The sequence below is a fragment of the Pleurodeles waltl genome, chromosome 3_2, assembly GCF_031143425.1.
Source record: "Pleurodeles waltl isolate 20211129_DDA chromosome 3_2, aPleWal1.hap1.20221129, whole genome shotgun sequence".
NCBI classification, from domain to species: Eukaryota; Metazoa; Chordata; class Amphibia; order Caudata; family Salamandridae; genus Pleurodeles; species Pleurodeles waltl.
In genome coordinates, this window is record NC_090441.1 from 124,052,621 (window position 1) to 125,206,053 (window position 1,153,433).

At 46.3% G+C, this 1,153,433-nt stretch overlaps 1 protein-coding gene across 1 annotated transcript; it reads left to right on the plus strand.

Moving 5' to 3' along the window:
- The first annotated feature begins 168,525 nt into the window (after positions 1 to 168,525).
- On the plus strand, positions 168,526 to 930,679 carry NLK (nemo like kinase). Its single transcript, XM_069226972.1, has 11 exons — positions 168,526 to 170,208; positions 399,240 to 399,369; positions 519,260 to 519,315; positions 597,537 to 597,643; positions 632,635 to 632,720; positions 715,672 to 715,881; positions 719,320 to 719,421; positions 769,520 to 769,606; positions 799,274 to 799,472; positions 884,472 to 884,565; positions 929,574 to 930,679. Exons 1-11 carry the CDS (start codon positions 169,781 to 169,783, stop codon positions 929,626 to 929,628), a joined length of 1,554 nt encoding a protein of 517 aa, XP_069083073.1. The 5' UTR covers positions 168,526 to 169,780; the 3' UTR covers positions 929,629 to 930,679.
- The last annotated feature ends 222,754 nt before the right edge of the window (positions 930,680 to 1,153,433 follow it).

Genomic DNA, 1,153,433 nt, shown 5'->3' on the forward strand with positions numbered 1-1,153,433 from the left:
AGGAATGGATGGACCATTATCTCCTCCTCCAGGGAATGTCAGCCAGTCGCACCTCTAGAAGTGATTTTTAAGGAGGCACACACTGGGCCACAGAGAAAACTGGTAGGTTCCCCCTGCAAAGGCAATTGTAAATAATGTGTGTATAAAATATATGTCTCTGTAAAATGTTTAAATTGGACTTTGTATGGATGTGTGTATATATTTTTACCTATGTATGATATATACACATATAGAAAGTCAGATTGGAACATTTTAAGCAAACATGTAGTTTATTGAACAAAACACTGATTTACAGTTGAAGGTACATGGACAAATGCATGTGTGTGGCAAGGTGCAGTGTCTGTTTTATTCCACTTGACACATTTAGCAGCTATGGTTGGCAGGGACACTAACATTCATTCACAATTAAAGGATGTCTGTGGTGAGTTCATTATTTGAGATGTCTACAGAGGTAAAAAAAAAAGTGCTGTTAAAGGCCCACTTTAACTGAATCCAATCCTATGATCCTGATAAGTGGTGAAAAAGGGAATAGTGCATCTTCATCACTCGAAAACACATCCTCTGCCTCAGAATGCCACCAAAATTAATTAAAAGTGCAATCAAATTAAATGACTAAATCAAGTTTTGATTCCGACCCTGCATCACCGACAATCACAAAATACACAGATTTCAGGATGGCTCTTTCCTAGATGATGCCTGGTTTGTTTTGTGACTTATTGTGACATTGTTCACTGTCTGTCTCCTTAACAGGTTGGACTCTGTGTCTTAGTTGTCTGGCCTGCATTTCAAATGTGAGACGCGCCCTACCTCACTGGTTCCGAAAGCAACACTTTGTCCTTTTACATCTCGGCTCCAAGCTGTCTGTCGGCAGCCCTACTGCTTTGTGGGTCAGTGCCTTGCTGTTGATTGGATGGCTTTATTGTTTATCTCAGTTATTTGCTCTTCATGCAATGGCTTTCCTCCCCATCCTTGTGTCCCATCTAAGGGCTTTTGTCTCACAGCATTCTAATTGGATGAGGCTGTTTTGCATCGAGCACTGGAGTGTGCTTCCTTTCTCTCTACATTTTGTGCTTTTTCCTCTTTCTCCCACTGAACACGCTCTTTTCACTTCATCTGTGCACAGGGCTACCAATCCTTCTCCCTATGGGTATAGGAATATCCCCTGCATGGTAAACAGGCGTGTTCCCCTACACAGCGCATCAACAACTTTTGAAAATGGTATCCTAACTTTTGTTTTGGCCCCAGCATCCTGTTAATCTAGCATGGGTAAAAAGGCCTAGTCTTGTCGGGGCTTCAGGGCTCCGGTGCTTTGTCTCGTGGGACTGTATCAGGATCACGTACCTAGGGGATGTTTGCTGTAGTGGGACAGTTATGTCCTTCCAGGATATGCCGGAGCAGTATGGTTTTTCCCATACCCAGTTCTTCTGTTATTTGCAGTGGCTTCTTGCCCTATTGGTCCTCCTTCAGGGAGATACCCCAATCCCTGAATACAGTCCCCTTGAAGCTAAAACATTGACCGGGAGATTGGGTGAGCCATATCACAGATCTATTGTTCCCTGTCGATCAAAGCCCCGGATAAGCTTCTCAACCTCCGGTGGAGGTGGAAGGTTTGAGTGGAAGAGCTTGACAACAATGACTGGAGGGAGGCTTGCGTGGGCTCAAGAGAACTGGCAATTTCCTTCTCTTAGGATGGTCCAAATTAATTACCTTCATACAACATATCTGACCCTACAGCAGGGACGAAGGATGACCCTGGGATGCAAGCCATATGTGCAAGATGCTCACTCCCTGCTGCTGACTTTTTTATATGGCCTGGTCCTACCCAGCCTTGGTGCCTTCCTGGGAGGGGGAGGAGCTGGAGGCCTCCGGCGTCCTGGGTCGCCGTGTTGATTTGAGTCCCCAGGTGACTCTATTAGGTCTCCTGGAGGAGGTTACTTAGGGGTAGTCTCATTAGTAGCCAAAATAGACATTGCTCGTAATTGGAAGGGGAAGGGGCTCCCCTCTTTTGCAGCTTGGAGGACTGGTATTGACTTGTGTGCATGCCAAGAAAAACCAATTGAAGAAGTGAGAGGCTGCCCTCAGAAACATGAAAAGATATGGGTGAAGCGGTGGGCATATCGTGGACTACAGATGGGATGATGGTGTGGCCATTTATGATTGTGCTTGTATAAGACCTCCTCTGAATCATATAGGATGAAACTGTCTTTTTATCAGTGGGTAATCCCTTGTGATGTCAAAACTAATAAAAAGTTGGTTGTAAAAGAAAGGCCTAGTCCTGTCCCTGATAATGCAAAGTCAAGGACATGTCCTGTAACCTGGGCGCACCAAGCATGCCCTCTTAATGAGCAGTGGACTATTGTCTCTGTCCTGCATGTAGCACATAAAAACAGATGGCTATGTTTTGTGAATGTTTATTGTGAGCAGGTCTCTTCATCTGTGTCCGTGAGAGTGTGATCTACTGACCCTCTCATGTACAGTTATGCTGTTATGTGAAACCCAGAACCTTGTGTGTATACAGTGAGCTTGTGGCACATGTATGGCAGTAGGACTGTGTGTGAGAGTCTGAGTACTGAAGTCAGTGGGATCCATTTTGGATGGCCCTGACTGTAGCATGGCACAAGACAGGGGTTGAGGATAGCTTCCCCAGAGGTTAGAAATGTATGGCATGCACTCCCGTGGCTAAATTGAGCAGACCCAGACACTGAAGTAAGAATAATTGAGACAGGACTATCTTTAGAATTTCTGTGAAAACCTTGTTAACATGAGGCTGCTGATTAGTTCTTCCGGACCACTGCCATTTGGTACTTGGTAGGGGTGAAGGTTGGAACTCCAGTTTCAGTTGTTCAAAGTGGGGGCATTTGTACTGCCATTTTGTCTCTCTCTCGTTATTGCTTTAGGAAGACAGATTGCAGCCTGGTGCAGAAAACTCACACTTCATCGTGTCTATGTTGTGGGTGCTCCTCCATGGAGCCACCCACACAGCCACCCGCAGTGAAAAGCATCACTTTACACAAAGGTTGTATCTGGAGAGCAGGCTGAAGAGGACACTTGAAAGAGAACAAACCAAAACAATTTCTGAACCTGGAGGGATAGAATCCACATCCCCTGTCTGGAAAATGGGTCTAAAATTGGGATCCGAATAACATTACTTGGGTCCAGTCATAAATTCCCCTTCACCAAGGAAGAGATTGCTCCATAGAGTCTCAAAAAGCTGCTCCATAACTAGCACTGGTGTTTGCCAGTTTCTCAGAGATGAGAGCACATCAGCTGAAGTCAACACTTTCCGCTAGAGGAGCTGAGGATCTGCCTAAAGAACCTAGAAGGTTACTTCTTGCCAGGGTCATAGCCATGGGTGGTATTTGAGGGCCAGGCCAGCTCATATTATTCTTTTCCCCTCCCAAATGACCCAGGCAGCTGGCAGAGCATGCACCAAGAAATTGGTTTATCTAAACAAACTGGATCCACATTTGAATGCATGCAATGTACTTGGAAAATAAATGCTTAGGCCTTGGAGGTACAGATGTGGGTGTGGGTGCTGCAGGAGCCCCAAAACAACAATACCGGAGCTCAGAAGATGAATGTGCAATAAAAAGGCCTTTAATTTTGTTTTATTGTGTCATATTTGCTGTGTAATCAAACACTGAGGTCAAATGTAACGTAATGTCTCCTGAAAAATTGTTCCTTATTTTTTAACATGGAGATGTTGTTTACTTTTCTTTCTCTGACTGCAAAGTGAGACAATTTTGTAAAGTGACCCAAGTGACAATCTCACTAGAGTACAAGGAAAGCAAAAATAAAGACTGTTGGATGTTGTGTTTTCTAATATACAACAAAATGTATCTACCTGTAAGTGAACGTTACACATATTTAAAAATAAATCAGCAGTTTTGAAAGCTCAAATGAAGCACATTTTGTTTTGTAATTCTGAAGAGTGATGGAAACAAAGATTTTAAGAGAATCAAAACAAATGGTGATATACAAGTGGTAAATGTTGTATTGTATTGCAGCATTTGACTCATGCTTACTGCCTCTAATTGGAGCATTGAAGTGCTTACCTACATGGGCAACAAGCTAAGGCAATAATGGTCTGTGGTTGGAAGGGTTTTGTCTCTGTTTTGTGATCCTACAAGGGATATGTTTCCATGTCATGTGTGATGACCACCGAGGTGTGCTTATCATGTTATGGGAAGCAGCACATAGAAGAGTAGTAGATGAGGTTTGAGAGACACAGACACAATGTATATTGTTTTTCAATTCATTGGCAGCTTTGGGCAGCTCTGCAGGTCCCTTTATGGTATTTGTTATGATTATAGTCTTTCTAGCTGGTTACTGCACTGGTTTCTCCAATCAGAAATTTTGTGTATATTTGTGGGTCTGTCTGAGCTGGCTTGGCCGGAGAGAGAGAGAAGTGGAGAGATCTGCTGAAATGGGCTGTGTTACTATCATCCTATGTCTGAGTGTCATTGTGAGATGTAAAGAAGCGGCCATAGTGTATAGATATTTGGGGCCTACAATGGTGGGGTAGATTAAAGTCCCTCGATTGACCACCAGTGTGTGACAGACCTCTTCAGTTATTCCATGCCTGTTCATTTAGCGATGGCTAGTTTATTGGATGCACGGTACTGATGATGGACAACCCCTGTAGCTGGCTGCTGACTGCTGAGTGTTATGGTATTATGATTAGCGTTGGCCAGCTATGTTCTAAATTAAACTACATTACTATGTAATACCCCTGCAAACCATGTCAGCCTTCTTTAACTTACCTATTGAAAGTAGTTGTTGGTTGGGTTGTTGCCAATCTGTGGGTTATAAACTGAAGATTGAGTTTGGGCGTGCAACTGTCTTTCAGTGTTCTGTTGTTGAGATGTGAGTGGTGCAGTTATCTAGGAAATAGTCACGTTTTCAACACTCTTCTGAAGTGTAGATGCTCCTGGTTGCATCTAATGCTGGCTGGTAGTAAGCCCTAGAGCTTGGCAGCTTGTACTGAGAAAGCAGTGCGGGAGTCATGTTTTCATGGGTTGTTGGTTGACTGGGGTGTGAGCTTTGCTCAAGCAGCAACCACAATCCTTGTCCAGATAAGGCACAAGCAAACCCCAAATTAACCTGTGTTCAACCTCCTGGTAGCTTGGCCCTGAACGGTCAGGCTTAACTTAGAAGCAATGTGTAAAGTATTTGTGCAACACTTCAAACAGTAGAACAGTCAAAACACCCCCTAAAAGTCATACCACACCAGGTTAGAAAAATAGAGCTGAATTTAATAAATAAAGCAAGACGTAAAACTACAAAAATCCAATCAGTAGAACTGGAGGTATGAATTTTTAAACAATAAAGAGTAAAATAGCGCCTAAAAGCACAAAACACCAATTATGCCTATCTGATCATACTGCATTTGGTCAAAATCCAAAGTTCAGGCCAGCTGCGAAGGAGCACTGGTCATATACAGTCCCAGCTTAGTCCTGCTGAAGTTTACCTTCTCAAGTTTGTGCCAAGAGTCCTGTTCGCATTGCAGAGGGCCACGAGGAGTAGGGAGAGCATCGCAGGAGGCTGTCGGCAGAGCGCGAAGAGCTGGCCAGCATAGCAGGCGGGCATTGCTGGAGCTTCACAGTGGTGGTCCCTGTGAGTTGTTGATGCTGCAGTGCAAAGAGTCAGGCTTACAGAGCTTCACAGTAATTTGCGGTGCGAGTGACGAGGTCTCAGTGCGAACGGGCCCCTTTGCAGTCACAGAGAGACCAAAAGCTTGATTTCAGCACCTGCAAGCCACACCAAGAGTCCAGGACCTGAGAGGTACCACTTGGGGGGGCAGGAAGTCTCTGCAGCTAGGTAAACGGGCTGGTGTAGGATGTTGGGTAGTCTTTCATGTCCCTGAGGTTCTTACCAGGAGGCCAGCAGACAAGTCCTTGGTGTCACTCTGAGGCCCTGGGTTCAAGATGGAGTTGCATGTCCAGTCCCAGGTGAAAGGGCAGCAGATCAGCACAGCAAGGCAGCAATTCCTTTAGAGCAGCAGTCCAGCAGAGTGGCAGTCCTTGTAGTAGCACAGCAGCCCTTCTTCCTGGAAGAGTATCCACATGTCCAGAAGTGTACTAAAGAGTTGGTGTCTAGGGTTCAGTATTTATACTAGTTTGTGCCTTTGAAGTGGGGGAGAAGCTTCTAGAGGTTTCCCTTTGATGTCCTCAGGCATCCTGTCTCCCCTGCTCTGGCTCCAGACTATCTACAGGGGGCATGCAGCTCTTAGTGTGGAGGCAGGACACAGCCTATTCAAGTGTAAGTGGGACTGTGCCCAGCTCCTCCCTCCCATCCTGCCAATGATGGCCCATCCAGGCACACCTAGGCTACCTATTGGGTGGGTCTGTTTAGAGGAATACACAAAGCTCAAGTCTCAGCTACACCCAGTCATGTGACCCAGATACAGGCTACAGGCACTAAAAGGCTAAGGCAGGAAAATGCAAACTTTCCAAAAGTGGTATTTTCAGAATTGGAACTTAGAATCCGACTTCACCATAAGTCAGGATTTTAAATTGTGATTACAGAGACACCAAACAGGAACTGGTTACCTATTCCCATTTGGAAATTACACTGATATAATGTAATAAGGTAACTCCAATGTTATCCTACGGGAGAAGTAGGCCTTGCAGTAGTGAAAAATGAATTTAAGAGTTTTTCACTGCCTGGACATGTAAAACTCAAAAGTACATGTCCTACCTTTTAAATATACTGCAACCTGCCATCTGGTGTGTCCAGGGCCTACCCTACGGGTGACATATGTATCCAAAGGGAAGGTGTGGGTCTGGCAAAATGTTTATTTTGCCAGGTCGACATTGCAATTAAAAACAGCAAACGCAGTCTGCAATGGCAGGCCTGTGAAATGTTTAAAGGGCTACTTTAGTAAATGGTACAATCAGTGCTGCAGGCACACTAGTAGCATTTAATTTTTTGGCTCTGGGCACATGTAGTGCCACTTTACTAGGGACTTATACGCAAATAAGGTATGCCAATAGGATATAAGCCAATTATACCATGCTTTAAGGAGACAGCACAAGCACTTTAGCACTGGTTAGCCATGCTAACATAACCCTACAGCCAGAAAAAACTAATTCAGCAAAAAGTTGAGGGTAAAAGAAACAAAAGTTTAGGAGTGACCCTGCAGAGAGGGCCAGGTCCAACACATCTGCATAGTTGTAACAGCTGAGGTTGATTGATTTAATCAGGCTTGGCAATGGGGCTAGGTAGATGTTGAGTAATAGTGGGGATATGATGGAGCCCTGAGGGACGCCACAGTGTTGTGTGTGAGGAGCAGATGTGAAAGGTGGTACCAACACTAGTTCGCGGTCACATATGAGAGGCCAAGAATTCAATAGGTATTGGCTGAACTCTCCTACCACCGTTCACATATTGTATGTCAAACAAGAATTCGCTGTGTGTAAAGATTGCACAACTGTGCAGCACATTGAGTCATGTTGGTCTTAACCCAGCGACTTTTATGTTCTTTATTATTTCGGACACATAAGTGGTTGTCCCTACCTAAACCTGTCAGCCATTCAGAAGCAATGTCCAAATGGAAAATCTCTAGATTCCAATATGGCATAGTGCTTTGATTAGGGTGTTGGGCTGGCACAAAGTATTCACAACTCAGGTACAACTTACATTTGACTGACATTGCTAAAGCATACGGCCTTTCTAGGGGCACATGCCTGTTGTTTCAGGTTAATGTGCATGCTGCATAGACCAGTCTTACAAGAAGGGTACTATTGTTACTGGTAGAAGAGTAGGAAAGAAGTATGGAAGGCCATTTGTGAGAAGGGGGTATTCCATTAGTGTGGCCTGTTGTTTGTTTTGCAGTGACATCAGCACATACAACATGCTGTACAATAAAGCAAAACAAAAAAAATCTAACTCGGGACTTGAGGGAGGTACAACTTACATTTGACTGACATTGCTAAAGCATACGGCCTTTCTAGGGGCACAGGCCTGTTGTGAAATATAGCCTGGTGAGATAATGTATCTGTTCTAGAGATCTTTACTTTGTTTGCAGGATCCAGGATCCAGATAGTTTTTTCAGGTTAAGCATTTCCCTCGGGACTTGAGGGAAGCATTTCCCTTGTGCCCAGACTTTGAATTTGGAAAAGAAAATGTTTCTGGTGTTTTTGGCAGAATTTGTTTTCCCAGTACTGTGGATGACCCATTGAAGTCCACCACACTGTGAAGGTAGTGTGGTGGACCTCAGTCGGTTCTCCTCTGCCATAGATCAGTTAAAACTCATCAATCCATGCAGCCCGATACCATGTCTGCTGGGATATGATGGCCACATTGCAATAACCTCTGTGTTCCATGGACGTAGGGGACTTCTCTAGTTCCGGGAGGCCCCCAGGATGGTAGGCCTTTGGGATTTGAGAACAGCGAAAAGCACAGTGGCCAAGGAAAGGTGACAGCTGCTGCTCATGGCCATGCACAGCCAACAAATAAGTTGCCATATGTGGTCTATGGGGAAGAGGGCTGGGGAGAGAACACAAAATCTTGGGATTTCAGAGATGATAGAGGAGGTTCTAGAAAAAGAGAAAATGAGCGAGCAGGAGAGACAGGGTGGGAAGACAGACAGATAGACAGATGCATCGGCACACAGAACGAGGTAGTGGAGAAAAGGGTGAGAGAGGCTGTCAGGATTGAGATTAGCAGATGAGGATAGACAAGAGAAAAAAAAGAGCTACAAGGAGCAAAACAAGAGCTAGATACACATGGAAAAATGGTGATTGGACATTTTAAGTGGAATTTATAGGTTATCAGGTTTCTGCCAATACAGCTGGCCCTATTTGATTTCAACGCACACATTTGCACTTATTTAAAAATAAGGATCCTAGTGTAAAATCCAAAAATCACCCTTGCATAGTGGTCTTTTATGTCTTATTTATTTCTAGCCATTGTTAACTGATCCACATTGCTTTTTACTAATTGCTTAGCAATGGCACCCCCTTGTTATTTGTTATTACATGCTCTTGATGAGAAGAGCTGACACCTTCCCTTTTAATGAATATCAACCATGTCTACGTTTGCTGATATAGTTGCTGGAAAGTACAACCTACTTCCTGAGAAGTCCAAGTTCTATTGTGGATGTGAATTGGTGCTCACCTCCTGTTTTTGTTTGATAAGGCTCCCTTGAGCTGTTGAGCTCTGATTGATGCACCTGCTCTCAAGGAGTGGTACTGTAACCTGAAAAGGCTGTTGAGCAGCATTTCCATCACCTCTAACTGTATGTGTTACTCTCTACGGATGGACAACTTTCCTAAAAAATTAGGTTATGTCTATAGATAATACTACAAATTAGGGGGAGAGAACAGGGACAAGGGGGTGCTCATCCTCCTCAAACGCAAGCTATACGCACATTACAGAGCCCTACTCAATCACGTAGATTGCCTAGGCCTCTGTTTTACAAAAACAAAAAAATGCTGTTTTATAGAACCCTCACACACCAGGGTTTCCCTTGGTGGCTTGGTTCATCACTTAATAGTGCTCTATAGGTCCACCGATGCGGGACACGCTTGTAGTCACACTGTCTTCAAGCTCCCTGCATGGCCCATTGACCTACAATGCTGTCATCCGTGCCTGCAAGATGCACTATTAAGTGTTAATACATATCCGGAAGATGAGACATCAAGTATGTGATAAAACCTTTGGCATGCATGGTGTGTGACTGGAACGCACCAGGCAAAATTTGTATAAGTGTGTATTGAGTTGTTTTGGGGAGTCAAATTTCTGGTCCTGATGAAAGCCACAGGGGAGGGTGTCAGAAACATGTCGACCAGATCAAAGAAGGAAGTTAGTACCACAATACTCCTCTCAACTTCCCATTTTTTCTTTCCCAGTTTTTAATCATATTGACTGGGGCATTTATTGAAGTAACAGTTGCTACCAGCCAGGTATTTTTAACAAAATCCCCCAACTTCTGTTCTCTTATATATAGTTTGATATTGCTCAGTGCTCCTCTGTAGCTCATTGGTTGCAGCATGCCCCGTTCTGCAGAGGAACGGGAAAGAACCCAGTGATGAAGCAACCCCCAAGGAGAAACCCTAGTGTGCGGGGTTCTATAAAAAACATTTTTTGCTTTTTGTAAAAGAGAGGCCTGGACAGTCTACATGAAAGAGTAGGCCTCTCTAATATGCGTATGTCTAGAGATACTCAACACTGGCTGTACCAACCATGGTGAAAACAAAAGATTGTTTAAAAACAAGGGTTACCATGTGCTGCAGTTACCAGAATATTTGTGACTGGATGCTGAGATGTCAAGGCAGTGTGCTCCCACCCTGTTTTTGTTTTTTTGTGATTTGGCTTTCTAGTGTACATTTAAATATGGCAGCCTCTTAACTTTTTCATAACATGATGCTTGGCTTGTATCTGCACCTGTAGTAATGGAGAATAATCCCTCCGCAAGTAAATATTTTCCATTTCTAGTACATATGGCAGACGTCCATGTTTTTACATTCATCACTCAGAAAAGTGCACGTTCGTCCAAGCAATGTTAGAACATATAGAGGGTGCCATTTTGAGGATTCGATGCAAGAAGTCTACTGCATGTGGAAGGGAGAATATCCATAATTATGGAAGTGGAGGACTCTCAAGCATCTAATTTGAAGGTACAACGCAAGCAGCATAAAAGATAGAGGTTATCACAGAGCAGGATCCTAGATGCAAACCCTGAAAACATCACCCAGAGCTTTAAAGGCAGTGCTGTGGCCTGCCAGTATATGGCTCCTCTAACTGAAGATGGAAATAGTGTCTTTGACCAGGCCACAGGTCTTAAATTGACCCATCCCACGCTCAAACAATCATTTATCCTTTACCATGTCTTCCTGTCTTGCTTGTCGATCTCTGACAAAGGTCTCCCTCTGATCAGACCTTTCGCATAAGCTGTCTGTAACTATGAGGGGTGTATGCCAATGCTGAAGCCTTCTTCAAGTCCATGCAGTTTTGACTGGTGCTTTTGGTCACATGTAATTGAACTATCCATCCTTTGTCACAACCTTTTAGTCAAATTCATTGTGGGATATTCTCAATTTCTCTTGTAAAATGACACTTACATTTTGTTTAGTTTTCACCATTTTTGAGGTCTTAAAATGTTTAAAACACTCTGGCACTATTTTCCCAAAATGTAATTTATTGATATGCTCCAACCTCTCAGTAAAGTTATTTTAAATTGGTAGTAAGTTAAATAAAACTTCACTTATGAAGTTGGGCAGGATTAGAACACTCCGGGGCATATTTATACTCTGTTTGTGCCGGAATTGCGTAGTTTTTTTTTACGCAATTCCGACGCAAAACTAACTCCATATTTCTACTTTGGCGTTAGACGCGTCTAGCGCTAAAGTCCATGGAGTTTGCGTCATTTTTTAGCGTGGACACCTACTTTGCGTTCATTATTTGCAAGGTAGGCGTAACCGTCTAAAAAATTGACTCCGAGGCATGTGCGCCGTATTTACACTCCCGGGCAAAATTCACGCCCGAGAGTGGGCGGGTCAAAAAAAATGACGTAAGGCCGCTTTTGCGCTGTTTTTTAGCACCTGGAAAAGGCAGGCGTTAAGGGACCTGTGGGCTCGGAAGGAGCCCAGAGGTGCCCCCCATGCCCCCAGGGACACCCCCTGTCACCCATGCCCACCCCAGGAGGACACCCAAGGGTGGAGGGACCCATCCCAGGGACATTAAGGTAAGTTCCGGTAAGTATTTTTTTATTGTGGCATAGGGGGGCCTGATTTGTGCCCCCCTACATGCCACTATGCCCAATGACCATGCCCAGGGGACAGAAGTCCCCTGGGCATGGCCATTGGGCAAGGGGGCATGACTCCTGTCTTTGCTAAGACAGGAGTCATTTCTATGGGGGTTGGGAGTCGGAAAAAATGGCGCAAATCGGGTTGAGGCGAAAAATTTGCCTCAGCCTGACTTGCCCCATTTTTTGACGCCCAAGCTCCATATCCCCCTACGCCGGCGCTGCCTGGTGTACGTCGTTTTTTTTCACGCACACCAGGCAGCGCCGGCGGCTAACGCCGGCTAACGTGATTGATTAAATACGGCGCCCACATGGCGCATCAGAATGGCGTTAGCCGGTGCTAATTTTTTTGACGCAAAACTGCGTTAGCGCAGTTTTGCGTCAAAAAGTATAAATATGGCCCTCCGTACTTTACGAAGCATATCAAGGCCCATATTTATACTTTTTTAGCGCTGCATTTGCGTCATTTTTTACGCAAAGCGGCGCAAACTTGCAAAATACAATTGGATTTTGTAAGTTAGCGCCGTTTTTGTGTCAAAAAGCGGCGTAAATGCGGAGCTAAAAAAGTATAAATATGGGCTTAAGTTTCCTAACTTTTCTAGAGGTAAGGTTTATCCTTTCAGGCCTTCTAGGTGTGATGATTTCCTGTTGAAGGATGTCCTGGTGAGGATATCTTCCAGCAAAAAAATGTTGAGTGTGGAGGCTAGACATCCACGATTTCAGGTCAGAGATTTGGAATGAAGAGCTCTGAGCCGAGGTTAGCTTATTGCTTTAAAAAAAAAAACATAAACTTTTCATTTCACAAAGATTGAACAGTTTAGAAAATGCAAAGCTGCTGGTCAGCTGACTTTACAACTTTACACCCCTCAGCTTTAATGTTTGGTTACAGCTGAGGGACATGCGCCCCTAAAAATATACTTCTTGATGCAGGCCTGCTCCCTGCTGAGAGAGGAAAGGAGTGTTTCAGGCCTTGCATGAAGAGACACTGTCCAGCAGGAGAGGCCTGTGTGCTCCTAGTAAGCTGATTGCCCAAGAGACCCATGCTGTGAAAAGGTACCTTGCCTCTCTGCTCAGCTCATGCAGGGAGCTGTTCCAAGTTTATTCCAGAAACATGTCAGCCAGCAGCTGCCAGTGGGTTTGAGAATGGGTCCTTCTGCCACCAACATGCAAAGGACTGTGTGACCTCCAAGCATTGAGCCAGATCTGCCTAAGAGCTGCCACTGCCCAAAGATATCCCTGCATGAAGATTCAGCCTGGAGGCCACAAGTACCTCTGTTGAGTGCCTGCCCACAGCTGACCGAGAGGACTGCCACTGCTAAGTGGGGAGTTCCCACAGACACCTGCTTCCCCAAATTCATCTTGTAACACCATTCAGAAAGGCCGCTACCGCAACACTGTACCAAAGAATCCAGGATGTGACCGCATTTGCCACTCACCCGGGACTTTCAATAACAACTTGCAGGTAAACTGCATAGCTTAGCATGAGCAGGGGATGGAGACATGGAGACAGGTGGGCCGATATGCTGCACCTGTCAGAGACTGTTACTTGATGCTAAAGCAACTGGTCTGCACACTAAAACAGTGGGTACCTTTAAGATAACTCCACCTGAGCCTAATCCTGCCTAACTGCATAGAAGGGTGAGGACAGTAATAACAGGAATCTTGGCCCTAACTGGCAGGAGAATGAGTATCAGGAATGGAGAGGTTGTCGTGCCTCAATAATGGAATGCAGTATTCTGCATATCTATATGTCATATCCATTAAATTGTACATTATTTCATTGTTTGGTGAGATTAAAAGTACTTTATATTTCGTAAAGATAGGTACTGGGCTGGGCATTACCTGATTGTTCCTGTTAGGTGATTATTAATCTCAGAGCTTTTACCCCCACACTACCTCCCTGAGAAGACTTGACTGCTTGCCCTCGCGACCCTGAGAATCAAGTGCAGAGACTATTGTACTTGGACCCCTTTGCAGGACCATAGTATGATGGACCCCAGCACACCAGGGATTGCAAATGACTGCAACAATCATGGTTGGGGCATAGTAGCCTCTGCCAGCACAGTGCCACCCATTCGCCCCACCACCGGATGGGGACTAATACTCCTCATATTGCTTCCTGTTTTAATTGTATTTTTTAATGTAATTTATTTTTGAAGGTCCAGCAGCTGCTAAGCGTTGCTGAGAGGCTTACCTCCTTTTGTGCTTCACATTCGCTTTTTTCTAACCTTTTAAAAAAAATTTTAGTTGCCATTGTTACATGGTTGTACGCCATGTTAAAATTGCAGAGCTGGATTTGGAAAAAAAATCCTGAAAGGCATAAATTGGGGGTCAAGGTATGGTAGCGTAAAGGGAGTGAAATAATGAGGGCAAAGTAATACAAATTAATTAGACACAAATGGGCTGAATTTTAAAATATCTTACAGCTTTAAGACACCTGCAGCAGAGAGTTTTGTGTGCCATGCAATTTTAAGGGGATAATAATAAGAGTTCTATGTTTTTTCTAGTCTTAGTTTTGACTTATACCGTAGCATAGAGGGTTAATGTGCCTGATGAGAAGCACATTGTGTAACATGCAGATCACAGACTTGTACATTATGTGGCTAGGTAAGTGGGTTTGTTAGCTGCATACGTTGAAATCCTTCAACTATAGCACAGTGAGCTATGAACAAGCATCAAGGAGCTGCATGCATGCTGCAAGGCACTGGTTCAGACATTTTTTTGATTTTTTTCTCAATCTGTTGTTATTTGTAGGTTGCTAAAAAGTGTCCCTTTGGGTAGTAATAAATTCTTATTAGTACAGACAACCGCACACACTGAGTTATGTTTTAGATCCTGCCTGTATTTCCACCTTTCATGCACTTTTGACCTATAATTAGTTAGGGCAATATGTGACTCCTATACATTGTAATTCTCGTTGTCCTTTGTAACATTTCCTGTACATTTATTTACACACTTCTATAATTTATTGTCTCTGTATTGTGTCTGTGTGTGAGAGAGAGAGAGTGTGTGTGTGTGTGTGTGTGTGTGTGTGTGCGCGTGCGCGCGAAGTGAAGCATACTGACCTGTACATTGGGATGAGTAAATACTCTGTAAACACATTTAAAAAAATGATTAAGTGCAATTTAAATCATTATTTGGGTAATGACTCAGACGCATACATCTGACATTCTTAGAGTGCCTGCATAACATTTATAGACAGGGGTTAAACCAATTGACAAACCAGCCTCCAAACAGTTTCTCTTAAGTGCTTGTGAAGCGATCACTTGCTGTGTGGGTCTATTTCCTTCCATTGCATTTGCATCTAGGTGTTAGGCTGCAGATTGTTCTCAACAAGCATGATCCTAAAACAAAAGGAGAATGATGGCTTTGTTTTGAGCTCAGCTGGAAGTGTAGATAAGAGAAGCCCTTCATCACCTGCAGGTTCCTGCTCAGAATAGAAAGAAGACAAGACATTGTACGGGCACTGCTGAATATGTCCCGGTGTCAACAAAATACACAATAAATTCAGCATATTTACCTGGGGCCAGGCCGGTTAGGCTCATTAATAGCCGTGGGATCGAGTTGGACCCGCCTCATTTCCTGCTCTGTGAAACAGAAAATTAAAAAGGGCTACTTTGTGTTACACACTTGTTATGATGGGCATGTGTGCGTCACAACACGTACATGCTCATTGGTGGCCATCTCAGAATCGTCTTTTTAGGTCGAGCATAGCAGTGCACAAGCACTGCTTTTCTGACGTGTTGGTTAGGATCTGGAGGCCTCCAGACAGCCCACACTCCCCCCACCAGAAATACACAGACCGACAAACTTAACTCATTGGAAGTGGGTTTTATTATTAAAAACATTTCAAAACATCTTATAACTTTTTAAAACAAAATTAGTTATATCAATTGTAAAGGTTATTCATTCCATGAACATTTTATATTTACATGTCATGAGAGTTTAGTGACCATAAATCAAATCTGACAGAATCCCTTCCTGTCCTGAACCATCATTGGACCACACAGGTGACCCATGTCTCACCTGTATCCCTAGGAGGTGCGGTTACCCTGAGTACACCGTACCTTGTCCTCATGTTTCGGGTTCCGCCCCCCCTCCAAACACCAATCAGACTCAGGGTGTAACGGGGCAGCCAAGAGCTGGAGCCCCATGTTCCCTCCAGCGATCTGAGCTCTCTTACCCCCTGATCTGGTGTGTACATCCGCTGGTTGGCTCAGAACTTCAGGATCCTATCCCAGGTGTCCTCCCGGGGGCCCAACCTTGTGGACCCCCCCTGTTGTTTCTAGTCAAATTTATATCTCAATTTCCACCACAAGGGCGACCAGGGCCCAAAAGGTCCTTTGCCCTCCCCACCCAAGAAAAGACTGCGAGCAAAACCCCACATGTCACGGATAAATTGATAGGTCCCCTCCTCGGATAAATGCACCTGGTCCCTGTGAAACATGTGGGAGCCCTTTAATAGTTTGTGGGGGATGTTCCATAAGCGCCCAGGGCCCGGGCAAAGCTTGGCCATCTCGGCGTTAAGCCGGCGAACTGACACATAGATAGTCCTCGATCTGATCCCTGTGCCCCATTTTTGACGCGGCACCATGTGTGACCAAGCAATTGCTGCATTTGGAAATTGTTTTGCCAATTTAGTGATCTCTAAGAATACTGTCTCCCTTAGTGCCTTACGGCCCAATCGCACCAAGTCGTTGCCTCCTAAGTGAATAATGATTAGATCCGGGGACTGCAGCCCCCACATCCTTTCGCCATATTGACCAAATGTTGTAGTTGAGTGATGCCTACTCCACCAATTCCACACTAGCGGAACGCCACACCTTGCACGATCGCCGGATTCGACCCACGGAGTTGTTGCGCCCGTCGAACAAATGAATGACCCAAAACCCAAACTAAACGTTGAGACATTTGACTGAAAAGGAAAGAAAAGAGCGTGAGAGATCACATACAAGCATCAGTGCTGCCATTATACCAAATCGGGCCTGATGTACCGCTTGTAACATTCTGACGACCACCGCCCGATGCCTTTAACTTGCGTTAGCCAGCAGGCCAGCAGCCGCCACCAGTGTGGCTGCCCCTATTCTAAATGAATGGTATCCTTTTTGATCCACCCCAATTGCTTTTAGGGCCAACTTGAAGACCTCTGAGAACTGGTAGTGCGATAGGCAGTCCCCGTTGGGGTGTATGAACAAGGCCGAAGAGCCTGCTGGAGGGCGGAACGCGAGGTATCTATTAGTTAGCGCCACCGGGCATAAGGGGGATCCGGGCACGCACAGAGTGTGATGCCCGCTCCTTTTTTAAACTGGTCTGTTTTCGATTTGCAACACTATAGCCAGGGACCCTGTGCAGACTGTCACGTCCTCCCACTGTAACCCCCCTGTGTGGTCGCCCCTGGAAGAGCCCACCAATTCGCTGATGCGGAAGGCCCCGTAAAAGGCCACCCCGAATGCTGCGGCGAATAAAGCCGACTCAGCCGGTGAAGAGCAGATGACTCGGAGTGCACTCAAAAGGTTCTCCAGCAGGGGGGGAGGGGGGTGGTAATGGGGCGTCTGGCATCTGTGCTAACGTGGGTCACCTTGGCCCAACCCACTAGGGCCTGCTTTATAATAAAAGTATTCAAAAGTCCCTCTAATTGTTTGATCCTTGCAAAGAAACTTATCACCGCCAAGTAAGCCTTTGCGCAAGACACAGGGTGCCCTAAGATTTTTAGATGCCGCAGGAAACCACAAACCGCAGACTCAGTGAATATTTCTGAAATATGCTGCGTCTGCAAGAACTGCCTGTAATGGTAAAAGTTGTTCTCATAAGCTGTTTTAGTGCGTGGTGCCAGGGATGTAGCTACTAAGTCTGGGAGGGCCGGGCACCAATCTTCAACAGAGATTCTGGGAACTCCGTCATCTTCTCCGTCGCCCGGGGGTGATACCGCAGAAAATCCTGCATTAATGAGCGTGACAGAGCGTCAGCTGCGTTGTTATGAACCCCAGGCACGTGTTTAGCCCTGAAAGTAATGTTGCGTTGCAGACAAACCAAAATCAGGTGCTTTAACAGGCGCAGGACCAGAGGGCATGAAGCCCCTTGGCGGTTAATAACTTCTACTACCGCCATGTTGTCAGACCAAAAAATTACAACCCTGTTCTTCAATTCTTCCACCCAGATATTTACGGCTACCACAATAGGGAATAATTCCAAAAAGGCTATGTTCTTGGTCCAGCTCCTGCTGACCCAATCATCTGGGCAATTGGCCCTGCACCACAAGGTGCCCAGTATTGCGCCAAAACCTATGCTACCTGCAGAATCAGTGTATAGGCCCAGCGTGGGGCTGGAAATCTCCTGGTGTGGCCAAATGACAGCTCTATTGAACTTTTGCAGAAAAAGATCCCACAACCTTAAATCATCCCTAACCTCCCCAGACAATCGAGTGTGGTGATGTTTTTCCATCAACCCACCATTGAACGAGCGATTCATCTAGAGAAAGCGCGGCCCATAGGAATAATTCTCAGCAAGAAATTCAGCTGGCCAACTAATACCTGGAGCTGGTGAAGGGTCACTTTTTTTTTTAAACACCATTGCATGAATGGACCCTTTGAAAGATAGCAACTTCTCCTGAGGCAAGCGACACTCCCCGGCCACTGAATCAATTTCATCCCCAGGAAAGTGATGCAGGTAGAGGGGCCAACTGTTTTCTCTGGAGCCAAAGGGACACCGAATTCCTCAAACATTGCGATCAACGCCCGGAGAGCCCACCCGCACTTGTCAGAACTAGGGGCCAGATGTAGGTAGACAGCAAATTGCGAGTTGCAAATTGCGAGTCCTTCTGACTCGAAATTTGCAACTCGCAATTCGCTATGCAGAAAGGTGTCTCAGACACCTTCTGCGACTCCCTATGGGGTCGCAAAGACCCACCTCATTAATATTAATGAGGTGGGTCGCAGTTTGCGACCCCATAGCGAGTCTAGGCACTCACGGGGATGGTGGCCTGCTGGAGACAGCAGACCACCATGTCCGTGACTGCTTGTAAATAAAGCATTTTTTTTTTCTATCTGCAGGCCGTTTTCCTTAAAGGAAAACGAGCTGCAGATAGAAAAAAATACTGAAACCTTTTGTTTCGGTTTTTTTCAGCGCAGGCAGTGGTCCATAGGACCACTGCCTGCTCTGAAAAAATACTTTTGTGATCATTCACAAAGGGGAAGGGGTCCCATGGGGACTCCTTCCCATTTGCAAATGAATTACCATCCACTTGAAGTGGATGGTAACTGTGAGTTGATTTGCGACCGCTTTCGCGGTCGCAAATCAACTTACATTGCGGTGCGAGTCGCAAATAGGAAGGGAACACCTCTTCCTATTTACGAGTCGGAAACACATTTTGCAAGTCGGTTCCGACTCGCAACATGTGTTTCTGCATCGCGTGTGGGCATTAGCGCCTCGCAAACGGCGTTCTTCACCGTTTGCGAGGCGCTAATGCCTTGCTACATCTGGCCCTAGTTGGGCCCAGGATTAGGAAGTCATCCAAGTAATGAATGACCTCGCGGTGACCAGTACGAAGAGAAAAAACCCACTGAAGAAAAGAGCTGAACTGTTCAAAATAACTGCATGATATACTACAACCCATGGGCATGCATTGATCTTAGTAGTATTCTCCCCAGAATTGAAAACCCAATAGGTGGTAATCATCGGGGTGGACAGGAAGCAGTCGGAAAGCTGACTCAATGTCGGTTTTTGCTAACAATTCCCCCCGGCCTACCGCCCTAACTTTATTCACTGCATTGTCAACTGATGCATAGTGGACCGAGCAAAGTTGAGGATCAATGACATCGTTAACTGATGACCCCCGAGGGGCCGACAAATTGTGAATCAGCCTGAACTGCCCAGGTTCCTTCTTAGGAACCACTCCCAAAGGGGAACACATAAAGCCTGTTAACGGCGGACTTTTGAAGGGGCCTGCTAGCCTGCCCAGGGCCCATTCTTTTGCCAGTTTCCTGGCTACCACCAAAGAGTTCTGAGATGCGGAGATTAAGTTCTTACAGTGATTCACAGGTGAGACATTAGAGGCAGGTATCCTGACACCAAAGGAAAAACCCCCATAAGTGTGTTGGGCCTTCAATATTTTATTTGCGTAATAAATCAAAGAGGTGCCCAACTCCGTTTTTTTCTCCAACTGAATTGACATGAATACGTTAAAACCAAATAACCAATTCGTAATGTTCTCTTCTATTTTGGGCTTCCTTTCCACATAAGAGGATGACTTAGGTTCTTTTTCTTTTGCCTCAACCTCCCTCCTTTTTGCCCTTATCAATGAAAAGATGTCCACAAATTCCCCCTTCCATATCTTTTCTTAAACCTCCGTACAAATGAGCTGCCAGCTTACCTGGTCTGGATAGTAACGCATCTGTTGTCCCTTCCTTTGTAGGGTTGACCTGACCAGGAACCTTGCTGGAACTAGGCAGGACGTTTTGAACTATGGGGGGTGAAGCGAGAACGGCACCTGGCGTCGGGGCGACACTCAGGCTATTAACTGAAGCTTGCAGAGGATTTGAGGCATGCGCTGCCGCCAGTGCGTCCACCTGGCGCTTTAGGTCATTTAGTGAATTCTGCTGGTAGCTGGGGCATTAATACTGGCCAACAACTTGGATACCTCTAGTAACGCCAACCTGGAAGGATTCTGATCCTGCGCCTGCTGCTCGGGAAACCGCGCTGGCGGGGGCACAGGTGGTGCAGGCAAGACTACCCCTGGTAAAGGAGTGGGTGGTACTCCCGACTGCGATGTGGGAGCCGAGGTGGCCAGGGAGTTACGGATATCGGCCAAGACCCTCTCTAGCCCCAAAACCGTTGATTCAGTGGTGCCAACAGTTAAAGCCGGAGGCGCGGGGGTAGGGTTGCGGCGTGGGCAGTAGGTTCAGGTCGGGCAATCTGTGCTGGCGGACTAACCACTGTGGAGGGCGCCTGAGTAATGGAGGCAGGCACAGGTGTTTTCTCATTCCTCCTGCGCTTAACTGGGGGGAAAGCAGCGCTGGGCGCAACCTGGGACCACTTTGGGCGGGTGCTCCTGTCCCCTCTAGCTTCTTTCTCAGGGGACCTGCCGACCTCTATTGCGTCATCGCTCCCCAATCCATCTAAAACCATTCTTAACAGCTGGGATAGTTCGGAGTCCCTCCCTTTTCCCTTTGGGGTGCTAGCCTTTTTTGGTGGCATGATGAACTGAAAACGCAAGGAGCTACCCTGAGGCTGAAATTGAAGGAGTTTTTTTTTGTTATTGATGACCCTGCAAACAAGATGAATACAAACACAGTTAACCACTGGATCCAGAGGATAACACTTCTGGAGCACTTATGTCAGCTCGGCCCCGGCCAGCCAGCATAATAAACAAAACACCACACCCTAGGCTGAATGCGAGTAAGCCAGTTATAATTAACAATATTTCATAAACATCACGCGCAACACAGGCAGTTATAATACCACAGCTATCATGTGGCAAAAATGCATACCACCAGCGCTAAACTGAAACCCACGCTGTACTAAAATTCTTTGCATAACAATAGAAATGAAAAAACCAAGGTGCACTTACATTCTTTATCTGACAATAATAAAAACTTCCTTGATCATTTTTTTTTAAAACAGTGCAACACGCAAAACCCCCGACCAATTGGCCCTGCACGTGTTAATAATAAACAGCAAGGCTTGGCAAGGCTTCTCCTGCGGTCCTACCTATGTGGACCGTAACAAATGCACCACCGCTCAGCCTGGCGCCTTGTGACAAAACTGCCTGACGCGCGCTGAATTAAATGTGAAAATTCTTGCCAAACTTATTTAAGGGCGTTGGTGGGATTCGATCCACTGTACAGAAATGACCTGCTGCGCCAAAGGAATATGCCTTTGCTACTGAGCTATAGCTTGTTGAGAGAACTATGCACCAAACCGTATCCCGTAACCGGCGCTCAGGGTCGGGTGTTAAAAAACCCCGATAAAGTTTGCCTTGGAAGTCGGAAACAAGCTTGTGCCCTTTGAATATAACAACAAGCAGTGCGCGCTTACATACACCTCCTCCGCTTTGCCAACAAGCAGTGCGCGCAATACAAACACTGGACTTAAAACCGGGAGCCCGGCCCGCAGCTGGAGCTCAAAACACTCGCCCGAGCCAATACTTTCACTTCTGTAACGACGAGACACCGGCCAAGAGGGAAAACGAGAAGCTCTGTTCGGGATGCCTGGAATATGACCCAGCAGCCGGCAGCAAACGACAAACCGAGGAAGCAGGAACCTTAAGCAGTGGGAACATCAATCGCGGGCTCCCGCGTGAACCCGGCCGCCGCAAATAAGTAAAGAAAGACTTGCCTTCTTGGGGGGGCTCTTAAGTAGCCCCCCACCGGATTGCAGCGGCCGGATCCAGCCAGAAGCCAACGATGGACCAACATCTGGCCCCCTGCTGTACTTCCGCCCCAACGCCTCACGAGGCGCGGTGGCGGAAGTCCGGCCAGCACTGTGCACCTCCGGTGCAAAGAAAGGGGGAGTGAGCCCTGGGCCTCGGAGGCCCCGACCCCTAACGGGCCGCACCCCCCCACTTTGGTGAGGGCGCTTTTCCCATGTATCTGGGCCTTTAACCACACCCACTACACGCCCATCACTATCACTCGTTCGTGGGCTTGCCTTTTAAAAATCCTTTGTTATCATTGGTAAATGCTTTACCCATTCTTGGGGCAATTTTGTTACCGTCTTGGCCATCGACTGTTATATGGATAATTTATTTTTTGCTGTTAACTTTGATTGCGAACGAACTTCTTTTTCTTTTTGTGTCTCTCCTTCACGCTCATGGCGGCTGTGGCACTTTGAATCAGCTCGTTTATGTCAACTGTTTTACTTTTTATTTCAGTTTGTGTGGCAAGAAAAGTCCAGTTAGGAATTTACAACGCTAATAGCTCTAACTAGAGCAAACGCGAGACCCATTGCATTGCAAATGCTTTTCTTTAATAGAACCCCAATTGTAAGACTGCCGGCCATGCATGCACATGTACTGTTCGACGCGTCCATATGTGTGCAATTGTCAAAAAGCATTGGCAAAGTCTGCTTTCCAAACTGTTTTTTTTTGTTGCAGTTTTTATATAGCACAAACCCAACCCGAAGGTGTTGGAGCACTTCACATGAGCAGAAGTTACGTTACACCTGTTCAGTCTTACTATCATACACATTTCCTAGACCAATATGAGGTAATCCTCATGTTGATCTAGCAGATGTGTCATCAATTGTGTTGTGCTGTAACTGAGGAACACCTTTTGATGCTGAAATGCGTAATACATACAGGAGTACCAGATCTAGACTGGAAGAGAAATTCAGGAAAATTGTTGGATCCTTAAAGTTTAGTGAGCAAAGACTCACTGGTGAGTTTCTTATTGTTGGAAGGTGGGGGCAGCTGCATACCTGATGAGCGGCTCTCCCGCTGCGCTGGGGAGAGCCGCTGTGCCCGTTTTCTTATGCCTTTCATATTGGGGGTGCCGTTCCCACCCGGACACCCCCGCACCACAAAGAGGATCCCTCGTTGGAGGGCAGCCCACGGAGCCCACCCCTGGTCACCCCCGCCGGCTCCCCGCACGGCCTGCACCTCCGGGTGCTGCCGCGGGAGCCGGACAGCTGTATTGGAGTCTGCCCGCTCCAGCTCCAGTTAAAATTTACACTTCTAGCAAAATAATCTCTTCAAGAAATTATATATACATATATATAATACGGGCCGCGCGGGGGGAGTGCAGCGGCACTCCCCCTTCCTCCTGGCGTCTTCAGGGCCCCGGGATGGGGTCCGGGGCCCCTCCTCCTTGCAACAGGGAGCGCGACGGCGCTCCCCGAAGTCGTCCTCTTCTCGGGGCCCCGGGATGGGGTCCGGGGCCCCTCTTCTTTTCAGTTGGGAGCGCAACGGCGCTCCCCCAGGCCCTCTTCTGCTCGGGGCCCCGGGATGGGGTCCGGGCCCCTCTGGCCACTTTCACGGGGGGCGCGACGGCGCTCCCCGACTTCCGCTTCGGCTGGGGGTGCGCGACGGTGCACCCCCACTCCTGCCTCCTCACGGGGCCCCGGGATGGGGTCCGGGGCCCCATTTGGCTATCTTCACGTGGGGCACGACGGCGCTCCCTGACTTTCCTTCAGCTGGGGGGTGTGCGACGGCACCCCCCCATTCCTCATTCCTTCACGGGGAGCGCAACAGCGCTCCCCGGCGTGTCTTCGCCGCCGGGGGCCCCGGGATGGGGTCCGGGGTCCCCTTTCCACAGCGGCAGGGGGGTGCGCGACGGCGCCCCCCCCATTTGAGAACACCAAAAATGAACCAGGCTTCACGTGGCCCCGGGATGGGGTCCGGGGCCCCTTCCTCTTCTGTGAGGGGGAGTGCGACGGCACCCCCCTTGCTCCTCTTCCTCATGGGCAGCCCCCAGGCCCTAGCCCACCCTGGGGGCACAGTCTCAAGCAGCTGCGGAGCTCTACGCGCTTCGTAGCTGCTTTCCCAAAGGTCAAAAGTCGCCATCCTTTGTCCTGTGATATCTCGGGCCCCCAAGGGCCGATATTCATCATTCTTGTGTCGTTCCGCTCCTGGTGACAAGCCCTTGCTACCAAGAGCACTCTCCTTAGGTCTCCTGGCCTGGAAGGGTCCCAGATCATCAGGGAGCCAGTCCCACTGACTCCTGCACCAATCTTTCCTCTGGGTTCCCTCTTTTCCTTCTGGGCAGCGCGCTCTCCTTGAGCTAGCCCAGTCCTTCCCCCAACTAGTCCTCTGGGGGGGTAAGGGGGCCAGCTTGCCTGGCCCTGGCATTCGCCTCGCTGGCCTGGAATCCTTCAGGGGCAGAGTCCCTGCCCCAAGGGCAGTCAGGAGGTTCTTCTTTCCTGTTGTCCATGATGCCCGTCTGCAGTCCCAGTGTCCAGCAGTGAAGCACAGCCAAAAACGAGAGAGCTCTCCCCTGTGCAGGACCTTTTAGTGGGGGCGGAAGTGTCCAGCAGGTCTGCACCTCTGGCCTAACCAGATGTGCCACATCACTTCCTTGCCCCCATCCCCTCCTTCTTGCACAGTCTTCTGGGATAGCTCAAGATGGCATCCTCCAGGAGTTAGTTGCCACATGTGCTCTGAAAGTCTCAGCCCCTCTTCCCTGACATTCCTCGCAGGGCTTCTCCAGCCTGCTCCTGGCACTGAATGACAGCTGGCTGATTGATGCTAGGCCCTGCTCCAGCAACTGGACAGAGCAGTAATTGGCCCTAATCCTGAGCTGAGTCAGAGAAAGATGACATCCCTGGATGACCCATAAGTGGTACAACTATGCTCTTGTAACCTACTGCATCATTCTTTTCTTACAGGTTACAGTGTACTTTGGTGTGACTCTGGTCTCGGTGGACCCCAGAGAACTGGAGTTGCACCCTAGGCCCTCCTTTCCCATTGACATTTAATGGAGTATCCCCCCAATGCAAATATCTCAAGCACCCTGACATTGGCATTGAACTGGGTGTCCCTACAGTGAAAAGACAGTAAGCACACTGACTCTCCCTCACATGTATACACCCCTCTCATGAGACCTAATCCAGGTCACCACCCACTCTGCATAGTTCCTCCTGCACCAGGACTACCTAAGCGCAGTTCTTGGGCTGCGCACACTAGGAATCCTCCTCCCACAGCCCTCACATGGGTGCACATCCATGCGCACACATGATCACATGTATCCTGCCCGGGGCCTCCTGCCCTTGCTGCGCCACAGCTGCCTTTCCTTAGCACGGCGACACCAGCGGTAAACACGTGCAGGCCATTTTACCATGTGTTTATTGTGCGGGAGTCACCTCATAGGAGGCGTCCTCACAGTAAACAGTCAAAAACCAGGTGGTCAAAAATCAAAAATTCAGGGCAGACCTGATGGTCAGAACCGTCCTCTAACACTTATCAACCTTCATTCTGAAAAAAACTCCTTCCACCTGTATAGTCAGTAGGGGAAGAAGGGTTGAAGTCCTTTATCAGAAGAAGTTGGTGTTCTTTCTCTCGGAGGAGGGATATTTGTCACTTATGCTGGAGTGGAATGTAAGATACATTTGTGCAACAAGCAGGGACATTTCATTCTATTCTGGGTGGCATGAAAGATAGCTCCCACTTCTGACAGCACGCAGAGTGGTCATCATACCACAGCCGTAGATTGGCACAACTCTAAGCACAGTTCTAGTTGGGAATAGCCTGGTCAACAACAGGCACACTTCCTCGCCCCTTTCTTAAGTGTACCACAGGGACACGCCAGGATTCTGATAAACAATTTAAGTGCCCCCATTTTGGTTTGAATCGAATTCATGATACTGGGTTACTAAGGTAGACAGAGGTGGTGAATGATTACTACAAACTGACTATATCATGATAATTTATGAAATATAGAAATGTTTTTGATATTCATATAGATTATTTCATGTCATTGATATGTTTGTAATAGAAGAATTCTTGTGAAATGGTTTAGATAATTGTTTTATTTAATGAGATGAATAACATAAGGTGTGTTTATTTGCACAGTTATGACTTGTTTGGTAAAGTACTAAAGTGGCGTAAGTTACTGACTAGTCCATAGAAGATATAGCAAGAAAAGAGAATTCCTTTTACATGTTAAGAAGATGAATTATTCAGCTTTGTCTGCTGGGGGTCCCCCTTAGAGCAGATGGGGAGGTGACAGTTTGAGCAGGATCTCCCAGAATCTGCCATGTTGAAACCACTATGATGGCTGAATGTTGACCTCAAGAGAGTACCTCTGGTCTGAAGGTGTGGTGTCTTATGGTGAGAGTGAGTGTGTACGCACTGTGTCTGAGATAGTGTAGGATGGTGAATGTAGCTGTCAGAGAAGGTGATGAAGCACGGCATATTGGGTGTGTGTCTTGAGAAAGCCAGGCATTTAGTTACAAATTGAGAAGGGCGGAGATGATGATGCTATAAGAGCTTGGCATATGGTGAAGGTACAGTCTCCTATCATGTCTCCTGATTCATCTTTGTGAATGCCCCACCCCTCTAACTTCAACAGGAGGTAAATGCTATAGCAATAAAGCACTCAGATCTCAAGTTGCCAAGCTTTCTTAAAACAAGAAAAGCATCTTCGAAGGTCCACAGCTCATTGCTCCCTGCCAAAAGCGGTGTTGCAATCAGTTGTTGACGCTTCCATAACAATAAGAAGCAAGGACTATAGATAGTAAGGACCAGATTTACAAGCCCCTAGCACCTCTTAGCGCCACACTAGTGTCATTTTTTTACGCTAATGTGGCGATAAGGAGGCCATTCTCCTTCCCCATATTTACAAAGTGGCGCAATGCTTGCACTGCGCCACTTTGCGACCCCTTGCACCACATTATACCTGCGACAGGCATAATGTATGCAAGGGGGGCATTCCCACGCAGGGAGGCCGCAAAAGATGGTGCAGTGAAATCTACAAGATTTCACTGCAACATTTTTTTCATCATTTTTAACGCCTGCTCAGGGCACGAGTTAACGTGACGGACCCATAGTAGCCTATGGGCCTCCCTAGTGCTTTACTGCACTAGCGCCATAATTTATGGCACTAGTGCAGCAAAGCGCCACAATAGCCTCATAAATTACAATGCTATTGTGGAAACAAGCGCCATGGTGCACCTTATCGTAAATACGGTGCACACATGGTTTCATTAGGAGGATGCAGGGAGGGGTGCAAGAAAAGTGGCGCATCAAAGCTGATGCACCACTTTCTTGTAAATCTGGCCCTAAGTGTTACCACCAACGCTAGAGGCGCCTCTTAAACCACATAAGCTTTTAGCGCTTTCCTAAGAGCAGGAGTTGGCCAGGTGTTGTATCTGGGTTGGGTTAGGTAACTATGGTAATGGAATCTGGAGGGTTGAGGGGTAGAATGTTAGTATTGGAAATGTGCCAGTTGCTGCTCTGGGAGCTACCCTGTTGGATGTATGGATCATACTTGGAATAAAATACTATCAAAATAATTACCAGAAGTAGAACCTTTAGTTATCAGGTGGCGACGAGCTTAGAACCACGTGTTCCAGCAGGGTAATGATTCAATGGACCTGTTCGTGCTTTACTTCTTTCAGTTTGGAGTGCTTCACTTCTTTCATTTTGGAGTATCCGTTGTGTCTTTCCATTTTAGTTTTTTTCTCGCGGAGGGACTGTGAGACTCAGCAATGGATAGTTTTCTTGCCTCTGGCGTCAGGGAGCGGTGAAATGAAATTAAGCAGCTGGTGTGTGGCATCAGCGTTTTAGTGTGCGTGGTGTGGCGTTGCTATTTTGTTGCACGCAGCGCACAGAGCACACGTTGGACGTGCGCATGTTGTGGTGCCGTTGACTGGACTACGCTCTCATTTCCTGATATGAATTGTTCACTGCAACCAGGATTCATGGAGCACATGTCACAGGTGTGCTGTTGACGTGTCAACTTGGAGGTCAGCGCAAGGGTGAGGTCAGCGCAAGGGCGCGAGCACGAGAGCTACACTGTTGGTGGGCGTCCTGGTTTACGTATTTCAGCAGCGTTTCGTCAATTATCCAGGTTTACGTGCTGTTGGGCATCACTGGATAGTGCAAATTACAGTGATTTGCACACTTCTGTGGTATTATTTGGAGTCATTGACGAGTACAGTGATTTGCACACTTGAGTGCAGATTACAGTGATTTGCACACTTTTGGAACACATTTGTTTTGACAGTTTTTAACAACGTTATCATTCATATGACATTGATACTTACAGTGATTTGCACACTTAAGTGCAGATTACAGTGATTGGTACATTTAGTGCAGGTTCCAAGGTTTTGCATATTTTGTCCACTTAGGTTAAAAAAAAATGCAACAAGCAGTCATACCTCTGTTTCCATTTTTGTCATTTCCAGGACTTCCTCCTGTAGAATTGGAACAATGGAAAGAGGGTTTCAAAGCATATTTGGATGCCATTGAGGGGGGAATTTTCACACAGAAAAAAAATTACTTTGTTGAAACATTCTCTAGGTATGGAGGGCAGGAAAATATTAAAACATTTACCAACTGTACCTGTTCTGGGAGGTGATGAGATTGAGGAATATAAGGCAGCTATAAGAGCTTTAGATGCACGTTTTAAAAAAAGAAAAGGAATTTCATAATGGATCGTCACAATTTTTTTAAGAGGCTGCAAATGCCAAATGAATCCATTGAACGTTTTGTAAGTGAGCTGAGAATATTAGCTTCAACTTGTGATTTTAAAGCATTTGAGGAAGAAGTCATTTACGACCAAGTGGTTGAAAAAACAAATAATGTGAAAGTTCAAAAGAAGCTATTAACTAAAGAGAATCTTATGTTGGGAAAAGTTATAGATGTGGCCAGTACCATTGAGTCTACAACAAGGTTTATAGAGCAAATGAACATGAAGTTTTGAGGTGCAAAGTGCGCAATCACAACGCAGCATCAAACACAGAGAGAACAATGTTACAGCACTTAGTGACAATAAGAGGAAGCCATTAGAATGTTATCGTTGTGGGAGTAGAAGGCATTTAGGAAATTCTCAATCCTGTCCTGCGTTTGATAAGTGGTGCAACAATGCAAGAAAAAGGGGCATTTCATGAAATTGTGTAAAAGAGAGTGGGTAAAAGATGTTAAGAAAGTTAAATCAGTCAATGTGGTGAAATCGTATGCAGCGAATTTTGCAGCAAAAACCAGTGATGAAAGTGTTGTACTTTTAGTGGAAGAAGATTCAGCTCTTGAAGAAGATATAGCTGTAGTAACTCAAGCTTTAGCAAAGAAACTATTGTGCTCAGTTGAAATTAATGGGGTCGGCTACAGGATGATGGCAGATTCTGGTTCTTTGTTTACTTTGATCAACATTGATGAATGTAACAAGTTTCAGAGTGTTTATTTAAAGCAATCTAATGTGAAGCCAGTAGCCTATGGGGGGAAACCGATTGATGTAGTGGGTGAGTTTGATGCATTGTTAAATTTTAAGGGGAATCAAACTAAAGCTACAGTCTATGTGGCATGCACACGAGGAAATTTGTTGGGTTGGTTGGACCAAAAAAGGCTGGAAATTGTGCTGGATCTGAATAGTTCTGAACAGGTAATGCTACACAAGGAGGTAGTAAGTTCAATTTCAGCAGAAAATGGGAGTTGGTCTGAGGTTTTTCCAGAAGAATTCAACAACAATTTGGGGAAAATAAAAGTGTTTATCCATCAGATACAATTGAAGGCCGGTGTGGAGCCTGTGGTTCACAAACCTAGGCATGTACCAACAGCCATGAGGGATGAGTTGACAAAGGAGTTGCAAAGATGGTGTGATAATGATGTAATTGAACCTATAGAATGTTCTGAATGGCTTTCTCCTATAGTTTTAGTGAAAAAATCCAATGGGGCTTTAAGGATGTGCATTGATTTGAGAGACTTGAATTAAATAATATGGGTTGATCGGCATCCTTTGCCCAATATTACTGAGATGTTGACCATGATTAAAGGCGCTAGAGTTTTTGCGACATTGGATTTGTCATCAACATACCATCAAGTTGTGTTGCATAAAAATGCACGGCATCTGACGTCATTTGTCACACCAAATGGGGCATATTGATTTAAATGTATGCCATTTGATTTGGCTTCTGCTTCATTGGTTTTTCAAAGAGTAATGGAAGCAATGTTTAAGGGTGTGGACAATGTCAAATATTTTCAAGATGACATTCTGATTTGGGGAGTAGACATGAAGGAGCTAGATGAAACGTTACGGGTTGTTTTGACAATTGTGAAAGAAAGGCTGTAAGTGAATTCTCAGCACCTCCGGACAAGGATCAACTAAGATAAATTTTTGGGATGGTTGAATTTTATGCATGATTTATTCCAAATTATGCTGAGAGGATGAAGGGAGTGCAAGAACTACTACAGAATAAGTCTAAATTTGAATGGATAAAGGATGAGGAGGAATTCAATGGGATAAAGCATGAATTGGCTGCTTCTATGCCATTGAAACCATTTGATACATGTGATCACAGTATTGTGGTGAAAGATGCTAGCCAGTACGGATTAGGGACAGTTTTAATGCAGTTTAGGAATGGGAAGGATGAAGTGGTGGCGTTTGCTTCTCGTCCTCTGAGAGGAGCTGATGGTACCTATTCGGTCATGGAGAGGGAACCTTTGTCATGTTGGTGGGGAGTGAATTATTTCAGGAAGTGTTTGTGGGAAACAGAGTTCACTGTGAGGACAGATCATAAACCACTGGTCAATTTGTTTTCGACTAAAGCTGCTGCCAAAGCGATGCCTAGGATTGCCAAATGGCATTATAGGCTGCAAGAATTTCAGTTCAGTTTGGAGTATATTGCTGGTGTTAAAAATATTTTTGTGGATTTTCTATTGCATTTTCCGGTGGATGCAGGGGAAGAAGATAGTAGTAATGACTTTCATGTGGTTGCTTGCACCATGTTGGATGAGAAAGAATGTATTAGTGAAGAAGAATGGAAAGAAGCAGTGAATCAAGATAAAGTGTTACAAGAATTGATTCAGAAGCTGTGTAGTGGATGGACTAAGAGTGAGGTGTGTGAAGAAATAAAAGTGTATAAGGAGATATTTCAGGAATTAAGCTGTTCTGATGGCATTGTGAGAAGAGCAAATTTGTTGGTGGTGCCACAAACTATGCGCAGTAAGGTATTGAGTTTGGCACATGAGGGACATGTGGAGATGAGTGCAATTAAAAGGAGAATAAGGGAAACATTTTGGTGGCCTGGCATAGATAGACAGGTAGAACATTGGGTAAGGGAGTGTGTGGCATGAGCTTTAAGTGACAAGTCGCAAGTGACAACACCTAGCTCAGTTGAGGCGGTAATATTTCCAGAGAAACCCTGGCATAAATTGGGAATGGACATAATTGGTCCCATGAATATGTTGGGGATAATCACAGATTTGGCATGGTATTGGTAGATTATCATTCACGTTGGGCAGAGGTTAAATTGATCAGGATGCCAAGTACTAAAGAAGTGACTACATTTTTGAGGGAGTTGTTCATGAGCGAAGGTGTTCCGTTTGAGATAGTTACCGATAATGCTGTGCAGTTCGTATCTCATGAGTTCAAGGAATTTATGAAACTCTGGGGTGTGAAGCATGTTACGATGTCTTTATATCATCCTAGGAGTAATGGTTTAGTGGAAAGATTTAATCGCGTTGTGAAGGATAATATTCAATTGTCTGTTGTGAATGGTTTAGAATGGAAAAAAGAATTGGAGGATTTAATACAGGCTTTACGTACAACTCCCAATGCTGTTACAGGGGTGTCACCGTTTGCTTTACTCAAGGGTAAGGAAGCAGAAAACAAGCTAGTGCGACCATGCATGGACAATTTGGAGTCACTGGAAAACAAAAAAGGGAATGTGGCAAGGAGGCATGAATGTGCACAAAGTAAATATGTGGATGTACGGAAGAAAGTGGGAAAAGAGGTAAAGGTAGGAGATTGGGTTTGCATTATATTGCCAGGGATAATTGCCAAAGGGAGTTCCAAATTTTCAGTTCCAAAAAGGGTGACACCCTGTGAAGAGGTGTGTGGTCGAGTTGGAGAATGGCAAATAGTTGAATAAAGAAAGACTATCTATTCACAAGAATGAGGGAATTACATCAGTAACAGTTAGTGGGGATGGTAGAGAGTGTGGAGAAGAAGTGGCCGGTTTAGTATGCAGGAAGTTGGAAAGGGAGAAGGAGAAACCTGCATGGTTACAGGAGTATGTTGAGTAGTAAACAAGGTACAAATGTTTTCAAATGTATTATTTCTGGTTATGTTTATTTACTTACAAAGTTACTTTAACTTTTGGTTGCTGGTTATGTTTTTCATTTTCATTTAAGCAAAGCTCATTTTGTATTAATCCAATTTTAATTATATTCAGTCTTTTGTTTTAAGGAGAAAGATGTGTTGTATCTGGTTTGGGTTAGGAACTATGGTAATGGAATCTGGAAGGTTGAGGGGTAGAATGTTAGTATTGGAAATGTGGCAGCTACTGCTCTGGGAACTACCCTGTTGGATGTATGGATCGTACTTGGAACAAAATACTATCAAGAAACTTACCAGAAGTGGAACCTTTACTTATCATCAGTTTTTCTGTCAAATGTACATGCTTCACCAATGACCATCGCTCTTCTCTTCCTTTGTTTTTTTCTATCAAGAGGTGATCATCTGGTTCATTTTTGGCAGAGACCTGCACTTTTCGATAATTCATTCTCCTGCCAGTGGGTGTGAACCGCTTCCAGCTCTCTGTGGCTTTCCTTCTTCTTGAGGGCCATGTATGGTTTAGTCCGTCAGCTGGCCTGCTGCCTTCCAACAGATCCCATTATTGCCTTCCTGCTTCATTGAATACTGGAATGATGAAGGTGCTGAGCTGCAGTGCCACCTATCTATCATCATCCCAGACAGAGCAAAGATTGGATGTGCCTGGAAACTGGACTGTTTCATCACACAGCAGAAGTGATCTGTCCAAAGACAGGCTAAGGATGTGATGCATGTTGACGATTCACTACTTTCACTGACTTGAAAGTGATTTTCTCTACAGAAACCTTAAATATTGGATGAACAGGAAGTCTGAACATTCCCTGTGTCTAGTAAGCATCGGTTTGTCCAACCTTATATTTCCAAGTTGCTTATTTATTTCTACAAAAGTAAAAGACATCTCTTCCGAGGTCCTGCATGAGTGAGGGATGACCCACAGTCACGTAGAGGTGACAGAAAACAAAGACCCCTAGTACAGTACAGTTTGCACATTACCAACAGCTCAGTGAGAACAAGTTACAGTGTCACTCTGTCCCCTGCCCTCTGTTGCTCCATATCATGTTGACTATTGCTAGGAGTAGAGTTGTGGTAAAACTAGAGTCTCTTATACTGTGCCAAGCTCTCAGTATTAGTCGCCAGCACACACTCCGATGTGTTCTTTATCACTCACCCTTCCTCAGTGACTGCTCAGATCTGCCACCCATCACTTAGGAATCATCAGGCCATTCTATAATCTCCCACGTCCACAATTTACCACAGTAACCCTCAGGGCATGTTCAGATTTCCCACACTCATTCAGTATGCGGTCTGCATCACTCACCAAACCTAAGCACGTGCTGCTATTTCCCAACCATCACATGTTAATAATCCCCAAGGCATGCTCACTTTTGCACCAATCGTGTACTATTTCTTCTGCACCACTCAGCAGTCCTCAGTGTCTGCTCAGATCTGTCACCATCACTTAGAAATCCCCAGTCTTGCTGTGATTTCTCAACCGTCACATATTATTCCTCAGGGCATTTTAGATTCCCCGTCCATCACCCAGAATGTGATCCTCATGTCTCAGCAGTCCTCATTGACTGCTGAGATCTGACACTCATCACTTAGAAATCCTCAGGACGTGCTATGATTTTGCAACCATCACAAAGTGTTCCTGAGGGCACTCTCAGATTTCCCACCTCTAGGGCATGCTAAATGATGGGTGCTATGGTTTACCACTGATCTGCTTGTCGTTTGTCAGGCGTGAGAGTGTGTTTAGTGAATAAGAACTGATATTGGCCAAGCCATGGACACGCCACCAGTTTGGTTGTCCTACCCTCCACCACAGAAACATGTCGACCTTGTTCCAACTATTGGATTAAATAATCTTCCTGTTGGTGTCAGTTCTCCCCTTTTGGAGACACAAATAAATTAGTTCAGATTTGTTTTTTCATCACACCGCACGCTGCTCTATACCCCCACGCCTCTTCTACTCACATGGGACCATCTCCCTCACACCATCTCTTTGAATGGTCCTCTCTGTGGTCAGTTGTAGCCACCAGCTTCTAAAAGTGGGGCGAGGAAAGACCATATGATGAAGCATGCCTCCCTACGGTGGGTTAGGGTTTCCTCTTCAACAAATGATCTTTTTGATTGTCCGAGAAACCATTCAGGGCCCTCCACTGAAATGGGAAGTCTTTTGAGTACTTTCATCCTGAGCTCACGCCTGGAAACAATGGCTAGATAGCTAGCTGTTCAGGGTAGAGGTCTGTGAACAGCAAGGGCAGACTTGCCAATATTCTCATCAGATACATGAGCTTGATTATTTAAGGATGCCTCATTCCAGGCCACTGCCAGCTCTCTACCATTATTAGACTGCACAGTGTTTTGTTCTCTCAAATAATGCTAGGGTCAATAAAATGTTGACAGTTTCCTTATTGTGTCACCACCGGTGTCCACAAGAGGGTATCTGATTCTAACAGATTAGCTCAAAATGGCTTTGTTGGTAGGGGGAGCGCCCAAATGGCAAAATGCTATTTTGTCTGACACAATGAAAATCCTGTACCTACTGCCTCGTTTCTAGGATGCATTTAAAGCATGCGTTCAGAAACGTGGGAATAATACAACCGTATACCAAGCACAACACTCAGCGTCACTGGTAAAGTAGTGGCGTGCAACAGCCTATGAACGTACCTGACACTAAAGAGTTAACGCCCGTGACCCACATCGAAGGCTCATTTTAAAGATGCTGCAAATTGCTTTTTAATCCTGGCTCTCCAGGATTTCCTGTGTCGCCATCTGCTCTGGCGCCCCGGGTACTGTTTCCCTGCTTGGGGGATTTAATCCCTTACTGCATGCTGGCCTTTGTGTAGCTTAATACATAGCCATGCATTCAATATCATAATTGTTGGTCCAGTATTGGCTTCACTGGGGCATCAGAGGCAGATTATAAAGCAATTTTTAAAAGGCAAAATCAATTACAGATTCAAGCATGCCAGAAATAAATTGGGAAAACAAACCTCCTACAACTCCTCTGCTTAAGGTTGGAAGAAGCTGTTTGAGTTAGTGTGTGTGGGGGGCGTGACTGCAGCACCCCGGGGACCTGATTAACGGGGAGACAGAGTCATAGACTCTTAGTGAGGACCTGCGCGCGCTTTGGGCACCTCCGCCCAGGGCCGGCTTTAGGGCGGTGGGAGAGGTGCGACCGCACCGGGGGCTGAGCAGGGTTGGGGGGCGCTGACTTCAGGGGGGCGCTGTATTTAGTAATCACTTACAAAACTTGTGATTTAAAAGCACCTGCTGAAGATGTCCTTGTGCCTCCAGCCTTCAGGAAACAATTAAAATGTCAAGATACCTCTTGTGATTAATGTTCCTGCTAGGGAGAGAGATGGGAGTTTTGACTAGGGGCAACTAAAGTAGCGCAGAGGGTTAATATGCCTGCTGCAAAGAACAGAGCTATATTTTATGTGGATAGCTGAGTGGATTAGTAAAGCAAGCGCTTTAAAACGAATGTATGTGAAAGTGGGCTATGGAGAAGTGAGGGGCACATTTGCTGGGTGGCAGTGAGTGAATCCAAGGAGTTGGTCATGGGGTGGTGGGCACCAAAAAAGACTGTCACACAGGGAGCCATCAGCGCTAAAGCGGGCCCTCCTCAGCCCAATGGTGCAGCATGTGCAGTGGCACCGGAGTCCTGAGGGGCTGATGGAACCCTGGAAATTGCTAAAGTTTACTACCCCACCAGCAGTCAAAGGGGGCATTTCCTTGCCTGGACTAGGGCCCAGAGCATACCTCCTGCACTTTTGCTTCCACCTCAGTGTTTTCTTTCAAAGCAGGAGTCTACTTTGCTCTACTCTACAAGCGTATACATGTATGGGTATGAACAGGGCCGCTGGAATTATGCGTACCAACCAATTATAGGGCAGGGTAACTAAACTATGCGTCAAGAAAAGGAAAATTATACTTCATTATGCAGCACGTTTTTGATATTACATTATTTTGCAATTTATAAACATGATAAACTGTCTGGGGGAAACATTTCACTTCATTATTACCAGTTTAACAACCAATACAGAAAAAAACTGAAAGATGACCAGCTAACCTTTGCTAAGGGCCTTCCACTGCGTGTGAACCCATGTCCTCACATATCCTCCCCAAAGACTACAATGGAGGCGCAAAGTTACAGTTTTTAGTATCTTTTGATCCGTTTGAGCTAGGAAAAATGTTTTCCCGACAAAATCTGCAGTTCATACAGCAGATGTTTGCATTATGTGGCAAAGCTATAATTATGCGGAAAAGCTGCATAATTCCAGCGGACGTGGGTATTAACAATTGGTGACACGGTAGGTTTTGGGCTTCCCTACGGGGAACGATCTGGAGGAAAAAAACTAAAATATTTCCATTTACGCTCACAATTTTCTCATAAAATCTCATAAAAAACATAAGCCTGTATGTTGCACAAAGGTTTTCTAGACGTTCACATGGAAACTCGAGACTGTCACAGGTTTAAAGGCATAACCAAGGAAATGTTTCTAAAAAAAAGTTCAATGTGTACCCACATAGTTCCAATAAAATGCAAAGTGCATACCATAAGAGTACTAGGATATATTTGGCACTGAACCCCATAGGCTTGTAGGCTTCGACCTATACACAGTTCGCTTTTCAACGGACTCTTCCAGAGGGTTAAAACAATTACAAAAAGCAGTGGAAAAACCAATAGTTTGTGTCATTTATATGGCAATAGTGAATGCGTTATAAATTTAATAAAAGAATGAGAATGTATGTTTGTTTTTTGGCTTCACATGTAATGATGCTTGCACCAGTATTAGGTTTGATGTGTAAGGTTGCTTGCACAAATTTGGCGAACATATTGTATTCAATCCTTACCCCATACATATAGAAAGGAGCTTCAGGCCAGCCTTCTGTCCGGATTGGATTGAGACCTTGTTAAACACAGCTTGGAGGAACCCACACTACAATTTTATTCTGTGTAAATGGAAAGCCAAACTTGCACCACACAAAACAAAGGCATAAGTGTACACTAAAAATTTAATATCTTGAGAAAATACCTGCAGCACTGACCTGCATCTAGGCGCTAGGCCCGTTTGCCACAGTCTCAGACGAGTGCTGGACAGCTGAGCTGTCACTAGGCAGTAGAATGGAAATGGAAAGCTCCAGTTGCATTGTGCTTCCAAAAGAGGTCCTCACAGAATTTTTAATGGAAATGCAAATCTACAGTTGAGCTATACTACAAGAGAGGCCCTCACAGAAGTGTGCAGTATAGATGGAAAACATGTTGCACTCTTGGACCAACAGAGGTCCCCATAGAAGAGTACAATGGAGACAGAAAGCTGCAGTTGTGTTATACTACCAACAGAGGTCCCCATAGAAGAGTACAATGGAGACGGAAAGCTGCAGTTGCACTATACTACCAACAGAGGTCCCCATAGAAGAGTACAATGGAGATGCAAAGCTGCAGTTGCACTATACTACCAACAGAGGTCCCCATAGAAGAGTACAATGGAGATGCAAAGCTGCAGTTGTGTTATACTACCAACAGAGGTCCCGATAGAAGAGTACAATGGAGACAGAAAGCTGCAGTTGCACTATACTACCAACAGAGGTCCCCATAGAAGAGTACAATGGAGACGGAAAGCTGCAGTTGCACTATACTACCAACAGAGGTCCCGATAGAAGAGTACAATGGAGACGGAAAGCTGCAGTTGTGTTGTACTACCAACAGAGGTCCCGATAGAAGAGTACAATGGAGACAGAAAGCTGCAGTTGCGCTATACTACCAACAGAGGTCCCGATAGAAGAGTACAATGGAGACAGAAAGCTGCAGTTGCGCTATACTACCAACAGAGGTCCCCATAGAAGAGTACAATGGAGACGGAAAGCTGCAGTTGTGTTATACTACCAACAGAGGTCCCGATAGAAGAGTACAATGGAGACGGAAAGCTGCAGTTGTGTTGTACTACCAACAGAGGTCCCAATAGAAGAGTACAATGGAGACAGAAAGCTGCAGTTGTGTTATACTACCAACAGAGGTCCCGATAGAAGAGTACAATGGAGACGGAAAGCTGCAGTTGTGTTATACTACCAACAGAGGTCCCGATAGAAGAGTACAATGGAGACAGAAAGCTGCAGTTGCACTATACTACCAACAGAGGTCCCCATAGAAGAGTACAATGGAGACGGAAAGCTGCAGTTGTGTTATACTACCAACAGAGGTCCCGATAGAAGAGTACAATGGAGACGGAAAGCTGCAGTTGTGTTATACTACCAACAGAGGTCCCGATAGAAGAGTACAATGGAGACAGAAAGCTGCAGTTGTGTTATACTACCAACAGAGGTCCCGATAGAAGAGTACAATGGAGATGCAAAGCTGCAGTTGCACTATACTACCAACAGAGGTCCCCATAGAAGAGTACAATGGAGATGCAAAGCTGCAGTTGTGTTATACTACCAACAGAGGTCCCGATAGAAGAGTACAATGGAGACAGAAAGCTGCAGTTGCACTATACTACCAACAGAGGTCCCCATCGAAGAGTACAATGGAGACGGAAAGCTGCAGTTGTGTTATACTACCAACAGAGGTCCCGATAGAAGAGTACAATGGAGACGGAAAGCTGCAGTTGTGTTATACTACCAACAGAGGTCCCGATAGAAGAGTACAATGGAGATGCAAAGCTGCAGTTGCACTATACTACCAACAGAGGTCCCCATAGAAGAGTACAATGGAGATGCAAAGCTGCAGTTGTGTTATACTACCAACAGAGGTCCCGATAGAAGAGTACAATGGAGATGCAAAGCTGCAGTTGTGTTATACTACCAACAGAGGTCCTCATCGAAGAGTACAATGGAGACAGAAAGCTGCAGTTGCACTATACTACCAACAGAGGTCCCCATAGAAGAGTACAATGGAGACGGAAAGCTGCAGTTGTGTTGTACTACCAACAGAGGTCCCGATAGAAGAGTACAATGGAGACAGAAAGCTGCAGTTGCGCTATACTACCAACAGAGGTCCCCATAGAAGAGTACAATGGAGACGGAAAGCTGCAGTTGTGTTATACTACCAACAGAGGTCCCGATAGAAGAGTACAATGGAGACGGAAAGCTGCAGTTGTGTTGTACTACCAACAGAGGTCCCAATAGAAGAGTACAATGGAGACAGAAAGCTGCAGTTGTGTTATACTACCAACAGAGGTCCCGATAGAAGAGTACAATGGAGATGCAAAGCTGCAGTTGCACTATACTACCAACAGAGGTCCCCATAGAAGAGTACAATGGAGATGCAAAGCTGCAGTTGTGTTATACTACCAACAGAGGTCCCGATAGAAGAGTACAATGGAGACAGAAAGCTGCAGTTGTGTTATACTACCAACAGAGGTCCCGATAGAAGAGTACAATGGAGACGGAAAGCTGTAGTTGTGTTATACTACCAACAGAGGTCCCGATAGAAGAGTACAATGGAGACAGAAAGCTGCAGTTGCACTATACTACCAACAGAGGTCCCCATAGAAGAGTACAATGGAGACGGAAAGCTGCAGTTGTGTTATACTACCAACAGAGGTCCCGATAGAAGAGTACAATGGAGACGGAAAGCTGCAGTTGTGTTATACTACCAACAGAGGTCCCGATAGAAGAGTACAATGGAGACAGAAAGCTGCAGTTGCACTATACTACCAACAGAGGTCCCGATAGAAGAGTACAATGGAGACGGAAAGCTGCAGTTGTGTTATACTACCAACAGAGGTCCCCATAGAAGAGTACAATGGAGACGGAAAGCTGCAGTTGTGTTATACTACCAACAGAGGTCCCGATAGAAGAGTACAATGGAGACGGAAAGCTGCAGTTGCACTATACTACCAACAGAGGTCCCCATAGAAGAGTACAATGGAGACAGAAAGCTGCAGTTGTGTTATACTACCAACAGAGGTCCTCATCGAAGAGTACAATGGAGACGGAAAGCTGCAGTTGTGTTATACTACCAACAGAGGTCCCGATAGAAGAGTACAATGGAGACGGAAAGCTGCAGTTGTGTTATACTACCAACAGAGGTCCCGATAGAAGAGTACAATGGAGACGGAAAGCTGCAGTTGTGTTGTACTACCAACAGAGGTCCCCATAGAAGAGTACAATGGAGACAGAAAGCTGCAGTTGCACTATACTACCAACAGAGGTCCCGATAGAAGAGTACAATGGAGACAGAAAGCTGCAGTTGTGTTGTACTACCAACAGAGGTCCCGATAGAAGAGTACAATGGAGACAGAAAGCTGCAGTTGCACTATACTACCAACAGAGGTCCCGATAGAAGAGTACAATGGAGACAGAAAGCTGCAGTTGTGTTGTACTACCAACAGAGGTCCCGATAGAAGAGTACAATGGAGACAGAAAGCTGCAGTTGTGTTATACTACCAACAGAGGTCCCGATAGAAGAGTACAATGGAGACAGAAAGCTGCAGTTGCACTATACTACCAACAGAGGTCCCGATAGAAGAGTACAATGGAGACGGAAAGCTGCAGTTGTGTTATACTACCAACAGAGGTCCCCATAGAAGAGTACAATGGAGACGGAAAGCTGCAGTTGTGTTATACTACCAACAGAGGTCCCGATAGAAGAGTACAATGGAGACGGAAAGCTGTAGTTGTGTTATACTACCAACAGAGGTCCCCATAGAAGAGTACAATGGAGACAGAAAGCTGCAGTTGCACTATACTACCAACAGAGGTCCCGATAGAAGAGTACAATGGAGACGGAAAGCTGCAGTTGTGTTATACTACCAACAGAGGTCCCGATAGAAGAGTACAATGGAGACAGAAAGCTGCAGTTGTGTTATACTACCAACAGAGGTCCCCATAGAAGAGTACAATGGAGACGGAAAGCTGCAGTTGCACTATACTACCAACAGAGGTCCCGATAGAAGAGTACAATGGAGACGGAAAGCTGCAGTTGTGTTATACTACCAACAGAGGTCCCGATAGAAGAGTACAATGGAGACGGAAAGCTGCAGTTGTGTTATACTACCAACAGAGGTCCCCATAGAAGAGTACAATGGAGACGGAAAGCTGCAGTTGTGTTATACTACCAACAGAGGTCCCGATAGAAGAGTACAATGGAGACGGAAAGCTGCAGTTGTGTTATACTACCAACAGAGGTCCCGATAGAAGAGTACAATGGAGACAGAAAGCTGCAGTTGCACTATACTACCAACAGAGGTCCCCATAGAAGAGTACAATGGAGACAGAAAGCTGCAGTTGTGTTATACTACCAACAGAGGTCCCGATAGAAGAGTACAATGGAGACGGAAAGCTGCAGTTGTGTTATACTACCAACAGAGGTCCTCATCGAAGAGTACAATGGAGACAGAAAGCTGCAGTTGTGTTATACTACCAACAGAGGTCCCGATAGAAGAGTACAATGGAGACAGAAAGCTGCAGTTGTGTTATACTACCAACAGAGGTCCCGATAGAAGAGTACAATGGAGACAGAAAGCTGCAGTTGCACTATACTACCAACAGAGGTCCCGATAGAAGAGTACAATGGAGACAGAAAGCTGCAGTTGTGTTGTACTACCAACAGAGGTCCCGATAGAAGAGTACAATGGAGACAGAAAGCTGCAGTTGTGTTATACTACCAACAGAGGTCCCGATAGAAGAGTACAATGGAGACAGAAAGCTGCAGTTGCACTATACTACCAACAGAGGTCCCCATAGAAGAGTACAATGGAGACAGAAAGCTGCAGTTGCACTATACTACCAACAGAGGTCCCGATAGAAGAGTACAATGGAGACGGAAAGCTGCAGTTGTGTTATACTACCAACAGAGGTCCCGATAGAAGAGTACAATGGAGACGGAAAGCTGCAGTTGTGTTATACTACCAACAGAGGTCCCGATAGAAGAGTACAATGGAGACAGAAAGCTGCAGTTGCACTATACTACCAACAGAGGTCCCCATAGAAGAGTACAATGGAGATGCAAAGCTGCAGTTGCACTATACTACCAACAGAGGTCCCCACAGAAGAGGCCAATGGAGACAGAAAGCCGCAATTGCAATACTTCCAACAGAGGGCTTACAGAAGGATGCAATGGAGAGGCAGACTTTTTGGCACTCGACGACCAACAGAAGTCCTTACAAAAGTGTGCAATGGAAATGGAACGCTGCGGGTGTGTTATACTACCAGAAAGAGGTACTCATAGAAGAGTACAGTGTCAATGGAACACTTGCTGCACTCTACTACCAACACAGATCTTCACAAAAGAGTACCATGGAGATGGAAAGTTGCAGCTGCGCTATAATATCAACCGAGGTCCTCACATAAGAGTGCAGGGGGATAGAAAAGTTGTTGCACTGTGTTACCAAAAGAGGTCATCACAGAGGAATGCAATGGAGATAGAAAGCTTGTTCTAAAATACTAGCAGCAGAGGTCCTTCCGGAAGAGTACGATGGTGTCATAGTCCTTCCTGGGTACATACTTACACTTTGGAAGAGTGAGTTATGCAAAAGGTAAACAATGTTGACAACTTGAAATAATACATACAAGCACTGCTGTCCAATTTCCTCAAACAAGTGCAATAAACAAAATATTAACTTCTGCAAGATCACATTTGCCATGGACTGACTTTCATCATTAAACATTTCCTTTTTCCCAGAAATTAGGATGTGCACCATAGTGGGGAATGCCAACTGCACAGCTATTCCAGGATAACTCTAGCATCCTGGAATTGTTGTACACATTGAGTACATGTAACTGCAACACTGGTGCTTGTGCAGTTCCTCAAGACTTTACTAGAGGTCCCTACCAAGTCAGATACAACTGCTTGAAATGTCAGTCAGAGGGTGTGTGGCTTCAACCTAGAAATGTGCATATACACTCTTGCTACTGTAATGCCCTCTGCCCTTTTCCCAAAGGATAAATAAATATATCAAAGCTGGTTAGTGTTGAGTCAATACTGCAACTTCTTAAAAATATCTTGAGTGTTATGTAAATAGTTCATGACACGCTACTACACATAGGGACTAGCAGTCACTTGGAAGTACAAGTGTCTAAAAGGTGTATGTATAGATGTGCGAGGGCAACATGGCATCACTCAGAGTGAAAGCATCAAAGGGCTGAAGTGCTGATTCGCTGACATACTTTGTGCTGCAGTGGGTGGAAACACGATTTGAGTGACCATATCGAAAGAGTGTTGCTTGACCTCTACATATGCATGATTTTTAACGATATTTTTTGGAAAACACGAGACTGGAAAAACCTTAGGAGGCTCGATGTGTGCACTGGATCAGTGCTTAATTTGTGCTTGTTGTTTCCGGTGCTGGGCACCGGCACTTATTTTTGAGGGCCGGAGCTTACTCTTCTGCCTCAAGCATTTGCTGCGAGCAAAAGACACATATGGGGAAGACGGAGGAAGGGAAAAACGAAAAAGCGTCACAAAGGGAGAAAGTAGAAAGCTGCAAGAGTGAACGGAAGGGGCAGGGAGTGACTTTATATGGATTGAAGGGCCCCGAGATGGCTTCAGGATTACACCGCCTCAGAATTCCGTGCTCGCGCATTTAATTGCAGCAGCCGCATGTTTAAGAGGAGGGCTTCGGGCATTATTTACAAATTAAGCACTGACTGGTTGCAAATTCCAAGTGGCAGAACTGATTAGTAAAATCTAGCGACTAACGGCTGTGATTCTTTGCTGTGACCGTGGTCTCACTGGAGTTAAAACTCTTTGGGACAGGGCTATTTTAAATCATATTGACAATATTTTTCAAACCAGATTTATTTAGCACAAGTTGCTTTAAAACCCTATTTATCAAGCAGTAGAGGGGGCCAGTGAATGATGATGGGCTTGTGTTTCATTGGCGTAGAAGAGACCGGTACATCACCATCTTGATGCTGGAAAGCCAAAATTAATGTGGTCTATTTTACATCAAGATACTGTTCGAAATAGGACCCTAATTTCTGACTACAAGCAACGAAGCACTGGAAAGGATACACGCTTCTTAATTGATGTTGCATGGATTTGTTGTATTTTTTGTGTTTTAAGTGTTAAAATGTATCATTTGACGGTCAGAGTAATAAATACATTAATGTTCATGTAGTGGATTCATTTGATAGCTCTGTATTTATAGCAATTCTTGGTTGTGGCTAGAGGATCACAAGAGGCAGAGTAATGGCTTATGCCATGGTAATTATTCATGTGTATTTGTTTTAAAAACATATATTTAACCAAAATTAGAATGGAAGAGTTATATCAAAATAGTTTAGTTCGGGTCTCAATGAACCCATAAAAAGGCAAGCTATAAAAATAATACCATAAAACATTTAAGCCATCCACAAAACAATAGAAAACACGAGAAACAGCAAAGCACCCTAACTGGCATATACATAGGGTACATAATAGTGCTTATGCTTAAATAAAATAAACTCCTTCAACGCCCAGCATGTTACACTAGTTACATAAAGTGCTTGTGCTTTTAAAAAGGAATCACTGGGATCCTGCTACCATTACCTAAGCCTTACAATAAAGTGAAAACATTCCAAGAACACAAATGATGAAATCAGGACCTGTACAAAATAAATACTTAACACTTAATATAATACCAACGTAATTCAGCTGTCAAATGTATTTAGTAAGGTGAAATCACATTGAAGAAGCCTCGGAGGGATAAGAGCAAGAATGTATTTGTAAAGTAATTGTAACATGAAATTCTGATGCAATTAATACTGTTTTTCGCAAGATAATTTCACTCTACATTGGTAATACACTGGAATAATTTTAATAAATAATAGTACATTGCCTCAAGTAATGTGTTGTTGGGTTACATTTATTTCACTACTGTGGCATAAATAAAGTTACGCTGTTGTTTGACTTCTTGCAGTATGGCTTTGAGAGTGAAATATCACATCAGTCCCAGTTTCAACATCCATCTTTGAAGAGGTTCTGTATCTAGTAAGAATAGATGGGGCAATCCAAATAACTTTGAAAGAGCACTTAAGCTAGCGAAAATGTAGCTAATATATTTAAACTGTCCATTATACTATAATCATCTGCAATCCTTGTACTTTTACACCAGTTTATCAGTTTATGTCATGTACTATTGCTATGTGCGCATTTGACAGCCATTACCTAACTTGTGTTCTTTGTTAGCATTATCTTTTTATACTTTGCTATTCACCTGAGCACTGCACTATATCACTTATATCACAGACAGCACCTTTTATATGCATTTAAAAATATTTGTTACCATTTATTAATAGTTTTCAGATACATATTTTTTGCACTGTGTGTAGAATGTATGTTCCCTCTCTTACTAAACAATGAATGATGTAATTTGTTTACGATATTAATATTTTGGGAAAGTAATTTTGTCTCTCTTGCCCTTGACTCATACCACCCTTCTCTTACACTTTTGTTGCCACAGAAACCACTGTTTCTTTGTGGGCGGTTTTGTTTCTAAGCCACGCCCGGAACCCAGTTTGTCACTTCGTATGAATTCCTTATTAGAAGGAAGTTTACCTCTGAAATGATCTCCAGTCCTGGGTTTATTCTTTACTCCTGCATTACTCCGCCATTCTAAGTCTTCAGCTCTTGCGGGTTCCATAATCCTGCTCCAGAGAGTCCGTGAACAACAAAGAAAAACAGAAAATACAAGATCAGTAATTTGCTGATGGGGGAGGTGGGTGCTCAAGAACATATATTCACCTAAAGACAAGTCAGTTCAAGGAATTAGCACTTAAAAGAAAATTTGTATATAGACATACATCTGGAGATCAAAATCAAGTCTGGGAACTACTGCTCAAAGACCATTGTGGACCTGGAGACAACTTAAATCTGAAAAAAGCTATCGCTTAAACAGAATTTTTGATAATAGAATTTTTGTGACAACTCATCTCTGAAACAGAGAACTTGGGACAATTACCTATTGCTCATCAGGGGACAACTCACTCCTGCCTGTCTGTACAATGATCCTACCAGGTATATTGACAGTACGCAGCGTATTAACATTTCCTTCTTCCCTGCCATGGTGCCGCTCAGTTGGAAACAGGCCATATGGGTACTAATACTAAAATACTGAACTCTGATTTTAATATTCCTAGTATTTTTCTCCCTGACTCCTTGTTACCCTTCCTGTCTAAAGTTGTGGAAAAGGAGGTTAATAAACACTAGAAAACCTTTTTGGGAGGCTGGCGTCCGTGTATTTCATGGCACAAAAGTGGCCCCTGTGGTAGCAAGGGATCGGCTTTGTATGACCTTAGATGCCAATAGTCTAGTCACCCTGGTGGTGTTGGACTTGTCTGCAGCCTGTGAGACCCTGTCTCACGCTGTCCGCTCGGACAAGCTGCGTAAGACAGTTGTCTTTGCGAAGCCACTAGTACAGTGGAGTCCCTTCTACCAGATGGGATTCAAACTGTCTCAATTCCTATATTTAAAGCCTCTAGCTCCAAGCTCTTTTGTGAGGTTCCGCCAGGACTGGCCCCAAACCATGGACGCCATTTATCGGTCGCCAGGGGTCGCAGATGCGACCCCTGGCTTGCCTTTTGCGACCCCTGGCACAGCCTTTGCGACCCCTGGCCTCAGAGGTGGAAAATTCAGTGCCAGGAAAACAGAGGAAACTCCTCCTTATGGACCTCAGTTGAGGCTCCGCTCTCTTTGCTTTCTGTCAATTTTTATTACACTAATAATGAATAATAACACATTATTCACTATTTGCGTAAAAAAATGGAGTACAGTTAGCTGGAATATGCCCTTCCATGGTAGCTGAGGTAAGTAAAACATTCTTTTAAGTGTATGTTGTGTGTGTGCTTGCTGGTGAGTGTGTTTATTTGAGAGACAGTGTATGTAAGTGGTATTTTGTGTGTATGTGTAAGTATGTCAGTGTGAGTAAAAGTGAAGGTCAAAGGGCATGATGTGGTGTCATTTCCGCTACCCCTGGCTTTTTTGTGAATTGACGTCCATGCCCCAAACATCACATTATTTAAGGAATACATGGTCCCTCTAATTAAATTAAACATATCCTGTCATTTGGAAGGATGACACACAGTCATTAGACTGGATGGACACCATCAACAAGCCCAACAAACCCTTCAGTCCTGTCCCGTCGCAGTGCCCTCATGGAGGGACCAGCACTCACTGAAATTAAATTCAGACCAAACAGAAGTAATGGTCGCTGGCGGCCACGCCTCTCTACGGTCTATCTCCCCAAGCAACGTGCCTGCGGCCGCTGTACAGCATCTTGGTTTCATTTTTGATAGCCAACTTCCCTGTTCTAATCTTACGATTATGCGTGGGTCTCTGTTTTAGGGCACATCTTTCTGAACACTTAAAACACTTCCAGAGGGTAGGTTTAAGTATTTGTCATACAGTAGTTGACGGCAAGAGTCCTAACTTGTAGCTACCACTTGCCTCGCTTTTTGAGATCTTTTCCTATCCTGACAATTTTTAACATAGTCTTTGTCAGGAGGTTATTAACTGTTAATGGTTAAATAAATAAATACCTCTTCTATGTCACATCACACAGATGCCTCTCACTATCTTGCTCTAATCCCAATTCCCAGTTTGACCCATAACATAGCACAGACCTTGATGGTGGCCACCAGTGTTTCGCCACCATTGTTTCACTTGAGCTGGTGGTTGCTTGTGAGGACCACCTGCACTCAGTTTTTGGGACCAGCACTTACACATCAGACATTTCCTAAGAGAGGGAAAAACAAAATAAGTAGAAAGACGGAGGAAGAGAAGGATGGATCAACCAAGACTAAAGGAGAAGGCAGGAACCTGCCAGAGTGAGATAACGGGAAGGGAAGTGCCTCTTGGTGGATTAAAGCGCCGTGAGGTGGAATCAAGACTACGCTCACCAACATTTGTTTGCTCCATCCACAGGCTTCTAAGAAGAGCTTCAGGCATCCACGCTCATTTGTCTACAAATTAAGCAATACTAACCAAGGTGGGGGAGGGCAGAGGAAAGTGAAGCAGAGACAAGAGGGCGACTCAGCAGAAGAAGTGTGAACACATTCCAGGCTCCTCGGTTTGTGTTCAATTCCAGAAAAGGAAAAGACAAGCAAATGTAGCCAGTGCTTAATTTGAGCTGGTGATTGCAGGTGGGCCCCACCGCGCTCGGGTTTGGGGTCTAGCACTTATTCAGGTGACACAGCGCTAGAAGAGGAAGTAGACTGCTCAAACAGCTACTTTCCTTGCTCCTGAACGTCACCTTTTGGAACACGCAGGGTTGCCGCAGTACAGCGCGCTAACGATCATATCAAAAGGGACCAATAAAGGGGAAGAGTACCCAACAGAAATCCATGAATACCTTGTGGCCTATGAAAAGTCAGTCAGCTACAGTGATGCAATGTTGAAGATTATTATATCCGCCTCCAGCACTGAGCTACTTCAGAAGCGGGATCCAGTTGACCACCCACGCTGGATTTGGTGTTTTCATACTCATGGAATTCAATGTTGGATATACCTGGTCACACTAGGAGTTAATCCCAAGGAGCATCCAGTGAAACAGGAATTGAAGAACATAAGAAAGTGCATGAACTGAGTGAAAAAAATAACTGACAGGAAGAAGGAAGCTAAATTAGACAAAGATGCTGCAGCAAGAATATTAAAACACACTCTCTGGGAGCCAACCCCGGATGATGGCTCAGTACCACAGGCCAAGCGGAAGCAGAAAGCGAGCTATAAGTAGCTCTTTGTGGGGAAGATGCAGTGAGGGATTGTACAAAAGACTTTTACTGAAATTGTTCGATCATTGTCCTCCTGTGTATTTTATCTTCAATTTGTATGAACATTTTTATTTTAGTTAAAATAAAATAAAATATTAATTTTAAGACACATATTTTCCTTTAACAGATTTTGATCCAGAGCATGAGAAAGAAACGCACAAAAGAAGGAATAAAGAGTGGAAAACAGTAACAAAGGGCAAAGTAGAAATTAAAAATAACCTGCAGGAGTGAGATAAAGAGGCAGAGTGTGTCTGGTGGTGGATGAAAGAAGCATGAGGTGGAATGAAGAATACACAGCTGCAGGGCGTTGGCTCTGTATATACTATCTCAAAGTGAGATATAGTGTGCACAGAGTCCAAGGGTTCCCCTTCAAAGGTTGATAGTGGCAAAATTAGATAATACCAATGCTCTATCTTGTGGTAGTGTGGTCGAGCAGTAGGCTTATCAGGGGGTAGTGTTAAGCATTTGTTGTACACACACAGGCAATAAATGAGGAACACACACTCAAAAACTTAACTCCAGGCCAATAGTTTTTATATAGAAAAATATATTTTCTTAATTTATTTTAGAACCACAAGATTTGAGGTAAGTACATGCAATGCAAGGTACTCCACACAGGTAAGTAGGGAACTTTGACTTAAAACAGTAGTACACACAGTTTAGGTTAAAATGGCAATAAGTTATTTTAAAAGTGGACACCGCAAAAGTCAACAGTTCTTGGGGGAGGTAAGTTTGGTTAAGTTTTTCATGTAAGTAAAGCACTTACACAGTCAGCGTCCTGGGCATAGGCAGCCCACCGTTGGGGGTTCAAGGTAACCCCAAAGTCACCGCACCAGCAACACAGGGCTTGTCAGGTGCAGAGGTCAAAGGAGGACCCAAAACACAGAGGCGCCTATGGAGAACAGGGGTGTTCCGGTTCCGGTCTGCTGGCAGGTAAGTACCTGCGTCCTCGGGGAGCAGACCAGGGGTTTTTTGTAGAGCACTGGGGGGGGGACACAAACAGGCACACAAAACACACCATCAGCGGCACAGGGAAGGCCAGGTGCAGTGCGCTAAGTAGGCATCAGGATTGCTTTTGAAAGCAATGGAGGGACCCGGGGGTCACTTAGGCAATGCAGGCAGGGCACAGGGGGGCTTCTCGGGCCAGCCACCAACTGGGCTAGGAAGAGGGTCGCCTGCTGGTCACTTCGGTACTGGTGGGTGGTTCCTCTCGGTCCTGGGGGCTGCGGGTGCAGTGCTTGGTCCAGGCGTTGGGTTCTTTGTTACCAGGCAGTCAGGGGGAGCCTCTGGATCCTCTCTGCAGGCATCGCTGTGGGGGGTGCAGGAATTGTCTCAGGTTACTCACGTCATCGCAGTCGCCTGGGAGTCCTCTCTGCGGTGTTTGTTCTCTTGAGCTCGAGCTGGGGGCGTCGGGTGCCGAGTGAGAAGTCTCTCGCTTCCGGCGGGAAGGGAGAGTTCTTTCAAAGTTGCTAAAAAGTTGCAAAGTTGATGCTGTTTTTGAACAGTGCTGCTGTTCTTGGGAGTTTCTGGGCCCTTCGGGTTCAGGGCAATCCTCCAAGTCCTCAGTGGTCGCTGTCCATGTCGGATGCGTCGCTGTGCAGGTTCTTTGAGTCTGGAGACAGGCCAGTAGGGCTGGGGCCAAGTCAGTTGGTGTCTCCGTCGTCACTGCAGGGCTTTCAGGTTAGCAGTCCTTCTTCTTTCTTCAGGTTGCAGAAATCTGATTTCCTGGGTTCAGGGTCGCCCCTAAATACTAAATTTAGGGGTGTGTTTAGGTCTGGGGGGCAGTAGCCAATGGCTACTGTCCTGGAGGGTGGCTATATCCTCTTTGTGCCTCCTCCCTGGGGGGAGGGGGGCACATCCCTAGTCCTATTGGGGGAATCCTCCAATCTCAAGATGGAAGATTTCTAAAGGCAGGGGTCACCTCAGCTCAGGACACCTTAGGGGCTGTCCTGACTGGTGGGTGACTCCTTGTTTTTCTCATTATCCTCTCCTGCCCTGCTGCCAAAAGTGGAGGCAGTGGCAGGAGGGGCAGGCATCGCCACTGGCTGGGGTGCCCTGGGGTGCTGTATCAAAAGGCTTGAGCCTTTGAGGCTCACCGCCAGGTGTTGCAGTTCCTGCAGGAGAGGTGAGAAGCACCTCCACCCAGTACAGGCTTTGTTCCTGGGCACAGAGTGACAAAGGCACTCTCCCCATGTGGCCAGAAACTCGTCTGGTTGTGGCAGGCTGGCAGAAAATGGTCAGCCTAACACTAGGAGTCAGACTGGTATTCAGTGAGCATCTCTAAGATGCCCTCTGGGTGTATTTTACAATAAATCCCACACTGGCATCAGTGTGCATTTATTGTGCTGAGAAGTTTGATACCAAACTTCCCAGATTTCAGTGTAGCCATTATGGAACTGTGGTGTTCGTGTATGACAAACTCCCAGACCATATACTCTTTATGGCTACCCTGCACTTACAATGTCTAAGGTTTTGCTTAGACAGTGTAGGGGCATAGTGCTCCTGCACATATGCCCTCACCTGTGGTATAGTGCACCCTGCCTTAGGGCTGTAAGGCCTGCTAGAGGGGTGACTTACCTATGACACAGGCAGGGTGAGTTGGGCATGGCACTCTGAGGAGAGTGCCGTGTCGACTTAGTCATTTTCTCCCCACCAGCACACACAAGCTGTGAGGCAGTGTGCATGTGCTGAGTGAGGGGTCCCCAGGGTGGCATCAAAACATGCTGCAGCCCTTAGAGACCTTCTCTGGCAACAGGGCCCTTGGCACCAGGGATACCATTTACAAGGGACTCATCTGTGTGCCAGGGCTGTGCCAATTGTGGGAACAAAGGTACAGTTTAGGGAAAGAACACTGGTGCTGGGGCCTGGTTAGCAGGGTCCCAGCACACTTTCAGTCATAACTGGCATCAACAGAAAGGCAAAAGGTCAGGGGGTAACCATGCCAAGGAAGGCATTGCCTTACAACAGCCTTTGTATTCTGCAACTGACCTTCCATAGCTACAGCCAAGGGCTTGAGAGCAAAACATTGGGCTTCAGCACTTATTCTTTTACAAAGTAGGCTTAGTCTAGGAGAGGCGCATCTCTCTACCCTACCCCAATCCTCGAGTTTCTCTTTGCTGATATAATCCTGAAGAAGGAGGGTTTGGCCAGTGTTGTCGGGCGCAAGACCGTCCTGCAAGAAAGTGGTGCACCTTGCAGCTTAGAGGTTGCACCTGTAACTTGACAGGTGTGGACTGTGGTACTGTTCATCATGGATTTGTTGAGCATCATAACTTGGTGTTGTCTAGCGTTTAGTACTGAGATGAAAACTACTGCCCTCTGGCTAAAAGGATAAGAAGCTGCAATAAATTGCTCTGACTTTAGACCACTTCTGGATGAAGAGCAATTCTGTTTCTATTGTGCGGATATATTTGTTTAATATTTCGGAGTTCATAAAATAGCATTTTAAAAATGAGAAGAACTAAACTCATTTTGGATCTAATGCCTTAAAGATGGCCAGCATCACCCATAGATTTCAGCTGCTAGGGTACCGGTGGAATGTACCTGTTATGTGCAAATTATTTTTGGAATAAGCAGCAGTGGAGAAGTCTCTGGCTGTTTAGGGTTGTGGCTTCTGACTCCAGCGTGTTTGTAAAAAGCCTACACTAGAAAGCAAAGAGATACAATAATTATAAAAACAACAATAATAATAGTAGTAATGCTGTTAATATAGCAATACAAATAAACACACCATTAATAATATTCACATCGCACCTGATAACATTGATCACAGCAGTTGTCATCAGCCTTTTGGTTGTATTAATATTATTAGCAGAGGATTATGGAAGGTGGCCTTAGGAGGTACATGTCAGGTGAATCATGATCCCACATTTGAGCAAGAAGGCCATGTCCTCACGCTGTCCAGATATCAAGTAAAATACCAATAAGATATGGACTGGAATGTGAACTGGTGTAATTACCAGTGGCTGAGATGAATTCAGCCATTCCACTGACTTCCTGTCTGTTTCTCTCAGTGTCATGCCCAAAGTTGAACAGGTAATGACTGTCCCACAGCTCCCTGGGTAGTAGGATCCACGCTATCTCCATCTCATGATGTCCACCCCGTTCAGTGGGATTTGGTCTGGTGGTACAGATGGAGTTTTCTTACTGGAACAAGACCAAGGTTGATTAGCATCAGGTGGCTCCCTGTCCGGAGTGGCACAGTGGCCAAAAAACAAAGGACTGGAATGCAGCCCAGAGTAATTACCATTGGCTGGGATCAACCCTGGCACACCGCCCATCTCTTTTGTTTGGACAAGCAAAACTGCGCAAAGTGGCACGCGCGCCTGTGCCCCTAAAATCTCTCGGAAATAAACTGTGCGCATAGGCATTCAGTGCATCCTGCATGGTAGCCCTGCCCCTTTACCGAACTCTTTTATAAGAAGGTGCTATTGGATGCACTGGCAGCAGGGCCCGGGGGCCTAGAGGTCTATTGAACCCTGCTCATTACTACTCAACCAGCGACCAGGGCCAGGGGGAACATTTCCTTGCTTACCCTAGGGCCCACGAGCAGGGGTGGCCCCTCTGCTATGGCGGAGAAGCGTCGTCCCACTGCTAAACAGCAGCAGAAAAATAAAATGATAATAAAATATTATCATTTTTATTTTTCTGCTGATTGAGTCAAAGGAGGGACCAGCATCCTTATCATCAGGGAGGAGGAGAAGTTGTGCACTCATAGGCCCATATTTATACTTTTTGTGCACCACATTTCATCATTTTCTGATGCAAAAGCAGGGCAAACGTACAAAATACAATTATATTTTGTACGTTTGTGCCGCTTTTGCATCAAAAAATGATGCAAATGCGGCGCAAAAAAAGTATACATATGGGCCTAAGTGCGCATGTGAGTTTGAGCTGTCGTCTTAGGACTCTCCACCTGATCTGTATTTCACAGCCACATGGAGACCAAGAAGAAGTCCCTCCCTGAGCTGCATTTCAGCCTGCTTGTGCCAAAGCCGGCGCATGAGACAAGCATCTGGATTGGGTGGGGAGGGGAGCAAGGCAAGCACAGAGTCGGCAAGTTTTTTTTCCTTATTCCCCCCACGTGTTCCCCCCTCATGCTCTGCACGGTAAGCCACCTGGCAGCAGCCATCCCTGCGCATGACACCCTGTCTATTGGAACCAAACCAGGTGTGATACAATACGATCCGCCAGTTGAATAACTTTGCTCGTGTTCCATAATCAATATCGCTTTGCTGAAAAGTATGCAGTCTTTTTTTTTAAATCACAATTTGAATCAGAGATATGTTTATAATAAAATAGATTTGGCTTCATCCTAGACATCTGCTCCTTTGCTGCTTGCCATGCTTTGCCCACACTCACAGATTATACTGATGGACTGCTTCTGCTGTACGAAGGACTACCGACTGACCAGAACATTCTGCATCCTTTCAAAGAATTGTGACCGCCGAAACAGTGACAAGCAATTCATCGAGTTCTTTTACAAAACATACAGAGCATTGGACCGGTTCCTTTACTCCACCTTTTTCGTCCAGTGCTCAAGGAGCTAAAATGATGACGCTGTAGGTCAATAAGACGTTTTATTACCTTGTGATTTGTTTTTTCAGCATGGTAAGACCTGCTCTTTCACGCAGGATAGCCTTTGCGTGAACAAAAGCCATTTAATATATTGGATCCATGTTTTGGTTTAGTACTGTTGAAGACTCTAAATTTGGGGTGACTCCTGATTCAATCAGTACTGTGTGAAGTTCTTCTTCTTGGAGTGTGGTTTGTGCATCTCTTATCACTGCAGAAACCTTGTGTATAAGGTGTGGGACTTCGATTATCCCATGTTACTAGAGGCTATCATCAGCGCCACTGGAATTAAGTGATTGTGCAGCTGTGGCGTTTATTTGCAAAATTATGGATCTCCCGCATTTGCCACATAATCCATCATCTACTACATAATCTGCAGATTTTACCCCAAAAAGTATTTCTAACTCAAACAATTTAAAAGTTACTTAAAATGCAGCGATACGTCACATTGCAGTGGAAGTCCATTTGCAAGGGTTGACTGGCCACCTTTCTCTTGCTTATTGCTAAATTCGAGCATTAAACTGATTCTAATGAGATGCAACCCATGCCCAGACAGAGTTAACAAGTGTAAAATTGACAAAACAATGAAGTAATACTATCAGAAAATGTGCTGCATAATTTGTTTGTCTTGTCGTTGAATTTGGTCAACCCGGCCACATAATTTGTCCCTCTCCTGCTGCATAATTCCAGTGGCTCTGGCTATGATGCAAGTCCAGAGTGGTGCCAGAGTGACAGTAGAACAACACCAAGTGTGTACACATAATTCCTCTTGTCCAAGAACCTTTAACCAGCGATGTGGTGTCGCATGATGTTGGGACGACAGCCAGGTCTTTCCACTTTGTCTGCTGAAAGGAGCACCATTCCCAAGTCTGATCTCAAATGGAGTCCTATGGCATACACCATTCCTATGATGCCAACCAAAAACAAGCATTTGCAATGCAATAGGTCTCGCGTTTGCTCGAGTTAAAGCTATTAGCGTTGTAAACTCCTAACCGCACATAAACTGAAAATGAAAAGTAGAACAGTTTCACATAACTAACCGGATATACAAAAGGCACAGAAGTTTTCTGGCAGTGAAACGTATCGGCAAAAGTGCAATTATCCATGTAACCGGCAAAAGTGCAAATATGCATGTAACATGGTCGATGTCATGCAAAGCGCTCAACCACTGCCCAGCGAGATCGCGCTGTCTACGAATTAAAGAGAAAAAGTAGTCCAGAAACCATACGGAAAACATGAAGTCTTGTTTGTTTTCAGTAGTGGCCGGTGCGCTCGAGGAGGGCTAAACACCAGAAAAGGCATGAGGTGTGCATGCCTTTCACTAATTAAATTAAGCAAATTTTAAAAGGCAAGCCCACGAACCAACCAAACTGATAGGCATGACATGGGTGTGGTTAAAAGCCCACAGAGAGATTACACCAGGGACAGATCGCTTTGCGCCCCAACCTAAAAAACAAATGTAAATATTATTATATGTTTCTAATGCTCCACTGGGGGCCTAGCCAGGAGACACACATGATGCGGAGGTCCATGACGTTTCCTACACTGTGCTCATTTCTGCTGTCATGCAGGATGATACGACAGATGTCTTCATAAAGGCAGCCAGCACTCTTAAGAGCATTTGTATGTTCCAGCGGCTCGTGACACTGTAGCTGAGCATGCTTAGCAGGCGCTGCCAAGGACTCATCTTCTGTTGGAAGCAATCAGAGAGATAACTCCTCTCCCGCACTCATTAGCATAAGGCGTGAAACATCTGCTGATTAGTTGGCTAAATCGCACTTGAGAGCCCATTAGGTTGGGTGATGAGCGTTTGTTAATTGATTGCACAAGACAACAGCTCTGGCGCGCGCCTAGCTTATCCCCCTTGATGAAGGATTGCTCAAGAAGAGGACCAGGGAGTGCTCTAAAATGTAAATAAGATGTAAATGGCACTTTCAGGGCCTCTTCTCCAGTAGAAGCAATGGCTCTCTGACATATGATTGTGGGATCAGGGCTCGGGCTCGTTCAGCCACCGAATAGTGCAATTCAAACAGGTTTTTGGAACGTCCACAAAGAATATGTATGAGGTCAATGCACGTGTAATAAATTAAGTAGGGGTCATCAGCACGCTTATTGGCCATTTGGTAAATCCAACTTGGTTTGACTGTCGGGTGCCTGGACGAGCCAGGCCAGCACTTCAATAAGGTTGAGGACAGATACTGTCATGTATTTTCTCTCTCCTGCAGAGATAAGCACACATTTTGCTGAGTTCAGTTCAAATCTAGACAGCTATGTCTGAGTAGGACAGACCGAGGATGTTAAGGTATCACTGCTCAATATCAAATATTACTTTTCTCCTGTCTCCTTTGGCTACTGAGATAATGTTGCTTGTAATTGTCAGTAAACATTAAAAAGTAACAATAAAGGACGCCAACCTTTTGAATGAGAAGCTATGCTCCGCTTTCACAAGTGACCTTTGACCCCATTAGAAAGGAAACTCGTTTGGCGGCTCACACACAAAACAATGAATCACAAAACTTTCACATTTGACTGTGAGCATCCGGAGCAGCCAGTTGTAACCGACCAGGAGTTGAGAAGAGCGAAACCATTGTCAAAGGGAAGAGCAAACACTCAGCCTCATTACACCCAGTGCTTAATTTGAGCCGGCACTTGTTTTTTGAGCTTCAAGCATCTACTGCGAGCAAAAGACACGTATGAGAAAGACGGAGGAAGAGAAAAACGAAAAAACGTCACATTATAGAAAGCAGAAAGCTGCAAGAGTGAGCTGAAGGGGCAGGAAGTGGCTGTAAATTGATTAATTAAAGAGGCCCAAGGTGGCTTTAGGATTACCTGCCTCAGTATTCTGTGCTCACACATTTAATTGCAGCAGCCGCGTGTTTCAGAGGAGGGCTTTGGGCACCGGCACGTTAGATCTCGGAGACCGCCAGAAGGCCCTCACCCCAACACCGGTCATATTCAGACCGACACCTTATTTCATTGGAAGAAGTTTTTATTTCATTTTCCTTGATAATAACAAAACACACATATTTATCATAAATCACTTCAAGAAACTTTTCACAGCTAATCTAAGATAGTATCACTGAATTCGTACATTTTCATCTGTAACCATAAATCAATTGTGACAGGATCCCTTCCTGTCCTGAACCTCCTTTGGACCACACAGGTGAACTGAACCTCACCTGTATCCATAGGGGGGGCGGTACCCCTGCTTTCACCGTTCCTTGCCCACATGCTCAGGGTTCCGCCCCCTCTCCAAACACCAATCTGCCAAGGGGTGTAACGGGGCGGCCAGGAGCAGGAGCCCTGTGGCCACCCCAGTGATCTGGGCTCCCTAACCCCAATCTGGTGTGTACATCGGCAGGTTGGTCCAGGACTTCAGGATCCTATCTCTGGTGTTATACCTGGGCCCCAGCCTTGGGGACCCCTCTGTTGCTTCAGGTTACTTTAGTACTTCTTCTCCAACCTAAAAAAGAGGGAGATGGTGGGTGGGTCGACACGCAGCCGTCCGGTCAAACACTCGGTCGTGCCACAAAGAAGGCCAAGCCTTTCTGGGGGGGCGCTTATGTAGCCCCCCACTGGCGCGCGGCAGTTCCGACCGGATCGGCCAACGCAGCCCCAACGTCTACTCCTCATGAGCTACTTCCGCCCCCACACCTCGCGAGGTGTGAGGGCGGAAGTACCTGGCCAGCCCAATGCACAACTAGTGCGGAGGGTCCGGCCCACAGCGGCCCGACCTCTAAGGGGCCGCGCTCCCCCCATATTGGGGGGGGGTGCTTTTCCATAGATCTCAGAGATCGCCAGCAGGCCCTCACCCCAACACCGGTCATACTCAGACCGACACCTTATTTCGTTGGAAGAAGTTTTTATTTCATTTTCCTTGATAATAACAAAACACACATATTTATCATAAATCACTTCAAGAAACTTTTCACAGCAAATCTAAGATAGTATCACTGAATTCGTACATTTTCATCTGTAACCATAAATCCATTGTGACAGGATCCCTTCCTGTCCTGAACCTCCTTTGGACCACACAGGTGAACTGAACCTCAACTGTGTCCATAGGGGGGGCGGTACCCCTGCTTTCACCGTTCCTTGCCCACATGCTCAGGGTTCCGCCCCCTCTCCAAACACCAATCTGCCAAGGGGTGTAACGGGGCAGCCAGGAGCAGGAGCCCCGTGGCCACCCCAGTGATCTGGGCTCCCTACCCCCAATCTGGTGTGTACATCCGTAGGTTGCTCCAGGACTTCAGGATCCTATCTCTGGTGTTATACCGGGGCCCCAGCCTTGGGGACCCCTCTGTTGCTTCAGGTTACTTTAGTACTTCTTCTCCCGCCACAAGGGCAACCAGGGCCTCAAAGGTCCTTCGCCCTACCCACCTGCAAACAAACAATGAGAGAAGAACCACATATCAGACATAAATTGGTCTGTACCCGCATCCGACAAGTGTACCATGTCCTTATGGAACATCTCAGGACCTTTCAAAAGTTTATGAGGAATGTTCCATAATCGACCAGGACCTGGGCAGAGTTTGGCCATTTCCGCATTGAGTCTCCTAACTGACATGTTGATTGTCCGTGATTTAATGCCTGGACCCCAATTACGGCGGGGCACCATAAGAGACCAAGCGATGGCTGCGTTCGGGAATTGCTTCGCTAGTTTTGAATTTCCAGAAAGATAGTTTCCCTGAGTGCCTTCTTTCCCATGCGCACCAGGTCATTGCCACCAAGGTGAATAATGATGAGATCCGGGAACTGGAGTCCCACGTATCCTCGAGCCAATGTGACGAGTTGCTGCAGCTGTGCGATTCCCTTTCCGCCAAGCAAGCCCGCACCAACAAAAGGCCACGTCTTGGCTTGCAGCCGGATTAGGCTTACCGAGCTGATGCAACCTGTAGGCCACCTGCCGAACAAACGAATGCCCCAGGACCCAAACCACATGTGGTGCCATCGACTGTAACGAAAGAAAATTGCGTGAGAAATCAATACTGAAATTGCATAAGTAGCGAAAGGACCACTGATCATACCAACTCAGGTCTAATGTACCGCTTGTAACAGTTCAATGCCCATCTCCCAATGGATTTTACATCCGTCACAGGCAACCCTGCACCGGCGGCTAACGTAGCTGCACCAATCCTAAATGAATGGGGGGAGTAACCCAGCGGGTCAACTCCTGCTGCCCTTAGTGTAACTTTCAGCACCTCTGCGAATTGGTAGCGCGATAGGCAGTCCCCATTTGCATGTATGAAAAGCGTGTGGGACCTAGCAAGCGGGCGGACCGACAAGTAAGTTGTTAAGTGACCCACTGGGCATAAAGGTGATCCACGAGCCGCATAGAGTCCAATGCGTGTCGCCCTACCTAACTGATCTGTTTTTGACTTACGCAGCTGTATTGATACAAAATCTGAACTGAGTTGCACATCGGCCCGCTGAAGTCCTCCTAAATGGTCACCCTTGGAAGCTCCTATTAGTTTGCTAATGCGAAAGGCCCCATAAAAGGCCAGAGAGAAAGCAGCTGCGAATAATATAGCCTCAAATGGCGAGGACATCACCGCAGTGACTGTGTTCAATAACTTCTCCAGTAAGGGTGCTGTCATGGGACGCCTAGTGTCTGACTTAGGACCATCTGTTCTAGACCAACCAGCTACCGCCTGCTTAATGACAAAAGTGTTTAGCTGGGAATCCTGATTTCTGAGTTTGGCGAAAAAACGAATGGCGGACAGGTTAGCTTTGGCGCAAGAAACTGGTTTACCCCTGTCCCTTAAATGTTGTAAGAATGCACAGATTGCTTCAGCAGAAAACCAATCTGAAATATTCTGAGACTTCAAGTAATGTCTGTAATGCTGGAAAGCCTTCTCATATGCCCCCCTCGTGCGGGAGGCTAAGGATGTCGCTAGAAGAGCTGAGAGGGCGGGACACCAATCTTCCACAGAGATGCTGGGAACTCCGTCCTCTTCTCCGCCGCCTGTGGGTGGAACCTCAGAAAATTCTGCATCAATGATCGAGATAAAGCGTCAGCAGCATTGTTATTCACCCCCGGTACATGCACGAAAGGTAATGTTCAGCTTTAAGCACAACAACACCAGGTGTTTAAGGAGACGGAGTACCAATCTACAAGTAGCCTTCTGTCTATTGATCGCCTCTACCACAGCCATGTTATCTGACCAAAAGACCACTGACATGTCCTTCAATTTTTGGTCCCAGAGAGAGACGGCGACGATGATGGGGAATAGTTCCAGGAAAGCTATATTTTTGGTTATTCCCATGCTGACCCACTCAGCTCTGCACCAGGAGGGTCCCAGAATGGCGCCAAAACCTATGCTGCCTGCTGCCTGTGTGAATAGTCCCAAGGTGGGGCTAGAAACCGGAGGATGAGGCCAAATAACTGCCCCATTAAAGCTCTGTAAGAATACATCCCAAACCCTTAAGTCCTCTCTCACCTCTAGGGATAGCCTAGTGTGATGGTGTTTCGCGGTCAAACCCGCCATGGCCCTTGCAATGGATCTGGAGAATGGGCAAGTCATGGGAATAATCCTCAGAGCGAAATTCAGCTGTCCCACCAGGACCTGCAGCTGGTGAAGGGTGACTTTATTTTGAGACAACAAAGCTCTGATGGACTCTTTAAAAGCCTGTAGTTTGTCTATGGGTAGGAGACACTCCCCGGCCACAGAATCAATCTCAAGCCCTAGGAATGTAATGCAAGTGGACGGGCCCTCGGTCTTGTCAGGGGCCAGAGGGACCCCAAATTCCCTGAACATAGCTGTCAGGGCCTGAAGAGCCCATGAGCACTTTGCAAACCACAGTGGGACTAGTACTAGAAAATCATCTAGGTAATGAATCACATCCTTGTGGCCGGTGCGCCTGGTAAAGATCCACTGTAATGCAGATCTGAACTGTTCAAAATAACTGCAGGAAACACTGCAGCCCATTGGCATACACTTATCGTAGAAGTAATCTCCTTTAAATAGAAATCCAAGTAAGTGATAATCATCAGGGTGGACTGGGAGAAGCCTGAAACCTGATTCAATATCAGTTTTTGCTAACAAAGCACCGTGCCCTAAGGCCCTCAATTTTTCCAATGCATGGTCAACAGTGGCATAGCGTACTGAACAGAGTAACGGGTCGATAGCCTCATTCACAGAGGAACCCCGAGGAGCAGACAGATTATGAATTAACCTGAACTGTCCTGGTTCCTTCTTGGGGACCACCCGTAAAGGAGAACAGACAAAATCTTTCGAGGGGGGGAAAGGGAAAGGGCCCGCCAATCTACCCAGAGCTTGCTCTTTGACAATCTTTTTTGCTACCACTCCAGGGTTTCTTAAAGCAGACACAAGGCTCTTGCAGTGTTCTAAAGGGGGAACGCTGGCGTCAGAAGTCCTAAAACCCTGCGAGAAACCCTTTACTAGTAGTTCCGCTGATTCTTTTACTGGATAATCCTGCAACCATGGGAACAGTGTGTCCATTTTTATGGGGGAAGGCAAAGTTAAACTAGTTACTGGGCTTACTCCCATCCTTAACTTTTTCCCTTGATTTCTTAAGGCACTTGAATTCGGGGTGTGAGGGATGTCCGCAAAAGGAGCAGGTGTGCCTGAATTTGCACGACCCCGGGGGGCGCGAGCATAATTTTCTATTAAATGCCCAGCATGATCCTTTTTTGTCACTAGAATATTGCGAACGAAAGGGCTGCTTGCCAGGTAACTTGTTATTCACACATTCCAACCAAACATTCACCTCAGTCTGATCCCATCCAATTGCTGGGTCCTCCACCTTAGCCCACCTGAAATCCCTATCGTACTCCAACCAGGCGTTCCTACCATACATGTGGTTCACTCTTAGTATTTTGTTTGCATAACAGATCATAGAAATACCTAATTCTGGTTTCTTCTCAAGCATGACAGACATAAATACATTGAAACCAAACAACCAATTAGTAATACTCTCTTCTACCTTGGGTTTTTTGTCTCCTGATGAAGAAGCCTTTGCCTCTTTATCTTTGGTTTCTACCTCTCTTCTCTTTGCCCTGATCAGAGCGAAAATATCCACAAATTCCCCCTTCCAAATTTTTCTTTAACGTCAGCAGCCACATGTGCAGCAAGCTTACCCGGTCTTGACAATAATGTGTCCAGCCCCGCCCCTTCTGCTGATGAGCTATTTTTAGAACAATCGTTGCACAGTTCAGTGACCTTACCCTTTTCTTTTTCCAAAGGAGCAGCAGAAGTCAGAGAACCCGGTGCCGGAGTGACACTCGGGCCAACAGCTGTCACCTGTAATGGGGGAACGCTACGTGCTGCTGCCAGTGCCTCCACCTGGCGCTTAAGCTCTAACTCGGAATTCTGCAGCGAATCGTTAGCCCAAGGAGTCGTAGGAGGGGGGGGGGAGTTGCTGAGGTATTATTATTAGTTAACAACTGAGACACCACCATCAGTGCTTGCGCAGTTGGGTCTTGTGAGGTTACCTGCGGGGGAGGGGTGGCCTGCCCCTGCTCAGTGGAAAAAGTTGTTGGCACTACAACCCGAGTCTGGGCTGATGGTTGAACTGCTGGCCCCGCAGAATGCGCTGACAAATTTGACAATGACCTCCGTATGTCGGCCAACAAAGGGCCATATTTATACTCCGTTTGCGCCGGATTTGCGTCGTTTTCTTTTACGCAAATTCGACGCAAAACAAACTCCATATTTATACTCTGGCGTTAGACGCGTCTAGCGCCAAAGTCCATGGAGTTTGCGTCATTTTTTAGCGTGGACACCTACTTTGCGTTAATGATATGCAAGGTAGGCGTTCCCGTCTAAAAAATGGACTCCGAGGCATGTGCGCCGTATTTACACTCCCGGGCAAAAATGACGCCCGGGAGTGGGCGGGTCAAAAAAAATGACGTCCAGCCGCTTTTGCGTCGTTTTTTAGCGCCTGGTCAGGGCAGGCGTTAAGGGACCTGTGGGCTCGGAAGGAGCCCAGAGGTGCCCTCCCATGCCCCCAGGGAACACCCTCTGTCACCCTTGCCCACCCCAGGAGGATGCCTAAGGATGGAGGGACCCATCCCAGGGAACATAAGGTAAGTTCAGGTAAGTAATTTTTATTTTATTTTTTGTGGCATAGGGGGGCCTGATTTGTGCCCCCCTACATGCCACTATGCCCAATGGCCATGCCCAGGGGACAGAAGTCCCCTGGGCATGGCCATTGGGCAAGGGGGCATGACTCCTGTCTTTGCTAAGACAGGAGTCATTTCAATGGGGGTTGGGAGTCATAAAAAATGGCGCAAATCGGGTTGAGGCGAAAATTTTGCCTCAGCCTGACTTGCCCCATTTTTTGGCGCCCAAGCTCCATATTCCCCTACGCCGGCGCTGCCTGGTGTACGTCATTTTTTTCGCTTCAGAATGGCATTAGCTGGCGTTAAATTTTTTTACGCACAACTGCGTTGGCGCAGTTGTGCGTCGAAAAGTATAAATATGGCCCAAAGTTTCTACCCCTAGCGTTGATGCGGGCACTGCATCATCTCGCCCCGAGTGAGTCACGGCATTGGTGCTCTCAGTTGTTGGTGCAGTGACATGAACAGGGGCCTGTTCTGGTAGTATAACGGCCGACGTGATAATGGTTTCTGAGCGATTGAAACCTGTTTTTTATTTCTCCGCTTCACTGGGGGAAAGCTGCGCGCGGAGCTTCATGTGTTCGCCGCGGGCGGGTAAGACCCACGCCGTTGTTCTCAACCTCAGATGCTGTGTCCCCGCTATCTGAATCCCCATCGCCTAGCTTCGCCAAAACCAATTTCAATAGCTGAGTCAATTCTGTGTCGCTCCCTTTCCTCCTACCCACCCTGACGCGGTTGGATGCCATTACGTAAAGATTCTTACAAAATTCAATAAACTGTACTGGGTAAAAAATTTTTTTTTTTTTTTTTTTTTAATAATTCCCCACAACCAATTATCCTTGCGTCAAGAATTCCTGCTTTAGCTATAAAAAGGCTCTGGGCAACAATTCTAATTAAACAATAAACAAACTGTTATCTCAATAGTGCCTCCCCACTGCATGCAAGAGTTCATAAACACATTTAAAAACAATGTGACCGTATCCTCGACGTTGGTGCAAAACACAGGGGAAATTGTACAAAATTGTATAAATTAATATTGACACTTATGACATGACAAAAAGCGAGTACAACAATTGACCAAGCAGACCCAACAAACAAGCTGCCTTCGTGTGTAGCAATTAAACCGTTGCGCGATGCTCCGGTTACTTATTTTTACAATGCGTGCGCGCTAATGGATTATAACTGCAGGAGCGCGGAGAAAGTGTGGGCACAATGCTGACACAAGGGGCGTGGCAGCAAAAAGCCCAACTGTATCGGATAAATCCTCTGATTTTTGGAGGACTTGGGGCGCGCTGTGTTAACCCCCCCGAAAAAAGGATTTAAACTGCCCGAGCGCGAAGAAAGTGCGGGCACAATTTGTTAGCTTATCGAATAAATCCTCCGCTATACGGAGTACGAGGAGCACACCGGGCTACACCCCCGAGAAATTGGAATTGCCCACCAACCCGCGTGCACACACTCATCTCAGGCACTTTAAATTGGTGGCACGCCCAAGCGCGGCCGGAGCGCAAGCAGAGAAGGTGCAAAAAGGGAACCCTGCACCCCTCCCTCCACGCGCTGTGTCTAGGTCAGCCGGCACGAGCGGGCGGGCCAAAAATCTGTTCCTTGCGCGAAGTGAAGGGGGTTTCGCGCACCCGGGCCGACAGCTGTTCCCGTAACAAGGATCCCTCCTGCGCAGCCAACACGCAGCTATTCCCGGGACAAAGATTCCACACGCAGCCGTCCGGTCGAACACTCCGTCTCGACACGCAGCCGTCCAGTCGAACACTCCGTCGCACCACAAAGAAGGCCGAGCCTTTCTGGGGGGGCGCTTATGTAGCCCCCCACTGGCGCACGGCGGTTCCGACCGGATCGGCCAACGCAGCCCCAATGGCCACTCCTCATGTGCTACTTCCGCCCCCTCACCTTGCAAGGTGTGAGAGAGGAAGTACCTGGGCAGCCCAACGCGCAACTAGTGCGGAGGGTCCGGCCCACGGCGGCCCCAACCTCTAAGGGGCTGTGCGCCCCCATATTGGGGGGGCACTTTTCCATTTTAATTACAAATTAAGCACTGATTACCCCTAGGCGCCTCGTCCCATTCATTACTTTTGTGGTGGATTCCACGTCATGACAGGAAAATAATAAACAGAATTAAGAAGAGGATAACCCCTCCTATTCCTATGGATACTACAAAGGTATAGCTTTCCCAAAATAGTTTCTGTTTGTACCTGTCTGCGCTGAGACAAGGGATGGGAAGTTGGGATCCCCACAGGGTTCAGGTCCCCAACATTGCCCCGACCTCAGCTCTGTGCCAAGCACAGGGAGGCTGTGCTGCACAATGTGGCAGCAGGGCGAAAGGAAGTTTCTGCTAGTGACCCCTCAGTTACGCAGTGAAGCATCTTCTCCCTGCTTTTGGTGGTGGGTAAGCGGCTGAATGGTAAGGCCTTAGAAGGCTTTAGTAATGAGGGGTGTGGCTTACCTGCTTTGAGGAGGGCGGGGTTCTTTGTGTGCGACCTTGGAGATCAGTGGCGTTCTCCACAGCCTGGTTTGATTTCTGGCTTGTGTGTGCACACTGACCAGAGATTGGGTCACTCATGCCCAGAACATTGGTTTTTGCACCCATGCCAGCGTGCTCTTGTTCCTTTTTTTATGGAGCGCACTGAAGAGGTAAGTTTTGTTTAAGCGCTCTGAGTAATTGATAACGCAGCAGTATGGGCAAGGATACTAAAACAGGCATCACTTGAGGGAGTCGGGCTCCTCAAGATCTAGATTTTCTTTGCTCCTAGAAAGCAGTCAGGAAGATTGAAGGGGATGAAGATGAAATCTTTTAACGACCAAATAAGGAGCATTAAGTGGATAAAAAGTCCTCAATTCAGTATCCTCCAGAGAAGAACAGATGGATCCTTCTGACTCTAAAGAACTTGAGGCTCCTCCCTCAGACCAAAGAGGGAATATGTTAATGTTGTTAAAATCCTCATGAGGGGACAAACTATGGGGGGTTCTATTTAGGTGTCGCCGAGCACATAATCAGAAGCAGTTTTAAGGCAGCTTAAGTCTGCACATGCATTGGGTCTTCCGGTTCAGCGGAATGTGTTGGATGTTATCCTACCTGAATAGAAGGGTCCACATAAGATTAATGTTCCCAGATTTAGGTCCAGACCATAGCACAAGAATATTTCAGTCAGTCTCTGTGTATTCTTTGATGGCCAGCCTGGTGGGGAGAATGTTAATGGCTGAGCAAAGTATATTTAAAAACCCTAATCATTAAGGACATTAACCATGTGCTAAAGAAGGCTTATGCTGAGATACATCTTTCTATGTGAGTTGGAATTTATGGGGCTTATGCTCGTCAGTTCCTGATTTCAGTCTTCAAAGCACTTTTCAAAGCTATTCAGTAAGGATCAGAATGCTCAGCTTTACGTGGAGCCATGGAACATGAAGTGGAGCATCTTTGCAATATTTCAATTGATGTGGTATGACCATCAGCACTGGCACAAGATGCTACCATTGTGGCCAAAAGAAATATTTAACTTAAAGAGTGTTACACAGACACACTAGAGAAGACAGCAACATTATGTATGCCATTTGATAGGATCAAATTGTTTGGAGTGGAACTGAAAGAGATGGCCAAGAAGCATTCTTCTTCTTTTTGCCAATCGTCACATACCACAACTTCTTCAAATCAGTGGTCTAGTAAAGCTCCTTGTGACAGCCTGCAAGATAACCTCTGGTTCAATCATCAAAGGCAAGAGAGTAGAGAAAGAACGTTAGAGGTTCGTATGAAAGAAAGAATACGCCATTTTCTTCAAATAAGTCACAGAGCTCCTGACTATGCTGAAAACAGCCCTTGATGGCAAGTTGGAAGCCAGATAAGACATTTCAGACTGGCAAGGGAACAGTCCACCTCAGATGACTTGGTCCACAGTGTTGTCAGAGACTGAGGGCTATTAGATCAAGTTTTCTTCTCTGCCTCCAGAGACTGAGATCATTTGTATGCTCTGCCCTTCTGATCCAAAGAAGTAAGATGTAATGACAGCAGCAGTTCATTCCCTAGGGCCTGATTTACACTTCAGAGTACAGATAGTACTCCGTTGCAGTGATGGAGTAAAATACTCAATTGCTCTGGCTGAGTACCTATCCTACAAATTTAGAGCTGTCCGCCAGGCCAGGGAACAATTCTAGTCATTGATAGGAATCACCATCATGGTGGTCTCTGTCAATGAGTTAATAATTTGACGGCTGGTTCCATCAAACATCATGGCCACCCGTCAAACTTTTAACAAGTTATAGTTTCTTCAGAAACAAAATCCCAAAGAGTTTTCTTCCATGGGGTGAGGGTCTTTTAAACATTTCTTCTGTCCCTTACTGCCACGTTTTTCACAGTGGTAAGGGAGAGTAAAACCTGGTCAATCAAAGAATCTGAAGTAACTGAAATTGAGTCGGGGAGAACAGTGAGCGTGAGTCACTTGTTGTTAAAAGTCCACAAGAAAGAGAATTCCAATCAGAAAATACACTTCCCTTGAATGGGCATTTCTAGCATTTGTGCGTGTCTGAATTAGAAGGAGAAGAAGAGTCAGACACAGAAATCTGTGCAATAACCTGCTGCCAATTCGGGGGGCGTGGCCGAGGCGTCAAGATGGCGGACGCACTTCTGTAGTGCTCCGGACCCCTTCATCATCCGCCTCTAACTGACACACCATCCAGCCCCATCGGATGACCCTCTTGGCCCTGTGGCCTTTTTGAAACACTGTCGGCGCTCCCCCTGTGGGGTCGAGGGGCTTTGCGGGCCGATTTTTGCGGGCCGCGGGACCCAGGCCGGAGGGACCCAAAATGGCGGAGGACTGCTGAGGCCGCGTTCCTGGGCCTTCAGGGGAAGAGACGAGCGGCGGTGACTGCTCGCCGCGGATCGGTGGCGGGCCTGGAGTTGGGGCCGGGGGCCCACATAATCTGGGGCGACCCCCGTGGCTTGGGGGCGCTAGACCCCTCCCCCCTCTACAGCTGGATTGGAGGTGAGCCGGTGCTCCTCAGGGGACTTCTCCCCCGCCTGGATGGGCACTGTGGACGTGCCACCTGATGCGCCCTGGGACCCGTGCAGCCCCTCCGGGGGTAGCCCTCGCAACCTGGAAGAACACCGTGGAGACCGGAGCCCTCCTTCGTCCCCCCCCCCCTCCTGTGGGATGTGACATCTAGTGGGGAATCCGTCGAGAGACAAACGGTGGGTCTCGGGCCGGCCCGGCCAGCAATAATTAAGGCCAAAGCCGCTGAGGACGCCGGCCCACGCTCGCCCCTACCTGCCGCCCGGATCTGTGCCAAGGCCAGAGAATGTCATCCAGAGACCATTGAACCAGAATCCTTCTTCTCTCCCCCTTCTCGCTTTTGAGAAATGACATCGGTGGGAAGGGCCCGTTGAGGGGCGAACAGAGGGTCCCCCGCTAGCCCGACCGGCGGTACACGAGGCCGGAACATCGGGAGGCAGTGACACATAAACTGGGCCCAGAGAGGAAGATCGGGGCCTGGCCTACTGCCTGGAAATGCTTTGGGCCTAGTGGCTGCTGAAGGGGGACAGCTGAGACCGCCTCCTCCACCCTCTCTTCGGCACGCCCGAGAACCTGGGTCCAACATCCCGGGAACGCTTGGGGCCAGGGCTGGGGCCAGAGACAATGGGTCGGCAAAAGTCGGAGCCCCCTTAGAGAGACAGACAGCCTTAGAACCTGCTAAATTTCACGGAGGAACCCCACAAAAAAACCCCGCGCACCCAGATATTGAAACCTCAAACCGGGGCTACACCGGACTCAGCGTGGGCAAAGACAGACCAGCGCGACAAACGACGGCCCAGACCCGCATGGACCAGTTCACCACGGGTGCCGCCGGGCCTCGGTCGGAGGACCGGACCCCGGGTGGAGGCAACGAACATCAGGTGGCATCCGGGGACTTAGCAACAATACTCCAGGCAATCCAGGCTTCCCAAGCAGCCGTCGAATCTAAAATTGGGGAAGTTAGAGTGGACGTGGCCCTGGTCAGACAAGACCTCCGCAATGCCACAGCTCGTATCACAGAGGCCGAATCTAGGATCTCCACGGTAGAGGACGATGTGGCCGCCCTCAAGGCCCAGGTCTCCACGCTGACAGCTCGTACCTCAGAGTTGCATAGGAGAGCCGAAGACGCTGAGAACAGGTCAAGACGAAACAACCTTCGCCTGGTGGGCCTTCCTGAAAACACAGCAGAAACATCTCTTGTCCAATATCTAGAGGACTGGCTCCACTCCTGGATCCCCACCGACCGTCTCACACCATGGTTCGCTGTTGAACGAGCCCACAGGGCCCTACAAGTTAAACCCCCGCCGGGTGCCTCACCCAGGTCAGTGATACTACGCCTCTTTAACTTCAAAGACAGGGACGTGATTCTACAAGAGGCACGTACAAAAGGAGACCTCACCTGCAACGGTGCTAAGGTCCTTCTGTTCCCGGACTATACGCGAGAAGTTCAACAACAACGCCGCTCATTCACTGAGGTGAAACAAAAATTGAAAGCCATGGATATCCAATATCGACTCCTGTTCCCAGCGCGACTCCGTGTGGTATATCACAACCAAACCCAATTCTTTGACCGTCCGACTGCTGCCTGGACTTGGCTGACAGAGGAGATCCCCCTGGGCCTCTCCAGGGGAGGCGTGCGCCCCTCCCGGGATCCGGGGCCGGGCCGGCCCGGGGCACGGCGGCTGGACCGACGTCGCCGCACAAGATCTCGGCGACGTGGGGCACCGACGGGGTCCCTTGCAAAATCACCGCCCGGATCCCACCGGGCGGAACAGCGAGATCTACGTACTGACCACAGCCCTGGGGGCTCCGGAAACAGCCCCGTTTCTGTGGGCGAGAGGCGGACCGGGCCTGGGCCCCTGGAGGACTCAGACTTGTCGCACAGCCCGGTGCTGTGAAGCCGCTAGTGCTGAGAGACACTTGGAGGGGAGTCTTTAACGGACTAGCGGGGCACAGAAATCAAGACAATCTTATTATTAGTAGTATCACATTTTTAGAATCAATCCGAAAGTGAAGGGGTCCACCATCACTACAGTTACCGCTACCTCATCAGTTTAGAGTACACCTCACCAGTTCTAGACAGGAGGTGGTTATATGGGCGACAGATGCTTCTGGGGGGAAGTATGGGGTGGGGAGGGAGTTGGGGGGCCAGGGAGTTCAGGCCGAGTTGTACAGGCCACCGGTGCCGCGTTTAGGTCACCAACACGTTTAATTTTTAGGTCTAGCAGACAGAGAAAAAACTATAAGGACTCAACTGACCATGGGAAAACACACACTCCACAAAGCCAGAGACTAGGCGAGGGCTCTCCCATATTTCGGGGTCCACTGGAGATAGGCCCAAGCGAATATGATGAACACCTTTTAAATACACACCCCCCATGAGCCAAACACAGGTTATCTCATGGAACGTCAACGGGCTCCTAGATAAAATAAAACGCACCGCCGTACTCACGTACGTACATAGACACAGGCCAGATGTGCTTCTGTTACAAGAAACTCATCTTCAGGGAGACAAATGTCCCTTCCTGGCTCGTAGGGGTTTTGACAGAATTTATCACGCCAGGTTCACCCGTGGCTCTAGGGGAGTGGCTATTCTTCTTCATAGATCCTTCCCCATGACAAATATTCAAACACGAAGAGATCAACATGGGCGATTCATAGCTATTACAGGGAAAATTGAAGGGAATACGATCAATATGGTCAGCACCTATGTCCCCCCCACTTTGGTTCGGATAACTTTAGATGATCTCTCCCAACTGCTTCTAAATCTACCACCAGGGCTCACAATGATAGGAGGGGACTTTAACTCCACCCCAGACCCAACAATGGATGTGACAGGCCCAATCTCCACGCATAGACACACAATGGCAACAGGGCTCAGGGGGTGGCTCTCGGCGACGGGGCTCTGTGATGCCTGGCGAGTATGGCACCCAAGACTGCGTCAGTTTACCCACACGTCAGCCGCTCACGGTTCACAATCCAGGATAGACCTAGTCCTTCTTCCGGGCACTGACTGCGCAGCTCTCTCCCACATTGAACTACTGCCGAGGGGAATCTCTGACCACGCTCCACTCCGATTCAGTATAGGTCACACTCAATCCCAGATTCGTCCAATGTGGCGACTAAATGCATGGTACCTCCAAGACCAAGGTTATGTGGAACAGTTGCGTGAGGAGATAAAAGAATATTTTGAGCTGAACGAAGGGTCGGTGTCATCCACAGGTACTTTGTGGGCGGCGGGTAAGGCGGTGCTAAGAGGAAGGGCCAAACACCTGATACGGATCCAAGAACATACTCGAACCCAACACATTGAAAAGTTGGAGCTAAGAGTCGTGGCCCTAGAAAGTAAGAATGATGTAAGCCCGACAGATAAAATGACAAGACAAATAAGCTTGCTCCGAGAGGAAATAATAGACCAATCCCTAGAATCGGCTAAACACATATGGAGAGCTAGTACTGCAAAAATCTACGGCTGGGGAGACAAGACCGGTAAAATGCTACATTGGCTGGTATCTCACCACCAAGCCTCCAGGATAGTCCCCGAAATTCGGGATGGCGAGGGAAACACTGTCGTTCAACACACAGAAATCGCAAATGCCTTTGCCACATATTACCAAACTCTTTATCAAGCGTCGGGAAGGGTCAATATGAATGTAGCCAGACAGTTACTAGACGAAACTCCCCTCCGCGGTTGTCAGAGACAGAAGCAAAGGCCTTAGACGAACCTGTCGACACAGAAGAAATCCAGATGGCCATTTCGGCCCTGGGCGCGGGGAAAACACCGGGACCCGACGGACTCCCTGCAGAATACTACAAGGTCTTTAGAGTGGAGTTAATACCACACCTGTTGAACCTCTTCACGGAGGTGGACAACAGTGGTGTCTTCCCCAGAGAACTAGATACAGCTACCATTGTGGTGCTACCTAAGACTCAACCCCCCTCACTACTCTGTGCCGACTACAGGCCAATTTCACTAATCAATACAGAGATTAAAAAAATTGCAACCATCCTTGCCACCCATCTTAAAAAGATCCTTCCTCTACTTATAAACCCAGATCAATGCGGCTTTATGGCCACTCGCAGCACTCGGCATTGCATCCGCCGGTTGCACATAGCATTAGCTGAACGCGGCCGTTTGACCCGAGACCTTGCCCTTTTACTCATTGACTTTGAAAAAGCCTTCGATTCTGTTGATTGGGGTTTTCTCCGGTTGGTACTCCGACGCGCGGGCCTGGGCCCTAGATTCTGCCGCTTGGTTCAGGCACTATACACCAACCCCACTGCCCGGGTGCAGGTTAACGGTTCTCTGTCGTCAACATTAGAGATTCACAGGGGCACACGACAGGGTTGTCCTCTATCCCCCCTTTTATTCACCTTAGCCATTGAGCCTCTGGCGCAGATGGTGAGATCCGACCCAATATATAGCGGCTGGAGATGGAAGCACTCCCAGGAAGACAGAATAGCGCTATATATAGACGATATCTTGCTATACATGGAGGAACCTAATGTAACAGGCCCGAGATGCCTCAGACTACTGGAACGCTATGAAGCGGCTTCAGGTCTGAAAATGAACCCTGCTAAATCCATACTAATTCCGTTGGCACACTCACAAGATTGTTTTGACTGGCAGGAACATATACCATTGCGTCAACTAAGCTTTAAATATCGGGGCATCTGGGTATCACTGCTGCCAGAACTGACCTGGGCTAAAAATTTGACCCCCTTACTGTCACGCATAAAAACGGATCTCCAGAAATGGCAAACTCTACCACTAAACATAATGGTCCGAGTAGCTTTATACAAGATGATGATTTTGCCGAGGCTCCTCTACACCTTCCAAAACTTCCCCCTACCCATCCCCCGCTCATGGTTCAAGGCCCTTGAAAGAGCTACAGAGTTGTTCTTCTGGAGGGGTACCAGACACCGCGTAGGGGCCCACCACTGCCGAAGAGGGATTTACGATGGAGGCCTGGGTGCCTCAGAGCCCTACCTTTACTACTTAGCCTCCCAATTAATAGTGATACACGACTGGTTTAATGGGGGATGGGGAGACCCAACCTACCGAGTAGAATTGGAGACCCTAGGGTTTCCCCGCCTTCTAGACATCATGTACGGGAGTCCCCTGCCCCGAGAGCTGGGAGAAGTTACCAAAGTGATTTTCCAGACATGGCGAGCTGCCCTGAGATACACCCACTGGAATACCACTGTTACACACCAAACACCACTGTGGAGAGGGAAATGGTTAAGCGCAACTGCAGCTCTAGAGGGATTCCGGGAATGGGATCTGGTGGGCATCTCCCTGGTTGGTGACGTGTGGGCAGGGGACTCCATGAAATCTTTTCAAGACTTAAGGAGGGATTTTCAACTAGCCCCAACACAATTCTTCCGATATCTCCAACTCAGGCATGCTTTAAAAACCCACATAGCGACGGCAAGTTCTCTACCAGAATCTAACCCGCTAGAAGCCAAACTACTCATGGGAAACCTGGGAGGGAAAGGGGTTTCCCAAATCTATAAAATGTTAGTTAACAATGCCCCTGGAGACGTGAACCTCATTAGACCCAGATGGGAAGCATGGGTGGGAGCCCTAGAAGACACAGAATGGAGGGAAGCACTGATGGCACCCAGGTCCTTAGTAGTTTCGGCCAAGCTCCGCACAGTGCAATTCTATTACCTGCACAGTGCGTACTTATCTCCTGCTAGGCTATACCGCGCAGGTCTACGACCCTCGGCCGAATGCCCAAGATGCTGGCTTGAACCTGCAGATTTTTTCCACATGGTCTGGTCATGTCAAGTGATTCAGTCCTATTGGGAATCAGTGTTTCGAGTGCTGGAGAAAGTCTTAAATGGTGAAATACAAAGAACTGCCAAATTAGTCCTGCTGGGCGTAATGGGGGGCATGAGAGGAACACGGGCTCACCGAGCACTGGTAGCCACAGCCCTGTTGATAGCTAAAAGGGACATAGCAGCAACATGGATCTCCCCCGAGGGCCCAAAACTCCATAAATGGAAGAAAGGGGTAGACTGGTGTGCGACCCAAGAAAAGGTGGTCTATGATTCTAGAGGGTGTCCCCGGAAATTTGAAAAGATATGGGGGAGATGGGTAGACTTGCTACTATAATAGAAGATGGGAACCTGGCCAAGACGGCAGTACTGGAAACAAGGCAATGGACAAATCCCACAGTTCTAAACTTTGACTTCCCGTATGGTATCTATCTGTTTGATAATCACTAATGTCCTTAACCTTGTATACAATGTTATATGGAACTGTAATTGCGCTCTGCCTGACCTATCACTGTTTTTGTTCATTGTTGCTGGTTTATTATTTTTCTAAAAACAATAAAACTTGTTTATCAAAAAAAAAAAACTGCTGCCAATTCATTTTTGGAAGTGAGTTGAAAGAATAAGATCCACCTTGAACACTCAAGAAAAAAGTTTGACAGTGGTGAAACTAGTTTTGAACTTCGTGAAAGAAACCATATGAAGAAAATAATTATATTATTGATTTGAAGAAAAAAAATAGCTTTTGCTGGTTTTTGAAGTTATACATTCCTTTTCATTTTTTCCCACAATAGAAATGGCATATAGTAAATTAATTAAAATTGTTGGCTTGAACTCCTTGATAACGATACTAATAGTTATAGTTTAGCTGGTTTAGTGTTGTAACTTCAGTACATAAGGGTGTTTGATCTACTGAATTGATTCTCAGAGAAAGTTTAGTTAGTGTATTTCATGATAGTATCTATACTAACACTTTGGGTGAGTATGTGGATATAATGGGAGTTAAGAATTGCTTAGTGTGTGATTTTGTCCCTTCTTCTTCAGGTGAAGGTTCGACCTACTAACAGCTTCCAGTTTCTTAGGGATAGTCCTGTAATATATTTACTAGTATAGTTTAAGAGTATGAGTTTCTATCACCATGTCTGTTAGATTTTATTGCTTTACTGGAAAATCATCCTGTTTCTGAAACTGCTTAAGATGGGGTAAAATACAATAACTTTCTGAATACAGTTGCACAAACTAAGTGTAACACTAAGACTAAACAGAAGTGTGTGTGTGTGTGCACTTTGAGTAATAAGGAGTGTGAATTTGTTAAGAAATATAATGAGAGGAGGGTGAAAATTGTGAGGGACTGGAAAGATAGGAAGAAAATAAGAGAACAGATTAAGAATGAGAAAGAATTTAGGCTTCGATTTTCCAACCAAGATTGAGAATGGAGATGAGAAAAAGGGTGATCTGTGTATGCTGGGTCTTGAAACTACAGCAACTAAGTCAATAGAATATGTGGGCGAGATTGAGTTTAAAAAAAGTGATGTTGTTAATGGTGATTTTATGGCTGGTGAAGAAACAATTTTGAGAGGAATTTATTATGTGTGTGGTAAAACTGCTTATTCTAACCTGCCTTGTAACTGGGTGGGTTTGTGAAATTTTGCTTTAGTATTTTCTGGGGCCTATTATGTGAATGGAATGAATGATGATCTTAGTTTGAAGAAAGTGAAACATGGTTTGGGGCAGATACTATATTAGTAAATTAGTGAAATGTGGTTTTGGGCAGATCGTATATTAGGAGCTATGATTCCATATATAGGAGTAGCTATGAATGATGTGAAAATTATAAGGTTTTCTACCTTGTGGACAGGCTTGCTAATAACATTGCTGGGGCCTTAACTCAGATTAATTCTGAACTAACAGCAAGGCGAGCCATGATTATACAAAATTGCTTGGTGCTAGATATCCTCAGAAAGGAAGGTGGTGTTTGCAGGGTTTTGAAGGTTAAGGATTGTTGCACCTTTATACCCGATAATAGCAGGGTAATTAATGCATATGTGCCAAACATTACTAACAATACTCGCAAAATCAAAGCTTTAGAGAAGCATGGCTTGTGCAAAACAGTAGGGGCCAGATGTAGGTAGGCTTTTGCACCTCGCAAACGGCGAAAAACGCCGTTTGCGAGGTGCAAAAGCCCTCAAGCGATGCAGAAACACATTTTGCGAGTCGGAACCGACTCGCAAAATGTGTTTCCGACTCGCAAATAGGAACGGGTGTTCCCTTCCTATTTGCGATTCGCACCGCGATTTAAGTTGATTTGTGACCGCGAAAGCGGTCGCAAATCAACTCGCAGTTACCATCCACTTGAAGTGGATGGTAACTCATTCGCAAAGGGGAAGGGGTCCCCACAGGACCCCTTCCTCTTTGTGAATGCTCACAAAATTATTTTTTCAGAGCAGGCAGTGGTCCTATGGACCACTGCCTACTCTGAAAAAAACCAAAACAAAAGGTTTCGGTATTTTTTTCTATTTGCAGCTCGTTTTCCTTTAAGGAAAACGGGCTGCAAAGAGAAAAAAAAAACTGCTTTATTTAAAAGCAGTCACGAACATGGAGGTCTGCTGACTACAGCAGGCCTCCATGTTTGCGAGTGCCTATACTCGCTATGGGGCCGCAATTTGCGACCCACCTCATGAATATTCATGAGGTGGGTCATTGCGACCCCATAGCGAGTTGCAGTCGGTGTCTGAGACACCGTACTGCATACCAATTTGCGAGGTGCAAATTGCGAGTCGCATGGACTCGCACTTTGCACCTCGCAAATTGGCGTTTTGCTACATCTGGCCCTAGGTTCCTGCATTAGCGAGTTAGAAAAGGAGTTTAGCAAGGTTGGTGAATGGTTCGATCATTTGGGGGATGGTATGTTCAGGTTGTTTCTAACTCCTGTAAATATTGTTTGAATTGTGCAATTGCCCTACTTCTCTTGTACAGGTTTTTTGAGCTGTTGTTTCTAAAATGTGAGTGTAAGGACAAAAGAAGTTTGTCTAAGAGGAGAAGGTAAGAATTTGTTATGGAGGATGCCAGATAGCATGCTTACATACAGCTGAAATTGATAGAAAAATGGACTTCAAATAAGCAGAAAGATTGTGTTATATTTGCTAGACCAATTATATGAAGTGGAGGTTTTAGTGATTGTAGAATAATTAGAGGGAGAAGTTGTTAAATTATTGTGCATTTATATTTGTGGCCACATTAACAATGTGCATATTATAATTTTATTCTTGGGTATACATGCACCCATTGATATTGTTTGATTGTCTTTGAAACAAATTTTCTGTGACATCGACAAGTGTGTTTTCCTGACTCTTGTTAATTGAGCCCCAATATGGGCCTGGTAGCCATCTTTTTCAAAATGGATGTCTCCCCCAGTACAATTCACTGTCCGTTATTTCTGCAGCACACAGTCAAGCAGAGTAGTGTTTGTTTATTTCCATTGATGTCGTTCTTGCTCTTCTTGATTACATTTTTTCTAGCACGGTCATAATAATGTAAGCTTCTTACAGGACATTCTGCTAGCTCACTATGCCCTATTGAGTCATAATAGTCTGCTATTGTCATGCATCTAGTTTGCCCTGCCATCTCTAGATGACATTAGCATAAACTGGGCAGAATCAATATTCATGTTATGGGATAGTGCTTAGGTCCTAAAACAATATGCAGTTTATTAAAACTGTGCTCTGATTTGCTGAAAATGTAAATTTGTTTATCATACTGCGATGCAGTTTTAGTGATCCACCCTTTTTGATTTTTCACTACTAATGTTCTATTTGCGGAGAGCCTTCGTAGCAATAATTCTGTATCGGACATTTTTGAATTTGTTTAATCTTTTACATTTAATCTGCTGACCTAGAACTCAATTATGTATTGCACCCTTACTTATTTGATTGCATTTCTGATATTCGGGAAGGTGCCTTACCGAAGGGACACAGTGACTCATGGAATTGAGGTTTAACTCCATCTCTGATTCATCAACACATGAGTGTTCGGTTGAGGTAAATTATTGGAGTGTCAAAATACAGGGGTTTCACACGCCTACAATATTCCCAGTAGTGCACATGGAATGCAGCCCATTCTGCCCCTGAATATATAGGGGAATATTTGTGATTTTCATAAAGTAGCGCATCTGCTCCTGTTCGCAGGTATAATTTTATGGATTAAAATGTACTACTTTTTTGTTACATGCCCCATGTGTATCATGGGTCTCCAACCAGTAGCTTGTGAGTGACTGGTAGCTCTCGAGCTGCCCATAAGTAGCTCTCCTGTGTGTAGCCCAGCCTACAAAAATGGAAAAGTTTAAATTTAAAACAAACATGTAAACTTGCCTGATGTGGTCAGTATTAAAATTCTAATAATATCGTAGCTCTGGATGATTTTCACCAACATAAGTAGCTTTTACTACAAAAAAGGTTGGATAACAATGTTTAAATTGACTCATTCCCCTGACCTCTTCACAAGAGACAAAGTCCTTCCTGTTTCGTGGACCTGTATTTGAATTTGCCAATAGTTCTCGCTTTGTACATATTTGTTAGAACACTAAGGCCATCATTTCAGCTACAGAGTTAATCACATTTCTAGCGCGCACCCTTCTTTGCACCCAATTATGGGATTCCAAGTTGGGTACAAAGTGCAAACCTTGTGCTAGCTGCCTCCAAGAAGATTACCAGGATAATCTGGGAAAAAATCTTCTGGGCACATAGCATGAAATTACATTTTGCACACATCAGAATGGGAAAGAAGGGTGGACATGCAGTTTTCACATTACTCCCAATTCCTATGTTCAAAATCCAAATATGCAGAAAGTGCACCGAATAATTGTCATACCCCGTGCATGCGATAAGTATTTGGTGCACAATTTGAGTCCAGACAGCATAAAAGCAAGAATTGGGGCCTGCATGTTCTGTATAGATTACTAAAACTGTTACAGTTATTGCCTACATTTTTTGTAAGTGAGGATTCGGAAAGGAGACTCAGGAATTGTATCACTTGGAATTGTATCACTTGAGAAAAAATACATTACCTAATCTCTCCTTTAGGTTGAATCGTGCACCTGTTTATGTTCCTACAATTAATTTTTAATAAAATCATGTCTGATTATGTGGTTTATTTGAAATGCGAAAACCAAACATGGTCAAAAAAAAAAATAGTATCCATCCTAATTATTTTAGGCTGTGATGAGCAAACCTCAGAACTATCTGAATTCTGTGCGTTTTGCAGCCACGTATGTGACATTTAAATGTTACTGCAAGACCTCAGACAGACCCACACACCAAGAGCTAGAAATCACAAACGAATGCGCAGCAACTTCAGAATGAATGGTCAGAACAGAAAAAGTTCAGGACATTTTCACCTTCAGAAGTTCCCTGACTATTGCAATATGGGGAGAGGGAGAGGGAGAGGGAGAGGGAGAGGGAGAGGGAGAGGGAGAGGGAGAGGGAGAGGGAGAGGGAGAGGGAGAGGGAGAGGGAGAGGGAGAGGGAGAGGGAGAGGGAGAGGGAGAGGGAGAGGAGAGAGAGAGAGAGAGAGAGAGAGAGAGAGAGAGAGAGAGAGACTCTTGATGGGACCTGGACATTGAGCTCTAGTTGGTTTCCATAGGTTGCCCCCATGCTGGAGCTGCTACCTTATTTCTTCTCCGTCTCAGCCCTGTGCTTCTTTTTAAACTGGGAGGGCCCTAATATTCTTACTGCAGAGACACACATTGGGAGATGAACACGGACGAGCACAAACAAATGCTTGTTTTATAAAACATTAAAGTATGCACGATCCCAGCTGCATGTGAGATACAGAATACAACCTCTATCCATGTCACAGAATATTATTAATCATGCTTAATAGAGATATCAGGATGTCTAATACTTTTTGCATGCACCACAGGAGTCGTATGAAACATTTGATGAAAGACCAGGTTCTAAGTTTTTTGAGGTCATCCTACATCAGTAATGTCACAGATATCCCACATGTAATGTTACATATACATTACTGCATGTGGGCCTGATTTATAGTTTAGCACTGTGTTACTGCATCACAAATGGGACAGATATTCCATCTGCCTTATTACAACTACATTCATATATATTAGCATTAAATCATTATGCACTTGTAATAAGGCAGATGGGATACCCATCATGTTTGTGACACAGTAACTCAACCTCAAAACTATAAATCAGACCCTTTATTATTAAAAAATTGCTTATTATGTAGGCTACGCAGGATATGTTGTTACACATATTGATGCCCTCACGTATTAGGCTACAAAACTACAGACGCAATTGTTTTTATAACATTGTTATTTGAATCACTGAAAACATTGTGGAGACACCTAGGGCTTGACATACAACCTTTTGTATGCTTACTCGGTGACTAATCTAACAGATAGACTATCCCTAAAATCAATCAATCAATTTTTGTAGAATGCAACTACTCCTCCATGAGTGTCTCAAGGTGTCTGGGGGTGGGGGGCAGACAGAGACTCATTCGAAGAGCCAAGTCTTGAGGTTCTTCCTGAATATAATGAGCGATGGGCTTTGTCATCTGAGGTGCAGGGGTAGGTTGTTCCAGCTCTTTGCTGTGAGGTAGGTGAAAGTGGCATGGCGGCAAGTGCTTGATGGGTGGAGCAGAGGGATCTGGCGGGGATGTGGAATGAGACGGGGTGGTTCAGGTAGGCCGGGCCGACGTTGCGTATGGCTTTGTACGTGTTGGTGGGTAGCTTGAAGGTGATTCATTTTTCTATCGGGAGCCAGTGGAGGGTCCTTTCACTTTGGGAGATATGTTCTTGGCGTGGGAGGTTGAGGACAAGTCTGGCGGCGGAGTTCTGGTTGAGTTGCAGCTTTTTGAGGTTTCTTCTCGTGGTGTCGGCATAGAGAGCATTGCCGTAGTCAAGCTTGCTTGTGACTAAGGCGTGGGTGACTGTCCTGCAGCAGTCTGCTGGGACCCATTTGAAAATATTCCGGAGATTGCAGAGGGCGTGCCATCAGGAGAAGGTGACTGAGTTTACCTGCAATATGGCAGACAGGACATCTAACACGTTTCAGATGGAGTACACAACCGCCAAAACTCTAAATCAGGCCCATTGTCTAATATATCATATGTATTTGTGATAACATCAGTTTACCATTGAACTTTTTGGCATAATATCACCTGAAACCTGTTCAGAAAGATTAAGAGTAACATACATATTTTTTCAGACAAATAAACGTACTCCCTTGTCGCTGCTCTCTGGCCTTCAGGTCCCCATCCAAGTCAGGGTAGGCCAATGCCTGAGTGTGACACATCACGGAGGTCAGAGACTGCTGCATACACTTTTTCTGCTGGAAGGATCTTCCAAGTTTGGTGAGAGTGATGAAGCTTGTCCACCACCGAAGGTCCTGCCAACATTTCCAGCAGTTGATGCTGCGTGGCCTCAAGAAGTTGGAGCACTTGCCTGGCAACGGCCAACCAGATGACCTACACAGAGGGAGATGAGAAAACCAAAAAATGCTATTAATAATCAATTTATGGTAAACATTACAATTTCTATAACAAAATTATGTACATATGATCCTAATTTTCTAACATACATTGAGCCCAATTTTAAGTTTGTTGAGAGTGTTGATCCGTCACAAATGTGAAAGACAAACTGTCCGCCTTATTCTAAGTGTATGGTATACTATGTAACTTGTAATAAGGTATACAGGATGTCCATTACATTGAAGCATGTCAAACAACTTCAAAATCAGGACCACTGTTGTGTTTTAAGATTGTTGTTAAAAGTGTATGTTGCTATTACTTTGGCCGTTGTGTGATGCCATTAAGTACCATACTCTGGAGCTGATTTATTGCTTTGTGGGCAAGTTACTCTATGACAATGTGGTGGATAGAATGTTCACCTTCTTACAAGTGAATATTTTATAGTATTTTGTTAGACGTGTAAGCAATAGGGTGGTCTTCCTCCAAACCTTTTTGCCTTTACCCTTCATTTTTTCTGAATTCATTTTTGCTGCCTTTAGCCCTCTGTACAACTTATTACTCCTAACTAGTGCTAAAGTGCTTGTGCTCACTCCCTAAAACATAGTAAAATTGGCTTACAGCTGATTGGCATATTTAATTTTCTTATAAGTCCCTCATATTTTTTTTTTAAATATATTTTTATTATTACATCACACAGCAAATAAACACAAAAAAAGAGATACAGGAGATTATGATGCGGTACAAGGGGCAATACACTCCACTTCACCCTTGGCGGCCATATTAACCATTCCTGGGCCGGCGCCCCTCCCCGCAGCCACCCACGCGAACGCAGAAAACTACATTGTAGAGTTTGTGGTGATGTTTGGTTATTTTGAAGTATTAGTTGTTACTTTCGCACGGGCGTTGTCGTTTAGAAAAATATTCAGGGCGGTCGCTCGTCGTCTTTGTTTTCTATGGCTATTACCAAGGAGTTCCAAGTTTTATGGCCTTTGACCGGGATCCCTTTGTCCAAGAGAAGCTGCAACGTCTGCGCCTCGGCCTTGGCCCAGCGCAGCAGTTCGGCGCGCCATTGACCAATACCCGGAGCGACCGGAGCTTTCCAGTGCATCGCTATGAGGCGTCTGTACATCACCAGCGCTAGAGCTATGCATCTGAGTGTTTGTTTCTGGTTTTTGGGGCACGGGCCAATTCCCAATAAGCATAATTCAGGTGTAGGGGACAGTGTAACGGCTGTCCATTTGGTCAGCAATGTTGTTATGTCGTTCCATACCTTTCGGACTAGGGGGCAGTCCCGGGTCATATGGAAGAAGGTGGCCTCGGGGGTTGCGCATCTGGGGCATGTCTGCATCGATTGAGGAAACATGCGCATTATGCGGTGGGGCGATAGGTATGTTTGATGCAAGTAATTGAACTGGGTGTAACGGAAACGCGGGTTGCGTGATACCTCTTTTATCATTTTCATAGCCTGACTCCATGCGGGCTGTGATAGGGGTTCTGATAGCACGCTATCCCATCTATTTTTTGCTTGTTCTTGTTTATGTTCCAGGTGGGTGGTTAGGATTGTGTATGTTCTTGATACATTTATTGGGTCGGATATGCTTCCTAGCAAGTCACGTAGCGTGGGGGAGACATTTGGTTCAGAGTTTCCGCAGTTCCAACGGGAGCATAGTACCTGTCGCACTGCACTGAATGCTATGAAACTTCCTTGCCCCAAATTGTATTTGTCGGATAGAGCCTTGAAAGTTAGGAGGTGTCCTTCGTTGTATATGTCGCCGACTGTGCGTATGCCCTTTTCGTACCACCCTCCTAGGCCCACCTTGGTAGCTATACTAGCGAGTTCCGGGCTGGCCAGTAGTGGGATCCTGGGGGAGTACTGTAGCGTTTCATCGCCAGTTAGAGCGTGGCGGCCCCATATCCATTGCGCGGTCTTCAATAAAATGTTTCGCAGGTGTTTGGGGGACTCGCGATTCATGAGGTATTGCAAGACTCCCATGTTTCCCAAAGTTAAGAGAATCGACTGTGATTCAGCGCTATCGGGGCATCCAAGCCAGGTAGATATCCCTTGCAAGTGGGCAGCTGCATAATATAATTCAAATCTGGGTGCTCCTAGTCCGCCCATTGTTAGTGGCTGAAATATTTTAGATAATGCCACACGCTGCCGGCCATTGCCCCATATTAGAGCTGTTAATAAGCTATTTAGTGGTTTGAAAAAGGAGGCTGGTAAAGCCAGTGGGAGGGCCATAAAAAAATACAACAGGCGAGGTGGAATTATCATCTTTGCTATGGCAACTCTGCCTAAAGGCGAGAGTGGAAGCGAGCACCAGAAGGGCAGGGAGCCTCTAATGGATCCGATCGCTTGCCCAAGGTTGCCGTCCCTGAGATCCCGTGTGTCGTGGTATATATTTATACCCAGATATATGAAAGTGGTGTAGCACCACTTCAGGTCGCCCGGGTTAGAGGGCAACCTGTGTGCTTCGGGGACTGGGCGCATGGGAAATATACACGATTTTGACCAGTTCACCTTTAGTCCAACCAGTGAGCCAAATTCACGCAGTAGTTTCAGTAAGTCGGGCAGGGATATAGTGTGATCACGGAGGAAAATTAGTGCATCATCAGCGTATAGGGACACTATACGGTTTGTGTGATCGTCACGGACGCCCCACAACGGGGCCATCGCTCGCAGACGAGCTGCCCTTGGTTCGATGGCAAGGGCAAATAAGAGTGGGGATAATGGACATCCCTGCCTGGTTCCTCTTTCTATGTTGAACGATTGAGAAATCGTGTCAACCGTTTTAACCCTCGATGATGGGTTAGTGTAAAGCACCTTTACCCAGGCAATGTATGTCCGTCCGAAGCCCCTGTGACTGAGTGTTTCCATCAGAAAGGGCCATCCTAGCGTGTCGAATGCTTTTTCTATGTCTAGTGACACTGCTACTTGGCGATAGTCGCCCTCTGGGGAGTTTGCCATTAGACGCAATAGATTTTGAATGTTGCTGAAGTTACTACGACCAAGTATAAAGCCGGATTGATCTTGGTGGACCAAATCTGACATACATGGAAGTAAGCGACTAGCTAAGAGTTTACCAAGTAGTTTGCAGTCTGTGTTCAATAACGATAGCGGCCTGTATGAGCGTACATCTAGCAGGTCTCGTCCAGTTTTAGGCAGTACCGCTATCAGTGCTTCCCGGCATGTGTCAGGAAGCTGGCCGCGTTTTAAGGCCTCAGATAGCATCGCAAGATATGGGGTTAATATTTGAGTCGGGAACATACTGTAATATTCAATAGGTAGGACATCGCTACCGGGTGCCTTGCCTTGTGAAAGGTGTTGTAAAGCCTGTTGTATTTCTGTAATATCAATCGGCCTGTCTAGGTCCGCTACCTGAGTGGCAGTTAGGCAGTTTAGACCGACATTGTTGAAAAACTCACTTAATAGTGCTGAGGAGGGTGGGGGGGGGAGCTGTGTAAAGTGTGCTGTAATACTCCCTGAAGGCACTGTTGATATCTGCATGGGTGTTTACTATTAATCCAGTATTAAGGCGGATGGCTCCTATGGGGGAGTTCCGGCGTTCGTTGCGTGTAAGCCATGACAGTAGTTTGCCAGATCTATCCCCTTCCGCATGCGCACGAGCCATGTGGTGACGATAGTCAAACAGCCCTAGCCGTTTATCGATTTAATTCCATTGCGAACGCGTTCTAGTAAGCTCTTCCTGTGTAATTGTGCCCCTAGCGAAGTTACACTAGGAGGAATGAACTTCCCTTTCTAGATTGCGGAGCTCACGTACTAGTGTTTGACGTACTCCTACTGTCGCTGAAATGCATGCTCCTCTTATGACTGCCTTGTGTGCGTCCCACTCGTTTGCTCTGGAGCTCGTTGTCCCATCATTTTGGGTAAAGTAAGAAGAAATGTTTGTGGCTATCTCTTTTTTAAAAGGAGGGTCCTGTAGTAACTGGATTTGAAGGCGCCAAGTTGGGAGACAAGCGCGTGGTCTACCCCATCTGATGTGGGCGATAAGTGGGGAATGATCGGAGATTACCCTGGCAGTATATTCAGCGCCTGTAATTCTATGTGTAAGGTCCTGTGAGGTGAGAATAAGATCTATGCGGGTGTGGAGGAGATGTACAGGGGAGTAATAGGAGTATTCCCAGTCCTGAGGGTGTAGGTGTCTCCAAGAGTCTGTCAGGCGGCGGTCTGACATCCATAGTCATAGCATCTGTGAGTTTTTAGTTATTGGGGAGGCCGCTATGGGGGGATGCGATCTGTCCATGTCTGTTTGTGGAACACAGTTCATGTCCCCGCCCCAGAGTCATGTTGAGGGTAGGTCGTTTGATAAGTGAGAGATCGTTCTTTGTAGAAATTCGCCCTGTCCGACATTCGGGACATATAGCCCATTAATCACTAATATCTCCCCGTCTAAGTGGCCTACTAAGTGTTTATACCTGCCATCACTATCGGTTATGCTGCGTTGTACTACATATGGGACCCCAGGGGCTATCCAGATCAAGACCCCCCTGGCAAAAGATGAGTTTCCAGAACCATAGACCTGTCCCGCCCATCTCCTTTCTAGCCGTGGGATATCTTCAGAGGTGATATGTGTTTCTTGGAGAATGGCTATGTGAATATGGTGTCGTTTTAAATGTGCATGTATCCTATTGTGCTTTTTCATTCCCGCCATTGCCTTTACGTTCCAAGTCATTATATTGTATATTGGTTCCTTATTCATAGTGTTGGGTTGAGTTATAAAGCGACATGCGTTGTAATCCCAGGATCCCAACCCCAGTTTCGTCTGCTAATCGCCGCCAGCCCGATACGCGCGCCCCCCGCCCAGTCCCCCGCGCGCCCAGGCCCACCCGCCAGCCACCACGGCCCCGAAAGAGGAGAATAATGCAGTGATGGGATAGGGATAGTGGAGAGGGGAGAAATAACAAAGAAAAGGATATTTTGGGTAAAGCCCGGGTTTAAACAAAGTGGCACAACCGGTGCCTAAACTGCAGTCTGGGAGGTTAAGTTCCATACGGGTGTAGTTAGGGTGGTGGGGAACGCGGGTTGGTTGAGGCCGGGCATCAGGTGGCCCACTTCCAGGATAATTCTTTCCCTGTGTGCACCTGGCTGTGGCCACGTCTTCCAGTAGTAGTCCGATGAGGTTCCGATGGGGTGGCAGATAGTCGGGCCTCATCCCGGGGCAGTCGCGAACCTCCATGCGCGGCTATGGGGAAGAAGGGACCCCGCACCCACTCACATAGCACCCGGAGAGGGCGCAACTTGTACGCGCTGTGGGGCACTAGAGTTCGTCTGCCGAGCGCGGAGTGAGATCGGGGGCGACCAGAAGGGGGGAGAAGGATGAACTGGATTCCCCTCCGGGAGATCCGCTGTCGGTGATGTCTGCTTCGCTCGGGTGTCGGTTTGTGAACGGGTGAATGTGCTGGTTTCCCTTAGAATTTGCGCTTGATCAGCTTCCGTTTGTGACTTTGTTGGACGCGATGTTGCTTTGCCTTTTTTTTTTCTCCTGACACTGGGGGTGATCCATTCTTCGGTTGCTGCCTTTTCCGTTGGCGAGCTGACCAGACCCTTGGCATGGATCCATGTCCATGCGTCCTCCGGAGTGGGAAACATGAGTGTTTTCTCGTTAGTGATTATACGCAGGCAGACTGGGAACATAAGAGAGTAGGTGATACAGTGTTCCCGCAGAAGTTGTTTGATCTTGACATATGCAGCTCTTTTACATTGCACATCCATCGTGTAGTCCGGATAAGCTCTTATAAGTCCCTCATATACTATATATGCAGGTCCTGTAAATTAAAGGTGGGCCTGCAGCACACACTGTGCCACCCACTAAAGTAGCCCCTTAAAACATGTCCACGGTCTATCACTGCAACCTGAATGCAGTTTTAAACTGCCAATTCAACTTGTTACGACTCGGTCGTCCCATTTCCAGGGGGCGCTGTAAGGGGACTGTCAGAAGCCTGGGAATCACCTTGAACACATATCTAGAGTCCCTTGCTGACTCCTGTTTGTTTCTCTTTTCTCCATGTTACACTTGTGTAGGACTACATTTGCTTCTTGGGACTGCAAATCCCATAATGCACAGCTTGGTAGTCAGGAAAACCCGGATTCTGTTTCCCATTGTTTTCAATGGGAGAAGTCCAGTTGCTCCTTTTCACTGGATCCTCTCCTCCAGGACTTGCAAGTGTCCGAAACCACACACACCTGAAACCTCTCCTGTGCAGCCCAGCTTGGAACTGCTTATAAGCAGCCATTTCCTCAAGCTCCCCGTCGTGCATCAGACTTCAATTCCTTTGTGTTACAGACCCCTTGTCGGATGGTGTTCCAGTTTTGTTCCTGTTCTGTTCCAGTCTGATCCTGTTTCCTGTTTCTCTGCCCTGCTCCTGATTGTTCCAGCCAGAGTCTGCTCCCTATTTCTTAGCCTTGTACCTGTTTGTTTCTTCCAAAGCCTGCTCCCTGTTTCTCTGCCCTGCTCCTGCCTTGTTTCAGCCTGAACCTTCTCTCTGTTTCCCAGTCCTGTTTACTGCTCATTTCCTACTCCCTGTATTCCAGTCCTGTCCTTGCCTGTTCCAGCCAGAGCCTGTTCTCAGTTTCCCAGTCCTGTCTCTGTCTGTCCCAGCCAGAAGTTTGCGCCCTGTTTTCAAGTCCTAGACCCGCCTTTGCTTCAGCCTGAGCCCGTTCCTAGTTCTTGCCTCTGCCTCTTTGTTTGTTCCCTTCTGTTTCTGTTTCTTCTTGGTTCTTTGTGTCTGGTAAGTGTTCTATCAGTCTTCACCAGTGTATACGTGTCCTGCTGTGTACTGGGGTTGGCTCCTGGTTTCCAGGAGGCAATTCCAGCCCCCATCCTTGTCCAGTGTTATACGTTGTATTTCGTGCCTAACAGTGACAGTGTGCTATTGCTGTTTTCTCAGGAATCGCCACTGTGTTTCGAGCTGGACCCACAAGAGCGTGTCCTGTGTATGTAAGTACTATCCTTGTTTGTGCTCTAGGGTCCAGAGACAGAATCACTTCTGCTGCCTCCTTTCTATGGGGCTGGCAGGGTGACTATCTGTAAGAGCAAACTGCACAGAGGCATTGAGATTCCCTGTCACTGTGGGAGGTTCTGCACCTTACTCTGTGTACAACCCCAGCGTGTTTGTCCACTGGAATCCGTTTCCTGTTTGTTCACACAAGGGTCTGCTTTTACTTTCCTGTTTCCTGTGCCTATCCATAGCTGTCCTTTCCGTGTATGCCTTTAGCTGCTCCTCTGCCCCAGTGTACTACCTCTTTAGGATATTCGGTGACATCAAGGGGTGTCCCAACCAAAGTCCTGATCAGCCCCGCCCGAAACCGTGACACAACTTGGCAAAATAAACCTCTTGTCAAGCCCCCTTTTAGTACATATAAATCACCCTTAATATAGGCTGTAGGTAGCGTATAGGACAGGGTGCACAATAATTAAGGTTGGACATGTACTTTTAAGTTTTACATGTCCTCGAATTGAAAAACTCACAAATTTGCTTTTCACTACTGAGGCCTACCTCTCTCTTAGCATAACATTGGTTACCCTATAATATTTAATAAGTGCTAACTTTTGATTGGGAATAGATAGAGATTTTATGTTTGGTATCTAAGTATTTGTCGTTTAAAACCCTCTTTAATGGTAAAGTCCAATTTTAAATCACAATTTTAAAGAAGCCACTTTTAAAAAGTTGCTTTTTTTCTGCCCTAGCTTTTTTGTGACTGCAGCCAGTCCCTGGTCATATGACTGGGTGTAGTTGGCATTCGGATTTTGTTTATTGCTTCAAGACAGCCACACAATAGATAGTTTAAGAGGCCTGGATGGACCATCACCGGCAGGATGTGGGGGGTGAGCTGGGCACAGCCTCACTTGCAATTCAATAGGCTGTGCTCTGCTTTCACACAAAATACTTCTCAACACTGTATTGTTCAGGCAGCCAGGAGGGAGCCAGGGCAGGGGAGGCTGGAAACTCCAAGCACTCTAAAGGGAATTTTCTAGAAACACCTCCTACTTCAAAGAGGGCACCAGATATAAAAATGAGACCCTGAGACCCACTCTCCAGTTTACCTTCTGGACCTTCAAAAGGCTCCTCAGAGGACTGCCTGTTGCTGTAGCCTGCGGTGTACTTCAGAGGACTGCTTTGCTGTACCTAAAAGGACTGCTCTGCTGCCTGAAGCCTGCTTTGAACCTTTAGAGGCACCCCCTTCTGCTTGAGCCTTGTTCTACTTCTTGAACCCAGGGCCACTAGAGTGTCTTCAAGGGCTATTTTTCAGAGCCTCAGGGGCAGAAAAAGCTTCAACAATGTTGAACATGCACCTGGAGCAAGACTATGGCCTTACCCCCCAAGTGGTGCTCCTCTAGTGCTGGTTCCTTGGTGGAGGTGTTAAGGTGCCCTGATAGCTAAAATCCAAATTTTTGCACTTGGAAAATGTTTGGCTAAAAACTGCTCTGAAAACCTAGAGGGGACTGGGACCAACCTGGTCCTCTACCCGCCCAATGGGCATCGCCAGTCCCTCTGACTTTGCGGCAGTTCCCACTACATTCTTATCCTCAGCATCAAATCCTGTTGAGTGGCCCTTCGCAGAAGGGGTATCCAGCCTCATGCAGCCCTCATCGGATACAGCCCCCAGCTTTGTCCCACTGGAGATTTTTGACTTCCAAAAAAGAGACTGAGGGCCTGATTTAGATCTTGGTGGATGGGGTTACTCTGTCACAAACATGATGGATATCCCATCCACCGTATTACAATTCCATTATATCCTATGGCAATTGTAATAACCGTCACATTTGTGACAGAGTAAACCGTTCGGCAAGATCTAACTCAGGCCCAAAGTCCGAACGTGGGAATCTTTACCGCAACTTCATCCAGAGGCTACCTGACAATTACGCCTCCTCCTCAGACAGTGCTTGCAGTCTTGCCCCGATGAACTTCTGCCTTCTCAGGACATTTTTGTTGAAATTTCTTCTAAGTCTGAAGGTAAGTGCCAACCAGATCCAATCCACTTCTTGTATCTAATTTGCGCTCCATTGCAGTCAGCAATATTTTTAGACTTCGACCCGGTCTCATGTGATGAGATATCCTCGTTTGGCGCTTTAATCTTTTAGGCACTACTTTAGACCTTAAACTTAAAAAATTCATAACTCCAGTGCTACTGATTAGGGTGTCTCATTTTAGTGTCTAATAATTTAATAAAATGTATACTATTTTTCTAAATTGGTGTGGGATTTTGCTAGTGTTGTAGTTTCAATTCATTACTGTTTGTGTGCTGCATAAATACTTTACATATTGCCTCTAAGGGAAGCCTGACTGCTTTTGTGCCAAGCTACCAGAGGATTAAGCACAGGTTAATTTAGTCACTTTTGTAGTTCATCCTGACAGAGAATGTGGCTGTTGCATGAGCAGGGTTAACACCCCACTCGGCCAGCAAACCAATTTCTCACATATGTGATTTGTAATTATGTGTATAAGATATATGTCACATTGTGATGGAGTAACCCTTACAGCAACCAGAACCTCAGGGCCTTAGTGTTGGATGCAGAGGGTACTCCATTCCAAATAGAGGGATGTCCAACTCCTCAGGAGTGAAGCTGGCGGCCCTGTGACTTGCGTCTTCAGCCATGGTGGGTTCCAGCAGAAGTACCTGAGAAGCAAAAGTGGAAAATATATGCTACCGGTGATGGTTAGGAGGATAGAGACTTAATGGATTTAAAAAATGTGCAGGCCAGCATTATGAAATTTCTGTCAACGAGTGTTTACACAGCAGACAGTGGATTCCTTCAATCACTGACCATTATAACCAACCTGGGACAGTATCTGGCAGACAGGGTGGGCACAGCCTGCACTTAGAAGTCTGTGGTCCACGAGGGATTTGCCAGGAATCCACCGTATTGCTGAGCCATCAAAAGCCATCAAAACTGGTAGTATGTTTTTGACAGAATCATCCATTATCTGTGACGTTGCTTCCATCAATAACAATTGGACTGTGCCCATACCAGCAATAGATATACATTGTTCGCTGTGTAATTACTGTTAATTACACTGTTAGATGTTTACATTAATAAAAAAATAAACAATATACATTTTAGTAATCCATACATTATTTTTAACATTTGTAAAAATGATGTGTGTAATTGCTTACTTTCTAATATGGTTTTGTTTTAAAGTTTCTATTTTGAATGAGTTTTGAGAAATGTTATTAATTGAAATACATGCAAATTTGAATAAAAATAATGTTTGGAGTGTGACGTGATATAAAGAAACGTCTGTTATATATATAACAGACGTGATATAAAGAAAGTGAGCAGCAACTGTGGAAGAGATCTGCTACAGTTGATTGGTAGTAAGCCTGACGATATGGCAAATTGGTAGAATATTATGGATGTTGCTTCCGTCTACAGCAACTAGAATGTCTCCATTACAAGCAAAATATATCCACCATTTGTCATGTATTCTCTTGTCAATTTTGACAGATTAAAAAAAATATATATACTTCAATATACGTTTTGGCCATCTATACATTATTTTGATCGTTTGTATCTAATTGCTTTCTCTAAAAAATGCTTTCTCGACAAATGTTTCTATTTTGGTTCAGTTTTGAGACATTTTATTAACTGAAAGATATGTACTTGTACTAAACAAATAAATTTAGGATAAGTAACAAATGTCATATCAATTATTCTAAGCCCTGCCATGTTGTCTTTATTTAGAAATGTGCTTAAATATATTTCTTTTTATTGAAATATATCTCTCTAATTTGTGTGAAGCTATAAAATGTACACATTGCCCTCATATGTTGCAGTTACATCAATCAACTAACCCTGGGAAGACAGAGAAGGATCCATCAACAAAGTGAACATTTGTGAACATTTGCGCAAATTACTTCCAGCTCTAGATACCATGCAGTAAAGACACATCTTTAAGAAGGACATGCACAAGCAAAAAAATCACTGAAGCGTTGGCACAATAATTTCAATCTGAACCTTTGCCCAACATCAGAATACAGACTGCCATCCCATTTATTGAGAAGATTGGGACAGTGTTACATTTCTGTGCCACTGACTCCTTCCAGTACACAGTTAGCAATTCAAATAGACTGTCTCAGCCAAGTTTTTTTCAGCTGTTCTTAACAAGGTGTCTGATGTTATTCTCAGACGTATGAATGACTACATCTAATTTCCAAAAGATAATGCTACTCTGAACAATATCAAGGTTGTGTTCTAAGAATCGGGAGTCATATCATATGTGATCAAACCACGTTCTATGGATCGAACCACGTTGCATTGGTGCCACATCATGACCAGGTGCAAAAGTACTGCAGTTGGAATCATTTTCACTCCAGCAACGTGGAGGTGGTTTGAGTAGCAGATTTTTAAATCAGCAGTGTGTGTGCAAAATGGTAGTTGGTAGATCTTGCAGGAGGGGCTGACTTATTGCTGAGTTTCAAACATTATGTTGAAAAATGCTTTGGCAGGACAGTTGTACTTTTTTCAAACATAATTTCACATATTATAATTTTCAGGGGACTCAGCTTATCCAAATTGTACCTGGCTTTTAGCACCTCTTTAAAACTCAACAGCACCAGAAGAGGTCTGCTTCAACAAGGTCCAAGTGTGAATGAGGAGCCCTGTACTGGGGGCTTTTGACCTCTTGGCCCAATTCATATGTCCTGACAGGCCAGAAGGGTTCTACTCTGTTGTGCTGGCAAGTCTACAATTGCCCCGCGAAAAGACATTTCTTTCTTCCTTGATGGTGATTACCAGTGAGAGCTCCAATGTGATGTTTGACATGTGTCAGCATGTTTTATAGTGATTATGCACTGAGCTTATGCATGAACACATCTATGACGAGAAGTGACTGTAAAGAAAATGTAATTTGTTTGTATTTCCTGTGGACATATTCTCTGTTGAAATTTTTGCTACTAATCCTCAAGTTTCATTTCAAAATGTTTTTTCATTATTTTCAAACGGTTTTTGAGTTTTAGGTTTGTATTGAATGCAGACTAGTTTATTTTGCATTATCTTACACATAATGATGTTCTTGCTTTTTGAGAATTTATGTTTCACAGGTGTTGATGTTTGCTTATCAAAAATGTTAGAAAATAACAGTTTCCAATAGAATGTTAGACGCAATCTTATTTATTTGTATCTATGCTCAATCCTTCCTCAGTCATGCCATCCTGTCATCTCCTGGGGCCCTAGCAAGCAGTGGCTGCCAGTAATTTGAGAAGGTGGTGGGGTGGGTCACAGACACATATACTCACCCATCTACGTGCACACTCACTTACATCCATATATTTACAAGCAGGCTGATATACACCCACCATTCACAAGCACATACACACCTATTCACAGCATTGACGCACATACATTCATACATACACAAATGCATGCACCAAAAAAAAACAGAAAAACTCATCAGGCTGAATCAGTGATCTCTGGTGGTGGGAATGAAAGCCTCAGAGGTTCCTGGAGGATTGCAACTGCAACGCATGCAGAGTCAACCAATGAGAGGAGGCAGCAGTCCCTTACTCATCATGGGGTGGGACTTATTCAGTAAGAGTTGCTGACCCCATCCTACTGTGTGACGAGTGTCAATGATGGACACACAGCCCTGGGCACTCAAGGGTTTAAAACTGAAGCGGCCAGGTCCGAGTCTATCAATAATGTGCCATCTTGTCATGAGGGAGAGACATTCCAAGAGCATTGTCGGGCTATGAAATCCTCAGCCCGGCAAAGTTCAGCTCAGGCAGTGAGGCACCTGCTCATTTAGCACAGGTACAGTGATGGGTTTCCTGACCTGAACATGAAGAGTGTCTGTCATGCTGACCTTTGGTCAGTCTGAGAGACACTCTTCGTAGCTGCAAAAAGGTGGGGTGGGGCTCTAACACCCTTGAGGATGGGTCACACCTGCTAGCAAGTCAGAGATAGATTCTTTTAGGATGTTTCACAGATAGTGGGATAGAGAGATCAGTAGAGCAATTTGCCTGCTCATTGGTGAAATGGTTATCACTCAAATAGCAGAACACTTCCTCTCAGTCATGGAGTGATGCCAATGTAAATGAGTTTTATCAAATGTACCTGACACATTTGGTCTGTGTGCTTTTAGTCTAGGACTCAAACTTGATGTTGTCAGCATTAGCATATCTGTGGACATTTGGGTGGTCATTACGAGTTTGGCGGTATTTCGGCAAGACCGCCGCTTTGGCGCCGCCGAAATACCGCCAGTGATGGCGGTCTCCTGACCTCCGTATTACGAGGCACACACAGGAGACTGACAAAATAAAGCAACATTCCACACACCACCAAGCCGACCGACAGCAAGAGAGGGCGGTCTCACCACCAGCACGGCCACGACGAGAAGACTCCACCCGCCAGAGTACGAGCCACAATTCAGCATGGCGATCACTGCGCGGTGGTGAACCATTGGCGGTTCGCACTGCCGTGCTACAACGAATGGGGTACCGTTGCTGCCTCGCCCTTCACCGCCTTCATCTGCCCCCTACCTGACGACCTCCATGATGTGGGCTGCTGAGTGATTCCTGCCAGGTATGTGGGACAACTGTATCAGGGGGGAGTGTTTGCAAGATGTGTATGTTTGGGGTGTGTGTGTGTGTGTGCAGGCATGTGTGCGTCTGAATGGGTGTGTGTATGTGTGGGGGTGTGGTTGCATGGGACAGGAATGCGTTTTCCTGTCTTGGGGTGTGTTACCACCAGGGTTTTTGTGGCAGGGCGACCACCGCGAAACCGAAAACACTGGTGGTGTGCAGCCTTGTAATATGGTCAGCGGTGTCATACATGCGGCCAGCCCGGAGAAGGCCCCCGCCGGCCGCGGTGGTCCGCCTGCTCTGCCGAGACTGGCAGCGGTGTGGCTGTTTGGCATCAGCCACACCTCCTTCCTCGTAATACGGCGGTCTTTACCACCAGGACCGCTTCAGTGGAACCACCACCTCCACTGCGGTGGTTCCCAGACCGCCAGGGTCATAATGAGAACCTTGGTGTAGTTTATGACTGCTTTTGAACGTGCTATGTAAAACATTGGGATATCCCAATGTGTAGCTGAAGACTACCATTTGTGTTACTGATGTATTTAGAGGACCAGCCGGTACCCAAATGTAACACTAGCTTCATATCTTCAAAAAAGGTGAAGTCATTATATACCTTGCACTGTAAGAATCAAATTTTCTTTGTTGTGATCCTTCATACAACTTTTTGTATTTCAATCTCTACTAGTGTATTTTCTCTGCATGGTTTTTAAGTAGATAAGTGTTTGTATACATTGTTGATGTGTCCTTCTCCCTTTACGAGAGGGCTGCACCATGCTTGCACCACACAATGTGGTAAATGTGTGGGGCAAACCTCTAAGTCATGTTTGTGAAGCCACGCATATCCACTTTGCCAGGCTTTGAATGGTTCCAAAAATATGGAGTAATGCAGGTCAGCGCAAATCGCCGTGTTGCATTATTCTATGCAAAGGGAGGCATTCCATGGGCATTGCATTGGTGTTTCCATGCAACTCCCATGGTTTTAGATGCATTTCCAGATTTACCAAACTTGGTAAACCTAGGAAGGAGCCAAAAAGATATGCCTCCCCAGGAGAGGCAAAACGAGGAGAAATATCTTTATTTCTCCTTGTTTTTTCCTCTTTCTATATGTGTTGCATTCTACAGCACACATTGAAAGAGGAAAATGCCTCTCTCAGGATTGTTTTTGGGAGGAAGGTGCTCCTCCCTGCACAAAAACAATCCTGCACGCAACGCAGGCACCCTTACATACTGCAAGGGTGCCTGCATTGGTGCTAGGCTGCCAAAAGGGCACCAGAACGGGGTAAAGGCCAGGAATGTGCCATATTGGTTAAGTATGGCGAATTCCTGAACTTTCCCTGTGAGGTAGGGCAGCACAGCAAGGTGACTTGCTGCGCTGCCCTGCACCACAAAACTCATAAATATGTCCCTAGGGATTTTGAGGGAGCAGCCCCTTGGGCAAGGGCTTGGGCAAGGGCTTGTGCTCTCTCTACTCCCATAGTAGAACAATGTTTCTGCTCTCGATGGGGGGCGAATGGGGGTAATTACCCCATATATGTACCCCTGGGGTGGCAGAAATCTCGACACCAGGGTCTATTTTTAAAATAAATATAAGGGTGGGAGTTGTCCACCATGGGCATGGCCATGCCCCCACCCCCCAAAAACCTATTCTGACAGTCTTTCTGGACCCCCCAACCTCCAGTGCAGATGGGGTGATTAACCCAATTTACCCCTTCAGGTGGGAATGGAAGCCCAGTGGACACCAGATACATATTTCTTTTAAATGTAGGGGTGGGGGCTACCTCCCATGGGGGTTAGCCATGCCCCCACCCCAACTAGAAGCCAGACAGCCTTTCTGCCCCACTCAGGTGCGGATTGGGGTGAGTACCCCAATTTGCTCCCCCCAGGGGCATAAAACCAACTAGACACTACATTTATGCAGTATTTTTTTGGTGGGGAGCAGCTCCCCGGGGCTTGGGCCCATGCTCTCCTTCACCTTGCGGACCAATAGAATTTCCTCTCCCCGTGCATGAATAGGAGTATTCACCCCTGATCGGCCCCTGGGGGGCAGAAAGCCCACTAAACACCAGGTATTTCAAAATGGAATCAAAACAGACCAAAGGAGGGTGCAGCCTACCTTGGCATCGAGCTATACTCCCTCCCTAGAAGGGGCAATATTGTTTTTCTGCTCTTCCAGGGAGCAGGTAGGAGGTTTGACCCAACTGAGGAGATTGCCCCAATTATGCCCCCAGGGAGATTGAAAGTCCCATTGACACCAAGGACATTTCCTTTGTGGCAAAAGAAAATGGTACATGCATTTAACTCTGACACTGGCCACAGCCCCACACCCCAAAAAAGTACAAACCAGTATTTTTGTCCCCCCTCCTGAAGCAGACAGAAGGTTTGTGGCAATTTTCCGCTGGGGTCCAGAAAACCCCTTGTATGGCAGGAATATATATTTTTTAAATAAAATAATGGGGTGGGTCTGGCTTTCCTAGCCTCTGCCCCACCCTCACCCCTAAGGCCTCAGCAGAGTTTTTGCTCCTCTGTAGACCCAGAAATGTCATCAATATGGGAAACAAGAGGACATTTGATTCTTTTGGGTGTTGATTTTACATATGTGCCAGGACAGTGTGATTAAATCGCAATATTGCCTCACTTGCATTGGTAAATGGCTGCACTTGGTGGGCTGCCACCTGGGAAAACCTACCTGACCAATATAGTTCGGAAACCTAAACAGCAGGGGAGTCCAGGGTGGTGTACTTCAAGTGGATCCCACAACATTTTCTTACTGATAGTGCCCTGCAACCTGCAAACTTTGACTAAAAACACACACTTTCCTCACGTTTGTGAGGAAAACTTTAAAATCTGCGAGAAGCCACAAAGTTCCTACCACTTAGCATCCGCCAAGTCTTCTGATAACTATGGTACCTCACTTGTGTGGGTGGGCCAAGAGACCTTGACACACAAGGCTTTAAAGCACTACGTTGAGAGATCACCAACTATGAATCCCAGACCACTGGTACAGAGGCTAGCATAGAGACCCAGTGAAGCATGCCAGGAAACAGAGGAAAGGACGACGGGCTGGCGTAAGCCACAATGGCACAGTGGCCATTCACTGCGAGCTCCATATTCTGTTCATCCCAGATTTCACAATAACAGAGCCAAAGCAGTATCCTTAACACTCGAGGGTCAGGGCAGTGGCTGACCTCCCAGCATCCCATCAACCTTAGTCGCCATTTTGGAAGGAGCCTTTCACTCACTAGTCCAATTTTCCACTTGTAAAGCTTTTAAATGGTGGTCAGGTTGAAACGTGGGTTGGTAATACAAGATATATTGATAAAACAATGATTCAGGTGGGGGTGCCACATTTGAATTGAAAACATAACTACAAAAACACAATTTTGAGTTTAAATTTGTTTTTTTTAAACTGAAACATTGACACATGTAAATGTGAAAAGGAAGTAAGGAAATGTCAAAGTTTTTAAAAACTCATTATTTGAAAGATTCATCAATTATGAAATGTAAAATTATTTTCAGTACAAGCAACCAGCAATTGGAGGATCAGCTTAGAATTCAAAGAAAATGCGCATTTGCCACACATGACAGCATCAGATAGAACACTGGGTCCAATAATAATGCAGTTGTCATGGTCCCCACAACAGGAGGGGCTGCACGTGGCTTGCCTTAAGAAACCCAAATTAGATTACAACTATTCAAGTGATTTGCCAAGTGGAATGCAATAATTACTAACAGAAATAGTAATAGGATTGTTTAGATTCAAGTCAAAACTGCTTTGGTTGCATCCAAATTAGTGTGAGCAGAAATATGAATAGTTGATTCACATTTGACGATGGAAATTATTGATCATACAATTCACCTAGATAATTGGAATTTGTAGGAAATCCCGCTGGAAATGGTTTATGGTAAGAAAAGAGGTATGTTCAATTGCATCAACTGGAGAAATTGAGCCCCCATTTAATGGCTTCCTTTAACTGCACTGAAGCATATAGGAATAGATATCAATGGGCACACAAGGGATGTAAATGGAATACAAAAGCAAATGGATTAAGATAAGCAATGAGATATGGAAATAGGTTATACGTTTACTAGCACAAATACTTCTGTGCACTGGTGGAACATGAAAAAAGGCATAAGATGGTTTGGGTGATGCAAATTAACCTCTGGGAGGATTTAACAAAACACATGATATGGAAAAGAGATGTCAACAATAGGGCGAAGGAAGGTAGTGTAGGTGATGATGTTGAAATGAAGGCTGGTGGTACATTGAGTATGGATACAGCAATGATTCAGGGGGGACCAAATATGATGTAGGTTGGTATAGTTCACAAACTCAATCTGGAATCTGATAGTAGTTTACAATTTGCTTCTTGTAATTATATGACATAAACAATAAAAGTAATAATTAGGAAGAGATTGATATGAGTCCTCAGGAAGAAGCAAATACTGTTTGAAAAGCATTGAAAACATAAATACAGATACATAATCTTGAGTTTAAGCTTGATGAAATGTAGTTTTTCAACAGATACATTAAAACAGATTCAAAAATAGAGATGAGGACAAGCAAACATTTTGAAAAATTGTTCAAAAAGGAATTAATTATAAAAGTGTACACTAAAATATTTTGAGTACAACCGACAATTAGTGTATCATTTATAAATAAAATGTAAATGTGCATTTGATTTTGCTGTGCATCATGGCAGTCGAGCAGAATGCTGGGTGCGGGACAGGGCAATTGGTTCCTGCGACTGAAAGGACTACATCACGCACACCCGAAGGAAACCAAATTTGCATAACAGCAATTAAAGTGGTGTGCATTGAATAAAGGCAGTTATCCCATAACCTCTTTACTGAAACAGAGTGGTAAGCATCTCTAGTGATAATATATCCCTTGATGACGGATAGTACCACCCTAATCAGCCCCTACATCCCCTCTCTAAGTAGTGGGGCCATCCATTTTTGGAGAAAATTTGAGGAAAGCAGTTCATTATATGGTTTGTTTGAGCGACCTGACAGTGTAATTAAGTCACTAATCCATCTGGGGCCCAGTCAGGCTCGATGGTAAAACCTTAGCCCAAGCCTGGGAAGCTGTGGCTTGAAGCAGTCAGGCTTTAGCAAAGGAACAAGTGAAAAGCACTTAGAAGTACCAAACCAATCAAATACGAAAGAAATACAACACAAAAGAAATCCAACACCAATTTATAAAAATAGATCCTGTCTTTATGAATTTGTAGATATCAAAACAAACAAAATCCACTGTTGGGTGCCAGAGCAAATCGTAAATCACTGCTTTTCACTCCAGTCGCAAACGAGCATTGGAAGCTACTACAGTTAGTGGTTACTTTGAAAGCGGTTTAGAACTTTTGTAAAGTTGTGTTCAGCTACTCAAACCAATTTTGGGTGACCAACTACAGCAGGGGTCGATAAGGCTTAGCAGGACAGTTACCTTGCAGTCAAAGCAGTCTTCAGCCCGGGTTCCAGGCTCTATGGGCTAACCGACATAGATATCAATTGAGTTGTCCTGATGCAAGGAATACAGGATGCTGAAGATGCTGAAGATGCTGAAGGATGCTGTGGATGTTGACCTGGTTGACGAAGGACCTCCTGGGGCTGCCTCTCAGGCTACGAACACGGTGGGGTAACTTTAGCAACAGACATCGATGTCCAGTTGGAGTCCAGCAAAAAAACAGTTGTCACTGATCCACTAGTCTGGGTTACAAAAACCAGCGGTTCCCTTTAACTGAGGCTACTGTCGATCTTGAGTCATCAAACTGCACTCCGATGATTCTCCCGGGCCCAGCAGACTGTGTGACCTTGGAGCATCAGGATTTGATTTTCCAGGCTGGGCTTCAGCGATCAGTGGTGATCAAGCGATTGTTGCTAACAACTCACCAAGGCAGGCTCCTTAAGCTTTGTGGTCCTGGTGCTGTAACAAGAAGTCAGTCAAATGACTCATGGAGTTCACTTCTTCTGTTTGGGGCTCAGGAACAATTTTCCTTGAGCAGAGCACCACAGGTAAAATCCTTTCTTTGCCAGCCCAAGGATCAGCAGGTGCAGTCCAGTCTTTGGTGTAGCCTCTCTTTGCTGGTAGGAGGGAACAGCAGGCAGTCCTTCTTTGGTCCTCTCTCCAGTGCAGACGTGATCTGAATGCCAGGTGTGGGTGCCAGGGGTGCCACTTTTATGCCAACAACTTGCTCTCAAGGGATGCTGTAACTATCCAATGGGCTACCAGGTCCCATCCCAGCTAATGACAACTTCCTACAAAGTGTGGCATCTAGTGGTCCCAGAGTGCAATATTCTGCCCACTCCCGAGATGGCAGAATCCCCTGTTGGGCTTGGTAGCCACCCCAGATGTGTCCGAGTGCTATCCGAGTGCTATATGCCCATTGGAAAACTAGTTGAGCATCTGTTTATCCCCCTCTGTCCCTGACGCTAACCTGTCTACCAGAACAAATGAGCAGCCCCTCTTGAGTGTGTCCATCATTTGGCCTTCAAAAGCGGCTATCCCTTTTTATTAAGCTCACCTTTTGGGCTCACATCCTGTTTGGCTTCCTGCCAGGGAGAGGTAATACCTCTTCCAACATCATGCCTCTATTGTGTTCTTTCCTTGGAGTCGTTCACATCTCCCCAGAAGGGCAAAGGCTGCCTTGTGGCCAGCAACCGTAAATGGTAAATGGGCACCAAAAAACTTTAGAAACAGAGTGACTACTTTCTAAAGTTGCCTTTTACTCAAAAGTTATATTAAATTTGACATAGGTATCAATTGGTTTTGATGCGATGATTCTTTTGATACCTTGAAGTACCAACTTTAGTAGTCCCATTCAGAAGTTAGCATCGCTGAGTGATCAGCATGTATATCTCTATTTACAGTAAAAGCGACAATTTGTTTTTTTTCTGTTAGGGCATATACAAATACATGTCCTACTATTTAATATACAGCATCCTGCCTTATGGTGCAAGAGACCTACCCTAGGGATGAAATATATTTAAAAGGGAGGTCTGGACTTTAGTTCAAATGGCAAAGTCGAGTTATCAGTTTAAAACTGCTCCACCAATCTCCAGTGGCAGTCTGTGTTACACTGTTAAGTCTATACCCTGTAGAGAAATGACCACTTCATCAATTTGGGGTTCTCTCTTCTCATCTGCAAAAGCCACCTGAGAGGTCTATGGTCAGTTTGAACTCTGAAGTGAGTTCCAAACAAGTAGGATCTCAACTTCTATAGGGACCAAACCACAGCAAAGGCTTGCCTCTCAAAGGCACTCCAACACTGCTCTCTGGGAAGAAGTCGCCTATTAAGAAAAGCAACTGGTTGATCCTGGCTCTCAACTTTTACCTGTGCCAACACAGTCCCAATCCCATGTTCAGAAGCATCTTTCAGGACAATAAACTCTTTACTGAAATCATGTGCCTTTTGGACAAGTGCACCCTCCAGTACCCAAGCCTTTTGACACTGCCTAGTCCAGATAACTCTTCTGGACTGTTTCTTTTGAAGTGAGTTCTGTCAATGGTCCACAATGGTACCACAACCCTTCACAAACCTTCAGTAGTACCTCGTCAGGCCAAGAAAGGACCAGACCTGGGTCTGTATCACAGGAGCTTCCAGGCCAGAATAGTCTGGATCATGGATTGGAGAGGCTAAACATGGCCTCCACCTACTTGGTGGCCCAAGTACACAACTAAGCCTTGCCTTATCTGACACTTACTTGCCTTGATAGTCAGTCCTGCATGTTGGAGGGCCTGAAGCACTTTCTCCAGGTGGCCCAGGTGCTTCTCCCAGAAGGAACAACATATAGCAATATAATCAGATGTGCTACACTGAAACTTCCTAGGCCTCAAAGAACTCTATTCAGCAATCTTTGGAAGGTGGCAGATGCATTTTTCAACCCAAAGCCTTATACTGAAAATGGCCTTTAGAAGTTGAAAAGGCAGACCTCTCCTTAGCTCCTTGGGGAAGGATACCTGCCAGTAGCCTAGTCAAGTCGAATGTACTCAGGTATTAGCTCCGTTCCGGTCTGCCAATGAGCTCATCAGCTCTTGGTATGGAGTGGGCATATGTCTTGGTGACTGCATTTAGGCATCTGTGGTCCACACAAACCTCATCTTAGGTTTTTCCCCCTTTAGGTTTGGTTTAGGCACCAGTACTACTGGATTGTAAAAGGGATTGCTATAGGGCTGAATTGCCCCAAGCTCTGACAACCTAAAGATTTTACTTTTGACACGCAAGCTGTCACCTGTGTCCACATCATAGGTATATCAAGTTGTCAGACCTGGAGTCATTTAAAAGAGGCCAGCAAACTGTTGCAAGAGTCTGCAACAATCTTTTTGCTGTGTGTCTATCAAAGTGGAAGAGAGGACTGCTCCATTAACTGAGTCAACTTTGAAATGACATGGCAACAAGTCAGGAGATGTTCACTTTCCTGTTCTTACCCTCCGTCACCATAAGCATGGTCATGTCTGTTCTATTATGGTTGGGCTTGAGCCTGTTTAAATGGATAACCCTGAGAGGGTTTCTTGGGGTGCCTACATCTATAGATAGGTGACTTTTCCCTTCTTTTTCAAAATAGGGTAGAACCCAGTACACTTGACATTGAGGGTCCTAAGGCGCAAAAGCCTCTAACACTCACAGAAACTGTCCTGCTTGGTAATCTAGCCGTGAGGACTTCTGGTCATACCAGTGCTTAACATGCTCCTGGCTGGCCTCCAAATTCTTTTTTGCCTTCTTCATATATTTTACCATCTTTGAGTTTGGGCCTGGTACATAGGTGGTCATTATGAACATGGTGGGAAACACCGCCGGCCGCCGTGGCGACGGTGAACAGAAGACTGCCAGTGGCGGTGAACAGCACACCGCCATATAATGATGCCAAAAACAGAAACCTCCAAACATTCTGCAACCTTCAGCCACCGCCAGGGCCCATGATGGCAGAAAGGCTGTACACCCCACCCCGCCACCCCCAAGCAGACAAATCCTCCGCCCATCAAATATAGATGCACAAATCACTGTGGCGGATAGTGGATGTCGAACGACCATTGGCAGTACGGACCGCCACAGCTTGCACTGGGACCCAACAGCAAGAAATGCACACATTGGCAAGTTTGAAACCCACACACCTGACATACATCCACAACACTATAAAACACTCACATACACACCCCAACAATCCTTTGCAATGCCAATTGCATGAATTAGACTGACAACACTACACGCATACACTGTACACAACATAACAAAAGGCACACACACATATTGACAAAAGCACCCTCACCAATACACCCAGAACACCACACCCATAACACACACCATGGCACCCCCTAAGCACCCACGCTTCACAGATAGGGAGCTAAGGACCATGGTGGACAAAATACTGAAGGTCGAACCACAAATGTTCGGGCACAGGTCCAGCACACACCTGTCACCAGGAAGATGGAGTTATGGCAGATGATTGTAAACAAGGTCAACGCAGTGGGAAACCATCCACGCACAAGGAACGACATCCGCAAGAGATGGAACGACCTGCGCGGGAAGGTGAGGTCTATGGCATCCAGGCACAACATTGCGGTACAGAAGACTGGGGGAGGACCCTCACCTACACCCCGACTACACTGACTAGGAGGAGAAAGAACTGGCTATCTTGCACCCGGAGGGCCTCACTGGACTCACTGGAGGACAGGACTCGGGTAAGTCAACTACAATTACTTCATATCCACCACACCTGTAATGCATGTACCACCCCCTTCCACTACCACAAGGACCACTACCCCACCAGGCCACAATAACTACATCCAGTCACCCTGCATGCCCATAAACCCACTAACAGGCCCACATCTCTCCACCTGTGCACAGTCACCTACCCCTGCAAGGATTCACAATGGCACTACTGCACCCACAATGCACCTCCACATCTCATGCAAAATGAAAGGATAATCCTACAAAAGGTCCCTGCATGGCCCAACAGGGGAATAAACAGCAAAAAATAGGGCAGGGCTGTGCATCCTTATCCGTTTTTGTACATGTAACATACATGTCCACTCCCCCCCCCCCCACAGGCACCACCACCCATGCCACCCGGACGGAAATGCCAAGGAGTGCCAGGACCCCATACAAAGACAGAGGCCCCACTCAGGAGACTGGAGAGGGATTTATGGACAGTGAGGAACACCCTGGCCCGTCACACAGTCCTGGACTGTCACCCTCCAGCAGCCCCACCCAGGATACCACTGACACCCCTACCACCCAGCCACCAACATCAGCTCTGGCCAAACAACCCCACACCAGTGTCTCCAGGCCACAGACTGGCGGACCACATGTACAGAGGCCAGAGTCTCCACCAACCAACAGGCAGGATGATGATGGCCTCAGTGCAACTGGGACTGCCAGACCTGTGCAGGGGACACAGGCACAGGCGGCTAGGCCCAGTGGGAGGGCATCAGTGGCCCAGGGGGGAGGCCAAAGGATGGAGGTGATATATGAGGTCCTGGGAGCATACCACCATACCCAAGACAGGATGGGCTAGATCCTGGCCACCCTGGAGCAGAATCAAAGGCTGCAGATATCACAACACCAAGAGGCCATGGAGCAATGGAAGCAGCTCAATGCCACCATGGCCCCATTGCAGGGGTGCTGCCGCACCACTACCCTAGCCAGCCTGAGTCCCCACACACCTGGAAGCCCCTACCACTGCCCCCAAGACACAGACCTGCCATCCATATCTGCAGCAGCAACTGGACTGGTGGCACTGGCAGAGGACACACATGAGACCAGCACCCCTACCACTGCCGCCCAGCACCAGTCACTCAAACGTGCCCTCAAAACCAGATATGACACTGGAACACCTGCCAAAACCAAGGCCCCCACTAAGAAGTGACTCTGCCCTGAACTGTCTCCCAAGTGTGCCACTGTGCTACCATCTTGACCTGCCAAAACCAACATACCAACTTGCAAGGGACATATGGACCAATACCCACTGCCACCAATCGCTGAGCCCATGTACCTGGTATGGACATACACCATGAGCCCACTCCCTATCACTGTACAGCACACCTATGAAATTGTGACACATAATAAAACACATTTACACCAATTCGGATGTCCCCTGTCATAATGATTCTTCAATTATCAGTGTGAATGCATTAGCCAGTCAATTCCATAATCATACCTTTATTGCAGGAATGGTACCTCACGCACAACAGTGTCTGGAGTAAGTCAAAATGGACACCACGTTTGTTTCCATGGCACATGCCACCTCATTCTTCAGGTAACAGTGTCAATGACTACAGACACCACATCCCCAAGCAAATGAGTCAGACAAACATTGTGCAGTGCAGACAACAGCATCATTGCACAGTACCTCATAGTCACTGGAAGTATAGGCGGATCAGCTGGTTCCTGGTGTTGACATCTTCCCCCTCTTCATCCTCACCATCACTCTCATCCCCTCTCAGAGGTTGCAGGTCTGGATGTACAGTACCCTCCTTCTCTAGTAGGGGGATAGCTCTCCTCACTGCCAAGTTGTGCAGCATGCAGCAGGCCACCACTATTCTACACACCTTTTCAGGGCCATAGCACAGGGATCCCCCAGAGAGATGGAAGCAACAAAATCTAGCCTTCAGGAGACCTATAGTGCGCTCATTCACCCTCCTAGTACGTCCATGGGCCTCATTATAATTCCTCTCTGTATCTGTCCTGGGATTCCTCATAGGTGTCAGGAGCCATTGCAAGTTGAGGTAGCCAGAATCACCTGCAAAAGTGGGCAAAAGAGGACTTTAACAAACTGCCATTACTTGCATACAGCCTGGCTGTCAGCTATGTACTGATCCAGTGTCATACACACTCACCTATGAGCCAACCTCTGTTGCCTTGGAGTTGTTCCATCATGTGTGGCAGACTGCTGTTCCTCAGGACAAAGGAATCATTAACTGATCCTGGAAACCTGGCATTTACATGTGATATGTACTGGGCAGCAGTACACACCAATTGTATGTTCATTGAGTGGAAGTTCTTTCTGTTCCTGTACACCTGTTCATTCACTCTTGGGGGGATGAGAGCTATGTGGGTTCCATCAATGGCACCTATCACATGGGGAATGTTAGCAAAGGCATAAAATCCAGACTTGATGGCAGGGAGTTCAGCCCTTTGGGGAAACTGGACATATATATCTGCATGTGTTGTACAAATGCATCCAGGAATTTGGACAGAATGAGGCTAAACATTGGCTGTGAAAACCCTGCACCCATGCCCACTGTCACCTGAAATGAGCCTGTAGCCAAAAAATGGATTACAGATAGCACTTGCACTTCAGTAGGGATGGCATGCTGATTCCGATTAGCCAGTCTCAGTACAGGATCCAGTAAAGCACATAGGACCTGGATTGTTGAACGATTGAGTCTGTGATAATGATGTTACGTTCCTCCATGGTATCCAAATCAACAGGAGGTCTGTACACAGATGGGGCCCTCCCTCAACCACATGGGTCTGTATGGGGAGGAAAGAACACATATGAGGGACACACATACACATGCAAAACATGTTGTGAATTAATAACTGGTGTGCAATACGTAGGTTACACACACACACAAGCGATGTATGGTGTACAACGTTAGGCACATGTATGCAGTGATACCTCTGGTCTAATGTGAGGAACAGCACTCATGTGGGCAGGCGACTAAGGGCTGGGATTTGTAGGTCCTGAATGGGGCCTCTGACCAGGAAATATGAACGTGGTGCTAGCAAAATGGCAGCCTCCTGCCATCCAGATATGAAGGAGTGGAAGTGACATCATTCCGCTGGCGGTAGTTGTCATGGCAGAAGGCGGTGTTCACCGCCGTGCACCCATTCATTGGTTTACATGGTTGTCAATGGGGAAACTGGGCCTATCATGATCGCTGCCGGTGGTGACGGTGCACACCGCCGCGGAGTGTACGCCATGTCGTCAACCTTATTTCACTTGACTTCTGATTTCTGTGCATGCAAGTACTCCACTGAGTGTGCTGCTGTGCCCTGACTCTGGTTACTCCAATGGCACGAGTCACAGGGGAACGGGCCCCAGCCTTCATCAAGGAGGAGATGGAGCAGCTGGTGGACGGGGTCCTACCCCTGTATGCCAAGTTATATGGGCGACCAGAGGAGCAGGTGAGTTGGAGGTTGTCTTGCATGGATGTGTGTGATGGTGGCGGATGCTTGTATGCAGGTGTGCTCGATTTGTAACTGCACAGGCGTAGGTTGTGTGGCATGTACTGTTAGTGAGTTGGTAAAGTGATCCTGTGAAGTTTCTGTCCCATAGGGGACGACATGTCAGCTGTATCAGATGGCCATATCCTGACGTCTGTTTTTCTTCTCTGTCTGTCCCATACAGGTCAGCGCCCATCAGAAGAGGGGACTCTGGCAAGCCATCGCCAAGGTGGTGCGGACCTTCGGGGTCTACAACAGGCAGAGCACCCACTACAGGAAGCGGTGGGAGGACCTGCGGCACTGGGCCAGAAGACCTGCAAGGCCCAGCTGGGGAAGGCCTCTCAATGAGGAATGGGTGCCTGTCAGACCCTGACCCACCTAATGGCCTGCATTAAGGCGGTGGCATATCCAGATTTGGATGGGCACTTGAAGGCAGCACAGCAGTCACAAGGAGGTGAATACCAATACTGTTCAATACCACTTTGATGGATGTGTTTGGGTGCTGTAGTATGTATGCTGTCTAGTGCCAGGCACTCTGACAGGTGTGTTCCAGCAGTCCTGTCCCCCACAGGCACGGAAATGGTGTGGGGCAGGTGTCAACGGTCAAAATAGGCCCTTGGGGGTTGATCTACCTGTACTGTAGGATTCTTTGTGGGCACATAGACTAGTGGGTGCATTGGCTGGCCATGGTCCCCCATGTGTGTAGTCCACACCGTTCAGCAGGTTCGTGTTTCATGTGGGAAATGAGTTGTATTCTGGGGCAGTGGGCACTAGTCAGGGGCATAGTCATGACTATTGTTGTAGGTTCTGCGTGTAGGTGTGTAAGCAGGATGTGGTTGTGTGTGCACCAAGTATGTACATTCATAGAGGCATTTACAGATTTCTCTCATGTTTTGTCTCCCCACCCCTGTGCTCTTGTGTTCTTTGTCTACATCAGCATCATCTGGCGAGGGAGCAGTGGCACCGGCGATTGGGGATGCAGCAGCCCACGGTTCCAAGGAGGCAGAGTCGGCGGACGCCAAGGGGACCAGTGGGTTGGAGGGTGCATCGGAGTACCATGGGGGAGGCAACTACCACTGGAGGTAGTGACTTTGATACCTCCTCCGATGGCAGCTCCCTGGTGGTGGCGGACCCTAGTGGGCCCACCCACTCTTTGTCATCTTCTGCCACCCCTATGCCATCACCGCCCTCCCAGTTGCTCCCCACCCAGTTGCCTGTGCCTGTGCCCGCTTACCCTGAAGGGTGGGCATCTCCTTTGCCCCAGGCACCTCATCCCCTGCCCCAGTCAGCCCTGCTGCCCTCACAAAGGAGGCTATTGACCTCCGGAGGACCATCTCTGTAGGGCAGACAACCATTGTGAATGCCATCCAGGGGTTAGCATCCCAGATACAGCAATGCAATGCATACCTGGAAGGCATTCACGGTGCCATGTCTGGCCTCCAGAGATCTTTTCAGGCTCTTGCCTCCTCTTTGATGGCAGCCAGTGTCCCTGGTCTTTCCGTCCCCCCTCCAACCACCTCTACCCCTTCCAGCACCCCACTCCCTTCACCCATCCCAAGCTCACGTTCAGACAGCCAAGCACACACCTCAACACACAAGAATCACACAGAGAAACACAAGCACCACTCTTCCCACCACAGGCATACACACAACCAACATACAAGGGCACACACGACAACATCCACTTCCCCCAGTGTGTCCACCTCTCCCGCCTCCCTGTCTGTTACCTCAACATGCACACCCACAAGCACTGCACCCTCAGTCACTGCTGCTGGCCCCATTCTTGCAGTCACCACAACATCTGACATCCAGTCATCCACCCCAGACACCACACCTGCACTCACCACAACTACATTGACTGACACATGCAGCACACTCACCAGACCTGCAGACACCCAGACAACATCCATTTACACTGGCAGCCTGTCTTGTCCCACTGTGTCTACCCTCCCTCCTCCCAAGATACTCAAACGTTCCAAGACACCCCTTCAACACACATCCACCACACATCAGCATATGTACAGGCACCTGCATCCACGTCCAGCACACCTACACGTGGTACAACCACTCCCTCTACCTCCACTCCCACACCTTTCTCTATATCCACCCCAACTGCCCCTAAAAAACATTTCCTCTCCCGTGTTGACCTGTTTGAACCCACTGGCCCACCCCATCTCGTCCCTAAATGTGCCCATCTTCTTGCCCTGTCCAATCCTTCCTCGTCCAAGTCCGCCCCAGTCCGCCCTTCCCATTCCCGTGTCCCTTCCCCAGAGAGGAAGAAGAGCTGTGTTGCCCCAGGTCCCTCTGCCACCCCCTGGTCCAAGCCCACTCCCCACCTTCCAAGGGCAAACCCAAACCCCCTCCACTTCCCAAACGTAAGCCCAAGCCCCCCCCTTCCAGGCGTAAGTCCCCACCCCTGCCACCCCCTACCCCTGTTCCCTGAGGTGCCTGGCTGACCCACTGATGTCCCTTTACGGTGGAGTACCCTGTGCACATGTGGGAGTCAAGTCCGGCCCATTTGGGCCCTTCAGGGTATTCTCCATGGACTGGCCAATGGCCTTATTTGGATATTACTATTTTGATTTTGTATTAAAGTTTGTGTGCCCACTGGTGCTGTTGGCATAATATGGAGACATGGTTCATCGTTTCATTGTGGGGGGGTGGTGTGCACATGTGTGTACTTTGGTGCAGGTCTTTGATGCCTTGTGTCTGGTAAGTACCTCTTATTCTGGTGTGTATGGCTTGAGATGGTGGGAGGGGTTGGAAGTGCATTGCTGTGGGGTGGGTGTGTAACTGTGCCCTTTCTTCCCATGTGTACTAGGCTGCGGTACTTACTGTCGTCGTCTTCGTCGGCGGTCACGGTTGTGGAGGTATATTGCAAGGAGCATGACTGGCATTATTTGCAACTCTCTCTCCATGTCTGCTTCGGCGTGTTGTGTGTGCCTACGGTGAGTGTTTCCTTTTATTTAGTTTGTTACCGCGTGGCGTGGCAGTGGTTCCCGCCCCGGAATTGACAGCGGTCTTATGCTTCATTATTTGTTGGGCGGGTGGGGCCTTTCCGTCAGCCTGTGGGTGGCCTCTTCCGTCGTTGTCGACACTCCAATGATGGCAGTGTGTGGATGGACCGCTACTTGTTTCTCATGTGCTTCATTATTTGGCGGTCTGGACCGCCAGCCTGTTGGCGGTATTTACCGCCACCGCCGGCAGAGCGGTGATTGCCGCCGTGTTCATAATGAGGGCCATAGTCTGCTATATCTTGTGTAGATTCTTTGATGGGAGTTTCCCATTCTTCCCTCACTAACGTCAGTGGAGCTTGTACAGGGTGACGAAAGAGGAGTTTAAAAGGGCTGAAGCCCACTCCACTCTGAGGAATTAAGTACCTCCAGGTAGGCAAACAACTGGCATGGTAGGAAAACATCCCATCTTCTACTGAGTTTCTCAGGCAAGCCCATAACATGCCTTTCATGGGCTTGTTGAATCTTTCAACCAGAGTATTTCTTCAGAGTGGTAGGGTGTGGTGACCTTGTAGGTAACCCCCAAACTCATCTCACATTGTTTTCAGATAGACAGACATAAGTTTACTCCCCCTATCTGAAATGACTTCCATAGGGAAAACTACTCTGATATGAAACAGGGCTCTAGCCACAGCAGGAGCAGTCACTGTCCTGAGTGGGTTAGCTTCTGGATACCTAGTGACCCACTACCCCCAGGATGAAAATATTTGAAGGGGCAGCTTGTGGGCCTAGGGGACCAACAATCTCACTCTCCACCACTCAAAGGGAGTCCACACCACAGAAAGTGATAGCAAGGGAGCCTTGAGCTTGCCACTGGTTTGACAGCTGACACAGGAGCGACAGAACTCCTTCACATTTTAAGACATCTGGGGCCAGTTAAAGCGGCTTACCAACCTTTCCCATGTTTTGGTGCGCCACAGATGGCCAACTGAGGGTATTTCATGGGCTAGGTTACGAAGGAATTCTCTGTACTGCTGGGGGACTACCACCCTCCTAGCTGACCTTGGTTTGGGATCCCTTGCCTCACTGTACAGGACTCCCTCCTCTGAGTATACCTTGTGGGTACCACTGATATCTCCTTGGTCTTACCTTTCAGCCAGCTGCCACAGGCATACAAGAGTGTGGCAAGCCTTCTGTCCCTGGCTCAAGTCCTCTCTGGAGGGACTACCTGCTCCTTGAAACTCTGCCAGCTCTGGCAAGTCTTCCAAAGGAACATCCTCCTCTTCTGGCATGAGGCCCTTCCTCTCAGGGTTAGGCTCCTTCTGGGCCTGAGGACTTCGGGAAGCTGGCTGACCAGACGTCTTGCCCTTTATCTTGTTAAAAGGACCTAGGACATTCTTCCAGACTGCAGTGTTCCTTGGCTTTCCTTCAAGGTCACATGTGCTCTAGTGGAGACACATACCCGCTCAGGGAGATCCAGCATTGGTGCATGAGGCCTGCTCTCCTCCTCTGCCCAGGCAGAGGTTTCAAGGTAATTTCCCAGCAGACATTGCATTGGCATGGGACAACACTACCTTCTCTAGACTAGTTACCACTCCCTACTTAATGTCTACCCTAGCCATGGAATGTGACTTTGTGTCATTGTCAGAGTTGGCTATCTGGTGCACCTCACTTGGGATTACATTGGATCACTTGTGACTATAGTTATGCTGGCACCTGTATCTCTCAGAGTCTTCACCTCAACCCCATTGATTCTTGGCCACTGCCTATACTTTCCATGCTTGGAGGCCAGTGAACCAAGGGTTCAGTTTACTTCCCACCCACTGAAACTATGGTGGCCTCAGTGTACCACTTGAAATTCCCTGGCACAACATTCACCCCCATCCCTACACTGCCAATACCCTTGAGATGGTCACCAGTGGAGGACTTCTTGGTGCAGTCAGCCCTGGCTGCTGACAGTCATAGCACACCGCTGCCTTTGAAGAGTCAATGGGCCTCATTACGGCCCTGGCGGCCGGCGGTACAACGGCGGTAACACCGCGAACAGGCTGGCGGTGTACCGGCAGTGTATTATGATTGTGGCGCATTAGCCACGGCCATACCGCCGGCCCCTCCAACTGACCGCCAGGCTTCCGCCAGGCTTCCGCCAGGCAGTCATAATCCCCAGGGCAGCGGTGCAAGCACTGCTGCCCTGGGGATTATGAGTCCCCAACCGCCAGCCTGTCCATGGTGGTAAACACCGCCATGGAAAGGCTGGCGGTAAAGGGGACTCGGGTGCCGCTGGGGGCCCCTGCACTGCCCATGCACTTGGCATGGGCAGTGCAGGGGCCCCCAGGCACAGCCCCATTGCGCATTTCACTGCCCGAATTTCGGGCAGTGAAATGCACGATGAGTGCTGCTGCACCTGCTGCACATCAACATTGCCGCCGGCTCTATTATGAGCCGGCTGCAATGTTGATGTGACTTTTCCGCTGGCCCAGTGGAAAAGTCATATTAGGGAGCCACATATACCACCAGCACTGGCGGTATAGTGGCGCCCGCAGCTTCGGCGGTCTTTTATTAAGACCGCCAAAGTCGTAATGAGGGCCATAGTTCTTTCCCATATACCCTCTCCCCTTGGAATGGGATGGGTGCTCTCGATTTCCCCCTTGGGTATTATTTTGGGGCTCTTTAGGGGTCTCTTTCTTTTTATCTTTGGCCATTTCTTTCCCCTAAATGGGTAGCGTGTTCCCCTTTCTTAGGATAACCGTTATGGGACTTCCTTTGCACCCAGGTGTATACCCACTCATCCACCATCTTGCCTAACTCACTAGGGCTAGATAACTGAGAGTCGGGTAGATGCGGGTGTAACTTCTTTGAGGCACAATTCGTAAGTAGGTGCTTTTTTACCATCTTATTATAGAGCCCCTCCTGGGTATCCACTTTGTTACTCTTAATCAAGCCTTCCGGTGAATTTAACGATGCACCCTCAACATATACTCCTGCCCGTGTTGCCCCTTTGTGTGTATTTCTAAACGTTTGACTATACTCTTCTGAGATTAGACCACATAGCTCAATCAGTGCTGACGTCATGTGGGTTTAAGACAAGCTTAGCTCTCCCCACCACTGGAACCAGTTCCCACAGTGTTGGGCACCTGCCTTCTGATCCTTAGAGCTCTCACATAGGATGCCAGCCACTTGCCTGTGTCATCCCCCTGACATATCTTGCCAGAATACCTTTGGGCAATTTGGAATCATATTCGCCCCAGCAGTTACCTCATAGTCTTTGCTGCCATCATTCTCCTTGGGTCTCATGCCCAGCTGGACCCTTCTTTCTTCAAGGGTCAGCCTTCTTTCCTCAAAGGCCAGTCTCCTCTCCTCCATGTTTAAGAGACTCACTTAGGCCTCAAGGTTCCTTGCTCCCCCCCCCTCCAAAATTGGGCTCATCTCATAGAGGGGTGCCTCTGCAGGACAGTGGAACCAGGCTGTTGCTGTCCTCCTCATCCTCTTCTTCTTCCCCACTGACAGGGTTGACCTCCTCATCCAGCAGTGCTTGGGATTGGTGGGATTCTTCCTAAGCTCTAAGGGCTTTCTCTAGGTCCTCCTTTTTAGTTGAGGTATCAACCCCGATCTTTTCATCTTTGCACAGTGCCCTCATTTTGTTGAATTGCAGGGTGTGTAGAGTGGCCAAGTCAATCTTAATGTTTCCTAACCATTTTTAAGGCCGTGAGGAACTTTGCAAACTTTGGAAAAACTTTTCACAAAGTTTGCAGAGGTTCAGAAACAGTACTTAGGAGACTCCATAACTCAGCAACTTGGTTGGAAATTACAAGAACTTCCTTTTAGGCATCGACATGGCAGATTTGTGGCAGTTTCAGACTTAATAACTGTATGGTAATACTCTTCAGAAGTTCAGGATCCCACTGCTAGGCACCAATGTGAAGTGGTTTATTCTCTTCTATGGTGTGATTATGCAGCCTTACCATGGAATAAATTCACTGATCCATCTGCACTCCAGTCCGACTCGGTTGTAAAACTTGAGCTCAACCCTGGGTAGCTGCAGTGTCAAGCAGTGAGGCTTTAACAAATGAACAAGTGCAAAGCATTTAAAAGTACAAAAACAATCAAATAAGAAAGAAACACAACAAAAAGGAAATCTGACACCAATTTGTAAAAGCATATCTAATTTTTACGAATTTTTAGGCACGAAAATGAACAAAATCCATTAGAGGGTTTAGGAGGTATAAATTATTAAGTCAATCAGAAATCACTGCTTTTCACCTCAATCACAAACAAGAATTGATAACTACTGCAGTTAGCTGTTCATATGAAATCTTATATAAAGTTGTGCTCATTCACTCCAGCCTGCTTTTGGCGACCAACTCTGGCAAGGAACAAGTCGCAGCGGCCAATTAGCAGGACAGATGCCTTGTAGTCAAAGCAGTGTTCAGTCCGGTACCAGATCCTATTGGTGAACTGAGATAGACATCAATGGAGTGGTCATGATGCAAGGGATACAGGATGCTGAGGATAGTGAAGGACGCTGTAGATGCTGATCTGGTTGACAAGGGACTTCCTGGGGCCACCCCTCAGTACACAAACAGGGTAAGGTGACTTTGGCCACTGAGGTCCATGACCCTCAAAGTCTAGGTGGAAACCAACCAAAACTAGTTGCCACTGGTCTACTGGTTTCTGGATGCAACAACCGCAGCAGTTCCCTTTAACTGAGGCTAGTGTCTGTTTTGGGCAGTCAGACTGCACTCTGAAGACTCTCCCAGCTCCAACAGGCTGGGTGCCACTTTGGGGCATCAGAACTCAGCAATTGTGGCTACCAACATGCCAATGCAGACTCTTCAGATTTTGTGGCCCTGGAGCTGTAACAGGAAGTCAGCACCTTCTGTCTGGGGCACCGTGGCAACTTTCGTCGAGCAGGGCACCACAGTCTCTTTGCTAGCCCAAGGATCAGCAGGTGCAGTCCAGTCTTTGGTGCAGCCTCTTTTTGCTGCTCCAGGGAACAACAGTGCGGTCCTTCTTCGGGCCTCTCTCCATTGCAGCAGTGATATAAGGTCTGGGTGATAAGGCTGCTACTTTTATGCCCACAAATTGCCCTCAGGGATGCAGTGACTACTAGCTAATGGGCTACCAGGTCACTTCCTGCCTGATGATGACTTCCTGCAAAGTGTGGTATCTAGCTCTCACAGAGTGCAACATTCTGTCCATTCCAAAAATGGCAGAATCCTTCTCTTGATGTGTGGAGCTCGCTAGCACACCCTAGAGTTGTGGCTACCTGAGGGCTACACGTAATTGGGAAAACTGGTTTAGCAACTCTTTCCTCCTCTCTGTCCCCAACATAAACCCGCCTACCGGAACAAAAGAGCAGCCCCTCTAGTGTGCATCTCCCATTTACCCTTCAATGGTGGCTTCCTCTTTCAAGCTCACCTGTTGAACTCACACCCTGTTTGGTAACATGCCTTTTAGTGGCAGGCCTCTAATATGTCCTTTCCTGGCAGTCGTTCCCTCGTCTCCCCAGGTGGGCAGAAGGCTGCCTTGTGGCCAGCAACCATAAATGGCCACTATAAAACTTGGGCAACAGAGTGGCAACTTTCTAATGTTGTCTTTTACTCAAAAGTTTCATGAAATTCGATTTGGACATCGTTGAGTCTAATGCAATGATTCTTTTGATACTTTGAAGTACCAAATTTAGTAGTCCCATTCAGAAGTTAGCACTGCTGAGTGGTCAGCATGTAACCTTACACTTGCCAATGAGGCTACTAGCCTTCCTACAGTAAAAGTGACAAATTGGGGTTTTTAATGTTAGGAAATTTAAAAACACATTCTGGTTTTAATATACAACACCCCGCCTTAGGGTTTAACAGACTTACCATAGGGGTAACTTATATATATTAAAGAGGAAGGTCTGGGCTTTGCCATTAATTTAAATGGCAAAGTCGACTTAGCAGTTTAAAACTTGTATACCGGTCTGCAGTGAAAGGCTGGGGGAAGTGTTTTACTCTGTCACACTCGTGGTGGCACATTAAGTGATCATGAGGTACACTTTAACTTACGGGCCCTGGGTACCCCTGGTTCCATATACTAGAGACTTATAAGTAACTTAACCTATGCCAATTGGCTACAAGTCAATTAAACATACATTGTTGAGGGTCAGAGCACTGGCACTGAAGTCTGGTTAGCAGACCTCAGTGCACCTTCAGAGTTGAAAAACCAGCAGCATCAGTCCAAAATTTTGGGAGTGATCATGCAAGAAGAGGCATTCCCTTACAAAAGGGGCCAAAGGAATTCTGAAACAAGGTGAGGTACATGTACAAAGGAGGCATGTTCTCAGGATCTCCTGGAAGCACTGCAGCTCATCCACCTTTATTGGAGCAGTCCCACTATTCCAAAATAGTGTTGAGCTCGAACTCAATAGAGCCTTCAACCAAAACAGCCTGAGGAGGGACAGAGTGCATCACCATGGTAAGCTTGGCCAAAGAGACAAAAAACACATTATGGATCTTTCAGTGACTGGACAGCTCTATACGGCCCGCTACTGGAAGCACCAGCTAAGACCCCATAAAGAACCCACAAAGCATGGTGCAAATCTTGCATGTTGACCCAAAATCAAAAGAAATTGCTTGATAGCTGGCCAGAATCCCTATCCTTATGAAATAGCATGAGAGATCTCTCTTGCCTGCATGGTGTTTGTAGTCAGCCTTGGTTTTGGACAGCTGCGAGACCACCACTGCGTGAACCAGGAATTACAGTGCAACAACACTCTAAAAGATAAGGCTTTCGAAGTTGAAAAGCAGCACAGGCACATGCCGGCTGGTACTTATATGAAGATAAAATGGACAAACCTCAAAGTGCAGTGCAGTGAAATATTATAGGTAATCTCAACTAGGGGCACACACATTGGGCACACAGGCATGTTGTGGCAACATCAAAAAATCTCAGATATTTCTCAATAGCCTTACTTAGAGACTCATTCGAGCCATCTGGCAACTCATTGACCTGTAATTCACACTTCCAAGTATTTCAGTAGTTTTAACCAAAGTGTGACTATGAATAGTGCACGTTGGTCCATTATGATGACATCTGGCAATCCACATAATCTAGTGATTTCGTTCAATAATGTGCTTGCCATCATAGGGGCTAATTGTAATTGGCATAAATGGATTAAATGCACCTTCTTAGTGAAAGACATGTGTGGTATCTGGAGAGAAATGCTTGTTATGCATCATTTGAGAGTTAGAATGTAAGAGGATTCTACATTCCTCAGGGAGACTGGCAGGAGATGGGAGAAGGAAGCGGTTGGAGTCATCAGAGCTTGTGTTCCTACCTATGTGGATGGGATATTCTTTATTTTAATAAAGAAACCACTGGAATTAACAATCCTTAGGATCTTCTTTATTACACTGGCGACGAGGGGCTGGACCTTTTGGAATATCTCAACACATCAAAATTACCTTCGTTTGGCAATTGGACTGCTTTTACATCCTCAAATCGACTTTCATGAAAAAGACTGATTTCTCTGGTGAGCCTCTCATATATTTTATTAATCATGCAGGAAGAAACACTTCCAAAGAGTCTGTTTTCCTGGTGAGTCTGTCGGATATTTTAATTATACTGCAGGAGGAGGAACCCTTCATTTATTTTGTTGCCTTAAGCGCTGTGTGACTCTTTATCCGCCATTCATATTTGTTGATTGGTAGCGTTCAGAAGAAAACAATAAAATATATATTTAACAGCGTTTACTTAGGATTTCCTAATGCTCTCGCATTTTTTTTTTTTAAATAAATGAGCTCACATTTTTTTTAATTAGACGCGCGGACTGAGCCAGTTTGCCTGCGCGTAAACAATTCTGCTGTGTGCATAACTCTGCCGCGTGCATAACTCTGCCGGCTCCTCCGAGAAGGAAACTCTTGAGCCAGTTTGCCTGCACTTGAACAACTCTGCCGCGTGCATAATTCTGCCGCGTGCATAACTCTGCCGGCTCCTCCAGGAAGGAAACTGTTGTGTCAGGCCGCGCGTATTCTAACCAGTGTATATTCACACGTGCGCCTATTCCTCACTTTTATCCGCGCGTGTATTCTTACACACGCGTATGCTTTTTCAATAATCTACCTGCATGTGAAGGATTATACATCAAAGTAAACGCGACCTACCTTGCCAGGAGTTTTTCTGGCTGTCTGTCTGGTCCTCGGAACTCTGTATAGAGACACACGAAAAACAAAAACAAAAAAACAAGAAGAACTTCCTGTAGAAAACACCTTTTGGCGTCTTACATCAAATAAAAATGTTAATAGACATTATAAAGAAGTGATTTACATTAATATAGTTCAAGGATAAGAAAATAAATCTTTTATGAGAAGTTTTTAACAAAATTTGAGCAATGCAGAACATACCACCTCCTCCTTTCTTCGTAACGATCCCAGGTGAAGCACCTATAATCTGGTCTAAATGGAAAAAATCATTTCTACATTACACAAGAGTGTGCGGCACAAACCTATCCAATGAAAGGGAAACTTCTCTTCACATGCATTGTTTAGGAAGTGAGGAACAAGAAGTTTTTGAACTCTACCTGAGCCAGATGATGATGGGGCTGGCTTGAACGAATTTGAACTCTGCTTGAAAAAGCTTGACTTGCACTACTTACCAAAGATCAGCACAATTCTTGAACGTTATCACTTTGGCATGAGGGAACAGAAGCCAGGTGAATCCATAGAGGATTATGTTACAGCATTGAGGAAACTGGCTGCTACATGCAAGTTTGGAGTGACGTTGGAGGAACGTATAAGGGATCAGTTTATGTTGAAATGCTCCAGTGACAAGGTCAGACAGGAACTTTGGAGCAAAGATGATCCTCCTCTACAGGAAGTTGTGACGATAGCTAAAGGTGTTGAGCACACTTTGGCTTGTGTAGAAGAACTAGAGAGGAACAGATGTCCGGCGGTGAATAAAATAATTCAGAAAAAGGAGCAACAAAGTGATTACAAAGACAATGAAAGTGGAAAAGATGATAGCAATCTTAATCAAATTCAGAGGTCTAAATTTAAAGATACCAAGTGTTTCCGGTGCGGAATTCTAGGACATTATGCCTCCTATAAAAAGTGTCCAGCTGTCAATGCAATTTGCAAGGTGTGCAACAAACGCAGACATTTTGCGAAGTGTTGCAGGTCAAATAAAAACTCTCCTTCAGTGAAACTAGTAGAAGATTGCATTTTGACGGTCGATACACAGGAAAAGAAAAAGAAACATCCGAAGGACATTGTAACCATTGGTGGGATCGATAGTGAAGTTTTGTTCGATTCAGGAGCATGGTTGACTTTATTGTCCAATGATACATTTGATAAGTATTTGAGTCAAAGTGTGATGCTGCAAGATCCTGATGTGATACCTGGGGGTTATGGGGGACAAACCATAGACCTGAGGGGCTATTTTGAATCGGAAATTGCCTTCAAAACTAATACCATAATAGGGAAAATGTACCAGTGAAAGGTGACAGTGTTTTAAGTTGGCCACATCAGAAGGAACTGAAGGTCATTTTAGATCCTAATAGCCCCATGCCAGTAATGCTTAAGAATGAATTTGTGCAAAAGTTGAGGGAAGTATGTAAAATTTCTGGGAACTGAGAAAAAAAAGAAGTTGAATCTTTGCCAGAGTTTGTCCATGAGTTTAAGGATGTATTCAGTGACAAGTTGGGATGCTTAGTAAAATATGGGCATTGTATTAAAATTAAGGAAGGGGCGGTACCAGTAGTTTCCAAAGTGCTACCCATTCCTATATCGATGAAAGATGATGTAGAAAAGGAGATACGAAGGTTATGCAGTGAAGGTATAATTGAACCGGTAGAGTCCTCTGAATGGGTGTCTCCGATAGTTGTTGCACGTAAATCCTCCGGTGAGATCAGATTATGGCCCTCATTACAACATTGGGGGTAAAAGCCGCTTACCGCCGTGCAGAAGACCGCCAACACACCGCCGCAGCCGCGGAATCCTGCCACAGCTATTATGACCCACAGCTCGGAATCCGCCAAAATTCAGACACCCACACAAGTCCGCCACACCAAAGGTCAGTGATAAACTGGCAATAACAAAACCGACACCGTCACACCAACAGAAATACGCCCACACTATCACGACACACGAATCCACGCGGCGGTCTTGCAACCGCGGTATTCCATTGGCGGTACACACCGCCGCGCTCAAAATACACACACATTTACAAAACACAGCCACATTGGACAAATCGAAATACACACACCTGATACACATACATACACCACTCCCACACACCCAATACAATATAAAACACACACCCACATCACCCACAAACCCCTACAACAAAAATTAGGAACGAGGCACATAGAGAGACACCACCATCTACAAACTAGCATCCACAGGCACACAATACCATCACCCTAATCACTTCCACGCACCTCACACCACTAACTAACACCCCACACATCACAACACACACCAACCCACACAGCACTCATACCAACCCATGGCACCGCAAAGACACCCCAGGTTCTCGGAGGAGGAGCTCAGGGTCATGGTGGAGGAAATTGTCCGGGTAGAGCCACAGCTATTCGGAGCACAGGTGCAGCAGACGTCCATTGCAAGGAAGATGGAGCTATGGTGGAGAATAGTCGACAGGGTCAACGCAGTGGGACAGCACCCAAGAACTAGGGATGACATCAGGAAGAGGTGGAACGACCTATGGGGGAAGGTGAGTTCTGTGGTCTCAAGACACCACCTGGCGGTACAGAGGACTGGCGGCGGACCCCCACCTCCTCCCCCACAACTAACAACATGGGAGGAGCAGGTCTTGGTGATTCTGCATCCTGAGGGCCTCGCAGGAGTAGATGGAGGAATGGACTCTGGTAAGTCACATCTTAACTACTTTATACCCCCCACCCCACCTGCATGCCATCACATACCCCCACCCTCACCCTCACCCCATCACTCCTACTCCACACAAATGTCCCACCATCACAACCCAGCCATCCCAACACCAAGCCCTGCATGCAACTACAAAGCATGGACACCCATCACCAAAGCATGGCCACTGCACATACCCACACACCCCCCAAAACACCATCACACAAGCTCCCACGCAGGAATGCAAGCACTGGGGTACACAGTCACCCACCTATTGCACACCATGCCACACACAGATGCAATAAACATCCTATTATGCCATTGCAGGACCCCTACCCAACGTCACCGGACAGGAGGGTGCAAAAATGTCCACTCCACCCACAGAAGAGGCCCACAGTGATGACAGCAGCTCTGTCCAACTGGATCAAGATGACCAGCTCGGCCCATCGGGGACCTCGGGACAGTCGGTTCCCTTCACACTGCCACAGGCCACTACAGACCTACCCCCCTCTGGAAACACCAGCACAGCACCCACCCAGCGGGCCCATACCTCTCTCCCCAGGACACGTCAATCAGCAGTGTGTCCACCACTACAGGGAACCCAGGCTAACCCACCACCCCAACAACAACAGGGACCTGGGGGCACTGGAAGTGGGCACACGGTCCAGGGGACGGAGGCCCAGGAACACAGGGGAAGTGGGAGGGCTGCTGTGCGACAGGGGGAGGACAGGCCCAGGGAACCCACTCTCCATGAGGCCCTCTCCTCCATCATGGGAGCCTACCACCATTCCCAGGAGACGATGGCAACGGTACTGGCCAAGTTTCAGGAGACCCAGGGGCTGCAGGAGGAACAGCATTTGGCCTTCAGGGAGGAAGTCAGAGCCATCAACTCCACCCTGGGCACCATCGTAAGGGTGCTGAACGAAGTAGTCACCACCATGAGGGAGAGTGTGGCACTACAAAGGCCCCTGACACTAGCATGGACGATGAACTGCCCACCACCTCCGCCGGCGCTGGTGGACAGGAGGCCCCGCCACAGGATCACCACACCAGCACCCCACCCCCTGCAGATGGAGAACCACCCTGCAAACGGTCCCTGAGATCCAGGACAAAGACAGAGAACAATGCCAAGACCCCCGCCAAGAAATGAGACCACCCTGAATGTCATCCTTCTGTCCCACTTCGTCACCCTGTCCATCCCAAACTGCCCCAGCTCCACTTCCTATGCCCCTTTGGACAATGCACCTGTGAGATCAATAGACTGAACTCTGCCATGGACATTCCTCCACCATCCCCCCTCACCATTTTACAACCCCCTCCAATATTTAGCACTTCAATAAACACCCTTAAAGCACAAATCAACCAGGAGTCTGTCTGTGATTATGAAATACTGTATTAGTAATGACATTGGCAAAATGCTTTTTCAATTGTAATGTCAACATACCTATGTCACACAGCTCTAGTCCATGAGGAAACAAAGCAGATGGCACACTGTGGGACACATATCTGTGAAATCGTAAGGGAAATTGACAACTCAGTTACCATACACTGGGTGAAAAGGACACACAGTAGAGAGGTCGTAGTGTTAAAGTACATGTAGTAGGCAGGTTTGTATTCTTACCTGTGTCTCACTCTAAATATTGCCGGATCACAGAGTTACTGTTCTCCATTTCCTCTTCTTCTACTTCCTCGTCTTCACTCTCCACATGCTCCACAGCTGCAACAACACCACCATCTGGACCATCCTCCTGCAGAAAAGGCACCCGACGTCGCAAAGCCAAGTTGTGAAGCATACAGCAGGCCACGATGATCTGGCACACCTTCTTTGGTGAGTAGAATAGGGATCCACCTGTCATATGGAGGCAGCGGAACCTGGCCTTCAGGAGGCCGAAGGTCCGCTCAATTATCTGCAGAGTTTGCCCATGGGCCTCATTGTAGCGTTCCTCTGCCCTTGTCCTGGGATTCCTCACTGGGGTCAGTAGCCATGACAGGTTGGGATAACCAGAGTCACCTATTAGCCACACATGGTGCTGCTGGAGTTGACTCAGCACATAAGGGATGCTGCTATTCCGCAGGATGTAGGCGTCATGCACTGAGCCAGGGAACTTGGCATTAACATGGGAGATGTACTGGTCTGCCAAACACACCATCTGCACATTCATGGAATGATAACTCTTCCGGTTTCTGTACACCTGTTCACTCCTGCGGGGGGTACCAAGGCCACATGTGTCCCATCAATGGCACCTATGATGTTGGGGATATGTCCCAGGGCATAGAAGTCTCCTTTCACTGTAGGCAAATCCTCCACCTGAGGGAAAACGATGTAGCTCCGCATGTGTTTCAGCAGGGCAGACAACACTCTGGACAACACGTTGGAAAACATAGGTTGGGACATCCCTGATGATATGGCCACTGTTGTTTGAAATGACCCACTTGCAAAAAATGGAGTACTGACAGCACCTGCACTAGAGGGGGGATTCCAGTGGGATGGCGGATAGCTGACATCAGGTCTGGCTCCAACTGGGCACACAGTTCCTGGATAGTGGCACGGTCAAGCCTGTAGGTCATGATGACATGTCTTTCCTCCATTGTCGACAGGTCCACCAGCGGTCTGTACACCGGAGGATGCAGCCATCTCTTCACATGTCCCTGCGGACGGTGGCTATGAAGGACAACAGCGAGCACAGAGTCAAACAACTCAGAGGTACGTACCCACAGCTTACACAGAACACAAATCATAACCCAGATAATGGCCTGTATGAGTGTTGAGCCAAGGCCTAGGTATGTGTGACGCAGTAAAATTATAAGCCATGTGGGCCCCTGAAATGGCGGCTGCCTGACCTGTAAAGTGTGACAATGGGATGTGAGGTAACTGCGCTGGCGTTGTACACCCTCGCGGTAAGCGGTCGAAGACCGCGGCGCAATGCTGCATTGGTTAACATTGGATCCTATGGGTCTCAGGAGCCAATGACGATGTACGCCGGTGGTGGCGGTACGCACCGCCGCGGACATGACCGCCATCTTCTATCTGTTCAATCACTCGATGCCTGATCTTCGACAGGAGAGGACCTACACTGCAAGTGCTGCTTTGACCTCGGTCTGGAAGAGACAATGGCTCGTGCTTCTGGGGAAAGGGCCCCTGCCTTCACATCGGAGGAGTTGGAGAAACTCGTGGGTGGGGTCCTCCCCCAGTACGCGCTACTCTACGGTCCTCCAGACGAACAGGTAAATACACAGGGAGCATGCTGTATGGGCTATGCCTGTGTGGAGTGGGCTGGATGAAAGATGGGGGGGGAGATTTAGGCGTGCATGAAACGACGGTGAGTGCATGTGCATCATGGCAGGGGTAGGGATGGGGGCCAATGACTTTGACGGTGCATTTGATAATAACTTTTCTGTTCCCCCTGTACAATTCATGTAGGTCAGCGCCCACCAGAAAAAGGATATTTGGCGTGCCATCGCCAAGGACGTCCGGACCCTGGGGGTCTACCACAGACGGAGCACCCACTGCCGTAAAAGATGGGAGGACATTCGCCGCTGGAGCAAGAAGACGGCGGAGGCCCAGCTGGGGATGGCCTCCCAACGTGGGAGGGGTGTCCGTTGCACCCTTACCCCCCTGATGTTCCGGATCCTGGCGCTGGCGTACCCAGAGTTGGATGGGCGCTTGAGGGCATCACAGCAGCTACAAGGAGGTGAGTACACTCTCATTCTGCTGATTTGGCGCGCAGTGGAGTTGTCTGGGTGGGGGAGGTGGGCTGTGGGTTTCCCTAGGCCAGGGCGTGTTTAGTAGGCAAGGTCCCCTTCTTCTGGCAGAACCTGTGGCACCCCACCCCACCTGTGTACTGTGCCAGTTACACACAGTCAGGCTCCTGTGTCATCCATGTGTGCTGAATTCGTCCATAGCCTTGTAGGCCATTTCCCAGGGATTGAACAGTGGAGGCCAAGTGCGCGGCATAGTGCAGGGGGCTTCTGTGTCTGTCGTGTCCGCCAACGGTAGCGGTAATGCATGCACTTAACATGTCTTTCTTCTGTCGTCCCCCCCCTTTTTGTGTACTCCCTGTTCTTGTGTGCATTAGCATCAGCAGGCGGAGGAGCAGTGGCACCGGAGCAGGAGGGAGCTGCATCCCACATGGCCCTGGAGGGCGAGACAACCGACTCAGAGTTCACCAGTGGGATGGAGGGCGAGGGGAGCTCCACGGCGGACACAGGAGCTGACACCAGCGATTCGGACACGTCCTCTGATGGGAGCTCCCCCCCTACCAGCACCGCCCTCCTAGCAGCCCCTCAGCCTTTGCCCCGTGCCCGCTCACCCAGGAGGGTGGGCATCACCTTCGCCCCAGGCACCTCAGGCCCTTCCCCAGTCACCCCTGCTGCCCTCAGTGAGGAGGCCATTGACCTCCTCAGGTCCCTCACTGTTGGGCAGTCTACCATTTTGAATGCCATACAGGGTGTAGAAAGGCAGTTGCAACAGACAAATGCATTCCTGGAGGGCATTCATTCTGGTCAGGCGGCCCTTCAGTGAGCTTTTTTGACTCTGGCCTCAGCACTGATGGCAGCCATTGTCCCTGTGTCTAGCCTCCCCCCTCCAACTTCCTCCACCCAGACCCAATCCCCTGTACCTCAGCCTATCCAAAGCACACCTTCTGACCAGCATGCACACACGTCAACACACAAGGGGAGCTCAGGCAAACACAAGCACCACACATCCCACAGGCACTCACGCAAGCATCAGACACATGCAGACACACCAACATCCACTGCCTCCACTGTGTCCCCCTTCTCCTTGTCTCCCTCCTCTCTCCCAGTCTCGTCTCCACTCACACCTGCTTGCACTACATCTGCAGCCACTACCTCCATCACCAGCACACACACCACCACAGCCCGCTCACGTGCAGTCACCACCCCCACTGTCATTCACACGTCCCCTATGTCCTCTCCCAGTGTGTCTGTGACGCCACCTCCCAAGATACACAAACGCAGGTACACACCCACCCAACAGCCATCCACCTCACGACAGCCTCCAGCGCATGCACCTTCACCCACTGTCACCATATTAACACCTCCTACAACCAAAACCTCTTCCTCCACTCCCAAACCCCCTCCAGCTACCCGTCCCACTGCTCCCCAAAAACTTTTCCTGTCCAAACTTGACCTCTTTCCCACACCTCCCCCACCCCGTCTGTCTCCTAGGGCCCAACTCTCCAGGTCCCTACCTAGCACCTCAGCCACAACATCTCCGGGACCAGTAGTGCCTGTAGTCACCGGTATCTGGAGTGCACCGGCCACCAGGGCAGCCAGTGTGGCACGGAGCCACAGCACGGACAGTCCCCCACCTGTGAAGCATCAGAAGTTGGCCAGTGGCCGGTGGGAGAGTGGGAAGACTCCAGCCACCAAAGCCGCTCCCAGGGATACAGGTGGGAGTGTGGAGACGGCTGCAACAGCTTCCAAGGTGGTGAAGGGCCACAGGAAACTTAGCAGGGCTGCGAAGAGCAGCACGGCGGAGAAGACCGCCATCATCCCCGCTGCCCAGGAGTCCACCGCCAGCATCTGCCCTGCTGCCCAGGAGTCCACCGCCAGCACCTGCCCTGCTGCCCAGAGCCAGCACCTGCCCTGCTGCCCAGGAGGCCACCGCCAGCACCTGTCACGCTGGGCCTGACAGGACTGCCAGCACCAGCCCCGCTGGGCCTGAGAGGACCGCCAGCACCAGCCCCGCTGGGCCAGACAGGACCGCCAGCACCAGCCCCGCTGGGCCTGAGAGGACCGCCAGCATCAGCCCCGCTGGGCCTGACAGGACCGCCAGCACCAGCCCCGCTGGGCCAGACAGGACTGCCAGCAGCAGCCCCGCTGGGCCAGACAGGACCGCCAGCACCAGCCCCGCTGGGCCTGAGAGGACTGCCAGCACCAGCCCAGCTGGGCCTGAGAGGACCGCCAGCAGCTGAGTCACAGGCAAAGGACCCCACAGCCACAAGAAGCACCGCTGAACAGGGCACCGCCACAAGAAGCACAGCTGAACAGGGCACCGCCACAGCAAACACTGCTGAACAGGGCACCGCCACAAGAAGCACCGCTGAACAGGGCACCGCCACAACAAACACCGCTGGCCCTTGTGCGCCAAGGGCACTGACGCTACTGAGTCCGTCACGAGCAGAATTCAGCACTCTGGGCACAAGAGCCCCTCCAGAACCAGTGGAGTATCACATCCACTACCTCAGTCCTTGGCAGGATGAAGCACTCTGGGCACAAGATCCCCTCCAGAACCAGTGGAGTATCACATCCACTACCTCAGTCCTTGGAAGGATGAAGCACTCTGGGCACAAAGCCCCCTCAAGAACACGTGGAGAATGTTATCCACTTGAGAGACTGTGGCTTTGCACTCCCCAGGATTGACCAGTGGGCAAACCACCCACTGTAGAGACTTGAGAGACTGTGGCTTTGCACTCCCCAGGATTGACCAGTGGGCAAACCACCCACTGTAGAGACTTGAGAGACTGTGGCTTTGCACTCCCCAGGATTGAACAGTGGGCAACCCACCCACTGTAGAGACTTGAGAGACTGTGGCTTTGCACTCCCCAGGATTGAACAGTGGGCAACCCACCCACTGTAGAGACTTGAGAGACTGTGGCTTTGCACTCCCCAGGATTGAGCAGTGGGCAAACCACCCACTTGTGAGACTTGAGAGACTGTGGCTTTGCACTCCCCAGGATTGAAGAGTGGGCATGTGGCCCCCTCGTGGATTTGGCGTCGTGCACTCAACCGGCTGAGGTGCTCCCCCTTTCCCTCCCCCTGAGGTGCCTGTTTTGTTGCTATCTGATGCCCCTGCAGTGTTCTCTCCGTGATGGTCGGGGATCTTGTGTGGGCCTCGCCCATACCGTGTGGGTCCAGTGGTCCACGGACTTTAAGGTTGGAATACCCTGGACTGATGATCTTGGTGTATATTTGTAAATAGTGCATGTACATTATTTGACTACTGATTTTTTATATATTGCAATCGTTCATCTCATTTGCTTTTGTCTTTGCATTCTTCTGGGGTGTTGGGGGGTGTAACTGTAATGTATCATGATGTATTAGTGTGTGTGTTGTAGTGGGTGAGGGTGGGGGTGGGGGTGTTGCGTGTGTGTGTTCCTGTTTTTTCCCTCCCCCTCCCCAGTGTCGTAGGTGCAGTGCTCACTGTGGTCTTCTCGCCGGCGTTCGTGCTCCTGGTAGAGGAGCAAGAAGATGAGGGCTGGCAGGATCTGGAGTTCGGGGTCCATGGTGTCCTGGTTCCTCATGGGGTGTGTAGAGGTGAGCGTTTTCCCTTCGAGGTCCTGTTTCCAATGTGTTTTTGTCCGCGGTGCTACCGCCCCGGAAAAGGTGGGGGATTGGTAGGTTGTGATACTGTGGGCGGTACTTTGTCTCCCGCCTGTCTGTTGGCGGTGACTGCCGCTATGTTTGTTTGTACCGCCGTGGCGGTCGGAGTGTTAAAGTGGCTGTCTGTATTGACGGTTTCCGCCACGGTCGTGATTCCATTTTTTTTACCACCGGCCTGTTGGCGGTCTTACCGCCGCTTTAACACCGACCACCAGGGTTGTAATGAGGGCCTATGTGTGGACTTAAGAAATCTCAACAGGTCAATCATTAGTGACCAGTTCCCCTTACCTATTATAACGGAGATGGTATCTTTATTACATGGTGCAAAGTATTTTAGCACATTAGACTTAGCTTCTGCATACCATCAGGTTGTGTTACATACCGATTCGAGGGACTACACCGCTTTTATCACGCCATTTGGTACCTTTAGATTTGTAAGGATGCCATTTGGGCTTGTGTCAGCTGCCTCAGTGTTTCAGCGTTTAATGTATAATTTATTTGGCTCTGAGCCAGGAATTAAGTATTTCCAGGATGACATTTTGGTTTATGCCCAGAGGAGGAACATGTAGAGAGAGTTAAGAAAGCTTTGAGCATTTTAAGAGATCATGGTCTTACACTTAAGTTAAACAAGTGTTCTTTCGGAATAATTGAATATCTGGGTCATAAAATCACCTCCACAGGGTTGTATCCAAAACAAGAGTTAGTTAAAAACATTTTGAATCTGCATGCCCCAGAAAAAAAAGAAGAACTATTGTCATTTTTAGGGATGGTAGAATTTCATGCCAAATTCCTGCCCAACTTAGCTTCTAAAACGGAAAATATGCGTAAATTGCTGAGAAAAGGGGTGGAGTTTTTGTGGGATGATGTGTGTGAAAGAGAGTTTGGAAGTATTAAGGAAGAGTTGTTCAATGTGGGAAGTTTGAAATCATTTGATCCAAAAAATGTGTGTGTAATCATGACAGATGCCAGCACCAAAGGTTTGGGAGCTGTTCTGTTACAAGTGGGGAATGACCAGGAGTTGAAACCGGTGGTGTACAATTCACGGACGTTAAGAGGAGCAGAGGTCAATTACTCTACTATCGAGAGAGAGGCCTTAGCAGTATCTTGGGCTATCAATAAATTCAGGAACTTTGTTTGGGGAAGGGAGTTCCATGTTTACACTGACCACAAACCTCTTGTGGAAGTCTTCATGAAAAAAGGTCTTGACCAAATCTCGAGTAGGATCAGTAGGTGGGTTGTTAATCTTCAGGATTTTGATTTCAAAATGTTTTATGTGCCAGGAGCTTGTAATAAAACTGCAGATTGCTTATCAAGACTCGCTCCTGAACCTGAGGAAAACTTGAACAATTGTCGGGAAGATTAATTTAGTGTGTGTAGTGTCACGGAAGGGATTATTGAACAGGATGAGTGGGTGAAGGCAGTTGCTGGTGATCCTGTGTTACAACGTGTGTGTCATTCCCTCAAAAATTCTTGGGATGCTGAGTTGAAAAATAATGAGGCATTTAGAGGATTTTGGAAAGTAAGGGATGAATTATCTGTGTCCAATGAGTTATTGTTCCGGGGAGCAAGATTGGTAGTTCCAAGTGTCTTGACGGACAAAATTATTCAGTTAGGACATGCGGGACACCAAGGTATGAGTAAAACAAAGTAAGTGGGTAATTAGAGAGTGCCCTGATTGTTGTAATAGTGATAAGATTTATAAAACGAGAGTACCTTCAATGTGTGTCAGGAGTTTTCCCAGCAGACCGTGGGAGGTAGTTGCAATGGATATTGTAGGACCAGTTCATGGAAAAGCGGGAAGCAATTACATTTTGGTTTTGGTGGATCAGTTCTCCAGATGGGTTGAAATTGGTGTGGTCAGCAGCATTGAAACAACGAGGATAATTGGTCTGCGTGAAGATATTTTCGCTCGAGAAGGGTTTCCTAACTCTATTTTGACAGATAATGGTCCGCAATTTGTCTCCAAAGGAATGGAAGAATATTTTAGGAGATTGGGGATCAAGCATAGGAAAGAGTAATTTGATTAAAAAAAGGGCGCATGTACTGTCAGAGTAAATGTAGGAGATGAGGTTTTGATTAAAAAACCCACTCTAAGTAAGAGTGGGAGTACATTTCAGGGTCCTTTTGTGGTTACTAAACTGTTCAAAAATGCAGTCAAAATTAATGATGGGAGGATGTGGAATCTCAATCGTGTCGTGATCTCCAGGAAGAAAGATTCCTAATCCTTCTTATGTTCATTCTCTCATGCACCTGTGTTCTGTTATGATATAGTAGCATCATATGTTGTTATCATAAGATTTATAAGGTTTTGTTTTTGGTTATGTGTGGCTTATCATAGTCTTTGAGGGGAAGGTGTGTGGTATCTGGAGAGAAATGCTTGTTATGCATCATTGGAGAGTTAGAATGTAAGAGGATTCTACATTCCTCAGGGAGACTGGCAGGAGATGGGAGAAGGAAGCGGTTGGAGTCATCAGAGCTTGTGTTCCTACCTATGTGGATGGGATATTCTTTATTTTAATAAAGAAACCACTGGAATTAACAATTCTTAAGATCTTCTTTATTACACCATGTTTCTTTCTTCACATGTCAATAATTCTGCTATTAAGTCCTTTGATGTGTTTAGCCAGGGTTGCTTCAGAGTAGGAAGAGATTGCAGGAGTTCTGCATGATTTATGTATTCCACATTGCCATCATCACAGATACTACAAGCTTGTAAATGTCTCCTCACACTATGCCGAATATTAGGACATTAAAACAGATGTTACCAGATCCATGGTCATTCTCTCCTCGGAATGAATCGCCATACGAGAATTACAACAGGATTTCGAACCTTCTTGCTGAAGTATAGTATTTGGATTTACAATTTTTGTTTTGGAAACAAGAGATGTACTTTTTAGACGTAACACTCTGGTACGTGTTGTAACAAAATAATTTGATCTTTCTTCCTTTGTGCAATTATCAAAGTTAAAGCAACAGTGTCTGTAAACTTCAGTTGTTCCTATTGTCTATAAAGTGCATCTAGTTTTCTTGTTGATGGCCAGACCGATGAGTTAGAATATACTGAAATGGGGCTATCACCTAAAGGGGGTTAGCCTATAGCTTCATACATGCCCTAAAACATGAAGGCCTGGCTAAGTGTCATGACCTTATGTTCTGAAAACAGCAGAACCAGAAGGCACCCATGGCTCTTCCCTGCTATACTTTTCTCCAGACAACTAATATGGAAGATGGGGAACAGACCGAGGGGTTTGGGGGGAGAGGGAAGATGAGAGAGAGATTGCAGCTTTTCTGACTATCTGATGACAAACAAAATCTGTACTGGAGCTGGCTGGGATGGTGCAAATGTGACTGGCTGCGAGTGCCAGGTGTTGCAGAAATAAACCTGAGGCAGCACCTAGAGAATCCCTCTTAGTCCAGAGAAGCTGGAACCAGAAGCTGTCAGACTCTTATGGAGGACCAGGATCCAAGAAGGAACTACTGGGGCTCAGGCATGGGGGTTGGGGACATTTGCTTCTGATGTCTCGGGGTCCATTCTAATTTGACTCTTCAAACTAAGCTAAGTACAACTTATTTGGCTCTTGACTCCCAGTGGTAGTGATGTTGACCTATCACAGGTGTCTCAGGGAGTTTAGTGGGGGAACAACAAGCTCAGCACTGAACAAGCAGCCAACAGCATAATAACTTGATTGTCCAGCCCAGGGCTTTTCTTTCTAAAACAGAAGTAATTTTATATACTTGATAACATAATTCTACACACTAAAAACATTATGATTCTCAAAGGCTCCTGCACAGGGCCACTGTCATGGTGAGGATGCCCCTTTGACTTCTCTTCCACCTGCCCTCGCTAACTCTCAGTATTCGGGTATTTACTAGTATGGCTCTCAGGAACAGGTGCAATACCCCTCTCTGTGACAGTCTCATGTTTGTCAGCAAGGGCGAGTCCGTGGACGGCATTGATTAGGCCTCTTTATACTTTAGTCCAAGCTTGTCAGTTCTTTGACACTGCAGTCCGCTTGGGTATACTTGGGAAAGTGCTACTGGCTTAGACCGCAGGGGCCCAAGCAAGTGCCACCGACCAACTATAGGCACGTTTCCTCATGGAAATCCATTTGAACAATCTTCTTGAATGACATGGACCCTCTGCTTCAGCTTGGGTGACAGGCTGCAAACTGGTAGCACGCTGGTCATACTCTTGGGAGTCTCTGATGGATGGACCCTCAGCTACGAGGTTAACTGCTGTTGTTTAGGCTGTGTGTCAGCTCAATCTACAGGGCTGGCTCACTCCTTCCCTCTTCTCTCTGGAAGGTCACTTCCAAGAGTTTCTGGAAAGGGAGGTAGTTCTTCTTTCAGATCAGACCCCAGGTAAAGCTCTGGTTACACAGTAGTGCTCTGGGTACTCTTTGGAGTATTTGGTCAGAGAGAACTTAAAACTTCTACATCAAGTGGGCCAACAGCTCCCACTTTTATACAGGTACAGCAGATGGGTGTGTACGCTTGGTGTGCACTTTCAGAATGGTTTGGTTTGGTTCTTGTTTTATGTGTCCATCTCAAGATAACTTCTAGGCTTAACCTTTGTCTTGAGTGATGCTCCTCAGAGCAGGGTTGTCTTTAGGTTGGAGCACCCACAATGGAGGCACAAAGAGGTGTGAGCATTCGGCACCTAGCATCCGCCTGGCACCTGTTCCTGAGAGCAGACGCACTGGCAGTGATCAGGAAAAGAGACAAAAGGCTAGCTTCTTCTAAGGAACCCTTCACAATCCAGTCCCACCTTACCAGAGTTGGGCTGGGATTTTGGGTAGTTTGGTAATCTGGCAGCTGGGTCAGCTTGACAAAGCCAGTAAAATGGCTGTTTGTTTGGTCCATGGGCCATGATGGTACCAAAATAACACACCCCACACACCTGACCTTTCAAACTGGCCCAGTTGGCAGTTCAAGATTGCCCGAAATTCCAGTCTAACCCTGCACCCTCCACCAAATGGCTGTACTGAGGAAGACAAGCCATCATCCCCTTGCAGCAAAATGACCTAATTAAATTAGTACTAGGCAGCCTGTCTCCTCTTTCCTCACTTAAATGCCCCTACTCTCCAGTTTCATGGATATCAGTAATACACTTCCACCGCCTGGGAAAGTAACCTCAACTCAATCTGGTGCAAATGAACAAGCCAGGGGTTTCGAAAATGGAACCTACAGCCCTCCTTCCCTCTGGCTCACTCATACACTCAAGCTGTATGTATAGTGTAAACTTCACACATATGTACAGGCACGCATGCGTTGGGATGTTAGCGCAAGGATCTGGGTTTTGCTTGTAAGGTCTGGTCAAGATTATATAATTAATTGAACACAGTACACTGTTAAGAGTGCACTTTGTGCCGCCTCCCCATCCAGGACTGGTCCAGAAGAGGCCCAGGACAGGCCCATGCCAAGGGACAGGCCTTGCTCATCACATGCACAATAGATTAGTATAAGGCTTAAGCCATAAATTAGAAAAACAGGTTATCAGTTACTCGCAGTTGGACACTCCAGACAGGAAACAGGACTGTACACCACGGTGGGTATATTCCCACCACAACAGAATTAGCAGAAGAAAAACCAATAAACATTCAAAATAAGGACCATAGGATGAAAAGAGGAGACGCCAAGCACAGAGACCCATGGGACTTGAAGTGAAAAAAACAACAAAAGTAAGGTAGGAAGAATGGGTGATGAACTAACAGCAAAAGGAAAGGTCAATCATTCAAAAGCTGTGAGAGAATGTTGGTTTCCTAGCTGACCAGAATCAGCCCTAAAGCACTATGCTGGTTGGTATATAACCCAGAAGTGGTAATCCTTCCCTAACATTATAGTGTGAGGTCAGTGGATGAGGCTCAAACATCTGTAACCCATGGCCATTATGATGGGAAATGCTTAACAATAGGGCTGCAGCACAGTGCTTCAGGAAAGGTGATCTTCTTGTCCTTTATTTCCCTAGGACCACATGAGTCCAGTTGGTCTAACGCTAGGGTTGCATTTCAATTCTTGGGTGGAAGGAGAAAGCAGACAATGAAACAGGCCTCTCACCAGGTAAGGAAGCAGAAAGGTGATCCTCATTTGGTCTTCTCTAGGTCCAGCTCTTTTCAGACATCCCTGGTATAGGAGAATTTCTTACAGTAGCCATTGGCTATTGATTGGTGATGAGACAAAAAACATCCCAATAAAGTGCCCAAAGTCCATCAAGCACTGCTTTGCAGCATGTCCTGCCATTGTATGGTAACGCCATCACAGAAAACACTGCTATGGTTTTTTTTCAAGATGGCAGCACTCCCACGGCCTCTGTGTGAAGCTTCTTGGCTCAACAATTAATTAAATTTCCAATAAATATTATAAAGGTATAAGGAATGTTTTCCTAGCCCATTCCTAAGCAAATGTATGCAAACATGATTTTTATCCCTAAGCAGTCCTTTACAATGTAGATGAGATAATGCAGCAAACACTTTGAGTTAACAATTTGAGCCGTATTGAGCCGTTCTACCTTCGTGTGACTTTGATAATGTTTTTCTATGTGTCAAGAATAGTTTATAATCGACATGTGTAAAGTCAGCTAGACTACAGTTGCCGAGGTCTGCAACTGCAGTTCTAACGCTATGCTTTTAAAGCCATACATGTGGGTGAAATAAGGACATGGAGCAGCCGACATGTGATATCAAAACGTTACATTACTGGTGCCATTTGTGGCTTTACTAAAGAGTGAGTTGTGCCAATCACATCTAACCAGTTTTACCATTTGTTTGGGGGCAGAAAACATGCACCGTAATGGGTTGAAATAGATCAGTAAATCCAGTTCTGTAAAAACAAAAACTCTAGGGCACCTATGAGGAAAAGCTAATTTACCTGCAGATGTCTAATCTTACAGGTGATTTCCCAGCTTCTATTTCACAACCCTTGTTAACAACTCATGATGTGGTGTGGACCACTGGTAAAACGTCTAAAGCTTAATTATTGGATTCATTTAAGATGATGGACTCTGTTGTACGTGCCAGTGCTGAGAATTAATTGCAGGTGCCGAGCACCAGCAAACACCAGCTTAAATTAAGCACTACAGTACCTCTAGGCGGATCTTACAAGCCAGGCCTCTGCTGTTTTTGTAAACGGTCCCTGGATTGTTTGATCACCCATAAGCTTTTGCATATCTCAAACCTGATATGTATATTTTTGGCTTTATTTTGGACAATGCCAGCCTAAAGCAAAAGTGATGGGTGGAATGCTTGAAGTAACTCAGCTACTTTCAATTACTGCCAAGACATGTCCCCTTCAGATGGGAAAACAAGTAACCCAAGACCGGTTGTGGACTTGTTGGTTCTCCTTTGTGAGCTGCAGTTTGCTATCTATAGTACAATAAGCAAGATACCCTTGTATGAGCAAAGGTATCACATTTCAGGACATCTCATTTAACAATTTGAACAAGTGATTGTTGAAATACTCAAATGAATCTCAGCCATTGGTGATTACTTGGACCGATTCCAGTCCATTGTATTTTCCCACTGCGCTACTCTAGACACATGGAAATCAGACTTGGCCCTGCAGCAGGAACAGTCTGTCAGGTCCTCGAGTGTCAGGAGTGAGTACAGAGAAAAGCACACAGCACAGGCTGAAGCCAGGGGGAGTCACCAGGTCAGACCCTATCATGGAACCACTCATATCCATGCTTCCGGTAGCGGCATGATGAAGCACAGACAACCACTTCCAGGTTGGATGAATGCCTTGAAACAGTTGTAAGATTCCCCCATAGTTCTTCAATCGCTTGGCATCCTTCCACTTTGCTATTTTGCCCTATTCTGGTCTAATTTTATTCCCCTTTATTATTGCTGATGTTTTTGACACTTCTTTCTGCCATACGACTGCTTTGTATGCTTGTTCTCAACCCTGTTCATTGCTAGGTGCTCTGGAGATGGAAAGGAACCACTAGTACGCCTGACTGTGATACCATATACTTACTACTCATATTGTATGCCTGTTCTCATCTACAATCTGAACTACTACTATGGTTGTGCTGACCTCCAAAGACAAGAACAGAACAAATCTGCCCAAAAATTCAGATGATGTTTGAAGTGAGATGTGTGATTTTCCTTCAGGAGCAAAAACACAATGTTAGTATTTTTTCTGTCTCTATCCCTTTACCTTTTTTTGCTGTCCAGAAGCTGTGGTGATGGAGTTGATGCACCTTTCATCACTGACGTACGATAGAGAGAAAGATAGGTGGATTATGTAGCAGTTCCATATTGCTGATACATTCTTGTTTTGGTGACAAGTCTCAAGATAATCCAGGCCATTAAGACAGGGCTGTTCATATTGAAGCAAGGAAGAGATTACATTAAGAATTCAACACTAGGGGGCGTGGCTAGGCCAGCCAGCAAGATGGCCGTCACATTGTGAGGCTCTGCTGGGCTTGGGGCCTAGCCGTTCAAATTATCCTATTCGCAGCGGCTAAATTAGACTTATTTCACCCGTGGGCCCCTTGGAGACGTGAGTGCTGTGGACGGCATCCGCGGCAGACGCTGCGTGGGGGCGGTTGTTCCGTTTTCCCCATCGCTGGATGAGAGGGCCTCACGGCCTGGGCGGGGCCCGAGAGCGGGAGAATGTACCTTTCCTGGAGGCTTCCTCCCGGCCTGCGAACCTTAGGGCACGGCAGCACTAAGTGTTGCCGCTTTCGCAGAGAGAGGAGAGCTGCTGACACTCCCGATCGAGGTCAGATCGGCAGTCGGATCGGATCGCGACCTCTGAATACTGCTGCCTCCCGGGCGCAACCCGCCATTTCTATCTGCTATCCGGCGGCCCTGACCTGGGGGCCCAGGGTGGCCGACGCGGGGACTTTGCCTCTGTCCCCTCCCCGGGGGGCAGTGGTGGATGTTGTGGGACTCCCGGCTAATATCTGCTTGGATGTGTCGTGGAGATCTGCCGACCGGCTGTTGCTCCCTGTTCTAGGGAGAGGAGCTGGGGTCCCTTACTAGGACCTCCTGATAGGTCTGACGACCCGACGGACTATCGCAGGATCTGGTGCTTCTCTGCTTTGGCACCGGTGGGCCCTGCTGTGGACCGTGGAGGCATTCACAGTGCTGTAGGAGCGCCTGAGTTGACCCGGGAGATTGGTTCCCCCCCGCCTCTGGCTATTGGTGGATCTGACACGCGAAGTAGAGGTGAGGTGGTCCAGAGGCTGTGAGACTCCTGGGATAGGACTTGGAGCTGACCCTGGTGGGGGACTTGAGTGCGGTGGTGCCCGTTAGATCATCAGCTGTTGTCTGCGGATTAAAGCTCGGCTTGACTGATTAGGGCTGACGAAGCGATTGAAGTGGGAGGCTGAATGTGCGTTTTTAATACGACAAGACTAGCCAGCTACGCTCACTTGAGGGGTTGGTGCTATTCCTCGATGTGAGGACTAGTGGGACCTGCAGCCTTTTATAATTGACAACGAGAGTCTCCCCGCCTGCTGGGCCATAGCTGCTGTGGAAGATGTGAAAGGTGAAAGGCGGAGCAGAGACAGACTAAGCTCACCTTTGATGGTGGAAAGATGGTGGAAAGAAGAGAGGAGGCACTTGTTGAGGAAGGAAACTCGGACACTTCGGTCAAGGCTATGTTTCTAGAGCTAAAAAACAGCCTCTCCGGCATTGACGCTAAGCTAGACCATTTGACTGAACAGCTGAACCGAATCAAGGCTAGGATAGATGATCATGACTCTCGGTTCGATCAGCTGGAGGCGTGCACATCCGAGTTGGAGGATCGACATCATGGTGCACGAGAACAGTTGCTGAGTATGGAGCGCGTACTGGAAGTTATACGCACAAAAATGAAGATTTGGAGGCCCGGTCGCGCCGCAACAACATCTGTATAGTTGGTCTCCCGGAATCAATGCACATGGGCAGGATGGAGGACTTTGTGGAAGGTATGCTTGCCGACCTTTTCCCGGGCGAATTTTCCCGCCTGCTGGTGGTGGAGAGAGCTCATAGATCCTTGGGGCCTCGACCCCCGCCCGGCACCCCGCCGCGTCCTATCGTTGCTCGTTTGTTGAACTATTGTGACAGGGATACTGTTCTTAGACTGACCAGAGACAGACGACCGGTGATCTACAAGAACTCTGAATTAAGTATTTTCCCGGATTATACCCTTAGTGTACAGGCTGCACGTAGAGCCTTTATGCTGGTTAAACGTACTCTGAGCCAAATGGACGCTAGATTCTCCCTTATCTATCCTGCAAAATTGAAAGTACAACATGGAGGTAAATTGCACTTCTTCACGGATCCCAAGCTGGTGGCAAAGTTTGCAAAAACGGTACCTAAGAGGTCAGCAGCTGCTGACCCGGCTGCTCTGGGAGATGAGCGTGCAGAACTAAGTGACAATGATTAATCCGAAATGTGTGATGGGGTCCGAAACCGTCTCTCCGCGGATGCCGGGGCGCAATAATATTGAGAGATCCTTTAAAATTGCTGCTCTGATGATTGATCTTCATCTGGGCCCTTTGCCCTACCTTCCCCCTGCCTCTCCCGGGGCAGTGGGTAGGATGGTTTAGCACACGCCTATTGGATGAGTCCTTTCATAATGTTTTTTGTTATGGTTGGGGTACAGGATGTTCAGGGGGGTGGGTTTTTAGCTTTGACCCGATTGGGGGGTCTGCATGGGTGGGGGATGGGTATGTATACTCTTCGATTCCTTTCTCCTCTTCTGCTTCCTTTCTTTCCTTTCTTCCTCTTGTGTATGACTGGCGGACGAGGGGGTGCGCGTTGGATTGGCGATATAGTTCTTAAGATAAAGTCAAAATGCAAGGAATATGAAATCGGTTAGATGTCTAACATGGAATGTGCGTGGCTTGAATGATGGGGGTAAGGTACGACTGGTGTCCGCTTATGTAAAGCGCCAGGAAATTGATATATGTATGTTGCAGGAGACCCATTTAGTTTGTGACGACGCAAGACCGGCTGAAGGCTGGATGGATTGGAGAATACCATTGTGCGGTGTTCTCACGCTATGCGAGAGGAGTGGCGATTCTACTGCGTGAAGGACTGCCCTGGCGTACTCAGAAAGTAATAGTGGATCTCAATGGCAGATATGTCTTGCTGGGCAGCACGCTGCTAGATAGAGCTTGCAGGCTTGGATCAGTGTACGGCCCCAATACAGACGACCCCGAGTTCTTCTGTGAAGTGTGGCGCTTGATTGATACGCTTGGCAGCGGAGCTGTGATCTGGGGTGGGGATTTCAATGTGATCTTGGATCCAGGGGCGGATCGAGAGAGTCTGGCTAGAGTGCAACATGTTGCTGCTGCCAAAGCTCTGACGTCTGTGATGATTGCAGGTTCACTGGTGGACCTGTGGCGGGCAACACATGGGGCTGCTAGAGAGGGCACGTGTGTTAATTATGCTCATAATAGCTGGTCATGCATGGATCGTTGGCTGGGAATGAGAGATGTGGAGCTCTGGACACGGTCGGTGGAACACATGGCGTGCACCCTGTCAGACCACTCCCCAGTTAAGCTGGTATTGGAGGTTCCTGGGTGACCTGGGCGAGCATTCACTTGGCGCTTACCTCATGGGGCGCTTAGCTTAGGGATGGCGCAATCCGAGAGGAAGTCCGTGAGGCAATAGCACACTATTTCGCTGAGAATGATGGGTCAGTGCAATCAGTTGGTACATTGTGGGAGGCCTTTAAGGTGGTGATTCGTGGGGTATGCCTTTCGAAGCAACATGGTGTACTCAGATCGTTGCGGCGGGAGTTGGCTGGTCTGGAGGCTCGAATAGTGGAATTGGAGCAGCGTTTGGTGGTAGACTGGTCTAGGGCCACTCTTGCGGCTCTGCGAAGTGCAGTATCTTTATACGAAGAAGCCTCCCTACGGGAGATTTGTTTTCTGGGAAAGTCCGCCAGAGCTAGGAGATACGGAGAGGATGAGAGGGCTGGGCGCACTCTGGTGAGTATGCTGCGCAGGCCATGGGATAGTAACTACACTACAGAAATAAACAATGCAGCAGGCAAGCGAGTGGCGGGAACGGAGGGAGTTCTGCAGGTATTCACTGATTTTTTAGCGGATCTATATGCAGAGCCCTTACAGTTAGATGCCGATGCTGCTCAGGATTATTTCTCGGAGATTAGCCTTCTCTGGTTCGATGATGCACAAAGGTTATATTTTGATGCCCCTTCTCGGTTGAGGAGGTAAAATCGGCAATTCAGAGCCTGCCTGGAGATAAGTCCCCCGGATTGGATGGATTAACTCCAGCCTTTTATAAAGAATTTGTTGATATACTTGCTCTCCGACTTCTGGAGGTATATGCGGAGGCGATGGAGGCTGGGTTTCTCCCTGCTTCCCTCCACGAGGCCTTAATTGTCACGATTCTGAAGCCAGGCAAGGATCCATACTGCTTCGACTCATACCGTCCACACCCTATGATCAACATAGATAATAAAATCTTGTCGAAAATGATAGCAGCAAGATTACAACCGCTGTTTCCGAGGCTGGTGCTTCCGGACCAGTCGGGGTTTGTGCCGGACCGGTCTAAATCCCATAACTTGCGCACGTACTTTGAGGTTGCGGGGACAATTGACGCCGAGGAGGAGGTGGCAGCGGTGTTCCTGGATGCCACTAAAGCTTTTGATTCGCTGGCATGGGAGTACTTGTTCAAGTTGCTCGCCAGAGTGGGAATAAGTGCGCGATTTGTGCAATTGATTTGCTTGCTATATACGGAACCAACTGCTAGTCTACGGTTAAATGGAAGTATTTCTGAACCTTTCAGGGTGGCTCAGGGAACGCGTCAGGGGTGTCCCTTATCGCCGCTGCTGTTCGCGGTGGCGATGGAGCCTCTTGCAGCGTACTTGAGACAACATCACAATGATAGAGGACTGGCGTTCCGTCAACGGCCTCTATTGATTTCTATGTACGCAGGCGATATCGCGCTGTATGTACGCGCACCGCTGACAAATCTTGATGTACTGCTGGATGAGATAGTGCATTTCAGCGCCTTCTCTGGCATTGCGATCAACTGGTCCAAGTCGATAGTGATGCCAGGATTTCCTGGGAGACGTTGACGCTGCCCTTTGAGCAGGGGGGCCTGGCTGCCCCCGATATGGAACTCTATTATCATTGCGCCCAGGCTCATTTTGCATATTTCTGGATACACCCTATTCGGTATTTACCTCACCTCGTGCCTGAAAGTGATGCGGTGTGGCCTGACGGACTATCCCGAGTCCTTGGGAGTCCCTCTCGGCCCAGGCCTCGGGGAGTGGATACGTTGACATGCACGGCAAGGGCATGGACCATTCTATTGTGACAAACTGGTGTGCCTGAACCCTTTGCTCCATCGATGTCGGTTTTGGATGTCGCGGATGAGCGAATGTTCCGGGATACGAGGCTACGCAGCTTTCTCTGTGATTCGAATTTGATTAACTTGGGAGATTGGTTTGTGGAGGGGCGGTTGGTCTCCCCAGAGGCTGTGCTTGGAGAGGGACGGGACAGTGCGCTGCATAGATTATATGTGTTGCGAGTGAGTGCGATGCTCCGCGCCCGTTTCCCTCACCTACCTGAGACGCCATTGACATGCCAGGCATTGAAGATGCTGTGTTGTGCGCAGTCACCGCATAAGTTAATTATTAAGCTGTATAACTGTGTTCAGAGTCAACAAAAGGACCTTGTACTGTCTGTTAGGGCTAGATGGGAGATGGAAATCGGTGAGGACATCTCCGAGGAGGAGTGGAACAAATGCTGTGCACATATGCTTTGTCGCCTAACTATAGGCTGCGTCTCATCCATCTCAAGTTCCTGCATCGCGTTTATTACACCCCACATAGGCTGCGCGCCATGGATTTGCGCTCAGATGCATGCTGTGAGAGATGCCGCGCCCCCGATGCTGACTTTTTAAACCTGTTGTGGAATTGTCAGGATGTTCACGTTTATTGGATGGAGGTGATGCATATGACTGAGAAGATGATTGGATTGGATTTACCCTTTTCCCTCAAATTAGCGCTCCTTGGAAACGTTGAGGGGGTGCCGTCCGCTTATAGGAGACTGGTGGGCCTGCTGCTGTTACTGGCTAAGCGCAGGGTTGCGATGTGCTGGGGACGCGGACGTGCTCCCCGCGGATCGGACTTGTTGAAAGACGCCTCACTTTGCCAGGAACAATTAATGATATTTTGGGAGTTGACCCCCGAGGGTTCTAGACCAAGGGACATATGGTCTCCGCTGCGCTCCTTTCTTGAATCCAATATAAGAGACTGAGATATAACTACACTCAGCTACGCACACAGTCACTTTATTTGCTATAACTATTCCCTAGAAGCAAGGTAGATGTGTATAAAAGAATGGCTGTATCGCTCCCAGACGTATTCCCTCTGCCAGATCTTTACCCCCCCCTTTTCTCTCCCATAGGTCGCTGATCTGATTTTCTGCTCATGAACGCCTGTCTGACCTAGAATTGTCTCTGATTTTGTAATAATCATCAGTACCATACTACTGTTGAGAACATTTTATATCGGGATGTTTAGCTAGATATGGGGATGATATCCTTTATGATATTGAAAGGCTGTTTTGAGTTTATAACGGTTATCAATGTACAATAATGGATCACGGGATCTAACTATCTTATTTTCTTGTTAACTGAGCTCTTTCTGTTGTATGTTCATCTTTATAAATGAATAAATAAATACATTTAAAAAAAGAATTAAACACTATCACTTTTTTAGCACTTTTTTTCAAAGTTAGATGCCCTAAGTTCAACCGATGTGCAGAGATGTGGATTCAAACTGCCTAATTGATCAGGCCCAACAACGTTGAATCCAGGCAGTAGTTTCTTGTGTTCCCGCCTAAAGGGGACCTAGCCTGACCATTCAGGCTGGACTGTTCATATTGGAGAAGGGTCAAGCCTGATTTGTATATGGCTTGTCCCCAACTAGAGTGATATAGTGAGCAAAAAAAATATGGACTGGAATGCAGCCTGAGTTTTTTACAATGCCAAAAACCTTTTACTTACTGAAGCCTTGATCATCAAACTTGAACCCTAACTTTTTGACCTTGTCTGTAGACTCTATTTTCAATTGATTACCTTTGCTCAGTATAATTTTCTTTGCATTGCCTTTATTCCGCTAAAAGTATTCTGCAGGTAAGTTTACTCTGCATGCCTTTACTCCATATGTCTATTCTCTGCAGGCATTCAAGAATGGTATTATGCATGAGTGTTTGTAAAATGGGTGCTTGCTTATTGGGTGCATGTTTATTGGTTAGTAGTTTACATTTTAGGATGTATAGTTAAGGATTGGTCATAGGGATAAGTATTGGTAAGTATTTAGGTTAGGTTAGCGGGGTTAAGGATAGATCGTGTTTAAATGCTCAGGTTTTAAAATTAATAATTTTTACATCATTATTTTTTTTAAAGAACAGAATGTTACGGTTTCAGAGGAATTAGATGGGGGTGTATTAATATTCATGCATTAAAAAACCTCCAGAGTAATATAATCAAAAATAAATTATATAGAAATATTTATTGTATAAAAAGGGGGAGTTGTGGTTGTACTACTCGAGAATGTAAAAGAAAAGAATATTGAGTAATTCATTTTAACAATTTAAAAAGGTTTACCTCCCTAAATAGAATAAAAAGAATAAATACATTTGTATTCAATAATTCAATAATCAATACATTTTGTAATTTGTTGACATTTTATTATTAATTTATTATCATAATTATCTACTGGAGTGAGATGTAAGGGTGTAAGGGGAATTGGGTGTTGAGTATTTTCATGCTCAGATATAAAAATACTATAGTATAATAATTAAGGGCCTCATCACGAGTCTAGCAGTCCAAGGACTGCCAGACTGGTGGTGGCAGTCAGACTGCCACACTCCAGGTAGTCCAACCGCCACATTACGACCCTGGCAGTTGGACCGCCATCTCTGCCAGAAACATGGTTCCCGACGGGCTGACAGGGGTCTGACTCATGCTCAGCTATGGCGGTGCTGAGTTCAGCACTACCGTGCTGAGCACAAGTCCCCTTTCTGCCAGCCTTTCCAGAAAGTGCGAATTCCGATGGTGCTGGGGTGCTAGTTATTGGCCTCAGCTCCGTTAAGGGAGGCGAGACCAATACCGTAGCACTGTTCCCACTGGACTGACCAGTGGTAACATCATAATACGATGTTCCTGCCGGTCAGCCCAGTGGGAACATCGTAATACAGCGGGGGTGAGGCAGCCGGGTTCACAGCCACCTCATCCCCACAAGTTTGGCGGTCAGCTCACCCGACAGTCAGACTCGTAATGGGCCCCTAAGTGATTCATAAACAATATATTATATAAAAAGGGAGTCACCAGCCCCCAAAATTTAATGGAAAGAAACAGATTATATATTTTTTTAATAAATTAAACAAGTGAGGTTGAGGAGTCCCCCACAAAATAAATAGATTAAAAAATTATCAATATTAAAAACATTGTTAAAATGTCATCACTAATTATTTAACATAATTAGCTTTTAGGAGTCATTTGCTAGGATTTAAGAGGAATTGGGCAGGGAGGGCTTTCATAGAAAATTAGAATTAGAGTATTCATTTTGTTTTAAATAACTATTATATGCAGAAAGGGGGCACCACCACCCTCGAAGTGCGCACTGTCTGCACAGCAGACAGTGCGCATGCCACACACATGGGCAGTGTAGGGGACCCCATGTGGCCCCCTGCATCTGTTCCCCGACAGCCTTTTCATGGCAGTGGTACTGCCATGAAAAGGCTGGCAGAGAACAAGGTTGTAATCAGCAGGGCAGCGCCACCCTGGCTGATTGTGACCTGCACCCACCGTCAGCCCGTTGGTCTGCCTGCCAACCTCGTAATGTGGCGGTCGAACCCCCGCAACTCTGTCGGTCTGACCGCTGCTGCAGCATTATCGTAATTGGGCCCAAAATGTTATAGTAATAATGACCTTTCAAAATAATCATATCAGCCTGCTATTTTGATGTGGACTTAAAAAAAAAAAATGTAGATAACTATTAATATATTGGCGGTAAAGTGCACTTTGAAGTTTTAAAATTTGAAAAAAGAAAATGGAGAGTGTAAATATATTTTTATGAAGTAAAGACTTGCATTGCAAAGGCATTTATTTTTGTATTAAATGCAATTGCAGAGTAAAAATTGAAGAGTAAATGCATGTGAACCAAACTATGCAGACCAATGACTGATATTCTCTAATTTTAGACCAAAGATGTAAGGGATCTCAGGGGAGGGCAGATATGGCCTTCCCTTGATGGTAAAGAACATCACCCTACATTAATTCAGCAAAAGCAACTATCCTTCCTCCAGCTATGGATATTCATCAACATTAGTTCAAGGTCTGCAACAGTTTTGATGTTAAGGGAGCTATTGATGTAGATCTGTGCTTTGTCTGCATCAGACTGAATTGAGACTTGACGTTCTTTTCAGGATCAAACTTGGGATGAAGGTACATGTTACACAGTGCTGAGGAAAGAAATGGGCTCTTTTTCACTTTTAAAGTCTGTGATCCAGGAAGGAGTGGAACTATTTGATGTGGCTTCTGAGACCCTCACCAAAGTCGCAAGGAACTCCAAAAGAATGCCATGGCTTACCATAGCAAAGGCTGCAGATAGGTACAGAACAGCTAGCAGTAATTCCACACACTCATCACTGAGCCTTGGTGTGTCAGCCCAGAACCACAGTAAAGCTGATTCAGTTCCATGCAATGTATAAAGCCTGATTGTAGAGATGAAAGAATATCATCAGAGGCCAAGAAAGACTGAAATTGCTGGACCACATCTTTTTCTAAGATCATAGCTAATAACATCAAAGTGGCAATTAGGCAGAAATTAGTTGGATCCGGGGAAGATAGGGTAGGCTTCTGGAAGAAGGGTGCTATACAGCCCTGAGGATGAATACGAGGGAGACTTCAATGGTAGCTGCAAGGTTCCTAACACCCTTTGGGAGCAAGAACTTTGCCAACCACATGGATGACCAGGCTCAAGGTTGTCTTAGACCCATCACACAGAAACTGACTGAGAGATCCCACAACAGCAATCTGAGGACCTTAAACCCAGCAGTGGCCTATATCAGAAATGTATCATGCCTTAAGCTTTTTCTGATCATCAATCATCTTCACCACACTCACCTGTCAATATGATCAAAAGCTATGAAACCTGAGTGCCATAATGTAGGCTAAAGCAAAAAGTAACTTGCAGGCTCCATGAGCTCAGCTTGCCTCGCAGAAAATCTAATGAACTTACAGAAAAGCTGACAGTAGGATGAAAAAATTTGGCACATCAAAAAAAGGTCCTAATTATGAGTGTGGCGGTCCTCGGACCGCCACACTCACGCTGACGGTCGGACCGCTGCACGCCACATACAACCCTGTCGGGCAGACCCATCAGGAGGCCACTGAACTCAGCACCGCCTGGCTGACTACAACTCAGCTTTCTGCCAGCCTTTCCGTGCTAGAGACCCTGACATGGAAAGGCTGGCAGAAAGCCAGTGCTGGGGGCCACAGGTGGGCCCCTGCACTGCCCAGGGCGGTGCAGCGGCCCTTGTGCCCCGCACCATTGAAATGTTCACTGTCTGCTCTGCAGACAGTGCACATTCCGAGGGTGCTGTGTGCTATCGTATTAGCCTTGACTCCCTTAAGGGAGCGAAGACCAATATCATGGCACTGTTCCCACCGGGCAGCCTGGTGGGAACCACGTACTGAAATGTTTCCGCCAGTCAGCCCAGTAGAAACATTGTAATACGCCTCGGGGAGATGTCGCCGTCATGGCGGTGGCGTCATCCCCGTGAGTTTGGCGGTCCTGTCCCGAAGTAAATTATCCATATTGGACAGCCCCCAGGTGTAGGCTCATTAGATCCAATTATGCCCGCACACCTCTAGGCCTTGGCTGAGCTACAAAGATACAGATTGGGAAAGCCTGAACATTTTAACTCCCTTTGAATTTAAGAAGTAACTGAGTTAAATATGTTTTATCACTCTAATCCTGAAACAACTAAACACTTCAAATTTAATTTCAATCTATACAGTTTTCACTGTTGGAACTTTTGGTGCTTTGCAGTTAATACATAAGATAATTTTTATATTTATCTTTGGCTGGACTTTATGTGTTTTTCTCTTGACAGTACTGGAATGTCCTTTTGATTCATGCATTTTCTAAAACCTTTAGCTGGGTTAAATACTGGAGCTTGGACAAGCTACAAAAAAGAAGGCTAAAGGGAACTTTTGCTCTTGTGTGATTGTGTGATTGACAGAATGTGATTAGAGCACATTGGCTTCTACCGTCTCTTTTAAAATTATCCTTTCAATGCCTTCCTCAGTTAGTCAGTGGAGTCAGATGTGATGACAATCAAATGTGGCAAAGTTACATCTGACTCCACTGACTCAAACATGTTTCCAGCAGTTCAGATGTATCAAAAGACATGAACAAATAAAGATTGTCACTGTGGCTGCTGAGGATGACTGCCGGTATTGGATGCATAACTGGGATTTGTGGACCATGGGCCCAGGTTAGTTCAGTCCCACTCCTAACACATACTTTCACTCCATCTAATGGATTCCATGTTCTAGCATTTTCACTCTCTACTACAAATGATGTCATCAGTGATGTCATTTAAGATGTCGTCAGTGATGTCATTGATGATGTCACTGAACATGTCATGAGTGATGTAAGACATGAGTTCATACGTAGTGCATGGTCGGTCACAAGTTACAATTATCTCAGTTAATAACTGGTGAATTTCAGTGTTTTTCTACTTTAAAATGCTAATGTAACTGATATTTTCACCTAACTTGAACGTCACGTTAACCTTTTTCTTCAGTGAATATCAAAGGTTTTTTTATTAAATAAAGTAACTTATAATTAAAAGACCTAACTATAACGTCACTTTAACATTTGTTTTTTTCAGTGAATTTCTTTTTTTAACATAAAGTAGTATATTTGTATATTTGTAACATATCAAAATTTACAGTGTACGGTCTTGATTACATAACAAAGCTTGAGCATGTTGATGGACCTTCTCTAAACTCAGAGTATGCACTGAGCAAAGAATGTGCATAAAAGGGGCTTGTCTACCCTAATGGGCCTTTCTTTTGTGAAATAGTAGTGTCTATGCACACCTTCCACACTGAGTGCAACCTGTGACAAGTATGTCCTTGGCCACCTATTAGGATTTCCGTCTCTAGAGTAAGCACGGTCTACGCACAATCTGTGCACTGCAGACTGTATGATGTAGGTGTTGACCAACATAATAGGTCTTCAGTATATGGAGAGAGTGGACTGTGGGTGAAGAGCCTAACAGTGGTGAACCCTTTTTTTTTTTTAAATTAAGTGAATATTTTATGTTAATAAACTATATTACATTTTTAGTTTGCATTAGTAATTTTTTTTAGCTTTTTAGTACAAAATTATTTAGAGTAGCTTCTCTAAGTTATATCTAATGGTTGATTTTCTTTTTAATTTATATGCTCCTGTGAGTGCCTTGCAGGAACACTGAGGGGGTCATTACGAGTCTGGCTGTTGCATGACCGCCAGACTTGCCGTGGCGGCCCCACTTCCAAGAGGCTGGCAGTGGGACTGCCACATTATGACCATGGCGGAGACGCCACGGTCCGACCACCAACATCGCCAGGCTCCCGCAAGCCGGCAGCCTGGTGGTACCAGTGGATTCACATCCTCCAGGGCAGCGCTGGTTGCAGTGCCGCCCTGGGGATTAGGAGTCCCAATCCACCAGCCTTTCCATGGTGGTTCACACCACCATGGAAAGGTTGGCGGAAAGGGGGACTTGGGGGCCCTAGGGGCCTCTGCACTTGGCATGGGCAGTGCAGGGGCCCCCATGCACAGCCCCATCACGCATTCCACTGCCTGAATTACGGGCAGTGGAATGCGCAACGGGTGCTGCTGCACCGGCTGCACCGCCACACTGGTGCCGGCTCCATTAGGAGCTGGCGTCAATGTTAAGGCCCTGTTCACCACGAGGCCGGCGGGCAGAAACACTGTTTTTGCCCGCCAACCCTGCGGTGAAGTCCTATTTGGGCCAGCGGGGTTCAGGACGCACAGGCAGTCTGATGGCAGGAAGGGTTTGGGGGGGCAGCCTCTGCCATCTGCCAAACTCTTAATGAATCCCTGAGTGAGTTTTACTTCCTGTTCCGGCTCTCGTGAGAAATTTGCATAAGAGCTGAATTTTTAATACTCTCTATTTACAATGAAAGACTATGGCTGGGATTATAATCTTGTTGGACGAGGTTACTCCATCACAAACGTGACAGATATCCCATCCCCCTTATTACGATCCGATTATATCCAATGGAGATCATAATACGGCGGACTGAATATTCGTCATGCTAGCTTCACGATCCCATTAGCCTCTTGAAAGAGGCATTAGTATTAGAGTATGGTGAGGGACTAGCCTCTCTGATAAGACCTGTTTCCTAAGCGACAGATGTGCATATGACAGTATGTTGAGGGACTGGCCTTTACTCTGAGACCTCTTTTCTGGGCGACAACTGTGTGTAGTAGAGTGTGGTGAGGAATTGGCCTCTCTGCTGAGACCTTTTTTCTGGCTACAAATGTGTGTTCTAGAGTTTAGCAAGAAAATGGTTTCTCTCTACTGGAACCTCCTTCCAGGGTGAAGGCTGTGCATAGTAGGGTGTGGTGAGGGAGTGGTCTCTCCAATCACACCTCTGTGCAGGGCAATGTCTGTGCCGTTAAGGGTGTAGTAAGAAACTGGCATCTTTACATTTCCTGGGTGACAGATGTGCATAGTAGGGTGTGGTAAAGGACTGGCCTCTCCACTGAGACTTCTTTCCTGGAAGACAGATGTGCGTAGCAGGGTATGCTGAGAGACTTGTCTCTATGCTGACACCTCCTTGAACATCTCAGTACTACATATTTGATCCAGCAAGACTCTTGCAGGAGCAAACATAGCCTTTAAGTTTGTGCAAGAGTTGGGTGCAGAATTGTGGCACCGAAAAAATATATATCTTTTAAAAACTTTGACCCAGCAGGGGGAGGAAGGGAACCGTCTACAAGGAAAAGGAGGTGAGGGTATCCCTACCCTACCTCCTCATACCTTCATTTTTTTTTCCAGATCGTGGGGAGTCCTGCAATGGCAGCTGCAACATTTCTGTTTGTGTTGCAGCCAGCCAATGAGAGCATGTGCTCTTGAGGGTGCGCCACTCCTGAGAGTTCCCAGCGAGCTAGACAATGGAAAAAATGCTCTTTTAACCAATAGGATCAATTTATTTTTTGATTTTGTGTGACAGCGGAGTCCGGCAAGCTTACCATGAACCCAATGATCCAGATATGTGTAAATTATAATCCTTAATTTCTCCAAAACTAATGAATGGATTTACACCAAATCAGAAGAAGCACATCTTGTGGGTAAAGACCTAGCTTTCTTACAAATTTGATGGAATTCCGTTCAGCTGTTTTAGCTGTGGGGCTGTTTAAAATTCTCAATGGAAATTGAGTTTTCAGACTCCTCTTTCTCTCTGCCTCAGCTTGACGGATCACACCAAAACTTTCACAGAAGGACCAGACGTTGATGAACTTTTTTTTGGTAAGTTTCATGAAAATTCGTCAAATGCTGCCAAAGTTACTAGCCAAAACAAAAAATCAATTTCATATGGTAACTAGGTTATAACTATAATTACAGAGTGGCGAATGCCATTGTGTAATATTTGACCATGTGTAGATCCCTCCCTCTCTCTCTCTCTATATATATATATATATATATATATATATATATATATATGTGTAGTAAATAATCTTACGCACCATCCAGTGCAAGAAAAGAGCCACCCCAGATAATGTCCATCAAATGATTCTTTTATTCAGCAAGCAGGAACCATAACACATTTCTACTGTAATACTGGTCTTGATCATTTGATCTGCAGCATCAGTCAATTACAAGTAAGTTGCGTGATCAACAGAAAACAACAAAGAAAGACTGCAACATTGTTGCTATAGTATAGAACGTTGCATGACCACAAGAAAACAAAAAAAAAAAGACTGCAACATTGTTACTATAGTACAGACTGCTGTTACAAAGTATCCCCACTGAGATGTGAATCAACAAAACATTCAACTTTTGTGTTCTCGCATTGCGGCAATCTGCTCTTGTGAATTACTATTCATTTTGCCTACTGCTTAGTGCCGAATATGGCAACTAAATTGCATAGATCAGAACAAGAACAATCCTTAATGCACAGAATTGCAACAAATGTACATTCAGAGAACAAATAACCATTAACAGTCATTCAAAATAATTGATATTGTACACTAATTAGTCTGTTCCCAAATACTAATAAAGGCTCTAGTAGCATAGTGAGTTAGCCAAAAAGGGAGAAACCGATGAAAAACATCTTCAAAAAGTAGCACATCTCAGGCTAAAGTAGCCACTGTCTGGGTTACGTCACCCATCTGCCCCGTTTGCTTGTCAACAGCGATTACAAGTGAATAATCAATTTTGAATTTTCTCCTGTGAAGTAAAGAACCAAACCAACTCAGTGAAAAGAAAAACCCTCAAACAAAATTCCCCACCACTAACAAAAACAGATACAGTCTACAAAATGAGTCACTCTACAGACAGTATTTAATAACATAACAAAAAAACACAAGAAAATATATTAAAGGGGCTGTAGAACACTAAAAAATAGTCAAGGACTTTGAGTCCTCAATTTCATGTTTACAAGTGCAAGAAGAGCTCTTCATCCACATTCATCCTAGCCGGTACTAAGCACCCAGCTTGCAGGATAAATCTCACTCTATGCACAGGGACTGTACCCTGTTACCACCTCTAGGGTGTCTCTGTACTGAATCTATGCCAAAGAACCGTAAGTTCTTCCAGTCACCTGCATGTGCTTCATTAAAATGAAGGGTGGTGCTATAACTCTGATCATTATTGATTATAGCCCACATGTGCTCTAGGACGTGTTTCATAACTGGAAAAATGGTCTGCCCAAGCTCACATGGGCAGACAATAACATAGATGACGAAGTCAGATTTGCCAGAGATGTTTTTTTGATCATCCATCTCTTATGTATTTGTGGCAAAGTGACCTCAAATATAGTGGTGCTGTATTTACAGGCTTTGCATTGCCGACACTGAGTGAAACCTCTTCCTGGTTTCAACTAGTTTTTTTGCTGGGGTGGAAGAAAAGCATGTACCAGCAGATCTTTCAAAGGAGCATTTCTCTAGAAAGTTAGGGAAGGATTAGTACCTATTGTATCTTTCGAAAGTGTGTCCTGTAAGAGTATATCCCATCTCTTCTTGAGAACCAGTCTTAGATAGTGTGCATGTTTTGTATACTTTGTGATGAACTGCACTGGTTCAGATCCTATGTCATTCTTTCTTTGTGTAGGTCTGTACAGAGCTTTCTCTCCTGTTACTGCATCAGCTTTCATACTTGCTAACTCCAATATAATGTTAAAATAACCTCTGGTTTTAAATCTCAATAACATCTCCGTTTTAATTCTCTGATAACCTACCTCGGAGATACAGTTTTGCTTGGCGCAAAGAAATTCACTATATGGAATACTCCAGCAGAAACTGGGGGTATGGATGCTACCTGAGTGCAAATTCGAGTTACCTGCAGTTTTCTTCCTAAAAAGCTCAGTGTCCAATGAATAATTTCCTATCATTAATCTAAGATCTAGGAACTCAATTGATTCCATACTGTAATTCATAGTCGATAGCAAGTTCAAATCATTTTGGTTTAAAGCCGCCCCAACCAGCTTCAACTCATTCTCCTCGCTATTCCAAATACAAAATACATCATCAATATAATGCAGCAATACCAATATCTGCTTAGTCTATTTTTCAAACATGGTGGCCCAGACCACCCGCTCCTCCAAGCAGCCGATCACCAAATTGGCATGGTTGGGAGCAAATCAGGTGCCCATTTCTGTACCTTGAATTTGTTTGAAATATTGGCTGTCAAACAGTAAAAGGTTTTCACTCAGCAGATGTTAATCACTTGGAAGAGCATGTGGGTATGTTTTAAAAAATTCACGCCCCTGGCCCTTAGAAAGTATTTACATATGCTCAATCCATCAGTGTGACGAATGCTGATGTAAAAACTCTCTACATCAAAACACACCACACAACATGATGTAAGATCTTTCTCAATGGTTATTTTGAATCTTGGCTAAGAAAGAATTAGTATCCCTGACATGTGATTTCGGGTTTCTCACAAAGAGGGAACAAGAAGTGATCAACATACACTGATGTGTGTTCTAACAAACTGTTTTTTTAGGACACTGTCGGTCTACCCAGGGCTTCCACACTGTTTTATAGATTTTGGGCAACAAATAGAAAGTTTGGACAACAAGTATCTCATTTTTCAAGTATTGCAATTCATCGCAATCAATCAGCAACTTATTGTACCACTCATTCTGCTGGCGGTGGCCTCCTGGGCAGCAGGGATGATGGCGGTCATCTCCGCCGTGCTGCTCTTCCCAGACTTGCCGGGTTTCTTGTGGCCCTTCCCCACCTTGGAAGGTGTCGCAGCTGACTCCACACTCCCACCGGGACCCCTGGGAGCGGCTTTGGTGGCTGGAGTCTTCCCCCTATCCCGCCGGGCACTGGCCAACTTCTGATGCTTCACAGGTGGGGAACTGTCTGTGCTGTGGCTCCGTGCCACACTGGCTGCCCTGGTGGCCGGTGCACTCCACATTCCGGTGACTACAGGCACCACTGTTCCCGGAGATGTTGTGGTTGAGGTGCTACTTCGGGACCTATGAGACGGACGGGGTGGGGGAGGTGTGGGAAAGAGGTCAAGGGTGGACAGGAAACGTTTTTGGACATACTGGGACGGGTAGCTGGAGGGGGTTTGGGAGTGGAGGAAGAGGTGGTGGCCGTAGGAGGTGTACGTTTGGTGACTTTGGGTGAAGGTGCATATGCTGGAGGCTGTCGTGAGGTGGATGACTGTTGGGTGGGTGTGTGCCTGCGTTTGTGTATCTTGGGAGGGGGCGTCACAGACACACTGGGAGAGGACACAGGGGACGTGTGAATGGTAGTGGGGTGGTGACTGCACGTGAGCGGGTGTGGTGGTGGGTGTGCTGGAGAGGGACATAGTGGCTGTAGAGGTAGTACATGCAGGTGTGAGTGTAGACGAGACTGGGAGGGAGGAGGGAGACGAGGAGGAGGGGGACACAGTGGAGGCAGTGGATGTTGGTGTGTCTGCATGTGTGTGATGCTTGCGTGAGTGCCTGTGGGATGTGTGGTGCTTATGTTTGCCTGAGCTTCCCTTGGGTGTTGACGTGTGTGCATGTTGGTCTGTAGGTGTGCTTGGGATAGGATGAGGTACAGGGGATAGGGTCGGGGTTGAGGAAGTTGGAGAGGGGAGGCTAGAGACAGGGACACTGGCTGCGGGCCGCCTGACCAGAATGAATGCCCTCCAGGAATGCACTGGTTTGTTGCAACTGCCTCTCTACACCCTGGATGGCATTCAAAATGGTAGACTGCCCAACAGTGAGGGACCTGAGGAGGTCAATGGCCTCCTCACTGAGGGCAGCAGGGGTGACTGGGGCAGGGCCTGAGGTGCCTGGGGCGAAGGTGATGCCCACCCTCCTGGGTGAGCGGGCACGGGGCAAAGGCTGAGGGGCTGCTGGGAGGGCGGTGCTGGTAGAGGGGGTGGCGGCTGTACCTGTAGATGCAGGGGCACAGATGTTGCCGCCACCACAAAGGAGCTCCTATCAGAGGACGAGTCTGTGTCGTTGGTGTCAGCTCCTGTCCCCGCCGTGGAGCTCCCCTCGCCCTCCGTCCCACTGGTGAATTCTGACTCGGTAGTGTCGCCCTCCAGGGCCATGTGGGATGCAGCTCCCTCGTGCTCCGGTGCCACTGCTCCTCCGCCTGATGATGCTAGTGCACACAAGAACAGGGAGACCACAAAAAGCGGGGGGAAGACAGAAGAAAGACATGTTGAGTGCATGCATTACCGCTACCGTTGGCGGACACGACAGACACAGAAGCACCCTGCACTACGCCGCGCTCATGGGCTCCAATGTTCAATTTCTGGGAAATGGCCTACAAGGCTATGGACGACATCTGCACACATAGATGACACAGGGGCATGACTAGCTGTACTTGGCACTCTACAGAGGTGGGCTGGGGTGCCACATGGCCTGCCATACGGAGGGGCCTTGCCTACGGAACTCGCCCTGGCCTAGGGAAACCCACAGCCCACCTCCCCCACCCAGACATCTCCAATGCGCGCAAAGTCAGCAGAATGAGAGTGTACTCACCCCCTTGTGGCTGCTGTGATGCCCTCAAGCGCCCATCCAACTCCGGGTAGGCCACCGCCAGGATCCTGAACATCAGGGGGGTCATGGTGCGACGGGCACCCCTCCCACGTTGGGATGCCATCCCCAGCTGAGCCACCGCCGTCTTCTTGCTCCAGCGGCGAAAGTCCTCCCATCTTTTCCAGCAGTAGGTGCTCCGTCTGTGGTAGACCCCCAGGGTCCGGACGTCCTTGGCGATGGCACGCCAAATATCTTTCTTCTGGTGGGCGCTGACCTACATGAAATGTACAGGGGAAAAAGAGAAGTTATTACCAACTGCACCGTCGAAGTGATTGGCCCCCATCCCTACCCTTGCCATGTGGCACATGCATTTACCGTCTTTCATGGACGCAGCACTCTCCCCCCTTCCTTCTTACATCCAGCCCTCTCCACACAGGCATAGCCCATACAACATGCTCCCTGTGTACTTACCTGTTTGTCTGGAGGACCGTAGAGTAGCGTGTACTGTGGGAGGACCCCATCCACGAGTTTCTCCAACTCCTCCGATGTTAAGGCAGGGGCCCTTTCCCCAGACACTCAAGCCATTGTCTCTTCCAGACCGAGGTCACAGCAGCACTTGCAGTGTAGGTCCTCTCCTGTCGAAGATCAGGTATCGAGTGATTGAACAGATAGAAAATGGCAGTCACGTCCGCGGCGGTGCGTACCGTCACCGCCGGCGTACATCGCCATTGGCTCCTGGGACCCATAGGGTCCAATGTTAACCAATGTAGCATTGCGCCGCGGTCTTCGACCGCCTACCGCGACGGTGTACAACGCCAGCGCAGTTACTTCACATCCCATTGTCCCACTTTACAGGTCAGGCAGCTGCCATTTCAGGGGCCCACATGGCTTTATTTCCAACTGCGTCACTCATACCTAGGCCTAGACTCAATACACATACAGGCCACCTTTTGTGTATGATAGGTGTTCTGTGTAAACTGTGGGTACGTACCTCTGAGTTGTTTGACCCTGTGCTCGCTGTTGTCCTTCATAGGCAGCGTCCGCTGGGACATGTGAGGAGATGGCGGAATCCTCCGGTGTACGGACCGTTGGTGGACCTGTCGACAATGGAGAAGCGACATTTGATTATCACATACAGGCTTGACCGTGCCACAATCCAGGAACTGTGTACCCAGTTGGAGCCAGACCTGATGTCAGCTATCCGCCATCCCACAGGAATCCCCCCTCAAGTGCAGGTGCTGTCAGTGCTCCATTTCCTTGCAAGTGGGTCATTTCAAACAACAGTGGCTATAGCATCAGGGATGTCCCAGCCTATGTTTTCCAAGGTGTTGTCCAGAGTGTTGTCTGCCCTGCTGAAACACATGCAGAGCTACATCGTTTTCCCTCAGGTGGAGGATTTGCCTACAGTGAAAGGGGATTTCTATGCCCTGGGACACATCCCCAACATCATAGGTGCCATTGATGGGACACATGTGGCTTTGGTACCCCCCCACAGGAGTGAACAGTTGTATAGAAACCGGAAGAGTTATCATTCAATGAATGTACAGATGGTATGTTTGGCAGACCAGTACATCTCCCATGTGAATGCCAAGTTCCCTGGCTCAGTGCATGACGCCTACATCCTGCTGAATAGCAGCATCCCTTATGTGATGGGTCAACTCCAGAGGCTATTAGGTGAGCACCTGGAAGCAAGTCAGTGGGAATGGTTGTCTGGGTCTGGGGATATCCCTCCAGGTTAGTGCGTGTCTAACAGTTGTCCCTCACCATTTTCAGGTGACTCTGGTTACCCCAACCTGTCATGGCTACTGACCCCAGTGAAGAATCCCAGGACAACGGCAGAGGAATGCTGCAATGAGGCCCATGGGCGAACTAGGAGGGTGATCGAGCGGACCTTCGGCCTCCGGAAGGCCAGGTTCAGGTGCCTCCATATGACAGGTGGATCCCTATTCTACTCACCAAAGAAGGTGTGCCAGATCATTGTGGCCTGCTGTATGCTTCATAACTTGGCTTTGCGACGACAGGTGCCTTTTCTGCAGGAGGATGGTCCAGATGGCGGTGTTGTTGCAGCTGTGGAGCCTGTGGACAGTGAAGACGAGGAAGCAGGGGAAGAAGACAATCACAACAGGGACTCAGTGATCCAGCAATATTTCCAGTGAGACACAGGTAAGAATACAATCCTGCCTACTACATGTACTTTAACACTACTACCTCTCTACTGTGTGTCGTTTTCACCCAGTGTATGGTAACTGAGTTGTCACTTTCCCTTACGATTTCACAGATGTGGGTCCCACTGTCTGACATCTGCTTAGATTCCTCATGGACTAGAGCTGTGTGACATAGGTATGTTGACATTAAACTTGAAAGAGCATTTTGTCACTGTAATTGCTAATACACGATTTCGAAATCACAGACAGACTCCAGATTGTTTTGTGCTTTAAGGGTGTTTATTTAAGTGCTCAATATTGGAGGGGGTAGTGAAATGGTGAGGGGTGATGGCGGAGGAATGTCCATGGCAGAGTCCAGTCCATTAGTCTCACAGGTGCATTGCCCATATGGGCATAGGAAGTGGAGCTGGGGCAGTTTCAGTATGGACAGGGTGACAAAGTGGGACAGTAGCATGACAATCAGGGTGGTCTCATTTCTTGGCGGGGGTCTTGGCATTGTGCTCTGTCTTTGTCCTGGATCTCAGGGACCGTTTGCGGGGTGGTTCTCCCTCTGCAGGGGGTGCTGGTGTGGTGGTCCTGTGGCGGGGCGTCCTGTCCACTAGCGCTGGTGGAGGTGGTGGGCAGTTCATCGTCCATGCTAGTGTCAGGGGCCCATTGTAGTGCCACTGTGTCCCTCCTGGTGTTCACAAGTTCCTTCAGCACCCCTACGATGGTGCCCAGGATGGAGCTGATGGTTCTGAGTTCCTCCCTGAAGCCCATATACTGTTCCTCCTGCAGGCGCTGGGTCTCCTGAAACTTGGCCAGTACCGTTGCCATTGTCTCCTGGGAGTGGTGGTATGCTCCCATGATGGAGGAGAGGGCCTTGTGGAGAGTGGGTTCCCTTGGCCTGTCCGCCCCCTGTCGCACAGCAGCCCTCCCAGTTCCCCTGTGTTCCTGGGCCTCCGTCCCCTGGACCGTGTGCCCACTACCAGTGCCCCCAGGTCCCTGTTGTTGTTGGGGTGGTGGGTTAGCCTGGGTTCCCTGTAGTGGTGGACAAACTGCTGATTGACTTGTCCTGGGGACGGAGGTATGGGCCCGCTGGGTGGGTGCTGTGCAGGTGTTTCCAGAGGGTGGAAGTCTGTAGTGGCCTGTGATTGGGTGATGGGAACCGACTGTCCAGAGGTCCCCGATGGGCCGGGCTGGTCATCTTGATCGAGTTGGACAGAGCTGCTGTCATCACTGTGGGCCTCTTCTGTGGGTGGAGTGGACATGTGTGGACCCTCCTGTCCGGTGACGTTGGGTAGGGGTCCTGTAGGGGTGTAAAAGGATGGTTATTACATCTGTGTGTGTCATGGTGTGCAATGGGTGGGTGACCATGTACCCCAGTGTTTGCATTCCTGTGTGAGACCTTGTGTGAGGATGGTTTAGGGGGTTGTATGGGTATGTGCCGTGGGCATGCTTTAGTGATGGGTGTCCATGCTTTGTTGTTGCATGCAGGGCTTGGTGTTGGGATGGGTGGTTTGTGATGTTGGGACATATGTGAGGAGTTGGGGTGCTGGGGGTGAGGGTGGGGGTATGTGATAGCATGCAGGTAGGGTGGGGGATGTAATAGTTTAGATTTGACTTACCAGAGTCCATTCCTCCACCTACTCCTGCGATGCCCTCAGGATGCAGAATCGCCAAGACCTGCTCCTCCCATGTTGTTAGTTGTGGGGGAGGAGGTGGGGGTCCACCGCCAGTCCGCTGAACCGCCTGGTGGTGTCTTGAGACCACGGAACGCACCTTCCCCCGTAGGTCGTTCCACCGCTTCCTGATGTCCTCCCGATTTCTTGGGTGCTGTCCCACTGCGTTGACCCTGTCCACTATTTTTCGCCATAGCTCCATCTTCCTTGCAATGGAGGTGTGCTGTACCTGTGCTCCGAATAGCTGTGGCTCTACCCGGACGATTTCCTCCACCATGACCCTGAGCTCCTCCTCCGAGATCCTGGGGTGTCTTTGTCGTGCCATGGGGTGGTGTAGGTGATGTGTGGGGTGGAGTGTGTGGTGATATGTGTGCTGATATGTAGTGGTGTGTTGTGTGAGGTGCGTGGAAGTTCTGTGGGTGATGGTGTTGTGTGTCTGTGGATGCTGTTGTTCTTGCTGGTGCTCTCTCTCTGGCCTTCTTTCGGAATTTTTGGTAGCAGGGGTTTGTGGGTGATGTGGGTGGGTGTTTTATATTGTATTGGGTGTGTGGGAGTGGTGTGTGTATGTGTATCAGGTGTGTGTATTTGGAATTATCCAATGTGGCTGTGTTTTGTAAAAGTGTGTGTATTTTGAGCGTGGCGGTGTGTACCGCCAATGGAATACCGCGGTTGAAAGACCGCCGCGTGGATTTGTGGGTTGTGATAGTGTGGGCGTATTTCTGTTGGCGTGACGGTGGAGGATTTGTTTTCGCCAGTTTATCACTGACCTTTGGTGTGGCGTACTTGTGTGGGTGTCTGAATTTTGGCGGATTCCGAAATGTGGGTCATAATAGCTGTGGCGGAATTCCGCGGCCGCGGCGGTGTGTTGGCGGTCTTCTGCACGGTGGTAAGCGGCTTTTACCGCCAATGTTGTAATGACCGCCTTACTGTATGCGATACAGTTACCTAAAGAGATCGCTGTAGTAAATTCAGTGCCCACCAGAAAACATCAGACTACATTTCCTTGGGAAATGCGTATGCAGATCAGGGTGCAAGATTTTGCGCCCTGAACTGTATATCGTTTAAGGATAAGTGGGAACTAATGCAAGAAGATGAGACCAGTTGTGCAAATTTTGCATTAAAAATGGTTGACACCTTAGAGGAATTAAAAACATTGCAAGAAAATGCAGACAAGGAAGAGAAAAAGCTGTGGGCAAAGCTGAAATGTGTGCAGAGACCAGATGAGATCTGGGTATCTGAGGAGGGTCAGATGGTATTACCAAATTGTCTGTTGTCTCAGATGGCTCGGTATTACCATGGTCAGGTACACATTGGAAGGGATTCCATGATTAGATAGTTCAAAATTGTTTGGTTCAATCCAAAATTCAGGCAAGCAGCTGTGGCAGTATGTCACAGATGTGTGACTTGTCAGCAACTGAATGTAGGAAAAGGGACAGTGGTAAATTTGAGCCACATTGGAAGAGCAGGAGGACCATTCAGCAGAATGCAAATGGATTGTATTGAGATGCCTGCATGCGGTGGACTGAAATACAGGTTGGTGATTGTATGTGTGTTTAGTCATTGGATTGAAGCATACCCCACACGTAGAAATGATAGTCTCACAGTTGCAAAACTATTCCTTAGAGAACTGATACCAAGGTTTGGATTTCCAATCTCATTAGAATAAGACAGGGGAACGCACTTCAATAACAAAGTGATTAAACTCTTATGTGCAGCACTGAACATTGAACAGAAACTCCACTGCAGCTATCGTCCAGAGGCATCAGGATTGGTAGAGCAAATTAATGGTACCCTGAAATCATGAATTGCCAAAATGTGCGCTGCCACAAATCTGAAAGGGCTGGATGCCTTGCATTTTGTGTTGATGTCAATGAGAAATGTACCTGACAGGAAGACAGGATTGTCCCCACACGAGATTCTTATGGGGAGAGCAATGAGACTGCCAGCAATACCAGCCAATGCTCTTGTCAATATTACAGATGATATGGTGTTGGACTACTGCAAGGGAGTAGCTGATGTGGTTCGATCTTTTTCTCAGCAGGTACAAGCCGTTACCCTGACACCTATCCATGACCCACGTCACAACCCGAGAGCCGGAGACTGGGTTGTGATCAAAAAGCGTGTGCGAAAAACTTGCCTAGGGCCACGTTGGAGAGGGCCATACCAAGTGGTGTTGACAACTACCACAGCTGTAAAGTGTGCAGGATTGCCTAACTGGATACATGCAAGCAATACAAAGAAGGTGGTGAGCCCCCAGGATCATGAAGAGGTGTTGCTGAGGATGCCAGCAGCAGCAAAACAAATTATTCTACCTGAACCAGAGCCAGAACAGGTTGAGCCGGAAGTGGACCGAGAGCTGGTGGAAGAAGGATCCATCACCCCAGTGAGAGATGAGGGTGTAGAAAATCCAGAGGCAGATCGAAAAATGAATACAGCAGAAGTGACAAGAGATCCATGTACAGGAGAGGTGCTAGCGGAAACAAAAAGGACTGAAGCACCAGGAGATCCAGTGCCATAGCCTGAGGGGGAAAGAGTGGAGGCAAATCAAAGCCAAATTGATCTGACTCCTCCTGAACCCGTTGCAGGTCCATCAAGAGAAGGCACGTCAGACAAAGTGAAAGAGAAAAGTCTGATCTTGAAGAGACTTTTGACAGAAGGAGTAAGAAAAGGAGATCACTGGCCTGAATCTCAAACAGGCAAGAAAAAGAACTTGGTAATAAATGAAACAATAGAGGAAGAATTAGACACCACAAAGAAAGAGGAATTGAGCGATGGTGAACTGACAGGAGAAAGGAGGTTGAAAAGAAAGAGAGTGGTAAGTCGAAAATACGCGGGACCAGAGTGGGCATACGCCGCAACAAGTGATTGGCAAAACGAGTTTATGTCCTTTTGTTTTGACAGAGAAGTTCCAAATCAGTATTTTGATGCAACTTGAAGGAGAGAAATAAATAGACTGTGTCGTTGAACACAGAAAAGAAATTTAGAGTACTGATTCTACTGGAAAATACATTAATAACCTGATATGCAACTTAAAACCTGGAGATGACCAGCTGCTAACCGAATTCGGCAAAGGAAGTAAAAAGATTGTGTGGATTTGAAGCATCTTTTTGAGTTTTGATTTTTGTTTTTACGTGTTGCTTATTAATTTAAGAGTTGAACTCCGCTTTCTGATTCTTTACAGATCATGGCTAGTCTAGATAATAACGTTAGGCACATTAAGTATTGTAGATATTTGAGTGTAGGAATGGCGATTGTGTGTGGAATATTGTTTATAATAATGATTGTGGGAATGTCAATTCATGAGATGAGAGAGGCAAACATTACACCTGTTAATGAGACTACTACACTTACAGCTATAGAAAGGTGTAAATTAGATGAGCAATATTTGCATGATTATACTAATGCAAAAGGAGAGCTGTCTTCTAACGTCTTTTATCGTTTATTGAGTGAGTATGTAGAAACGATGGATGCAAAGCATTGTCTTGTGTGTACGCAAATACCTTCCTCTGTGGAAGAAGGGGTCACCTATCATAGCCTACCTCTGACTTATGGAATAACTTGTAGTTTGCTACTAACTCGCTTCTATAACCAAGAGTATATTCAGTATTTTTACTCAAATTACGACCTAGTGTTTTCCTTTGTTCCTATAATTAGATATTTGAGTAAGATAGCTAAGGAACATGATATATTATTGGTTAGAGGATTCTTTGAACCTACACTGACCTTTGGCACGGCTTATGCGCATCGTAACAATTTGACTTGCTTATTAACACTCATGGAAAAGAGTTTTATTGGGCATACTGATGACAGGAGAAAAGCATTAAAAGAAAAATTATAAAAAGGGTTAGAGAAAAGAACTTACAAGAATTATTACGCTTACACTGCTATTAAAACTCAAGGGAAATTAGGTTTAGATGCATTACATGCAGGGAAGCTTTTTATATATATGCCAAAATCACACACTGACACTTTATTTGTGGGAACGAGTGAATGTAGGCATGTGTTTTTGTTTCAGAGTAATTGGACATTCATGTTGAATGGTGCCGACCCTATGATTCCTGGGATTTACTATATTTGTGGACTTAATGCTTATTAGAACATTCGAATGTTGGCATGTCCATTGAAGACAATGGAGTGCTGCAGGCTTTTACAGGCCGGTAAAAGCCCGCAGCGCCAAAATTCCAATGTTCGCTTTGTTCACAGCAACAGCTGTGAACAAAGCCTCACGGAGCCCGAGGGGATTTAAATCCCCTCGGGCTCCGTGAACATTTTTTTTTTTTAATAGAACATTCTGCCCTGTGTGGCAGAATGTTCTAATAGCCTTAGAACCCGCCGTAGCGGGCTGTACCGGCTATTAAAGTCCCTCTCCCTTGTTAAATGCCCTCGCCTTCGGCTCGGGCGTTTAACGCGGGGAGCGGGCCTTTAATAGCCGGTAGAGCCCGCTACGGCGGGTTCTAAGGCTATATTACCATCTCCCTAAGGGATGTTATGGGACATGTTACTTGGGAATAGTGTTCCCTAAGATTTATCAAATAGATGATTTGAAGAAAATACCGAAAATGACTGAGTTACACCGAATGAGACAAAGGAGAGAAACAGCCTCTGCAATAGTGGGGGATATTTTTGGAGCAGTAATTCCTTCAGTAGGAGTTATATTAAATGCAAACAAGATTCAAAAGCTGTCAACTAATGTAGATAGTATGTTAACTAATTGTTCAGGGGCTATACTCTTACTAAACACTGAATTAGCTGCGGATAGAACTATGACGCTTCAAAATAGACTTACTTTAGACATAATATTGGCGAAAGACGGAGGAGTCTGCAAAATGATTAATGAGAGGCACTGTTGTTCACACATACCTGCAAATGAGAAAGAAGTAAAATAATTGCTTACTAATTTAACTAATGCAAGTAAGGATTTGAAAGAGCTGAAAGAACCAGGAGTTTGGGAAAAGGTTAGAAATTAATTTATCACAATAGGTAATAAGCTTAGTCAAATTTGGGGTGGGATATTGTGGAAAATTGTTTAGGGAATATTGATTGTGATCACTGCTACATTAGGATTATGGGGGCATGTAAATTATGGCACAAAATTCAATTAAAAAGAGTTTTCAAAAATCAGAGGAGGGAAGAACAACCCAGAAGAAGAATCTATAGGGAAAATGCGACTAGAAGAAGTCAAAATGTAGCTGAGAGTAATTGTAATGAGTGACAAAGGGAAGGTGTGATGACATATTTAGTCATCAGAAGAGGGACTGTTGCAGCAGATATGCTAATATGAGAATATGCTAATGATTTGCGTATGCATACTAACGAGAAAAATTACAATTGAAACTAATAAATGAAAATAACGTGTAATGTGCAAAATGTGCCCACGGGGAGTGGTCACCATCTGTGTCAACAGTACTAAATATTGTGAAAGTTTTAATATTATGTATTAATATGCCATAACTGATGATGTAACCTATGTTTTATGATGCTTCGTATCCTTAAATTAGCCGAACTAGAGGTCTGGTTGGCACTGGGCCTTGCATGCTCAGACGTGCAATGGGCTGCGATGGGCTGCTGAAGACTGGAACTGGAGAAAAGGACCTTGAACTGTACAGAGTTCAAAATGAGCTCTGCTAGAAATTCTGCAAACTCACCAGCGGATAGGAGACGATCAGAACAAATTGATACAATTATGTGTAGAGTAGGCTAAATGTACTTTCCCAGGACTTGAACAATGGAACCACTGACTAAGAGCAGTGGGCAACATTTTTGTTACCTGAAGAGCCGGATGATGTTCTCATCGACAAAAGGACCAATTATATTAATGGAACTTGATGCTCAAACTGATGCGAATAAGTAGTAAACAAAAACTATAGGTTAGAGTCATAACCCCTGATAAGGCTGACCAATTAGCAATTTGTGGGACGGACTGAGAGACCCTAATAAAAAGTCATGACACAAGAAGAGAAATCAGAGTGGAGAGGCGAAAGTTGATGACGTCAGGAGACGCTGTCCGAAGTGCTGATATTTGGGCTTGCACCCTGTGAGCCCGAGCCTTACTGATGACTGATGACCTGGAGTCGAAGACTGACTCGTTGCTGATCTATCTTGGACAGGTAGCTATAACGTGACTGACTAATATGTGTTTTTTCCTTCTAGGTACCAACTGCGCTGTTGTAACATGTTTTCTCTCTTAGATAGATTTTTCCAAATTTATGATTTTTTACTAAATTGTTTTCGCATGAAGACCCACATGCTGAGGCTAATTTGAGATAGGCAGGTTGACAAGGTGACTAAAGGTTGACTTTGACTGACTGACTTGCATTGCTGAATTAATCAATGTTATAAAATTGCCAGGCTAGATTGATGTTGTTTTGCTCATTAATAAACTCTTGATGAATTATTGCTCATTGATGCTAATAAAGTTGATTAACCATGGATACATTGAAATAAAGGTTTTGATTAGTATTGTAACTACTAGGGAATAAAACGAACTAACCTTTTTGAGAGTGATGGTATTTTCTTACTAGACAAGGTTAATGGTGTTATATGTTATATTAGGATTAAAGTTGATTTTCTCTGGTTACCACTTGGTTAGGATACTCTATGCGATCCAAAAGATTAATCGACCTATACGCGTCCCCTTGTAAGTTTACTTACTAAGGACAAGGCGCGCTAGCAAGCACTAGATAGTACTGCCAGGGTTCCTTGCGGTTACCTTACTTGCAGTGGAAGCCTATGGGTGCCAAATATATCAGCTACACATGAATTTTTCTCACCTATCATTTCCTTGCATTTGCTCCCGCTGTGCATTATACATTAAGTGTCATATATGTCCTATCTCCCGCCTTTATCTCACTACCTACCCCAAGTCATCTTTCCTTTTGTCAGCTCCAGCTCTGCAGCTAACGAGAAATGCTAACAAGTATTTTCTGCCCGTGGGCCGCCAGCACACCCGGCGCGATACTGACTACAACCTCCGATTCTAATCGCAGATTAATCTCCTACAGCACAAAGAGTTCTCTCCCTCGTGCAGCAGGTGGCGGAGACTGCCAGTCACGAGACGTGACAATGACAAGCATGGATATAGATGAGGGACTGAGTCCCAGTGCTTGGTCAATGTCTACACTGACAGTGATGACAACTGACAGAAAGCCCGCCTTCTCTGCCTTTCCATTGGGTGAGAGCAAAAGGTTATCCAGCAGTCATCCCACTTGCTTACTTCCAGACCATTGGACTAGCGTCCTGCCCTTTGGCCCATTTTGCTCAACTCCTATTGGTCGGTCTCTTCCTTCTTCGTTGCGAGGGTCACAACAACCGCTGTTTCCTGACTCATGTCTTCCTATTGGTACTCTTCAACTGCCAATACTCACGGTGATCTCAATTCACCCCAAATCGGATTTCCCTATTGGTGGAAGTCCCTTCAATTCTCCGCCCTCCCGCAGCCTCACAACAGTGTGGGCAGATAGCGGGGAGGCATGTTCCTCTGTGCTGGTTGCAATTGGTCGGATCCAAGCTCCATCAATATTGGGAGAGGCGCATCTACACGCCCTTCCTTTTTGATAGAGCGAAACCCAGGCCAATCCTACAGCCACTTAATCCTCCGCCTCCAATGAGATACCGGGCTAGGAGGTTGAGTTACGCGTGCCGGCCGTTTGATCCTTGTATCCGGCTGGAGTGCGCCAGGGGGGTCTTATCTCGCGCAGGGACCGTTGGTGACAGCGGTGGAGCTGGCTAAGCTGCCTGAAGACAACCCATCGGGAAGCTTGTTCGGACGCAGCAATTTAAAAAAATCTTGTTTTTCAATTATTGACAGCTTGACGCTCTCTCCCTGAAACAAAAAGCCGCCCTGGAGCGCTGGAAGGACTTCACACCAAGCACCCCCGAGACCCATTTTTCCTAAGCCTCTTTTTTTTTTTTTTACCTTCTTATATAGATATTTAGGTAATCAGGTAGTCAATACCGCAGGTAAATAAGTGCCAAAAATGATGATGATTTATTTGGTACCATCTATTTGGAGTCTTAGCGGCTGCTATCTTGAGCCGTCCACGACCTTTCCTAATCGCATGTTTTTAACTGTGTAGTGGGAACTTACGTTTTTAAATAATTTGGGACGAAAAAGATAAGGGATCCACAGGCTGGTAGTCGGAAGCAAGGAAACTTATAATTAACCTGAACATTAAAGATAAAAGCTTTGAAGAATTCGTATAAACACCCGGTAGACCAGGTTAAATAATATAGAATATAGCAAGAACGTACAAGTAGGGTATTATAGTATAGCGAAAGGGTATAATAATATAAATGAGAACTCGCTGTTAAATATATTAATATTGTGATGTGGAAGTAGAATCGTATAGTAGGATACATCTCTAACCCATCTGTAAAGTAAATACAGGTGTCTTGTAGAATATTTAGAAATCATTATACTTTCTAAGTGGAATACATATTTATACCTTTGTACTTGAAGGAAGGAGATTTGGAACTTGGGGATGGCAGGGATACGTGGTTTTGTACTTGTTGGTGATTTCACAGGGGGAATACAATAATTTGTTGTTTAAAAGTGATGGGAAAAACTTAAAGTATGGAGTTTTAGCAGCTCTTCGGCTGCACCGGGGGGTGGGGGATGAGTGGGTGGTTCAATTTAAGTGAAAAAAATGCCATTTTTGAGCTGTGCCGACTTCAACCATTTGCTTTTTGAAATGTGTGTATTTGGCTTTTTAAGTGCAGGTGTCTAGCATATTTTGTAGCTGAATGACAGGGTGACCCTGGGAGGGAAGGTGTTTTGTTTATTTCTGTTAAATGTCCCTTAGTGGCACAGCAGCCCATTTAAACATGATGGCAGCATACAATGGGGGGGCGTCTGGTCACCACCATCATCATCACCACCATCTCCCTCACCTACCTCCCCCACACCTGCACCACCACCTTCCGCATCACCTGCACCCTGGCTCAGCAGCGGCGGTGCACCCAGTGCAGCACCACACATCAGCAGCAGCGGCGGCAGCTGCAGCTGCTGCAGCCGCTATGTTGAACCCAGGGCAGCAGCAGGCGTACTTTCCATCGCCTGCACCAGGTCAAGCCCCTGGACCATCTGCAGCAGCTCCAGCTCAAGTCCAGGCAGCAGCCTCAGCAGTCAAAACACACCATCATCAGCACACACATCACTCCCAGCAACTGGATATTGAGCCGGACAGACCTATTGGTTATGGTGCTTTTGGTGTAGTCTGGTGAGTACTTGGATTTCAGATATTAAATTGTTAATTATTTTCCTTGAAGTAGTTTCCTTGTCAATAAAAAGGATTGCTTTATTACTTGGATTTATGTGCCTTACATTTGTACAGTTGACATGTGCCCCTGCTAATTGAGGAGTTGACAGTTTGGATGTTCCATTAATTTCACAAAGTTGGTGGTGATATAGATAAATACGTTTTTGTCAGTGTGACTCAATTGATAGCAGTGATTTCATTTAGCTGAAGATAGCATGATCCTATGATCTGTCTAAACACTTGATTACTGATTTATGTGTGTTGAACTGTATTGAAGGTCTTGCCTAATGTGGCAGGTTCTTGATCAATTGTTTGCATTTTTGATATTCCTTTGATGCTGTAAATGTGTGGTTGGATATCAGTAAAGATGAATGACAAATTGTTTTCTTTCAACCTTGCGCTGGAGATCAAAACCATACTGATTTTTAAAAAGGGCTTAGAAGCAGGCAGATAGTCATCATTTGACCCATTATCAATTTAAACTGTTCTATTTAAATTGTCTCCTAATGTCGTTATTAGGTTCACACTATTACTGATCTACCAGGCCTCCTGATATTGCTTCTCTTGTGCTTGCACCTTTTAAAAAAAAAAGAAAATAAAACCTGATTCTTGATAAGCTGCGGCCCATATAATTTGTCATCTGGGAAACTTAACACTAGTAGATTTCAGCAACAACTCTTTGTGATAACTTTTTAATTGGCTATTTCTTTAACACCTAATGTTGAACTTTTTAAATGCTGTTATGCAATAGTTGCTTAAGGTGTGGATAAACTGTAGGAAAAGTTACTTCCAGACTATGGGGATAGTAGGACCCCGACTTAGGGCCTCATTACGAACCTAGCGGTCTTAAGACTGCCAGGGTCGTGATGGCAGTTGGCCTGGTGACAATGTGGCGGTCTGACTGCCACATTGCGACTGTGGCAGTAGCACCACGGTCGGACTGCCACCACCGCCAGTTTCCCTCCATCTGAGGGACTGACGGTGCTGCCAGTACTAATCCGCCAGGGCGGCGCTGCAAGCAGCACCGCCCTGGGGATTACAACCCACTTCTCTGCCAGCTGTTACATGGCGGTAGAACTTCCATGTAACTGCTAGTGGAGAAGGGATGCATGGGGCCCCCTGGTCAGCCCCATTGCGATGTTCACAGTCTGCATTCAGTGAAGATCGCAACGGGTGCTGGTGCACCCTACGCACTGCAGTATTGCCTCTGGCTCTATTATGAGCCGGTGTCAATGTTGTAGGCTGTTCCCCTCTAGGCCAGCGGGCAGAAACGCTGTTTCTGCCCGCTGACCCAGCGGGGAACTCTCAATTGGGCCTGCAAGAAGGCAGCTGCACTGGCGTCAACCTGACCGTTGGGACTTCGTACGGTGTAAACCGTCCGCTGAAGTCATAATGACCCCCTTAATGTGATCGCTGTAGAACTCTCATGTTGGCCAAACTGTGGGCCTGATTTTGAGTTTTGCAGACGGGTTATTCCGTCACAAACGTGACAGATATCTCGGACGCCGTATTACGATCTCCACAGGCTATAGTGTGATTGTAATAAGGTGGACGGGATATCCGTCTTGCTTGTGACCGAATAACCCCTGCTGCAAAACTCTAAATCAGGCCCTATGGCTTACTGGTGATCCCTTGTCTTGAACAGTAAAATTGTACTTGATGAAAATGCGACGTGTTGTGAGTAACAGTATAAAACACACCAAATTTAAGTAAACATTTTTTTTTCTTAAACTGTAAAACAGAAAGCAAGGAAATGTGGTGAATGGTTAAAAAGATAAAAATGTTAAATACTTTTTTGAAAAACAAAACAGAAGGGGAAATTAGATTGACGGTCAAAGAAAAGTGCTCAAGATATGTCTGCCATTCCGTCTGAGATCTAAAGCCCCAAGTGATTGACTTGCAGGAACCTGCATTCGGATTGTAGATGGTGGTTTAGCCTAATATTGATGTTGACGTTTCAGGATAAATATTTCTCCACATTTCTATAACCAGCCAGTTGTCAATAGGAACAATGACCTATACTTCCCTGTTGTTACAGTTGGGGCTAATATAAGTATTTTTCCCTTGCCTCTTTTAGGCCCCTGTAAGCGCCACGTCGGATCTCTGATAGCAGGAATAGTATTAGTGCAACAAAGGCACTTCATTTTAGCAGCATGCACATGACTTGGCCTCAGTACACAGTGGAAATAAAACTCCATAATGCAAAAAGACCTAGCAGCAAACACAGTATTTCCAGCATTAACCTTTTATTGATGAAATTCACTGTATACCAAATGCACATTTTCTATGTTTGATGTCTCTACCAGCACTAACTAACGAGTCCGTCTTATTAAACTCTCTTTGAATATTGCTCTTTCTGCTTATCTTTTTGAAGAGATGCAAGACTTAACACGCATTGGTATTTTGAATTTTTAAAAAAATATATTTTTATTAAGTTTTCACTACAGATCTAATTTCGATAATTTGCATTTACTTTAACAGGATTTGGTTGATTTGATATAAGATATACATTCAAACAAACCGAAGAAAAAAAAGAAACAAACGTAACTTAGGTCTTATTATAATACTCAAAAATATTTGGCTGCTGTGTCTGGATGATGGATTTTTCAGTGTGGTATTAATTGCCACACACTTAGCTGCCTGGTTACACTCTACCCTGCTGGTACATGCTTTTTTTTTTTTTGTATGTGGTGTGGAGGTGGGGGGTGCCGGTCTGGTGTCCATTTGTGGCGTGTGCCGTAGTGGTGCTTATTGTACACATTCTAATTATTTACTCATCACTTGTGGATGTGGATAGTAGCGACTTAAGGGTGTGGGAGTGGGTGCTCTCTTGTCCAATATGATATGTCTCGCCCGGTTTGCTTTGTTATGTTAGAGGTGGTCGGGTGCTATCCAACCTCTCTCCAATGCTGCCTCTATGTCGTTCTTAGCCTCTAATCTATTCACTAAAGTTTCCCAGGCTTCGCATTCTGTGTGTTGTTGGCCCTCCCTTGCTAGTTTTCGCAATACCTGATATTCTGTGCGGGCCCAGCGCAATGTCAGGGTGTGCCAGGTTTTCAAATCTGGTGCTATGCTTTCCAATTCATAGCTATCAATCTTTTGTACATCACATATGCTAGGTCCGCAAACTTATGTAGATGCCTGTGTTCCTTTTCTCTCGGTCTCAGTCCTAATAAAAAGGATTTGGGGTCAACTGCAAGTACAAATCCCTTCAATTCTGAGACCTCTTCTACCACTCCAGTCCCTATTCACCTGGGCACATTCCCAGACCATATGGTAAAAAAATGTGCCAGGGGGCATTACATCTAGGGCAAGTTGAATCCAGTCCGGGGAACATGCGTTTAATCCTGGTGATAAGTACGTTTGGTGTGTGTAGTTGAATTGTGTATATCGAAATCTGGGATTTCTCGATACCCCCCGAGTATGGTATAAAACTTTCGGCCAGTCCTCTTGTGGTATCGGGCTTGGCAGAACTGTATTCCATCTATCCCTTACATTCTCCAGATTGGGTTCAGGGAATTTATTCAGAATTTTATATAAGTTTGACACTACTTTTATTTGATTATCATATTGCAGCATGTGATGCAGTGTGGGGGAGATCGCTGGTTATCGGTCTCCAGCCGCCCTTGCCTTCTTAATTAAGTGACATATAGCATAGTACGCTATGAATTGCCCTGGGTTCACTGCTGTGAGGGCTTGTATGGATTCAAATGTCATCAGTTTCCCCTCTTCAAAGCAGTCTCCAATCGACAATATGCCCGCCTCCGTCCAGGTCGTGAGCGAGTGCGTCCTAGCCGCGTTGGCCCATACCGGGATCAGTCCCAGTGGTATGAGCGGCGAGTAGGGGAGCACTTTGTGACCTTTTTGCATATATCTCTCCCAACATGAATGTGCCACTACCATTAACGGATTGTCAGATGCTCCCTTCGGTAGTTTATTTGTTAGCCAAGTGAACAGGGGTACTCCATGTAGTCGCACCAACACCCATGTGGATTCTGCCAAAGTGGGTCTGTGTATCCAATTCAGTATCCACTGTAACTGTGCAGCAGAGTAATCGAGTTCGAAGTTGGGAGCGCCCAGACCACCCGCATTAATTGGGTGCTGCAGTGTGGTGAGTGCGACACGCGCTCTGCCCTCTCCCCATATAAGCTGCAGCAAGGTATGGCTGGAACAGCAGGGCATAACCCTGGTGGTCCAACACCTGGCAGGTTCTCTGAACGCCAGGGCGGACTAACTCAGCCACTGATGCTTAGCGGATCACTAATGGTATCTCTATCCGGAGGTGGTGCAAGGACTGTTTCAGCAGTGGGGAGAGCCTTGGTTAGATCTGTTCGCTTCCATAGAGAACGCGCAATGTCAGCAGTTTTGCACGTTGGAGTTTCCAAGGGGGCTATCGCTAGGCGACGCTTTTCGTAACAAGTGGAGTTCAGGCCTGCTGTATGCCTTTCCGCCCATACCGCTTCTGCCCAGAGTTGTCAAGAACGACCAGGCTGAAGTAATCCTAGTGGCTCTGGATTGGGCACGAAGAGTATATCCAGAGCTTCTCAAAATGAGCATCAGTCCTCCAATCAGGTTGCCTCTGTGGGAGGATCTTCTGTCGCAGCAGAAGGGGAAGGTTCTCCACCCGAACCTGTCAACTTTGTGGCTTCATGCGTAGAAGTTGAGCGGCGACAGTTAATGGTTTATGACCTCCCTCCCGAAGTCTGTGATGTCATTCTGGCAGCCAGGCGTTTCTCTGATAAGTCGATTTACACCTGCTGGTGGAAACGTTTGGTATCATATTGTACAGAGAGGTCTATTTATCCTCTTACTTCTTCTCTGTCTAATGTCCTTCTGTTCATTCTACCACTCGCCCAACAGGGTTCCTCCTTAGGGATTCTTAAAGGCTATCTTTCTGCCTTTTGGGCTTTTCTTCGCTCGCTTAAGTCTCCCATTATACTGAGATTCTTAAAAGGGCTAGTACATATGTTTCTACCTACACCTTTTGTTATGCCCCAGTGGGACCTTCATCTAGTACTTACTTTTCTAATGTGTGCTCCTTTTTGAGTCATTACATAACTGTCCTCTCCGGCTGCTCACTATCAGTACAGCTTTCTTAGTGACGATGACATCTTCCAGGAGACTGAGTGAGATGTAGCTTTATCATTGAAACCGCCGTATCTCACAATATATCCTGATAAAGTAGTCCTCAGAACTCGTGCATCTTTCCTCCTCAAGGTGGTGATCCCTTTCCATCTGGGTCAAAATATCACCCTGCCCACCTTCTTTGCTCCACCGCATCCCTCTAAAGAAGAGGAGCGGCTCCATTGGCTGGACCCAAAAAGAGTGTTTTCGTTCCACCTTGACCGCACAAAAGAGTTTCCGGGTGGACGACCAACTCTTTGTGGGGTACGTTGGTGCAAAGAAGGGTCGGGCAGTTCAGAAACAATCCATTTCACGCTTGGTCATTCTCTGTATAAAAATTTGCTATGCTTTGGCTAAGAAGCAGCCTCCAGAGGGCTCAATCTACCAGAGGGAAAGCTGCTACCACTGCGTTGGCTCAAGGCGTGCCGGTACTTGATATCTGCCAAGCTGCAACGTGGGCTTCTTTGCACACGTTTGCAAGACACTACTGCCTGGATAGCCAGGTGAGGATAGAGGGGCATTTTGCCCATTCGGCCCTATTTGACTTCCTGGTGTAAAGTATATTCTCGCAACCCACCATCAGGAGTTATAGCTTGTGTATCTATTCTAAGGTAAGGAATATTCAGCTAGAAGTCTCTATCAGATGAACAAGTTACTTACCTTTTGGTAACAAATTATCTGGTAGAGACTCTATCTAGCTGCAGATTCCTTACACCCACCCAGGCCTCCCCGCTCTGCGGATATATACGTTATGCGTTTCATGATTTTTCCCTTTCTCAAGGGCATGTTTTTGCACTCAAGCAATCAAGAAAGAAAACTAAATAATTGTTGGTTCTTTCATGACTCTGTGCTTCTGGCGTGGGAAATTGTGGAAAAGAACAAATGTACGCGCGCCGGGGTGGTGCCTATATAGAAGACCGTGACATCACAGATGGCTCCAACGACGCCACGCAGAGCCGGACAACGCACGCGGATCCGAACGACACCACCTGACGGCGCGCACAGGGTACTGCTCAGCAGAAAGATTCGAAGTGGACGCCAGGGAATTCTAAGGTAAGGAATCTGTAGCTAGATAGTCTCTACCAGATAATTTGTTATCGAAGGTAAGTAACTTGTTCGTTTCTGAAATTTTCAGATTGTGTATATTTCCCATAAGTAGTTGAATAAGTCCATAGATAAATTCATGGCACTAAAATGTGTGGACTTAGTTTTTGGCATTTAATTTTAACATTTCATGTCTTTACTTGGATAATACTTGTTTAGCATCTTTTGCTGATAACAAAATTTGTGATTTATTTCACTTCCGTTCGATAACCTCTCTCTGAAAGGTTGGTAGAGCTGTGGATCGCATATATGTGGCTGTTTTAAAAGTGTAACCCCGTTTTTGGGTCAGGGGCTCGAGCACTCTAACGTGTTGTAATCTGTCTGTGGGCTTTTCAACCACAACCGCTGCATGCTCATCACTATCACTCATTCATGGGCTAGCCTTTCAAAAATCCTTTGTTAGCATTGGTAAATGCTTTACGTTTGTCCCTCCTTGTTTTGTTATTGCCTTGGCCATTGACACTTTTACATGGATAATTGCATAAAAGCAAACTTCTTTTTTCGTCTCTCCTTTGTGCTCATGCTCATGGTGGCCACAGCGCTTTAAATTGGCTTGCTTATGTCAACTGTTTTGCTTTTCATTTTCAATTTATGTGGCCAGAAAAGTCCAGTTCGGAACTTAGAACACTAATAGCTCTAACTTGAGCAAATGCGAGACCCATTCCATTGCAAATGCTTGTCCATTGATTGGCATGTATACATGTGTAGTTATGTTGATGGGTGAGTGGGTGAATGTGATCAAAAATCAACGGCTGCATGGTGGTGGGATGAATGAGTAAATGAAAAGCATGGATAATTAACGAGTGAGTGGGTGAGTACATGGATGAGTGCAGGTAGGTTACACATTATCACGAGAGCTGTGTTTGACATGTTTACTATGTAAGCACAGTGCAGGTTTTAAATTTTGAATGACATTTACAAAATTTAGGGATCTTCGGGGCTACAATTATGTTAACTGTATGCTTACGTTGTATATCAATAAATCTTTTTTTTAGAAAGAAAAGCTTGGTGGCAGCAGACGAATAGGTGTGAGAGTATATGCATCTATGAAGATCAAATCTCTCATCCGGTATCAAAACACACATCAAACCTTACATAGTCACGTGGTTTACTTTTTGGGTATGTGTACAGCTATGTTCATCTGACGCGGATGTGTTATGATGACAAGCGCCTGACCAAATTCTGTTCTATATAACACTCCACTGCCGGAAGTGGGCTGGTTTATAGTTTATTAAAACCCGAACAACCTTCTTTTTGTTGCCTGAAATCATTATGCACATTTACGCATATAGTGCATTGTCTCGAATACCTGAGTAGCTCCTGCAAGGTCAGGCCAACTCCATGAACCGAGGTGCTGCAGGTTTTGCCTCCTGAAGAACCATGCTGGTAACATGGAACATTGTGATTGAGCCAGTCTCTAACCATGTCAGTCACTGCACCCTGAACATTGAATTCTGAATACTTAATTGAAGTATGTATTTAGGGATGCTTAGGCAGATGTGTATGTTTTATATTAAATCAGAGAAGCTTGCTACCAATGTTTCAGATTATTAATTGCGCACAGAATATAAAAGTTAGGCCAAAGGCTTCCAGTGAGTCAAAGCTTATAAGGAGAACTAGCCATCATCAGATCTATAAAACCTGGTATCAAATTCCCCTGACCTGTTGGGGCCCCTGAGGAAGAAATGAGAGGGATGGGTGGGATCCCTGGAAGAAGCTGACTGGTGTGATGCATGCATGGCACCCAATATCCTGGTGGTATCGGCACTGCTCCGGCTGGTGCAATTCAAATACCTTCATCAGGCACACTTTAAACCCCTCCCGTCATGGAAGACTGGTAACCGCACTTCCCCTGCGTTCAACTTGCGCATCCATGTGGGGATTTCTACATTATGGTATGGTCGTGTCCGGTTATACAGAAGTACTGGAGCACCGTCATGGGTTCATTGCCCGCTGTGGTGGGGACACACATTGAGGCACACCCGAGAATTGTGCTGCCGGGCACATTGGAAGACGTGGGAGGGCCCAGGGAAGAAAGGACCCTGGTGGGAATAGGCACTGTGGTGGCCAAAAGAGGCATTGCCAGGGAATGGAACTCATCAACAGCCCCACCTATAACAACATAGACCAAAGGTGTGGACTGGTGCGCCACAATGGCGCTATATACGCCCAGGGGTGGTCACTGTGAATGTGAGAACATTTGGAGAAAATAGTGGACACACTACAGCCTGGACGGTTGAGAGAGGGGTTGTTCGGACCCAAGTGCTTGCTAATGGGTGAAGCTGTGAAGGTGGAGCGGAATGAGTTGCACTGCTCGCATGATGTATACCAAAGAAGAGCGCCTGTTTTCATTGTTGTTAAATCGAATAAAACAATACAAATTGTTTCTATAAAACAAAAACTGTCATCATACAGTGTAAGAACTTGTTTGGTAATATCCTGTCTGTAAGGTACCATGGTGCGCAGTCATGTTTCGCTCCTAGGGAGTCTTGCTGACATACCTTCAGAAAGATCTGTAAATACCCACACGTTTCTATGCCTGGAATGACCGCAAACCCTTCCTCTAGCCTTTATAGCTGCTTTGTGCGCAGATACACACCCACTTCTTTCTCTCTCTAGCTTTTTTTTTTCTTGTTATCTAGATGATCGAATTTGTGTATATTTGTAAATATCCCCTTTAAGAGGACAAAATCTAAAAATTCTAAGTTCTGTCATTCCTTTTGTGCCCACAAGTTAATCTTATGAGTTTAAATATTATTGAGTTTACAGCACACATGACCTTCTGACTGTGTAGTCCCAACCTAGTATACCTTGATCTCAACATATTTATGTTTTATAGTGATGACCCATACCTGTGGAAAATCTCATTTTGTTTTAAAAACTTTACAGTCTTGTTCTCAGTTTTTGGGTCGAGCGTTAGCGTTCAGCCTGCTGTATACTATAGAGTGAGTTCCAGCGTTTTCATTTGTTAGTTGCAGTGTCCTTCAGAAATCCTTGCTAGCTAGTGGTCAGTTCTGCCTCTTTGTCCGGCTTTTTTTTCAGCTTTGGGAGCAGCACAAAGTACTGTGAAATTACGCTACGTCCTGTTTATCTCTTCTGGAAGGGACTATTTTTTGGCATTTGCCTGTTTCACCTCAACAGCGTGGGTGCTTGTTCAGTTACTCCTCCCCACCAGCTCTCTCTGTAAACCTAAACGAACAGCAGAAGGGGGCTTTTCCAGGGCCAGTTCACCCTTGCTCTCTTCCTTTTGTTATTTTCAGTCTGTGTGGCAATAAAAGTCCAGTCAGTAATTTAGCTCTAACTCAAGCAAACACAAGACTATTGCATTCCAAATGCTTGTTATTAGTGGTTCTGGCAAATGTAATGAAAGCACGTGTCTTTTTTTTGTCCTGCAGAAGGAAACCCCCACTTCAGTGAAAAAAGTTTCTCTCTGCAAATAACAGAAAATACTCCTCGGGCACCGGGTATATTTTTATCTTGACAGAGCAGTCCCGGGCAGGAAAAATCTCTGGCAAAAGACCTGCTTCTAAGAAGGTGAGACTTTTGCCACTGTTTCCTGGCAATGTGCGGTCGGTCCCATCTAGGTTTTCTGATGGCAGAGCCAGCTGCGAGGTCGTTGTCGGAAACATGTAGTTTCATGACCTATAAGCAAGGTGAGGGAGCAGCAGGTCACAAGATTTATATGTAAGGTTTACATTTTTGTGTTTCAACTGAAAACAGCATGGATACGGGATTAAAATGATTCAGACTCGTTTTCCAAACACCGCAGTTGCTGGATAGCTGAGCGAGCCAAGGCACCGCACGTGCGGCCAAACATTGATGTAGTTCCCTTCTTTTCCAGATTGGGAGTGGTGTGGTGGAGATTTGAGTTTAAAGCTGGCAGCAGCTCCCTTCCTTGTCATTCTGCTTGGGGCTCAAAAAATCCCTGTGGATTCATTCGCTCAGCTCTGGGAAGAGGGAGACATCTCATGTCACTCCTAGCACTTCAGGATACAATGGTAGTCTGTAGGGTTACCTTTCTGGAGCTATGCAAGCACCTCCTGACAAACTGGTTAAACCTGTAATTCCTTTTGTACTGTGTGTTACTAGTGATTCACTACAGAGATTCTCATTCTGTGACGTGCCTGCAAAGCAGAAAAATGTAATCCTATGTATGACCAGTGTGCCTTCTGGTGCCCAAACCATCTTAAATTCCCGGGATTCCACCCTGCCACGCTCTACATGCATTACATATGTTTATGCAATGCATTGTAGCAAAATGAAATCTATCAAAATTACAAACAATTTTAAGGATAAACTAAGGAAGTCTTTCAACTTCCACCCATGTGGCTATCAGGCAAATACAAATCTACTAACAAATTTAGTAATTTTTGGATAGCAATGTGACAAATGCAGACACTCATTGTCTGCTGCAAAATATAAGTCCCCAGAGCAAGGTCCAACCTTCTTGAACCAAAACCGGATTCAGTTATTGTGTCAGCTTTGTAGAAGAGGCACAATCAGTATAGTAAAAAGGTGGATGCTGCTGAAAATAATATCTTTGGTACCGTCTTCACACTGCTCAAAGCCCCAAGCGCTATAGTTCCCATAGGAAGGTATGCCTACTCCATAAGGAGAACTGTACAGAGGTTTGCATCTGAGCTTCCTAAGGACTGTAAACTTGATTTATTTTCAGGAGATTCTCTAGGAAGGCCTATTGTTGGCCAGCCCAGCCAAGCCAAGCCACAAGTGTAGGTATCAGCTCAATAGAGCTGGTTATATCTAGCTTTTGGCATGTTATTACATCAAGAAGGCCGTCATGACTTCTTATCGCATCTTTGAAGCCTGAAGCACAATAAAAAAAGTGTGAGCTTGCTTTTTCAGACAACATTCTGTTTGGTCAGCACACTGAGGAGAGACGAAAACAGATGAAAACAGAAGCAGATACCTATAAAACGGTGGGTCTAGAGAAGTGCAGGACATTTTTCAGAACAAACTAATAAGTACTGTGGCTATTACCACAGACCGGGGCTTCAAGCCCCTTGTTGGCCATACGAGCTTCACTAACAGCTACAGCAATAGCAGCAATCTAAGTACATGCACCATCCGAGATGAGTTTCCAAGTTCAAATCTGCTGGTGTACTCTCTTTTCAAAGCACAACCTCCTTCAGTTGCACCAACTTCAGCACGAAAACACTGCATAGCCGACCTGCACAAGGAGACCTCCTCACTACCAGGCCCGGCTTAAAAGCTGGTGGCGTCTAGTGGAACAGTCTTTGTTGGCGCCAGGTGCTGCTGCGCCGGTCACACCACCGTAGAGCCAGCCCTGTTCACTACTGAAGACTGGAGCAATTGAAACTGACCCCCCCTCACCGAAGGGGAAAAAACATCTATTATTTTTAGGGTCGAGCCTGCGTATCGCTTTTGAGACGCTGTAGTAGTTAGAAAAGGACTCCGAGCTCCACTCATGTCACGTCAGTGTCTTTCATTGGTTAGTGGGCTTGCCTTTTAAAATCTGCTTGCTTTCATTAGTGGAAGGCATGCATACGTCATGCCTTTTCCAGTGGTTATCCCTCCTCGAGCGCAGCAACCAAGTACTGAAAACATACGAAGCTCGATGTTTTCTGTCCGGTTTGCGGACTACTTTTTCTCTTTTTTTTGCAGCACGATCTCGCTTGTTTAGCAGCGTGATCATGCTCGGTTTGTTTTTTTCCATTTAATGAGGCAAGAAAAGTCCGGTTGGGAGTTTACAACTGCTAATAGCTCTAACTCGGAGAAATGCGAGACCCGTTGCATTGCAAATGCTTGTTTCTCTTTGCCTTAAGGCACATCAATATTTGCCACATGATGTACGGAAATACTCGAGGGAGTAATACGTTTGTATTGCGATCGTGTAGCCGAACAACACAATCAGCCTCTTATAGTAATCATCTTAAAAAGATATTATATCGTAACTCGTCAGCCTCTAGAAATTAGTGTTTTAGACCAGCATGGCTATCATTAACATGTTAAACTGTATGAGCTTTGTTTTATTATTTATGGGTTATTTCTGCAGATTGTTACATTTTAGTTTAATTTACCCTTTGCACTTAATGGAATCTCAAAGCATGAGATCCGTGGCCATATGGCTTTCACAAGAAATTAGAACTAATTTCTAAAGTCGTTTTTCTGTACCACTTCTTTACCTTTTGTTGTGGCAACAGAGCGCTTTCCATCCGGTCGTACATGTTACTACTTCTGTAAGCATGGGTAGAAAAAGGGTGTCTGATGCGTTGTTACTCATCAGTGTTTTGATGTAGTGTGTGAGGATTGAGACTTGACTTCGCATCACGTAAGGTGTCGTACTTATGGAGTGATAAGTGAAAGGAGTGTGGACATATCTTCAGAAGCTACAAATGCAAACTGGTCAGTGGGACCTTTTTTGTTATAATTTTACTGTACTGAAATCTTTGTGGTAGACAATGGGTCATATTCTCCATGGGAGCAAATTCCAAAGCTTGCATATCTCTACAGAGGAATAACTTCCCAGCTAATGAGGTTTCTGAAAAGGGAAAGTTTTCAAGAGTGGTACCATTCTCAGTCTGAAGTATCTCCTTTTATTATATACCTGAGTTTGAATTGTAGGAAAGCAGGTCCATCCGTTCGACTGTTGAGTGAATGCAGAGAACTTTGAATTGTATCCTTCTTGTCACTGGTAATCAGTGTAGTGCCTTGAAGGAGCGGGTACTGTTATTCCTTCTACTTCGATTTAGCCCTTTTCTGACATTTGAATTCTGGTTTATTTGTAGTTGCAGAGTCATGTTTTTCTGTAAGCTCGGTGTTGAGACTGTACAATCTAGACGTGATGTCATTGGAGAGAGTGATTACAGCATCTTGTGTGTGAGCCCTACTAAGGGGAAGACATGTTTTAGTACTCTCATTGTGAAGAATGAATCTTATAACTTTGCTGATTTGAGATGGGAGGGGGAAATTTGAGTTCATAATCGCACCAAAGATTTTCGCTGCAGTCAATGCATTTGTTGGCTGTCCCATTTCCAAGAGTCAAGAAGAGATAGTGTTTTGATTTGACCAAAATCTGAAGATCATTGTTTAGTGTTTTGAGGAGTTAAGTTTGCAATACTTCATTAGCATCCACTGTCCCAGAGCTATTAGGCGTTTCCAGAGGTCAGATGTCTTGACTTCCTATGTCCATCCCAGTTTTAAAATGACCTAGTGTCTTCAGCTGAAGCAGGAACTTCACGAGGTCAGGAAAGTGGGGTCGGGGCATTGGGCAAATATTAAAGAGAAAGGGCATCGTTTTTGGAGCTCTGAGGGACAAACGCATAGCAAGTGTAGGTTGTGGAGTTTAACAATGGTAGTCAGACCAGACAGAGACTAACACTGATTCAGGCCTTCCTGGTCTAAGTTAGTTTGTCTGACCATCCATTTTATGCAGTGGCTTGAAATCTTGTCGTAAGCTGCCTTATCAGTGATTTTACCTTGTAAAGGCTTAATGGCACATTCTGAGTCTAGAAGGAGTAGTGTCAACTCCTTGGAGACGCTGTACTGACTTTCAAAGATGCATTTACAAGGAACTGTTATTCAAACCAGGTGTTGGCCAACGTGATTTGCAATTTGTTGACCTAATAAGATTTGAAGCTTGAGTCAACCTATCTGAATTCACGTTTTTGGCTTCCTTGTCACAGCATATTTCAATAGTGTGGGTTGAGATCAGTCTGCCTGCCTCCATTGACGCAAGTGAGGCAGGCCGACCGCACACCTCCAAAAATAGCATTCCCTGTTGTTAAAACAAGCTCCTGTCGGTGGTAGCTTTAGCTGTAATATTAGATTTGCAGCCTTAGGGGTGAAAATGTAGGTTTGTGTTTTAGTGATTCTTGTCTTGTAGTCAACACCTGGATCTTGTTGGGGTTTGGTGTACTGTGTTAGGCTGCTGGATTGCTGTCTCTTGGATACCTGAACATGCCTTAATATTAATACAACACTATCCTTTCTGGTCTGTTACATTACGTTACATATTTTTTCTCTTTGAGTGGACATCAGTGGATCCACTATTATAAGATTCATGCTTGGTTATATCCTTTATTGCAGGTTTGGTTGTTTTTGTCATTGAGAATTATTTTCAATCTGCCAAAAGTCAGGTTCAGTTTTGCATTGTTAGTGGTGACACATTATATGCCCTTTTGGGGAACCCTGTGAGCATTTGTGCCTGAATTTTTTGATTCATGTGTTACAGTCTTAAAAAACAAATTCCCTTTCCAAAACAATAACAATGTTTGCCTGCTCTCTCCCTCTCTTAACTTTGGTATGACCCAAAGAATAGCATTGTATGCAGCACTCTAAATCAGTGGTTCCCAACCTTTTGACATCTGTGGACCCCCACTTTATCATTACTCGAACCTGGTACCCCCACTGAATCATTATTGGAATCTGGGGACCACCTGCTGAGTCATTGCCGAAGCTGGGGACCTAATTTGTTAATATTAATATTTTTTTAATTTTCTAAGCAGTCACAGACCCCCTGAGGAGGCTTCACTGACCCCCAGGGTTTCCCGGACCACAGTATGGGAACCACTGCTCTAAATCCATTCCTAAGATCTCTGCACTATACAACATCTTAAACAATAGATCACGCAAATGAATCCACAAACCATGTTCAGATGGAAAACAGTAACACCTCCAACTGTACTCTCAGGAATTCCACCTGGCATATACACTAGTCTGAGCGACTTCACAAGGTCAGAAAAGTGCAGTTCTGGGTACTTGAACAGCGGTTGATAAATTCTTTAAGTTCTTCATCTACCAGATCACTGCACCAGGAAGAAGGTCATTTTTATGATGAGATGCTCAAAGCACCTTGAGCTAAAGCGTGTAAGTGGAAGGTGAATTCATGGGTTTATGGGTTCGCTAAGTTCAAGACGTAGAACAAGCCCATACTTTTTACCAGATTCACTCTGTGGACTTTTAAGTCCACATGTTGGTGAACATTTTGGTGATACTGGGATTTAGGCATACATCACTGCCCATTATAAATGTATTGTCATAGCTTGTTTAGGGGTCCCGGGCAAATCAAAGGTTACTGAGCTAGAATAATGACATCTTGCCCCCACACTCACGACAAGGCTTAAAACCCGACTTTCTCTGCGACATTCTTACTGTAGCGAAGGACTACGCAGCAAAAATACACTGTAACCACGAAAGTAACAGTTGCTCCCTCGAAGATAACCGTTTCGAATGCACGGAAAAAAGGGAACTGACGTCGGCACGTCGTCGAGGACCTCTTATTGCCTGTATGACGTCAGACGGCGTCGCGTGGCTGGAATGACGTCCTCGTCGACGTGCAGAGACTAGGAAGAAGATTTCCGTCGAATGCTGGCGCCATGGGAGTATTCATTAGGTGAGGAATCGACAGGTAGCTAATGTATCCACCAGAAAAGTCGTTACCGAAGGTAAGTAACTCGTTCTTCTGGGAGCATTGCATGTAGACTCCTATTGTTAAACTTTTCAAATGTGTGTCAATTTTTTTTTACTGGAACCACTGGCAGTAGTGAAGTCTGAGGTTACAACAACATGTATTTAGAGGGCTCACCCTAATAATAAAGGCTTTGCAATAATGAACCATAAATACAAGTACAAACAGCATAAACCGCATAAACAGATGGACACACATTACCTCAATTGCAGACAATTATCTTCCCTGCTCTATAATGTGGTACTGTAAACTGGCAGCCAAAGGGTTTGTGCTGCAGGGGGGTGGGCATACTTGTTGGAAGGACAAAATAAACATCAAATATGAGATGTAAAATGGATTAAGGTACTGCATGCTCAGTCCAGACCCACAATCTGCTTCTCAGACCAGTCAATATACCTGCATAATCTTTGTCCTGTATGGAGTGAGTTAAAAAGCCAGTTGAAAGGAACTGGCAGAACTTGGTAAACAGGAGAGGCCAGTTGGTAACTCTCCTACATAAAAAGGCCTGCTTCTTTTACTGAAATTCATTGCTGTCATTATCTGACATATCTTCCCAGTCGATTAAGGTGACCATAATCACTCTGAGAAAGAGGGGGTACACTTGAAGAGTCTCTCTACACCACAGAGCCCCGCTCTGGGCAACATGCTGTTTCACAGATCACTTCTCCTTAGTACACATTGATGATTTTTATGTATCCAAGTGGTGTAAAATCAAGTGTCTACTGAAATAAGCTGTGAGGGGAACTTGGGGCATGGGTGCATGCTCTTCTCGAGTCATCCAGATGGACCTTTCCTTGCCAGCAGCTCTACTGTAATCTTCCAAGGACCTGGGCTTGCAGGTTCATCCACAGGTTTTGTTTGCCATTTGATATGGTGCATATGTTGAGTGTAAACATTTTAGTTTTCCTTTTGATGATTGTTTGGCTCTGTCAGACCTTGTTGTTCTTTTTGTTTATTAAAAATGCAATCAGCAGCTTGTGAGATTACTTTGGCTAATCCATTAAATTCTGTCCTGCTATTAGGCCACCCACCCCCACACCTCACCCCAAAAGACACCAACACTTTTGCTTCCCTGGATGGGTGGTACTTGAGGTGCTTACTGTGAATCTGTCTTTCTGGGGAGGGGGCATAGGGGCAGAAAGCACACTAGACAGAAGGGATGTATTTTAAATAAAATGTTATAGGGGCAACACACCCTGTATCTGGCCTGACTCCTACCCCTGAATGCACCACTGTCTTTCTGCCCCTATTTAAATGACATATTGGATTGGCTTACTCCCTCCCCCCCCAATCTGGCCTGCTGAGGAGAGAGCTCATGAGACATCAGAAAGTTGCAAAAAAAAAAAAAAAGAGAGAGAGAAAAATAAAATAGTAGGCTCTCGGCGTCCCACCCTTCATAGGGCTTGACCTCAGCACCTAGATACTCCAACAGTGCTCTGGGGGTGAGTGGTTGAATTATCCCCATTCATTTCCTGGGGGGTGGGGCGGCAGAAAGGCCACAGGATGCCAGAGATGTTGAAGAGAAAACATTGGGTTGGGATGCGGTTAGTGCTGGCATTAGGCTGCACCTCCACCAGTACATTCCCCAACCGTCACCTGCCCTCCAGAAGCCTAGAGCAGTCCTATTCCAGTAGGAATCGAGAGGACATTTTGATTATTTTAGGCACAGTTTTGATGAAATTGCCAACAAAGACCATCAGACACCACATCCAATTTTTGACCACTTCCTGATGCAGACAGTAGACAAGTTGGGGTATTGTGTTCCTTGAGGTAGTTGTAGGAAAGCTGGGTTGTAAACATTTTATGCATCCCTGCAGAAATTTACCTCTCAGACATTTGAGGAAAATTTATGATTTTAGCCAGAGTTTGATGTTTGCCCACATGTAGGTAAGGAAAGTTGGGGCTATCCAGGCAGGTCACATGACACTTGGGTGTCTGCCGCAAAGTTGCATTTTGTGGCTTTTTTTGTCACAGGATATAGGCACAGCAACACAAGTGCAAAAGCTGTAAGAATCATATGGTAGAATGTGCAGGCTCCAATTCAGAGGTGCAACAAGTAACCACTATTCGTAAACTCAGTATTTTGGGCCCATTTCATAAATGCATAGGCTTCCTGCATATCCATTTTTCAGTCATTACATTTTATATATTTTTTGTTTATTTCACTTTGGGTATTTTTTAAAGTGCTGTCACTCCGAATGGAGTCTCTTGGTACTGAAGGTTTTAAATCTGTTTAGCAATAGAGCACATAAATCAGTTAGAGAAAACTCAAGTCCTTAAAGCTTTTCTAAATTGTCTCAACTATAGTTGGTTGCGTATGTCAAACGATTGAGTTCCACAATTTGGAACCTTTAGTTCTAAAACCTCTGCCACCCCATTTAGCAGACTACAAGCTGAGAATTGCAAAGTTTGCCTTAGTGGAAGATCTGAGAGTACATTGTAATTGTTTCTTCTACGAAATTGTGAAACCGGTCCCTGATAAATGTAACCATGCAAGAGTCTTTTAAAAAATCTGTTATTTAACTGTCAGCCAATGAAGCTGCTGAATATAGTTAGACTCAGAATCATATTTCACCTGATTGCTCACTGAAACATTTTAGTTTCCTTTGAAGAGGATTTATGCATTTTTGTGGCAAGCCCAGATATGCTTTGCCATTTTTATGTAAGCGAGACAGCACAAAAGCATTTGCAACAAGTAATTCATAGGACAGAGGTAGGAACGTCCAGGTTCATTGTAAGGTTCAAATCTGATGGAAGCAGTATTTTGGGATATTGAAAACATAATTTTCCACGTTTACTTGGTGTTAGTTATAACCATAAGATCTTGCATAAGCACGACTGGTCTGGTAGTCTTCCACATTTACTGGCCATTGAGTGGAGTCCCTTTGATTCTCTTTGTTAGAGATAGTTAGTATCCCTGTCTTAGTTGGGTAGAAATTCAGAAACGTTTGACCCGTTCATGAAGCTGTGACATTCATGTTGGATGGGAGACCTGTTCTAGGGCTGATTGGGTCTTGTGTTAGCTTACTCAGGGTGTGGAATTTAACAAAATATCTACTTGTCCATGGGACAGGCTGCATCCTAAATCTGCTTGTCCTGTAAAAAACATCCCCTTGTCCCTTTAGGGCCAATTAGTGCAACGACAAATTATGGCAACAGTTTCGTTATATAATAGCTCTGAAACTAGCCTGTCTGATTATGCCAGGGCTCATACAATTGTAAAGTAGAAATACTACCAATTTCCTTTTGCCACCTTTTCACAGATCACATACTGGAGCCGGCAGTAGCAGTGAGCAGTAGTTCCAGGGATGGAATGCCTATATGTATCTGTGCAAACCTACTAACTTGCATATTTTAGGGATTTTCACAAGCTCTTCTTTGGTCTTTTTCTATACTGAAAAATGTTGGAAATGTTCTCCTGGCAAGGGCAAAAGTAAAACTCCCCATGTTTGGGAACAAAATGGTTAGAGGAAAGTGAACTTGTAAACGTTCAGCAGATATCTGTCTGAGCAAATCTACGCATGCTTAGCTGCTCGTGCTAAAATGTAGTTCACAAGTATTTTCTAGGAGTACGATTTCCTGGCCTACTTCTATAAATTCTTGTGAATTCACAAAAGTCACAAATCTGCACTAATGCAAGGACATATACTGGGTGCACTTTTGCAACTTTCTTTATGAATTGGGCCCCTAATTAGGTCTGATGTTAACCCCAACTTTTTGTTTTTATTAAAATTCGATCTATCTATAACTGGCTTCACTGTGTGTGACAACATTCTGCTCTTTCACAAGGAGCCTATCTGCACACAAAGTAGTTTTGTTCAGTGCCAGGGACTTATGAGCAATGTGTGCTTTTTAAGACCAAAAAATACTTTTTCTTTCTGCCAGTGTTTATTATAAAGGCGCAGGCCCGGCAGCTCCCACAACAAATAATTTCTTACAAAAACCATGTCAAAACAAGACCTGCATTGGCAAAACCAAAAGGCTGACCACCAATGTTGGACCTATTGGCTTTGTCAATGCTTGTTTATTTTCATGTTTCCCATACTCTTGTTAAATATGATTCCACTGATTTACCATTATGAGCTTTTTTTTAAAGCATGCATCAACACATTTTACTGAAGGATGCGTCAAAGAAATTTCACAGAGTAGCAAAACCTTTTTTTCCTAGTAGCATTTTTTGTGAACATTTTATTTTGAAAGCTAATAATCAGACTTGCTTTCAAGCTTCTTCAAATATTTGCATCTGATCAGAGAACATTCTGGGAGCATTATAGGTAGTTTCATACTGTTAAACTTTGCAAACATCTGTACACATAATTATAATAGAACCAATCTCTTTAGTGCAGTCCGAGCTTACATTTCCTTAAAGCCATCACCTTAATAATAAAGGCTTCGCATAAATAAACCATAAATAAACGTTTGAACACAATTAACGTATGGACACAAATATTACTCTAACTTCAGACAATGCCCATCCCTGATCTGTTATGTGGTACTGTAAATTGGCAGTCAAAGGGTTTGTGCTGCGGTTGGGCCTACTTGTCCTAAGGATAAAATAAACATGAAAACTTGTAGCCCTTGACCCCAAACAGTATGTCTAGAGTATCATCAGCCAATAAACAGTTTTTAAAGTGTAAGCAGAAGTGGAACTTAGATATTAAATAGAATGTCTTGATGCCTGTTGGACTTCCCAGTAGAGAGCAGTGGACCTCAAAGTCAAGGGACCCATACAAAGGTATGGAAACCTGTCCTTGATGAAGGATTTGAGCCAGGAGGAAGCCTTCCATGTTAGTTAACATGCATCAAAAAGACCTGATAATCTATTGTATCAAATGCAACAGAATGGGTATTACTGCTTCTGAGCTGCCGCTGTCTGCAGTCTTCTTGAGAGCATGTGTAGCTGCTTTCATCACAGCTTCAGTTCTGAAGCCTGAGCGAACCACTCTCTGCGTTGTTTCCAGCAGATTATGGTTTTCTACATACTTGTTATGCTTTCACTGTAAATGGTGTACCTTGAGAGTTTGCTAGTCTACTTTGCTAGTTAGGTGGTGCACTGCTGTCGAGGTTATGATAGGGTTACTGGTTCATATCAAGAAAAGCAGTGTAGGACAAACAAATCCAGACCGTGAGGATGCTTGGGTTCTAATAGGAGGACCAGAATTCTCTTTAAAACTGGCTGGAGCTGATATTTCATTCTGTTATTTGAATGTCGTCTCATATTCGTTGTGAGGCACAGTGGCTGCCGTTCCGCAAAAAGAGGACAAGCTTATTCATTAGGTATCTCTAGCCCACTTCCAGTGTTTCTGATGGGTCTCTCTGGTAATCTGCAAGTTCCATGGCTTAGAAACCTAACAGTCGTACATGCACTTAATCTATGTCGAAATTAAAATGATTTGTTATAAAAATCTAAACCTAACAGTTGTACATGCACTTAATCAATGTCGAAATTGAAAATATTTGTTATAAAAACAAATCACTTGTTTTCTTCTTGATTATTTTATTAGGCTTGGGTGAAATTTCCATTTGTTTGTGTAGTGTTGCATAGTTAAGGTAATTTAGCATTGTGCTTGTTATGCAAAATTCCTGAAATTACACACGTTGCATAACTACTGCTGTTCACCGCACACATTTATCATGAGCAGAGGGAAACAACACAAAGGACTAGAAGACGAGTAAAGTGGCTGCTGTTTGCGGTGTTTTTTTTTCTCCTCATGAAATGCCCTCACTATGCAATTCTCGCGAAAATATAGGGGGTCATTATGACCCTGGCGGCCGGCGGTAAGGTGGCGGTAACACCGCCAACAGGCTGGCGGTGTTCTGCCAGCAATTATGACCGTGGCGGAATTGCCACGGCCATACCGCCAGCCCCTCCAATATCCCGCCAGGATTCCGCCTGGCGGTCATAATCCCCAGGGCAGCGGTGCAAGCACCGCTGCCCTGGGGATTGAGTCCCCGACCGCCAGCCTGTCCGTGGCGGTAAACACCGCCATTGAAAGGCTGGCGGTAAGGAGACTTGGGGTGCCCCTGGGGGCCCCTGCACTGCCCATGCACTTGGCATGGGCAGTGCAGGGGCCCCCTGGCATAGCCCCGTCGCGCATTTCACTGCCCGAATTTCGGGCAGTGAAATGCGCGACGGGTGCTACTGCACCCGCTGCACATCAGCATTGCCGCTGGCTCTATTACGAGCCGGCAGCAATGTTGATGTGACATTTCCGCTGTGCCAGCGGACGGTAACACTGTTACCGTCCGCTGGCCCAGCGGAAATGTCATAAAAGGGAGCCAGGAATACCGCTGGCAATGGCGGTATTCTGTCTACCGCGGCCTTGGCAGTCTTTTTGCAAGACCGCCGAGGTCGTAATGACCCCCATAGTGTCAAAAGCCAGTTTTGCCTTTTGCTTAATTACATTTTACTGCAGTTTCATGCATTTACTCAAATTCAAAATATGCCCATGCCTAGTTTTTAACATAAATGCAACAAGTTGTGCTTGGTGGCATTTTATACATTGTAAGTTACAAGTAAAAAAAAATCAAATATAAAATGCCAATAACTTTGATGAAACTTGAAAATTTGTCAACGTGTTGTATAGAAAAGGACAGTCTGAATAAAGGTTTTCAAACAACACGGAAGTATTTAAAAAGTTATTTCTCAAAATTTGCAGAAAACATTCAGACCTTTAGCTTATCCAATCGAAATGCCAGGTGTTGCTCACGGAGTGAAATACAGAGGCCCTGATCATAAGCTGAATTCCACGTGGGAATTCCGCTCAATCGTGAGTGAACTACTGTTTCTGTACCTGAATTTACTGGAATTTACTGGATGTGGGAAATTTTGTCTGATCTGACTGGAAAATGCAGCTCATAAAACTGCCTGGGAAGTGGCTACAATACAGCTCGCTTCTATTCCCTGGCCTCCACTCTAACCTACAAGTCACATGGCAAGCAACTAATGCTCATCCTTGCCAAACTATGCCCTTTTTCATGTCACCATTGCACGCTCCTACTCTAAGTCCTACCCCAGACCCCACTTACATTTCCCAAGTGCTTGGAAGCAGTTAGTAGGTATTAATCGCCTAAGAAAATGCCTTCTAAAACAGTGTCTGCACAGTTCATTCCCATTATGTGGTTATTAACTTGCAGTTGCACTGTACTAGTTGGGAATTTGTTAGACTTGTCAGCCATACATTTTGACTTCACCCCACATTTCACCAAACATTTTGACTTCACCCCTCCTATTTTTGCTGATCTCGTTTTTGTTAGCCTTGGGACTCTGAACTTTACCACTGCTAACTGGTGCTAATATGCTTGTGCCTGCTCCTTCTAAACATGGTAGAATTGACCTACACTCAATCAGCACATTTCATTTATTTGTCAGTCTCTTGTAAAATGGTACTTCATGTACTCCGGGCATTTAAATTAAATGCTACTTGTGGGCCTGAAGCACGTATCGTATCACTTCAGTAGCCCCTTAAAACATGTTTCAGGCCTGCTATTGCTGTCTGTGTGAAGGCAGTTTTAGACTGCCTTTTCAACCTAGCAAGATAAACCATTTCCTTTTTTAATACATATGTCACCCTAGGGTAGGCCCATAACAGCCCATAGAGCAGGCCTGGTAGTGAAAAATCCCTAAAATAGTTATTTGGTATTGCAAAGGTTCTCTCTCCCGTAGGACAACATTGCGTTTCCCTACCACACTTGCTAAGAGAGAAATTTCAATTTGGAGCAGGTAGACAGGTTGAGTTTAGTGTGTAAATAATTGTTAAAAAAAAAAAAAACTTATTAATGGTAGTCGGATTTTAAGTCCCAATTCTAAAAATGCCCCTTTTAAAACTTTGACATTTTCTTGTCCTAGCCATTTGGTGCCTGCAACCTGCCTGTGGATCCCATGACTGGATGTAGCTGGCAATTGGTCTTTTGTGTATTGCTTCCAGACAGTAGGACAAAGGGAGGCTAGGTATTGGCAGGATGGGTCACTCTAAGTTGATGAGGGGGAGGAGCTGTCACCTACCACACTTGCTCATCACAAAGGCTCTGCTTGAGCATTCTCACAAAGGGTTTGACACAAGTCTTTTGTGACCCTAGACAAGCTGGGGCCAGGGAAGAAGGTGATGCCTTCTTCCTTGCCCAGGGGGTGTGGAATGGAAACATCTAGAACCTTCTCCTATTTCAAAGAGGTCCCCAGGTGTCTATATTGGACCCTGGAGCCCAACTCATCAGTATACATCTGGACCTGTGGAAGACTCAGAAGGAGGACTGCTGTGCTGCGTTGCTGCAAGAAGGACTGCCGCTCTGATGCCCTGCTGCCTGATTGAGGGTCTGGGCCTGCATCTTAAACCCACGGCCACCAGAGTGACTCCAAGGGCCAGTTTGCTAGCCTCCTGATCAGAAGTCTCAGGGCCAGAACAGGCTTCCTCCACATTGAACCCAGCACCTGGACTCCGCTAGCTCCGGGTCCTACCCTCTCAAGTGGTGGCACTCAGGTCCTGGACACTTGGAAGTGGACCTGAAGGTGCTCTGCTAACTGTGGTTCCCGGAACTGACACAGTGTGACACACTGGCTTTCAGCAACACCACATTGGAGCTGCTACTCGATGCATCGTCGACTCAGGGCTTTGCATAACAGCCTGATTGGAACTGCTACTGCATGATGCAGGACTCGCATTGCAAACCCAGCGACCCTTTTCAACCACCCGGTGTGCAGCACATCCTTGGGGCCGGTCTTCGCATTGCAAGCCCCTCGTAGACTGCATCTTCGACAGCTAAGCAGGACTCGCTTTGCAGCTCCCTGGAACCAATGCTGTGTGACACATCCTCGACACTAGGACCCTGCATTGTGTCAGCTGTGCAACGCATCCTTGATGCGGGACCTTGCCAAGCTCTGCATCCAGGATCTAAGTCACTGTCGTTCAGCGGGCCTAAGTGGATCCCTGTAGGTGGTCAGCCTGAACTTGTCTTTGCCTTAGTCTGGGGTAATGGGATAACCACAGTTAGCAGTTTGTGCTTTTAGGCACAATTGGTACTGGAATATTTAAAACAGCAAAACTCAGGTTCTACTGATTCTATTTTTGTTTTGATCTTAAATTATTTATTACATTTTACTCTATTTTTGTCTAAATTGGTGTGGGATTTTCCTTGTGTTGTTTCTCTTTATTAATGTTTAAAGTGCTGCATAAATACTTTACACATTGCCTCTAAGTTAGGCCTGACTGCTTTTGTACAAAGCTGCTAGAGGGTTTAGCCTAGTTTAATGTAGGTTTTGCTGGTGGCTTCACCCTTACAAGGATTGTGGTGGTTGTTCGAGTAGGGTTCACACTCACTCAACCAGCACCCAGTTTCCTACAGTATTATTGCACACTGCCCATGGTAATGGGTACGGAGTGGTCATTCTACCAGTACTGTGCAACTTATTATTGTCTGTAATATGCTTCTTAGGAACGATTTTGCTAACAATTCACCTGTTATTTATGTAACAATTCCTAAATTGTGAAACTACATATTCATATAGTTTGCAATTAATGCTAAGCATTGTTAACTGATAGGGTTTAACAGGTGCTTTTAAAACCGTTGTGGTGCTGAATAATACAATTGTTTGTGGTGTAGGTACATAATGATGTAGAGTCTGTTCTCTCTGTTCATTCTCCAAAGGACTATTAGAGAAGGTTGATCATGCCATTTGTTTTGACAAAGGCAAAACATGGGCACTTATGGGTCAAAAAAATCCCTATCATCTGCGGAGTCTTACAGGGTTCATTGCTTTTTTCCTGTCATTTGCAACCTCCACATGGAGCTCCTTAGGGTTGTACTCAAATAACAGCATCAAGATTTAACAAAGGTTACAGGGACGTTTATAGCTAGGCTCACATTTTAAAGATACAAAGCCATAGAAACCGACCTGTTACAGTCAGGGTTATCTCAAGTAACTATAACTTGTGCCCTAAGGTAACTATAACTTGCGTCTCGCTATGCACAGTTTTTTGTCAAAAGTTTTACTGCAGATATTACATTGATATTATCAATGATGATATGAAATTTGTGGGGTAATTAGCAGTGCTTGGCGAGGGCTCGCGCAGTAGTTTCCTCTCTTTCCCTGCCTGCATGTCTGCAGGTAGGGAAACAGAGGAAACCTCTGCTTGCAGCAAGTGAGAGCTGTTTGACAGCTTTCACTTGCTGTGAGCGGAGTGCTTACTCGGACCTGGTGGGAGCCGGCCCTTGGGACCACCAGCCCCCAGGGTCATTGTTGGCTCTACGAGGGGGGGCTGTGTGGCCCCCCTCCAACATTAGAATTTGCTCCTTGGAGGTGGTTAGTCCCTGGGGCTGCCTTGGTGGGGGCAGGGGGGTTTGGGGGTGAGGAGGGCGGGAGGACGCGTGCCCCCCGCACTTCCTTCAGTATTTTCCCTGGGGAAGTGACGGTCCCTGGGGCTTCAGTAAGCCCAAGGATGGAGGTTCTGTGCGCCCCCTCCTTATTTTTGACATGCCCCTGGGACCTGGCCCGCCCGGGGGCTGTTTACAAAACAAGCAAGGGAGGATCCGCTGCGACTGTTGCCAATTTTTAAAAAATATTTTTTTCAAAAAACCTTTTTTGCTCTGGGTGGGGTTCCAGCACTAGAGCTAAGGGGTCAGGGTGTCTCTACCCTGGCTCCTTTTCTTTTTTAAATCTTTTTTTCTGGGTCTTGGCTGAAGCAGAGTCCCAAGTTGGCTGCCAACACTTCCTTGTTGAAGGTCCCTGCATGAGATTGGGAGGGTTCTCTAGCCTTCGCGTTCCTATATATACAAATTTGTTTTTCTTTAATTTCTCAAAAACTACTGAACGGATTTACACCAAATAACAAAAAGGGCACTTTATGGACAAAGAGCTGCCTTTCTGGAGGAAAAATTACAGCTCCTCTGCTAAAGAAGCCTACAGACAAGCTACTAGATCTTATCACTATAATATTAAGGCAGCTCAAACTGCCTATTATAGCAGCAAAATTGAGAATTGTCATGCTTCTCAGAAATAAATTTTTCAGATTTTTAAAGAGCTCACCATAATTCCTGTGCCGCCCTCCCCAGTTGAAGCTTCCACTACATATAGTAATGCACTAGCAGCTCACTTTCAGGATAAGATCACTAAGATATACTCGGGCTTTCTCCTATCTCCATCTCAGGAGAAGCCAGATGAGCAGGATACGAATCTTTCTTCTGCTATGACCCAGCTTACTAATTTTTCACCCCTCACAGATGCACTAACTCTTAAATTTCTTTCTAACATCAAATCGGGCTCCCCCTTGGACCCTGCTCTCCCCCCTATTCTTTTTAAGGCTGCAGACATTGTTGTCGCACCTCTGACAGAATTACTCAATAGCTCTCTGTCTTCAGGTATTTTTCCCAAGTCTCTTAAACATGCTATTATAAAACCTCTTCTGAAAAAAACAAAGCTTGATCCCTCTGTTCTGGACAACTACAGACCTATTGCTCTCCTTCCCATTTTAGCTAAGATTTTGGAGAAGCATGCAAACCTACAACTGACCAGTTATCTTGAGAGCCACGAGCGCCTACACCCCACTCAAATGGGTTTTAGAGCTCAACACAACACGGAATCGGCACTCCTTACGGTGACTGAATCGGCTTGTCAACTTCTAGATCAAGGAGGTCATGTTGCTATTATCCTTCTTGACCTTAGTGCAGCCTTCGATACTGTTGATCATACCCTCCTCTATGACAGACTCTCCAAAACAGGGCTAGGAGGCTTAGCCCTTACTTGGCTTTCTTCTTTCCTTACAGGAAGATCCTTCCAAGTTTTGGATCGTTCTTTTCTGTCTGACGTTGTGCCTCTCACTTGTGGAGTCCCGCAGGGCTCTTCTTTGAGCCCAACTTTTTTAAATATCTATTTATCATCTCTGGCCACAGTAGTCACTCCCTATAATCTTTCAATGGTCACCTATGCTGATGACACTCAATTAGTGGTATCCCTTTCTAGGATTGGGGACTCCTCTTCCGCTAATCTGGCCTGCTGTATGAAAGATTTTGGGGATTGGATGACCTTATCTAAACTTAAATTCAATGATGGCAAATCGGAGGTACTGATCGTAGGCAATGGCACCCCTGCCGCCCCTCTGGCAGTGCATTCGGAGGCTTTTAACAGTTTGCCTTCTCCAAAGGCACAGGTAAAAAGCCTAGGCTTTTTGCTTGACCCTCGCCTGACAATGGAGCTGCAGGTAAATAGAATCTCCTCGGTCTGTTTCGGCTTTATTAGAGCTCTTAGGAAGATTCTTAATCTTCTGCCTTTTAATGCCAAAAGAATTCTTGTCCAGGCTTTACTTCTCTCTCGTCTAGACTATGGGAACTCTCTATATCTCAGTTCCCCAGAGTATGTAATAAAGAGGCTGCAGATTGTGCAGAACGCAGCAGTTAGACTTCTTATGAACTCCCCCAGGCACCTCTCTGCCAAACCGGCGCTGGTAACTCTTCACTGGCTCCCGATCAAACAGCGCATTCATTTTAAATCCATGTGTTTTGTTCACAGAGCCTTACATAACAGGGGCCCTCTTTTTCTTAGAAAGCGGATCTCCTTCCATGTTCCCTCTAGACACCTGAGCTCTCTATCTTCTCGACAGGTTTATATACCTCGTGTTAAGAGATCATGGGGTGGTAATTCTTTCACCATCAGGGCTGCCCGGCTCTGTCCTCTGAACTTCGCCACGAATCCTCAGACTTCTTTTTAGGAAGAAGCTGAAAACTATCCTTTTTCACAGTTAATCTGCCCCCTTTGGTCTTCCATGATTCGATGTGTACTTTAGCGCTGGGATGTCCTAGGGTAGCTATGTGCTCTATAAACTCATAAAACTAAACTAAACTTTCTGCCCGATTTGGTGTAATTCCGTCTTATTCTGGTTCTATGGAAAAATGTATTAGGAAAAAGGGTTTTGTGGCCCCTCTCCCCCTTTTTCTCTGCCCCGCATGATGGATCACTCAGAAGCTTTCTAGACAGCAGCTGAAGTGAGCATCATATTTTTTGGTAAAAGTTTGTGAAGACTCATCAAACGGCGCCAAAGTTATTATTAACAAAAAAAGAAAAGCTTTTTCTCCTGCCTGGATATTGGGATATAAAAGTAGCCAAACTGTGTGACCGCAGCCTAACAAGCCCATCTGTGCACATCAGCGCTTGGACGGAACTCAGCGCCAGCTACTCTGCCAGTTTGGTGCCAGACTGTGGTTGACCACTTTCCTACACCAGAGATGCTCTACTTGCTCTGCATCCTCATGGTAGGATGCGCTTAAGATATCTGCATCCAAGAATTCACTTAAGGAACTTTTCTATACGGTAAAAAAAACTTGCTAATTTTAAAGAGCAAGATAAGACTATACCACTTAATCTCTGTGTGACAGTATTGCATCTACCTTCCAGAAGAAACTGTTACATATTTTTAAAACTTTTACTAGTAATCTGTCAAGCTCCCAGTGTTATCCTCTGATGATAGTGTTCTTAGAGCATCACTTCGAGGCTCTGCCCCTACATTGTTTTCTTCTTTCCCTTCTCTAATGGTTGTTCAAGTTCAGGAGTTAATTTTAACCACTCCTTTTGAGTCCCTGTTGAACCTTTGTCCACCATAGATGTTGCAATCAGTCAAATGACAGCCATTGGTTTTAGAGATTAACATTTTTTTAATAAACTGTTCCACCAGGCTATTTTCCAAAGGCCTGGAAGGTAGCTTCTACTCTACCTTTGATTTAAAAAAAAAAAAAGCACCTTAATCCTTTGGGCTCAAGTAATTCTCGTCCAATATCTCGCCTCCCTTATGCATCCAAAATTGTGGAGAAGGCAATAAACAAAGAACTGCCCTCTTTTCTTGAATCTAATAACTTATTGGATCATAAACAATTTGGATTTAGAAGCCAACATAATACTGAGTCCGCTTTGTTAACAGCAGTGGAAGAACTGAGAGCTGCCTTAGATAAGGGCAATACTACGGCATTGATTTTGCTAGATTTTTCGGCCGCTTTCGACACGGTCCATCATAATGTATTGATAGACTTGTTGAATCCATGGGCATTGGAGAACCTGCCCTTGCTCAGCTTAAATCTTTTCTCTTGGAGAGAGAGCAATTTGTAGCCATGGATGGTTTATCTTCCAGCTCTTTCTCTCTGCCTTGCGAGCATAAGTGACCTCTTTTAGGCATGTTGATAAAACATTTGGGCTTTCTGTGATACGTTAAGGGATGATACCCAGATCGTGGTCTCTGTTTCAGGAAACCAGCAAATATCAGTGGCCAATTTTATGAGCTGCATGCACCAGATCAGCCGCTGGATGACCAACAACTGTCTAAAGTTGAATTCTGACAAAACTAAAGTTTTGCTTTTAGGCAGTAATACTTCCTTTTGGTCTCCTGATTGGTGGACGCAAGATTTAGGAAACCTTCCTGGTCTCAAAGCAAACAATCATTTGCAATGCAATAGGTCTCGCATTTACTTGAGTTGGAGCTATTGGCATTCTAAATTTATAACTGGACTTCTTTTGCCACATTAATTGGTCAACCCTGCAGCATATTTGGCTCTTTCTGCCACATAATTCCAGTGGCCCTGCATATAACTAAAGGAGGCCTACTGGAATATTTTTTTCAAACAAGACCCTTACAACAACTACTCCCAGGAGCAAAACAAAAGTTCCAGCCATAAGAGAGCTTACAAATATACTGAATGGGTGGGATGGGTTATTATTTTGAGTTCCTCTCTAACCTAATGTGGGGACCCTGAGATGACTAGACAGAAAGATCATGTTGTGGTGATCGCGTTTTGAAGGTGATCCCGTTTTCCTAGGATCACCATAGGCTTATGAGCATAAGTGTTTTGTAAAAGGAATGCCCTGCAAAGCAGTATTGGGGTGAGTTTCTGAGTGCCGCAAATATTGTAATATTTTGTCTGTAATGCTCAGAAAGGCCCCTTAGAGGACACCACAAGCATTTCTAAGAAATCTGGCCATGTAACCATATAGTTAGCCCCCAGAGGGCATAACTGCATGATAACAGAATGGCAGAAAATAATGCAATGCAAACATGTACCTACCTCCCCAGAGGGTGTAGTGCATTACACATTTTCAAGGCTAGCAGGCCTACTATAATGATATTGCAAACAAGACTCTTAAAACAGAAACTTCTCTCAGCTGTAAAGCAAAAGTTCCAGCCATGAGAGAGTTTAAAAAGACAATGAATGGTGGAAGGGATTATTATTTTGGGGTCCCCACTAACCTAGTGTGGGGACCCAGAGTTGACCTTGACAGAAAGAGTACGCCGTGCTGAAGGTTTTACTGGTGGTCCCATTGTCCTAGGACCACCATAAGCTAAGTTATGGGCAAAAATGTTTTATGTAAAAAGAATGCCCTGCAAAGCATTATGTGGTGAGTTTCCGAGTGCTGCAAATATTGTAGGATATTGACCTTCATGCTCAGAACAGCCTCTAGAGGACATCACAATAAAAATAGCATTTCTAAGAGAAATGATCATGTAACCATATAGTTAGACCCTGGAGGGCATAACCACATGAAAACAGAATGACAGAAAATAATGCAGTGCAAACATTTATTTAGCCCCTAGAGGGTATAGTGCGTTACTCATGTTCAGGGCAGGCAGGCCTACTGCAACAATATTACAAATAAGGGCCTTAAAAAGTAACTACCCATCTGTAAAACAAAAGTTCCAGCCATGAGAGAGCTTAAAAAGGCACTGAATGATGGAGGGGTTATTACTTTGGGGTCCCCCACTAACTTACTGTAGGGGACCCAGAGATGACCTAGACAGAACGAGCTTCGTGCTGAACGATTTTGTGGTGGTCCCATTGTCCTAGGACCACCATAGGGTGAGTTATGGGCAAAAATGTTTTAAAAAGAATGCTTCCAAAGCATTATGGGGCGAGTTTTCTGAGTGTAGTGAAGATTATAGTATCGGCTCTCCCGCTGAGTTGGGAAGCCACATTGTGGATTTCTGTGTTTTTTTGTATGTAAAGCAGTTATCAATTACAAGTGTTTTTTGTGAAAGATATGGAGCGTGAAGGGGAGAGCCAAAAGAAATTACTCAGATAAGATAACAGTGTGAACAATGTGACCAGTGCTTTGATACCGCCAATGGAGTTCGCGATGTTCTGCAATGTGAGTGCCATGGTGCAGGAAGGGGAGAGAGAAAAGAAAAAAAAAATAGTTTGCCCACGCTGAAGTATATCGGCAGTCGTGCAATAATCCATGTTACAGGGTCAGTCTGCAAGGCGGTAACAAAACCGCCCCAATGCGGGACAAACGTAAAGCATTTACCAGTGACCTCACTGGGTTTTTGAAAGGCAAGCCCATGAAGGAGTAAAAGTGATGAGTGTGAAATGGTTGTGGTTAAAAGCCCACAGAATACTTACAACAGGTCGAAAAGTGCTTGCACGCTCGACCTAAAAACTTGGGGATTGTCTTTGACAGCTGTTTGACATTTGATAAACAGACAAACGCAGTAACTTTCTCATCTTTTTTTCATCCTTAATATTCTGAGAAAGGTTCTTACCTTTATTCAGTTAGATTTGAGGAAATTAGTCATTACCACACTTTTTCTCTCAAAGCTGTACTACAATGCCTTGTACATTAATCTGCAGCAGCGGTTACTGAATGAACTACAGATCCTGCAGAACGCCGCTGCTCCGCTTGTGCTAGAAATTCCCAAACATCAATCCGCTGCCAAGGCCTTAGCCCATCTGCACTGGCTTCCAGTGCATAAGCGTTTTGACTTTAAGGCACTATGCATAGCTTTAAAACTCTTGCATGGTCTAGGACCAAAATATCTAAAAGAGAAATTTGTCTGGTATGCCCCAGCTAGGTCTTTGCTGTCCTCTTCGGCCTGCAATTTGGTTGTCCCTAAATTTAAGAGACTCCTCTGTGGAGGAAGAAGTTTCATCCGTGGCACCACCAAGAGGTGGAATTCTCTACCTGTGCATTTGAAGAAATGTACCTTGCTACAGTCTTTTAGGAAAACGCTCAAAACTTGGCTTTTTAATCTTTTAAATTTATATATTTTCTTCTATTCTCTGTTTTCCACCATGGCGCCTTTAGGCATACATGCGCTTTATAATATTTTTCATTTCAAAACTGGAGGGGGGAGCATGGCTCCCCATCATAGAATGGCTGGGCCCTGGAAGATGTGGTCCCCAGGGCCAAAATATGTCCTGCAAAGAAGGGCCACATACCCTGCCTCCCCCCCAACCCTCCCTTCATCCCCCCATTCTGGGGGTTGGGCCTGATGCAAGTTACAGTTACCTTAGAACACGAGTCATAGTTTCTTGAGATAACGCTAAATATAACTGCTGAATTTCAATGGTTTTGTGTGTGTAAATTGTGAACCTAACTATAACATCTGTGTAATCTTCAGGTTTTTTGTGAATTTATATATATATATATTCACATTTTCACTGAAAAGGGGGGATATGTCCGTGACAACATTAACATTTTGAGCAAAAAAAAAAAAAAAACATACAGCAGCGCTAACTATAACTTGCACCCCCACCATGCACTGTTTATGACCTCACATATTACATCACTTATGACATGTTCTATTACATCACCGATGGGATCATTGATGATATCAGTTTTCTTTCTTTAGCCCCGGGGGACCCCAATGGCCAGGATCAGGAGGACATGGTATCCGTACCCTGCCCCCTTTTACTACTTTTTTTTATTTTATTTTTATTTTTTTGCATTTCAGAACAGCAGCCTAGGTCCCCGAGTTCTGTTATGGCTGGCAGCAACATTTTTCTCATGTTGTTGACAGCCAGCCAGAGTGCTTGCTCTTGCTAGTGTCTGACTCCCAAGGGAGTGAAATGGCCTAAAGGAAATAAAGCTCCCTGATCTAATCGGAATACTTTATTTTTAAACTGGGGTTCCCGCTAGAGTCTTTCGAGACTCTTGCGGATCCAACTGTCCAAATATACAATAATTTTCTTTTTCCTCAAGTTCTCAAAGTACTGAATGGATTTACACCAAATCACGAAAGACACAGTCTGCGGACCAAGATCTAGATTCCTGCCAAATCTGGTATAATTCCGTTCTGCAGTTTTTGCTGTAGCCTGTCTTAAAGAAGTCAAGGAAAATAAATGGGGATTTGGGGTTTTTGTTTTGTACATACATACATACTGGCCCTTCCAAGGTTAGTGCACTCCTTATTAATTACTGGTGCCCCTGCAAAGGGATTGTCCAAACCCACATGTAAAGTTTTACCAAAGAGAAAGTCACTCCATGGGTATTGAGGCTCTGCTTATTTTTTTAAATCAAAGGAACAAACGAAAAACAACAACGTGTCTATACCATACATATCTTTGTCACGTATTTCAGCCACACTGACCATAACAGATGTGTGGTTGAAATGTGTTTGCGTTTTTCACTTGTTTCTTTGATTTATTAAAATAAGCAGAAAAGTGTGTGTGTGTGTGTGATGCACATATCACTTTCCAAAAGGCATTTTGTAGACAACCCTGTTCATTTTTTTACACTAAATGTTGGTCTAATTTCATTTGGTTTCTTTTAAATAGGAAACCTCTTAATAACAGAGGATCACCAAAGAAAAATATTAAGAAAACAGTTTCACGACCTTCTTTAAAAAAGATTTTTTTAAATGACAGCAAGGCATGTACACAGCTAGGCTGAAAACTCAAAGTGCTGCCACAAGGAAGCCTGTCCCCAATACATTAGTGTGGTAAATCCTATTTGACGCTGCACTTTTTAAAGGAGCATTTAGCACCAATATCCCATTATTCTTTGTCAGTGAAAGTCAAATCAGTTAATTTTTATGGAAAGACAATGACCAAGTATGGAACTGCTGCAAACATTATTCTTACCTCTGAGGATGAGGTAGGGCTGCTTATCAGTACAGATTCCCCTGGAGAAGAACAGGAATTAAAGGAAAGTAATTTTTCCTTCTCTTTCCTTAATTGCTTGTCATTGGCACAGAATAGAATAGAAAGCCCAAAACCTATCTCTCCTGATGTAATGGAGAAGGAAAGAACTATGGAAAAATATGTCCTACCTAGAAACATTCACCAGAGAGGTGACCAGACTAGGTGTCAGCCCTGGAATATGATTTCATACACTAGTGTCTTCTGAACAGGCTTCCTTGTGGCAGCACTAAAATGGAGAGGTTTCTAATTGAAGCAGTTGTAGCTTCCTTGCCTCTACTAGAGTGAGTATCCTACATTCCAAGATAATTCATTTGCTAATTGATGAGAAAGGGTGGCACACAAAGCAATCCACCTAGAAGTAGACTGCTTCATAGTCACTATACGGAGAGTGTCTGAGCAGACCCATTATGCTATACAGCATGGATAAAAAAGGTATTGGCAAAGCCAAAAAGTCCCAAATGCGAGACCTGTTGGTTTTGCTGATGCTTGGTCGAAATAAGTCTTTGGTGAACCATGAAGCAGAGACCAATGGTCTTTGCTTTCGAATCAAAGCGGTGCATATTTGTCATGAAGGTCTTTTGTGCTTTCATTATACTTCGCCTCAAAGATGTTGACATCCTGTTTCGGGCGAATCAGGTTACAACTGTTCAAGGACTATTCCAGGACCGCAATGCCAAGTAAATAGTTTAAATATTTATAACAAATCCAAGTAGTTTTCTTTTTTGATTGGCCAAATGTTATGTAATGAGTGAAGGATACAAGAAAACACGGTAGGTGAATGGACAAGCCCACAAGGATAGGGCCCTAGGTAGTCGTGGTATCCGTTTCAATGATTAGCCCAAAAAGTGTGTATTTTTGCAGCAGAGTTGCTGGTCATTATCCAGCTGCAATTATATGAATGTGAAAATAATTACTTTCAGATAATTTGATGATTATGTAATATGCTCCACGTATGAGACAATGAAAGTGTTATTTTCACCTGGTTGATGATGAATAATGTTTGATCAAATTGCGACAGCATTTCTGGAGTAAATCCATAGAAATCTGCACTTGAATGACGAGTATGAATACAGAGATGACGGTTTGCAATGGCTGAAGTTATTACAACATACAAATGTTAATGGTACTACTACTGATTAATCTGCTACTGGTGTTAGTACTCTTAGTATCACTACCAGTACTAGTATTTGTGCAGTTCCCACTTTAGTTAGGAACACTGCTGACAGTACTATTTTTTTATTAAACTACTAGACTAAATTACAGCCACTAGTAGTATTGATAGTGCACCATGTGCTGATACTGTTAATGCAACTGCTTGTTGCAACACCAGTAACAATACAAATATTATTATTAGTAGTAGTAAAATAACAGTAGGTGCCAATAGTTGAATTAGTAGTAGTGCTTAGTACATTACTGCAAAGCATGTAACTGTCAAACTTTCTTTGTGCAGTGCACCACACTTTACTCAGGCCTACTTGAAGTCCAAATAAAAACATATCTTTCTTGATACATACCAGGCTCCCTGGCCCATGTCAACAAATCAAATCGCTCACAACCATACCTGCCTTACCAGGTAAATACCTCAGCCATTCACTTTAACTCAGTTTCCCCATTAATACCTCCTACAACAATTCTTCCATCTTGGCCATTTGAGAAACATTTCAGATGTGATTGATTTGTGCTTTTCTGAATCAAAATTTTAAACGGTAGAACTATAGAAAAGTATCAACCTTTTAAAGCCCACTCAGCAACGGGGTTTAGAGTTCTTTTCTCAAACTACTGAACTGGTTTACACAAAGTCGATAAAAGCATGCTTTTTGAGTAAAATTCTGCTTTCTTGCCATGTTTGATGTAAATCCACTCAGCGTTTTCTAGGTCTGTCTTGAATGTTTAGCCATCATCAGCCCTTATGGGAACAAAAAAGAGCTGTCACTAGTGCTACTGGGAGACTGGCTCATTAGTTTACCCAACTGCTTGAGGCAGGCTGTTTTCAAGCAAAGCTCTAGTCTTTGACCTTCAGTCACACACATGCAGGTGTGATGGATAGGGCTTGCACCTTTAAGGTACCGCAGATAGTACGGAATGCTATTAAACAACGTATCCTAGATAATTATGGTATTTGTCCTTCTTTGGTTGCCAGATGTGTAAGCTGGTGCTCATTTTTATTTTTTTTCAAACTTTTTTTTTTTTTAACACAAATAGACAATACAAATAGTTGTAATGATGAGCCCAATTTCACCCCATTATGGATGTTTGAGATGCTCCCCATCGTCTTGCATTGTGAATGGCAGTAGGCCGTGGATGTAGCAAAGTGGTGACCAGGGTGAAGGGTTATTGGGTCTCAGAAAATGAATGATGACGGATAATAATCCAGGAAAACTGGCTATAGCGTAAGGGTGTCAATGGATTGGGCTCGAAGGGGCATGGAGGCTTCAGCAAAACTGGGATGAGTAGGAGGTCAAGGGTGAAAGGACAAGAAAGTTGCAGGAGAAACAGAGTGAATGGGGTCGGGGGACTAAGGGGAGGGATCTCCTCATTGTCAGTAGTCTATGGATTTGAGGGGCCAGTGTTGGTCAGGGCTACTCACTGATTGTGAGGAAACAGAAGAGGATTGGCAGGAGGGAATAATCTGGACAATAGATGTTCCCTGGCATGGTTGATCTGTTAGTGACACAGGCCTCTTTCCTCCTCCTGGAGGAGGACTGTGGTCTCTGCCCCTGGCCCAGCAAATGAGAGTGTATTCCCAAGCCATGACAGTGGGGGATTGTGGGTGCTTCCATTTCATTGTGATGAAGCACTTGGCCGGAATGAGAGCAATGTATGAAAAACAAAATGTCAACATCTTTTGAGTTTTAGGACATGGAAAAATGCCTAGAGAGCTAACATCCCAGGAATTGATCCCTCTTAACTTCTCTGACCTGCCTCCACCATTCCCCCCCACCCCCCAGGTGGTGAAGAACCTCGACTCATAAGGGCTGGATTTAGGGGCCGTCCCCAAGGATGTGTTTCAGGTTAGCAACCGAAGCATAGCATCTGGTGCATCTGTCAGAGGCTCGCTGGAAAATCCTGGAGATGTGATGGATGGAGAGATAAGACTGGATCAATTGGTAACTGTCCTTTCTAGATATCCTCTTTGGGTAAGCCAGGGCTCAGGTTCATTCCTTCTCATGGAGGACCCTGGCAAATTCTTCCTCCCGTCTATCCCTAAGTGCCTGGAGAGTGACTCGGTCCAACCCCATAAAGGAGCCGACCAGACAGCTGATCACCCGACGACCACCCCTGATGGTATGCATGGTGTGGAGGAGAAGATGGTCTGGGGGCTCTTCATCCAGAACCCCCCAGAGGTCATGGAGGGCACCAACCACTGCAGCATCGACCAGAAATGTGCCTTCATGGAGTCCAAATTGTTCCCTTTTGGCCTCAAAGGGCAGAAGCTGGCCTTTCTGCAAGAGGTCTCCCAGTGTGGACAGTCCGGCTTGAGTCCAAGGATGCAGTTAATGATCAGTGATGTGCTTGCCCCGTACTTACAAACACAGAAAAGGAATGACTGGTGCATCTGGAGCCATCAGGCGGGTGAGTTGGAAAGCTCTGTGGAAACAAGCAAGGGTCACTTGAAGGAATTGGGAAGAGCCTGAGAAGCTCCGGGTTCCAGGAAGTAAGTACCGGAGCAAGGATGCTGCTGACAACTGGGGATCAGAGGAGCTCATATCCTTTAGGTATCTGCCTGTGAGCCAGTATGTAGGCCACTGGAGCTGGGCCACCAGGAATTAGTATTCAAAATTGAGATTAGAGGGCAGAGCAATAAGTGTTAAAGGCACTATGGATTGTGGTCTGCATATGCAGAATGGCACCCGACGGGCCACAGACCAAAACAGTCTGCAGGAGATGGGCATCATTGACCAGCCACACTAGGAGACGGCATGCATGTGGGCTGTGTACTCGGTATAGTCTAGACAGCGCAGGCGTTCCAGGAGTTGTGCCTCACATGAGCGAGGGGCGCAAGGCAGCGTTTGCAACCACATTTTATTCCCTGTTTATATATTCATATTCGGTGGTGTCCAGGTTTCTGAACAACGTCTTTCGCACCCCCAAGGCAGTCCCATCCTGATGCAGAATCTCCTGACAATCACCTCAAAAGCTTCACTTTCAACAGAAAGAGAAGAGGCTGAGTTCTCATTATGGGCAAAGTAATCAACTATACTGTCTGATATTAGTTCTAGGCCCACAAGTTTAGTGGTCACCTTGCACTTGGCCGGTCTCAGAAATAGGCACTAGAGGCACATCATGGGGGATTCAACAATATTACAGCTAGTGATGTCATTAATGAACGTCAGCACCTCGGTCCCACATTCAGTAAGCTAGGGGCAGTCCCACACCATGTGTATCAGTTTCGCGTCTACTGTGCCACATCTAAGGCATATTGCCTGAGCAGAGTGGAAATATTGGTTTATCTTTCCCAGTGTGAGGTATGCCCTATGTAGCTAAGGGACATTTTGTCAGTTTAAAATGGGTGGTCCTCAACACTTTTGGGGGGGAGGCAGGCGGGGGGCGGGGGTTGGAGAGGGGTTTGGGGTGTTATTAGTGAGCAGCTTCTCCCAGTCCTCATCTGTCAGTGAAGACACAAAATCCATTGACCATTTGTCTTGCAGTGCATGGACCGGAGCAATTGCATCCCTCTGCAGGGAGTTATAAAGACTCGTGGTAGCCTTACATTTACCACACATTGTGCATATTATGTGGCAACTCCGTGTGTTTTGGGTTTAGCCTGCCCCCTCCCCATGTTCTGCAGATCACTGCTGATAATGTCTCAAAAAGCAAAAATTGACCAGGCGGCAGGTCATATATGAGCAGCAACTCTTCAAATGTTTGAAATTGTCCTCCAGTGTAGAGGTCACAGAGCATTGCAATGCCAAATTAAACAAGGTCCACCACAACGTCATCCATAAGTTGCAAGGGGGGCGAAAAGTAGATCTTGTTCCAGTTCACTTGCAGTCCCAATAGTGTCCCAAAGTCATGTAATAGACTTAACGCTCCCGTAATATCTACTTGTTTGTCATTGAGGAAAAGTAACATATCGCAGAGAGTGCTGTATGATGGGTGACTCTCGGAGCTATTATGCCAGTGTAGTGCGTCCCCTGTCGAGCATTACATGCTAGAGGTTCTACTGCAATGGCCCAGAGCAGAGGGGACAAGGGGTATCGCTGCCTCATGCCACGCCCCACACAGAAGTCTTTGGAGATCCCCCCGTTTTCACCCGTCCCATGACACAGGTATACAGCAGCCTTGTGCAGTTAATAAAGCCTGTGCCCAGGCCCATTTGCCCATCACGGCATAGAGATACTCCCAATCAAGGTTGTCAAAGGCTTTCTCTGTATCCACAGACATAACTACCCCCTCTGGATTCCAATGCTGCACAAAAAGCAAGTAAAAGGGATATGACCTTCTGAAGGTTTAGTACAGTATTGTGTTCCACCATGGACCCAGTCTGATCTGCATGAATGCTATGAGTCAACGCCCTACTAAAGAAACCTACGGCTGACCCAAGCGACCTGAAAAACTTCCGCCCCATCTCTCTTCTATCTTTCCCAGCCAAGGTAATAGAAAAGACCGTCAACAAACAGCTGACCACCTTCCTGGAAGACAACAACCTGCTCGACCCCTCACAAACCGGATTCCGAACCAACCACAGCACGGAAACCGCCCTCATCTCAGTCACAGACGACATCAGAACCCTGATGGACAACGGTGAAACAGTCGCCCTCTTTCTCCTCGACCTCTCGGCTGCCTTTGACACCGTCTGTCACCGCACCCTAATCACCCGCCTACGCTCCACCGGGATCCAAGGCCAGGCCCTGGACTGGATCGCCTCCTTCCTCGCTAACCGCTCCCAAAGAGTTTACCTCCCTCCGTTTCGCTCAGAACCCACCAAGATCATCTGCGGCGTACCTCAAGGCTCATCGCTCAGCCCGACACTCTTCAATGTCTATATGAGCCCCCTCGCCGACATCGTACGCAAGCACGACATCATCATGACCTCCTACGCCGACGACACCCAACTTGTACTCTCCCTCACCAAGGACCCCGCCAGCGCCAAGACCAACCTACAAGAGGGTATGAAGGACGTCGCAGATTGGATGAGGCTCAGCCGCCTAAAGCTGAACTCTGAAAAAACGGAAGTCCTCATCCTCGGCAACACCCCGTCCGCCTGGGACGACTCCTGGTGGCCCACGGCCCTCGGCACCGCACCGACCCCCGCAGACCACGCCCGCAACCTCGGCTTCATCTTGGACCCTCTTCTCACCATGACCAAGCAAGTCAACGCCGTGTCCTCCGCCTGCTTCCTCACTCTCCGCATGCTCCGTAAGATCTTCCGCTGGATCCCCGCCGACACCAGAAAAACCGTGACCCACGCCCTCGTCACGAGCCGCCTGGACTACGGCAACACCCTCTACGCCGGGACCACAGCCAAACTCCAAAACCGCCTGCAACGCATCCAAAACGCCTCGGCCCGCCTCATCCTCGACGTACCCCGCAACAGCCACATCTCCGCCCACCTGAGACACCTGCATTGGCTCCCAGTCAGCAAAAGGATCACCTTCCGTCTTCTCACCCACGCACACAAAGCCCTCCACAACAAGGGACCGGAATACCTCAACAGACGCCTCAGCTTCTACGTCCCCACCCGCCCCCTCCGCTCCGCTGGCCTCGCACTTGCTGCCGTCCCTCGCACCCGCCACTCCACGGCGGGTGGGAGATCTTTCTCCTTCCTGGCGGCCAAGACCTGGAACTCCCTCCCCACCAGCCTCAGGACCACCCAGGACCACTCCGCTTTCCGGAGACTCCTAAAGACTTGGCTGTTCGAGCAGCGATAACCCCCCCTTTCCCCCCTAGCGCCTTGAGACCCGCACGGGTGAGTAGCGCGCTTTATAAATGTTAATGATTTGATTTGATTTGATTTGATTTGATGAATGCAGGGCAAGAGCAGTGTGGCTAAAATCCTATCCAGAATTTTATAGTCCGTTTTCCCCATCGACAAGGACCTATATGCCGCAACAGCCGTGGCCGGTTGTCCTTGCTTGTGTAGTGGAATAATCAGAGCCTCACCAGCAATAGGGGGTAACGAGCAAACCTCCTTCACCACTTTGTATACTTCAAGCAATCTGGGTGCTAATACTTTGCTGTATGCGGTGTAGCACTCCACTGGGAGGCTGTAAGACCCCAGCATCTTACCTTGCACCATTGCAGCGATAGCAGCAGTTATTTCCTTGATGGTAATGTCCAGTCCAGACACGCTGTTGCTTCTTGGGCAAGGGAGGCTGGGGGGATTGCGCCAGATATGTGGACGTGGGTATGAATGCAGCTTGTTCCAGATGGGCATATAATGCCGAGCATTTCCGAAATAATTCGTTAATCTTGGACTGTCTGTATACCCTACCTGCCAGCTCATCATCCAGTTATAGGATCTCTGATCCATTTTTGGATGGGTTTGCTAGCCAGGCCAGTAGTGTCCCCGATTTATCACGCTCTACATGTTCCCTGGCCATATACTCTCTGTAATCAAAACATCGGAGCTTTTTCACAAGTTCCGCCAGTTTCTTGCAGGCTTCCAAGAGTGGCTGCTGCTGAGTAGGCTCATCATACCTATTGTGTTCCAGTTGCTGAAGGAAGTGCTCCTGTGTGAGAACCTTAGTGACAAGTGTCTTACGTACCCCACCGAGTGTACGATGCATTGGCTCCTTACCGCAACTTTGAAGGATTCCCATTCCATCAGAACCAAAGAAAATGTGTGATCATTTTCTGCATTTGTCTGATCCCTTCCCCTATGGTGAATTGAAAGGCCTGGTCCTCCAGGTTCTAACCTTTAAGACACCATGTTGGAATGTTAGACTGGGTCAGCCTCCAGACTAGTGTCAGCAGCAGTGGGTTATGGTCAGATATGGTTCCTGCGAAATATTCGATTTAGGTCACTAATGATTGCAAAGGTGGAGCGCAGAGAGAGGTGTCCTCCAGAAGTTCATGTAGGTTGCGTAAAGAGGAATGGAAGGAGTAGCCCTTGTCTGCTGGGTTAATTTGCCTCCAAGTATCAAAGTCCCCAGTGTGACATCCATGCTCAAAATGTAATTGCCACGTGCAATACAGTGGAGTCCCTCAACGGGGGTGCAACCGATCCAGTAGCGGGTTGGCGATGATGCAATTAATGTTTCCACCAAGAAGGATAGGATGCGTCATGAACGGAGCTACCACACTGGAGAGCCCGTCAAAGAAATGGGCCTGGTCAGTGTTTGGGGCATATAAATTAACCAGTGTAATGTTTCTACGACCTAATCGCCCACTAATGATCACAAACTAGACCATTTTGTAAAGCTGATTTTCCATCACCTGTAGTGATACCCCCAGTTGGACCCATATGAGCGCACCCCCTGCAGAGGCAGAGCATGTGGTTTAGAAAAGTTGGCCCGCCACCTCTAATGGAGAGCAACATCCTCTGAAGCGGTGACGTGAGTTTCTTGGAGTACAGCAATATGAGCTGCCCTACACTTCAAATGTGCTTGGATCTTATACCGCTTTGTCTTAGTTTTAATCCCCTGGACATTCCAAATTAGGGTTTCATATCCTGCAAAAGAACCAGCCATTGTGCCAGAGGAGGAAGAAAACATGGAAATGGGACTCCAAAAGGGATGCCCCTCCAATCCCCCCAGCCAAAGCATGGTCAGTGGTTCACAGCCAGTGAACAGTGGCTGGGCTTGCAACAAACACAAAAACATCCCAGGTTCACTCCAGAATAGAGAGGCAATACCCACCCTCCATCCGAATCAAAGAGGACAATAACTAAGAGTTTGTAGACCAATCACACAAGGAACTATGGTGGAGTGTAGACCCTGCCCCCCTCCCTTTGTAGACCAATCACATGAGGAACTACGGTGGAAAGTAGGCCCTTCTTTGCAGAGCACGTACCCCTTCTCCTCCCTCCCCATGGCACCCAGCTTAAGGAAAGAAAGGTATTCCCTAGTTGGGGAGTCTCCTCTCCCCTTTCACCAGTAGTCTGTTGATAGGCAGCTATAGCAGGGGGAAACAGCACATTTCGTAGTGCACCCAAATTAGTACGGGACACCTACTTATTCATCTACTGATCCCGCAGTAATCTGTCACAACTCTGTTCCGGAGGAGGTGTGTAGAATTGAATCTGAGCCTGGGTCAGAGTCTCTTCCTCCTCCCATTCCTCGTTCTGCGGTGGGTGGGTGGTGAGGGGTGGAGGGTACCAGATATTTCAATATTTTCTGCAGCTTCCACTGCACGTTTCCTATCTAAGTGAGACTGCTCTCTTGTAGGCAGAGTGCCATGCAGAGACCTGTGGTGTGTTACTCCAGAACTCAAAGTCTCTCAGTGACATCTGTTTCGCTGTCTTGGTGGATTCCTACTGTTGTGTGTCTCTCCCCTATCATGCAATCGACAGTGGTTAGCCTCTCTGAGAGTTTGCACTGGTCATTGCAAAGGAGGATCACGTCCACCATAGTATCCATTTTATTTTCCAATGCTTCCCTAGTTTCAGTTATGTGAAGATGGATTCAAAATTAGGAGGAAACAGCCAGGGTGAGGGAAGCCCCATCATCTTGGTCATTGGCATCCTACCCACACCGTTATGTGGTGTCCCGTGGCTGTCAGGGGGATAAGTGGCACTGGGCAGGCCAGAGCAGAGGCGGCCACAGACAGTCTCTAATCAAATTTGCCATGGAAGGCAGTACAGGGCAGTGCTCGAAAAATCCACTCGACCACTTGCATTGGTGAGTCTTATTTGCTCAGGTTCAGCTATGATGCCTTTAAATCTTGTTCTTATGTCACATTTGCTCTGTGTTCACAGACAGAGGTCAGAAGTCAGGGTTTCTTACAATTAATTTTCCTTCTGACTGTGCAGAGTTCCAGGACTTTGTAAGGTGAAATGTGTGACCTGCTGCTTAGAATGTAAAATAAAAGGATATAGGGTGTAAGGTTTTTACTAACACACAACATTTAAATGACTAAGTCAACTGTGCAAACATTTCAAAAAATATTTCAGTAGTTGTCAAAGCCATTTTTTTTATATTCCGGTTTGATGAAAAAAATATTTTAATAGGATGAAAACAAATCAGAATACTTTACATGTTGATGTGCAAAGGATATGTTTTTGAAACCCAATTCTCACACATAGTTAATACGCTATATAGTTTTATCAGTAAAGCTGCAAGGTAGTGGAGAGGTTTTTCTACATTTGTGGAAAGTTACTGTGTGTAGATGACAATATGTTACCACATCATGGTTTAGTAATATATTTATTGAAATTGAGTGTTTAAACAAACTGAAAAACAGTCCTGCCCTGATGGTAATGTTGTTAGTAATCTAAAAGAAGTCCTAGGTTATGTGGGCTAGACCTCATGGGTATGTGGGCTAGATTCTTGTGATGCATGTAACAAACTTTAGTCTACTTAATCAAACAAAATATATTTTTTTGTACTTCAGAAATGCTGAGCTCACATATTTGAAGGTGCAATCATATGTGAGAATAAAGAAAATGGCGACTCTAAACTATTTGCTTAGGATCAGACAATTCGAGACCCCTTTACGGGTCAAATACATTACAGTTAGGTCGAGTAGATTATCTAAGTTACTCAACCTGCAGGTCTTGTAACATTTTTAGGATTTTTCGAGCCCTGCAGTGAGGGATCCCCTGGGCCCTCCTAGGTGGCAGGGGTACAGGAGTGATTGTTTCCAGTCAGGGGTATCGACCAAACCACAGCAGAATGGTCCTCAGTGACAATGCAGATTGGGTGGGCCCTAACAAAAGCACAGTGGGGATAGTGATGCGAGGCAATGTGAGTCAACAGTTGGCTTCAGTGTACCACTTGAGTCCCTGTGATCTCCTTTTCCTCCGTAGCGCCTCCCCCAGGGCAGTCTGCAGGCACAACTCCCCTTCAGGCAAAGTGCTCCTGCACCTCGTCAGGCGTGTCAGGGGCCCTGCTGACCATGAGACTATGGTTGGCGGTATGCAAAAGGTGAACGGGCCAGCACTGTCTGACTCATGGCTGGTCGGATCAATTGACTCCATGGCACAGCCCAGCAATCAGGGTAGGTGTACATCAGGGCTGCTCCCCAGTCTCACTCTGGAGGCACCATCACTTCAGCCGTGGATGCAGGGGCTACAAGGACAAGCTGTAAGCTGCAAGGCAGGCAGGAGTTCCCGGGGACAGGGCCCAACTCGGTCCAAATCAGAATCCCCTGCAGTTCACTGCCTTTCAAATCCGTAAGCGGTGGCCGATTCGCTGGGCCGCTTCTCCCCTAGGGCAGGGCAGGGACTGTCACGCTTCACCACCTCTGTCCCACAGCCAGCATGTGCAAGGATCAGGAGGCATCCAAGTCAGTGTTTAGCAGGGTCTGTCAGGCCAGCTAGCCATGGGTCGCTCGGCCTTCTCCGTTCTTCTCCGCGGCCCCTCAGGTAATGGGGAGTGGGGGGCAGCAGCACCAGGGCTGGCCCACAGGCCGGTCCCCAAGCTCCAGATAGGCAGAGGGCCCTGTGGCATCCTAGGCTCCCTCACGGCATCTCCCAGTGATCCCTGCTTACCTCTTGTTCTCCTCAGAGCCATATCTACTGGCGTTGACCACTGGTCTCCGAAGCACCGCAAGGGCAGGATGGGGGCCCAGTCAACACAGGCAGGGAGGAGTCCATTTATATTTTAGGGGCTGTGAGGGCGAAATATGTAGCAGGACAGTGCTGGATATGCGCCGGTCCCCCAGGAGCTTGCGGTCTGAGCAGCTTACTCCATCGGCATTAGGCCACATCTTATCAAGAGATTAACAAAAGTTAAGATTGAGTCTGTGGTCCTTATTCAAGGATATATTAAAGCCAATAAGTATTTACATTTACTGTATTAAAATCTGCAGAGAGGTATTTTCTTACAAGTAATCTCACAATTTACCAGAGAAGGCAAGGGTTTTATTTAGGGAGGGTGTGAAATTTGTGCTACTTTTGCATAGGTATGCAAACTTTTTTTTAGAAAATTACGTGAAATTACACACTATATGCAAATGCAGGTAATGCCATATTTTGCATCAATTTTTGATGTGAAGGAGTATTTCACCTTGAAACAAATAGTGCAAAAACGCAAGGGGTGTGAGCAGCATCAGCTTGCATTCTGGCTGTTAACATTAATCCCAAGCATTCGGTGTGAAAATGTGTAGAGAGGGGCATGTATTTTTGAGACAAGGCATTATTTTGTGTCCGTAAATTCCTGAAATTGTGTAAATTACACTGGTATAATAAAAAAAATTCCCCTGGCCTATTTTTAATGTTGGTTACCCTGTCTGGCCACCAGTTGGGACAGAAGATTTTCATTGTGATAATTCTTGATAGCCCCTTAAGGACTATAGCCAAGTGTGTTGTTTACATTTCTAATTTTGTGAAGGTTATCTTGTTGTAAAGCATAGGCTCAATACAATGGGCCTGAGTTGGCTGTAGTGACAAGTTAAAGGGTACAGGTCTAATTGGTTCATTAACAAGTTATACCTGAAGCCATAGATCTAATTTCTTTATTATAAAATGTTATGACAAAGGCAGTAGGTTTGGTTTATTTATTGCAAAAGGCATTTGTTAAAACCATGAGGCCTTTAACAGTGGATTGTTATCACAACGTGCAACAGACTATAGACAGTATTTCATAACATGAAATCTTTAAGATTACCTCAGTAGGCAAGAGTTTTGGTGTGCCAGATTCTAGGGGAAGAAAATGTTCTTTGTGATAATGCTTGTTAGACTGTTTTCCTGAAGGGTTATATGTTCTGTTCCTATCTGTAACTTTGTAAATATTTATAATTTTATAACTCCGTGCATGATGGTTGCTAGCATATGTGCACTTCAATAGATCTGTGTTACTTTTGGTCTCAAGCCAATGATAAAGGATGTAGAGCCCTATTGGTTAATTGGGAAAGTTACGTTAGCTTTCATAGGTTTGATATGTTTATTGTGAAACTTTGCAAGAAAACCAGTATGCCTGACTTACTTATATATAAAGCATATCTTAAAGGCAATAGGCTTTTAGCAGCGTATAATAAACTATGGCTTAATAAACCATGATTGTAGCCTGTAGTCTGGTATTTTGTTAAATGGAATCTCACTGATTACCACTGTAGGCAAGTGTTTGGTGTAATTTTGTTACTGTACACTCGATGGTTGCCCTGTGGGAAAGCTCCTGCTCAGTACAATAGGTTGGTTATAAAGACATAGACCTGATTGGTTAATTGGGAAAAGTTGTCAGATGCCATAGTTCTGATCTTTTTAAATAAAAGTTACAACAAAGGCAATAGATCTTATTTATTATGCAACACATATGCTAAAACCAGTATGCCTTTAAAGGTGGGTTGTTATTGTGGCGTGTTAAGCATGCAGACATGTATTTTGTTACTTTAAAGCTCACAGAGTACCCAATTTGTACTGTAAAAATTATTGCTAGGATCTCCTCAGTGAATCTGACAGGCTTACTTGTCTGCCAGGATCTTACAGTAAAAAGGAGATAGATAGATATATATATATATATATATATATATACACACAACCTACTGGCGGTCGCTAGTAGGTAGTTATAGTTAGGGCCATTTTTTCCATAGACGGAGCATTTTTGTTTTGCCAATAGCTTTGGGGCTGCTTGACTAATCTTCACGAAACTTGTAGAAAAAGCAGGGGTCCCAAAACACTTTTTTACGTTTTATATTTCAGTGGGATTTTTCACATTTTTTAACACGACCACAGCCCGGACCGCGGAACGGAATCACACCAAATTTGGCACAAAGCTAACTCGTGGTCCAGAAAGCGTGCTTTTTCTGAATTGGTGTAAATTCCTTCAGTAGTTTTGGAGATATTAGAGTTTGAAAAATACAGATATCTAGGGGTGTGAATCCTCCGTGGATGCAACTGTCTCTGTGCAGATGTCAGATTGGCTGCCAGCACTTCAACAAGGAAGTGTTAGCAGCCATCTAAGAACTCTGCTTCAGCATAGTCCCACAAAAATAACTGAAAAAAAAACAGAAAATGGGGCCATAGTAGGGTCCCCCTGAACCCCTAGCTTCGGTCCTCAAGGACCCGACCAAAGCTAAAAAGCAATTAAAAAAATAAAATGTCATGACAAACCGCAGATCCAGATCTGAGGATTTTCCTGTTTTTAAAAACATTTTTTTTTTTTTTTAAAAAGGTAGATTTCCCCCGCCCTTTTATTTTCTTTTGCCCCTGGGTAGGCCAGGTCCCGGGAGCATCGGGGCCTTTAAAGTCACACGGGGCCCCCCTCATGTGGGCTTGTATTAGCCCTGGGGATTGCCACCTCCCTGGGGCGATCAGAGATAAAAATGCAGTGGGGGGGCCACGTTGCCCGCCCGCAGCCTCGGCGACCGCCAACTCCTCAGAGCAAAGATAGAATTGGATGTGGAATGCTGTGTCGTCGTCCCCTCCTCCCCCCCAACTCCCACCCGGCCCTCAGCTTCAGGGACCGCCACCTCCTTGGGGCAAATACAGCATTAGCGGGGGCCGCGCGGCACCCCCTTGTGGCCCCCCCCCCCAAAATGCTTGGACTGTTGATTGCAGGTTCAAATCCTGGTATCTCATTGTAGTATGTCTGTTTTATTTAGTAGTTTTTTTTTTAAATATTGTGTATTCCTAGTGATGGAACATTTATGTCTTTTTCCCATAAAAATCCTTGGTTTGAATGTTAGTTGTCTCAACACTGCATGGTAGGGTGTCACCTGTGACCTGATGGTTTAGATGTCAGACCTTCACACTGAAGGTTGAGGGTTCACTTCTAAGTGTGTCACTTATCATTTCCCTTTTTTAATTTGTTTTCAGTTTCGAATATGTAAGGTACCTACCAAAAGGTCATCTCACTCTTTACTTGACAAATACATTTTTCTTTTCAGTTTGTCCTAAAACCTATCATTCTGACTATATAATTTATTAAAGTTTGGAAAGAATCTCTGGGTGGTTACACAGCCGAAGGCCATTGGGGGGACATGGGGTCAGTAGTTATAGGAGCTTGGCAGCGGGGCCTGGCCTGCAGCCAGGCCCTGATCACTAATAATTTTACTGTAGATGTTACAGTGACATTATCAGTGATGTTATCAAAGATGTCATGAGTGCTGTAATTTGTAGGTAATTAGCAGTGCATGGCGAGGGCGCGACTTATAGTTACCTTAGGGCATGAGTTATAGTTACTTGAAATAACTCCAACTTTAACTGCTGAATTTCTCTGGTTTTGTGCGAGTAAATTCAGAACATAACTATAATGTCCCAGTAACCTTTTTTTTTTTTTTTTTTTTCAGTGAATTTTTACATTTTTTTTTTTTTTTTTTTTTTAACTTCATTACAAGACCGGTGGCTATCATTATGCATAAATCATTTATTGCTGCCCCAACATGCAGCCCTTTAAAGAACAAACATGCATCATAAAGCAAAATATGCCACATTGGAACCCTGTTACAACATATATCCCCATAGCAACAACCATCTTCCTATTTTATTTTTAGCTGCTCCAATACAGATAAGTACTCACCTTCTTTACTTTGATTATATGTTGATATCACTTGTGTTGTCTAATAAATTTGTGTTGAGGGATCCATTCGAATTTATGGAATGAGCTCTTACCTTTTAGGTTCTCTACTGACTTCAGTATGTGATTTATTTTGTATTCTTAAAGGACTTCAACTTCAATAAGACGCCATTATACATTTTGAAGGGGTTTTGTTTGTGGCCACTCTTGCAAGACAGACTTTATTGTAAGGAACGAGGGGGCTCTAACACACTTCCCTGCAACTCCCAAGCGGGCCTCCTGCCTTCGGCAGACCTGGTCGGGAGGAAAAGCTCCCGCTCAGGAGGTGCGTCACAGCTCGCCTCTCCGTTCTCCGACTCCCAGGAGGACCTCCTGATAACCGGGAGAGCCGGCCAGGAGGACAGGACAGGACAGGTCTGTTCGCATCTGAAGGGCTTCTACGCTCAGAGTGTGTTGCGGCTTGTCTCTTCGACTGACAATCCTGAGCAGGTTCCTTTAACAAAAATAACAGGCGGACCCGAACGGAAAAAGGAACAGGTGAGTGCCTATCGCTGAGGCAATATTGTTTGAGCTACCTGGCGATGCTGTGATTGCCAAACGCTCACACTCCACCCCAGTCTGGGAGGTGAATTTTTTGCCTCAAATGCGAGACGCCCCACCACTCTTTTTCACAAAAAAAAAAAAGTAAAGGCTGAGTACACTCTAAAGGCTCTATTATTTTTTTTGATTTGAGGTTTGTTTTTACGGCTGGTTGCCATAGTTACTCTGTTTGAAACTAAAGAATGCCATTTGATTTAATAGTCTTGCCACACATCTATAGACTGACTTTTTTTTTTTTTTTACCCTCCAATGAATCTGGCTAGAATACTACGGTAAATTATACTGTCTGAATATATTAATTTCTAATCAATTGGTTAGAAAATAAGGAAAATTATACTATTTAGCTTTGTATTTTAAAGCTTATATTTAAATTATCAGCATGTCTGGGGAGAGTAGTTTTCCTCAGATGGAGTTTGGGGAAGAAATGTTTAAAAAATATTTTGAAGAAGGGTTGAAAAACTCCGTTAAGGAAGCGGTTGAAGCCGCAATAACCAAAAGAAAGAGGAGTACCCCTTCAGAAGAAGAGTATTTCTCCATCTCCTAAGATGAAAGAACCACTGTCCCAAAAAGAATTGTGGTAAGGCCGTACGTAAAACAAGGCATCGCAACAGACCCCATGATACTGGGTTGAGGACCATGCGGGATGATACCCAGTCCTCAATTCATGGTAGCCTTAGAGCTACAAGAGACCAAGGTAGCCACAGAGCTACAAAACATGTTTGTGCCAATCGCGACACAATAGTTAACCAGGGTGCACTTAGCCTGGATATTTTTTTTATTTTAGCACGTTTTGCATATTAAAACAGCTCACAAACATGTAAGAACATCACGAAAAACTGTTTGTCACCCACTCCCTTTTCATTACTCTGGCAAAACAACACATGGACAAGTGCTCTTACAGAAAATGTGTCCCACTCCTTCCATGGTCCAACCGCCCACCCATTTAGGTGGTCTTATTGCCATTGAGATCATTAGTGTCCCCAGACAGCACCACTAAATATGCAGTAGGAGGTCTCCAAATGTCTTGGGCTGGGATGCCTTCAGCAGTTCCTCTGCATATAGTTCTAATTGAGATAGACAGTAAGAAATGTCTGACAGCCAGGATTTCTTGGTGGGCCTGACCTTACTTCTCCAGTGGAGCGCAGCTCTTCCCTTCGCTAACAGCAACCCCACTGACATAAATTGGCGGATTACAGCATTAAGTTCTCTCATCAGTCCCAGCAGGCAAACAGCTGGGTTACATCTTACACATGCCATCGCCATGTTAGATAAGGCCTCCATTACCTGCTGCCAGTATGTCAGGATGGCAGGGCAAGTCCAAGGCAGGTGCAAAACAATTCACCTCTTCTACCCCTCATTGCACATGATTTGCATCTTCCCGTAATCCGTATTTGTACAGTTTCACAAGGGTGTAATACATTTGATGGAGGGACTTTAAATGAATGATACTCTTATTACAATTGGAGGTAAGCAAGTGTAGTTGCTGGCAACAGAAACTCTAGTCTGCCTCTGCCAGAGGCTGTGGAAGAACAACATTCCAGCCCTTCAGTGCTTTCCTGGCTATCTTCCCTCTATCTGTTTGTATAGCATTGTAGAGTTTGGTGATGAGATGCTGTTGTGTTGTGTTGTGCTAGGGAGTAGGCCCTGTAGTGCGTTGAGTGTGAGGGGCTTGCTTGGGAATGATGGGTAAAGGGAGTGCAAGGTTACTCACAATCGCTAGTAAACGAATGTCAGCAGTGGAGTGCTCTGCTGAGATTCTGTGAGGCCTGCAGGGCTATAAATTCACCATTGAGGTAGGAATCGCACAGACTTGTTAAGCCTGCCTGCTGATAACCTTTGTCTTCTTGGGAAACAGATATATCAGGGTGGTGTTTTAATGGTAGTGCAGGAGAATATTGTGAGAGCTTCCCTGCCCATTTTGACAATTGGTGCCATGCAACAGTGGTTCAGTGTATTGATCTCTGTGCATGGAACACCCTCACGCTTATCAGGCAGTATAGCCGAGAGCGGGAGTGGATGTGCGTCATCATGTTCAATGGCTACTTGTGGGTATTGAGCAAAGTGCGCCTGGGCGCAAAGATAGTATAGATAGAAATCCGACGTGTTGAACCCCCCCACTGACACATGGTAGCGTGAGGGTGTCCCAACTAATCCTTGGGTGTTTCCAAGCCCATATTACCCTAGTCAGCAAACCTTGGATTTTTTGAAAAAGTACACTGGTAGAGTAACTGGTATGTTAACAAAGAGATATAAGAATCTGGGCAGAATTGCCATCTTAATGACCACTGTTCTGTATGCTAGTGATAATGGCAATGCCGACCATCTAGCAACTTGATCTTCCAACTTGGAGATAGCCCTGCCATAATTTTCACGGATCACCTCATCTGGATCTCTGTGTATCCAGATCCAGACTCCAAGATTTTACCAGACTTGTCCCACTTCAACAGAAACTCCAAGGCGCATTGCTGGGTGGCAGGCGTAAGTGGTATGATGACGGTTTTTACCCGGTTTATATGTAGTCCAGAGTAGAATTCAAATTTGACACATTCTCTGATCACAAGGGAAAGGTGCAGGTTCTCCGACACATAGGACCAATTCATCCGCATAGAGAGAGATATTTAGCAGTCGTAGGCGAAATCTCAAAGATAAGTGTGCATGTTTTTGTCTGATAAGACACACTAGCGGTTCCAGCGTCAAGGCAAACAACAGTGGCAAAAGGGGGCAGCCCTGTCGCGTCCCCCTGCTGATGGGGAACATATCCTATGTGTGATTGTTTTCCCTAATCTGGACCACAGGGGCAGTGTATAGCAATCTTATCCAGCAGAGAAAGGGCTCTGGAAATCCCATACGCGACATTACAGCAAACCTATTCCCAAGCAAGTGAATTGAACGCCTTGGCGGCACCCGGGAGTACTTCTGCTGCATGGAGTGTCGGGTCCACCTGGTGCAATAGGGCAAATATAGTGCTCAGATTGTGTGTGGTCACTCTAGAGAGAATGGAACCGGTCTGATCCTGTAATACCAACTTGGGAAGTGAGGGTTGAAGGGGGATTGCCAGAACCTTAGCTAGGATTTTCGTGTCAGTGTTAATGAGCAAGAGTGGTCTGTATGACTCTCACTATTCTGGGGCCTTGTCTGGCTTTAGGAGGGTCACTATCACGGCCTCCTGCAACAAGGAAGGCAGTACTTGTTTCTGGTATGCCTCCTTGTACATAGCGTATAGGTTCAGAGCCAAAATGTCAGCAAACTCTTAGTAAAACTCTCCCGACATTCACTCAATCCCAGGAGCCTTACCATTCGAGAGGGCATGGATTGCATCCTTAATATCATTGATTGTTATAGGTTGCAGGAGGTAATCCTGTTGGCCATGGGAGAGCCACGCCATTACCACATCTTGTAAGTGCTTATCTACCTCAGCCCATGTAGTGGACCTGCAAGTGCTGTAAAATTTGGAGAAAAAGTCCCTGAAGGCCGAGAGTACAGACGGGGTAGAGTAGTATGTGTTTGCCTCTGTGTCTACCATTTTACTGATAGGCTCTGTGCACTTTTGCAGTCTGAGTGTATTTGCCAGGCTACGGCTGGGTCTACCACCCTCTCCGTACGCTCTGGCAATGTGCCGATTGGATTAATGGTATGATTCCTGTAGCTCCAGATCATTGAATTATGTCAAGTGTTCCTGTATGGATGCCAGAGTGTCCATATCAGGCTGTCGTTCATAATTGCGCTCTAGGGAGTGCAGTATGTCTTCAGTTTTTTGTAGTTGTGTACGGATCAATTTTAGAACCCTTGCCTGAGTGCTTATACATATTCCCTTGATTGAGACCATAAAGGCCTCCCATATTGTGCCCTTCCTGTCTACTGTCCACGTGTTCTGTTAAAATAAATTTGATAATTTCCTTGCGGACCTCCTCTTTGAACACACTGTCCAGCAACGCTGTTGCACTGAATCTTCATGTGGCAGGGCCTAGCGCAACAACACTGGCTCTTGGTCAGATAATGTTTTAGGTAACTGTTTGATCTCTTCTACCCACGGGCCCGTTTCATTACATATAAGGCAATAGTCTAGTGTAGACTATGCATGGATGACACAATGGTGCCCTCTCTCATAGTCTTGTGTCGGAGCCCCCATATATACATCAAGCCATAATCCTTCAATCCCTCTCGGATTACCTTTGCTGCCTGCTTTGCCAGTCAGTCTGCTAAAGCTGACCTATCTGCCGTGGGGTCCAAGGAATGTATTCAAACCACCTCCCCAGAGGACATTGTCAGGCACTAAAGAGTGTATATGTCTCCAGGTGGACGTGAAGAAACTTGGATCGTCCACATTTGGATCGTACGTGGTGACTAACGTGCCCTGGGTGATAGCCAAACGGCCTTGCTCGTCAATGAGAGGTTGTACTAGTGTGAAGGGGGCCCCCTTCCCCTGTTTAATCAGGATGACAACCCCCCTAGCATATAAAGAGTATGTCAGGATCCTGGTGGACGGAGGTGGCCAGGCAAAATAGATGAAGTCTTGCCACTTTTATGGCCAGTGAGCAAGGAGACTGTAGGCCCCTCTAAGTGAAGGGGCGATCACTCCACTTCTCTCCCTGGTCTCCGATGGTAGCCAATCACCCAACAGCTGCGTTTGTAGGTGCTGCAGGTAGTCATGTCTAAGATTCTTTGTCTTCCTTCTCGGTCGTGTGTTGTCCTCGCTTCTGTGGTACAGTGGGTTTCGTTAACTCTTTGGCTGCTTTAGGCTTCGCGAAAACGGTCCGCTTTCTGTTGTAATCAATGTGTAAGCATGCAGGATACAGCATGCCATATGGGATCTCAGATTTCTGAAGTTCGCGCTCCACCTGCAGGAACTCTTTCCCTGCCGCCTGGACTGCCATGGTGAAGTCATTATAAAAGCCAACCCGATTGCCCTTATATTCGATCACCTTTCTTTCCTGCGCCATCTGTAGGACCGCGTCCCTATCGCAGTAGTTTAGTTTTGCTATGATCGGGCACATGGATGCTCCGGGAGGTGTCAGCACCATAAGGGATTAGTGTGCTGTTTCCACCACCAGAAGTTGGGATAGTCTGTCGACCGTGAACACAGATGTCAGCATCCCTTCTGCATATGTCTCATCTTCCCTGTGTTTGAGGATTCAGGGCTTTGCATGACCAATAATGTGGTCGTCATGTGGTCTCCTCTTGCGATCCTGCGGCTTGCTCCCGGTCGGGGGATGCAGCGAGCAGAGGCCGCACAGATCTCCGGGTCTCAAAGTTTAATCTCAGTTGATGTTTGTTCACTTTCCCCATGTTAGCCCTCTGTGATTTTTCTGGGAAGCGCACGCGTCCTCACCTTCTTGATTCTCCCTCTCCTGAGTGCTACAAGGTGTGCAGGCAAAGCCAGGCAGCAGCTGCAGTACCGGCCTCGCACACCGCAGGACCAGGCTCTCAGCGCACTCATGGCTCTTAATTGACGTCCTCTGACTCATCTAGGGTCCCAGAGCCGCAAAAGTTGGTCAGAAGGTTGCTCAGCACTAATTGGTAATTATGGGGCTGGTCACTGCAGCATTATGTTGTGGATGGCAGGATTTTGGGTGGATTTTGCTGCCCGGCGGCGGAGCTGCACTAAAGTGTGGCCATCTTGCCTCGGGCTTTCTGATGCCCCCCACCTGGATATATTTGATGCCAATGGAAATTACAAGGGCCTCGTTAAGTTTGTTTTTGACATAGGGAAGGACCCAGACAGTCTGGGCAGCCTAGATGATGACTTACCTGGCACTTCTAATAAACCTGTTAAAGACCCCTGGGTAACCAGATGTTTTCACCAGATTCAATTAAACATCCTCGCAGTGTAGAGTGGTGGTCCCTTACACATGTGGCAAAACTTATTAAACAGTGGATTTGAAGACCCTTAAAGAGGCACCACAGAAACTTGATGAGGGCGGAATGCCCAAGATAGAGTATTGACGACAAAGCTTGTCAGACACCAAACCTGGATCCAGAACTAATTACATTCCTATTTAAATGTGGCAAGGATCCAAGGAAAGGCCTAGAACGATGCCTGAAACAAGACCGCCTATTGGATGTTATGGGACCTTTACCTAGAATATTAGACATGGCAAAGAAAGCACATCAAAGACTCGGAAATAGATCTGGAGCTTCTCAGAGTCTGGAGCCAGAGGGCAGTTTGTATGTTGGGGAATGGAAACGCAACCCTCATAATGGAAAGATAGAAAGCCATCCTTATGAGGCTGAGCCCCAAACTTGCAGAGTTGGCCAATAAAGAAACCAAAGGGGAACTTGGAGGTCTCCTGTTTGAGCAAGATTTCATTACAGTACTAAGCAAATATGTTTCCACATATACCACTTTGTGTAAAGCCCAGTCCAATCTAAGATGTGTGTTTGGGGCACCTGTTTTTGAGAAGGGCGAAAGAAGGGAACTGGCTGAGGTGTTAACAGGTCCCAATTCTATGGCCGAAACCAACAGTACACTCAAGGTTTTAGAGACTACAGCAGAGGTTCCCAGACCTCAGCAGGCTTTTGCCCACAAAGGGGAAGATCGCGGTTTAGAGGAGGAAAGATAAGATCACACGGATCAGTCTCAGAAGGTAGGTGGAACAACTTGCTTTCGCTCTTCCCTAGTAAAGGTTGCCGGAAGACTGAAATTGTTCATTCACAGATGGGGAGATATAACAAATGACCCCTGGGTTCTAGAAACTGTTTCAGGCTTCAGCATATATTTCTAGAATGTTCCCTTACAGACATCTCACCACTGAGAAATTGTTTTCAACAAAGACAGAATGGACATAGTATCTAATTTTGCTGTCTTTAATTAAATCAAGATTCGCTCCGCATGTTAATTGGAGAATCGTCATTCTGATTCCTAACTATAACTTTCTTGTAACCTATGTATTTTTTCAGCAAATATATTTACATATAACATACAATTTTCAAAAGCAGTTTGCCACTCACTTTAGCTGCTGTGGGGAAACTTTCAGGGTGATTCTTCAAGGGGGCCCGGTAAAACAGTGGGGGTCTGTAAAACGCCTTTTTCCCATTCTGTGTCAATAGGGATTTTGCAATGCTTAGATATGGTTACAGCCGGAACCGCTGAATGGAAATACACCAACTTTGTCAGGTAGCTAGATCCTGGTGCGCAGGTCGCACTTTTTGTGATTTGGTGGAAATCTGTTCAGTAGTTTTGGAGTTATTAATGGTGAATAAATATAGATATCCAGGGATGTGGATCAGAACCCCAGTTTGGCGGTGGCGACCCACACACCATAGGCCTGCCCCTCACGTGCTGTAATAATTACTTTATGTTAAAAAAAAAAAAAAGAAATTCACTAATAAAATAAAAGGTTACAAGGACATTGTAGTTAGGTTCTTGTTTTACCCGCACACAATAGAAATTTAGCAGTTATAGTTGTACTTCTCAAAAGAAACTATAACTCATGACGGAAAGTAACTTTAGGCTATGAGTTATAGTTTCATATCATAAGTATAACTATAACTGTTGAATTTCTAGGTTTTGTGTGGGTAAAACCTGAACCAGACTATAATGTCCTTGTAACTTTTTTTTGTGAATGTATACAAAGATATAAAAGCAAAGAACTCTGGGTAGTTTCCAAGTTTAGGTGGAGAGCAGCTCTTTTATATGCAGCACTCCACAACACCACCAACACTCTGAACCCGCTCACCTGAAATGTCTGTTTTTCAAGCACAGTTTTAAATCATAGGATTAATGCAGTGCCATACACGCCAAGCTAGAAAGTGACAATGCCTTTTGCCATTTTTACAGCAAAGTATTTCATCATAGGATTAGCTAGTGGCATCCACACGGAGCTGAAAAATGACTAAAGACTTTTCCTTCTCAAGGCACAATATTATGGCTTTAGGTTCGCCAAATGCTGTCAATGCCAACCTATAATAAATAAAAGCAACCCCTGACACCTTTTGCCCTGATTAGAGCTTCTTGGAGAGGTGTAGCTTTGTTCAGACACAAGGAACCCTGATCTATATCATTACAGATGGGCGGTAGCACTTTATTGTTAGTATTCCGAGCGATAAGTATCCCTCTGATTTATCACCTTTTTAATCTCCACAAAACTTTTCAGACCTATTTTTTTCTACATTGACTGATGACACAAAGTTTTTGGGTGAATGTTTAAGGGGTGCAAACATAAGACGGGGATCCCAAAACACGTTTTTCCCCAAATGCATTTTCCATAGACATTTTAAACAGACGTAGCTACAAAACGATTGAACGGATTTACATTAATTTTGGTAGAAATTAAGCTTATGATATAGAAACTGTCCTTTATGTTATTTGATTTGAATTTGGTCCATTGGTTTTAAGTAATAAGGGACAAAAACTTAGTGATGTATATTGGACCGTGGTATACTGCTTGAATCTCCACAAATCTTTGCAGACCTATTTCTTTCTACATTGCCTGATGCAAAGTTTTGTAGTGGCTACTTAAGAGGGTGCAAAGAATAAAAGGAGTGGTCTCCATTACCTCCTTCCAATCTTCATCTTCTAGTGAGCCCACTTCTACTTTCCAGGCCCTACTTACCCCCACCATGGGGTCTGGCATATTCCCCAAAAGCATCTTGTAAATCTCAGACAGTTTGTAGGCTTTTATGTTAGTAAGACGGAGTTTTGCTTCCATGGAGGAGAACTTGGGAATGGTGTCTGCCGCCTGTAGGGATGTCAGCAGCTCGTGGCAGAACTGTAGTTAATGACCGAATGACTTCCGATGTAGGTCATATTCAGACTGCAAGGCATAAAAGGACTTCATTGTTCCGTTATGTTACACGTCCACTAATGTGGAGATACCAGTAATATTCCAGGTAGAGAAGCTGCAGAGTGCTGCAACCTGCGGGAGTCTGGAGCCCCTCCACAGTGGAGTCGCCAGCATCCGTCTCCCTGCCCATCCTATAGACCTCATGGCTGTGGGCCAAGTCCCCAACACCACCTGTGTAGCCAGGGGAAGAAATCTCTGTACAGCCCGCCATAGAGCAGATGTGGTAGATTTTGACGACCCATCACTAATCAGTCTGCTGCATATGCCGGATCATCAAACCCTGCAAACCACCAGTCATTCACTGTGATCAGATATGCCGCACAGTAGTACATGAGCACATCATGGGTAGCTATTCGTCCCTCAAGCATCGGCCGGCAACACTTCCCCAAGGCTATTCAAGGAGGGCCGCTCCCCCACAGCAATGATCTGATTTGCATAGTCACCCTACTAAAGAAAGACTAATCTACCTGGAAGGGATAATTCTGTAGGTGGTAGAGTAAGCGTGTAGGAGTTACCATTTTGAAAAAGGCGAAACGTCCAAGCAGGGATAGAGTGAGTCCAAAACTTTACATTGTGCATGAGGCTGTCCTGTTCGGTTAAGAGTTTTTTTTCCAAAGGCCCTCTGGGTATGGTATCGTCTGTCACGTAGTCCCGCAAGTATGTAAACCCCAATGGGAGCACTAGCATCTTCGCCGCCCAGGGCATATCCTCTGAGCGGAGGAGTGTGGGATAAATCGAGGACTTACGAGTGTTCACCAGAAGCCTAGAATATTGTCCGAATAGCTGCTGGATTTGAAGAGCTCTAGGACGCAGTGTCTCTGGGTTGTACAACAATAGCAGCACATCATACGTGAGATTCTATCGCTCATCTCTGGCAACCTCTAAATGGTCCAGAACAGCGTTTCAACCCAAATCCATATTGCATGGGATTCTATTGTAACACAAACAGCAAGGGGGACAAGGAACAGCCCTGCCTTCTACCCCTTCTTACTGGGAGCCACCCCAATGTCGCCCACCAACCCACCCTAGCTTTGAGGTTGGTGTATAGGAGACGAACATAGCCGATATACTTTGGCCCAAAAACCATACGGTGGAGGAGGGTGAACGTGTATTCCTGTTCTACAGTGTCAAAGGCTTTTCTACATTCAATGGACAGCAGTGCCCTATGACCTGGATATTGCTTGCTCAATGCAATGGGATTATGTACAAGCCACCGATTGTGACGTTTGACACAGTGTGGCATAAACCTGGATTGATCCGAGTGAACCAGTCCGGTGATAACACTGGGCACTCGAGTGCCCAGCATTTTGGCCTAGATCTTTTCTTCCAAGCTCAATAAGGAGATTGGCTGAAAGTCTTCACAGCGAGTGCCCTCCGTTCCCGGTTTGGGTATGACTATAATCTCTGCTGTCCTAAGATCATCAGGCAGTTCGCCCCTCTCCAGAGCCTCCTATAAGGTCTCCAGGAGCAGAGGCCCCTCCTGCAGCCATACCAGGCACCAGAACTCTGCCGGAAAGCCATTGGGGACCAGCGCTGTTTTCATCAAGGAATCGCTGACAGGCGCGCTGACATAGCTCCTTAAATTGTTCATTTTGGAGATGCCAGCGGTTTAGTCCTGAGTCCCCTTCACCTTAATTAGACCCCATTCTAGGTCAACCACCATTGGTGAGTTATCCAAAAGACCTCGAGCCAGTATCCTAACCACTGAGACCCAGTGGGCTTCACATTCGGACATGAGAAAGTAATCAAGTCTTGGAGGCGAGTGGCGGGCCCCAGAGTAAAAAGTAAATCCCTTCTCCCCTGGATGATGTGTTCTCCATATATCCATGAAATTCAAGTTATGCTTAAAGGTTGAGAATGGTGTTTGGGCACAACTGGCTTCCGCCGAGGTTGAGGAGTGATCAGGGCTCATATCACACACCCCGTTTAGATTGCCTCCCAGTAGCCAAGGTGCCTCTGGGAGCTCCTGTATAAGGTCCCCCACGTATAGCCAGCAAGGCAGTTGTCGGGGATGGAGGTGCATACATGCAAGTAAAATAAATTTCTGATGGATACACCTACCTGTGGATTCCTCACCAAAAGAATTCTCCCCTCGCGCCAGCCTCGACGGAAATTTCTTCTAGCTCTGCACGTCGACGTCACAATCGCCCGACTCCACGCAACGTCGTATGACGTCATCCAGGCAATAAGAAGCCCTCGTCGACGTGCAGACGCCAGTTCCCTTTTTTCCGAGCCAGAGTAACGGTTAATTCTTTGAGGCTCACAGGGAGCTACTGTTTCGGACGACGGTTACAATGTCGCAGCCAAGGAAATCCGGCTTTAAACCATGTAACCAGTGCGGGGGTCGGATGTCGGTTACCAATCCCCATGAGAATTGCCTCTGGTGCCTTAGCTCCGACCATGAGGTCGAGTCATGCGGCTCCTGCCAGCGATGAACCCTAAGGCACTTTAAGAGAGGGAGGCAAAATTGTTCTTGGCTGGATCCAAGAAAAAGAAGGAGAGACGTCATCAGAGGGAGTCCTCTTCGAGATCCTCGAGATCTCATCACCATCATGGTGACTCTCGGCGCCGTCACGGATCTCGGCGCTGATCGAGCAAGGGACGGTCTAGATCGAGGTCAGCTTCTCCGTCAGCTCGGCGCCGTCCGACGTGAGAGATTAGCCCGACCGTCACCCCTCCACCTCCTACGACCCCGACGTCACCCGGGTCGGTCTTTGAGGTCGAGCCTCCCCAGAGGGCAGAAGGTTCTCCTAGCCAGGAGTTACCTGGACCTTCTTCGGCGTCTATGCCGACGCCGGTGCAGCAACAATACCCGGCTTTCCCGACTCCGGGAACGGATCCTGCGGCGTTCTTAAACGCCATGTTTAATATTTTTACTTCCATGGCGCCGGGTGGAAGTCAAGCAGGTCCGTCTGGCCCTTTGGCCTTTAATTTGGGCGTTCCGGCGTCTTATAAATTAACGCCTTTCACTCCATTTTTGTCTGCTGCACCTGAAGCGGTTCCGATGCCCTTGACGTCGCCCAGAAGACCGGCTACACCTGCTACGGCGCCGTTGGATTCGCCTCGGATCCAATCCACAGTCAAGGTTCCTGTGGAGCCGGAGGTTCCGGCGTCGGATGGGTCCGAGGTTCGGCGCCGACGGAGATCTTTGGCGTCGGCCGACGCTTTATCGACGCCGAGTCTGGAGTCAAGGCTTCGATCCAGACGTCTGGCTCTGCGTCTATTGGAGGAGGAAGAGTATGCAAGGCAGCACCTGGAAGAGGGTGAGGTTTTGGAGCCTTCTGGTGACTTCCAGGGGCTTGATACAGCCAGTGGCTTAGATACCTCCCGGAGTGGGTTCTAGCTTCCCCTGGAGAGTTCACTGAGGAAGCGGCATCATTCCACGCTGCTATTCGAAAGACTGCAGACTTTTTAGACCTTCCCCTCCCAGCTGCGGAAGTCAAGAGAAATCTGTTGACAGAGGTTTTGCACCCAGCTTCTGTAACTGCTGAGCCTCTTTTGCCCTTTAATGAGGCACTACTAGATCCCATTAAGGACATCTGGATGAAACCTGTGTCTACCGCTGCTGTCAACAGGGCGGTGACTCGTTGCTATCGGGCGGCACCAGGTGATCCGGTGTTTCTTTCCAAACAACCAACACCGGAGAGTTTAGTGGTACAGGCCTCGTGTTCGTCCAGGTCCTCTCCTGGCTCGTTTCCTGGAACACCTGCGGACAGGGAATCGAAGAAGATGGACCATACTGCTAAAAAGACCTTTTAATCTTGTAGTATGGCCTTAAAGTCATCCAATGCGACCTGCATATTGGGACGTTACATCCATGCCCTTATGGAGGAAGCGAAAGGCCACCCGAACTTGTCCCAGGAGATGTTGCAACTACTGGCGGATGCTCAAGCGGCAGCGACTCGGGTGATCCAGTCGGGATTGGACACTTCAGACTCGGGGGCTAGTGCTATGGGCACGACCATAGTTTCTAGGAGACAGTCTTGGCTACGTTCATCTGGCTTCTCGTCTGAGGTGCAGGCAACTCTTCTCGATCTACCCTTTGATGGCGAGAGGCTCTTTGGTACAAAGGCGGATTCTGCTCTGGAACGTTTTAAGGAGGGCAGTGCTACTGCAAGATCTTTGGGGCTCCAGTCTTCTGCCTCATCCTCCTTTAGAGGTTTTAGGAGGTTTAAAGGATTTGGACGTGGCACCTCCTTTCGTGGCAGATTTCAAGGACCACAACAGTCCGCATCCACCCTGCCATACAGATCTTTCAGGGGCAGGGGCAGAGTCTGCACAAGAGGAGCCACCCAGCAGCACTCTGCCTCTTCCTCTTCCTCAAGAGGGGTGCAGCAAGGAAAGCAGCTGTAGTCCTCTTCCACTCGCTGTCCACTTGTCTCCGGTAGGGGGGAGACTTGCCCATTTTCTAACGATGTGGGAGGTTATAACATCGGACTCCTGGGTCATCGACATTGTGAAGAAGGGGTACGCTCTTCCCTTTCGGGAATTCCCTCCTACCTTCCCTCCCCGCCCATCCTTCTGTTCGGAAGACCATCTTCTCCTACTACAGCAGGAAGTATTGTCCCTATTGGCAAAAGGCGCGATAGAGTTGGTTCCCGAGCAGGAGAGGGGTCAGGGCTGTTATTCAAGATACTTCCTGATCCCCAAAAAGGATGGTCGCTTGAGACCGATTTTGGACTTGAGGGTTTTGAATTGGTTCCTCAAACAGGAAAAGTTCAAAATGCTGACCCTTTCACAGGTTCTTTTGGCGTTGGACGAAGGAGACTGGATGGTGTCGGTCGATTTGCAGGATGCAAATTTTCATATTCCGATCCTCAAGTCGCACAGGAAGTATCTCCGGTTTGTGGTGGGGTCGCAGCATTATCAGTTTGCGGTCCTCCCGTTTGGTCTTACTTCAGCACCTCTAGTCTTCACAAAGGTGATGGCAGTGGTAGCGGCAGAACTGAGAAAAAGAGGGATAGCGGTGTTTCCCTATCTGGACGATTGGTTGATCAAAGCCAAGACTCCAGAGCTCGTGCGGCGTCACCTGCAGTCGACAACTCAGTTGTAGTTCGACCTGGGTTTTTCAATCAATGTGCCCAAATCTCACCTGGAGCCCTCTCCACGCCTCCTGTTCATAGGGGCAGTACTGGACACAACATTGAATCGGGCCTTTCCTCCGCCCCAGTGGGTTCAGGACATTCAGGAGTTGATTCTGATGTTTCGAAATGGAGCGGTAGTTCCAGTCCTCAAGGTCCTTTGTCTGCTCGGTCTGTTTGCTTCTTGCATACTGTTGGTCACTCATGCACGCTGGCACATGAGGGCTCTTCAGTGGTGCGTCCGCAGGCAGTGGTTTCAGCACAAAGGGGATCTCGAGGATTCGATCACGATCTCCAGAGACACTGCAGTGGATCTTCAATGGTGGGCAGCGGTCGACAACCTGTCACAAGGAAGGCCATTCTCGTTGCCACCACCAGTGGCCACAGTAGTAACGGATGCTTCCACTCTAGGGTGGGGAGCTCATCTGGGGGACCTGGAGATCAAAGGCCTTTGGTCTTCGGTAGAACAGAGATTACACATCAATCTGTTGGAATTGCGGGCAGTGCGTCTAGCTCTCAAGGCCCTCCTTCCTTCCATTTGCGGTCAGTCAGTCCAGGTTCTAACGGACAACACTACCGCGATGTGGTATATAAACAAACAGGGAGGAGTGGGGTCGTATCTTCTCTGCAGAGAAGCTCTTCGACTCTGGTCCTGGCTTCAGGAACACAAGATCTGCTTGGTTGCACATCATTTGGCCGGAGTCCTGAACATGCGTGCGGATATTCTCAGTCGACGCAGCTCGGTCGACCACGAGTGGCGTCTTCATCCAGATCTGGTTCTGTATATCTTCCGGATGTGGGGATATCCACAAATAGATCTGTTTGCAACTCAAGAGAATGCGCAGTGCCCACTGTTTTGCAGCCTCCAGTATCCGGTGCAAGGAGCTTTGGGGGTGCGTTTCAGATGTCCTGGAAGGGTCAGTTGCTTTACGCGTTTCCCCCCATATCCTTGATTCCTCGAGTTCTGAGGAAGATCCGCCAAGACTGAGCTCAAGTCATCTTAATAGCTCCGGATTGGCCAAGAAGGGTGTGGTATTCAGACCTTCTCCAACTCTCTCAGTGCCCACCGCTCCGTCTCCCTTACAGGGTGGACCTCCTCTCGCAGTCGCAGGGGCAGATTCTACACCCCCACCTCCAGAGCCTGCACCTTCATGCCTGGAGATTGAACGGGGCAATCTGAGTTCCTTTTCTCTCCCACCAGAAGTGGTGGATGTTATTTTATCGGCCAGGCGACACTCCACCAAGTCAATCTATGCTAATCGTTGGGCTAAATTTGCATGCTGGTGTGGAGAGAATTGAATAGATCCCTTAAAAGCTGGTTTATCTGACATTTTGTCATTTGCACTTTACCTGGCACGGAAGGGTTGTGCGATTGCCACAGTCAAGGGTTATTTGTCTGCACTATCCGCTTTTCTGTGCCTTCCTGATCAGCCGTCCTTCTTTAAATCTCCTATTGTTTTAAGGTTTCTAACGGGGCTCACTAACAAATTTCCACCAACACCATTCGTTATGCCTCAGTGGGACCTTAACTTAGTCTTAGCGTTTGTAATGGGGTCCCCTTTTGAACGGATGCACTCTTGTTCTTTGCGGTTCCTAGTATTCAAGACTGTTTTCCTGGTGGCCATAACATCTGCCAGAAGGGTTAGCGCGCTTTAGGCTCCCAGTGTAGAACCCCCATACCTTTCTTTCTTCAAGGACAAAGTGGTGTTAAGAACCAGGGCGGCTTTCCTACCGAAGGTTGTTACCCCCTTTCACCTGGGGCAGTCGATTACTCTCTCTTCCTTTTACCCTCCACCTCACCCATCCAAAGAGGAAGAGAGGCTCCACCGGCTGGATCCACGAAGAGCACTGAGCTTCTACGTCGCCAGGATGAAAGAGTTCAGACAAGATGATCAGCTCTTCGTTGGATACGTGGGGAAGAGGAAAGGTAGAGCGGTCCACAAGAGAACGCTATCCAGGTGGGTCATTCTATGTATTAAGGTTTGCTATTCTTTGGCGAAGAAAGAACCACCTGTGGAGCTTCGTGCCCATTCCACCAGGGCCAAAGCAGCTTCATTGGCTTTGGCTAGAGGTGTTCCTGTGGCTGACATCTGCAGGGCAGCGACCTGGGCGTCCCTCCATACTTTTGCCAAACATTACTGTTTGGATTCTGAGGTTAGGAGGGATGGCCATTTTGCTCGCTCGGTACTGCAGGATTTCTTGGTTTGACCATTCGGGCACCCACTTCCGGAGGTAGTACTGCTTTGGGACTCTATTCTTTTGGTGAGGAATCCACAGGTAGGTGTATCCATCAGAAGAATAAGTTACTTACCTTCGGTAATGCTTTTTCTGGTGGATGCAATAACTACCTGTGGATTCCTCACGATCCCACCCGCCTCCCCGTTGCCTGACTGGTCAAACCGAGAAATCCTTGGGTGAGCATCCTTGGTCTTGTATATTTGTATATAACTGATTCATGTATATAGTTGTGATAACTGTATATACATTTCCTTTGCAAATTAAGATAGTTCAAAGAGGACATTTTTGGACTTGGTTTATATATATATATATATACTTGGTTTATATATATATATATATTTCTCTCTTGTATTGGGCATTCATTACTGTTATTTATAATATGTTTTATAATGTTTTATTTTCATTAATTCGAGATGAATATGTACTCTTTAGGTTTAACCTGTTCGCCTCTATGGCACGTAAAAAATGGTGATAACTGACGTCTGCACGTCGACAAGGGCTTCTTATTGCCTGGATGACGTCATACGGCGTCGCGTGGAGTCGGGCGATTGTGATGTCATCGTCGACGTGCAGAGCTAGAAGAAATTTCCGTCGAGGCTGGCGCGAGGGGAGAATTCTTTTGGTGAGGAATCCACAGGTAGTTATTGTATCCACCAGAAAAAGCGTTACCGAAGGTAAGTAACTTATTCTAAAAGGCTATATAGTGTGCCTGTTACTGCCATGTATCGACCTGTGTCTCCTGATCAAGGTGGCCCTGCCCCTAGAGCCTCTGTAAAATCCCTAGTGGTATGTCTGGCCAAGCTCTTATGGGTCAGACATGGGTACTTATTTCCCAGTAGAGGGTTTTTCTGGGGCATTACTTTATCTTCCTCAGTCCGCAGATCTACCTTGAGGGCCGCCCCCTTTAATTTTGTTTAGCATCCTATTAACATTCTGTGAGAGGGCCCTTATAGTGCCCAGGAGCATCTGGCACCACATAAAAACCCTATATCCAGTTGTGTCAGCCATGTTCGAGACACCCAAGTGAGATGGAAAAGCTTATTCTAAGCATTTGCCGCACATTTACACTCGCCATCGCTACCTGTAAAAGGAATCAAAAATGAATCCCCCCCCCCCAAACCTCCCTGAATGCCCTCCTCATACTTCATAAACTAGAAGTACCTGACATGGTGCGACTAGGGTCCAAAGCCAATGGGGCAAACGTGACCTACATCACCCTTATTTTCTAGCCCCCTCCCCCAACTGAAAACATCCCCAACCAAAAATAAATTAGATGTGTGTAGCTGAACAGAAAGTCCTAAGAACTCCATGCAGTATTATGTCTCTTGTTCATGAATCCGTTCCCTTGCCGCCATAATTAGTTCATGGATCTGCTTACTGAGTGTGTGTGGGCCAATAGTATCATTCTGTGTGGCTGGGTCCTCCCGCTCAAATATGCGCCCATGACCCAGGTAACGAGCCCTCTGCTCCGTGTCGCAGTGTCTTCCTGAGCACGGTGTGCCATTCTGTAGATCTCCATGGCCTTCAGTTTCTGCTTTGCCTCTCGGCAGGAGCATCTTTGTTGTTGAACTTGAAGGTAGAATCCGGGAAAATCATCACTGGGGAGTATTGGCAGGTTAGCTGACCCACCTAGCAGGCTGCTCTGAGCACAACATCTTGATCTGCATAATTGAGTACTCTCACGATAAAAAGGTGAGGGGAGCACCCACTGGGGGTTTTGCAATCAAAGCTCTCTGTGCTCTTTCTGTGATGAAACAGTTTGACACATCGGTCGAGGGGGAGCCAGCTGGACAACCACTCGCACATGAATTTGGTGGGAGTGGACCTTGGACTTCTCTGGTATGCCCACCACTTGTAGGTTGTTGTGCCTGGATCGTCCCTCCACTTCCTCTGAGCGGGCCTCCAGCTGTCCCACCAGGTGTTGCAGGGCCACCAAGCGGTCCTAATGTGATTTGACCTTATCTTTGGTTTCCAACAATCTGTTCTCTACTTTAGTGACTCTGTGAGTGGAGTTCCGTAAGTCTTGTCGAATCAGAGCTACGTTGACCTTTAATTCCCCCCGTCTTGCCTTCCATAGTTACCTTGAGGTTCTGAATCACGAGGAGGTCTGCCCATTGCCAGCGTCCCAGTGGGAACAGTTTGTTTGGTGAACGTAACTATTTTTTGCTGGGAAGGCTGCCGGCTTATTTCTCTCCATCATGCCAGCCACTGGGGGTGGAGGGAAGGGCGGGGTGGAAGACCTGTACCTCACTCAGTCCCATCCCGTCTGCCTCTCCTTCCACAAAGAAAGGAGACTGGGTGAGGCAGCCTCAATCCCTGCCCCACTGAGAACCAGCTGGCATTTTCATTGGTGCATTTGGCTCCCTCCCCAGCGCCCAGGGAAGCCCAGGTAGGCACGCAGGAGAAGAGGACGGCACTTGCAATATCCCACTCAGTCTCTCAGTGGGCTCCCTTCCGGCCGGTGAACAGTTTCTGTTCTGCTTACTGTCATTGCTACCAGATTTCCCTCTGTGCGGGCTTTCTCCTTCACCACAGGGGCCCGTCGGGCCCAGTCCAGCACCAGCGCCCCAGAGCAGGGAGCAGGACTGCGATCACCCAAACACCAAGAGAGGAAGTTTACTCGCTGCACGGTGGGGTTGTTGCACTGTAGGCTTACCCTCTCACCTCACTGCATCTGAGACCCACTCAAGGTACAAAACGCCACACAATCACCAGGGATGTTTAATGCATATGGCCCAACTTGTTCCAGGTGCCTCCTTTTTCTCCAGTACCCTAGCCGAGGTCCTCCAATTCCCTGTGCCTCTTTCCATTTCAGCTGCAAGGCGGCAGAGATGTCGCCCCACCTTCCCAGACCAAGCCTTATTGATGCAGCTGGTTGCAAGTGAGCTTGAGTTCCCAGAGGGGAGGGGGGGTTCTCGTACAACAGCCCCTCTATTTCCCCCCCCTCCCCCCCCCCCCAGCCCAGCAGCAGCACTGATCACATCACCAGTCCCACTGTCGGCTGCCCTCTGGGCACCGGATGCCGGCCCGCTCGATTTCTCCAGCGTCCGTGGCTCGGGAGGCCCAGCTGCATAATTTTGCCTTGCGGCGTCCTGGACCTCCCCACTCCTCTTTGCTTGTGAATTTGGGTGTTACACTGCTGCAATCACCACCTGAGCTCAACCTGGGTAAGGATATCACTGGGAGCAGCGATTTAGTGATGGATGAACTGCGCAGGACAGAGGAGCACTTTCAAGGAGCGACTGCCATGTTCGTAGGGTAAGCCCCGCCCCACAGAAAATATTTTTTTATTAATTTTATATATTTTTTTTAAAGTTTACAATGTACTGTGGCACGTCCTCAAAATATTTTGTGATTTTAATGAAAACAAAAAGTTAAAGTTTATATATTTATAGTTAGGAAAACTTATTTTCCCTGGGCAAACCAAATTTAAACTACCCAAACTTTAAAAATTTTACATTTATAGAGTGGCATGCAGTCGAGTTGATTTTTGTAGAATGGTGTATATTACAGTATTGTAGAGTATGATGGAGTGGATTGGCATACAGTGTTGGAGTACAATGGCATAGAGTGGCGTGGAGTGGCATACAGTGCAGTAGAGTGGAGTACTGTCAGTGGAGTAAAGTGGGATGTAGTGGCATACAAAAAGTTGCGTACAGTGTTATATAAAGGACTATAGAAGTGTAGAGTGGAATTGTGTTATACAGTGGCATACAGTAGAGTGAAGGGTATAGATAGGGGTAAAGTGTCAGAGGGTGGCATACAGTGTAGTAGAGTGTAGTGTGTGAAATGGTGGACCTGCATAGGGTGGATTGTTGTGTAGGGAGGTATTCTCGTACAGTGGAGTGGAGTGGAGTCAAGTGCAGTGGTGGGACATAGTGCACAGTAACGTACAATAGAAGATTGGTGTGTTGTGGTGTGGAGTGTACTGGCATGGCGTAGGTGGTAAATTGTTCTAAATTGTAACTGTTTTTATACAGCGCTTACTACCCCTGGCAAGGGATCGGAGCGCTTTTCGGCAGGTATCACGCTACACCGGAACCCAAAAGCTTAAGCGGTGGATTAGTATAGGGAAATAGGAGTATAGTATTGCTATAGAGAGATACAAGTTAATTTGAGCGGGGACATGGCCTGTTAGTTGGATTGATAGAATAATGGAAGGATATAAAAGGAAAGAATACAGAAGTGTTAAGTGGGAGATCATAAGATAAGGTTTGAGATGAGCAAAAGAGAGATGGAGGAGGGGAGAGTCTGTAGAAAGGGATTTGGGAGATCATAGTAGTAAAATTGTTTTTGGGATGAGTCTAAAGGAGAGATACAGGAGGTAGAATGTAGTGGGATTGTTAGGGAGATCATAGTAGTAAACTGAGGTTTGGGGTGAGCCATAAGGGGTAGAGGATGGAAGAGCCTAGGAAGGGTTAAGATCATTGGAGTAGAATGGGTTTTGTGTGAGTCAGAGAGTGAAGATAGATAATAGATTGATAGAGGTATAGAGTGATGGTGAGACAGATTAAAGCTTTAGAGAAAGTGATTTTTTTTTTCCTTTTCTTCCTCTTGTACAGTAGGACTAAAGTAGTATATAGGCACATGATTACTTGGTAAGGGAATAATATGTGTAAGGAATATCATATATTGAAATTTAAAGTTGTACTGTATAAACAGACTTTCAAGTGTTGCAGTATTTGAAGTTAATTTGTGTACTTTTATAACATTATTTTATTTTTGCAGAATATTTCAATAGTGAAACGCTTCTAGATAAATAGTTAAGATATTTACCTATTGTGATAGATAAAAACAGACTCATAAGCATCTAATCAAACAACTTTTATAGAAACTATGCAATGACCTATGGACATGTTAAGCCTCGAATAATATATATATATATAATATATATATACACACACATATATACATTTAACTGTAATATATACATTTGTCAAACAGGCCTAAAGAGAGTGTGTGTGTGTGTGTATGTATGTATATATATATATATATATATATATATATATATATATATATATATATGTATATATATATAGATAAAATAGACATAATCGTACAAAGAAATTCACATATCTAGAAATTCACTTATCTAGATATATACATATAATCAAAATATAAATGTTTACAAACAGAGGGATATGCAGTCCATTGCTGTTTGAGTATTTGGAGTAGAGTATCTTACAGTACAGTAGATTGGAGTGCTTTAAAATAGGAAAGTGTTGTATAGTGGAATAGAGTGATGTACATTGGCGTGTATGGGGATAGAGCGGAGTAGAATGTGGTAGAGTTCCATGAAGTATGGTATACGTTTATGAAGTGAGGGAGAGTATCATATGGAGCAGCGTAGAGTGGCATAGAGTGGATTACCATTAAGTGGAGTAGTGAAAAAGGGAATACTGTACAGTGGAATGTAGAAGAGTGGAGTGGCATAGAGTGGAGTGGTGCACAGTTGAGTGGAGTAGGGTATAATGGATTAGTGTAGAGTGGGATGGCAAACATTGAAGTAGCATAGCATAAAGTCAAGGAAACCTATACATTGCCCCTCATACAGTGGAGAGCTGTATCGTACAGTGTTGAAACAATCATGGAGTAGAGTGTTGTACAATAGTGTGTACAGACAGAGCTGAGTGCAAATTTGGACAGTGGAGTCTATAGAGATAGAGTGGAGTGGAGTTGAGTCGAGTCTAGTAGAGTGGCATAGACTGTAGTAGAGTTTTATGAATGGAGTTATATAGAGTGGAGGAGAGTATGCTGGAGTAGCTTAGAATGGAGTTGTGTACATTAGAGTGGAGTGTAATAGTGTACTAGCATACAGTGGAGTGGTGTAAAGTGTAGTAACAAGAGTGGAGTGACATACAGTAAAGTGGTGTATTGTAGGATGGCATGGAGTGTATTAGCATACTGTGGAGTGGGGTAGAATGGAATATCATACATTTGAGGGCAAGGATAGAAATTGTGTACAGTGTAATAGCATAGAGTGGAATGGCATACAGTGGAATAGCATAGAGTGCAGTACAGTAGAGTGGTATAGCATAGAATGGAGTGGTGTGCAGTGGAGTGGGGTAGAGTGAAATAGCATAGAGTTTAATGGGATAGAGTGGAATGTCCAATGGTCTAGCATACAATGGAGAAGCATATGGTGGAGGGGTGAACATTGGCGTGACGTAGAGTGGAGCAGCATATAGTGGAGTGGCATACAGTGAAATAGCGTAGAGTGAAGTGGTGTACAGCAGAATGGCATAGACTGGAATAGCGTATAGTGGAATAGCATATAATTGAGTAACGTAAGTGTAGTTGTGTAGACTGGAGTGGCGTACGCTGGAATGGGGTAGAGTGTAATAGCATACAATTGAGTGGCGCAGAGTGGAGTACTGTCTAATGGAATAATGTAGAATGGAGGGGGTGGAGTGGCAAACACTGGAGTGGCGTGGAGTAGCATGCAGTGGAGTGGCATACAGTTGGACAGTAAAGAGTGGGGAAGCATTACGTGGAATGGTGTACAGTGCAGTTGCATAGAGTGTGTTAGACCTGTCAGTTTTGGGGGTGTTCTTACCCCAACCTTTTGCCTGCTTTGCCACACTTTTGCTGATGTGTTTTTTTTGGCCTTAGGACTCTGGGCACTTTATCGCTGCTAACCAGTGCTAAAGTGCATGTACTCACTCACTTAAAACATGGTAACATTTGTGTATCCTGAGTTGGCACATTTTATTGACTTAAGTCCCTAGTAAATTGCACTTTGTGTGCCCAGGACATGTAAATTAAATGCTGCTAGTGGACCTGCAGAATTGATTGTGTCATCCACTTAAGTAGCCCTTTAAACATTGTTCAGGTCTGCCATTGTGTGCTTTTGTGTGTGCAGTTCGAGTGCCATGTTGAATTGTCATTTAAAACCCCTTTCCAAGCCTAAACTTTCCTTTCTGATGGATACAACTACCTGTGGATTCCTCACCTAATGAATTATCCTCAATGCGCAGCATTCGATGGAAACTTCTTTCCAGCTCTGCACATTGGCGAGGACGTCACAATTGCCTGACTCCACGCGGCTCCGTCTGACGTCATCGTGGCAATAAGAGGTCCCCGCCGGCGTGCTGACCTCAGTTCCCTTTTTTCCGTGCCTTTGATAACGGTTATTTCTAATGGATACACCTACCTGTGGATTCCTCACCTAAAGAATTCTCCCCTCACGCCAGCTTCGACGGAAATTTCTTCTAGCTCTGCACGTCGACGATGACGTCACAATTGCCCAACTCCACACGATGCCGTATGACGTCATCTAGGCAATAAGAAGCCCTCGTCGACGTGCAGACGTCAGTTCCCTTTTTTCCGTGCCTTCGAAAAACGTTTTTTCTTCGAGGCTAACAGGGAGCTACAGTTGCGCATCTGTAGTTACTAAGTCGCAGCCAAGAAAATCTGGTTTTAAACCTTGTAACCAGTTTGGGGGTTGGATGTCGGTCACTGACCCCCATGAAAATTGTTTATGGTGCCTTAGCTCCGACCATGAGGTTGAGTCATGCGGGTCCTGCCAGCGCATGAACCCTAAGGCGCTTAAAGAGAGAGAGGCTAAATTATTCCTAGCCCGCTCCAAGAAGAGGAAGGAAAGGCGGCATCGTAGAGAGTCTTCTTCGAAATCTTCGAAGACTCATCGCCGCCATGGAGACTCTTGGCATCGTCACGACTCTCGGCGCGGATCTAGTAGAGGTCAGTCCAGGTCCAGATCTCCATCAGCTCGGCGCCGTCTGACGTGGGAGATTAGCCCGACCATCACTCCTCCGCCACCTACGACTCCGGCTTCTCCGACTTCACCTTTGTCGGTGTTTGAAGTCGAGCCTCTTCAAGAACTGGCGGCTTCTCCGGGGCAGGAGATGCCATCATCGGCTTCTATGCTGGCGCCGACTCCGCAGGCATATCCAGCTTTCCCAGCGCCGGGTACGGATCCTGCTGCATTTTTTAATGCTATGTTTAATATCTTTTCCACCATGGCGCCTGGTGGAGGGCATGCGGGTCCGTCAGGCCCTTTGGCTTTTAATTTGGGTGCTCCGGCTCCTTACAAGCCGACACCCTTCATGCCATTTTTGCCTTCTGGAGCCGCTGCTGCGCCGATGCCTTTGGCGTCGCCCAGGAGACCTGTGACGCCTACAACGTCTACTACTCCGGCACCGGTGGATTCTCCACGGATCCAGTCCACAGTCAAGGTGCCTGTGGCGCCGGAGGGTCTGGCGTCGGATGGATCCGAAGAGCGGCGCCGGCGAAGATTTCGGCGTCGGCCAACGCCTTATCGACGCCGGGACTCGAATCCAGGCTCCGGTCCAGAAGACTAGCTTTACGCCTCCTATAGAAAATGGACCACGCAGCAAAGAAGGCCTTTTCGTCATGCAGTATGGCCTTTAAGTCGACCAATGCAACCTGCATTTTGGGACGTTATTTTCATGCCCTTATGGAGGAAGCGAAAGGTCATCCTAACTTCCACAAGAGGTGTTGCATTTGCTAACGGACGCTCAGGCGGCGGCGACCCAGGTGATTCAGTCTGGGTTGGACATCTCAGACTCCGTGGCAAGGGCTATGGGTACATCGATAGTGTTGAGGCGTCAGGCTTGGCTGCGCTCGTCAGGCTTCTCTTCGGATGTACAAGCAACTCTTCTGGATCTGCCTTTTGATGGGGAAAAACTCTTTGGGACAAAGGCAGATTCTGCTCTTGAACGTTTCAAAGAGAGCAGAGCCACAGCGAGGTCGTCAGGACTTCAGGCAGCCACTTCCTCTACCTCTAGGTCATATAGGAAGTTTAGGGGTTTTGGACGTGGCTCTTCCTTTCGTGGCAGGTTCCAGGCACCACAACAATCTGCAAGCTCCCTACCTTACAGATCCTTCAGGGACAGGGGCAGAGTACATACAAGAGGAGCCACCCAGCAGCACTCTGCCTCTTCCTCGGGAGGGGTGCAGCAGGGAAAGCAGCCTTAGTCCTCCACCACTCCCTGTTCACTTGTCTCCGGTAGGGGGGAGACTTGCCCAATTTCTTCCAATGTGGGAGTTTATAACATTGGACTCTTGGGTCATCGACATTGTGAAGAAGGGGTACGCTCTTCCCTTTCGGGAGTTCCCTCCTCCCTTCCCTCCCCACCCATCCTTCTGTTCGGAAGACCATCTTCTGTTACTGCAACAGAAGGTGTTATCCCTATTGTCAAAAGGCGCAGTAGAGTTGGTTCCCGAGCAGGAGAGGGGTCGGGGCTGTAATTCAAGATACTTCCTGATCCCCAAAAAGGATGGTCGGTTGAGACCAATTCTGGACTTGAGGATTTTGAATTGGTTCCTCAGGCAGGAAAAGTTCAAAATGCTGACCCTTTCACAGGTTCTTTTAGCGTTGAACGAAGGAGATTGGATGGTGTCTGTCGATTTGCAGGATGCGTACTTCCATATTCCGATCCTCAAATCGCACAGGAAGTGTACGAAGTTGGCTCTGTATGTACTATTTCAAAGTAAGAAATAGCATGCACAGAGTCCAAGGGTTCCCCTTAGAGGTAAGATAGTGGCAAAAAGAGATAATTCTAATGCTCTATTTTGTGGTAGTGTGGTCGAGCAGTAGGCTTATCAGAGGGTAGTGTTAAGCATTTGTTGTACACACACAGGCAATAAATGAGGAACACACACTCAAAAGACAATTCCAGGTCAATAGGTTTTTATATTGAAAAATATATTTTCTTAGGTTATTTTAAGAACCACAGGTTCAAGATTTACAAGTAATACTTCAAATGAAAGGTTTTTGCACTCAGGATCTTAGGAACTTTGAATCAACACAATATCATGTACAGTTTTAGCAAAAATGGCAATAAGCTATTTTAAAACTAGACAGTGCAATTTTCAACAGTTCCTGGGGGAGTTAAGTTTTGGTTAGTTTTGCAGGTAAGTAAAACACCTACAGGGTTCAAAGTTGGGTCCAACATAGCCCACCGTTGGGGGTTCAGGGCAACCCCAAAGTTACCACACCAGCAGCTTAGGGCCGGTCAGGTGCAGAGGTCAAAGTGGTGCCCAAAACGCATAGACTTCAATGGAGAAGGGGCTGCCCCGGTTCCAGTCTGCCAGCAGGTAAGTACCCGCGACTTCAGAGGGCAGACCAGGGGGGTTTTGTAGGGCACCGGGGGGGACACAAGTCAGCACAGAAAGTACACCCTCAGCGGCACGGGGGCGGCCGGGTGCAGTGTGCAAACAGGCGTCGGGTTCGCAATAGGTTTCAATGGGAGACCCAGGGGTCTCTTCAGCGATGCAGGCAGGCAAGGGGGGGGCTCCTCGGGGTAGCCACCACCTGGGCAAGGGAGAGGGCCACCTGGGGGTCGCTTCTGCACTGGAGGTCGGATCCTTCAGGTCCTGGGGGCTGCGGGTACAGTGTCTTTACCAGGCGTCGGGTTCTTTGAAGCAGGCAGTAGCGGTCAGGGGGAGCCTCTGGATTCCCTCTGCAGGCGTCTTTGGGGGGGGGACTCAGGGGGGTCAACTCTGGCTACTCACAGGGTCGCAGTCGCCGGGGAGTCCTCCCTGTAGTGTTGGTTCTCCGCAGGTCGAGCCGGGGGCGTCGGGTGCAGAGTGGAAAGTCTCACGCTTCCGACGGGAAACGTGTGGTCTTTAAAAGTTGCTTCTTTGTTGCAAAGTTGCAGTCTTTGTGGAACAGGGCTGCTGTCCTCGGGAGTTCTTGGTCCTTTTAGATGCAGGGTAGTCCTCTGAGGCTTCAGAGGTTGCTGGACCCCGGGGGACACGTCGCTGTTGCAGTTTTTCTTGAAGTGGAGAGACAGGCCGGTAGGGCTGGGGCCAGAGCAGTTGGTGGCTCCGTCTTCTCTGCAGGGCTTCGGGTCAGCAGTCCTTCTTGCTGGGTTCTGGGGGCCCCTAAATACTCAATTTAGGGGTGTGTTTAGGTCTGGGGGGGTTAGTAGCCAATGGCTACTAGCCCTGAGGGTGGCTACACCCTCTTTGTGCCTCCTCCCTGAGGGGAGGGGGGCACATCCCTAATCCTATTGGGGGAATCCTCCATCTGCAAGATGGAGGATTTCTAAAAGTCAGAGTCACCTCAGCTCAGGACACCTTAGGGGTTGTCCTGACTGGCCAGTGACTCCTCCTTGTTTTTCTCATTATCTCCTCCGGCCTTGCCGCCAAACGTGGGGGCAGTGGCCGGAGGGGCGGGCATCTCCACTAGCTGGAATGCCCTGTAGCGCCATAACAAAGAGGGTGAGCCTTTGAGGCTCACCGCCAGGTGTTACAGTTCCTGCAGGGGGAGGTGAGAAGCACCTCCACCCAGTACAGCCTTTGTTACTAGCCACAGAGTGACAAAGGCACTCTCCCCATGTGGCCAGAAACATGTCTGGTGTGTGGCAGGCTGGCAAAACTAGTCAGCCCACACTGGAAGTCGGGTATGTTTTCAGGGGGCATCTCTGAGATACCCTCTGGGGTGTATTTCACAATAAAATGTACACTGGCATCAGTGTGCATTTATTGTGCTGAGAAGTTTGATACCAAACTTCCCAGTTTTCAGTGTAGCCATTATGGTGCTGTGGAGTTCGTGTTTTACAGACTCCCAGACCATATACTCTTATGGCTACCCTGCACTTACAATGTCTAAGGTTTTGCTTAGACACTGTAGGGGCATAGTCCTCATGCACCTATGCCCTCACCTATGGTATAGTGCACCCTGCCTTAGGGCTGTTAGGCCTGCTAGAGGGGTGACTTATCTATGCCATGGGCGGTGTGAGGTTGGCATGGCACCCTGAGGGTAGTGCCATGTTGACATAGTCATTTTCTCCCCACCAGCACACACAAGCTGGCAAGCAGTGTGTCTGTGCTGAGTGAGGGGTCCCTAGGGTGGCATAAGACATGCTGCAGCCCTTAGAGACCTTCCCTGGTTCGCAGGCCTCAGCACACTTTCAAATCATAACTTGGCATCAGCAAAGACAAAAAGTCAGGGGGTAACCATGCCAAGAGTTACCTGGAGGTCAAAGGCCTTTGGTCTCCAGTGGAACAGAGGTTTCACATCAATCTGTTGGAATTGCAGGCAGTACGTCTGGCTCTCAAGGTCTCGCTTCTCTCTGGCGCAGCCGGATATCCAGGATCCGGCTCCACAGGAGTATCCTGACTTCCCTACTCCGGGATCGGATCCAGCGGCATTCCTTAATGCCATGTTTCAGAACATGGCACCGGGAGGTGGTGCGCCGGTTGGCCCCACTGGTCCCTTGGCATTTAATTTAGGCGCTCTGGCTCCTTAAATCAAATCAAATCATTAACATTTATAAAGCGCGCTACTCACCCGTGCGGGTCTCAAGGCGCTAGGGGGGAAAGGGGGGGTTATCGCTGCTCGAACAGCCAAGTCTTTAGGAGTCTCCGGAAAGCGGAGTGGTCCTGGGTGGTCCTGAGGCTGGTGGGGAGGGAGTTCCAGGTCTTGGCCGCCAGGAAGGAGAAAGATCTCCCACCCGCCGTGGAGCGGCGGGTGCGAGGGACGGCAGCAAGTGCGAGGCCAGCGGAGCGGAGGGGGCGGGTGGGGACGTAGAAGCTGAGGCGTCTGTTGAGGTATTCCGGTCCCTTGTTGTGGAGGGCTTTGTGTGCGTGGGTGAGAAGACGGAAGGTGATCCTTTTGCTGACTGGGAGCCAATGCAGGTGTCTCAGGTGTGCGGAGATGTGGCTGTTGCGGGGTACGTCGAGGATGAGGCGGGCCGAGGCGTTTTGGATGCGTTGCAGGCGGTTCTGGAGTTTGGCTGTGGTCCCGGCGTAGAGGGTGTTGCCGTAGTCCAGGCGGCTCGTGACGAGGGCGTGGGTCACGGTTTTTCTGGTGTCGGCGGGGATCCAGCGGAAGATCTTACGGAGCATGCGGAGAGTGAGGAAGCAGGCGGAGGACACGGCGTTGACTTGCTTGGTCATGGTGAGAAGAGGGTCCAAGATGAAGCCGAGGTTGCGAGCGTGGTCTGCGGGGGTCGGTGCGGTGCCGAGGGCCGTGGGCCACCAGGAGTCGTCCCAGGCGGACGGGGTGTTGCCGAGGATGAGGACTTCCGTTTTTTCAGAGTTCAGCTTTAGGCGGCTGAGCCTCATCCAATCTGCGACGTCCTTCATACCCTCTTGTAGGTTGGTCTTGGCGCTGGCGGGGTCCTTGGTGAGGGAGAGTACAAGTTGGGTGTCGTCGGCGTAGGAGGTGATGATGATGTCGTGCTTGCGTACGATGTCGGCGAGGGGGCTCATGTAGACATTGAAGAGTGTCGGGCTGAGCGATGAGCCTTGAGGTACGCCGCAGATGATCTTGGTGGGTTCTGAGCGAAACGGAGGGAGGTAAACTCTTTGGGAGCGGTTAGCGAGGAAGGAGGCGGTCCAGGGCCTGGCCTTGGATCCCGGTGGAGCGTAGGCGGGTGATTAGGGTGCGGTGACAGACGGTGTCAAAGGCAGCCGAGAGGTCGAGGAGAATGAGGGCGACTGTTTCACCGTTGTCCATCAGGGTTCTGATGTCGTCTGTGACTGAGATGAGGGCGGTTTCCGTGCTGTGGTTGGTTCGGAATCCGGTTTGTGAAGGGTCGAGCAGGTTGTTGTCTTCCAGGAAGGTGGTCAGCTGTTTGTTGACGGTCTTTTCTATTACCTTGGCTGGGAAAGGTAGAAGAGAGATGGGGCGGAAGTTTTTCAGGTCGCTTGGGTCAGCCGTAGGTTTCTTTAGTAGGGCGTTGACTTCAGCGTGCTTCCAGCATTCGGGGAAGGTAGCAGAAGAAAAAGAAGAGTTGATGACGGTCTGGAGGTGCGGGGCGATGATGTCGTCGGCTTTGTTAAAGATGAAGTGCGGGCAGGGGTCCGAAGGGGCGCCGGAGTGGATAGAGTTCATGATGGATTTGGTTTCTTCCGTGTTGATGTGGGTCCAGTTGTTGAGGGTGATGTCCGGGGAAGCGGGTTCAGTGGTGTATGGTTGGGTCTGGTGTCCGAAGCTGTCGTGGAGGTCGCTGATCTTGCGATGGAAGAAAGTGGCGAGGGATTCGCACAAATCCTGTGAGGGCGTGACGGCGTTGGCGCTGGCGCTGGGGTTGGAGAACTCTTTGACGATGCTGAAGAGTTCTCTGCTGTTGTGGCTGTTTTTGTCTAGTCTGTCGGTGAAAAAGTTCCTTTTGGCAGTGCGGATCAGGTGGTGGTGTTCGCGTGTAGCGTTCTTGAGGGCGGTCATGTTGTCAGCGGTGTGGTCCTTGCGCCAGGCCTTCTCAAGGGCACGACAAGTTTTCTTTGATTCTTTGAGGGTGTCAGAGAACCAGAGAGGTTTTTTGGTGTTGGTCTGTCGATGCGTGCGTTTGAGGGGAGCAAGGTTGTCAGCGCAGTTGGAGATCCAGTTTGTGAGGTTGAGAGCTGCGTCGTTGGGGTCGGTGGTGAGGGTGGGTTGGTTGGCGGCGAGAGCGGAGAAGAGTTGCTCTTCAGGGATCTTGTTCCACTGTCGATGAGGGATGGGTTGAGTGCGGAGGTGGGAGGTCTCGCGTCGGAATGTGAAGTGGACGCAGCTGTGGTCGGTCCAGTGTAGGGCAGAGGTGTGGCTGAAGAAGACATGTTTGCTGGCGGAGAAGATAGGGTCGGGCGTGTGTCCGGCGATGTGGGTGGCGGTGTTCACCAGTTGTTTGAGGCCGAGGTTGGCGAGGTTGTCGAGCAGGGTGGTGGTGTTGGGGTCGTTGTTTTGTTCCAGATGGAAGTTGAGGTCGCCTAGGAGGATGTAGTCCGGTGAGGCGAGGGCGTGCGGGGAGATGAAGTCGGCGATGGCGTCGCTGAAAGAGGCGCGAGGTCCGGGAGGACGGTAGACGAGGGATCCTCTGAGGGTGGTCCTTGGGTCGGTGCGAATCTGAAAATGCAGGTGTTCAGCGGCGAGGGGGGGGTCTTCGGTGGAGGTGGTGACGCTGATGGAGTCTTTGAAGATGATGGCGACACCTCCTCCTACTTGGTTGGTGCGGTCTTTTCTGGAGATCTTGTAGCCTTCGGGGATGGCGGTAGCGATGTCTGGAGCAGAGGAGGCGTTCATCCATGTCTCCGTGATGAAGGCGACGTCCGGGGCTGTGGAGTCCAGGAGGTCCCAAAGTTCAACGGCGTGCTTGTGGACGGAACGAGCGTTGATCAGGATGCACTTGAGGTGGTTGATGGCGCGTGGGCTTGTGGTCGTGGTAGTTGCGTGGTGGAAGATGCGTTTGCAGGAGTTGCAGGCGAAGGGTCCATGGGTGCGTTTGGGGTGAGCTAGGAAGCAGGTTTTGGAGCGCCCTGGGTTGAGGGCATGGAGGGTGGTGGGGTCGTAGCGGATCAGCGGGGCTTGGGGGAGCTGGGGACCAGGGGTCGTGGCGCTGGGCGCGGGCCAGGCGCGGACGGGCGCAGACGGGCGCAGACGGGCGCAGACGGGCTTGCCTCTGGCGCGCCCGCTGCGCGCGCCCGCTGCGCAGTCGCGCAGCGGCCGCCATAAGAGGTAGGGGGGGGGGGAGGGGTCAGCTGGGGGCGAATGGGAGCTGGGGGGCGGGGGCGTGCAGGAGGTCGCGGCGGGAAAGCGCGAGGGAGGGGGGGGGACAGGTAGAGTGAGAGGAGCTGGGGGAGGGGGTTTAGGGTGGAGGAGGGTGAGTGTTAGGAGGTTTGGAGATTAGGGAGAGAGATAGGAGTAGGGTTGTGAAGATAGGGGAGGGGGGGTTGTAGAGGTGGGTGAGGGAGAGAGGTAGAGTGAGAGGATAGGGAGATAGGTAGTAGAGGGGGTGGCGGGAGGGGGGGAGAGATAGAGAAATAGATAGAGAAAATAGATAGAGAAGTCGATAGATAGGGAAATAGATAGATAGACAGATAGGTAGGTAGGAGGAGGTGGAGAGTGGGGGAGTTAGATAGTGAGATAGGGAGCTAGAGAGATAGGAAGATAGGAGGAGTGAGGGAGGTAGATAGCGAACGGGTTAGCTAGGGGTGAGAGAGGGGGAGGCGAGTGAGGGAGGGGGATGAGGAAGGAGCAGGAGGGCAGGCTCGGGGGAAGAAGACGGAGGAGGTAGAAGAGCCGAAGACAGGAGAACAGAAGACAGAAGAACAGAAGACAGAAGAACAGAAGACCGGAAGAGCAGAAGAACAGAAGACAGAAGCACAGAAGATCGGAAGAGCAGAAGAACAGAGAAGAACAGAGAAGAACACAGAAGAACCGAGAAGAAGAACACAGAAGCACCGAGAAGATCAGAGAAGAAGAACACAGAAGACCGGAAGAACACAGAAGAACAGAAGGGAAGAACAGAAGAACAGAAGAGAAGAACAGAAGAACACAGAAGAAGATTGCAGAGGGGGAGCGAGGAGGAAGAGACAGAGAGGAGGAAAAGAAGCAGGAGAGAAGGTGAGTGGCGCGGGGCAGGGCGAGGGGCTGGGAGGAGGGGGGTACTTACAGTTAGGTGGGTCTCAGGAACACAGGAACTCGGGAACTTGGAGGAGCTGCAGCGGCAGGGGGAGCGACCTACCCTTGGGTCAAGACCTTATAGACCGTTGCCTTTCATGCCATTCTGTCCGACAGGGGACACTAGCACGGCGCCGGTGAAAAGGCCTTCGATGCCGGTGTCTATCCAGATGGAGTCGTCCCGAAGCCGTGTGGCGTTGGTTGGTAGAGATCGGCTGTCCATGGCGCCGATAGATCCATCGCCGGCGTCTGATGGGTCCGGAGATCGGATGGTGACACCTACTCAACACCGTTCTTCGACGTCGGTCAACTCTTTGTCGACGCCGGGGCAGGAGGCAAAGTTGCACTCCCGAAGGAAGGCCCTGAGATTGTTGGAGGAAGGAGAGTACCGGAGACAGCTCCTTGAGGAAGGGGAGATTGTGGAGCCCCTGGGTGACTTTCAGGGGTTAGACTCTGCCAGTGGGCTGGATACTTCCCCGGAATGGGATTTGGCCTCACCAGGGGAGTTTACCGAGGAGGCAGCCTCGTTTCAATCTGTGATAAGAAAGGCTGCTGATTTCTTAGATCTCCCGCTTCCTGTTGCCCAGGTCAAGACAAATATCCTGACGGAGGTGCTACATCCTGCCACTGCTGTTGCGGAGCCATTGCTGCCTTTTAATGAGGCTCTCACAGCTCCCATTGTCGAGATTTGGAGAAAGCCTGTTTCTTCGTCAGCAGTGAACAGGTCGGTGGCCAGAAGACATAGATCAGCTCCACGGGACCCTGGGTTCCTTTCAAAACACCTGTCTCTGGAGAGTCTGATGGTACAGGCGTCTTGTTCATCGCGGACTGCTCCTGGCTCCTTCCCTGGTCTGCCATCCGACAGGGAGTCCAAAAGGATGGAGCAGTCTGCAAAGAAGGTTTTCTCGTCCTGCAGCATGGCGCTTAAGTGGGCCAATGCCACGTGTATCCTGGGTAGATACATACATGCCGTTATGGATGCGTCTAAAGCTGCGTTGCCTGATATGCCACAGGACTTGCAAGGACTCCTTACGGATGCCCAGGCTGCAGCGACACAAGTCCTACAATCAGGACTGGACACCACGGACTCCGTTGCCAGAGCAATGGGAACATCCATCACTACCAGACGTCATGCTTGGTTACGTACGTCTGGGTTTTCTACTGATGTCCAAGCCACTCTGTTAGACTTGCCCTTTGATGGCAATAAGTTATTTGGCACTAAGGCTGACTCTGCATTGGAACGATTCAAAGAGTGTAGGGCAACAGCGAAGTCCTTGGGCCTGCAAGCTGCTTCAACCCCTTTTAGGTCGTTTAGATGTTTTAGGGTGTTTGGACGAGGGGCGTTGTTTCGTGGAAGATCGCAGCAGACAGGCCAGCAGCCCTCAAGTCTCCCTTACAGATCTTTTAGGGGGCGGGGTAGAGTCCGCACTAGAGGGGCCACCCAACAGCAGCACCGTGCCTCTTCCTCTTCCTCTTCCTCTGGAGGGTGCAACAGGGGAAGCAGCCCTAGTCCTCTAACCATTGCATCCCATGTGTCTCCTGTAGGGGAAAGGTTGTCTCTTTTTCTTCACATGTGGGAGTCAATCACATCAGGCTCCTGGATCATCAGTGTTGTGACGAAAGGCTATGCCCTTCCCTTTCGGGAGATTCCTCCTCCCTTCCCTCCCCGTCTTTCCTTTTGTTCAGAAGACCATCTCCTGTTGTTAGAACAGGAGGTTCTATCCCTATTGTCAAAAGGTGCAGTGGAGTTGGTTCCCGAGCAGGAAAGGGGTCAGGGATGTTATTGAAGGTATTTTCGGATCCCCAAAAAGGATGGACGTTTGAGGCCTATCCTGGACCTGAGGATTTTGAATTGGTTCCTCAAACAGGAGAAATTCGAAATGCTGACTCTAGCACATGTGCTTTTGGCGTTGAGCAAGGAGGATTGGATGGTGTCTGTCGACTTGCAGGATGCTTATTTCTATATTCCCATTCTCAAGTCACACAGGATGTATCTCCGGTTTGTGGTGGGGTCGCAACACTACCAGTTTGCTGTCCTTCCTTTTGGTCTTACTTCTGCGCCTCGAGTCTTCATGAAGGTGATGGTGGTGGTTGCAGCAAATCTCAGGAGGAAGGGAATAGCAGCATTCCCTTACCTTGACGATTGGTTGATCAAAGCCAAATCTCCGGAGCTCGTGCTGCATCACCTGCAGATGACAACCCAGTTGTTGTTCAGCCTGGGCTTTTCGATAAACGTGCCCAAGTCTCACCTGGAGCCCTCTCAACGCCTCCTGTTCATAGGGGCAGTACTGGACACAACGTTTAATCGAGCCTTTCCTCCGCTGCAGTGGATTCAGGACATTCAGGCGTTGATTCAAATGTTTCGAGACGGAGCGGTTGTTCCAGTCCTCAAGGTCCTTCGTCTGCTCGGTCTGTTCGCTTCATGCGTTCTGCTGGTCACTCATGCACGCTGGCACATGAGGGCTCTTCAGTGGTGCCTCCGCAGGCAGTGGTTTTAACACAAAGGGGATCTCGCCGAGTCGATAAAGATCTCCAGAGACACTGCAGCGGATCTACGATAGTGGTCTGCCGATGGCAACCTTTCTCAAGGAAGGCCTTTTTCACTACAACCTTCAGTGGCCACGGTGATAACGGATGCTTCCACTCTGGGGGACCTGGAGATCAAAGGTCATTGGTCTCCAGTGGAGCAGATGTTTCATATCAATCTGCTGGAATTGTGGACGATACTTTTGGCTCTCAAGGCCTTCCTCCCTTCCCTTCGCGGTCAGTCGGTTCAAGTCCTCACGGACAACACGACCGCGATGTGGTACATCAACAAGCAGGGAGGAGTAGGGTCGTACCTTCTCTGCAGAGAGGCTCTGCTGCTCTGGTCCTGGGCACGGGACCATCGGATTTGCTTAATGGCAAACCATCTGGCCGGGGTTCAAAAAGTGCGTGCGGACAGTCTCAGTCGGCTCCTCTCGGCCGATCACAAGTGGCGTCTTCATCCAGATCTGGTCCTTTACATCTTTCGGATGTGGGGATTTCCCCAGGTAGACCTATTTGCCACTCGGGAGAACGCGCACTGCCCATCGTTCTGCAGCCTGCAGTATCCGGTTCAGAAAGCGTTGGGGGACGCATTTCAGATGTCCTGGTACGACCAGTTGCTTTACGTGTTTCCCCCCCATACTCTTGATTCCTCGGGTTCTGAGGAAGATTCGCCAAGACCAGGCCCAAGTCATCTTAATAGTCCCGGATTGGCCAAGAAGGGTATGGTACACAGAACTTTTCCAACTCTCACTGTGCTCTCCGCTCCGTCTCCCTTACAGGGCAGACCTCCTCTCGCAGTCGCAGGGGCAGGTTCTACACCTCACTCTCCAGAGCCTGCACCTTCATGCCTGGAGATTGAACGGGGCAATCGGAGTTCTTTTTCTTTCCCACCAGATGTGGTGGACGTTATTTTATCGGCCGGGCGACACTCCACCAAATCTGTCTATGCGAGCAGATGGGCTAAATTCGTTACTTGGTGTGGAGAGAAGCAAATTAATCCCTTAAGTGCCCATTTGTCGGACATATTGTTGTTTGCATTGTCCTTGGCACAGCAAGGCTGCGCTATTGCTACTGTCAAAGGCTATCTTTCGGCGCTCTCAGCCTTTTTATGCCTACCTGATCAACCCTCTTTGTTCAAATCCCCTTTAGTATTAAGGTTTTTGAAGGGGCTTACCAATAGGTTTCCTCCCACTCCGTTTCTTATGCCCCAGTGGGATTTAAATCTGGTTCTAACCTTTTTTATGGGTTCACCTTTTGAGCCTCTACATTCTTGTCCTCTGAGATTTTTAGTCTTAAAGACGGTTTTTCTTACGGCCATCACGTCTGCTAGGCGTGTAAGTGAGCTTCAAGCTCTTTGTGTTCACCCTCCTTTTATGACCTTTCATGCAGACAAGGTGGTGCTGAGGACCAGGGCGGCTTTCCTCCCCAAGGTAGTGACTCCTTTTCATTTGGGGCAGTCTATCACACTCTCGTCATTCTAGCCTCCTCCACATCCATCTAAAGAGGAGGAGAGACTACATCGACTGGACCCAAGGAGGGCCTTGAGTTTTTACATAGACAGGGTGAGAGAGTTCCGCTTGGACGACCAACTCTTTGTCGGATACGTGGGGAAGAGGAAGAGGAAGGGGAAGGCCGTCCACAGACGAACACTATCCTGGTGGCTCGTTCTTTGTATTAAGATCTGTTATTTATTAGCAAAGAAAGTTCCTCCTGTTGGAATAAGAGCCCATTCCACCAGCGCTAAGTCGGCCACATCGGCCCTGGTTAGAGGTGTCCCAGTGGCAGACATTTATAAGGCTGCGACTTGGGCGTCCCTCCACACCTTCGTAAAGCATTATTGCTTGGACTCTGAGTTGAGGAGGGATGGCCATTTTGCGCGGTCTGTGCTGCAGGATTTCTTGGTATGATCAGTCAGGCACCCACCTCCGAGGTGGTACTGCTTTGGGACTCTATTCATTAGGTGAGGAATTCACAGGTAGTTGTATCCATCAGAAGAGCAAGTTACTTACCTTCGGTAACGCTTTTTCTGGTGGATACACTAGGTACCTGTGATTCCTCACGGTCCCACCCGCCTCCCCGTAGTCTGTCTGGTCATACCGAGATTTCTTTGGGTGTCTATATGTATATTTGTATATTGCTGAATTATGAGAGGATGTATATACATATATATATATATATCCTCAAGGAAATATGGTCTGAAAATTGTTGAGCGGCGCACTCCACTGTCGGTGCCAGTGATGGAGAGGACCAGTCTCGTAAAAATGTAAATTTCAAAAAGTATTCACTGCACTCCACGAGGTATCAATAGTGCAAATTTAATCCAAATAACAACCACCAACGCGTTTCAACTCCCTCAGGAGTCTTGTTCACAGTGAATACTTTTTGAAATTTACATATATATATAGATATATATGTATTTGTATATAGTTATGACTATGTATTCTTGCGGATATATATTGATATTGTTTGCTATTTCTATTTGATTAAATTTTGTATAAAAGTTTTCTTGGATACAATCATGATGAGTATGGAATGTCAGTATTCACCTGTTCGCCTCAAGGAACGTCAAAAATGGTGTAAACTGACGTCAGCACGTCGGCGGGGACCTCTTATTGCCACAATGACGTCAGACGGAGCTGCGTGGAGTCGGGCAATTGTGACGTCCTCGCCGACGTGCAGAGCTGGAAAGAAGTTTCCGTCGAATGCTGCTCATTGGGGAGAATTCATTAGGTGAGGAATCCACAGGTAGCTAGTGTATCCACCAGAAAAAAGCGTTACTGAAGGTAAGTAACTTGCTCTTTATTACATATGTCACCCCTAAGGTAGCCCACGTGGCAGGGTGCTATGTTATGTAATTATAAGGTAAAACATACACTTTTAAGTTTTACATGTCCTGGAAGTGAAAAACTCCCAAATTAATTGTTCACTACTGTGAGGCCTCCCCCCTTCTTAGGTTAACATTGGGGATTTCCTTATTACATTTAATAAAGTTTAATTCCTGATTGCGAAGATGTAGACCTGTCATTTTAGTATCTATGAAATTGTAATGATAAATCCTCTTTAATGGTAAAGTCAGATTTACTATTACAATTTAGAAAATGCCACTTTTAGAAAGTTGGCATTTTTCTACTCTTTGCCCCGTGTGCCTTCCGCCTGTCTCCGATACATGTCGGAGCTGGGGTGACAGCTTGTTTCCTGCATTCTCTTTAGACAGCCTCCACAAAGAAAGGCTATGGTTGACTGAATGGCCATCTGCATGTTGATTGGTCATCTTAGGCAGGATGGAAGGGAGTGGCTGAGACACCTGAATAGGCAGTGTCCTACTCCCACACAAAGAGCTGCTTAGCCCCCTGTAGTGAGTCTGGAGTCTGGAATCTGGAGCCTGGGCAGGAAGGGGGGACCTCTGCGCACTTCAAAGACCCCTATTTGAAGTCATCCCCACTTCAAAGGCACCACTTTGTATAAGAACTAGATGTCTGACCCTACCAAACCAGTATACGTCTGGACCTGTGGATACTCAGTAAGGAGGACTGTTTTTCTGCTACTCTGCTGGACTGCTGCTCTGGAAGAACTGCTTTTCTGCTGTGCTTACCTGCCTTCTGCCCTCCCTGCCTGGGTGAGAAGGACTGGAGTTATACCACTGGAGCTCGGAGTGACTACAAGGGCTTGCTTGCCTCATGTTTTGAAGTCTTGGGGACATCAAAGACTTCACTCACCCCTTCTACAGATTCCGGACTCTGCCAGCTGAGTCTTGCCCTGCCAAGTGATGCCATTCCAGTCCTGGACCCTTGGAAGTGGGTACTGCAGCTGTTTCTACAAAGATCCATGCATCACAGCCAATGCGCTGATTGGAACCCTGCATCTCTCCTCAACGCATCACCACTGAGGACAAGTACATCACAACACTAACTGTACCGTTCAGGATCAACGCATCCTCCTCATCCCCTAAGCATTGCCAATTGAGTGGCTCGACTACACTTTCATCGCCAAGGATTCGTTGACGATGCATCCTCGACTGCGCGGATCAGAACAGACGCATCACCAGTGCATCGCCTCCTCTGATCCTCACATCAGATCGTCAACATTGACGCATCCTTTATCCACACACTATTTCTTTTTCAGCGCAGCATGGTTGGCCCATCCTGGTTGGCTTGACTTTTCAGATTTGACTGGGTCTAGCATGACCAGATAGCCCCAGTTGGTGCTTTAAGCTTCTTAGCACTATATTTGCAGATATTATTTTAAAAAATAATTTCTCGACTTTTACTTATTGTTTTTTTGTCGTTTTGGTCTTGTTTTACTTATAAAAATATAATCTGTTTTTCTAACTTGAAGTGGAGTCTCTTTGCTGTTTTTACTTTGTTACTGTTCTAAGTGCTACACATATACTTGACACATTGCCTCCTAAGTTAAGCCTGCCTGCTCTGTGCCAAGCTACTAGGGGGTGAGCACAGGTTAATTGATGGTGTGTAACTGACTTACCCTGACTAGGATTTTTGTCCCTACTTGGACAGGGTGCATATCCCTGCCAACTAGAAACCCAATTTCTAACACAGTATAATAGCGCAGAGTGGACTGACAGAGTGGAATTGTGTACAGTGTAATAGCATAGAGTGGATGGAAGTGGGAGTGTTGTACAGTGGAGTAGTGTAGAGTGTAAGAGTGTATAGTGGAGTAGTGTACAGTGGAGTAGCATATACTGGAGTGGCATACCGTGGTGTGAGCTAGACTGTGATGGCATATTGTAGGGTGGCGTACAATGGAGTGGCATCCAATTGAATAGCGTAGAATGAGGTTGTGCAGTGAATTGCCATACATTAGAGTGGAAGAACTTAGAGTGGAATGGCATACAGTGGAATAGTGTACAGTGGGGTGTTGTAGAGTGGACTAGCATACCGTGGAGTGGCGTACAGTGGAATGGCATAGAGTGGAATAGCATGTAGTGGAGTAGTGTCCAGTGGAGTGATGTAGACTTGTGTTGTAGAGTGAAAATGCATACAGTGTAAGAGCGTATAGTGTAGTGGTGTACAGTGATGTGTATAGTACAGTAAAGTGTAGTCTTGTACAGTGGATAGACGTAGAGTGCAGTAGCGTAGCAGGAGTGCCTACTGTAGCATGGCATACGGATGTGTATGAAATTTAGCAGCAGTATGGATTATGGTGTGCAGAGTAATGCAAAACAGCGAATTGCGCTGACTTGCATTTCTCTAGATTTACCGTTCAACTCAGGGCCATGCATGGTGGTCTTGCATTGCTTTGTAAATCTGACTTATGCATTGTGTTGCCCATGCAACACCATAAGTAACACAAGGGTACCGCAATCCAATGGGACAGTTTGTCCGTAGTTATATTTGGGGCCATGGTATACCATGATAACTTTGCAGTATACTGTAGTACATGTTGATGACAAACCAGTATATAGTTGGATAATGGCTGTTTTTAGAGGATGAAAAGGCAGCCATGTTGTTTTCACTACACATTGGCTGTGTTCAATGTTAGGGCTTAAGATATAGGTAATAGTAGGTCCCTACCTATTACCACTTTACTAAAGTCCCTGAGTCATGCAAAGGCTTCCAGCATCTTTTTTCTCACATATTACATCACTCTCTACCGTGATCTATGATATAATTTATAAAATCACTGTTCTATGACATAACATCACTGACTACTTCTCAAATTACATCCAGTACAGCACTGATGACATCATCTAATGTGTTAGTTTGTTTTCTAGATTACATAAATACGAGTAGCTACCATATTACTTTTCGTCCTCGTTTTGTACAGCCTGTGCCCAGCTAATGGATGCAAGTGTTTACAAAACGCATGTGCTCCTAATGCATCATAGTGTGTAGAGGTATTGAACATGTTTAAAATAATTGCATTGAAGAGTAACTCTGTGTGACAGTTGAAGACTTATGTTCAGCATGTTCCACACAAATGTACATACTACATGTCAAGTATTGCAAGCAGCCTTGAGGTATTAGATGAAACCGTCACAGCCTAATAATTTGTATATAACATGTAAGGCCATGCACACCAAGGTATATTTTGCTTCAGAAGACTGGCTAGTTGTAAAGTTTTCACCACAGTATGAAGGCTGCAGGCAGCATAATCTTTAGCACCTTCAGCCCTTGGTTATTTTATGCAAATAGTCTTTTTTTGACAAGTGTTGCATAGAGGATACACTCTTTTAGTAGGTACTTAATAATCTGGGGTGTGTTTCTTATGAGTTTCACTTTCTGCAAACAGTGTGGTACAGAGTAAACTCTCCATAGAGTAAACACAGTTTACTATACCCAGTTTCCATCAAATCAACTTCAGTTCTCAATTTAGGTTTGGTGACTGTGAGGGTTTAATCCAAATAAAAGCTGTCTGTGGATGGGCATTAATTGTGCAACAGATGTTGAGTATCTGGGGGAGCTTTCTCTGAACAGTTCTGTACATATTTAACACTGTGTTCCTTGAGGGTTTCCCATATATCTGTGGTTTATTGCTAATGTGAACTTGGCTACAGGGAAGCGTGTGGTATAGGGTCAGTGTTGCGCATAACTCATGCTTGCTATATACAACAGGCTGGCTGAACACTAATGTGCAACCTGTTATAGGGGATAGGAGTCTTCCTACAGATTTTTTTCAGAGAGAAAGTTGCATCTAGAAAATGCTCAGCCTAGTAATAGATAATATGTGTACTGGCGTCTTAATGCAGACCTTTGCTTAGGAGGAGAGCTGTATGTAGAAGAGGCTTGACATACTAAAACATAAGTATCTGATGAAGGATTTGCTTCTTGATGCAGAGCTTAGTTTAGGGAGGCATCTCCATGTAGAAGATGATTCCCTACTGTAATGTTTAAACTGACTTTTGTTGAGAGAGCAAATTGGCCGTATTATAGGTTGGCCTAATATTATTTGTGTATAGTGGGAGACTGGCTTCTTGAGAAAGAGATTTATTTATCAATACATCTGTGTATAGAAGAGGACCAGCCTACCAGTACATGGTATGCATAGTGGGGGACAGGAGTGTTGAAGCTGACCTTTGGGAGATTAGTGTTATCATGCAGAGATTCCTTTAGAAAGAGAACTGTATATAGAAAAGGCTTGCCCTTGTAAAAGGTGCTGTATATGTTTGGGGGGGGTGGGTCCCCTCTTGATGAAGAATTTTATATATACAAGAGGGTCAGCTTACTAAAACATGGTGTGTGACTGGCCTTTTGCGGCAGATATTTGTTTAGGGGTACAGTTGTAAATAGAAGAGGCTCGACCTACCAGTACATAGTTTGTATGCTGGGGAACACAAGTGTTCAGGCTGAGCTATGGAGGACTACTTTCTTCATCCATACATTTATTTATCCTCTTCATCCTCTGCTTTGTTGAAGGAGATAGCTCTTTTTAAAAGACATTTGGCCTACCAGTTCATGATCTGTGTTGGAGGACTGGAGTGTTCAGGATGAACTTTTTCAGGGAGAATGTTGTGTATTGAAGGGGCTCAGCCTAGGGTTCTATGACGGAACCCCGCACGCACTTAGCCCGCATGTCTATACAACGCAGTCACTACCCTGACCGCGGTGTTACCACGCATTATTTTACCATGCAAGTCGTTACAACGACGTGCCTTAGAGGGCGCTGGTGTTTGGAATAGTATAAATTACTATTCTGACTCCAGTGTAGAGAAGGTGTTGGACGTAAAAATCCAACAACAGTCCAACAGTGCCCACCAACCCCCATCCATTTCCCCTCCAAAGCGAGTCATTTTAACGACTTGCATGGTAAAGTAATGTGTGGTAACATTGCAGTGTATGTAGAAGAGGAAATGTTCGGTGAGGAATTAGTGAATTAGCTTTGTTCAGGGAGAAAGTTTTATCTAGAAGAAGCTCGGTCTAGTAAAAAGTGCTTTATGTGATGGGGGCTAGCCTCTTGATGTTGAACTTTGGCTAGGGGCACAAGTGTATGTAGAAGAGGGTTGGCATACTAACTGGTGATCTTTGTACAGGGGAACTGGAGTCTTCAGAGTGAGCACACTTCAGAGAGAAAGTTATAGGTAGAAGAAACGTGGCCTAGTAAAAGGTGTCTATGTTGTGGAGTGGAACATATGATGCTAGGGTTTCTTTAGCGAGATACATCTATGTACAAAACACTTCCTCTACCAGTAAATGGTATATGTGGCGGCTACTAGGGCGTTGAGATTGAGCTTTCTTCAGGGAGAACGTTTATATAGAAGAGTCTTGACATAGTATTTAGTATTATTATTGCTTGCCTCTTCATGCTGAGTTTTGCTAAGGGGGAACAGGTCACTATAGAGAACGCTCAGCCAATAAAAGATGTATGTACTGTGGGACTGCCCACTTGCTACAGGGAGAAGCTTCATGAGGAACAGCCAAGGGCTACCAGTTCATGATATCTGTAGTGGGTGATTGGATTCTTGAAACGCAGCAGTATTCAGAGACAGTTATTTGTAGAAAGAACTGGGCACATTAATTATTAGTGTGAGGGATTGGGCTCTTTATGCAGAGCTTTGTTCAGGGAGAAAGTTATATGTAGAAGGGGCTTTGGCATACTAAAAAGTGATGTGTATTTAGTGGGATACTGGCCACTTGTAGTGCTTCATTTAGGGAGACAGATCTATTTAAAAGATGCTCAGCATAGTAACAGGTGGTATATGTGATGGGGGACTGGTCTCTTGATGCTCTGTCTTGTTCAGTGGAAACAGCTGTATAAAAAAGATAACTCAACCTACTAAAGTGTAATTTTTGTATTGGGGGAGTGGCCGCTTACTGCTGAGCTTTAAGGGAGACAGCTTCATATAGAAGAGTCTTGGCCTAGCAGTATGTGATATGTGAAGTAAATGACTAGAGTTTTAAGATTTAGTAGTATTTAGAGACAAAGTTCAATGTAGAAAGTTTGCAGTAGTAACACTTGTCTACTTGTCAGTGTCTAGTGAGGGAGTGGCATCTTCATGCAGAGCCTTATTTAGGGAACAGTTGTATGTAGAAGATATTCGGCCTAGTAAAAGGGGATGTATATTTGGCGGGGTACTGGCCACAAGTTTCAATGCTTTATTTAGTAAGACAAATCAATGTAGAAGAGGCTCTGCATAGTAAAAAGGTGGTATATGGGTTGGATGATCTACTTCTTGTTGCTGAGTATTGTTTAGAGGGAACAGCTATATATACACCGGAAACTTGGCATACAAAAAGGTAATATTTATAGTGGAGGACTGGCCACTTGCTGCAGAGCTTTGTTTAGGGAGATAGTCCCATGTAGAGGAGACTTACTAGAGCACAATATCTGTAGTGGGTGACTAGAGTTTTTAGACTCAGTAGTATTCAGGGAAAGATGTTCCAAGTAGACAAAAGTCGACCTATTAACATTTAATGTGCCTAGTGGGGGACTGGCCTCTACATGCAGATCTGTATTGAAGGGACAAATGTATGTAAAATATGCATAGCATATTAAAAGATAGTGTGTGCTTTCACCAGAAGGAAAAAAGAGTTCACTTCCTCCACCTACTCGCAAGCCATAAATAAACGAATAGGGAAAGGCTCTGCATAGGTCTGGAACCTGTCGCCAATCTTCAACTAGCATCTTTGTTCTGGGAAGAGTTGCTATTGATTGAACCTCATATGACATCTCTTTGCGTTTTGGACTGGATTCTCGGAGCCTCTGCAAAGTTCAAGCTGCATCTAGTGAAGCTTATATGTCTGGATTTGTGGCCCCACCTTGGCGTGTGTCGTGGCACACCATGTAACTTTGTGATGGATCTGCGGATCCTCTGAACAACATAAAATAAGAGTAAAACACTAAAGAAATTTAAGAGAAATTTTATTTTTATATACTTACCCTTTCACTTAAAAAATGACCAGCATACTGTGTCAAGCCATTTACTATAATAATTTGCAATAACAATGTGGACTTTCTAACACACCCTTAACCCATAGGCCATTTCACTAGCCCAGTTTCCATGGCAATCAGTTTGAAAATCCTTACATGCAAGCTCCAGGTCAAAACTTCAAAGAGCGTTGACTGCTCTGCATGTCTGCTTAGGAATCCCATTGGAAGTCAATCTCTTAAGTTTAGACATATGAACCTATTACAGGCACTATATGAGTAATATTATGTTTTCCCCACTCAAAATGCACAATTCTTGCAGCACTTATTGACTACCCAACTTAATACTCAGTAGCCCTACATCAGCCAACCACAACCTCAGCAGTGTTTTTTTCCTTCAAAATTCACTTCTCACTCCATGCTGTTTAGGAACTGGACACAGGAGAAAATTTCACAAACACCAGCATCATGCTTAGATTGTAGATTTTAGGCTGCAGCTTTGTCACAGAGTATGACAGAAATTGTGGCATTGACCGCTACCTAGAAATTCCCCAAATGGACATTACTTGGGTTGGCCACGGAGGTATGAAGCTGCATCAACTGTTGTCAGTGATTGAGAGTATTTCAAATTGTCAACACCCAGACTTCATGTCTGTGCACTATGGTGGCAATTATCTGGGCACAACCGCAGGTGTAGAACTTGGAATCCATATGAAGGATGCATTTGCCCTTTTTCCTCACAATGCCTTTGTATATGCCTACATATGTCAAAGGCAGAAGTAGCACTGGTCATCTCGGTTTTAGTGAAAGATTGTGAAATCTAGGAGACATGTCAATAAAGCAATTTCTGTATTTCTTGGTGACCATAAGATGGGCCCTATTTATCACAATCCTATCTGCTACGACACACCAGGAGTGTACCAAAAGTACAGAATCCATTTCACACCGGAGGGGGTCTTAACCTTTAACAACAGCAATAAGTGCATCCAAATTGTGTGTGTATGGGGTTGTATTGCTGTATGTTTGGCTGGCTGCATAAGTATGTATTTCTAAGAGGGTGTGTGTGAATGTGAAGTGTGTGTGTCTTGGATTCTATGGGTGTGTGTAAGTTGGGGTGTGCGGGTGTTACTGTGATATTCTGTGTGTGGCTGTGTGCCGTTGTGTGGGGTGTTGTGTGTGGCTGTGCGGGTTTGTGAGTGTGTGTGGGGGGGAGTTCTGTGGGTGTGCGAGAGTGGGATTGTGGGGGGTGTGTAGGGTTGTGAGTGTATGGAGTTCCTTGTGCGATGAGTATGGTGCTTGGAGTGCGTGTGGGGTTATGTTTGAGTGAATGGATTTGTCTGTGTGGGGGTTGTATGATTGTGGGTATGTGTGTGTGTGTGGAGTTGTGTGTAAATGCCCGTGTGTGTGTGTGTGTTAGATTCTGTGAGTGTCTCTGTAGAGTTGAGTGTGTCAGTGAGTGTCTGTTTTAAAAAAGCAAAGCCTTAGGGACCACACTAGAGCCCTGATAGAGCCACAGATCCACCGAACAGGCAAAATAAAACTTACATTTACTGTTTGAACTACTAGGGTTGGGGGGGGGTCCCTTTGTCTTTTTTAATTTATTTTGGTTTTAAGGACAGGGAAAGGAGGGTTTTGGGTGGAGAAAAAAGAAGGAACATAGTCCCTGTGTGCTAAGGAAGCATCCGCAACTCACTATGTGACTCGTACATTCAGGGATCCACCACAAAGTATCTGCTGTGTAAAATATACAATTTATTGCAGCCTTAGTTTCTCAAACTGCTGAACGGATTCATGCAAAATCAGTAAAATCACGGTTTTTTTATCAAGATAACCTTCCTGCTAAATTAGGTGTAAATCCATTTAGTGGTTTTTGCTGTAGCTATGTCAATTTTTCTGGAACTAAATGAGGACACTTCACCCCCACCCCCTTTGTCTTTTCTCCCGCTTGATGGATCACCCCAAAACTTTCCAGGAAGGAACTGAGATGGTTGAGACTTTTTTTGGGAGAGGGGGCTGGGGGGCTAGAAAGTTTCGAAAAAGTTCGTCAAACAGCACCAAAGTTACAAGCACGACAAAAAATGCATGTCCTAAGAAAACTTAGTCCCAACTATAATTACTCAGTAGCGTCTGTCACTGGGTAATATATGTTAGGTGTCCCTGTCGTATATGGAAAGTGTAAAGTTAGGAACCTTGTTAATTAAAATATATACATAAATAAAAAATGGAAAAGATAAAGAGATTAGAAAAAAAAATAACTTCGTTTCTTGTGTAACCAACTGGGGAAAGACACAAAACACATTTGGAATGGAAACAACATTTTTGATTCAGAATGTATGTAATAACTAAAAGAGAAAATAATGAGTCCGACATTTTATCATTCAAGATAAATGTTGAATTAATTAGTTGACCCTAGAAAATCACATGGACCTCCCTTTACCACCTAACAGCCTGCAAACTAGCCCAGCATTCTCTCGTTAAAGTGAGCAATGTTTTTCTGTGCATAATTTCTTTGCCGACCATCGTGTGTCCTCCAGTTCTTCCTCTTCCACTTAGTTCCGCGAGTGGACCGTTGGCAAATGTCATTTAGGTGTTGTGGGCTAATATTTTAAACCTAGGCAATCGTCCACCTTTCTCTGATGCAGTGTCCCATCCCTCACTGTTCTCCACCCTTCAACCCCACTATTCCACTCGCCCATCCCCCTTTCTACAGCTGACCTCACCCTAACAGTATGTCGGATTTTCCACAAAGAACATCAAACTACTAAGCTCGGCCATTCAGTATAAAATGACGGGTTCCTAAACTTCACGCTTCCTAAGGGCCAGAATCCCGTTTAAACGTTATGCCTGGACCTTGAGTGAATGATTGACCTAGCTCCGAGGTCTCTCTTCAGTGATTGGACCTTTTTGCCACGCACATCGAAGACGTTAAAAGACAGGCTTCTTTCTCCTCAGCGTCCCCGACAGTAGTTATTTTAGCACACACTTCTTGGCCACTTTCAGAAGGCTTTTCAAACCTACCTATTGTTGGTAGCGTTTAAGACGCCCGCCTGGAGTGTGTACAATAATACTGTAATTAATCATGAACTAATCATTTTAGCTTGTTTCTAGCGAGTACCGAAACAGCAGAGCACTGTTGTAGTTTCTTACTGCTGTGTACGTCGTTTAGTTTGCATTTACATAGGCGTTTTCTTTGTCAACTCAGCCATGATACACGTTCACATTATACTTAATCTAAAATTCGTTCTCGCGTATTACAGGCATCAATAGCCCCCCAGAAAAATAATGTAACCTCCTCTGTACTGCTTATTCAGCTCGACGGCAAGTAATGATTGTATTGATATTACGCTTACTACCCTTGACGATGCGTCGAATAATCTGTTCTTGTCACTGTCATCTCTCGATCATCGCCTAGTTCATCTGTTTCTGTACTTGATAACAACACAATATGTCTTTTGATATAATCTGTGACCAACCTTTTGTCTTTCACCGTCTTATTCGTTTTCAGTTTCAAATTAACTTAAACCTTTTCTTCCCCTGAAAGATATGCCTGTACAGATGCAGATTAACCATTTTTTTTATCTATTCATCTTTTCACTACTGTGTTCCTTAGTAATGGATTTATGTTTACGAGAACATTGTGAAAAACTGCTTGGCTCTAGCTGCTGACACCTGGCTTCTCCCTTTCTCTTGTATTTCCAACAATTCTGCCTTGAACCAGTCATAAATTACTTAACCAAATGTTATTTGTCCTTCTCAGATAAGGTAAAGTGCCATGCCAAAACCCCATGCAGATTTCTAAGAACTCTGAGTCGATCCCACCTGGCCTAAAGCTATTAATGATATACATTCAGGGACAGCTTTTGACATGGGCGAGCTGGGCCCAGGCATGGGACGCTAGGCTTCGGAGGGGCTCACGAGCTGTCTGCATTAAGGTCCTGCGCCCAGCAACGTCTACGTATCTTGGCTTCAGAGATTCGTTTAAAGTTGTTCCAATCATTTTTAACGTGTCGCCATCGCTGTGGTTACCTTCCTATCAACTCTCTTCCCTGCCCTCCCAGTTACCTTTCATACTTTTCACCCTCTGCCGCCACAGACCAACACCCCCTCCCCACCTCAACAAACATTTTGGCACCAACCTGAGAGAGCTAAGCTGTGAGCGATTCAGGTGAGTTGAGGGAGTTGTGTTCAGAGGCAAGTCACTGCTTTGACGTAGCCAGCCAGGGAATGACCTGTGAAAAGAGGCTCTCTGTGCCTCATTTTATTGCAGCAAGGCCGGCAAATTCCTTTCCGATTAGTGCTTGGGCAGCGGTTCAGGAGGTGTTTAGTGGAAGTCATTTGAAGATTTGGTGAGGCTCGAGATAATGTGCTTGAAGACTCGGAGTTTGAGGTGATTGCTAGAGTGTGTAGATGTAATGGGGCATTGGATGTTTTCTTTGTAGATGTTGGTTACTCCTGCGTCTCGTCTGAAGGGTCTGTTCAACAGTGTAGTCTTGTAGCTGGGGGGGATAGTCACTGCAATGTCGGGCACGGATGTCTGGTTGAGCCAGGTCTCAGTCAGGAACAGAGGTCTGGGGAGAAGTTGCGTAGGAAGTACCAGACGTTAATGGTGTGTCTGACGAGGGAGCAGGTGTTGAGGACGAGAGAGGTTAGGCAGTTGTAAGTGGAGGTGTGATATGGCAAAGGAGTGTCTTGTGTAAGGTGGGAGGAGGACAACGGGTGGCAGCCGGGGGGTGTAAAAGAGCAGCAGCAGGTGATACAGGCGAAGTTGTCCTAGGCGCAAAAGGGTGTGGTAAGGGCCTGGACCTGTGCCCGTGGTTTAGGGCAAGGAGGTCCAATGCCGAGTAGCTTCTGGGGCTGAAATGGGTCAAAAGTGTGGCATGGATTCTGGCGCTGTGGAGTGCAGAGGCCCAGAGTGGCCATCTTCAACACCAATGGCATGCCTGCTGAGCAGCTGCACTGCAGCCGCCATTGAGTAGGTCAGGGAGAGGGATGAGAACCGGAAGACGGAATGAGGGACGGGCAGGAGTACTCTGGGAATAATGGTGGCAAAGGAGGCGAGAATGAATCAGAGAGGCAATGGGGCACAGAACAGGGCTTCCGAGGGTAGAGACAAGAGGAAAAAGGGGCATAAGGAAGAAAAAGAGGAGAGAAAAATGCTGAAGCTATAAACAGGGTGAAAACAGGCAAAGTAAGATGGGAAAGGGAAAAAGGAAAAAGTTGCAAAGAGCGAGGTGAACAGGTGGAAGAAAAAGGTAGCAAAGAACAGTAAAAGGCTGTGAAACGAGTGAAAAAGGAGTGAGAATGGTAAGAGAAGGCAGTCCAAGGAAAACAGGAGTGAAAGGTGTGCGAGAAAAAGTAAGAGAAGACAAAAGCATGGTGAGTTTAGGCGAGAGGCAGAAAGGACTCCATTCCGGTGGGCACCAGCGGGGTCCTCAAGGGCCAGGACTGGTTCGAGGACGAGGCTTGGCAGGTCCAAAATCCTTAGGTCTCCACCCAACAACACCACATTTTTCCACATTCTGAAGCCTTTTGATCTCGCCCTCGGATCAGAATCTGATCGTGGATCAAGGCATTCAACCATGTCTCGCAAAAAATGTTTCCCTTGGTCACTTCAGTAGATTTTCCCGCAAATAAACTGCCCCCTTCACAGTCACCAACTTGTCATCTTACTGCTATGCACTGCTAATTACCCCAGATATTACAGCAGTTGTGACAACTTCTATATTATCCTTAAAAGTATATGAAACATTAGCAGTCAAATTTTTGGAGAAAAAGCTGTGCATGGCGAGGGCGCAAATTATAGTTACCTTCGGGTGCGATTTATAGTTCCTTAAAAAACTCTAACTATAACTACTTAATTTTGATGGTTTCGTACGAGTAAATTCAAAACCTAACTATAACGTCCCTGTAACATTTTTTGTTTTTTTTTCAGTGACTTTCTAAAGGTATTTTTAATTCTATTTCCTAACTATAACAGCCCTGTAAACTTTTTTTTGTTTTTTTTTTTTTACAGTGAATATACTGCCAAATATATTGTATGGATCAATACCTTTCTAATTATTATACTCTCTATGTCCAGTGGTGTGTGAATTACTGCTTTTTAATTAACCAATTTGGGTGTTCGCAATGCTGTGTGAATCACCAAAATCTTTGTCAAACTTGTAGAAGTAGTAACAATTGGTGTACGCACCACTGAAATATTTTTATCTACTTTCAGTGTCCGAAGGGGTGTGTGAATCACCAAAGTAGGTCTATACCTTTACAGTTTTCACAATGGTGTGCAAATCACTGAAGTATTTTATACACTACCAGTTTCTGCAGTGGTGTGTGAATCACCTCTTTATCTTACTTTGCCCTTTTTAAAATGGCCGCTACATTTTGAATGTTCCCCATTTGTGAAAGTTACTGGTTTCAATATGGTTTGACTCAAGGCGCTCTAGACACAATGACACCTCTGGCCAGGAAGTAGCTGATTTCCTGGGCTTGTTCTAGTTATTCAGCCGATGTGCATCCCCGCGTGCTTTCAGCTGGCACAAGTACTCATGACCATTACAACTCGTGGACCGCTCGCGCCCACGCTGCACTTGACCTGCAAATTGAATTTTTGGGAAACTAAGTATTTTTCAGGTCCGTGTCCTAGTTTACAGACCCGCCCTCTCTGCTCCAATGTACAAGAAACTTCAGGTAATTCAGGTCGCTGGTTCACAGCTCCGTGATCTGCGACTCTTCGATGTCGCAGGACTTCAGGCTTCTTTAATCAACGTTCCACTCATTGCCAGTATAAGATTCCTCTTTAATGACGCATCCCACGCTGTAGGATTTGGTAAGTAGTAACTTTATTTCCAAATATTGAAAACCAGTCTCTCTGGTCAAGAAGCCTGGGCCAACTGTTGCCATATGTAATGTGGCTTTCACTAATCGTTCCACATTCCACCCTTCCAGATTCTATCCAACTAGATTGTTCACGATATAGCATCTGTCTCTCTGTGTTTGTCTATGAGATGTGAAACATAGGTGTGCTACTAAGGATGAAGGATGATGCAGCTTCCTAACACAAGTTAACTTTCAGGCAAGCAATATGACGGCTTACAAACAGATATAAGAACGTTGGGAATCTTAATCTGTTTCATGTAATTTTTTATTTTTTTACATAGTTTGTGTAGTTTTTGTTGCCAAAAGTCAGAAAACTGTAACTTAGGCAGAAAGCCTAATGCAGCCTCAGCACATCCTGTGGTATTCATTTAAATGTAAGTAAGAGACTGATGCGCAAAACGTTTTGTTCACATTTATAGTTGTGTCAGATTTGGCCATTCGTTTGCAAACATGTTATTCATGGTTTGCATTTTTTCAGCAGTACTGCTGCATCAATTCACTCCTTTATACTGACTTCTGAAGTTCACACTTTGAGCTGCTGCACCAAACTTATATACACTTAAAATCTGTTTTAACCAAGTGTCAAAGATGGCATTTCAAACACAAAATGGTTGTTCAATTTTTAGAGCAGGGCACATTTGACTGGGAGCTAAGCAGTAAGCCCCAGCCACCTAGAAGTGAAAATAAAAAATGGCTTTGGGGCAAAAATTAAAAAAACAAAACAAAAAAAAAACCTAACAAAAAAAAACGGCATGGCAGAAACAAAATCCTACAGCAGCTACATTCTCTTTTTTACATCCCAATGTAATTGTGTTAAAATTAGTGGTCCCTCTGATGGAATGGTCCCTCTACTACAACTGCGTTAACGATTGAAACATACTTCTAAAATATAAACTTCTCCCGTGGTGAACTACAGGGAGTGCAGAATTATTAGGCAAGTTGTATTTTTGAGGATTAATTTTATTATTGAACAACAACCATGTTCTCAATGAACCCAAAAAACTCATTAATATCAAAGCTGAATATTTTTGGAAGTAGTTTTTAGTTTGTTTTTAGTTTTAGCTATGTTAGGGGGATATCTGTGTGTGCAGGTGACTACTACTGTGCATAATTATTAGGCAACTTAACAAAAAACAAATATATACCCATTTCAATTATTTATTATTACCAGTGAAACCAATATAACATCTCAACATTCACAAATATACATTTCTGACATTCAAAAACAAAACAAAAACAAATCAGTGACCAATATAGCCACCTTTCTTTGCAACGACACTCAAAAGCCTGCCATCCATGGATTCTGTCAGTGTTTTGATCTGTTCACCATCAACATTGCGTGCAGCAGCAACCACAGCCTCCCAGACACTGTTCAGAGAGGTGTACTGTTTTCCCTCCTTGTAAATCTCACATTTGATGATGGACCACAGGTTCTCAATGGGGTTCAGATCAGGTGAACAAGGAGGCCATGTCATTAGATTTCCTTCTTTTATACCCTTTCTTGCCAGCCACGCTGTGGAGTACTTGGACGCGTGTGATGGAGCATTGTCCTGCATGAAAATCATGTTTTTCTTGAAGGATGCAGACTTCTTCCTGTACCACTGCTTGAAGAAGGTGTCTTCCAGGAACTGGCAGTAGGACTGGGAGTTGAGCTTGACTCCATCCTCAACCCGAAAAGGCCCCACAAGCTCATCTTTGATGATACCAGCCCAAACCAGTACTCCACCTTGCTGGCGTCTGAGTCGGACTGGAGCTCTCTGCCCTTTACCAATCCAGCCACGGGCCCATCCATCTGGCCCATCAAGACTCACTCTCATTTCATCAGTCCATAAAACCTTAGAAAAATCAGTCTTGAGATATTTCTTGGCCCAGTCTTGACGTTTCAGCTTGTGTGTCTTGTTCCGTGGTGGTCGTCTTTCAGCCTTTCTTACCTTGGCCATGTCTCTGAGTATTGCACACCTTGTGCTTTTGGGCACTCCAGTGATGTTGCAGCTCTGAAATATGGCCAAACTGGTGGCAAGTGGCATCGTGGCAACTGCACGCTTGACTTTTCTCAGTTCATGGGCAGTTATTTTGCGCCTTGGTTTTTCCACACGCTTCTTGCGACCCTGTTGACTATTTTGAATGAAACGCTTGATTGTTCGATGATCACGCTTCAGAAGCTTTGCAATTTTAAGAGTGCTGCATCCCTCTGCAAGATATCTCACTATTTTGGACTTTTCTGAGCCTGTCAAGTCCTTCTTTTGACCCATTTTGCCAAAGGAAAGGAAGTTGCCTAATAATTATGCACACCTGATATAGGGTGTTGATGTCATTAGACCACACCCCTTCTCATTACAGAGATGCACATCACCTAATATGCTTAATTGGTAGTAGGCTTTCGAGCCTATACAGCTTGGAGTAAGACAACATGCATAAAGAGGATGATGTAGTCAAAATACTCATTTGCCTAATAATTCTGCACTCCCTGTATTGTTTCTAAATATGTACCAAACATTCTAAAAAAATGTCTGTACTCGCTTTGGCTAAATCATAAATTGCTTTTGGCGATTCATATCATGTAATGTAAACATTTGCATCCCTATTATAAATATGGATTATTTCAAGCTGGGCAAATTTGATTTAATCCTACATGAAAGTTTGAGCTGTTGTACAGTCTCTACCAGGAAGGTATTCTGTAGCATGTTTTCATTTTATCCAGATTGGCATCCAAGCCGTCTCTGAAATGTATTTATTCTACTGTCAATATAAAGTATTCTTTAACAATCAACATTCTTTCATACTCTGATTTTACGCTCTCTTCCATGCCCACTTCCAATTTTCAGGTATTCTGATGGAACCCACAAAATTCTATTCATACTGAAAATTATGTAAATTCTAGCCAGCCTTTGAAACTATTTACCACTATAGAATGAATCCACCAATCCAATGTCTTTTGATGTTTAAATGTTTTAAAAGCTGATGACGGTGGTACAGCCCAACCTCACAGGTCATACAGGCATATATCCTGTACCTCGTAATTGACTGCTGAATAGGAACTCATCACAGTTAGTCATGGATCACTCGACGGATGACCATGTCACTCCATTCTTGTCTAGGGTTCTCCATAAGTGAGCTTAAAATCCCATATTTAGCTACTTCAGAGCACTCCCTTTATAGGTCCTGTCCTGAGTACACTGGCGGTCAAAGCCTTTCTTCCCCCTCTGGCTCAGTCCTGAGTTTTCTGGCTTCAATGCTTTTGTGGCTTTACGATCTTGTGGACGAATATGTTCTGCTGGTGCCTTATCTCTATTGACACATGCGTACTCTGCAGTGGAACCTCTACCTTCAAATTGGCTCAGCACTTGGGTGCCACTTGGAAAACCATCTGTTTGTCGGATGAGCAACTCAGGACCTTCAGTGGTGGATGAAGGATCCAATCTGACCTGCGGCAGGCTGTTCTCCATACCTCATCCAGAGCTCACAGTGGTGACAGATGTGTCCAATTGGGACTGGAGGGGGCACCTGGCGAGGTGGAGATCAAAAGGCCTCTGGAATGTGGAGGAGCGGAAATACCACATCAGTCTTCTGCAGCTGGACAGTCCTTGGAAGCCCCGATGGTCAATATGACTGACGTGGTAGTACAAAACAGTAGGGCTGTATTGGATTGAGTGTGTTGCGCTAAGAGGCGGAGAGGCTGTGGTACTGGTTGAAACGTTAGGGAATTTCCTGGATTGTCAGTCATGTGGCAGGGTCCCTGAACACCAGAGAGGACAACCTTGGCAGATGTAATCAAGCGGATCATTAGTGGCAAATGCATCCAGATGAGAGTTAAGGATTTGCCCTGCAGCCATGCCTTAGGTAGATCTTTTTATCACCTCCTGGAAAAAAATGCTCGTTGTGCTTTTTCCATTTCAAGGATTGCCTGGTATATGTGTTTTGCCTACTGCAGGCCTCCGGTCTCCTTCCCACCTCTGCTGACACTTCCCTGGGTTCTGAATATGGTAAGGAGGGACTAACTCATCTCATTCTAGTAGCTCCAGCCTAGGCTCAGAGATCAGGTACGAAAACCTGCTAAGTTGAGCATCACCCCTGCTTCGTCTAACACTCTGGGATGCCATTCTCTGTCAAAAAGGCACATTCTCCAGCTCAAATTCTACAGCTTTCGTTTCCAGATTGAACCTAACCAGTTAAGCACATTCCACCCACTCAAAGAAGTAGCGAATGTCATCTTGGCTGCCCGCCATAACGTCTCAAATAAATCAAATTCTGGATGTTGGGCATAATATGTGACCTGGTGTGAGGACAGTCAAGTTGTCCAGCTGCACAGTAACCTTTATGATGTTCTTATGTTAATTCTGTCTCTAGCCCGGTAAGGTTTGCTGGTTGAGTCCTCTTTATTAAAGTCATCAGTTTTGATGTGTTTCTTGAAAAGGCTTCATTTTAGCTTCCTCCAGCACCACTTCTTATGCTGAAGTGGGACTTTTAGCTTGATTCTTGCCTTCTTTATGTAAATGCCTTTCAAGCCTATTCACAGCTGTTTCTTTATGTTACTGACCCACAAAACTGTCTTCCTCATAGTGAATAATTCTGTGCACCAGAAAAATAAACTGCAGTCCCTGCCTGTGTAGCCACCATATACCATGTTTTTTTTATGGCCAAGTAGGTGCTTCAGATTCTGGTGTCTTTTCTGCCATAAGTGGTGTCGTCTTTCCATGTGGGGCATTCTCCCTGCTTTCATCTCTCCACAACTTTCTTCTGACAAGGCAGAGCAGCTTCACCAGTTGGACCCTGGACGGCCCTTAGCTTTTACATTAATCTGTTAAAGAGCACTGGCTGTATCACCACATTTTACCAGGTTGGCTGGTGCTAACAAGAGAAAGGCAGCCCAGAAACAGGCTTTATCAAAATATGGATCATTCTTGAAACAAAGTTGTGCAATGTCATAGCCAAATAAGAGCCTCCTGGTGGCTTTCAGCTCATTCTACAAGGACTAAAGCCAAACGTGTTCCGTTGAAGGACCTCTACCAAGTATTTGCCAGGGCATTTGTCTGCACCTTTACTAGGCAATACTTCCTTGACACTAAGGTCCACAGTGAGGTCCATTTTGTATGCTTGGTCTTGCAGGGTTCTCTCGTCTGAGGATCACTCCTGAAGCCATCCATTTTTTGTGAGGTATTACTTGGATATCTACTCAAAGGGTGAGGAATCTGATTAGAAGTATCCTTCATAGGTTACCTTGTGTAATGCTTTTTCTAGTGACTACTGTAACTGCAGATTCCTCTCCGATAATCCTTTCTACTTACTCTGTAAAGGAGGAAGCTCAGTGGTCTTATGTGCGTTTTTAAGGCCCAGAATTAGATTTTGCACACTGCGTTTCTCATTTTGTCACTTACGCATTGTCTCTGATGGCACCGAATGCTTGATTATAAACTGATGTCAGCGCTCGGGGGTGGTGCCTATATAAGTCTCTGTGCCATCACTCCTGGAGGCCGAGTGAGGTTACTGTGGGTTCTGAAGCCACCTTTTACCTCTACGCATGAGCGGTTGCTGGAAAAGTGTCCAGGTCTAGTCTGACAAGTGGGAATACGGATAGTGAGGTATTTGGGGTTAGAGTATCCTTCAGAAAGACCCTGAATGAAGGGAAGTAACTTGTTTTTTGTCATAGTTGGCACTTGAATAACATTTTAGTGGAATTGACTAGGGTTTGATCTGTCCCACTGATGGCAAAGCAGAGCTGCGTCCTTAAAAATGAATCCAGCCATCATTCACTGTGTGGCCCCTTTAAAGTGAGCAAGTGGTGTCTGAGTGCTAGCATTGAGGTGGCTAACCTTAAAATGAGGAAAATTACACAGTGCAAAATAATCCATTTGACTCTACTTGACAAATTGTACATTGTACCCCTTTCACACTAATTGACAGTCTGCAAATGGTACAGAGGAATTACAACTGTAAATAGAAGTAACACACCTAAAATGTTAGGCAACACATGAAGTGCTACATGTTTACTACATCTGTAAATAACAGATTACTTCCTGGCAGTGTTTTTATGAAGGTCTTCTCAGATAATGTGGTTACTGAGGATATTGCTAGGCTAGCGAAGTTTACGGCCTGAAGACGTACCCAGAATAGGCTGTATGGAGTTTTAATAAATAATTGAAGTTTTGGTGGAACAATAAAAATATTCTTGAAGGAACAATTCTACTCTAAGTCACAGATAATTATCAAAAAGTGATTCACCCATTGTGTTTTATTGTATTTGCATTGGTTTAGCTTTTATTTTTTACATTTAATTATTGTTAGTTTAACAACTTCCACTAAAGACTCATATTATATTGCCACTATATATGTGCCTGTGTGCACATGTTGCCATCAGTGATATAAATGTAGATGTCAGCAGTGATGTTATCAATGAAGTCACATGTCATGAGTGATGTACTGTGTGAGGGTATAAGTAGTGCAAGGTGAGGGTACGAGTTCTAGTTCTTTATGGCTTGAGTTATAGTTACTTCAGGTAGTTTAAAATGTAATGTTGCAACCAGCATTGTCACCTAACTCTAACGTCACTTTAACCTTTGTGTTTTTTACCCCAGTGTATTTGTTTTTTCTTTTTAATGCCTAACTTTAACTGTCACTTTAAACTAAGTTTTTTAGTGTCACTTTCAATATATAAAATGCAAGCCTACTGGTTTTGTCAAGGGGTTATTGCAGTGTTGATCAATAAGCATTTAAATAAAGCATTTGTACGCAAAACAATATTAAACAAGTGTGAGGCACTTTTTGTTTTAGATTCCTCATGCCACATAATGCAACCATAAGACCTACAACAAGGGGTTCCTGCGTTCCCACGCTAAAGCGCAAAACCTCCAGCACTGGAAATGCTTAAAAACGTGATCAGCTTTTTCTGGGGTCATTTTATACAGACCCCAGAAAACTTATGTGCTCAAGCTGCTTATTTATTTTTCATTATTCCTGAGTTTTTGTTTTACATTTATTTTTCATTGTTCCTGTTTTTTTTGTTTTAAATTATGTTTGTGGGTGCCCACCTGGGGCACCCACGTCTTTAAATCCAGTTTGGGGACGGGCCACTCTATTGTTTGAGTGCCCTGTGCCCACTGGTGGGCGCACACATGTACATAATGCATTGGGGGGCGGAGGGCTCAGGGCCTCACCTGCCTTTGTTGCCTCCCCTTGTGAGAGCCAGCCACTTTTATTTGTTGGTGGTTTCCCTGTGCTTACCTTAGGCCCCTACATCTACATATTACATGTGGGGCTGCAGGGGGAACCCCAGCGCCCCCACAACCCCTGTTGGCTCCTCGGTCTGGACCCATGCTGGGTGCTGGCTGGCGGTTGCCTACTAGAAGTATGCTCCCACAGTGTGAGCAGAGTTTTGATCTGCTACCGCAGTGGTAACAAATAGTCTTAAAAGTTTGCTCCTACTTGGCGGGAGCATTACTGCTCCTGTAGAAGGTGGATTTGTGGTTCCATCACAAAACAAATATTGTTTTTGGCCCTGGGTTGGCTCGAGTACTAAAATGGCTGCCATCACATCTTTGTTGATGTGGTTGCAGCCAATCACATCTTATCTCTTCTCTGTCTGCTGCTTGGGTCCTCCGCAACATGATATACACATAGATTTCTGATGGATACAACTACCTTTGGATTCCTCACCTTATTAATTCTCCCAGTGCGCCAGCATTCAATGGAAAATCTTCTTCCCAGCACTCCACGTTTGTAGGAGGCTGGCCTGGCTTGTAGTGGGTACCAGAGGTACTTACACCTTGTGCCAGGTCCAGTTATCCCTTATTAGTGTAGAAGAGGTGTTTCTAGCAGCTTAGGCTGATAGAAGGTAGCTATAGCAGAGCAGCTTAGGCTGAACTAGGAGACGTGCAAAGCTCCTACTATACCACTGGTGTCATATGCACAATATCATAAGAAAACACAATACACAGATATACTAAAAATAAAGGTACCTTATTTTTATGACAATATGCCAAAAGTATCACAGTGAGTACCCTCAGTATGAGGATGAGAAATATACACAAGATATATGTACACAATACCAAAAATATGCAGTAATAGCAAAAGGAAGTAATGCAAGCAGTGTAAAGTTACAATAGATTGCAATAGGAGCACATAGGTATAGGGGCAACACAAACCATATACTCCAAAAGTGGAATGCGAACCACGAATGGACCCCAAACCTATGTGAGCTTGTAGAGGGTCACTGGGACTGTAAGAAAACAGTGAGGGTTAGAAAAATCAGGGGTGTGGAATTTATTAAAATATCTACTTGTCCAGGGGACAGGTTGCTTCCCAAATCTACTTGTCCTGTAAAATGATCTACTTGTCCCTTTGGTGCCATGTAGTGTGGCGCCAAATTATGGCAGCAATCTCATTATATAAGATCTCTGATAATAACCTCTCTGATTATGCCAGGGCTACTACCATAGTAGGGCTTGAATACTTGCAGTTTCAATCCCTACTGTAGCAATTTCCTTATTTTGCCACATTTCTGCAGATCTGCAATCTGGGGCTGGAGGAAGCAGTAAGCAATAGTTCCAGGGCTGGAATGCCTTTGAGTCTGCAAACCTACTAACCTGCATGTTTTAAAGATTTTCACCAGCTTCTCTCTAATATTTTCCCATAATAAGAAAGGTTGGACATTTACTCCTGACAATGGCAGAATTAGAACTTCTTCCAGGGTTGGAAAGAAAGTGGCTGGAGGGAAAATTAACTTGCAAATGCTCAATAGATTTTCACATGAGCAAATCTACACATGCGTATTTACCCATGCTAAAATACAGTTCACAAATATTTTATAGGGGTACGACATATACCATGGGTGCACTTTTGTGACTTTCTTTAACAATCTGGGGCCACATGTAGGTAGGTTCAGATTTGCGACCTGCAAATTGTGAGTCAGAGCGAGTCGCAATTTGCGAGTCGCAAATCCGAATGTAGGATGGTGTCCCTGACACCATCCTACATTCGCAAGGGCTTCGCAAATGCCCACCTCATGAATCATGAGGTGGGTCTCAATTTGCGACCCCCTTGCGAATGGCGGCCCTCACAGGGATGGTGGCCTGCTGGAGACATCAGACCACCATGTCTGTGACTGCTTTTCAATAAAGCATTTTTTTTTTTTTGTAATGCAGCCCGTTTTCCTTAAAGGAAAACGAGATGCATTACAAAAACGAAAAATGAAACGTTTTCGTTTCATTTTTTCAGAGCAGGCAGTGGTCCTTAGGACCACTGCCTGCTCTGAAAAAATGTTTACAGTGACATTCCCAATGGGGAAGGGGTCCCATAGGGACCCCTTCCCTTTTGCGAAAGTGTTAGCACCCATTTCAAATGGGTGCAAACTGCGATTGGTTTGCGCCCGCGTTCGCAGAACAATCCTACATTGCACTGCAAGTCGCAATTAGGAAGGGAACACCCCTTCCTAATTGCGAGTCGCAAACCCGTTTTGCGATTCGGTAACCAGGTTACCGAATCGCAAAACTGGGTTTGTGCATCGCAATGTGCTTTTTGCACGTCGCACACAGCGAAAGTCGCTGTTTGCGACATGCAAAAAGCTACCTACATGTGGGTCTTGGTCCCTAATTAGGTCTGGTGTTAACAAAGACATTTTGTTTTTATTAAACTTCTATTTCTCTCTCTTTTGGCTGGCTTTACTGTGAGTGATTGCATTCTGCTCTTCCACAAGGAGCATATTGGCACACAAAGTAGTTTTGTTCAGTGTCAGGAACTACAGTGGCAATCAGTGACGTAACGAAACTGGAGGGTGCCCCTTTGCAAAGAACATGGAGGAGCCCCCTATCCAGACACACTCAGGGCAAGTGCTGTGCTGAAGGGGCCCCCTGGAGGGCGGCTGCGGGGCCTTTGTTATGCCACTGGTGGCAACGTGTGCTTTTAGAGTTCAAAAAAGTTTTTTTTTTTTTTTGCCAGTGTTTGTTACAATGTTGAGGGCCTGGTAGCTCCCACAACAATAAAGTGTTACAAAAGCCATGTAAAAACAAGACACGCATTGATGAAACTAAAAGACTTATAAAAATATGTCAGATCAGTTGGCTTTGTCAGTGTTTGTTTATTTTCATGCTTCCCATAATCGTGTTGAAAATGGTTACACTGATTTTCCATTAGAAATATTTTTGGGAAATACTAGCATGCATCAAAACATTTTACTAAATGACACTTCATTTGCATCTAATCAGAGAGCATTCTGGGAGCATTATACTTAGCCTCATAGCCTAAACTTTTCAAACATGTGTATACACGTTTTTTTTTTTTGTACTGGAACCAACGTCAGTAGTGAAGTGTGACCTTAAAACATTTATTTACAGCACTCACCCTAATAATGAAGGCTTTCAAATAATGAACCATAAATACAAGTTCGAACAGCATTATCTATTGGAAACACATTACCTCAACTGCAGAGAGTTCCACTCTGTAACCAGGCAACCAAAGGGTTTGTGCTGCAGAGGGTTGGGCCTACTTGTCCCAAGGACAAAGTAAACATAAAAACTTGTTGCCCTTGACCCCAAACAAGATGTCCCGGGCATCGGCGATAGGAATTCCACATCCCTGGAAAAATAGCCCACCCCAAGACCCTGTAAGGTAGGTGTAAAGTGCACCTACAACCCCCAGAGAGCACAGAAGTCGTGATAGGGGGATTATGCAAGGAAAACCAACACCAGCAATGCAACAACAGTGGATTTCCAGACCTGAGTACCTGTAAGAGAAGGGGACCAAGTCCAAGAGAAGAGGACTAGGAACTTCCCCTTTGGAGGATGGATGTCCCACGTTGTGAAGAAGCTTGCAGAGGTGTTCCCACACAGAAAGACCGCAATCAAACCTTGCTAGCTGCAAGGGTCGCGGTTAGGGTTTTTGGATGCTGCTGTGGCCCAGGAGGGACCAGGATGTCGCCACTTAGATGAGGAGACAGAGGGGGCGCCCAGCAAGTCAGGGAGCCCTCACAGAAGCAGGCAGCACCCGCAGAAGTACCGGAACAGGCACTTAGAAGAGGAGTGAACCGGAGTCCACCCGAAGTCAGAAAAGGGAGTCCCACGACGCAGGAGGACAACTCAGAAGGTTGTGCACTGCAGGTTAGAGTTTCGGGGACCCAGGCTTGGCTGTGCACGAAGGAAATCCTGGAAGAGTGCACAGGAGCCGGAGCAGCTGCAAATCACGCGGTACCCAGCAATGCAGTCTAGCGTGGGGAGGCAAGGACTTACCTCCACCAAACTTGGACTGAAGAGTCACTGGACTGTGGGAGTCACTTGGACAGAGTTGCTGAGTTCCAGGGACCATGCTCGTCGTGCTGAGAGGGGACCCAGAGGACCGGTGATGCAGTCTTTTGTTGCCTGCGGTTGCAGGGGGAAGATTCCGTCGACCCACGGGAGATTTCTTCAGAGGTCCTGGTGCAAGAAGAAGGAGGCAGGCTACCCCCAGAGCATGCACCACCAGGAAACAGACGAGAAAGCCGGCAGGATGAAGCGATACAAGGTTGCAGTAGTCGTCTTTGCTACTTTGTTGCGGTTTTGCAGGCGTCCTGAGCAGTCAGCAGTCGATCCTTTGGCAGAAGGTGAAGAGGGAGATGCAGAGGAACTCTGGTGAGCTCTTGCATTCGGTATCTGAAGAATTCCCCAAAGCAGAGACCCTAAATAGCCAGAAAAGGAGGTTTGGCTACCTAGGAAGGAGGATAGGCTAGTAAGAAAGGTAAGAGCCTATCAAAAGGAGTCTCTGACGTCACCTGCTGGCCCTGGCCACTCGGAGCAGTCCAGTGTGCCAGCACACCTCTGAATCCAAGATGGCAGAGGTCTGGGGCACGCTGGAGGAGCTCTGGGCACCTCCCCTGGGAGGTGCAGGTCAGGGGAGTGGTCACTCCCCTTTCCTTTGTCCAGTTTCGCGCCAGAGCAGGGCTGGGGGATCCCTGAACCGGTGTAGACTGGCTTATGCAGAGATGGGCACTATCTGTGCCCATCAAAGCATTTCCAGAGGCTGGGGGAGGCTACTCCTCCCCAGCCCTGACACCTATTTCCAAAGGGAGAGGGTGTAACACCCTCTCTCTGAGGAAGTCCTTTGTTCTGCCTTCCTGGGCCAGGCCTGGCTGGACCCCAGGAGGGCAGAAACCTGTCTGAGGGGTTGGCAGCAGCAGCAGCTGCAGTGAAAACCCCGGAAAGGCAGTTTGGCAGTACCCGGGTTCTGTGCTAGAGACCCGGGGGATCATGGAATTGTCACCCCAATGCCAGGATGGCATTGGGGTGACAATTCCATGATCTTAGACATATTACATGGCCATGTTCGGAGTTACCATTGTGACGCTGTACATAGGTAGAGACCTATGTACAGTGAACGCGTGTAATGGTGTCCCCGCACTCACAAAGTCCGGGGAATTTGCCCTGAACGATGTGGGGGCACCTTGGCTAGTGCCAGGGTGCCCTCACACTAAGTAACTTTGCACCCAACCTTCACCAGGTGAAGGTTAGACATATAGGTGACTTATAAGTTACTTAAGTGCAGTGGTAAATGGCTGTGAAATAACGTGGACGTTATTTCACTCAGGCTGCACTGGCAGGCCTGTGTAAGAATTGTCAGATCTCCCTATGGGTGGCAAAAGAAATGCTGCAGCCCATAGGGAGCTCCTGGAATCCCAATACCCTGGGTACCTCAGTACCATATACTAGGGAATTATAAGGGTGTTCCAGTATGCCAATGTGAATTGGTGAAATTGGTCACTAGCCTGTTAGTGACAATTTGGAAAGCAGAGAGAGCATAACCACTGAGGTTCTGGTTAGCAGAGCCTCAGTGAGACAGTTAGGCATCACACAGGGAACACATACAGGGCACACTTATGAGTGTCACATGGACTAAAACAACATATATACAGTGAAATATGGGGGTAACATGCCAGGCAAGATGGTACTTTCCTACAACATTGACAAGGACTTCACAATTGCACGGCTCTGTAAGCGACTCCATCTGATGTCGCTGTGGCAATGAGAGGTCCTCGCTGGCGAGCTGACTTCAGTTCCCTTTTTTCTGTGCCTTCGACGCTAATGGTTTTCTCCTACCTCTAGTTACTGTTTCAAAGGTGTCCTTTTTGTCTCTGGTCATAATGTCTCCTCCTCGGAAGTCGGGGTTTAAACCTTGTTGGGAGTGCGGGGGTCACATGTCTGTTACGGACCCTCACGATGACTGCCTTTGGTGCCTAAGTTCGGAGCATGACGTGGAGGAGCGTGTGTCCTGCCAAAGCATGAATCCGAAGGCTCTGAAGGAGAGAGAAGCCAAACTTTCTGTCTAAGGCGATGAAAGGGCACAGACGTCATCGCAGATCGTCTTCGCATACTTCTTCGAAGAAGCATAAGAAGCGGCGCTGACACGACTCTCGGCGTCATTCGGCTAGAGGTCGTTCACGATCCAGGTCTCCATCTAGATGGCGCCAGGCGACGTGGGAGGTTAGTCCTATGGTGACTCCACAGCCTCAAAGCCCTCAGGCTTCTCCGTGCCATTGGTCTTCGAGGTGGTTGCACCCCAAGAGAGTCCACGCTTTTCGCCTGGGGTGCAGGTCTCTGATGCCCAGCCGGCGCAAGTGGCGCAGGAAGATCAGCGGTATCCTGCCTTCCCTGCTCCTGGAGCAGATCCGGCGGCATTTTTGAATGCCATGTTAAACATGTTCAATACTGTGGCATTCACATTGGGCTCCCCGGCCCCTTATAAGTCGGCACCGTTCATGCCTTTTTATCCAGCTGAGGGTGCCGGTTTGGCACTGATAACTTCGCCTCATAGGCCTACGGAGCCAATGACATCACCTTATAGACCTGCAGCGCCGGTGATGTCGCCTCATACCCAGTCGACGCTGATGACGGAGCCTCAGGTGTCCACGGCGTCGATTGGATCAGCTCCAGCGCCGGATGGATCCGGTTTGGATCGTAGTGTGTCTCCTTCTTCTCCTGGTCCGTGTCTGTCGGTCCCGAAGCCGGTGTGTAGGAAGTTGGCTCTGTATGTACTATTTCAAAGTAAGAAATAGTGTGCACAGAGACCAAGGTTCCCCTTAGAGGTAAGATAGTGGCAAAAAGAGAGAATTCTAATGCTCTAATTTGTGGTAGTGTGGTCGAGCAGTAGGCTTATCAGAGGGTAGTATTAAGCATTTGTTGTACACACACAGGCAATAAATGGGGAACACACACTCAAAGACAATTCCAGGCCAATAAGTTTTTATATAGAAAAATATATTTTCTTAGTTTATTTTAAGAACCACAGGTTCAAGATTTACAAACAATACTTTAAATGAAAGGTATTTCACTTAGGAACTTTAGGAACTTTGAATTAGCAAAATAGCATATACAGTTTTCACACAAATGGCAAATAGCTATTTTAAAACTAGACAGTGCAAATTTCAACAGTTCCTGGGGGAGGTAAGTGTTTGTTAGTTTTGCAGGTAAGTAAACCACCTACAGGGTTCAAAATTGGGTCCAAGGTAGCCCACCGTTGGGGGTTCAGGGCAACCCCAAAGTTACCACACCAGCAGCTCAGGGCCGGTCAGATGCAGAGGTCAAAGTGGTGCCCAAAACGCATAGGCTTCAATGGAGAAGGGGGTGCCCCGGTTCCAGTCTGCCAGCAGGTAAGTACCCGCGTCTTCAGAGGGCAGACCAGGGGGGTTTTGTAGGGCACCGGTGGGGGGGAAGGGGGGACACAAGTCCACAGAAAAAGTACACCCTCAGCGGCACGGGGGCGGCCGGGTGCAGTGTGTAAACAGGTGTCGGGTTCGCAATAGGATTCAATGGGAGACCAAGGTGTCTCTTCAGCGATACAGGCAGGCAAGGGGGGGGGGGGGGGCTCCTCTGGGTAGCCACCACCTGGGCAAGGGAGAGGGCCACCTGGGGGTCGCTCCTGCACTGGAGGTCGGATCCTTCAGGTCCTGGGAGCTGCGGGTGCAGTGTCCTTACCAGGCATTGGGTCTTTGAAGCAGGCAGTCGCGGTCAGGGGGAGCCTCTGGATTTCCTCTGCAGGCGTCGCTGTGGGGGCTCAGGGGGGTCAACTCTGGCTACTCACGGGCTCGCAGTCGCCGGGGAGTCCTACCTGTAGCGTTGTTTCTCCACAAGTCGAGTCGGGGGCGTCGGGTGCAGAGTGCAAAGTCTCACGCTTCCGGCGGGAAACGTGTGTTCTTTCAAAGTTGCTTCTTTGTTGCAAAGTTGCAGTCTTTGTGGAGCAGAGCCGCTGTCCTCGGGAGTTCTTGGTCCTTCTAGATGCAGGGTAGTCCTCTGAGGCTTCAGAGGTTGCTGGACCCTGTGGAACGCGTCGCTGGAGCAGTGTCTTTAGAAGGGGGGGAGACAGGCTGGTAGAGCTGGGGCCAAAGCAGTTGGTGTCTCCGTCTTCTCTGCACGTTTTTCAGCTCAGCAGTCCTTCTTCGTCTTAGGTTGCAGGAATCTATCTTGCTGTGTTCTGGGAGCCCCTAAATACTCGATTTAGGGGTGTGTTTAGGTCTGGGGGGGTTAGTAGCCAATGGCTACTAGCCCTGAGGGTGGCTACACCCTCTTTGTGCCTCCTCCCTGAGGGGAGGGGGGCACATCCCTATCCCTATTGGGGGAATCCTCCATCTGCAAGATGGAGGATTTCTAAAAGTCAGAGTCACCTCAGCTCAGGACACCTTAGGGGTTGTCCTGACTGGCCTGTGACTCCTCCTTGTTTTTCTAATTATCTCCTCCGGCCTTGCCACCAAAAGTGGGGCCATGGCCGGAGGGGGCGGGCAACTCCACTAGCTGGAGTGCCCTGGGGTGCTGTAACAAAGGGGGTGAGCCTTTGAGGCTCACCGCCAGGTGTTACAGTTCCTGCAGGGGGAGGTGAGAAGCACCTCCACCCAGTCAGGCTTTGTTACTAGCCACAGAGTGACAAAGGCACTCTCCCCATGTGGCCAGCAACATGTCTGGTATGTGGCAGGCTGTTAAAACTAGTCAGCCTACAATTGTAGTCGGTTAAGGTTTCAGGGGGCACCTCTAAGGTGCCCTCTGGGGTGTATGTTACAATAAAATGTACACTGGCATCAGTGTGCATTTATTGTGCTGAGAAGTTTGATACCAAACTTCACAGTTTTCAGTGTAGCCATTATGGTGCTGTGGAGTTCGTGCATGACAGACTCCCAGACCATATACTCTTATGGCTACCCTGCACTTACAATGTCTAAGGTTTGGCTTAGACACTGTAGGGGCATAGTGCTCATGCACTTATGCCCTCACCTATGGTATAGTGCACCCTGCCTTAGGGCTGTAAGGCCTGCTAGAGGGGTGACTTATCTATACCTATAGGCAGTGTGAGGTTGGCATGGCACCCTGAGGGGAGTGCCATGTCGACTTAGTCATTTTCTCCCCACCAGCACACACAAGCTGGCAAGCAGTGAGTCTGTGCTGAGTGAGGGGTCCCCAGGGTGGCATAAGACATGCTGCAGCCCTTAGAGACCTTCCCTGGCATCAGGGCCCTTGGTACCAGAGGTACCAGTTACAAGGGACTTACCTGGATGCCAGGGTGTGCCAATTGTGGAAACAAAGGTACAGGTTAGGGAAAGAACACTGGTGCTGGGGCCTGGTTAGCAGGCCTCAGCACACTTTCAAATCATAACTTGGCATCAGCAAAGGCAAAAGGGCAGGGGGTAACCATGCCAAGGAGGCATTTCCTTACACTGTGTCTTCGGCTAACTCTATGTCAACGCCGAGATTGGAGGCCAGGTTGAGGTTGCGCAGAAGAGCACCAAGGCTCTTGGAAGAACAAGAGTACCAAAGACAGCTACTCAAAGAAGTAGAGATTGCTGAGCCCTTGGGGGAATATCAGGGCCTAGACTCAGCCAGTGGGCTGGACAGTTCCCCGGAGTAGGATCTTTCGTCTCCAGGGGAGTTTACAGAGGAAGCGGCCTCTTTCCATTCTGTGGTCAGGAAGGCGGCAGGTCTCTTGGATCTTCCGTTGCCGGCTGCTGAGGTTAAAACAAATATTTTGACAGAGGTCCTGCATCCTTCTTCGGCTTTATCAGAACCCTTGCTTCCATTTAATGATGCTCTTACAGAGCCTATATTGGAGATTTGGAGGAAGCCTGTGTCATCGCCAGCTGTGAAAGGTCTGTTGCAAGGACGGTATAGGGTGGGTCCGGGAGATCTGTGATTTTTGTCAAAGCATCCGACTCCCGAGAGTTTAGTAGTCCAGGCCTCTTGTTCGGCACGTTCTGCACCAGGCTCCTTCCCTGTTATTCCTTCGGGCAGAGAGTCCAAGAGAATGGAGCAGTCTGCCAAGAAGACTTTTTCATCCTGGAGTATGGCCCTGAAAGCGGCAGATGCTACTTGTGTGTTAGGGAGATATGTCCACGCCCTGATGGACACGGCTAAAGCTGTAGTTCCAGAATTACCACAGGATGTGCACGGGCAGTTTGGTGAGCTCCTGTCAGACGCTCAAGCTGCGGCTAAGCAGATTATCCAGTCTGGTCTGGATTCTACAGACTCAGTGGCTAGGGCGATGGGTACCTCAATCGCTACCAGGAGGCATGCGTGGTTGAGGTCTTCTGGCTTTTCAACAGATGTCCAGACCACTCTATTGGACCTGCTTTTCAATGGAGAAAAGCAGTTTAGAGCCAAAGCTGACTCTGCCTTAGAGCGCTTCAAGGACAGTAGGGCGACACCAAAGTCTTTGGGTCTGCAGGCTTCCACTACTACCTCTTTCAGGTCCTTTCGGAGGTTCACTGGGTTTGGGCGTGGAGCTGTTTTCCGTGGGAGACCCCAGTCCACAGTCCAACAGTCTGCCAGCCTACCATATACATCCTTTAGAGGGTGGGGGAGGGTTCGGACAAGAGGAGACACCCAGCAGCACCCTGCGTCATCCTCTTCCTCTGGGGGACAACAACAAGGGAAGCAGCCCTAGTTTTCTCCCCATTTTGAGTCACACTTCTCCTGTAGATGGAAGGTTACGTCTTTTTCTCCACGAATGGGAGTTAGGCACACCAGACTCCTGGGTTCTAAATATTGTGAGGAAAGGATATGCCCTTTCTTTTTAGGAGTTTCCTCCGCCCATCCCTCCCGTCCCTCGTTTTGTTCAGAAGACCATCTCTTGTTGTTGCAGCAGGAGGTTCAAATCCTGTTATCAAAAGGTGCAGTGGAGTTGGTTACAGAGCCGGAAAGTTGTCAGGGTTTTTATTCAAGATATTTCCTGATCCCCAAGAAGGATGGTCAATTGAGACCTATCCTGGATCTGAGGATTTTGAATTGGTTCCTCAAACAGGAGAAATTCAAGATGCTGACTGTAGCGCAGGTGCTTCTGGCGTTGAACAAAGAGGATTGGATGGTGTCCGTCGACTAGCAGGATGTTTACTTTCCTATCCCTATTCTCAAGTCGCACAGGAAATATGTCCGGTTTGTGGTAGGGTCGCAACACTACCAGTATGCGGTCCTTCTGTTTGGTCTTACTTCAGCACCTCGAGTCTTCACGAAGATGATGGAGGTGGTTGCGACAAGTCTCAGGAGGAAGGGAATATCAGTATTCCCTTACCTGGACGATTGGTTGATCAAAGCCAAGTCTCCAGAGCTCGTACTGCATCACTTGAAAATGACAACTCAGTTGTTGTTCAGTCTGGGTTTTTCAATAAACGTGCCCAAGTCTCACCTGAGTCCTCTCAGTGCATCCTGTTCATAGGGGCAGTACTGGATACAACATTGAATCGGGCCTATCCTCCGCATTAGCAGATTCAGGACATTCAGGCGTTGATTCCAATGTTTCAAAATGGAGCGGTTGTTCCAGTCCTCACGGTCCTGCGCCTGCTCGGTCTGTTCGCTTCTAGCATTCTGTTGGTCACTCATGCACGCTGGCACATGAGGGCTCTTCAGTGGTGCCTTCGCAGGCAGTGGTTTCAACACAAAGGGGATCTCGAGGAGTCGATAACGATCTCCAGAGACTCTGCAGCAGATCTACGATGGTGGGCTGTGGATGGCAACCTTTCCCAAGAAGGCTGTTTTCTCTACCACCGCCGGTGGCCACAGTCATAACGGATGCTTCCACTCTGGGGTGGGGTGCTCATCTGGGGGACTTGGAGTGAAAGGTCATTGGTCTCCAGTGGAACAGATGTTTCACATCAATCTGTTAGAGTTGCGGGCGATACATCTGGCTCTCAAGGCCTTCCTCCCGTCCCTTCGCGGTCAGTCAGTTCAAGTCTTGATAGACAATACTACTGCGATGTGGTACATCAACAAGCAGGGAGGAGTAGGGTCGTACCTTCTCTGCAGAGAGGCTCTACAACTCTGGTCCTGGGCCCAGGACCATCGGATTTGCTTGGTAGCAAATCATCTGGCCGGAGTTCTCAACGTACACGCGGACAGTCTGTCGGCATTTCTCGGCCGATCACGGGTGGCTTCTCCATCTGGACCTGGTCCTTCACATCTTTCGGATGTGGGGTTTTCCGCAGATTGATCCTATTTGCCACTCGGGAGAACGCACACTGCCCGTCGTTCTGCAGCCTCCAGTATCCGGTGCAAGGAGCGTTGGGGGACATGTTTCAGATGGCTTAGTTCGACCAGTTGCTTTACGCGTTTCCCCCCATACCCTTGATTCCTCGGGTTCTGAGGAAGATTCTCCAAGATCGGGCTCAAGTCATTTTAATAGCTCCGGATTGGCCAAGAAGGGGTGATGCATGGACCTTCTCTGATTCGCACTGTGCCCTCCGCTCTCCCTCTCAGGGCAGATCTCCTCTCGCAGTCGCAGGGGCAGGTTCTACACCCTCACCTCCAGAACCAGCACCTACATGCCTGGAGATTAAACGGGGCAATCTGAGTTCTTTCTCTCTCCCACCAGAGGTAGTGGATGTTATTTTATCAGTCAGGCGACACCACACTAAGACTGTTTATGCCAGCAGGTGGCAAAATTTGTGGCTTGGTGTGGAGAGAAACAAATTGATCCTTTGAGAGCCCATCTGTCTGATGTTCTGTTGTTTGCCTTAACTTTAGCACAGAAGGGTTGTGCAGTTGCGACTGTCAAAGGCTATTTGTCAGCACTGTCAGCCTTTCTTTGCCTTCCGGATCAACCTTCCTTGTTCAAATCACCTATTGTTGTTAGGTTCTTGAAAGGTTTAACAAATACATTTCTTCACACTCTGTTTCTTATGCCTCAGTGGGATTTAAATCTGGTAAAAAAAAATTTAATGGGTTCACCGTTTGAACCCTTGCATTCTTGTCCTTTAAGATTATTGGTCTTTAAGACAGTTTTCCTTATAGCTATTACGTCTGCTAGGCGTGTGAGTGAGCTTCAGGCCCTTAGTGTCAAACCTCCCTTTGCCTCATTCTTTGCTGACAAAGTGGTGCTGAAAACCAGGGCAGCTTTCCTTCCTAAAGTTGTCACTCATTTCCATATGGGGCAGTCTATTACCCTTTCATCTTTCTACCCTCCTCCTCATCCTTCAAAGAGGAAGAAAGACTCCATCGCTTGGACCCCAGAAGGGGTCTCAGTTTCTATATTGAGAGGACAAAGGACTTTCAGTTAGATGACCAACTCTTCGTTGGATATGTGGGAAAGATGAAAGACAGAGCTGTCCATAAAATAACAATATCCAGGTGGGTTATTCTTTGTATTAAGATGTGTTATTTGTTAGCAAAGAAGATTCCTCCTGAGGATATTAGAGCTCATTCTACCAGGGCTAAGGCTGCCACTTCAGCTTTGGCTAGGGTTGTGCCAGTAGTAGATATTTGTAAAGTGGCAACTTGGGCTTCCCTTCATACTTTTGCGAAGCACTATTGCTTGAATTCGGAAGTCAGAAGGGATGGCCATTTTGCACGTTCTGTGTTGCAGGATTTCGTGGTGTGACTAGTCAGGCACCCACCTCCGAGTGTGGTGCTGCTTCGGGACTCTATTCATAAAGTGAGGAATCCACAGGTAGTTGTATCCATCAGAATAACAAGTTACTTACCTTCTGTATCGCTTTTTCTGGTGGATACACTAGCTACCTGTGGATTCTTCACAGTCCCACCCGCCTCCCTGTTGCCTGTCTGGTCATACCAAGACTTTTGTATTACAAGTGTATATATGTTTTGATTCATTTCTATATAAATAATTGTTGTACTTATGTTCCATCAGTATGGTTATATGTATGTATTTATTTGAGCTATTGTGAGGTCGTTTTTCACCTGTTCGCCTCAAAGGCACGTAAAAAATGGGTGAAACTGACGTCAGCACGCCGGCGAGGACCTCTTATTGCCACAGTGAAGTCGGACGGAGGCGGTGCGGAGCCGTGCAATTGTGACCTCCTCGTCAACGTGGAGAGCTGGGAAGAAGATTTCCGTCGAATGCTTCGTATCCACCAGAAAAAGCGTTACCGAAGGTAAGTAACTTGTTCTCTAAACCTTAATTTCTCAAAAAATACGTAACTGATTTACAACAAATCAAAAAAGCACACTTTCTGGACCAAGATCTAGCTTTCTGCCAAATGTGGTATAGTTCTGTTGCTGTACAATGGCCACTGGGTAGTTATTGTTCGGACCATGTTTCAATTGGAAACTCTTTTTTTCACCATCTGTCTCTATTTGCTGAATTTTCAGGAAAGTCTTATCCTCCTTGGCTCCTTTCTGGACAGTTTTAGGGGTGATCTATTAATTGGAGGCTAAGAAAAAAAAAAAGGGAGGGAGGGGGTAAAAAAAATAAAGGTTTTCCCCATGCAACAGTGATACCGCAAAAACTGCTGAACAGAATGCCACTAATTTTGGTGGAAAGCTAGATCTTATTCCAGGAAACTGTCATCTAGGCGGATATTGCTATCCAACTACATAGTTATGATACATTCCTCTGGTATGTTCAAGCGAACTTGTCGGTGTAAAACTTCCTTCAGTAGAGTAGGTGTGTGGAAAGTCAGCCATCCCACCTCCCGCCCTGTTTAGATTGGATGGTCAGCTGTCATTTACTACTAGGTATATCCAGGTGGTGAGAACAGTAATGAAAAATGAACCATACAGTACGGGAGGAATCTTATATGGTCTGGGGGTCATTTGTTTTTTATTTCTTGATTTTCTTGGAAATACGTGAGAAGTCTGCCTAATGTTTTCTGGTGCATTTCATGTCAGTGTGTTGGGCCAGAAATGTCACATGCATACTGGAAATTGGTTGCCCCAGACCTGAATGGCTAACTGCGATTATCTGGTATACAGTTTTCTTTAATCCTTTTGCCACAGCTTCATACTAATCTAGCGTGTATTGTCCTAGGGTTCTCCCTTGGTGTGAGTCAGGATCTGGACCTTTAGGTAGGGGCTCACCAAGCACAGTCTCCATTGTGTCTCCATTGTTCCTCAGTGTCACAGGTCAAGTATATAGCCCAGTGGGCAGCATGACGTTTTTGTAGGGATCCTACCGTGACCAGGCCTTTTAATCTGTGCCACAGGAGGGATGGCCTACTGGCCCTCTTATGTATCTTCTTGTGTAAAGTTCAGCTGCTACAGGTGAACCTGGATCGCTGCACTGATATCCCCAATGTTTGTATGCTCTGTGTGGTATACACATTTTGCATGCCTGAGTGAACCAAAGTGAAGGCTACTAGGTTCTATCTTTAGGTTTCCCAGGCATTCCTGAGACTGGAGGGGGAGCTGGACACTAGAGTTCAGAAGTAGTAGACAAGCTCCCCTTCCAAATTTTGTGCTGCAGAAAGCAGTTGATTAGTCTCCCTAAATGCTGGCATTTGGTGGAGAAGGATGGTTGATTGATGGATATGCGCTACCTGTTGTCAGCGTGAAGGGTCCTTTAGAATGGGATCCTCCTTTTGACTCTCTTCCTTTTCACTGTCCTATGTGGCTGTGATTGTCCGGTGTAGTAGAATGCTCACACTTTTTTGTGCCTCTGTTCTAGGCACTCCATCTTGGAGACAAACCTGTTGTGAAGAGCATCACTCTACTTAAAGGCTGAGTCTGGAAAAACACCAAAGAAATACATGAAAGACTAACTGACACAAACCGGTTCTGGAAGCTCAGATAAAACACAAATACCCTGCTCACTTGTATACGAGTGGAAGGTGTTGACCATTCTTATACAACTCTTGAGTATTAATGTCCCTTCCCGATCCATTCAGTGGTTGTGACTTGAAAGCACTTGGCTTTACACTGGTATGTACGAGGAGGACTTAGAGGAGAGCAACCTAGGGGGGTCACATGTGATAGGGGAGTCAGCAGCACTGAATACCATTAACCACTCGGGTAAGGGAAGGGAAGTCTTTAATTAAAATAACCACAAGAGGTTAGAGAGTTTAGGACCAATCTATAAAAATGTACCGTGTATAAAAGACAAACATATTAAAATAATTTCAGGCTTTTGTTTTAACCTTTCTTTTTCTTTTTATAAGTAAACAAACACACAGCAGCGTATAGAGTTTCAGTACTCACAGTATTCGACTGTTGAAAACATGAAGCATGACTGGGGATAAAATTTAGACCAGTACTGCTAGTTTGTCCATCCAAAATAATTTCCAACTTGATGTGCGACCTAAGATACCGCGTACATTAAAAGATTTTAAAAAAGAAAAAAAAAGGTTAGGGCAATCATTCATAAAGTGCTCAGGTGCCTTCAGCACCAATACATCCTAGCGTGCAAGAAATGAATTACAAGTGTCCATTAAAAAAAACTTATCAGACTTCTATGTCTGAATAATCAATAAAATGCATCTTACAAGGCCAAGTGAGAGACAAAAAATTTCATCAGGTGTTCAAAATTCTGGCCAGTACAAAGTGGTCAATGATCTTTAAGTCATCTTAAAAAACAAAAGGAAATTGAAAGAGCTGGGAGAGGGTGGTGGCAACTATGAACATTTGGACATCAGACTTAGCAAGCACAGACTCAGCACAGCACTTGTTTAAATTAAGTCACTCTAACTCTGGGCAGTTCATTTCATCATAACTGATTTAATTGATTTTACAAAACGGGAAGTCGGCTGTCCTGAGTGCTCCTTTAAGCAAGCTTCCGTTGTTACTGTGCAAGATCGACAACATCTAATCTAAGCTGTATTAGCCAAAAGTATTGAGAGGCTGTTTGATTGGGGCAGAAGCAGAAAACACAAATTAATGACTCTGAGGCTGTCCCACAAGGACAAAGTGATCAATTTGGACTACTTCCAAGCCTGCCATACCAAAAATCTTTTAGCGAGTTAAACCCAAAACGGTCTTGTCAAGGCTCATTTGCTGAGCAGAGGTGCCCCTACAAATTCCAGCTCCATTACACTGGACTTCGTAAGTGAGAGGAAGCCTTTTTACCCTTGTACTGGACACAGCTACATAATGGTAACTCTGAACCTGGGCATGTTTGGTATCAAACATGTCAGAATCATACCCCAATACTGTTGCTAGTATTGGTTGTATGATTCCATGCACTCGGGGGGCTCCTTAGAGGACCACCAACATTGCTAATACTAGTCTTGTTCGGTGCCTCTGCCTCCCCCCCCCCCCCCCCCCCCCCCCCCAAGCAGACAGGTTTCTGTCCTCCTGCTGCTTGACCAGGTCAGGCAGAGGAAGGCGGAACAAAGGATTTTCTGTGTGGGGGAGGGAGGCAACAATCTCTTCCTGTGAAATAGGTGTCACGTGGCTTAGGAGGGGTAGCCTCCCCATGCCACCAGTATGCTTTGAAGGGCACATTTGGTGCCCTCCTTGCATAAACCAATTTGCACCAGTCCAGGGACCCCCGGTACCTGCTCTGGTGCAAATCTGGACAAAGAAATGGGGAGTGACCACTCCCCTGTCCATCATCACCCCAGGGGTGGTGCCCAGAACTCCTCCAGGTGGCCACATGGTTCTACCATCTTGAATCCAAGGTGAGCAGAGGCCCTTGGGAGCATCTGATTGGCCAGGTCAGGCAGGTGACATCACAGCCCCCTCCTGATCGGTGGTCACCCTGCTAGGTGACCAATCCCCTTCCTGCCCTATCTAGGGTCTCCCTCTTGGGTGGGTCCTCAGATTAGGTATGCAAGATTCCAGCAGGAGTCCTCTGTACAGTTTACTTCATCTTCTGGCCACTGGGACCCTCCAGGAACTGACAATCTGCAACTTCAGTGATGACTCTGCTCTGCAACATTGTTTTTTCAGCTCCTTCCAGCAACTGCAACATTTCCCCGGCTGTGCATCCTCCGAGGAGACGAGTCTTCAGCCAGCACAAGAAGTAAGAAGGAATCTCCCTTTGAGTGAAGGAGTCACCAACTGCAACGACGACCGGCTGCGTGGATCTTCTCTCCTCCGGAGCTGCTTGGATCCTACATCACAGGTGGTGGTCTGGAGTGGTCCCCTCTCTCTCAGCTATCCAACTTGTGAGACGGCGAGCCCTGGCCTCTCCTTGCAGGACAGTCTCCCTGTGCTCCGCAACTCTTGCAGCTACCAGGGCTTGTTTGTTCCTCCTTCGCGGGATCTTCAGGCTCCGTGTAGCCCCAGCCCCTAGCACTCCTTCCTGCCAAGCACAGTCTCCTGCCTGCTGCTCCAGCGATGTGGGACACTCCTTCAGGTGTGCTGACTGGGCATCACTGTGACTCCTGTGCCTGTTTGCCTGTGGGGACTGCCTCCTCTTCTTGTGACTCTCCCAGCTGCTGAGGGCCATGCCGGACTCCCCTCCTTGGGTCAAGTCCCCTGGACCTTGCTTGCCCTCTTTAGCCTTGCAAACCTTCTCCGACTCTTGCATTTGCCAAAGCTTTTTGGTGGTTTTCTAGCACCACTGACTGACGCATCGCAACCGCCGACGTGGAACATCACTTGCATCACTTCTGGAACTCCTCTTCTGCCCCTGTGTTGCACTGCTGACCTTCATCCACTGTCAACCTGGTCCTGCATCTACAGAAGGGTGGGTAGTGGTTCCTGTCACTCCAACTCAAATTGGGCTTGGTCCCCTTCCTTTGCAGGTCCTTTTCTGTCAGGATCCACCTTTGGGTTCTTCCAGTCTTGGCTGGGTCTTGCACAATCCGTTTCCAAAGTCTTCCTGTTGGTTTTGGAGGAAACCATGTACTTACCTCTCCTCTCCTGGTCAATGGGGTGCACCCTGGTACTTACCTTTTGTGGTTCCTAGTTCCTCCAGCTCCCCTCTACTGATTCCACTTCCATGGGTCAATCAATCAGTGTATTTGTAGAGCGCACTACCACCTATGACGCTGAAGGGGGAGGGCTGCTACTGCACACATAGCGAGGTTTTGAGCCGCTTCCTGAAAGTCAGCAGGTCTTCGGTCTGTCATAGGGGCAAGGGAAGGGTGTTCCAGGTCTTGGGGGCGAGGTGGGAGAAGGATCTGCCTCCGGTAGTCGCTCTCCGGATGTGGGGGACGGTGGCGAGGGCGAGGTCGGCTGAGCGGAGTTGGCGGGATGGGGTGTAGAAGGTGAGTCGTCTGTTGAGGTAGGCTGGACCGGTGTTGTGGAGCGCCTTGTGTGCGTGGGTGAGGAGCTTGAAGTTTATCCTTTTGTTGACGGGAAGCCAGTGTAGGTCTCTCAGAAGGGGAGTGATGTGGCTGTGGCGGTGGGCATCAAGGATCAGGCGTGCAGAGGCGTTTTGTATGCGTTGCAGTCGTTTGAGGAGTTTGGCTGGGGCTCCGGGTGGGGGACTGCCTTTCACATTCCACTTTATTAGTATATGGCTTGGCCCTCGCTATTTGCAATTGTTTTTACCAATGCCTGTTACTGTCTATGCTAATTTCTGATGTGTACATAATAGTGTGTTTACTTACCTTCAGTTGGGGTATTGCCTATACAGTATTTTAGTATTTTTGTTACTATAGTAAAATACTTTTTTTTGTAACACTGTGTGGTTCTTTAATGTGTGTAAGTGCTGTGTGACTGTAGTGGTATTGCATAATCTTTGCATGTCTCCTAGGTACGTCTTGGCTGTTCATCCACAGCTACCTCTAGAGAGCCCTGGCTTCCTAAACACTGCCTACACTTCACTAATGGGGGATACCTGGACCTGATATAAGGTGATAACACCATAGGTGCTCACCACACACCAGGCCAGCTTCCTACAGGGAAGTCGGGATACCCTAATATTGGCATCTGTGGTGATATGCGTGTAGATAAGGACTCTGCAAGTTGTACCTTGTCTCAGATGCCTACTGTAGCTTGTAGCACTGGGGAAATTGCACACACCTGATGGTCTATGAGGCTTAGGGAGCCAGGGTATCTTCCAAATGTGGATCCCTGCTACTGCCTGATCGATAAAGCACAGATGTGTCGCAGTCTGGGGTCTTGACCACTCCACCATGTATCTAAGTTGTGCTGCCTAGTAGTAGTGTAGTAAGTGTGGGATTCCCAGTCCACCCTCTTGCAGAGGCCAGTAAGTCTGTTTCTTCGCTGTGCGGGCCGTCTTCCCTCTGCAGATACAAGTTTCAATGAGAGCCTGCATTTCTCAAGAATGTGTGGAAGGGATTGGAGTGGTAATGTTTGCATAATGTAAAATGTTCTGGGAAGGAGACTCATTTTGAGCACCGGCAAGCTTTCAGCCAGCAGAGGGTACCTCTGGTCCAGGTTTGTAAATCTGACCTAATGGTGGAAAGGAGCACTTCGTAGTTGCATTCAGCTGTTTTTTCTAGTATAGAATGAATTTGTAGAACCAAGTAGGGAACTCCCTGTGTGGCCCATTCAAAGGGAAATAGCTGGGCAGGTTGATGTCGGTCATTGTGGGATTGTAAGCCCTAGGATTTGCTTCTTTTGGAGATTAATCCTGAAGCCTGACACTTTTCCGAAAGCCTCTATCTTCGAGAGCAGCAGTGGAAGTGATGTAAGAGGTTTAGTGAGTGAAATCATGATGTAATTTACATACATAGCTAATTTGTGTTCCCTGCCACCTATAGGGATACCTGCTATTTGATGGTTGTTCTGTATCCTCTCAGCTAATGGCTCCATAAATAAGGCAAACAGGAGAGGTGATAGGGGACAGCCCTGCCTGGTGCCGTGTGTCATTTTGAAGGGTTGTGACACCAGTCCATTTATCGTGACCTGCACCCTCGGTGCAGCACGCTCCACCACACCCACTTCTGAAAGCCAGGACTAAGGCCAATCTTAGCCAGTACTAAATGGAGGTAGGGCCAGTGTACCTGGTTAAACGTCTTTTCGGTGTTCACAGAAAGTGGGAGTACTGGTGTGTGGGAGCGGTGAACTATATCTATGAGGTGAGAGAAGCACTTACTGTTGTCGCTGCAGCTACTTTCTGATGGATACACCTACCTATGGATTCCTCACCTAAAGAATTCTCCCCTTGCGCCAGCTTCGACGGAAATTTCTTCTAGCTCTGCACGTCGACGATGACGTCACAATAGCCTGACTCCACGCTACGCCGTATGACGTCATCTAGGCAATAAGAAGCCCTCGTCGACGTGCAGACGTCAGTTCCCTTTTTTCCGTGCCTTCGAATAACGTTTTTTCTTCGAGGCTAACAGGGAGCTACAGTTGCGCATCTGTAGTTACAATGTCGCAGCCAAGAAAATCTGGCTTTAAGCCTTGTAACCAGTGTGGGGGTCACTGACCCCCATGAAAATTGTAAAAGTCAGGGGGTAACCATGCCAAGGAGGCATTTCCTTACAGGAAGTATCTCTGGTTTGTGGTGGGGTCGCAGCATTATCAGTTTGCGGTCCTCCCGTTTGGTCTTACTTCAGCACCTCGAGTCTTCACAAAGGTGATGGCGGTGGTAGCGGCAGAGCTCAGAAGAAGAGGGATAGCGGTGTTTCCCTATCTGGACGATTGGTTGATCAAAGCCAAGACTCCGGAGCTCGTGCGGCGTCACCTGCAGTCGACAACTCAGTTGTTGTACGACCTGGGTTTTTCAGTCAGTGTGCCCAAATCTCACCTGGAGCCCTCTCAATGCCTCCTGTTCATAGGGGCAGTACTGGACACGACATTGAATCGGTCCTTTCCTCCGCCCCAGCGGGTTCAGGACATTCAGGCGTTGATTCCGATGTTTCAAAATGGAGCGGTAGTTCCAGTCCTCAAGGTCCTTCGTCTGCTCGGTCTGTTTGTTTCTTGCATACTGCTGGTCACTCATGCACGCTGGCACACGAGGGCTCTTCAGTGGTGCGTCCGCAGGCAGTGGTTTCAGCACAAAGGGGATCTCGAAGATTCGATCACGATCACCAGAGACACTGCGGTGGATCTTCAGTGGTGGGCAGCGATTGGCAACCTGTCGCAAGGAAGGCCGTTCTCGCTGCCTCCGCCGGTGGCCACAGTTGTAACGGATGCTTCCACTCTAGGGTGGGGAGCTCATCTGGGGGACCTGGAGGTCAAAGGCCTTTGGTCTCCAGTGGAACAGAGATTGCACATCAATCTGTTGGAATTGCGGGCAGTACTTCTGGCTCTCAAGGCCTTCCTCCCTTCCATTTGCGATCAGTCAGTCCAGATTCTGACGGACAACACTACCGCGATGTGGTATATAAACAAGCAGGGAGGAGTGGGGTCGTACCTTCTTTGCAGAGAAGCTCTTCGACTCTGGTCCTGGTAGCAAATCATTTGGCTGGGGTTCTGAATGTACGTGCAGATGTTCTCAGTCGACGCAGCTCGGTCGATCACGAGTGGCGTCTTCATCCGGATCTGGTTCTTTACATCTTCCAGATGTGGTGTCCGCAGATAGATCTGTTTGCTACTCAGGAGAGCGCGCAGTGCCCGTTATTTTGCAGCCTCCAGTATCCGACGCAAGGAGCTTTGGGGGACGCGTTTCAGATGTCCTGGAAGGGTCAGTTGCTTTACGCGTATCTTCCCATACCCCTGATTCCTCGAGTTCTGAGGAAGATCCGACAAACACCGGGCCCAGGTCATCTTGATAGCCCCGGATTGGCCAAGAAGGGTTTGGTACACAGACCTTCTCCAACTCTCTCTGTGCCCTCTGCGCCGTCTCCCTTACAGGGTGGACCTCCTCTCGCAGTCGCAGGGGCAGATTCTACACCCCCACCTCCAGAGTCTGCACCTTCATGCCTGGAGATTGAACGGGGCAATCTGAGTGCTTTTTCTCTCCCACCGGAAGTGGTGGATGTTATTTTATCGGCCAGGCCACACTCCACTAAATCGATCTATGCAAGTCGATGGGCTAAATTTGTGCGTTGGTGTGGAGAGAACCGAATTGATCCCTTAAAGGCCCACTTGTCTGATATATCATCATTTGCTCTTTCCTTGGCACAGAAGGGTTGTGCAGTTGCCACAGTTAAGGGCTATTTATCAGCACTGTCGGCTTTTATGTGCCTCCCTGATCAACCTTCCTTCCTTGTTTAAATCTCCAATTGTTTTGAGGTTTGTTAAGGGACTCACTAATAAGTTTCCGCCCTCACCATTTGTTATGCCTCAGTGGGACCTTAATTTAGTATTAGCATTTCTAATCGGATCGCCATTTCAACCAATGCATTCTTGTGCTTTGCGTTTGCTGGTTCTTAAGACTGTATTCCTGGTAGCCATAACATCGGCCAGAAGAGTCAGTGAGCTTCAGGCTCTTAGTTTAGAGTCTCCATACCTTTCCTTCTTTAGAGACAAAGCGGTGTTAAGGACCAAGGCGGCTTTCCTCCCGAAGGTTGTTACACCCTTTCACTTGGGGCAGTCTATTACTCTCTCTTCCTTTTACCCTCCGTCTCATCCATCGAAGGAGGAAGAGAGGCTCCACCGACTGGATCCACGAAGAGCATTGAGCTTCTTTGTCGACAGGACGAGGGAGTTCAGGCAAGATGATCAGCTCTTCGTTGGATACGTGGGGAAGAGGAAAGGCAGAGCAGTCCACAAGAGAATGCTATCCAGGTGGGTTATCCTCTGTAATAAGCTTTGTTATTCTTAAGCTAAGAAAGAACCACCTGTGGGGCTTCGTGCCCATTCCACCAAGCTAAGGCTTCCTCTTCGGCTTTGGCTAGGGGTGTTCCTGTGGTTGACATCTGCAGGGCGGCAACTTGGGCATCCCTCCATACTTTTGTCAAACATTATTGTTTGGATTCTGATGTTAGGAGGGATGGCCATTTTGCTTGCTCGGTGCTGCAGGATTTCTTGGTTTGACCATTCAGGCACCCATCTCCAGAGGTAGTACTGCTTTGGGACTCTATTCTTTAGGTGAGGAATCCACAGGTAGGTGTATCCATCAGAAGAATAAGTTACTTACCTTCGGTAACGCTTTTTCTGGTGGATACATTAACTACCTGTGGATTCCTCGCGGTCCCACCCGCCTCCCCGTTGCCTGAATGGTTGTTCCACGAAATCCTTGGGTGAGCGCCAATTGTCTTGTGTATATGTGTATATATGTATATATGTGTATATATGTGTATATATGTATATATGTGTATATATGTATATATGTGTATATATGTATATATATATATATATGTGTATATATGTGCCTACTTCATGTATATAGTTATAGCATGTATATATGTATTTCTTTCTCTGGTCTTGATAATTCAAATACTCATGATTGATTTTGACTGGCATATTTAATTTCTTGTTATTTTTAGTGCAATAAATGTTGCGTTTTCACTTCTTTGGATGTGATTATGTTCTCTTCAAGGTCAAAGTTTCACCTGTTCGCCTCTAAGGCACGTAAAAAATGGTGATAACTGACGTCTGCACGTCGCCGAGGGCTTCTTATTGCCTAGATGACGTCATACGGCGTCACGTGGAGTCGGGCTATTGTGACGTCATCGTCGACGTGCAGAGCTAGAAGAAATTTCTGTTGAAGCTGGCGCGAGGTGAGAATTCTTTAGGTGAGGTATCCACAGGTAGTTAATGTATCCACCAGAAAAAGCGTTACCAAAGGTTAGTAACTTATTCTTCAGGTATGAAGCCTGCTTGGTGGGGGTCAGTCAATCTCTGCATAAAGGAAGCTAAGTATGCCTCATGTGCTGCTGAAGATTTTGGCATTGACGTTCACTAATGAAGTAGGGCGGTAGGACGCACATAAGGCTGGGTCCATCCCTGGTTTAGGGAGCACAGTGATACCATTTTTCATTGTGTTCACTAGGGTCCCTTATGTACTAAAGGAGTTATATAGGCGAGTTAATATAGGAGCCTCAATCGGAGCAAAGTGCTTATAGAAATGCTTCTTGTTTAACCTGCTCCCAAAACTGATGACCTTTGTTTCAGAGAGATTTTTTTTATCATTGACTATGCAGAGGTTCTCTAGATAATCCAGTTGCTTTTAGAGTCGAATTCCAGTTTTGTCTAGCAAGATAGTATCAACAGCATACTGGAGGATGTTGATTTTCTACTTGGAATGCTTGGACAGATAGGCTCTTGGCGGAGTGGCATTGCTGATGTCAGCCACATATGAGTTAAAAAGGAGTAGTGCTAAGAAACAGCCCTGCTTTAACCCCTCTTTCTTGGCACTTTTTCTGTGGTAATCCGCCTGGATGTTAATCTAATCCTAACCCACATTCTTATGATTGCATTTAACTGTGGATTACCACATTTATCAAGTTTTATCCAAATGTGAATCTGGTACTGTGGTTTGCTTATGCAAGGACACCCTATGAATTTGATGGCTGATTCAGTTTTCATAGTTTCCTAGTGGTATTGACTGCAAAGGCAGAAAGTGTCTTGTTGATTTGCTGAACTTAAAATGAAGCTCCCTTTACTACTTTTGTTTTCCCAGAGTGCAGGTTCAGTGTTCCCAGGCAGCTAGCTAACCTTGCTCCTCAATCTAGCCATGGGCTGATTTGGATTGTCTTCTGTGGAGTGCTGATCCTTTGCATCGTCAGTTGGTGTTTGTTCTTTGGATGATACAATTCCTGTGTCCTGATAATTGATAGTACCTTTGTTATTGCACGGTTCCATAATTAGCGGATCTACCCCTTTCTCTGAAATCATTGAATTCATCAGTTAACAGACACCAATCTCTTTTGTGGGCAGCACAGAAAGATGCTTTTGTGGCTTTGTTGATGAACTCTTTTCAAAAATCTAAACACACTTTGGTCCTGAGCTAAGTGGCCATTAGATTTGTTTTGTGCCTGTCTTGCTTTTTTTGTTGAACTTTTTCAGCCACTTTCTATTCTTCTTTGATATTTAACTCCTTCCTTTTCAGGGTCTGCTCCTTTGATTAACAAAACATAACATCCCATGTGACCCATACGGTTTCAGTTTTCATTCGATATGGTCTGACTGAAGACTAATTTTTACAATCCAAACAATTAATGCATACATTTTTATTTGCTATTTATTCATCACTAATTTATATATATTTCATGCATCAAAACATATTTATAGTGCCCAACCTATCGTTTCATTAACTAGTGATACATTAAGCTTCATTCATAAAAACATTAACTATTACAATATCTCACAACATTATTATATGCATTGTTAATGTCCCCCCATTCATCAGTCTAATTTCTCACTCCCAGAACACATCCTCATGCATGCACACTACCACATTCTCTCTTATCCCAGTCACAAGCTGCATATGCCAAAGGACAATGGGGATAAAACTTCTCCTTCACAGCTGTTGTAGTGTTTCAAGCTGGGCACACACATTAAAATAGTTGATTCACATTTTGATGGGTAAAATTGATTCTGAAGTCACCTTTTTCAGAATCAGGCTTTGGTTGGAATCCACTCAGGTAGACCAATGGGGGTTTATTTTAATCTCAGAGGCCTGCTCATTCTTGTTTTTTGATCTCCATAAGAATATTCTTCTCATCTGGAAAGGTATCTGTACATATTCACTGTGACTAACGCAGGAATACTCCTCTACAGTTCTTGCCTTTCCTCATCGTGCAATTCATCGCTTGTTTTCTTTGCTTGTCCAAACAAGGCCTCAATGTCCAGTATATCCTTAACAAATGTTATTGCAGCTAGGGGTAACCTTATATTCACTACATAGAGAGCACCACATTGGCAACAAGCTCCTGGTGACCTCAAGAGGCAGAATGCTTCTTTGATTTACATTTGGTCCTCCTTTATGGTTGCTGCAACGTCAAGGCCAACCTCCCTTCGCACTTCATCCTTCCGTAAAAAGTCAGATTAACAAGTTGACTCACTACAGGTAGATTATTGTCTTTTGCAGACGTAATTTCAGTCTTCATATCATGGATGACTGTTTGCATTATTTCAGATAGGGTAGCCAGCTTGTCAGTTACTCTTGCATAATAACAGACTTCTTCAAGCTTCTTTCATTTGTTTTATAATTTATATGTTAGATTGCTTTGATTACTCAGTTTAAAGTCAGTGGAGACTGTGTAAGTTGCCAAGGTTTGGAGAATGTCATTTTGGGTCTAAAGTTTGTCATAGCTTGAGACCAATCCCATTGCCTTTGCTATGGAAGTCAGCACTGCATCCTGAGCAGATCACCATATTGGTGGTGGTATGTCTGCAAACTTCAATAGTATTTAATGTCCTACGTTTGACATTCTGTGAGGGATCCCTAACAAAACTAGCAGGACTGGTGGCACTGGCAGTCAGTCTCAAATCCACCCCATCGTCCTTGTGCGCCTCAGGCTGAGGAACACCTTTACACCATTCACCTTTATTGATTTCACTTGTACCAGATCTTATGTCTTTTGGAGTGGTTGACCTGCATGTTCTTAAGAGATGCGCTAGAGTCCAAAGCAGTACCCTTACCCACCCCTTAACCCTAAAAACATGCTTAGCACACAATACCCGAACCCACCCCTAAATCATAAAAATACCTTTACTACACTATACCCTTACCCAGCCTATAATCCTAAAAACACACGTACTACCCTATACTCCTACCCAGGCCTCGAAAAATCATAAACACCTTACTACACCTGCAGGTCCAGTGACTCAAATAACTTACTCTACCTAATTATAATACTCTTCACCCATAAACTGGTTTCCAGTTACGTGACCTTGGGCAAGTATTTTAATTCACTCAGCTGCTATTTTCTTCTTTATCACATGTGAGAGCACCTTCAAACATGCAAGTTCAACATGTCTACTGTACTAAAAACACTTTTGTTTGTTTTTAATGGGCCATACCTTTGCTCCATGTATAATACTAATCTAGCCAGATATAGGATACACATGACCGCTGACTTGACTCTTATCAGGGCGGGGCAGGCATGTTTCTCAAATCATGTTTAAAACTATCACTTTCAATAAATACATACCTGAAGTATGAAGTAGTAGCAAACTCAGTTGCAATCAGCAGATTTTCCATTGAAATGGCCCCATTATTTCCCACTGATGTGGTTTTACTGATAAAACTATAAAGTGTATAATGCTTGGAAATGGAGGTTCTGCAAATATTAGTACATTACCAAGTAAAATGTTCTGATTTGTTTTGTTCCTATTTACATCTTTTCATCACACTTCTGAATTACAAAAATAGTTCTGTCATATTTTGTGATCTATTTTGAAATACTTAATTTCCAATCTGTTTAAATGATGTGTTAGAAAAGAAAAACTGACATCTTACAGCCTTTTGTTTCACAATGATTGTCAGGCAACTCACTTGGCAAAAACGTCTAGCTGTAATAAGAGAAAGAAAAGTAAATACCATCTCCCAGTATAAGAAACCATTAGTTAAAAGACACACTGACATTTGACCTCTGTCCTTGAACAGACAGCAAACATGTCAGATAAAAACAAGATTGAAAGGTCTCTTTAGTGCTCATTCACTTTCTGAATGAACAGAACACCTGTTCCTTCCAGCTTAAGTTGCTCATGAGTAGGTGCTAAAAATAGCTCGACCTGATAAAATCTGACTTGCCATAGCGAGTGGGCATGTAGATGTTTCGAAGCCTGCCCATACCCACCCCTAAACCCTAACAACACCCTTACTACACAATATCTTTACCCACCCCTTATCGCTAAAAACACCCTTACCACCCAATGCCCTTACACCCCTAAATCCTAAAAATACCACTACTACCCTATAACCACCAGGGCTCGAAAAATCATAAAAATGTTACTAAACCTGCAGGTTGAGTAACTTAAATAATCTACTTGGCCTAACTGTAATGTACTTGACCCGTAAACGGGTCTCAAATTGTGTGAACCTAGACAAAGAGTCGCCTTTTTCTTAATTCTCACATATGACTGCACCTTCAAATATGTGAGCTCAACATTTCTACAGTACAAAAAAAACTCTTTTGTTTGATTAAGTAGACTAAAGTTTGCTGTATGCATCACAAGGGTCTAGCCCACATAACCTAGGACTTCTTTTAGTTTACTAACAACATTGCCATCAGGGCAGGAGTGTTTCTCAGTTTGTTTAAACATACAATTTTAGTAAATATATTACTAAACCATGATGTGGTAACATATTGTCATCCACGCACAGTAACTCTCCAAGAAATGTCCAAAAACCTCTCCACTAACTTGCAGCTTTACTGATTAAAACTATATAGTGTATTAACAATCTGTGAAAATTGGGTTTCAGAAAACATATCTTTTGCACATCAACATGTAAAGTATTCTGATTTGTTTTCATCCTATTAAAATATTTTTTCATCACACAGAAATATTTAAAAAAAGGACTTTGACAACTACTGAAATATATTTTGAAATGTTTGCACAGTTGACTTAGTCATATAAATGTTGTGTGTTAGTAAAAACCTTACACCCTATATCCTTTTATTTTACATTCTAAGCAGCAGGTCACACAGTTCACCTTACAAAGTCCTGGAACTCTGCATTCAGAAGGAAAATTAATTGTAAGAAAAACTGACTTTTGACCTCTGTCTGTGAACACAGCAAATGTGATATAAGAACAAGATTTAAAGGCATCTTTTATTGCCCCTCCACTTTTCAGCTGAACAGAACACCCGTTCTGTGTCAACCAAAAGGGACCAGTAAGTATTAAAAATAGCTGGACCTGATCAAATAAGACTCCCCAGTGTGAGTGGTTGAGTGGATTTTTCGAGCCCTGCCCACCCTTAACCCCTAAAAATACCTTCACCACCCTATACCCCTACCCAGCCATAAACCCTAAAATACCTTTTCCACCCTGTAGCCCTACTATATCCCTAAACCCCTTCCCAGCCCTAAACCTAAAACCTCTACTTAACCCTAAACCTTAAACGTGTGTGTATATGTATGTATGTATGTATGTATATATATATATATATATATATATATATATATATATATATACACGCACACACATTTATACTTAACTTATATGTGTGGGATAGGCATATGCGTTTTCGAACAATTCATGGTAAAAACAAAATGCACGGTAAGGGTACCATGTGGTAAAAAAAAATTGTAAAGGCTATTTCCTGTGTGGGTGGAGCGGTGCATAATTAGACAAAAACGAAAACATTGAAGCAAAGTGATGTGATAGATTTCTCTTTAGGAACAGGCTTATTAGTGGATGTTTGTAATGCATTGTATATCCTGCTGTGAATGGGTTAAAGTTAGCTTGTTCTGAAAGTTTTCACATGCATATGTTTGTGTGAGGATTTGGCTATGCTTTTGCAGTTGCAACAATTTTCTATTAATGGAGTTTTGGTGCCTTGCCCTGTGGATGAGCAGGTCATGATGTCTGATTATTGTGTCCAGTTGTGGCTAGTGCTGTGTAAGAAGTAGGTGTTGGCAGAACTCACAGAATTGGGCTCTGCAGAATTTGTGGACCTACATAAAAACTTCATTAAATTCTGCGGTGCTCTGCCAGCTGTTGTTAATAGGTGCATCGCGCTGGTTGCACTGTGATTTAGCGCCGGGAGCGTGCTCTGTGCTGACAAATCAGCACCAGTGATCCCATGAGGCACACCAGAGGGCACAACTACCAGAGTTGAGTCTTCTGCTGCTTGAGTAGATTTTCTATTTGAGCGATAGCTTTCTTACGACTGAAAATCACGCTAGGGGACACCAAATCTCGTTCGCCAATTTACAGTTTTGGAGCAGTGTATGAGAAAAAAATCCACCATGCAGTGATTGGCGGAATTATGCCAGAACTCTCCATTACAAGCCTAATGCTGAGCTGGCAAAATTCTGACAGCTGAAAGTAATATTTTTTAAACCCCTAGTAAGAATATATATTTGGATTAAATATGTATCTGGGAAAGAAGGTTCTCTCTGGAATTCAGCAGTGCGTAACTCAATGCCGTTTTTGAAGTGCTGCCTTTGCGTGTGAAAGGATGATCGGTTGTCTTTTATTTTCTGTCTGATACTCTGTCTGGTGCTACCACATCTTTTCAGTCTTTTTTTAAATGTGACCTCCTTGCCTATGAGTTGGAAAAGACCAGTTGTTAAGCACCTTCTAAAGAAACCTTCAGTTCTGCCTGTGAAAATTTTAGAGCACTTAGTGAATAAAGAGTTGTCCACCTATCGTGAAGAAAACAAATTGTTGGACTCTATGCAGGCAAAGTTTAGACCTTCACACAGCATAGAAACGGCTTTGTTAGCTGTTTCTGATAAAATCTAATTTTATTAATAATTACTTTCTGCTTTTGACAGTGTACCACAGTCCATTTTCTTTTAATGACTATTTGAGCTAGGAGATCAGGACTGAAATGGCTAAGGTCCTTTTTGATAGGAAGATCTTGGACTATGTTTTTTCGACCCTTTTCATTCGAACCTTGCATTACATAAATATATAGTCCCTCAAGGATAGTCCTTGAGTCCTACACACTATAATGTGTAAATGACTCCTTTGTCTAGTCCTGTCTATCGTAGGACCCTTGTCATGGACACAAGGCTGCTGATTTCGGGCAGCAGCACCACACGTGTAGGAGACTGAGTCGATCCCACACCATCTGGTAGTTGTCAGCCCAACTCTTTTGGCTAGCTAGCAGCACCTCACCCAGACCTAGAAGTAAAGGTGATTTGTGGCAGTCTGACACAGGACACTCTGACTCCTCAGGGAAGTCGTGGTTTGCAGATCCAGCCCCTTTCTCTCATTAGTACAAGTCTCGCACAAAGCACAGTCAGACAGAGCTGCAGCACAGTTTTCAATACATTTATTGAAAAGGGTGCAATCTATGATGTAATATATGAGCTGTGACTACTAGGCAGATGAAATATAGCAGTTAGAATTGTTACCATAAATGAAAAGCAAATAAACAATTCCAGCATATTGGAATAAACATGTGCCTAAAGATTCCTACCCACACTTTCTAGCTTCTGCACAAGAACATAGCAGTGATAACGCCTGTCAGCCCATACTAGTCCATGGAAGGAGCACCTGCCCCCATATCTGAAAAGCAGGGGCATGCCCATTGTCTCCTTGGTTGGCTGTGGAGACAGGGCTGAGGTCAGCAAAGTGACAATGAAACGGCACAACATAAGACGGCTCCTCTGGCAGGAATGACCTCTGTAAGGAAATGCCTCCTTGGCATGGTTACCCCCTGACTTTTTGCCTTTGCTGATGCCAAGATATGATTTGAAAGTGTGCTGAAGCCTGCTAACCAGGCCCCAGCACCAGTGTTCTTTCCCTAACCTGTACCTTTATTTCCACAATTGGCACACCCTGGCATCCAGGTAAGTCCCTTGTAACTGGTACCCCTGGTGCCAAGGGCCCTGATGCCAGGGAAGGTCTCTAAGGGCTGCAGCATGTCTTAAGGCATTCTGGGGACCCCTCACTCAGCACAGACTCACTGCTTGCCAGCTTGTGTGTGCTGGTGGGGAGAAAATGACTAAGTCGACATGGCACTCCCCTCAGGGTGCCATGCCAACCTCACACTGCCCATGGCATAGATAAGTCACCCCTCTAGCAGGCCTTACAGCCCTAAGGCAGGGTGCACTATACCATAGGTGAGGGCATAAGTGCATGAGCACTATGCCCCTACAGTGTCTAAGCAAAACCTTAGACATTGTAAGTGCAGGGTAGCCATAAGAGTATATGGTCTGGGAGTCTGTCATACACGAACTCCACAGCACCATAATGGCTACACTGAAAACTGGGAAGTTTGGTATCAAACTTCTCAGCACAATAAATGCACACTGATGCCAGTGTACATTTTATTGTGAAATACACCCCAGAGGGCATCTTAGAGCTGCCCCCTAAAAACATACCCGACTTCCAGTGTGAGCTGACTAGTTTTGCCAGCCTGCCACACACCAGACATGTTGCTGGCCACATGGGGAGAGTGCCTTTGTCACTCTGTGGCTAGTAACAAAGCCTGTACTGAGTGGAGGTGCTTCTCACCTCCCCCTGCAGGAGCTGTAACACCTGGCGGTGAGCCTCAAAGGCTCACCCCCTTTGTTACAGCGCCACTGGGCATTCCAGCTAGTGGAGATGCCCGCCCCCTCCGGCCACGGCCCCACTTTTGGCGGCAAGGCCGGAGGAGATAATGAGAAAAACAAGGAGTCGTCACTGGCCAGTCAGGACAACCCCTAAGGTGTCCTGAGCTGAGGTGACTGACTTCTAGAAATCCTCCATCTTGCAGATGGCGACTGCGACCCTGTGAGTAGCCAGAGTTGACCTCCCTGAGCCCCCCCCCCCCCCCCCCAGCGACACCTGCAGAGAGAATCCAGAGGCTCCCCCTGAACGCAACTGCCTGCTTCAAAGAACCCGACGCCTGGTAAAGACACTGCACCCACAGCCCCCAGGACCTGAAGGATCCGACCTCCAGTGCAGAAGCGACCCCCAGGTGGCCCTCTCCCTTGTCCAGGTGGTGGCTACCCCGAGGAGCCCCCCCTTGCCTGCCTGCTTCACTGAAGAGACCCCTGGGTCTCCCTTTGAAACCTATTGCAAACCTGACGCCTGTTTGCACTCTGCACCCGGCCGCCCCTGTGCCGCTGAGGGTGTACTTTTTGTGCTGACTTGTGTCCCCCCCGGTGCCCTACAAAACCCCTCTGGTCTGCCCTCCGAAGTCGCGGGTACTTACCTGTTGGCAGACTGGAACCGGGGCACCCCCTTCTCCATTGAAGCCCATGCATTTTGGGCACAACTTTGACCTCTACACCTGACCGGCCCTGAGCTGCCGGTGTGGTAACTTTGGGGTTGCCCTGAATCCCCAACGGTGGGCTACCTTGGACCCAACTTTGAACCCTGTAGGTGGTTTACTTACCTGCAAAATTAACAAATACTTACCTCCCCCAGGAACTGTTGAAATTTGCACTGTCTAGTTTTAAAATAGCTTATTGCCATTTTTGCCAAAACTGTACATGCTATTTTGCTGATTCAAAGTTCCTATGATACCTAAGTGAAGTACCTTTCATTTGAAGTATTGTTTGTAAATCTTGAACCTGTGGTTCTTAAAATAAACTAAGAAAATATATTTTTCTATATAAAAACCTATTGGCCTGGAATTGTCTTTGAGTGTGTGTTCCCCATTTTTTGCCTGTGTGTGTACAACAAATGCTTAACACTACCCTCTGAGAAGCCTACTGCTCGACCACACTACCACAAAATAGAGCATTAGAATTATCTCTTTTTGCCACTATCTTACCTCTAAGGGGAACCCTTGGACTCTGTGCATGCTATTTCTTACTTTGAAATAATACATACAGAGCCAACTTCCTACAACCTCTCTAACTTTCGTTGGTCTGTGTGATGTTTTTATAACAAAATGTATTGTGTTTTGAGAAACCAGCCTGATGTGATCATGTGTCGAGGTTCGCTGCCCACTCTTGTTGCAGCAATACTGAGTAGTGTATCATGTACAGCCTTGGGTAGAGGTACACGGTGAAATGTTGTGCAAGCAAAGTAATAACACTTTTGCAGAATAACAGCTGATTCTAAAAATATAAACATCCCTGCTTAAAGCCAGTAATGCTAAAATTAATTAAAATTGATAAATTAAATTAAGCATGTAACCAGGCAAAAAGGGCATAGGCCTGCAGGCCTAAGCTAAAATACGTGTTCCAAGCGAAGCTTTAAAATGTACCTGCAACATGTCCTTTAGCTTTGATATATGGTCATGTATGGATGACACACCGCTAATTATCTAATATATTGAAAGCATAAACTTGACCCATGAATTATTTAGAACCTATGTCGACAGTTGCACCTGGAATCACCAGAACTTCTTAAAAGGAAATTGCGAAATAATGAAGTATTGCTTTCCGATAAACAAATAATCTTCTTGTCGGAACTTTGGAGGTCTTCTGAATTGAGTGCCACACCGACCTCTACAACAACAGTCAGAAATAGGGGCATTACATTTGATAGCAAGTGAACTCCTATTGAATGCCCAAATATTGTCAGTAGCAGCAGTCTCTATAAATATCTTAACAGCTCTGACATGCACCCCCCCCTGCTGCGTGCAGACAGTCATAGATAGATAGTCCATGCACTAAATGCGTCCAGATTAGTCAATGGTAATTAGTTATATATTGGTCTCTCAAAATACCTACTTTCACAGATTCAGACATGTCCAAACATTTAGGAGCAATGCTTTGGTGCCCTCATTGAAAAACTGGTACTTTTTTTGTAGAACTCTTCGCCCGGCATTCAAAGCCCTACACATGAAAGGACCTATATCCTTGCAGCAGCTTATCCCTGCTTAAAGACCATGCGGGACCCTAAGATGCCTGTCTTGTGAAAATCAGCACATTTTCTAAAAAACAAATGTCAATGGGTTTCATATACATTGCCCAAACTTTAGAACAAGCTGCCTGTGGATGTAAGAGCCACAATGGTAGAAGCTACCTTTTGATAAAAACTTAAAATGTGGCTGCTTCTTCCAAATAATTTTTTCTCGCAAAAAATAACCAGACCAAATGTGCATCCATTTTTGCATACGTCTTGGATATTCTAAAGATACTCAGTGTTCCCCTGGAGTGCACCGAGAAAATAGTAAAAAGATAGCAACATTTTGGTTTTTTGTTGGAAAATGGGGAAAAGAGTACTGTGCAAGAAAGCTTACTTTTTTCCATGCCATCAACAAAAGATTCGCTGTGCTAATATTACTATCTTTCCAGCTTTCAGAAACAAGCAAGGTTGTAAAAGACAAATACGTTTTTACACCGTTTATGCATTTTTCTTAATAGTATTCAACCTACTTCAAGTTTGTGGTGGACACAGGTATGAAACCCATGGGCACAACTGGAAAGCTATGCATTTCTGAAAACAAAAAAAAATTCACAGTATAGCAAGAGGTAAGTTGTCTAGATTGCTCATCGTTTTAGAAAATAAACTAATTGTTAAAATTAAAACAAAATGGAAATAAGTAGAAAAAAAATAGCAATTGATGACCACATTTCCATCTGTAACTTAGAGTCCTCTTGGCTGATTTACAAAAATAACATACTAGTATGTATATCAGACCGTTCTAGTTGCAAGAATATATAATGTTTGGGTTGTCCAAAAACATGTGATACCCTGAACTGCAGCTTGTAATGATTTTTCGTTGCGTACCAACTATGAAGCCGTTCATATTGTAAAATCTAATGAGTAAAAAAATAGGCATTAAGGAAACATGCATTTTTGCGATGTGCACAAGATACTGAGGATGGTATCATTTGATATTTGTACACCTGTGCATTTGTGATTACCGATACTACCATAAGATTAAAAAGGCAATTTGCAAATGGTGTCTTTCTTGCTCAGTAGCTCATATTTGGAAGCCAATAGTGGATAGAAATTCAATTAATATTAACAATGCTATGCTATTCTGTATTCCCATATTTCTCCTGATAGAACTGCTACCTCACTTGTGTGGCTCCGCCAAGTGCTTGCAAGAAAAAAGTTATCAATAAACAAAATGGAGACATTTTCTGTCAAAATATTACCTGTTCTAGCCATGGGGAAATCTGCTGTATTTGGGTCTTGTTTGGCCACCACCCTGGGAAAACTACCAAACCCAGGCACAGTTGCGCTGGTGGTAGTTGCTCCATTGCTCTGTGTAGCTGTAAAGAGACAACCACTGCGAATCAGAAAAAATAGCAGCAGTATTCCGCCAAATAATGCCAAAATTATAGGAAGGTCACCAAAGACACTCGAATGGATGACCGATGGGATGACTCCAAAGATAGCCTGGAAGATGGATACAAATCCAGTCCTGACAGCCTTAAAGAAGTGGACAATCTCAGTAGTGCTTAAAGCATTAAATATTCTGGATACCAGGTCACCAAAGTGCTTGGGGAAGTTGGAATTTAATAGGGATTGTATCTTGGCTGATGATCTCGCAATCTGGAGCGCATATGTCTCTCTAGCGGATGTCAACGTGACCTGTTTCTGAAACAGTAGCACCTTTAGCCTACTCAGCTTGTCATAATTTACATTAATGGTATCAATGTGAGGCCACATTTCTGATACTTTTATCTCCTGTGTGGGGGGAAATAAAACATGTCCGCAACACGTAACGACCTTCGAGACCGAAATTGTGTAGGCAATGCCCGGTCGCATACCGCAACAGCTTTGATCGCTCAGCACCACGTAACTACCATTGGTAAGTACATGAAATGCTGGTCGAATCAAAGAGACAGGAGTACTGATATAAAGACACTTCAATCAAATTCCTTTTACTTCAGTCTTTATTCTTTCATCTCTACTGCCTCAGCAACAGTTCTCCACACAGCTGCTCTTCTAGCTCCTCAACGTTCTACTGTCAACTCCAGCCCAATAACTGTCTGACTCTACCATTCTAAGGGGAAGGGGAGGTGGAACATACTACTTCTATTGGTGTAAATATTAAACTCCTATTAGGATAAACTTATTTATATAGAACAATATATATATATAGCTTATTTAATTAAAACTGCGATACAACACATCTTCCCTTCTAACAAAACTAGAAATAGTACAGTCATCTGCTATCATTAATTACAGTTCATTATACTCAAGTAGTAATCTCGTAATCTTTATGCCACACAGGAGGTTTAATTTGTCGGCTATATGTTCTTTTCTCATAACCTCCTTCATTGCGATTCTGTGGAACTTCCTGACTTCCTCCCGCTTCCTCAGGATTGCTTCCAGTCTTTTCTACACCCGGTGGCTGTTTGACGATCCTATCCATGCTCCAACACTGTCCATTCTCCAATACAACTACATTTCTTTTTACTTTGGCAATATTGAATGGGCCCATAAACTTGGTGTCTCTCACATTTGACCTCATTCCCTTCAATGGATTTTTAACATACACTCTGTCCCCTACCACCCACTGTTGTTGTTTCGTACCATGTTTCTTATCATACATTCTTCTGTATTTATCTTGGTGCAGAGATAATTTAAGTTTGATATGAGGGTTTGCAGGTTCACTCTTCTCTCCTCCACCTAACCATGAGGGAAAGAATTTTGTGCTTGGTTTTCTGCCTTTTAGCGCAGAAAACGGGGAAACTTTAGTGATTAAATTTGGAGTTGTATGGTATGCCCATAACATGTCTCTGATAGCATTTTCCACACTCAAATGATTAACACTAGCTAACTGTATGCATTCCTTGATCATACGATTGGTTCTCTCAATCAGACCATTTGCCCTTGGGCAATACAAAGCTGTAGTGAGGTGATTTATACTGAGAGATGCAAGGAAGTCTTTCATTGCTAAAGAAGTAAACTGAACCCCATTATCAGTAATAAGGGTAGCTGGTATGCCCTCAACAGCAAACACATCCTTGAGGAAATTTATCACCGATTCAGTTGTGATTTGGTTAACTAATTTTGCATTTATCCAATGAGAGTGGTAGTCAATTAATATTAAGGCAAAGCGTTTGACTACTCCTGTCATGTTGATTGGCCCAATGATATCTAATGCCAGTTTGGACCAAGGCTTGTCAGGTATGGACACAGGAGAAATTGGGGTTTTACGAATCAATTTTGTTTTATCACTGCGTGCACATATGGTGCAATCTTTGACTTCTGTTTCAGTCATGGAGTCCATATTAGGGAACCAGTACCGTTCCCTAATACGTGATTTTGTTAGGCTTCTGCCCAGATGGCCCTCATGAGCCAGCCTATTGATTTTGTGTCTTAAACTTGCAGGAGGTATTATTTTATCATTCCTAAATACACAATTTCCTATTTCATTTATTTCGCATCTCACCTCCCAGTAGCTTTTAATAACTTCATCCAGATCCTTCCTGGATTCAGGCCATCCTTCCTTGGCTCTCAGTTTTAGCAAGGATAGAGATTCATCTTTTTGACATGCTGAATTCCATTCATCTTCATTGATAGAAGATGTAGAAACTACCAATATAGGATATTCTGGAGTATCAAAGTCTTCTACTACATCCAACGGAACTCTAGACAGAAAATCGGCAGCCAAATTTCTATTGCCAGGGAGGTACTCAACCTTGAAACAGAAGCTTTCAAGGCCCAAGGTCCACCTCGCAATCCTTGGAGTGCTGTTGTAAAATCCCTTAGTGGAGAATACATAAACTAAAGGTTTGTGGTCTGTGCGTATGGTAAATTGTGTACCCCACAGAAAAAATTTAAAATGTTTAACAGCCAAGAAACATGCCAGGGCCTCTCTTTCAATGACTGAGTAATTGGATTCAGCTTTGCTTAGAGCCCTTGATGCAAAAGCCACAATCCTCTCTTTGCCATCAATGACTTGTGATAGTGTAGCCCCCAAACCCAATTTACTGGCATCTGTGGTGAGAATAGTTTTCCTTTCATGATTAAAATTACAAAGATATGGTGCTGTTAAAATGGCCTGTTTAATCTTTTCAAATGCATAATCATGACATTCCCTCCATTTATAAGGTATGTGACTCTTAAGTAACTCTCTGAGATCATATGATGTCTCTGAGAAGTTTTTGACATATTTGGCCATATATTCAGTGAGACCCAGAAATGACTTAAGTTCATCCTTATTTTTGGGCGCCTTTGCTTTTTTAACTGCCTCTACCAGGGAAGTTTTAGGTTTAAAACCATCTCTCGATATTGTATACCCTAGATAATCTACAGAACTCACACCAATCTGGCATTTTTCCTTCTTTAACGTTAAGCCTGCTGTTTTCAGTATATTCAGAACCCTCCTCAGGTTTGTGTTGTGTTCCTCAACTGTCGCCCCATAAATTAAAATGTCGTCCTGGAAACACAAAGTTTTAGGAGTGTCTCCTAAAATATGCTGCATGATTTTCTGAAACACTGCAGCAGCCGACGCCAGCCCGAACGGCATCCTATTGAACATAAAGGAACCCGTAGGGGTGGTAAATGCCGTAAGCCACTTAGAATCTGGGTGAAGTTCTACTTGATGATATGCACTGGAAAGATCCAGCACCGAGAAACATACTGCATCTCCCATGGTACTTAAAATCTCATGGATTATAGGAAGAGGGTGTCTTTCTACCCAAATATTCCTATTCAGGTCTCTTAAATCAATACATACCCTGATGTCTTTTGAATTACTTTTCCTAGCAATCACAATGGGGGATAACCATTCAGAGCTGTCAATAGGTTGAATTATGCCTTGAGATTGCATTCTGTCAAGTTCCTCCTTGAGCGCCTGTTTCAGTAAATGGGGTATTGGTCTGGTTTTGTGTACGGCAGGCTTTGATTGGGGTTTCAACTTGATTTTGTGCTGAAATCCTGCTAGTAAACCCAATTTCCACTAAAAACTTCTGGGAATTCCTGAAAAATTTGTTCTTTTGAGTTGGGTTTGTCAATGATCAAAACTTGTTCTGGATTGTTTGGATCCAACTTAATCCCCAACTCCTTCTGATGCTGCCAGCCCAAAAGACTCGATCCCTCCTTTACAACATAAACCTTCCCCACAGTGGATCGACCCTTGAATGAAATAAGTGCTCTGAACATTCCTTTAAGAGGAATAGGGTCCTGGTTGTAACCTTTGGGGTTAATATCTGGTTCCGTTAAGCTGGTCACAATTCCATCATCAATTTTGTCAAGGTTCACAGCATTAATAATCGTAAAAGGGGAACATGAGTCAGCAAAGACCTTAACCGGGTTGCCATCAATGAAAATTTCACATTCTGGATACTGAAAAGGAGTTACTTCTTTATCATTCACCTGTAATATAATTTTTTTAACTTCTTGATGGTTTCCTTCTACATTCTTGTCATCATATAGTCTTTCTGGTCTTGACATATCCCTACACACTCTAGCAAAATGCCCTTTTTTGTTACATTTCCTACAAATGGCTGTTCTTGCTTGGCAACCAGTTGAATTCGCTAAATGGTTGCTGCTTCCGCAACGAAAACATTTTAGATTAGGATTTACAATCTTGTTTTTTTGAGGTATTTTATCTACGCCTCTAATTTTGAGAATGTTGTCTTCTTCTATGTTACCTTTGATTTCTGTGACCTGATCTGGAGCAGATGGACATCTAATTTCCTGTAAGCATATAGCAGTATGCTCAATGGATTTAGCAATTTCAATTGCTTCATGTAAGTCAGGTTGCTTTTGTAATAGCTTCTCTTGAATTTTTATATTAATGGTGCAAGAAACTAATTGATCTCGAATGAGTGAATCATTAAGCTCCCCAAAATTGCATAAAGTACTTAATCCTCTCAAAGCAGCAATATAGTTGGTTATACTTTCTTGCTTACTTTGATTGCGAGAAAAAAATTTATGACGTTCTAAAACAACATTTATTCTGTCTCCAAATTGTTTTTCTAATTTCATGTATGTGGTGACATATTCATCCCGCACCTGATCTTCTGGAATATTAGGTTCAGGCAAGGATTCGTAAATTTTCCTACCATGTGTTCCTAAATTGTGTAATAAAATATGCTGTTTTCTAACTGGATTAAATCTGTCACCCCCAATGGCAATTAAATATGATTCAAATATTTTGAACCATTCTTTCCATGGAGAACTAGGTTCTCCAACCTCATTTAAAAACGGAACAGGTTGGGACATTCCTGCAGCAGCCATCATGAGTACAGATTCCCAGGTAAATAGGGTAAGTCAAATGCAATTCACCTTAACACTAACTAAATACACTATAAAATATTATTGAAGTAACAGTTATGCAGTTATCATCAGTACAGATTCACAGATAAATAGGGTAATTCCAAGGTAAATCCCCTTATCAATAATTAAATACACATAGAAACTATTGAAATAACAGTAGAGAACAACCAAAATGTAAAGAGTAGGTTTTGTAGCAAAATTAGAGGAAAGAGCTCAAGCAGCACACTTCCCACCATGCACCTCAAAAATGAAGAGAGCCGTGCCTGTCAGCGTTTCATTACAGGTTTCCAGAATGTACCCAGAAAGTGATTGTGAGCGCTTGAAAACGAAGTTCCAGTCAGATTTTCTTTGAATGCACTTCAGATTTCTGGGTTTCAGGTAACCGAGATTTATTTAAAATGTTTTGGTGCACTGCCAGCAACAGAAATGTGAGGATACTCGTTCCGCAGTTTACCGCGCCTTCCACGTTACCATATTGGTCTGTATTCGTCTTCCTTTCTGGTCCGAAATGCAGCTTGTAATGTAATTAATTCTGTCTTAAATGCCAGTTCTAAAATCTTTAAGGCAACAGGAAAACAGCCTTTAATTTAATTATATTGTTGTGCTGCCAGGACATAAAACATATTTTTATATTTTCTTTCCTCTGTGAAATGCCACTTGAAAAATTACAGCCTGGAATACTTTTCTTGTTTTGTGTCAGCGCTTAGATGAAATACTGGTTAAAAGCTGGATTGAATTTCAATGCTTCGTTTTCCTAAAAACGCTTTCACTTTGTTATTTCAGTGTTCTCTGTCAGCGCAAAGTGAAATTCCAGTATCTGTTAGAAAAGTTAAGTGTTCCGATCGAAGATATAAATAGAACAGCAGTTTAAGTCTGTGTGCTGACGTGAGAAATTTGAAAAAATGGATTGAATTGGAGTAAGTAGTGTCCTGGTTCAGAAAGTTAAAGTAAGGCACAGGAAGCGCTAAGTATAGAAATGGCACGCTTATGTTCAGCGTAGAGTATTCTTTAAAGTAATAACAGTACCTTAAGATAATTAAAGTTGCTGAAGGGTTATCCAAAAGGGGTAGAGATGAGTGCCCCCTTCCGCACGTAACTCGTCGCCAGTGATATAAAGACACTTCAATCAAATTCCTTTTACTTCAGTCTTTATTCTTTCATCTCTACTGCCTCAGCAACAGTTCCCAACACAGCTGCTCTTCTAGCTCCTCAACGTTCTACTGTCAACTCCAGACCAATAACTGTCGGACTCTACCATTCTAAGGGGAAGGGGAGGTGGAACATACTACTTCTATCGGTGTAAATATTAAACTCCTATTAGGATAAACTTATTTATATAGAACAATATATATATATATATATATAGCTTATTTAATTAAAACTGCGATACACAAGTACCCTTAAGAAAACAGGCCAAGTTCACGCCCCCAACATTGCAGTGGCCGTGAAGGGACACCTGCTTGCAGATCATAGAATGACTAACAGTAGTTTCACAGTCGCTTCCACTAAGAAAAACTTCTGTTTCGTCATTCAGACATTTGTAATCAAAAGGCAACTCCCACTCTTCCCTAATATAGCTATCACCCAAACGCTCATACCTGCCCACGGCAAGATGTTTCAAGTACTGTGAAAAACGAAAGGTGGACTTGGGCAGATTAATAATGCCATGTATAAGCCAGACAGTCGAAGGACTCTCTGCTATCGTGAAAGGCAATTTTTCCAACTTTTATATATGAAGCATGGTAAAACTTGCTTCCCTTTTAGCCATTGTCAGTTGTTTCTCAGAGAGATTAAAAGCAGCAAACAGTTCACTACCGTTAATGTATCGCCATGGAATACGGCCATTTTTCAATGTTTGTAATGTCCAACCAAGCTGCATGATCAAACTCAGCTGACTTTGTCCATGGTATAAATGGGACATGTCTGACTAAACAATATCAATCGTAGATGACGCTATAATCATCAGTGAATAAATTCTGTTGGACAGGGTGTTCATGCCGTTATCGACAACCGCCATAGTTCTTTCTAAATTTTCCTTATCTATCTGCCTCAAGCGAGCAGCGGCTTCTATCTGAGAACGTTTCCATATCTCATTATACATCGCATATACAAATCTTTCCGAGCGCTCTTTCCTAGGACCTAACAGGAAGTCCTGCCAGTCTATATTCTCAGAAGGTGGGTTCAAGTGTTCTTTCACTGCGGCTAACGTGTTAGACTGTACCCATTGTTGACACAGTTTACCCACACTGTACGCGGTCACTATTCCTGTGTGTTGACCCGAGATAAAGCGAGGATCCGGCATGCTAATCTTAAAACCCCCTGAGGAATTTAAAAAACTAGCCTGACATCCATTGGTTTCTATTGGCCAAACCAACCACCCGCCGGGGCGAAAAAGTGAAGAATTATAGGTACCAACCTGAACCTTTGCATCTAGCTCTTCTTCTGTTATTCAAAAAGAACTGCCAACCATTAAATTTAGCCGGTGTGGGGATACTGGGCATGTTCATTTCTTTTATTTTTGCTAACCCAAGGCTCAGGACGTATGTTGTACAGTGTCATTCAAAAAAATAATTAGTTCAGGAATCAGGCATGCCCTAAACAAGGTCTCCCTACCCTGTATTTGCCAATCCGGTGTCCTCCATACACTTTTTAACTCAATATTGTTCTTCCAGTGATCGTAGCCTTCGATGGTGAGACGGGAAACAAAGGCATCTGAATATATCAGTTTTGTAATTGTTAGCAAAATGTTCCTAATTTTTGAACGAGGCAGTTTAAAAAAAATATGACTCGGAGTTTCTTGTATTATGCCCGGTAAAGTAAGTGAATTTGTCCAAATAACTTTTAGGACTCCCCACCGGTGGTGTTGAACAATGTTCTGTGTCTAGTTGCACGGTGCAGGTAGTAATGTCCCCAATTGTTGTAACAGAACATTTCCCCATAGTTCATTGTATTTACATGTACACCATCACTTTCAAATATTGAGTAGTCCTTCATTTCAGTTAACATATTATCAACTGTCTGGACATCCCAATCATCAGAAACAACACTGGGTGTAATTACATCTGTCATTGAAATTTTTAATACATATGGAATTCGAATGACCTCAGTAGGCCCTTATATTTCAAATGGAACTTTGTCCCATACAATCCCATCAGAAATGGGTTCCGCTGAAATGTTCACCGGGGATAAGTCTCTGCGGACCTTGTGTGAGTAATGGTGTGGAGTCAAAACTTCATCATGTCGTAGTTTGGACTCTTGCCCTGGGCAATACTGCTGGTTTGGGGATGACAGTACTTATGTTTGTAGGTGACTATGCCTGTCCTACAACAAATCGCCACTGTAGACCCAACCCTTCCGGCTCACTAGCAGTACCTCACCAACAACCCTAAAAGTCGAAGGTGATTTGTGGCAGCATGGACTCAGAAGTATGACATCTCAGGGAATGTCGTAGTTAAACGGAGATTACCCCTTTCTCACAGATATATTATATCTCAACCAAACGCAGGCAATAACAAAGATGCAGTAATGTTTCAGTAGTTGTTATACAACATAATGCAGTAAATCATATTGGCTGCAATGATTAGGATAATGAACAGTACAAGAGATAAAATTCTAAAGACGAGGACCCCCACCATCTTGTAATAGCATAGGAAGACATGAAGTGTGTCATATGTCTGTGTACCCTGTCATAATGGCCTAACATTCTACCTAGGGGAGAGCTGGGTATGTTAAACCGAATCTGCCAATGCCATGTCCCTGGAAGGAGCCCCCAACCCTCGTTACCTTGAATAGGGTCTCGAGCTCAGACTTCGGCAGAATATGAAGTCCGGGTCAGCGTTAAGGCGACGTACAGCATCGATAGCGGCGATGGTATCTGGTCGGAATCCCATGATTTAGCTTTAGCCTTGTCTATTGTTGCTATTGTGACACTGTTTTCAAATACTACTTCATCTGCTGCAATAAAACGCAGCTTAACTGAATGCAATAATTGCTGTTTAAATTAAAGTGTAAATGATCCGCCTGATAGAATTTGTACTTCGAGGTGGCCACTTTGCTTTTGTTTTTTGGGCTGGCTTAACAGTACAGCTGTTTGTGTTGCCTATTATGTCCAGTTCTCTAAACTATGCCTAAAGTGCGCAATGGCTGCGCATGTTATTGGCTGTTTGGTGTGTCAGTCTACCTCTAATGTAGTGGTTTCATCGTGTGGCATAAAGGACTCTTTTGCATATCAAAAGTACACTGAATCAGTGCTTTATTTAACTTATACAAGCACTGTGTATAGAAAGCAGTTTTTGTGCCACAGCTTCCTTTTTAAATGCTGTAGTCTTTCCTATTGACTTTCAATTTGTTTTTCTGTTGTTTTTCCACTTGTATGAATGCTTTCAGAATTTTCTCCACCTCTCTTTTACCCACTGTTATTCCCTTTCTGTGAGTTAACACGTTAATGTGCATCCCGTTGGCTTTGCCAGTGTTTATTCTTTTCTGCCGACATTTTACTATCTTTGAATGCAGTACCAAATGTGGTTTTGCTGAGTTGTCCTTTAAAGCATTACTAACACTCACTTTTTTGCCTTGTTATCCGTACACTTATTTTTACATTTTCCATGTCGGGATACTGCTAATTAAGATTTAGAATTTAGAAGCCACAGCCAGGGCTTGAAAAAGCCATCGTCAGCAAAATCGGGTAGAGGGTCATCCTCAAGGTTGGTACTAAAGAGGATTTGAAAATGAGCTCTCCTGTACCAGAGGCCCTGCGGTTCTCTCCAGCAAGGAATAAATATAAAGCTGTGTTAGGAAATGGCTTGCTTGTCAATAATCCTCTTTCCATTCTATGTTTAAAGCTGCATAGAGGCACTATTAACCCGTTGCCGCCAATCCTCAGAGGGATTCCTTTTTGTTTTTTAAGGATCCACTATATAAATGAACTGCATCTGTTTGCACCAACGGTTCTCTTTGGGCGTCCAGGAGATTAGTTCCCATTAGCAATATTCAAACCTGAAGCTGTAGAAAATTGACTCGGTGGCAATATTTCAAAAATGCATGCAATTATAAAAATATGGAGCTAGTGGGGCTAGTTGAGGGGTTGGGTTTTAGAGGTACTAAAAAATTCGTCCCCACTATTTTGGCTAGTATCAGTACCGGCCTCCAGAACTAGCAAAAGCAACTATTATTCAAATGTGCCTGTGTGCAACAAATTAAGAATTCTCAATGTACGTTGTGTTCTGGCTATTTGTATAGCGCACTGGTCACCCATGAAGTGAAGTAGCAAGAGGACAGGCTACTGAAGCCTGGAGATGCTTAGTCAAGGAGACAGATATTCAGCTTTTTGCAGAATTCAAGAAGTGAAGAGGTCGTTCCGTGCTTTAGGGGAGTGATGAGAGAAGACACAGCCTCTGGCTGTGGTTTTGCAGATGCGGTGTATGCTTGCTAGTGAGAGTCCAGCTGAGTGGAGGTGTCTGGTAGGAGTGTAGAAGTGGATGTGGCTGTTCAGGTATGCAGGACAGGTTTTGTGCGATGATTTGTATGTGTGTGTGAAGATTTTGAAATGGCCGTTTTTGAGGACTGGGAGCCAGTGCAGTTCTTAGAGGTGTGGGGTGGTATGGGTGCGGTGAGGTAGGTTGAGTATGAGTCTTGCTGCAGTGTTATGAACGGTCTGGAGCTGGTTCAGTAGTTTCTAAGTGATTCCCACGTAGAGTGTGTTGCTGTATTCTAGTCTGCTGGTAATCAAGATCCGAGTGACCATTTTCTTAATGTTTTCTGGAAGCCATTTGAAATGCTTTCATAGCATCTTGAGGATGTGGAAGCAGGTGGACGTCCATTGTTTACTTGGGCTGTCATGTCGAGCTTGTTGTATAGAATGATTCCCAGATTTTTTGGTTTGTTGAGGGTGGGTGCAGATCTGACGTTTATAGGTCACCAGATGTGGTTCCAGGAGAAAGTTTTCTTTCCAAACTTCCATACCTCAATTTTGTCTGTGAGTTTGAGGCAAAGCGTTCTCTTCCATGAGGTTATGGCAGACAAGCATGTGGCAAAGTTGTTTTTCATAGTTGGTGTTGTGTCTGACAAGGAGAGAATCAGCTGGGTGTCATCTGTGAAGGAGAGTATATTGATGTTGTTTGATTTGATGAGTTCCACCAGCGGCATCATGTAAATGTTGAATAGTGTTGGGCTGAGGGATTATCTTTCGGTACGCCACAGATTACTTTCTCGGCTTTTAATGTGTATGGAGGTAGGTTGATTCTTTATGTGCTTGCCTTGCGGAAGGAAAAGATCTAGTTGAGGGTGGATTCTTGTATGCCTACCTCATGTAATCTGCTGATTAGTGTGGGGTTCCAGACTGTTTCGAAGGCAGCGGAGTTGTCGAGGAGTATGTGGGCTGCTGTCTCACCACGGTCTAGGACCATCCTGATGACGTTGGTTGCTGCAATGAGGGCACTCTCAGTGCTGTGGTTTGGCCAAAAGCATGATAGTGAGTTGTCAAGAAGCTGGTGTGCGTTGAGGTGGCAGGAGAGCTCTATATTTGTGGCTTTTTCCATTGCTTTGATGGGTAGGGTAGAAGGGAGATAGGGCGGTAGTTTAGTTGTTGCATAGGGTTGCTGTGGGTGTTCACCATTGCGTGTTTCTAGGCTGCTTGGACCGCTTCGGAAGTGATACAAGTGTTTATGATGCAGGTGAGGACTTCACTGATGGGAGCAGCTCCTGGGTTGTATATGTGGTGAGGTCAGCAGGTACCCAGAAGTGGATGGTTCTCATGATGATGGCCGTTTCTTCCATTGTGAGTGTTTTCTAGGGTGTCAGCGTTTTGCAGTTGGTGCTTGATGGGAGGCTGGAGGCAATGGTGTAGGGATTTGGTTGAGGGTTTAAGTTTTTGTATATGGTTTTAATTTTGTCACTGAAGAAGTTCGAGAGGTTGTCACATAATTTGAGACATTGTCACATGATTCCTGCAAGGATGTGACGCAATTGGTGGTAGTGGTTGGAGAAGTGAAGTCTTCAATGATTGTGAAGATTTTATTTTCTGTTGTTGGATCTGTTGTCTATGCGCTCTGGTCTTAGTTTTTTAGGATCGAGCCTGCGTCGCATGCGCATGCATTTTGCTAGTGAGACGCTTTAGGAATTAAAAAGGGCTCGGAGCTGGAGTGATGTCAGCCATGTTTCCGTAAGGAAAAGGCGATCTGGAGCGTAGTTGTGTATGATGCTGCAAAGGACATTGCAGCTGAGCATAGCCTCTTTAACTGTTTAAAACCAGTAGTATGATAGCGGAGTCGAATTCAGCAAGTTGTGCTGCAGCCGAGCACGACCATCAAAATAAATTCCTTTGCATAGTTGTGCTGATGACCACGCACTGTCATTTCCTACCGAAAACTGCTATTCTAATTAAGTTTGCCCAGTTATCTCCATGGCCTAGCATTGACACTTTAACACTGTTTGCACAGTGTTGAAGTGTCAATGCTAGGCCATGGAGATAACGCTAATTAGTTCACCATTTAGTGAGAATATGATTCACTTTAAAATTGATGATTTTTTCTAATTCAAATGAATGAGCAATTATAATGCCATGGATTATGGTCATTCTGCACATTTATAATTTTCTAAATTGTATTTTTACAATGTTGTCATTGTTCCGATGTTTTATTGGTGTTTTAATTAACTATGCATTTAGAATTGAACCTGAACTAGTGTATGATGTCAAATTTCCACGAGTGTTGAAGAGCGTATTGTGGTGCCTGCGTGTATTTAGGTGTAGAAAGTATGTTATGTGGTGCAGGTGAACTGGCAGTGTGTGTTAGCGAATGCTCCTACCGTGTGATGCTGCACGATAGCAGTGCGTGGAAGGCTGCCCCAGGTTCAGGTACCGGAGTAGCGTGCTAGGGCGGTGAGGCACGGATTTTTGAAGCTGTGTAGTGTTCCATTCGCCGACGGGATTTCCTTTGCCCATGTCCACTTGGCCTGCCATTAGGTAGTTCCTGAGATGAGGTAGGATCGTGGTGGGCAGGGCTATGGTAAACCGTGGGAAGATGAGGAGGCACAGGATTAGTAGGTAAGGAAGGGGAGTGGGGAAGGGGAAGCATGGAGGTGCGCAGGAGGTGAGTAACGAGTGAAAGGAGTAAAAAGTGTGAAAAACTTTGAAAAACCAATCAAAAGAAGCACAAAGTCACACAGAAGAGCGATGCACAAGAAGAAAAGCGGCAGAGAAGAAAGTTTGATGAAAGAGCAGTAGTTGCTAAATAAGAGTGGGAAGGTACAAAAATGCCAAAGAAGAGCTCAAAACCGGGTGAGAGTGAGTGTGAGAGAGACCACTGAAGGGTGAGAGAGAATATGAAAAGAGAGCAGGTGGTAACGAGCATGAAAAGGCAGAGAAAAGGCAAGAAGGCAGCAGGCAGACGTCCGGGTGTGGTGAGGTTAAGGACAAAGGCACAGACACTAGCAGTGGCGTAGCATGGGAGGTGCAGGGGGGGCCGGCCTCACCGGGCGCAACATCTTGGAAGAGACTAAATCCATGGGTTACGGGGCGCAAATTACTTGCCTTGCCCCGGGTTAGGGGGCGCAAATTACTTGCCTTGCCCCGGGTGCTGACAACCCACGCTACGCCACTGGACACGAGAGAGAAATGTGTGCAGGAGACGAGGCGGTAGTTGGGTCTTGAAGGCCTTGACCAGTTGGTGTACTGGTCAAGGTAAATTGGGGGCCTGGGCAACTACCTAACAAGTAGGCTTAAAGAAATTATTACTTATTCGTTTCCTACTTGAATCACAGATCTCCAATGTTTCATTAGATGCTTTTCCACCATCAGTATTTGAAAGTATATCTGATTTATTAACTGGACTTGCACAACGTTCCTGTCAGGAGGATGTCTACTTTCTTAATGAGATTCAAACATCAACAACATTCAAGATGATACATCAGGATAGTAGTCACCACTAAGTAAATTGTGATACTATGAAGTTAGAGATTAATACTAAAATAGCTTTTTATTTGGTATTATCAGTGTTAATTCAGAAACTATCTGCAAAGGAACACCTTTTTTATGCCTGTTTCGCAGATTTTGATTTACCTGGTGGTGTGATTACTTAAACCGGTTATTGGCTCATTTTTAATGCTGTTGTCCTGTTTTGAACTAAGAACATAGTTTCTTACTGAAACCACTGTTTAAGAATTGTTTTAGCCTCGTGTCACAGAAATGCCCTAAAGTGCATAAACATGAACAATGACCTCCTGAAGTTGGGGTGCAGGTTTGTTGAGTTTACGAATCCAGTACGTTAAAAAATATATATATCTTTATTGGCATTTAAAATAGTGCAGCATGTTCACATTTCAACTACATTCTCATACTGCGTCCGTACAGTTCTGTGAAGATCACCTTCATGTATGAACCTTATACACTTCATTTTGTCTCTGACAGCCCACCTCCCATGTAACCCAAGTATCCGTGGGGTTCAGCAGTTGTATAGTTAGAGGGAACCTGCCATCTAAATGAATGTGCAGTTCTCCTCGGTCCAAGACTATTCAGGTCTACATGGTGTATAGTGTGGTAGCTAGTCTTAAGATGAATCTATTACTTAGGTGGCTTTTATAATAATTTTATTTGAGAATGTTCAAGTGATTTGCCAATGTATCAGTAAAGACGTTTTTAGGGTAACTTGTTGCTGGAGGATTGTTCTTTATGCTGTTTGTTTTCTGCACTTTCCTTTTTTTAGGCACCAATATTAGAATGTATTTCTTGCCACAGTAGGCAGTGTGTTAAGACTCACTCTTTAGTTCTAGGTACGTGTTAATCAATTATTACCTGGTAAAGGATGACATTTGGGAGTTCCACCTACGGCAGGGCTTGCACCACACCTATCTTTTGTTTTGTTTTGGAGAAGAACTGGTCTACCAGAAACTGTTGGTAAATTGTTATGCATTGATAGTGAGTAATTATGACAGTGTTGTTTTAATTTAGAGCATTTATATATAGAAGATTTATTTTGGAGATGAATTTATGCTGACTGCCGTGGGGCGATAATATAATGCTATGTTTAAAGGATTCTACCTGTTATCATTGCCGTCAATGGTTAATCTCTGTTTAAAATTAAGTAATAACTGACATGATGCATAATACTAGCCCACATATAATTTATAAAACCATTACATCATATAATTAATGAAACCATTGCACAAAAATATTCAAATGTAGTTTCCCAACTAAAAAGCACACTTTGGCTCCCACAGTCTCTTTGACCATCACTAACCTAGCGTTCTCTCCTTCAAGCCTAAGGCTACTCCCTCTAAGCAAGGAGCAAAGGCATCCCTTTCTACATCTCTGCTTCTTTAGCAGTAACTCTAAACATTATATGTATATACCTGTTAAAGGAGTGCAGTTATAAGAACTACAGAAATGTTAAAGCAATGTCTTTATGTCCTATTTGGTGTTCATGTCACAATAGACAGTCCCCAAATGGAAGGAAGGAGGAAGGACAAGCTTGTTTTCAGCACATGCCGCATCAGTAGCTATCAAAATAAATCTTAAAATCTTTATGATTAATAAACCTAAGCTTTTACACTCTTTTTGTACAATCCTTAAAAGAATCCAATGCTTAAAATAATACCAGTTTGACATGATTAACTTCTAAGATACGCCAGGAATATTCCATTTAGAAATCCATACAATGAACAGGCAAATATCCAATTTTGTATGTTAAGCATGTAGAGTCTATATTCAAATATTTAGGTTACACTTTTAAAACAATTACAGTGCGATACTAGTACACTTATGGACACTTTCCCAGTACAAGCCTGGCAGACAATAAATAGGCTGCTGCTGTTGAAAAATCATTTACAGTCGCATCTGTTTGATTGCAGAGCTTTATAGCTGCTGTCTGGGGTTTTGCACTAAAGTTTATTAAATCATACTAAAATCCATTTCCGGTGGGCATTCGTCGTCTTTGTTCAAAAAAGCATTATGTGCAATTTGGTGTTTTTCTCCTAAAGTATTATTGTAATGATAGTTCATTAAACGGTACTTTACCCCACTTCGCTCAATACGCTTTATTTGGTCTTCCCAATCTGAATTCTACATAAAGAGTACGTCATCTCTATGGCTCTGTGAAATCTAGACCGGGAAGATATAATGATCGTTAAGCACTCCAGGTGCAATCACTCCTAAAAATGTACTCTATTGTCAACAAGCTGTTCAAGTAGGCTTTCTGTCTACAGCTTTCTGTATATACCAGAGAATAAGTTATATGGCAAAAAGACATACAATCCTTGAAGGCACAGTGATTGATTCGGCATGGTGCCTTCAAAGGTAGTAATCCACTTTTATGTTTAAGTTTATTGTGTTAGCAAGGTCAATTAAAACCATCGCATTTCAAACATACATACTATATAAATACTTAAACATACACTTTATATAGAATAAAAATATGTTTTGCTTATAGAAACTAGATCATGTTCTGGTGTTAAATTGGACGTGACTAAAACCTACTCCGCTAACCTCAACCCTGTTCTTGATCCTTAGTTCAGGACTTCCTTATTCCCGTGCTAAGCCACATTGCGTCCTAGTTGTTAAAAGTAAGCTCAGGCAGTTTCCTGAGGTAAGTGGCACAGGGCTTTACCTATAACTAATTCTAACTGGAGTTAACCATTTGGGAACTCTTTCATAGTCGGCTGATTAACCATATACTCGCGACTTACTAGTCTTTATTCTCCATTTCTTGTTCTTCTTAGCCACTGTTTAGTTAAATCATTCTTTTTCTGGAATGGGGGCATGGCCTGAACGGCCAAGATGATGAGCAGACTTTGTTGTGCTCCCACACCACTGCTCCATGTTTTGCCCTTTCTTGGGTGCTGACGTGCACCTGAGGAGTGACGATACGGGCCTGATCACCACACACACCTGTGGGTGCAGTTGGCACCATCTCTGGCTACCCTGAGCATCTTTGGCGGCCAAATCAGTGAGAGCCACGAACGAACCAGCCTAAGTGATGGCCGTGGGCTGAGGTGGGGCCTCCTTCATGCTGCGCCCTTGCACAGTTTGGGCCGTGCTGCTTGAGAGCACATCACCAAGGTTCTTTTGATCCCAGGCTGCGGCGGTGACTGTTCTACTGAGGACATGGCAGAGGCTGAGCCGCGCTCTGCATCTGCGGAAGGGGTGGTGACGGATGCCAGCGGACCTTCAACACCACAAGGTAGGATGTGGCGACTCTGGCCTGTGGAGGTGGCTGGGGCTGGTGCCCTGGTCCTGGACTCTTGAGGTCAGGGGTTGAGGGGAGAATTGTGCCCTGGTGCATCCTGCCGATCAGAGCTGGTAGGGCCTGGGGACCTGCGCCCCCTTCCCTGGGTGAGTTTCAGCTTGGGCTCGGCCTGTTGGCTTGGTGCCTCCTTTCCACCCTCATCCGCTGCCTACCACCTGGGATGCTTTGGTGTGGGTGCCATATCCTTCTGGCCCTCTGCTATCTGGGCCTGGGACCTCCTATTCATACGTGGTGCTGAAGGGGCTCCTGTTGGATTATTTTAACCACATTCTGCTTTTGTGATTGCACAAGGTGCTCCCTCCACCCCCCAGTGCTTAATGGACCCTGATAGTGCTGTATGAGCCCGGAGTGTAGCCCCCCATGGCCTATTAAGCACACAACCCTGCAACATTTTGGACTCACCCTCCACCTCACGCGGGTGGCCCGACTGGGGCATAAATTGGACTGCAGCTCTTTGGCCCTCACCCTGCCAACATAATCATTCTCCTGGCATTGGCTTGCCCCCTCTCTGCCCAGTGACTGCATGGTACACCAGACCCCCTGTGGTGGACATTGGAGCCTACATGGGGTTACTTTTGGAGGACTTTGGGACTGGCTGGGATTCCGGGAACAAGGGAGATAGACCAAAATAGATAACTAAACGGCCCTGGTAAGCAGGGCGAAAGGGGCCCTCGGATGGCGCCACTGGGGACAACCCCTCGGTGGTGGGTGATATCACAGCCCTTATTCTGCAGGCTATCCACGACTAAAGCGGCATTGGAGGCAAAGATAGGGGAGATGGGTGCAGACGTGTCCCTACTCTGCGAGGACCTCCGCCAAATGGTGAAGAGGGTCTCAGAAGCAGAAAAACAGATAAACTGATCTCTACCCTGGAGGACACTGTGAAACACCTCTATTCAGAGGTAGTCCACCTGACCAGAGATGCAAAGGGTCTGCATGAGTACGCAGAAGGTGCAGAGAATAGGGCCCAGCGCAACAACCTTTGTTTCGTTGGGTTCCTGGAGGGGGCAGAGGGATCCTCTCACAAGCTATTCCTGGGGTAGTGGCTCTGGTCCTGGATGGACTCATCCCAATTATCCAGTTGTTTTGTCATAGAGAAAGCCCACCGATCTCTTGCCCAGAAACTCCTCCAAGGGACGACGCCCAGACACTTTATAGCATGTTCCCTGAATTACAGGGACTGGGACGCCATTCTGAGGGGAGTCTGCTTGCCAAGGATCTTCCCTACCAATCTGGGCACATCATGATTTTTTCCGGACTGCACCCGCATGGTTCAGACTCAACGAAAATCCTTCAACCAAGTCAAAATGAAACTGGAAGCCATGCAGGTTTTGTATATGCTTCTCCGTCCTGCTAAGTTACGTGTGGTTTATGACTTGAAAATACTCTTTTTCAAGTCCCCCAGGGAGGCATGGACCTGACTCACCAGTAACAGCCACTCGCTCCCAACTCACCTGCTCCCTCAGGTTCCTCGGATCTACAACCGGAAAACGTCTGTGATGTAGCCAAAACAAAGCACAAATGCCTATGGAAAAACTCACACCAACGTCTATTGGGACTGTGACTCAGACCTGGCTTCGGAATCGGATGGAGAGAGGGTACACCAGGTGCCAGGCCATAAGCGGCATTCATCTCCTGAACCTGGCATGCTCATCAGTTGACCATGAAACGCCACTGTGAATTCATACTTCTGTCACTAACTGCACACCAGAACCACAATATCCTGAAATGGTAACCTTCATGAGAGTTGTAGCGGTTGGGGGGACATGCACAGTTCAACCTACTCCCCCATTTGATAGTTTGTTCTATTGTATGTTGGGAAAGGGCAACAGATACTTCTTCGGGTTGGGAAGTGATGGGGTGATTTGGGGGGGGGGGATGTTGGATCTATTGTTTCTATTATGCTCAGTTGGCATTGTTTTCTGTTTCGCCTTGTACAAATCTCTATGCGGACAGCAGACCACACAGCACACTACCTGGACTTCCTGATGCTGACACCGCCACCTTCTGTGTGCACTCCTCCTTGGTGCAGTTGGCCCTTAACATGCCTGGGCCTGCTGGCGACAGATTCCTTCTTCCAACACCACTATGGCCCTTCCCTACATGATTCTGACGTGGAACGTTAACAACCATTTGGACCGGATTAAGAGAGGGGGCGTTTTTTAGTTCCTTCAGCGGCTCTCCCCTAATGTAGTATTGCTACAGGAAAAACATCTCCAAGGCACTAACTGCCATTGAGGGCTACACTAGGGATCTCGGGGGTGGCCAGCTACCCTCATAAGTCCCTCCTCTTGGCTGTGACCAAAGTTACTAGACACCCAGAGCAAATGCATCCTTCTTGAGGGGGTCATGGAGGGTATCCTGTATTATGCCCTCTCCCACATTACATCATCATACTCTGAACACCCTTAGAGATGTAGTGGCTTCTCTCCCGCATGGACAGACGATTCTGAGGTGTGACTCCCAACAACATAATGCTAGTGCAAGGTGTCCAGTATGGACCTGTGAGCATGGCCACAGGCATGGCCGAAGTTTGGCATACTGGTCACAGGGGCTGGGCCTCAGCGATGCCTTGCAGTTTTGGCACCAGAGGAACCCTGGCTTCACCCACGCATCAGCCGCACATGGTTCGTTATCCCATATTGACTGCTTGTTTCTACCGGCCGTAGAGCTTCTTCAGAGCACAGGCTCCCAGATCCTGTCTCGGGGATCTCCGATCACGCACCTGTCCTGTTCCAGTTTGATGCACCCCCACGTGACAACCACTCGATGTGGCGCCTCATTGCATAGGTCTTGCAAAACAATAAGTTCGCAGAACACTTACAGGATCAATTTTAATACTTCCTTGAGGTAAATGAAGGTTCAGATGATTCCTCCGGGACCCTGTGGGAGGCAGGCAAAGCTTACATGAGGGGCGTTGCTTGCTCCTTCATTAGAGGCTCAGAACGCGACAGGCTTCGCGAGCTCTGTCTTGCTCCGGGACTGAGGAGCACCAGGATTTCTGAAAGAGCAGGAGTCCAGACAGCACAAACTAGATAGTGCCACGCTGCACAAATTGCACTTCGATGAGGCCCACAAATGCTGAATGTCTTCCACTCTGAGGGTCTATGAATGGGGTGACAAATCTAGTAAATTGCTACACTGGCTCGCCACACACCAATTTGGAAATAATTTGATTCCCCCCTTTTGAGGAGCTCGGGTTGTTGGGTGGAGGACTCCCCACTGATTGCGGCCACCTTTTGCCCAATACTACGAGGAGCTCTACGCTTGGTCCAAGTGTCCGCTCATGGAAGTATCGTCCCCACTGGTAGAGGAGCCCCCCTTCCCTGTGTGACCTCTTGGTAGAGGAAGGCCCTTGAACAAGACTTTACATGTGAATAATTAGGAAACGTACTGGCTGCCATTAACTTGGGCAAGACACCAGGCCCTGATAGTTCCTCCTTGGAGTTTTATCGCAAACTTTGCCCTGACATCATTCCAGTCTTTCTTAATTTATACACTGAGCCCATCGCCAAGAGCCACTTCTGCCCTGACATTGACCAGGCCACGATTGTAGTTCTTCCCAAGCCTGGTCGCAACCAATCAAACTGCGCGTCTTTCTGCCCCATATCTCTTATTAATACCGAACTCAAACTTTATGCTAAGCTCTTGGCAAAGTCTGATGGTCCTCCCCAGGTTGGTCCACCCCAACCAGTGTGTGTTCATCCCAGGGCGGAGCACTAGACATTGTATCCGCAGGTCACACATTGGGTTATCCCGGATCAAGGCACTGGACGGCCTAGCAGCCCTCCTGCTAATTGACTTTGAAAAGGCATTTGAAATGGTCGATTGATCTTATTTGGCTGAGGTGCTTTAGAGGGTATGTGCTTCGTTCCCAGTTTCAGGGCATATGTCAAGGTCCACTACCCAGACACTCGGGCTCGAGTGCGTGTCAATGGAGTGCTGTTGTATGTTTTTCAAGAGACACGGGGCACCAGGCAAGGCTGCTCCTTACCTCCCTCCCTCTTATTCGCGCCACCATTGGACCCCTAGAGGTCTGCATCCAATGTGATGCTCAGGTATGGGTCTTTGATTGGGGCCTGGCTCTAGAAGGCAAGCATAGCCCTTTGTGCAGATGACGCCCTTCTATTCATGTCCCAGCCTGCAGAAACCGGGCCTAGACTTCTTTGGAATCTGGACATTTTTGGAGATGCCTCAGGGCTCTATCTTAACTGGGGCAAATCCCTAAAGGTCCCCAGCAGGTGGGCCTGCTGAGAAGAGGCCTGGCACTCCCAGATCCTGGTGCTCCAGGCGAGTTTTCAGTATCTTGGAATATATATTTCCTGGGAACCCAACCTGACTTGGAACCTCAATCTTGTTCCTGGATTTGCGTAAGGCCAAGGAAGATTTGGCGCACTGAACTAATCTTCGTTTCAGCACCATGGGTAGGATTGTGTTGTTTAAAATGACGATCCTTCTCAAATTTCTGTAGGTTTTACAGAACTACCCCTCCACATTGTGCAGATGTGGTTTGATTCAGTTCATGTTCTGTTGCAAATTTATATGGGCTGGAGGCCCACCTGAAGTAGCCTACGGGAAATGCTTACTTGCTATTTATGGAGGGGACCTTGCCATGGCAGACGCCCGACTCTACTGTTAGGTGACACAACTACCCCCTCCAAATGATTGCCTATAGGGGGGGTAGGGTGTGAGGTGAAGGTGTGGGATGATCCCACATACAGAGCCGAACTGGCCATACTGGGGTTGGATAATGTCCTCCACGTGCTAAATGGCGCCCCAATTCCTTCTGATCTTTCATAGGTGACCCAGATGGTTTGCAGAGTGTGGCAAGATGCAAAGCGATGGATGGGGTTGAATCACAGGCTGAGGGCGGAAACTCCTCTGTGGGAGGTTAGGTGGCTGGATCAGATGGCCTGCCTTGATGGAATCAAGGGCTGGGACTACATAGGAATTTCTGATGGATACAACAGCTACCTGTGGATTCCTCACCTAATGAATACTCCCATGGCGCCAGCATTCGACGGAAATCTTCTTCCTAGTCTCTGCACGTCGACGAGGACGTCACTCTAGCCCACGTGACGCCGTCTGACGTCATGCAGGCAATAAGAGGTCCTCGCCGACGTGCCGACGTCGGTTCCCTTTTTTCCGTGCATTCGAAACGGTTATCTTCGAGGGAGCAACTGTTACTTTTGTGGTTACAGTGTATTTTTTGCTGCGTAGTCCTTCTCTGCAGTAATAATGTTGCAGAGAAAGTCGGGTTTCAAGCCTTGTCGAGAGTGTGGGGGCAAGATGTCAGTTACAGATCCTCACTCCGACTGCCTTTGGTGTTTGAGCTCCGACCACGACGTCTCAACTTGCGATTCATGCCAGCACATGAATCCGAAGGCCCTCAAGGAACGTGAGGCTAAGTTGTTTATGGCGAAGTCAAAGAAAGAAAAGCATCACAAGAAGTCTTCTTCGCCAAGGCATCGGCGTCATCGAGACTCCCGGCGCCATTCAAGCAAGGAGACTCGTTCCAGGTCGCCTTCGGATCGGCGCCGGAGGACTTGGGAGGTCAGTCCCACGGTCACGCCGAATCCGTCGACGCCGTTGCCCTCTCCGGCGTCACCGACTTCACCTAGGCAGGCGTCGGTGATTGAGGTGATGCAGCCTCTTGTGTTGTCTCCGGCGTCGCAGACGTCGAGGCCGGCGTCGGGGTCGCCTTCGATACAGGCACCCCAGTATCCGGCTTTTCCCACCCCTGGAGCCGATAGTACCGCATTCCTAAATGCGATGTATACCATCTTCCAACAGATGGCTCCATGGGGTGCTCCGGCTGGTCCTTTGGCCTTTTCATTGGGTGATCCTGCGCCTCTACGGCCGGCACCCTTTATGCCCTTTCTCCCTTTTGGGAATGTGGGCTCGGCGCCGGTGGCCGCTCCGGTGGCTTCAGAGGGATTGGCCCCGGAGATTTTCATCCCGTCGACGTCGGGATTTTGTCCTGTGACTCCGGTGGGTCCATCTGCTCCAAGTTCTCTTCGTCCTGCTCTTTCATCGGCGTCGAAGTTGCTTGTGGCGCCGACACGGCGTCGGTTGCTTCTGGGGATCGGCGCCGATCTTCGACTTCGGCAGAGGCCATGTCGACTCCGCGTATCGAGCAGAGGCTACATTCGAGGAGACGGGCTCTTCGTCTATTGGAAGAGCAGGAGTACCAACGAGTCCTGGAGGAAGGAGAACTGGAGGACTCTGGTGATGGACTGCATGGTCTGGATACAGCCAGTGGGCTGGACACTTCCCCTGAGTGGGATCTTTCGTCTCCAGGGGAATATACGGAGGAGGCGGCTTCCTTTCACGCTGTAGTACGGAAGGCAGCTAACTTTCTGGACCTGCCTTTGCCGGTGGCAGAGGCGAAGCAGAATCTTCTAACGGAGGTGCTACATCCGGCCTCTGCTGCAGCGGAGCCTCTCTTGCCGTTTAATGAGGCTTTGCTTGATCCGGTGCTAGAGGTGTGGAAGAGGCCAGTATCTTCCTCAGCGGTTCATAGGGCTGTGGCCAGGAGGTATCGAGCTGCGCCATCTGACCCTGGCTTTCTTTCTAGACACCCTACACCGGAGAGCTTGGTGGTGCAAGCCTCCTGTTCATCAAAATCAGCGCCTGGATCTTTCCCGACGGTGCCTGGAGCCAGGGACTCGAAAAAGCTGGATGCGCAGTCCAAGAAAATGTTTTCATCCTGCAGTCTGGCGTTGAAGGCCACCAACGCAACTTGCATTCTGGGGAGATACATCCATGCTCTTATGGATGACATTTCGTCATCATTTACTGAGCTTCCCCAGGGTCTTTTGGATGTTGTTTCGGACGCCCAGGCTGCCGCGACCCAGATTATTCAGTCTGGGCTGGACACGACCGACTCGGTGGCTAGGGCAATGGGCACGGCTGTGGTGGCAAGGAGACAGGCCTGGCTCCGTAATTCGGGGTTTTCTGCGGATGTGCAGTCAACCCTATTGGACCTCCTGTTTGATGGGGACAAACTGTTTGGGGCCAAGGCAGATTCGGCCTTGGAGCGATTTAAGGAGAGCAGGGCCACAGCCAAATCGTTAGGGCTCCAAGCTCCTTCTTCCTCTGCCTCTTCCAGATTTTTGAGGAGGTTTTGTGGATTTGGGCGTGGCTCTTCCTCCTCTTCCTTTCGGGGGAGATTCCAGCAACCTGCCTCTTCCCATCCCTATAGATCTTTTAGAGGGAGAGGTAGGGCCCGCACCAGAGGAGCCTCTCAGCAGCACTCTGCCTCTTCCTCGTCCTCTGGAGGGGTGCAGCAGGGAAAGCAGCCTTAGGCTTCCACCATTTCCCACTCACTCCTCTCCTGTAGGGGGAAGATTATGGCATTTTCTCCGCAAGTGGAAGACTATTACAACGGACACTTGGGTTCTCAGTATTGTGGGAAAAGGCTACACCCTTCCCTTTCGGGAGTTCCCGCCCCCATCCCGCCTCGCCCATCCTATTGTTCAGAAGAACACCTCTTGTTGCTAGAAAAGGAGGTACAAGTCCTCCTTTCAAAGGGCGCGGTGGAGTTGGTCCCAGAGCAGGAAAGGGGTCGAGGTTGTTACTCAAGGTATTTCCTGATTCCCAAGAAGGATGGTCGGTTGAGGATCTTGAATTGGTTCCTCAAACAGGAGAAATTCAAGATGCTGACCCTAGCTCAGGTGCTTTTGGCGTTGAACAAGGAAGATTGGATGGTGTCTGTCGACTTGCAGGATGCTTACTTTCATATCCCGATACTCAAGTCACACAGGAAGTATCTCCGGTTTGTGGTAGGATCGCAGCACTATCAGTTTGCGGTCCTTCCGTTTGGTCTTACTTCAGCACCTCGAGTCTTCACGAAGGTGATGTCGGTGGTTGCGGCAGAGCTCAGAAGGAAGGGGATAGCAGTATTCCCTTACTTGGACGACTGGTTGATCAAAGCCAAGTCTCCGGAGCTTGTGTTGCATCATCTGCAGTCAATGACTCAGTTGTTGTTCGACCTGGGCTTTTCGGTGAACGAGCCCAAATCTCACCTGGAGCCCTCTCAGCGCCTCCTGTTCATAGGGGCAGTACTGGATACAACATTGAGTCGAGCCTTTCCTCCGCCTCAGCGGATTCAAGATATTCAGGAATTGGTTCCAATGTTTCGAAGTGGAGCGGTAGTTCTAGTCCTCAAGGTCCTTCGTCTGCTCGGTCTGTTTGCCTCCTGCATTCTGTTGGTCACGCATGCTCGCTGGCACATGAGGGCTCTTCAGTGGTGCCTCCGAAGGCAGTGGTCTCAACACAAAGGAGATCTAGAAGGTGCTGTCAAGATCTCCAGAGATGCTGCTGTGGACTTGAAGTGGTGGATTGCGAGCAACAATCTTTCACAAGGAAAGCAGTTCGCGCAGTCGCCACCAGTGGCCACGGTCATAACGGATGCTTCCACTCTAGGGTGGGGAGCTCATCTGGGGGATCTGGAGATCAAAGGCCTTTGGTCTCCAGAGGAACAGATGTTTCATATCAATCTGTTAGAGTTACGGGCTGTACGTCTGGCTCTCAAGGCCTTCCTCCCTTCCCTTCGTGGTCAGTCGGTACAGGTCCTGACGGACAATACTACCACGATGTGGTACATAAAGAAACAGGGAGGAGTAGGGTCGTACCTTCTCTGCAGAGAAGCTCTTCGACTATGGTCCTGGGCAAAGGACCATCAGATTTGCTTGATAGCAAACCATCTGGCCGGGGTCTTGAATGTACGTGCGGACGGTCTCAGTCGCCAATTCTCGGCAGACCACGAGTGGCTTCTCCATCCAGATCAAGCCCGTTTGATCTTCCAAAGGTGGGGGTTTCCTCGGGTAGATCTGTTTGAAACTCTGGAGAACGCGCATTGTCCGTTATTCTGCAGCCTCCAGTATCCGATGCAGGGAGCGTTGGGGGGCGCGTTTCAAATAACCTGGTGCGGCCAGTTGCTTTACGCGTTTCCTCCCATACCCTTGATTCCTCGAGTATTGAGGAAGATTCGCCAAGACCGGGCGCTAGTCATCTTAATAGCTCTGGATTGGCCAAGGAGGGTGTGGTACTCCGACCTTCTCCAACTCTCAATGTGCCCTCCGCTCCGTCTCCCTTTCAGGGCAGATCTCCTCTCGCAGTCGCAGGGGCAGGTTTTACACCCCAACCTCCAGAGTCTGCACCTACATGCCTGGAGATTGAACGGGGCAACCTGAGTTCCTTCTCTCTTCCGCCTGATGTAGTGGATGTTATATTAGCGGCCAGGCGACACTCCACTAAATCTATCTACGCTAATAGGTGGTCTAAATTTGTTGCGTGGTGTGGAGAGAGGCAGATTGATCCCTTACATGCTCATCTATCGGACGTTTTGTCTTTTGCTCTGTCTCTAGCGCAGAAAGGTTGTGCAGTGGCTACCATTAAGGGTTATTTGTCGGCCTTGTCAGCCTTCATTTGTCTTCCAGACCAACCATCGTTATTTAAATCCCCTATTGTTATCAGATTCTTGAAAGGTCTTCCAAATAAATATCCTCCAAAACCATTCGTTATGCCGCAATGGGATTTGTCCTTGGTCCTGACTTTCCTTATGGGGTCCCCTTTTGAGCCTATGCATTCTTGCCCCTTAAGGTATTTGGTTATAAAAACTGTTTTCCTGGTAGCTATAACATCTGCAAGGAGAGTGAGTGAGTTGCAGGCCTTATCGGTAAAGCCCCCTTATACAACATTTTATGGGGATAAGGTGGTGTTGAGGACCAAGGCTGCTTTCCTCCCGAAGGTTGTTTCACCGTTCCATTTGGCTCAGACAATTACTTTGTCCATGTTCTATCCTCCGCCTCATCCTTCTAAAGAGGAAGAAAGACTGCACTGTCTGGACCCAAAGAGGGCGTTGAGCTTCTTTATTGATAGAACAAAGGATTTCAGGCTGGAGGATCAGCTGTTCATCGGGTACGTGGGCAAGAGGAGAGGAAAGGCAGTCCACAAGAGAACACTCTCCAGGTGGGTTGTTCTTTGCATTAAAATCTGTTACTCTTTGGCAAAGAAGGATCCTCCTGAGGGCATTAGAGCTCATTCCACCAGAGCTAAGTCGGCCACTTCGGCCTTGGCCAGAGGTGTTCCTGTGGTCGACATCTGCAAGGCCGCAACTTGGTCGTCCCTTCACACTTTTGCGAAGCATTACTGTTTTGACTCTGAGGTCAGAAGGGATGGCCATTTTGCACGGTCAGTGCTGCAGGATTTCTTGGTTTGACCATTTAGGCACCCGCCACCGGGCGTGGTACTGCTTTGGGACTCTATTCATTAGGTGAGGAATCCACAGGTAGTTGTATCCATCAGAAGAACGAGTTACTTACCTTCGGTAACGACTTTTCTGGTGGATACATTAGCTACCTGTGGATTCCTCACGGTCCCACCCGCCTCCCCGTTGCCTTTCTGGTCTTACCAAGTAATCCTTGAGTGCGCTCCTCTTGGTCTTCAAGGTTGCAATAGATGTTGTATATATGGATACTTGTGTATATTTATCTGTATATATATATATGTATATATCTTTGTGTATATACATGATTTGCATATATTTGTTCGTTTAAAAAAAAAAAAAAAAGAGAGTTATTTTAAATTTACAGCTATTCATTGCAATATTGTGTATTTTACAAGGTTATGGGATGTTGCCTTGCTCTTTCATTGCATTGGGTTGTTGTTCTCATGCACGTAAAAAATGTTGGTACTGACGTCGGCACGTCGTCGAGGACCTCTTATTGCCTGCATGACGTCAGACGGCGTCGCGTGGGCTAGAGTGACGTCCTCGTCGACGTGCAGAGACTAGGAAGAAGATTTCCGTCGAATGCTGGCGCCATGGGAGTATTCATTAGGTGAGGAATCCACAGGTAGCTAATGTATCCACCAGAAAAGTCGTTACCGAAGGTAAGTAACTCGTTCATCAAGGCTTGGTGATGTGTGGTAGTCATATGAAGGCTTTCCAGGAGCTTAAGTCCAAATTTTGCATACCCACCTCCTAGTTTTTACGCTACTTAGAGTTAAGCCACACATCACACACATACCATGACGCACTACAAGATCTCCCTAGAAAACAAGTTTCTCACAAGTCCCCTAAGCAAAGGGAGGGTATCTCATATTTACACATCCTTAATGATCCACTCACTTACGTCATTACTTCTGTTGAGAGAGAGAGGTGGAGAGTCAGTTGGGGGAGTTCGATGAGGCAGACTGGAGGGATGCCTGCATGGCTCATCGTACTGTAACAATCTCTGCATGACTCAAGTTCATCCAAATAAATACCTTCATCAAGCCTATATGACTCTCGTACGTATGCACAGGGCGGGCCTCGCCTCTGGCTTGCTACCGCTGCAGCAACCAGGAGGGGGGTTTCTTTTATGTTGTCTGCCAACATAATTCAGGGTTATTAGACTGCAGTCTTTTCTGTGCTGTCTGCTGTGGTGGGTGCCACTCTGGAGGCAGACCCTAGAATTATTTTGCTTGTGATTCTCAATGGCATGGGGCACCCAGGGGGGACAGATTGTTAGTTGTAATAGGCACACTACTGACCAAGAGAGACTGCCTGCAACTGGACCTCTTCAACAGCCCCTTCAACGGCAGCCTGGATCCATGATATGGTCTGGTGCAGCAAATTAGAGAATTTATAAGATCCGGGGATGTCCTCGCAAGTATGATAACATTTGGAAGAAATTGTGGGCGTACTATGGCTTGATAAACTGATATATTTCGGAGGGGGGGGGGATCTGTTGTATGATCGGGGGTTGTCTGTGGTGCTGTACTCCCAATGGGTCTCTAATCAGGCTGTTGTGCACCTCAATTTCTTTTCCAAATTGAACAAGGCTGTCTTTTTTTCTTTTTTTGTAACCTGCAATAAAATGTTGCTATTAAAAAACACATCCTTTTTTAAAACATTCTTATTCACTCGTTTCCTTGTGTGTATTCTTCAAATTATCATTTGTTGAGTGTATGATATTTCTCATATCGTTCCATCCATGCCCAAAGAATTTCGGACTTAATAGTCCTTCTTCAGGGATCTATAACAGAACAATACAAACCAACTTTAAGAATCTCTTAACTTAAAGAAAACGGATACATCCTTAAATCGGATAGCACTCTTAATCTGAATGAGTCTACTAACAGCTTCCTGAAAATTATAGTTAGAACCCTTGAATATGGACCAGGTTTCAGTGCACAAAAATACATATGCGCCTTGTGATGTTCAAGGTGAGCAAGCTTATCGGTATCCACGTAGTTGCTGCTCCATCATCATCATTCTTATAAATGCCGGAGTGAAACCAAAGGTTTTGTCGCTCTGACAGTTCAAAAAGATGAACCAGCGGCTGTTCCTCAAGTGTAAGAAACAGGAGTGACCAGCAAAAGCAAATAAAAACTAAAAGGTGCAACGGTATCCCGAAATGTAACATGCAAACTCCTCTGAGTGACTTGCTTACCCCTTGCCTACAACACCTGATAAACCAAACTTCATGGCCACACCGCCACCATAGTGAACACAAATGCTGCAGAGAGTGTGAATAAGTTCTCATGCTGAAGTTCATAAACAACGTCAGCTGTTCCTGCATAGGTCATATGACAGAAGCTATCACAATGTAGCCATCTTGCCTCATGAACAAATCCTTTGAAAATGTGTGTATTACTGCCCATTTCATGCCTAAAAAATACAAAACCCAACTAAATAACGTGTTTCCACTCAAACAAATTAAACATATGTTAATGTGTTGGGTAATATCCAATTAATATAAATACATGTATATACATCAACACACACAAAAAAATCCATTAGTTTATAAGCATTATATTGTCTTGCCTGTTAATTGAAACTAAGTCACAAAAACGCACCATTTGCGACTCAAGCTTCATATAAGAAAGAGGACATTTCTATCATGTTGTTGATACCCATACGTTGCTTATTATAAAGTCTCTGTTTCCAGTATAATTCCCTTTGAAAGGAGCCTTCTACATGAGTTTTATTTCACGATTCCGTATGGCATGTTCCAACACCTGGAATATTGATTGTGCAATTTTGTGCCTGGTTGTGTTAAAGCCCTTTTGAATATTGCTTTTATGTTCCATTATCTGCAGTTTTATTCTTCTTTCTCTTTTGCCGATCGCTAATAGCCCACAAGGACATATAATTGAGTAAATACAATTTTGTGTTACAATCACATCGAAATCTCAGTTTTATTATAGTCCCATTGTGTGGGTGAGCTATAGTTGCCCCTTTTATCATGTATTTGCAGTGGGAACAAGGAAAAGTACTAAGTGTAGTGGTGATCTTAAGTTGGTGGTGGGGTGGTATATGAATTCTTTCAGATTCTTAGATCTTTTATATGCAAAAAGAGGAGGATCCTTGAACAGAGTAACAAAATCAAATTCAATTTGTAAAATATCCCATCTTCTCCTGATGCTGCTTTTTGATTATGGCCATTCTTGTTGATGTTAAAGCTGAAAGAATAGTTTTAATTTTTTTAATTCAATGTCAGAACGTTTGACTCCAGTTTCTCACCTGATCTATTCGAAATAATGAAAATATCATAGATATCTCGAATATACATTAATAAATTGTCAGTCCATTCTATATCTTTGTATATATGTTAGTCCACAAACGAGGCCATGAGGGTGTTAGCAGTGGTGGTGCTCCTAAGAAACCCATTGATGTCCTACTAATCTGTAAAAAGAAGTTGTCTTTCCACTTACAGTAACTATGGAAAAGTGAAGAATCAAGCAGTTGAACAAGGGACACTTTGGGGGTCATTCTGACCCCCGCGGGCGGCGGGAGCCGCCCGCCTGGAGGGAGCCGCCACCGCGGAGGCCATTCTGGCTTTACCGCTGGGCTGGCGGGCAACCGCCAGAAGGCTGCCCGCCAGCCCAGCGGGAAACCCCTCCCCACGAGGAAGCCGGCTCCGAATGGAGCCGGCGGAGTGGGTATGTGCGACGGGTGCAGTGGCACCCGTCGCGTATTTCAGTGTCTGCAAAGCAGACACTGAAATACAAAGTGGGGCCCTCTTACGGGGGCCCCTGCAGTGCCCATGCCATTGGCATGGGCACTGCAGGGGCCCCCAGGGGCCCCACAACACCCCTCACCGCCATCCTGTTCCTGGCGGTCAGAGCCGCCAGGAACAGGATGGCGGTGAGGGGGTCGGAATCCCCCATGGCGGTGCAGCTTGGGGGATTCCTAGGGCAGCGGAAAACCGGCGGGAGACCGCCGGTTTTCCTTGTCTGACCGCGGCCAAACCGCCGTGGTCAGAATGCCCTGCGGGGCACCGCCAGCCTGTTGGCGGTGCTCCCGCATCCCCGTCGGAATGACCCCCTTTGTTCGCAAACATATCTCTTGTCTGTAAAAGAAGCCAGTCACCTGCCCCCCCATGCCTTGATTGTGTGGAATGAATGCGTGGAATGAATTCACATAAGTGGTACATAATACTATTTCCATGTCAGATGGAATTGTAAGATGTTTTAATCTGTTCAGAAATACAGTAGTGTCTTATGTGAGATGGAGTCATCTGAATCAATAGGTGCAAGAACACAGTGTATTTTTACCAGTTGCTCCATGATTTGAACTGCATTCAGATACCATTGGTCAGAAAGGAGGGTCTTGGGTATCTTTATGTACTTTTGGAAGCAAATATAGGTGTGGTCTGTGTGGATAAGTAGTTAGAAATTTCTTGGTAGTGTCATTTATCCATTCCATCTTTTTGGAATAATCCAAAATCGATGGCCATATTTTTTTTTAACTCTACTGTTGGATCATTTTCTAACATAAGATTTGTTTGAAGATCGTGTACATGTGTGTTCACTTTCCTTATGTAGTAATCCATGTCCAACACCACAAAAACTTTGTCTACTTTTTGAAAAACAATGTTCCTGTTGTTAATTAGAACTTTGAGGGTGTACTCTCTTTGGTGGTGAGGTTAGATTGTTGTCACTTTCTGGTCTGTAATCGTATAATAATAATCTGTATTTACCAAGAAGATTTAAAAATTGTCTAATGTCTTGTGGGACACGTGCCAAACCCGTACTCTTGGATTTGAATGCCTTAGATTCATTTTGTGGTCTTTCTCTTGTCATTATTGGCTGTAACTGAAAAAGACACTTTTCGGCGTGTGGAACATTGAAAAAAAAAAAGATGAGCCCTTGTCCAAAAGTGGGTTTTTTTTTGGTAATTTTTTCAATTAAAAGATAACACATTGATACTTAAATATTTGTCTGACTCCACAAATTCAAACAAACTCTTTCTATCTTCTTTTCTTTTTCTCCTTCTAGGTTTTCTCTATTGTTGTGGTTTATTGTTGATCACACAGGACTGACCACTAAAAAGGTTGTACTTGCTAATGATGTAGTTGAAGCATCTATCTGAGATGCATGTTTGGTTGATGTTCTTGGCCGTTGTACTAGCGTTCTGTCTTCTTCAGGAGTACTGCTTCTTTCTGATGTGGTGTTTATGGGCTTCTTATTGCTTCTTCTTTTTGCATATTCTTTTGCCCATGTGCATACTTATTGTAATTAACAGTCAATGGTATCTCTTTTATTTTTTTTTCCCTTCATTAATTTCTTTGGTGTGGGCGACAATGATATTTTATAAACCTACGAGCAATTTTCCATGTCTCTTCTTCCATGTGGTTGTCAATGGAGGTTTTTACATTGAATATTTCCTCCTCCAATTCTTAAAGTTGTTTAGCTAATTCATCTATGATGAGTAATATGAAATTGAGTGAGCACTTATTCAGGATGAAGAACCATTTCTCCAAAAAGTGCTTGTTTTTCTTACATGGAGAGAAACTCATGGCAGTTCTTAGCCCCCATGGGACCCGTTCAGCTTTGATAAGGGACTGGTTTGTTCTGTTGTAGATCAGTATTTACGCCCCTGAGGAAGGACTATTGAGTCCGAAATGCATTGGTCGTGGATGAAATGATATGAGAAATATCACACACTTAGGAAATAAAAAGAAGAATATACACATGATGTAACATGGTGAATAAGACTGTTTAAGAAAATAATTATTAAAATAATAATTGTTTTAAAAGCACAAGAAATCGGATTGCCATATTTGAAGGCATCACACCACATCAATCACTGTGCATTCAAGGATTATATGTCTTTTTGCCCTATAACTTATTGTCTAAATCTAGAAGTGACTCACATCCAGTAGTTCCTTATGTTAATGTAATTGATGGTTAGGAGACAAACTACTGTGGAATTAACTGTGTTTTGAGCATATAGTCCTTGACAATATTGATAGTATTGTGTCCAATTAAAGCAGGATTTCTCAACGAGCATCACCCACTGGCACAGCTATTTCCCAGAACGGAGATCACCTCTAGCATTGATCTTAGAAATGCTGTAGCATAACAATTTCTGTTCATTCGAATGCAGTACAATATAGGCCATATAGCAATAGTGTCTGGGATGTGTTTAATTCCAGATACTTGGGTATTAGTGGGGTACCCCGTCCTAGCTTTAATAATCAGAAGTTTTTTTAATAGTGCATCTCTTTTGATCAGTACCATATATTTCTGCGCAACAACATTTATCGGTATACCTTTAAAATTATACTAAAAGTTGGCTGCTGATCTTGTGCCTAAATCGCTGCATTCCATTAGAGATTTGCTTTATCATAAATTAGCCCTTTTCTCTGTGTGCATACCAAAAGAGTTTGTGGTGGAAGCAGTTACCTAGATAGTCAAAACTGTTCACACAATCAAGACTGTCCGTTCACACAGAATTGTCTTCCAAGATGAAGCACTGTCTTCAATTGCATAACCTTAGTTTTTAAAACAGAAATAATCAATTCTTTTCCCCTGCAATAATTTTCTAGTTTATTAGCTAATTTATACCTTAAATTTCAGGCTAGGATATCAGGACAACTTAATCCACACAAAAATAATATAGGCATTTTCTTGTTATCTATTTTTGACACATCGAGTTTAGATTCAATCACGTAGGCCACAGTTTCACTTAAAAATATGCTAATTAATCCAGGGGCTTAAACCCAGCCTTGGCGAACACCTGATGGCATCAGGACATCAGTGCCCTCCCTGAAATATACTGCACAAAGGAGTACTACTTTGAAAACTGCTGACAAAGGTGTCTTGCTCTTGGGATACGAAGTATAGTTTGGCTGATGTACTGCCTGAGGAAAAAAGGTGGCAGTGCCTTTGTGCAACCTGGAATTGAGAATGGTCTTGGCGGTTGTTCTCTTGCTTCTTCTCCCCATTTCATTTCCCTGCTTCTGTTTACCGCAACTGGACAAGGGCTGGTGGCTGATTTCCTTCCTGATGGCGCATACCCCGTTTTGATACGGATTAGGCAGGCACGGATGAACAGCCTGCAACTGGTTAACCTTGTTAGTTTTTTAAAAGGACCTGTGATGTAATCTTCATATTTTTCATATTTAGTTATCCCCTACTGCATTTAATATATTCATGTGTTCGTGTGTTTTTACAGTTGCAAATGCATAGCAATGCATAAGATTCCGAAAATAGTTCACCTTTCTAGCTTTATCTTTGTTTTGAGGGTGGGCTTTACTTACAGTGCTCGATTTAAATTGGGGTTCCTGGGACTCAGTGTAGCCTGACCAAGGTTATGCTTTCATCTGGGCCAAGTTCGACTGGGGTGGGGACCTGAGTTATTACATGTAAAAATCACAGTTAATAAGATCCTGAGCGACAAGATGAATAACCTAAATAATAGCCTCTATTGTGCCTGGAGAGTGGCTGAAGCATGTGAGCATTCAACTGAGCTGAAATACAAGCTCAGGAAACCTAGATATTGACTGCAGTTTTGGAATTCACGGCTAGCCAGAAACAAGATCCTCCACATGCACCTCAAGTTCTGAAGAGCTGTAAGGCACTCTGAACGCCCAAACACTTGACCCTCCACATCAGTGTTTGTTGAACGAGGGTAAGATGGTATGTATTCATAAGCACAACTGTATCATCCTGATACCCTTCTGCCTCAGTTTCTGCCAATTCAGAACTAGGTTTGTTGTGTCATGATTAAAGCACATCTCAGGACACCACTTGCATCACCCAGCGCTTCTCACATAGCCTTAAGCCCACACTGGACCAACTATACCCAACAATTGGAATAGCCTCTTACATCTAAAAGGTGCTTTGGGCCACATTAGTGTTATACCTCACTAACCAGAATTGTTGTCCTGGAATGTTGCTGTTGCCCTTGTCATTATAGTGCCCCTTCATATAATGGCAGCCATCCATACAGATGTCCTGGCATGGAAAAAATGAATACTTCTGATGAATACAACTACCTGTGGATTCCACACCTAATGAATTCTCCCCAATGCGCAGCATTCAACGGAAACTTATTTCCAGCTCTGCACGGCGTCCACGCTGCTCTGTCTGACGTCATTGTGGCAATAAGAGGTCCTCGCCGGCGTGCTGACATCAGTTCCCTTTTTTCCGTGCCTTTTCCAGCTCTTGTATAGATTGCTGTTGAAATGGGATACTTTATGTTTTCGAAATGTCTGCTCCGAAGAAGTCAGGGTTCAAGCCTTGCAGAGAATGTGGAGGTCGTATGTCAGTCACTGACCCGCATAATGACTGTCTATTGTGTCTGAGCTCAGGCCACGACGTCCAGGAGTGTGGTTCGTGCCAGAAGATGAATCCCAAGGCTCTGAAGGAGCGTGAAGCCAAGTTGTTTTTAGCAAAGGCTAAAAAGGAGAAGTAGAGTCACCATAGATCTTCGTCGGGGAAGTCGGCGAAGAGTCATAGGAAGCGGTGCCGTCACGATTCCCGGCGTCGTTCCAGAGGGAGCTGTTAGAGGTCGAGGTCTCCATCTGCTCGGCGCCAAAAGTCATGGGAGGTCAGCCAGACGGTGACTCCTCAGCCTTCGACTCCGCAGACTTCTCCGGCACCGTCGGTCTTTGAGGTGGTGGAGTCTCAGAGTCCTCGCTCTTCTCCGGCGCATCTGGGAGGTCAGGGTCCGGCTCCGGCTCCACAGGAGTAGCCTGTCTTCCCTACTCCGGGATTGGATCCAGCGGCATTCCTTAATGCCACGTTTGCCATGTTTCAGAGCATGGCCCCACTGGTCCCTTGGCATTTAATTTAGGCGCTCCGGCTCCTTATAGACCAACGTCGTTCATGCCATTCTGTCCGGTAGGGGACGCTAGTCCGGCGCCGGTTACCGGCTGTGCAGCCATCACCGTCGGTGGAAACACCTTCGACGCCGGTGTCTATCCAGATGGAGGCGTCCCGAAAGTCGGGTGGCATTGATGGGTGGAGATCAGCTGTCCACGGCGCCGATGGATCCATCTCCAGCGTCGGATGGGTCCGGAGCTCGAGTGGTGACACCTTCTCGACACCGCTCTTCGACGTCGGCCAATTCTTTGTCGACGCCGGGGCTGGAGGCAAAGTTGCGTTCCCGAAGGAAGGCCCTGAGATTGTTGGATGAAAGAGAATACCAGAGACAACTCCTTGAGGAAGGGGAGATTGTGGAGCCCCTGGGTGACTTTCAGGGGTTAGACACTGCCAGTGGGCTGGATACTTCCCCGGAATGGGATTTAGCCTCACCAGGGGAGTATACAGAGGAGGCAGCCTCATTTCATTCTGTCATCAGAAAGGCTGCTGATTTCTTAGAGCTCCAGCTTCCTGTTGCCCAGGTCAAGAAGAATCTCCTGATGGAGGTGCTACATCCTGCCACTGCTGTTGCGGATCCCTTGCTGCCTTTTAATGAAGCTCTTATGGATCCCATCGTCGAGGTTTGGAAAAAGCCTGTTTCTTCATCAGCGGTGAACAGGTCGGTGGCCAGAAGGTATAGATCAGCGCCAGGGGACCCTGAGTTCCTTTCGAAACACCCGTCTCCGGAGAGTCTGGTGGTACAGGCGTCTTGTTCGTGGTCTGCTCCTGGCTCCTTCCCTGGTGTGCCATCCGACAGGGAGTCAAAAAGGATGGAGCAGTCGGCAAAGAAGGTTTTTTCGTCCTGCAGCATGGCACTTAAGTCAGCAAATGCCACGTGTATCCTGGGTAGATATATTCATGCTGTTATGGATGCAGCTAAAGCAGCGTTGCCTGATATGCCCCAAGACTTGCAAGGACTCCTTACGGATGTCCAGGCTGCGGCGACGCAGGTCATACAGTCAGGACTGGACACACAGACTCGGTTGCTAGAGCTATGGGAACCTCCATTGCTACCAGACGTCATGCCTAGTTACGTACGTCTGGGTTCTCGTCGGATGTCCAAGCCTCTCTGTTAGACTTGCCCTTTGATGGCGATAAGTTATTTGGTACTAAAGCTGACTCTGCGTTGGAGCGCTTTAAAGAGTGTAGGGCAACGGTGAAGTCCATGGGTCTGCAAGCTGTTTCAACCCCTTTTTGATTGTTTAGATGTCTTAGGGTGTTTGGACGAGGGGCGTCCTTTCGTGGAAGATCGCAGCAGACAGGCCAGCAGCCCTCAAGTCTCCCTTACAGATCTTTTAGGAGGCGGGGTAGAGTCCACACTAGAGGGGCCACCCAACAGCAATACCCTGCCTCTTCCTCAGGGAGGGTGCAACAGGGGAAGCAACCCTAGTCCTCTTACCATTGCGTCCCATGTATCTCCAGTAGGGGGAAGGTTGTCTCTTTTTCTTCACATGTGGGAGTCGATCACATCAGACTCCTGGGACATCAGTGTGGTGAGGAAAGGCTATGCCCTTCCCTTTTGGGAGATTCCTCCTCCCTTCCCTCCCCGTCTTTCCTTTTGTTCAGAAGACCATCCCCTGGTGTTAGAACAGGAGGTTCTATCCCTATTGTCAAAAGGTGCAGTGGAGTTGGTTCCCGAGCAGGAGAGAGGTCAGGGATGTTATTCAAGGTATTTTCTGATCCCCAAAAAGGATGGATGTTTGAGACCTATCCTGGACCTGAGGATTTTGAATTGGTTCCTCAAACAGGAGAAATTCAAAATGTTGACTCTAGCACAGGTACTTATGGCGTTTAACAAGGAGGATTGGATGGTGTCTGTCGACTTGCAAGATGCTTATTTCCATATTCCCATTCTCAAGTCACACAGGAAGTATCTCCGGTTTGTAGTGGGGTCGCGACACTACCAGTTTGCGGTCCTTCCTTTTGGTCTTACTTCTGCGCCTCAAGTCTTTACGAAGGTGATGGCAGTGGTTGCAGCAAATCTCAGGAGGAAGGGAATAGCAGTATTCCCTTACCTGGACGATTGGTTGATCAAAGCCAAGTCTCTGGAGCTCTTGCTGCATCACCTGCAGATGACAACCCAGTTGTTGTTCAGTCTGGGCTTTTCGCTAAACATGCCCAAGTCTCACCTGGAGCACCCTCAACGCCTCCTGTTCATAGGGGCAGTACTGAACACAACATTGAATCGAGCCTCTCCTCCACCACAGCGGATTCAGGACATTCAGGCATTGATTCCAATGTTTCAAGAGGGAGCGGTTGTTCCATTCCTCAAGGTACTTTGTCTGCTCGGTCTGTTCGCTTCTTGCATTCTGTTGGTCACTCATGCACGCTGGCACATGAGGGCTCTTCAGCGGTGCCTCCGCTCGCAGTGGTTTCAGCACAGAGGGGATCACGCCGAGTCGATAAAGATCTCCAGAGACACTGCAGTGGATCTACGATGGTGGTCTGTGGATGGCAAACTTTCTCAAGGAAGGCCTTTTTCACTACCACCTCCAGTGGCCACAGTGATAACGGATGCTTCCACTCTGGGGTGGGGAGCTCACCTGGGGGACCTGGAGATCAAAGGTCATTGGTCTCCAGTGGAGAAGATGTTTCATATCAATCTGCTGGAATTGCGGGCAATATGATTGGCTCTCAAGGCCTTCCTCCCTTCCCTTCGCGGTCAGTTGATTCAAGTCTTGACGGACAACACGACCGCGATGTGGTACATCAACAAGCAGGGAGGGGTAGGGTCGTACCTTCTCTGCAGAGAGGCTCTGGTCCTGGGCACGGGACCATCGGATTTGCTTAATAGCAAACCATCTGGCTGGGGTTCAAAACGTGCTTGCGGACAGTCTCAGTCGGCTACTCGCGGCCGATCACGATTGACGTCTTCATCCAGATCTGGTCCTTTACATCTTTCGGATGTGGGGATTTCCCCAGGTAGACCTATTTTCCACTCTGGAGAACGCGCACTGCCCGTTGTTCTGCAGGCTCCAGTATCCGGTGCAGGAAGCGTTGGGGGACGCATTTCAGATGTCCTGGAACAGCCAGTTGCTTTACGAGTTTCCACTCATACCTTTGATTCCTCAGGTTCTGAGGAAGAATCGCCAAGACCGGGCCCAAGTCATCTAAATAGCTCTGGAATGGCCAAGAAGGGTGTGGTACACGGACCGTCTCCAACTCTCACTGTGTCCTCCGCTCCATCTCTCTTACAGGGCAGACCTCCTCTCGCAGTCGCAGGGGCAGGTTCTACACCGCCACCTCCAGAACCAGCACCTTCATGCCTGGCGATTGAACGGGGCAATCTGAGTTCTTTTTCTCTCCCACCGGATGTGGTGGACGTTATTTTATCAGCCAGGCAACACTCCACCAAATCTGTCTATGCGAGCAGATGGGATCAATTCGTTGATTGGTGTAGAGAGAGGCAAATTAATCCGTTAAGTGCCCATTTGTCAGATATATTGATGTTTGCATTGTCCTTGGCACAGCAAGGCTGCGCTGTTGCTACTGTCAGAGGCTATCTTTCGGCCCTCTCAGCCTTCTTATGCCTTCCTGATCAACCCCCTTTGTTCAAATCCCCTTTAGTATTAAGGTTTTTGAAGGGGCTTACCAATAGGTTTCCTCCCACTCCGTTTCTTATACCCCAGTGGGATTTAAATCTGGTTTTAACCTTTTTGATAGGTTCTCCTTTTGAGCCACTACATTCTTGCCCTTTGCGATTTTTAGTCCTAAAGACTGTTTTTCTTACGGCCATCACGTCTGCTAGGCGTGTAAGTGAGCTTCAAGCTCTTTGTGTTCACCCTCCTTTTACAACCTTTCATGCGGACAAAGTGGTGCTGAGGACCAGGGTGGCTTTCCTCCCCAAGGTAGTGACTCCTTTTCACTTGGGGCAGTCTCACTCTCTCGTCATTCTATCCTCCTCCACATCCATCTAAGGAGGAGGAGAGACTCCATCGACTGGACCCAAGGAGGGCCTTGAGTTTTTACATAGACAGGACGAGAGAGTTCCTCTTGGACGACCAACTCTTTGTTAAGTGGGGAGAAGGAAGGGGAAGGCCGTCCACAAACGAACACTGTCCCGATGGGTCGTTCTTTGTATTAAGATATGTTATTCATTAGCGAAGAAAGTTCCTCCTGATGGTATAGGAGCCCATTCCACCAGGGCTAAGTTGGCCACGTCGGCCCTGGCTAGAGGTGTTCTGGTGGCAGACATTTGTAAGGCTGCGACTTGGGCGTCCCTCCACACCTTTGTAAAGCATTATTGTTTGGACTCAGAGGTGAGGGGGGATGGCCATTTTGCGCGGTCTGTGCTGCGGGATTTCTTGGTATGATCAGTCAGACTCCCATCTCCGAGGCGGTACTGCTTTGGGACTCTATTCATTATGTGAGGAATCCACAGGTAGTTGTATCCATCAGAAAAGCAAGTTACTTACCTTCGGTAATGCTTTTTCTGGTGGATACAACAGCTATCTGTGGATTCCTCACGGTCCCACCCGCCTCCCCATAGTCTGTCTGGTCATACCGAGATCTCCTTGGGTGTATATATGTATATTTGTATGCTGCTTATTTATGAGAGGATGTGTGTGTGTATATATATATATATATATATATATATATATATATATATATATGTTCGATGGCATGTGTAGCTGCAGATACACATGCTGTGCACAGTCCGTCCGCCATCTGGTGTTGGGCTCGGAGTGTTACAAGTTGTTTTTCTTCGAAGAAGTCTTTTCGAGTCACGAGACCGAGGGACTCCTCCCATTTCGAGTCCATTGCGCATGGGCGTCGACTCCATCTTAGATTGTTTATTTTCCGCCATCGGGTTCGGACGTGTTCCTTTTCGCTCCGTGTTTCGGGTCGGAAAGTTAGTTAGAATCTCGGAAAAAAACGTCGGTATTGTTTGCGTTCGGTATCGGGTTAGTTAGAACAAATCAACACCGAATTCTGAAGAGCTCCGGTGGCCCTTCGGGGTTTTTTCGCTCCCCCGTCGGGGCCTGGTCGGCCCGGCCACGTGCGACTTCAAGGCTCATGGAACGGACCCCATTCCGCTTCTGCCCAAAATGCCATCACAAGTATCCGTATACGGATCACCGTCTGGTCTGTAACTTGTGCTTGTCCCCCGAGCACAAGGAGGATACTTGTGAAGCCTGTCGAGCGTTTCGGTCGAGGAAGACGCTGAGAGACCGAAGAGCCAGGAGACTGCAAATGGCGTCCACGCCAACAGGTCAAGAACGATTCGAGGAGGAAGAAGAAGCTTTCTCCATCCACGAGTCAGATTCTGAAGAACTCGACGCCGAAGAAACACACCAAACCGTGAGTAAGACGTCGAAAATCAAGACTCACAAGAAGTCTACAAAAGCCCAGGGGACGCCACCGCCAACAGGCCATGGCTTAACCCGAAAAATAGGTGACCCATCCAAGGCACCGAAAAAGGGCATGCTGGTGTTGAAGTCATCCGACTCCGGTCGAGATACCGCCACACAGCAACCTCGGAGCCGAGACGGCGGCTCCGAGACACTTCGGCACAGAGACAGCGGCACCGAAGAATTTCGGCACCGAGACACGCCGAAAACAAAGAAGGTTTCTTCGGAGCCTAAAAAGACTTCCGGAAAGGTTTCGGTTCCGAAACAGCCAGCCTCGGAGCCGAAAACTAGTTCCTATACAGAGGAACAAGGACTAACCTCCCAATTACATCGATTTGGAGAGGAGCTTCAATCTGCAGAGCCTGACTACACACAAAGAAGGCTTCATATTCATGAGGACACAGGGAAGATAACCACTCTTCCCCCAATCAAAATAAAAAGGAAACTTGCCTTTCAACAAAAGGACAAGCAACCACAGGCAAAGGTGGCAAAGAAAACAACCCCACCACCGTCTCCACCACCATCAATACATGCATCACCAGCAACAACTCCACCACTGATGCACTCACCAGCTCATACCACAATGAGTCAGGATGATCCCGATGCATGGGACCTCTACGATGCTCCAGTGTCTGACAATAGCCCAGACTCTTATCCTACAAAACCGTCACCACCTGAGGACAGTACATCCTATACACAGGTGGTCGCAAGGGCAGCCGAGTTTCACAATGTCTCCTTACATTCGGAACCAATTGAGGATGACTTTCTCTTTAACACCCTATCCTCCACCCATAGCCAGTATCAATGCCTTCCCATGCTCCCAGGAATGCTAAGACATTCAAAACAAATTTTTCAGGATCCAGTTAAAGGCAGAGCCATAACTCCAAGGGTGGAGAAAAAATATAAGCCACCGCCCACAGATCCAATATATATTACAACACAACTAACACCAGACTCAGTAGTTGTGGGGGCAGCTCGTAAGAGAGCCAACTCTCATACCTCAGGCGACGCACCACCTCCAGACAAGGAGAGCCGCAAATTTGATGCTGCGGGAAAAAGGGTTGCAGCACAAGCAGCAAATCAGTGGCGTATTGCCAATTCACAAGCACTTTTGGCAAGATACGACAGGGCTCACTGGGATGAAATGCAACATTTCATCGAACACTTACCCAAGGAGTTCCAAAAAAGAGCGCAACAGGTGGTGGAAGAGGGACAAAGTATCTCAAATAATCAGATACGGTCTTCCATGGATGCAGCAGATACAGCTGCAAGGACAATAAACACTGCAGTCACAATACGAAGGCACGCATGGCTGCGCACTTCTGGGTTCAAACCGGAAATCCAGCAGGCTGTGCTCAATATGCCGTTTAATGAACAGCAATTGTTTGGGCCGGAGGTAGACACTGCCATCGAAAAACTCAAAAAGGACACTGATACAGCCAAAGCCATGGGCGCACTCTACTCCCCGCAGAGCAGAGGCACATTTCGGAAAACACCTTTTAGAGGAGGGTTTCGTGGTCAACCCACAGAAACCACAACCTCACAAACAAGGCCTACCTACCAGGGTCAATATCAAAGGGGAGGTTTTCGGGGGCAATTTAGAGGGGGGCCAATTCCCCAAAAATAGAGGAAAATTCCAAGGCCCCAAAACCCCTCAAAATAAGCAGTGACTCACAAGTCACACACCCCCATCACATAACACCTGTGGGGGGAAGACTAAGCCAATTTTACAAACTTTGGGAGGAAATAACAACAGACACTTGGGTCTTAGCAATTATCCAGCATGGTTATTGCATAGAATTTCGCCAATTCCCTCCAAACGTCCCACCGAAAACACACAATATGTCAAAACAACATATAGATCTTCTAGGACTAGAAGTTCAAGCATTGCTACAAAAGGACGCAATAGAATTAGTTCCAATTCAACAGAAAAACACAGGAGTTTACTCACTGTACTTTCTAATACCCAAAAAGGACAAAACTCTGAGACCAATACTAGATCTCAGAACACTAAATACCTACATCAAATCAGACCACTTTCACATGGTCACGTTACAAGACATAATCCCACTGCTCAAACAGCAAGACTACATGACAACATTAGCTCTAAAAGATGCGTATTTCCATATACCAATACATCCTTCACACGGGAAATATCTAAGGTTCGTATTCCAAGGAATACATTACCAATTCAAAGTGTTGCCATTCGGAATAACAACTGCGCCAAGAGTTTTTACAAAATGCCTGGCGGTAGTAGCTGCACATATCAGAAGGCAGCAAATACATGTGTTCCCGTACTTAGACGACTGGTTAATCAAAACCAACACGCTAAGACAATGTTCACAGCACACAAACTACGTCATACAGACCCTTCGCAGGCTAGGTTTCTCGATCAACTACGCAAAGTCACACCTTTTGCCGTGTCAAACACAGCAATACTTAGGAGCGACAATCAACACAGCAAAAGGGATTGCCACTCCAAGTCCACAAAGGGTTCAAACATTTCACAAGGTAATACAGGCCATGTATCCAACACAAAAGATACAAGTCAAAATGGTGATGAAACTCCTAGGCATGATGTCTTCATGCATAGCCATTGTCCCAAACGCAAGATTGCACATGCGGCCCTTACAACAGTGCCTAGCATCACAATGGTCACAAGCACAGGGTCAACTTCTAGATCTGGAGTTGATAGACCGCCAAACATACATCTCGCTTCTATGGTGGAACAGTACAAATTTAAACAGAGGGCGGCCTTTCCAAGACCCAGTGCCACAATACGTCATAACTACAGATGCTTCCATGACAGGGTGGGGAGCACACCTCAATCAACACAGCATCCAAGGACAATGGGACATACATCAGAGGCAGTTTCACATAAATCACTTAGAACTGTTAGCAGTATTTCTAGCGCTGAAAGCATTTCAACCCATAATAACCCAAAAATACATTCTTGTCAAAACAGACAACATGACAACAATGTATTATCTAAACAAACAAGGAGGGACACACTCGACACAGTTGTGCCTCCTAACACAAAAAAATATGGCATTGGGCGATTCACAACCACATTCGCCTAATAGCACAATTTATTCCAGGGATTCAGAACCAGTTGGCAGACAATCTCTCTCGAGATCACCAACAAACCCACGAATGGGAAATTCACCCCCAAATACTAAACAATTACTTTCAAATTTGGGGAACACCTCAAATAGATCTATTTGCAACAAAAGAAAACTCAAAATGCCAAAACTTCGCATCCAGGTACCCACAAGATCAATCCCAAGGCAATGCTCTGTGGATGAACTGGTCAGGGATATTTGCGTACGCTTTTCCCCCTCTCCCTCTCCTTCCATATCTAGTAAACAGGTTGAGTCAAAACAAACTCAAACTCATACTAATAGCACCAACATGGGCAAGGCAACCTTGGTACACAACACTACTAGACCTTTCAGTAGTACCTCATGTCAAACTACCCAACAGACCAGATCTGTTAACACAACACAAACAACAGATCCGACATCCAAATCCAGCATCGTTGAATCTAGCAATTTGGCTCCTGAAATCCTAGAATTCGGGCACTTAAACCTCACACAGGAATGTATGGAGGTCATAAAACAAGCTAGAAAACCTACCACTAGACACTGCTATGCAAATAAGTGGAAAAGATTTGTTTATTACTGCCATAATAATCAAATTCAACCCTTACACGCATCTGCAAAAGAAATAGTAGGATACTTACTACATTTGCAAAAATCTAACCTAGCTTTCTCTTCCATTAAAATACATCTTACGGCAATTTCTGCTTACCTACAAATTACGCACTCAATTTCATTGTTTAGGATACCAGTCATAAAGGCGTTTATGGAAGGCCTAAAGAGAATTATACCACCAAGAACAACACCAGTTCCTTCATGGAACCTCAACATTGTCCTAACACGACTCATGGGTCCACCTTTTGAGCCCATGCACTCTTGTGAAATGCAATACTTAACGTGGAAAGTTGCATTTTTAATTGCCATCACATCTCTAAGAAGAGTGAGTGAGATTCAAGCATTTACCATTCAAGAACCATTTATTCAAATACACAAAAATAGAGTTGTTCTACGGACCAATCCTAAATTTTTACCAAAAGTAATTTCACCGTTCCACCTAAATCAAACGGTAGAATTACCAGTGTTCTTTCCACAGCCAGATTCTGTAGCCGAAAGAGCACTACATACATTAGACATCAAAAGAGCACTAATGTACTACATTGACAGAACAAAACTAATTCGAAAGACAAAACAATTATTTGTCGCCTTTCAAAAACCTCATACAGGAAATCCAATTTCAAAACAAGGCATTGCTAGATGGATAGTTAGGTGCATTCAAACCTGCTATCTTAAAGCTAAAAGAGAACTGCCTATTACACCAAAGGCACACTCAACCAGAAAGAAAGGTGCTACCATGGCCTTTCTAGGAAATATTCCAATGAACGAAATATGTAAGGCAGCAACATGGTCTACGCCTCATACATTTACCAAGCACTACTGTGTAGATGTGCTAACTGCACAACAAGCAACAGTAGGTCAAGCTGTATTAAGAACATTATTTCAAACTACTTCAACTCCTACAGGCTGAACCACCGCTTTTGGGGAGATAACTGCTTACTAGTCTATGCACAGCATGTGTATCTGCAGCTAGACATGCCATCGAACGGAAAATGTCACTTACCCAGTGTACATCTGTTCGTGGCATTAGTCGCTGCAGATTCACATGCGCCCACCCGCCTCCCCGGGAGCCTGTAGCCGTTTAGAAGTAGATCTTAAACATTTGTACATTTGTAAATATATTACTTAAAACTTTATTATGTACATACGCATTCACTCCATTGCATGGGCACTATTACTAGCATACACAACTCCTACCTCACACTCTGCGGGCAAAACAATCTAAGATGGAGTCGACGCCCATGCGCAATGGACTCGAAATGGGAGGAGTCCCTCGGTCTCGTGACTCGAAAAGACTTCTTCGAAGAAAAACAACTTGTAACACTCCGAGCCCAACACCAGATGGCGGACGGACTGTGCACAACATGTGAATCTGCAGCGACTAATGCCACGAACAGATGTACACTGGGTAAGTGACATTTTCCATATATGTGTATTTGTGGATATTTGACTATGTATTTTGGCGTATATATATATATATATATATATATATATATATATATATATATATATATATATATATATATATATATATATTAATATTGTTTACTTTTTGTATAAAAGTTCTCTTGGATACAATCAAAATGAGTTTGGGATGTCGGTATTCACCTATTCGCCTCAAAGGCACGTAAAAAATTGTGTAAACTGACGCCAGCACGACGGCGATTTGGTGAGGAATCCACAGGTAGCTAGTGTATCCACCACAAAAAGCGTTACCAAAGGTAAGTAACTTGCTCATCTGGCATAATAGTAGCTCTGGTTTGTTGTTGCTGTTGTCGTTGCTATCATGGTGAGCCTTAGTGTATTGTGCAATTCAACCCTATCTTCCAGGCCAGCACTGGTGCATTATGATTTCACGTGGACATTCCTGACATCTGATGTAATTTCCTGACATCTGAACATAATACATGGCCCTTTTAATCAGAATCTGCCCATGTAGCAGTAGTACTTACTTGTGGAAAATGATGACCTTATATAAGGGGGTCATATGCAGAAATAAACTAGAAAATGAAAGCTGATGTTCCTGGCTAAGGTGATTTACAGACAATAACCTTTATCTTGCTAGTTTTTAATTTGGTATCTTCATTAGTTAGTCCCTTATTTAATCACCCAAAACTATGCCAGCTTTTTAAAAAATCTGTTGACAAAAACAGTCAAAGCCTAAGTATATTTAGGTATCTCGCTCACCAATAAGTCAGACAGTTCTGTACTGAAGGACACATCACTGTGTAAAAAAAAAAAATGCCAGGGCCCAAGGTATTTATAGGAGGTCACTGCAGTTTGCACCAATCACTGATACTGCCAGCACTGCCAAAGACCAGTGCTACTGTTATCTACTAACCATCGCACGCCAACAGATAAGTCGATTTGGACTACCCAAAGCTGTAATAGTTGTCCGGACTACGTATTATTTTAAAGTTTTTGTATATTAAAATTTTAAACACTGCTAATGTGTTCAGCTCAAATATAGACGGTGTGACCATGTAGTGGACTGTCAGAAATGAGTGCAGATGTTGAGATACAAGTGCAGGTGCCAAACACTAGTACATATTAAACACTGGGATGCCTAGTTAGCAGACCTGCTACATTTTCCAGGTCCATGCACGACTAGCTGTTCCAGTCTCATTTTCCTTTGAATTATGTCACTCGGAGTCTTTTTTTATCCCATTATAAAATTGATAACAAGTCCCAGAATTCCGGGGGAAAACATCTTGACAAGAGTCGCTTCTCAAACATGGACCTGGAAAACGTGGTAGCTATGAGTCTGAGTTTAGGCCAGTGTCTAACAGTGTACCTTACAGACCTGGGACGGGCTACCCACTCTTTCAAAACTATTTAAACGATTTAAATGACCCAGAACATATTACCCTAAAACATTATGGTGTGATTTGTTGTTTGTGCAAGTATCAATTGAGGTACTTTCTCCAGAACAAGTGAAGGGGCACCGAACAAGTGTAGAGTACAGAAATGTCACCAGACCAAGCCATGACTTCTTTACTCTTTGATTAAGAATGAATGATCCTTTAGGTTAGCGTGCTATATTTAGCCATGTTAAAATCCCTTCACCTGCATAGACTGCCCCATTCTTGCTTCATTCTGCCCCTGGCTTTGACTTTCCAATAGGAAGGCTTGGGCTGCTAGTCCTCAAACTATTTAGATTGAATCGCTTCAGTAGTTGAGCCTATTTACCTTCCTGCTGAAATTTTGAAATACGCTGTGAGATCTATCATAGCATGCAACAAAATATTCTTTAAAGCTAAATTTTATTTCTGCACTATGACTGACATTTTAATTGCCTTACTTATATTTTTGTTTTCATTCTGTAGTCTTCAGAATGAATGAGAATTGTGGTTGGTTTTGCACCTTTGTGAGTGGAAAAAGGGACGCGACGTGCCATACATATAGTTAAATCACCCGGGGCATCAGCACATATATGGGTGGTAATTCATTTGCGGGCCAAACAAATTACATTTCATCGCTTCTGTTTTTGTTCAGGGATTCCACGCTCTCCTATTAGACATGATGTTCCAATTGATCCCAGTGTCAGATAAAATCTTTGAATTTGTCATTGATTTTTCCTTTTTCTTGTTTATCAGAGTGATCATGTTTGCTTTGACTAATTTAATTCTTGCACTTCAGCGATAAGCCACTGCGGCATCGTCATTGCAGAAGCATTGGTTTGATCTACTGTACCGCCACGGGCACACACATTATGATTAGGTAGGCATATTTTTTTTAAGTTTCTTGAACACTTTCCCATGTCCTGTGGGATGGACTCTGGTCGGGCAAAGTTTGAGTCCTGTTCATATCTGATACTGCGGCCCCAGGGTAGTATCTACAGTACAATTCGTGCCCCATCAGGAGTCAACATTGAAAGCGGGATTCCATGCCCTAATATAAAAGGATAGGTTAATCAAGAAATATCACCACGAAAGAGTAAATGATTTGGGGCGGGATTATCAATGTGTGTCTGTTTATACATGTGAGAGTCTTTGTGCAAGTCGACGTCAGTGAATGTGATATACATAGGTTAGTAAGAGTGTGTGAGACAGGAGGATCTTAGAAGTGTGGGAGGAGGCAAAAATAGAAAGTGTAGAAAGGAAGTGTTTAGGTATTATTATGAAGAGATTGAGGTGTGTGTGTTTATATCGAGAGTTTGGTTGTGTGACGGATAAAGAGAAATCTGAAGATGCGGAGGGAGTGGGGGATTTAAGAATTAGAGGAAGAGGGTGTAGAGAGTAAGAAAGGTGAGAGTGTGGTGAGCCTGTGTGTAAGAAGAAGAGTGGGGTTGAGTAGAAGAGCTGATGCAAGGAGGACGATGGAAGAGAGAGGAGCGTGCATGGGCAGTTTTAAAGATGAATGCGTCAGGGGCTCCTTCAGGGAATGTCAGAATACCAATGCAAGTAGAAAGCGTGGCCTAATTGTTAGAGGTGTGGTATTGGTTTTGCAGAAAATGGAACCTTATACTACGATTGCCCTTTGTGAGAGTAAGAAACTTGCTTTGCTATTGTTATGATGTACTTGTTCTGTGAGAAATGGAGCTTGTACTTTCTGCTGGCTAATTTTTTGCTGTTTGATGAGTGAGGAAAGTTGACCTTACTCTTGCTGATTTGCTTTATCTGTTCTATAAAGATGTGAAGCTTTTACTATTGTGCCTGACGTAGGTGTTTCTGAGCGAGAGAAATGTGCACCAACGATGCTTGAACTGGACCCGATTTGTGAATGAGGGATTGGTAAACTTGCAGCGTTACTAAGTGCGTCATTCATGTTCTGTTTCTCAGAACCTTGTGGTTGACAACTGTCATGTACCTATTTTATTGTTTGTGTTAGGAAAGCTTTTAGTGCTGCTTGTGCAGTGGCATTAATTTTTATTGAAGCATCATATATATTTTTTCATAAACGAATAGCAAAAGAATTGCCATTGCATTCTTATTTTAATGGTGGTACAAAAAATGAACTTGGACAAAACTGGTAAAAAAGCATTTGCTCTTGGTTTTGCATTCAAACAAGCAGTCGCAATTTTCAAAATGGAATGTAAAATTTTGTAGACATTTTAAATGCTCCAGATCATATTTGAGACATTCAGCCAGTCCTTGTTTCTCAGTCAGCAACATTTCACCCTGAAAGCTTTTGAGACCATAATTGCAGTATTAAACAAGCATTTTCAGTGCAGCGGGTCTCGCATTTGCTCGAGTTAAAGCTATGAGCGTTGTAAACTCCTAACCAGACTTTTCTTGGCACACAAATGAAAAAAAAAAAAAAGCAACACAATCGCACTATGTACAATGCAGCGCGATCGTGCTGAAGCTGAAAACGGAAAAACCGAGCGCGATCGTGCTATGTAAACCCCAGCGCGATCGCGCTGCGTAGAAAATAAACAGATAAAGTAGTCTGGAAACCATGCTGAAAACATCGAGCCTCGTATGTTTTCAGTAGTTTACTGGTGCTGTGTAGGTGGGCTAAACACCGGAAAAGTCATGACGTATTCATGCCTTTCACAAATTAAAGCAAGCAGATTTTAAAAGGCAAGCCCACGAACCAATGAAAGTGACTGACGTGACATGGGCGTGGTTGGAAGCCCAAAGAGAGATTGCTACAGAAGACAGAACGCTTTGCGCTCGCCCCTAAAAATAGGAGCTCCAGAGTTCAACTGACTGTTGGCTGAAAAGTAAGGAGTGGCAGAAAGTATCACACATTGCTTGCAGCCACATAGATGGAGTATAAAAGACACAATGAAATGGGATTTGTTATTTTATGCGTTTTTTTCTCTCCACTTCCCATTTTTTTACATTTTGGTTTGACACGTGAAAAATGTTCATCGTAATAGTCCTCAGTGACTTTTCCAACTAGTCCTGTTCTCCAGCAGTGCCTTTTGCCCTGGCGCTTACCTAACAGATCTCCTGTGATTCTGCAGATCAGGACTATCAAATGTTTAGCAAATTTGAAGTGCAAATCCTACTGCTATTGGGCACACAGTAACACGCCTCCCAGACAAAGGGGGACACATAAGAAACAGTGCTGCTGAGAACATTAACAGTCTACAAGAGGTTTGGGGCAGTACAGCACCGCAAGCACAATACTTAACCCATCCACCACCACAACCACTGCTGTGATAATGCTTTTTGGAAGCAGCAACAACCTGCTGTGCACACACAAAATGAAAACTAATGTTCTTGCACCAGAGAGTTCAGTTGCAGGTTTCCAACTTTACAGTAAAAGGGACATTTCGGAGCAGTCTTTGATCTTGGGCTATTAGTGGATGGCGTGTCTTCTCTTTAAGTGGTGGCAGGACACATTTCACCCACACCTACTCCTGACTTGTTCCCTGATTCAGCCCTCAACAGGTATAGCTTATGAGTGAAAGTCACTTGTTTGTCATTGATGATTTTAGGCTCTCGATAAGTCATCTAAGACTTACTCTGTTACTGATCTTGCCATTCATTCATCTATTCACTGACTAATTTTTTAATTAATTGTGTGACAAACACAGTAATGCACACACAAACTCAAAACGTTTTCAAGATAAATTAAAAGAATACAGGTAGTAAAAAACGAAAATATGATGTCGCCTGAGCACATCAGAGATAAATGCTTGCAATTTCAAGAAATAGCAGTGTTTCATCTTAGAGCCTCTCATTATTTTAAAGGTCCAGCAGGGCTGCCACATTTAGAACGAACGTGTTGGCGATCTTCGGATGGTAAAACAATATACACTATGGACAACATCATTCTATGATAGTTAGCTGGTTTAGAGAAAGTGGCCTAGTGGGATGTGTCACACAGTATATGAAATTAGTGGCAAGCAAAAAGCCTGTTGGCACTGCCTGGGGAAATGGAGCATATTTTTAAAAACATTAAAATAAAAAGAGGAAAAGCATAGAGTTGAAAGGGGAATTATAAAAGGAGAACACTGAAAACTAAATGACTGCCCAATGAGCATTGACTCTAAAGCACACTCATTTTCAGACTGATGTGCACATGTGGTCAGAAAATTTCATCACTGGGCAAGGTAGCCAATGAATGATGTGGACAAAACCATTACAGCATTCAGTACACTCTCTAGGATGGAGGCTCATTGTAAATAATACTGAAATTGACCAGTGGCAGAAGAAGGCTGACCGAAAGGCCCTTTATCTATCTGTAATGATATATGTATTTATTTTTATATGGATGTATCTAAAGCCTAGCCTTTCTGAGGAGATTACAGTAAGAAATATTACAGTGCAAATATACTACTCCAAGGGTTTGTCAAAGAGAGTAACCAACATCGAAATCCTTCCCTGCAAAGGGAATGTGAGATTTCATGTAATAAAATACCAGACTGCAGGCTTTAACAAGGTGCACAACAATCTACCCTGGAAGGTTTATTGGCTCTATCATGTGTTACATTGTAAATTAATCTTGTTTACTATTGTAAACTGTTACCTTTGCTACCTTTGTCATTACTTTTCTTAATAAACAGATCAGACCCCTGACTTTTGAAATACCGTTTCATAGTGAACCATTCAGGGCTACAGCGTTAATGATTGGCTTTTAACCTGCAGCAACTAGGGCCTGTTGTATTGATCTTAAGCTTCCAACAAGGCAAACATCGGGCATACAGTCATAAAATTACAAAACTATACAAAATAACAGCAAAGTACTATCACTGCTAAGATGAGATGGTCCAACAAGGATTCTCACAGTGCAAATCTTCTAAACCTGCGCTTATCAGAGTGGGTAACTAGCACAAAAACCCTTGCCTATTATGGTAATATGTAAGATTCCATGTAACAAATAGCATGTCGGTAGATAACAAACTGCTAGAGACCTAATGGCTTTAACTTATGCATTTTACAATAAATGAGCCAGGCCTACTGCTTTTATCATACCTTTTCGTAACAAGCAAACCAGACCTATGGCATCTGGCATAACACTCGGTTGTCCCCATACGCAACTCAGACCTACGAGGACTGAAAATGCAGGTGCCCCCCACACCTTTTGAAAAAACAGGTCGTTTTGTAATAGATAATTTTCATGTGTCCATGTTGTGATTTAGGCCCTTCCCTGTTGCGGGCACTAGGCCTACCCACACAAGTGAGGTACCATTTCTATCCGGAGACTTATGGGAATGCTTGGTGGAAGGAAGTTTGTGGCTTCCCTCAGATTCCAGAACTTTGCAGCTCCGAAAGGCATGCAAAAAGTGTTTTTTTCCGCCACATTTTGAGGTTTGTAAAGAATACTGAGTAACAGAACCTGGCGAGAGCCCCACTAGTCACCCCATCCTGGATTGATTCCCCTAGGTGTCTAGTTTACATAAATGTACAGGTTTGATAGTTTTCCGTTAGTGCCGCCGCAGCTACAGCCCAAAATCCACAGCTAGGCACTTTGCAAAAAAAAATGTTAGTTTTCAGTGGAAAAATGTGATGTGTCTATGTCACATTTTGGGGCATTCCCTGTTGCGGACACTAGGCCTACCCACAAAAGTTTAGTACCATTTTTGATTGGGAGACTTGGGGGAGCACAGAATGGAAGAACAAGTGTTATTGCCAATTGTCTTTCTCTACATTTATGCCTTCCAAATGTAAGACAGTGTGTAAGAAAGCAGTCATTTTGGGAAATGCCATGCAATTCACACGCTAGTATGGGAACCCCCAAATTCAGAGCTGTGCAAATAACCACTGCTTCTGAACTCCTGTCTTGTGCCCATTTTGTAAATACATAGGTTATCTTGATACCTATTTTTCACTCTTCATATTTTACCAAATTAATTGCTGTATACCCGGTATACAATGAAAACCCATTGCAAGGTGCAGCTCATTTATTGGCTCTCAGTACCTTGGGTTCTTGATGAACCTACAAGCCCTATATGTCCCCGCAACAAGAAGGGTCCAGCAGACATAATGGTATTTTGCTTTAAAAGTCTGCCATAACAGGAAAAAGTTACAGAAAAAAACGTTGACAGAAATGGCTGTTTTTTTTCAACTCAGTTTCAATATTTTTTTAATTCAACTGTTACTTTCTATAGGAAAACCATTAATCTGCACAAATGACCCCTTGCTGAATTCAGAATGTTGTCTACTTTTCAGAAATATTTAGCTGTCCGGGATCCGCCATTGGTTTCACACCAATTTCTATCACTAACTGGATGAAGGCTAAAAGCATAAAAAATAGTAAAAATGTCCCAGTAAAATGCCTAAACTGTGTTGAAAAATTTGGTTTTCTGATTCAAGTCTGCCTGTTCCTGAAAGCAGGGAAGAGGGTGATTTTAGCATGGAAAACCTTTTGTTGATGCCATTTGCAGAGGAAAAAAAACAGATGTTTTCATCTGCAGCACTTTTTCCTCATTTTTACCAAAAGACCCAAATTTTGGCTGTATTTTGGCTAAATTGTGTCTCCTCCACAAACTTTGGGTACCTTTACAATCCCAGGAATGTTGGGGGGGGGGAAAAGGATGCAAATTTGGGTGGATAGCTTCTGTGGACAAAATGTTATGAGGGTCTAAGAGCAAACTACCCCAAATAGCCAAAAAAAGACTTGGCACAGGAGGGGGAAAAGGCCTGGCAGCAAAATGATTAAATTGGTTGATGCTTACATATGCTTTTCACAATAGATGTCAGGCCTACTGCCTTTATCACAACATTTGATAACAAATCAGGTCAGAAGTATGCCATGATCATTGACTTGCCGACATAACCCAATCAGATCCTATATTCCAGAGAACCATCATGTGGGTGGAGCCCTTCACCTCTCTCAGTAGTACCTTGAAAGTTTTTTTTGATGGCATAAAGTCGTGTGACAGCTGCATTATCAAGGCAAACTTAAAAATGCCTGGGTTCAAGTGCTGCGCATTATGAATGCACCATCCAGTAAGAACAACTAAGACCAGGTGTGAGCTATGCAGGTACTTCTAGCTTTTCTTGGGTTCGAGTTGGAGTGTTTTTGTTTGTTTAAATTAAAAAGAGGAATCCATATATTGTGCTAATCAAAACAATTGTTGTAACATCTCAAACATGCATTCAATATATAAGAACTGACTTTTGGGATTTAAAAAAAAGAAAAAGTGGGCCTATAAGATCCAGCACCTGCTTGGAGGACATTTACAGCTCTTACTTTACAAAGTGCATATCACTGCAAATGCTAATCAAAGTACAGTGTTCATAGGGCAATTACCAGCAAATATCCACATTGTGGGAAATGATAGAACACCCGAGTCATTACTTAGGTTGTTATGGCCATATAAGCTGGTATAGATCAGTATCTTCAAATTCAAATAGTGGATATTAAGACCTATGGTCAAGAGGTTTACAAAGAAGTGGAAAATACTTTTTGGATCTTGCCTAAAACAGCGCAGCCTTGGAGCAAGAAGATTCATTTCACCAGACCATATCTTGTTGAATGCAGCTGTTATTCTACTATTTTCCACTTCTCTCCTCGGCCCCTGGCAGCAGAGCAGTAGCTGCTTAATTGCAGTAACTTCACAGAGGTAACAAGGTGCCATCACCTTCTGATCTTTCTGTTGTAACTATCATAGTTGGTGCAAATCCCCCTCTTCCCCTGTTAGTATTGTCCATCCCTTGTCCTACATGCGTTATTAGAATCTTGATTATGGAACTCAGATTAGAATGTTTGTGAAGAACTGTGAAGAAGGCAGTTGGACAGCTGTGTTAGACGACTCTGTCAAGCGTATTAATAAAGCAGTACTTACCTTTCCCGGGGTGGATCTCTTCAACACTTACACGTTAGCAAGGTATGAGCTAGATTTGTATTGTTTTTTTATTTCGAACACACCACTGACAAATGAAATCTACTTCACTTGGCGATGACCACATTTCAGCTAAATTGTTCACATTTTAACAGATTTATTTTGTTTTGGAAACTTCTCGCCGTTCTGTATAAGATGATAAACGTGTACTCAAGGCTGTTAAATAGAACTGACCTGAGGGTATTGTGCTGGCAGGTTTGTTTTTCCTCTCCGCACTTTCCACTCTGTATATCCTCTAAATCCCAAATCCTTTATCATTAGGGCATATGGCCTCCCACCTGTTCACGGTGGCACTTGCGGTGGCATTCACAAGTGTTTGTTTCTTTTATACAGATGCATTTTAGCCTTTTCAGGCATTGACTACTTTTGCCCTTTTGTACATCCTTAGACGCTTTACTGTTGAGGATATCGCGCTTTTTTCCTTAGCCTATTGAATTGTGCAGTCACTGTAGTGCCATCCCCACTGCTTTTCCAACATTGTATGTTTTTCAAGTAGAATGGGAGGGCAGATGGGGCAAAGAACACAGTAACAAGCTGATCTTTGTGGTGTTGTTTTCGAAATACCTCATAACCTAGCAAAACATTCTGTACGGAAAAATTAATCATAATCTCACTGCTATTATTATTGTGGTATTCATGCCGTAGTCGAAGTCTTGCTGTATTATTCTCAAGTCACCCTTCCTCTACATCATATCATTTATTTCTGGCTATAAATTCTTAACCACATGTAGTCTCTCAAAGTTATGATGGTCATATAACAAAGCTATCTCCCCATACAGTATTGTAAAACTTCCAACATGGCCATCACACCAATGACTTAAGAATAATGCACAGAATATACACCTTGTATCCCTTTGGGATCCCGTTTCCTTGGCATCTTCAAATGGCCTCAGAATGCATCATTTACGTCAAGCTAGTCATTGAGGGGGGTCTTTCGACTCCTTGCATAGTCATGCAGTCATTCCTATGTTAGATGTTACAGTTCATCTACAAACACATTATTTGGAACCTGCATTAATAGTGCCAGTATTAATGATAATCTGTTCCTAAGACCAAAACATCTTAGGCAGAAATTCTTCGAAAAGATTCTAAGAAATGTAATATTCCTGGGCAGGGACAGATATCGCCCCAGCACCCTTTCTTATTTGAAACCATTAAACATGTATCTGCCTAGAGGTAAAGGCTCATTTTCTTATGAGTTTGTGATACAAGTATTGCTTCTTTTGTGATTCCTGAATCCTCAGAAACCTGTATGCATCAGTTACTGTGACTTTGGGCCCACCGGATAAGTATTTCTAACTGCCATATTATGTTCTGTCGATGTTCTACTGTGAATTAAAGTTTATTTGAGTGAAAACAATTCTATAACTACACATGTAAGTGTCACTGTCTGGTGATCCTCAGGAAAAGTAAATCTCAGCCCCACCTACTAGCAGTGTCAACTGCACTTTTTATGTAACTCCTGAAGCTTAGAACAACCTCCTGCTGCACAAAACAGCCACCTCCTTACTTCTGCACGAAGCAGAAGACCTGGCTTTTTGAGTAGTTCCACTAGGCCTTATGTGTACTTAGACGTATACGTACTCAGCGACAGGATACCCTCCTGGAGGATAGTGCTCTCTATAAATCTGCATAACATAACATAGCAGAGTCTCAGTGTGGTGGAGCAGGGGTATGGGATTAGGGCAAGTTGGAATTTGTTGATGATACTGTGAAGAAAGAAATCTGGAACACAAAACTGGAATACTGTAAGTAAATAATTGGTCGCAGAAACACCAATACCAATACCAATATGTATATAGATTTACCCACATATTACCTAGATTATTGCTCTGTAGCCAAACAGATATCCTTAAGCTGTGATCTCCTAAAATGTACTATTGCTAACTTAACTATAATACATATGATTTGGTGAGGATCACCCTAATAAAATTGTTTCAGAGCGTTCTCAGTGTTGTCACTAACCTGAAATTTTAGAACTTCCCCACTTAACATAACCTTACTTTCCATTGAGAATACAGTTTGTGTTACTGTTTTACCTTTCTTGTCAGATTCTGCAACTCATTCAAGAATTTCTGGTTGCTCATTTCTGTTGACAAACGTTCAGTCAGTGGTTAAATAATATTCCCAAAGTTCAGTGGTTCACTTAAACACTTGGTTGTGTCAATTATTCTAACGTTTATCAGCACTCCATTGCCAGAATTTTTAAATCACCTATTCATGTCAGGATATTCGAATGGTCTCATCTTTCCCCTTTAAAATATTATAGAAATCCTATCTACCAGAACTGAGTAACTCAATATTTTTCTCATCTTTTTTTTTTTTTTCATCCTCTAACTGCTCTCGTGAGCAGCACTGACAACGAGGATTCTGACTCACAGTTGGGTCGTAATGGGTGTGGCACTGTTCATACAGCTTGGCCTCCAAGATAGCTGGGATTTCCAGTGCTCACATTAAAATACTCTTATCAATTGTAAGGCTAATGGAAATACTTCCACCTTTTTTGCCTGTTTGCTTACTTGGGTGATTGTAAATATACTAAGAGTTTATGATACACTTTACAGAGATGTGAGAAAGTAACCAAAATGTAATTTCTTTTTCCTCCAAATATGGAAAATATATACTATACATGGAATTATTTTTGGTTAGAAAATGACATCAACAATAGATTTGCTGTGATCACCCTCCCGGCTGCTAACCACAACACCACACCAAAATTACTTCAGGTTTCCCATGTCCCTAGGGCTGCCCCTGGTGTGCCTCAGATTTTTTTTTTGTGGGGGGGGATTGGGGGGGGAGGTGTATGGGCGGGAAAGTGTGGGGGGCAATTCGTTGGGAGCTAGTCTCATTTTGCTACCTGGGTATCCTTGTCTTTTACAAAACCTGCAGCCTCTTGGATGCTAACTTAACCGCGGCGGCCCTCTACTTTCGGATGATGATTTGGCAATCTCTCCAGCTGTCCGTAGTCAGTAGGGACGCAATCTCCAAAATAGTGATGCTTCCCCATCTACTTTATTATTTTGCAAACCTCCAGATCACTCTTCCAGTGTGTTTTTTCTGAGACGCATGCTGTTTTGGGGGACGTTAAATGGCACAACTCTCTTGTCAGATCATGGTACTGGTGAAGGCTGCGGTGGCCCCGGGGCCACAGTTTTATGTATTGCTTTCAGGTGAACACGGTTCAGTGGCATATGTACTGGCTTGTGAGCAGTTACTTAGAAGACCCAAGCACCTCCGATCCCCTGTTGGCCATAGCATCCTTACTCCAGTGGTTGGTCCCTTGAGCCCACCAGGGTCCTCCAGCATCTTCCTGGTTGCTTCAGATGGCTCTACTGTGCTTCCTCATCCTCTCAGTGGCTTCATATGTACCAGTTCTTCCTCCTTCTGGGCTTACAAATTCAGGGCAGGCATATCACTGATTGATAGCTGCAACCTTGGACTCATGCCGGGCTGTCCTCTCTGGGAGACCTCTTCCAGGGTGACCAGCTTCTATCTTTTGGGCCTTAATAGAGCAATTTGACCTTCATAAAACACAGTTTCTGCTTTATGCTGCAATGGCTGGTGCCCTTCGAGATCTTTGGAGGTCCTGGGTGAAGAGTGCCCCATTTACCCTCTTCTTCACAATATCCATGCCATGGGTGGTGGTCGTCTTCACAACATCCATACCATGGGAGGTGGTCGTCGTGTGATCAGCTGGCTGGCCAGCTCCTTCACTGAGTTGTCACAAATCACCCTTCAAGCACTTAGGGAGCTGTGGGAGGAGGAATTTGGCAAAACCCTCTATGAGAAGTAATGGGCATGAGCCCTGGCTAATTTGAAAAAGGTCTCTAGAAATGGCCATCTCCAGCTGATTTTATGTGCTCCACTACACCTGTATAACCCCCAGTACATCTGTAGGATTTTCCTGGGTGCCTCTGACAGATGCACTAGGTGCTCTGCTCTGTCCCTAAAGGACATCCTTTGGACTGCCTCCAAATCTGGCCCTTCTGGGATGCACTCCTTGGCTACCCTGAGGGTGTCACAGGGATAATAGGGATCAATTCTTGGGAGATTTGTGTGCTAGATATTGTTCTGCCCCCTAAGATTTGCAAGATGACAATGCAGTTTTTTTTAGACATGGCCCTCATTCTGACCAAGCGCTCTATCGCAATGAAATGGAAGCACCCACAACCTCCCTGCTGCTACAGCTTAGGAACATGTGTTCATCCGCTGGGCAGGGGCTGAGACCGCAGCCCTCTGCTGGGATGAGGCAAGCGGCCTGTGCCGCTGACCAGTCACCCACATTTGGAAACAACTGCTGTGCAGTCTAAGTGGTCCCCTAGCTTCCTCAAAGTCCCCACAGTCAACAAAAAGCCTGACCAACACCGGCCTCTTTATTCCATAGACTGCCCTTTAATGAGGTGTCCCCTCCCCCCAGCCCGAGTCCCCTCTTCTCCTACCCATTCTCCCCATTCCACCCTGCCACAACACACACTCCTGCCATTTCTGCGTCTTTTCACCCTTGGCTGCCTATTCCTTCCAGTTTGTCACAGTTTTCACGTATATAGAAAATCAATAAACAATGTTTTTGTTTAAAAAAAAATACATCTGTTGTGGTAAAATTGACCTCTTATCTTTCTGAAATGAGCAGAGGGAAAACATTGTTCGAGCAATAATCTTGCACTTTTGTAGGTGGTGGGCAGTATTTGTTACTTTTGCTGGTTCTAATTATGTTTAGTTTGTGGACACAATAGGTATGAACTCGGTGACTATACATTTCCCAAGACGAAACACAAATCTGAATTAATCAGGGGGCCGTTGTCTTTATTGGTCAAGGTTTTCCAAACATATTTTCATAAATTCATAAACCACTCCATTCAAATATCGTTGTTTTACTTTTGGAGGGCATTCAGGTTAACAAAAACTGGTGGCATCAACATAGGATACCCATCCTTGGATTTCCCGGACCTTTATTTTTCAGAAACTTTTAGGCTTGGTAGGGTTATGTGGGTCCCATCTTACTGACTTAATTTCCCTATTCTGCAGCTGTCACCCAGCTAACTTGCATTTTCTTTAACTATAGTTTGATGTAAATGCATGTCTTTAGGGTTAAGAAAAGTGGTGGAATCTTTGAAAGCCACAGCTCCTGGTGTTCTCTTGATATGGCTTGCAATTACAATACACCACTTCCTCTCAGTCAGAGCTAGCAATCAAAGCACTACTAATTACTCACTAAACTGTGAATACCGGAGTAGCTGCCAAACACCTTCATCGACTTTTAGGATCTTTCACAACTAATAAGTACGGTATGTGCTGTCTGATAGAAACATAACCAACAATCAGTAGCAGGTCCACAACTGAGAATTTAGCCCCTTCTCTCCCGTGAACTGTATTCTGCACAACGTCTGATCACATGGGAGAGGGGAGTGGTGGCCTTCATGTGGTGGCCACAGAAACAGTCTAAACATATAATCTATACCTATTCTGATTACAGCACTGTCTCTGAGTGCTTTCCTCCGGACGCAATATGGTCAACATTCAACACCTGCTGGAACTCATAAGTCATCATACCACCTTTTTGGCTCCACGTCAGTTTAACTCATTTTAACTTTCAGTTATGTAGATGTTTGGCTCAAGTAGTGTATACTTTTACAACTTCTCCTTTCGACCTGGGGCACCAGGCATAGATCCAAAACCCCACTCATGCCAAAATGCATGCAAAAGATGTCCTCTTTTTTAATAATAATATCACTAATAAGAATTCTGATATGCTTCTTAAGTTGATTTTCCCTATTATTTGGTTGTGTCTTTTTTTATTACTTTTAAACTAGTCTCATCAACACCATCCTGCCCAAGAGCTGAGCAGAGCGCCCCTAGAGTTCCCTAGTAACACTTGTAAGCAGAATTCCTAGCCAACAACTAACATTAAATATTTACTATTCTGTCCGCAACTGCACCCTCTTCCAAATCAAGAATGCAATCACATGATATACCCTGAGGCATTCTAGCAGTTAAAAAGATGAAACAGATGAAGCACCACAATAGAAGAAGTGAGTCTATATGGTGGAAAGACCGGCACAGTGAGGATAAAAAAATATCTATTAATAGGTCACGGACTATAAAACAGCCAAATCATTGCTTTGCTGCCACGGTAAATAGATCCAGAAATTATGCTAGGGGTTATTTAAACTGGTGGTCGACACTACTTTTCCGTTATGCACATGCTTACTGAAAAACCTGCAGAGTTTCAGAACAAACTCACTTCTTGATTTATTAGAAAACGTGAAAAAATAAAGCAAAGTTCAAGTGCTACTGAAAATTATTGATGCATCTTGCCAGATGCATACTTTACAGCACTTTGTCCCTCCTTGACACTTAGGCAATTTCTCCTTCAACCAATGTCTTTTTTTTTTTTTTAGAATGTAACAAACTTATTCTGAGTATTGAACCCTACTGCTTCTCAAGTGAATTCTGCTTCACCTTGGCTATTGCGTTTGTCTGCCTCTTAACAGGATTATCAAGAGGGCGATTTTCACTCAGCTTAATTAAAGGTACTGTTAATGTTACTGTACATGTTAAACAGGGTTTAGACCCCGCCCCCATCACCTAGTTATAGGCCAGTACCATCCTTGCCAGTCTAGTCAGTCTTCCATTCATCATCACATTTTCCAGCATCAACACTCAAACTACAGCATGCCATTCAGCCCATGAATGCACAGACATGTCACTACGGTGTCTAAGCATCAGCCGTCAGTGTTTTACTAAGTATATCTCAATCACCCTAACTGCTCCCCGATAAAAACTTGTAAGAAAAAAAATCATGATCTTGTAGTGTCGCCATCCAAATACCAGGTTCTCACTTTCAGTGTACCAGTATAATACTGTCGGTGCCAGAATTTTATGGTTCTGCTGTGTTAACCTGCATGCAGCCTATTGGCTAATAATGCTCCATTGTTTTCAATGTAGTTTTTTCTCTTTTTTTCACTGGTGTTGCTACTGCTTCTTTCCCTGGGCCCAGCTATGGGGCTTTGGAAAGTTTTTCTCTTCTTGTAAATTTGAAAGGGACTGTTAAAAAAACAAACAAAAAAAAAACATAGAAATAAAGCATTTTAGCCTGTTTATAAATATAGTCTGCATTGCTGTTGTACACACGTATACATGAGTTTGGTATGAAAATTGTCTACTAAAAATGCTATATATATATTTTTCGTGTATATTTCATACTTATACATGTGTGTATTTTATGTATGCTCCGGGGTCCCTGCATGAGGGCGGGAATATTCAATGTTTATGACTTTGATGAGGATACCCCTGGAAGAGAACTAGTATTTACAGGTAAGTAACTTATCCTTAGTGCACAGCAGTTCACGGTACCCCTGGCTAGTTTTGACGGCGCCCCGGGGTGCTGTGGCACACAGATTGGGAACCCCTGGACTAGATTAATGCAGCTTCCAGGAAGGTGCTATAGCTGTTTTTTCCTACAGTGTAGGGTGTGTGTATATACACGGGAAGCAGGAAACCTTCCTTTTTTTTTATTTTTTTTTTTACTTTGTTTGCCTGGTGTCTAGTTACTTTAAAAACAGTTTTGAATGAGGTAGATTCAAATAAACCACCACCTCTAATCTGCCCTCTTCGCACTTTAACCTCTGAAATGATTTATGGGTCAAAGAAATCGGGGGCAGCAGGCCCCTTTTTGTTTTTTTAAATCCATTTCCTTGTCATCTTAGTAGTGTTGGGCTCTGATGAGAAGCTGATGTTGGTGCTGGCCAAAAGAAATGCAGGACACTGACCCGTGTCAGGAAAGCTAGCACCCCACTCAATTCCATCTATTTATATACAGATAAAGACACCAAAAAATAATCCTTTTCAAACCCTTTTTGGCCAATCTGGGAGCAGAGCTAGGACCCCATATTTGTATGACCCGTCCTACCTGGTGGTTCAAAATGTCTCTGGGAATTTCAAAGAACTGCTAAAATATCATTGTGCTGTACTGGACATCATTGATCCAAAAAATAAAGCAATTTCGCTGCCAAGCCAGGTGGAGGCACGTGGAATGCAGCACCCCTTCCCTCCTCCCGAGTAGTAGTATGAGGGGTTCTTCCTTGGAATTTGTTTGCAAAGCATGCTTGATAAATTGTTTGCCCTGTTGAGGTGATATAGATTGTTTGCACATGTAGAACATGATTTATTATTGTTCAGTACCACACCTATATAGTGCAATCACCACTGTGTGGTTAGAGGAAGGTCAGAGTTGCCCTAGGAAGAGTGTTTTTTGATTTGACAATAACTTAGCAACTTGTTGGTGAGTTTTTGCAAAACTTTCTAAGTTTGTCCACCTGAGCTCCTTCCTGGAAAGTTTTGGCATGATATGTCGAGCTGGGGCTGAGAAAAAGAGGAGGGGGCACAAAATTGCGTTTTCCCATGTTAATTTCAATAGGAAACTTTGGGAAGTGATGCAGAAAAAAACAGCTGAAACGAATTACACCAAATGTGGCACAAAGTTCGATATTTACTCAAAAAGCTTGCTTTTCGTTATTTGGTGTAAATTTGTTCATCTGTTTCAAACAAATGTTTAAATTCTAGTGATATGTGAACGGTTGGTCCCACAGGACTCAAGCGATATTGCAGAGAAAAAGACAATACAGCAATCTGATTTAACAAGGGGGTACTTTTTTCCCTGTTCTTGGTCGGTTGCCTGGCCACAACATTAAGTAAAATGTTGCAGCTTCCATTGCAGGACACAGGAACATGGTCCCCATGTCCTGAACTTGTTTTAAAAAAATGTGTAGAACAGAGGAGACATTACTATAATGTTTAATTTCATAGTTACATCAATACACATTTATCTACACTAGAATAGGACGTTGATTTCAATAAAATCTTGAAACGTATTCATAGTCTGAGTTCTTGTCTTATGTCCATTTATGATGTAAGGTGATTTGGTACTCACTAACAACAAATAATCCTGTGAATCTTACATGATTGATCGTTGGCCAAAACACACCACTTTCATGCCATGAGCAGGTGGTTTGTGGGTTACAGTACCAGCTTTCTGACTCTAGTTGGCAAACTGCTGTGTGAATCTTTATGTAGTAAGAGTGTCTAGGAAAACGAATCCTGGGCCTGTTGCTTACTATTGTAAAAAAAACAAAAACAAAAAAAAAGTATCTTCTGCAGAGCTGCAGACGTGTCCAGCACAGCCATTACGTTTTACTGGTTAATACATGTAAGCCGATCAGTGTTGTATCCTGTAACTACATCTACCACATTTGTCAGGGATACCATTCTTATTGGTGGGCAATCTTTCCTCAGCAGTTGGACCGTTATATGAACTGTCTAAGGGATAGGCTATTCCTGTGGAGTACATAGCTACTGCGTAATGCACCAATAAGTATTTAATACATTAGGGACTTATAGATGTCCTCTCAAACTCTCAACTTTGGATAGTCTTCAAAATATATGCAATGTTAACTGGATGTTTGGCGTGATAAACATATACTGCTGCTTTGCTGGAACTACCTTCTTATCTCTTGTAAGGATAGGTTGTCACCATTTGTCTCTGTTAAGTAGAAGTAAAGTCTATACCGATAGTCCATAGCTATTAAATTCCTGTCTCACCTAAGGTCCAGGTTATCAGGCTGGCACTACAATTTTTAAAGGCTTCTGTCTTATGATGCTACCATAGACGCCTGCAATAAACAAAAGGGTACCAAACTACGAGAAATTATTTTAAAATGGCCTTTTTGTTGTGGCAATAGGAGCACCCGTTTTGCTATTCGAGTTCTATTACATGGTCCTTTTTACTACTTTTTGCTAATATGGCCCCCATAATAACCCCCAAACTCCCCCCCCCCGTTTTTTATGGGTACCAGGACAGGAATAACAACATTCGACAACCACTCGATTGTCTCACTGATTAACTTCGTAAGATGGCCGCCGAGACGTTAGTCCTTCTTCTATTTCCAGTACCCGGAACAACCGGCTGGTGTGTTCCGGGCGATTCGCGCTACTCAGCGCTAGCATAAATAATCCCCTGCCTTATCAACACGCCGTTTTCAGGCGCGCGGCAGGGGGCAGGTTCCCGGACGTGACTGAGGATCGAAAAAGTAAGCAGGGGACAACGGGCGAGATCTGTTGCGCTTTACGAGCATATTAGACCATTTAACATTCACGTAGTCTGATTTATGACTTGCATGGTCCCTCTACCTTTACCGGGCGACCGCCATGATTGATTAAGATCAGGATACTCTATATTTTTCCCATTCAAAATAATTAATGGACGTGTGGTAATATGCACTAGTCCCTTCTGGGGCATTGCATCATATACCGACCGCCATGATTGATTAAGATCAGGATACTCTATTATTTTTCCCATTCAAAATAATTAATGGACGTGTGGCAATAAGCACTAGTCCCTTCCGGGGCATTGCAGCATATACCACATTTATTAGAGGTCAATTATGGCATAGACAAAACAGGTGTGTGTTTGCTATATGTGTTTTTGGCAATATAACCCAGGCATATTTACAGGGTAACCTACTTCCAGAGGACTGTGAAGCCAAATAGCAGTAAAACCTTTAAGATCAGAGATATTTCCATCAAGTGCATTAGAATTCACTTTTCTCCATATAACTGCTTTTTAACAAACACTATAAATGTGTACACATACATCTTTATGCACAGGTGTATCTAATATCGAATTTAGTGATACAATTCAGACGGAAATACTCAGACTTGTTGAATACTATGTCTCCATGTATTACTATGCGGTGCTACATTATTACATATCATTAATATTTTTATTTAGTTCGTTTTCCTTGGTTGATGCTAGCGCAGACCTAGGGAGCCCAATCTCTAATATGGGATGGTAAGCATCGCAAAAAACCTTTTCATCTTTATGTATTATACACTGATTAAGGGTGGTTGTCACTATAATTGTTTTCAATTGTGTTTTTTCTGTGTTGACTATTGGCACTAACTGTTTTGTGTCTTTTTGATTATATGCAGGGCGACTATACTGACCGACTGACTTAGACATACTCTGTCTTCTACACTGTAAGTGACTTGGTGTGCACTTGATAAATTAGTGACACATAGGAGAAGTAGTTTAATAATCAAAGGCTTTTTGCGTGGGTCCTGAAGAAGCGTCACTGGATCACTTTGTGACCAAACACAGACGCGAAACATTTTGACCATGTAGGATTAGGCGAACTACCTTCCTAGATTATAGAGTGTAACGGTACATTATTTCCAGTAACACTCTAATATTTTTTGCTTTTAATCTTGGCCTGAACCCAATTTCTATCACATTAAAATAGTGGCTCAGGTTCAGAGCCAATTTTAGAGTTTTGTCTCTTTTTTCTACACTCTCCGTTTCCGATTCAGTTTCTTTCCCAGACCCTTGTTGTTAGCAATTTTACAATGGTTGAGTGCCACCCAGAATGTTGGGTGGCCCGCCAGGCATTGCAGCACCAGTCTGGCGAGGAGTGAGCCCGATGATGATACCTGTCACCCAAATGGGTGCTTGAGGGCCCTCCTAAGAATACTCAGTACAGATTCGCCACTTCCAAACTGGATTAGTTTCCTTATTTCTCTCCTTTGTGGAACAGTGCACTTGTTTTGATATAATAGGAGCACCCGAACAACTAAATATAATTTGCGTAAGGCTCTTCAAATATCTACTATTTCTGGTTGGCCTCCTCTATTACTTTCGTTTGTCTTCTTGTTCCACAAACCAATACCTTTTACCTTGTCTTGATTAATACACAGATATTTGTAGAAACTATCTCAAAAAGGTAATAGCTGCTTGTGCAGCATAGTGGAAGTGTACAGATTTTCATTACTTGCAGTTTTTCCAGTATCAGAGCCCATTCCGTTCCCTTTTCCCTGCCCATGTTATTAGGTTCCGAAACCTGCTTGCGTGTCAGATTAACCATCAACTTTCATGCACATTTTTTTTCAAATTTGTAATTTTTTTGTTTGGTAACATGAAGAGTCTTATGGCCAGATGTAGCAAAATCCGATTTTGCGACTTGCAAATTGCGAGTCTGAGCGACTCGCAATTTGCAAGTCGCAAAATCTGATGCAGAATGGTGTTTCAGACACCTTCTGCGACTCGCTATGGGGTCGCAAAGACCCACCTCATCAATATTCATGAGGTGGGTCGCATTTTGCGACCCCATGCGAGTCCCTGCACTCACAGGGATGGTGGCCTGCTGTAGTCAGCAGACCTCCATGTCTGTGACTGCTTTTTAAATAAAGCAGTTTTTTTTTTCATTTTGCAGCCCGTTTTCCTTAAAGGAAAACGAGTTGCAAAATGAAAAAAATACCGGAATCGTTTTTTTCAGAGTAGGCCACTGCCTGCTCTGAAAAAATATTTTTTTCGACATTCACAAAGGGTAAGGGGTCTGGTGGGGACCCCTTCCCTTTTGCGAATGAGTTACCACCAGTGTGACACTGGTGGTAACTGCGAGTTGCTTTGCGACCGCATTCGCAGTCACAAAGCAACTCTGAATTGCGATGCGAGTTGCAAATAGGAACGGGACACCCCTTCCTATTTGCGAGTCGCATTCCCAAATTGCGAGTCGGTACCGACTCGCAATTTGGGAATGAGCATCGTGTGAAGCCGTTTGCATGGCGCAAACTGCGTTTTTCGCAGTTTGCACCATGCAAACGGCTTGCTACATCTGGCCCAAAGAGATTTAAGAGCTGCAGGAAGGTCATGCCTCAGACTGATGTTCATGAATACTTTCGTGTTTGGGAGGGCAGTCTAGCAAGACTGCCAGAAATGTTATACGTGTCTCAGCATGCCCTCTAGTTTCAGTCCTCTAGGTAACAGAAACCTTACAGCTCACAGCCAATATCTCATTTGCATGTGATACGTGCATTAAGGAAAGGGTTTCTAATAGCCTCTGGACGGAGAGGCTCTCTTGTGCCTCTTTAGGACTTCAACAAAATGGCTCTCTTGCACAAATATAAAGTTTTGAATTGATAGTGAGAGCAGAACAGGAGGGTCTGTCTTCTTTTCCAGGATATTGACCTGAAGCAGCTGAGTTGTTTAGGTAACTGCTTTGGGAGTGAATTTCCCTGCATTGTTGAGGTATCTTCTTAGGTGCCCACCAAGATGCTCAGAGTTATTTGAAGTAGGAATGTGCTGCTCCTTGTTATCAAAATGAAGATTGTATCTGGAGTACTCCTCTATGTCTTCTTTTTATAGTTCAGGCCTGAGGCTATGGAACTGCAGATGTAGATAAGTTCTTCATTATGCTAACTGTTGATTTGATGGAGGCTTTGCTGGTGCTGCCAGTGAGAGTGCGGGTGGTGCTGTTGACGTTTTTCATACTCCTAATGCTAAGGGTGAAATCAGTTGTCTAGGGCAGTACCGCCCAAGCATTTTAGAAGCATAACCTAATTTTTAGAACGACGAACGTTTGCGACCCGCTTAGCTTTAGTGGACATGAGATGGGTGATTTTTGAATGTAACTAAACTGTTGTGTGCAAATGCACTATCATTTGCAGACAACATGTATCCATTGAATTGGCCACTAAATGTTTGCAAAGTATTACTGATAAAACAATATTGCACACAAATTATAATGTGTTGAAATCATATTTCATTGAATATTATTCATTCGTGCATCACCAAGTAGTGCCATAATTTGTTTTGATCCTTTTATTTCTGATGGATACAACTACCTGTGGATTCCTCACCTTATGAATTCTCCCAATGTGCAAGCATTCGACGGAAAATCTTCATCCCAGCTCTCCACATCGACGAGGATGTCACAATTGCACGGCTCTGCACGCAACTCTGTCTGACGTCACCGTGGCAATAAGAGGTCCTCGCCGGCGTGCTGACGTCAGGTCCCTTTTTTCCTTGCTTTCGACGCTAATGGTTTTCTCCTAGCTCTAGTTACTGTTTCAAAGGTGTCCTTTCTGTCTCTGGTTAAAATGTTCCCTCCTAGGAAGTCGGGTTTTAAACCTTGTCAGGAGTGCGAGGGTCGCATGTCGGTTACGGACCCACACGATGACTGCCATTGGCCTTTCAGCTGCTAGAAGAAGGAGAGATTGCTGAGTCCTTGGGGGATTATCAGGGTCTAGACACAGCCAGTGGGCTGGACACTTCCCGGAGTGGGATCTTTCATCTCCAGGAGAGTTTGCAGAGGAAGCGGCCTCTTTCCATTCTGTGGTCAGGAAGGTGGCAAATTTCTTGGACCTTCCATTGCCAACTGCTGAGGTTACAACTAATATTTTGACTGAGGTCCTACATCCTTCTTCGGCTTCAGCAGAACCCTTGCTTCCATTTAATGATGTTCCTATGGAGCCTATATTGGAGATTTGGAGGAAGCCTGAGTCATTGCCAGCTGTGAACAGACCTGTTGCAAGACGGTATAGGGTGGCTCTGGGATAATCCGGGATTTTTATCAAAGCTTCCGACTCCTGAGAGTTAAGTAGTCCAGGCCTCATGTTTGGCACGTTCTGCACCAGGCTCCTTCCCTGTTATTCCTTTGGACAGAGAGTCCAAGAGGATGGAGCAGTCGGACAAGAAGACTTTTTCATCCTGCAGTATGGCCCTGAAAGCGGCAAATGCTACTTGTGTGTTAGGGAGATATGTCCACGCCATGATGGATGCGGCTAAAGCTGTAGTTCCAGACTTACCGCAGGATATGCAGGGACAGTTTAGTGAACTCCTATCAGATGCTCAAGCTAAGGCTAAACAGATTATCCAGTCTGGTCTGGATTCTACAGGCTCAGTGGCCAGGGCGATGGGTACCTCAATCGCTACCAGGAGGCATGCATGGTTGAGGTCTTCTGGCTTTTCTACGGATGCCCAGACCACTCTATTGGACCTGCCTTTTGGAGGAGAAAAGCTGTTTGGAGCCAAAGCTGACTCTGCCTTGGAGTGCTTCAAGGACAGTAGGGCAGCAACAAAGTCTTTGGGTCTGCAGGCTTCCACTACTACCTCTTTCAGGTCTTTTCGGAGGTTCAGGGAGTTCGGGTGTGGAGCCGTTTATCGTAGGAGACCCCAGTCCACAGTCCAGCAGCCTGCCAGCCTCCCATATAGGTCCCTTAGAGGGCGGGGGAGGGTTCGGACAAGAGGGGCTACCCAGCAGCACCCTGCATCATCCTCTTCCTCTGGGGGACAACAAGGGAAGCAGCCCTAGTTTTCTTCCCATTTTGAGTCACCCTTCTCCTGTAGGGGGAAGGTTATGTTTTTTTCTCCGTGAGTGGGAGTTAGCCACATCAGACTCCTGGGTTCTAAATATTGTGAGGAACCAACAGGCATTCTGTTTAAGTTTTTGTTTTTTGAGGTGATAGGTGTGAGATTTATGCTCTTCTTCTATTCTTATTACGAGCACTTCACCTTTTTGCACTTATTTATGTCCTTTTTTGGTGATTTGGTAAGGGATTCCATAATTTTTTTATAAGAATAGAGAATATATGTATATTTTTGTATATAGAATAAAGGATGTTTTCTAAATGAATATATATCTATGCTGCATGTGAATTATATGGGTGTATGTGTTGTTTAATTTGTTTCCTGAGTGGGCAATGTCGTTTTGTAATTATATCTTACCCAGCCCCTCTAGGGGGGTTTTGTTGGGGTCACCCTCTGTGGTTTGTAATATACACATTAGCAAACAATCATTGGTAAAACAAGCATTGATAAAACCAATTGTGTAACATAGCACATTATCTTTACTTAGAAACATAAAGGTTTAACCAAGGACAGAGATATGATTTAACCCTAATCCCTGGGGATGCTGACAGGTAGCGTAGGAAGCACCTTGGGGATTCCTGACACCAGCTCCAAAGTTGTGCTGTTTCGGATAACAGCATGAGCAGGGATCCTTAAAGCAACACTTAGCTATTTTTTTCTTTCTTTTTTTTAAAAACAATTTCTGATGAAGTGGTTGATACATGGAGTTTCTTAAAATTAATTTAATGTATGTTGATATTTGAAATATGATGTTTTTACTAGTATTGCCATTCATGAAAATGGTGGAGGGGCTTGGCCTTCTGTATGCCTTGTGAAAGGCCACAAGCTAAAATGCATAGGTGTGGTGACCTCCATGGAACCAACTACAATGGAATAAACTGTTCTATCCAGGAGTGCTTGAATTCCCTTTGCATCTTTAGAGGGAATGATTGTGAAAAATATTTATACATTTTGGTTGTAAAGGTTTTTATGAGGATACCGCCTGGAGATTGCTAGACCTTGCCCTTTCTGCAGGGTCACACCAGATTGTTGCCTTCCTCTATTTTTCTGAACTTGTTTTTGTTAGACTCTAGGGCTCTGTGCATTGTTCCCCTGCTAACCAGTTTAAAATGATGGTGCTCTCCTTTGAAAGCATGGTAACATTGTCTTACATCTTATTGCTACATTTAATTTACTTGTAAGTCTCTAGTATATGGTACTACATGCACTCTGGCCTGTAAATTAATTACTACTAGTTGGGATGGAACACTTATTGTACCACCTAGTTAAGTAGCTCTTTAAAACATGTCTCAGATCTGCCATTGAAGCCTGTAGTGCAGTTTTAAACTGCCATTTCGACCTGGTACAATAACCCTTTTGCCAGGCATAACCTTTCCTTAACACTTATAAGTCACCCCTAAAGTAGGCATTAAAGGTTTTTAGGGCAATCTGCATGTTATTTAAAAAGTAGGATATGTGACTTTACGTGTCCTGGTAGTGAAAATAGGGTTGCCTTATTACATTTAATAGGTGCTAACTTTGGATTGGGAGCAGATGGGAATATCATGCTTAGACTCAAATTAATTGTAATTTGAAAAACTCTTTAATCGTAGTCTGGTTGTAGGTTTCAATTTTGAAAATGCCACCTTTAGAAAGGTGGCATTTTCTTGTCCTAATCATTTGTGGCTTCTGCCACTGTCCTGGGTCACATGACTATGAATGCCTCTGTTGTTGAGATATGTATATTCTTCCAGACAGTGACACAAAAAGGGACTAGGGTGGGCAGCATGGACCATCCTGCTGGGATGGCTGGGGGGCAGAGTTGTGCTTACACTTCAAAGGGCTTTCCTCCAGCACACACAAAGGAACCGGACACTAGCCTTTTGTCACCCTATACTTCCTATAGCTTTTGTAAGGGTTAGGGAAGAACTTTCGAGAACCAGATGTGGGAGAGTAGGACCGTGTGTTCCACCCACACACAAAGACTGGCACCAGGTATAAGTATTGGACCTCCTGAACCACTTATCAATATACTCCTGGACCTGTAGACTTTACAGAAGGGCTGTCCTGTTACTATCAGAGGACTGCCCTGCTGCTTGAGGACAGCCTTATTTTTCAAGAAGGAAGACCGAACCTGCTTCCTTTACCTCAGGTTAACCTGAGTGACTCCAAGGGTCAGTTGGCTGAGCTACAGGACCTCAACAAGCCCCAAATGCCACTCTGCAACTGCCCAGCTGACTTGCTGCACTGCAGCTGGACCTGCCTGAGCCCTGCCTACTGGAGTGAGTTCCTCATACTGAAGTGATGCCTCCCAGGTCTTGGATCCTTGACTGGCATCAGTTGAGCTCCTCTTGAGAAGAATGGTAAAATACTGACGTTTTTGGCTCTTGGCTACTGTGAACGGGGACTCTGCCGACTGCAATGAAAACCAACGTAAAGCTCTGATGAACCCTACTCTGCGTGCTACACCAACCACAAGCGACGACCATCTTCAGGTCTGCTCAGGACAGTGTTGACAGAGGGATCCATCTAAGTTCAGAGAGGCATAGAACTGAGAAGTAGCACTACAGAAGAGGCCCATTGTTGACGGTTATCGCCTAAGCAGGGAAGCTCATCAAAGTATTGATTGGCTTACCCTTGCTTTGGAAAGAGTAGAGGGGTCATGTTGGACTTAGCCGCCACTGCAGGATCACCACAAACCTTTTGCCTTTAGTCTTATACTTTGTTGAACCCGTTTTAGTTTGCCTTTAGGAATCTGTGAACTTTACCACTGCTACCCAGTACTGAAGTCTTTATGCTCTCTCCTTAAACTTGATAAAATTGGAATACACTTAATTGGCACATTTAGTCCATAATAAATGATACCACATGTACAGAGGGCATGTATATTTAATGCTACTATTAGGCTTTCAGCACTCATTGTTCCACCCACTAAAGTAGCCCTTTAAAACCTGTCTTAGACCTACCATTGCAGCCTGTTGTGCAGTTTTAAACTGCCATTGCAACCTACCACAATAAATGTTTGCCTAGGCCTAAACCTTCCTTATATTAATGTAAGGTAGGCCCTAAAACTCCATAGGGCAGGTTGCATGGTATTTAGATATAGGTCCTGTGAGTTCCGGTTTTACATGTCATGGCAGAAAAAAACTTCTAAAGTAGTTTTTTCACTATTGTAAAGCCTATCTGTCCCACAGACTAACAGTGGGCCACATTTAATAAGTGGTAACTTCAGATTGGGAGCACATAGAGATATGCTGTTTACACTCAAATTAAATGTAATTTTAAAATCATCTTTTATGGTAAAGTTGTATTTTAAGTTAGAATTTCAGGCCTCAAAAAATTATTAAAATGTTACTAGACCTGAATGGTCTCATAATTTGAATAATCTACTCGACCTAACTGTAATGTGCTTGACCCGTACACTGGTCTCAAATTGTGTGATTTTAGGAAAATATTTTATTTTATAGAGCTGCTTTTTTCTTAATCATCACATATAAGAGTAATTTCCAATATGTGAGATCAGCATGTCTGCTTTACAGAAAAACTATTTTGTTCCATATAGTAGATTAAACATTTGCTCCACGCAAAATAAGAATCTAGCCCACATCTAGTTTTACTTATAAAACTAAATAGTGTATAAAGAGTAATCTGTGGACATTGAGTTTCAGCAATCATATGTATCTTTTGCAGAAAACTAAGTGAAGTGTTCTTATTTGTTTTCATCTTCTTAAAATGTTTTTTTCTGATGGATATAACTACCTGTGGATTCCTCACCTTATGAATTCTCCTGATGCGTCCGCATTTAACGGAAATTTTCTTCCCAGCTCTTCACGTCGACAAGGACGTCACAGTTGCACAGCTCCGCACGTGACACCGTCTGACGTCATCGTGGCAATAAGAAGTCCTCGCCGGCGTGCTGACGTCAGTTCTCTTTTTTCCGTGCCTTTGACACGAAAGTTTTTTTCCTGGCTCTCGAACAGCTACTGTTTTGAAGGTGTTCTTGTTGTAGTAGTTACAATGTCTCCACCAAAGAAATAAGGTTTTAAGCCTTGTCATGAATGCGGGGTCGAATGTCATTAACAGATCCTCATGAGGACAGCTTGTGGTGCCTAATCTCGGACCACGACGTGGAGGGTTGCGTGTCCTGCCAGCTGATGAACCCGAAGGCCTTAAAAGAGAGAGAGGCTAAGCTCTTCTTGGCAAAAAATAAGAGTGGGCACAAGGGTCATCGAAGATCTAAGGTGAGGAACTCTTCCTCACACAAGTCCTCAAGATCTCATAAGAAGCGGTGCCGGCACGATTCTCGACGCCGTTCTTCCAGAGATCGTCTCGGTCCCCTCCGAGACAATGCCGTACGGCTTGGGAGGTCAGTCCAGCGATCACTCCTCAGAGTCCATAGGCTTCTCCGGCGCAGTCGTTGATTGAGGTCATCGAGTCCCTGGTGAGCCCTCCGATTTACTTTTCACCTGTGTTAGCTCAGGAGCCGGTGACGCACGTTTCGGAGCCTACCCAAGCGCCTCATGATGAGCAAAGGTTTCCTGCCTTCCTGACTCCGGGAGCAGATCCAGCAGCATTCCTTAATGCTGTGTTTAGCATTTTCAGCAAGGCTATGGCGTCTGCTGGTGCACCGCCTGGTCCCATGGGTCCATTAGCTTTTTCTTTGGGTTTGCTGGTGCCTTACAAACAGGCTCCATTTGTACCTTTCTGTCCAGCTGAAGGTGGTGGTTTGGCGCTGATGATGTCACCCCAGATGTTGTTGTCGATGCCGGCGCCGGATGGATCCTGGGCGGGACGCAGTGTTTTTTCCACCATCTCCTCCAGTAGAGCATCCATCTTCCTTGAATCCAGCGTCGTCGACGTCGGCTAATTCTCTGTCGGCACCGAGATTGGAGGCCAGATTGTGATCAAGAAGGAGCCTTGAAGCTCTTGGAGGAGCAGGAATATCAGGAGCAGCTGTTGGCGGAAGGAGAGATTCCTGAGCCTATGGGGGAATTTCGAGGTCTGGACTCTGCAAGTGGACTGGATACATCCCCTGAGTGGGATCTTTCGTCCCCGGGCTAATTCACCGAGGAGGCAGCAGCTTATCACAGTGTCATAAGGAAGGCTGCTGAATTCTTGGAACGTCTGTTGCCAGCATCTGAGGTGAAGACAAACATATTGACTGAGGTGTTGCATCCTTCCTCTATGTCTGCGGAACCCCTACTCCCTTTTAATTACGCCCTTACTGAGCCCATTTTAGACATTTGGAGGAAACCTGTCACAACTCCCGTGGTTTGTAGGACTGTGGCTAGGAAGTACAGGGTTGCTCCTGGGGATCCTCAGTTTTTGTGTCAACATCAAACACGTGAGAGCTTGGTGGTTCAAGCTTCCTTTTCTGCCCAATCTGCACCTGGCTCATTTCCTGCTACTCCATCCAATGGGAAGTCTAAGAGGATGGAGCAAGCAGCCAATAAAGGTTTCTCCTCATGCAGTGTGGCCTTGAAATCGGTCAATGCTACCTGTGTGCCGGGGAGGGATGTTCATGCCCTGATGGACACGGCAAGAGCTGTGGTGCCGAGCTTGCCTCAGGATGTGCAGGGGCAGTTTGATAAACTCCTTTTGGACACTGAGGCAGCAGCTATCAGATTACCCAGTCGGGTCTGGATACAGCTGATGCAGTGGCCAGGGCAATGGGCACTTCGGTGGCGACCAGGAGGCATTCGCGGGTTAGGTCTTCTGGCTTTTCCCCGGACGTTCAAGCAACTTTGTTGAACCTTCCGTTTGATGGCGAGAAGTTGTTTGGGTCCAAGGCCGACTCTGCTTTGGGGCATTTTAAAGACAACAGGGCTACTGCAAGATCCTTGGGGCTACAGGCTTCAGCATCCACACCCTTTAGAACCTTTCGGAGGTTCAGGGGGTTTGGCCGTGGGTCCTTTTTCCATGGAAGGCCACAGTCCAGCATGCAACAGCCTGCCAACCCTCTCTATAGGTCTTTTAGAGGGCGGGGGAGGGTTAGAACACGAGGGCCCACCCAGCAGCCTCCTGCATCATCCTCTTCTTTTGGGGGAACCCAACAAGGAAGCAGCCCTAGTTTTCTATCCATCTTGGATCATGCTTCTCCCATAGGGGGCAGGCTATATCTTTTTCTCCACAAGTGGGAGTTAGTCACATCAGACTCTTGGGTGCTAAATATTGTGAGGAAAGGTTATGCCCTTCCTTTTTGGGAGTTTCTCCCTCCCATCCCTCCCCGTCATTCGTTTTGCTCAGAAGTTCATCTCCTGCTTCAGCAGGAGGTGCAAGTCCTTTTGTTAAAGGGTGCAGTCGAGTTGGTTCCAGAGCAGGAAAGGGGTCAGGGATGCTATTCGAGATATTTTCTGATTCCTAAGAAGAATGGTCGATTGAGGCCTATCCTGGACCTGAGGATTTTGAATTGGTTCCTCAAACAGGAGAAATTCAAAATGCTGACTCTAGCACAGGTGCTTCTGGCATTGAACAAGGAAGACTGTATGTTGTCTGTCGACTTGCAGGATGCTTATTTTCATATCCCCATTCTGAAGTCGTACAGGAAGTATCTCTGGTTCGTGGTAGGTTCGCAGCACTACCAGTTTGTGGTCCTTCCTTTTGGTCTTACTTCCGCACCTCGGGTCTTCACGAAGGTGATGGCGGTGGTTGCAGCGCCACTCAGAAGGAAGGAAATATCTGTATTCCCTTACCTGGACGATTGGCTGATAAAAGCCAAGTCCCCAGAGCTTGTGGTGCATCACTTGCAAATGACAACACAGTTGTTGTTCAACCTGGGTTTTACGGTAAACATGAGTCCTCTCAGCGGCTCCTGTTCATAGGGGCAGTACTGGATACAACATTGACTCTGGCCTATCATCCACCTCGCGGATTCAAGACATTCAGGCGTTGATTCAAATGTTTCAAAACGGAGCAGCTGTTCCGGTCCTCAAGGTCCTACGTCTGCTTGGTCTGTTCGCTTATTGCATTCTGTTGGTCACCCATGCACGTTGGCACATAAGGGCTTTCCAATGGTGCCTCCGCAAGCAGTGGTTTCAACACAATGGGGATCTCTAGGAGTCGATAACGATCTCCAGAGAGGCTGCAGAGGATCTACGATGGTGGGCTGCGGACAGCAACCTTTCCCAAGGAAAGCCGTTTTGCCTCCCACCTCCGATGGCCACAGTCATAACAGATGGTGGGGAGCTCATCTGGGGGACCTGGTGATCAAAGGTCGTTGGTCTCCAGTAGAACAGATGTTTCACATCAATCTGTTGGAGTTACGGGCAATATGTCTGGCTCTCAAGGCCTTTCTCCCATCACTTCCCGGTCTGTCAGTTCAAGTCTTGACGGGCAACACTACTGCGATGTGGTACATCAACAAGCAGGGAGGAGTAGAGTCGTACCTTTTCTGCAGAGAGGCTCTGCGGCTCTGGTCCTAGGCACAGGACCATTGGATTTGCATAGTGGAAAAACATCTGGCCGGAGTTCTCAAGGTTCGTGCGGACAGTCTCAGTCGGCATTTCTCGGCCAATCGTGAGTGACGTCTCCATCCAGACTTGGTTCTTCACATCTTCCGGATGTGGGGATTTCCACAGATAGACCTGTTTGCCACTCGGGAGAACACACACTGCCCGTCGTTCTGCAGCCTCCAGTATCCTGTGCAGGGAGCGTTGAGGGATTAGTTTCAGATGTCTTGGTGCGACTAGTTGCTTTACGCATTTCCTCCATACCTTGATTCTTTGGGTTCTGAGGAAGATTTGTCAAGATTAGGCTCAAGTCATTTTAATAGCTCTGGATTGGCCAAGAAAAGTGTGGTACACAGACCTTCTCCAACTCTCACTGTGCCCTCCGCTCTGTCTCCTTCATAGGGCAGACCTCCTCTCGCGGTGGCAGGGGCAGGGGCAGTTTCTACACCACCACCTCCAGAGCCTGCACCTTCATGCCTGGCGATTGAACAGGGCCATCCGAGTTCCTTTTCTCTCCCTCCAGAAGTGGTGGATGTTATCTTTTCGTCCAGGCGACACTCCACCAAGACTGTCTATGCTAACAGATGGGTAAAATTTGTTCCTTGGGGTGGAGAGAAGCAAATTGATCCCTTGAAGGCCCATTTATCTGATGTTTTACTTTTTGCCCTTTCCTTGGCACAGAAGGGATGTGCAGTTGCAACTGTGAAGGGTTATTTATTGGTGCTGTCAGCCTTTCTGTGCTTTCCTGAGAGGCCTGACTAACAAGTTTCCTCCCACTCCGTTTCTTATGCCTCGGTGGGATTTGAATTTGGTTCTTACTTTTTTAATGGGTTCACCGTTTAAGCCTATGCATTCTTGCCCATTGAGATTTTTGGTTTTGAAAACAGTTTCCTCATAGCCATCACGTCTGCTAGGTGTGTGAGTGAGCTTCAGGCTCTTAGAGTGAAACCTCCTGTTACAACCTTTCATGCTGACAAGGTGGTGCTGAGAACCAGGGCGGCTTTCCTTCCTAAGGTTGTTACTCCCTTTCATGTGGGGTAATCTATAACACTATCTTCCTTTTACCCTCCTCCCCATCCTTCAAAGGAGGAGGAACGACTTAATCGTTTGAGGGCTTTGAGTTTTTACATTGAAAGGACAAAGGACTTTCGTATTGATGATCAACTATTCGTTGGATATGTGGGCAAGATGAAGGGAAAAGCCGTCCACAAGAGAAGCCTTTCCAGGTGGGTCATTCTTTACATAAAGATTTGTTATTCACTGGCAAAGAAGGTGCCTCCTGAAGGTATTGGGGCCCATTCCACCAGGGCTAAGTCTCCTACTTCGGCCTTGGCTGGAGGTGTACCAGTTGTTGATATTTGTAAGGTAGCAGCTTGGGCTTCCCTCCACACTTTCGCGAAGCATTGCTGCTTGGACTCGGAAGTTAGGAGGGACGGCCATTTTGCATGTTCTGTGTTGCAAGATTTCTTGGTGTGACCAGTGAGGCACCCACCTCTGAGTGCAGTACTGTTTTGGGATTCTAGTCCTAAGGTGAGGAATCCACAGGTAGTTGTATCCATCAGAAGAACAAGTTACTTACCTTCAGTAACACTCTTTCTGGTGGATACAGTAGCTATCTGTGGATTCCTCACAGTCCCACCCGCCTCCCCATTGCCTGTCTGGTCGTATCAAGACTTCTTTTATTTTATATATATATATATATACATAAAATATTAGTTTTTTTCTATATAAACAGTTATCCTGGTTTATATTTGTATTGGCATATATTATTTTCACCTCGAAGGCACGTAAAGAATGGTGAAACTGACGTCAGCACGCCGACGAGGACTTCTTATTGCCACGATGACGTCAGATGGAGTTGCGTGCGGAGCAGTGCAGTTGTGATGTCCCCGTTGACGTGAAGAGCTGGGAAGAAAATTTGCATAGAATGCTGGCGCATTGGGAGAATTCATAAGGTGAAGAATCCACAGCTAGTTACTGTATCCACCAGAAAAAACGTCACCAAATGTGTTAGAAATAAAACATGACATCCTACAGCCTTTCATTTCACACTTTTTTTGTCCAGTCAGACAGTTTGCCTTACAAAATCCTGGAACTTTGCATGCAGTCAGAGAAAGAAAAGTAATTGTAGATGTAATCTGACTTTTGACCTCTGTCTCTGAAAACAGAATAAACGTCACAAGATATAAACAGGACTTGAAAGCATCTTTAGTGCTCCTTAACTTTGTGAGTGATCAGAACACCTGTTCTTTGTCAGCTCACCAGAAGAGGTGAGTAGTCCCCTAATATAGCTTGCCCTGATAAACACTGAATTGCCAGAGCAAGTGGGAGAGTAAATTTGTTGAGGCCTGATTTTTGGAAATGGCACTTTCAGAAAGTTGGCATTTTCATACCTAAAACAACTGTGCCTTTCTGCCTGAGTCCAGGGTTCCATGACTGTGAATGGCTCTCCTGTGGTGTTTTGGGTATTCCAGACATTGAGACAAAGAAAACATTGGGGAGGTGGTCTTCCTGGGGATAGCAAAGGAGGAGGAGTTGGGCCCCTGGCCTGATTACATTTTAAAGGGCCATGCCTGCAGCACACATAAAGGCAGTGACACAAGACATACCCTTGCATTTGCCACCCTAGACAGCTTGAAACAGGACTAGGGGAATGGGAGAAACTGAACAGAACCAATTTTGGGGTGTAGGTCAGGGAATTACCTCACCCAAGGTCTGGCAAGGTATAAACATGGGACCTTCAGAACCATTCATCAGAACACTTCTGGACCTTTGGAAGATTTAGAAGGACTGTCCTGCTGCCAGAAGTACTGCCTTTCTGCTTGAAGGACTGGTCTGCTGTCTGAAGAAGGAAGGTTGGACATACTTGCCTTGAATATTAGGTTACCAAAAGTAACTCCAAGAATCGGTTAGCTGGCCTCCTGTTTGAGCTACAGGAACACAAAGGTTCCAGAGGCCTTCCATGCATCTGCCCAGATGTCCAGCACCAACTGGGCCTACCTGAGCCCTGCTCCTGGTCTCTGTTAGAGTGAGCCCTGACCCCTAGGAGTGTCCTCCCGGGTCCTGGCCCTTGGCTAGCATCAGAGTTTACTCCTTGTGGATCTGACGCGACAGGGCCCACAAACCAGCAGAGCACCAAACTGAACCTCTATCAGAACTGATGCAGAGCGACGCAAAGCCACGCTGTGCTGATCCAATCTTAGAGCTGCTGCAAAACCAAGGCTTCCTGGCGCAGGGCCTTGCACCACAGCACCTGCTAGCGCCTGAGTGCTGGCTTCACCGGAGCCAACCCATCATCTCACTGCTTCTGATCAGCAGCTTCACTGAAACTGGTGCAGCAGGCGTACCCTGACACAGGACCTCGCATGGCAGCACCTTGCTGTGTCTGTTAGGCAGCACCAGTGGAAAAGACACAGGACCCCACATTAAAACACCAAGGACAAAAAGGTGCGACTCCGAGCAGTCGAACCTAGTCCTTTACCAAGCCTGCGCTCCATTGCAGTCGGCCTGAACTTGTGTCCCGGTTCAGCGTGACCAGATACCAATAGTTGGTGCTATTTTAACCTACAACTTAAAAAAATCTTATCTCCAGTTCTACTGATTGGATTTTGATTCTTTTGGTGTAATTGTATTTATTAAAATGTACTTTTTCTTCTAAATTGGTTTGGGATTTTTCTTATGTTGGTGTTTAATTACTGTTTGTGTGTTGACTAACTACTTGCACATTACATCTAAGTTAAGCCTGAGTGCTTTTGGTCCAACCTACAAGAGGGTGAAGAACAGGTTAATTTAGTGACTTTGGTGGTTCACCCCTCCTAACTAATACCCCAGTTTCGTAGAGAGATACAGTGTGTTCATGAATTAAGCGAAGAGCTCTATGGTGTAGTACTGGAATTACAAGTAAGTAACGTTTCCCTCCTCACCTGACAAAATATCATTATGTGCAAGAAGTGGAAAATATGCACTTCATTTGATCAGTCATTCATGCCATGCGGCCTCTTATCAATAGATCTGACTGTGGCATTTCCTTTTTATTTTCCATCTGCCTTAGCATTGATGTGGCTTGGGATAGGACCTATATTAACATGTTTATTTAATAAGTGTACATGATACAGTGCCACAGATTCTAAATTCATAATTTATTGACTTCACAGGTCTGTGACAGATCCTAGAGATGGAAAGAGGGTTGCTCTTAAAAAAATGCCTAATGTCTTCCAAAATTTGGTCTCCTGCAAAAGGGTCTTCCGCGAGCTGAAGATGCTGTGTTTTTTTAAACATGACAATGTAAGTACACATTTTTAGTTCAATAGTTAAGGAGAACTAATAGGATAGACTTAATGACAGGACCATTTAGAAGCATAATATATACATCATATCTTCAACTATTTGCTCATTCAAAGGATATCATAACTTGTTTTTACTATACTTCGGTATTTCTCTGTCGAATCATAGTAACAAATACTGAGTAAACTTTGGTGATACTATATATGTAAGTTGGCAAATGATATTGTATGAAATAAACCATGAGGGAGTCCTGGTGATAGTGTTGTTTTGATATATATAAATGAAAATATAAGCCATATCTTTCCTCCAGGCTGGGCTGGAAGTCATTAAAGTAAACAGGTTACAAATGTACTACAAATCTAAAAAATAGATTTAATTTCCGGTAAGCATATGTCTACCTGTGCCTTAAATCGCAGCACAGTGAGATCTAAGTTTGATATTTGCTCATCTGATGGCTCAACATTTAGTGTCCTTCTGCAATTGTGATCGGTAATTGACTTTGAAGATGTGCGTTTGGTGCAATAACTAGAGCCAGACCTGAACCATGCACTTTTTCAAAAGATAAATGTGACTATGATGGTGACATTTTCTTCCTTGCCATAGGTGTTGATATTTCTTTCATTCTGGACAAATGCACATTATCTTCTCTTGTATCTGAATGATTCTGTATATTATAGCCTTATAGCTTGCTGCCAATAGCTATTGCGGTAGTTCAAGGCCCTGAACCCAAAATATAGGCCAGAGCTGCATTGGAGGGCCTATAACGAGGGAGGGGGCTTTTCACAACTGGGATAGCCTGAGACAGACGGATTTTAAAGTTATTAGAACATTCCACTCACAGAGCCTAGACTGTTCTAAATTAAAAAAGAAGAAACATGAAAACAAACATTAAACTGTTGGCGCGCCATGCTTATACTAGCCATTATAAGCCGAGAGCTACTCCATTGGCGTCAATTCATCTCTCGAAATTCTAGTTTTCTAATATTTATTCAAAGCCATTTTGTGTGTGCATAGGTATTTTGAAACACTTATGTCTTAGGAGCTGCATTTTCAGTCCACCTTCTGTTGAGCTAGACAGAGTTTGAAGGTTGCGTTATATTGGCATTAGTCCAACTCTTGTTAAAATACTTCTGGAGGGTGTGGCAAGATGCTGAATATGGTGGATGCTTGATGGGGGGAGGGTCCACTCTTAAGGCCTGCATCTGTAGCCATCACAAACCATCTGAGGTGAGAACAGTACTAGCTCATACTGCTGGGGTGTGGCATGATGATTTGGTGACACCTCCTCTCTCTCGAGAGGGCCCAATAACCACAGCTGACTGAGCCGGGGCCTGCAGAGAGCTGGAGGGGACGACGAGGTGCGACACGTGTGCAGCTAAAGGAAGACCATGAATGAGGGAAGGGCTTACGGGGGGATGTGATGGCTGTGACCTAATGGGTTTCGACCTTGCTGGCAGTCTTCCCACCTGGTTCCCCTGCTGGAACACAGGCCATCCCTGTGTACCCTGCAGAGCACAAGTAAAAGAGATCTGTGGTCACGTTCATATTGACCTACAGGAGGTGAAACGAGATGTGTGAGACTTGGCAGTAGGGTCGATGACTGTGAAACATTACAACTGTGAATGTTGGCGATGGAGGAGCAGCACATCCTTTTGCAGGAGAAATGTGAGGACCTTGAAAACAGGTCCCGCAGAAACTATATTTGTATTTGCAATATCTCTTTGGGGCCATCCTGAAATACGCTAAGGACCCCCCCATCTGACTTGATAGAACACAAACGGATCATCCAGCAACGAAGCCCACGAGGGTCCCCGCAGGACGTACTAACCGGGGTCCACTTCAGTGTGGTTAAGGAGGGCCATGATGATGTACGCTCATGCTAGTGGCCTCAACTCATTTAATCCAAGGTCAACCAGCTCTTTCAAGATCGCTTGCTAGTCACAGTAGCAAAACGTAAAGCCTTTAAACCTGTGCTGGACTTTTGTGTGCTACAAAGACATCAGCTACAGATAATGCCACCCATTCACACTCCTCTATCAGCTCGATTGTTGGAAAATCTGACACACATCAAAGTAAGAAATAGCATGCAGAGAGTCCAAGGGTTCCCCTTAGAGGTAAGATAGTGGCAAAAAGAGATAATTCTAATGCTCTATTTTGTGGTAGTGTGGTCGAGCAGTAGGCTTATCAGAGGGTAGTGTTAAGCATTTGTTGTGCACACACAGGCAATAAATGGGGAACACACACTCAAAGACAATTCCAGGCCAATAGGTTTTTATATAGAAAAATATATTTTCTAGTTTATTTTAAGAACCACAGGTTCAAGATTTACAAACAATACTTTAAATGAAAGGTATTTCACTTAGGAACTTTAGGAACTTTGAATTAGCAAAATAGCATATACAGTTTTCACACAAATGGCAATAAGCTATTTTAAAACTGGACACAGTGCAATTATCAACAGTTCCCGGGGGGAGGTAAGTGTTTGTTAGTTTTGCAGGTAAGTAAACCACCTACAGGGTTCAAAGGTACCCCACCGTTGGGGGTTCAGAGCAACCCCAAAGTTACCACACCAGCAGCTCAGGGCCGGTCAGGTGCAGAGGTCAAAGTGGTGCCCAAAACTCATAGGCTTCAATGGAGATGGGGGTGCCCCGGTTCCAGTCTGCCAGCCGGTAAGTACCTGCGTCTTCGGAGGGCAGACCAGGGGGGTTTTGTAGGGCACCGGGGGGGGGGGACAGGTCAGCACAAAAAGTACACCCTCAGCGGCACGGGGGCGGCCGGGTGCAGTGTGCAAACAGGCGTTGGGTTTGCAATGTAGTTCAATGGGAGACCTAGGGGTCTCTTCAGCGATGCAGGCAGGCAAGAGGGGGGCTCCTCGGGGTAGCCACCACCTGGGCAAGGGAGAGGGCCACCTGGGGGTCGCTCCTGCACTGGAGGTCGGATCCTTCAGGTCCTGGGGGCTGCGGGTGCAGTGTCCTTACCAGGCGTCGGGTTCTTAGAAGCAGGCAGTCGCGGTCAGGGGGAGCCTCTGGATTCCCTCTGCAGGCGTCGCTGTGGGGGCTCAGGGGGTCAACTCCGGCTACTCACGGGCTCGCAGTCGTCGGGGAGTCCTCCCTGTAGTGTTGGTTCTCCACAAGTCGAGCCGGGGGCGTCGGGTGCAGAGTTCAAAGTCTCAAGCTTCCGGCGGAAAACGTGTGTTCTTTCAATGTTGCTTCTTTGTTGCAAAGATGTTTCTTCTTTGGAGCAGAGCCGCTGTCCTCAGGAGTTCTTCGTCCTTTTAGATGCAGGGTAGTCCTCTGAGGCTTCAGAGGTCGCTGGACCCTGTGGAACGCGTCGCTGTAGCAGTTCTCTTGAAGTGGGGAGACAGGCCGGTAGAGCTGGGGCCAAAGCAGTTGTGTCTCCGTCTTCTCTGCAGGTTTTTCAGCTCAGCAGTCTTTCTTCGTCTTAGGTTGCAGGAATCTAGTATCCTAGGTTCTGGAGAGCCCCTAAATATTGAATTTAGGGGTGTGTTTAGGTCTGGGAGGGCAGTAGCCAATGGCTACTGTCCTTGAGGGTGGCTACACCCTCTTTGTGCATCCTCCCTGAGGGGAGGGGGGGGGCACATCCCTATTCCTATTGGGGGGATCCTCCAAAACTAAAATGGAGGATTTCTAAAGGCAGGGGTCACCTCAGCTCAGGGCTGTGTCCAGGGGGCGAGCATCTCCACTAGCTGGAGTGCCCTGGGGCATTGTAACACGAAGCCTGAGCCTTTGAGGCTCACTGCTAGGTGTTACAGTTCCTGCAGGGGGGAGGTGTGAAGCACCTCCACCCAGAGCAGGGTTTTGTTTCTGTCCTCAGAGAGCACAAAGGCCCTCACCACATGGGGTCAGAAACTCGTCTTTCAGCAGCAGGCTGGCACAGACCAGTCAGCCCTGCACTGAACAATTGGGTAAAATACAGGGGGCATCTCTAAGATGCCCTCTGTGTGCATTTTTTTAATAAATCCAACACTGGCATCAGTGTGGGTTTATTATTCTGAGAAGTTTGATACCAAACTTCCCTGTATTCAGTGTAGCCATTATGGAGCTGTAAAGTTCGTTTTTGACAGACTCCCAGACCATATACTCTTATGGCTACCCTGCACTTACAATGTCTAAGGTTTTGCTTAGACACTGTAGGGGCATAGTGCTCATGCACCTATGCCCTCACCTGTGGTATAGTGCACCCTGCCTTAGGGCTGTAAGGCCTGCTAGAGGGGTGACTTACCTATGCCCCAGGCAGAGTGAGGTTGACATGGCACCCTGAGGGGAGTGCCAGGTCGACTTAGTCATTTTCTCCCCACCAGCACACACAAGCTGGCAAGCAGTGTGTCTATGCTGAGTGAGGGGTCCCCATGGTGGCATAAGACATGCTGCAGCCCTTAGAGACCTTCCCTGGCATCAGGGCCCTTGGTACCAGGGGTACCAGTTACAAGGGACTTACCTGGGTGCCAGGGTTGTGCCAAATGTGGAGACAACGGTACATCTTAGGTGAAAGAACACTGGTGCTGGGGCCTGGTTAGCAGGGTCCCAGCACACTTCTCAGTCAAGTCAGCATCAGTATCAGGCAAAAAGTGGGGGTTAATTGCAACAGGGAGCCATTTCCTTATATAGTCCTCTTAAACGAGGCAATTCTGCCTAGCCATGTGAGAGCGAAGATGATGTGAGGGACTTAATAGTTGTAGCAAGAAGATTGAAATTACTTCGGGCACTCTCCTGGAGATCACGCAATATGAAGATCCCCAGGTAGGTAAGTTCCCTCAGTCTCCATGGGAAAGGAGAAGTTCTATGAAGCGAGTTAGCTAGTGATTTGCTTAAGATGACCACCTGTCAATGAATTTCACGGACCGTCCCTCATTTGTATCTCACATCCGTTGTCCATGATCATCCCTTTTACAGATGCCACTTGTCCGTAATTTGTTATTTAGGGGATTGCAGTGAGCTGCACTGTTCCCCTGTGAGATGCCTCAATGTTCTGCAGATCTCCCTGTTGAGACCGGTTCGCAATCATCTGTGTTCAAAAACAGCCCCTCCCTGGCCTAGCACAAACTGAACTGCAATGGACCCATTGTCATTCAGTAAACTGGCTGATTGTCGCATACAAAATGACAATGGGCCAGTCTAGGCAGTTACAGCATGTAATGGGCCTCCTCCTGCTCTGGCCTAGTACAACGCATTTTTCCATTGTACAAGACCTTGTTTCACTGCACCAGGGACAACTTTACATAGGCTGCAAAGTTCCTTCTCAGGCAGCAATTTTTAGTCAATAATGTCAGTTTAACTGTGGTGATCAATTAATCTATTGGAGAGATCTGAGTTTTACCTAGTCCCAGTTTTGACACTCATAAAATTAATAAGAATAATAATGGGCCCTCTGAAAACCACAAGATGTAAAAATGCAGACCAAACAATTGTATTTTATGTGGATAGCTCAGTGGGTTTCTGCCATTGTGACAGATTTCCTTTTGTTACTAGAAGTTGGACTTTTGGGGTGCATCAGCAGTCTGTCATGCAGACTGCCACCAGCACTAAAGCTGGCATTGTCAGGGGCGAAGCTAGAGGTAGAGGTGCTGATGCAAGCTCGAGCCTGAAGTCTGGTTCTGGCTCAGCTTGAGGTCCTATTGGAACCTCGAGCCCATGTCAAGCTTTCATATGGCTTCTGCTTGTCCTCTAACTTCATGCACAGAGGTCAAAACAAAGCATTAACATCTGTAGTAAAAAAGGGGAGACAAATGGATATCCATTAAGTGTCTGATTCGTACAAAGTGAAACAGAAGTGTCTGGATTAACCACAACTTCCCCTTTAGCTAAATAGCGTAATCCTAGACAAATATTTTATTTTACTGATCCTCCTTTTTCTTCACTTTCATATATGAAAGCACCTTCAAATATGTGAGTTCAGAACACCAGCTGTACAAAAAAATAACTATTGTTTGTTTATTAGACTTGCTCTTTCTGTAACAATTTTGGCCACATACAGGGTGTGCGACAACTGCCTTGCCTCTCAATTCACTAATGGCACCGTCGGAGGAATGGTTCTAAGTCAAGAGCTACTTATGCTCAATGAAAAGAATCCTGAGCTACTAATAGTATTAGTGTTGTAATACTGACTGCATCTGACAGGGTAACATTAGTGACCATCCCATGCAGCATTACCAGCAGTGATCACCTCAGTGCGTCAGGCAGGGTTGCCAGCAGTAATGTCAAAAACTCTGTATCAATTTGGAATGCTTCTGCCTGTATAATACATAACAGCCATAGCTGCTACACCCCTAGTAGGCACCAAGGTAATAACACGAGTAATACACCTCAAAGTGCTACAAGATTCATCACTCAGATGATTTAAATATATTTCGGAAATTCATCCAAGCAAAAACATTTAATTTAGTAGACTGGGGTACACAGTGGAGAGCTACTTGCAGATAGCTGGAGACCTCCTAGTAGTTCATGCGCTACACGGGGAAGCCTCCTGTAAGTTCATGTTTAAAATCTATAATTCCTAATAAGTACTTCAGTGCAGTGCTATAATGTGATATATTAATGTCAAAGCTTCAGCATATTATAGAAATACACTTTTTGTAATTATGAGGAGAGCTTATCATATCTTACATGATAGTTTTTTGTAAGGTTTACATGGAAAACATTTTCAAAGCTTAGATTGTGCACAGGCTCTAAGAGCCAAGCCTGTATTTGCTTGGCCTGTTATTTTGTTGAGTCGCCCACCTCTAAGCAGGCCCTGAGGTGAAAGCACTTCAAGAGCTGAAAGTGGGGCCGACTAATAAGAAGGTATAGCCAATGAACAGAGGGATTTCATATTAGTGTAACCTCTGTTTCTGTAAAGTTTGTATCTCACCTTTTCCAGTTAATGGAGAACACAAAACAGAATTAGAAATGCCTAAGATAACATAACCGGTGTGCACTAATCTCAATCTTCTAGGGCCACACTGTAACTTGTCGGGCAAATGCTCCATGCTGGAACCTTTGATCAATATTTCCCTCATCCTTAGAAAACTAACCTTTTCTTAACAAAGTGAATATTCTTCTTGTATACATATGTTTTTTTTCAGTAGCCCGACTCTACCTAAAAGGCAGCAGAGCCCTGTACATGGTCCAAAACAAATTTCATATCAGTACACCAGTGCTAAATTATTGAGGGAGCATTTTTACTTACATTTCACGCAGCACAGTGAATGAAAATGATGCGCCGCATTGCGTAAAAGGGAATGAGCATAACAGTACTATATTTTCTAAGATATGGCGCATTGGAATTGGGATTGAAAGTCCTGACATGGAAGTTACATATTGAGCCCTCACATCATCTGTCTGTCCACTACCTATTCAACCTCGTCCTCTCTCAGTTCTATTTTTAGGGTCGAGCCTGCGTTGCATGCGCTCGCGCATGTGTTTCACAGGGAGACTCTTTTGTATTTATAAAAGGGCTCGCAGCCCTGTCAACTTCACATCAGTGTTTTTTATTGGTTGGTGGGCTTCCCTAATAAAATCTGCTTGCTTTCATTAGTCGAAGGCACGCATATGGCATGCCTTTTCCGGTGGCAAGCCCTCCTCCAGCGCAGCGACCAAGTACAGAAAACATGTGAGGCTCGCTGTTTTGCATCAGGCTCGTGGACTTTTTTTTCTCTAATTTATGAGCCTGATCTCGCTTGGCAGAAGTCGAGCGTTTTACCTACTTGATTTCACTTTTTCGGGTTACGTGCATAAATGCACTTTTGACCGATAGGTGAAAAGTCGGGTTAGGAGTTAACAACGCGATCGGCTCTAACACGAGCAAACGCGAGACCCGATGCATTGTAAATGCTTGTTTCTATCTGTTCTCTCCTCTCTCCTGCTACATTTGTCTGCCACGTTCCTTTTATCTACCTGTTTCACATTCTCTAGTAGTGAACTCAAAGTCTACATTCAGCAACACAGTGCTGCTTCTGGCAAAATCATTCATGGTTCTAGGGGAGAATTGTGAAAACTGCCCTGTATGTCGACTGTCAGATTCTGCTTGGAGTGTATTACCTAGCTATATTTTTAATCTTTAAATACATTGAGATATGTGTAAATGCTCAATACGCCAATGTATAATATGAACTAAAGAACATAAACCTATTTTAGTTCGTAATTCTTCCATCTCTTTGTTTTTTAATTATGTAACGTCCTTAGACGTGTCTGTAAAAATGACCCTTTGTCCTGAATTTTTGTCCTGAAGTTTGACCCTTTGTCCTGAATTTTTATTGTTACTGTCCAGAATTTGCCTTCTTACCAGATTGTCGCTCTAGATTGGCCTGCTGCTAATATAAGGCCCATTGACTTGCCTAAGTTCATTTAGAGGCCCGCCTTTAAGATTATTGCAACAGATGCCCCAAGGTTGAAACCTGTTGAATAGGGTCGATAGAAAAGAGGGCCCAATTGTGGGGTGAATCTTTTTTTAAAATAAGCCATATAACTATTAAGACCTAATGCCTTTTCCAGTTCAAAATGTCTGATTACTACAAGGATTTTGACTACAGTGATGGGTTTATCTAGTCTGCCTGCGGAGGATATTATAGTGGGCAATGGTATTGAATTGAGATAGTGGCAGCTATATAGGGAGTTATAATATACAAAGACAGCTTGCTGTTTCCTCAGTAGCACCCCAGTGACAGCTTTAACTTCCTGTATCATCCCCTTTGTTCTAGTGGATGGAGTTTGTTGGATAGTAACGTGTCATCTTTACTGCCCTTACGTGATATCTAGCCCCACTCCTCATGAGGATATAGTTGACTTATGCGTGCTCCTATGTAGCCAGCTCACTCTGTACAGACTTAAACTGACTGCCTAATGTTTTTTAGTGAAGTTACTTTGTGCTTACATTTAAACTCTGCTAGGTCAGAGTTTAGCTGTTTAAGGGCCAATTTTCTCATGCGCTTCAAGCAGCTCACGACCTGAATAAATCTCCCTTAGAGGACAGCCTTTAGGGCATAAGTGTTTGTGGGCCCATCTGTCCTATGTCATTAAGGTGTAGCTATGCGTTAGTTGCCTCTTGCATCTTATGCAGCTCTACATGGTCCCTTAGTAGAGAGTCATTTAAGCACCAGACTTTGGGCATTTGTTTGTCTGTATGCCTAGGCAGACCAGCTCCAGCAGGACTGGGCAGTGGTCTGAGAGAGTTCTTCCACCTCATGGACACAAGGAACTAATTTCTGATGGATACAACTACCTGTGGATTACTCACCTCATGAATACTCCCATGGCGCCAGCATTCGACGGAAATCTTCTTACTAGTCTCTGCACGTCGACGAGGACGTCACTGTCTCGCACGCGACGCCGTCTGACGTCATACAGGCAATAAGAGGTCCTCGACGACGTGCGGACGTCAGTTCCCTTTTTTCCGTGCATTCGAAACGGTTATCTTCGAGGGAGCAACTGTTACTCTTGCGGTTACAGTGTATATCTTGCTGCGTACTCTTTCTCTGTGGAAATAATGTCGCAGAGAAAGTCTGGATTTAAGCCTTGTCGTGAGTGTGGAGGCAAGATGTCGGTGACGGATCCTCATTCCGATTGCCTTTGGTGTTTGAGCTCCGACCACGACGTCTCGACTTGTGATTCGTGTCAGCACATGAATCCGAAGGCCATTAAAGAACGCGAGGCGAAGCTGTTTATGGCCAAGTCAAAGGAGAAGCATCACAAGAAAAAGTCTTCTCCAAGACATCGGCGTCATCGAGACTCCCGGCGCCGTAGAGAATCTCGGCGTCATTCAAGGGAGGCTCGTTCCAGGTCTCCGGATCGGCGCCGGAGGACATGGGAGGTCAGCCCCACGGTGACGCCGCATCCTTCGACGCCGTTGCTCTCTCCGACGTCTCCAACTTCGCCTGGACAGGCGTCGGTGATTGAGGTATTGGAGCCTCAGGTGTTTTCTCCGGCGCAGACGCCGAGGCCGGCGTCGGGGTCGCCTCCGAGTCAGGCACCCCAGTATCCGGCTTTTCCCACCCCTGGAGCCGATAGTTCCGCATTCTTGAATGCGATGTATGCCATCTTCCAACAGATGGCTCCAGGGGGTGCTCCGGCTGGGCCTTTGGCCTTTTCTTTGGGTGATCCTGCGCCTCTTCGGCCGGCACCCTTTATGCCCTTTCTCCCGTTTGGGAACGTGGGCTCGGCGCCAGTGTCGGCGCCGGTGGCCGCTCCGATGGCTTCGGAGGGATTGGCCCCAAGGATTTCCATCCCGTCGACGTCGAGATTTCGGCCTGTGACTCCGGTGGGTCCATCCGTTTCATCTGCTCTTCAGTCGGCGCCGAAGTTACCTGTGGCGCCGGATGCGGCGTCGGTGGCTTCGGAAGATCGGCGCCGATCTCCGACTTCGGCGGAGGTGTTGTCGACTCCGCGGATTGAGCAACGACTGCATTCAAGGAGGCGTGCTCTCCGGGTACTAGAGGAGCAGGAGTACCAACGAGCCCTAGAGGAAGGAGAGCTAGAGGACTCGGGTGATGGGCTGCGTGGACTGGAGCCGGCCAATGGGCTGGACACTTCCCCTGAGTGGAACCTTTCGTCCCCGGGGGAATATACCGAGGAAGCTGCTTCCTTTCATACAGTGGTACGGAAGGCAGCTAGTTTTTTGGACCTGCCTTTGCCGGTGGTGGAGGCGAAACAAAACCTTTTGACAGAGGTGTTGCATCCGGCCTCAGCCGCGGCGGAGCCTCTATTACCTTTTAATGACGCTCTGCTGGATCCGGTTTTAGAGGTGTGGAAGAAGCCGGCATCTTCCCCAGCAGTTCACAGAGCCGTGGCCAGGAGGTATCGGACGGCTCCAACTGATCCTGGTTTCCTATCTAGGCACCCTACGCCGGAGAGCTTGGTTGTGCAGGCCTCCTGTTCGTCCAAGTCAGCGCCTGGTTCTTTCCCGACGGTGCCTGGGGACAGAGACTCAAAAAAGCTAGAGGCGCAGTCGAAGAAGATTTTTTCGTCCTGCAGTCTGGCGTTAAAAGCCACTAATGCGACCTGTATCCTGGGGAGGTATATTCATGCTCTGATGGATGACATCTCCTCTTCGTTTACAGAGCTTCCCCAGGGTCTTTTGGATCTTGTCTCTGATGCCCAGGCTGCTGCGACCCAAATTATCCAGACGGGACTGGATACCACCGACTCGGTAGCCAGAGCAATGGGCACAACTGTGGTGGAAAGGAGACAGGCCTGGCTCCGTAACTCAGGCTTTTCGGCAGATGTACAGTCCACATTGTTGGATCTCCCGTTTGATGGGGACAAACTGTTTGGGGCTAAGGCTGATTCGGCCTTGCAACGTTTTAAGGAGAGCAGGGCCACGGCTAAGTCGTTGGGACTCCAAGCTCCTTCTTCCACGGCCTCTTCCAGATTCTTCAGGAGGTTTCGTGGATTTGGGCGTGGCTCTTCCTCCTCTTCCTTTCGGGGAAGATATCAGCAACCTGCCTCTTCCCATCCCTATAGATCTTTTAGGGGGAGGGGTAGGGTCCGCACCAGGGGAGCCTCTCAGCAGCACTCTGCCTCTTCCTCATCCTCTGGCGGGGTGCAGCAGGGGAAGCAGCCTTAGGCTTCCACCATTTCCCACTCACTCCTCTCCTGTAGGGGGAAGATTACAGCATTTTCTCACCAAATGGGAGACTGTTACGTCGGACACTTGGGTTCTCAGTGTTGTGGGAAAAGGCTACACCCTTCCCTTTCGGGAGTTTCCGCCCCTCATCCCGCCCGCCCTTCGTATTGTTCACAAGAACACCTCCTGTTGCTAGAACAGGAGGTAGAAGTCCTCCTTTTAAAGGGCGCGGTGGAGTTGGTCCCGGAGCAGGAAAGGGGTCAAGGAGTTTACTCAAGGTATTTCCTGATTCCCAAGAAGGATGGTCGTTTAAGACCAATTCTGGACCTGAGGATCTTGAATTGGTTCCTCAAGCAGGAAAAGTTCAAGATGCTGACCCTAGCACAGGTGCTTTTGGCGTTGAACATGGAAGACTGGATGGTGTCTGTCGACTTGCAGGATGCTTACTTTCATATCCCGATACTCAAGTCACACAGGAAGTATCTCCGGTTTGTGGTGGGATCGCAACACTACCAGTTTGCGGTCCTTCCGTTTGGTCTTACTTCAGCACCTCGAGTCTTCACGAAGGTGATGTCGGTGGTTGCGGCAGAGCTCAGAAGGAAGGGGATAGCAGTATTCCCTTACTTGGACGATTGGTTGATCAAAGCCAAGTCCCCGGAGCTTGTGTTGCGTCATCTGCAGTCAACAACCCAGTTGTTGTTCGACCTGGGCTTTTCGGTGAACGAGCCCAAATCTCACCTGGAGCCCTCTCAGCGCCTCCTGTTCATAGGGGCAGTACTGGATACGACATTGGGTCGGGCCTTTCCTCCGCCTCAGCGGATTCAAGATATTCAGGATTTGGTTCCAATGTTTCGAAATGGAGCGGTAGTTCCAGTCCTCAAGGTCCTTCGTCTGCTCGGTCTTTTTGCCTCCTGCATTCTGTTGGTCACGCATGCTCGCTGGCACATGAGGGCTCTTCAGTGGTGCCTCCGAAGGCAGTGGTCTCAACACAGAGGGGATCTAGAGGGTACTGTCAAGATCTCCAGAGATGCTGCTGTGGATTTGAAGTGGTGGATTGCAAGCAACAATCTTTCACAAGGAAAACCGTTCCAGCAGTCGCCACCAGTGGCCACAGTCATAACGGATGCTTCCACTCTAGGGTGGGGAGCTCATCTGGGGGATCTGGAGATCAAAGGTCTTTGGTCTCCAGAGGAACAGATTTTTCACATCAATCTGTTAGAGTTACGGGCTGTACGTCTGGCTCTCAAGGCCTTCCTCCCTTCCCTTCGTGGTCAGTCGGTACAGGTCCTAACGGACAATACTACCACGATGTGGTACATAAACAAGCAGGGAGGAGTGGGGTTGTACCTTCTCTGCAGAGAAGCTCTTCGACTATGGTCCTGGGCAAAGGACCATCGGATTTGCTTGATAGCAAACCATCTGGCCGGAGTCTTGAACGTGCGTGCGGACAGTCTCAGTCGCCACTTCTCGGCAGACCACGAGTGGCGTCTCCATCCAGATCAAGTCCGTTTAATCTTCCAGAAGTGGGGGTTTCCTCGGGTAGATCTGTTCACCACTCGAGAGAACGCGCATTGTCCGTTGTTCTGCAGCCTTCAGTATCCGATGCAGGAAGCGTTGGGGGACGCGTTTCAAATGACCTGGTGCGGCCAGTTGCTTTACGCGTTTCCTCCCATACCCTTGATTCCTCGAGTATTGAGGAAGATTCGCCAAGACCGGGCTCTAGTAATCGTAATAGCTCCGGATTGGCCAAGGAGGGTGTGGTACTCCGACCTTCTCCAACTCTCAACGTGCCCGCCGCTCCGTCTCCTTTTCAGGGCAGACCTCCTCTCGCAGTCGCAGGGGCAGGTTCTACACCCCAACCTCCAGAGTCTGCACCTACATGCCTGGAGATTGAACGGGGCAACCTGAGTTCCTTCTCTCTCCCGCCTGAGGTAGTGGATGTTATATTAGCGGGCAGGCGACACTCCACTAAATCTATCTACGCTAATAGGTGGTCTAAATTTGTTGCGTGGTGTGGAGAGAGGCAGATTGATCCTTTACAAGCTCATCTATCGGACGTTTTGTCTTTTGCTCTATCTCTGGCGCAGAAAGGTTGTGCAGTGGCTACCATTAAAGGTTATTTATCGGCCTTGTCAGCCTTCATATGTCTTCCAAACCAACCATCTTTATTTAAATCCCCTATTGTTATCAGATTCTTGAAAGGTCTTCTAAATCAATATCCTCCAAAGCCATTCGTTATGCCGCAATGGGATTTGTCCTTAGTCCTGACTTTCCTTATGGGGTCCCCTTTTGAACCTATGCATTCTTGCCCCTTGAGGTATTTGTTTTTAAAAACAGTCTTCCTGATAGCTATAACATCAGCAAGGAGAGTGAGTGAGTTGCAGGCCTTATCAGTAAAACCCCCTTATACAACTTTTTATGGGGATAAGGTGGTGTTGAGGACCAAGGCTGCTTTCCTCCCGAAGGTTGTTTCACCCTTCCATTTGGCTCAGGCAATTACTTTGTCCACGTTCTATCCTCCGCCTCATCCTTCCAAAGAGGAAGAAAGACTGCACCGTTTGGACCCAAAGAGAGCGTTGAGCTTCTTTATCGATAGAACAAAGGATTTCAGGCTGGAGGATCAGCTGTTTATTGGATACGTGGGCAAGAGGAGAGGAAAGGCAGTCCACAAGAGAACACTATCCAGGTGGGTTGTTCTTTGCATTAAAATATGTTACTCTTTGGCAAAGAAGGATCCTCCTGAGGGCATTAGAGCTCATTCCACCAGAGCTAAGTCGGCCACTTCGGCCTTAGCCAGAGGTGTTCCTGTGGTCGACATCTGCAAGGCCGCAACTTGGTCGTCCCTTCACACTTTTGCAAAACATTACTGTTTAGATTCTGAGGTTAGAAGGGACGGCCATTTTGCACGGTCAGTGCTGCAGGATTTCTTGGTTTGACCATTTAGGCACCCACCGCCGGGCGTGGTACTGCTTTGGGACTCTATTCATGAGGTGAGTAATCCACAGGTAGTTGTATCCATCAGAAGAACGAGTTACTTACCTTCGGTAACGACTTTTCTGGTGGATACATTAGCTACCTGTGGATTCCTCACGGTCCCACCCGCCTCCCCGTTGCCTTTATGGTCTTGCCAAGTAATCCTTGAGTGCGCTCCTCTTGATCTTTGAGGGTGCAATAGATGTATATATATAATATATTTATATATATATAGGTATATGTGTATATATCTTTATGTATATACTTGGTGTGTGTATATATTTTAAAAGAAAGAGTTTTATATATATATATATATATATATGTACATAAAAAGATTTACAGTTATTCATACAATGTGGTGTATTTTTACAATATAATGGATGTTGCTTTGTTCTTTCATTGCATTGCCTGGTTGTTCTCATGCACGTAAAAAATGATTGGTACTGACGTCCGCACGTCGTCGAGGACCTCTTATTGCCTGTATGACGTCAGACGGCGTCGCGTGCGAGACAGTGACGTCCTCGTCGACGTGCAGAGACTAGTAAGAAGATTTCCGTCGAATGCTGGCGCCATGGGAGTATTCATGAGGTGAGGAATCCACAGGTAGCTAATGTATCCACCAGAAAAGTCGTTACCGAAGGTAAGTAACTCGTTCGTCTGGTCCAGTAGTAGATAGTCAATCTGTTCATGTGTCTGGTGTGCTGCTGAAAAATGAGAATAATCTAGCAGAAGTGGTGTCTGTGGCACCAACTATCTCTGAGACCAGGGGCGTGTACAACAACACGGGATGTAGCTGAAAGAGGAGTGTCTCCTACCCTCTGGTATGATTTGTCTAAGGTGGGGTGCATCACACAGTTCAGGTCCTCCCTTATTATAATGGGAGGCACCATAAAGCCAGCAATTTCTCTAATGGTAAGAGCAGTTCATTTTGTGGGCCTCATTTGGAGCACAGATGGATGCAACGCTAATCTGAGTCTGGTCCCATCAGCCTGTCGCCACCACACACCTTTCCTGCCTCGTCAGCCTTCATCTTGAACCGCATAAACCGCAGTGTTCTGTTATACGTATTGATGATAAAGAAGACACACTCAGTTTTCTTCTTCTTTATTAGCACACAACCTGGCATTGATCGTTCCCGAGAGTCGGAGATCAACTGAATCCTGTGGAACTCTCTCAGCCTTACATTCTACATTTAGAACTCATTACATCATTATAATTCATCTCTTTCCCTTCACTAAATCATTAAATTTGAAATGTACAATACATAAATAAAGAGTGAACATTAACAAGAATAAATATCTCAGAAAAAGAATAAAGATGATACACTGTTGATAATCAAACTAACAGTACTTGAAAAACACCAACAAAAAGAACATTAAATAATGATCTCACTTTGAAATGAGTTATCTATTGTCTTACATTCTCTTGAAGATATGAAGGTGGTCTGCCCACCCTCATCGTCCTGATTAAACCATCTCTGCTTTCCCCTCTATCACCACTCGAATGTTCTTCCCTGTTATCCTCTCTGTCACTACTAGAATGTGCTTCCCCTCTGTTGTTTCTTTCCTCATCTTTCATTAACATAGTTCCTGAACATCCATCATCCTCTCCTCTCTCACATTCTCCTCTTACATATTCATCTTTCTTTTGATATAATGCTACTTTTCTTAAATTCCATTTTCTCCACCTTCCATCACCACAAAGAATTTACTCACAACGGACCTATACATTTTGAAAATCTGCCTCTTGTTCATCCTGATCTAATCTTTACCCAATCTCCTTCAGTTTTCCTCATCACTATTTCTCTTCTTGCTTTTCCATCCCTGCTCATAGTGTGTACCCACTCTCTTAGCCATGCAGGAATAAATTTTGTGCCTGGTGTCCTCCTTCTCATCTCAGTAAACGGACATATCTGAGAGAGACTTCTAGCTGCAGCCTCCTTACCTTAGAATTCCGTGGCGTCAGCTTCTAATCCGGAGTTTTTTCTGAGCAGTACCCTCCGCGCGCCGTCGGGCGGCGTCGTTCGGATCCGCGCGCGTCGACCAGCTCCGCGTGAGTCATCAGCGTGGTTGGAGCCGTCTTTGACGTCACGGTTGTCTACATAGACGCCGTCTCGGCGCGCGTACGTCAGTTCTTTTCCTTCCGTGCCTGTTAAGCGCAGTTCCGGAAAGAGCTACCCTTCTTCGACGGTTTGTCGAGGCTTTTTTGACTGTTTGAAGTCATGTCTTCGAGAAAGACATGGTTCAAGCTGTGTGGTGCGTGTCATCGCACCATGTCGGTGACGGACCCGCACCATGTTTGTCTTTGGTGCCTGGAGAAGGACCACGATTCCACCTCGTGCTCCGACTGTCGGGCCATGGCGCCGAAGGCCTTGAGGGAGAGATCCCTTAAGCTTCTTGCGGCCCGACATTCCTCTTCGGTCGGCTTGACTCCACACGGAGGTCACGGTCCCGCAGTAGGAGGAGGTCGCGGCACTGCTCCCGGAGCCCCAAGTCCTCTTCCTCGCATTAGAGGTCATCCGAAGGTAAGGGGCACAAGAAGAAGTCCAAGCGTACTTCTTCTTCGCCACGCCCGTCGGCCGATGAGGCGTCTAGGGAACGTCGATGTTCCGAGCGCGGTTCCTCGGAGCTGTCCCCAGGGTTGACTCCACGTCTTCCCCCCCCTTTCCGGGGACCGGATCGACCCCCGCTCAAATAAGAGTTTTACGAGGCCATGCGTCTCGTTTTTGAGCGGGCTGCACCCACGGGTGGGTCTTCCGGCCCCGTTGGGTCAGCCGGGGCCCCTTCGGATTCGACGCCGGCGGCTTCGTCCTCGGCGCCATTGGGGACCCCAGGATCCGATAGTGGATCCGGACCGGCGCCGGTCCCTCACAGTCGACCTCCTTCGTCGCCGGTCAGAAGTTGACGATTCCGCCACAGGCTCCCATCCTTATTCCAGATGATCCGGAGCCAGAGCGACATCGACTCTGACTTCGACAGAGCCAATTCGGCCCAGATCATTGTCTGAGCATTATTTAGATCAGCCAGACGCAGGAGAGGAATGGAAGGGGTCTGAGGACCCTTTAGAATGTGGATTACAACAGGGCTGGTATGAGGATCTAGGGGAGGCCAGTGGACTGGACACGTCTCCAGATACTGGTATGCTCTCTCCTCCTAATGTGGCTACGGAGGAGGGTGCTTCTTTTGCTATGGTGGTGCGTAGGGCAGCTGAGGTCTTGGACCTAGATTTGCCTACGGTGCCAGTCAGGACGAATATCCTGACAGAAGTGCTTCAGCCGGGGGTGACAACATCAGAGCCGATGAGGCTCTTACAGACGTCCTTCTGGGTACGTGGTCCAAACCCAGCACAGGGGCTCCTGTGAATAGGACGGTCGGCCGCCGCCATAGACCCGCTCTGAGCAACCCTAGTTTCCTGACACAAAACCCCACTCCTGAGAGCTTGGTTGTCCAAGCCTCTACTTCCTGTGGTGCCTTCCCTTCCGCTCCCCCTGATACGGAATCCAAGAGGCTGGATCAGCTTGGGGAGAAGATGTTTTCTTCCACCAGCCTGGCATTGAGGTCCATAAACACCTCTTGCCTATTGGGCCGTTATTCCCATACTTTATGGGATACGGTGGCACAGGTGCTGCCCCAGGTCCCGGAGGGCGTACGGGACACGCTCATCCAGGCTGTCAAGGATGGGAGAGATGCATCCAAGTTTACGATCCGGGGTGGTTTGGACACGACCGACTCGCTGGGCAGAGCGATTTCGTCGTCAGTGGCCCTAAGTCGCGACGCCTGGCTACGTTCTACTGGTTTCTCAGGGGATGTCCAGTCCAGCTTGATGGACATGCCCTTTGCTGGCTCTCTCCTTTTTGGCGAAAAGGCAGACTCCGCGCTTGAGAGGTTCAAGGATTCTTGAGCCACAGCCAGATCCTTGGGCCTTTCTGCGCCACCACGACAGCAGTCTGTCTTTCGCCCCTTTCGAGGCTTCGGAAGCGGCGTGGTACCACGCCAGCCACAGTTCAGCCACCGTCCTCAGGCTTCACAGCATCCCGGAAGAGGACGTGGTCGTGGTACCATCAGACCCAGAGGGTCTGGCCAGAGGTCGGCTGCCACACAGCCCCCCTCCACTGAGCCCACGCCCTCCTCGTATGGTTCTGTGGGATCACGTCCGTCCAGTTGGAGGGAGGATTTGTTTTCATCTCCCTCACTGGCTTTCCATCACCACGGACAAGTGGGTCCTGCAGATCATATGGAAGGGCTACTCCCTTCCCTTCCAGTCTTTCCCTCCTCCTATCCCTCCGACAAAGGAATAGCTGATGGAGGACCATCTAGCTTTGCTCCGCGAGGAAGTTACGGCTCTCTTGGCCAAGGGAGCCATAGAAAGAGTCCCGATATGAGAAGTAGGCAGTGGTTGTTATTCCCGCTACTTTCTGATTCCAAAAAAGAACAAAGGCCTTCACCCTATCTTGGATTTAAGGGACGTCAATCTCTTCCTCAAGAAGGAGAAATTCAAAATGCTCACTCTTGCTCAGGTTTTGTCTGCCCTAGACCAAGGAGACTGGATGGTAGTATTGGATTTGCAGGATGCGTATTTCCACATTCCTATCCTGCCAGCCCACAGGCGTTACCTGAGGTTCAAGGTGGGCCACGAGCACTTTCAGTTTACTGTGCTTCCTTTCGGTTTACTGTGCTTCCTTTCGATCTCACCAGTGCCCCTCGGGTGTTCACAAAGGTGATGGTGGTGGTGGCAGCTCATCTGCGCAGGTCAGGGATTTCAGTCTTCCCCTTACCTGGACGATTGGCTTTTGAAGGCTTTTGCGCCCCAGGCTCTCGTCACCCACCTCCAGACTGCAGACCTCCTGCATTCGCTGGGGTTCACTATAAATGTGCCGAAGTCACACCTAACTCCCTCTCAGAAGCTCACTTTCATCAGAGCTGTTCTGGACACAGCGCAGTATCGGGCTTATCCTCCCAAACAGCGGGTCCAGGATATTCAGGTTATGATACCGATATTTCGGCCTCTATCCTGGATTTCGGTGAGACAGACTCTGAGGCTGTTGGGACTCATGGCTTCCTGCGTCCTGTTGGTCAAGCATGCCAGATGGTGCATGAGGGCTCTGCAGTGGGACCTGAAGTTCCAATGGGCACAGCATCAGGGAAATCTTACCGACGTGGTTCAGATCTCAGAGGGGACTGCAATTGGGTCAAAGGCAGACTCCTATCCCTTCCTCAACCAGATCTAACGGTAGTGACAGATGCATCACTTCTGGGATGGGGCGGCCATCTGGGGGAGGTGGAGATCAGAGGTCACTGGTTTCCGGCGGAATCCGGGCTTCACATCAACTTGCTGGAGCTTCGGGTGATCCGGCTAGCATTAAAAGCATTTCTTCCTGTTGTGAAAGGGAAGGTGGTGCAGGTGTTCACGGACAACACTACTGCAATGTGGTACTACAACAAGCAGGGCGGTGTGGGGTCGTGGACCCTTGGTCAAGAGGCTTTACTTCTCTGGACATGGCTGGAGCAGCAGGACATGACCCTGGTGGTTCAACACCTGGCAGGTTCTCTGAACGCCAGGGCAGACAAGCTCAGCCGAAAATACTTAGAGGATCACGAATGGTGTCTCCATCCGGAAGTGGCGCAAGGACTCTTTCAGCAGTGGGGAGAGCCTTGGTTAGATCTGTTCGCCTCCGTAGTGAACGCGCAATGTCAGCAGTTTTGCGCGTTGGAGTTTCCAAGGGGGGCTATCGCTAGGTGACGCCTTTCTTCGCAAGTGGAGTTCAGGCCTCCTGTATGCCTATACCACTTCTGCCCAGAGTTCTCAAGAAAATCAAGAATGACCAGTCCCAAGTAATCCTAGTGGCTCCGGATTGGGCATGGAGAGTTTGGTATCCAGAGATTCTCAAAATGAGCATCGGTCCTCCAATCAGGCTGCCTCTTCGGGAGGATCTTCTGTTGCAGCAGCAGGGGAAGGTTCTCCACCCGAACCTGTCAACTCTGCGCCTTCATGCGTGGAGATTGAGCTGCGACAGTTGATGGTTTGACCTCCCTCACGAGGTCTGTGATGTCATTCTGGCAGCCAGGCATCCCTCTACTAAGTCAATCTACGCCTGCCGTTGGAAACGTTTTGTTTCATATTGTATAGAGAGGTCTATTGATCTCTTTCTTCTTCTCTGTCTAACATCCTTTTGTTTATATTGTCTCTCGCCCAGCAGGGTTCCTCCTTAGGGACTCTCAAGGGCTATCTTGCAGCCTTATCAGCTTTTCTTCAGTTGCCCAAACAACCATCTCTGTTTAAATCACCTATAGTACAGAGGTTTTTGAAAAGGCTTGTGCATCTGTTCCCGCCTTTGCCTTTCGTTATGCCCCAGTGGGATCTTAATTTGGTTCTTACTTTCCTTATTTGTGCTCCCTTCGAGCCCTTGCATAACTGTCCTCTCCGGCTGCTCACTATTAAAACAGCCTTTTTGGTGGCAAATACATCTGCCAGGAGAGTGAGTGAGCTGCAGGCTTTATCTTCAAAGCCACCGTATCTCACGATATATCCTGACAAGGTAGTGTTAAGAACTCGTGCCTCTTTCCTCCCCAAGGTGGTGACCCCTTTCCATCTGGGTCAAAATATCACCCTGCCCACCTTCTTTGCCTCACCTGCATCCCTCTAAGGAAGAGGAGCGTCTCCATCGGCTGGACCCAAAAAAAGCGTTATCGTTCTACCTTGACCACACTAAAGAGTTCCGGGTGGACGACCAACTCTTTGTGGGGTACGTTGGTGCAAAGAAGGGTCGGGCGGTGCAGAAACTATCCATTTTGCGCTGGGTTGTTCTCTGTATAAAGATCTGCTATGCTTTGGCAAAGAAGCAGCCTCCCGAGGGCTTGAGAGCTCATTCTACTAGGGGGAAAGCTGCTACCACTGCGTTAGCACGTGGCGTACCGGTGGTGGACTTCTGTCCGGCTGCAACGTGGGCTTCCTTGCACACGTTTGCAAAACACTACTGCCTGGATAGCCGGGTGAGAAGAGAGGGGCATTTTGCCCGTTCTGTTTTGCAGGACTTCCTAGTGTAAAAATCTCCTTCAGACCCACCGCCATGGGTTATAGCTTGGGTATCTATTCTAAGGTAAGGAAGCTACAGCTAGAAGTCTCTATCGGATGAACAAGTTGCTTACCTTCGGTAATGAGGTATCTGGTAGAGACTCTTATCTAGCTGCAGATTCCTTACAACCACCCAAGCCTCCCTGCTCTGCGGATATTTTTTATACAGATATATATATATATTTATATGTACATATGTATATATATGATTTTGGCATTTTTGCCTTTCTTAAAGGCATGAAAGAATTTTTACTTCAAACAGTCAGAGGTAAAATCCATAACTGTTGGTTCTTCCATGACTCTGGGCTTCTGGCGTGGGAAGTTGTGGATAAGAACTGACAAGACGGCATCTATATAGACAACCGTGACGTCATAGATGGCTCCAACGACGCTGACGACACTCGCGGAGCTGGTCGACGCACTCATATCCGAACGACGACGCCCGACGGCGGGCGCAGGGTACTGATCAGAAAAAAGTCTGGATTCGAAGCTGATGCCAGAGAATTCTAAGGTAAGGAATCTGCAGCTAGAGTCTCTACCAGATACCTCGTTACTGAAGGTAAGTAACTTGTTCTTCTGAGTGACACTGTGAATTGTTGTGCCTACATCGTATCTCTCACCATCTTCCTCACTTCAGATTGACTATCTAATGTCATCTGAATGGTTCCTTTGTCGAGTCTATTAGCTATCTCAGCCACACATTTACCCTGCGGGTTATAAATAGAAGTATGTGAATGTTTTATTCCCAACTCCCTAAGAAGATGCACCATTTCAGAAGACGTCAACTGAGTTCTATTATCTGTGATAAGCACCACTAGTGTCCCTTCCCTCCCATCTCTTTTATTGTAGCCTTTGTGGTCACTTCTTTCATAAACTTAACAGTCAGCCATTTGGTGTTGACATCCACCATAACCGACACAAATCTCATATCCTGCGATCATTTGCACATGGGACCTATGAAATCTAAACACAGTGTGCCAAGGTGCACCAGGATCGTCACTATGACCATCAGTATGCTTGTTTCCTACTCTTAATCATTTTTTACTTTCTTTACAGACTTGGCATTTCTCCACACACAAATTAACTTTATCATTTAACCCAGGCCACCAAAATTTAGTCTTCAATCTTTTGGTAATCAAACCTTGGCCCAAATGACCTTCATGTGCTAACACTACAAGTTTAATGCTCAAACCTTGAGGAGGTATGATCCAATCCCCCCTCATGATGATATGTTCTATATTCACAGTGAGTTCATCAAGAATATTGACATAAAGCAGTGCTGAGATAAAAATCACACTCTCTCTAACTCCTTCTTTACATATCAATTTCTTTCTTTTCTAAACTGTTTCCATTTCCTCTTCCCATTCCTTCCGAGTGAAACCTCCTTGCTCCACATCTTGTACTAATGCTACAGCTCCTTCCAAATCACCATCCATACCTTCTTCATTTCATTTGACTGTCATTCTAGACAAGTAATCAGCTTGCACATTACTCCAACCCAGTATGAATTCCATCTTGTACATATATTCTTGGAATCGTGCTGCCATTCTAGCCAATCAGGCCAACCCTTTGCCTGCACCACCTGGAGATATTTTCACTAGTGGTTTGTGATCAGTTCTTAATGTGAAATGTGAGCCCCTTAGATACACAAGAAAATATTCCACACCCTAAGCAGCTTCTAAATCGTCCTGCACTATGACTGAGCAGGTGTTCTGTTCAGTTGAAAAGTGGAGGTGCAATAAAAGATGCCTTTAAATCTTGTTCTTATGTCACATTTGCTCTGTGTTCAGACAAATATCAAGTCATTTTTTTTTACAATAAGTTTTTATTCGGACTGCAGAGTTCCAAGACTTTGTAAGGTGAACTGTGCGACCTGCTGCTTAGAATGAAAAATAAAAGGATGTAGGGTGTCCGGTTTTTCCTAACACACTACATTTAAATGACTAAGTCAACTGTGTAAACATTTCAAAATATATTTCAGTAGTTGTGAAAGCCCGTTTTTAATATTTCTGTATGATGAAAAATAATTTAATAGGATGAAAGCAAATCAGAATACTTTATATGTTGATGTGCAAAGGATATCTTTTCTGAAACCCAATTTTCACAGATTGTTAATACACTATATAGTTTTATGAGTAAAGCTGCAAGTTAGTGGAGAGTTTTTTTTACATTTCCTGGCAAGTTACTGTGTGTAGATGACAATATATTACAACGTCATGGTTTAGTAATATATTTATTAAAATTGAGTGTTCAAACAAACTGAGAAACACTCCTGCCCTGATGGCAATGTTGGTAGTAAACTAAACGAAGTCATAGGTTATGTGGGCTAAACCCCATGGGTATGTGGGTTAGATTATTGTGATGCATGCAGCAAACTTTAGTCTACTTAATCAAATAAAAGAGTTTGTTTTCCTACTGCGGAAATGCTAAGCTCACATATTTGAAGGTGCAATCATATGTGAGAATTAAGAAAAAGCCACGGGTCAAGTACATTACAGTTAGGTTGAGTAGATTATTTAAGTTACTCGACCTGCAGGTCTAGTAAACTTTTTATGATTTTTCAAGCTCTACTGAGTAATTACGTTCAGTTTCTGTCAGCGTGCGCAATTTTTCCATGATTAGTGATAGTACAATTCCTAAACCAACTGCACTTGCATCTACAGTAAGTATAGATTTAAGCTTAGTATCAAAAACTGACAAAACATTAGGTTCACACATTTCTTGTTTTATCCTGTCAAAACATAGTTGTTGTTCTTCATCCCACATAAACCTGTTCGATTTTCACAAAAATGTATGTTCAGTTTTGTCTGCAAACCTGTCTATGAATTTAGAACAATATTCTATTAAACCGAAGAAAATATCACAATTGTTACTTATTTTTGGCAGCAGGAGACAGTTTTATAGCATCAATCAAAGACTTCTTTGGTTAGATTCCCCTTTCTGATATAGTGTAACCCAAATAGTCAATTTCCTCTGTTAGGAATTGTTTTTTTTTTTCCTTACTCAGACCAGCATCCTTCAGTTTTTTAAAAACTTTTTTTTAAAAACATTGTGTTGTACCACTGTATATCTAAACAATGAGAATATCATCTTGAAATAAAACTATGTTTGACATGTTCTCAAAATTTTTGTCATCATCTTCTGAAAAATGCCCACTGCAGAGACTCACCCAAATGACATGCAAGTGAAACCAATCATACCTTCAGTTGATATAAAAGCAGTGAGATTCTTGTAATCTTAATATAACCTAACCTGGTAGTACGCACTTTTCAAATCCAGTTTTATATAAATAAGTAGCACCTTTTATTAGGGACATTAGTTCACCGATGTTGGGAAGTGGAAAAGTATTACCAACCACATTGTGATTAAGAGATCTTAAATCAACACAAAATCTCAACCGCCATCAGATTTTTTTTTTTTATAAATACTGGCGATACCCATTGTGATGTTTCCACTGGTTCTCTAACACCACTCTTACACTTTTTTTTAATTTTTTTTTTTTTTAACTTCCTCCCTTATTGCCAATGGTACGTGCCTTAATTTATGTTGAACAGGTACTTCATCTTTCCTTAATACAATTTAATGTACATATCCTTTCAAACATCCTAAAGTTTTATTAAACACTTCATGTGCTTTATCTAAAATATCTTGTAATCGAACATCCTCTAACACCATAACTTGCATAAGTGCCCTTGAGTTGGTCATTATATTAGGAGCATATTGAAGCATCCACCCTAATACCGGTAGACCATCAAGTGATACATAACACTTTTCCCACAACTTGACGCATTTGGAACTTTATAATACTTTCCATATATCCCACTATGACTATTATTTTACCCTGATACCCTCCAGGATTTATGTCTTTGGGCACTAACGTGACATATCGCCAATGCTTCCTAAACACATTCTCTGGTGTAATGGTGTACACGGATCCAGAATCCAACATTAACTCTCTAGACTGCCCACACATCACAAATTCAGCTGTAGGTCTTGACATGTGCTTCCCTCCACTGTCCATTTCCTTGTCGTCTTGTTCTCTCACCGCCAAAATTTTGTGAAATTTACTACTGTCTTTACACATTCTCGCAAAATAACCCTTATGTCCACACTTGGGACAGTCTTTGTTAATAGCATGACATTTCTTAAATTCAGCAGTGTGATACAACCTTCCACATCAACTGCATTCTTTGTTCCTAGTTTTCACACTACTTTATGCACCCCCTGTATCTCCCTTATTGTTATTTTTAGAAACTATGTTGACCTCCCTTTCTGGGCTGACATTCCTTAAATTGGCAACCTCCCCATTATAGTTTTCTCTTGTGGTCAATTCCTTCATACATCTTTGAGATTCTAATATTATTTTGGCCATTTCTTCTGCCTCTTTAGTAATGGATCTTTAGCTGCCCATGAACTTTCTTGTATTTTCTTTCCTCTACATTGAACAATGAGTTGATCACGAATCAACTCCTCAGTCCTGCTACCAAACTGACATTTCATTAATAATGCCCCAAGTCTGGCTATCAGTTCATAAATGGATTGATGTTCTAATTGGGGCTGAGTATAGAATTTATATTGCGTCATGACTAAGTTGACTTCTTTTGCAAATCTTGTTTCCAATCCCAAGGGCTTCTTTATACACGTTATCTATGGATTGACCATCATCTCTTACAGAAACCAGTAGATATTTATTCTTTGGCCTTCACTTCCCAGGGTATTTAGTAATATAGCTTATTTTTCTATCTGGCGAAAACTTTTATCCTTCCAGTGCTATGATATAGCTTTCAAACATCTCCCTCTAATCCTCCCATATTATCGTCGGTACACCTGGTTGTGATAAAAAGTACGGTGGTGGACTTACTTTGCTTTGTGCTGTCATGCTGGAAAATCTGCATTTTACATTACTTAAAATATGTATCACTATGCAGAATCCTTTGAAATGATTTGCATTGTAATATTCACATGTGGTAATAGGTGTGCGAATCACCATAGTATACTCCATATTCGAATGTGCATCCTTTGAAATTATTTGCTTTATGATATGCACGTGTGGTAATAGATGTGTGAATCACTGTAATATACTCCGTATTCATGTGTGCAATGGGCACAATGCCATCAATATATTTAAATTGTTGTGCAATTTATTAATACAGATGTGCAGATTACTGTAAACATCCACAACACTAGCACCATATTTAAACTGGTGTGCGGATCACTGAAAACATCTCTGCTTTTCATCAGTAAGATGGCACATGCAGTGTATACATGTGGTGAGTGTGCGCATCACTGTAAAAAGTTCCACTTTCTTGTACTGAAATGGCCGCTCTCCATTGAAGTTTAATCTATCACATCCAGTTCACTCTAGATAATTAAAATGGGCCCACTACGTCGAAGCGTGATTACTTTCTTACGGTGCAATGCCCATGCGCGAAAGCCCAACTGCTCCTCATAACCGTCAAGTGCATGCATAAGATCTCTTCCCACAAGATAAAGGCTTAAATAACCCAAATAAATGCAATACCTTCTTTGTATGAAAACTTGTGGAGTTTATCCAGTTCTTCACTGCATATCACAATTGGGCAACATCACTTATTCGGCAACACACTGCGCAGCAATGCTTTTGAATCTTCCAGGTTATGTGCAGACAAAACACATCCTCAGCAACTCGTCGCCAGATATGTTCTGGTGTAAGGATTGATGATAAAGAAGACATGCTCCGTTTTCTTCTTAATTCTTTAATAGCACACAACATGGTGTTGATTGTTCCCGAGAGTCAGAGATACTCATGTGGAACTCTCTCAGCCTTACATTATACATTTAGAACTGATTGCATTATAACATGCAGCTTTTCTCTCAGCAGTTTGACCACTTCCTCAGTTTTAGTCGGAGCTGTAGCACGATATAAGACTGAGATAAATCTGGAACTGAGGCGTCGTTGGTCTTGTTTTAGTAGATGCATTTCTTCAAGAAGACGCCCTTTGATGTCTTTAAGTTCAGCCAGTACACTAAGGTGTTTAGTGGGGCTGTTCAGGTCACTTACATTGTATATGAGGACTTTAAGCACTGCAGGGAAAGCCACAGTACAGGGAGATAGCGAAATGCTATTAAAGGTGCTGGGGGGCACTAATTAGCATCTGCTCATGAGCAGTCATGGTTATGTAGAGCAGAGACTTGACCCGCTCCGTACCCAAACAACAATCCAAAGGAAAAAATAAAAATCTGAGAACATAACGTTGTAGAACAAGAGTGCCTCCAACGCGTCAGGAATGTGCTTTCGTTTTTCGTAGTGAGGAAGTCAAACTCCACCTCTCATCTACATAACAGCCAAAGGGGTTTTGCGTCTTTCTACTTGTCTGTGGGCCCACATTCCCTTGGGCCCAGTTATGGCCACTGACGGGGACAGGATGACTGCAGCAGGCTAAAGTATGTCATTATAGTGAGCTGAGAAGAGTAATGCAAGCTAAGCAGTATCCAAGGATGAGGGTCGGGGAGGCCATGAGGGTATTGGCAGGGACGTAGCTTGCTCAATAAGATTGGGGGGGGGGGGGAGTCAGATTTCCCAACAGTCAATGGGCCTGATTCTAACTTTGGAGGACGGTGTTAAACCGTCCCAAAAGTGGCGGATATACCACCTACCGTATTACGAGTTCCATAGGATATAATGGACTCGTAATACGGTAGGTGGTATATCCGCCACTTTTGGGACGGTTTAACACCGTCCTCCAAAGTTAGAATCAGGCCCAATGTCTGATATCTTGTTAAAACACATTATGTGAGAACGAGTTGGAAATGTAGATGGGCAGATTTTTATGGGCTCTTAAAACACAACATTTTTCAAACTATTCAGTATTTTAAGGTCTTCTAAACAGGGACAAGAAAGTGTGCATGTGTGTGCATTTTTGTCAGTGTAGGCACGTAAAAATCCCAGGTGCTCATACGATCTGAAATACGAGTCAGAAGATTTGTGAAACTGTGAAACCCAGTCCTAGGGTAAGATAACAGGGATAATACGGCCTCACCTGTCCAGCCAGCCTGCAAACCTTAGGCCTCAACTTCAGAAGACATTCCCTTAGTATGCTCAGGAGATTATGTGCTATGCTGATATTACCAATGATCCGAGGCATGACCCCGAGGTTAGTGGATGGGCTTGGGAGGGAGTTTCATGGGTGCTGCTGCCTTCTGTTTGGCAGGCACTCCTGCAGAAATATTGTACATTAACAATATGCTAATCTAATAATAATTATGAACGTAAAATGCTTCTAGGCAGTTCCCCATGTAGTATGCGGTCACAGTGTAGACTGACTTTCAGATGAATGCAAACTACCTGTGGATTCCTCACCTTATGAATTCATCCTTGCACCAGCATCCGATGGAAAGTCTTCTTCCTAGCTCTCCACGTCGACCAGGACGTCACAATTGCACTGCTCCACGCGACTCCGTCTGACGTCACCGTGCCAATAAGAGGTCCTCGCCGGTGTGCTGATGTCAGTTTCCTTTTTTCCGTGCCTTCGACGCCAACGTTTTTTTCCTGGCTCGTTGGATAGTGTGTATCTTTGGTAGTTACAATGTCTCCCCTGAGAAAATCGTGTTTCAAGCCTTGTAATGAATGTGGCGGTAGGAGGTCGTCACTGATCCGCATGAGAACTGCCTTTGGTGTCTTAGCTCTGAGCACGATGTCGAAGGGTGTGGATCGTGACAGAGTATGAATCCTAAGGCACGTAAAGAAAGAGAGGCCAAGCTTTTCTTAGCGAAGGCTAAGAAGAAGGGCCCCAAGAGGGCTTCATCTCACGCTTCTTCCAGGAGGCACAAGAAGAGGCGTTAACATGACTCACAGCGCTTCATGACTCACGGCGCCGATCGACACGGAACCGATCGAGGTCTCCATCTGCTAGACGTCGAAGTAATTGGGAGGTGAGCCACCCTGTGACTCCGCAGCCCCAGAGTCCAGAAGTATCTACGACGCTGTCAGTCTATGAGGTGGCTCCTCATAGCCCTCAGTTTTCACTCGCACCGCAAGAGCCTGATGTGCAGCAGCAGGATCAAGATCAGAGATAACCTGCATTCCCGGCTCCGGGAGCGGATCCGGCGGCATTTTTAAATGCCATGTATGCTGTTTTCCAGGCTTTGGCCCCTGCTGGTGCACTGGCGGGTCCCACGGGGCCATTAGCTTTTTCACTGGGCTCCCCGGCTCCATATCAGATGAAGCCGTTTATGACGTTTTGCCTGGTTGAGGGTGCCGGGTTGACGTCGATGATGTCTCCTCGAGGTATGGCGTCACCATCTAGATCCGTGGCACCGTTGTCATCTCCATGTCAGCCGACGCCGATGCTCTCCCCCGGCCAGCCGGCTCCATTACTTGTGTGCCAGCTGACTCCAAAGAAGGCGCCATTGGAGTCCGTGTCGGCGCCGGGTCCGAGTGATGCTCGGATCCATACATCTTCTGATGGATACAACTACCTGTGGATTCCTCCCCTATTGAATACCCCCCACTGCGCCAGCATTTGACGGAAATCTTCTTCCTAGCTTCTGCACGTCGACGCGGACGTCACAATTGCCCACGCGACGCCGTCTGACGTCATACGGGCAATAAGGTCCTCGCCGACGTCAGTTCCCTTTTTTCCGTGCCATTCGAAACGGTTATCTTCGTGGGAGCTACTGTTACTGTTCGTCAGTTACAGTGTGTTTTTTGGATCTATTTTTTCTTTGAGATTACAATGTCGCAAAGAAAGTCAGGATTCAAGCCCTGCTGTGAGTGTGGGGGCAAAATGTCGGTAACGGACCCACATTCTGACTGTTTGTGGTGTCTTAGTTCCTTCCGATCATGATGTTGGCAAGTGCGATTCTTGTCAACATATGAATCCTAAGGCCCTGAAAGAGCGCAAGGCCAAGCTTTTTCTGGCGAAGTCGAAAAGGAAGGAAAAGAGGCATCATCGAAAATCCTAGTCTCCGAAGTCTCATCGGCGTCATCGGAACTCCCGGCGTCGTCGAGAATCACGGCGCCGGTCGAGTAAGGAGAGGTCTCGGTCGAGGTCACCATCAGCTCGACGTCGGAAGACTTGGGAAGTCAGTCCCACTGTCACTCCCCACCCGTCGACCCCGTTGCCTTCTCCAGCTTCACCGACTTCGCCCGGGTCATCGGGCCAACCACCTTCAGTGTTTGAGGTTCCGCAGCCTCAGATGTTTTCTCCGTCTTTGCAGACGTCGAGACCGGCGTCGGTGTCGCCTTCAAACCAGGCACCCCAGTACCCGGCTTTCCCGGCCCCTGGAGCTGATAGTGCCGCATTTTTAAATGCAATGTTTTCCATCTTCCAGCAGATGGCTCCAGGTGGTGGACCGGCTGGTCCTTCGGGCCCTTTGGCCTTTAACATGGGAGCTCCGGCTCCTCTTCGACCGGCACCCTTTATGCCCTTTCTCCCCCTGGGGAATGTGGGCTCGGCGCCGGTATCGGCTCCGGTGGCTCCTGAGACTTCGGTTCCGACAGCTTCGGCTCCGGCAGCTTTGGTGTTTCAGCCAGTGACGCCGTCTAGACCTCCTACGTCTCCGGGGCAGCCTTCTCTCCATCCGGTTCCTTGTTCGGCGCCGAAGAGACCTATGGCGCCTGTGGACCCGGCGTCAGATGGATCCGAGGATCGCCGTCGTTCTTCGATGTCCGCTGACGCCATGTCGACGCCGAGAATAGAAGAGAGGCTGCACTCGAGAAGGCTTGCTCTCCGCCTCCTTGAAGAGCAGGAGTACCAGAGACAAAACCTGGAAGAAGGAGAGATTGAGCACTCTCGTGAGGGTCTCCATGGGCTGGACACTGCTAGTGGCCTAGATACTTCCCCCGAATGGGACTTGTCATCTCCTGGGGAGTACACAGAAGAGGCGGCCACTTTTCATTCAGTTATCAGGAAGGCAGCTAGCTTCCTGGACCTCCCTTTGCCGGTGACTGAAGCCAAGCAGAATCTGTTAACAGAGGTGTTGCACCTGGCCTCTACATCGGCAGAACCGCTTTTGCCATTCAATGAGGCGCTGCTGGACCCTATAATGGAAGTCTGGAAGAAGCCGGTGTCTTCTTCGGCTGTCAATAGATCTGTGGCTAGGAGGTATCGTGTTGCACCGGCTGACCCAGGTTTTCTTACCAGGCATCCAACACCTGAAAGCTTGGTGGTCCAGGCTTCCTGCTTGGCAAGGTCTGCTCCTGGGTCTTTTCCAACTGTGCCCTCGGATAGAGACTCCAAGAAGATGGACATGGCATCCAAAAAGGTGTTCTCTTCATGTAGCATGGCATTGAAGTCCACCAATGCTACATGTATTTTAGGAAGGTACATTTATGCCCTTATGGACGAAATTGCATTAACGCATACGGAGGTTCCTCAGCGGCTATTAGATCTGGTTTCGGACGCTCAGGCAGCTGCAACTCAGGTTATCCAATCTGGGTTGGATACAACTGACTCGGTTGCAAGGGCAATGGGCACTGCTGTGGTTACGAGGAGGCAGGCTTGGCTTCGTAACTCAGGATTTTCCTCGGATGTGCAGTCGACCCTACTGGACCTTCCTTTTGATGGGGACAAGCTCTTTGGTGCCAAGGCGTATTCGGCCTTAGAAAGGTTCAAAGAGAGCAGAGCCACGGCCAAGTCGCTGGGCTTGCAAGCCACTTCTTCTACCTCCTTCAGATTTTTTAGGAGGTTTCGAGGATTTGGTCGTGGCTCCTCCTCCTCCTCCTTTCGAGGAAAATTCCAGCAACCTACCTCAGCTCTCTCCTATAGATCTTTTAGAGGAAGAGGTAGGGTCCGTGCCAGGGGAGCCACTCTGCAGCACTCTGCCTCTTCCTCTTCCTCTGGAGGGGTGCAGCAGGGGAAGCAGCCTTAGGCTTCCACCAATTCCCACTCACTCCACTCCTGTAGGGGGGAGGTTACTGAATTTTCTCCACAAGTGGGAGGTCATAACTTCAGACTCCTGGGTTACCAGCATTGTGAGAAAAGGCTACACCCTTCCCTTTCGGGAGTTTCCGCCCCCCATCCCGCCCCGCCCATCTTATTGTTCAGAAGAGCACCTCCTGTTGTTAGAACAGGAGGTTCAAGTCCTCCTTTCAAAGGGCGCGGTGGAGTTGGTTCCAGAGCAGGAAAGGGGTCAAGGTTGTTATTCGAGGTACTTCCTGATTCCCAAGAAGGATGGTCGATTAAAACAAATCTTGGACCTAATGATCTTGAATTGGTTCCTCAAACAGGAAAAGTTCAAGATGCTGACCCTAGCTCAGGTGCTTTTGGCGCTGAACAATGGAGATTGGATGGTGTCTGTCGACTTGCAGGATGCTTACTTTCATATCCCGATACTCAAGTCGCACATGAAGCATCTCCGTTTTGTGGTGGGGTCGCAGCACTATCAGTTTGCGGTCCTCCCGTTTGGTCTTACTTCACGAAGGTGATGTCGGTGGTTGCGGCAGAGCTCAGAAGGAAGGGGATAGCAGTATTTCCTTATCTAGACGACTGGTTGATCAAAGCCAGGACTCCGGAGCTCGTGTTGCATCACCTGCAGTCGACAACCCAGTTGTTGTTCGACCTGGGCTTTTCGGTGAACATGCCCAAATCTCACCTAGAGCCCTCTCAGCGCCTCCTGTTCATAGGGGCAGTACTGGATACAACATTGATTCGAGCCTTTCCTCCGCCTCAGCGGGTTCAGGACATTCAGGCGTTGGTTCCAATGTTTCAAAGTGGAGCGGTCATTCCAGTCCTCAAGGTCCTACGTCTGCTCGGTCTGTTTGCTTCTTGCATACTGTTGGTCACGCATGCTCGCTGGCACATGAGGGCTCTTCAGTGGTGCCGCCGAAGGCAGTGGTCTCAACACAAAGGGGATCTCGAAGGCTCGGTGAGAATCTCCAGAGATGCTTCCATGGATTTGAAATGGTGGATTACGGACGGCAATCTTTCCAGAGGAAGGCCGTTCTCGCAAGCTCCGCCTGTGGCCACAGTAATAACGGATGCTTCCACTCTAGGGTGGGGAGCTCATCTGGGGGACCTGGAGATCAAGGGACTTTGGTCTCCAGTGGAACAGGTGTTTCATATCAATCTGTTGGAGTTACGGGCTGTACGTCTGGCTCTCAAGGCCTTCCTCCCATCCCTTTGCGGTCAGTCGGTTCAGGTCCTGACGGACAACACTACCGTGATGTGGTATATAAACAAACAGGGAGGGGTAGGGTCATACCTTCTCCACAGAGAAGCTCTACGGCTATGGTCCTGGGCAAAGGACCATCAGATTTGCTTGGTAGCTAATCATCTGGCCGGGGTCTTGAACGTACGTGCGGACAGTCTCAGTCGCCATTTCTCGGCCGATCACGAGTGGCGTCTCCATCCAGATCAAGTCTGGTTAATCTTCCAGATGTGGGGCTTTCCTCGGATAGATCTGTTTGCCACCCGGGAGAACTCGCACCGCCCGTTATTCTGCAGCCTCCAGTATCCGGTACAAGGAGCTTTGGGGGATGCGTTTCAGATGACCTGGTGCGACCAGTTGCTTTACGCGTTTCCCCCCATACCCTTGATTCCTCAAGTATTGAGGAAAATTTGCCAAGACCGGGCTCAAGTCATCTTAATTGCTCCGGATTGGCCAAGGAGGGTGTGGTACTCGGACCTTCTCCAACTTTCACTGTGCCCTCCGCTCCGTCTCCCTCTCAGGGCAGACCTCCTCTCGCAGTCGCAGGGGCAGGTTTTACACCCCAACCTCCAGAGCCTGCACCTACATGCCTGGAGATTGAGCGGGGCAACCTGAGTTCCTTTTCTCTCCAGCCTGATGTAGTGGATGTTATATTATCGGCCAGGCGACACTCCACTAAATCTATCTACGCTAATAGGTGGGCTAAATTTGTGAATTGGTGTGGAGAGAGGCAAATTGATCCCTTACGTGCTCACTTGTCAGATATTTTGTCTTTTGCATTGTGTCTGGCACAGAGGGGTTGTGCAGTGGCTACGGTTAAAGGATACTTATCTACCCTGTCAGCCTTTGTTTGTCTTCCAGACCAGCCTTCTTTGTTTAAATCTCCGATAGTGCTTAGATTCTTGAAGGGCCTTATGAATAAATTCCCTCCATCTCCTTTTGTTATGCCTCAACGGGATTTGACCTTGGTTTTAACTTTCCTTATGGGGTCCCCTTTTGAGCCTATGCATTCTTGCCCCATAAGATTATTGGTTCTTAAAATGGTTTTCCTGGTTGCAATTACCTCTGCAAGGAGAGTGAGTGAGTTACAGGCTCTATCTGTAAAACCCCCTTATACATCTTTTTATGGGGATAAGGTGGTGTTGAGGACCAACGCTGCTTTCCTTTCGAAGGTTGTTTCACCCTTTCATTTGGCCCAGACAATTACTCTGTCCACGTTTTATCCTCCGCCTCATCCTTCAAAAGAAGAAGAGAGACTACACCGCTTGGACCCAAAGAGGGCGCTAAGCTTTTATATAGACAGAACAAAGGATTTCAGGCTGGAGGATCAGCTTTTCATCGGTTACGTGGGAAAGAGCAGGGGAAAGGCAGTCCACAAGAGAACACTCTCCAGGTGGGTTGTTCTTTGCATTAAAATGTGTTATTCTTTAGCAAAGAAGGAACCCCCTGATGGTATAAGAGCTCATTCCACCAGAGCTAGGTCGGCCTCTTCGGCCTTGGCTAGGGGTGTTCCTGTGGTTGACATCTGCAAGGCCGCAACTTGGTCATCCCTTCATACTTTTGCAAAGCATTACTGCTTGGACTCTGAGGTCAGAAGGGATGGCCATTTTGCACGGTCGGTGCTGCAGGATTTCTTGGTTTGACCATTCAGGCACCCACCACCGAGTGCGGTACTGCTTTGGGACTCTATTCAATAGGTGAGGAATCCACAGGTAGTTGTATCCATCAGAGGAACGAGTTACTTAACTTCGGTAACAACTTTTCTGGTGGATACATTAGCTACCTGTGGATTCCTCAAGGTCCCACCCGCCTCCCCGTTGCCTGTCTGGTCTAACCAAGTAATTCTTGGGTGTGCTCCTCTTGGTTTTGAGGACTTGTATATATTCTGTATATATGTTCATATGTGTATATATTGCTCATATATTTATTCATTTGTTTTAAAAAAAAATTAAAAAATAAACAAAAAAAAGGATGAATTAAGTTCTTAGGATGATGTATTTATTTGGAATATCATGAAATATTGCTATTTGTTCCTTTATCTCAATGGCCTATTATTCTCAGGCACGTAAAAAATGTTGGTATTGATGTCGGCGAGGACCTTATTGCCCGTATGACGTCAGACGGCGTTGCATGGGCAATTGTGACGTCTGCGTCGACGTGCAGAAGCTAGGAAGAAGATTTCCGTTGAATGCTGGCGCAGTGGGGGGGTATTCAATAGGTGAGGAATCCACAGGTAGCTAATGTATCCACCAGAAAAGTCATTAACGAAGGTAAGTAACTCGTTCTTCTGTGCCCGTTTGGGATTTGGAAGCAGTGGCTTCAGGGTCGGTGGATTAGATGTTGACGCCGAGGTTAGAATCCCACCTGAGATCTCGGAGAAAGGCCTTGCGTCTCCGTGAAGAAGAATAATACCAGCAGTTGGAAGAGGGTGAGCTTATGGAGCCTTTGGAGGAATACCAAGGATTGGGGTCAGTTTACCGAGGAGGCAGCGTCATTCCACTCAGTCATTAGAAAGGCAGCGGACAATTTAGACCTGCCTTTATCTGCAGCAGAGGTAAAGACAAATATGCTAACTGTGGTGCTGCATCCCTCTACATCCTCAGCTAATCCTTTGCTGCCCTTCAACGAGGCATTGTTGGAGACTATTATGGACTTGTGGAGGAAACCAGTTTTGTCTCCGGCTGTTAATAGAGCTGTGGCAAGGAGGCATAGGGGAGCACCCGGGGATCCTGGGTTCCTGTCACGTCATCCAACCAGGATAGTTTAGTGGTTCAAGCGTCTTGCTCTACAAAGTCTGCTCCTGGTTTGTTCCCTGTAGCCCCATCTGATAGGGAGTCCAAACGAATGGAGCAGTCTTCAAAAAAGATCTTTTCGTCTTGCAGCATGGCGCTTAAGACTGCAAACGCTACCTGTGTGCTGGGCAGGTATGTCCATGTCCTTCTCGACTCAGCCAAGGCTATGGTCGGGGATCTGCCACAGGAGGCACAGAGGCCTTTTGGAACACTCTTTTCAGATGCACAGGCTGCGGCGCAGCAGATTATACAATCTAGCCTTGATACAACAGACTCAGTTGCTGGGGCGATGGGGACATCTGTTGCTACAAGTAGGCACGCATGGCTGAGGTCCTCCGGATTCTCCTCGGATGTACAGACCACCTTACTAGACTTGCCCTTCGATGGTGAAAGGCTGTTTGGGGAGAAAGCTGACTCTGCCCTTGAACTTTTTAAGGAGAGCCGAGCTACAGCAAAGTCCTTAGGCTTACAGGCTACCCCTGCTGCCACTTATAGGTCTTTTCACAAGTTCAGAGGTTTTGGTCATGGGGCGGTTTTTCGGAGGCCCCAGTACTCAGCCCAACAGCCTGCCAATCCATCTTATCAACCCTTTAGAGGGCATGGGAGGGCTAGAGCTAGAGGGGCAGTCCAGCAGCGCCCTTCTTCGTCATCCTCTTCCTCTGGTGGACAACAGCAGGGGAAGCAGCCCTAGTTTTCCCCACTTTATCGAACATGCCTCTCCTGTAGGGGAAAGGCTTTGTCTTTTTCTCCGCAAGTGGGAGTTGTTAACAGCAGACTCTTGGGTGTTGAATATTGTGGAAAAAGGAAATGCTCTCCCCTTTCAGGAGTTCCCTCCAGCCACCCCCCCCCACCCCCCACCCCCCCCCCACTCCCCACCCCCCCCCCCCCTCCTTTTGTTCAGAGGACCATCATCTGTTGTTGCAACAGGAGGTTCTGGCCATGTTATCAAAGGGTGCAATAGAGTTGGTTCCGGAGCAGGAAAGGGGTCAGGTTTGTTATTCAAGATATTTCCTGATCCCCAAGAAGGACGGTCGTCTGAGACCAATCCTAGACCTGAGGATTTTGAATTGGTTCCTCAAGCAGGAGAAATTCAAAATGCTGACTCTAGCGCAGGTACTTGTGGCGTTGAACAAAGAGGATTGGATGGTATCTGTCGACTTGCAGGATGCGTACTTTCATATCCCTATACTCAAGTCGTACAGGAAGTATCTCCGGTTTGTGGTGGGGTCGCAACACTACCAGTTTGCGGTCCTTCCGTTTGGGCTTACTTCAGCACCTCAAGACTTCACAAAGGTGATGTCGGTGGTTGCAGCATGTTAGAAATTAGGTCTTTGGTTGACAGTCAGGTTACCCCCTGTTCAAGCAAGGACCCTCACTCTAATCAGGGTAAAAGAGAATCACCCTCCGCTAACCCCTGCTTACCCCCTTGGTAGCTTGGGAGAGCAGTAGGCTTAACTTCAGAGCGCTAGGTGTAAAGTATTTGTACCAACACACACAGTAACTTAAAGAAAACACTACAAAATGACACGACACCGGTTTAGAAAAATAGGAAATATTTATCTAAACAAAACCAGACCAAAACGACAAAAATCCGACATACACAAGTCAAGTTATGAATTTTTAAAGATTAAACTAAAAAATAGCACTTAGAAACAAAAATGCTTCGATGAGATGTTAACACGGCATCGTGACCGGATCGTTTCCAACAAGCCGACACCAGTGGCGTCAGACACAGAGTCGTGTAGACCCCCAAGTACAGTACCTTTGGTGAAGAGTGAAAACAAGCCGATGCGCGAAGTCGGGGATCGTGGCGTCTGTGTGAAACGTTGAATCCACGCTGCGCCGACTTTCACGGGGCTGCAGCGGCGTCGGGCCTGCGAAGAGCGTCTCGTTCCAGCGAAGGTCATGGCGTCATGGGGAAGGCGGCGTTACCGGATTCAGCAGCGGCATCGGTCCGGAGTCGTCCGAAGTCCATTTTCTTGGATTTCCACCAGCTTTCCTTTCAAGGGCCCAGGGACAGGATAGGGCACCGCTTGTCAGAGCAGGAGTCTCTCCAGAGACTCCAGGTGCTGGCAGAGAGAAGTCTTTGCTGTCCCTGAGACTTCAAACAACAGGAGGCAAGCTCTAAATCAAGCCCTTGGAGATTTCTTCACAAGATGGAAGGCACACAAAGTCCAGTCTTTGCCCTCTTACTCTGGCAGAAGCAGCACTGCAGGAAAGCTCCACAAAGCACCGTCACAGGCAGGGCAGCACTTCTTCCTCAGCTATCAGCTCTTCTCCAGGCAGAGGTTCCTCTTGGTTCCAGAAGTGTTTCTCAAGTCTGTAGATTTGGGTGCCCTTCTTATACCCATTTTAGTCTTTGAAGTCACCTTTCTTCAAAGGGGACTCGCACCTACTTGTGAAATCCTGCCTTGCCCAGGCAAGGCCTCAGACACACACCAGGGGGTTGGAGCCGGCATTGTCAGAGGCAGGCACAGTCCTTTCAGATGAGAGTGACCACTCCACCCCTCCCTCCTAGCAGAGATGGCTAATCAGGAAATGCAGGTTACACCCCAGCCCCCTCTGTGTCACTGTCTAGTGCGAGGTGAAAAACAACCCAACTGTCAAACTGATCCAGGCAGGGAATCCACAAACAAGGCAGAGTCACAGAATGGTTTAAGCAAGAAAATGCTCACTTTCTAAAAGTGGCATTTTCAAACGCACAATCTTAAAATCAACTTTACTAAAAGATGTATTTTTTAATTGTGAGTTCAGGGACCCCAAACTCCACATGTCCATCGACTCTTTAGGGCAATCTACACTTTAATCATATTTAAAGGTAGCCCCCATGTTATCCTATGAGAGAGACAGGCCTTGCAACAGTGAAAAACGAAGTTGGCAGTATTTCACTGTCAGGACATATAAACCACATTACTATATGTCCTACCTTTCATAACAAGGAAGTGGTTAATGCTATATTGTCGCACATCTGAAGCCAATCAATTTCAAGTTGCGTAGCCTGTATTTGTGCGCGGTGCCAACCTGGTCGGAGAAACCCAACCACAAAGGGTTTCAAAATTGCACAGGTTACGTAGATGGAGCCCCAGAAGGAGACCACCCAAGGACTGTGCTGTGAAATACAATTTTGAGAAAGAAGCAGGGACCAGGGCACTCTGAGTCTCTATAATAAATACATAGTCCATTTTGGACTATGTATTTATTATAGAGACTCAGAGTGCCCTGGTCCCTGCTTCTTTCTCAAAATATGTCCTACCTTATCCATACACTGCACCCTGCCCTTGGGGCTACCTAGGGCCTACCTTAGGCGTGCCTTACATGTAAGAAAAGGGAAGGATTAGGCCTGGCAAGTAGGTACACTTGCCAAGTCGAATTTACAGTGTAAAAATACACACACAGACACTGCAGTGGCAGGTCTGAGACATGATTACAGGGTTACTTATGTGGGTGGCACAACCAGTGCTGCAGGCCCACTAGTAACATTTGATTTACAGGCCCTAGGCACCTCTAGTGCACTTTACTAGGGACTTAACAGTAAAACAAATATACCAATCATGGATAAACCAATTACATACAATTTACACAGAGAGCATATGCACTTTAGCACTGGTTAGCAGTGGTAAAGTGCTCAGAGTTCAAAAGCCAACAGCAACAGGTCAGAAAAAATAGGAGGCAGGAGGCAAAAAGATTGAGGATGACCCTGCATAACCAAAAACGTCCAACACAGCACATCTCAGGAGGAAGGGAATAGCGTTATTCCCTTACCTGGACGATTGGTTGGTCAAAGCCAAGTCTCCAGAGCTGGCGCTGCATCACCTGCAGGTGACAACCCAGTTGTTGTTCGATCTGGGGTTTTCGGTAAACTTGCTCAAGTCTCACCTGGAGCCCTCTCAACGCCTCCTGTTCATAGGGGCAGTACTGGATACAACATTGTATCAGGCCTACCCTCTGCCTCAGCAGATTCGGGACATTCAGACGCTGATTCCAATGTTTCGAAATGGAGCGGTTGTTCCGGTCCTCAAGGTCTTACGCGTGCTTGGTCTGTTTGCTTCTTTCATTCTGTTGGTCACTCATGCGCGCTGGCATATGAGGGCTCTTCAGTGGTGCCTCCGCTGGCAGTGGTTTCAGCACAAAGGGGATCTTGAGGATTCGATAAAGATCACCAGGGACACTGCAGCGGATCTCCAATGGCGGGCAGTGGACGGCAACTTTTCCCAAGGAAGGCCAGTTTCACTACCACCTCCAGTGGCCACAGTTGTTACGGATGCCTCCACTCTAGGGTGGGGTGCTTATCTGGGGGATCTGGAGATCAAGGGTCATTGGTCTCCGGTGGAACAGATGTTTCATATCAATCTGTTGGAACTGCGGGCGATACGTCTGGCTCGCAAGGCCTTCCTCTCTTCGCTTCGCGGTCAGTCGGATCAAGTCCTCACGGACAACACTACCGCAATGTGGTACGTAAACAAGCAGGGAGGAGTAGGGTCGTACCTTCTCTGCAGAGAAGCTCTGCGGCTCTGGTCCTGGGTTCAGGACCATCAGATTTGCTTGATAGCAAATCATTTGCCCGGGTTTCTGAACGTACGTGCAGACAGTCTCATTCGGCATTTCTTGGCCGATCACGAGTGGCGTCTCCATCCAGACCTAGTCCGGTACATCATTGGGGGATGCGTTTCAAATACCCTTGGACGGCCAGATGCTTTACGCGTCTTCCCCCCCATACCCTTGATTCCTCGGGTCCTGAGGAAGTTTCGCCAAGACAGGGCCAAAGTCATCTTGGTGGCACCGGATTGGCCGAGAAGGGTGTGGTACACAGATCTTCTACAACTTTCAAAGTGCCCTCCGCTCTGTCTCCCGCTCAGGCCAGACCTCCTCTCGCAGGGGCAGGTTCTACACCTCCACCTCCAGAGCCTTCACCTTCATGCCTGGAGATTGAACTGGGCAACCTGAGTTATTTTTCTCTCCCACCGGATGTAGTGGATGTTATTCTGTCGTCCAGGCGACACTCCACTAAATCCATTTATGCCAGTAGGTGGGCTAAATTTGTTATTTGGTGTGGAGAGAAACAGAAAGATCCCTAGAAAGCCAGCCTTTCCGATGTTTTGTTATTTGCTCTTGATTTAGCAAAGAAAGGCTGTTCAGTAGCTACAGTGAAACGTTATTTGGCCGTTCTATCGGCTTTTCTTTGTCTCCCGGACCAGCCCTCTTTATTTAAATCTCCGATTGTAAATAGGTTTATTAAGGGCCTGCTTAATAAGTTTCCTCCCATGCCCTTTCACATGCCTCAGTGGGATTTAAATCTTGTTTTAACATTTCTGATGAGTTCACCGTTCCAGCCCATGCATTCATGTATTTTAAGGTATTTGGTTCTTAAGACTGTGGGGGTCATTCTGACCCTGGCGGTCATCGACCGCCAGGGTCAACGACCACGGAAGCACCGCCAACAGGCTGGCGGTGCTTCCTCTGTGATTCTGACTGCGGCTGTAAAGCCGCGGTCGCCCAGCCGGGTCCGGCGGTTTCCCGCCGGATTTCCCCAGCTGGGCTGAATCTCCATGGCGGCGCTGCTTGCAGCGCCGCCATGGAGATTCTGACCCCCTTCCCGCCATCCTGTTCCTGGCGGTAAAACCCGCCAGGAACAGGATGGCGGGAACGGGTGTCGTGGGGCCCCTGGGGGCCCCTGCACTGCCCATGCCACTGGCATGGGCAGTGCAGGGGCCCCCTAACAGGGCCCCAGCAGGATTTTCACTGTCTGCTTTGCAGACAGTGAAAATCGCAACGGGTGCAACTGCACCTGTCGCACCCCTGCAACTCCGCCGGCTCCATTCGGAGCCGGCTTCCTCGTTGCAGGGCCTTTCCCGCTGGGCCGGCGGGCGCTCCTTTGGCGGGTGCCCGCCGGCCCAGCGGGAAAGCCAGAATGGCCTCCGCGGTCTTTTGACCGCGGAGCGGCCAAGTGGCGGTTCCCGCTTGGCGGGCGGCGACCGCCGCCCGCCAAGGTAGGAATGAGGGCCTGTATTCCTTATTGCTATAACCTCTGCTAGGAGGGTTGGGGAGCTTCAAGCCCTTTCCGTAAAAACCCCCCTTTACCTTGTTTTTCCCTGATAAAGTGGTACTGAAAACCAGGGCGGCTTTCCTGCCAAAAGTTGTCACTCCTTTTCATATGGGGCAAACTATTACCCTTCCTTCTTTCTACCCTCCTCCCCACCCCTCTAAAGAGGAAGAGAGACTCCATCGATTGGACCCTAGAAGGGCTCTCAGTTTTTATATTGAGAGGACAAAAGACTTTCGCCTGGAGGATCAGCTGTTCGTGGGGTATGTTGGTCAGCGGAGAGGCAGAGCAGTCCTTAAAAGAACAATCTCCAGGTGGGTCATTCTTTGTATAAAAGTTTGCTACTCACTGGCAAAGAAAGTTCCTCCTGAGGGTATCAGGGCCCACTCCACCAGGGCTAAGTCGGCCACTTCTGCCCTGGCAAGAGGAGTCCCGGTGATGGACATTTGTAAGGCGGCAACTTGGGCGTCCCTCCACACTTTCGCTAAGCATTACTGCTTGGATGCTGAGGTTTGGAGGGACGGCCATTTTGTGCGATCTCTTTTACAGGATTTCTTGGTGTAATCAGACGGGCACCCACCTCCGAGTTCGGTACTGCTTTGGGACTATTGATAAGGTGAGGAATCCACAGGTAGTTTGTATCCATCAGAAGAACAAGTTACTTACCTTCGGTAAAGCTTTTTCTGCTGGATACAATAGCTACATGTGGATTCCTCACAGTCCCACCCGCCTCCCCGTTGCCTGTCTGATTGCCCTAGGATATGTGGTTGTATAGATAATGTGTATATAGATATTTTTTCCTGTATATATAAATGATGGTTTTTGATTATGTTGCATCATGAGGGTTTCTGATGGATACAACTACCTGTGGATTCCTCACCTAATGAATTCTCCCCAATGCGCAGCATTCAACGGAAACTTATTTCCAGCTCTGCACTTCGGCGATGACGTCACAATTGCCCGACTCCACGCGGCTCTGTCTGACGTCATCGTGGCAATAAGAGGTCCTCGCCGGCGTGCTGACGTCAGTTCCCTTTTTTCTGTGCCTTTGATAACCGTTATCTCTCCAGCTCTTGTGTGGATTGCTGTTGAAAGGGATACTCTGTGTTTTCGGAATGTCTGCTCCGAAGAAGTCAGGGTTCAAGCCTTGCAGAGAATGTGGAGGTCGTATGTCAGTCACTGACTCGCATAATGACCGTCTATGATGTCTAAGCTCGGACCACGACGTTCAAGAGTGTGGTCAGTGGCAGAAAATTAATCCCAAGGCTCTGAAGGAGCGTGAAGCCAAGTTGTTTTTAGCAAAGACTAAAAAGGAGAAGAGGAGTCACCATAGGTCTTCGTTGGGGAAGTCGGCGAAGAGACAGAGTCATAGGAAGTGGCGTCATCACGATTCCCGGTGTCGTTCCAGAGGGAGCCGTTCGAGGTCTCCATCAGCTCGGCGCCATAAGTCATGGGAGGTCAGCCCGACGGCGACTCCTCAGCCTTCGACTCCGCAGACTTCTCCGGCGCTGTTGGTCTTTGAGGTGGTGGATCCTCGGAGTCCTCTCTCTTCTCAGGCGCTTCCGGATGTCCAGGATCCGGCTCCGGCTCCACAGGAGTATCCTGCCTTCCCTACTCCGGGATCAGATCCAGTGGCATTCCTTAATGTCGTGTTTGCCATGTTTCCGCCGGGAGGTGGTGCGCCGGCTGGCCCCACTGGTCCCTTGGCATTTAATTTAGGCGCTCCGACTCCTTATAGACCGACGCCGTTCATGCCAATCTGTCCGGTAAGGGACACTAGTCTGGCGCTGGTACCGGCTGTGCAGCCGTCAACGTCGGTGGAAAGACCTTTGACACCGGTGTCTATCCAGATGGAGGCGTCCCGAAGTCAGATGACGTCGATGGCTGAAGATCAGCTGTCCCGGCGCCGATGGATCCATCTCCAGTGTCGGATGGGTCCGGAGATCGAGTGGTGACACCTTCTCGACACTGCTCTTCGACGTCGGCCAACTCTATTTCGACGCTGGGGCTGGAGGCAAAGTTGCGTTCCCGAAGGAAGCCCCTGAGATTGTTGGAAGAGTGAGAGTACCAGAGACAGCTCCTTGAGGAAGGGGACATTGTGGAGCCCCTGGGTGACTTTCAGGCGTTAGACACTGCCAGTGGGCTGGATACTTCCCCGGAATGGGATTTAGCCTCAGCAGGGGAGTTTACCGGGAGGCAGCCTCGTTTCATTCTGTCATAAGAAAGGCTGCTGATTTCTTAGAACTCCCGCTTCCTGTTGCCCAGGTCAAGATGAATATCCTGACGGAGGTTCTACATCCTGCCACTGCTGTTGCGGATTCATTGTTGCCTTTTAATGAAGCTCTTATGGATCCCACCGTCAAGGTTTGAAAAAAGCCTGTTTCTTCATCAGCAGTGAACAGGTCGGTGGCCAGAAGGTATAGATCAGCTCCGGGGGACCCTGAATTCCTTTCGAAACACCCGTCTCCGGAGAGTCTGGTGGTACAGGCGTCTTGTTCACTGCGGCCTGCTCCTGGCTCCTTCCCTGGTGTGCCATCCGACAGGGAGTCCAAAAGGATGGAGCAGTCTGCAAAGAAGGTCTTCTCCTCCTGCAGCATGGCACTTAAGTCAGCAAATGCCACGTGTATCCTGGGTAGATACATTCATGCTGTTATGGATGCAGCTAAAGCAGCGTTGCCTGATATGCCCCAAGACTTGCAAGGCTCCTTACGGATGCCCAGTCTGCGGCGACGCAGGTCATACAATCAGGACTGGACACCACAGACTCGGTTGCTAGAGCCATGGGAACCTCCATTGCTACCAGACGTTATGCTTGGTTACGTATGTCTGGGTTCTCGTCGGATGTCCAAGCCACTCTGTTAGACTTGCCCTTTGATGGTGATAAGTTATTTGGTACTAAGGCTGACTCTGCGTTGGAGCGCTTTAAAGAGTGTAGGGCACCGGCAAAGTCCTTGGGCCTGCAAGCTGTTTCGACCCCTTTTAGATCTTTTAGACGTCTTAGGGTGTTTGGACGAGGGGAGTCCTTTCGTGGAAGATCGCAGCAGTCAGGCCAGCAGCCCTCAAGTCTCCCTTACAGATCTTTTAGTGGGCGGGGTAGAATCCGCACTAGAGGGGCCACCCAACAGCAGCACCCTGCCTCTTCCTCTTCCTCAGGAGGGGTGCAACAGGGGAAGCAACCCTAGTCCTCTAACCATTGCGTCCCATGTATGTCCAGTAGGGGCAAGGTTGTCTCTTTGTCTTCCCATGTGGGAGTCGATCACATCAGACTCCTGGATCATCAGTGTGGTGAGGAAAGGCTATGCCTTTCCCTTTCGGGAGATTGCTCCTCCCTTCCCTCCCCATCTTTCCTTTTGTTCAGAAGACCATTGCCTGTTGTAAGAACAGGGGATTCTATCCCTATTGTCAAAAGGTGCAGTGGAGTTGGTTCCCGAGCAGGAGAGGGGTCAGGGATGTTATTCAAGGTATTTTCTGATCCCCAAAAACGATGGACGTTTGAGACTTATCCTGGACCTGAGGATTTTGAATTGGTTCCTCAAACAGGAGAAATGCAAAATGTTGACTCTAGCACAGGTACTTATGGCGTTGAACAAGGAGGATTGGATGGTGTCTGCCGACTTGCAGGATGCTTATTTCCATATTCCCATTCTCAAGTCACACAGGAAGTATCTCCGGTTTGTGGTGGGGTCGCAACACTACCAGTTTGCGATCCTTCCTTTTGGTCTTACTTCTGCGCCTTGAGTCTTGGCAGTGGTTGCAGCAAATCTCAGGAGGAAGGGAATAGCAGTATTCCCTTACCTGGACGATTGGTTGATCAAAGCCAAGTCTCCGGAGCTCGTGCTGCATCACCTGCAGATGACAACCCAGTTGTTGTTCAGTCTGGGCTTTTCGATAAACGAGCCCAAGTCTCACCTGGAGCCCTCTCAATGCCTCCTGTTCATAGGGGCAGTACTGGACACAACATTGAATCGAGCCTTTCCTCTGCCACAGCGGATTCAGGACATTCAGGTGTTGATTCCAATGTTTCGAGAGGGAGCGGTTGTTCCAGTCCTCAAGGTCTTTCGTCTGTTCACTTCTTGCATTCTGTTGGTCACTCATGCACGCTGGCACATGAGGGCTCTTCAGTGGTGCCTCCGCAGGCAGTGGTTTCAGAACAGAGGGGATCTCGCCGAGTCGATAAAGATCTCCAGAGACACTGCAGTGTATCTACGATGGTGGTCTGTGGACGGCAACCTTTCTCAAGGAAGGCCTTTTTCACTACCTCCTCCAGTGGCCACAGTGATAACGGATGCTTCCACTCTGGGGTGGGGAGCTCACCTGGGGGACCTGGAGATCAAAAGTCGTTGGTCTCCAGTGGAGCAGATGTTGCATATCAATCTGCTGGAATTGCGGGCGATACGTTTGGCTCTCAAGGCCTTCCTCCCTTCCCTTCGCGGTCAGTCGGTTCAAGTCTTGATGGACAACGCGACCGGGATGTGGCACATCAACAAGCATGGAGGAGTAGGGTCGTACCTTCTCTGCAGAGAGGCTCTGGTCCTGGGCACGGGACCATCGGATTTGCTTAATAGAAAACCATCTGGCCGGGGTTCAAAATGTGCGTGCGGACAGTCTCAGTCGGCTACTCTCGGCCGATCACGAGTGGCGTCTTCATCCAGATCTGGTCCTTTACATCTTTTCTTATGTGGGGATTTCCCCAGGTATACCTATGTGCAAACCCGGGAGAACGCGCACTGCCCATTGTTCTGCTGCCTCCAGTGTCCGGTGCAGGAAGCGTTGGGGGAGGCGTTTCAGACGTCCTGGAACGGCCAGTTGCTTTACGTGTTTACCCCCATACCTTTGATTCCTCGGGTTCGGAGGAAGATTCGCCAAGACCGGTCCCAGGTCATCTTAATAGCTCCGGATTGGCCAAGAAGGGTGTGGTACATGGCCCCTCTCCAACTCTCACTGTGCCCTTCGCTCTGTCTCCCTCACAGGGCCAGACCTCCTCTCGCAGTCGCTGGGGCAGGTTCTACACCCCCACCTCCAGAGCCTGCACCTTCATGCCTGGAGATTGAACGGGGCAATCTGGGTTCTTTTTCTCTCCCGCCGAATGTGGTGGACGTTATTTTATCGGCAAGGCGACACTACACCAAGTCTGTCTATGCGAGCAGATCGGCAAAATTCGTTGCTTGGTATGGAGAGAGGCAAATTAATCCCCTAAGTGCCCATTTGTCGGACATATTGATGTTTGCATTGTCCTTGGCACAGGAAGGATGCGCTGTTGCTACTGTCAAAGGATATCTTTAAGCCCTCTCAGCCTTCTTATGCCTTCCTGATCAACCCTCTTTGTTCAATCCCCTTTAGTATTGAGGTTTTTGAAGGGGCTTACCAATAGATTTCCTCCCTCTCCGTTTCTTATGCCCCAGCGGGATTTAAATCTGGTTTTAACCTTTTTGATGGGTTCACCTTTTGAGCCGCTACATTCTTGCCCTTTAAGATTTTTAGTCCTAAAGGCTGTTTTTCTTACGGCCATCACGTCTGCTAGGCGTGTAAGTGAGCTTCAAGCTCTTTGTGTTCACCCTCCTTTTACGACCTTTCATGTGGACAAAGTGGTGCTGAGGACCAGGGCGGCTTTCCTCCCCAAGGTAGTGTCTCCTTTTCATTTGGGGCAGTCTATCACTCTCTTGTCATTCTATCCTCCTCCACATCCATCTAAGGAGGAGAGACTCCATCGAGTGGACCCAAGGAGGGCCTTGAGTTTTTACATAGACAGGACGAGAGAGTTCCGCTTGGACGACTAACTCTTTGTCGGATACGTGGGGAAGAGGAAGGGGAAGGCCGTCCACAAACGAACACTGTCCAGGTGGGTCGTTCTTTGTATTAAAATCCGTTATTCATTAGCGGAGAAAGTTCCTCCTGATGGTATAAGAGCCCATTCCACCAGGGCTAAGTCGGCCACGTCGGCCCTGGCTAGAGGTGTTCCGGTGGCAGACATTTGTAAGGCTGCGACTTGGGCGTCCCTCCACACCTTTGTAAAGCATTATTGCTTGGACTCGGAGGTGAGGAGGGATGGCCATTTTGCGCGGTCTGTGCTGCAGGATTTCTTGGTGTGATCAGTCAGACACCCACCTCTGAGGCGGTACTGCTTTGAGACTCTATTCATTAGGTGAGGAATCCACAGGTAGTTGTATCCATCAGAAGAGCAAGTTACTTACCTTCGGTAACGCTTTTTCTGGTGGATACACTAGCTACCTTTGGATTTCTCACGGTCCCACCTGCCTCCCCGTAGTCTGTCTGGTCACACCGAGATTTCCTTGGGTGTGTATATATATATATATATATATATATCTATCTGTATATTGCTGAATTATGAGAGGATGTGTGCGTGTGTATATATATATATATATATATATATATATATATATATATATATATATATATTATTTTATTTATTTATGTATTTATATATATTTGTATATAGTTATGACTATGTATTCTTGTGGCTATATATTGATATTGTTTGCTATTTGATTACATTTTGTATAAAGGTTTTCTTGGATACAATCATAATGGATATGGTCTGTCGGTATTCATCTGTTCGCCTCAAAGGCACGTAAAAAATGGTGTAAACTGACGTCAGCACGCTGGCGAGGACCTCTTATTGCCACGATGACGTCAGATGGAGCCGCGTGGAGCCAGGCAATTGTGACGTCATCGCTGACGTGCAGAGCTTGAAAGAAGTTTCTGTCGAATGCTGCGCATTGCAGAGAATTCATTAGGTGAGGAATCCACAGGTAGCTAGTGTATCCACCAGAAAAAGCGTTACCGAAGGTCAGTAACTTGCTCTTTATGTATATATGTATTTATTGGAGTTATTGTGGAAGTCGGTTCTCACCTGTTCGCCTTAAAGGTACGTAAAAAATTGGTGAAACTGACATCAGCGCGCCGGCGAGGACCTCTTACTGGCACGTTGACGTCAGACAGAGTTGCGTGGAGCCGTGCAATTGTGACGTCCTCGTCGACCTGGAGAGCTAGGAAGAAGACTTTCCGTCAGATGCTGGTTCTTTGCGACCCAAGTAACTAAAGATGTGTGGCAGGGTTTAACATTAGCCCCGATTCGCTTCAGTATCTTTATCAGAAACTTCTACATGGCCCAGTAAGCTCCGATGATGGATGTCCCTGCGTTACTTAATAGCCAATCCACTTTAGCACCTATACAGATGGCGCCGCACATTATGCTTGACCTTGCCGCACAGTTAACTCTTACAGTTGATTTTGAAAAATGTTGCCTCGGCCTCATTTCGAAATTTAACATACCCAGATTAAAGGTTGTTCTGAAGTAGCAGTTAAGTAAAATGTGAGGAGCAAGGGACTAGCGAGTGGAGTATATCCCACAATGCACCTACTTACGCTGTGATCACATGTGAGCGTCTAATTCCAGTATGCGCTGTACCACAATTGCAGAATGCACAGTACCTCGTTTCTACACATATTTAATCCCAGATATTCATATTTTTATCACAACTCTCACAATTTGCCCAGTTTGTATATCGACAGGTTAGACTCAAAATGTACCATGAGAATGCCTAGTAAACTCTGGTCCATTCGGAGTTTGGTACAATAAGCATCAGTTTCTGTGTGCTATGCCCTTTTTTCCAAGGGAAAACTTGGAATAGATGGTACTAATCACACCTAGTGAATATCTCACCATGAGTACCAGCTGCAGTAAATACCACATCCACCACGCTCATGATGGAGACTTATAAACTGCTTCTCAGCAGTCAAATAAGTATTTATTCTAATGTTGGAGCAGCTTCTATTCCACGGTTGTGTAGTTTCAGAAGGAAGTTTCAGGGATACTATTTACTCTGCACTGTGTCCTATAAAGCATAATAATTTTTATGTGATTTCCTTTTTCCCACTGCTCATTTCCATGAGGGGGTGAGTTTTGCAGGTACTTAATAAAATACAGGTGTCTCTTCACCAGTATCCCACAAACCTAAATTTTATCTGGAACAAATTTCCAACCTTTCTCAGTATCAGAAAAGATCAGAGAAGAGCTGGTGAAAACCCTTAAAACATGCAAGTTAGTAGGTTTACAAAGACTCAGAAGGGCATTCCAACCCTGGACTATTGCTTAGCGCTACTGCCAGCCCTAGAATGTAGATCTGTAGAAAGGTGGAGAAATAAGGAAACTGCTAGGATTCAAACCCTATTAGAGTTTTAGCCCTGGCATAATCAGAGATTTCTGCCATAATTTGTTGCAACACTACATGGCACCAAAGGGTCAAGTAGATTTTTTTTTTACAGAACAAGTAGATTTATTAATCAACTTGTCCAATCGACAAGTAGATATTTTTGTTAAATTCTGCACTCTTGATAAAGTTCCATGGTTCAAGGCTATGTTCTAGAGATAAATATTGAGACGATAAAGATTCAGTAGTGCCTTTGACATTTTCGTTAATGTGGAACTAATTGTGCCCATTACAGTTAAAACTGGATACGATGGAGAACGCTTCACCTGCCTGCTTTCAGTGCATGAAATGAAGTTCCTGTATTATATGTAATTTGAGAACAGAATTGCTCGTTTTTAGTCATAAATTTATCTAGCTCAATAAATTTTTTTAGAGTTGTCTAAGAAATTAGTTAGGCCATGTGCACAATCGTTACCTGCATACTTACTTATATCTCAGGGCTGTGCCTAAAGATAGAGTTGGATTTTGAATCAAACAATGATGGCAAGACTGGGCAGTACTAACTATTATATTCCTTGAGCTGAGTTCATCAAGCAAAGAGGGTCATGAGGAGTGAACTTCAAAAGAAGGTTGAAATTATGAACAGATAGCATCTGCTGCCCTCCCCAGCTCCTCTAGCTGCTACTGCTGCCTCTGTCGCTTGCCTGGGACTAACTGAGAGTCTCCTGACTCTCAGTTTGAGGCCCTCCTCCACCCGCAGGCTCGTCCCTGGCGGTCTAGTGGCCATCACAAGTAAGTATTTTCCTCTTCTTCTCTGTCACTCTTTCACTCTTGCATTTTCTGCCTTTTTCTTCTATCATCCCTCGTTTTTCCCTAGTGCTTTTTCCTTTCTACCTCTTCCTCTGCCCCAATGCAAAGCACCTTTCCCACCCTCCCGCCTCCCAGATGACTGCTCTCCCGCCCCCCTTCCCTTCTTAATGGCGGCCGCAGAGCAGTGAGAGGGCAACTGCACGGACCTACTGGTCAGCTTGTGCTGCCCTCCCCAGCTCCTCTGGTTGCTGCTGCCGCCTCTTGCCTGGGACGAACTGAGAGTCTCCGGACCCTCAGTATGAGGCCCTTCTATACCTGCAGACTCGTCCCTGCGCCTCATCCCTGGTGGTCTAATGGCCATCACAAGTAAATATTTCCCTTTTTTTTTTATTTTTCTCTGTCGCTCTTTAACTCTTGCATTTTCTGCATTTTCTTCTATCATCCCTTGTTTTTCCCTAGTGCTTTTTTCTTTCTCCCCTCATCCTCTGCCCGCCTTGCCTCCTGCGAAGCACCTTTCCAGTCCTCCCGCCTCCCAGCTGACTGCTCCCCCAACCCCCCTCCCCTTCCTAATGGCAGCCGCAGCTCGCCGCTGGCGTGCCAAAGGCAAGCCCGTCCGCGCCTGGACCGCGCCCAGGGCCAGGAACCCTGGATCTCCATTAAACCACCCCCTGGACTGCCTCCGTTATGACTTCAAGACTCCTCCGCCTCAACACCGGACGTCTCCACAACTGCTCCACCATCTCCCGCAAGGACACCCACGGACCTTCGAGCTGAGGGAACTGCAACTTAAGCGCCAACCTAAACAAACCGAAGGTACTCTTCGCACACAAAAATACCAACAACCTCCAAAACTCCATGAACTGCCTCCTCCTGAACATCTGCTCCATCTGCGTGGACCATCCACGACTGGTCCACGCTCACCACACCTCTAATAGGGTTTGAATCCTAGCAGTTTCCTTATTTCTCCACCTTTCTACAGATCTACATTCTAGGGCTGGCAGTAGCGCTAAGCAATAGTCCAGGGTTGGAATGCCCTTCTGAGTCTTTGCAAACCTACTAACTTGCATGTTTTAAGGGTTTTCACCAGCTCTTCTCTGATCTTTTCTGATACTGAGAAAGGTCGGAAATTTGTTCCAGATAAAATTTAGAATTAAAACTTCTTCCACAGTTGGGAAAAATGTGGTTGAAGAGAAAGTGAACGCTTGTAAATGCTCAACAGATTTTCATGTGAGTAAATCTACACATGCATATTTGCTTGTGCTAAAATACAGATCAGATCTGACAGAGACTTCTTGCTGCAGATTCCTTACCTTTGAATTTCCCAGCTGTAAGACTAGTTCTGGAAGATTTTTGTGAGCAGCACCCCTGCACGCCATCAGATGGCATTGATCAGCTCTGCATGCGTCATTGGCGCTGTCTGCGCTGGAAGTAATGTTGCAGTACCTCCTTAGGCACCTCCCATATGCGCTGATGTGACTTCTTTTCCAGCCAGCACAGATCTGGTAAAGAGCTACGCCTCAGTCATTTTTTTGCTGGCTTTTTTCAGTGTTTTGTCAAGCATTTTTGAGGATTTCATCCAAGTGTGTAGATCATGCTTTGTAGGAAGATCGAATTCAAGTGTGTCATTGGCCGATGACTGTGAAGGACCCACACCTTGTCTGGCTGTGGTGTCTGGAGTGCGACCATACCTCAAACTCGTGCTCCATTTGCCACGCCATGCACCCGAAGGCTTTGAGGAAGCAGTCCCTAAAGCTTATGGTGGCTGTGCATGGACTCCACGCAAATCGAGGTTACTGTCGAGATGAAGGTCCTAGGAACGGTCGCAGAGCCAGACATCATCATCCTACTCCAAGTTCTTGAGTCGATCGGGTATGTCGAGACACAAGGAGAAGAGCAGGTAATCGAATAGGTCTTTGACTTCGCCTCATCCATCAGCTGACGAGACGAGGGAGTGTCGACATGCAGGGCCTAGATCCTCGGAGCCTAGGCAGACTCCTTGCCTACCTAACTTTCTGGGAGCTGGAATGACCCCCACCTAACTGAAAAAGTTTTATGAGGCCATAAGCCTAATTTGTAGGCGGCCCACCTCTCCAGTGCAGCTTCAGACCAGTGGAGTCTGAGGGTGCCCCTTCTGGTTCCGTGCTGACAGCTTTGGCCTCTGCTCCAGTGGGCCCCCAGAGATCTATTCTTGGATCCAGACTGGTGACTATTGTACCAACTTGACCTTCCCTGGCGCCGGTCTGGATGTTGAGGCTCCTGGCGCCACTGGTACCAACCGGCAGTGCCATCTCCATTGTGATCCCGACTCTGACAATGAGCCGAAGGGGCTTCACATGACACCACATCCAAAATCTGCTGGAACCTTGCTTCCTGGATGGGAAGCCTGAGCCCTATTCTCTTGGGCTAGGAGGTATGGGTGAGAACACCACCTTCTCTTAACACATCCCTTTTCCCCGGCAGCTGCAGCCTCAAGTCCTTCCTAATCTGCCCCTTTACCATTTTAGGCACCTAGTTGGCAGGATTCGCTATCACCTGCAACCCTGGCAGTCCATAACATTGGACAGGTGGGTGTTGCAGATTTTCTGAAGGGGCTTCCCCCTCCCCTTCAAGACTACCCCTTCTTGCATGCCACCATCTCACAACCAGCTAACAGGTGATCATCTGTCCTTTCTCCATGAGCAAGTCACAGCTCTCTTGGCCAAGGGAGATATAGAGAGGTTTCCGGTGCAAGAAGACAGCTGTGGTTACTATTGCTGCTAATTTCTGGTTCCCAAAAAGAAGGGCCTTTGCTTTAATTAAATCTCTGAACCCACAACCTCTTCCTCAAGAAGGAGAAATTCAGAATGTCCACGCTGTCTCAGGTGTTGTCTGCCCTGGACCCAGGAGACTGGATGGTAGCATTGAACTTGCAGAACGCATATTTCCACATTCCTGCCCTGCCTGGCCACAAATGTTGCCTGCTGTTTACGGTTTCAATTCATTGTGCCTACCTTTAGCATTATCCGTACTCCTCAGGTGTTTACCAAGGTGATAGCAGTGGTCGCAACTCATCTGTGGAGATCAGGGTTACCAGTCTTCCCCTGTCTCGACAACTGGCTGTTGAAGGCGAGCTCGCCTCAGGCTGTTGTCTCTCACCTCCAGATTACAGCAGACCTTCTGCATTTGCTGGGTTCAATATCAACATGCTGAATTCACAACTGACTCTCTCGCAGGTGCTTCCTGTCATCGGAGCTGTTCTGGACACAGTGCAGTTTTAGGCATATCCTCCCAAACAGCATGTCCAGAGTAGTTAGGTTATGATAACGAATTTCAGACTCTATCCTGGATTACATTGAGACTGACTCTGAGGCTGCAGGGCCTCATGGCCTCCTGCATCCTACTAGTGACACATGCCTGGTGACATTTGTAGGCTCTGCAGTGGGACCTGGAGTTCCAGTTGGCGCAGTGTCTGGGGGAATCTCTTCAACATGGTCCAGATCTCAGGGGAACTGCGAAAGACCTACACTGGTGGCCAATGGACCATGTTTGGGTCAGAGGTGGATCCATCCCCCTTCCCCAACCAGATTCACAGTAGAGACAGATGCCTCACTCCTGGGATTGGGCGGCCATATGGGAGAGATGGAGTTCAGAGGACTCTGGTGGAAGCAAGACTTTACATCAACATGTTGGAGTGGCAAGTGATCTGACTGGCATTAAAAGCCTTAATACCCTTCATTAAGGGAAGGCTAGTGCAGGTGCTCACAGACAACACCACCGACATGTGGTACTGCAACAAACAGGCCAGGATGGGGTTGCGGACCCTTTGTCAAGAGGCCCTGCATTTCTGGACTTGTCTGGAACAACAGGGTATTCTCTCAACGGCAGGGCAGATGAACTCAGCCATCGATGCACGAATGGAGTCTCCATCTGAAGGTGGCGCAAAGTGCCTTTCAGCAGTGGGGAGAGCCTCGGTGTAGATCTGATTGTCACTGCTTAGAACGTGCAATTTCTGATGGCTACAACTACCTGTGGATTCCTCACCTATTGAATACTCCCCTTGCGCTCGCATCTGACGGAAATCTTCTTCCTAGCTTCTGCACGTCGACGAGGACGTCACAATTGCCCACGCGACGCCATCTGACGTCATACAGGCAATAAGAGGTCCTCGCCGACGTCAGTTCCCTTGTTTCCGTGCCATTCGAACGACGGTTATTCTTCGAGGGAGCTACTGTTAATACTCGACGTAGTTAGTTATTTTTGCTGTTTCTTCTTTGAGACAAGATAGAATGTCGCAAAGAAAATCTGGATTCAAGCCCTGCAATGAGTGCGGTGGCAAAATGTCGGTTACGGACCCACATACTGACTGTTTGTGGTGTCTTAGCTCCGACCACGAAGTTGACAAATGCAATTCTTGTCAACGGATGAATCCAAAGGCCTTAAAGGAGCGAGAAGCAAAGCTCTTTTTGGCGAAGTCGAAGAAAAAAGAAAAGCGACATCATCTCAAGTCATCTTCTCCGAAGTAGCATTGGCGTCATCGTGACTCCCGGCGCCGGTTGAGTAGGGGGAGATCACATTCGAGGTCGCTTTCAACTCGACGCCAGAAGACATGGGAAGTGAGTCCCACCATCTCTCCCCAGATGCCATTTGCATCACCGACTTCGCCGACGTCGCCTGTGAATCCTCCTTCGGTATTCGAGGTTCCTCGGCGTCAGGAGTTTTCTCCAACTTCACAGACACCGGGACCGGTGTCGATGTCTCCTCCAACCCAGGCTCCTCAGTACCCGGCTTTCCCGGCCCCTGGAGCCAACAGTTCCGCATTCTTGAATACGATGTTCTCAATTTTTCAGCAGATGGCTCCAGGTGGTGGACCGGCTGGTCTTTCGGGCCCATTGGCCTTCAATATCGGTGCTCCGGCTCCGTTACGACCGCACCTTTTATGCCCTTCCTTCCCATGGGAAATGTGGGCTTGGCGCCAGCGCCTATGGCGTCAACCTCTCAGCAGGTGACGCCGAGTAGACCTGTGGCTCCGGCGCCGGAACAGTCTCTTGTCCGCCCTTCTCCTCGTTCGGTGCCGAAGAAATCCATGGCGCCGATGGATCCGGCGTCTGATGGATCCGAGGATCGGCGTCAAGCTTTGACGTCTGCTGAAGCCATGTCGACGCCGAGGATTGAGGAAAGGTTACACTCAAGGAGGCTTGCTCTTCGCCTCCTTGAGGAGCAAGAATATCGGAGACAGGCGTTAGAGGAAGGAGAGATTGAGGAATCTCAAGGAGACCTCCACGGTTTAGACACAGCCAGTGGTCTGGACACCTCTCCAGAATGGGACTTGTCATCACCTGGAGAGTATACATTTCATTCAGTCATCAAGAAAGCAGCTGATTTTTTAGACCTCCCTTTGCCGGTGTCTGAGCCTAAGCCTAATATTTTAACGGAGGTGTTGCATCCTGCTTCAACAACTGCAGAGCCACTTCTGCCTTTTAATGAGGCTCTGTTGGATCCAATCCTGGAAATTTGGAAGAAGCCGGTGTCATCTTCGGCAGTGAACAGATCGGTGGCTCGAAGATATCGAGTGGCTCCTGCTGACCCAGGCTTCCTCTCCAGGCACCCAACCCCTGAAAGCCTGGTGGTTCAGGCTTCATGTTCAGCCCGGTCTGCCCCAGGATCATTTCCAGCGGTGCCCTCAGACAGAAACTCTAAGAAGATGGACCTTTCTTCAAAAAAGGCTTTTTCGTCATGTAAAATGGCTTTAAAATCCACTAATGCTACCTGTATTTTAGGGAGATACATTTACGCCCTGATGGACGAAATAAAGTCGTCTCATACTGAGTTGCCCCAAGAGGTTATGAGCCTAGTTTCTGATGCTCAGCAGCGGCAACCCAAGTAATTCAATCTGGACTAGATACGACTGACTCTGTAGCCAGGGCTATGGGTACTGCTGTTGCTACAAGGAGGCAAGCCTGGCTTCGTAGCTCTGGTTTCTCGTCCGATGTACAAGCAACCCTCTTGGACCTTCCCTTCGATGGCGATAAACTTTTTGGCTCCAAGGCGGACTCCGCACTAGAGAGGTTTAAGGAGAGTAGGGCCACGGCGAAGTCTTTAGGCTTGCAGGCCTCCTCTTCGGATTCCCACAGACTTTTTAGGAGGTTTAGAGGGTTTGGTCGTGGTTCCTCCTCCTCCTTTCGAGGGAGATTTCAGCAACAACCCGCCTCTGCTCTCTTCTATAGATCCTACAGGGGGAGGGGTAGGGTCCGAACCAGGGGAGCCGCCCAGCAGCAATCTGCCTCTTCCTCTTCCTCTGGAGGGGTGCAGCATGGGAAGCAGCCTTAGCCTTCCACCAATTCCTTCTCACACCACTCCTGTAGGGGGGAGGTTATTGAACTTTCTCCACAAGTGGGAGGTTATAACATCAGACTCCTGGGTCACCAGCATTGTGGGGAAAGGCTATGCCCTTCCCTTTCGGAAGTTTCCTCCCCCCATCCCGCCCCTCCCATCCTACTGTTCAGAAGAGCATCTCCTGTTACTAGAACAGGAGGTTCAAGTCCTCCTTTCAAAAGGTGCGGTGGAGTTGGTTCCAGTGGAGGAGAGGGGTCAGGGTTGTTACTCAAGATACTTCCTGATCCCCAAGAAGGATGGTCGGTTGAGGCCAATCCTGGACCTGAGGATCTTGAATTGGTTCCTCAAACAGGAGAAGTTCAAGATGCTGACCCTAGCTCAGGTGCTTTTGGCGCTGAACAATGGAGATTGGATGGTGTCTGTCGACTTACAGGATGCTTATTTTCATATCCCAATACTCAAGTCGCACAGGAAGTATCTCCGGTTTGTGGTGGGGTCGCAGCACTATCAGTTTGCGGTCCTTCCGTTTGGTCTTACTTCAGCACCCTGAGTCTTCACAAAGGTGATGTCGGTGGTTGCGGCAGAGCTCATAAGGAAGGGGATAGCAGTATTTCCTTACCTAGACGACTGGTTGATCAAAGCCAAGTCTCCGGAGCTGGTGTTGCATCACCTTCAGTCGACAACCCAGTTGTTGTCCGACCTGGGTTTTTCAGTGAATGTGCCCAAATCTCACCTAGAGCCCTCTCAGCGCCTCCTGTTCATAGGGGCAGTATTGGATACAACATTGAATCGTGCCTTTCCTCCGCCTCAGCGGATTCAGGACATTCAGGCGTTGGTTCCAATGTTTCAAAGTGGAGCGGTCGTTCCAGTCCTCAAGGTCCTACGCCTGCTCGGTCTGTTTGCTTCTTGCATTCTGCTGGTCACTCATGCTCGCTGGCACATGAGGGCTCTTCAGTGGTGCCTCCGGAAGCAGTGGTCTCAACACAAAGGGGATCTCGAGGGTTCGGTGAAGATCTCCAGAGATGCTGCTGCGGATTTAAAATGGTGGATTGCGGACGGCAATCTTTCCCGAGGAAGGCCGTTCTCGCAAACTCTGCCGGTGGCCACAGTAATAACGGATGCTTCCACTCTAGGGTGGGGAGCTCATCTGGGGGCCTGGAGATCAAAGGTCTTTGGTCTCCAGTGGAACAGATGTTTCATATAAATCTGTTGGAGTTGCGGGCTATACGTCTTGCACTCAAGGCCTTCTTCCCATCCCTTCGCAGTCAGTCGGTTCAGGTCCTGACGGACAATACTACCGCAAAGTGGTATATAAACAAACAGGGAGGAGTAGGGTCGTACCTTCTCTGCAGAGAAGCTCTACGGCTTTGGTCCTGGGCAAGTGACCACCAGATTTGCTTGGTAGCAAATCATCTGGCCGGAGTCTTGTGCGTGCGGACAGTCTCAGTCGTCATTTCTTGACCGATCACGAGTGGCGTCTCCATCCGGATCAAGTCCGTCAAATCTTCCAGATGTGGGGGATCCCTCGGATAGATGTGTTTGCCACTCGGGAGAACTCGCACTGCCCGTTATTCTGCAGCCTCCAGTATCCGGTACAAGGAGCGTTGGGGGATGCGTTTCAGATGTCCTGGTGCGACCAGTTGCTTTACGCGTTTCCCCCCCATACCTTTGATTCATCGAGTTTTGAGGAAAATTCGCCAAGACTGGGCTCAAGTCATCTTAATAGCTCCGGATTGGCCAAGGAGGGTATGGTATTCGGATCTTCTCCAACTCTCTCTTTGCCCCCCCCCCGCTCCGTCTCCCACTCAGGGCAGACCTCCTCTGGCAGTCGCAGGGGCAGGTTTTACACCCCCACCTCCAGAGCCTGCATCTTCATGCCTGCAGATTGAACGGGGCAACCTGAGTTCCTTTTCTCTCCCACCTGACGTAGTGGATGTTATTTTATCGGCCAGGCGACACTCCACTAAATCTATCTACGCTAATAGGTGGGCTAAATTTGTGAATTGGTGTGGAGAGAAGCAAATTGACTACGTGCCCACTTATCGGATATCTTGTCTTTTGCGTTGTCCCTGGCACAGAGGGGTTGTGCAGTGGCTACAGTCAAGGGATATTTATCTGCCCTGTCAGCCTTTCTATGTCTTCCGGACCAGCCTTCTCCATTTAAATCCCCTATAGTGCTAAGATTTTTAAAAGGTCTCATTAACAAATTTCCTCACACTCCTTTCATTATGCCTCAGTGGGATCTAAACCTAGTCTTGACTTTCCTTATGGGTTCACGGTTTGAGCCTATGCATTCTTGCCCCTTAAGGTTATTGGTTCTAAAGACTGTTTTCCTTGTTGCAATTACTTCTGCAAGAAGAGTGAGTGAGCTGCAGGCTCTATCTGTTAAACCCCCTTTCACATCTTTTTATGGGGATAAGGTGGTGTTGAGGACCAAGGCTGCTTTCCTACCGAAGGTTGTTTCACCCTTTCATATGGCCCAAACAATTACTCTTTCCTCGTTTTATCCTCCGCCTCATCCTTCGAAAGAAGAAGAAAGACTACACCGATTAGACCCGAGGAGAGCGCTGAGCTTCTATGTGAACAGAACGAAGGATTTCAGGTTGGAGGATCAACTCTTCATAGGGTACGTGGGAAAGAGGAGAGGAAGGGCAGTCCACAAGAGAACACTCTCCAGGTGGGTCATTCTTTGCATTAAACTATGTTACTCTCTAGCAAAGGAACCCCCTGATGGAATAAGAGCTCATTCCACCAGAGCTAAGTCGGCCTCTTCGGCCTTGGCTAGGGGTGTTCCTGTGGTCAAAATCTGCAAGGCCGCAACTTGGTCATCCCTCCACACTTTTGCGAAGCATTATTGCTTGGATTCTGAGGTTAGGAGGGATGGCCATTTTGCACGGTCAGTGCTGCAGGATTTCTTGGTTTGACCATTCAGGCACCCTCCACCGAGTGCGGTACTGCTTTGGGACTCTATTCAATAGGTGAGGAATCCACAGGTAGTTGTATCCATCAGAAGAACGAGTTACTTACCTTCGGTAACGACTTTTCTGGTGGATACATTAGCTACCTGTGGATTCCTCACGGTCCCACCCGTCTCCCCGTTGCCTGTCTGGTCTAACCAAGTTATTCTTGGGTGTGCTCCTCTTGGTATTTGAGGGCTTGTACATATACTGTATATATTTATTTATGTATTTATTTATTTAAAAAAATTTAAAAAAAAATCTTGAGTTTTTGGAACGATGTTTTTATCTTGAATGTTACTAAATATTGTTATTTGATTGATTGTCTCAATGGCCTATTAGTCTCGGGCACGTCAAAAATTTTGGTACTGACGTCGGCACGTCGGCGAGGACCTCTTATTGCCTGTATGATGTCAGACGGCGTTGCGTGGGCAATTGTGACGTCCTCGTCGACGTGCAGAAGCTAGGAAGAAGATTTACGTCGGATGCTGGCGCAAGGGGAGTATTCAGTAGGTGAGGAATCCACAGGTAGTTAATGTACCCACCAGAAAAGTCATTACCGAAGGTAAGTAACTCGTTCTTCAGCAGGTTTGCGTGCTGGAGTTTCCAAGGTGACTCCCGCTCGGAGATGCTTTTCATCTCGAGTGGAGCTCAGGCCTCCTGTACACCGTTCTACCCATACCACTCCTGACAAGAGTTTTCAAGATCAGAAATGACCAGAGTGCTAGTCTCTCTTTTTTTTTTTTTCTTCTTTTTTTTAAACAAACTTTATTGGCTTTTTTTCCAACTATACATGTTATGCAGAGATGTGCTCAGTTCTTAGAGGACACTCGGTTCACCCCTGCACTGTGGAAGATAGCATACTGGTATCAGAAAAACATTTATAAGTGATACTGTGCATACCTGTATAGTGCAGTCATCATACTGAGCTGCCTCCTGCCATTACCCTCTCCTCTCCTTTCTCCCTATTTAGGCATGTGTGGGCCTTTTGCAGGTTTCCAGTGCATCGTTATTTCTTGCTCGCTTCTTCCTAATAGGTATGCAGGGGGTGTACAGGGAAAAGCCAGCTGAGTTACCTTATTAGTAGTCTCCACAACCTCCGTCCAGAATGCCACCAGGATCGGGCTGGACCACACCATGTGGAGCATCTCGGCTTCTCTCTCCTTGCATCTAGGGCAGCTTGCTTCTGCTGTCCCAAACATCCTAATGATCTTTCCTGGGGTGAGATAGGCCCTGTGCAATATGCAGTAATTAATCAGTTTAAAATTTGTGTTTGGGGACACTAATGATGTGTGGGATAAGATTGTGTTCCAGTCTTCTTCTGAAATATGGGTTGCAATGTCTGTTTCCCATTTCTCCCGCAGGTCAGTCAGGGGTGGGACAATATCTGGTCTTAGAATCTGGTAAAGGCAAGTAACAGCTTTAATCTGACCTACAGTCGTACAGAGAGCCTGGCAGAAGAGGTGGACAGGTGGCTCAGCTGCGCAACATCCCCAGTGGGCGTGCCCTATCACAACTACAGCATGGTAGAGTAGAAACTGTCCCTGGGTCATCTCAAAGGTTGGGGAGAAATAATTGAATGATAACAATTCTCCGTTCTGAAATGGGTTCCCAGTCCAGTTCGACCGATATGTTGATCACTCTGGCAGGCCCCCCACACCTCCAGCCCCCATCACCAGACCCATTAAGGGCACATCCTCGCAGGAATAGGGACGTTGAGCGCAGGTCCACTGAAGGCAGCCCAGCCAACACTTATAGATCATCTGGAAGGCCATAGGAGCACCACAAAAAGGTTGTCTGGGGTCCAGTAATAGCTGAAGTAGCGTCCGGCTAGTGGTAATCGAGCCCCTTATGCCCACGTCTGGGCCCATTTGATCATACAGTCACAGATTGAGCCATTGGAGCTGTGCCACTAGATAGTAGGTCTCCATATCTGGCACCACCAGTCCCCCCCCTCCATCATGGGGCACTGCAGTTTGGACATCCTGACCCGGCATCTGCCATCTCCCCATGTGAGCTTCACCAGGAGAAAATTCAGTACCCCCCAAAAAAAAAACAAAAGCGGCAAGGTATGAGAATGGGCAGCAAGGAGAAAGAGTACAGAAGTTGGGGGAGTGCCCTCATCTTAGCCACTGCTATTTCTCCCCACCCCTGATAGCGGCAGGGATTTCCAAAACTCAATATTGGTCCTGAGTGCCATGATAGATGCACCAACATTGCCATCTAATAGGTTGTGGGAGCTATAGTAAATATTAACACACAGGTATTGTAGGCAATCATCCTCCCAGGTAAGCCTATGTAGTTCCCGAGGCTGGGGCACTTCAGCCGAGAGCGGGAACAAGTTAGATTTCTGCCAATTAATATGGAGCCCAACACATTTCCAAATCGCTCCAAGAACCATAGCTTCTCCAGTAGGTCTTCTTTCACATGTCGCAGGAACAGTAGCATGTCGTCTGCGTACAGGGCCATATGATGTAAGGAGTCCTGGCCCCAATAGAACTCCCCAGTCTGTTCGACAGCAGTGGGGAAAGTGGGCATCCCTGTCTCGTTACCCCTTCCCCACGACATATGGACCCCGATATGGTCCTGCTGGTACAAACCCAAGCCTTTGTGCCAATTGAAAGAGTTGTGTCTGCTCAGTGAATCCAGGACCTAGGCCCATACTCACCATCACACAATAAAGGAAATCCCAGAGCAAGCTGTTAAATGTTTTTTCGCTGTCAATCACCACTACTGCAGCCCTACATTTATTCAGGATATCCGCCTCAATGAGCAACAACAGCCTACGATAGTAATGGTTGTGTTCCGCCCTGGTATAAATCCAGCACGATTGGCATAGATCAGTGTTGTTATGTGAAGCAGGAGCCAGGTGGGCAGGATTCTAAGGATTTTATACTCCATGTTTAACATGGAGGACGATATGCCCGCACATCCTGAGGGGGGCGACCTGGCTTCAGGAGCGGAATGACCAGAGCTTCATTAGCAGAGAGTGGCAGGTGTCCCTCCTCGTTGTCTGCTGTATACAGAACAACTAGTCCAGGCGCCAGGTCAGCGACATATGTTGCATAAAATTCTGCCGGTAGGCCATCTGTTCCTGGAACTTTTCCCCGGGCCATGGCTTTGATTGCCGCTCGCACCTCTTGTACACTGGTCGCGCTGCCCAAGTCTTCAATGTCACCCCCTGCTAGCATTAGTAGTGCAGTGGGGTCTAGATCGTTGTCAAGTTCCAGAGAAGACACGTATGTGGGTTGAGTTTACAGGGACATATAGTTTTCTTCAAACTGTCGGTTTATAGTATCCTGGCAATATAACCGTTCGCCCTCCTCAGATTCTACCTCTAGAATAAGGGAGTCTCTGGATGTGGGGTTCGCCAGCCATGCCAGTAATGTCCCTGGTTTATGCCTGTTAGTGTGCACCCTAATCATGTATTCATAGTGATTGAAGCTACTTAGCTTCTCAGAATGAACTGTCAGTTGTTCCCTGGCATCTAAAAGCTATTGCTTCAGCACCTGATTCCCACAACCTTCAGATCCTGCACCACTTGTTCCTGGGTCTCTAGTTCTCTAATTCGGGTATGCTTTACTCCCACCACTTCTGCAATGCACCGTCCCCTGTTGACTGCCTTAAAGGCAGCCCACTCAAAGAGAGATGAGGTGGCAGTGTCTGTGTTGTCTTTAAAATAGTGGGTGATGGCCTCTCCAGTGGACTGGTGGGAGACTGGGTCCTCTAGGTCTCAACCCGCAGGCACCAGTCGAGTATACATAGATGCTCACTATGCAAGTCCAAGGACAGTAACACGGGTTATGATCAGAGACCATCCGGCATAGATATTCAACATCGCGGACCTCCCCATGGAAACAGAGGAAAGCATCTAGGTGCATGTGCAGTTAGTGCATACCTAAGGGAAAAAAGTCTGTCTGTAACTCCAGGATGCAGACTTCGCCATGAGTCCACAAGTCCCCATTGCAACTGCCAAAGTGGAAACTGCTGCGCAGCATTAGCAACTGGGGATGGAGAGGTGAGATCGAACGATCCAGTACCGGATCGGCTATGCTGTTATAGCCTCCAACCATTACAACGCTGTGGGAAAAGTATAGGGAAAGAACTCTAGATACTTCCGCGAGGCACCCACTTTGGTCTTTTGGGAGATTATACCGCAGTTATGGTCAAGTCAAGTGATGGCCGGCTAGGTGGCTTGCCACTACCACTTACCTCCCATTAGGGCAGGGGGTCTTCAGACTGGGGGGGCAGGCCCCCTATGAGGGCCTCAAGTGATCCTAGGGGGCCCCCAGGCCCTGGCCAAAAGAAGCATTATGTAGATAAGTTTTTCATTTTAATCAGAAAAACGTTTATTGCAATTTTAAAAAGGTAACAGAACTTAACTGCAATGTTTAAATAAGTCTAGACATATTTAAACATTGCCAACTTAATAGAATAATTGTTCTTAGGGGGGCCCGATTTACTTTTATTTTTTATTTTTGCCCTCCATTGGGGGGACGCACACAGCATTAAAAAGTTGAAAACCACTGCATTAGGATCTATCACCGATGCCGCCTAAGTGGAATCCCAATACAGTAAACTGAGGTATTCCAACAGACACTTCCCACGTAGCAATGAACAACAACCAAATCCAAGGACAAGAACAGAACGACTCTCCATCCAAACTAGTACAACCACTGTGAACACTTGTGCATTAATCACAAATCTAGTTCTCACTGGGGGTAGGTGCACCACTCAGGCTGCCTCCTGACCTCACATCACACCATCCAGGTAGCAGGAGGATATGAGCACTCAAAGTTAACCATCTGTATTATCTCCCCGCATTCATATCTGGCCCAGAGTAAAGGCATTTTTAGTCACATCTCACAGCGCCCCATCGCTTCTCAGCGCAGTTGTATAATATCATTATAAATGCCAGGGGTAACATGCAGTAGGCGATCTTCCATGTCATGGGTGGAATCTCAGTCTCGGTCTCAGTCCCTCATCTCATTGTCATCATCAGTCGTGGAAGGTGGGCAGGAGTCGAATCCAATAAGGGCTGCCTCTGCCTCAACCACTCGTTGTTGTCCATGCAAAGCTTGGGAGGAGACTGGGGCGCCCCTACCTTACCTTTTGCCTTCTTCCTGGGGGCGTCGCTGGGCCGTCTTCTGATTCCCCGCCACGGGGGCCTCTTCAACCCAGAAAAGCTGGTCTATCCAGTCACATATCCGTGAAAAGGAAGTGGAAAACTGTACTTTCCCTTGAGTTACCCGGTGGCAGGAGTCGAATCCAATAAGGGCTGCCTCTGCCTCAACCACTCGTTGTTGTCCATGCAAAGCTTGGGAGGAGACTGGGGCCCCCCTACCTTACCTTTTGCCTTCTTCCTGGGGGCGTCGCTGGACCGTCTTCTGATTCCCCGCCACGGGGGCCTCTTCAACCCAGAAAAGCTGGTCTATCCAGTCACATATCCGTGAAAAGGAAGTGGAAAACTGTACTTTCCCTTGAGTTACCCGGTGGCGAGCCAGGAACAGCATGGCGTAAGAGAGGCCCATAGCCCAGAGGTACTACTTGGCATCCACCAAGGAGGCCGGTTGTTTCTGGACATCCCTGGTGAAATCTGGGAAAATTAAGACACTGTGATTTTTCCACCCAAATGTCCCCCTTGTGCCAGGCTTGGGTAAGTCCATGATCACAGTCCTTACAGAGTGAAAGTTTGGCCCCCACAGGTTGCCCTGACCATATCGGGTGCAACAGTTCTACTCCACAGTGGCGAGTTAGCCCCAGTCCAGCAGAATACCTGGCCCAGTCCAGCACCCTCATAGGGGTCCACACCTGGAGTCAGCTGCCCCGGGTCCAATACACACAGCTGTCAGTAGTTCCAGGCCACCGCTTGTTGGGGCGGGTGAGAGGGAGGCTTGAGAGGGAGGCTTGTGAAGGAGCCAGGAGGCAGTGAACCACTACCCCCTACTCAGCATCTCGGTGGGCATCAGTGGTGTGACAGGTGCAACACCATGTGAAAAGGGGGGCTTCGCTCTACTCACCCGTGAGGGTCTCAAGCGCTAGAGGGTGGGGGTTACTGCTGCTCGAAGAGCCAGGTCTTGAGCTGCCTCCGGAAGGCGAGGTGGTCCTGGGTGGTCCTGAGGGTGGCGGGGAGGGAGTTCCATGTCTTGGCCGGCAGGTAGGTAGGATAAGGATTTCCCACCTGCTGTAGTGCAGCGGATGCGAGGGACAGCGGCAAGTGCGAGGCTGGTGGAGCAAAGTTGACGGGTGGGCATATAGAAACTGAGGCGACGGTTGAGGTATTCGGGTCCCTTGTTGTGGAGGGCTTTGTGTGCGTGGGTGAGGAGCCTGAAGGTGATCCTTTTGTTGACGGGTAGCCAGTGCAGGTGTCTTAGGTGGGTGGAGATGTGGCTGTGGCGGGGTATGTCGAGGATGAGGCGTGCGGAGGCGTTTTGTATTAGCTGAAGACGTTTCTGGAGTTTAGCGGTATAGGGTGTTTCCGTAGTCCAGGCGGCTTGTGACGAGGGCGTGGGTCACAGTTTTTCTGGTGTCAGCGGGGATCCAGCGGAAGATCTTTTGGGGCATGCGGAGAGTGAGGAAGCAGGAAGACGAGATGGCGTTGACTTGTTTGGTCATGGTGAGAAGCGGGTCCAGGATGAATCCGAGGTTGCGTGCGTGGTCTGAGGGGGTTGGTGCGGTGCCAAGGGACGTGGGCCACCAAGAATTGTCCCAGGCGGACGGGGTGTTTCCGAGGATGAGGACTTCCGTTTTGTCTGAGTTCAGCTTCAGCCGGCTGAGTTTCATCCATTCTGCGACGTCTTTCATTCCGTCCTGCAGGTTGGTCTTGGCAGTGGTAGGGTCCTTGGTGAGGTAAAGTATCAGCTGGGTGTCGGCGGCGTAGGAGATGATGTTGATGTTATGTTTGCGTGCGATGTCGGCGAGGGGGCTCATGTAGACATTGAAGAGAGTCGGGCTGAGCGAGGAGCCCTGTGGTACGCCGCAGATGATCTCGGTGGGATCTGAGCGGAACGGCGGGAGGTAGACTCTTTGGGAGCGGTTAGAGAGAAAAGAGGCGATCCAGTCCAGGGCCTGTCCTTGGATACCGGTGGAGCGGAGGCGGGATATTAGGGTGCGGTGGCAGACAGTGTTGAAGGCAGCCGAGAGGTCGAGGAGGATGAGGGCTGCTGTTTCTCCGTTGTCCAGCAGAGTTCTGATGTCATCGGTGACTGCGATGAGGGCGGTTTCCGTGCTGTGGTGGGCTCGGAATCCGGACTGGGAGGGGTCGAGCAGGTTGTTGTCTTCGAGGAATTTGGTCAGTTGTTTGTTGACGGTCTTCTCGATGACTTTGGCCGGGAAGGGGAGGAGCGAGATGGGGCGGAAGTTCTTCAGGTCGCTGGGGTCCACCGTAGGATTCTTCAGGACAGCGTTGACTTACGCGTGTTTCCAGCTCTCGGGGAAGGTGGCAGATGCAAACGAGCTGTTGATGATGGTCTGGAGATAGGGGGCGATGATGTCGTCGGCTTGGTTGAAGATGAAATGGGGGCAAGTGTCCGAGGGGGCACCGGAGTGGATGGTGTTCATGGTAGTTTTGGTCTCTTCCGCGCTGATGTGTGTCCAGGCGTTGAGGGTGATGGCTGGGGCTGTGGGTTCTGTGTTGGTTGGCTGGGTCTGTGGACCGAAGCTGTCGTGTAGGTCGGTGATCTTACGATGGAAGAAGGTAGCGAGGGAGTTGCAGAGTTCCTGTGAGGGCGTGATGGATTTGGAGCTGGCGTTGGGATTGGAGAGCTCTTTGACGATGTTGAAGAGTTCTTTGCTGTTGTGAGTGTTCTTGTCCAGTCTGTCTTTGAAGGATGTTCTTTTGGTAGCGTGGATCAGCTGATGGTGTTCGCGGGTGGCGATTTTGAGGGCAGACATGTTTTCTACGGTGTGGTCTTTGCGCCAGGTTTTCTCGAGGGTATGGCAGTTTTTTTTGGATTCCTTGAGGGCGTCTGTGAACCATTGAGGTTTCCTGGTGTTGGATTGTCTTGGGAGGCGTCTGAGGGGTGCGAGGTTGTCAGCGCAGTTGGTGATCCATTGTGTGAGGCTGAGGGCTGCGTTGTTGGCGTCCGTGGTGATGGTAGGTTGGTTGTGGCTGGGAGTGGAGAGTAGCTTTTCAGTGGAGATTTTGTTCCAATGTCTGCGTGGGATGGGTTGTGTGTGAAGGTGGAGAGTCTTGCGTCTGAAGGTGAAGTGGACACATCTGTGGTCAGTCCAGTGTATTACGGAGGAGTGGCTGACGGATAGGTGGTTACTGGCGGAGAAGATGGGGTCGAGCGTGTGTCCGGCGATGTGGGTGGGGGTGTTCACCAGTTGCTTGAGACCGAGGTTGGCGAGCAGGGTGGTGGTGTTGGTGTCGTCGTTCTGCTCCAGGTGGAAGTTGAGGTCTCCGAGGAGGATGTAGTCCGGCGAGGCTACGGTGTGCGGGGAGATGAAGTCTGTGATGGATTCGCTGAAGAGGGCGCGTGGTCCAGGGCGGTCTGTAGATGAGAGTTCCTCTGAGGGTGGTCCTGGGGTTGGTGTGGATCTGGAAGTGCATGTGTTCGGCGGCGAGGGGAGTGTCTTCGGTGGAGGTGGTGACGTTGATGGAGTTCTTGAATATGATGGCGATTCCTCCTCCGACTTGGTTGGTGCGGTCTCTCCTGGCGATCTTGTAGCCGTCGGGGATGGCTATGGCGATGTCGGGGGCCGAGGAGGCGTTCATCCAGGTCTCAGTGATGAAGGCGGCATCTGGTGCGGTAGAGTCCAGGAGGTCCCATAGTTCAATGGCGTGCTTGTGGACGGAGCGAGCGTTGATGAGGATGCATTTGAGGTGGTTATTGGCGCGTGGGCTGGTGGACGGAGTGCAGTCACGGTGGAAGGTATGCTTGCAGGTAAGACATGCGAAGGGTCCATGAGTGCGTTTCGGGTTGGCTTGGAAGCAGATTGTAGAACGTTCTGGGTTGAGTGCGTGGAGGGAGGCGGGGTCGTAGCGGCACTGCGGGGTTTGGGAGTGCTGGGGGCCAGGGGTCGTGTCGCTGGGCGCTGTCCAGGCCCGGACGGGCGCAGACGGGGGCGCGGCCACCAGAGGAGGGGTCAGCTGGGGGTGGGAGGGGGGGGCGACGAATGGGAGCAGGGGGGCGGGGCCGCACGGGAGGTGGCGGCGGGAAAGCAGAGGTCGGGGGGGGGGGGGTCAGACAGAAGGGAAAGAAGGGAAAGTGTGAAAAAAGAGGAAAAACCACAGGAGAAGGAGGCGAAAAATGAGGGGCAAGGGCAGGAGGAGAGCAGTGGAAAAGCGAAGAAGAATGGACGAGGGAGAGAGCGGAGATGGAAGAGGAAAAATGGACAGCAGAGGAAGAGCAGAACACGAAGAAAATGGAGTGCAGAAGAGGAGCAGAACACAAAGAGAATGGAGTGGAGAAGAAGAGCAGAACACGAAGAGAATGGAGTGCAGAAGAAGAGCAGAACATGAAGAGAATGGAGTGCAGAAGAAGAGCAGAACACGAAGAGAATGGAGTGCAGAAGAAGAGCAGAACACAAAGAGAATGGAGTGCAGAAGAAGAGCAGAACACGAAGAGAATGGAGTGCAGAAGAAGAGCAGAACACGAAGAGAAGAACACGAAGAGAATGGAGTGCAGAAGAAGAGCAGAACACAAAGGGAATGGAGTGCAGAAGAAGAGCAGAACACGAAGAGAATGGAGTGCAGAAGAACAGCAGAAAACAAAGGAGAGAGGACTACAGGAGAAGAGCAGAAAACGAGGGAAAATGGAGTGCAGAAGAAGTGCAGAACACGAAGGAAAGAGGGCTACAGAGGAAGAGCAGAAAACGAAGGAAAGAGGACTACAGGAGAAGAGCAGAAAACAAGGGAAAATGGAGTGCAGAAGAAGAGCAGAACACGGAGTAAAAGGACTAAAGAAGAAGAGCAGAACACGGAGTAAAAGGACTAAAGAAGAAGAGCAGAACACGGAGGAGAAGGATTACAGAAGAAGAGCAGAACACGAAGGAGAATGGATTGGACAGTAGAAGAGCAGAACACAAAGTAAATGAACTACAGAAGAAGAGCAGAGAAACGCAGGAGAATGGACACCAGAAAACGAAGGAAAATGGACACCAGAGGATGACAGAAAACTAAGGAAAATGGACACCAGAGGAGGGCAGAAAACGATGGAAAATGGACAGAGAGAGGACAGCAGAGGTACGAAGAAAATTTGGAAGCAAGAGAGCTCCGAAGACAGAGGTGAGTAACGAGGGGCTGGACAGGGGGGAGCGCAGGGAGTACTTACGGTTTGCTAGTAGGAGCAGGAGCCTGGGCAGGTGGAGCTGCAGCGGCGGGGGAAGCGACCTACCCTAGGGTCAAGGGTCGCAGTGAAGTGCACAATTCCTTGCGCCTCCGAGGGACTGTTTTCCCAATCCTGCCTCCCAGTTGTGGGGTTGCTGTATAGCTAGTTTATGGTCGCTCACCTCTCTGCTGTCTACTGCCAGGTCCGGAGCAGGTATGCAGTCTCAGGGCGGTGGGGTCCTTTCTGCTGTTACAGGCCTCTGGGGCCCCCGTAGCTAAAGCAAGAGCATACAGATGCTGGCAAGGGGGTCCGCTAAATTAATGACTGATGTGTGTGTCTCAGTGACTCTGAGCTGCCTCCCCCACATCAGGGCCAAGCGGCCACCGGCTCGCCTCTCCACTGAAGGTGGGACGCTATATGGCATCCCTGCAGCAGTGGGTTTCCTGGGGACCCCAACCACACGCGTGGTGGATTGCTTCTCATGCTTGCAGCTGATCAATCATTAATTGCTCTGCACTCTTATCAAAATCCCCCACCTCAAGGCAGGAGTATGTTTGGCACTCCTTTTCCCATAAAATGCTGGGGTGAATCGGGCATTGTTGTGTGTGGATGGCTCTGGATGGGGGAGTTTGGCCAGGAGTGGTGCCATCTGCGACCTCCTCCAACTGCCCCAAACCAGGCCTTCCACCCAAGTCATTTATGCAGCTCCGGACTGGGCTCTGAGAGTCTGGTATCCCGTGCTACTGAGCATGGCATTCGATCCTCCGATCAGGCTGCCCCTTCGGGATGATCTTCTGTTAGAGCAGCAGGGGAGAGTTCATCACTCAAATCTGTCCACTTTGCCTTTTTGCATGGAGATTGAGTGGTGGCAAATGGCAGCTTACCACCTTTCTACGGAAGTGGTGCATGCCTGCCGTTGGAAGAAATGTGTGGCATGGTATGCAGAAAAACATGTTGATCCTCCTTATGCACCCCGCCTCCCCTCCTCCCCCCTCCCCCCCACCACATACACACACACACACACACACTTCTCCCCTCCTCTCTAAAGTCTTACTCTTTATTCTTTTTCTTTCCCTGGGCAAATCTGAAAGGTCATCTCTCTGCCTTCTCTTGGCTGCCTGACCAACCTTCCTTGTTCAAGTCCCCTAGTGTACATAGTTTCCTCAAGGGTCTTGTTGATCTTCTCCCTCCACCATTTATAATGTCTCAGTGGGATCTCTCTGTTTACCCTGACAAAGCTGTCTTTTGCACAAGGGCCTCCTTTCTGCCGAATGTTGTCACCTCATTTCATGTAAGGCAATTAATCACACTGCCTACCTTTTTCACTCCTCCACAACCCTCAAAAGAAGAGGAGCGACTTCACCGTCTGGCCCCAAAAAGAGCGTTGTCATTCTACCTTGATCGCACACAATAGTTGCGGGTGGATGATCAACTGTTCTTGGGGTATGTTGGTGCGAAGAAAGGTCATGCAGCGCGGAAGCGGAACCATATCTAGCCGGGTCATGCTCTGCGTTAAAATCTGCTACGCATTGGCTAAGAAGCAACCCCCTGATGGCTTGCAAGCTCATTCCACCAGAGCTGAAGCTGCTACCACTGAATTAGCATGCAGAGTTCCGGTCCTGGACATCTGCCAGGCAGCAGGGTGGGTATCTCTGTCCACGTTTACAAAACACTACTGCCTGGACAGTCAGGTCTGTAGGGATGGGCGCTTTGCCCGGTCGGTCCTGCAGGACTTCCTTGTTTGAAATTGGTCTGCAGACCCGCCTCCAGAGAAGTATTGCTTGGATATCTATTCAAACATAAGGAATCTGCAGCTAGAAGTCTTATCTGGTAGAGACACTAACTAGCTGTAGATTCCTACAGACCTACCCATCCTCCCCCGTCTGCGAACGGATTTCTAGGGATAAGAGATGACCCTTTTCATGGCCCTAGTTGTTCATACCAGTGGTCAGTGCACTTCATTGCTCTGTGCTTCTGGTGTGGAAAGTTGTGAAAAGTAACTGATGTCAGCATGCGTGGGTGTCACATCACTTCTGGCGCGGATGATGATGATGCATGCAGAGCTGATCGACACACCTGATAACACTCAGGAGTACTGCTCACGAAAATCTTCCAGTCCAACCCCAGGGAAATTCAAAGGTAAGGAATCTGCCACTGGATATAGTCTCTACCATATAAGGAGTTGCTGAAGGTAAGAATCTTGTTGTTCACAGATATTTTCTAGGCTTCTGATTTCCTGGCTTTTCTGCAAATTCTTGTGAATTCATCAAATAGGTAAATCTGCACTAATGCAAAGACATTCACCGTGTCTGTACTTTTGTGAGACGAGAGCCATTAATTAGGTCTGGTGTTAACCAAGAGCTTTCATTTTTATAAAACATTCTATCTATCTATCCATCTATTGGCTGGTTTCACTGTTAATGATAGCAGTCTCTTTTTTCACAAGGAGCATAATGGCACACAAAGTAGTTTTGGTTTTGTTCAGTGCTAGGAACTACTATGGAAATGTTTTTTTTTTTTTTTGAAGACCCAAAAATCTTTTTGCTTTTTGCTAATGTTTGCTAAAATAGGAGACAGAACCAAAAGACTGATCACCAATGTTGGACTTATTGGCTTTGCCAATGCTTGTTTATTCACATGTTTCCTGTAATCTTTTTGAAACTGGTTACACAGACTTTCCATTATGAATATTTTTTGGAAATAATAGCATACATCAACACATTTTACTACATGATGCTTCAAAGAAATGGTACTTAACATTTCACAATAGTTTAGCAGAATTTGTTTTCTAGTTTCATGTTTTGTGAGCATTTTATTTTGGATTCAAAGAATCATCAATCTTGCTTTCAAGCTTTTGCAAATATTTGCATCTAATCAGAAAGCATCTGGAAGCATTATACATAGCCACATATTGTTAAAACTTTGCAAATATGTGTACACATTTTTTTTCTTGAACCACTCTCAGTAGTGCAGTCTGAGCTTATAATGTTTATTTAGATCGCTCACCCTAATAATAAAGGCTTTGCATTAGTGAACAATAAATACAAGTTTGAACAGCATTAAGATGTGGACACGCGTATTGCTTCAACTGCAGATAATTCCCTTCTCTGCTTCATAATGTGTTACTATAAATTGGCAGCCAAAGGTTTGACCTGCAGGGGGTTAGACCTACTTCTCCCAAGGACAAACCTAAAAACCTGTTGTCCTTGACCCCAAACAATATGTCCTGAGCGTCGGGCAGTAGGAATCCAACAACCTTGAACTTTGTACCCTGTTATGCCTTTTGTTTTTTGTTGCTTTTCCATTAATTTTGTCTACAGTCCTACATCGGGCTGCTGTTTGTGTTGTATGATAAAAACTGCCAATGAACCAAAATATATATCTCTTGTAAAAGGAATTTCCATGTATCTAAAAAAGGTCAGTGAAAATAAATCCAAAGTAACTTTGTTACATAACCTTCTCTCACAGGTGATCTTTATCAGTAGCCATAAGCACTGAATTGAGCTCGAGGACCAGAAGCACTTCGCGATATATAAATATCCATTTATGCACAAGGTCTTTTTTAAAGAATAAAAAAACACCTAAATGTTTGAAAATAGTTTTTGCAGCCCAAAATGACTAGACCACAGTTTTTTTTGTTTCATTTTTAAATCATTTCTATATGTATTAGTATAGTTACTTTATGTAAAGTGACTAGAAATATCAGACACAAACCTTTCTTTTTAAAAAGGGAACATAAATGAAATGCAGGGCAGTCTAGCACATAGGCTGCACAGTTAGAGCATTAAAACTGGCACTGTGCCTTTAAGTGTCTCACCCTTACTCCAGTATCCCATCATGCACCAGAGTGAAAAGTCGAATCATTTTTAGGTCGAGCGTACAAGCGCTTTGACCTGTTTGTAAGTATTGTGGGGTTTTAACCACGGCCACCTCACGCCTATCATTTTCATCGTTTGTGGGCTTGCCTTTCAGAAATCACTTAATGTCGTTGGTAAATGCATAACGTTGGTCCCGCCTTGGGGCAGTTTGGTTACCTCCTTGGACACCGACCCTGTTACAGAGATAATTGCATGATTGCCGATATACTTCAGAGTGGGTAAACAACTTCTTTCTTTCGTCTGCACTTCGTGGCTGTTATGGCGTTCACAGCTCTCAGAGCACATACTCGATCGGCGATATCGTTTTTGCAATAGATGCACTCTGATCTGCTTAGTACACGTTATTTGCAGCAGGCATATTAACCCTGTGCACTACCTTATGATGACATCAAGCTTCCACCTGACAAAAGTATGTTCTCTTTCCAGAAAGATCATAAATCACCAGAGTTATTTTGACATTTTTACATTACATGCACTTTGTGATGTGCCTAGTACACGTTCTTCGCAGCAGGCCCATTAACCCTGTGTGCTACCTTATGATGACTCCAAGCTTCCACTAGACAAAAGTACATTCTCTTGGCTGTCATGGGGCTCACAGCTCTCAGAGCGGGCACCCAATCAGCGATATCGTTTTTACATTATATGCACTCTGACCTGCTTAGTACACGTTCTTTTCAGCAGGCATATTAACCCTGTGCGCTACCTTAAGACAAATCCAAGCTTCCACTAGACAAAAGGATGTTCTCTCTCCAGAAGGAACATAAATCGCCATAGTTATTTTGACATTTTTACTTTAAATTCACTTTGTGATTTGCCTAGCACCCGTTTTTTGCAACAGGCACATTACCTCTGAGTCCAGGCTTCCACTAGACAAAAGTATGTTCTCTCTCCCGAAAGAACATTAACCCTCTGCGCTACTTTATAATAAGTCCAAACTTCCACTAGACATAAGTTCTTTCTATCTCCAAAAAGAACATTAATCACCAGAGTTTTTTGACATTTTTTAGCACACATGTTCCTTCTGGGACTTGTAGTTTTATTTTTTTAATGTGATACACGCTGGAAACCACCCCTTGGAGTAGTGTTCATAGAGGTGTCCAACTCCCTAGTTTGATGTGCAATTAGCTCATTTAGTTTGTTTCAGCTTTGCATTCTGGGACTTGTAGTTGTATTTTTATACCATGCTACAGACTGCGAATACAAAGCGGAAACCTGACTAGATAAATTACACTTCTGATGGATACAACTACCTGTGGATTCCTCACCTCATGAATACTCCCATGGCGCCAGCATTTGACGGAAATCTTCTTACTAGTCTCTGCACGTCGACGAGGACGTCACTCTAGCCCACGCGACGCCGTCTGACGTCATACAGGCAATAAGAAGTCCTCGCCGACGTGCCGATGACAGTTCCCTTTTTTCCGTGCATTCGAAACGGTTATCTTCGAGGGAGTTACTGTTACCTTCGTGGTTACAGTGTATTGTCTGCTGCGTAGTCTTCTCTGCGGTAACAATGTCTCAGAGGAAGTCGGGTTTCAAGCCCTGTCGAGAGTGTGGGGGCAAGATGTCAGTTACAGATCCTCACTCCGACTGTCTATGGTGTTTGAGCTCCGACCACGACGTCTCGACTTGCGATTCATGTCAACACATGAATCCGAAGGCCCTCAAAGAGCGCGAGGCCAAGTTATTCATGGCAAAGTCAAAGAAGAAGGAGAAACATCATAAGAAGTCTTCTTCGCCAAGGTCTCACCGGCGTCATCGAGACTCCCGGCGCCGTAGAGACTCACGACGTCACTCCAGCAAGGAGTCTCATTCGAGGTCACCTTCGGCTCGGCGTCGGAGGACTTGGGAGGTCAGCCCCACGGTCACGCCGCATCCATCGACGCCGTTGCCCTCTCCGGCGTCACCGACTTCACCTGGTCAGGCGTCAGTGATTGAGGTGGTGCAGCCTCTTGTGTTTTCTCCGGCGTCGCAGACGTCGAGGCCGGCGTCGGGGTCGCCTTCGATCCAGGCACCCCAGTATCCGGCTTTTCCCACTCCTGGAGCCGATAGTACCGCGTTTCTTAATGCGATGTATACCATCTTTCAGCAGATGGCTCCAGGAGCTGCTCCGGCTGGTCCTTCGGGGCCCTTGGCCTTTTCGTTGGGTGATCCTGCGCCTCTTCGGCCGGCACCCTTTATGCCCTTTCTCCCTTTTGGGAATGTGGGCTCGGCGCCGGTGCCGGCGTCGGTGGCCGCTCCGGTGGCTTCGGATGTTTCGGCCCCGGAGGTTGCCCCTCCGTCGAAGTCAGGATTTTGCCCTGTGACTCCGGTTGGTCCATCGGCTCCAAGACCTCGTCCTCCGGCTCCTGCCTCGGCGCCGAAGCTGCCTGTGGCGCCGGACGCGGCGTCAGATGCTTCTGGAGATCGGCGCCGTTCTTCGACGTCGGCGGAGGCCATGTCGACTCCGCGTATCGAGGAGAGACTTCATTCGAGGAGGCGTGCTCTCCGTCTTTTAGAAGAGCAAGAGTACCAGCGAGTCCTAGAGGAGGGAGAGATTGAGGACTCTGGAGACGGACTGCATGGTCTGGATACAGCCAGTGGGCTGGACACTTCCCCTGAGTGGGACCTTTCATCTCCAGGGGAATATACGGAGGAGGCTGCTTCCTTTCATGCTGTGGTGAGGAAGGCAGCGAGCTTTTTGGACCTGCCTTTGCCGGTGGCAGAGGCAAAGCAGAATTTGCTGACAGAGGTATTGCATCCGGCCTCTGCTGCAGCTGAGCCTCTCTTGCCATTTAATGAGGCTTTGCTGGATCCGGTGTTGGAGGTGTGGAAGAAGCCGGTGTCTTCCTCGGCCGTTCATAGGGCTGTGGCCAGGAGGTATCGAGCTGCACCATCTGACCCTGGCTTTCTCTCTAGACACCCTACGCCGGAGAGCTTGGTGGTGCAAGCCTCCTGTTCCTCAAAGTCAGCGCCTGGTTCCTTCCCGACGGTGCCTGGAGACAGAGACTCCAAGAAACTGGATGCGCAGTCCAAGAAAATATTTTCGTCATGCAGTTTGGCGTTGAAGGCCACCAACGCCACGTGCATTCTGGGGAGGTACATCCATGCGCTGATGGATGATATTTCGTCTTCATTCACGGAGCTTCCCCAGGGTCTTTTGGATGTGGTCTCGGACGCCCAGGCTGCCGCGACCCAGATTATCCAGTCTGGGCTGGACACGACCGACTCGGTGGCCAGGGCGATGGGCACGGCTGTGGTGGCAAGAAGACAGGCCTGGCTCCGAAACTCAGGGTTCTCTGCGGATGTGCAGTCGACCCTGCTGGACCTCCCGTTTGATGGGGACAGACTGTTTGGAGCCAAGGCAGATTCGGCCTTGGAACGATTTAAGGAGAGCAGAGCCACAGCCAAATCGTTAGGACTGCAAGCTCCTTCTTCCTCTGCCTCTTCTAGAATTTTCAGGAGGTTTCGGGGATTTGGGCGTGGCTCTTATTCCTCTTCCTTTCGGGGGAGGTTCCAGCAACCCGCCTCTTCCCTCCCCTATAGGTCATTTAGAGGGAGGGGGAGGGGTGGGGTCCGTACCAGAGGAGCCTCTCAACAGCACTCTGCCTCTTCCTCGTCCTCTGGAGGGGTGCAGCAGGGGAAGCAGCCTTAGGCTTCCACCGTTTCCCACTCACTCCTCTCCTGTAGGGGGAAGATTACAGCGTTTTCTCCACAAGTGGAGGTCTATCACAACGGACACTTGGGTTCTCGGCATTGTGGGAAAAGGCTACGCCCTTCCCTTTCGGGAGTTCCCGCCCCTCATCCCGCCCCGCCCATCTTATTGTTCAGAAGAACACCTCCTGTTGCTAGAACAGGAGGTTCAAGTCCTCCTTTCAAAGGGCGCGGTAGAGTTGGTCCCAGAGCAGGAAAAGGGTCGAGGTTGTTACTCAAGATACTTCCTGATTCCCAAAAAGGATGGTCAGTTGAGACCAATCCTGGATCTGAGGATCTTGAATTGGTTCCTCAAACAGGAAAAGTTCAAGATGCTGACCCTAGCACAGGTGCTTTTGGCGTTGAACAAGGAAGATTGGATGGTGTCTGTCGACTTGCAGGATGCTTACTTTCATATCCCGATACTCAAGTCGCACAGGAAGTATCTCCGGTTTGTGGTAGGGTCGCAGCACTATCAGTTTGCGGTCCTCCCGTTTGGTCTTACTTCAGCACCTCGAGTCTTCACAAAGGTGATGTCAGTGGTTGCGGCGGAGCTCAGAAGGAAGGGGATAGCAGTATTCCCTTACTTGGACGACTGGTTAATCAAAGCCAAGTCCCCGGAGCTTGTGTCGCATCATCTGCAGTCAACAACCCAGTTGTTGTTCGACCTGGGCTTTTCGGTGAACGTGCCCAAATCTCACCTGGAGCCCTCTCAGCGCCTCCTGTTCATAGGGGCAGTACTGGATACAACATTGAGTCGAGCCTTTCCTCCGCCTCAGCGGATTCAAGATATTCAGGAATTGGTTCCAATGTTTCGAAATGGAGCGGTAGTTCCAGTCCTCAAGGTCCTTCGTCTGCTCGGTTTGTTCGCCTCCTGCATTCTGTTGGTCACGCATGCTCGCTGGCACATGAGGGCTCTTCAGTGGTGCCTCCGAAGGCAGTGGTCTCAACACAAGGGAGATTTAGAAGGTACTGTCAAGATCTCCAGAGATGCTGCTGTGGAATTGAAGTGGTGGATTGCGGGCAACAATCTTTCACAGGGGAAGCCGTTCGCGCAGTCGCCACCAGTGGCCACGGTAATAACGGATGCCTCCACCCTAGGATGGGGAGCTCATCTGGGGGATCTGGAGATCAAAGGGCTTTGGTCTCCAGAGGAACAGGTGTTTCATATCAATCTGTTGGAGTTACGGGCTGTACGTTTGGCTCTCAAGGCCTTCCTCCCATCCCTTCGTGGTCAGTCGGTACAGGTCCTGACGGACAATACTACCACGATGTGGTACATAAACAAACAGGGAGGAGTAGGGTCGTACCTTCTCTGCAGAGAAGCTCTTCGGCTATGGTCCTGGGCAAAGGACCATCAGATTTGCTTGGTGGCAAATCATCTGGCCGGGGTCTTGAATGTACGTGCGGACAGTCTCAGTCGCCAATTCTCGGCAGACCACGAGTGGCGTCTCCATCCAGATCAAGTCTGTTTAATCTTCCAGATGTGGGGGTTTCCTCGGATAGATCTGTTTGCCACTCGGGAGAACGCGCATTGCCCGTTATTCTGCAGCCTCCAGTATCCGATGCAGGGAGCGTTGGGGGACGCGTTTCAGATAACCTGGTGCGACCAGTTGCTTTACGCGTTTCCCCCCATACCCTTGATTCCTCGAGTGTTGAGGAAAATTCGCCAAGACCGGGCCCAAGTCATCTTAATAGCTCCGGATTGGCCAAGGAGGGTATGGTACTCCGACCTTCTCCAACTCTCACTGTGCCCTCCGCTCCGTCTCCCTCTCAGGGCAGACCTCCTCTCGCAGTCGCAGGGGCAGGTTTTACACCCCAACCTCCAGAGTCTGCACCTACATGCTTGGAGATTGAACGGGGCAACCTGAGTTCCTTCTCTCTCCCGCCTGATGTAGTGGATGTTATCTTAGCGGCCAGGCGACACTCCACTAAATCTATCTACGCTAATAGGTGGTCTAAATTTGTTATGTGGTGTGGAGAGAGACAGATTGATCCCTTACATGCTCGTCTGTCACATGTTTTGTCTTTTGCACTGTCTCTAGCGCAGAAAGGTTGTGCAGTAGCTACCATTAAGGGTTATTTGTCGGCCTTGTCAGCCTTCATTTGTCTTCCAGACCAACCATCGTTATTTAAATCCCCTATTGTTCTCAGATTCTTGAAAGGTCTTCTGAATCAATATCCTCCAAAACCATTCGTTATGCCTCAATGGGATTTGTCCTTGGTCCTGACTTTCCTTATGGGGTCCCCTTTTGAGCCTATGCATTCTTGCCCCTTAAGGTATTTGGTTATTAAAACAGTATTCCTGGTAGCTATAACATCTGCAAGGAGAGTGAGTGAGTTGCAGGCCTTATCGGTTAAACCCCCTTATATAACGTTTTATGGGGATAAGGTGGTGTTGAGGACCAAGGCTGCTTTCCTTCCGAAGGTTGTTTCACCCTTCCATTTGGCTCAGACAATCACTTTGTCCACGTTTTATCCTCCGCCTCATCCTTCAAAGGAGGAAGAAAGACTACATCGCCTGGACCCAAAAAGGGCGTTGAGCTTCTATATCGACAGAATGAAGGATATCAGGCTGGAGGATCAGCTGTTTGTCGGATACGTGGGCAAGAGGAGAGGAAAGGCAGTCCACAAGAGAACACTCTCCAGGTGGGTTGTTCTTTGCATTAAAATCTGTTACTCTTTGGCAAAGAAGGATCCGCCTGAGGGCATTAGAGCTCACTCCACCAGAGCTAAGTCGGCCTCTTCGGCCTTGGCCAGGGGTGTTCCTGTGGTTGACATCTGCAAGGCCGCAACTTGGTCGTCCCTTCACACTTTTGTGAAACATTACTGTTTGGACTCTGAGGTCAGAAGGGACGGTCATTTTGCACGGTCAGTGCTGCAGGATTTCTTGGTTTGACCATTTAGGCACCCACCGCCGGGCGTGGTACTGCTTTGGGACTCTATTCATGAGGTGAGGAATCCACAGGTAGTTGTATCCATCAGAAGAACGAGTTACTTACCTTCGGTAACGACTTTTCTGGTGGATACATTAGCTACCTGTGGATTCCTCACGGTCCCACCCGCCTCCCCGTTGCCTTTTTGGTCTCTCCAAGCAATCCTTGAGGGTGCTCCTTTTGGTCTTCAAAGTTGCAATACATTTTGCATGTATGATATTTGTATATATGTGTATATGTATATATAAATCTATATATATATTGGGTATATACATGATTCGTATGTATAAATATATTTATTTGTGTAAAAAAAAAAAAAAAAAAAAAAAAAAAAGGTTATATTAAATCTACAGCTATTTTATTGCAATGTTGTGTGATTTACAATATTAAGAGATGTTGCTTTGCTCTTTCATTGCATTGGGTTATTATTATTATTCTCATGCACGTAAAAAATGTTGGTACTGTCATCGGCACGTCGGCGAGGACTTCTTATTGCCTGTATGACGTCAGACGGCGTCGCGTGGGCTAGAGTGACGTCCTCGTCGACGTGCAGAGACTAGTAAGAAGATTTCCGTCAAATGCTGGCGCCATGGGAGTATTCATGAGGTGAGGAATCCACAGGTAGCTAATGTATCCACCAGAAAAGTCGTTACCGAAGGTAAGTAACTCGTTCGTTTGAGTCTGTGAAACAAGCTCTGTGTGTATATTTATAAAATTAACCTTGAGGACAGCTTACAGTTGATTATGCTGTACAATGGTCCATATTTTATAAAATTATATTTCAGTTCAGGACTAACTGAGAATCATTAATATCACATGAGCTGGCTCTCCTCAACATGTGAAAAATCATGGGGGGTTTGTTTGACTCCCCAGACTGCAGTAAAGGAACAGTGATCCAGTAAGCATGGATTCTTGGAATACAGTTATTTTTTCATTGCCCGCAAGCACTACGCCTGTACCAACTGCCAGGTAAGTATGTTCTGCACGTGGGAGTAGCTTGTGTTTTAAGGGCCTTGTTTAAAAATATATTCCAGTAGGGCTACTAGCCCTTTAGTTATGTGCAGGGCCACTGGAATTGTGTCAGAAAGGCTCAAAGTATGCCTCAGGGTTGACCAATTAGTGTGGCAAAAAATTCCAGTTATACATTTTCAGCGCCAATAACTCCAACTCGGGTAAATGCAAGACCTATACATTACATATGCTTGTTTTGATACCTGGAAGCAGGATTCCAGAGCACTGAGCTCAGCCTTTTTTGGTTTATTTTCCCTTGAAATCCTTTCTAAATGTGGGTTAACCAACCTCACTCAGTGGTCTTAAGGACTACAGGTTTTATTTTCATTATTTTTCAGACAAGAACTCACCAGATTTTTCTGTCAGAATGTCTTCATTTCCGGCCCTCATGCCATCCGCATCCAGAGGAATGCGGATATTGTAAATAAATATCTAAAAGACTCCTGAAGGATAGGCAGAGAGAATAAGACTGCTCAGTCTACAGGAAAGGCTTCAAGAAACAGCTTTGAGACTGCAAGAAGGGTGAGTAGATAATTATCCTCCTATGCCTGCACCTTTATTTTGTTCTGGGGACCACCCAATAGCTAGATCTAAGGAGCGCAGAAAATCTTGTAAAACAAATGACGTTCCTGGTAGATGCCCAGGCCTATGACATGGAGAACAGGTATTGTAGCCATATGCTTGCCATTGAGTCCGGGTGCGCAGACGAGAAGACTCCGCAAGTTGAGGTTAAGACCTCCATCAGCGTCGAGACCACCACCATTGATGTCAAGACCCCTGGGAAACCATCTGAATCCCCGCTTCCATCACAGAGATAATCATCAGACTGGCTGTGTCGCCTTTAAAAAAAAAAAAGGAAAAAAAAAAAAGAAGTACCACGTTCCTCAGATTCAGAGGCAAACCCTTCATGAGGGATGTAACCCCTGTGGTTAGTCCATCTCCCACTACTTAAGCACGAAGGCTTTTATCTTTGCACTTTACACCAGTGCCACCGGAAGCTCCCATTTCACCACAGCCACCAAGGTCACTAATGGTCCCACAAGTTAAAACTAGACACTCCACAGAAAAGGGGACATACTGGGTCAAGATCTCCAAGGAGATGTAGATACCCATCAAGACATCCCAGTAGTTGTAATGGAAGATCATCTTCACAGAGGACCTCCAGACATCTACACTATTTGCCATCAACATCTTCTCACTAATTTATTAAAGATTACTCTCCTACACTTCTGGATTCTCCACCAGCCACATTGTCACCAGTAGTTGATATTAATATCTTTAATGAAATATTAGTAAGGGGAGCTACAAAACTGATATTCTTTATCCCAACTCCTACTACCTTTGCGTTGGTGAATTTTGAGACTCCACCACAGGGTTTCTTCAAGACCTTTGGGAACCAGTCACGCAGCTGTTTCTTGCACAAGCTTCTGTGAACATTGCACTGTCTAGACTAATGAAAAAATATAAAGCAGTGGATCAGGACCCTCTATTTTTGAGGTATGATCTTTCTCTTAATTCAGTGATTATATCGCCGCAAAATAATCTCGTACTGTTTTACCATCATCCACTGTGTTGTCCTGAGGAAAGTAAATGGTTAGATGCAATGGGAAGAAACGTATATGGCATGGCTGCTTCTACTATGAAAATGGCAAGTGCAACTGCCTTATTAGGCTGTTACGTCAGATGTTTGAGATTCTCTGCAAAGATTCACTGAAAAGCTGCGGAATGAAGAAAGACTAGATTTTCAAAAGATCTTCTATTACGGGCAAGATGGTTCCAAATGAGGTCATAAGTGCTTCATCATACATTTTTCACCTTTCAGCCTTTGCATCTTTCCATTTAATTTTTTCCATGCACAGTGCCTATTTGAAATGGACAGGCTTAAAATCAGAAACATAGCAAAGAATTGTGAATCTGCCTTTTCTTGGGTAATTCACTATTAGGATTTCAGGCAGATCATCAGATGGCACATTAAAAGAAGTAGGACTGGAAAATATAAACAAATACAAAAGGTGCTTAAAAGCCTTATAAAAAGATACTTCCTGCAAAGGGTTTAAGCCCCTCAATGATAGTGGCAGCCGCAAAGGCAGCCTCATTATCCCAGAAGGTCCGATAGAGGCAGAGGAGGCCAACAAGAATCAGCTGCTGCAGGGAAACCTCAACAAAAACAATGAGGTTTTTCTTCCTTCCTCTCCTCCAATCACTCCAGTGGGGTGGGGAGGGGAAGAGGAGGCGGGCAGCATTTTAAACTCCCACAGAGTGGCAAAACAAAAGACAGGTGGGTCTTGACTATAGCTCAGAATGGATATTCTCTCAAGATCAATTTCGTCCACCAACTATACCACCAAAGACGTACTTTCAGTATAATCAAGACTTGCTTTATGAGGAAGTGAATACCTATTTGAAAAAGGATGCTGTGGAGGAAGTACCTCCTTACCAGAAAGGAACGGGGATTTATTCCTGTTTCTTCCTGGTACAAAAAAAGTCACAAAAAAGATTTTAGACCGGTTTTTGATCTGAGACTGCAAACAAACTGATAAAGAGTTATTCAGAATGTTGGCCTTGCACCAAACCGACCCTCAATTACATCAAGGGAATTGGATGTGTGCGATTGGTCATTAAGAAGAGTATTTCCACCTTCAAATCATAAAATACTCAAATTTGTGGTAGGAAAACATCAATACCGGTTCAACGTTTTCCCCTTCTGTCTAAGTCCGCTCCTTACACTTTTTTCAAAGTGCATGGCAGTAAAAGCTTCTCACTTTTGAAAAAAGTAAACATCTTGCAGAGACTGGGATTGAAAATCAGGTTTCAAAACTCAACAATAACCCCTGTGTAAAGGACTCACTATTTAGTAGCAACATTAAGCTCCATTGTCAAAGTGTTTCTTTCAGAGGAGAGACTAATCTGTCCAACAGAACTGTTGTAGTTGGAAACACACACTCCATCCAAGAGCATGTCAAATCTAATTACTGTAGCAAGTGGCATCACACATTTTTCTAACACCATATGTCGGGTTCCACATGAGGCCATTACAACAATCCCTGAAAGATCAATGGAACCAGACATCCGGAATCTGGGAGAACACGTTCACATTTTTATCCAGACTAGCCATCCAACTATTCTCTTGGTGATGCAAAGCAACCAATCTTTTGTAAGGAGTTCCCTTTCACAAGGACATGTCTTCACAAACTGTACTAACAGTTGCATCCTATTGGACCTCGTTCTCTCTGCAGGGTCACTGCAAACTTTTTCCTTTCACTTCCTTCCTTTGCTGAACCTGTTTTTTGTTGGCTTTTAGGAATCTAGCACTGGCTAGTAGTGCTAAAGTGCACAAAGTGCTCTCTCCCTAAAACATGATAAAACTGGCCGGCACCCAGTTGGCACATTTAATTTACCAGTATGTCCTTAGTAGATGGTACTAGATGTATCCAGGGCCTGTGCATTAAATGCTACTAGTGGGGCTTCAGCACTCATTGTGCCACCCACTAAAGTAACTCTTTAAAACATGTCTCTGGTCTGCCATCGGAGCATGTAGTGCAGTTTTAAACAGACAATTCGACCTGGCACAGTAACCCTTTTGGCAGGCCTAACTTTTATAATAGCCTGCCTGAGTAAGGGCCTTTAAGAAGGGAGCGGCCTTTAATGACCGGTGTAGCCCGGCTACAATGTAGTCCAGTTATAAGACTATTGGACCATTCAGCCCCTAGAGGGCAGAACGTTCAAATTAGTAAAACAATTGCCTCACAGAAGCCGAGGGGGTTAAAATCCACTTGGGCTTGGTTAGACCTTTGTTCACAGCCACAGCATTTGAATGTTAGAGCTCCCGACTTCTACCAGCTACTGGGAGCCCGGAGCACTCCATTGTCTCCAGTGTAGAACTCAATAGCAATATTCTAATAATACTTATAAGTCGCTCCTGTGGTAGACCTTAGAAGCTAATAGGACAGGGTGCATGGTAGGTAACAAGAGGAACATGTGGTTTTACATGTCCTGGTAGTGAAAAACTCCTAAAGTCCTTTTTTCACTACTGTAAGGCCTATCTCTCCCATTGACTAACATAGGGTTACCTTATTACATTTAGTGCTAACTTTGGTTTGGGAGCAGAGTGGAATATCATGTTTACACTCAAATGAATTGTAATTTAAAATACTCCTTAATGGTAGCCACTAGCCAATAGTTCTGTAACAAGTTTGAAGAATTTATTAAGACCAAAGTAGAGTCTGCCTGTGAGCTCTTTAATGAGAGTTGTACCTCCAACTGCTCCCCCCCCCCAATATTATGGCACAATACCTTAGGACAATGTAACTTGAACGTCTGCAAGTTTTCGCCCTTAACTACCAATCGAGTAATAGAACTAATAGGTAGCACTAAATCAGGAGCCCCTTCCGAAGCACAAATCAGGACCCCATCCAATCTATGCCCATCAAAGGTTCAAGTTGTTGCAGAAGCAGTAGCCATCCCACTTACTATTCTTCATCCGGCACTGAATCTATGAGGTAACTACCACCTGTTTGTGTAGCACCCTTATCCTAAATCTTTGCCTGCGTACACGGCTTTCTCCCTACCTGCCACCTACCATGCATGCATCAATCTCTGTCTTGAACACCAGTTTGTAACATAAGGTTTATCTGCATGCTTCCCTATTGCACAAGAGAAACTTCTCTACCCACACTGAAAAGGAACCTCCAGGGTTTTTCTTTCAACTATCTCATTCACGTGTACTATATTCTCTTTGCTAAAAAAGTTTACCTTAATTGCTTTATTGTTTAAACAATGGGGTATCGCCTTTCTGTTCGAATATCCATGTATCCCAAAGGGTTCATCCCTCGTGCATAAATGTATATCCATGTGTCAGATCCTCATACACTATGGCCCTCATTACGATTCCGGCGGGCGGCGGAGGCCGCCCGCCAGAATTCCGCCCTCCATAATACCGCTCCGCGGTCAGAAGACCGCGGAGGGTATTATGAGTTTTTCCCTGGGCTGGCGGGCGGTCTCCAAAAGACCGCCCGCCAGCCCAGGGAAAAACTCCCTTCCCACGAGGATGCCGGCTCGTAATAGAGCCGGCGGAGTGGGAAGGTGCGACGGGTGCTGTTGCACCCGTCGCGTATTTCACTGTCTGCAAGGCAGACAGTGAAATATATTTTGGGGCCCTCTTACGGGGGCCCCTGCAGTGCCCATGCCGTTGGCATGGGCACTGCAGGTGCCCCCAGGGGCCCCGCGACTCCCCCTCCCGCCATCCGGTTCCCGGCGGGAGAACCGCCAGGAACTGGATGGCAGGAGGGGGAGTCGGAATCCCCAAGCCGGCGCAGCAAGCTGCGCCGGCTTGGAGGATTCCTTGGGGGCAGCGGGAAACCGGCGGGAGACCACCGGTTTCCCTTCTCTGACCGCGGCTAAGCCGCCGCGGTCAGAATGCCCCGCGGGGCACCGCCGGCCTGTCGGCGGTGCCACCGCGTCCCGCGGCCCTGGCGGACGTAATCCGCCAGGGTCGTAATGACCACCTATATCATCTCATGTGTAAGAACTGCCATTTGTTTATGTTTCAGCCTTGAAAAAGTCCGCTAGGACGAAACACGTGTTGGCTGTTGTCTGTTCTTGGATTAAATACTTCTTGCAACTCTACTCATCTCAGACTTTATATTTACTATAGAGACTCAGAGTGCCCTGGTCCCTGTTTCTTTCCCACTTACTATTCTATTGAACAATATCATTAATGTGGGGATTATTCTCACAGAATGGGAAAAAACCTCTGTTCTCCCCTTGACAAAAAATCCTCCCTCGATCCAGGCGAGGACATAAATTCTCATCCCATCTCCCTGTGGCAGCAAAGATCCTTGAGGGTGATTCGAATAATGCTCTTTCATTGTATTTAGATCAGAATGTGATTTTAGATGGAGCTCAGCCTGGCTTTAGGAAAGGCCCTAGCACTGAGTCAGCACTAGTAATGGCCACCGAAGAAATTCAACACATCATGTATAACGGGGGAAAGGCTGCAGTAGTCCTATGGATTTATCCGCAGACTTCAAAACTGTGAGGCATGCAGTCCTGATGGAACTTTTTTTGTTGAGAAAGGGATCGGTGGCTTAGCTTACGATCTTCTCTGTTTCTTCCTCACGGACAGAGCGAAATCAGTCACTTTTGGGGAGTTTACCTCCAGTTCCTTTTCTTTGCCGTGCGGTGTCCCGCAGGGGTTGTCATTGAGCCCTACGTTTTTCAGTATCTATGTAGCTCCTCTAGCTAGGCTGATTAGTTCCTTCAGGTTCTGAACTCTCTCTTATGCGGATGACACACAGATCGTAGTGTCAATCTCAAGTAATGTGGAAGAGGTGGCACACCACTTTAATAACTGCATGTGATCAGTAGTAAGCTGGATGAGCAGTCATTGTTTAAAGATGAATTCAGAGAAAATGGAGGTGCTCCTTTTAGGGGAAGGACATCTCTTTCTGGAACACAGCTTGGTGGCCAATATCGTTGTGCTCTCTCCCCATTTCCATACCCAAGGTAATGAATTTGGAAATAACCTTTGACTCTCAACTCACTTTCACAGATCAAATTAACAAACATACCTCATCTTGTTTCTTCCTGCTAAAAAGTCTAAAGAAATTTTTCAGTTTCATTCCATTTGAGCTTCAGAAGACAGTTATTAATTCTTTAGTTCGATCAAGACTTAATTATTGAAATGTTCTCTATCTGGCCATTTAGCAAGGTCCTCTAAACAAACGGCAGAGGCTGCAAAATGCAGCAGCAAGGCTTCTTAAGAAAATTCCCAAATTCCATTCATTTTCTGAGGCATTGGAGGAGCTTCTTTGACTCCCTGTAAAAAAAAAAAAAGAGTGGCCTTCAAAGCACTATGTATAATGCACAGAGCTCTTCGTGACACTGGCCTGTAGTACTTAAAAAAAAAAAAAAAAAAATGTTATACCCCTAGCAGATGTTTGCATTCGGCAACTTCTTAAAAAGGTGGCTGTTCCCAAATCTAAAATAGTTTTATGGGGCGGGAGAAGTTTTGTTTATTTCGCCTGTCTTCTTTGGAATCAACTGCTTTGGCATGTGGGAGGTCAGCCAGACTTGAGCATCTTTAGGAAACATCTTAAAACCTGTCTCTTGTCCACCCCTCTCTAGTTCCCTTCGATCTCATTCTACCACAACATAGTTTCTTACAGACATTAGCACCAAGAATCCTGCAGGAATTAATTGCGCTTTACAACTGTTTATCTTAAATCATATCATAATAAATCATAAAGTTGGATTTAGGTCACAGTTCTAAAATTTGCCACCTTTAGAAAGCTGAAGGTGAATGTTTCCATTGTTCAGCATTCCATCATCATCATCATCTGTTTTTTTTGCTTTTGTTGCCCTAAGTTGGAAGGGTATGGCCAGACGTGGGTCCCGTGCTCACTGCGCTCACTGGATGCAAGCTAGCCTGACTGATGAGCGGTGATACCCCGAAAACAGTCCCAGAATGCTTGTTCTGGTACAGTACAGGTTGAACCTTTCCCATGAGGACCAGGGTGAAGTCTGATTTGCATATGGCTGGGTCCAAACAGGGGGTGGCGTGATGGGCAAAAAAACGATGAATTAAACCCAGATCTCTGTGACTGGGGTGATTGTTTGCCTAGTTCAGCATTCTCTCCATCATCTGTTCTTTTTACCTTTAGAAAGCTGCTACTCGTCTTGTCCTAACCATGTGCGCCTTCTGCCAGTGTCCTGGGTCACATGACTGTGAATGGCTCTTCTTTTGGGGTTTGTGTATTCCTCACAGACAGTGACTCAAAGGGGACTAGCTGTGGGCAGGATGGACCATCCTGGCAGGATGCCTAGGGGTGGAGCTATGCCCTGCCCTACTTACACTTCATATGGCTTTCCTCCATCACAAACAGCGGAACCTGACACTAGCCTTTTGTCACCCCCGACTTCTTGGAGCCTTGACAGGGGAAGGGAAGAACTTTCTGGAACCAGATGTTGACGGGGAGGGTGCAGGGGGTAGTTGATATGGCGTTGTCTCACACACAACGGCTGGCAGCAGGTATAAGTAATGGACCCTGAGCCACTCAACAGGACTCTCCAGGACCTGTGGACATTATGGATAAAGTACTGCCCTGCTACTAGAGGACTACTGTTGGAAACTGGCACTTGTTGCAGTTACCCCACACATTTTGCCTAATATTGATGCTGACTTGACTGAGAGTGTGCTGGGATCCTGCTAACCAGTACCCAGCACCAGTGTTCTTTCCCTAAAGAATGTACCATTGGTTCTACAATTAGCACACCTCTGGCACACAGATAAGTCCCTTGTAAAAGGTACCAGTGGTACCAAGGGCCCTGCGACCAGTTAGAGTTTCTAAGGGCTGCAGCATGTGTTGTGCCACCCTAAGTGACCCCTCACCTATGGCAGTTTGTGTGTGATGGTGGGGAGAAAAAGGCAAAGTCGACATGGCATCCCCCTCCGGGTGCCATGCCCACAAAACACTGCCTGCGGCATAGGTAAGTCACCCCTCTAGCAGGCCTTACAGCCCTACGGCAGGGTACACTATACCACAGGTGAGGGCATACTTGCATGAGCAATATGCCCCTACAGTGTCTAAGTCCATTCTTAGACATTGTAAATGGAGTGTGGCCATATTAAGTATATGGTCTGGGAGTTTGTCATTACGAACTCCATAGTCCCATAGTGGCTTCACTGAATACTGGGAAGTTTGGTATCAAACGTCTCAGTACAGTAAACCCCCACTGATGCCAATGTGGGGTTTATTAAAAAATTTACACAGAAGGCATCTTAGAGATGCCCCCTGTATTTTACCCAATCCTCTAGTGTAGGACTGACTGGTCTGTGTCAGCCTGCCACTAGCAGATGAGTTTCTGACTCCATGGGGTGAGGGCCTTTGTGCTCTCTGAGGCCAGTAACAAAGCCTGCTGTGGGTGGAGGTGCTTCCCACCTCCCCCCTGCAGGAACTGTAACACCTGGCGGTGAGCTTCAAAGTCTCAGGCCTCGTGTTATAGTGCCCCAGGGAACTCCAGCTAGTGGAGATCCCCCCCCCCCCAGACAAGCTCTCTCTTTGGGCTGCCAGTTCAGTGGGAAACTTAAGGAAAAACAAGGAGGAGTAACCACTTCAGTTGAGACCACCCCTAAGGTGACCCCCTCCCTGCAGAATCATCCATTTGGTTTGAAGGACATGGACCAATAGGGATAGGAATGTGCCCCCCTCCCCTATGGGAGTAGACACAAGGAGGATGTTGCCACCCTCAGGGACAGTAGCCATTGACTACTGCCGTCTGACCCCTGTAATGCCCCTAAATCTTGTATTTAAGGGATTCCCTCTACCCAGCTCACCAGATTCCAGGTGACCTACAAGTAGGAGGACTGCTAAGCTGAAACAGAGGAAGATGACAACTGCTTTGGCCCCAGCCCTACCGGCCTGTCTCCTGCTTTAAAGAACCTGTAAAACGACCAGCGACGCGTCCAGTGGGCCCAGCGACCTCTGCCAACCCCAGAGGACTGCCCTGCACCCAAAAGGACCAAGATCTCCGGAGGACAGCAGCTCTGTCTGAAGAAACCTACAACTAAGGATTCCCACCTCACTCCAGATGCGTGAGTCTTGAGCCCTGTGCACCAGACACCCACAGCCAGTTTCCAGGTGGTCCACCCAGCAAGAGAGGGTCCCCAGGCAATTGCGAGCAAGTGCCCACCCTGCGGTGGCCTCTCCACCCCTCCATGACGAAGCATGCAGAGGGAATTTCGAGGACTCTCTTCGAATAACGTTCAACTTCTAATCAAAGCTGCATTTTCTGCTAATCATTGTGTGCAAGAGAAAACAGTATAATTAACCCGTCCGTACATTCACTTCACCAGTTTCCAGTGGTATACCCTTATAGAATATTCTCCCTTAAAGACCATAATGGGTAATGAGGCATTTCTAATTCGTGATAACAAAAACAATGATGCCATACTCTGTCATGTTGGGACAGCAGTCAATACAAATAAAGTTCTGGTTGACAGTAATTATTTTCTGCTACTGCTGTTCCTGTTTCTTTTTCTACCCAAACAAAAGTTTCCAAACCTACATCAAGAAAGGCAGATATAAGAAATGTGAAAGTTAAAAAATCTTGCATAACATAAAAATGCTCTTATACAAAATACTGTGATTCAAATGCTCAAATCTTTTGAATTGCAAAAGATTGATGTGATATAACATGTTAAATTGATAAGGTCTTATGAAAGAGCCAGCACAAATATAGTAGATGTTGATCACAAGTTAAATCTTAAAGAACAATCAGCCGTCCCCCAATAAAGAAGCTGAAACACAGCCAGAATATGCAGTTATTGATCACAATAAACATATGACCACCACAGCTGAGAATAATTGTAGCCAAGTGTTCTTGGGCTAGTAGATCTTTTCATGATCATTGGTAAAACAGTCTTGCAACCTAAATGAGACCACCATGTTGTAACAGTAGTGCAAGAGGACCACGACGGAAATTGAGAACAATCAAGTGTCTAATTTATCAAACATCGGTAAAACTTCCTAGGGTGGTTCTCTGGATTCGTAAAGAGAGATACCCCATCTGGGAAAACTCTTTATTATAACCCTCTAGACTAGGTCACACACACCAGAAAGTGTTTTGTCACACTTTGTCGCAGTGTTTAACACCATTACCCCTATACAGCACAAGATGGGCTTAAGTAGCTCTATATCCTACTTGCACTCAATGTTTTGTGGTGTATTGTAGGGTATGGTTGTGTGACCTTAGTGTGTAATACACCCGCAAAACTGTCTTGGGTCCCGTCAGGCTCGTTTGTTTAAAAAACAAAATAAAAAAAAAAACCTTCACCTCAACCCTGGGTAGCTGTGGCTTCAAACAGCAAAGCTTAAACAAAGTAACTAGTGTAAAACATTTAGAAGCACCAGAGAATGCAATAAGAAATTCAAGCTACTCAAAAGAAATCCAACACTAATTTATAAAAATAGATTATATTTATCAAGATCAGCAGAATCACCAAGATAAGCAGAATCCACCAGAGGGATCCAGAGATATAGATTTTCAAAGAAAACATAAGTCTAAACATTTTTGTCCAAAGTGCAAACAAGTATTGTTAACCGTACATTTTGGAAACATTTGAAATGTTTGAAAGAGTAGTATTTGGCTACTCTGACCCAAGTTGGGCAACCAGTGTACACAGTGAGATGGTCGTAGGGGGCAATAAGGAGTATTTGTACAGTTACCTGGATACTAAAGCAGTCTCAAGTCTAGTTTCACACTTTACATCATGACCACCATAGACATCAGTGGAGTGGTCCTGATGCTGAGGACTCAAGATGCAAAAAGATGATTTATATGCTGTGCAGTCAAGGGAGTTGTCCTAGTAGTTATTGTTTGGTCCACGGGTAAGGTGGGGCAACATTGGCCACAAGGGTTGGTGTCCCTTGAAGTCCTCTTTGTGCCAGTAGAAGGCCAGCATGCAACTGGGTTGCCAATCTCCATACAGCATGGGTCCAGTGATATCCTTTGGTGTCGGTCTTAGTGACCAATTGTGACTTCAACAACACTCCCGGATCTAGTAGACTTGGGTGCAACTTTTTCCCATTGGTCTCTTGGGTTGCCAGTCGGCAGTCTGAGGTAATTTGAAGAGTGTGGCTACTGACTTGCCAGTTGGGGCTTCTTTCGCTTTGTTGGCCCTGTTGCTGGTTCCAGGGGGTCAGCTGACTGACCGCTGGAGTCTGTTCTTTGGTCCGGGGATCAATATCGACCTTTTCACAAGCCACAGACAGTTCTCTTTGCTACCCCAAGGTGCGAGAGGCACTGGCCAACAGTCTGTGCATCCTCTCTTACCAGATCCAGAGGTCAGCAGGGCAGTCCGACTTCAGTCCTTTCTTCAGTTCATTTGTGATCTCAGGTTCAGGGTGCTGCAGCGTGCAATTCATGTCCAGAAAGTGCCCGGGGCTTGGGAGGTGAGAGGGGATGATGTGGTCAGTAGCCAATAGGCTACCAGGATCTCTCCAGCCTTGTGATGGCTTCTGGCTAAGTGTGTCCATCTACCAATCCTAGAGTGCACTATTGTGGCCACTCTTAAGATGGCGGAACCCTTCCTTGGATGTTAGGAGCTTGGTAGCCCATCCTAGAGGTGTGGCTATGTGTGGGCTACACGCCCATGGGAAAACCAGTTTGGCCACTGGTTTTCCTTCTCTATTCCCGCTGCCATACTGTCTATCTGAACAAAGGGGCATCCTTACAGGAGTGTGACTGACATTTGCCCACCAATCGCAGCTTCCCCCTTTGAAGCTCGCTTTTTGGGCCAACACCCTATGTGGCTTCTTGCCAAGGGAACGTAAAACCCTCTGTAGCAGGCTTCTGTTCTTGAGCCTGAGAGTTACTCACACTACTCCCCAGGAGGGCAGAAGGCTGTCTGGTGGCCAGCATCTGTGCAAGGCCACTGGACAGACTGGGCAACAGAATGGCAACTTTATAAAACTTGGCTTTCCTTAAAAGATACATTAAGTTTGACTTGGGCATCAAGTCGAGTTTAATGCCACAATTAATTTGATACCTTAAAGTACCCTTTTTAACAGTCACATTCAGAAGTTAACTGCCCTGAGAGATCAGCTGGTAACTATGTTAGCTGCTAACTTTTCCACAGCAAAAACAAAAATTTGGGATTTTTGCAGTTAGGACACATAAAAATATGTCCTAGTTAATAATATACCTCTCCCTGCCTTAGAGCTTCATAGCTCCCTTAAGGGCGAGATATATAATCAGGCTACAGTGGCATGCTGGGAGCCATTTTGTATTTTGTCACACTCAGGTGCTGCAATAAGTGCTGGAGCCGTGAGTGGGACACCCCCAATTACATGCCCGGTGTGTCATATACTAGGGACTTATACATAAGTCAGCTTATGCCAATTGGAAGTAGCCAATTCAGCATACACTTTATAATGGGTTAGAACATTGGCACAGAGGTGGGTTAGCAGACCTCAGTTCACTCTCAGATTTGAAAAACCAGCAGCATCAGTTCAAAACCTTGGTGGTGCAAAAAGAAACATTTCCTTACAACAACATATTTTAACATCACTGAAGTAATTCCCAGAGTTTGCTAAAATAAAAATGCAGGAACTGAACAGGAGGATGCTTGGAGCAGCTTGCATGAATCTATAAAAGCACAGACACAGAAGAATCTTGGCTGCTAATTGATTTTGCCATTATGTTCTACAAAACAAAATCTCCTACAAAAAATATGTATATTTTAATAAATCCTTTATTTACAGCAAGTCTCCCTTCCGCCTCTTTTACCATTGGAGAACTGCAGCCTACCTACTGTACCTCGCATACATAAACTAATTTAAAAAGTCAATGTTCACATATTCCAGGGCGAACAATATATCTATTACCATCTTCTGTGAAATCCGTCTTCGTGGAGCAAACTGTTTATACAGTTGTGTTACAAACAGGTCTAATTCCACTATCCTGGAGAGGAAATGAAAAGGATTGACAGCTGAGCCAAAAAAATATCTCATTGCCTTATCAGTTTCAGATAGCAACATTTTTCCTAGATTTTTGTGAGAGCAATGCTTTCAATATCTCACAAATCCTATGGTAAAAAAAGATGCCTAGTGACATGAGGGTTGTATTATAATTATACCTTGTTTCCCCCTCTTGTTCCATTAAAAAGTCTCTAACAATGGCAATGCCTAGCTTTGGCATCTGCTACTGTTTATTGATCTCCCATGTCCAAAGGATATCACTTATTGATATACACAGCAAGTAAGGACACTCCGAGCCTAGTCCGTTCACTGTCTGATTTCAACCTCCAGTCACACAGCTAAGTGGGTCTAGCTGACTTCCCTGTCAGTTCATTGTGTGTGGTACTGCAGTATTTATGGAGTGCAAATATTTCCTTTGGTGGGTGATTATCTATTTCTGATGGATAATTCTATTCCTCACCTTTTGAACATACCAAGATGTTATACTGGATCTGGAAGATTTAAACAGCATTGCTTCTGTGCTCCAGTGGGTGGCACTGTGTGGCTTCGACTTCACTTCATTCTGACCCGGAATTGACAATTGTCCCACACATAAGCGCCACCCATGTGCTTCTGTCTGTTCTTTTCATTCTGCACCTTTTATATGCGGATTCAAAGCCCTACCTTAATTTGTTCTGTTAGTTGAGCTTCTTTGCTTAAAATTATCTTTTTCCCAGTGTGCAAGGGAAGAATGTCCCATCTAGGAAAACAAGCATTTGCAATGCAATAGGTCTCGCATATTTAGAACAAGTTAATTGTCATCTTTTGACAACATCATCCACAAGCAAAAACAAACAAAAATATGAGAAGAAACTGACAAAAGACTACTTGGCTAAATAAAATAAAATAAAGTTATCTTTAAAAAAGAAAACATTGCAATTTTTTGCCTGCTGGGCACGTTTTTGCCAGTAACAAACAAGCCTTCTGTTTGCGGGGCTCTCGAAATTAAAAACAACAAATAGTACCTCGATCACGTCGGGAGCAGCATCAATAGGTGCTTGATCCCTGCTCCACACAGAGAAACAGAAGTGATGCCGTGCGTTCCTTGACGAATTACGAGACAGTAAAGAAGAGTGCCAGACAAACCAACAAATGGTGAGCTGCAGGTGGGCTCCAAGCCCTTTACTGAACACGACAGTGTTTTGCATATGAGACACATGCACAAGCGCATACACTCGCAGGCTCGACCCTAACTATAGGCCATAAGCCTTGTAACAACTGTTGTAAATAGATGTCTGTACCATATTTCCAAGGTAGCGCACGTACTCATCTGTCATAATGGATATGTCACTGCACATGTCCCTTCGTCATTGGGAGTAGTAGAGACTTGTTCAAATTGATCTGTTTAGCAGAAAACCTTCCAAGTTAAAATGTGTATAAATGTGCTATCCCTTGCATATTAATATGTCATCCGCATATAATGAGATCGTCAGATGATGTCCTGCAAAATTAACCCTCTGTCCCACTGATTTTCTTGAAATCTGCATACTAGTGACACCATGCCAGAACCTACAGTTATGGGTAAATGGGGCATCCTTGATAGATACCTCTGCTTATCATTAATTGCCAGAATATCACGCAGTTTTCCAAAAACCCTAGCAGCTGGATAGATATAAACAATTGTATTAGTTAAGATTATATAAGAGAGAATGGCTCAGAACAAACATGTAATACTTTTCCATACACAAAATAAGCTGGCCTTTTTTTAAATGTCTCTAGTGTCTAGTGGCATTTTCACAAGCTGTTACATTAGCAATGAAAGATGTATAGGCAATGTAACAAATAACCTTTGTGTCAACACATGAAGAGGTAGATAATCACATACATGTAACATAACTTTTCATAGCAGAATGGAGAAAGAGATGGTGTGTGTGTTTAAGCCACAGTACCTGGCATCTGAGTTAGCCCCATAATCAAGGGGTGTGGGCTGTCTCTCTGCATTCAACCATCTAACGCCATTGATTCATATCTGTTCAGCAAAAATACACAATGGAGTGGGACCCGGGAGGGTGGGAGATGATCACTGAAGGGTGACACGTTATCAGGAAGTGTGACAGGAGGCGGGGAGAGCTCCAGGGAGGCAGAAACAAGCCATCTCATGCAAGCATGCACTATTCGTTGTGCCCGCAGACACAGATGTCAAAAAATTAGATCTGATGACAGGTGTAGGGAAGTAATAGACTTCCGTATCGGCGGGTCCCTGACGGTGCCGTTCTGTCAGACACCCCAGCAAGTGTAAGGTGGTAGGGGAGTCCCAGATTATACTAGTTCTGAAGTGGGGGCATCTAATCTGTCCTGGTGTATAAATATGTAGGTGTCCCAGAAGGTGACATCACCTCTTTCTCCCCTCGCCTGTATGTCCCTTGCCAGCAGTCACCAATCTAAGTGCAACCCACAACCAATAGTCAGTTGAGGGTGGCTGTGTGGCTTTCCAGTACATGGGGATCAGTTGATTAAAGAGGGCCATAGTCAAATCGGCAAGCCTGAGTTAATGTTTAGTGCATTTTGTGATGCCATACAGGCATAATAGAGGGTCAGGTGACAATTGCACCTCGATCTCCCCATACACATGCTCATAAAAGAAGCTAGCCTATTGGCAGTGACTTTAGCCTCGATATTCAGCAGCAATAAGGGTCAATAAGAAGCACAAGAGGCATCCAGACTTCCCTGTTTTTAAGAAAGTGACCATTATTGCTTCTCTGAGAGCTGGTGGTGGCCTGTCAATTGTTTTGACCTTAGAATGCATCTCAAGTATATTTGGAGTAGTTTGTCAATGTGCTCTTTAGAAAACTCTACTGTTCATCTGCTCCAGGTTATTGGCAGATAGGAATATCCTAACATTAGAATATTCCCCAGGCCTTAAACTGGATCTAAAAATTCTTGAGCAGTACCTCTGCACGCTATTAGGTGGCGTTGATTGGCTCAATATCATCATCACTGTCCGCACCGGAAGTGATGTGCCCCGGTGCCTTTGTAGGCCACCACCCCAGCGCATTGACATCAGTTCTTTTCTTTCTGCACCATAAGTGCAAATCCAGAGAGTTACCTCAGTCCTTTTTTAGACTCTATTTTTTAAACTTTTTGTCAATTGTTTTTGAGCTTAGCCCCAAAGAATCTATGGGGTTTAAATCCTGTGGTCGGTCACAGGCAGATGTCCGGGACTGACCCACAACTGGTTTGGTAGTGGTGTCTGGAGCTGGTCTAGGACTCCAAAGCCTGTCCAGACTTCCGCACAATGAACCACAGGGTGGTCTGGGACCGTGTCCTTAAGCTCCTGGTCACCTGACACCGGAATCTGCACTGCTCCAGGTCCCAGTCATGAGGACGGTCCTGGGCCCACTCTCTGATTGGCACCCGTTGGTCATCTTTGAGGTCAAAATCTTCATCGGGTAGGTCCCACCGAAAGAAAGCGGCCAAGAAATCAAAGCATTCTTTAACTTCAAGTTGCCGGTTCAAGTCATCGGACGAGGCGTGTAAACAACACACTTCCACACGTCACCCGCTGAGTCTGGGTCCACTCCGTGCCTCTCAGAAGTTCCCAGAGCTGGAGCAACGTTCATCCAATTGAAAGTTCTCTGAGGCCATGCACTTCATATTTGGTCAAGCCGCTCCTTCTGGAATGCCTTCTGGCCCCATGGGTTTGGAAGGTAATGCGAGAGAGGTTCGCCCCCTAGGCCAATCAAGTACTTTTGTTCCGTTCTTTGATCTGTATTCGCTCGGGGTGCAAACTTGTGACCTGCTCTGGTGTTTGTTTCAGTGGCGGCGTACTCAGTGCTGCGATGCCCCTTAGTGACACCAAGTTCCATTGTCATGCCTGACTCCGATACAGAGCCGGACCGGCAGCGTCCCACGGTAGACTCCAGTGGCGATCGGACCATGACCTTGCGAGTTGGAGACAGTATCCCCTTTTGATGACAGGCCCTGTGGTGAAAAATATTGGGGTGGAACTGAGAATCCTTGTGGTTATCCCAATTGAAGGACCAAATACCTCCCTCTGGATCCCTCGTTCCTTCAGTCATTCTAAGTGGGTATTTTTCTGTAACCATATTATCACTCCCCTGACTGCTGTAACCTGTATTCCTCCTAGCCAGAGGCATATACCTTTTCCTCGCTGTACACATCCCCCTTCCTCCCTGTGGATTGCTTCCCCCTCTACCTTAACTGTCAGTAACAAACATTGATTTGTGATGGCAAATAGAGCTACTTCTCAGTAACACACGCATGGATTATTTTTTACAACACTTTAATGATGATTGAGCTGGGTGGGGCAGCGCTGCCATCACCCAAAGTAGTGTCCAATTCCATGTCTCCCCTACAGAGGGTGGTACATTGCTATTAGGATTGTAAAGGACTAATCAACAGCAGCACCTACCTGACTGGGCTTCCATCTGCGTAGCTTCAGTATCCCGCTGAGGAGTGAGCCGTTCTTTGAAGACACCCAGGTGGAGTTGTCACCCATGGTGCGCTGGTGTGGTGACACCTCTATGCAGAGTGATTAGATTTATTCCGGAACCGGAGGTGCGTGCTGTTTGTGTCGAAGACGCCCCTGGATGGGCCTTCCGATCTTGCCCACCCAAGGTGGGGTTTGTAGCTTTTCCTTACCAGATTTGTCAGGTTATCTAGCTCATCGAACCATGCGGTGAAGCTTACACGTTTATTTTCTTCTCACCAGGGACGCCTTTGGCTGGTCTGGGCAGTTCCCTCTGGCTAAGTTGTTGAATTCATAGACAAAATCTTTCACCGGCCAGCTACGTGACTGCACACATCCACAATGAATTGAGGAGCTGAATTTTTCACCGGCCATCAACGCAACTGTACGCTGACTTTTCTTTTTTAGCACCTACACTATTTGTAGCCTGTGGAAGAGTTTCACCTCAAGTTCACCATTGTTGGTAGAGGACAGAATTGTTCATAAGGGAATTTTCCTCTCTTATGGTATGTAGACACTCATAAACAATCCTGTGACAATGCTTTCCACATGGTGTGAAAGAAACCAAGATATATGTATTTCATCTCACATATGGTGTATGTGATCTTATATTTGCATTCAGATTTCTGACTCATAACCAACTCTAATTCATATCATGTATAATTATTGTATTTATTTCATGTATGTAATTCTCTCTTGTCTCCTGGGTTATGATAAATATATTTTTATTTTGCACAATCGATTGCTAAGTGAAGAGTATTTCAGAGAGGTGTGTAGAATCTGCCACTTGTGGTCCGATAAAATTAATTTTTATTCAAGATGGCAGCGGCAAGTATGTCACAGCCACGAAATTAATCTTCCTTGGAAACAATGGGCTAAGCTTTTGAATCATACCTCAGCTATTGGGGACGAGAAATGTATGGCTTGCGTAAACAGCACATTTTACTTCACAATCTAGGAGTGGAAGGTAGAAAAACGTATTAAAATTTGATAAACACTAGAACAGGATGAGGATGAGGTGGACTCGCAGCTGGATGTTTACCAAATTACTTTTAAAAGGTTTCGAGAGCATTTTGGAAGGAAAATAAATGTGGTCTTACAAAGACACAAATTCTTTGGGAGAATACAAGGAAAAAATGAGAAAGTAAACATGTCTATCGTTGCTTTATGAGAATTTTCTAATACCAGCCAGTTTGGGTCACTCACAGATTTTGTAATATGTGATCAATTGGTGAGATGCACCAATAATCCACATCGGCAGGAGAAGTTATCAACTAAGAATCTGGACCTTAAATAAGTCATAGATATTGCTGTGTGCATAGAGCATTCAGCGAATTGCAGCAAAGAAATGAAAACTGGTACAGAAGGTAGTCCTGAGCTGAATGTTATAAACAAACCGTAGAATACAAAAAGTAAGGTACAAAGCAAATACACAGCTCACACGCAGGATAGTGTTATAGATGTGGGAGTGTGGCTCATATGGCTAATAATGTATGTCAAGCAAGAAATGTAAATTGTCAAAATACAGGAAGAAAGAACATTTCGCCAGAGTATGAAGGGATATGAATGTCAAACAGATTTAACAAGTTGAAACTGTGCCTCAGGAAGACAGAAAACTGATCTTCCAGTTCAGAATGGGAAGTATAACATTAACTTCCCTTATTGTGACATAGCCTTTGTTAACAAAAGTATTATGGTACATGCAGCTTCCTGTTCCCTGTACACCCCGCTTGACCAAAGTGTTTTTGACAGGCTATTCCCTAGGAGACTGAATGAATTAATAAAAACAGACATTCAATAGGGTAGGTATAAAAGGGACTCCATTCCGTTGGAGGGAATGATTGTAATGAAGATTGATTTGAAAGGCAGAAGCACAGTTGAAAGGTATATGTAGCAAGATAGGGTTTGAACCTCTTGGTGGCGTCACCATAAGGAGCTAGGAAATAAATTAGATCCCAGTAGCCTAGACCCTGTCCCCTCAGTGGATCAAAGATGTCTCTGAGGAATTTCCTGAGGTATTCACAAATAAATTGGGGTTGTTGAAGGACTACCAGCATCACATCCAATTAAAAGCCCATACAAAACCTCCAGCAAATAAGGCCAGACCAATCCCTCACCTGCTGTACAATCCTTTTTTCAATGAATTAGATAAGCTGCTGAAGTTAAGACTCATAGAAACGATTGAGAGTTCATAATGGCTAGCTTCAGTAGTGATTGCCGTTAAGTCTTGAGGAAAAGAGATAAGACTGTGTGGATCTAAGAGATTTTGAACACAAATATTTGGGTGATTAGACACTCGCTTTCCCGTATAAATGAGATAATCATATTGATCAAAGATGCCAGTTGTTTCAGTGTCCTAGACCTTTCATCAGCTTACCAACAAGTGGAGTTCCACCCCTCTTCAAGACATCACTTCGCTTGTGACCCCCTTAGAGGCCTTCCAATATATAAGCAAGCCCCAGCAGCTTTTTAAAGAATTAAGTAATGTGTTAATTGGGATTGATCACAAGTTGTGCTTGCAATATGGTATGCTGATATATGGCACAAACGAAAAAGAACACAAGGATCCCTTAAGAGACATTTTTGTGAGACTCAGGAAAGCAGGGCTTTCTATAGGGAACTGCTGCATTGGAGTTGGTTCTGTAGAATATTTAGGACTAGTAATCTCAAAGAAAAGGGTTAAACCAAAGTTACATTTAGTGGAAGCCACTGAGAAGTCTGTAGCTTGTAATAACCAAGGAAAACTTAAATCCTTCCTGGGAATACTATTCTAAGTTTGTTCCTAATTTTGTGAGCATAGTAGAACCATTATGCACCCTTTTATGAAAAGATGTGATGTACTCTTTGAATAAGAACTGCCAGAAAGCATTTCAATAAATAAAATTTGCCATAGCTACTGCACCCCCACTTCCTAGTTAGATTCCACCCCAACAAACCCACCATACTGACCACTGATGCTAGCAATAAAGTATTCAGAGTCAGCCTCACTAAGATTGTCATAGTCACTAAAGAAGTTGTAGCATCTGCTCCTCATGCCATTAAAGGGGCAGAAATACAATACTACGTAGTAGTATTTGCTTCCTGTGCCCTAGAAGGGGTGGAAATACACTACTCCGTAGTAGAAAAGGAAGCCCTTGCTTGTTACTGGGCGGTACAGCATTTTGGAATCTTACTCGGGAATTATTTTTATTATCAAAAATGACTCTAAGCCTTTAGTGTATGTTTTCACCACAAAGGAACCAGGGAGGACCACACCCAGCATTTCTCGCTGGGTGTTAGAGCTAGAAAGTTACAAGTGCACACTTCAGTACTTACCAGGTCCATAAAATGTAGTTGCGGATTACCTATCATGTGTGCCATTAGACATAACCATGACGGAAGAAGAATTCCTAGAGAAGGAAGTGATACTGGAAATAAACATGTCAGGTTTGAAGGAAAGAGAGTGGGCAGAAAAAATGGAGGAGGCTGAAGAAATGAAAAGGCTTATCAAACAGATTCAGGAAGGATGGCTCAAAATGCACCAGAATCTTCCTAATGATCTTGTCAGGTATTGGGAAGTTAGGTGGAAATTTAGCATTGTTAGAAATGGGGTCTCTGGTCGGCAGTTAGTTTGTACTCTTTCCAAGCAGGGACCCTCACTCTAGTCAGGGTAAGAGAGTTACACTCCTAAGACAACCCCTGCTCACCCCCTTGGTAGCTTGACACAAGCAGTCAGGCTTAACGCAGGGGCAATGTGTAAAGTATTTGTACCAACATACACAGTAATAATGCGAAAACACTACAAAATGGACACCACACCAGTTTAGAAAAATAGGCATCAGGATTATCTAAATCAAACAAGACCAAAATTAAAAAAAAATCCAACATACACAAGTCAAGACATGGATTTTTAAAATAAGAGTCTTACCCATAGAAAACAAAGGAAATGTTTTTACACAAAGTACCTGGTTTGTGTCAAAAATAAAGCAGCACGGGCAAGCGTTCGTCGGAAAAGTCAGCGATGTGTCAATTCCTTACGCAAGTTAGGCCGTGTGTCGTTTCTTCTCCGGTCAGAAAGGGGATGCATCGTTTTTCTCTCCCGCAGGAGAGAGATGCATCGATTTCCAGACAGGGCACTTCGGATACGCGCAGGTTCACGTTGAGTTTGACGCCCATCGATGATGCGTGTGAAATCTGGCCTCACGGTGATGGAAGCAAGAAAATGTCCACTTTCTAAAAGTGCCAAATTCAAACTGACAGTTTAAAAACCAACTTTACCAAAAGATGTATTTTTTAATTGTGTGTTCAGGGACATCAAACTCCACATTTCCATCTGCTCCCAAAGGGAAACTGCACTTAAAAGATATTTAAAGGCAGCCCCCATGTTAACCTATGAAAGAGTTAGGCCTTGCAACAGTGAAAAACGAATTTGGCAGCATTTTTCTGTTAGGACATGTAAACCTCAGTACGTGTCCCACCTTTAATACACACTGCACACTGCCCATGGGGCTACCTAAGGCCTACCTTAGAGGTGCCTTACATGTGTAAAAAGTAAAGGGTTGGGCTTGGCAAGTGGGTCGAATTGGCAGTTTAAAACTGCACACACCAACACTGCAGTGGCATGTCTGAGCCATGTTTACAGGGCTTACTCATAGGTGTGGCAAAACCAGTGCTGCAGGCCCTCTGTTAGAAATGAGATCTCTAGTTGGCTGTTGGTTTGCACCCTGTCCAAGTGGGGACCCTCACTCTAGTCAGGATAAGGGAGATACCCTCTCAGATGACCCCTGCTCACCCCCTTGGTAGCTTGACACGAGCAGTCAGCCTTATCTTAGAAGCAATGTGTAAAGCACACATAACACACAGTAATAAGTGAAAATACTACAAAAGGACACCACACCAGTTTTAGAAAAATAGCCAATATTTATCTATATAAAACAAGACCAAATACAATAAAAATCCAACATACAGTAATAACAATATTAATTCTGCAAGATTTACTCAAAAATGCAAAACCAACAGTTTAGGCCGGCCGATGGATTGCGGGCCTGCTATGGTGTCGGGAAGTCCCACAAAAAGTACGTTAGATTTTCAAGGCATCGTGATCCTCGCGGAGAGCTCCGTAGAGCGGCATTGCGGTGTCAGTTCTAGAGTTAGTGCAGGAGTCGTCAGGCCCTTGAGCTCACACGCTTTGTAGATCGAACTCCAGGCTGATGAAGTCAGGTGCGCTGGTGTGGATGGCGTCGGGGTTGCGGTGCGAAGCAGGACGATGTGCGGTGCCCACAGGTCACGCTGCAGGCAGCGGCTCAGCGACTGCATCCAGTGGCGTCTGTTAGACCAGGGCTGCGGTGTGAAGTGGGGCGGTGCGACGTGCGGTGTCCACAAGTCACGGTGCGGCAGCGGTGGCGTCGTTGCTGAATCGCTGTCGTCGGTAGGCCCAAGCACGGGGTGTGGGACGGGACGGTGCTTCGTGACCCTCACGAGCGGTGTCCACAGGCCACTGTGCAGGTAGGATGCCTGGTGATGACACTGGAGTCGATGGTGCTGGCGTCGGTAGACCAGGGCTGCTGTGCGGGACAGACGGTGCTTCGTGTACCTCACGAGTGGGGGCCACAGGCCACGGTGCCGGTGTCAGCAGGAGCGTCGTCGTTGGGGATGCCCAGGCTGCAGTGTGAGCAGGCGATGCCGGAGTGCGAGGCCCACAGGTCGCGGTGCGAGCAGCCACTTGGTGAAGTCGTCCGATGACCGCGTCGGGGAGACCAGGGTCGCAGTGCGAAGCAGGGCAATGCGACTGCGTGTTGCGTCGGCAGGTCACAGTGCAGGCCAGCGGGTCGTTGGCAGCGTCTTGGTGGTTTCTCCTCTTGAACAGCACAAAACACACAGTTCCCAGTGTTGCAGGTCGAGGAAACTGAAGTATTTGGTGTCCCTGAGACTTTCAACAGGAGGCAAGCTCTGCCCCAAGCCCTTGGAGAATTTTCTCAAGCAGGACCTCTTGCACTCTTTTCAGGCAGAAGCAGCAACTGCAGGCCAGTCCAGCAAAGCAGCACAGCAAAGGGACGGTACTCCTCCTTCAGCTCTTCTCCTTGCAGAGGTTCCTCTTGATTCCAGAAAGATTCTAAAAGTCTGGGGTTTTCGGTCTTCTTCTTACACCCAGTTCTGCCTTTGAAGTTGGCAACCTTCAAAGCAAAGTCTCAAGTGTTTGCAAGATCCTTCCTTGGCCAGGCCAGGCCCCAAAGGCACATCAGGGGGTGGGAGACTGCATTGTGTGAGGCCAGGCATAGCCCTTTCAGGTGTGAACGACCACTCCTCCCTCCTCTCTAGCTCAGATGCCTCATGAGGATATGCAGGCTACACCCTGTCCCCTTTTGTGTCACTGTCTAGAGAGGTACAAAACAGCCCAACTGTCAAACTGACCCAGACAGACAATCCACAAACAGGCAGAGTCACAGAATGGTATAAGCAAGAAAATGCCTACTTTCTAAATGTGGCATTTTCAAATAGTCAATTTAAAAACCAACTTCACTAAAATATGTATTTTAAAATTGTTAGTTCAGAGACCCTAAATTCCACATTTGTATCTGCTCTCAAAGGGAATCTGCGCTTTAAGGATGTTTAAAGGAATCCCCATGTTAACCTATGAGAGAGATAGGCCTTGCACAGTGGAAACCGAATTTGGCAGTATTTCACCGTTAGGACATATAAAACACACTAGACAATATGTCCTACCTTAAACATACACTGCACTGTGCCCCTGGGGCTAACTAGGGCCTACCTTAGGGGTGTCTGACATGTAGTAGAAGAGAAGGTTTAGGCCTGGCAAGTAGGTACACTTGCCAAGTCGAATAGACAGTTTAAAACTGCACACACGGACACTGCAGTGACAGGTCTGAGCCATGTTTGCAGCGCTACTAATGTGGGCGGCACAACCAGTGCTGCAGGTCCACTAGTAGCATTTGAATTACAGGCCCTGGGCACCTCTAGTGCACTTTACTTGGGACATACCAGTACATCAACTATGCCAATCATGGATAAACCAATGAACATTACACTTTACACAGAGAGCAAATGCACGTTAGCACTGGTTAGCAGTGGTAAAGTGCCCAGAGTCCTAAAGCCAACTAAAACAGGTCAGAAGAAATAGGAGGAAGGAGGCAAAAAGACTGGGGATGACCCTGCAAAAAGAGCCATTTCCAACACCCCTAGTAGAATTTGATTTACAGGCCCTGGGCACCTCTAGTGCACTTTGCTAGGGACTTACTAGTAAGTCAAATATGCCAATCCTGGAAAAGCCAATTACACATACAATTTACACAGGAGCACTTGCACTTTAGGACTGGTCAGCAGTGGTAAAGTGCCCAGAGTACCAAAAACGGCAAAAACAGAATCCATCACTCACTCAAAACATGGGAAGCAGAGGCAAAAAAGACTGGGGAGACCACGCCAAGGATGCCAGGTCTAACTATAATTAGAAATTATGTAGTGCATTAGGAATACAAGATCATCCTGCCTGATGAGATGAGGCAAAGGATTGTTAGTCTGGCCTATGAGGGTCACGGGTCGGAGTCTCACAAAGAGTAAGTAAAGTATTATCTGAATAGTGGTGGCTAGGCACAGAGGCAATGGTGGAAGAAACGGTAAAGAATTGTGAGAGTTGCATTAACAGTGTCAAGGCAGTCCAATTAAGGAAGCCATCCTTGTCTCCTGTGAGTGTACCAGATAAACCTTGTATCAAGGTGGTTCTGGACATTATTGGCCCACTCAGTTTTAAATTGCTGTGCAAAACGTTTTTGTTATTGTTGCTTATGATTCTATTTGCGTAATTGCCGAATGTGTACACCAAGTGAATACGTCTAACAATCCCTATACTAAGAGACATCTTTTGTAGTGAGGGTACCACAGAGCTAATAATCACAGACAATGGGGTACAATTTACTTCGGAGCAAATTAAGGAGTTCTTTGAGAAGTGGTTTGCATCTCTTATGCAGAGGGATCTACGCACTAAAATCACAGCTTCATGGGTAAACAGAATATGATCCACCTAGGTGAACAGGTCTGACATTGTAGAAAGGATTTAATCCGACCAATCTAAGTTCAAGAATAGCAAGCATTTGCAATGTAATGGGTCTTGCGTTTGCTCGAGTTAGATCTATTAGAGTTGTAAGTTCCTAACTGGGCTTTTCTTGCCACATGAATTGAAAATGAAAAGTAAAACAGTTCATACAAGCAAGTAAATTCAAAGCGCCACAGCTGCCTTGAGCATAAGCGCGTGAGTTCTTGGCTCCCAGCGTGAATGTCTAGAAAGGATATCGGCTGGGATGTAAGGCAAACTGAAACCGGAGGAGGGGCCTTACACTTAGTGAAATCACCTATGAGAGAACTCTGCACACAAAGGAGGGACATTACACAAAACGCACCAATAAAAATGAAGCATTTAAAACAAGCAGAACAAAGAATGAATAGCAAGAGTGGGCGAGGTTAAAAGCCAACAGAGAGATAACAGGCTAGAGCTCTTTCGCGCTAGACCCTAAAGACACCCACTGAGCTCATTGGCATAAGGAGTCAATCAACTGCCAAGTGGCTGAATGCCATGCAGCATCTCATCGACCAATTATGTGTGACCTATTATCTGTTTGCACTGGACAAGCACATATTCAAAAAGGTAAACACAAAACTACAAGCCGCACAATGCAGAGTTCCTGGCTAAAAAAAAAAACAGAACTGGGTAAACGGAAAAACAGTTTATTTTGTTCTCCCACTTTGAATATTTTCCTTCCGAGGAAACTACATAAGATTGGCAAGAGAGTTCAGAGAAGCCTGCAGCTAGAAATACCGTTCTTTACCTCGATACTCATTTTCTAGTTTACCTTCCAGACACGGCAGCATTGTATTTTTCAAACGAAGGAACCTTCGAAAACAACTGGCTGATGTAGAGACCAAAATACATGCCCTTCCCACCTCTATTTGTGCTTGAGGCTGCAGTGTCTGGTTATGGGTAGTGTTCTTTTTATACGCCTCAGACTTTCCCGTTGCTATGAGGAATGGAGCAGTTCTGGGAACTCCCTTGCTTACTCCGATACCTCACCAGGAGAGGATCGTGCTGCGTTTTGTTCATTTGCTCGTCAAAGAATAAAAGTTGTATACACTGATATTGGAAGCATAGTTAAACGTGTTAAAAATTGGTAGCACCTCAATCGCAGCTGTAAACAACCAACAGCAGAAGTTATTGTAATAAAGTTTGTATGCAGACAACTAAAAGCACAATACATGCAACCATAATGTAGAGCTCTCCATAGGCCTTACTCTGAGCGCACCTGGGACTAAATCAGTTCCTTATCAAATAGTGAAGTGCATGTAAATTAGAAAGCAAATAAAAAAATGTTGAAAAATCAAATAGTATTGGGAGAGAGTTCACAACGTACAGAAGATTGTAATGTGGCTTGGGGACTAAAACCCATAGGCGAGAAAGAAAACTAGAAAGCTAGAAGGAGAGTTTACAACAAAGAAGATAAAATGGCAACCCACGAGCGCGAATGCTGTGTGTTCAAAGCGTGCAGCAACATAGCATCTGCATCTTGTGATTGTGATCAAATGACAATCTTCCCATGCCCAAAATTAAAAATTTAACCCAACCTTGGGTAATGTAACCTTTGGAATCGCACTATATAAAACAGCAAAACATTGCGAAAACGAGCCCAGGTGCCCCCCACCACCCAAAAAATATAAATGAATGTTTTATGTCCTTCTGTAATTGTAATACAAAGTGCTCCAAAACCTTCTGGTCGAGTTCGGCTATATAAAAATTGCAGAAAAGAGCAAAATATTTCAGAAAAGTGTCAACAAAAGGAAAGACACACACATATATAAAGCACTTTACTGGCTGACATGTACAAAGTGAAACCAGAATTCCTTATTTGTGTGATCTTAGGCAAACACTTTATTTCACCTCAACTCCTTCGTCTTATCAGGTCATTTCAGAATACCAGTTGTACAAAAACCTGTTGTGTTTGATGTGGCTACATTGTTGCTTTATTATAATCTGGGCCAAGTAGAGGATTTACATGGCAACTGTCTCCCCTCCTAGTTCACAATGTTAAAAAACTATCACTTTTAAAGTACTTCTCAGGGCAGTGCTAAAATGTGATGTATTAATGTCGAAGTTTCCACATGCCTAAGAAATAGTCTTTATTGAATTTTGCAGAGATTTTATCATATTTTACATTGTTGTGTGGTTAGATAGCAAGCCTGGTTCGGCTGTGGCTAGGCTTGCCTATTGAATTTTTCGTTCTCACCTCAAGGCAACAACAGCTAATCTTAGGATAGATTTACATCGGAGCCACGATAGACTCCAAAAAGTCAGATAATTCTCACCAAGGAAGGGACCTACAGAAATTGCAGGCAACTGCGTATAAAGGTTTCAGGCAATTAGATGCCCCCTGCAACGTCAGTTGAAGGTTTAGATGTTTTCCAGCAGCCCCCATAAGGGCTGTGCATGGTCAGCCCGGCACACCCACCAGGGGGAGAGCAGCTTGTGCACAGCCAGTGCAGGACACGTAGATAATTTGGGATATGCATTGGTGGCAGGGACCTGTGAGTAGAATGAAAGTCACAGGGGCCCACCCGGGTAGGATAGCTCAGTTTTAATTAATAACCTGTATCAACTCTCTGGGTGTAACATGGAGGTCACAAATTGCATTCCAGAAAACATTTTTCAGTGGGAGTACATCCAAATTGCATCTTCCTATGTGTAGCTTGCGGTACCCCAGCTGCAGTCCCAGGCAGTAGCATAACTATGTGGGTTCAAACACTTGTGGTTGCAAAACCTGTGTGACCCTAAGGCCAATAATTGGAATCCTACTAAAACTGTTTACCAGATGACTTTACCTGCTGAAGAAATCTGATTTTAAACAACCTCCGATTTTAATCCCACTAAGAAAGCTCAATGAGTTATTGCACCTGCTTCAAAGACGTGTTTGCATGGCAGGAGTTAAAAATACAATGAGAGTGTGTTACTTAATGTACTTTGTAGATCACCAGGCTGACTCTGCCTTTCATCCTGCAATTGTCGATACAATAAATATTTTTGAGCTGTTAGCACTATATGATAAAATTACTTTTTATTTCCACTGCAAATAGAATGTTTTTGAAACCTGCCCAGTTACAGTTTCACTTCGAGGATGGAAAGTTGGCCACAATCAACAAGCGAATGACACTGAGCCCATGTTAACCCTGTCCATGATAAGAGACCTTGAGTTTGCAGCATCCGCTATATCTATGGTCATTTTTCAAGGGCGGGCATGTCTGAGAGGTGCTTCGCTAGTGGAGCACGTGCACCAGCTTAAGGACAGAAGTGGTGACTGGGCTGATATGTTCTGTTCAACGATAAACTACTTCTTTGGGCCAACTTCATCAACATCCCAACTGCTGTAGAGAAAACAAAAACACTTGTTTCAAAGTTTTTGACTGAAGTTTACTTATACCACCGTGTTTGAGAGACAGTGTGCTCTGGTCCACTTCAGGGAGTTTCAGTCATACTGACTGCCCCCACAACTTTCCCGAGTAGAACGAGGAGGTCCTGTTTGCAATAAGGTAGCGCTTCTTCCTGGCTCGGGCCTCTGAAACAGATAGTGTTTGCACAGGGTGAGGAAGGAGGAGGGATTCACGGATGAGAGATTATGATGCCTATTTAGTTCTTGGCTCCACTAATCCTGACACTGTCTGTTTACGTGTGAAATGAGAATATGGACTTTTAGAGAATTAAAGTAACTCAGTCAAACAGGGTTGTAAGTTTGTTGGATTCTTCAGGGTTTCAGACCCGTTAGTAATTAAAACAAGCCGCTCATAAAAATGAAGTGATTTGCCCACAATCATATGATGTTGACCAGTTCCAAAGTCTGAAACTTGTCAGTAAAAAGGCTACAAAGCTGCAAATTCAGAAAAACAAAGTGAAGCAATAGCACACTAAACTCAACAGTTATTAAAATTAAATACAATACTGCCGGATTCAGGGCGTTTTGTTGAACAACCCAAAAAAAACGCAAAGTGGTAACTTCAGAAACACAAAGCGATTGCACACTAAACAGTTATTAAAGCAGAATACAATATAGTTGAATTCAATCCGTATTACTATAGATCCCAAAAACACAACATTCAGAAAACTCGAACCAAAGCAAATGAAAATAAGCATTTGGGATGCAATAGTCTTGTGTTTGCTCTGGTTAGAGCTCAGAGCAGCACTGATCGGCAAAGGGTCGGTGATTCTGCTATGCCTCTTAAATGGTGACATGCTGCGAATGGGCAGTGGGAGAGACCAACTGTTTCATGTTTCTCGGGTCCATTTGCGAGACGCATATCCGGCCGAGGATTTGTTTTTGAAATCCGGGTCATGTTTTAGCTCATAAAAGCAGGAAGACATGTCCCTGGATGCCAAACAAAAATAAAGCAAGCATTTGAAATGCAATAGTCTCGTGTTTGCTCGAGTTAGAGCTCATAGCATTGTAAATTACTGATTGGACTTTTATTGCCACACAGACTGAAAATACCAAAAGGAAGAGAGCGAGGTTGAGTCTGCCCTGGAAAAGCCCCCCTCTGCTGTTGGTTTATGTTTACAGAGGGAGCTGGTGGAGAGGAGTAACTGAACAAGCACTCACACTGTTAAGGTGAAACAGGCAAATGCCAAAAAAAAGTCCCTTACAGAAGAGATAAACAGTACATAGTGTAATTACACAGTACTATGTGCTGCTCCCAAAGTGAAAAAAGGCAGGACAAAGAGGCAGAACTGACCACCAGCAAGCAAGAATTTTTGAAGTACACTGCAACTAACAAATGAAAATGCTGGAACTCACTCAATAGTATACTTAAAATTATACAGCAGGCCGAACCTTACCGCTCGGCCTAAAAATGACCGAATGAAGGGTGTGAAGGAACCATCGTTCTGTAGAGGAGATTAGGTCTGTTTGGAATTACAAAGAGGAAAGAGAATTAATAGAAGTAGTTTCTCATCACCTGTGAAAATTGACCATAGTGGTAGGAACATGGTGAACTTGGAGAATGGCCAAATGTGGGGAATGGATAATATTGTTGGGTGTGATCTCCACACCCACTCACTGAGAGAACCTATTCAAAAAAATGTGGAAGAGGTGAACATTTGGGGCACACAGTGAGACAACTCGTAACCTCTGGGTGGCATAAAGATTGTTTTAGGATGAATAGTACATGCTTCAATGTGTTCTTTTAAGTTTTTCTTTGCACTCAGGTAATGTATATCATACTGTAGATGTCTTACATACTTTATTATTTTATTTTCCCCATATGTTATTTGTTATGGTTATGTATTCTTCCTATACCTTATCTTAGACTTCTTTTCACACAGGTAATGAGTACATTTTCTCCCTAGGTTATTTCATAATGGTTATATAGACCTTAACTAGCGTCATTTCTCACCAATGGTTGCCTTTTCTTTGCTTTAGCCAAGAGGTGTGTTGTAACCTGTATTCCTCCTATCCAGAGGCATATACCTTTTCCTTGCTCCCCCCCTTCCTGTTGATGGTTTCCCCATCTATCTTAACTGTCAGCAGCGAACATTCTGTACTGACTGGATTTGTGATGGCTAATAAAGCTAATTCTTAGTAACACCAGTGTGGGTTATTTTTTTCAACACTCTCCTATGGTGGGAAGGATATAAGCAGCAAACGCTCTTTTTCTTGATTCACGTTCATTGCATGCGCTGGGATAGGTGAGTTTCTTGACCAAATGCTACATCTATTTTAGGTGTGTGTAAGTAGGTAATGCTGGTTTGACCTTTCGGGTATCATTGAGCCTTCTCATATTACAAGATAGTAATTTTAAAGGCAGCCTGCCTCTGGTATCAGTCAGGTCTCTGTCATGTGTATTATTGTTGTGCAAATGCTTGAGTTATGGCGCCATTCTTGCATACTACTAACAAGCTCCCCTGTTCTGCACCGGCTAGCAGGATTGATCCATCCCTTTGTTCCCACAAAAAAAGTCTGTGGTTTGCTTCATTAACAGCAAATGTAGATCACACAGGAGGCAAATTGTGCCTGACCGTAGCCTACTCCTATAATACAGTGGTGGCTTTTCATAAATAGGTAGAGGCAAACCAGCTTCCAATGTGGTCTTGTACATGCATAATATGTTCTCTCAAAAAGATGTTCAAATCCCTCACTGGTTGCAAGGTCAGCATCAGCAACAACAGCAAGGACCTTTTCAACACCAACAGCATCGCTCCCCCCTAAAGGAAGGCCTACCATTCAACCTACCCAAGCAGGAAAATCTCCTGTTTGCTCCAAACAATGAGGCGTTCCTTCCCCCTCTTCCGTTAACCACTCCGGTATGGGGAAGTATTTCTCATTTCCTGGAGGAGTGGCAATCCATCACAACAGATGCCTGGGTTTTGAATATTGTAAGGAATGGGTATGGTCTTGGGTGTACCAGCCCTCCACCAAATATTGCAAAAAAACATCCAACCAATATCTGCAGTTGTTAACATCAGAAAGCAACATCCTGCTGCACAAGCAAGCTGTGGAGATCATTCTTCACAAACAAGACAAAGGAATTTATTCCTCATGTTTTCTGGGTGAAAAAGAAACTCCTCAAGGTCGAATTCAGGCCCATACTTGGATCCTAAAGGCACCAGCAAATGGATCCAAAAAAGAAAGTTCAAATGCTTTCAGTTCATTAAATTCATTCACAAATCCATTAAGGGAGACTAGCTTTTCACAATAGACCTCTAGTATGCCTACTTTCATATTCTGAGAGCCAGAAAACACTAAGTTCCTGAGATTTGTAGTGGGTCACAATCACTACCAATACAAGGTAATTCCCTTCAGTCTCACATCGGCCTCCAGAACAATCTTCAAATGTATGGCAGTGGTTGCAGCACATCTCAGGAAACTCTGAATATTCATTTGTTCTTACCTAGACGACTGGCTTATCAAGGTGTTACCTCAACAAGAGGACCAGGCCCATTATCAAAGTACGATCAATGTCCTCCATTAACTAGAGGCAACAACACAACATCTTCTCCAGTCCAGTCTTTGCATTACCTAGGGGCTACCTCGACACAGTACAAGTAAGATTGTATCTTTCGGAGAAGAGACTGATCCATCTGAAGTCTCCCATCCCACGAAAGTCTCCCATCCTACAGTGAGATCAGTGTCATCTCTCCTATTCTCAATGGCCTTGTGCTTATTTCTGGTCCCAAATGCTCATCTCCACATGAGACCACTTCAAGAGTATCTGGACAATTAGTGGGATCAGGGTTCAGGCAACTCTGAATACAAGATCTCTCTGTCTCCCAAAGCAGTACAGTCCCTGAAATCATGGTAATCCCCTATGAACCTCCTTCAAGAGATGCCTTTTTATCAAAAGGTCCCCTCCCAGACAATAGTAACAGATGCTTTTCTGTTTGGTTGGGGAGCACACATGGATCATCTTCAGATTCAGTGAACATGGTCTCCGAGAGAAATGACTTCTCACATCAGTCTCCTTGAGCTACATGTGGTTCATCCTGCGCTGAAGGCTTTTCTCCCGTTCTTCAAGACAAAGTCCCTGCTTGTCCAGACGGGCAACGTAACAACAATGTGCTATTTGAACAAGAAAGGGGGAACAAGATCCAGACCATTGTTTCACAAAGTCCACACATTCTTGCATGGGCTGGTAGCCATAGACCTGAGAATCACGGCAACGTATCTTCCAGGGGTTCAAAACGTTCAAACAGACTCCCTAAGTAGGGTTCTTCAGGAGAACCATGAGTAGGTTCTTCATGATGTGGTTATACAAAGCGTATCCAACATGTGGGGATGTCCTCAAATACACTTGTTTGCAACCACAGAAAACAAAAAATGTCCAGACTTTTCCTCGAGGCACTACCATCCAGGGACACTGAGGAATGCCCTATGGATCAACTGGTCCAGCAAATTTCTCTAAGGCTTTCCTCCTATCCTCCTTATTCCAGCAGTTCTCATCGAATTGTCTAACTTGAGGGCCAGAGTGATCTTGATGGTTCCAGAGTGGCCCTGACAGTGGTGGTTCACAGACCTTCTCCACATGCCTGAGTTGTCCACACATGAGGCTGCTGTACATACCGGACCTTCTCATGAAGTTTGGAGGCCAGATGGTTCACCCCAGTCTTTCCTCTTTCAGTTTGGAAGCATGGCTCCTGAGCTAGTACAATACGCGCATTTGAATCTGCCACAAGACTGTATGAATGAATCAAGGAGGCAAAACGTCCATCAATCAAGGAGGCAAAACGTCCATCAACACGTTCTGCTTATTCACTGAAATGGAAAAGATTCTGAATCTGGTATTCGGAAAAGAACTTTGATCCGACCAAGTGGCAAGAAAGAAGCAATTCTTCCATATTTCCTTTGCCTAGCCAAATCAGGTTTACATTTCTGTTCTATAAAAGTTCATTTGCCAGCTATTAACGGCAGTTCCCCTTCATTTGTATCTTTTTGTGCATTCATATGATGCGGCCTTCTCTTCTACTTACTTACAGGCTTGCTAGTTATTTTACTCCTGCTCACACAAGTGATTTAAAACCAGAGCTATGGTGGTCTCTATTGTGAGTGTGGTTAATAGCTCCGTCACCACATTGGCCGAAGTTTAGGTCATTTCAGATGAGGTGTATTGTTTATTAAAGTGAATTTTTTCTTGGTCTGTTTTTATTACTGTGTGGTGCTCTGCTTTTGAAGGTGACCAGAGTTGGTCCTTGAGGACGAGTAATGATACAAGCATGTGAATCCATGAGAGCTATCAACACTGAAGAACTGCTGTTACAGGTAAGTAATGCGTTTCTTCACTATGAAATCCGAAAAGTGGATTTGATATATATATACTTAAATAAATGTGATTCTGATGGTTTACTCATCCTTGAAAGTGAACTATCAAACCTATGGACGGTAGTATACAAGTGTGTTCCTAAGAATCTTATGGCCTTTTTTAATTTGCAGTATTGTTCTGCATCCTTGTCCATTATTTTTATATTTCTACCAAAGTAATAAAAAGCTTTAGGTAAGTTTAAAGCCTGCTGGCTTTGTTTATCAATTTTGTTTTAAGCGTTATCACATAACAGATGTTCTTACATTCTGTACATAAGCAGAGCCAAGCTGTGTTTGTGAGGATTCCCATTTTGGAAAAGTGCCCACTATGTGAAAAGGCTTAAACAAAGGGACTGTAATTTTTACTTCCAGACTCCCTGAAGAATTTTTACAAAAACTCCAAATTAATGTGTTCATTTAATGAGATAATAAAACACGATCTAAAAATCGCACATTTTCGCCCTTTAGAGAACATCCGTTACTATTGGATTATTCTCTGGGTCTAACACCACATGGCAAATGTTAATAACCTATACTACATTGTGAAATTTAGCTTCTTACTCATAAACGTTTCTTCTTTGAAGCTATTCAGCCTGAAAGGAAAGTCCATACATTTTAGCCAATTTCAGCCTCTGAAACTCTTGCTGTACGTTTTAAAGAGCTATAGTGACACTTAAACCAAATCCATTTTCTTGCTGGTGCTTGGCCTTAGGCAGTCTGTTATTTGGATTCCTATCTTATTTGAGAATAGTTTTTCAGAAGTCAAATACAGCTGAAGCGATTTAACTTTCAAGCATAACTTTAACGCAATACATCCAACTTTGTTGACCTGAGGACAGCATCTACATGCTACAGTCGCGTGGGCTGCATTGCATGCTGCTTTCAAATACTCTACGCTGCAAGGGATCCATGTTCAATGCACAGACCACAACACCGACATATAAAAGACAAGTCTCGTGCTGGAGCGCTCCAGCACAAACTCATGGACTTTGTCAAAGCATTATTCTGTACGATGTTGAATGTTTCATGTTAGATTTATAATTGAAAGTAAAAAGAAAAATAAAGGTCAAATAACTTAAACTGTATTTGACTTCTGAAAAAGTATGTTCAAGTAATATAAGAATCCAAATAACAGAATGCATCGGTCCATGCACCAACAAGAAATTGATATTGCAATTGGCTAATATTTTTGAGATGCAGCCTACCAACCCTTAAAATGTAGATGTCATATCCAGGAATACCTTTGTAGAGATTTCTATTTGTACCTCAACCTCCAACTGTTTGATAATAGGAGTGTGATTAATTTAAAATTATGCAGTGGTTTCCTTTATGGTAATAATCAGTACCCTTAACCCCTATCTCATAACCATCTCCTACATTCAGCACGTGGCAGGTTCAGGTTACCAGCCAGAGTCCACTAGAAGTAGCAGGTTGGCGCAGAAGGTGATTCCTGGCCAAGAAGGTGCACTGGTACGGTTTTGGAAGCTGTCTCCTGTCCTACCACTGGATAATACTTACTGATGGAAGTTAGCATATTTATTTGACCAAGAAAATAACTTACTTTAATGTTTGTATTAATGTTTGTATCTGACACGGATTCTGCACAACATAACCCATTGTATAACGAAATGAGTTGTATATTGGGGATTTGCTTTGATTAATGTAATCACAGCAAAATGGACATCGGCATGTAAGGACACAACGTTTTACACAAAAATGATCCTTAGCTGTAACACTTCTGACCAAGTTTCCTAACCCTTATTTTATCTTTCTGCTGTCATCGGTCTGTTTCATGTTGTACTGCTGCACATGCATATTATTGTTTGCCTAATATTTTATGGGTATGTACTTATTGAATTCTTTGGGCCTGATTTAGATTTTGGCAGATGGGCTTAGTCTGTCACAAATGTGACGGATATCCCATCCTCATTATGATTCCATTATTTCCAATGGAAATCGTAATACGGCAGACGGGATATCCATCACGTTTATGATGGAGTAACCCGTCCATCAAACTCTAAATCAGGCCCTGGGTCTTGAGAAAGTTTGCATTCAGCACAGGCCAAGATCGAAACGAGTGGAAAAAGAAGGCTCATTAGATCAACATATTGAGTCTGGACTATTCCTTTTGATGTGGGCCTTAAATAGCATACAAGTTGTTACATACTAAGCTGGGATTGAGAATTGAATTGCTAATTCCTTTAGAAGAGCGCTATTCTAACAGCTGCATACGTTAGGAGTTTCACTGGTTCTTTTGGATGTTAGGGACAGCTCTGATGGAGATCAGACAGACCATCCTGCAAATACTGGCATGCAATGTTGTTAGATCCTAACCCACATTATCAATGGCATTCTATTCAGTTTGTTGCATAGTGTTTGATGTTCGACAGAATTCAATAGATAAAACCATCTAATTAAATGTCTAAAAATTAAACAGCATTTAAAGTACATTTTTTACGTGCAGTGCATTCTATCGGCTGTTTCATTGAAGGTTTGACATAGTCTCTGTTCTTGGGAGAAATAATTTGGTGTTTGTTTCATTCAACAGGTACTATCAGCTCTTGATATACTTCAGCCACCACACATTGATTATTTTGAAGAAATGTATCCTAAATAGTCATATATTATTTTGAGGACGGTAGGTGAAATAAATTGGTATTTCTAGATGCCTCTTTTTATCTAGCGAATGTAAGAGAAGAGATCCATGTTATTCCACGGAATACACGCACATTATTGAATGTAGCCATTGCTCTGTTGAAAAGCAGTTAGTAGGAAATTACATCGCTAAGTTTGATTTATTTTTTCTTTGTATGTGTTGAGGAGTGGTTAATGGGTCTTGCAGCCCTCGCTAAGTCAAAATATTTCTGTACAAGACAGTTATAAATAAATTCTAAAATTAAAAGTATTCATCTTGACAGAAATTGCATAGACACATTTGTGTTTGTAACAATACAGAAATAACTGATGGTGCTTATAGCTAATGATGAAAAGGCCTGGCACACAAATGGCAACTGAGGTACAAATATTTTTTTTAATGCATTTCTATTATCTTTCTTTTTAATTTTCATATAGCATGTTTAAATCAAACTCTACTTTTGTTCAAAGAAATGAAAAATTACCAGGTGTGTAGATCTCTTAAGCATTTAGACAATGCTTAGCTGGTGTACACACATTAATAAAAAATAATAATAAAGGACTGTAGCTCTGCCCCCGGGGCTTTGAATATCTGAGATTTTGATGTTAAGACATGGGTCAAACCCACAATTACAGATGTGTACAGCCTGATCAATCATGCATTCCATACTGATACAGAATGTGGGTACCCACATCCCTTTGGCCTTTTTTTACTTTTGTAGGGGAAAGGCATTAAACCTTTAGTTAAAAAGTTAATCTTTTTGCATGAGTGATGATCTTTACATTTTATTCAAACACTCAGAGTTGCAAAAAGGACTCATCCAATAATGTAGAAATGTAAAACATTTGTAGCATATTTGTGGAGAAACTGAGATAGAATAACCCCCAATAGTGAGGGGGCTGTTCCGGCACCTTCATGTTTCCTTTTATATGCAGTTGGGGTCATTGCCGTTCTTGAGCTATGGATCTTTCATAGATTCACAGGCTTGCATATTCCACGTCATCAGTTGGGGAGGGTGGGGTGATGTAATCATTGTCCAGTAGTAGTGTACCTATACACAAACAACATCTGAAAAGCCAAAGATGATATACAACTTTTCAACAGCATTATATGGTCCATTTTCTGGCCAATCAGAGAATCTTTCCTTCATCTTACTCTTCTCAGAGCCTCAAACTGCCAGATATTTCATAGCATATCAGTGTGAAGGCAACTTTCAGGAGTTCTGTTGTAATTACTTAAATAAGGGATTGACTTACTCAATTTCATTCCAGATTAAGGATTTTTTCTTCAACAGTACTCGGTATATACCACCTGTGGCTGCAAGACCATCTATAGAATCTCTGTTAAAGAGGTATGCTATGTATGGTGAGAGGAAAACTTATTCCGAAGACAAGCACACACTCAGTATTATATGCTTGCAAGGTACTGCAACATTTATCTTGAATTGCCAAAGAACACTTTTAGGAAGAGGCAGGCATTTGATGTGATTTTGCTGTGGAGGAGCAGGGTACATTTGTACCTGCTAGACCTGCGCGAGCAAAGTAGCAGACATAGCTTTTGCATTTTTTTAGCCTGTTCAGAGAAGTCCTCCTGCAGAGTGCAGACACTATACACCTGCTTTAAAGGTTCTGCCGCTGCAGGAGGCAGAAAAACTGAAAAAAGATAGGAAGGGAATACAGGGTAAAGAAGATCATTCCTTTTTTGCACCAGACTCCTCAAAAGCCTGATTGCCCACTCAAACATTTCTACAAAGTCAAGCATTCTTCACATAATGTATACCATTAGTGGTGGTGACCATCAACTGTCTCAATGATGAAGAGTACCCAGTCTTCATTGTTGACTGTTTCGTTGGGTGCTACGGTGATGTTGAGTGTACACAAATCTATTGTATCAGAGGCTAAACAAGCGTCTGCATTGACAAAAGTGACTACGCCTAAGCCCTGTTCGCCATCACACTGTTACTACAGATATGGTCTTTCAGAAGCCAGCTTTGATGTTCATGACTCCAGCTATTGCCTCTGGAATAACATTGCCAGTTTCATCATTGGGAGCCCCCATCAGTTACCTCCTCAACATCCATATCATTTCTGTTGTTGGCGGCTCCATCAGTTACTTCTCTGTGCTAGTTCCATTGTCAGTTCACTTGTTGACAGCCCTGTCAGTTATACCACCAAATATTTTCTAATAATTTGTGACAGTCATATCAGCTATTTCCATTTCGCCAATTTCTTTACCTGTTGCTTTTAGATTACTACTGGTGTCATCAGTTTCCTCTCTCCCTCCAGAGAAGATTTTACGATATTCATCTTCAGGAATGGATAAGGGAATAAAAAGCTTGCAAGAGATAGAACTTTTTTCAAACACGGAGGCATTCTTCATGGAAAAGGACTATGAAGTAGGAGCAGTAAGAAGAAAAAAACTTGCTTTCGTGTTCTTGGGACTTGCCCATTAAATATGTCAAATTATATTGATGAAGACTGCAGGCCTCCATTGCTACGCCATAAAAAAATGACACGTATTATGATACACCACAAGTGCACATGGTTATTGTGGCACTAGATAGGATGATTTCTTTAGAGAACATGATGCATAATACTTGGTATTTATAAGAATCTATCAAATTCACGTCCATCATGTTTGTGTGCCCTGCTATTATAAACTGATATAAGTTCAACTACATTACCGCCACCATTGTTTCTTGTGGCCCCTTCTAAAGTATGATTATTTTGATGCCAATTAAGTGGATGTAAGAAGTGGCGATGATCACAGTTCTTATTTAGACAGTCAAGACTGGTCAGAGGATAAAGGTGACAGTGACTTCCAATGTGGATGGTTGAAGGATGACAGTGGGATAAGTTTGTTGCCCCCAAAGATGTAAACACTGAGCCAGAGTTAAAGAATTCCCCTTCGGTTGTTGGCAGATTTCATAGTTTTATAGAATGGGCATCCAGAAAGTTCAGTCTGTATGTATCCACTTCAGAGAAATCTTGAAAGTGAATAAAAAAAATCGAAAGTGAGAAAAAACTGTCAGCACTATATTCTTTCTGGATCGGTTGCAGAATATATGTAAAGCAGATGAAGATGGACTCTGTAGTGTCAGCAGCTGTGCAAAGAAGATGATGGAGTCCAGGTGTGTGATGTACAACTCCGCCTGATCTGAAATCCTGGAAATGGGATTTCATGGGCAGGAGTATCAGTGGGATAGCTTCCGCTTTCAGTTAATTAAGGTTGCTAATGCACCAGCAGCACTTTGAAGGTATGACTATCAGTTGTGGCATGATATAGATCCATTCTTTAAGGATTTCAGGAGAACAAATTACAAGCAAAGACCATACTGAATGAGAGACCGATGGCTTCTTTGCCCTCATGGAGGCTGCATGGGACTTTTCAACAGTTGACTTAAAGCATTTGGGCAGTGGGCACTAATGCTGTGATACAGTTGGTTACTATGTACTTTGTTCTGATCTAAAGAGCAACCCTAAATCATAGGTGTATCATTTGATGATAACAGTAATTTAGGCAAAAAGGAGAATGATACTCTGCAAACCATAAGAACTGATTACAACACTGCTAGGTCATTGGTCATGCTGCAGAAGAAGCGGTCTTGTTCAGGTTGCAGGAGATGATACCAAAGGTGGGATCAGTATGATACTTCAGTCATGTCAGTATAGTTCTCAATTGGGCTTCTATCTGCCTACAAATTAACAGATCAAACCAGAGGCATGAGTGCATGACTTAATCAGTCCTTCCACCATGTATCCTCACCTATAAGTGGAAGAGTTAATCAAGCTTGGTAGGAAATCAAGACTGACAGAGTCTTAGACATTATCAAGGTTGGACACCATTTAGGATTTGTGTAAATCCCTCTGGACCATCCATGAAAAATATGTTGCATTAATCTCTCAGAATTAAAGCAGTGAATAAGAGTAGCAATAGAATGTCCCACAGGGCCAAAGAGAGAAAGTATTTTACTACAGGTATTTTCTTGATCTCAACCATTGTAAAGAATGGCGTCCAAACATAGATTTAAGAAAACTAAAGAACACTAAAGAACATGCTGCAGGAGGTCATCCTCTTCATCCAGTGGATGATTATTTGGCTTCTCTAGATCTAGAGGACACTATTTCAACATAGAGGTTCATGGCAGTCACAGGAAACACCTGTGCTTTATGGTAGATGGCATTCTTTACCAGTTTGTAGCTCTCTTTTCGATTGAAATCATCACTGCGAGTATTCATCCGAGTGTATGGCAACAGTAGCCATTTGCCTAAAATGCCAGTTTTTCATTGTAGCTTTACTTGAACGACTGACTCTTTAGAACTCTTGTGTGGTCAGGCACGCAAGGTGGTCCAAGAGACATTGCTTCTTTCTGCACTAGGTCTCACACTCAGTAAAATTGTCAGCTCAAAATTCATGCAAGGATATGGTTTTCTTGGGAACAAGAATTGTCATGGACAAGATGTAAACTTATCCTTTAAAAGGAAACTTAAGCTTCAGCAATTGGCTCTTCGTAGCCAGTTTCAAAGCACAGTGTTTTTAAGAAAGTTGAAAATGTTGCTGGGTTGCATGTCATCCATCATTCTTTTAGTGAATCTGTCTCATTTAAGAATGAGGCTGATTAAGGAGCAGTTGAATACAGAGTGATATCAAGTGTTCTTAATGAAAGACTCCTTGACTGGAATGGCCCCCAATTCAAATTAAAAATGATCTTATTTCAAATCCAACCTTCATATAAATCTTATAGAGGTCAAGTGAGTGACCTCATCCAAGGGAAGGGGGGGGACTCTCTGGTGTTGAGTCGAACAGACAACACGACAACAGTGCACCATATCTGCAAGCATGATGGCACAAGGTCTCTAAATTGTCAGTGGAAGCTGAAGAGCTATGGTTTTGGGCCATAGAGAACAATATGGATCTTTATGCAGAACATATGCCATAGCTGGAGAATGTCAGTACAGACGCGCTCAGCCATCAAGTGTCGGAACATTACAAATTGGATAACAAACAGTTGAAGTTCACTTTCCCTCGATGAGGATTTCCAAAGTGAGAAATTTTGCAGCTCCCCACAATAAGTGTCCTTGCTCATGTGCAGATGGCCCGGTCCAGGATCTCAAGGAGAACCGTTCAGGATCATTTGGAAGGCCAAGATCATCTATGCATATACTCTGATTCCTCTGATACCAAGGATACTCTTGAAAATAAGTAGTCTTCTAGGGTAATTCTAATAGCCACAGCGTGGCAAAGGCAGCACAGTTTTTCACCGCTTTGCATTCATAAGCGATGTATTTACATGTGATGTACTAACCTAGTTCCTTGTCTGTCTTTTCAGGTTTCAATGCTATTCAACCAGATCCACTTCTACTGTCACAGTACAATGCTCAAGTTCTGCATCACAGTCTTCATTCTATGCATCCCAGAGCTTGACTTTTCAGGAGTTTGAATTTTGCACACAAGATATCCCAAATGATTGTCGTCAGATAATACAAGCAGCAAGGTGGATAATGTTCATGCTGAAATCTTGCAGTATAAAAATGGAAAAGATTTAACATTTGGGCTCAGTTTAGGAATCAGTTGAAAACGTCTCTTCATCAACTATTACCTTACCTTTTATATATAATATATTGAAGGCTAGATTATTCTTCAGTCAGGGTACATTTGTCAGTCATATCAGATTATCTAGGAATATCAGACAAGTCTTTGCTCTTCTCATCAAGAATAGTTAAGGTGTTCATGAAAGTTCTGTTTAGACTTGTGGTACTTAGTGTACATCCTGCGGGCCACTAGCCCTTTCTTTGTGCCCTGCAGTCCATTCTCAGGAGCCCTTGCCAAACAGAGATGTTGCAACAGAGAAATAAAACTTCTACAGTTCTGCTTTTTGTGATTTCTGTTAGCCAAGCAACACCATTTTGTGATTCTGGGCTTTATTTCAGTAGTTAGATCAGCTTGATTTATGAGCATGTCTGCCCTGTTTATAGAACAAGCTGAAACAAAACAGTAGGAATAAAGTCTAGACTCAGAAAAACAAGAACATTTTTCTAGGGTACGTTTTCCGTGCTTGTCTGCTTTTGGAGTTTGTTTCTGCTTCCAGGTCAGCTTGTTCTGCCATAGGTTAAAGCTGAACGAACTGTGGAAGTGCAGAAACAATTTATGGGAAATTGTGATCATGAGTGCAGTGGGTCGGGGTCAGTGAGTGTGAAGAGGGGATCAGACAGGTAGCTAAAAATAACAAAATATTCTGTAACTATTTTATCCGATAGAGACTATTAGTTACAGATTCCTTACCTTAGAATTTCCCCCAGGTGTCTGGTGTCTTTCCGCCATGATCTGGATATTTTTCTTAGAGCAGTACCCTTGCGCAGCATCTTGTGGCGTGAGTCGACTCCACGTGCTGTTTTGTGGTCGCCGTGATGATGTTGCGGTCATATATAGGCGGTGCGCTGATGTCAGTTTTTTTCTTTCCGCTCTAGCCTATGCGCAGATCCGGAGAGATCCGGTGGCGTTGGCATTGGCTCCAGAGGGCCCCTCGGGATCCATTGTCAGATCCGTGCCCCCACTGGTCGTGCCAATACGCCCTCCCACAGTACCAGGAAAGAAGTCAACTCTTCTGATGTCGGTTGGCCCACGATTGCCCTCGAGCCCATACTTATATCCCACTCTGACCCAGACGCGGACCAATGTCGCTCGACGCCGATTCCGTCTTCAACGGGGCCTACATTCACCAGTTTGGATCCTGACCCTTATTCTTATGGGTACAGATACAGGGAAAGTGTGGAAGGGTCGCTGGACTACTTAGAATTCCAGCTGGAAGACCATAAATTGATTGGGCACAGGAATTGGGTGATACTAGTTGCCTGGGTACCTCTCCTGACACTGGCATGCTTTCTCCTCCTACTGTGGCTACGGAGGAGGGAGCGTCATATTCTATGCTGGTGAGAAGGGCGGTTGCGGTCCTTCGGCCATGAGCTACCTTTTGTGGCAGTCAGGACTAATCTCCTCACTGAGGTGCTTCAGCCTGGGACTTCCACCTCAGAACCTCTCCTACCTTTTAATGAAGCCCTCACTGATGTGCTTCTGGGTGCCTGGCCCAAACCCAGCACAGGGCCTCCTGGGAACAGGACGGTTATCCGCCGTCATCAGCCTTTGCCGAACCACCCTAAATTCCTTACCCAAAATCGTATTCCTGAGAGCCTTGCATTCCAGGCTTGCTCCTCATATGCATTCCCATCCACACCCCCAGATAGGAAATCAAAGAGACTGGATCAACTTGGGAAGAAAATGTTTTCTTCCTCCATTCTGGCATTGCGGGCTGTGAGCACTGCATGCCTTTTGGGCTGCTATTCTCATACCCTATGGTATACAGTCGCACAGGTGCTGTGGTAGGAGGAGACTTGGGCCATACTCTTTCAAGCTGTTGCTGACAGGAGGGATGCAGCCAAGTCACTATACGTTGTGGGCTATATATGACCGACTCATGGGACCTACTAGTTTGGTTGAGGATATTTGGCTTTTTGGGGGATGTCCAACAGTCACTCATGGACATGCCCTTCAATATCACCCTTCCCTTTGGAGACAAAGTAGACTCAGCGCTCGAGCGATTTAAGGAGTCCTGGGCTATGGCTTGGTCCCTTGACCTCACAGCTGCTCCTTGCCCCACAGAGTCCGCTTTTCGCCCCTTTCCTGGCTGCAGAAGGGCACACCCTACCACGTCCATTGTCATCCAGCCACGGTGCTAGACATACTGCACAAGCCTCTGCACTGCCACAGGATCTCATGTGCTCATTGATCAGAAAGCAGGCGGTCGGCCTAGTCCACCTCTACCCCGCTGCAGTTTCCAAACCTTCCTAGTTTGTCGCTCCATCCTGGACGAGTTGGTGACAGGATCCGCCATCATCTGCCCCACTGGGAATCCATCATGACGGACAGGTCGGTTTTGCAGAAAATCTGAAGGGGCTACTTCCTACCCTTCGAGACTACCCCTCCGGCATTGCCCCATCCCGTGATTGGACAATGGAGGATCGCCTGGCACTTCTCTGCTAGGAAGTTATGGCTCTCTTGGCCAAAAGAACCTTAGAGAGGGTCCCTGTGCCAGAAGTAGGTTGTGGTTGTTATTACCACTCCTTTCCGGTGCCCAAAAAGGGCAAGGGCCTCTGTCCCATCCTAGACCTCCGGTCTCTCAATCTCCTCCACAAAAAGGAGAAGTTCAAAATTCTCACTCTGGCTCAGGTCCTATCTGCTCTGGAGACTGGATAGACTTGCAAGACGCTTACTTTCATGTTCCTGTCCTGCCTATCCACAGATGTTACTTGTGATTTATGGTAGGTCACAAGCACTTTGTTTACCATGTTACCCTTTGGCCTTACCAGCGCCCTTCGGTTGTTCAAGAAAGTGATGGCAGTGGTCGCAGCTTATCTGCGCCGGCTAGGGGTTTCAGTCATCCCCTACCTCGACGACTGGCTGTTGAAGGCAGGTTAACCCCAGGTTGTCGTCTCCCACCTCCAGACTATGGCGATCCTCCTGCATTCACTGGGGTTCACTGTAAATATGCCAAAGTCACACCTGACTCCCACTCAGGTGCTTCCTTTCATCTGAGCTGTTCTGGAGTGCAGTTTCAGGCCTGACCTCACGAAAAGCGAGTCCAGGATATTCATGCTATGATACTGATGTTTCGGCTCTATCCTAGGTTTCGGTGAGAATGACTCTTAAGATGCTGGGCCTCCTGGCCTCCTGATTGTGACCCATGCCAGATGGCATATGCAGACTCTGTAGTGGGACCTGAAGGCCCAGTTGGTGCAGCATCAGGGGAATCTCTCTGACATGGTCCAAATCTCAGAGGGAACTGTGCATGATCTACAGTGGAGGTTTCAAATCGCGATTGGGTCAGAGGCAGATCCCCCCTTTCATCCCCAACCAGTTCTCATAGTGGTGATGGATGAGTCACTCATGGGATGGGGGGCCAAATGGGGGAGGCAGAGATCAGAGGTGACTGGTCTCAGGTGGAATCCAGGCTCCACATCAGTCTTCTTGAGCTTGCATTGAAAGCATTCCTTCTCTCTCGCCAAGGGAAAGAGCTGTGGGTGCTCACGTACACCACCTCCTCCATGTGGTACTGCAACAAGCAAGGGCGGAGTGTGGTCGTGGAACTTTTATCAAGAGTCTTTAGACATGGCTGTAATGTCAGGGCATATCCCTGGTGGTTCAACATCTGGCGGGCCATCTGAATGCCACAGCAGACAAACTCACCCGTTGATGTATGGTCAGTCACGAATGGCATCTCCATCCGGAGGTGGCGCAAGGTCTCTTTGAGCAATGGGGAGAGCCTTGGTTAGATAAGTTCTGCTCTGCTGAGAGCGTGCGCGATGTCAGCTGTTTTGCGCATTGGAGTTTCCAAGGTGGCACTCGCTCGGCGACGCCTTTCGTCTCCGGTGGAACTCAGGCCTCCTTTACGCCTTCCCGCCAATACCACTTCTGCCCAGAATTCGCAAGGTCAAGAACCGGGCCCAAGTCATTCTTGGGGCTCCAGACTGGGCATGAAAAATATGGTATCCCGAGCTTCTGAGCATGGCCATCGATCCTCTGATCAGACTGCCCTTTCGGAATGATCTTCTGTCGCAGCACCAGGGACGGTTCTCCACCAAACCTGTCCAGTCTCCGCCTCCTTGTGTGGAGATTGAGCGGCGGCAATTGACAGCTTTCGACCTTCCACCTGAAATCTGCAATGTAATCTTGGCAGCCAAACGTCCCTCCACCAAATTGGTATACCCCAGTTGTTGGAACGAATTTGTGGAATGGTGTACCAAGAAATCTGTTGATCCCCTTTCTGCACCTCTGTCTGAGGTTTTCCTGTTCATCCTCTCTCTAGTCTAGCAGGGCTCTGCTTTGGGAACTCTTAAAGGCGATCCATCTGCCCTCTCTGCCTTTCTTAGACTGCCAGATCAACCATCTTTCTTCAAATCTCACATTGTTGGGAGGGTTCTTAGGAGACTCACTCACATGTTCCCACCTACCTCTTTCCTAATTCTGCAGTGAGATTTGAACCTGGTAGATACTTTGTGTGCTCCTTCTGAACCACTACGTAACTGTCAATTGTGGTTTCTCACTTTAAAGACGGCCTTTCTTATTGCCATCACCTCTGCTCACAGAGTGAGCTCCAAGCTCTTTCTTCAAAGTCACCATTTCGGTCTGTCCATCCTGACAAAGTGATGTTTCGTATTAGAGCCTATTTTCTACCTAAAGTGGTCACGCCCTTTCAAGAGGCCGATCTTTTACTTTGCCTACTTTTTACGCACCCCCACATCTTTCTCATGAAGAGGAGAGACTTCGGTCTGGATCCAAAAAGAGTGTTGGGGTTCTATCTCAGTCGTACCAAAGACTTCAAGGTGGACAATCAACTCTTTCTTGGTTATGTGGGTGCGAAGAAAGGACAGGCGTTGCAGAAGCAGACCCTCTCTCGATGGGCTGTCCTCTGCTCAAGATGTGCTGTGCTTTTGCAAAAAGGTCAAGCCCCTGAAGGTTTGTGTGCGCATTCTACCAAAGCAACTGCTGCAAGCACTGCGTTGGCACGCGGAGTTCTGGTCCTGCACATCTGCCAAACAGCAATGTGGGCGTCCCTGCACACGTTCACAAAGCACAACTGCCTGGACAGTCGGGTCCGTAGAAATGGCTACTTTGGCCGTTCGGTCCTGCTGGACTTTTTAGTCTGATCTTGGCTCGCAGCCCACCTGTGAGGATGGTATTGCTTCGGTATCTATTCTAAGGTAGGGAATCTGCAACTAAAAGCCTCTATCAAATGAACAAGTTACCTACCTTCGGTATCGCATTGTCTGGTTAGACACATATTCTATTTGCAGATTGCTTACTGATCCACCCATCCTCAACGCTTGCAAACTGATTTCTAGGGGCATGGACTCCCTTTTCAGGGCCCTAATTTTGGCACACCAATATCGGTGTTATTCATGGCTCCGTGCTACTGACGTGGAAAGTTGTGGAAAAAAAAACTGACGTCAGCGCACCTGGGTGTTGCCTATACACGACTGTGATGTCATCACGGCGACCATGATACCAGCAATGCACCTGAAGTTGATGATGCCACCTGACGGCACAAGGGTGCTGGTCAAAGAAAAATCTCCGGATCCAGTCTGACACATGGGGGAAATTCTAAGGTAAGGAATCTGCAACTAGAATATGTCTCTACCAGATAATTAGTTACCAAAGGTAAGTAACTTGTTCGTTGGGCACACAACTTAAATAAAACAAAAAAATAAGACAAGTTAAATTAACATATGGGAATTATTGTTTTGTTAACAAATCACAGTTGGTTCAAGTGATCATTTTAGACTTCAGATGTTTGTGTGAAACTCGATAGACTCTGACTTGAATCCAGGTTGGGCATTATGGAAAAGTGATGTGTATGTAATCCTATGAGGTCCATCCTTTGACAGAAAACATGTGAATATGCACATCATTAGTTTAAGAGTGCATTACACACATAGTATAGGCTATACAATCTAAAACTTGTACCGGCTACACAGAGTATAAGGGGACGCTTGCAAAATGTGCAAAAAGATTTGAAAGATTGCCTTTTCAAGTAATCTTTTGAAAAGGTGTATTCTGCATTGTATGATCCTCACTGATAGTCATAATTCCTGCTTGTGTGCAGGGACTTCAAAACAATTTTGACATATCACTATTTTGAAAAATATTTGTATATAAACAACATTTTTTTTTTTTAGAAAGGTGGATATTTTTCTTAATAAAGCCAATTACAAGAAATAAATCAACACCATAACAAATTATGATAGGTATTATTTGCTTGAAATATTTTCCTTTTCAGGAAATAACTTACTTTGCAGCATGAAATAATTGGCACTTAAAGACTATCAATTCTCGCACCTACGTGTTTCAAAGGAAACAATTAAGGCAAAGCTTAAGAGTACGTAAGGTCAAGAAACAGACTATCTGTTTAAGTCAGCAGCTTTTAGTTCCTAGAGTGCCTTGTATTAGTGGTTTGCCTCAGAGCCTCTATTTGTTTTTGTGTGCCTCATGCTGATGGGATTAAGGAGCACTGAGATTTCTTCTCCATTTTTCCGAGCATTATTCCTCCTATTACCCTTTTTGTTGATCTCCATTCTCGACGTTTTAGTGTTTCTCCACAGCTTTTACCATTTCTTTTGCTGTGGGAAATAATTTTTCCTGTCAAAATACCTTTACTATTTGTGAAATGCGCTTCTTGCGGTACGAATCAGGCTGCCTCAGTTCCATACTTTGTGTGTGTTGTATTATCACCACCAACCAACTCTGTATCCAAATATCAATTTTGCTGAAAAATGTCAGCAAGAGCGTTAAAGGACAGAGAGGGTAGTCAATTGAGAGGCTAGTTGTAGAATCTCAAAGCACAAGAGAAAAAACTAGCGAGGGAGAAAAGGAGGCTCCTTCTATTGAACCTCTGCATTGTTCAGTAAGGGGCTCAGACAAGGGAGATCCAGAGAGAAACAGAGGCATAAACATTGCTGCAATAATTTAAAACATTCTCTACAACTGTTCACATTGAGGCAAAATTTGGCACCGACCTGCTCGACATTGAAATCTCCAGCATTGACAGCAAAGAAACATTTGGAGGGTGTGACGTCAAGACCTTGACGTCGAAACCTGCTTCACCCCTAACATTGCCCTCAACAATGATGAGGACATCAACGTCAAATTGGTCAAGATCTCACAGATCAACGTTGAGACACTCAAAATCAACTTCAGTATACTCTTCCTTCAGTGAAGTCCACACAGACAGTTTTTCATGATATCCATCGGCGTCACCATTGGGACATTTGACAATTTCACCAAAGGTGTGTCCCGTTCCACCAAAGATGCCTAAAATGGTAGTTCCTACTTCTGATCACCTACATTCTCCATTAACTACCCTAAATATTCCTCCTATTATGGTGCCAAGGAGCACATTTGTATCTCCACCTCAACCACCATGAACACTGGACAGACCACGAGAAAAAACACAATACATTCTCAATCTTATACACTCTCGATCTTGTCATGCTTCTACAGATTCTTAGACGATATATAAACTCTAACCTCACCTCCAACTTCACCACTTCATACATCAGCAGTGGACGACATCACAATGTTTCATGGTGTTTTGATCAGCCGACCGAACAAGCTTAATATCCAGTTAAAGTTTCCTTCTACCTCCGTTTCTGTTTCATTGGAGACAGTATAGCTGAGAGCAACCCCGAGAGCAATTTTGCGTTTGGTACCTGATTTTACAGATCTGGCAGACAAGCAATTTCTGTGACCAGCAACCATCAGAATGGCAACATCAATACTTCTTAAAAAGTATAGTCCTTCTGATCAGGATCCAATGTTTGCATGAGAAGAACCTAAACCTGATTGTTATTGTGTCAGCTGTCAGAAAAGGGCACACATCAACGCCAGAAACATTGGTACCTTCAGACCGGGAAAGCAAAAAGAGTTATGCTGCTGAACACACAATATGTTGTTGTGCTGCGGTTTTCATTAAACCTCTAGTAATAGTGCTTTACTGGGAAGATATGACGATGCTGAGGATTTCCTGAAGGAGTAGAAAAAATATTTTCTGGAAGTAATACAAGAGTGACAACTTGTGTCAAATCGAGTTATCAGTGCAGCTATTGATACTGTGGACTTGGTTGTAGCACAGTGTTGTCAAAGTGTCTTGTTGCATCGTTCATAATGGCTGAGACTAACATCTCTCAAGCCGGAGGCTGAATTGAAGATCTTGAATTTTCCCTTTACAGGATCTGTTCTTTTTGCTCCTCATACAGATGAGGAAATAGACCACGTGAAAAGGAAGAGAAACCCTTAAAACAGAGGGACTAAAAGAGAAACCGAGGTTCTACAGATGCCACCATCATGATAATCATTATCAAGAACAACTGAAGGTTCAGCCCAACCTCGTTGGACCACTAGATGAGGAAAGCAACAGCAGTATCAGACTCCATAACAATGACACCCTTCTAGAGGAAAAGGCTAGCAAAATTAACAACAAGAATATACAGCCCCTTTATCTGGCAAATCAAGGGCTCAATCCAACAATGAGTTTCTCACTTCCTCTCCTGTGTTAGCCACTCTGGTGAAGTGAGTGTTTCGAAACATCTTGAAGAGTGGGCTCAAATACCATGAGACAGTCGGGACCTTTAGTTCATCGAAGAAGGCTCTAGCATAATTTTCAAATTTCCTCCTCTCACAATTCCACCAAAAAGTGCACTGAAATATCAGTGGCATGAGCCAAGAAAGGAGATTTCACTTCTACTACAGAAGCTAGCAATTTAACCTGTTCCTCCATCTCAGAGGAAAAGATATCTACTCAAGATATTTCTTGATTCTCAAAAAGGTCTTGAGAAAGAATGTTGTCCTATTCTAGACCTAAGGTTAGCCAACAAATGTATTTAAAAAAAAAATCTGAATATTGGAGTTACTACATATCTACCCACATTTCTTAAGAGGAGATTGAATGTGTTCAATATCTTTAAAGGACGCTTATTGTCATATTCCAGTAGCTCAGAAAATTGCTGAGCTTCATTGTAAGGAAAGTCTTCCACCAATACAGAGTTCTCCAGTTTGGACTAAAATCTTCACCAAGACCTTTTTCCAAGTGCATGGTAGGTGTAGAAGCATTTCTAAGAAAAATTACTTTTTGTTTTTTATTTAGCCATACTAAGACGATTGGCTTATAAAAGCAAGGCCACCAGAGAGAGTTCGAGAGACTATGACTCAGCAATCAGTTGCTTTACTGTCTTCTTTTACCAGTCACAAAAAAAAACACCAGTCCAGGTCCTCGACTATTTAGGGGCAATCTTAAATATACAACAATCATTTGCAATGCAGTGGGTCTCACATTTGCTCGAGTTAGAGCTATCAGAGTTGTAACCCCCTAACCAGACTTTTCTTGCCACATAAATTGAAAATGAAAGGTAAAACAGTTTCACATAAGCGGGCCAATTCAAAGTGCCATGCCATGAGCGTGAAGGAGGCACACAAAAGGAAAAAGAAGTTTGCTCACGGTCAAACATATCGGCAAAAGTGCAGTTAGCCATGGTAAAGGGTCGATGTCCATGGCGGTAAGTAAAACCGCCCCAAGGTGGGACAAACGTAAAGCATTTACCAATCATGATAAAGGATTTTTGAAGGGCAAGCCTGTGAACGAGCAATAGTGATGGGCATGCTATGGGTGGGGTTAAAAGCCCAAATAGATAACAACACGTCAGAAAAGCAGCACTTGCGCACTGCTACGCTCAACCTAACAAAAGAAGTGTCTCCTTTGGAAGGAAAAGTATCTTCTGTTTTGAAAAAAATGTCATTGGCTTCTTCACACTTTGTTGCTTATATCAAGAAAAGTTTTGTAAATGTTAGAAGCCAGTGCTTATTTCTCGTACTAAAAGCATGCCCCTTCATGAGGCTCTTCAATAATGTTCGGCCGATCAATCAAATCAAAACGAGGATTCCTGGGAAGACATGCTGAGCCTGACAGTTTAAGCCAAAACCTTTCTCAGATCGTGGTCTCAGAGAAAGAACCTGTTGAAAGGAACTCTGTTCCACTTCAACCTACATACTCAAACACTAGTACTGGGTGCCCTCTAACAAGTTGGGGCACCTAGCTTGCATGTCCATCTAGCTTTGAAAGCTTTCCTTCCCTCCATAATGGAAAACAGATTGTTGATTCAAAAAGACAACACAACAATGTATGATCAAAAAAAAAAAGGGCAGAACAAGATTCAGAACTCTATCTCTGAAAGTTCAAGCACTGTGGCATCGACTTCTTGCAAGTCAGCTGTCCATTCAGGCGATATACCTCTCCCAAAATTGTCAAGCATCCTGCTGAAATATAAGTTACAAATCGTAAGTAAACAGCAACGTTGCTCAAGAGATCTTTTAAGAATGGGTTATCCCCAAATAGATCTTTGTGCAAAACATTAAACAGAAAATACCCAGACTTCACATCGGGAGTATACGAACCAAAATCACTGATCGATGCCCTTTTGATAACCTGGTCAAACACATTTTTCAGCTTTTTTGCCAATTACTTCTGAAAAGGCAAGGTAGACGACATCACTCCAGTGCACACTCTTTGAATTTGCCAGCATGACTCCTGAGATGTTTCTGCATGGACATGTAAACTTACCCCAAGACTATATGAATAGAATTAAAGAATCTAAACACCTTTTCACTAGAACGTCACATAATTGCAAATGGAAAAGAGTTGTCATATGGTGTTTAAAGAACAAATATGTTCCTATTACTTGTCATTCCTTATCTAGTGCATTTGGTAAACTCCAGACTAAAGTTTTCCTCCATTAAAGTTCACCTGGCTGAAGTTACTGCGTGTAGAAAAAATCTAAATCAGAAATACATTTTTTTATTGGCAGTAATTAAAAACGTTTCATAAGCTTTGAAGAAAACTTTCCTCCCAGGCAATAGCCTTTATCATTGGAACTGAATCTGGCACTTTTCAAATGAATGGCTCCTCCCTTTGAACCACTACATAAAGCTTCTTTGCAGCCTCTTACTTGAAAAGTAGCCTTTGTTATAGCATATATAGCAGCTAGATGGTTCAGTGACTTCCAAGCTTTATCCTCTATTGAGCCCTATACATTTTTCATCATAATAGAGTTGTTTTAAGGGCAAGTCAGACTTTCATATTAATCAGTCTATTTCTCTCCTGATTTTCTTCCTTAACCCCTTCAGTCCCTTAGAAAGATATCTCCTGGCTGTGGATGTTAGAAGTGTTCTGAAGTTCTACTTGGATAAAATAAAAGATAATGGAAACTCTAATCATCTGTTTGTTAATTATGGACCCTAATATACAAGGATGGCATCCACAAAAAAACTGTTGACAGATAGTTTTCTGCATTATTTGCTGTTATCAACAAGTCAGAAAACCTTTACCAGGAAAGCCTAAAGTGCAGTCCACAAAAAGGAAGGCAACTACTTCTGCTTAGTTAAGAATTACTCTGCTACAAGATGTTTGTAAAACAGCTGAATGGAAATATACCCGTATGTTCACTAAATGTAATAGTTTAGCTGAAGATACTAGCGCTGGCACTGTGGTTCTACAAGGAGTTTTAAAGCACCTGTTAGCCTATTTTTTTTTCTTTTGCTCTCTAAGCTGTACTATTCTAAGCACATGAGCACTGACATTCATATGGAGGGTTAATCTTGCTATTCCATTCTACATTTTCGGCTATCAGTGAGGATTCTTTGTTGCAGAAGAAACTGTTACTTAACTGTAAGCTGGTTCTGAATCTTGGGAATCCCCCACAGATGTCCTAAATATCCCCCCCCCCTAATGGCAATGTTAACTCTTAAGCTAGAGATCTGTTTGTCAATTTAAAAGTTTTATGTTCAAAACATCTGATGCTGTGAGGCAAATGGTCAGTTAAGGGCATGCTGGGAGCTGAATGCTGCTGACTTCTGAAAGGGCAGCATGCCTTTTCTTGACCTTTTATACTCTTAGCATTGCAGGCACCCTTTATTTCTTCCTATGTAATGGGTAGATTTAAGCATTGATGGTCTTTAAGTGACATTTTTTCCTGCTAGATGCTGCAAAATAGGCTACATCCTGAAAATGAAAAAAATTCAAGTGTTTCAGAGTCCCTACACGCAGGCTAGAAATCGATCTGTTTAGGAATTCAGTGAGGATTCCAACGATGCAAAGACATGATTACATTAAGTAATATTTTCTCCTTTTTCTGCTCTCAGAATTCTTCCTCCTCATATGCAACCCTTCCCCTCTCCTTATTGCCGTCTGCTAGAAGCATACTTTAACATTTCAACTATTCCAGGTGGACATTCTGAACACCCATGCGGTGTATTTCAGTGAAGACTGTTTCATCTTTCTCCACAAGAGACAGCTGACCAACTCCAAAGGGTTCTCCTCCTTCTAAAGTGTCACCAGTGAAAAGTCCACCTACATTGTTAGGTCACACCCTAAAAAGAAAACAACGGAGAAGCAGCAGGTGACTGAGAATGTCTAATGAACCCATTAGGCTGATTTTTCTTTTAATACTGTTTTAGGTATTCAAATTTGCCGAATGCCTAACTTGAGTACAACTAGAGCAGCACCAGGTTCTAAATTAGTCATAGCTCCTAACTGGAGATAACACATCGCCTTTCCTCTCTACCAGTTAAATCACTGAACTCTCCATCACAACAGCATAAGGAATCCACACAGCCAGTTACTGAAGGAATAGCAAAACAACAAGGCTGTGGCCATGGCGCTGAACTGTGAAGACGTGCCCCTCTTGAGCTTCAGCAGATGAGCTCCTACAGTGCCCTTCAGCACCTGAATCTCCAGTGATGGAAGGGAGAGCTTGCCCATCCAACAGCTGAAAGGTACGTATGTTGCCGCCCAGTAGTAGCATTATCCAGAGACACGAGGGAAAAGTGCAGCCAGCCAGGCCTCATGTGAACAACCAACATGACCGGTGCAGTGCAGAGGGAACCTCATTGTGGCTCGCTGGACAGGGAGGGTGTCTGAAGTTGACATCTGAGGTCGCAGATGCGAGAATTCAGGAAGACTCTGAGCTACATGAAAGACGCTGCACAGGTAGGACCCACCCCCACATCTAATGTACCAGCCGCGGAGGGGCCATGCATCATATCACCTCAAGCAGCCTCTCTGGGTCTGGTGGACATTCGACAGAGCTGTGTACTGGCCGTCGCTGGGGAGGGAGGGAAGGCTACCTGACGACCCCGCGTTACCACTGTGTTGGAGGCTGAATTTGGATCTACACATGGAGCACCCATCTCAACTGAGGATTTTTTAAGCCTCTTTGCAGCTGGCCCCATCCCCCCTCAAAAATGGGAGACTCCTTGCCTAGTGGGCTTTCTCAACACAAACTGAGAACCCCTCACGGTGCAAGTGCCCACCATTGTAGAAGAGCTGGCTGATCTTGGCCCTTGGGACTGCTGAATCTTCACAACAGACGCAACCGGCAGATATCTACGCACCGCTGGTATAAGTGACTGGGATACGTTTTCTGGTGTTCCAGTTGCTGTTAGTTATTAGGTGCTGTTTTGTCTTGTTCTATCTATATTCGTCATCCACAACAAACATTGTCTCCATAATCACCTTTACACTCGCATTACATTGCCCATCTCAATTTTTGCCTGGTACGCATTGGGCACGGAATTGGCCCGACGAGATTGGGGAATGTAGCCCTATCCCAGTTTATGCAGTTTCCGCACTTTAACGAACAGACCCCGCATACAAACATGGCTGCTAGTGCTATCTGCGAATTTTCAGCGTCTTAGTTCCCAGTTAAACAGAGGACGCTATTACAGTTACTTAAAACAAAGGAGGTAGATGTCAAGAAACCCATCTGGTCTGAAGAGATGTCCCCAGGATGGACTCCTACTGGTTCTCATCCACTTCCAGGCAACAAACACACAATAACCAGGAGCACTGTGATACTTAATAGGAAAAGGCTGACCTTTGAGTTGGACTCCAAGCACGCAGTTAAATGGGGGAGATGAGTAGTCATTAAAGCCAGGTTAGGTGGCCTTCTGACACTATACTCGTCTGTGCTCCAAATGATGGAACATACGTTCTATGTCAAGGTCCTGCCAAAGCTAGCACACTCAACCAAAGACCATGTCATAGTAGGAGAAGACTTTAACTGCATCCTTAATCCTGAACTGGATAGGTCCCCTGCTCGCCCTTTGCTCAAAACACCCCTCTCTCTTTCAGGTGGTTTGGCAGATCTAAATCTGGAGGCGGGGGAGGGGTGGCGGGAGCAGCACAAGGATGACAAAGACGATAACTTTTATTCAAATGTACATAGATCATTTACTCGTATAGGTTACTTCCTCACCTCAAGGGCGTTAAGACCGCTAGTATTTAACACGGAAATAGGCCCAAAAATTCGTCCTGGCCGTACCTCAGTCTGTCTACATTTAGGTCCAGTGAGCCCCCCCTCCCCAGTGCCCAAAAACGTAAGCCACGGCTTATGAACAAAATAGCCCTACGGGATCCGATAGTGAAATAAAGTATAAAAGAAGCATTGATCACTTATTTCTGGGAGAATGATAATGGTGAGATACGCTATGCTATCGGACACTGCGAAACAGAACATAAACAAAACAATTTCCTTTCCATCTATGGAGCCCTACGCACAGCATGAGGGGAGCTGGGACAAATACTAATGTGTGACTCAGTCAGGAAATTATTGCAGATTAAGCAATCATATTATGAGAAGGGGACAAGGCGAATAGATTGTTAGCCTGCTAACTTCCATAGTCCGGGCAAAGAAATCACAGCCACAAAGTTCTAGACGAACGTGGCACTTTACACTCTGACACTAAGTATATTTTAAATTGTTTTATCGTGTACTAGCAATCTCCTTTTACAGCAGAGAGTTTATGATCAGAAATACAGGAGGTTTACTTGACAAACTTTCTGACTCCACTAACGGAATGCTTTCCGTTAGAAGAGGAAATCTGGGTTGAGGAGATGGAAGCAGCCATATGCAGTTCCCTGGAGGAAGCGCTCCGAGTCATGACGGTTTCCTGGCCTCCTCCTATAAGGCCTTTATACACATTTTTGTGGAGCCACAAAGCAGTTTTTCATGATGTCCTGAAGCAAGGAATAGTTACAGGCATAATATTGGAATCCCAACTAAGTCTACTGTTAAAACCTGGAAAGGCTCAACACAGATGTCAGTGTTGGTATCTCAATTGCATGCGATTTAGGCCAACCGGATGTCCCAACAAAAAAAATGGTTTTATGAGAGACTGCCACACAAGGGACAAGATCAGACTAGTGGTCTCTCTGGTGGAATGTCCTGAATGATCCCAAACCCAGTGTTTCTTCTGTCGATTGATACGTGCAAGTTATTAGATAAGATGAGCTTGATCTATATAATTAAAGTATTGGGCATAGGCCATGAGTAAAGCGAATTATATTGACGAATGTAAAAAAAAAAAAAGTTACATACGTAAACAATTAATACTCAGTCCGAATGTCTGTTATGAGGGTCACAAGGCAGGGTTACCCCCTATTCCCACTGATTGTTTTGCTCTTAATGGAACCTTTTATTAAACAATTGTAGAACAACCAGCCTACAAAAGCCATCAAAGTGAGTGCAAAGGAGTTTGAAATAGCAGTTCACGCAGATGATGTTTTAATGTTCTTCCCAAGCCTGAAACCTCCATTCAAGCGTTCATTGAGGAATTAGCACGTTTTGAGGAAGGCCTCTGGCTTCCTCATAAGTTACACAAATGAGAGTAGTGGCCAAAATTGAGGGCATCCAAACACTTACTGGTCAGCTTGGCTTTGCCTGGACACAAGAGTCTACAAAATATCTTTGCATTAATTTGTACACCATGGCCAACTTATTCCAGTGTAATATGTAGAGATCTCGTGGCTAGGGAAGTTGAGATTGCTAAAAATGAATTTCCTGCCTCATCTGTTTTTTTCAACGCAGACCCTCCCATTGCGATTTCTAAAACCCATAATTGAACAAATCCATGGAAAACGAATTTCGTTTGCCTGGAAGAGTCAGTCTCCCAGAGTTTGAGGGGTAACTCGGTACAAGTGGACAGCAGAGAGGACCTCAGCTTCCTAAACAAGGAAACTTGCATCCTTCCATCCATAGCCTGGAATCTCAATCCCGCTAAAAAGGTTTGGATTCATTTAGAGCAACATTTTTCTGAGACTCCACTACATGCGCTTCTCTGGTTCCCCCAGAGGGTCCACCTTGGGAGATAACAATTGCTTACCACAGCACACATCCTACTCGAATACTCGCACATCACACACAAGAAAGGATCTACCACGTTCTCTTTGCCTTTCAATCCTATTATATATAATACAGATTTTCCCCAGGAATTGGTGATCTCCATTTCAGGGACTGGATTAATGGTGACCATCCCACATTAGGTGAGCTCTATTTGGCTGGTGAGATACTTTCTCAGGAAGAGATTCTGGAGGGATGGTTCCTTAACTGAGTAGATTATTTCTAACTCGCAACTCCTGCATTAGGCTGGCTCCAGAGTGGTGAAAGATGGGGCAATCCGCGATAAAACCTCACTACAGACCATATTCACAAATCAGTACTCCGGAAGGAAATCACTTTGTTACAACACACATACACACAGCATTGGGAAAGGGAACCTTGGCCAATAATTATCAGATGACACATGGAGCAAAATTTGGCCGCAATATCATCCATTTTTTCATGGTATTTAAAGAAAATGCATACAAATTACTCACCAGATGTTCTATCCCCTGCACAACTTCATTTAATATGTGGTTGCCCAGTGGTGTCCTGGAAGAACTGTGACAAGAGGAACACTTGTTTTCTTAAATGGTGGTCCTGTAAATTCCAACAAGGTTATTGGAAAGATATCATTGCTCGTATTAGATCTGTAATGGGGATAGCGGTTCTCTTGCACCCACTCATGATACTGGTGGGCGATCCTGGGGAAGATAACGTATATTCATTAACCATACCACTTGGGAAGCGTATCACTTATTGTTGGTAGAGGAACATGTGCTTGCACAATTCTGTTTGGAACCCACCACTCTGCCACTAAATATCTAGGTATAAACTATGTATGCAATTGAGAGACTAACTGTGCTGCTACACAATTGGATGGGCAAATTCAAAGTCACATGACTTCCTTTCCGAACATGTAGCAGGATAGGCTGTCATAAACCGTCCCTAGCCATGTTGTTGCCAATCAACTTTTGACTAGCAAGCCCCAGAACTGATCTGAAAAGCTGAGCTTCGTATAAAGAAACTTAAAAAAAAAAAAAAATGCATCTGATGTAGGCAATCCTTCAAAACCATGCGACTCAATGTATTACATACAAATTGTATAAGCAGAGACTATGATGTGTGCCAGTCTGTGCATAGCAAGGGTTTCTTGTGATGTAGGTAATTGGAGAATCAAAATAACTTGGTTAAAAAAAAGCAATAGAAGGACCATTGTCACGAGTATTGCAAGTAGTCAAACTACATTCACAATAATCTGAACTTATCTGTACACTTACAGCTGCCAATCAATGCACACGTTATGTAAAATCAGCAAAGGCATGCCAAAATCACTTTGAACTGAGAGCATATATTAGAGGAAAACACGTCTTTTTACAATATTTTCAAAGCAAGCCAAAGAAATCCTGTCTGTAAGAAAACATTTCGGTACCCAAGACCAAATTAAACCATCAATTGCTTTAATTTCTTTCGTTTTTTTTCTTATTTACTGGTACCTGTAGAGTTTTAGCAAACTTAATGTCCATGTAGTTACCTGAGGTTCCTGAATACTTCCCTGACCATCTGGCAAAACAATAGTCATAGTAATAGTCATATCAGCCTTTATCGACAGCATGGTATTCATTGCACATTGTGGAACTGATTTTTTTTTTTTTTTAATATATTTTTATTAGAAACATGGCAAGCATTAGGAAAGCACGTAGAGCATACCCCATCATACATTGACTTTGCATCAGTAGGGGTTTCACAGCATTAAACAATACACATGTCTCTCATTGTTCCCGCAAATGCTCCAGAGTATCTGGCGAGTTATTGATAAGCTTTTGATATGTGAGGGAAGTCACCCTATGGGGCATGTGATCATCTAGCAATCTGTCCTCCAAGGGTGAAGACCGTGGGAGTTCCACTCCTTTAGGCAGTGCTGCTTGGAGTGTGTGCCGTATTTGTACGTATCAATAGATATCAGTGGGGGCTAGTTGGTGTTTCTGTTGAGACAGCAAAAGGGATGACCTCTCCCTGTGACCAAAGATCTCCCACCTTGGAAAGACCAACAAGGTCCCACTTAGAAAACCCAGGCTGTGCCCTAGGGTACCCAATTTCTCCGAGTCCCAAAAGATAGTGGCCCACGTTATCTTACCCATCCAACCAAGTGTGCCAAAGCCCAATCGTCACCCTCGTTAGGCCCACAAGAGTAGCGTATTTCGGGCTGGCATAGATGGCCCTAAGGTATCCCCCTTGGTGCATAACCTGCCTTTCCATATGAAACACGGGTTTGTCTGCAGGTAGGTGAACCCAGTGATTTACGGTAATGAGTTGAGCCGCTCAATAATATTTTTGAACGTCGGGCAGTGCAATCCTCCATCGTATCACCCTCTTGTCAGTTTGAGTGCTATTCGTGCCAGACCCCCGTCCCAGAGCAATGTTCTAACTTCATTCTCTATTGCTTTAAAATAGGTCATCGGGTAGGGCGTATAATGTAAGGCGTAGAACCATCATTTTACCTCTTCTTTGACAGTTGAGCTTTATCTGCAGAGTTTAGGAGTTTGACAAAAGGTTCCCCTAGCTATAGGATGTTAAATGATGTGCCTTAGTAGACGTACAGTTGGTTCTGGAATAACGACTCGTTAGTCCTACGTTGGTAATGAGCTTTGACTTGGTACTAAGACAACATAGTGAGAATTTGTTTTAGTCAGTATGTCGAGTAAGGCTTATCTGCAGAACTGGGACTACAGGTCTAGAATGTGCTTCTAAGCATGATGTCTATCAGCAGCTGTCTCCAGTAAAGCAGGTAAGAGTGAGCAACAGTAATGGGAATGACGGTGCTTCAGCAGCGCTGTCAGTCAGGCCTGGAACAGTAAGCTTGCGGGCCTTAAGCGTGCGGGCCTTTTCTCAGAAAGGCCCGCACGCTTAAGTTATTTCATGACTGCCCTCCTCCCCCACACCAGGAGGCTTTATTCTCGTGCTTAGACCGGCTACTCTTTAAAGGGGAAATAAACTTTTTTGTGGCAAGTAGCACTTCCCCCCCGCACGAAAACCGCCCATTACAGGACAAATGCAAAGTAAACGGGGTGTTTTTTTACACCCAAGATGTATTGCAGAGAACTTTATCGCTTGATTTCCAAGTTTGCCCCCATTTTTCAAAGTAATACTAATACAATTAAATCTTTTATGTTCTGCAGCTCTTCTCCCTCATGTTTTGCCACCTCCTCCATCTTTTTTTTTTTACACTCGTTCTCTCAAGCTCTCATAATTTCCCCATAGTCTTTCTTTGCTTCTCTTTTCCTTTGTTTACTTATTGCCTTTCTATTTTCCTCTGTCTGCTAGACACGCAGTCTCTTACAGCGAAACCCATGTTTTGCCTGCAATTCTTGTCCCTTTCTCTCTCACTCAACGTTTTCTCCTGCCACATTAGTTTTTTGCAGTACCCTTTCTGCTTCCTCTTCTTTGTGGCGACTCTTGTTCTTTCTCTTGCCTTTTTTTTTCTTTTCCTCATTTTTCTTACATCTCTGCATGAGACCCTGTATTTTTGGCTCCTTTATTTCCATGTCAATTTTAGATTTATTTTAACTAGCTCAGGTGCCGTTCAGGAAAACCACCAGACCTAGACCTTTCTGAAAACTAGACACTTAGGGCCAGATGTATCATCACGGCCCATTGCGATTCGGTAATAGCGATTTACCGACTCGCAAAGGGCCATGTATCACATTTGCGAATCGGTAATAGCGATTTCTTAAAAATCGCAAATGCTATTACCGAATCGCAAATTGCGATACCGGCCCCATTCGCAGCTATGGGCCTGTTGGGCCATAGCTGCGAATTTTTTGCATTTCCAAAATTGCGATTTCTGAACCAATTTTGGAATTGCGAAAGGCCAGGGTGCTGGGGGCCTAAGGCCCCCTCTCCTGCACCCCAATTTTTTTTTTTGTAACATGTAAGGTACACACATGCCAAAAGGGCATATGTGCTTTACATGTTCAATTTAAAAATGCAGTTTTACTGCATTTTTAAATTTTGCACCAGGTTACCACCTGGTTGCAGATCATGGTATTTTGCATGTGCAAAATACCATTCTGCGAAAAATCGCAATTTTTGATTTTTTGCAGCATTGCCTTGCGACCTGGATTTTACGAATCGCAAATTGCGATTCGCAAAATCCAGGTCGCACCGCTAAAAATTGCAATTTTTGCGATTTCTACTTTGTGGTCTGCGAATGCCTTTCATGCATTGCAGACCACTATTTTGAACTCGCAAACGGCCGATTTTACCGTTTGCGAGTGCAAAATATTTTCATACAGCTGGCCCTTAGAGTCCATGGTGCTGTTACTTGCTATGTTTCCTTATCCAGAATGTCCTGTAACTATCATATTTTGACTACAATTATTCATTTTCCTCATCTTTCGTTGACGACCTAGATCTAGTGGCATCAACACAAGTCACACCATTGTGGACTCCCCAGTGTGCATAGTTTTCAGAAATATCTTAAGTAGATTTCCCTACGTGACAGACGATTGTGAACCCCCAAACCGTTGCTACCTATGTTGACAGAGCTAGCTGAATTTGATGGTGAAGATTTGATGCCCCCTCTTTGTGTTTTGAGGCCTTTCTTGTTGCTGGCCCTAGACTGCTCACTCAAGCAAGGTACCAATTATTTTGGGAAAAGTGAGGGAACATTGGGTGGAAATAATTTTGTGGATCCCCGCAGATTTTGGAACTTTGCCTCACAGAAATGTGAGGAGAATAAGTGATTTGATTTTCAGTTTTCTAAAGTTTAACTCACAGTATCTGTTGAGGCTTGAGTTTAATCTGTAGCAAGTCACTTAAATTAATGTCACAGTTCCTTTTTGTGTATTGTGGTTATCACTATCTGTCCTGTGGTTATCACCGTCAAGAGCCATGTTCACGCTCTTCTTGGATGACCAGTTTTAAATCGTCAATGTTATCCATACTTGGCCTATTCCCTATTACGTTCTTCAGCTTCTTGAAAATCGGTTCTGGGAAAGCCACGTTTTGTTTTGAAAAGCCACGACCTAAATTTTTTTTTTTTTTTTAAATGGTTGCCCTGAATTTCACACAGCTTTTCTAAAAATACCATACCAGAGCATTTGAGCTTACCAATGGCCAGACAGTGGCATGAACTCGGGTTAACGTGGGCTTCTATGTTGCGAACGACAACTCTGGCACTATAGAGATTACCCACATCCATTGCACGTGCTGTGCATCCATCCCACTTTGCAAGCTGAGTGAAGGACATGGCTCAGGCCTTTTTCTTTTTGCAGCTAAACTCGCAGTGCGGAAGCTGCACTGAGGTGTGCCAAAAGTGCAAAGGACGTTAACATGGCTGCCTTTATTGTGAAGTGTTTTAATACAGCTGTATCGCGCCTAAACGCACTTGTTATTGGCAATCATTATTGTATCATGTGACATTTATTTGTTCTTTTTCTTGGTGTTCGTGTAAAACTGTTTCTAGTGTTCTTTGATTAGTTATTTTATATTCTTCTTGTGTTTCTCGTTTATTGGTTTACATTTTATGATTTTAATGAATCACCAATGCATATTTCCAACGAAAAGAGTAGTCTTTCAAGCTCCTCTTCTGCTGCTCTTGACTGATTCTGTAATCATTGTTGAGGGAAGATTCGCCAGTGAGTAATCGCCCCACAGAAGTGTAACTGAGCTACGAGCAGTTCACCTGATCCTGAAGTTCTTGGTACCATCGAGGCCTTTAATATAGAGTCGAATCTACACAAGCAGTAATCACACTTGGGTTTCGGAAAGATTAGGTTCTAAATGACATTTCTGCTGTTTGGGTTATGCCAGATCTTTCATTGTTCACTACCACGAGACATACATACATGCTGTTGCCACTGTGTCCTTTTACATAAACCCCCTTTGATAGACTGGTCATAAACACTTGGTTTTCCGACAGTTTCTATTGATTTTCCTCGAGTATCATCAAGTCGAAAGACCGTGAGTGAAAATGATATTCCTCCGTAGTGCAGATCTAGAGGGGTTTGTGCAGGTCAGATCGCTTGTCCAGAATGTCAGACAACACTATGTACCACAGTCTGCTGTCACTAAACTTGACTTTCGGGTAACTACAAGTAATCACAATATGTTAATTAAGTTCTTCCTTTTAATTGCATGTACATTTTGAGAGAGGCAATTCCCTGTGTCATAGGAACATTGCGAACCTTCAAGTTGAAGAGGGTTAGCATTTGGTGCTTGGAGAGGTCTGGCAAAAAAGACAGTGCGACTTTATTATTTATATTGAGCTAAATCTGGCCTTCAGCCATCCAAAATGAAAGTACACTGCTTCTCGTGAAAGTACACTGCCTTTTATAAATGCGTATATCTTGCTGTTGTGACTATCCCTGCAATTACAAATTCCGTCTCTTACCTCCTTCAAAATTAAATAATGTCATTTTCAAATTGACTCTGCTGCCCTTTTGAACCCAAACATGATGCAGGCATGTATCATTTTTCTTGGATGGTAATCTTTCTAGCGGCTACTATCTAGCAGAAGAGTGACTTTCATGCTTTAATTACCCATGGAGCAGCATGCCTTCTTATCATAATAAAGTGTCCTTTATAACTTGCCCTTTTGCCAACCCGAAGAAATAATCACATTTAAATAGCAATCAGTTTTATTGCCATCTTTCTTCCAATCTCCCCAGCATAGATCTGTTAAAATGGCCCTGAAATTCTATCATGACAAATCTAAAACATGTACGAAAATCTAAACATATTTTCATGAATTGAGGCTACCTGTACTGGTCTGAGATCCATTAGTACATACATTGACAGCGCAAAATGGGCCCCCACCGGTCTCCTGAAAGTACTTAATGGAGATGCCCTCACTCACTGATCAATGTCGGTTTCTGCCTCAGCCAAAGAATGTAACTGAATGCTATCAAGACTAGATAGATCTTCACTGCACTTAAGAAATGCATCATATACACAGATGATCTTGCCAAGTTTCATCCCAGCACCCACTTTCTTTTATTCTGCCATCTACAGCAGGAAATCAAGAAGAACAGTTTGCTATGGGGCTACCAGTCCAGATTCAGACCTTGCTGTAGCATGAAAGCCGGTATGCTTTAAGATGTCAAGAACACCTTTTTCATCAGTTACAAGAATGGCCCTCTGCCTCCGGATCTTGCTTTAAATCTATGCTGTTTTTGACCCGGTGGGCCACCGAGAATTGATCAAGGCTATATAAACTCTCATGGGCTTCACTGACTTCCCTGCAATAGTTGACCTCCATCCTCCCTATCTGCCACCTGCTCAGTTTGATGGGAACGTCACTGTCCAGAAACCACCCATCTGCTGAAGAATATCCAAGTGGTCTGTTCTCTCCCCATTATCTTCTGTACATACCATGTATGATGGAAATACATCAACAGCTTACCACTGTACCTTTAGGTCTGTCTAACAACATTCAGTGACTCGAACCCTGTCTTGATCTAATTCAATCTTCGTTAACTTAAACAAACAGACACTGATTCATCCCCAGCTTGACTGTTGATGCAAGTTTACCTTCAACCCAAACTTCTCCTTCATAGAACACTCAGCCAAGGAAACCAAGACAGTACTTTCCTACCTGAAAACAATGGAACCCTTACTACCCAAATGCACCATATAATCACAGTCCTGACAGCCATGATATAAATAGTGCTCTGCTCACCCCTGAAAGTGTGCTTCATGCTGCAGCACACTTCATCTAAGGCTTGAAGGTGCTCTGCCACATCACCTCAACACTGGCTCCTCTCCAGCCTGCTTCATTTTCAAGGCGACCTGCATCACAGACATGGCCATCAGCAAAGCTTTCTTTGCTGAGACACTAACCATTATCGTTGCACCACATCAGATCTGCAGCGTTAGCAGAATAGAGACAGAGACCTGAAGAAAGAACACTAGATGGCCTACCTCTTTACTTTGTCAGGATATGAAATAAAATCCCCATTTTATGAGAATAAATCCAGTCCTCCAGCAGTTCAGAAATACAGTTGCAACACCTCTTCAAAGAGCATTAATGCTTCACACTGCAGATTTCTCACCTTTTTAATATTCCCCAGGCACCAGACTTGATCCAAAAACCTTTGGTGGCAGTGCTCCAGCACTCCACTAGGTGGTGCCATGTGGCTCTGCATAGTATTCATTTTGTCACGGAAATGACTGAGTGGATAAGCATATAGATGCGACCCCTGCTCTCGGACGTCAGTTTTTTTCTTTCTGTGCCTTCGAAAGTGAATCTGGGGCTCTGCTGCCAATTTTGTCTGTCTTCCTACAACTCCAAAAATTAAATCCAGTGTGCAAGAAAATTATGTCCCTTCCTACAACAACATGCTTCAAACCATTCTGTGACTACAGAAAATAAATGTTGTCATGGACCTGCACGAGGTGTCTTTGGTGTTTGGGCTATGAGCAAGACTCCAGCCGTCTGATGTGTGCTCCGTCATGTACCCAAAAGTAGTCTGAGACCATAAAGCAGTACGTCACTGAAAACCGGTTATAGGCCTTTCGTAAGTTGCACTCTAGTTCCAAACCTAAGTCGAAGTGGGACTGAACCCCATCATGCAGGTCTCTAACAAGAGTTGTTGCAAAAGCATATTGGTGCCAATTGATCACACTACTGCACTTCTTTTGCAGAGCCGATCCTGCAGTTGAGCCTGACGTGTCCTGAGTTCCTGGGCCATCAGTGATGCTGCAGCATGTCGATGTCTTCAAGGAGGCTCGGCTGGGTGACTTTGTCACTCTTCTGGCTCCCTCTGGTGTGCCTTCAGCCCCCAAACATCCACAAGGACCCTCAATCAGATTACAATCAGAGGAACCATCCTCTTTGCTTCTAAAACCCCTTGGACCCGTCTTGAGTTCAGCACAGACTCTGGTGCAGACTTCTAACTGGCTCAGAGACCTGCATTAGTCCCTCCTTCATTTAAGATGCTGCTGACTCCAGAGGAAAATCCGGTACCAGCTCTGATGTCTGACAAGGAACTAGTGTCGACTTGACCCCGACAGAGGTTACGCTCTGAATCCGCTACAGGCCATCAGGTCACATTACAACCGGAGCCTGATCCTATACTCCCACAACAGAGAGTCAAAGAGGATTGATGTGTACAGTAAACAAATGTTCTCTTCGGCCAGTCTAGCATTGCAGTCTGTCAGTGCTGTTTGTTTATTAGGCCGACATGGCCAGTAAGATCATGCGGTGGTCCCTGAAAAACTTGGGGCCTCCCTGGGTCAAACTAAAAAAAAATGATAAGATGTGGCTAAATGCATGCTTTGTGCTGTCCTTGATAATACTGATTGTCTGGGCCGAGCAGTTGGCTGTCCTTGATAATACTGATTGTCTGGGCCGAGCAGTTGGCACCAGTATGGTACAAACCACAAGCTTTCCAGGAGACATACAGCCCCCTTTATGGATATACCTTTCGATGTCTTACATCTATTCAGTGAAAAGGCTTATTTATCCTTGCAACGATTTAAGGAGGGTAGGGTCACAACACTCTCCTTTTGCTTTTCAACCCTGCCAGACTATTTCCGCACCAGTTTAGGAAGTTATGAGGCTATGCCAGGGTGTTGATGTACAGGAAGTACCAGTCTTCCGAACCCCTCCCCCTCTGTTCCCTTCCACCCCCAACCAACCCCCTGCAGTCAACCTACTGCTTTTGTGGCTGCAGTCATGGATCTCGCTGACAAAGAGCAGGTCACCATGGACACCAGTCATCCAAGTCCTCACCTCTGCGGCAACAGCCTTCAAGCCTCTTTGGTTTGCCATTAGTGGCACACACCCACCCTGTGGGAGGCAGGGTCCTGCACTTTCTCTTGGGGTGGAGATCCATCATGTCCTACAGGTGTGTCCTCCAAATCATTGGCTATGCTCTACCCTTTCTGGCCCTTCATACCTTTCCCCACACCGGGGCTGCTTTAGGGGGAATGCCTGCCCATTCTAATGCAAGTGGTGCAAGGTTTTCTCTCCAAAGGACCCATTAAGAGGTACAGGTTATTACTCTCGCTATTTCCTCATGTCGAAGAATAGAGGACTTCATCCTCTTTTAGATCTTCCTCGTCTGAATGCCTTCTTGACAAAGGACAAATTCAAAATGTTCATGCTGGCCCAAGGTCTTTCTGCCCTGGATGGTGCTTTGGACCTGCAGGTTTTTCATATACCCACCCATCCAGCAGGCCCACAGACATTACCTTTTGTTAAAGGTAGGCCAGGAGCATTTTAAGTTTGTCGTGCTCCCCTTCCTCCTCCCCAGTGCCCATTGGGTGTTCTTGAAGGTGATGCCACTCGTCACCGCCCATCAGTGGCTGCTGTTGCAAATCTCGGTGGGTGGGGAGGATGAAGGGGACGGGGGAAGAAAAAAATAACTGAAAAAAGACACTTACCTGCCGCCGCTGTCTCCTGCCGCTCCTCTTCTTGTGTTGTCCCAGCATTCTCTGGGACAACAGCACAGGCTCCCCGGCAATCCTGGCGCTGCTTTCATGCTAAAACTAGCATGAAAGCAGCACCAGGATTGGTCTGAGCGGTTCGGACTGCCGCTCAGAAACAGCCCTGGGGTCTGTGCAGTTTCTCCAGCCCGGCTGTTAAACGCAGCCAAGCTGGGAAAACCTAACTGCGCGTATGTTTGGCCGGCCTGAGACAGCCGGCCAAACACACATGCGCACTTCGGTGCACTCTCTCCTCTCCCCATCCCATGCCCCAGCCCCGCCCCTCCCTGTCCTGCTGGCTGAGCCAGCAGATGAAAAATGAAACAATAGTGGAACTATTGTTTCATTTTTCTGGCTCTTGGCCAGGAGGGGCGACGCTCCTCCGCCATTGTGGAGGAGACACCTCTGCTGCCCATCTTTGGATGTTGGGGATACCAGTTTTTCCCTAGCTCGACAACTGACTGTTGATAGCGGGCCTGCCACAGTCAGTCAAGGACTACCGCCAGACAATGTTGAAACTCCTACTATTTGTTGGGTTCTCAATCAATGAGCCAAAATCACACCACTCACCCTTGCAGAGCCTTCCTCTTATAGGAACTGTCTTGAACACAGTGTGGTTTAGGGCCTCATCTCCGTTGCAACGCGTCCTGGCTATTTGGCCTATGATACAGCCTCAGTCCTGGATCTCCGGGAGAGCAGCTCTGAGGCTTTTTGGCTTGTTAAACTCCTGCATCTTGTTTGCCGACCATGCCAGATAGCATATTCAGACAGTGCAGTAGGATCTAAATTCCCAGTGGGCCCCACTGCCAAGGCAACCTCTAAGACATCATCCAGGATTCAGAGGTGACTGCATGCTTTCTTCAGTGGTGGCTGCTTAATGGCAGATGGACAAGTGGAAAGCTGCTCTCTCTTCTCCAACCTGAGAGGACAGTGGTGATGAATGCATCACTGGTTTCGAAAAATAATCTGAAGGAGTGAAGAAACAGATGACTCTGCTTTCCATCAGCAGCCAAGCTCTATATAGGTCTTTTGGAGTTGTGGACTATTAGTCTGGTGAAGTAGGCCTTCCTGCTGTTCATCAAGGGGAAGTTGGTACAGGCTCTCGTGCACTGCCACCGCAAGAAGGGCATAGTAGGGCCCTGTGCCAGGAGGCTCTGTCTGGAGAGTCAGGGTATATCGCTGATAGGAAACCACCTGGTGGGATCCTTGAACTCCAAGGAGGACGAGCTCAACTGGTGGTCCTGGTGAGCCACAAATGGCAGCAGCTGCAACCTGAGGTGGCACAGGGCACCTTCCTAAAGTGGGAACAGAGAGGAACCCTGGCTAGATCTATCTGCTATATCGAGAACATGCAGTATCTAAAAGTTTGAGGGTTAGGGTGTCAGCGAAAACATTCGCTAAGACATGCATTCTGGATGGAATGGAACACTGAACTCCTACTTGCCCTCTAAACTCTCCTTTTTCCAGTTCTGAAGAAGATCAGGGTCGACTAGACTCAAGATTGGGCCAGAAGAGTATGGTAAGTGGAACTTATGGGAAAGAGCGTCTGTCAGGTTACCACTCCAGGTGGATCTTTTTGTTGGTGCTGGAGGACAGGGTTTTGCACGCCCACATATTATGTCTACACCTCCAAACGTGGAGATTTAGAGGCTCCAGTTGGCTGCGTTTGATCTACCACCTGAAGTTGTAGATGTCATCCCTGCTGCCAGGCATCAGTCTACAAAGTCTATTTACTGCAAGTGCTCTGACAACATTGTGTCCTGGTGTGGAGTTTCCAAGACATTCTTTACAGGCCAAACTGTGGAACAAGTTACTTACTTTTGGTAATGCTCTTTCTGGTGGGTATTCTTTGTAACCACAAATTCCTCACTGCCCTCCCAGTTCTCCGTTCTAAGCCATGGGCCTCTTTTTACCATTGAAAAAGCACCCAAATTAGAGATCTGCACACACATTCCAACATTTGCTGTGTGCTCTGTGCCCCTTGGTACGGAAATAGTCCAGCAAGAAACTGACGTTAGTGCACAGGAGTGGCTCTTAGTCGATCAGTCACATCTGGGGCAGAACGAAACCTATGTGGAGCTGCACTGCACAACCTAGCGGGAGCGCTGCCACAAACAAATTTCTTATTCATTCTGGTGCCAATGGAATACTTTGAAGGTGAGGAACCTGTTGTCAGCTAGAATGTCCACCACACAAGCATTACCAGAAATGAAGCAACTTGTTCTTCTTTGTTTTAAAAAGCCAACGGATGGCTATGGATCAGATGCAGGACTCGTTCCACAATAGAACAGTCTGCTGCTCTCATAAGAAGTTCCAATAGTTGAGATGTACCAGATGCCTACCAGGAGAATAGTCTATATTTTGCCAACCTTGTTGTACCAGTTATGAGTAAAGAAATATTAGTGGGTCAGTGTAGGAAAGTACCATCTTGCCTGGCATGTTACCCCCATTTTTCACTGTATATATGTTGTTTTAGTTGTATGTGTCACTGGGACCCTGTTCTCCAGGGCCCCAGTGCTCATAAGTGTGCCTGAATGTGTTACCTGTGTAGTGACTAACTGTATCACTGAGGCTCTGCTAATCAGAACCTCAGTGGTTATGCTCTCTCATTTCTTTCAAATTGTCACTGACAGGCTAGTGACCAATTTTACCAATTTACATTGGCTTACTGGAACACCCTTATAATTCCCTAGTATATGGTACTGAGGTACCCAGGGTATTGGGGTTCCAGGAGATCCCTATGGGCTACAGCATTTCTTTTGCCACCCATAGGGAGCTCTGACAAATCTTACACAGGCCTGCCACTGCAGCCTGAGTGAAATAACGTCCACGTTATTTCACAGCCATTTTTCACTGCACTTAAGTAACTTATAAGTCACCTATATGTCTAACCTTTACCTAGTAAAGGTTGGGTGCTGAGTTACTTAGTGTGTGGGCACCCTGGCACTAGCTAAGGTGCCCCCACATTGTTCAGGGCCAATTACCCGGACTTTGTGAGTGCGGGGACACCATTACACGCGTGCACTACATATAGGTCATTACCTATATGTAGCTTCACAATGGTAACTCCGAATATGGCCATGTAATATGTCTATGATCATGGAATTGCCCCCTCTATACCATCCTGGCATAGTTGGCACAATCCCATGATCCCAGTGGTCTGTAGCACAGACCCTGGTACTGCCAAACTGCCTTTCCCGGGGTTTCACTGCAGCTGCTGCTGCTGCCAACCCCTCAGACAGGCATCTGCCCTCCTGGGGTCCAGCCAGGCCTGGCCCAGGATGGCAGAACAAAGAACTTCCTCTGAGAGAGGGTGTTACACCCTCTCCCTTTGGAAAATGGTGTGAAGGCAGGGGAGGAGTAGCCTCCCCCAGCCTCTGGAAATGCTTTCTTGGGCACAGATGTGCCCAATTCTGCATAAGCCAGTCTACACCGGTTCAGGGGACCCCTTAGCCCTGCTCTGGCGCGAAACTGGACAAAGGAAAGGGGAGTGACCACTCCCCTGACCTGTACCTCCCCTGGGAGGTGCCCAGAGCTCCTCCAGTGTGCTCCAGACCTCTGCCATCTTGGAAACAGAGGTGCTGCTGGCACACTGGACTGCTCTGAGTGGCCAGTGCCACCAGGTGACGTCAGAGACTCCTTGTGATAGGCTCCTTCAGGTGTTGCTAGCCTATCCTCTCTCCTAGGTAGCCAAACCCTCTTTTCTGGCTATTTAGGGTCTCTGTCTCTTGGGATTCCTTAGATAACGAATGCAAGAGCTCATCCGAGTTCCTCTGCATCTCTCTCTTCACCTTCTGCCAAGGAATCGACTGCTGACCGCGCTGGAAGCCTGCAACCCTGCAACATAGTAGCAAAGACGACTACTGCAACTCTGTAACGCTGATCCTGCCGCCTTCTCGACTGTTTTCCTGGTGGTGCATGCTGTGGGGGTAGTCTGCCTCCTCTCTGCACTAGAAGCTCCGAAGAAATCTCCCGTGGGTCGACGGAATCTTCCCCCTGCAACCGCAGGCACCTAAAAGCTGCATTACCGGTCCCTTGGGTCTCCTCTCAGCACGACGAGCGAGGTCCCTCGAATCCAGCAACTCTGTCCAAGTGACTCCCACAGTCCAGTGACTCTTCAGTCCAAGTTTGGTGGAGGTAAGTCCTTGCGTCACCTCGCTGGACTGCATTGCTGGGAACCGCGACTTTTGCAGCTACTCCGGCCCCTGTGCACTTCCGGCGGAAATCCTTTGTGCACAGCCAAGCCTGGGTCCACGGCACTCTAACCTGCATTGCACGACTTTCTAAGTTGGTCTCCGGCGACGTGGGACTCCTTTGTGCGACTTCGGGTGAGCACCGTTTCACGCATCCTCGTAGTGCCTGTTTCTGGCACTTCTCCAGATGCTACCTGCTGCTAAGAGGGCTCCTTGTCTTGCTCGACGTCCCCTCTACCTCCTGGTCCAATTTGCGACCTCCTGGTCCCCCCTGGGCCACAGCAGCGTCCAAAAACGCTAACCGCACGATTTGCAGCTAGCAAGGCTTGTTGGCGTTCTTTCGGAGGGAAAACACTTTTGCACGACTCTACAAGGCGAGAGGGATCCGTCCTCCAAAGGGGAAGTCTCTAGCCCTTTGCGTTCCTGCAGAAACCGCAGCTTCTTCTGTCCAGTAGAAGCTTCTTTGCACCCGCAGCTGGCATTTCCTGGGCATCTGCCCATCTCCGACTTGCTTGTGACTTTTGGACTTGGTCCCCTTGTTCCACAGGTACCCCAGATTGGAAATCCAGCGTTGTTGCATTGGTGGTTTGTGTCTTTCCTGCCTTATTCCCCTATCACGACTTCTTTGTCCTTTGGGGAACTTTAGTGCACTTTGCACTCACTTTTCTGATGGATACAACTACCTGTGGATTCCTCACCTAATGAATTCTCCCATGGCGCCAGCATTCGACGGAAATCTTCTTCCTAGTCTCTGCACGTCGACGAGGACGTCACTCTAGCCCACGCGACGCCGTCTGACGTCATACAGGCAATAAGAGGTCCTCGACGACGTGCCGACGTCAGTTCCCTTTTTTCCGTGCATTCGAAACGGTTATCTTCGAGGGAGCAACTGTTACTTTTGTGGTTACAGTGTATTTTTGCTGCGTAGTCTTTCGCTGTGGTAATAATGTCGCAGAGAAAGTCTGGATTCAAGCCTTGTCGTGAGTGTGGAGGCAAGATGTCAGTGACGGATCCTCATTCCGACTGCCTTTGGTGTTTGAGCTCCGACCACGACGTCTCGACTTGTGATTCATGCCAGCACATGAATCCAAAGGCCCTCAAGGAACGTGAGGCGAAGCTGTTTATGGCGAAATCGAAAAAAGAGAAGCATCACAAGAAGTCTTCTTTGCCAAGACATCGGCGTCATCGAGACTCCCGGCGCCGTAGAGAATCTCGGCGTCATTCAAGCAAGGAGACTCGTTCCAGGTCTTCGGATCGGCGCCGAAGGACATGGGAGATAAGTCCCACGGTTACCCCTCATCCTTCGACGCCGTTGCCCTCTCCGGCTTCTCCGACTTCACCTGGACAGGCGTCGGTGATTGAGGTATTGGAGCCTCAGGTGTTATCTCCGGCGTCGCAGACGTCGAGGCCGGCGTCGGGGTCGCCTCCGAGACAGGCACCCCAGTATCCGGCTTTTCCCACCCCTGGAGCCGATAGTTCCGCATTCTTGAATGCGATGTATGCCATCTTCCAACAGATGGCTCCAGGGGGTGCTCCGGCTGGGCCTTTGGCTTTTTCATTGGGTGATCCTGCGCCTCTTCGGCCGGCACCCTTTATGCCCTTTCTCCCTTTTGGGAACGTGGGCTCGGCGCCGGTGTCGGCGCCGGTGGCCGCTCCGGTGGCTTCAGAGGGATTGGCCCCGGGAATTTCCATCCCGTCGACGTCGGGATTTCGGCCTGTGACTCCGGTGGGTCCATCTGCTTCGACTGCTCTTTCGTCGGCGCCGAAGTTACCTGTGGCGCCGGACGCGGCGTCGGTGGCTTCTGAAGATCGGCGCCGATCTTCGACTTCGGCGGAGGCATTGTCGACTCCGCGTATTGAGCAACGGCTTCATTCAAGGAGACGTGCTCTCCGTGTATTAGAAGAGCAGGAGTACCAACGAGCCCTGGAAGAAGGAGAGCTAGAGGACTCGGGTGATGGGCTGCGTGGTCTGGAGTCGGCCAGTGGGCTGGACACTTCCCCTGAGTGGGATCTTTCGTCCCCGGGAGAATATACTGAGGAGGCTGCTTCCTTTCACGCAGTGGTATGGAAGGCAGCTAGTTTTTTGAACCTGCCTTTGCCGGTGGTGGAGTCAAAACAAAACCTTCTAACAGAGGTGCTACATCCAGCCTCAGCTGCGGCAGAGCCTCTTTTGCCATTTAATGACGCTCTGCTGGATCCGGTGTTAGAGGTGTGGAAGAGGCCGGCATCTTCCCCAGCAGTTCACAGGGCCGTGGCCAGGAGGTATCGGGCGGCTCCAACTGACCCTGGTTTTCTGTCTAGGCACCCTACGCCGGAGAGCTTGGTGGTGCAGGCCTCCTGTTCATCCAAGTCAGCGCCTGGTTCTTTCCCGACGGTGCCTGGGGACAGAGATTCAAAGAAACTGGAGGCGCAGTCCAAGAAGATTTTTTCGTCCTGCAGTCTGGCGTTGAAGGCCACCAACGCAACCTGTATCCTGGGGAGGTATATTCATGCTCTGATGGATGACATTTCCTCATCATTTACAGAGCTTCCCCAGGGTCTTTTGGACGTTGTTTCAAATGCCCAGGCTGCTGCGACCCAGATTATCCAGACTGGACTGGATACGACCGACTCGGTGGCCAGAGCAATGGGCACAACTGTGGTGGCAAGGAGGCAGGCCTGGCTCCGTAACTCGGGCTTTTCTGCGGATGTACAGTCCACATTGTTGGATCTCCCGTTTGATGGGGACAAACTGTTTGGAGCCAAGGCTGATTCGGCCTTGGAACGTTTTAAGGAGAGCAGGGCCACGGCTAAGTCGTTAGGGCTCCAAGCTCCTTCTTCCACGGCCTCTTCCAGATTTTTCAGGAGGTTTCGTGGATTTGGGCGTGGCTCTTCCTCCTCTTCCTTTCGGGGAAGATATCAGCAACCTGCCTCTTCCCATCCCTATAGATCTTTTAGAGGGAGAGGTAGGGTCCGCACCAGAGGAGCCTCTCAGCAGCACTCTGCCTCTTCCTCATCCTCTGGCGGGGTGCAGCAGGGGAAGCAGCCTTAGGCTTCCACCATTCCCCACTCACTCCTCTCCTGTAGGGGGAAGATTACAGCATTTTCTCGCCAAATGGAAGACTGTTACAACGGACACTTGGGTTCTCAGTATTGTGGGAAAAGGCTACACCCTTCCCTTTCGGGAGTTCCCGCCCCTCATCCCGCCCCGCCCTTCTTATTGTTCAGAAGAACACCTCCTGTTGCTAGAACAGGAGGTACAAGCCCTCCTTTCAAAGGGCGCGGTGGAGTTGGTCCCAGAGCAGGAAAGGGGTCGAGGATGTTACTCAAGGTATTTCCTGATTCCCAAGAAGGATGGTCGTTTGAGACCAATCCTGGACCTGAGGATCTTGAATTGGTTCCTCAAGCAGGAAAAGTTCAAGATGCTGACCCTAGCACAGGTGCTTTTGGCGTTGAACAAGGAAGACTGGATGGTGTCTGTCGACTTGCAGGATGCTTACTTTCATATCCCGTTACTCAAGTCACACAGGAAGTATCTCCGGTTTGTGGTGGGATCGCAGCACTATCAGTTTGCGGTCCTTCCGTTTGGTCTCACTTCAGCACCTCGAGTCTTCACGAAGGTGATGTCGGTGGTTGCGGCAGAACTCAGAAGGAAGGGGATAGCAGTATTCCCTTACTTGGACGACTGGTTGATCAAAGCCAAGTCCCCGGAGCTTGTGTCGCATCATCTGCAGTCAACAACCCAGTTGTTGTTCGACCTGGGTTTTTCGGTGAACGAGCCCAAATCTCACCTAGAGCCCTCTCAGCGCCTCCTGTTCATAGGGGCAGTACTGGATACAACATTGGGTCGGGCCTTTCCTCCGCCTCAGCGGATTCAAGATATTCAGGATTTGGTTCCAATGTTTCGAAATGGAGCGGTAGTTCCAGTCCTCAAGGTCCTTCGTCTGCTCGGTCTGTTTGCCTCCTGCATTCTGTTGGTCACGCATGCTCGCTGGCACATGAGGGCTCTTCAGTGGTGCCTCCGAAGGCAGTGGTCTCAACACAAAGGGGATCTAGAGAGTACTGTCAAGATCTCCAGAGATGCTGCTGTGGATTTGAAGTGGTGGATTGCAAGCAACAATCTTTCACAAGGAAAGCCGTTCGAGCAGTCGCCACCAGTGGCCAAAGTCATAACGGATGCTTCCACTCTAGGGTGGGGAGCTCATCTGGGGGATCGGGGGATCAAAGGCCTTTGGTCTCCAGAGGAACAGATGTTTCACATCAATCTGTTAGAGTTACGGGCTGTACGTCTGGCTCTCAAGGCCTTCCTCCCTTCCCTTCGTGGTCAGTCGGTACAGGTTCTAACGGACAATACTACCACGATGTGGTACATAAACAAGCAGGGAGGAGTAGGGTCGTACCTTCTCTGCAGAGAAGCTCTTCGACTATGGTCCTGGACAAAGGACCATCAGATTTGCTTGATAGCAAACCATCTGGCCGGAGTCTTAAACGTGCGTGCGGACAGTCTCAGTCGCCAATTCTCGGCAGACCACGAGTGGCGTCTCCATCCAGATCAAGTCCGTTTAATCTTCCAGAGGTGGGGGTTTCCTCGGGTAGATCTGTTTGCCACTCGAGAGAACGCGCATTGTCCGTTATTCTGCAGTCTCCAGTATCCGATGCAGGGAGCGTTGGGGGACGCGTTTCAAATAACCTGGTGCGGCCAGTTGCTTTACGCGTTTCCTCCCATACCCTTGATTCCTCGAGTATTGAGGAAGATTCGCCAGGACCGGGCTCTAGTCATCCTAATAGCTCCGGATTGGCCAAGGAGGGTATGGTACTCCGACCTTCTCCAACTCTCAATGTGCCCTCCGCTCCGTCTCCCTCTCAGGGCAGACCTCCTCTCGCAGTCGCAGGGGCAGGTTTTACACCCCAACCTCCAGAGTTTGCACCTACATGCCTGGAGATTGAACTGGGCAACCTGAGTTCCTTCTCTCTCCCGCCTGAGGTAGTGGATGTTATATTAGCGGCCAGGCGACACTCCACTAAATCTATCTACGCTAATAGATGGTCTAAATTTGTTGCGTGGTGTGGAGAGAGGCAGATTGATCCCTTACATGCTCATCTATCGGATGTTTTGTCTTTTGCTCTGTCTCTAGCGCAGAAAGGTTGTGCAGTGGCTACCATTAAGGGTTATTTATCGGCCTTGTCAGCCTTCATATGTCTTCCAGACCAACCATCTTTATTTAAATCCCCTATTGTTATCAGATTCTTGAAAGGTCTTCTAAATAAATATCCTCCAAAACCATTCGTTATGCCGCAATGGGATTTGTCCTTGGTCCTGACTTTCCTTATGGGGTCCCCTTTTGAACCTATGCATTCTGATGGATACAACTACCTGTGGATTCCTCACCTCATGAATACTCCCATGGCGCCAGCATTTGACGGAAATCTTCTTACTAGTCTCTGCACGTCGACGAGGACGTCACTCTAGCCCACGCGACGCCGTCTGACGTCATACAGGCAATAAGAAGTCCTCGCCGACGTGCCGATGACAGTTCCCTTTTTTCCGTGCATTCGAAACGGTTATCTTCGAGGGAGTTACTGTTACCTTCGTGGTTACAGTGTATTGTCTGCTGCGTAGTCTTCTCTGCGGTAACAATGTCTCAGAGGAAGTCGGGTTTCAAGCCCTGTCGAGAGTGTGGGGGCAAGATGTCAGTTACAGATCCTCACTCCGACTGTCTATGGTGTTTGAGCTCCGACCACGACGTCTCGACTTGCGATTCATGTCAACACATGAATCCGAAGGCCCTCAAAGAGCGCGAGGCCAAGTTATTCATGGCAAAGTCAAAGAAGAAGGAGAAACATCATAAGAAGTCTTCTTCGCCAAGGTCTCACCGGCGTCATCGAGACTCCCGGCGCCGTAGAGACTCACGACGTCACTCCAGCAAGGAGTCTCATTCGAGGTCACCTTCGGCTCGGCGTCGGAGGACTTGGGAGGTCAGCCCCACGGTCACGCCGCATCCATCGACGCCGTTGCCCTCTCCGGCGTCACCGACTTCACCTGGTCAGGCGTCAGTGATTGAGGTGGTGCAGCCTCTTGTGTTTTCTCCGGCGTCGCAGACGTCGAGGCCGGCGTCGGGGTCGCCTTCGATCCAGGCACCCCAGTATCCGGCTTTTCCCACTCCTGGAGCCGATAGTACCGCGTTTCTTAATGCGATGTATACCATCTTTCAGCAGATGGCTCCAGGAGCTGCTCCGGCTGGTCCTTCGGGGCCCTTGGCCTTTTCGTTGGGTGATCCTGCGCCTCTTCGGCCGGCACCCTTTATGCCCTTTCTCCCTTTTGGGAATGTGGGCTCGGCGCCGGTGCCGGCGTCGGTGGCCGCTCCGGTGGCTTCGGATGTTTCGGCCCCGGAGGTTGCCCCTCCGTCGAAGTCAGGATTTTGCCCTGTGACTCCGGTTGGTCCATCGGCTCCAAGACCTCGTCCTCCGGCTCCTGCCTCGGCGCCGAAGCTGCCTGTGGCGCCGGACGCGGCGTCAGATGCTTCTGGAGATCGGCGCCGTTCTTCGACGTCGGCGGAGGCCATGTCGACTCCGCGTATCGAGGAGAGACTTCATTCGAGGAGGCGTGCTCTCCGTCTTTTAGAAGAGCAAGAGTACCAGCGAGTCCTAGAGGAGGGAGAGATTGAGGACTCTGGAGACGGACTGCATGGTCTGGATACAGCCAGTGGGCTGGACACTTCCCCTGAGTGGGACCTTTCATCTCCAGGGGAATATACGGAGGAGGCTGCTTCCTTTCATGCTGTGGTGAGGAAGGCAGCGAGCTTTTTGGACCTGCCTTTGCCGGTGGCAGAGGCAAAGCAGAATTTGCTGACAGAGGTATTGCATCCGGCCTCTGCTGCAGCTGAGCCTCTCTTGCCATTTAATGAGGCTTTGCTGGATCCGGTGTTGGAGGTGTGGAAGAAGCCGGTGTCTTCCTCGGCCGTTCATAGGGCTGTGGCCAGGAGGTATCGAGCTGCACCATCTGACCCTGGCTTTCTCTCTAGACACCCTACGCCGGAGAGCTTGGTGGTGCAAGCCTCCTGTTCCTCAAAGTCAGCGCCTGGTTCCTTCCCGACGGTGCCTGGAGACAGAGACTCCAAGAAACTGGATGCGCAGTCCAAGAAAATATTTTCGTCATGCAGTTTGGCGTTGAAGGCCACCAACGCCACGTGCATTCTGGGGAGGTACATCCATGCGCTGATGGATGATATTTCGTCTTCATTCACGGAGCTTCCCCAGGGTCTTTTGGATGTGGTCTCGGACGCCCAGGCTGCCGCGACCCAGATTATCCAGTCTGGGCTGGACACGACCGACTCGGTGGCCAGGGCGATGGGCACGGCTGTGGTGGCAAGAAGACAGGCCTGGCTCCGAAACTCAGGGTTCTCTGCGGATGTGCAGTCGACCCTGCTGGACCTCCCGTTTGATGGGGACAGACTGTTTGGAGCCAAGGCAGATTCGGCCTTGGAACGATTTAAGGAGAGCAGAGCCACAGCCAAATCGTTAGGACTGCAAGCTCCTTCTTCCTCTGCCTCTTCTAGAATTTTCAGGAGGTTTCGGGGATTTGGGCGTGGCTCTTATTCCTCTTCCTTTCGGGGGAGGTTCCAGCAACCCGCCTCTTCCCTCCCCTATAGGTCATTTAGAGGGAGGGGGAGGGGTGGGGTCCGTACCAGAGGAGCCTCTCAACAGCACTCTGCCTCTTCCTCGTCCTCTGGAGGGGTGCAGCAGGGGAAGCAGCCTTAGGCTTCCACCGTTTCCCACTCACTCCTCTCCTGTAGGGGGAAGATTACAGCGTTTTCTCCACAAGTGGAGGTCTATCACAACGGACACTTGGGTTCTCGGCATTGTGGGAAAAGGCTACGCCCTTCCCTTTCGGGAGTTCCCGCCCCTCATCCCGCCCCGCCCATCTTATTGTTCAGAAGAACACCTCCTGTTGCTAGAACAGGAGGTTCAAGTCCTCCTTTCAAAGGGCGCGGTAGAGTTGGTCCCAGAGCAGGAAAAGGGTCGAGGTTGTTACTCAAGATACTTCCTGATTCCCAAAAAGGATGGTCAGTTGAGACCAATCCTGGATCTGAGGATCTTGAATTGGTTCCTCAAACAGGAAAAGTTCAAGATGCTGACCCTAGCACAGGTGCTTTTGGCGTTGAACAAGGAAGATTGGATGGTGTCTGTCGACTTGCAGGATGCTTACTTTCATATCCCGATACTCAAGTCGCACAGGAAGTATCTCCGGTTTGTGGTAGGGTCGCAGCACTATCAGTTTGCGGTCCTCCCGTTTGGTCTTACTTCAGCACCTCGAGTCTTCACAAAGGTGATGTCAGTGGTTGCGGCGGAGCTCAGAAGGAAGGGGATAGCAGTATTCCCTTACTTGGACGACTGGTTAATCAAAGCCAAGTCCCCGGAGCTTGTGTCGCATCATCTGCAGTCAACAACCCAGTTGTTGTTCGACCTGGGCTTTTCGGTGAACGTGCCCAAATCTCACCTGGAGCCCTCTCAGCGCCTCCTGTTCATAGGGGCAGTACTGGATACAACATTGAGTCGAGCCTTTCCTCCGCCTCAGCGGATTCAAGATATTCAGGAATTGGTTCCAATGTTTCGAAATGGAGCGGTAGTTCCAGTCCTCAAGGTCCTTCGTCTGCTCGGTTTGTTCGCCTCCTGCATTCTGTTGGTCACGCATGCTCGCTGGCACATGAGGGCTCTTCAGTGGTGCCTCCGAAGGCAGTGGTCTCAACACAAGGGAGATTTAGAAGGTACTGTCAAGATCTCCAGAGATGCTGCTGTGGAATTGAAGTGGTGGATTGCGGGCAACAATCTTTCACAGGGGAAGCCGTTCGCGCAGTCGCCACCAGTGGCCACGGTAATAACGGATGCCTCCACCCTAGGATGGGGAGCTCATCTGGGGGATCTGGAGATCAAAGGGCTTTGGTCTCCAGAGGAACAGGTGTTTCATATCAATCTGTTGGAGTTACGGGCTGTACGTTTGGCTCTCAAGGCCTTCCTCCCATCCCTTCGTGGTCAGTCGGTACAGGTCCTGACGGACAATACTACCACGATGTGGTACATAAACAAACAGGGAGGAGTAGGGTCGTACCTTCTCTGCAGAGAAGCTCTTCGGCTATGGTCCTGGGCAAAGGACCATCAGATTTGCTTGGTGGCAAATCATCTGGCCGGGGTCTTGAATGTACGTGCGGACAGTCTCAGTCGCCAATTCTCGGCAGACCACGAGTGGCGTCTCCATCCAGATCAAGTCTGTTTAATCTTCCAGATGTGGGGGTTTCCTCGGATAGATCTGTTTGCCACTCGGGAGAACGCGCATTGCCCGTTATTCTGCAGCCTCCAGTATCCGATGCAGGGAGCGTTGGGGGACGCGTTTCAGATAACCTGGTGCGACCAGTTGCTTTACGCGTTTCCCCCCATACCCTTGATTCCTCGAGTGTTGAGGAAAATTCGCCAAGACCGGGCCCAAGTCATCTTAATAGCTCCGGATTGGCCAAGGAGGGTATGGTACTCCGACCTTCTCCAACTCTCACTGTGCCCTCCGCTCCGTCTCCCTCTCAGGGCAGACCTCCTCTCGCAGTCGCAGGGGCAGGTTTTACACCCCAACCTCCAGAGTCTGCACCTACATGCTTGGAGATTGAACGGGGCAACCTGAGTTCCTTCTCTCTCCCGCCTGATGTAGTGGATGTTATCTTAGCGGCCAGGCGACACTCCACTAAATCTATCTACGCTAATAGGTGGTCTAAATTTGTTATGTGGTGTGGAGAGAGACAGATTGATCCCTTACATGCTCGTCTGTCACATGTTTTGTCTTTTGCACTGTCTCTAGCGCAGAAAGGTTGTGCAGTAGCTACCATTAAGGGTTATTTGTCGGCCTTGTCAGCCTTCATTTGTCTTCCAGACCAACCATCGTTATTTAAATCCCCTATTGTTCTCAGATTCTTGAAAGGTCTTCTGAATCAATATCCTCCAAAACCATTCGTTATGCCTCAATGGGATTTGTCCTTGGTCCTGACTTTCCTTATGGGGTCCCCTTTTGAGCCTATGCATTCTTGCCCCTTAAGGTATTTGGTTATTAAAACAGTATTCCTGGTAGCTATAACATCTGCAAGGAGAGTGAGTGAGTTGCAGGCCTTATCGGTTAAACCCCCTTATATAACGTTTTATGGGGATAAGGTGGTGTTGAGGACCAAGGCTGCTTTCCTTCCGAAGGTTGTTTCACCCTTCCATTTGGCTCAGACAATCACTTTGTCCACGTTTTATCCTCCGCCTCATCCTTCAAAGGAGGAAGAAAGACTACATCGCCTGGACCCAAAAAGGGCGTTGAGCTTCTATATCGACAGAATGAAGGATATCAGGCTGGAGGATCAGCTGTTTGTCGGATACGTGGGCAAGAGGAGAGGAAAGGCAGTCCACAAGAGAACACTCTCCAGGTGGGTTGTTCTTTGCATTAAAATCTGTTACTCTTTGGCAAAGAAGGATCCGCCTGAGGGCATTAGAGCTCACTCCACCAGAGCTAAGTCGGCCTCTTCGGCCTTGGCCAGGGGTGTTCCTGTGGTTGACATCTGCAAGGCCGCAACTTGGTCGTCCCTTCACACTTTTGTGAAACATTACTGTTTGGACTCTGAGGTCAGAAGGGACGGTCATTTTGCACGGTCAGTGCTGCAGGATTTCTTGGTTTGACCATTTAGGCACCCACCGCCGGGCGTGGTACTGCTTTGGGACTCTATTCATGAGGTGAGGAATCCACAGGTAGTTGTATCCATCAGAAGAACGAGTTACTTACCTTCGGTAACGACTTTTCTGGTGGATACATTAGCTACCTGTGGATTCCTCACGGTCCCACCCGCCTCCCCGTTGCCTTTTTGGTCTCTCCAAGCAATCCTTGAGGGTGCTCCTTTTGGTCTTCAAAGTTGCAATACATTTTGCATGTATGATATTTGTATATATGTGTATATGTATATATAAATCTATATATATATTGGGTATATACATGATTCGTATGTATAAATATATTTATTTGTGTAAAAAAAAAAAAAAAAAAAAAAAAGGTTATATTAAATCTACAGCTATTTTATTGCAATGTTGTGTGATTTACAATATTAAGAGATGTTGCTTTGCTCTTTCATTGCATTGGGTTATTATTATTATTCTCATGCACGTAAAAAATGTTGGTACTGTCATCGGCACGTCGGCGAGGACTTCTTATTGCCTGTATGACGTCAGACGGCGTCGCGTGGGCTAGAGTGACGTCCTCGTCGACGTGCAGAGACTAGTAAGAAGATTTCCGTCAAATGCTGGCGCCATGGGAGTATTCATGAGGTGAGGAATCCACAGGTAGCTAATGTATCCACCAGAAAAGTCGTTACCGAAGGTAAGTAACTCGTTCTTCTTGCACCTTAAGGTATTTGTTTTTAAAAACAGTCTTCCTTATAGCTATAACATCAGCAAGGAGAGTGAGTGAGTGAGTTGCAGGCCTTATCAGTAAAACCTCCTTATACAACTTTTTATGGGGATAAGGTGGTGTTGAGGACCAAGGCTGCTTTCCTCCCGAAGGTTGTTTCACCTTTCCATTTGGCTCAGGCAATTACTTTGTCCACGTTCTATCCTCCGCCTCATCCTTCCAAAGAGGAAGAAAGACTGCACCGTCTGGACCCAAAGAGGGCGTTGAGCTTCTTTATTGATAGAACAAAGGATTTCAGGCTGGAGGATCAGCTGTTTATTGGATACGTGGGCAAGAGGAGAGGAAAGGCAGTCCACAAGAGAACACTATCCAGGTGGGTTGTTCTTTGCATTAAAATCTGTTACTCTTTGGCAAAGAAGGATCCTCCTGAGGGCATTAGAGCTCATTCCACCAGAGCTAAGTCGGCCACTTCGGCCTTGGCCAGAGGTGTTCCTGTGGTCGACATCTGCAAGGCCGCAACTTGGTCGTCCCTTCACACTTTTGCAAAACATTACTGTTTGGATTCTGAGGTTAGAAGGGACGGCCATTTTGCACGGTCAGTGCTGCAGGATTTCTTGGTTTGACCATTTAGGCACCCACCGCCAGGCGTGGTACTGCTTTGGGACTCTATTCATTAGGTGAGGAATCCACAGGTAGTTGTATCCATCAGAAGAACGAGTTACTTACCTTCGGTAACGACTTTTCTGGTGGATACATTAGCTACCTGTGGATTCCTCACGGTCCCACCCGCCTCCCCGTTGCCTTTCTGGTCTTACCAAGTAATCCTTGAGTGCGCTCCTCTTGGTCTTCGAGGGTGCAATAGATGTTGTATATAATATATTTATATATATGTATATATGTATATATCTTTGTGTATATACTTGATGTGTATATATATATTTTTTTAAAAAAAATAAATAAAAAATAAATTAAAAAAAAGAGTTTTATATATATATATATATATATATATATATATATATATATATATATATATATATATATATAAAAGATTTACAGCTATTCATGCAAATGTTGTGTATTTTACAATGTTATGGGATGTTGCCTTGCTCTTTCATTGCATTGCCTGGTTGTTCTCATGCACGTAAAAAATGATTGGTACTGACGTCGGCACGTCGTCGAGGACCTCTTATTGCCTGTATGACGTCAGACGGCGTCGCGTGGGCTAGAGTGACGTCCTCGTCGATGTGCAGAGACTAGGAAGAAGATTTCCGTCGAATGCTGGCACCATGGGAGAATTCATTAGGTGAGGAATCCACAGGTAGCTAATGTATCCACCAGAAAAGTCGTTACCGAAGGTAAGTAACTCGTTCTTCAGGGTCTTGGGGTGGGCTATTTTTCTAACCCTCACTATTTTCTAATAGTCCCAGCGACCCTCTACAAGGTCACATAGGTTTGGGGTCCATTCGTGGTTCACATTCCACTTTTGGAGTATATGGTTTGTGTTGCCCCTATCCCTATGTGTCCCCATTGCATCCTATTGTAACTATACATTGTTTGCACTGTTTTCTAAGACTATACTGCATATTTCTGGTATTGTGTATATATATCTTGTGTATATTTCCTATCCTCTCACTGAGGGTACACTCTAAGATACTTTGGCATATTGTCATAAAAATAAAGTACCTTTATTTTTAGTATAACTGTGTATTGTGTTTTCTTATGATATTGTGCATATGACACTAAGTGGTACTGTAGTAGCTTCACACGTCTCCTAGTTCAGCCTAAGCTGCTCTGCTAAGCTACCATTATCTATCAGCCTAAGCTGCTAGACACCCTATACACTAATAAGGGATAACTGGGCCTGGTGCAAGGTGCAAGTACCCCTTGGTACTCACTACAAGCCAGTCCAGCCTCCTACATTGGTCAGGCATGTATGCACAACTCGCTTGCATAATTCTGTCCTTTGTCTCTTCTTCTCTTTTTTCCCATCTCTTGGGAAAGACAATGGAATTGTTGTTCTCTTCTATTAGGTGTGCACAGCAAAGAAAGTCCAGGGATTGAGAAGACCACAGTAATTACTACTTTTGACTTTTCATTTGATATGTCCCTATTGTGTCCCAACCGTTACATTAAAAATGAGCTGGCTAACTGGCCATGCTGTAAACCTTGGGAAAATAGACATTCAAAAATCCTTAAAATGGAGTGTCAAAATATACACATTTGTGCCATCAAAGAATCATTTTGAAATGTTAGTTATTTCTCTTTAAAATGTGTTTAGAGATGCTGTAGACAGACTAAGGTATTATGATCATGAACTCATATAAAATAGTATTAATGAATAGGCAAGATTTGAATAAGTGACGTTTTCATCATGTATACATCCTGTAGCTCTAGTGACTTCAGTTTATCAGTGAACTGCGGAGGGACACATTAAGATAGATACTTAAAATCCTTCCCCACTATACTCGGAAGCACAGCCGCTCTTAGTGCCTTTAATCTCTAATCCTAATTGGATTATTTAGCTAGATAAAAAAGGAAAATTAAAGCAGCAAGTTAATTTTAGCTGCGCGGGCCATGTTGGTGTATGTTCTGCCCTCCACGAGTGAGAACATCCTCGGGATGGGTTAATTTAAATGGTCTATACGTAAAAAGTAAATTAATATGCTTTACTGCTTATTTGTACTTTTTTTTTTTAATCTGTTTTTTATTTAGGTTTTACAACATATTCAACCAACACATGACACTGGGTTAACATTACACATATTAGTGCGAAAGAGAAAGAAGTACATTATTGAGGAGGGAGCGGGGAGGAGGAAAGTCCTGCAACCCGTGGCACCTGGTAGCAGCATCTAATATCCATCAATAAACAATATAATCTATGTGGACGATTACTCATTAGAATGTCATGGACAGTAATCGGTTTCAGATGACTGAGTGTAGCGTGTGTGATGTCTCTAGTAGCACGCATCAATTCAGAGTGTGGGGGTGTCGTGGTACAAAGCTGTGTGTTGCCAGTGCATCTGGGTGTAAGAGGGTCGGCCATTCTGAAATCACTGCCCGAAAGCTTACTGCTGCTGCGCCAGGTGATATAACTAGCCTGCGTACATGCCAGCAGCTCACAGTGTGGTGCCCCAGGTAGATAATTTTACGGGTATGTGCACTGCCAACAATGTCACCTGTGTGAGGAGTGCGTTATTAAAGCGCCTGGGGCTGTCGGCACCGGCCCGCTATATCATTGCTCAAGGAGGACAAGTGTCATTCTTGACGTCAGTCCTGACTATGAAGGTGTCTCGGATTCCTAGCCCAGCCACAACTATTGGGGGAGCGAAGTGCCTGTGCCTGTGCCTGTGCCCTGGCCCACTGCAATAGTCCTCCTAGCCACTCGTTTATGTCTGGAGTGTTCAGCGCCTTCCAGTGCATTGCTATGAGGCGCTTGAATAATGCAAATGCCAAGTCTATGAACCGGTGTAGCTGTTTGTCTCCCTTAGCTCTAGTGTGGATGCCGAGTAGGTAAGACTCAGGGGTAGGAAGTGGTGTGTGATTTGCCAGTTCCCCCATCAGGTGGTCTCATACCAGGCCCGCTGTACAGGCGGGCAACTTCAATTCATGTGTTAAAAGGTGGCTTCCTGTTGTCCACAGCGACTACTCATTTGTACATGACTTTTTTTACGGGTAGGAAAGAAGATGAATTGTGTTAAAGAAATTTGCTAATTATGTAAAATTGGCATTGTAAATGTTACTGCATGATTCAAATCTAGACGTGTGCATGTCTTGCCATTACTTAAAATTTAGTTTTAAATGTAGGTTGTTAGTATTCTGTAATGGCAATTTTTCTCTAAACTGTTTACTGTGCATAGCGTTGATTCTATGCACTTCTGTGGTGTTTTCAAGAGGCAGCAGTTTTTTTGCCTGGGAACTTCTTGCATAAGCGGATGTAAAGCAAGTCAGGAAACACAGTTGCCGTGCATGGCTCCTTCTCTAGCTTCCTTGTCACCCGCCGCACCCACCTTCCTGCTGATTATTTTCATACTGTGCGGGGAACATATGTGTCCTGTACTTTTGTGGTGGGAACAAGTTGACTGCACAACACCGGACCAGAATACCTCAACAGACGACTCTCCTTCTACACCCGACCCGGCAACTCAGCTCTGCCGACCTCGCCCTCACAACCGTCCCACGCGCCTGCAGAACTACGACCGGCGGTAGATCATTCTTGCACCTCGCCGCTAAAACGTGGAACACTCTTCCCACCCACCTGCGCCAGACCAAAGACCTCCTTACCTTCAGGAAACTTCTCAAGACCTGGCTGTTCAAGCAGTAGCAGCACCTCCCCCGCCTTCTCCTCCCTCCCCTCCTCGGCATCATGAGATCTTCATGAGTGAGTAGTGCGCTTTACAAATCCCTGATTGATTGATTGATTTGCGCTACTGGCCATCTGATTCCTTTTCTTTCACTCCATTCCTGTTAAGTTCTTTCTTTCTTAAAGGGTTATTTTTGGAGCTCATTGCATAGATTCCAAATATTTTTAATTGTCTTATTAAAAAAACAAAGATTTCTGTTAATTTACTTGCGTACTCAATAAATACATATGCAAAATGTGGACAAAATGTAATCTTTTTCTGAATATATTTCATCTCTTGTTTCTTGCACGTGGGCAGGACAGTTCAGTGTTTAAATCCAACGAAGATTCCTTAGATGGAAAACTAGTAGTACAAGTAATCTTCCCTTCTCCATGATGGCACCTTCATTAATAGTTCCAAACACTCACCCATGTGTGAGATCATGGGTCAGTTGTAACAGCTGATATAAATCTTTTCTGAAGCGTGCTTAGTCATACATGAATATTTCTCTTGACGGCTACTACTTTTAATCCATTTTCGCTTTTCCCAAAAAAGCCAATTTCACATAAACAGTAGTTTAGAAAGCAAATTGCTAGTGGATCAAATAGTAGGGGACTGTAGGTGGATTTATTTATTGCACGCCACCTTCTTTGACCAGAATCTTCTCCCAGTTCTCACAAGGCTCAGCCTTGAGCTTTCAGCTGGCTCTCTGTTCCCTGCCTCAAAACCACGCTCTGCAGTAGTATACACGAGGTACAGGGGTGCACGAAAAAAGCATGTAGATGCAGAAGACTGACCAGCAAGAACTGAGTGCAGAAGTGCTAGTCACAGGGTGTATCTGAAAGCAACGCACTACCTGGCGTACGTACTAGCCATGAGCTCAGGCTCTGCCCTGTGTATTTTGGGGCAGGGCACAGGGCACAGTGCAATGTACTTGAAATATTGGAGATGTTGCCAGTTCACACAGGTTATGCCAAAGGTATCCCTCTGTCCACAGTTAACGTTGGGAATGGCCACGGGCATTGGTACTGGATACATGGTAATTTGGATGGGAAAGGCCTTGAGTACCCACACGGCAAAGGCGAAGGACAAGCAATGTACGAAATAAGGGCACAGGGTTCATAGCATGGGCGAGGGGGACATGGGCAGTTTTTGCGCCATAGCTAATGGACACTGTTGACATGGGTGGTGGGGGCAGGGTATAGCCTCCAGCATCCACAGGAGGGATAGTTTCCTTTACTTATTGACCACTGTATGCTTTTGGAGTTTATACTACTGCAACTCACATTTAGCTGCTCTAGAAATGCTTCTGCACTTACTGCAGTATGCGGTTGCTTATCTCATCACAAATTTACCAAAGTATTCACACATTTCTCCTGTATTGCAGCAATTGCACTGGCTATCTGCCAAGAGTCGAGTCACTAGTAATAGTCTGCAGAGCACTTGTAATAGTCCACACAGAGCTACCTAACAGATGTCCTCTCATTTCTTAACCATTAAGTTCTCTTGGCACATCCCCAATCATATTCTTCATTCATATCATTAATTGCTTTTAACTGGTCCTAGATCCCAAACAGTCCCTTTGGGCAGTGGCAGCCTTTTGAGTCCTTAAACTCCTGCTTACCCCTGTGCCTTTGTTCAGAACCCATCCTTGTTTGCTCTGACCCGACGGAAGCTGCAAAAATGCTCCTGCTGGGTGGGAGCAGACATTTGTTTCCCTTCCTTCAGTCTTGTGAGCGGGGAAACTCTGATTGTACTCACCCGGTGGGATTAAAAAACATACCTGTCCCTACTGGGCGGCAGCAATACCAGCCCCCATGGCACACAGGCTGCGTTGCTGCCCCCAGTGTTTTTGTGAGTGCCCCTGGTGGGAACTCACATTAGGCCTTGGAGGATGCCCCCCCCCCCCCCCCCTCTTAAAAATAATAAAGCCCTGCGGTACCGGGTCCATAGATCCTTTAAAGGCTCGGGGAGGGGGACACGCACCCACCTTCCTCTCCACAAAAAAAAGAATACAGACCTGAGGTATTGTGGTTCTGGGGCCTGTAAAGGCCCAGAGAGGTGGGCTGCATACCCCATCCCACTTAAAAAAATAAAATAAAAAAACTGCCCTCAAGATGGAGCCTCAGGGCCTGTAAATGCTCAAGGAGAGGGACTGCACTTCCCCCTGCACCTAATAAACAATATGGACCCTGGGAACGGGGTCCCTGGGGCCTGCAAACACTCAAGGAGGGGGCCCCACAGGCTCCCCTCCCCAATAATTATAAAAAAATGTTTCTCCAATATTGGGCTATCTTTCATAGATTCACATGCTTGACTCATTCCCTGTTGTCGAAGAGGGAGTCCCACGGTACATAGAAAGCAGTAGATTACATTTTTACATTGAAGTCAATGGAAAAAATACATTCACTTTCATAGCTTATTAGCTTCATTAGAAAAGACCCAAAGTCCGGCCAATCAGGCGAGGCCACCCTTTAGAACCCTCAGCACAGATGCTCAGTCTCTCAGATTTTCTACCGCACGCCGTGTGTAATGGAGAGTCTCCCTGAGCTCTGCTCAGTTTACTTTTCCTACAGGAAGTTTTTCCGGATATTGTGTTTCTACAATCGTCAGCTGTACTTTCTTCAGCATGTCTACAGCAAAGAAAGGTTTATTTCGACCTTGCAGCACCTGTGGTAAGCGAAGGCTGCACGGTGAGGACCCTCACAAGGACTGCATCCACTGTCTTCACCCAGAGCCTAAGGTGAAGGACTGTAAGATTTGTAGAACCTTTCCCAGCAAGACCCTGAGAGACAGAGAAGCCAGGCTCCTTCTTTAGCTTCAGAAACGTAAGTCCAGAGAATCTCTTTCTGATGAGGAGAACAGTGACACTTCAGTGGCCTCAAGAAAAAGGAAGAGATTTGTGGAGAGTTTTTTTCTCCTAAAGAAATTAAGGCAGCCAAAAAACTGCACTCTCTCAGGGAAAAAACTGATGAACTTCCCTCAACTTCACGGGAACATAGTGGCAAAGTTCACTCTGAGCCATCCACTCCAGCTGCCACTTCGAAAAAACTTAAGAGGCCATCTAGCTCTTTGCCACTGTCGACATAAAAAATCGCAATATCGTTGACGAGGCAGTCGACGAGCGCGTCATCGATGGTAGGTTTGGCATCGTCTGCGACGACTGCGACATTCACAGCTCCATCGTTGCCCATGATCATAACTTCGTCACCGTTGTCATCAACAACAATGACGTCAGTGAGTTTGAAGTATGGCTCTTCAGCTAGCCAAGCAATAAAGATTACAAAGAAATCAGCATGGTCGGAGAAGAAATTAAAATCTGTATCGTCAACGCGCACACCGTCGGCATCAGTGTCGACGGGTAAACCACATGGAACCCGGTAACGTCAGCTCCGACGACGACAAGAAAAACTAACTATCCGTCGACGGCGCAGTTTTCTTCATCCACGGCTGTGGATTCTGGAGGACCTTACTTTTTGCCCTTGAGAATTTTAGCAATACGACGTAAGTCCAGTCATAAGACTCTATTGCCTTCCCATACGTCACCTAGTAAGGTATCGCCTGCACCTCCACAACATCTATTTGATGACGATGATGAGGATAATGAAGAAAACTACTCTGACGATGGTCTGTTTCCAGTTGCACGTAGTCCTTCAGACCTGAGAATAAAATGCCAAGAGGCAGATGAAGAAGGTGAGAGTGAACAGCTATATGTGCAACACTCATTGCGAGAGCAGAGGCACCCATGCGCTCAAAAGCTACAGCAAGAGCCAACAGTCCAGATGCCAATATCATTAATTTCCAATCTACAACATATGATGCAGGATTATTATTCTAGATTCCCGCCACTGAGATCAACCACTCCTTTGCACCATCTGCCAATGCCGTTGAGCCCTCCCAACCAACCCTCAGACTCTCAAGGACCTATACCAATTCCATTGTCAGGTCAAGATAACGATCGGCCCTCTTCGGAAGACGAACAAGAAGAGGGCGAGATACAGGACACGGAGTCGCTCCTCAATGAATGGGATGATTGCCAAACACAGACACCATCCCCTTCTACGCCACCACTGGTCGATTCACAACCACAAGACATTGGTGGTTTCCATAGTGTGATGGAAAGAGCAACAAAAAGGTTCCAGCTGCCCATCATGTCTAAACAGTCGGATTGTTTCCTCTACGACTTTAAGGAGGACACCAGGAGATCGGTTTGTGCTATGCCAATTGTGGACTTTATCTGGGAGGAGGGCCTTAAAGTCATGCAGACCCCATCTTCTGTTCCAGTGGTGCTTGCTAGGCTGGACAGAAAATACAAAGTACCAGTGAATTCACCAGCCTGTTCAATTGGTCACCCTAAGCCGGACTCAGTGGTATCTCAGGCATCCCAGCGTAGATCCAGGGATCCGTCCTCCCCGCTTACTGCACCCCCAGATAGAAAAGGAAGGCGCTTGGATTTGATTGGAAAAAAGTTCTCAACAATCGTGGCCACCACAGTCAGAGCAGCTAACTCCTTGGTGATCTTAGGAAGATACGACTGTCAAATGTGGCCGGACATCTCCCAATTCATCGACCTCCTTCCTGAGGATGCTAGAGCCGAAGCTCGTAAAATATTGCAGAAGGGTGAGAAGATTTCGGCCGAGATTATAGATTGTGCTATAGATGTATCATCTACAGGTTTCCGCCAGTTAGCCGGGGCTGCAGTATTAAGGCGTCAGGGGTGGCTAAAGGCTACACCCTTCCACCCAGAGGTTCAAATGAAGGTTCTAGAAATGCCTTACGACGGAGAACTGCTATTTAGCAAGCACATCTGACACCCTGCAATCGATAAAGGCAGACACGGACACAGCTAGATTGCTGGGTGCGCTGCAATTTAGAAGGTAGCCCTTTTGAGGGGCAAGAGGAAGAGGACTTTACTCTTACAGAGGCGGCCTGCACCAGTATCGGCTGTACCAACCCTACCAAGGTCAATTTCGTCCAACCACCAGTCAGCAGCACCATTATCAGCAACCACCATCTACAGCCTTCAGACACACACCATAAGAGGAAATTCCTCTTATAGAGGCAAAGACTCTGCCAGAAAACACTGACCTACATCAGTTGCCTGCAACCAATCCCTATCCCAACACCCTGATAGGGGGCAGAATTTCCAGATTCTCCCACCAATGGTCCCAGATCACATCAGACCGATGGGTCCTTGATATTATCAACAAAGGGCATACCCTGGAATTTCAACAATCTCCTCCAGAAGTACCTCCACGAGGACCCACACCTGCCCATCTAAAGGAGCTCCTGGTATAGATTGCCAATATGATAGACAAGGGAGCAATAGAGATCATACCGAAGTCTCAGAAGGGAACAGGCTTCTACTCTTGCTTCTTCCTCTTACGGAAATAGACAGGAGACTCGCGACCTATCTTAGACCTTCGTTGTTTAAACAAATTCCTAAAAAAAAAACAGTCATTTTGGATGATCACTCTCCAAGATGTGTTACGATTACTCAACCAAGGAGATTTTATGACGGCCTTGGATCTCCAGGATGCCTACTTCCACATCCCTATCCATCCCAGTCACAGGAAAGTCTTATGCTTTAAGGTTGCAGGCACCCACTACCAGTTCAGAGTGTTACCTTTTGGCCTCAGATCAGCCTTGCGAGTTTTCACCAAGGTCTTAGCTCCGGTGGCAGCCCACCTCAGGCAGATGGGAATCCAGGTGTTTCCATACTTGGGCGATTGGCTCATAAAGGCACAAACAGCGTCCAAGGTGGCCAGAGACACAGCAAAGTGCCTGTCTCTCTTCCAAAGGTTAGGACTAGCAGTCAACTACCCAAAGTCTCACCTAGTACCGTCAAACAACATCACCTTTCTGGGAGCCGTATTAGACACGGAGCGAGCAAAAGCTTTCGCCTCTCAGGACAGGCGGAAGAGAATGCAGAGTCTAGCGTACCGTCTCAGCAAAAGAAGGTCCACTTCTGTCCGGACGTACAATTTTTTTCTGGGGATACTCTCCTCGTGCATTCCGTTGATATCAAACTGCCGTCTTTACATGAGAACACTTCAACAACAGTTAGTCAGACAGTGGAAGCAGATAAGCAGATCTTTTGACGATGTTGTCCAAATAACCGCACCAGCGAGACAAGCCTTAGAGTGTTGGAGGAGAACCCCACTCATCTCGGAAGGTCTCTCTTTTCTGAAAGACAAACCAGTGTATACTCTGACAACGGGATGCGTCTCTGGAGGGATGGGGCGCGCACCTAGAAGACCTAACAGTGAGAGGGAAATGGACCATACAGGAAGCAGTGCTACATATCAACATGTTGGAATTAAAGGCAGTGTTCCTGGCGCTCAAAGCCTTCCTCACCTAGATCAAAGGCTCATCAGTTTTGATCTGAACCGACAACACCACAGTCATGCATTACCTCAACAAGCAGAGAGGTACAAGATCGCTGGCGCTGTCTTTCTAGGTGCAGGAGCTGTGGTATTGGACGCTTCGCCATCATATAACTCTCAGAGCAGAACACGTCCCAGGAATATCCAACACCTTGGCAGATGCAATAAGCAGAACATCGACCACCTGCCACGAATGGGAGCTCAACCAGGCTCTTGATCGTCTTGGTTCGCTGGGGCAAGCCCAGTCTGGGCCTGTTTGCGACAAGAGAGAGCAAAAAATGCGAATACTTCGCAAGCTGGCAATCGCAGAGAGGGTTGAAGGGGAATGCATTGTTGAGCAAATGGTCAGGGATCTATGCCTATGCTTTTCCCCTGCTCCCGCTAATCCAGAGAATTCTTCTGAAGATGAAGAGAGAACCTTGCTGATTACTATTGATAGCTCCCAGATGGCCACACTAGTTTTGGTTCATGGAGCTACTGCTCCTCAGAACAACCTCACATTCGATTGAGACCAATACCAGACTTGCTAACGATGACTCGAGGACAGGTCAGTCATCCCAACCCGACTTCTCTTCAGTTATCGGCCTGGCTCCTGAATTCTATGAATTTGCCAACCTAGACATTCCACCAGACTGTTGAGAGGTGCTCGCCAGTGCCAGAGCCCAGTCTACGAACAAGACATACAAACTCAAGTGGAAAAGATTTTGCATATGGTGTAAAACCTTCAGTATTCATCCACTAACGTCTTCCCCAGAGCAGGTACTTCCGTATCTTCTGCAATTAGCGAAATCAGGTCTCTCCCACTCATCTATCAAGGTTCACCTGGCAGCCATCTCTTGATTCCGCCGTACTGCTACTTTACCATCTTTATGGTCCTCCAGGATAATAAAGCAGTTCCTAAAGTAATCATTCAGGTTGTTTCCTCCGATTAAACTGCCTCCTCCTCCCTGGCATCTTAATATTGTTCTGTTGCAATTGATGAGGCATCCCTTTGAGCCTATTCACAAAGCTGAACTGAAATATATCTCTTGGAAGACAGCACTTCTTCTAGCGCTTACTTCTGCGAAGAGGGTCAGTGACATCCAGGCATTCACAATCTCACCACCTTTTCTTCAATTTAAATCAGATATGGTCATTCTTAGAACTAATCCTAAATTAATTCCTAAAGTTCCCTCGAACTTTCATCTGAACGAACCAGTAATATTAAAGACTTTGTTCCCAAACCCTCGAACTCCAGCAGAACGAGCGCTACATTCCTTAGATATCAAAAGGTGTCTCAAGTTCTACATCCAAAGAACTAGCAGCTTTAGTAAAGCTGATCAATTGTTTGTTAGCTATGGACAACTCAATAAAGGGAATGCTGTTACCAAACAATCTATAGCTCGATGGATCGCCACCGCCATACAATCTTGTCACCAGCTAGCGGGAAAACCGCTAACAGCCAACATCAAGGCTCACTCCACTAGAGCGGTATCTACTTCTGCAGCTCTCTTTGCAGGAGTGCCTCTACACCAGATTTTCAGAACGGCAGCGTGGACTAGCAGCCACACCTTTAGTCAACACTACTGTCTAAATGCTGCTGATAGGATGGACGCAGCGGTAGGACAAGCAGTTTTGCGTAATTTATTTGCATAAGGTGAGCCAACAATTTTCTTTACCTACCATCCTCGAATACTAATGTTTGCAGCTGAATTTGCAGTTATATGTATTTATAGATATGTATGTATTTATGTGAATACGTATATGATGATGGCTATTTATACATATAGATATTAACATCTTATGTTTACTGCTGATTAATCTGATTCAAGCTTGTGAATCTATGAAAGATACCCCAATACTGGAGAAGAAAATAAGTTACTTACCTGTAACTGTGGTTCTCCAGTATTGGTACCTTTCATAGATTCACATGCGACCCACCCTCCTCCCCATAGAGGCTCACCTCTTTTCTTTTCTCTATTTTTACGTCACTCCTGCTGGAAAATCTGAGAGACTGAGCCTCTATGCTGAGGGTTCTAAAGGGTGGTCTCGCCTGATTGGCTGGACTTTGGGTCTTTTCTAATGAAGCTAATAAGCTATGAAAGTGAATGTGTTTTTACCATTTACTACAATGAAGAAAAAAATGAACAAAAAGAGATTTATTTTTCTACTGCTTTCTATGTACCGTGGGACTCCCACTTCGACAGGGAATGTTTCAAGCATGTGAATCTATGAAGATACCAATACTGGAGAATCACAGTTACAGGTAAGTAACTCATTTTCTTATCCTGAGTAGGCACTATGACACCCAAAAAATAATAAAATAATGGAATAATAAAGAGCTGCAGGAGCTGCTAATTTATTATTAACTGCTCCTTTCAAGGAACACTCCATAATGTCCTAAAGAGGGCTTTTTAAAACATAAAGTTTCAGCTTGGTGGTGCTCCCAGAAGGCACAGGGGCACCACCCAGCATTTTTTTAATGGTGTGGACAGAGTTCTGGGACTGCAGTACCCCCCGCCCCACCAGCAACCTTTAAAAAATAAATAAACAGGAAGTCTCCTGGGTCATTAAATCCATGACCCCGGGAGCGCTTATCACATTTTTAAAAACACCCTCCTAGCTGGAGCTGTATGCTATTCAGCTGGAGCACAAGGCCCTCTTGTAGTTGTTTTTATGATTGCATTTTGTGGGCTGAAAAATGTTAAAAGGAGACAAGAGTGATGTTTGTTTTATGTTACAATAAACAAGCAGGCATGTTTTTTTTTTTTCCAACATTTTTTCAGACCACAAACTCCAATAATAAAATGTTAAAGACGTTGATTTTTTAAATTAAAACCTTATTAAACATTTTTTTAATAATCATTATTTTTGAACATTGCATTGTGTGAATGATTCAAATTTACATTCGATTACAATTTATTCTTTAAAAACTGTGAGTGTGATAGTCTCAAATCCAAATTAAGAGAATCCCCCAATCTAGATGACATAATATGAGGAATGTTGTACATTTAAAAAAGAGGACATTATTGGGATTAATACTTTACATGGTCCAAGTCATCATGGTATGGTCCTAGCAAAAATACTATCCAGGCCACACTTGGCTGCCACTTCTGTTAAACATTGTTACAAGCAATACGCAAAAGTCACACCCCTCCATCTGAACTATCTTCCGAGTTGGAATCCCCTTCATCATTAAATTTGTCAAGAAGGAGCCCCTGTGTCCTAATAGCCTCCACTGACCCTTTTAGCTGTAAGGATACCAGGGGAACCCTGGCCCCCAACCTACCAATGGCTACTCGCCACTTGACCAAAAGCAGCACAAGCTGAGTAAGTCTATAAGGGATGCTGCGCCCTCTAGGTTTCGTCACTACCCCCCAAAAGGTAGGGCAGTGGGGACAAGGGGACTGCCATGCCTGTAGCCCTCTGTTCTGGTTACCACTTTCCTCCAGAACCCCTTTGACCCTATTCCATCCTGTTCAGCCGAGTAGGAGTCGCATAGGTCTGGCTTTGGAAATTAAAGTGTTTGTTTTAATTTAAATCTGTGATTACAAGACACCGTTCTTACTAATATGTATGTGCACGCCCTATCTACATCTGTGATTGGCTCCTCCAGCTCTCTCTCCAAGGCCTGATGTGCCACATGGGAGTTATTTCGAATGTTGTCCCGAAGCACACTTTGTTTAAAAAAAAAAAAAAAAAAAAGGTGATTAGGTGTCTCCCCTCAACTGGCTGGATTAAACCACCAAGCACTCAGGAGGGCTACCGTGCAGCCAGAAAGCCTGACCATATGTCCTTTGCCATGTGCTCCAGCCGGGCATAATGAAGAAAGTGACCCAGTCCCATGCAATATGCCTCCTGCGCTTCCTGAAAGGTGAGAAAAGTCTCGCTAGGATATAAATCGCCCGCCCCTTGGCCATCCCCCACCCTCCATTGTTCCACGGACACATCCTCTTCAATCAGCCGGAACGGCGCTAGATCCCATAATATTAGCTCCCTGTTGAACGGGGCCCTGCGGAGTACATTCCCAACTACAACCTCCAAGATTGCAGTCATATGCCTCACCAGATATGAATCCGGCGCTCCAGCCTACCCCCTCGCTTCAATAAGCGCTCTAGCGTGTGTTGTCCCCCAGCTTGTTATTGAACATTCTTTTCTCCCAATTATCTTCCAATTATTGGGGTCCGTCAAGCACCTCGCAACATGTAAATGTGAAGTCTCATGTCTGGGAGAGCTAGCCCTTCATCCTCCAAGACGCGTTTAAGGACCCTGCTGTGCACCCCGGCCCATGGCAGTGAAATCAGCAAACAATCACATTTACAAAAGAACTGTGGCCCAAGTGGAAACATCAAATTGTGGACAAAGTAAAGGCATCTAGGAGGAAAAACTATTTTGGCCACTGGGGCTCTGGCCTTCATTGACAGGGGGAGCTTGTTCCAAAATCCTATTGAGCCCTCCAAACCTTCAGTGACCCTATCCACATTCAATCGCCTGTGCACTTTCGGAATTCGTCAGTCTCCGAGCAAATGCCCAGATTCAGTCCCCACCAGCCTCCCAAGGGGAAACGGCGACTTCTGCACATTTACTCAGAGACCAGATTCTGCACTGAAGTCAGCCAAAAATCCCATCACGATCTGCTGGAGGAGTGGACGTAAATTAACGTGTCATCCACGTATAAGGAGACGTGTGGAGCCACCCACTAGAATCCTCCACAGCTCCAGTTCCTTGTGCAACTGCAAGGCCAGTGGCTCAATCATGATTGTAAAAAGGAGGGGAAAGAGAGGACACCCATGCCTTGTCCCGCTGCCATCTGACCACTCCTTTGAAAATTCACCTCCTATCTTGATGCAGACCAAGGGATCAGTATATAGTAACCGTCGCCAGCTGCAGAAAACGGGTCCAAAACCCATCCCTGTCACTAAAGCCTGCAGATATACCCAATCTGCGGTGTCAAAGGCCTTTTTGTAAATCTAAAGAGACAAGGGCTAACTCGCAATTGTCATCTACAGTTGAATTCATACATGCATAAGCCTACATAAATTAAACTCCGTGCTATTGCCCGGCATAAAACCACATTGATCCTCATGCACCAGACCTCTACTCAATACCCAGTCTTGTCGCCAACAGTTTGCATAGTATTTTTATACTGGTCACCAAAGTGCAATCCCGAGCATGAAAATGCATTCTGGGTGGTGCCTACTGCTCCCCCTGAAAAATCCATCCAAGGAGCCGACCAGAGGTCTTCCTCTCTGTGCAAACGCTGATGGTAGGTTCTAAGTGTATCAAACAACAACAACAGGGAGGGGCATAAGTGGGAGATTCGGAGGAAAAACTCCTGGTCCTGTGTGTATGGCTCCCAATAGTTAACAAATCAAAATAATATACACACAGTTCCAAAACACGAGAGGGTTTCTTTCAGACTAAAAGTTCTGTATTGGATGGGAATCAATTTACTACCTTAAAGGCTTTTCAATGGCCCTGAAAGCTGCAGTCCCCCAATTTGTGGCTATATATTCCGTTAGGGAGGATTTCAGGAGGTATACACCAACTCCGCACCCAGAGTTGATCATCCCCCACTGCATTTGAGCAGCACAGGAGTGTGGTCAGAAAGAAATCTCCCCAAATGCTTCACCGCAATCAACCTTTCACAGTCCACCCCCGCCACCAACATGCGGTCCAGGCTTCTAGAGGGATTATATGTTGGAGAATGGGAGGTGTATTTCAGGCCCTCTGGGTTCAGCAAAAAACAGCTGTCAAGGTGTAACCCAAGTTGCACATGACTGTGGCGAGGGAACTAGTCATCAGGGGCCCAGTGCCCTGCTTAGGTGGATGACTGTACCGCTCTCCATCTAGTATGCAATTGTAATCCTCTGCCTACACCATGGGGGACCCCATACTTCCCTCCAGAAGATCTTGAACTCACTCAAAATAAGGTTTGTTTTCTAGATTAGGAACATAAGTGTTAGCTATTGTAATAGCTTTACCATCTAATGATCTCTGAAGTAGAACATAACATCCTTTTATGTCTACCTTGCTGTAAGTGTGACAAAATGGGACCCCCAGTCCAGATGGCCACCCCCCTGGTATAGCAAGAGTAAGTCGCAGAGAAGAATTGACCCCTCCATTTCTTGCCCAGTTTCTGAGGTTCCCCACCCATTAAGTGAGTTTTTTGCAGACAAGCTATCTGCACCTTGTGACGCCTGAGAAGTGAATGCACTCTGTACCTCTTACAATAGCCCTTTAGGCCCCTGACATTCCATGATAAAATATTCATACACTCAGCTTTCCCGGGAGCAGTGTTTATCTGAACCCCAGCCGACGCCTGGGTTGTATAGGGATACAAGCCCATCGCCAGGGCCATAGTCACATAGCGCCCTTCAGTGTGCCGATCGGTCTCCATCCCCTAGGTCCTTCCTACTAGAGACCTCCGGCCAGGGCCCATATATGGCAGAAAGTTCAGGTGTGGACTTAGTGTGGTAATCCGTGCACCCATGTGACCATGCACTCAGAAAGATGGGTGCTCTCTCTGGGAAGGAGAGAAGGCCCCCACTCCACCAGGATTCTCAGGTTAAGCCCCCCACCAGGCCAGTGGCAGCAATCAGGATTCCTGAGAGCACAGTCCACCACAGTGCCACAGCCCCACGCTGCCAGGCCAGCTCCTCAGCCAACAAGAGAGTCTTGGAATTTATAGCAGCGTGACGTCTGGTATGCCAACTGGCTCAGTGACCCAGGATCTTTGCCTGTGCTGCTGCTCGCAGCTGGCGGCTCCTCTCACAGCTATCCCAGAGGGTGGAGGGGGAAAAGATGTGTGCCCCCACACCTGTCGATGAAATATGGGGGCCTTGCCACTGCGCACCCCCGTTAGGGGCAATCGGGCATCCTGGGGCCAGCAGATGATTCCTGGTCCCGCAGATCTCACCAGACTCCGGCAGCACCCTCGAGTTCTGCATGCAGCTCCAAGGCCGCCCCAGGCTCAGCAGCACGAGAGGGCAGTCCTGCACAGATTGTCAAAACTGTGCTCGCAGGGCTCCTGCCCACCATGGATTGCTCTGTGGAAGCAATGCGACCTTCAAAACTGATTCGTACAGTAGGATGCTACATGATATTGCAGAGGCGACAAGGAGCCTCTCAGATGTGCATCCTGTCGGCCTCCTTGCATGGCCATGCCCCTTTGATTACAAAGATTTTTGATATTTGGGGAGAGATGATAGATCTGCTTTATATATATACTGATATGCTCACCCCTTGATAAAGCCAGTAGGCCCACTTGTTATATTTTGGTGTTGTCAATCTTTGACAAAGTCAGTAAGTCTGCCTGTGTGCAGCCAGGACCCGTGAGACCAGCTTCACACTGCGCATGCCAGAAAGTTGTGCAAGGCGTGGGGTTCCTCTCCTCTGAGGGGTTGGTCACAAGGCTGTGCGCTGCGTGGGGTTGTTTGCCTGCAAGGGGTTGAACTCTGGGACTTGTCTTTGGCTGTGTGTGGCAGGGGTGATTTTTGACTGCCCTTGGGGGTTGGACGCAGGACCTGACAAAAGGTCAGCCCAGTGGCCAACAGCCATGTGCACCGGGGAGGGGTGGTTGGCTTTAAGTATGTTAATAAAATATTACTTTGTTTAAAAAAAAAACTACACATTTACTTGAAAAAATCAAATGTTAAAGTAATAGGTAAAAATGTTGTTGGCAATGTAACGTTTTAAACTCAAACAAACACTGAAATTCACTAGTAATAGTTCTATCTAGTAACTATAACTCATGCCCTACAGTAACTATAACCTGTGTACTCTTATCATCAATGGTGTCTTTTCAGATGTATTCATGTTATCAGTAATACCATAGACCATGTCATGAATGATGTAATATGAAGGGTGAATTAGCTGTGCATGGTGAAGAAGAAAGTTGAAATTACTTTAAGGCATGAGTTATAGTTACTAGAGATCTATAACTACTGAATTGCAGTATTTTGTAAAGTTTAAAACCTTACGCTGCCACTGAAATTTTCACTTTATTATAAAATAACTTTAACCTTTTTTTTCACTGAATTTCTAAGTTGTTTTAAAAAAATATAATTCCAATTCCGGTGTATGCTTTCGTATAGCAGCCGTTCTCTATCGGTCTGCTGTTGTTACTCACATTCTTCCACCTATTACTGCTTATGGCAGTCGGTCAGCCTCCTGCAGCTACTAGTCATCTTCATTGTGAGTAATGGCATTCTGGCCTATTTAAAGTACGACTCCACATCAGGAGAGGCAAACCATTAGGTCACCACTACTTGCATTGTTTGCCTTTCTTCACTACAGGGCTTGACCACAGCCAACATGAAATGCATGTAATTGACAACTAAATGATTGTGGTTGCATTGTAGTCCATACCCATGAAGGGGAACTTGTACATCATTTCTGATCCTTGGTGCTGGAGCAGCATCTGCCATGCTCTCCAGTGCCACGAGCCATTCTAGCTGTACTTCCATCTCTGCTTGTCACAGCAGATGTATATGTAAATAAGGTGAAAGGCTCCCTTTCCTTGCTCAATGTATTTGTATTTCATACACTGCATGCTTTTATGCACTGTAAAGCTGTGACACAGCAGAGGCATGGAAAGCTTGGCTTTTTCACTGCAGTGTACGACAACTTAAGTGAAGTGCCTGCAGCTTGCCTTTAGGACCAAGTTCTATTGCATGTGCAGGTTTTGCAGACTTCCATTTTGAAAGGTGGCCTGTGCCCGTAACCTGATGAAGACATCCAACAAAACTCAGATGTACACATCCAATACTTCTCACTGCTCATTTTGTATGTCACGTATCTGACAGCCTGATTGAAAAGCTTGTGGTAGCAGACAGTGCCGACTTAGGGCGGTGCTACTGGGGCCATTGCACTGGATGCCAAGGTCAAGGCTAAACCAATGTAACGACAGCCCACAGAGATCTTTGTGTGGGTGGCATTTTCAAGGGATAATTACAATGGCATGATAACTATGGTGGTTAATGCATTTGAGGGAGAGAGCTGAAATTTGTCTAGTTCTAGTGTTGACTCATGATAAAATAGCATGGAGGGATAATGTTCCTGCTTCAAAGCACAACATGTGACAAGCAGACCACAGTATTTTATGTAGATAGCTAAGTTGGTTATTGCCTTTGTCACAGAGATACTTGGTGTTCATAAGTAACAATCCTTCTAATATAGCACACTGAGCTATGATCTGGCATCAAAGTGCTGCATTCAAATTGAATTGTTTATAAAAGACAAGGAAACCCAATTTTCCCAGTGGAACTGGGTAATCTAATAAAACAAGTTCCAAGAGGGAAATATTTCTACAGATATTCATAATATTGAGTGCTGGTCAACATAATGATCCAACCAGAAACATATCAACAGAAATGTATAGACATTCAATCAAGCATGAGAATCAACAAACAAGGATTAATACAAAAAAAAATGCGTAGCATATTGTATAGATGAAAACAATTTACCTTTTATATATAAAGTAGATATTACACTCTTTTAAACTTAATACGATTGCAACCTCTTTTTGACTCTTAAATCGTGACCAGCACATACAATAATATATAACAATGTAGCACTGATACTTCCGTTTTTACAATCCATATATATAAGATCCAAGATTCTGAGGGAGTTTAAAGTCTGTCTAATCGCGAGGGATACAAATCGCTAGTCCAGATGTAGTCAGTGTCCTTATCTTCAAGCTTTCCAACATTGGACTACACCAATAAGTGTAGTTAGAGAGGACCCACAGTCGACGTTTCGGTCTTACGCGGCCTTTCGGTCCACGAGACCATGATCAGGACTCCTGTCAGATAGGAGATAAAACCAAAAATGCTGGTCCAAACCATAAAACATACGTAAGCCACAATAAAAAATTGCAACAATAACAACACGCCACCATACGTGTGCATCGCCTACCCACAAAAACACCTAGTGGAAGGGCACCATAACCAAAGTAAGTGAAACACCCCAATTCACCACGAAGTTGAAAGTGTCAAACTAAAAAAAAAGGGGGAAAAGTTACAGATGTCTGAAAAAATTCATAAGCCGATGTGCCATGCAGTCTACCAATCATCTAATATATGGTCCATAACTGCCCAATACGGCTTTCAATTATTCTGCAAAAAGAAAGAGTATATGGAATGCAACATGTGCACGCCCTCGTCATGCACAGTTTTTTCATCAAACATTTTACTGCAAATATTACATTGATATTATCAATGATGTTATCAAAGATGTCATGAGTGCCGTAATTTGTGGGGTGATTAGCAGTGCATGGCGAGGGTGCGAGTTAAAGTTATCTTGGGGCATGAGTTATAGTTACTTGGGATAATACTAACTATAACAGGTGAATTTCTATGGTTTTGCACGTTTAAAATGTGAGCCTATCTATAACGTCCGTGTAACCTTTGGTTTTTCCAGTAAATTTCTATGTTTTTTTTAAATATAAAGTAATTTTCATTACTATACGTTAATCGAACCACAGCCACACACTGCCTTTCTTGGTGCGCAGGGGCGGTTGGCCGCAGGGCCTGGACTGCGGCCAAGCCCCCTAAACACCCAACACTGAGAAAGAGAGAAAGTGAGAGATTGCGTTAGAGAGAACAATTTAAACTTTGATGAATGATATACTTAGATTGAGAAATTTCTGGACAAATTGAAAAGAAAATTTTTTGTCAATTGAAAAGAGTGAGATCATCTTTCAGTATGTAACTTAAATATTTATAGTTCTAAAGCAGGAAATGACCACAGACTCACCTAGACTGGAACCCTTAACCTTCAGTGTGCTTGTCTGAGACCTTAGCCACTAGGCCAGAGGTAACTCCTTACTCTGCAGTGTCCAGAGTTAGCTTTAATATTCAACCAACAGATTTTGAGGGGAAAAAGACTTCAGTGTTCCATCACTAGGAATGTTTAACAGTCAAAACACTAGAAAAAAAAAAAACACGCTGATATCTTGCTAGTCTGACACTTTGACATTATTGCATGGAGAGACCATTGCAATAACAATCTCTCTTTCTGTTCCATCCCACTATGGGATGGAAAAGAGAGAGAGTGACGACCACGGGGGACCTCAAGACACCCGCGGTCCTAGCCGGCTCCCCATGTCCTGTGGGAGCCGGCACTGCTCCCACAAGCAGGGAGCTGCTTTAAATAGCAGCTTCCTGCTTGTGAGAGCAATGCTTTCATCTTTTTTCCTGCATGCATACTTGTGTGCAGGGAAACAGATGAAAACTCTGCTTTCTGCAAGTGAGAACTTTTTGATAGGTATCACTTGCAGAAAGTGGAGTGTTTGCTCTGACTTGGCAGTAAATGTCAAAGCTCCCGCCAATTCAGAGCAAACAGCTATGTCCAGATGGTGGGCAACCCTGAACATAGCAGGAGCCATCCCTGGGGGGTGGCAGTCCCCAGGGCCATCTATGGCTTTCGAGGGGGGCCGTATGGCCCCCCTTCAACCTAAAATAGGCCCGGCGAGGTGGTGGTCCCCTGGGCTGCTGGGGGGGTGCTTTCCCCTGCCTTGTATTTGATTAATGTCTCAGGGAGGTGGTGGTCCACTGGGCTGCGGGGAGGCCCGCCAGCCCTTCGCGTTGTATTTGATTAACACCCCTGGGAGATGGTGGTCCCCGGCGCTGCGGGGGTGGTGTGCGTGGACCCCAACATTGTATCTGATTAAAGCCCTGGGGAGAGAAAGTGAGAGATTGCATTAGAGAGAACGATTTGAACTTTGATGAATGATATACTTAGATTGAGAAATTTCTGGACAAATTGAAAATAATTTTTTTTGTCAATTGAAAAGAGTGAGATCGTCTTTCAGTATGTAACTTAAATATTTATAGTTCTAAAGCAGGAAATGACCACAGACTCACCTAGACTGGAACCCTTAACCTTCAGTGTGCTTGTCTGAGACCTTAGCCACTAGGCCAGAGGTAACTCCTTACTCTGCAGTGTCCAGAGTTAGCTTTGATATTCAACCAACAGATTTTGAGGGGAAAAAGACTTCAGTGTTCCATCACTAGGAATGTTTAACAGTCAAAACACTAGAAAAAAAAAAACACGCTGATATCTTGCTTGTCTGACACTTTGACATTATTGCATGGAGAGACCATTGCAATAACCATCTCTCTCTCTTTTCCATCCCACTATGGGATGGAAAAGAGAGAGAGTGACGACTACGGGGGGCCTCAAGACACCCGCGGTCCTAGCCGGCTCCCCATGTCCTGTGGGAGCCGGCACTGCTCCCACAAGCAGGGAGCTGCTTTAAATATCAGCTTCCTGCTTGTGAGAGCAATGCTTTCATCTTTTTTCTTGCATGCATACTTGTGTGCAGGGAAACAGATGAAAACTCTGCTTTCTGCAAGTGAGAACTTTTTGACAGGTATCACTTGAAGAAAGTGGAGTGTTTGCTCTGACTTGGCAGTAAATGTCAAAGCTCCCGCCAATTCAAAGCAAACAGCTATATCCAGATGGTGGGCAACCCTGAACATAGCAGGAGCCATCCCTGGGGGGGTGGCAGTCCCCAGGGCCATCTGTGGCTTTCGAGGGGGGCCATATGGCCCCCCTTCAACCTAAAATAGCCCCGGGGAGGAGGTGGTCCCCTGGGCTGCTGGGGGGGGGGGGTGCGTTCCCCTGCCTTGTATTTGATTAATGTCTCAGGGAGTTGGTGGTCCACTGGGCTGCGGGGGGCCCGCCGGCCCTTCGCTTTGTATTTGATTAACACCCCTGGGAGGTGGTGGTCCCCGGCGCTGCGGGGGTGGTGTGCGTGGACCCCAACATTGTATCTGATTAAAGCCCTGGGGAGGTGGGAGTCCCCGGGGGTGCCATGAACCCTCCCCACATTATATCTGATAAAAGCCCCACGGGGTGGAGGTCCCAGGGGTTGCGGGGGGAAGGGAGTCCAACACAGCTCCTCTGTCTTTTGTAGAATTAAAGTCCTAGGGAGGTGGCCGTCCCTAGGGCATCAAAATGCCATATGAGGCAGGCCCTGTGCGCCCCCTTTCTTTATTTGAACATGCCCCGGGACTTCACAAAAACAAGTGTGAGAGCTTGTGCTTTTTTTTTTTTTGTTTGTTTTTTGCCATGAATTTGCAACATCATCGTGAATTTGCTCTTTTTTTTATCTTTTATTCTGGGATTTGGCTGAAGCAGAGTCCTAAGATGCAATTATCATGTGCATGGCGAGTGCGCAAGTTATAGTTACCTTAGGGCATGAGTTATAGTTACTTAAAATAACTCTAACTATAATAGTTGAATTTCTATGGTTTTGTACAAAAAAAAATTCTTTTTAAATTCTATTTCCTAACTGTAACGTCCCTATACCATTTTTCAGTGAATATATATATATGTACACATGATAATTGTTGTAAAGATGCAGTCATTGTTCAGATGTCGTTCCGGCTTTGTTGTAACTGCGGTTTCCCGTGATGCCCATGTAGCTGCCTGACCGATGTCCAGAAATGGTATTCCTCTAGCAAGCACAGTGGTCACAGCTTTAGCGCTGGTGAAATGAGCTATTAAGCCCTCCAGGACTGCTTCTTAGCCATTGATTTTAATTAATACAGAGTACAATCCATCTGGAAGTGGTTCTTTGGTGAGCTGTCTTGCGTTTCTATACACCTGTAAAACCAACAAACAGTTGATCGTCCACCCGCCAGTCTTTGGCACGATTGATGTAAAATGACAGTGTTCTTTTTGGGGCATGTTTTGCAGCAGGATGTAGGAGCTATGAGACCCAGCAGCCTCAGCCACCAAAGTCCAGAATAGAGACTGAAACATCGGAATCATAGCCCAAAATTCCTGGACCAATCCCGGAGGATAAGTCCAAAACTGCATCCGATGAAACAGAGCTTTGAGAGGGAGAAAGCTGTGATTTGGGCATGTTGACACTGAGTCCCAGGGAATGCAGGAGGTGTGCTATAGTCTAGAGGTGGGAGACAACTGCCTGGGGGTCATCCCTGCTTCAACATCCAGGCTTCTAGGAATGAGACGACTAGAACGCCTGACCTCTGCAGATGTGCTGCAACCACCACCGTCACTTTGGTGAACACCCAAGGGGGGGCTGATGAGGCCCAAGGGAATCTCAGTGAACTGATAATACTCTTGGCTTACTGTAAACTACAGATAATGCATGTGGACAGGCAGATTGTTTTTGGGGATATGGAAGTAAGTGTGCTGCAAGTCCAGTGCTACAATCCAGTCTCCAAGATTGAGGGCAGACAGACCTTGAGCCAAAGTGAGCATTTTGAATTTTTAACTTTTCACTTTTCAGGAAGTAGTTGATTGGGTGTAGGTCTAGGATAGGACAGAGGCCTCCATCCATTTTTGGCCCCAGAATATAGTGGGAATAGCAGCCACAACCTACTTCTGATACTGAAACCGTCTTGATAGCTCCTTTGGTTAGACAAGCTAATACTTTTTAATCCCAAAAGTGAAAGATGGTCCTCCATCAGCCGATCGTTGACAGTGGCCAAGGTGGGGGAGTCTGTTGCAAAGATAGCTCCAATAGGCACTCTGTAGCACCTATTTGTCCGAAGTGACTTCCTGCCATTGAGTCAGAAGGTGGCGCTGAATCCTACCACTTACTAGGTGCTCATGATAGTAGGAGGGCAAACTAAAGAGGCTTTGAAGTTGCAGCTGCTGGAGGTGGGCTCTGGCTTAGATTCCCACTAGGCGTGTAGGAGCTGTGTTTGCAGCCACAAAAGTACTGTAATGCCTGCTGGCCGTGGTGGCTGGGGGGGGCGGGGAAGGACGTGGCTGATAGCCCCTACTATAGCCACAGAAGACGGTATGCAGCCTTTGCGGGGGCATGGTAAACCCCAATGACCTGGTGGTAGCCCTACTGTCTTTGAAACACTTGGGCAGCAAATCCTCATTGTCGCCAAAAAGACGAGTCCCATCCAAGGGCATTTCCATAAGGAATGTCCTCCTAGAAAGTTAGCCTTCTCCAATCCTTATCTGATGGTGAACTTTGCCACATCTCTCCTGTTGGCACTAGCTTGTGAGAGTATAGCTCGGACCTTCTCTGAGACCGTAGGCAGCAATCAAATTTTAAATGGTGTGGGAATAGTGTCCCAGTAAGCACTGCAGTGCCAGACTGGTCGGAGAGAAATATTCTCTTTCCAAAGGTGTATCCAACCTCTTAGATTCCCTATGTGGTAATGTGGTAGGGAATGCACAGGTATTTATCCTGGAGGTTGAGGCATGGACCACCAGACTCTCAGAGGTAGGATGCTGGGAGAGGAAGGCTGGCTCCCCTGGCGCAGGGAGAGATAGTTCTGTGTACAGGAGTGCCTGTACAGGGCTTGGGTCATGCCCGAAGCAGAACATCGATAGGGGCTTTATTAAAGGGAATAGGGGTTGTAAATGGGATACCCAGGGCTGATGCACCTCTGCCAAGACATTGGTCTAGATCCCAACCATTCACAGGTGAAGGTTCAGGACCTCAGACGCCCTCCAGATCACCACTGGAAAGTAAGCCACTGAGAGGAGACCAGTGTCTTGAGAGATGTCTAGACCATTGGCATCAACAAGGTCTTCATGCCATGTGTCATCAGCTATGAACCCTGAGGAGGGTTGGAGTAGCCATAAGGATCCTCAGAAAGCCCTTCCGGGAAATAGGGCTCCATATCTAATTCAGGCCGTCTGGTCCTGGTTCACGCCAGAATCAATGCCGGGTGACGCCAGTCCGGCTACGTATCGAAGTCGGGAATCACAATGTGTTTGTTTGCTGCGCTTGGAACACCTCCACTGAAACAGTCCCCTGGGGAAGTTGTAAAGCCGGGGTCGATTTGAGTCCAAAAACGGATCATGAGGGCCCAACTGGTGCAGACGGCAGACCTGCCAGCGGAGCCCCTTCTGAATCCATGAGGCCTGAAGGTGATTGAGAGAGGTTTGACGACCCAAAAATGAGGTTCAAGACCTGATAAAAATCATGAATTTGGACAGGGGTCATTCCGACTCTGGGAAATTTGGGGAAGTGCGGAGCAGACCCAGTGTCAAGACATTGGCTCAACAGGAACAACCTAGGAGCAGGACCTGGATTTGTGCTGCTGTTCCTTCACATCGTCCAATGAATGGGACTGTAGGGGAGATGTCGAAGAGTGCTTTGATTTCTTGGACTTCTTATGGGACTTACCTAAAAAAGTCCGGGATTGCGACATTGATTGGCGAGAGCGACTCCAGGAGCGGACCTTGGACATCCCTCATGAACGAGACCTGGAGTGATGCAGGGTTGCAAAGCGAGCTGCCAAAATCTTCATGGCCCCTCGCAGATGGCTTTCAGATTCATGGTCCTGTAATCAGAGCAGGCTGTGGAGTTGAAGTTCTGTTTCAGGCACCACAAACACACCAAGTGGGAGTGCTTTCACAGACATTTGCCTGTGACAGGCACCAAAAAGCTTGAAACCAGGCTGTTTCTTTGGGGACATAGTCCGAAAATCAAGAAAAAAGGCACACTGGTTGAGTTCAACAAAGAGTTTGAAAAAATTCAGTCAAAAGTTGACTGAAGTGTGCTCATCTGGATCTGCGCTGATGGTGCGGAAAAGAAGGAATTGAGGTCGGTGCACTGGAGTGGCGCCTATGTAGGTGCTATGCACGTACCTTTGGGTGCGGACGATGCCACGCATGGTCAGACACCTACCAACGAGCAAGGGGATTGCACAAAAATTTCCAGTTCCAGCCTGACGCATGGAGAATATTCTAAAGTAAGGAATCTGCTACTAGAAGTCTTTATCAGATAACGCTTTGCAATCTAGTTCCAAGCATCCATGAACTCTGGGAAAAGTACAAGGAGGGTATTCCAGGTGGTGCAGATAATGCACTATGAAGCTTTGTTTTCATAATGCATCATCTATCTGACTACACTTTTCCGGAGTCGCGTAAGTCAGTCAATCGAACTGTTAAAATATTGCTTAATAGTGTACCTTGCTCAGTAATATTTCTTTGTGATTGAAATGAGGCTTATCCTTAAATAATGCATATGATAGTCTGCTTAAGCAGAACGGACTCAAGGGCCTTACTGGAATTGTGAAAGCCAAGTTCACGTCTAGTTGAATGATCCGACTTTTTCTCTTCCCGATATCTGTATAAATAGGCAATTCATGTTAGCCTCCGACGCCTGTATTTATTTCAAGGTCCCAACAAAGACGACTTACACTTTCATGGGATATCAGTCAATTGAGTGTCTTTAACTTTTTAAGTACGGGTGGCAGCCAATGGCCGACACCCGCACTACCTCCCCAGTGGATCTGTCGGCCTACTCTGGCACCAAGCTATGCCCCTGTCCCAGTGGGGTCAATATTTTTTTAATGCCCCCTTGGGGGCCGATAGGCTTGTCTCAATTGGGGAGGTTGCCTCAAACTTGCCTCCAGTGGTTGTAGAAAATCCACCTGACACCAGAGATTTCTCCTTTGGGGCGAAACAAAGTTTTGCGGCTGTAGCACTCTGGCATTGGCCTTATCCCCATCCCAAAAGAGACAAATCAACTCTCCTAACCCCCATGACCCCACCCTTCCCCAAAAGGGACAGACAGGAGGTGTACTCTGTTTGTTCCTGGGGGACAGAAAGCCCTCTGCATTGCAGGAATGTATATTTTTTCAATAAAATAATTGGGGTCGGTCTGGCCCATTCCAACATCAGACCCCCCCACCCTCATGCCTAAATCCTCAACAGTCTTTCTGCTCCCCTACAGGCTAAAGCATCCCATCTCAATGGCAAGCGAGACGACATGTTGTTCTTTTGTGTGTTGTTTTTACATATGTGCCAGGGCAGTGTAGCTAACTCCCATAATGGTGAACGGCTGCACTTTTTGGCCTTGGGTAGGCTGCCACCTGGAAAAACCTATCAGACCCAGACAGTTCTGAAAACTAGATATCTGGGGGAGTCCAGGGTGGTGTGCTTTGCATGGATCACACACCATTTTCTACCCACAGTGCCCTGCAAACCCCAAACTTTGACTAAAAACACATTTTCCTCACATTACTGTGAAGAGAACTTCTGGAATCTGTGGGGAGCCACATGTTTCCTATCACACAGCATTCCATCAAGTCTTCCGATACAATTGTTACCTTTCTTGTGTCAGCGGGCCAAGAAACATTGGCACAAAAGGCCATATAGAGCTGTGTGAGTAGATCAGCAACAGGGATAGCTGCGGGATATGGGGCAGTGCTTGGCCGCCACCCATGGAAATCTATTACCCACAGACATTTTTGAAAACTAGACAACTAGGGGATTCAAGGGTGGTGTGCCTTGCATGGATCCCACAAGGTTTTCTTACACACAGTGCCCTGCAAACCTCAAACGTTACCTGACATTACAGTTTCTTTACATTTCTGTAATGAAAACTTCCAGAATTCACAAAATTCCTGCCGCTCACCATTGTCCCAACAAGGGCAAGGGCTCCCATTGACCTTCTGAAGGGACCTCCACTAGCACATTTTACAGGGCATTGGAAGATTGCTTATGTCATAACCGGTTGGGGTGACATTTCCCTTGATTACCTCTGCAAATCTACTTAAAAAGAAGTGCATGACATTGACAGGGATGGTGGGCCAGCAGTTTACATTGACAGTGCCTGTTTCTTCTCATTCTTTATCGTTTTTATTTTTGTAGTCATCCTTCTATGTTGAAACCATCTTCAGTTGACAGTAATTCAAATGCAATGGTAACTTTTCTTTTTGCTAATAAGAATCCTATTTTCCTATGATTTGCATTAAATCTAAAGAGCGTTTACATAACTTTTCTGAGAGTTCATACTTGAGAGAAATTACCTGTATGGCTGTAATGTTTCTTACGTTTGAAGTTTTTATTACCACCAAATGGCCTCCGCGTTTAGGTAGTGGCATGTTTTCTTTTTTCAATTTTTCAGAGGCGGATGCTAGTAATTAAAATAAAATATAAAAACAAACTTAGCATCACAAAGCCGGACCTATTAAGTTTGCCAAGTTTGCCAGTGCTTGTTTGTGTATTTAGGAAATTATAAACAATTCTTTTCTCGAAGTCTTAAAATTCTTCTGACATGTCAGAAGAATAGGAAAGCCACTTTACCAGTGCTCTAAAACGAGAGACATAATTAAAGTTTACAACCATGTAAATAGTATAGTTTTGTTTCATTAGAAAAAGGATAAGCCAGGATGAACAAATTGTGACATTCTGCGACCGTCGAAAATCTGGCTGCAGCATGCTTCCTCAAGCCAGCACATTTTCTCTTTTTTGGTTTGCAACATTTGTTTGTTGATCGAAAGCATTGACGCAGAAATCTACTGCAACAGAAATAGAAAGGGCAAGAGGGTGCGCCAAGCATGGTGTACGAAATATCTTGTCAGTTAAACAACAGACGCACTCAGTGGATTGATGCTTCAAACAGGGTCGCACATCTGCCAAGGCATCGAGCAATAGAGGACAGCGGTGCACAAGGGTTGGAGTGCCCAGTGTGCGATATCCGCCAATGGAAGCCGAATTCATGAAAGATCGGAGTTTTGTTTAATATATAATACGTACTCTTCGTTTAAGTAGCTTTTCAGTGAAAAGGAGGGTTATATATAGATACAGATTTCATTTATATGCAGTTCCTATAGATGGTTATTTTATGACATATGTTTTGCTTGTTGTTAACTGATTCTGCGCTTTTAAACTGTATGATCAATGGCCGTTGCATGTTGGTATTGATATAATGTTATACCAGAATGCCTCCTTTTCCTTAACATACAATTTTAAGATATGTTGTCACAGAATTGATGCAGAGTGACCTCCACAAAATTATAGTATCCCCTCAACCGCTCAGCTCTGATCATGTCAAAGTTTTTCTTTACCAGATTTTAAGAGGTAGGTTTTCCTGTATATCACCCTTTTACGTCTGAAGATTAACGTAGAAAATGTTTCAATGTCTCAAACGCCTCTTTGTCATCAGTAAATTTATCTTCTGCAGAATTTTATTTTTTCTAATTGTGGTAATGCTGTACTTATTTCCCCTCAAAAAGCTTTTTTTTTTTTATTTGAGTGCAGTATGACGGTGTTACATTTCTTTGTTCTCCCTCAGACTATTTGTCCATCTATTTTTCTTTACCTTTCTGCTTATTATGTTGCCACAATAATTCCTTGTTATGTGGGTTTACATTTTGAGTAACATTTTTACACATTCGTTTTATTTTGTTCATGGCACTTGGATTTGTTGAAAGTATAAGCCAAGGGCTTAAGTACTGCATTATCTGTACCTTTTAAAATGCTCAGTCGTAGAACTATTCAGCCTTCATTTGAGCTGAGTAATAAACGTCATATCCTGTTTCATGGTTGTCATTGTTAACTCTTTTTCTGATGGGTACTTTTAACTACAGATTCCTCAACTCGTGACTCTCCTCAGATGCCTTACAGATTCTTGCAAGTAGCTCCCGTGTGCTGGTAGGTGGTGCCATGGGACTCACTCAAGACCCAGTCCCGCCTCTGAACATGACCCAGACCTGCATATAGGTGCCACTTCTGCACACTGACGCCACTTCCTTTTTATCTGCACCATTTGATGTGGCCATGGAGCTCCGCTTCTTTAGAGTCCAGTTGTTCTCAAACCCTTTCGGTTCTAATTCCGTTAGGCAGTGTGCATGGATGGCTCCACTGAAAATGACAGGCTTCAAACCACGTTGCATGTGTCAAGAGCAGATGCCTGTCACTAATTAGCACACAGTCTGCCTGTGGTGCCTGGGCTCCAAACATGATTTCATATCCTGTGACGCATACTCCCTGATGTTTCCCAGTGCCTCCAAGGAACAAAAGACCTAATTCCACGTCACTAAACACAAGAAGTTTGGCTGTTCTTGATCCAGATCACAAGGGGGTCCCAGTCCATGTTGCTCTATTCTGGTAAGTTGAATGCAAAGCCAAATGATAAGTTGAAAAAATCGTAGGGCAAGTAAATGAGACTTTCTTGGGGTCCAAATGCTCCACCTCTTAGGAGAGGTATCATAGTCTGTGTTCCAGAACCCGACATTGACTTTGCCTTATTCTTTGGACCTGATTGCTAATATGAAGCATATACTCAGTTTCGCTGGCCATTGAAAAGTCAGCAGCAGGTTGAGGCTTTCAAGGAGGCTATGCTGTATATCTTCAAGTTTATTCCGGCGGCCGTATTGTGCATACCTGCAGGCTCCATGGACCTGGACAGTTGTAATTGTAGATTTGGGTTGTGGTGAGGGGTGAAATTGCACTTTTCCTTGTGGATATGTGGCTAATAGGAGGTTTTTATTGCTGTCTTGTAGTAGTGCAACACTAGTAGAAGATTTAATGGGGGTGATAATTTGGTGAAATAGTTGTGTGCTTACGGGTCACTGAAGTGTGGTGGTGAAGGAAGTACATTAATGTTAGATATGTCCTTAGGCATGGGGATTGTAGGGCAATGTTGAGGTTTGGTAAACCAGTGCTGTGAAAGAGTAGAGTAATGCTGGGTTTGGTAGTGTGCTGCCGCCATTTGGTAGAACAGTGCTATGAGAATGTTTGGTGGTAGTGCACGGGTGGTTGGGTGGTTGGGCTGTGATAATGCGGCACTGGCAGTGGGTACTGTGTTTGTATTGTTAGAAAGTGGTGCAGTGCAGCTTTGACGATGCAGTTGTAGAAAAGCACTATGGGCTTGTAATGCGGTTTTGAGGTATCAAAGCAGTTCTGGAAGATATTAGTGTAGTGCTGCAAGGAGGAAGTGTATTGCTGGAATGTGGTTATCTACAGGTGAGGAGATGATAATGTGACCTGTTAGTGTAGTGGTGGGGAGTGGTGTTTGGGGTTTGTAATGCATGTAACTACAGATTTGCTGGTGTATTGTCCTTGCACCTTACATTAACACAGACTTCACACTGGGCAGGACTTTTTGTTTGCTAGATTCACTCACAGTGCAATTTCCAGATCCACAAATGAGAGCACCGCAATGCAGTGGACTAGTAAAAACTGTTGCATGCTTTACTGACCATAAGAGTGCAGTCATGATTTCAACAGTTGGGCATTAAAAGGGGTTTCTAAAAGTTTTGAGATAGATGTTGTTTCTACGAGACACATTGAAAACTATATTCTCTCCCACTTCTGTGTCCTGCCTTGTAAATCTGTCTTGCTGCATAGCAAACTCATTCCAAACTCCACCCATGCCATAAGTAGATTTCCAGAATCAATGCTCAAGTTTGCAGATAATGGAAGAAATATAACTATTTATGTATCCCTCAACAATCAACACCTCATTATTTTAGAAGATTTCTATATACGAGTTGATCAACACAGCAAAATAAAACCCTAAGTCTGAAGGAGATATTAGAAGACATAAACCTCGACTAAAGAGAGTCTGGAGTAGCACTCCACAAGGCACAACATTAATTACTTTTTCAGCTCAGATGGAATGAATCAATTTCGAATACTAAACACTCCAAAGGTACGTCCCATCAGGAAGCTGCACTTTTTCTCAAATTCTTGTCCACTGAGGTATTGAGGTTTTGAAATGTATGAGACTGAATAGTGTTGGATTTTGCCCCTTTGCATGGTCATCCCCAATCTTTTTGCCTCCTTCCTCCTATTTCTTCTGACCTGTTTTTGTTGGCTTTAGAACTCTGAGCACTTTTACCACTGCTAACCAGTGCTAAAGTGCATATGCTCTCCGTGTAAAGTGTATGTAATTGGTTCGTCCAAGATTGGCATATTTGATTTACTGTTAAGTCCCTAGTAAAGTGCACTAGAGGTGCCCAGGGCCTGTAAATCAAATGTTACTAGTGGGCCTGCAGCATTGGTTGTGCCACACACATTAGTAGCTCTGTAAACATGTCTCAGACCTGCCACTGCAGTGCCTGTGTGTGCAGTTGTAAACTGTAAATTTGACTTGGCAAGTGTACCCACTTGCCAGGCCTAAACCTTTCCTTTTCTTACATGTAAGGCACCCCTAAGGTAGGCCCTAGGTAGCCCCAAGGGCAGGGTGCAGTATATAGTTAATGTAGGACGTATAGTAATGTGTTTTATATCTCCTGAGAGTGAAATATTGCTAAATTCGTTTTTCACTGTTGCAAGGCCGGTCCCTCTCATAGGTTAACATGAGGCTACCTTTAAATATGATTAAAGTGTAGATTCCCTTTGGGAGCGGATAGACGTATGGAGTTTGGGGTCTCTGAGCTCACAATTTAAAAATCCATCTTTTAGTAAAGTTGAATTTAAGATTATGTGTTTTAAAATGCCACTTTTAGAAAGTGGGCATTTTCTTGCTTAAACCATTTCTGTGACTCTGCCTGTTTGTGGATTCCCTGTCTGATTCAGTTTGACAGTTGGGCTGGTTGTACCTCTCACTAGACAGTGACACAAATGGAGCTGGGGTGTAGTCTGCATTTTCTGATGAGCCATCTGTGCTAGGAGTGAGGGGAGGCGTGGTCAGTCACACCTGAAAGGGCTGTGCCTGCCCTCACACAATTCAGTCTCCAACCCCCTGGTGCATGTCTGGGGCCTGGCCTGGGCAAGGCAGGATTTCACAAACAAGAGAGACTTTCCTTTGAAGTAAGCCTACTTCAAATGGCAAAATGGGTATAAGAAGGGCACCCAAAACCACAGACTTTAGAATACTTCTGGAAACCAAGAGGAACCTCTGCCTGGAGAAGAGTTGAAGAGCTGAGGAAGAAGAGCTGCCCTGCCAGTGACTGTGCTTTGTGGAGACCTCCTGCAGTTGCTGCTTCTGCCTGTGCTAGAGGACAAAGACTGGACTTTGTGTTGCCTTCCTTCTTGTGAAGAACTCTCCAAGGGCTTGATTTAGAGCTTGCCTCCTGTTGTTTGAAGTCTCAGGGACAGCAAAGACTTCTCTCTGGGACCCTGAAAGGAGAAGCTGGCAGGACAAGAGCGAGAAATCCACGCACCGACCGCTGTGTGGGAAAAGATCAACACAACTCCGATCTGCGGCTGAAAAATCGATGTGCCGCCGGCTTCACGGCTGAAATTCGACGCTCGCCTGCAGCGCAACTGAAAGCTTGACACACATGGCTGGAGAAACGACACACAGCATCGCTGACAGAGACTGGTGAGATTGCAATCCGTGCTGTGTGGTTTTCAGATAATTGTGCGGCAGGATTTCCCACACAAACATCGCTGGGCGTGTAAAAACAAATCAAGGCCTGCCCGGACCTGAGAGTGCGTTTTGAATCGGCGCATCGCTCTGTTGTGGAGAGAAGAAACGACACGCCGACTTGACTGAAGGAGAAACGACGCACGGTCTCGCTTTCTCGTGAGTGATATCGACACATCGCAAGCCCTTTTTGACGCACACTCGCCCGTACGGAGTTATTTTTGATGCACCCAGGTACATTTCCACGCTAACAGCGTTAGCGTTGTGTTTAAAATTACATGAAGGCTCTTTTTGGTTTTTAATTGATAACTTGACTTGTGTATTGTGGATTTTTGTCGTTTTGGTCTTGTTTTGTTTAGATAAATATTTTCTATTTTTCTAAACCTGTGTTCTGTAATTTGGTGGTGTTTTCAATATGTTACTGTGTGTGTTGGTACAAATACTTTACACCTAGCACCCTGAAGTTAAGCCTGCTGCTGTTCATGCCAAGCTACCATGGAGGTGAGGGGGGGGTTTAGCTGAGGGTGATTCTCTTTTACCCTAACTAGAGTGAGGGTCCTTGCTTGGACAGGGGAGTAACCTGACTGCCAACCAAAGACCCAATTTCTAACATTGGTGATCAGCGGTTGGGATTGGACTTGTATTTGTACTTGACATACAGTGATTGAGTGTACACTACTGTTTGAGTTCAGACCACTACGTGACCACATACTACTTGTCTTGTGATTTTTGTTTTTTTCTCGTGGGGCTCCTTTTTGTTCTACTTCCATGCTTTGGTGATCCCTTGATTGACTTTTCTTTGAACTTCATTGGGAACTTCTTTCTGCCTTTGGAACTTTGCACTTGCCATCATTTCTCAATCTGGAGATGCAACAGATGGAGCTGTGTTTGAATTAGGGAAACTGAAGAGGTACTCAGTTGCTCAAGTGAAACAGTTCTGTAAAGATCTTGCCTGTCGCGTTAAGAGCTCCGCCAGGAAGGGGGAGCTGCAAAAGGCACTGAGGGCCTGGGTGACAGTCAAGGAGGCTGGGGGGCACACAGAGGAAGAGGATGTGGATGGGGAAGTGCAGAGGATACACAGTGGTGTAGTGGAGGTACCTGTTACGCCTGGGGGAGGGTCCCCAGGAGGAGTAGCAGGATGTCACCCAAGGGTCTGACTCCTGAAGAGTTACAGGACAGACAAGCAGAGATGGCTCACCGGTTGAAGGGGGAGGAGTTGAGGATGCAACTGGACAAGGAATTAGAAGAGATGAGGAGGGACTTAGAGATAAAAAAAAAAGATGACTTTGGCTTATGAGCTAAAACTGAAAGAGCTGGAAGTCTTGAGGGCTGAGTCCAGCTGGAATGGTGGCAGCAACAATTCAATATCCAGTGCTGCTGAAGAAGTGCACATAGGTTAACATGGGGGCTACATTTCTAACAGATAGCATAAACACAAAATTACAAATTATATCTAGTAGTAATGTTGCTTAATTAGGCATGTGGAAGGCCATTTCCAGCACAAACTAATTCTTGTGGCTTGAAAGTCACCATTGCACCTTGCAAATGCATGACAGTAGTGCTGGCACAATTCTGACAGAGACGATTAGTTTGTCAATATTGTGATAGAACACTGCCTACCAGAATCACTTATAGTTCACACCCTCTCTTCTACAAAGCATGGACCTTCATTTTCCATGTACCCCAAGTTCTCTAAGGCACCTGTCCCATGAATTATTCTAGTCATCTGAATGCAAGATACTGTCTCCAACAGATATATATAATAGTGCCAAACACTTGACTGTACGCAAGGCTGTACATTGGAAAACCAATGAATACAGTTTTTCGGAAACTGGGATCTCAAGTTGGCTTGAATTCCAACACTTCTCCAGTCATTTCCATTGTGGTGCCAACCAAAATACTTCACAAAGGGAGTTCCATTTCATATCAGGAAATGGCTTTGGAAACCACTGGAACAAAGACTACAATAAAGGGATTTGAACCCTCTCTCTCCATGTCCCTTTATAGATCACCTAAAGGTCCACATCTTGTGCTTTCAGGAGGAGGCATGTGGAACACCTAAGGTTAGGTTTATTTTTCCCTTCTCCGTCATGATCTAGACACAGTACCGCAAATATGTACTGCCTGAATAAGCAAGAAGGGCTGAAATTGATAGCTCAGCTCATAGCTTTGTAAATTATCTGAAGGTGGCTCATGGCCTTAATATTAAAAATGACCACAGTTCATTTTCGAGGCTTCAGCAGCATTGAAGCAGGTCAGCTATTCCCAGCAGAATGTTTCTGTTTGTATATGAATATGTTATAAGCATTAAAGCGCTGATTGCCGTTTCCCGAGGACACGGATTTCCACTGATGGTTGATGTTTTCTCCAGATCAAGAAACAAGAACAAAGGGCTAAGCCTGCTTGATTAGTCAGTCTAACAACATTCTCAATGCTCTCCTTCAGTGCACATACTATGCTCAAGTGGGACAAGCCTTCTTACATTATATCTTTGGTTATTTTGTTCTACCTTTATTTTTTTTTATTTTTTTTTTTTAAACCCTTGCGGTTAGAGTGTGATTCAAAGGAGAGCAAACAATGTCTGACAGTCTCATTACAGCATTGATAGACTCTACAAGGAGTTTTAGGATTCGGTTGTATGACAGCCGGGGCAGTATTTTGTTCTATCTTTTGTGAGTGTAGTTTTTCGGATGTTTTTCCAACCTCTGGGAGGATTGAACTAGTTTGAATGATTAGGATTATGAACCAAAGATCTGTATCGTAGGATCTTAATTGCAGTCATAAACACTTGAATAACTGTGCACTGACCCAGGAGCACTTGCATTAAAATTTGAATTAGTGCAAACTGCTGTGAACTTAATTCAAATAATTTCTGATGGTCAGAGGCAACCTCTCTTTGTGGAATGAAAGCATCCAGTCCTCGAAAAGGCAGTCCACCTGACATTCCCAAAACAGTAAAATGCCTTAGTTCATGAATGTAAAACATAGGGTTCCACTGTTCATCTATCTATCAGATGAGTAGAACCCTTTACAGGGCTATCGAAAGTTATTTGTTTTCCTGCACATAGTCTTTAATGGTGAAAAAGCATCCGTCACAAGACTTCATGGCAGCATCTTTTTTCACAGTGGTTCTTTATTGAGTGTAAACGGCATTCATGGTAAAGTCACCAGTCAACATATTTCGGTATTAGTGTCAACTCTGGAAGAGTTGGTGGAGTGGGGAATAAGGGGAACCCCAGAGGCCTGTGTGTTTACTCTGTGTCTTGGGTAGCACCCTTCTGATTTCGCCCTCACCTTTGTGACATGACCAAGCTCTGTACCCTTCATGACATTCAGGGTGGTCTTTCATGTGTCTGGCTTTGAACTCCTTTAGAAATTCTTCTCACTGCACTGGTCTTGTGGGACTCCCTGTACCACCTGTGTTGTGTGCTGCAGCACTTAGTTATGCATGCATTCCCTTTTTCAAGCCCGTAAGCCAACCTGCTAGTGGTGGGGCCAGTCAAGACTTCCAAGCCATCGCTGTCTGACACTTAGCAAGCATAAAGGAAAGGTCTAAGAACCATTGTGTGTTTTTGGTGGCGTTAGTGGCTTTTGTCAGGCGCAGCATGCAGTGTGTAGGATCTGTTGCCTATTATGGCACCGTCGTCACTTCACCCCAGTACACTGTGATCTGCGGGAAGAGCCACAATGTGTGGTAAAAATCGCATCCCTTTCTAATAATCTCTGGCAGCTGTAGGTGACTTCAGCGTACATATGGGTGAGATGGGTGGTAGTTAGGTATGTGTTGGTGTAGGTAATTGAACTGAGTGAATTTTAGGCATGCATTGAGTGAGATCTTTTTAACCATGGATAAACAGCATTCCCATTGGGTGTCTGTTAGCTAATGTCCTATGTTGTCTTCCCAGTGCCCCTTCAGGGGAAGCTGCGGCACAGACATTCCCTACTCTGCACCACACTGTAGAAGTTTGTCACCACGTTGCTGGCCCTTGCCTGCACCAACAGTATTTGTTGTAATTGTGATGTCACAGGGGCTTGTCATACGTTTTATTCCAAATTAATGAGAGGTGACGTGTCAATGCAGAGTACAGAAAGAGACTGCCTGGGTGAAACCCTGCTATATTCACGCCCTCAAAAGGTTGAAGCAGCCAGTCTGTGAATACTTTCCCCCACTTAACTAGCTCCACATCCGTCCTAGGACTCGTAGCTCCCTTCATCCTAGCGCCACCAAGACATGTGTATAGGATGCACACTCTCCTCATGCATAGGCTCATCTTCCAACACAGGCATGCCACCCGCATCAGTGCGTCACCGCTTTTCGGGGGTGCTGACTGGGTCAACCCCATTAGCCACTCGTGTATAAGGATTGTTAACAGTGCTTGGAACCAGTGATCCAGTTCGTGAAGACAGTCACCATCAAGCCAGACCATGGTCCATTGTAACTGGGCCGCTATATAATAAGAATGGTAGTCTGGGGCCTCCTGTACCACCTCAGGCAATGGGGCACAGGACTGGGAGATCACAACCGTCCTCCTGTTTGTGTCCCATAGTAGGTTGATCAGTTGAAATTACAGTTCCGTGAAGAGACTCATTCCAGGGATTGTGGAGAAGGAAGCATTATAGACGGGGGGAGCATGAACATCTTGGAGATTGCATTGCGTCCCATGGGGGGGAAGAGGCAACCCACACCAGAAGGGGCTTGAGGTCCTCATGGCAGTCGGCGTCCTTCCCAGGTTGCCAGCTGTCATGTCACCCTCTGAGTGGTAAATGCGGACCCCTTCCGGTATTTAATGGTATCAAATTTCACATACCTGTAGCAATCGGGTACCAGTTGTGTGTACGTTGCATAGAATTCCATGGTAAGCCCATCCACTTCCGGGGTTTTGGAACTTTGGTCTTCGCATTTGTTTAATGGATTTGTGTATCTCCTCCACTGCTAGCGACATGTCTAGCTCTGCCTACTGCAGGGGAGGCACCATCGGTAGGTGTAGTTTGTTTGTGTATCTCTCAATAGAGATAGTTCCCATCTTTGTTGGTGCAGCACATAGCCGACTGTAGTAGGAAGCGAATGCCTTATTAATCTCCAGCTGGGTGTTCATTAGACCTCCCTGCTGAATCCTGATCTCTGCTATTGGGATTCTGGGAGTCTCAGATCATAAAAGCTAAACAAGTTGTCGTCCTGCCTTGTCACCCTCTGAGTGTTGATGGCCAATGTATTCCCTGTAATCAAGTTTGCCTAGTCAGTACATTTTGTTCCTGTTTGGACAGGGCAGAGGGGCCGCGATGTATCAATTTGGTGTATGCATATCTCAGCTTCTAGCGCCGCTAGCTCCTGGCGAAGCACCCGTCTGTTACCGTAAATTGATTTAATGCACAGCCCCCTCAGAACAACCTTAAAAGCCCTCCCATTCCATTAGGGCATCTGACACAGTGCCAGCATTATCATGGAAATATTGGTTCAACACCTCATCTACATAGGCCCAAAGTGCATTGTTACATTGTGGCTCTGTGGGAAGATGCCACTTTGAATTGGCCGGGCATATGCCCTACCAATCAAGGGACAGTCTGAGAGGGTTTTGATAATACAGCGTATGGCCCAGATATTCTGTGGCACTCACCTTGTTGGCCACGTCGTGGCTAAAAAAAAAAAAAATCTATACGAATGTGCAAGTCAGGTACTCCTGAGTAGTGGGAGTATTCTCTCTCTTCCAAATAGAGAAGGCACAAATGTGCACTACCAGTGTTTGTGCTGCCCATTGTCGAAGGTGATTTGTGGTAGAAATAGATTGTGCGCCCGAGACAGGCAGGGAAGATTTGTCGAAGTCCCTGTCTGGGACAGTATTGAAGTCCCCACCCCAGATACAGGGAGGCAGTGTGTTTATGACATTTGTTTTTTGATGGGTGCATAGAGCACAATGATAGTGTTTTTTCATTTAGTCGACCCTCTAACACTACATAGCTACCCTCTGGGTCTAGGGAACATCTGTTTACTGTAAAGGGGGCCACCCAATGAATACTCTCCTGATGTAACTCAAGTATGTGGTGCCCACTACTTTACCCCCGTACCATTTAATACGTTTCAGCACCTTTTCCCGGTTGAGGTGAGTTTTCCTGTAGAAAAGCGGGTTGTATGTGGCGACGTTTCAAGAGTAAGTGAACCTTATACTGTTTAACATATTTGCCTAGATCCCTAACATTCCATGTTAAGATATTATAGGTCTGGTAGAGTCAAAGGTGTCTTCCATGAGTTGTGTTACGAAAGCATACCCCCAATACACCACTATAACAGTGCCACTTTCCCCCAGTGCCTCATGTGTCCCTGAATAACGCCGATCTATAATGAACACATCAAGAACTGTGAATTCAAACTTGTTAACCGTATCTCAGCTCCCATCCCCAGGTTGACACACCAACGGGTGCTCACCCATTTTAATGTACTGCCCTGTTCTGTTTTTCCCCTGGCAGGTGTGGGAAACGTGGGGGCATGATGAGGCAAAGTCCACCTCTGTTATCCAGTGCTACCCCTACCCAACACCAAGTTACCTGTGCAGGACTCTATTACTTCAGTCACCTATCTTGTAACAGCTGAAGATTCACTGCAATCTCTCTTTTCTGGGGAGGTGTCCAAATTGTCAGTGGGCAGACACTGGTCAACTGGGGTAAATTCCAGGCCACCCCTTCCCACTCTGGAGGACCAAATCTGCCAAGGCCGAATCGGTGTCCGCATGAACCATGCAGTGCACCGACAAGGTTTCTGTGTTCCCAGGGATCCTGGGGTCGAGCCAGTTCGCTGCTCCACCTCAGCTTGTGCCAGTGTCCTTTCTCTTGCAGCTTGTTCCCTGGGCAGACAATCATTAGGTTTTCTCTAAAGCTAACGCCCAGCTCGTACTGCGGTCCATTCTGCAGTATCTTTCTTTTCCACCCCTCCCCCCATCGTTCTCCCTAATCTTTGCTTTAGCTTTGAACAGCTGGACATAGCAAATGTTTAACTCTCTAAGGTTTTGTTTTTCCTTGTAAAAGGACTCCCTCTTCTTATGGACCTCAGCTGTATAATTTGGTAAAATATGTGACTTTGGTGTTCTCTGCAGGGGCCCCTTGAGTGGTTCACCTGTAGCATGTGGTCCCTGTACTTAAACAAGCATGCCCCTACTGGTCTTGGCAAAGTACCTGGTGGTAGGATCCAGAAGGGACCCTCTCTGCCCTCTGTTTGTCCATAACACAGTGTGGACCTGCCAGTCTTCCAGCAAGAGTTCCACCCTGGAGCCTTCCACATGTGCAGGTAGTCCAACGACACAGATGATATTCCGGTGTGCGCTGCCCTCAGCATCGTCGACCCTCATTGTTAGTTGGTGCACTCTTACCTTTCCCCATTGTGACTCGTGGTGATGTTGTCGGAGCTGTCCCACTCCCCCTATTCCTGTGCATACACGAGGTGTCAAGGGCTCTCCATCTGGGTGTCACCCCCACCACTCTTTGAGGTTTGCATCCTGTTAAAAAAAAGTTAGCATGATTCTGCTGTAAAGCCTTTGCTCTCAGATTTACTGTCCTAATTTTTTGTGATTTCTTTATAGAAGTCACAAGGTAAAACAACCCATTCAGTTATGGCCAGGATTTAGGTGATGCTTGTAAATCATCTTGCTCCCTATTTGACGTGTTCCTGCTTCAACTTTCAAGCAGTTGGGGTGTGGCCAACTAAGATGGCCGGCGGGACGCGTCTCTAGAGCGCTCCGCCATCCTTATATCCTCCTTCAGGGATCCTGGGGTGCCGGAGAGTCAGGCACCACCCCCAAAATACAAGCGGCAGTGTCCCGACGATGGTAGCGGGTTACTGACCGCTTTTGGCTCCTTTGAAGCCCCCGCTCAGCTTGAGAGCGGTGTCTGGCCTTGGCCGGACGGGCACGGCCCACGCTGGTGCAGCTGCTGGCCAGTCCCTGGAGTGGGCAGCTGGTGTTCTCGGGAGGGAGTCTTTGGGGTCATTCCCCCCCTTGAGGTGAGCGAGGCGGATGACTTGGAGCCGGGGCGGGCTTTTGCTCTCTGCTCGCCCCGCGGTGCCATTTCACAGAGGGGGGTGGGGGGCACATTGGCCCCCTCTTTGGATTGCCATACAACACATAAGGCTCAGATATATTCCCCCACGTGCAGAGGATCGGACCTGCACAGTGACGATGAGGTGCGGGGACAGGAGTGGAGGCAATACAAGGCCCAGTCTGGGTTCCTGAAGAGTGGCCTGGGGTGGCACACCGCTCTGCAAAGCTCTCTGGTGGGAGACAATGAGGGTCCCCGTTCTAGGACTTGGCAGGTGGCCACGCTGCGACGGTGAGGTGTTTTTTGTGCTTTTGGAGTGTGTGCAGAGGTGTGGAGGACTGGACCTCGACCCTGTGCGCAGTGAGCACACCTGACCCATGCAGGTCAGAGTGGATGTCGAGGCTGCTTGGGCATTCGGAAGCCCCTATTGTGGACATTTGGGTTGGATAGCTGATCTGCACTGTCCTGGTGGTGACACATCCTATTATCTCTTAGTGGAGGTAAGATGGGACGTCATCGGCAGACTACTCCGTCGCCGGAGAACACAATGGAGCAATATACTACACCCACACCACTCACACACAGACAGACTCGTTTGGGGGGTCTGGAGAGGCACTGGCGGTGCCGCCCACTGCGGAGGAGCCCATACATGCAGAACTGTTAGCTGCCATTCATGGTGCTAGAGTGGCCCTGGAGGGGAAAATAGAAACGGTGGCTGTGGAGGTGAACCTTCTTCGAGCTGATCTCATCAAGGTATCTGATAAGGGCAAGGTGGGGGGATGGGTCTGTTGTGGACTTGCAGACGGAGGCTAGCACCTTGCGCAAACAGATGGCTCAGGTCACTTCTGCTGTCGGGACATTGGAGGCGAGGCTGGAGGATTCACAGGGCAGATCACAACAGAACAGCATGCACCTCCTTAGATTCCCGGAGTGCGTGGAAGGCTCCACGGTGGAAAGTTTTGTTGAGCAATGGATCAGAGACTTATTACAGCCGGTGGGGTTGTCCAGGGTGTTTGTGGTGGAACGCGCTCACAGGGCTTCGGTGGCTCCTCCGAGGGCCATCATAGCACACCTCCTGAACTATAAAGATAGGGACTGTATCCTGCGGGACCGCCCATGAGACCAACAGGACTGTTTTTAAAAATTGCAAAATATACATTTACCCTGACTATACGAATAAGGTCCAGTCCTCCCAAAATGGAATTTTGGAGATGAAGGCAAAGCTTTGTGCCATGAACATCAGCTACATGTTGTATCCGGCACAGCTGAAGGTGTTTCCAGAGGCAAGTCGCAGTTCTTTGATCATCCCGAGGCAGTCTGGAGATGGCTGGAGATGTGGGACAAGGTTGGCCCGGGTCCTTCTGGGCGGTCTGGAGCTGGCTCAGCTCGTACCTCTGGAGTGGACGGTATTGACTGGAGGAGGCGTGGGGTTGGCCCGTTGCAGGTCCCTGCGCAGCGTTGTGATACCTCTGTCAGCAGAATTGAAATCCAACAGGATGGTACTATGGCGGTGGTGGATCCTGAGCAGGCCGTTGAACTTGCTGACTCATCAGATGGGGAGCTGGGATGCTTTCTGTTTATTCTTGAATATGTTGGCTTTTGGTGGATACTGCTATTGCGGTCTCGCCGGGGGTCTTGTGTTCGGGCTGTGGAACACGCCTCGCATGATTGGGAACAATGGAAATGTTACGCATGTCGGTTTAAATGGGCTGCATGTGTATTCGTATTTTATATATTGGGGGGAGAAATGCTTATCCTAGACTATGATTGGTTGAGGTGGTAGGCACTGTATACTGTCGTTGGGACGGGGGGTGTTCACTTCTACTGTTGTGGTAGGTTTGTTGGGTGTTGGGGTGTGGGCTGTTTTCCTGGCAGCATACATATATATGGATCTACAGTATGCTTTGATATGTATGTTTTACTGTACATCCGGGGTGAGTATAGGAGTTCGGGGGTTTACGGTTTGAGCTAGGTCGCAGAGGTTTGACGTTTATATTAGCAGTGTATTGTTGAATGTGGGATGGGCGGTTGGGATTTGTTGAGCCTTCTCCTTTTGGGCGTGGGGTTGGAGGAGGGGCCCTAGTGGGAGGGGTGGATATACATTCTTAACATGTGTGGACAGATTAATATACTGACATGGAATGTTAGGGGTCCGAAGAGCTATACTGCACGTTATTGAGTGCACTCCTTCCTAAGACGACATAACGTGTCTCCAGGAAACACATATGACAGAGGAGGTATCACCTAAGTTGGCTAAAAAGTGGCGTGGTCAGGTGTTCTCTTCATCCTTTTCCTCCTATGCAAGGGGAGTATTGACATGGATCGCGCCCGGAGACCCATTTACACATATCTATAGTGAAGCAGATGTGGAAGGTAGATATATACATTTACAGGGCACTTTGGATGGACTGCCCCTTACCATTCTCAACACATATGGACATAACATAGACAAGCCCTCCTTTTATAACAATATACCTGAAATGCTGGGGGAGGGTATAGTCTCCCCTGTAATATGGGCTGGAGGCTACAACTGTATATTGGATGGCGAGATGGATCGTTCTCTGTCTAAATTGGGCACCAAACCATTGATGATGTGATCCCTCACAGAGGTTATGCATAATCTAGGGCACTGGGATGGATGGAGAGAACTACATCCGGAGACTAGGGAATACACCTGTCATTCTAAGACGCTCAATATACATAGTTGGTTGGACCTTTTTTGTCTTGGGTGGACTGACTTGTTCACAGGTAATGGATGTCAAGCATTTTGGGAGGTTTTTGTCTGATCATGCACCAGTGCTGATGCATGTGTTGTGAGGATCCGATGCTAAAGTGTCCCGCAGTTGGTGTATGCCTGCGTTGTTTTTGATGGATGCTGGCTGTCATGATAAAATGGCGGTGGCCCTTAAGGACTATTTGGATTTAAATTGGGGTAAGACTAACCTAAGGGGCACAGAATGGAAAGCCATGAAGGCGGTGTTAAGGGGAGTGTGTATCCGAACTTCATGTGGGGTGCGCAAACAAATGGAACAAGAACTTAGACTGGGAGAGTGCACTGGAGGTATTACAATACCAGACACCGATAACGCAAGAGGTTGAGCAAGAGCAGCTTTGGCTGTTTAAGAAGGTCTGTAGCTGCTGGGACACGCTGGATAAGGTCACCCTTAGATCGTATAGACAGCGACTCCATAGGGAGGGAGACAAGTCTGGTAAATTGCTGGCATGGCTCTTCAGCAGGAGGTTGAATCTCCTCCCATCCTGCGTAGTAAGAACGCAGAGGGGCTACAAGTCACCAATCGCAGAGATATCTTTTGGGTATTAGTGGAGCATTTGTATGTTGTGTCCAGGGCTGGTCCTTCCATCCCGGATGGTAGCTTAGGAGAATTTCTGAAGAGGATGAGACTCCCACAGCTCGCGCCGGAGTCTAGATGCTGAGATAACAATTGAGGAAGTGGGTATGGCTCTGGAGGCGTTGTCGAAATCTAAGTCGCCTGGTGGGGATGGTTTCCCGATCGAGTTGTACCAAATGTTTTCTCTACTACTGAGAAAGAGGTTGTTGGTGGTGTTTGAGGAAGCCCGGGACAAGAGTATTCTTCCTGAGACCATGCGTCAGGGCATCGTCTGTCTAATGCTTAATCCAGGGGGGATTCCAATGACCCTTCCTCATATCGCCCACTCACTATGTTCAATAAGGATGTCAAGATTCTGTGCAAAATCTTGGCTACTCGACTGCGTGGAGTGATCCGGGGTTTGGTGCACGAGGATCAATGTGGATTTATTCCTGGTCGCAGTACGACTTACAACTTACACCGTTTGGCACACATTTTACATAAAACTTTGAGGGCGGTATACAAATTGATTTTAGTATCGATGGATCTAGTGAAGGCTTCTGATACTGTGGAGTGGGACTACCTACTGGCAGTCCTGCAGAGAATTGGATTTGGCCCTCATTTTTGTGCTTGGGTACACTACTCCCACTGCGCTTGTTCTGGTGAGCGGAGAGCTGTCGGACTCCTGCATGATTGGTAGGGGAACCAGACAGGGAGGCACACTGTCACCGCTCCTCTTTGCTTTAGCGGTGGAACCGCTGGCGGTCTGGCTGCGTGAGGAATTAGAGCCCTGGGGTGTGCAGGTGGGACAGGTTACTCAAATTGTCTCCCTGTATGCTGACGATGCATTGATAAATCTTCAAGAGCCACGCGTTTCGGTCCCCTTGTTGTTACAGTTGTTGGAAGAATTTGGGGCTGTATCTGGTCTAAGGGTGAATAGGAAAAAATCGCTCCTGGTTCCCCTAGGATCACTATGTGATGCCCTGCCAGAAGACTTGCCGGGCGTGGAGCTCAGATGGGAACTCGAAAGTTTTCAATAGCTGGGAATATGGGTCACATATATGACGACGGCACATGTAACGCATAATGTGGAACAGGTGGTGAAGGGTCTGGAGAGCTCTGTCTCGTTCTGGAATAAGCTGCCTCTATCCGTGAGGGGGAGGGCAGCTGTGGCCAAGATGGTGTTCTTGCCGCGGTGTCTTTATCTTGTCCAGAATTCTTTGTTTCCGTTGGCAGCTCAGCTTTTCAATCGCCTAGACAGCTTATTGATTTCCTTAGTTTGGGCTGGCCGTCATAGCACGGTTGCATTGTCCATGTTACAAAGGGACATGGAAGATGGTGGCTTGGCATGCCCTAATATTCGACTCTATAATTATGCAGCTCATATACAACATGCTGCTAAGTGGATGACGCAACGGACAATTGGGAGAAGCAACTGTTTGCTGGCATGTTGGGAGGTGAAGCATTGGTGCACTCATTAATGACTGGGTGTTGGTCGGAGACTCCTGTCCCTTATTTGGTTAAGCCTACAGCAGGGGTCTGGGAGCAGGCAGTTAAGAAAATACTTTGACGTGCCCCCTTTGATAGGGAACTAAAGATTTTGAGTCTAGCCCCTTTTCGAGATATGGATACTTTAATGTCAATGGAAGCTTGGAGAATGGGTGGCTGCTTGGTGGTGGGTGATTTATACCCTAATTGGGGAGTTTATCTCCTTTCAGGAGGTGCGAGATACGTTCGGATTGAGCATTGGACAGTTCTTGCAGTATGCCAAGATCGAGAGTGTGGCTCGAGAGGTCTGGTCTGTATTCCCGGTGGCCCCCCCAGCATCAAGGGTGATGAACGGGTTAATAAATTGGGGAGAGGATTCCCATTTGGTTACCCTGTTTTATAGAGCGCTGCGTGGGGATCGTGTGGGGGTGGAGTGTGCAGTGCGTAGGGCTTGGGATCGAGAACTGGAAGACCCGCTAGAAGATGCGGACTGGAATATGGCACTGTCCATGGTACGCACGAACTCTTGTAACCATAGATTTAACTTGTTGCACTTTAATTTTGTTAATTGAGTATATATTAGGCCTGCTCGACTCAACAAGATGGACCCGACTAGGGAGACTAGGTGTCCTCGATATGGGGAGGCAGGTGCTTCTGTCCCTCCACTTAGCCTGGTCCTGCAGGGAGGTGCAGCAATTTTGGTGGGTGGTGGCTCAGAAAATAGATGGGGTCACCGGTCTGGGGTTTGAAGCAACGCCATTGACTTGCCTCCTGGGTATATTATAGAGATCGTGGGGTAGGCGCATCCCATACAGATTTGCACAGCTTGCGCTGGTGCTGGCTAAGCGCAGGGTGGCTATAGGCTGGATGAGTACACAAAGCCCATCCTTTTCTAGCTGGACCCGTGATGTTTTGGAATGGGGTGTTGCCGAAGAGCAAAACATGAAACTGACAAGTAGGGAGGAAGGGGCTCTGACTGGTGAAATGGCTTGGAGTACAATATTAGAACGCTTCACTGGTTCAGGAGTCCAGCTCTGATTGGAGCACTGATGATGATTGTTGACTGTGGAATGTTATGCTATACATACAGGTGACAACCAACTGTGGTAATATGGTAAAACTGATAAACATGGTATATGAATGACTTGTTTACATGTGAGCTCCTTGGGAACGGGAGGTGGGGTTAGCTATTGTTGATTGGATTGGATATGTTCCATGTTTCTGTCTGTATGTGTCATCATCCTCCGCTCAGGAGAGCAATGGACATTGTGGTATCTCACAATGAATTGCACTGCTTGTTTCTGTCTTTGTCTTTAAGTTGTTCTATTATAAACTCAATAAAATAGAGTTATAAAAAAAAAACTTTCAAGCAGTTACCTGATTTATTTTACTGCCTAGAGAAAAATCTCATGAATATGTTAGTGCAAGATCAAGGCCGCTCTGACCTTTGAAATAAAAAAAATGCCCTGCCTTTGCCCCTAAATAGTGTAGTAACAGTTTTCTGGTTCAAAAGAACCCACTTTAATTTTGTCAGTAAAGAATTTTTATTGTGTCCTTGATGACTTTTACCTTTTGCAGATTGGCACAGTTATTTTATTGACGATTTATAAGCCCTGGTTCACCCTTAAGTCTCTTGGTGTTCAGACGGAAAGTTCTGCAGTGGAAACAAATTGTTTTGGAGTGACGTTACAGGAAACAAAATCATTTTTTCCCCAACACAATTTATGGAAAGAATTAGATCTAATGGCAACAGGGAGGGTGTTCCAGTCCCCATGGTAGATTCTGAATATCCTGGGCCTCGTTAAAAGAAGGTGGTTTACATATTTGAGTTTTCTTAATGTAATGGGGATGTGGAGATCAATGTTTTGCCTTGGGAAATTCGAATTTGAGGAATGGAGCAGCCAATGGAGAAAAAATAAAGCTTTGAACTGCATTCGAGCGGCAATAGAGAGATAGTGGAGATGGAGTAGCTACTGATCGCCCATAGAATGGTGGGGGATTGGAAGTCAAAACTTGGCTTATTTTGCAGGCAATGCATGTGGAACATTGACTTGCCCAGGTGCACAGAGTTACAGTAGTCTCATCTGGAGCCTATGCAGGTATTAACATTTGTATATGATATAATAAGAGAAAACAATAATGGAACACTTGCTGAGAAACCACTTCACCAAAACTGTTCAAAACTGTTCAATGGCAATTGCCAGGATGAATGGCAAGTACCATTTCACAGTGATTTTTTTTCTTCTCCAAAATTAGCTTTTGCAGGCTTTTGCAATAGTTGTAAGTCTTACTTTCAGAAACATTTTAATCATATGTATTTATTTCAGTGTTTTACATTAGAGGACATTACTTCGGGTTTATTTCTTTTACATTGTCAAAATATTACTCAGGTGCTTTTAATTAATTTACTCATTTACCACCCCTAAGCACCATCCATCCCTGACCCACTCACAGCCCCTGAACACCATCCATATCTGCCCATAAAAGACCCTCACCGCACCTACACTACACCCTTGCCTGACTCCTAAACTTCACTTATCCCCAACTGTAAAAATCCTTTCCACCCTTAAACTTCATCTACCTTTGAACTTAAAAAATACACATCCCCCTGGCCTACAACTATCCCTGACCCCTAAACTTCAGCAATCCCAGAAACCTAAACACCCTTTCTACCCCTAAGCACAGCTGGTATGCCCAGATGCCGGTCCCTTGTTCACTGTGCGCTTAGATGCAAGATGTCTCTCACTAGTAATGCCCAAATAGAGTGAGACCCATCTATGGACACGGTCTGCTGTCTAGAGGGGACCTGACCTGGTGGTTCTGACAGAACTGTTCCTAATGCAGCAGGACCAAGCCCAATTTGCCTTTGGCTAGTTTCTCTCTCTAGAATGGTATTATGGGCAGAACAAAGAACACACTAGAAGGAAACCCCAAGTAGTGACCAGTGGTTGGCATTAATTCAAGCATTACATCCTATTACAGCCTATTGTTTCTCTAGGTAGGGTCCACCTCTACATACCTCTTTTGGGTCTTCCTCTGGGGGGCTGCAACACCTTTGCCATGTTAAGGCATCATTAACCATATCCAGCAGTAATCAATGACGATTACATCAAGGTTGAAATATGATTTTCTTTTTTTATATATCTTTATTGACATTTAGAAATATCTGAAACAGTTTTAGTCACAAAATTAAAAAACTTTGGATTTCTCTGCTATCCTCCCTCCGAAGGGCCCTCTCTTTCTCCCACGTCGTAGCATCTCATACCCATAAATCTGGCATGGGGCCTCTCTCGGTTTCCAAGCCATTGCTATTCTACGTTTGGCCAGTACCAGATTCAAGAATCTAGAGCCCACTCTGCATCTCTTAGGCCTAGGAAAGTTCCCTAACAAACAGTCCTCTATTGATCATGGAGCGTCCAAGAGGAAGGTGCAAGTGTTGAACTGCTTGCCAAAATATCTGAAGGTTAGGGCAGCTCCATCTCATATGACAGAAGTCTGGTCAGGATACTTATACCGAGGGCAGCCTGGTTGATCCCCGCCAAAAATGATCAGTAACTTATGTGGTGTAAGATATGTCATATGTAGGAAACTAAATTGTACATATTTGAGTCTCGTATTATGGGACACTTTACTGGGATACACCACTATCTTACTCCATTCTCTGTAATCTCCTTACCCAGGATACCATCCCATCTCCCCTTCAAGTCTATCAAGGGCTTCCTCCTATCACTCAGGGATCAGGAAAGGCACATGACCAATTGTCAAGCTGCACCCATCGAAAGCAAAAGCTGTAACGTGGCATTTGTTGGGGGTTCATCCTGTCCACAATCCTATAGGTCTGTGAAGGTCCGCACCAAAGCCTCATAGTTGAAGAATTAACCTCTGGACAATGCAAATTGCTCCATTAGTTCTTCCAAAGGTGGTCGAGTGCCAATTTAAACCATTGAGTGCCAGTTCCCCACTGTACTCAGCTCAGCTTCCTTCCAGTCAGAGAGCCGGGTGGATGTAAAGCAGGTGACCCGGTTGCAATGGGGGAGGCCCACCAGGAGCAGTGCAGGTGCATATGGTAGTGCTTTTCGGGTCCGTATGCAGCACCTTTGCCAAGTTTATAGAGCTACGTGTAGCAGAGCATTCATGAGTAGGATAGGCACGTCAAAACGCAGCCACCTGGGCAGGAGAAGGCTTTCATGAGAACCCATACCCACCAGATCCAGCGCTCCCCTTTGTTACCCATCAAGCCATCTAGCTATCCATTGTAGTTGAACTGCTAAATAGTAGAGTCCAAAGTCTGGCACCCCTAGACCACCACCCTCAGGAGACCATAGTAATATCTCAAGAGATAACCTATGTCGGCCCCCATCCCAAATTAGGTCGCGAAGTAGAACATCTACCTTTGTAAACCAAGCTACAGGAATTTGGACTGGGAGGTTCATTAAAGAAAAATATTTAACAAGCGAGGGAGCATCACCATCTTGGAGACCGCAATCTACGCCATCATTGACAAAAGTAAAGATCTCAAGAAAGAGATACAACCTTTAAGAGAGCGATAAGTACCTCCCAGACCATCGCTCAGATTCTCAATGTCATGGTATACATGGATTCCTAGATACTTGAAGGAGGTGGGCGACCACTGAAGCCCTGAGGGCATATCACTTGGGCCTGGGGTGTCCTGCACTCAAGGGAACAAGCAGGTTTTGGTGCGGTTGAGGCGCTGGCCGGACTCCCTCACGAACTCTTCAAGTCGAGTGATTGCATCTCTCTCCCTCCCCCCTCCCAAGAACAGTTCCACCTACTGTTCTATGGCCAGGGCAAAGAGGAAGAGTTAGGGTGGCAGTGGGCAGCTCTGGCTGGTTCCCCTAAATATATCATATGTGGCACCTGTCCTAACCCTAGCTGTTGGCTCAGTATAAAGTGTTGTGACCCATCTTATCCAAACTTCTCATAGCCTCATCTTTCGCATGACTTCCGTTAGGAAGTCCTGTCGTATGAAATCAAACACCTTCTCGAGGGCTACGGACATGAGCATTGCGTCAGTTTGGGCCTGGACCTCAGGGTGATACGAACATGAAAGGGTCTCCGCAGGTTGAGGGAGGTACTTCGGTTTGGAATTAATCCATTCTGGTCCTTATGGATCTTACTAAAGATTTTAAAGTCCATGTTTAACATGGATAGTATAAGGAAGTTGGTGTTTGGCGCCCTTACACCTGTTGTTTTTGGGGAGTGGGATCACAACTGCACTCCTTGTAGACTCTCGCAAGCATCCGGTGGTCTACCAGCATAGATTTAATCCAATTATGGAGCCAGAATAGTTGAATAAAACTCTGCTGGTAATCCATCTGGTCCTGTGGTCTTGCCTGTGGCTATCTCCCTAACCGCATGCTTTATTTCTGGGACTGTAATTGGGCCCCACAGTGCCGTATATGCTCCGGGAGGTAGAATCAGGACGTGTATGCGATCTAGGAATCTGTTTTACAGGGACTCAGGGAGAGCATCCAGGTGACTGTAAAGGGTTTCCGAGGACTGGAACTCATCGCTGTTGGGCTGCGGTGCACAAATGTGTTCCTCAGTAGGGGCTGTTAAATGTGTAATGGGTGTACCACGCAGCTCTAGGTGGATGAGCCTCGCTAGTAACCTCCCAGATTTACCCTTGTCATGTGCTTTAGCTACATAGGTCTTATAGTCATGGCATATCAACCAGTCCATGAGAGTATTTTAGCGTGCCTTGGCATCAGAGAGTTTTTGGTGTGTAGAGGGGTCAGACTGCAGCTCATTTTCTAACGTGTGAACAGTGGTGTCAATTGTTTGTAGTTTGATATTTACCTCTGTTCGGACTCCCACTGAATGCCCCATACAATGCTCTTGAATCACAACCATGGCCGACGATGCTGTGCCTTGGTTCGTGGGGAAGTACCCAGAAATGGCTGTATGTAAGGACTCCCTATAGTATTCGTCCTTGAGGGCTGCGGGTTGAAGCTGCTACAGGGGAATTGCTGGTCTGTCATCTAGTGGGTTAAGCCCACAGAGGAGAGGGGTGTGGTCTGAGAGAGTACGTCCCAGATATTCGGTGTACTTCTCGTATTGGCATAACCTCTCTGAACACAGAAATCAATCCAACACGGTGTGAAGGTCATGAATGTGGGAATAATATGAAAAATCTTGTTCCAGGCCACGTTGGGTGCTTCAAACATCTGTCAATACCCTATGCTGCAACCAGTCTCTGAAGCCTGCCCCTATTTTGTGTGCCTGTGCCCCTTGTAAAGGAGGTGTGGAGCGGTCTAAGACGATGCCCGAAGCACAATTAAGGTCACCTCCTAATAGAAGCTCTCCTCCCAACATCTAGCCCAATGGAGCTGATAAGGCCTGAAGAAATGTAAGCTAGTCCTAGAATGGCACATAAACACTCCCCAAGATCACTTCCCTCCCTAATAGTCTGCTGTTCAACTGAGCTGATAAGGCCTGAAGAAATGTAAGCTTGTCCTAGTTTGGCACAAAAACACTCCCTGAGGTCACTTCCCTCGCTAATAGTCTGCCTTTCACCAGCACGTATCTCTGTTCTGTATTCATTAGTGTTTTTGTACATTCAAATGGGATTCCAGCCCTAACCCATATCAATTTTCCCCAGGCAAATGCAGAATAAGGTGGCGTAGAGTTTTCCCCGCCATCTATGGCAGAGGTGCTCAATTTTGGGGCCCACAAGGTGAGTGTCCTGCAACATTGCAATTTGGATACCACTGCGCTGCGCAGGTACCTGTAGATAATATGGTACTTTCAGGTGATTCCATCCCCCAAACATTCCAGGTTAAGCGTTAGTGGTCATTCAGAGTACCATATTATGAATCATGGTAGTCTGTTCCAGACCACCCTATAGTCTAAACTCCCCTCCCCATCCACCCAGCAGCCCCCAAGACAAAAACCTCAACAGCTTCCAAACTGCTAACTCCCCATCCCCAGAGCCAAGCAGCAGCGGCTGTCTGCCCAAACAAAATATAACTCAAAAAGTAAACAGAGCTGTGAGTGAAGCTCCACTGGATTGGGGTGGAGGTGGGGGGGGGGGGCTATGGATGAAAACTCACCTTTTTTTCTCCCATTCAACCACTGTCTTCAACTGGAAATGACTGGACAACACTTGCAGTCACTGCTGCCACTGACCCATGGAGAAAACACAACCTCCTCGTCGCCGGATTCGAAGGTAGGGACGCCGCATTGCCAGGGTACATTGGGTGGGCACTGCACAGTAGGTCAGGACCACTGCAGGCATATTCAATTCACAATAAAAAATTTAAATCACTGCGACATTGTAAGGAAATGCCTCCTTGGCATGGTTACCCCCTGACTTTTTGCCTTTGCTGATGCCAAGTTATGACTTGAAAGTGTGCTGAGGCCTGCTAACCAGGCCCCAGCACCAGTGTTCTTTCCCTAAAACTGTACCTTTCTTTCCACATTTGGCACACCCTGGCATCCAGGTAAGTCCCTTGTAGCTGGTACCCCTGGTACCAAGGGCCCTGATGCCAGTGAAGGTCTCTAAGGGCTGCAGCATGTCTTATGCCACCCTAGGGACCCCTCACTCAGCACAGACACACTGCTTGCCAGCTTGTGTGTGCTGGTGGGGAGAAAATGACTAAGTCGACATGGCACCCCCCTCAGGGTGCCATGCCAACCTCACACTGCCTATGGTATAGATAAGTCACCCCTCTAGCAGGCCTTACAGCCCTAAGGCAGGGTGCACTATACCATAGGTGAGGGCATAGGTGCATGAGCACTATGACCCTACGGTGTCTAAGCAAAACCTTAGACATTGTAAGTTCAGGGTAGCCATAAGAGTATATGGTCTGGGAGTCTGTCATGCACGAACTCCACAGCACCATAATGGCTACACAGAAAACTGGGAAGTTTGGTATCAAACTTCTCAGCACGATAAATGCACACTGATGCCAGTGTACATTTTATTGTGAAATACATCCCAGAGGGCATCTTAGAGATGCCCCCCGAAAACATACCCGACTTCCAGTGTGGGCTGACTAGTTTTACTAGCCTGCCACACACCAGACATGTTGCTGGCCACATGGGGAGAGTGCCTTTGTCACTCTGTGGCTAGTACCAAAGCCTGTACTGGGTGGAGGTGCTTCTCACCTCCCCCTGCAGGAACTGTAACACGTGGGGGTGAGCCTTTTGGCGGTGAGCCTCAAAGGCTCACCCCCTTTGTTACAGCGCCCCAGGGCACTCCAGCTAGTGGAGATGCCCGCCCCCTCCGGCCACAGCCCCACTTTTGGCGGCAAGGCCGGAGGAGATAATGAGAAAAACAAGGAGTCGTCACTGGCCAGTCAGGACAACCCCTAAGGTGTCCTGAGCTGAGGTGACTCTGACTTTTAGAAATCCTCAATCTTGCAGATGGAGGATTCCCCCAATAGGATTAGGGATGTGCCCCCCTCCCCTCAGGGAGGAGGCACAAAGAGGGTGTAGCCACCCTCAGGGCTAGTATCCATTGGCTACTAACCCCCCAGACCTAAACACACCCCTAAATTGAGTATTTAGGGGCTCCCAGAACCTAGCAAGAGAGATTCCTGCAACCTGAAGACGAAGGACTGGTGACCTGAAAGCCGTGCAGAGAAGACGGAGACACCAACTGCTTTGGCCCCAGCCCTACTGGCCTGTCTTTCCACTTCAAGAAAAACTGCAACAGTGACGTGTTCCACAGGGTCCAGCGACCTCTGAAGCCTCAGAGGATTACCCTGCATCTAAAAGGACCAAGAACTCCCGAGGACTGCGGCTCTGCTCCAAAGAAGAAACCACTTTGCAACAAAGAAACAACTTTAAAAGGACTCCACGTTTCCCGCCGGAAGCGTGAGACTTTGCACCCGATGCCCCCGGCACGACCTGCGGAGAAACAACACTACAGGGAGGACTCCCCGGTGACTACGACCCTGTGAGTAGCCAGAGTTGCCCCCCCTGACCCTCCCCAGCAACGCCTGCAGAGGGAATCCAGAGGCTCCCCCTGACTGCGACTGCCTGCTTCTAAGAACCCGACGCCTGGTAAAGACACTTCACCCGCAGCCCCCAGGACCTGAAGGATCCGACCTCTTGTGCAGAAGCGACCCCCAGGTGGCCCTCTCCCTTGCCCAGGTGGTGGCTACCCCGAGGAACCCCCCCTTGCCTGCCTGCTTCGCTGAAGAGACCCCTGGGTCTCCCATTGAAACCAATTGCAAACCCGACGCCTGTTTGCACTCTGCACCCGGCCGCCCCGTGCCGCTGAGGGTGTACTTTTTGTGCTGACTTGTGCCCCCCCGGTGCCCTACAAAACCCCCCTGGTCTGCCCTCCTAAGACGCAGGTACCTACCTGCTGGCAGACTGGAACCGGGGCACCCCCTTCTCCATTGAAACCTATGCGTTTTGGGCACCACTTTGACCTCTGCACCTGACCGGCCCTGAGCTGCTGGTGTGGTAACTTTGGGGTTGCTCTGAACCCCCCACGGTGGGGTACCTCGGACCCAACTTTGAACCCCGTAGGTGATTTACTTACCTGCAAAACTAACAAACACTTACCTCCCCCAGGAACTGTTGAAATTTGCACTGTCTAGTTTTAAAATAGCTTATTGCCATTTTTGTGAAAACTGTACATGCTATTTTGCTGATTCAAAGTTCCTAAGATACCTAAGTGAATTACCTTTCATTTGAAGTATTGATTGTAAATCTTGAACCTGTGGTTCTTAAAATAAACTAAGAAAATATATTTTTCTATACAAAAACCTATTGGCCTGGAACTGTCTTTGAGTGTGTGTTCCTCATTTATTGCCTGTGTGTGTACAACAAATGCTTAACACTACCCTCTGATAAGCCTACTGCTCGACCACACTACCACAAAATAGAGCATTAGAATTATCTCTTTTTGCCACTATCCTACCTCTAAGGGGAACCCCTGGACTCTGTGCATGCTATTTCTTACTTTGAAATAGTACATACAGAGCCAACTTCCTACAGACATGCATATGTCGGGGACACGAGTGGGTCAGACATGGATGGGGACACCCACGTACACAACACATTTCGCACACATTCCCAACTGTCATTATGGTGCCAGTATTCATTGGCAAATGAATGCTGGCATCACAATGATGGTACATTCCCACCTGTCACCTGTGTTCATGTGTGCAAATTGCCAGGGGACCTGTACCTGTCATGTTGTGCTACGAGTTGTGTGCGTCTCAGTACTTGTATGTGATGCAATTGGCCGGGTGAGGGGTAGGGAGCTTGAGTGGGTGATGTGGTTGCGTCTGTATGTGTCACTTGCGTGTGAGACCGATGTGTATGTTTTGTTGCCGTGTGATACATTCAGATGAGTGTTGTCGTGTGGTGGATGTTATGTATGTAGTTTTGATTGTGTAGCTGAGTGTGTAGTTATGTTGATGTGTTTCTGTCGTGTGGGTGCAGTGTCAATGGTATGTGTAAATTGTGTCATGGATGTATGTCAGTGTGTGTTTTTTGTACGTATGGGTTGTGTTGTGTCGGAATGGCAATGAGTTATTGTGTGAATGTGGTGTGTTGTGTACTGCAGGAGTGCACATATGGCTAAGGTAGAGTATGTGTGTGTGTCACTTACTCTCTTCCATAGCCCCTGCCAAGGTCCCATTGCCATCTTGCTCCATCAGCAATCTGATGCCAGTCAATCTGCTTGCAGAGCTGTAACATCTAAATACAGCAGGTGGGAGACTGTCGACTTGACGGTCTTCTCAGGTCCGCGGCCGAAGCGGCTTGACAATGCGACCGCAAGATCTAAATCAGGCCCTTAATCATGTCATCATGTATCTATTCAATGAGGTTCAAAAGCTGCTCCTCCAGCTTTAAATATTAATCAGTATGCATGCTCCTTGATTGTTCCCTGCTTCCATGCTGATAATCATTGATGTGTGTATATTTAAACGTAGAGGTTTTATGCTCCAAAGAGCCGATCAGTGGATGGCTCCCTACTCTGTAGACCCTTTAGATTTTTTCATTATAGGTAATATGAGGGATCTGGTAAATTACATTCTTTCTCAATTCAAATTTGCTTCTTGGATTGCAATTTTAAGACTGAAGTTTTCCTCAACAAAATGTCAACAGAGTCAGTGGAGAGATTTTTCTGGAAATGTCAAAAGCTGACCAAGACGCTCGAAATGTCTAGCTTTTACTTTCATTTCGGTGAAATCTCTAGGAAGGTTAGATTCAGTTGCCTGCTTGGTAGACAAGGCTCCAGAACCCAATTTTATATCAGTGGTTGGTTCCAATCACGTCTATTTATCAGGATTTTGCAGCTTGTAACGTATTTTCTAATTCTTAAATGTCCCAGGCCATGTGTACAAATAAATGTTGATATGTCATGAATATTTCATTCCATAATATTGCACTGAAAATGATCTACTATATTCACAGATTAATAAACATGTTTTAACCGAAAATGCGCTCTTTCAGAATGGCAAGGCTAACCTGTAAATTAATTTTCAATAAAGAGGTCCTTTATATGAGGTTCTAAAACATGCAAGTGATAAAGACCGACAAATGAAAAGTAGGGCTTTATTGGGAGCACTCATAAAGGATGCTGCTGATTATTTTTTATGCTTGTGTAGGATTCGGAACGAAGCCAAACTATTTAAAAACGGAAATTATTTCTGCTACAGAGTGAACATTAACCACTTTTTAGGACGCGGTCTAAGTTTGCTGATTTCACTGAGCGAGAAACATTAGAGATTTATTAGGCTATGCTGATACAACGACGGAGATTGGAACAAGAGATAATACCAACTAACAACTATAAAAAATGATTAGAAAAGAACTACAAACAGGAACATTTCCTAGTTTGCAGTGTTCAAATTGCAATAGGCCAGAGGATATACTTAAAAGCTTTTGTAGCTTGGCATAGGAAGAGAAAATACAGTTGACAGCTAAAACACGCTGGCTCAAACATAAAAGCAATTCAGTAGCCAATACGATATCGCCAATGTCTTAGCATTTAATTAAAAATATATAATTTTAACTAGGTTTGATTCCGAATACTAGGGACTATACAGGCACAAACCGTTGTTACAGAAAGAACTTCGGGCAGATGTAGCAAGGCATTAGCGCCTCGCAAACGGCGAAAAACGCCATTTGCGAGGCGCTAATGCCCTCACACGATGCAGAAACACATATTGCGAGTCGGTACCGACTCGCAAAATGTGTTTCAGACTCGCAAATAGGAAGGGGTGTTCTCTTCCTATTTGCGAGTCGTACCGCGATGTAGAGTTGATTTGTGACCTCGAAAGCGGTCGCAAATCAACTCGCAGTTACCGTCCACTTGAAGTGGATGGTACCTCATTCGCAAACGGGAAGGGGTCCCCATGGGACCCCTTCCCCTTTGTGAATGCTCACAATAATTTTTTTCAGAGCAGGCAGTGGCACTCACAGGCCACCATCCCTGTGAGTGCCCAGACTCGCTATGGGGTCGCAAACTACGACCCACCTCATAAATATTTATGAGGTGGGTCTTTGCGACCCCATAGCGAGTCGCAGAAGGTGTCTGAGACACCTTTCTGCATTTCCTTTTGCGAGGTGCAAATTGCGAGTCGCTGGGACTCGCAATTTGCACCTCGCAAAAGGAAACCTACCTACATCTGGCCCTTAGTTGGATACCTAAATTCACTACTTTTTAACCACAAGATATCAGAAAAATTGCATTTGATTATTATGTGATGAATAGAAAAGTTGCTTCAACAAAAAAAATAAGAACCGAGGGCACACAATTTTCCGACTTAACAGAGACATGTTTATAATGGAAGAGAAGGATTAATGGCAGGATAAGTGCAAAGTCAGCTGTATGACCGATGCAGTTATGGAGCAAGAATAAAAAAGCATTGGTAAATGCATTAGGTTTCACCTGTATTATTAATAATACTAAGCTGTTTTTTGTTGTAAGTTGCAGCTCGGTGAGCAGTTTTGCAATTTGAGTTACTGAAACTCAGTTATGGCTTGTTTATTTTGAAAGGCAATTTATTTTGCTGTTACTGCATCACAGGCAGTACCCGATGCTTGACCGATACAATATATCAAACTGCCTGGTCCAATAAACGACATAATTACTTGCAAGGCATCGGAGACGAGAGATGCTTCCACCTCACAAAAAAAAAAAAAAAACCTGTAACAAGCACAGCGCAAGCGCTATCCAGGTTGAAATCTAAAAATGGCGGGAATGACCTACGCATTTGGTGTAACTCTCTCCATGGTTCTCGTCTCACCAGCAGATACTATGTAAATGTTGCTTATTAACCAACATGCTGTGCATAGCATAAACAAATCATTAAAACTTTTGAGCAGGCCGCAGGCGAAGTGATTTTTAAATTCTTGTCCCATATTATATAGAAATAAGATATATTTTTAGATATGCCCGTACAGTTGCCATGAAGCAGAAAGAGAAGCAATGAGCATATTATGACTTGGCGACCACATATAATTGGCATGATTAATTTTTTGACCGCTTAATTTATTAGCGTTACTCTAAGCAAGAGAATGCAACCAAACCCTCCACCACTAACCCGCCCAGCTTCCGTGGCTCATCTAAAGATCACAACTTTACTTAAATAAAGATTTATCAAAATATTCAATCACCTGTTGTCAGGTGGCTGGCACTTGAGGGAAGGTTAAACTGAAATGGCTTGCTAAAAGACATTTCCTCAGTAAAGTAAATGAGAAATTGGATTTCATGGATAAGTGTGTTTCTCGGTCATGAAACACCTGCCAGCAATAATTTCACGTTCATCACACAACTGAAAAAATGTATAAACATAGCTGGCTGATGAGTTGCTAATTCATTAAATCTGTAAAAACCAGTTGTTTAAAATTAGCATTAAAATTAAACTGCATAAACTGCAGAGATCCAGCACAGCAGCTTAGTGGGATGCAGGCACATCTGGTGCTCACATGGTAGAAGACCTTGACTCGCAGGCTGGTGCTGCAGGTACAATCAATTTTGGAAGCGCCGCTTCAAAAGGAGAGCAGCTTTTGTGATTTGAGACAGGCCTGAGTTAAAAAGGACAATAAACAAGCATTTGCAATGCAGTAGGTCTCACATTTGTGAGAGTTAGAGCTATTGGCATCGTTAATGCCCAGTTGGACTTTTCTTGCCCCATAAATTGGTTAACTCTGCCTTATAATTTTGCCCTTTCCTGCCACATATTTCCAGTGGCCCTGCATGTCTGCATAAGAAGGGTATTCGACATCCCCTGAGGATAGGGTGCCAGGACAGTAGTCTATAAGAGAGGGGAGGAAGAGGTGCAGCCCTCAATAGGGGGGCACGCAGCAAGTATACAGAATATCACGAGAGGCAACAGCAAGACCACAAAAAAGAGCACAAGCTGGTTTGGGGGTGGGAGGTTGTTCATAGCGTAACTGGAAACATGAGACAGAATTCCTCCTAGAATGACCCGAAGGGAAAACCCAGTTTGTCAGTTTACACGATTGGGGAAAAGCTACATTTTAATTCTCCTTCAAAACCAAAAAATGTCATATCCTCCACCGGGCCTGGCTGTGCAGACATAAGAAACAGTTAAGCATAATGTCGCGCTCTTCAAAAGCGCCTTGAAGCTCATGCTCTCCAACTCAATATTCTTGCGCCATGCTGACTGCCGCGTCATACAGGAGCATGTTGGGAACTGTAGTCCTGTGCAGCCAGCGGATCACACACACAGAAAGTGGACTGTGGCCCGGGGGTCATTACAGAAGAGTCCCTTCAGAGATACAGTGATGGGAACTCTGAGAACGGCAGCTCCACCAAAGAAGACAGGTGCCGAACTGTCCCTCCTCTCTTGAAAGAATCTTTCTGTGCTACTTTTACAAAAGTTGCATCGCATTGTGTTTTGTTGCTTGCAATGATGCACATTTCATGACGATGAGCTGTACCGCAAACAGAAATAACTCCATACAGCGTATCAGAAAGTGCACACTTTCCACTGCTCCGGAGCCCTTTTAAAAGTAGCATGGACATGCGTGATCCCCACTGCAGCAGCACACATATGCTCTGGGCCAGCTAACATAGGGAAAAAGGTTCACCGACTATTCGAAAAGCAGACCATAAACGTCTGTGTGAATAAAATGCATGTGCACACAGTCCTGTACCGCAGCACTTTATAGCCCCTTAGAAGCACAACCAGGCCTCTTTCTCACCATAGCCATGCCGTATACTTCTGATTTTATGTACTTCAAAACGCCATGGAGCACGAAGGGGACAGACAAAAGAAAAAAGTAGTTCGCACACACTAAAGCATATCGGCAGTGGTGCAATTTTCCATGTAACAGAGTCAGCCTGCAAGGCATGACAAAACTGCATCAAGGCGGGACAGACATAAAGCATTTACCAATGGCATAAAGATATTTTTGCAAGGTAAGCCTAGGAACAAATGAAAGGGGTAGGTGTGGTTAAGGCCCACAGATACATAACACGTCAGAAAAGCAGCGCTTGCGTGCTGCTATGCTCGACCTAAAAAGGGGATTTTATTGTGACCTTTGGGCCCCAGAGCCAGCAGATGAGTGGTCTGAATTATCGTTCTCAATTGGCTCAGATGTGCAACGAAATTCAATGTGCAGCCAAAATATTAAATAGGTAAACAAGCACAGTGCAAGTTCTGTGCAGGCAAAACAAGAAAAAAAAGATACAAGGAGATTAAGTAAAAAATAAGTAAACTAGCGCTATGCATAAAAAAACATAAAAGATATGGTAAATACGCAGATGTAAACAGTACTTGGACCTCGGGACACTGATGAGAGCAAACACATGAGCAACAAACATTGGTATGTGCAGGAAATATACTACAGCCAATAGAAACGGAGTTAAAGTAAGTGGCAAGCACAGGAACCAATGAAAAGCAGGGGGGCAAGATTTAAGCCCCTATTAAGATATATATGAACAATAGATTTCGCAAGCGACACCTAAAAATGGGCAATTCGAGCTAACAATGTTACAGTTTAAACTGAAAAGTTTACTAATTTTGGCTTAAGAGGCATTAAACCGGGGCACTATATGGAAAGACAATCTATTTGTAGGTTTTTGCTATTATGTGTCTTATAGAGACAAATGATCAGTAGTCCTTTTAAGGTCTACTCTTAGCCTAAAAGTCATTGAGTGACATAGAGGATAAAACATAGATATTTAATGGGGATGAAAGTAAGCCATAAATTACGAATTTTGATCTGTGGATTTCAAGAAAATTAAAAACATTGTGAAACAGAAGATGAGGTGCTGCAATGATTTTGAAAAGGGATTCATGTAAGTGCATTTGGATGATTCTTAGCCAGATTCTTGCTGTTAATACTTATGTAATGGCTTATAAAATTAATGAATTGCAGTGTTGCCGGAAGATTACAGGCAAAATCGGTAGTAGTGAAGGGGGCACCTAATATCTCAAGGATAGTTTTCTGGCAAGGACCCTCAAGATTCGCCGTATTAGAGCAGGAGGTCGGGCTTTCTCTTACCTCGGACCTAATGCTTGGAACAAACTCCATTTTGAGCTGCGTTCAATGGCTTATACCTTTGTGTTAAAAAAGCCAGCTATTTCTTTTTTTAACTAAGAACCGACTGTCCAATCACACACACACACACACACACACACACACACACACATACAGTGTATATATATATATATATATATATATATATATATATATATATATATATATATATATTAATTTTACTTGTGACATCGTTTATGGCAATACTGTGGTGTGGGCTAATCTGGCCCCGGTGTCCTATACACAGCATTATATTCATATAACTGAACTGAAATACATCATCCAATGTTAATAGGAGCATCAGCATCATGTAACTGAAGAAGGAAAAAAAAAACAATGACCAACAATCCAAACCACCCTGCTCGTCTCCCTGCGCTCACCACCAGCCTTCCACCTCCCAGTTTCCAGAAAAATAAAAGTAATATCGCTCAAGCAGTAGGTTACAGCACCTCAAGTTCAACAACACTGGATGTCATGGCTGGGTCTTATCAGGCTGCTCAGGAGGGGTAAGTATCACATTCAGTTTAATCAAGTAATCATTCTACTGTTCCATAAGGTTACACTGCCCATCCCTTGCTCTGGTGTCCGCTCGAACCGAGAGCTCTGCAGACACCCAACAAATCACATCTTTCTGCTATGTGGTAATCAGAGGGCCAGTCGTCGCTCTCCAGGACATGGCAATATGTATTTGTGCCAATACCAAGTGCCAGACCCTTAAACCCCCCCTCCCCCCCCCCATTCAATTGTTTCGATCATTTCGTCACCACCTCTAAATGAAGAAGGCAGAGCACAGGGCCACATGGCAAAATGGAGGTAGTGATATCTGATATACAGGAGGTGACAGAATCATTTGGTATTGTGGAGACATATTACAGATACTATCTTGTCTAAGAGTGACTACTAACATAATGTTGTCTGGTGTGATAACTATAACACTACAATACAGATAATAGAAGTAGCTCTGAATGGTTTTCATTGAACAGAAGTAGCTCTTACAAAAGAAAAGGCTGGAGACCCCTGGAGTTAAGCCAATTCTTAGTTAGGTTTGCTGCTGCACATCACAGATGTGGAAATGAAAATATGTTCCTGCTGTGAATTCTCCTTGAACTGTAGCTGACACACCATCAGTCAACACTCACACAGGCTAGAATAAATAATTCTGAGATCGATCAAAAACTGGAACCCTGGAATATTTCTTGGAAAGCATCACTTGACCAGAAAACTGTACATAAATGTAATACAACTACAAAGACTATCCAAACTTTTTTTATGAAGGTAGAAATTAATCTCAGTAGTCATGTTCTATGATTGTGATCTCATTAAATAATACTTTGTTCTTAAAATAACTGTGTACTCTGTCAACAACGTGTACTCAGTTTGTTTTTTTCCATTTCTTTTTAATATTTTAGGCCTCAAATATCTGCACTCAGCTGGCATTTTGCATCGAGATATTAAACCAGGGAATCTCCTTGTGAACAGCAACTGTGTTCTTAAGGTTGGGTGTTTTTACTTTTTCTTTCATTTGTAAAGCATATGGTACTTTTATTATTTTTCCTATGTAAACGTATGGTCGATTATAGGACATCTTTATATTTTGAACATTAAATTTGCAATCATGGGATTCTTATATAATTACTTTTACAGTGGTTTCTGCAGTCAAAGGGGTCCAGAAAAAAATATACACTGTGGACTTAATAACTGGGCCAAGTGCCACTTCTTGAATTGACTCTCGGGAAATGGTGTTCTGAGCAGTCCAAGGCGCCTGCGGGGTGGAGGTGGATACAGGATGGTGAACGAGTACTCCCAACTCAAGATGCACGCAGCAGCAATAAATTATTGTCAATCCAGATACTCACTTTTATAAAAGAAGAGAGATTTTATTCCTACTGCTTACAAACACAAAGGAAGAATACGACATTCACAAACAATTGCACAACTCTTTCTGTGGTTCGGGCCTCTAGTGTTTCTCTGACTGTTCCTTGTCCCAAACGCACCTCGCCGTAGCGATCTTGGGTATTCCCCAGCCACTATTGGTATCATCCATGGTATGATCCACCTGTAGTCTGCCTCTCAAGAGTCCGCTTTGACTCTAATTTAAAATCAATACTGTTCCTGTTCCAGCGTGTTAGAAACTGGGGCTAGTTGGCAGAGGTATGCACCCTGCCCAAGTAGGGACTGCAATCCTAGTCAGGGTAGGTCAGATACACCTAAGTTAACCAGTGCTCACTGCATGGTAGCTTTGCACAGAGCAGTCAAGCTTAACTAAAGATGCAAAGTGTAAATGTGGGAAGTATTTGTGCAGCGCTTAATTACAGTAACACAGTGAAGGATACCACCAAAATAAAAACTCCACACCAGTCTAGATAAATACAGAATATTTATCTGAATAAAACAAGGCCAAAACACAAGAATCCAATAAGTAGAAGTCGAGATATGAATTTTTAAAGATTAAATCTGAAAACAATGGTTAGCAGTCAAAAGGTTACTTGAAGTCGTGAAGGACCTGTGCAAATCTAAAGTTCAGGCCGATGGAGGGCAGGCCAGCTACAGAGCCCACACAGGGCCTGCTGAAGAAATACCTTGGATGGAGCTTTTGTCGACATTGAGAGTCCATTGCGTTGTCGTCGAGCTGTGCAAACGGGGGTCCAGTGTTGCCATCGAACTTCATTGAAGTCAGTGCAGTGCATAATCATTGTCCAGCTGCACAGGCTGTAAAGCCACTGTTGTCGAACAGCCTCTGCATCAGTGTCGAAGGAGCAATGCACCGCTTTTTCTCACGCACTCAAGGTGATGCCTTGGTTTTTGCAGAAATCGGCTGCAGATCCCACTTTTGAGGCCCAGGACTGAAGGGGCACCTCAGATAAGGGTAGGACTCACAGATGATCCAGCAGCATCAGGAGAGTTGCAGGCAGTCTTTGATGTCCCTGAGACTGCAGGAGAACAGGGGGAAAGCCAACAAACCCTTGGAGAATCTTAGGGTCTAGGATGTGGAGAACAGGTCCAGTCCATCTTACTCTAAGCAAGGAGCAGCAGACAGCTGGCTAACACAGGAAAGCAAGTAGCAAAGTACCAGTCTCTCCTACGGCACAGCAAACAGCAGGCAGTAGGCTAACAAAGCAATCCAGTAGCACAGTGGCAGTCCCTCCTGGCAGCACAGCAGTCCGCCTTCCTGGCAGAATGTCTTTGGTTCCTGTAGAATTCTGATTTGGTGGGTTTTGGGGTCCAGTACTTATACCCAGATGTGCCTTTGAAGTGGAGGAGACTTCAAAGAGGCCTTTGAAGATCACAGGGTACCTCCCTTCCTTCCCTGGCTTCAGACATACTATGGGGGGGGTGGGGGGGTATGCAACCCTTTGTGTGAGGAGAGGCACAGCCTTATTCCGGTGTAAATGTCAACTCCTCCCTTCCATCTAGCCCAAGAAAACCCATCATCCTGGTGATAGGCCACCAGGTTACAAATGTCACACCCAATCTCCCTTTGTATGTATGTATGTGACTGTCGAGAGGGAATGCACAAAGTACAGCTGTCATCGACCCCAGACATGTATTTAGAGACAGGCAGACACACAGAATAGTTGAAGAAAATGCCAACTTTCTAAAAGTAGCATTTACAGACTTCAAATTTAAAATTCAACTTCACCAAAAGTTGTGATTTTAAATTGTGAGTACAGAGACACCAAATTCCAATATTATATATTTTCCTAATTGAAAGTTACACTTAAAGGATGCCTCAAGGTAACCCCATGTTAACCTATGGGAGAGATAGGCCTTGCAGTAGTGAAACACATATTTAGCAGTTTTTCCCTACCAGGACATGTTAAACTTAAAAGTACATGTCCAACATTTTAACTTTACGACGCCCTGGCATTGGGGCTAATTAGGGCCTACTTTAGGGGTGACTTATATTTAATAAAAAGGAAGGTATGAGCCAGGCATGTGGGTACACTTGCCATGTCGAAATGGCAGTTTAAAACCTTACACACAGGCTCTGCAGTGACAGACCTGAGACATGTTTACAGGGCTACTCTAGTGGGTGGCACAATCAGTGCTACAAGCCCACTGGTAGCATTTAATTTACAGGTCCTTGGCACATATGGTGCACTTTACTAGGGATATACAAATAAATTAGATATGCCACTTGTGGAGAACCCATTGTTACCATGTTTAGAGTATCTGCACTTTAGCACTGGTCAGCAGTAGTTAAGTTGCCAGAATTCTAAAAGTTAGGGAAAACCACATCAAGGATGCAAGGTTTAACACAGTTCTGCAGTGCTAATTTAGCAGCACGTTCCCAGGGGCTAACATGCCCGAAACCAGTCTTACTTGCACTGGCAGGGTGAAAAATCCAGAGTTCCTTAGTGCGCCCCGTCCACGAGGGCTTGTGGCAGCCAAGTCCAGGTGAGTTGGTTGCACTTAGCGAGGGCAGAGTCTCACTTACGGTCACCCTCCTGAAGCGACTACAGGCTCTCTGTGGCCCCTCCAATGGATAAGTGTCCGGTTCGGTCCTGGGGACGGAAGTGGGCACAGGGTTGGCTGCAGCCATTGTCATGGGTCCCTTGCCTGAGTGAAAATTCCCAGGTGTTTCCACGGCGTCCTCACTTCTCTGTTAGGGGGTGGGGAGGGACGGTGACAGATCAGGTTGCAGTCCTTGTTGCACTGGGAGACTTCCTCTGGTGTGCATGGCCACCGTGTCAACTCCCTGGCACCTCGTAGACACAAAACTCAGAGGTAACGAAAGCAGGCCAGCTTGAGCAACACTGCAAACAATTTGATGGAGAACAAACCACTGTAAAAAAGAGACATACAGAGCTGCCCAGAGATGCTACCATCAGCAAATCAAAAGAAACCAAGAAGGCCCAAGCAGACACCATAGAAGACAGCTCCAATAGTAGCAAAAATATCTTTGGAAGCATCAAAGTCTTCACCTCACCAGCTTCCACCATGAATAGCATCACCCCCTCGCAAAACAATGTGATAGACTCTCTGAATTCTTTAACAACAAAATCAAAGCCATCTATAAGAACATCTAGCCCCGACTGAACCCCTACTCCAGCACCACGAGCCTACCCACAAACATCTACATAGAAACCCTGAGTGCCCGGGAAACTTTGACTATGAAAGAAACAGTCCATCCAGTCAGGTTCTCCAGCAGATGTCTGCCCCCATAAAAATCTACAATATGGGTGTCTTCCCAATCAGCAAAGTCCTGAAACACATCCTGAACATTTCAATCACCTCTGAGACTTTCCCAAATGCCTGGAAGCACGTCAGGGTCAATGCACTGCTGAAGAAACCTTCAGCAGATCCCACTCAACTAACAAGCTACCATCAAAACTTCCCTCTTCCTTATCCAGCCAAGGTCATGGAGAAAGCCATCAATAAATAACTTGCTTACTACCTCAACACACACCAGCTACTAGACACCAAGCAATCTGTTTTCCGTTCCAACCACAGTACCAAGACCGCTTTCATCACAGTCATAGATGACATCAGGCTGATCCTTGACCGTGGACATACTGGGACCTCCTAATGCTTGACCTCGGCTGTCTTCAACACAGTTTCTCGCTATGTTGAACAGGTATCCATTGACCCGCCCTGGAATGGATCTGGTCCTTCTTCACAGGAAGAACTCAAAAAGTCAACCTGCTGCCCTACATGTCTGAGGACAAGAACCTCCTGTGCAGATTCCTCCAACAATCTTTCCTCAGCATGACGCTTTTCAACATTTACATGACCACTCTTGCAGACCCCATCAGATCACACAGCGTCCACGTACTCTCCTATGCAGACAACACCCAACTGACACACTCCCTGACTGATAAAACTCCCACAACAAAAAAACAAATTCACCATATGCGTGAACATGGTAATCACTTGGATGAAATCCAGCTGCCTCATACTTAACACAGACAAAACTGAAGTAGTGATCTTTGGGAAGAAAAGCCTCGACCTAGGACTCCACCAGGTGGCCAACAGACCTCGGCCCCCACCCCCACCACTCACTCGGAATCCTCATGGACAGCAAGCTCGACATGATGGTCCATGTAAACGTAGTGACCTCCACTTCTACATTCTGAGGTGCTGCAAAAGATCTCCAAATGGGTGCCAGTTAACACCTAGAAGACAGTTACACAAGCCCTGATTACTAGCAGAATTGACTACAGCAACACACTCTTCACAGGAATTCCTAAAAAGCTCCTGAACAGGCTCTATGACATCCAAAAGACGAAGGAAAGCTCATCCTCAGCCTACCTCACTGCACTCATATCACCCAACATCTCATAGAACTTCACTGGCTCCCCATACACAAATTGACCACATACTCTGCTCAGCTGGACTCTCAATAGCACATGCACCCCACATCCACAAAGCGGTAACCGGAGGCCGTACTTTCTCCTTCATCTCCCACAAGGCATGAAACAACCTACCACACCACATCAGGGCCTCCTCTTCACTTCTCAAGTTCCATAAGAAGCTAAAGACCTGGCTTTTCGAATAATCACTCTTCAAGGAGGCAGCTGTCGTTTTCACCTACAAAGTGCCTGGATACTCTCACAGTGGATTGACGCACTATACAAAAACACATAACAGAGCATCTGCCAGGAAGGTCAGTGAAGTGTAAGCACTTTCCGTGCACGCTTCCTAGACTACATTCTACCCAGCCAAACTGGTACTGAGAACCTGTGTCTCGTTTATCCCTAAAGTGGTGACTCCTTTTCATGTAGGCCAAAGCGTCACCTTTCCTACCTTCTTTGCTTCTCCTCATCCTTCCAAAGAAGAGGCGAGACACCACCATCTGGACCCAAAAAGAGCATTGTCATTCTACATTGATCATTTCAGAGCACTCCGGGTGCACAGCCAGCTCTTCATTGGGTACATTGTGCCAGGAAAGGAAAGGCCATGCCGAAACTGGCCATTTCATGATTGATTGTGGTCTGCATTAAGATCTGCTGTGCATTGGCCAAGAAGCAACCCCCTAAGGGGTTGCAAGCTCATTCCACCAAAGCCAGGTCTGCGACCATTACATAAGTTTGCAAAGTACCTGCCTTTGGTAGCTGTTAGGCTGCACCGTGGGCATCTTTGCACACGTTTACTAAGTGTTACTGTCTGGACAGTCAGGTCTGTTGTGATGGACATTTTGCCCATACTGTCCTGCAGGACATTTTGGTCTAATTGGTTCACAGACCCACCTCCTAGGAGGCTTTGCATGGGTATCCATTGTAAGGTAAGGAATCTACATCTATCATTATCAGATGAGCAAGTTACTTAACTTTGGTAAATCCTTATCTGGTAGAGACTCTAACCGCAGATTCCTTACCGAACCTCCCATCCTCCCCAATATGCGAACAAATTTCTTCATGTAGGGTACCCTTATCCTTAGTGCTGCATACCAGTACATCGTGGCTCTGTGCTTCTGGGCGCGCAAAGGGTGTGAAAGGTAACTAATGCCATGCATGTCACTTCTGTCGCAGATGACACTGACATGTAGCCGAACGACACCACCTACCGGTGCTCAGAGGTACTCCTTGATAGGTTTCCGGATCCAGTCTGACTCCTGGAGATAATTCTAAGGTAAAGAATGCTGCTAAATAGTAGTTACCAGATAAGGTATTACGGAAGGTAAGTAACTTGTTCTTCAGTACAGGTGCAGTGCATAGTGCCTTCATTAGTTTGTTAAATGCTTTGACACTCTACTGTCCATATCACATTTTACTGGGGATCTTCTTAGAATTCAGAGCAATCTATGGTGCAACTATACTTACATAGTTTGCCACAAAGTTCCTGTAATACAGAGTTGAGTCCTAAAAAGGCCCTCACTTAAGCATGGGTATGGGCACTTGAACCCACTCCATCACAGACTAAATCTTGGCACCCAGTGGGCAAATCTTCCTGTTCCCCACCTCATGCCCAAGGATTACAGATGACAGCTTCATTTGACACTTGATTGCAAAACTCTTGTATACTAGTCAATACCTGCTATAGTTGTATCAGGTGGTCCTACCATGAATTACTGAATACATCATCATCATCCAGGAAGGCCACACAGAACTGTTCCAGCCCTGTGAGAACATTGTTCACCGGGCACTGAAAAGTGGCAGGAGCATTCTTCAACTAGAAAAGACATCACCTTAAACTGATAGAGCCCTTTGGCATAGAAAATGCAGTATTCTCTTGGGTACTTGGTGCTAAAGCAATCTGCCAATATCCACTGACCAGATCCAGGGTGCTCAAATGCTTTGCAGCACCTAACCACAAGCTTACCTGGTCCGGGATTTGGATCAGCATTGATTTTTGTTTTCTCATTTAAGGCTCAGTAGTCCACACACAACCCCAAGTCAGTAGACCCTTGCTTTGGTACTAGAACCACAGGACTAGACGAAGGACCCCTAGGTCTGACGTTTCTGCAACATCTGCCTTAAATCATCCCTGAAACAGGTCAGACATTCTGTACATTTTGTCCTTCCCTGCAGACTGTCACCCATATCTGTCTTATACACAGATGTGCATCAAAACTGGCAGCTAGTAGAGGTTGACAAACCACCCCAACACCTCTCTACATTCTCCCTGCTTCTCATGCATGCAGGACAGGGAGTTGACTTGCCTTCATGCAACGCAAGAGTGGAAAAAAGGGTAGGAGGTGCTTTCTGAAGATGGTACTTCATGTGAGTGAGGAGAGGCTCAGTCCTATACCAGGGCTCTACCACCATCTTCTGAGGCCTCCAGAAACCCCTACATGTCAATATGCAGAAAGTCAGGAAGAGGCTTGCTATCTTCCTTTGCTTCTTCTGCTTAACGATGACATTTATTGCGTAATCTCTCTAGGGGTAAGGCTTCAGCCTGTTCACATGGAACACCCTCTTGGGTTCCCTTGTGGCACCTGTGCCCACCCACTAGTTTACCTAAGTCCTTCTGAACTGCCTTCTATGGCCCACAACATTTGTCCTCCAAAGCCCTGGAACAAATGTGTTGTAGCACCAACACCGCCTGTCCTTCCTGGTAGCCAGTTAGTGTAGCAATCTGGTTGTATCATTTCTTCATCAGGCTGGCCTGAAGGGTTTCCTTTGATGCATGTATTGCATTGTCAAATTCCTGTGGCCAATCAAATAGTCCACCACATCTTTCTGTGGAGACTCCAAGGTTCCTTCCCAATCTTTTTCTGACAAAGGTGAGTGGACTTTCTACCGGGTGACCACATAGAAGCTTAAAAGGACTAAATTCTACTCCCTTCTGCGGAATCTCTTGTTAGGCAAACAAGAGGCATGGCAGAAGAAGATCTCGCTTCCTCCTTAGGTTCTCTGGCAGAGTTCCCATCATGCACTTCAATGTCTTCTTAAACCGCCCCACCAACCGTTGGCTTGTGGGTGGTATGGCGTGAAGAAGTGATATGTCACACCAGCTTGCTCCCATGTTTCTGTTATTTAAGAAGAGATAAACTTGGTTCTCAGTTCAGAACTTACTGTCCTTGGAAATCTGACCTCAGAAAAGATCCCCAGGAGAGCTCTTGCTACCACCAATGGAGTCATGCTTTCCAGAAATACAGCTTCAGGGTACTTAGTGGCATGATTCACCACAATCAAGATATACTTGTTGCCTGAGTGTTGGTGGGAGGAGGGGACGAATGGACCACCTACATCTATTCCCAACTGCTCCAATGGAACACATACAACTGGTAGAAGCGCTCGTGTTCCCTCCTTTCTTACCACTCATTTGGCAAGTGGGACAAGGTCCAAGCTATCCTGGTATTTACTAATCCCTAACTATCCTGCTAAGGGCACTTCGTGGGCCAGTGACACCAGGAAGGTCCAGTGCACTAATGGAACCACTAGCCTCTTGCTACTTCCTGGCTCACGATTTACAGGTTCAGTATAAAGTAGGCCATCCATCCAGCCAACATAGTGTTTCCCAACCACTCTGTTGCTGACCTTTTTCTGGGCTTCCTTCCAAAGTCCCACAAGTGTAGGGCACTGCTCCTGTGCCTTGCAGAAACCTTCATGGGTAGGCCCCCAGCAGCTAGAAAACCCTGCAGCGATGGAAGCAGCCAGGCTACAGCAACTGATCCACTTCAGGAGCCTCATCCTCCCCCTCTGGAGCAGAAGTGATGACTTCCATGGACATTGCCATCCAGGAGTCTGCCCTTTCCTGCAAACTACATTGTCCTGGTCCCTGCAGAAGCAGAATGATCCACTCCCACTCAGAGACTGATGTGCAGTATGCTCTGTTCAACACAGCTGACAATGTTCAGGCCATGAAGGCTTCTGGTCTTGGCACCAACCAGAAACAACTAAATCATTGCCCAAGACACATCCGGCACTTTCCTTTTCTCTTACCTTCATACCAGTCATTGCCGCCTTGTCATTGAGCTCAGCCTCAACCCTGGCAAGAGGGTACTCCATGCCCTGTGGGCTTTCACACCTGTATCCTTGTTGCATCTCCTCAGGCTTAAGGTACTTTCTTTCAACCATAGCGTGGAATGCTCCAATATACCTCAGGGCAAGTTCTTTCTCGGGGAATCACAATTGAAACCATAAGCACTCCCACCCATGTTCAGAGGGATTCTGGAGCACTTTGTTAAAATATATCTTCTTCAGTGTAGAAATTCGCCTTACTTCAGGAAGGCCAAGACTAGGATTTACTTTCTTGTAAACATTCTGCAGCCTATAAAGAGGGCTATATTAGCCAATTAATTTAATTTACATTTACAAAAGGTGAAAAATATCATTAAAAACTAGGATTTTTTTTCAGGGGTGAATATTTTTTCCTTATAAATATCCTTCCTAAACCTTTTAAAAGAAATGGAGAAAAGGAATGGGGCAGTGTAGACATATAGGGGGTCATTCTGACCCTGGCGGTCGGTGATAAAGCGGCGGCCAATCCGCCAACAGGCAGGTGGTAAAAAAAAAGGAATTCTGACCCTGGCGGGAACCGCCAACACAGCCCGCTACTTTACCACTCCGACCGCCACGGCGGGACAGACAAACAGCGCGGCGGTCACCGCCAACAGCAGGCGGCAGACAATGTACCGCCCACTCTATCACAACTCACCAATCCGCCACCTTTTCCGGGGCGGGAGCCCCGCCGATAAAAACACGGCGGAAACAGACTACGACCGGGAAAACGCTCACCTATACACACTCCACGAGGAAGGAGGACAGCATGGAACCCGAATTACACATCCTACCAGCTATTGTCTACCTGCTCATCTACCAGGAGTACGAACGCCGGCGCAGACGACAACGGCGAGTACTGCACCTACGACACAGGCGAGGGGGGAGGAGGAAAGCTTACGGGCACACACATGCGCCATACACCCACCCCCCCACCACAAATACCTACACCCCAATGCCGAGCAACAAGTCAGAGTGACACCACCCAAACCCCCCGGAATAATGCAAAGACACAATTAAAATGATCTATAAAATATATGTATAAATAGCTCCATTGAAGGTATGGGAAATATGCTATATAAAAGATACAAAAATAAGGAATGAACACAGTCAACAATATATACATAGGCAATAAGTCCTGCACATTCCGTCAAAGTTCCATAGTCCGTGGGCCAATGTGCACAAACACATGGGCAAAGCCCACACAGGAGACCAGATACCATTGGAGAGAACACTGCTGGGGCATCAGATGATAAAACTACAGGCACCTCAGGGGGAAGGGAAGGGGGGGGCACCTCAGCCACATGAGTCCACGACGCCAGATCCACGAGGGGCCTCCATGCCCACTGTCCCATCCTGGGGAGTGCAAAGCCACAGTCTCACAAGTCTCTACAGTGGGTGGCTTGCCCACTGTACCATCCTGGGGAGTGCAAAGCCACAGTCTCTCAAGTCTCTACAGTGGGTAGCTTGCCCACTGGACCATCCTGGGAAGTGCCAAGCCACAGTCCATCAGATGGATTACCGACTCCACTGTTAATGGAGGAGGCATGGTGCCCAGAGTGCTTCCTGAAGCCCTGCTCGACACAGAACCGGCACTGTCAATGTGCCAGCGGTGCTTGAGATGGAGGCCCCAGCGGAGCGGTGCTTAAGATGAAGGGCCCAGCGGAGTGGTGCCTGACAGGAAGGGCCCAGCGGAGCGGTGCAGAGATGGCGGGGCCCAGCGGAGCGGTGCTTGAGACGGCGGGGCCCAGCGGAGCGGTGCCTGAGATGAAGGCCCCAGCGGAGCGGTGCCTGAGATGAAGGCCCCAGCGGAGCGGTGCCTGAGATGAAGGCCCCAGCGGAGCGGTGCCTGAGATGAAGGCCCCAGCGGAGCGGTGCCTGAGATGAAGGCCCCAGCGGAGCGGTGCTTGACAGGAAGGGCCCAGCGGAGCGCTGCAGAGATGGCGGGGCCCAGCGGAGCGGTGCTTGACAGGAAGGGCCCAGCGTAGCGGTGCAGAGACGGCGGGGCCCAGCGGAGCGATGCTTGAGATGAAGGCCCAAGCGGAGCGGTGCTTGAGATGAAGGGCCCAGCGGAGCTGTGCTTAATACGGCGGGGCCCAGCGGAGCGGTGCTTGAGACGAAGGCCCCAGCGGAGCGGTGCTTGAGACGGCGGGGCCCAGCGGAGCGGTGCTTGAGACGGCGGGGCCCAGCAGAGCGGTGCTTGAGACGGCAGGGCCCAGCGGAGCGGTGCTTGAGACGGCGGGGCCCAGCGGAGCGGTGCTGAGACGGCGGGGCCCAGCGGAGCGGTTCTTGAGATGAAGGGACCAGCGGAGCGGTGCTTGAGATGAAGGGCCCAGCGGAGCGGTGCTTGAGATGAAGGGCCCAGTGGAGCGGTGCTTGAGATGAAGGGCCCAGCGGAGCGGTGCTTGAGATGAAGGGCCCAGCGGAGCGGTGCTTGAGACGGCGGGGCCCAGCGGAGCGGTGCTTGAGACGGCGGGGCCCAGCGGAGCGGTGCTTGAGACGGCGGGGCCCAGCGGAGCGGTGCTTGAGACGGCGGGGCCCAGCGGAGCGGTGCATGAGATGAAGGCCCCAGCGGAGCGGTGCTTGAGACGGCGGGGCCCAGCGGAGCGGTGCTTGAGACGAAGGCCCCAGCGGAGCGGTGCTTGACAGGAAGGCCCCAGCGGAGCGGTGCTTGACAGGAAGGGCCCAGCGGAGCGGTGCTTGACAGGAAGGGCCCAGCGGAGCGCTGCAGAGACGGCGGGGCCCAGCGGAGCGGTGCTTGACAGGAAGGGCCCAGCGGAGCGGTGCAGAGACGGCGGGGCCCAGCGGAGCGGTGCTTGAGATGAAGGCCCCAGCGGAGCGGTGCTTGAGATGAAGGCCCCAGCGGAGCGGTGCTTGAGATGAAGGGCCCAGCGGAGCTGTGCTTAATACGGCGGGGCCCAGCGGAGTGGTGCTTAAGACGGCGGGGCCCAGCGGAGCGGTGCTTGAGACGAAGGCCCCAGCGGAGCGGTGCTTGAGACGGCGGGGCCCAGCGGAGCGGTGCTTGAGACGGCGGGGCCCAGCAGAGCGGTGCTTGAGACGGCGGGGCCCAGCGGAGCGGTGCTTGAGACGGCGGGGCCCAGCGGAGCGGTGCTTGAGACGGCGGGGCCCAGCGGAGCGGTGCTTGAGACGGCGGGGCCCAGCGGAGCGGTGCTTGAGACGGCGGGGCCCAGCGGAGCGGTGCTCGACAGGAAGGGCCCAGCGGAGCGGTGCTCGACAGGAAGGGCCCAGCGGAGCGGTGCTCGACAGGAAGGGCCCAGCGGAGCGGTGCTCGACAGGAAGGGCCCAGCGGAGCGGTGCTTGTCCCGGCGGGCCCCTGTTCAGCGGTTCTTGTCCCGGCGGGCCCCTGTTCAGCGGTTCTTGTCCCGGCGGGCCCCTGTTCAGCGGTTCTTGTCCCGGCGGGGCCCTGTTCAGCGGTGCTCCTCCCGGCGGGGCCCTGTTCAGCGGTGCTCCTCCCGGCGGGGCCCTGTTCAGCGGTGCGCCTCCCGGCGGGGCCCTGTTCAGCGGTGCGCCTCCCGGCGGGGCCCTGTTCAGCGGTGCTCCTTCCGGCGGGGCCCTGTTCAGCGGTGCTTGTCCTGTGTGTCTAGAGAGCCAGACCTGGGCAAGACTTCCCGCTCATACGCCATCCGAACTTGCGGTTGCGGGGCCCTCCTGGGATGGAGTCCTGGGCCCGTGGGTGTCGTCCGTCACAACCGGAATGGGGCTGGTGGGGCCCTCCTGGGCAGCTCGCCTGCTGCCTGACTTCTCTGCCCTGCTGCCCTTGCCCTCCTTCGCTGAAGCTCTGTGGCCCTTGCCTCCCTTGGATGATGTGGCAGGTGACGGGGCAAGGCTACTGTCCTTGGTGGCAGCCGTCTCAGTCTTGTCGCGCCAGGCCTTTTTCTTTTTTGTCCTCTTCCCAGGGGGTGGGCTGGCTGTCCCCTTGCTGCTGGCCGATGTTCCTGCCCTAGGATCTGGTGGACTCCAATAGCCCTGCACTATGATCACAGTAGATGCAGGGCTGGTGGTGGCTGAGGTGCTTTTTTTACTCTTACCAGATGGAGGGGGTGGGTCAGTGATTGGAACGAGCTCAAGGTTGGAAAGGAAAAGGACTTTGGAAGGACAGGGACGGGTAGGTGTAGTGGGTATGGGAGTGGAGGAAGAGGATGTGGTTGTAGGAGAGTCAAGTGTGCTGTCTTTGGGTGCAGGTGCTTGTGACGGAGGCTGTCGTGAGGTGGATGGCTGTTGGGTGGGTGGCTGCCTGCGTTTGTGTGCTTTGGAAGAGGGGGTGACAGACACACTGGGATAGGACACAGGGGACGTGTAAATGGCAGTGGGGGTGGTGACTGCACGTGTGCGGACTGTAATGGAGGGTGTGCTGGTGATGGAAGTACTGGCTGATGGTGGTGTGCATGCAGGTGTGAGTGGAGACGTCACAGGGAGGGAGGAGGGAGATGAGGAGGTGGGGGACACAGAGGTGGTAGTGACTGTTGGCATGTCTGCATCTGGATGTTGTTTGGGTGAATGCTTGTGGGATCTGTGGTGCTTATGTCTGGATGAGCTGCCCTTGGGTGTAGAGGTGTGTGCAGGCTGGTCTGATGGTGTGGATGGGATAGGCAGAGGAACAGGAGACTGGGACTGGGTGGAGGGAGTCAGAAGAGGGAGGCTGGAGACAGGGACAATGGCTGCCATCAGTGCTGAGGCCAGAGCGTTGAACGATCGCTGATGGGCAGCCTGACCCGAATGAATGCCCTCCAGGTATGCATTGCTCTGATGCACCTCCCTTTCTACACCCTGGATGGCATTCAAAAGGGTAGACTGCCCAACAATGAGTGTCCTGAGGAGGTCAATGACCTCCTCACTGAGGGCAGCAGGGGTAACTGGGGCAGGGCCTGAGGTGCCTGGGGCGAAGGAGATGCCCGCCTTCCTGGCCGAGCGGGCACGGAGCGAAGGCTGAGGGGCTGCTGGGAGGGCGGGGCTGGTGCGCTGGGTGGCGGCTGTACCTGTTGTGGCGGTGGGCACGGATGTTGCCGCCACCGCTAGGGAGCTCCCTTCCGAGGACGTGTCGGTGTCGCTGACGTCTCCACGGGTCCCCGTTGTGGAGCTCCACTCGCCCTCCGTCTCACTGGTGTACTCGGAGTCTGTTGTATGGCCCTCCGGGGCCATGTGAGATGCAGCTCCCTCGTGCGCCGATGCCACTTCTCCTCCGCCTGATGATGCTAATGCACACATGAACAGGAAGACAAAGAAAATGTGGGGGGGAAGAAATGAAGACAGGTTGAGTGCATGCATTGGCCACACCGTTGTCGGAGAGGACAGACACAGAAGCCCCCTGAACTAGGCCGCGCAATCGGGGTACACTACTCAGTTATTGTGACTAGGCCTACAGGTCTATGGACGACAAATGCACACATGGGTGAGGACGGACCATGGATAGCTGTACTTGGCACCATACAGAGGTGGGGGGCGGGGGCACAGGGCCGTGTCTAACGGAGGGGCCTAGCCTACAGAATGCGCCCTGGCCTGGAGATAGCCACAGCCCTCCTCCCTCACCCAGACACCTTCACTGCGCGCAAAGATAGCAGAATGTGCTGATACTCACCCCCTTGTGTCTGCTGTGATGTCCTCACGTGCCCATCCAAATCGGGGTAGGCCACCGCCAGGATCCGGGACATCAGGGGGGTCAATTGGCGGCTGGCACCCCTCCTACGTTGGGAGGCCATCCCCAGCAGAGACTCGGCGGTCTTTCTGGTCCCGCGGCGGATGTCCTCCCACCTCTTTCGGCAGTCGGTGCCCCGTCCGTTGTGGACCCCCAGGGCCCGGACGTCCTTGGCGATGGCACGCCAAATGTCGATCTTCTGATGGGCGCTGACTTATGTGACATGTACAGGGTGGTAAAGGAAATCGCATCAGTTTTCTGCCTGGTCAATGTGAGTGCCCCCCCCCCTCCCCAACCTTGCCATGTGGCACATGCTCTCATCTTTCGTGCGTTGCACTCCTCATTCGCTCCCCTCCCCAACATCTTACATACACCCCACTCAACACAGGCATAGCCCATTCAACGTGCACCCTGTGTACTAACCTGTTGGTCTGGAGGACCGTAGAGTAGCGCATACTGGGGGAGGACCCCATCAACAAGTGTCTCCAATTCTTCGGAAGTGAAGGCAGGGGCCCTTTCCCCAGTCGCAGCAGCCATTCTATCTCCCAGACCGAGGTCACAGCAGCACTTGCAGTATAGGTCCTCTCCTGTGGATGATCAGGTCTCGAGTGATTAATCAGATAGAAAATGGCGGTCACGCCCGCGGCAGTGCGTACCGCGGCGGTGCGTACCGCGACCGCCGGCGCACATCGTCATTGGCTCCTGAGACCCATAGGGTTCAATGTTAACCAATGCTGCTTTGCGCCGCGGTCTTCGACCGCCTACCGCCACGGTGTGCCACGCCAGCGCAGTGACCTCACATCCCACTGTCACACTTCACAGGTCAGGCAGCCGCCATTTCAAGGGCCCACATGGCAAGATTTCTACTGCGTCACACAGGCCTAGGCCTTGCATTGCCACTCATACAAGCCTTTCAATGCATAGCGATTCGTGTACTGTGCAAGCTGTGTGAACGAACCTGTGGGTTGCTTGACTCTGTGCTCCATGTTGTCCTTCCTAGGCACCGTCCGCTGGGACTTGCGAGGAGAAGGATGAATCCTCCAGTGTACCGACCGCTGGTGGACCTGTCGACAATGGAAGAACGACATATCATACTTACATAAAGGCTTGACAGAGCAACTATACATGAACTATGTGCCCAGCTGGAGCCAGACCTGATGTCCCCCATCCGCCAACCCACAGGGATTCCCCCTCTGGTGCAGGTTCTGTCAGTACTCCATTTTATGGCAAGTGGGTCTTTTCAGACAACAGTGGCCATATCATCTGGGATGTCTCAGCCTATGTTTTCTAAGGTTTTGTCCAGAGTGTTGTCTGCCCTGATGAAATACATGCGGAGCTACATTATTTTCCCTGAGGTGGGCGAATTGGCTACAGTGAAGGGTGATTTCTATGCCCTTGGACATATCCCCAACATCATTGGTGCCATTGATGGGACCTATGTGGCTTTGGTTCCCCCCAAAGAAAGTGAGCAGGTGTACAGAAACAGAAAAAGTTATAATTCGATGAATGTCCAGGTGGTCTGTTTGGCTTACCAGTACATCTCCCATGTAAATGCCAAGTTCCCTGGGTCAGTGCATGACGCGTATGTCATGCGAAATAGCAGCATCCCTTATGTGATGGAACAGCTACAGAGACACCGTGTGTGGCTAATTGGTGACTCTGGTTACCCCAACCTGTCGTGGCTACTGACCCCAGTGAGGAATCCCCGGACCAGGGCAGAGGAACGGTACAATGAGGCCCATGGGCGAACTAGGAGGATCATAGAAAGGACCTTCGGGGTCCTGAAGGCCAGGTTTAGGTGCCTGCATATGACAGGGGGATCCCTCATGTACTCACCAAAGAAGGTGTGCCAGATCATCGTGGCCTGCTGTATGCTTCACAATCTTGCATTGCGACGCCAGGTGCCTTTTCTGCAGGAGGATGGTCCAGATGGTGGTGGTGTAGCAGCTGTGGAGCCTGTGGAGAGTGAAGAGGAGGAAGACGACGGGGACGACACGGACAACAGGGATACAGTCATGCAACAATATTTTCAGTAGCACACAGGTAAGAATCAGCCACCCCATTTTACATTTACTTAAGGCCTCATGCGTCTCCAGTGTCTGTGTTTCCCCCCAGTTCCTGTTAACTGATTTGTGACTTTCCCTTCCCTTTTCAGAGCTGTATGACCCACTGCCTGACTTCAGCTTTGTTTGCCCATGGACTAAAGCTTATTGAAATTGGTATGTTGTCATCACAAAGTAACTGGACATTATTGCACCGTTATGTGTAATACATTTGTTAAGAATACAAGCAGACTCCTGTTTATTTAAGTGGAATAAGTGATTTATTTTAAGTGCTACATATAGGTACATGATTGGGAAACGGTGATGGGTGGGGGTGGAGTACTGTCCATGTCAGAGTCCAGTTCTCAGTCGCACAGGTGCATTGTCCATATGCCTGTGGAAGGATGGAGCAGGGGCAGTTCAAGGTTGGACAGGGTGACAATGTGGGACAGTGGGATGACATCAGGGGGTATCTTAGGCTGGAGGGGGTCTTGCAATCCTACTCTGTCTTCTTGTGAGATCTCAGGTTCCGCTTGCGGGGTGGTTCTTCTGCAGGAGGTGGGGTTCTGGTGGCCTGTCGTTGTGTGGGGGCCTCCTGTCCACTAGCGCCGGCGGAGGTGGTAGGCTGTTCCTGGGCTGGGCTAGTGACAGGGGCCCTTTGGGGTGCCACATGGTCCCGCAATGTGGTGACGATCTGGGTAAGGGCCACGACGATGGTCCCCATTGCGGAACCGATGTTCCTCAGTTCCTCCCTGAACCCCATGTACCGTTCCTCCTGGATCTCCTGGAACCGGGCCAGGACCGTCGCCATCGTCTCCTGGGAGCGGTGGTATGCTCCCATGATGGAGGAGAGGGCCTCTTGGAGAGTCGGTTCCCCGGGCCTGTCCCCCCCCTGTCGCACAGCAGCCCTCCCAGTTCCCCTGTGCTCCTGGGCCTCTGTCCCCTGGACGGTGTGCCCACTACCACTGCCCCCAGGTTCCTGTTGTTGTTGGGGTGGTGGGTCAACCTGGGTGCCCTGTAGTGGTGGACACACCGCTGATTTACGTGTCCTGGAGACAGAGGCATGGGCCCGCTGGGTGGGAGCTGTGCTGGTGTTCCCAGAGGGGGTTGGGTCTGGTGTAGCCTGTGGCTGTCTGTGGGGAACCGACTGTCCAGAGGTCCCCGATGGGCCAGGCTGGTCATCTGGCTCCAGGGAGACAGAGCTGCTGTCATCGCTGGGGGCCTCTTCAGGGGGTGGGATGGACATCTCTGGACCCTCCGTGGCGGTGTGGTGGCGTTCGGGTCCTGCAGGGGTATAAAGGTATGGTTATTGCTTCTGTGTGTGGCATTTCGTGTGATGGGTGGGTGTCCGTGTACCCATGTGCAGGCATTTCCTTGTGGGGGCTTTTGTGAGGGTGGCTTGTGGGGGTGATGTGTGTGTGCAGTGGGCATGCTTTGGTGATGGGTGTCCATGCTTTGTGGTCGCATGCAGGGCTTGGTGTTGGGATGGGTGGGTTGTGATGGTGTGCCTTTTGCTAGGTGTTGGTGTGATGGGGGAGGGGGTGAGGGTGGGGGTATGATTTGGCATGCAGGTGGGGTGGGGGTGGGAAGCAGGAGTGACTATTTGACTTACCAGAGTCCATTCCTCCGCCTACTCCTGCGAGGCCCTCAGGATGAGGGATGTGCAAGACTTCCTCCTCCCATGCGGTAAATTCGGGGGGAGTAGGTGGGGGTCCGCCGCCAGTCTTCTGCACCGCAATGTTGTGCCTTGATACCATGGAACGCACCTTCCCCCGTAGGTCGTTCCATCTCTTCCTGATGTCCTCCCGATTGCGTGGATGCTGTCCCACCGCGTTAACCCTGTCCACTATCCTTTGCCATAGCTCCATCTTCCTGGCAATTGTGGTGTGCTGCACCTGTGCCCCGAAGAGCTGGGGCTCTACACGGACTATTTCCTCCACCATGACCCTGAGTTCGGCGTCACTGAACCTGGGGTGTCTTTGGGGTGCCATGGGGTGGTGTGGTTGAGGTGTGGGGTGGCGTTTGTGGTGATGAGTGTGGTGGTGTGTGGTGTTTGGTGTGTGGATTCTGTGTGGGTGATGGTGTTGTGTGCCTCTGTGTTGTGGGATTGTCTATTCTGTGCTCTCTCTCTAGCCTTCGTCAATAATTTCGGGTCGTAGGGGCTTGTGGGTGATGTGGGTGTGTGTTTTATATTGTGTTGGGTGTGTGGGAGTGGTGTTAGTATGTGTATCAGGTGTGTGTATTTCAAACTGACCAATGTGGCTGAGTTTTCTATGTGCGTGTGTATTTTGACCGCGGCGGTGTGTACCGCCAATGGAATACCACGTTTGAAAGACCGCCGCGTGGATTTGTGGGTCGGAATGGTATGGGTGTATTTCTGTTGGCGTGACGGTGGAGGTTTGGTCATCGCCATTTTTGCGCTGACCTTTGGTGGGGCGGACTTTTGTGGATGTCGGGTTTTTGGCGGTTTGCCAGTTGCGGGTCAGAATGACCGTGGCGGTTTACCGCGGCCGCGGCGGTGTTATGGCGGTCTTCTGACCGGCGGTAAGCGCCTTTTACCGCCGAGGTCAGAATGACCCCCATAGTCAGCAGTACCGTTGTTATAAAAAGTGACAGTGCATGTTTAAGGGCTCCCAGCTCTCCAGTGTCCCATCATGCCCAGCAGTTGGCACCTACCTCAGTTCTGTTTTCCATCTCCTGGTGACAGGATTGTGGAGCACTGAGCTCATCCTTTTTTGGCTTTTTCTTCACAGACATCCCCGCCACCATTGTAGGTACTCTTCGTTGAGGCACTTAACTAAACGCAGACACAGATATTGACCCATATCAAGATCCAGAACACGCTCATGTTACCCAGCAACATTATCTGACACCAGAAGCTATTGGCCAACTTTGACTGACTCTCAGGCAAGATTCTCACCCATTGATAATGTCAACACAGTCCAACCTCCAGTTTCTCCAAAAAGATCGAAGTCTCTTCAGCCAAGATCTAGATCTCGTCACAGATCACGGTTAAGAACACTTCACGTTTAGAGTATTTCTCTGTCATTTTCTGACAGAAGAATTCTATTCTTTTTTGAGGCAAATAAAATGCCAACTTTGTCAAATTTCCTGCCTTTGTCAGAAAAAGACAACATCAGATCCTCATGATCTGTGTATTCTGTGCCTTCCTGGCAGTCCTATTCCTGACAAATGTCAACCGCGCAAGATGTTTTCCAAGCATAATCTGAAGGACAGGGAGATGACTTGCCTTCATGCAACGCAAGAGCGGCAAAAAGAGTAGGAGGTGCTTTCTGAAGATGGTACTTCATGTGAGTGAGGAGAGGCTCAGTCCTATACCAGGGCTCTACCACCATCTTCTGAGGCCTCCAGAAGAGGGAGATCTGTAAAGAGAAAGTCCAAGAAAATGACTTTCCCATTCAACATTGAGAACATAGACGTCAAGACAAAGTACAGTGCCAACATGCTAGCTGTTGAGAGCTAGGTCAATGTCGAGAAGCAGAAGGTCCACTTTGAAGAATTCAATAATGCAGAGACATAGAAGACACTCAACGTCGAGAAGCAAGAAGGTTGCCATCCACCTCTGACTAAGAATAATCAATGGCGTACTCCACATCTTCTCCATTGCACCAACCAGCTTCTTCAGCTCCTATATTGTGTACTTCGCCTCCACCTGTGCCTCAAACTGAGACGTCTTTGGGAAAGTACTTATACAAGGTGCTACTAATCCAGCATCAACTTGTTGAGTTTTGAAACCCTTCATCAGTGTTTCTCCTCAAGACTACTCCTGCCTCTGGTTCCAAGATTTTTAGAACCAGCTATGTAGCTTCTCATCACACAGTGTCAGCCAAAGTGACTTCATCTACACTTCAGTAAAAAAAGGAAAACTTCTGAGCAGGACCCATTATTTCCTCATCCAGATCCTCCTCCTGATATGGGGATAGTCACAGCCGCAAGGAAAGCCCAGTCACCTAACCCTTTGTCACCTAGCCCTTTGTTCCACCGGACAAAGAAAGTTGAAAGCTGGACTCAGTGGGATGCTAAGTATCTGGAAGAGCACCTACCCACAAGAAGTCTGCAAGCGCTTATACCTTCCTCTGCAGTATGTCAGGTCTTTATGGGACTCCCTGCAATAATTTGTGGATAACCTCACAAGGGACCCAAGGGAAGACCTCCTTGAGATTATGAATGAGGTAATGATGGTCTCTAACCAGGTAATTTGTGCTACTGCCTCAGATTCTTCCTTGCTAGCAGCTAAAGGTTGTTGCCACTGAGTTGATTTCAGGAGACATTATTGACAACTCTGAAGCAAGAAACTCAACAGAGAATTCTCAGCCTCCATTTCTCTGGCACCACTTTGCTTGAGGGGCCAATCAATGAAATTGCTTGCATTAAAACAGAAATGTGAACCCTGATAGCAGTTGGTCTGGAAAAATGTAAAGAGAAGAGGAAACACCTTTACAGGCCTTACAGGAGGTTTTTATTACCTTCAGAGGGTTCAACTGCCTCAGTGGCTTCAAGGATACTGCCAACAACAGCAACAAAGGCCTTTCCAGCAAATCAAAGGCGTCAACCAAAAAGGAAGGGGTAATCATCAAACAGCTCAAGCAGGGGAAACTCCTCATGTTCCAAACAACGAGCCTCTGCTTTCCTCTATTCCGTTACCCTCTCCGCCACTCCAGTAGGGGGAAGTTTTTCCACATACCTAAAAGAGTGGAGTTCTAACACTAAAGATGCTTGGGTCTGAATATTGTGCAAAATAATTACTGTCTCCGGTTTTCCAGTCCTCCACCAAACATTTCACCCAAATCATCCAATCAACCTCTAGAGATGCTGCAATCAGAAGTGAACATTTTTCTGTGAAAACATTCTGTGGAACCTGTACCCTTCCACTAAAGAGGAAAAGGAATTTATTCCTGTAACTTTTTGGTGAAGAAGAACAGTCCAAATAACTAATTCAGCCCCATATTAGGCCTGAAAGTAGTTAACACATGGATACATAGAAAAAAATTCAGAATGCTAGCATTACATCAAATTTACTCCAGTATTGGAACTTTCATAGATTCACATGCTTGAATCATTCCCCGTAGTTGAGATGGGAGTCCCCGGTACCTTAAAAAAGACAATGTCCCAAAGAAATAACATCTATAACAAAGAAATTCTCTTCATTTTAGCAACCCATCCAAGTCTTTATGTAAAAAGGACCAAATTTGAGCCTCAGCCAGTCGGAGAGTACCACCCTTTGGAGCCCACCTGAGAGAAGCTCCAACACCTCAGATTTTCTACTGCACGTCGTGCTAGGGAGTCTCCTCTGAGCTCTGCTCAGTTTATTCTTGTGAGAGAAGATTTTCTTAATATATTGGAATTCCTTTTGCTATTGGGTGTCTCTGATACACATCATACCTTCTGGAGCCTGTTATAACAGCAGGATGTCAGACAGGGAGAGGAAAAGTTTCTTTAGAGCCTGCAGCACTTGTGGAAAGAAAAGGCTTTATTCAAAGGACCCTCATACAGAGTGTATATATTGCCTCTACCCTAAACACTCTGCTGCTGATTGTAAGGTATATTATACCTTTCCATCAAAGACTTTGAAAGCTAGAGAGGGGAGGCTGTTGATTTGGTTCCAAAAGCTGAAGACAAGAAAAAACCCTGTCTCAGACTCTACTCTAACAGTGAGGAGTCTTCATGGTCTTCAAAGAAGTCTCAAAAGAGGCATAGATCACCTCAATCTGAAAAGGGTTCGATAAAACCCTCAAAGACTTTTAAAAAGACCTCACAGGGGTCTGGTGAAGGCCGCAGTCTATCATCTTCACCTCAGGAGAAAAGATCCTCCTCTAAAACCAGCCCATCGGCCTTCAACATCGAAGGAGGTCCCAAAATCCTCCTCAGAGCCTTCCACACCGTCTCCAAAGGTGTTGATGATGTTTAGAAAGCCTACTTCAGCCTCTGAAGATAGACCGTCTACGACGAGATCATCATCGTCGTCGACGAGGACGTACACTGCAGCTTCGTCAGCGGTGACGACGATGACGGTAACCTCTCTGGGAATGCTGACTTGTTCCTCGTCGTCGACTACGCTAACAAAATCAAGACCGTCGACGCTGAAGATCAGAACGTCGACGACGATGGTTCTGACGACGACTCCGTCGATGACACCGTCAACGGTGAAGATACTTCTGTCTACCTCGTCGATGGTACCGTTGTCGACACCGTCGACGGGGCAGAAGAAGAAGCAGTCTGCATCTGGATGGGTAAATATTACTCCAGGTGCTACGTCCCTAAGTAAGATCACTCCATTAATCTCAACTCATCTTCTAGAAGAGGATTCAGATGATGATGGGCCGTTCTGGGCAGCCAATAGCCCTTTGCAGCTTCACATAAAATACCTAGAGGATGATGAAGAATATTATCACCAGTATTATTCTCCTCAGCGGCAGCAGACCTATGTTCCAGAGGAGATGATTTGTGTTCCGAGCTCCCTTATATCTGATCTGCAGTCTATGTTGTCAGATTACAAAAGGAGATTTCCATCAGCGCCGCAACCTGACATACAGACGGCACCTCCTCCATCCATACCTGCCACTCCAGTGCCACAGCCTAGAGCATCCCCATGATCGGCGAGAAGTACCCCACAAAGGTCCTTCATACAAGTTACAGACTCTTCAGATGAAGAGAGAGAAGAAGGGAAATTGCAGGACAACTCGGATTGGGACAATTATATATTGCCAACACCCTCGTCTCTGTCGTCTACCCCTGTGGATTCTCCTCCTGGAGATATTGGGGGTTTCCACAATTTGCTTGAGAGGGCGGCAAAGAGATTTGGGATACCCATGCTATCCAAACAGATGGATTGTTTTTTATACGACTTCAAAGAGCCGTATCAGAAGGGTGTTCGTTCCATAACTATTGTTGGTTACATCTGGGAGGAAGGTCTCAAGGTGATGAAAAACCCAGCTACGGTAACTGCAGTCTTGCCCAGGTTGGACAAAAAGTATAAGGCCTCGGAAGATGCTCCAGCGTGTCTTGTTAGTCACCCGACACCTGACTCTGTTATAACCCAGGCAGCGCAGAGGCCTTCTAAAAATCCATCAATGCCACTTTCAGCTCCTCGGGACAAAGAGGGTAGAAGGCTGGACAACATTGGGAAGTGTTTTTCTTCTATGTCTGGACTCATAGTGAGGGCAGCAAATTCGTTAGCAATCCTGGGGAGGTACGACAGACAGCTGTGGGCGGATATTGCCCCGTACCTGGATCACATCTTGGAAGAATCTAAGGCAGAGATAAAAAAGATCCTCTTGGAAGGTGAGCGCACCTCAACTGAGGTGATTGACTGCGCTATGGACATTGCAACAACAGCTTTTCGAAAACTAGCTGGCGGAGCAGTTCAGAGACGTCAGGGTTGGTTAAGAGCAACATCCTTCCGTCCGGAGGTTCAGAACAAGGTGTTGGACCTCCCTTTTGATGGAGAAGCATTATTTGGCAAGCATGTGGTTGAAGGCTTGCAGGCTATAAAAACAGATACTGACACCGCAAGGTCCTTAGGGACCCTTCAATTTAAAAAGGTTCCTTTTCGTGCTTCCAGAGGTCGGGGAGTCTCGACTTATCGAGGTGGTTACCAGTCCTTTCGCTTCTCCTCCCACGCTACACAACAGTTTCGGCCTCAATATAACCAAAGGCAACCAACTCAGGCGTCATATTCCAGACCCCCTCCTAGGGGAAGATCGCATCAGGGTAAGGAGACAGCCAGACGTCGATGCCAACGTTCAGGCTCCGGCTACAGCATTGCCACAGAGCAGGAAGATAGGAGGAAGGATATTACACTTCTACAGGTAGTGGGAGCAAATTACATCAGACCAGTGGGTTTTAAACATTGTTGGATTTGGCCACACTTTAGAGTTCGTTCAACGCCCACCTTCTTGTCCTCCTCATACCTTTGTGGAGAAGCATCTAAAACAACTCCGGCTGGAGGCTGTGACCATGCTCAGAAAGCGGGCAATAGAGAGAGTTCCTTCTTCGGAGAAGGGCAAGAATTTTTACTCCCGCTTCTTCCTGGTACGCAAGAACTGGGAATCTTGGTGTCCCATTCTCGATCTCAGGGGCCGAAACAAGTACCTCAAACGTCAAACCTTTCACATGGTCACATTGCAAGATATTCTCCTCCGCGTGAACCACGGAGATTATATGACGTCTCTGGATCGCCAGGAAGCATACTTCCATATTCCAATTTCAATTGCCCACAGGAAGTATCTACGTTTCGTGGTAGCCGGCAGCCATTTCCAATTCAAAGTTCTTCCATTCGGCTTGAAGTCCGCCCCCAGGATCTTTACAAAGTGCCTAGATCCGGTGGCGGCTTTCCTAAGAAAGAAGAAAATTTAAAATTTTCCCTACTTAGACGATTGGCTCATCAAGGCACGGCCGTCTCAAGCAGCTCACGACTCAACAACAGCTTGCATAGCATTATTCGACGAGCTGGGTCTCACTCTGAATCACAGCAAGTCAAACATCTTACCTACAAGGGTAACAACCTTCCTAGGTGCAAAGATCGACACCATCAGAGACAGAGCTTTCCCGTCGATAGAGAGACAAACAAAACTTGTTTCCTTGGCAAACAAAGTGCAAAGAAAAAAGTATCTTTCTGTATGCACTTACAAATCGCTTCTGGGGATGATGTCTTCTTGCATTCAGTTAGTCCCCTTTTGTGGCCTAAGAATGCGTCCCCTGCAGGAGGAATTAGATCTACAGTGGATACAGAGAGACCACTCGTTCGACGACCTAATCAGTGTCACTCCTCGGATGGTCCAGGCTCTCCACTGGTGGAAAAGTCAGCAGAACCTCGGAGTAGGTCTTCCTTTCCTACCACCTCGACCCCCATTGGTCATCGCCACAGACGCTTCCCTAGAGGGCTGGGGAGCACATCTTCAGAATCTTTAAATCAGTGGGAAGTGGAGCAGCTCCTTCCAAAAGTATCATATCAACTTTCTGGAGTTGAGAGAGATTTTCTTGGCCCTGCAGGCTTTCCTTCCAAAGATAGAGCACACAGCAGTTCTCATAAGGACAGACAATACTGCAGCCATGCATTATTTAAACAAACAGGGGGAACAAAATCTCTCCTTCTGTCTCGGGAATCGCAAACAATTTGGGATTGGGCCATTCACAATGGCATCACTCTACGCACAGAACATCTAGCAGGAAGGCAGAACGAGACATCAGACACTCTCAGCAGACTGACGTCCTCCTGTCACGAATGGGAGTTGAATCAGGATGTGCTCGACCAGGTCTTCAGAAGGTGGGGGAAACCCAAACTAGATCTGTTTGCAACCCTGCAGAACACAAAATGGCGCTATTACGCAAGTTGGGTTCACCATCCGGGCTCTTGCAGGAATGCGTTTTCGATGGCATGGTATGGAATATTTGCCTACGCTTTTCCACCCATTCCTTTAATATCAAGGGTGCTTGCAAAGATCAAACAGGAACATTGCAGACTCATCCTAATAGCTCTGTTTTGGCCCCGCCAACATTGGTTCTTGGAGGCGGATCACATTCTGCTGAAAGTGTCACCACAGCTCTTGACGAGGAGCGAGGGCCAGATTCTACACCCAGACCCCAGATCACTCAAGTTATCGGCCTGGCTCTTGAACACAATGAGTTCGCCCATTTAGACATTCAGCCTGAGTGTCGAGATATTTTGGCAAAGGCCAGAGCAGAGAGTACCAACAAATCGTACTTGTTGAAATGGAAAAGATTTTGCTTGTGGTGTCAGAAAGAGCGCATTGATCCACTATTGGCACCGCCGGAGGGAATACTACCCTATCTCCTCCACCTGGCATCGACAGGCTTGGCACATGCATCCATTAGGCTGCACTGGGCGACGATATCTCGCTACAGGCGTTCGCCTATGGCTCCATCTCTGTGGTCATCTAGATTAATTAAGCAGTTTCTCAAAGGGCTCTTTCGAGTTTTTCCTCCAGTAAGGCCTCCTCCACCGTCCTGGTAACTCAACACGGTTCTTTCTCAACTTATAAAACACCCATTTGAACTGATACACAGAGCGGATCTTAAACATTTATCGTGGAAGGTGGCTCTGCTTCTAGCCCTTACTTCTTCCAGGCCGGTCAGTGAGATCCAAGCATTCACTATTCAGGAGCCTTTCCTCCAATTTAAATAAGATAAAGTCATACTTTGCACAAACCCCAAATTTGTACCAAAGGTGCCATCAGACTTTCCTATTAACCAACCGGTGGTTCTAAAATCTTTCTTTCCGAATCCAACGTGTCCGGCGGAGAGAGCTCCCCATTTGTTGGACGTCAAAAGTAACCTTAAGTTTTACTTGGAGAGAACCAGGACTTTTAGGAAGTCTACTCAATTGTTTGTCGCATACAGTGCTCCTAGGAAAGGGCAGGCCCTTTCTAAACGAAGTATAGCCAGATGGATAGTAGCGGCTATAAACTTTTGCCACCAAGCAGCTGGAAATCCTTTACAATCCTCAGTGAGGGCGCATTCGACGAGGACTGTCTCGCCGTCCATGGCACTGTTTGCAGGTGTACCCCTGCAGGACATTTGTAGAGCAGCCACCTGGAAGACAACTCACACCTTTACTAGACACTATTGTCTGGATGCCATTCCGAGGGGAGGTGCAGCGATTGTGCAGGCAGTCCTGCAGCATCTGTTCCAGTAACGGTGAGCTTACATTGCCTCCCTCCATCCATTTCTTTCTTCTTCGCACATTGCATGTATTTTTAATTTGCTTTGTTATGTTTACATGTTTTCCTTATACCATAACATGAGTGTCTATCAAGATTTAGGAGATTATATATATACGGAACATAATGTTTTCATGCTATTAAGATCAGCTCTACAATCTCTGATGTAGGGGCTTGTGAATGTAAGTTTAGTTCAATGTGCTCTTGATACTGCTTTTTAGTCTGATTCAAGCATGTGAATCTATGAAAGTTCCAATACTGGAGTAAGAAAATAAGGGCCATATGTACAAACACATTTTCCCATAGACACAGAATGGGTAAAACCCTTTGCTACATCTGGCCCTAAGTTACTTACCTGTAACTATAGTTCTCCAATATTGGAACCTTTCATAGATTCACATGCGACCCACCTGCCTTCCGGGGGAAGCTCACCTTTGAATATCATATGTTTAATCGTCGATTGGTGCACTAGTGCTTAGAAAATCTGAGGTGCTGGAGCTTCTCTCAGGAGCGTTCTAAAGGGTGGTACTCTCTGATTGGCTGAGGTTCAAGTTTGGTCCTTTTTTCATAAAGACTTGGATGGGTTGCTAAAATGAAGAGAATTTCTTTGTTATAGATGTTATCTTTTTGGGACATTGTCTTTTTTAAGGTACCGGGGACTCCCATCTCGCTGACCGGGAATGATTCAAGCTTGTGAATCTATGAAAGATTCCAATACTGGAGAACTATAGTTACAGGTAAGTAACTTATTTTCTTATCCTCGAATCCATCAAGGGGATTGGCTCTGTTCCATAGATCTTCAAGATGCGTACTTTCATATCCCGATAGCCAAAAGCCATGCAAATTCCTGAGGTTTGCATTAGGAAACAACCATTTCCAATACAAAGTACTTCCTTTTTGCCCTCAAATCAGCCTTCAGAACTTTCTTGAAGTACATAGCAGAGGTCACTGCACATCTCAAGAAACTCAGAATATTCGTCTGTCCTAATGTAGTCGACTGGCTTATAAAGGCGTCAGCAATACATCAACACACTCAACAACATTTTCAAGTTGCTGTCACTACTCTTTTGCTTAGGTCTACACATCAGTCACCAGAAATCAACCTCATCACCAGTTCAGTCTCTTCGTTATCTAGGAGTAACTATCAAAAATATAGAGGCAAAAGTGTATATTTAGGACGAGACACTTTTATCAATACATTGAAATGTCATTCTCTCATGAAAGTTTCACCCAACAGTGAGACAAGTGGCGTCTCTTGTGGGCTCACTGGCATCCTGCAAATGTCTGATGCCAAATGCCTGTCTCCACATGAGACCACTACAATAGTGTCTGTAATATCAGCAGAGTCAATACTCAGGCAATTGGGAAGACAAGATCACTGTTCTCTCGAAGCGAGACAGACTCAAGTGGTAGTGCCAATCAAAAAAGCTCCTACAAGGAGTGCCCTTTCATAAGTAGGTTCCATCACAAACAGTAATGAGGCAGTTAGGTTGGGGAACCTACATGGATCACCTTCAAATACAAGGAGCCTAGTCCATGAAATTACTTATCATATTAACCTTCTGGAGCTAAGAGCTGTTCATTTGACCCTAAAGTCCTTCCAGCCATCCATCAAGATGGAGCCCCTCCTTGTTCAGACGGACAACATGACGATGTACTATCTGAACAAACAAGGAGAGACAAAGTCCAGGACCTTATCACTGGAAACCCAAGCAATAGAACATTGGTTGCTGGCCAGGAATCTAAGGATCTCTGCAACCCATCTGTTGGGTGTCCAGCACACACAAGCGGACTACCTCAGCAGAATTCAAGAAAAACACCAGTTACCTTGGACATATTTCGAAGTCACTATCATAGGCGTAATGTGAGGATAGGCCGAAATTTCAGCAGTGATAATGTGACCTTCAGTCAATCTGTTCACCTATTATAATTTTGGGGTGTTAATAAGAAACGGCGGCCAGTGACTAGGTATGACTGATAAGTCTGTCCTCAGATTTGCAGGGCTCTTTTTGTTCCTCTTAAGACCACCTTTCTGGGAATAACTTTATTATTTGTATCCTTCCCTTTGAATCTCTGCAGAATTAATCCGACTATAATCCCAACTTGGAAATTGCCTTTCCCTTCCAAGTGCTATATGCAAGACCTCAAAGAAGAAATGTACAATTATTTGATCCCTTTCTTGAGACAATGTACAGCAGCAGCAAGGACTTAGAGTGCAAAGGGATTTAGAGTGCAGGATGCAGTGGGAGGCAGGGAGGAGAGATCTCAAGGCACAAAGGAAGGCGAGCTCAGGACACAAGTGGATGAGGAGCACAAGACTGAAGGGGTTGAAGAAAAGCAGGAGGCAAGAAGTTGGGAAGGATAGGACACAAAGAGTAAGGTGTTGTAGTCTGCAGGATGTAATATGCCAAAAAGATGAATTTGCAGTATGTATGGAGTGAAGGGTGCAAGTGCACCCCAAATGTTATACGTAAACCCAGCAGACCTGTAAAACATCCTAACACTGTTAGAACCCAGAGTAGAAAAGCTTAAGGAACTTTGAGTCCAAGGGGGTGAATAGTGCAGGGTGGAGGGCTTTGGCTGATATATATGTGTGGAGTGCAGGCTGAAAGGGGTCAGGAAAGCAAGGTGTAAGATTCTGGACAGCGCTGACTTCAATGGGTGGCGAGCACAGGTGTTGTGGGCTGGGAATGGTAAGTGCAAGCTGCCGATGTACAGAACTATTTGGCAAACGTTCATCAATGGATGGACAAGCTGAATGGATGAAAACTGAGATTTTCTGCACCTTTTGCCATTATTCTTTTTGGAATTCTTCAGTTTGGAACTTTTCTGTTTTTAACTAGGCTTTCAGGCTGCCTTGTGTGGGCCAAAAAATCTATTGGACTGTTATGTTCATAAAAAACAATCGAGGGCTCAAAATGGATGCTGCATTAACGTTGAGCAAACAGATAAACTCAGTTGCTGCATTGTTTTTCTTTCCAAATGTGCCTTTTAAAGAGAATAATTCATGTTTTCTGTTCAGCAAAGAGTTCAAATTGTCATCACATTTGTTTCTTCCTGATTGAAGACTGTAAGCAAATGTTTCAAAGTGCAGCTGAGCTATATCAAACATCAACAAATTCATCTTGGGAACATTAGTTAAATTCCATCAGCTCCCAGTTTAGAAAATGGTCAATTTCAAAGCATTTCACTTAGTTCATAAAACCCTGTAAACTATAGCCCTTAAAGAAGGTGCTTTCTTTTTCTCTCCTAAACACAATCTGAAAGTGTAAGAATAGTTACTGATAAAGGTACCTAGATTTTGCAGATCAACGCTTGGATGCAGATCTTTCTTAGTGGAGCTGCAAAATTGTGGCACTCACTTCCACCCCAAATTAAAATTGAAAGGGAGCTGCTTAAGACCTAGGCCTTTATTGAATAGGATCTGGCTTATTTGTGCATTTTCAACAGTTAAAAAATGTTTCTTTTTCCAGTGCAGAGACTTGGTCAGGTCACTCTTGTGGAGCATGTCATCTTATTGTTGATACAAGGGAGGGAAGTGTGGTATGTCTATAAAGCCTCCCATGAGCGGTTAGGACAGGCATATCTGACTCTATCAGCCTGTGAGCTGTGAGAAGTTATTGATTACTATATCAGAGAGATAGGTAGAGAGAGATGAAAAATAAGGAATATTTGTGCCTCCAAAATTCTTTATTGGGAAATATTCAAACTGAGAAATCTGCCTTGGAGAATTTCTCTTGGTTGCTTCATCATAGGGCCCTTCCTCACACTGGTGTGACAAGACATAGGCTCTTCAGGATGGTATATTATGTGGGTACCCAATGACTCATCGGTGAGTAATGAGTTTAGGAGAGCGAAAGGACATGGTTAAAATAACCTGTGTATTAAAAATTTTAGTGAAATTATCCAACCCTTTTTAGGAAATTCAAAATGTTTCAGCCCTGTGGCACTGAGAAACTCAGAGGGTGGCAGGCAGAGGCTTCTATCCAAGTCCAGTTGCCACTGGTCAGCTGGGCAGGTGCATGTTGTAGGTTGTTGTGTCCCCATAGCTTTAACGGGAGGTCAGCCTTATGACACTTGCAGTCCCCTTCTTTCTTCTCAGTAGAAGAGGGTGAGCAGGTCCAGTCTTTTAGGTTATTTTCAGGTTTGAGACAGCAGGTTTAATCCTCCTCAGTTCTTCCACAGATCCAGAAGTGTTCTGTAGAGGATACCTGGCGATGCCACATCTGTACCTGACATGACCCTCTGTGGATGCTTTTGGCAATGGGGTAAAGGTTGCCGGGGCCAACCTTACCCCCTTTTAGCATTTTCAAGATGGAGGAAGTCTTTGGGCATACGAACCTTGAACTCTGAAGGCTGGTGTGTGCGTTTGAAGGGCAATATGATAATCCAAGTGTCTTCTCACATCTAGCACCAAAATCCAGTTTTGGGCAGTCCCTGTACACACAACAACCTCCGATATAGAAGCCCGGTAGAACAAAGCTGAGTTTTCAGCAACCAGGCATGGGATACACTAGAATTGTTTTATCTTCTGGCCTTTACAACTCCCATGTTATAGATAAACCCAGTAGACCTGTAAAACAGGCTGTCAGACTGTAATGTAAAAGAGGCTCACTGTATTACTGGCCTGACTGGTTGGGTGGACAAAAGAAGGGCCCTACAAAAGTGTTGGCTACCATTTGCCGGTGACAGGGGAGTCTTCATAGCAGACCTGTCAAGCAGGCTTGACACTTAAATGTGAGAAAGGGTTCTCATACCCCAGTATCCCCTGCATAGTCTTTGAGGTTCAAATGTATTCTCTCCCCATTCAGGTCAGCATATTGTTTGCTTCTGTGAGCTAGTTCACACTTAATTGAATACTAATTACTGGTTGGCTGAAGTGGGAGAACTAAACTCAGATTTGGCTTCCAGGGATTTCAACCAGGGCAAAGGTGATATTCGAAAAGTTACTTTTCCATAATATTTAGAAAAAGTCAGACTTCACTATTGAATAGTATTTTTTAAAAAGCATCAAAAATATTTGTTAAATTATTTTTCCATTAGTTTTTAGATACAGTACTAGTATTTAAAATTGTGTCCCAGTGTTTTCCTGTGGAACAGTAATCCTTGCTACAGTGAAAATAGCTTTGAGGTGCTAGTTATTGTATGGACATGTACATTAAGGTGGTCATTATGACTTTGGCGGTCCTGCCCCGCCACGCAGACAGCGGCGGTCAGACCGCCGACAGTGTGGCGGGGCAGGACTGCCAAATTGACTGCAGCAGTGAACTGGCTGCATCACAGCCAGTTCACCGCCTGTACTGCCAGGGCAGTGGGACCGCCTGACAGAAGGTTGACCACCTTCGACCCACGGTATTATGAGTATCCTTTCCAGCAGGGATTCCATGGCGGCAGCCCACGCCGAAATCCCTGACGGAAAGAATACTTGTGACAGGAATACTAATTCCTGTTGCCACAACAGGACTCCCCAACCGCACCCCCCTCCTTCATGTAGGAGGCTCCCCCGACCCCATAAGAAGCCCCACCCCCAAAGCAGCGAAGCCCCCCACTTTCCTCCCGGTACCTGTACTGTCCCCCCGATCTCCGTACTTACTCCCCTGATCCATGCAGACACCACACTTATACATACACGTTCACTCATTCACATACACACATAGCCGCGACACCCCCCCCCCCCCACACACACACATACAAAACACTCAACAGCCACCCCCACCCACCCCTTTTGGACGATCACCTTTGCCTGGTGGTCGTCCGGGAGGATATGGGGTTCATGATGCTTGCTGCACCTCCAGCAGCCCACCAACACAACACCGCCACGCCGTTTACAATATTGGAATACAGCGGACGGTGTTGTGGCAGTGGCGGCAGAGTAAGCTCCACTAGACCGCCAGTATGGCTGCTGGCGGCTTCCCTGCCAAATAGTGGCGGAGAGCAGCCAGCAGTCATAATATGGTGGTCTTCAGACCGCCTACACTGGCGGTCATATGGCGGCGGTGACTTCGGCGGTCTACTGAATAGACCGCCAAAGTCATAATGAGGGCCTAAATCTTTACATGCCCCACTATTGCATGCCATGCTCCCTTCCTGCCCCCTGCTCTAAAGGCAGTAAGGCCTTCTTAGGGTTGACATGTAAATATTTAATAGGAGAAATCAGGCCTGTCAAAAGGGGTTACGTTGACAGGTCAAATTTACAATGAAACCCTGCAGAACCAGACAGTTGGTGCAGGCTTGTAGTCATGCTTACATTGTCACTGTAGTGGATGGCAAAGTGGGTGCTGCAGTCCCCTTGTGCCATTTAACTTTCAGGCCATGGGTATGCATTGCGCCATATATCAGGGACATATAGATGAGTTTAATATGCCAGTTAGGTGTATACCACAGTGACCATTTAGAAAGGGCACATTCCCAGCAACCACCTTAATTTTTCATACAGCAGATGGCAATTGTTTTGTTAAATGAAATAGAAAACGATTTAGGGTAGATGAAGGGAATGCTGGACTGCCATGCAGAATTACATATACTTTAAGCCAGAATGTTGAGGTGAAGATCCCCCAGAGAAATCCTAGTCCTGACCAAACTCAGCAATTATTTGTTTTGCATGGCAACACATAATTTATCCTAATGCGGGGTAGTTCTTGATAGAGCAAAGTTCTCAATGCAACTTCAGATGCCCGAAGTGAAGCATTCAAATTTAATAGCACATCATCTTTAATCTGTGGTCTGGCGTAGGCCATAAGTAGCAGTAGGAGCTTAACAGGTCGATTTTGAGAGAGGTGCTGACTTGTCAGTGCCAACCTCAGAGCTGCCTTGAGATGACACAGTGATTGTATTAAATGAGTACCAGCCTTGCTGTGTCAGGTTTACAGCTTGGGTCACAGTGAGCCCACAAGCCTTCGACAATCAAGACCATAGTTTCTACCTCCTCAAACTCCATGCTCTGCAGCCAGCTCCTGAAGGGGTTTGTTTGGGACACTGTGTAGGTTGCAATGCTAAGTGTGAAACTCTGGATCATAGTGCAGCATATCCTGTGGCAGACACTGTACTACATTAGAATTAAGGAGCAAACACACAGAGATACACACTCTCATCCACACTCACGCTTAAAAAACGGTCACTAAAGAAACACTTCAACTTATTTGGCTTTCTGAAGGTGTATGTTGCTTTTTTAATAATTATTTTTAAATATGCCTAGGATTAACTAACAACATAGGTCCACAACTTTCAAGTCAGAACGCTAGCCTTATTTTCTTTTTAAAGGCTCCAAATAATATTTGTTCCTAGATGACAGCACTCATCCTGCAAACAGCAGCTGATATCCTGCAACTTCAGCTCTGGCTTAGGATCTCCACCCTCTTTTGCTTGCAGCAAATTGTGGAATGGCTGTGCTAGAGAGAAGGTTACATTCGTAGTCCTTCAGTCAACACAGCTACTTCCCATTCACCCCTCATCCGCCCCCAATGCATATCTGTGTGTGTATGTGTGTGGCACAGAAAATTAATTGAAAATTGATTACACTGGAGGAGCCCAGAGTTAGAGACTGCCTTGTGGAAAAAGTGACTCTTGGAGGGAATACCTAGACTAAAATTCCAAAACTTATTGAGCTACAAAATGAACTATTTGTCATTTACCATCCCACTTAAAAAAAAATAACAAATCATTATTTTTATTGATACACAAATACACAATAAACAAACATATGTTATTCAGCGCCAAGATACCCTTCTGGGTGAGTGTGCGCGTTACAAATATACATGTTAAGTTACAAACAACCTCACACTTACACATTGTGAGATAGTCTTTGAATAGTTGTGCATACAGTTTTGATTCAAGGTGTATCAGAACAAAACACTGTACATGTCCCTACCAGCCATTACAAACAGTAGTACTCTTGTAGGATAATGGAAGTTACATTTTGGTACATTAAACTGCTCAGTGATCATTAGTCCAAAATATTCCCACCAGCGTGCTCCATATTTTGACATATTTACTGGGCAGCCTCTTGCTTGATAAACCAGTTCTTCTGGTTTGACACACCAGTCCATACCTGCCCACCACACTGAAATGCTGGGTGGCTGATGCGAGTTCCAATGGCTGGTAATGACTTAGCTAAGGTTTTGGCTAAGCCTACACACATGGACCAACCATATCCTCCTGTATGCCCAATAATGCAATTTTAGGAGAACGGTCAAGAGTCAACTGCAGGACATGGGTCAGAATATGTTTGATGATTTTCCAGTAGTTGGAGGTCTTGTCACAAATAGGATAGAAATGTGCACTGGGAGTGAATACTGGACGTATTCTGGGTTAGCCAATCTATGTGCTCACCATAGAAGTCGTGGTCTTAGCTACCCGATGTGTAAGCATTTCAGTTGGATAAGTTGCAGCCGGGAGGATATAGAGTCTGGGGGGACATCCAGGTATCTCTCCAATCAGTGTGATCGAGAGGGCCCATCCATCTTTCCCATTTCTGCATGAGGACCATGAATTTATCCAGTACATTAATCAGTAGAAATGTATATATCTGAGAAATTTCTCCTTTTCCTGGGGTACCATAAGGAGCCTTGCCTCAAGGGAAATATATTTAGGGAGATTTAGCTTCTCCGAACAATGACACATCAGAGTGTGGAACTGGGTTGGAGAGCATAAACTGTGATTGTAAGTCCTGAAATGATTTAATGGTGAGTCCCTGCAAAACGTAGGTGATTCCAGTTTTGTCCCAGTAGTCAAATCCCTCTAGTTTTGATGTGTGTTGTAACCATCAACATTTCCAGAGGGGGGGTGTATTGCATAAGCTTTTTTTTATTTTTTTTATCCCAGCCTGTCATATACAGGGCAACGTGCCAAATCAAGAACACCACTCTAGTGTGTTCAGAGAGGCTCTGGCGAATAGGCCCACCATAAACAATGTATGTAATATTATCAAGTTCCAAGATGGGCAATTCCACATCATATACTGGGCCCCACATCCACTGCTCAACTAGTAGTTGATTGCCAGGAGTTGTGATGCCCAATAATAGTGGGAAAGGCTTGAATTGTGGCGATAAGATCTCTGTATCAAGCAGGCGGGATCATCTATGGAAAACTTTGCAAAACAAACAAAAAGGGGGGCAGAATCATCATCATAAAGCCACTCTACTCAGAATATTTAGTGAGGGTGTGGCCCAGAGCCAGAGGTCTCACTTCTTCTTAGACAGGAGAGGTAAGAGGTTAAAGCTCCAGGTGAGACTTGGCTCTTTCGAAATATGGCTACCAGGGTATTGAAAGCTGAGCTCAAGGTATTGAAAGCTAAACTCTTTGATTGGAATAGAGTTGTGCCAGGTAAAGTCGCCAGCGTCACCTTTCAAGGGAATCAGTAATGATTTAGACCAAATAGTGAAAAGGCCTGACTCTCCTTCACATAGGTCCAGGATTTGTTAAACATGTGGCCCTGTGACCAAGAGGTCAGTTAATTATAACAGGATGTGATCAATGTGCAACGCTATTCTATTTTTGTTCAACCACCTTCCCAGTGCCCACCCTTTATCTGCACATCACATCGGATCAGTCAGGTAAGAATTTTTAATTGTCAGGGCAAATAAGAGGTGAAAGGGAACACCCCTGCCTGGTGCTGTGCGGATCAGGAATGTGTCAACAGTGTCCCTGGGGTGAGAGGGCTGATCACAGAGGGCATATGTACCAGAGAAACATGGACTAATACCCGTCTGTTTGAGTACTTTGTCCAGGAGGAGAAGGGCTCACAGGGTACCAGATGTCCCCAGACAAGCAAGAGTCCCCTTCATATGTCTAATACAGTGATGCGAGCTGCTTCCAGGCATAGAGCCACATTGATCAGGATGTATTATAGGGGGAAGTACTTTGAGGAGCCTCTGGGTCAGGGCGTTGGCAGAGATCTTGAGTTCTATGTTAATCAGAGAAAAGGGTCTGTATAATGACCATTGGTCCAGGGAATGTCCTTCTGTGTTAAGTACTGTAATGACGAGATCAAGCTCTGCGGCGAACATCCAGTAGCATCAACTTTGACATCTAAATCCGATAAGCAAGGGAGTAATTGTGTAGTGTTTAGCAGGAAAGCAGTCGGGCCCGTTTTTTTTACCAGCTTATAGCTCAGTCAGTGCCTCTCCCACTTCTTCCAGTGTCAGCGATAGATCTATGTCCCCTTTCTGGGCTGAAGAAATTGAGGGTAAGGGAATATATGCCAGTATTTATCTAGTTTGATCAGTAAGAGAGCGTGGTTCATAGCTACATAGAGTATGATAGTAACTGGTGAACATCACTGCTAGTTTGGTCGAGCCTGTGTGACACGGCACAGTGACCCCAGTAAAGTCTTTAAGAGGGTGTGGGGTGGCATTGAACTCACCTCTAATAACTGTGAACCCATGAGAGTCACAAAATAGCAGTCCTGCAGGCTTCTAACTTCTGTTTGGTCAATCGAACTTGGGGTGTAGATACTGAGAAAATTATATTGAACGCCTTTCAGGAGGCACTAAAGGAAACCCTTTATGAATGAGTATTGCTACTCCCCATGAACCTTGTGTAAACCCCGCATGGTAAACTCGATTGTAGCAGTATCGGCATAGGAAGGGGCAATTTGTGCCTAATAGGTGGGTCTCTTGGAGCTTTAACATTGCTGGTCGCTTCTCTTTGGCATATCGAAGGATCACCGTTCTTTTAATACGGTCAAGTAATTCATTCATGTTACAAGAAAGGACTATGTAATCAGTCATCGGGTCTGGGTGGGAAAGATCTCTGGCCTCTAGGTCTCCATGACTGAGAGGTAGGAGGACCTTGCAGACCTATAAGACAGCGAGGATCAGGTCTGTGCTTGCAGATGATGGCTAAGGCTGTTGAATCGCTGTTGTGCGCCATGTACACAAAACCGTGTTGTTTGCCCTTCCGTCCTCCGCAGCTGTTTGAGCTTAAAGGACCAGTGGCAAATTTAGCAGACAGCACTACCCCACTTCCTGGTTGCTCCCCTCCTGCGCTGCCATCTTGGAGGTTAGTGCTGTAACCACCTGGTGCCAAAGGCAAGCCTGTCTGCACCTTGATGGCATCAGGGGCCAGGACCCCTGGTGGTTTTCGGCTAACCGCTCTGCAGTTCTCTAAATTGGAGCTGCTGAACGTCACTAGTTCCCTGTCCAACAGCTATTACCAAGCACTAGACCTTGTTAATGCTGAGGCCTGCCGCAACAGATGCAGGTTCTCACTTTCAGCTTCTTTGGTCGCGAATGCAGAGGTAAATGTAACTTGCCTGCCTCAGTTTTCTGCCAAATTTTCCTCCATTAATTGCAGGTTGCTAGTTAAGCATAAACATGAGGTTTTTGATTTTCTTAAAGAGCTTTTGCCAGATGCATTCTTTTTGACCGACCTAATACAAGCTATCCCCAAAGGTTGTGAGAATTAAAAGGAAAACCCAGAGAGGAGGATGGATTGCCATCACTTTCAAGCAGACACCACTTTGCACCCTCTCTGAGCTTTCTATGAACCCCTTCTATAGAGGGGTGCAAAGTGGCTCTTTTTTTCTCTAGCCTTCACTAGCAATTTTACGATATGAGAGATTCTGATCTATCACCCCCTTGGTTCTATTTCTAATTTTATTACCTCTGTAGCTGATGCTCTGTCTCCACTAGTTCTCCTGTATTGGAGTATCTTTCATAGATTCACATGCTTGAATCATGCCCGTAGTCAAGTTGGGATTTCCACGGTATAGTCTAAAGCAGTGGAAGTAATTAGCATAGCTTACGATGGGAAAAGACATTACATTTAATAGCTTATTCACATCATTTCAAAAGAACCAAACTACATCCAATCAGGCAACAGCACCCTTTAGAACACTCCCACCAGAGGGATCTTCCTGCAGATTTTCTACCGCACATTGTATGAAAGGGAGTCTCCCTGAGCTCTGCTCAGTTTTCTTTAGATTTTTCTACTAGAATACTTTCAACTGCATTCCAGTATGTCAGAGGTGCTGAAAAGATTATTCCAATCTTGTGGGATCAGTGGTAAGGAGAGGCTGCATTCAGAAGATCCTCACAAAGAATATATCTATTGCATTCATCTAGCCCACCAAGTAAGACTGTAAAATCTTCATGACTTTTTCTACAAAAACACTCATATAGAGAGGGATGTCTTTTGCTGTGGCTCTAGAGGCTTAAGACCAAAACTATGGTTATGTCTTTGGAGGAGGATAATGATAGTTCTGCTACCTCTGAATCAAAATCTATGAAGAGACAGTGGTCACACCATGGGTCACCTCAGAGACGGAAAAAGGCCTTGAAAAAGACGCACCACCAGCTGTCCACTGGCTCCTCTCATGAGGAAAAAATTGGAACATCCGAAATCAGTTCTGCACCTACCACTTCTGCGATGGTATCAGTAAAACCAGTAGAATCCTCTTCTGAGCCAGTTTTGAAAAATCTCAAGCCCTCTCGCAAGAAGCGCAACCCATATGGAAATGGGCATTGGTTCATCGAATCAACATCAGAGCGGAACATTTTCCGGAGGTCATCAACTACTTAGCAGACACATTAAGCAGAACACATCAAATTTGTCACAAATGGGAGTTGAATCAAACTATTCTCAACACAATTTTCCAAAGATGGGGAAAGCCAACCCTGGATCTTTCTGCATCACACAACAACAAAAAATGCTGAATCTACGCAAGTCGGTATCCCATAAGGGGCCCTGGGGGAATTAGTTTTTGATAAGATGGTCAGGGATCTTTGCATAGGCTTTTCCCCCAATCCCTCTTATTCCCAGGCTTCTCAAGAAAATGAAAGGGGAACCTTGCTGGCTAATAATTATTGCTCCACAATGGCCCAGACAAAACTGGTTTGCATAACTCCTATTGTTGTCAGAGGAAACTCATGTACAGCTGAGGCCCAAGAAGGATCTCTTATCAATGACCCATGGGCAGGCTCTCATCCAGACCCGATTCTCTTCATTTAATGGCATAGCTCCTGAACACCATGAACTCCAACATCTAGATATTCAACAGGAGTGCAGGGATATCCTCGCAAATGGTGGAGCTGATGCAACAAACAAAAACGTTTGTTTAAAATGGAAGCGTTTTTGTTTATGGTGTCAAAACTAAAGGGTACATCCTATTTCCTCGCTTCCTGAGCAAGTGTTGTCTTTCCTTCTCTCTCTCTCGCCAAAGCTGGTCTGGCACATTCCTCCATTAGAGTACGTTTGACAGCGATTTCTATATACAGGAGGACTGCTGGTTTCTCTTCTGTATGGTCAAATAGACTGATCAAGCATTTTCTAAAGGGGATCTTCAGAATGGACAAAGAATTTGTTACTTACCTGTAACTCTTGTTCTCCAGTGCTGGAATCTTTCATAGATTCACATGCGACCCACCCTCCTCTGCTTAGAGACTCTCCTTCTTGGCACATGGTAATTATTCACATAAGTGCTCCAAAACTCCGAGGGAAGATGCCTCTGATGACAGTGTTCTGAAGGGTGCTGTTGCCTGATTGGCCGATGACCCTTATATCCTTGGTAGGAAGTTTGGGTCTTTTTAAATGATGTGATTAAGCTATTGAATTCAATGTATTTGTCATTGTAAACTATGCTGATTACTTCTACTGTTTTAGACTATACCGTGGGACTCCCACCTGGACGACAGGGATGATTCAAACATGTGAATCTATGAAAGATTCAAAATGTTTACTTTGCTATTATAACTGTCCCCTCCACTTACCTGGTCTGATAATTTTGCCATTCCTTTTCCTGTTCTCTACGATAAGTCGCCCATCAGTCACGTATTTGCTCAGGTTGTGTGGGCACATCAGTGGGCCAAACTTAGTCCCTCTAAATTCAGCTACACGCCAGTCACCAGATGGTCCACTTTAGATAGCTGACGAAATGGCTAATTAACAATTGGACAACTGGATCAGCGGAGCATTAGATCAAATAGCTCCCTCAGTTAATCAGACTTTTTGCAGACAAAAACCATTGGTGAACCTCTAGCGTTAAAGAACTGTAAGCGCCTTTGGTGCAGAGTCTATGATCCAACTCGTAAAGCTGACTATATGGCAGCTATAAAATTTTACCATGGTCGCATCAAGCAAGTTTGTTGTGACTTTTATACCAATAAAATTCAAGCTGCCCAAGCTCTTCCCGCAGCTCTTACACCATTGTCAAGTCCTTGTTGTCTCTAGTGTCAGCCTCTATTTAGGGCTCAATTTTTTTCTGAAAAGGTGGCCTCTTTTCTTGCGGAGTCCAGAGACGAGATGCTCTTTTTCTGATGGATACAACTACCTGTAGATTCCTCACCTTATGAATTCTCCCAATGCGCCAGTATTCGACGAAAAATCTTCTTCACAGCTCTCCACATGGACGAGGACGTCACAACTGCACAGCTCCGCACACGACTCCTGACAATAAGAGGTCCTCGCCGGCATGCTGATGTCAGTTCCCTTTTTTCCGTGCCTTCGACGCGAACGGTTTTCTCCTAGCGCTTGTTACTGTTTCGAAGGTGTTTCCTTTTGTCTCTAGTTACAATGTCTCCTCCTAGGAAGTCGGGGTTTAAATCTTGTCAGGAGTGCAGGGGTCGCATGTCGGTTAAGGACCCTCACGATGATTGCCTTTGGTGCTTAAGTTCGAAGCATGCCGTTGAGGAGTGTGTGTCCTGCCAAAGCATGAATCTGAATGCGCTGAAGAAGAGAGAAGCCAAACCCTTTTTGGCTAAAGCGAAGAAAGGGCACAGAAGTCATCGGAGATCGTCTTCACATACTTTGTCGAAGAAGCATAAGAAGTGACGCTGCCACGACTCTCCGTGTCATTCGGCTAGAGGTCGTTCACGATCCAGGTCTCCATCTAGACGGCGACGTGGGAGGTTTGTCGGACGCTGACTCCACAGCCTCAGAGCCCTCAGGCTTCTCCAATGCCATCGGTCTTCGAGGTGGTTGCGCCCCAAAAGAGTCCTCGCTTTTCACCTGGGGTGCAGGATTCTGATGCCCAGCCGGCGCTAGTGCCGCATGAAGATCAGCGGTATCCTGCCTTCCCGGCTCTGGGAGCGTATCTGGCTGCATTTTTGAATGCCATGTTTAACATGTTCAATGCTATGGCCCCTGCTGGTGCACTGGCTGGTCCCACAGGTCCTTTGACATTTACATTGGGCTCCCCGGCCCCTTATAAGTCAGCGCCGTTCATGCCCTTTTATCCGGCTGAGGATGCCAGTTCGGCGCGGATGACTTCACCTCAAAGGCCTACGGCTCCTTCCCTGTTATTCCTTCGGACAGAGAGTCCAAGAGAATGCAGCAGTTGGCCAAGAAGGCTTTTTCTTCCTGCTGTATGGCCCTGAAAGCGGCAAATGCTACTTGTGTGTTAGGGAGATATGTCCACGCCCTGATGGACACGGCTAAAGCTATGGTTCCAGACTTGCCGCAGCATATGCAAGGACAATTTGGTGAGCTCCTGTCAGACGCTCAAGCTGCGGCTAAGCACATTATCCAGTCTGGCCTGGATTCTACAGACTCAGTGGCCAGGGCGATAGGTACCAGAAGGCATGTGTGGTTGAGGTCCTCTGGCTTTTCTACGGATGTCCAGACCACTCTATTGGACCTGCCTTTTGATGGAGAAAAGCTGTTTGGAGCTAAAGCCGACTCTTCCTTACAGCGCTTTAAGGACAGTATGGCCACAGCAAAGTCTTTGAGTCTGCAGGCTTCCACTACTACCCCTTTCAGGTCCTTTCGGAGGTTCAGGGGGTTTGGGCATGGAGCCGTTTATCGTGGAAGACCACAGTCCAACAGCCTGCCAGCCTCCCATATCGATCCTTTAGAGGGCGGGGGAGGATTCGGACAAGAGGAGCCACCCAGCACCACCCTGCATCATCCTCTTTCTCTGGGGGACAACAACAAGGGAAGCAGCCCTAGTTTTCTGCCCATTTTGAGCCACACTTCTCCTTTAGGGGGAAGGTTAACGTCTCTTTCTCCGTGAGTGGGAGTTAGCCACATCATACTCCTGGGTTCTAAATATTGTGAGGAAAGGATATGCTCTTCCTTTTCAGGAGTTCCCCCCTCCCAACCCTACCCATCCCTCGTTTTGTTCAGAAGACCATCTCCTATTGTTGCAACATGAGGTTCAAATCCTGTTATTAAAAGTGCAGTGGAGTTGGTTCCAGAGCAGGAAAGGGGTCAGGGTTGTTATTCAAGATATTTCCTGATCCCCAAGAAGGATGGTCGATTGAGACCTATCCTGGATCTGAGGATTTTGAATTGGTTCCTCAAACAGGAGAAATTCAAGATGCTGACTCTAGCGCAGGTACTTCTGGCGTTGCACAAAGAGGATTGGATGGTGTCTGTTGACTTGCAGGATGCTTACTTTCATATCCCTATTCTCAAGTCGCACAGGAAGTATCTCCGGTTTGTGGTGGGGTCGCAACACTACCAGTTTGCAGTCCTTCTGTTTGGTCTTACTTCAGCACCTCAAGTCTTCACGAAGGTGATGGCGGTGGTTGCAGCAAGCCTAAGAAGAAAGGGAATATCGGTGTTCCCTTACCTGGACGATTGGTTGATCAGAGCAAAGTCTCCAGAGCTCGTGCTGCATCACTTGCAGATGACAACTCAGTTTTTGTTCAGTCTGGAACTTTTCGATAAACGTGCCCAAGTCTCACCTGGAGCCCTCTCAGCGCCTCCTGTTCATAGGGGCAGTGCTGGATACAACATTGAATCGTGCCTATACTACACCTCAGCGGATTCAGGACATTCCAATGTTTCAAAATGGAGCGGTTGTTCCAGTCCTCAAGGTCCTGTGCCTGCTCGGTCTGTTCGCTTCCTGCATTCTGTTGGTCACTCATGCACGCTGGCACATGAGGGCTCTTCAGTGGTGCCTCCGCAGGCAGTGGTTTCAGCACAAAGGGGATCTCGAGGAGTCGATAACGATCTCCAGAGACACTGCAGCGGACCTGCAATGGTGGGCTGTGGACGACAACCTTTCCCAAGGAAGGCCGTTTTCAGTACCGCCTCCAGTGGCCACAGTTATAACGGATGCCTTTACTCTGAGGTGGGGAGCTCTTCTGGGGGACCTGGAGGTCAAAGGTCGTTGGTCTCCAGTGGAACAGATGTTTCATATCAATCTGTTGGAATTGCGGGTGATATGTCTGGCTTTCAAGGCCTTCCTCCCTTCCCTTCGCGGTCAGTCGGTCCAAGTCCTGACGGATAACACTACCGCGATGTGGTATATAAACAAGCAGGGAGGAGTAGGGTCGTACCTTCTCTGCAGAGAGGCTCTGCGGCTCTGGTCCTGGGCTCAGGAACATCGGATTTGCTTAGTAGCAAACCATCTGGCCGGAGTTCTGAATGTGCATGCGGACAGTCTCAGTCGGTGTTTCTCGGCCGTTCACGAGTGGCGGCTCCATCCAGACCTGATCCGTTACATCTTCCAGATGTGGGGGTTTCCTCAGGTAGACCGGTTTGCCACTTAGGAGAACGCGCACTGCCCATCAATCTGCAGCCTCCAGTATCCGGTGCAAGGAGCGTTGGGGGACCCGTTTCAGATGTCCTGGAACGGCCAGTTGCTTTACGTGTTTCCCCCTATACTCTTGATTCTTCAGGTTCTGAGGAAGATTCGCCAAGACCGGGCCCAAGTCATCTTAATAGCTCTGGATTGGCCGAGAAGGGTGTGGTACACAGATCTTCTTCAGCTTTCACTGTGCCCTCTGCTCCGTCTCCCTCACAGGGCAGACCTCTTTTTGCAGTCGCAGGGGCAGGTTCTACACCCCCACCTCCAGAGCCTGCACCTTCATGCCTGGAGATTGAACAGGGCAATCTGAGTTCCTTTTCTCTCCCACCAGAAGTGGTGGACGTTATTTTATCATCCAGGTGACACTCCACCAAGTCTATCTAAGCTGGCAGATGGGCAAAATTTGTTGATTGGTGTGGAGAGCAGCAAATTGATCCTTTACAAGCCCATTTGTCGGACGTTTTATTGTTTGCATTGTCCTTAGCGCAGAAGGGTTGTGCAGTTGCGACTGTCAAGGGCTATTTATCGGCACTGTCGGCCTTTCTGCGCCTTCCTGACCAACCTTCCTTGTTTAAGTCCCCTATAGTTGTAAGGTTCTTAAAAGGACTAACAAATAGGTTTCCTCCCTCTCCTTTTGTTATGCTTCAGTGGGATCTGAATTTGGTTCTCACTTTTCTGATGGGTTCACCGTTTGAACCTTTGCATTCTTGCCCGTTAAGGCTTTTGGTTTTGAAGGCAGTGTTCCTCACAGCCATCACGTCTGCTAGGCGTGTGAGTGAGCTTCAGGCTCTTAGTGTTAAACCCCCTGTTAAAATTTCCGGCGAATGCTGGCGCATTGGGAGAATTCAGAAGGTGAGGAATCCACAGGTAGCTAGTGTATCCACCAGAAAAAGCGTTACCGGAGGTAATTAACTTGTTCTTCTTGCAGATAGATTCAAAAGATAGTGGGCTTCTGCATTCTGGACCACCTGAAGTCTGTCAAGCAGATATTTGGGAAGTCCAGGAGAAGAGAGCATTACCATAGTCCAGTCTTAAGGCAATCAGTACCTGAATGACAGTTTTTCTTGCCGTGAATAAGATGTATTGCACAAACATTTTTAGTTAATGCAGTATTCCAAAGCATGTGCCTACCACTGATTGAATTTGTGGTTTAAAAGATAGAGAATTATCACATTTGACCCCCAAGTTTTTAACTGTGCCCCCCGCTGGCCTGGAGGTGGGGCATCTTCAGGCCAAAAGTTCTGCCAAGTTTCTGGGGGAGTGTTACCAAAGAATAGAATTTTGGTTTTCTCTGCATTGCACTTTAGTTGGTGAATTGCCATGCAGTGGAATACCACTGTCAGGCAGGCTTTAATAGAATAGCAGGTGATCGCTTCTTCCATGCCAGGCGAGAACAATAGCTGAGTGTTGTCAATGTAAAATATGGCTTTTGCCCCCGAGGCATCTGCTATCTAGGCAACTGTAGTGAGATAACCTTTAGATAGAGTTGGGCTCAGGGCACATCCCTTGGGAACCCCCACTATCAACTCCAGCAACTGAGGAAAAAGGAGGAATTCAGATCTCCTGACTTCTGCCTGCCAGAAAAGAGGCAAGCCATTCCAAGGCTTGGCCCACTATTCCAATGGACTGGAGATGTGCCAAGAGTCTGGAGTGGGGGGCAGTGTCAAAGGCTGCTGATGGATCTGGCATGATCAGCACTATCTTCCCTCCAGCATTTAGGGTGCCTTTGATGTATTCTGTTAACTCAATGAGCACTGTCTCAGTACTAAAGTTGGGTCTAAAGCATCCGGCAATTCTTTAGCATTATAAAAGATTTAATCTCCGCAGCAGCAAGCTCCACTAGTGTCACCACCTCACAGGGCCTTTGCACCCACCTGTTGCACTTCTTTAGCAACAAGATCACCAGCATCTTCAACAACTTTGAGGCCCATCCACTTCGCAGCCCTACTGTCTGTCACCACCAACACCCAGAGAGCCACCTCGCCCATCTGGCCTACCATTAGCACTGAAGAAACTGCAGTGACCATGCAATCCATTCACTCTGAAGCACCCTCGTACCCTTGCCTTCACTACGTTTTCACAAAATAACTGGACCCATCAGTGCAGCCCTCACGCCAATCCTGAACCAATCAATCAATACAGCCATATGCTTGGATGCCTGGAAACCCTCCACAGTACTTCCCCTCCGCGTGCCCATAGGCGCTAGTCAACTACCAACCCATCTCCCTGCTACCCTACTTAGTGAAGTTGTGGTGAAGAGTATGAACAAAGCCACCCACCTCCATTACAAGCACCTCCTCTACACTACTCAGATCCAACCTTGGTACTGGGAGCAGCATTGTCGCATCCATGGACGACATTAAATTGATCATGGGCAGAGGACACACTTATCTGCTGCCCTTATCCTAATGGATCTTTCTGGTTCCTTCAACACTATCTCCCACCCAGTCCTCATTGAATGCCTAAACAGAACTGGCATCAAAGACCAGTGCTCTGCTGGATCTGCTTCTTCCTTACAGGTCACAGAGAGTCAGTCAGTATGACTTCTGTCAGCGTAGCCGTTGCCAATCTCATCTGCGCAGATCGCTCAGCCATAACCTGTTCCTACATGGCCCCACTTACCAACCTCATCCATGCCCTCATAGTCAATGTTACATTCTAAGCAAACGCACACAGTTCTCCCTCTCCGACAGCATGCAGAACAACCAGACCAATTCCTCAGCCTCCATGTCCAAAGTTCCCTAATGTAGGGAAGTCAACTGTCTTAAGCTCAATCCAGACAGGACTGAAGTAGTATTTTTCAGCAGAGACACCTCACTATGGGACTCCACTTTGTGGTCCGGTGAACTTGATCCTTCACCGCATTCAGAAACTTATACAAAGAACCTCTGAATAGTAATCGACAATCAGCTCACTATGACTGGCCAAGTAAACGCAGTCTGTCTTCTGTTTCCACACACTCAAGATTCTCCAAAATAATTTTAAATGACTTCCCACTAACACCCACAGAACCATCGCCAAGGCCTTCGTCACCAGCAAGCTAGACTATGGCAGTGCACTCTGCGTTGGAATGCACACCTGACCAAAAGACTCCAGACCATACACACCTCAGTGTACAGACACATTTAAACTACACCCCTTCCCCCACCCTCATTTCCATACATCCTTCCCTCCCTCTTCTAGGTCAGACTCCTCTCCCTCCAAACACACAGCATCCACATTACCAAGAAACCTCAAAGGCTTCGACTGGCCTTTCCTCACGCAACAATTGCAAAATCTTCCACAAAATTTTCAGATACCTCCATATATCCGGGTTCCTACTCTTGCACATCCCCTTCAATCACAGAGTCAGACCCAGCAGTCATGCATTCTCCTACCTCACTCTCAAAGCCTGGAACAACCTGTCCCTGCACATAAGAGCTACCTCCTTGGTTCTTGAATGTCACAGGAAACTGAATTTCTGGCCTACACATCTCGCCTGCTTTCAGTGCTAGGATACCGCCCTGGGTGAGTAATGCATTCTACACATAAACATAACATCATATAACATCCAGCATCACAAACCCTTTGCTTGCTAGTTTATAGTGCTACAGTGTGGTTGCAGAAATGAGAATTGTTACTAAGGTAGTTTATGCTCTCGGTGTAAACAGAAGTTACCATTCCCATTTTATTCACTTATTATTAATCAAAGAGAGTGTCTAAATGCTAAGGGAATTGCTTGTACCTGTAAATTGACTATATCCTTTTATTCAGATATCATGACTAATATCAATCAGTTCCATTATTAATATCACTATCCAGTTACATATGACAGATCCCCAAAAATATTTTTGAGATTATTTACATATTTGTGAGGCCCTGTTTCATAGGGCGGACAGGTGCTACTAGGCCTCAACTGTTTGGGCTGGGGTTGTTTGCTTTTGATGTCCCAGAGTCTGTCCTGCTAGGGCTCTGAAAACCGGACCAAGTAAATCTACTTAAACACTTGACTCTTGCTAGTAGCAGTGACGAGCAATCACAGGCTTCTCAGGGAGGTAGTACAGAGGTGCTTGAACCTGAGAACTCATCAATCACTTAGGAGAACAATCATTGATTGCCTAACCCACTGTTTGTGTTTTGTAAAATAAAAAAATAAAATACACTTGGAAAACATAATATTACACACTACAGTGTGCAGGTACTGATATCTCTCTGGTACGGGGCTACTGTACCCTGCGAACGGTAATTCCCCACTCCTACCAGGGTTTGAGTTAGGTATATTGCAGGAATCAAGCACAGATTACTTCTTGCTAGAACGTACGTATCAAGTCCCAGGGACCCGGAACACAAATAAGCCTCTCCATACCTATGCTGGGAGTAGATGCGCCAGTTGCGAATATTCAGACACTTTGATCAAGCCCTCGTGAACAATGGTGTAGGCCACCACCTGAATTGAAGCCTGTACACGCTCCAGCATCGTCAGTGGTCTCCTTCTTGGTCGCAGACCTGCTTCTGGCCATTGGGTGAACTGTGGGGGTCAGACGTACAGAGGCCATTGTGGGCAGTTCTTTGTCAGTAGCCGAACTCAGACTCCCCTTACAGTGGTGTTAAAGTGTTGCAGTCCGCTCAAGTTAAGTCAGTCAGTCAGTCAGAGGTGCATGGTCTGCTCAGGCTCAACTTCAAGGCTTTGCAGCGTTTCACTCTGCTGACCAAAATTTCAGATTCCCAGTAGCACGGTCTGCTCGGGCACAATTTCAGGACATTACCAGATACCAGTTTAGATACCAGTTCCAGTTTCAGTTCCAGTTGCACAGCAGTCTTCTGAGTACTCTGCAGAGCACTCCTTTACTTGGTCAAATAGAACTTGGACCTGGAACAAGTGGGCCTGCAACTCTTTATTTGTGTATGGTCAAAGCAGACAGGGGATATAGATGCTCTGTTTGTACTTGCAGAACTGGTTTTGTCTGTTTATTCTTTTGTGTCCCCTTTCCAGGCGGTCTTCCAGACACTCCCTTTTCCTAGAGAGATGCTTCTTCCAGCAATCATCTCCAGTATGGAGCACCCCCCACAAGAGGTGCATAAAGAGGTGGGAGCTAGCTGCACCTAGCTATTATCAGCCACAGTGACCAATGATCAGGAAATAGACAAGAAGTTGGCCTCTCCTAAAGCATCCTTTTCACTCTGAGCAAGAGAGCCTGCAGATCCACTGTTCAGTCCTTATGTGTACGAAATGGCAATGCTCAGGAAGACAAATTTGCAGTCCCTTATAGCAGCAGGAACTAATACAATTTCCTAAAGGAGGACTGTCTCCTCTTTCCCCACTTTAGTTTCTATGCCTCTCTCTGTCAGCAATACAGTTCCACCCTTTGGCGACAACAAACTCCTCTTCTTGTGCACGTGGATAGGCTAAGACTCCCAAATGGAACCCACAGGCCTCCATTACTCTGCTTTACTCATTCAAAATGTACACATTTGCCTAACATGGACTGGAATAGTTGCGCTAGGTCCTGGTTTCGTGTGTAAAAGCAGAATGTTATTTGAAACGACAATTAGATCTCCACCTTCGTGACATAAATAAAAATGTATAGTCACAGCTACTCGGGAAACATGGTAATCTGTGACCACCACTTTACATGTTAAACCGAGAACAAGGATTGGACACGTTTGGTACACCCCTCCAGTTCCATAACAGTCTCATGACCTCACTTATGTCAAGGCCTACATGCACACACAGTCAGATGCCAGATATCTTCAGTTGGGAACTCAGGGGTTAAGACAACCTAACCTAAACATGCTTCTTGATTTTTACCATGCAAAAAATTCGAATAATAAACTGAAATAATAGATTAATAGCTACAGACAATTATTTTTGTACATAAACATTCTCTTTGATTAATTCTGAGTGAATAAGATGGGAATTGTGTAATGATTTGAGAGTTTGAATTGTATAGCTACCTTGACACAACTAAGTTAAAATTGTTCAACCTTATGAAAAGAAAAAAAAATACTTGAAGGCAGGTTATGTCCATTATTTCAGCAGGTTATGTCCATTAATTCAGACACTTTATTGTTGCATTTTAAGAACAGTGAATTGTAAGTTCAACTTGCATTAATGACCGTTTCAACATAAAAAATATTTACCGATTTGTAGCTATATTATATTGCTCCCAGAATGCTGCTTTTGATGATTTTTTTTAAAGTAACATATTCTAAATATGTGCAACGTTAACCTCTTAGCTGCTGGGCCTTTTCCCCCCCAGTGCTGAGCCCTTTTTTGGCTATTTGGGGTAGTTCGCGCTTAGGGCTTCATAACTTTTTGTCCACATAAGCTAACCACGCCAAATTTGCGTCCTTTTTTTCCAACATCCTAGGGATTCTAATGGTACCCAGAGTTTGTGGTTTCCCCTGGAGGAGACCAAGAAAATAGCCAAAATACAGTGAAAATTTTGTTTTTTCCAAAACAAATGGGAAAAAAGGGCTGCCGAAGAAGGCTTGTGGTTTTTTCCCTGAAAATGCCATCAACAAAGGGTTTCTGGTGCTGAAATCACTAACTTCCCACCTTTCAGGAACGGGCAGACTTGAATCAGAAAACCACATTTTTCAACACAAATTTGGCATTTTACTGGGACATACCCCATTTTTACTATATTTGGTGCTTTCAGCCTCCTTCCAGTTAGTGACAGGAATGGGTGTGAAACCAATGCTGGATCCCGGAATGCTAAACATTTCTGAAAACTAGACAAAATTCTGAATTCAGCAAGGGGTCATTTGTGTAGATCCTACAAGGTTTTCCTAAAGAAAATAACAGCTGAAATAAAAAAATATTGAAATTGAGCTGAAAACAACAGCCATTTTTCTTTATGTTTTACTCTGTAACTTTTTCCTGCGATGTCAGATTTCTGAAAGCAATATACCGTTTTGTCTGCTGGACTCTTCTGGTTGCGGGGATATAAAGGGCTTGTAGGTTCATCAAGAACCCTAGGTACCCAGAGCCAATAAATGAGCTGCACCCTGCAGTTGGTTTTCATTCTATACTGGGTATACAGCAATTCATTTGCTGAAATATGAAGAGTGAAAAAGAGGTATCAAGAAAACCTTTGCATTTCCAAAATGGGATCAAGATAAGGTTTTGAGGAGCAGTGGTTATTTGCACATCGCTGAATTCCGAGGTGCCCATACTAGCATGTGAATTGCAGGGCATTTCTCAAATAGACGTCTTTTTTACACACTCTCTTATATTTGGAAGGAAAAAATGTAGAGAAAGATAAGGGGCAATAACACTTGTTTTACTATTCTATGTTCCCCCAAGTCTCCCGATAAAAATGATACCTCACTTGTGTGGGTAGGCCTAGTGCCCGCAACAGGAAATGCCCCAAAACACAACATGGACACATCCTATTTTTTTTATAGAAAACAGAGCTGTTTTTTCCAAAGTGCCTACCTGTAGATTTTGGCCTCTAGCTCAGCCGGCACCTAGGGAAACCTACCAAACCTGTGCATTTCTGAAAACTAAAGACCTAGGGGAATCCAAGGAGGGGTGACTTGCGGGGCTCGGACCAGGTTCTGTTACCCAGAATCCTTTGCAAACCTCAAAATTTGGCTAAAAAAACACATGTTCCTCACATTTCTGTGGCAGAAAGTTCTGGAATCTGAGAGAAGCCACAAATTTCCTTCCACCCAGCGTTCCCCCAAGTCTCCCGATAAAAATGATACCTCACTTGTGTGGGTAGGCCTAGCGCCCGCGACAGAAAACGCCCCAAAGCGCAACGTGGACACATACAAATTTTTGGAAGAAAACAGAGGTGTTTTTTGCGAAGTGCCTACCTGTAGATTTTGGCCTCTAGCTCAGCAGGCACCTAGGGAAACCTACCAAACCTGTGCATTTCTGAAAACTAGAGACCTTGGGGAATCTAAGGAGTGGTGACTTGCGGGGCTCGGACCAGGTTCTGTTACCCAGAATCCTTTGCAAACCTCAAAAAGTGGCTAAAAAAACAAGTTTTCCTCACATTTCGGTGACAGAAAGTTCTGGAATCTGAGAGGAGCCACAAACTTCCTTCCACCCAGCGTTCCCCCAAGTCTTCCGATAAAAATGATACCTCACTTGTGTGGGTAGGCCTAGCGCCCGCGACAGGAAACGCCCCAAAGCGCAACGTGGACACATACAAATTTGTGGAAGAAAACAGAGGTGTTTTTTACGAAGTGCCTACCTGTAGATTTTGGCCTCTAGCTCAGCCGGCACCTAGGGAAACCTACCAAACCTGTGCATTTCTGAAAACTAGAGACCTAGGGGATTCCAAGGAGGGGTGACTTGCGGGGCTCGGACCAGGTTCTGTTACCCAGAATCCTTTGCAAACCTCAAAAAGTGGCTAAAAAAATAAGATTTCCTCACATTTCGGTGACAGAAAGTTCTGGAATCTGAGAGGAGCCACAAATTTTCTTCCATCCAGCGTTCCCCCAAGTCTCCCGATAAAAATGATACCTCACTTGTGTGGGTAGGCCTAGCGCCCGCGACAGGAAACGCCCCAAAGCGCAACGTGGACACATACAAATTTTTGGAAGAAAACAGAGGTGTTTTTTGCGAAGTGCCTACCTGTAGATTTTGGCCTCTAGCTCAGCCGGCACCTAGGGAAACCTACCAAACCTGTGCATTTCTGAAAACTAGAGACCTTGGGGAATCCAAGGAGGGGTGACTTGCGGGGTTCGGACCAGGTTAGGTTCTGTTACCCAGAATCCTTTGCAAACCTCAAAAAGTGGCTAAAAAAACAAGTTTTCCTCACATTTCGGTGACAGAAAGTTCTGGAATCTGAGAGGAGCCACAAACTTCCTTCCACCCAGCGTTCCCCCAAGTCTCCCGATAAAAATGATACCTCACTTGTGTGGGTAGGCCTAGCGCCCGCGACAGGAAACGCCCCAAAGCGCAACGTGGACACATACAAATTTGTGGAAGAAAACAGAGGTGTTTTTTGCGAAGTGCCTACCTGTAGATTTTGGCCTCTAGCTCAGCCGGCACCTAGGGAAACCTACCAAACCTGTGCATTTCTGAAAACTAGAGACCTAGGGGATTCCAAGGAGGGGTGACTTGCGGGGCTCGGACCAGGTTCTGTTACCCAGAATCCTTTGCAAACCTCAAAAAGTGGCTAAAAAAACAAGTTTTCCTCACATTTCGGTGACAGAAAGTTCTGGAATCTGAGAGGAGCCACAAATTTCCTTCCACCCAGCGTTCCCCCAAGCCTCCCGATAAAAATGATACCTCACTTGTCTGGGTAGGCCTAGCGCCCGCGACAGGAATGGATCACACAAGGGTCAATGGTAGTCATTGCTTGAGGTCTACTGTTAACCCTGGAGTGATTCATTCCTGAAGCATGCACTAGGCGCAGGCACACAAGCGGGGTTGTGTTTTTATCAGGACAAGTGGGGAAACACTGGGTGGTAGGAATTTTGAGGATCCCTGCAGATCCCTGGACTTCTGCTCATTGAAATGCAAGGAAATGTGTTTTTTAAGCACATAATGTAATTTCAAGGGGATTCTGGGTGAAGGAAAACTGGTGAGAGCCATGCAAGTCCTGCACCCTTGGACTCCCCTGGTACTAGTTTGTTAAAGCTAACCCACCACTCACACTGGTTGGTTTTAGCACCACCAGAAGTTATGGTTTCAAAGCATGATTACTTATCAAAGTATCTGAATATTGAAACCAAGCCTTCTGAAGGTGGGCCATAAAGCCGCGTCCAGGCACCAACCTCTTTATGGTCCATTCACACGCCATTCACGCACAACAAACAACCCTTTCATATCGCCAGCCACGGGCCCAATCCAATCAATCACTCCACTCACATTAACTTACCGCTGCCAGACAAGGGCCCATCACATTCACACGCCACAGAACGGAATAAGTTTGACTACATTTTACCACCTGTCAAGTAACTGCCTCCTTCTTCCTTAACATTAAAAAAAATGCATGCGTAACAAACCTTTACTAATGACTCCTGTGACAGCCACCTGAGGCTCAGGAAGACATGTTTTTCATGCGCCTTTAACGCACTCTCTGCGCTAAATCCAACTCCTTCCAGTTTGTGGATGCAAGTTGGGGGTGTCCGAGTATGCCGTACAAAGCGATTCCTCGAACTGAGTGTGCATATCTACCTTTGAAACTAAGGGAGACATGCTGGGGATTTCTCATGCTGTTACCTAAAGAGAAGGTCATAGGCTACCTGCCTCCTTCTTCCTTAACATTACCAAATGCATGCGTAACAAACCTTTACTAATGACTCCTGTGACAGCCACCTGAGGCTCAGGAAGACATGTTTTTCATGCGCCTTTAACGCACTCTCTGTGCTAAATCCAACTCCTTCCAGTTTGTGGATGCAAGTTGGGGGTGTCCGAGTATGCCGTACAAAGCGATTCCTCGAACTGAGTGAGCATATCTACCTTTGAAACTAAGGGAGACATGCTGGGGATTTCTCATGATGTTCCCTAAAGAGAAGGTCATAGGCTATGGAAAAGGGTAGTGTTTGGTACATAGGGGAGTCCATGAGAACGTAGCATATGTCCCAGCCAACATTATGTGCAGTGATGTGACTATAATGCACTTATACAGCAAACTGAACATCTACTAAGTTCTGATGGAGGATGAACATGAAAAGCAGGTCAAACACTGACCTATACAAGTCATTCTCCTTCAGTGCTGGGATGGCACCAATGGGTTTGAATCCATAGGTGTAGATGATGTACATCTGTACTACCTTTACTATCTGCCTTCTACCTGTGCAATAACCCTGTGAAGGCACTCCTACCATAAGCTTTCCTTACCCATCCATGTCTCTGTTCTCATCAGAGTCCTGGCTAATCCTGTATAATAGCCAAGTGAACCTATACTAGTTTGTGGAAGCAAGTTGGGGGCTTCCAAGTATGCCCTACAAAGTGATTCCTCGAACTGAGAGAGCATATCTACCGTTGAAAGTAAGGTAGACATGCAGGTGAAGAAAGGGTACTCCATGGCAATGTGGCATATGTTCTGTCCACTAGTATATGCAGTAGGGAGAAGAAAATGCATGTTAATTGAACAGAACACCGACCACGCCAAAAGGAAGTCCATGATGAAGTAATATTCTGTGGCTCCTTGCCTAACGAAGCAGTGGCCCATGGACGTTCGGTATCCATGCACTGCCACTGAAAGGATTACCCAACAGCAGCTCAACCTCAGTCGATTTCCCAGAACTTTGCTTTAGTATGATACAACGTAAAGCAAGTAGGGATACAGAGGCCTGGTTGTGATGGACACTGGGGACAGTAATACCGACTCTCCTGCCGCTTTCCATGCTTTGAGCGCACTTTACAGCGATGACATGGACGATCCTTTTTGGGTGTTTTAGGTATGCGATCAGCAAAGTGTCGCTCCTGCAGCCTTGCCACATCCTCCAGAACATATGAGGTGGAGGCTGCTGCTTCTTCTGTAACAGCAGTGAGGCTTTCAATTACAGACAACTGGAAGTCAAGGAAAGTCATGAGTCTTCCTGTTGTTGTCTGACGGTAAACAACATACGCATTATATGTTGCCATCTGAATCAGGTGGGTAAACAGTTTCTTGTACCAAGTGCGAGTTTTACGACACGCATTGTATGGTTGAAGAACCTGGTCGTTCTTGTCCACTCCACCCATGTACTTATTGTAATCGAGTATACAGATGGGCTTGTGGACTTCGGCCATCTGACCCCAAACCGTGATGGGAGAAGTGCTCTCATCATGAATTGTAGTGAGCACGTATACATCACGTCTATCTAGGAACTTGACTGCGAGCAGTTCGTTAGAACGCAATGCAGTACTCTGTGATTTCTGGAGCTTCTTGCAAACAAGCTCCCGCGGGAATCCTTTGCGGTTACAACGAACTGTACCGCAGGCCACAGTGCCAGCTTTGTAGAGCTCACTGAACAGCTCTACTCCTGTATAGAAATTGTCCACATAAAGGTTATAACCTTTGTGAAGAAGTGGCTGGACAAGTTCCCATACAATCTTACCTGTGACCCCTAACACGGGAGGGCAACCTACAGGGTTTAGGGTAGAATCCTTCCCTGTATACACTCTCAGGCTGTACACATAGCCAGTAGAGCTCTCACACAGCATGTACAGCTTTATGCCATAGCGAGCTCTTTTGCTCGCAATGTACTGTCTGAAAAGCAGCCGTCCTTTGTACAGGATCAAGGACTCATCGACTGCTATATTCTTTCCAGGAGTATATATCTCTGGAAACCTGGCAGACAAATGTTCCACGACAGGCCGAATTTTGAACAACCTGTCATGATCTGGATGGTCCCGGGGCAATGCAGCAGAATTGTCATTGAAATGCAGCATGCGCTGCAGTAGCAAAAAACGATCTCTGCTCATGTATGGTGCGAAGATGGGAGTTACCCAAACCGTGCGAGTCGTCCAGTAGGACTGCAAGGTGGGTTTCTGTACTAACCCCATTTTGAGCGTAAGGCCCTAAAATATATTCAACTCCGCCAGCGAAGTGGGAGTCCACTGGCGTGCCCTAGAACGGGGCCCTAGAGTGCCTCCGCGCTCCCTCAGAAATTGGTCTGCACGCAAATTTGTTTGCTGCACAACTTTCTGAAGAAAGTCAACATCCAAAAACAGATAGATGTAGTCGACTGGCAAAAAGTTAGCTGTATCGACTTTACATCCAGCGTCACCAGTAAAAGGTGGAATTTGGGGCTGAACCAAACAGGGGGGCTGCCAAGAGAGCACTCTCTATGTGCTTGCGGCAGCAAGCACGTGCTCTCTGGGTTTGGCTCACTCAATGTGGTCCCGCTGCCCCGAATGTGCTTGCGAAGGGACAGCACGGATGTCGTCATTGTCTCCTTCAGACTCACTGGAAGAGGTGTCGTCAGATGGGACTCCGACGACTGAAAAATCACTCCCAGAATCTGCCCCATTGTCCTCTCCCTCAGATGCTGTCTCAGTGTCTGCTGTCTCAGTCTCTGAGCCTACATCAGAACTGTCCTCCATAACCCGAGCTAGGGCTTGATCAGCAGTCATCCAACGAGACGCCATCTCTGCAACTGGCTAAACTGTCCCTCTAAATTACTAGCCTACGTAGAAGGCAGATAGTCACAAAATTGCGTGTGGGTATGTTTGTTGTGTACAACAGGAAATGTCGTCACCTTACCTTCGCTTCTTCTCCAATTCTGCAGATTTTCTGAAAACACTGAAAAAAACAAAAAAAGAATGTATTACTTCACCTTACCACACACCCTGTGCAACAGTCATTTTTGGTGCTCTGCCTCCCATTACCTCCTCTTCTAATTCCCTCAGTACTACCCAGCAAAAGTGCCACTCATATCTCCATAGTCCCCCTGGCATTACATTTGTTTTAAAGCGCAGGTAACGCTTGCCTTTACTAATCCACTCAGCTACTTTATGGCAACTGCCCCTACAGAAAAGACATGCATGCATGCATATATGTATGAACAAGATTCTCACCCCACTACACGAGGTTCAAATTGACATCTTTTATTGCAAGCAACAGCCACGTACGCGTTTCGACTCTCAAGGATTCTTGATCACAGTAAATGAGTCCCTCTTTTTTTTCATTGTTTATACTTGCGATAAAACATGTCAATTTGAACCTCGTGGAGTGCGGTGAGATTCTTGTTCACAAAATATTTTCGAGGTTGCTCTCCTCCATCACTGAGCACCGGCAGTGGAGTGCACTGCGCAACAGTCTTTTTAACCAATTTGTGTTGCATATATATATATATATATACATATATATATATATATATATGTTTAGAAACAAAGTGGTTGAAGGGTTGCTGGGCGGCACACTCCACTGCCGGTGCCCAGTGACAGAGAAGACCAATCTAGAAATTATCTAATGCCGAAAAATGTCACCGCACTCCACGAAGTACAAATAAAAGTGTATTTTATTGCAGTCAATAACCACCAACATGTTTCAACTCACCAAGGAGTCTTGATCACGGTCCTCGTGGAGTGCGGTGAAATTGTTCACCATTATAAAACAACACACACAAGAATAACAAGCATTTACAATGTAATGGGTCTCGCATCTGCTCGAGTTAGAGCTATTAGCGTTATAAACTCCTAACCCAACTTTTCTTGCCACATAAATTGATAATTGAAAGTTAAACTCTTTCACATAAGAGAGCCGATTCACAGCGCCACGGCCACCATGAGCATCATGTGAAGAGTTACACAAAAGGAAAAGAAGTTCGCTCGCAGTTAAACGTAACAGCAAAAGTGCAATTAGCCATGTACCAGGGGCGATGGCCAAGGCGGTAACAAAACCTCCCCAAGGAGGGACAAAGGTAAATCATTTTCCAATGTCATCAAAGGATTTTTGAAGGGCAAGCCCACGAACGAGTGGGCTAGTGATGGGCGTGAGGTGGGCGTTGTTAGAAGCCCAGATACACACCAAAAAGTCAGAAAAGCAGCACATGGATGCTGCAATGCTTGTCCTGAAAAAAAAAAAAAAAATATATATATATATATATATATATATATATATATATATATATATATATATATATATATGTGTATACATATATACACATATATATGAGAGAGAGAGAGAGAAAGAAAACACGACACTCATGTCACAAACCTTTTTTTTATACATGTGTGCTTGCCCTTGGCCAAGCACACATGTATAAAAAAAAAATTGGCCCCATTGATGGTCACCCTAAGGGCTGACCAACAATTTTTTTTTTTTTTTTTCTTTTTTACCCTGGGGGGGGGGGGGCGATTGTCCCCCCCAGGCAAAACTACATGGTTTTTTTTCCCCCCCTGGGGTCGGCCCGTGTTCCAAGGGCCGACCCCGCCATTTTTTTTAAATTTAGTTTTTTTTTAATTGTGGGGGGCGCGATCGCCCCCCAAAACTGTGTAAATTATTAAATATTGCCCGCGGGGGGGCGGCCCGTTTACGAGGGGGCCGACCCCCCCAAAGAAGATCCCTGGTGCCTAGGGGCGTTTCCTGGCCGTGGATCGCAGCCGCGCTGCGATCCACGGCCAGGAAACTGTGCCAGGGAGGCATCGATGGAAAGGGGAGAGCCTCCCCTTTCCATCGATGCCTCCCTGGCATCTGGGGAGGCCGTTTTGGCCTTTTTTTCCCCACCGGAGAAAGAGAGAACGCTTGCCTGCTTCTCTCCTTCTCCGTGGGGAAAAACTGCACATGGACGCTGCAATGCTTGTCCTGAAAAAAAAAAATATATATATATATATATGTCTATATATATATATCTATATATATATATATATATATATATATGTGTATACATATATACACATATATATGAGAGAGAGAGAGAGAGAAAGAAAACAAGACACTGAAGTCACAAATCTTTTTTTTTTATACATGTGTGCTTGCCCTTGGAAAAGCACACATGTATAAAAAAAAAATGGCCCCATTGATGGTCACCCTAAGGGCTGACCACCAACTTTTTTTTTTTTTTTTAACCTGGGGGGGCGATCGGCCCCCCCAGGCAAAACTACACGTTTTTTTTTCCCCCCTTGGGTCGGCCCGTGTTCCAAGGGCCGACCCCACCATTTTATTTTTTTTTCCGTTTTTTTTTTATTGTGGGGGGCGCGATCGCCCCCCAAAACTGTGTAATATATTAAATATTGCCCCCGGGGGGGGGTGGCCCGTTTACGAGGGGGCCGACCCCCCAAAGAAGATCCCTGGTGCCTAGGGGCGTTTCCTGGCCGTGGATCGCAGCCGCGCTGCGATCCACGGCCAGGAAACGGTGCCAGGGAGGCATCGATGGAAAGGGGAGAGCCTGGCATCTGGGGAGGCCGTTTTGGCCTATTTTTCCCCACCGGAGAAAGAGAGAACGCTTACCTGCTTCTCTCCTTCTCCGGTGGGGAAAAACTGTGACGTCATAAGGGGGCGGGAGGGGGGTGGGATGGAGACGCGGAAGCTCTTCCGCGTCTCCTACGGTACAAAAAAAAATTATAATAATCCTCCGGTGCCATGCACCGGAGGATTTTTAACCCCCTCCCTGGTGTCGGCCACTGGTCGTGACCCGCACCAGGGAGGGTGTGTGGCCGACGCCCGCACCAAAGGGGTTAAAACGTAAGTGGGCCAAGGTTGCAGGCATTTCTGCTAACTATTTTGTTATTTGTTTTCAAAATAAAATGTAATCAAATATATTTGCAACTTGGAAAAAAGGAAGGTTTTATTAAAGTATCATGCATTTTTTAAGGAGAACATTAAGGGGGTGATTCTGACCGCGGCGGACGGCGGTCGCCGCCCGCCAAGCGGTTCCCGCCGAAAGACCGATCCGCGGTCAAAAGACCGCGGCGGTCATTCTGACTTTCCCACTGGGCCGGCGGGCGACCGCCGAAAGTCCGCCCGCCAGCCCAGCGGGAAACACCCTTCCCACGAGGACGCCGGCTCAGAATGGAGCCGGCGGAGTGGGAAGGTGCGACGGGTGCAGTTGCACCCGTCGCGAATTTCAGTGCCTGCAAAGCAGACACTGAAATTCTTCGTGGGGCCCTCTTACGGGGGCCCCTGCAGTGCCCATGCCATTGCCCAGGGGAGAACCGCCAGGAACCGGATGGCGGTAGGGGGTGTCAGAATCCCCATGGCGGCGGAGCGCGCTCCGCCGCCATGGAGGATTCTCAAGGGCAGCGGGAAGTCGGCGGTACACCGCCGACTTTCCGTTTCTGGCCGCGGCTGAACCGCCGCGGTCAGAATGCCCAGCGGTGCACCGCCAGCCTGTTGGCGGTGCTACCGCCGACCTCCGCCATGGCGGTAATTACCGCCAGGGTCAGAATGACCCCCTAAATGCCATTTCTCTAAAGCATCCGTTAATAGATGCATTTGATGAAAGACGATATTTTAAAAACATAATGATGTGCACATTCTCCAGAATTGGGGTATCTTTCATAGATTCACATGCTTGAATCATTCCCCATTGTTGAAGTGGGAGTCCCACGGTACATAGAAAGCAGTAGAAAAAAAACTTTTTCTTTCATTGTAGTCAATGGTAAAAACACATTCACTTTCATAGCTAATTAGCTTCGTTAGAAAAGACCCAAAGTCCAGCCAATCTGGCGAGACCACCCCTTTAGAACCTTCAGCACAGAGGCTCAGTCTCTCAGATTTTCTACTGCATGTCGTGTGTAAGGGAGTCTCCCTGAGCTCTGCTCTGTTTACCTTCTCTTCAGGAGATATTTTCCAGATATTTCATTTCTAACTTATCAGATGTACTTTGTCAGCATGTCTACAGCTAAGAAAGGTTTATTTAGACCTTGCAGCACCTCTGGTAAGCTAAGGCTTCATTGTGAGGTCCCCCACAAGGACTGCATCTACTGTCTTCACCAAGAGCATAAGGTGAAAGACTGCAAGATCTGTAGAACATTTCCCAGCAAGACTCTCAGAGATAGAGAAGCCAGACTACTTCTTTGGCTCCAGAAACGTAAGTCCAGAGAGTCTGTCTCTGATGAAGACAGTGATACCTCAGTGGCATCAAAGAAGAGGAAGAGATCGGTGGAGAGTTTTTCTCCCAAAACCAGTAAGTCAGCAAAGAGACTTCATTCTTTCAAGAAAAGAGCTGATGAATATCCCTCAACTTCAAGGGAACATGGTGGTAAGGTTCGTCCTGAGCCGTCCACTCCAGCTACCACCTCCAAGAAGATAAGGAAATCATCAAGCTCCCTGCCACTGTCAGCATCTAAGATCTCAACATCGTCGACAGCAGGTTTTGCATCGTCAACAGGGACATTTACAGCTCCATCGTCGCCCATGATCATAACTTCATCACCGTTGTCTTCAACAACTATAACGTCAGTGAGTCTGAAGTATGGCTCTTCAGCTACCCAAGCTATAAAGATTTCAAAGAGACCATTGATGGAGAAGAAAGTAAGATCTCTATCGTTGACGCGCACACTGTTGACATCAACGCACACGAGTAAGCTGCAAAGAACTTCGTCAACGACGGTTCCACTGACGGCATTGTCAACGACGACACGAAAATCTGCTTTACCGTCGCCGATGATCTCACTGTCGACGATCACACAGTCGATGAAACCACTGTTGACCGCACCGTCGACGGGTCAGATTTCTGAGTCCACACCTATAGCGTCTGGAGAATATTCTATCCTGCCTATGAGAATTCTGGCAATAAAACGAAAGTCCAGTCAACAGACTCTTTTACCCTCTCATACGTCACCTAGTAAGGTATCGCCGGCACCTCCACAACATCTTTTTGATGACGACGATGATGATAATGATATATACTCAGACGATCGTCTGTTTCCGGTCGCGCGTAGCCCTTCAGACCCACCAATAAAATGCCAAGACGATGATGAGGCAGATAGTGAACAGCTATATATACACAACACTTGTTGCAGGACCAGAGGCAAACAGGAGCTCAAGAGTTGCAAGAAGAGCATCGATCCATATGCCAGTATCATTGATTGCCAACCTTCAACATATGATGCAGGATTATTAATCTAGGTTCCTCCACCGGGTTCGACCACTCCTGTGCATCCTCCGCCAATACCGTTGAGCCCTCCCAATCAGCCATCAGAGTCTGTAGGACCTATTCCAGTCCCATCGTCAGGTCAGGATAACTATCCGCCCTCGTCAGATGACGAACAAGAAGAGGGCGAGATACAGGACATGGAATCGCTTCTCCATGAATGGGCCAAGTATCAAACTCAGACGCCATCCTCTTCTACACCACCACCGGTTGATTCTCCACCACAAGACATTGGTGGTTTCCATAGTGTGATGGAGAGAGCAGCAAAGGGGTTCCAACTGCCCATAACATTTAAGCAGTCGGATTGTTTCCTCTATGATTTTAAGGAGGACACTAGGAAATCTGTTCGAGCAATACCGATTGTTGACTTTATTTGGGAGGAGTGCCTTAAAGTCATGCAGACCCCATCTTCAGTCCCAGCGGTGCTGCCAAGGCTGGACAAGAAATACAAACCTTTACTCAACACTGCTGCCTGGATGCTGCTGACAGGATGGACAAGCAGTTTTGCGTAATTTATTTGCATAAGGTGAGCCAATAATCTTCTTTACCCACCATCCTCGAATGCTAATATTTCCAGATTGATATTTATCTTATATATACGAAGCATATTTATAGATATTGATAAGTATATCTAAATATACCTGTATTTTATTATGTATGCATATATATATATATATATATATATATATTTATAAAAATATGTAAAGAATGGTGTTTCTTTATAGATAAGGATGTTAACATCTTCTTGTACTGCTTATTATTCTAATTGAAGCATGTGAATCTATGAAAGATACCCCAATACTGGAAAAGCAGATAAGTTACTTACCTGTAATTGTGGTTCTCCAGTATTTGTATCTTTCATAGATTCACATGCGACCCACCCTCCTCCCCATGGAGGCTCACCTCTTTTGTCTCTATCTTGGAATCACTAGTGCTGGAAAATCTGAGAGACTGAGCCTCTGTGCTGATGGTTCTAAAGGGGTGGTCTCACCTGATTGGCTGGACTTTGGGTCTTTTCTAATTAAGCTAATAAGCTATGAAAGTGAATTTGTTTTTACCATTTACTCTAATGAAAAAAAGAGATTTTTTTTTCTACTGCTTTCTATGTATCGTGGGACTCCCAGTTAGACGACGGGAATGATTCCAACATGAATCTATGAAAGATACCAGTACTGGAGAACCACAGTTACTCCTAGATTCCTTACCTAGAAATGGATCAGGTTTACCACTTTTGGGAATTCAGAAGAGTTTCCAACAGTAGGCCTGGAAACCTGCTGTAGTTGCAAGTTTCCATATGTACTCCTAGGAAACTTTTGAGAACTCTATTTTTCGCATGAGTAAGTTATGCATATATTAGCTCAATGTGCATAGTCATTTTCAAGCTGTATTTATTTTTTCTCCAGGCAGGAATTTATTGTACCACCGTGGGGATATTCCCTTCCCAACGAGGATTCCTCCTACCCTTGTCAAGAGTGAATTCTGACTATTTCTAAAGTGGAAATGAGTTGAAGAATACACTAAAACTTGTAGGTTTGTGAGTGTACTTTAAGTCAAAGGATGTTCCTGGACTGACCCTTGTCTGCCTACTTCCAGACCCTGCCAGTAGAACTGGTCACATAAATATGTTCCTACACATACAAAAGCTGATTTTTGACTCAGAAAAGTATTTGCTCGCAAGAATTTATTCTTGTGAGCAAGCTTAAAGAGCAACTAGCCCGTAACATTTTGATTCTGACAGGACTCTCTAGAGCTTATCTATTTGCAAAATATATATGTCCAGTCATTGATATAACACTTATCATTTGATCACATTTATGGCAAACAAGGAAACTGGTGCAGTGAGATGAAGCGATTTGCCCAAGAATTACAAAATGCGGTCAAGTGTAGAATGTCAAACTGTGGGTAAGCTCCTTGATCCTCTCTTGGCAATCTAGGCATTGGACTACAAGTAGTCTTGAGTTTGTTTACATGAACGTGTTTGAAATCAAGTGAATGTTTAGTAGTAGATTTGTCAGAGAAATTGGCAAGCTGGTACCCCCAGCAACAAAAATAAGAATTCATAAAGCCCTGATGCTGCCATTATCACTTCACCTCATCACATGGCACCAAATGGGATAGGTTTTTTAAAGTTCCAGATGCTGAACTTTTTTGCATTTTGAATCTTGATCTCTTCTTGAGTCACTTGAGTGCTTCTGATCTCCCCAACCCTGCAAAGAGTATGAATATCAATAATCAAAATTACATCTTGTAGGATGTTATTTTCATCCTACTTCTAAGACTATACTCACTATAAGTGTCATAATCTCTTTATGATCTAGTCTTTCCTTCATAGGATTTACTGGTAAATGTTTGTCACCTTTCAGAAGACCTCTTATCCTGTTTCCTAAATTTAGGATCACCCTCAACATCATCCTTAGAATTCAGTTCAGGTTTTAAAGTTTGTACTCTAAAGTATTTCAGGTCATGGCTGCATATACTTGTGAAATGTTTTTGGGGATTTCAGCTTCCCTGTTGCCGAGCAATTTCTGCAAATCTTCCTGTCTGCTGGAATTGCTGCTGTGTATGCTGCACATAATCCGAATTAATTTCCAATCACAAATGCAGAGCTGCAAGCATTTTTAAGAGTGGGCTTGTGCATACTGTATCAAACTGTGGCTTTACAATTGCAACTCATATATAAGGTTGCCTCCTTGTCTTTGTACTTGTTTTGTATTTAATGTTTTATTTTGTTTTCGCTTGGATTAACCAAGCAAATGCATATACTCAAATCAAATTTATTTACCATGCGTAGTTAACTAAAAACAATTACATGACCTATATTAGATTAATTAAACAAGCAGCTAACTTATTAAGTACGCCATTAGATACACCTGAGCACATGTATAGATCTTTCAGAGCTGAGAACTTGAAGAATTGCGGAACACAAACCACTAGATGGACTCCAAATTGGAGTGAGTGGTATCCCTGCTAAATTCAACATGTATGCTCCTAGTTCAAAACCTGTAACTTGCAAGGTCTGAAGGCACACACTTTGGTATGGTTTTAACGGTGCCTACACCCCTAGAATATCATATTGTGTTTTAAGTACTGTTGGCTATAAAGTGCTTTTCATGCAGTGCCAACTTCAAACTATAGAATGGATGCATTACGATACAGGTACCGCAAGCACAGGAGTGCTATGCTGCTTGAAGTGTTTGACATGTACGAGCTTAATCCTATGTAAAAGTGCATGGTATTACAGCCACTGGGAAGGACGGCTCTTGTTGTTGTCTTTAAGATGTAGCCTAGCGTAAACAGTTAAATGCAAGAACTAGGCCCATTGCTGCTTCATATTTCATGAAAGACCCAGTTTGTGGCAAATCAGGTTCTAGCTGAAACATACATCCTCAAACTATTTTGAGAACAAAAATTTGACAACCCCTATGTTAAATAATAATGTTGGGTGGATTCATACACTGAATGACTGCATGTCTGCAAGTATGGCCCACAAACCCTTTTAAAGGCTTCCTGCAAAGACTTCTCTGTTCAGTCTAGAGGTTCGGACAGATAGATAGTATGTGTGAACACATGTCCTCAGCCTTATCACACAGTTGGCACTCCAAATCATCTGATGTTTGGAGCAAGGCAAGTAACCTATCCAGTTTAGTCAGGGCCGCAAAACAATATCCTAAAAACATGCTTTTTAAAAACTGAGAATGGTATACCAGCAACTAAGAATTGGGATTAAACAACAGATAATTATTGTTAATTTGCCAAAAATTGAGCACTTGGCTAAGTGCCTCTTGTCATCCAGTATAAAGATCAAGTGGATGGTTGTTTATATTCCTCTTGAGTAAATACTCTGAACATGGAAGGTTCAAAGCTTGTAATACCTGAAAGGATGAGGAAATATAGTCTCTGTATGGTGACACTCCCAGAGGGACGCTTAGTTCTTGCTAGATCAGGTTATCTAGGGTTCCTTGTGGGCTGTTTTCAATCAACCGCAGGCTTTCAGAAATACTCATCTGGCCATGCTTTGTTTTACGAGACCGAACTGGAAGTGCACATGGAGGTTGAGAGGCAGATTTCGGTAGACAAAAGGTAAATCGATACATAGTGGCTATTAACCTGTCTAAAAGGTCAGATTTCCTTGCTACCATAGTTTATACTCTGAATCAGCTTGGCATTGATGATTTTTAACAAGGGGCATATTGAAAGTAGACCAAATGCAAAATTGAGATAGCTAGCTTTGGCCTTCAGTTGGAGCTTATGCTGGTTATAGATGCCTCTGGTATCAATAGTGAACCAAAGATATTTATATTCATTTGCGTTTGCTAGGGGTTTTTTCTGGTTATACTCCAGGCACTATATTTGTTTTCTTTCCTATTTTGAGTACCTTGGTTTTGTTCAGATTTATATCAAATCTATTGGCAGATGTAAAGGAATGCAGTTTGTTTAGCAATCTTTGAAGTCCTATCTTCATCTTACTCCCTAAGAGTGGATCATCAGCATATAAAAGGTCGAAAACAGTTTCCCACCCAAATTTAGTAGGTGGGCATTTACCTTGTTCAATGTTTCTAGAGGTCTGCAGCTAACAGATCAAAAAAGGAGAGCAGCGTCATAAGGCACCCCTGCTTCTAGCCAGATGAAGGGTATGATCTCATGGAGCACTTTTTTTCTGATGCCTAGTTTTACCTGTAGCCACATGTCGATCTACAGTGTCTGTATCTCCCTGAGTAGCTTCTTCGAGATGTCCAGGTCTCCTAGATTCTGCCACAGAATGTCTCGTGGCATGCTATCAAACGCAGTACCGAAGTCAGCAAAAGTTCAGTTTTGGCTGTGAAAGTCTTCAAACTCTTCTTTGGAATAGATTTGTTTGGTGGTTGACTCATCGCCATTATCTTACTCTGCTTCCATTACCATGATGTTTGCTTCCTCATTTGAGAGAATCTGTTCTTATGTGATAAAGACCTTATTAGGTGAAGCAAGTGTACAAAAGGCTTGCAGGTAGGATACCCAGGACAGTTAATCCATGTTAGCATTGCAGGCTCTTCAATTTCCATTCTCGAGTGGAGAATGGAGGGCCTCTTGATGCATTTTCTTTGCTGTCCAAATTTCCTTTTTGTACTGCTGCCAAAGACTTCTAATTTTGGCTTGTACTCAAAAGCATATGTATTCAAATGCTACATTATTTTAAAGACCGTAATCTTCTCATGAAGTTACAGTTCTCGGTCCAAGTTATAAACTCCATTTAATCATTTAGGGCCTTATTATGACCTTGGCAGATAGGATACTCTGTCACAAACGTGGCGTATATCCTGTCTGCATATTACAAGTTCCATTATAACCTATGGAACTTGTAAAACGGTGGGTGTGATATCCGTTTGTGACAGAGTCTCCCATCCACCATGGTTGTAATTAGGCCCTTAGTCTTCACCTGTATAATTGTAGATTTTTGGGCAAGAAGGCATGGTCCAAGAGGCTAGCTGAAGAAAATAAATCAGTTCACTAAAGATTCTAAAACTTTAGTCCATTGTGCTGTAAAAGAGGACTGTCCTTTACTAGGCAGTGTGTGTGGCCTCGTAATAACTTGTGGGCCCAGGCTCCCAATTAGGGACTCAACACACCTACCAGAGCACTGGCGTTTCTGTAAAGAAGTATCAGCCTCTGTTATGTCTGTGGATAATGCTGATGGATGAGAGACAAATATTTGGTAAAGACTGCAGATTCTCCTTATGCTTCTTTTTATAACTGAATCACTCATTAATCCTGCTTCAACCCCCTCCTCTGCTTGTTGTTGAGGCCAGGAACCACTGGAGCTGACTGCACCTTTCTACCTTACCCTGCTTACTTACTCAGTCCCAGTTCTGGGACTAAACAAGCCCTAATTGATGCTGTATCTGCTCATGCTAAAGCTCACCACTGTCCCTTATTTTAACTTCCTCTCAAATATATTCAGCCTCCCCACTGTGCATTCTCACCAGCACTTCTTCCCTCTGATGAAAGTGCCTCCAGAGCACTTGATGTATAGGTTCAGCATCTTGGCTGTTCCTTCATTAGACATTTCACAACAGACTGACATCTTTAGGGCCACCAATCTACCTTAAAACTTGTATAAAGGGAGACAGAAAATTATCTGTAATTTTTTTTGCAAGAATCTTAAAGGCATCTGTTGGCTTGGCAAGAGAGTGGAGTCCCCTGGATCTTGTTCCCTTAATCATGGGACTGATCAGGTGGCCAGCTGAATTCACCACTGGTGTTTGATCCGATTATTCTCCTCATCTGTTTTATTTTTATTATTTGAAATGTTCTCTGCTGGAACGTTGACTTTGCCACAGCTAAAAGGCTCCAGAGGAACTGACTTTAAACGTTATTTTCCTAAAAGTTTACAAATGAATATCACAAAACAGTCTTACTCCCTATCACCAACAGCACTGTGAAAACATTACTTCATGACTTCCGAAAAGGTAAGTTGCTTTCTTCTCTTTTTCATTAGATCAACAATATTGTAGCGTTACAGCCCCCTTCAAGACCTCTAACACTTGTTAAAGGTCCTATTCCCATGCATATGATGAGCTAGCAGGTGCCTCATAGAATTGGTTCTTATTTCCGGTTCGTGTGAGTAGGAATCTGGAATACACTCAGTGTTTTCAAATCTGTGTTTTTTTCTGAGAAATGTGTCTCAGAATTCATCCTTGTTCTTCAGTATTTGATCTTTCATAGATTGACATGCTTGAATCATTCTCTGTCGTCGAAGTGAGAGTCCCACGGTAACTTAATAAAGCAGTGTAGATATATATGTATATATATATATATATATATATATATATATAGACATACATATATATATATATATATATATATATCACTATCATAGGCTATAATGGCAATGAAAAGGCCAGTTTAATAGCCTCTCCATGTCCTTTTAAAAATAAAAAAAAGGGCCAAACTTGAACTATAATCAGGCGACTGCACCCTCTGGAACACTCCCAACAGAAGCTGAGTCCTTCAGATTTTCTACCGCACGTCGTGTGAAGTTAGTCTCACTGAGCTCTGCTCAGATCTTCAGCTTTTACTTATTTTTGGATCATCCAAGATTATATTTCTTGTTTTATTTCTCTAACCCTGGCACTAATATGTCAGCAGCAGAAAACAAGGTATAAGACTACATAAATATGTCTAACCTTTTCCTCAAAAACTCTCGCATTGTGAGAGATGAGGCTATTATTGTGATTGCAGAATCTTAAATCTGTCACTAATGAGGCCAGTGAGGATTCCTTCACAGGAGAGGTCAGAGGGAGACGTTGTGCCATGCTCCCCAGAAGGTGCGCAGAAAAGCCATAAGAAGACTTACCATGAGCCTTCATAAGGCCCTTCTCACAGAGAGAAAAATGTGAAAAGGGAAAAAAAAAAAACACAATACATTAGACAGATCCTGATAACCTTACAATGGGTCGTCTAAAAACCACCTGTGAAATCTTCATTAACAAGAACTACAATGACCTAGTTGATGACCATGTTGACTATTATTACCTTTTCTATGAAGGGCCTCATCTACGATGACCTCATCTATGACAGTCATCTACAGTGGTCGTCTACGTCAATCATCTACACTGGTCGTCTACGATGGTCATCTACAGTAGTAATCTACAGTGGTCTTCTGGTGGTCATCTACAGTGATCGTCTGTCAGTCATCTACACTGGTCGTATACGACTGTCATCTTCAATGTTCATCTACAGTAGTCGTCGTCGACGGTCATCTACAGTAGTCGTCGTCGACGGTCATTTACAGTAGTCGTCGTCGACGGTCATTTACAGTAGTCGTCGTCGACGGTCATTTACATTTACATTAGTCGTCGTCGACGGTCATTTACAGTAGTCGTTGTCGATGGTCTACAGTACTCGATGACTGCTGTCTACAGTGGTCATCGACGACTGCTGTCTACAGTGGTCATCGACGACTGCTGTCTACAGTGGTCATCGACGACTGCTGTCTACAGTGGTCATCGACGACTGCTGTCTACAGTGGTCATCGACGCCTGCTGTCTACAATGGTCATCGACGACTGCTGTTTGCAGTGGTCATCGTCGACTGCCTCCTCTGTGATGGTCGTCTACGAAAACCTCACCTATGATGGGCATCTGCGACAGCCTCACTTATGATGGTCGTCTACGACGGCCTAATCTACAGTGGCCGTCTACGACGGCCTCATCTATGATAGTTGTCTATGACAGCCTCAGCTATGACGGTTGTCTACAACAGCCTCATCTATGATGGTCATCTATGACAGCCTTATATATTATGGCAGTATCATCTACGATGGTCGTCTACGGTGGCCTCATCTACGATGGTCGTCTACGATGGTCTCATCTACGATGTTCATCTGCGACAGCCTCTTCTGGTGGTTGTCTACTACGACGGCCTTGCCTACAATGACCTAGTCTCCGGAACTACATCTACGATGGCCTCGTCTCTGTATGCTTTGCCGATGACTGCCTTGTCTATGGCTGCATCCTCTACGATGGCCTCGTCTATGACTGCATCCTCTATGACGGACTCGTCTACGGCGAAGGCCTCATCAACAACAAACATTGTCTACATGAGCCTAGTTGTTTACATCCGCCTCGTCAAACTTGATGACAGTACAAATTAAGATGAAAACATGTCAACAAGAACAAAACACAGATAATCCAGGATAATTTTGTGTCAAGCATTAAGGTACTAATATGAGCATCTCTTCAACAGTCAATATATGGAGAGTCAATAAATGGAGCAATCACACAACTCCACACAACTCCACCTCCAACTGTAGAGCATGGGTCAGGTCCATGTAGCTCCAGTACTAGAGCTTCAGAGCATATTACACCCACAACTGGTGGATTCCCCCACCAGATTAATTTTGGTGGTTTCTATACCCTTTGGAGCAAACAACCAAACACTTCCTGCTTCCTGTAGCAAACAAGAAATTAGTTTGTTTTTTTCTTATGATTTTAAATAGAAAATTTGTAAAACCTATTCCAATTGCTGATGTATCCAGTAGGAATTACTATCATGGAAAATCCTGTCATTCTTAATCCCACCTAACCAGCACGGACAGGTTCTCATCTAGGTCCAGACTACTGTACGGGTTGCCAATTAATTGGCAATATGGGGGCAGGTATAGCCACCAGATGTGGTCAGACAGGGCAACATAAATAAAATGTTTGGCAGTAGATGAAGAAAAAAAATAATGCTGCTTTATGGGGGTCAGATGTCAGCATAGATTGTGCTATAGATTAAGCTTCAATAGGATTCCCATAACTGGTCCTTGGATGCTATGGTTCAAGGCCACAACATTTAAAATTTTAGGTACAAATATATCTAATATTTTTATAGAACCATGCCGACGCTCTGTTTGACAAGCATGTTGACGACTCTTTGCAAGCAGTCAAGGCTGACTGTTGACTCTGCACTATCTTTTGGGGCATTGCAATTTCGAAAGAAACATTCTTTAGAGGTACCCAAGAAAAAGACTTTTCCATTGATAAGTATCTGACTCAGTAGCCCTTAGGCTAACTTACCTACACTGACAAACTTCTGGTGCTAATTACACCATCCAGTGGGAAAAACATTTCCAAAAATATTGTCCTCTATAGCAGAAAATAGCATTGGACAAATAAGCCCTGGATCTCGTCGCATATAGATGTTACGCCACCAAAACCTCATCACCATCTCCTTCGGAAGGAAGTGCTAGCTACGCTGACCAAAGGTTCCATAGAGAAAGGCTCACATTCTCAGCAAGGAATAGGCTTCTATTCTTGGTTTTGCCTTATAAACTAGAAAACAGAGGAGTGTTCATCCATCATACACCTCCAGAAATTAACAAGTATTTCCGTAAACAAACCTCTTATGTGGTCCCCTTAAGCTCAGGATTTATATATTTTTGCATTCCCACCCACTCATCAGAGTTCTTCCATTTGGCTTCAAATCAGCTTTTTTCAGGAAGGGTTTCCCCAACTTCGACAACTTGTTGATAAAAGCATCAACGGCATTTCAAGCGTCCAATGCCACAGAGGCTTGCCTAAAGTTGTTTTACAAGCTAAGTCGCCTTGTGAATTATCAGAGATAATCAACTCCTACATTAAAGAACATACTGTCTGTTCAGTTAGCTTTTGGGCATCAGGTCCTCAGCGATCAATATGATCCCTCTTTTACGCCTGAAAATGAATGCCTTACAGGAGCAGCTACAAAAACAATAGATTAAATCAAACAAATCATTTGACCGCCTGGTGAATTTCACATAGGTATGTTGGAAGCTCTAGTCTGGTGGTCTCAGACTACAAATGCTTCCCTGGAAAGCTGGGACAGCCATCTACAGAACCTCTAATTCAAGGAAAGTGGTCTCTGCTCCAGAAGAGCATACATATCACTCACCTAGATCTCAAAGCAATTTGTTTGGTCCCCAAACTTTCCTGCCAATGTAGCAGAGTCTTTGGTGTTAGTTCGCAGGGACAATACCACCAGCATGCAATACATGTATAATGAAAGCTGCACAAGATCTTTGGCGCTGTCCAGGGAAGACCAGGAAAGCTGCAGCCAGCTAACGACACACAGGATGACTCTTCGGGCCGAACATATTCCGTGGACTAGAAATCTCATAGCAGACATGCTAAACAAAACTAGAAACAACCTCCAAGAAGGGGGGTTGATCATTCGACTCTAATTATGATCTTCTCGTTCTGGGGCAAACCAGCTCTGCATCCCTTTGCAACAAACAAAACCTGCAAATGCCAGTTCTATGCAAGTCGGCATCCACATCCAGGATCTTGGAGGAATGCCTTTCGACAGACGGTCCAGGATCTATACCTACCTTTTTCCCCAATACCTTTAATACCAGAGATTCTCACCAAAAGGAAAGCAAAGCAGCGTTGTCTCCTGCTGATAGCCCCCAGGTGGCTGGCTCAGCATTGGTTCGCTGACCATCTCCCGCTATCAGAATACAACCATATTCACCTACCAACATTCTGTAAACCTTTGACGATAATCTAAGGCCAGGCCCTTCATCCTGACCTGACTTCTTTCCTCTTATGCGCACAGCTCCTAAATTCCATCAATTCAGTGATCTCAATATTTCTCAGGACTGCAGGTGTATTCTCTCGAAGTCAAGGAGAAGGCCACGATAAAGAAATGTAAACGTTAATGGAAAGATTTCTGCCTGTGGTGCCAGAAAATCAGACCTACATCCTCTACTAGCATAATCTGGCAAATAACTATCCTATCTTTTCTCAATACTTCAGTCACAGTTGGTACATGGGTCCGTTAAAGTATGGCTTACTGCAATATCAAGATATAGCTGTTCATCACATTTTTTCTTTCTACGCTTGCAGAATCATCAAACAGTTCATGGAAGATTTATTCAGTGTTTTCCCACAGAAAGGGTTTCTACCTCTGACTAGCACCTGAGCATACTTCTATTTCAACTCATGAGTTCATTTATTCAAACCCATTCACAGAGCACACTTCATATTTCTCACATGGAAGATTGTCTTGTTACTAGCGCTCTCCCCATAAAGTAGGGTGTAGGAGATGCTGGCTTTCTCAACTCAAGAGCCTTCTCACAGGCAATTTAGTACTTCTCTGAACCAATCCTCAGATTTATTGCCATGGTTCCTTCATATTTTGCCTCAATGAACCTATAATATTTCAGACTTTTCTCACAAAATCAACATCACCAGCTGAGAGGTCTATTCATACTCTAGGTATCAAGTGATATCTAAAATTTCTACTTACATCGCACTAAACAACTCATGTGAACTGACCAACTGTTGGACTCAGTCACACTCGTAAGGGTGCTCCAGTCACAATGGCAGCCATCGCTGAACTAATTTCAGCTGCAATCCAGTTCTGCCACGCAGATTTTAATGTATGATGTGTGTATATATGTATATATATATATATATATATATGTTCAGTGGCATGTGTAGCTGCAGATACACATGCTGTGCATTATACTTCTGCCGTCTAGTGTTGGGCTCGGAGTGTTACAAGTTGTTTTTCTTTGAAGAAGTGTTTTCGAGTCACGAGATCGAGTGACTCCTCCTCTTCAGTTCCATTGCACATGGGCATCAACTCCATGTTAGATTGTTTTCTTTCCGCTGTCGGGTTCGGACGTGTTTCCTCTCGCTCCGAGATTTCGATTCGGAAAACTTTGAAAACGCTTCCTTTCCGTCGGTATTGTATCGATCGGGTTTACATCTTCCATCGACACATTGGTACTGTCGGAGAAGACAACTCGACTCACCCTTCGGGGCGCGCGCGCCCAACTCGGGCCTAGTCGGGCCGACCGCGTGGAAGCCTCATGGATGGGACTCCATTCCGATTCTGTCCTCGGTGCCACGCCTAATATCCTTGTACAGACCAACATCTTGTCTGTAATCTTTGCCTTTCCCTAGATCTTCGGGAAGAAAATTGTGAGGCCTGTCGATCCTTCCGTTACAAAAAGACTCTTCGAGACAGGAGGGCACGAAGACTCGAGATGGCGTCCAGAAGCACCGAACATCTCGACCTGGAGGAGGAGGAAATCATGCAGACAGCAGTCTCCGTTCAAGGTTCCGACTCTGAACAGGAATCCGAGGAGGACAGACCTGGTCACGGTGGGACAACATGTGAGGACGCCTGCCCCTGTACCCTCGCAAAAACAAAAAGATAAGGCCTTGGGGACGCCACTGCCGGAAGGCCATGGCTCGGCCCGAAAAAAGACTCCCGGTGACCAAACTACCAATTCGGCACCGAAAAAGGCCACACCTCCCAAACCATCGGAGGCAAAAAAAGGCTCTGTGTCCGACTCGAGCAAACACCATTTTCCGGATTCGGAAATCACCCACCGCATCATATTTTTCGATCCCTAAAAAAAAGCCGGCTTCGTAGCCGAAAAGGCCTGCATATACAGAGGAGCATGGACTTTCAAAAGACTAAAAGAAAGCCACAAAACCTCTGAAGAGGAGTATCAAGTACAGCTAATACTTGAAGTTATGGACGAAAGGCAAGCCAAGATTCATATCCATAAGGAGACAGGCAGGATCCTAACAGCACCTCCTCTATAGCCAAAGAGAAAGCTAGCCTTTCGGGAGGAATTGGACACTATGCAGCCTCCAGCTAAAGTGCCAAAGCCGAAGGAGGAACCACCACCTCCTCAATTTTCTCCTCCTCACTCTCCACATCTCCATACCTCTCATCCTACTAGTCCTACACCAGTGCAGTTTACCCACACACTCTTTTGACTCACAACAGGACAATGTAGATGCATGGGATCTTTATGATCCAGATCCCATTCCTAGCGATGACCCAGACAGCTATCCCTCTAAGCCTTCACCACCTGAGGATAGCACAGTGTACACTCAAGTTTTAGCTAGGGCTGCAGCATACCATGGGGTCACCATGCACACTGAACCACTGGAAGAGAATTTTTTGTTTAATACCCTATCCTCCACACATTCAAAATACCAGTGCCTCCCCCCAGATATTCAATGAGCCAGTTAAGGCATGCATAATTACGCCTAGGATAGAGAAAAAGTACAAACATCCTCCCTCTGATCCTGATTACATAACACAAGTACCTCCAGATTCGGTAGTAGTCGGCGCTGCCAGAAAAAGGGCAAACTCCCAGTCATCAGGAGATGCTCCCCCACCCGACAAAGAAAGCAGAAAGTTTGATGCGGCAGGGAAGAGTTGCATCCCAGGCAGCGAATCAGTGAAGGATAGCTAACTCACAAGCACTGTTAGCTAGATGAAAGACATAATTCAGCATCTCCCCAAAGAACAACAGAAGAGGGCACAACAAGTAGTGGAGGAAGGGCAAGCCATTACAAATAATCAAATTCGTTCTGCCCTAGATGCAGCAGACACCGCTGCTAGAAGTGTCAAAACTGCAGTGACAATACGAAGGCATGCATGGCTCAGGTCTTCGGGTTTTAAACCCGAAATACAGCAAGCGGTGTTAAATATGCCATTCAATAAGAAACAACTTTTTGGCCCAGAGGTTGACACAGCCATTGAAAAATTACGCAAAGATTCAGACACCGCAAAAGCAATGGGTGCACTATACTCCACACCATACAGGGGATCCTTTAGGAAACCGCAGTTTCAAGGTGGATTTAGACCACAGACATCAGAACCATCCACATCGCAGGCAAAACCAACCTACCAACCACAATACCAACGAGGTGGTTTTAGGGGCACATATAGGGGGCAGTAGCCCAGAAAATGTCAGACCTTTAAGCAACCTCCACAGCACCCTAAGCAGTGACTTGCCTCATCCCCTTCCACTCCACACCTCTCCTGTGGGGGGAAGACTACAACAGTTCCACGCAAATTGGCAAAACATTACCACAGACAAATGGGTACTATCAATTATCCTCAATGGCTATTGCCTAGAATTGATACAAACTCCCCTAATCATTCCACCAAGGTCACACAAACTATCTACAGAACACATCAATCTGTTACAGGAAGAAGTCCAATCTCTATTACTAAAACAAGCAATAGAGTCTGTACCACAAGCTCAAATAGGGACAGGAGTTTATTCACTATATTTCCTGATTCCCAAAAAAGATGGCACCTTCAGACCAATATTAGATCTCAGGACCCTCAATCTTTACATCCTGTCAGAACATTTTCACATGGTAACTCTACAAGATGTTATACCACTACTCCAAAAACACGATTTCATGGCAACATTAGACCTCAAGGATGTGTATTTTCATATACCCATCCACCCTGTGCACAGAAAATATCTCAGATTTGTCATTCAAGGAAAGCACTATCAGTTCAAAGTGTTACCCTTTGGAATACCAACAGCTCCAAGGGTATTCTCAAAGTGCCTAGCGGTAGTCTCAGCCTACCTAAGAAGACAACATATACATGTCTTTCCATATCTAGACGATTGCCTAATAAAATCAAACAGTCATACGCAGTGTCAAAACCATACGAATTATGTAATACAAACCTTGCACACATGCTAGGGTTCTCAAATTACCAAAAGTCACATCTACAACCGGCACAAATAGAGCAGTATTTGGGTGCAATACTAGATATTTAAAAAGCGCTAGCATGTCCAAATACGCAAAGAATACAAGCATTTCAAAATATACTCACACAGATACAAACAAATCAACGGTACACTGTCAGATTTATCATGAAGATTTTAGGGATGATGGCATCATGTATTGCAATTGTTCCACATGCAAGCCTAAACATGCGGCCCCTACAACAATGCCTTGCACAACAATGGTCACAGGCACACGGTCACCTTCAAGATATAGTGTTGCTAGACCGCCAAACATGCATGTCCCTTCAGTGGTGGAATTCCACAAATCTAAACAAAGGGCGGCCATTTCAAGACCCTGTGCCTCAGACCATAATTACAACAGATGCATCAATGATTGGTTGAGGAGCTCACCTCAAACAGCTACACATAAATCACTTAGAGTTGTTAGCTGTCTTCCTAGCACTCAAAGCTCTTCAGCCTCTTCTCACACAGAAGAATGTCCTTATCAAAATAGGCAACATGACAACCATGTATTACCTAAACAAACAAGGAGGGACACATTCGTCCCAACTCTCCCTTATAGCCCCAAAAATTTGGAAATGGGCAATCCACAACCAAATTCACCTGTTAGCACAATACATTCCAGGGATACACAACCAATTGGCAGATATTCTCAGCAGAAATCACCAACAAACACACAAATGAGAGATTCACCCTCAAGTACTTCAAAAATACTTTCAATAATGGGAACACCAAACATAGATCTGTCCGCCACAAGCGAAAACGCCAAATGCCAAAACTTCGCATCCAGACACCCACATCTTCTATCCAAGGGCAATGCTCTAAGAATCAATTGGTCAGGGATATTTGCTTAATCTTTTCCCCCTCTCCCACTCATTCCGTTTCTAGTAAACAAGTTGCGTCAAAACTCACTCAATTTGATACTCATAGCACCAACGTGGGCCCGCCAACCGTGGTACACAACATTGTTAGACCTGTCAGTAGTACCACACTCCAAACTCCCAAACCGACCAGATCTCTTGATGCAAAACAAAGGACAAATCAGGCACCCAAATCCCAAAACACTCAATCTAGCGATTTGGCTCCTGAGGTCATAGAATTTGGATATTTACAACTCCCATCAGAATGTATGGAGGTTATTAAGCAAGCAAGAAAACCCAATCCTAGGCAGTGCTATGCTAACAAATGGAAAAGGTTTGTATATTACGGTCAATCTAAACAAATTGCCCCTCTGACAGCATCAATACAAGATATTGTATGCTATTTACTTCATTTACAGAAATCAAATTTAGCATTCTCTTCCATAAAAATACATCTTACTGCAATTTCAGCATATTTACAAAATATTCAACACAGCTCCTTATTTAGAGTTCCTGTTATTAAAGCTTTCATGGAAGGTTTAAAATGCATCATTCCACCCAGGACACCTCCAGTTCCCTCTTGGAATTTAAATATAGTGCTTACACGACTTATGGGCCCACCATTTGAACCTGTGCACTCATGTCAAATGCAATTCTTAACATGGAAGGTTGCCTTCCCAGTCGCAATTACGTCTTTACGAAGAGTAAGCGAATTACAAGCCTTTACTAATGAAGAACCGTTCTTCCAGGTACACAAGCATAAAGTTGTACTAAGAACAAACCCCAAATTGTTGCCAAAAGTCGTCTCGCCTTTCCATATAAATCAAACAGTGGAACTGCCAGTTTTCTTCCCACAGCCAGATTCTGTGGCAGAAAGAGCTCTACATACATTAGACATTAAAAGAGCTCTAATGTACTATATCAACAGAACAAAACCATTCAGAAAGACTAAACAACTGTTTGTAGCTTTCCAAAAACCTCACACAGGTAACCCCATATCAAAGCAAGGGTTGGCAAGATGGATTGTAGGATGCATCCAAACATGCTATGTTAAAGCCAAAAGACAACTCTTAGTTACTCCTAAAGCACATTCTACAAGAAAAAAAGGTGCTACAATGGCTTTTTTTTAGGAAATATACCAATGACTGAAATATGCAAAGCAGTTACTTGGTCAACACCACATGTACTCACTAAACACTACTGTGTAGATGTCTTAGCAAGACAACAAGCCACAGTAGGTCAAGCTGTACTCAAAACATTATTTCAAACAACTTCAACTCCTACAGGCTAACCACTGCTTTTATGGGAGAACAAACTGCTTTGTAGTCTATGCACAGCATGTGTATCTGCAGCTACACATGCCACCGAACGGAAACTGTCACTTACCCAGTGTACATCTGTTCGTGGCATGTTCCGCTGCAGATTCACATGCACCCTCCCACCTCCCCGGGAGCCTGTAGTCGTTTAAGTTAAAAACATTTGTACATATGTATATATATAAAAAGAAGAAATGTCCTGACAAGCGTGTTATGGCGCACTTATTTCTCCGGTGGTGCTGGTTGAAGGCAGGACGTCCGTATTTCAAAAGAAGGGATTTCTCTTTCTACTTTGTCAAGAGAAAAAAACGCACTCCGTCGTTGTGCAAATAATGATTAAACTTTTATTCCATTTGTGAGATTACAAACAAACAAGACAGGAATCCCCTGACGCGTTTCGGTCACACCGGACCTTGTTCACAGGGCTTAATGGTTTCCAATCAAAGCAGACTCTTCCCTATTAGCGGCACATGACTACTGCCACAGCATCGCTCTGAGGCGGCACTCTTGGGTCCAACTCGCATCCCTCAAGCCAGAGAATACTAAATCTACTATTCTTCGGCTCTACTTTATTTGGAAGCCACACGACGGATGATGAGATGACACGCATGAAGGCCAAAATAGAGACTCTTAAGGCAGTAGGCTTCGAAAAACCCAAAGAAAAATGACAATTTTCCAGCCCTGTCAGCGCCATTTCTGGACTCAGAGGGTTCAAACCCCTCAGTGGTATCTGGGTCGCTGACAATCCCAGGACCAATGACGCTATCAGTAACACCAACGGAAGCAGCTTAGGATGAAGATTCACCCAGGACCCTCCTCAGTGTGGCAAACAACCATCGGGATCAAAACCCTGAAGTATTACTTCTTCCTCTTCTGTTACCCACTCTGTTGGGGAAGGCATTTCTCACTATCTGGCACAGTGGCAAAACATAGCAAAAGACGCCTGGGTTCTGAATATTGTGCAAAATGGGTATTGTCTCAAATTCACCGGCCCTCCACCGTCCATACTGTAGGAAAGTAGCATCTTTCTAGCATAGTTACCCACACTTTTTGACTGGTGTCAGTGTGATTAGACTGTCATACACTGGGATCCTGCTAATCAGGACCCCAGTGTCCGTGCTGTCTCTAAATTTGGTTGTTTGGTAACTTTTACACCCCAAAATTGGCATACCGGTGCACATGTGTAAGGCCCTAGTATATGGTACTTGGCTATCCAGAGCATTGGTACACCAGGGGTCTGCCTTGTGCTGCAGCATGTATTATGCCACCCATGGAAGCCCATAGTCCTTTCATACCTTACGCAAGACCCTTTTAAACCTATTCATAAGGCATCCCTGCAACATCTTTCTTGGAAAACAGCTTTCCTTGTTGCAAAAACATCAGCCTGTAGGGTTGGTGAGATCCAGGCATTATGTTCTCACAAATGATAGTCTTTCACTCTAATAAAGTTTGAGGACTCACCCGAAATTGCTCCCTAAAATTATTTAGGATTTCTACATAAATCTAACCATCTGCTTACCAACATTCTTTCAGAATCCCTCAACTCCAGCTAAAAGAGCACTTCATTCCCTAGATGTGAGGATAGTCTTGAAGTTTTGTCGACATCCTCAGATCAAACCAATTGTTTATCAATTCTGGTCCGGTCTGCACAGTGTTAGTCACATCTAAATAGTCCACCTCCCGATGGATAATTTCCTGTATCCTCCTTTGCTATCAAAAAGCTAACAAGATACTAACAGGTATACCAAAAGTTCACTCCACTAGCGGTAAAGCAGCTACTGTGGCTTTAATGAGGAATTGCGCCATAGTGAATATTTGCAAGGCAGTCACATGGAGATCTGTACACACATTCACCAAGCACTACTGTCAGAACCATGATGCTAGAGCAGATGCTTAAGTAGGATTGGCCTCTCATTAATCTTTTTGCTTATTGGCTATCTCACTCATTCCTCTATCTTATCCACCGCTCCTTGTAAGTATGGGCTTGCTACTCTACTCAGTGCTTATGACTATCAATGGAGATCCCCTACGAGAGGAGAAACATTTTGTTACCTGTAACTCCAGTTCTCTTGTAGTCATAAGCAACCCTCCCGGTCATCTGAAAATGTCTGTCAACAGTATATGCTCATTAAAAAAATAAAAAAGAACACACAACCCTAAAATAAGCCAGACCTATTGGATTCGTCACTCGTTGCTTTTTCTCGAATGTAGTAGTTTTATGAGTGAAATGACTATGCTTACTTTCAGTACATAGTCTGACTTTATTCACAACCCCAATATGTAATGCTTTAATAGCAAGAAAAATCATGAATAAATTGTTACCATCTAGAGGCTCAGCATGCTAGAGAGAACAAGCTATTTTGGCCAGTGTAATGTTTTTCAACTGCTCTTTCTGAGTATCAGTCTGACTTTACATTCCCTATAAAACATTCCTTTTATTGTGCTTGCAGTCTGTATTTCAGTATATATTGTAGTGAATAATCCACTTGTTTTAACTTATGCTTCATTAATCTACATTTAGATTTGCGATTTTGGATTGGCAAGGCTAGAAGAACTTGATGAATCCCGTCACATGACTCAGGAAGTTGTCACTCAGTATTATCGAGCTCCAGAAATCCTGATGGGTAGTCGTCATTACACCAGTGCTATTGACATTTGGTCTGTAGGCTGCATCTTTGCAGAACTGCTTGGACGGAGAATATTGTTTCAAGCACAGAGCCCCATTCAACAGGTAACTATTACTTCTTTTGCTCCAGTTTTGCAGGATACAGTAAAGATAAATTTCTGTGTCATTTAACATAAGAAAAATATACTTTTTGTTGGCATTCTGATCTGATCCATTTTAAGATTATGGTGCATAGCGGGACCTTGAATGACCTACGTATGTGTATTTAAATAGTACAAAGCTAGTTGCAAAGCAGCAGAGGGCTGTACGGTAGGATGGTGATAGTGTATCTCGTAGGGGGGCTAATGCCAGCGGGCACGTTACAGTATGTGAAGTAGAGGGAATGGTGAGGTTATAAGAGGGTAATGGTTACATGATGAGCCTTAGTTGTTTTGAGCTTGCTTTCTTGAATTCTGCAGTGACCTAAACATGGCAGAGGTTGAGGTGTAATAGAAGCTGCAAAGCCAGAGATTTACTATAGTCCGTAAAACAGAAATTACATCAAATTATTGCTTTCTTTAGGAGGCACGTATTTCAGTTTAAATTGAACTTCAATATTTCGATCTTGACCCTTGCCTTTCTCCAGTTTCTCTTTATGCATCTCCTTCCTTTTTGGATTTACCTCCTCTATATCCCCTTACTTTCTTCTTGACCCTTCACTTTCTATTTCACACACCAGTATCTCTGTACATGTCTAACTCTTCTTTGTATCTTCCACAGCGCCTTGAGACCCTTACGGGTGTTTAGTTGCGCTCTTTAAATCCTGATTTGATTTGCTACGCTACAGTCTACTTTCACCACTGTTCTCCCGTCTACCTGTCTATTGCTGCTTTCTGTCTCTTCGCCTCTGCTTCCCTGCTTTGCCTTTCCGTTTATCTCTCCACTCCTGACTTCATTAAGGTCTGGGTTTAGCCAATATATTTTGATTTTAATAAAATTATTTCTACATCAGAGGCTCTTCATGGATATCCATAAACACTTTGAAATGTCTCCCACTGTCTGCGCGGACCCGGAGCATTGTACCATAGGTATGTTGTTAATAGAATATAGTTCAGGAAGTCAAAGTTAATTTGCCTATTGGATGAAAAGCACTCTGTCACAGCCTATCAGAAGTAACTTTGTTTGTGGAATACCCAAACAGCTTTAACTTCACAACGTTTTATAACTACATTGCAAAAGGTTTGGTGCAAAGACAGGTTAAAAATGTGAAATAAGCGAGACAAAAGCTAACCTGATAGACTTCTATTACATACAGGGTGGAAAGGAATCCTGTCCTTTTACCTTTTTCACTTGGTATTTTTTAACAACCTTTTGTTGAGTGGGTTCGTTTTTTTTTTAACCAAATTTAGGGCATTATTGTCTTCTGAAAATGCTTTCTCTTTTTCAGGAGTGTCTGTTCTGCACAGCACACAAACCATAATAAAGTGAACTCACAAAACCAGAAAATTCCTACACCAGTTTAGTAAAATAGAGTAAAATATACATTATTTGACACCAGAACAATAAAAATCTGAACAATAGAAACGGAACTATGTAATTTCAAAGATTCAAGTAGGTGCTCCTAAAAACACAAAGCACCACTTGCGATTATCTGCTCATGCAAGAGCAAGTGAAAGTCACAAGTTCAAGCTGACTGTGATGGAGTGCGGGCTGGAAAGAGGAACCATGTTAGTTCAGCTGAAAAAGTAACCTTCTCAAAGTCCATTGAGAAGAGTCCAGTTTGCGGTGGAGGCTGCAAGAAGCTCAACGCTGTAGCGCAAAGAAAATATCGGGCATCATGGACGGTCATCGCTGTAGTGCAAAGACCCTGTTAGGTGTTGCAAAAGGTGGTTTCTGGAGCTTCACATAGGCGGTCACCATGTGCTATCAATGCTGTAGTGAGAAGGGCAGATCTTGCATTGCCAGTCATTGTTGGCAGTCACTGTCAGCAACAAGTCAGGCTCACCTGAGCTTAGCTTTAGCTATCGGTGCAGGCAGCAAGATCTTGGCGCGAACAGGCCAGTTCGCGAAGTGCTCAAAATTTAAGGATTTCTTATTTGTCTTCAGAGTACTGCACTCAGATGCAACCCAAGACCCCAGGTCCTTGGGATGCCTCTCTTGGGGATCAGGAACTCACTCTTGCAGATCACTGACTCACTTTTGCAGAGGTCAGCAGGGTTCAGGCAGATCTAGTTGCAGGTCTAGAGAGGTCTAGTTGTAGCAGGTCAGCTGGGCAGCTGCAGGGAGATCTCTGGAACGTATGTCCCGGTAGCTCTGAACAGGACATCAGTCAGGTGACCCTTAGTCACTTCAGGTATCCTGGGATGAAGGGAGCAGGTTCAATCTTCCTTCTGACAGCAGGGCAGTCCCCTGGCAGCAGGACATACCTTCTTCTGTAGTATCCACAGATCCAGGAGTGTACTGAATAGTTGGTCTGAGGGGATTTGGTTTTATACCTGGTTCCAGCTTTAAAGTGGAATAAACTTCTGGAGTTTCTTCCTTCAGAAGTGTCAGGGATTCCCTGCCTCTCCGCCCTGGTCCCAGGATGCCTGGAATCACAAAAGGCTAGTGTGAAGTTCTTTGTGTGTGTGCTGAGGCAGCTCCTTTACGATCAAGTGTGGTAGGTGACAGCTCTGCCCCTACCATCTTGTCAGGATGCTCCATTCTGTCAACATCCGGTCACTCTTTCTGATACAGTCTGGAAGGAATACACAAAGACCAACTACACCTAGTCATGTGACCCAGGATACAGGCTGCTGGCACTAAATGCTTAGGACAAGAAACTTTCTAAAAGTGGAATTTTCAGAATTGTGACTTACAATCCAGCGTTACCATTAAGGAGTGTTTTAAATTACAGTTCATTAGACACCAGACATGACGGTTCTTAATGTTCCTAAACAAAAGGTATCACTAAATGTAACAAGTGATACTTGTTATCCTATGGGAGAGGTAGGCCTTAGACTAGTGAAAAACTACCAGGGCAAAAGTACATAACCACATTTTTAAATCCACTGCACCCTGCCATGTGTGCCTTTTAGGCCCTATGTTATATGTATTAAAAAGGAAGTTCTAGCCAGTTGGGTGGACACCAATTTTACCATGCTTAAAGGACAGAGCGCAAGCACTTTATCACTGATAAGCACTTGGAGGTCAACAATGAATTTCAGAAAAACAAGAGGGATGTGAAGGCAAAGTGTTTCAGGGGGATCCTGCAGAGAGGGCAAAGTCCTACAAGGTACTTTCTGATTTTCAATGACTCAGTTCAGTTCTCTCCCAACATTTAAGAATACCTCTCCAGCAGAAAGGTTCCTACATACTTTAGATGTGGGGAATAACACATTTCTGCCTTAAACAATTAATTCGTAGATGCACACAATAGTTAATTAAACTGGGAAATAGAAATGAATGTTAAATTGCAGCCCTTAGGAATGTCTAAACAGGTGTATTAATTACCGTATTAAAATAAATTATTAATATGTATGTGATAGGAATGTGATGGTTATGCAGAATTTATGTTTCATACAGTTGGACTTGATTACCGACCTGTTGGGAACGCCATCACTGGAAGCAATGAGAACAGCTTGTGAAGGGGCCAAGGCGCACATACTCCGGGGTCCTCATAAACAGGTACCTATTTAGATATGGTAAACTTATTTATGTGAATAAATTATATTCTGAGCACTTCCACGTACCAGTTTAAACGAATATTTGATAACAACTGTATCGTTTCAAATGCTCTGCACTTTCATTTTCTGCCGTTTGTTGTTCTGATGCTTTGAGAGACTGCACCTCTTTTAGCAACCACTACAAGACTGACGTAAGATAGAATTTGAGTGTGAGATATGGGGATTCCCAAAATATTTGACGACAGGTAGGAAGACTTAAGGCGCATAATCGTCATCTATTTATTACAAGCATGTACCCATGAGCGTCCATACGCTGAGGTTTAACACTTATTTAGAAATACTATAACATTTAGAGGTAGGGCAACTGTTTGTTCTCCTTATATGTCTGCAAAAATAATTTTGGGTATTCATCAGGTGTGGAATCTGAGGTTAGAAGAGTATATCTAAAAACCGTTTTGTTACCAAAGGTAAGTACATTTTTTTAAGCTTTCATGTTAAAGTAGGTACAATATAATTTATTTAGGTACAGTTCGCCCTCGGTTGTACATCTGAAAATCTGCAGAAAACCCCGTTGAGCTATCTAGTCAATAAGACAAATAATCAGGATCAATTTGGATCATCCCAAGAGAAAAATACATCTAACATTGTACCTGAGGGTTGAGGCGGCTTCAAATTGGCCAGCCCTAGCTTTCAATTAAATTGGCCATGCTTGGTTGCTCAAATATGAAAAGAATTAAAGGTACTGTTAAACAATCATAGACAAAAGCAGTACAAAGGGCCAGGCAATTGAACATAATTATTTCAGTGTTACTGCACTGCCATTTGACTCTCCAGTGCTGGTAAATTAGACTTTCCAGTGTCAGAGTGCAATATACTGTTAGGGCAGTGGATCTTTCATATATTCACATTCTTGAATTATTCTTAGCTGTCAGACTGGAAGTTCTTAGTAGTCACTGTTAACATCGGAGTGTACACTATAGCCTTAGAACCCGCCGTAGCGGCCTCTACCGGCTATTAAAGGCCCGCTCCCGAGTTAAATGCCCGAGCCGAAGGCGAGGGCATTTAACAAGGGAAAGGGCCTTTAATAGCCGGTAGAGCCCGCTATGGCGGGTTCTAAGGCTATTAGAACATTCTGCCACTCGGGGCAGAATGTTCTCTTAAAAAAAACAAATTGCTCACGGAGCCCGAGGGGATTAGAATCCCCTCGGGCCCGTGAGGCTTTGTTCACAGCTGCTGCTGTGAACAAAGCGAACATTGGAATGTTGGCGCTGCGGGCTTTTACCGGCCAGTAAAAGCCCGCAGCACTCCATTGTTTTCAATGGAGCTGCCAACTTCCAATGTTCTAATTAACATTGGAAGCAGTCATAAATTACATGCCGTCTGTCAATCTCATGTGACCAGGACTTGGGCAATTCAGGGGACAGGACCCAGAGCTCTAACCCTGGCAGAGGATTACATCTGCCTGATCTGAAACTACAAGAAAGATTAAATGGATTATATGCATACCACATGCTTTTATTGATTACATCATTTGGCACCTTTTGTGACAAATAAACCTTTGGTGCTCTATCTCCATTTAATCTTTGAAAGTATTATTATTGACAGAATCTGATAAATCTTTGCATGAACTCTGTTACCATTTTGGAGTATGCCATTTACTGTATTTATGTAATTTTCCTTGTTTTTGGTCCTGATGCTCATCAATACAGTGGTTCCTGACAGAAAATCTATGTTTAACCCATATAAATCTTGCTGAAAAAAAGAAAGATTTAAATGGATTATCTGCATACCAAATGCTTTTAATAATTACATAATTTGCGTAATCCTGAGGAGTGTGACGTGTTTCACTTTGTCAGGAAGAATAGGTGGAGATTTCCTTTGCTGGCATTTAGAAGCAGGCATTAAAACCCTCCTCAGAGACCTCAAAGCAGAAAAGCTATGTGATGGGCTAGATAGACCCTCTCAGTGTGCAAATAAGGGTCAGATTTCTGGTCAGCCACTTTTTTCCAGCGGAAAAGTCAGGCTTGCAAGGAGCATCCCCATAAATCAAAGAGATCTGTGTCTCCAACTCTGATTTCTTTCTAGAGAAATCAGATGTGTGTTTGCTAATGTGCTACAAACTGTCAACGCTGATGACAACAAAGACCTTGACTGTACTGTGAGTACAATGGTCTGCACCGTTGATGAGGGGCCATCATTGAAATAGTTATTGAGAGAGAAGGCCTCTCCACATGCACCTGACAGTCACGCCATCAAGAGCACTGCCGTCAACCGCATCAAACCAGTCATTGATGAAAGTTAATTTATTGACCACAATAGCGCTATTGACGATGCTCTCAACTTCTGTGCCTAAAGTTCTGTCTTTGACGGTCCACTCATTGATGATGATATCTACAACAGTGGTATCCTTGCTGTGTTATCAGCATCCTAAATCTCACATTACCCTCTATCATGCTGCTTCAGTTGATAATAAGCTCTCCAGTCCCACGTCAAAGAAAATCTTATATGGTGCATCTTCAGGAAAAGGAGGTTATATGGAGGAGGATCAGGATCTGGCTCAGATTGAAGCCTTATTTGACGGTGATGATCAGGGTGAGGATAAAGGCGCTACTAACCCAGCTGATATTCATATTTAGTATGTGGTTTCACCAGATGGGGATGGTTCGAGGTGTGGATGGCTGAAGATACACATGCTTTGCATTCTCCTTCCATCTAGTTTTGGATCCAGATGTGTGCAGGTTGTTTGTCTTCGAAGAAGTCTTACGGGTTATGAGGTAGAATGAGGACTCCCCTCTGTGATAATGCTCATGGGCAAGGACTCCAATGTTAGATTGTTTTATTTCTGCAGCCGAGTTCGGACGTATGTTCTATTGCCTCAGTTTCCGAACATTACCTTACTTTTTTGACTTACGCAGTACCCTCGGTATTGTTTTCAATCACGCTTTGGGTATTGAGGACTTCAGATCCATTGATCGTTGGGTCGACTTGCTTCGACCGTGGCCCTTTATGGGCATCTTCCACAGTCTTCCCCCCAATGCTCCAGAGAATGGAACGGTGATGGAATGGATGCCCTTCAGGTTCTGCCCTCCCTGTCACATGAAATATCCCCAAACTTACATCAAGTCTGTAACCTTTGCCCCCAGAACACAAGGAAGGTGGATTGTGAGGCATGTAGATCTTTCTGTTCTAAGGAAACCCTCGAAGATTGTCTGGCACGTTGTCTGGAAAAGCAGAGGAGAAGCATAGAAGACACTTTCGGTATCTTTGGCCATAAAGAAGTCAGTGAAGAAGGGAAACAACTGCCTGAGGCATCCGCTGTGGAAGTGATCTCTCCGGAGGGCAGTTCCGAGACTAATCTCAAAGTCGACCTGAAGATGCAGGAAGTTTCACCGGCTCAACAGTCCATCAGTACGGTTCCCCTGCTCCCCCTATCCCCATGTCAAAAATTCTAAAAGACATACTACCCCCACTGATTAAGAGGCCTTTGTTCCACCAATGCCATCTAGCCATGGTTGGTACCGAGTAACGGTTCCAGATGCCCTGCCCTCGAGCTCGGTGCTGAAACACCAACTGAAGCCCTCGGCATCAAGCACCTTGGTGCCAATTCTGAATGTCTACGTCCATCACATCGACTCCAAGTGGAACTTCAGCACCGAAACACAAGCATGGCTCGGACCCAAAAACTTCAAAGCCGGCTTAAACACCTGATTCCGGCAGGACAGTCAAGCCTATCCTCCACATGCTGCAGGAGAAGTTCAATGCTCGACAGAAGCAAATCCATATTCAGCCTCATACTGGCCACATTCTTGCCAAGCCTTTGGCCACCATTCCTCCACCATCCAAAAGACAGCTGTCTTCCCAAGAGGCTCTGGACTTTCCAATACTTCCAACACAGAGGAATATTTCATACAAAGCAACTAGTCTGCTGCCTCTTTCACCACCCTCAACCCACCTCCTCCACCACTGCTTCCACCTCCAGAACTTCCACCACCTTGTTCCTCATCTCCCCTAGACATCTCACCCACAATATTCGGCAGGTGACCACGGTGCAGGCCATGACACCTATTGGATAAAACTATATATCAACCTTGGGACACCTATGATGCCGACTCTCCAGGTGACACGGACCCAGACTTGTATCCAGACCGTCCCTCCCCTCCTGACGATTCTACCGCTTATCAGGCTAGGGCTGCTGGCCTTTATGATGTAGAGCACACAAGGGACCTCAGGAGGATTTCCTCTTTGAGACACTTTCATCTACAAAAAGGTCCACCCATAGCTTACCTATGCTCAAGGGCATGTTACGCCATACTAAAGACATTTTCAAAGACCTGTTGTCATGGTGGGAGTCCCACTGTATTTAAATAAGCAGTACTAAAAAGTACATTGAAAGAACATAGAAAAAGCAGGTAACATTGTTAACCATTTCGCATTGTTTTAATAGACCCACACTTCGGCCAATCAGATGCTGGACCCAGGACCACTTCTCCCCTACAGAGCTACCATACTTCAGATTTTTAACCACACGTCATGTATGAGACCGTCTCCCTGAGCTCTGCTCAGTTGTTACAGTCAGTGAATTGTTGACCTCTTTTTCCTCACAGGGAATTCTTTGGACTAATCTTTAAGGTGCGGTTTTCTACCTGTAATATGTTAGAAGGCTCTAAGAAAAGGCTTTTCATGATATGCAGGTTCTGTGGAAAGGCAACACTATTTTCTGAGGATCCTTACAAGGGGTACCTGCATTATTTACTTTCTAACCATGGACCCAAGGATTGTAAGCACTGCAGAATTGATTCTGCAAAAACCCTTAAGGACAGAGAAGCCATTTTGCTTTGATGGCTCCAGAAGAAAAAGCCCAGATCTCAGTGTGGGTCAGATGAGGAGGAGGGTCCTAGTCGCTCTCCTCAAGAGCAAAAACACAAGAATGAGAGCTCTACCTCACCCATGAAAGATTCTGAAAGGAAAAAGACTGTGGAAAAATCAAAATCAGAAAAAACATTCTCTAAGGACTCCTCTACAGGCTCTGGGCAGAAGAAATCATCCACCTCATCTTCTTCTGTGCCTGTTATTCCTCAAGAAAAAGCCTCGGCGATGACAGTGAGACTGTCGACGGACCAGCCATCAAGGACAGCAACGTCGACCAGGACTTCGTCGACAGCTACTCCAACATTTGTTAGAACAGTCACCACAACGACAATGACTGCTTTGTCGTCTAGGGCACCGACGACAACCACCACCTCGTCGACAACTGCTCCATTGATGACCACGTCGACAACAGTTTTCTTGTCACCATCGATGAGACCAGTGTCGGCGACCATGACTGTTACTAAGAAGATCTCTTCTTCGACGACCTCATCAACAAGCCCATCGACAAGACACAAAAAGACGTCATTCTTCACTGAGAATGTATCTGCTCAACTTAAACCAGATTTGACGTCACCCAACAGGGTATCCCTAATGCCTCCGGTCCACCTTCTTGACACTGAGGAATCGGCAGACGAAGGGATTTTTGAACCTGCCTACAGCCCTTCACAACTGCTGGTAAAATGTCAGGAATCAGAGGATGATGATGGTGATAATCTTGACAAGGACACTTCCAGTTACTTAGTAGAAAACTATTCGTTCAGGAACTGCTAGCAATCCATATCTCATCGCTATAACTCTTTTCAAGAGTATTAATCCTACGATGAGCCTGAAGAAAAACAGCAAACTCCATCAAGAGATACCATAGCAGTGCCCATCTCCCTAGTCACTGACTTGAGGCACAGGCTAAATGATTACTATAAGAGCTTTCCTGATTCACATGAGCCAGTCCCTCTCACTCCAGGATGCACAGAGGCACCTGTTACGGTACTTTTGCCCACAATTCCTTTACCAGACCAGACCCGGGAAAATACAGTTGTACCTCCCACCATTACCATCAGGGCTGATTATATAGAAAGTGATCAAGATGATCAGGCTGAGGAAGAAGAATTACTCCAAGACCCAGGTACACCGGGTCAGGAATGGGATGACTACATAGCTCCATCATCTTGGTTGCCTACACCTTCTCCAGCTCATTCGTCTTCTGAGGACATTGAAGGATTTCATGATACAGTGGAAAGTACTTCCAAGAGATTTGATTTGCCTCCCCCGCTCAAACAAACAGAATATTTCTTGTACAACTTTAAGGTTTAGGAAGGAAAACTGTCTGATCTATCCCAATCATCAGTTATATATGGGAGGAAGGCCTGAAGTTGATAAACAATCCAGCGTCTGTTACTGCTGTGGTTCCACGCATGGACAAAAATATATAAGGTCCCAGATTCCTCCCCAGAATGCTTAAAAGGGCATCCTTGGCCAGATTTAGTGGTAATGCAAGTGGCGCAGAGATGCTCTAGGAACCAGTCTGCCCCTTGTTCCACTCCACTAGACAAGGATGGCCAAAGACTCAACAATATTGGCAAATGCTTTGCAGCAATGGCAGCCACCTCCATCAGAACGTCAAAAGCACCGGCCATTCTAGATCGCTAAGACTGCCAAATGTGGTCAGGTCTTGCACCTCTTCTCGACCACCTGCCTGAAGACAAAGGAGGAGGCTAAAAACATTCTGCAGAAGGGTGCCAGGGTATCCTCGGAGATCATTGACACAGCAATTGACATATCTTCTATCGCCTTTAGGCAGATGGCAGTCCTGCGCCGGCAGAGGTTGTTAAAGGCCACCTCATTTCGCCCTGAGGCCCTGGCCAAAATACTGGATATACCCTTTGATGGGGAGGATTTGTTTGGAAAGCACATGGATAACGACCTTCTGGCTATCAAGGCTGACACAGCGCATTCCCTCGGAATACTGCAACTGAAGCATTTTCAGTCCTTTAGTGGCAGAAGAGGACAATATGCACAGAGGTCCTCTTTCCAGTCCTACAGATACCAACCATACGCACAGCAAGGATATTTACCGCAATACACTGGGCAACAGCAGCATTGCAGAGGTTCCAACACCAATCATTCTAAGCAGCCAGCTCAAAAGAGAACTCGTTTGAGAAAAAGCCCAAGATTTGGCAAGACGAGAGTGACACTTCTCTGGCACTAATCACTTCATACCACCACAAACAACATTTGAACCACCGGCTCTCCACTTTTCTCAATCAATGGGAGAGTATCACCAATGACAGATGGGTTTTAGACATCATACATTAGGATCACACCCTGGAATTTCTGCTAAAGCTCCCATGTCATCCGCTATGCAAGAGAACACAGCACCTAACTCTTCTAAAGCAAGAAATTTAATTGCTTCTGTTGAAGGGAGCTATAGAGGAAGTTCCTTTCCAGCAGCGTGGCAAAGGCTTCTATTCTAACTTCTTCCTGGTAAAGAAAAAGTCAGGAAAATGGAGACAGGTCATGGATCTCTGACAGCTAAACAAATACATAAAGAAGCAAACCTTCCACATGCTGTCATTGCTGGAGATTCTCCTGATGTTCAGCAGAGGAGATATCATGACGTCTCTTCATCTTAGTAGCATATTTCCACATTCCCATCCACATAAACCATTGTTGCTTCTTAAGGTTCGAGGTGGTGGGGTGGCACGATCAATTCAAGTTTCTCCCTTTTGGAATGCGGTCAGGTCCCACAGTCTTTACAAAGTGTATGGTGCCAATAGCTGCATTCTTGAGAAGACACGGTTACCAGGTGTTCCCCCCCCTTCGACTGGTTAGTCAAAGGATCCATATTCCGTTCTCTGCAATAAACCTAGTGTCGCTGGCATGGCTAAAGAGGAGACTGTTAGAAGAGCTACAGAAGCAGTAGATCCAGTCTTAAGGCTCCTTCAAAGACTTAGCAGTACCCAAGGATGGTGGAAATGCTAGCATGGTGGTCTCGCATAGATCATATCTTGTTCCTGACTTCAGTTCCAGACTTCGTCATCACTACAAATATTTCACCAGAGGGCCGGGGCGGCCATTAAAAGGACCTGCAGATCCAAGGGAAATGGTTCAAGCATCAAAAACTAATGCACATCAATCGCCTGGGACTAAAAGCAATATTTCTCTCACTACAAGCTTTTCGGCCACGAATTACAGGCTCCTCCGTGCTGGTCCATACAGACAACACGACCAACATGTATTACATCAACAAACAGGGAGGAACCCAGTCTCTTTCTCAAGAAGCCCAGGTATTTGGAATTAGCTCACAATTCACAAAATATCTCTGAGCCGAACACGTCTTGGGGGTAAACACTTTAGTGAACGTTCTCAGCAGAACAGAGGACAGTTGCCACAAGTGGGAACTGAATCTACTAGAAGTAGACAAGATTTTCTTACGCTGGGGCAAGCCGGCAGGTGACAGACATGAATGACAAACGCCAGTTCTGCGCCAGTCGATACCTGCTCCCATGGTCCTGGGGGAATGCCCCTACAAGGCGATGGTCCGGAATTTATGCATACACTTTTCCCCCTTTCCCATTACTTCCCAGGATTCTCAGGAAGATGAAAGCAGACCACTGTCGACTCATCCTAGTAGCCCCCAAGTGGCCCAAACAAGTGGTTTATGGAACTGATTCTCCTGTCCGTGACCCAAACATATCCGTCTTCCTAAGAAACAAACTCTTCTGTCGAGGAACCAAGGGCAAGTTTTACACCCAGAGCCACCCTCTCCTCAGTTGTTCGCAAGGTTCCTCGCAAAGTATGAGCTGCAATATCCAGAACTATACAACACAGTAATATTAAAATAGTAACGATGAGAGTGAAGCACAAGAATAAGGCTATCAAAGTGCCGCTAGATTATTTTCTCTCCAAGTTATATCTTGAGCACAGCATGTTAAGCTCTAAGCTTGCCTTTCAGGTTCCCCCGGGAGGACATCAACCCTCATACCTGAGCAAAGGCCTGTAATCTGCATCAGCATCTGCAAAGGGGCATTCAGCATACAGTTGTGGTTCCCTGGCTGGAATCTCCCTCTTGACGTGTACTAGGACTAGAAAGTGTTTTTATAACTAACACGCAGATGTTCTAAGAAAATGTCCCTACGTAAGGATGTGTATTTTCTACGAATGCTGGAGGCTAAACTTCTTCCACGTTTACCGGCAATGTACAAGACTGTAGCCTTGACTGAAGCACAGGGCGATCAAGAATGCATTATTTGAGAACACAGTGCTGAGCTAAGCTAAACAGTGTGATAGAAGAAATTAAAACAAGACCATAAAAACTGGTTATTGTAAAATAACAGTGCGAAGCTGAATAAAATATATCTAGGGCAAAGTGCACAGCGGCCTAGTATGTTAACCTAACGTGCATGGAGCTATACATAAAATGGCTACACAACAAAACAGTGTCTCAACTTCTATCTCCACTGTGCTAAACAGATTCGCAAAACGGATCAGCAGCTAGTCTCCTATAGTCAAGGGCGGCAGGGGACTGCAGTGATGAGAGCCACAGTAGCACAGTGGATCTCAGCAACAATTCAGTTTTGCCATTCCAAGGCTGGCAACCCCCTGACGAGAAAAGCCAGGGCACATGCCACAAGAGTAGTAGCCACTTCAGCCCCTCTTTTTGCAGGCATCCCACTGGGGAAAATATGCAGAGCTGCCACATGGGATAGCACCCACTCGTTCATGCAGCACTACTGCCTAAGTCAACACAACCCAGTGCCTCTGCCATGGGACAGTCTGTGTTACGCTTCTATTCCAATAAGGTGATCCTCTTTAAATAGAGGTGTTTATTGATATTAATTCTAATACTTTTCAGTCAGCTGTATATTGCCGCTTTCTTGTTCAATTAACGTTTATTGATCTAAATGTTCAGATATGAGTGCTTACAATTTCAAATGTATGTTTTTACCCACCATCCTTTAAAGAGTACTTCAGTTGCCTACAATACTGCTTGCTATTCTGATTTATGCGACCCACCCTCCTCCCCTGAGAGGTTCCCCTTATAGCTAAGGATGTTATTCCCACATGTGCTCGAAATTCTGAGGGAATCAGCCTCTCTTTTGAGTATTCTAGAGGGTGGCTAGCACATTGACTGGTCATGGTTCAAGTTCGGTCCTTTTTAAAAAATGACACAGATAGGCTATTAATCTGATGGCCTACTGCAATTATAACCTGTTATAATTCTTGCTTGCTGCTTTAATATGGTACCGTGGGACTTCCACTTCGACGACGGGGAATGATTCAAGCATTTGAATCTATGAAAGATACCAATACTGGATAACTGCAGTTACAGCTGAACAACTAGTTTTCTTATCAACAGTGTCAACAATATAATAGATCTTGTCCACCGCCTTGGGATTCACCATCAACGTTCCCAAGTCTCACCTATAACCTCTACAGATACAGCCATGTCTAGGAGCTATTCTAAACACACAAATAGGTCTAGCTTATCCCAATAAGCATTTCCAAACACTATTACCTCACATTTTGACAAATCAGCAGATAAGTGATGACAGTTATGCGCCTTCTAGGAGTGGTGGGCTCCTGTATTGCCATAGTACCCCATGCCTGACTACACTTTCACCCATTACAGGAATGCTTAGCTCAACACTGGTCTTAGTGACGGGGTCAGTTGGATAATCTAGTGTCAATAGACCACCAAACTCATCACTGTCTGCAATGGTGGAATACCAACAGCATGTTGAAGGGGCGGCCTTTTCTCACCCCTTTTCCCCACATAACTGTCACAACGGATGCATCACTCACAGAATGGGGTGTACATCTGAAGGACCTCACAATGCAGGTTATATGGGACACCAAACATCGGTGCCTCCATTTTAACTTCCTCGAGCTTCAAGCTGTTCAGCTAGCCTTGAAAACATTCCTACCACACCTTATTCACAAGGTTGCCATAGTCTGGAAGGACAATATGACACCATGTGCTATCTACAAAAACAGGGAGGGACATGGTCTCTGCAACTATCACAACTATCGGAGACCATTTGGAGATGAGCACTATATCACAACATCTGCTAGCGGAATGTCTCCTAGGCACGTACAAAGATTTTACAGACCTGCTCAGCAGGATGCAGCAACAAGTCCACGATTGGGAACTGCACCCACAAGTCCTCCTCCCATACTTCCACAGATGGAAGTTCCCTCTGATAGACCTTTTTGCAGCCTCAGAAAATGCAAAACTCCTAAAATTCACCTCCATTTCTGGTTCGGAAGGTCCGGCAAACATCTTTCATGATGATCCTAGTAGCTCCCACCTAGACTCACCAACCCTGGTTCACAGCACTACTAGACCTCTCTGTAATTCCCCACTGGACGGTCCTTAAAAGCCAGGACCTTCTCACTCAGAACCATAGAGAAATCAGGCACCCAGATCCCATCACTCTCAACTTAGCTATTTGGTTCTTGAGCTCACAGAATTTGGTTACCTTAACTTGTCAACTGAATGGATGAATATTCCAAAAGAAGACCGTAGATCTTGCGGCAGAATGGAAAAGGTTTGTCTGCTGTTGTCATTCAAAACAGTGATACTTTCAAAACCACTGCACAAGATATTATCTGCTACCTGCTTCATTTACAAAAAGTTGGGTTATCTTTCACATCACAGGTTAAATTTTGCTGCAATAGCTGCTTATCTACAGAATATGCAACTTTATTCAAAATATCAGTCATCAGAGCCTTCATAGGAGGGCTCAAAAGAGTTATTCCACCACAGGTTACACCAACACCCTCATGGAACCTTAATGTGGTTCTTACACAACATATGGGCTCTCCATTTGAATCCTTATGTTCATGACCCCTTCAGTTCATTCTTGGAAAGTGGCATTTTTAGTCGCTGTCACCTTACTTGGACGTGTTAGTGAGCTCCATGCTTTGACCTTGGAAGAACCTTTCTTCCAGCTACACAGGGACGGTAGTTCTCTGCACCGCCCCTAAATTTCTCCCTAAAGTTGTTTCTAATTTTTACCTCTAACAATCGAGTTACCAGTTTATTCCCACAACCAGGTTCAGTAGCGGAGAGGGCTCTCCCTACAGATGTAAAAAAGGGCCCTTATATTCTACACTGATAGAACTAAAACGTTCAGGAAAACAAAACAACTGTTTTTTGCCTTTTTCCCTCCCCATAAAGGAAACACAATATCGAAATAAGGCATAGCCAGATGGATAGTTAAGTGCATTCAAACATGTTATGCTAAAGCCAACAGAACTTTACCCATACCTTCTAGAGCACACTCCACTAGGAAGAAAGAAACATCCATGGCGTTCCTAGGAAATATTCCAATAGCTCTCATATGTAAAGCAGCTACATGGTCCACACCTTAAACCTTCACAAAACATTATTGTCTAAATGTTTTAGCATGCCAACAAGCCAATGTAGGTCAGGCAGTGCTACGTACACCTTTTCAAACAACTGCAACATCCACAAATTAGCCACTGCTTCTGAGGTGGACTGCTTTACAGTCTTTGCAAAGCATGTGTATCTACAGCCACACATGCCTCAAACAAAATGTTACTTACTCGGTAAGCATTTGTTCGTGGCATGTAGTGCTGTAGATTCACATGTGCCCGCCCTTCTCCCTGGACACCTGTGGCTGTTGCAATTTTTCACTTGTTTACATAGACATTGTGTGGGAAAGTTCTCCATTTTGCTCTGGTCACCCCCAAACATTTTGGACAGGTACTGGTGGTTACTGACTCTTGGCTGTGCCCTGGGTACTGCTTACCAGTCGCAGGGCCAGTGCTCTGTGTAAAGTGGATATGCAAATTAGACTAATTATGATTGGCAATATTAACCAACCTATAAGTCCCTAGTATATGGTAGGGCATGTAGGTTTAGGGACCCCAGCATAGGTAGTGCACCCATACTTGCACTGCTGAGGTGCCCAGTGTCATTTTAAAGGCAGGCTTTCTTTGCTGGCTGCTTTTATATTAGTTACGTGCAAATTGGACTTTGGAATTAAAAATACTTCCAAAGCCTTAAACAACCTTATTTTTACATATGTCACCCCTAAGGTGTGCCCTATGTGACCTTAGGGCTGGGTGCCATGTAACTGTATGCAGGGACCTTATAAAATAGTTTTATAAGCCCTGGTAAGATAAAACAGCCAAATTTGTTTTTCCCTCATTGTAGTGAATGGCCTCCATAGGCTAGAATGGGGAGACTTTATTTTAATTTATGAAGTCCCCTTAAGTGTCAGATACTTTACATTTGGTATCAAATTAATTGTTATTATAACTCCCACAACTTACAATTGTTGGATTTAATATAACATGTTCAGGTAAAGAGTTTTAAACTTTACCTAAAAAGTTGCCAACTTCAGCCCTGCAGTGTTTTGCTGCTTTGCTCTGATTGGCCAGCCTCTGGCAGCCTGGCCAGGCTGCCTTGATGAGGTGTGAAGTGGCCTGGGCTCAACACAAAGAGATGTGCCTGGGGGAGGAGATCTTCCCTCAGCAGATGGGGAAGCTGGAAGGAGGGCTGCCAAACTGGTCTTCGAAGGCAGGGAAGAACATTTGGAGCAACTCAGCACCTCCTTCACATCCTGCAAGCCCAGGCAATTAGGTGCCCCCTTGATTAGATTTGGAGAGGGCAGGAGAGGGGTGTATTTAGGATTTTTAGCCTCACCAGTGGGTGAGCTCAGCCAGATGTAACCTCCAAAAATCATTTTTAGCCATGATGGATTTTTGAGGAATGTTGCTCCCTGGGATTGATTTTTGCCACACTTTCCAGGAAGTGGTCATAACAGGGGGAAGGACCCTGAACCTGATTGGAGAACCAGGACCCCCCTGTCTTTCACCCAGGAGTAAGGATAAAACTGACAGACCTGCACCCACACCTCAGATCCCTACCAGATCCCTACAAAGAACTACTACAGGAGAAGGACTGCCCTGCTGGACTCCTGGCCTGCACCTGGACACTGCACTCCGGAGGACTGCACCAGCTGCACACTTGGGCTTCACCACAAGAAGAACTTTGTCTGGCTTCAACTGGTTCAAGAAGGGACTCCCTGTTTTCTGCAGGTGAAAAATTGCTAACCAGAGTCCCCTGCACCAACTCCTGAAGAAGCTGGCCAGTGTCCAGTGGCCAATTTAGAGTTTGTGCCAGGTGCATTCTGGTAGTTGTAGTCCTCACCCTCAAGGAGCATCTCAGAGCTTCTGGAACCTTGGGGTGACCTGTGGACATCTGAGAGAAGATCCTGAAGTTTAGAGAACTTTTTGAAAAAAGCTCCATAAAGGGACTAACCCGCCGCAGCAACTCCAGCCGGCTTGCCTCAACCACTACCCGATCTGACTTGTAGGTTTGTCCTGGTGAAGAAAATCTCCAGAAAAATGACTAAGTCCGAACGTAGGAAGTTGACCTGGACCTCCCAGGCAGTGTATCTGAAGAGGGCTCCAGGAATGTCAGATCAAGATTCAGGTTTGCCCCAGTCGAAGGATTTTCACCTCGAAAAAACCACTAAGTCCAAAGGGAAAAATCTCCACCAAGGGCTCCTGCGACGCGTATCTGAGGAAGAGTTCCAGGAGGTCAGATTGGACTGGCGACTTGGTCCCACTGAAGAAAAGCTCCAGAAAAACGACTAAGTCCTAAGGTAAACTTTTGACCGAGGCCTCCCGTGGGCTGTAGCCGAGCAGGGCTCCATCGCGGTCGGCCTTAAACTTTGACTTTGCCCCGGTTGAGGTGCAACCAGATGACCATATTGGCGCTGTTTGTTTCTAAGCGCTAAAAAGCATTAATACTTTTAAAATGTATATCTCCGGTTCCCTTTATCTGCTTTTATTCCTTTTAGTGTAATTTCAAAGTTAAAAATATTTCCTACTTTTATGAATTGGTTTTGGATTTTTAAACTGTTTCCTGTGGTTTATTTAATTACTGTGTTGTGATATTTGAATGCTTTACACTTTGTCTCCTAAGTTAAGCCTTGTCGCTCGTTGCCAAGTTACCAAGGGTTGAGCTAGGTTTAATTTTTTGAGACCTAAGTGGAGCTTAGTGGCATATTGCTAAGTGTAGGTACTTACCTGCCCTTACCAATAACCCATTTCCAACACATTGCATTACTTATACTTACTGTACACTCCATTCTCCCCTGCCTGTGGGAAAACAATATAACAATGGAGTTGATGCCAGTGTGCAGTATCACCATGAGGAGGAGTCACTCTACCTCATGACTCAAAAGATTTCTTTGAAGAAAAACAACCTGCACACATCCGGACCAAACACCAGATGGCAGGAGTATACAAAGGATGTGAGTATACAACACTGCATGCCACAAACAGATGCTTACAGGGTAAGTCACATATTCCTTATTGCCTCATCATGGCCATGAGGATTCAGTATACCATTAGTTGAAGGGCCTCCTGAACTGCTAACTCCTTTGGCAGGGAATGATTTAAAAAGTCAGTCAAACGTTACACTTGAGATTAGCAGCACCAGGGCAGCCCATGCTAGTGAGCACCCTGCAACTTTCAATTCTGCACACTGTTCCATAGTCACTTCAGGAGCAGGATGCTCAACCCACTGAATTTCTATGAATGGAAGGGTTACTCATGAATAAAAATCCTGCCATCCCATTAGTCACTTTGCTGTGAGACAAATTGAAAGCCACAAATGTGGCTCCTGCTTCTATTTTCATCCAAGTGAGGTGGATTTGCTTGTGTCAGAAACATGTGAAGAGCCAGGACTTCTTCTAACAAACACCCCCTGCACAGTGCCAGGTGAAAATGAGAATCACAAATGGAATTCCATAAGCTTTTCAAGTTTTTGGTGTCATGCGCTAAAGGTTGAGAATACCTCTGAAATTGTAGTCTGGTATGTATGAGTAATGTGGAGGGACATCATACCAATTCCTTGCAGATTCTCAGAGAAGGACTGAATTCAGCAGATGCAATTTAAAGAGAAGGTGGGCTGTCCTCTGTAAGACTGATAGAAGCAATAATGTATTTTCTCTGTGTGGATTTATGCAGATTGGGAACACCACAGTCCTAATGTGCTATGAATGGCTGAAAAAAACGGCATTTAAGCCAAAGGTGGTGCAGTCTGGGATTATTTACATGCCTTCTGAAGTGGCAGGTCTGAGACATGTCTACAGGGCTTCTCATGTGGCACAATCAGTGCTGCAGGCCCACTAGTAGCATTTGATTTACAGGCCTTGGGCACACATGGTGCACTATACTAGGGACGAACCAGTAAATCAAATGTGCCAATCATGGAAAACCAATTACTAATATCCTTTGTCAGAAAGCACTTGCACTTTAGCCCTGGTTAGCAGTGGTAAAGTGCCCAGAGTATCAAAAGCCATCAGCACAGGGTCCAAAAACAGGATGTCAGAAGCAGAAAGTACAAGGGAAACCACGCCAAGAGCTGCCAGGTCTAATTAATATAAATATATATATATATATATATATATATATATATATATATGTTTGATGGCATGTTGTAAGGAAATGCCTCCTTGGCATGGTTACCCCCTGACTTTTTGCCTTTGCTGATGCCAAGTTATGATTTGAAAGTGTGCTGAGGCCTGCTAACCAGGCCCCAGCACCAGTGTTCTTTCCCTAAAACTGTACCTTTGTCTCCACAATTAGCACACCCTGGCATCCAGGTAAGTCCCTTGTAACTGGTACCCCTGGTATCAAGGGCCCTAATGCCAGGGAAGGTCTCTAAGGGCTGCAGCATGTCTTATGCCACCCTGGGGACCCCTCACTCAGCACATGCACACTGCTTGCCAGCTTGTGTGTGCTGGTGGGGAGAAAATGACTAAGTCGACATGGCTCTCCCCTCCGAGTGCCATGCCAACCTCACACTGCCTATGGCATAGATAAGTCACCCCTCAAGCAGGCCTTACAGCCAAAAGGCAGGGTGCACTATACCACAGGTGAGGGCATAGGTGCATGAGCACTATGCCCCTACAGTGTCTAAGAAAAACCTTAGACATTGTAAGTACAGGGTAGCCATAAGAGTATATGGTCTGGGAGTCTGTCATACACAAACTCCACAGCACCATAATGGCTACACTGAAAACTGGGAAGTTTGGTATCAAACTTCTCAGCACGATAAATGCACTCTGATGCCAGTGTACATTTTATTGTGAAATACACCCAGAGGGCATCTTAGAGATGCCCCCTGAAAACATACCCGACTTCCAGTGTGGGCTGACTAGTTTTGCCAGCCTGCCACACACCAGACATGTTGCTGGCCACATGGGGAGAGTGCCTTTGTCCCTCTGTGGCTAGTAACAAAGCCTGTACTGGGTGGAGGTGCTTCTCACCTCCCCCTGCAGGAACTGTAACACCTGGCGGTGAGCCTCAAAGGCTCACCCCCTTTGTTACAGCGCCACAGGGCATCCCAGCTAGTGGAGATGCCCGCCCCCTCCGGCCACGGCCCCACTTTTGGCGCCAAGGCCGGAGGAGATAATGAGAAAAACAAGGAGGATTAGGGATGTGTTCCCCTCCCCTCAGGGAGGAGGCACAAAGAGGGTGTAGCCACCCTCAGGGCTAGTAGCCATTGGCACATCAAGTATATGGCCTGGGAGTTTGTCAAAAACGAACTCCACAGCTCCATAATGGCTACACTGAATACTGGGAAGTTTGGTATCAAACTTCTCAAAATAATAAACCCACACTGATGCCAGTGTTGGATTTATTAAAAAATGCACACAGAGGGCATCTTAGAGATGCCCTCTGTATTTTACCCAATTGTTCAGTGCAGGACTGACTGGTCTGTGCCAGCCTGCTGCTGAGAGACGAGTTTCTGACCCCATGTGGTGAGGGCCTTTGTGCTGTCTGAGGACAGAAACAAAAGCCTGCTCTGGGTGGAGGTGCTTCACACCTCCCCCCTGCAGGAACTGTAACACCTAGCACTGAGCCTCAGAGGCTCAGGCGTTGTGTTACAATGCCCCAGGGCACTCCAGCTAGTGGAGATGCCCGCCCCCTGGACACAGCCCCCACTTTTGGCGGCAACTCCAGGGGAGATAATGAGAAAAACAAGGAGGAGTCACCCACCAGTCAGGACAGCCCCTAAGGTGCCCTGAGCTGAGGTGACCCCTGCCTTTAGAAATCCTCCATCTTGGTTTTGGAGGATTCCCCCAATAGGAATAGGGATGTGCCCGCCTCCCCACAGGGAGGAGGCACAAAGAGGGTGTAGCCACCCTCAGGGCCAGTAGCCATTGGCTACTGCCCTCCCAGACCTAAACACACCCCTAAATTGATTATTTAGGGGCTCCCAGAACCTAGGAAATCAGATTTCTGCAACCTAAGACGAAGAAGGACTGCTGACCTAAAAGCCCTGCAGAGAAGACGGAGACACCAACTGCTTTGGCCCCAGCTCTACCGGCCTGTCTCCCCACTTCAAGAAAAATTGCAACAGCGACGCGTTCCCCAGGGTCCAGCGACCTCTGAAGCCTCAGAGGACTACCCTGCATCTAAAAGGACCAAGAACTCCCGAGGACAGCGGCTCTGCTCCAAAGAAGAAACATCTTTGCAACAAAGAAGCAACTTTTAAAGACAACACGTTTCCCGCCGGAAGCGTGAGACTTTGCACTCTGTATCCGACGCCCCCGGCTCGACCTGCGGAGAAACACACTACAGGGAGGACTCCCCGGCGACTGCGACCCTGTGAGTAGCCAGAGTTGACCCCCTGAACCCCCCCAGCGACGCCTGCAGAGGGAATCCAGAGGCTCCCCCTGACCGCGACTGCCTGCTTCTAAGAACCCGATGCCTGGTAAGGACACTGCACCCGCAGCCCCCAGGACCTGAAGGATCCGACCTCCGGTGCAGAAGCGACCCCCAGGTGGCCCTCTCCCTTGCCTAGGTGGTGGCTACCCCGAGGAGCCCCCCACCCCCCTTGCCTGCCTGCTTCGCTGAAGAGACCCCTGGGTCTCCCATTGAACTCCATTGCAAACCCGACGCCTGTTTGCACTATGCAACCGGCCGCCCCGTGCCGCTGAGGGTGTACTTTTTGTGCTGACTTGTGTCCCCCCCGGTGCCCTACAAAACCCCCCTGGTCTGCCCTCCGAAGACGCAGGTACCTACCTGCTGGCAGACTGGAACCGGGGCCCCCCTTCTCCATTGAAGCCTATGTGTTTTGGGCACCACTTTGACCTCTGCACCTGACCGTCCCTGAGCTGCTGGTGTGGTAACTTTGGGGTTGCCCTGAACCCCCAACGGTGGGCTACCTTGGACCCAACTTTGAACCCTATAGGTGGTTTACTTACCTGCAAAACTAACAAACACCTACCTCCCCCAGGAACTGTTGAAAATTGCACTGTCTAGTTTTAAAATAGCTTATTGCCATTTTTGTGAAAACTGTACATGCTATTTTGCTGATTCAAAGTTCCTAAGTTACCTAAGTGAAATACCTTTCATTTGAAGTATTACTTGTAAATCTTGAACCTGTGGTTCTTAAAATAAACTAAGAAAATATATTTTTCTATACAAAAACCTATTGGCCTGGAATTGTCTTTGAGTGTGTGTTCCTCATTTATTGCCTGTGAGTGTACAATAAATGCTTAACACTACCCTCTGATAAGCCTATTGCTCGACCACACTACCACAAAATAGAGCATTAGAATTATCTCTTTTTGCCACTATCTTACCTCTAAGGGGAACCCTTGGACTCTGTGCATGCTATTTCTTACTTTGAAATAGTACATACAGAGCCAACTTCCTACATAATGAATGAAAGGCAAGTCAGGATTCATATCCATAAAGAAACTGGCAGAATTTTAACTGCACCTCCTCCAAAACCAAAGAGGAAATTAGACTTTCAGGAGGAATTGAACACTACACAACTGCCAGCTAAAGTGCCAAAAACAAAGGAGAGACCTCCACCTCCTCAATTTTCTCCTCCTCAGTCTCCTCCTCACTCTCCACATCTACATATCTCTCCTCCTACCAGTCCTACACCTATGCAGTCACCATCACACTCATTTGATTCGCAGCAGGACAATGTGGATCCTTGGGATCTTTATGATCCAGACCCCATTCCGGACAATAACCCAGATTGCTATCCCTCTAAGCCTTCACCACCAGAGGATAGTGCAGGCTACAATCAAGTGATAGCTAGGGTGGCCCCATAGCATAATGTCACCATGCACACTGAGCCATTAGAGGATGATTTTTTATTTAATACACTCTCCTCCACACATGCAACATATCAGTCGCTCCCTATGCTCCCCGGCATGCTAAAACATGCTGACCAAATATTTAGCAAGCCCATAATAGCAAGAATAATTACTCCTAGAGTACAAAAGAAATATAAGCCACCTCCTTCCGATCTTGTCTATATTACCCAACAACTACCTCGAGACTCAGTAGTGGTAAGCGCTTCCAGGAAGAGGGCAAACTCGCAGTCATCAGGTGATGCACCCACACCAGACAAAGAAAGTAGGAAGTTTGATGCTGCAGGGAAGAGGATGGCATCTCAGGCAGCCAACCAATGGAGAATAGCCAACTCACAGGCGTTGTTGGCTAGATATGACAGGGCCCATTGGGATGAAGTGAAAGATATAATCCAGCATCTCCCCAAAGAACAGCAAAAGAGGGCACAGCAGATAGTGGAGGAAGGGCAAGCCATCACTAACAATCAGATTAGGTCTGCCCTAGACTCAGCAGATACAGCGACTAGAAGCATCAACTCTGCTGTAACCATAAGGAGGCATGCATGGCTTAGGTCCTCAGGATTCAAACCTGAAATCCAACAGACTGTGTTGAATATGCCATTCAACAAGAAACAGCTTTTCGGCCCAGAGGTCGACACTGCTATAGAAAAAATGCGTAAGGATTCAGACACCGCAAAAGCCATGGGTGCACTATACACCACACAATACAGGGGATCCTTTCGCAAACCCCAGTTTAGAGGTGGATTTAGAGCTCAAACTGCAGAGGCATCCACATCACAGCCAAAGCCGGCCTACCAACCTCAATACCAACGAGGTGGTTTTAAAAGCACTTATAGAGGCCAGTACCCCAGAGGCAGGGGAAAATATCAAACACCAAAACAAGCCTCACAACAAAGTAAACAGTGACTTGTGCCATTCCTTTCCAATCCACACCTCCCCTGTGGGAGGAAGACTGCAATAGTTCCACAACAATTGGCTAAACATTACCACAGACAATAGGGTATTATCAATTATCCGTAATTGCTATGTCATAAGTACGTGAAAAGTAGTAATGATATGAATATAAAAGACTAGAACTGTCATTCTCAAAATCTTTTAAATATTATGTTCATAATTAATATTACTGTAATGAGAGAAACTTTAAGTGAATATTTCGAACGAAGTTGTAAATAATCAACCAATGGTACACTCCTGGTCCTCCTTAGAATGTGTGGACAAATGGACCGGCTGGGAGCTTACCTTGGAATGTTGAGAGAGCTGTGAGGAGTCGTCGGAGTGGTGTTGGCGTTGAGGAGTTCATTGAATAAACTTCCCATTCCTGAGTTGTTGTTGCTGGCTTATTTACAACAACATATTTTTGGCGACGAGGGTGGTCGCAATTTATTTTTTGTAAGACTACGCCCAAGATGTCCTTCGTGCGCTAGCTCTACCAGTTTGTCCCATAGCTAGCTAGGGGGTATAATTCTCTCTCCTCTCATGACCAGCTCATTAGAAATGTTAAGTTCCGATCTGATATCCCAGTATCCCTTCAGATCTTCTTCCTTGAGACAACGTCGCCCCCAATCCTTGGCCGCTAGCATCCGTAGTCACCCATGTTTTTAGTTTGGAATCAAAATTTCCCAAATGTGGAGACTGAGCTATGGCTTTCTTGACCTTGCTGAATGCCTGTTGGTTTTCAGTATTCCATATAAAAGGAATATCTTTCTTTAAGAGCATCCTCATAGGAGCTGTGACCATGGCAACATTTTGTACAAACTTCGCCATGTATTCAGCTAGGCCTAAGAAAGATTTGAGCTCCTGTTTGTTAGTGGGAGCTAATGCTTCCTTTACGGCCTTTACTAAATCATGTTTGGGTTGGACACTGTCAGAGTCACCAGATCCTCACGGGTCTGCGCACATTCCCAACATGTCCACCACAAGACAGCTCCAATACTCTGATTAGAATGTCACAGAGTCTAAGAGAGTCCAAGTGGGGAAAAGGGGATTAGGTAGGGAACAGCTGGGAAGGAGACCTGTAGAAAACAAAAGGTTAAACAACACAACATCAGAATAAAACAACATTTAGATTCATAAAAACTCTCTGTTGAATCTAGGGTTCAATGATACTTGGAACATGAAATAACACTCTATTGCGTCTAAAGTTCAGTGATACTTGGAACATGAAATAAAACTCTGTTGAGTCTAGAGTTCTGTGATACTCGGAACATGAAATAACACCCAGACTGAGGAAACATGAATGGCCTAGAACTAGACTCTAATTAGACTTCAAGAAATCTAGGTACCTGGAAAAGAAACAAGAATGGTTAGTACAATGTTTCATATGGACTTTTCATGAATTGTAACATACTGTTCTAGGAATACAAAAACCTTCTAGAACAATGTCCCAGAACAAACACTGCCTCACTACATGAGGATAAAAGGCCATCCAAACATTCCCTGGAAAACAATAGGAATTGTACTAAAGACTTAACATGCACATAAAATGTAACATCTAGAATTCTAGCACTTAGGGCCTGATTACAACTTTGGAGGAGGTGTTAATCCGTCCCAAATGTGACGGATATACCACCAGCCGTATTACGAGTTCCATAGGATATAATGGACTCGTAATACGGCTGGTGGTATATCCGTCACTTTACCGTCACTTTTGGGACGGATTAACACCTCCTCCAAAGTTGTAATCAGGCCCTTTGTTTCTTAAAATGCAGAAACATGAATTGTGCACATTGCGGATTTCAACAAGAATATGTAGATGCCATAAAATGGTAGCGCACAATGAATAACATGAATTAAGCACAAGAAATAAATTGTGCGTCTTGCCGGTTCGAATGCTACCTTGTAAATGCGATGAAATGGTAGAGCACAATGAATAACATGAATTATGCACAAGAAATGAATGGTGCGTCTTGCCGATTCAAATTCTACCTTGTAAATGCCATGAAATTGTAGCGCCCAATGAATAACATGAATTAAGCACAAGAAATGAATAGCGCGTCTTGCCGATTCGGATCCCACCATGTGAATGCCATGAAATGGTAGCGCACAATGAATAACATCAATTAAGCACAAGAAATTAATCGCGTGTCTTGCCGATTCGAATGCCACCATGTGAATGCCATGAAATGGTAGCGCACAATGAATAACATGAATTAAGCACAAGAAATGAATCGCGCATCTTGCCGGTTTGAATGCTACCTTGTAAATGCCATGAAATGGTAGCGCACAATGAATAACATGAATTATGCACAAGAAATGAATTGCGCGTCTTGCCGGTTTGAATGCCACCATGTGAATGCCATGAAATGGTAGCGCACAATGAATAACATCAATTAAGCACAAGAAATGAATCGCGCGTCTTGCCGATTGGAATGCTACCTTGTAAATGCCATAAAATGGTAGCGCACATGAATATCAAGAGTTGCACACAAGCAATGAATCGCGCGTCTTGCCGATTCGAGTATCAGCATGTAAATGTCATGAAAAACCAAGCGCACATTCACACGCACAAAAGTAAAGTTGCTTATCATGCAAATTAGGCCCAAGAACTCGAAAGCATTCAAGAACGGGATCGGGGGCCCAGCCCGACCTCCGTCTTACTGCCCTGATCAAGGATCACCAACAAAGTGAAAGGGCAAGGCCTGGAAGATCAAAGTAGGCCTCCGGAACAGGAGCTCAGGAAGTTGCTGCTGCTCTGCCCCGGGACCTCTGAATAGTGAGCACGTGGAGCTGGGCTGGCTCCCTTATATAGAGTCTTGGCCCAGCCCACAAACCACACCCAGTCATGCTGCAGAGGAAGCTTCTAGAAGGCCCTGGAAAGGGACCAGACCCTGACACACTCTGAAAGCCTGCAGCAATACATTGCAAATGAACAGTATTTACAAGCACCTTGAATATAAGTCTTCAGGATTAAACTCTGCAATGCAAAGGTTTAAACAACAGCATAACAACACAATGCATGAATTACGTTATCTCATAAGTGTTGGGTTTTTGCATTCCAGTCGCCCGTAGAGCGCGCAAAGCCCTGATGTTGACAGACACCATCCTTCGTGATTTTGTGCCCTAGGTATTCTACCGATTCCACACCGAATATCCTTAAATGTTATGTGCATGCTTAACATTCCCTTCAATGGTATGGGATCATTATTGTACCCACCTGGGGAAATGTCCACTGGTTGTAATATGTATCCTTTCTTCTTGAAACTGCTTTCGTAGATGCTATAATTTATAAAAGTGAACGGGGAACATGAATCGGCAAACACTCTTACACGCCCACCATCCAGAGTAATGTCACATGAAGGGTATGCCTCATTTCTACACTGTCTCATTACTACCTTTCACTTGTAACACAAATTTGCTATGAGAATCCTGGGAGTCTTCTACTTTACGCACCACTTTCCTTCCGTTATATTCATTTTTGTCACCTTTGCATATTCTTGCATGATGTTCCCTGGCTCTGCATTTTCGGCATATGCAATTCCGAGCCGGACACTCCGGGTTGTTAGCAAGATGTCTGTTATTACTGCATCTATAGCATCTATTTCTCGTGCTTTCAGGGGTGTTTTTCCTATGTAAGAGACTTCCTGAACCCTACTTTCTTCCTCAAATTTTGGTTCTCTACACTCCTGTTTGGAACTGACCTTGACCTCCCTCACCTCTTCCACTGTGGTGGCACTTTTTATTAACTTTATGCACTCTGCTGTGTGCTCAATACTCTTGGCAACCTCAATAGCCTCTTTTAAAGTGGGGTTTAGGATCAATAGTTTTTCCTGTACTTTAATGTTGTTGGTGCATCTTACCAATTGGTCTCTAATCAGGGAGTCTTCAAGGTTCCCAAAATCACAAGTTGTCGCAAGACCTTTCAGGCAAGCAACGTAATTTGAAACTCTCTCATCCTTACCTTGAGTCCTACTGAAGAACTTATGTCTTTCTAGAATGACATTAACTCTTAATCCAAAATGATCTTTTAATTTCTTGAGAGATTTCTCATATTCATCTAGTTCCTCCCCCTCTTCCTCCTCTTCCTCATGATCTGATAAGTTATCGTAAACTTTCCGTCCCTGTATGCCTAAATTATGTAGCAGAATATGCTGTTTTCTTAGTGGTGAGAATTTCTCCCCACCAATGGCTATTAGGTATGATTCAAATAATTTTATCCAGTCCTTCCAAAGTAGGCTTGGTTCCCCTGCCTCATTTAGGAACGGAGGGGGTTGAGACATACTAGCAGCAGCCATGTTATGCTATGCATCTGTATAGTCAACTGTTCAGAATATAAATTTGATATGTAATTAACTCTAATACCCTTGTACACCAGAGGAAAAAATGTGAATGTTCCTTGTTCTGCACTTTTGAGTGTAGTCTGCTATGAGTTATAGTCCTCTGGAAAGTTTTACATACATAACAATTGAGTTTGCATACGTCCACTGTGCACTCTGTAAGATGCTGGAAGAAAATTAAAGCTTTGCTTTACCTTGTAGAACAACTTCCTTAATTGTAGTCTGCCCTGAATTAATACATTCTGACTATACTTCCATAATATACAGTTGATTTATAAAATTTAAACCTGCTGACACGGTATAACTAGAGCAACACGTTCAGGTTCCTCCCAATTTGTATTTCCCGTATAAAATAGTGAAACCTCCACCCCCAGCTATAAGTCATAGCACTGTTCTGAGATCCAAAGGCAAGTTGAGAAAAACAAACAAAGGATCGTCTCACGCTATCCACGTCGTTTACGAGCGCCGTGGGAATATGCTTCTTCCACGCCTCAGCACCGTGGAAATGCGCCTCTTCCACGCCTCCTTACTCCGCCCTTAGCACTTCCGACGTCCTAGCTCCCCACGTCACTTCTCTCAGCTGCTCCGATCGGCACCTCTCCGATTCCCCGGGGTTCCAACCCCGAGAAGCGATGTCGTCACGTCTTTCCGCCGCTCTTCCTGCTGCTTGTTTTGCTGCTCCAATCAGCACTTCTCCAATTCGCTAGGTTATCAACCCAGAGAAGCATCGTCCACAGCTCCCTGCACCGCCCTCCGATCGACATCCGTAACCTCGCTTCTCTGGTCCACAGGTCTATTAACCCGAAGAAGCACCTCGGAGAAGTCAGGTGACTTTCCTTCAGCTGGAGACAGGCTACCTCCACCGCTCCTCGACCAGGGCTCTCACAAACCTTTCAAAGACGGCAACCCAACTCCTTGATTCAGTGGAGGCTCTGTAGCACACTACCTTCAACAATAGCACTATAACCAGGGGTGAGGAGTTCAACTGCACCCTGCACAGTATCCCATCCTCGTCGCCAAAATATGTTGTGTAAATAAGCCAGCAACAACAACTAGGAATGGGAAGTTTCCTGAGTTGTTGTTGCTGGTTGAGCTCAGTCTCCACATTTGGGAAATTTTGATTCCAAACTAAAAACATGGGTGACTACGGATGCTAGCGGCCAAGGATTGGGGGCGACGTTGTCTCAATGTTTTAATGGACAAGAAAGAATCGTATCCTTTGCATCAAGAGCGTTATGTGGAGCAGAGGGAAACTATTCCACTATTGAAAGAGAAACCATAGCCTGCTTCTGGACCATAACACACTTTAAGTTCTTCTTGTGGGGTTTACCATTCACGATTAGAACTGATCATAAACCCTTAGTCAACATATTTACTACTCAAGGTAGGGAACGTACCACTCCACGCACAGCTAAGTGGATGATGGGCCTTGAAGGCTACAATTTTGACGTGATATATGTTCCAGGTAGCAAGAATACCATGGCCGATTACCTTTCCAGATCTACTAAGCATAGCTCGGAAGAGATGGAAATGCAGGAGTGTAAGATGGGAATGCAGACACCAGAACCAGTGTTGTTAGTAAATGTAAATTCGTACTTGTAAAGCGCACTCCGACCATAAGGTATTGAGGTGCTGAACGCATACCGCTGTGGAACCCCTCCTGGCTTTTCCCTGTGAGGTGCCCACTCCTTGGCAACCCCCAAGGTGAAGCCAGGCATCCCAGCGCTGTTGTGGCCGTTGTGGAGATTAAGCAAGCTGTTGCCCAGAGTTGCAGAGTGAGACCCATGAATTAGATTAGGCACTGAGGTGAGAAATATCCTGTCCAGGGAAACTGAGCCCAAGAACAGCCGAGGCGGGAATTGAACCCTGGTCCCGGGCTAGATCTCTGCATCAGGGTCTGCCTCTCTAACCATTGTGCCACACTTCTCTACTAGTAGAACTTGCAAGTCTCACGAAGGAGGAATGGGTGGATGAAACTAGGAAGGATCGCATACTACAACTACTCAGGGAGAAGATTATCAGTGGGTGGCCAAATAAATTGAGAGACGTGGAGGAAGATCTGAAGGGATACTGGGATATCAGATCGGAACTTCAAATTTCTAATTAGCTGGTCGTGAGAGGAGAGAGAATTATACCCCCTAGCAAGCTATGGGACAAACTGGTAGAGCTAGCGCACGAAAAACATCTTGGGCGAAGTCTTACAAAAAAATTAATTGCGAGCTACGTATTGGTTTCCAAAAATGGATTGGTTGGTAGAAAATATGCTGAGAGATTGTACCGCATGTGCCAAGAGTGACGACTAATCTAACACGCAAAGCCCCGCTGTCGCCGGTGAGTGTCCCTGTGAAACCTTGGGATAAACTAGGACTTGACATATTAGGACTAGTAAACCATCTGGGGGGCAGGGGTCATTACATCTTCGTTTTAATAGATTACCAATCACATTGGATGATGTTCAAAATTGTAAATCAAATAACAACAATGGATGCTGTTAACTTTTTAACAGAAGCATTCATGAGGGAAGGAGTTCCCAGTACACTGGTGACAGATAACGGTGTGCAATTCACTTCAGATGCCATGAAGTAATTCCTCAAAAGCTGGGGCATTTATCATTTTAGGACCGCTTTATACAATTCCAAGGCCAATAGGCTAGTCGAGAGAATAAACAGAATGTTTAAAGAGTGCATTCAAAGAGCAAGAGTGTCAGGTATGTCAGGAGAAGCGGCACTAAACCAAATGTTATGGTCTTACCACACCACACCTAATGCAATTACAGGGCTGTCACCTTTCCAGTCCTTAAAAGGAAGACATCCGGGAACCAAACTGAATCCTAACTGGTTGAAGGGAGGTGAGCAAGTGTGTGAGCAAAGAGGAGTGTCTGCTGAATGTGTTCAGAAAAAACAAGAAAAATACAGGAAATGGTACAATAACAAATATGTTACCAAGGATAGAACATGGCAGGTAGGGCAATGGGTCAAAGCCAAGATCCCAGTTCTCATGCAGATTAATGGTAGTAAATTCTCCAATCCCCTTAGGATTAGAGAAATCTACAGAAATGTTGTCAAATTGGAGGATGGTAAGATTTGGAGTATGGACCGTATTGTGTGCCACCAGGAGACGGAGAACAGGCTGGAAGGGAACTCGGAAGTAGGAAGTGAAGCCACTAGCTCAATAGGTGTGCGGCATCGGAGCAGCGACACCTGGATCAGGAGAAGCCCAACCTGGCATAAAGACTTTGTTTTCCCTTGTTAAGGAAGGGAGATATGTTATAAGTAGTTGAAAAGTAGTAATGATATGAATATAAAAGACTAGAACTGTCATTCTCAAAATCTTGTAAATATTGTTATGTTCATAATTAATATTACTGTAATGAGAGAAACTTTAAGTGAATATTTCGAACGAAGTTGTAAATAATCAACCAATGGTACACTCCTGGTCCTCCTTAGAATGTGTGGACAAATGGACCGGCTGGGAGCTTACCTTGGAATGTTGAGAGAGCTGTGAGGAGTCGTTGGAGTGGTGTTGGCGTTGAGGAGTTCGTTGAATAAACTTCCCATTCCTGAGTTGTTGTTGCTGGCTTATTTACAACAACATATTGCCTAGAATTGATACAAACTCCACCAAACATTCCACCAAAACCACACAAGCTATCCACAGACCATATCTCTCTGTTACAGGAAGAAGTCAAATCTCTATTACTCAAACAAGCAATAGAAGCCGTGCCACAAAATCAAGTAGGGACGGGAGTTTACTCACTGTATTTCCTCATTCCCAAAAAGTATGGCACACTAAGGCCAATATTAGATCTCAGAAACCTCAATCTTTACATCCTGTCAGAACACTTTCATATGGTAACCATACAGGATGTTATCCCATTACTTCCAAACCCCGATTTCATGGCAACATTAGACCTCACAGATGTGTATTTTCATATACCCATTGTAAGGAAATGGCTCCCTGTTGCAATTACCCCCCACTTTTTGGCTGATACTGATGCTGACTTGACTGAGAAGTGTGCTGGGATCCTGCTAACCAGGCCCCAGCACCAATGTTCTTTCACCTAAAATGTACCATTATTTCCACAATTGGCACACCCCTGGCACACAGATAAGTCCCTTGTAAAAGGCACCAGTGGTACCAAGGGCCCTGTGACCAGGGAAGGTCCCTAAGGGCTGCAGCATATGTTGTGCCACCCTAAGGGACCCCTCACCTAACACATGCACACTGCCATTGCAGATTGTGTGTGTTGGTGGGGAGAAAAAAGGCAAAGTCGACATGGCATCCCCCTCAGGATGCCATGCACACAAAATTCTGCCTGTGGCATAGGTAAGTCACCCCTCTAGTAGGCCTTACAGCCCTAAGGCAGGGTGCACTATACCACAGGTGAGGGCATAGCTGTATGAGCAATATGCCCCTACAGTGTCTAAGTCTATTTTTAGACATTGTAAGTACAGTGGGGCCATATTAAGTATATGGTCTGGGAGTTTGTCAAAAACGAACTCCACAGCTCCATAATGGCTACACTGAATACTGAGAAGTTTGGTATCAAACTTCTCAGAATAATAAACCCACACTGATGCCAGTGTTGGATTTATTAGAAAAATGCACACAGAGGAGAGGGCATCTTAGAGATGCCCCCTGTATTTTACCCAATTGTTCAGTGCTGGACTGACTGGTCTGTGCCAGCCTGCTGCTGAGAGCCAAGTTTCTGACCCCATGTGGTGGGGGCCTTTGTGCTCTCTGAGGACAGAAACAAAAGCCTGCTCTGGGTGGAGGTGCTTCACACCTCCTCCCTGCAGGAACTGCAACACCTAGCAGTGAGCCTCAAAGGCTCAGGCTTCGTGTTGCAATGCCCCAGGGCACTCCAGCTAGTGGAGATGCCCACCCCTTGGACACAGCCCCCACTTTTGGCAGCAAGTCCAGGGGAGATAATGAGAAAAACAAGGAGGAGTCACCCACCAGTCAGGACAGCCCCTAAGGTGTCCTGAGCTGAGGTGACCCCTGCCTTTAGAAATCCTCCATCTTGATTTTGGAGGATTCCCCAAATAGGAATAGGGATGTGCACCCCTCTCCTCAGGGAGGAGGCACAAAGAGGGTGTAGCCACCCTCAAGGACAGTAGACATTGGCTACTGCTCTCCCAGACCTAAACACACCCCTAAATTCAGTATTTAGGGGCTCCCAGAACCTAGGAAACTAGATTCCTGCAACCTGAAGATGAAGAAGGACTGCTGACCTGAAGCCCCGCAGAGAAGACTGAGACACCAACTGCTTTGGCCCCAGCCCTACCGGCCTGTCTCCCCACTTCAATAAAAACTGCAACAGCGACGCGTTCCCCAGGGTCCAGTGACCTCTGAAGCCTCAGAGGACTACCCTGCATCTAAAAGGACCAAGAACTCCTGAGGACAGCAGCCCTGTTCAACAAAGACTGCAACTTTGCATCAAAGAAGCAACTTTTAAAGACCACACGTTTCCCGCCGGAAGTGTGAGACTTTCCACTCTGCACCCGACGCCCCCGGCTCGACTTGCGGAGAACCAACACTACAGGGAGGACTCCCCGGCGACTGCGACCCTGTGAGTAGCCAGAGTTGACCCCCCCCAGCGACGCCTGCAGAGGGAATCCAGAGGCTCCCCCTGACCGCGACTGCCTGCTTCCAAGAACCCGACGCCTGGTAAAGACACTGCACCTGCAGCCCCCAGGACCTGAAGGATCCGACCTCCAGTGCAGGAGCGACCCCCAGGTGGCCCTCTCCCTTGCCCAGGTGGTGGCTACCCCAAGGAGCCCCCCCCCCCCCTTGCCTACCTGCTTCGCTGAAGAGACCCCTGGGTCTCCCATTGAAACCTATTGCGAACCCGACGCCTGTTCGCACACTGCACCCGGCTGCCCCCGTGCCGCTGAGGGTGTATTTTCTGTGCTGACTTGTGTCCCCCCCGGTGCCCTACAAAACCCCCCTGGTCTGCCCTCCGAAGTCACCGGCCCTGAGCTGCTGGTGTGGTAACTTTGGGGTTGCCCTGAACCCCCAACGGTGGGTTACCTTGGACCCAACTTTGAACCCTGTAGGTGGTTTACTTACCTGCCAAACTAACAAATACTTACCTCCCCCAGGAACTGTTGAATTTTGCAGTGTCTAATTTTAAAATAGCTTATTGCCATTTTTGCCAAAACTGTACATGCTATTGTGTTGATTCAAAGTTCCTAAGATACCTGAGTGAAATACCTGAGTGAAATACCTTTCATTCAAAGTATTGTGTGTAAATCTTGAACCTGTGGTTCTTAAAATAAACTAAGAAAATATATTTTTCTATGTAAAAACCTATTGGCCTGGAATTGTCTTTGAGTGTGTGCTCCTCATTTATTGCCTGTGTGTACAACAAATGCTTAACACTACCCTCTGATAAGCCTACTGCTCGACCACACTACCACAAAATAGAGCATTAGAATTATCTCTTTTTGCCACTATCTTACCTCTAAGGGGAACCCTTGGACTCTGTGTATGCTATTTCTTACTTTGAAATAGTACATACAGAGCCAACTTCCTACACCCATCCATCCTGCGCACAGAAAATATCTCAGGTTTGTCATTCAAGGAAAGCACTATCAGTTCAAGGTGTTACCCTTTGGAATAACAACAGCTCCAAGGGTATTCACAAAGTGCCTAGCGGTAGTCGCAGCCTACCTAAGAAGACAACACATACATGTCTTTCCATATCTAGACGATTGGCTAATAAAATCAAACAGTCATACGCAGTGTCAAAACCATGCGCATTATGTAGTACAAACCCTGCACACGCTAGGGTTCTCAATAAATTACCAAAAGTCACAACTACAGCCTGCGCAAATATAACAGTATTTAGGGGCAATACTAAATACTCAAAAAGCGCTTGCAAGTCCAAATACGCAGAGAATACAAGCATTCCAGAATATAATAGCACAAATACAGACAGGTCAACAGTACACTGTTAAATTTGACATGAAAATATTAGGGATGATGGCATCGTGTATAGCAATTGTTCCACATGCAAGACTAAACATGCGGCCCTTGCAACAGTGCCTTGCACAACAATGGTAACAAGCAAAGTGTCAACTTCAAGATCTAGTGTTGATAGACCGCCAAACATACATGTCCCTTCAGTGGTGGAATTCCAAAAATCTAAACAAAGGGCGGGCATTTCAACACCCTGTGCTGCAGACCATAATTACAACAGATGCATCAATGATTGGCTGGGGAGCTCACCTCAACAATCACAACATTCAAGGACAATGGGATGCCCAACACAAACAGCTACACATAAATCACTTAGAGTTGTTAGCTGTCTTCCTAGCACTCAAAGCTTTTCAGCCTCTCCTTGTTCACAAGAATGTCCTGATCAAAACAGACAACATGTCCACCATGTATTACCTAAACAAACCAGGAGGGACACATTCGTCCCAACTCTCCCTCCTAACTCCAAAAAATTTGAAATGGGCAATACACAACCAAATTCACCTGGTAGCACAATACATTCCAGGGATACACAACCAGTTAGCAGATGTTCTCAGCAGAAATCATCAACAGACACACGAGTGGGAGATTCACCCTCAAGTACTTCAAAAATACTTTCAACAATGGGGAACACCAGACATAGATCTGTTCGCCACCAGTGATAACGCAAAATGCCAAAACTTCTCATCCAGATACCCACGACCCCTAACCAAGGGCATTGCTCTATGGATCAATTGGTCAGGGATATTTGCTTACGCTTTTCCCCCTCTCCCACTCATTCCATTTCTAGTCAACAGATTGCGTCAAAACATGCTCAATCTGATACTCATAGCACCAACGTGGGCACGTCAGCCGTGGTACACAACACTATTAGACCTGTCATTAGTACCACACTCCAAACTCCCAAACAGACCAGACCTGTTAACACAAAACAAAGGACAGATCAGGCACCCAAATCCCAACACACTCAGTCTGGCGATTTGGCTCCTGAGGTCATAGAATTTGGGTATTTACAACTACCAACAGAATGCATGGAAGTAATTAAGCAAGCAAGAAAACCCATTATTAGACAGTGCTATGCGAACAAATGGAAAAGATTTGTATATTGCTGTCAATCTAAACAAATTGCCTTTCTTTCACCATCAATACAAGACATTGTATGCTATTTACTTCATTTACAAAAATCAAATTTAGCATTCTCTTCCATAAAAATACATCTCACTGCAATTTCCGCATATTTGCAAAATATACAGCACAGCTCTTTATTTAGAGTACCTGTTATCGAAGCCTTCATGGAAGGCTTAAAACGCACCATTCCACCCAGAACACCTCCAGTTCCTTCGTGGAATTTAAACATAGTGCTTACGAGATTTATGGGCCCACCATTTGAACCTATGCACTCATGTCAAATACAATTCTTAACATGGAAGGTTGCCTTCCTAGTCGCAATTACATTATTGCGAAGATTTAGTGAAATTCAAGCTTTCACTATTGAGGAACCGTTCATACAAGTACACAAACATAAAGTTGTACTATGAACTAACCCTAAATTTCTTCCTAAAGTAGTATCACCTTTTCATTTCAGTCAAACAGTGGAACTACCAGTCTTCTTCCCACAGCCAGATTCTGTGGCAGAAAGAGCTCTACATACATTAGACATTACAAGACCTCTAATGTACTACATAGAACAAAACCATTCAGGAAAACTAAACAGCTATTTGTAGCTTTTCAAAAACCTCATACTGGTAACCCCATTTCAAAACAAGGTTTAGCAAGATGGATAGTAAGATGCATCCAAACATGTTACCTTAAAGCTAAAAGACAACTCTTAGTTGCTCCTAAAGCACATTCCACAAGGAAGTAAGGTGCTACAATGGCCTTCTTAGGACATACACCAATGGCTGAAATATGTAAGGCAGCTACTTGGTCAACACCACATACATTTACTAAACACCATTGTGTAGAGGTTTTAGCAGCACAGCTAGCCACAGTAGGTCAAGCTGTACTAAGAACATTATTTCAAACAACTTCAACCCCTACAGGCTAACCACCGCTTTTATGGGAGGACTAACTGCTTTGTAGTCTATGCATAGCATGTGTATCTGCAGCTACACATGCCATTGAATGGAAAATGTCACTTACCCAGTGTACATCTGTTTGTGGCATGTTCCGCTGCAGATTCACATGCACCCTCCCACCTCCCCGGAGGCCTGTAGTCGTTTAAGTTAAACAACAATTGTACATATGTAGATAGATATATATATTCCATTAGCATGGACATCTCTTTTCTTTATACTCTATCACTCCTACCTTACCCTCTGCGGGAAAACAACATGGAGTCGATGCCCATGCGCAGTGGAGCCGAAGAGGAGGAGTCACTCGATCTTGTGACTCGAAAACACTTCTTCGAAGAAAAACAACTTGTAACACTCCGAGCCCAACACTAGATGGCAGAAGTATGCATAGCATGTGAATCTGCAGCGGAACATGCCACGAACAGATGTACACTGGGTAAGTGACATTTTCCATATACACACACACACGCTCGCACACACCAAGGGTTAAATGAATGTTACATTTCGTTTAATTTCTCAGTGACAACCTCAAGGTTTTTAACTAAAAAAACAAATTCACCAGTTATAGTTAGCAGCACTAACTATAACTTGCGCCCTCGCCATGCACTGCTTATGACTTCACATATGACATCACTCATGACATGTTCTGCAACATCATTTATGACATCAATGATGACATCTTTCAATGAGTGTTTTAATTGTTTGATAGTTTACATAGTGGCGGGTAACTACCATAGTTCTTCTCAACTTAATGTTATTCTACCTTTGTCCAGCTAATCGGTGTAAGTGTTTACAAACGCATGTGCTCTAAATCCACCATAGCTGTGTAAAAGTATTGAGTACTTTATGAATATTTGCATTCAAGAGTAACTCTGTGTGCAGGTGACAGTTGACTTGAATTCATTATACTCCACACACTGTTTTGGTTCTGCAGAAAGTTTCCAAAAGGAGGAAGGCTCTATGTAGTAGATAATAACTTTTATAAGGAGCCTTGAGTTATTAGAGAGAATTGTATCAGCTTGACAATTAATACTACACATGAAAGAGTATGTGCACCAGGTACTAACCTACGCACCTACGTGTGCTTGTTTTGCTTCAGAAAATTGCCATCTGTAAAGTTTTAATCGCAGTATGAAGCGTGTGGGTAGTATGATCTTTAGCACCTTCAGATCTTGGTTATTTTTAGCAAATGTCTTTTTTGTCCACTGTTGCATAGAAGGTACAGTGTTCCTATCAGATTCTTTTTAATTCTTTTTGGTATATTTCTCATGAGATTTTGAATGTTTGCATACAGTGTGCAATAGAATTAACACTGTCCATAGAGTAAACACTGTTTAAAGTACTCAGTTTTCCTCTGATATCAACTTCATTTCTTAATGTATGTTCGGTGGGTGGAAGGGGTTTGATACAGATGATTAAAGCTTTCCATAGTAGGGCATTAGTTTTAGAATTGGGAGTCACTTATTTTTGCTTTCTATTAATAATATACAGATTGAATACCGTACTCAATGAGAGATTCCCATATATGTGTGCTTGATTGTTAATGTCAACTATCCTACGTGTAAAGCCATACTAATTTATACTGCAGTATGTGGGGGAAAACGAACCTTGAATGATATCAGTGATTTCATCAATTATGTCATTTGAGATGTCATAAGTGATGCCATCAGTGATGTCATTTTAGATGTCATAAGTGATGTCAAATGTGAGGTCATAACCAGTGTATGTCGGAGTGCAAGTTAAAGTTATTGCTGCTAACTATAACTGGTGAATTTCTGTGAGTTTCCCCATTACGTTACCATTTTCGGATGTATTTATTTTTCTCCGACTACTTCTGTTTTTATGGGAAGTGCTCATAGTATGGTGCTCAGTCAACTAAATAAACAAAATCATAATCATTGTGTGGAAAAGAAAAATGTTTGACTCTGATATAAAAAAAATGGTAGATACTGATACAGATAAAATATACACAAATGTCCTTAGTCTTGTACGTGCTTTTATGACATCTAATTTCCTCGGTTTTTTTCTTGTGTGATGATCTGTTATTGTCCGTCACACCCTCTCATTCCCTCCCCCCCAATCTATTTCAACATTCGAGCCATATTTGTTTCAATTCATTCTCAGAGAGCATCATTCATATCTATGTGCTATACTTCAAATTACCGGTCTATTGCACGCCCTCTTGCAGTTAATTCAACCCCCATTTTGTATCATGGCTGTAAGTGAATATTCACGCCTCGTCCCTGTCTAATTTTAATCCAAGTGTCCCTTGTTCTGATGTTTATTGATATTCCCATTGGATATTCATCACTGCAGGTCATTATTTCATGTTATAACTCTAAAAGTGAATCTTTCATAACCCCTTGGTGGATATTGTCGTTTTTGATTTCTGTTGCTTTACCCTTGGAGCCCTTAGCCTTTATTTTTTAACTTGCCATGATTGTTTGTATCTCACTGGCGGAGTGTTGTTGATAATTACATTTCTTGTGGATGTTCTACTCCAATATATATTCTTTTATTTTCTGAGTTACGATTTTTTCTTCTATCCTTCTTTCTAGTTTTGACACTTTTTTAAGAATGTAGACCCGCGCTTTTAAAAAAAAATCTATATATATCTGGCCACATGGGTGTCTTTCCCTATAGTGCGTCGTAATTTCGTGACCATTGTTCTGGCTTGACAAGGATTACACCATCCTCAATCATAACATTGCGATCCCAAGATTCCCTAGGTCCAAAACTGGCACCTCTGGCCGTCACAACACATCCTCTCCCTACACTACTTACATTTAGGGAGAAGCTGAGGCTTTTGGTGTTTCATCTAAAATATATTTTTGCTTGAAAGGTTCAGCCTGACAACCAGTTTGACTCTTGCATGGCCCCCAATAAAGTGTCTCATCTCTTGCGAGCCTCTCTTCGTGGGGCGCCTTGCATGGTTCCTCGGTGGGGCACGTCTTCTGAGAGAGCCACACAGCTGGGAGTGTGCCTGTGAATGTCCCCCGATGGGTTGTCTCACAGAAGTATCCCCTGACTTGTAGGCGGTGGGGGCTCCGAAGTGTTTCTCTTTGATGCGAATTCAGAGACAATTCCCTTCAGCATCACTCTAGGGATATCTCTCAACGCAACGCCTTCAAAGAATCAGGCTAATATTTCACTGCCGTTTATAGTTGAATAAAGACCACTTTCCTGCTGTGACCCTCTGAACCATTCAGAAGGATCAGTACTTTTGAGTTCCCCTGTTAGAACCATGTCAGACTGAGAGCTGTGCAGAGCATCACTAACAATTCCCATCCCTCTTACATCTGTGTCATTCCTGACTGGAAATGCCCTGCAACCTCAGAGCACACTTTGTTTCTTCAGCTTGGAACAATGATTGAGATTGTGATAGAAACAAATAGCCGCTTTTAACGCATTTTAGTTCTAGTCTTTGTTTTTTTAAATGCTCCTCTTTCTTGTAGCGCTATAAAGCACTTTCTGACGTTTTGTAGCTCAGTACACGAGCGGGCTCCTGTTACCTTGGATAGACGAACATAATTTAGCTATGGAACTTCTAGAACTCAGAATCTATCAGATCTCCACCTGGGGGCCAAATATGGGATGTGGAACCGGCTGTGGCACCAGAGGCCCTGATTGACAGCATTGCACTGGCCTATTGGGCAATCTGGCAGTGTCAGAAGGGCTCGTCTGAAAGGTCAGTGTGTGGGCTGCTGTTTTGCCTCTTTGTAGGACGTTTCTATAGTCTGATGGCCGAGGTTTACTGTTTATTTTCCTTGATAGCGCCACAGACTATGCCTACAGCAAGTAGAAATGTTTACAAGCTCCCATACCTTGCAAAAGACCTATACATAGAATCTGCAAGTTTAAAACTACCCTGATCTGCAAACGGGAAGGCCACATTTTAGGTTTTGGCTAGACCGCGCGTGCGCTGTCTCTGCAACAGATTTGATGTGCATGCAGTGGGCTTACGGCCTGCCCATATCTTACCATTTGTTAGCTTCAGCATCACTCTGATTTCCTTTGTTCCGTTTTTATTGGCATGCCTGCATCATGTCCTCATGGCCCTCCCCTTGGAGTATGGACCAAGTACTTGTGTCCTCCACTGCTCCCATTTTTGGAGCTACTTTTTGTTTGGGTTCAAGCACAAGTTTGAAGTGCTTGTGTTTACAGTCCATCTCCCATATCCTCGTCCATATTGCTTCTTTTCCTTCCCAACCCCCGTCCAACTATGTAGGCAAATCAGCTCATCTATGACCGCAGATAGGTCTGTCATTGTGGCACAGAATACGTATATTCTTATGCTGTAGGTGTGACTGTGATTCTGCGTGCCTTCCAAATAAAGAACACTGCAGCATTATTTTTTGGCCCCCTAACATTATTTACAGTGTAATTTATTGTTCCCCCTGTGTTCTTCTACTTTGGCTCCCCAGTGCAGTGGCTGTGTGAAACATTAATAAAAACCCATGGGAGTAGCTCCTCTTCAGAGATTAAGGGCCCAGTGGAACTTGAACTAAGACTCTGATGTATGCTTTGACTGCATTGCTCTCGGCCACTCCACTTTAAGCCACTGCACTCTAAGCCACTGTACTCCACTCTCTGCCAATCTAATCCATACAACTCTATGCTATGCCACTCTACTCCGCTCTGCTGTACATCATCACTAAAATACATTGGCAAAGCCAATAGTTCTCGCATAGGTGAAACCTATTGGCTTTGACAAAGCTTGTTAGTTTTGGTGTTATTCCATTCAGTACCTTGTGAGCAATGAAGGTTAAAAAAAATCATCTTTTGCACCACTGCGGATCCTCAAAGCTGACAAATATACTCAAAGCCAACAAATCAGAAGATGAGATCTGATTGTCTGCAACCACATCAACAAAGACAAGATGGAAGCCATTTTAGAACTCGGGGACTCCGTTAACTGTCCTGAAAAAAAAAAAAAGTAAAAATATATATATATAATGGGGCAGGTTAGTGGTACCCCCAACCCCTCGCCAAAAGATTTAAAAAAAAGAAAAACCCAGGGTGGGCCAGGGTCCAGGAGGTGGTTCAGTGTGTTTTATTGGGAAGAGGGTGTGCGGCACCCCTCACCGACGCCCCATGGACCCCATCACCTAAGCTAGGTCAGTTAAAAGGGGGTGGCCCTCTCTTCTTGAGCCTCACTGAGCCCCCAGGAATCCCATCCCCAAGGGCCATTTAAACTTTGAGGAGGGGGCACATGCCTCCTCCCCTCGACATTTCCTGGGCCCCAAGACTCTGTGGTTTCCTTGCCCATGCTCTTGACGTGTTCTGTATTCCCACCTGGTGGGAGCTTTAAAATGTTTCTCGGTGCTCTTGCAGGCAGGGAAACATAGAATTGCTTCTGCCCGGCGGGAGCAGGAAGAAAAGCTGCTGTTGCTGGATAGGAGCAATGCTGGCTCCTGCCGCACCAGGGGAAGGTGCTGACAGTGCAGCTGCTGTGAGGGCCCTGGGTCTCTCCCACAGCCCTCACTGTAAAAACAAAACGGGGGGGGTGCTCCAGTGGGCACCGGGACACCCCAGTTTTTATTTTTATTTTTTAACATTCCCCAGCCACCACTCCACCTCCCCTCTCTTACACCCGTGCCCCTGTGGCTTCCAGTGTCAAAAATGTTGGGGAGTACCCTGGGTGGGCACTGGGGCACCTCTAGTTAAAATAAATAAATAATAAAAAAAAAATCTTACCATATTTCTTTTTAAGGACTCCGAGCTTGAGCTCTAGGCTGTTCAGCTGGCATCCAGAACTCTCTTGTTTTCATGACTGCATTTAATGGACTGAAAAATGTTGAAAGAAAGACGCCGCCATTTAGATTTTTTTCAACGTAATGCTTTATTAAACTCTTTCATGACAGTTTTATTAAACATTGCAATGTATGAATTAGTAAGATATACATTTGATTATAGTTTTTTGTGTTTTTTTGCTAAAGTCAATAGTTCTGCTTTACATATGCTGATATGGTGACATTTTTGATACTTCCCTAAGGTAGCTATAACTCGCAACCCTAAAGGCTGTGCGCAGCAGGGGTTGGCCAACCCGTATAATCACCCAACCGTGCACAGCAGGAGTTGGCCGCAGGGCCTGGCATGCGACCAGTTCCTGCGGCCAACCCTGCATGGATCCCCCTCCCCAGCCCGATCTCAGCCCTGGGGCCCAGCCTAAATATTTCATTTTTTTTTTTTTTTTTTTTTAGGAGGGAGGGGGCAGACTCTTTAGAGCGAGACATGCTAGTGATTTTCTTTAGTTGAAACTCCCTATTTGGCTGTCAAATTAATGGGACATATAGGCACATAGTGAAATGGAAGTTATACTTATTTTGGTCTGAGTTATCGCACAGCATCTGAGGGTGCTTTGGTCCATGCGTGTCACAGGGCCTTGGAGTGGTCTCAAGACACCCTAAGAGTTTTTGTTAAGTGTCTCCTATAGATTTTCTTGGTCCTGATGACGACCCATTGGTAATTTAGTTACTTCTGGGATCAAAACATTGACAATACTAAATGTGGACTGTTTACAATTTGTTTGGGTTGAAGATCGGCGGTGCACAAGATGTGTGTGTCATTCATGAATGAAATATACCTTGACAGATGGTCCTGTATATATTTGTAAATAAATATCACTGGTGCATTTTGAGTTCACTCATTCACTTTCACTGTAATGCCACATGTTTCAGGAGCACCTGTATGTTTGTATGTATGTATGTATATGTGTGTGTGTGTGTATATATATACCTAGGTCAGGGGCCCGAGCAGATATGTATAAATGCACCTCACTTAGATAGTCAGAGGTATTCTGACCAGATGACATCGCTGCTATCGTTCCTGCATGTCGGCTTGACGCTGACCCAGTCTTTGTGTCCCTATGGAGTCTGAGCTAGAGACCTCATTCCAAGGTAACAAGGGTAGGGGGCTCTTCTCATGGACATGGCATTGGCTGATTAGGTTTAACACACCTAGCTCTCTTTAGGTTAGAGATTAGGTTCATGCATGCTAGGGTATTAGGACATATTGCATATCTCATGTCACTTCATGTTATTGCAAGATGGTGGGGGTCTTTGTATTAATGACTCTGGATTTCACAATTTTGTTTCTTGCATTGTTCATTATCCTTATCATTCCAGCCCATGCAATTTATCGTAGATTAGTTTTGTTAATAAAAACCTATTGAAAACTTTACTACATCTGCTTTGTTGCCTGTGTTTGATTGGGACATGTTGTTCATGTGAGAAAAGGGTAATCTCCATTCAACCACGACTCTCCCTAAGATGTCACACTCATGAGTCCATGCGTAAAGGCTGCCACAAATCACCTTTTACTGTTTGGGTTTTTGGTGAGATGCTCCTTGTGAGTCAGGACTGTTGGGACGACAGGTGCGACTCGTTGTAGGACAGGCATAGTCACCTACAAACATAAGTACTGTCATCCTCAGACCAGCAGTCTTGCCCAGAGCAAGAGTCAAACTGACATGGTGCCACCAACGTTGGTGTTTAGGCACTAATTTACAGATACCATGACTATCACTGTCTCACATACAACAGGTACCCCAAGTACCATTATATGGAGATGTCTCTGGTCTTGGGGAGATCCTCCTCAGCTGAACAGGGAGCACCTAATTAGGCTGTAGGTTGTTCGAGCTCGAACCTTTAAAAGGTCTTTACTCCCCACTTGGTGTTCCATCTCTTTACCCTGTACACAGTATGGCTAGCACCATAGACATTCCTGAGAATGCTAGACAAGCATTAACATTACAATTTATAGCGCATGGCTTAACAGATGAGGGCGGGGATGTCACATTCATAATAGAAGCTAGTGAAGCTTACCAAAAAGAAATATTCTACTGATTTGCAGCTGTACCAGTGAAATTAAAGTAAGAAGTCTGGAAAGAAATATAGACAATACCTATGTCCTTAAGAAAACATGGAGTAGTGCTGCCGAAATTATATATCCCCTTGATGGAAGTGGGTCTAGGGGTGCCTAATTATGAACTGTATGATGCTGCAGCTCAGTTACAGTGGCCAGTGAGCTGGTTGGTTAACAGGGTTAATATGGAACAAGACAATGTGATATCAGGACTGGAAGGTCACAGTGTGCTGAAATGGCTACTGGGCGCCATACCAGATATAACACTGGACAACATGCTAATGAAAGCAACCAGATGGGGTTGAAAGTAGTATGCACATGTAGCTCCCTAGTCAGTTACATATACGCCAGTTTCCTGTATGGTCTCTTCCCAAAAGCATAGACCTAAAACCTGATATCTGATAAATGTAGGACAGAGGCAGTTTTGATGGTATGAGATGATGTGGGACAATTCCTACTGTAAAAGGCACTGATCCACATGATGAAGCTGATGTGGGATATGGTGCAGGACATGCCTAGCCCCACCCAGTGTGGACTGTAATATTGACCCATGGTCAACAGAGAAAGTCGAATACATTTTTATACAGTGAACTGGTAAAGCAGTTGGACACTTAAAAGGATGGTCAGAGAACAGACTGGGGCTAAAAATGTCCCCTACCACATGGGAGAGGTGCTTGTGCTCTGTTAAAAAGTACAAACAAAATCTCCTCTAATGCCAGATTATGGTATACGCAATTTAATTTTGTTCACATGTACCTAATCATGAAGTGTATGGGGCATATGTATCCAGTTACCTCAAGCAAATGTCCCAGGTGCATTGAAATGGTAGCACATTTTTACCACATGGTTTGGTGGTGTCAGATAGTTTCCCAGTTTTGGAGGGTAGTGCTCATATGTGGCACAGAAATAATTATTATCCTCCTTACCCATGTCCCATTACAGTGCTTGTTAGATATGAGCCCCATTATGAAAAAGACCAAGAATACTTACGGATTTGTGAGTTTGTCTATTGCTTTGCCGAAAGGACGCACAGTCATGGTATGGAGATTGTCTGTCAAACATCAGTATTAGCATGGCAGAGTGATTTCATAAAACGGTCCTATGCAGGCATAGCCAGCAGATCGGGCACTCAGGTGATTGAATGGAGGAGAGAAGATACAGTAAATGGGACGACTTGTATAAAAACTAGAGCCTAAATCTGGTGAAGCAAAAACTTTTCAGGGGTGATTTTGAGTCGGGTAATTGGCGCTCCCTCTCAAAACAGGACCAACTATTTACTATCCAGGCGGTGCCTACTCTCTGGGAAATCCCCCTACAACCCAGATAACAAACAGTGTTGTCCAAAAATAATGAAATTGAGCGGCACTCAATAATAATCCTATGACACAATATTATGATAATTATAACTGCCCATAAATGAAATATTCTTCCTTAAGTTAAACCATAGTGTTCTTTATTCTTCTCAGTAGTTTTTGTGTCCAAAAAGTGTTCATATCACAGTCCATTCACATCGTCCCAGTCAACACGTTTTTCGTCTGGGGAATACCCCTTTGACTCCCTCAGGACTCTCTACAACAAACAATATTCAATATACAACATTCCACAATACATATATTGTTAAATAACCCCTCACCATTCAATGTGGCTAGTATCCATTCTTTTGTGAAAACCGTGATTCTGAATACTGTGACCATTTCTAAATTTTCAACTTCTAATACCAAAACTTCCCATTTCTGTGTGCAAAGACCAATTTGTGCGAAACCCGCATAACACATCCCATCATAATACATAGATTCCTTTAATTGTACATGCAGTCAATCCGTGAAAGTCTTTCTCAATAAAGTTTGTGAATATTTCTATAAACTTAATCCCAGAAGCCCAAAAGAGACCTTATCTACAAAACAATATATTAACTGATACCTTATCCTAATAAGGATGGTGTCATACGCAGAGATTCGTATTTAGCTGGTGATTATTAAATGATTATTTAGTTGCAATCTGTGATCTGGAATTATATAATAAAATGATATTGTCTATATTGACCATGTCCTGTGCTTACAATTAGTGTGGTGGTGTTCACCTCGCTTACCTTCTTGTGTTTGTTTCAGTGCTATTATTAATATGGATGCCCCTTGAATCAAGTGAGCGTATCCTAAGAAAAGACGTTTTATAGTGATTACTCACTATCTAAAATTAGTTGTTACTCCCTTCCTTTCCATTACCAGCGTAACATTCTCATAACCGCTGTCCGTCGTCCTGCGCTCTGCGAGTGCTGCGGAGAAATGCCTTTGAGAATAAACGCGTTGTTTTTCCGCGAGTGCCACTCTATTTCATTATTTTTGGACAACTAAATCTGGTGAAGGTCTACTATGAATGAGTATATGGGAATTTGACAACCGTTATCTCACTTAGCTCTGTGTTGTGTATGTTAGTTAAACAGGAATATTTTGTACTTGTCAGTTAAAGTTACATTTTTAAAAGATTTTTTACATTTATTTGATGATACACAGCGGTTACACTTCCACTCAATTTAACAGAGCAGAAATTACATGTATTGCAGTCATTTTAGGAATGTACTAATGTACAGTGTAATGATGAAAAGGAATGTACAATCTTAGATGATAAATATTAAAAAATAATTGTATATGGAAGACACAACTATTGCCATTGCAAGGCCATGATGAGGTCATCCTGGTGCTATCCGCCTAGATTAAAGCCAGAGGTCTAGCAAAATGTATTTAAGTATGCATTCTTTAGTGACTTCTTTATTTGGCTCATGCTAATGAGAAGATTCAGTGCATAAAGATGGAGTCAGAGACCCTTAAAGTGTTGGCTTGGAAAGAAAAAAAAGAAAACCATAAACATCAATTCCACAGTTAAAGCTGTTTGATCACCTTACTCTCAGCAGAGGGTTCAAACTCAGTGGCCAGAGTGATACCACCAGTAGGAGCAGAAGCTGTCCTACCAACCTAGGAAGTCGGTTAAATACCAGGATGGACATCAAGCTTCGTAAGAGCAAGAAAGCCTTCTACCAAGCAGAGACTCCTCTGTTACTTTTCTTCCATTCGCCACCCTGGTGTGGAGAAAGAATTAGCAGACATTTGGAATAGTGAATAAATATTACAGGAAATGTATGGGAGCTGAATAGTTTGTGCAAACTGGCTATTCGCTGAAGTTCATATATTCTCCACTAGCTGCTCCTTCTCACTCTCAGAGGTTTGCTTCAACAAGACTCCCACATCGTATTACAAAAAGGAGGCTACAGGCTTTTCCTGATTTTCATTCAGGAACAGACTCCTATCACTTTCTGGTGTGAAAGAAATGTCCCTTTCAAGAATTCAGACGCCTTCTCAATCCCTAGAGAATGGAATAGAAAATGGGAAATTGTAAATGTTAACTCCCAATCAAATCTACCGTTGGCTACATCAGTGTCACTGGGTCAGAGCAATTCATCTACAGGGTGTTTGCTTTCATATTCTTATTGCAAAAAAAAATCACCAGTTCTGAAACATCACCAGTTCTGGAGATTTCTGGTAGAAAGAGGGTTTCTCCCGTAGGGGATCCCCATTGATAGTCATAAGCATTTTAATAGTTCCATCCACATGCGGTTATCCTGGAGCACTTCTTTATATAGTCTCTTCTTAAGTGTAAACGTTTGGCTTTCTTCAGGAAGGCCTGTAGATACATTTAAGAAAGACCATAATATGCAGCCTAGGCAAACAGGCTATAGTGATGTAATTCTTCCGATTGTACTTTGAAAATGTTTAGAAACACCCCTATCAATGTATAATTTGAGTTAAATGTTTACACCAGATCTCAAATCTCTTTCACAAACCCTTTACTGAAAAAGTAAGAGATGAAGAATAGAAAGGCAGTGTAGCCCCATAGGCTGCTATTATGTGTCCTGTATCCCACCATGCTCAGCAAGTGCCAGTTGCCTCAGTTCTTTTTTCTGGTACCTGGTGACAGGATCCTGGAGCACTGAACTTGGCCTTTTATGCTTTTTTTTTCATCAAAATTCACTTGTGAATTTGCATTTAAGCTGGTTCACTCGATGTCTTTCTTCTGTCTCTTACCTTTTAAGACTTTTTCTGGCAGGATTTTGAGGCATTTTTTTGCATTTATCATGCCTTCCCTGTTTGACAGGTGTCCTTCCTGTAGGAGAAAAAAGGCAAAAACAGACCCCCACAGCATCGGTATCCTTTGCCTTCCCTCGAGTCATCATCCAGCGCAGTGTCCTCACTGCCAAAAGGTTTTGCACTCTACCCTGAGAGAGGATGAGATTAGCCTCTATGGCAAGGAAGAGCAGCGCAAACAGCAAGTACAGTCTCAAGGTAAGACCTCAGAGCGAGGAGCTCTTACATCTGCCTCTGAGTGATGTGGAAGGTCCACATAGAAAACGCCATCTTTCCCGGAAAACCAGGTACAGCACGGACTTGCTCGCTGTCAAGGACTGGATCACCAGTGAGGAAGCACCATAAATCGACGTCAATGCAAGGTAGAATCCACATGCCGTTAACACACACAGTGAGGTTGACGTAGAGGAGCATATCTACATCAAGGTGACCAGACCTTTCACTTCAATAGGCCTTGGTTATCTAAGAGCTTCTGGTCCTGCTTCTGTGTCTCCCTTTTTCAGGCATAATGTCAGACGAGGATAAGCTTCATGGTATTGGCTGCCTTGACAATGGCAGAACTCCACCCTAAAACAGAAAGTGCTTCCTTTGTACCTGTAATCTAGTATATCCTTCTGTGGACTGCCTACAGATGGTCCATCGACTATATTGTGTAGCAAAATCCAGCCACAGTTGTGGGAATTGGTGACCCAGAAACTCCAAGTGCAGAATGCATTGTGTGTTCAGGACACACCTTTTTTAAGATTGCAAATGTCGCTGCCCACTCTGTTCTTCCTTCCCTATAGAGGACTGTTTCTTCCCAATCCCCAAATTAAAGCCATTTAAATGATTACAGTGGCAGTGCTGGTATGTCTATGTGGAGTGTTAGAGCATATTTGTTATGCCGCTAGATCAAAGTTGTGGTGTAATGTTGGTGTTAAACCCATACCTGCTGAGTGATAGTGCCTTTTCCCTGCCTGAGATGATGTGAACATGCTTGGTCCTGTTCTCCCCGCAAGAACAAATCACCGAGCCTCTCAAGAAATCAAATTAAAATCCCCCTCTAACATGAGGTCACAAAGTATACGCTTAATGTCCCTTTTTGGGATACAAATGTAGATCGCCACCAACCAAATCCACCATAACATCTCTAAAAATTGTCTACTTGAATCTTTTCCATCGGGCTTCAGAACCCCTTGCACAAAAAAGATGGCTGCTTTCCAGGAGTTGAACTGTCAGTTTTGCATTTATATATAGTGCTATGAGATCCTATGAACCACTTTCCACTGATCCGTTAGCATATGCAGTTGTACCTGAATGTTTTTTTTAATTTTTTTGGGTGATCATACTTTGAAGATAGCCCTAATTCTCCTACTTTACTAGGCTGAGCGAGATACTGCCATGTGCATTTTGTCATTATGAAAATATGTTGTTTGGACTAACAGGGCTCAATATTTTAATCCATCACTTTGCACACAATTCTAATCTCTCCCCAGGATGTCCTGGATGATATCTGCAGAGTGTATTTTTTTAATATTTGGTAAAATGGAAGGTCTGCTTTGCTCCAAAATTAAACATCCCCAAAACAGGGTTCCTCTTTGTTCACTCTGGTGACTCATCTTCCCATTAAAAGCTCTTCCGTCAGGGCATCTCCCTTACTTTGCTATCCTCCCCCAAGTCACTGAGGTGCACTATCGACAATCAATGGACACTCCAAAGCCACATACTGATCTTACCAATTATATAGGTCCTTTTATTACAAATAATTTAATACCTCATTCCTGTGGAAATTTTCAGAGCAGAAGATCATGCTTTACGTATCCACCATCAATGGCAAAAAAGTCCTCTTGCTCACTTTTACAAACCTTTCTTGCCATTGTTTAGGCTGCCCTTCAGTCTGTGGGTTGGTATGACCTGGTCACCAAGAAATCTGACGCTGTTGCTTCTCTCCTCATCTTCTTTCATTGTATCCCAGAAAGTCATAACAAACTTAGGAGAAGCACGTATGGGTTTCAAAAATATTTATAAACACAGAAAGTATCCTTTAATCCTACTTTTATTCCCCCCTCCCCCACCCCCTCCTCCCTCCAGTGCTACTTCATAGGAAAATGAATTCCCTGGGATTTTAAACCAGTGCAGCAACTACATGGCACCCTTGACGCAAGTGTGACTACAGGGACATGTCTCCCACATTTTCCTATGAAGTAGAACCTTTAACAATACCAGAGCCCTAATATGTGCTTCTAATACAATCAAATTAACTCTGCATGTGTGTGCTATGTATATGTATGAGACATTACCTGACTGATACCAAGCGTGCCTAATATTAAAGGGAAACTGGTGTGTCCAGGTGGTACTTTTATTTTTGGCATAATCAAAAGGCTCCCTGAAATATGGTTGAGCCCATCCTGGTTTATAGGGACCAGGATGAGATCGAATGATTAAGCATGCCACTAATAGAGTGGGTGAGGCTTTTTAAAAACAACTAACCTGAATTCCCTCTTGGGGTCTTTTTGCTCCACTAGTAGGAGTAAAAGTAGAGTAATAGTTTTTTAGGTCGAGCCTCAGCAGCGGGCATGCTCTGTCTTCGACATGTTGTAATCCACTTCTGTGGGCTTTCATCACGCCCATCACTATCATTCCTTCCTTGGCCTGCCTTTCAAAAGTCCCTTGATTTTGTAGGGAAATGCTTTACGTTTGTTCTGCCTTGAGGCTGCTTTGTTCTGCCTTGAGGCTGCTTTGTTCCGCCTTGGAGACTGACCTTGTTAAATGGATTGTTGCACGATCGGCCATATACCTTAGTGTGGCGCACTACTATTTTCTTTTTTCGTTTGCCTCTACGCTACGTGCTCTACGTCTGTATGTTGTTTCTTTCTCTTCCTTGTTTTTGGGTATACCACTTTTTCTTTGTGGTGTCTGCTCTCAAAGGCTGCAAGCTGAAGAGGGGTTCTTTTTTATTTATTTTTTATGTTTTGGAAGTTTCATATAGCGCAAACTTGATCGGAGGAGCGCTTTACATGAGTACCATTTGCATACAAGTTTAACTAGTGGAAAAATATGCAAATTGGCGCATTTTAAACAGAAAAACACCAAAATCCTCGACGAGGCTCTCCCAGCACAGCAGGAAAGCTTTGCAATAAAACATTTTGGCCCATAACTCAGCCTCTGGTGATCCTAGGACAATGGAACCACCACCAAGCGAGGACCAAATTATGCTGCAGGGTTGACCAATGTATGTGGCAAGAAAAGTCCAGTTATGCATTTACAACGCCAATAGGTGTAACTCAGGCAACACAAGACCTATTGCATTGCAACTGCTTGTTCTGTTTAACAAGCCAAAGAGACAGTATCCTGTTACTTGCTAGAATCTCTCTCCCTCACTCCCCCTCTCACTCTCTCACTCTCTCTCTTCTGCCAGACCATGATTGGTATACTTGGGGCTAGCAGGTAGGTAACATAAAAAATATATTCATCTTGGCCAGCACCTTTTTCTCTTCGACAACACCTGGTAGTTCATCCTTACACAGAAGTAAACCTTGCTTAACTCTGGATATTACTTTGACAAGCAACAAATGCATTTTTGTGCAGTGTCATCTTAAAAGCAGAAGCTTTTTTACCTTTATGTAGGTCTGTAACTTAAATGTAATAAAAGGCATTTCTACCCTCAGTGGTTTTAGACATCAAAATATGTATTGGGTAACACACAGCTCAATAAGACTAATGTTAATTTATATCATGTTACATTTTTCTTTCTAGCCATCACTTCCTGTCCTATACACTCTGTCCAGTCAAGCTACACATGAAGCTGTCCACCTGCTTTGCAGAATGCTAGTGTTTGATACAGTAAGTTTTAATTATTTTCTGTCATGTTTAAAAATTGTATAACCAGGAGGGCACAATGACATTTATGCTGATGTTCATTTCATCAAAAAAGTCAAAATATATGCCAAAAATAGTTCGCAGCCTAGTAGTAAAGTTCTGCTCCTCCATAAAAATCATCCCAAACAAATGTCAATGTCCCTTGCATTTGAAAATGTGTTGCTATTGTAGTATATCTAAAAATACACTACTTTTGTGGCACTCATGTTTAGTAAATTAACCATTTGTGTTCAGAGATATCAGCCTGGCATGTTCATTAAGTAAGCTCATTTCCCCAGCTTTGGATCTTTCATTAATTCCCATGCTTGAATCATTTCCTGTTGACGCGCTGGGAGTTCCCACAGTATCATTTTCATAGCAGTCTCACTTTAGTAACTCAATCACCTCATTAGAAAAGATTTAAAATTCAAACAATGAGATGAGAATATACTGAACTTCACGGCTCCTATAAGCCACTATATATTATTTTTCAACTGCAGGTGACAGGAGTCTTCCTCTGAGCTCTGCTTAAAGATCAGTCTTTTTTAACAATTTCAGTTTGCTTATTCTCTCAACTTCCCTGGATTTTCCTTCTTTTTGGACATTTTCTTTTCTGTTCTTCTAGAGTTTGGTCTCCTTGAAGACAGAAAAAACTATTCTGGAGTGGGCTGAATTACCAAACAAGCCCTATTGAGGCTGAATTACCAAACAAGCCCTGTTGAGGAATTATGACTCTTGTGGAAAGAAAAGGTTGTTTTTCAAGCATTGGATATTTCATAGATTCACGTGGTTGACTATTCCTTGTCATCAGGCTAGGAATCCTCCTTACTCACTGTTAACCTGCAACAGTGTCTCATACACTTTAAAGAACATTGACACAGCCATAGACTATGTGGAGTCGAGAAAAGTATTTCCAAATGATGGCTACTGATGTTTAAAAGCAGAGTTTTAAACTGCTGTTTGAACTTGGCCCAATAAACCTTTTCCCAGGCCTAAACCTTTATTTTTAATGCATATGTTACGCCTAGGGTAGGCCATAAACAACCCACAGGGCAAGGTACATTGCATTTAAAATGTTGAGAAGTTCTTTATGTTTTACATGTCCTGATAGTGGAAAACTCTTAAATTCACTTTTCAATCCTTATTGCAAGGCCTGCCTCTCCCATAGGATAACATTGGGCTACCTTATTGAATTTAATATGCAAAACGTTTTGATTGGGAGCAGGTAGGAAAGTCATGTTTGGTGTCTGAGAAATTTAAAACCCACTTTAATGGTAAAGACAGATTTTAAGTCACTATTCTGAAAATGCTTTTTTCAGAAAATTTGCATTTTCTTGTCCTAGCTATTTGGCTGTTTCCTGGTTCACATGGCTAGGTGTAGTTTGCCTTTATATATTCCTCCCAACCAGTATCACAATAGAGGGTCGGATGTTGGCAGGATGGGGGAAGGAACTGTCACCTTCCACACTTGCACTTCAAAGGCACTGGCTCAGCTGACAAAGGACTCCACACTAGCCTATTATGCTCCCACACAGACTGGGACCAGGGCAGGGACGCAGGATATTCCAGATACCTCTGTAGGGAGAAAACTCCAGATGCTTCTCCCTCTTCAAAATGGGCACCAGATAGACAAAGTGGACACTCAGACCTACTCTTATGTACACTCCTTGACCTGTGGATACCACATAGGTACATCCTGCTGTGTGAGGCCTGCTCTGCTTGCTTGCGGAGACTGGACCTCCACCCTTCATCCAAGGCGAAGGGGGGACTCCAAGGGTCAGCTGACTTAGCACCTGTTTTTGAGCTACAGGGACACAATAAGCTCCAAAGGACTCCCTGCAACTGCTCAGCTGACCTGCTGCACTGGACCTGCCTGAGCCCTGCTGCCCTCTGCTGGTGTGAGTTCCTGATATCCAACTAGCGCCCTCAGGTCCTAGATGTGGCATTAGAAAAAAAAGGAGAAATCATTAAGTTGTAGGCACTTCGCAACCTGTTCGCACAAAAATATTGGTGTCTGTGTTGACCCCCAACGCAAAGCTCCAATGAACCACACTCTTTGTTGTAAAGCGACCCCCATTGACAACCGGCAGTGTGAGATCTGCACTTCAAGCTACAACATCAACAGCCCACAGTGACCGCCAATGCAAGGCTGCAGCAGTGACCATCCGCGGTGCCCGACAGGATCTTCACGCCACAGCGACTACGGTCTAAGACTCTTGGCCTGATCTTCATGCTACAGCAGCAACCATCAACAATGCTCTCCCTGCTCTTTGCAGCTTCCTCCACTGCGAACTGGACCCTTCTCACCAGACTTTAAAATGTAGCTTTTTTCAGCGGGACTAACCTGGTCTCTGTATCTGGCCCTCACTCTATCAGTGTCGGGCTAAACTTGTGACTTTCAACCAGTCTCGCATGATCAGAAAACTGCAAGTGGTGCTTTGTGCTGTTAAGCCCTATACTTAATTGAAATCTTTGAAATCCTCAAGTTCTACTAATTGGACTTTAGTCATTTTGATATCAAATTATTTATTACATTTTCCTCTATTTTTCGAAATTGGTGTGGGATTTTTCTTGTTTTTTTTCACTTAATTACTGTTTGGTGCTGCTTAAACACTTTTATTTGCCTCGAAGTTAAGCATGACTTCTTTGTGCCAAGCTTCCAGAGGGTTAAGCACAGGTTAATTGAGTGACTTTTTATGTGGTTCACCTTGACAAGGATTGTGGCTATTGCTTGAGTATGGTTTTACCCGCCCCGCCCCCCTCATCCCAGCTCCCAACCAACGACCCATTTTCTCATATTTAGCAGACAGGTGGTTAGTACTGCTTTGGCCTGTGCAACTTTGGCAGCTACACAGTTCTGCCATGGGATTTCTCTGATGTTGCATTTCACAACAGTGAAGCCGGTCACCAGTTGAAAATAATGAACCTTCCATTCTCTGGATCAGTATTGTCTGACACCTGCATACATGATGAAAGTGAAAGGATGAGATGAGAAAAAAGCACTGACAGCAGTGAGGCTCAAGGAAAAGAGGAAATTCATTAGAGCTCAGAATCGCCTTTGAGTCTGCTGCTAGGTGGACAGGCCAAAGATTCAGTCCTGACCATTAGCCTATTGCCAATATGGGCAGCAAAAGCAAGGCCCATGTTACAGAAGAGCATCGAGAGGAAGAGTTCGGCAGCAACATCAGCTATTCCCCTCATCTGTAAAATCCAAAAACCAGTACAAACCAAGAAATCTCCACTTCCTTTCCTCTGTTCACCATACTGGTGGGAGCCAGTGTTTCTTATCACCTTGTTGAGTGAAAACAATTTGCTCAGACAAGTGAGTTTATGCAAATCATCAAGAGAGGATATACAATCCAATTCAGATCCCTTCCTCGCACAAGTCAAGCTAAAAGTGCACCAAAACATCAATTGCATGCTTTAAATAAAAAGGTAGGTAACTTTGCTCCTACCAAACCAAGCAATAGAAGCTCTTGCTCCATTATATGGAGGGAAGGGCATTCACTGAAGATACTTTGTGGCTCCCAAGTAAGGTCTCAAGAAAGAATTGTATCCTATCTTGTATTTGACACAAACCAACTAATACATAAAAAAACAAGCATTCTTACACCAAATTTATCTTCAACTCAAGAAAAGAGAATGTATGTGTTCAGTGGATTTGCAAGACACCTATTTGCATATCATCATAATGCGAAAAGATAAAAAGAATTCCAGAGTTTTACTGTGGAGAAATCCCATTATTGATTCAAAGTGCTTTTCTTAAAGCTGAAATCTGCACCATGGACATTCACCAAAAGCATGGCATGCATGGCAGCTCATTTAAGAAAGCATAGGATTTACATTTATCATACCTAGATGACTGCCTAATAAAAGCACAATCCAGGAACAGATCCTATGGGATTTCAACACCACCATAGCCCTTCTACATTGGCTAGGTCGTCAGGTCAGCTATTGGAAAACCACATCAACTACTGTCCAGGTTCTAGATTATTTAGGTGCTTAAAGAGAATTGCCTTCTTCAGGGCACAGAGTATATACCATTTTAAATTCAGGACACACATCCACTTCAAAATCCATCTCATATGGCACACTAGATATCATACATGATGGAAACAGTGACTTTGTGCCCTTATCTGGTACCAAAGCACGTCTCTTCATGACACCTCTCCATCAATTCATAGTAGACCAATGGATTAAATATCAGGACTGTCTTGGAAAGACAGATTGAAGCTGACACCACAGGCCAAAGAATCATTCAGGTTATGGGTGCAAAACAAGGAATCTTCTAAAAGGAGCTCTGTTTCAGAATCCGGCTGGGATCACAGGCTCCAAAAGACCACTGAACAGAGCCAGAAGAGGTCTTGACAGTCTGTAGTAAAGGGTCTCAAATATCACAAATGTTGTAGGTGTGGGAAGGGAATATGAATATTTAGGTTTTCAGCTGCTCTGATGGGGAAACCCCATTAAAAGGTGTAATACTTAATGGAGAGACATGACCAGAAGCAGAGTCTGATAATTTTGGAAAAAAATCCCTAAAGGATGAAAAATCCAAAGAAACAGATGTTCAGGAATCAGAGCAATTTTGGATACACCCATGATAATTCAACTTCCACCTGCAATGCCTTTAGCTTTATGAATGAGACCTTGATCATCTTCTGGATAGAGGACTAGAAGGCAAACTTGCCTTTTTATGTGGACTTCTCTGCTTTAAAAGCTTTTGAAGGGCAGAGTGTATCAGTCTGAGGCATTACCGGTGATTAGATAGATGAGGAGAAGATAGAGCTGCCGGAGAAGCAGGATAAAAAATATAGGAGGGTGACCTTGCAGACAGGGGAGAGATAAAACAATGGACTCTCTTCTCCTGTTGAGTAGTAAGTCTTAGAATACTCTGAGTCTGAGATGTGTGGCATCCCCATTTTCTTCAAATTGCAAAGCCAATCAAAAGACAATTGTAACAATATCCTCTGAGTAGATGTCCTTGAAGTTGAATGCAGTATTGATATTGACAGTGAATGGCCCTTGGTCCTTGTTGTTTAAAGTATTGATGTCGATGGTGGTTGACGGTCAAAGCCTGAGGTTCTTTGGCATCAATAAATGCTTCAATGTAGAATGTCTCAGTGGCATTCCAGTCTTCAACAGAGAGCAAGTTGCTACTGTACCTTTCTTCAAGTAGTAATGGTGCTTCTTCCTGTATGGCTGTTTCTCCAACTGTCGGAGTGTCTTTGAAGGGTTGTGAAGAAGCTGCGGTAGAAGAACTCACCCCTCAGGACCTCCCCGAAGTAACACCCTGATGTCTCTTCTGCAGGCCATGATGCATAATTTGTCGTTTAGAATTTTTCTGAGCATCTAGCAGACACAGAAGTGTTCAGGGCAATGATACGCATGGCAGGAACACAATACAGAGGTTGTGGGGGTTTAACTGGGCCTTCTTTACTCACTGACATGGCAATGATCGAAAAGCAAAAGCATCCTGACAGGAAGAATAACGTTCTATCTGATAATGAATGAGAAACACTCTTAGCCCTCAGGAAAATTGAGTGAATGTGAATTAGAAAGGTTTGCAAAAGTTTTCACTGACTAAAATGCTGAAAAGACTGAGCCCAGTGCTCCAGGATCCGGTTTCAAGGCATCAAGAAAAAGAACTGACAAATCTAACTGTGGGGTATGATGGGACATAGGATAAAAGAAGAGCCCTTAAGGGCACAGTGACAGTTTTTCTTCTGATGTCTATGGGATCACATCTGCTAAAACATTGCCCTGATTTTCTTTTCATTAACATGGGTTTGATGCAAATCAAACCCTAAACTTCTCAAACTTTAGATAGTCATGTTGAATGGCTAGCTCTTGGATCTCCTCCATGCTTCTGATGAATGTGATGGCTGATAAGATATTTTTTTTCCAGGACAGTAATGGTGTGGTGGATCGCTGAATGGGCTCAAATGCCCTTTTCATGAGTGTTTTTAGCACATTGTTTTTTTTTTTATAACCAGACAGAAGATTGTATAGGTATGGTTGGAAAGATTTGAAACAAACCCTTCATAAACTACATCACCACCCTCTGGTAGAAAAAAAGGAGTGGTGTGTTTGGGGTTTTGAAATACCTGGAGAGTGCAGCCAAATAACAAATGTGGAAGCATATTTCAATCCAGACATATCACAGCATAGGATAAAGTGGAATAAAGTTATAAAGAGTTGTAAGCAGCTCAACAACATTCACTGCCCCTTGGGTATTCAGAAAATCCTGGTCTAGCAAATTGGTCGAGACAGCAGCACATTTTAAAGAAACACGGAAGAGCCATCATGTTGAGTGTAACATGGAGAAGACTGTAAGCACATGCATCGGGTCCCTGAAGAAAAGCTAATGTTGATTAAGGACTAGCCTAACCGTATCCTCTCACTTGGCATCGAGTTTGTGAGAAGTAGAGCTAAATGCCTAGGTTTGAAACCAGACACCACACATAAGGCCCCTAAAGAGTTGTGGGGGAACATGCATAGGAAGAAGTAATGAACCTAAACATGGAAAAGGGAACAAAAGCTGAAATGTATTGTAGAAATCAAGTGGTGCTGCCCCTCTCTCCAAGAGCACTTGCAAGCTTGCGCCTCCAAGCTACATCAGAAAATCACTGAAATCTTTACCTCACAGCTGCAGAGCCTCATTCAAAAAAGTTCAGTAACCATGACTGACATGAGTACGTATCTGCAGGCCATAGAGGACAGAGTAGCCACAAACAAGGATGAAATCACTGCTCTGAGCCAAGATCTGGAACTGTCCCAATCAACTCACACACACTTGGAAGAAGAAATAACAGAATTGAAAGAGAAATGTTCTGATCTGTATGGTAGATCTCACAGGAAATCCGCAATGTCAAAGAAACTGAAGTGGGACATTAATCATTCAGATTTATTCAGCGCTATACTGGAGAGGTAAGATTATTAAAGCGTGTTGGGTGGGGTCTTTGACAAAAGCGCCAAGGGCCCATCCCAGGAAATTTCTGGCGAAATTGGCATCTCTAAGTTAAAATATAAAATTATCAGAGGGGCAAGGTGTAGGAAAGTCATCAATTTTTCCCTGATCACCCCTATTTTTTGACTGATGCTGGTGGTTACTGACTCTGAAAGTGCATTGGGCTCTGCTTACCAGGCCCACAGCCAGTGCTCTGTCCTCTGAGGGTATATAGTAACTGCTGTAATTCTAATTTGCCAAGAAAACCTACCTACAAGTCCCTAGTATACTGTAGGGCATGTTGGTTTAGGGGGCCCAGTGGACTTAATGCACTTAAGTATACACTGCTGTGGTGTTTAGTGTCATTTTAAAGCATGACAGCCGGACCTGCCTTGCAGGCTGGTTTTAAGTAAAACTTTTCCCAAATTCGTCTTTGGAATTAACAGTACTTGCTAAGTCCAAAACTACCTTTTTATATTTTGTAAGTCACCCCTAAGGTCTGCCCTAGAAGCTCCAAGGGTGAAGTGCATTGTATAAAAAGAAGGGACAATATAAAACATATTTTATATGCCCTGGTGCAGAAAAGCAGCCAAAGCTTTCCCCCGTTGTAGTGCTACTAGCCCCACAGGCTAACATGTGGAGGCTTTTTAAAACTCTAATAAAGTTTTTTGAAATTTTTTTTTTTAATATATCTTTTATTGCTTTTATAAAGGTAATAACATGAACATAAACATTTTAAGATATTCCCCAGCTACATAACCCCTCCCTCCCCCCTTCTTGCACTAGTTACATCAAATAAGGATCTTATTACGACATATCTCTAAAGTCAAGAGGTAGAGCGTTGTTCTGAGATATTTTATGAAGTGGTTGTAGTTATCTGTTCGGGGTGCGAGTCCGATGTGGACTTGTTTTCCGTGGATGGGGCATCTATAGTTTTTAAGTTTTCCAGCAATGAGTCCCATTGAGTGGCATTTTCTCTGTCTCTTTGGCCCCGTAATGCTTCTTTCAATAACACTGAGCCCTCTGTTTCAGCCCATTTTACCAATGCATCCTGCCATCTATTTACTAGCGGACCACCTGGGTCTTTCCAATGTGAGGTTATCTCTCTCTTCGCTAAAATCAGTGCTAGGTCTGTGAATTTGTTTGAGATTTTATGTGTCGAAGGGCGAGGGAAGTCCCCCAAAATTGCTGCTATTGGGGTTGGCGATAGTGGTCTTTCAGTGCAGATAGCTATTTTCTTGAATACTTCTATCCAGAACGGGTTAACTTGAGGGCAGTTCCATAGCATGTGCATTAGGTCTGCTGCTAGTTCAGTGCATCGTGGGCAACAGGAGTTATTTGCGTTATATATTTTGGTTATCATTTGGGGGGTTAAATAGGCTCTATGATAAATATACACATTTATCAGTTTAAATCTTGCGTTTCTAGATACTGCATAGATGTGGGATGTGATTCTAGCCCATTGGGTATCTTCTAATGTGGTGTCAAGATCTTTCTGCCATTTATCCTTGAGTTTATTTAGTGGGGTGCAAGTGCTGTTCTGTATGAATTTATATACCCCTGAAATGATCCCCCTTTGGTCTCCAATAGAGCAGAGGAGGCCGCAACCCCCGTGGATCGGAGGCTCGCAGAGTCCTGCGCCCCACAGTTTTTGAATGGTTCTAGTGAGGGCGCTGTGATTGAGGAACAGTCCGGGTGGGAGGGCGAATCGATCTTGTAGCTCTACATAAGAGCAAAGTTTTCCATTAAGAAATAAGTCACCTAGTTTCGATATATTATATGGGGCTAATTTGTTGACTGTTTGGTGATTTGAATTCCTGGGAGGCAATTCAATGATTCCAGAGGGATTTCAGTTGCATAGGGAGTCTTTGTATGAGAGCGTTTTAAGTAGTGATCCCAGCAGTGTCTTGTCGCTTCCCACTCCAATGGGAGTGGCTATTTTGGTTTTCTGGGGTTCACTATAATATGAAAGATTTTTTCTAGTGAACAATTTAATGGTATCTGTAAATCTGTTGCGACTGGAGGTTTATTAATCAATTTTGCCAACCATTGTACTTGTCCCGCCCAATAGTAGATTTCTATGTTAGGGGCGGCTAAGCCTCCCTCTATGGTAGGTCTTTGAAGAGTGTGGAGAGCTATTCTGTGTCTGCTAGGTCCCCATATGGAGCTTGCAATTATAGAATCTAAGGGCCAGATGTAGCAAGGCTTTTGCGCCTCGCAAACAGCGAAAAACGCCATTTGCGAGGCGCAAAATCCCCCACGCGATGCAGAAACGCATTTTGCGAGTCGGAACGGACTTGCAAAATGCGTTTCCGACTCGCAAATAGGAAGGGGTGTTCCCTTCCTATTTGCGACTCGCAACGCGATGTAAGTTGATTTGCGACCGCGAAAGCGGTCGTAAATCAACTCGCAGTAACCATCCACTTGAAGTGGATGGTAACTCATTCGCAAACGGGAAGGGGTCCCCATGGGACCCCTTCCCCTTTGTCAATGATCACAAAAATATTTTTTCAGAGCAGGTAGTGGTCCTATGGACCACTGCCTGCTCTGAAAAAAACCGAAACAAAAGGTTTTGGTATTTTTTTCCAAGTGCAGCTCGTTTTCCTTTAAGGAAAACGGGCTGCTGATGGGAAAAAAAAAAATGCTTTATTTAAAAGCAGTCCCGGACATGGTGGTCTGCTGTCTCCAGCAGGCCACCATCCCCGTGAGTGGCCAGACTCGCAATGGGGTCGCAAACTGCGACCCACCTCATTAATATTAATGAGGTGGGTCTTTGCTACCCCATTGCGAGTCGCAGAAGGTGTCTGAGACACCTTTCTGCATAGCAAATTGCGAGTTGCAATTTGCGAGTCGCTCTGACTCGCAAATTGCAAGTCGCAATTTGTGTTCTACCTACATCTGGCCCTAAGTTCTTGAATACTGACTTCGGAATTATGAGTGGGAGTGTGAAGAAATAATATAATAGTCTGGGTAATACTATCATTTTAAGCAGAGCAACTCTCCCCGAGATCGTCAGTGGTAGGGTGCTCCAAAAGAGCATACAAGCTTTAATTCCCCTAACTGCTCCATGTATGTTCCCCTCGAGCAAGTCTTCTACTGAATGATAAACGTTGACTCCTAGGTATTTAAAAGTATTCGGTGACCAGGGTAAACCCCTAGTGTCAGAGGGTCTCGGGGTGCCTTTGAACACGGAGAATTTTCTCCAGTTAATCCGGAGTCCTGAGGCTGTCCCAAAGTTTTCTAGCATATCTATCGCCCCTCGTAGGTCCATATCTAGGTTCTTAAGAAAAAGTAGCATGTCATCTGCGTAGGGGGCGATGTGGTGTGTCCAGTTATTAATAGGGATGCCCTCGAAATATTTTTTGGATCTTGCTGTTTGCGCAAGGGGTTCTACCGCTATAGCGAATAAAAGAGGGGAGAGTGGGCAGCCTTGTCTGGTCCCTCTTCCCACTGTGAAAGGTTCGGAGAAAATGCTGCCTGTGCGTACTCTTGCTGTGGGGTTTGTGTATAATAGTTTCGTCCAGCGAGTGAAACCTTCTCCTAGTCCCAGTTTTAACATAACTTGCTCTAGGTAGTCCCATTTTAAGCTATCAAAGGCTTTTTCTATGTCTATTGAGATTATTGCTGCATGAGGTATGGTAGAAGGCACGGAGTGAAGTACTGAGATTAAGCGTCTAATGTTTTGTGCCGTACTGCGTAGTGGTATGAAACCCGACTGGTCCTGGTGAATCAATGAGGTCATGAAGGGTAAAAGTCTATTGGCTAATATCCGGCTTAATATTTTGTAATCTAGGTTCAACATAGATAGAGGTCGGTATGACTGGACGTAGGTGGTTTTTCCTGTTTTAGTAAGGGGATCATTATGCCCTTGTTAGTAGATTGGGGTAATCTGTTATTATGCCACGCTTCTGTATATAGTGTGCAGAGTTTTGGAGCTCGTGTGTCCTGATATAGTTGGTAAAACTCTGAAGGGAGGCCGTCTGCTCCCGGTACTTTACCCTTTGCCATGCCCTGTATTGCCGTTTTGATTTCAGCTATTGTTATAGGGGAAGCTAGGGTTGCGCTTTCTTCGACTCCTAGTTTTGGGAGAGCAGGTGCTTCTAACTCCATAATCTGGGAGATATTGATTGAGTCGGTAGGGGATGCATATATGGAGGAGTAGTATTCGAAGAAGCAAGTGTTGATTTCTCTTTGGGCTAGTACTCTGTTACCTGGGCCTTTCTCAATTTCGAGTATTATAGTTTGTTGTTTAGAGGGTTTGGCTAGCCATGCCAGAAGGGCGCTTGCTTTGTCCCCTTCGGCGTGTTGTCTACTTAAGTACTGTTTATAGTCGAAGCGAGAGAGCCTCGTGTTTACTTCGACTATTTTTGTTTTAGTTTCCTGCAAAAGGGGGGCCAGTTCAGGGTGAGTGGGATGCTTACGTTCGGTGTCTCTTAGGGAATCTTCAAGTTTTTTAAGCTCAGACTCAATAGATCTACGAACTCCTACACTTTCCCCAATACAGTTGCCTCTGATTACTATTTTAAAGGATTCCCATTCTATTGATCTAGAGGATGCTGTTTCTGTGTTTAGATTGAAAGAGTCTTTGATACTATTGTGAAGGAAGAGTTTGAAAGCCTCGTCCCCCAGTGCCTCTGTCCCAAGTCGCCAAGTAGGGATCACCGGACTTTCTCTATTCCACGCGAGTGAAACCAGTAGAGGATTATGATCTGAAATGGTACGGCCCAAATACTCGGCTGACACCACAGTAGTTTGTAGTTCCGGGGATACTAGTACTGTGTCTAGCCTTACGTGTAGGTCATGTACTGTCAAGTAGAAGGAATATTCTCTATTATGTGGGATAAGGTGTCTCCAGCAGTCTTATTTGCCAGTATTGTTGCCATTCTGAAAAGGCTTTAGCAGTTTTTAGAGTTTGTGTTTGTGAAAGGGAAGGGTGCGATCTATTCATATTAATTTCAGCTATGCAATTAAAGTCCCCGCCTATCACTTTCGGGCTTGCCAGAATCGGACCTAGTTCCTGAGACAGTTTGTCAAAGAATTTCTTTTGATCCTGATTCGGGGCGTAGAGGCCCCCTATGGTTATTTCCCTCCCATCCAGTCTTCCCGTGACCACAACATACCTTCCGTCTTTATCTAAGATTGTGTGTAGAGCCTGGAATGGAACGCCAGGGCGCACCCAAACCAGCACTCCTCTTGCAAATGCTGAATAGTTAGTTGCGAATATTTGGCCTCTCCATCTTTTCCTAAGTGCCACAACCTCCTGCTCAAGTAAGTGAGTTTCTTGCAATATAGCTATGTGTGCCCCTTTGCGTTTAAGGTAGTTATACACCTTATATCGCTTGGATATATTATTTAACCCCCTGATGTTCCAGGTTATTAATTTGTATTTTGAGGTCATAGCCTTGATTTGATGGTTGTTGGCTGCTATTAGGGGAAGGTCACAAGGGCAATTTGTTGATACAACTACCTGTCGAATTTCTAGATCGAGAATTATTTAATGCTCTTAGAATCAGTGCACGATGTCCCCCTGAAATTAAATGAACTAACATAAACCCCAACTCCCATTCCCCAGGACCGGCAACTAAAACTCTTCCCGTCCAAACCGTTAACATTCCTATTATAATTTCCTAAAGGTGGGTGACGTGCCAGAGGGTGAGAGAACGTGACCCGAACCGTTCCCGGGGCCCGGCCGCATCATGATCATTTCTTTATAATATCCGCTTTTGTCGCAAATTTCCGGGACGAGAGTTGTACTGGGACCACAGTCAAAGTTAATTGATTTCGCTTAAGTACTCACGGACAGATCGGTCTGCGCATAGTAGGATCATAAAATTTCTTCTGAGGTTCCTGGTGTTATTTTGGGCAAGCTGGTAGTAGTGTCCCGCGAGGATAACGAAGAACCCCCGCAGCTAGAGTCAAGGTCCGAGAGGCTGCCAGAAGTCCGAGGTCTATGGCAGGCCCCCCCGCCCAGGGCAGCGGCTGAATCCATGGCGTCTCGCATCTCCAGGAGTGATTGATGTTTTGGGGGGGCCGCCTCCGTAACCCGCCTAGAGGATCTGCTGCATTTCTTCCCCAGCCTGCGGGGGAATCCGTGGAGGGGGGCCGAGGCAGTCAAGTTCAGAGATTCCAGCCACTCCCCCACCAGATGTGGCGATAAGAAGAAATGCGTTTTCCCTTCATGTTCTATTCTGAGCTTGGCGGGGAAGAGCATTGCATATTTTATCCCATTTTCTCGTAGAGTACGTTTTTGTTCGTGGAAGGAGGCTCTTTGTGCCTGGGTTTCTTTCGTGAAGTCCAGGAAGATCATGACCCGCTAGTTGTTACATAAAGTTTCGCCTAGAAGCCGTGATTGTGAGAGTATATAGTCTCTATCTTTGTAATGCAGCAGCTTTGCTATGATAGGGCGTGGTCTAGCTCCCGGCGGAGACACCCTGCTGGGTATCCTATGTGCTCTTTCTATTGCAAAGGAGGACGAAAGGCCCTCAGGGGCCACTGTGTTCCTAATCCAATTTTCCAAAAAGGATTCTGTGCTGTCTGCTGAGGATTCCGAACCTTCCGGTACCCCAATAAGTCTGAGGTTGTTCCTTCGTGCTCGGTTTTCTGCATCTTCAGCTCTGGTTTCTAACGTTTTAATTCGGGCGGTGATATGTGCTATTTCTTTAGATGCTGTTTGTTGTGCTAGGGATACTGCAGAAAGAGATTTTTCATTCGTCCCCACTCTCTCTTTCAGTTTACGGTGGTCATCTCGTAACAGTGAGAGGTCCGACGACAGATTGTCAATTTTTAGTTCAAGTGCTTCACGGGATTCTTTAATGGCTAGGAGGACCGTGTCCAGCGTTGTTTCTTGAGGAGTCAAATTGTCTGTGCTGGCAAGGTTGGTGGGTTGAGCAGGGTGTTTCACATTTGCGGATTCCGTTTGGCCTTGGTTTTCATGTTTTTTATGTTTCCCCATGTTTCAAGCAGTACTGTGAGTGGGAGGGATGAGTTGTATGCCCAAACTACCGGATGGGTCCGAGTCGTCGGACTCCGGTCAGCTGATCCTTTTTGTACTCCCTGGGCATCCCTCTCTTCTCCCAGGTTCCCATCACGGGGAGGAGAAATTCCTTTCCACTCTGAGTTTCCCGTTTGCGGGCACCTTCAGTAGGATCCTCTCAAACTCAGGAGAGAGAGGGGTGGTCGGGATGCGAAGTGTTTTCAATGACCCGTTCCCCTCTGGGCCAGCACTGTATGGGGGATGCGGTATCGTCTTCTGGATGCGATTTCACACAGTCCGCGTGCTTTTAGGCCTGGGATCGCGTATGTTTTACGGCACGTAAGTGTACCAATCTAGGTACTTTATGCAGTGTCATTGGGCACTAGGCCTTCCCGGGGTATCCAAGGTTCTCCGGTAAGTATTTTCCATTTGCTGGTTCGCCCTCGCCCCGGCAGGTGGACCCCCCGCAGCGGGCGGTCTCCAGTCCCAATGAAGGATGGTCAACCGCAGCAGTAGGGGATGTAATTTTTTTTCTCCCCCCCTGCGTAGGTGATGCTTTGAGCCCAATCCTGACCAAGCAAGGGGCCGGGGCCTCCTCCTCTACCCCCCCCTCGCTTACAGCTCCAGGGCTGCCGGGGGAGGCATTTGAGTCGATTCAGAGGGGCGGGCCCGAACCAGAGGTGTCTCTGAGGCCCCGTCCTGTTTAGGGCTCTTGCAGCAAGGAGGGCCCACCCCTCATTCCCCGAGCGTCCCTCGGCCGTGCCTGTTCTTTCCTCCGGGAGCGCTGGGGAATTTGCGAGGGCCCCTCACGTTCCGGCCGGCACTCTTTACGGCTCCGAGGACTTCAGGGCCAGCCGTTGCGCTCAGCCGCACTCCGCTCTTCTCTCCGCGCGCGGGTGGGGGTTGACAGCTCTCCCCCGCCTGCCTCCGCACTCACCGGACCTCCCCGATCAGCCCAGGGGTCCAAACGTCTCTGGCAGACTCCCCAGGTCGCGGCGGGCAGCCTCCGGCCGATGCGGGAACTCCGGACCTCTGTTTCTCTCCCCTCTCCTCAGTCGACCGCCTCGATGGGTGCGGTCACCATTTTGTCTTTTCCTGGCTGTCTGGGTAGTTCGCCTGCAACTGCTGTTGCGGGGATGAAATCTTCCAGGATGCGGTTTCCCCCGATGCCAGCCGTCCACCGGGGTTGATTCCGGCGGTTAACCTACTGTTCGGTGAACTTTGAGCGGTGGTAACGAAGGCCGGGCCCTGATCACAGCCCCGGAGCTCCGCGCTAAGCTTGCAGCCTCATCAGCTGCCGGCCACGCCCCAACTCTAATAAAGTCTAACTTTTAATTAGCTAGCGACATGATTCAAAGCTTCAAAATAATAGTTATAATAGATACAACAACTTGCCAAGGTCAGATTTGTTATACCTATTACAGGAAAGTAGTTTTAGAACTTACTATCCTGAAGCTACATGCAGCAGCCCTGTAGCAGCTTCTTCAGATTGGTCTGCCTTTCACAGTGTAAGCCAAACTGCTCCCTCAATAGGTGTGAAGAGCCCTGGGGCTGAAACAATACAGCCATTTGGTGGGAGCCGTTCGGTTTCCTGGTGAAATTAGGAGAGGAAGGGGCTGGGCTTCAAAGGCAGAACAGTAGAGGTCACATGACCCAGACCAGCCCCCACTACTTTGATCCCCAGCCAGATGGTAGCTCCCCTAATTAGATTAGGCGAGAGGCTGAAAGGGGACCTTTTGGCCACACTTGTGGTTTGGGTGAGCACGACACTTCATTTAGATTTTTGGAGAATAGTTCATCCTGGGTCAAAAATATGCCACACTTTGCAGGAAGTGGTCATAGCAGGGGGGAGACAACATAACCCCTATTGGTTGGGATGTCTTCCCCCGAACCACCACCGCCAACCCTGAATGGAGGCAAAGCTGCAGGAGCTACAAAGAACACTGCCTTGAACAACAAGAGAAGGACTGCCCTGCTGGATCCTTGGACTGCACCACTGAGGGCTTGCACCCAGAAGGACAGCAGCTGCTGCTCACTCAAGGCTCTATGACAGAAGGACTGTGCCTGTCTTAAAAGAAAGGAGTGGACTTCCTGAGCAGCAGCAGGTAGAACAATGTTGGAAGGAATCACCTGCAAGTACAAAGAGAGGATCATCCCAGTTGACGAATGGTGACTGGATTTTGTCTGGACTGTGCTGCTGCAGTGTGGGAGATTGAGTCCAAGACACCAGGAGGCAATGCAGAGCTTCTGAACCCTTGGCTGGTGCTAATGCACTTTATTAAACCCAAATGAAGTTACTCAGAAGAAGTTCTGAAAGTTTGGAAACTTTTAGCAAAGTTCTGTTAAAAAGAGGAAGACCAGCATTTACGATGAGAGTGAAGTCGGCGATGTCAAACCGTGACTAGGCCTGACTGTGCTGGCTTATCCCATTGAAAGCTCCGGAGCTCCTCACCGCTGAGGACAGAGACTTCCAGGGCTCACCGAGGCATTGCACTGCAGCAGCCTGCCATCGTCGACCTGAACTCCAGATTAGACGACCCAATCCCTCGACATCAAGTAAAAAAGGTCCAAAAAAGTGTGAAGGTAAAATCTTGACCAGGACCTAGCACTCACCCTGTCCGATACGCGTTCCATCGCAGTAGACCTAAAACCCCTACTGGATTCCCGCCAGCGGGTTTCACTCCTGGTGCCAGTGGAACTCAATGGATCCAGAGTGACTCAACCCGCAAGACCGCAACCTTCCTTGGAGCCTTATACAATCTTTCTTTCCAAGAGGGCGGTAATGAGAATTCATCATTCATTTTTGCCTAAGAAAGTGTAAGAATTCCATATCAATCAATCGATGACTGCCATGTTTTAAAATAATTCTTCTACTCCAGTACAATGTTCTCCAGACCCTTTAAATGTCATTTTTTGCAAGAAGAAAACAGAAACCTTGAGAAATTCAAACCAACTTTTTGACAATTATTGCTCAATATCTGGTGGTTAAGCCACTTTGCAACATTTAACTATTTGGTATACATTCCTCTACTTCCAGGCAGGCTCCAGACCAATTCTACCAGAGGAAAAGCACCAACTGCAGGCTGGTTGAGAAACATCCAACTAGCTGATTGATTGTCATGGAAATCTTAGTGCATTTACATGACACTACTGTGCTGACTCTGATAAAGGGCTGACTCTAATATGGTTCAAGTGGCTATAAAAAAACCTTTCTGATGGATACAACTACCTGTGGATTCCTCACCTTATGAATTCACTCTTGCGCCAGCATTCGACGGAAAATCTTCTTCCCAGCTCTCCACGAGGACGTCACAATTGCATGGTTCCACGCGACTTCGTCAGACGTCACCGTACCAATAAGAGGTCCTCTCCGGCGTGCTGACGTCGGTTCCCTTTTTTCCGTGCCTTCAACGCTAACGGTTTTCTCCTAGCTCTCGTTTCTGTTGGAGGTTCATCTTGTTGCTATCTGACTTTTTAGTTACAATGTCTCCCCCTAGGAAGTCCGGCTTCAAGCCATGCGGGGGTCGCATGTCGGTCACTGACCCTCATGACGAGTGTCTTTGGTGCCTTAGCTCTGAGCATGATGTTGAGGAGTGTGTGTCTTGCCAGAGCATGAATCCAAAGGCGTTAAAGGAAAGGGAGGCCAAGCTCTTTTTGGCCAAGGTGAAAAAGGGTCATAGGAGCCATCGTAGATCCTCTTCCCATGCTTCTTCGAAGAAGCATAAGAAACGGCGCCGTCATGACTCCCGGTGTCGTTCGGCTCGGAGCCGATCAAGATCGAGATCTCCATCTCGTTGGTGACGTGGGAGGTGAGTCCGACGGTGACTCCTCTACCCCAGAGCCCAGAGGCTTCTCCGGCACCGTCTGTCTTTGAGGTTGTGGCCCCTCCGGACAGTCCTCGATTTTCGCCTGCTGCTCAGGAGTCCGATGTTCAGCAAGCACAGGTGCATCAGGGAGAACAGCAGTATCCTGCCTTCCCGGCTCCGGGAGCAGATCTGGCGGCATTTTTGAATTCCATGTTCTCTATGTTCAATGCGATGGCCCCTGCTGGTGCACTGGCTGGTCCCACGGGTCCACTGGCATTTTCGTTGGGCTCCCCTGCTCCATACAAGGCAGCGCCGTTTATGCCATTCTATCCAGCTGAGGGTACGGGATGTTCGCCGATGACATTGCCACGAGGCCCTGTGGATCCCATGACGTCGCCTTCTAGATCTATGGCACTGATTTCATCACCCCGTCAGCCGGCGCCGATGGTGGTGCCACGAGCATCCTCAGCGCCATTAGGATCCGTGCCGGCGCCGGATCCGAGCGATGGATTCGTCCGGAGTCAACCTTCCTCTCCTGTTCCACGTCAGGTGTTGACGCCGAGGTTGGAGGCTCGATTGAGGTCACGCAGGAAGGCATTGCGACTCTTAGAGGAGGAAGAGTATCAAAGGCAGTTGTTGAAGGAAGGAGAGATTGTCGCGCCCTTGGGAGAGTATCAAGGCCTGGAGTCGGCCAGTGGGCTGGATACTTCCCCGGAATGGGACTTGTCTTCACCAGGGGAATTTACGGAGGAGGCAGCTTCTTTTCACACAATGATCAGGAATGCAGCGAACTTTTTAGAACTTCCATTGCTTGCTGCGGAAGTTAAGAGAGACATTTTAACAGAGGTCCTGCATCCTTCTTCAGCTTCTGCAGATCCTTTGCTTCCATTCAACGAGGCTCTTACGGAGCTCATATTAGAACTTTGGAGGAAGCCTGTATCATCGCCTGCTGTGAATAGAGCTGTGGCAAGGAGATACAGAGTGGCGCCTGGTGATCCGGGGTTTTTATCAAGACATCCTACCCCCGAGAGTTTGGTGGTTCAGGCCTCTTGCTCTACACAGTCTGCTCCAGGCCCCTTATCTGTGATTCCATCAGACAGGGATTCCAAGCGGATGGAGCAATCTCGTCTTGCAGCACGGTTCTCAAGGCTGCAAACGCTACCTGTGTGCTAGGTAGATATGTCCACACCCTCATGGAGTCCGCGAAGGCCATGGTTCCTGACCTGCAGCAGGATGTATAGAGACCATTTGGGGAACTCCTATCTGATGCGCAGGCTGCATCCATACAAATAATCCAGTCTGGCCTGGACTCTACGGACTCGGTGGCCAGGGCAATGGGTACATCTATTGCTACTAGGAGGCACACTTGGTTGAGGTCCTCTGAGTTTTCTTCAGATGTACAGACCACTTTGTTGGATTTGCCCTTTGATGGGGAAAAACTGTTTGGAGATAAAGCGGACTCTGTCCTAGAGCGCTTTAAAGATAGCCGGGCCACGGCAAAGTCTTTGGGATTGCAAGCCTCCTTTGCTACCCCTTTTTGGTCCTTTTGGAGGTTCAAGGGGTTTGGACGTGGAGCAGTTTATCGAGGGAGACCCCAGTCCTCGGTCCAGCAGCCTACCAGCCTCCCATATCGGTCCTTTAGCGGGTGGGGGAGGGTTAGGACAAGAGGGGCCACCCAGCAGCACCCTCCGTCATCCTCTTCCTCTGGAGGACAACAGCAAGGGAAGCAGCCTTAGTTTTCTCCCCTTTATCGACCATACTTCTCCTTTAGGGGAAAGATTACGTCTTTTTCTCCATGAGTGGGAGTTAGTTACATCAGACTCGTAGGTTCTAAATATTGTGAGAAAAGGATATGCTCTCCCTTTTCAGGAGTTTCCTCCTCCCATCCCTCCCCATCCCTCATTTTGTTCAGAAGACCATCTCCTGTTGTTACAGCAGGAAGTTCAGACCCTATGGTCAAAAGGTGCGGTGGAGTTGGTTCCAGAGCAGGAAAGGGGTCAGGGTTGTTATTCAAGATACTTCCTGATCCCCAAGAAGGACGGTCATTTGAGACCAATCCTAGACCTGAGGATTTTGAATTGGTTCCTCAAACAGGAGAAATTCAAGATGCTGACAGGTACTTCTGGCGTTGAACAAAGAGGATTGGATGGTGTCTGTAGACTTGCAGGATGCGTACTTTCATATCCCTATACTCAAGTCGCACAGGAAGTATCTCCGGTTTGTGGTGGGGTCGCAACACTACCAGCTTGCTGTCCTTCCGTTTGGTCTTACTTCAGCACCTCGAGTATTCACAAAGGTTATGGCAGTGGTGGCAGCAAGTCTCAGAAGGAAGGGGATATCTGTATTCCCTTACCTGGACGATTGGTTGATCAAAGCCAAGTCTCCAGAGCTTGTGTTGAGTCACTTGCAGATGACAACTCAGTTGTTGTTCAGGCTGGGTTGTTCGATAAATGTACCCAGATCTCACCTGGAGCCCTCTCAACGCCTCCTGTTCATAGGGGCAGTACTGGATACAACATTGAATCGGGCCTATCCTCCGCCTCAGTGGATCCAGGATATTCAGGCGTTGATTCCAATGTTTCAAAATGGAGCGGCTGTTCCAGTCCTCAAGGTCTTACGCCTGCTCGGTCTGTTCGCTTCTTGCATTCTGTTGGTCACTCATGCACGTTGGCACTTGAGGGCTCTCCAGTGGTGCCTCCGCAGGCAGTTGTTTCAACACAAAGGGGATCTCGAGGAGTCGATAACGATCTCCAGAGACGCTGCAGCGGATTTACGATGGTGGGCTGTGGACGGCAACCTTTCTCAAGGAAGGCCGTTTTCACTGCCACCTCCGGTGGCCACGGTCATGACGGATGCTTCTACTCTAGGGTGGGGAGCTCATCTGGGGGACCTGGAGATCAAGGGTCGTTGGTCTTCAATGGAACAGACTTTTCATATCAATCTGTTGGAATTGCGGGCGATACGTCTGTCTCTCAAGGCCTTCCTCACGTCCCTTCGTGGTCCGTCAGTTCAGGTCCTGATGGACAACACTACCGCGATGTGGTATGTAAACAAGCAGGGAGGAATAGGGTTGTATCTTCTCTGCTTAGAAGCTCTGCGTCTCTGGTCCTGGCTTCAGGACCATCGGATTTGCTTGATAGCAAATCATCTGGCCTGGGTGCACAACGTGCGTGCGGACTCTGTCGGCATCTTTCGATCACGAGTGGCGTCTCCATCCGGATTTAGTCCTGCACATCTTTCAGATGTGGGATTCTCCAGTGATAGATCTGTTTGCCACTCGGGAGAACGTGCACTGCCCGTCATTCTGCAGCCTCCAGTATCTGGTGCAAGGAGCTTTGGGGGACGCGTTTCAGATCTCTTGATGCAACCAGTTGCTTTACTCGTTTTCCCCCCCATACCCTTGATTCCTCAGGTTCTGAGGAAGATTCACCAAGATTGGGCTCAGGTTATTTCAGTAGCTCTGGATTGGCCAAGAAGGGTGTGGTACACGGACCTTCTCCAACTCTCGCTGGGCCCTCCGCTCCGTCTCCCTCTCAGGGCAGACCTCCTATCGCAGTCGCAGGGGCAGGTTCTACACCCCCACCTCCAGAGCCAGCACCTTCATGCCTGGAGATTGAACCGGGCAACCTCAGTTTCTTTTCTCTCCGACTAGATGTAGTGGATGTTGTTTTATCGGCCAGGCGACACTCCACTAAGTCAGTTTATGCCTACAGGTGGGCAACATTTGTGGCTTGGTGTTTAGAAAAGCAAATTGATCCTTTGAAGAATCCGCAGGTAGCTATTGTATACACCAGAAAAAGCGTTACCAAAGGTAAGTAACTTGTTCTTTTAGATCACTGCCTTTGTCAAGAAACATCAAACACAGAAACGGTGATGAGAGGCATGCTTGTAATAAGTCTAATCATGTCTAATCACAGACAATTGCTCGGGATAGCAATAAAACCTATTTTTCTTTTTCCCAACGTGGCAGCTCAGCTTAAACCCTGCCATATGTAAGTCAGTCTTGACCCTACTCCAGTAGCTACTGCCAGGTCAGGTTCTACCAGAAGAAGAGCAACCCAAGACCCAGTTTTGCCTTGGTTAGGTGTAGCTTGGTTCCAGTGCAATTTATTTGCTCTGGGGACCACCACCCACCTGGGCTTTGCTTTAAATATATTTGGGGAGCCCGTGGTCATCTCACGCCCCGGGGACCACCACCCCTCAGGGCAAAGTTTCAACAACAAAAAATTAAAGCGGGTCACTTTGGGACCCTGTGCCCCGGGGTATCCCTACACCCCCCAGGGCTATGTGAACTTTGGAGGGGGGGGACGTGGTCCCCCGCATGGAGCTTTTGATGGCCCTGGAGACAGCCACCCCCCAGGGGCCGGCTCTTGCTATGTCTCAGGTTGCCCACCCCTGGGACATAGCTGTTTGATCTGGCTTGGCTGCAGCTCTGTAGCTGCAGCCAAGCCACAGCAAACACTTTGTGTTTTGACAGCAGGACCTGTAAAGTAGCTCCCGCTGTCAAAACCCAAAGCTTTCATCTCTATCCCCTGCATGTGTGCAGGGGACAGAGATAAAATGTTTCAGCAACCACAGAGCTGTTTCTTAAAGCAGCTCCTTGGTTGCTGAAGCTGTGGGAACGCTGGGCAGGCCTTGAGGCTTCTCCTTTGGTCCCAGATAGCCAAATTTTGGAAAATTTAGTGGATTCGTCAAGCGACGCCAAAGATATAGGCAAGCAAAAAACAGCTTTTTCTATAGAAAATAGGTCCTAACTACCTACTGGCTAAGTACTCGGCTTCAGCCAAGTCCCAAGATGGCTGACAACACTTCTGTTGTTGAAGTGTTATCAGCCAATCAGATCTCTGCACAAGATTGAGAGGGGTCGCAATCCCTTTGCGTCCCTATATTTACAAATTTGGATTTACTTAAATTTCTCAAAAACTACTGAACGGATTTACACTGAATAACAAAAAGAGCTCTTTCTGGACCAAGAGCTACCTTTCTGCCAAATTTGGTGTAATTCCGTCCAGTGGTTTTTGTGCTATCGCTGTTCAATTTTTCCCATGGGAATTAACATTGTAAGCGCTCTAAATTTTACCCCCCTTTATCTCTGCCCCTGCTTGACGGATTGCCCGGAAATTTTCCAGACAGCACCTCATGTGACAGTCAAATTTTTATGGAAATATTAAGCTGTCTCACTCCGATCTGTGATATATAGAACTATTTTATTGGAGATACAGAAATACACAAATGCGTTTCGACTCTGAGCGAGTCACAAACGGACACATAACTATCAAAAATACCCATAGTATTGTGCTGGACAAAATATTTCATTCAGTATACTTGACAGAACTGTAAAGGGCGTGGACAGAGTTCCATCCAAGAAATATGTCCCCCTGGTATATATCATAGCTTGTGCAAATGTTTCAGCTGTATATTATGTCAGAATCAAATTCACATAATGGCTGAGTGCCCAACCTCAACTTAACCACATCGATTAAATTCTCATAATACATCGAGTGACTTGTATTATGAGAATTTGCTTCTGACATAAGTATGGGGTATTTGTGATAGTTATGCGTTTGTTATTAGTTGTTTTACATGTCCTACATGTCCCAGAATGCCTCCAAATGGGAGGACAGGCATACACTAAAAGAATTGTAATCAAAGAAGGACTTACTGACCGCGAGCAAGTCTCGCTCAGAGTCCAAATGCGTTGGTGTATTGCTGTATCTCCATTAAAATAGCTCTATATATCACAGATCGGAGTGAGGCAGCTTAATACTTTTTTGTTGATACAAATATATATATATATATATATATATATATATATATATATATATATATATATATATATAAATGTATATTTGTGTGTGTGCTCATGTACACGCATAAAATGGGTTTTAGGGCTTAATGGAGTAATTGTTTTAAGGGTTCAGAGATGAGTAGGAGTAAGGTGTTTTACGGTTTAGTGGCGAATAGTAGAGGTAAGGGGAGATACAGGATTTAATATAGGAGGGTTTGTGTGGTGGGCGTTGAGGGGGAACCCCTTCAAAAATTAAATATGTATTAAAAAAAAAAGTAAACATACATGTATATGTCTCTCTTTCTCTCTCTCTGTAGTAATTACATACTTCATATAATCAATGCAAAGCATGTGAATCCAGAAAAAGATGCCTACTACAAAAGGAAAATGCTACTTACTTGTAGCAATAGTTTTGCAGTTTGAAGCTTTTGGGATTCTCATGTGACCCACTCACTTCCCCACTCACCTTCGCAGTGAAGGAGTCTCGGTAAGCAAAAAGGGTAAAGCCTCAGAACTGTTAATTTCACTCTTATGAGACACGGGTCACCCAGGCATGGACAAACAGTATGAAGATTGCAGTAGTACAATGGTTACGTTCGTACGTTGAGCTTACGTTCAATGTCCTGGGAGATGGCACTACCCACCTCCGGTTGACGCCCAAAAGAGGAAAAAGGTCAGGGACAGTTCTCGAATATACTTTTTGATGGCATAATATTGTATCTGATAGAGACTTCTAGTTGCAGATTACTTACCTTTGAATTTCCCCAGGCGTCAGACTGGATCTGGAGAAATTTTCTTCAAGCAGTACCTCTGCGCACCGTCAGGTGGCGTCTGTCGACCCCGCGGTCATCGTTGGCAACGTGCTTGCCGTGATGACATTGTGGTCGTATATAGGCACCACCCTGGCACGCTGACCTCACTTCTTTTCTTTCCGCGCCAGCTTACGTGCCGACCAGAAGAGCTACCTCAGTCTTTTTTTTACTACATCAACATTTTTGTCGTATTTTTGACGAGTTCGTGGATGCGTCGAGGCAAGACCGGATTCAAGCCTTGCGACTCCTGTCACCGAACTATGTTGGTGACGGATCCGCACCTCGTGTGCTTATGGTGTTTGTAGCGTGATCACGACCCGAAGTCGTGCTCTGAGTGTCGGGCCATGAACCCGAAGGCTTTGAGGGAGGGTCCCTAAAGCTCATGGCTGCCCGACACTGGACTCCACAGCGCTCACGGTCCCGTTCGAGAAGGTCTCGAGATCGGCCGCGGAGTCACCACCACTCTTTGTCCTCCGAGTCATCGGGATAGTCGGGTCACAAGAAGAAGTCGTCGAAGAAAGACAAGCGTTCTTCGACTTCACCCCGTTGATTGGATGATACGACCCGGGAAGAGCGTCAACGCTCTAGGCTTCCATCAATGGAGTTGTCTTCTGGGTCAGCTCTGTGATTCCTGGACTTCCCGGGAGCCATACCCACCCCTGCCCAACTCAGAGTTTTACGATGCCATGCTTCTCATTTTTGGGCGGTCCAACCCACCTTCGGAGCCTTTGGGCACAGGTGAGTCGGTTGGGGTCCCTTCGTTTTCGAAGCCGTCGGTTCCAGACGGGCCCTCCGGATCCAATCGCTGATCCATCCCGACGCCGGTCGTGCTACGGCAACCTTCCCCGGTGTCGGGTGAGACGTCGACTTTCCCTACGTCGGTTGGGCCCACAATCGACGTTGATTCCATACTCATAACCGATGACCCGGAGCCGGAATGACGTCGATCGATGCCGAATCCGTTCTCTATGGGCTTTCCTGGGCCCATGGTTGATCTAGACCCTTATTCTTGTGGGTATGGATACGGGGAGAGTATGGAGGGGTCGCTGGACCCTTTAGAATACCAGCTTGACCCACAAATGGACTGGGTGCAGGATTTGGGTGATGCCTGTGGACTAGACACCTCCCCTGACACTGCTATGCTCTCTCCTCTTAGCGTGGCTACGGAGAACGGTGCTTCTTACTCTATGGTGGTGAGAAGGGCGGCTGAGGTCTTGGACCTTGAGCTTCCTTCTGTGGAGGTTAGGCCTAACATCCTAACCGACGTGCTTCAACCAGGGTCGTCTTCTTCCGAGCCCCTTTTACCCTTCAATGAAGCACTGACAGACGTCATTTTGGGTACTTTGTCCAGAACCAGCACAGGGGCTCCTGTGAATTGGACGATTGCCCGCCGCCATCGGCCTGCGCCATCAGACCTGAAATTCCTGAACTAACACCCCACGCCTGAGAGCCTTGTCATCCACGCTTCTTCTTCATCTGGTGCATTCCGTGCTGCACCCCCGGATAGGGAATCATAAAGACTGGATAATTTGGGGAAGAAGTTGTTTTCTTCCAAGAGTCTAGCGATGCGGTCAGTGAACACTGCATGCTTTTTGGGCCGCTATCCTGATACTCTCTGGTATACGGTCGCGCAAGTGCTGCCTGCAGTTCCGGAGGAGGCCCGGGCTGTCCGGTCTCAAGCAACAGATGGGAGGGATGCAGCTAAGTTCATGATTCGTTGTGGACTGGATACGACCGACTCTCTGGGCAGATGGGTTGCATTGACGGTGGCATTGAGACGCCACGTCTGGCTTTTCAGGGGATGTCCAGCAATCCTTGATGGACATGCCCTTTGATGGTACACGTCTCTTTGGAGACAAGGCGGACTCGGCGCTTGAGCGCTTTAAGGATTCCCGAGCCACGGCCCGGTCCCTTGGCCTCATGCCTGCCCGTTCCTGGGGATCAGGGAGCCAGCGGGTCGCCCAGTCCACCCCCACCCCCTCCTCAGCCTCCAAGCCTTCCTAGTCCACAGGTACATCAGGCGATACGCCATCACCTGCCCCAGTGGCAAGCCATTACCTCGGACAGGTGGGTACTCCAAATTGTCCAAAGGGGCTACTCCCTCCCCTTCGAACCATCTCCTCCAGCCATGCCACTTTCATACAGCCAGATATCGGAGGATCATATGTCGCTTCTCCGTGAGGAAATCTAACCCCTCTTCGCCAAAGGAGCTATAGAAAGGGTTCCGTTGCCAGAAGGAGGTTGTGGTTGCTATTCCCGCTACTTTCTGGTTCCGAAAAAGGACAAAGGTCTTCGACCTATATTAGATCTTCGGTCCCTCAATCTCTTCCTATAAAAGGAGAAGTCCAAAATGTTAACATTGGCTTAGGTCCTATCTACCCTGGATCCTGGAGACTGGATGGTAGCGTTGGACTTGCAAGACGCATACTTCCACATTCCCTTCTTGCTGGCCCACCGGCGTTACCTACGATTCGTGTTAGGTCATGAGCACTTTCAGTTTACCGTGCTTCCCTTTGGCCTTACCAGTGCCCCTCGATTGTTCACGAAAGTGATGGTAATGTTGGCAGCTCATCTGCGCAGGTTAGGGCTTCCAGTCTTCCTCTACCTCGACGATTGGCTGTTGAAGGTGAACTTGCCCCAGACAGTCGTCTCCCACCTCCAGACTACGGCAAACCTTTTGGATTCGCTGGGGTTCACTATCAACGTGCGAAGTCACACCTGACTCCTTCTCAGAAGCACCCTTTCATCGGAGCTGTTCTGGATAGAGTGCAGTTTCAGGCATATCCTTCCGAAAAGCGAGTCCAGGATATTCAGGCTATGATACCAATGTTTCAGCCTCTATCCTGGATTTCGGTGAGAATGACTCTGAGGCTGCTGGGTCTCATGGCCTCCTGCATCCTGTTGGTTCAAAATGCCAGATGGCATATGCCGGCTGCCATGGTGGTTAACGAATCAGGATTGGGTCAAGGACAGATCCCTCTCCTTCCCCAACCAGATCTTACAATCGTGACAGATGCGTCACTTCTGGGATGGGGTGGCCACATGGGAGAGGCAGAGATCAGAGGTAGCATTGAAAGCATGTCTTCCCTCCCTCAAGGGGAAAGCAGTGCAGGTGCAGGTGTTCAGACAACACCACTGCCATATGGTATTGCAACAGCCAAGGTGGAGTGGGGTCGTGGACTCTTTGTCAAGAGGCCCTTCGTCTCTAGACTTGGCTGGAACATCAGGGCATTTCCCTGGTGATTCAACATCTGGCAGGCTCCCTGAATGTCAGAGCAGACGAACCCAGCCGACGATGCATGGTCGACCACAAATGCCGTCTCCATCCGGAGGTGGTACAAGGTCTCTTCCTGCAGTGGGGAGAACCTTGGTTAGACTTGTTCGCCTCCGTAGAGAACGGGCATTGTCAGCTGTTTTGCGTGTTGGAGTTTCCAAGGCGGCACTCGCTCGGCGATGCTTTTCATCGCGACTGGAACTCAGGCCTCCTGTATGCGTTTCTGCCAATACCACTTCTGCCCAGAGTTCCGAAGAAGATCAGGCAAGACCGGGCCCAAGTAATACTGGGCACGGAGAGTCTGGTATCCTGAGCTCTTGAACATGGCCATAGCTCCTCTGATCAGACTGCCTCTTTGGGAGGATCTTCTGTTGCAGCAGCGGGGAAGATCCTCCACCCTAACCTGTCAACTCTGCGACTTCTTGCGTGGAGATTGAGCGGCGACAGTTGACGTCTTTCGACTTGCCACCCGAAGTCTGTGACGTTATCTTAGAAGCCAGGCGTCCCTCAACCAAAACTGTATACGCCTGTCGTTGGAAGAAACTTGTGGCATGGTGCATCGACAATTCTGTTGATCCTCTATCTGCTCCTCTCTCTCAGGTCCTTCTCTTTATTCTTTCCCTTGCCCGGCAGGGTTCCACCTTGGGCACTTTTAAGGGATACCTCTCTGCTATCTCTGCTTTCTTAAGGTTACCTGATCAGCCTTCTTTATTTAAATCTCCCATAGTTGGGAGGTTTCTTAAAGGCCTCGCACATCTTTTTCGTCCTATCCCATTCATCATTCCCCAATGGGATCTCAACCTGGTCTTAACTTACCTTATGTGTACCTCATTTGAACCCCTTCACAACTGCCCTCTAAGGCTCTTAACTATAAAAACTGTCTTTCTAGACGCCTTTACTTCTGCCCACAGAGTTAGTGAACTCCAGACTCTGTCATCTAAGCCACCTTTTCTTGCCATACGCCCTGACAAAGTGGTGCTTCGCACGAGGGATTATTTTCTACCCAAGGTAGTGACACCCTTCCATGTCGGACAGTCCATCACGTTGCCTACCTTTTATGCACCCCACATCCCTCTCATGAAGAGGAGAGACTCCACCGTCTGGACCCAAAAAGAGCATTGGCGTTCTATTTTGATCGTACCAAAGACTTCCGGGTGGATGATCAACTCTTTGTGGGATATGTGGGTGCAAAGAAGGGGAAGGCGGTGCAGAAGAGGACCATTTCAAGATGGGTACTCTTATGCACCAAAATGTGCTACGCTCTGGCTAAATAGCAACCCCCTGAAGGTTTGCGAGCTCATTCCACCAGAGCTACTGCTGCTACCACAGCGTTAGCACGGGGCTTTCCAGTCCTGGATATTTGTTGAGCAGCAACGTGGGCATCTCTGCACACTTTTACCAAGCACTACTGCCTGGACAATCAGTACCTACAGGACTTTTTGGTGTCATCATCACGGCGAGCACAACGCCAACGACGCCCGCAGAGTTGACCAACGCCACCTGACAGCGCACAGAGGTACTGCTCGAAGAAAAATTCTCTAGATCCAGTCTGACGCCTGGGTAAATTCAAAGGTAAGGAATCTGCAACTAGAATATGTCTCTACCAGATATTTCGTTACCGAAGGTAAGTAACTTGTACATTACGTGTAAATCCAGGAAATCTTGAAGTTGGCAAACTATTGTTACAGATGAGTGTCTTTTTACTTACCGGCCATCATTCCTGTTAAGAAAGTTCAAAAAATAAACTGTTCAAACAATTTTACTCACTATAACCTATCAGCAATACATGACTGTTTATGAAACACTTGCCTAGGTTTGTGTGTCTGCATAGCCAGGCCTGATGTAATCGCCATGTAGTTGTTTCAATTCATATTCTAGATGAGTTTATTTTTTTCTATTGTAACTTCCTAAAACTAAAGTGTATGTAAGACTGTAAGGAAGTTTATAGTGAAAGACAATCTCTTAACTGGCAATACCTTTGTAAGTTTCTTATGTTGTTTGTGTTTACAGAAAAGCTATTCTTATTTATTTATCCTCAATGTATTGTTTACAGTCCAAAAGAATATCTGCGAAGGATGCTCTAACACATCCTTACCTTGATGAAGGCCGGCTGCGATATCACACATGCATGTGTAAATGTTGTTTTTCAACCTCCACTGGAAGAGTTTACACCAATGATTTTGAGCCTATCACCAACCCTAAATTTGATGATGCCTTTGAAAAGAACCTCAGTTCAGTTCGGCAGGTTAAAGGTGCGTTATATGCATGTCTTTATTTTGAACTATTTAATAAGTCTTCTGTTCTTTTCGCTACATTAGCAGGTATATACATTCTAAGTTTCAGACTTAATTGCTTGCCAGCTTGCTACAGGAAGGGCAACAGTCAACTTTAAGTTACTGGTTATAATCCCACAGGTCATTAATTCCAGCTAAGGGTAGCAATGTAAGGTTTGGTAATCAAGCAAGGCTTGCTATGAGTAGTGTTGTGCAATAAATAAAGAATATTGAGAGAGGAGAGGTTTATAAGACAGTGAAGTACTATTTTAGTTAAATCTTCTCCTTCTAAATAGTAGATCGACCTACAAAAGGCACTCAACTCCAGGATATCTGTTGTCACTTTCCAATAAGTTGTCCTCTGGCATATATCACACAGGTTTGATGCCTACTGCTGTGTGTGCCAACATTGTAGATTGTTTAGGAGAAACCTGAGTTTTAGCACTGACCTGTAGTCCAGACTACAGAATTACGAAAGATTCGGTGAGGGTACCTTTAACCTGCGTGGCAAAGCAAACCTCATAGACCTTATAGGTGTGAAAAACAAGTTAACAGTACTGCACAAAATAAAGAAGTTAAAATGTCCACACCAGTTTTGGGTGGAATATGAATGTTTATCAAGAAAAAGACAATGTATTTAAAGCAAAGAAAATAAATGATTTGCGTGTCATGGATAAAAGAAGTGGTAAAATTAAGAAGAGTTATCGTAAATGGAGGAAAATGAAACACAGACTAATTTCTTGAGGGATTAAATATCTGTTTAACAGTTTAGCATCAAACAGGCTAAACACAAAGTAGAAATGTTCTAAAGTCAAATCAAATATTATGAAATTTGTAATAGAAACTTCTAACTTACGATTCCTCATCTTTCAAATACTATGTGGATTTAAGACTGGATCCAGAAACTTTTGAGTTTTACCTCTGGATTCCGGTAGGTGGTGCTGTGAAGATCTACACAGACTCCATTCTGGGAATGTGCGAAGCATATATAGATGCTATTCATGTGTTCTGACATCAGTTTCTTTCTTTCGCCAGTATTGGATCTTTCATAGAGTCACATGTTTGAATCTTTCCCAGTCATCAAAGTCGTTGTCCCACAATATAATAGAAAGCAGTAGAGTGTTATACATGGCCTAGGACGACTAGAAACCATTCACTTCAGTGTCTTACCCACATAATTTAATAAGACCCAAAATCCAGCCAATCAGGTTGCAGCCCCTGTATAATACTCTCCTTAGAACTTTCCCTCCCTCAGATTTTTTACCACATGTTGTGCGATGGGAGTCTCCCTGATGAGCTCTGCTTAGTTATTCAGTTTTTCAACCATTTTAAGTGTGTGTGTGTATGTGTGAGAGAGAGAGACTGGTCTGGATGTCAGATTCAGCTAAAAAAGGACTATTCAGACCTTGTGGGTCCTTTAGAAAGAAAAGGCTCCTTCAGAAGATCCTCACAAGGAATCTATTTACTGTCTCCACTTTTCCCATATAGTAAAATAATTTAAAGTTAGTCATATTTTTTCTTAAAGATCCCTAAAGGAGAGGCTTTTGGTATGACTTCAAAAACTTAAAGCCAAGGATGCTCCTCTTTCTGAGGTAGAGAGTCAGGATTCTTCAGAGTCACATAGGAGGCCTCATAAAAGGGAAGGATCACAAGGTCAGTTGCCTCAGGATCCACCAAAGAAAGCTCTAAAAAAGACCCATCATGGGTCATCTAAGGGGCCTGCAACACATTCTCCAAAGTTGGCATTGCACTTAAAGAAACCCTCCTCAGAGCAGTTGATGGGGAAATTCGCCTTAACGACGATGAGAAAATTGCCTATAAAACCACTATCAACAACGACACCATCGATGATGGCGGTGATGAAGACACCAACAACGACAACATTGACATTAACGCCTATGACTACGGAGACGTGGACAAGGAAACCATTGATGATCCAGTTGATAATGGTAACAATAATACAGTTGACGGTAAAAGCCCTGATTACATTGATGATGGCATCATCAATGCCATGGTCAACGAGAAAAAGAATACATTGTCAGTCAGCTTTACTAATGCCAGAACATACCTCCCTAAATAAAGCTTCACCACTTCCGCCAACCCATTTGTTAGATGAGGAAGATTCAGATGACGAAGGTCCATTTAAAACTGCTCATAGTCCTTTTGAATTGAATATAAAATATCAGGAGGAAAGGGAGGAATATTTTGAAGAATATTACTATTCAGGAGCACAATATGCTGCTAGACCTATTCAATACATGAACAAACTCTACAGTCCTCATCAGCCTCAGGATGGCATGGGGTAGGTACCAAGGGCTTTGGTCCAAGACCTACAAAGTTACAAGATTATTATAAAAGGTCTCTGGAGCCCACAAAGGCAACATCAACACCACAGTCAATACAGTATTTACAATCTCATCAAGTATAACCATAACCACCTACTACACACACACACACACACGATATTGGGTGAATTTTTGACTTCTGACATTGTAAACAGTGTTAGAATCAACTCTGGCCTTAGCAAGAATTTGATTAGTCTTGTGGGATATTCAAACCTGCAAGCTCAGTGTATTCAAGAGACAGGGTCAGTGCAAGGATGTTGGATTCGGATGAAGTATTTGGCTGTGGTTCACTGTCTGTCCTATCTGCTAAATTTAGCTAAAAAAGGTCTGATTAATACTTTGATTAATATGCAGTTAGCCGGAATATCGAGATTTAGAAGATCATCCAGTTCGCCATCTTTGTGATCAAGTAGGAATAACAAAGAATTTCTTTCAAGGGCTTTTTAGAGCCTCCTCTCTAATAAAACAGCCTCCTCCACTTTGGCATTCTAATGTACTCTCCTAATTGATGAAGGCTTCATTCGAATCCATTCACAAAGTTAAAATGAAATTTGTGTCATAGAAAGTGGCACTGTTGCCAGCCTTGATGTCTGCAAGTAGAGTTGGTGAAATACAAGCTTTCACAATTAAACAATCATTTCTACAGTTCAGAAATGATAGATTAATTTTAAGGGCCATCCCTCAATTCATTCTGAAAGTTCTGACAGACTTTCATATGACTGAACTGATTGTTCTAAAGACATTCTTTCCAAATCCACAGGTTGCACCAGAAAGGTCATTATATACATTAGACATTTAACCCCTTAGCTGCTGGGCCCTTTTTTGGCTATTTGGGGTAGTTCCTGCTTAGGCCCCCATAACGTTTGTCCACATAAGCTATCCACACCAAATTCGCGTCCTTTTTTCACAACATTCTGGGGATTGTAAACGTATCCAGAGTTTGTGGGTTCCCCTGGAGGAGACCAAGAAATTAGCCAAAATAAAGCTAAACTTTTTTTTTTTTTTTTTTGCAAAAAAGGGAAAAAGTGTGGCAGAAGAAAGCATTTGTATTTTTCCCCTGCAAATGGCATCAACAAAGGGTTTGCAGTGCTAAAATCACCATCTCCCCAGCTTTCAGGAACAGGCAGACTTGAATCACAAATCCACATTTTTCAACACAGTTTTGGCATTTTGCTGAGACATACCCCATTTTTACTATTTTTGTGCTTTCAGCCTCCTTCCAGTTAGTGACAGAAATGGGTGTGAAACCAATGTTGGATCCCAGACTGATAAACATTTCTGAAAAGTAGACAAAACTCTGAATTCAGCAAGGGGTAATTTGTGTAGATCCTTCAAGGTTTTCCTACAGAAAGTAACAGCTGAAATAAAACAAATATTGAAATTGAGTTGAAAAAAAAACTAGCCGTTCCTGTCTACATTTTCTTCTGTAACTTTTTCCAGCTATGGCAGATTTTTGAAAGCAATATACCGTTACGTCTGCTGGACTCTTCTGTTTGCGGGGATATATAGGGCTTGTAGGTTCATCAAGAACCCTAAGTATCTAGAGCCAATAAATGAGCTGCACCATGCATTGGGTTTTCATTGTTTACCGGGTATACAGCAACTCATTTGGTAAAATATAAAGAGTGAAAAATAGGTATTGAGGAAACGTTTCTATTTCCAAAATGGGAACAAGATAAGGGGTTGAGAAGCAGTGGTTATTTGCACATCTCTGAATTCTGGGTTCCCCATGCTAGTGTGTGAATTACAGGGCATTTCTCAAATAGACGTATTTTTTACACGCTGTCTTACATTTGGAAGGAAGAAATGTGGAGAAAGACAATGGGCAATAATACTTGTTCTTCTATTCTGTGTTCCTCCAAGTCTCCCGATTAAAAATGGTACCTCACTTGTGTGGGTAGGCCTAGTGCCTGTGACAGGAAGCACCCCAAAATTCAACATGGAAACATCACATTTTTACATTGAAATCTGATGTGTTTTTTGGAAAGTGACTAGCTGTGGATTTTGGCCTCTAGCTCAGCCGGCACCTAGGGAAACCTAGAAAATCTGTGCATTTTTAAAAACTAGACACCTAGGGGAATCGAGGATGAGTTGACTTGTGGGGCTCTCAACAGGTTCTATTACCCAGAATCCTTTGCAAACCTGAACATTTGGCAAAAAAACACTTTTTGGTGATGGAAAGTTCAAGAATCTGAGAGGACCCACACATTTCCTTCCACCCAGCCTTCCCCGAAGTCTCCCGATAAAAATGGTACCTCACTTGTGTGTGTAGGCCTAGTGCCCAGGACAGGTAGCGCACCTAAACGCAACATGGACGCATCACATTTTTACATTGAAACTGATGTGTTTTTTTAGAATGTGCCTAGTTGTGGATTTTGGGCTGTAGCTCAGCAGGCACTTAGGCAAACAAGCCAAAACCACACAGTTTTCAAAACTAGTCACGTAGGGCAACCCAAGATGGGGTGACTTGTGGGGCTCTCACCAGGTTCTACTACCCAGAATCCTTTGCAAACCTCAACATTTGGCAAAAAAAACACTTTTTCCTCACATTTCGGTGATAGAAAGTTCTGGAATCTGGGAGGAGACACACATTTTCTTCCACTCAGCATTCCCCATAGTCTCCTGGCACCTCAATTGTGGGTAGGTTAGTGCCCACGACAGGAATGGATCACACAGGGGTCAATGGTAGTCCTTGCTTGAGGGCTACTGTTACCCCTGGATTGATCCATTCTTGACACAGGCACTAGGCACAGGCACACAAGTGGGGCTGTGTTTTTATCAGGACAAGTGGGGAAACACTGTGTGGTAAGAATTTTGTGGATCCCTGCACATTCCTGTAGTTTCTGTGATGAAAAAGCTAGGAAAATGTGTTTTTAATCAACGTTTTGCTTTTGCATGGTATTCTGGGTAAGAAAACTTTGTGAAATCCAAACACACCACACTTCTATAGACTGCCACGGGTGTTTAGTATTTAGAAATGTCTGGGTTTGGTAGGTTTCCCTATATGGCCGCCGAGCCCAGGACTAAATACTCAGTTGATTGTCTTACAAAACCAGGCTGTTTTGTGGTACGTAATTTTGATGTCTCCACAATCCGTTTTGGGTACTTCCCTGTTGCGGTCACTTGCCCACCCAGACAAGTGAGGCAATGTTTTTCTCTGGAGACTTAGTAGCGCGCTGGGTGGTAAAAAAACAATTGTGGGCACCTGCAGATACCTGGACTTCCCCTTACTGAAATGCGAGGCAAAAGTGTTTTTAAGCAAAGTTTGTGATTTCACGGGGATTCTGAGCGAAGGAAAATGGTGAGAGCCACGCAAGTCCTGCACAATCCACAACTCACACTGGTTGGTTTTAGCACCTCCAGAAATTATGGTTTAAAGTATGAATACTTATCAAAGTGTCTGAATATTGAAACCAAGCCTTCTGAAGGTGGGCTATAAAGCCACGCCCAGGCACCAACCTCTTTATGGTCCATTCACACGCCATTCAGGCACAACAAACAACCTTTTCATACCGCCGGCCACGGGCCAAATCAAACCAATCACTGTACTCACATTAACTTACCGCTGCCAGACAAGGGCCCATCACATTCATACGCCACGTGACGGAAAAAGTTTGGATACATTTTACCACCTGTCAAGTAACCGCCTCCTTCTTCCTGAACATTACCGAAGGCATGTGTAACAAATCTTTACTAATGACTTCCATGACAGCCACCTTAGGCTCAGGAAGACATGTTTTTCATGCGGCTTTAGCGCACTCACTGTGCTAAATCCAACTCCTTCCAGTTTATGGATGCAAGTTGAGGGTGTCCGAGTATGCTGTGCGATGTAATTCCTCGAACTGAGCGAGCATATCTACCTTTGAAACTAAGGCAGACATGCTGGGGAATTCTCGTGATGTTCCCTAAGGAGAAGATCATATGCTGTGAAAAAGGGTAGTGTTTGGCACACAGGGTAGTCCGTGAGAACGCAGCATATGTCCCAGCCAACATTATGTTCAGTGCTGTGACTGTAATGCACTTATCATACAGCAAATTTAACATCTACTAAGTTCTGATGGAGGATGAACATGAAAAGCAGGTCAAACACTGACCCACGTGTCATTGTCCTTCAGTGTTGGGATGGCACCAGTGGGTTTGAATCCATAGGTGTAGATGATACACATCTGTACTATCTGCCTTCTACCTGTGCAATATCCCGGTGAAGGCACACCTACCATAAGCTTTCCTTACCTATTCATGTCTCTGTCCTCATCAGAGTCTTGACTGAGCCTGTATAATTGCCAGGTGAACCTATACTAGTTTGTGGATGCAAGTTAGGGGTGTCCGAGCATGCCCTGGGAGGCCTGTTCCTCGAACTGAGCGAGCATATCTACAGTTGAAACTAAGACAGACATGCTGGTGAAGAAAGCCTAAGGTCTCTAACGTAAAAGTCAAACAAATATCCTGTGGCACTCATTCACCAGCACTTCTACGTTTGTTTTGAAAGTGAAGCTACAAATTGAAAACAAGTAGAAATGTTGGTGTCCGACAGGCCATTTTTTGACTTATTACACTTACTCTGGTTCTCATTGGTAATCATGGTGGTCCTTGTGTAGCATAAAACGTTCCCTAACAAGCACTTCAAAATTCAGTCATGCCTTTAACATTTTGCGACACAGGGTACTCCATGACAATGTGCCATATGTTCTGTCCACTAGTATGTGCAGTATGGGGACTATAATGCACGTTAATTGAACGGGCACCTACCACTTTCTGACTGTGGATATAGATGTCAAGCAGGCCATAAGGAAGTCCACGATTTCCTGAAGTAGATGAAGTAAAATTCTGTGTCTGCTTGCCTAACGAAGCAGTGGCCCTGGGCGTTCGGTATCCATGCACAGCCACTGAAAGGATTACCCAACGGCAGCTCCACCTCAGTCGATTTCCCAGAACTTTGCTTTAGTATGATACAACGTAAAGCAAGTAGGGACACAGAGGCCTGGTTGAGATGGGCACTGGAGACAGTAATACCAACTCTCCTGCTGCTTTCCATGCTTCGAGCACACTTTACAGCAACAACATGGACGATCCTTTTTAGGTGTTTTAGGAATGCGATCATCAAAGTGTCGCTCCTGCAGCCTTGCCACATCCTCCAGAACATATGAGGTGGAGGCTGCTGCTGCTTCTGTAACAGCAGTGAGGCTTTTAATTGCAGACAACTGGAAGTCAAGGAAAATCATGAGTCTTCCTGTGGTTGTCTCACGGTAAACAAAATACGTATTGTATGTTGCCATCTGGATTAAGTGGGTCAGTAGTTTCTTGTACCAAGTGGGAGTTTTATGACGCACATTGCATGGTTGAAGAACCTGGTCGTTCTTGTCCACTCCACCCATGTACTTATTGTAATCAAGTAAACAGATGGGCTTGTGGACTTCGGCCATTTGACCCCAAACCGTGATGGGGAAGTGCTCAAATTATGAATTGTAGTGAGCATGTATACAACAACTTGACTGCAAGTAGTTGATTGGAATGCAACAAAGTACTCTGGGATTTCTGGAGCGTCTTGCAAACAAGCTCCTGCCGGAATCTTTTGCGGTTACAACAAACTGCACCGCAGGCTACAGAGCCAGCTTTGTAGAGCTCACTGAACAGCTCTACTCCTGTATAGAAATTGTCCACATAAAGGTTATAACCTTTGTGAACGGGTGGCTGGACAAATTCCTATACAGTCCTACCTGTGACCCCTAATGTGGGAGGGCACCCTACAGGGTTTAGGGTAGAGTCCTTCCCTGTATACACTCTCAAGCTGTACACATAGCCAGAAGAGCTCTTACACAGCAAGTACAGCTTTATGCCACAACAAGCTCTTTTGCTCACAATGTACTGTCTGAACAGCAGGCATCCTTTGTACAGGATCAAAGACTCATCGACTGCTATATTCTTTCCAGGAGTATAAATCTCTGGAAACCTGGCAGACAAATGTTCCACGACAGGCCGAATTTTGAACAACCTGTCATGGTCTGGATGGTCCCGGGTCAGTGCAGCAGAATTGTCAACGAAATGCAGCATGCACTGCAGTAGCAAAAAACAATCTCTGCTCATGTATGGTGCGAAGATGGGGGTTACCCAAATTGTGCGAGTGGTCCAGTAGGACTGCAAGGTGGGTTTCTGCAATAACCCCATTTTGAGCATAAGGTCCAAAAATATCTTCAACTGACCGCAAATTTGTTTGCTGCACAATTTTCTGAAGGAAGTCAACATCCAAAGATAGATGGACGTAGTTAACTGGCAAAAAGTTGGCCGTATCGACCTTACATCCAGCGCCACCAGTAAAAGGTGGAATTTGAGACGGAACTAAATCGGGGGGCTGCCAAGAGAGCACTCTCTCTGAGCTTGCCGCAGCACGGACCTGCTCTCTGGGTTGGGCTAGCCCGCTGTTGTCCTGCTGCACAGACTGTGCTTGCGAAGGGACAGCACGACTGTCTTCATCGTCTCCCTCAGAATCACTGGAAGAGGTGTCGTTGGATGGGACTCCGCCGACTGAAAAATCACTCCCAAATTCTGCCCTATTGTCCTCTTCCTCAGATGCTCTCTTAATATCTGATCCTGCCGCAGAGCTATCCTCCATAGCCTGAGGTAGGGCTTGAGCAGCAGTCATACAGCGAGACGCCATCTCTGCTACTGGCTAAACTGTCCCTCTAAAGTACTAGCCTACATAGAAGGCAGATAGAGTCACAAAATTGCTCGTGGGTGTGTGTAATGTGTCCAACAGTAAATGTAAACCTTAACTTCGCTTCCTCTCTGATTCAGCAGATTCTTTGAAGACACTGAAAAAAACAAAAAATACACACTATTACTTCACCTTACCACATACCCATTATCACAGCCTTTAGCGCTGGTGGCACCCAGTGCGACAGTCATTTTTGATGCCCTGCCTCCCATGACCTTCTCTTCTAATTCCCTCATTACCACCCAGCAAAAGTGCCCCCCATATCTCATAGCCCACCCCTCTGCATACATTTCATTTGTTTTAAAGTGCAGGTAACGCCTGGCTTTACTAATCCACTCAGCTAAATACATGTATATCCTTTGCAGCAGACATATAAACCATCTGCGCTACTTTATGGCATCCAAACTGCCACTAGACAAAAGACAGATCTATTTCTAGATAGAGAGAATCAATCTCTCTCTGCTCTCTCTCTCTCTCTCTCTCTATATATATATATATATATATATATACATATATATATATATATATATATATATATATATATATATATATATATATATACACACACCACTTTTATATACGTGTGGTTTCCCTGGGGGCCGATTGTGGCTCCCGGAAAACAACACATATAACAAAGTGATAGATGTATAGAGAGAGACTGACTCTCTACATCACTATTTTTTTTTTTATACATGTGTGCTTTCTCTGGGGTCGATCGTGACCCCATGGCAAAGCACACATGTATAAAACATAATGCCCCAAGGGCTGACCCCAACATTTATTTTTTTAATATTTTGTGGGAATAGTCTGAAGTTCTTCTGCGTCTCCTGGGTTAAAATAAAAAATCCTACAGTGCATTGCACCGGAGGATTTTTAAAACCCCTCCCTGGCGTCTGCCAGTGGTCGTGACCCACACCAGGGAGGGTTTGCGGGGTCGGCCAGTGGCCAATGCCTACACTAATGGGGTTAAAGATGTCTAAAATTCTAATTACATCGTACAGACCAGTTTAGAAAATCAGACCAGTTATTGATTGCATATGGTAACCCTCGAAAGAGTTTCCACTCTCCAAACAAAGTATTGCATGTTGAATTGCTATAACTAAACAGTTTTGTCATCATAAAGCTAGAAGACCTTTGTTAGTCAAGGTAAGAGCGCATTCTTAAAGACGTGCCTGTACGTCAGCTGCTCTCTCCACTGGTGTATCTCTTCAGGACATTTGTAGAGCAACTACATGGAAGAGCAGACATGTTTATGCAGCCCTACTGCTTGGATTCAACAGTGCAGAAAGATGCAGTAGTGGGACATGTGGTGTTATGTCATCTAATTCAATAAGGTGAGCCTGCTTTCATTAATAATCATAGAGTGCATCTTTAGATTGCTAGCTATTCTGATTCAAGCATGTCAATCTATGAAAGATCCAGTACTGGAGAATAAAATAAATTACTCACCTGGAATTGTGGTTCTCGAGTATTGGCATTTTTCATAGATTCTTAAGCGACCCACCACCCTCCCCTGAGAGGCTCCCTTATAAACACATTGTTGTATGATCATTGTAGTGCTTCACAATCTGAGGGAGGGAAGCCTCTGAGGGGAGTATTCTACAGGGTAGTGCAATCTGATTGGTTGGTGTTTGGGTCTTATTAAATGATTCTGAATATGATACTGAAGTGAATGTTTGCTGGCCCCTCTAGGCTGAGTATAACACTGTACTGTTTTCTATTATACTTTGAGACTCCCATTTCGGTGGCAAATGATTCAAACATGTGAATCTATGAATGGTGCCAATACTGGAGAACTACAGTTACAGGTAAGGTCAGTTCAAACCACTAAACACCGATGCAGAGCTACCTCGAGTCTCTTTAAAACACGTTTACCTCAAAAACTTTACAGTGTGCAAGGGAAAGAAATTTCTCCTCCAAAAATGACAAATTCTAAACCTTGCAGGGACTGCTGCAAGCAAATGTCTGTGACTGATCTTTATCAGGTTTGTCTGTGGTGCTAGATGTTGAGTCACAACTTCAGAGCCTGCAGTGGCTTTGCGTTGATGAACCCAAAGGCTATGTGGGACCGTAAAGCTAAATTCTACATCACCAAGTACTACACTACCTTATGTCTCGACCCGTCAAAGTCCAAGGGTCTGTCTCAGTCCTGTTGCAGGAGCTGATCCGAAGGCTGATCAGCGATGTGCTCCAAATCTTCTGGTAAGTCGAAGAAAAATATTAAAAATCCAAATGAGACTCACCCTCTACGGATCACTCTTGCACTCATGAGAAGGTGCAAGGGCATCACCATGCTTCTCAATCTCTCAACTTCAGAGCCCGTCCCTCAACTTGTCCCGGCACAACTCACGTTTCTGGGGCCGTCTTCAAAACTGAGGCAAATCAAAGAGTTCCATGAGGTCATGCATGCACCAATTCTTCAGATCCCTTTGAACTCCATCTGGTGCACCTTCGGGCCCCAAGGAGCCAAGGACACCACCATCTGGTATACCCTTTGGAGAGTCCAACTAGCGGTGAGGGCAAAAAACCAGGCGGGTTCGCCTTCAGCGCTAGTTGGAGTCTCAAAACTCATCATCTGGCTTCTCCCAGCTCTTGCATGCAGCTCCGTAATACACGCCGGTTCCCAGAGTGTCGATTTCTCTGACACCAGAGAAGAAAGTGCCCATTGTGCTTTTCGATTCCAAGCATACGCTGCTTTCGCTTTGACAAAGGCTGCGATCAGTTTCCGCTGAAACGCAACCTTCTCCATTTGACCCTCTTAGCGTCCCACCTTTGGAAGGCAGATCTCATGCACTGCATTCTTTTTTTAAGACAGTTTCTGACAATGCATATGAGGCAGGAGATGAAATTGGGCAACTCTACCATGACGAAAACTGGTATGATGATCTCATAAATGCCAGTAGTGTTAACACTTGTCCGAGCTCTGGCCTCGTCTCACCCCCAGTCCGACAGCTGAAGAGAGTACTTCTTTTGTACTGGTCATGATAGAGGGTGGCCAAAGTTTTTGACCTACAGCTTGCCTGCCTTAGAGGTCAAAACATATGTTCTGACTGAAGTACTCCACCTGCCAAACCACAGCTGAGCCCCTGTTTCCTTCTAATGAGGCACTTACTGATACCTTTTGAGGGGCCAGGCCCAAACCTTACTCTCTGCCCCAGTCAGTCACCAAATTGCGAGGCTTCACCAGCTCGCCCCTGGCAAACTCCACCTTTTTGTCTCAGTACCCCTCTCCTGAGAGCTTGGTGGTGCAGGGTTCCACCCGTTCGGCAAACCCAAATATTTTTCCAACTACTCCCTCGAAAGGGAGTCCAAATAGTGGAGACCTTTGGGAAGAGGGTATTTCACAAGTTTGGCCCTCAAGTCAGACAATACCATTTGCTTGCTTGGCCACTAATCTCATGTTCTGTGGGACTCGGTTGTTCAGGTACTCCCAGATGTCCTGAAAGACTTTCGCCCTGACCTAAACCAAGCCATTCACAACAGCCATGACTCTTCCAAATTCAGAATTTGTTATGTCGTGGATAACATGGATTCCATCAGGTGAGCCATTGGCACTAGCGTCTCTGTGGCTAGCTGTGGTCAACACGGTTGTTGAGCAATGTCAAGTCGTCCCTTATGATTATGCCCTTTGGGGGCAAGGCAGATTCCACTCTGGAGCACTTCAAAGAGAGCAGGACCACAGTGCACTCCCTGGGCCTATCTGCCCCTCCACACCAGCCTCTTCAACTCTACCATTACTTTCCCTGTTTTGTGAGGGGTAGCCCATACTGATAGCCACTTCACCTCATCAAGGAGTTTTGCAGCTAAGAACCTGGGTCTTACCAACCCCGAGGTCAGGGACAGGGTGCCAGTCCATCTACTGACACCAAACCTCCACCTGGCAAACTGTTTTAGTGTGCTCTTAATCGAGCACAGGCATACGGCTGGATGCAGGATTCAACAATTCTTGCCAACTTGGCAGGCCATGGCATTGGACAGGTGGGTGATATAGATTGTGCGAAAGCCTTTCATAGCCACTCGACCGCACCTTTTGCTGTCCCTAGAACAACTGACAGAAGACCACCTGTCTGTCCTGCAGCAGGAAGTGCAAGCTGTTTTGGATGTAAGAGCTATAGAGTGAGTGGCTGCGCAGGAGGTGCATTGTGTTTGTTATTCCCACTACTTTCTGGTGCCAAAAAAAGGACAGATGCCTTCGTCCTATTTTAGACCTGCACCCTCTCAATGCCTTCCTCTGGAAGGATTAATTAAGAATGCTCACCCTGGCCCAGGTCTGGTCCGCTTTCGACCCTGGAGACTGGATGGTGGTGTTTGATCTGCAGGACAACTGTTTCTAGATACCAGTCCTGCAGGTCCATCAGAAGTACTTATCGTGTGCAGTGGAACAGGAGAATTTTCAGTTCTCTCCCCTTTGGGCTCACAAGCAGACCTCGAGTCTTGACCAGTGCTAGCGGTGGTAGCAGCATACCTTTGGAGATCAGGGGTCCCAATCTAAACCTACCTTAATGACTGTAGGTCACTAAGGTAGGTTTGTTGAAGGTGGGCTCGTCAACCACCTCCAGACTACACCGAACCTCCTGTCATCTCTGTGGTTCACTATCAACGTGCGGAAGTCACACCTCACTGACACTCCCCTTCATTGGGGCCATTATGGACACTGTTTAGTTTCGTGCCTTACCCTTGGAAAGGAGTGTCCAGGACATTCAGGCTATGATCTCTATCTTTTATCCTGTGTCCTGGATTTTGACTTTGAGGCTGCTGGGGTTGATAGTTTCCTGCGTTCCGCTGGTCAAGCACACCGGATGGCAGATACAGGCTCTGCAATGTGATCTGACATTTCATTGAGCCTAAAATCAAGGGGATCTATCAGACTATGGGCCAGGTTTAGAGTTTGGCAGAGAGGGGTTACTCTGGCACAAACATGATGGATATCCAGGCAACTGTATCACAATTCCATTATAGCCAATGGAACTTGTAATACGGCAGACAGATATCTGTCACATTTGTGACGGAGCAACCCTGCCGCCAAATTCTAAATCAGGCCCAGTGTCCGGATTTCAGAAAAGACTGTGAAAGATCTACAGTGGTAGTTACTGGTCCATGATTCAGTCAGCAGCAAACTCCTCTCTGTACCCAACCAACAGCAGATAGTAGTGTCCAATGCGTCAGTTTCAAGTGGGGAGGCCACCTGGGAGAGGTGGAGCTCAGAGGCCTTTGGTGTCTGGAGTCCTGGGTCCATATCAACCTTCTGGAGCTGAGGGCCATCCACTTGGCATTCAAAGCCTTAATAACATCCATCAAGTGAAAGCCGGTGCAGATGCTTACAGGAAACATCACTGCCATGTGGTATTTCAACAACAGGACGGGGCGGAGTCATGGACCTTTTGTCTGGGAATAACACGCCTCTGGAAATGGCTAGACTATCAAGGAATTTTCATAGTGGTGATTCACTTGGCAGGATCTTTGAATGCCAGGATGTTTGAGCTCCGCAGTCAACACCTAGAATATCACGAGTAATAGTTGTACCCGGAGGAGCCACAAAGCCTCTTCTGTGAATAGGGATAACCTTGGGTCAATCTAGTCCCCCCCCCCACAAGAACATGCCATGGTAGCAGTTCTGTGCATTGGCATTTCCAAGTAGTTTCTCTAGGAGACTCATTCCTCCTACAGTGGAACTTTAAATTCCTTTATACCTTTCTGCTGAAACCTCTCCCTGCTGAGTTCTGAAAACGATCAGTACCTACTGGGCTTAAGTCACCCTAGTGGCCTCAGTTCGGACATGTAGTACAAGTAATCCACAGCTCCTGGGCAATAGCATCAGTCCTTTAATCATGCTGCTCTTCTGGGAGGGTCTGCTGTCACAACAGCAGGACCGGATCCAGCACCCGGGCCTCCTCTATCACCTCCTTCATGCTTCAAGATTGAGCGGCAACAGCAAAACACTTCGACCTTCCGCTGGTAGTGGTTGAAGTCATCTTGGTAGGCAGGTATCCCTTGATAAAGAGAGCATATACCTGTTGTTGGGACAAATTTGTAACTTGGTGTGACACAGAGCAGATTGATCCCTCCATGCAAAGTTATCTGACTTTTTGTTGTTTGTTTTGTTGCTCACCCAGCACGGCTTTGCTCTGAATACAGTAAAAGGGTATCCTTCGGCCTTTTTGCAGTTACTGTAGCAGCCCTCATTATTTAAATCACCTTTTGTGATGCATTTTTTGTAAAGCCTACAACCAATCTTTCCTTCCACTTTCTTTGTCATTCCACGGTGGGTCCTTAAATTTTGATGTGTACTCCCTTTGAGCGGCTTCACAGCTGTTCTTTATGGCTTCTCACCCTCAAGATGGTGTTCCTCATCGCCATAACATCAACATTGCCTGTAAGTGAGAATGGAGCTGCAGATTCCTTACCTTAGAATTTCCTGATCAGATCCACGTGGCGTTGTTGGAGCAGTTTGTGATATCACGGTCGCCTACAGAGGCACCACCCAGGCACGTCTACGTCAGTTCTTTTCCTTCCGCGCCGGTTAGCGTATATCTGGAATCGAGCTACCCCCTGTCTTTTTTGACAGGCCTTTTTCAATCTTTTTGTCTAAGATTTTTTCAAGTCTGTGCAAGAATGTCATCTAGGGAGACCAGGTTCAAGCCGTGCGGCGCCTGCCACTGTGCCATGTAGGTGACGGACACCCATAAGATATGTCTTTGGTGTTTGGACCGAGACCACGACTCAGTTGTGTTCCGACTGCCGGGCCATGGCTCCAGAAGCTTTGAGGGAGCGGTCCCTGAAGCTCATGGTGGGCCGGCAGTTGACGTAGGTTGGCGTGACTCCTTGGAGGTCCCGGTCGAGGAGGGGGTCCCGGGACCGCTCCAGGAGGCACGAGACCTCTTCATCTCACTTGAGATCCTCCAGGCACTCTGGGAAGAGGCACAAGAAGAAGAAGAAGAGTTCCAAGCGGACTTCGGCATTACCTCGCCAGTCGGCTGACGAGGTGAATCGGGAACATCAACGTTCCGAGCACGGCTCCGAGGAGCCGATGCCAGGGCAGACTTTGAGCCCAGCTCCAAATTACCCTAGCTTCTTCACCCAACATCCCACCCTGGAGAGCTTGGTGGTCCAAGCCTCCACTTCCCATGGCGCCTTTCCTTCCTAGGAAATACAAGAGGCTGGACCAACTTGGGAAGAAGATGTTTTCTTCCTCCAGCCTGGCATCGAGGTCAGTAAACACATCATATCTATTGGGCTGCTTTTCCCATACTTTATGGGATACGGTGGCGCAGGTGCTGCCTTTGGTCCAAGAGGGTGTGAGGCATACTCTCTCACAAGCAGTCAAAGGTGGGAGAGATGCAGTCAAGGTTATTATTAGGTGTAGTTTGGACAAGACTGACTCGCTGGGTAGAGCGATTTTGTCGACAGTGGCCGTTCGTTGCCACGCCTGGCTTTGTACATCTGGCTTTTCAGGGGATGTCCAGGCAAACCTTATGGAGACGCCCTTCAATGGGTCCTGCCTTTTTGGTGAAAAGGCAGACTCAGTGCTGGAGTGTTTCAGGTATACACGGGCTACGGCCAGGTCCTTAGGCCTCCCGGCAGCCCCTCGCCAGCAGTCTGCTTTTCGCCCCTTTTGAGGCTTCGGAAGGGGCGGTGTACCACGCCATCCACAGACCAGCCACCGTCCTCCGTCAGGTCAGCATTCTGTGCGGGGACGAGGTCGTGGTACCTTCAGACCCAGAGGGTCTGGCCAGAAGTCTTCCACCACCCAGCCTCCTTCCTCCACAGTGCCAAAGTCATCCTAGTATGATTCTGCAAGACCACACGCATCCAGTTGGCGGGAGGATTCAATTTCATCTCCCTCACGGACAGTCCAAAACATCGGACAAATGGGTCTTGCAGATCATACAGAAGGGCTATTCCCTCCCCTTCCTGTCTTTCCCTCCCTCTATGCCTCCAATAAAAGAACAGCTGATGGGGGATCACTTAGTCTTGCTCCGTGAGGAAGTTACGGCTCTCTTGGCCAAGGGAGCCATAGAAAGGGTTGCGATGTCAGAAGTAGGCAGTGGCTGTTATTCCTGCTACTTTCTGATTTCCAAAAAGAACAAGGGTCTTCGCCCTATTCTAGATTCGCAGGACGTCAATTTCTTCCCCAAAAAGGAGAAATTCAGGATGCTCACTCTGGCTCAGGTCTTGTCTGCTCTAGGCAAAGGAGACTGGATGATAGCTTTGGACTTACAGGATGCGTATTTTCACATCCCCATCCTGCTTGCCGGCAATCACTACTTGCGGTTCAAGGTAGGCCATGTGCACTTTCAGTTTACTGTGTTCCCCTTCGGTCTCACCATGCCCCTCTGATGTTCACCAAAGTGATGGCAGTGGTAACAGCTCATTTGCGCAGGTTAGGGGCTTCAGTCTTCCCCTACCTCGACAACTGGCTGTTAAAGGTTCCTTGGCCCCAGGCTGTCGTCACCTACTTTCAGACTACGGCAAACCTCCTGCATTCGTTGGGGTTCACTATAAAAATGCTGAAAGGCACACCTGACTCCCTCTCAGAAGCTCCCTTTCATCTGAGCTGTTCTTGACACTCTGCAGTTTCTGGCGTATTCTCCTGAGCAGGGAGTCCAGGATATTTAGGTTATGATACCAATGTTTCAGCCTCTCTGCTGGATTTCGGTGAGACAGACTGAGGCTGTTGGGCCTCATGGCCTTCTGCATCCTGTTAGTCAAGTATGCCAGATGGCATATGAGGGCTCTGCAATGGGACCTGAAGTTCCAATGGGCATAGCTTCAGGGGAATCTCGCGGACACGGTTCGGATCTCGGTGGTGTAGAAAGTTGGCTCTGTATATACTATCTCAAAGTGAGAGATAGTGTGCAGAGTCCAAGGGTTCCCCTTAGAGGTTGATAGTGGCAAAATTAGTTAAATCTAATGCTCTATTTTGTGGTAGGGTGGTCGAGCAGTAGGCTTATCAGAGGGTAGTGTTAAGCATTTGTTGTGCAAACACAGGCAATAAATGAGGAACACACACTCAAAGACTTAACTCCAGGCCAATAGTTTTTATATGGAAAAAAAAAAATTCTTAATTTATTTTAGAACAAGATTTGAGGTAAGTACATAAAATGCAAGGTACTTCACACAGGTAAGTAGGGAACTTTGATTTAAACAGTAGTACACACAGTTTAGGTTAAAATGGCAATAAGCTATAAACGTGGACACTGCAAAAATCAACAGTTCCTGGGGGAGGTAAGTTTTGTTAAGTTTCCCAGGTAAGTAAAGCACTTACACCGTCAGTCTCCTGGGCAGAGGCAGCCCACCGTTGGGGGTTCAAGGCAACCCCAAAGTCACCACAACAGCAACACAGGGCCGGTCAGGTGCAGAGGTCAAAGCAGGGCCCAAAACACGTAGGCGCCTATGGAGAACAGGGGTGCTCCGGTTCCAGTCTGCTGGCAGGTAAGTACCTGCGTCCTCGGGAGCAGACCAGGGGGTTTTTGTAGAGCATTGGGGGGGACACAAACAGGCACACAAAACACACCCTCAGCGGCACCGGGGCGGCTGGTGCAGTGTGCAAAGTAGGCGTCTGGTTTTCTATAGGAAGCAATGGAGGGACCCGGGGGTCACTTAGGCGATGCAGGCAGGGCACAGGGGGGCTTCTCTGGCCAGCCACCTACTGGGCTAGGAAGTGGGCTGCCTGCTGGTCACTCCTGCAGTGGAAGGTGGTTCCTCTCGGGCCTGGGGGCTGTGGGTGCAGTGCTTGGTCCAGGCGTCGGGTTCCTTGTTACCAGGAAGTTGCGGTCAGGGGGAGCCTCTGGATCCTCTCTGAAGGCATCGCTGTGGGGCTGCAGGGGGGTTGACTAAAGTTACTAACGTAGCAGTCGCCTGGGAGTCCTCTCTGTGGTGTTTGTTCTCTGGAGCTCGAGCCGGAGGAGTCGGGTGCAGAGTGCGAAGTCTCACACTTCCGGCGGGAAGGGAGAGTTCTTTCAAAGTTGCTAAAAAGTTGCAAAGTTGTTGCTGTTTTTGAACAATGCTGCTGTTCTCTGGAGTTTCTTAATCCTTCGGGTTCAGGGCAGACCTCTGAGTCCTCAGAGGTCGCTGCTCCCTGTCGGATGCGTCGCTGTGCAGGTTCTTTGAGTCTGGAGACAGGCCGGTAGGACTGGGGCCAAGTCAGTTGGTGTCTCCATCGTCTCTGCGGGGCTTTCAGGTCAGCAGTCCTCCTTCTTTCTTCATGTTGCAGGAATCTGATTTCCTGGGTTCAGGGTCGACCCTAAATACTGAATTTAGGGGTGTGTTTAGGTCTGGGGGGCAGTAGCCAACGGGCTACTGTCCTGTAGGGTAGCTACACCCTCTTTGTGCCCCCTCCCTGAGGGGAGGGGGGCACATCCCTATTCCTATTGGGGGAATCCTCCAGTCTCAAGATGGAGGATTTCTAAAGGCAGGAATCACCTCAGCTCAGGGCACCTTAAGGGCTGTCCTGACTGGTGGGTGGCTCAACCTTGTTTTCCTCATTATCTCCTCCAGCCTTGCCACCAAAAGTGGGGGCAGTGGCCGGAGGGGCAGACATCTCCACTAGCTGGGGTGCCCTGGGGTGCTGTAGCAAAAGGCATGAGCCTTTGAGGCTCACCGCCAGGTTTTACAGTTTCTGCAGGGGGAGGTGAGAAGCACCTCCACCCAGTACAGGCTTTGTTCCTGGCCATAGAGTGACAAAGGCACTCTCCCCATGTGGCCAGAAACTCGTCTGGTTGTGGCAGGCTGGGAGAAACTGGTCAGCCTAGCACTAGGAGTCGGACTGGTATTCAGGGGGCATCTCTAAGATGGCCTCTGGGTGTATTTTACAATAAATCCCACACTGGCATCAGTGTGCATTTATTGTGCTGAGACGTTTGATACCAAACTTCCCAGATTTCAGTGTAGCCATTATGGAACTATGGAGTTTGTATTTGACAAACTCCCAGACCATACACTCTTTATGGCTACCCTGCACTTAGAATGTCTAAGGGCTGCCTTAGGGCTGTAAGGCCTGCTAGAGGGGTGACTTACCTATGCCACAGGCAGTGAGAGGTGTGCACGGCACTCTGAGGGGAGTGCCATGTCGACTTAGTCTTTTTGTCCCTACCAGAACACACAAGCTGTGAGGCAGTGTGCATGTGCTGAGTATGGGGTCCCCACCGTGGCATAAGACATGCTGCAGCCCTTAGAGACCTTCCCTGGCAACAGGGCCCTTGATACCAGGGGTACCATTTACAAGGGACTTATCTGTGTGCCAGGGCTTTGCCAATTGTGGGAACAAAGGTTAGGGAAAGAACACTGGTGCTGGGGCCTGGTTAGCAGGGTCCCAGCACACTTTCAATCATAACTGGCATCAACAAAAGGCAAAAAGTCAGGGGGTAACCATGCCAAGGAAGGCATTTCCTTACAGGAGGGAACTGCAAAAGATCTGCAGTGGTGGTTAGTGAACTGCGATTAGGTCAGAGAGAGACTTCTCTCCCTTCTCCAATCAGATCTCACAGTAGTAACACATGCCTCACTTTTGGGATGGAGTGGCCATCTGGGAGAGGTGGAGATCAGAGGCCTCTGGTTTCCAGCGGAATCCTGACTCGATATCAACTTATTGGTGCCCCAGGCGATCTGACTGGCATTGAAAGCATTTCTTCTTGTTGTGAAAGGGAAGATGGTGCAGGTGTTCATGGACAACACCACCGCAGTGTGGTACTGCAACAAGCAGGGCAGTTTGGGGTCGTGGACCCTTTGTCAAGAGGCCTTGCGTCTCTGGATATGGCTGGAACAGCAGGGCATAACCTTGGTGGTTCAACACCTGGCAGGTTCTCTGAATGCCAGGTCAGACGAACTCAGCCGTCGATGGCTAGCGGATTACAAGTGGTGCCTCCATCTGGAGGTGGCATAAGGACTCTTTGGATCCTTGGTTTGATCTGTTCACCTCCGTAGAGAGCGCGCCATGTTAGCAGTATTGTGCTTTGGAGTTTCCAAGGTGGCACTCGCTCGAAGACTCTTTTTGTTGCAAGTGGAGTTCAGGCCTCCTGTACGCCTTTCCACCCATACCACTTCTGCCCAGAGTTCTCAAAAAGATCAAGAATTACCTGGCCCAAGTAATCCTGGTGGCTCCGGACTGGGCACAGAGAGTCTAATATCCCGCGCTTCTGAAAAAGAGCATCAATCCTTGATTAGGCTGCCTCTTCGGGAAGATCTTCTATCACTGCAGCAGGGAAAGGTTCTCCACCTGAATCTGTCCGCTCTGCATCTTCATGCGTGGAGATCGAGCGGCGACAGTTGACAGCCTTCGACCTTCCTCCTGAAGTCTGTAAAGTTATTCTGGCAGTCAGGCGTCCCTCCACTAAGACGGTATACGCCTGTTGTTGGAAATGCTTTATATATTATTGTACAGAAAGATCTATTGATCCTCTTTCTGCTTCTCTCTCTGACATCCTTCTCTTTATCGTATCCCTTGCCCAACAGGGTTCTGCCTTGGGCACTCTCAAAGGCTATCTTTCCGCCCTATCGGCGTTCCTTTGGCTGCCCGATCAGCCTTCATTATTGAAATCTCCAATTGTAAATAGATTTCTTAAAGAGCTTGTACAAATGTATCCTCCTCCGCCCTTTGTCATGCCTTAGTGGGACTTGAATCTGGTCCTCACTTTTCTCATGTGTGCTCCCTCACCATCAAGACCGCCTTTTTAGTGGCGATCACATCTGCCAGGAGGGTGAGTGAGATGCATGCTCTTTCATCCAAGCCGCCGTATCTCACCATGTTTCCAGACAAGGTGGTACTCAGAACCAGTGCCTTTTTTCTCCCCAGGGTGGTGACCCCATTTCACCTGGGTCAAAACATCACCCTGCCCACCTTCTTTGCTCCACCTCATCCCTCTTAAGAGGAGCGACTCCACCGGCTGGACCCAAAAAGAGCGATGTCTTTCTTCTTGCCCACACAAAGGAGTTTCGGGTGGATGACCAACTATTTGTGGGTACGTGGGAGCAAAGAAGGGTCAGGCAGTGCAGAAACGAACTATTTATCGCTGGGTCGTTCTCTGCAATAACATCTGCTACACAATGGCCAAGAAGCAGCCTCCTGAGAGCTTGAGGACTCATTCTACCAGGGGCAAGACTGCTACCACTGCATTAGCACGAGGTGTTCCAGTCCTGGACATCAGTCAGGAAGCGACATGGGCATTCTTGCACTCGTTCTCAAGACATTACTTCCTGGTCAACTGGGTCCGTAGAGACGGGCACTTTGACTGTTCAGTCCCAGAGGACTTTTTAGTGTGAGACGATCTGTCTGGAGCCCCCCGCCAGGAGGTTATGGCTTGGGTATCTTTTCTAAGGTAAGGAATATGCAGCTAGAAGTTTCTATCAGATGAACAAGTTACTTACCTTCGGTAACGCATTATCTGGTAGAGACCCTATCTAACTGCAGATCCCTTACACCCACCCATGCCTCCCTGCTCTGCGGACAGGTCAAATAGGGTCAGGAAATGTCCCATTCAAGGCCTTAGTTTTTGCACAGACAAATTGATGGTTCTTTCCATGGCTCTGCACTGGGTGGAGGTTTGTGGAAAAGGAACTGACTTACGCGCACCTGGGTCCTGCCTTTATAGGCAACCGTTATGTCACAAACTGCTCCATCGATGCCGACAATGCTACGTGGATCTGAACAATGCCACCTGACGGCGCGCAAGGGTATTGCTCTGCAAAAGTTCCGGATTCCAAGCTGACGCCAGGAAATTCTAAGGTAAGGAATCTGCAGCTAGAAAGTCTGTACCAGATAATGCGTTTCCGAAGGTATGTAACTTGTTCTTTAAGCTATGTCCGTACATCCCCTTCTTCCTAGACGGACTGGTTCTGCGGATGTAAGCATCCTTCTTGCCAAAAGTTGGGACGCCATTTTGCACAAGTCCCAAAGATCCCAAAAGGCACCGTAAATATCCCAAAAGAGCACTGAACTTTTAGATCGATCATGCCGGAGAACACTTGTTGGATGATGAGCACTTTGTGGGGTTCGCTGGAGTAAGAAAAAAGGCAAAGCTATGCAGAAAGGGATCACCTGCCACTGGATCAGGCTCTGCATTAAGATCTGCTACCTATTGTCCAAAAAACAACTCATTCCATGAGGGCCAAAGCTGCAACTGCTGCATAGGCACACACAGTTTCTGTCCTGGGCCTCTGCCAGGCAGTTATGTATGTGGCACTCCATACATTTACAAAGCACTACTTTCTAGACAGCCAAGTTCTCCTATTAGGGCTTTCACTTGCTCGGTCCTACAGGAATTTTTGGCTGTAGTACATTCAAAGTCCCATCTCCAAATAGGTACTGCTTTGGTACCTTTTCAAAAGATTAGGCATCTGCAACATTTTCAGTGTGAAAACTCTTCTAGATTCACATGCTTTGCACAATCCTGCCATCTAGTGGTTGGGTCCAGAAGTGTCCCCAAAACGTTGTTAGTTTGTTGTTGTTTGGGGGTCAACATGGGCGCAAAGCCCCTACATGACAATGACCATAATCCCACAATGCTTACTAGCTTAGATTCTTTTTTTCTGGTGTTTGGTACTGAGGTGCATCAGTGAGCTCTTGACGTTTTTCGATGGAGGTTGTGGAAGAATCCTCAAAGAATGAAGTAGAGAACAGAGATCGAAGTTTGTTGCGGGAGAGAGGTTTTTCGAGGTTTGTCAGGAAGAATCAACATCCTTGGAATGTTCCTTGATCAAAGTGGGATCCCTGGGGTTCCTCGACTCCGTTTGAGAGCATGGGCACGCTATTCAAATGTTGCCTGAATTGCCACCGAAAATTTGCTCTAACTACAAAAATCCAGTCTGTACGTTCTGCTTGCCTTAAGTCAGTTGGCTGTGTTCCAATTTCAAAATGAAAAGCCTGTTCCACAGGGACAAAATCCTTTGGGAACATTGGGTGAGCAAAGACATGGCTGGCATGTAAGAAGATGGAGAAGCCAATGAAAGGTGCTCCTTTAATGGAGGAGATGACAATGAAGTAGAGGCGCAGGATGCCCGGGATGGGGGGGACACCAAAACTTAAAACTTGAGGTATACAAGGTTGAAAAGACTCTAAGCCCACAGTCCCACATGCCTGTCTGATATCTGATTTGTCAAAAGAAAAGTCAGTCAAACGTACACCTAAATCCGTCAAAGCACAGTTCTTCCAGTGACACCCCAGAGTCACTCAAAGCGACGCCCTCAACGCTGAAGAGAGCGGTCAAAGGAGAACAAAGCACATCCTACTGGGAAATCAAAACTCAGTAAGGATATGCAAGAAGGCATCGCCTCAACGTCGGAGGACAAATGAGTGCGGAGAAGGCTTATGGAGAGCCTAGGACTGCCGACGTCGAGAAAAGAAAAAGGCACTAGAAGTCGAGATAGAGACTTTATGAAAAAGAAGAGGGCCTTCATGGAAGCTGTGACTCCTTTGAAAGATGCTAGGTCAATAGAACTTAAAAGAAGTATGTAAGATACTTTATCGAAGGAAAAAGAGTAAATACTTGTGGATAGTCATGATACAGAAGTGGGGGAAGAGGAGGAAGGTCACTTTGGTGTCGGTCCCAAAGAATTAGGCATAGAGGACTCACAGAGGGAAATGCTGTGGGAGCACTTTGAGACTACCTCTCCTCTAGATGAGATAGAGTCCTATAATTTGGGACCTTCTCGCTCCAATGACATTTCCACATACCAACTGGTGATAAAAAAAGGTGACAGAAGCCTTTGAAGATGAGATGGCGGTAGGGAACTAGGAGGCATGATTTCTCCCCGATGCACTTACCCCTGCATGTAAGAGGAACCACTTCCTCTCCATGCTTTCCAGCCAAGGAAGAAATGTCACAAAAATAGAGAAGAAATACAAGGTATCAACACAGGACCCCAGGTATATTCAAGGCCATGTGGAACCTGATGTATGAAAGTAACCTCTTTTTGGCCTGGTTATCCCCACTTTATGCCGGCTGTCAGTATGCATTGACTGTTTTCACTGGAATCCAGTGATTGTGCTCTCTCCCTCTAAATTTGGTTGCCTAGGACTTTGCACACCCCATAATTGGCATACTGGTGCCCCCTTATAAGTCCCTAGCGTATGGTGCCTAGGTACCCAGGGCATTGGGGCACCAGGGGTTCCCCATGGGCTGCAGCATGTATTGTGCCACCCATGGGAGCCCATGCAAAATGTGTCTGCAGGCTTGCCATTGCAGGCTGCGTGAAAAGGTGCATGCGCCCTTTCGTTACTAGTCACTATACCAGGTCACTGTAAGTTACCCCTATGGTAGGCCCTCCGAGCCCAGAGGGCAGGGTGCAGGTACCTGTGTGTGATTGCACCCCTGCATGAGCAGAGATGCCCCTACGAACGCCAGCTCCATTTCACTGGACTTCATAAGGGAAGCCATTTTACCTATGTACAGGACCAGGTCACTATCTGTGTCCAGCTACTTAATGGCAACTCCGAACCTGGGTGTGTTTTGTATCAAACATGTCGGAATCATACTCCCAATACTGTTGCCAGTATTGGTTATATGATTCCATGCACTCTGGGGACTCCTTAGAGGACCCCCAGCATTGCTCCTACTAGTCGTCAGGGGTTTTCGGGCGGCCTGCACTGCTGCCACCGCTCAGACAGGTTTTTGCCCTCCTGCTGCTTGACCAGCTCAGGCAGAGGAAGGTGGAACAAAGGATTTCCTGTAGGAGAGGGAGGCAACACCCTTTCTTCTTGGAAGTAGGTGTTACATGGCTTGGGAGGGGTAGCCCCCAAGCCACCGGTATGCTTTGATGGGCACATTTGGTGCCCTCCTTCATAAACCAGGTTGGACCAGTCCAGGGACCCCCAGTCCCTGCTCTGGTGCACAACTGGACAAAGGAAAGGGAAGTGACCACTCTGTCCATCACACCCAAGGCGTGGTGCCCAGAGCTCCTCCAGGTGGCCACTTGATTCTGCCACCTTGAATCCAAGGTGGGCAGAGGCCCCTGGGAGCATTTGAGTGGCCAGGTCAGGTAGGTAACGTCACAGCCCCCTCCTGATAAGTGGTCGCCCTGCTAGATGACCAGTCCCCCTTCCTGGGCTGTTTAGGGTCTCCTACTTGGGTGGGTCCTCAGATTCAACGTGCAAGATTCCAGCAGGACTCCTCTGCATCATTTAATTAATCTTCTGGCCACTGGAACTGCAACTGGACCTTCCAGGAACCGACAATCTGCAAATTCAGCGATGACTCCGCTCTGCAACATTTTTTCCAGCTCCTTCCAGCAACTGCATCATTTCCCCAGCTGTGCATCCTCTGAGAGTGGTGAGTCTTAAGCCTGCACAAGAAGTAAGAAGGAATCTCCCTTGGAGTGAAGGAGTCTTTCTCCTGCATCTGCAGGCACCAACTGTGATGACGACCAGTTGCGTGGATCTTCTGTGATCCGGAACTGTGTGGATCCTGCATCACAAGTGGAGGCCTGGAGTGGTCACCTTGGTGCTCTCTACCAGTTCCCCCACTTGGGAGACGGTAAGCCCTTGTCTGTCCTTGCAGGACCGTACCTCTGTGCACCATGACTTTTACAGCTGCAAAAGCTTGTTTTGCTCCTCCTCCAAGAGATCTCCAGGCTCCATGTAGCCACCAGCTGCTAGCTCTCCTTCCTGCAAAGCACAGTCTCCTGCTCCTGCAAAGTGGGACTTCTCTTAAGGTGTGCTGAGTGGGGTTCGCTGCGACTCCTGTGCCTGCTGCCAGTGGGTTGCCTGTGGGGGCTGCCGCCTATTCTGGTGACTCTCCCAGCTGCTGAGGGTCACCCAGATTCTCCTCCTTGGGTGGAGTCCCCTGAACCTTGCTGGTCCTCTGCAGCCTTGCAAACCTTCTCCATGTCTTTCATTTGCCAAGGCTTGTTGGTGGTTTTCCAGGACCACTAACTGACTGCATCCCGACTGCCGACGTGGGACATCACTTCTGGGACTTCTCTTCATCTCCTTTGCTGCACTGCTGACCTTCTGCATCCACAGTAGGGTGGGTAGTGGCTCCTGCTTCAACCGGACACTCCATCTTGAACTGGACTTGGTCCCCTTCCTTTGCTGGTCCTCTTCTATCAGGATCCACCTTTGGATTATTCTAGTCTTGGTTGGGTCTTGCATAATCCTTTTCCAAAGTCCTCCTGTTGGGTTTGGGGAAAACCAGGTATTTACCTCTGCTCTCCTGGGTTCCACCCTGGTACTCACCTCTTGGGGTTCCTAATTCCTCCAGCTCCCTTCTACTAATTCCACTTCCTTGAGTGGGGGGACTGCCTTTCACATTCCACACTTTTAGTATATGGTTTGGCCCTCCCCTAGGGCCATTACTGTTTACCGATACTTTTGTCAATGCTTCATGCTTTGTATGCTCTTTACTGATTGCTAATGTGTATATAATAGTGTCTTTACTTACTTCCAGTTGGGGGATTGCCTATTCAGTATTCTTGTATATGTGTTACTGTATTAAAGTACCTTGTAACACAGTGTGGTTCCATCATCTGTGATAGTGCTGTGAGACAGCAAAATGGTGGCCATCTTAAAAAATAATACAAATAAGTGAATAGAAGCAGAACTGTGGTAATATTTTATTAAAAGATTTACGTTGCTCTTACTCATAAATCTCATGAATGACTCAAGGTGGTATAAATAAGCATTAAGGATAGATGGTCTCTATAAAGGAGTTGGCATGTCTCCTGGATAACTCTTGGATGCTCATCCACAGCTACCTCTAGAGGACCCTGGCTTCCTAGACACTGCCTACATTTCACTAATAAGGGATACCTGAACTTGGTATAAGGTCATAACCCCATTGGTGCTTACCACCACACCAGGCCAGCTTCCTTCACCCGAATCACAAATTGTTTCCACAGGAAGAAAAAAAGCAATGTCCCCGGCATCTATGGTTCCCTTTCCAGGCAAAGTAAAAGAATGGAGGCAGTGAGAAGGAAAATGGAGAGCTGCAGCCACACAGTGGCTAATCACCAATTCTAGTGCACTATTAAATAGGCATGTTCCTCAATACTGGGAGGATTTGCATGACCTCATGTCACACCTCCGGACGAATAACATAGGAGGGCGAAGAGCATTATTGGGGGGAAGAAAGAACATTGCCAACTTGTGCTCTAAATCAGCCTTTGATGCTGTTGTGACAGCAAGCAGGCAGCTAGCTATGGGGACTGTCATAAGGAGGTATGCATGGCTATGTATCTCCAGTGAAACCTGACGTAAAATCTACTATTATTGACAAACTCCTCACAGGAAATCAGCAATTTGACCCAGGTGTGGAGCAAGCACTGGAAGACATGAGGAAAGCGAGCGTGATTGCTTAGGCACCGAGAGCCGTCAGGCCTTTAGACTTTCATTCAAAAGAGGCAGTCTCCAAGGAAAGAGATGTCAAGGAAGACGAATGTTTGACAAGAGCAGGAAGAAACCAGGATCCATGCAATTTCAGGTCCATGGGCAACCCAAAGTCCCTTTTCAAGGAAGAGGAACACCAAGTGGCGGAAACTCTAGCGGATCTGCCTCAGTGACGCGAGCTCTACTCTTATCCTCCTCCACCCCTAGGCACAACACTCCTGTAAGGGGGAGGATAGAGGAACAATGGGAGGCTGTTTCCCCAGACAAGCGAGTTGTAAATATAATTTGTTGCAGCTTCTATATTGACCTTCTACGAAAAACACCAACAAAAACACCAAAGTATCAGTATTACAAAAAAGGACCAATTGCAGAGAATTTTATAAGAAAGGAGGAAATAAACAAAGGTGTGTACTCAATTTACTTGTACCAAAACAAGATCTGACTATGTGACATATATTAGACCTACACTTTGTGAACAGGTAAAATGACAAAATTACAGGATGTAATTCCTTTGCTAGACAAAGGGGCAACCCAGCAATGATAGATCTCAAAGATGCCTACTTTCATAAACCCATTCAGATAGGACACAAAAAATACCTAACATTTATATTGGAAGGAAAACGTTTCCAATTCAAGGCCCTACCATTCGGAATAAAGTCAGCGGCTGAAGTTTTCATCAAGACATAGTAATTGCTATATTTTATACATACATAACTATTTAAATCACACTATCCTTTAGAAATGGCTGCAGCAGGCATGCCCCAGCCAATTCCATTTTTAAATGAAACTGGAGAACCTAACATCCCATGGAAAGAATGGTTAAAAAATTTTGAATCATATTTAATTGCTATTGGTGGAGATAAATTTAACTCACTCAGGAAACAACACATATTGTTACACAATTTAGGGACGCATGGCAGAAAAATGTATGATACGTTACCTGAACCTGATTTTCCAGATGGACAAGTACAGGATGATTATGTCACCACATATACGAAATTGGAAAAACAGTTTGGAGACTGAGTAAATGTGGTCTTAGAACGTCATACATTTTTCTGTTGTTCCCAAGGCAAACAAGAGAGTGTGACTAATTACGTTGCTGCTCTAAGGGGATTGAGTACATTATGTAACTTTGGGAATCTTAATGACTCACTGATTCGAGACCAAATAGTCTGTTGTACTAGTAATGTAAAAATTCAGGAAAAATTACTACAAAAACAACCTGATCTGCAGGAAGCAGTGGAAATAGCAAAATCCATTGAGCACACACAGCTATGTTTACAAGAAATCAGATCTCCTTCTGCTTCTTCTGATCAAGTTGCAGAGATTAAGGTGAATGCAGAAGAAGAAAAAGTTATGAAAATTAAAACTGAAGGTAAACAATCTATAAAAACCACTTATCCTACAACAGGATTAAAATGTTACCGTTGTGGGAGCAGCACTCATTTGGCGAACTCTACCTTTTGTCAAGCCAGGGCAGCCATATGTAGAAAATGTAATAAAAAAGGCCACTTTGCCAGAGTGTGTAGGGAGGTGTCTAAATTCGATAAACAATATGAGCATAAAAAGGTAGATGATTCTCAAGAAGTTAAAAAGATCATACTGCAGGTTAAAAAGGAACAGGAAAATTATTTTCAATATCCTCAGTGTAATATTTCCCTTGATGGCAGTCCAGTACCAGTTTTCGCTGACTCTTGCTCACCTTTTACAATCATAAATGAACTGGAATTTAAAGGTATTGGTAAAGAAATGTCCGCCAGATTGTCAAAACCAGACATTAATCCCAAGGGTTATAACAAAGACCCCATCCCTCTTAAAGGGATGATCAAGGCTTTAATATCATTTAAGGGTCGTACCACTGTAGGGAAAGTTTATGTAGTTGAAGAAGGATCCAGTTTACTGGGTTGGCAGCATCAAAAGGAGTTGGGAATCAAACTGGACCCTAACAATCCGGAACAAGTGCTGCTCATGGAAAAAAATGACTCTAATGAGTTGATTTTCCAGGAATTTCCTGAGATTTTTACTGAAAAGTTAGGTCTACTGGCAGGCTTCCAACATAAAATTAAATTAAAACCTAAGGCTCAACCGATAGTACATAAAACTAGACAGATTCCACACTTACTTAGAGACCCTCTTAAAAAGGAACTTAAGAGACTAGAATCTCTAGGAATTATTCAACCAATTGAGAGTTCAGAATGGTTATCTCCCATTGTAATTGCCAAGAAAGATAATTGCGACGACATTAGGGTGTGCATTGATTTAAGAGATTTGAACAGAAACATTTGGGTGGAAAGACATCCACTTCCTGTTATTCATGAAATATTAAGCACTATGGGGGAGGCAGCATGTTTTTCCGTGCTGGATCTCTCCAGCGCATACCACCAGGTTGAACTTCACCCAGATTCTAAATGGCTCACAGCTTTCACTACACCCCTAGGATTGTATATGTTCAATAGAATGCCATTCTGGCTTGCATCAGCTGTATTTCAAAAAATCATGCAACGTGTTTTGGAAGATACCCCTAAGACTCTCTATTTTCAGGATGACATTTTAATATATGGAGCAAATGTGGAGGAACATGATACAAACTTGAAAAAGGTACTTAGTAAACTAAAAATGGCGGGTTTGACATTGAGAAAAGATAAGTGTCAAATTAGAGTAGATTCAGTTGATTATTTAGGGCACACTATTTCTAAAGATGGGTTCAAACCTAAAACTTCACTAGTGGAAGCTGTTAAGAAGGCAGAGACACCAAAAAACAAGGAAGAATTCAAATATTTTCTAGCCCTTACTGAGTATATGACAAAATGCGTCAAGGGATTCTCAGAGATATCATATGACCTAAGAGAGTTACTAAAAAACCACACACCTTACAAATGGATAGAATATCATGAATCTGCATTCCAAAGGATTAAACAAGCCATTGTAACAGCACCATTCCTGGGTACTTTCAATCATGAAAGGAAGACTATTCTTACTACTGACGCGAGCAAAAAAGGTTTGGGAGCTAAATTATCCCAAGTGGTTGATGGTAAGGAGAGAATTGTAGCATTTGCTTCTAGGGCTTTAAATAAGGCAGAGTCCAATTACTCAGTAATTGAAAGAGAAGCTCTGGCTTGTTTCTGGGCTATAAAACATTTTAAATTCTTCCTTTGGGGTACACAATTTACTTTACGTACAGACCACAAACCACTAGTTTATGTTTTCTCTACAAAAAGTTTCTACAACTGTACACCTAGAATTGCTAGATGGGTTTTAGGCCTGGAGAGCTTTTGTTTTAAGATTGAGTACCTACCGGGTAATAATAATTGTGCTGCAGATTTTCTATCTAGAGTACCGTTGACTACAAATGAAGAGTATGAGACCCCGGAATACCCAGTGATGGTTGTTTGTACTCTGGCTATCAGTGAAGAAGAATGGAAGTTGGCTGATCATAAGGATGAATCCCTATCCTTATTGAGAACATTAGCGAAGGAGGGATGGCCGGAATTTAGGAGGGATCTGGACAAAACACTAAAAAACTATTGGGAGGTTAGACATGAAATAAATGAAAACGGAAATTTTGTTTTAAGAAATGATAAGATAATACCCACCGGCAGGTTTGATACACAAAATTATCAATCTGGCTCATGAAGGCCATTTAGGCAGGAGCCTCACAAAAGCTCGTGTTAGAGAAAGATATTGGTTTCCAAATATGGACTCTATGATAGAAAATGAAGTCAAAAATTGCATTAAATGTGCTTGCAGTGACAAAACTAAAATTATTCGTAAAACTCCTATATATCCTGTGGCTGTACCAGACAAGCCTTGGACAAAATTGGCATTAGATATCAACATGAAAGGTGTTGTCAAACGTTTTGCTTTAGTACTGATTGATTATTAATCGCATTGGATTAATGTAAAAATAGTAAGCCAAATCACCACTGAATCAGTTATAAATTTCCTTAAAGATGCTTTTGCTATGGAAGGAATACCCGCCACCTTGATCACTGACAATGGAGTTCAATTAACTTAATCAAAAATGAAATATTTTCTTAACTCTTTAAATATACACCACCTCTCTACAGCTCTATATTGTCCCAGGGCAAATGGTTTAGTCGAAAGGACCAACCGCATGATTAAAGAGTGCATCCAGTTAGCTAGTGTAAACCAAATAATCATTGAAAATGCTATTCGAGACATGTTATGGGCGTACCATTCTACTCAGTTCTCTCGTAGGGCATTTCCATGTATAGTCATAAGCATTGAATAGTTCCGCGCGCCTGCGGGGACCCCGGAGCACTGTTGTGAAGTATATTCTTAAGTGCAAATACCAACCCTTTGAAAAAAGGTTTGTCAAAAAACACTTAAGAATAACACTGTGCAGCCTATGTGAACAGCTACACAGGCCAAATTGTTAAAAGAAAAAAACAGTTATAGTGTAAATTCACGTTTAAACATCTATTTATTTTATAAATATATTAACAAATACATTCTCATATTTTATTTACACCTCTCATGAGAATAAAACAATGCAGGGCAGTGTAGCCCATAGGCTGCCATTATACAGAATGAAAATAGAGCTGTGCCTTTAAGAAAGTAAAGTCTTCCTGTTTCCCATCATGCACAGCGAAAGGCAGTTGCCTCAGTTCTTTTTTCCGGCTCCTTCTGACAGGACCCTGAAGTATTGAGCTCTACCTCACAAAGTTTTTTGTGACAGAAATTCATTTAAAAATCTTTTGAATTTCAATTTCACTCGACGTTTTTAACATTGAGTGATAATTTCCTACTAGTTTCTGTTAAATTCTGACAGAATTTTGAGGTTTTTCTAGTTTAGAAATGCCTTCACTTTTTGACAAATGTCCTTCTTGTGGGATCCACATAGGGTCTGCATAATTTGTCTTCCATCCAGCCACAAACCAGAGTCGTGTGACATCTGTAAAACCTTCTCCAGAAGAACTCTTCGTGATAGAGAGAAAATCCGACTTCAGGTGAGAGAGGACAGAAGAAAAAGTGGCCATTCCACCACAGAGCGAGGAGAAGGTCAGGCTTCTACCAGGGCTCAATCTGTTTCCTCTATAACTCCTACCAGACCTGCTGAAAAACGGCACAGGTCTCCGACGACGTCGAGGGCGTCAACGTCGAAACAGGGAACGGCGCCAACATGTTCGCCGTCGAGGACTGGATCGCCGGCGAGGAAAAGACATCGCTCGCCGTCGATAACCATTTTGCCGTCGAGACGACGTGGACACACGGCGTCAAAAGGATCTGGATCGCCGTCGACACGGCGAGGACGATCCACGTCGAGGAGATCCAAGTCAGGCTCGCCGTCGACGTCGAGAGAGTGTACTCGCCGTCGGAGACGTTCGCCGTCACCACAACGACGTCGAGGGTCGTCGTCGAGGGGTTCTCCACGGCGAGAGGAATCGACGTCCAGAAGTCGCGTCACCGCTCTTCGACGTCGAGGAGTGTGTCGACGTCGAGACGACAATCAAAGAGGCCTAGAAGGGTTTATACAACATCGGAATCCTCGGCCTCACTTATCCTGCTCCCAGCGTCCCCACAACTCTTGCCTCGGCAGTCGCCGTTGCCGCAGACACCGGTAACACCTACGGCTCCTCTTCCGGCTCCTCCTTCAGAGCCTGTTCCGAGGACTCCAACGCGATCTGTCAGGCGTTGTGGAAATTCTTCTAGACGTTCTTCTTCCTCTCGGCACCATCGTCATGAATCACAGAGATCTCAGCATTCACATCATAGACATTCTTCTTCGTCTACAAGGGACTACTCTCCAACTCTATTGGACTCACCGTCCCCGAGAGTGTCCCCCATAGATGATGTGAATACCTTCCAGGAGGTCTTGGTGCGAGGGGCAACCAAACTGAATATCCCGCTGGCGGTGCCAGCTCCATCGACGTCAGTAATCTTCGAGACCTTGCATCACAGGACATCTTCAAGACCTTTGCTTCCACTGGTTCCGGGTGTTATTGAACCGGCAATGGACATTTTTCTTACACCGGCCGCAACAAAGTCTGCTCCTTCCAGACTTATTAAAAAATACCGTCCACCAGAACAAGATCCTCTATTCTTGAGGTCGGACCCAGTACCGGACTCGGTGGTTATAGTGGCAGCAAAGAAATTGCATTCTACGTCACCGTCTTCCTCTTCACCTCCAGATAAAGAGAGCAGAAAGATCGATGCTGCAGGACGAAAAGTATGCTCTACTGCATCCATCAGCATGAAAGCAGCCAGTGCCACTGCTCTATTAGGGAGATATGATCGAGCCCTCTGGGACTCTGTACTGCAGTTTGCGGAGCATCTTCCTAAGGACAAAAGGGAAGATTTCCTGGAGGTCGTGGGCGAGGGAGCTATGGTTTCTAACCAAGTTATAAGTGCTGCGGCAGATTCTTCGATACTATCCGCACATAACTATGCTCACGGAATAGCGCTCAGGAGACATGCATGGCTGCGACTTACATCGCTTAAGCCTGAAGCACAGCAGAGAATACAAAATCTACCTTTCTCAGGCTCCACTTTGTTCGGCTCTCATGCCGATGACGAGATGGCCAGTATGAAGTCTGAGCTGGATACCCTGAAAGCAGTAGGCATGGAACGACCGAAAGAACAGCGAAAGGTATTCCGCCCATATCAACGAAGACTGTTCACCCACAGGTATCAGACTCCACATTGGATGTCTTCACGTCCCCAGCAACAGCAACAGCAGCAGCATCATAGGGGTTTCTCCACACAACGAAGGTCGACAAGGGGTCGTTCAACACCTCAAACTCAGGCAACTCGACAGGCTCCCGCGTCGAAGCCCTGAATCTTCGCTTCCCCCTCCTCCGTTATCCACTCCGGTAGGGGGAAGTATCTCAAATCATCTGGACGAGTGGCTACACATCACAACAGACGCCTGGGTATTGAATATTGTGAGACATGGTTACGTTCTCAGATTCACCAGCCCTCCACCATCGGTTCCACCCAAAACAACCAGCCGACACCTCGCAGCTCTTCAGTTAGAAGTCACCATTCTATTACAAAAAAGAGCCATAGAACCCGTCCCGATCAGCCAACAAGGGAAGGGGATTTATTCGAGGTATTTCCTTGTGCCCAAAAAAGACAAGCAAGAGTTTCGTCCCATTTTAGATCTAAGGACAGCAAACAAGTGGATTCGCAAAGAGAAATTCAGGATGCTATCCTTGCACCAAATTTACCCACATCTTCGTCAGGGCGACTGGCTCTGTGCAATAGACCTTTGCGACGCTTACTTTCATATTCCGGTGACCAAGAAACATTGAAAATTCCTAAGGTTCACCGTCGGAAAACGTCATTACCAATTTGCGGTTCTGCCCTTCGGCATCAAATCAGCGCCGAGGACTTTTTCCAAATGCATGGCGGTGTTCAGAGGTTGCATTACTTAGGGGCCATTATAGATACCAATCTAGGAAAGGTGTTTCCTTCGGAGGAACGACGATTATCGATTCTCCAAAAGTGCAAACAACTGCAAGAGACTCCGCAGACCACTGCAAGAGTAATAGCTTCTCTACTGGGCTCGATGGCGTCTTGTATCCATCTCGTTCCCAATGCTCGCCTCCATATGAGACCATTACAGGAAAACCTGGAGGATCAATGGAGTCAACTAATGAACGAATGGGAGAGCAAAGTCCTCCTTTCTCCCCACGCCCTACAGTCCCTCAAATGGTGGTGTCTACCCGACAATCTCTTGGTGGGGATTCCATTCCAACATCGGCCTCCAGCTCAAACCATCGTAACAGATGCGTCACTGCTCGGATGGGGAGCGCACATGGAACATCTTCGAGTCCAAGGCAAGTGGTCACAGAAAGAGAGTCTCTATCATATCAACCTGCTGGAGCTTCGCGCAGTCCACCTTGCGCTCAAAGCTTTCCTTCCCTCTCTAAGAGCGGAAACTCTCCTTCTCCAGACGGACAACGTGGCCACTATGTACTACGTAAACAAACAAGGAGGCACCAGGTCCAGGATTCTATCCAGAGAGGCTCAGACAATCTGGCATTGGCTTCTAGCCAGGAACATTTCGCTAGTAGCAACTCACCTGCCGGGCATCCAGAATGTTCAGGCGGATGCTCTCAGCCGCGTAATGGATGAGAACCACGAGTGGGTTCTACACGACGACGTCGTTCATTCCATTTTCGCACTATGGGGTACCCCCTCTATAGATCTATTCGCAACCCCAGAAAACAAAAAATGCCAAAACTTCGCCTCCAGATATTACCATCCAGGGACACTGGGGAATGCCCTGTGGATAAGCTGGTCAGGAGCATTTCTTTACGCCTTTCCGCCGCTTCCCCTGATTCCGGCGGTCCTCCAGAAGTTATCCAATGCTCAGTCCAAAATGATCCTGATTGCTCTGGAATGGCCACGCCAATGGTGGTTCCCAGACCTTCTTCACCGGTCACTCAAACCACACATCAGGCTCCCTTATCGTCCGGACCTGCTCACGAAGTTCAGAGGGCAGATGTCCCATCCCAACCTCTCATCGTTGAGTTTGGCAGCATGGCGTCTGAGCTAGTGCAATATGGACACTTGAACTTAACCTCAGGATTGTATGGAAATCCTGAAAGAATCAAAGCGCCCTTCCACACGATCCACTTATGCAAGCAAGTGGAAGAGATTCTGCATGTGGTGCTTAGGCAACAACATTGACCCGATATCCTGCGGAGAGGAGTCTATTCTGCCATACTTGTTAAGTTTGGCAAAATCGGGCTTACAATTGTCATCAATAAAGGTACATTTGGCGGCTCTAACAGCATACAGAAAGAGCCCCTCACAAACTTTCTTTTTTCGAATCCCAGTTATTAAGGACTTCCTGGAGGGTTTAAAAAAGGTTTTTCCTCCCATTAGAAGACCATCTCCTCCCCGGTGGAGTTGACATAGAACATGAATATTATCGAGGTTGGTACTCCAACAAATGTTTTGTTTCTTCAGGTCAGGTTACAAGCCTCCAAAAAAGAACTGAGGCAACTGCCTTTCGCTGTGCATGATGGGAAACAGGAAGACTTTACTTTCTTAAAGGCACAGCTCTATTTTCATTCTGTATAATGGCAGCCTATGGGCTACACTGCCCTGCATTGTTTTATTCTCATGAGAGGTGTAAATAAAATATGAGAATGTATTTGTTAATATATTTATAAAATAAATAGATGTTTAAACGTGAATTTACACTATAACTGTTTTTTTCTTTTAACAATTTGGCCTGTGTAGCTGTTCACATAGGCTGCACAGTGTTATTTCTAAGTGTTTTTTGACAAACCTTTTTTCAAAGGGTTGGTATTTGCACTTAAGAATATACTTCACAACAGTGCTCCGGGGTCCCCGCAGGCGCGCGGAACTATTCAATGCTTATGACTATCATGGAAATACCCCTACGAGAGAACTGGAGTTACAGGTAAGAAACCATTCCTTACAAAGATTTCTCCATTTTCTGCTATAAAGGGCAGGAAACCAAGTACCAAATTCTTCCCTTCATGGTTAGGTGGAGGAGGAAAAAGTGATGCCATAGCTCCACAATTCAGACTTAGAATAGAAAATCATCAAAACAATTACAAAAAAAGATACGATACTAAACATGGTACTAAACAACAACAGTGGAAAGTGGGGGATAAGGTTTATGTTAAAAATCCTGTAAGGGTTTTTTGTCCGAATATGCGAGGCACTACATTTTCTGGTCCTTTTGATATTGCTAAAGTGAAAAACAGTGTGGTTACGTTAACAAATGGTCAGTGTTGGAGTATGGACAGGATTGTCCAACAGCCATCAGCCCTCGTGAGGAGTGAAGAAAATTCCATGGAGAATGGCGAGAGTGAGGAGATTCAGCAGAGACGTGATGTCGGTACAGAGAGTACCAATAGAACTTCTTTTAAAACATCGATGTAGTGTTTGTCAAATTATCTATTGAATGTATATATTTAAGACATCAATGTAGGTATGTCAAATTATGATTGAATGTATATATTTTTGATCACTTTGTATATATTGTGTGTGGAAGGGAAGATGTGTTGTAATTTAGTTGTAATATTTTAAGGTAGCAACATGTAATTACATGTAGGCAGATTTTGTTAGATTAGAGGTTATGACATAATTAAATAGTGGTACGTTCCCCCCTCACCTTCCCTTTAGAATGGAATGTTCTGACTGTTAGGTAGAGGAGTTCACAATAGAATGTTGGGAGAGAGAGCTGAGAGAAGAGGAGATGTGAAGAGCTGATGAGGAGAAGGGGAGATGAGAATAAAGCGTGATTCTAAAGAACCATTGATCTCTTTTCATTATAACACACCTCACCTTATACTGAAGACTATTCCTGGTAGCAACCACGTCACTAAGGAGAGTTAGTTAGACATTGGCGTCAATGGTACATGAGCTTTTCATAACCATACACAAAGGTAAAATGATCATGAGGACACACCCAAAGTTCCTACCAAACGTTATTTCAATGTTTCACATAAACCATGCTATCATAATACCAGCCTTCTTCCAGAGACCTTCAAACAATAGATGTCAGAACGGCAGTCATGTACTACATGCAAGTGACACACAGCATCAGGAACACTAGGAAGAATGGGGCTATGATGGCTTTTATGTTCAACGTCTCAATACAAGATATATGCAGGGCTGCCACTTGGGCTTTTCAGCATACATTCCCAAAACATTATTGCATTTACTTAAACGCGCACAAAAGAAGTTTAGGGCAGGGCAGGTTGTGTTGGAGAACATTTTGCCTCCACTCCCTCTTCACACCACCACAAGACAAGTAATACTGCTACATAACCTATGCAAACCATGTGTATCTAGAAGAAATGTCATGCTGTAAAAGAAACCACTTGCTTACCTGTAAGTATGGTTTTGCTGCTTGAAACGGTTCTAGATTCACACATGACCCTCCAGTCTCCCCTTAGCTGGAGGGTGGTCGAGGAGAAAACAAAAATCTAAGATGGGCACGCATATGGGCATTGTGGGATTATGACTGACGTCATATAGGGGCTCCGCCCTTGTAGACTCCTAACCCACAAGCTTATAGAAAAAATAAGGATAGTGCAACGCATGTAAATCTAGAAGAGTTTCAAGCTTCAAAACCATAATCCCAGATAACTGGTTTCTTACTTTTAGTAACACTTTCTGGTAGAGCCTCTATCTGCAGATTCCTCACCGATCCTCTCAGTTTTCTGATTTGTGCTCTACCCATTGATAAGATCCAAGGCACACTGGTCATAGCCAGTTTCCTTTTGGGGCTCTGCGGCTGGGGATGTGGACAGCCTTCAAGGCAACTGTCTGCGCACAGGAGTGGCACCTATGTAGGCTCCGCACATCATTGCCAGAGCCCAACGGCATCGGTGCTTGGCAGAAGTACTGCTTAAAAGTTTCTTGATCCAGTCGATGCCGGGGAAATATTCAAAAGGTGAGCATTCTGCGATTAGTCTCTACCCAAAGCAATGTTACTAAAGTTTAATCTATACATTTACTTAGACTATAATGGGAATGGATGCAGGTATTGAATACAAGAACATTTAAAAAAAATCCAACAAAGGATAGTGGTGTGTCAAGAATTTGAAGTAGGGAGCCACAACCCAAGAATGCGTAGAAGCTGAAATAGTAGTGGCAAAACCACTTACATTACTAGATGCCCCAAGTGTCGTTTGGACAGGTCTACAGTAACACTTACGCAGAGGACACATTATTAGAGTTTCCCGAGACAAGAAACCAGTCCTTAAAGAACCTGTTCACACCATACAACTGGGTACGATGCATGTTTGGGCTCCAGGACTCCCACGTAACTGTATGTTCAGCAAAGGAAAGAAGCTTCAGCAAGTTTAGTTAATTTTCTTAAATACCTTTCGTCTATCACTTAAAAAATTCAAAGGCAAGCACTTGACACCTGCTGAAGTACCACTTCTACACAACTCTATCTATGCAGTGATGAGTCATTAGAAATGCTGATTCTTCATATCGCTCGTGATACCAAAGATATGTATTCTGACAAAGTGGAAGAATGCCTTAACGTTTCACATACTGAATGGCTGGGCATATGAGGCCATGAAAACACATGAAGTGGCCCATTTGAGGACCCATTCTTTTCTACATGGCCCTGAGGGAAATTTGGTTGTTTCCTTGAACAACATACTACCTCATAGAATGAGCTGTCTTGGAGTCCTTTCTTCTTTAATATAGGTTAACCGTATTTAATTTTATTTCTGTGTACCTTGCAGATTTTGTATTAATGTGTTCCTTGAGTTTTAAAAGTTAATGGTTGTTTGCAATATGAACCTTCTGTCCCTGCTCCTCTCCTAAGTTATAGTCTATTATAAAAATTGTTTGGATGTCACTGTAGAATGACCCTCTTCCAACTTCTGAGTACCCCTAAAGCCCGAATTCAATCACCACTACTCAGCTTTCTTGATGCCTATATTTTTTATATTTGGTTTGATTAACCCTGCTGCATTATACTAGTATATTCAAAGTAACCTACTAGAGTGTGCCTCCTGGATCAGTTGTGAGTGTTCATTGCAGCAAGACCCCAGGGCTCGGGTACTCATCACCGTCTTTAAAACACACAACATTCATTGTTATAACGTCACGCAGCGGACCTTCACACACAGAGAAATGTCCAACTCTTGTCATTCGTGTTTTTTATTATACTGGTTTTCCATCATTCTCCTTCCACATACGGTTGTTTTCCAGGAGCAGTTGTTCTGATCTGCTCTGAATGCATCACACCAACATGGTGTTTCCGGCTGATCACACAGCCCTTCCTCATGGTTTAGCAGTTGTAAGTTGTGTTACTAGTGTGTTTGGTGAACTGCTATGCCTCCCGTAGCTCCACCGACAAGTAGAGTCCTTTGTTCCTGTGAACTCTGACCTCTGTCAGGAGTTCGAGGCCCTCCTCCACCGCCAAGTCATTAGGCCTTCAGACACTCTCCATGACCTACAGACCTTTGCATAGGTTTATGGGGTTTGGACACAGCTCCTCCTTTCGTGGGAGGCAGCACTTTCAACAACAGCAGTCTACCAACCCCATCTATAGATCCTACAGTGGTCATGGGTGTATAGCTAAGCAAATGTGGTGCACTCCATCAGCCTTCATGTTCATCCACTTTATCCTCCTCTGCTAACCTTTCAGGGAAGCAACCCTAATTCCCCTACCCCTCACGAGCATGTGTTACCCATAGGGGGAGGTTAATTCTTTTCCTTCAAAAGTGGGAGGACATAACATTGGACAGTTGGGTGTTGGGCATTGTAGGAAATGGGTATGACCTTCCCTTTGGGAAGTTTCGCCCTCCCTTCCCTCCACAATAAAGTTTTTGATCAGAAGAGCATCTGCTGCTGCTTCAACAGGAGGTACAAATTCTACTTTTAAAGGGGCGCAGTGGAGTTGGTTCCAGAAACAGGAAAAATTCAAAATGCTGACCCTAGCACAGGTGCTTCTGGCACTGGACAAAGAAGACTGGATGGTTTCCATAGACTTGCAGGATGTGTATTTTCATATTTCCACCCTCCAGTCGCACAGAAAGTCTCCAGTTAATGGTAGGGTCGCAGCATTACCAGTTTGCAGTCCTTTCATTTGGTCTTACGTCTGCACCTCGAGTCTTCACAAAGGTATGGCAGTGGTAGCTGCACATCTCAGGCTGTGGGGAATACCAGTATTCCCTTACCTGGACGACTGGATGCTCAAACCAAATCTTCAGAGTTGGTGCAGCATCACTTGCTGTTGACAACGCACCTGTTATTCAACCTGGGGTTTTTCCATCAATGTCCCCAAATCTCACCTGGAGCCCTCCCAGTGCATCCTGTTCATAGGGGCGGTACTGGACACCACAACGAATCGTGCCTTTCCTCCTCGACTGGGGGTTCAATACATTCAGGCTATGATTCTAATGTTTCACAATGGAGTGCTCGTTCCAGTCCTAAAGGTCTTACATCTGCTTGGTCTGTTCGCTTCCTACATTCTTTTGGTCACTCATGCACGCTGGCACATGAGGACCCTCCATTGGTGCCTCTGCAAGCAGTGGTTTTAACTCAATGGAGATCTCAAGGAGGCTATAATGATCTCCAGAAGCACTGCAACAGATCTTCAATTGTGGTCTGTGGACGGCAACCCAACTCAAGGAGGCCATTTTGCCTACCATCCCTGGTGTCAGTGATAACAGATGCTTCCACTCTTGGATGGGAAGCTCATCTGGGGGATCTGGAGATCAAGGGTCTTTGGTCTCTGGAGGAACAGATTTTTCATATCAATCTGTTAAAGTTGCTGGCAATACGTCTGGCTCTCAAGGCCTTCCTCCCTTCCATTCATGGTCAGTCTGTACAGATCTTGACAGACAACACTACTGCGATGTGGTACATCAATAAACAGGGAAGGGGTAGTGTTGTATCTTCTCTGCAAAGAGACTCTACGTCTCTGGTCCTGGGCTCAGGACCATCAGATTTGCATAGTAGCAAACTATGTGGCTGGAGTTCTCAATGTACGTGCGGACAGTCTCAGCTGGTACCACAAGTAGCGACTTCATCTGGAGGTGGTTCTTTTTGTCTTCCAGTTATTGGGGACACCTCAGATAGATCCGTTTGCCACTCACAAGAATGCGGACTGCCCGTTGTTTTGCAGCCTCCAGTATCCGATGCACGGAACGCCGGGGCGGGGCGTGTTTCAGTTGAGCTGGAGCAACCGGCTGCTTTCCACGTTCCCGCCCATACCCTTGATTCCTTGAGTTCTGAGAAAGATTCTCCAAGACCAGGCCCAAGTCATATTGATAACTCTGGATTGGCCAAGAAGAGTGTGGTACATGGACCTCCTTCTGCTCTCACTGTGCCCTCTACTCCTTCTCCCTCACAGGGCAGATCTCCTCTCGCTGCCGCAGGGGCAGGTTCCACACCCCTGCCTCCAGAGCTTGCACATACATGCATGGAGATTGAACGGGGCAACCTGAATTCCTTTTCTTTTCCCCCTGAAGTGGTGAATGTTATTTTAGTGGCCAGGTGACACTCCATCAAAACTGTCTATGCTGCTAGATGGGCAAAGTTTGTAAAATGGTGTGAGGACAGACATGCTGACCCTTTAAAAAGCCCACTTGTCCAATGTTTTGCATGCTCTTTCTTTGGCACAGCAAGGTTGTGCAGTTGCGACAGTGAAGGGCTATCTCTCTGCACTGTCGGCATTTATTTATTTACCTGACCAACCCCCTCTTTATTTAAGCCCCCTTTCGTTTTAAGGTCTCTTAAGGGTTTGACTAATATTTTTCCCCCACTCCATTCATAATGCCTCAGTGCGATTTAAATTTGGTTTTATTGTTCCTGAATGGTACACCGTTTGAACCGTTACATAATAGCCCGTTGAGGCTCCTTACATTTAAAACTGTTTTTCTCATAGTAATCACGTCGGCTAGACATTTTAGTGAACTGCAAGCTCTGAGTGTAAAACCCCTGTTTACCACTTTCCATGTCAACAAGGTGGTTTTGATAACCATGACGACTTTCCTGCCAAAGGTAGAAACTCTTTTTCATTTAGGGCAGTCCATCACCCTTCCGTCCTTTTACCCTCCTCCCCATTCCTCTAAGGAGGAAAGTCTACATCGTCTGGATCCAAAGAGAGCGTTGAGCTTCTGCATGGACAGGACAAGCAAATTTAGGATGGACTATCAGCTGTTTGGCCGTGATGTGGGCAATATGAAGGGCAAAAAAGATCCTCCTGGGGGCATTAGGGCTCATTCGACCAGAACTAAGGCTACTACTTCAACTTTAGCTAGAGGTGTACCAGTTGTTGACATTTGCAAGGCAGCAACTTAGGCTTCCCCTCCACTCTTCCACAAAACAGTACTGCTTGGACTCAGAAGTGAGGAGAGAGGGCCATTTTGCCCAATCTGTGCTACAGGATTTTTTGGTATAGGCAGATAGGTACCCACCTCCGAGTGCAGGACTGCCATGGGACTCTATTCAAAAGGTGAAGAATCCACAGGTAGATGTATTCATCAGATACTTACCTTTGATAACGCTACTTCTGATGGATACAGCATCTACCTGTGGATTCCTCAGACGTAGTGCAGGCTACCGTCCTTTGCAGGATGGAGGTCAGTCAGCACGGCTGCATCTTGGTCAAAGTGCACTGCATTCCAGGATAATCCCAGCAGAAGGGCCCCTCTGTCGAATGTAGCAGGGAGGCAGTTTATATAATGAAAGCATTGTTCATGTTGCACTGTCAGAGGTATAGAGCTGATGCGATGATGTGTCTAGAGCTTCAGAGATGTCTCCAAAGGACAGTCATCATACAGGGGCTTTGCGTTCTGTGCGCCTAGTCTTGGGTGGGTGGGGGGAGGTACAGACTGTAGTGCAGCAACGCTTGCAAGGAATAATCTACACATACAGTGTTTTCTTACATTATCGTGTAAGTGTAAAACCATGTAAAAATCACCAGCGGAAAGAGATGCTAAGCTAAAATGTGCAGTCAAAAATGGAGACTCAGCGCTTCACCACAGCAGAACCTACAAGAAAGAAGTCAGGAAGCAGTTTCTGGTACATCTGAGTGCCTAGTAAAAGGTCATCTTTCTATCAGAGCTCCCCCTTCCCACTCCAAGGACATTCCTAGATGTAGCTCCTGGGAGAAGCATCACCAGCGGAAGAGGTACCACACCTGATTGACATTGAGAAGTAGGATGTTGAAGCCTCGCATCATTCCACATGTTCGCTGTTTGAGTCACAGTATGAATGTCAAAACTGCCGCCAACGTCTACCCACCAGTATATGCCATCAAAAACTCCTTCGTTGAGGAGAACATCACTATCGACCCTGAATAGTGTGCAATGGCCTAAGGAACTAAGACAAATGAAAGCTCCTCCAGCATCTGATTCGTGGTAGGCTTGAACCTATTCCCCTTCAAGAGAAGTCACTCATGAGATGATTCTTTCTTGCACACCTTGATAAGGGTATCGCTTTTCCTTTTTCGCTTTTCCCCTGGTACTCCAGCTACACATGTTCCTTGGGCATCTCCTCAGCTTCCGCCACAGACTGTTCCACCGATTGCTCCCACTGCCTCTTTAAGACCTACAAGGAAAAGTTGTCACATGTTGAGTTCACGTTCTGGAACTCTGATAAGATATCCAAGAGACAAAAGTCCCTGTGGAAGACTTGAGATCACCATCTAGATCTTCTAGGGAGGGCCGGAAGATCTTCTAGTGGGAGATAAACTTCCCACTCCCGATTGAAACGTTGCAGCAGAAGATCTTCGAAAAAGACAATTTCCATTTTGGACCTAGTTGTTCTTCTATCAGAGACTATTCTCCAGGTCTCGCTGATTCATGTAGTAAGAAGCAATAACACTGAATATCACCATGACAATTCCAGCTACAACAACTCCAGTGATATTTGAGACTGTGCGTCAGAAAGCATCATTCAAACTTATTTCCCTTCTCCAGAATTGTTTCAACCTACGATGCAGTTATTTTTAACACCTGCTTCAATAAAGTCTGCACCATCTAGTCTTTTAAAGAAATATGAATCTCCTGATCAGGATCCTCTTTTCCTCAGTACAGACCCTTTTCTGGACTGTGTGATTGCATCTTCTGCAGAGTAATCGCATTCAGTCCTCCTCCTGATACACCAGACAAAGAATGTAAGAAAAAGAACTAATGGAAAGAAATATACATAGACTTTTAGTGACAGCAACGAAGACGCCACTGCACTTTTAGGAGATATGATAATCTCTCTGGAACTCTCTCCAAAGATTCTATGATTGATTACCGAAGGAAGACGGGCAGGATTTTCATCAAACCATTAATGAGGGAATGTTTGTCTCGAATGAAATAGTAGGTACAGTGGTGGATATCAGCTTTTGCTGCTCATGGATACTGCCATGGCATCTGTCTCAGAAGGAGTTCATGGTTCACACTTATGGTGCGAAACGTTCGGCTCAACAGCGTATCCCAAATTTACAATTTTTCAGAAATTCCCTGTTCGAATCGTGTGTATGATGAGATGAATTGTATGCCATACAGTGTTTAGAATTGTGTGTGCGGTTCACCCTTGGGAGGCCATAAAGTGGGAGAAATTAAAGGTCAGATATACAGCAGCCGGGCCAGAGGAGTATGCCCTCCTTCCTCCTTCTGAACATCCTGCAAGGCATATGGCTGTCATTGGTACACTGAAAAGCTATGCTGTAGGGCCAAAACAACACAAATAATGACAAAACACTTGATTTCCTTCAAATATTGTTGATTATTTGAGCACCTGAGGTTGCCTGGAAACTATGGGCCAGATGTATCAATTTTCCCAATAGCGATTACGTAATTGCCTTTTTTTTGGCGAATTGCAATTATGTAATCGCTACTTGAATGTATAAACTCCAGGAGTTTCATTTAGCGATTTCCCAACGGCTCACAAATCGACCTACCTCATTAATATTCATGACATAGGTCGCAATGGGTGACCCATTGTGATTGGCTACAGTCACAGGGATGGTGGCCTGCTGGGCTCAGCAGACCACCATGTCTGTGATTACTTTTAAATAAAACTTATCCTTTTTTTTTTTTTAATGCAGCCCGTTTTCCTTAAAGGAAAACAGGATGCGTTTAAAAAAGAAAAATTTCAAGTTCTCTTGATTTTTTAAGAATAGCCCGTGGTCCATGGGACCACTGCCTGCTCTTAAAAAATGTTTTCGCATGCATTCACAAAGGAGAAGGGGTCCCTTTGGCACCCCTTCCTTTTTACAAATGGGTTACCACCCACTTGAAGTAGGTGGTAAAATGTGAATGTTTTGCAACCGCATTTCAGTCACAAAACATTCCTACATACCACTGCGATTCGGTATTAAGAATGACACGCCCCTTCCTAATACCGAATAAGTATGTAGTCGCAATTCCAGTTTGCAATTCGGTAACAAGGCTCTTCATGTCAACAGAGCCTGGTGCATTTCCTTTTCTGTTGGAGACATAGATTTCATACTTAGCCAAAAGAACCATCCCCTGTGACCCCATGGAACAAGATTTGGAGAGCTATTGGCATCAGTAACTGATTCTCCAGTAAAGCCCCTCCAGTTTTTGAGGCTCTGCTTCTTGCATTGCTCGGTTTTAATATTAAGCTAATTGGCAGAGGTTAAGAATATATCTGCAATGTTAACCTTATGCCTCATTGAACATGCTATGGTGATCTAGTTGCCGCCTGAGAGTGGGTTAGGGCTTGGTGCCAGTGGGAGTAAGTGGCAAGTGTATTCCCTCTGCTAAACAATGGTGAAGCAAATGGCAGTGGAAAGCCCTCAGTGTGCTAATAAACTGGAAAAGATAGCCAAAACCCGCCGGTCTAACTGTACTCTGAAAAAACGTTGTGTATTAATTGAGCACGTGGAGAATATCCGGCTAAAAACTCCGTCCCCAGACCTAGTACAAAACTGTACTAGTGGAACTGTGGAAATTAGCAGAAAATATTTGAGAAAATGCCGTCAACTAAATCAGTCCATGGTGCAAATTTTAGGTGCAAAAACAGCTCACTAGGCTGAGGAGTGTAAACAGCAATTACACTCGAATTTTACACACACACACACCCCAACCCTACCCCCCATAGTTTCCATAGGGCCCACGAGGATTTGCCAAATTGAGTACTCCACCACTAGCCAGTCTGTAGTTTTACTGGCTGAAAGACAGACTGGGGAAGGAAAATGCCTCAATGCTGAAAATAGATCACTGCTAGTGTCCCTGTCTTGGGTTATTTTGAGCTGAAAGCCTGAATTCTTGAGGTGAATACACTTGTTAAAAAGCTTGAAGCCAATTTGGCCAAAGTTGTTTGATACTGCGTGCAGACAGAGAGGCACAAGAGTCGCTGATAAGTCTAGAACTCGTACAATCTAGAACTCACATTACTCCATCCGTGGAAATTAAATTTCGGTGGTGGTAATAAGGATAATGACCGTAAAACATTTGTCACGATAAAGAGGCCCATGTAGAAGGAATTAGGCCACACCTAAGCGAAGAGCTGCAGAAAATGAGACCTAGGAATGACAAGATAATTTTAGCAGGGCACAGGAAAGATCAGGAGGTGTAAGTCTATTGACAAGACCTGCTATCCATTCTCACCCATATCACGTTTCATATACTAGTCAGAAAGCTTATAAGATGGGTTGTATAATAAGCACCCTCAGACAGTACGAGAGGCCAAAAAGAGATGGGACCCAGGGCCACATATATTACAAGGGGGGACGCACTTCAGGTGAGGGTGGGGTGATTTATATGTTAGTTGTAGGAAGCTGGCCTGGTGTGTAGTGAGCACCTATGGTGTTATCACCTGATACCAGGCCCAGGTATCCCCTGTTAGTGAGGTGTAGGCAGTGTCTAGGAAGCCAGGGCTGTCTAGAGATAGCTGTGGATGAGCAGCCAAGACTTAACTAGGAGACATGCAAAGCTTTTATGCAATACCACGATAGTCACACAGTACTTTACACACATGAAAGAACCTCACAGTGTTAAAAAAAATAAAGGTACTTTATTATAGTAACAGTAATACTGAATAGGCAATCCCCCAACTTGAGATAAGTAAACACACTATTATATGCACATTAGCGATCAGTAAAGAGCATAGAAAGCAATAAGCATTGGCAAAAGTATAGGTAAACAGTGAGGGCACTAGGGGAGGGGCAAACAATTTACTAAAAACGTGGAGTGTGAACGGCAGTCCCATCCCACCCAAGGAAGTGGAATCAGTAGAGGGGAGCTGGAGGAACTAGGAACCCCAAGAGGCAAGTACCAGTGTGACCTCCAGTGACCAGTAGAGCAGAGGTAATTACCTGTTTTCCCCAAAACCAACAGGAGGACTTTGGAAAAGGATTATGCAAGACCCAACCAAGACTGGAAGAGCCTAAAGGTGGATCCTCACATACGAGGACCTGCAAAGGAAGGGGACCAAATCCAGTTCGAGATGGATTTTCAGGTTGTGGCAGGAGCCACTACCCACCCTTCTGTGGATGCAGGACCGGGTTGACGGTGGACAAAGGTGGTCCGCAGTGCAGCACAGGAGATGAATAGAAGTCCCAGAAGTGATTAAAGTGATTTCCCACGTCGGCGGTCGAGATGCAGTCAGTTAGTGGTGCTGGAAAACCCACCAACAAGCTTTGGCAAATGCAAGAGACTGAGAAGAAGGTTTGCAAGGCTGAAGAGCACCAGCAAGGTCCAGGGGACTCGACTCAAGGAGGGAAGTCCAGGGTGACCCCCAACAGCTGGGAGAGTCACAAGAAGAGGAGGCAGCCCCCACATGCATCTCAGTGGCAACAGGCACAGGAGTCGCAGTGAAGCCCACTCAGCATACCTGAAAAGGAGTCCCACGTCGCTGGAGCAGCTGGCAAGAGACTGTGCTTTGCAGGAAGGAGTGCTGGAGGCCAGGACTACATGAAGCCTGCAGATCCCTTGGAGGAGGAGCAAACAAGCCTTGGTAGCTGCAAGAGTCACGGTGCACAGTGGTACTGTCCTGCAAGGAGAGGCAAGGGCTTACTGTCTCCCAAGTTGGACATTTAGTAGAGAGGACCAAGGGGACCACTGCAGACCAACACCTGTGATGCAGGATCCACGCAGTTCTGGGGGAGAGCAGATCCACGCAGCCGGTCGTAGTTTCAGTTGGTGCCTGCAGATGCAGGGGAGTGACTCCTTCACTCCAAGGATGATTCCTTCTTACTTCATGTGCAAGCTGAAGACTCGCCACCCTCTGAGAATGCACAGCCGGGGAAATGTTGCAGTTGCTGGAAGGAGCTGGTGAAACAATGTTGCAGAGCAGAGTCATTGCTGAAGTTGCTGATTGTCGTTCCTGGAGGGTCCAGTTGCAGACCCAGTGGCCAGAGGTTGAAGTAAATGATGCAGAGGAGTCCTGCCTGAATCTTGCATGTCGAATCTGAGGACCCACCCAAGAGGGATGCCCTAAATAGCACAGGAAGAAGGATTGGTCATCTAGCAGAGTGACCACCTATCAGGAGGGGGCTACGACGTCACCTACCTGACCTGACCACTCAGATGCTCCCAGGAACCTATGCCCACCTTGGATTCAAGATGGCAGAATTGAGTGGCCACCTGAAGGAGCTCTGGGTACCACCCCTACAGCGGTGATGAACAGGGGATTGGTCACTCCCCTTTCCTTTGTCCTGTTTCGTGCCAGAGCAGGGACCTGGAGTCCCTAGAATGGTGCAAACCAGTTTATGCAAGGAGGGCACCAATTGTACCTTTCCAAGCATACCAGTGGCTTGGGCAGGCTACCCCTCTCTAAGGGAGAGAGTGTTACCTCCCTCTCCCACAGGAAATCCTTTGTTCTGTCTTCCTGTGCCTGAACTGGTCAAGCAGCAGGAGGGCAGAAACCTGTCTGAGGAGTGGCAGCAGCACGGGCTGCCTGGAAAACCCCACAATACTGGAAGGAGCATGCAGGGGGTCCTCTAAGGAGCCCCCAGAGTGCATGGAATCATACAACTAATACTGGCAACAGTGCTGGGGTATGATTCGGACATGTTTGATACCACACGCCAAGGTTCAGAGTTACTATTATTTAGCTGGACATACGTGTGTCCAATACACAGGTAAAATGGCTTCCCCATACTTACAAAGTCTAGAGCAATCGAACTAGTGTTCGTAGGAGCACCTCTGCTCATGCAGGGGTTCCCTCACACACAGGAACCTGCCCTTTGGGCTAGGAGGGTGTACCATAGGGGTGACTTACAGTGACCTGGTGCACTGACATGTAGTGAAAGGGTGCATGCACCTTTTTATGCAGGCTGCAATGGCAGGCCTGCAGACACATTTTGCATGGGCTCCCATGGGTGGCACAATACATGCTGCAGCCCATGTGGAACCCCTGGTGCCCCAGTGCCCTGGGTACCTAAGTACCAAATACTAGGGACTTTAATGGGGCACCAGTATGCCAATTGTGGTGTGTGAAAGGTCCTAAGCAACCAGATTTAGAGGGAGAGAGCAAAATCACTGGGGTCTTGGTTAGCAGGATTCCAGTGAAAACAGTCATAGCATACTGACAGTAGGCAAAAGTTGGGGGTAACCATGCCAAAATGAGAGTACTTCCCTACATTAATGTGGCCAAACTGACAGTAGGTCTTAAGAAAACATGGATTCTGTAACCAATAAGGTATTCTACTGGATTAGGACCACTTGACAGTGTCAGGCAATAATTTGTTCAATCAATCAGTTAGTAGATTTCTGGCAGGATCCAGTTGATAAGCCAGGTCTTCAGGGATTTTTGGAACAGTAGAAAAGAGGGGGAGGTCTGTAGATGACAGGGTAGCTTGTACCATGTCTTTGCTGCTAGGTAGGAGAAGGAGCGACCTCCTCATCCACTACGTCGGATGTGGGGATGAGGCTTAGAGAAAGGGACGCGGAGCTGAGGTGCCTGGGGTGCTGATGGAAGTTCAAGCGGTGGTTCAAGTAGGCGGGTCCGCAGTTGTGTAGGGCATTGTATGCATGGATCAGGAGCTTGAACTGGCATATTTTCTATACAGGGAGCCAGTCGAGTTCCCTGAGGTAGGGGGTGATGTGGGTTCATGTGGGGAGATCCTGGCTTCAGCGTTCTGTATGGTCTGTAGTCATCATCGAAGGTGAGCTGCTTTCCCTGCGTAAAGAGTATTGCCGTAGTCCATTCAGCTGGAGATGATGGTCTGGGTGATGGTGCGTTTGGAGCTTAGGGGTACACATTTGAATATCTTACTAAGCATGTGGACAATGAAAAAGCGGGAGGATTGGTCAGAGTTGACCTGAGTCCTCATGGTTAGGTTGTTGTCCAGAATGATGTTTAGGTTCCTACCGTGGTCAGTGGGGGTAGGAACAGGTCCGAGTTCTGAAGGTCACCAGAATGCATCCCATGTGGAGCTTTTATTTCTGAAAATCAATACCTCTGTCTTGTCTGTGTTGAGCTTCAGGCAGTTGCGTATGGTCATGGTGCACCAGCATTAAGTAGGTCCAGGGGTAGGCCGAGCCTCTGTTGGAAGAACAGTGAGTGGGAACACCCGGGCAGCCACTATGTCACTAGATCAGGCTGGAACAAGCAGGAACTGGAGGCCACAGGCAAGAGTCAGGCTAGGTGCCCAGGTGCATACTCAGAGAGACATATATATAGTATGCTCTGGTAGATGGACTTGTGGCCCTCGAGCAATTCATTCATCTAAGTCCCCAATCCAGTTAATTTCTAATCCTCTACCCTTGGATGTCCAGCAGCCCAAAGATACAGCAAGGGACAGAGCTTCTCCTCGGGATGTTGGATCCTCAGCGCTTGAAAGAGTGGATTTACTGAAATACAAGCAGTTGGTAAGGGACCCTCTAATAGATGATGACCTTAGATGTGCCACCAGCTGCAGGGAGCCTGCAGAATTGGCAGAAGCTATAGCAGTAGGGATCATACAGCTTTCTAGTGGCAGTAGAGAAAATAAAACGAATCACACTCCATGAACTCTGGAACCAATACGATAGGTTGGCAGTTGTAATAATAATCAGTGCCTTGGCTGCATTTAAATATTTTGTTTTAGAATGTGGCAGGCGTGAGGCCAAAATTACTCAACCCAGAGTGGGGCACCCCATTGATCAGTTTGTTACTTGCATTATGCAAGAGACCTGGTTCACTAGCCCAGTTTATTGTACTGGCTCTGCAATCTTTTGTGGAATCAGTATGCAGGAGTAAAGGGCGGACATCAAGAGGTTTGATGATCTGGTTCAGGGCATCTAGCGACTGTAGAATTAAGCCAATACCCACAGACTCAAGTGGTTTACTGGGAGTAAGTCTGTTTGCCTCCAGGCTCTACATTGAGAATTTTTATTTTCTCCAGTATTGGATCTTTCATAGATTCACATGCTTGAATCATTCCCCATTGTCGAAGTGGGAGTCCTACAGTAACCTTGAAAGCAGTAGAGTACAATCTGCATAAAAGTCAGGGTTAGAGACATGCACTTTTACAGCTTATTAGTGTCAATAAAAATGACCCAAAGTTCATCCAATCAGGTGACAGCACTCTTCAGAACCCTCACCACAGAGGCTCCAGTCCCTCAGATTTTCTATTGCACGTCGTGTGATGGGAGTCTCCCTGATCTCTGCTCAGTTTATACTTCAAAACAGCTACTTTCAGGAAGGTTCGTCTCAGGTCAGATATATTTTTCATTGTATATCAAGAGTTCTCTGACCATGTCAGAATATCCAAAAAAGGGTTTATTTAAGCCATGTAAGACCTGTGCAAAAAAAAAAAAAATACAATCAGAGGACACTCATAAAGAGTGTATTTACTGTCAGTATACAGAGCACAATTCAAAGACTCTACTATCTGCTGCACTTTCCAGAAAACCCAGGACAGGGAGAGAAGACTACACTTGTGGTTGCAAAGGCTTAAATCAAAGGAACACCCAGTTTCTGAAGAAGAGAGTGAGGACTCTTTAAAAACTAAAAAATCCCACAAGAGACATATCACAGGAGGATGAGCCTTTGGAACAAGCCAGAAAGGTCCTTAAAAAGTCTCACCATCTGAAAAGTAAAAAAAAATCGGAGAAGATTTTACAAAAGAAAATAAGATTCCTCTAAGGTCTCTTCAGAACCTACAACATAAGTTGTGAAGGAAGTTTCTCTCAGAAAAACTTGAAAATCCCTTCCTTTATCCAAAGAGAATGTTTCTTTAAAAAAATGTTAAATGTCTTCATCGTTGACTACAGTGTCTACAATATCCACCACCATGACGTCAACATTTATCGCAGCAGTGTCCCCAGTGATAATTTCTTCATCTCCTCTAGCATAGATGACCATAATCTCCAGCAAATGAACGTCGACGGCACTGTCAACTAAAAAAAAACCCTCTCTTTGATGTCAAAACAGCCATCTAAGAGATCGTCGACAACCTCACCGATGATGAAGTCACTGCCGACTTACTCATTGATGAGCAAACTTTCAACAACAGTACCGTTAGCGACAGTCCCGTCGACAAAGGCACAGTCAACTACAGTCCAGGCGAGAATACCGTCAAGGACCACACCGTCGACAAGACACTCGTTAATGACAATTTCCTCAGCAAAAATGTCTGTTACTGATGAAACAATAAAGAAACCATTGTTGATGACGAAAACAACTAACTCACCATTGACGGAGACACCAAAGGCACTATTAACACCTTTAATGCGAACTTCAAACATGTCACTTTCTGGAACATCTCCAATGGAAGTCATTCTTTCGGTACACACGTCTCCTAGCTAAATTTTCTATTCCAACCAGCTCATCTTCTAAATGAGAAGTCAGATGATGAAAGCCTCTTTGGAGTGCTTCACAGCTCTTCTGAATTATATGTTAAATATCAAGATGAGGAGGAAGATGACAAATACTATTAAGACGCCACATATCGGGGTGAGCAGACCCAAGAACAATACCCTGTCTATTCTCCACAAGATCATCTGGAGCAAACAGTTCAAATGCCACAAGAGTTAATATCCAACCTTCAGGACATGCTTCAAGATTATTATAGATGTTTCCGAGAACCTGCTACATCTGCGCCTCCATCGCACCTTCAAACACTCATAAGATCTAAACACAGCTGACTCATCTCCCGCACTGCCTCTATCAGTGCATCCCTTGTCAACACTACCATTGGCAATTCCACCAGCATATGACCCTGACACTTCAGAAGAGAATCAAGAAGGAGGAGGAGAGATAAGGGATCAGTCTTCAACCACTGCTGAGTGGGATGATTATATATTACACCCACCATCTCCGCCTCTACCACTTCCTATGGACTCGCCACCAGACAATATAGGTGCCTTTCATAATATCATGGAATGAGCAGCGAAGCGCTTGCAATTACCCTTAACCACCAAGCAGGCAGACTGCTTTGTGTACGATTTTAAGGAGCCCATGAAGAAGTTATACCCATAATAGATTTTATCTGGCAAGAGGACATTTGCACTATGAAGCTGTTTTCAAGCATGGCAGCACTCCCTGTGTGAGCAGCTAATTTCCTAGTAATACTAGGAACCCAGGCAAATGTGGTTGGTATGTCACAATTTATAGATCTTCTGCCAGAAGAGTCTAAGGAAGAAGCTAGAAAGATTCTCCATGAGGGAGAGCAAGCCTCTGCGGAGATAATAGACTGCGCTATTGATAGCTCCTCAAAAGGATTTCGACAGCGGGAGCAGCTGTACTCAAAAGGCAGGTCTGGCTGAAAGCAACATCCTTCAGATAAGTAGTACAGAGCAAAAGTTTGGACATGCCTTACAATGGCAAAGCATTATTAGGCAAACATATTGATGACTCTCTCCAAGCCGTTAGAATGACACAGATACTACCAGATCCTTGGGAACATTGCAAATGAAGAGGCAGCCCTTTTGAGGACATAGGGGGAGGAGTGCTTTTTCCTGTCAAGGTGGATTTCAATTCTATAGGCAGCAGTATCAGCCTTATCAGGGGCAAAATCGTTCATAATATGCGAGACAGTACAGATAACCACCTTCAGCAGCTTACAAACAGCCAGCAAGAGGGCAGCAACCCACAAGAGGGCGAGATACTACAAGGAAACAGTGACCTTACACTGGTGCGGTCTGCTCCCTACACTCACACAAAACATCTTAGGGGTCGTATTTCCCACTCAATTCATCAATGGTCTTGTATAACAATGGACGAATGGGTTCTGGACATCATAGCTCAGGAACATACCCTCAAATTTGTCAGCAAACCACCAAAGGTCCCACCCAAAGTACCACACACTCCACATCTAAAACAGCTACTGATGGTTCCGAAGACTCCGAAGGGAATCGGTTTCCACTCCTGCTTCTTCTTCATCTGGAGAAAGTGAGGAGACTGGCGCCCGATCCTAGATCTTTGGAAGCTAAACAAGTATTTAAAAAAGTAGTCATTTTGGATGATCACCGTTCAAGACGTTTTACACCTTCTCAATCATGGGGGTCATTTGATAGCAATTGACCTCCAGTACTCATATTTCCATATCCCCATTCATTTCAAACATTTAAAGTACTTACGATTCCAGGTATCCTGCACCCACTACCAATTCAAGGTCCTTCCATTCAGATTAAAGTCAACCGCACGTGTATTCATGAAATGCCATGCACCTGTGCCAGCTCATCTGAGGCAGAAAGCAGTGCAAGTATTCCCATACTTGGATGGTTGGTTAATCAAGGCTCCAACATCTCAAAAAGCCACAGCCCATACATACCTGTGTTTCTCGTTCAAGAAACTGCGTCTCACAACGAGCATTAAAAAAGTTATATCTCACTATGAAGACAAGGATTAACTTCCTTGGTGCAGTCCTAGCCACCAAAACTGACAAAGCTTCTGTTTCTCTGGAACGACAGAACAAGATCCAGCAACTAGCCAAAAAACTTGCTAAAAAAAGTCTGTTTTAGTTCGACCGTACAAGTCGCTCCTGGGAATGGTGTTCTCTTGTATTTCGCTGATCCCAGGTTGCAGACTGCACATGCGTCCATTTCAGGATGAATTAGTCAAGCAGTGGACACAGGCGCAGGGATCTATCAACAAAGGTCTCATCCATGCAGTGGTGGGCTCTGAAAGAAAATATATCAAGAGGATTGACATTTCTACCACAGGAGGCAGACTTTGGCATCATGACAAACACATCCCCAGAGGGGTGGGGTGCTCATCTCCAGGATCTCTCAGTCAGCGGGAAATGATCCACCTCCGAAAAGAAATTGCACATAAATGGTCTGGAACTAAAGGCTATAGCTCTAGCTCTCTTCTCGTTCCTTCCTAGAGTTGCAGGCTCTTCCATACTCATCAGAACAAACAACACCAGCATACACTACTTAAACATGAAGGAACAAGATCAACAGCCCTGTCACAACAAGCACAGGAAATCTGGAAGTGGGCTATACAGAACAAGATATCACTGAGAGCGGAGCATTTGCCAGGGGTGTCAAATGTGCTGCAGAGACACTAAGCAGGTTGACTTCAACTTGCCACGATTCAACTCCTGCAAGACATCTTTACTCAATGGAGCACACAGTGACTAGACCTGTTTGCGACCAAGAGCAACCACAAATGCCAGTCCCTACGCAAGCTGGCACCACCAGAAAGGATCGTTGGGGAATGCATTTTCGATAAGATGGTCAAAAATATTTGCATACCCTTTTCCCCTGATTCCTTTAATCCTGTGGATACTAAGGAAAATGAAGAGAGAACCACGCCGGCTCTTTCTCATTACTCCCAGATGGCCCAGGCAGTTCTGGTATACTGAGCTAAGCCTACTTTCGGAACAGCTCCACATCCAACTGATGCCAGTCTAACATTAACAATAAACAGGGGCCAGATACTGCACCCCAATCCTACGTCTTTACATTTTTTGTTGGCCTGGCTCCTGAGTTCCATGAGTTTGAAAATCTAGACATTCCCACGGATTGTAGAGAAATCCTGGCTAAGGCAAGAGCAGACTCCACCAACAAGTCAAATAAGCTGAAGTGGAAGCGTTTCTGTGTTTGGTGCCAACAAAACGGTTTACACCCATTCTCTTCAACCCTGACCAGATTTTGCCATATCTCTTACATCTAACAAAATCTGGCCTTGCATATTCATTCATAAGGGTACATCTAGCGGCAGTACCTCGTTTTAGGAAATCTGACAAATCACCCTCGTTTTGGTCATCAAGGATCATCAAACAGTTCACCAAAAGGCTTTTCAGGGTTTTCCTTCCTGTGACGGATTCCTCTCCTGTTTAGCATCTTTATATCGTATTGAGGCAGTTAATAAAAGCCCCATTCAAACAAGTTCACAAGGCAAACTTAAAATATCTCACTTGGAAAACGGCATTACTACTAGCACTTACATCAGCTAGAAGGGGTGGTGAACTACAAGCATTTACCATAAAAAAGCCTTTTATACAGTTCAAGAAAGACATTGTTGTCTTGAGAACTAATCCTAAATTCATACCTAAAAGACCTTTGGAGTTTCATCCTAATGAGCCCATTGTTTTACATTTTTTTCAAATCCTCAAACAATGGTGTAACAATTTCTCAACACCATGGATGTTAAAAGGTGCATTAGGTTCTATTTGCACACAACACAACAATTTTGCAAATCAGACCAGTTGTTAGTAACTTTTGGCAATTTAAGAAACGGATTTTCAGCTTCCAAGTCCAATGTTGCAAGGTAGATTGCAGCAGCCATCCTATTCTGCCATGTTAAAGCAGGGAAACCCTTGACTTGCACAGTCCAGGTCCATTCAACAAGAGCCTTATCTACATCCACTGCCCTGTTTGCTGGTGTACTGATTTAGCAGATCTGCAGAGCAGCACCTTCACCCACCAACACCTTCACCCAGCATTACTGTCTGAACGTGGCTGACAAGTCTGATGCTGCAGTGAGGCAAGCTGTTTTAAGCCATCTATTCCAATAAGGTGAGCCAAAATGTAATTCCTTCTTTCCCACCGTCTGCTTCCTTTTGGTAATACTGTTACTTACCTATACAAACTGCTGACTATTCTGATTCAAACATATGAATCTATGAAAGATCCAATACAATAGAGGAAAGGAGCCTGATACTACAGTATATGCTATATAACGTGGTATAGAAAAGGGACCATTACTGGTAGTGAGTGACTTTAATGTCACATTTGAGCCCTTAGGCAGATTGGACTACAGCCGTGCTACTCAAGAGGATGAGAAATAGTATATTCTGTGCCTCGATTTACCACCAATTAAAGAATGGAAGGCATAGGCTATTCAGAACAATGCATTTACCATTCTTTTGGCCTATGAGCTTGTTATGGCCATATTACATCAGTGACGGGGACTAGACATAGACACATGTTTGATTGCCAAAATCAGACCAGCAGAATAGACTAGGTAATGTTTGAGCTTTGTCTCAGGCCACTATAAAGGAATATGGTTGTTATATAGCGTAAGGATAGTGATCACAACGTCCTTAATCTCAAATCGTGTAGCACAATATTTCCTCTAGTAGCCATGCCTAATATAGTCCGATGCATCAAATTGGCTGTCATGAATAATAACAGTTCTGTAAAGTGGACGTGGGTGGAGAGAATCACCCAACTACTGGTACAAATATGCAGTACGGTTGCCGTGACTTGATTTTTTGTCAACTAATGATGGTGTCAGAGACCATTTTCTAATGACCATGTTACGTGAAAGACTTTGTGATTCCATGAGAGAAATTTTTTACATAAAGAAAAAATAAATCAATTCCTTTAAAAAGCTGCCCAAAATGGTTCATCTAGGATTGTAAAGCAGCGAAGTGTAGTTTAGTCAAGGCAGTAAACAGCAAATTTAGGGAAAGGATCAGGTCTGCTAGGAAAGTCTATAAACATACACAAGAAAAAAGCCAGAATTGAGTGTTAAATACACCAGTTAGGAATGAGCCAATTGTACACGTTTTAGTGGTCAGAGCATATGCACTTTGTATCTGGTTAGCAGGGCTGCAGTGCAACAAAATCGAAAAACCAGCAGTATCAGTCCAAATATTTGGGGGAATGGGCATGCAAAAAGAGGCCTTTCCTTACCGCCCTTTGTTCACGTTCCCTTTTCGTTTCCTTTATAAAAGGTTTGTGAAAGATTTTCCATGGTCACTTCCATGGAATAAGTAACTATTGTATTAAATAAGGTGCCTTTCTAAAATGAAAATTACATTTGGTCACTTTTAGCCTTTTATAGACTGCAAACATACCTATTTTTGTGCATTTGTATATAGTACTAGGATGTGTGTATATATTATGTAATTGTAAGTTAATTGGTTCAGAGAAAAGGTACCCGAGTATACATTGAGGTTGAATATATTATGCAATTTCTAAAACATGGGTAACTGCAATTCAATGGGAAACTTTGAGCTGGTCAAATGAAATAACGGTTCACTCTATTAAATGGTGATTTAATTTGACGTGAAATATATTGCTATATAAAAGAATTTTCAGCAGTATATAATTTGTTGTTATCCATCCAAAACGCCTCCGTCCGACTGGTCCTCGACGTACCCCGCCGATGCCACATCTCCCACCACCTGAGAGACCTCCACTGGCTCCCCGTGGACAAGAGGATCACCTTCAAGCTCCTCACCCACGCTCACAAGGCACTCTACAACGCCGGACCCGCCTACCTGAACGACAGACTCAACTTCTACGTCCCCTCCCGCCAACTCCGCTCTGCCAACCTCTTCCTCGCCATCGTCCCCCGCTTCCAACGCAAGACTTCCTGCGGCAGATCCTTCTCCTACCTCGCCGCCAAGACCTGGAACTCCCTCCCGACCCCCCTGCGACAGACCCAGGACCTTCTCACCTTCAGGAGACTACTCAAGACCTGGCTCTTCGACCAATAGCAGCAACACCCTCTCCCCCCCCCCCCCTCAGCGCCTTGAAACCCTAAAGGGTACGTAGTGCGCTTTAGAAATACTGTGATTGATTGATTGATTGATATGTCTGTAAAAAGAATACAGATGGGGGATTGACGATAGTGTGTTTTCAATGTTCATTTAAAGTTTGTTTAAATTTAGCTGTGGTGTACCTAAACTCTGGTTTCTCTCTCTCTCTCTCTCACTCAATCCCCCCAGGCCATAAGTGGGCCTATTGAATGCTCATGACTAAGATGAGGATTCCCAGGAAGAGATCTAGGGTTACAGATAGGTAACTTTTCATTCTCAATAAATGGAGCACAAATAGCAACTTTACCAAATGACAGCATCACGACTTTCAGGATTCTGACTTGGAATATCATCTCACATATTTCCAGTACATTCCAGTCAGTTAAGACTCCAGACATGTGTCTGTAACCTACATGTCACTAAACTGCACATGATCTGTGAGCGATAAAAGTTAGTACTTGGCTGGCTTACTTGATCTGGTTTGTGGGAAATCAAAGATTGCACTCATTGTATTCTGTAAGAGAGGGAAGTTTACTTTGCTACCACCATTCTGGCATTGTTCTGAGGAAGCAAAACTTGCCCTGCTAATGCCGCCCAATGTGTACCTTTCCTGCAATGGGAAAAGCTTGTACTGGTGTTATGCTTGCTCTCGTCTGAAGGAGAAAAGCTTGCACTGTTTCTGCCGATGGTATACTTGCTCTATTAAGAATGGTGTTTCTACTGTCACCCCATTTCGTAAATAAAAAAAGGGGATATTTTGAATGCACTTTTATAACATGTCTAGCTCAGTCAGAAGCTTTTCCTGAATCCATGGCAAAGAATAGTTGCGAGGCTCTGACCCAAAGACCCTGGTTTCAATCAAAGCTTCCCAGTTTGACCAAATTGTGTGACTGCACAACTACTTCTCTTTCCTCTGCCTCCTTTTCCATGATGATCGCATTCAAGAGCAACTTGACATAATTTAGTTCAAGATGTGCATATGACAAAAACCTCTCCTATCGAGTGTTTAATAGGCCATGTTGTGGCTCCATCTAAAAAAAACTTGTATAGGTGGCACAAGACAACTGACTTACCTCTTGAGTCACTAGTAAAATTATCATCAGGGCAGAAGGGTTACCCATCCGGGATCTGAAATGCACAATGTCTATTCAGCAAACCTGGTTTTAGTCCTGACTTCCCAGCTTTTCAAAGTATTGCATATACTAGGCAACTACTTTTCTTCACGGTACTTCCTGTTCCAAGATCATCAGATTTGGGAGCACCTTGAAATAATTCAGTTCATTATGCACCATGTACAGCAGTATCTGTTGTGTATTGTTTGATAGACCATTATGTTGCTCCATCTATAACAATAAAGGGTTATATAAACGAAACAAGTGACTTTCCTTTCGAGGAATTAATAAAATTGTCACAGCAGAAAGGGTGTGGTTCACTAATTCTAAAATAGGCCACTCAGTGCAGCAATATTATTAAAGGTACTAAACTGAAACTATCCAAACTACACTTTTTAATGTAGAAATTTTTACATGAGCTATAAATACAGTTGTCAGTGATACTTGACACATGGAAAGAGGTCCAGGTTGAGACAAGCTGTTCTCATCCTTCATAGCACTGTTCTTCCAGACAGAATGCCACATAGTTGGGCCTGCGGAGAATTATGGGACCCAGCCATCACTCGGTCGCCACCACTGCCTTTTAGGCATAAGGCAGGATATACATTGGTTTTGGTGTTTGGTTCGCGGTCTCAAGTCTCTGACACTTCCACTGCCCACGCCTAGTTATCGGTGACTTGGCAGTATGGGCCTGGCCTTTGTCATAGTGCAGGCTAAGATTACTGTGTGACGCCATGTGAATCATGCTACACATGCTGACAGCCAATGGCATGTCATCAGGCCTCACCAAAGCATGAGAAGATTTTCTCTATTCTTCCCATCCAGTGAATTTTCAAAATAAATTCCTTTGCGTGTTGGCAGATGGTGTTGTGGTGTTAGATCCGTCCCACTTTGAATGTAACGTCTGGGCCACTATATCTGCACTTCCTCCGTACCAATAATGTTAATTAATTTCTTTCTGTGCTTTCCGATGTGAATCCAGAGTACCATTGAATCCAAACAGTTTGACAGAATTTTTACACCTAAAAGTTTCCAGTGTGCTGGGGATGTGTCCCCTCTCAAAACCAGAATTCGAACCCTGTAGATGTTGGCGACAGACAGACATGATGTCTTCCTCTGGCGTCTCAGCTCCAAATACAAATCAGGGCCATGAGATTGCTGTGCAAAAATGATTTGAAATGACATCCGCAAATGTGAAGTCAAACTTCCCATTACAGAACTTCAAAGGAAGACGAAAAAGTCTTGGTTGAAGTCCAGGGCACAAACGTTTCCCAGCTTTTGGGTCTGATCTTAGGACTGATAAAACCCAAAAAACACAAGAAATCCAAGTATAGCTGTCCTTAATCCTGGCTCTCCCACTACGTGGAGCCACCCAACTTCCTGAGTACCCTAAGGCTGAGAAGTTCGGAGCCAATTCCATCATTACTCCTGATGCGCCCTGAATTCCCTAGGCCATCGGCAAGGCCAAAACAGCTCCATTAGCTAAAAATGGCTTTATACAACATCTTTGGTACTACTCTCAACCTAACACAACCACCTAATCCCCACCGACCCCCCCAATCATCACCTCCCCCCATCCCCACACCTCTCACCCCTTGGTTACTGCCTGATAGTGCTGCTTGACCTTGATCCAAGGTCAGCCCCATCTTTAAGCTCATCTCCACCGAACCCAACTCGGGAACATTGTATGACCCTGCCTTTTACTGTGCGATTGACCCTGCCAATCCAAGTCTTGACGCCACCACTGAGGCCAGAAGCAGAGTCGGTAATTATATAGAACTCAAATGCTCTAACACGATTCCCCTTGAGGTCACAAACACAGATAGTCCACTATCTTAAAGAGACTTCTAGCTGCAGATGCCTTACCTTTAGAATTTTCTGTCATCAGCTTGGAATGCAGAACCTTTGCAGAGCAATACCCTTGCGCGCACGGTCAGGTAGCATTGTTCAGATCCGCATGGCGTCAACGGCGTCCTTGGAACCATCTGTGATGTCATGGTTGATTATAAAGGCACCACCTAGGTGCGCGTATGTCGGTTCTTTTCCTTCCGTGCCGGTTAAAGCACAGATCTGGAATAGAGCTACCCTCTGTCTTTTTTAACAGGCCTTTTTTTAACTCTTTGTTGCGACTTTATTTGTCTGTGCCAATGACATCAAGGAAGACATGGTTCATGCCACTGCACCATATCTTTGACAGACCCCCACCAGGTATGTCTCTGGTGCCTAGACAGAGACCATGACTGGAAGTCGTGTTCGGACTACCAGACCATGGCTCCGAAAGCTTTGAGGGAGTGGTCCCTGAAGGTAATGGTGGCCCAGCAGTCGACATTGGCGGGCGCAACTCCTTGGAGGTCACAGTCCCGGTTGAGGAGGAGGTCGTGGGACCGCTCCAGGAGCCCCAAGTCCTCTTCATCCCACTCGAGGTCCTCCGGGCATTCAGGGAAGAGGCACAAAAATAAGTCGTTCAAGTGGACTTCGACTTCACCTTGTCCGTCGGCCGGTGAGTTGGCAACATTGACGTTCCAGGCACAGTTCAGCAGAACTGTTGCCAGGGTCAACTCCAAGCCCCTCCCACCCCCCCTCCCCTTTCCGGGAGCAACCCTCGCTCAACTCAGTTTTACGAGGCCATGCGGCTCTTTTCTGAGTGGGCTGGCCCCACTGGAGTGCCTTCGAGCCCTGCAGGGGTTAGCAGAGGCCCCATCAAATTGGCTGCCCCCAGCGCCGGGCGACCTTAGCTTCCTCACACAATACTCCACCCCGGAAAGCTTGGTGATACAGGCCTCCACTTCTTCCCTTCCGCTCCCCCGAATAGGGAATCCAAGAGGTTGACCAACTGAGGAAGATGTTTTCTTCCACCAGCCTGGCATTGAGGTCGGTAAACCCCTCATATCTATTGGGCCGTTTATCCCATATTTTATGGGATACGGTGGCACAGGTGCTGCCTCACAGGCATTTAAAGATACCAGCAGGTGTGGTTTGGATACGAGGGACTTGCTGGGCAAGGCGATTTCCATGACAGTGTCCCTTCGACTCCATACCTGGCTACATTCCTCTGACTTTTGGGGGGATATCCAGGCAAACATTATGGACATGCCCTTCGATGAGACCTGCCTTTTTGGCGAAAAGGCAGACTCCACGCTGGAACGCTTCAAGGACTCCTGGGCTACAGCCAAGTCCTAGGACCTTTCAGCGGCCCCTCTCCAGCAGTCTATCGCCTGTTTGGAGGCTTTGGAAGGGGTGGGGTAACATGCCATCCACAGACCAGCCACCGTCCTTCGCCAGGCCAGCATCGTGCGCGGGGACGCGGTTGTGGTGCCTTCAGACCCAGAGAGTCTGGCCAGAAGTCATCCACCACCCAGCCCCCCACCTCCACAATGTTCAAGCACTCCTAGTGTAATTCTGCAAGATCATGTACGTCCAGTTGGAGGGAGGATTACATTTTATCTCCCTCACTGGTGGTCCATGACATCCGACAAATGAGTCTTGCAGATCATACAGGAGGGCTTTCCCTCCCCTTCCAGTCTTTCCCTCCCAAATGCCTCCCTCAAAAGAACTGCTGATAGAGGATCACTTGGTTTTGCACCACAGGGAAGTTGTGGCTCTCTTGGCCAAGGGAGCCATAGAAAGGGTCCCAATATCAGATGTAGGCAGTGGTTGTTATTCCCGCTACTTTCTGATACCCAAAAAGAACAAGGGCCTTTTCCCTGTTCTGGATTTGCGGGACGTCAATCTCTATCTCAAAAAGGAGATGCTCACTGTATCTCAGGTCTTGTCTTCCCTAGACCAAGGAGAATGGATGGTAGCGTTGGTCTTGCAGGTTGCGTATTTCCATATTCCCATCCTACCTACCCACAGGCGTTACCTGCAGTTCAAGGTGGGCCACGAGCACTTTCAGTTTACTGTGCTCCCCTTAGGCCTCACCAACTCCCCTCAGGTTTTCACCAAAGTTATGGCGGTGGTCGCACCTCATATGCGCAAGCTAGGGGTTTCAGTCTTCTCCTACCTCGACGACTGGCTGTTGAAGGCTCCTTCGCCCCAGGCTGCCGTCACCCACCTTCAGACTACAGCAAACCTCCTGCATTTGCTGGGGTTCACTATAATCGTGCTGAAGTCACACCTGACTCCCTCTTGTATGCTCCCTTTCATCAGAGCTGTTCTGCACACAATGGAGTTTTGGGCCTATCCTCCCGAGCAGCGAGTCCAGGATATTCAAGTTATGATTCTGATGTCTCGACCTCTATCCTGGATTTCAGTGAGACAGGCTCTGAGGCTGCTGGGCCTCATGGCCTCCTGCATCCTCCTAGTAAAAAATGACAGATGGCATATAAGGGCTCTGCAGTGGGACCTGAAGCTCCAGTGGGCACAGCATCAGGGAAATCTCACCAACATGGTCCAGATCTCAGAGGGAACTGCAAAAGATCTGCAGTGATGGTTAGTGAACTGCGATTGGGTCAGAAGCAGACTCCTGTCCCTTCCCCAACCAGATTGTACAGTAGTGACAGATGCTGGGCTGGGGCGGCCATCTAGGAGAGGCCTTTGGTTTCCGGCGGAGTCCAGAGTCCAGGCAATCCGACTGGCATTGAAGGCATTTCTTCCTCTTGTCAAAGGAAAGATGGTGCAGGTGTTCACGGACAACACCACCGCAATGTGGTACTGCAGCAAGCAGAGAGTGTGGGGTCGTGGACCCTTTGTAAAGAGGCCTTGCGCCTCTAGATATGACTGGAACAGCATGGCATAACCCTGTTGGTTCAACACCTGGCAGGTTCTCTGAATGCCAGGGCAGACGAACTCAGCCAGCGGATCACAAGTGGTGTCTCAATCCGGAGGTGCCACAAGGACTCTTTGAGCAGTGGGGGGGGCTTGGTTAGATCTGTTCGCCTCAGGAGAGAACGCACAATGTCAGCAGTATTACACATTGGAGTTTTCAAGGCAGCACTCACTTTGCATAGCTTTTTGTTGTGAGTGGAGCTCAGGCCTCCTGTACGCCTTTCCGCCCATACCACTTCTGCCCAGTTCTCAAGAAGATCAAGAACGACTGGGCCCAAGTAATCCTGGTGGCTCCGGACTGGGCACAGAGATTCTGGTATACCGAGCTTCTGAAAATGAGCATCAATCCTCCAATCAGTCTGCCCCTTCAGGAAGATCTTCTGTCGCAGCAACAGGGGAAGGTTCTCCATCCGAACCTGTCAACTCTGCGCCTTCATGTGTGGAGATTGAGCTGCGGCAGTTGACAGCCTTCGATCTTCCTCCGGAAGTCTGTAATGTTGTTTTGGCAGACAGGCGTCCCTCCACTAAGACGGTATACACCTGCCATTGGAAACGCTTTGTATAATATTGTACAGAAAGATCTGTTGATCCTCTTTCTGCTTCTCTCTCTGATATTCTTCTCTTTGCCTTATCCCATGCCCAGCAGAGCTCTGCTTTGGGCACTCTCAAAGGGTATCTTTCCGCCTTACCAGCGTACCTTTGACTGCCAATTCAGCCCTCGTTAATCAAATCGCCTTTTGAACATAGATTTCTCAAAGGGCTTGTACGTATGTATCCCCCTACGCCCTTTGTTATGCCTCAGTGGGATTAAAATGTGGTCCCCACATTTCTCATGTGTGCTCCCTTTGAGCCCTTACACAGCTGTCCCCTCCGGCTGCTCACCATCAAGACAGCCTTCTTAGTGGCAATAACATCTGCCAGGAGGGTGAGTGGAATGCAGACTCTCATCTATACTGCTGTATCTTACCATGTTCACGGACAAGGTGGTACTTAGGACTTGTACCTCTTTCCTTCCTAAGGTGGTGACCCCATTTCACATGTGTCAGAATATCACCCTGCCCACCTTCTTTGCTCCACCACATCCCTCAAAAGAAGAGGAGCAGCCCCACCGTTTAGACCCAAAACCAGTGTTGTCGTTCTACCTTGACTGCACAAAAGAGTTCCGTGGGTATGACCAACTCTTTGTTGGGTACGTGGAAGCAAATAAAGGTCGGACAGTACAGAAGCGAACCATTTCGCACTGGGTCTTTCTCTGCATTGAGATCTGCTAAGCACTGGCCAAGAAGCAGCCTCCTCAGGGCTTCAGAGCTCAAATCAACCAGAAGCAAGGCTGCGACCACTGCGCTAGCACGAGGTGTTCCAGTCCTGGACATCAGTCAGGAAGCGACGTGGGCGTTCTTGCACACGTTCGGAAGACATTACTGCCTGCTCATCCAGGTCCGTAGAGACGGGCACTTTGACCGTGCAGTCCTACAGGACTTTTTAGTGTGAGAAGATCTGTCTGTAGGCCACCGCCAGAAGGTTATGGCTTGGGTATCTATTCTAAAGGTAAGGAATCAGCAGCTAGAAGTCTCTATCAGATGAACAAGTTACTTACTATTGGTAACGCATTATCTGGTAGACTCTGTCTACCTGCAGATTCCTTACACCCACCCATGCCTCCCCCCTCTGCAGACACATCTGCTAGGGTTAGGGACTGACCCTTTCAAGGCCCTAGTTTTTTGTCACAGACAAACATCAGGACCCCCTTGTCCTCTTTAACGAGGCCTTGTCGCACATACTGATAGGCACTTGAGCAAAGCCAGGATATTGCCCCCTAGTCAGTAGACAAGTTGCAAGGCGGCTGAGACCTGCCCCCGGGGAGCCAGATTTCCTCATCCAACGCCCCATTCCAGAAATCCTCTTGGCGCAGACCTCTATGATTAGAGTCCGTCTCTGTGCTTTCCCTACCACTCCACCAGACAGGGAGTCAAAACGGATAGAGACATTTGACAAACTACTACTCAGTGGCAACTACTCAGAGACCATTCTGCTAAAGGTCAGACTTCTGATCAGGAACCTCATCTACAGAAAAGGAGACGTGAAACTAAAAAATCTACCCACAAGCCTAAAAGGTTAGTGTCTCCAATCCTAATTTCCCCACAAACAAATAATACATTTGTGTTCTCTGATGCCTTGGGAACATCCAAACTGACACTGGCAGTGACCATGGACTTGTTGGCAATCTTATTAGGACAAGCATCTCTGTTGACGAAGGATCTCTTGCAAAAGCAGGCTTCATCAACAAATGCTCCATCATTGATGGAGTCAACCATTCCATTGTCTTCAAGGTTGTTAAAACCCAACTCAGCATTCCATCATGGACTGTAGCGGCTCCATCTTCTGTGAGTCTTTCATAACTACCTTTGTCAGCCCAGACATCTGGCTTTCTGTAGTCTACGAGTGAATAGTCAATTTTTTAGTTAACAAGAGTTGGGTTTTTGTTGGTGTTTTCAGCTTCTGCTATCCCAACGTTATCGTCCACACAGCTTTTCAGTAGCTCACAGTCGCTCCAGGTCCACTGCAACCTCTGAGAACGTTATATTGTTTATCGTCTATGTAGGAGTGGCATGACCGGAAGGAGGATCAGGAGTGGGATCACATGGAAGCTGCCTTCAGTGAGGGAGATGATCAAGAAGATTATCAAGGAAGCTCAGTTTTGAAGGATCTGCACATTCAATATGCAATTTACAAGATTAAGAAGAGAATTCACATTATTGCAGCCAACTTTCTAGTCAACCACCACTCTTACCTCACCATAGAGATAATAATGGACAGGTAGGATTCCCAATTCAGGTCTGCTTGATCTTTTGACAACTCTGTAGAACATGGTCGAGTCATGCGGCTCCTGCCAGCGCATAAACCCGAAGGCGCTCAAGGAAAGAGAGGCAAAATTGTTCTTGGCCCATCGGAGAGAGTCCTCTTCAAGATCCTTGAGGGTTCATCATCGCCATGGTGACTCTCTGCGCCGTCACGACTCCCGTCCGACGTGGGAGATTAGCCCGACAGTCACCCCTCCACCTCCTACGACTCCGATTTAATTTGGGTGTCCCGGCATCTTATAAGTCGACACCTTTCACGCCTTTTTTGTCTGCGGCAGCTGAAGCGGCGCCGATGCCCTTGCCCTTGACGTCGCCTAGGAGACCTGCTACACCTGCTACGGCGCCGATGGATTCGCCTCGGATCCAATCCACAGTCAAGGTTCCTGTGGAGCCGGAGGGTCTGGCGTCGTATGGATCCGAGGTTCGGCGCCGACGAAGATCTTCGGCGTCGGCCGACGTCTTATCGACGCCAGGTCTCGAGTCTAGACTTCGATCCAGACGTCTGGCTTTGCGCCTTCTGGAGGAGGAAGAATACAGCAGACAACACCTGGAAGAGGGTGAGATCTTGGAGCCTTCCGGTGACTTTCAAGGACTGGATACTGCAAGTGGCATCAATACTTCCCCAGAGTGGAATCTTGCTTCCCCGGGGGGGTATACTGAGGAAGCTGTGTCTTTTCATGCGGTAATACGGAAGGCTGCAGACTTCTTAGATCTTCCTCTTCCAGCTGCGGAGGTGAAGAGTAACCTTTTGACATATGTGTTACATCCAACTTCTGTGACGGCAGAGCCTCTCTTGCCTTTTAATGACGCTCTTCTAGATCCTATCATAGACATTTGGAAGAAACCTGTGTCTTCGGCAGCTGTCAACAGGGCGGTAGCACGACGCTATCGGACGGCACCAGGTGACCCTGTCTTCCTCTCCAAGCATCCGACACCGGAGAGCTTGGTAGTTCAGGCCTCCTGTTCTTCCAGGTCCTCTCCTGGCTCGTTTCCTGGAACTCCTGCGGACAGGGAATCGAAGAAAATGGACCATTCTGCCAAAAAGGCCTTTTCTTCATGTAGTATGGCCTTAAAGTCAACCAATGCAACCTGCATATTGGGACGTTATATTCATGCCCTTATGGAGGAAGCAAAAGGCCATCCGAACTTGTCACAGGAAGTGTTACAATTGCTGATGGACGCTCAGGCGGCGGCGACCCAGGTGATCCAGTCTGGGTTGGACACTTCGGACTCAGTGGCAAGAGCTATGGGCACGTCCATAGTTTCCAGACGACAATCTTGGCTACGTTCGTCTGGCTTCTCAACGGATGTGCAGGCGACTCTCCTTGATCTGCCCTTTGATGGCGAAAAACTCTTTGGAACGAAGGCAGGTTCTGCTCTAGAACGATTTAAAGAGAGCAGAGCCACAGCGAGGTCGCTAGGACTTCAATCAGCTGCCTCCTCCTCCTCCTTTAGATCTTATAGGAGGTTTAGGGGTTTTGGACGTGGCTCCTCCTTTCGTGGCAGATTTCAAGGACCACAACAAACTGCAAGCTCCCTGTCACACAGATCCTTCAGGGGCAGGGGCAGAGTCCGTACAAGAGGAGCCACCCAGCAGCACTCTGCCTCTTCCTCTTCCTCTGGAGGGGTGCAGCAGGGAAAGCAACCTTAGTCCTCCACCACTCCCTGTCCACTCGTCTCCGGTAGGGGGGAGACTTGCCCAATTTCTTCCAATGTGGGAGTTTATAACATTGGACTCTTGGGTCATCGACATTGTGAAGAAGGGGTACGCTCTTCCCTTTCGGGAGTTCCCTCCTCCCTTCCCTCCCCGCCCATCCTTCTGTTCGGAAGACCATCTTCTGTTACTACAACAGGAGGTGTTATCCCTATTGGCAAAAGGCGCAGTGGAGTTGGTTCCCGAGCAGGAGAGGGGTCAGGGCTGTTATTCAAGGTACTTCCTGATCCCCAAAAAGGATGGTCGGTTAAGACCAATTCTGGACTTGAGGATTTTGAATTGGTTCCTCAGGCAGGAAAAGTTCAAAATGCTGACCCTTTCACAGGTTCTTTTGGCGTTGAACGAAGGAGATTGGATGGTGTCAGTCGATTTGCAGGACGTATATTACCATATTCCGATCCTCAAATCGCACAGGAAGTATCTCCGGTTTGTGGTGGGATCGCAGCATTATCAGTTTGCGGTCCTCCCGTTTGGTCTTACTTCAGCACCTCGAGTCTTCACAAAGGTGATGGCGGTGGTAGCGGCAGAGCTCAGAAGAAGGGGGATAAGCGGTGTTTCCCTATCTGGACGATTGGTTGATCAAAGCCTAGACTCCGGAGCTAGTGCGGCGTCATCTCCAGTCGACAACTCAATTGTTGTACGACCTGGGTTTTTCTATCAATGTGCCCAAATCTCATCTGGAGCCCTCTCAACGCCTCCTGTTCATAGGGGCAGTATTGGACACAACATTGAATCGGGCCTTTCCTCCGCCCCAGCGGGTTCAGGACATTCAGGCACTGATTCCAATGTTTCGAAATGGAGCAGTAGTTCCAGTCCTCAAGGTCCTTCGTCTGCTCGGTCTGTTTGCTTCTTGCATACTGCTGGTCACTCATGCACGCTGGCACATGAGGGCTCTTCAGTGGTGCGTCCGCAGGCAGTGGTTTCAGCACAAAGGGGATCTCGAGGAATCGATAAAGATCTCCAGAGACACTGCAGTGGATCTTCAGTGGTGGGCAGCGGTCGACAACGGAAGGCCGTTCTCGCTACCGCCACCAGTGGCCACAGTGGTAACGGATGCTTCCACTCTAGGGTGGGGAGCTCATCTGGGGGGCCTGGAGGTCAAAGGCCTTTGGTCTCCAGTGGAACAGAGATTTCACATCAATCTGTTGGAATTGCGGGCAGTACGTCTGGCTCTCAAGGCCTTCCTCCCTTCCATTTGCGGTCAGTCAGTCCAGATCCTAACGGACAATACTACCGCGATGTGGTATATCAACAAGCAGGGAGGAGTGGGATCGTACCTTCTCTGCAGAGAAGCTCTTCGACTCTGGTCCTGACTTCAGGATCACAAGATCTGCTTGGTAGCACATCATTTGGCCGGGGCTCTGAACGTGCGTGCGGACGTTCTCAGTCGACGCAACTCGGTCGACCACGAGTGGCGTTTTCATCCAGATCTGGTTCTGTACCTCTTCCAGATGTGGGGATATCCACAGATAGATCTGTTTGCAACTCAGGAGAATGCGCAGTGCCCGCTATTTTGCAGCCTCCAGTATCCGGTGCAAGGAGCTTTGGGGGACGCGCTTCAGATGTCCTGGAAGGGTCAGTTGCTTTACGCGTTTCCTCCCATACCCTTGATCCCTCGAGTTCTGAGGAAGATCCGCCAAGACCGAGCCCAGGTCATCTTAATAGCTCCGGATTGGCCAAGAAGGGTGTGGTATTCAGACCTTCTCCAACTCTCTCAGTGCCCTCCGCTCCGTCTCCCTTACAGGGTGGACCTCCTCTCGCAGTTGCAGGGGCAGATTCTACACACCCACCTCCAGAGCCTGCACCTTCATGCCTGGAGATTGAACGTGGCAATCTGAGTGCTTTTTCTCTCCCACCAGAAGTGGTGGATGTTATTTTAGCGGCCAGGCGACACTCCACCAAATCGATCTATGCAAGTCGTTGGACTAAATTTGTATGCTGGTGTGGAGAGAACAGAATTGATCCCTTAAAGGCTCGTTTGTCTGACATATTGTCATTTGCTCTTTTCCTGGCGCAGAAAGGTTGTGCGGTTGCCACGGTCAAGGGTTATTTATCTGCACTGTCGGCTTTTCTGTGCCTTCCTGATCAACCTTCCTTGTTTAAGTCTCCTATTGTTTTAAGGTTTGTTAAGGGGCTTACCAATACATTTCCACCATCACCCTTTGTTATGCCTCAGTGGGACCTTAATTTGGTGTTAACATTTTTAATGGGGTCCCCTTTTGAGCCGATGCATTCTTGCTCTTTGTGGTTGCTAGTTATCAAGACTGTGTTCCTGGTGGCCATAACATCGGCCAGAAGAGTCAGTAAGCTTCAGGCTCTTAGTGTAGAGCCCCCATACCTTTCTTTCTATAGAGACAAAGTGGTGTTAAGGACCAAGGCGGCTTTCCTCCCGAAGGTTGTTACACCCTTTCACTTGGGGCAGTCTATTACTCTCTCTTCCTTTTACCCTCCGCCTCATCCATCCAAGGAGGAAGAGAGGCTCCATCGGCTGGATCCACGAAGAGCGCTGAGCTTCTATGTCGACAGGACGAGGGAGTTCAGGCAAGATGATCAGCTCTTCATTGGATACGTGGGGAAGAGGAAAGGTAGAGCTGTCCACAAGAGAACGCTATCCAGGTGGGTCATTCTATGTATTAAAATTTGTTATTCTTTGGTGAAGAAAGAACCACCTGTGGGGCTTCGTGCCCATTCCACCAGAGCTAAGGCTGCTTCTTCGGCTTCGGCTAGAGGTGTTCCTGTGGCTGACATCTGCAGGGCGGCGACTTGGGCGTCCCTCCATACTTTTGTTAAACATTACTGTTTGGATTCTGAGGCTAGGAGGGATGGCCATTTTGCTCGCTCGGTGCTGCAGGATTTCTTGGTTTGACCATTCGGGCACCCACCTCCGGAGGTAGTACTGCTTTGGGACTCTATTCTTTAGGTGAGGAATCCACAGGTAGGTTTATCCATCAGAAGAATAAGTTACTTACCTTCGGTAACGCTTTTTCTGGTGGATACAGTAACTACCTGTGGATTCCTCACAGTCCCACCCGCCTCCCCGTTGCCTGACTGGTCATACCATGAAATCCATGGGTGAGCATCCTTTGTCTTGTATATATGTATATACCTGAATCATGTATATAGTTGTGGTATGTATATATGCATATCTTTCTCTAATTTAGATAGTTCAAGGAAAACATGTTTGGACTTGACTGACATATTTTACTCTCATACAGAGCAGTTATTGCTGTTACCTAATTTTATTTTTATTGTAATAAATGTTGTGTTTTCATTTCATTTGATATGACTATGTTCTCTTTGAGATCAATGTTCACCTGTTCGCCTCTATGGCACGTAAAAAATGGTGATAACTGACGTCTGCACGTCGACGAGGGCTTCTTATTGCCTGGATGACGTCATACGGCGTCGCGTGGAGTTGGGCGATTGTGACGTCATTGTCGACGTGCAGAGCTAGAAGAAATTTCCGTCGAGGCTGGCGCGAGGGGAGAATTCTTTAGGTGAGGAATCCACAGGTAGTTACTGTATCCACCAGAAAAAGCGTTACCGAAGGTAAGTAACTTATTCATTCGTACTGTCTACTTTGCAGACAGTGCCCATTCTGAGGGTGCTGGTCGGCCCCCTCTGTGCTCCTTAAGGGAGCCAAGTGCTATCTCCTAGCACTGTTCCTGTCGGTAAGTCCAACGGGAATGCTCTATTTCAAAGATTCTGCTGGTCAGGCTGGCGGAAACCTTGTAATGGGGGGAACGCCATGGCAGTGGCTTCCTCCCCGCGAGTTAGGCATCCCGCGTTGGGACCTTCAGACTCATCATGAGCCCCTTAAACTGTAATAATACCACATTTGCCAGGCTCAAATAAAAACAGGAAGTTGTCCATCTATCATACCAAAAAGCACTATGTGGCATATTCTGTTCAGCAGACCCTCACTAAAACCAAAGTTCCTCCCGAGTAGAACAGCACATCCTCTCTCAAGGACTATATTCTGAGCTCCTTTCTGAGATTTCAGACTGCTGTATCTCCTGCTTTAGACCAAGTACCAGCTTCCAGCAAAGAGCTAGATCATGTGATTTCAACAATTGTTCCAGGTAAAACAACTGCTGCTGTTTATTATGATCCACCTAGTAAAACAACTAAGCCAAGATCAGTTGAAATGGTGCACTTTCTATAACTTTTGCGGTATGAGAATGATTCTGATGCAAATTTTGAAATAAGAGAAATAACAAGCAGTGCTACAATTCATCAACATTGCAGTTGGATTACAATTTACCTTTGGTTTCATGACCTTTTTCACCTCGGCCCTATGTTTCAGTTGCTACTGCAGTATTTCTCCTTCCTCTATGGATTATGATGTGAATTACAGTCTTGCTTTTGATATATGGGAATTATATTCCTGATAGACTGTGCCCTCTGTTGTGGTTCAAGAATTGCAACCACAATCTTTTTCTCACATAGCACATCAGGATCATCAAGCTGTGACTATCGCTGCATATCCTCTGCTAGATATTGTGGTTTGAGAAAAGGTTCCCTGTCAGGTTATGAGACCGGTTGATACAGATACCGTATATGTTGAAAGTGTCTTTAGATTATTTTATAACACCTGGTCCTTTTTGCAGACTCTTGGGATACGGACACAGTTAAACAAATTATGTACAATCTGTCTGCTACACATATTAATGAAGATCCTTATTACACTAGGTATTGTTTTATTTCCATAATTATAGTCATCACTACATACATACAACCAGTAGTTCCTGAGAAATACATCATTATACACAGTGGGAACATTGTAGGGCAGTGCTGATAAATAGTCCCGAAATGTATCAGTCAGACCTATCTGCTGATTACTATTCTCAAAAACCAGACAAACTCCCCCCAAAAAACTGATAACCTGTCATAGTTTTATGTATTCTGCACAATCCACTGAAACACTCGTTGTCCATGGTTATGAGTACTGGAAAGGGCACATTAATGGGAAAAGCACTTGAGGTACCAAACTTTGGCGGCAAGATAAAGCAAAACAAATTAAAGGTGCAGAGGCTTTAACTAAGAGCTTGCATGATAGCAGAAGAATTATGTTTTTAAACAAAGCAGTTCTGCAAACGGCCAGCACGGGATTTATCTCCGCTAAACACTTAACAGCACCATTAATTTCAAAAGTTAATTTAACATGGTTTCCAGGTTGGTAGTGTAAGGAAAGCATTACTGAGTTGAACATCCATATTCAGGCATGGTCCTATAATTAGACTTCATTTAATTCAGATGGAGTGGCCCTGTTGCCCATGGACACTAATGTATGCTTAAACAGGCTTAGTTCCAAAGCCCCTGGTCTCTTACCAAATAGACCAGACCCCAGGTATAACATACAATCACCCATAACAATGACCACATAGAGTGTGAGTAAATTATGCCAGTGGTGGCTACCACATGCCAGCTTAACTGCTTTGATGGAGCACTTGTCCGGAATTAGCGAAGACATTAATTTTAATGATTTCGTATTGGGTTCCCCTCTTGTGAAAAATAAATGATTTGTGTTCACTCAAATATATTCCATAGTTAAAGAAGAAGAGGCATATTCAGAAAGAGAATCTGAATAAAGAATCAAACAAGCAGACCGAGAAATAATACAGACAACAATTAAAGTGATTGATAATGGCTTCTCAACAATTCCTTTTTTCTACAAAATCACCATAAAATTATACAAAAAGGTTACATCAATCAGCATGATTAGAAAGTAAAACTTAGCCCAGTAAGACACCTGCAATCTTAAAACAATTATATAAAACATTGAATTACCACAATTCATTAAAATATTATCATAACATGTCTGTATAACTAATAACGTTGGTGCCTACGAGGTGATAAAAGAATCATACTGCTTTCAGATACCTAAACCAACGCTAATAAAGTTTAAAGCAGCAAAGTATACTTCAGGAGTTGCTAATTGTTATAAGAACAGTAGAGCAAAGTAATGGTGTATAACCTTAGCCACACTTAAGCAAAGAGCTAGAAAGCTCTTAAGAGGATTAATATGAAGAGTGCAAAAAAAGGATAAAGTGACTACTGCTTTGGTGCTGAAACTGATCACAGTGGCAGATAGGAAGTTGGTAAAACAGGATACTCCGAGATGGAAAAGCAAACAAGAAATTCAGGGTATTTCACCTTAAACGGGTGAAATAAAACCTAGGGTGTGAATTTTGAATGAGCATCAAATAAGGTTCAATTCCCTTGTGGTACAAATGGTGGAATAAGCAACAACAGTCTGCAATGACTGCACCTTCTGTTTCCGAGATGTATCATTAGAACTAAAATAAAGTTGTTTTGAAAGCCTCTTTGGAAGCAATTTTCAGCCATACAAGGGAGTCATAATAACCTGGAATACCAATTTCAGTAAAATTGTGCTTCAGGTACAACAGCCATAGTATTTTGACCACATGATGAAGTGCTAACATCAGTGAGCAACAGCCTTTAAAATCGACCATCACAAAGTGTCCAAAGGTGATAAATCCTCAAGATAGTTCACCTAGCTTCATCATGAAATACCCTTTGCTGTACCCTTAGGTATGGCGAGAAGGGTGTGAAGGAAGCTGTTCTCAGCCCTTTGAAGGGCTAAAGGGTTGTGACGACCCAAGACCCATATAAGGCAATCGGCAAGCATTTAGATTTATAGATTTGTTTAAGTTCTTTCACTTTTTATGACGAACCCTGGAGGTAAACCTGAACACCGCATTGCTCTCACAACTGCATTTGTGTCCGCTTAGTTAAATATCCCCATTGTATTAAAGGGAATACCTAAATAGTTAAAATGTTTGACCCCCAGATCTTATGTGTTTTGACTTTGGTCTTCGGTGGACCACAAACCATCATAAAAGATTTGGACATAATAACATTTAGGTCCAGGTCATTCATGAACTGGACAAAGGAATCCAACAGGCTTTGTAATCAGTTTGTGGTTTCTGCAATGAGAACAGTATCATCTGCATACAAGAGGACTGGGATTCCACCCCTCGCTATTCTCAGCACATCCTTTCCATTGTGGACTAAAAAGTTCCCTCTAGACCATTCTTATAAAGTAGGAAAAGAAAAGGGACCAAGATGCACCCCTTTCGAACTCCCTGAGTTGATTTAGTTTGGGAGATGCATCCCCATCTTGGCTAACTTGAATGTTAACAAACGTGTCGCACTGAAGACAACAAAGGAGGTATCCCAGAAGAGCCACCTAAACCCCCCAGACTCCTCAAAATGGCCCATAGTTTCATACGGTTGACAGTATCGAAAGCACAGAAGAGGTCAATAATGGCCATATGATTGCCACCTCTCCTGGCTTTCGCGTACTTCCCTACAACAAGCATCCTCACGCCTTGGCAAAAAGCAGACTGAACGTCAGGGAGAATGTTGTTTTCCCTTCCTGGCCGGCCTAGACAATAAAACTGTTGTATCCAAGCAACTTTTACAGTGTTCTTAGTTTGAGTGTTTACTTTAGAAGTGTCTTGGCAGATCTCAGACGGGTTGGATGCCCTCTCTGTGCTCTGGCAGGGGTTGTACATGAATACTCAATAAAGAAGATGAAAATCTACATTTCGTGTGTCCAGCATCTTTGAACATGGCGACGAGGATGGGATACAAATAGGCGTGAACACAGCTGTCTTCTTTTCACCATTTACAACCTCTGCCAGAAGGTGTTTTTAACAATCGAGGCGCGGAAACAAGAAAGAGGCCTCGCCGGTTAATGTATGCGGATGAACCGGACATAAAGAACAATCTGCTAAATGGAAGTGCGATCTTCAAAAAAAATAAGAGACGAGGATTTCACGCATTGAGCGTTGAGAAATTTCTGTTAGTTTATTTCTCATAGCGGCCTCGTACGAGGAGAGAACCAACGTCTGCCGAGCGGTGTCTGCTCTTAATGACTTAAATGCCCATAAGTGCAATGTTTGACTTTAATACAAACGCACGCCAAGTGACAACGTTACACGTGAAGAACGGTAACTTACTTTAAATAATAATAGTGGGCAGCACGCAGAGTATTTCCAGGGGCAAGTGAAGGCGGTTACCACGGCAACCGAAGAACGCTACGCAACGCTGTGGCAGTAAAGCACATAGGCCTTACATGAGTCAGATGATTACAAGTTGCAAGTGACAACGCAACGGAACTCGCGTAGGATCAACGCGCCGAGCGCACGTTGTAAACACCGAAGCATGATTCTGGCTGCAATTGCAACAACTTTATATATTATCTCAGTGTGAAAGGCGTAACAGAGTCAACGGTGACTACATTACTTGTTTTTTTAATTTTTTTTAGAACTATTGAGTTCGTTTTAAATTACAATTTAATGCAAAAGAACTGAAGAGACGTGTGGCAAAGACAACAGTAACTACTTTATTTGTTTTTAAAAAGCCTACCACATGTGTGTTAATTCGTTGCTTGATGCAAGATTTCTGAATTGACAAACGCAATTTTTGTTTTAAGATAACATTTGGCGTAGTAACAATGGATCTGTCATCCATGTTAGCACCAGTTAAATTCTTACAAAACCCTGGTCCACCGTGCATAGTTTGGGAAGACTGGCGTGAAGCCTTCGAAACTTATCTAGATGCAATTGGGGGTGTTTCATTCGATACCTTGTGGAAGTTGGCAATATTAAAGCACAATTTGTGTGTTGAGGGAAGAAGAGTGCTAAAGACATTACATAGGTCTAATCGCAATGCCTCTTCAATTGTAGATGAAGAAGGTGATCATGACTCTATATCAGATAATCCTAATGGGGATTAATATAGCGTAGCCATGAAAGCTTTGGAAGACAATTACGGAAAAAAAGTCAGCGTAGTGGTGGAAAGACATAAATTATTTTCTAGAGCTCAAGCTTCAGGTGAAACCGTGGAGCAATATGTTTCAGAGTTAAGAATGTTGGCTGTGTCGTGCAAGTTTAGAGATTTACAAGAAGAGTTAATAAGGGATCAGTTCATCAACAAAACCAACAATGCCAAAATTCAGGAACGGCTATTAGAACTGAAAGATCCCTTTTTACAAAAATCTATCAACATAGCCAGACGCATTGATAAGACGTCGATGTATTTATCTGAACTGAATTTTAGACAACGGAATGGTGACAATTCATCAAAAGACGTAAATGTTATTTCCAAAACAAAGAAGGGTGGATCTGTTAGGTGGGAAAGAAAAAAAGAAAGGGAATGTTTTAGGTGTGGGAGCACTAGTCATGCTGCGGACGTGAGTAAGTGTCCTGCAGCTCTTGTGAAGTGTTACATTTGTAAAAAAGTAGGGCATTTTGCATGGGTTTGCAGATCAAGTCATCAAGTTCAAAAACAGTCAGTGAAAAGCATTATTGCATGTGCGAATGTGCAGTCTGAAGAGGAAGATGATGGGGAAGGGGAAGGAATTGAAGTGTTAACAATAGATGAATGTGTGAGTGCAGTTGGTGACAAATACACCCCTCCAAACGTGTGATAAAGATTAACAATAAAGATGTAGAAATGTGGGCGGACTCGTGTTCACCATACACAATCATAAACAAACAAGTGTGGAGGGAAGTGGATTGTGGTGAAATTTTACCCTCAAAAATTTAACCTGTGGGATATTGCTGTGGCAGATTACCTCTAATTGGTTATGTAGAGTGTAAAATCACGTTCAAAGGGAGGTTTACTAAGGCTGCTGTGTATGTAGTGGAACAAGGAAAGAATTTGTTGGGGTGGAAGGAACAAAAAACGCTTAATATTGTATTGAACCCCAATCATCCTGAACAAGTACTTTTGTTAGATGATGTGGAGAAAAACAAATGGCATGCAAAATGCCCTGACTTATTCTCTGATACCTTGGGATGCTTGAAAAAGTGGGAGCATCGAATAATTGTGAAAACTGGGTGGATACATAAAGTAAGGAATGTACCATTTACGTTAAGATTGCAATTGAAAGATGAGTTGAAAAGATTGTGTGATGCTAAGGTCATCGAGCCAATTGAATCATCAGAATGGCTTAGTTCCATTGTTTTGGCGCGTAAACCTAACGGAAAAATAAGCATGCGCATTGATTTGAGAGACCTTAACAAATGCATTTGGGTAGATCGCCATCCCCTACCTCGTATCAATGAATTGTTATCCTCTGTTAGAAATGTGAAATATTTTTCATCTATTGATTTATCTAACGCATACCATCAGATCCGATTGCATTTGTCATCCAAACATTAAACATCATTCATAACTTCTGAAGGAATGTTTCAGTGTGTACGCATGCCATTCGGATTAGCTTCGGCTTCTTCTGTGTTTCAAAGAGTGATGAACAACATTTTATCAGGCGTTCATAAAGCAGTAGTATTCCAGGATGATATTTTAGTCTGGGGCACTGATCTTAAAGATCATAATGACATCCTGGTGGATGTTCTACAAAGGTTGCAAAATTCTGGTCTCACAATAAGCGTGGAAAAATGCAAATTTGGGGTGAAACAAATAGACTATCTTGGACACACTTTATCTGGGGAAGGGGTGAGGCCTAAGAAAAACTTATTAGAAGCCATTGAGAATGCGCCAGCCCCCGTGGATAAAGATTAATTAAGATCTTTCCTGGGTTTGGCAGAATATTATTCTAAATTTGTACCCCAGTTTGCAGAGAAAGTACATGATTTGAGACTACTCATGAAATCTAAGATGCAATTTCTATGGTCAATAGAATGTCAAGAAGCTTTTGACTTTATAAAAAAGGAAATTATAAATGCTGTTGCTCTAAAACCATTTGATCCCAACGATCGTACAGTCATAGCTGTAGATGCCAGTGCCCATGGTCTGGGTACGGTATTGATGCAGAGAAAGATGGGACAGGAGAGAGTAGTGGCTTTTGCATCACGTACACTCAAGGGAGCGGAATCTACCTACTCCGTGATTGAAAAAGAGGCACTGTTGGTGGGGAGTTGATTACTTCAAGATATATGTATGGGGCAATCGATTTGAAGTGAGGACCGATCACAAACCATTGTTTGACATATTTTCTACCAAGGGTGCTGGGAAAGCAACCCCAAGAAAAGCCAAGTGGCTATATCGCTTACAAGAGTATGATTTTAATTTGGTGTATGTGCCAGGTGTGGTCAACAGGTATGCCGATTGTTTTTCACGCATGCCTGTGCCAAACAAAGAGGACAACAACGATACTCTGGAAGGTGAAGAGTGGTTGGTTGCCAGTGTAGATGAGTCAAGTGGCGGCAGCATTAACATAGAAGAATGGACACAAGCTCTTAAGGAAGATGATACTTTGAGCATGTTGTGCGAGTATATTTCTGACGTGTCTAAGATACATAAAATTGACAGAAAGCTTGCAGATTATAACAAAGTGTGGCCAGAATTATCCCTCATTAATGGGGTGTTGAGAAGGGGTGAAAGATTAGTAGTACCCGTGAATTTGAGGAAAAAAATAGTAGATTTATTGCATGACGGTCATGGTGGAATATCAAGGATGAAAAGAAGGGCACGTGTAGATTATTGGTGGCCGGGAATGGACAAAGATATAGAGAAGTGTGTGCGCAATTGTGTTGCATGCATGTGTTGTGACAAATCACATGTGCAGAGTGATTCGCCCATATCGTGTACCAATTTACCAGAAAAACCCTGGCAAAAAGTAGCTATAGATATTTGCGGTCCATTTGCTTCCAAGGGGATTGTTGGAAAGTATGCAATAGTTTTAGTAGACTATTATTCCAAATGGCCAGAAGTTGCCTTTGTGAGGGAAGTGAAAACTATTAATGTGATCGATTTTTGTGAAGAAGTATTTCGCAGAGAAGGTTATCTGGAATGTGTGGTTACTGGCAATGGCCCTCAATTTGTGGCAGAACAATTTCAGAATTATTTGAAGAGTTATGGGGTGGAACACTACACCACTGCTGTATACAATCCTAGAGAGAATGGTCTCGTAGAAAGATTCAATAGAATGCTGAAAGAATGTGTGCAGTTGGGTGACGAGCAAGGAATGGATTGTAAAGGGGCTGTTAAGGAAATGATGTGGAGTTATCGTAATACTCCCCACTCGGTTACAGGTGAGACTCCTTTTTGTTTGTTAAAGGGAAAAGTGGCTGGCACAAAATTAACACCAGCATGGATGAACAGAGCAAGAGTCAAGATAACACACAGAAAGGATATGGAAGAAAAAGTTGAAAGATATCAAAACAAGTATGTTAAAAAACACAATGACTGTATGCAGAGAGTTTGTCATAAGTACAAGAAAGGGGCCTGGGTAAGGTCGTTTGTACCATACAGTCAAAGAAGGAGTTTATCCAAGTGTTCTAAACCTAAACAAGTTGACGATGTAAAAGGTAGTAGTGTGTGGTTAAGTGATGGCAGGAAGTGGAACATGCGAGGATTGACACCATGTAATGAGATGGAGTGCAGAATAAAAAATGGGGACAATACCAAGGAAAATAACTCTAACATGGATTGCACTGTGAGGGGTAGCGGTCAAGTGTTGTCTAAACCGTTATGGATTGAAGATTACGACTGCAATTAATTGAATTTATTCACGACCTTATGCATATTATATCAGTGTTAATACGTGTGTTGCATATATTTTAAGTCGGGATTAGTTTTGTATATATATCTTTATTTTCTTCATTTCTTTATAACTCTTCTATGGTGTGTGATTAGGTAAAAGGGGGGGGGGGGTGCGTTGTATCCTAGCAACTTTTACAGTGCTCTTAGTTGGAGTGTTTACTTTAGAAGTGTCTTGGCAGATCTCAGGCGGGTTGGATGCCCTCTCTGTGCTCTGGCAGGGGTTGTACATGAATACTCAATAAAGAAGATGAAAATCTACATTTCGTGTGTCCAGCATCTTTGAACCAAAACCCATCCTAATATTTCCGATGTTGAATTGAGTAATGAAATAAGGTGATAACAGGAGGGTTGCTTTTATGGCTGTCACACCCTTCGCCTCTGAAAGAACACATACTAGCTTACGTGAAGAAACAGCCCTCATTCGTACTCATCGTAACTTTGTTTCTAAATTGTTAGATTGCTCTTGATATTCTTCTGTTCTTTTGTATAGGAGTGACATTTGAATGTTCAGGGGGCTCTGTTTCTTCGTGGAACGTACCAGATTGTGTCAACATTGAAATAGTCTTTGCAAGTAGTACTCTAGGCATCACTTGCGCCTTGGTAGGTTTTTGCAGCCTGTATTTTTATTCTCTACTTGACTTCCTCCTTTCTGTTATTTATTCTCGTGTGGCTCGGACCGAGGCAGTGTTTGTGTCTTTTCAAAGGCACTTTTGATTACCTGCAGATTATTTCAAACACGATGTTGGATGCTTTCCTCAGTCAGGCTACGTTGAGAAGGATGCTTGGCCAAACTCACCGATCACTGCACATCATACAACACTGGCCATACTGAATTTCTGAATTTCTAATCCACCAGCACTAACGACTGCAATATCACTCTTTCAGCAACTACCCTAGTCACTTTAGCACTGCCTTTTCTACTAGGCTGCCAGTTGTAATGGTCCTGCTGGATCCACGCTTCTCGTTTCAGTGCTATAACTTTTCCTTTTCTTGACACTTTTTGTTTGCAACATTGTGTCACAAGTTAAGAAGTGTATGTGAACACTACAGGCAACTGACGAACAGAAGGCAGAGTAGGTGTTTGTGGGGAGAAAGGGGCAAGACATAAGCACAGAGTTTCTTTTTTCATTTTTATGCAAGTGCTTTAATTTTACTGCTCTGTGAAAGGGTACGTTCGGGAAGGGTATGCCACGTATTATATGAAAGATCTCAAAGACTAACTTAACAAATTTGCTATTTACTTTGTAGCCATGATTGAACGAGCCTGATTTTGGTAATATTTTCCTTCTTTGCAGAAATCATTCATCAGTTCATTTTGGAACAACAGAAAGGAAACAGAGTGCCACTATGCATCAACCCCCAGTCTGCTGCATTTAAGAGCTTTATCAGGTAACATCTTACAGTTATAGTAGAGAACTGTTGAATTTACAGGCTGTGATATTGAGTGGGCAATGCAGAATGAGCAATAACTGGCTACCCAAACCCATGACAACTTGAAATAAATTGGAGGTTGCAGTCAGTGCACATGTTAATTTATCCATCACTAGATGTACGCTCATATTTATGGGCACTGAATATCTCCCCTTACTCACAAGAACCACAGCACATCTATTTAAAAGAGGAATATCATGGCAGACATAGAAGCAGTCCCTAGATAAAGTCACGCTGGCCTTATGTCTAGTATTATACATTAAATTGGAATTCAAAAGTAGGATAGGAAAAGTAACTACACATTGCCGTCTAAAGGGTAGAAATTGCAGGAAATAGCTCCTTGTAGTAAGCAGACTTATTAGTTAGAAATGTAACACTTTAGCAGTTGACTGCTCTTCAGCATCTTAGTATGCAGACCAGTGACATTTTAGACTGTATATTGTTCCATTCATTTGAGGAAAAAATCAAAAAAACTCTCCAGCACCTTATTTCTAATCTTTTTTTCAGAAGCAACTTGTTTGTATTTTTTCTAGGTTCTAAAACCTTAGTTTCATGGTTAAGGCTCTTTCTATCATTGTCATGTCTTTTTTTCGTCACTTGTCTTTTTAATCACTAATCTCTGTTTTTGACAATGTTTTATAGTGCTGTGCAGAAACAGTAATCAGAGGTGAAACACATTTTCCTTTCAACTGTTGGGGTACTGGAGGTATTTTTATTTCTGTGGAGTATTTTTCTAAGTATGGACGTCAGTGATGGCAAACGTTGACCACCATTATTGGAATGCATTTGTTTCGGATCAGTGGTCTTCTGATTTCGCCCCACCCAACTGAAACCAGACCAGCCCAACAAATGGACCAAAGAGGGACTTATTCTTAACTCAACACTCACTGTTTCCTCTGATACTATCATACACTGTTTTCCTTTGAAAAGCTCCTCTTAATGTCTAGAGAAGCTAGGCATTCCGTAGGAATATCGGTTGTTAGTTGACTGGGGTGTGAGCCCTCGTAAAGCAACAACCACAATCCTTGTCAGAATAAGACACAAGCAAACCCCAAATGAACCTGTGCTCAACCCCCCGGTAGCTTGGCACAGAACAGTCCGGCTTAACTTAGATGCAACATTTGTGCAACACTTCAAACCGTAACACAGTGAAACCACCCTACAAAAGGAGTCAACAACAGTTAGAAAAAAGTAGTTTTTATCAAATAAAACCAGACCAGAACGACAAAAATCCAATAATCCAGTTAGTAAAACTGGAGATAATCAATTTTAAAGTTTTAATTAAAAGCAGCACCATAAAGCAGAAAGGGCCGGACTGGAAAAAAGTCACAAGTTCAGACCAACTGCAGTGGAGCATGGGTCGGCTACAGAGGCTTTGCCCCTCTGAACAAATTACCTTAAATCCTGGTTGTGGAGCATTGTGTGGATCCATGTCGGAGATGCGGCACACAGCCAAGGTGATGCATCAGTTCCAAGATGCAGTAGGGCTGCAGTGTTGTCTTCTTGCGTCAACGCCTAGTGTCCAATTGATGGGGCTTGCAATGCGAAGGCTGATGCGGGGGAAGCGATGCACAGTTGATTCTGCAGAGCGGTGAAGCTGCGATGCAGAGGTTTGGCGTCATTGTCAAGGCTGCAACCCACAAGAGATGCAAGGATCTGATCTGGGGAAGCGTCGCTCAGCAGTGGTTCCGAAGGCGATGCATCGGACCCAATATGCTAGATGCGGTGGCGATGCAAAGCTTTTGCGATGGTCCAATCCATGCCGTAACAGCGATGCATCAGTTCTGCTCAGGGACGCACCGCTCAGCAGAGAGGATGCTTCTGTTCCACTGACAAGCACCATAGACCCATTTCTAAGGGTCCAGGACTGGGGTTGGCACCAGCTGGCAGGTAGACTCACAGATGGCAGAGCTCAGGTGCAGAAGCAGAGTTGTGGGAAGTCTGTTATGCCCCTGAGACTTCCGATCAGGAGGCCTGCCAGCTAGCCTTGGAGTCACTCTGGATTCAAGAGATGCAGATCCAGTCCGATTCACCCAGGCAAGAGGGCAGCAGTTCAGCACAGCAAAGCAGGAGTCAAGCAGAGTGGCATATCTTCAGTAGCACAGCAGTCCTTTTTCTTGGAAGAGTATCCACAGGTTCAGAAGTGTACTGAAGTGGTGGTGCCCAAGATCCAGTTTTTAGACCCAGTGGTACCTTGGCAGTGGGGGAGAATTCAAAGGACATGCCTTTGAAGGGCACAGATGTCCTGCTTTGGCTACAGACCAAATACAGGGGGTATGCAGCCCTTTGTGTGAGGACGGGAGACAGCCTATTCAGGTGTTTATTGAGGCTGTTCCCAGCTCCTCCCTACCATCCTGCCAGTGATGGCCAATTGAGACAACTTGGCTTTCATTGTGTATGGCTGTCTGAGGGGGATTCACAAAGCCCAACTGCCAACTACACCCATTCATGTGACCAGGGACTAGCTGTAGGCACCATAGCTAAGGCAAGAAAATGCCAACTTTCTAAAAGTGGCTTTTGCAGAACTACAATTTAAAACCTGATTTCACCATAAGTTTGGATTTTAAATTGTGATTCCACAGACACCAAACTTGAAGAGTTATCTCTTCCAATTTGGGGATTACCCTTGTTCTGTGTAATAAGGCAACTCAAATGTTATCCTATCGGAAAGATAAGCCTTGCAGTAGTGAAATTTTTTTTTTTTTCATCACCAGGACATTTAAAGCTAAAAATCTGATAGAGACATCTAGTCCCAGATTCCTTACTTTAGAATCCTCCCCAGGCACGAGCCTGGATCCAGAAACTTTTTTCTCATAGCACGTCTGCGCGTTGAAAGAGAGCATCTTACAACTCCGTCCCAATGTGATGTCAGCGGAGTCCATGTAACCCCCTCGCTGATGTCAGTTACTTTTCTGCGCTTGCAACGCAGATCCAGTAACAGTTAGTCAGGCCATTTTTGGCCTACTTTGATGTTTTCGCCATTGGAACAGTGTGCTTTTTCCTCTCCGTGTCTTCACAGTTCAAACCCTGTGAGTCCTATGGGCAACGAATTTCAGCCTCTGACCCCCACACGATTTGTAAGTGGTACCTGGGCAAGCACCATGACACCGAAGAGTGTGACTCCTGTCATCAACTTTGGCTGAAAGTTCTACGGGAGCATCGTATAAAGCTTCTGGCAGCGTGGGTGACAGAGCCGTCCCGGTCTTACCATCGACCAAGGCCTCCTTCTCGTACTGACATCCATTCATGGGCCCATTAAAGGAGTCTTTCTCATGGACGCAGTTCTTCATCGGCGTCAAGAGGTAAGTCTCAACACAGTCTGTCAAAGTCAAGGGAGTTGTCGACTTCATCACCTACGGCCTCTAGGCATTCCTTGGTTGAGGAGTATCGAGGTCAGAGCCTACACCACGTCTCTCTCCCTGTCCATGGGATGAGGTCATAGTCTATCCCGCGTCTCTCTCCTTGGTGAATCACCTTCCTCTGGAGCTCCTGTGGGTCCCAAGCAGGTGCAAGGTGCCTTGACTGTGTCCACACCAGCGGGTTCGCCCTCGGCTTCCGTTAGGCCTTCAGATTCATGTGACAAAGCTGTTACGGCGCCGGTGCACAGCCCTTTGGGATTTCTGTCTTTGGTCCTGGTATCGGATCTGCCGACTCCGGTGACTCCACTGATAGCGCAGATCAAATTTGAAATCCCTCTCTCGACATTGAGGAATCCCCTTCTTGAAGTCTGGTACGGTGCCAGTCTCGCCGGTTATCCTTGATCTTCCTCCACAATAGTCCCCTCATGTTTAGAGTTCTGAGGAACATGGTGGAGGGGCGGTAGAGGAATTGGATATTCATCAACCTGAGAGAGAGGACAGGTGGCTAGTGGCTTGGATTCTTTTCTAGGCTCAGGTCTACTTTCCTGCCCTGGACTTGCTACGGAGGCGAGCTCCTCTCTTGCTGACTTGCTGAGTAGGGTTGCTATAGTGTTGTATCTAACACTTCCTTCAGTGGAATTAACGTCCGATCCCCTAATTGATGTCCTCCATCAAGTCCTTGTTCTCACTAAGGTGTCCCATCCTTGTTTTTAAACACACCAGCAGACACCATTATTAAAAGTGTAGATTGCACACTGGTAACTGCTTAGGTGTTTTTATATCTTTCCCTAGCTTAGCTGGATCCCACTAATTACAGAAAATAAAAATTTACGCACTCCCTCCGGTGAGGTTGAGTCCGCCCAGGTGGCATTGTCCTACCTGGGTGGGGCTAGGTGGTCAAATGATGAAGCATGACACTATATAGTGTGTGAGACCACCTAGTCCGTAAAGGAAACAACCCCCCTTCACCTCTTCACAGCACTTACACTTCATTCATACACCCAGTGAGGTCAAGGAGCTCCAGGAAAATCTCTGTTGGGTACAGCTCCTCATTATAAGTGAACCCCATACCTTTTTGTGTTTTTTGGCTCCATCAAGGGCAAACAAGGGTTGAAAGATTACTTCCTTGCAGCAAAGTTTTACATGACGTTTTGTTGGGGGCTTAGGCTAAGCCTGATACGGTGGCCCCTGTTGAATGGGCTATACCTCACAGGCACTGACCTGCCCCTGGTGATCCGGCTTGTCTTATAAAACATCCTACTCATCAAAGTTTGGTGGTACAGGCCGCTTTGGCCTCTCATGAGATTGAGTCTCTCCCACATGTCCCATCTGGTAGCGATTCCATTAGTCTAGATTTCTGTGACAGGTATACTTTTTCATCCACAAGTTCCACTTTACGTTCTATTAATACATCTTGCGTTCTTCGATGTTTCTCACATTCATTATGGGACTCATTGGCAAGCATCTTACCTATGCTTCCTGATGGTATCACAAGCACTCTTCCCCCCCCCCCCCCCTCCCTTACGCCTTGTCTGATTACGTATCTCTAGGTTTTCAGAGCCAGTCCAAGCCACATTGATTGACATGCCATTTGATGGTGCCAATTGATTTGGTGCGCAGACCTACTCAGCTTTTAAGGCGGTTTCGTGACAGTAGGGGTGGAACGAACTAGCTTGATTACTCTCTACCCTTTGGCCTATTTGACAACTCCTGTACTGACTGGTAAGGTCTTATTTGTCTTTGCTTATTTCACAGATTAGACATGCTTCGGTAGGGCCGTGAGGCATTTTCAGTTATGTCTGTTCAACCTAATGGTGGCACCCAGTGGTTGTTCCTGCTTTCGGCAGGTGTTTTTTTTCTTTAGATTGTTAGTGGGGTGTATAGTGCCCAGGGCCCCTATGGTGGCTTTCATACCTGATGTTTCAAGGCTACTTTCATTATTGTCATCACTGGTGTAGAGCGATGGCTTTATCAAAAACAGCCTCCTAGAGGGTTATCACTTTTTAATACATCTGACATAACGGTGATATCATTTAATTTACTCTGAAGAAAAGCTCATGCTTAAGAGAAGTTACCTTCATGGTACATACCATACTGTAGGTGGAGTATTTTCATTTATGCCAGTGAGCATTCATATATATGTGCACCGTTGAGATTTCTTAACTTGTAGGCTATTACACCTTCATTCAAGGGTACGGAGTTACTTTCTCGGCAAAGAGTTTGTTTTATAACTTGCAAGATTATAGATTTATACTAGTATCTCTTCTAATATTAAAAAGGTCTTGGGAGAGTTTGTATATTGTTTATTCTCTGTATGAAGAGGTTTCTTTATGGGGACTCTACAGCGCTAAGAGTCTGTTTACTAAAAGTCCTTTATGTACTGTCAAATACGGTAGCTATTGATCTACACTGTGGTGTTTGTTCTACTTTTACTTGTAACATGGTAGTATCAGTGTTTCTACTTTTAGTAGATTGAATACTTCAGAAGCCAGAAAGTATTATCTTGGGGACTTTAAGACTTTCCTTGTTTTGGTCTTATAGAATTTATGTTAGATAGCCATTTTTGCCATGTTTGACATATTTTCTACACTTTAGTGTAGACATTTGTAGGGCGTTGACAGGTCCTTTGAATATTATTCTTTCTTTTCCTGACTTATTTCAGTTTAATATGAGTTTTCATCGAGATGTATCTCTCTGTAGATTCTGTTCAGTCTCTTATATAGAATAATTAACATTATAGACTCTTTAGGATGAGTTCTGCGCTTTTGCAATTGCATTCAAGACTTCCTTCTTTTCAGACGTTTTTTACCCTCTTCAGGGGTACTTCTTCTCTATGAAGATATTTATATCTGTTGTGCTTGAGGGGTTTATATGTTAAAACCTCATCTAGGTACAACTGTTTTCATAGTTATCTGACTCTAGTTGTTGTAGTTTGGGTTCACACTTGTAGAAGTGTTGTAATGAGATATAAAAAAATCAGATGGGTGCTTTTTATTTCAGAATCCTGTAAATGTTCTGTTTTTGCGTCATTTACACCTTTTCTAGATCATCTGTAGAGGAGTCTTATTCATTATAAGAGTCACATACTCACCTTGGTTTCGCCAAACTACCAAGGCCCCTTTTTCATAATTGCTGTTTTATTCAGCCTTTTTAAAAAAAGTAATGAATAGGTAAAAGGGGAAAATATATATATCATTTTGTTGGTCACTACATAGGCGATTCTCCCATGGCAGTAGGGGTGTGTGTGTGTGTTATATATATCTGGAAGATGTTTTTATTGTCCTAAGCTTCTTTGCCTGGGGAAAAGATTGTTTATAAACCAAATGGTTGCTATTGCTGTCTTCAATTTTTTTTTTTTTTAAAGAGGGCAGTTGTATGTTTTCTCTGCAAGAGATGAACATTCTGTGTGCGTCTTATAATGTAGGTCTGGTTAGGATATACCTTTTCTTTGTCTTTATGATGCCATTGGTTTGGTCCTTTCCACAGTATTGATGGGGTGTTTGTGCATGGGTTCACATCCCATTAATGGATCGAGTAGCTTAATTTTAATTTTGTTAGTTCGCCTCTAACACTGATTGATCATATTACCATGGATTTTCTTTATTCCATGTTTTTTAATGTTTTATGACTTCTTGTCTGTGGTTCCTTCCAACAGTGTTACGTTGTGAAATACGTTAGGGCTCCGCAACATAATTATGAATGTCTGGTGTTTAATTGTTCTAGACCAGTGTTGTTCTAGTGACTGAATTTTAACTGTTTCAATCATGGGTGATGCTATCTCCATGCTCTTAACGTTTTTATAATTTTTAATTACTGTGGTCCTTTACACATTTCTTTTGGTAAAGAGGATGTGTTTCCTCATAGGTATTCTTATGAATGCATGGTCTATTTCTCTTGTACTAGACCAGTTTTCTTCTGGCTAGAGACTCTAAATATTGTTGGGTCACGTCTGACACACATTTGACATACAAAACATGGATGAGTTTATTCCAGTGTTCTTCATGTCTTGCACCAAATGTGCCCTTCAAAGCATACCAGTGGCTTGGGAAGGCCCCTCCCAAGCCATGTAACACCTATTTCCTTTGGGAGAGGGGGTTACTCCCTCTCCCAAAGGAAATCCTTTGTTCTGCTTTCCTGGGCTTGAGCTGTTCAAGCAGCAAGAGGGCTGGCAGGAACAATGCTAGAGGTCCTCTAAGAAGCCCCCAGAGTCCACGGAATCATACTTCCAATACTGGCAACACTATTGGGGAATGATTCCGACATGTTTGATACCAAACATGGCTAGGTTCGGGGTTATCATTATGTAGCTGGACATAGGTGTCCAGTACACTCATAAAATGGTGTATCCGCACTCACGAAGTCCAGGAAAATGGAACTGGAGTTCATGGGGGCACCTCTGCTAGTTCAGGGGTGCCCTCACACACAGGTACTTGCATCCTGCCCTCTGGGCTAGGAGGGTCTGCCATAAGGGTGACTTACAGTGACCTGTAGTGAAAAGGGTGCATGCACCTTTTCACGCAGACTGCAATGGCAGGCCTGCAGATACACTTTGCATTGGCTCCCCACGGGTGGCATAATACATGCTGCAGCCCAAGGGGGTCCCCTGGTACCCCAATGCCCTGGGTACCATATACTAGGGACTTAAATGGGGGCACCAGTATGCCAAATATGGGGTGTATGTGGTTCTAGTAACCAAGTTTAAAGGGAGAGAGCATAATCACTGGGGTGCGGGTTAGCAGGATCCCAGTGAACACAGTCAAACACACTGATAAAACAGGCAGAAAATGGGGGTAACCATGCCAAGAAAGAGGGTACTTTCATACTCCTAGTCCCTGCTCTGGTACAAAACTGGATGAAGGAAAGGGAAGTGACCACTCCCTTGTCCATCACCACCCCAGGGGTGGTGCCCAGAACTCCTCCAGGAGTCCACTTCATTCTGCCGTCTTGAAACCAAAATGTGCAGAGGCCACTGGGAGCATCTGAGTGTCCAGGTCAGGCAGGTGACATCCCAGACCCCTTCTGATAGGTGGTCACCTTGCTAGGTGACTAATCCCCATTTTAGGTCTATTTAGGGACTCCCTTGCGAGTGGGGGTTCCAGATTCGACGTGCAGGACTCCACCAGGACTCCTCTGCATCGTTTACTTCCACTTCTGGGCGCTTTAGGAACCGACAAGTCTGCAACTTCTGCGATGACCTCACTGTGCAACATTGTTTTTCCGGCTCCTTCCACCAACTGCAACATTTCCCTGGTTGTGCATCCTCTGAGGTCAGCAAGACTTCAGCCTGCACCAAGAAGCAAGAAGGAATCTCCCTTGGAGTGAAGGTGTCACTCCCTTGCATCCGCAGGCACCAACTGCAACAACGACCAGCTGCGTGGATCTACTCTCCTCTGGAGCTTTGTGGATCCTGCATCCCAGGTGGTGGTCTTAGGTGGTCCCCTTGGTCCTCTCTACCAGCTGTCCAACTTGGGAGATGGTAAGCCCTTGCCACTCCTTGCAGGACAGTACCCTGTGCACCGCGACTCTTGCAGCTACCAAGGCTTGTTGTCTCCTACCCCAAGGGATCTTCAAGCTCCGAGTAGCCCTGGCCCCCAGCACTTCTTCCTTCCATGCACAGTCTCCTCTTTGATGCTCCAGCGACGTGGAACTCTTCTTCATGTGTGCTGACTGGGTCTCACTGTGACTTACTGCACCTGCTCCCAGTGGGTTGCCTGTGGGTGCTGCCATTGCTTCTGTTGGCTTTGCCGAATGCTGAGGGTCACACCTTAGTCCCCTCCAAGGGTCGAGTCCCCTGGGCCTTGCTGGTCCTCTTCAGCCTTGCAACTCTCTTTTTGCTTCTCTTGCATTTGCCAAGGCTTGTTGGTGGTTCTCCAACACTACTGACCATCTGCAACCCGACAACCGACGGTGGACACCATCTGCACCGCTCCAAGGACTACTCTTCAGCGCCTGGGCTCCGTAGCTGTTCTTCTTCTTCCCCCATCAACCTAGTTCTTCATCCACGGAAGGTGGGAAGTAGCTCCTGCCCCCACTGGACACTTCTGTCCCCTTCTTTTCCGGTCCTCTTCTACCGCAATCCATCTTTGGTTTCTTTTCGTCTGGTTCTGTTCTTCTACAATCCAGTTTCCAAGTCCTCTTGTTAGTGCTTGGGGAGACTAGGTATTTACCTCTGCTCTCCTGGTCGCTGGGGGTCACTCAGGTACTCACCTCTTGAGGTTCCTAGTTCTTTCAGCTCCCTTCTAACATCTCCATATCGTTGGGTGGGGGACTTCAGTTCATGTTCCACTTTTAGTGTATTGTTTGGCCCTCCCCTCGGGTCCTCACTATTTTCACTAAGTATCACCAAATGCTTGTTGTTTTTATGCTAATTGCTGATTACTATTGTGTATATAACTAATGTGTACTTACCTCCAGTTGGGGGGGAACTGCCTATAAGTATTATGGTGTTGTGTTACTAAAGTACCTTTATTTTTTGTAACGCAGGGTGGGTCTTTCATGTGTGATAAGTTGCTGTGTGACTATAGTGGTGTTGCATAAGCTTTGCATGTCTCCTAGATAAGTCTTGGCTGCTCATCCACAGCTACCTCTAGAGAGCGCTGAATTACTAGACACTGCCCATACTTTATTAATAGGGGTTGCCGGGACCCGGTACAAGGTGCCAACATCGTAGGTGTCCACGAGGCCAGCTTCCTACAATGCCCTGCTGGCTCTGGCCTCAGCACCATGCACAATCCCTCCACTGGTGCCATGACTGACACCAACAGCTCGAGTGTTGATGCCGATAGCGATGTCACAGACTCTGAAAATAGACCAATTAGATTTATGCAGGCTTACTGCTTTCAGTGCAAGTGACAAAATGGATATGCCAATTGAACGCATGAAGGTGCATCTTAGAAAAGGATGTGGTTTTCTAAGGGTAAAACACAAGCACATTATTCACTCATGCTCTGAAATATCGCATGTATGGATAATGTGCTAAGAACAAGCAGATGAGCAGGTGAAGTATAAATGAGTGAAATTTGATAAATTGACCCTGAGATAGACTGAAGCATTCTATTTGTTTGAGTGGGTGGAATTCCTTCTTTGAGACACTCTATCTCAGGGCTTCTTCAAGGCCTTCTATACGTTTGGTTCTAGGTCTCTTGGAACCTGTCATTCAACTATTCCTGGCACCAGCTTCATCAAAACCGGCACCTTCCACCTTGGTAAAGAAATATAAGGCCCTGGATAAAGATCCTCTCATTTTTAGAGGAAAAAAATGACATAGTTGCGTGACCCCCATTGAGCAGGTGCCTGTGCCCACTCCCCCTGGTTCCTGTGGTCTGTTGCTTCTAGTTTTGTTTGTTTCTGCACTTTTGCTTTTCATCCTTGTTTCATTCTTGTTGACTGTGCCTGATTATTTTGTATTTTTGGCCCCCATGCCACCTGCCCGCTTCCCACTTTTTTCTCTCTCCTGTCGGCTCTGCAAACCTTCCAGGACCTACCTAATGGAGGTTGCAGCGTGACCACCTAGCGGGTGCACCGCTGGCGCACCAAAGGCAAGCCCATCTGCGCCTGGGTTGTGCCCAGCACCAGGAACCCTGGTGCTCCGGCCACCCACAGATACTTTGCAGAAGAGCTCTGAGCCATGGACCCCAGCCACCGCAAAGACAATTGCTGGATGGCATCTACCCATTCAACAGCAACACTGTTTCCTGCCGCTGCTGTCATTTCGTCTGCAACTCAGGACCTCCTCCCCTCACGGAAACCCAAGGCACACCCACCGCACCGACCACACCCACCCCAGAACCACTTAATTGCCTCCTGCTCAACACCCAATCATTCTGCAAACACACCACCGAAATCCAGGAGACCATCACCCCGACATTATCTTCACTACAGAGACCTGCTTCAACCCCTCCTCATCCCCCGACATCGCCACTGTGATACATCAAGACCGCCCCAACAAGCATTCAGGAGGCATCGCCATCATCCACAAAGAAACCATCTGCTGCAAAACCACCGAAGACAACACCACACCGATCATGGAACACCTCAACTTCCAACTCCACACCAATGGCAAAATGACCTTCAGAAGCACCATCAGCTACAGACCCCCAGAACCACACACCAGGTTCTGCATGGCAATCCCCAGATTCATCACCCCACTTGCCATTGACTCCAAGCACTACATCTTCCTCGGTGACCTCAAGATCCACCTTGACGGCCCCAAAGACACAAACTCCACCAACCTCCTAGAAAGCATGAGTGGCATCAGCCTCACCCAACTAGTCACCAACCCCACACAGTGTTGGACACACACTCGACTCTATCTTCACAGCCAATGACCAAGTCAAATACATTCTTGTCACCTGGACCAACCATGCCATCGTCCACATCACTAGAACAGGACCACGATGCACCACCCCCAGGCCCAAAGATCCTCGTACCGCAAATGGAACAAAGTAACCGAGGCCCAGTCGACAGACACCCTCAATACTACCCAGACCAGCTCCGCATCTAACCTCGAACAGATCATCCAGAATTTCTCCACCTGGATTGCCAACTAAGCTGGCAGTCGCCCCCAGCCAGGAACAGCAGATCCATCAAACAAGCCAGTTGGTATACGCCAGACCTCACAACAGTGGAGCACAGCTGCAAAATGCTAGGGTGAGGATGGCTTACCAGCAAAAACCCCAAAGATCGAGCCACCTTCAAATCAGCCCTCAACATATTCCACCAACATCTAAGAGACACAAGGAAGAGCGACCTGCCACTCTGCATTGAATTAAGCTCCAAACATAGAATTGCATGCCCGTAAGCCACTAACTCCGCAACTCCCTGGCATATCAATTCCACAAAAAGACATCTGCCATCTACAGAAACTTCAAACCCCAACCCACCAACCTCTGCAACCTCCTCACACCAACAGATGGCACCCACAACCACCTGCTCACCGCATGGAAGCAGTTCACACCCAGGGCACTCCAACCACTATGAATTCTATCTACTCTGGAGTTGCCACGGACCTCTTCTCCCACCACTTCTTCCACCTCAAGAGCAAGGAACTCGCCATCAAACTCACTGCCATTCTTAACAAATCCATCACCTTGGCCACCTTCCCCGACAGAAGAAAGAACTCAGTGGTCAGACCCCCTTCTTAAGAGACTTTCTGGCGACCCCAACAATTTCAGAAACTACTGCCCCATCTCTATGCTCCCCATCCTTGAGAAGGCCATTAACCGCCAACTCCCTGAACACCTGGAGAAAACAAACCTGCTGGACACCTTTCAATCCAGCTTCCACACAAACCACAGCACCAAGACTGCCCTGGTTGCCACCACTGACCACATCAGAACCCTCCTGGACCAGGAGAGACAGCGTCTCTGATTCTCCTTGACCTCTCAGCTTAGTTCAACACCGTACCCTACTACACACTCATCGAAAGATTTCACCACATCGGGATCCAAGGAGACGCCCTCAATTGGATTGCATCATTCCTCACAGGACAAACCCAGAGATTCCACCTACCACCCTACACCTCGGAACCCAAGAGCATCTTATACTGTGTCCCTCGGGGGTCAATGCTCATCCCCTCTCTGTTTAACAATTACATGACGCCCCTACCCAACATAGTCCGAAACCAAAGCCTATTCCTATGCAGACGGTTCTCAGCTCATCCTCTCGCTCTCAGAAGACCCCACTACCACGAGGTCCAACTTCCACAACTGCATGACGAGTTTTACTGACTGGATGAAGACCAACTGCCTGAAGCGCAACACGAAAAAGGCTAAAGTAATCATATTTGAGAACAACACCTCACCATGGAACGACACCTAGTGAGTGGCCTTCCGAACTCAGACCCACACCAACAGACCGCACTGGCAACCTCTGCATCATCCTGGACAGCAAACTCACCATGAAATGTCAGATCAACACAGAGTCCTCCACATGCTTCCACACCCTCTGCTTGCGCCGAAAGATCTTCAAATGGCTCCCCATTAACACCATGGAAACAGTTACTCAAGCCTTAGTAACCAGCCACCTGGACTAAGGCAACATGCTCTCCTCAGGAATCACAACCCGACTCCTGAAGAGACGCCTGACTATTCAGAACGCAGCCACAAGACTCATCCTGGACCTCCCCAAATGGATCCACATCACTCCCCACCTCAGGAACCTCTACTGGCTCCTCCTCCATAAAAGATGCCACTGCAAGATGCTTACACACCTACAAGGCCCTCAGCAGCATAAGACCAGCATACTTAAACGACTCCCTGAACTTCCACCAACCCTCCAGATACCTGCGCTCAACTTCCCTCGCACACGTGTCCCACATCTGCCGCAGATGAAATGGAAGACGCTCTTTCGCCTAACTAGAGGAATTCAGAGAAGGACTCAAAACATGGCTTTTTGACTGAGCCCAACATGAACGTAGTGCCTGGATACCCTCTCAGGTGATATGTTGCACTTTATAAATCCGAGTTGATTGATTCATCCACTGTTTCTTTTATAAAGGAGAGTGTACCCATGATTCAGCGGGAAGAAAGATATGTGAGAGAGTGGCGACCAGTATGAAAACAGTGAGTGCAACTTCTTTGCTAGGCCATTACTACAGATCTGTGAAGGCCACTCTCAGAGTCATAAAAAAGCTGCAAAGAGGAGACGGGTAAGATTTTCAAGAAATCTTGCAGGAGGTCATTATGGTTTCAAACCAGGTTATAAGTACATCATGTGATACTTCTGACTTGTCTTCCCGTGCATATTACCTTGGAATATACCTTATGTGCAATGCCTGGTTAAGGTTGACAAGATTGAAATCTTAAGCACAACAAAGAAAGATAAATCTTGCTATTTCATGAAATTCTGTCTTCGGATCTCATGCAGATGAAGCGATAACCCAAATAAAATCAAAGTTAGACACACTAAAGGTTGTAGGTCTGGAGAAGAAAGAAAGCATACAGAAGACCCTGCAAGCCTTATGACATAAGATAATTTCTATAAAGGGTAAGCCCTTCATTGGCAGTCTCAACGACAACATCATGAAAGACAGTGCCAGGAAAGCCCTCTAAAGGCAGAGGAGGCCAACAAATATCGGCCACTGCAGGAAAAACTCAACAGACATAATACATAATAAGGTTTCTTCCCCCCTCTACATTTGTCACTCCAGTTGGGAGGGAAATGAGGGGGTGTTGTGGGGTGGAGTGTGGGGGGAGAGTTTCGAACCATATCCAAGAGTGGCACAGCATAACAAAAGAAAAGTGGTCTTGAATATTGTTCAGAATAGATATTCTCTCAAGTTCAAATCTGCTCCACCAACTGTACCACAGAATAAGTCCTTTCATTGAATTAAGACTTCCTTTGTGAGGAAGTGAACACCTCATTACAAAAGGATGTGGTGAAGGAAGTACCTTCTTGCCAAAAAGGAATAGGGATTTATTCTGGTTACTTTCTGGTGCAAAAAGAGAACTCCGACCCGTTTTAAGAAACAAATGAATAAAGAAAGAGATGTTAATTATGTTGGCTTTGCATCAGATCTACCCACATTTACATCAAGATGATTGGATGTGCTCCATCACAGTATAATATATATATTTATTTCCACCTTCCAATCATAAAGAAATACAGGAAAATTCTAAGATTCAGAGTAGGAAAACATCACTACAGAGTCAAAACTACTATTCCCTTCGGCTTCAAGTCAGCTCTTTGCACTTTTTCTAAGGGCATGGCAGTTGTAGCTGACCTCCTTATCCCCTTACTTTTTTCATCTGTGCTTGTCTGGATGATTGGTTGATGAAGCCATCATCTCCAGATATAGTAAATAAATATTTTCAAGTAGCAGAAATCTTGCAGAAACTAGGTTTGAAAATCATCTCTGAGAAATCAAAGTTCATTCCAGTATAAAGGATTCACGACTTAGGAGCGACCTTAAACACCACTGTTGCAGACGAGTTTCCTTCGGAAGAGAGGCTCATATTTATCCAGAGGAAATGTTGCAGTCTGAAATGAACACTCATCCAACAGCACAACAGATTTTCTAGTTTCACAGTAGTCTTCTCTGCTGCCTTCATCTGAATCTGAGCCGATTCTCAAGCTGGGCCGTCGTCATCCCCACAGCAAGTAGAGGCCTATAGAGAGGCCATACTGTAACTTCTCTTGTCTCTGACTGCACAGATTTACTACCATTTGTGCAATAGAAAATGGTTTTCTGCCTCTTTTTGAAACTACTAACCATGGAAAAAAACACCATGGCATTCACGAGACTCGGGACCACACTGAGTAAGAGGATGAGGCTGGTCATCATTCGAAGAAATAGCGCCCTCTTTCCTTGTTGTCCATAGGAAACGGGACGATTCTCTTTCAAGTCTTCTGGTAGTAAGTCAAGCAGTTTTTGCTGAAAACCCAGATGCTAACTCGGACAGGGTGGCACACAAACTTTAAAAATGCCCCAAGACATTGAGTTACCGCAATATTGACCCAGAGATTTCTGAACCCCTTAACAATGTATAGGTGTGTCTCGATGTCGTATATTTCAACATTGAACTTCTGCCTCTCAACAAATAGCACCTCAACCATGACCGCCTTGACTGGGGTTGCAGGTTCCTACCAGCTCATCTCTCTCCTCCAGGGCAAAAGTGGAAGGTGCAAATATATCCTTCATGCAATTTCCCCTTCTCTTGGCCATAAGGCAAATCACTTCCCTGTCGTTCAGCCTGTTACGTGAAATTTTCTGACATATCCCACAGTCTTTGGTGGAGTGAGAATCTGGAAGACAAAGCACACAAATGTCGTGGTCATCATTGTTTAACATTGAAAAAGAAAAGAAAAAAACATTGAATTAGTAGCCAAAGACATCAGTGAGGGAAGATATTACAAATCAGAGGAAATACTTTTATCAGAAAAAGTGTAAAAGAAAGATAACATTCTAAGACGTTGAATAGTGCCAAATATTCCCCCAACCCACACTTCTATTCCCCCAAATGGATATTTGTTGTCAAAACAGCTTTAAAATGCAACGTTATGTTCAGGAATTTCCTCACCATGCTGGGAAAAAACTTCCTGGCACCCGGCTGGGTACTCTGTCTATAGTGACGTCTTCCATGATTCTTAAAGGTGAAGGCGCAGGGTCTAATTCCGGGTATGCATGGGGTTTGCTATGGGGTATTATTTTCTGTTTTCTCTTTTGCTAAAAATGTACTGTTTCTAGAGTCGTCTTTTCAGTCAAATGTACTGTTTGTATGTTGACTAGCTGCTTTAAAAAATTTTTTTAAAAAAAGAACAAAAATGAATGTTACATTTTATTATATGTTTTTTTTTTTTGTTTTTTTTTTTTGGTTTATGTGGAAAGTGGAAATTCATTAAAAATATGTCTTGCAAAAGCGCGGAAATACTCTATTCTTTATGAATATTAAAATACCTTAGGTTTCGAACTATGAGTATTTTCGTCTTCACTACTTCCCACACCCATAGGGTCAACTCACTTTCCACAGATACTGGTCATGCCACTAAGTATTGTACTGAATGATTAACACATGGGTTATTTGGCATGCTTGCTGCTATCTATGGTGAGCTCTGAGTAAGGATACTTGATAAATGAGACACTTGCCGTGCCATTCAGTGGCAAAATGGGAGCGTTGTGAAAGAAATCTGATTTCAGTTCTCCCAAATTTCAACCATAGAATGTAAAAAAAAAAAAAAATGGTTATATATCATGTGTAAATCTACATCTCTGCGCCAAACAAACAAATTTAAGGAATACAGAAGAAGAAAGCATAATTTTTTTGTTAGTCATAAACATCAAAATGCAAGCTGATTGTTGTAATCCAGGAGACAAAAGATGTAGAAGTGGTGCTTAAAATTATTTATTAGTAAAATCCAGTTAGAGCACATACAAGCTCACAAAGCGAGTGCTATGGGGGGAGCTCAAGAAGTCAACTGCTGTGAAGTCAGGAACCCTGGGTCAGACTCCTCACTGGACAACAATGGAATCCTCAACCCTACCAGAATGTGGTGACAAGGAAATAAGACAACCATGGCACTGTAGCCCCATTGAAACTAAACATACTATACGACATCTCCCTTTCCACAAAAGAAAATAAAAGCAATCAATACAGCAAATAATCTTTATATCTGATAGTCTTCTAGCTGCATATTCCTTACCTTTTGAATTTCCCAGTCATGAGACTGGATCCAGAAGCTTTTGCTTGAGCAGTACCCCTGCACGCCATTGTGTGGCTTCGTTCGGTTCCAGGCAGCGTCTTTGTCGCCGGAAGTGACATCATGGTCACCTATGTAGGCCCCACCACAATGCGCAGACGTCTGTTCTTTTCTTTCCTCCCCAGTTAGTGCTGACCTGGAGAAGAGCTACTCCTCTGTTTCTTTTTGACAAGTTTTTTCATCTTTTTCTCAGCTATTTTGCGAAGTGTCGAGGATTTCTTCTAGAAAGGCAGGTTTCAAGCCCTGTGGTGCCTGTCACCGCACCATGTCAGTAACAGAACCCCATTTTGTCTGTTTGTGGTGCCTCGAGCTCGACCACGACTGTCATGCTCAGACTGCCGGGCCATGGCACCAAAGGCTTTGAGGGAGCGGTCCTCAAAGCTGCTTTTGGGCCGGCAGTCAACACCACGTACGTGACTCCTCGTAGGTCATGGTTCTGATTGAGGAGAAGATCGCGGACTGCTCCAGGAGTCCTCTTCGTCCCACTCCAGGTCATCGGGCACTCGGGTAAGAGGCATAACTTTTCCTCGTCTGTCGGCTGTTGCAACGACTTTGGCACACTGGTATAGGAAAGTACCCTCTTTATGGCCTGGTTACCCCCACTTTTTTCCTGCTGTCAGTATGCTTTGACTGTTTTCACTGGGATCCTGCTAATCAGGACCCCAGTGATTGTGCTCTCTCCTTCTAGAGTTGGTTGCTTAGGACTTTGCACACCCCACAATTGGCAAACTGGTGCCCCTATATCAGTCCCTAGTAGATGGCACTTAAGTACCCAGGGCATTGGGACACCAGGAGTTCGCCATGGGCTGCAACATGTATTGTGCCACACATGGGAGCCCTTGCAAAATGTGTCTGCAGGCCTGCCATTGCATGCACCAGGTCACTGTAAGTCACCCCTGTGGTAGGTCCTCCTAGCCCAGAGGGCAGGCTGCAGGTACCCATATGTGAGGGAACCCCTGCATGAACAGAGGTGCCCATAAGAATTCCAGTTCCATTGCTCTGGACTCTGGGAAGCCATTCTACTTGTGTACTGGATACAGATGTCCAGCTACATAATGGTAATTCCGAACCTGGTCTTGTTTGGCATCAAACATGTCGGAATCATACCCCAACACTGTTGCCATTATTGGTTGTATGATTCCATGCACTCTGGGTGCTCTCCTGTCCATCACCACCCCAGGGGGTTGCCCAGAGCTCCTTCTGATGGCCACTTGATTCTGCCATCTTGAATCCAAGGTGGGCAGAGGCCCCTGGGAGCATCTAGGTGGCCAGGTCAGGTAGGTGACGTCACAGCCCCCTCCTGATAGGTGGTCACCCTGCTAGGTGACCAATTTCCCTTCCTGGCCTGTTTAGGGTCTCCCTCTTGGGTGGGTCCTCAGATTCGACGTGCAAGATTCCAGCAGAAGTCCTCTGCATCGTGTACTTCATCTTCTGGCCACTGGGGCTGCAACTGGACCCTACAGGAGCCGACAATCTGCACCTTGAGTGACGACTCCGCTCCGCAACATTGTTTCTCCGGCTCCTTCCAACAACTGCAACATTTCCCTGTCTGTGCATACTCTGAGGGTGGCGAGTCTTTAGCCTGCACAAGAAGTAAGAAGGAATCTCCCTTCTCTCCCCTGCATTGAGGACCAACTGTGTGGATCAGCTCTCCCCCAGAACTGTGTGGATCCTGCATCACAGGTGGTGGTCTGGAATGGTGCCCTTGGTCCTCTCTACCAGCTGTCCAACTTGGGAGACGGTAAGCCCTTTCCTCTCTTTGCAGGACAGTACCCCTGTGCACTGTGACTCTTGCATCTGTCAAGGCTTGTTTGCTCCTCCTCAGAGGGATCTTCAGGCTCCATGTAGCCCCGGCTCCAAGCACTCCTTCCTGCAAAGCACAGACTCCTGCCTTCTGCTCCAGCGACATGGGACTCCTCTTCAGGTGTGATGAGTGGGCCTTACTGCAACTGCTGTGCCTGCTGCCAGTGGGTTGCCTGTAAGGGCTGCCTCCTCTTCTTGTGACTCTCCCAGCAGCTGTGTGTCACCCTGGACTCCACTCCTTGAGTCGAGTCCCTGGCCCTTGCGGGTCCTCTTCAGCTTTGCAAACCTTCTTCTCTGACTCTTGTATTTGCCAAGGCTTGTTGGTGTTTTTTTCCAACACCACTAACCGACTGCATCTCGACCACCAACTGAGGACATCACTTTGGGAACTTCTCTTCATCTCCTGTGCTGCACTGCTGAACTTCTTCGTCCACCGTTTTAGTATTTCTGTTACAAAAGTAAAGGTACTTTAATATAGTAACACTGTGGTTCTTTAATGTGTGATAGTGCTGTGTGACTAGAGTGGTATTGCATAAGCTTTGCATGTCTCCTAGTTAAGTCTTGGCTGCTCATCCACAGCCACCTCTAGAGAGCCCTGGCTTCCTAGACACTGCCTACACCTCACTAGTAGGGGATACCTGGTATAAGGTGTTAACACCATCGGTGCTCACCACACACCAGGCCAGCTTCCTACAACTGGCATTCCAGGCAAGGTTCCCTGGGGCCTTCGCCAGGTCTGACCTTGAGCCTCCCTCTATTGCTGGGAGCCGAAGCGACCCCCAGCTCAGGTAATGGAGTTTGTTGAGGCCATGCCCCATGTCTTTGAGTTGGCCAGCCCCACTGGTGTGCCTTTGGGCCCCATGGGGTCAGAGGGGGCTCCATTAGTTTCCGCACCAGCAGCTTCGGCCTCAGCTCCGAAGGACCCCTGTGGATACTGACCGGTGCCGGTCATGGCAACGCAATCTTCACCGGCGCTGGTCCCGATGCCCGCCCCATTCTCAACCCCGACGACTCTGAATCAGAACAGTGTCTCTCGATGCAAACTCAGGCGATGACCGGGCACATTTGCCATAGGTCGTTCCCTGAGTCTTTTTCAGAGCAGCCAGGCTTAGGGGAAGAATGGGAGGGCCACTGGACCCTTTAGAATACAAGTAGGTACATCTTTGGACTGGTAGGAAGAACTTGGAGATGCCAGTGGACTGGACACATCCCCAGATATTGGTTTGCTTTCTTCCCCTATCGTGGCCTCAGAGGAGGGAGCATCATCTGCGATGGTGGTGAAGAAGTCAGCTGCAGTCCTCAACCTTTGCTCTGTGACGGTCAAGACTCACCTCTTGATGGAAGTGCTTCAACCTGGAGCTTTCTCTTCAGAACCCCTGCTCCCCTTCAATGAAGCACTAACTGATGTCCGGCTGGAAACCTGGTCCAAACCCAGTACAGGGGCTCCTGTGAACAAGAAAATTGCCAGCCGCCATCGTCTTGCCTCAGGTGACCCAAGTTTCCTCAGCCAACACACCACCCCTGAGACCCTGGTGGTCCAGTCCTCAGTTTCCCATGGTGCATTACCTGATGCTCTGCCGGACAGGGAATCCAAAAGGTTGGATACCTTGGGAAAGAAGATGTTTTATTCCTTCAGACTCACATTACAGTCAGTGAACACTGCATGCTTTCTTTTGGGATGTTATTCCCACACGCTGAGGGTTATGATTGCGCAAGTGCTGCCACAGGGCCCGGCGGAGGCACGGCCGTCATCTCACAATCGGTGAAAGATGGAAGAAATGCAGCATAATTGACCATTAGGTGTGGATTGGACACAACTGACTTGTTGGGCAGAGCGGTTTTGTCGACAGTGGCCTTGAGGCGCCACGCCTGGCTGAGAATGTCTGGCTTTTCGGCCAGGCCAACCTCATGGACATGCCCTTCGACGGGACTTGTCTCTTCTGAGAGAAAGCAGACTCGGTGCTGAAGCGCTTAAAGGAGACTCTGACTACAGCCAAGTCCTTGGGTGGCTCAGTGACCCCTTGTTCCCAGTCAGCCTTTCACCCCTTTCGTGGCTACGTAAGGGGTGTGCCACTGTGCCATCCCTGTGTCAACCACCGTCCTGCATAAGCTCCCCAAGTTTTGGAAGGACGTGGATGCAGTGCTTTCTGCTCTCATGGGTTAGGTAGTCAGAAGTCGTCCACCACCAGCCCCCCAGCAGCTGCAGCTTCCAAGCCCTCCTTATCTGCTTCTGCAAAACCATGAGTGCCCAGTTGGAGGGAGAATCCAACATCATCTCCTCAAATAGAAGTCAATTACATAGGACAAATGGGTCTAGCAGATCATTCGGTGGGACTACTCCCTCCCCTTTAAATCTTCCCCTCCCCCATGCAGGCAACTCGAGAGAGGCTATGGAGGATAATTTATCTTTTCTCCGAGAGGAAGTTACAACTCTCTTGGTCAAGGGAGCTATAGAGTGGGTTCTGATATCAGAAGTAGGCAGTGGTTGTTGTTCCCGCTACTTTCTGATTCACAGAAAGAACAAGGGACTTTTCCCCAACCTAGCCCTCTGAACCACCAATCTCTTGAAGAAATTCAGGATGCTCAGGTCTTGTCTACTAGACCAAGTAGACCGGCAAGCAGCGTTGGACTTGCAGGATGCGCATTTCCACATTCCCATCTTGCCTCCCACAGGTATTATCTGCGGTTCAAGGTAGGCCATGAGCCTTTCAGTTGGTGATGCTCCCCTTTGGCCTTACCATCACCCCTCGGGTGTTCATCAAGGTGACAGCAGTAGTCGCAGCTCATCTGTGGACATCAGGCGTATCAGTCCACCCTTATCTCGACACCTGGCTGTTGAAGGCAGGCTCGCCCCAGGCTGTCGTCTCCCACCTTCAGACTATGGCGAACCACCTGCATTCTCTGGGGTTCACTATAAACATGCCGAAGTCACACCTGACTCCTTCTCAGACACTCCTTTTTATCAGAACAGTTCTGGACACAATGCAGTTTCGGGCTTATCCTCCCAAGCAGTGAGTCAAGGATATTTAGGCTAGGATACCGAAGTTTCGGTCTATGTCCTGGATTTCAGTGAGAATGATTCTGAGGCTGCTGGGCCTCCTGCATCCTGTTGGGGAATCATGCCAGAGGGCATATGTGGGCTCTGTAGTGGGACCTGAAGTTACAAAGGGCGCTGCATCAGGGGAATCTCTCTAACATGGTCCAGATCTCAGAGTAAACTGCAAAAGTCCTGCAGTGGTGTCTGCCAAACCACAATTGGGTCAATAGCAGACTCCTCTCCCTTCCCCAACCAGATCTGTCAGTAGTGATAGATGTGTCACTCCTAGGATGGGGCGGCCATCTGGGAGAAGTGTCGATCAGAGGGCTCTGATCTCCGTTGGAATCCGGACTCCACACTAACTTGTAAGAGCTCAGTGTGATCCGGCTAGCATTGAAAGCATTTCTTCCGTCTCTCAAGGGGAAGGTAGTGCAGTTGTTCACAGACAACACCACTGCAATGTGGTACTGCAACAACCAGTGCGGGGTTTGGTTCGTGGACCCTTTGTCAAGAAGCCCTGTGTCTCTGGACATGGCTGGTACAGCAGGGCTTTTTCCTGGTGGTTCCACACCTGGCAGGTACTATAAATGCCAGGGCGCACAAACTCAGACATTGATGCCTAGCGGATCACGAGGGGGGCCTCGATTCGGAGGTGGCGCAAGGACTCTTTCATCAGCGGGGAGAGCAATGGTTAGATCTGTTCGCCTCCGAAGAGAACGCTCAACGTTAGCAGTTTTGCGAGTTGGCATTTCCAAGGTGGCTATCACTCTGAGATGTTTTTCATCTCAAGTGGAGTTCAGACCTCCTGTACGCCTTTTCGCCAATACCACATCTGCCCAGAGTTCTCAAGAAGATCAGGAATGACCGGGCCCAAGTCATTCTTGTGGCTCCGGACTGGGCATGGAGAGTCTGGTGTCCCAAGCTTCTGAAAATGAGCATAGATCCTCCAATCAGGCTGTCCCTTCGGGTGGATCTTCTGTTTTAGCAGCAGGGGAGGGTCCTCCACCCAAACCGGTCACCTCGACGGCGTCTTGCATGGAGATTGAGCAGCGACAGATGATAGCTTTTTACCTTCCTTCCGAAGTCTGTACCGTTATTCTGTCAGCCAGGTGTTCCTCTACCAAGACGGTATACGGCTGCCAATGGCAACAATTTGTAAAATATTGTACAGATAAGCCTATTGACCCTTTTTCTGATACTCTTATCTTCATTCTTACCCTTGCCCAGCAAGGCTCTCCTCTGGGAACTATTAAGGGTGACCTCTCTGCTCTGTCCGCCTTTCTACAGCTGCCTGACCAACCCTCTTTATTTAAGTCCCTGATTGTAAATAGCTTTCTCAAAGGGATTACACATATGTTTCCCCATACGCCCTTTATCATGCCTCAATGAGACCTTAATTCAATTGTCACATACCTCATGTGTGCTCCCTTGAGCTGCTGCACAATTGTACCCTCCAGCTGCTTTCCATCAAGACAGCCTTTCTAGTGGCAATAACAACTACCGTAGGGTGAGTGAGCTGGAGGCTTTGTCATCCAAACCTCCCTGTTTGATTGTTTGCAGACAAAGTGGTGCTTCGCACAAGGGCCTCTTTCCTTCTGAAAGTGGTGACCCCATTCCATTTGGGACAATCTGCTCAACTTTTACACTCCTCAACATCCCTCTAAAGAGGAGGAGCGACTCCACTGTATGGACCTAAAAAGAGAATTGTTCTACCTTTCCCGCACAAGAGTTTGGTTGGACGACAAACTATTTGTGGACTTTGTCAGAGTTAAGAAAGGTCTGGCAGTTCAGAAGCGAACCATTTCACACTGGGTCTTTTTCTGTATAAAGTTCTGTTATGCCCTGGCCAGAAAACGGCCTCTGGAGGAGTTAAGGGCCCATTCCACCAGAGGAAAAACTGCAACACTGCGTCGGCACGTGGAGTCCCAGTCTTGGACATCTGTCAGCAAGGAACATGGGCGTCCTTGCACATGTTTGACAAACTACACTGCCTGGACAGTCAGGTCCACAAAGATGGTAATTTCACCCGTTCAGTCCTGCAGGACTTTGGTCTAGGTAAATTTGCCCACAGCCCACCACCGGGATGGTATTGCTTGGGTATCTTTTGAAAGGTAAGGAATCTGCAGCTAGAAATCTCTATCAGATGAACAAGTTGCTTACCATTGGTAATGCATTATCTGGTAGAGACAGTATCTAGCTGCAGCTTACTTACAGCCCCACCCATCCCTCCCTACTCTACAGACAGATTTCTACGGTGAAGGATGATCCCTTTCAGGGCCATAGTTTGGACACACAGTCAGTGCACTTCATGGCTCTGGGCCCCTGGCGTGGAAAGTCGTGAAAAGTAAGTGACGTATGTGCGCCTGGGTGGCTCCTATATAGGTGACGGCGACGTCACTCCTACACCGACGATGCTTCATGGAACTGAACGAAGTCACCTGACGGCATGCAGGGGTACTGCTCACTCAAAAATCTTCTAGATCCAGTATGACACCTGTGGAATTCAAAGGTAAGAAATCTGCAGCTAGGTATTGTCTCTACCAGATAATGTGTTACCAAAGGTCAGTAACTTGTTCACTACTTATATTGGAAACAGCATTATGTGTCATTGCTACACCAGTTTTACTGGAAATAATATTGGAAGACATGGTGTCAGAAGATAAAACACCTACTTCAGATACCTCCCTCACAAGTGTTCCCAGTGCTCATACTCTGATGTTGAACGGATACATGGTTTACAGGAGCAATTGACGACTTTTTGTCATAGTACAAATCCCACATAGAAAAATCATTTTTTTGAACACTGTTTACTTTCCAACGAATCCGGTAAGGTTTTATTTTCATCACTGCTCCCTTGTTCCACAACCCCTGATCTTTCACTAAAACAGCAGAGCAAGACACTTGTACAGTTTGCAGTTACTGAAAATTTGGATTCTCCCTTATGAACTTTGTGAGGTTTCTTAATTAAAACCCAGTCACCAATCAAAGTCACTTGTTTTACACACGTGTGTTAAAACAACAGTCATCTAAGTTGTACCTACGTTCTCTTACTCTCTCATCCACACTTCTTTGATTTTTCATTACCTTATCCATATGGTGATAATCACTCATTACGTCATGCCACACAGGGGAAAGGCAAGTACAAACCGCCCTACCTCTGAGTAGTAAAAAAGGTGAAAAATCAGTGATAGAATAAGGAATATTCATATAGTTTTGCATCTTTTCTCTCAAATATCTACAAACATCGCTCTAAGGAAGTTTGAATTCCTTCTTTGATAAACTTATTGGTCTTCTCCACTAAGTGGTTGGCCGCAGGAAAATGCAAGGGTGTCTTTGTGTTTTTGCCTTACTGAGCCAAAAAGGTTAATGTTTTTCTCGACACAAAATTAGTGTCCTTATCAGAAACAAGAATGTTGGGAATTCCCTCTTGGGAAAACACGTCTTCTAACCGCATCTCTAGGAGGCAAAGACACAAAATCATAACATACGCATTTAAAATAATATTCAGTAAGCTCAATAGCAAATCTCATTTCCTGTGGTAAAACATTTAAAGGTCCTGTAACATCAATGGTAATTTGGCCCTTAGTTGAGTTGGTAATGGGTTAAACCCAGATTCAGTTTTATTAACCTTCCAATGTTTTTCAGATAACAAATATTCAGCACTTTCATTAATTAATTCTTCCAAACTAGCATCCATAATAGGCCACCGATAATGCTTCCTCAGCATTTTTTAGTGCCCAATATACCTGGATGACAATTGTTAGCAATATCAATCAACCAGCCTCTAAACGTTTCTGGTGGAACAAATAAACCTTGCCTAGTTAAGATACCATTTCAGTGGACATTTCTGCTGAACTTTGTTGAAATTTAAACTTTTGTTCAAATTCCTAATCGGCAGCCAACACCCAATTACACACATTTACTTCACTCAAGACACCATCCTGCTAGCATGCTTTGATCCAGTCAGTCTCACTGACACTTCCTACCGATAAAGCAGATGAATCCACTGCAGAAACAACACATTCATCAACCTGACTGACATTAAGTTCAGACTTATTTTCAGCAGGCATTTGAGAAAGACAATCTGCACAAAAATTATTCGAATATACTTAGTGTCAAATTATACTCCTGCAAATTAGACAGCAAGACATGGTGAAGCCAAACCAATTCAATTACCATTCATTAGACAATCGTCCCAAAGGTAAGTTTTGAACTTTTCAACAGCATACGCCAGGGCTTCCCTCTCAATAGTGCTGTAATGTATTTCTGGGTTCTTGGGTGTACGAGAAATAAATGCATTAGTGTTTCTTACTCCTATGCAATTGTGTCAGAAAGGCATCTAACCCAACAGAGCTTCCATCAACAATAATAGAGCATTTGTCATTACTGCAAAAACGTTGGAAAGATGGTACAGACTTAATTATATTTTTTTTAGTCTAAAATGCCTCATCTTGCTCTGTTGATGACACAAATTGCTCATTCTTTCATGCAAGAGGTCTCAAAGGCTCAAAAGTAAATGCATACCTTTGGCTCACACCCTGCGTAATATTCACTTAGGCCCAAAAAGGTCCTCAATGAATACTTGTCACTCTTCGGCTTAATACCCGTCTACAGAGATAGTGTGACCCAAGATATTCTAGTCCCTTAAACAATCATTTGCATTTATTTACTTTGAAACAGTCATGACCCTGCGGCAAAGAATACTCAATACATGTTCCAAAGTAGTTATGTTGCCTATTGTCCTTTTCAAATATCAATATATTGTCCTGCAATGCTTAAACCCCTTTGACGCCTCTAAATAATGTGTCTATTATATTTTGAAACAGGCTGGTGGCACAAGCCAATCCAAAAGGTAATCTCGAATATTTGAAAGCTCCAAAGGGTCTTACAAAAGTAGTAAACTCCTGCAAATGTTTTGACATGGGCACCTAATGATAGTCTTGAGATCTATAATAGGAGAACAAGTAGACCCCACCCTAACAGCCATTAGCATCTCTTGTATCTTTGGGAGAAGGGGGCAATCTACTACAATATTCTTGTTCAAAGAGAACTTTGCACATGAATGTAAACTCTCAGATGTTTTGGCCAGTACAACAGCAGTGACCCATTCTGACGAATACATGTCATCCAATAAATTCTTCAAGTCATGTCTAACACTGAGTGGAACTGGTCTGACTTTGTGTTTTACAGGAATAGCCCGGATTTCAACTTGATATCATGTTCATAACCACTGACAGATACAACATTAGGTTGAAAAATTTCAGGAAATCTGTTTTAAATTCCCTCGCTGTCTCTTTCGGTCCTGTCGTGTTCATTAGCATATCAACCAACACAATAGGGTTTGTGCAAACAAGTTTTAAACTTATTCCTAAAATGCCTGATGCACTCTGCGCTACAGTGTTTGGTCCCTTAACGGCCACATACATTTTTGTAACAATAGTGTGCCCCTTGTAATTTAAAATGTCTTGAAAATATCCTAATATATCCGTGTTTTGACCACCAAATGCCTTCGAGTAAACTTGTTTCAAGGAATTTTTTGTTAAATCTTTCCTTATAAAGATGTTAGAATAATTATAGGAAAACCAGCGTCCGCCATCATTTCTAGTGCAGTGTCGCCAATATGAACTAAACATAATGGCGCATTAAATGATAAAGAATGACGATTCTCCAAGTGCAATGAGAAGAGAATCTAGATTTCATTCGATATGGAGGCTAGCATTATGCATTAATTCCCTTAATGCTACTCCAAGCAGCAACACTTCAAAGAATACATCACATAACAAAGAACATTCCAAGTAACAATCTTTGTCATATAAATATTCTCTGAACTGTAGCCAAATCCTCTTTTAAATTGCAGACCCATATCCCCCAAAGACAACAGCAACTCAAACGTATCCGCTGATCAGGATCCACTCACTGATTGCTTTCTGAAATAAAACATAACATGACTTAAAACAATCCAAATACAATATTTTCAGACATGAATACCAAAAACTGTACACAAATCGTGCAAAGCTTTAAATCATATTTATATAGACAATAACACATAAGTCTTCAACTGTAAAACCTTTCTATTTTTTTTTTTTACATCCACCTTCTAATAGAATCAATAAATAAATCAATCAAGGGAGCGGAGGGCGGGATAATGCTTTCCTCCGTGTCTTTAATGAAATCTAGATTCTCTTCCCATTACACTTGGAGAATCGCCATTTCATTACAAGACCGGAGGCAGTCAATTATGCATGTTGATAGCTCTCCAACAACACGTTAGAGATATGCTCAATTGGCTTACAATAATGGTTTGCAAAAGTTGTAGCAGTGAACCAATCTCCTGCGTTCAAAATTCCCTCTAAACTACCAACATTTCAGAATACCTTACTAGCCATAGCTCCTCGAATGGAATGAGCTATAAACTTTTTTAAATCAATTTCTGCTTCCTGCATTGTCCATTTAATCCATCTTTCAAGGATTGAAGTGCTTACAGCCTTATAATTGAGTTACTCCATCAGATCTAAATTTGTGAGTTCTCTTCTCACATTCCTATATGCAATGTACCACACATAGGGCCAGATGTAGCAAAGTGTTTGCGCCTCGCAAACAGCGAAAAACGCCGTTTGCGAGGCGCAAAAGCCTCTTTGCTATGCAGAAATGCATTTTGCGAGTCGGATCCGACTCGCAAAATGCATTTCCGACTCGCAAATAGGAAGGGGTGTTCCCTTCCTATTTGCGACTCGCAATGCTATTCAATTTCATTTGCGACCGCCAAAGCGGTCGCAAATGAAATCGCAGTTACCATCCACTTGAAGTGGATGGTAACCCAGTCGCACACGGGAAGGGGTCCCCATGGGACCCCTTCCCCTTTGTGAATGGAAACAAAAATAATTTTTCAGAGCAGGTAGTGTTCCTATGGACCCTGCCTGCTCTGAAAAATACCGAAACAAAAGGTTTCGTTTTTTTTTTCTAAGTGCAGCTCGTTTTCCTTTAAGGAAAACGGGCTGCAGATAGAAAAAAAAAAACTGCTTTATTAAAAAGCAGTCACGGACATGGTGGTCTGCTGACTCCAGCAGGCCACCATCCCCGTGAGTGCCCATACTCGCAATGGGGTCGCAAAATGCGACCCACCTCATTAATATTAATGAGTTGGGTCTTTGCGACCCCATTGCGAGTTGCAGAAGGTGTCTGAGACACCTTTCTGCATACCAAATTGCGAGTTGCTATTTGCGAGTCGCACGGACTCGCAAATTGCAAGTCGAAATTTGTTTTTTTCCTACATCTGGCCCTTAGAGCTTTACAAGAATCAAATTTTGGGTAAGAAATTGTCTCAGACATAGTCTTTGTCCTTTTAATAATTTCAAAAGTCACTCCAAAGGGATCAAAAACTCTTCCCAAACCTTCAAATACGACACACTGTGGCATGAAATTAAGCATAACAATGCTGCTAATTTCATAGTCAATCTTTTTAGATCTAGATATTTATTACTTGACTAAAATGAACATAGACAACACCTTACATCCCGGAGCTCTCTATACCTTGACATAGGAGGTCTTCTCAGTCTAATATTTGTCATCACTCTACACATCAAAACATTATTTCCCACACTACATCCATCAACCAGACTGTGACCTGCAAAAACCAATTATCTATAGCAATTTATAGTTCTGTATGGCGTAACCTTCTCAAACAATTCTACTAAGAAATTCACTACTTCCACAATAGGTGCTTCCATGGGATCCAAAATCCCTTTCCAAGCACCAACATACCCATTTATTCCATATTCCTTAACATCTATGTTGCACATGACTCCTCCAGTAACTCTTTAGCTTTTCCCGAAAGTCCTGACTCACCTGAAGATCTCCTGACACTCTTGAAGGAAGAAGGTTTGAAACTGCAGACTGCACCATTGGACAATCTTCTCCTTCCATGCCAATCAAGAGACCTTCATTTGCTGGCAAATACAGGATTTCGCAAGCTATCTCTGACACCTTTGGAAACCATGCTCGATCAGTCCAGAATGGAGTTATCTGATAAAGACTTCTAGCTGCAGATTCATTACCTTTAGAATTTCCAGGAGGCAACTTGGAATCCAGAACTTTTGCTGAGCAATACCCTTGCACGTGCCGTCGAGTGGCATTGTTCGGATCCGTGTGGTGTCGTCGGACATCACGGTCACCCATAATGGCACCACCAATGGCGCACGTATTTCAGTTATTTTCCTTCTGCGCCAGTTAAGCGCAGATCGGGACAGAGCTACCCTCTGTCTTTTTTGCAGGCCCTTCTCGACCTTTGTGTCAACTTTTTGCATCTCTGCGAGGATGACCTTGAGAAAGACCGGATTCAAGCCATGTAGCACCTGCCATCGCGCCATGTCAGTGACGGAGCCTCACCAGGTATGTCTTTAGTGTCTCGAGCGCGACCATGATTCGAAGTCGTGCTCGGACTGCCAAGCCATGGCTCCAAAAGCTTTGAGGGAGCGGTCCCTGAACCTCCTGGAGGCCCGGCAGTTGGCATCGGCCGGTGCGACTCCTCTGAGGTCCAGGTTGAGGAGAAGGTCGTGGGGCCACTCCCAGAGCCCAAAGTGCTCTTCGTCCTACTCGAGGTCCAATGGGCACTCGGGAAAGAGGCACAAGAAGAAGAAGAAGTGCAAGCAAACTTTGACTTTGCCTTGCCTGTCGGCCAACGAGGTACCTCAAGAAAGTCGACGTTCCAGGCACGGTTTCCGCAGAACCGATGCCAGGGCCAGCTCCACACCTTCCTCCCTTTTAGGAAGCCTGAGTGATCCCTGTTCAACTTAGAGTTTTATGAGGCCATTCGCCTCGTGGTTGAGCAGGCCAGACCTGCAGGAGCCCCCTCGGGCCCTGCTGGATTGGCAGAAGCCCGTTCAGGTTCCACGCTGGCGGCTTTGGCCTCGGCTTCGATGGGGCCTTGTGGATCTGATTCCAGAACGACGCCGGCTTCAAACAGTCTGCCTTCTCCAGCACGGCTCCCAACGCCACCGACAACCACCGGTGGAACGAGACCCATTCTGATCACTGACGAGCCGGAACGGCATCGCACAGCGCTGATTTCGGTGCCCACAGGTGCCAGATCAATGACTGAGCATTTTCATGAACAGCCAGGCACAGGTGACAAATAGGAGGGGTCTTTGGGCCCTCTAGAAACCTACATGGAGCCATGGGACTAGTATGAGGAACTAGGAGAGGACGGTGGACTGGATACCTCTCCAGATACTGGCTTGCTCTCTCCTGCGATGGTGGCTATGGAGGAGGGTGCATTGTATGCAATGGTGGTGCGTAGGGCAGGGAGGTCCTGGACCTAAATCTGCCAGCAGTGCCGTTCAGGACTAACCTCTTGACAGGGACTTCAGCTGGGGACTTTTACATTGGAACCGATGTTGCCCTTCAATGAAGCCCTCTCTGATGTACTGCTGGGGACGTGGTCCAAACCCAGCACAGGGGCTCCTGTAAAGAAAATAATTGGCCACCACCATCGCCTGGCTCTGGGTGGCCCTAGTTTCCTCACCCAACACCGTACCCCAGAGAGCTTGGTAGTCCAAGCAACTACATCCCATGGTGTCTTCCCTTCTGCACCACCGGCTAGGCAATCCTAGAGGCTGGATCAGCTTAGGTAGAAAATGTTTTCTTCCAACAGCCTGGCATTGAGGTGGTAAACACCTCATGCCTATTGGGTCTGTTTTTCCCACACTTTGTGGGATATGGTGGAGCAGGTGCTGCCTCAGGTCCTGAAGGACGTGTGGGCCATTCTTTCCCAAGCAGTTAAGGACAGGATAGATGCAGCAAAGTTTACCATAAGGTGTGGTTTGGATACCATTGACTCGCTGGGTAGATAGATTTAGTCGATGGAGGCCCTTTGACGCCACGTCTGGCTTTATACATTTGGCTTTTCAGGGGATGTCCAGGCAAACCTCATGGACATGCCCTTCGATGGGTCCCGCCTATTTTGCGAAAAGACAGACTTTGCGCTGGATCGCTTTAAGCACTCCCAGGCTACGGCCAAGTCCTTGGGCCTCTCGGCGACCCTGGCCAAGAGTCTGTCTTCGGCCGCTCGAGGTTTTGGAAGGGGCGTGGCACCACGCCCATCTACAGACCAGCCTGGTTTGGTCTCCCCCTAGAGCCTTCACTATTTTCTATTGTTTTTACTATTTGCTATTGCTTTCTATGCTAATCACTGACTTCTAATGCGTACATAATAGTGTGTTCAATTACCTCCTAGTGGTGTATTGCCTATACAATATTTTAGTGTTGGTGTTACCATAATAAAGTACCTTTATTTTTGTAACACTGTGTTGTTCTTTCATGTGTTTAAATGCTGTGTGACTATACTGGTACTGAATAAGCTTTGCATGTCTCCTAGATGAGTCTTGGCTGCTCATCCACAGCTATCTCTAGAGAGCCCTGGCTTCCTAGACACTGCCTACACTTCACTAATAGGGGATACCTGGACCTGGTATAAGGTGATAACACCATAGGTGCTCACCACACACCAGGCCAGCCTCCTACATTGGTGTTTCAGCAGTGGGATAAGACACTTGCAATTACCTAACAACTTTGTCACTAGCCACTTTCCATAGGAAAGTCTAGTACTAGCTGTTGGGTACACCTATTTGTCAGGATTTCTAGTATCCTAAGTTTGGGTAAGCTAGGGGTCTAGCATAGCCCTTTCTCCAAACTTTCCTAAGGAGCCTAGTTGTTAGAGTAGTTAGGTACACCTTCACCACTCTAGCAAGAATGTCTTTCGTATAGCACAACTCTCAGCCCCCAGATTCTCACTATGATGGTCTGACCTTCCACGAGCTGACGGAGATGTGTGCCACTAGAAAACTCAAAAGAGGGAGAAATCCCAATAAGAGTCTGCTTCTTGGATTATGCCTCCTGGCTGACCAAGACAATGAAGGCAGCCAAGAGGAGGAAGAAGTACAAACTGACCCTCCAGTCCTAGACAGGGTAGACTTAGGCTACACTGGAGGGTCAGGAAGACCCTGGAGAACACCACAGCCCTGCTAGGAGCACTGCAGGTAGTGAGGGGAGTAGGGTTCGCAGGGGAAATAGGGGGGCATGTCAGTAGGCCCACCTTCACTCCAACTCCAAGAGGGTTGGTTCAGAGAGTTCCCAGGGAGAGGGTTAGATCTTCCTCTGTCAATACTCATGTCTCCTCACTATCTAATGGGACCCACTGCTCCACCTTAGGGGAAGATTCCTTAGACAGGGAGCTTAGGAAAATGAGGTTGGAGGAGGCCAGGCTGAGGCTGCAGCAGCAACAGCTGGCCCTGGATAGGGAGGCCTTGGCAGTGGAGAGAGAACAACAGGGATTGGGGTTACCACCCCATTGTGGCAGCAATCTTAGCTTTAGGGCACCAGAATCAGGGGGCCTCTTATGATTCTAGGAACCTGAGCAAGATAGTCCCACCTTACAAGGTGGCAGATGATATTTACAAATGGGGCACTGCTTTGGAGAGGGCGTGTAAAGTCCAAAGGTCCCCAAAAGGCAGTGGACAACAATTTTGTGGCCCTCCTTCTCTGACAAAGGCAGAGACAAACTCCTCACTGTCCGAGAGGAAGATGCAGACAGTTATACAGCTCTAAAAAGTGCACTGTTATATGGTTTTGTGTTGACCACTGAACAATACAGGAGTAAGTTCAGGGAAACCAAAAAAGAGTCCTCCCAAGCTTGGGTAGATTTTGTGGACTGTTCTGTGAAAGCTCTGGAAGGCTGGTTGCGTGGGAGCAAAGTAAGTGACTACCAGGGCTTATACAATCTGATTCAGAGAGAGCACATTTTGATCTGATCAGCTGCATCAGTACCTGAAGGACTCTGATCTGATCTCTCCCCAAGAATTGGGAAAGAGAGCAGACAAGTGGGTCCACACCAGGGTAAATAGGAAAACTCACACGGGGTGACCACAAAAGTAAGGAAGCAGGTGAGCATCAGGATAAGGGTGGTGACACAGATAAAACTAGAGTCTCTTCATCAGGCCCACAAAACTACTCTGGGGAGAGGAATGAATCATCTTCCTCAAATTTTTAAAAGCCCTGGTGCTGCATTTGTAAAAACAACGGCCATAGTGCAGAAGACAGGTCTTGTCCTAAGAAAGTCACCAAGCCCCCCACCACTACTAATACCACTACTACCTCTAGTGCCATAGCATTAGCAATAGTGGTGGTAATACCACTAGTAATAGTCAGTCTAAAAGTGTAGCTGGGGTCACCTTGGGGACTGTGGTGTAATCTGTGCAAATCAGGAAGACTACTGAGGCTATGTTGGTCTCTGATGGGGGCATTGATTTTGCCACCCTAGCTCCCTTCCCCTTAATATGGGTAAGTACAGGCAGCATCCCTTAATGGTGTTGAGGCTGAGGCCTACATGGACACAGGTGCCAATGTCACTATGGTGACTGAAAAACTGGTGTCTCCTGAGCAACACCTACTTGGTCACACGTACCAAGTGACTGATGCTCATAACAACACTTTGTGCTACCCCATGGCAGTTATTGATTTCAGCTGGGGGAGGGGAGAACTGGCCCTAAAAAGGTTGTAGTTTCCTCAGATCTACATGTAGAATGTCTGCTGAGTAATGACTTGGAGACTTTAGCTTGGGCCGAAGTTGAATTGAAGGCCCATACAGCAATGCTGGGCATCCCTCGGCATATCTTTGCCCTCACCAGAGCACAGGCCAAAAGCAAAGGGAAGAGGGAGTCCTGGAGCCCGGAACAGTGGCCCAGGAGGCTCCCACACAAAAGAGCAGAAAGGGTGAAAAGGTATCCCCCGCTCCAGCATTCAGATCCTGAGGGAGAAAAATCTACTTCTTGGGAGGAATCTATACCAGAGGAGCTCAGAGCTGACACAGCTGAGCTGTTAACTGCAGGGGGGACCACCAGGGAGGAACTCCGTATGGAACAGAAAACCTGTCTCACACTGGAGAACTTAAGGCAGCAAGCTGCAGCACAAGAGGCAGGGGATGTCAGTGACCCCCATAAGGTGTACTGGGATAACAGCCTCCTATACTCAGAAGCAAGGTAACCAAAACCTGGTGACACCAGGAGACTTATCGCTGTAAAGTTTAGGGAGTTCCTGTTACCTCTAGCACATGATATTCCCCTTGCAGGGCCCTTGGGGCAAAGCAAGACTTGGGACAGGCTTGTCCCTCGCTTTCACTGGCCCCACATGTAGAAGACACCAAGGAGTTTTGCCGCTCCTATGTCACTCGTCAAGCCAGTGGCAAGACAGGTGGCACTCCAAAGGCCCCTCGAATTCCACTACCAGTTGTTGGGGGGGCCTTTAAGAGGGTTGGAGTGGATATTGTTGGCCCCTGGACCCTCCAACAGCCTTTGGCAATAACTTTATGCTGGTGGTAGTGGACCAAGCCACCAGGTATCCAGAGGCCACTCCTTTTAGTACCACTACAGCTTCTGCAGTGGCCAAAGCCCTCCTGGGAATTTTCTCCATGCGTGGGTTTTCCTAAAGGGGTGGTATCCGACAGGGGTGCAACCTTCCTGTCTGCTTACCTCAAAGCCATGTGAAAGGAGTGTGGTGTAACTTATAAATTCACAAACCCCTTACCACCCATAAACAAATGGACTAGTTGAGAGGTTTAATAAAACTCTCAAAGGCATGATAATGGGACTCTCTGAGAAACTCAGAAGGAGGTGGGATGTCCTGTTACCTTGCCTCCTCTTTGCCTATAGGGAGGTTCCTCAGAAGGCAGTTGGCTACAGCACATTTGGACTTCTGTTTGGACACCCTGTTAAGGGGTCCCCTTGCTCTTGTAAAAGAAGGCTGGGAGCAACCCCTCAAGCCTCCAAAATAGGACCTTGTGGACTACGTACTAGGCCTCAGATCTGGGATGGCCAATTACATAAAGAGGGCTTCCAAAAACCTTCAGGCCAGCCAAGAGTTGCAAAACCAATGACATGACCAGAAGGCTGTGTTGACTGTTTACCAGCCAGGACAGTGTGTGTGGTTCCTGGACCCTGTGGCTCCCAAGGCACTCCAAGATAATTGGAGTGGACCCCACACTGTTGTGGAGAGAAAGGGTGAGGTCACCTTTTTGATGGACCTAGGCACTCCTAGAAGCCCTCACAGGGTGCTTCATGTGAGTCGCCTGAAGCCCTACGATGACAAGTCTGACATGACCTTACTCATGGCAACTGACAAGGGACTGGAAGAGGAGAGTAATCCTCTCCCTGACCTCTTCTCCCACAATGCAGTGAATGGCTCAGTAGATGGGTTTGTGCTTGCAGACTCTCTGTATGACAAAAAGATAACTGCAGAAATCTCCTGGAACAGTTCTCTGACCTGTTCTCCCTGACCCCTGGTCAGACTACATGGTATGAACACACCATTGACACAGGTGACAGCCTGCCTGTTAAAAGTAAACTTTGCAGGCAGCCTGATCATGTCAGGGAGTGCATCAAGTGTGAGGTGCAAAAGATGTTGGACCTGGGAGTTATTGAGCCCTCTGACAGCCCCTGGGCTAGTCTTGAGGTCCTTGTCCCAAAGCTGCACTCTCAAAATGACAAAAAGGAGATGGGGTTTTGTGGGGCCCATAGGAGTCTCAATGCTGTGACTAAAACAGATGCTCATCGTGTCCCTAGAGCAGATGAGCTCATAGATACACTGGCTTCTGCCAAGTATCTGAACACCTTTGACCTGACTGCTGGCTACTGAAAGATCAAGTTGTCAGAGGATGCCAAACCAAAGACTGCATTTTCCACTCCTAGTGGGCACTATCACTTCATAGTGATGCCCTTTGGACTGGAAAATACATCTGCCACATTCCAGAGGTTGGTGAACAAAGTTCTCCAAGGCCTGGAAAGCTTCAGTGCAGCTTATCTAGATGATATAGCTGTCCTTAGCTCCACCTGGGAGGATCACCTGATCCACCTTGGGAATGTATTGAAGGCTCCGCAAAAGGCAGGCCTCACGATCAAGGCCTCAAAGTGCCAGATAGGGCAAGGAAAAGTGGTTTACCTGGGCCACCTGGTAGGTGGAGGCCAGATCCAACCACTACAGGGCAACATCTAGACCATTCTGGAGTGGGCTGCCCCTATCACACACAACCATGTCAGAGCCTTCCTAGGCCTGACAGGGTACTAAAGGAGGTTAATGAAGAACAATGGCTCAGTTTTCACCCCCCATTAAATTACCTCACATCTAAAAGGACGCCCAAGTAAGGTTTGTGGACAGCTAGCTGCCAAAACGCTGTTGATGACCTTAAACAGGCCATGCGCTCTGCTCCTATACTAAGAAGCCTTGACTACTGCAAGCAGTTTATTGTGCAGACAGATGCTTCTGAGGTATGGATAGGGGCAACACTATCTCAACTAAATGAAGAGGGCCAGGACGAATCTGTAGCTTTCATTAGCAGAAGGTTGAACCCAAGGGAAAAGTGTTGGTTAACCATTGAGAGGAAGGCCTTTGCTGTGGTCTGAGCTTTAAAGAAGCTGAGGCCATACTTATTTGGCACTCACTTCCTTGTTCAAACAGACCACAAGCCCCTCCTATGGTTAAAAAAATGAAACGTGAAATTCCCAAACTTTTGAGGTGGTCCATATCCTTACAGGGAATGGACTAAACAGTGGAACATAGACCTGGAAGTAACCACGCCAATGCCGATGGACTTTTTGCATTTTTCCACATAGACAATGAAGACTCTACTTGGCAAGTTTAGCATTATTGTCCTTTGTTGGAGTGGGTGTAAGGGTTGGGGGGGATGGTTTGGTGGTTATGTAGGAAAGTACACCCACTTCTTGCCTGTTTGTCAGTGTGTTTTGACTATTCGCTGGGATCCTGCTAACCAGGACCCCAGTGACTGTGCTCTCTCCCTATACCGAAGATAAGTAACTTGTTCATCAATACCAAAAGACATTTCTCTCTCCTCACTTACAGCAGAGCCCTTTGAATCATGGCAAACGGAGGAAAAGCATGGGCCAATGCCCCTATCCAACTCTGCTGCAAGGCTTCCACTGAAAATGCTCCTGGGTCTGGTAACCAACTGACATTTCTGGATCTGAAAAGTCAACCTACTCCCAAACAAATCTGTCTCCAAAGGACCCCATGCAAGGTCTGTTTTCTCAGCAAAGCATCCAGTCCATGAAAACTCTCAAATATCCTGCACTTCAATCCTCAGAAATGTTTTCCTTCCCAGGGAAACATTGTTCTTTTAGACTGACCTTGTGTTCTAAACAAAAAATCCAAATTTCGTTTGCTAAATCTGAACAGTCCCCTAACAAATGTATACGTGCCACTGCAGAAACTTTGTGCTTTTTCAGAAGCACTGTACTGCCCTTCAAAACATTTTTGAAACTGAGTGCATATAATCCTACTGCCATTTCGAAACAATTGATTATGCACACCTTTCTCCAGTTCTGACCATAAACCACCAGTCTCCTCTGCACCCAAACAAGCACCCCAACCTGAAAGACTCGCAGCCGATTCCAACACAAAGTCCGGAACACATCCAAAAATCACAGTCCCATTCCAGGCTTTCAGATTTTGCAACCACCAATTTGATTCCATCTTTGCATCTGAATCCAAACGTATTTTGTCTCCATAACGGAGACCTGATCAAAGAGCCTGCACCCTCCCTCTTTGCAGTGCTCAGTAGTGTAAAGGACCTGGAGAAACCACCTGAATTAAAGAAGACAACAATCCAATCAACCTTGCTAGGTCTCCCACCATCAAATAATCCCTTTTAAGCACATACCAAACTTCCTTCATCTTGTTTGCCTTCTACTAAGGGTAAACATAAAGCCACATTCACAGTGTCTATTGTATAACCCAGAAACTCCAATTTCTGAGACGGAATTAAAACAGACTTTTCCTTGTTTGCCAACAAAACCAAACTTACCAACAAATACTGTGTCATCTACAGATCTTTGAGAAGCTGATCCACACATTGAGACATTATTAGAATGTCATCCAAATAGAAGATCAGAGTCACACCTTTTTCTCTTAGAAATGACACCACCACTCTCAACACCTTGGTGAAACACCAGGAAGTTGCATACAGTCCAAAGGGAAGTGAATTGATAAATTTGACTTCTCCAAGAAAACTGGAGATATGGCCGACTGCTTTTCAGAATTCTTTAGTTCCAACTATACTAACCAGTCGTTTCTCAACAGCATCTCTCTCAAAAGATGGATACACTCCATCTTGAAGTTTCTGTGTACTAGAAATCTGTCAAGTTCCCCTAGATTTATGACTGGTCTTGATCCTTTTTCTTTTTTCTCCTCTAAGAACAGAGTACTTCAACTATATCCTCCATATTTACTTTCACAATTGTGTTCTTTTCTGGAATGTTTGCTATCTCCTTGTCTAATACAACTCTGTTCCTCGCTCATTACCAATTCTCTCGGCTGCCTGTTCTGACAAGGAATTTCCAATAACTCTATCTTGTAACCTTGTATTGTTTATAATACCCAAGGATCCTGAATAATTATTTCCCATTCTTTTTTTAAATGTTTTAACCAACCTCCTACTTTTTGTTGGAAAGAACCAAAAGTAATCATTGTACTCGCGCTCCTTGTCCTCTGGCCTTAAGCCCTTGTCCTCTTAGAAATATCCCTCTCTGAGGGTAAAATTTGTCCCCAGCACCTGTCTGATATCCTCTTCCTCCTCTCCGAGCGTAGTACGACCTCTGAAAGCCTCGGCCGACAGACAGTCCCCTTCTGCCAGCACTTCCAAAAACACTACCAGTAAACATACGTCTCATATTATACTGTGCCTTATCTGAGGCTGCAAATGTTGAGACATATTTGGTCAAACTCTTAATCATGCTTTCTCCAAATAGCAATCCCTTTGGTTTTTCACTTGTTTCTTTAACTGCTAAATCACCTAGCTTTGGATTTATTTTAAATAACACAGCCCTTCGTCTTTCTGCATTTAAAACCGGGTTAGTGTTTCCCAATAAAACAGAGCCCTCTGACTACATACTCTCAACAATTCAAGATTCTGAGGTGTTCCATTGATGCAAGCCTCCCCAGCCACTTTAAGGATCCGTGCTAAAGAGTTTTTCTTGGCAGTACTTGAGTGACCTCTCCAATCCTTTCCTAGGATCTCTTCCCATCTTAAAAAGGAAGGTAATTAATTCTGAATCCAGCTTATTAGGAGTAAGGCAAACCTTGTCATTTGTAACTGGCCGAGAACACTCCGCTTTTAAAATATTCTTTACTTCCTTTTCCAATTGAGTTCTGGTCCATTCCTTTATAAATTGTGCAACATTGTTCGAGGGCCACCACTCTGCACTCCTGGGATGTTGTATTTTATAAGGAGAAAACATCTCCTCTCCCACAGGAATTTTAATAGAATCCTTATCTGTTGAGGGTAATTCCCCTTCTCCAAATAAATCATCCTGACAATCACCGTCATTATCCAAATCTAAAATATATTAATCCAAAACCTCCCTATCATTATCATGAAACTCCATATTTGTCAACTCACCGTCCTGACCTCCCAAATCCATTGTGCCGCTAAGTCTGCCTCTCGCCGGTATGTCGCCTAGGATATCTTTCTTACTAACATTTGTGCCGCATAGGACAACTTTATTCTTTTTGGCGGGTGGGCCAACCATTTCTATTTTGTTTTTAAGCTCATCACATAAATGCTTTGTTTTCCTTTAACTCTTACCTTACTTCCAAAGTAAGACCAAAGACCAAAATTCATTTTCTGAGTCTGCCTTCCTATTTTTCTCCATTACTTACTTAAAAGTATCCTGAATACAGCTTTTTACCTCATTCTGAGTTAATTCCCTAATTATCATCTCATTAATTTTCCCCTTTGGAATTTCCATAAACTCATTCTCTGAATATTCTATTTTCTCTTGAACAAAATCAAAATGCTTAAAATTAGGGATCTTTTACAATTTCTCAGTAAATCAATACAATACCAATATCCGACCATTTCGCACTGAACAGCTGATCTCAACTGATCCAACTGTCATTTGTCGTCACGCTGTAAAACGCTTACATACCTCTAATATAGAATAAGTATGTTATGATCAATCCATCATGGCATCAAAAACTCGCAGTCTTAAAGAAAACACCTGTTCTTAACTAAATTTCTCTAACCAGATAATGCATGCGTGCACTAAGTCAAAGCTTCAAGAGTCTGCGACTGCAACACATGACGGGTTGCCGATGAACCCAAAGCAGCCTTTCAGCTTCAGAAGGCCTGACACTCCGTTGAGTAACCCTGTGCGATCTCTCACGCACGTAAGTCATTTAAAACCACTGCGTGCGGCCTCTAGCACCCTTAAGTTGTTTATATTTAATTTAGACGCATTTAAAAAAATTGAGACAATTTAGTGCAATAGTGTAAACCAAACTGCTTAGTAATGATCTTCTAGCAAAACTTACTTTCATCTATAATTCCCCAGTTATGGCTACATTTCTCCATAAAGCGGAGAACAATTAACCAATACCCTGCTATAACAAGGAATAAAGCGCTAGTTATCTGATAAGGAGCAGCAATTAAAGGAGGATTTGGCTACAGCTCAGAGACTATTTATATGGTTAAGATTCTTTCTTTGAATGTTCTTTTGTGATGTAATGTATTCTTTGAAGTGCTGCTGCTTGGAGTGATGTTAGAGGAATTAATGCATAATGGCAGCCTCCTGTCTTGCAATGAAAATACAATTTCACACTCATTGTTAAGTTACCACCAAATTATTAACCATTTCATCTTCGAATTCTTCCACAATGTTCACTTTCATGGATAAATTATGTCTTCCAGATCTACATACAACTTGGAAGTGTTCAATCTTTTTACACTTAATACACCTCTTGCCCACAGTTGGGACTATTCCCAAGATTTGATTTAGACCCACATCTAAAACACACTGTCTTCTTGAATTGCAATGAAGTGTTTTTTCCTTTCTTGACCCCCAACACCATTTGTTCTGTTGGAAACAAAACAAACAGCAACAGAACCTGGATCTCAACGAGTTATGGCTTTAGCAGGTATAGTCGAACATTTGATACTTTTAGAGGGGCCTAAAATGGCATTTAGGGTTAGATCCCTGCAGGCCTACAAACCTTCCTGTTTTTTGTTTTTCTGTTTTTTTTCTCTTCAAAAGCAATTGAAAACGAGCTGATCTCTCATTTGTGTCCATGTCCTAATTTGCATTTGGATGCTATTAGAAACGTATTCTTCAGTACTTTAATCAGCGAACTGCTTCCCTTGAAAAAAGCCATCTCTCAAGCATTATGTTTGGTTCAGTAAAATGTTTATTTAGAGGCTTAACAGCCTCTGTATAGACATCCCAATGAGTAAACTGCCCAGCTGGTAGCTCCACCTTGGTGAGATTGTCCAAAATCTCCCGACAAGCATCTCCAGGCTTGCTATGACAAAGGGATTTGTTTCATTCAGATGAAAAATCTTTCCCATTAATTGCAGCAATCTAGTTTTTTTTAAAATCCTGGACCACTGTACCCATTTAACAATTGGTTTATCCAGATTCTGTAGAAATGGGCTGAGTTGAAGTTGAAACATCTGTTATGAAGCTATAATATGTAGTGTGAGACAATTCCCTCAGAATACGCAATGCAGAACCCAACTCCGAAGTTAGATTGCGCTCTAGACTTGCGCATCATTGCTTGTCCCAAAATGCACTGCACGGATGTCGAGCATGCTTCACAGCATGCACAGTGCTGACAGAAATAGGCAGGAACGGCGCACTCACAGAATTTCAGAAGGCATGGTACGGGCTTTGAACACAGCACGGAAGGGGTGTGAAACAAGTAACTTCCAGGCCATTAAGTAATGAATTAACTTGAATGTGGAGGCAAATAAAACATAACTTAGCTTTCTGGAACGTGGGATTACCAGGGTGTGGCAGGCGACAAAATAGTATCCAAAGGTGCGTCAGACAGATGTGAAAGACTCCTGTGCCCATTTGACGAAAATAAGAATCCTTGTCGCTAAATAATGTCATAATGCATGAGACAAAAGGGATAGAAGTGGTACTTGAAAAATGTTTGTTAGTAGAATCCAGTCAGAGTACGTACAAGCAGACAAAGCGAGTGCTAAGAGGAGCTCAAGAAGTCGACAGCCATCCAGACAGGAAACGGAAAAAGAACACTTTGTAGCGACATTGAAAGCAAAATACTATACAACACAGACTGATCCTAGACCATTCTTTAGAACTCTGGCTATCTAACTGGGTCGTGCTAAATACCACCACTTACAAAAATACATACTACTGAATTCTGTTACAAAGTCAAATTCTTTTAGCATTTAAAATTAGAAATTAAAAATAACAAGCCTACTCTTGGGTCATTCACAAGGAGGCTGAGGATGTTCCTGATTTGTCTGTTGGAGGCTAAGCTTCTGACGGAAGAAATTCATGAGTATAAAGTCTTGCAAGTTTGTAGTGCTCTGGTAACAGTTCTTCTGACTCTTTCCCCAAACTACGGGATGTGTGGGAGGTGGATCTGGGTCCACCCACTGATGAAGGCTGACGTGAAGTGTAGGCTTCCTCCCCGTAATCAGATATCACTTCAAAATTCACGCTCATCTAGTTAAACTATTGCATCGGACATATCTCACTCGATGTTGAGAGTGGGATTAGTGGCTTCACCTATGTGCCTTAGATGTGTATCTCCCAGGGGTGACCTTTTACACTTGGAGTTGCACATGGATAGCTACGTTTTGGGAGTGGATGCTTTCAGCATTGGGAATTGTGCTAGATTAGTCACTTCCTCCTGATCCCGCAATGACTTTGTTACATATTACTATAGACCTTGAAAGTAACTCTTACAAACTGGCATTATTGTCAGTGATTGGTGGCCAAAGGAGACACCGTACTAGAATGGCAGGATCCTAGCTCCTTCCCTGGAGGGCTGGAAGAAAGGTGTTGCTCATCATATGAGCCTGGAAGGACCAGTCTTTGTGCCCCGGGGGTATCCAAAAAAAAAAAAATCATCAGAATATTTGAAGTCAGTCCACTCGATATAGACCCATTGCACTGGAGCCCCTCCAATGAACTGCTTGGTACTTCCGTGAATGAGAAATAATGTGTGTGATATGCCAGGGCGAGATGAATGTAGAACAGGAAGAGGCATGTGGGGTGGTGAGATTTCAGACGTCATGAACTGAACTGTATGCTAAAGAATAATGAAAAATGCCTTTCATCTTCTTCTTTTGGTTTTCATAAACCAGTGAAATGTTAAAAAAAAATGTAAAGACCTTTTTAATTAATTACCTTTGGTTATTTTATTTTTTATGGAAATACAGAGACATCTGTTAGGGGCTATTTTCCATTTGATGGGTTCATACCGGTCTTTAGAGATTTGAACTGAAATGGTAAATTATGTGGAGATTGATGACATCTAGTATTTGGAGAGTGAACATTTACTCTCTAAAAGTTTGCATTGTGACGACGTGCTAACAACTGTGCAGTGCACAGAAGTTTCCTTTTATGATAGTGCTTAGATGACGTGCCAAGTCTAAGATAACTATCATTTGACAAAAGTGAGAAATTAAAAAATAACTCTAAGTTAGACTTTTATGATTTTTTTTTATTAACATGTTTCTGGTCTTTTCTTTGGTTTCCTAGTTCAACAGTAGCTCAGCCATCTGAAATGCCACCATCTCCTCTGGTCTGGGAGTAAAGACAGAAGATACGTACTACTGGACATGTATTGTAGCTTTTCACTGGAGTCTAGAGTTTGCAGTTATTGAGGTTAATCATGAGTGCACTGTAATTTTACTAATGAATGAAGTTTTAACAGCCAATGCTTGTATACGATGAATAATGTTTGGGGACAAACATGTTTTAGAAACCTTTAATCTTGTGAAATGGTTGCGCTTTTAGAAGAAGTATTTTCCCAGAGTTGCATATGCTTTACGAAATATTGTGACATTGTTTGGCTCAGAACAAATAGAGAATTAAACCCACTTAGTAAGTGCGGGGGATGGATAGGATGTTTTTCAGTATGGCCTTGGGTTTTCTTAAATATTCAATTGCTATTGTACAAAAATCAAAACTTTTGATACACAGCCATAATGTTGATATTCTATCAAGAAGATCCTGAATCAACCCCAAAAGGAAAATAATTCTGGGTGCAGTCACATCCTTCAACAGAAATCAACCTGGCGAATGAGCATCTTAACATTGCAATCCAGTTCAATAAATTAGTGTTTTTAATTGAGCTGCACTGGTAATATATGTTGCTAGGAAAGTAAAAGGTTCTTGTGACCTTGTTTCTCGAGGACATGGAATTGCTGTTAACATGCTCACTATAATTTTATCGTGTATATATGTATACAAATAAGTGTATATATATATTTAATCTATTTTTATTAGGACCCGTTCACCCCTACGTCTATCTTATATTAAGAGCCCCTAGGCATGCTTCCCTTTTTTCACTGTAAATAATTTAATTGATGAGCTAGTTTTGAAAGAACTTCTTCACCTCCTAGCATTATTAACGCGCAGAGCTAAATTAGCATGCACGTTTCGATGTGGGAAAATGATTTGTGTTCTTCCCTCCACTGGATAGTTTTAGAGCATAAACACGCAGCAGCACATAGAGGATTTTGTTTATTGTGCTTATAACAAGCAAATTAGGCTGAACATCTGTGGGTGTCACTGTCGTTTATAATTTGCTATTGTTTGAACTATTTTTATTGAAACACTGAATTTATATGTGCATATGTATATAAGAACAAGCTGAAGGCCTCTACCTCCTGGAGTATACAACTTGCTTTGTTTAACTCCACTTGATAATTAATATATTTTTAAGTTCAGCGTGGAGACTGGAAACTTGAATGTCCCTTTCCAACTTTTATATTTAAATAAAGAAGATATGAACATTAAAGACCATTTTTCACTTGGACAAAGAAACCCAAAACAGATTTTTCTTGAAGAAAAAAAGAGAAAAACAAATTAAAATATTGGTGTTGGGCAGAAATGGTATTTATAATGGATAGTTAACTACTGAAAATTATCTTAATTTATCTGTTTTAAGAAAAATATTTCTTTCTGAACTAATGAGACTGAAATTAGTGATCGCTTGTGATAAGATGACGGGAGAGAGTATGGAACGTTTTAACTTCAATGAAGTAATTATGTTGCTGTGAAAGAGAAACATTTAAATTCCAAAACGCAAAAACAGAGATGTATCTTTGTTTTGTGGTGTTTATTTTTATGTGACTCATAAGAATAAAACGCAACAGATGCATTTCAATTAAATGAGATGATAGGCATTTGTTAAAAGCAAAATAAATGCAGATGTACACATGACGAGAAAGGAAATAATCTAAATTTGGTCAAGTTGTGTTGCACACTTGCTAAAACCTTGTACAATGTAGATATGAAGTACAGTATGATGGTAAAAACATTAAATGTGACATTGAAAAAACACATGTATTGTCTTATTTCCTAAAGCTCCTTCCAACCACTTAAATTGTAAATATACATAGTTATATTGCTTTTCCACAGATACCTAACTATGCCAGACACACTTTACACTTTTGAAAACCATATTCTTCTGATGGATACAACTACCTGTGGATTCCTCACCTAATGAATACTCCCATGGCGCCAGCATTCGACGGAAATCTTCTTCCTAGTCTCTGCACGTCGACGAGGACGTCACTCTAGCCCACGCGACGCCGTCTGACGTCATACAGGCAATAAGAGGTCCTCGCCGACGTCAGTTCCCTTTTTTCCGTGCATTCGAAAACGGTTATCTTCGAGGGAGCTACTGTTACTTTAGTGGTTACAGTGTGTTTTCTGCTGCGTAGTTCTTCTCTGCGGTAACAATGTCTCAGAGAAAGTCGGGTTTCAAGCCCTGTCGAGAGTGTGGGGGCAAGATGTCCGTTACAGATCCTCACTCCGACTGTCTCTGGTGTTTGAGCTCCGATCACGACGTTGTGACTTGTGATTCATGTCAGCACATGAATCCGAAGGCCCTCAAGGAACGTGAGGCTAAACTATTCCTGGCGAAGTCGAAGAGAAAGGAAAAACATCACAAGAAGTCTTCCTCGCCAAGGTCTCATCGGCGTCATCGAGACTCCCGGCGCCGTAGAGATTCACGGCGTCATTCAAGCAAGGAGACTCGTTCGAGGTCGCCTTCGGCTCGGCGTCGGAGGACTTGGGAGGTCAGTCCAACGGTCACGCCGCATCCATCGACGCCGTTGCCCTCTCCGGCGTCACCGACTTCGCCTGGACAAGCATCTGTGGTTGAGGTGATGCAGCCTCTTGTGATGTCTCCGGCGTCGCTGACGTCGAGGCCGGCGTTGGGGTCGCCTTCGATCCAGGCACCTCAGTATCCGGCTTTTCCAGCCCCTGGAGCCGATAGTACCGCATTTCTGAATGCGATGTATACCATCTTTCAGCAGATGGCTCCAGGAGGTGCTCCGGCTGGTCCTTCGGGGCCTTTGGCCTTTTCATTGGGTGATCCTGCGCCTCTTCGGCCGGCACCCTTTATGCCCTTTCTCACTTTTGGGAATGTGGGCTCGGCGCCGGTGTCGGCGCCGGTGGCCGCTCCGGTGGCCGCTCCGGTGGCCGCTCCGGTGGCTTCAGAGGGATTGGCTCCGGAGGTTTCCATCCCGTCGACGTCGGGATTTCATCCTGTGACTCCGGTGGGTCCATCGGCTCCAAGATCTCTTTGTCCTGCTCCTTCATCGGCGCCGAAGCTACCTGGGGCACCGGATGCGGCGTCAGATGCTTCTGGAGATCGGCGCCGATCTTCAACTTCGGCAGAGGCCATGTCGACTCCGCGGATTGAGCAGAGACTACATTCAAGGAGGCGTGCTCTCCGTCTGTTGGAAGAGCAGGAGTACCAGCGAGTCCTGGAAGAAGGAGAGGTTGAGGACTCTGGTGATGGACTGCACGGTCTGGATACGGCCAGTGGGCTGGATACTTCCCCTGAGTGGGACCTTTCATCTCCAGGGGAGTATACGGAGGAGGCTGCTACCTTTCACGCGGTGGTGAGGAAGGCGGCTAACTTTCTGGACCTGCCTTTGCCAGTGGCAGAGGCGAAGCAGAATTTATTGACGGAGGTGCTGAATCCGGCCTCTGCTGCAGCGGAGCCTCTCTTGCCGTTTAATGAGGCTTTGCTTGATCCGGTGTTGGAGGTGTGGAAGAAGCCTGTATCTTCCTCGGCAGTTCATAGGGCTGTGGCCAGGAGATATCGGGCTGCACCATCTGACCCTGGCTTTCTTTCAAGACACCCTACGCTGGAGAGCTTGGTGGTGCAAGCCTCCTGTTCCTCAAAATCAGCGCCTGGATCTTTCCCGACGGTGCCTGGAGACAGGGACTCCAAAAAACTGGATGCGCAATCCAAGAAAATATTTTCTTCTTGCAGTTTGGCGTTGAAGGCCACCAACGCAACTTGCATTCTGGGGAGATATGTCCATGCTCTTATGGATGATATTTCATCTTCTTTTACGGAGCTTCCCCAGGGATTCTTGGATGTTGTCTCAGACGCCCAGGCTGCCGCAACCCAGATTATCCAGTATGGACTGGACACGACCGACTCGGTGGCTAGGGCGATGGGCAAGGCTATGGTGGCAATAAGACAGGCCTGGCTCCGTAATTCAGGGTTTTCTGCGGATGTACAGTCGACCCTATTAGACCTCCCGTTTGATGGGGACAAACTGTTTGGAGCAAAGGCAGATTCGGCCTTGGAGCGATTTAAAGAGAGCAGGGCCAGGGGGCGTGGCCAAGATGGCGACCGGAGCGGCAGCATAAACTGCAGCTCCGATCCCTGGCCCATACAATTATCCTGACCATAGTGATTTGACCCCCCCTTCGTGGGGCGCGTGTGTCGCCTGGGGTGCCGTTCGGGAGCCGCGCTGCTGCCCGAGGCCGGGAAGCGGAGGAGAGGCGAGGAAACACCAGGAAACTGCCGCCATCCGGAAGACGCGGCGGGCGCCTGGCCGACCGCGTTCTCTTTCCGCCCTGTGCTCAGCATGCTCGCAGCGGGCACACAGTAGGATCCTCCGAGTCCCGCAGCTGATGCCTGAGCTTGCTGGGACCGGCGTTGTGGACCGCTAGCGCCTGTGCCTCATCCGAGGCGCAGGGATTGTACACTGTCCTGGGAGCCTGACCGGCGATAGCGACGCCGCCGAGACTCTCCCTGCGGCGGCGCCGCCCCTCCTCCCTCGCGACCTGCCGGAGCGGGTTTACCTGGCTGCCAGCTTTGGGGGGAGTCGGCCGCGGGTGGTGCTGGTGCCCCGGCTCTCCTCCCGCTTGTCGGGGGCTGTCCCAGGCGCCGCTGCCGCCGGCCCGGTGGTCGCCGCCCCTCTTTCCTCACATCCTACCGCAGCGAGGTCGACTAAACACCATTTATTGATTGAGACGGCTGCGAGTGGAGCTGGTGTCCCGGTTTCCCTCCTGCTTGCTGTGGACCACCCTGAGCACCGCGGCCGGCCCGGAGGTCGAACCGCACACAAAACACTGCTGCACGTCCAAACTGACTGCGGCCGCCATTTTTTTTTTTTTTTTTTTTTTTTTTTTATTGAAATTTACCCCGACGGTTCAAACAACGTGGCGGTGCATCCTGGAAGGTACGGCACTGTATTGTAATAGTACACTGGCGGAGGTACTTCAAGGCGTAGTCGCGCAGCGTGGCGGATCAGTGACGCTCTCACGCCCGGCGTGGCTCGTGGGTGCTGGCTTGCAATTTCAAGCCCTCTGATCCTACGGACGTGTGGATTGTACTGGATAATCTGCTGAGATCGCCCAAATATGATGCCTTGACAAAGTCCGTTTCGCCGACATGCAGCTTCCTCACAGCAGTCTCTATTACTCAGCTCCCCTCACACCAACGAATTGCGCCTCACCTTGGGAGGGGTGAGGTAACAAAGATAGGAACAAAGCGGACATCGGCCCCGGTTGATTGCAAGAGGTGAGCCTTTCGGCAACTTTTTTTGAGTCGCAGTGCGCTGTTGTGTTGGGTCTTCGCCCTGAGCCCTAAAGCATCCGGTACAGCTATAACCTTTAACAACTCAGTAGTGGCTCGCCTTCAGCACAATAGCACCAGGAACCTTTATCAGTGTCATAACCTTTAGGCTTTGTAAGTAGTAGTCAACGCATTAGACTACTAATCTCTAATATTATTGTCCTGCCTCACCCGTCCTTAATGTCCAGCCCGAACTGGTGTAACGCCTGACTCGGCTGTACACACCACTGCGTGTTCACTTGTTGCGCTCGCGCCTTCGTATTCCTGCACCTACCAAATGGTCAAGCCAAACACCCCACATGCACCCCCTAGCAAAATGGACCATACTACTTCATCTCCCTCAGAGGCCCACTCTACCACGCAAGTGACCTTGGAGAAACTGGAACTCACCCTACAATCACATACTTCGCAATTCGACAAGATACTGCAAGCTATTCTAGACACTAGATCCACCCTGGAAGCTAAAATAGGCTCGGTAACAGAAGATCTCAACTTACTGCGCACAGATCAACGCGCTCTAGCAGGCAGGGTGTCCAAACTTGAAAAAGATACTGCAACTCTACCCCACACTGTGTCTGATTTCAAATCGCAATTAGCGCACCTATCGTTAGATGTGGTCTCCTTAAAACGCAGAGCTGAGGATGCAGAAAGCAGGTCTCGTCGCAATAATATTCGGCTGGTGGGATTCCCTGAACGTGTTGAGGGCCTAAGCACTGAATTATTCATAGAGCAATGGCTCACAGACACAATTTTCAAAGGCAATATCCCGAAGTTCTTCTCTGTTGAAAGGGCTCACAGGATCCCCGGCAGACCCCCCTCACCTGGCTCACAACCACGCCCGCTCATAGTAAGACTCCTTAATTACCGCGATAGAGACCTCATTCTACAGTTATTCCGCAAATCTGGTCCGGTAAGCTTCGAAAATGCACTGATCTCCGCTTATCCAGACTTTACAGCAGAAGTACAGCAGAAACGTAACTCTTTTTACCGTGTTAAGTCATGTCTCCGCAAACATAGTATCAAGTACGCGTCGTTGTTCCCAGCCAGACTCCGGGTGCAGGACGACACTCGCTTTTTTTTCTTCACCACCCCGGAAGATGCCTGGACCTGGCTGCATGCTAAAGGTCTGGCTGACCCACCAGTCGCAAGCACTCGGGACGACAATAGCTCTGGCACTACTTCGGGCCGCAGACAACGCAAAAAACGGGGAGCTAAACCATCACCTGAACAGGCGCAGTCCGAACGCTCCCGGCTCCTCCGGGCCACATCCAGCTTCGTAAATGCATCGCCCACTACCTCATCCACACAAATGGACGCGGACCAGGAACAGGACACAAATTCGGACTCAGCGGACTTCACGCGTGGTCCTTCCCTCACACCTCGTGCAGCTGATGATATATGCTAAGCAATTAAGTTCCTTCCACTTCCGCTGTCTGGAAGTGCTGGTGTGACTTCCCATTTCTCTGACTGCTTGGAGGCAGTCGGTTGTTGCTGCCGGGTTTTCGGCTGCGGCGCGGGGCTCGCGGGCTGCCCCCGGGGGGAGCACCTCGCACTTTGAACCATGAGTAATTTGGGCAGGGTAAATCCATGCCCACACATCAATGCCCTCTGGTTCCCCCCTGCTCCACATGGACCATTCTCTCAAGCCGGCACTTGCCGGTAATGTTTTTTATCTTTTAGTAATTTTAGTGTTATATTTCGTATTAGAGTGCACCTTTCTATCTATCGGTTGTTTTTGTTACAGGCTAGTTAACTGTAAATGCAGCAGCAAACGTACATGTCATATCTATTATAGTAACATGATTACAGCTCACATAATAGCGTTCATTGACTGTCAAGGCCTAGCGGGGGGGCAACACAATACTTTCACACTGGGGGTAGCAGATATCCACCCCTCCGGTTACATGACGGCTACAAAAATAACATGGCTACCCAAACACACCAAGGTATCTTGAAATATAAGGTACTCACTTGGAATATTAGAGGCATGGCAACCCCACGGAAACGTCAAAGAGTTCACGCCTTTCTCAAGAGGCATCAAATACACATAGCTCTATTACAAGAGACACATCTCTCCAAATCCACGTTGGAAAGCACACGTTCAAAATGGAAGGGTCAATTACATGGCACCATTTTCTCGTCTTTCGCCCGTGGAGCAGCCATTTGGATTGCTCCTGGGGTCCCATTTGCCACGTCTCGCGCACAGTGCGACTCCAATGGTAGGTACGTGATACTCGAAGGTACCCTTGATGGATCCCCCTTAGCCCTAGTTGCATTATACTCCCCAAATGTAAATCAACATGATTTTTTATCTACACTGTCTACCGGTAGTCTCAGCGATCCCACACTAGAGTGCATATGGGGTGGAGACTTTAATAATGTTCTTGACACTCAGTTGGACAGCTCGTTTCCCCCACTCGCCACGGCCCCTTCCAATCGTGCCGCACAAGCTCTAGTAAGCTGGGCATCAAATAATGGTTTGAGGGATGTGTGGAGGGTGAGTCATCCTGTTCACCGCGAATATTCGTACTACTCCCCCGTACATAAGTTACACACTAGAATAGATATGATTTTTGTATCCGCAACCGTAATTCATAAAGTATGCATGTCTGAATACCTAGCGCGCACTACATCAGACCATAACCCCCTGTGCGTCATAATGGCATGGGGTCACACGCACACGCGTATACCAACATGGCGTCTGCAACCAGAGGCTCTTCTAGATCCCCCCTTCCAAACAGATATGTCTAAAAGACTAGCCGATTACTTTCTATTGAACAAGAATACAACCTCATCCCGCGCCATAGAGTGGGATGCCCACAAAGCGGTGATACGTGGACATTGCCTCGCGGCCACGTTCGGGGTGAGAAAAACACTCACCAAAGAATTGCAAGATCTGGAGGTAAAACTCCGCAACGCGGAGAATGAGTCAGCCGGCGCAGAATCCACATTAACAACATTGAACTCGCTCAGAGTTGCCCATAGGGAAGCAGACAATAGATTAAGCAAACATGACTACAGACATTACATGGCAAGACAACACGCTGAGGGGGACAGATCGGGCAGGCTACTGGCCTGGCTGACCCGCCAACCCTTGCAGCCAACACCCATAGGTGCGATACGTTTAAATCCTGATATCGTTGTTAATACTCAGATGGGCATCAACGACGCCTTTTCAACATACTATTGCACCCTTTACACATCCCCTCCTCCGGAGCAGCACCTTGCTGACATATTAAATCTTGTCTCTCAAAACCAACTTATCCTTGATAACATTGCTACTCTAGATGGCCCTATTACTATTGAAGAGCTGCGTATAGCTCTATCCCAGATGGCATGCAGTAAAACTCCCGGCTCAGATGGGCTACCGGTAGAATATTTTAATTCCCATACTACCCATCTCCTACATCCACTTATAGAGGTATTCAACGAAGCACACCGCAATCTGCAGCTGCCAGATTCTATGCGTGAAGCTTTGATAGTCGTCCTCCCAAAAGCGGGCCGGGACCCTCTGGATGTCAAATCGTACAGGCCGCTCTCCCTACTCAATACAGATTGCAAATTATTGGGGAAAGTACTAGCAAATAGGCTCCTCCCCTATCTACCAAACTTGGTACACCAGGACCAGTCCGGCTTTATCCCTGGCAGAAGCACCTTCTTAAATATTAGAAGACTCCTACACATAATGCATGGTAACACAAATACCGAAGCGGTGGCCCTCTCCCTAGACATCGAAAAGGCGTTTGATACGCTAAGCTGGAATTATCTCCTACGTACACTTAAAGCGTTCGGTTTCGGTCCTGGCTTCATCAGCTGGATCAAAACACTTTATTCCATGCCTATAGCCTGCGTCAAAAATGGTCGCACTATCTCTGAAGCATTCCCTATAGGTAGAGGCACCAGACAAGGCTGCCCACTATCTCCTGTATTATTCGCTATTGCCATGGAACCATTAGCAATTAAACTGCGCAACAACGCACACATATGGGGCATTCCGGAATTGAACACTTATCACATTATATCCTTATATGCAGACAATGCCCTAATATACTTGCGCAACCACTCGGCCTCCATGAGTGCAGTACTGCAGTTGTTGGACTCCTTTGCCCTCGCCTCTGGCTTGTACGTTAATTGGTCCAAGTCAAGTATCTTCCCTCTTACCTCTATCCCGCTTGATCGCCACATGACACTTCCACAATATAAACTACCGTGGTCATACACAACCTTTAAATATCTAGGAGTGCAGATTTACCACTCTATCACAGATCTGAAAGAGGGTAACATTGACAGAGTACTCAGCTCCACCCGCAGCTTAATACCTTTTTGGAGCTCGCTCCCCTTGTCCCCCCTGGGTCGAGTGGCGATTGCCAAGATGCTTATCCTTCCACGGTTTTTATATTACTTCACTGCCCTCCCGTTGTGCCTACCACGCTCGTTCTTTACCAAACTGCAATCAATATTAACCGACTTACTTTGGGGCAAGGACAGACGCAGGGTAGCGCTGACCATAACACAACACTCGCAAGAGGCGGGTGGGCTGGGCATGCCTAATTTCGAAAGATACTACGCAGCAGCTCAATTATCGTGGCTCTCCACATGGCTCCAGGAGTCTCCCCCTGCTGAAAGTACAATGCTGCAGACACATATAGCCCCGCAGAAGCTGCTGTGTATAATGCTGTCGGGCCCTCCCCCCCCCCCCCCCCAATTCCCAAAATTAATACTGTTGGAAGCAGCTCGGTTCTGCTGGCGCAGATACATCCAAGGCAAGACCTCCTCTCCCCCTTACTCACCCTCGCTACCGCTATTTCAATTGCCGGGCACTCAAATCCTCTCAATGCATCACGACACGCGGGAAATAAACACACTGAAGGCGAGCGATCTATATTCTAGCTCTGTAATGTGCACCTTTGCGGAACTGGTGTCTGCCGGAGTGTTGCACAACGGGGCCTTCTTGACATACAGCGCCATTAAGCGGCTACTTAATAACCTTTGGGGGGTCGGTAGCGCCGAGCCCCCCGAGACCCCATTACTTACCATTATCCTGACCATAGGTTGCACAAAAGGCATTATAACTAAATTGTATAAAGCATTGATGGTGGCGGTTTGCACCACTCTGCCGCACGCTAAGGCACGATGGGACTCTGTCCTCCCTTTGCCACTACCTCAAAAGACTTGGATCGCAGCTCTTGCAATGATCAAATCAATATCCCGTAATCCTCGCCTGCGATACACCCAATTCAACTATATTCACCAATCATATTTATCCCCAGCCCGCATCCAAAGAATATATCCGAGCACAAGCCCGACATGCCCAAGATGCGCCACTCCAGCAGCTAACTTTTACCATGTGGTTTGGAGCTGCCACTCAATAAACTCGGCTTGGCTCCGCGTTACAGACGCCACAACAGACATCTCATCTCACACTCTGTCACCCACGCCAGATTCCTGCTTACTTGGCATACGCCACCGCACCAGAGGGGATAAACAAATACATAGATTCATAGACTTAGCATTCGTTGTTTTCAAACGGCTAATAGCAACGCATTGGAAAGCACCACACGTCCCTTCCCACATGACCTGGCTTCGCGAGTTACATTGTCGTGCGCAGGCTGAAGCCCAGACACTCCGCTCATTGCAACACAAAGGCCTCATACAGGAGGGCCCCGAGGTGTGGGACACATTTGTGGTGGCAATAGAAGCCAGGGATGATATGTATCCCCCGTGAGCAGTGCATTTTACACACCCGCCACATCTCTGGCTGACATCGTCAGTACGACAATTACGCTGCCCTAACCTTTCTCACTCTCACTTACACCCGCCATCTATGCCCTCACTCCTGTCCACAATGTAATCTCACGACACACTAGGATACTTTCCCCACGGTCAAATGTACATGCAACCCATACCTAGGTTATCTAATATTACTTCTGCCTGGTACCCTCTTAAACTCTGCAAAACATAAGTCACATTTCAGTTATGACCCCCGCTTTATCCATATATATTAGCCGGACTCCTTCTTTATTCCTCCCCCTCCACCTGTTGTGGATTATCTACATTAGTAATGACATTAATAGCGTTTAGCTGCATCTTTAATTAGCAAATAGTTAAGCTCATAGTTTTCAAGCTGTAGGCTGTTTTATTTTTCTCACCTTAGCATGTTTATGCTGTCTAATATTTGCTCTCTTTGCCTGCCCCCTTTCCCCCCCCTTTTTTTTGTTTTTTTTTCTTCCCTTTCCTCTTTCCGTTTTTTTTTTGGTAACATTATTGTGCGTTAATGCTGTGCAAGTGTACATAAGCCAGCAAATGGATCGCAGAATTATTGACAGCCAAATTATTGCTGTGTGAATGTTCCGTTTAATAAACAGATTAAAAAAAAAAAAAAAGAGAGCAGGGCCACAGCCAAATCGTTAGGGCTGCAAGCTCCTTCTTCCTCTGTCTCTTCCAGGTTTTTCAGGAGGTTTCGTGGATTTGGGCGTGGCTCTTCCTCCTCTTCCTTTCGGGGGAGGTTCCAGCAAGCCGCCTCTTCTCACCCCTATAGATCATTTAGAGGGAGAGGTAGGGCCCGTACCAGAGGAGCCTCTCAACAGCACTCTGCCTCTTCCTCGTCCTCTGGAGGGGTGCAGCAGGGAAAGCAGCCTTAGGCTTCCACCATTTCCCACTCACTCCTCTCCTGTAGGGGGAAGATTACGGCATTTTCTCCACAAGTGGGAGACTATTACAACGGACACTTGGGTTATCAGTATTGTGGAGAAAGGCTACACCCTTCCCTTTCGGGAGCTTCCGCCCCCCCTCCCTAACCCGCCCATCTTATTGTTCAGAAGAACACCTCCTGTTGCTAGAACAGGAGGTTCAAGTCCTCCTTTCAAAGGGCGTGGTGGAGTTGGTTCCAGAGCAGGAAAGGGGTCAAGGTTGTTACTCAAGGTACTTCCTGATTCCCAAGAAAGATGGTCGGTTGAGACCGATCCTGGATCTGAGGATCTTGAATTGGTTCCTCAATCAGGAAAAGTTCAAGATGCTGACCCTAGCACAGGTGCTTTTGGCATTGAACAAAGAAGATTGGATGGTGTCTGTCGACTTGCAGGATGCTTATTTTCATATCCCGATACTCAAGTCGCACAGGAAGTATCTCCGGTTTGTGGTAGGGTCGCAGCACTATCAGTTTGCGGTCCTCCCGTTTGGTCTTACTTCAGCACCTCGAGTCTTCACGAAGGTGATGTCAGTGGTTGCGGCAGAGCTCAGAAGGAAGGGGATAGCAGTATTCCCTTACTTGGACGACTGGTTGATCAAAGCCAAGTCCCCGGAGCTTGTGTCGTATCATCTGCAGTCAACAACCCAGTTGTTGTTCGACCTGGGCTTTTCGGTGAACGTGCCCAAATCTCACCTGGAGCCCTCTCAGCGCCTCCTGTTCATAGGGGCAGTACTGGATACAACATTGAATCAAGCCTTTCCTCCGCCTCAGCGGGTTCAAGATATTCAGGAATTGGTTCCAATGTTTCGAAACGGAGCGGTAGTTCCAGTCCTCAAGGTCCTTCGTCTGCTCGGCCTGTTTGCCTCCTGCATACTGTTGGTCACGCATGCTCGCTGGCACATGAGGGCTCTTCAGTGGTGCCTCCGAAGGCAGTGGTCTCAACACAAGGGAGATCTAGAAGGTGCGGTCAAGATCTCCAGAGATGCTGCTGTGGACTTGAAGTGGTGGATTGCGAGCAACAATCTTTCGCAAGGAAAGCCGTTCGCGCAGTCGCCACCAGTGGCCACGGTCATAACGGATGCTTCCACTCTAGGGTGGGGAGCTCATCTGGGGGATCTGGAGATCAAAGGACTTTGGTCTCCAGAGGAACAGATGTTTCATATCAATCTGTTAGAGTTACGGGCTGTACGTCTGGCTCTCAAGGCCTTCCTCCCTTCCCTTCGTGGTCAGTCGGTACAGGTCCTGACGGACAATACTACCACGATGTGGTACATAAACAAACAGGGAGGAGTAGGGTCGTACCTTCTCTGCAGAGAAGCTCTTCGACTATGGTCCTGGGCAAAGGACCATCAGATTTGCTTGGTAGCAAATCATTTGGCCGGGGTCTTGAATGTACGTGCGGACAGTCTGTCGCCAATTCTCGGCCGACCACGAGTGGCGTCTCCATCCAGATCAAGTTTGTTTAATCTTCCAGATGTGGGGGTTTCCTCGGATAGATCTGTTTGCCACTCAGGAGAACGCGCATTGTCCGTTATTCTGCAGCCTCCAGTATCCGGTGCAGGGAGCATTGGGGGACACGTTTCTGATAACCTGGTGCGACCAGTTGCTTTACGCGTTTCCCCCCATACCCTTGATTCCTCGAGTGTTGAGGAAGATTCGCCAAGACCGGGCCCAAGTCATCTTAATAGCTCCGGATTGTCCAAGGAGGGTGTTGTATTCCGACCTTCTCCAACTCTCGCTGTGCCCTCCGCTCCGTCTCCCTCTCAGGGCAGACCTCCTCTCGCAGTCGCAGGGGCAGGTTTTACACCCCAACCTCCAGAGTCTACACCTACATGCCTGGAGATTGAACGGGGCAACCTGAGTTCCTTCTCTCTCCCGCCTGATGTAGTGGATGTTATATTAGCGGCCAGGCGACACCCCACTAAATCTATCTACACTAATAGGTGGTCTAAATTTGTTGCGTGGTGTGGGGAGAGACAGATTGATCCCTTACATGCTCATCTGTCGGATGTCTTGTCTTTTGCTCTGTCTCTAGCGCAGAAGGGTTGTGCAGTGGCTACCATTAAGGGTTATTTGTCGGCTTTGTCAGCCTTCATTTGTCTTCCAGACCAGCCATCGTTATTTAAATCCCCTATTGTTCTCAGATTCTTGAAAGGTCTTCTAAATAAATATCCTCCAAAACCATTCGTTATGCCTCAATGGGATTTGTCCTTGGTCCTCACTTTCCTTATGGGGGTCCCCTTTTGAGCCTATGCATTCTTGCCCTTTAAGGTATATGGTTATTAAAACAGTCTTCCTGGTGGCTATAACATCTGCAAGGAGAGTGAGTGAGTTGCAAGCCTTATCGGTAAAACCCCCTTATACAACTTTTTATGGGGATAAGGTGGTGTTGAGGACCAAGGCTGCTTTCCTCCCGAAGGTTGTTTCACCCTTCCATTTGGCCCAGACAATTACTTTGTCCACGTTCTATCCTCCGCCTCATCCTTCAAAGGAGGAAGAGAGACTACATCGCTTGGACCCAAAGAGGGCGTTAAGCTTCTTCATTGATAGAACGAAGGATTTCAGGCTGGAGGATCAGCTGTTCATCGGATACGTGGGCAAGAGGAGAGGAAAGGCAGTCCACAAGAGAACACTCTCCAGGTGGGTTGTTCTTTGCATTAAAATCTGTTACTCTTTGGCAAAGAAGGATCCTCCTGATGGCATTAGAGCTCATTCCACCAGAGCTAAGTCGGCCACTTCGGCCTTGGCCAGAGGTGTTCCTGTGGTCGACATCTGCAAGGCCGCAACTTGGTCGTCCCTTCACACTTTTGCGAAACATTACTGTTTGGACTCTGAGGTCAGAAGGGACGGCCATTTTGCACGGTCAGTGCTGCAGGATTTCTTGGTTTGACCATTTCGGCACCCACCACCGGGAGTGGTACTGCTTTGGGACTCTATTCATTAGGTGAGGAATCCACAGGTAGTTGTATCCATCAGAAGAACGAGTTACTTACCTTCGGTAACGACTTTTCTGGTGGATACATTAGCTACCTGTGGATTCCTCACGGTCCCACCCGCCTCCCTGTTGCCTTTCTGGTCTTACCAAGTAATCCTTGAGTGCGCTCCTCTTGGTCTTCAGGATTGCAATAGATGATGTATATATGGATACTTGTATATATTTATATGTATATATATATATGTATATATTTTTGGGTATATACATGATTTACATATATTTGTTGGTTTAAAAAAAAAAAGAGTTATATTAAATCTACAACCATTTTATTGCAATGTTGTGTATTTTACAATGTTATGGGATGTTGCCTTGCTCTTTCATTGCATTGGGTTGTTGTTCTCATGCACGTAAAAAATGTTGGTACTGACGTCGGCACGTCGTCGAGGACCTCTTATTGCCTGTATGACGTCAGACGGCGTCGCGTGGGCTAGAGTGACGTCCTCGTCGACGTGCAGAGACTAGGAAGAAGATTTCCGTCGAATTCTTGCGCCATGGGAGTATTCATTAGGTGAGGAATCCACAGGTAGCTAATGTATCCACCAGAAAAGTCGTTACCGAAGGTAAGTAACTCGTTCATCTGATAGTCAGTGTTCTTGCTCTTTAAATTGCTGCTCGAAAACAAAGCTAATACCCCACCTAGAGCTTTACTCAAAGCAGTTGTCTTTCCATCATTACCAAAACCCTAGTTCTAAAATTTAGACCAGGCCTCTATGAATCTTGTCCTTTTTTAAACAAAAACCTAAAGAATGTTATCCTCATTTGGCATAAACACAACAGAAAACAGTGATTAGACAATATATTAAGCAGAATTGTAATACATGGATATTTTCTGGATAATAGGAGAATTTATTTCAAGGACAAATTGAAATGGTCATGGCACATCAAATCAGTCTGCCTCCAATCCCTGGGGATGCCTCTCCGACTAGGTTTTTCAAACGTTATTCCATCATGACTCCCATATGTTAGTGTTTTTGGGGGTGGCAAGTAAATAGTTTTCTAATGGAATATGTAATCGTTCCACAGAGCCACCCATTCAAGATAATGGGGCCCTCGGCTCCCCACTGCTGATTCAATTGCCGTTCAGTGTGTATTACTGCTTTCGTATAGCGCTTCACCATCAGGTCTTCTGTGCAGCTATGCTTTTATAGGAGAGGCCAGGAACAGGCCAACCAAGAATCCTTAATGAGGAAACAAGGACCTCTCCTCAGAATGACTGGACAGCCCCAAGTTGTGTAGAGCGAGGTACCTTCCTCTGAGTGACACCCTAAACATAATGGCACAGCACAGCATGCTACTCTGGGGGAGATAAGGGCATCTCACCAATCCTCATTAGACAGACTCCGACCATCTATATCACAGTCCTCTTGCAAGGTGGGAAAGGAATTGGTACAGTTACTCCAGTATTGGAACTTTCATAGATTCACATGCTTGAATCATTCCCCGTCGTCGAGATGGGAGTCCCGGTACAATTTTCATAACTAATGTTAAAACATATTGAAGAGAAAAAGGCCCTAGGCCTCTTCAATTTGATAGTCTATCAGAGTCATTTTGTGAAAAGGACCAAACTTGATCCTCCACCAATCAAGCGACAGCACCCTTCAGAACCTCCTGAGAGAAGCTCTAGCACCTCAAGTGCTTATATTATGTTGAATATATGTATAAATAGAAAGAAAAGAGGTGAAGTGAGCTTCTCCGGGGAGGCGGGTGGGTCGCATGTGAATCTATGAAAGATTCCAATACTGGAGAACTACAGTTACAGGTAAGTAACTTATTTTCTTACTCCAGTATTGGAACTTTCATAGATTCACATGCTTGAATCAGAGTAGAAAGCAATAACTATGCACATTGTAAAATGACAACATCTTTAATAAACAAGTTATCTTAAACCACAAACCCTTCTTATCATCATGTATAAATTGATGAAGTATATGTGTGTACTGACATAGGTCTCTATATATATATATCTATATATATCTATATATACACACATCTATCTATATATATGTATATATATATAAATATAAGTATCTCTTTATCTCTAATATATATAGAGATATTCCTGTGAAGATACATGATGAAATTTGAATAACAATAACAAACCAGTAATAAAACATCATAAGACACTAATGTAACCTGATCAATGTCTGACAACCTGCTTACTTATGGGATTATGATAGCGTTCTCTTATCTTTAGATACATATTTTTTTGTACATATTGTACCGGGACTCCCATCTCGACGACGGGGAATGATTCAAGCATGTGAATCTATGAAAGATTCCAATACTGGAGAACTACAGTTACAGGTAAGTAACTTATTTTCTTAATTAACAGCACCCTACATAATCAGGAAACCTTCATATGCCTAAGGGCTCCATTAGTAGTTTGGGGCTTCTAATGGGCTAAAATAAGCAATGTCACCACATTGAGGTGATTGCATGTCTCAATTGAAGGTAACAGAAAAATGGACATCTGTGAAAGTCCATGTGTTGCTGAAGGTAGAAATAGCATCAGAAGTTGGATTGGGACAGTATACCAGCTGAGATATACTGATCATATCCCAACTAGAGAAGCATTGACAACAGCCAACCTTTTTCAAATGAATCACAACCCAAAAGAGGCATTTCCCCCAATTAATTTGCCACGCCATTTGGTTGCACTGAGTGGTTCTGCCAATTATTGCAAGGAAACCAATCCTTTCTAAGTCACAAAAATTATAAGTGTTACTTTAAGACAAGTCCCTCTCTCTGAGGCTCCATGGTTTTCTGCATTTTCAGAGTACTGACTACATACTTTTACCTGCAACATTTTCATGAATATCCAAAGACAAAAGGAGATTGGAATGAGCAATTCCATTTGATGGACCTTTCAGTGTAATCCCTTGCATTTGGGTGCAAGAGAATATGTATGAGAGAGTCTTATTTTGAAAACTAATCCATCGAAGGAAGGTTGGTGAGCACACGTCTCTTGGCTTCAGGGGAAGAGATCATTGTCAGAGCAAAATTATGACAAGGCCAGCAGTCTCTTTAGCTCTGAAATCCTTCTTTCTGCGGGTCACCACACGTATCCTTCTTCTCACTAACACCTCCTCTGCAATGCTTTACCTTGGCAAGCACAGAGGAGGGAGGTAGCCTTACCAGGGAGACAAAGTTTGGCATGAGTCCATCTTATTTTCAAACCTTTGGGCTTCACATGTTGATTTGATCTCCAACACAACAAAGCCAAAATGCTGAGAGTTGCCATTTAGGTTCCTAAACCCATGGGTTTTGATAGTTTGGTCAAAGAGATATGCTTACATCTTTAAACCAATCCTATACTGCAAAAGTGATTGCCAGGCTCAGACTGTACCTAGCTACAAGAATTTGCATTGCTCCGTAGTGGCCAAAACCAGGCTTCTCAAGTAGCTGATGAGCTACTGTTAGCTTCCAAGCTATCTGTAAGTATTGCTCCTGTGTGCAGACTAGCCTTCTAGATTAGAAGCTTTTGCATTGTTGTATTAATCTATGTTTGCCAAAATTGAAAAGTGTACATTTGGACCACTAATATTTATATTTTCAGAATTCCTAAGCTGTTATGTAGAAAAAAATGATTGAATTTCCAAAATACATTTAAAGCAATGTGTATGCTAAATCATGTAGCGAAGGGGAGACATATTAGTATCATCAATATCTTGGATCCATTGGCTTTGTAGATATGGATGTTAAGTATTACCCATATAGAAACATTCCACATTGACAAAGTATTTTTTTTTAATTAATGCTGGCAACAGTGCTTGATACACTACTGTGATCACTTCTGGTAGTCATGCAAATTGTGGCCACTAATGCAATCTTGTCTGATGTGGCCACTGTCACAATTCTAATAATATTTGTAGCTCAAGATGCTGTTGGTAGAACACAAGTAGCTCTTATTATTACTGAAAAGGTTGAAGATCCCTGGTCTAGACAATTGATGTCTGTTTCAGTTATATTTTCAAGATTAAAGCAAATATTTTGATATGTTTGGGAAAGATGATATGAGGATCGTCAGTGGTTAATATGAATTTGGCTAGGGCCACAAAACTGCATGTACGACTTAACCTTTGAACAAATTCACTTATAACTCTATAAAAGTGACAAGATTTCAAGGAACAAAATCTTGTAAGAAGGATCTTGCATGTTTAACCAGGTTTTTTGGCTATTGTACTGATATTGTTGATGTGAATGCAGGTCAGTTCACGTGAGCATTGGCTGCACAGAACATTGTGACTTCCCAGACTTGTCTCAAGTAAAATGCCCATAATAAGGATTAAACTTCTTTCTCTGATACCACAAACATAACCAAATAAAATCAGAGACTGAAACACAAAAGGTGGTCTGCCATGAAAATAACAAGACTCCATAAACTTCCTCCTAATTCTGGTAAACAAAAGTACCATCATAAGCCACAAATTATTTCAACAACACCATGAAGGTCATCTAAGATGACAACACAATAGTAGAGGTCAAAAGCCTTCTGCTGATTTTTGCGAACCCCTTGTCAATTCAGAACAATGATTCCCATTCTCCATTGACTACTTTGCAGGGAGGAACATTTTGAACCATATAACAGAGTGGATGAAAATAGCCACGGACAAAAATTATGCTGAATATTGTACAAAATCGTTAATCACAAAGGTTCACTTCTGCCTTTTTCCTTTCAACAGGAAAATGCTTCTGACCATACATCAACTGGTGCAACTTGTGTAAGAGGTTCTACAACCTCTACACAGACATAGGGTGTAGCCACTTTATTCATCCCTAAAAGTGAACGATCAATACTTTATGGTGCATACAAAAGACAAGAAGCATGAATTCAGACCCATCCAAACTGATTGAAAAGAGAAATTCATAATTTTGCCTCAGAATGAGATTTTTCCCCATCTTCTGAGGCAAGATTTAATGTATGCCATTAGTCTACAGAAAGCCTACTTTAACATTCCAATTACAAGAAAGCATAGAATGTTCTTATGCTACAAAGTGGGCAGTATACATTATCAATACAAGGTCCTCCCATGCAGCCTCAAATTAGTTCCACAAGCTTTTTCCAAATACATGGTGGCATTAGGCGCTCAACCTAAGAAAAGTCCAATATTAACTTTAACCTTATTGAATTATTGTTTGATACAAAACACAACAAGATTACCATACAGCTTCTTCTCCAATCCCTGGTATTCCCATAAATCATTACAGAAAGATGCTGACCCAGTTCATGTTTGTCATTGATTTGGTGGCACGCTGAACACAAATGAGTAAAGTCTTCTGAGGAGAGATTCATTTCTATCAAAAGGGGAATTGCCTTCTTCGTGCCACACCCCACCCCACATGCACAAGTTCTGTGCTTACTGGAGTTAATATCCTGGAACCTTTTCATTGTCCCAGTGCTAGATTATATTCACACATCTTCACAAATATCTGGAGGACTAGAGGAACAAACAATTCAGCCACTGGGATGAGCTGTGACTATCTTCACAAACCATCTATTCTTATTAGTGGTAGTGTTTGTAGGAAAAATCTGATATCAGGAGTGTTTCACCGCAGACCCCACCCCCAAATAAATGCTGACCTCGGGTGAGGGCCCCTTGAGACAAAACCCATTTGATCTAAAAAGCAGAGGACCACCACTTAAATCTATTGGAATTCAGGGTTTTACACCTGGTCCCAAATACTTTTTTGCCCTGATTTAGCACCTACAAAATTCTGGATCAAGCAGAGAGCATAGACATATAGCAACCTGATTAAGGCTGAGCCAAGAGAATGAGAACTTCATCTCGCAAAACCGAAAGCATTGAGCACTACTCTTAAAATTGTCGACCAGTACCGTGGCATACACATGTTGTGTGGAATGTTGATCTCTACATTTATGCATATGGTTTGCCAAGGTTATGTGTTTTGGTACTCTTAACCGATCAGTTGGTCATGGAAATTACCCATTTCCAACAATTCAACAAGCTCAAAATGTCCATGGCAAAGATTATGCTAGTTATCCCGGAATAGCATTGTCTGTCTTGGTGTCTAGAACTACTATAGTTGTCAGAGATCCCACACAGAAGGTTGCCATGTGAATCAGATATCCTCACCTGGCTTCAATGCAGCATACTGTAACCAAGCCCACCACTGCTGAACCTCGCTGCTTGCTTTCTAAGGACTTACAGATCCTCCTGACCTGTAAGATCTTAAGTGGTATGTCTCAATACTGCATGAACATTTAAAAGGAAGCTTAGCAGCCATCCACAAGGGCTTTTTCTATGACTTCTAAGTGGAAGAGATTTTTCATACGTGTTTATGAAGGACAGTCAGCGTTTCCATCTGCCAAACACATTCCTCCTTGTGAAATCTTGTCTGCCATTCACTTCCAATAGGGTATGCCTTATGGTTGTGTCAGCCTTCTGAAAGAGTCCTTCACAACTGGCTTTTTTTGCTACTTTGTGAAAAAAATATACTTTAGCAGATTTAAGGGATTTTTGGGAGTTAAATATTGCCCTCTCAAAACTGATGGTATCTTTTATTGAATTCATTTATAAATGTACTCTTCAGCAGCATTCCTGTAAAGCACCTTTCATGGTAACTATAATAGCAGCTCGGAGAGTGGGCAAGGTTCAAGCTCTCTGTTCTCTAGGATCATGCACAGATTTTCTTACTGAAGGGGGTTTATGATTTCCATGTAAATATAATCATATATCTACCCATATTCTTTCACAGCCCTTTGTTATCCACATAGAGTACTCTCAATAGTCTACATGTTGGAAGTTTTAAGAATTTTTTTATACACAAGAAAACTTATGGAATCAAAACAGTTGGTGGTCCTTTTTCAGAGGCGTAACATTAGCCCCTCTACCCCTGCGGGGTGGGGGTCCCCAAAGTTCCAGGGAGCCCCTTAGCAGCAGACACTGCGTACCGGCTGGCACTCTGCACAGGTGGCATACCATGGCATTAGAGTCTTGGGTCTGAGGAGGTGAGGGGGAACCGCCTCCATGTTTTTTGCGGGGGGAGTGTTGGCTCGAGTTTTGTTGCGCCACTGTCCCTTATGGTCCTATCAGAACAGGCCTACCAACCTAAAAGCATCCTTTCACAAGACAATATTTAGTGTATATTATTCTGTGTTACCAAAAAAAAAATAAACCTCTCCCACGAAGACCCTTTTTGTGAGGGGATATTAAAGACAACTGTGTTTTTTTGCCATTCAACATTACTGTTGAAGAGTCTTGCAATGCTGCCACCTTATGATCCATTCATACATTTATTCAGCCCTCTTTCCTAGATTTAAATTCCACAGTGGGGTCCAAGTGGACCAGGTTTCTTTATTAAACCTGTTTGGGTACGGTTACATTGTTTCTATCTCTGGTTGTGTGTATTCATTTTGTGTGCCAGTTGCCTCTTGTGGGGGATGAGCTTGCTATTCTATTCAGTACTGGCTATCAATAAAGATCCCAAGATGTAATAGGGCAAGTTTAGTTCTCCACCATCAGAATCTTCAATAAAGTCATAAACAACCTGCCTTCCTTCCCAACATTCACATTCCTTTTTAGGTCGAGCCTAGACAGCGGGCAGCACTGTCTGCAAGACATGCTGTATTAAATCTTTGGACTTTAGCTACGCCCACTCTTGCCATTCCTTCTTGTTGTGCTTCTCAGAAATCCTTCCTTTTTATTGGTGCATATTTCTAAATGTCCCTCCTTTGTGTGCTTAGTTCCTTCCCAGGTGATTTCACTAAGGGAACATTTTTTGTGACCATCACACTATGTTCACGCTTCCTCCTGTTACAGCATATGATTTCTCCTCCTCCCGTCTGATTTCGGTTTTGCCTCTAATCCTAGCCACAATCCTTCCTCCACGCGTCTTGGCGCCATGCTTCATATTACATATTATTCTACTTTTTAATTAACTGCTTGTGATCGGGTAGACCCGAACACATCCTCGGCAATGGCAGACACCGACGTGTCGGGTAGTCCCGACACGTCACTTCCGCGTTCCCACGTTTCCGTGGGAACGCTCCCAGAACGAGGTGAGCGTTTCCCGGTTGCCGGGGAACCGCCAGAGGGCTTCCGGGCCGCGCTGCTGAAAGTGGAGAGTGGACGCGGAGACAGGAGGAGAAAAGGAGCGAGTGGAGAGACGCGGGAAAACTCAACCCGTGCAGAGGAGCTTGCCGCGGTAGAGGAGACCCTGACCAGAGACAAGTCTGAGGAGAAGGAGAGTGTCGACGGAGGAGCGCAGGAGACAAAACGCCCAGGAGCCAGCCACGACCCAGGAGGGTCGTGGCTTGCAAAGGTACGGTCCTTGTGGGGCACCAGAGAAAGTACACAGCTTAAAAGGGCACTGGGGAAGGGACCTAGGGAGGAGTAAGGGCGGGCTGGGAAAGGCCATTGTAAAGGGCGTATCTAGGCACAGGGGGTCACATAACACGTGCACTTTAAGGATACTATTTACGCTGCCCCAACACGCTACCAGCACAACCCTACCCTTTCTCCCCTTCCCCTTTAGTTTTGAAAAACCCAAACCCAGATGTAATTCACCACTTACCTTAGCGTTCTCCTTCTTTTCCCGGTAAAATCCGCTGGAGCCATACGGGAGACATAGGAGCCACCAACCTAAGAGACAAAGAAGAAAGAAGAATAAGACCCTAATTAGAAGAGTAGAAGAAGCCATCCAGAGACCCTAAGAACCCTCTAAACAGAAGAAAAGACAAACCTCATAAATAAATCACTTACTTGATCACCATAACCGCTCTCCGTTGCCTTTATACCGTTCCGCCTGCCACAGTGGTGTCAGAAGTGGGATCAGGCAAAAGGGCCCTAAGGCTACCGAACGGTATAGACAATGAGTGAAAGTCCCTCATTAGAGGACATGATTAAACAACTGGCGGAAGGCCAGTGCCACTTGCAGTTGGTATGGGAAGCCCACCAACGAGAGGCGAAAGAGGACAGGGAGGCCTTACAGTCCGCCTTGAAAAGTCAAGCCACTATACTAGCGAACAACCAACTAGTACATGAAACGGCGATGAAAAAATTAACTGAGACAATAGCCGCCAGCAAAGTCCACCCCAATGTCCCCAGTTCAGTACTACAAAAATATCAGGAGGGAGAAGATCCAGACTCCTTCTTTACTAACTTTGAAAGAGTGGCTTCCTCCGCACAATGGCCTGAGGAAAGATGGGGACAATACATCGCGCCATTACTCACAGGACTCCTGCAAGCCGCGTACCAAGCAGCGAATCCCGGGGGAACAACACCCTACAAAGACATAAAGAACAGTATTTTAAAACGGGTAGGGCACGATACAGAGTACTATAGAGTAAAATTCCGTAAAATAAAATGGGGACAGAATGAGGACCCCCGAACCTTTTATTTCCGTGTTAAAGATTTAGCCCTGAAATGGTTGGGACCTATAGGGAACAGCCGGGAGGAGGTCATACAGACAATTGTCCTCGAGCAATACTTGGACTCGTTACCTACTCCTACAAAAAACTGGATAAGACAACATCCAAAGGTAGACACAGACATGGCCATTGACTTAGCCTGTGCATACCATCGATCCACCGATGTGAGAGGTATACAGCCCAGACCTAACATAAAAGCCGGTATACCACCCCCCAAACCCTCACCGAGGTTCCCTCTAGAAGACCTGGTTCCCCGGAAACTCGGAGAAGGTCCTCCCCTACAGGGACCACAATGTTTCAACTGCGGAGAGTGGGGTCATATAGCTTGCATGTGCCCACGGAAAGTAGAAGGAGGAGAACCTATGGAGATAGGGGTGACCCGACGGAGAGTACTATGTACAGGAGGGGGAGACATTAAATTTAAACAAACCCTAAAAGTCAATGGACGATCCCTATGTGCTCTCATAGATTCGGGTTGCAGCCAATCCGTTGTTCGCGAAGACTTAATAGGCCCTATAGATAGGGAAACCAGTCAGTGGTTCAATATCTGCTGTATTCACGGCGATAAGGAGCAATACCCCGTGAAAGTAGTCGAATTAGAGTGGGGTGAATACAGGGACTTTCTTCCTATGGGAGTTATGACCCAACTCATTGAGGAATGTATCGTTGGTACCGACTATGAACATTTCCAAGAACTCTTGGATCATGTCCGATATCCAAAAGAGAACCTGGAGTGGTGGGTTGAGGCTCCTTTTGCTGGAAGTCCCATTGATTGTCCTCTAATCCACAGAAAACTTTCCCGCCAAGAGAAACGGGATGAGAGGGAACACTTCCAGGCTCACAAAGAGCAGGAGCAACCCCTAAGACTTATAGCTGAGACACATGAAGCACCCATAAGTTTCCGTCACCAACAGAGAGAAGACCCTACCCTCACTCAGGCCTGGAGAACCGCAAAAACCGAAGAAACCGATGAGGTGGGTCCCTACTTCCTGGTTAAAAGAAACCTCCTCTACAGGGTTACCACTACCCGAGCAGGGGATCAAAAACATCAGTTAATAGTCCCAGAATCCTATAGGAACCAAGTCCTTAACCTAGCACACAACCAACCAGGGGGGGACATTTTGGGAGAGAAAAAACTGAGGAGTATCTCCTCAGACGGTTCTACTGGCCGGGGGTTTTTGCACACATTAGGAGATATTGCTCTCAATGTCCCAGGTGTCAGCTTACAGAACCAGGTAGGCCCAAGAAAGCCCCTCTCCTACCACTTCCCATCATTGACATTCCATTTAGCAGGGTGGGGATGGATTTAATTGGACCCTTAGTACCCTCCTCTAAAGGCCATACCTATATATTGGTGATAGTAGACTATGCTACCCGATACCCCGAAGCCGTCCCGCTGGCAAGTATGACAACAAAAACAGTCGCACAGGCGATGATAACCGTCTTCGCTCGAATAGGGTTTCCCCGAGAGATACTCACTGACCAAGGGACCCCATTCATGTCGAATCTCATGAAACAAGTATGTAGGGTGTTAGGAATTTCCCAAATAAAAACCTCAGTTTATCATCCACAGACGGATGGATTGGTGGAGCGCTACAATCGGACCATCAAAACGCTATTAAAGAAAATAGTCGAGGACTCAGGGAGAGATTGGGATCAAAAATTACCCTTAGTTCTATACGCCTATTAGAACCCATGAACAGGCCTCAACAGGCCATAGCCCATTCGAACTAGTGTTCGGACGGCAACCCCGTTCCCTTTTGGATATGGCTGTAGAAACCTGGGAGGAGGAAGCGGAGGAAGAAGGAAGGCCGTTGTTGGAATATGTCCAAAACTTGAAATCCCATTTACAAGGACTGTGGGAAGAGGTACGGCAAAATATGGAACAGGCCCAAGAGATACAAAAACATTATTATGACAAAGGAAGTAAACTGCGTACCTTTCACCCAGATGACCAAGTATTAATAATGCGTCCCACGTCTGAGCAAAAGCTTCTCGCGAGATGGCAGGGACCCTATCGGGTTATCAGAGCAATCTCCCCCGTCACTTATCTCATAGAACTAAGTGCCAATCCTAAAAAAAAAAAATTTATCATGTGAATCTTTTAAAGAAATGGGAAGTTGCAGATGACTTAGACAACTCAGTAGAGATGGGTCGGCTTTTATATCCCAGTAAGGAATTAGACATAGAGTTCTTCCCCAAGGACAAGCAAGATACTGCGAATATGCCCTCTGTCAATGCTTCTCTGACAAGGCCGGAAAAAGAGCAGTTATATTTCCTATTGAGTCAGTTTCAACATGTCTTTGCAGAGACGACCGGAAGAACCTCTCTAATCAGTCATAAAATACGAACAACCCCAGGTAAAACAGTCAGACTGCGTCCCTATCGTATTCCTGAGGCAAGGAAACATATCATAGAAGATGAGATACAGAAAATGTTAGCCTTGGGAGTGGTCGAGCCCTCTAATAGCCCCTGGTGTTCTCCAGTAGTCCTGGTTCCGAAACCTGACGGGTCCGTCAGATTTTGTATAGACTTCTGTAAACTTAATGAGATATCTATGTTTGACACATATCCAATTCCCCGAGTAGACGATGTCCTTGAAAAACTAGGAAAAGCTAAATATACGTCCACATTGGACCTCACTAAAGGGTATTGGCAGATTCCTCTTTCTCCAGACGATAAAGAAAAAACAGCCTTCTCTACACAATCCGGCCTCTATCACTTTACAGTGTTACCCTTTGGTCTGCATGGAGCCCCGGCTACGTTTCAGAGACTAATGGATAGGTTATTAAAACCCTTTCACACATTCTCAGCAGCCTATTTGGATGATGTCGTCATTTTTAGTGAGTCATGGGGGGATCATCTTTACCACCTTCGGCAAATATTCCATACCCTGGCGATGGCTGGGTTAACAGCCAACCCCAAGAAATGCATATTGGGGAAAACAGACATATCTTATCTCGGATACAATATTAGCCATGGTACGCTACAACCCCAAACCACGAAGGTGGAAGCCATAAAACACGCCCCTACCCCTAAAACAAAGAAAGATTTGCGCTCTTTCCTTGGTTTAGTGGGCTATTACCGTAGGTTCATACCGGGATATTCCACCATTGCGGCCCCCCTTACAGACCTCCTCTCAAAATCCCACCCTAACCGGTTGCTACTCTTTACAGACTGTCAAACAGAAAGTTTTGAGAGATTAAAATCCTCTCTTACGAGGGAACCTGTATTGAAATGTCCCGATTTCTCAAAACCGTTTCATCTGTATACAGATGCCTCTAATGTAAGGCTGGGGGCAGTTCTGGCTCAACCTGACGGGGACGGCAGGGATCACCCTATCGTGTTTATCAGCAGGAAACTTCTTCCCCGGGAATGTCATTATCCCATCATCGAGAGAGAGTGTTTGGCTATTAAATGGGCGGTGGACAACTTGCAGTATTATCTTTTGGGCAGACCTTTTATTCTATATACTGATCACGCTCCCCTTACCTGGCTGGACGCTCATAAAGATTCCAACTCAAGGATTTTACGATGGTTCCTTGAACTGCAGCCTTTTTCTTTCCAGGTCCGCCACATCCCTGGGTCGCAACAGGGTCCTGCGGATTATTTGTCCCGTTTTTCCTGCTCTTCTTCGGTCCTAGAACAGGACCGTTCTTGGGATGGGGTGTGTGATCGGGTAGACCCGAGCACATCCTCGGCAATGGCAGACACCGACGTGTCGGGTAGTCCCGACACGTCACTTCCGCGTTCCCACGTTTCCGTGGGAACGCTCCCAGAACGAGGTGAGCGTTTCCCGGTTGCCGGGGAACCGCCAGAGGGCTTCCGGGCCGCACTGCTGAAAGTGGAGAGTGGACGCGGAGACAGGAGGAGAAAAGGAGCGAGTGGAGAGACGCCGGAAAACTCAACCCGTGCAGAGGAGCTTGCCGCGGTAGAGGAGACCCTGACCAGAGACGAGTCTGAGGAGAAGGAGAGTGTCGACGGAGGAGCGCAGGAGACAAAACGCCCAGGAGCCAGCCACGACCCAGGAGGGTCGTGGCTTGCAAAGGTACGGTCCTTGTGGGACACCAGAGAAAGTACACAGCTTAAAAGGGCACTGGGGAAGGGACCTGGGGAGGAGTAAGGGCGGGCTGGGAAAGGCCATTGTAAAGGGCGTATCTAGGCACAGGGGGTCACATAACACGTGCACTTTAAGGATACTATTTACGCTGCCCCAACACGCTACCAGCACAACCCTACCCTTTCTCCCCTTCCCCTTTAGTTTTGAAAAACCCAAACCCAGATGTAATTCACCACTTACCTTAGCGTTCTCCTTCTTTTCCCGGTAAAATCCGCTGGAGCCATACGGGAGACATAGGAGCCACCAACCTAAGAGACAAAGAAGAAAGAAGAATAAGACCCTAATTAGAAGAGTAGAAGAAGCCATCCAGAGACCCTAAGAACCCTCTAAACAGAAGAAAAGACAAACCTCATAAATAAATCACTTACTTGGTCACCATAACCGCTCTCCGTTGCCTTTATACCGTTCCGCCTGCCACCCTGCTCCTTGGATTGAAACTTAAGTTTTATCCTTTTATTTGAACTGCCAACGCCGCAACACAAACCCTGCTTCCTGGTTCTAAAGTCGGCGGCTCTAAATGTTATTCCTCATCCTTCGTTCAGGACAAATCAGTCTAATGTATTGGTGACAGGCTAGCTTAATATGTAATGCCATTACACAGAATGCTAGCCCCCTCATGTGGCAGTTAAAGAAAGTACCATCTGTGTAAGACAAACCCTGGCAAAATAAACAAAAGAAACGCACTTTGCATTGATGAGACATGGAGCCAGATGTAGGAAACAGTTTGCGACTCGCAAACGGCAAAAATTGCCGTTTGCGAGTCGCAAACCGGAGTTTCCTATGCAGAAATGCATTTTGCGAGTCGGAACCGACTCGCAAAATGAATTTCCGACTCGCAAATAGGTCCCTTCCTATTTGCGACTGGCAGTGGTATGCAATTCCATTTGCGACCGTGTACGCGGTCGCAAATGGAGTCGCAGTTACCATCCAAGTGGATGGTAACTCACTCGCAAATTGGAAGGGGTCCCCATGGGACCCCTTCCCCTTTGTGAATGGACCCCAAAATATTTTTTCAGGGCAGGTAGTGGTCCTAGGGAAACAAAAGGTTTCGGATTTTTGTTTAGGTGCAGCTCGTTTTCCTTTAAGGAAAACGGGCTACACTTTAAAAAAAAAAACTGCTTTATTTAAAAGCAGTCACCGACATGGAGGTCTGCTGACTACAGCAGGCCTCCATGTTAGTGAGTGCCCATAGTCGCTATGGGGTCGCAAAATGCGACCCACCTCATTAATATTAATGAGGTGGGTCTTTGCGACCCCATAGCGACTCGCAGATGGTGTCTGAGACACCGTTCTGCATATGGTTTTGCGACTCGGAAATTGCGAGTCGCTCGGAGTCGCAATTTCCAAGTCGCAAAACCTATTGTTCCTACATCTGGCCCATGGTGAAGATACATTCTATACGCAAACTATAGCAAGATGGACACTTTTTTGCTTTCTAAAAAGAAGGCAGCACAGGACCTGGTTTAGAGGAGTGAGGCATCCGGACTTCTACAAAAGTTGCCAGATTTAACACCTTCCATCTTGTTGGTTCCCTAGATTCATTTAGAGATTTGGGGAACACATTTTGTCGCTGTCTGCACTGTGGCGAAAGCCGTTGTGCAAATCCAGTGTTGATGGGCATGGCATTAGGGACGTTTTAATCCATGGGCAAAGGAGTAAATTGCACAGGGTCCACACCTTTCCAAGGATCCCCTGGTAATATTCGCTTTCATTTACTCTTATCTTTGTCGGGTTTTCTCTCATTACTTCTCTCTGTCCACCTCTTTTCCTACCTCTACCTCTATCTCTAACTCAGTCTTTCTGTGCCAAGTGTGATTTTAAGGATTTTTGGGCCCCAGTATGTATGTAATTCAATATTGGTTGGCAGCCTGCATTATTGAATTAGTAGAAAATAGCCAAACTTCTGAGTTGTTCCGAACAAAAAGTCTGAAAACATGCCAAGGGCCACAAAAATCCTTAAAAGGACATATAATTGCGTAGAAGGGCTGCTCTTAATGGAGAATCCAAGGAAGGAAGGAAGGAATGTACAAACACAAGGTTTATTTCTGATAAAAGTTTTTATTGGGTTTACATAATGATTGTATATGTTTTATTGATCTCTCCTTATTGCAGTTCTGACCATCATTCATGCCAGCCTACCATCCTTATTTCACTTCCACTGTTTGAGCACTCTGTTTGGGTGACCCTTCTAGTTGCACAATGTCAGCTATGGTGTGTTACATCTGCCAATGTAATGCACCGCATGACTAAGTACTTATAAGTTCCCAAAGGCGCGACCTATTGGCAATGCCAGTGCTTGTTTGAAAGTGAGTTAGAATCGTACTTTCACACAAAAAAGAGAGGAGCATGATGCAGGTAATACATTCAACCTCTGGAAGCTGCTGGCTATGTGCTACATTTTACATTCTTTTCTTTTAAGAGTTCCTTTTAAAAAATTTCTTTTTGCAAAATCATCAATTCAATTCTTTCCTGGGTCCATTTACAGTCTGTTTACAATTACAGTAGGCCCTTCATGCTAAAACAGTCTAATGGAATCCTGTATTTCCGATGCATATTTCTGACTGCAGATCCTTCATCCTTAGAAAACCTGAGGTGCTGCCTGGATCTAGATAATTCTACCAGCAGTGACACCTGTGCATCGAACAGGACCTTCTACCAGTCGTACTGAAAGTGGCAAAGAAGCCCTGCATAAAAGCACTATCCCCTGCAAGCTTATATCATTTCCTTTCTTCAGTGCAGATCCGGAGCTCACTCCCAACATTGAAAGTAAAAAAAAGCTTCGCACATTTGGCTAGGGATAATGTCTCCTCTGAACATCACTGGAGGATCCCGGGGAGAGCTAGTTACAGACTAGTCTTTCCCCAGAAAACACTGTGGGGTTGAGGTGGGGGACAGGATTGGTTGTTGGTGGGGGAGGGGGTTAAATGGTGAGCTGGAGGGGTAGGGGGGGGGGTTAAATGAGCCGGGAGAGGAGACAACGTCCTCTTCCGGATCTTGGGGTAAAGGGAAAAGAGCTGCCACTGTGGGGTTGCCAGGGGGTTTCGGTTGGGAGGGTCCCTTGGACTTGAGTGTGGCCAAGGTTGGCAGTAGCCACCTGGGAAGTAAGGAATAGGCCCAGGGCATTGTGATTAAGAGGAAACAGGTAGGTGAAGGTTGTGGTGGTGCCAGGCAAGAAGTTCTATTCTCGGGACCAGCATTGCTGGGACTCCATAGCGTGCCCGGTTGCACCCGGTAGAAGTAGGGGTGTGGAGGTGATGGGGATCCAGCTTAGTGGGGGAAGGGCTAGCCTGGGGAGTGGGCAGTACGAGAGGCAGGTGGTGGATCTAGAGGCAAGGATCAAGTAACAGCGCCGGGCGGTGGAGGAGGAGGAGGCTTTATGGGAAAGTTTGTGCAGGGCTATGGAACAAGAGATGGAGCAGGCATGGCAGTTAAGGAAAGCAAAAGGGCTCCTAGACAAGAGTGGTATTCAAAAAGGGGCAGAAGGTCAGGACCCGAAGGGGCATTGGGGCAGTGGGTGCCCACAGACATGGAAGAGGGAGAAAAAGGCAGAGCGGGGCTAGTGGGGTGGGACAGGTGGAGTGGGACGTGTGGTAGCGGCTAGGTGGGTAGTGGCTCCAGACCATCAGGTGAGGCTGGCATTTGGTTGGTGACACCAATGGGGAGCATGACGGCCCTGGGACATTGGTCAGAAGAACTAGGGGGGGTTTCATGTGGCCCTCCATATAGCGCAGGATTGAATGTGTGGTGGGCCGCCTAAGGAGCGAACGGCACAGGAAGGGTCTGTGTGATCTTCCACAGCAGCAAAACTGAAGAATCAAGTGTCCGGTGACACTTTTGAATGCGAGGATATTTTGGAGCTGGATTATGATGCAGAGAGTGAGGAATGGGAGGAAGGTGAAGTGTGCAAGAATGATGGGGTTGGTCGCAAGCGGATGGCGGGGACTGGAGGGGATTCACAGGAGACAGGAGTTGGTGTTTTGCTGGAGTCAAGTGCGGACCTTGGAGGCACCCAAGGGTGGCAGAAGCTGACGCCTCCAGGTGGCAGAAAAAGGATGTGGGCATGTCAACAGGTAAGAAGGATTGGTGGGCAGTGTGGAATACAAAAGGGCGGTGTTCACAGACCAAGACGTGTAGATCTGTGGGAGTGAGGGGATGGTGTGACTGGAAAAGAGGGCGAGCTGCTACAAGATGCAGGCACAAAAACGGCTGGAGGTACTACAGAGGTGCAGGGAGAGGGGGGACAAGGCAGGAACAGGGGAAAGTGACAAGGCCAAAGATGAGATGGGGCATAAGAAATATTGGCTCTTCATGGGCTGGCCATGCCTTTAGGGTCCCATCTTTCCGATAAAACAAAAGGAAGGGTCTGGAAGGACGAATATGTGGATGTATTTAAGCTTCTTCACAGGGATAGTCAGGCTAAGGTCAAAGGAAGAGGATTGGGAGCTGACCAGGAGACCTAGAGTCCTCATTGTAGGAAGCTGGCCTGGTGTGTGGTGAGCACCTATGGAGTTATCACCTTATACCAGGTCCAGGTATCCCCTATTAGTGAAGTGTAGGAAGTGTCTAGGAGGTAGCTGTGGATGAGCAGCCAAGACTTATCTAGTAGACATGCAAAGCTTATGCAATACTACTATAGTCACACTGCACTTACACACATGAAAGAACCACACAGTGTTACAAAAAATAAAGGTACTTTATTATAGTAACACAAATACTAAAATACTGTATAAGCAATAGAACAGAAAACAATTGTCACAGGTAAAAGCAATTGAAAGTAGTGATAGCCCTAGGGAATGGTTAAACCATATACTAAAAAAAAGTGGAATGTGAAAGCCAGTCCCCCAACCAAGGAAGTGGAATCAGTAGAGTGGAGCTGGAGGAACTAGGAACCCCACTGTGGGGTTGCCAGGGGTTTAGGTTGGGAGGGCCCCCTGGACTTGAATGTAGCCAAGGTGGGCAGCAGCCACCTAGGAAGTAAGGAACAGGCCCAGGGCATTGTGGTTAAGAGGAAACAGGTAGGTGAAGGTTGTGGTGGTGCCAGGCAAGGGGACGAGGTGGTGTCCTGTTCTCGGGACCAGCAGTGCTGAGACTCCGCAGCAGGCCCGGTTGCACCCGGTGGAAGTAGGGGTGTGGAGGTAATGGGGGTCCAGCTTAGTGGGGGAAAGGGCTGGCCTGGGGAGTGGCCAGAACGACCGGCAGAAAACAATAGTCACAGGTAAAAGCAATAGCAAATAGTGAGAGCCCTAGGGGAGGGCCAAACCATATATTAAAAAAAAGTGGAATGTGAAAGTCAGTCCCCCAACCAAGGAAGTGGAATCAGTAGAGGGGAGCTGGAGGAGCTAGGAACCACAAGATGTGAGTACCTGAGTGACCGCCAGCGACCAGGAGAGCAGATGTAAGTACCTGATTTTCCCTAAAACCAACAGGAGGACTTTGGACAAGGATTGTGCAAGAACCAAACAAGACTGGAAGAACCCAAAGGTGGATCCTGACAGAAGAGGACCTGCAAAGGAAGGGGCCCAAGTCCAGTTCGAGATGGAGTGTCCGGTTGTGGCAGGAGCCGCTACTCACCCTTCTGTGGATGTAGGACCAGGTCGACAGTGGACGAAGAAGGTGAGCAGTGTAGCACAGGACCCGAAGAGGAGTCCCTCAAGTGATGTTCCACGTTGGCAGTCGAGATGCAGTTGGTTAGTGGTGCTGAAAAACCACCAACAAGTCTTGGCAAATGCAAGAGACTGAGAAGAAGGTTTGCAATGCTGAAGAGGACCAGCAAGGTCAGGGGACTCGACCCAAGGAGGGGAGTCCGGGGTGACCCTCAGCAGCTGGGAGAGTCACAAGAAGAGGAGGCAGCCCCCACAGGCACCTCACTGCAGCAGGCCCAGGAGACCCATGACGCTGGAGCAGCAGGCAGGAGTCTGTGCTTTGCAGGATGGAGTGCCGGGGGTCTGGGTTACACGAAGCCTGAAGATCCCTTGGAGGAGGAACAAACAAGCCTTGGTAGCTGCAAGAATCACAGTGCACAGAGGGGTGCTGTCCTGCAAGGAAAAGCAAGAGCTTACTGTCTCCCAAGTTGGACAGCTGGTAGAGAGGACCAAGGGGACCACTCCAGACCACTACCTGTGATGCAGGATCCATGCAGCTCAGGAGGAGAGACGTTCCACGCAGCTGTTCGTCGTTGTGCCTGCGGATGCAGGGGGAGACTCCTTCACTCCAAGGGAGATTCCTTCTTACTTCTTGTGCAGGCTGAAGACTTGTCACCATCAGAGGATGGACAGCCGGAGAAATGTTGCAGTTGCTGGAAGTAGCTGCAGAAACAATGTTTCAGAGCGGAGTCGTCGCTGGAGTTTCAGATTGTCAGTTCCTGGAGGGTCCAGTTGCAGCCCCACTGGCCAGAAGATGAAGTAAACGATGCAGAGTAGTCCTGCTGGAATCTTGGACGTTGAATCTGAGGACCCACCCAAGAGAGAGACCCTAAATAGCCAGGAAGGGAGATTGGTCGCCTAGCAGGGTGACCCCCTATCAGGAGGAGGTTGTGACTTCACCTGCCTGAGCTGGCCACTCAGATGCTCCTAGGGGCCTCTGCCCACCTTGGATTCAAGATGGCAGAATCAAATGGCTCCTGGAGGAGCTATGAGCACTACCCCTGGGGTGGTGATGGACAGGGGAGAGAACTCCCCTTTCCATTGTCCAGTTTCATGACAGAGCAGAGACCGAGGGTCCCTGGACTGGTGCAAACCAGCTTATGCAAGGAGGGCACCAAATGTGCCCTTCAAAGCAGACCGGTGGCTTGGGGAGACTACCCCTCCCAAGCCATGTAACACCTATTTCCAAGGGAGAGGGTGTTACCTCCCTCTCCTACAGGAAATCATTTGTTCTGCCTTCCTCTTCCTGAGCTGGTCAAGCAGCAGGAGGGCAGAAACCTGTCTGATGGGTGGCAGTAGCGCTGGCTGCCCGGAAAACCCCAGAAGACTAGTAGGAGCAATGCTGGGGGTCCTCTAAGGAGCCCCCAGAGTGCATGGAATCATATAACCAATACTGGCAACAGTATTGGGGTGTGATTCCAACATGTTTCATACCAAACATGCCCAGGTTTGGAGTTACCATTATGTAGTTGGACTGTGTCCAGTACACGGGTAAAATGGCTTCCCTGCACTTACGAAGTCCAGTGTAATGGAGCTGGAGTTTGTGGGGGCACCTCTGCTCATGCAGGGGTGCCCTCACACAGGTACCTGCACCCTGCCCTCTGGACTAGGAGGATGTACCAAAGGGGTGACTTACAGTGACCTGGTGCAGTGACCTGTAGTGAATGGGTGCATGCACCTTTTCACGCAGGCTGCAATGGCAGTCCTGCAGACACATTTTGCATGATCTCCCATTGGAGACACAATACATGCTGCAGCCCATGGGGAACCGCTGGTGCCCCACCGCCCTGGGTACCTAAGTACCATATACTGGGGACTTATATGGGGTGCACCAGTATGCCAATTGTGGGGTGTGCAAAGTCATAAGCAACCAAATTTGGAGGGAGAGAGCACAATCACTGGGATCCTGGTTAGCAGGGTCCCAGTGGAATCAGTCAAAACACACTGACAGGCAAAAAGTGGGAGTAACCATGCCAAAAAGAGGGTACTTTCCTACACCCATTACAATGGAGAATTGGACGTCAGCATTGTTAATTTGTGTTAGAGTCTACTGTGACAAATACCTCAACAGGGCAATCGCCTTGTTTAACTATATGGACATTATTTGGAAGGCACAAATGCACTTTGGGGGGTTGCTTAGCTATGATGAGGAATTAAGGACGAGGGTCACTGTAAACTCTGACAAGCCATGGGAGCACATGGATGCAGAACTTTGGATGCAGTGGATGTCATCCACCTTATCTACTGCTTCGACTCATACAGCTAGTGGTTTGCCGATCATGTGCAAGTCCTTTCAGCCGCAGCCCACTCAGTCAGGGGTGGGTAATACAGCCAATAATGGGACCAAGAATGTGTCTTCAGGGTAAATGTCAGGGGCTTGCTGGAATTTTAACAAAGACTTCTGCAACAGGAATCTGTGCAGGTTCAAGCATGAGTGCTCCAAGTGCGGGGTAGACATCCTATCATGCAGTGCTTCACGCTGGCGAGCCCAGCAGAGCAATGGAGGTCAGGGGGGGGAAGAGGACAGCAGGGCCCTGCTAGTGCAAAGGGCTCATACGCCATTTCAGCTGGATGCTATACTGCCATGGCTTGCCCAATATACTGATGCGAAGGTAGCCTTGAGACAGGAATGGGGGTTTTAGGAAGGTTTTAGAGTGGGGTACCAGGGATCTAGGAGTCATAGGTTGGCTGACAATTTGCTGTCGGCTAAGTGGTAAAAGCAAAATTGAGCAAGGAAATACAAGAGGAAACGATTGTAGGCCCTTTTCAAGGCTGGCCGCTGGCTCACCTAACAATAACTCCACTGGGGGTTGTGCCTAAGAAGCAGGTTGGGGAGTAGAGGTTGATACATCACCTTTCTTGGCCCAAAGGTGCATCGGTCAGTGATTTTTGTAGCTGCAGAGGATACGAGGGTTGTGTATGCCTCTGTTGATGATGCTGTGGGCTTGGTCAGACAGTGTGGGCAGGAAGCTCAACTGGCGAAATGTGATATTAAATCTGCTATCCGCCTACTACCTATACACCCTGGGGATTTCTCATTGCTGGTGATGCAGCTAAAGGGGTCCATTTACATGGACAGGGTGCTGCCGACGGGTTGTGTTTTTTCCTGTGTACTTTTTGAGGATTTCAGCTCCTTTTTGCAATGCTTTTTTGTGAAGGGGAGTGGGCACAAGGGGATCACGCATTACCTGGAAGATTTTTTTGTTTGTTATGAAGACGGGTACTGGTGATTGTGTCAGGTCTTTGCAGCAGTTTGAGTGCATGGCGGATACCCTTGGGGTGCCCCTGGTTCCTGAGAACACAGAAGGCCCAAGTACGTCACTGGTATTTTGGGGGATTGAACTCAACCTGGTCAGGATGATTGCAAGGCTGCCGAGGCAAAAAATTGAGGGGTTTCAAGCTTTCTTGCAGGAAGTGATGGGTGAAAGACGTTTGGAGCTTCGGAAGGCACAGGAATTGTTGGATTTCCTTAATATTGCTTGCAGGGTTGTATGGGGAGGTCTGACATTGTGTAGGCGGATTGGCTTGTCTCTGTCTGTGGCAAAGCTCCTGCATCACAGGATCAGAATTCCCATAGCAGTGAGGGCTGATTTAGGGGTCTAGCACTCCTTTCCTGAGAATTTTAATGGAGTGTGCATGTGGTTTCAGGAAGAGAAGATGGTGTGGCAAGTGAAGATTTTTTCAGATGCGGCAGGGGCACATGGCTTTGGCCTGTTTCAAGACGGCAGGTGGTGTGCGGAGCGCCATCCGCAGCAATGGCTGCACAAAGGCGCAGCATTGCAATTTTAGAGTTCTTTCCTCTTCTTGTGGCCTTGACAGTGTGGGGTGAAGAATTGAGAAACAGAACAGTGATGTTTCATGTGGGTAACATTACCGTGGTGGAGCTTGTGAATCAGCAGCATGCAAGAGATTTGAGAGTTCTGAGGCTGCTGAGATGGTTTATGCTATTGTGCTGGCAAAAGAACATTGTCTTTAAGGTGACCCATGTGCCTGGAGCGAACAATGTTATCGCTGATTTGTTATCTCGTTCACAGTGGCATTGTTTTTGCAGCATGGCACTGGGAGTGGAGGAAGTCAAGATGGAGGTCCCTATGGATGTCTTGGAGTCGGGGCTTGAGAGTTCCTAGGCTGGTGGAGAGGTCTTCAGTAGACTCTACCAGGAGGAGCTATCAGCTAGCCGAGACGGAATTTCAGAAGTTCCAGGAGAGAACAGGGACAACATCGCTGAGGATTGCGCTGACAGGGAAGGATCAGTGATGCTTTTTGTTTTGGTCTTGATGGACAAGGACTTGCCTTCCACAATCATTGCGGGCAAACTGGCTGGGCTGTCTTTTTATGGGAAATTGCTGTGGAGCTTTGACCGGGCAGGGGAAGAAATACTGGGCAGGGTCCTGAAAGGATGGGGAAGAGAGAGGCAGCAAACGGTGAGGGGTCTAAGGGAGGCCATTACATTTGAACTGCTGGGTGACATTTTGGGTTGGCTGGGGAAGTGTTGTTACAACAGTTTTGAAGTGTTGTTGTTTCGTCTGCGTTAGATTTGAATGTTTTTTGGAGCATTCAGAGTGTCTGAGGTTTTGGGGTTGGGATGTGAAGTGGGATTTAGGCAGGATGAAGTGCGGTCGAGTGGGTATATGTTTAAGAAAGTCTAAGACGTCCCGGCGGGGTGAGGGAGGTGGATCTGGTTGAATGAAGGGGGATGTGAGATGGCGTGCCCTGTGCAGGAATGGCGTGCTTTTCTGGCTTGGCCTGGGTGCAAGCAATCGGGTGTGTTTTGCCATCAGGATGGCAGCAAGGTCACAGCTTTTCAGCTTCTGGCAGTGCTGCGCAAGGCAGTGGTGGCAGTGTGTTGTGATCCTGTGTTGTTTGGGACCCATTCTTCTTTAATTGGGGCAGCAGCACAATTGGGGTGGAGATCAAACAGGATACTTCAGATTGGGATGTGGCTCCCGAAAGTGCACTGAGCGTTAATATGCGCAAATGAAAGGGCTCAGGGAGGTTTTGTTGTGGGAAGGGATGTTGACTCTTCAATATTGGTGGTTAATCTATTTCTCTTTTCTTAGGATGTGTGGGTGGCCCATCGAACCAAAAAGTGGTGACTTGGAGTGTGGGGCACTCATTCCTATGAATGGAATTATTACCAGAAGCTGGAGGTTATTACCCTGAATAGGCCCAGTGCCTACAAAATGTTCACCACAACACTGATGTTGACTATGAGGAGGACCGCTTGCTCCCCCCTCATTATACTAATGTAGAACTTTACCTCTACCTACAGAATGCAAGTGGGATACCCCATCAGGAATCCTCTGCATCCTTTACTTCACCTTCTTACTGTAGAAACTGCATCTGGACCCTCCATGAACTCTACAAACTGCAACAAAGAAGCAAAGACAACTTCCGCAACATTGTGTCTTCAGCTCCTGCCACAACTGCAACTGTTTCAGGTCGTGCATCCTCCTAGCACTGCTTTTCTTCAGCCTGCATCAGAAGAACGAAGGACTCTCCCTTGAAGTGAAGGCGTCACTTCCCTGCTTCAGCAGGCAGCCCTCTGCAGCAACAACTGGTGGCTTGGGTCCCCTCTCCCGAAGAAGTGCGTGGATCCAGCAATACGGGGGTGGACTGAAGTGGTCTCGACGGACCTGACGTCCAACTGTCCAACTTTGGTGGAGGTAAGAGCTTGCCTCCCCAAGCAAGACAGTACTCCTGTACACTGAGTGTTTTGGAGTTGTCAAGGCTTGTTGGCATCCTTCCACGAAGTTCTTCGTGCGGCTCTGGCCCCCAGCACTCCTTCCTACGACGCACAGCTTCCTGAGTGGTTCTCCGGTGGCGCAGGATACCTTTGTGTAGTGCTCCGTGGGCCTCCTTTTACACCTTCTTTGTCCCTGTGCTGTGGGACTCCTGTGCGTGCTGCCTGGTCTTCTGAAGGCTCTCTGAGTTGCTGAGAGCCCTCTCTAACTGCCCCTCCTGGGTAGAGTCCACGATGTCTCTCCTGGTCCCAGGCAGCACCATTTTCCGCTAACCGTGAGCTTTGTGTGCGCCTAGGCTTGTTGGCTGAATCCAGCGAAGCAAACTGCATTCATCCATCCGGCATGGAACATCTTCTGCACCAACCAGCAACCCACATTTGTTTTCTTTGGTGTAATACTGACTATTGTTCCTCAACAGTGGTTCCTCTTTTGCACCTTCATCTGGGTTAGCAGGGACTCCTGTTCTCCCTGGACTCTTCAGTGCTTCTTGGACTTGGTCCCCTTCTTCTACAGGTCTTCATGTCCAGGAATCCATCATTGATGTCTTGCAGTCTCTTCTGGTTCTTGCATAATCTTCTTTCCCATGTTCTTGTGTGTTCTAGGGAAGTTACTGTGATATAATCCTGCTTTCTTGAGCTCTGGGGTGGATTCTATTACTTACCTTTGGTGTTTTCTAATACTCCCAGCGCCCCTCTAAACACTACACTTGCCTAGGTGGGAAACCAACTTTTGCATTTCACTTTCTTAGTGTATGGTTTGTGTTCCCCCCAGCCCATTTCTAACTATTGTGATTTTCACTATTTGCACTGTTTTCTATCTGTTTTTATAGCTGTTTCTGCATACTAGTGTATATAATTTGTGCATTAGTTACCTCCTAAGGGAGTATAGTCTCTAAGGTATTTTTGGCATTTGTGTCACCAAAATAAAGTACCTTTATTTTTGTAACACTGAGTATTTTCTTTTGTGTGTTAGTACTGTGACCACAGTGGTATTGCATGAGCTTTGCATGTCTCCTAGTTAGGCCTTGGCTGCTCATCCACACTACCCTAGAGAGCCTGGTTTCTAGACACTGACTACATTCGACCAATAACGGATAACTATACCTGGTATAAGATGTAAGTACCTTAGGTACTCACTACAAACCAGGCCAGCCTCCTACATTGGTGGTGCAGCTGTGGGATAAGTACTTGAAATTGCCTTATCACTTTTTCACCTGTGCCTTCCACAGGAAAGAATACTCTCTACCTAGATCTATACATATATATACCTAGTACAGAGTTCTAGTCTCTTACCTTCCTTTCCAAGAGACTGGAGGTTAGGTTAGGTTTTCCTTACACTACACTAACACTCACACTACATCATGTCTACTGATGGGCCTAGCTTTGAGGTCATGGGTATTCACTATGAGGGCATGACCTTCAAAGAACGGAAGGGGCTTTGCTCAGAGAGAAGCCTAGATGTAGGGAAGAACCCTAACAAAAATGTCCTTCTGAGCCTCCTTATTCAGGATGACCAGAAACATACTGGTAGCCAGGAGGAGGAAGATTCTACACCCTTAGAGTCCGGGAATCATCCTTTAGATTTAGGAGAGGGCTCTTCCAAAGATCTTCCCACTAGCAAACCTACTAGTGTAGCTGGCAGTGGGAGGGGTAGTCACTCAGGTAGGGCTGCCTTCACACCTAGAGGTCAGGTCACTAAACATTAGGGAAAGATCTACCTCTGCTCATTCCCATATCACCTCAGTTTCTGAGGGATTCCATGGTTCAACCCTGGGTGATGACTCCATAGATAGGGAGCTCAGGAAACTGAGACTGGAGGAGGCCAGGCTGAGGCGGCAGCAGCAACAGCCAACCCTAGATAGGCAGGCCTTGGCTGTGGTAAGGGAATGGCAGGCATTGGGGTTAGTTCCCCATGGTGGCAGCAGTTTTAGGAGTTATGGAGTTAGGGAGGACTTTAGAAACGTACATAAAATTGTTCCCCCATACAAGGTGGGGGATGGTATCTACAAGTGGTTTGCTGCAATGGAGAGGGCCTGCAAAGTTCAGAAGGTCCCTCAAAGGCAGTGGGCTGCTATTTTGTGGTTGTCCTTTTCTGACAAGGAAGGGATACAATTATTACTGTCTTTTTTTAAAACTTTTATTTTATTGGCATTTCAATTGAAGTTCAAGCAGGTATAACATGCCTAATACGCTCTATGACATACTTCTTGACAGTCGTACAAGTGACACATTTAGGCTTCACAGGCAAAGTGAACGTACAGCATAGCATAGTAGTTCCGTTTTATCGCTAAAGTCCTCACTCCTTCGTTACTATGCCAGCAGTACTCAGTTGTTCAGTGGTTTTTAACAGTACTCTAGAGCAGTGGGGGACTGGGGGTGGCAGTGTTCGTGTCCCTTAAGGCCACTGTCTAATGCCTTCAGCAGTGCATATTCATGCTCTCTAGGGATTACCCATCCAATTCGAAATCTGCAATGCTTATCAAGAGAGTGGATCAGAAATGACGCCAATAATATAACAAAGCTAAGAGAAACAAAACAAACAGTCTGCCCGTGGTCCTCATGTGTATAAGCGAGTTGTGTGGTGACAATAAACATGAAAATCATTGTTCGAGAATTGTCCCAGAGTCTGTACACGGGCTGAGTGTGCGGGAGGAAGCCACCCTCCCATGTGTCGTTGAGCTGGGAATCCTGGAGATAATACAAGGGTACACTCCCTACATCCCTCTCCTATAAACTCATTGTAGTGCTTCCTGTATCACTCTCATGATCAGAGTCTAGTCCCGCAGCACTGTTTTGCCAGCTATCCATCACCTCTGACCACAGTGGGGCCAGTGGCCTACGCCTCATCCCTTTGCCTTCCTCCCTCTTCAAGGCTCTCTCCTCCGCTCTACCCCACCTTGTGACATCTTGTGTCCAAATCGGTAGGCTGGAACCCTCAGCTATTTTCCATGCCATTGATACTCGACGCTTAGCCAACACCAGGGCCATGTCCACAAATCTGTTGCCCACTTTTTTGGGGCGTGGCTGAGTGAATAACCCCAGGAGGCATGTTTCCATTGTAGGCTTTAGTCATCTATGTAGTGTATGGTTAATTTTATGGATGACCCCCCTCCAAAATTATTGCACCTGTGGACATCCCCATGTCATGTGTCCAAATCCTACATCCAACAATCGGCACCGTGGGCAACCCAACCCAGCCCCCGTATATAAGCATCAGCCACCATGGGGTTAGGTAAGTCCTATGTGTGTAGTTATATTGTATATATTATAGTCGGTGTTTCGAGAGACCGAGGGGGCGTACTCAAGAATCCTGTCCCAATCTCCATCAGTGAGGTGTCTATCTAAGTCCGTCTCCCACCTAGCCCACAGAGCATCCATTGGGTTATGTACCATTGCCAGTAGTGACCTGTAAAGCCAGGAGACCAAATGTGAGCCCCCCCCCCAAGGGATAGCATAGTTTGTAAGACTTTGTGTGTGGGAGGTTCACCCTCTATACCTTTCTAGAGGTCCCGGATAGATCCTATTATCGCCTCATATGTCAGGAACTGCTCGCGAGGCAGACCAGTCTGTTCTGTAAGATCGTCAAACGGGATCAGCGATCCCTGACTGTACAGTGCGCCCAGCGTGTGCAGGTCTGTGGCCGTCCAGCAGTGTAGTTGTTTTCTAACACAAGAGAGGGGGTCGCTATGTGGCATCCCCACTAGGGGCATAGCTAGCGCGTAAGGGACTTCCGTGTGTGTTCTTCTAAGGACTCTCCGCCAGTTGGCAACAGCCGTCGTCAGCAACACTCCCCTCTTAGTGCCGCGTGTGGCAGGCAAAAGCAGCCCAACCACCAGTGCTGCTGGGATCTCCCCTGTCTGCTGTCAGCTCCGTTAGCCCCACTCCGCTAAGCCACTGCGCAAGCCATTGTAACTGGGCTGCCAGGAAATACAACTCAGTCAGGGACTCCAAGCCCCCGGGGCGGTCTCAGAGTGGTCAGTGCCACTCGTTGTCGGCCACCATCCCAAATCAGTTCCCTAAGCAGCAGCTCCAGTGGTCGAAACCAAGAGGGAGCAAGGGTGATAGGCAAATTAGCAAAATAATATAGCAGTCTGGGCAGCATGACCATCATAATAAGAGATACGCGGGCCATAGTCGGCAAGCACAGGGAGCGCCAGAAAGTGACCCTGGTCCGCAAAGCCATAATCGCTGGACCCAAGTTACCCTCCCTGAGGTCCAGCGTCTCATGGTAGATACGAATGCTCAGATAACGGAAGGTATGTTGCGCACAAGATACCTCCTCCGGACAAGAAGGCGGTCGGCTCGTTCCACGGACCGCCGGGAAGACATAAGTCTTTTGTTTATTTAGGCGGAGACCAGAACAGGCGGCAAACTCATGTAACAGCTGGAACACCTAAGGTAAAGTTTCTAGTCCATTGTGGAGTTAGCTAAGCAGATCATTTGCATACAAACTTCCACGTTGACATATGCCCCATTCATGGGCCTTATCTCGGAGTCTCGCCGCCAAGGGTTCTACGGCAATGGCGAATAGCAAGGGGGATAAAGGGCATCCCTGCCGGGTTCCTTTATGTATACCATAGCTATAGGAGATAATTTGTCCCGTCTTGACTCGGGCCGTAGGTTGTGTGTAAAGCAGCTTAACCCAGGTCACGCCCAAGCTCAGCCGCGCCATGGTGGCATCCAAAAGTTCCCTGCTCACCGTGTCGAAGGGTTTTTCAAAATACACTGATACAATCATTTCTGCCGGATGAGGGGGATGAGCATCATCATAGAGCATGGAGTATAACCTACAGAGGTTATTGGAGGTGCTGCGGGTGGGAATTAACCCAGTCTGGTCCCCATGTATGAGGGCAATCATGTGGGGCAGCAGTCTTGCGGCAAGGGCTTTACTAAGGATCTTGAAGTCAGTGTTGAGCATGGACAGAGGCCTGAAGTCAGTAAGCCTTCTGACAACCTGCCTAGTCTTGGGTAATGGGATCACTATGGCTTCTCTGGTCGTGGCAGGCAACAGTTTGGTCTCATAGGCTTCGGCATACATCTCCACCAATCTAGGGACCAGGACATCGCAGCCCAGTTTATAGAACTCCGAGGGCAAGCCGTCAGAACCCGGAGTCTTACCCGCAGCTAGCGTTTTAATGGCTGCTTTAATCTCCCCTACGGAGACCTGTACACCCAGCCCATCCCTATCCTTGTCAGTCAGAACAGTCCGAGGCAGTGCAGACAGAAAGCTCTCCCTTACGGTAGCTGAGTCCACGTGAATGGAGTTATACAAGGATTTATAGTAAGCCTTGAACTCAGCATTGATCTGAGTAGGTGTGTAAATAATATTTCCCTCCCTATTCAATAGGCGGAAGATCGGTGTCCCCCAAGTCTCCGGGCGAATCAGCCACGCCAGTAGCCTCCCAGGTTTCCCTTCCTCATTGTGCACTTTGGCCAGATAGGTCCTGTAGTCATGGCATCTAAGGCGTTCTAGCGCCGATGAGTATTTCTCCCTGAGCTCCAGCAGTTTTGCCTGTGCTTCTGGTGAACCATGTAGGTCATTGTCGCTTATATGTAAGTCATCTTCTAAGTGTGAAATGTCCAGTTCAAGGTCCGTCGGATGCCCACTGTCTGCCCAAAGCAATGGCCCTGCACCACTGCCTTTACGGCCTCCCGTTCAATGCCCCTACTGGACGCCGAGCCCGGGTTCAGTGTCAAATATTCCGACAACCTATTTAGTAGTGCTGTGTGGAATACCTCATCTTCCAACACTGCTGGGTGCAAGCGCCACGTTGGGACAGGTTGGTGAGTCTCCATCGTGGTTAGATGGATCAAGTCAGGCCCAAGTATTCAGAGTACGTTGCCGATTCGCTAAGAAAGGTTGAGCAGAGCATTCTATCTATTCTAGTGTGCACATGGTAGAGGTGGGAATAGTATGAGTAGTCTCTACCAAGAGGGTTCTGAAGGCGCAAGATATCTACCAGGTCCCAATGTGAGATCCAGGTCGACATGCCCTTGGCAACTCTGACAGCTGCTGGCCCCGCAGCAGGTGGTAGAACGGTCCAGGTCACGGTCCAGTACCCCGTTGAAGTCTCCCCCAAGTAGGAACGGAACATTAGCAAAACGTGCCAGCCGGGCAGATAATGTGTGTAGGAACCGAAGCTGGTCCTGATTCGGGGCATATATACTGCCTAGGACCAGTGGCCTGCCATACAGTCGCCCCTCCACTAATTTATCGAGCCTCCTTATCTGTGTCAATATTAATGGGCTCAAAGGGGACCCCTGCTCTCACCCACACCGCCACCCCTCTTGCATAGACCGAGTATGTGGTTGCAAACAGCTACCCTCGCCAAAGTCGACGTAGGCGATCCGCTTCCACCTTGGTGAGGTGAGATTCCTGCAACATGGCAATCTGTACCCCCCTGCGCTTCATATAGGAAAGTATCTTGTGACGTTTCACAATCAAACCCATACCCCTGAGATTCCAAGATGGTATTTTAGAAAAAGGGCCCGTCAGGGAGCTCGTACCTCCCTCTCACGCAGCTCCCTAATGACCATTGCAGTAGCACATCACACATGTCTAAGGGACCACAGGCTAAAACAGGCAATACTAACAATCCCCAACTCCCCATCGCAAGAGCAGACAAGCAACTGCTGCACGGCCAAACCATAATAACCAGTATATGAACAAGTGATGTCATCACCTGACTGGATCGTCCGGTGGGTGATCTGGGGGTGGACACGGAGCACAGAAATAGTCCACCAGTGCCCCGCCGGCCAGCCACTGAGCAGTATAGGAGCAACAGGGCTGAGAGTGTGTAGGCCTCCCCGAACTCAAACAATGTCATCTGATGTCTGAGGTGTCACGTGGGGGAGGCCGTCCGCCACACAAGGCATTGATTCTACATCCGTGGAGTCCTCTCTGTTCAAGGACTCAGGCTCTGATCTCTGGCCATCCTCGGAGCTTCTCGCCTCCGACAGGGAGGCCTCCGCCTGCAGCGGAGCACTCTTCCCCTGGTGTGCCTGTTGGCTTGTGGGCTTTGTCACCTGGCGGTCACCTAGAGAGTCTTTAGTGTGTCGTCTTTTGCCACGACGTCGAGGTTGTTTGCGCTCCGCCTGTTTGGGGCCTGTAGTGCCCGCTTGGTAGGACTCCAGCCATGTCCACACCTCATCAGGTTCCTGGAAGAAGTGTTTGGTGCCATCTAGTATAATCTTCAATTTAGATGGGAACAGCAAGGAATAATGGAGCCCCTCCTCCCGCAGGGCTCGTTTCACCTCCATGAAGGTGGCACGTCGAGCTTGGACCGCCAATGTAAAGTCTGGGGGGAAAAGGTGGCACGGCCACCCTCAACCTGGAAGGGGCCCTTCTCGCTGGCTGTCTGTAACAGCAGGTCGCGGTCTCTGTAATGTAGAAGCTTTGCCACTATCAGTCGGGGCGGTCTTCCCCGCTCTGGCCTACGAGTCAGGACTCGGTGTGCTCTCTCCAGGGCAAAGAAGGGCGTGAGGGGGCGTTCATTCATAATGGTGAGCAGCCAGGTTTCTAGGTAGGCCACTGCATCAGTGCCCTCAACACCTTCTGGCATTCCAACAATTCGTATGTTATTGCGCCGACTGCGGCACACCGCGTCTTCCGCACGGCGTTCCAATACCTGAACCTTCTCAGATAGGCAGGTGACCTGAGCCCGGAGGGCCCGGAGTGTGGGCAGCAGCTCCTCCAGGGATGTTTCGGTAGCTTCTACCCTGTCTGCCAGCTTGTGGTGATCTGTTCGTAAGTGACTTAGTTCAGAGGAGACCTTTCCAATTTCCTGACTCAGAGTTAGCTTAGTGTCTTCAATCGCCCCAAGGATCTTATTCAGGGCATCCTGCATCGTGGTGGGCGCTGTACTCCCCTCTGGTTCACCACTAGCCAACTGGCAGACATGCCCCTGCTCCGCTTGGGGCATTCCCTGTATTTTGTGCCTTGTGCCTGAGTTTTCCCATAGTCAGTTAGCCTCTGGGAGCAGCCGGGATTCACCTCCGTCTAATGTCCAGTAATGTGGATGAGCCTTGCAGCGTAAAGCACCAGTGGTCCTCCGTTCGCAGACCCCCATATACGGTGAAGTAGTTCCCCCAGTCAATGCTTCACATGAGGGTCAGGCCTGCGCCATCACAGCCATTTCCGCACCAGCATCTCCCATCTTCACCTGATTTGTTACACCAATACTTGGTTGACTCAGATCTGACCTCTCCCTAAGAACTGGGAAAGAAGGCAGACAAATGGGTCAGAACAAGGGTGAGCAGGAAAGCTCATATAGGGGGTAACAAAGACAAGAAGAAGGATTTGTAAATCTAATGACAAAGGTGGGGGACAAGGATAAAAACAGAGTCTTCATCAGGGCCACAAAAATCCTCTGGGGGTGGGTCTAAATCCTTTTCTAACCATCAAAATAAAAAGCCTTGGTGTTATATGTGTAAAAACAAAGACCACTGGCAAGTGACAGTACTTGTCCAAAGAAAAACAGCAAAGAACCCACCACCACAGCCCCCACTGCTTCCAGTAGTGCCCTTAGTAACAGCCGTGGTGGTGGGAAAAATAACACTACAAATAGCCAGTCCAAAGGTGAAGCAGGGCTCACTCTGGGTAATGCAGTGGGGGTTGGTTTAGTTAGGGAAACCACTGAGGCTGTTTTAGTCTCTGGTGGTGGCATTGATCTTGCCGCCCTTGTTGCTTGTCCCCTTAATATGGATAAGTACAAGCAACAACCCCTAATAAATGGTGTTCAGGTTGAGGCCTACAGGGACACAGGTGGCAGTGTCACAATGGTGACTGAAAAAACTGATGGCCCCTGAGCAACACCTACTTGGTCATCAGTACCAAGTGACAGATGCCCATAACTACACTGTTAGCCACCCCATGGCTGTTGTTGATCTCAACTGGGGTGGTGTTACTGGTCCAAAGAAAGTTGTGGTATCCACAGACCTACCTGTACAGTGTCTACTAGGCAATGACTTGGAGACTTCAACTTGGGCTGAGGTGGAGTTGGAGGCTCAGGCAGCATTGCTGGGCATTCCTGGATATATCTTTGTTTTGACAAGGGCTCAGGTCAAGAAGCAAAGAGGACAGGGAAACTTGGATCATGGAACAATGGACCAAGAGCTTCCCAAAAGCAGGGGTAGAAATGGTAAAAAGTTATCCACTATCCCTCCCTCCACTGAAGATTCCTCTTATGAGGAGGAGGAGTCTACTCCCTGTGCAGAACCTATACCAGAGGAGCTTCAGGCTGACACAGCTGAACTTTTGGGTGCAGAGGGGCCTGCCAGGGAGGAGTTAAGTGTAGCTCAGCAAACCTGTCCCATTCTTGAGGGTTTAAGACAGCAAGCCGTCAAACAAGGGGCAGGGGATGTCAGTGACACCCATAGGGAGTATTGGGAAAATAATCTATCCACAGAGGCAAGAAACCCAAAACCTGGTGCCACCAGGAGACTTGGTCATTCCCTTGCAGTATTGACCTTAGCTTATGACATTCCCCTTGCTGTACAACTGGGGCAAAGCAAGACCTGGACAGACTGGTCCCTCACTTTCACTAGCCTCACATGTCAGAAGACACAAAGGAGTTTTGTTGTTCCTGTGTCACTTGCCAAGCCAGTGGTAAGACTGGTGGCACCCCAAATGCCCCCTTGATCCCACTGCCAGTGGTTGGGGTGTCCTTTGAAAGGGTATGGGTTGAAATTGTTGGCCCCCTTGACCCTTCTTCTGCTTCTGGCAATAGGTTCATTTTAGTGGCAGTGGACTATGCCACTAGATACCCAGAAGCAATACCTCTGAGGACCACTACAGCTTCTGCAGTGGCAAAAGCCCTCCTGGAAATCTTTTCCAGGGTGGGGTTTCCAAAAGAGGTGGTGTCAGAAAGAGGTAGTAACTTGATGTCTGCATACCTAAAAGCAATGTGGAAAGTGTGTGGTGTAAGCTACAAGTTCACCACACCTTATCATCCCCAAACAAAGGGGTTGATTGAGAGGTTTAATAAAACCCTCAAAGGTATGATTATGGGACTCTCTGAAAAGCTCAGAAGAAGACGGGATGTCCTGTTACCATACCTCCTTTTTGCCTGTGGGTGGTACCCCAGAAAGGAATGGGCTATAGTCCCTTTGAACTCCTTTTTGGTCACCCTGTTATGGGTCCATTAGCTCTGGTGAAAGAGGGGTGGGAGCAACCCTTGAAGCCCCCTAAACAAGATATAGTGGACTATGTGCTTGGCTTAAGATCAAGAATGGCTGAGTACCTGAAAAAGGCCACTAAAAACCTTCAGGCAAGCCAAGAGTTACAGAACAAATGGCATGTCCAGAAGGCTGTCCTGACAGTGTACCAACCAGGACAGAAGGTGTGGGTACTGGAGCCTGTGGCACCCAGAGCATTCCAGGACAAATGGAGTGGACCACACATAATAGTGGAAAAGAAGGGTGAGGCCACCTATTTAGTGGGCCTAGGCACTCCTAGAAGTCCTCATAGGGTACGTCATGTGAACCGCCTGAAGCCCTACTATGACAGGGCTGACTTAACCCTGCTCATGGCAACTGATGAAGGACAGGAAGATGAGTGACCCTCTCCCTGATCTCTTCTCCAACACTGCAGCTGATGGCTCAGTGGAAGGAGTTACTCTTGCAGACTGCCTTTCTGAGGAGCAGAAAGAGGACTGCAGGAACCTCTTAGGTCAATTTTCAGAACTCTTTTCTCTGACACCTGGTCAGACCACTTGGTGTGAACACACCATAGATACTGGAGACAGTTTACCTGTCAAAATTAAGATTTATAGGCAGCCTGACAATGTCAAAGACTGCATTAAATCAGAGGTTCAGAAAATGCCTTACCTAAGAGTGATTGAGCACTCTGATAGCCCCAGGGCTAGTCCATTGGTGCTTACACCCAAACCTCATTCTCAGAATGGAAAAAGGGAGATGAAGTTCTGTGTAGATTACAGAGGGCTCAATACAGTCACAAAGACCGATGCTCACCTTATACCCAGGGCAGGTGAGCTTATTGATACACTGGCTCTGTGGCCAAGTATCTCAGCACTTTTGATTTTACTGCAAGGTATTGGCAGATCAAACTATCAGAAGATGCTAAACCTAAAACAGCTTTTTCTTCCATTGGAAGGCATTATCAGTTTAGATTATGCCCTTTGGTTTGAAGAATGCACCTGCCACTTTTCAGAGGTTGGTGAACACAGTCCTCCCAGGTCTGGTAGCTTTTAGTGCAGCAAATCTTGATGATATTGCTATCTTCAGCTCCGCCTGAGATGACCACCTGGTCCACCTGTGGAAAGTTTTGGAAACCCTATAAAAGGCAGGCCTCACTATCAAGGCTTCAAAGTGCCAGGTAGGGCAGGGGAGGTTGGTTTATCTGGGACACCTGGTAGGTGAAGAACAGATTGAACCACTAGAGGGGAAGATCCAGACTATTTTAGAAAGGTCTCCCCCCTACAACACAAACCCAGGTCAGAGCCTTTCTTGGTATCACTGGGTATTCCTGAGGTTCATTAAGAACTATGATTCCATTGTTGCCCCTCTTAATGACCTCACCTCAAAGAAGATGCCTAAAAAGGTATTGTGAACAGCTAGCTGTCAAAGCTTTTGAGGAGCTAAAGCAGGCTGTATATACTGCATCTCTCCTAAAAAGCCCAAACTACTCCAAGACATTTATAGTCCAAGCTGATGTAGAGGTTGGGGCAGTGTTATCACAACTGAATTCAGAGGGCCAGGATCAACCTGTAGCTTTTATCAGCAGAAGGTTGACCCCTAGAGAAAAGCGCTGGTCAGCCATAGAGAGGGAGGCCTTTGCTATGGTCTGGGCCTTGAAGAAGTTGAGACCATACCTCTTTGGGACTCACTTCATAGTTCAAACAGACCACAAACCTCTCTTATGATTAAACAAATGAAAGATGAAAACCTTAAATTGTTGAGGTGGTCCATTTCTCTACAGGGGATGGACTTTACAGTGGAACATAGGCCTGGAAGTAACCACTCCAATGCAGATGGACTCTCCAAATATTTCCACTTAGTCAATGAAGACTCATCTGGGCAAGGTTGGCATTATTGTCTCTCGTGGAGGGGGGGGTAGGGGGGGGGGGGGGTTGTGTAGGAAAGTACCCTCTTTTGGCATGTTACCCCCAATTTCTGCCTGATGTCAGTGTGTTTGACTGTGTTCACTGGGATCCTGCTAATCAGACCCTTAGTGATTATGCTCTCTCTCCTCTAAATGTTGTCGCTGCATTCTGGTAACTCAGTATTTCACCCAAAATTGGCATACTGGTCCCCCCTTATAAGTCCCTATTTTCTGAAGGATACAACTACCTGTGGATTCCTCACCTTAGGAATTCTCCCAATGCGCCAGCATTCAACGGAAATCTTTATTTCCAGCTCTCTACGTCGACGGCACAGTTGCCAGACTCCCAGGCGACTCCTTCTGACGTCATCGAGGCAATAAAAGGTCCTCGTCGGCATGCTGACGTCAGTTCCCTTTTTTCCGTGCCTTCAAAGCATAACGTTTTTTTCCTAGCTCTTGGGAGTTACTGTTACTGAAGGGGTTAATTGTAGGTTACAATGTCTCCTCCTCGGAAATCCGGATTCAAGCCTTGTCGGGAGTGCGGTGGCGCATTTTGGTGATGGACCCGCACAATGACTGCCTGAGGTGCTTGAATTCTGAGCACGATGTGGAGGAGTGTTGTTCATGTCAGAGGATGAACCCAAAGGCGCTCAAGGAGCGGGAGGCCAAACTCTTTTTGGCCAAGGCAAAGAAGAAGGAGAAGCATAGGAGTCATCACAGGTCTTCTTCCGGAAAATCCTCGAGGTCGCACAAGAAACTGCGTCAGCATGATTCCCGGCATCGCTCGGATAGAGGTCGGTCCCGATCGAGGTCTCCATCAAGTCGGTGACGTGGGTGGTTAGTCCAACAGCGACTCCATCACCTCGGAGTCCTCAAGCTTCTCCAGCGCCTTCAGTCTTCGAGGTGGTTGAGCCTCAGGAAAGTCCTCGCTTTTCTCCTGGAGCGCAGTCGGACATTCCGGATCCGGCGCCACAGGAGGAACAGGGGTATCCAGCCTTCCCGGCTCCAGGAGCGGACCTGGCGGCATTTTTAAATGCCATGTTCAACATCTTCAATTCTATGGCCCCTGGTGGTGCACCGGCTGGTCCCACAGTTCCTTTGGCCTTTTCGATAGGCGCTCCGGCTCCGTATGGCCGTTTGCCCTGCAGAGGGTGTTGGTACGGCGCTGATACCATTGGTGTCGCCCCGGAAGACCTTCGACGCCAGTGACATCATCTGCGAGAGCAATAGTGGCGATGATGTCGCCCCATACTCATTCGATGCCGGAGAAGCGGGCCCGTGTGCCCTCGGCGCCGATGGATTCGGTTCCGGCGTCGGATGGATCCGTACAGCGGGGTATGTCTCCTGGTCCACGTCAGAGATCTTCGACGTCGATGAATTCCATGTCGATCCCGAGAATAGAGGCCATGTTAAGGTCAAGGAGAAAGGCTCTCAGACTTTTAGAGGAGCGAGAGTATCAGAGGCAACTCCTGGAGGAAGGAGAAATTGCTGAGCCCCTTGGGGACTATCAGGATTTGGACTCGGCAAGTGGACTAGATACTTCCCCTAGGTGGGATCCAGCCTCTCCTGGGGAATTTACAGAGGAGGCAGCTTCTTTTCATTCTGTGATAAGGAAGGCGGCAGATTTTCTGGTCCTCCCATTACCATCTGCAGAGGTCAAGACCAATATCTTAACTGAGGTCCTCCACCCTGCTTCAGCTGCTGCGGAGCCACTTCTGCCTTTTAACGATGCTCTTACGGAGCCCATTCTGGAGGTCTGGAAGAAACATCCAACTCTGGAGAGTTTGATGGTACAGGCTTCATGCTCATGCTCCTGGTTCCTTCCCTGGAACGCTTTCAGACAGGTAATCCAAGAGGATGGAGCAGTCTGCCAAAAAGACCTTTTCTTCATGTAGCATGGCCCTCAAATCTGCCAATGTGACTTGTGTTTTGGGCAGATACATACATCCTCTGATGGACGCGGCCAAGGCTGTGCTACCGGATCTTCCTTTGGAGATGCAGAAACTTCTGTTGGATGCTCAGGCTGCTGCTACGCAAGTTATTCAGTCGGGTCTGGACACTACAGACTCTGTGGCCAGAGCGATGGGCACTTCCATTGTCACCAGAAGACATGCGTGGTTGAGGTCTGGGTTCTCGACGGATGTCCAGACGACCCTCTTGGACCTGCCCTTTGATGGGGACAAATTGTGTGTGGCTAAAGCTGACTCTGCCTTAGAGTGCTTTAAAGAGAGTACTTCTACCGCCAAGTCCTTGGGCCTGCAGGCTTCCACTGCCACCCCATTCAGATCCTTTAGGATGTTTTGGGGGCTCGGACGAGGAGCTCACTTTCGTGGGAGACCCCAACCAGCAGGCCAGCAACCTTCAAGTCTGCCCTATAGATCCTATAGAGGGCAGGGTAGAGTTAGAACAAGAGGGGCCACCCAGCAGCACCCTGCCTCTTCCTCTTCCTCCGGGGGGGGGGTGCAGCAAGGAAAGCAGCCTTAGTTCTCCGCCGATTATGTCTCATGTTTCTCCTGTAGGGGGAAGGTTATTTCATTTTCTCTGTGGGTGGGAGTTAATCACATCTGACTCCTGGGTCCTCAATATTGTGAGGAAAGGTTATGCCCTTCCTTTTCTGGAGTTTCCCCCTCATATCCCTCCCCGCCCATCCTTTTGCACAGAAGATCATCTCCTGTTGTTACAGCAGGAAGTTCTAGTCCTTTTATCAAAAGGTGCAGTGGAGTTGGTTCCAGAGCAGGAAAGAGGTCAGGGTTGTTATTCAAGATATTTCCTGATCCCCAAGAAGGATGGTCGTTTGAGGCCTATCCTGGACCTGAGGGTTTTTTATATTGGTTCCTCAAACAGGAGAAATTCAAAATGCTGACCCTAGTGCAGGTGCTTCAGGCATTGAACAAAGAAGAGTGGATGGTGTCGGTCGACTTGCAGGATGCTTACTTTCATATCCCTATTCTCAAGTCGCACAGGAAGTATCTCTGGTTTGTGGTGGGGTTGCAACACTACCAGTTTGCGGTCCTTCCGCACCTCGAGTCTTCGCGAAGGTAATGGTGGTGGTTGCAGCAAGTCTTAGGAGGAAAGTAATAGCGGTATTCCCTTACCTGGACGATTGGTTGATCAAAGCCAAGTCTCCAGAGCTCATGTTGCATCACCTGCGGATGGCAACCCAGTTGTTGTTCGATCTGGGCTTTTCGATAAACGTGCCCAAATCTCACCTGGAGCCCTCTCAGCGACTCCTGTTCATAGGGGTAGTACTGGACACAACGTTGGATCGGGCCTTTCCTCCGCCTCAGCGGATTCAGGACATTCAGGCGTTGAGTCCAATGTTTCGAAAGGGAGCGGTTGTTCCAGTCCTCAAGGTCCTACGTCTTCTCGGTCTGTTCGCTTATTGCATTCTGTTGGTTACTCATGCACGCTGGCATATGAGGGCTCTTCAATCGTGCCTCCGCAGGCGGTGGTTTCAGCACAAAGGGGATCTCGAGGAGTCGATAACGATCTCCAGAGACACTGCAGTGGGCCTGCAATGGTGAGCTGTGGACGGCAACCTTTCCCGAGGAAGGGAATCCCAGCTGGATGGTGGTTTTCACTACCGCCTCCAGTGGCCACGGTTATAATGGATGCCTCCAATCTGGGGTGGGGAGCTTATCTGGGGGACCTGGAGGTCAAAGGTCGTTGGGCTCCAGTGGAACAGATGTTTCATATCAATCTGTTGGAATTGCGGGTGATACGTCTGGCTCTCAAGGCCTTCCTCCCTTCCCTTTGCGGTCAGTCAGTCCAAGTCCTGATGGACAACACTACCGCGATGTGGTACATCAACAAGCAGGGAGGAGTAGGGTCGTACCTTCTCTGCAGAGAGGCTCTGCGGCTCTGGTCCTGGGTTTAGGACCATCGGATTTGCTTAGTAGCAAACCATCTGGCTGGAGTTCTGAACATGCGTGCGGACAGTCTCAGTCGGCGTTTCTCGGCCGATCACGAGTGGCGGCTCCATCCAGACCTGATCCGTTACATCTTCCAGATGTGGGGGTTTCCTCAGGTATACCTGTTTGCCACTCGGGAGAACGCGCACTCCCTGTCGTTCTGCAGCCTCCAGTGTCCGGTGCAAGGAGCATTGGGGGACGCGTTTCAGATGTCCTGGAACGGCCAGTTGCTTTACGTGTTTCCCCCCATACCCTTGATTCCTCGTGTTCTGAGGAAGATTCACCAAGACCGGGCCCAAGTCATCTTAATAGCTCCGGATTGGCCGAGAAGGGTGTGGTACACAGATCTTCTCCAGCTTTCACTGTGCCCTCCGCTCCGTTTCCCTCACAAGGCAGACCTCCTCTCGCAGTCGCAGAGGCAGGTTCTACACCCCCACCTCCAGAGCCTGCACCTTCATGCCTGGAGATTAAACTAGGCAATCTGAGTTCCTTTTCTCTCCCACCAGAAGTGGTGGACGTTGTTTTATCGGCCAGGCGACACTCCACCAAGTCTATCTATGCTGGCAGATGGGCAAAATTTGTTGATTGGTGTGAAGAGAAGCAAATTGATCCCTTACAAGCCCATTTCTCGGATGTTTTATTGTTTGCATTGTCCTTGGCGCAGAAGGGTTGTGCAGTTGCGACTGTCAAGGGCTATTTATCGGCACTGTCAGCTTTTCTGTGCCTTCCTGGCCAACCTTACTTGTTTAAGTCCCCTATAGTTGTACGGTTCTTAAAAGGTCCAACTAATAGGTTTCCTCCCACTCCCTTTGTTATGCCTCAGTGGGATTTGAATTTGGTTTCACTTTTTTGATGGGTTCACCGTTTGAACCTTTACATTCTTACCCCTTAAGGCTTTTGGTTTTGAAGACAGTGTTCCTCACAGCCATCACATCTGCTAGGCCTGTGAGTGAGCTTCAGGCTCTTAGTGTTAAACCCCCTTTCACATCTTTTCATGCAGACAAGGTGGTGCTGAGAACCAGGGCGGCTTTCCTACCAAAGGTAGTTACTCCCTTTCATATGGGGCAATCCATCACAGTCTTGTCCTTTTACCCTCCTCCCCATCCATCGAAAGAGGAGGAAAGACTGCATCGGCTTGACCCAAGGAGGGCTTTAACCCCCTACACGCCATGGACGTAATGGTTACGTCCATGGCTGCGCCTGTGAGGTGCCATGGACGTAACCATTACATCCATTTACAGGCCCTTGGGGGAAGGGCTAGCGCTCCCCCAGAGGGCCGGCCCCTCCACCCCCTCAGGTCAGGACTGGAAGGGGAATCGCTTCCCTTTCCACACCTGACCCCCCCAAGTGACATCTGATGACGTCAGCACGCGAAAGCCTGCTGACCTCATCAGAGGTCACCTCCCATCGCGCTGGAAGCATGCTTCCAGTGTGATTGCGGAAGAGAAATACTCAGCATTTCTCTTCCGCTCGGGAGGAGGGGACCAGCAGAGACAGGAAAGGAAAGGCCTTTCCTTTCATGTCTCTGCAAGCATTTCTGCTGCCCGATCGCAGTGCGATCAGGCAGCAGAAATGCCCACTAGACACCAGGGCTTTTTTTTTTTTTTTTTAAATGAACATAAGGGCAAGGGCCGCTCCCCAAGGGGGCAAATAATCTTTAGGCCATTTCTGCCCCCCCTGGGGCAGACCGGCCTAAAATAATTAGGCCGATCTGCCCCCAGGGGGGCAGAAAACCCCCTAGACACCAGGGATTTTATTTTTTTCCTTTTATGTTTAGGGAGCGACCCCTTCAGCAAGGGTCGCTCCCTGGGGGGCCAAATTGTTTCTAGGCCATTTCTGTTCCCCCTGGGGGCAAATCGGCCTAATATAATATAATATAATTAGGGCGATCTGCCCCCAGGGGTGCAGAAACCACTAGACACCAGGGATTTTTTTTAAATCATATACTAACGTATAAGGGGAGTGGCCCCTTGGGTAAGGGCCGCTCCCCAGGGGGGGGGAATAATTTTAGGCCCGGGGGGGGCAGAAAACCCCTAGACACCAGGGATCATTTCATTTTTTTTCTTCTTTTTTTTCTTTTATGTGTAGGGAGCGACCCCTTCGGCAAGGGTCGCTCCCTGGGGGGCCAAATTGTTTTTAGGCCATTTCTGACCCCCTGGGGGGGCAGAAACCACTAGACACCAGGGAGGTTTTTTTGTTATTATCCTTACGCATAAGGAGAGCGGCCCCTTGGGCAAGGGCCGCTCCCCGGGTGGGCAAAATATTTTTAGGCCTTTTCTGCCCCCCCCTTTGGAGGCAGAGCGGCCTAATATAATTAGGCCGATCTGCCTCTGGGAGGCAGAAAACTCTAGACACCAGAGATATATATATTTTAATTTACTTTGTTTTTATGTATGGGGAGTGAACCCCTAGGCAAGGGTCGCTCCCCTGGGGGGAAAATTGTATTTAGCCCATTTCTGCCCCCCCCTTGGGGGCAGATCATCCTATTTTTGTTAGGCCAATCTGCCCCAAGGGGTGCAGAAATCACTAGACACCAGGGATTGGTGTGTGTTTTGTTTGGGGGGGGCTGCCCCTTGGGCATGGGTCGCTCCCCATGGGGGCACATTACTGTTGGCTATGTCTGCCCCTTTGGGGGCAGATCGCCTATTTTTGGAAGGCCGAAGCCCACCAGAGACCAGGGAAGATTTTTTTTCAAAATAAGAGGGGTATTGCCATACCCCCACCCCAAGTAAATGGGACCAAAGTTGTTCTGCCCACCAGTGGGCAGATGGTGCAATTACCCCTGATCCACACTCCGGGGGAGGGCAGAAAGTCTACTAGATGGCATGGAATAAATAAAAAAAATAGTGGGGTGGTGGCTACCAACCAGTATGGGCCTGGTTATGCCCCCACCCCAACTGAAGGGGGTAACAGTCTTTCAGCTCTCCCCCGCACACTAAAACATCTTATCCCACGGCAAGCAAGAAGACATTTGATTATTTTGGGTTTTGGTTTTACATTTGGGCCATGAGAGCTTGGTAACTCTCAAAATCGTCCTACATGGAATGGTGAGGGCTGCACTTTTTTGACTTTGGGACGCTGCCATGTAGAAAAATCCACAAAACCCAGACACATCTGAAAACTAAACAGCTGGTTGATTCCAGGGTGGTGTGCTTCACATGCACCCGCACCATTTTCCTACCCACAATGCCCTGCAAACCTCCAACTTTGGTGGAAATCACACATTTTTCCCACATTTTTGTGATGGAACCTTCCAGGATCTGCAGGAATCCACACAATTCCTACCACCCAACATTGTCCCATCTATACCAATAAAAATTCTGCTGCACTTGTCAGCCTAAAAATGTTTTTTTTCAAACTGCCCTTTTAGACCTGCTTTGGTTCCCCCTCAATTTCGACATGTTTTTGGCTCTTCCCTGTCACAGGCACTTGGCCCACCTACACAAGTGAGGTATCATTTTTACTGGGAGACTGAGGGGAACGTTGGGTGGTAGGAAATTTGTCCCGGTGCAGAAAAGTGATTTTTTAGCTAAATTTGAGGTTTACTGATGATTCTGGGTAAGAAATCATTGGGGGATCCACGAAAGCCACACCTCCCTGGACTCCCGCGGGTGTCTAGTTTTAAGAAATGTCTGGGTTTGGTAGGTTTCCCTAGATGGCTGCTGAGCCCAGGACCAAAAATGCAGGTTGTCCCACCCCCCCCCAAAAACAGGTAGTTTTGTATTTGATAATTTTGATGTGTCCAGATGGTGTTTTGGGGCATTTCCTGTTGCGGGCGCTAGGCCTACCCACACAAGTGAAGTACCATTTTTATCGGGAGACTTGGGGGAACGCTTGGTGGAAGGAAATTTGTGGCTCCTCTCAGATTACAGAACTTTCTGTCACCGAAATGAGAGGAAAAAGTCTTTTTTGGCCAAATGTTGAGGTTTGCAAAGGATTCTGGGTAACAGAACCTGGTCAGAGCCCCGCAAGTCACCCCATCTTGGATTCCCCTAGGTGTCTAGTTTTAAAAAATGCGCAGGTTTGCTAGAGGCCAAAATCCACAGCTAGGCACTTTGCAAAAAACACATCAAATTTCAATGTAAAAATGTGATATGTCCATGTTGCGTTTCCTGCCACGAGCATCAGGCCTACCCACGCAAGTGAGGTACCATTTTTATCGGGAGACTTAGGGGAACACAGAATAGCAAAACAAGTGTTATTGCCCCTTGTCTTTCTCTTCATTTTTTCCTTCCAAATGTAAGACAGTGTGTAAAAAAGACGTGTAATTGAGAAATGCCCTGTAATTCACATGCTAGTATGGGCACCCCGGAATTCAGAGATGTGCAAATAACCACTGCTTCTCAACACCTTATCTTGTACCCATTTTGGAAATACAAAGGTTTTCTTGATACCTATTTTTCACTCTTTATATTTCAGCAAATGAATTGCTGTATACCCAGTATAGAATGAAAACCCATTGCAAGGAGCAGCTCATTTATTGGCTCTGGGTACCTAGGTTTCATGATAAACCTACAAGCCCTATATATACCCGCAACCAGAAGATTCTAGCAGACATAATGGTATATTGCTTTAAAAAATCTGACATCGCAGGCAAAAGTTACAGAGTAAAACATTGAGAAAAATGGTTGTTTTTTTCACCTCAATTTCATTTTCTTTTTATTTCAGCTGTTATTTTCTGTAGGAAACCCTTGCAGGATCTACACAAATGACCCCTTGCTGAATTCAGAAGTTTGTCTACTTGTCAGAAATGTTTAGCTTTCTGGGATCCAGCATTGGTTTCACACCCATTTCTGTCACTAAGTGGAAGGAGGCTGAAAGCACAAACAATAGTAAAAATGGCGTATGTCCCAGTAAAATGCCAAAATTGTGTTGAAAAATGGGGTTTTCTGATTCAAGTCTGCCTATTCCTGAAAGCTGGTAAGATGGTGATTCTAGCCCTTTGTTGATGCCATTTTCACGGAAAAAAACACAAGCCTTCTTCTGCAGTCCTTTTTTTCCATTTTTTTTTTTTAAAATAGCTGTATTTTGGCTAATTTCTTGGTCTCCTTCAGGGGAACTCACAAAGTCTGGGTACCTCTAGAATCGCTAGGATGTTGGGAAAAAAAGGACGTAAATTTGGTGTGGGTAGCTTATGTGGACAAAACGTTATGAGGGCCTAAGCGCGAACTGCCCCAAATAGCCAAAAAAAGGCTTGGCACCTGAGGGGGAAAAGGCCTTGCAGCAAAGGGGTTAAGCTTTTATATTGAAAGGACCAGAGAATTTCGAGTGGATGATCAACTCTTCATTGGCTATGTGGGGAAGAGGAAAGGCAAGGCCGTCCATAAGAGAACGCTGTCCAGGTGGGTCGTTCTTTGTATTAAAATATGTTATTCTTTGGCAAAGAAGGATCCGCCTGTTGGAATTAGGGCCCATTCCACCAGGGCTAAGTCTGCCACTTCAGCCTTGGCTAGGGGTGTTCCAGTGGCTGACATTTGTAAAGCCGCAACTTGGGCTTCCATTCACACTTTCGCTAAGCATTATTGCTTGGACGCGGAGGTTAGGAGGGATTGCCATTTTGCACGGTCGGTGCTGCAAGATTTCTTGGTGTGACCACTCAGGCACCCACCTCCGAGTGCGGTACTGCTTTGAGACTCTATTCATAAGGTGAGGAATCCACAGGTAGTTGTATCCATCAGAAAAACAAGTTACTTACCTTCTGTAATGTTTTTTCTGGTGGATACACTAGCTACCTGTGGATTCCACACGGTCCCACCCGCCTCCCCGTTGCCTGTCTGGTCATACAAAGTTTTCTTTGGGTAAATATGTGTATATATGTGTGTGTATATATATATATATATGTATGTATATATTTGTTTTTACTGTTTATATTTCAATAAATATTATGTATTATATTTGATTGATGTGTTTGTTGAGTATGTGATGTTGGTAATCACCTGTTCGCCTCAAAGGCACGTAAAAAATGGTGAAAACTTCCGTCAGGACGAGGACCTCTTATTGCCATGATGACGTCAGATGGAGTCACGTGGGAGTCGGGCAATTGTGACGTCCTCGTCGTCGTAGAGAGCTGGGAAGAAAAATTTCTGTTGAATGCTGGTGCATTGGGAGAATTCATAAGGTGAGGAATCCACAGGTAGCCAGTGTATCCACCAGACAAAGCATTACCGAAGGTAAGTAACTTGTTCATATGGCACCTAGGTACCCAGGGCATTGGGGTTCCAGAGGATGCCTATGGGCTGCAGCATTTCTTTTGCCACCCATAGGGAGTCAATGCAAAGGCTTCTACAGGATTGCCATTGATGCCTGTGTGAAATGGTGCATGCACCCTTTCACTGCACCACGTGATTCCATGCATTCTGGGGGCTCCTTAGAGGACATTGGAGCCTTCTGAGATTTTCCAGGCAGCCCCAGGTGCTGCCACCTCACAGACAGATTTCTGCCCTCCTGTTGCTCAAGCAGCTCGAGCCTGGGAAGGCAGAATAAAGGAATTCCTTTAGGAGAGGGGTGTTACACCCTCTCCCTTTGGAAATAGGTGTTAAAGGCTTGGGAATGGTAGCCTCCCAGAGCCACTGGAAATACTTTGAAGGGCACAGATGGTGCCCTCCTTGCATAATCTAGTCTACACCGGTTCAGGGACCCCCAGTCCCTGCTTTTGTGAAAAATTGGACAAAGAAAAGGGGAGTGACCACTCCCCTGTCCATCACCACCCCAAGGGTGTTGCTCAGAGCTCCTCCAGAGGATCCCTGGGTTGTGCCATCTTGGATTCCAAGTCGGCAGGGCACTCTGGGTGCATCTGAGTGGCCAGTGCCATCAGGTGACGTCAGAGCCTTCCCCTGATGGGTGCTTACCTGTTTAGTTGACTAATCCCCTTTCAGGGCTAGTTAGGGTCTCTCTCTTGGGTGGTTCTTTAGATTCAGATTGCAAGACTCACGCAGGAATCCTCTGCATCCTTTACTTCACCTTCTTACTGAAGAAACTGCATCTGGACCCTCCAGGAACTCTACAAACTGCAACAAAGAAATAAAGATGACTTCTGCAACATGGTATCTTCAATCAATCAATCAATCAATCAGTCGCATTTATAAAGCGCGCTACTCACCCGTAAGGGTCTCAAGGCTCTGGGGGGGGGGGGTGATCAGTGCTCGAAGAGCCAGGTCTTGAGCTGCCTTCTGAAGGGGAGGTGGTCTTGTATGGCACGAAGGTGACAGGGGAGAGAGTTCCAGGTCTTTGCTGCTAGGTAAGAGAAAGACCTGCCTCCGGCGCTGGCTTTGCGAATGCGAGGTACGGCTGCCAGGGCTTGTCCGGTTGAGCGTAGGGTGCGAGGAGGAGTGTAGAAGGAGATGCGGTGGTTGATGAGTTTTGGTCTGAGGTTGTGCAGGGCTTTGTGTGCGTGGGTGAGGAGTCTGAAGGTGATCCTCTTGTTGACTGGGAGCCAGTGGAGTTTCTTCAGGTGTCCGGAGATGTGGTGGTGGCGGGGTATGTTCAGGATAAGTCGTGCGGCGGCGTTCTGGATTCGTTGAAGTTTCCTCTGTAGCTTGATGGTGATGCCGGCATACAGAGCGTTCCCATAGTCCAAGCGACTGGTGTCGAGTGTGTGGGTGACGGTCTTCCTGGTGTCGGTGGGGATCCAGCGGAAGATCTTGCGGAGCACGCGGAGGGTGTTGAAGCATGCTGAGGTCACCGAGTTGACCTGTCTGGTCATGGAGAGGGAAGAGTCCAGGATGAAACCGAGGTTGCGTGCGTGGTCGGTGGGTTGGGGAGTGCTGCCTAGGGCGGGAGGCCACCAGGAGTCGTCCCAGGCGGTTGGTGTAGGGCCGAGGATGAGGACCTCCGTCTTCTTTGTGTTCAGTTTAAGCCGGCTGTCTGTCATCCAGTTCGCTACTTCCTTCATGCCTTCGTGTAGTCTGGTTCTTGCTGAGGCGGGGTTGTTGGTGAGGGATAGGATGAGCTGGGTGTCGTCTGCGTAGGATATGAGGTTGAGTCCGTGTTTGCGTGCGATGTTCGTCAGGGGGGTCATGTAGATGTTGAAGAGGGTGGGGCTGAGGGAGGATCCCTGGGGGACGCCGCAGATGATCTCCGTAGCTGTGGATCTGAAGGGGGTAGGCGGACTCTCTGGGTTCTTCCGGAGAGGAAGGAGGTGATCCATTCCAGGGCCTTGCCTCTGAAGCCAGCGTTGCTGAGGCGACGTATCAGGGTACGGTGGCAGACCGTGTCGAATGCTGCAGAGAGGTCCAGGAGTATGAGGGCCACGGTTTCTCCTTTGTCGGTCAGGGATCTGATGTCGTCCGTGGCTGCGATGAGGGCGGTCTCGGTGCTGTGGTTGGCTCTGAAGCCGAACTGTGAGGGGTCGAGTGAGTCGTTGTTTTCCAGGGCGGTGGTGAGTTGAGCGTTGACTATTTTCTCAATCACTTTGGCGGGGAACGGTAGGAGCGAGATGGGCCGGAAGTTTTTGAGTTCGGTGGGGTCTGCTGTTGGTTTCTTTAGGAGGGCGTTCAGTTCGGCGTGCTTCCAGTTCTCTGGGAAGGTGGCGGTGGAAAAGGATGTGTTGATGACGTCTCGGAGGTGGGGTTCGATGATGTTGTCGGCTTTGTTGAAGATGTGGTGCGGGCAGGGGTCGGAAGGTGATCCTGAGTGGATGGAGTTCATGACGCGGGTGGTTTCCTCTGTGGAGGTTGGGTTCCAGGTGTGGATGGTGTTGTTGTCGGTGGTGGGTTCCGGTGGAAGGCTCGTGTTGGTTGTGGTGAAGCTGTTGTAGATGTTGGTGATCTTGTGGTGGAAGAAGGCTGCGAGGGAGTCTCAGAGGTCCTGTGAGGGAGGGATGGAGTTATTTTCGGCGTCGGGGTTGGAGAGCTCTTTGACGATGCCAAATAGTTCCTTGCTGTTGTGGGTGTTGCTGTCTAGTCTGTTCTGGAAGGCTGATTTTCGTGCTGCGAGGAGGAGTTGGTGGTGTTTGCGGGTGGCGTTTTTGAGAGCAGACATGTTCTCGTCGGTCTGGTTGAGGCGCCAAGTTTTCTCGAGGGTGCAGCATCCATTTTTGGAGTCCTTGAGGTCGGGGGTGAACCAGGAATTTTTCTTGTGGCTGTTTCTGTTTGCTTGGGTCTTCAGGGGGGCCAGGAGGTTGGCGCAGTCTGAGATCCAGCTCGTGAGGTTGTTGGCGGCTTCGTTGGGGTCTGTAGTGCTGGTGGGAGGGTTCTGAGAGAGGGTCGATGCGAGTTGTTCCGAGGAGATTCGGTTCCACTGTCTTCTTGGTGGTTGTTGGGCGTGGTGGTGTACGTTGGTCTTCTTGAAGCTGAAGTGGACACAGCTGTGGTCTGTCCAGGAGAGTTCGGTGGTGTGGCTGAAAGAGATGTGTTTACTGGAGGAGAAGATGGGGTCGAGCGTGTGTCCGGCGTAGTGGGTGGGGGTGTTGACTACTTGTTTTAGTCCCAGGTTGGCGAGGTTGTCCAATAAGGCGGTGGTGTTGTTGTCGGTGCGATTCTCCAGGTGGAAGTTGAGGTCCCCTAGGAGGATGTAATTGGTGGACGGGAGTGCGTGTGGGCTGATGAAGTCTGCGATGTCTTCGCTGAACTTTGTGCGTGGTCCTGGTGGTCTGTATATGAGGGTGCCTCTGAGGGTGGTCTTGGGGTCGCTGTTGATTGAGAAGTGGAGGTGCTCGGCGTCGGGTAGTGAGTTGTCGGTGTAGGTTGTGATGCGGATGGAGCTCTTGTGGGCGATGGCGATGCCTCCTCCGGTGCGGTTGGTGCGGTCTTTCCTGATGATTTTGTAGCCGTCGGGGATGGCTATGGCGATGTCGGGTGCCGAGGAGGGGTTCATCCAGGTCTCGGTGAGGAAGGCGATGTCCGGGTTTGTGGAGTCGATGAGGTTCCACAGTTCGATGGCGTGCCTGTGGACAGATCTGGTGTTGACCAGGATGCAGTCGAGGTTGTTTCCGGGCAAGTCGTTCCTGTTGGGTGTGGTGTGGGTTCGTAGGCAGGTGAAATGGCAGTTGCGGCAGGTGAAGGGTCCGTGGGTCCGCTTCGGGGTGGCGCGGCAGCAGCCCGGCGTGCGGCCGGGGTTGAGAGCGGTGAGGGCGGCGGAGCTGTGGGTCAGGCGGGGGAGGTGGGGGTCGCGGGGGCCAGGGGTTGTGGCGCTAGGCGCGGTCCAGGCGCGGACGGGCGCAGACGGGCTTGCCTTAGGCGCGGCCTCGCAGCGGCCGCCATTTAAGGGTAGCCGGGGAGGAGGGGTCAGGCGGGGGAGGTGGGAGGCGGGCGGGGGAATCTGGAGGCGGGAAAAGAAAAAGCGGCAAAAAAGGCGGCAAAAGAACGGCGGCAAAAAACGGCGAGAAGCCCAAGAAAACTCTAAAGGGAGGGGCTGAGAAAAGAGGAAGAGTGGCGGGAGGGGGCACACGGCACTCAGGGGCACACGCACGGGATACACGGGGAAAAGGAGGATTCCGGTCAGTCCGTCAACACAAGCACTCGGGGTACACGGGTAAAGAAGGAGCACACTCGCACACACTCACAGGAGGAGAACGGTGAGGAGGGCAGTCAGGGACTGGTGGCGCTGCGTGAGCAGGGGAGCGACCTACCCGAGGGTCAGTGGTCGCTACCTCTGCCTCGCAGCGGCCGCCATTTAAGGGTAGCCGGGGAGGAGGGGTCAGCTGGGAGGCGGGAGGCGGGCGGGCGGGGGAATCTGGAGGCGGGAAAAGAAAAAGCGGCAAAAAAGGCGGCAAAAGAACGGCGGCAAAAAACGGCGAGAAGGCCAAGAAAACTCTAAAGGGAGGGGCTGAGAAAAGAGGAAGAGCGGCGGGAGGGGGCACACGGCACTCAGGGGCACACGCACAGGATACACGGGGAAAAGGAGGATTCCGGTCAGTCCTTCAACACAAGCACTCGGGGTACACGGGTAAAGAAGGAGCACACTCGCACACACTCACAGGAGGAGAACGGTGAGGAGGGCAGTCAGGGACTGGTGCCTCGCAGCGGCCGCCATTTAAGGGTAGCCGGGGAGGAGGGGTCAGCTGGGAGGCGGGAGGCGGGCGGGCGGGGGAATCTGGAGGCGGGAAAAGAGTTCTGTTACTTACCTTTGGTGTTTTCTAATACTACCAGCGCCCCTCTACCCACTACACTTGCCTAGGTGGGAAACCAACTTTCACATTCCACTTTCTTAGTATATGGTTTGTGTTCCCCCTGGCCCATTTCTAACTATTGTGATTTTCACTGTTTGCACTGTTTTCTAACTTTTTTACAGCTGTTTCTGCATACTTGTGTATACAATTTGTGTATTACCTCCTAAGGGATTATAGTCTTTATGATATTCTTGGCATTTGTGTCACCAAAATAAAGTACCTTTATTTGTGTAACACAGAGTATTTTCTTTCATGTGTACGAGTACTGTGTGACTACAGTGGTATCGCATGAGCTTTGCATGTCTCCTAGTTACGCCTTGGCTGCTCATCCACATTACCTCTCGAGAGCCTGGCTTCTAGACACTGACTACATTTCACTAATAAAGGATAACTGGACCTGGTATAAGGTGTAAGTACCTTAGGTACCCACTACAAACCAGGCCAGCCTCCTACAATAAGTGGTATCCTTGGACTTGTAGGGTGTGTATTTTTATTGTCCCATAAGAACTAAGTGCAATTCAAGGTTCCAGATTGTCTTGCTCCCCTTTAACCTTACTATGGCTCCTCATGAAAGTGATGGTGGTGGTTGCAGCCCATCATTGGAAGTCAGGATACGTATATTCCTTTATCTCAACCGCTGGCTCCTCTATGCAAGCTTGCCACAGTCAGTCACAGATCACCTCCAGACAACGGCCACTCTCTCGACTTCCTTTGGGTTTTTCTTCAGCAATGAACCCTGCTCAGAGGATTCCCTTCTCCTAGACCAGGTGTCTCCAAACCATTCCTATAATGAGAGATACTTCTTATCGATGCAAACAGTCACATGCTATTACTGACTTTGAAAATTGTTGCAGTAGTGAGTGTATTAGAGACAACCACATTTACTAATGTAAGCTCCGCATCTAAATACCTTGAAGATAAGGAAAGCTTCATGATACATAGTTGTGAAGTTAAGAATGTAAATAAAATTATACTTAACTTTATATACACTTAACTTCATTATACATGTGGTAGCCTATACTCGGAGTACAATATTTTGCCTGGACTATATTTAAAATTCAAAATTGTAGTTAGTAGAACTCTAACCACCCCTAAAGCAGTGTCATGAAAAGCTTTATCATATGAAAATACCTCAACATGGCTAATTAAATAGCAGCCACAGCAGCCGGTGCCCACTGTCATAAGCAGAGATAGACAAGCCAGGAGCACCCACTCAATCGGAGGCACAATACATCATCACCCATACACCATCCACGCACCTCACAACACCCCACACATCATCCCACACATCTTCACACATACCACTCTCACCACATCCATGGCACCCCAAAGACACCCCAAGTTTTCAGAGGAGGAGCTAAGAGTCATGGTGGAGGAAATCATCCGGGTAGAGCCACAGCTATTCGGATCACAGGTGCATCAGACATCCATTGCAAGGAAGATGGAGCTATGCGAAGGATCGTGGACAGGGTCAACGCCGTGGGACAGCACCCCAGAACTAGGGATGACATCAGGAAGAGCTGGAACGACCTACGGGGGAAGGTACGTTCCGTGGTTGCAAGACACCAGGTAGCTGTACAGAGGACTGGCGGTGGACCCCCACCTCCTTCCCCCCAACTAACAACATGGGAGGAGCAAGTCTTGGCAATAATGCATCCTGAGGGCCTCGCAGGAGTAGCAGGAGGACTGGACTCTGGTAAGTCGAAACTTTACTACTATATCCTCCCCCTACCTGCATGCCAATCCATGCCCCCACCCTCATCACCTCACATACACCCCACCATCACAACCCACCCATCCCAGTACCCAGCACTGCATGTAACACCAATGCATGGACCCTCATCACAGACCTGCATGGACACCCATCACCACAGCATGCCCAGTGGAGAGACTCACCCAGCCCACAAAATCACCACGCACACAAGGCAAAGTTGACAGGGAAATCACAATCATACAGGGAAACACATCCATGCACAAGATGGCACACGCAGATACAATAACACTGCTTTTGCATCCCCACAGGACCCCTACTCAATGTCACCGGAGAGGAGGTGCCAGCTACATCCATTCCACCCCCCCAGAAGAGGCCCACATTGATGACAGCAGCTCTGCACGCCTGGATCAGGATGACCAACCTGGCCCACCAGGGACCCCTGGACAGTTGGTTACCCTGTCACAGTCCCAACCCAACACAGAGCCTCCCCCTCAGGAAACACCAGCACAGCACCCACCCAGCGGGCCCATGCCACTCTCCCCAGGACACGTCAATCAGCAGCGTGCCCACCACTACAGGGACCCCAGGCAACCTCACAAACCCAGGACGATCAGGGACCTGGGGTCAGTGGCAGTTGGCACACGGTATACGGGGGACAGAGGCACAGGACAACAGGGAAGCAGGGAGGACTGCTGTGCGCCAGTGGGAGGACAGGCCCAGGGAACCCACTCTCCAGGAGGCACTCTCCAACATCCTGGGAGGATACCCCCATTCCCAGGAGACCATGGGCCAGATACTGTACAAGTTGCAGCAGACCCAGCGGCTGCAGGAGGGACAGTACCAGGGGATCAGGGAGGACCTCAAAAACATCTACACCATCCTGGTCAGCATTGCAGGGGTGCTGGTTGCCATGGGCAAGACCATGAGGGAGGCAGTGGCACAACAACGGGCCCCTGACATTAGCCACACTGAAGAACAGCCCTCCGTCTGCGCTAGTGGACAGGAGGCCCCGCCACAGGACCAACAGGCCACCAGCACCCCACCCCCTGCAGAAGGAGAACCACCCCGCAAATGGTCCCTGCGATCCAGGCAGAAACCAGAGAACATTGCCAAGATCCCCGCCAGGAAATAAGACTGTCCTGATTGTCACCCTTCTGTCTCACTCTGTCACCCTGTCCACCTTGAACTGCCATTACTCCCCTTCCTATGCCCCATTGGACAATGTACCTATGATACCAAGAGACTGGACTCTACCCTGGACTTTCCTCCACCATCACCCCAGCCCATTGCACATCCTCCTCTACGTATGAGCGCTTAAATAAACACCCTTGGAACAAATACAAATCTGGAGTCTGTCAAATGATTGAAATATGTATTAGTTCAACATTATCAAAGCATTGCAAGTCATATGCACAGTTAAATATACTTTGGAATGACCTTTGGTGGGCAGCAGTACACATAGCAGGAGCCAGAGTGGGACACAGAGATCTGAAAATAGAAATGCCAAAGGGTACAGTAAGTGGCCATAGACATTGGGATAATCAGGCTGCCATGTACAATGTCCAACAGAAAACTGAAAAGTTAAGTGAAGTTAGTGTCTTACCTATGTGTCACTGGAAGTACTGCTGTAGTATATTATTCCTGTTGTGAACATCTTCTTCCTCTACCTCCTCTTCGTCACTGTCCACAGGCTCCACTGCTGCCACAAGACCATCTCCAGGCTCATCTTCCTGCAGAAAAGGCACCTGGCATCTCAAGGCCAGGTTGTGCAACATGCAACGATGATCTGGCACACCTTCTTGGCAGAGTGGTACAGGGATCCACCTGTCAGATGGAGGCACCGGAACCTGGCCTTCAGGAGGCCGAAGGTCCTTTCAATAATCCTCCTTGTACGCCCATGTGCCTCATTGTAACATTCCTCTGCCCTTGTCCTGGCATTCCTCACTGGGGTCAGTAGCCATGAGAGGTTGGGGTAACCAGAGTCACCTGCAAATATCGAGGGATATCTGTTAGACACACACTAACCCTTAGGGACAACCCCATACCCAGACACCTACTTATACTGTGTGGGGACCTTGGGCTCACCTATTAGCCACACCCGGTGCCTCTGGAGTTGGCCCATCACATATGGGATGCTGCTATTCCTCAAGATAAAGGCGTCATGCACAGAGCCAGGATATTTGGCATTCACATGGGAGATGTACTGGTCCGCCAAACACACCATCTGCACATTCATAGAGTGATAGCTTTTTCTATTCCTGTAAACTTGTTCATTTCTCCAAGGAGGGGGGGGGGGAACCAATGCCACATGTGTACCATCAATGGCACCAATGATGTTGGGGATATGTCCCAGGGCATAAAAGTCAGCTTTCACTGTGGCCAAATCATCCACCTCAGGGAATACGATGTAGCTGCGCATGTGTATCAGCAGGGCTGACAACACTCTGGTCAACACGTTGGAGAACGTTGGCTGAGACATCCCTGATGCCATGGCCACTGTTGTTTGAACCACTTGCCAGGAAATGAAGTACTGACAGGACCTGCACTAGAGGGGGGATACCTGTGGGCTGGCGGATAGCTGACATTAAGTCTGGCTCCAACTGGGCGCACAGCTCTTGGATTGTGGCCCGATCAAGTCTGTAGGTTAGGATAATGTCTGGTCTCCATTGTCGCAAGGTCCACCAGGGGTCTGTACACCGGAGGATGTCACCATCTCATGTTCAGCCTCAGCGGTTGAAGCCTATGGAAGAAAACGGTGAGCAGAGGGTCATATTCACACATCCATTGCACTAATGATGATTTTTTTCCTTTACAGAACCAGTATGTGAATCCGACAGTCAGTTGCTGTGCCAGTGTCTGCTGTGATGCAGTTAGGTGCCACGCCTTGTGCCACCCTGAAATGGCGGCTGCCTGACCTGTGAGGAGGAAAAGTGGAAATGAGGTAATTCCGCTGGCGTTGTGCGCCGTCGCGGTAGGCGGTCGAAGACGTGCAACTTCGTATTGGTTATCATTGGGCCCTATGGGTTCCAGGAGCCAATGGCAATGTACGCCGGCGGTGACGGTATGCACCGCTGCGGACGTGACCACCATTTTCTATCTGTTCACTCACTTGCTACCTGACCTTCAACAGAAGAGGACCTACACTGCAGGTGCTGCTGTGACCTGTGTCTGGAAGCGACAATGGCTCATGTGTCTGGGGAAAGGGCCCCTGCCTTCACTGCGGAGGAGTTGGAGAAACTGATGGATGGGGTCCTACCCCAGTACACGTTACTCTACGGTCCTCCAGACAAACAGGTGAGTACACTGTGAGCATGATGCGTGGGCCATGAATGTATGGAGTGCTGTGTGTGTAAGCCACATGCAGGGGGGAGCTGAGGGGTCCTGGGCAGAGTGCTGCATGTCAATGTCTGTGTGTAAGGGGATGGGAGGGATATGGTGGGCCATGAGGATGACAGTCCGGACAGTATGACTAATCCTATTTCTGCTGTCTTTTCCCTGCAGGTCAGCGCCCACCAGAAAAAGGGTATTTGCCGTGCCATCTCCAAGGAGGTGCGGACCCTGGGGGTCTTTGACAGGCGGAGGACCCACTGTCGCAAAAGGTGGGAGGACCTGCGCTGCTGGGCAAAGAAGATGGCGGAGGCCCAGCTGGGGCTGGCCTCCCAACGAGGAAGAGGTGCCTGTCGCACCATGACCCCCCTGATGTTCCGCATCCTGGCGGTGGCCTATCCGGAGTTGGTTGGGCGCTTGAAGGCATCACAGCAGCCACAAGGGGGTGAGTACAGATTCTGAAACATGACTGCGCGTGTTAAGAGTTACCTGGGTGGGGGATGTGGGCTATGGGTGCTAAGGGCGAAGATGGCAGGGTAGGTCCCTTGTTGGGTAGGCTCTGAAGCACTTCTACCTCTATAGTGTTAGTGGGCATCTACTACTGGGCAGGGTCCTGTGGGTTTCAGGTGTGCAGCTAATGGCGCTAGGCATTGTTCCCCATGGGCTGGTGACTATCTTAGTAACTGGTAGTGCATGGCCTAGTGCATAGGGCTGCTCCCTGTGTGTTGTGTACGCCAACAGTAGTGGTGTTGCTGGCATTGACCAAGTGTATCCTCTGTCTCGCCCCCCCCCTTTCTGTTTTGTCACCCTGTCCATGTGTGCATTAGCATCATCTGGCAGAGGAGCAGAGGCACCGGCGACGGAGGGAGCTGCATCCCACATGGGCCTGGAGGCCGAATCCACCGAGGGTGAGGGCACCAGTGGGACGGAGGGAGAGGGGAGCACCACGACGGGGACAGGAGGGGAGACCACAGACAGCGGCGACTCCTCCAATGGAAGCTCCCTGGCAGTGGCGGACACCTCTGTGACCACCCCAACAACAGGTACAGCCACCACCGCCCCTACCACACCGCCCTCCCAGCAGCCCCTCAGCGTGTTTCCCGTGCCCGCTCACCCAGGAGGGTGGGCATCTCCTTCGCCCCAGGCACCTCAGGCTCTGCCCTAGTCAGCCCTGCTGCCCTCAGTGAGGAGGCTATTGACCTCCTGAGATCCCTCACTGTTGGGCAGTCAGCCATACTGAATGCCATCCAGGGTGTCGAGAGGCATTTGCAACAAACAAATGCATACCTGGAGGGCATTCACTCTGGCGTGGCAGCCCAACAGAGAGCATTTCAGGCTCTGGCCTCAGCACAGATGGCAGCCCTTGTACCTGTCTCTAGCCTCCCCCCTCCACCTTCCTCTACCCAGACCCAATCCCCTCAACCCCAGCATATCCCAAGCACACCTTCAGACCAGCATTCACCCAAATCAACACGCAGAAATGGCTCAGGCAAACACAAGCACCACACTTCATCTCACAGGCGCTCACACAAGCACCATCCCCATGCAGACACACCAACATCCACTGCCTCCACTGTGTCCCCCTCCTCCTCATCGTCCACCCCCCTCCCAGTAGCGTCTCCACTCACACCTGCATGTACTACATCCTCATCCACTACTGCCATCACCAGCACTCCCATCACAACACACCCCTCACGGGCAGTCACCACCCCATGCACATGTCCCCTGTGTCTTCTCCCAGTGTGTCTGTGACCCCTCCTCCCAAAGTACACAAACGCAAGCATCCACCTCACAACAGCATTCAGCCCATGCACCTGCACCCAAACTCAGCAGACAGACACCTCCTACAACCACTCTCTCTTCCTCCACTCCCAAACCCTCTTCCCACCCCAGTGTCTCTAAGAAGCTTTTCCTGGCAAACATTGACCTCTTCCCTACCCCTACCCCCCCCCCCCCCCCATCCTTCCCCTCGGGCCAGGGTGTCCCAGGGGAAAGGATGGGGGGGGGAAGAACCCAGGCCAGCACCTCAGCCACCAAGTCAACGTCCACTGTGGTACCTGCAACTCACAGAGGCTCAAAGGGGGCACCTGTCAGCCCAGCCAGTGTGCCACCAACCCCTGCAAAGGACAAAACTATTCCGCCACCTGCCAAGGTGAAGAGGGGGACAGCATGCAGCAAGGGCAAAGAGCATGAACCACCCAGCGAGGCCTCCTCAAAAACTCCAGCTGCCAGACCTGTCGTAGTTTGGACTCTTGCTCTGGGCAAGACTGCTGGTTAAAGGATGGCAGTACTTTTGTTTGTAGGTGACTACGCCTTTCCTACAACAAGTCGCAACTGTTTTCCCAACCTTACCGGCTCACTAGCAGCAGCTCACCTGAAACACAATAGTAAAAGGTGATTTGTGGCAGCCTTTACGCATGGACTCGAGAATAATGCATCTCAGGGAGTGTTGTGGTTAAACAGAGATTTACCCCTTTCTCACAGATATATCATGTCTCATACAAACACAGGCAATGACAAAGATGCAGTAAAGTTTCAATAGTTTTTATTTAACATAACTGCAATTTGTGATAAGTTGCATAGGCTGCAATGATTAGGATAATGAATAATGCAAGAAACAGTATTGTGAAGACGAGAGTCATTATCACAAAGACCCCCACCATCTTGCAATGCATAGAAAAGACGCGATGTAATATGCCCTACTACCCTAATGTGAAAGGCCTAACCTCCTACCTAAAAGAGAGCTGGGTTTGCTAAACCTAATCTGCCAATGCCATGTCCATGAGAGGAGCCCCCAACCCTCGTTACCTCAGACTCCACAGGGACTCGAAGACTGGGTCAGCGTCAAGACGACTGCAGCATTGATATCATCGATGGTGGCGATGCCCTCTGGTCGGAATCCCGCTGATTATCCGTCTAAAGTGCGATGTATTTATACAGATCTACAAGGACCCCTGACGTAGGTGTGTTCTCAAACAATAGATAACAGACATGCTTGGGATGGCAATTAATATAAACAATCCCTCAAAAGTATAGAGAGGGAAAATCCCTTAATGTGAACACCTACTGTTTGTTTGTCTTTGTTGCTTGATCTTGACGCCTTAGCGCGGTGACACTGATAATGTTACTCATAACAAGTGGCCTAACTATAAACCAGGCAACCATCTTAGAAGAAATAAATAATTAAATGGGATAAGACAGAGCAAGCTAAGTAGGTTAAAAGTCACTAGATGACGGGGGCACGAGTCTGCAAGCCAAAGGCTAAGCTAACTCCTGTTATCCCATTAAAAATGAACTAGGATTCACTACACCCTCCCCATTGCCGTAACAGGTATGTCGAAGGTATAGGAACCCAAACGCTAAAATTGCTCTGAACTAAAAAGCATAAAAATCAGCTAAAATAATCTTTAAAATGTGTTAAAAAGATATTAAAAACAAATCTGCTAAAACACATACAGAAATGTTAATGTCAACCATGACAAGCACAGCGTGCCAAAGCAATGTTAATTTAAATGCATAACTTTGAATCGGGAATGGCAAGTCAATTCATCAAATTATTTGCTGTACGCATGATCTTGAATAGTGTCATCGAAGTCACCAACCAATGACCTCAAAAATGAGTCAACATCATCTGGTGTCAAATCGAGTGCTGGGCGGACAAACGGATCCACAGAGCAGTAGTGAGCAGTACTTTCTGGTGTAACGTCATTCGTGGCAGTGTCGTCGTCCATGATAGAACTCAAAACGGAAGGCTCATAGGTGGCCTCGCGGAGCAACCTCGGTCTCAAGGGGCATGACCGTGTATGAACCCTCATCAGGGACATCAGCAGTTCGTGGTCCACAGGAGATGTCGGTGCAACAGCAAGACAGACCATAGGCAGATGTTCAAAGAGGCACCATATGCAGCGGAAGACTGGTTGTACGCACCAGAGAAGGGGCCGAAATGACAACGACCAGTCTTGCTCCAATTCCACCAGCAAGGGTGCACCGAAGATCCGAACCATGCGCTCACGGCACAGTGGGGTTGTTGGGAGGGGCTCCATTGCTCTGCGTAGCTTGAAAAAAAGAACCACTGCGAATCAGAAGAAATAGCAGTAGTAGTCCGCCAATCCAAGACAAAATAATTGGAAAGCCACCAAACACACTTGAAAAGAGCAAACGGATGGCTGACGGGATGACTCCGAAGACAGTCTGGAAGATAGACACAAAACCAGACCCGACAGCCTTAAAGAAATGAACAATCCCAGTAGTGCTCGAAGCGTTGAATATTCTGGATACCAGTTCTCCAAAATGCTTGGGGAAGTTGGTATTTAATAGGGATTGTATCTCGGCTGATTATCTCGCAATCTGGAGAGCATACGTCTCCTTTGCAGATGTCAAGGTGACCTGTTTTTGAAACAATAGCGCCTTTAGCCTGCTCAGCTTGTCATAGTTCACATTAATAGTATCTATGTGGGGCCACATTTCAGATACTTTTATCTCTCGTGTGGGGGGAAACAAAACATGTCCACAACACGTAACGACCTTCAAGACCAAGATTGCGTAGGCAATTCCTGGTCGCATGCCGCAACAGCTTTGATCGTTCAGTACCACATAACTTCCATTGGAAAGTACATGAAATACCGGGCGAATCAAAGGGACGGGAGTACCCTTCAGCAAACAGGCCAAATTTGCAACCCCCGCATTGCAAAGACCATGAAGGGACACCTGCTTACATATCATGGAATGACTAACAGCAGTCTTACATTCGCTTCCGCTAAGAAAGACCTCTGTTTTGCCGTTCAGACATTTGTACTCAAAGGGCAACTCTCACTCTTCCTTAATATAGCTATCTCCTAGTTGCTTGTACCTTCCTACTGCAAGATGTTTCAGGCAGCTTGAGAAACGAAAGGTCGAAATCGGTAAATTAATTATGCCATGTAGGAGCCAGATAGTTGAAGGACTCTCTGCTACCGTGAAGGCCAACTTATCTAACTTTTCTATGTGAAGCATGGTGAAACTAGCCTCCCTTTTAGCCATTGTCTGTTGTTCCTTGGAAAAATTAAAAGCAGTGAAGGATTCACTCCCGTTAATATACTTCCATGGAATGCGGCCATTTTTCAGTGTCTGTAAAGTCCAACCTAGCTGCATGATGGAACGTAGCTGTGTTTGCCCATGATTTAACAGGGACAAGTCTGTCTGAGTGATATCAATAGCAGACGACACTATGGCGGTCATTCTGACCGCGGCGGTCGGTGGTCGCCGCCCGCCAAGCGGTTCCCGCCGAAAGACCGCACCGCGGTAAAAAGACCGCGGCGGTCATTCCGGCTTTCCTGCTGGGCCGGCGGGCGACCTCCAGAAGACCGCCGGCCGGCCCAGCGGGACAGCCAATTCAACAATGAAGCCGGCTCGGAATGGAGCCGGCGGAGTTGAAGGGGTGCGACGGGTGCAGTGGCACCCGTCGCGAATTTCACTGTCTGCTAAGCAGACAGTGAAAATCTTTGTGGGGCCCTGTTAGGGGGCCCCTGCACTGCCCATGCCAGTGGCATGGGCAGTGCAGGGGCCCCCAGGGGCCCCACAGCACCCGTTCCCGCCATCCTGGTTCCGGCGGTGGACACCACCAGAAACAGGCTGGCGGTAAGGGGGTCGGAATCCCCATGGCGGTGCTGCAAGCAGCGCCGCCATGGCGGGTTCCCTGGGCCAGCGGGAAACCGGCGGGACACCGCCAGCTCCCCTTTTCCGACCGCGGCTTTACCGCCGCAGTCAGAATCGCCCAGGAAGCACCGCCAGCCTGTTGGCGGTGCTTCCGCCGCACTCCGCCATGGTGGTCATGGACCGCCAAGGTCAGAATGACCCCCTATATTTGATAGTGAATAAATCCTGTTGGACAGTGTATTCATGCCGTTGTCGACAACTGCTGATGCCTTTTCTAAATTTTCTTTTTCCAGTTGCCTTAAACGTGCAGCAGCCTCAATCTGGGAAAGTTTCCAAATGTCATTGTACATAGCATATAAAAACCTTCTCGAGCGTTTCTTCCTAGGACCCAGCAGAAAATCTTGCAAGTCTATATCTTCGGAAAGGGTGTTCAGGTGTTGCTTAACTGCAGCTAACGTGTTGGTCTGTACCCATTGCTGGCACAGCTTACCCACACTGTATGTCGTAACTATACCTGTATGTTGACCCGATACAAAGCGAGGGTCTGGCCTGTTAATTGAAAAAAACCCTGAAGAGTTCAAAAAACGCGCTTGACACTCATTAGTGTCAGTGGGCCATATTATCCACCCGCCGGGACTGGAAAATGAAGAATTATAGGTACCAGCCTTGACCATTGCATCTAGCCTGTCCTCAGTGATATTAAGGAAGTATTGTCAATCTTTAAACCTTGCCAGAGTGGGGATACTGGGCGTGTTCAAGTCTTTAATTTTTGCCAACCCCAGACAGAATGTCTGCTGAATAGTGTCATTTAAGAAAATCATTTGCACAGGAATCACGCATGCTCGAAATAAAGCCTCCCTACCCAGTATCTGCCAATCTTGTGTTCCCCATACACTTTTCAAATCAATAGTGCTCTTCCAGTATTCGTAACCTTCGACTGCGAGCCGGGAAACAAAGGGATCAGAATAAATAATGTTTGTATCAGTTAGCAAAATTTTCCTAATTTGTGCCAGAGGTATTTTAAAATAATATGACTCTGCTTTTTTTGTGTCATGCCCAGAAAAGTATGTAAATTTATCACTATAGTACTTTGGGCTCCCCACCGGTGGTGTAGAACAGTGTTCCCACTGTGTGTAGTTTAATACTGGCCTGTATCTAGTTGCACGGTGTAGGTAGTAATGTCCCCAATTGTTGTAGCAGAACATTTACCCATAATTCATTGTATGTTCATATACATCATCACTTTCAAAGGTGGAATAGTCCTTCATTTCAGTTAACATGGAATCAACTGTTTGGACATACAAATCATCAGAGACAACATCAGGTGTAATTACATCAGTCATTGAAATTTTGAACACGTATGGTATTTGAATAATTTCAGTTGGCCCGTATATATCGAATGGAACTTTGTCCCACACAATCCCATCAGAAATCGGTATTGCTGTAACATTTACGGGGGACAAGTCTCTTCAGACCCTATGTGAAGAATGATATGGAGTTAAAACTCCATCAACAGGCTCCACAGGGAGCAGTCAGGAATATAGTGACCATTTATAAGCAAAAAGAAAACAGTCACAAAGCCAATCCATAAAAAATGTCAGACAGAACCATAAATAGTTCCATGGGTATTTCAAATAGTTATTTTTAAGCCATTGATACAGCTTACTTCTTTTTGAAACATTGTCAATCACAGTAGTGGATGAGTCTGAAGAAAAATCATCAATATCAATGAAATAGCCAGAAACAGTCTCTGCAAACACGGGAGCCGGTGCACCATCTGTACTTTGGTTAACTTCACGTGGGGGCTCTTGGTAGACAGTGTCATTAGTCTGTGATGTGTTTGTGTAAAAAAACATCTAGAACCGGGGTGGTCACTGAAGTAGTGACAGGAACTAGCAGGAGTTCATTTTCTGCCCTCCCCATGGTCGAGGAGGTGTCTGGAACAGCATGTGACATTGTTGCATAGTCTGTAGTAGTGTTGTTCATCCTACTATGTAGATGTATGTCCTGTTGGGTAGTGAGAGGGGATCGGGAACCACCCAAGGGACCTCTTGGTCTACTGTGAAGGATCGGCCACATGGTGTAATTTGATGTCATCAATGGAGATGAATCTGTTTGTTTTAGAACCAGACAGTGGTGGTAAGATGACAGTCCTGGTGCCTTGAATTCTCAAGACCGGTGCAGGTGCTCTGTATAATGGACCGAACTCCTCCTTCACTGTGATCTTCTCACAAACCAGATCCCCAACTTTAGGAATCCAGCCAGTCGAAGTTTTCGCTAAATCCCTTATTCCTAAGGTGGCAGCACTTGCAGATGATTTATCATCATGAAATTGCTGAAGCTCCTGTAAAACAGTGAGACGTTCATTTATGTCAAATGGTCTTGATGCCACCATACCAGGGCATCAAGATCTGGGACATACATAGGTATCCCAAAGAGAACCTCATATGGAGTGTGTCCCCCCAAGGATCGTCTTGGCAGGTTATTCAGTGCTCTCTGGACCCCATATAGGTGATGTAACCAACTGCGGCCTGAACCTAATACTCGAGCTGTTAAGGACTGCTTTAGATCATGATTCCGCCTCTCCACGACCGAATTTCCCTCGGGATGTTATGGTGAGGAGTAATGGAGTTCAACACCCATCGTCCCCATGGCATCCCTGGATGCCTTAGAGGCAAATGCAGGGCCCTGGTCCGAATGGAATGCTGCAACCGCATATGTACCGATAAAGATCAGCAAGTCTTTTATAACAGTCCGGGCGTCAGCCGACCGCTGTGGCCATACCCACAGGAATCTAGAACAAGAATCTACAGCGACTAAAATATATTTGTATGCACTATCAGGCTGTAAGGGACCACAATGGTCCAGGTACACATACTGTAGTGGCCTGTTGGACACTAAGAGGGATGTCTGCAGTGGACGTTTGATATTAGAGCCCTTGATCTGCTAGCAAATGTCACAGCAAAGGACATACTGTTTTGTTTGTCTGCATAGACCAGGCCACCAGAAGCGTTTCTGTAGAAGTGTTATCGTGGCCGATATACCAGCATGTGCAGAAGCCACACCCTCATGCGCTGCTTTAATTAGGTCTAATCTCTGGTCTTCATTGGGGATCACTCGGTCCCCAACCCCAGGAATTGTTGTGTAAGCAACATTCTGCGCACTGATATGGTAAGTATAGTTTGTAGGGTATCCTTTCGGAAGGGGCTTCCCTGCAGCCGAAGCTTTAACAGCAGTCAATATTTCATTATCCAGTCTCGTCTGAGAACGAGTCACTGCAGCCACAGAAGCCGTAGCTACTGCTGCTTTGGCCGCTTCATCAGCCAATGTATTACCGGTAATGTGTACTCCTACACGTTGGTGTCCCAATGTATGTACTACATGGACACACGGCAGCTTATCCTTAAGATCAGCCACCCTCCCCCACAATATTTTGTGTTTAATTGTGTTCCCTTTAGAAACTCTAAACCCGTTCAGTTTCCAATGATTGAGATAGTCATTGTATGACTGGACGCAGTAATAAGAATCACAGACTATTAAAGTCCGGCATCCTGGCTCAGTATGTTCGAGCGCTAGAATAAGGGCTTTAAGCTCAACCAACTGGGCTGTGCAGTCCCCTAAGGTCTGCGTGTAGGTATTGTGAGGGTGGAAGACTCCATCTTTCATCACTCCGCTCACGGCTGCGCAAGCTGGCGAGTATTGATGTTTAGTACCTACAGCCGGTTGTGCTGAACCATCAGTGTATATTACAGCATGGTAGTTGTCTAGTGGCAAGATATTTAGAGGAGCGGGGTACTCTTGTTCATACTGGAGAAACTCTTGTGTCTGAAGTTTTGGATCGAATATATAATCAACATCAGTGGTGGTCAGAGAAGTTGCCCATTGAATCCAACGTGGATGTAATGCTTTAGCGTTAGGAACGCTTGCTTTGGTGACAGCCTCTAAGGCCGGCACCGGGGAGACAACAATAATACGTTTCCCCTGGGCAAGTGGCCTCTCTTTTATGACTGCAGTTCTGAACTGCCGTCAGAATCTTTTCTGTAGGTGCAAAACGCTGTTCAGCATTGGAGTATAAATGTGATTTATACGCTATGGGTACCGTGTCATCCTCATTGAAGGTGACAAAAGTCAATCCAATGGCACCAGCAATTATTCTGATGACCATATTTCTTTTATTGTCACGTGTGTGCAAGTGTTTAGCTTCTAGCATATCCTGCTGCATTTCCCTAAGGATGCGTGTGTGTTCAACTGTCCAGTGTCTGCTAGAAAAATTGGACTGAACTAAGTCATAAAGTGGCTTGATACGTTGTGCATAATCTGGAATGTATGTCCTGCCAAAATTAAAGAAACCTAGTAATGACTGTAGTTTCTTAAGTATGTTAGGAGGGTGCAGTTGAGCACATTTTTCTAGAAAGTGCGGGCCCAGGCTCTTTCCCTTGTTTGATAGCTCATATCCCAGGAATAATACACTGAGAAAGGCGATTTTGCATTTCTTAAAATTGAATTTGTATCCGAGGTCTGCAAATCCCAGAATGATCCGATCGACCCTTGTAAGATGAATGTCAAGGATGTCGTCTGTGAGATATATGTCATCCACATAGGATAATGCCTCAGAATCAATATCATGTAATATTGATGTTACACGGGCTGAAAATAGCCACGGGCTATTTTTATAGCCTTGAGGTAAACGACAAAAGCCAAATGAGAATGCACTCAGGTCCCGACTTTCAAGTGCTAAATTCTGGCAGAAGAATCCATTAGAAAGATCTAATGTTGTTTTATATTTTTTACACACTATGGGGGTCACTACAACCCTGGCGGTTGGCCGAGAAGTGGCGGTCTTACCGCCAACAGGCTGGCAGTAAAACAATTGGAATTATGACCATGACGGTTACCGCCATGGTATTCCGCCACTTCTCTGAACCGACCGCCAGGGCGGAGACGACCGCTGGGCTGGAGACTTGTGTCTCCAGCCCGGTGGCCGTCACAAGACCGCCGGCGGTATCATGACCCGGCTGACCACCATGGATTTCATGGGGTTGGGAACCGCCATGAAATCCATGGTGGTAAGCACTATCAGTGCCAGGGAATCCCTTCCCTGGCACTGATAGGGGTCTCCCCCACCCCCAAGTCCTTCCCCGACACCCCCCACCTCCCTGCCACCCCCCCAAAGGTGGCAGGACCCGCCTCCCCACCCCTACCCCTGACATCACTACACAGACACACACCCGACACGCATGCAGACACCACTAACACACATACCTAAACACACATGAACAAACATGCCAACAGACACACACAAAGGGGGTCATTCTGACCCTGGCGGCCGGTGACCGCCAGGGTCACCGACCACGGGAGCACCACCAACAGGCTGGCGGTGCTCCCGAGGGCATTCTGACCGCGGCGGTTCAGCCGCGGTCAGAAAGGGTAAACCGGCGGTCTCCCGCCGGTTTACCGCTGCCCCATTGAATCCTCCATGGCGGCGGAGCGCGCTCCGCCGCCATGGGGATTCAGACACCCCCTACCGCCATCCTGTTCATGGCGGGAAACCAGCCATGAACAGGATGGCGGTAGGGGGTGCCGCGGGGCCCCTGGGGGCCCCTGCAGTGCCCATGCCAATGGCATGGGCACTGCAGGGGCCCCCGTAAGAGGGCCCCGCAAAGTATTTCAGTGTCTGCTTTGCAGACACTGAAATACGCGACGGGTGCAACTGCACCCGTCGCACCCCTGCAACTACGCCGGCTCAATTCTGAGCCGGCGTCCTCGTTGCAGGGGCATTTCTGCTGGGCTGGCGGGCGCTCTTTCGGAGAGCGCCCGCCGGCCCAGCGGAAATGTTTAAATGGCCGCCGCGGTCTTTTGACCGCAGTGCGGTCATTTCACGGCGGTACCTTGGCGGACGGCCTCCGCCGTCCGCCAAGGTTAAAATCACCCCCAAAGTCATACACGCACACCCACATTCAGACATACACGCACACATCCATACAGACAGACATACAGGCAGACACGCACACATTTCCAAACACACTACACCCTCTGCATGCATACACGCACTCACACACACCCTCTTTATACTCACACGCACACCCCCATGCACGCACACAACACCCCCCCCACCCCCCTCCCCTAATGGACGATCAACTTACCTGGTCCGTTGATCCTCCGGAAGGGGACGGGATCCATGGGGGCTGCTCCGCCGCCAGCACCCCGTCAACAGAACACCGCCACGCCGAATCACGTAACGTGATTCGGTGGGCGGTGTTCTGTTGACAGGCCGGTGGAGGTGGAGCAACCTCCACTTAACCGCCAGTATGGCTGCTGGCGGCTGTCCATCCGGAAAAGGACAGAGGGCTGCCACAGTCATAATTGGCCAGGCGGAAAACCGCCAGCACTGGCGGTCTTCAGCACGGCGGTCCCTTGGCGGTCTTGTGAAAAGACCGCCGAGGTTGAAATGACCCCCTATATTGTTCATTAGTGCTGTGCTATGTGAATTTTGTATAGCATATGTGCGTGTGTGACTATTTAAGTGTCTATAATCAATGACTATTCTATATGAATGGTCCGGCTTTGCAACGGGGAATAATGGATTATTCATTGCAGATGTATAGGGCTCTATCACCCCCTGGTACTCAAGTTGGGCGAGGAACTCCCTCACCTGAGCTTTTGCTTCATGTTTAACAGGATATTGTGGCTGCGGTTGGGGTGTAGACCTAACGGGAATAACATGACAAGGAGACTCCTTGTCCCAACCTACATGATTGCGATATAACGCAGGTGCCTGCGCTAAAGCCCATTCAGAAGCATAGGCTTCTTTGTCTGCTTCCGGAACAAGAGCCTGCGAGAGAAGGCAAAATGACATCTTCCCCATGTGGGAGCTTTCGGACGTATTCAGGGGGCCAGTCTCTTTCGGCTAATAGGATATCACTAGTAAGTTCGTCCCAAAATATCAAACTAATGGTGCGCTCCACGTCTCCCTCCATCTGAATTTTCAAGTCATATACCCTATCGGGGGGAGAACGCAACCGTCCGCTGTTTCAACTGCAATGAAATCGCTAGTTGCTGTTGCATCCAGATGATCTTTCAGACTCTGGCGACATATCGTGACCTCTGCCGCGCTGTCTAACAGAGTCACTGCCCACGTCCTGTTCCTCAACAGTGTTCTCAAGTATACTGGCATTTTTAGCTGTCAATGCTGCCACCTTCTTATTTTTAAACTGTGGCTTTTGCTGAGGAGTCTTTTCTTCTTTTTTAATGGTAGACTGCGGCGAGTCTTTCTTTTCTTTCACGTATTCAGGGCGTCGATCTTGACGGCCCCCTCTCTCGCTACGTCTATCCGGTGTGCCGGGTGTGGAGAATCGGCTCTCTTATTTCTTCTTTCTTTGAAAATCTTTTTGTTTGTCCCAGGGCTTCTTAGAGCCCTCTTGTGCCTGCTTTGTACCCTCCTTATGGGCGGTACCTTGTAACTCCAATTTCTTTGGTTTGGCTCCCAAACTATCCCGTCCTATTCTAGTATAGGTATCGGAAATCATTTTCGGTAGCTGTCTCTCTTGTTCCTGGTGTGGAGTTTCCCGGAGACGCTGGCGAATTGCCAGTGCTACCGCTTCCCCTTTAATGTTACTGAGTATTATTGAGGATACTGCATCAAAGTTACGCATTAATTTCATCCCCAAATCCAGGGCTGGTGCAGCCCCATGCTCATTTTGTATTTGATTTAACACTTCTGGTAAATTGGCAAGTGTCGGGGTACCATGTGTGGTAGTATATATGGCAGCGAAGACTGTACCCAATGTGGCACAGTCATCCACTGAGGGACCCATTCCAAAAGGCAAGCACATAGTGAGCAATCTATGTTTTTCCTGTGGTCCCGTATGGGGAAACACTTTTTCCAGCTGATTAGTTTTCTGGGCAATTCAGAACGGTATTTTTTCCCGTTCCGCGGGTACTTTACCCATAATAGTATGCACTGTTTGTGGATTAATCCCAGTAGCCAATTGATAACCACCAAGTGCTGGCGGAGCTGGAGGTGCTGGTGTTGTGTTCAATGTTCGCATTACGAACTGAACTAATCGTCTATATAATGTCACTAATTCATGATATAAATCTCGCAGATCTGCTATTGGCATATTTTGTATGCCTGGGTGAGGTGTGTAGGTGGCAAACATAGGCCATGTTGGTCCGTCATTACTTAATGGACCTAACCTCACTCTTTGTAGTACATGTGGTAGGGCGCCTTCGAACCAGTTCAGATGCTCTTGGTATGTGAGCGATATTTCATGATACTGTTATGCTCGGTACTGTAAAGGCACGTTCGCAATTTCATATGTGTGGAATGTATGTGTTCTTTGGTCTACCTCAGGAAAGGTGACCCAACAGTAAAAATGTTTCTGTTTGGTATGCTTCATTAGCTTCTATTATTAGAGTAACATCCCCGCCCTCATCTGTAAGGCCATGCATTAATAAATGTTGTGTTAGTGCTTGTCTAGCATTTTCAGGAATGTCAATGGCGTTAGCCATATTTGTTTAGAAAAAAAACGGAACACCAAAATGGGGAATATAAGTCCTTTTATGAGTTCGAGCTTGAACAACCTACAGCTTAATCAGGTGTTACCTTTTCTGCTGAGGTGGATTTTCCCAAATACCACAGACGTCTCCGTATAGTGGTACTTAGGGTACCTGTTGTCTGTGAGACAGTGATAGTCGGGGTATTCGTAAATTAGTGCCTAAACACCATCGTTGGGCGCCATGTCGTAGTTTGGACTCTTGCTCTGGGCAAGACTGCTGGTTAAAGGATGACAGTACTTTTGTTTGTAGGCGACTATGCCTTTCCTACAACAAGTCGCAACTGTTGTCCCAACCTTACCGGCTCACTATCAGCACCTCACCAGAAACACAATAGTAAAAGGTGATTTGTGGAAGCCTTTACGCATGGACTCGAGAATAAGACATCTCAGGGAGTGTCATGGTTAACCGGAGATTTACCCCTTTCTCACAGATATATCATGTCTCATACAAACACAGGCAATGACAAAGATGCAGTAAAATTTCAATAGTTTTTATTTAACATAACTGCAATTTGCCATAAGTTGCATGGGCTGCAATGATTAGGATAATGAATAATGCAAGAAACAGTATTGTGAAGACGATGCATAGAAAAGACATACGCGATGTAATATGCCCTAATGTGAAAGGCCTAACCTCCTACCTAAAGGTAGCTCAGATTCCATCCAGATTTATCAGGAGACTGATCAGGATCTTTTATGGTGGCAGACAAACACCAACCAGATCTGTAACAGGCCACTCTGCTTTCCCCACCCACACTTCACCGTTGTGAAAGATACATCACTGCTGGCATGTGGGTTCATCTGTGAGAGGTGGAAATCAGAAACGCCTGGTCTCCAGGAGACAACAAGATCGCGAAGTCAGACTGCAACAAACAGCGTGGGGTGAGGTCCTATGCCATGAATCCTTTCCCATTTGGGGATGGCTGTACCAGGAGCAGATCTTTCTGGTGTCCAACCACTTAAGCCCCTAATCTCTAGAGTGGAAGATTTGAGCTGGCGTTGCCTGGTCCACCACTAATGTTGTTTCCATCCAGAGGTGGCAGTAGGCATATTGAAACTGTGGAGCCTGCCCTGGCTAGATCTGTTTGTCTCTGTCGAGAACACGCTGTATCAAACCTTTTGCACACTAAAGTTTTCACGAAGAGGGACAGTGGGGGATGCATGGGTCTCCTGTATGCATTCCCCCATTACCTCCCACTTACTAGAGTTCCGAGGAAAATCACAATGGACCTGACCCAAGTCATCTTGATAATCCTGGATTAAGCCAGGAGGGTCTGGTACCCAGGTCTCTTCAGCCTGAACATTTACCCTCCAGTACCGCTGCTGCTTCGAGAAGACATCCTGTCTCAGCAACAGAGGCTGTCATACACCCAAATTTGTGGAAACTACACCTCCAAGCATAAAGTCTGAGCAGTTACAGCTGAGTTGGTTTGCATTGCCACCTTTGAATTGTCCATCATCCAAATCCATTTATGCTGAATGCTGATAGAAGTATGTGGTCTGGTACTAACTTTCTGATGTATTGTTTGTTTTGGCCCAACAAGGTCTTGGGGTGGATACAGGTAAGGGTTACATGTATGATGTTTTGGATGTTTTATTGTCTTATCACTCTTCCTTATTCAAGTAACCTGTTGAGATGAGCTGTCCAAAAATCTTGCTAGCATGTTTCCTTCCAAATGTGTTATGTTACAGTGGGAACTTAATTTGAGCCTTCTATTCCTTGTGTGAATTCCATTTGAGCTGAGGCCTGTGGATCCTGGTAAACAAAACAGTCTTTCTTATCTTTCTCATCTTAATTGCTTCTGCACTTTGCACGATTGAAATGTAAACACTATTGGTGCAACCTCCCTACACCTCTCTGTCCAGACTAGCTGGTCCTGAGGACTCATGCCACCCTTTCATGTCGGACAGTCGATTAGCCTACTGGCTTTCTTTGATCCAGTATTCCCTTTGAAAGAGAAGAGGCTTCTTCGACTTCTCTCTAAAAGAGCTTTGAACTTGTATTAATGACCGTACAAGAGGTCACCAAGAGGATGAACATCTCTTTGTTCATTTTGCTGTGACCAAGAAAGGCAGAGTGGTGCCAAAAAAGATTCTGTCAAGGTGGATATATTTTGTATTAAGATGTGATTTGTGTTGGCCAAGAAAGAGCCTCCTGAAGTCCAGCAGGAAATCCCACTGTGGCAAAAGCTGTAACAACTGCGCTGGTGAGCCGAGGTCCTGTCCTGGACACCTGCCAGGTGGGGGCTGCTGCTTACTTTCATGAAGCGATAGTGCCATGACAGTCAGGTCAGTAGGGATGGCAGTTTTTCCTTCGGGTTCTGCAAAATATCCTAGTTTGAGACCACACCTTGCACCTTTTGGAAGGTATTAATGTGTTTTTTTTTTACTTTTTATCAAGGTTTTTTTTTATCAAAAATGGTCATGGTTACATTGTCACATATAATACAACTGCTACAAAACCTGTGCATCGTTGTGGATCTCAAATACTGTTCAATGATGTAGTACAGTTTAGGTGTTAGATCTAGGTGAGGTAACAGCGAAGTGAACCTTAATATGGGCATGGAATTGATTGCTCTAACGGTTTCAATCGATCCTATGGCCTGAAGTGCATGAAGCTCAACAGGCAGGCTATGAAGTAAGTGTACATGTAAAAGAAAAATAAATAGTGGGTAAATGTAGGAAATTGGGCTTCTTTGCAGATGCCCCCCGCTTGTTGCCCCATTTTAGAACAATGAGATGCTGATTTTCGACTATGACATTGCAATGAGGCCTGCTAAACAGACCTTAGTGCCAGTGCTCTTTCCTTAAAAATCAAAGTATGTCTAATTGTTTACAATTGGCACAGGACCTTATCACCCCTCTAAGTACCTATCAAATGGTACTCCTGGTATCTAGGGCATGGGTACTAAATAGGGTCCCTAAGGGCTGCAGCATAATTTAAGCCACCCTAAGGGACCCACACGAATTGCACACAGCCTGCTATTGCAGACTGCGTGTCAGGATGCAAACCCTGAGTGAAAACACAACCTGGCAGACACATTGTGTGCCATGTCAACTTCACGGCATGCATTATATGTAAGCTGCCCCTACAGCAAGCCTTAAGAGCCCTAAGGCAGGGTACATTATAATACATGTGAGGCCATATCTGCATGAGCAGATATGCCCCTGTGATGTCTAGTTGCATTCTTAGACATTACAAGTGACCAGGCAGCCATGTTACTGTATGTACTGGACACTGGTCAGCACGAGTGACCCACCTACATGATGGCTGCACGGAAAATAGTGGTGTTTGCTATCAAACACCTCATCTTAATAAATCCATACTGATGTCAGTGCTGGATTTATTATGACATGCATCCAGAGGTCACTTTAGAGGGGTTTTGCCCTGAAACCTACTAGTCCTCTAGTTTTGGCTGACTGGTTTTAACCAGCCTGCCACCACAAACGAGTTTCTGATCCCCTGAAGGTGAGAGCCTCTGCTCTCCGATATCAGAAGCAATGCCTGCTCTGGCAGGAGGTGATATTAAATCCACCAACAGGATGGCTAGTAAATCTGCATACCAATGCCAGGGACTTCAAAGTCCCTGTCATTTTTGGTATGCATCCCCCGCTTCTCCCAGACCTGGGAGAGGCGACCGCCTGTCCTGAAGCCCATTTGGCACCAGGACAGGCGGAAAAATTAGCTGTGCAGGAAGAGTGTTGCATGGTCCAGCTGGACACACCTCTAGGGTGACCTGCTTTCAGTGAACACTAAATTAGGTATTCCACCATCTTGTGTGGGGTGGAATTAGGGAATTCTGGGACAGGGTGATGCCCACTCCCAAAAGAAACTGATCATCTAGGGTGTGTAGTGATCCCAGGAGTAAATAGTCCATTGGCTACTACTTTTCACTACCCTTAATGCCCCTAAATTGAGTATTTAGGTTACCCCCTGATACCAGGACTTCGCATTCGCTGGACTAAAGAAGGAGGAGGTACCGGAAAGACGCTAAAAGCAAGAACTGAAGCTCAGCAACTGACTTGGCTCCAACTCCACCGCCGTGCCTGCTGTCCTCAGCAATTGCACCTAAGACTACTTGTCCCGCAGCTGTTCTGCCTCCAAAAGCCTGGGAGGACACTTTGGTGTCAGTGTGGTCCCCAGGCCCTCCATAGCCAAAGCCCACCTTGGGTGTGCCAACAGTGAACTTCCTGATGCCGCCTGCAGCCACTTTCTACTGGCCCTGTCGAACTGCGAATATCCCGTGCAGCAGAACCTGGTGCCAAAAGATACCACTGCACCCGAGCCCCGCAGCCCGAGGAGAAGTGGGCCAATGGTGTCCCTACGGTCCCCCAGGATCTCAAGGGTCGAGCCCCCCTATGGATTTCCCCAGACTGGCACCCCAGTCCTGACTTGCAGCTACTTTCTAAACGGACGGATCTCCATTGAAGTGTATGGGACACCCAATGCCGTAACACACCTCTGCACCTGGATGTCCCAGAGCGCCCCCAAAGTGTGGCCTTGGACCTTGCCCCATACTCACCTCAAGTCCAGAATAATAGTCCTGTAAGTCGTTGCCAAGTACCCGTATGCAGTGTCTGTTTCTTTCCTTTAGAATAACATTAGAGCACCTGAGTCTGAAAAGAAACTCTGCACCCGTATGCCTCAATGCCTCCCGAAGTGGCCTGTTGATGCTGATTTGGACCTTGCCCCATACTTACCTTAACTCCAGAAGAACAGTCGTTGAGTGCCTGAATACAGTATGTCTTTTCCCCATAGGATAATATTACAGCTCCAGAAATTGCACTGTCAACTTTTGAAATGTATAAAAATTAATATTTTGAAAAGTACTTACCTTGGTGGGATGATCTTGATATTAAATTCATATAAAAATAAGTGTCATTTTTATAAATTGGTGTGTCTCGCTTACTGGGTCTGTGTGTGCACTAAATGCTTAACTCTGTCCTCTAATAAGCCTAACTGCTCGCGCACCCTAGCACAAAAAAAGAGCTTTTTGGGTTAGTATTTTAACCCCTGTCGGCCAAAAAGGGTCACCCTGAACTATCTGCATAATGTCCCCTTATATTGGTACACTACATAGATAGGCAGCATCGTACAGTATCGGAGTAACTAAACTGCAGCACGAGAATATGTAATGAGTATAGTTACAGAGGGGACATATTCAGAATGGGCCGGGGTCCTTGGTGGAGTAATAACAGCCTACTCTACCCGCCACCCACCTGTCTGGTTTGTAAGTGGTGTATTTGGACCGGTGCAGGGTTGCTTCTAGGGCCGAGGGTCAGAGCTGGCGGTGTAGACATAGGGCGCTGGGGTGGTCCCGTGCCAGGCCATCATGTGATTGGGTGGGGGGGGGGTCGTCCTCACGCATCAGTTCTAAAAACAGTGTGAGCATAGTATCCCATGCTGATGCTTTACATCTTTTGCTGAGACATCAAACCTCCTCATAGTGTAGAATGGTGCTTTCAGCTTCTCCCCAGCAAAGGAGTGCTTTGTGCCATAGTGTGAGTGCAGGAGGTTGGGTAGCTTCCCGGTGCAGTGTGAGGTTGTGTTTGGCAAGGCTACGTTTGTGAATCATTCCCCCGTCCTACCATTGTTTCTAAATCCCAAGTGCAGTTGTTGCCCACATGTTCAGGTTACTGAGTTCAGTGACTGTGGCAAGAATACCATGTGTTATGTGTCAGTAGTGTGCTAGGGTACGACATGACCAGAGCATGTGTTGGAGGTCAGCAGTGCTGGACTGACATCTAGGGCACTTAAGGTTAGCTGCTGGGAGTATGTGATTCAGCGTGGACAGTGTTAAATAGGCCCATGCAGCACAGTGTATTGTATGTTTTGAAATCTTGTATTGCGAGAAATGTGGAGATTCTAGTGCAATTTTCCACTCAGAATTATATAGTGTAGTGAGCGCCCAATATCATCATCCCACACCTTCCGGATGGACGTTAGAGACACCCCTACATGTTCCCGGATGGCCTTGTTCAGCCGTGTAATTAAGTGTCACCCGGAGCCCACGGTGTACATGGTGTGTATGACAGCATGGGAGTGTGGGTTCCTCGCCAACCGTGTGCCAAAAGAGGCGGGATGTTGTCAGTAGCTGGCCGTGGACAAGGAATTAACCAGGAGGAATGTCATATTCCTGTCATAGCTGGTTAGTAGATGTTGGTTTTTGAGTAAATGTCCTATAGTATTGATGGATTGGTTGTGCCAAGCAATTAAGCCGTGAGGCAGTGAAGGACCCGGGGAATGTCTGTAAGCTTTGAAGGGGAATCCTGGGAGCTTATGGTTGGATATGATGCATCAGTTGGAAAACCCGGGTTAGACAGACACCTGCTAGCCACTCAGACGTGCAATGACCACGAGTGCCCCAGGTTAATAGCAGGCAGCAGAAGCTGGTGAAGGGTATCTAATGGCAAGAGCCGATCTCAGATGCTGGTCACTACCAGCTAGCCAGTGAGACACCCACTGGAGCTGGGCGGCAAGGTAAAATGATTCAAAGGATGGAGCTCCCAGCCCACCTTGCCCCACCTGTAGGTGCAGTTTTCTTAGAGCTATTTGACGCCGCTTGTCATCCCAAAGTAACTCCCCTAGTATCTAATCCAGCTCTCGAAAGAATAGTCTGGGTGGGTATACTGGTACATAATTTTGGAAACAGCGATTTTTCCCATGATGGCCAGAGGCAGACAATTAAAGAACTTGGTCAGAAATTTGAGGGCTTTGATTGCCCGTTTCGGGTTCTCCGCAAACATGTTGTTCTCTGGTATAGCTGGATTCCAAGATAGCAAGCTGGCACGTCAGAGCTCCGGGGCAGCTCGTCACGGCAGAGAGGGAAGACATAAGACTTTGTCCATTTCACTCACGGGCCCGCTGCCTCTTCGAAATCTTGCAGGGTTGCATGTATTGCTTCGGCTCCAGTCCTGGCGTTTCGGAGGTTTAATAGCAGGTCATCAGCATACAGCAATCCTGCGGTTCCCTTGGCAAATTAGAAAGGAGCGTAAATTAAGCGGCCGACTCACATTCGAGAGGACGGGATGGTACACAGTAATTTTGTGTATGCTAGGAGATGCATACTAGTACCGATCTTGGCAAGCACCCTACAGGTAGTCCCAAGCCAACATATCACACACCATCTCTACGTCTATTATCAAACTCGCAGCATGAGGGAGTCACAGCGGCACCTGGTCAATCACATGAAAGAGCCGCCTAAGATTATTCGATGTGCTACAACCAGAGACAAATCCGTTTCGATCAGGATGTATGATGTTGGTTGGTAGCTGAAGGTAGCGGTCTGCGAGCATCTTCCCTAGTATTTTGTAATCAATGCCCAGAATGGCTTTGGGACAGTAAGAGGTCAAATGGGTGGGGTCCCTGCCAGATATAAGCAGGGAGAGAAGGAGAGATTCCTGAAGAGACAGACACTAAGGAGCATCCCGGTGTCCAGTGCCTTGTTTTAGATGTCAGACAATTTAGGGGCCAGATGGACTGAAAAGCGATCGTAGCACTCCAAAGGGTCTCTGTCCATACCTGCCGTTCTATTTCTGGCAGTCACGGATGGCTTTTTTCACCTTCGCCCCTCTGATAGGGTCCTCGAGTTCATCGCGCTCAATGACTGAGATGCTGGGCAAGGGGAGGCTCGCTAGGAATGACGCTGCTGCGTCAGAATGTACAGCAGGGGGTGCCTGATAAAGGACTGAATTGTAGTTGTAAAATGCTTGAAATATGGCACGCAAACATAAAGGATCTATCTCCGTGATGAGGGGCGCACTGGTCTCCTGACGCACCAGCAATGCCACAAGACGGCCCGGTTTATCCCCAGTTGAGTGTATATGAGCAGTGTAGGCTGTAAAATTGTATGTGATAGACTTCTAGCTGCACATTACTTACCTTTGCATTTCCCAGGCATCAGTCTGGATCCGGAAGATTTCCATAAGCAGTACCACTGGGTGCCTTCGGGTGGTGTGGATCGGCTCCACGTGAGCCGTAGTCTGTGCTGGCATGATGTTGCAGTACCTATATTGGCACCACCGAGGCGCACTGACGCCAGTTCTTTTCTTTTCACGCCAGCCAGTGTTGATCTGGAGAAGACCTACCCGTCAGTCAACTTTTGATTGGCTTTTCTTGAAGTTATGTAAAGGATTTTTGAGGTTTTTCTTCTGGTGCATTAGGTCATGTAATCTGGGAAGGCAGGATTCAAGCCCTATGGAGCCTGTCGTTGGACAATGTTGGACTCGCACTTTGTCTGCCTGTGGGCCTGGAGCACGACTACAACTCGAAGTCGTGCTCCAATTGCAGGACCATGCACCCAGAGGCTTTGAAGGAGCGGTCCTTAAAGTTCACAGTACCCAGCATGCGAGGTCCCGGTGGGGAGGAAGAACCCAGGACCAGTCCTGGAGCCCGAAGTCATCATTTGACACCACGGTCACCTCAGGTCTATCGAGTAAGTCCAGGCACAAGAAGAAGAGCAAGAAGTCTTCAACTTCACCTCAGATGGTGAGATGAGGGAGCGTCTGCAATTAAGGCTTGGTTTCTCACTGCCTGGGCCGACTCTGCGACTCCCCTACTTTCTGGGAGCCGGAGCAACCCCTGCCCAGCTGAAGGAGTTCGATGAGGACATACACCTCATTTTTTGGCAGCCCAACCCCTCCAACGTGCCTTCAGGCCAAGTGGGCTACAGAGAGGGCACCATCTGGTTCCACACCATCAGTTTTGGCCTCTGCTCCAGTGTGCCCCCAGGAATCAATTCTTGGATCCAAACTAGCGCCGGTCGTACCATCTCAACTTTCCCTGGTGCCGGCCCTGATGTTGAGGCTGGTAGTGCCATCCCCATAGTGATCCCCGACTTCGACATGGAGCCAAAGGGGCGTCACATGCCACATCCGATGCCAGCAGGAATCTTGCTTCCTAGATCGTAGTCTGAGCCCTGTCCCTTGGGCGAGGCATCAGGGAGGAATGGGAGACATCGCTGAACTCTGCAGAATACCAGCTCTACAGAGAAGGTCAAAGTATGGACTGGTGTGAAGACCTGAATGAAGCCAGTGGACTGGATACTTCTCCAATTATTCGTCTGCTTTCTCCCCCCTACTATGTATATGGAGGAGGGAGCTTCATATGTCATGGTGGTGCAGAGGGTGGGTGAGGTCCTTGACCTTCTGTTGCCCTTAGTGTCAGTCAAGACTAACATTGTGATAGAGGTGTTGCAACTCCGGAGTTTCCTCTTCAGAACCCCTACTCCCATTCAATGACGCCCTTACTGACATCATGATGGGGACTTGGTCCAAGCCCAACAAAGGGCCTCCTGTGAATAGGATGATCGCCTGTCGCCACCGCCCTGCCCAGGCAATCCAAACTTCCTCACCCAATACCCTAACCCAGAGAGCTTGGTGGTCCAAACGTCAACACCCCTTCCACTTCCCTGGACAGGGAATCCAAAAGGCTGTACTCTTTGCGGAAGAAGTCATCTTCTGCCAGCTTTGCATTGTGGTCTGTGAATACTGCATGCCTTTTGGGCTGTTACTCCCACAGTGTGAGAGACACGGTTGTACAACTGCTGGCACATGGTCCAGGCTGTACTCTATCAGGCTGCTCCCAATGGGAGGGATGCAGCAAAGTTCACAGTACAATGTGGACTCTCTCTGACTCACTGGGCAGAGCAGTTTCATCGACAGTGGACCTGAGGCACCACACCTGGCTGAAGACGTCTGGCTTTTCAGGGGATGTCCAAACTTCCGTTATGGAAATACCGTTCGATGGCACCTGTCTCTTCGGAGACAAAGCAGATTCGGGGCCTGAGTGCTTTAAGGATCCTCGGGCTACAGCCACGTCTTTGGGCCTCTTGGTGGCTCCCTGTCATCCCCAATCTGCCTTTTGACCCTTTTGTGAGTTCGGAACGGACTTCCAGCTGCACCACTTCCCTCCCAGCCAGCCTTTTTGTGGCTGAGGGAGCAGTACCCACAAGCCTTGTGGGTCAGGTAGCCAGTGGTCTGGTCAATCAACCACCACCACCCTGCAGCTGTAGCCTCCAAGCCTTCCTAATATACTCCTTTACCATCATGGGCACCCAGTTGGTGGCAGGATTTGCCATCACCCACCCTACTGTCAGTACATAAGATCGGACACGTGGGTGCTAGGTAAATAAAAGCCAAGATGTACCTATAAGATTTACATGTCCTGGTAGTGAAAAACTCTCTGCTCATAGGCCACCATTAGAGATTCCCTTCTGTGCTTTTAAGTGGTAATTTTCTATCTGAGAGGAATAAACTTGTCATATTTTGTATGGTTTGAATGGTAGTGAGAAATCCTACTTACTGGTGAAGTTGGATTTTACATTATTATTTTAGAAATGCCACTTTTAGGAAGTAGGCAATTCTCTGCCCTCACTGTCATCTGTGCCTTACATCCTGTCTCCAATCAACGTCTGGTCTGTGCTGGTTGACAGCTCCCCTTCTGCATTCCACCCAGACAGCAATAAACACAGGACACTCAGCTGCATCTGCATTTATCTGTATACTGATGGGTCTCCCTGGGCAGGAAGGATGGAGGGGCTCTCTCTTAAACTTCACTCTCTCTTAAACTTCAGTGGTCTGCCCTCACACAAAGGACTGATACCCCCCGCCCCCCCCACAGGGCTCCTGGCAGACAGAGCTGGGTTGAAAGGGGAACGTGTGCATTACAAAACCACTCTTTGAAGTTTCCTCCACTTCTAAGGCACTTTTGGGTGTGTGTATATACTGGGTCTGTGACCCTACCAAATTCGACACTTCTGGACCTACAACTGGACTATGTCAGAGGAACTGCCTGGCTGCCCAAAGGGGTGCTGGCCTGCTTGTTGCCCTGCTGACCCCTGACTCTGCATGAAGGACTCTGCTTTCCTCCTCAAGTGCTCTCCAAGGGCCACCATTTCTGAGGTCTTAGGGCTATCAAAGAATTCACCAAAGAAAAGAAAATCCAGCGTGTTAGAAAACTGATGCAACACCTGCAAAATTTGACACAACACCTGCTGGATCAACGCAGCACCTGCCTTGCGGCTGAAAAATCACTGCATCACCTGCCGGATCAACACAGCGCCTATTGCCTCTGCTCAACGCGTTCTAGGTTTTCCACGCAACATCCTTGGGCATCACAGTGAGGAACCAAGGCTGCACTCCTGGAAACTGAAGCATCGTCTTGCTTCGTGGGAAGAAATGACGCATGTGTGGATAAAAACAATGCGCTTACAGCGCCAGAAAAATCGACGCACCACTTTACTTTTCGATCCACTGCCTTCTCTGCAGACCCTCTGCGTTATTTTGAAGCATGTGTGTTGTGCGCGTGTGTGTCACTCTCCTTTTCTACCTCCCTCCCTTGTGTGCTAGGCGGCTGTACTCACCGTTGTCGTCTTCCTCGGTGTTGGTGTTCCAGGTGGAGCATGGCGTAGAAAAGCATCGGGAAGACTTGCAGTTCCAGTTCCATGGCAGCGTAAATCTTCTCTGTGTCTCTGATGTTGAGTCTTTGGTCTTCTGTGTCGTGTTTCCGCCAGGCGTTTGATGGAGTTGGTACCGCCCCGGAAATCGTGGCGGTTTGCTGTGTCATGATATGGCTTCCGCCTTGTCTTCCGTCTGGCTGTTTATGGCTACCGCCGTGGTGAGTGGTGTTAGCGCCCTGGCGGATGGTGGGCTACATTGGCTGTCTATGGAAGGTATCACTGCCATGGTCTTAATTTGGCAGTATTTACCACCAGCCTGTTGGCGGTATTACTGCCACTTTAACAGTCACCGCCAATGTCATAATGACCACCTATGTTCTGAACCACTTGTTCAGTTTAAAGTGGTTATAGTTTACTTTCTGACTTCTGGTCTGAAATCTAAGCAAAGCAACTCAGTGGATCAATGCACCTTTTGACATAACCGCCTAGAAGGCCAAAGCAGTGTGTAACAGTTTTTGCTAGTTCTTAACTAAAGCCAGTCTCATGTATGCTATTCCCTTAATCGCATTCAACTCCATTAATAGCATCCTCCCAAAATAGTTCTCAAACCTCAGATCAACCGCCTTCAGCAGGGCTTTTTCACCTTTATTTGTTGACGGCAGGTAAAATACTCATCAGATCTCGGCATAGCCATGTACACTTTTCCCCATAGCAAGGCACCTTGTCCACACACCATTGGTAAGCTGCAGGTGTGCTTTAGTTTAGTTTCAGCTCCCTTGTTCGTCTTCTTTCTCCCTAGGTACAGTAAAGTAAATCGTTCTGTTGACTCAAAGGAGGTGTCAGGTTACCAAATTGTTTTGTTCATTTCGTATGTTTAATGCATACAGTTGCTCACCCCTTCCTGATCATTTCTAGTCTGCTCTGACCACCTATAGCAGTGGTTCCCAACCTGTGGTCAGGGGACACCTGGGGGTCCGCGAAGCCTCCGCAGGGGGTCTGCGACTGCATGGAAAGTTAAATAATATTAACAGATTAGGTCCCCAGCTTTCAGTAATTACTCAGTGGGGGGTCCCGGAGTCCAGTAAAGTTCAGTGGGTGTCCCCGTGTTCCAGTAATGATAAAGTGGGGGTCCACAAAGGTCACCAGTTTGGGAACCACTGACCTATAGCATTGGCTCAAGACTAGACTTATTTTTTACACTTTAAACAATGAAAGATTATTGCAATGATTTTATTTAAGGCAGGGGGTGGAGACCATGCTGAGCCGGGAATGGCAGCTCCACAGCAGTGTTGTGCTCAAACGCTCAGCACTTTAGTGTGCAATAGAAGGTGAAGCCGAACAGAAGACCCTGGGTAAGGCACAATATAGTAAAAGAAATACGCATGTAAACAGCGCTCAAAGATGTGCGCACACATTCATACATTGACTTTTTGGATTAATAAGTGACACTATTTTACAGTAACACTCATTTCACTATCACTGCTTTACTTGGCTCGGTCTTTCTTCTGCATATTCCTTCTGTAGGGGCCAACAGAGTTCTCCCTGTGTATTTCTGGAGCTATGTGTAATATTCGAAATACATAATAGAGCGGGGTGGGCTCTAGCAAGTGCCCCCGCTCCTCCAGTGAATGATGGTTTGCCCCCGCAGGCGCGGCAATAAAGGAGAGCTTGGCGTGGCTAGAGTTAGTCACAGCAAGCCGCAGAAGTATACTTGTGTCCGGTCTTGTTTCTGCCGCGGGCCTCACCTCCTCTCCCAGGCGATGTGCATTGGCGACCAGGCGGGCAAGAGCCCTGCAGACGTGACACCGTGCGTCAGAACAGCATCGGCCCGTACGGCTCAGACGTGAGTTCTGCACCACGTGCCCTTCCTCAACGCAGCCATCGGCCGTGAGGCCCAGAGCTGCTCGATGTGCACAAATAACACAAAGCTGTGAATCCACCCAGCGCTGTGGAAGATACAACTCTGACTGACAATTACTGTCTCATAAACCCAGGTGGGTGGCTAATCAAGTAACATACCCAATGGTGTGCAGTTCAGGCAGCCTGACTCCCGCTGCTTCCCGCTGAGCTGCACATGCCTGAATCCATTCCGCCAATCTCGAAACCACCAGACAGAGCACAAGGTCCTTGGACAGGCGACTGTCCTGGCACACAAGGACAGTACTTGTTCCTCGAGTGCCTAGTCCAGCAGCTGCCTCTGGCATGACAATGAGCGGTCAGACAACCTACCTGAGAGCCACAGCAATATCAGTACAATTCCCGACACTGAACCCTTCATCATCGATGGAGCTCCCTCTGCACCATAATGGAAAGATTGAGTAGAGCGTTTGCGTTTGCACAGCAAGCATATAAAGATATCCCGCACCTGTGGATTCGCAGACAAACAAGAGGAATAACGAGGACAGATAATACAGGGTTGCTCGTTGGCAAAGCTACATGAAAAAATCCTCCAAGAACCAGGCAAGCCTCTTCAAAGTATTCTTACCTTGATAAGGTCCAAAGAACTGTCAAAAGTCAGAGCCTCCCACATGGAAGCCACGCTACACAGGCCCATTAAGAAAGAGTCAATGCCATCAGAACTTGACCTCGCCAAGGAGGTTTCCCAACAGGACCGGGGAAGAGAAACCTAACACACAAGCCCAAAAAGGACCCTCTGACAGACAGCAGGAATGTGGAAACTGTGGAGGAGCCTCTCACAGGCTCAATGAGTGCCCCACGAAGGGACAACATTGTGTGGCGTGTGGAAAGTGCAACCACTTTGTGAAAGTGTGCCGCTCCTCCAGACCGAAACCCTCAACAGAAACCATTCGGGCTGTCTCCAAAGACCCTGAAGAAGCTGAAGATATAGTTGATGATGACAACTATGTTGTCCATACCGTCTTCAAGTTAGAAGCCAAGCAACAAACTCTCCGGACACTCCCAAAATGCCAAATAATGATTGGTGGCCAGCAGATTACAGCAACCAGTGACACAAGGGCGTTGCTTGAACTGATGTCTGAGGAAATAGACTCATCCTTAAAGAACCGTCCCAAGCTACATAAAGCAAGATTTCTGGTATTTCCCTGTGGCCATACCAGACCTATACTGCTTGTGGGATGCTTCCAGACTGCCATCTCACACGGCAGGATGAAAGCTGGTACAACTGTATATGTAGCTCAAGGAGGTATAGGCATGCTACACAGCGGGCAAACTGCAGGAGTACTGAAACCAATATCCTTCGCTCTCGAAGTACATGAAGAAGACATAGCTGGCGTTCTACATGAATATGAAGACATCTTCAATGGCATTGGCTGTCTCAAAGGAGAAGTCAAACGTCACATCGATAAGTCGATCCAGCCAATTGCCTTACATCACAGGCTCATCGCCTTCCTCCTCTGACCGAAAGTCTAAGAAGATGGAGAAGGCTGGCATTATTGAAAACATTTTGGGGCCCACTCTGTGGGTCTCCCCAATCGTCGTCACCAGAAAACCCAAACTACCCGGGGAGGTCCGCATCTATGTTGATATGAAGCTACCGAATGCCATGATTTGGCATGAATGACATAGAACATCCATGGTGGATGACATCCTCAGTGAACTCACAGGAGCGCAGTGCTTCTGGAAAGTTGACCTACCCTCGGGATATCATCAACTTCCCCTGCATGAGGACTCACAATATATCACAACGTTCTTGACCCACATGGGCATGCGATGCTACCATTGCCTCAATTTTGGCATCCCTAGCGCTGCTGAAATCTTCCAGAACACCATCAAGGAAGTGCTCATAGGGCTCCCGGGAATCCTCCACGTGAACGACGATATTCTAATCTATGCAGAGTCCCTAGGCAAACACCAAGCATACCTGTGCAATGTCCTTCAGAGGGTCCAGGATGCTGGCCTCATGCTAGCGAAGTGTGAGTTCCTCAAGCAAGAGATACATTTCTTCGGCTACAAATTCTTTGCAGATGGCATTGCCCCGGACTCTGACAAAGTTAGAGATATACAAGCCACACCTGCTCCCTCCACACCTCAGAGGTCAGGAGCTTCCTAGGAATGGTCAACGTCTGTGGACAGTTCATTCCTGAGCTCACCAGCCTAACCCAACCATTGGGAGAACTCACAAAAGCAAATGCACTGTGGCAATGGGGCTTAACAGAGAGACAAGCTTTTTGGCTCACCAAAGAAGCACTATCTGCCAACACAACAATGACCTATTTCGACCCAGCAATACCCACAAACATTTCTGTAGTTGCCAGTCCAAAAGGGCTCAGTGCAGTGATCACACAACAACAGTCCCAAGGACAATGGGCACCAGTAGTGTAGGCAAATCGGTCCCTTACTGACACCTAACAGCAGTATGTGCAGATCGAAAAAGAGGCCATCGCCATACACTGGGCATGCAGGCACTTTCACTTGTATATGTATGGACACTGTAAGGAAATGTCTCCTTGGCATGGTTACCCCCTAACTTTTTGCCTTTGCTGATGCCAAGTTATGATTTGAAAGTGTGCTGAGACCTGCTAACCAGGCCCCAGCACCAGTGTTCTTTCCCTAACCTGTACCTTTGTCTCCACAATTGGCACACCCTGGCATCCAGGTAAGTCCCTTGTAACTGGTACCCCTGGTACCAAGGGCCCTGATGCCAGGGAAGGTCTCTAAGGGCTGCAGCATGTCTTATGCCACCCTGGGGACCCCTCACTCAGCACAGACACACTGCTTGCCAGCTTGTGTGTGCTGGTGGGGAGAAAATGACTAAGTCGACATGGCACTCCCCTCAGGGTGCCATGCCAACCTCACACTGCCCATGGCATAGATAAGTCACCCCTCTAGCAGGTCTTACAGCCCTAAGGCAGGGTGCACTATACCATAGGTGAGGGCATAGGGGCATGAGCACTATGCCCTTACAGGGTCTGAGCAAAACCTTAGACATTGTAAGTGCAGGGTAGCCATAAGAGTATATGGTCTGGGAGTCTGTCATACACGAACTCCACAGCACCATAATGGCTACACTGAAAACTGGGAAGTTTGGTATCAAACTTCTCAGCACAATAAATGCACACTGATGCCAGTGTACATTTTATTGTGAAATACACCCCAGAGGGCATCTTAGAGATGCCCCCTGAAAACATACCCGACTTCTAGTGTGGGCTGACTAGTTTTGCCAGCCTGCCACACACCAGACATGTTGCTGGCCACATGGGGAGAGTGCCTTTGTCACTCGGTGGCTAGTAACAAAGCCTGTACTGGGTGGAGGTGCTTCTCACCTCCCCCTGCAGGAACTGTAACACCTGGCGGTGAGCCTCAAAGGCTCACCCCCTTTGTTACAGCGCCACAGGGCATCCCAGCTAGTGGAGATGCCCGCCCCCTCCGGCCACGGCCCCACTTTTGGCGGCAAGGCCGGAGGAGATAATGAGAAAAACAAGGAGGAGTCACTGGCCAGTCAGGACACCCATAAGGTGTCCTGAGCTGAGGTGACTCTGACTTTTAGAAATCCTCCATCTTGCAGATGGAGGATTCCCCCAATAGGATTAGGGATGGGCCCCCCTCCCCTCAGGGAGGAGGGACAAAGAGGGTGTAGCCACCCTCAGGGCTAGTAGCCATTGGCTACTAACCCCCCAGACCTAACAACCCCCTAAATTGAGTATTTAGGGTCTCCCAGAACCGAGGAAGATAGATTCCTGCAACCTAAGACGAAGAAGGACTGCTGACCTGAAGCCCTGCAGAGAAGACGGAGACACCAACTGCTTTGGCCCCAGCCCTACCGGCCTGTCTCCCCACTTCAAGAAAAACTGCAACAGCGACGGATCCCCCAGGGTCCAGCGACCTCTGAAGCCTCAGAGGACTACCCTGCATCTAAAAGGACCAAGAACTCCCGAGGACAGCGGCCCTGTTCCACGAAGACTGAAACTTGCAACAAAGAAACAACTTTTAAAGGACTGCACGTTTCCCGCCGGAAGCGTGAGACTTTCCGCTCTGCACCCGACGCCCCCGGCTCGACCTGTGGAGAAACAACACTACAGGGAGGACTCCCCAGCGACTGCTACCCTGTGAGTAGCCAGAGCTGACCCCCATGATCCCCCCCAGCGACGCCTGCGGAGGGAATCCAGAGGCTCCCCCTGACCGCGACTGCCTGCTTCAAAGAACCCGACGCCTGGTAAAGACACTGCACCCGCAGCCCCCAGGACCTGAAGGATCCGACCTCCAGTGCAGAAGCGACCCCCCAGGTGGCCCTCTCCCTTGCCCAGGTGGTGGCTACCCCGAGCAGCCCCCCCCTTGCCTGCCTGTTTCGCTGAAGAGACCCCTAGGTCTCCCATTGAAACCAATTACAAACCCGATGCCTGTTTGCACTCTGCACCCGGCCGCCCCTGTGCTGCTGAGGGTGTACTTTTTGTGCTGACTTGTGTCCCCGCCGGTACCCTACAAAACCCCCCTGGTCTGCCCTCCGAAGTCGCGGGTACTTACCTGCTGGCAGACTGGAACCGGGGCACCCCCTTCTCCATTGAAGCCTATGCGTTTTGGGCACCACTTTGACCTCTGTACCTGACCGGCCCTGAGCTGCTGGTGTGGTAACTTTGGGGTTGCCCTGAACCCCCAACGGTGGGCTACCTTGGACCCAACTTTGAACCCTGTAGGTGTTTTACTTACCTGCAAAACTAACCAAAACTTACCTCCCCCAGGAACTGTTGAAAATTGCACTGTGTCTAGTTTTAAAATAGCTTATTGCCATTTTTGCTAAAACTGTACATGATATTGTGTTGATTCAAAGTTCCTAAGATATCTGAGTGAAATACCTTTCATTTGAAGTATTACTTGTAAATTGTTCTTAAAATAAACTAAGAAAATATATTTTTCTATATACAAATCTATTGGCCTGGAATTGTCTTTGAGTGTGTGTTCCTGTCAGGGTCACCAGATCCTTGGGGTTTGCGCACGTTCCCAACACGTCCTCTAATGAACAACTCCAAGACTCTGATAGACAATTCAATTTAAGATAATTTCAAAACCTGTCGCTATTTATTGTGCAACCATTTCTTGACTTTGCATGGTGGCATTTGAGTCAGCAGGACATGCAATTTTTTACTAGAGTTTATTTATATTGTGAACAGCATATTACCATTCCAGGATAATTGCTTGGTACAATTCGAGTTGACAAGTATGGGAAATATTTCTTGAACTATTGAACCCATTGAAAAATATTTCTTCTCTAGTGTTTTAAGAGTGTAATCTGTGTTGAAAACATTTCAAGGAAAATATATATAGGATCAGAAGTTCTAGATGCAATATTATATGCTCCTATTATGCATATTCTTGTTATTCTAATTCATGCTTGAATAAGAAAAGTTTTATTTCAATTAATCTTGATTCCATTACAGGTATCTGACCATCACAAAATCTGTTCATTTTTAAAACTGCAATTCAAGATTGCTCATATTTTCAGAAAGACTATGGGCCTGATTCTAACTTTGGAGGACGGTGTTAAACCGTCCCAAAAGTGGCGGATATACCACCTACCGTATTACGAGTTCCATAGGATATAATGGACTCGTAATACGGTAGGTGGTATATCCGCCACTTTTGGGACGGTTTAACACCGTCCTCCAAAGTTAGAATCAGGCCCTATGTTTATTAATATTTACTTCAGGTTATATTGTGTGTTCTAACCTTTTTTCCCATTAAAGGTCTCCTTCCCAGCAGTACCCTTCCTAATCCCCTCTTCCCCTCTTGAACTCTCACAGTCTCTGTGAATTATACATCGTGCCACTTCAAAACCTTCTTTTAAATGTCAATAAATAGTAACACACAATGTTCCACAAGCTTTTAAAGCTTCATAAACGAACCGCGCCTCTTGCCGATTCGTGATCAATCATGTATGTGTCAATAAATGCCAGCGCGCAATGCAACTCAAGATTTCAAAGCTTTTCAAATGAATCGCGCTTCCTGCTGATTCATAAATATCCACGTGTATGTCAATAAACACTGGCGCGCAATGTAACATGAGTTTCAAAACTATAAACGAATCGCGCTTCTTGCCGATTCATAAACATCCATGTACACACTTTAACAAAAATACTCGAGTGCACTTTTTATGACTATGACCTTAAAACAAATTGTTAACATAAATAAATGATCAGATCTTAGCATGAGATAATTCTAGATAAAATAAACGGTATTGGGAATAAACCCAACTACCGTCTTACCACCCAGGAACAAGATGCACCAATGAAGATTTCAAAGCAGAACTGGGAGATCAAACAGGCCACTGGAACTGAAGTTCTGGAAATAGCTGCTCTTCTGCACTGAAACCTCTGAATAGTGAGCACTGGGAGTTGGGCTGACTCTCCTTATATAGAGTCTTGGCCCAGCCCAGAACCACGCCCAGGCATGTTGCAGGGAAAGTCTCTGGAAGGCCCTGGAAAGAGGCCACACCCTAACCCACTCTGAAAACCTGTAGCAATACCTTGCAAAGAAACAGTATTTGTAAACATATTAAGAATAAGTGTTTAGGATTGAACTCTGCAATGCAAAAGGGTAAAATACAACATATCAGCACAATGCATGAATCATGTTATTTTTAAAGTGATGTTATTTTGCATTTTTTTGCGCCAATAGAGCGCGTACTGTTCTGGTGTTGACAGAACTCCCCTCTCCCAGACGCGCTCTAGGGCCTGGTTTGCTTGGATTAAGACAATGAAAGTGTCTCACAAGTACTGAAGCATGAACATCAGATGCGGAAACCCATGAGTTACTTTCAGGACCATAACCTTTCCATGAGATTAAATACCAAAGATTACGTCCTCTCAGTTTAGAATCCAACACTTTCTTGACTTCATATTCTTCTTCCCCTTGTACTAAAACAGGAGCTGGATGAGGATGGACCTTTTGGACTGCCTTTTTCAAGAGGGAAGTGTGGAACACTGGATGAATCCGTAAGGATCCGGGCAATTGTAGTTTATAAGTCACTGGATTGATTTGCTGAAGGACAGTATAAAGACCTATGAATTTGGGGTTAAACATGTGCTTCTTCTTGAAGTCTATATGTTTTGTGGAAAGCCACACTTTGTCACCTGGTTGATATTGCGGTCCCTCACAATGTTTCTTATCTTAATGTCTTTTATATTTTTGTTTGGCTTTTTCTAGATACTGTTGAATCAGCTTCTGGGTTTGATGTAAATGCTGAATGGTTTCTGACACAGCTGGAGTAAGAGAACTTTCTTGAGGAATTGTGATGGGCAAGGTGTCAGGATGATAACCAAATAAACCAAAAAAGGGTGTAACGCCAATGGAAGTGTGGAATGAGTTATTGTAAGCTAACTCAGCTAACCAGAGCATAGATGTCCAAGAATGGAGTGCCTTTTCAGGGTAGGCACGTAGGTATTGTTTTAAAGTCTGATTTAGTCTTTCTGTTTGACCATCTGTTTGAGGATGGTGACTAGTAGATAGTGTAGATGTCACTTGGAGTGTTTTACACCATGTCTTCCAGAAATTGGAGGAAAATTGTGACCCCCGATCGGAGAGGATAACCTTTGGTAGTCCATGATAACAAACCACTCTGTTCCGTAAAAGGTTTGTCAATTCACTAGAAGTGGGCAATGTTTTACAGGCAATAAAATGTCCATATTTTGTGAGACTATCTACTACCACCAGAATTACTGAATGCTGTTGAACCACTGGCAGACCTGTAATAAAGTCTAATGAAATGTGTTCCCATGGACGACTTGGAGTTGGAAGTGGATGTAATAATCCTTTTGGTTTAGAATGACTTGTTTTAATGCGAGCACAAACTTCACAGTTGTTTACTTTTGCTTTTACATCTTTTGTTAGGGTAGGTCACCAAAAATAACGTTGGATCAGTTCAAGAGTTTTAGGAATACCTGGATGACCTGCCGTAGGTATAATATGTAACCAATGAAACACTATCTTGCGAAGTTTGATAGTGGGTATGAATAAACGAGCGTCATGAAAGGGTAAACCTTGTTTGATTGACCTTTTGGGATCAGCTTGGGCCCATGTTTGCCATTTTTCAACAGTGAAGGAATTGCGAATTTCTTCAAAGAAATCTTCAGTTTTTACGATACATAGAACCTTGTCTGGAGCAATGATAGCTCTGGAGGCTTGAAATGCAGGCAACGTGGTAGACTCTTGACGGGACAAGGCGTCAGCTTTGCGATTATCTTTACCAGGCCGGAAGGTTACTACAAAATCAAATTCGGCAAAAAAAAGCATCCAGCGTAATTGCCTAGGGGTCAAAAGTCTGGCGGAACTCATGAATTGAAGATTACGATGATCATTATATACTGTAACAGTGTATTTGGCACCCAATAAATGATGTCTCCATTCTTTAAAGGAGTCCCGAATTGCCAGAAGTTCTTTTTCAGCAATGACATAGTTTTGTTCGGCTTCGTTCAACTTCCGAGACATATAAGCTACAGGATGAAGTTGACCAGTGTCTTTATTTCGTTGTGATAAGACGGCTCGTATTGCTACATCTGAAGCATCAGCTTCCACTATAAAAGGTTGATTTGCATCAGGATGAGTTAAAACTGGGGCAGTGGAGAAAGCTTTCTTTAAAGTCGAGAAGGCTTGATCAGCTTCTGGGGACCATACAAACTTTTCTTTCTTTCTTAGTAGCTTAGTGATTGGAGCCACTGTCTGGGAGAAATGACTTATGAACCTCCGGTAAAAATTTGCAAACCCCAGGAAGCACTGTACATCACAAACAGTTTTTGGAATGGGCCACTCAGATACAGCTTTTACTTTCTTTTCTGCCATCACCATACCTTGAGGGGTAAGAATAACCCCCAAAAACTCCACCGTGGTAACATGAAACTCACACTTGGTTAGTTTACAATATAAATGGTGTTTTCAAAGGGCTGCAAGAATTTTCTTGACATGTTGTACATGTTCGTTTTCATTGTCTGAGTAGATAAAAATGTCATCGATGTAGACTATGGCAAATATGTCGAGGTACTCTCTAAAAACGTCATTCAAGAAAAATTGAAAAGCTGCTGGAGCGTTACACAGACCAAAAGGCATGACGGTATATTCAAAAAGGCCATATCTTGTCTTGAACGCTGTTTTCCATTCGTCACCCTCTCTCATTCTGACCAAATGATAAGCACCTCGAAGCTCAAGCTTCGTGTAGATCTTTGCTCTCTTTACTTGTTCCAATAAAACCGGAATTAGGGGTAAAGGATATTTATTCTTGATGGTGACTTTGTTTAAACCTCTATAGTCAATGCAAGTTCGAAGTTCTCCATTAGCTTTTGGAACAAAAAATAAAGGCGAAGCTGCAGGAGACTTAGAGGGGCGAATGAAGCCATTCTCCAAAAATTGATCTCGGAATTTTCGTAAATGTTGGTTTTCATGTTCTGACAGAGCATATACACGACAGTTGGGAAGTGTCGCACCTGGGGCTAGGTCAATTTGACAGTCAGAAGATCTATGAGGAGGTAGAGTCTCTGCTCCTTTCTCATCAAATACATCTTTGTACGATGAATACTGTTTGGGCAACTGAGTTTCTTTCTCCGCAGCAGTAGCTATGTTAGAGTTGCAAACTGTTGGTACTTGATTTTTTTGGAGACATTGTTCATTACATAGCGCAGATGAGAACACGATTTGTCGTTCTGCCCAATTGATTTCTGGATTGTGATGAGTTAACCATGGCAAGCCGAGGGTAATTCCATATTGGGGAGCATGGATCACATCTAGAATGATTTTCTCTTCATGTTTCTTTCTGAGAATCTTATCTTCACAAATCATTGACAAGGGGATAGTTTGAAGAGTTACCGGACCACCAGTCAAGAGTTTTCCATCGACTGCCTGGATGATTTCTGGGTTTTTCTTTTCAATACATGGTATCCCCCATGCACGAACCAATTGGACATCAACAAAATTCCCAGTAGCTCCAGAATAGACTAGAGCTTTTTTGAAATAGATCTCTTTCTTGACCTGAACTCTTATTTCCAGTTTAAGATGTCTAGATTGTGAAGGGTCCAAGGTGACACCCAAGAGCAACCCTTCTCTGCATCTCGGGTGTTTTAGTTTTCCAACTCGACTGGTGCATTGGCTGCGACCTTCTGAACTGGACCTTGCTTGTTCTTTGGTTTGATGGGACAATCTTTGGCAAAATGACCTTTTCGCCCATAATAAGGACATTGTCCATTTTTTTTGCGTAAGTCCTTTTCATCTTTAGTCAAAGGTCTTCTGATGGTTCCAATTTCCATCGGTTCCGACGTTCTTTCTTTTGGAGTTCTTGAATCTCTGTTATCATGAACGCGCCATGAATATTTTTCAATCTTTTTGTGCATTCCTTTACGTTCTGCTAAACGATGGTCAAGTCTCAAGACAAGATTTATTAACTCTTGACAGTCTGTAGGTTGTGGATCGATTTGCGCTAAGATATCTTTTAATTCCTCTTTGAGCCCCTTGTAAAACAAGACCGCTTGTTTTTCTTCAGGCCAGGAAGTCTCGGCAACCAGCCGGTTAAAGTTGGCTAAATACGACACTAGGTCTTGAGTTCCTTGGCGTAAGTTTAATAATTCATGATCTGCTGACTGTGTTACAGTTCTACGATCAAAAACTCTCTCAAATTCACGAACAAAATTTCTCCAATTATACAACAAGGGACTATTTCTACGCACAAGAGGAATTGACCAAGTAGCTGCATCTCCAGTCAGATATGATAACAAGAAAGCTACTTTGGACTGGGCATCGGGAAAGGTATTATGTCTGCAGATGAAGTGTAGTTCCACTTGAACCAGGAAAGATTGTGCTTTCAATGGGTCACCTGAGAAACGTTCTGGGGGAGCTAAAGGAATAGCAGCAGGAACATTTAGGGAAATTGGACTACTTCCAGAAGCCTGAGAAGAAGTACCTGGCCAAAACACCCCTGTGGGACTTTGCTCCTTCTTCTCTACTTTATCTTGCAACTGACTCACTCTCTCTGCTAAGCTGGTTGTCAATTCTTTGGATGATACCACCTCTGCTTGGAGCTGGGTGATAGCCTTAACTAACTCGTCTAGCGTGGCCATGCTGAGAACATACACAAACCAGGAGGATAATAATTCGTGGGCTCACTATTCTGTCAGAGTCACCAGATCCTCGGGGTTTGCGCACGTTCCCAACACGTCCTCTAATGAACAACTCCAAGACTCTGATAGGCAATTCACAGAGACTGTGAGAGTTCAAGAGGGGAAGAGGGGATTAGGAAGGGTACTGCTGGGAAGGAGACCTTTAATGGGAAAAAAGGTTAGAACACACAATATAACCTGAAGTAAATATTAATAAACATAGTCTTTCTGAAAATATGAGCAATCTTGAATTGCAGTTTTAAAAATGAACAGATTTTGTGATGATCAGATACCTGTAATGGAATCAAGATTAATTGAAATAAAACTTTTCTTATTCAAGCATGAATTAGAATAACAAGAATATGCATAATAGGAGCATATAATATTTCATCTATAACTTCTGATCCTATATATATTTTCCTTGAAATGTTTTCAACACAGATTACACTCTTAAAACACTAGAGAAGAAATATTTTTCAATGGGTTCAATAGTTCAAGAAATATTTCCCATACTTGTCAACTCGAATTGTACCAAGCAATTATCCTGGAATGGTAATATGCAGTTCACAACATAAATAAACTCTAGTAAAAAATTGCATGTCCTGCTGACTCGAATGCCACCATGCAAAGTCAAGAAATGGTTGCACAATAAATAGCGACAGGTTTTGAACTTATCTTAAATTGAATTATACATCGTGCCACTTCAAAACCTTCTTTTAAATGTCAATAAATAGTAACACACAATGTTCCACAAGCTTTAAAGCTTCATAAACGAACCGCGCCTCTTGCCGATTCGTGATCAATCATGTATGTGTCAATAAATGCCAGCGCGTAATGCAACTCAAGATTTCAAAGCTTTTCAAACGAATCGCGCCTCCTGCTGATTCATAAATATCCACGTTTATGTCAATAAACACTGGCGCGCAATGTAACATGAGTTTCAAAACTATAAACGAATCGCGCTTCTTGCCGATTCATAAACATCCATGTACACACTTTAACAAAAATACTCGATTGCACTTTTTATGACTATGACCTTAAAACAAATTGTTAACATAAATAAACGATCAGATCTTAGAATGAGATAATTCTAGATAAAATAAACGGTATTGGGAATAAACCCAACTACCGTCTTACCACCCAGGAACAAGATGCACCAATGAAGATTTCAAAGCAGAACTGGGAGATCAAAAAGGCCACTGGAACTGAAGTTCTGGGAATAGCTGCTCTTCTGCACTGGAACCTCTGAATAGTGAGCACTGGGAGTTGGGCTTACTCTCCTTATATAGAGTCTTGGCCCAGCCCAGAACCACGCCCAGGCATGTTGCAGGGAAAGTCTCTAGAAGGCCCTGGAAAGAGGCCACACCCTAACCCACTCTGAAAACCTGTAGCAATACCTGCAAAGAAACAGTATTTGTAAACATATTAAGAATAAGTGTTTAGGATTGAACTCTGCAATGCAAAAGGGTAAAATACAACATATCAGCACAATGCATGAATCATGTTATTTTTAAAGTGATGTTTTTTTGCATTTTTTGACGCCAATAGAGCGCGTACTGTTCTGGTGTTGACAGTTCCTCATTTATTGCCTATGTGTGTACAACAAATGCTTAACACTACCCTCTGATAAGCCTACTGCTCGACCACACTACCACAAAATAGAGCATTAGAATTATCTCTTTTTGCCACTATCTTACCTCTAAGGGGAACCCTTGGACTCTGTGCATGCTATTTCTTACTTTGAAATAGTACATACAGAGCCAACTTCCTACATTGGTGGATCAGCGGTGGGGTACAAGACTTTGCATTTGCTGGACTACTCAGCCAATACCTGATCACACAACTAAATTCCCAAAATTGACATTAGAAACAGATTTTTGAAATTTGAGCTATTTTTCTAAATTTGTAAAAGCCCTGCTAGGGCCTTGTGTTAGTCCCTGTTAGCATTTCTTTTAGAGTTTAAAAGTTTTGTAAAAGTTTGAATTAAGTTCTAGTGATAGTTTTAGACTCTTAAAAAGTATTCAAACTTTTAGACACAAAGGGGGTCATTCTGACCTCGGCGGTGAAAGGCGCTTACCGCCGGTCAGAAGACCGCCATAACACCGTCGCGGTAAACCGCCACGGTCATTCTGACCCGCAACTGGCAAATCGCCAAAAACCCGACATCAACAAAAATCCGCCACACCAACGGCCAGCGAAAAACTGGCGATGACCAAACCTCTGCCGTCACGCCAACAGAAATACGCCCATGCCATTCCGACCCACAAATCCCCGCAGCGGTCTTTCAACCGCGGTATTCCATTGGCGGTACACACCGCCGCGGTCAAAATACACACACCTTTACAAAACACTAGCACATTGGACAATTCAAAATACACACACCTGAGACACATACACACACCACTCCCACACACCCAATACAATATAAAACACACACCCACATCACCCACAAACCCTTACGACCACAATTGCGACTGAAGGACAGAGAGAGATATCACAGAATAGAGTAGACCATCACACAGAGGCAAATCACAACATCACCCACACAATATCCACGCACAAAACACCATACACCACCACACTCACCACACTCTACAACACATACACCACCCCTCACCTCATCCACACTACCCCATGGCACCCCAAAGACACCCCAGGTTCTCTGACGCAGAACTCAGGGTCATGGTGGAGGAAATAGTTCGGGTAGAGCCCCAGCTCTTCGGGACACAGGTGCAGCACACCACCATTGCCAGGAAGATGGAGCTATGGCAAAGAATAGTGGACAGGGTCAACGCTGTGGGACAGCATCCACAAAATCGGGACGACATCAGGAAGCGGTGGAACGACCTACGGGGGAAGGTGCGTTCCATGGTATCAAGGCACAACATCGCGGTGCAGAAGACTGGCGGCGGACCCCCACCTACTCCCCCAGAATTCACAGCATGGGAGGAGCAAGTCTTGCACATCCTGCATCCTGAGGGCCTCACAGGAGTAGGCGGAGGAATGGACTCTGGTAAGTCAAATCTTCACTACTTCATTCCCCCCACCCCACCTGCATGCCAAATCATACCCCCACCCCCATCACACCAACTCCTTGCAAATGGCTCACCATCACAACCCACCCATCCCAAAACCTAGCCCTGCATGCGTCCCCAAAGCATGGACACCCATCACCAAAGCATGCCCACTGCACATACCCATCTCCCCCACAAGCCACCGTCACAACAGCCCCCACAAGGGAATGCCAGCACTGGGGTACACGGCCACCCACCCATTACACGAAATGGCACACACAGAAGCAATAACCATACTCTTATACCCCTGCAGGACCCGAACGCCACCACACCGCCCAGGAGGGTCCAGAGATGTCCATCCCACCCCCAGAAGAGGCCCCCAGTGATGACAGCAGCTCTGTCTCCCTGGACCCAGATGACCAGCCCGGCCCATCGGGGACCTCGGGACAGTCGGTTCCCCACAGACAGCCACAGGCTACAGCAGACCTAACCCCCTCTGGGAACACCAGCACAGCTCCCACCCAGCGGGCCCATGCCTCTGTCTCCAGGACACGTCAATCAGCGGTGTGTCCACCACTACAGGGCACCAAGGTTGACCCACCACCCCAACAACAACAGGGACCTGGGGGCAGTGGTAGTGGGCACACGGTCTAGGGAAACAGGGGAACTGGGAGGGCTGCTGTGCGACAGGGGGGGGACAGGCCCAGGGAACCGACTCTCCAAGAGGCCCTCTCCTCCATCATGGGAGCATACCACCGCTCCCAGGAGACGATGGCTACGGTACTGGCCAGGTTCCAGGAGATCCAGGTACTGCAGGAGGAACAGTACATGGAGTTCAGAGAGGAACTGAGAAACATTAGTTCCGCAATGGGGACCATCGTCGTGGCTCTTAACCAGATAGTCACCACATTGCGGGACCATGTGGCACCACAAAGGGCCCCTGTCACTAGCATGGACCAAGACCAGGCTACCACCTCCGCCGGCGCTAGTGGACAGGAGGCCCCCACACAACGACAGGCCACCAGAACCCCACCTCCTGCAGAAGAAGAACCACCCCGCAAGCGGTACCTGAGATCTCAGAAGAAGACAGAGTAGGATGCCAAGACCCCCGCCAGCAAAGGATACCCCCTGATGTCATCCCACTGTCCCACATTGTCACCCTGTCCAAACTTAAACTGCCCCTGCTCCATCCTTCCACAGGCATATGGACAATGCACCTGTGAGACTGAAAACTGGACTCTGCCATGGACATTACTCCACCATCACCCATCACCGTTTTTCAACCATGTCCCTAAATTTAGCACTTTAATAAAATCACTTATTGCACTTAAAAAATCTGGAGTCTGCTTGTATTTTGAACAAATGTATTAGACATAACGGTGCCAAAATGTTCAGTTACATTGTGATGACAACATACCACTGTCACACAGCTGTAGTCCATGGGCAAACAAAGCAGAGGTCACGCAGTGGGGCCCACAGCTCTGAAAACGGAAGGGAAAGTCACAACTCAGTTAACAGGAACTGGGGGGAACACAGACAGTAGAGAGGCAGGAGATTTTAAGTAAACGTAAAATGGCGGGGTTGATTCGTACCTGTGTGCTACTGAAAATACTGTTGTATCACTGTGTCCCTGTTGTCTGTGTCGTCCCCGTCGTCTTCCTCCTCTTCACTCTCCACAGGCTCCACAGCTGCTACAACACCACCATCTGGACCATCCTCCTGCAGGAAAGGCACCTGGCGTCGCAAAGCCAGGTTGTGAAGCATACAGCAGGCCACGATGATATGGCACACCTTCTTTGGTGAGTACATTAGGGATCCACCTGTCATATGCAGGCACCTAAACCTGGCCTTCAGGAGGCCGAAGGTCCGCTCGATCACCCTCCTAGTCCGCCCATGGGCCTCATTGTACCGTTCCTCTGCCCTGGTCCGGGGATTCCTCACTGGGGTCAGTAGCAACGACAGGTTGGGGTAACCAGAGTCACCAATTAGCCACACACGGTGTCTCTGTAGCTGTTCCATCACATAAGGGATGCTGCTATTTCGCATGATGTACGCGTCATGCACTGACCCAGGGAACTTGGCATTTACATGGGAGATGTACTGGTCAGCCAAACAGACCACCTGGACATTCATCGAATGATAACTTTTTCTGTTCCTGTACACCTGCTCACTTTCACTGGGGGGAACCAAAGCCACATGGGTCTCATCAATGGCACCAATGATGTTGGGGATTTGTCCAAGGGCATAGAAATCACCCTTCACTGTAGCCAAATCGTCCACCTCAGGGAAAACAATGTAGCTCTGCATGTATTTCATCAGGGCAGACAACACTCTGGACAAAACCTTAGAAAACATAGGCTGAGACATCCCTGATGATATGGCCACTGTTGTTTGGAATGATCCACTTGCCAAAAAATGGAGTACTGACAGCACCTGCACCAGAGGGGGAATCCCTGTGGGTTGGCGAATGGGGGACATCAGGTCTGGCTCCAGCTGGGCACACAGTTCCTGTATAGTGGCTCGGTCAAGTCTGTATGTCAGTATGACATGTCTTTCTTCCATTGTCGACAGATCCACCAGCGGTCTGTACACGGGAACATTCCTCCATCTCCTCGCAAGTCCCAGCGGACGGTGCCTAGGAAGGACAACATGGAGCACAGAGTCAAGCAACCCACAGGTACGTAACCACAGCTTGCACAGAACACGATTCGCTATGCATTGAATGGCTTGTATGAGTGGCAATGCAACGCCTAGGCCTGTGTGACGCAGTAGAAATTAAGCCATGTTGGCCCTTGAAATGGCGGCTGCCTGACCTGTGAAGTGTGACAATGGGATGTGAGGTCAATGCGTGGCAAAGCAGCATTGGTTAACATTGAACCCTATGGGTCTCAGGAGCCAATGACGATGTGCGCCGGCGGTCGCGGTACGCACCGCCGTGGGCGTGACTGCCATCTTCTATCTGCTTAATCACCCGAGACCTGATCATCCACAGGAGAGGACCTATATTGCAAGTGCTGCTGTGACCTCGGTCTGGAATAGACAATGGCTGCTGCGACTGGGGAAAGGGCCCCTGCCTTCACATCTGAGGAATTGGAGAAACTTGTTGATGGGGTCCTCCCCCAGTATGCGCTACTCTACGGTCCTCCAGACCAACAGGTAAGTACACTGGGACCATGCTTTATGGGCAATGTCTGGGTTGAGTGGGGTTAATGAACGATGGTGCGGAGGGGAGCGTATGAGGCATGCATCAAACGACAGATGAGAGCATGTGCCACATGGCAAGTGTGGGGATGGGGGGACACTCACATCGAGCATGCCGAAAATTCTGATATTGTATTTTCTCTCCCTGTACGTGTCACATAGGTCAGCGCCCATCAGAAAGTCGACATTTGGCGTGCCATCGCCAAGGACGTCCGGACCCTGGGGGTCCACAACAGACGGGGCACCCACTGCCGCAAGAGGTGGGAGGACATCCGCCGCGGGAGCAGAAAGACCGCGGAGGCTCTGCTGGGGATGGCCTCCCAACGTAGGAGGGGTACCACGCGTCAATTGACCCCCTGATGTCTCGGATCCTGGCGGTGGCCTACCCAGATTTGGATGGGCGCGTGAGGACATCACAGCAGACACAAGGGGGTGAGTACACTCTCATTCTGCTGACTATACGCGCAGTGGAGGTGCCTGGGAGGGGGAGGAGGGCTGTGGGTATCCCTAGGCCAGGGCGATTTCTGTAGGCCCCGCCCCCCACCTCTGTAGGGTGCCAAGTACAGCTATCCATGGCCCTGTGTCACCTATGTGTGCAGTTGTCGTCCATAGGCTTGTAGGCCATGTCCCACTGATTGAGTAGTGTACCCCAAGTGCGCGGCGTAGTGCAGGGGGCTTCTGTGTCTGTCCTCCCCGCCAACTGTGTTGCCAATGCATGCACTCAACATGTCTTTATTCTTCCCCCCCCCTTTTTTGGTCTGCTCTTCCTGTTCATGTGTGCATTAGCATCATCTGGCGGAGGAGAAGTGGCATTGGAGCACGGGGAGCTGCATCTCACATGGCCCCGGAGGGCCATGCAACGGACTCTGATTTGACCAGTGAGACGGAGGACGAGGGGGGCTCCACAACGGGGACATGTGGAGACATCAGCGACACCGACACATCCTCGGAAGGGAGCTCCCTTGTGGTGGCGGCAACATCCGTGCCCACCGCAACAACAGGTACAGCCGCCACCCAGCGCACCAGCTCCGCCCTCCCAGCAGCCCCTCAGCGTTCGCCCGTGCCCGCTCGCACACCAAGGCGGGCATCTCCTTCGCCCCAGGCACCTCAGGCCCTGCCCCAGTTACCCCTGCTGCCCTCAGTGAGGAGGTCATCGACCTCCTCCGGACGCTCATTGTTGGGCAGTCTACCCTTTTGAATGCCATCCAGGGGGTGGAAAGAGAGGTGCATCGGAGCAATGCATACCTGGAGGGCATTCATTCGGGTCAGGCTGCCCATCAGCGATCGTTTAACGCTCTGGCCTCAGCACTGACGGCAGCCATTGTCCCTGTCTCCTGCCTCCCTCCTCCAACTCCCTCCACCCAGTCCTACTCCCCTGTTACTCTGCCTATCCCAGACACACCTACAGACCAGCCTGCACACACCTCAACACCCAAGGTCAGCTCATCCAAACATAAGCACCACACATCACAGAAGCATTCACACAAGCAACATCCACATGCAGACATGCCAACAGCCACTGCCTCCTCTGTGTCCCCCTCCTCCTCTTCTCCCTCCTCCCTCCTCCCTCCCTGTGACGTCCCAACTCACACTTGCATGCACCACTTCATCAGCCACTACGTCCATCACCAGCACACTCACCAGAACACTCCGCACACGTGCAGTCACCACCCCCACTGCCATTTACACGTCCCCTGTGTCCTCTCCCATTGTGTCTGTCACCCCCTCTTCCAAACCACACAAACGCAGGCAGCCACCCACCCAACAGCCATCCACCTCACAACAGCCTCCGTCACAAGCACCTGCACCCATAGACAGCACACTTGACTCTCCTACAACCACATCCTCTTCCTCCACTCCCATACCCACTGCACCTACCCTTCCCATTGCTCCTAAAAAGTTTTTCCTCTCCAAAATTAACCTCTTTCCATCACCTGACCCACCCCCTCCATCTCGTAAAAGTCCAATCTGCACCTCAGCCACCACAACCCCTGGACCTACAAGGACCATAGTCCAGGGATATTGGAGTCCCCCACCTTCGAGGGCAGCCACATCGGCCAGCAGCAAAGGGACAGCCAGCCCACCCCCTGGGAAAAAAACAAAAAAAGCCAAGGGCCGGCGCGAGAAAACAGAGACGGCAGCCTCCACAGGCACCACCCTGGCACCGTCAGGGAGTGGGGTGCCACCTGGCACATCTCCAAAGGGAGGCAAGGGCCACAGAGGATCAGGCAAGGATGGCAAGGGCAGCACGGCCGACAAGTCCGGCAGCAGGCGAGCTGCCCAGGAGGGCCCCACCAGCCCCATTCCAGGGGTGAAGGAGGACACCCACGGGCACGGGACACCAGCACAGGAGGGCCCAGCAAGCGAGAAGTCGGGTGGCGAGTGAACACCATCTATTGGCCGGATCTGGTGCCCTGGAGACACATGTGAAGCACCGCTGAACAGGGTACCGCCGTCTCAAGAACCGCTGAACAGGGCCCTTCAAGACAAGCACCGCTGAACAGGGCACCGCTGTGTCAAGAACCGCTGAACAGGGCCCTTCAAGACAAGCACCGCTGAACAGGGCACCGCCGTGTCAAGAACCGCTGAACAGGGCCCTTCAAGACAAGCACCGCTGAACAGGGCACCGCCGTGTCAAGAACCGCTGAACAGGGCCCTTCAAGACAAGCACCGCTGAACAGGGCACCGCTGTCTCAAGAACCGCTGAACAGGGCCCTTCAAGACAAGCACCGCTGAACAGGGCCCTTCAAGACAAGCACCGCTGAACAGGGCACCGCCGTGTCAAGAACCGCTGAACATGGCCCTTCAACACAAGCACCGCTGAACAGGGCACCGCCGTGTCAAGAACCGCTGAACAGGGCCCTTCAAGACAAGCACCGCTGAACAGGGCACCGCTGTCTCAAGAACCGCTGAACAGGGCCCTTCAAGACAAGCACCGCTGAACAGGGCCCTTCAAGACAAGCACCGCTGAACAGGGCACCGCCGTGTCAAGAACCGCTGAACAGGGCCCTTCAAGACAAGCACCGCTGAACAGGGCACCGCCGTGTCAAGAACCGCTGAACAGGGCCCTTCAAGACAAGCACCGCTGAACAGGGCACCGCTGTCTCAAGAACCGCTGAACAGGGCCCTTCAAGACAAGCACCGCTGAACAGGGCCCTTCAAGACAAGCACCGCTGAACAGGGCACCGCCGTCTCAAGAACCGCTGAACAGGGCCCTTCAAGACAAGCACCGCTGAACAGGGCCCTTCAAGACAAGCACCGCTGAACAGGGCACCGCCGTCTCAAGAACCGCTGAACAGGGCCCTTCAAGACAAGCACCGCGGAACAGGGCACCGCCGTCTCTGCACCGCTCCGCTTGGCCCTTCATCTCAAGCAACACTCCGCTGGGCGCTTCATCTCAAGCACTGCTCCGCTGGGCACCGCCGTCTCTGCACCGCTCCGCTTGGCCCTTCATCTCAAGCACCGCTCCGCTGGGCACCGCCGTCTCTGCACCGCTCCGCTTGGCCCTTCATCTCAAGCACCGCTCCGCTGGGCCCTTCATCTCAAGCACCGCTCCGCTGGGCACCGCCGTCTCTGCACCGCTCCGCTTGGCCCTTCATCTCAAGCACCGCTCCGCTGGGCACCGCCGTCTCTGCACCGGTCCGCTGGGCACCGCCGTCTCTGCACCGCTCCGCTTGGCCCTTCATCTCAAGCACCGCTCCGCTGGGCCCTTAATCTCAAGCACCGCTCCGCTGGACACCGCCGTCTCTGCACCACTCCGCTTGGCCCTTCATCTCAAGCACCGCTCCGCTGGGCACCGCCGTCTCTGCACTGCTCCGCTTGGCCCTTCATCTCAAGCACCGCTCCGCTGGGCACCGCCGTCTCTGCACCGCTCCGCTTGGCCCTTCATCTCAAGCACCGCTCCGCTGGGCCCTTCATCTCAAGCACCGCTCCGCTGGGCACTGCCGTCTCTGCACCGCTCCGCTTGGCCCTTAATCTCAAGCACCGCTGACACATTGGCAGAAGGTGCAGGCCCGGATCAGTGTCGGACAGGGCTGCACGATACACTCTGGGCACCAAGAGTCCTCCAGTACTACTGGAGTCTGTCATCCACTTGTGAGACTGTGGCTTTGCACTCCCCAGGATGGCACAGTGGGCAACCCACCCACTGTAGAGACTTGAGAGACTGTGGCTTTGCACTCCCCAGGATGGCACAGTGGGCAAGCCACCCACTGTAGAGACTTGAGAGACTGTGGCTTTGCACTCCCCAGGATGGCACAGTGGGCAAGCCACCCACTGTAGAGACTTGAGAGACTGTGGCTTTGCACTCCCCAGGATTGAACATTGGCCGTGGAGGCACCTCGTGGATCTGGCGTCGTGGACTCATGTGGCTGAGGTGGCCCCCCTTCCCTTCCCCCTGAGGTGCCTGTAGTTTTCCTATCTGATGCCCCTGCAGTGTTCTCTCCAATGGATTCGGGTCTCATGTGTGGGCTTTGCCCATGTGTTGAGGACCATTGGCCCACGTACAATGACAGAAAGCCAATTCTGATGGGACAATATACATATGTGTATATAGTTATGGGATGTTCGTCTTACTTATTTACTTTGCCTTACAATATATTTGTATTACAATTACTTATTATTTTGTCTTTGCATTCTTCCGGGGGGTTTGGGGGGTGTCACTCTGAGTTGTTCCTCTGCATTGGTGTGTAGGTAGTTGGGGGGTGGGGGTGTCGCGTATGTGTGTGCCCGTAATCTTTTCTCCTCCCCCCTCCCGTGTGTCGTAGGTGCAGTACTCACCGTTGTCTTCTGCGCCGGCGTTCGTGCTCCTGGTAGAGGAGCAGGTAGACAATAGCTGGTAGGATGTGTAGTTCTGGTTCCATGCTGTCCAGATTCCTCGTGGAGTGTGTAGAGGTGAGCGTTTTCCCGTTCGTAGTCTGTTTCTGCTGTGTTTTTATCGGCGGGGCTCCCGCCCCGGAAAATGTGGCGGATTGGTGAGTTGTGATAGGGTGGGCGGTACATTGTCTGCCGCCTGTCTGTTGGCGGTGACCGCCGCGCTGTTTGTCTGTACCGCCGTGGCGGTCGGAGTGTTAAAGTGGCGGGCTGTGTTGGCAGTTCCCGCCAGGGTCGTGTACTGCCATTTGATAAATTTTGTTTGACCAATGACTTTGTGTTTCACCACTACGCATATTAGTTGCTCAATGTTCACCAGTAGCACATGGTATGTTTTGTTCAGTTGAGCCGCCTATTGGCTTTGACATGGCATTAGCCATTACTTTCTGTATTCAGTTTAGCCGCCTATGGGCTTTGACATTGCATTAGTCATTACATTCTGTATTCTGCCTATTGGCTTTGACATGCTGTATCCAGTCTAGCCGCCTATTGGCTTTGACATTGCATTCCTATTGGCTTTGACATGATGTATTCAGTTTAGCTGCCTATTGACTTTGACATGCTATTAGATATTCTGCCTATTGGCTTTGACATGATATCATATATTACATTTTGTATTCAGCTCCGCTGCCTATTGGCTTTGACATGATATTATACATTGCATTTTGTATTCAGCTCAGCTGCCTATTGGCTTTGACATGATATTATACATTGCATTTTGTATTCAGCTCAGCTGCCTATTGGCTTTGACATGACACTAGACATTGCATTTGATATTTAGGTTAGCTGCCTATTGCCTTTAACGTGGAGTTAGACATTGCAGTTGAGAATCCAAGCTGTATTTTTCCAAGCTGTGTTTTTGCACAAGATAAACCAAGATGTTTTTCTCACAGTAGACTAGACCTGATAAGAGACGGTACACTGGTTGTTTTTCTCTCCGCTTGAGCCTGGGAAGAGGAGAAGTCTCGGAGACCTGGCCAGTCTCCAAAGACTTGCTCAGTTTTCCCGAGTCTGAGAGGAGGGGGCACACCTTTGTAACGAATGTCACAGGCTGCAGAGATTCAGATTCGAATCTGCCTGACTTCGTGCTGGAACGAGGCGCCCGTTGCCAGTATCCCGTGTGGGTAGATGAATCTCTTTCTCGCGGCTGACAGGGAGTCATCAGCTTGCAGACCTTAGAAAGATGAAGCTGTAAATAGTTTCCCACACGGTGAAGTATTTGTTTTGCTTTGCATTCAATATCTTATAACTATAACCTGCTGTGTATATTGCAAACTGATATATTTTGTTTGATTAACGCGGGCTTGAAAGCTACTAATTCGTCATTCATAAAAAGTGTGGTTGGGGAAGAATTAACAACAATAAAAGTCTTCTTTGAACTCAGAAGTGCATTTCTGGTGTGTTATGTTAGTGCTTAAAAACTAGATAAAAGAGAAAAGCACTACAGGTCGGAATTCCATTTTTTTGGCCGCCTGCCTGTTTGCGGGTTGGCCGCCGCTTTAACACTGACCGCCAGGGTTGGAATGACCCCCAAAATGTCTACAGAAGAGTTAGTGATGGAACTCAACCTCACCCTTTACCTGCATCTTAGGATGTCAGAGTTAAGGTCTCTCTGTAAAATCAAAAAGATAAAGACTGGTTCAAACCCTACCAAAGTACAGCTCCAGGAGCTCTTGGCAGAGTTTGCTAAAAACAACCCCTCTGATGATGCCCTCACAGAGGGGGACACTAGTGAGTTGGAGGAACTCCCACCTCCAATCCTAGATAGGGAGACCAGGGTTTCTCCAACCCTGACTCCAAATGTGATAGTCAGAGATGCTGCTTCTCTCACAGGAGAGTCCAGCAACTCTGGAAGCATTGAGGACAGCCTCAATGAAGATGACCTCCTGCTAGCCAGGTTGACCAAAAGATTGGCTTTGGGAAGACAGATCCTAGCCATAGAAAGGGAAAGACAAGAGATGGGCTTAGGTCCCATTAATGGTGGCAGCAATATAAATAGGGTCAGAGATTCTCCTGACATGCTAAAAATCCCCATAGGGATTGTAACTAAATATGAAGATGGTAATGACATCACCAAATGGTTCACAGCTTTTGAGAGGGCTTGTGCAACCAGAAAAGTAATCAAATCTCACTGGGGTGCTCTCTTTTGGAAAATGTTCACTGGAAAGTGTAGGGATAGACTCCTCACACTCTCTGGAAAAGATGCAGAATCCTATGACCTCATGAAGGCTACCCTGATTGAGGGCTTTGGATTCTCAACTGAGGAGTACAGGATTAGGTTCAGGGGGGCTCAAAAATCCTCGAGCCAGACCTGGGTTGATTTTGTTGACTTCTCAGTCAAAACACTGGATGGTTGGATTAATGGCAGTGGTGTAAATGATTATGATGGGCTGTACAATCTGTTTATGAAAGAACACCTTTTAAGTAATTGTTTCAATGATAAACTGCATCAGCATCTGGTAGACCTAGGACCAATTTCTCCCCAAGAATTGGGAAAGAAGGCGGACCATTGGGTCAAGACTAGGGTGACCAAGACTTCCACAGGGGGTGACCAAAAGAAAGGGGTCACAAAGACTCCCCAGGGGAAGAGTGTTGAGACATCCAAGGGAAAAAGTAAAGAGTCTTCTACAGGGCCCCAAAAACCTGCTCAGGAGGGAGGGTCCAAAGCCTCTTCACAACCCCAATTTGGGTACAAGGGTAAAAACTTTGATCCCAAAAAGACCTGGTGTCGTAGCTGTAATCAGCAGGGACACCAAACTGGAGACAAGGCCTGTCCCAAGAAAGGTTCCACTTCAAACTCTACTCCAGTTAGCACTGGAATAGCCAGTCTCCAGGTGGGATCAACAGTGTGCTTAGAGCAAATCAGGGTTCACACTGAAGCTACATTAGTCTCTGAGGGTGGGGTGGACTTAGCCACACTGGCTGCCTGGCCCCCTAATATGCAAAAATACAGGCAGCAGCTCTTAATTAATGGGATTAGTGTAGAAGGCCTGAGGGATACAGGTGCCAGTGTCACTATGGTGACAGAGAAACTGGTTTCCCCTGGTCAATACCTGGCTGGACAAACTTATCCAGTCACCAACGCTGACAATCAGACTAAAGTACATCCCATGGCTATGGTAACTTTAGAATGGGGAGGGGTCAATGGCCTGAAACAGGTGGTAGTCTCCTCAAATATCCCTGTAGACTGTTTGCTTGGAAAATACCTGGAGTCCTCAGCATGGGCTGAGGTAGAACTCAAAACCATTGCAGCCATGCTGGGTATCCCTGAACTGGTGTGTGTCAAGACAAGGGCACAGTGCAAGGCTCAGGGTGAAAAAGTGGTGTTGGAGCCTGAAATAATGGCCCAACCCTCCAAGAGGAACAGAAAGAAGACTGGGGAACCAGCTTCAACACAACAAAAGAAAGGGAACCTCTCTTCCCAGGAAGAAGTTCTGCCCTCTGAGGGAACTGAGCCCATGGAGTTGGAACCTTATCAGGTTGAACTCTTAGGCCCAGGGGTACCCACAAGGGAACAGTTGTGTAAGGGGCAAGAAACATGTCCCTCTCTTGAAGGCCTTAGGCAGCAAGCTGCTGAAGAGACCAAAGGAAAAATCACTGGAACACATAGAGTCTACTGGGAAGATGGACTCCTCTACACTGAGGCGAGAGTTCCCAAACCTGGTGCCACTAGGAGAGTGGTAGTGCCTCAGGAGTTTAGGAAGTTCATTCTGACCTTAGCTCATGATATTCCACTTGCTGAGCATTTGGGACAAACCAAGACTTGGAAAAGGTTAGTTAACCATTTCTATTGGCCCAACATGTCCCAGAAAGTAAAGGAGTTTTGTGTCTCCTGTGCCACCTGTCAAGCCAGTGGTAAGACAGGTGGACACTCAAAGGCCCCCCTCATTCCACTTCCAGTGGTGGGGGTCCCCTTTGAAAGAGTGGGTGTGGACATAGTGGGTCCACTTGAACCTCCCACAGCCTCAGGGAACCAGTATATCCTAGTGGGAGTGGATCATTCCACTAGGTCCCCTGAAGCAATTCCCCTTAGGTCCACTACTGCCCCTGCAGTAGCTAAAGCACTCATAGGTATCTTTACCAGAGTGGGATTTCCTAAGGAGGTGGTGTCTGACAGGGGTACAAACTTCATGTCAGCATACCTGAAGCATATGTGGAATGAGTGTGGGGTGACTTACAAATTCACCACACCATGCCATCCACAAAACAATGGTCTTGTAGACAGATTTAACAAGACATTGAAAGGCATGATCATGGGCTCAAAAGGAGATGGGATGTCCTCTTGCCATGTCTGCTTTTCGCCTACAGAGAGGTGCCTCAGAAGGGAGTAGGGTTTTCCCCCTTTGAACGTCTGTTTGGCCATCCTGTCAGGGGACCACTAGCTCTTGTAAAAGAAGGCTGGGAGAGACCTCTTCATGAGCCTAAACAAGATATAGTGGACTATGTACTAGGCCTACGTTCCAGGATGGCAGAGTACATGGAAAAGGCAAGCAAAAACCTTGAGGCCAGCCAACAACTCCAGAAGATGTGGTATGACCAAAAGGCTGCTATGGTTGAGTTTCAGCCAGGGCAGAAAGTCTGGGTTCTGGAGCCTGTGGCTCCCAGGGCACTTCAGGACAGATGGAGTGGCCCTTACCCAGTGCTAGAAAGAAAGAGTCAGGTCACCTACCTGGTAGACCTAGGCACTAGCAGGACCCCCAAAAGGGTGATCCATGTGAACCGCCTCAAACTCTTTCATGACAGGGCAGATGTGAATCTGTTGATGGTGACAGATGAGGACCAGGAAGCTGAGAGTGAACCTCTCCCTGATCTCCTCTCCACTGACCCTAAAGATGGCTCTCTAGATGGAGTGATCTATTCAGACACCCTCTCTGACCAACAGCAAGCTGACTGTAGGAAAGTCTTACAACAGTTTGCTGAGCTCTTTTCCCTAACCCCTGGTCAGACACACCTGTGTACCCATGATGTGGACACAGGAGACAGCATGCCTGTCAAAAACAAAATATTCAGACAGTCTGACCAAGTTAAGGAAAGCATCAAAGTGGAAGTCCACAAGATGCTGGAATTGGGAGTCTTTGAGCACTCTGACAGTCCCTGGGCTAGCCCAGTGGTCTTAGTCCCCAAACCTCACACCAAGGATGGTAAGAGAGAGATGAGGTTTTGTGTGGATTACAGAGGACTTACTTCTGTCAGCAAGACAGATGCCCATCCCATTCCAAGGGCAGATGAGTTAATTGACAAACTAGATGCTGCCAGATACTTAAGTACCTTTGACTTGACAGCAGGGTACTGGCAAATCAAAATGGCACCAGGAGCAAAAGAAAATACAGCATTCTCCACACCTGATGGGCATTATCAGTTTACTGTTATGCCCTTTGGCTTAAAGAATGCCCCTGCCACCTTCCAAAGGTTGGTGAATCAAGTCCTTGCTGGCTTGGAGTCCTTTAGTGCAGCTTATCGTTACGATATTGCTGTCTTTAGCTCCAGCTGGCAGGATCACCTGGTCCACCTGAAGAAGGTTTTGAAGGTCCTGCAAGCAGCAGGCCTCTCTATCAAGGCATCCAAATGTCAGATAGGGCAGGGAACTGTGGTTTACTTGGGACACCTGGTAGGTGGAGGCCAAGTTCAGCCACTCCAGCCCAAGATCCAGACTATTCTGGACTGGGTAGCTCCAAAAACCCAGACTCAAGTCAGGGCATTCCTTCGCTTGACTGGGTACTACAGGAGGTTTGTGAAGGGATATGGATCAATAGTGACCCCCCTCACAGAACTTACCTCCAAGAAAATGCCCAAGAAGGTAAACTGGACTGTAGAATGCCAACAGGCCTTTGACACCCTGAACCAAGCTATGTGCACAGCACCAGTTCTAAAAGCTCCAGATTACTCCAAGCAGTTCATTGTGCAGACTGATGCCTCTGAACATGGGATAGGGGCAGTTTTGTCCCAAACAAATGGTGATGGCCTTGACCAGCCTGTTGCTTTCATTAGCAGGAGGTTACTCTCCAGGGAGCAGCGTTGGAGTGCCATTGAGAGGGAGGCCTTTGCTGTGGTTTGGTCCCTGAAGAAGCTAAGACCATACCTCTTTGGTACTCACTTTGTAGTTCAAACTGACCACAGACCTCTCAGATGGCTAATGCAAATGAAAGGTGAAAATCCAAAACTGTTGAGGTGGTCCATCTCCCTACAGGGAATGGACTTTATAGTGGAACACAGACCTGGGACTGCCCATGCCAATGCAGATGGCCTTTCCAGGTTCTTCCACTTAGAAAATGAATACTCTCTTGGGAAAGGTTAGTCTCATCCTCTTTTGTTTGGGGGGGGGGGTTGTGTAAGGAAATGCCTCCTTGGCATGGTTACCCCCTGACTTTTTGCCTTTGCTGATGCCAGATTATGATTTGAAAGTGTGCTGAGGCCTGCTAACCAGGCCCCAGCACCAGTGTTCTTTCCCTAAACTGTAGCTTTGTCTCTACAATTGGCACAACCCTGGCACCCAGGTAAGTCCCTTGTAACTGGTACCCCTGGTACCAAGGGCCCTGGTGCCAGGGAAGGTCTCTAAGGGCTGCAGCATGTCTTATGCCACCCTGGGGACCCCTCACTCAACACAGACACACTGCTTGCCAGCTTGTGTGTGCTGGTGGGGAGAAAATGACTAAGTCAACATGGCACTCCCCTCAGGGTGCCATTCCAACCTCACACTGCCCATGGCATAGATAAGTCACCCCTCTAGCAGGCCTTACAGCCCTAAGGCAGGGTGCACTATACCATAGGTGAGGGCATAGGGGCATGAGCACTATGCCCCTACAGTGTCTAAGCAAAACCTTAGACATTGTAAGTGCAGGGCCATAAGAGTATATGGTCTGGGAGTCTGTCATACACGAACTCCACAGCACCATAATGGCTACACTGAAAACTGGGAAGTTTGGTATCAAACTTCTCAGCACAATAAATGCACACTGATGCCAGTGTACATTTTATTGTGAAATACACCCCAGAGGGCATCTTAGAGATGCCCCCTGAAAACATACCCGATTTCCAGTGTGGGCTGAGTAGTTTTGCCAGCCTGCCACATACCAGACATGTTGCTGGCCACATTGGGAGAGTGCCTTTGTCACTCGGTGGCTAGTAACAAAGCCTGTACTGGGTGGAGGTGCTTCTCACCTCCCCCTGCAGGTACTGTAACACCTGGCGGTGAGCCTCAAAGGCTCAACCCCTTTGTTACAGCGCCACAGAGCATCCCAGCTAGTGGAGATGCCCGCCCCCTCCGGCCACGGCCCCACTTTTGGCGGCAAGGCCGGAGGAGATAATGAGAAAAACAAGGAGTCGTCACTGGCCAGTCAGGACAACCCCTAAGGTGTCCTGAGCTGAGGTGACTCTGACTTTTAGAAATCCTCCATCTTGCAGATGGAGGATTCCCCCAATAGGATTAGGGATGTGCCCCCTCCCCTCAGGGAGGAGGCACAAAGAGGCTGTGCCACCCTCCGGGCTAGTAGCCATTGGCTACTAACCCCCCAGACCTAAACACCCCCCTAAATTGAGTATTTAGGGGCTCCCAGAACCGAGGAAGATAGATTCCTGCAACCTAAGACGAAGAAGGACTGCTGACCTGAAGCCCTGCAGAGAAGACGGAGACACCAACTGCTTTGGCCCCAGCCCTACCGGCCTGTATCCCCACTTCGAGAAAAACTGCAACAGCGACGCATCCCCCAGGGTCCAGCGACCTCTGAAACCTCAGAGGACTACCCTGCATCTAAAAGGACCAAGAACTGCTGAGGACAGCGGCCCTGTTCCACGAAGACTGAAACTTGCAACAAAGAAACAACTTTTAAAGGACTGCACGTTTCCCGCCGGAAGCGTGAGACTTTCCACTCTGCACCCGACGCCCCCGGCTCGCCTGTGGAGAAACAACACTACAGGAAGGACTCCCCGGCGACTGCGACCCTGTGAGTAGCCAGAGTTGACCCCCCTGACCCCCCCCAGCAACGCCTGCAGAGGGAATCCAGAGGCTCCCCCTGACCGCGACTGCCTGCTTCAAAGAACCCGACGCCTGGTAAAGACACTGCACCCGCAGCCCCCAGGACCTGAAGGATCCAACCTCCAGTGCAGAAGCGACCCCCAGGTGGCCCTCTCCCTTGCCCCGGTGGTGGCTACCCCGAGGAGCCCCCCCTTGCCTGCCTGCTTCGCTGAAGAGACCCCTGGGTCTCCCATTGAAACCAATTACAAACCTGACGCCTGTTTGCACTCTGCACCCAACCGCCCCTGTGCCGCTGAGGGTGTACTTTTTGTGCTGACTTGTGTGTCCCCCGGTGCCCTACAAAACCCCCCTGGTCTGCCCTCCGAAGTCGCGGGTACTTACCTGCTGGCAGACTGGAACCGGGGCACCCCCTTCTCCATTGAAGCCTATGCGTTTTGGGCACTACTTTGACCTCTGCACCTGACCGGCCCTGAGCTGCTGGTGTGGTAACTTTGGGGTTGCCCTGAACCCCCAACGGTGGGCTACCTTGGACCCAACTTTGAACCCTGTAGGTGTTTTACTTACCTGCAAAACTAACCAAAACTTACCTCCACCAGGAACTGTTGAAAATTGCACTGTCTAGTTTTAAAATAGCTTATTGCCATTTTTGCTAAAACTGTACATGATATTGTGTTGATTCCAAGTTCCTAAGATACCTGAGTGAAATACCTTTCATTTGAAGTATTACTTGTATATCTTGAACCTGTGGTTCTTAAAATAAACTAAGAAAATATATTTTTCTATTGGCCTGGAATTGTCTTTGAGTGTGTGTTCCTCATTTATTGCCTGTATGTGTACAACAAATGCTTAACACTACCCTCTGATAAGCCTACTGCTCGACCACACTACCACAAAATAGAGCATTAGAATTATCTCTTTTTGCCACTATCTTACCTCTAAGGGGAACCCTTGGACTCTGTACATGCTATTTCTTACTTTGAAATAGTACATACAGAGCCAACTTCCTACAGACACCCTTTCATTGTCACACCAGACCACAAGCCCCCGATACCTTTATTTCAAGGAACTGCTTCCAAGTCACCTCCCTGTGTTGGGAAGTGGATGCTGCAACTGCAGGAGTACGATTGCCATGTTGGAATATCGACCTGGCTCAAATAATCCAGCTGACTACCTCTCGCGACACCCTAGGGCAGCCACTCCCTGCGAAGAGGCAGAAGCCAAAGCAAGAGAGGCCTATGTGCACTTCATCACAGAACGCTCACGTCTGCTTCCAATATCTCTGGGCACCCTGCAACAAGCTACAAAAGAAGACAAATGCCTACAGCTACCTCTGACAGCACTGTATTTGAACAACTAGAGACTCCTAAGAACACATCTCTCCCAAAGAACTCCAGAGGCGAGAAGGACTCTGGAGTCTCTGCTGCATGTTCAACATGAGCTATCAGCAGACCAAGGTGGATGTCTGCTACGAGGACCTCGTGTAGTCGTCTCGACCAGTCTCACTCAGCCTGTAGTTGAGCTAGCCCATCATGGACGTCAAGGGATAATGAAAACCAAGAATTGACTGCGCACAAAAGTGTGGTTTCATGGCATGGATGCCATGGTTGAGCAAGCCGTTCGATAATACCACTGGTGCTAAGTGGTTAGCCCACCAGAGCCACCTACACCTGTGATCATGGAGGAAGGCCCTCACCAACCATGGGAGGTCACCTGTATTGACTTTGGACATCTTCCTGATGGATACAACTACCTGTGGATTCCTCACATCATTAAATTTCCCCCATGCGCCAGCATCCGATGGAAATTTTCTTCTAGCTCTGCACATCGACGAGGACGTCGCAATTGCCTGACTCTGACGCGACGCCGTCTGACGTCATCCAGGCAATAAGAGGTCCTCGCCGGCGTGCTGACGTCAGTTCCCTTTTTTCCGTGCCTTCGAGTGACGGTTATTTCTTCGAGGCTCCAGGGAGCAACTGTATCTCTGTGTAGTGATACTTAGTTAATAATGTCTCAGCCACGAAAATCTGGGTTTAAACCCTGCAGGGAGTGTGGTGGCCGTATGTCGGTTACGGATCCCCATAACGATTGCTTGTGGTGTCTCAGTTCCGATCATGATGTTGAGGAGTGTGGTTCATGTCAGCGGATGAACCCCAAAGCACTCAAGTTATTCTTGGCAAAGTCGAAGAAGAAGAAGGAGAAACATCATCATCGAAGGTCTTCTTCTAAGTCTTCGAAGTCTCATAAGAGGCGTCATCATGATTCCCGGCGCCGGCATGGTTCACGACGTCGGTCGAGTAAGGACCGGTCCTGCTCGAAGGCGCTGTACAGCTTGGGAAGTTAACCTGACTATGACACCTCAGCCGTCGACACCTCCTGCTTCTCCGGCACCTCTGTTTATGAGGTTGAACCTCATCAGAGTCCGATGTCTCACCAGCGCTTTCAGAGGGACCTGAGCCGACGCCTGTTACACCTCAAGCACCGGCGCCACAGGAGTACCCGGCGTTCCTGTCGCCAGGTACGGATCCAGACGCATTTTTAAATGCAATGTTTAACATCTTCGCCCACATGGCCCCGGGCAGTGGACCTGCTGGACCTTCAGGTCATATGGCATTTGACTTGGGTGTTCTTGCTCCGTGCAGACCAACGCCCTTCACGCCTTTCTGGCCTGTGGGAGGTGCTGGTTCGCCACCAGTACCGGTGGCATCACCTAGAAGGCCTGCGACGCTGACGACTTCTGCTGCCCCGGCGCCAATGTTTTCGCCTCAGCTTCAATCGACGCCGGAGAGGGTGGTCCATCAACCCACGGTGCCAATGGATCCGGCGTCGGATGAATCCGATGATCGACGCCAACCAAGGTCTTCGGCGTCGATAAACGCCTTGTCGACTCCAAGAATTGAGGCCAGACTGCGCTCCAGGAGAAAAGCTCTTCGACTGCTTGAAGAGCAGGATTATAGGAGACAGCTTCTGGAAGAGGGTGAGATCGGAGAGCCCCTGGGGGACTTACAGGGCTTGGAATCCGCCAGTGGTCTGGACACTTCCCGAATGGGACTTGGCTTCTCCGGGGGAGTACACAGAAGAGGAGGCATTGTTTCACTCCGTGGTGAGGAAGCCGGCGGATTTTCTTGACCTTCCTCTTCCCGCTGGTGAAGTTAAGACTAACATCCTTACTGAGGTATTGAACCCTGCTTCAGCTGTGGCGGAACCGCTTCTCCCCTTTAATGAGGTGCTCATGGATCCAATCTTGGAGGTGAGGAAAAAGCCTGTGTCTTCTGCAGCAGTGAATAGATCTGTAGCGAGAAGGTACCGAGTGGCTCCTGGGGACCCAGGATTTCTTTCAAAACACCTGACTCCGGAGAGTTTGGTTGTGCAAGCCTCACGTTCTTCACGTACAGCTCCCGGGTCCTTTCCTGGGGCCCCGTCAAACAGAGAATCCAAGAAAATGGAACAGTCCACGAAGAAAACTTTCTCTTCATGTAGTATGGCCCTAAAGTCGACAAATGCAACCTGTGTCTTGGGCAGATTTATCTATGCCCTGATGGAGGAGGCCAAGACTGCTCAGACTGGATTGTCACAGGAGGTTCTGAGCCTTTTGGCTGATGCACAGGCGGCGGCAACTCAGGTTATCCAGTTCAGGGTTAGACACATCTGATTCAGTGGCCGGGGCAATGGGCACATCCATAGCGACCAGAAGACAGGCCTGGTTAAGGTCGTCGGGATTCTCTTCCGAGGTACAATCTACCCTCCTAGACTTACCTTTTGATGGGGACAAACTCTTCGGAACAAAAGCTGACTCTGCCTTGGAACGGTTCAAGGAGAGTAGGGCTACCGCAAGATCCTTGGGCTTGCAAGCTTTCACCTCTACTCCTTTAAGATCATTTAGGAGGTTCAGGGGGTTTAGACGTGGCTCTTCCTTTCGGGGGAGATTCCAGTCAGCAGGACAGCAACCTACTACTGCTCACCCCTATAGATCATATAGGGGGTAGGGTAGGGTTCGTACGAGATGGTCCAGCCAGCAGCACACTGCCTCTTCCTCTTCCTCAGGGGGGGTGCAGCAGGGAAAGCAGCCTTAGTCCTCCATCAATCCCTTCACATGCATCTCCTGTAGGGGGAAGGTTATTGAGTTTTCTCCTTATGTGGGAGTCAATAACATCGGACTCCTGGGTCATCGATGTTGTGGGGAAAGGCTATGCCCTTCCCTTTCGGGAGTTTCCTCCTCCCATCCCTCCCCACCCATCCTTCTGTACAGAAGACCATCTCCTGTTGCTACAACAGGAGGTTCTAGTCCTTTTGTCAAAAGGTGCAGTGGAGTTGGTCCCAGAGCAGGAGAGGGGTCAGGGTTGTTATTCAGATATTTCCTGATCCCCAAGAAGGATGGTCGTTTGAGACCAATCCTGGACCTGAGGATTTTGAATTGGTTCCTCAAACAGGAGAAATTCAAAATGCTGACCCTGGCACAGGTACTTTTGGCGTTGAATGAAGGAGATTGGATGGTGTCTGTCGACTTGCAGGATGCTTACTTTCATATCCCTATACTCAAGTTGCACAGGAAGTATCTCCAGTTTATGGTGGGTTCGCAACACTATCAGTTTGCGGTCCTTCCGTTTGGTCTTACTTCAGCACCTCGAGTCTTCACAAAGGTGATGGCGGTGGTTGCAGCAGAGCTCAAGAGGCGGGGGATAGCGGTATTCCCTTATCTGGACGATTGGTTGCTCAAAGCCAAGTCTCCGGAGATCGTGCTGCACCATCTGCAGATCACAACCCAGTTGTTGTTCGATCTGGGCTTTTCTGTGAATGTGCCCAAATCTCACCTAGAGCCCTCTCAACGCCTTCTGTTCAGAGGGGCAGTACTGGACACAACATTGAGTCGGGCCTTTCCTCCGCCTCACCGGATTCAGGACATTCAGGTGTTGATTACAATGTTTCAGAATGGAGCGGTCGTTCCAGTCCTCAAGGTCCTTAGTCTGCTCGGTCTGTTCGCTTCTTGCATTCTGTTGGTCACTCATGCATGCTGGCACATGAGGGCTCTTTAGTGGTGCCTCTGCAGGCAGTGGTTTCAACACAGAGGGGATCTTGAGGAGTTGATAAAGATCTCCAGGGACACTGCAGCGGATCTACGATGGTGGGCTGCGAGCGGCAACCTTGCCCAAGGTCGGCCGTTTTCACTACCTCCTCCAGTGGCCACGGTTATAACGGATGCCTCCACTCTAGGGTGGGGAGCTCATTTGGGGGACCTGGAGATCAAAGGTCATTGGTCTCCAGTAGAACAGATGTTTCACATCAATCTGTTGGAATTGCGGGTGATACGTCTGGCTCTCAAGGCCTTCCTTCCTTCCCTTCGCGGTCGGTCTGTCCAGGTCCTGGCAGACAACACTACTGCGATGTGGTATATAAACAGGGAGGAGTGGGGTCGTACCTTCTCTGCAGAGAAGCTCTGCGGCTCTGGTCCTGGACACAGGACCATCGGATTTGCTTAGTGGCAAACCATTTGGCCGGGGTTTTGAACGTACGTGTGGACAGTCTCAGTCGGCTCATCTCGACCAATCACGAGTGGCGTCTTCATCCAGACCTGGTCCTTTACATCTTCCAGGTGTGGGGGTATCCACAGATAGACCTGTTTGCCACTCGAGAGAACGCGCACTGCCTGTCGTTCTGCAGCCTCCAGTATCCGGTGCAAGGAGCGCTGGGAGATGCGTTTCAGAGGTCCTGGTCCTGCCAGTAGCTTTACACATTTCCCCCCATACCCTTGATCCCTCGGGTGCTGAGGAAGATTCGCCAAGACCGGGCCCAAGTTATCTTGATAGCTCCAGATTCACCAAGAAGGGTATGGTACTCAGATCTCCTCCAACTCTCTCTGTGCCCTCCGCTCTGTCTCCCTTACAGGGCAGGCCTCCTCTCGCAGTCACAGGGGCAGGTTCTACACCCCCACCTCCAGAGCCTGCACCTTCATGCCTGGAGATTGAAAGGGGCAATCTGAGTTCCTTTTCTCTCCCGCCAGAAGTGGTGGACGTTATTTTATCGGCCAGGCGACACTCCACCAAATCTATCTATGCTAGCAGGTCGGCTAAATTTGTGACTTGGTGTGGAGAGAAGCAAATTGATCCCTTACGTGCCCACTTATCGGACATTTCGTCATTTGCGCTATCCTTGGCGCAGAGGGGTTGTGCAGTCGCGACTGTTAAGGGGTACTTGTCGGCGCTGTCAGCCTTTCTGTGTCTACCTGATCAACCTTCCTTGTTTAAGTCCCCATTAGTTTTGAGATTCATTAAGGGTCTAACTAACAGGTTCCCTCCCACTCCATTAATCATGCCTCAGTGGGACTTAAACTTAGTACTGACATTTCTGATGGGTTCACCGTTCGAACCAATGCATTCATGTCCTTTAAGGTTATTAGTTTTAAAAACTGTTTTTCTAGTTGCCATTACATCTGCTAGGAGGGTGAGTGAGCTCCAGGCACTTAGCGTGAAGCCCCCCATACACTTCCTTTTATGAGGGCAAGGTGGTGTTGAGAACCAAGGCGGCTTTCTTACTGAAGGTTTACACCCTTTCATATAGGACAGTCCATTACACTTTCCTCCTTCTATCCTCCGCCTCACCCGTCAAAGGAGGAGGAGAGACTACACGGACTACATCCGAGAAGAGCATTGAGCTTCTTCGTCGACAGGACAAGAGAGTTCAGACTGGAAGATCAACTCTTCGTCAGTTATGTGGGGAAGAGGAAAGGCAAGGCGGTCCACAAGAGAACAATATCCAGGTGGGTCATTCTTTGCATCAAATTGTGTTATTCTCTGGCGAAGAAGAAACCTCCTGTTGGGATAAGAGCCCATTCCACCAGGGCTAAGTCGGCTTCTTCAGCCTTGGCTAGAGGTGTTCCTGTGGTTGACATCTGTAAGGCCGCAACTTGGGCATCCTTCCACACTTTTGCTAAGCATTATTGTTTGGATTCTGAAGTCCGGAGGGATGGTCATTTTGCATGGTGCCGTGCTGTAGGATTTCTTGGTTTGACCAATCAGGCACCCACCTACAAGTGCGGTACTGCTTTGGGACTCTATTCATGATGTGAGGAATCCACAGGTAGTCAGAAGAACATGTTACTTACCTTCGGTAATGCCTTTTCTGGTGGATACACTAGCTACCTGTGGATTCCTTACGGTCCCGCCTCCCCGTTGCCTGGATGGTCTTAGCAAGTTTTCCTTGGGTGTGTATCTGTATATTATTGATATGTATATACTGTTGCCATTGTTTATATATGTGATATATGAATGTATATATATATATATATATATATATATAAATATAGTTTTGTAGTTATGTATATGGTATTTTGGAGTTCTTTTCAATTATGTATTGTTGGTATTCACCGGTTCACCTCAAAGGCACGTAAAAAAAATGGTGAAAACTGACGTCAGCACGTCCGCGAGGACCTCTTAATGCCTGGATGACATCAGATGGCGTCGTGTGGGAGTCGGTCAATTGTGACGTCTTCGTCGATGTGCAGAGCTAGAAGAAAATTTCCGTTGGATGCTGGCGCATGGGGGAACATTCATGATGTGAAGAATCCACAGGTAGCTAGTGTATCCACCAGAAAAGGCGTTACCGAAGGTAAGTAACTTGTTCGTCATCATGGATGACTACACCAAATATCCAGAGGTCAAAATCGTGAGCTCCCAGTCCACCACAGAAGTCATCAGCAAATTAGAGAAAATAATTGCCACCCATGGAATCATGCGCGTCATCAGTACTGGCAATGGCCCCCTATTCCATGGGCAAGAATTCAAAGACTACTTAGAAGAGTGGGGCAAGTAAACCCCAGATGGCCACAGGCAAATGGAGAGGTGGAGCAGTTCATGAGGACCCTCAACAAGGTTGTCAGGATTGGCCATGCAGAGAGTCAACCCATGGAGAGGGCGATCTACAGCTTTCTATGTGAATACCACTGGATACCACACTTGACTACGGGATGAGCCCCAGCGTACGCTAGCATGAGGCGAGTTCTCAATGACACTATTCCTCACCACCCCAGGTGGTTATCAACCCCCATTGATGAACAAGAGGTAGTTCACAGACAGGAAAAGACCAATCGACATGCCAGTGTAACTCAGCAACCACATCCGAGTCCATCCAAACAGGTGATTGGGTCTTCATCAGGGATCGCTACCCTGGCAGCAAATTCAGGCTACCATTTGTATAACGGCCATGGAAAGTAATCAAAAGAAAAGGCACTCTTAATAACTTCTCTGCACACCCATGAGACTGTGACCAGGAATGTGTCCTTTTTCAGGAAGATGCAAGGAGAGCTAGAACAAGGCCTGACTCAGGAGGAAAGTCAGGACCATTTGTCGAGGCAGAAGGATGATCACCGTCACCTCAAATGTCATGGCAAAGGGGTGATATAGAAGTGTCACCATCCCCGTCACCACTGCAGGCATCCCAGGATCTTGGACCGGATGGGGAAAGATGCCCGGCAGAGCAAACAGCTGAAGACCGGCTTAATGAAGGGTGAGAAACTCATCCCAGGTACCATCTAAGGCACAACCCGGCCCCATACACATGCCTGGCCGAGATCTTGACATGAGAGAACACTGACTTGCTGGTGATGGTAGCTATACAACCCAGAAACAATTCTATGTTGTTGGGAAGTTGTTTTGTTTTGGTTTTGTTTGTTTGATGATTATTAAAGAGTTGGAGGAATGTAATATTCCAAATGCATAATAGAGCAGGGTGGTCTCTAGCGAGACCCCCACTCCTCCAGTGAATGATGGTTTGCTCTCCCAGATCTGTCAATAAAGGAGTGCTGGGTGTGGCTAGAGTTAGTCATGCTGAGCCGCAGAAGTATACTGGTGTCCTGTATTGTTTCTGCAGTGACCCTCACTACGACCTCCACACTTGCCACTGCCCCCCGGCACATCACCACAGTATGAAAAGCTGAGATCCATTTAAATTACAAAGCAAACGTCTGAAGCTTGTGCTGTACATGAGCATGTGTTGCGGCACGTGGTGACATAATTCATGCAGATCTCAGCTTCCTGTACCAACGCAGCCTTTTGCATTAACCTCACCCTTTCAGAACTTGTAACAGGGTGGGTGGGGTCAGGGAGGCTTGGTGGCCCCGCCCTGTGATGAGATGTGAAAGGAGAAGGTGCTCAGTCCCTTGAGTGATGTGCAGTCCCAGGCATTAGAGGGCTTCAGCCTGCTGCACCTGGGGTTAACTTTTCCTCCACCTCATCAGGGGAGTGAGAACAGTGCCAGATACTATCCTTTGCTGGGCTGATCACCTCACAATCATCAAGGTTCATGCTCATTGAACAATGTTCATTTAAATCAGACTGAACTGTGTGCAATAAGTGCATTAGGAGAACAAGGTAGTGAGTAATTTACTACTTCCCACAACATCAGCACGTGACAGAGAGAGGTAGCCAGCTTCACTGGCATCTTTATATTTTTTTAAATTTAAACCGGACTTTTTTTTATACATTAATAACAAAATGATCTGATAGAGTCACCTAGTTGCAGATTCCTTACTTTAGAATCCAGACGCGAGACTGCATCCGGAAACTTTTTTTTCCCCAGCACATCTACACGTGGAACGAGGGCATTGCATGACCCCATACCGACGTCCACCAAATGCCTCGTCAACGGAGTCCATATAATCACCCTGAGGTGCCAACGTCAGTTCCTTCTTTTCCATGCATGCAACCCAGATCCGGTAACGGTTTGTTAGACCGTTTTCAGCCTACTTTGACGTCTTTGTTGACGGAACAGTGTGCTCCTTTCTGTCTCTGTCTTCAGGGTTTAAACCCTGTAGATCCTGGGAGCCACAAATGTTGGCCACAGACTCCCCTACTCAATTTACATGTGGTGCCTGGGTGAGCACCATGACTCCGTAGAATGCGAATCCTGTTATGAACTTTGACCGAAGGCGCTGCAGGAGCACCAGATGAAGCTTATGGCAGTGCAGCTGTCGGAGTCATCTCAGACTTCCTATCACCCTCGATCTTCTTCTCATAATAAGATCCGTTCAAGGAGTTGTTCTCATAGGCATCATTCTCCAGTGACTTCATGCTGTAAGTTATGACGCAAATGGGCAAAGTTGCGGCAGTTGCCAAATACGGCCTCCCACCATTCTTTGAATGAGGTAAGTCAAGGCTTAAGTCCATCCTGCGTTTCACTCCCTATCTGGGGGCCGAGGCAACTCTGATCCAGATGCCTTAATTTTATGAATCACTTCATGCTATCTTTGTAAAACCACCTTTCCTTGGACCGCCTGTGGGTCCCTAGGAGGTGCAAGATACCTTGACTGTGTCCTCACCGGCAGGTTCACCCTCCGCTTCAGTTGGGCCTTCAGCTTTGGCTTCCAAAGCTGTTACGGCACCAGTTCACAGCCCTTCAGGGGTGCCCACCATGGGTGCCGGTATCCGATAAGCCGACTCTGGCAATGCCAATTGAAGTCGTGCCCCTCTACCCTTCTGACATCAAGACAGCATCCTTTCACTGCCGGTCGATGTCAAGTACGGCATCGGTCATGCCAGCCATCCTCCCTTTGTTTTCTGGGGAGTCTCTTCGAGTTTGTCCTTCAGAGAGACATGGTTTGGAAGGTGCTGAGGAAGAGTTGGAGTTTTAGCACAATGCCCAGCCTCCTATGGAGGACTTTTGGTTGGCTGATTTAGGGGCAGCTACTCGCTTGGACTCGCCTCCGGCCTCCTTTCCCCATCTGGCCTTGATACAGAGGCGGGTTCCTCTCTAGCTGATATGCTAAGGAGAGTCGCTGTAGTTTTGGATCTGACACTTCCCTCAGTGGAATTAGCTACTATTCCTCTGATTTGTGTTCTCCATCATGACCAAAAAGGGGTTGAGCCGGTACTGCCTTACAGTGAAGCCCTACATGTTATTTTGTTAGGGGCTTCAAATAAGCCTGATATTGGGGCCCCTGTTGATCGGTCTATATCTCTTAGGCACCGACCAACCCCTGGTGATCAGGCCTCCCTTCTGTGACACCCTACTCCTTGCAGTTTGGTGGTGCAGGCGGTTTCCACATCACGTAATACTGACTTTCTCCCTCATGTTCCATCTGATAGAGATTCCAGAAAACTTGTGGCAGGCGGATTTTCTCATCCACTAATTCTGCTTTGCGCTCTCTTATTACATCTTGCATTGTTGGACGTTTTCCCAGTCATCATAGGACTCATTGGAACGCATCTTGCCATCATTTCTGGATGATACCCGGAATTATCTTGCCCCTTTGATCCAAGATGGCCAGCAGGCAGCTAAGTTAATCATATGCTGTGGTGTGGATATCACTGACTCTGTGGGTTGTGCCATAGCCTCTTCCGTGGCACTACTTTGCTGTGCCTGGTTACTTACCTCTCGATTTTCAGAGGCTATTCAAACCAGTTTGATTGACATGCCTTTTGACGGTTGCCATTTATTCGGTGCACATGCTAACTCTGCTTTAAGACATTTTCAAGACAGTCAGAGTGGAACTGCAAACTAGTGATGTTCTTTGATATGCTCTGCCTAGCCAGTTCCTCCCATACTAGATTATATGAGGGGTTTTTGCATTACCTTTACTCACAAATGAGCCATGCTTGGGCAGTACTCATGAGGTTTTTTCATTCCTCTGCCTATTTCACCTAATGATAGCACCCAGTGGGGTGCTACTGCTTTCCGCAGAACGTATTTGTTCTTACACTATCAATGACAGGTTATTTTTTGCCCTCCCTGGGTTATATATTACCTTAGGACCCTATGGGGGTTTTCATGCCTGCCGCTTTCAGACAACTTTCTTAGTGGTGTTTGGATAGCATTGTACAGATGCACTAATGCTTTGTTCCCTGTTCTACAATAGATGGAGCAGAAGTGGTAGATTTCCACACCAGGCTTATCAATGACAGCTCTTCAGCTGTTTTTCCTTTGTTGTTTATTAAATGATACCTGATGTACAGTTGTCATCATTTACTCTGAAGAAGAGCTTGGGCGCCAGAGTTGATACCTTCATGGTATGTACCTTACTCTAGGTGGAGTATATTTTTGTATGCTTGGTGACCATATTTATATATATGTGTGCATATGTTGGGCTGGAATAGCCCTGCCTTTTGTGAACTATTAGTCCCTTGTTTGAGGATACAGCGTTCTCCCCTCTGTACAGTGTTATTTTTTCTAACTTATAAGGGAAGTGTTGATATTAGCTGCTCCAGGGGAGTCTCAGAATATTGTTTACCTTCTGATATGGGATTGTATTTGAATACACCTCTTATTAATCATAGTTATTATGTTGAAGTGTCTCTTTTACTTGTGTGTGGTAATCGTGGTACATTCACCAGCAGAATTATATTCCATTGATGGGATTAGACCCCATTGAGAATTTCTTTCTCAAAATTCCTTCTTGTGTTTTTAAAGAAGGTCAATTGTATCCTTTATTATTCATTTATTTGGGTTCTATTTTTACCCTAGGTAAGTGCATTATGTAGAGTGATGCATGACATTACTTATCATTCATAGTAAAAGTTCTCTATTTTGCTAGATTTGGTACATTTTACATCAAAAGGTTGTTGTCTTGTAAGCCTTACGACACTATGGCCCTCATTTTGACCCTGGCGGTCTTTTGACCGCCAGGGTTAATGTGGCGATATCACCGCCAACAGGCTGGTGATGTATGCGGCCACATTATGAGTCCCCACTCATACCGCCATGGCGGTATGAACCACCGGGCCGGAGATGTTCATCTCCGACCCGGCAGTTCTCACAAGACCGCCGGTGGTATAATGAGCCGCCTACCGCCATGGTTTCCCCGGCGGTAGCACCGCCATGAAAACCATGGCGGTAGGGCTACCGGTGACAGGGAATTCTTCCGCCAGCACTGGCTGTCTCCTGGCGCCGTGGCTTTGGCGGTCTCGCTTTGAGACCGCCAAAGTCATAATGAGGGCCTATGTGTTTCTGTTTTTAAGGTTCTGTCACATACCAATTACAGTTTTGGGGGCTATTCTATACCTTCGTCTAGACATTGTTGGATTATACATGCTCTTCAAAAATTATTGTTTAGTTTTCCTAGGAATATGTCATGCTTTTATAGGTCTCCAAGGAGACATAGGCCCTCATTATGAGTTTGACGGTCTTCTGGCAAGACCACTGCGGTAGCGGGCGGCAAAAGACTGCCAGTGCTGGCAATATCCTGCCCGCTGTATTATGAGACAGACACAGCCAAAAGACAGCCACAAATCTGAGACCGCCAGGACGACTGAGGGCGGGAGAAAGGCAGTTGCACCACCAGTGCTGACACGCTGACCACATTCCACCTTCCATATTACGACCCACAAATCAGCACAGCGGTCATTGCACAGTGGAAAACCATTGGTGGTGCAAATCGCTGCGGTCAAAAATCACCTCCACCAGAACACACCACCACATTGGACAGTACCTCACACACACATTCACACACCAGACACACCTGCACACACCACTACAAAACACCCCCCACACAACCCACAATCCTTTGCAACTCAAACAATGATCACAGACAGCTTGTACACCATAGGCACATATACACATCTCACTCAGCACACACCACACAACTGCACAAGCAACACTATACACACATTGACACAGTACCCTACAATGCACACTTGCACCAACTCCCCCTCACAACACAACCACCATGTCCCGTCAAAAGCACCCACTCTTTACAGACGAAGAGTTGAGGGTCATGGTCCATGAAATCATCAGGGTAGAGCCACTACTGTTTGGAGCACAGGTCCAGCAAACATCAATTGCCAGGAAAATTGAGTTATGGCAGAGGATTGTCGACAGGGTCAACTCAGTGGGCAACCATCCACACACAAGGGAGAACATCAGGAAGAAGTGGAACGACCTATGAGGGAAGGTGCATTCCAAGGCCACACAACATCAGATTGCCATTAACAAGACTAGCGGTAGGCCCCCACCTCCTCCCCCAGAGTCCGCATTGTGGGAGGAGAAGGTCTTGGCCATCCTACATCCTGAGGGCTTGACTGGAATAACTGGAGGACTGGTCCCTGGTAAGACACTAACACTCTCCTTGCACCAAGGACTCCTGCACAGCATGCATCCCTACCACCCATCACTCCCCAAGTCACCCTATCTCCCACTCCACCTCCCACCCAAACACTAAATGCCCCTCCCCTGCATGCCATACCACCGACCAGCCACTATCCCCACAATGTGAGCTCACCAAAAAGTAATGTATGTCAATCCACATTCACCATACGTCTGTTACATGGACAGGAGAGGGAAGATTCACCAGCAGGTGACACAGTACCTCAGAAATGTTACAGAATCCATTTTCAAGGGAGCTACTAGTTCAGGCAGACACCAGAGTAGCTCCACTCGTCCAATCTGCAAATAGACCAAGACGGGGACAACCACAAGGATTTATGGTGGCACACACAACACATATACAGTACATTGTAGTAGGCACCAGTGTGGATTGTCAAGTGGCATGGGAAAACAGTATACCATGCCACATCCACAATCTCCAGAAACACATTGCCATTGCTTACTAGCTCACAACTGATATGAGCCAACAAAAGACACATACAACTGTTAGGAAAGGCCAGTGTCCATAAATGGCAATGGGAACAGTCAGGATAAGGAGTGATACTCACTACCCAATCTATAGGCTAGAGGCTGCAGGGGATGGGCTGGAGCTTCCGCCCACCACCACCAGCAGCACCAGCGGGCAGCCGTCTAAGGCTGCAGGGGATGGGCTGGAGCTTCCCACCACCATCACCACCAGCTCCGCCAGCAGCACCACCACTAGCACCAGTGGGCAGCCGTCTAAGGCTGCAGGGGATGGGCTGGAGCTTCCCCCCACCACCACCACCAGTGGGCAGCCGTCTGAGGCTGCAGGGGATGGGCTGGAGCCACCCCCCACCACCACCAACAACAGAAGCAGCAGCACCACTGCCACCACTGAACAGCTGTCACCGCCGGCAGACATTCTGTAGACCTGCGTCCATGGGCTGTTGTGCGGCCTGCCTCCTGCAAATCCAGTGGGTATTACACCCAGCTGAGAGACTGTGACCTTACACTCCCCAAGATCTGCATCACAGGGCACGATGCCCCCTCCAGAACCAGTGGAGATGACATCCACTCACCCCATTCCTCCCCAGGATGAAGATCACAGGGCATGATGCCCCCTCCAGAGCCAGTGGTAAAGACACCCACTTGTGAGACTTTGGCCTTCCACTCCCCAGGACCAAGCACAGGGCATGTTGCCCCCCTTCAGAGCATGTGGGCAAGTCACCCACTTGTGACACTGTGGCCTTGTACTCCCCAGGACCAAGCACAGGGCATGTTGCCCCCTTCAGGACCAGTGGCGTTGTACCATCTTCCGGCTGAGGTGCCTCCCCATCCCCCTGAGGTGCCTGCCTATTTTCGACCTGATACCCCTGCAGTGTTCTCTCCATGTTGTTGCAGGAGTGAAGTGGTGCCTTGGACTTCGTAATGTGGTCCTGTGACCCACGAACATTGAGGACTGGGCAGCGTCCCTACATTTGTAAATATGTATATACTTTTTGATTTGGATGCATGTATTGCTACTATTTTATCTTATTACACTCTTTTTAATCTATTGTAGTTGTCCTTGCATTATTCCTGAGGGGTACGGGGTAAATATGCTATGTTAGTGCATCTGCTTGTGTGTATGGTGTTGGGGGTGGAGGGGTGGCGTGTGCGTCACTCTCTTTTTCCTCTCCCCCTCCCCTGTGTGCTAGGCAGCTATACTCACTGTGGTCGTCTTCTCCGTCGTTTGTGTTCATAGTGGAGCAGCATGTAGAAGATCATGGGGAAGACATGCCGCTCGGGCTCCATGGTGGCGTGGTTCTTCCATGAGTCTCCACAGGTGAGTCGTTTCCCTTCTGTGCAGTGTTTCCGCCAGGCTTTTTGATGTTGTTGGTACCACCCTGGAAAAGGTGGCGGATTGGACTGTCTTAACACAGTGGGCGGAACATTGTCTTCCGTGCTGCCTGTTGATTCCGCCCTGGCGGTCGGTGTGTTAAAGTGGCTGTCTGTCTGAGCTGTTTCCGCCCTGGTCATAATTTGACGGTATTTACCGCCACTTTATAACCAACTGTCAGGGTCGTAATGAGGGCCTATATTTGTAACACACAGCAAACGCTTTAGACATGACGCTAAAGTTTACACATACCACATAAGGCATGTAGACGGACTGTGTATGCCATCCTAACTGCCCACTGCAGCCCTTGGCCAACAGCATGTCACACACAAAACATATGTTTTGTTCCATGTAACAGGAGCCTATTTCACCAGAACGGAACATGTATGCACCAATTTCAGTGCCACATATGGTTACACCGCCAATGAGGCAGCAAGTAGCCTCACATGTACTGCAATTGACACCCGCACATCGTACTCCACTGTACGATTAATGGCACATGTATGGGCCCAGCCATGAGGGCAAAACATAGGCCAACTCTGCATAATGAACAAAAGGCTGGCATTACGCACTTATTTTTGCTCTACAAGCTATGACCTGTCCAGCATGCACAACACAGATGGAAGTGACCTAATTCCGCCGGCTTAGGTCGTCATGGCGGTAGACGGTCGCAACCATCATGCAACTCCCCATTGGATAACATTGCTGCCTATGGGAGACTGCGACCAATGATGATCACCGCCGGCAGTGACGGTCATGTACGCGGTGGCCGTGCCCGCCATTTCCTGCCGCCTTGCTCACTTGACTCCTGACACTCGTGCAAGCAAGACCTCCACTACGTGAGCTTCTGTGTACTGTCTCTGGGAGCCATCATGCAGCCTCCTGCAGGTGATGGGGTCACAGCCTTCACTCAGGAGGAGTTGGAGAAACTTGTGGACGGGGTCCTACCCCTGTATGGACAGCTGTAAGGGGCACCTATGTTGGCAAATAGCACAGCAAAATCTATTTGTGAAGCTATCATTATGTGGACTTGCCTTTCCAACAATGGTGTGGTACTAGATTTGGTAAGTCCCCTGGGAGGTCCCTGGAGTCTAACCATAGTGTTTACATGTCATGCATGACATCGCCCTGGCAATTACAATGCTGCTATGCAGTGTATCAGCCTTGACCAATTCACTAAGTCAAAATGTTCCCACAATAGCAGGTTTTTGACCATTGCATCTTGAATTTCCCAATGTGTATTTGAAGAAATGGAATGTCACTGTAATGACATGGCCTGTCATAATATTATTGAAGAGATGTACATGTCAATCTGTGTAAATGGTAGATAGGTATTGACCCTTTTCCACCCTATCTTTCTCTCTTTCCCTTCCTCCCTCTCCTCCTCTGTCTTTGTGTGCATCAGCATCATCAGGCAAAGGAAAAGGGGCTTCGGCAAATGGGGAAGCAGCAGCCCCTGGGGTCCAGGAGGCTGATACCAGTAGAGCTGAGGGGACCAGTGAAACAGAGGGTGAGGGGAGTGCCAGGGGGAGTCCAGATCATCTACATCATCTTCGGATTCCTCCTCCGTTGGATGCTCTCTGGCGGTGGCAGACCCATCTGGGACCAGCCCAGCACCATCCAAGTCCGCTACCCCGCTTACCAGCACCGCCCTCCCTGTAGCTCCCCACACAGTTGCCCGTGCCCGTTCACCCAGGAGGGTGGGCATCTCCTTTGCTGCAGGCACCTCTGCCCCAGTCAGCCCTGCTGCCCTCCTTGAGGAGGCTATTGACCTCCTGAAGTCCATCTCTGTTGGTCAGTCAACCATTGTGAATGCCATCCAGGGACTGGCAGCTCAGGTACAGCAGAGCAGTGCCTACCTGGAAAGCATTCACAGTGCCCTGGCTGGCCTGCAGTGATCCTTTCAGGCTCTTGCCTCTTCGCTGATGGCAGCCAGTGTTCCTTTGTCTTCCGTCCCCACTCCAGCTACCTCTGCCCAATCCCAGACCCCTCTCCCCACACCCATCCAGAGCACAAAGTCAGTCTGCCATTCATCCACCTCAGCAGACACAGTTCGCAGTAACAAACACAGCCACCACGAGACCCACCACTGGCATGTACACAGACAACACCCACCTGCATACACAACAACATCAACTCCCTACACTGACCCCCAAACCACCCCCTCCTTCACAGACACTACACCACTCAAACCTACTAGCACAACACCAGCACTCCTTGATCCAGCCACAAGTCCCATCATACCCACAGTCACCACACTTCCAGACCCGCATACATCCACCCCATTCACCACATGCGCACTCATCACAACTACCAACACCCCCCCACATGCAGCACATCCACCTTACCTGCAGGCACCACCCCAACAGAGAGTCACCCAATCACCATGGCATCTCCCTGCACCTCCTCCCCCTCCTCCCAAAATATCTAAACGCACGCACTCACCCACCCAACAGACACCCAGCACACACATGGCTTCCACCCACACACCTGCACCCAAGACACCTACAAGTACACACCACACAACCAATCCCTCTCCCTCCACTCCCAAACGCTTTTCCCATGACCGCCTTGTGTCCCCAAGAAAAGATTCCTTTATGGGTTTTCCCTTTTCCCTACCACCCCGTGGTTTCCCGAAGCACCCTGTGTCCCTCCATGAGCCCAGCCCTTCCACCTGCCAGTCCTCCCCTGCCACCCCTGGTGTTGCCCATGCCCCTCCCCCTGCAAAAAATCAACCCCTCCAAATCCAGGGTCACCCCTCCTAAGCCCAAAGTTAAAGAGACGTCCCCAAAGACTAAACCAAAGACCCCCCCACGCCGGAACCCAAGCCCAATGACCCCTCTCCCAAGCCAATACCCCCACCTCCGCTATCCCCTCCTCACCCTTAGGTGTCTGCCTGCCCCCTTGATGCCCCTACCATGTGGAGGCCACTTTGCAATCAGGAGTCATGTTGGGGGAATGACAAGTGCCATATGTGCCTGGGGCACTTGGACATTTTGGACTGGCCAGTTGGCCTATTTTGTATATAGTTTAGGAGAGTTGCATTTCTGCCTAATATATATGGGCCAACCGCCTGTTGGTTTTGATGGTGATATACTTGTCCTGCCTTTCCTTCAACATGGTTGTGTTGTATTTGTGCAATTTGGTTTGTGTGTGTTAAGTGTATGTGATGTAATTGTGTTGCAGCATGAGTTGTGTAGATAACTTGTGCATTATACTTGGTATGATGTGTTGTGATGGTGTTGTGTGGCATTGTGTGGTTGTTGTGTGCATCTGTGTGTGTGGTGATGGGGTGTGGGATGTGGGTTGTGTGTATGTGGTGTGACATCTGACATGTTGTATGGCAGTGTTTTGGCGTTGATTGGTTGTGTGTGGTTGTTACGTGTTGCTGTCAGTATGTGTTGTCATGTGGAGGCGTGCAGTGTTCTTCCCTGCCAATGCATTTGTGTGGTTGCGGTAGTGAGATCGTTGTGTGACTCTGTGGTGTTGTTTGTGTTAGACAGTGGCGGTGATGTGTGTGTGTGTGGGGTGGGGTGTGTCTGACACGTGTATGTTTGCCGTGGTGTGTGTAGTTAGTGTGTGTTGGTGTGTGTTGGTACAGGTGTTTGTATGTGTGTATGGCTATCCGTTCCAGCTGTGTGTGTTGTGGGTGTGTGTGTACTAATGGCCTTCCCTCCAGTGTGTGCTAGGTGGGTGTACTTATGGTTGTTGTCTTCGTCGCCATTGCTGGTTTTGGAGTCGTAGTGCGATCAGGAGCAGTAGGAAGACTTCAAGTTCAGGTTCCATGGCGGCTCCCTACGTGTCTGTGTTCCTGAAGGTAAGTGCCTACTTTTATACTGTTCATTTCCACCAGGGTTTTGGTGGCGGTCCGACCCCCTCGGAAATGCTGGCGGTGTTCAACCTTGTTAAATGCTTGGAGGTAACTTGGCCCCCGCTGGACTCGAGATGCCTGCCGCAGTCTGCGGCGGTCTGTCCACACTGGCGTTGTAGTGTAGCCATTTTTTATGTAGCTTTCTGCGCCTTTGCTTAACATATTAAGCCTCTGTGCACTTTGCCCTAGATGCATTTTATTTAGCCTTGCACTGTTATTTTACAATAACCAGTTTCAAGGTCTTATTTTTATTTTCTTCTATCATACTGTTTAGCTTACTTCAGGACTGTGTTCTCAAACAATACATTCTGATGGATACATCTACCTGTGGATTCCTCACCTAAAGAATTCTCCCCCTCGCGCCAGCTTCGACGGAAATTTTCTTCTAGCTCTGCACGTCGATGATGACGTCACAATTGCCCGACTCTACGCGACACCGTATGATGTCATCCAGGCAATAAGAAGCCCTTGACGTGCAGACGTCAGTTCCCTTTTTTCTGTGTCTTCGAGTAACTGTTTTTCTTCGAGGCTAACAGGGAGCTAACTTCGGTGTTACTATGTCGCAGCCAAGAAAACCTGGCTTTAAGCCTTGTAACCAGTGTGGGGGTCGGATGTCAGTCACTGACCCCCATGAAAATTGTTTATGGTGCCTTAGTTCCGACCATGAAGTCGAGTCATGCGGTTCGTGTCAACGCATGAACACTAAGGCACTTAAGGAGAGAGAGGCGAAATTATTCTTAGCCCGTTCTAAGAAAAGAAAGGAAAGGCGTCATCGTAGAGAGTCTTCTTCTAAATCTTCCAAGACTCATCGTCGCCATGGGGACTCTCGGCGTCGTCACGACTCTCGGCGCCGATCGAGCAGGGGCCAGTCCAGGTCAAGATCCAGATCTCCGTCAGCTCGGCGCCGTCCGACGTGGGAGGTTAGCCCGACCATCACTCCTCCCCTCCAACGACTCCGGCTTCTCCGACCTCACCCGTTTGAAGTCGAGCCTCAACAGGAACCGGCGGCTTCTCCGGAGCAGGAGATGCCTGGTCCATCATCGGCCTCTATGCCGGTGCCGGCTCCGCCAGCTTATCCTGCTTTCCCGGCGCCGGGTACGGATCCTGCTGCATTTTTAAATGCAATGTTCAACATCTTTTCCACCATGGCACCTGGTGGAGGACATGCGGGTCCGTCAGGCCCTTTGGCTTTTAACTTGGGTGCTCCGGCTCCTTACAAGCCGACACCCTTTATGCCATTTCTGCCTTCTGGAGCCGCTTCTGTGCCGATGCCCTTGGCGTCGCCCAGGAGGCCTGTGATGCCTACAATGTCTGCTACCCCGGCGCCGGTGGATTCTCCACAGATCCAGTCTACAGTTAAGTTGCCTGTGGCGCTGGAGGGTCCAGTGTCGGATGGATCCGAAGAGCGGCGCCGGCGAAGATCTTCGGCGTCAGCCGATGCCTTATCGACGCCGGGTCTCGAATCCAGGCTCCGATCCAGATTAGCATTACGACTCCTGGAGGAAGAGGAATCCAGCAGACAGCATTTGGAGGAAGGCGAGATCTAGGAGCCTTCAGGTGATTTCCAAGGCTTGGACACAGCAAGTGGCATTGACACTTCCCCTGAATGGGATTTAGCTTCCCCAGGGGAGTATACGGAAGAAGCTGCATCTTTTCATGCGGTAATAAGGAAGGCTGCGGACTTTTTGGATCTTCCTCTTCCTGCTGCAGAGATGAAAAGAAACCTTCTGACAGAAGTGCTGCATCCGGTAGGGGCGGAGCCTCTCTTGCCCTTCAATGAGGCTCTCTTGGACCCCATTAAAGATATTTGGAGGAAGCCAGTGACTTCTACAGCTATCAACAGGGCGGTAGCAAGACGCTATCGTGCGGCTCCAGGTGACCCGGACTTTCTCTCCAAACATCCAACTCTGGAGAGTTTGGTTGTTCAGGCATCATGCTCCTCCCGGTCAGCTCCTGGTTCGTTCCCCGGGACCCCTGTGGACAGGGAGTCTAAGAAAATGGATCAGGCAGCAAAGAAGGCCTTTTCTTCGTGCAGCATGGCCTTGAAATCGACCAATGCAACTTGCATTTTGGGGCGTTACATTCATGCCCTTATGGAGGAGGCAAAGGGTCATCCTGAATTGCCACAAGAGGTGTTGCATCTATTAACGGATGCTCAGGCGGCGGCCACCCAGGTGATACAGTCTGGGTTGGACACCTCAGACTCAGTGGCAAGAGCTATGGGTACATCCATAGTGTTGAGGCACCAGGCTTGGCTGCGTTCATCAGGTTTCTCCTCGGATGTGCAAGCTACTCTCCTCGACCTGCCTTTTGACGGGGAAAAGCTCTTTGGGACAAAAGCAGATTCTGCCCTTCAGCGTTTCAAAGAGAGCAGAGCCACAGCGAGGTCGTTGGCACTTCAGGTAGCCACTTCCTCTACCTTCCGATCCTATAGGAAGTTTAGGGGTTTTGGACGTGGCTCCTCCTTTCGTGGCAGGTTCCAGGCGCCACAGCAATCTGCAGGATCCCTGCCTTATAGATCCTTCAGGGGCAGGGGTAGAGTACGTACGAGAGGGGCCACCCAGCAACACTCTGCCTCTTCCTCTTCCTCAGGAGGGGTGCAGCAAGGAAAGCAGCCTTAGTCCTCCACTACTCCCTGTTCACGTGTATCCGGTAGGGGGGAGACTTGCCCAATTTCTTCCCATGTGGGAGTTTATAACATCAGACTCCTGGGTCATCGACATTGTGAAGAAGGGGTATGCTCTTCCCTTTCAAGAGTTCCTTCCTCCCCTCCCTCCCCGCCCATCCTTTTGTTCAGAAGACCATCTTCTGTTACTGCAACAGGAGGTGTTATCCCTATTGTCAAAGGGTGCAGTGGAGTTGGTCCCGGAGCAGGAGAGGAGTCAGGGCTGTTATTCAAGATACTTCCTGATCCCCCAAAAAGATGGTCGGTTGAGACCAATCTTGGACCTGAGGATTTTGAATTGGTTCCTCAAGCAGGAAAAGTTAAAGATGCTGACCCTATCACAGGTTCTTTTGGCGTTGAACGAAGGAGATTGGATGGTGTCTGTCGATTTGCAGGATGCGTACTTCCATATTCCGATCCTCAAATCGCACAGGAAGTATCTCCGGTTTGAGGTGGGGTCGCAGCATTATCAGTTTGCGGTCCTCCCGTTTGGTCTTACTTCAGCACCTCGAGTCTTCACAAAGGTGATGGAGGTGGTTGCGGCAGAGCTCAGAAGAAGAGGGATAGCGGTGTTTCCCTATCTGGACGATTGGCTGATCAAAGCCAAGACTCCAGGGCTCGTGCAGCTTCACCTGCAGTCGACAACTCAGTTGTTGTTCGACCTGGGATTTTCGATCAATGTGCCCAAATCTCACCTGGAGCCCTCGCAACGCCTCCTGTTCGTAGGGGCAGTACTGGACACAACATTGAATCGGGCCTTTCCTCCGCCCCAGCGGGTTCAGGACATTCAGGCGTTGATTCCAATGTTTCGAAATGGAGCGGTGGTTCCAGTCCTCAAGGTCCTACGTCTGCTCGGTCTTTTTGCTTCTTGCATACTGCTGGTCACTCATGCACGCTGGCACATGAGGGCTCTTCAGTGGTGCGTCCGCAGGCAGTGGTTTCAGCACAAAGGAGATCCCGAGGATTCGATCAGGATCTCCAGAGACACTGCAGTGGATCTTCAGTGGTGGGCTGCGGTCGGCAACCTGTCGCAAGGAAGGCCGTTCTCGCTGCCTCTGCCAGTGGCCACGGTTGTAACGGATGCTTCCACTCTAGGGTGGGGAGCTCATCTGGGGGACCTGGAGATCAAAGGTCTTTGGTCTCCAGTAGAACAGAGGTTTCACATCAATCTGTTGGAGTTGCGGGCTGTACGTCTGGCACTCAAGGCCTTTCTCCCTTCCCTTCGCGGTCAGTCAGTCCGGGTACCGCGATGTGGTATATAAACAAGCAGGGGGAGTGGGGTCGTATCTTCTCTGCAGAGAAGCTCTTTGACTCTGGTCCTGGCTTCAGGATCACCAGATTTGCTTGGTAGCAAGTCATTTTGCAGGGTTCTGAATGTACGTGCAGATGTTCTCAGTCGACGCATTTCAGTCGACCACGAGTGGCTACTTCATCCGGATCTGGTTCTTTACATCTGCCAGATGTGGGGGTGTCCGAGGATAGATCTGTCTGCTACTCAAGAGAACGCGCAGTGCCCGTTGTTTTGCAGCCTCCAGTATCCAGTGCAAGGAGCCTTGGGTGCGCGTTTCAGATGTCCTGGAAGGGTCAGTTGCTTTACGCGTTTCCTCCCATAACCCTAATTCCTCGAGTTCTGAGGAAGATCCGACAAGACGGGGCTCAGGTCATCTTGATAGCCCCGGATTGGCCGAGAAGGGTGTGGTATTCGGACCTTCTCCAACTCTCTCTGTGCCCTCCGCTCTGTCTCCCTTACAGGGTAGACCTCCTCTCACAGTCGCAGGGGCAGATTCTACACCCCCACCTCCAGAGTCTGCACCTTCATGCCTGGAGATTGAACGGGGCAATCTGAGTGCTTTTTCTCTCCCGCCGGAAGTGGTGGATGTTATTTTATTGGCCAGGCGACACTCCACCAAATCGATCTATGCAAATAGGTGGGCTAGATTTGTACGTTGGTGTGGAGAGAACCAAATTAATCCCTTAAAGGCTCGCTTGTCTGAGATATTATTATTTGCTCTTTCCTTGGCACAGAAGTTGTGCAGTTGCCACAGTTAAGGGCTATTTTTCAGCACTGTCTGCTTTTCTGTGCCTCCCAGATCAACCCTCCTTGTTTAAATCTCCACTTGTTTCGAGGTTCGTTAAGGGTCTCACTAATAGGTTCCCGCCCACTCCGTTTGTTATGCCACAGTGGGATCTTAACTTGGTATTAACATTTCTAATGGATTCGCCATTTGAGCCAATGCACTCTTGTTCTTTGCGTTTGCTGGTCTTTAAGACTGTATTTCTGGTAGCCATAACATCGGCCAGAAGAGTGAGTGAGCTTCAGGCTCTTAGTGTAGAGTCTCCATACCTTTCCTTCTTTAGAAACAAAGTGGTGTTAAGGACCAAGGCGGCTTTCCTCCCGAAGGTTGTTACACCCTTTCACTTGGGGCAGTCTATTACTCTCTCTTCCTTTTACCCTCCGCCTCATCCATCCAAGGAGGAAGAGAGGCTCCACCGACTGGATCCACGAAGACCATTGAGCTTCTTTGTCAACAGGACGAGGGAGTTCAGGCAAGACGATCAGCTCTTCGTTAGATACGTGGGGAAGAGGAAAGGCAGAGCAGTCCACAAGAGAACGCTATCCAGGTGGGTCATTCTCTGTATCAAGCTTTGTTATTCCTTAGCGAAGAAAGAACCACCTGTGGGGCTTCGTGCTCATTCCACCAGAGCTAAGGCTGCTTCTTCGGCTTTAGCTAGGGGTGTTCCTGTGGTTGACATCTGCAAGGCGGCAACTTGGGCATCCCTCCATACTTTTGTCAAACATTATTATTTGGATTCTGAGGTTAGGAGGGATGGCCATTTTGCACGCTCAGTGCTGCAGGATTTCTTGGTTTGACCATTCAGGCACCCACCTCCGGAGGTATTACCGCTTTGGGACTCTATTCTTTAGGTGAGGAATCCACAGGTAGGTGTATCCATCAGAAGAATAAGTTACTTACCTTCGGTAACGCTTTTTCTGGTACCTGTGGATTCCTCACGGTCCCACCCGCCTCCCCGTTGCCTGACTGGTCGTTCCACGAAATCCGTGGGTGAGCACCGTTGTCTTGTATATATGTATATGTTTGGATCATGTATATAGTTATGGCATGTATATATGCAATTCTTTCTCTGGTTTAGATAATTCAAGGAAACATGATTGAACTTGACTGATACAGTTATTGCCGTTAGTTTCTTTTTATTTTTATTGTAATAAATGTCGCGTTTTTACTTCATTTGATGTGATTATGTTCTCTTCAAGGTCAATATTCACCTGTTCGCCTCAAAGGCACGTAAAAAAATGGTGATAACTTATGCCTGCACATTGACGAGGGCTTCTTATTGCCTGGATGATGTCAAACGGTGTCGCGTGGAGTCGGGCAATTGTGACGTCATCGTCGACGTGCAGAGCTAGAAGAAAATTTCCTTCGAAGCTGGCGTGAGAGGAAGAATTCTTTAGGTGAGGAATCCACAGGTAGTTAATGAATCCACCAGAAAAAGCGTTACTGAAGGTAAGTAACTTATTCTTCTTGCTCGCTCTGTGCTTCAGTCAAGGATACAGTCTGGTACATTGCCGCTAAACGTGGAAGAAGTTTAGTCTTTATGGTTCGTAGAAAGTACACATCCTTACGTAGAGACGTTTCTTAGAACACCGGCGTGTTAGTTATAAAAACACTTTCTAGTCTGGGTACACGTAAGAGGGAGATTCCGACCAGGAACCCACAACTAGATGCTGACTGCCCTGTTGCAGATGCTGATCCAGATCACAGGCTTTTGCTCAGGTATGAGGGTTGATGTCCTCCCGGGGGAACCTGAAAGGCAGGCTTAGAGCTTTACATGCTGTGCTCAAAATATAACTTAGAGAGAGAACGTAATCTAGTTGCACTATGATAGCATTATTCTTATGTTTCACTCTCCTCGTTACTATTTCAATCCTACTGTGTTGTATGGTTCTGGTTATTGCGGCTCATGCCTTGCCATCTAAAATGCAGTTGTTTTATTAAACCAATCTTTAAAACTTAAACTGCCTTTGTCATTTATATATGAGACCGCACTGTGTACGAGAGAACTGGTTGTGACCTGAGTGACCACGACTTCCCTGGGAAACACTAAGATGTCATGCGCTCGGCTGCCCAATTGTCTCTTCCCTTTGGGAGAGACAAGGCACTGCTAGTTAGCCGGAGCACAACCTGGATTTGGGGTGCCAAGGGTCCTTCGCCGTGGGTCAGACTTAGTCCCCCACACTGTGAACGATCTTGCCGCCCAAAAATCCAGTAGTCTCATTAAGATAATGAGAGCCTACGCGACATGGCGCCACCAACGTTTGATCTGGCTTTAATTTTCGGGTCCACCAGTTTATCTCGGTCTCATATAATATAATGATCCCTCAGTTCCTTTAGCGGAGACGTCCGAGGCACTGAGGATTTCCACCACCGCGGTATAGGTAATCCTATTTACAGCGGATGGTTGTTCAAGCTTGAACCTTAAAAGGAAAGACCCCGTCTTGGTGTGCCTTCCCTGAACTCTCGCTGTTTTTCTAATGGCGAATCCCCAGGTAATACAAATAGCTCTTAACATGAGACAACCGCTCACAGCACACTTGCTAGCAAATGGTCTTACGATCCAGGGTGGTCCAGTCACGTTTGTGGTGGCCGCCCACGCAGCCTATAGAACAGAACTTTTTTATTCCTGGGTCACATTTCCAGCAGTTGATGGGAACACTAATACATTTCACACATATACAGTTGCGAACGCACCTGGACAGTACAGGGCGTACGCATACCTGGAGATACCACTATCTTATCAAGAACATAATAATTGGCATGATGGCGCCCTACCCCATACGATATTACCGGTAAGGTTAGGTCCACTAAGTAATGATGGTCCAACCTGGCCTTTATTGGCCACATATACACCACATCCTGCGGTTGCAAATATGGCGGTGGCTGAAGTTCGATGTTTATATACAGACTTAACGGCTACATATAGACGCTTAGTACAATTTGTGATGCAGACACTAAATACAAACCCAGCGCGTGCTGCTCCAGCACAACCACATGCAGTAACACCAGGTATAAACACGGTGACTGTACACTCTATTATGGGAAAAGTTCCAGCGAAACGGGAAGAGACTCCTTTTTGGCTGGCACAGAAAATCAATACGCTGGAGGCGGTATTTCCCCATACGGGACCTCAGGACAAACATAGAATATTAACTATGTGTTTACCATTTGGCATGGTTCCCACAGTGGAACATTGTAATACGTGGGGCACGGTGTTTGCCGCGCTCTATACAACGGCACACGGTACACCGACATTGGCCAACCTACCGGAAGTGCTTAAACAAATTCAGGATGAATACGGGGCTGCCCCGGCCTTAGATTTAGGAATGCAACTGATGGGCAACTTTGCCACAGTTTCTTCAATAATCCTAAGTAATCTTAAAGGGGAAGCAGTTGCACTGGCAGTACGCATGTGCCTTCGTGACGTTCCGCAACAAGATCAGGAGCGGGAACTGCCTAAAATAATAGCGGAAACATATTCCAGTATCGGTCGAGATAGCCTAGGGGCTAGACCACAAAAACCTCAATTTCAGGGTAAAATTGGTAAGGACAATGCTAAACAGCAACCTAAGGGTAATAATAAGCGCTGGGAGAAAAAACAACAGACACCTAAAAAAGAAAGGGGAGAACCTCCACGGATGGAGACCCCGCAGAATAGGTATAATCTCAGAAATAGGGATAATATAAAAACGCCTGATAGATATCAATATACTGATACACGCCAATCTCGTTCCTTTCAGGACTCATCGGAAAAGGGAAATAAGAGAGGTGGGTGGTCAGAGCGGAGAACAGAGTACGTGAAACCGAGACAGGAATCACAACGCTCTTCGGAGGTTTCTGTCAAGAAAGAAGTGAAACCGATACAACCAAAACAACAGTTTAAAAAGAAAAAGGTGGCAGCAGTCTCAGTTAGACAAGCCACTCAGGAAGAGATTTCTCTAGACAGCGCGGCAGAGGTCACAATAGTTAGCCGGAATCTTCTAGAGCATCTGGAGGTGAAAGCAACTGATGACTTCATACAAGTTGAAACAGCAGATATGCGTGTCTCTGAACCCGATAGGGTGTATACAGTGACTTTACAATTGGAAGGAGACATTGAGCGTACTATACACGCAATCTTTTGGGATTGTGTAGTTAAGATATATGACATCTTGCTGGCTGAACAAGATTGGCCGCCTGATTTTGTCCGCACCTGCCCAGTTGGGGAGGAGGTTAATAAACCTTTCTTCTCGCCCCTTGTTCCGGGGGAACTCGCGGAGTCCTATTGCATCAAATGGGCTCTGGCACAAGCACCTGCCTTATATAGAAATCACGTAGGATGAGATAGGGATTCTCCATATCACGTAATTCCGATTAAAGGTGAACCTCAGCCACAACCGCAGTATCCCATAAAACATGAAGCAAGGGCACAGGTGAGAGAAATACTTACACAACTGGAATACCAGGGGGTAATTGAACCCTGTGTCTCACCGATGAATAATCCCTTGTTCCCTGTAGCTAAACCGGACCATTCATATAGAATAGTCTTAGACTACAGACATTTGAACGGACATACACGTACATATGCTATACAAAATTCACATAGCGCCGCACTAATGAACAACATTGTGCGGAAAAAATATAAAACGACTTTAGACATCTCGAATGGATTCTTCTGTCATAATGTAGCACCCGAAAGCAGGGATTTAACAAGCTTTAGCGCGTTAGGCTCCCAGAAAAATTTCTGTTGGTTGCCTCAGGGGTATAAGAACAGCCCAGGACTGTTTGCGGCTCGTGTGACTGCTATTTTACACGAGTTAGACCCTGAAGCTTTGTCATATGTAGATGATATATATCTCACGGATGACGAGTTGCTACAACATTTAAGACGGGTAGCCCGCATTGTTGTAGGGTTTGCCAAAATTGGCTACAAATTTAACTTAAAAAAATCTAAAATTGCCTTCCTCAGCGTCATATTCCTGGGATATGAGCTGTCGAATGAAGGTAAGAGCCTAGCACCACAATTTTTTGAAAAATGTGCACAATTGCAACCACCTAATACGATTAAGAAACTCCAATCATTGTTGGGCTTTCTAAATTTTGGCAGAACATACATTCCTGATTATGCTACACGCATAAAACCTTTATATGAATTAATCCGTCCTGATTTTTCAAGCAAATTCTGGACAATTGACCATACACATACTCTTCGGGAGTTACAAGCAGATCTACTAGCCGCAAAACATTTACATACACGGGACAATAGGACACATTTGGTCACCAGGGTGATAGCTGGGGCCTTTGGGTTTACGTATGTCACATTTAATGAAGGTGAGACAATCCCGATTGGATACAAGTCACACTTGTATTCGGCTGCTGAACAACGATTTGCACCCACAGAGAAAATTCTCACTGCTGTCCAGATGGCTGTTATTAAAGAAAGACCTCTTGCCCAGGGAAAACGCATTATTGTTGTTTCCCCTATTCCGGCCCTCGAGGCTGTTAAAAAAGCTAACGTTCCGAATGCAAAAGCACTTCACCCGCGATGGATACAATGGACCACGTCTTTAACAGCCACTGATGTACATTATATTTTTGATCCAAAGTTACAAACTCAGGAGTTTCTGCAATATGAAGTTGAATATCCAGTTCCCGCTGACACGTTGCCTATTGATCAATATCAAGTAGTCATGTACACCGATGGCTCTGCGCAACCGGCGGTTGGAACAAAACACCAATATTCTGCTGCATGTGCAGTAGTGAGCAGCCATATGGAAGGTGAGAGATTCTGCCCCCAACATACTTATACACAGACCTTAGGGGATTGTACGGCACAATTGGCTGAGCTAAAAGCTCTACTGATGGCATTAGAATATACAGATCCAACGCAGTTTACACTGATTGTTTGTGATTCGTATTATTGCGTCCAGTCTTTTAATGAATACCTACATTACTGGCGCTTGAATGGGTTCAGAGATTCAAAAGGCAACACCATAAAACACAAAGGGGGTCATTCTGACCCTGACGGGCGGCGGAGGCCGCCCGCCAGAGTTCCCCCCTCCGAAATACCGCTCCGCGGTCGAAAGACCGCGGAGGGTATTCTAAGTTTTTCCCTGGGCTGGCGGGCGGTCGCCAAAAGACCGCCCGCCAGCCCAGGGAAAAACTCCCTTCCCACGAGGATGCCGGCTCGTAATCGAGCTGGCGGAGTGGGAAGGTGCGACGGGTGCTGTTGCACCCGTCGCGTATTTCACTGTCTGCCAAGCAGACAGTGAAATACTTGTAGGGGCCCTCTTACGGGGGCCCCTGCAGTGCCCATGCCAGTGGCATGGGTACTGCAGGGGCCCCCAGGGGCCCCGCAACCCCCCCTACCGCCATCCGGTTCCAGGCGGGCGGACCGCCGGGAACTGGATGGCGGTAGGGGGGGTCGGAATCCCCTCGGCGGCGCAGCTAGCTGCGCCGCCTTGGAGGATTCAAAAGGGCGGCGGTACACTGGCGGGAGACCGCCAGTGTTGCCGGTCCGACCGCGGCTTTACCGCCGCGGTCAGAATGCCCTGCGGGGCACCGCCGGCTTGTCGGCGGTGCTCCCGCCGACCCTGGCCCCGGCGGTCTAAGACCGCCGGGGTCAGAATGACCCCCAAAGTGCTGTGGGGGAACCTGAAAGTGACGCTACCGAAAGTCCATGTTGTACATACACTTGGACACCAGCGTGTTGGAATACACGTTGCTGGGAATACTTTGGCTGATGAAGCCGCAAAATCGGCAGAGGCAGTTGCCACTGTAGCTGCAGTGACTCGTTTGAGTTCCAAACCAGACACGGAGATTATGGCTGCCATAAAGGCTACGGTTGATGGCACGCCTTATCCTAAAGGATTTCCTAATAAATATAAATATTTCATGGGAAGTATGCTGAACGCTGAAGGTAAAATCCCTAGCGTAGGCGTACAAGATATCCCCAATAAAAATGTTAGACCACAATTGATTAAAGCAGCGCATGAGGGAGTGGCATCTGCACATGCGGGCATGGCTGCTACAATTTCGCTATTGCAGGCCCGTTACTGGTGGCCGGGTCTCTATAAAGAGACTAAGCAGTATGTCCTTTGTTGTGACATCTGTCAACAAATTAAAGTTTCAACAGCTAAGCGCCCGTCGCAGACACCCCTCTTAATATCCAACAGACCATTACAATGTGTGTACTTGGATCATTGCGGTTCACTAACACCAGATAGTGCATACAAATATATACTAGTCGCTGTTGATTCTTGCTCCAGATTTGTGTGGGTGTGGCCACAGCGCTCGGCTGACGCTCGGACTGTTATTAAAGATTTGCGAGTCTTTGTCGGTACATATGCAGTTGCGGCATTCCATTCGGACCAGGGCCCTGCCTTTGCCTCAAGGGCATTCAGGGACACCATGGCTTCATTGGGGGTCCAGCTCCAGTACTCGTCTCCATTTCATCCCGAGGGAAATTCTGTCATGGAGCGATTAAACCGCGATTTAAAGCAATCCTTAACAGCCATAGTCTTAGGTACGGGTCATAGTTGGCTAACCCACCTGTATGGAGTTCAGAGAGCACTGAATAACCTGCCTAGAAGGACCCTGGGGGGTCGTACTTCATATGAGTGCCTGTTCGGAACACAAATGTTTGTTCCGGATCTTGATGGTCCTGGTGTGGAGGTGGCGGAAACGCCTTTTGACATAAATGATCGTGTCACTGTTTTGCAGGAATTATAGCAGTTCCGTGAAGATAACTCTTCTAAAAGTGCTGCCTCCACAGGAAGTAAGGATGTGCCAGTAACACCTACAGGCTGGATTCCCAGAGTTAGGGATCTTGTGCGTGAAAAGGTTGCAGTGAAAAAAGAATTTGGCCCTTCTTATCAAGCACCAGTCCCTGTGTTGGGGATACACGGAACGAGAAATGTTATTCTACCACCGTTGCCTGGTGCCAAAGAAAATCGCTTTGTTTCCATTGACAATGTCAAGTTACAACATGTGGCCGATTCTACACAGCAGACCCAGAGGAACGTCCAGTAGTTCCCGAATCCCTCTCACTACTGGGGAAGATGTTCCGCTTCAAGTTATCTATACCAACACTGTTGCCTCTCCGAGCTTGGGGAGGGTGGATGATGATCTCGCATTAGTTCCACTGACAACAAATAACTTAGAGACATTTGATCAAGTCACCATGACTACTGACGTGACGGATGGTGCTATCTACAGTGTACCACCGCGAGAAACACCAACTCCTCCATTGTATACGGCGACGCCTTTTGCACGAACTGCCTCTGGTTGCTTTGCCAACAACAACGATGGTCTATCGGACTCGTTTGCCTCTTCGACTACTGACCTGTCAGGTCCACTTAAGCTGATGTGTTGGCTTAAAGACACATATTTTGTTTTTCCATGGAACTATCTGTGGCTCTTATTGACTATGCTGGCATTTTTTCTATGGATAGGGTTCGTCATTACCTTTTTTCTATTAATACATGGTAATTTCCTTCCTGAGAGATCAGCGGTTGAACAGGTGGAGGAGGTGTTGAAACCACATTTTTCATCACATAGGGTTCGAAGAGACTTGTCCTTTGTGAACATTTCTGCAGTGCCAATTCCGGATGGAATTGTGTGGGATAAAGTAATGTTTGATATATACGGTCCCACTGAGATAATTCAAATACTGTATGTCCTGAAGTTATCTATGAATGATATAGTAATACCAGGCATTGTACCTGATGATTGGGATGTGAAGACAGTTGATTCCATGATGACTGAATTACAATATTATACTGTCTATGAAAATGAAGATGTTTACCAGTTTAAAGATAATTATGGTGACATGTTTTGCTATAATTATTATGGGCACCATTTTATACGCAAAGCAAATAGTCCAAAAACGATATTTGACTATACGCAATGGGAGCATTGCCCAACTCCCCCGCCAGGGAGTTCCAAAACTTATTCTGACAAATTTACGTATTTTTCTGGGCATCATCAAATGAATGCTAAGTCATATTATTTTAGGTTAACTCCGTCTAAAGATAAACAAATGTTGTTGACTAATACGAAATTCATATACTCAGATTCTTTTGTTTCTCGACTATCAATTGAAGGTTATGAATATTGGTTAAATAATGTTGATTTGAAAAGTGTTTGGGGAACAAAACGTTGGCAGACAAAGGGTAGAGAAACATTGTTTAGAGCATGACTCATTCCTGTCCAAATGATTTTTTTAAATGAAACAGTACAACAGACTAGCTGTTTAGGCTTAGCAACAATTAGAGAATTGAACATGCCTAGTATACCTGTCCCTGCTAAAATGTATAATTGGCAGAATTACATAAATGACACATTTAGTGAGCTTACGGACTGGGTCCAGAATGGTACATTTAACACTTCATTGACAAGTCCAGGCGGGTGGTTATTGTGGCCCATAGACACCAAAAGGTGTTGTCAACGTTTTGTCACCTCCTCGGGGGGTTTCCGGACGAGTAGGTCAGACCCTCGCTATATATCACCAGAACATGCTGAAATAATTACTACATATAGTGTGGGAAAATTGTGCCAACAATGGTTGAAATCATCCTCGCTAGATGCAGTTAAGACACATCTCACTCTCCTGTCTAATGACACTGACTTACAAGATTTTTTGTCAGGCCCGAAAACACCACGTAGGAAGCGTTTCTTGTATGAAGTATACAATGAAATATGGAAACTTTCCCAGCAGGAGGCTGCAGCCCGGTTAAGGCAGATAGATCAGAAAAATTTGAAAAAGGCATTAGCTGTTGTGGATATTGGGATTCACACTTTGTCCGACCGAATATATACGATTAACAACATTGTTTCTTCTGCTATAGACATTATACGATCTGATATATCTTCTTTGTATCATGGACAGAGTCAGACCAGGTCCATTATGCAGTTGGGTTGGACACTTCAGACATTGAAGGCGGGTCGCGTTCCGTGGCAGCACATCAGTGCCAGGGAGATATTTTTTTCCTTTAGTTTAACGCGACAACAACAACTAATGGCTAAGAAGGAAGCGACTTATGTCATGCTCAACATTGAAAAATTAGAAAGGTTGCCTTTTACCGTGGCCGAGATCCCCTCTGCAGAGTGGTTGATACACGGGGTTATTAATCTGCCTATTTCTACGTTACAGTTCACTTCTTGTTTGAAACATGTTCCGGTAGGCAGATATGAGAAGTTGGGAGATAGTTATATCCATGAGGTGTGGGAGCTTCCCTTCTTGTACAAGTGTCTCAGTGGCATGAAAGAGGTCTTTTTTAGCGGTAGCGAATGCGAGACTTCAGTCAGCCATTCGATGATTTGTAAGCAGCTGTCCTTGCATGGGGCGTGTAATGCCTCGGTTCGAACTTGGCTTGCTATCTGAAGGGAGTTCCAGTCCCCTTAATTAAACGCACATTCCAGGTGCTTTCAAACGGCAGCTATGTCCTCCTCAATAGTGAAGACTGTTGTGGCATGCGGGCCGGAATAGTTTACGTTGTTTCGGTCACTAAGGTCGTTACTTGCTGCGGGAGTGTGTTGTTTCCCCCCACTAAATTAAGGGAGGTAGCAGATATCTGGCTTCACATTGCTACTTCCAAGGTGAATTTCGAAAAGTTAAGTAGACTAAAGGCTTTATTGTTTCAGAAGCATGTGGCCCTTACATCTGCACGCGAGACCTACGCACTTCAGGTGGCAAGGTCATCAGCGGAAATACAGTCCCTATTAAATACCAACTTTCCGAGCCACTTTGGTGAACTCGTGGGACGTATATTTAATGTGTCCAGCACGACTGGATTAGCACATTTTTTTAAAGCCGTGGGTGTTGGTTTCGTTCACACCTTCTCTTCCATATTTGGCTTAATACCTTCGGCTATTCATTCAATTTTCGGAAGCATTTTTGGGGGATTTCCGATCACTTTGGCTTTATTAGCCGGCATTTTGCTGTTGCTGTTGTTTTTCCGCAATGGGTGTCCCACCGCCACAAGGACGAATGTGGGCGCTCCCATCAGCGCAGCTGTGTCGTGAACGCATGATGCAGCACTTTGGAGCAACACTCCTGGAACATTTGGGGTGTGAATGGTCTCTGTCATTCAGGATTGGATTGTGTGCAGCCCGTGTTTCGGTGCCGTTGGTGTTCGCTTGAACATGCACTTGACGTCTGTCTCTCACAGCAGCGCCCCCCAGTGGTTGATGCTGATCTGTTGATGTTCCAGATGAGAGCTTATTACCAGACATGCGCGCTGCGGCTGCGTTTGCTTCGAGAGGCTGATTACGAGATACCCTTCCTGGAGGAAGTTGATATTAACTCGTTTATAGGCTCTGCACAGGATGCCGCCTTGGTTGACACTGGGGCTTTGGAACACACCTGCTCCCTAAAAGTCTTTGGCGTGGATCTTCCGGTTTTTGTCATCTGCCGAAGTGGAGAACCTCCTGCTTTCCATGACCGCTGTTTGAATTGAATTTGTTCTAAATTGACATTGTCATATGAATTCGGCATTTTGCCGCATGCGCATTTTTTAAATTGAGGATTGGTATGCTTTGGTGTCCTCTTAACTTGTTGAAATTTGGTAGGGTTTTAATAATCTTTTAGCTTCGGCTTAAACCACTTTCTACCGACCAGGGGATGGTGTAGTGTAGCCATTTTCAATGTAGCTTTATGCGGATTTGATTAACGTATTAGGCCTCTGTGCACTTTGCCCTACATGCATTTTATTTAGCCTCGCACTGTTATTTTACAATAACCAGTTTCACGGTCTTGTTTTTATTTTCTTCTAGCACACTGTTTAGCTTACTTCAGCACTGTGTTCTCAAACAATACATTCTTGTTCGCTCTGTGCTTCAGTCAAGGATACAGTCTGGTACATTGCCGCTAGACGTGGTAGAAGTTTAGTCTTTATGGTTCGTAGAAAGTACACATCCTTACGTAGAGACATTTCTTAGAACACCGGCGTGTTAGTTATAAAAACACTTTCTAGTCCGGGTACATGTAAGAGGGAGATTCCGACCAGGAACCCACAACTAGATGCTGACTGCCCTGTTGCAGATGCTGATCCAGATCACAGGCTTTTGCTCAGGTATGAGGGTTGATGTCCTCCCGGGGGAACCTGAAAGGCAGGCTTAGAGCTTCGCATGCTGTGCTCAAAATATAACTTAGAGAGAGAACGTAATCTAGTTGCACTATGATAGCATTATTCTTATGTTTCACTCTCCTCGTTACTATTTCAGTCCTACTATGTTGTATAGTTCTGGTTATTGCGGCTCACGCCTTGTTATCTAAAATGCAGTTGTTTTATTAAACCAATCTTTAAAACTTAAACTGCCTTTGTCATTTATATATGAGACCGCACTGTGTACGAGAGAACTGGTTGTGACCTGAGTGACCACGACTTCCCTGGGAAACACTAAGATGTCATGCGCTCGGCTGCCCAATTGTCTCTTCCCTTTGGGAAAGACAAGCCACTGCTAGTTAGCCGGAGCACAACCCGGATTTGGGGTGCCAAGGGTCCTTCACCGTGGGTCAGACTTAGTCCCCCACACTGTGAACGATCTTGCCGCCCAAAAATCCAGCAGTCTCATTAGGATAATGAGAGCCTACGCGACAGCGGTATTGGCGGTGGTGTATTAACTGTGTTCCATTGATAACACCCCCATGGTCATAATATGGCGGACTTCTCCGCCGGGCCGGCAGTGGTACAACCGCCACTGTGCCGGTCCTCGGACCGCCAAACTCATAATGAGGGCCATAGTCTCTTGATCGTTTTTATTCATTCCATTGTGAAAAGTGAATAATATTCTTAATTATTTAGTGGTCGTTTTGGCGCTTTTGCATGTTACTTAAGATATCCTGCTTTTCTGAAGAAACTTTCACTCTAATGGTGTACATTTTATTCCATATGGCGATGTTCATATGCGTTTGTACATGAGAGGAGTAGGTGTTTGCCTCATAAATTCTACCTTCTGTATAAGCCTTTTATTGCTGGATTGAAGCATCATGCTTCTTCTAGGTGACAAATGAATAAGTCGAGTATTTGCAAGGTGCAGCAAATCACCTGAAATTTGTCAAATATTGTCTTCATTCAACTGAGCCTGGTTGTTGGTAGTTTGGGTTTACACTTTAAGAAGTGTTGTTCATTGTTGGAATTTACAAAATCAGTTGGAATCTTTTTATTAATGAAGCCTTTAAAGTTTCTTATGTATATATATATTTTTTATATATTTTAATATACGTTTTCTGGTTGGTTGTGACTCAGGCAATTTGTATTACTCTGTTGGCTTTATTTTTGTATCTTTAAGTAATTATTTACTTTTATTAGTACATAGGTACTTTATTATTCTACTGACTGCTATGTCAGTATATATATATATATATATGTCCTAGAGGTATTTGTATTCTATCACAGGACCGGAGGCGAGGATTATGCAGATCTTTCTTCACTTTTAATTAAACAGCAAGTTCAAAGTAAAACAAAACATGAACAAAAAAACTACAAGTTCCATGAGCCCGCCGCCATGGTAACGAGTATCCAATGAGGTGCGCTCCTTCACGTTGGTATAAGTATCCCGAAATGCGTCACACTTCCTCTTTCTTCACTGCTGTGAGCCAGATAAGTGCCTTTCTGCCTCCGGTTCGGGGGTTTTTTTGTTTGCTTTGGCGCGTCTCTGCTAATTGCATTTTCTGTCTTCGTTCGCCGGAACGAACGTTCCGCTCGAGCGTTTCTTTTGTGTTTCTCCCTCCGGCGTGTTTATAAACACGTCGGGCTCACTAGAGGGCGCGCGCACGCTGTTTTCTCTCGGAGAGCATGTAGCTCTCAGCGCTCGGCGCTCGCGCCTCGCGTTTGTTTTCTTTTCACAATTAAGGGTTTTTTGGCCCTCAATTACACGTTTGTACCTTCAGTACAGTTTTGTCCCTACCCGTGACACCCATTTGGGTAAGGTTTACCCCATTAGGGAAGATATTATTTTTATTGCACTTACAGTGACAGAGTGGGTAGGGATTTTACCCTATATATCATATTTTTTGTTGGGTGTACACTCTGTCCAGTCCTCATTATGCACTCCCCTCAAGAACATGAGCCTTTTCCCAACATGTCCCCAGGTGAGGGTTCCTCTCGCCGTACCCTCCCCCCCGGGGTGGACACTTTGTTTTCACAGGCTATTTCCCACGCTTTGGCCCCTCTTAGGGATAGTGTAGCTAAACTTACTGAACAGGTGTCCAGAGGTACGGGCATGTTTGGTGTGACGGGAGCGGAGGGTGATTCCTCTACCCTTTCGGCTCCCAGGAAACTGCGCAAGCGCGACGCGGGGCACCTGGAGGAGGGCGAGTTTTTTTCCCATCCCAAGAGTGCGCGCGCGCATATGCGCTTACCCTCCCGGGAGGGCTGTTTGCCCGGGGTGATGGGTGACAAGCTTCACCACCTATGGAACCCTGATTTGGAATCCCCCAAAGGCTTCATGGGAGGTTCAGATGAGGACTCATCATCTTTGGATGACAACTCAGGTCGCCCTTGGCGCCCTGGGGCTACCTTAACAGATCCTTCGGATCGCGCTGATTCTGACTCCGATATGTTTGAACCGGAGGGTATCTACCATCCACGTTCCTCGGAGTGGCGCCCAGACCACAAGGTGGCTGAGTATGTCGCCAGCAAAATTAGGCAACCTCTGGACAAGGAGGTGCGGGCCCGGCTACGGGCGGAGTGCCCACGCCCGTCTTTATCGGATAAGGTCGCTTGTACACCTGATATTGACCCTAAAATGTGTACGTTTTTTGCAAAGTATACCAGGGATCCCAAAAAAGGGATTGACCGCTCCTGGCGAGCATGTCAAGATAAACTTCTTGATGTCCTTGGTCCCCTCACACAGATTGTTCAATTGGCGGAGCGTGCCAGGCAAGCAAACACTCCCCTTCAGACGGACATCGTCGCAGGATGGGCTCAGAGAGCTGTTTGTCTCCTGGGCAACGCGAACTGTGCCATCTCTGCAGAAAGACGCAGGTCTTTATTAATCAAAATCGACCCCAAATTGGGGGAACTATCTAACTCAGAGGCAGGGGCTGTTGCCCAAGGCAATTTATTTGGCGACCCTTTTGTCAAAGAATTGGGGAAGTTTGTGGCTACGTTTTCGGCTTTGGATAAAGCGCAATCTTCCATTAAAAAGATCTTCCCCAACAAGGTTTTTGGCGGGGCCGGGCGAGGCAGGGGTCGCTCTTCCGGCCGTCCTTTCCAGCGAGGCCCCAGTTCCTTCAGGAACAACGGTTGGAGGGACGGCAGACAAGGAACTTTCTTCCCCAACAGAGGCAGGGGAAGAGGCAGAGGGTCCAGAAACACGCGAGGAGCATCTAACGCCCCTGGAGGTCCCTCTGGTGAGGCTTATCCCTTTTTCCCCAAAAAATTTTGGAGGGAGATTGAGGTTTTTCAAGGACAATTGGAGGCGCATTACCTCCGACGCATGGGTTCTCCAAACTGTCTCAGGTTTTCAGATAGAGTTCTGGGGTACCCCACTTCAGGAGAGACTGCCTCCGCCCATCGTATTTTCGGCAGAAGACTCAGACCTCATAGAATTAGAGGTTCAGGCCCTTCTCCACAAGGGAGCCATTTCCTTCACTTCCTTTCACCCCACAGGTTTCGTGAGCAACATCTTTTTGGTGGAGAAGAAGGACAAGGGGTTTCGCCCCGTTATCAACCTTCGGGCATTCAACGAATGGGTGGTTTACAGACATTTCAAGATGGAGGGTATTCACATGCTCCGCGACCTCCTCTTACAAGGAGACTGGATGGTTCGTCTGGATCTCAAAGACGCATACCTCACAGTCCCCATTTTTCCGCCCCATCGCAGATTCCTGCAATTCATATGGAACGGCCAGTTGTTCGAATTCACCACACTCCCCTTCGGCCTGTCATCGGCACCTTGGTGCTTCACAAAACTTCTCAAACCAATAGTGGGAAAACTGAGATTGCTAGGCATTCGCCTCATAATTTATCTGGACGACCTCCTTTTGATGGACCAGTCCAAGTCTCAGTTGATGTTCAATCTGAACACAACTATTGCGCTTTTCCAGGACCTTGGTTTCGTGATCAACCAACAGAAGTCGCAACTTACTCCGACTCAATCGTTAGTCTTTCTAGGGTTTCTAGTGGATTCCCGATCGGCGTCTCTCAGTCTCCCGACGCCGAAGATCTCCAAGATAAAGAAGGAACTGAGGAAAGTCCTTCGACGAGACCACATTTCGTTACGTCAATTAGCCAGGGTGATCGGCCTGCTTTCCTCCTCGATTCAGGCCATTTTTCCGGGTCCCCTACACTACAGAGCCCTGCAACGCTTGAAAGCGTTTCACCTTCGCCGAGGGGTCACGTACTCCGAATTGATCTCCCTGTCTCCAGAGGCAAGGACGGAGTTGTTTTGGTGGCTGGACCACATGGAGGCATGGAATGGCAGAGCCATTTTTGGTGCAGCCCCGGATCTGGTGATCGAATCAGACGCCAGTCGCCAGGGATGGGGGGCTCGTTGCGGAGACATATCGTTCGGGGGACGCTGGACCCCGCAGGAACTAACCATGCATATCAACTGCCTGGAACTCCTGGCGGGATCTTTTGCGATCAAATCTCTCACGAGAGACAAAATCTCATGTGTTGTTCTACTACGGATGGACAACGTATCGGCGGTACATTACATAAATCGCTTAGGGGGAACAAGATCAAGAGCCCTAGCGGAACTGGCGATGAATCTTTGGCATTTTTGCCTTCAACACCAAATCTCAGTCACAGCAGAGTATCTTCCGGGAGTCCAGAATGTGGGGGCAGACTGGAATTCTCGGTTTCTCCAGGATCCCAGCGATTGGCGACTACATCGCTCGGTCTTTCAGCCGATCATGGATCGCTGGGGTCCCTGTTCAGTGGATCTCTTTGCGTCTCGTTGGAACGCTCAACTACCCCTATACTTCAGCTGGCGACCGGATCCGGGAGCGGCGGCAGTAGATGCGTTTCTCCAGCATTGGGATACCCTTCAGGGTTATGCTTTTCCCCCATTTCTCCTCATCCCGCGGGTTGCGGCTCAGGTTCGCCGCCAAGAGGCGATGGTGGTTCTGATAACCCCCTGGTGGAGGTCACAGCCGTGGTTCCCGACCCTGTTGGAACTCTCGTGCGAGTGTCCTCTTCGCCTCCCGCATTTTCCCTCAATACTCCTGGATCCGTTGGGTTCCTATCACCCTCTGGTCCTTCAAGGTCATCTTTCCCTCATAGCTTGGAAAATTTCCGGCATCGTTGGCAAGACAACCGACTTTCGCAGGAGGCTAATGACTTCATCGCACAGGCCTGGGCCCCGGGTACATGCAAACGATATAGATCTGCATGGAACAGATGGTCTCGCTGGTGTGTGGGCAAACACTGCGATCCCATGGGGGCCAGTGTTACCGACATCATCAATTTCCTTGCAGAATTAGGGGACTCTGGCTTAGCGTATCGCACTATCAATTCTTTTCGTTCGGCCATCTCGGCGGGCCACCCGCCCCTTAACAATCTCCCGGTCGGGGAGCATCCCTGGATTTGTAAACTTCTTAAGGGTATTAGACTCTCCAGACCTCCGCAGCCCAGATATTCGGAACTCTGGGACGTGAACTTAGTTCTTACTCTCTTGTCCTCTTGGCGGGACAACCAATATTTGTCACTAAAGGAATTGTCAGCCAAATTGGCCGTGCTTCTCTGCCTCATTTCCTGTAAGCGAGTGTCCGATGTCAGAGCATTGGATATTTCCGCTCGTATCTTTACTCCTAAGGGAGTCACGTTTACTATTGCAAGGAGGACAAAGTCTAATACCAGGTCAGTCTCCTATCCCGCTTTTCCTGACTCCCCGAAGCTATGTGTGGTTCGATGTCTCAAAGTCTATGAGGAAGTGACCAGTTCTTGCAGACCTCCAGGAGTCGAGCAGTTATTAATTTCCATAAGGAAACCGTTTAAGGCGGTTTCTTCCCCTTCCATTGCCAGATGGATTCGATGGATTCTCTCTGAGGCAGGAATAGATGTTCAAGTTTTTGGCGCCCATTCTACTCGGGGAGCTATGGCTTCCAAAGCCATACAGGTGGGGGGCAGATTGGAGGACATCATGCATGCTGCTGATTGGTCTTCAGAGTCTACTTTTAAAAAGTTTTACTTTAAACCAATTCATGAAGCAGCCGCACTTGTGGTGAGTAAGCTTTAAACTTGCATAATCCTCGCCTCCGGTCCTGTGATAGAATACGAAATTTCCTAGCTATCGTGAAGGAAAGTTTCAATTCTATTAAGGACACGGAGGCGAGGATTATCCCACCCACATACTCTACGCTGTTATGTCCCCTCCCGATTGCATCTACCTCCGTAACAAGGTAGTATACTTGAGTTTGTGCATTTATTTGTTGTCCTTTTGATCATGTTCTAAATACATCATGTTGTACTCGATTCAGAGGTGATCACATTCTATTTAGTGGTATTTTAAGGTTCATGACTTTATTGCAGTCAGTATGTATCTATGTTTTATCGGATTTGCATCTAATTATACCTTTTTTGGTAGGTTCCGAGACTACGACCAATTGACTCTACCAGGATTCCTTCCGCAGTGAAGTCGAGGAAGTGTGACGCATTTCGGGATACTTATACCAACGTGAAGGAGCGCACCTCATTGGATACTCGTTACCATGGCGGCGGGCTCATGGAACTTGTAGTTTTTTTGTTCATGTTTTGTTTTACTTTGAACTTGCTGTTTAATTAAAAGTGAAGAAAGATCTGCATAATCCTCGCCTCCGTGTCCTTAATAGAATTGAAACTTTCCTTCACGATAGCTAGGAAATTTCGTATTATCTCTAGTTAGGTTTCCTAGGGTATCTGTGCCAATAGTTGCTATTGTTGCATTCAACTTCTTTTTAATAGAACCTTTCTCTGTCCTGTCAAAATTGTCCTGCTGCCATGGGTAACGTATTACCCATGCTTTTTATGTCTTTGTGACTTTATTACTGTGGTTGTTTCAGCAGTTCTTATTGAGTGAGCATGCTTGGATTAGGACCTCATTGGGGGTACAGATAGTTTTATATTCATATCGTTGGGTCGATTCTGTCACACTGTTGTCGTACTAAGATGGATAATTTTATTCCCATGTTTTTTAATGTCTTATGGCTTTATTCACCGGTGGTTCCTTCCCCAGGTTTGTATGTTGTAGAATATATTATTGCTCACCTAAATTATTATGAATGTCTGGTATTTTTTTCTTGTTCTAGATCAGTTTTGTTCTACTTAGAGACTTTTAATGGTCTCAGTTCGCAGACCCTCCTCTGACATTGGTACCTGATTCTAAAGTAGGGAATCTGCAACTAGATGTCTCTATCAGATGAACAAGTTACTTACTTTCGGTAATGCGTAATCTGGTAGAGACAGGATCTATCCGCAGATTCCTTAAAGACTCTCCCATCCTCCCCACTCTGCAAACTGAGTCTTCTTTTGTCTCTAGGATTTTATTATGGAAATTCATATCCTGAATTGTGAATTCAAATCAAATCAAATCAAATCATTAACATTTATAAAGCGCGCTACTCACCCGTGCGGGTCTCAAGGCGCTAGGGGGGAAAGGGGGGGGTTATCGCTGCTCGAACAGCCAAGTCTTTAGGAGTCTCCGGAAAGCGGAGTGGTCCTGGGTGGTCCTGAGGCTGGTGGGGAGGGAGTTCCAGGTCTTGGCCACCAGGAAGGAGAAAGATCTCCCACCCGCCGTGGAGCGGCGGGTGCGAGGGACGGCAGCAAGTGCGAGGCCAGCGGAGCGGAGGGGGCGGGTGGGGACGTAGAAGCTGAGGCGTCTGTTGAGGTATTCCGGTCCCTTGTTGTGGAGGGCTTTGTGTGCGTGGGTGAGAAGACGGAAGGTGATCCTTTTGCTGACTGGGAGCCAATGCAGGTGTCTCAGGTGTGCGGAGATGTGGCTGTTGCGGGGTACGTCGAGGATGAGGCGGGCCGAGGCGTTTTGGATGCGTTGCAGGCGGTTTTGGAGTTTGGCGGTGGTCCCGGCGTAGAGGGTATTGCCGTAGTCCAGGCGACTCGTGACAAGGGCGTGGGTCACGGTTTTTCTGGTGTCGGCGGGGATCCAGCGGAAGATCTTGCGGAGCATGCGGAGAGTGAGGAAGCAGGCGGAGGACACGGCGTTGACTTGCTTGGTCATGGTGAGAAGAGGGTCCAAGATGAAGCCGAGGTTGCGGGCGTGGTCTGCGGGGGTCGGTGCGGTGCCGAGGGCCGTGGGCCACCAGGAGTCGTCCCAGGCGGACGGGGTGTTGCCGAGGATGAGGACTTCCGTTTTTTCAGAGTTCAGCTTTAGGCGGCTGAGCCTCATCCAATCTGCGACGTCCTTCATACCCTCTTGTAGGTTGGTCTTGGCGCTGGCGGGGTCCTTGGTGAGGGAGAGTACAAGTTGGGTGTCGTCGGCGTAGGAGGTGATGATGATGTCGTGCTTGCGTACGATGTCGGCGAGGGGGCTCATGTAGACATTGAAGAGTGTCGGGCTGAGCGATGAGCCTTGAGGTACGCCGCAGATGATCTTGGTGGGTTCTGAGCGAAACGGAGGGAGGTAAACTCTTTGGGAGCGGTTAGCGAGGAAGGAGGCGATCCAGTCCAGGGCCTGGCCTTGGATCCCGGTGGAGCGTAGGCGGGTGATTAGGGTGCGGTGACAGACGGTGTCAAAGGTAGCCGAGAGGTCGAGGAGAATGAGGGCGACTGTTTCACCGTTGTCCATCAGGGTTCTGATGTCGTCTGTGACTGAGATGAGGGCGGTTTCCGTGCTGTGGTTGGTTCGGAATCCGGTTTGTGAAGGGTCGAGCAGGTTGTTGTCTTCCAGGAAGGTGGTCAGCTGTTTGTTGACGGTCTTTTCTATTACCTTGGCTGGGAAAGGTAGAAGAGAGATGGGGCGGAAGTTTTTCAGGTCGCTTGGGTCAGCCGTAGGTTTCTTTAGTAGGGCGTTGACTTCAGCGTGCTTCCAGCATTCGGGGAAGGTAGCAGAAGAAAAAGAAGAGTTGATGACGGTCTGGAGGTGCGGGGCGATGATGTCGTCGGCTTTGTTAAAGATGAAGTGCGGGCAGGGGTCCGAAGGGGCGCCGGAGTGGATAGAGTTCATGATGGATTTGGTTTCTTCCGTGTTGATGTGGGTCCAGTTGTTGAGGGTGATGTCCGGGGAAGCGGGTTCAGTGGTGTATGGTTGGGTCTGGTGTCCGAAGCTGTCGTGGAGGTCGCTGATCTTGCGATGGAAGAAAGTGGCGAGGGATTCGCACAAATCCTGTGAGGGCGTGACGGCGTTGGCGCTGGCGCTGGGGTTGGAGAACTCTTTGACGATGCTGAAGAGTTCTCTGCTGTTGTGGCTGTTTTTGTCTAGTCTGTCGGTGAAAAAGTTCCTTTTGGCAGTGCGGATCAGGTGGTGGTGTTCGCGTGTAGCGTTCTTGAGGGCGGTCATGTTGTCAGCGGTGTGGTCCTTGCGCCAGGCCTTCTCAAGGGCACGACAAGTTTTCTTTGATTCTTTGAGGGTGTCAGAGAACCAGAGAGGTTTTTTGGTGTTGGTCTGTCGATGCGTGCGTTTGAGGGGAGCAAGGTTGTCAGCGCAGTTGGAGATCCAGTTTGTGAGGTTGAGAGCTGCGTCGTTGGGGTCGGTGGTGAGGGTGGGTTGGTTGGCGGCGAGAGCGGAGAAGAGTTGCTCTTCAGGGATCTTGTTCCACTGTCGACGAGGGATGGGTTGAGTGCGGAGGTGGGAGGTCTCGCGTCGGAATGTGAAGTAGACGCAGCTGTGGTCGGTCCAGTGTAGGGCAGAGGTGTGGCTGAAGAAGACGTGTTTGCTGGCGGAGAAGATAGGGTCGAGCGTGTGTCCGGCGATGTGGGTGGCGGTGTTCACTGGTTGTTTGAGGCCGAGGTTGGCGAGGTTGTCGAGCAGGGTGGTGGTGTTGGGGTCGTTGTTTTGTTCCAGATGGAAGTTGAGGTCGCCTAGGAGGATGTAGTCCGGTGAGGCGAGGGCGTGCGGGGAGATGAAGTCGGCGATGGCGTCGCTGAAAGAGGCGCGAGGTCCGGGAGGACGGTAGACGAGGGATCCTCTGAGGGTGGTCCTTGGGTCGGTGCGAATCTGAAAATGCAGGTGTTCAGCGGCGAGGGGGGGTCTTCGGTGGAGGTGGTGACGCTGATGGAGTCTTTGAAGATGATGGCGACACCTCCTCCTACTTGGTTGGTGCGGTCTTTTCTGGAGATCTTGTAGCCTTCGGGGATGGCGGTAGCGATGTCTGGAGCAGAGGAGGCGTTCATCCATGTCTCCGTGATGAAGGCGACGTCCGGGGCTGTGGAGTCCAGGAGGTCCCAAAGTTCAACGGCGTGCTTGTGGACGGAACGAGCGTTGACCAGGATGCACTTGAGGTGGTTGATGGCGCGTGGGCTTGTGGTCGTGGTAGTTGCGTGGTGGAAGATGCGTTTGCAGGAGTTGCAGGCGAAGGGTCCATGGGTGCGTTTGGGGTGAGCTAGGAAGCAGGTTTTGGAGCGCCCTGGGTTGAGGGCGTGGAGGGTGGTGGGGTCGTAGCGGATCAGCGGGGCTTGGGGGAGCTGGGGACCAGGGGTCGTGGCGCTGGGCGCGGGCCAGGCGCGGACGGGCGCCATAAGAGGTAGGAGGGGGGGGAGGGGTCAGCTGGGGGCGAATGGGAGCTGGGGGGCGGGGGCGTGCAGGAGGTCGCGGCGGGAAAGCGCGAGGGAGGGGGGGGGGGACAGGTAGAGTGAGAGGAGCTGGGGGAGGGGGTTTAGGGTGGAGGAGGGTGAGTGTTAGGAGGTTTGGAGATTAGGGAGAGAGATAGGAGTAGGGTTGTGAAGATAGGGGAGGGGGGGTTGTAGAGGTGGGTGAGGGAGAGAGGTAGAGTGAGAGGATAGGGAGATAGGTAGTAGAGGGGGTGGCGGGAGGGGGGGAGAGATAGAGAAATAGATAGAGAAAATAGATAGAGAAGTCGATAGATAGGGAAATAGATAGATAGACAGATAGGTAGGTAGGAGGAGGTGGAGAGTGGGGGAGTTAGATAGTGAGATAGGGAGCTAGAGAGATAGGAAGATAGGAGGAGTGAGGGAGGTAGATAGCGAACGGGTTAGCTAGGGGTGAGAGAGGGGGAGGCGAGTGAGGGAGGGGGATGAGGAAGGAGCAGGAGGGCAGGCTCGGGGGAAGAAGACAGAGGAGGTAGAAGAGCCGAAGACAGGAGAACAGAAGACAGGAGAACAGAAGACAGGAGAACAGAAGACAGAAGAACAGAAGACAGAAAGACCGGAAGAGCAGAAGACAGAAGAACAGAAGATCGGAAGAACAGAAGATCGGAAGAGCAGAAGAACAGAGAAGAACAGAGAAGAACACAGAAGAACACAGAAGAACACAGAAGAACACAGAAGAACCGAGAAGAAGAACACAGAAGCACAGAGAAGAACAGAGAAGAAGAACACAGAAGAACAGAAGGGAAGAACAGAAGAACAGAAGGGAAGAACAGAAGAACACAGAAGAAGATTGCAGAGGGGGAGCGAGGAGGAAGAGACAGAGAGGAGGAAAAGAAGCAGGAGCAGGAGAGAAGGTGAGTGGCGCGGGGCAGGGCGAGGGGCTGGGAGGAGGGGGGGTACTTACAGTTAGGTGGGTCTCAGGAACACAGGAACTCGGGAACTTTGAGGAGTTGCAGCGGCAGGGGGAGCGACCTGCCCTTGGGTCAAGGGTCGCTACCACTGTCGCGCAGCGGCCGCCATAAGAGGTAGGAGGGGGGGGGAGGGGTCAGCTGGGGGCGAATGGGAGCTGGGGGGGCGGGGCGTGCAGGAGGTCGCGGCGGGAAAGCGCGAGGGAGGGGGGGGACAGGTAGAGTGAGAGGAGCTGGGGGAGGGGGTTTAGGGTGGAGGAGGGTGAGTGTTAGGAGGTTTGGAGATTAGGGAGAGAGATAGGAGTAGGGTTGTGAAGATAGGGGAGGGGGGGTTGTAGAGGTGGGTGAGGGAGAGAGGTAGAGTGAGAGGATAGGGAGATAGGTAGTAGAGGGGGTGGCGGGAGGGGGGGAGAGATAGAGAAATAGATAGAGAAAATAGATAGAGAAGTCGATAGATAGGGAAATAGATAGATAGACAGATAGGTAGGTAGGAGGAGGTGGAGAGTGGGGGAGTTAGATAGTGAGATAGGGAGCTAGAGAGATAGGAAGATAGGAGGAGTGAGGGAGGTAGATAGCGAACGGGTTAGCTAGGGGTGAGAGAGGGGGAGGCGAGTGAGGGAGGGGGATGAGGAAGGAGCAGGAGGGCAGGCTCGGGGGAAGAAGACGGAGGAGGTAGAAGAGCCGAAGACAGGAGAACAGAAGACAGAAGAACAGAAGACAGAAGAACAGAAGACAGAAGAACAGAAGACCGGAAGAGCAGAAGACAGAAGAACAGAAGATCGGAAGAGCAGAAGAACAGAGAAGAACACAGAAGAACACAGAAGAACACAGAAGAACCGAGAAGAAGAACACAGAAGCACAGAGAAGAACAGAGAAGAAGAACACAGAAGACCGGAAGAACACAGAAGAACAGAAGGGAAGAACAGAAGAACAGAAGGGAAGAACAGAAGAACACAGAAGAAGATTGCAGAGGGGGAGCGAGGAGGAAGAGACAGAGAGGAGGAAAAGAAGCAGGAGCAGGAGAGAAGGTGAGTGGCGCGGGGCAGGGCGAGGGGCTGGGAGGAGGGGGGTACTTACAGTTAGGTGGGTCTCAGGAACACAGGAACTCGGGAACTTGGAGGAGCTGCAGCGGCAGGGGGAGCGACCTACCCTTGGTATTCAGTGAGTATTTGACACAAATGTATCTTTTATTTTAGCACACTGTTTCGGTATGTGGCTCCACGTTTTGAGCGCGGAAAAGAGTCACAGAAGAAAATGACGTCTGTGCATTGATAAAGGAGATTATATGGACTCCGTTGACATCACATCCGGTGGACGACGTCCGTACGGAGTTGCGCGACACCCTCTTCCGATGGGCTGACATGCTAGGGGAGAAAAGTTTCCAGATTCAGTCTCGCCCCTGGGGAGGATTCTAAAGTAAGGAATCTGTGGCTAGATCCTGTCTCTACCAGATAATGTGTTACCTAAGGTAAATAACCTTGTCGTTAAGGACAAAATTAACAAGGGAGCAGCCCCTATGTTCTCTAAGATCAGCCCCCCCCCCGGATTTTATGTAAGGAGGCCTTCCTCCTCTGGAGCTGGCTGAGTCAACATGGCATCCTACTGGTTGTGAACCACCTGTCGAGATCTCTGAACGTAAGGGCAGACAAACTCAGTCATCACTGCCTCATGGATCACAAATAGAAACTGCATCCAGAGGTGGTGTTGGGTGTCTTCCCACAATGGGAAGAGACCTGGCTAGATGTCTTCATCGCCAGCAAGAGCGCAGAGTGTGAACACTTTTGTGCATTAGAGTTTGCAGGAAGGCTCTTTCTTAGAGACACATTCTGATTGGAGTTTGGCTTGGGACTCCAATATGCCTTCCCATCACCATCTCTTCTGCCAGTTCTGAGAAAGATCAGAAATGAGTGGGCCCAAGTCATCCTAATAGCTATGGATTGGGAGCAGCAGGCAGTGTCCTACAACTCGGGCTGCTCAACCTACACCTCCATGCATGGAGATTAAGCTGCTGCAGTTGACTGCATTCATCCTTCCTCCTGAGGTTATGGACATCATTTTGGCAGCATGGTGTCCTTCTTCAAAATCTGTTCATGCTGGACGTTGGGATAAGATTGTGGCCTGCTGCATTTTCTGCCTCACCCTCTAGAAGCAAAGTTGTCAGATATTCTGCGTTTTGTGCTGTCTTTGGCCTAGCAACGATTTGCTCTGGGTACAGTTAATTGTTACTTGCCCTTACAGCCTTTTTGTTTTTACTGGACAATAGCCATAACCTCAGCTCATCATGAGTGATCTACAAGCTCTGTGTGTTCACCCACCATATACAACCTTCTTTCAAGACAGACTAGAGATGCTTTTTTGCTGAATTTGTAACACCCATCTGCATTTTGTGCTCTGCCTTACCCCTTGAAAGATAAAGAGAAACTCCACCATTTGAACCTCAAAAGAACTTTTGAGATTGTACATTAATCGTACCAAAGACCATCTGATGGACGATCAGCTCTTTGTGGGATTCGCATGAGCGAAAAAGGGTAAGTCAGTGAACAAAAGGACCATATCAATTAGACTAGTCCTCTGTATAAAAATCTAGTATTCATTGGCTAAGAAGAAGCTGACTGCTCATTCAACCAGAGCCAAGGATGTTACCACTGCAATGGCACAAGGTTTGGCTGTTCTGGACATCTGTCAGGCCACACCTTGAATGTCAATCTGAATACGCACAAAGCACTCTGCCCTAAGCTGTATTTCTTTATGCTATTGGGTGTCAGAAAAAGTAACACTTCTGCACTGGAAACATCAGTGCCACCAGAAAAAGAAAACAAAATACTTGATGCAGTAGGAATGCAAGCTTTTAATACTGCAGGTGTGACTTTTAAGACTGAAAGCACATCAGCACTGCTGGGGAGGTATACTATAATACTGTGGGAATCTTTATCTGCTTTTGCAGATGACCTCCCAAAAGAGAAAAGGCACGATTTTTTAGAGATAGTTAAAGAGGGGCAATCTGTTTCATGGACGTCAACTCACCAAACTGCCAGGGGTAGTGGAAGTGACATCACACGACATGTCATCTTTACTTTCACTCACACACATATGCCTACACAAATACATGTTCACCCATACATACACACTCTTTTACGTAAGCACACTCACCTGCAAGCATGCACACAATTTTACACTTAAAAAAGTGTTTTACTTATCTCAGCTACCAAGGACGGTCATATTCCAGCTAACTGTACTCCATTTTATATGACACTAATAGTGAATAATATTTCTGATGGATACACCTACCTGTGGATTCCTCACCTAAAGAATTCTTCCCTCGCGCCAGCTTCAACGGAAATTTCTTCTAGCTCTGCACGTCGGCGATGACGTCACAATTGCCCGACTCCATGCGACACCGTATGACGTCATCAATGCAATAAGAAGCCCTCGTCGACGTGCAGACGTCAGTTCCCTTTTTTCCGTGCCTTCGAATAACGGTTTTTCTTCGAGGCTAACAGGGAGCTACAGTTGCGCATCTGTAGTTACTATGTCGCAGCCAAGAAAATCTGGTTTTAAACCTTGTAACCAGTGTGGGGGTCGGATGTCGGTCACTGACCCCCATGAAAATTGTTTATGGTGCCTTAGCTCCGACCATGATGTCGAGTCATGCGGTTCCTGCCAGCGCATGAACCCTAAGGCGCTTAAAGAGAGAGAGGCTAAATTATTCCTAGCCCGTTCCAAGAAGAGGAAGGAAAGACGGCATCGTAGAGAGTCTTCTTCGAAATCTTCGAAGACTCATCATCGCCATGGAGACTCTCAGCGTCGTCACGACTCTTGGCGCCGATCGAGTAGAAGGTCGGTCCAGGTCCAGATCTCCATCAGCTCGGCGCCGTCCGACATGGGAGATTAGCCCGACCATCACTCCTCCGCCTCCTACGACTCCGGCTTCTCCGACTTCACCTTTGTCGGTGTTTGAAGTCGAGCCTCTTCAAGAACCGGCGGCTTCTCCGGGGCAGGAGATGCCTGGTCCATCATCGGCTTCTATGCCGGCGCCGACTCCGCAAGCATATCCAGCTTTCCCGGCGCCGGGTACGGATCCTGCTGCATTTTTAAATGCTATGTTCAATATCTTTTCCACCATGGCGCCTCGTGGAGGGCATGCGGGTCCGTCAGGCCCTTTGGCTTTTAATTTGGGTGCTCCGGCTCCTTACAAGCCGACACCCTTCATGCCGTTTCTGCCTTCTGGAGCTGCTGCGGCGCCGATGCCCTTGGCGACGCCCAGGAGACCTGTGACGCCTACAACGTCTGCTACTCCGGCGCTGGTGGATTCTCCACGGGACCAGTCCACAGTCAAGTTGCCTGTGGCGCCGGAGGGTCCGGCGTCGGATGGATCCGAAGAGCGGCGCCGGCTAACACCTTCGGCGTCGGCCGACGCCTTATCGACGCCGGGACTCGAATCCAGGCTCCGGTCCAGAAGATTAGCTTTACGCCTCCTGGAGGAGGAGGAATATAGCAGACAGCATCTGGAGGAAGGTGAAATCTTGGAGCCTTCAGGTGATTTTCAGGGCCTGGACACTGCAAGTGGCATTGACACTTCCCCTGAATGGGATTTGGCTTCCCCTGGGGAGTATACCGAAGAGGCTGCATCTTTTCATGCAGTAATAAGGAAGGCTGCAGACTTTTTAGATCTTCCTCTTCCGGCTGCTGAGGTGAAAAGGAACCTTTTGACTGAAGTGCTGCATCCGGCTTCAGTAGTGGCGGAGCCTCTCTTGCCCTTCAATGAGGCTCTCCTGGACCCCACCAAGGACATTTGGAGAAAGCCAGTGACTTCTACAGCTGTCAACAGGGCGGTAGCTTGGCGCTATCGTGCGGCTCCAGGTGACCTGGACTTCCTCTCCAAACATCCAACTCCGGAGAGTTTGGTTGTTCAGGCATCGTGCTCCTCCCGGTCAGCCCCTGGTTCGTTCCCCGGGACCCCTGTGGACAGGGAGTCTAAGAAAATGGACCACGCAGCAAAGAAGGCCTTTTCTTCATGCAGTATGGCCTTGAAGTCGACCAATGCAACTTGCATTTTGGGACGTTACATTCATGCCCTTATGGAGGAAGCGAAAGGTCATCCTAACTTGCCACAAGAGGTGTTGCATTTGTTAACGGACTCTCAGGCAGCGGCGACCCAGGTGATTCAGTCTGGGTTGGACACCTCAGACTCCGTGGCAAGGGCTATGGGTACATCCATAGTGTCGAGGCGTCAGCCTTGGCTGCGTTCATCAGGCTTCTCCTAGGTTGTACAAGCAACTCTTCTGGACTTGCCTTTTGACGGGGAAAAACTCTTTGGGACAAAAGCAGATTCTGCTCTTGAACGTTTGAAAGAGAGCAGAGCCACAGCGAGGTCGTTGGGACTTCAGGCAGCCACTTCCTCTACCTTTAGGTCATATAGGAAGTTAAGGGGTTTTGGACGTGGCTCCTCCTTTCGTGGCAGGTTCCAGGCACCACAACAATCTGCAGGCTCCCTGCCTTACAGATCCTTCAGGGGCAGGGGCAGAGTACGTACAAGAGGAGCCACCCAGCAGCACTCTGCCTCTTCCTCTTCCTCAGGAGGGGTGCAGCAGGGAAAGCAGCCTTAGTCCTCCACCACTCCTTGTTCACATGTCTCCGGTAGGGGGGAGACTTGCCCAATTTCTTCCAATGTGGGAGTTTATAACATCAGACTCTTGGGTCATCGACATTGTGAAGAAGGGGTATGCTCTTCCCTTTCGGGAGTTCCCTCCTCCCTTCCCTCCCCACCCATCCTTCTGTTCGGAAGACCATCTTCTGTTACTGCAACAGGAGGTGTTATCCCTATTGTCAAAAGGCGCAGTGGAGTTGGTTCCAGAGCAGGAGAGGGGTCAGGGCTGTTATTCAAGATACCTCCTGATCCCCAAAAAGGATGGTCGGTTGAGACCAATTCTGGACTTGAGGATTTTGAATTGGTTCCTCAGGCAGGAAAAGTTCAAAATGCTGACCCTTTCACAGGTTCTTTTGGCGTTGAACGAAGGAGGTTGGATGGTGTCTGTCGATTTGCAGGATGCGTACTTCCATATTCCGATCCTCAAATCACACAGGAAGTATCTCCGGTTTGTGGTGGGGTCGCAGCATTATCAGTTTGCGGTCCTCCCGTTTGGTCTTACTTCAGCACCTCGAGTCTTCACAAAGGTGATGGCGGTGGTAGCGGCAGAGCTCAGAAGAAGAGGGATAGCGGTGTTTCCCTATCTGGACGATTGGTTGATCAAAGCCAAGACTCCAGAGCTCGTGCGGCGTCACCTGCAGTCGTCAACTCAGTTGTTGTTCGACCTGGGTTTTTCAATCAATGTGCCCAAATCTCACCTGGAGCCCTCTCAACGCCTCCTGTTCATAGGGGCAGTACTGGACACAACATTGAATCGGGCCTTTCCTCCTCCCCAGCGGGTTCAGGACATTCAGGCGTTGATTCCGATGTTTCGAAATGGAGCTGTAGTTCCGGTCCTCAAGGTCCTTCATCTGCTCGGTCTGTTTGCTTCTTGCATACTGCTGGTCACTCATGTACGCTGGCACATGAGGGCTCTTCAGTGGTGCGTCCGCAGGCAGTGGTTTCAGCACAAAGGGGATCTCGAGGATTCGATCACGATCTCCAGAGACACTGTGGTGGATCTTCAGTGGTGGGCTGCGATCGGCAACCTGTCGCAAGGAAGGCCATTCTCGCTGCCTCCGCCGGTGGCCACAGTTGTAACGGATGCTTCCACTCTAGGGTGGGGAGCTCATCTGGGGGATCTGGAGGTCAAAGGCCTTTGGTCTCCAGTGGAACAGAGGTTTCACATCAATCTGTTGGAATTGTGGGCAGTACGTCTGGCTCTCAAGGCCTTTCTCCCTTCCATTCGCGGTCAGTCAGTCTAGGTCCTGACGGACAACACTGCCACAATGTGGTATATAAACAAGCAGGGAGGAGTGGGTTCGTACCTTCTTTGCAGAGAAGCTCTTCGACTCTGGTCCTGGCTTCAGGACCACAAGATTTGCTTGGTTGCAAATCATTTGGCCGGAGTTCTGAATGTACGTGCGGATGTTCTCAGTCGACGCAACTCGGTCGACCACGAGTGACGTCTTCATCCGGATCTGGTTCTTTACATCTTCCAGATGTGGGGGTGTCCGCAGATAGATTTGTTTGCTACTCAGGAGAATGCGCAGTGCCCGTTGTTTTGCAGCCTCCAGTATCCGGTGCAAGGAGCTTTGGGGGGTGCGTTTCAGATATCCTGGAAGGGTCAGTTGCTTTACGCGTTTCCTCCCATACCCCTGATTCCTCGAGTTCTGAGGAAGATCCGCCAAGACCGGGCCCAGGTCATCTTGATAGCCCCAGATTGCCCAAGAAAGGTGTGGTACACAGACCTTCTCCAACTCTCTCTGTGCCCTCCGCTCCGTCTCCCTTACAGGGTAGACCTCCTCTCGCAGTCGCAGTGGCAGATTTTACACCCCCACCTCCAGAGTCTGCACCTTCATGCCTGGAGATTGAACGGGGCAATCTGAGTGCTTTTTCTCTCCCACCAGAAGTGGTGGATGTTATTTTATCGGCCAGGCGACACTACACCAAATCGATCTATGCAAGTAGGTGGGCTATATTTGTACATTGGTGTGGAGAGAACCAAATTGATCCCTTAAAGGCTCACCTATCTGATATATTGTTATTTCCTCTTTCCTTGGCACAGAAGGGTTGTGCAGTTGCCACAGTTAAGGGCTATTTATCAGCACTGTCGACTTTTCTGTGCCTCCCAGATCAACCTTCCTTGTTTAAACCTCCACTTGTTTTGAGGTTTGTCAAGGGTCTCACTAATAGGTTTCCGCCCACACCGTTTGTTATGCCACAGTGGGACCTTAACTTGGTATTAACATTCCTAATGGGATCACTATTTGAACCAATGCATTCTTGTGCTTTGCGTTTGCTGGTTCTTAAGACTGTATTTCTGGTGGCCATAACATCGGCCAGAAGAGTCAGTGAGCTTCAGGCTCTTAGTGTAGAGTCTCCATACCTTTCCTTCTTTAGAGACAAAGTGGTTTTAAGGACCAAGGCGGCTTTCCTCCCGAAGGTTGTTACACCCTTTCACTTGGGGCAGTCTATTACTCTCTCTTCCTTTTACCCACCGCCTCATCCATCCAAGGAGGAAGAGAGGCTCCACCGAATGGATCCACGAAGAGCATTGAGCTTCTTTGTCGACAGGACGAGGGAGTTCAGGCAAGATGATCAGCTCTTCGTTGGATACGTGGGGAAGAGGAAAGGCAGAGCAGTCCACAAGAGAACGCTATCCAGGTGGGCCATTCTCTGTATTAAGCTTTGTTATTCCTTAGCTAAGAAAGAACCACCTGTGGGGCTTCGTGCTCATTCCACCAGAGCTAAGGCTGCTTCTTCGGCTTTAGCTAGGGGTGTTCCTGTGGTTGACATCTGCAAGGCGGCAACTTGGGCACCCCTCCATACTTTTGTCAAACATTATTGTTTGGATTCTGAGGTTAGGAGGGATGGCCATTTTGCTCGCTCGGTGCTGCAGGATTTCTTGGTTTGACCATTCAGGCACCCACCTCCGGAGGTAGTACTGCTCTGGGACTCTATTCTTTAGGTGAGGAATCCACAGGTAGGTGTATCCATCAGAAGAATAAGTTACTTACCTTCGGTAACGCTTTTTCTGGTGGATACATTAACTACCTGTGGATTCCCCCAATGGGAACTAGACAATGAGGTCTTGCTAGATATTTTCTAAGCCTGGGATTACCCTTGCATTGAATTATTTACCACCGGACAAGATGCCCAAACTTCGCATGAAGAGCATGGGAACCAGAGTCTGTTCGGCAATTCCCTTTTGATCAATTGGTCAACACGTTTTCTCTATCCTTTCCCTCGGATCCCACTGATTCCATGATACCTGCTCAAAATCAAATAATCCACTGACATGATGATTCTCATAGCACCAGAGTGGCCTAGTCAGTGGTGGTAACCAGGGCTACTTCACCTCTTCACAAGACCCCACATGAGGTTGCTGTGCGTACAGAACCACCTATTAAAAATACAAGGCAAGATCCATCACCCTGTTGTAATGCCATTCCATTTGTGGGCATGGCTCCTGAAGTCATTCAGTACTGACATTTTGACCTACCAGCAGCATCTATGAACAGTCTTAAAGAGGGTAAGCGTTCTTCCACAAGGGCAGCCAGCATCTTACGGGTTTAGGTGGTAGAGGTTTGTCACATGGTGCTTGAACAACAATCTTGATCCTATAAACTGCCAAGAGAACACGATCATTCCTTTTTTGCTTCATCTGGTTCAATCAAACTTTCAGTATGCTCCTACCAATGCCCATTTTGCCACTATTATAGTGTACAAGAATGCATCAACACAAAGAACTTTCTTTATGATTCCACTCATAAAATACTTTCTAGAGGGATTAAAAAAGACTTTTCCACTGATGAGTCATCATCCTCCTCCATGGGAATTGAACCTGGTCCAAATTGTATCTAAATTGATGGTTCCTCTGTTTGAGCCCATACATAAGGCCTCATTACAGCACCTTTCCTTGAAGATGGCCTTTTTGTGGCATTCACATCAGAAGGGTTGCTGAGCTGCAAGCTCTTTATTCATTATTACTATTAGCATTTTCAGTTCTCACACATTACTCCTCACGAATTGCTGTTCAAAAAGAACGGGGGCTCTGAATTTAAATGCCAATACAGTGCATCCAGGGAAAGCTAAGCAGCTGACTTGAAGAAACAGTTTTCTGCAGCTTCTGAGTTTGTGACCTGACAGGCGCCCTTTCTTTCATTTTCTCTTTCTCTGAATGTTAGTCAAATGTTATTTAGGATAGTGTATGAACAAGTGCACTAAACCCTAGCCAGTCTTGTCTATTGGGGGGGGAATCACTGGACTATGGACATTCAGGTGCCTTTCACCAACTATGGATTGACTCTGTTATATTCAGAAGGAAGTGTTCCAGGGCCTCACACATGGTCAGGAATATTCTACATTTATGGCTACAATGAGAATTCCTCAAATGCAGAACTAGGATTACACATGAGTAATAATTCCTAAACCACCATGCAATGAGTTGCCAGATTTCTCATCCTGTTCTCTCGCGTTTGGTATGAGTTCAGACACAGAGTGGTCAGAGAGGCCTTGGTCCAGTATGCATGTTTGTCGGTCTGAACTCCGATCAGCTTAAGACATCATGAAGTAGTTAATCCAGGAGCAGGACCTGTATGTACAAAACCAAAAATGAATTCCTTCTGGGTTGTATGGAAATGCACCAGACATCCCTAAAGCGCATATATTTGGCCAAGTCTGCTAAATAAGCTTCATTACATTGTGGGTGTTCACTGAACGTGGAATCTGTCCAGTGGCCAGTTTATTATTCCACCCCGTACGAATGTACCTTGAGGAACCTGTGTCATAATGGAGGCAATGTGCTCTAGAAACGTGACAGATAATGGGATTGAGGCATTAAACATTTATCAACGAGAGAGGCACCGTGAAGCATGCAAAAGGTACATAGTGAAAGCTGTGCAGTGACCCAACAGGTATTTCCATGTATCTGGTAGCTGGAAGGGAAGACAGCTCTTTATCAGTGTTACCATCCTCCGGACCCTCTCGTAAAGCCTGCATGCATGACTGAAAAAAGCACCAAAGTAGAGTCAGAAAGGTACAACTTGACCCCATCAGTTGTGTTTCTTGCAATAATATGAGTTAAACTTCTTAGCCACTCTCAGGACCACCCCACATTAAATCTTGTCCAGCACACCATTCATATTCTAGTAGATGATTGTGATCATATAGGCATATAGATTCCTTGACATCCCCAGCCATTATAGGTTATACATATAGGGGGTAGCTGGTCCTTGTAGGTGCCAACTTCTAATGCAAAGCTAACAGCCAGCAATGTCATAATGTAACTCTTGATAACATTCAGCACCGTTCCCCACAACCCTCTCTCTAGTCTTCGGAACATGAAGAGGATTTTCATAAAGATAAATGTACACATGTATATTCTGATGTATTCTGTATCTGCATGTATAACTGCAGATTCCTCACCTGTAGAATATCCCAGGCACTAGACTAGATGCTAGGCACTGGTAGGTGGCAACATGTGGCTCCACAGTGAGTCTGTACCACACCGAAGGTGACCGAGCAGAGGTGCAAAAAAGCGCCTCCCCAGGCGCTGACATCAGCACCTTTCTTTCAGCGGCCTTCAACAAGAATTGGATTTCCTCCCCAAACCCCACTGTTTTTTCAGACTAATCCGGAACTTTTCCCATTTTTCTAGGAACCAATGTCCCCTCCCAAAACAACAGAAATCAGACTGTTCACAGACAGCAGGAAGCAGGTGTTGGTCATGAGCCTGCATACGTTTTGGATCTGGTTTCTGGTGCATGGGTTCTAGGCACAACTCGGAAAGAATTGTGCACTCATGTACCTTAAGGTGATTAGGCCTCGAGTTGTGAACCTCTACGTCACCGATCACAGGAAGAGGTTGTGGTTGAAATGGTCCAGGTGTTGAGGCCTGTGAGACCCTGTCCAGGCGTCCGTGAGGCAGGCAGGGGCTATTGGGCCACAACCATTTCAATTTAAGTCTTTTACCACAGCCGCCCCAAAGATTGTCTTACTATGGCTCTGCAAACTAGGCCAAGTACAACCCTTTCCAAACTTGACTCAGTGGTAGCGAGGACAAGCAGTCACCAGCTTTTGACGGAGGTTAACAGTGCAATAAGATCAATATCCAGCCCAGTGCATCTCTTTGTATAAAAGACAAATACTTTATTACACAGAAAACATAGAATTCTACTACACATACAATAATGCAAGGTTATCCAATTTGTGTGTGTCTTTATGCTTCCATTGGCTTTTTCCAGCTGGATCAGCTGCTCCTCCACCTGTACCTTTGGACCCCTGCCATGCTCTGGATCCCAACCCCCTCCCCCCTCGGTCCAGTTTTCAGGGTGCTGCTTGGTTGGAGGCCTTTTTTGGACCTCTGTCCCCCGAATGCCTTTCTGAGGAAGGACAGGCTGGTCAATCTTGTGGAGCATTGGGCAATCTGCCGAGCCCTGAAAGCCTTCCTGCCGTCCATCAAAGAGAGATCATCGAGGACAACACTACAACTATTTGGTACTGCAAGAAGCAAGGCAGAGTGGGGACCTGGATCCTGTGTCAGGACGCGCCACACTTCTGGAGGTGAGTGGGTCACAGGTCATCATTCTTTTTGCCACCATTGTGGGAGAGTCTGTGCATGCCAGGGTAGACCAACTGAGCAGGCATTGTCTTGCAGACCATGCGTCATGTCTTTCAACCTGAGTTGGCATAGGGCGTCTTTGAGCAGTGGGGTACTCCCTGGCTATATCCATTCACCACCATCAAAAACAACAATTCTGGGTGCTGAAGTTTCATATAAGGCATTTGTTAGGAGACTCATTGCGACTGGAATGGAGGGAAAGACTCTTGTATGCTTTCCAGACGCTACTTATCCTGGCTTGAGTTTTGGGATAGATCAAGTCAGACCAGCCCAAGTTTTATTGCCCTAGGCTGGTCTTGGCCTGAGCATTTATCCTCCGATCAGGGTTCCACTTCAGTAGGACCGCAATTGCAACAATAGAGCAGGTCCTGTATCTGAGTTACCTGCAAGCTACATCTTTATGTGTGGCAATTGAGTGGCTGCAGCTTAGTGTATTTCACCTGCCAACTACATGGTGGATGTCATCCTCGCTGACAGCTGCCCTTCCACAAAGTTGATCTATGATGGGGGCTGGAGTAAATTTGATTCTTGGGGTGGTACCTGGAACACCGACCCCACTGACATTTCATTTGTTGATTCATTAGTTCAGCAAAGGTATTTTCTCTGTTTACCTAGACAGCTGTCTTTGTTTAGGTCCCCAATTCTGATGCGTTTTCTAAAAGTTTGAGTCAAATATAAACTCCAAAGCTTTTTATATGACCCAACGGAATATGAACTTGGTCTTGACACTTCTTATGTGCCCAACTGATTTTTAAGGCTCTTGACTCTTAAGTCTCCTTCCTCATTGCTATTGTTGCTCCTTCAGTCCTACCACCCTACACTACCTTCTTTCCGGACACATTTATACTCAGGTATACGGTGGCCTTCCTACCAAAGACTGTGACTTCCTTCCATAGCGGCAAACTGGTTAATCTGCTGCTGCTTTTGTGCTGCGTCATCCCTCAAAGAAGGAGAAGCACCACTGTTTTGACACTCAGAGGGCCCTAAACTTTTGAGTTGTGTGAATGGTCAGCTTTTGTGGATTCTCTGGGGCAAAGAAAGGGTAAGCTGTGCAAAAGGGGACCATATGAAGGTGGATAGACTTCTCTCTTATAATCTTCCCTTCACTAGTCAAGGAGCACCCCCCTCCCCGACGGCCTGGGGGCTCATTCCATGGTGGCCAAAGCCGCCACAATGACTTTGGTATGAGGTGTATCTGTTCTATACATTTACCGGGCTAGCACAATGGTGTCGACATATACATTCACAAAACAGTTCTGCCTTGGCAAACAGGTCTGAAGAGACATTCTATGAATTGGTTTCTACAAAAAGGTAAATGCCGTTCATTCTGAAAATATTTCCACTAAAACAGTTTAGATGAAATGGTTTCTTGGTAGTGGTATTCCATGAAATCATTTTTCTATTAAATCACATACAACCACGTCTGAGGGCATGGAAAGAGAAAAATACTAGAAACTGACATCAGCATACAAGGGTGGCACTGGCACATATATGCTGTTCTGCTCCGCCACTCCTAGGGCAGGACAGAGTCAGTGCGGAGCCACACAATCTCACCTCCATGGTATTGATGGAGGATATCAGCCTGCATATCTTCACTGCTCTAACTTCTTGCACTAAACCCTCTAAGCAGGCCTGAACTCCTCCCTTGACTTCTCTCAAAGTAACGCATTGATGTGAATGTGAACGCTTCCGTGCTCAGGCCCGCCGACGCTGACAGGCTATGGTGCAGCAACCGATATTGCTGCAGCTATTGCTGTGTGCCTGGGACCGCCCTTGCGAAAGGTAACACCAAAGTGTAACCCAGCTGTTGTGACATTGTTGCGGCTGGTGTACAGACTCAAGGATTCAAGGCAGCCACAGGTTGAGCGGATGTGCTTGGTGGGCAGTGTGCGCCTGAAGTGGGCATATATAATAAGGTTTTGCCTTATGTAGCCTAGGATCCAGGCAGGCCTGCTCTCAGTTTGTGTTGTTTCTGCCTCTGTTTTCTCCAGGATTTTTTTTGTGGGTGTTTATTGGATGTTACTGGTCGATATAGGACTGAATACACTTTAATTGGTTTTGCGTGGTGGGCCTCAGCCACTGTGCCCATTCCGAAGAGAGAGCCGCTGTGTTGGGCATGCAGCTGGGCGTGGGCTCATCCGGACGAACCATGGCAACTAGGAGACCAAACGATTTTGTTTTAGTATTTGGACCAGTGACCGGTCTGAAGTGTCATCACAGAAGCATTCTGGCATATAGGGGTGGAGACGGTATAGGGGTGGAGGCACCGTGAAATCGAGGGTGGAGGGGAAGTGCAGTGTTTCTTCTTCTTAAAGTTTGGGAAAGAATTATCCTTGGCCAGTCCCAGACATAACTGAAATTTCCCCTCCTTGCAAAGACAAAATACCAATAATTGAGGAGGGGTGTTTTTCCAGGGAGACGGAGTTTTAGAGTTTTTAGCCATTTACTTCAATTGACAAGAGTGCTGGCAATAAAGAAAAATCAGCAAGACACCCGAGGGTAACGACGACTAGAGACCTAATGCTAAAGAGGGAAAGAAGAGAACAGGGAGTAACTGCTTCTCAAACAGGGGAACTACAGAATTCAATGTTGGCCAGCTCATGGCTTAAACGGAAAGGGCTCCCCAACTTCAGGGAGGGGATATGATGGGATGTTGCATCCCTCGGTACATACCTGGCCACACCGATTAAACAATTTGTGGGAAAGCAGTATAAGGCAGGCTTATCCGGTGATGAACCTAGTGTGGGAGTGCCCAGTGAGGCTAATGAGTGTTCACAAATCATCTCATTATCTGTACTTGATGAACCCTGGGGCTTCAGTTGTGCATTTACAGGCATTGCTCCGTCTACCCAGACTGTCCTCCTCTCCAAAACTGAGCTAAGGTACATTGTGGGAGTCCTAAAGTTTGGGTGCTGGAAATGGTATACATACCAATGGACCAATGATTAGCACTGATCCATCAATTAGTAGCTCTTAGGGAAGCAATGAGTTATGTTCAAATGGGGAAGTGTGGGGTTGGTGCGGTGAGGGAACATAAAGGACTGAATGCAAAGGGAAATGGAGATTTGTGGGATTCCTTACCCGACACCTCGGCCAGTACATCCTCCTCAATGTTGGATGGGATTTTGCTTATGCAAAATACTCTTCACAGAATATTGGAAGCAGTGCTACTGAATAATGACTTAAAAAACAAATCAAACAAGATTGTTACAGTGCAAAGGAACAGACAGGCCCGTAGCCAAGAGTATACTTTTAGGGGGGCATGGCTCTCAGCTATGACCAAACATTAAAGATGTGCATTACAGGTACATTCTTTCTCAAATACTTATAGGGGAAAAAATTAAGTATGCAAGATTTTAAGCCCACCGGGTTTTATATGCTTCTTTATTGATGTGCTTGGTTGCATTACTAAATAGTGGCTCGCCCAAAATATCATGGTACAAAAATATTGAGGACAATATCGAGATGTAAGTAAGTACAGGAAAGTATAGATTTACTTTTCTTAATTCCACATCTGCATACCTGAAGACACAGATAATGCATGGGTAAGTGTATGCAGAGTAAGGTTTAGAAAATCTATACTGACCTGTTGATACTTTGGATTGGATATTCTGTCTTTGGTATTCTATGCCATCGTTGTCCTGGTTTCCATATATGTGGATTTTATTCTAAGTACATATTAAAGCACACTCAATCAACTTTCCACAATCCAACTTTAAATCCTATCATTTAGATGGGATTCAAAGTAAAGGGCTGCACAGGTGGCTGACTCACAACTTTGTGAACTTTCTAAACGGTTCAAGCTTTGTAAAATGCAACACTTATGAAGTTCTTTAAAAAAAAAAAAAAAACAGTTCTCTGCTCAGAGCCCTTCCTCCCTCACCTCTTTCCCAAGGAAGTGGATGTCCAGCCTTCACACTCAACCTTTTTTTTTTGCTGAACGATGTCGTACCTGGGACATTCAGCATCAGGAAATGATCACACCTGGAAGGCTAAAGGGATGCATCTTACCTCAAGTAAACTTAAGAAAATTAATCTGCTCCGTAAAGTGTAGAGTTTCATAATTTCACCCACAGTGAGGTTTTAATTTAGCTCACTGTTAATTTATAATCACATTACAGAGAACTTGGAGCATACCCATCAAGGACATTTTTGGAAATTAGTGGGAAACAGTATATTTTAAAAATGTGAAGGCTGCAGCAATGGTGAGGACTAAATAGAATTTAAATGTCATTTTATGGGGGAAGTTGGGAAGGTCCCACAGTGAATTTCACTATGAGGTTGTGACAAAAAATGGATAGTTTGATGACATTTGATCAAAAACACCTGACAAAACAGCATGGGCTTGAAACAGGCTCCGACACTGGCAAACACCCTCAATGTTACAAGCAGGTTGTGCGAAATGTGCTGTACAAAAACAGACCCTCATCAGGCATCGACAAGCAAGATAAGTAGGTAGGCATGGTAAATGATAGGTGATTGCATGAGCTTGGGATTTTTGATCATTTTGGACCTGTGGGACGGCTGAGAACATTAGTTTTATCTCTAGTTCGGGGCTGCGTAGATGGGCAGGCAGTAGCACTGCCTCGAAAAGCTCCCAATGGTGGTTTCACAGTTTGCATCTAGAATCCTAGTCTGTGATAACCTCTCTCCTTGATGCTGCTTGCATGGTACCTCCCATTTGGATAATGCAGAATCCTCCACTTGTGGAAATATGGACATTCTCCTCTCTTTCACATGCAGTAGACTCCTTGCATAGAATCCTCACAGTGGCATCCATTGCTTGGATGAGCATGCACTTTTATGAGCGGCGAATGTAGAGAGCATGGAAGCATGCCATCTGGACTAGAAATGAAAAATATTTGCAGAGGGGTTGTTCAGCATGACTGCAGGTGCAGATAAAAGCCAAGCTGCATGTTATGAAACAGTTAGGAAACTGCCATATTTATATATATACTACAAAGCGAAATCACCTCCATAATAGAACGTAGGCTTCTCAGCAAGTAGGTTGTTCTTTCCAGCTACTATACCAGCAACTGTAGATATGGCTGATATGCATTCAATGGGAAGGCATCAGCACTTCTCACCGAGAGATTGTAGTAACAAACAACAAGAGGGTACTATTCCCATTGGTAAGCCATTTGTAAAAAGCAATAGGAATCAAGTAACAACGGTTAGAACTTAATAGGACTAAAAGAAACACCATGCAAGGTGATTCTTGGACCTTACAGTACGATTCTTTTTCAGAATGTAAGTGCAACATTGTGCATTGAAATCAGAATGGGCTAGCTGTACTGACGAAAACATTATAAGCTATAACTTTCACTTAAAATATCCAATCACTGTTTTACTTTCTCTCTGCTCTCCTCTTCTCCTAATCTCTGTCCCCTCTGCCTGCTTTACTCACCCTTTTCCCCACTACCCATTTCTGTTTACCACTGCATATGTTCTTTCCGATCCTGTCTTTCCTGCTCTCTCTCTCTCTTGTAATTTCAAGTTACTCTCCTTTCTTTCCTTCTCCTCTTCCAGAACCTCTTTTCTCTATCTTCTCTGTACTCCTCAATATTTATTTTACTCTCCCTCGGCTTTCTTCTCCATAGACCATATATGGCAACTGAAACTTCCTTTTTGCTGTGCATGGCCATGAGCAGCCACTGACAGCTTTCTTTGGCCACTGTGCATTTTACTGTTTCTCAGACCCTGAAGCCTACCATCCTTTGGGCCTTCTGGAACTAGAGAAATTCCCTGCAACCTTGGAACAAAGAAGTTAGTGCAATGCAGCCATCCTATCCCTGCAGTTTGTTGTCCATTCTTGCTGGGCAGGAAATCTGGTTGCATGGGCTTGGTGAGGTTTTAACTGCTTCAGGGGAGAAGGACAACACATTGATGACCAGTGCTCCATCTTTACAGTGCAGTGGACTTCAACAGTCTGCAATACTAGAAAAGTAAATGTCTCTGCTAAAACACCAGAAACATTTTCTTTTCGAAAAAAACAAAGGGTGGAAGTGAATGAAATGCTTCCCTTGGGTCCCAGAGTTAGATTTTTTTGTTTTGTTTTGTTTTGCTGTATTGAGTAGCACGTTATGCATTCTGATGACAGCAAAACAAAAGTGAAAGCAGACCATGCTAAAGGAATCTGCATAGATCCACAAAAACCTAAAACACAACACTCCTACACTGCTTCCAATAACAATAGTACTCCACTTGTGTAGCTGGGCTCTCGCCCATGAAAGCAAAGTCTTCAAATGGAACAAAGAAACATCAAGATCTTGCCTTGTAAATTGACTGATTCTGGCTATGTAAATAGCTGTGATATTTAGTTCAGGGCTGGGTCTCCTACTAGGGATGCCTGCCAAGCCCAGACATTTCTGAAACCAAGGCACCCTGGATATTCCGGGGTGGTGTGTGTTGCATGGATCCCAATAACTTCTATTAGGGAAAATTCTGGAATCCATGAGAATTAATACAATTCCTCGCAGGCAACGTTTCCACACTTCTCCTAATAAAAACAGCACCCCAAATTGTCACCAAGAATTATGCATTTAGTACATTAATTACACAGGATTTAATAACAACAATTTATTTGCTTTGACCATAAACAAGATAAAGATAATGCAGGAGCCAATAAATTTAAAAAGGCAGGTTTATACTAGACAGATCTGAGATTCCAATGTACAAAAATTGGAAAATGTTAGGCGATGTTGTGTAGAGGTGTCTAGAGAGGTGAATTACAATACAAACACTTTCAGACTCACATGCCCTAATTATGGTTTCCACAATATTTGTTGGAAGGTGATGAATCCTCAGCATGTTGACTCTGGCACAGCTATCTACATATTAAACTATCTGTGAAAGACAGTCCTTTAAAGCAGCCCTTTTCACATGGCAGTATATCATGTGTCACTTCAGATTCACACCATGGCTTGTTAGGGTATTCGCGTGCCTATGCTGCAGGCACATTAGCTTAGCAAATTATCTGGCTTCTGAAAACAAAATAAAGATATCTAGAGTGGATAAATTATCTCACTGGGCTATATTGAAAGAAGCAATGTCAGTCAAATGTAAGTCATACCTGACGTGTGATGATTCTTCCCCAGCCGATAGTCTAAACCGAGCACTATGCCATATTGGAATTGGTATATTTCTTAATTGGACATTGCTTCTGAATGTCTGGTAAGTTTAGGTTGTGACATCCACGTATGTATTAGGAATAGGAAAGGTCGTGAAGGTTGCTGGCTTTGGAACAACATAACTCAATGTCCTGCACATTTGTGCAATCTTTTCACACAACAAATTCTTATTTGACGTACCATTTGTAAGATGACAAGGGAGATCAGAAAATGACCAGCACAATACTAACCTCGCCCCCACCCCCTCCCTGTGGCTATGGCCCTGGCAACAGAGCTAAAGTAAATAAATATTTTATACCCTCTTTGGTAAGAGCCTTGAAAACCCATTGGAGATAGTCTCCTCGCACGCAAAAGAGCAGACCTCAGTCTTTGTGTCACACACTTCTATGCTGATTAAAAAAAGAGGGGATACTAGATTTCATAGGAAAGGTTGGTATTATGGTGTAGGCAGAGAAAGGAAAGGAAAATTAAATCCCAACCAGAAAAGAGTAAAAACCCCATAAAACAGAGTGAAAAGTTGATGGATGAAACCACTAATACTGGCCACCCTAAAGGAGCAAATAAGCAGAGGAATAGAAGAATGACACTAAAAATATCAAATGCAAGAAAAAAGGATTGTTGAGAAGAGAACAGGGGGAGTAACTGGGCAAGATAATGAACGTAAATAGTACAAACAAGGTATTGAGAGAGCACAGGGGTTTGTGACAGCGGGGAAGAAAGAGAGACAGTGAGGATCAGGTGAATGAAGTGATGCAGGAGAAGCAGAGCCCTTCACCTGGGCCACAAGAGTCCAACCCCATCTTGTGTCTATGGAGACAATTAAAAAAGGAAAAAAGCGGGCAACTTTAAAGGTATTAAATAGAATTAGCCTATTAAGTATATTTCAGAGCTGCAAAACCCTTGCGGTCCATTTCGTCAGAAGATGTTAGTAGAGTAGGTTTTTGCAGCAAAAAGAGGGGAATGGAATTACAAAGGTAGTATGCTGATCATGGTTGGTTAAGGATCTGATAACAAAGAAAAAGAGTTGAAGAGTAAAGAGATTAGATTAGTTACAGAGATAGAGGTGGTGAAACCTCAAGAGGCGTCATTTCTCCCGGGCCATGCTGCATTATTGAAGGACCAAGTGAGGGAAGTATGGCAGGCGAGGCTGAGACCTACAGGAGAGTATGGAAAAGCAGAAGACAGATTGCTAGTAAGAGTCAACAAGGGTGGTAGGAAGCAGAAGGACAAGGTGAATTACCAGGAAGATGATAAAGATGATTGGATGAATGAAAATGTGGAGGGGAGTTCAAGTGATATAGACTGGAAGAGGGATATCTTCCCATGAGGCCTCAGAGTAGTATGTTTCAACACGCATGGACTGAGAAGGTTAAACTCAGAGGATGTATGGAACAAACGTTACTGAAGAATGATGTGATTTGCCTTCAAGAAAGTTGGCTGAATGGGGAGATAATTAAATGTGATGGGTTTCTACAGTCAGGTGTTGATGCAAAATGAATTGTGTAGGGGCGCCCGTCAGGGGGCTTGTTATTATTAGTTTCAGCGAAAGTCGCCAAAAATGTTAAACCCCTACCCTCAAAGTGTGAATAGCTGCATATATGTAAGGTTGATCTTTTTCACAACGCTGTAAACTTGGAATACTTGATTGTGGTTAATGTTTAAGTTCAGCTACATGATCCGGGGAATAATGAATTGCAATGAAACTTATTCCAAGAGGATGCACATGCACCTATTCGAAGGGGCGTCTGCTTATAGCGGGGGATTTTAATGCTGGGGTTGATCCTAATGGGATTTGGAATGACAGCTTTGAACCTTGGCCTCATAATAATGTACCCCAGGCAAGTGTTCTGCCCAGTATGGTCTTAAAAAGGGATAAAAAGTGTGTACAGTGACCCAAAGCTTGGGCCTTGTTTGTCTGAATGGGCGCTTTGTAAAGGATATGCCAGCAACCCAGACCATTCGTATTGGTACCCAGAAGTGCCTAATTGATTAGTTTTGTCCCATTTTGGTATTTTTATTTTTCATGGATTTTAGGGTACTTAAAGAAGACAGCAGTGACCCTCTCCCCATCCAAGCAATATGTCAATTGAGATTTGTGAGTGAAAAGGAGATGATGGTAATTACTAACATGTCTTTGGCCAGAAAGTTAAAAACCATCAGAGAAAAGGGAGATGGGTATGTTGTCGAACCTGCAATTAGAATCTACTGGAGAAGTCCAACAACCAGCAGAATCTGGTGTAATTAAATTGCATACTGAGTTAATGGGGAAAGTAACTTATTGTGTAAAAGCTGAATGGGGAAGATAAGAAAGGGGGGGAGCACCATAAGACAGGGAGGAGCCGCACAGAAAAGGTGATATGACCGTCGTTGCCATAATCTAAAACGATAATTAAGAAGACTGAAAAGGCAACGGGTGGGAAAGAAGAATCCGGACAAGGAAAGGAGGATGAGTAAATTATACATACAATATAAAAAATACTATTAAAATTAAGAAAATGCCTATAGTGCTAATTAGCAGGAAAAGTCGTTGAATTGAAAGATACTCAAAGCGTTTGGGAATTGGTACACCAAAGAATGGAAATTATGCCACAGTGGGCTATCTGTATGGTTTCAGAAGTAGCCTGGACAGAGTATTTACAAGAGATATATATAAAAGGATATCAGCCCCATGCAAGGAGGCCTATGTGGCAGATGCAGAATTATTACAATGCCTAATGGTGAATGAAAGAAAGGAGGTAATAAAATCCTTGCCTTCATCAAGCGGAGCAGGCCCCAATAACCTTCCAGCCATATTGGTGAAAGTGAATGTGAACTGGTGGAGTAAAATGTCTGAGATATTATTTAGAGCAGTAACTATTTTAGGTGTCACCCCAGGGAGCTGGAAGGGGGCAATTTTGAAACCTATTCACAAAAAAAGTGTTTCCTTGGATCCTAAGAACTGTAGGCTAATTAGCTTAATGAATGTGGTGAAGAAGGTCTTTGGGAAACTGGTGTTAAAAAGACTCAAAGAGTGTATCAAAGAAAAGGCTTTGATTCCTGTTGAACAGGGTGGCTTCAAAAAGGGCCACTCAGCTCTGGCCACTGCTTTTGACTGTGGACTTTGGCAAGGAAGGCCATGGATATGAAAGGGAACCTGTTTTGCTGTTTTGTTGACTTCTGAGCCACATTTGATCTGGTGAATCGAGAGATACTATGTAGAACTCTGGAAAAATTAGGTATGCTGAGATCACTGCTCAATTTATTTTTAAATTGCATTGTAGCAATCAGGCCAAGGTAGAACTGGACAATGGTGGAACAGAGAAGATCATGTTAAGGAATGGGTTGCGAAAAGGATGTGTTTTAGCCTCAACTTTATTTGCATTGTATATAAGGAATTTGCTGAGGACCCTGAATGAGGTAGCGGCCTTCTCATCTATGATAGATGGGCATCATGTGGCTTGCGTGGTTAATGCAGACGATCTAGTCATAATAGATATGACGCAAATTGGCTTGCACCAAAAATGTGCGGCTTTTGAAAGCTATATAGAGGAAAAAAACTCTGTGTCAATATGGAAGAACTAAAATGCTGGTATGTGGGGACAGAAAGAAGGAATTTAAATGTTATCTGGGAAAGAGAAGTATAGAAGATGTGACAATGTATTGTTATTTGGGTATGCTTTTTTACTTCAAAATTAAGTTGGATGACACATTTGGAGATGCTTAAAGCTAATGCCCTGCCAACAATTAAGGACTAAGTAAATTCAGGAAAGAGTTTGAGGGCCCTATGTTAGACCCAGTTTAAACAGCTTATAAAGCATTGGTCAAGACAAAATGGCTATATGGTTTAGAAATTGTGTATTTGAGTGGGACCAGGTTTTGGGATAAAATTGAAGGACAGTGCCTAAAAAGGGTATTGCATCTTCCCTGATCCTGTATGGTCCAGGCCACAAGGCTAAAACAAGGTTAACATTATGGCCCTGCCTGTTTGAAAGCACTGTACTGACATTTAGGATAAGGTATTGCTGGCAAGTGATGTAAAGATTTCATTGTGGTGCAGGAATGAAATCATGAAGAGTGAACAGAAATTAGCTGACAATTTATGATGTACACTATCAGAGGTAAAATGTCGGAATTCATTGACCCACTCCAGGTGGGATAGCCCTGTTGAACTGTCCAAAAAGGATATATGTGCCAAAATTGAGTCTATCTCTAGAGCTAGAGATATTGTATATGTTAAGAAAAAGAAGTCCACTGTCCTATGTTCCTGGCAGGATTGTTGATATATATATACATATATATATATCACATGGGATTCTGTAATCCCTGTATAAATGCAGGTCTCTAATTTCTTTACAATCAGTGTTTAGTGATGCACTCAGTTGCCGATTATAAGGAAAAGACATAAGAACTCGACTATTGAAAGTCATTACAATCGAGTTCTGATGTTGCAATGCTGCTGCAGCAGCCAAGGTGAAAGTCAGGTCAGGTCACGGAGCAAAATTGGAGCAGCTGTTTAAAGCAAGGAAAACGGAATGTTGCTTTTCTTCTCTTTTTAACAGTTACAATGCCAAGCAGAGAGAAGATTTTTATTTTTTGCACTCCTTAGAATCTTTCTGCATGTTTCTACACATTCTGAGCTACTGCCTGCAGCTTTTTTTTTTATACTGACTTGTACTGAACTGTTTCTAATTTCTGTTTGCCACAAATATCTAACAGGTTTTGATGTGCTTAATTTTTCACTTTATGTTTTATTTTTATTCTTCATGTTTGCAAATATTCTTCTTTCATATGAAAAAGCTATGCATCAAGATTTTAAGTGGTTTGTGGGAAAGGTGATGGTGTGACCATGAAATATAAGGGATAGAGTACCCCCTGGCATACATGTTGGGGATATTGCCAGTTATTTCAGAGTTCCTTAACCATATAAAGAAACTCGGGCTTTGACTTCATTTCTCTATATGATTATGGAACTCCTCAGTGACTTGCAATATCTTTATAATGTACAACGGGGTACTATATCTCTTATATATTACAACTGATATATAAAATATATATTAGAATTAGAACTGATACGTACATGTTTATATATATACATATATATTCACACATATATATCAGTTGTAACCACTAAAGATGCATGGCAAAGACCAACGATGTAGTACAATGTGCTGTAATGCTCAATGCATTGTATCACGTGCATTGTAAAGGCATGCGTAGTAAAGACATGCGTGATAAAAAATGATTTTTGTGGAATCCCTGGTTGCAGCAACAGTGGGCTGCTTCCCAGGGAAGCTCAAATGAACTGCTGCTGGGCAAAGTTGTGCTCCCACCTTGAAGTCCATCCATACCTGCTCAGCGAAGTGAAGTCTGGTAAATTGGGTCTCTTGGGTGTGGACCTACGAAACAAGTACATGTAGGTCAGATCAGCAGTGACACATGTAGCATGTGAGGTACCCTAGTTATATGGGACACAACAGACTTTATTATAGTGCGGATGTAGACCCTTATTCGAAGGCAACAGGAATAAATAACATATGCCTCTTTATATTCACTCTATTACTTACAACAGACAGTTTCTTATAGTCTTGCAGGGAAATGAGGGATACCCTCTTTGAGGGTAGCCCCTCTCCAATATTATCGATTTCATTCCTGTGGGAGCAACGTTAAATTTCAACTAGTGCTCCAGTGGTATTGAGGATTCTAGTCACTTTGGGGGAAATGTACAATGTAATGACGTTTTGCAAAACAGTGGAGAAGGATGCTCCTGCTGATTACCTAAGCAGGGGCTGTTATCTTTATAGAATGCCATCTTAGATAAGACCAAGCAGGAGTTACCCAAGTGAGGAGATGCACTGCTGTCTGAGTAGGCTGACTTCCGTCTAGTAGTATCCACGTTCCTCATGCTGTACAGTGAGGTGCAACCCTTTCCAAAGAAAGGCGCCTGCAGGAGCTTAGACTCACCTTCATAACCACAAGCCATTGATAAGTTCGTGGCCAGCTGAACTTTGAAGGGAAATGCTCATAAAATAATTGCACACCTATCCTCTGGAAACAGCTGAGGTCGCTAGCAATCACGTGAGACCTCATTCAGCATCGAGGCCTGCTCCCACAACAAGCATACCTTTCTTAAAGTCTGGTTTAGTCACATTCGTATGCTTACAGCATCTATGTAATAATGTAAAACTGGGCTGGGCAAACAGTGAAAGTTTTGCCATCTTGCATGAGATGTCACCTGATAAAGACAACCAAACAACATGCACCTTTCTGTCTGAGCTGTGAAAAGATTGTACCAACACCCTTGGCTGAAGTATCTGCCTGGCAAGCTGTGGTTTGGGGACAGAGTGATTGCATTTCCTCACATAGATTTAAAGCTGGTATTTAAGTCATACATCAGGTTGAGTTTCGGAGGTAGTTATTTAATGACTGGTGTGGTGGCATTTCGCCATCTACATTGACCAAGCTTTTTATGATATCACCGTTACTGTTGTCTGATGCTTGAGATTTTAGGTTTTGTGTAATCTGTCAATCAAATGTTGCAGTGGCAAGTTGAGAGATAACTCTACTATACTGGCCTGTACATTATATTGAATGTATGGCATTACAACGAATGCCTTTACCATGCAGATGCCTTTACTACGCATGCCTTTACCATGCATGGTAAGTATATTTTACGGCAAGAAAAACCTATATATATATATATATATATATATACACACACACAAAACAATTACATAATTGTTATAGTTCGGGATTATGATCCTCCTACAACACTTTTAAGCTACCCCAACTTTAAAATATCATAGTTTTAGTTTCTAATTGAAGGCGCCACTTAATACTTTATTACATAACATTCTACGGTTTACATTAACATATTACTTTTTAATTTCAAGCAAAGATTCAAATAGCCATGAGTCATCTTGTCTGTATGTAGTAAGTGCAGAAATGTTTTCATGTTAATATATATTTATATCTTGTTACTGTTGTCTTATTGATGCTGCCAATCAATCGGGGGGGCGGGGGGGTGAAAGACATGATTTCAGCCACTAAGAAAACGTACAAGCTCATTCAGATTACCAGTGAGAGGGAGTGGGAGGAGAGAAAATGGTGTGATCTAACCAATAATTTGAAAAACAAAAACAGAAAGTAATTTTGGTATCTTTTGGCACAGGGTGTAATACTCCTACCAAGGTAGATGAGTTCCAGATTCAACCAGGGGTATGGTTCAGGCACTTTAAGGAGCTGTATGCAGCAGTTGATCGGGATGTTGACATCGATGGCACCAGTGATAGGCCCTTAAGGCGCACAGCTGAGGGTAATTCGAACCATATTGTTTTCACGTTAGAAGAGTCTGGGATGGCAATCAATTCCATGAAGCAGCTTGATTAAATGAAATCCTTGCTGATTTATACAGTTTGGAACCATCTATTTGGGGTCTGTACCTTAATTTACTTACTAAAGCAATAGCACAAGGCTCTAATATTCCTGCCACTTGGAGAGGGGCTGTAATCATTCCGTTTTTTAGCAAGGGCTTTAGGGACCATCCGGCTAATTATTGACCCATTAGCCTTATTGATACTGCCCAAAAAATCTTTAGCAGACAGATCCTAGCTAGAGTTCCAGACTGGATGCATGAGGCAAAAGTTCTCTCCAGTTTTCAGGCTGTGTTTAGGGAAAAATGCCAGCACAATTGACCAAGTCTTCCACTTTTCTCTTTTGGTTGAAGGACTCTTAAGTTGAAGCATGAGCACCTTCATATGTCCTTTGTCGATTTAAGGGCAGCTTTTGACCTTGTTAATAAGAGCCATATCAATATTACGATTGTATGGTAACAGCTTTGCATGGGTCAGGTGGGGGGATAGGGTGAGTTGATAGAATTCCAAATGAAAGAGGCATACGTCAAGCCTGCGCCCAATATCCAACCTTATTTACTCTTTACATTAATAGTGTAATTGAGCATTTGCATAATTGTAATAACATCTCCTCTAAACTGGGAGGTGAGAAGATCCCTGCCCTCCCTTTTGCCGATGACACGCTCTTACTGTCAAAAACTCTAAGGGGTCTGCAAACTTTGTTAGGGAAATTCTCCAGTTTCTGTGACACATTTGGGCTAGATATAAACATTAATAAAACAAAGTTCATGGCTTTCAATCTGTTTAGGTCCTTCAGTGAGAAAATATATATCCAGGTGTCCCCTTGGAGTGAATAAACTTCGTTGGAGTGAATGGCTCTTACTGGCCTCACACAAAACTCCCCTCTGATCCCACTAAGATTGGATTTGGCGCAACAAAACATCTCAGACATTGCACATTTCAAACCCCTTTTATATTGTCTAAGGTTGTGGTTGACTAAAGGTCTGAAACATTATGAGCTAGCACTCAAGGAGCTAAAAGATTTGCATGCTGGAATTAGGACACCCTGGCTCAAACTTGTTAAGATATGGTTCTTCAATGTTGGTTTGAGTGAGCGTTGGAATAACCCAGCCTTATGTAGTAAACGGATGGTGGACACCTGAAGAGCAGATATTGGACCTTTGTCTGCTAACTGATGTCTTCTTTGGGTAGCTTAAAAGAAAACAATCTTGATGTAAAATGTGTACCCCAATTTGAAGAATTCCTTGATAAAATAGAGCCTCCTGAGGCAAATATCCTGTACTTGAAATTTCGATACGGAATCCTGTAGGAAAGTACCCTCTTTTTGGCATGTTACCCCCAATTTCTGACTGATGTCAGTGTGTTTGACTGTGCCACTTGGATCATGCTAACCAGGACCCCAGTGCTTATGCTCTCTCTCCTCTAAATGTTGTCACTGGATACTGGTAACTCAGTATTTCACCCAAAATTAGCATACTGGTCACTCCTTATAAGTCCCTAGTATATGGTACCTAGGTACCCAGGGCATTGGGCTTCCAGGGGATCCCTATGGGCTGCAGCATTACCTTTGCCACCCATAGGGAGCTCATGCAAAGGCTTCTACAGAAATGCCATTGCAGCCTGTGTGAAATGGTGCATGCACCCTTTCACTGCCATTTACACTGCACCAGGTCACGTATGTCACCTAAATGTCAGACCTTCAATCCCTGAAGGCTAAGTGCAGAATACCTGTGTGTGAGGGCACCCCTGCACTAGCAGAGGTGCCCCCACATCATCCAGGACCATTTTACCAGACTTTGTGAGTTCAGGGACGCCATTTTATGTGTGCGCTATATATAGGTCGCAACCTATGAACATCTTCACAATGGTTACTCTGAATATGGCCATGTTTATTAGCAAACATGTTGGAATCATACCCCAAGGCTTTTGCAAGCATTGGTTGTATGAGTCCATGCAATCTAGGGGCTCCTTAGAGGACCCTCAGTATTGCCATTGCAGCCTTCTGAGGTTTTCCAGGCAGCCCTAGCTGCTGCCCCCTCATAGACATGTTTTTGCCCTCTTGTTGCTTGAGCAGCTCAAGCCCAGGAAGGCAGAACAAAGGATTTCCTTTGGGAGAGGGATGTTACACCCTCTCCCCTTGGAAATAGGTGTTACAGGCATGGGAGGTGTAGACTCCCAGAGCCTCTGGAAATGCTTTGAAGGACACAGATGGTGCCCTCCTTGCATAATCCAGTCTCCACCAGTTCAGGGACCCCCAGTCCTGCTCTGGCGCGAAACTGGACAAAGGAAAGGGGAGTGACCACTCCCCTGTCCATCACCACCCCAGGGGTGGTGCTAAGAGCTCCTCCAGAGGGCCCCTGGGTTTTGCCATCTTGGATTCCATGTATGCAGGGCACTCTGGGAGCATCTGAGTGGCCAGTGCCAGCAGGTGACGTCAGAGCCCTCCCCTGATAGGTGCTCACCAGTTAGCTGACCAACACCCTTTTCAGGGCTATTTAGGATCTCTCTCTGGGGTGGTTTTTCAGATTCCGATTGCAAGACTCCAGCAGGAACTCTCTACATCCTTTAATTCACCTTCTTACCAAAGAAACTGCATCTGGACCCTCCAGGAACTCTACAACTGCAACAAAGAATCAAAGACGACTTCTGCAACATTGTATCTACTGCTCCTGCCAGCAACTGCAACTGTATCCCGGTCATGCATCCTCAGAGGACAGACAATCTTTAGCCTGCACCAGAAGAACGAAGGAATCTCCCTTGAAGTGAAGGAGTCACTTCCCTGCTTCAGCAGGCACCCCTCTGCAGCGATGACCGGTGGCTTGGGTCCTCTCCCCTGAAGAAGTGCGTGGATCCAGCAACACAGGTGGTGGACTTAAGTGGTCCTGATGGTCCAGGAATCCAGCTGTCCCACTATGGTGGAGGTAAGAGCTTGCCTCCCTACGCAAGACAGTACCCCTGTGCACCGGGTGTTTTGCAGTTGGCAAGGCTTGTTGGCATCATTCCACAAAGTTCTTCATGCACAGTGCAACTCAAGCCCCTAGCACTCCTTCCTGCGATGCACAGCCTCCTGCATGGTTCTCCGGCCGCGCGGGATCCCTTTGTGTAGTGCTGCATGGGCCTCCTTTTGCACCTTCTCTGTCCTTGTGCTGTGGGACTCCTGTACAAGCAGCCTGGTTTTCTGAGGGCTCTCTGTGTTGCTGAGAGCCCCCTCAGTCTTCCCCTGCTGGGTAAAGGCCACCAGGTCCCTCCTGGTTCCAGGCAGCGCCATTTTCCGCAAACTGCAAGCTTTGAATTTGCCAAGGCTTGTTGGTGGAATCCAGGGACGCAAACCAGACTGCAATCATCCATCTGGTGTGGGAGATCATCTGCACCAACCAGGAACCTGCATCCATCTTCTTGCAGTACTGACTGTTGTTCTTCACCGGTGGTTCTTCTTTTGCACCTTCATCTGAGTTAGCAGGGGGCGACTCCTGGACTCTTCAGTGCTTCTTGGACTTGGTTCCCTTCTTCCACAGGTCTTCAGGTCCAGGTATCCATCGTTGATTTCTTGCAGTCTCTTCTGGTTCTTGCATAATCTTCTTTCTTGTGTTCTTGTGTGTATCACATTCCACTATTTTATTATATGGTTTGTGTTCCACTTAGGCCCATTTTTAACTATTGTGATTTTCACTATTTGCACTGTTTTCTAACTGTTTTACAGCTAATTCTGCATTCTAGTGTATATACTGTGTATATTACTTACATCCTAAGGGAGTATAGTCTCTAAGGTATTTTTGGCAGTTGTGTCACCAAATTAAAGTACCTTTATTTTTGTAACACTGAGTATTTCTTTCATGTGTTTCAGTACTGTGTGACTACAGTGGTATCTCATGAGCTTTGCATGTCTCCTAGTTAGGCCTTGGCTGCTCATCCACACTACCCCTATAGACCCTGGCTTCTAGACACTGACTACGTTTCACTAATAGGGGACAACTGGACCTGGTATAAGGAGTAAGTACCTTAGGTACTCACTACAAACCAGGCCAGCCTCCTACAAATCTTGTCTGTGAACACGTTTAGAAGTACTTGGGGCGTGCAGTCAATAACATCTCCAAAATGCCCATGTTGTATATCCCCCCCTTGAAACAGTAGCACAGTTTATGTTCTTTTGCTCAGCATATGCTGGTATTAGGAAATCTTGGTTGGTTTGTGTGTGCAGGAAACTGGGAGTGAGGAATTTTGTAAATGCCCTTAAGAAATTAACTACAGACAGATCTGATTTACATGTGTATGCTGTGGCCAAATATTTGTATAAAGCTTGGAGACTAAGACATACGATCTGTGTGGACCAATCGTCCCTATTTGATGAGCATTAAGGATTGCTAATATTTAAATATGCAATATTTTTATGTGCTCAAGGCAGTTACGAAGATGTTGATTTTTGGATTTGCATGAATGAGCTGAGGGCCTTAATATGAGACAGGCGGTCCAGTCTCGCAGTGATAGTTGGACCGCAGCAACTGTGGTGGCCCGACCGCCACATTACAACCCTGATGGTTGGACCCGCCAGGGGACTGCCGACTGGCTGATTACAACTCAGCTTTCCTGCCAGCCAAGGCTGGTGAAAAGTCAGTGCTGAGGGACTCCTGCCCGGCGCCATCGGAATGCGCACTGTTTGCTTTGCAGACAGTGCACATTCCAAGGATGCTGTGTGCTACGGTATTGGCCTCGGTTCCCTTAAGGGAGCTGAAACCAATAGCTTAGCACTGTTCCCGCCGGGAACTGCATACTACAAAGTTAATTGTAATACCCTCAGGGCAGTGGTGTCCTTACCACAAGTTTGGCAGTCGCCTAGTCCGACCGCCAAACTCATAATGACGGCCTTAGTTATAATGGTGATTTGTAATGGTGATTGAATTTTCTGATAGTTAGGTTGTACTTCCGCTTTGTTTTATGTATGCTAATTCATTTTTATCTCTTTTATTATTGTTGCTAAGCCCAGTTAAGAATTTTGTTACTTACTTGATTTGTGGTATTTGCACATATGTTCTTTGCACTATACTGATAACGCTTGATGAACTGGTATGGTGTTTTTATGATGATCTTTTATGGCTGTAAATAATAGAAATAAAGATATATATACAAATACATATCTTACTTTGTATGTAGTAAGTGTATAAATGTTTTTATGAAAACATGTATACGTTTTTATACTGTTGTCTTATTGATGCTGTCAACTTCTTTTTTTAATGTTGAAAATAATACATGTGGTTTATAGTCATTTGAATGTTTGTGTGATATTAATAAGTAGTATGTTAATGTAAAGCATAGAATACGTTATGTAACACAGTATTACAGTAGTGACTTCAATTAGAAACTACATGTCATGCCGCGGCAGCGGCATTTGATGAACACCGCGGCCTGCATGCAGGCCGCGGGGGAAGCCGCGGCTTGCAGACAGGCCGCGGGGGAAGCCGTGAGTCTGGCCAGGGGTCGCAGCACTCGCCGCACCCCCTTCTTTTGTTGCTGCCGCAGGGGCAGACGCGGTAGGAGATAAGACCCCGAGTTGGGTCTAGATCCTGCCGCGCATAGCGCATTTAGTGAGCTTTACATCTAGGCATTAAGGTAACTTTCTGCTTCACCACATACCAGTAGTCACAGGCAAAAGCCGGATAACTGCACATGGTGGTGTTTATATGCATACCTTTTCCCTTTCCCAGCATGCTGCCCACTTCCTCTCTTCCGAGCATGCATTGTTTCTCTTTGTTGGACGCATGTTCTTTATTCAATGTTATACTCTTTTCCCCAATCCAAGATGGTGGTGTTTCTACTTCCTGTTTCCTACTTCCTGTCTAGGGGTATATAAGGGGAATTCAACTGCTTGCTCATTGCGTTGCAACACTCCTTTGGTGGTAGTCACGCTCCGGCTGGTTTCCTCTTGTGGATCCAGTGTTTCCTGACCTGTCTTCATCTCCAGTTTTCCTGTACCCTCGGATCTTCAGTTCTAATGCCCTTGTGTCCTCCTTCTGTTTCCGGGAGTTCCTGTTGGAGGTTTTTTACCCTTTTGGGGTTTTTTCCTCTGGGACTCCTTCTGGAGGGCACGGACTGTAGTGGCTTGCTATTGTCAAACAGCACCGTGGCTACCGGAAGGGGTCGCCCCTACCTCTGCCAAAGCAGAACCTGCCGGAATCGGGGTCGTTCCCCAACCCTCATCAACTTTGACGGTAAGCCCAGTGAAAACCGTGACACTACAACTATGAGATTTCTATTGTTGGTGTAGCTTAAAAGTGTTGTTGTAGGGACATAGTAATCCCTAACTGTAACGATTTGTACCCTTTGGGTGTTCTTGTGAATTTGTTGGGTTTTATGTGAATTATAGATTAAAATCTGTTTTTTTAATAAATGTGTGAAATAGAATTTGTTAATGATTTGGAATTTTTTGTTTTGGGCTTATGGTTGGGCTAAAGTGATGTCGCCCAATTATAAAATGAAGTGGATGTGATGTAAAAGCATTATAAATAATATAAGGTAAGTTGTGATCCTGTAAAATTAGTGTTGGTGACCACGCTTTATGTTGTAGATGGTCAGTTGAGATGTTTAGTTTTTTTGTTTTTGATTTTTTTTTCACTAGTACTTACTTGTTAGTCCTGTGGTACTCCACAAGTGTAACATTGAATCTAATAGGCTTAAAAATATCTTGCCAACCAATAGGAAGCTTGGTTCTTTTCTCTCCTGGTTGTCTTCTGGTGCAACAGCTCTAGAGAACTCTTCCAGTGCTGCTGCATCTTCTGCTGTTGGTTTTTGCGAGTTCCTGCAAAGGTGGCTGAAAGATTTCAACCTGCTGCTGCTGCTTCAGATCCTTTTGGAAGGAGACGAGGATGAGATTGCTCTGGAGGAGCAGGAATTAGAGTGACGCTGCAAATTAAAGGAATCAGTTGTGTGACAGTTCCTCACTCTTTGACCTCAGGAGAAGGAAGTGAACGCCCGCCAGACAACTTGTTGCTTGAGCAAGAAAGTGATTTCTTGGAGCAGAGGGCAACAATATTCCCTCGGCATCAAGAAAATGCACAAACACCTCTGCGCCATGCATGCCACATGTTTGGTGTGTGCCAAAATAAGGCAAGAGCAGGAATTGTTGGAAGTGGGCAAAGATTCTTCTGGCAGCACAACACCTGTTCCATCAACTTTGGGCGTTCAGAGCCAACCAGCATCCCAGCCTTCCTGTAGGAAAGTACCCTCTTTTTGACATGGTTACCCCCACTTTTTACCTGCTATCATTATGCTTGGACTGTTTTCACTGGGGTCCTGCTAACCAGGACCACAGTGATTGTGCTCTCTCCCTCTAAATTTGGTTCCCTGGGACTTTGCACACCCCACAATTGACATATTGGTGTCCACTCATAAGTCCCTACTATATGGTACTTAGGTACCCAGGGGATTGGGGTACCAGGGGTTCCCCATGGGCTGCAGAATGTATTGTGCCACCCATGGGAGCCCATGCAAAATGTGTCTGCAGGCCTGCCATTGCAGCCTGCGTGAAAAGGTGCATTCACCCTTTCACCACAGGTCACTGCACCAGCTCACTATAAGTCACCCTATAAGGCCCTCCTAGACTAGAGGGCAGGGTGCAGGTCCCTCTGTGTAGGGGTACCCATGCATGAGCAGAGGTGTCCCTATGAACTCCAGTTCCATTGCACTGGACTTCGTAAGTGTGGGGAAGCCATGGGCATGTTTGGTATCAAACATTTCGGAATCATACCCCATTGCTTTTGCCAGTATTAGTTGTATGATTCCATGCACTCTGGGGTCTCCTTAGAGGACTCCCAGTATTGCTCCTACCAGTCTTCTGGGGTGTTCCGGGCAGCCCATGCAGCTGCCACCCCACAGACAGGTGTCTGCCCTCCTGCTGCTCAATCAGCTCAAGCAGATGAGTCAGAACAAAGGATTTCCTGTGGGAGAGGGAGGCAACACCCTTAGAAATAGGTGTTACATGGTTTGGGAGGGGTAGCCTCTACAAGCTACTGGTATGCTTTGAAGGGCACATTTGGTGCCCTCCTTGCATAAACTGGTTTGCAACAGTCCCCGGACCCTTGGTCCCCATTCTGGCACAAAACTGGACAAAGGAAAGAGGAGTGACCAGTCCCTTGTCCATCACCACCCTAGGGGTGGTGCCCAGAGCTCCTTCAGGTGGCCACTTGATTCTGCCTGCTTGAATCCAAGATGTGCAGAGGCCCCTCAGAGCATTTGAGTGGCCAGCGAAGGCAGGTGAAGTCACAGTCCCCTCCTGATAGGGATATTTAGGGTCTCCCTCATGGGTTGGTCCTCCAATTTGATGTGCAAGATTCCACCAGGTCTCCACTGCATCACTTAGTTCATCTTATGGCCACTGGAACCACAACTGGACTCTTCAGGAACCGACAATCTGCAACTTCAGCGATGACTCTCCATTGCAACATTGTTTTTCTGGCTCCTTCCAGCAACTGCAACATTTCCTCAGCTGTTTATCCTCTGAGGTCAGCAAGACTTCAGCCTGCACCAAGAAGCAAGAAGGAATCTCCCTTGGAGTGAAAGAGCCACTCCCCTGAATCTGCAGGCACCAACTGCACCGATGACTGGTTGCGTAGATTTGCTCTCCTCTGGAACCACGTGGACCCTGAATCACAGGATAATGGTCTGGAGTGGTCCTCTTGGTCCTCTCTGCCAGCTTTCCAAATTGGGAGATGGTAAGCCATTGCCTCTCCTTGCAGGACAGTATGCCTGTGCACTGTGACTCTTGCAGCTACCTAGGCTTGTTTCCTCCTGATCCAACGTATCTTCATGCTCTGTGTAGCCCCACCCCCAGCACTTCTTCCTGCCAAGCACAGCCTCCTGCTCCAGTGATGTGGGACAGGATAATGGTCTGAAGTGGTCCTCTTGGTCTTCTCTGCCAGCTGTCCAACTTGGGAGATGGTAAGCCATTGCCTCTCCTTGCAAGACAGTATGCCTGTGCACTGCGACTTTTGCAGCTACCAAGGCTTGTTTCCTCCTGATCCAACGTACCTTCATGGTCTGTGTAGCCCCACCCCCAGCACTTCTTCCTGCCAAGCACAGTCTCCTGTCTGCTGCTCCAGTGATGTGGGACTCCTCTTCAGGTGTGCTGACTAGGCCTCACTGTGACTTACTGATGCCGCTGCTTCTGTTGGCTCATCCAACTGCTGAGGGTCACCTCAGACTCCCCTCCAAGAGTTGAGTCCCCTGGGCCTTGCTGGTCGTCTTCAGCCTTGCAACTCTTCTTTGGCTTCTCTTGCATTTGCCAAGGCTTATTGGTGGTTCTGCTGCACCACTGACCATCTGCGACCCGGCACACAACGTGGGACACCACCTGCACCACTCAAAGGATTTCTATTCAGCTCCTGGGGTCCACAGATGGTCTTCTTCTTCTTCCCTCATCAACCTTCTTCTACATCCACAAAAGGGTGGGTAGTGGCTCCTGACCCCCTGGACACTTCATTGTGGACTGGACACTGTTCCCTTATTTTTCAGGTCCTCTTCTACCGGAATCCACCTTTGGTTTCTTCTTGTCTGGTCCTATTGTCGTACAATCCTTTTTCCTCCTGTTAGTGCTTGGGAAAACCAGGTACTTACCTCTGCTCGCCTGGTTGCTGATAGTTTCTCTGGTATTCACCTCCTGGAGTTCCTAGTTCCTCCAACTCCCCTCTAACAATTCCACATCCTTGGTTGGGGGTCTGTATCTCCCATTCCACGTTCTTAGTGTATGGTTTGGCCCTCCCCTAGGGCCCTCACTATTTTCACTAAGTATTGCCAATGCTTGTAGTTTCTATGCTATTTACTGATAGCTATTGGGTATTTAATTAGTGTGTACTTACCTCCAGTTGGGGGGAACTACCTATAAGTATACTAGTGTTGTATTACTATAATAAAGTACCTTTATTTTTGTAACACTGTGTGGTTCTTTCTTGTGTGATATGTTGCTGTGTGACTATAGTGGTATTGCATAAGCTTTGCATGTCTCCTGGATAAGTCTTTGCTGCTTATCCACAGCTACTAGAGAGCCCTGGCTTCATAGACACTGCCTACACTTCAGTAATAGGGAATACCTGGACCTGGTATAGGGTGACAACACCACAGGTGTCCTTCACACACTGGCCATCTTCCTACACTTCCCCCTCTACTCCACCGAATATACCGCCAGTTACCTTCCAGGTTCCAGTGAACTGTCTTGGACAGGAATACCACATTGTTGAGCCATATGGAGGACAGCTACTTACTATGGCCCTCATTCTGACCTTGGCGGTCTTTTCGCAAGACCGCCGAGTTACCGCCGCGGTAAAGACCGCCGACCGCGGCGGTATGCCGCTGCGCGTATTCCGACCGCTGGGAGCGTTCCGCCGGAATACCGCCAGCAGCCACACTGGCGGTCGGCGGGAAAGTGGAGACTGGTCAACCTCCACCGCCACGCCAGCAGAACACCGCCCCCAGAATTACGACCCACATTTCTGTGTGGCGGTCTTCTGTTGGCGGTCTTCTGTTGGCGGTCACGTCCCTATGGCTCCCGTCGCCTCCCGGAGGACCAACGCACAAGGTAAGTTGATCGTCCGTGAGGGGAGGGGGTGGGGGGGTGTTGTGTGATGTGTGCGTGCATGGGGGTGTGCGTGTGAGTGTGTAGAGGGGGTGTGTGAGTGCGTGCATGCGGGCGGGGAGTGCTGCTGTGCCTATGGGCGATGTGTGTAGTTCGGCGGGTGCGCATGTCGGCATGTATGTGTGCGGGTATGTGTCCCCGTTGTGTATGTGTGTGTGTAGGGGGTGTGTATATGTGCATGTTGGGGGTGTGTGCATGTCGGGGTGCGTGTATGTGCATGTCGGGGTGGGGGTGGGGAGGGGGTTCGTACCACCTCTGGGGGGGTGTCAGGGGGTGGAGGGTGTGGGGGGAGGACTCGGGGGGGCAGTGGGGGGTGGGGGAGACCCCTATCAGTGCCAGGGAAGGAATTCCCTGGCCCCGATAGTGCCTACCGCCATGGTTCGCATGGCGGTTCCCGAACGCCAGAAACCGCGGCGGTAAGCAGGGTCATGATACCGTTGGCGGTCTTGGGTCGACCGCCGGACCGGAGTGCGCAGACTCCAGCCCGTCGGTCATGACCGCCGTGGCTGTCGGAGTGGGGAAGTGGCGGTCGGTCGCGGCGGTGACCGCCGCGGTCAGAATGCCATTTTTAATACCGCCGGTCTGTTCGCGGTCCGACCGCCGCCTCTCCGCCGACCGCCAAGGTCAGAATGATGGCCTATATGTCATGCCACACAGTGATTGTTGCAGAAGAGAGTGATCTTAATATTCACCCCAAGCTAGTTGTTGCCCACCATTGTCCTCCTCAGAACCCCTAGTTTTTTTTTTTTTGTTCTCTTTGCAGGACATGTGTTGAGAGACACCCTGGTGGGTGCATTTTAGGGTTCTGTTTTTGTTGGCCACTTTGACCTACAGTGGTGTCTCATGATTTCGTACTTCATCAGTAGTCATGTGTGCCTGTGAGTGGTACTGTGACCTTTGAAGATTTAGGCAGTGTTTCCAACAACTCCAGATGAAATTTCACTGCTCTCGACTGATGAAGGATGAAATCCAGAACAAAACATACATGACTCTATCTGCATCACATTTGGTGAAAACTACAGTCAAATTTGAAGTAAGCGCTTGTGTATCACATTTGCCATAATACAAAGGGCCGAACTGTGCTGGGATGTGAAGCAGTGTGCTCCCAACCCCCCTTCTATTTGAAATACTATTCTGTATTGGTTAGTATGGTTCTACAACCTTACATCGTACTCAATTAGCTGTTTGTAGTGATTAGTATGCTAAAAGTTAAGGAATGAATGAAAGTGTAGGAATGACTGGACTTGTGTTGTACTGTTTACGGTATGTTACCAGCCCAATGTCACTTAAACCAATCTCCATGCTTCTCTTAGAAGTATAATATGGTACGAGGCACATGATTGAGTGGTACAATTTAAATACTATACTCTACTGGTTAATATGGCCATATGAACTTCAATTTCACTGATCCAGCTGTATCTACTCAGTGGTATGTTAAGGAGTTAAGTATAGTTTTTTTTTTACGAATAAATGGGCTTTAGTTGTACTTTTTGGGCTATGCTACTAGCCTAATTTCATACTGAACTAATCATTATCGTTCTTTGGTAAGTATATATTGTGACAAAGAAGATCTCTAGGCAGTGTTGTAGGTTATTATCTAGATGTTTCACTTGTCTCCATTCAGTACTTGCCTCTTGAACATATTGGGTTGTGGTAAAGGAAAATGCTTTGTGTCTGGATAACTGGACACAGCTATATTTTTGGGGCATGAGAATATGCCAAAAAAGAGGAATATAGCATAACTTAGGTACACACTATTGAAATCACAAGGGTGGAGAAAAGAGGTTTAAGGTAGAATAACACCCTACCTCTAATTTCATCACTTCATAATTGTCAGAATCCCCAAGTTATGATTATTCATTGAGAAGGCAATGATGTTGGTCACCTCACAGGTGTAAGAATTGAAAATGACATGAAAGCAACTTTTATATCTGTGATGGGTTTATTTCCTGACACCCATTTTGTGTATTTAAATATTTGCCAAAGGCAGAAAATGCTGTGAAGTATAACAAAACCTGCAGACATATTGACAAAATAGTGTCTGCATCTCTAAAAGGTTACAATATGCCCTCCATGTTTCACCTTAGCATTTGGTTTTTAGATATTTCCCATATCGCACTGATGGTGTCCATTGCACTACAATTGGCAATAACATCTTCACTAACCACATCTGCCAACTCCTACTACACCATATTTAAATTCCCAGGAATTAGTTATACCAAAAGGCCCTTTTTAGAGCCAAACTTACAGAAGCATTAATATATATGACTATGTTTAATTTTTTTTAAAATACTTCTTTAGTACTGCGGTACTCTAGAATCCCATGCAGTCGTACTGCTGGACGCGTTAAATTATAAAAAAAAAAAAATCAATACATCTCCTAACATTTTTTATTCTACACAAGGCAACTATAGCAACCTCAGTCCTATTAGAATTATAATCTTAGAGCATTTTTAATTTTTTTTTGTAATTCTTCAAGAATTACTTATCTTCTTTTCTGGCACTTCCCAAAAGAATCATCTACACCACCTACTGTGCAATAATGCAAAATTTTGCAAAAATCCAGCTGTGTGCGAAATACAAAAGTCTGTGTGAAAATGTATCGGATTTGAAGCCCGTTTTAAGATCCCCCCTTCTTTCTTTGCACCCCTTTCATGGAACTCCACAAAACTTCCAGAACTCCAAGAATGAAACGGGGGCTGTAGGTCTGCAAAGTTTCATAGACATTCGTCAAACACGTGCAAAGTTATTAAGGGATCAAAATACCCCAAATCCCTCTCTTTGGTCACCCTATCTATAACTACAGAGTGGCTACTACCATTCTGTAATATTTATATGTATTTATTTCAAGTCAAACAACAACAGTGAAGGATGAGATGATGCATTTCGATGAAGTATCTTGAACACATACAAAGCCATTATAATGTCTGGCCATTATATGTTGTCCTACTGCTCCTTTCATTACTCAAGCAATGTATTCTGGTTAATGTAGTCCCTAGACCCTCAGACTTTATTACTTTTTTATTTTGCTGTAACCCCAGGAATCCAACATATTTTACCTTGTTCATTTCAGTTGCTTCCCACTTCAATGTCTGCAGTATTCATTTAGTCTGATTACACATATGTATTGCAATTGGATACCCCAGTGCACATTCTTATTGTGGTAAGTCCATCACATTCAAGTCCTCTGGTGGGCATACTTCAAAACATGCTTGCTAGTTGACAAAACACTAATCCATTAATAAATAAAAAATAAGATACAACATAAAAATTGAACAATAAACCATCCAATCTAGACAACAATTATAATTTCCCCACTGGGGCATATAACCAATATAGTTTTAAAACACATGTAAGTATTCCTATATGAGGTTAATAATCAACAGTCAGTGAGTTTTTATACATTGTCTCTCTCACAATCTCCTCCACGATCTACCCTCAACATTTCAAATAAATTACTAATCATCACAGCAAACCAACATCCTTTTTTATATTTCAAGACTGGCACAACTTGGGTATCGTTCATAGATCTTCATATAGTTCCACATACTGTTTGTGACCAAATAGGGATTTCCCACCATACTTAATAATGTATCTGGATTCCCTTATTGTTTTCTCCTGTAAGTCAATCACCCAGTATTATAACAATATACACATCATGTGAAGTTTTTGTAATGTCTTGCCATGGGATAGTCGACAACATTGTTCTTGATTGCCTAAGATGTTCTAAAATTATTTTCTGTAATTGGCAAGTTGAGCTTCCAATGTATTCCATGGGCATTTTGAGATGTAAACTACAAAAGTGCTTTTACGTGCTATCCTTTTTCTGACTTCATATGTCTTTTCTTGATGGAATAATCTTTGGCCAGAACACCATGTTTGCAAACTTTGAATTTTGTGCATTCCCAAAAGCCCTGCCTTCCTGCCAATTCCAAGATTTCACTTTTCCTTCATCCTGTTGCAGAAAGGAATGACTGGTAGCCAATATCCTGGACAGCGAAGGTGCTCTTCTAAATGTCAATTTTGGGAGAGGACCTATTTGTTCTTTTTTAAGTCCTCATCGTGTTGTATTAGATATTAATATTTTTTTTAATTCTTCTTATTATTTTAACTTCTTTGATGAAGGAGATAATCAGTCTTATCTTCTCACTCTTTTCAGGTCCCTTTCTCTTCATTTTATTTAATAGTTCTGTTCTTGATACCCTCATGGTTCGTTCTTCTGCTTGTTCTAAAACCTTGGGAGGGTATCCTCAGAACTTGAATCTCCTGTTTATACCCTGGAGATTTCTTTTGAATTCTTCCTCCATGGAACAATTCCTTTTAATTCTTGGCATTTCCCATGATGGGATGTACTAGTTGAGTATCCTGTTGAGATCACTTGTAGCAGGGAGAACATTATTAGTCGATGTACATTTTCTAAAATGTGTTCTTTACAATCTCTGGTTTCCACATTTACCAAAATATTCAAACTGTCAATTCTTTCCTGACTGATGGTGTGTGTTAATCAGTTGTTGTTCAAACTTGCAAAATATTCTTCAAAGACCACTCTTCTCCTAGCCATATTTAAAAAAACATCTATGTAGTGTAACCAGATGATAATCTTCTCTAAATATTTCTCATGTTGTTCTGCCCATGCAAATTTTCTCTCCCATGATCCCATAGTGAGATTAGAATAGCTGGAGCAACTGAGTTTCTAAAAGCTGTCCCGGGTAACTGGTGGTACCCTTCATCTCCAAAGAGAATTTTTAAGAATAATTTATTTCTAACCATCTCCGACATCATATTCACATGATTCAACTTGATTAGATTTTCTTTTTCCAAAAAGTAACTATATGCTTTTAATCCCAATTCATGATCAATACAGGTATACAGTGATACTTATATCCATTATGATGAGTTGATACCCTTCTTGCCATGGGATACTTTGCAGATGCCACTAACAATCTTTTCTGTCTTGTAAGTATGAGTTCAGTTGTTGAACTTTTGGTGCCAAAAAGACATACAGATATTGTGAAGTTCTCTCAAATATGGATCCAATACCAGAAACAATTGTTATTCCCAGTGGTTACTTCACATTCTTATGTACTTAAGGTAGAAAATATATTGTGGCAATAACTAATGATTCCACTATTAGGAAACTAATTTCTTCTTTATTCAGGAGTCCTGTGTTCTTCCAGTTTGCAAGCTTCTCCTAATACATCTCATTAATGTGTTTCATTGGATTGTTTGGAACCCTTCTGTAACAGTTAGCATGATTCAGCTGGGGGTAATCATTTCTTCATATAATTTCTCCTTGACAGAATTACTATGTTACACAATTTATCTGCTGTTTTATTATTACTTCCTTGTTAGTCTTTAATGCCTCCAGAGCACATCATCATTTATTGTTCAAATTAGTACTCTTTGTGTTGATTCTCTGAAGCTTCGCCACATTTCTCATAACACATTCTTGAAAAATATTGACTTTATTACCTGGTGGTTGATGAGGAAATGATGTAGATTTTTCTTTAAGGTCTCTTAGACCTGCTCCGATTTGCATAATGCCAAGTTCATCAAGAATTTCATGTTCTGTGACACTTTATTGAAGTCCCTCACCTTCCTACAATAGATTTCTAAAGTTTATCAGAGTATCTAATTCTTAAATATTCAATTCAATGTTCTTGTTTACTCTAGGTTTCAGGCCACCTCCTTTTTTATCCCCTTCCCTCATTGCGTGACACTTTGCCAATATAAGTTTCTGGACAAATTTATATAACTCACTTTCGGGTTGAAGTGAATATCTGGGCAAACATTTAGGCCCCTTCTATGCACATTCTTTTCCTCGTGTGTTAACACTCTGTTAGACAATTTTATAATAGCCATTTATAATTCTTCTTGTGACTCTGTTTGCCATATCATATCTCTGCTCTGTTGTCTCAATCTGTTCTTTTTATTTTTTCCTCGTCTTCTTTTCCTCATGGTTTTAAATCCTCAAACTTTTTACCTTCACATTCCTGTACTCTGAACACATTTTTGTTGGCTTTTAGGACTCTGCCCACTGCTAACCAGTGCTACAGTGCTGGTGCTCTCTCCTCCAAAAGGCCCTGGGGACCCATCTACCAGGGCTGTTACTCAATAAAAAGGAAGGGGGACAAATGCCCCCCCCTGTGCCTTTATTGACCCAAGGGACCACATTCCCTGGAGCCGGCTCACTTGTGTGTCCTGGGAAGCCCACCCCTGGACACAGCCTTTTAATGGGCTCACCAGTGTGTGCAGGGAAACATGTTTGCTTCCGTCTGGTGGGAGCATTTTTTAATCTCTTGTCAAACGGGAGCAAACACAAAGTCTGCTCCCTGCTGGCGAATGATTTAAAACTGCTCCCGCCAGCTGGGATCAGACTTGTGTTCTGTTTCCCTGCCTGCACTGATGTAAGCAGGAAAACAAAATATATATTGCTCCCTCCGGGCGGGAGCATGTAAAAAGCAGGACATAGTTACTTTTACATGGATTATAATGTTTATTATGATGTACTGTGACTGAATGAGGTACTAGCATTTATTTTAATTAAATGCAGCATTAGGAGCTGGCTACCAAATGTTGGGAGTCACTTGATCTTCTGACTCGAAGAGATTCTTAGAACAAAAACAACTTGCAACACCCGGAGCCCAACGCTAGATGGCAGACTTATGCAAACCATGTGAATCTACAGCACTACATGCCACGAAAAAATATCTACTTGGTAAGTAACATTTTCCTTCTAAAACTTGAGTAAGAAGTCTGTAGGAATGTTTATTTGAATTATTCCTATTGTGGCATTTTGTTTGAAATACGCCTCGGTGTGCTAATGTTGTGCAGGTATACCATGTTTGTTCTGAACGTATTAGGATGGTTTGTCTGTTATAAGTTTTATTAATCAAATACATGTTGTGGATTAACTGTTAGCTATATGTTTCTAACAAAATTTGACATAATTGGGTTGTTTTATTGCTGCATTATTATTATGTCTAAGGAAATGTTTGGCAAATTATGGACTAAAAGGAGTTTACTCCCATCGGACGTGAATCCTGGCAGTTATACAGCACACAAAATACTCACAGTTGGTTATACACATGTGCAGATTAGTTTTGGGCTTAAGCGTTGTAAAGGCAAGCTGTAGGTAGCTGAAAAGGTCAATTAATTTTAGGTTGGCCTCATATCATAAAACTTGGGATTAGACTTGACCCTGCAAGAGATCCACCAGTGTATAGGGGCACATGAGTTGCATGATGTTGAATTGGAATATGATGAACTTGACAAGAAATTTCCAGGTGATTTTTCTAAATCTTTAAGTAAGGTGGAGGAATTTAAGCACAAAATTGTATCACATGAAAACACATATCCTGATAGGCACAAAATGCAGAATGTACCAGTAAACTATAGAGCAAAACTTAAAGAAATGTAGAGGGATTTGTGCGATAAAAATATTATAGAACCCATTTAGAGTTCTGATTGGATGTCACCTGTGGTAATATCTCTCAAGAGTAATAGGGACCTAAGATTATGACCCTCATCACGCTTCTGCGGTCTTTTCCAAAGCTGCCGGTGCCTGGAATACCGGCAGTCTGGTAGTCTTAGGATCGCCCTAATACGACTGATCTCTGACTTCTGCCCAAAATCGGGTGGAATTCCGAGACCAGTCGTGCTGGCGGCCGGCGGGCAGAGGTGGTACCGCCACCACTACCGCCATGCCAAAAAGAGACCGCACACCGTATTAAAACCCGTGATATGGTGAGGCGGTGTCCAGGTGGCGAGGTGCTGCTGGAGGTGGAAGCGCAAGGACCCGTCCCCTCCCGGACGACTTCCTCAATGGACGAGGTAAGTGGATCATCCGACAGGGGAGGGGGTGTGTGTGAGTGCGTGTGTGAATGTTGTGAATGTGGGGGGGGTTTGTGGGTGTGTGTCTGCGTGTGTGAGTGATTGTTTGTGAGGGGGGTGAGTGAGTGTGGCTGGGGTGAGGGGTGTGTGTGAGTGTTTGTGGATGGGGAGGAGGTGAGTGCATGAGTGTGTGTGCGGGTGTGAGCGATTGAGTGCATGAGTGCGATTGAGTGGATGGAAGGGGTGAGTGTTTGTATGCATGTGTATGCAAGTGGAAGGGGGAGGAGGGTGCGTGTTTGTGTGAGTAAACAGGGGAGTGGAGTGCATGTTTGTGTGAGTGAATGGGGAGGCGGTGCATTTTTGTGAGTGTGAACTGGGAGGGGGTGTGTGTTTGTGTGAGGGAACGGGGAGGGGGTGCGTGTTTGTGTGAGTGAACCCGGGGAGCGGGTGAGTGCATGTATGCAGTGCACGGGGTGTGAATATATGTATGTGCATGGGGGAAGGGGTGAGGGGGGAGTGAATGCATGCGTGTGTATGGTGTTTGTCAGTGTGAATGGGTGTGTATGTCACGTTTGTGTGGGTGAGTGGAGGTGTGTTTGTTTGTGTGTAGAAGTATGTTAGTGCATGTGTGCGAGTGTATCCTGGCAAAAAGAATGCTTATTCCTGTCGCCCGGGTGCAAGACCGCCAGCTTTTTCTGGCAGAGCAACCGCCAGAAAATGCTGGTGATCTCCCACCTTGTGATACCATTAGCGGTATCACGCCATCTGCCGTGCTGGAGGTGCTCACCCCCAG

Excerpts from the sequence above, each read along its gene's own strand:
- NLK (XM_069226972.1), top strand. The coding sequence starts at position 169,781 with ATGTCCCTTAGTGGCACAGCAGCCCATTTAAACATGATGGCAGCATAC. Across the intron at positions 632,721-715,671 it reads ACAGCAACTGTGTTCTTAAG|ATTTGCGATTTTGGATTGGC; the intron begins GTTGGGTGTTTT and ends ATCTACATTTAG. Across the intron at positions 715,882-719,319 it reads CACAGAGCCCCATTCAACAG|TTGGACTTGATTACCGACCT; the intron begins GTAACTATTACT and ends TGTTTCATACAG.